General features: G+C 37.5%; 1 protein-coding gene across 1 annotated transcript; it reads right to left on the bottom strand.

Moving 5' to 3' along the window:
- Nucleotides 1–211,448: 211,448 nt before the first annotated feature.
- Nucleotides 211,449–1,120,743, bottom strand: THSD7B (thrombospondin type 1 domain containing 7B). The gene is made up of 28 exons (XM_007964862.3): nt 1,120,439–1,120,743; nt 1,007,773–1,007,946; nt 834,200–835,010; nt 794,449–794,697; nt 775,414–775,583; nt 731,322–731,477; nt 721,533–721,730; nt 663,735–663,926; nt 661,827–662,061; nt 648,534–648,649; nt 617,948–618,077; nt 614,626–614,729; nt 493,945–494,139; nt 487,865–488,128; nt 449,530–449,708; nt 330,067–330,200; nt 314,539–314,689; nt 273,118–273,259; nt 270,607–270,722; nt 268,367–268,484; nt 246,185–246,330; nt 233,459–233,618; nt 232,121–232,294; nt 231,930–232,025; nt 228,735–228,817; nt 225,222–225,414; nt 220,946–221,033; nt 211,449–212,642 (listed from the first exon to the last, which is right to left on the bottom strand). Exons 2-28 carry the CDS (start codon nt 1,007,909–1,007,911, stop codon nt 212,561–212,563), a joined length of 4,821 nt encoding a protein of 1,606 aa, XP_007963053.3. The 5' UTR covers nt 1,007,912–1,007,946; nt 1,120,439–1,120,743; the 3' UTR covers nt 211,449–212,560.
- Between the last annotated feature and the right edge of the window lie 32,690 nt (nt 1,120,744–1,153,433).

Below are 1,153,433 nucleotides of genomic sequence, written 5' to 3'. Positions count from 1 at the left end.
AAAATACAATTAAGTCAAAAAAATTTAAAAAATATTTTTTAAAAGCAAATGGTAAATTTTAATTGTGAGCCAGTCTATATTCTAATATATTAAGGAATCCTTTTGGAGAGTGTTGGGTGGTTGGATGAACTAGTATTTTACAGGTTCACATAAATTGGCATGTATTTCATAGCTTCATGCTTGTGTTGGACCTATTTTTCTGGGTGGTTTTTCACAACACTACTGTAATTAGCATGTAAAGAACATAAAATCTCTTTATAGTGAAGCTTTAGTTCAGTCAGTTAGATTAGTCTCACCCCCAAGAGCAAGAGATTATTTTGAAGACAGGTCATCTTTACAAACAGATAGAAAAAAAAACCCACGGGAGAAACCCAAGCGTTCAGCCTAGGTGATAAACCTTTCTCATAGATAGATATAGCACAGATACACACATTTGCAGGCATTTCACGGCATACAAGAAAGAGTTTCTATAATTCATGGTAAACCTTTCTCATAGATAGATATAGCACAGATACACACATTTGCAGGCATTCATGGCATATAAGAAAGTGTTTCTGTAATTCACGGATTAGCACCAATTAGTAAAATAAAGACAATATCAGAACATAAAAATTAAGTTGATTATGTATACTTAGAGTACATAGACATGCACAGATCTGAACATTGGATAAATATACAGAGATAAAGGAACCTCTTACAATTTGCATATCAACTTTATTTCCAGGAGACAACTCATTTAGTCTCCATTAACATATGATGAAGCCTGATGTCCAGTAAGAGGAAGGCAAAAAGACTTTTGCCTATTTACTCCCATCATAATCATGACTACACCACAAATGGAGTGACATTGAATGCCAATTAGAGTTTCAATTTCATTAGTTACTTGTAAATATCATACACAATTTGTTACACATATTTATCTTCATGTAAATATGTAACAAATTATGTATAGTATATTTGATATTTGGGGTAAAGTATTACTAAATTATTTTACCAACTTTATAAACAGAATACTTTTGTGGAATACTCCCTAGGTACCATTGATTATGTAGACCAAGTTAATATTCTTAATAACACCAGATAAATTGTACTGAGTTCAAATAACTTCAGACAGAGAAAAGTTGGAGCATTGTACAATTCCCATCTTCTATAAGGCAACTATGTCTATGAATGCAAATTTTTTTAATGTGTTAGATGAAACCTTGAGAATCAAAAATCTATTTATAGTCACAGTAAAATCCCAACATTACACTGTGATTGAAGGGCAGAAATTGAACATTTTATGAAAATGTGCAATTCAATTAATGTGAGGTTAATGAATTAATTGGTTCAAGTTCATGTATTTAGTCAGAATGAGGCCCAGTGGTTTGTCTGTGTAAGCTAAATCCGTAACTGGTTTGGGCTGTAGTTTGGCACCACCTGGTGGCTGTTGCCCACTTTGAGTTAAATACTGATGGGGATGATTTGAGGTCTTGTGGATGGGTAGACTTTGACCTCAATGTTTCCATACCTGACCTCATTTCTTCGGACCCTCTGTCCACTCTTTCCCACTTCCATAAATACCTAGAACTATAAACGTTCCCTAACACTTGATGAGGAATAGAATGCCATTATCAATTGTATTATATACAAATTTATGTTATCAATTGTGGCAGGCTGACATGAGTTTTAATATTTGTGAGTTTCAAATTAACATTCAATTTTACTAAAAGATTAGTTTTCCTTAGACATTTTAGTTCATCTATGTTTTATTAACTTATAAGCAATACTTAGATAAAAATGAGAGTAGTCTCTTTCATCTTATTTAAAATTAATGGTTAACCCAAGTTAAGCAGTTAATGTTTCCTAACCAGTAGTTCTTGCCTACAAACTTACTGAAGTACATTCTCTTAAGCATACTAAACTAAATTTTATGAATTAAATATATATATATTTAAACATGATATTACATGTTATTAATCTAATAAATAAATTAACACAAGCCAGCAACAGAGTTCCTATAAATATCACAATTCAGTTTATAAAAGCATCCTATTTTCTCACAGCTAAAACCCATAAAGCTAATATATCAATTATTCTTATTACAAATATTTTAAATAATATACACAGATTCCAAATTTAACATAAAATATTAAGTCTGATTAACTATTATATCTACACATATTTCTTTGCCAGTCCACTGCTCCAGAGAGTTCTCCATGAAGTAATCATTTAAGTCTTCTCAACAATGGCTTGACTGACTGATGTGACTTGTTTAGAATATGGGGGACGAGTATGGTGCTTATTAATCTGAGTTTGAATTAGGGACAGAAATTCCACCAGAATGATTTTCACAAAGTCTTTCTTACAATCCCTATGCCTCTATGCCTTTCACCTAGAATTTGGCTTTGCATTCTCTCTCCCCATCCAATGCTCTGTAACCTCTTTTAAGTTTTAAGCATGATTTGGCAAATGCAATTATGCCCTCAACCCTAGGTTTTTGAATTTTCCACTAATATTTGTCTCGCTAGCAGCAACTCTATTGTCATGCAAGTGATATGCTATGGACTCTGGCAACCTTTTCATAGTTTTGCTCTTTCACTGGCCACGAATGTGAGGGACTGACAACTTCACTGAATACATATTTAAAGAATGACTTTTGAATTAATCTAAGGGGGACATATCATCTATTTGATACAGATAGTTCAAAATACATTCATTTAGCGTTTTGCTTCAACATGATTCACTTTGAGACTAAGGCAGTTATTCCCATACACCCAAATGTATCTAATAATACATATGAACATCAATAAATTGTTGTTAATTGAGACCCCTGAATGCAAAATATTATGAAGAAACTAGAAAAGACATCTCTCCTCACTCTCAGACCCCACACAACCAGATGTCTCCAACTTGAGAGTTAACTGCAATGTCACAAAGGCAGTTATGTATTTCCTAGTGAGGAACGTATTACTTTCTTACACCCTATAGCCAAGCTATTGGTATAACCAGGTTATTGTTCCTCCAAAGAAGTGAGATTGATGTTCTAACACCTCTTATCTCCCCCAGAAGGAATTGCAGAATAATGGTGTCTATGACAACATATTTTTAATTGTTTGGGATATAAAGAAATATTTGTTAACATACATTTTATAAATATATATGTATACATACCTACATCAAAAAATCCACCACACAAAATTTTTAGGCAAAAAGTAAGTCACATATTCTTCCTTAAGGCAGATTGTCAAGGAATGCAGCAAAGTTGGAAATATTTGCCTTACAAACAACGAAGCCATAGTTTTTTAAACCATACTTATTCCGTAAGAATAAAAAAGTCATGGCAGACATCAGATCCCATTTGAGTTTGTGCTTCGGAATTATAAAACCAATGCTGACATTAGCAGATCTTCATTCATCTGCATGCTGCCATTTAAGGTACTGTTGAGGAAAAACATGAAAGTAGAAAATAAGAATATCCTGTGAAAGCTTATCTACGCTCTGATTATCTTTGTAAAAACTCCCTTTCATTGATTGCAGCTAAAGTAACATGAACGAACAAAAATTACCCCAGTTCTGAAAGACAAATTAATCTTCTGAGACAGTACTGGTTAATGTTATTATTAAAAATAACCAATCAGCCAGTTCTAGACAACTGGTGAAGATAGCAGTAATGTTACCAGTTGCAAACTTAAAATCAGAAAGTAACATGTCCTTAAAAGCAATTGTATTAAGCAAGTAAATATGTTTATTTGCAAAATCAGGAAATATAGAAAAGAAAAAAAGTTAAGTTACTTAGTACTATTGCACAGAAAGAACTCCCATTAACCATTTGGCTTATACCAGTGTAGGCTTATATGCCACCCTTTCTTACATAGAGAGGTTTAATTAACTCCCAGTTCCACATGGCTGGGGAGGCCTCAGGAAACTTACAATCATGGCGGAAGGCAAAGAGAAAGCAAAGACCTTCACATGGCGGCAGGAAAAAGGGAGCTAGCAAGAGCAGGGAAAACTGCCTTATAAAACCATCAGATCTCACGAGAACTCATTCACTATCATAAGAACAGAATGGGGGAAATCATCCCATGATCCAATCACCTCCCACCTGATCACTCCCTCAATTCATGGAGATAATGGAGATCACAATTCGAGGTGAGAGTTGGGTGGAGACACAACTCAACCATATCAAAGGGAAATCAAAGCAGGGTAATCAGGGTAATTAATTAAAAGTCTACCTATAGGTCAAATACTCCAGTTTTCTCTCCACATCCCCTTTACAATTGCTTGTAATGCAGCATTTACTCCCAGGAAAAATTAACAGGGTTCTTTTTGACAGAGGTAAAAATTACCTGTTTGGGAATTATGATTCCTAGGATAGATGTTGGCATTCTACTCTTTCTGGCATGTGCATTCCACTCAGCTTATAGTTCTATCTCCATCCTTTCACCCTAAAGTTAAGCATGTTTTATCTATTTAGCCTCTCTGATCTTCCTTCAGTGTATAGGTAAAACTCCTTAGTCAAGTGAGACTCACTGCTGTAGTTTGGATGTCTGTCCCTCACAATGCTCATGCTGAAATTTTATTCTCAATGTTGGATGTGGGGCCTAGTCATGAAAGGTTTGGTGTCACCCTTACAAGAATGAGTGCGTTCTCACTACTAGTTTCTGTGAGAGCTGGTTGTTAAAAAGAGTCTGGTACCTCCCTCTTTCTTTTGCATCCTCTCTCACCATGTGATTTCCGTTCAGACTGGCTCCTTTTTGCCTTCTGTCATGATTGGAAGCAGTCTGAGGCTCTCACCAAAAGCAGATGCTGGTGTCATGCCTCTTGTCCAGCCTGCAGAAACAAGAGCTAAATAAAACTCTTTAATTAATAAGTTACTCAGTCTTGGGTATTCTTTTATAGCAACACAAAACAGACTAAGATACTCACATATTCAAAAGAAGAAGAAACTACAGCAATTTCCTAGAAATATTAACCCAGAAGCACAGCATGCTTTATATATGAAGTTGACTAAGATCTTGAAATAATAGGATAAAGCACACTTTTAAGTTCAATATGCATTACTAACATTCTTCTCTTTCTTGTGTCTAGATAATCAATACAACACGAAAGAAAGTCCTGATTTGTAGTGTTTGCCAACTTCTGTAATGTAAGTACTTCCACCACTGGAGATTTCAAATGAGCATTGTGACATCTTATGAACACAGAATTGAGAAGAAATGCACAGAAGTACATCATTATATTGTATTTACAATACAGAAAGAACAGGAGTAAATAATTTCAAGATCATCAATAAAATGTAGTAAAATGATTACAAAGTAATGAATATCTTTGTTTCTCATGTATTTTATTTAATTTTAAGTGTATATAATATAATGTTTAATAGTGACCATATTTAACAACTGGCTCAAACAATTTCTGATAATTTAACAATGAGCGTTTGTGAACAGTTATAAGCCAGTTTCCACACAACTGAACATTAGGGATTTCACTCTTGCTGGTAGCTCTTTCAAAACTATTCTCTTACCACCCTTTGAGTACCTTGTTTAACTCTCATTTCCTCTTTATTCAGTTTAACTGTTTATTAACCACCCAATTGATAGACATTAGCTTTTTTAAAATTTATTTTTTAATTAACAAAAATTATATTAGCAAAAATCGTGATTACTTTTGCATCAACCTAATACATATTTATCATGTTTTTATATATGTATTCATTGTGGAATGGCTAAATAAAGCTAATTAACACATACATTACCTCATGAACTTATTTATTTGTGATGAAAACACTTAAAATTTACTTTGTTAGCCATTTTCAAGTGTGCAATATATTGTTACTAACCCTAGTCACCATGTGGTACAACAGATCTCTTGAACTTATTTCTTCTATCTAACTGAAATATAGTATCTTTTGATCAACATCTTCCCAATCCCCCCCATCCTTCACCTTTTTGCCAACCCCTGGTAACCACTATTCTGTCTTCTACTTCTATGAGTTGGTCATTTTTAGATTCCACATATATGTAAGATAATGCAGTACTGACTTGTCTTTTTGTGCCTGGCTCATATCACTTAGCATAACATCCTCTAGGTTCATCCATGTTATCACAAATGACAGCATTTCCTTCTTTCAAGAATGAATAATAATCTATTGTATATATAATATATACCACATTTTCTTTATCCATTTATCCGTTTGTGGGTGCTTAGGTAACTTTCATATCTTGACTTTTGTGAATAATGTTGCAATGAACATAGGAACACTGATTGTATTTCCTCTGGATACATACCCAGTGGTAGGATTGCTGCATCATACTGTAGTTCTATTTTTAATTTTTGGAGAAATCTCCATACAATTCTCATCTCATAATGAAGCCCTTTCTGATCACACTATTTAACACTGCAGCATATCCCCAATCTCTTCCCTTGAACACTCCTTTCTACTTACTGTGCTCATTATCTCCATACAGTTTCTCACCTCTAGTATACTATGCTATTTCAGTTATTTGTTCATCCATTCATTAGTTTGTTTAAGTTTATATTTTACTCCCCATTTAAAATATAAGCTCAATAGAAAACTAAATCCTTGTCCTTTTCAGTATTGTGGCTAAAACAGAGATTCACAATTTCAACTCATGTTATTTATTCAGTGAATTTTTTAAAACTTTCCAACATTCTTAAGTGCCACTTAGTCAATCTTCCTTTCTGTCCTTGATTCTGCTTGTAAATGCCCATTGTCTACTACGTAAACAAGTTGTTGAAAAAGTTAAAAATTCAAATATTGTTTTATGAACTTGATTAAGAAAAGAATATAGATTATTTTATTAAATTCAACTAAATTGTTCCTTAGGAGATTTTATGTGAAATAACTGAGTGGGTCAATATAATCTGCATTTTCAGATAGCAGTTAAAATTAATATAATCATAATCATGGCTGTTGAAATCTTGTCATCAGATTTATTATCTGAACACAAGTAAACTGATTATTCTTTGCACAGAGTTGCTCTTACCAAGTTCCTAATGGCTTGACTGGATGCAGAGCCCATAAATGTCCATTCATGACTCAACCAGGTTCTACATTTGAATCTGGAGCTAATACAGTTTTGGGCAAAAACACCACAGTGTGAACGAGTCATAGTGTTACATTAATCCAACATACTGTTAATTAAGCAAGTACTTTTTAAATCTATAAATGTTAATTATTAAACATTTACTTTAGAGCTTAATGCACTTTAGTTGGAAAGAAACACCTAATTGGTTCAGAAACAACTTGAAATATCTTTAGGAGGCTAAAAGTAAATACAGTCAGATAATTACACTTACCATTAACTTCAGCAGTATACACTAAAAAGAGATAATTTATTTATTTTTTAGCTAAAAGATTGTACCCATTTTCTGTTTAAAAACGTACAATTCAGTGGTTTTTAGTTCTGCCACAATCACAGGATTCATAGGGGTCTGCAACCATCCTTACTGTCTAATTTCAGGGAATTTCCATCTACCCCGAAACAAACTTCATGCCCATTCATAGTCACTTCCAGATAGGCTTAATACCTGGGTGATGAAATAATCTGTACAACAAACCCCATGACCCAAGATTACCTGTGTAACAAACCTGCACATATACCCTTGAACTTAAAATAATATTAATAATAATCACTCCCATGCCTTTCTTCCCCTAGTCCCTTGCAAGTGTTAATCAACTTTCAGCCTCTGTTGATTTGCCTATTTTGGACATTTCACATAAATTGAATCTTACAATATGAGTCTTTTTGTGTCTGACTTACTTCATTTAGCATAATAGTTTCAAGATTCATCCACACAGCAGTGTGTATGAATACTCCCTCCCCAAACTTTTAACGGTTCTGTAGAGATACAATTCACATACTGGACAATGTACACATTTAAAGTGTAAAATTCAATGGCTTTTAGTGTATTCACAAAGTTGACTATCACCAAAATAAACCTTAGAGCATTTTTATTGTCCCCAAAAGAAACACTGCTCTTGTTAGCCCTAATCCTACAATCCTCCATCCCTCTTACTCCTCCCCACTAGTCCTAGATAACTATTCATGTACTTTTTGTCTCTATAGATTTGCCTATTCTGAACATATCATATTATAGAATTATATAATATATTGTCTTTTGGGACTGGCTTCTTTCACTTAGAATGTTTTCAAGGTTCAACTATTTTATGACAGGTATCAATGATTCCTTCTTTTTAAATTACAAAATATTATTCCATTGTCTGGATATATCACATTCTATTAATTCATCAACTGACAGGTGAATTTGGGTCATTTTCACCTTTTGGCTCTTATGAATAATGATGCCATAAGCATTCATGTACAAGTTTTTATGTAGTTATACGTTTTCATTTCCCTTGGATGTATACTTAATTATGAAGTTTCTGGGTCATATGGTAAATACATGTTTAACCAGTTGATGAACTGATAAGCCATGCCAAACGGTGTGGTACTGGTATAAAAACAGACACATAGATCAATGGAACAGAATAGAGAAGACAGGAATAAAGCCACATATTTACAACCAGCTCATCTTTGACAAAGTTGACATGAACATACATCAGATAAAGGACACTTCAATAAATGTTGCTGGGAATATTGGAATGCCATATGCAGAAGAATGAAACTGAGCCCCTGTCTCTCACGATACACAAAAAAATCAACTCAAGATGGATTAAAGACCTAAACATAAGACCCAAAACTAAAAATACTTGAAGAAAACCTGGCAAAAACTGTTCTGGAGATCCCTTTAGACAAAGAATTTATGACTAAGACCTTGACGGCAGAGGAAACAAAAATAAACAAATGGGACTTAATTAAATTAAAAAGCTTCTTGCACAGCAAAATATATCAGTAGAGTGAGCAAACAACCTGCAGAATGGGAAAAAAAATTGCAAACTATGCTTCCAGCAGTGGACTAATATCCAGAATACACAAGGAACACAAACAACTCAACAGCAGAACAACAACAGCAACAAATAATCCCATCAAAAAGTGGGCAAAATACATGAATAGGTATTTTTCAAAAGAAAACATACAAATGGTCAACAGGTATATGAAGAAATGCTCAACATTACTAATCATTAAATAAATGCAGATTTAAACCACAATGAGATATCATCTTATACCAGTCAGAATGGCTACTATTAAAAAGTAAAAAAATAACAGATGTTGGCAAAGATACAGAGAAAAGGGAACTCATACATTTTTGGTGAGAATGTAAGTAAGCACAATCTCAAACAGTATGGCGGTTTCTCAAAGAACTAAAAATAAAACTACCATTTGATTTATCAATTCTGCTACTGGGTATCTACCCAAAGGAAAACAAATCAGTATATCAAAATGATATTTGCACTTGTCTGTTTATAACAGCACTGTTCACAATAGCAGATACCAAATCAAACTAAGTGTCCATTGGTGGATGATTGGATAAAGAAAATGGGGTATAAATACACAAGGAATATATTCAGCCATAAAAAGAATGAAATCATATCTTTTACAGAAATATGGATGAAACTGGGGGTCATTATCTTAAGTAAAACAAGTCAGACACAATAAAACAAATACTGCATTTCTCACTCATAAGTAGGAGCTAAAATATGTGTTTAGATAGACATAGAGAGTGAAACGATAGACAAAGAAGACTCAGAAGATCGAGGGGGTAACAGTGGGGGTAGATATGAGAAACCACTTAATGGGTACAATATACATTATTAGAGTGACAGATCCCCTTAAAACCCTTACTTGGCTACTATGCAATCTATGCATGTAACAAAATTGAACTTGTACCCCCTACATATATATAAATTAGAAAAACAGAAAAATGATGAATATAATAAAAAGAATAAAATATATTTTCTTAGTTCTGACTTTGCAGATTAATTAACATCTTAATCTCTAACCACATAGTTTGGATTAATAGCAACTTAATTTCAATAACATACAAAAATTGCTTCTATATAGCAACCTTTCCTCTTTCATCTTTGTGCTATTATTGTTGTATGATTTATATCCTTCCACATTGTATGTCTATCCAAGCACATTTATAATAAGCACTTTATGTGACTGTCTTTTATATAAGATAGGAGAAAAAAGCGTCACAAATAAGTTTTTGGACTTTCCTATGATTCTTCATAACTTTTCTGTTTCAATGATTTTTTGCCTTGACACTACTTATTTTGTCCCTTTTCAAACTTTGTAAAGCTTAATATTGAATAATAAGAGATGCATCGAATCTTCTCTCAACTCAAGTTTCCTTTGCAAATAATGAATGAATGTCTCCAAGTAGAAAAAACAGCCATTTGAGAGTCACAGCAACATGGGCATGCTCGGTGTGTTTGAAGAATAGCAAAAGGCCAGAATGACTGCAGCCAAGGGAGCAAGGGGAGATACAGAGATGAAAATGGAGGAGGGGAGCTGAACAAATCATATAGGATCCTGGAGGCCAAAGCAGAACTTTGGTTTTTGTTCTAGGTGAAAAGTAGCAGAGGCTTCAAGAAGCCTTGCCTGTTTCTGCCTGTTTTTTTCTTATCTGTCTAATGTCTGTCATGAGTAGAGCAGAACTCAGATAGCTGCTGCCCTTTCACCCTGGCTCCCAGCAGATTGTTGAAACTGCTTCTTGTGGTGTGTCATGCATGTATTGAAGTTGGTTTGTTGCCACAGCATAAATTGAGTAATACTTTCTTTTTGTGTGCATGTTTATGTCTGTTTTTGACCAACATGTGGATTCCCAGTGCTAGCATGGTTCCCTTCAAATAGTAGGTGCTCAGGAAATGAATGAGGGTAGTGAAAAGCCCAGGCTACTGCAACAAAATGCCACAGACTGTGTGGCTTAAACAACAGGGCAAGATAGAGGAGGTGTTACTCTTGATTGGTTACTTTGCTTGTCAAATACATGCTCCCTCCTGAGCCATCTGTCATCTCTAAGAAATGGCTAGTCCAGGAGGGGCAGCCTGTCCCCAACCAGAAGGGTTTTTTAAGATGTTAAAATATCATAACTTACTGAAAACAAAAACATAAACAATGTATCCCCTATTATCTTCCTAGTAATTTTTGTACACTCCATATATTTTATGCATATATGTATGTACTTATACATATATGTGCATATATGCTTACAAGTATGTGTGTATATTTACCCATACATAAATTTCATAAGTGATATTACAGCATATATATTGATTTGCAACTTGTTTTATCACATAACAAACTAAAACATTTTAATGCTGTTTTTCCTATATCTTTTAAAAAGCTGCATGTTTTATTACATATCTGTACCAGTATGTGTTTAACCAACATCCTATTGATATTTTTGTTTTTTTCTAGGTATTTTTCTACAGGTATGCTTGTGCATTTCTACTTGGATATCTGCAGTGCCAATTTGTAAAAGTAGAATTGCTGGACTCCAGGGTACACATGATTTGTATTTAGATAGTGACAGATTGTTCTCCAAAAGATTCTCCCAATTTTCCATGTTTATTGTTAAAATCTTCATTAAAGATAAGAATGAACCCTTGTTGTTATAAACCACTGGGTGAGATAAAGAAATTCAAAGAAATCTTGAAGTAAGAAAAATAACTTTTCCACTCATGCCACATGCTTAACCAGAAGTGAAAATGACACTTTGCCATCTTTCAGCTTTCTCAGGAACAGATTTTAGCTTAGAAATTTACTAAACTTGCGCTATAATTTTCCATACAACCAGCAAAATTTTTACCTTTTATCAGTAAGGGTATCAAATGCAAACCATCTAAATGGATTTCTTCAATTCTTAGCTTTTAAAACATAGTCCAGATATAATGTCCTTTATAGCCAAGTGTCAATGTACTAAAACTATATTAAGCCTCACTGAACTGAGATATGGTCAACATCTAATATTTTTTAGGTTTAGAGAAAATCTGAAAATAGATTTTAAAAACATTTCCTTTTAATAGGTGTTGTATACCTGCAAATTTTGGGTTACTACCTTCTTTCAGACAAATATTTGAAATTAATACTACATGTCCATGTAGTGACAAAGGGAAATTACATGATCACTTTTATTGGAAACACCAATCTCCAAGGAAGATGGCAAGACGTTATAATTGATGAATTCACTCTTTGGCTATATTTCTTAAATCTGAGGGGTTTAATTTTTGTTGAAAGTGTAATATATTGTATTAAATCTTAATTATCTAAATGCCACGATGACCTTGGAGTGATAGCTAAAGATTCATTAGCCAATATTTCAAGATATGAGCAGCTTGTATAATGGTATTGAAGGGTAGACAAAGAGGGATAAAGTATGTAATGAATTATCTATTCAACCAAATAGATTGAAGTTATATAAAATGGCAATTCAACTACAATATCAAAAAATTATTGCAAAGTGAGAATGTTTCCCCGACTGGCATGGCTTACATTTTCTTCTTTTTATTTTCTCTCGCAAGCTGTAATGTGCCGTTTAACAGAACCTAATAGACCATATATCAAGTTAGCTCAAAGAGCATATTATCAATTTTACTGGCTTAAGGTTTGGCCAAATAATAATAATAGTATCAGATTCCAGCCTGTGGATACCTTTCTAACAGGATTTTGAAAAATCTTAAAGTACTGTGAATAATCTAAATATAAAGCTCTGTATATTATCTTGTTGTTATCATTATCGTTATTACTATTAGACTAGCATTTATTTAATTCCTACCAATTCAGAAGTTATCCTAATTAATATAGAACAAACTTGTTAATTTGGAAAGTTCTCATGAAGAAAAATTGTGCAAAGGTAATAGCTTTCTAACTTTGAGTGTTACCATGTCATCAAAAAATCATACCAATTACCAATGAAAATAAAATCTCCCAGAATGCACACCCACAGATAACTAAAAGACTGAAAATATTACAAACTTCAAGTTATATCTAAGTAAGCACATAAATAAGTGAGAACATTAGAGTTATGTATAGAGTTTATGCATTTGTTGCTGGTCATGTGTGGATTGCACAGAAAAGAGGAGATACGTGAGAGTTCCATGGGAGAACACAGATTACATCAACTAGGATTGACCCTTCTAAGAAAAGAGACCCACTGATTGGGCAAAGAATATGTTTGAAATATACAACTGTAGTCATTCCTCCGATACACCAGGTTTCAAACATATTCTCTACAACACAATATGGATAATATATTTGAAACCTGGTGTATCAGAAGACTTACTACTGGGAATTTACAAAAAAAAAACAGTTTGGAATATGTGAATTACCAGAAGAGGCAGCACTGGGAAATAACTTTTTCTGGGTTTACAATAATGGGGTAGCTGATGTCCAGATGAGTTTTCCTTAGAATCAAATAATTTCAAAATGGTAAAAAGGAGCTGGTAAATAAATAAATGAATAAATAAATACAATCATCTGAGAAGATAAAAAGTTACAAGAGCTCCAGAGAAAATAGGTATTACTGAAAGTTCATTAGGAGAAAAGATGATAAGAATAAAAAGAGCAAAAAAAAAAAAAAAAGAAGGTAACCAAAATAAATTTAAAAATGTAAAAAGAGTCAATTCAAAGGGGTAAATGGCAAAGTGTCCTTTTATTCACTTCCGGCTAAGCATGTGACATGATTGGAAAAGTTATTCTTCCTATGTCAAGATTTCTCTGTATTTCTTCATCTCACCCAGTGGTTTATAACCACAAGGGTTCATTCTTATCATCAATGAAGATTATAATAATAAACATGAAAGACTGGAACAATCTTTTGGAGAACAATCTGGCACTATCTAAATATAAATTATGAATATGGCATCCAGCAATTCTACTTTTACAAATTTGCACTACATGTATCCAAGTAGAAATACACAGGCACATCTTAGAAAAATATCCAGAAAAACATAAATATCAATAGAATGTTTCTTAAACACATACTGGTGTATACATATGTGTGTGTTTGTGTGTGTGTGTATATATATATATATATAAAATAAAACATGAAAGTTTTTAAAATAAATTTTTAAAAGCATAAAAATGTCCTCAATTTATGTGATAAATTGCAAATCAATATATGTTATAATATCACTATGAAATATATGTATGGGTAAATATACATACATACTTAAAAGCATAAATGCATATATCTGTGTAAGTACATACATATATGCATAAAAATATATGGAGTATACAAACATTATTAGCAAGAGAATAGGGAATATATTGTTTTTATTTTTGTTATCAGTATATTGTATTTCGACATCTTAAAAAACTCTTCTGGTTGGGGACAGACTGACTCTTCTGGTCTAGCCATTTCCTAGAGATAACAAATTGCTCAGGAGGGAGCATGTTTTTGATAAGCAAAGTAACCAATCAAGAGTAACACCTCCTCTATCTTGCCCTGTTGTTTAAGCCACACAGTCTGTGGCATTTTGTTGCAGTAGCCTGGGCTTTTCACTACCCTCATTCATTTCCTGAGCACCTACTATTTGAAGGGAACCATGCTAGCACTGGGAATCCACATGTTGGTCAAAAACAGACATAAACATGCACACAAAAAGAAAGTATTACTCAATTTATGCTGTAGCAACAAACCAACTTCAAAACATGCATGACACACCACAAGAAGCAGTTTCAACAATCTGCTGGGAGCCAGGGTGAAAGGGCAGCAGCTATCTGAGTTCTGCTCTACTCATGACAGACATTAGACAGATAAGAAAAAACAGGCAGAAACAGGCAAGGCTTCTTGAAGCCTCTGCTACTTTTCACCTAGAACGAAAACCAAAGTTCTGCTTTGGCCTCCAGGATCCTATATGATTTGTTCAGCTCCCCTCCTCCATTTTCATCTCTGTATCTCCCCTTGCTCCCTTGGCTGCAGCCATGCTGGCCTTTTGCTATTCTTCAAACGCACCGAGCATGCCCATGTTGCTGTGACTCTCAAATGGCTGTTTCTTCTACTTGGAGACATTCATTCATTATTTGCAAAGGAAACGCGAGAGATGATTCGATGAATCTTTTATTATTCAATATTAAGTTTTACTTGCTTTTTAAAGTCATGTAGGATGATGATTGAATTTATAATAGAATGAGTTGGGTCTTTTTTTAGATTAGTCAAAAGAATGAATTGTTTTTCAAAATTTTGTTTTTCTGATATCCAAAGGAAATTACATCCACATAGGATCATCTTGGCTGATATTTAGCATTCCTGAAGAGTGCCAATTGGCTTATTCTGATCATTTGAATCATTTGACTTTCAAATCTGGCAATGTCTTGCTGCAAAAATAAAAAAAAAAAAAAAGACCCTTGCAAAATAACACCATAGCTTACATATTATCTTCTTTATCACAAGGAATAATGCGACAGCTGAAAATTGTTTCAGCCTCATGACAAAGATGGGAGAATCACTTTATGGTTTCTAATTATACTAGCTAGTGCAGACATGTGAATTCTCCCTGAAATATTTTCGTTTTTGCAGAAACTCTGCCTGCATCTTTTAAACACATTTCCATTATGTTTAAGTAGTTAAGTGTATCTCATTTTGCATTTTATTTCCCTTGATATTTACATGACAATGGCAAAGTAAGACACAACCAGAATAACATAGTAATATCCTAAATATCAGTCCATTTTAAAGACACAGTTCATTTTAAATAGGCAATAACCTTGGTAATTAATTAGTCCCTCTCAGTCCTTCTTCATCCTGCTGTTGTATCATGTGACCTTTAGATTTGGCTAGAAGAGGGCATTGGCAGTAGAGAGCAGGAGGAGAGAAAGTTCTGTACTTCTCAAGTTGCTTCTCTGGCTGGATAGCAGTTTAATAGCAGCAGTGATACTTCATCAACAGCCACAGCTCCTGTGGGGTGGACCCTCACTCATAGGGGCAGTTCTCACAGGTTTTAGCAACCACTTACTCTGCTTCCCCTCAGGCCTTGAAATGGTCAGGCTTCATACCATTCCTACTCCTCTGTGGTTCACCTTCTCTTGTTGTTTCCCTTAACCCTGCCCCCAACTTTCTAACTAGTCCTTTCATTACTCATTTCATGACCCTGTGACAATGTCATTTCTTCACTGTCCAGGACCATGGCTTATACTATGGCTTATAATATCATCTATCATGTGCTGTGTCCTACAAAAGTTTTAAAATAAAAATGGTCAAGATGACAGTCAATGATAGTTTTCCAACTGACCAGTCATTTCACATCATAAAGGTAAGATTCCGCTCATTCACCCTTTCTTTCTAGTAGACTTGTCCCCCATGTTCTTCTGAGAGCTGAGGGGATGACCATGGTCTGGCCAAGCCTCAGTCTACCCCTCTCCCTCTTTTCTCCTCAATATTGGTGGAACCTGCTATCTGTTGAGAGAAACCAGGCAGCTTTTCTGCTTGCTTGGATTCTTAAGCATATCGGGACCATCTATTTACTTAAAAAAAAAAAAAAAAATCCTGGCCAGGCGCGGTGACTCACGCCTGTAATACCAGAACTTTGGGAGGTCAAGGTGAGCAGATCATAAAGTCAGTAGATAGAGACCATCCTGGCTAACACGGTGAAACCCTGTCTCTACTAAAAATACAAAAAATTTAGCCGGGCTTGGTGGTGGGCACCTATAGTCACAGCTACTCGGGCCGCTGAGGCAGGAGAATGGCGTGAACCCGGGAGGCAGAGCTTGCAGTGAGCGGAGATCATGCCAGTTCACTCCAGCCTGGGCAACAGAGTGAGACTCCATATCAAAAAAAAAAAAAAAAAAAAAAAAAAGTCCTTCAGAATAGGCAAGTTTATAGTTACTTAAAACATAAGTCTCTATTTCCAATGCCATGAGTATCATAGGAATATGTTATTTTTCCTAAGATTCAAATGATATAAAGCACACAGAATAGAATGCTCAAAGGTCCCCTTTCTTGCCTCCCATTTCTGTCTCTATAGATTTGTCTAGTCGGTACATTTCATATGAATGGAATCATACAATATGTGGTCTTTTGTGACCAGCTTCTTTCACTTAACCTAATGTTTTCAAGGTTCATGATGTTGTAACATGTGTCAGTACTTCATTCCTTTTTGTTGCAAAGTGATATTCTATTGTATAGATATACCACATGTTGCTTAACTATTCATCAGTCCATGCATATTTGTACAGTTTCTACTTTTTGGCTATGATGAATAATGCTGCTATAACCTATGCAAAATTTTCTGTGTGATTATATATCTTCACTTCTTTAGGATATATAGGAGTGAAATTGTTGGGTCATGTACTAACTCTAATGTTTAACAGTTTGAGAAACTTTTCCAAGAATATTCAATTGGCTATAATTTATTGGTGACATTTTCTGTAGTATTGTGGAGTTTATAAGGCAAAGAAAGTTTTATGAAGATCATAAATATTTTCTTTACATGATTAATTGAGAGATATAATTTTGCTGAAAAGGTAAATTTACTATTCTAAAAATATTTATAGATATAAAGAGAAATCTAGAAAAAAATAAAATATATGTTTCAGACCAGTTTTATTCCCAATTACGGCCAGGTTGGATGATTATTACAAATATTTGGAGCTTAAGTTTCAAAGTGTTGCAGATGGATATTATAAATCATCATTTCAAATGTCTATATCTTACATTTAAAGAGATAAAGTCATTATCTTCCAAATATGACTGAATTGGAGATTAATCTTGGGTTTTTATATTGTTGAAACCTCATATTTTATCATTAAGACCATGTATTTCATATTGTGTATTTGTTTTTGTTTTAGTAGGGGTTATCTGCTCAAAATTAATGTCTCTCTCTCTAACAGAAGAGAGAGAGTTTGGGGTATACATGGATTTTTAAAAAAATAAAGCTAGACCTGTTTGGGGTGGATAAAATAACAGATATATTCAATTTTTATGATAATGTGTAATGATCTTGATTTTATATGAGAATTTTAGTTAATGCCCATGTAACAAATTATCTTCAATATATGCTTCTATATGCTATTTATCAAGATAGCGCTTTAAAATTTTTTAATTTATTTATTCTTTTAGCAATTTATGCTAAAGGGGCATTACTGTACTCATGGTTTACATAGAAACCACAACTCGAATGGTAATTGACTTATTTAAAATCAAATGGTAAACAGTTGTAAATTTAATGCTCGTTTCCTAACTCCATACCCAGATTTTTGTAGCACAGCTGCAAAGTTTGGACGATATAAGAAAACGTACTTTGTAGATTAGTTGCCCATAATAGTGACTTCCAGTAAACTGTGATGGCTTCATGAGGCTATTATTTAAAGTTTATTATACTTCTATGGATTACCTAGCAAGAGCTTTGATGAGTCATGTAAGAGGTGATGCCTCTAAGAGATACCTGCTGGAATCATGGAATCCAATCCAGGGCTTCTCAAGGGGCTTCTAGAGATACTTTCCTGTAAATGCAAACCTTATTTAAAGGGCTGTGAATTCTGCTAGATATGTAATTTGTGATAAAGAAAATGCTTCACATTAAAACTGTTCCCTTCATTTTTGTGTCACGGATGTAGTCATTCAATGATATTTTCTTTAAACGTACTGACAATTAATATTGCAATTTTCAAGCAAAAGCCCTTAAGAAACTAGCATTCATCCAAATACTTTTCTTTTCAATAAACACTATCAACAAAAGACATTAGAAGTAATGATATCTAAGGGCCACAACACGGGTTTTATAAATTAAATATCTTCAGGACTGTCTCTGAGAACAGTAATCAATATTTTATTTTATTATTTTAAGCTATTTTTTATACTTTTAAATATCAACTTTCTCTGGTCCTTTCTTCCTTCCCTCTTTCCTTCCTTCCTTCTTCCCTTACTTCCTTCCTCCCTTCCTTCCCTCCTCTTTTCTTTTTTCCTTCCTTCCGTTCTTTCTTCCTATTTTATACTTAATTTTTCTTTTGCATTTATATGTTAATTTTCTTGTGTGCTTGTAGCTTCTTGGGTTCTTTGTTGTTGTTGTTGGTTTTTCATATTCAAAAACAAGGCATTTGAAACTTGATGGGGACTTTGGTTTACATGAAGGAGGACTGAAAATCAACAGGAATAACTAAAGAGAAGTAATCTCATTAGTTAGGGAAATTCAATGTAATTGAAACTGAATATCCTTGATCCAGGATACTAATGCCCACGGTAGTACAGCTAGTTCACCAAATAGTGTGTTGAGTGATTGCTGTGTATGCTGATCTTAGGAAGAAGAGAAGATAGGCACTGTGGTCAAGTCGCCCCCTGAAAACACCTCATCCTTAATAACATTATTTGGGGAATTGCTGGACTCAAGGGATACAATTCTAAAACTTGGACTTTGGTCTAAAATAAGCCCAAACTGTTTTACCACTGTGAAGCCAAAATATTTTATTACTGGAAACAAGTTTATGCTCTAGTTTTACTATTTCCACTAGTGGTACTACTGCTCTCCTTTTATCTCTTGTTCAAACACTTGAAATTATTCTCAGATCCTCATCTCTCCGCTTGTATTCAATTTAGTAATTTATCTTACGTCTTTTCCTCTTTTCCATTTACCCTGGAGCCACCCTTTTCCTGAACTTCTATAATGTTATTTTAATAAATGAATCATGTTTGCCATGACTGTGCCCATGCCTGCAGGAAGATAGTCCAAATACTCTGGAGCCAGGCAGAAGCAATTTCATATCCTGGCTTTGCCCCCTAAATATCTACATTAAATAAGGAACTTACTTAACCTCTTTAAGTTATTATTTCTTTTGTAAAGTTGAGATAATCATAGTTCTTACCATATATGGTTTGGAGGAATTTTAAAAAGGAATGTAAAATGCTTCACACAGTACCTGCCACATAGTAGGTCCTAAATAGTAAAAAATGTTAACTATTACTATGTTAAAATTGTACTACCTGTCAACTTTTACATTATTACATTTAACCCAACATTCTTAACACATAAAATAAAAGCTATAGTTATTTACATCAAGTGTGTCTCTTTTGCATAGCAAGAAGCCGCTTCTAGATTCTTAATGACAAATCCATGGTTACTAACATTTTACCGTCTCTATTTTTTGAAAATTTTAAAAGACAAATTATAATTGTATACAGTTATGGGGTGCAATGTGATCTTTTGATATATGTCTACAATGTGCAATGATTAATTCAAGCTAAATTAACATGTCCATCACCTCACATACTTACCATTTTTTGTAATGACATTTGAAATTTACTTTCTTAGTTTTGAAATATGCAATATGCTGTTATTAACTATGTAGTTACCATATTGTTCAATCAATCTCAAAAACTTGTAACTCCAATCTAACTGGAATTTTATATAACAACTTTCCATTCCTTTTTCCCCACACCCAGCCTCTAATAATGACTATTTTACTTTGAGTTTGACTTCTTAATTTCAACATGTAAGTGAAATCATGTGGCATTTGCCTTTTTGTGCCTGGTTATTTTACTTAGCACAATATCCTCCAGGTTCATCCATGCTGTTGCAAAGGATATGATTTTGCCCGTTTGTTAAAGACTGGATAATATTCGTGTGCACATGCACGTGTGTATGTGCGTGTGTTTGTGTGTGAATACACTACATTTTATTTATCCATTTATCTATTGATTCCATATCTTGACTATTGTGACTAATGCTACAATGAACATGGGAATGTAGCTACCTCTTTGACATGCTGATTTCAATTCCTTTGCATATATAGCTAGATATAAGATTGCTGAGTCATATGGTAGTTCTAGTTTTGGTTTCTCGAGAACTCTCCTTAGTTTTCCTTAATAACGTTGCTAACTCACATTTCTAACAACACTGTACAAGAGTTTCCCTTTTCTGCACATCCTCACCAACTACTCTCCTTTCGTCTTTTTAATAATAGCTATGCTAGGCCGGGCGCGGTGGCTCAAGCCTGTAATCCCAGCACTTTGGGAGGCCGAGATGGGCGGATCACGAGGTCAGGAGATCGAGACCATCCTGGCTGACACGGTGAAACCCCGTCTCTACTAAAAAATATGAAAAAACTAGCCGGGCGAGGTGGCGGGCGCCTGTAGTCCCAGCTACTCGGGAGGCTGAGGCAGGAGAATGGCGTGAACCCGGGAGGCGGAGCTTGCAGTGAGCTGAGATCCGGCCACTGCACTCCAGCCTGGGTGGCAGAGCGAGACTCCGTCTCAAAAAAAAAAAAAAAAAAAAAAAAAAAAAAAAAAAAAAAAATAATAGCTATGCTAAAAGGAGTAAAGTGATATCTCATTGTGGTTTTAATTGGTATTTTCCTAGTGATTAGTGATATTCTGTACAAAAAGTCTCTAAAGACTCTACCAAACACTGTTAATATTGATACATAAATTCAGGACAGTTGCAGTATGCAAAAATTAATATACAAAAATTAGTAGTATTTATATACACTAACAATAAACTATCCAAAAAAAAAAATCAAGAAAAAAATTCCATTGACAGTAGCTACGGAAAAAAAAAGCACTTAAGACTAAACTTAGCCAAGGAGGTAAAAGGTCTGTAAACCTTGGATAAAGCAAATTGAAAATAAATGAAAGGAAATTCTGTGTTCATAGCTGGGAATAATTAATATTGTTAAAATCTCCATACCACCTTCCAAAATCTATAGATTAAATCAATCCCTATCAAAATTCCAAGTCCTCTTCCACAGAAATAGAAAAAAAAAATTTCTAAAATTCATATGGAACTGCAAATTATCCTGAATAGCCAAGGCAATTTTGAGAGCAAAGCTGGAGGCATCAAACTACCTGATTTTAAAATATGTTACAAAGTTATAGTAATTAAAACAGTGTAGTATTGGCATAAAAACACACCACAATAAAACAGGATAGAAAAACCCAAAATAAACCTACATATTTACAATCAATTGATTTTTGTCAAAGATGGCAAGAACACACTATGGAAAAGTTTGATCTCTTCAATTCAATAAGTGGTGCTGGGAAAACTGGATATCCTCATGCAGAAGAATAAATTTAGACCTTTATCTTACAGCACATACAGAAATAAACTCAAAATAGATAAAAGACCTAGACATAATAATGGAAACTGTAATACCACTGGAATAAAACATAAGGGAAAAGCTCTGCACCAGTTGTCTGTGCAACGATGTTTTAGATTTGATCCCAAAAGCTTAGTCAATAAAAGAAAAAATAAACAAATGAGATTGCTTCACACTAAAAAGCTACTGGACAGCAAGGGAAACAATGCTAACAGAGTGAAGAGACAACCTGCAGATTGAGAGAAAAAAATTTGCAAACCATACATCATATAAGGGATTCATATCCAAAATACATAAGGAATTCAACTCAATAGTAAGAAAACAAGTAACTCGATTTTGAAAATAGGCAAAGGAGTTGAATAGACTTTTCTTAAAAGAAGACATACAAATAGCCAACAAGTATATGAAAAAAAATATTTTTCTCTATTTTTAACCACTTGCAATTCACAGCCCTAAAAAGTATAGATTCCTATAATGCCTTTTTGAGTATCAACCTCATAATGAGAAATCATATTTCTTCCAATTGACTGAATAATAAAGTCTAAATGACTTAAATTATGTTGAAAGTGCTTTCCTATCTGGCCTCTACCTACTCCTGATTCTCCACTGATGCCCTATTATTTCTGAATATGAATAAACCATGTCAGCAAAATTCATCTTCTTATTGTCTGTGAGTCCACTGTTATATATCCTGTCCCTATCCTTTTACTGATGAAATGATAAAAATTTCTCCTTGAATTCTTAATTCCAGCTTCAATCTCTACTTAAAGTCTAAAAATCCGTGGCCCTTAGTTTCTACTTCATTGTTTTCTACCACATTTATGACATACTATTTTGTATTTTTATTAATCTTTATTACAAACATGACAAATCTTTAAACTTAGTTGGGTACCATATGTAGTTCACCATCATCAGTAAATAGATAATAAATAAGGAGAGTAGGACCAATTTCAATGGACTCTTTAACAAATTCTCACACTAGACCCAGCCAATCCACTTGGAATAGAATGAGAAATAATTCAAAATGCAAAAACAATGTTCATGATACATACAGATGTCCATGAGGAGATTGTTACTGTTTCCGTCGCAAAAATTTTGAAATGACCTAAACGTCCAACTATAATAAGGTGGTTAAAAAATCACAATGCATTCACTTGGTGAAGAAATATATGTTATTTAATATTAGGTAGTAATCAGTCTGAAAAACATAGGGAAATGCTTCTTCTTATATTTCTAACTATTTACTGAGAACGTACTTTATTCCAGAGTTGGGCTAAGAGGCTACACGCATCCATTAACTTCATTTTTTCTATATTACCTGATGACAATGGAATTTCTACTATTTCATTATTCATCTGTTTACAGCACTGTAGCCACTACATTTGCAAGCTCTCTAAGAAGGATTATTGACTATGTTGATAATAATCACAGGATCTGTCTATTAAAAAAATACAGAAAAGTAGAGTCACCAATGATGCTACCACAATTTTGCATTTTGATTTCTTTCCTGGAGACTTGTTTTCATGAGTTTTGGCTATTATAGATGGAAGTAAGTTTGAGCTCTCTTATTAGAGAGTCAAATTAGCTAACCTGAAGTCAGTATCTTGTGGGTTCTGTTTTACCATCCAGGTAGTCACCCGTTTGTAGAATAGGTGAGCTGTACAATGATCTAATACAGCCTGGGCAGTAAACGGTAAGAATGAATGCCTACAGTCAATAAGAATCAATACCAACATAAGTAAGTAATAATGCCATAGTTGTGCATAGTGGGTTAATATCCACCTTAGTGATTGAGCATTAGAAAGTTATTTGTGCTGTCTTATGCCCTTTCAGTCACACTTCACCAGCAAACCCTGAACTATTAGAATCTTAGGAATCAACTCATGCTTCCACGGATGGCTGAGCAAAGTTTTAATGAGACAATCTAACACACTGAAAGCAGTTTCCTCATGAAATCCCAATAACCAAGATAAGTAGAGTTTCCAACAAGTTATATTGAGAAATCTGTACAGAGTTCTTAATTAAGTGGCAAAGATAATTACAGACTTCTAATTAGCTACTTAGTTGCTATGAATTAGTGAATCTCATTGCTTGGATAGCTTTTACTCAATTTTGTTGTTGAAAAAAATACATCCTCTTCAACTTCCTTCTTATTATTCTCTCACTGTAATTAACCATTTCTTTGTACCACTGACCTTTTTGAAGAGACATTTAATTATTGTTAATCCGTAGGTCTTGTTTTTAATCATCCAAAAAATGTAATAGCTTTAGCAACAACAAGCACCTTAGCTTAGGACTGGATCTATGAAAATGATAGAATGTTGAGTCACACGACCTGAAGACTAATGTAGCCCATTTCTTAAATAGATGAGAAACGCTCCCAAATTCTATTACCAGGAAAGGGAAAGCATTAACTAATATTTTGTGGTACATATTTGACCTTCTTATGTGCTAATGTATTTCTCCTAATCATCACCTCCTCATTATTGAAGAGAGAAGTTCATCCTAATGGACAATTGAGTTTCACCTCCGATCTAGGCCAATGAAGGAGAAAACATTAAGAATCCACTTCAAAACAATCTTTTTCATTTACTGAACATATTCTCAGAGGCTTAACACAAAGACTCATTTATTCCTTTCTGTTGATTGTAGAAATAAATGATCATAGAGTAGAAAGAACTTTTTTTTTTGGTCAAAAAAATTTCAGTTCTATTAATGGTCGTAACAATAAGAACAGTGATAACAATAAGAACAGTGATAACAATAACAACAATGATTTGTTGGCTAGTATGTGCCAGTCACTGGAGTAGAAAGAATTTTAATTCAGTGAGTTGATTGAGGAAACTAAGAAGTTTGGTCAGAATTGATATATAACATGTAATAGAAATGATCACACCATTGCCCTTCCATGATCTCATGGATGGGATAAAAGAGTCTCTTGATCCCCTATCTCTTCCATGCATTCTTTCTAACAATTATTACCCTCATTGGCTCATCTACCCATTTCTTATTTTGTTTAATAAACCTGTTATTTCCTGGATGACCTAATCCAGAACAAAGGACAAATGATAGTTCCTGACCCATTATAAATACTCTTTTTTAAAAAATGAATGCTCTTAATGAAAATCTATCCCATGAAGTAGTCAAATGTGGCCCCTCTCAGAGTCACAATATTACACATTCTAGCATGAAGGATACGGAGGTGCCAGACATAGTCTATCTTTGGCATGAGGACATTAAAAGCAGATGGACAAACCCAACCTCTATCCCGAGTTTCCATGATTGAGGCGGAAACTGATTTGGTAGGGAAGTGGACAAAGACTATGTCTGAGAAAAACCAATCTGTTGAATAAAAAATAGAAAGGCTAGTGAAATTTGATTAAGATTTATTTGTTTGTTTATTTATTTATTTATATTTAACTTCTGTGTTCTTAAGTAACAGTAGAACTCAAAAGGGTTAAAGCTGTGAGGGGAACATTAATACAATTCTTTACTCCCTATGTGAACTTGGGGAAGTCATTTGACTTCTTCAGGCCTCAGATTAATCAATCACTAATTCTACTCACTTAATAGTGTGGTTGACTACTTTACATAAATAATACACATATGTTTCTTAGTCAAGTGCTTACCATATATTAAATACTAAATAAATGTTACCAACTAGTCCAATTTATCTATCAAATACTGAAAAGAACTAGCCATTACTTTCTAAAAACTAAATTCAGGACAGCTGCAGTTTTAAAAAGTTCCAATGAGGCACAGAGGAACAAAATATGATGGATTCTTGAGTGTATCCTTTCCAGTCTTCCTCTGGCAGGGTTGACTCAGGTTATGCTGGAATGTGGCCTTAGCCACTGCTTAAGTGGACCAGGTTGACAGTCTTGTCACACTGAATTAGCATGCTGGACTTGGCATGCACACTGAGCTTAGCGTTGAACAATTCTCAAAGATAAAATTCCATGGCTTTCTCTGAGGAGGTACTGGGTGTATTCACAACAGTGCCTCAAAGTACAGTTGCACATGCAGTCTGCAGAGGCCTCATTACCCAAGCTATGACCACCTCCCTACCATATCAGTTTCAGCCTCAGCTATGTAACTCGGGATGGAGATTGGGTTTGTCCATCTACCTTTAATGTCCTCATGCCAAAGTCCCTGGTATGTAATGAATGTCAAGCTCATGCAAACCTGAGAACTGTGATCTTGTTGCTGGTACTACGTTTTCCAGTCCTCATCTAGTCTTCCAAATCCTAAGGTTTCCAGCGAGCAGGAGTGGAACTGAGGCCACAATAAAAACCTGGTGACCCTTCTCAATGCTGCCATCTAAGTGAGAGAGTTGGCAAAGATCCAAGCAGAACTGGTCACGGCCAAATGTTCTCTGTTTGTTCCAGGAAGGTCTGACAGACCTGGGAAACAGGGTTCTGTTTTCTGATTCTACTGAGTCAATTAAAAAGACCATCAGGGCCAAAGTAAAACTTTGTATTTGGTGTCTTTTTAATATTTGTAATGGGCAAAATAGCATTTTACTGTTTAGTTTCTATATTCAAGGAATTAATGCATTATAACCATGAACGTTACATAAAATTTAAAATGAAATGTATCTTCAAACGTACTAGATGTATTAGTCCACTTTCACTGATAAAGACATACCCAAGACTGAGCAATTTACAAACGAAAGAGGTTTAATTGGACTTACATTTCCACGTGACTCGGAAAGCCTCACAACTATGGCGGAAGCCAAGGAGGAGCAAGTCACATCTTGTGTAGATGGCAGCAGACAGAAAATGAGCGTGTGCAGGTGAATGCCTCTTTTTAAAACCATCAGATCTCGTCAGACTTATTCACTATCATGAGAACAACATGAGAAAGACTTACCCCCATGATTCAATTACCTCCCAGCAGGTCCCTCCCACAACATGTGGGAACTCAAGAGATTTGTGTGGGGACACAGCCAAACCATATCATTAGATGTCACAAATTCAAAAAAATGTACAACAGTTGTAAAAATTACCTTCTCTAAGGAACATATGCATAAATAAAGTTACTGAAACAAGACTATAGGGAACACATAGATTTATCCTACCTAAAAGCACAGATTTTAAAAAAATAATTTAAGTAAATTGTTTTGTGGTAGCTCATAATCAATGAACTTTTAAACTCATTATTTCAGAACTTCCACAGACAATAACTTTTAGTATAATAAGATGGTTTTAAAGACATTTTTATTTTTATTGCCAAATGTTTACTTTTTTTAGAGCTAAAATAGGTCTTGATATAACTTAATGGCGTGTGCGTGAGTGTGTGTGTGTGCATGTGTGTGGTAGCAATACATATATATGTATCCAACCACCATTAGGAAACAGGTCAAAATGACCATATTTCCATGTATATTCTTATACAGTATGGAAATAGCCACCCAGGTGGGTACATTGGTATGCATGTTCTAGAAAATGAAGAATAGAAAGAATTAAGGAAAGATTATCTTCCTCCTTTTGTAATTTGATTTTTTTTTTTGTTTCAATCGCTTTTGGCGAACAGGTGGTTTTTGATTCATAGATAAGTTACTTAGTGGTGATTTAGTGGTGATCATGGGGTGCACCTGTCACCGAGCAGTGTACACCCCCTCCCACCCTTCCCCCCAAGACCCCATAGTCCAAATTAACATTCTTATGCCTTTGCATCCTCCTAGCTTAGCTCCTACTTATAAGTGAGAATATACAATATTTAGTTTTCTATTCCTGAGTTACTTTACTTAGAATAATAGCCTCCAACTCCATCTAAGTTGCTGCAAATGTCATTGTTTCATTCCTTTTAATGGCTATGTCTTTCTCTTCAATGTTCTCTACAAATGCACCTGCACCTAAAGGTATATGATTTGGCAAATTCTATACCTATCATAGACTATAACTTGGTCTCTAATTTCACACATGAAATCTTTTTTCATCCACTTGCAGTCAATTCAGTGAGGATATACACTGTCCTTTCCTTGTTCCCCAAGCACCAGCAAAGTGTTTAGTTGGGTGTTTAGTTAATCTCCCCTTAAATATTGAATAGAAAAAGCTTCATTTGCAGAAACTGTTCTTTATGAAGTCCTAATATATGCCATGTGCTCTGCTGTGTGCTCTTTGGAGACTCTTTTATTTAAGCCTTACAACAATACTAGGAGGAAGGTATTATACCCATTTTAATCATGAAGAAACTGAGTTTAGTAATATGCTCAAGTTCTTACATCTAGGAATAAATCTGAGATTTAAATTGAAATCTGTCTAAATCTATGCTCCTATCTACTATCAAGTGTGGCTTCCAAAACAGTGTGGGCAGAATCTAAGGGTGGGCGTGTCCTCATGCTTACAAGCCTCTCCGCAGTCTGTGAAGATGGAGAGGCAGCGAGAAGGGAAAGAATGATCTCTGGTTGGAACCTGCCTCTCCCATCACCACCATGGCCCAGCAAGAAACACTTCAGTCCAGATTCCACTTCTCTTGAGCATTGAGTAAGCACAATAATGCCCCACCCACACCACCAAAGATGTCCAAGCCTCAATCCCTGGGACCTGTGAATATGTTATGGTCCATGGCAAAGGGGAATTAAGGTCGCAGATGGAATTAAGGTGGTTAATCAGCTACCCATAAAATAGGGAGATGGGCCATTATCCTGGATTACTGTAGTGGTCTCAATATAACCGGCAAGGATTTTTCAGTGGAGAAGAGGACTACAAAAGAGAGCAAACCAGAAAGATAGCAATGTGAGTAGGACTGGAGCTATGTTGCTGGTTTTGAAGACAGAAGTAAGGGGCCCTAAGCCAAAGAATGCAGACAACTCCCAGAGGTCGGAAGAGGTCAGGGAACAGACACTCCCCTAGAGCCTCCAGAAGACACCAGAACACCTACTCCTTGGTTTTTGGCCCATGAAACCTATTTTAAATTTCTGATCTCCAGAACAGTAAGATAATAAAAATGCATTGTTTTAAGTCACTAAATTTGTGGTAATTTTTTACAAAAGCCACAGTAGGAGATTAATACTAGCACTAGTTGGTGTTTTGCAGCCTCAGAATGTATATTTTGTAATGGGGTGGTGAGACCTCCTTCCACTCTACATGTACACAGAGACACTCAGCACATATCCCTGAATGGGTGATCTCACTCCGGCATGTGTGCTGGGCAGTCAGTACCAGAGGCAGTTCTGCCACGGCTTAGTGCATATGTCATCTTTGGTAGGACAAAAATCGTGTATTCAGATCTAAAAAAGTAATCAAAAGCAAGTCTATAGGTCATTTTCATCTAAACTATTCCTAACATTTCTGTCAATTTACCAGGGGTATCCAATCTTTTGACTTCCCTGGGTCACATTGGAAGAATTGTCTTGGGCCACACATAAAATATACGAACATTAATGATAGGTAATGAGCTTAAAAAATTACAAAAATACTTACAATATTTTAAGAAACTTTATGAATTTGGCCACATTCAAAACTGTCCTGAGCCCCATGTGTCCTGCAGGCCGCAGGTTGGACAAGCTTTATTTAGATCATGCTGAAGAAGCACAGTTCCATGAGGAGGGAGGAGGGGGAGCATGTGGTGTGTTTGCATCCGATTTTAATTTCTGGATGTTTCAAGTCATATTCTGAGTACCGAAGGTAGGCCTAACTCATTTCTCTGCTACACAAAATATGACCAAGTGGGGTACACAGATGTAGGAGAGGTGTACAGGAGAAGCCCTGCGTGCATATATGGAAGCGAAGGCATGAAGTTGATGTAGATTTTATAGAATCACAATGCTTAAAAGCAATATTTAAATATCAGTTAATTACCAATACCCTCCCCCGACCCCCAGGAAGAACGAAGACACCAGACACGGTATTATTTGTAATTAATTATATATCCACTAGATGGCAGTATAGTGTAAGCAAAAAGAAAATCTATTCCCTCTGCCCCAAGCTTCTCTGGCTGTTGGTAAAGGATGTTTTGTCGCTGTTTCAGGAGAAAAGGAGGAAATTCAGTCACGTTAACGCAGTCAACTTAGAGGGCCAGGGCTGTTCTAGATTGACTCCACGGCTAGAAAGAGCATGGACTCTGTGCATCTCAACTCCTGTAATTCTTAGCTATGAGATCCTGGCAAGTTGCTTAACATCACAAGGTCTCAGTGTTCGCATTTATATAATGGGTGGGAATGTTATCTTTCTTACAAGGGAAAGAAAAATGAAGTAAAACGGAGTAATATTATTAAAACATGTAAGATTTAATAAGCAGTCAATTATTAATAGCTCTGTGTCTCCTTTGGGTAGGGAAAAAATAATAGAATTTAGATTTTAGGTCCTAAACTAATCTAATCTCCAGGTATGGTTGTGAGGAAACTGTGGGTCTTGAAAAGTAAAGAGAGAAGATTTATTCTTTACTCTGCTTCAATGTGGCTAAAACTTCCCCACAAAGTGTCACAATAACCTTTTCTTCACGTTCTCAAATGCAGTTGCTCCCCTTACCATCTCTCCTTGACATGTGAAGTTACTCTCCTGTGAGGAGCATTGCCAACTTTTGAGAGGTCTGCAATGTTGGACTAACGTTCACGGCCTTTGCACAGGCAGGAGGTCACAGTATGGACGCCGGTGCTCACCATTTCCCTCTTCCTACATCTGCCTTTAGTTTGTGAATGCGTGAGAATTTCATAGTGAGTTAATGGAAGACCTACCAAAATATGTCCACATAGAACCAATGAATGTGACCTTATATGGGGGGGAGGGAAGCTCTTTCAAGATGTAATGAAGTTAAGAATCCTGAGATGAGCTCATCCTGTATTATCCAGGTGAGATCTAAATCCAATGGCCAGGGTCCTTAGAAAGGCATAGGGAGATTTGTGACAGAGAGGATTCTGCCGTGTGAAGACAGGGACAGAGATTGCAGTGATGTGGCCGCAAACCCAGGAACACCTGAGCGCCCAGAAGCCTGAAGAGGCAGGGAAGGATTCCCCCCTAGAGCCTTTGGGAGGCGTGTGGTTTTCTGCCAGCGCCCTAATTTCAGAATCCTGTACGCCACAGCTCTGAGTAAATATTATAAATTCTTATCGTGCTAAGCTACCAACTTTGTGGCCTTTTGAAATGGGAACTCTAGGAAACTAGTACAGGTTTATATCAAGAAAATTCCTGTCCCCACGTATTTTTTTCCAGTATGCTAGAAATTCCATGATTAGCAAATTTATTCCTTTGGTTTTCATTGCAGATTCTTTAAAAATAAAATACACAAGGTCCTGGGAAAGGTGTCCTATTTTAGAGAACGAATGTTCACACCACAGCCTCTGTGAATGGATGGCTCATATCTACAGAAAAGCACTGAATATTTGGAAGGAAACAATTCTAAAGGGTTGTAGGGTTGTAGGGCACTGGCTCTAGCAGACCAATTTGCCTGGCTGCAAGGAAACTTGTCTGGTGTTTGACCCTGAGGTTCCTCATTACTTCAGTGGTCTTCAATGAAAGAAGCCAAAGTTTGGAGAAACCCCAAGCAGTATTGCCTTTAGACCCATCTAAGACCCCACTCCAGACTAATTTCTGGAGGCCCCTTTCCATAGAGGATGTGCCCACGGGGCTAATGGAACATGTCCCCAGAATTAGCATCTTCTCCTCCCTGCTGTGATGCAGGTGGTGCCCAGATCCCAGAATTCTTCACCCACATGGTCTCCCAGCCCTTCCCCAAGGCCCCTGCAGGCTTCTTCTCTAGATCTGCCGTCTCTGGGGTGGCTAGCACCATACTGTGCACACTCCTAGGCTGGGGGTGCTGAATGTGTGGGGCCCTTCGCAGGACAGAACGGAGCTAGAGGTACAGACAGGTGGCTTGCTGGGACCCAGGACCCTTCTTTTCTGGCACCACCAGGTTCTGGCTGAAGAATTTGATGATTCTGAACTCAAATGTGGCCTCTCTGGTCTCTTTTGCATATTTGTCAAGGTAGGAAGATTGAACATATTTTATTAAATGATTAGTTAACTTGGCTTATAAATTAAAATATTTAGACAAATGGAATGTGGGCCTTACATTTGCATCCTTTCCTTGGGACCAGCCAAACACAAGGTGGCCCTGCCTCTGAGACAGGCAACGCTATAGGAGCACTCTGGAAAGCTGGAGTAGTGTGTGAACGGCAGTCCATAAAAGGCAGGACATAAAAGCAGAATCCCAGCGCTGCAGGTGCCCACAAGGGAAAAAAAAGAAAAAAGAAAAAAAACCCTAGAAAAGGAATTGGTAGTAAAATCCAAGCATCACACCAAGCATGGAAATGACTACATCACAGACAGCAGATACCAGGTTCCCCGTCTCCTGGCTCTTCGACTTTAGAAAAGAAGCTTAAAGTCTTGAACTGAAATTTCTTAAAATGTAAAATCAGGATGATTAAATATATGTCAAAGCGTTATTATGAGAATTCAGAAAGCAGTAAATCAAAGCCATTACTTTAAAACGAGGACACATACTTCACATACTAAATGCAGTGGAAATTGTAACTATCCTGGTTACAGCTATTGACAATGTATCACATGGAATTGCTGGGACTGGGTAGGGTGAGTCTTGGGATGAGAAACAACATTGAAATGGACACCTCACTCAAAAGCATCAGATGTCTCAGTAAGAGATGCAAGCTCTGATCTCCCAAATTGAATTTTGTATGGACATATACCTACTTATGCGTGGAAATATAATAATGGAGCACAACTAATTGGGAATAGCTGTTTTGAACATTCTAAAAAGAATTGCTTGTCTGGTCTGCCCACCTTGGCTCCAGAGTTGTAAATGTGAGTCTTACATGTGATTTTTAGTTTGGGTTTGCTCAGATCAGACATCTCTCTAATACGGTACCTGGAGAGTTATTACTATTAATTTTTCATAATAGAGTACTTCAAGAAAACATATGAACCTTTTCAAAATGAAAATGATATGCAGATTATTAAAATAGCAATGTGAGAATGACTGCATAATAAACTGAAAGATCTAAATGGCACACTCTGTGTTAAATTTCATTCTGCCTTTACTAATATCTTGGCCAGTTGGGAATGGTCTTGTTTTGCTTTAACTCAGAATGTCTTATTTATTCCTCTGAACAGAACTTGTTAATTTCCTTATGAGAGAGATACCTCTCTGGACCCTTCCCAGGTGGCTGGGAAGATTGCTTCCTGGTATCATGATCTTCATTGTAATTACAGAGAATTTACCCTCTCTATATGGCTATAGCCACTGAGAGTTTAGACGTTAATTAATAAAGTCCTTACCAGGTATTTCTAAGAAGGGGCTTTTTTGCCTGCAGCCTGCGAGCACCCAGCCTGCTGGCTATGAGTTATGAATGGATCCGGAAAGGCACCTGGCTCTGCTTTCTTGGGTCAGTACCCTTGTCTTGCCTTGGCCTCACGTACTTGCTCTGTGTTCTGCCCAGTCAACTTTTTGTTCTTCTCAAAGCTGTGGCAGTGAGTAGACTTTTATGATCCATAGCTTTTTCCCCCTTTGTCATTCAAAGAAGTTTCCAATTAGATCACAGCTAAATATTGATTCTTCATTAAGCAGAAACATAAATACCATTTTATTTCCTGTGTAACACCATTAAACATCCTCCTTGGCTACAGAGGTCCAAGTTTTATGATTTTTACTATTTCTCACCCAGTGATCTCTTAGCTGGTGAAGCACCCAGGACACTGCCTGGTGAGAAAATGAGAAGAGAATCTCTGGCAATATATTACAAGGCAAGAATACTACAACTTAATGGTGATTGAGAAATTCAAGTCTATTTTTTTCAGGCAACATCCAGTAACATCTTTCTTGGTATCAAGCTTGCTATCAAGCTTATCAATAGCTTGAAAAAAATACTGATGAATGTAGAAAGCTGAAAAGGGTAGGTAAAATACTGAAAGTCAGAGTTGGGAGACAAAACATCTTCACCTTGGAATGATAAGCAGAAGCCAACACTGTTAAATGGAGCATAGATGAAAGTAGATTCCTGCTGCAAAGGTGGAAACCTGCTGTCCAGGTGCAGCATGGGAAGATGTGTGCTAACACTGGACTTATTTCAGGGATCACTCCCCGCAGCAGCTTCAGAGGCTGGAATGGCCTCAAGGCGCTGCACACTCCAGCCTTTACCTTCCTGTCCAGCCTCACATCTAGTGACATTTTCTGCTAACCTGCTCCCTTCACACAGGTAATGGGGAGGAACATTTTAGCTCAGTATAAGGAAGAATTTTCTAACAGAGCTGTCGGAAAATAGAATGAACTTTCTTCAGAAGCAGAAGCAGCCTATCTCCCCCCAGCCATTCAGGGGTTCTAGCCAAGGCTTAATAACCTTTTGTAAGGTAATTGGAAAGAAGATTGAAACAATGTAACTAAGAAAATGGGCTTTGGGAAAAAAAAGACTTAAGTTCAAAGACTTTCTCTAAATAGATATATTATTTTGAGCTGAGTGGTGGTTTCTGAAGCTGGATAGCCTGGTTTTCAATCTAGTCTGCACTTACCAGCTGTGTGACCTTGGCCTGGCACTGAATGTCTCCTGGCCTCAATAATCTCATCTACAAAATGTGGACAGCAATACATTCTGTCTTGTAAGTACTATTACGAGCATTGTGTGAGGATCAAACAAGTCAGCAAACATAAAACTCAGAACATTACCTGGCATATAGTGAGTACCCAAATAATGTTAACACATTTGTCTTTTTGTTTTTGAGACAGAGTTCAGCTCTGTTACCCAGGCTGCAGTGGTGCAATCTCAGCTCACTGAAACCTCCGCCTCCTGGATTGAAGTGATTCTCCTGCCTCAGCCTCCTAAGTAGCTGAAATTACAGACATATGCCACCATGTCCAGCTAATTTTTGTATTTTTAGTAGAGATGAGGTTTCACTATGTTGGTCAGGCTGGTCTCGAACTCCTGACCTCAGGTGATCTGCCCGACTCAGTCTCCCAAAGTATTGGAATTACAGGCATGAGCCACCATGTCCAGTCAATTGTTAATTATTATTCAACTATCTCAACCTATGTTTCCTCTACAGTAAAGATAGTATGTGCCTTATGGATTTCCTTTAAAAAAATTAAATATGTATTGTATTTAATATGGTGTTTGACATACTAAACAACTATGTTTAGTAATTTGATGAAATGTTTTGAGCTATGTAATATCTAAGATGTTAGACATTATAAGAATAAACCTGAGATTTTGTGATCCAATGACTGAGCAACAGCAGGTTATCAAGAAATTCTCCCAGCATGCTCTTTGGAGACAGATACCTATAGCTTGTGTATGGAAACAAACAAAATGTTCCATTTAATTTAATACATTAATAATTTGAAAGAGAAAAGGATAGAGAGGAAGGAAGTGTAATAGGAGTAAGAGAGGAGGCAGGGAGAAGTAGTGAGTGAGAGTGAGAGAGAGAGAGAGGGAGAGAGAGAGAGAGAGACAATGAAAACTTGAAGCTTGTATATTTCACTCCCACTATTCCATGAAACAACATATGGACAATTAGGTAAAAAAAAGAGAGAGATAAAAAAGAAAACCGTAATGGCATTGTCATCTTTCTGATGAGCAATTTATTTGTTAATCTTCATTATCATTGTATTTGATTGGGTTTTGAAAATATGCATTTTCAGGTTGAAGAACAGATGTTGATTTCAAAATTTCTACGTAATTTTTCAGCTATATTCTAAAAACTACAAATTCCTCTCAGTCTAATCACCTACACTGAAGTGTCAGTCTCCAGACACAAGTGAATTACTTTTTGTGCCAAAAACATTTTTAGTTAATATTTCTTGACATTGTGGATTCAAATATATTTCTGCTGTTATGCATCATTTAACTTCTGTCTTCTATTTTGGGATTAAAATGTTAGAACAGAGACTCTTATTCTCAAGTTTCCTAACTCTTATGAATTAAAATTGAGCGCTTCCTCCAACTGCTTTTATTTTAGTTTTCTAATAAAGTATTTCATTTGTACTTTGATTTAATAAACCCTAACCTGTCTGCATGCCATGGGCCCTACAGGAGATATAATGGAAGCATAAATTTTGTCCAAGTTTTCCAGGTTATTGTGCTCTAGTTGGGGTGGAGGAAGAAGGAGGAATTAAGTGTGTCTACAAAACAGTTAAGATTCTGATTGGTTGTTTACAAGATAGGCACCATCATACTTTAGGGATCAGAGATAACTCTGGACTGATGGTGGGAGGTGAGTTCTCATTCTAAAGAGTTGCTGCTTCAAGGCAATAGCAAATGCTGGCTCTTGGCCTTTGTGTGCCATGACAGTGGGAAAAATAACTGCAGATTATCTTTCTTCAACTACAGAATGATCCTAATGATGCCTCCCTCTCCACGTGGCTGTAAGAACTAAAGATAAAGTATACAGACCACCTGTCCTATTGGAAATAGTCGGTAACTGTGACTTTGTCATGTTTATCCTTGGTATGCAATGTGGTGAGGGCCTAAAGGGATGGGTGGAGTTTAGGGACACACAGGACTTGAAATCCATGTACGACATGTTGAGAGGAAAAGGAGTAAATAACAGGAGTAGAAGTTCCTCACTGACAGTGGTAGAAGTTGGGAAAATTTGGAAAATACATGAGCAGCCCAGAAGGGTGAGATAAGAATCCCGAGCTAGTGTGTTCTTTAAAAAATATAAGCAACGGTGAATCTTTCTTGTTGTTGTTGTTGGGAGCTTGCAGCTTGTATAATTTGGGGCACCATCATAAAACTTCTGTTACAAAATTAGGTACAAAAATAAACATCATGGGCAAGGCGCAGTGGTTCATGCCTGTAATCTTAGCACTTTGGGAGGCTGAGGTGGGTGGATCACTTGAGGTCAGGAGTTTGAGACTAGCCTAGCCAACATGGGGAAACCCCATCTCTAAATTAGCTGGGCATGGTGGCAGGTACCTGTAATCCCAGCTACTCAGGAGACTGAGGCGGAAGAATCACTTGAATCTGGGAAGTAGAGGTTGCGGTGAGCCAAGATGGCATCATTGCACTCCAGCCTGGGCAATAGGAGCAAAACTCCATCTCAAAAAATAAAAATAAAATAAAAATAAACACATTGTTTTATGTAAGGAAATAAGCCACAACATGCTCCAATTTTTTTTCACAGTTGACAGATTTCAAAAACATCACAAAATTCAGGAAAATAGCATAATGGCACAATGTGGCTATGAATCAAAAGAGGATATATGGCACCAAACTGGATTGTAATATACGCTCAGCTGAAATTCCTGTTACACAAATCTAAAATATCCACACTACGACATCACCTTCTGACACAAGGGGGTGTGTACGTAGGGCGAACCAAAGCAGAAAGGCATGAAGGTATGAATTTATTTAGGTTAAATGTCTTACTTTTATTTATTTTACAGTGACATATGACCATACAAACATAATGCCAGGGGCCCTGCCAATGAGTGCCTTCAACCTTATGCCTCATTAGCTTCATGACAAATCCACTTCTGCACAAGGACGATGGGAGAATCATTGCAGTGAGGCATCAGAACTGTTGCTTTAAGGAGATGGAATCTAGTTTTGCAATGGCTAGAAACCCAATGAATGTGGAGAGACCACTATTTAAACACCGCAGAAGAGAGAGCCATTGGAGGGAGTATCACCACTTATTAGGTGACCAGCACAATATGGACAATGACAGAGAAGAGGCAGCCCAAATTCACAGGGATGTGGAGCTCATGTGACAGAGAGAATATACAGCAGAGGCTTTGGCAAGAAAACAGCTACTGTCTGGAAGAAAGTGTGTCCACATCATACTGGCCATGGACTTCAGGAGGTAAGCACGTCAAACAGGTAGGGAGGAGGAAAATGCCCCCTTTCCAGCATGACTGACCACATCACACGTGGAAATAGAGTGAATACCAATCCCAGTGCTTATGACAGAAAACACAAACAGATCGAGATTTTCCTATGGCAACAAGATAGCCAGAGTCTAGGGATACCCAAGTTAACCTAGACCAGGTTTTTAGAAGGGAAATTATTCTTGATTATTGTGGAGGTTCTCTGTAAGTCCTGTAGTAATCTGAGGCCTACCATGTACAGCACTCATTTTGCTCAGGTGAGAAGCCCTTTCCTTAAGTCTAATTCTGAATCCCCATGATGGGGGAATGGAAGCAGCCAGACAGCAAGTGAGAAAGTGTTGTCCACAGTGTCTCTGCCGAACCACCTGCCCAGGTACCTGGACACTAGAATCACCGGCTCCCATGTGAGATGCACAGTTTCAGGGGGAACTGGCCAAACCCAGGTAATAGAAGCTAAATCCAGGGTAACTGGCCAATCCAAGGTAATGGCTTCCAAAGTCAATGTAACTGGCCAATCCCAGGTAAGATGACCAGTCTAGATGCAGAAAGGAGAAGCAGGAAGCGGGTGCCTATCTATATTTTCTGTCTTCAGTAGGCAACAGGCACCATCTTCCTTGATGTCAACTAAACTAGAGAATGACTCCAACTCTTTGGCAGCAAATTTACTTTCTCACTTAATCATCACAGTCTCTAACAGGCAAGCATTTTTATTCTACTTCATGGACAAGCTAATAGGCTCCAAGTTGAGCTACTTTTGTAAAGACTATGTGGCTATAAAGGCAGCACCAAGCAAATAAATAATGAACGTATTGTAAGTAGATTAACTGTGTTAGGGCATTTAATTATCACTTTAGCCCTGTAAGGTAAGTGCTGTTATTATTATCCCCATTTCACAGCTGAGGCAACTGAGGCACAGGGAAATCTGGAAGCTTGTCTGAGGTCACACAGCTTATAGGAGGTGAGGCTGGGATTTGAACCAAGGCAATTAGGTTCCAGAATATATTATTTCACCATATACGGTTCTGCCCCTACAAGATTTCAAATTATGACTTTCTAATTCAGTCATCCTCCTCAGCTCACTCCACCACTCTAAGCTGAATTCACAGACAGATCCTTCTTCACACAAATACCGACAGGATCACTTCATCCAAAGTGCCAATGGAAGTGTCAGGTTGATGGAAAAGTAATTGCACCATTTAATTGTCATTAAAAGCAATGGACAAAACCGCAATTACTTTTGCACCAACTAATAGAAGAAAACACATAGGGGGAAGGTAATGAGTCCATTTACGGAAATGCAAAGTGGAGACTTGTGAGTGCCCCTGAGGAGAAGGAGTCTTCAGGGATTTGTCCTAGAAATGCAGATTCGAGAGTCAGCAGCAGGCAGTAATAGGCAGAACCATGAGATAGGAGCTGCTCCTGTGTAATTATGTAATTAAAATAATGATACCTTAGAGTCGCTTAGTACTTTATAATTTTCAAAACACTTTTATGTATGTTATTATATTTAATCACCTATAATATTTTTAAATTTAAGTGATACTAAACCTGCTGCATATTATAAAAATGTTTTAATATGTTTCTATTCTAGAGATAAAAGAACAAGATGACAGAGAAAAGTGTAAAGGAGAGAATATGACTTCTTATCTTTCCCTCATAGGCTCTTAATTGAGACATTTTCCTGAAAACAAAAGTCAGATAAACAAGAGAAAAGCCAGGAGAAGTTTAGTAATGCGTACAGTACCCATCACACAGAAGAGGCCTCAGTTCAAAGTATTTCTCTCTCAAGGCAGTGGCTTGGGGGATTTACTTATATAGTAGTTTGTCAAAGAGCCATAAATCCTCTATAGTAACACGATAAAGAAGAGAATATCTTCAGGCTTCCTAAAGGCAGGAAAACATGGTAATGTAAATTTATGGGAAGAGTAAAGTCTGCTCCTAGACGCTCTGGTGTTGCTGTCTCTGAGCTGATAAGCAAGCATTGGAAAGCAGCCTGTCTTTAGGTGGGAAAGGTGGAGGAGGGAAGGTCGACTTTTGTCTTTATAAATTGCTGTCCTGACATCATGCAGGCAGAGGGAGGGGCAGGATACCCCATGCATTCTTCAGCTCAACAATCCTCAGTATTCTGGAGAGGACTATTTTGGCTTTCTTCAAAGGCTAGGCAACTGGTATTTGTTGAACTCGTGTTATATGCCAAGAAATGCACAAAATGTTTATGCCTTTTTTTTTTTTTTTTTTTTTTTTTTTTTTTTTTTTTGAGACGGAGTCTCGCTGTGTCTCCCAGGCTGGAGTGCAGTGGCGCGATCTCGGCTCACTGCAAGCTCCGCCTCCCGGGTTCACGCCATTCTCCCGCCTCAGCCTCCCAAGTAGCTGGGACTACAGGCGCCCGCCACCACGCCCAGCTAGTTTTTTGTATTTTTAGTAGAGACGGGGTTTCACCATGTTAGCCGGGATAGTCTCGATCTCCTGACCTCGTGATCCACCCGCCTCGGCCTCCCAAAGTGCTGGGATTACAGGCTTGAGCCACCGCGCCCGGCCCATGTTTATGCCATTATCTTACTTAATCCAACAAAAAAAAATTATGAGAGCAAACCGTATTCTCACTTTACAGATAAAGAAAATGAGGCTCAGAAAGCTTAGTAACTTGGCCAATATCACACAACTAGCAAGTGTTCAGGCCATGTTCTCCCAGGTCTGTCTCACTGGGGAGTTCATTCGCTTACACAACACTACAACAAGCTTCTTTTGCAAAGTCTTCCCAGCTGTGCTAGGTGCTTATGTATCACCCAGTAGATGACACCAACCAAATACGTATTTCAATGTTATTGTATAATAATATTCATTAGAGTTTTGTTATCTCTGTACACAGATTACTCACATTCACACAAAATGAGTACAACGAAGACCAGAAAATTGGTGTCAATGCATCTCCCATGGCTACCAGATTCCCTCCTCCTGCTTCCAGGCCAGTTCAAATGGTTGTGATTACCCTTCCACCTGAACATTCTTTGTTCTAGAATCAAGCTGTATCCCTGTCAAAGCTGCTATTTATCATTCACCAAAACTTGCCGGATTAACAGATATTATCTGCCTCCTCCATTCTTCTGGTATTCTTCACCACCTGCCTCCGGGGACTTGTGTCAGCCTTTAGAACTTAAAGATTTGGACTCTGCCACCTGCTGCCTCTCCTTTAAGCTCCCTTCCCAGCTGACTAAGCCTAACTGTTGTACACTTTTGCGAAGAGATTGAGGTATCAGAAAGGCCCTTCCAACAAGTATGACACCATACCAGATCCAAACGGAAAAAGCCCACCAAGCCAACTTGAATAAGTATGTTTGTTGGATCCAGACTGCCTTAAGTCAACACAAGCCCACACATTCAAAGATATTCTTCAAGAATCTAGGACAGGGGAGGCAAGTGCAGTATAGACTGGTGGTTCCTAAACTTTGCTGCATATTAGAATCAGCTGGGCAGCTTTCCAAACTTCCAATGCCCATCCCATCCTAGTGTAATCAGAATGTCTGGGAGTGGAAATGAGGCAGCCATATTTTTCAAAGGTCCCTAGTTGATTTCAACATGCAGCAAAGTTTGGGAACCACTGATACAGACAGAGTTGCTTTCAATTCTTCCAACTTCTATTGTAGGACCAGTGTCTCTCCACACGCACTCCATCCCCCACAAGGGGAGGGCAGTAACTAAGGCTCCCTTGCCTGGTCTTCCATCCTCCCCTTGGTACCTGGACTCCATCATTGGGAATCTTGACAAACAGCTCTTCAATAAGATGGTGAAGGCAGAAAAAAATTGGGCTCCTAAGGAGAGAGCAAGTGGGGGAGGTTGTAGAAGCCATAAATTCAGCAACATAAGCGACAAGAAATTTGAGGCTTTGAGGCTGAGCTGGCAAGAGCAGTTATTCAAATTATGGTCAGTTCCTCCCCAGAGCCAGACCCCTTTTGGGACCTGCAGAATGGCCTCACTCCCACTTTGCTCCAGCTAATGGGATAACGTAGAATTCCTCTCAGGAAAAATGCTGAGCTTTTCAAAGGGATTAATAAATATGAACAGTAAGGAATGACTATGAGGGTCTTCTTATGGAGACAAAGGTTTGGTGAGTGTTATCTGTAGTCATTCCTTTTCATTGGTGCCAGCAGCTGCCTCTCTGTGGTTAGGTAAGGTTAACCCTAAACCTCTATGTACGGTGCCTCAAATCAAGTAGCAAAGGCATGACTCATAATGAAAAAGGCCCTTGTATTTGACACTGGGACCTCCTCTTGTTTAGCACTGACTCAGACTCCTGTTCTTCACCAGCATCCTCTCTTCTACTTCTTACCAAATATGTGAGTCTACTTGGCTTCTCTGCTATTTTGAAGGAAAATACATCAGGAAAAAAGGGGAGAGGGAGTTAAGCAACTCCCAAAGAAATACTGATCCTGGCCTTTAAGGCTTTGGATCACTTGTCAAAAGAGTCCAGGAGTCCCCAGAGCCACAGAAGCTGCAGTGTGGTCATTGTAGCACAACTAAACTGACCCTTGCTGGACTCCAGCTCTTCAGCTTTTTAAAAAGTGAGTTGTCAAGAAAGGAAGATCCCTAAGCCGGGTTATCCCATTAACCACTGCATAGCAAGATGGAAAATAATGTAATTTAGTCATTTGTTAACATGCTACCTTCTGGTCAGTGCAGGTGCCATTCTCCTGAAACTGTGGCACAATGAAGGACATACATACTTGGATTGGGATCACTGGGTTGCATCACATCTCTACTACTTACGAGCTGAGTGACTTTTGGCTTTTAAAAGATAGAGTTTATTTGAGCAGATAGTAATTCATGAATCAGACAGCTTAAAACTAGAAATGGTTCATAGCACTGAAAAGGGACATGAGGGGAAGCTTTTGTAGAGTGAATATAAGAGCAAATAAAATAAATTATTTGATTGGCTAAAGTGTGAGCAAATGCCTTATTTAGAATATCTTGACAGGAAGTTCAACATTACCTAATGCCCAGGAGGGTGCCTGTGATTGGCTGAGATTAAGTTTTGTTTTCTTTTAAGTTCTGTATTGGGTTTTGGCTTGCTTACTCCAGAACCCAGGGTGTCAGAGCCATCTCAGTCAAAGTTCCTCCCATTTAATTATTTTAGCAGGGCATTGCTTCTCTGTGCATCAGCTTCTATCTGTGAAATGGGGTAATAAACTTGCTCTGATGACTTTATGATTAATACGTGTAAAGTACTTAAAACAGTTCCCAACACGTAATAAGCATGTTTTACTTGTTTGTCATTATTATCCCAAAGTTCCCCATAACCTTCTAGTTGTTATCCCCTTTGGCAACAATTTACATTTTGGATTATGAATTTTTCTCTAAACTTTGTTTCTTGTTTTTCATAACACACATCCTGTCTTTTCTAATTTCTCCATTCTCCATATTCTTACTCCTTCCTCTTTCTCACTATTCACTCAAATTGGTCTGTCCCAACATTTTCTTCAGGGTTATCTGTCTTTTAATATCTCTATTTCCCTTTGAACAATTTTGTCTTCCTCCTGTAGCTCCTTCTGCTGTGACTAGGTGGATAAACCAAAGCCTCTGGCTGCTCTCAGGTAGACTTTGTGGTTGGAATTTGCTCTCTGACTCAGTGGTTGATCAGCTTTGCATCAGAAGACTGTCTTCATTTGGATTTTGCCACTTACTAGCTGAATGGTATAATTAGTCATTTTTAATATCTCTAAGTCTTAGTTGTTCTCCCAGTAAAATGGGGATAATAATAATAGTTTCCACTTCAAAGAATAATTGTAAGACTTAAATGGGCCGAGTGCGATGGCTCATGCCTGTAATTCCAGCACTTTGGGAGGCCGAGGCAGAAGAATTGCTTGAGTCCAGGAATTGGAGACCAGCCTGGGTAACATGGCGAGATCCCATCTCTAAAGAAAAAGCAAAAGAAATTCGCTGGGAGTGGTGCATGCCTGTAGTCCCATCTACTTGGAAAGGTGTAGCAGGAAGATAGCTTGAACTCAAGAGTTGGAGGCTGCAGTGAGCTATGATCATACCACTGCACTCCAGCCTTGGTGACAGAGTGAGACTCTGTCTCAAAAAAGAAAAGAAAAGAAAAGAGGTGCACCTGAGGCCAAAAAACAACACAAAATGTGTTTAGCGATTCTATTTGACCTCTCCAATCCGAAATATCTAAAATCCAGACTTACTGCCTTCTTTCCACCCAAACTAGCTCTTCTAAATTTCTTAGCACTGCTGATGGTACTGGCACATTTTTAATTACCTGTTTTCATGATTGAGTCATCCTGACTCTGTTATCCTTTTCACTCCTCATCTGAACAATGGATGGGTCAGGATAATCTTGACTTTTGTTATGCAGGTTCTTGCTACATTTAACTTTGAATGTTGTTAATCTTTTCAATATGCCTTAAGCCCGGCCCTCCTTTTTCTTTAAAATTCTGTTTGGCTTTAGAAATTTTTTTGAATTTGCAACCTCCATTAACCTTATTAATTCCAATCCTTTGATGGTATAATGAGCATAATCGTCCAAAAAGTGACCCAGAAAGTTAGCTAGAACTTAGGACCACTATGTCCCAATGAGAGTTGCTGGGTCCAAATTCAGCTTCCCATGTGGCCTCCTAGGGGTCACACAGTAACATCCAGGGGACCCACGGTCTTTAAGTTCCAGCTATCTGGCTTCTCCAGACACTTCCTATGAATTCAGACACCACGTGACTAATTAATCTGTGAATTCGCCCACTGGTAGGCTAATTTATCATACTTTTTCTGGAAAAAATGAGAGTAACAAGGTAAAGTGTTACCAGTTGGATCTGCTGCAGGCTCAGCATTGCCTTGGCCTCCATACATCTCTCTTTGGGGTGAAAGGAACATCAGAACTCACATGATGTCTTTTTCCTTGTATATGGGCTTATTTAAGTTTCTCCAAAAAGCCTGTTTTTTGTTTGTTTGTTTTTGTTTTTGCTTTTTAAATCCATACTATGTAAAGTTGTAAATTTAGCATCAAATCCTAGCGCTGTAATGCACTGTCATGGAAACTCAGAAGGGACCTACCTATCTTGCACAAAAACCTTTCAGCCTGCCATATAAAGTTCTTTATAATCCTATGCCCAACTTTTCTTTCCAGTGTCTTCTTCCATTAGTCCCTCTTCCCTTAGCCTTCTATGTACGTATACCTTTAAATCACTACCTGGTGATTTGTTGCCTCTGCTCTTAATAAGTTATCATCCACTCCTACCTCTTCCTGTGAAAATCCTGCCCACCTTCTGTCATCTACTCTAAAACTACCTCCTCCAAGAAAGCATCCATTAGAGACAATTCAGGTGAGATCTCTGCCCCAGACACCCTTCCTCAGACTATCCTTATGGCGCTTAGCATATCATGACTTGGATTGTGAATATTTGGACATAAGTTCTTAACCCCTTTTTATTATAAAATTATTCAGGGATAAAACTGCTGTTACCCATCATTATACATCCAAATAGTCAGCACACACTACTAAGCTTGAAGTGGTCGATAAATGTGTGGTAACATAGAACTTATGTTTCATAGCATATATAAAGAAAAAGATGGTCCATTTAAATGCTTGGAGCTTTAAAAATGAGCACAAAGCTTTTCTTAGGTTTTAAAGACTGCAAAAGCCAATGATTTGCTGAATGCCAGTGACAACTACAGCATTTTTTTTGCCATTCTGACTCATTGGAGATGTGTCTTCCCCCTCTGAATGGCTGGCAAGTACTCTGAAATGAGTTTTTGTTTGTGGTCTTTCTTAGCGACACATTATAAATAGCCCTGATATTTTTATTGATTGTGTTTGGTACTTAAATTACTCTCAAGCAATTTTTGCTGCACGGAGGGCCTCATTTCCTAGCCAGCCTGCTTATAAAAAACACCAGCTTAGTCTTGTATGTGGACCACTGCCCCTTTTTCACTGATTTACTGTCTTTTGTATTCAAATATGTCTCAAATACGAGTGACTACTTTAGAAGAAGTCTTCCTGATAAAATGTCCTTCATCTTATGTAAAATAAGGCTATGGCAAGAGGTGTAAAAGTTCTGGATGTAACATCAAAACAATGTAGATATTAGACATAAGCCATATATCCTCCAAGGTTTACCCTTTTTCTCTCCCAAAATGCATGGTACCTTTAAAATAAATCTCATTTTTAAATTTATGATTATTGGATTGATTTATTGTGGACTAAGCTAGAAATGAGTAAAAAGAAAAGCTGCCTATATCCATACTGTCTCACGTGTCTGCATGAAGAGACCACCAATCAGGCTTTGTGTGAGCAACAAGGCTGTTTATTTCACCTGGGTGCAGGCGGGCTGAGTCTGAAAAAGGAGTCAGTATAAATATTGACGCGTAGTCCTTTTACAAGAGTGAGGGCTCAAGTTAAGGCAATGAGTTTGGCTTGTTAAGAGGTAGTGGAGGGGGCAGAGCCGTAGCCTTAATGATAGGTGTGGAAGATACTATAGCATAGTCTACCTTTGCTGGTGAGTGGCAATTAGGCCTGATGGAACTGCCATCAATAAACCAAGTGTGTTCAAGGTGAGAAACAGGAAAGAAGGAAACATGGGGAAATGGAGTGAATGCCTGGTGGATCAGAGAGATACAGCCATGGGGTTCAGATATGGTATCAGGAATAATGTGGGAGGCTGGATTGAAGTCTGGGCCAGGAACAATGGTAATTGTGGGAGACTTAACAAAGAGTGAGTACAGCCGAAGGAACCGCGGAGCAGAAAGTATATGAGTCAGGTGGGAGGAAGAAAATAGATTTTGGAAGTTATGAGAACTGCAGTGAGTTGAGCATAGTTTGTGATTTTGAGGGCCTCTAAAAGTATTAAAGCAGCAGCAGCAACCACACGCAGACATGAGGGCTAGGCTAAAACAGTAAGGTAAAGTTGTTTGGACAGAAAGGCTACAGGGCGTGGTCCCGGCTCTTGTGTAAGAATTCCAACCACACACAGATTCTAACTGCTAGGATTGTTTTTTGTTTGTTTTTTTACCAAATGCAAGCAGGCATGAGGTAAGTAAAAATCACAGTCATGAAAATAGTCATGACTATTTTCACTCAGTCATGGAGTGGAGGTCGGGGGAGGGATAGCATTAGGAGAAATACCTAATGTAAATGACGAGTTAATAGGTGCAGCACACCAACATGGCACATGTATACCTACATAACAAACCTGCACATTGTGCACATGTACCCTAGAACATAAAGTACAATTAAAAAAAAAAAAAAGAGTAACAGGAACTGAATTTATCCCCCTTCTTAAACTAAGAAACAAGACACAATTTGTGAAGCAATGGTTTTCAGACATTGTACAGCAGAGAGTAAGGAATAGTGACAATTGAGAAAACAAATATAAGCAAGATGAGACCAATGACATCCACAGCCTATTGACTGAAGAGGTATTGACTGGAGAGGATTTTAGGCAAAATGGTAGTAAAGGTATATTAGCCGGGGTTCTCCAAAGGAACAGAACTGGTAAAAGATATTTATGTCTATATCTACCTATTTATATATAAGAGAGAAAAGGGTGAGAAGAGGAACAGGCAGATGGGGATGGGGAGAGAAGATGATTGGTTTAATTTATTATGGAAATTGGCTCATGTAATTATGGAGGCAGAGAAGTTCCATCGTCTGCCATCAGCAAGCTGGGAAACAATCTAGATTTGGAGACCTAGTAATCAGGGGGCTCTTGATGTCATAATCTAAAAAGATGGTATAAAGTCTAAAGAGTTGGTATAGGAGGCTAAAGACCTAAGAACCAGGATCTCTGATATCTAAGGTCAGGAAAAGATTGATGTCCCAGCTCAAGAAGAGAGAGTGAATCTGCTCTCCTCCACTTTTTGCTGTGTTGGGCTCTCAGTGGATTGAAAGATGTTGATCCATGTTAGTAAGGGTTATCTTTACTCAGGTGACCAATTCAAATGCTAATGTCTTCTGAAAACAACTTCTCAGACACACCTGGAAGTAATGTGATATGGTTTTCTCTGTTTCCACATAAATCTCATCTTGAATTGCCGTTCCCATTATTTCCAAGTGAGGTAGGAGGGACCCTGTGGGAGGTAATTGAATCATGGGGTGGATCCCCCACACTATTCTCATGATAGTGAATAAGTTCTCACAAGATGTGATGGTCTTATGAGGGGCTTCCCCCTTCACTGGGCTCTCATTCTTTCCTTCCTATTGCCATGTGAATAAGGACATGTTTGTTTCCCTTTCTGCCAAGATTGTTAAGTTTCCTGAGGCCTCCCCAGCCATGCTGAACTGAATCAATTAAATCTCTTTCCTGTACAAATTACCCAGCCTCAGGCATGTCTTTGTTAGCAGCATGAGAATGGACTAATACATAATGTTTAACAGCCATCTGGATATCCCTTTCTCCAGACAAGTTAACACAAAAAATTAACCATCACACAGGAGTAACCAAACTGGAGCTTAAAGTTTTCTTGAGTTGAGGAGACAAAGTTGGAGTTCAGGAAGGCCAAAGCAACTCAAATTTATGGAGCAGAATACCAGGGATAAAAGATCCTCTAGAGAAGGTGGGTTCCAAAGATCTTCAGAGGGTTTCCTTAAGCTTTTAGCTGTGTACTGATCACTGCATGCATGTGAACAAACTACCAAGACTAAGCAAAGAACCATCAGAAAAAAACAGTAAAAATAATATTCAGAGCTTACACAGGACCAGGAATAATTACTGCTTTCACCAGCCAGAATGAAAATATATCCTAACATATATGCATCAAGTGAAGTCTTTAAAAGGGTCCTACCTTAGAAGTAGAATAAGTTAGCCCTAGAATAAAGGGTGCTCTATCCCAAACTAACACATTTTAAAAAACAAGCCTCAAAAGGACAAAACAAGTGACTTAACTGCATCGAGGGGAAAAGAAAAACCTCTCAAGTATTTAAAGAAGTTAAAAAATATTCAGCACCCAATACAAAATCCACATTGTCTGGTATCCAACACAAAATTACTAGGTACAAAAGAAGCAGGAAAATATGACCCATAATGAGGAGAAAAATTATTCAATAGACACAGATGCAGAAAAAGACATGGATGATAGAATTCATCTAAAAAGAACATTGCATACCTATTAAAAATGTCTTCTGTATGCTCATTAACATGAAGGAAAGCATAAATATGTCAAAGAGAGAAATACAATTTATAAAAGAAAGACCAAAATTTAACTTCTAGGGATGAAAAATGTAGCAGCTAAGACAAAAAACAAACAAACAAACAAACACCCTGTATCATATTAGCAACATTTTAGACCCTGCCTAAAAAAAAATTGATAAACTTATTAAACATGCAGGGAACAAAAGATTTTTTTTAAAGTGAACATGCTGTGGGACAATGCAATATCAAGTAGCCTAATAGATCTATAATTAGAATCCCTGAAGGAGAGAAACAATAATAGGGTAGAGACAGAAAGATATTTGAAGAAATACTGTTCAATTTTTAAAAATTTAATGAAAACTATAACCCCACAAATGTGAAAAGCTCAACCAACCTCAAACATAAGAAACTGAAGGAAGACACAGCAAGGCACATCGTAATAAAATTGCTGAAACTCAGTGATAAAGAGAAAAATCTTAAAAGCAGTCAGGAAAAAAAGACCATTTGTACAAATGAAAAAAGGTAAGTGACAGCAGGCATTTTGTCAGAAATAATGCAAACCAGAAAAGAGCAGAGCAACATCTTTAAAATGTTAATGAAAAGTGTCAACCTAGAATTCTATACACAGTAGAAAGACCTTTTTTATTATTATTATTTTATTTTATTTTTAGATGGAATCTTGCTCTGTCTCCCAGGCTGGAGTGCAGTGGTGCAATCTCGGCTCACTGCAAGCTCCATCTCCTGGATTCATGCCGTTCTCCTGCCTCAGCCTCCCGAGTAGCTGGGACTACAGGCGCCCGCCACCACGCCTGGCTAATTTTTTGTATTTTTAGCAGAGATGGGGTTTCACTTTGTTAGCCAGGATGGTCTGGATTTCCTGACCTCGTGACCTGCCCATCTCGGCCTCCCAAAGTGCTGGGATTACAGGTGTGAGCCACCGTGTTCGGCCGAAACAACTTTTAAAACGAAAGTGAAATAAACACTTTTTAAGACATACAAAGCAGAGGCAATTCGTTATCTGCAAATCTTCACTAAAAGAACAAAGAAAGAGGCCGGGCGCGGTGGCTCAAGCCTGTAATCCCAGCACTTTGGGAGGCCGAGACGGGCGGATCACGAGGTCAGGAGATCGAGACCATCCTGGCTAACACGGTGAAACCCCGTCTCTACTAAAAATACAAGAAAATTAGCCGGGCGAGGTGGCGGGCGCCTGTAGTCCCAGTTACTCGGGAGGCTGAGGCAGGAGAATGGCGTGAACCCGGGGGGGTGGAGCTTGCAGTGAGCCGAGATTGCGCCACTGCACTCCAGCCTGGGGCACAGAGCAAGACTCCGTCTCAAAAAAAAAAAAAAAAAAAAACAAAGAAAGAAAGAAGTCCTTTAGATGGGTAGAAATTTACGAAAGAATGAAGAACACTTAAAAAGTTAAATATGTGGGAACATATAAGATACTTCTTTTTATTTAAAAGTATCTTTAAAATATGATTGCTTAAACCAAAAATGATAGCAGTGTATAATGGGCGCTTATGACAATAGGGCTTATGACATAAAATGCATAATGACAATTGAACTAGACTAGTCTAGTCTTAAACTTACAGCATAGATATAAGATTCTTATACTCTAGGTAAAGTAATTTCTTTTCTTTCTTATTAGAGACAGGGTCTCACTTTGCCATCAAGACTGGAGCACAGTGGTGTGATCATAGCTCATTGCAGTCTCAAATTCTTGCACTCAGGCAATCCTCCTGCCTCAGCTGGAATTAGAATCCCCCCAAGTAACTGGAACTACAGGCACACATCACCAGGTAGGTAAAGTAATATTATTTGAAGGTAAACCTGGATAAGTTAAAACTATACATAGTAATCCCTTAAGCTTCATGGTATAGCATTTGATAGCTGTATGTATCTATTTGATATTAAATTTAAATCTACTTTTCAAAGACACAATAGTCATATGTAACTAGAGAATAGTGTTGGGCGGTGCAGATAATAGAACATTTTCATAATCATATAAGGTTTTATTGAACAAAAAATAGAGCAACCAGTAAAAACAAAACAGAGGCACATAACTAATAAGTCAATAAAGGAGATAAACTAGAATAAACATGTATTCTTCAAACAAATGGGGAAAATTAAGCAAGAATAGATAGAATAAATGAAAAATACCCAGCAATATGGTAGATTTTAACTCAGCCATATCAAAATAGCAAATATTTGTTTTTGTTTGTGAGAAGTCTTTAATAATAAGTTGACCAGTAATGTGGTCAGTATATTTTTTTCTATGAAAAACCTAATGTTATTCTGCCTCGCAAACATCTAACAGAAAGGGTTTGTTTACTTCTTTGTTTCTACTGCTTTTTGCTATTTTTCAGCTCCCATTGCTTATGGGAAGAATCATATAGGATGAAGATAGACTGATAGATCCACATACACTGAGAGTGTCATATATACCTAATTCACTGGGGAAGAAAGAAATACAGCATTTCTTGACTGAATGAAGACCATGACACTTGAGCTAGCCTTTGTCACCTTGTTTTGGCATATAGACTATTTTGGGGGAAGATTGAACTACATTTACCCACTTTACTGTCTCTGTCTCATAGTCTATGGGCACCAGATCACAGCATCTCTTGTTTTAGCCTTGATTTGTCGTTAAAGAACACTAACACATACATGTTTGTTACTATCTATGCAGAATCCAATTATGGGGAGGGAAAATATGTGTCACTGGTTGAATTTCAGTGAAAGGGATTCTACTGTTTATGCTAGTCTGAAAATGTACTTTAAAATACATTTTCCCTTTATATAGAATTTCTCTGAGTTTGAAGAGTGCAAATAAAATCTAATATTTCACATGTTATTTTCCTGTTTAAAAACAACAACAACAGTAATAACTTAGAGACAACTAACAATGTTCCGGCATTGAGTCTAAACCACTCAAAGTCATTTAGCATACTGTGAAGCAACTAGCAGATGATTTAGAGCTAGACATGCCCAGGATCAGTTCTACAATTTATTAGTCCTATGACTTGACTTGGACAATTTATTTAAACTCTTTGAGCTCCCTGGGTTTATTTGAATTTCCTGACATACATTTAAAAACTGGATAATGACACCACTTAGGGTTATTGTGTAGATCAAATTAGATACTGAAAGAAAAAAAAAAAAAAGTCTCTTATTCAATTCTTGGCTAGGAGAATGTCATCAGCAAATGTTAGTCTTCCTTCCTCCCTTTTCTATATCATTTTTGCCTAAATTTCTTAGTACAATTTAATTTTTTTATCCAGCAATGAATAAATGCATAGCTTTCCCCAATGTTAGGGAAAATAAATTTGGTAGCTTCCTGTTCATGATGGGAGATTGAGACACACACATGCCAAAATATGTTTGAGATTCTAGTAAGAAGGTACAAAATGAAATACATCCTTAATAATACTAAGAATAGGCCAAGCATCTCAGAAAACAGGACATTTTGGAAAGTGAATGGGACCACATTAACATGCAAGTGATAATAGAAAGAAAAAGCCCAAAGAAGGCTACATTGAAGCTACATTTTGGGAGGCTGAGGTGGGAAGATTGCTTGAGCCCTGGAACCGTATGAGAGTCTGGGCAACATGATGAAACCCTGTCTCTACAAAAAAAGTGCAAGAAATTACCTGGGCATGGTGGCATGTGTCTGTAGTCCCAGCTACTTGGGAGGCTGAGGTGGGAGGATCCATTGAGCCTGGGAGGTTGAGGCTGCAGTGAGCTGAGATCACACCACTCCACTCCAGCCTGGATGACCAGTCTCAAAAAATAAAAATAAAAAAGTAGAAGCTGAGCTTCCTGGCAAAACCCTGGAAAGAATGGCAAAACCCTGGCAAAACCCAGGCTCAGAATCATTAGGCAGGGAAGGTACAGAGGGTTGTAGAGTAATAATCTGAATAAATAATTTTGAAACTGTCTATATGAATACTAAGTCAATTGATCCTTTTAAATTTAAGCAAACCTACATATACCAAAAATCAGAGAGCAGTAGAGTTGCCTCTGTAGCTAAAACTAGAAAAAGAGTTTTCCATTGAGTTTGAACAACCTATTCATGTAAGGTTAGGATTCCTAAGGCAGTATGTATCTTAAGAGGGAAACACATTTCTTTCAGTAGAGGAGAAGGACAGTTTGCTACCTACACCCCATCTGTGTACCCTAATAGGAAACCTGAAAGTCAGCTCACCTTGTCCCGACACCCAGGACTTATAGTCATCGCTGTCAGTCCTTCATTTACAAGAAGGATGTTTTGATTGTTTTAACAAAAAAGAAAAAAAAAATAGGTATTAGACTTGTCAGAAGCTTAGAACAGGTCTCTAATTATCTATGATCATCCACCTCACCATTTACTTGTAAATATGACAGAAAATTAAAGACGACTAAGCATTTGAGGAAAACAAATGACTTCATACAGAAGTACCAAAATGAACACACCAATCAACTGATCAAGAGGAAAGCAGATACAATTCAGCAAAGTTAAAGTAATATTTTTAATTTCAATTTTTATTTTCAAAGAGAATTGAAAAGACATTTATCTTCATTGCAAAAAGACTTCTAGGAAAAAAGATCATAGTACTTACACTAGAAATGTCATTAATAAAACAAAAAGAAAAAATGAGAAATGAATTGAGGAAATCACATATAACCTAAAGCCAATAGGATGTTACGTTATGACTGGGACAATTTGTTTAAACTGCAATTAATTTAATTTCCAATTAAATTAACAGTTAAAACTACAGGACAGAAATTCAAAATATAAAATTAGGAAGATCTGTTTCTAATAAAAATTTCAATATTATGACTTAAAAGCTAGAAGACTTCAATTAAGACTAGGGAACATAGAGGGAAAAATTAAGGGATGAAGAGAAGAAATTTATTAGAACTAGAGAGAGACAAATGTTTAATTGAAGTATGAATGAAACAAAGTTGACACTTAGACAATCCTTAGAAGAGTTCAAGACACCAATGATTAAAGATTCTAAAACTTTTCTGAAAGAATATGATAAAATATATCAATCAATTAGCAGAGAAATTATAGTTAAATTGGTATCAAATCTTTCTTCAAAAGCACTGGATGCTAGAACAGTAATTCAAAATTATATATAAAAAAATTCTCAACCATGCATGTCAAGCCTGTATCAGAACAGAGTAAGAACTCTTAAGGTAGCAAATGGCCCCATATGTTTAAGTCACATGCCCACTGTGGGCTGACTGTAGCTCTCTTCTACATTGTCTTCACCCTAGGATCCAGGTCCTTTTCTGGGACATGGCTCTTCTGCTGGAAGAGGGAAAGAGTGCATAAAGAACAATGATGGAAAGATCAAAGTGACATTATTTGTCAAATTTTATGACTTAAAAGCTGGAAGATATCTGTTGCATCACAAAAGAAGCATTGAGATATGAATGAATCCTCCAAAAAACAAAGAGCTATCCATGAAGGTGATGCTCAAAAAAGCAAAGCAAAATACGTCATGTTCGAATGATAGAAAATTTTAAAAGAGAATTATTTTGATTGACGCTGGCTGATTCTCTTCTCATTAGCATATCTTACGTGATGTTGAATTATATTTCTTTCTATGGGTTTCTTTTCATGGTTTTGACCATACTCCCTTGTTCTTGTAAAAAGTAGTATTTGGATAATCCAAATATTATTAATGCTATTTATTGGCATTTAGATATGTAGAATCTCAAACTATTAACATACTTGAATGAATTACAGTTTTATCGGAAGGAAAATTGTACAAGTCTTGATACTTCAGTAATAGTACAGTAGGTACGATAGTGGTAAATGGAGTAGATTAGTGTAGGGGAAGTACATTGCCTTGTCTTTTTTAGGTTTCAAGCTGATGGAACAAATATGTAGGCCCAGATACTTTATTTACATTGTGTTTTAAAACCTGCAGCATAACTAAAATGATAGTATAATTCTTGAAATTCAGAATGAGGGGAAATATTTGGCAGATGGCAGAATAAGTAAGCTGAATTTTCAGTCATTAATAGCTTAAATAAAAAAAAAACTATCCTAAGTTGGTAAGTCAAGCAATGAAGTCATATTGATATTACTAAGATATTATTAATCATCAGAAACTGAAAAACACAGGTAGTTAAAAGACGCTACCTATGAGCTAACTGGAAATGGCAATGGCTCATTATGTGCATATGTTGTTTTTATAATAAAATATTGATCAAATTAGAGCAAGTAGATAATAGAATTTAGACAATTTTAAATTATAAAGTGTCTAGAAGTTATCACAACAAGATATTTGGCAAAGTTGTTTGCAGATTAAATAAGGTAACAGAAATGATGGGCACGCGATAGATATATATCCACAAAATTCTGTGGCGTAGAGTTTTTTCACAATTTATGGGACTCGTTTTGTCCAGAGCCGAGTTTTATTCTTTTATTGCAATCAGATTTGTCTCCTCACAGGCCATAGAGGAAGTCATAGTGTTGTTAACCATTATGCCTTTGATGCATTTTTTCTGGAACAATTGAAAGTTGATGTCCTATTTAACTAGAGCATTCTCCATATCAAATGTTCTCTTTCATTCAACCATGGGATAATTTTTAGAGAGACCATTATGTACCAGGCATTATTCTAGGAGCTGATCATGACCCCCATTTGTACAGTATACTCATGGTTACCAGGAATATATTGCCTTCAAAGAGTTTGCAGCCTATCAGTGAGGAGGCAACCTGAAGGGCAGAAGTAAGTGAAGATATTTTAACAACACAGAGAAGGGGTTTCCTAACCCAGCCAAACCAGGTCCGAGAAGCACCCCTGAGTGAGATTTTTTAGTTGCTACTGAAAGGCTAGAAATTAGTCATAAAAGCAGGTTGAAGAATTGGGTGTGACTTTCCAGGCAGAGGAAGTTGTAAGTACAAATCATGTAGGCATCAAACCCAGATGAGGTTTTGGAGTAGCATTAAGTATCCTTAGTGCATTAAGTAGCATTAAGTCTAGCATTTTCATGTGAGAGAGTGAGAGAGGATTAAGCCAGAACTGGAAATAGCTCAATCATGGCAAAGTTTACCCTGGAACTTTATCCTGGAGATGCTGCTTCTTGAAATAGTAACTGGATCCCACAGTTCAGAGTAATCGCACTCTACTCAAACTTTTCTTTGCCACATATTTAGGGTATTATTGATGTTGTCTTAGACACCTCTCAAACTGTGTGATACATTACTTTTTTCTACAGTAAGACTCTATAATTCAGGAGGCAGAGACTACAGTTCATTTGCATCTTTTATGGATGTTAGCATAGTTCTTAGTATACATAAGATAAATATTTTATTGCAACAACTATATATTTGGGAACATATTTGTTAAATACAATTTGATAAATCTGTGATAGTATACTTCGTATGATGTCAGCAAAATTGATAAACACAGTGTCATTGTTGATGTATTTATTTTTTCCATATGAAGTTTTGCACATCAGATTCTAGAATTTTTTGCTTTTTAGGGTTGCTGAATTAAATAAGAAATAAAAATGAAATGCTACGGTACTTTGTCAATTTATTTTAACACTGAACACTTTCTCTAAGTTCAAAATGGATATGCTTTCATCAGAATATGCCTACATATTCAAGAATAACATCATAAAATGAATGTTAAAAATAACTTTTCGTTCTCTTGTCAGTCCAGACTGCCAAAGTATTGTGGCATTTTTAGCAAAGTCTAGATCCTTATTTTCCAATGAAGGCTTGATTTTTCTTCTAAATTCTGGGCTATGGATCAACCAGACACCTCATTAAAGCCTTGGTTTATTAAAATAGAGGAAATTGCAACTCCCAGCATTGCTTCTATAATGTGCACCATCTTTAACAACAAACCCAGTAAGTAAAACTTGAATGGCTGTAGCGTAAGAAAATAATTAATTAGCAAAATGCATTATAATGAAGAAAGAGAAGTTCAAAATAAATCATGAATTAAATAATGCCATGATATTTTGTATATTGTCACAAGAAAAATATAGGAAAAGTATCATGGTAACTTCAGATAATATAAAGCATTGATTTACCTGTGGGAGAGCAGATAAGAAATTATTTTATCACCTTTACTTTTGTTCTTTTAATTACCTCTTTTATACTGTGGCAAATGACACTTTTGGTTATTTTACTATGTAAAATAATCTTTCTCTATGTCCCTATCTCTATTATCTAGAACACGTGTATGGCACAATATAAAGTGTTCAATAAACACTGGTTGAACAGAATCAAATTTCTAGGTCTATCCTGAGACACAAGACAGGAAAGCCAAGTCAAAATAAATTTTTTTAATGTATCCCCTACTGCCCACCTTTGCCCTCTTCAGGGCTTTCTCAAGGCCACATCATATTCACATGGTTTCCTAAGCTGAACCACAGTGTGCCTCTAACTACATCCAACATCAACCTTCTCCTACTGAACTGTCTGTGAAGAAAGCACCCAATTAGCCATTTATCGCAGTTATAAATTTGTGGTCACCAACATTAAGCAGACTGTCAGTCCTACTGTGTTTCTTTACTCCACTCTCTCTCATTTTAGTTAATCCTCCAACACCCACATCCATAGATCTTCATAGATCTCAAAGTAGAAATCTAACTTGCTATGTCTTTAAGGAAACAAATTCTACCAGAAAAAAATCATTTCAACTTCTTGCTATGAAAACCTCAGATTTCTGTGCCTTGAATCCATCCATTCTGCCTGGTCTCCCATCAAAATGAAAGGAAAGTCCCTTCCTCAGTCTAAAGCCAACATTCCCTCTGACTCTTCAGAACTCTCATCCGTTTGATTGTCTTCTTTCTGCCTGGTGCCTTCAACCTCTTTCTCTACCAACTTGTGCATACCAGATTTTCAATATGTTCCAGACTTCTGCATTAAAAAATGAAAACAAAAATTACACCTTTTACTCCACTTTTACTTCTAGCTACTACATTCCCTGTTCCTACCTTCATAACAAGTCTTCTTGAAAGAGTTGTCTACACTGACTCTCTTCTGTCTTTATTATTTATTCTATCCCTTTATTATGCCTCAACCCTTGGAAAATTGTCTTACTCTGCCCTGTATGAAAACTGCTTTTGTACTGTCATGAATAACTTCCTTATCACTTAATTCAATGACAGTCTTTGATTCTCTTTAGCTTTAATCCTCCCAAACAGCATCTGACACTTTGGTGCTGCATAGAAAATATATAAAGTAGCCCTGACTACTTATCCTTAGAAAGTCCTGCTTACAAGGTTGCCCTTGGCTGGCATCTGAGAATCTTGATTTGAGCAGAATTCCCAGCATTCCCAGAAGTAATTATTGAAATCAGGATTGTGAAGAGATATCTGTACTCCCATGTTTATTGCGGCATTATTCATAATAGCCAAGATTGGAAGCAATCTGAAAGTTTACAGACAGATGAGTGGGTAAAGACATTGCGATATATAAGTACAATGGAATATTATTCAGCCTTAAACAAGAGAGAAATCCTGCCATTTCAAGCAACATGGATGAACCTGAGGGACATTATGCTAAATGAAATAAGCCAGGCACAGCTGGAAACTGCATTATTCCACTTATATGAGGCACCCTAAATAGTCAAACTCCTAGAAACAGTGAAAAGAACAGTGATTACCAGGGAATGGGGGGAGGAGAAAATAGGGAGTTGCTTCTCAGTTGGTAGGAAATTACAATCATGCAAGAAGAATTAGCTCTAGTGATCTGTTGTGCAGCATAATGCTTATAGTCAACAGTAGTGTATTATGCACTTAAATATTTGTTTAGAGGGCAGATTTCATATTAAGTATTCTTATCACAGAAACAAACAAATTCACAAGGGACACAAGAAAATTTTTGGTGGTGATAGATAAGTCTTTTACTTTGATTGTAGTGATGGTTTCACAGGTATATGCATATGTCCAAACATATACAATCAATGTGTGCAGATTTTTGTAGGTCAATTATGCCTCAGTAAAGCTGTTTTTTTAATTATTTTATTTTATTTCTTTAAGAGTAGCTAACAGTACCTAAACTGCCTATGCACACAATACGATTTATACTGATCACCTGATTTCCTTCAGGGAGTCTGGAATTTTCATACATGCCAGGAATTGGTTGCCTGTATGATAAACCCCCAATAAAAACTCAGCACTGAGTGTCGTACAAGCTTTCTAGGTTGGCAACATTTCGTATTTGTTGTCACACCTTGATGCTGGGGGAAATTACCTGTCTTCTCTGCAACTCCCCTGGGAGAGGATCCTGGGAAGCTTGCACCTGCTTTCCTCTGGAATTTATCCATTTGCCTTTAATTTTGCTGATTTTGCTTTATATTCTTTCTTATCATAAAATTAATAGTAGTTGTAAGCACAACTTATGTTGAGTCCTGTGAGGCTTCCTAGAGAATCACTGAACCTTGGAGTGGGCTTGGGGACCTCAACACAGATATTCATTTTTAGAAACTCCCTGCGCTTCTGGCAACACATTTTCCTGGTTTTATTCCTGCTGTTCTGTCTTTCTTATTTTTAAAAAATTTTATTTATTTATAGTTTTGTTCTTAAATTTTTATTTTATTTTTTCAACTTTTAGTTTGGACCAGGGGGCACATATGTGGGTTTGTTACATGGGTATATTGTGTGATGCTGAGGTTTGAGATATGATTGAATCCATCATCCAGTTAGTAATCATAGTATCCAATAGTTTGTTTTGCAGCCCTTGCCCCACTTCCTCTCTTCACGCTCTAATAGTCCCCAGTGTCTATTCTTCATATTTTTGTGTCCATGTGTTCCCAATGTTTAGCTCCCACTTATACGTGAGAACATACAGTATTTGGTTTTCTGTTTCTGCATTAGTTCACTTAAGAAAATAGCCTCTAGCTGCATCCATAATGCTGCAGAGGACATGATTTCATTCTTTTTTATGGCTGCATAGTATTCCATCAGTCCTCAATAGCAACTGCAATAAAAACAAAAAAATAAGTGAGACCTAATTAAGCTGAAGAGCTTCTACACAGCAAGAGAAAACATCAAAGCAGTACACAGAAAACCTACATAACAGGAGAAAATATTCACAAACTATCCATCTGACAAAGGTCTAATATCTGGAATTTATAAGGAACTTAAATCAACAAGAAAAAAAGAAATAACTCCATTAAAAAATGGACAAAGGACATGAACAAACACTTCTCAAAAGAAGACATAAAAGAGGCCAACAAACATATGAAAAATGCTAATTATCACTAACCATCAGGAAATGCAAATCAAAACCACAATGAGATACCATCCCATACCAGTCAGAGTAGCTTCTGTTACAAAGTAAAATAATAATAATAATAACAACAGATGTTGGCAAGACTGCGGAGAAAAGAGGAAATTTATACACTGTTGCTGGGAATATAAACTAGTCCACCCACCGTGGAGAACCATTTGAAGATTTCTCAAAGAACTAAGAGTTGAACTACCACTCAACCCAGCATCGTGTTACTGGGAATATACCCAAAGGAAAATAAATTGTTCTACCAAAAGGACATATGCACTCGTGTGTTCATCACAACACTATTCACAGTGTCAAAGACGTAAAATCAACCCAGTTGCCAATCAACAGCAGATTGGAAAAAGAAAATATGATACATATACACCATCTTAATTTATTTTTAGATGACTTTTTCTTTCCCCTCCTCTAAGTGTTAATGTACTGTGGATGTTCTGCTCCAGTCCCTCTACGGTCTCTCTTGGTGATACTTCATTCTGCATTGATGCCAATGATTTCCAAAATTTTCACTTTTCTCTAGTTCTATATTCTGAGTTCCAGATTATTACATTCAATTTTCTTTCTTTCTTTCTTTATTATTATTATTATTATTATTATTATACTTTAAGTTCTAGGGTACATGTGCATAACATGCAGGTTTGTTACATATGTATACTTGTGCCATGTTGGCGTGCTGCACCCATCAACTCACAGCACCCATCAACTCGTCATTTACATTAGGTATAACTCCCAGTGTAATCCCTCCCCGCCCCATGATAGGCCCCAGTGTATGATGTTCCCCTTCCCGAGTACAACTGATCTCATTGTTCAGTGCCCACCTATGAGTGAGAACATGCGGTGCTTGGTTTTCTGTTCTTGTGACAGTTTGCTGAGAATGATGGTTTCCAGCTGCATCCATGTCCCTACAAAGGACACAAACTCATTCTTTTTTATGGTTGCATAGTATTCCATGGTGTATATGTGCCACATTTTCTTAATCCAGTCTGTCACTGATGGACATTTGGGTTGATTCCAAGTCTTTGCTATTGTGAATAGTGCTGCAATAAACATACATGTGCATGTGTCTTTAGAGCAGCATGATTTATAATCCTTTGGGTATATACCCAGTAATGGGATGGCTGGGTCATACGGTACTTCTAGTTCTAGATCCTTGAGGAATCGCCATACTGTTTTCCATAATGGTTGAACTAGTTTACAATCCCACCAACAGTGTAAAAGTGTTCCTATTTCTCCACACCCTCTCCAGCACCTGTTGTTTCCTGACTTTTTAATGATTGCCATTCTAACTTGTGTGAGATGGTATCTCATTGTGGTTTTGATTTGCATTTCTCTGATGGCCAGTGATGATGAGCATTTATTCATGTGTCTATTGGATGTATGAATGTCTTCTTTTGAGAAGTGTCTGTTCATATCCTTTGTCCACTTTTTGATGGGGTTGTTTGTTTTTTTCTTGTAAATTTGTTTGAGTTCTTTGTAGGTTCTGGATATTAGCCCTTTGTCAGATGAGTAGATTGCAAACATTTTCTCCCATTCTGTAGGTTGCCTGTTCACTCTGATGGTAGTTTCTTTTGCTGTGCAGAAGCTCTTTAGTTTAATGAGATCCCATTTGTCAATTTTGGCTTTTGTTGCGGTTACTTTTGGTGTTTTGGACATGAAGTCCTTGCCCATGCCTATGTCCTGAATGGTATTACCTAGGTTTTCTTCTAGGGTTTTTATGGTATTAGGTCTAACATTTAAGTCTCTAATCCACCTTGAATTAATTTTCATATAAGGAGTAAGGAAAGGATCCAGTTTCAGCTTTCTACTTATGGCTAGCCAATTTTCCCAGCACCATTTATTAAATAGGGAATCCTTTCCCCATTTCTTGTTTTTCTCAGGTTTGTCAAAGATCAGATGGCTGTTGATGTGTGGTATTATTTCTGAGGACTCTGTTCTGTTCCATTGGTCTATATCTCTGTTTTGCTGCCAGTACCATGCTGTTTTGGTTACTGTAGCCTTGTAGTATAGTTTGAAGTCAGGTAGTATGTTGCCTCCAGCTTTGTTGTTTTGACTTAGGATTGTCTTGGCAATGTGGGCTCTTTTTTGGTTCCATATGAACTTTAAAGCAGTTTTTTCCAATTCTGTGAAGAAACTCATCGGTAGCTTGATGGGGATGGCATTGAATCTATAAATTACCTTGGGCAGTATGGCCATTTTCACAATATTGATTCTTCCTATCCGTGAGCATGGTATGTTCTTCCATTTGTTTGTGTCCTCTTTTATTTCACTGAGCAGTGGTTTGTAGTTCTCCTTGAAGAGGTCCTTTACATCCCTTATAAGTTGGATTCCTAGGTATTTTATTCTCTTTGAAGCAATTGTGAATGGAAGTTCATTCATGATTTGGCTCTCTGTTTGTCTGTTACTGGTGTACAAGAATGCTTGTGATTTTTGCACATTAATTTTGTATCCTGAGACTTTGCTGAAGTTGCTTATCAGCTTAAGGAGATTTTGGGCTGAGACAATGGGGTTTTCTAAATGTACAATCATGTCATCTGCAAACAGGGACAATTTGACTTCTTCTTTCCTAACTGAATACCCTTTATTTCTTTCTCTTGCCTGATTGCCCTAGCCAGAACTTCCAACACTATGTTGAATAGGAGTGGTAAGAGAGGGCATCCCTGTCTTGTGCCGGTTTTCAAAGGGAATGCTTCCAGTTTTTGCCCATTCAGTATGATATTGGCTGTGAGTTTGTCATAAATAGCTCTTATGATTTTGAGATACGTTCCATCAATACCGAATTTATTGAGAGTTTTTAGCATGAAGGGCTATTGAATTTTTCAAAGGCCTTTTCTGCATCTATTGAGATAATCATGTGGTTTTTTTCTTTGGTTCTGCTTATATGCTGGATTATGTTTATTGATTTGCGTATGTTGAACCAGCCTTGCATCCCAGGGATAAAGCCCACTTGATCATGGTGGATAAGCTTTTTGGTGTGCTGCTGGATCCAGTTTGCCAGTATTTTATTGAGGATTTTTGCATCGATGTTCATCAGGGATATTGGTCTAAAATTCTCTTTTTTTGTTGTGTCTCTGCCAGGCTTTGGTATCAAGATGATGTTGGCCTCATAAAATGAGTTAGGGAGGATTCCCTCTTTTTCTATTGATTGGAATAGTTTCAGAAGGAATGGTACCAGCTCCTCCTTGTACCTCTGGTAGAATTCAGCTGTGAATCCATCTGGTCCTGGACTTTTTTTGGTTGGTAGGCTATTAATTATTCCCTCAATTTCAGAGTCTGCTATTGGTCTATTCAGGAATTCAGTTTCTTCCTGGTTTAGTCTTGGGAGAGTGTAAGTGTCCAGGAAATTACCCATTTCTTCTAGATTTTCTGGGTTTTTTTGTGCAGAGGTGTTTATAGTATTCTCTGATGGTAGTTTGTATTTCTGTGGGGTCAGTGGTGATATCCCCTTTATCATTTTTTATTGCATCTGTTTGATTCTTCTCTCTTTTTTCTTTATTAGTCTTGCTAGCAGTCTATCAATTTTGTTGATCTTTTCAAAAAACCCACTCCTGGATTCATTGATTTTTTGGAGGGATTTTTGTGTCTCTATCTCCTTCAGTTCTGCTCTGATCTTAGTTATTTCTTGCCTTCTGCTAGCTTTCGAATGTGTTTCCTCTTGCTTCTCTAGTTCTTTTAATTGTGATGTTAGGGTGTCAATTTTAGATCTTTCCAGCTTTCTCTTGTGGGCATTTAGTGCTATACATTTCCCTCTACACACTGCTTTTTATGTGTCCCAGAGATTCTGGTATGTTGTATCTTTGTTCTCATTGGTTTCAAAGAACATCTTTATTTCTGCCTTCATTTCGTTATGTACCCAGTAGTCATTCAGGAGCAGGTTATGTAGTTGAGCGGTTTTGATTGAGTTTCTTAGTCCTGAGTTCTAGTTTGATTGCACTGTGGTCTGAGAGACAGTTTGTTATAATTTCTGTTCTTGTACATTTGCTGAGGAGTGCTTTACTTCGAATTATGGGGTCAATTTTGGAATAAGTGTGATGTGGTGCTGAGAAGAATGTATATTCTGTTGATTTGGGGTGGAGAGTTCTGTAGATGTTTATTAGGTCTGCTTGCTGCAGAGATGAGTTCAATTCCTGGATATCCTTGATAACTTTCTGTCTCGTTGATCTGTCTAATGTTGACAGTGGGGTATTGAAGTCTCCCATTATTATTGTATGGGAGTCTAAGTCTCTTTGTAAGTCTCTAAGGACTTGCTTTATGAATCTGGGTGCTCCTGTATTGGGTGCATATATATTTAGGATAGTTAGCTCTTCCTGTTGAATTGATCCCTTTACCATTAGGTAATGGCCTTCTTTGTCTCTTTTGATCTTTGATGGTTTAAAGTCTGTTTTATCAGAGACTAGTATTGCAACCCCTGCTTTTTTTTGTTCTCCATTTTGCTTGGTAGATCTTCCTCCATCCCTTTATTTTGAGCTTATGTGTGTCTCTGCATGTGAGATGGGTCTCCTGAATACAGCAGACTGATGTCTCTTGACTCTTCATCCAGTTTGCCAGTCTGTGTCTTTTAATTGGAGAATTTAGTCCATTTACATTTAAGGTTAATATTGTTATGTGTGAACTTGATCCTGCCATTATGATATTAACTGGTTATTTTGCTCATTAGTTGATGCAGTTTCTTCCTAGCCTCGATAGTCTTTACATTTTGGCATGTTTTTGCAATGGCTGGTACCGGTTGTTCCTTTCCATGTTTAGTGCTTCCTTCTGGGTCTCTTGTAAGGCAGGCCTGGTGGTGACAAAATCTCTAAGCATTTGCTTATCTGTAAAGGATTGTATTTCTCCTTCACTTATGAAACTTCGTTTGGCTGGATATGAAACTCTGGGTTTAAAATTCTTTTCTTTAAGAATGTTGAATATTGGCCCCCAGTCTCTTCTGGCTTGGAGAGTTTCTGCCGAGAGATCTGCTGTTAGTCTGATGGGCTTCCCTTTGTGGGTAACCCTTCTCTGTGATTTCTCTGTGATTGCCCTTAAGTTTTTTTCTTTCATTTCAACTTTGGTGAATCTGGCAATTTTGTGTCTTGGAGTTGCTCTTCTCGAGGAGTATCTTTGTGGCGTTCTCTGTGTTTTCTGAATTTGAATGTTGGCCTGCCCTACTAGGTTGGGGAAGTTCTCCTGGATGATATCCTGAAGAGTGTTTTCCAACTTGGTTCCATTTTCCCCCTCACTTTCAGGCACCCCAATCAGACATAGATTTGGCCTTTTTACATAATCCCATACTTCTTGCAGGCTTTGTTCATTTCTTTTTCTTCTTTTCTCTTTAGGTTTCTCTTCTCGCTTCATTTCATTCATTTGATCCTCAATCGCTGATACTCTTTCTTCCAGTTGATCAAGTCGGTTACTGAAGCTTGTGCATTTGTCACGTATTTCTCTTGTCATGGTTTTCATCTCTGTCAAATCGTTTATGGCCTTGTCTGCATTAATTATTCTAGTTATCAATTCTTCCACTCTTTTTTCAAGATTTTTAGTTTCTTTGCGCTGGGTACCTAATTCCTCCTTTAGCTCTGAGAAGTTTGATGGACTGGAGCCTTCTTCTCTCATCTCGTCAAAGTCATTCTCCATCCAGCTTTGATCCGTTGCTGGCGATGAGCTGTGTTCCTTTGGAGGGGGCGATGTCCTCTTAGTTTTTGAATTTCCAGCTTTTCTGCCCTGCTTTTTCCCCATCTTTGTGGTTTTATCTGCCTCTGGTCTTTGATGATGGTGACGTACTGATGGGTTTTGGTGTGGGTGTCCTTTCTGTTTGTTAGTTTTCCTTCTAATAGTCTGGACCCTCAGCTGTAGGTCTGTTGGAGATTGCTTGAGGTCTACTCCAGACCCTGTTTGCCTGGGTCTCAGCAGCAGAGGCTGCAGAAGATAGAATATTGCTGAACAGCGAGTGTACCTGTCTGATTCTTGCTTTGGAAGCTTCCTCTCAGGGGTGTACTCCACTGTGTGAGGTGTGGGGTGTCAGTCTGCCCCTAGTGGGGGATGTCTCCCAGTTAGGCTACTCAGGGGTCAGGGACCCACTTGAGCAGGCAGTCTTCTGTTCTCAGATTTCAACCTCCATGTTGGGAGATCCACTGCTCTCTTCAAAGCTGTCAGATGTCGTTTGCATCTACAGAGGTTTGAGCTGCTTTGTTGTTGTTGTTGTTGTTTTTGTTGCTGTTTACCTGTGCCCTGTCCCCAGAGGTGGAGTCTACAGAGACAGGCAGGCCTCCTTGAGCTGCTGTGAGCTCCACCCAGTTCGAGCTTCCCAGCCGCTTTGTTTATCTACTTAAGCCTCAGCAATGGCGGGTGCCCCTCCCCCAGCCTCGCTGCTGCCTTGCCGCGAGATCACAGACTGCTGTGCCAGCAATGAGGGAGGCTCCGTGGGCATGGGACCCTCCCGGCCAGATGTGGGATATAATCTCCTGGTGTGCCCGTTTGCTAAGATCCTTGGTAGAGCACAGTATTGGGGAGGGAGTTACCTGATTTTCCAGGTGTTGTGTGTCTCAGTTCCCCTGGCTAGAAAAAGGGATTCTTTTCCCCCTTGTGCTTCCCAGGTGAGGGGATGCCTTGCCCTGCTTCAGCTCTCACTGATCAGGCTGCAACAGCTGACCAGCACCCACTGTCCTGCACTCCCTAGTGAGATGAACCCAGTACCTCAGTTGAAAATGCAGAAATCACCTGTCTTCTGTGTCGCTCGCGCTGGGAGTTGGAGACTGGATCTGTTCCTATTTGGCCATCTTGCTCCGCCCCTCAATTTTCAAAACACATCTCCAGTTTGGTGGGTCATAGATTTCCCAAATATAGAAATTAAGATACTGTGCCATTGTTTCCTTCTTACAAATCTTTCCTCCCAAAGCTTTAACACTTTAGTAGTGGTACCACTTCCCACACCCAATCTGCAAGTTCTACTGTTTTTATGTCTAAACGTATTTTGAGTTCACCTACTTCAATGCATGAGCACTACTCATTTCAAGGCACAGTCAAGATCTTAGCATACTTGTGTCTTTCCATTTCTAGTCTTGATCCATAGTCTGGTTGTGTACTGAATTTTGTTTCCTTCAAATGTGTGTGTATGTTGAAGCCCTAATCCTCAGTATGACTGTATTTGGAGATAGTGCCTTTAGGATGTAGTTATGGTTAAGGGGATCATAAGGATGAACCTCACCTTGATAGGAATGAAATCTGACTTTGCTATCTTAGAGAACACCAATCAGGTTCTTTTTACTAGTCCCTGTGATAGCTCCTGAAGATACCATGGTATCATCTTATAAGAAGAGAAAGAGACACTGGAGACACCTCTGTCTCTCTCTCTCTCTCTCTCTCTCTCTCTCTCTCTCTCTCTCTCTCCCTCCCCCTCTCTCTCTGTCTCTCTGTCTCTCTCTCTCCCCACCCCACTCGTTGTATGCACAACAAAAGGCCTTGTGAGAACACAGTGAGAAGGTATCCACCTGCAAGCCAGGAACAGGGTCCTCACCAGAACCCAATGTTTTAGTACCTTGGCCACTACTTTCTGTTTAAACTTTCAATGGTTTCTTCTTGCCGTTCAGATAAAATCCAAACTCATTGATATTGTCTACAAAGTCCCTGACTAACCTGGTAAACCTTTAACTTCACCTTGAACCACTCTTTCCCTCTCCATCTACATCACAGTAGCTGTATTTATTTCCTTAAACATCTCAAGATATTTTTCCCCTTTGGGTCTTCAAAGAGGTGTCCTTTTGCCTATAATCTTCTTCACAAGGCTTCTGTCTTCTTACCCTTCATTTATCATCATAAATTATATTTCCCTAGAGAAACCATTCATACCACCTTATGTACATGAGTTAATTTCCATTATCTTCTATCATTATATGAAAGTTGTTTCCTTTATTGTACCAATAAGTCATATGACATATTTGTTTCTTTGCTTGTTTATTGTTCATTTCCCCACGTTCTCTATAAATTTCACAGTTAGGAAGTGTGTCTAGTTTTTTTCTGTAACCTAAAGCTAATTCCTGCCTCAATGCCTGTCATGTAATAGAAGCTTAATAAGTACTTGTTAAATAAGCAGAAGGATATGTGGGTGGTTGGATACATAGCTATCTCAAAGAAACTTCAAATACAAAATCCAAATTCCTTAAAACAATTTACAAGACCTTCCACAATCTGGCTCATGGTAATCATATAATGACTTGCTGACTGAGAAAACCTTGAAGTTGGAATATGATTCTCCTAATAGAACACTGGTGTGATGCTAGACATCAACTGTTTTAATATTTTTAGTACCTACTTATGATAGTTACTAGCTAACTCCATCTTCCCCCAATGTCCTCTTGCTGCATCATTACATGCAAACCATAATGGACATATTGTGGTTCCACCAGGGTCAGTGCTCCCCTTCTCTTCTTGTTCTTCACACACACTTTTCTTGCTCTGTAAAACACTCTCTAGAGCCACTTTTACTTGGCTGGTGTTAGTTGTCCCTACAGTCTTGGCTTAAACATCAATTTTGAAAGGAAAGTCTTCTCTTCCCCTAGATTAGTCAGGCTTCCTGCTACAACTTAACCTAGTTCCCTAAGCTTCCTCATTAGTGCCTCCTCATATTGTCACTATTACTTGCCTGTCCTCCTTCCCGTTAGACTAGCAGTTCTATGACATTGTGGACTATCATTTGTGTTCCATGGTGGGTATCTTCAGAAGCTATCACAATGACTAGCAATAAATAAATAAATAAGTAAATAAGCCTGGTAGGATTAAATTGGTGTTCTCTAAGATAGCAAAGATCAGATTTCAACTCCAAGGCTTTCTGGCCCAAGCATCTCTGATAATTAATATGAAGACTCTACTTACCAAATCAACTTCAGAACTGACATGTTTTCAAAACAGGCCTTTAAAAAAACATGTCACAATGTTCTGTGACAGAAGCAGGCTTTGTATCAAGGTATCTGACTTTCTATGCTTCACTCAGCCCCTTCCTAAACCAATGAATGCTTAAATGAGTACAAAATATGATAATCCCCATTTTGCTGAGTCTTTAATTTCTTGGCTTCTTTAATATGATTTAAATAAGCCTTGTGCTTTCTTAAGAAATCAGGCTTATACATGCTCTAGAGTTTTGCGTAGCATCGTAATGTTAAATAAGACTGATTGTTACCCCTGTCCAAGAAAAAGCATTTTAGTAGTAAACCAAAGATAGCACTGAGGCTGGCTAGCAGACAGCAACAGTCAGAATTACAAGCAAAGAGGCAGAGACCTTGGTTCCTGGGTATTTATGAACTAGCATAGCCATCAGATGATGAATTGGGTGAGTTGACAAAGTTGTGTGCATTAGACTATTTCCTGACCTGAGGTGTATTCTAAAACCTTTGAAGCTAAAACATTCCTCAACCTCTATCCCTGCTCTATCTTCCCCAACTTCCTTTCTCTCTACCTCTCCTGTGTGTCTTGAGACTCCCTTCCATGGCATATATACATCCTTTATTCCCCTCTAGCAACTCTGCCTTCATTTTCTGGCTAAATTCACTCATCTAATCTCTGTTTTTAAGCCTCATAATTTTAGGAGTGGTTGAGCCATATTAGTACCCTAACTAGAAGAGTGTTTTAGCTGGAAGTGTGTAAGTGTTCTCTTTTCCCCACAACCTTGTCAGCATCTATTATTTATCTTCATAATAGGTCAAAAGTTGCAAGGGAGAACACCACCACTTAAAGCAACTTAAACACACTTGGGAGCATTTATTGGTTTAGGAAGCAAGAAACGATACCCAGGCTAAGACAGAGATGCAAGAATGAAGGCCTCACTTCACATGCTAACATGGAAATTCAAATCCTATTTTTGTTCTTCTTTTTATTTTTCTTTTATATATTTTTTAAAAAGATTGTTATTATTGTTATTATACTTTAAGTTCTAGGGTATATGTGCACAATGTGCAGGTTTGTTACATATGTATACATGTGGCATGTTGGTGTGCTGTACCCATGAACTCGTCATTTACGTTTGGTATATCTCCTAGTGCTATCCCTCCCCTCTCCCTCCACCCCACAACAGGCCCTGGTGTGTGATGTTCCCCACCCTGTGTCCAAGTGTTCTCATTGTTCAATTCCCACCTATGAATGAGAACATGTAGTGTTTGGTTTTCTGTCCTTGCAATAGTTTGCTCAGAATGATGGTTTCTAGCTTCATCCATGTCCCTACAAACCACATGAACTCATCCTTTTTTATGACTGCACCGTATTTCTTGGTGTCTATGTGCCACATTTTCTTAACCCAGTCTATCATTGGTGGACATCTGGGTTGGTTCCAAGTCTTCGCTATTGTGAATAGTGCTGCAATAAACATATGTGTGCATGTGTCTTTATAGTAGCATGATTTATAATCCCTTGGGTATATACGCAGTAATGGGATGGCTGGGTCAAATGGTATTTCTAGTTCTATATCCTCGAGGAATTGCCAAACTGTCTTCCACGATGGTTGAACTAGTTTACAGTCCCACCGACAGTGTAAAAGTTTTCCTATTTCTCCACATCCTCTCCAGCACCTGTTGTTTCCTGACTTTTTAATGATCGCCATTCTAACTGGTGTGACATGGTATCACATTGTGGTTTTGATTTGCATTTCTCTGATGACTAGTGATGATGAGCATTTTTTCATGTGTCTGTTGTCTGCATAAATGTCTTCTTTTGAGAAGTGTCTGTTCATATCCTTTGCCCACTTTTTGATGTGGTTGTTTGATTTTTTCTTGTAAATTTGTTTAAGTTCTTTGGAACAATGAGAACACTTAGACACAGGGTGGGGAACCTCACACACCAGGGACTGTCGTGGGGTCAGGGGAAGGGGCAGGGATAACATTAGGAGATATACCTAATATAAATGATGAGTTAATGGGTTCAGCAACCAACATGGCACATGTATATATACGTAACAAACCTGCACGTTGTGCACATGTACCCTAGAATTTAAAGTATAATAATAATAAATAAAATAAAATAAAATCAATTTTGAAGATGTATTTCTTTCAACAGCTTGGCAGATACCCTTAACAGCTTAAGATTGATACCACCGGTTTAGCAATCCCAGTAAAAAGATGACATCATTCTTTCAACATCTGCATAGCAAAAACCAAACAAACCACAAACAAAAAAACACTAGTTAAAACATTATGAACTTGTAAACCAAAAAGTGTCTGAGACTGATCCCAATTAATTAAGAAATTTATTTTGCCAAGTTTGAGAACATGCCTGGGAAAAAGAAACACAAATTATAGTAGGATCTGTGGCCTGTGCTTTTTTCAAAATAAGGTTTTAAGGAGTTCAATGTTTATTTATTTACTTACTCATTTCTTTTCTTTTAACTTTTATTTTAGGTTCAGGAGTAGATGTGCAGATTTGTTATACAGGTAACTTATGTTATGGAGATTTGATGTATATACAGATGATTTCATCACATAGGTACCAAGTATGGTACCCCATAGGTATTTTTTCTGATCCTCTCCCTCTTCCCACACTCCACCCTCAAGTAGGACCCAGTGTCTCTTGGTACCCTTTTTGTTTCCATGTATCCTCATTATTTAGCTATTTAGCTCTCACTTATAAGTGAGAATAGGCACTATTTGGTTTTCTGTTCCTGAATTAGTTTGCTAAGGATAATGATTTCCAGCTCCATTCATGTTCTTGCAAAGGACATGATCTCATTTGTTCTTATTGCTGCATAGTATTCCAAGGTGCATATGTATCACATTTTCTATCCAGTTTACAATTGATGGGCATTTCAGTTGAATCCATATCTTTGCTATTGTGAAAAGTGCTACAGTGAACAAATGCATGTATGTGTCTTTGTGGTAGAACAATTTGTATTCCTTTGGTTATATACCCAGTTACGGCTTTGCTGAGTTGAATAGTAGTTCTGTTTAAAGTTCTTTCAAAAATATTCCAACTACTTTTCACATTGGCTTAACTAATTTCCATTGCCACCAGCAGTGTATAAGTATTCCTTTTTCTCCACAACCTTGCCAACATCTGTTATTCTTTGACTTTTAGTAATGGCCATTCTGATTGGTGTGAGATGGTATCTCATTGTGGTTTTGATTTTCACTTCTTTAATGATTAGCAATGTTGAGCATTTTTTCATATACTTTTGGCCACATGTATGTTTTCTTTTGAAAAGTGTCTGTTCATGATGGACTTCAATATTTAAAGGGAAAGACTGGACAGGAGAGGAAAAAGGAAAGAAAAAAAGGGAGATGATAGGCAATGAGAAATCCACATTTTACAGGTGAAAAGGGAGTAGTGGGGAACAAGTCAATTATGTATCTGTCGTATGCTCAGTAAATCTACATTTTATGTAAGATAAAGTAAGCATATGACATTATAGCTATCTGGGAACAAAAGGAAGACAGGTTTTTGTTTTGTTTCTGCTTTTGTGTTTTGCATGACTCAGTTCCAAAGCTTAACTTTTCCCTTTGGCATCGTGAGTTTGGGGTCCCGAGTTTTTATTTTCCTTTCACAAGCTGAAAGACAACAAACAAAAAAGGTAATGTCTACCTCTTGGACCAATCACTTTCGTTCAGTGAGAGTGATATAATAATTACCCAGTCTTGGAGTAGGTGGTCATTCCTATAGCCTGAGGGAAGTAGATTAAGGAAGGAGTGGTTTCTGGAGGAGCCAGGGAGATCAACAATGGTTATACCTGCAGATGTACTCTAAGTGTAGTGAGATAGCAAAGAACTTGTGTTCCACTTAACCAATAACTAGCAGAAAGGCTTACCTATCCTGTGTCTCAGGATCTTCATTTCTTTCCCACCTACAAGATGTATTGTGATCATCAAATATAATGAGATAACAGAGAAATCATTTGAAATCTTTTAGAATGCTGTACATAATTAGGGTGTTGATTTTTTCCAAGTTTTGCTTGTTGACTTTTAGCTTTTGATTGTGGTAGTTTTTTCTTTACCAAGATAAAGTCTGGCTGAGATGACTTCTGGGATCATTTTACATCTGAGAAAGTTGAGTTTCAAAATAGGAAAATTTCTGCTGTGCTGTAACAGAAAGTTGCATCATAGATGTCAGTAAGCCCCAGCAGTTCTGGAGAAGTATCACTCTCTGCATGTCCCAGGAGAGGGCTGCAGATCTTGCCACATGACCCTGACTAGATAGTCTGTTGCATGATGTCTTCTCTCTTTGTTTAAGTCACCCTGTCTTGAGTTTAAAAGGTTCTCTGTATCCTGGGGTCCTTAATGTAATTGTAATAACCCGATGGGTTCATCTTGCCTGCTGTCCAGAAAAGTCAATGCACTGAGAACAGAAGGTTTTTGCATAAAGAAAAGAGGTTAATTAACACAGGGCTAGCCAAGAAGAAGGCAGAGTTTATTACTCTGTAGAGTGATAAACAAGTCAGCCTCTCTGAGAACTCAGAGACTGAGGATTTTAGGGATGATTTGGTGGGCATAGGATTAGGGAATGGGTGCTGCTGATTGGTTGTGGATGAAATCCCAGGGGTCTGGAAAATGTCTTTGTGCTCTTAGTCTGCCTCTGGGTGGCTGGGTGGGGTCATAGGACCTATTGAGTCATGCATCATGAGTATAGGTGGAGTCAGCCAGTCCCCAGAATACAAAAGTCTGAAAAACATCTCAAAAGACCAATCTTAGGTTCTACAATAGTGATTTTATCTATAGAAGCAATTGGGGAAGTCACAAATCTTGTAAATTCCAGCATAGTGAATGATTATAGAAGGGCAAACTATGTTTGCATTTTAGCAGAATTCAGGTTCTTCTCATAATCCTAATCTTGTAGTGGTTCCAGTCCCTGAAAAAGAGGAGGTCAGTTTTAGAGAATGACTATTATCCTTTCTTCAAAGTTAAACTATAAACTAAATTCCTTCCATGGTTAGCTGGACCTATGCCCAGGAATGAGAAAGGACAGCCAGCCTATGAGGTTTGAAGCAAGATGGGGTCAGCCATACTAGACTTCTCTCACTGTTTCTGCAAGGGTGGTTTTGTAATCCCAAAGCAGACTAGGAATAGCACTCATTATTCCTCAGTTCCTTCTAAAGCAAGTGAGCTAAGACACCTACAGATACCAGGTAACAAAAGCTGAAATCTGAGGGTCATAGCAGCCAGATGTAAAGTCAGAAAACAAAAGAGGTTGAAAGAACTTGTTCCAGAAGTTATCTTCTTGCTCCTGTGCACTGCTTATTTTTACACAATGATCTTTTGCTTTGGCCCCAACTCATTTATCCACTCATCTATCTGCATTTGTTTGGTTAAGATTTGCAAGCAAGATGCATAAAATGTTGCATTTGGTAAAACTGCTTTTTCAAAGATACTGAAAAATGTAGAGAGACAAAGCACTTCAATGTTTCATATAGATAATGTTTTAGGCTTCCACTACTTCCAACATATATGGCAGATATACAGCAGGTCTCATGGGAAACTGGAAAAATGCCGCAGGATTCTTCAAGGGTCACACTATATGTATACTTATTGCCTTCACTTTTTAGGTAGGAATTCATTTCCAGAAGAGTGGAACTGATAGGATGTTTAATCACCATGTAAATGCCAAGCAACCCTAATGTGTGGAATTTTACCCCAAGTTATTTTTGGGGCAATTGAACTCCTATGTGCTTTTAGAGAACCTTTTTTCTTCAAGTGCTAATCTCTGACCTAGTGAGTTAACAAAGAGAAAAGTTTGATATTACTCAATATATGAGCCACGGTTATTTCTGCAACTTCTTTCCTACAACAGAAGATGCCTTTATGACGGGAACACATGGCTTCATTACCCAGTGTGTTACCCAGCGTTTTCACTGCCATAAAGAATTGCCTGAGACTGGGAGTTTATGAAGAAAAGAGGTTTAATTGACTGACAGTTCCACAGCCTTAACAAGAAGCATGACTGAGAGGCCTCAGGAAACATACAATCATGTCAGGAGGTGAAAAGGAAGCAAGCACATTCTTCACAAGACGGCAGGAGGGGTAGGGGAAGAACCACACTTTTAAACCATCAGATCTCCTGAGAACTTACTCACTATCACAATACTGCATGGGGAAAATCTGCTCCCATGAGCTAATCACCTCTCACCAGGTCTCCCCTCTGATATATAGGTATTACAATTCCATCTGAAATTTGGGTTGGGACACAGAGCCAAATCATATCATTCCACCCCTGGTCCCAGACCCTCCCAAATCTCATGTTCTTTTCACATTGCAAAATTCAATTATCCCTTCCCAACTGTCCCCCAAAGTCTTAACACATTCCAGCATTAACTCAAAAGTTCAAGTCCAAAGTCTCATCTGAGTCAAGGCATATCCCTTTTGCCTATGAGCCTGTAAAATCAAAAACAAGTTAATTACTTCCAAGACATGATGGGGAGTACAGGGATTGGGCAAGTGCTCCCCTTGCAAATGGGAGAAATTGGTCAAAACAAAGGGACCACAGGTCCCATGCAAGTCCAAAACCTAGCAGAGAAGTTATTAAATCTTAGAGCTCCAAAATAATTTCCTTTGGCTCCATGTCTCACATCCAAGACATGCTGATGCAAGGGGTGGGCTCCCAGCACCTTGGGCGGCAGCTCAACCCCTGTGGCTCTGCAGAGTACAGCCCCATTGGCTGTTTTCATGCACTGTTGTTGAGTGCCTGAAGCTTTTCAGGGTGAACAGTACAAGCTGTCAGTGGATCGACCATTCTGGAATCTAGAGAACAGTGACCTTCTTCTCACAGCCCCACTAGCTAGTGCTCCAGTGGGAACTCTGTGTGGGGGCTCCAGTCCCAAATTCCCCTTTGGCATTGCCCTAGCAGAGGTTCTGTCCCTGCAGCAGATTTCTGCCTGGATATCCAGACATTTCCATACATCCTCTGAAATCTAGGTGGAGGTTTCCAAACTCTTGCCTTCTGCACACCCACAGGCCCAATACAACATGGAAGCTACCAACGGTTGGGGCTTACACCCTCTGAAGCAATGGCCCAAGCTGTACCTTGGTTCCTTTTAGCCATGGTTGGTGCTTGAGTTGCTGAGATGCTGGATGCCATGTCCTGAGGCTACACAGAGCAGCAGGGCCCTGGGCCTGGCCTATGAAACTATTTTTCCCTCCTAGGCCTCCAGGCCTGCGATGGAAGGGGCTGCTGTGAAGATCTCTGAAATACCCTGGAGACATTTTTTACATTGTCTTGACTGTTAACATTTGACTCCTCATTACTTATACAAATTTCTGCAGCCAGTGGCTTGAATTTCTCCCCAGAAAAGTGGGTTTTTCTTTTCTGATCAGGATAGAAATTTTCCAAAGTTTCATGTTCTGCTTCCCTTTTTAATATAAATTCCAAATTCAGACCATCTCTTGTGAACACATATGACTGTATGTTGTTAGTAACAGCCAGGTCATATCTTGAATGCTTTGCTGCTTAGAAATTTCTTCCACCAGACAGCCTAAATCATGTCTCTCAAGTTCTGTAGGGCAGGGGCAAAATGCTGCTAGTTTCTTTGCTAAAGCATAGCAAGAGTGACCTTTACTCCAATTCCCAATAAGTTCCTCATCTCTGTCTGAGATCACCTCAGCCTGAATTTTGTGGTCCATATTGCTATCAGCATTTTGGTTAAAACCGTTCGACAAATCTCTAGGAAGTTCCAAACTCTCCCACATCTTCCTGTCTTCTGAGCCATCCAAACTGATTCAACCTCTGCCTGTTACCCAGTTCCAAAGTCATTTCCACATTTTCAGATATCTTTATAGCACTGCCCACTCTCCCAGTACCAATTTTCTGTATTAGTGTGTTTTCACACTGTTGTAAAGAACTACCTGAGGCTGGGTAATTTATGAAAAAAAGAGGTTTAATTGACTCAGTTCTGCATGCTTAACAGGAAGTATGACTGGGAGACCTCAGGAAACCTACAATCATGTTGGATGGCAAAGGGTAAGCAAACACCTTCTTCACAAAGTATCAGGAGAGAGAGTGTGTAAGGGAGGAGACGTGCCACACTTTTAAATCATCAGATTTCATGAGAACTCACTCATTGTCATGAAAACAGAATGGAAGAAATCCACCCCCATGATCCAATCATCTCCCACCCAGACCCTTTCCTGACATGTGGGGATTATAATTCCACATGAGATTTGGGTGGGCTCACAGAGACAAATCATATCACCCAGTAAATATCCTTTCTGGATTCAGAAATTCGACCTAATTTCAAAGGGAATAGACCCTAGAATTTATGCATGCAGTTCATTTATTCATTGATTTACTTATTCACTCATTGAGTAGATATCACTTAAAGATGTCAGCTACTTATTTATACTGTGGCAAATAAAAGGTAAATAAACTAAGGTCCTCATAACTAGAGAAACCTACAACCTCATAGAAGAGACAGTTATGCAAATTGTCATTGTAATTTTGTTAAGCATGCAATTCACAGATGTATGAATAAAATGTTATGGAAATGCACAGAGAGAAATAAGTTAAACTCCCTGGAGGTGTCTGTGGGTGTTGGAATACTCTAGTTATCTGTCTCCTGTAAGACTGCAAAAAGAGGAAGTAAAAAACTATTTGAAACTGTTGACTCGAAACTAAATCTTGAAATAATGAGAACAAAATTGTCTACAGTTTTAGATGAGTCTAGCAAGAGTGTATCCTGATATGTAATGATTAGAATGCTATTTATTTTATATCTAAGCTGAGAAATTTTGAGAAACAAAGGAAACTTCAGAATTACCCAGCAATAGCAAGCATTGGGCTGTCTTCCCCCAGGTGCAGACTTGAGGGCAAGAATTTGAATACAAGCCATTTATTTGGGAGACTATCCCAGGAAGCACAAGCATGAGAGTGAGGAACTAAGGCAAGAAAAGGAGAGAACACAATAATAGTTATGTATCAAGTCAGTTACCACTGTGGGTAACAGGGACTGAATGCTGAAAAACTGTGAAAATTGATCTAGAACATAACCCAGATGTATCCCCAAGGAGATAAGAAACTGGGCTATTTATCCCTCAACTTCCATCTTTTATCATCTAAGGGCCACACTCAAGAGCATAAACAACTACACAATTCTGGCCTGCCATTCTTTCAAGCCTAGAGGAAGCCTTATGGAGAGAGTCACAAGTGCTTATGTTGGGATGTCTTAGACATAGACTTGAATGTGAACACCCAATGCGTCATAGGTGGAAACCAACAACATCTGCTATAAGGTGTTTCCTAAGATGGTCCCAGGGAAACTAGGCCATATGCTCTTCCTACTAATTGCCCCATGTATTAGGGCATCTCCTCTTGAGTTGAGTATAAATCTGAATAGTTCAAAACTGTTAAATTTTTAGGGAGGGATAAAAAAGCTTCTACTGTTAAACTTCTACAAAGATCTCCTCCTACTATCTTGCTCATACTATTCCACATCTATATAAAAGCTCACTGAATTGCTATATTCCTCGATTCAATTACATTTGCTCCATCTGTACTTGCTTGTGAAAACTCTCTAATTACCAAGCACACATTTAATTAAGCACCTTTTTAATCAGTTAGCATGGAGTTGTGAAAGTCGTAAGAGTGAGAGTCAGTCATATGAGATGAATAGCCAAAATCATAATAGATCCACCTGTTCAAAATTGGCAGAATAAAATAAATTTGTAGAACTTTAAATATTCTGTGGACTATATTCTACTTTACTGTTTTGCAAAATGGCTTTCGAGTCATCATTAATGCTCTCAGTAATTAATGAACACCAGATGGAATATGAAACAAACACTGCCACATCCATCAGGAGGTGTTTCCTCAGAGTTAAATGAGGCAGAGCTTGAAAAGTTTTACCTCCCCTAGTCTTGGTTCAAAGAAGGAAAGAAGGTCCTTAGATACATTTTTACATATTTTGGAGGAAACCTGGATGCACACCTTGACTTCTATTATACCCAGACCTTACACCATCTGTTTCTAATGAAAGATTCTATAACTTTATGTCAAATATCTTCAAGCAGTTTTTCTTCTCTCTCACTAGGTAGAAGGCATAATTTTGAGAATCTATAAAATGGGTAAGAAAAGGAAGAAAGCAACTCATATGATCCTATGTAGCTAAATTATGAAAATAAATGAATTGGTAGTTACTCCATTGCTCTCTGCTTGGCAGGCTAAGTATAAATCTGCAATTAAAGAATATCATCAATCTTAGGACTTCCAAATAGTAATAACAATGGATGTTCTGAGGTTCCCTATGCTCTTGAAAGACAGGGAACCAGGGCAAAACACAAGGAACTTCCACAGAGGGCTTATGGAAGATGAGGTCATGTGGAATCAGGCAGTAAATTGAGATGCAATGGCTGTGTTCTGGGATGCAAAAGTGAGACGATGATCTGTTCTTTGGACTTTTCTAAAACTTTCATTGTAACTAAAATGTTGGGAAGTCACGAAGAGAATGCAATAAACTGTTTAGTTCTAGCAATTGAAATTGTGGTGGTGGAATGGTTTCAAGAGAAATTTACGTGGAAAAGACTCATTCAGGAAGGAAGCAAGGCAAGACTGGCTGTAATCTAGAGAAGTTCTTCTAAGAAGTGAGTAAGATACAATTGTGTAAGATAGCACAGTTGATCTGTCCATACTCTAGGTCCTAAGTTTGCTTCTTATATAAACTGGGAAGAAAGTTGGAAATAGGGGCTCTGCAATGTTCTGGACTGAATGTTTACGTGCCCCCACCCAAATTCGTGTTTTGAAATCCTAACCCACAATCCACAATGTGATGATTGTATAGGATGGTGTCTTTGGAAGCTAAGTCATGAGGATAACCACTCATGAATAGGATTAATATCCTTATAAAAGAGACCCTAGAGAACTCCCTTGTCCCATTCACTATGAAAGGATACAGCAAGAAGTTGGTCATTTATGAGTCAGGAAGTGGGCCTCCATCAGACAGTGAATCTGCTGGCACTTTGATCTTGGACTTTCCATCCTTCAGAACTGTGAGAAATAAGTGTTTGTTGCTTAACCCATCTAGTCTATGGTATTCTCTAAAGCAGTCCAAACTGACTAAAGCATACAAGTGAAAAATAAACAACGTTTTACCCTTTGAACCAAAAGATATATTGAGCTATCTCCTTACTTGGCTTTATCATGCTCCCTCTCATATCTGGGCCCTGTTGTGTATTCCCCATTAATTGAATTACTGTTACCTGTTATATTTGCTATTTTATCCATCTACTCAATGCCTACCTCAAAGGCCCAAGCCAAGTCTAACCCTCTCTAAGGAACTTTATCATTTGAGTCTGCCTTACTCTCTCTTGCTATTCTGAAATGTTTTGACACTTGTGATCTGTTCCACTAAATTCATTACTAAAATGTAGTCTGTTCTGTAGTGCATGCTATTATTTCACAGGGACAACCTTATCTCCACAGTAGTATTGCAGTTTCCTCCAGTCATGACTGTGATTTACACTTCTGTACTATGCTCGTAATATTAAACCTAGAATAACAAGAATTCACAGAATGTTTGAGCTGAAACAGAGATTTGATTTAAGTCCAGTATCGACGGATGAGGCAACTGACATCCAGGAAAAACAAACAACAAAAAAAAACCAAAAAACTTTTCTAGTGCCTTTCAAAGAGTTAATTGCAGTGACAAAACTGGGGTATAAAATTTCTGACCCAGCCAGGCTCACACCTGTAATCCCAGCACTTTGGGAGGCCCAGGCGGGTGGATCATGAGGTCAGGAAATCAACACCATCCTGGCTAACATGGTGAAAACCCATCTCTACAAAAAATACAAAAAATTAGCCGGGCATGGTGGTGGTTGCCTGTAGTCCCAGCTACTCGGGAGGCTGAGGCAGGAGAATGGCTTGAACTCAGGAGATGGAGCTTGCAGTGAGTCAAGATTGCACCACTGCACTCCATCCTGGGTGACAGAGCGCGACTCCGTCTCAAAAAAAAAAAAAAAAAAAAAAAAAAAAAAAAAAAAAATCTGACCCAAAACTAGTGTTTTTTCTCTCATACCATATAGCCTCCAAGATGTGATATATAATGATACAAATTTAATCACTTTGAAGTTCTTGAATGTTTAGGGGCATTCCTCGAAAAAAAAGGATTGGAACCTACTACATTTTCTAGAAGGTAAGCCATCTTTAAAGAGCAAACTAAAAGGTTTCACTCAAAAGAACATTTAACCTGTTTTAGTCTAAGCAGAGGTTTTTGGTTTTTCTAATGAATGCCTCTGCTTTTGGTTCTTTCTAATAATCAGCAAGAAGGAGGGCATTGATATCATTTAAAGTACATCACTCTACCTGACTGCAGGACCATCTTTCTGTCTTCTCTAGTAGTTAGGAAGTATATAAATTTGGTTTCAAGTGACAGGTGAAAAAGGTCTAGCTACAACTTGAGACTTCATCAAAAACCTGCCTGTTCCTTCCAGCTATAGATCACTCAGCATTATCCCAGCAGCATATAAACTTTCTTCCAAAGAAAAAGGAACAAACACACAGTAAGAAAAGAAAGGGAAAGAGCAGAGAAAAAACTCAAAGGAATTGAAAGCAATAGATAAGTCCTCCTTTTGCAAAGCCAATATTGCCTGACCCCCACCTCAAACCTCACCTACACATAAATGACAAATGCCAGTATGCAGACTTAGGTGTGAGATGCTGAAAATGCACAACCACTGGATTCCTTAAAACCTGACAACACAGATTAGCCTCAAGGAGTCTTACACAGAGAGTGCAAATTGAGCATAGAGAAAGAAGCTTCTTGAATGTATCAAGGATGAGGACTTGGGCATGCATTCTCTAAAATTCATATCAGTATAAATTTTTTGAGCCCTAAAAAAAAAAAAAAAAAAAAAAAAAAATAGCAGAGCTTTAATCTTAAGGGAAAAGAGTTGACCATCCAATTACCCCTAGGTTTACAAACTTAAAGGCTAGCTAATCAACTCCTTGATTTTTAAGTTTGTTTCAGACCAGCATTTTGTTCTTTCTGCTAGGCTAGAAAGCTATCTGAACTGCCTTAAAGTACTGTCTTGTATTTCTTTCTTTTCAAATGCACTCACAAAGTTGAATTTCTGAAATGTATCAATTTGTAAAAGATCAGTTCATATCAGAGAGAAAATGCTAGGTTTTATGGTTTGGATATCTCAGGAAAAAAATAACGTGTTATCTGACAACTAAAAAAAGTTAGGAAACAATTTGTAGTTTTGACTTGTTGAAGACCACTCCTCCAAAACCCATGATTTTCTTATTATACTGAACCAAAGTTATTTCTAGAACCAAAGCAAATAAATATGTCTTTACATGGCGCTCATTAATTATATGACAATTTGCTACTAAAATATAAGCATCTGTATATATTTAGAAATTGCTTTTTAGTAGTTCATAGAGGTTGTGCTGGACCCCTATTGACTCTTCAGTAGGAATGACACCATGTTCAAAGAGGCAGGAGAAGAGACATAGAACCAGCAAACAAGACATAGGGTTTATTGAGGAGACTTACACTACAGTGTAGCCCAGTGGTAATGGGCTGGATAGCAGAACCACTACCGTTTGTAAAAACACACAGTTGATATAGCATTTTATCTTAGCACCCTCCTTCTAGCACCCTCCACCTGGCAACCTTCACTTAACCCAAAACAAAAGGCCTTGATCCACTGTAAGGCCCACATGATGGTCCAGGGGTACAGATGTTCCTCATCAATAAGGAATAAATCTCCAAGTTGTCTGCTTCCAGGTTCCTTAGCTTGGACCTCTGAACACACATTCTTCTTAGATGATGGGGTCTTTAAATTATTGCTGTCAGATGAGTCTGCCATACAAAAGACTTTTAAGGGTGTCATATATTAACATTTAAACTTAATACCTACAAATGTGTTTTAAGTACTTATTAGGAAGAATAAAAACTCTCTGGTTACTTTATATATAAGCAAAATAAGTCACATGTAACAATACTGTAAAAGAAATGTTAATGTGTTTTTTGAGGGAGCAAGCTTCTGAAAATTAATACAATACAGTATCTTTTGTGCTTTTTTCCTTCATTTTAGTTATACCGATCAGAGATTGATATGGTTTTGCTATGTCCCCACCCAAATCTCATCTTGAATTGTAGCTTCCATAATGCCCACATGTCATGGGAGGGGGTTGGTGGGAGGTAATTAAATTATGGAGGCAGGTTTTTTCCTGTGCTGTTCTCATGATAGTGAATAAGTTTCCCAAGATCTGATGGTTTTATAAAGGGAAGTTCCCCTGACCCTGCTCTCTTGCCTACTGTCACGTAAGTTGTGCCCTTGCCCCTCCTTTGCCTTCTGCTATGATTGTGAAGCCTCCCCAGCAATGTGGAACTGAGTCCATTAAGCCTCTTTTTTTTTCTTTAAATAAATTACCCCATCTCAGATATTTCTTCATAGTATTATGAAAATTGACTAATACAGTAAATTTGTACCAGTACAGTGAGGTACTACTATTAAGATACCCAAAAATGTGGAAGAGATTTTGGAACTGGGTAACAGGAAGAGATTGGAAGAGTTTAAAGGACTCAGAACAAGACAGAAAGATGTGGGAAAGTTTGGAGCTTCCTAAAGACTTATTAAATGGTTTTGATTTAAAAAAAGTCTGGGTTAAGGTAGTCTTCAATGAGATGAGGAACTTATTGGGAACTGGAGCAAAGGTGATTCTTGCTATGCTTTAGCAAAGAGACTGGCGGTATTTTGTCCCTGCCCTAGAGATCTGTGGAACTTTGAACTTGAGAGAGATGACTTAGTGCATCTGATGAAGGAAATTTCTAAGCAGCAATGCATTCAAGATATGACTTGAGTGCTCTTAAAAGCATTCAGCTTTATTCATTCACAAAGATAAGGCTTGGAATTGGAACTTATATTTGAAAGGGAAGCAGAGCATAAAAGTTTGGAAAATTTGCAGCCTGAACATGTGGTAGAAAAGAAAAACCCATTTCTGAGGAAAAATTCAAGCTAGCTGCAGAAATTTGCATAAGTAATGAGGAGTCAAATGTTAATTGCCAAGACAATGAGAAAATGTCTCCAGGGCATGTCAGAGACCCTAATGGCAGCCCCTCCCATGACAAGCTGGGAGGCCTACGAGTTAAAAATGGTTTTGTGGGTCATGCCCATGGTCTTGCTGCTGTGTGCAGTCTCAGGACTTGGTGCTTTGCATCCCAGCTGTGGCTAAAAGGGACCACAGTAGGGCTCAGGCCATTGCTTCAGAGGGCGTAGGCCCCAAGCCTTGGCAGCTTACGTGTGGTGCTGGACTTGTGGGTGCACAGAAGTCAAGAATTGAGGTTTGGGAACCTCTGCCTAGATTGCAGAGGATGTATAGAAACACTTAGATATCCAGACAGAAGTTTGCTGCAGGGGCAGAGCCCTCATGGAGAATCTCTGCTAGGACAGTCCAGAAGGGAAACGTGGAGTTGGAGCCTCGCACAGAGTCCCCACTGGGGCACTGCTCAGTGGAGCTGTGAGAAGAGGGTCACTGTCTTTCAGATCCCAGAATGATTAATAGACAGTTTGCATTGTGCACTTGGAAAAGTCACAGACACTCAATGCCAGCCCATTAAAGCAGCCAGAAGGGGGGCTGTACCCTTCAAAGCCACAGCGGCAGAGCTTCCCAAGACCAAAGGAGCCCACCTCTTTCATCAGCATGACCTGGATGTGAGACATGTAGTCAAAAGAGGTCATTTTGGAACTTCACGATTTGTACTGCCCCACTGGATTTTGGACTTGCATGGGCCTTTAACCCCTTTCTTTTGGCCAGTTTCTTCCATTTGGAATGGGTATATTTACCAAATGCCTATACCCCACTGTATCTAGGAAGTAACTAACTCACTTTTTATTTTACAGGCTCATAGGCAGAAGGAACTTGCCTTGTTTCAGATGAGACTTTGGATTGTGGACTTTCAAGTTAATGCTGAAATGAGTTAAGACTTTGGGAGACTGTTGGAAAGGCATGATTGGTTTTGAAATGTGAGGAGATGAGATTTGGGAGGGGCCAGGAACAGAATGATATGGTTTGGCTGTGTCCTCACCCAAATCACTTTTTGAATTGTAGCTCCTTAATACTCTTGTCATGGGTGGGACCTGGTGGGAGATAATTCAATCAAGGGGGCTGGTTTTTCCCATGCTGTTCTTGTGATAGTGAATAAGTCTCCTGAGTTCTGATGGTTTTATAAAAGGCAGTTACCCTGCACACACTGTCTTGCCTGCTGCAATGTAAGATGTGCCTTTGCTCCTTTTTTGCCTTCTGCCATAATTCTGAGGCCTCCCCTGCCATGTGGAACTGTGAGTCCATTAAACCTTTTTTTCTTTATAAATTACCCAGTCTCAGGTATTTCTTCATAGCAGTATGCAGATGGACTAATACAGAAATATATGTCCTATTGAAACTTTTAAAAAACACAAGTACTTAATTTTCTTTGTTGAACCTTTCAATTTGCTCATAATGTTTAACATAATATTTATTTCAAGTCACCAAACTAATGACAAGATAAAGATGTGGACACACTTAATTTGCTCAATGTTTGTTGAGGTATACTAGTGGTTCTAACATTATTATCCATGTATTTTTAAACCTAGACATAAAATTTTTAAATTCTCCTAGTATTTTTTAACGTATACTCTAAAAAGAGAATGCAATATATATATAATTATATATATATTTGTGTATATCTTTATATATAATTATATATATATCCCCATGTGTGTATAAAATTTTTTGCTGACTTCTAATACAACCTACTGTTAAGTTACAGTTAAAATGTTTACTTTTCCAAGCTTTGAATGCTATTCTATATTTATAGCCAATGTGACTTAGTGTTGCAATTCAGAGCCAGGATTAGGGTAAAGGGAGTGAGGCCCTGGGGCTCAAAATTTAGGAGGCATTTGCTCCCAGGGCTGACACTGCACCTGTGGGACCCTCGGAGCAAATGTTTCCTTAAATTTCCCAGCCTAGCAATGTTACTAGCAGCTTCAGCCCCAAGTTACAAATTGTGCTCTATGATCTTTACCAATAAATGGCCTACTGCACTATCCTGAGTGTTACTGTGTCACCTACCCTGATACAGCCACTTTTCTTACCATCGATTTGTGTTCTAGTGAAGAGTTCAGACCTACATACATCAGACTAAATGTGCATAAGGAAAAGGAGTGAATCAAAGAAACAAAAGAGATGATTATACCAGAAGCTAAAATGTCAACTTCATAGCAATTGAAATAAATTTAAAAGACCACATTAAAATACCAGAAAGTAATTGCAATTGGAAGAGGTGTTTTAAAATTAGCTAGGGTATTATAAAATCTCTTGCCTCAGTTTATGGAACAACAATCATTTGAAGTGTAGCTGGAAGAAACCAGATTACAGCATGTTCTAACTTCAGGGGAATTGAAGAGAACAGAAAAAAGACTGCCAGTTTGGGGATCTGGCAACCATCTCCTCAGAGACTATGCTGTAAAATCCCAACAGAGCCATGATTTGACTATCTCTGTAGCTCACCATTTTGTGAGCACCTACTTTGTTCCAGGTACCCATCATACTTTAATTCTCACAGCAACTTGTTTTAAAGAAATTACAGAGTATCAGAGTAATTAAGGTAATTGCAAATACCCATGCAATTTACAATTTTCAGACCTGGATTTTATTCCAAGTTTATCTAATTCCAAAGCCTTCAATATGAATCATTGCTTGTGTTTCATGATTGTGAAATGTAAGAACGATGTAATTATTGCAATTTTAAAAACCAGAATGATTAGCCTTACAATTTGGGTAATATTTAAGCATCTTACCCTAAGTTCAAGTCATTAGGTTCTCTTTATTGTATGTATTCTCATTCAATTTCCCAGTAGAAACACTAAACTACACTGTGTTCTACACACACACACACACACACACACATACACACACTCTCAAATAGAACCATGTTTTAATCTCAATATGCAGAATTAAGGAAAAATGATCTTTCCCAATATTTACTAGTTGGCCTGAGCTTGTAAATAATTATCATCCCTACAAACGCTTAGGAAAGTAAATATCCCAATCCAACTAGTAATTATGGTAACATTGCATGAGCTTAATATTAAAGTTTTTCATATTTTAGCATTATGAGCCTTACTTATCAGTAAGTCAGCAATTGCTTTTTATGTTTTTGGAGAAAAGCTGCTATGTCTTTGTCTAAAGTAAGTAAAAAAGTAGTGGTCTCCTTTATTAAGAAAACATGTGACTGATCCTGTAGTTATTAAGAGGTTATTTTTCTCACTTGTGTCTTTCTCAGATGGAGGATAAATTTAAATGTACAACTCTATATATTCTCATTTATATATTATTGTTTGTGCATGCACAGGGATTGTGTGTGTTGTTGCAGAGATTGGGAGGGGGGAGGCAGAGGGGAACTGATATTAATGAATATCTTTTATGTAACAGATGCTCCTTTTAGTTCTCTACATTGTTTTTCATTTAGTACTCACAAAATTTGATTATGCTCTGTATTTTTCAGAACTCTCCTGTTGCAAGTGACAGAAACCCAATTCAAAATGGCTAAAGCAAGCAAGTGGTTTATAAAATAAGCCCATACTGCCAGAAATGCAGGGTAGGCTGGCTATAGTCACAGGCAGAGGTTCATATAATGTCATTAATCACCTGATGGGTTCTTCCTGCCCTTTGCACAGACAAGACCAATTCACTGAGACTGTTATTTTGCAGTTAAAAAAAGAGTTTAATTAATGCAAGGCTGACCACATGGGATAACTGAGGTTATCACTCAAATGAGTCTCTCTGAAGGCTTGGAGGTTAGGGTTTTTCAAGGATAGTTTGGTGGGCAGGAGACTAGGGAATAGGTGTTCTTGATTGGTTGGAGATGCAATTATAAGGATGTGGAAAACAGTCCTCTTGTGCTGTGTCCACCTCTCTGTTGGGGTCCATAGGACTGGTTGAATCATGAATCATGAGTCCAGGTGGGGATCAGTCAGTTGCCAGCATGCAAAAGTCTGGAAAGCATCTCAAAAGACCAATCTCACTGATATAGCTGGGATGTTTTACCCTCCAAATCTCATGTTGAAATGTGGTCCCCAGTGTTGGAGGTGGGGCCTGGTGGGAGATGTTTGGGTCATGAAGACAGACTGCTCATGAATGACTTGAGGCCCTTTACACAGTAATGAGTGAGTTCTTATATCATTTCCCAGAGGAACTGGTTGTTTCAAAGAGCCTGGGAGCTCTCTGGCTCCCTCTCTCACATGTGACATGCTTGTTTCCTCTTCACCCTCTGCCATAAGTAAAATCTTCCTAAGACCTCACCAGAAGTCAAGCAGATGTTGGTGTCATGCCTATATGCTTATATGTCTACACAACCGTGAGCCAAACAAACCTCTATTTTTTATCAATTACCCAACCTCAAGGTATTTCTTTATAGCACAGCAAATGAACTAACACAAGTTCTACGATGGTGAGGTCATCTATAGAATCAACTGGGGAAGTTACAAATCTTCTGACCTCTGCCCACATGATTCCTGAGCAATATAGGATTATACAAGCTATGCCTACATCTCAGCAGAGTTCAGGCCCCTCCCATAATTCTTATCTCATGGCCTTTCATTAGTTTTCAGTCCCTGAGCAAAGAGGGGATTAGTTTTAGGGAAGGACTATTATAGAACTTGTTTCCAACTTAAACTAAATTCTTCCCATGGTTTGTTTGGCACAGAAATGAGTAAAGACAGCCAGTCTGTGAGGCTAGAAGAAAGATGCTGTCAGCCATGTTAGATTTCTCTCACCCTCAATCTCTGCAAAGGTGGTTTCAATTCCTTCCTTGGGCTTCACCCTACCTTAATACTTAGGCATGAACTATGGAGATGGAAAAAGACTGAGGACTCTTCTAACTTCTTCCTGTTGACAGTGGGCATAGTTGGGATGGGGTTTCCCCAAGGACAAGAGGAGTGAAACCACTTTGCAGTTGTCTGTATGTATTCACAGGTGCCTAGTTCAGGTCTCAAGTTCTGCATAACAAAAACACTAATATTCTTATCTATGGTTTCGTACAGCACTTGAGAGAACAGTGGACTATAAGATAATAATGAGCCCTAACATAAGGGGTAAAATTCTTAGCTTCAGGAGTCTCTGTAAAACTGATCTGAGGCCTTGAGGGATCCAGGTGAATGACCGTGAAAACCAGTTAGATATTGGGTTGTTAGTGGAGACTCAAAAACAATGGACAAGAATGGAATCTAATAACAAGTGTACTATAATTTTTCTGAAATAATGTTTATCTCTTTACTTTTTCATTTCTATCAAAGACACATCATAGTAGGACTAATTTATTTACAAAATAAGTTTTATCCTTATTATAATTGGCATAATTATACACATAAAATGAGGTGAGAATAATTAATAGCCATGTATCCTTTTTTTAAATTGGCTTTTCTGGGACTTTTTTTTATAAGGAATCTCAGATTAGACCTTTTAAAAGTCTCTTGAGCCGAGCCAAGGATTTATTTGTGCCTGCAGATGTTTGTATGAATTGAATGAATTCCTTCCTTCTCAATGTTTCCAAAATAACTTGGGGTTCCTTGGCCTGTCGGAATGTGACATTCTTTACTTACTACAGGTTAGGAAACCTGTAAACGACAAGGTATAAGACCAATTTTCCCAAGGAACTTTTGTTGGCTCTGTAGTTCAATATCAATTCTTCAAAGCAGTCTGAAAACATGTCATATCAGTCAAAGCCTTGGTAAAATAATCAGTGTCTGCAATTGTTTCCTGTTAGAAAAGAAAACAGATTCTCATTGAATTATTCCATATAAATATATTGTCATAAGTTAAAAATATTCATAAATAGTTTCCAAATTCTGGGGAATTCAGGTAGAGAGAAAGATATATATGCCAAACGTTGCTCAAGTGAGTATACTTTACTCAGCTGTTAAAACGTTGTAAACACCTCAAAAGAAAATAAGTTTTCTTGACTCTGGAAGACAAGCAATGTTTCAAGCAATAAATCATAAAAAGATTATTTCAGTCTTCTATTAGTTCAGTCCATGCCAATAACTCCTGTTTTGCTCAAATCTCATGAATACATCAGCTTTCCATGACAGTCTGGGAAGTTTTCCTATTTCAAATACACAATTTCTAAAGTTATCAGAAACTTGCATTCATGAGCACCCGTCAGAGTTCTGTAGCTGATTATAAAATCACCTTTTCAAAAGGATCGATCTAAAGCATTTGTGGATGACAAAAGTTTTAGAACATTCAAGGTTAATGATACAATTGGTGAAAATGGGCTTATTTTGTGGCATAAAAATTTTAACATAATTATAATTATTACTGGTGACATATACAGAGACATATCAGAATACGAGAATCTCATGCAATTCTGTAACACACAATAATTACACATTCATACAAATATCATCCAAAGAAAGCCAAACATGGGGGTCGGAGCAAGATGGCTGAATAGGAACAGCTCTAGTCTCCAGCTCCCAGCACGAGGAACACAGAAGACAGGTGATTTCTGCATTTTCAACTGAGGTACTGGGTTCATCTCACTAGGGAGTGCTGGACAATCGGTGCTGGTCAGCTGCTGCAGCCCGACCAGCGAGAACTGAAGCAGGATGAGGCATCGCCTCACCTGGGAAGCACAAGGGGGAAGGGAATCCCATTTCCTAGTCAGGGGAACTGAGACACACAACACCTGGAAAATTGGGTAACTCCCACCCCAATACTGCGCTCTACCAAGGGTCTTAGCAAATGGCACACCAGGATATTATATCCCCCATCTGGCCGGGAGGGTCCCATGCCCACGGAGCCTCCCTCATTGCTAGCACAGCAGTCTGTGATCTAACAGCAAGGCAGCAGGGAGGCTGGGGGAGGGGTGCCCGCTATTGCTGAGGCTTAAGTAGGTAAACAAAGCCGCTGGGAAGCTTGAACTGGGTGGAGCCCACAGCAACTCAAGGAGGCCTGCTTGTCTCTGTAGACTCCACCTCTGGGGACAGGGCACAGTTAAACAACAACAAAAAAAGCAGCAGAAACCTCTGCAGATGCAAACGACTCTGTCTGACAGCTTTGAAGAGAGCAGTGGATCTCCCAACATCGAAGTTGAGATCTGAGAATGGAAGACTGCCTGCTTAAGTGGGTCTCTGACCCCTGAGTAGCCTAACTGGGAGACATCCCCCACTAGGGGCAGACCGACACCCCACTCCTCACATGGCGGGGTACAACCCTGAGACGAAGCTTCCAAAGCAAGAATCAGACAGGTACACTTGCTGTTCAGCAATATTCTATCTTCTGCAGCCTCTGCTGCTGAGACCCAGGCAAACAGGGTCTGGAGTGGACCTCAAGCAATCTCCAACAGACCTACAGCTGAGGGTCCTGACTGTTAGAAGGAAAACTAACAAACAGGAAGGACACCCACACCAAAACCCCATCAGTACATCACCATCATCAAAGACCAAAGGCAGATAAAACCACAAAGATGGGGAAAAAGCAGGGCAGAAAAACTGGACATTCAAAAAATAAGAGCGAATCTCCCTCTCCAAAGGAACACAGTTCATCGCCAGCAATGGATCAAAGCTGGACGGAGAATGACTTTGATGAGTTGAGAGAAGAAGGCTTCAGTCCATCAAACTTCTCAGAGCTAAAGGAGGAATTACGTACCCAGCACAAAGAAACTAAAAATCTTGAAAAAAGAATGGAAGAATTGATAACTAGAATAATCAATGCAGAGAAGGCCATAAACGAACAGACAGAGATAAAAACCATGACACAAGAAATATGTGAAAAAATGCACAAGCTTCAGTAACCGACTCGATCAACTGGAAGAAAGAGTATCAGCTATTGAGGATCAAATGAATGAAATGAAGTGAAAAAGCTAAAGAAAAAAGAGGAAAAAGAAATGAACAAAGCCTGCAAGAAGTATGGGATTATGTGAAAAGACCAAATCTACGTCTGATTGGGGTGCCTGAAAGTGAGGGGAAAATGGAACCAAGTTGGAAAACACTCTTCAGGATATCATCCAGGAGAACTTCCCGAACCTAGTAAGGCAGGCCAATATTCAAATTCAGGAAATACAGAGAACGCCACAAAGATACTCCTTGAGAAGAGCAACTCCAAGACATATAATTGTCAGATTCATGAAAGTTGAAATGAAGGAAAAACTGTTAAGGGTAGCCAGAGAGAAAGGTCGAGTTACCCACAAAGGGAAGCACATCAGACTAACAGCAGATCTCTCGGCAGAAACTCTCCAAGCCAAAAGAGAGTGGGGGCCAATATTCAACATTCTTAAAGAAAAGAATTTTAAACCCAGAGTTTCATATCCAGCCAAACTGTTTCATAAGTGAAGGAGAACTAAAATTCTTTACAGATAAGCAAATACTTAGAGATTTTGTCACCACCAGGCCTGCTTTACAAGAGACCCTGAAGGAAGCACTAAACATGGAAAGGAACAACCGGTACCAGTCATTGCAAAAACATGCCAAAATGTAAAGACCATCGAGGCTAGGAAGAAACTGCATCAACTAACGAGCAAAATAACCAGTTAATATCATAATGGCAGGATCAAGTTCACACATAACAATCTTAACCTTAAATGTAAATGGACTAAATGCTCCAATTAAAAGACACAGACTGGCAAACTGGATAAAGAGTCAAGACCCATCAGTTTGCTGTATTCAGGAGACCCATCTCACATGCAGAGACATACATAGGCTCAAAATAAAGGGATGGAGGAAGATCTACCAAGCACATGGAGAACAAAAAAAAGCAAGGGCTGCAATACTAGTCTCTGATAAAACAGACTTTAAACCATCAAAGATCAAAAGAGAAAAGAAGGCCATTACATAATGGTAAAGGGATCAATTCAACAGGAAGAGCGAACTATCTTAAATATATATGCATGCAAAACAGGAGCACCCAGATTCATAAAGAAAGTCCTTAGAGACTTACAAAGATATGTAGATTCCCATACAATAATAACGGAAGACTTCAATACCCCACTGTCAACATTAGACAGATCAATGAGACAGAAAGTTAACAGGGATATCCAGGAATTGAACTCATCTTTGCACCAAGCAGACCTAATAGACATCAACAGAACTCTCAACCCCAAATCAACAGAATAAACATTCTACTCAGTATCATATTGCACTTATTCCAAAATTGACCACATAGTTGGAAGTAAAGCACTCTTCAGAAAATATAAAAGAACAGAAATTATAACAAACTGTCTCTCAGACCACAGTGCAATCAAACTAGAACTCAGGACTAAGAAACTCAATCAAAACCGCTCAACTACATAACCTGCTCCTGAATGACTACTGGGTACATAACGAAATGAAGGCAGAAATAAAGATGTTCTTTGAAACCAATGAGAACAAAGATACAACATACCAGAATCTCTGGGACACATTCAAAGCAGTGTGTAGAAGGAAATGTATAGCACTAAATGCCCACAAGAGAAAGCTGGAAAGATCTAAAATTGACACTCTAACATCACAATTAAAAGAACTAGAGAAGCAAGAGCAAACACATTCAAAAGCTAGCAGAAGGCAAGAAATAACTAAGATCAGAGCAGATCTGAAGGAGATAGAGACACAAAAACCCTCCAAAAAATCAATGAATCCAGGAGTTGGTTTTTTGAAAAGATCAATAAAATTGATAGACCGTTAGCAAGACTAATAAAGAAGAAAAGAGAGAAGAATCAAATAGATGCAATAAAAAATGATAAAGGGGATATCACCACTGACCCCACAGAAATACAAACTACCATCAGAGAATACTATAAGCACCTCTACGCAAATAAACTAGAAAATCTAGAAGAAATGAATAATTTCCTGGACACTTAAACTCTCCCAAGACTAAACCAGGAAGAAGTTGAATCCCTGAATAGACCAATAGCAGGCTCTGAAAATGAGGCAATAATTAATAGCCTGCCAACCAAAAAAAGTCCAGGACCAGATGGATTCACAGCTGAATTCTACCAGAGGTACAAGGAGGAGTTGGTACCATTCCTTCTGAAACTATTCCAATCAATAGAAAAAGAGAGAATCCTCCCTAACTCATTTTATGAGGCCAACATCATCCTGATACAAAAGCCTGGCAGAGACACAACAAAAAGAGAGAATTTTAGACCAATATCCCTGATGAACATCGATGCAAAAATCCTTAATAAAATACTGGCGAATTGAATCCAGCAGCACATCAAAAAGCTTATCCACCATGATCAAGTGGGCTTCATCCCTGGGATGCAAGGCTGGTTCAACATACGCAAATCAATAAACATAATCCAGCATATAAACAGAACCAAAGACAAAAACCATATGATTATCTCAATAGATGCAGAAAAGGCCTTTGACAAAATTTAACAGCCTTTCATGCTAAAAACTCTCAATACATTCGGTATTGATGGAACGTATCTCAAAATCATAAGAGCTATTTATGAAAAACCCACAGCCAATATCATACTGAATGGGCAAAAACTGGAAAAATTCCCTTTGAAAACTGGCACAAGACAGGGATGCCCTCTCTCACCACTCCTATTCAACATAGTGTTGGAAGTTCTGGCTAGGGCAATCAGGCAAGAGAAAGAAATAAAGGGTATTCAGTTAGGAAAAGAAGAAGTCAAATTGTCCCTGTTTGCAGATGACATGATTGTGTATTTAGAAAACCCCATTGTCTCAGCCCAAAATCTCCTTAAGCTGATAAGCAACTTCAGCAAAATCTCAGGATACAAAATTAATGTGCAAAAATCACAAGCATTCTTATACACCAGTAACAGACAAACAGAAGAGCCAAATCATGAATGAACTTCCATTCACAATTGCTTCAAAGAGAATAAAATACCTAGGAATCCAACTTATAAGGGATGTAAAGGACCTCTTCAAGGAGAACTACAAACCACTGCTCAGTGAAATAAAGGAGGACACAATCAAATGGAAGAACATACCATACTCATGGATAGGAAGAATCAATATCATGAAAATGGCCATATTGCCCGAGGTAATTTATAGATTCAATGCCATTCCCATCAAGCTACCAGTGAGTTTCTTCACAGAATTGGAAAAAACTGCTTTAAAGTTCATATGGAACCAAAAAAGAGCCCTCATTGCCAAGACAATCCTAAGTCAAAACAACAAAGCTGGAGGCATCACGCTACCTGACTTCAAACTATACTACAAGGCTACAGTAACCAAAACAGCATGGTACTGGTACCAAAACAGAGATATAGACCAATGGAACAGAACAGAGTCCTCAGAAATAATACCACACATCTACAGCCATCTGATCTTTGACAAACCTGAGAAAAACAAGAAATGGGGAAAGGATTCCCTATTTAATAAATGGTGCTGAGAAAATTGGCTAGCCATAAGTAGAAAGCTGAAACTGGATCCTTTCCTTACTCCTTATACGAAAATTAATTCAAGATGGATTAGAGACTTGAATGTTAGACCTAGTACCATAAAAACCCTAGAAGAAAACCTAGGTAATACCATTGAGGACATAGGCATGGACAAGGACTTCATGTCTAAAACACCAAAAGTAACCGCAACAAAAGCCAAAATTGACAAATGGGATCTCATTAAACTAAAGAGCTTCTGCACAGCAAAAGAAACTACCATCAGAGTGAACAGGCAACCTACAGAATGGGAGAACATTTTTGCAATCTACTCATCTGACAAAGGGCTAATATCCAGAACCTACAAAGAACTCAAACAAATTTACAAGAAAAAAACAAACAACCCCATCAAAAAGTGGGCAAAGGATATGAACAGACATTTCTCAAAAGAAGACATGCGTACAGCCAACAGACATATGAAAAAATGCTCATCATCTCTGGCCATCAGAGAAATGCAAATCAAAACCACAATGAGATACCATCTCACACCAGCTAGAATGGCAATCATTAAAAAGTCAGGAAACAATAGGTGCTGGAGAGGATGTGGAGAAATAGGAACACTTTTACACTGTTGGTGGGATTGTAAACTAGTTCAGCCATTATGGAAGACAGTATGGCGATTCCTCAAGGATCTAGAACTAGAAGTACCATATGACCCAGCCATCCCATTACTGGGTATATACCCAAAGGATTATAATTCATGCTGCTCTAAAGACACATGCACATGTATGTTCACTGCGGCACTATTCACAATAGCAAAGACTTGGAATCAACCCAAATGTCCATCAGTGACAGACTGGATTAAGAATATATGGTACATATACACCATGGAATACTATGCAGCCATAAAAAAGGATGAGTTTGGGTTCTTTGTAGGGACATGGATGCAGCTGGAAACCATCATTCTCAGCAAACTATCGCAAGAACAGAAAACAAAACACCACATGTTCTCACTCATAGGTGGGAACTGAACAATTAGATCACTTGGACTCGGGAAAGGGAACATCACACACTGGGGCCTATTATCTGGGGGTGGTGGAGAGGGATTGCACTGGGAGTTATACCTGATGTAAATGATGAGTTGACGGGTGCTGACGAGTTGATGGGTGCAGCACACCAACATGGCACAAGTATACATATGTAACAAACCTGCACGTTATGCACATGTACCCTACAACTTAAAGTATAATCATAATAATAAAAAATAGAAAGCCAAACACTATTTCATACTTGAAAATACCTCCTGTATGATTTTAACAAATCTAATTAACCAAATGTCTCTTTTGGACTTCAGGGGACCTAATATTTTAAAAAGTTAGTAAGATAAAAAGGATTGAATTTAGAATTTGAAGTTTTCATCTTGGAAGATTTGTTAAAAATGAAATGTTTAAAGCACTTCATACCACAAAGTTGGATCACAGGTCATTCATTTAGTCAAAGTGATAACTGACAAAATTTCAAGAAGTCAAAAACCTTTACTCTGATAAAGAGGAGACTCAGCTTTTCAAACAAGATCCAAGAAAGACAGCTTGAGATCAACTGACAGTCCTTCTCCTCTCCATTCCTTTTTCCTTTTTACCTGCAGTTTACTCAAAAAGCCAAAAAAAAAAAAAAAAAAAAAAAACAAACAAAAACAACAACAACAACAACAACAAAAACCCCACTATTTTTAAGTATTACATGGAAAGTTCTGTTCAGAAGAGAAAACCGAATTCTACTTTTGCATTAGTGCATTATTAATGTAAAAGTTAATTTTTACTACAATGTTATAAATAAATATATCTAATTTTAATAAGTTTAACTGAAAGGTATGATTTCTACAAACCCTTTATTACCTTTTATAATTTTTTATTAAAGGGCAAATTAATGATCCACAAAACTCTATTTTTCAGACACAGTGGCCCAGATTCTGGGCCTGCAGCAATGTGCTTTACATATTAATATTCAGTTCAGAGAAAAGCTAAATAATCTCCCTCAAATTTTGGACAACTTACTCACACACAGAAATTCCTTTACAAGATCAATCTTTTACAAATGTTTTACTACTTGCTTAAATCTTCAATTTTGTCTTCTCATTTTTTAACTTAGGACAATTCTTAAAAACTGCTAAACTTGACAAAGTTACTTTCCCTTTAATAAAAACCATACTGCAATGACTTCTTATATAACCTTTTACCAAAAACGCATTCTTTCTTTATACATCTTTTATATAAAACTGTTTCTCTTGTAGTCTAAATTTCATATTTGACAATGTTAACTCTTTGAAACTTTTACTTTTAGTGAAAATCCTGGTAAGAAATTTTAACCATGTATCAGGCTGCAGAGCCCAAGGAAAGGACAGACCACAGACAGTATCTGACTTTTCCCAGCATAGGCAGGGGACTTGGCTAACTCTACATGTCTCAGGCCTTACTGGTATTTAAATGACTGTAAAACAGACAAGTCAAAAAATTATACAAAAATGTCATAGCCCAAGTATCTAAATTCTGAAGACTTTTTTTTTATTTTACCAATAATCTTAAAAACTATCTTTGTTTACCAAAGATTACTGAAGTTATATTAATTAAAAGGAATTAAATAAAATATTTGGGGGCAGATTTCTCATGAATGCTTTATCCCCATCCCCTTTGGTACTGTCCCCATGATAGTGAATGAGTTCTCATTAGATCTGGCTGTTGAAGAATGTGTGGCACCTCCCCACTCTCCCGCTTGCACCTGCTTTCACCATGTGATGTGCCTGCTCACTTATCACATTCTGCCATGATTGTAAGTTTCCTAAGGCATCCCCAGAAGCCAAGCAGATGCCAGCATCATGCTTCCTATACAACCTACAGAGCTGTGTGTCAATTAAACCTATTTTCTTCACAATTACCAAGTGTCAGGTTCATCTTTATAGCAATATAGGAACATAGTAATACACTGGCTCCCCCAAAAGAGAGAAATAACAGGGGATGAGACAGTGCAATGCTTCCACAATGTATGTCATTGCACGAACATTTTCCCATGGCTGCTGGGTAACCCATCACCCATCAGCCTATTCTGTAATCAGCCCATCCCTCATTCCATGCCTTCTAGGTGCCCAAGAGCATGATTTTATTATCAAAACATCCAAAGAAAGGAGTATCACCCTGTAGTAATAACCACTCACTGTAAGCAACTGCCATTAGCCATCCTTAAAAATATATCTTCTACATAGCTATTACACACTCAGGCTAAATGTTCTGTCATAATGCAAAATAATTTCTGATGCCCTCAAAAGTCAAAAAGGTCAGTTAACACAATGCAAAACAGCGTAGAGCCTTAGAATTTGAGAGGGATCTGTCTATTTACAATTCTTGGGGATCCAAGAGGAAAACAGGTTTTTCCCAAAACAAAGTCTGAAGTTCCTTCTCTATTTTCCCCAAGGGATCCCATCTGTTAGAAACTACTTTAGATCCCCTCATACGGACACTGAGTTTAGCAAGAGGAAGTGACAGGCAGAAGTAAATGGAGAAACAGAATTCAGTTGATTGAGGAAAAAAAAAAACTTACAAAAAGATATCAAGAGAGAAAAATCATAGAAGCCTTATATATATATTATAATATGTATATATATAATATATATTATAATATATTATATATTATATATTATAATATTATATTATATATAATTTATAATATAATATATTATATATTATATTACATTATAATATTAAATATATAAATATATAAATATTATATAAATATATAAATATAATATATAAATATTATAAAATATATAATATATTATATTATAATATTATAATATTATAATATATTTGAATATCCACTTTTAATTGAGCTGGGTTATAACTTTAAGAAAATCCTTTCAAATATCTTATTAACAGACTGTAGCCAGGACAAACCACCAAAACCTCTGGCTTTTAAGTATTTTTTTTCCTTATACTTATTCTCCCAAGTGAAACCAATAAGCCCCAACTAAGGCCATGATTTATGACACACAAGGTGTCCCTAAAGAGGTGGCAAGCAGTTTTTACAAGATCTATCCTAAAGGTAACTCAGAGAAAGGAAAGTTTCACTGGCTATAAATGGAGTACAACTTACATTTCTATCCAGTCATATTCTGCAGGGCCTCAGCTTCTCAGCTAACCATCTACATACAAAGGTCCCAAAACGCTATATGTGCACACAGATGGAAGGCAGGAAAACAAAACCATACATGGGAGGGAAAAGATCAGTAAGTGGCAAAACTGACACAGGTATCAAAATAAAGAGGATCTATTCCCTAAGCCAGGACTTGATCCCATGCCAGCACCACAAAAGGGCAAAGCCTTACCTACTGAGCTATAGCACGGGTGAGTTTTCATTCCTCTTCCCAGGAGTCTGGAACAGTCATTTGTGAACTTGCAAAGGATTTTAAAACTACCCAAGGGAATTCTCAAGGCTAGCCATGACACTATTATTAACCTCTTTTCAATTGTTTGGAATAAGAGAACTCTAAAATCTTTTTTTCTTTCAATGGTGTGCTTAGTTTCAATAGTGACTCAAGCTCAAACCTTTCTAAAGCCAGGATGAAAATTTTCCAGGTGTTCATCATATGATATGGTTTGGATTAGTGTCTCCACTCAAATCTTATGTTGAAATGTAATCTCCAATGCTGGAGGTGGGGCCTGGTGGGAGGTGAATGGATAATGAGGGTGGTTACTTATGAATGGCTTAGCACCATCCCCCAGTCTTGTTCTTGAGATAGAATTCTCACAAGATCTGGTTGTTTAAAATTGTGTAGCCTCTCCCCAGTCTCTCTCTCGGCCCTGATCCCGCCATGTAAGATGCCTACTTCTGCTTTACCTTCTGCCATAAGTAAAAGCTCCCTGAGACCTTCCCAGAAGCAGATGCTGCTACATTTCTTGTACAGCCTGTGGAACCAAGAGCCAATGAAACCTGTTTGCTTTATAAATTATCTAGTCTCAAGTATTTCTTTATAGTAGTGCAAGAATGGACTAATACACCATACAAGCAAGAAGTATTTCTAGAGAGTGGGTAGAAAAGGCTTCCTTACGCTCTCCAAGAATTTCCTGTCAGAAATGGAATTAAGGCAGCAAAAGACAACAAAGGCCCCAGAGGAATGGGTCCTTTTAAGAAAAAAATTCACCTAAGGGCCTGATACAGTCAGGATGGAGAATGTGCTGATGTTTCTTGGACTCCCAGTCTTTCAGACAAGCTGCCTAATATGAACCTGAAAATTTCTGCCTTCTGGATGGCAGAATACGCCCACATGGTTACAAAGTCAAGCTCCCAAGAACATGAAACAAGATGAGAGACAAACCTTATCTAGTTTTTGCTTCAGGGACCTGCAGCAAAGTTTGTATCTGACCAGTCTGCAGGGCCAGTTCAATTGGTGGGTATATTGGTGTCCTAGGCCACCTTCTATCTTATAGTATTCCTCTTTGTGACAGAATGACTCAGAAAGATAAATGCATAGCACAAAGTAGGCTGTATGCCAGATTCCCCACAACCTTAGATTAGCATCATAAATCCTTTCCCTCATCAATGAAAACCTTTCAGAGGAGACAAACATTAAGTTTTACCATTTACTCAACTGGTTTGCACACACACACACACACACACACACACACACACACAGAAACCAGAAGCTGGTCAGAAATTCTTACCCTTTTGCCAGCTTGCCAAGTTTCTGGGCTCCCTTTTTCTGTAGCTTCCAGAAGAGTAGAGTAGAGTTTGATGAAACCACTCTCTGCACCATATTTGTGGGGGCCAAGTTGCAATACAGAAGGAAATCATCCTTTTCTATTTCATGGAATCATAGGAAAAAGCCTCTCAATCGTGCAAGATGCAGCCCAACAGGCTGTATGGGGGAATTGAATTAACATTTCCCATTCTGGCCAGAATGATATACGTGTGACAAAACACAGACAGTAATCATCCCACTCAGCACCGAAGTATCAACCTGGCAAAGCTCAAACATCACCCACTGGCCTCTGTTGTCTTTGATCCACTCAAGATCAGGAGGGATGGCCTCCAACCCAGAATTTCAACAGTCAGTATCTGGGCAAGATGGAAGGGCAAATGGTCATCCTGAGTTAGACCTGTTGAGCTTCCTTCAGGGCTCACCAAATGTGAGCAGACGAAAAAAGAGGATTCTCCAAATTAAGGCCTGCTGGACTTCTATTAGCAATTCCTTCAGGGATTCCTCCACATATATAAACACACACACATGGGGCCGACAAAATGTGGGTCTGGACCAAGGAGGGCAGATCCTGGATGAACCCCCAGATTTGTAACCAACTGATGGGTTCTTCCTGTCCACTGCACAGACAAAACCAACTCACTGAAACTGTGGTATTGCAGCAAAAAAGAGTTTAATTAATGCAAGGCAAGCCACATGCATGGAACTTCCAGTTCCATGGAAGAACTGGAGTTATTATTCAACTCAGTCTCCTCCAAGGCTCAGAGGTTAGGGTTTTTAAATGATACTTTGATGGACAGAGAACTAGGGAATGAATGCTGCTAATTGGTTGTGGATGAAATCATAGGAGTGTGGAAAACAGTCTTTGTGCACTGAGTCCACCTCTTTGTTGGGGGCACAGGACGGCTTGAATCATTAGTCACATGTTTGGGTGAGATCAGTTCATTGCCAGAATGCAAGTCTGAAAAATATCTCAAGAGTTCAGTCTTAAGTTCTATAACAGTGATGTTATCTATAGGAGCAATTGGGAAAGTCAAAAATTTTGTGAACTCTGCCCATATGACTCCTAAGTAGTGAAGGATTATAGAAACTATGCCTCTATAATCCTAATCTCAGAGTTCAGACCCCTTTCATAAGCCTAATCTCATGGCCTTTGTTAGTTTTCAGTCTCTGAGGAAGGAGGGGTTATTTTTGGGAGGGACTATTATCATCATTAATTTCAAGTTAAACTGTAAACTGAATTTCTTCCATAATTAACTTGGCCTATGTCCAGGAATGAATGAAGATAGTCAGCCTGTGAGGCTAGAAGCAAGAAGAAATCAGCCATGTTAGATTTATTTCAGTGTCATAATCTTTGCGAAGGTGGTTTTATCATCAACACACAATCTAACTCTCTTTAACTCTGAGGTCTACACTGTGCCATCCTGGCTCAATTCTCCAGAAGTCTCTCAAATCATGTCAGCAAAACAGATCCAGCAACTGCTGGTTTACATCTGTAGCTCGTCAATCCCAGAGAGAGTAAATTCATCTTCCGGAGATGCTTCATTGAGTCCCCACATTGAATTCAATTAGAACACCTTGGTCTCATAACCAACTTTGAACAAGAAACAGAAACAAAGAGAGTTTGGTGCCCAGTTGACCAAACCTTCATCCTATTACCCTGCTTAGTGCCACGCAGGAGAAACTCTACTTGAAGCACATGGGCTTACCATTGGGAGAGGAGTGCTTTCCTAGGGAAAGGTCAGAGATTATCAGAGAAGGAAGAGATGGGGTAAGCATAGGGTTCTGATTAGAAGGTACCAACTTAAATTTCAATTTCAGATCAATAATTAATATTTTGATTATAATTATGTACCAAATGTTGTATAATTTTTATTATAAATATGTCCCATGCAATATTTGGAACAATACTAAAAAATTATTCCTTGTTGATCTAAATTCAAATTCAAGTGTGTTTCCTCTACTTTTGTTGGTCAAATTTGGCAATTCTAAATAAGCAAAAACAGCAGAAGTGTACTACAAAGACCCTATTAACATAACATTTTTCACATGAGAATGTCATAGCTTGGAAACATTTTGTAATAAGCCCCAAATCATACACATATTGCATATCTTAGCATAAATTCATAGCTTACTATAAAGTCCCTATTTAATCTACACCTATTTTTCTTGCCCTAGGTCTCTTGAATTAAAAGGTCCTATACGTACACTCGAAACTAAGAAACTAATCTTTACTTTAAACACAGTAATGCTCAACTGCAACCAACTGAAATGACTTCCTGACTCATTAACATAAACTTCAGTAGACTCAGCATATATTTGTAGTTTCACATTATTCTAAGAACTCTAATTAGCCAATATTCTGAAATTCAAACCTTTTTCATGGTCCCTGTGTGATGGCAAACCTGACTAATTGAGAGGAATATTCCAAGGTGGTGGAAAGAAGATCCAGGAAGTGACAGAAGGAGGCTACACAGAAATTAACTTTCATCACACACAGCTTACTAATAAAGAAATACAAAAGAAACTTTATAGTGCCTGGAGTCAGACAGATCCTGGTGACAAGAAGAACTGAAAACATGGTCTCCATGGATGAGCAGGAAGTTAAAAAACCTAACAGAGAGGATCTAAAGAGAAGAGAGATCCTGTTTCATTTGTGTTAAGTACATAAAGATAACCCCAATTTCAGACTTAGTGTTACTGCTCCAATGTTATCTCCTTTGTTATCATTTCAGGAAAAAAAAAAAAAATGCAACTGGTTGTATTTTATTTCCTGATAGTGTATCCATAATGTTTTCATCTCCTCACAAGACAAATTAGCATATTAGGGTTAAATGAACCTTCTATTTTAATTACGAATCTTCTCACTGTGCTTACAAACTTCCCTCTGAAGACAAAGTACAAATAATTGATAAAGTAGATGAGGGAAGCACCAGTAGAATGCCTGCTTAAACTGATGTATTAGCTCATTAGGATGGATTAGCCTGTATCACTTATGGACCCTTGGTCTAGGTGAAACCAGCACAAGCAGTCTATCCATACAAAATAGTAAGACATAGTAATGAAATTAAGAATTGAATTTAGTTAGTGGGTCATTCAGTTTAGTCTCTCCATGTCTCCAGAATGATCCAGCATGAACAAGTGGGCATGACCAGTAAGAAAATAATTATAACAGTAACAACAATACTTATTTATCACTTTCAATTATATGGGCTTTATGCTAAATACTTGTGTAAGCTTATTTAAAATCTGCAATAATTACATGAGGTAGATCTTATCCCCATGTTTTACAGATTAGGAGACTGTGGTTCCAATACTCATTATGGAACATATTCATGTCAGAGCTAGGGTTTGTAACACAAATCTATTCAGTTTCAAAATCTATCCCATTACCCACTGCCTCATATTGCCTCCCTGGGCTGCAAAAGAAATATAAAAGTGGGGTCAGAAAATCTGAACTTTAAAAGTGTTTGAAACCTTATTCATTGACATATTTGCTACTCATCTAGACCTCTAAGCTTCCTTTCAGGAAAATAATCACTTCAAGCCTAAATATGTTCTCAGGTAATCTGGCAAAACTGTCGGGAAACTGTGTTCTTATCTTCCCTCTGACCCCCCAGGCACCCTGCTGAGATGCCTGATGTAGGACTTCCTTTCATGTTCAGCACCTAAAAAAATCCCAGCAGAATTCCCGCAGCCTGAAATGGACACTGCAGCTCTCATTATGTGGTGAATCTTGGGTGACACTTTCTGGCTAACAGCTCAGGTGGAAGGAAGTGAGATGCCCTTATCAAACCCCACAGCCGTGTCCTGGATTTTCAGCCATACCTCTCCTCTCCAATGTGCCTTCTTTTATTTTCCATTCAATTTGATCCAGGGACAAGTCCATTTTAAAAAGCACTACTCTTCACCACAGGATTAAGAAAATGTCAGGACATACATATTTTTTTTCTTTGAGACAGAGTTTCACTCTTGTTGCCCAGGCTGGAGTGCCATGGGGCAATCTCTGCTCACTGCAACCTCTGCCTCCCAGGTTTAAGCGATTGTCCTGCCTCAGCCTCCCAAGTAGCTGGGATTACAGGAATGTACCACCGTGTCTGGCTAATTTTTTGTATTTAGTAGATACGGGGTTTCATCATGTAGGTCAGGCTGGTCTTAAACTCCTGACTTCAGGTGATCCACTTGTCCAGCCTCCCAAAGTGCTGGGATTACAGGCATAAGCCACGGCGCTGGCCAGGACATACACTTTTGAAATAAAACCCATATGGTGTCTGGTATTCATCACTCTTGATACCACACAGTTTCCAACCTAACACATCAGTCCTGCCCCCTTTTTGGTAAATGTAAATGCTATCATGACTTCCTCAACTGTTCAGGCTACCTACCCAGATGAATTGGCCAGGCAACCAATTATCAATGGGAGGGTGGGGTTACAATGAAGAGAAAAGAATCCAACAAACCACAGTCCCCTGGTTGAGGACTCCACCTGCTGTGTTAACTTTGTGACTGATAGGTTTTATGCATGGTGCTAGCACTCAGATTATTTGTGAGCATTTTAACAAGGACTGTGAGGCGGCACTCTTTCAACCCAGTGGAATGAATCTAATGTTTGGAATTCCCAGCCCCAACTGACAAGTAGGACTCAAAAAACAATACCCCAACATGAAGGCCTCAGAAACACCTTAGAAATAAAAGTTTGCCTCTACCTTTCTCTTGCTCTCCTATCTCTCAGTCTCATTCTCCCCTAGGGCTAACCACAGAAACTATAATCCTTCTTCCCCGAGGCAGGTCACAGAATGCAGAATGCTTTTTTTTGAAAGGCAGCCATAAAACAGAAAAATATCCTTTGTGAAAACTAGTCACAAGTTATCTGACCAACTTTATTTGACTGTAAGTTATAAAACCCCCCTTCCAGAGAGGGACCTGCCCCAAACCCAGAAAGAAAGATGCAGACACAATGAGGTCAAGAGTCTAGACAGACTGGCTTTGCTGGATTTCCCAATCAGTCTATTAGCATCAGCACATACCCATTTTGTCCAATCACATTTTTACATGGCTTTCTATACTTTATTGAACATAAGCATAAAAATGAACAATTTCCCCTGTATTTTGGGATCTTCATTCTAAAGGCTCCCAAGTATCATGTTAAATAAATGTATATGCCTTTTTGCTAATCAACCTGCCATTTGCAATTTGATTTTTCAGTGAAACTTCAGGAGGAGAGGTTAACCTTTTTGGCCCTACACAGGGAATTGTAGAGGAGAAATTGTATATTTCATACTTCATATAATACTCTAATATTTTGATGCCATTTTATGTACATACAAAGCCAACCCTGACAATGTAGACAAAGGAAAGGGCACTCTACTAAGAATTGAATACAAGGAACCTTATCATAGTCAGTTGTTGAAGTAGAGGTTTTTAAAGGTATTCAATCATGTTAGGATTGTTTACTAGATGGTAGATAATTTCTAGAACTCTGACTGATATGCTTCTATGATTTTGTGTAATTCAGAAAAAGATACTCTTTACCCAGAAGCATTCAAACACATTTTGTCTAACCATGACTACTGTTATCCTCACTAAATAGTAGTTCGCAATTAAATGTATGACCTGAAACTATAAAAAGCCTAAAAGAAAACCTAGACAAAACTTCTGAACATTGGCTCAGGCATAGAATTTGTGGCTAAGACCTCAAAAGCAAATGCAACAAAAAGACAAATAGATAAATGGGACTCAAACTAGCTTCTGCATAGCAAAATAAATAATCAACAGAGTAAATAGACAATGTAAAGAATGGGAGAAAATATTTGCCAACTACGCGTGTAACAAAGGACTAATATCCGGAACCTACAAGGAACTCAAACAACAAGCAAAAATTAAAGAACCCCATTAAAAATTGGACAAAGGACAGAAACAGACATGCCTCAAAAGAAGACATCCAAGTGGCCAACAAATATATGAAAAAATGCTCAATATCACTAATCATAAAAGAAACGCAATTAAAATTGCAATGAGATACCATCCCACACCAGTCAGAAAGGCTATTATTAAAAGGTTTTTAAAAAAACAGATGGTAGTGAGGATGCAGAGAAAAGAGAACACTTATACACTCTAGGTAGGGATGTAAATCAGTACAACTTCTATGAAAAACAGTATGGAGATTTCTCAGAGAACTAAAAATAGAACTACCATTTGACCCAGTAATCCCACTACTGGGTATGTGCTGAAAGAAAAGAAATTAATTTATCAAAAAGACACCTGTATTCATATGTTTATCACAGCACAGCACTACTCACAATAGCAAAGTCATAGAGCCAACCTAAGGATGGATCTAATAGATGTGGATGACTGATATATATATCAGTCATATATATATACAGTGTATATATATATACACTGAAATATTACACAACCATGAAAAAGAATGAAATAGTTTTTTTTTTTTTTTTGCAGCAATGTGGATGGGGCTTTGTTGTCACCTGTAAGTGGAAGCTAAACAGTGGGTACATACGGACCTACAGAGGGAAATAACAAACACTGGGGACTTCTAAAGAGGAGAGGGTGGGAATGGGGTGAGGGTTGAAAAATAACCTACTACATACAGCATTCACTATTCAGGTGATGGGCACACTAGAAGCTCAAACTTCATCATTATGCAATATATCCACATAACAAAGCTGCAACACATCTCCTGAATCTATAAAAATAAAAACATTTTAAAAAAAAGCAGTTAGTAACTATCTGCTAATGTTTGTCTTCCAGCAAGAATCTCACAGGGAAATTTCCTGAATAATTTTAAAATATATAGTGCTTACTGAGCACTTACTATACTCTCCAACCTATGCAAAAACCTGTTCTACTGCATCCCTACCTAGAGTGTATAAGTGTACTGCAAAAAACTGTTTACTCTAAAAGAACTTCAGTCATGTCTCTGAACCCATACTTGGATGGGGGTGGAGAGGTAGTTGTTTAAAGGCATTTTCATTTTCCCTTCCTTCTCGGAAGTTTCAGACTAGGTGATAAATTACCTAAGTGCTACTACAAGGTGCACAAGGTGACCCCTGCCCACTATCTCCATGTTTGTGGAATTTGTGACACAAAGATCAATGTACAGCCAGTAGATAGCTTATGTTAATTTAATGAACCAATGTAAATTCTTTGGGAACAACTTAGGAACTGCCCCTTAACTTCTTATTGTTCTCTTTTAAAAACCCACTCATAACTGCTGCTAATGGGAGCGTATGTTCAGGACAACTTGAATCTATGATTCTTGTGCTTTAGTCCTCAACCTTAGCCCAATAAACTCTTTCCTCATATTAAGTTTGCCTCAGTGTCTTCTTTTTAGGTCAACAGCATTATTACATACTTCCTCTTTGTAAGTAAGAAGACTAAAGCTCAGTGAGGTTTGTAATTTATATGTAGGGCTAAAAAGTCTGGTCAGCAAAGGCAGCAAAATTTAAATCTGAAGAACCAGGTTCTGCCTTTGTTCATAGATATGAATGGAAAAGTAGCATCCTGTGTTATGCTAATTGGAGGCCTCCACATGGAGCAAAGTCGACAGAGAATGCACAGGATGAAGGAACACTAAAGCATTTCACTGTGAACCCTGAAAGAGCCAGTCTTGCTCTTTTTGTAACGTTTCTTAATAGCAACAAAAGTAGTAGGGTGGTTGTTGGTGCTGAGTCTTTAAGAAGTAAAATCCTCATGTTCAGCCTGTAGGTGCAATGCCCATTTCTTCCCATGAAAGCCAAAACAAAAGCTCTTGCCCACATTTTCCTCCTGCTTCCTCTGCCTTCTCATTGGCGCTGGCGCTTCCTCATGTGGACCTGGGTAGTGGGTTCTTCTCCCTCCTCTTGGGAACTATGAGTAACAACTGTCTTTTCCATGGCAGTCTTCTCCTGATCCACTGGCCTCACCATACCTGAATAATGTTAAAAAACCTACATTTTAAAACGTGTTGACAGATTTGTGTAAACTGTCTATGTCTTCAGTTTTTTTCTTCTGTAAAATTGAGATACTAATAGTTATCTTTTTCATCTTGTTAATGAAAAGTTTCTATAAATGAATGTGAATGAAGGGCTCAGCACAGTGCCAGGCCTGTGGTGAGAATCAACAACTGGTAGCATTATCATAATTATTCTTTATGAAATTATTATTATCAATAGAGAGTATCCTTCTGGAAAGTATGGACCAATCTGATTTATCTCTGTATCTCCACTAGCTGGAAAAGAGTTGGCAATAAAAAATGGTCATTGGGTTTTAAATAAATTAAATCATTTATTCTTTTTAAAGACCTTTATGACTAATGCTGAGGACCTAACTAAGCCAGTCAACCTTTATGATTAGAGTGCTATAAATTATCAGCCTCTCTGTAGAATGACTGAGCAAAACTATGAGTTTTGGGGCATACATGTTTTAACTTATTTAACTTCTAACTAAATAAATAGGTGAACATAAAAATTCACACCCATAAAAGCAAGAAAGTGACAAGGAAAATTCTTCCATGTGTATTTTTCACTATCTTGCCATATAAACTATTAAGAGTTTGGAGTTTGGGATATATCCTTTGAGGAAAAAAATCATAAATTTTTAAAAATGAAATAAATAATAAATATTCTCTCTCAGAATATGATGTCTGCAGGGGACAAACAAATGCCACATTAAGTGGAGACAGTCAACATTCTTCATAAGCAGAGTTATTCTAAAACTATTCCATCTTAAATTTTTAATTCTAACTGTTAATTCCAGAGGCACATCATAACATGAAGTTCTGGTGAGTGAAGCAGAGCCACTCTCAGGAAGACTTTAGACTCCAATGACAATTAGAGAATAATGAGGTATTTCGAGCTTTTGTCACATATGTGCAATCTCTGATCTGGCTCCAACATGGATTTCTTTGCCTGTGTTGGGGAAATGTTACCCAGTGCACCAAGCAGAGAGCATCGGTGTTAAAGGCAGTTACCGTTGTGTCTGGGCAATGATTTCTTGGTACATAAAACTCTCTATAATACTTCCAAAATTTGCCGTAGCTATGGGAAAACAGGATGTGAGAGAACTGTGGTGCTACAGGAAATTTCTAAATACCATTAGCACTGCTTCAGAATGACAAAGTGGTTATAAAGTAATGGCCACAAAATTGCTCCTCAGTCTTGTTCTGATGCCCTCTCTGTGGGCTGAAGTTGACTGATTCAAGGGGCAGTTTCAGTTCTCCTCTTGCAGTCTCCCTTTTTTGTGGTAATTTGTTTGTCTTTTCATTTCTGTCACAATGCTTATCCTTTATTAAGATAATAGCAAAATTGGGACCAATATCTGTAACCCATATCTTCTTAATTACTTATGGTTTTTATATATTCCTAAACCTACTGATGTACGTGGCTAAAATTGCATCTCTTTTTTCTAATAATGGCTAATCCTTAGTGTTGATCTGAGGGAAAAATATATATAAAGAGTACTTAAATCATCATTATAATGTGCCTAAGGCGTGCTGACCACTGTACCAATTTACACTCACTGTCTCTAATTCTTATATAAATACTCCAGGCTAGACGTTCTCATTTTACAAATGAGGAAACTGAGACTCCAAGAGGTTAAACAAGGCAGTGAAAGTCACTCAGATGTAAGTTGTGGCTTATGAACTCTACAGCCCATGCACTTTCCTATTATTGCATTTTGTGTTTCAAATTACCATTATTTTCAGTGAATCTCTAAAATTTAACAAAAGTACTTCTTTGGTTATTTAACACAGAAATTCACACTGTTTCTGTCCTTGGGTATGTTAAGAAATGGGAAAAAAGCATAGCCTTTCTGGCAGACTCAAATCAGCCTGGTTCCATAGCATTTCTGAGGAACTCTAATTTTTTAGGCCCTATGCAACTTTCAAATTTAATAGAGAATTCCTAATGTTCTCCTTTCTTGGGAAAACATTTCTACTCCACTGTGAGGATCAGGTTCCCTCCTGTTGTCACTGTTCCCAAAGCTGAGCTAAGAAGACAGATGCTATGTGATTCTATGAAGATCTAGGATTACGTGGGCCTTCTGATGAGGTGTTTAATTGGGTGGGGGTGGGGGGTGGTTAGCACTCATTCATGCAACAAACACTGCAGGGCTGTTGATAGTGCTGGGGCCAGGACGTGACGGTTGTTCTGTCTTGCTGAGGTGATTTCCTCAGCTTAGCATATAAAACAGAATTATCAAGCAGAAAGCTGCTTGAATGCCAGTGAACAAGCACTGGGACACTAGCTATGTCATCTTAGGGTAAACTAGCAAAATACCAGGAAGGAGAAGTCCCCTCACGCCCCACCAAGACCCAGTGAATCAAAGGACAGCCAGCTTCTTGTTAAGCTCCTTTCATCAGCAGCCCACATTAACCAACTGCCATTGTGGGTGCATGTTTCCCTCTCTCTCTTCTCTTCTTTGCTTTTTGCCTCGCAAGTGTTTAAGGCTTAGAGTTTCTCTACCCCATACCCCAGCCTTCTCATAAACTTTTCATGTAGATAAATTGGAAATGAGTCAGAACTGACACCCCTCTGTGGCCTCAGCTGTTTAGGCAGGACAGGCTCTTCTGCATTGCACTTACAGACTTAACATGAGAAAGTTACTTGTTAAGGACTCATTCCAAAAATTAGCATTTTTCTTGCTATTGAGAAAATGTTACAAAAAGAGCAAGATTGGTGATGGAAAGAGAAAAGGGAAGTATGGCAAATTTCAAAATAAGAGAAGCAGTTCTTTCAATGTAGCTTTACTAAGGTTTGAATAAAATGAAGCCAAGTTCCTCCAGGCCCAGAAGGACATCACTCTCCAATCTCTTTTTGGGTATGAGTGGTGTTGAAATGCCATGTCAAAGGGTCTCCTTAACGCATGTAAGCTCTGACAAGATATGCTCAAGGGTAGAGAAAAAGACAAAAAATCCAGGGTAAAAATGGGAAGGTAGGGTAATATCCCTAATCCCACACCTAGATATCCCCTCATCTGTGCCTAGCTGAGTAGATTAAAATTATCTCACAATTTTTCTTACTTTGTTGAATTTTTAAAATATGAAAGAGAAAGTGGGATAACTTATGGTTCATATTTCATGTTCTGAATTAACCACTGTTAAATCTTGGCATATTTGCTTCAAGGTTTTTTTTTTTTTCCCTTTAAAGTTAATATTTCTCAATTGATTTCATAAAATTGAAAACTGCTTTAACAGAACTTTTAAGAATTGAAAATCAAAAGGAGCATTCAAAAAGATGCTCAAGATGATACTCTCATTAGAGAATTTTTTAATTAAAACAAGAGGCCGGGCGCGGTGGCTCAAGCCTGTAATCCCAGCACTTTGGGAGGCTGAGACGGGCGGATCACGAGGTCAGGAGATCGAGACCATCCTGGCTAAACCAGTGAAACCCCGTCTCTACTAAAAAAATACAAAAAACTAGCCGGGCGAGGTGGCGGGCGCCTGTAGTCTCAGCTACTCGGGAGACTGAGGCAGGAGAATGGCGTGAACCCGGGAGGGGGAGCTTGCAGTGAGCTGAGATCCGGCTACTGCACTCCAGCCTGGGCGACAGAGCAAGACTCCGTCTCAAAAAAATAAAAATAAATAAAAAAAATAAAACAAGAAAGATACCACTGTTTACCTATTCAAATGACTAAAATCCAGAACACTGCCACCACCAAATGCTGGCAGGAATATGGAGCAACCGGAACTCTCATTCATTGCCAGTGAGAATGCAAAATTGTACAACCACTTTGGAGGACAATTGAGTAATTTCCTATAAAATCCAACATAGTCATACCATGTGATCCAGTAATCATGCTCCTTGGTATTTATCTAAAGAAGTTGAAAACTTACATTGACACAAAAATGTATATAGTTGTTTAGAGCAGCTTTATTTATAATTGCTAAAACTTGGAAGCGGCCAAATGTCCTTTAGTAGATGAATACGTTTTTTAAAAAACCCAAAGCAAACAAACAAACAAACAAAAACTGGTACATCCAGACAATGGAATATAATTCAGAGCCATGAAAAAGACATGAAAGAAACTGAAGTGTATATTGCTAAGTGAACAAGGCCAATCTGAAAAGCCTAGATACCATATATTTCCAATTATATGACATTCTGAAAAAGGCAACATTATAGAGACAGTAAAACAATTAGTGATTTTCAGGGGCCAGGGAGTAAGTAGAATAAATAGATTTTTTAGGACAGTAAAGCTGTCCTATGTATGAAACTATAATGACAGATACACGCTTCTGTAGTCTGAATGTTGTATCCCCTCATCCACAAATTTACATGTTGAAACCTATTCACCTATGTGATAATATTAGTAGATAAGGCTTTTATGAGACTATTAGATCATGAGCAGGGAACTCTCATGAATAGGATTAGTGCCTTTATAAAAGTGGCCTAAGACAGGAGAATAGCTTGAACCCATGAGGCGGAGGTTGCAGTGAGCCCAGACCACACCCCGCACCATTGCACTCCAGTCTGGGCAATAAGAATGAAACTCCATCTCAAAAAAAAAAAAAAAAAAAAAAAAAAGGCCTCAGAGAGCTGTCTTGTCCCTTTCACCAGTGAAAAAATATAAAACTTTTAATTTCTCAGGTGAGGACACAGTGAGAAGGCATCACTTATGAATCAAATGGGCCATCACCAGACACTAAATCTACTGGTCCCTTGATCTTGTACTTCCCAGTCTCTAGAACTGGGAAATTTCTATTGTTTATAAGTTATCCAGTGTTTGATGTTTTGTTATAGGATCCTGAAAGAACTAAAACATGTCATTACACAGTATGTCAAAACTCATAAGATGTACAACTCTGAGTGAGCCTTAATACAAACTATGAAGGCTGGGTGATAATGATGTCAATGTAAGTTTGTCAGTTTTAACAAACGAATCACTCTGATGTGGGATATTGATATCTGTAGAGACTACCTGTGTGTGAGGTCAGGGAGTATATGGGAATTCTCTTTGCTGTGAACCTAAAACTGTTCTAAAAAATAGTCTATTTTGGAAAAAACCGCAAAGGTAAAGTATTATTTTAAACTTAATTCTCACCATCCATGCATTTTTATTATTGAAATAGTTGGGTGCTATATTCTGAATATACAAGTAGATTGATGGATTTATATGCAGATGGATGAGAATAAATAAACAAATATAAATATTTATATAAAAGAATTTATAAAGTACATGCTATTTTGATAATAAAGTAAATTTTACTTGAGGTTAAAATATAGAAGTAAAGCTGAAAAAATTAAAATTAATATTCTCAACTATGGTTTCAAAAAGATGCTATGAAATTTTTGGTAAAAGTTGGAGTCACTATCCTTTCTTTAAACTATGTGCTTCAATTTTAAGCCATTTCTATAATTTACTCTGCTTTAGAAGGATGCCACCAATCTCACCAATCTTATCAACTCTCCTCAACTCTTCCTCTGGATTTTTGCTTAGTGGTATTCCTATGTCAAGATCAACTTTTATAATATCAGCATTTAGTTGTTAACCATAATTCTAATGATTGGTTTTACTCCTATATTTAGTGGATATACTAGTGTTAAACAAAATTTATGGGAGACCATGTTCTTGGACTAGCCTCCTGTACTAGATCCCAGCAGGCCAGACCAAACCAGAATGAAGCCACTCATACTAGGTGCCATGTAATCAAACTGAACGCTGAAGTGGGCCGGTATTCCAAAATAATTCAAAACAAAACGCAGAAGATCTCAGTCAACTTAAGTCAGCATAATAAAGAAGTCCCTTGTGTTTAACCCTATAAGGAAAGTAACTTTGAAATGACCAATCTGTTTCTTATTCCCTGTTTCTGCTTTTTTCAGCCCTTTTCTGTCTATAAAACCAAGCCTCTGCTCAGCTCATCAAATCACTAATTATATTTTATAGAATGTGTTGTCCAAATCTAGAATTTCCAATAGAAGTCAATCAAATCTGTAAACTATATAAATTGAAACTTTATGCCTGACAAAATTAAAAATAAAAATAAAACCCTGAAACTTTATATTCAAATAAGCATAAAAAATAAATTTGTTGTAATTTTGTCTTTTGACAGTGTAAAGCAGTAATCCTTTAACACATTTCCCTGTTCCCAAAATTTTTATTTTATTATTTTTATTCATCTTTTAATAATTGGAACAGTGTATTATTTATTTATTTATTACGTTAGATAATGTGACTTTTTTCCTTCTTTCCTGGCTTCTTGATTTTAAAAATTTATTCTTCTTATCTTAGGTTTTTCTAGTTGCCAAGATTGTTTTAGTTTCCATTTTTCTCCTTTTTGAGAGTATTTGTCTACACATTCTATTTGCTCTGATACAATGTGGTTAACTTTAGACTCTCTCCCCACAAGTGCATTTTTAGTATAATTTTTCTTTCGTTTTCCTTTTTCTTTTTCACTATGAGATATAATGAGAGCTGGGTACTTTGTGTCACTTCCAACTTTCTACAGCCTGAGGAAATGGTAAAAGGATGGGTAAAACTAAGCTAAGGGATGTGTATTTTTAGTTGGAATAGCTGGGATCTGTTCTCTGTCCTGAGCTTTTTGTAACAGGGAAAACAGTAATTACATTTATTCCTTCTTGCTGGGGCTAGATTGAGCTGGTTACACCATTCCAATGGGGACATATGGAGAGATTGGCTTTCTAGGATTCATTGCCAAGTCAAGGTGGGAGACTCCATTCCTGAATAACGAACCTTGAATTCTAGATCGTTTGAATCTTATACATAGTCCTCAAACCCATACATCTCTCTAAGAAGGTCCGTTAGCAACTTCATTTTTTTTTCTATTTTGTATCATAGAGATTTCCAGTATTGTACAATCATAATTCAGAATTTCTAAAACATTCTCAAGTATTCAAGTTGCTCGATTTCTCTGGAACCTCAGATGCTGCAAAAAGTATCCATCATCATACAGTCATATGAAACAAACCAAGACACCACGCCATGTTCCCTGACTACAAACATGGCAGCAAATAGGAAGCTCCCTGTAGGTAAGAAGAAGCTGCCTGTGGTAAGTGAAAAATTTTACTTCAAAACTCTTCTTTTGACAAAGTAAATAAATATTTAAATACAAAAATATTTGTATTCAAATTAGATGTAATAATTTAAAAAATAGAAGCAATCAATCTTCTCAAATAAACAAGTAAACGATGATAGCTCTCAATCATAAGAAATCACAAAGCTTCAAAAATTGTGTTTAAATACAGTAGTTGTAAATGACACAGAGAAAACTGTGATAAAAGGTCCTAAACAAGCTATTCGGTTGAAAAGGTCCAATACAGCACCTACGCTCTTTACCATTTTGTCCCCATGCCTGCTACAGTGTCTGGCAGTATAAATGCAATGAAGGAGAAAATTAATGAAAGAGTGAATCTGACTACTCTCCTAGGAGAAAGAAGGAAGATGACAGCTGCTCAAATGCAATCAATTCCAAGACACCACTTCTAAATACTGGCCCCCATCTCAAGGATACCACTATCTAGGATACTACACAAATGTATTTATTTTTTCTTTTCAATGGAATGAGAAGTTTCTGTGTCTTCTTAATGAATTCAGGTCATTTAAAAATTTCAAAAGGAATATTCATCACATTGAGATTCTACCAAGTTCTGAGCAGCCACATTCTTTTGGCTTTTCTTAGCTCCTAATTACTGTAAAATTTTGACAAGTGGTTACACATTCAAATATCTGTACTCAGTTCTTCACAGATTCCCAAAGTCTTTTAATCATCTCAGCACTGTCAGCTGTGTCAGCACAGTACCAGAGAGGGGACTACAGCCAATCAGATGTGGAGCGGCCTCATGCTTCCTCCTTTTAAACTCAGAGTGGCAGACAGGATGCAAAGCAAAGCATAGCCCAAAAGGTAGAGTGTCTTTTCAAAGACCAAATGAAATTTAATGAAAGAAGAAAGTTTTTATTAAAATGAAGAATCAGAGAAACCAAAAAAGTTGGAGACATTTTAGAGGAGTCAGGAAGTAGCGACTTTGAACTTAAAGAATGTTGAAGATTTTGAATACGTGGTCGGGAATCTTTTAACTACCTACACAAAGACTTCACATCAAATCACAAAGAGGGAGAACAATATAAAACTTTTAATTTCTCAGCATGTTGTAGTTTATTCATCTGATCTTCACGATTTTGTGATTCATTTGATTGATCCTCAATGAGCAAATAATTCATAAAAGGGATAGGTTACTTATTCATTCATTCATTTAGTGGACAATTGTAGTCACTTAGCTAGGCATAAGATAAAAGACAGTTCCTGATCATGTCATGGATAGGCAGACAAATAAATACATAAATATGATAAATAAAATTCTGGCTGGCAATCAAGAAAAGATAATGTGATCTTTACCTCGTTCCATACAGTAAGATAAGCGTTGTCAAGATGTTCACGTAGCACTACTTGAAATAGTACAAAAAGACCCAGCTTAAATGATTATGTCTCCATTTCTTGAACGATAAATATAGTTAAGTAGAAAACATGGTAATTGTTGCTGAAATGGGGCTGTAGTAAAACAGAAGAAGGGCAGGGCCTGGTGGCTCATACCTGTCACCCCAGCACTTTGGTAGGCAAAGCTTTGGCCCATCTGAGGTCAGGAGTTCAAGACCAGCCTGGTCAACATGGTGAAACCCCAGCTCTACTAAAAATACAAAACATAGCCGAGCGTGGTGATGTGCACCTGTAATCTCAGCTACTTGGGAGGCTGAGGCAGGAGAATTGCTTGCACACGTGAGACGGAGGTAGCAGTAAGCTAAGATCACACCACTGTACTCCAGCCTGGGCAACAGAGCAAGACACTGTCAAAAAAAAAAAAAAGAAGAAGGAGGAAGAGGAGGAGGAGGAAAATATGCTCTTCTATGGAGAGATCAAGTTCTTCCAGTTTTTCCAGAGTTAAATTAGCAGCTTCCAGCTGTGCAAACTTGGCCAAATTTATTAAACTCCACATACTTCAGTTTCATCATCCTGAAATGTGAACAATACTACTACTTATCTCAGGGTTTTTTTGAGGATTACGTTAAGAGCCACAGAGGACTTAGAGATGTTGCCTCACCCATAAAAAGTGGTGTATAAGTGGAACCTATGATTATTATTCAAAATATATTATCTGTAAATGAAACAGATTATGAAAAAATGCAGTATGAATTCAATAATATAATGATGTATATATTAATATGTTCACATATGTATGTAGAGGCACATATAAAATTATTTCTGAAGTATGTACATTTTACTACTAACAATATTTAACACTTGAGTGAAGGCAAAAATATGGAAGTTATTTTTAACTTTTATTTGAGGTTCAGGGGTATGTGTGCAGGTTTATCATATATGTAAATTGTGTGTCATGGAGATTCAGTGTACAGATTATTTCATCACTTAAGTAATAAGCATAGTACCCAAAAGGTAACTTTTTGATCATCACTGTTCTCCCACCTTGCACCCTAAGTAGGCCCTGATATGTTGCTGTCGTCTTTGTGTTCATATGTATGCAATGTTTAGCTTCCACTCGTAAGTGAGAGCATGCGATATTTGGTTTTCTGTTCCTATGTTAGTTTGCTTAAGATAATGTCCTCCAGGTCCATCCATATTGCTGCAAAGAACATGATTTCATTCTTTTTTATGGCTGCATAGGATTCCGTAGTGTATATGTACTACATTTCTTTTTCCAGTTTACCATTGATAGGCCTTTAGGTTGAATCCATGTCTCTGCTCTTGCAGATACTGCTGCAATGAATGGACACATGCCTGTGTCTTTATAGTAGGATGATATATATTCCTTTGGGTATATACCTGATAACAGGATTGCTAATTTGAACGGTAGTTCAGTTTTAAGATCTTTCAGAAAACGCCAAACTGCTTTTCACAATGACTGAACTAATTTATATTTCCTCCCGAAGTATGTAAGCATTCCCTTTTCTCCACAACTTTGCTAGCACCAGTTATTTTTAGATTTTTAAATAATAACCATTCTGACTGGTGTGAGATGGTATCTCACTGTGGTTTTGATTTGCATTTCCCTAATAATCAGTGATATTGAGCATTTTTTAATATGCTTATGTTTGATCTCAAGTGTTTAATCATGTTCTTGGCCCACTTTTTAATGGGGTTGTTTGTTTTTTGCTTGTAAATTTGTTTAAGTTTCTTACGTACTCTGGATATTAAACCTTTGTCAGATGCATAGTTTGCAAAATTTTTCTCCCATTCTGTAGGTTGTCTGTTTATTCTGTTGATGGTTTCTTTTGTTGGCCAGAAGTACGTTAGTTTAATTAGGCCTTATTTATTAATTTTTGTTTTTGTTGCAATTGCTTTGGCATCTTTGTCATAAAATCTTTGCCAGGCCCTATGTCCAGGATTGTATTTCTTAGGTTACGTTCTATAGTTTTTACAGTTTTAGGTTTTATATTTAAGTCTTTAATCCATCTTGAGACTTTTGTATATGTTATAAGGAAGGAGTATAGTTTCAATCTTCTGCATATGACTGGCCATTTATCTCAACACCATTTATTGAATAGGGAGTCTTTTCCCCATTGCTTATTTTTGTCAACTTTGCCAAAGATCAGATGGTTGTTGGTGTGCAGCATTATTTCTGGGGTCTTTATTCAGTTCCACTGGTCTACATTTCTGTTTATGTCCCCGTACCATGCTGTTTTGGTTAATGTAGCCTTGTAATATGGTTTGAAGTCAGGTAATATGATGCCTCCAGCTTTGTTCTTTTAGCTTAGTATTGCCTGTTCGAATAGTATTAATATTCAGGCTCTTTTTCCTTTGTTCCATATGAATTTTAAAATAGTTTCTTCTAATTCTGTGAAGAATGTCATTAGTAGTATGATAAAAATAGCATTGAATCTGTAAATTATTTTGGGTAGTATTGCCATTTTGTATCGATTCTTTCTATCCATGAGCATAGAATGTTTTTCTGCTTGTTTGCATCATCTCTCATTTCTTTGAGAAGTATTTTGTAATTCTCATTGTAGAGGTCTTTCACCTCCATGGTTAGCTGACTTCCTATGTATTTTATTTTGTTCTTTTTGTGGCTATTGTGAATGGAATTGTGTTCCTAATTAGGCTCTCAGCTTGGATGTTGTTGGTGTATAGGAATGCTACTGGCTTTTATACATTGATTTTGCATCCTGAAACTTTGCTGAAGTTGTTTCTCAGCTTAAGGAGTTTTGGGCAGAGGCTATGGGGTTTTCTAGCTATAGAATCATATTATCCACAAACAGGGATAGTGTGATTTTCTTTCTTCCTAATTTGATGCCTTTTATTTCTTGTCTTGCCTGATTTTTCAGACCAGGACATCCAGTAGGCCAGAGCACTCAGTGTGATTGAATAGGAGTGGTGAGAGAAGGCATCCTTGTCTTATGTTGGTTTTCAAGGAGAATACTTCCAGCTTTTGCCCATTCTGTATGATGTTGTCTGTGGGTTTGTCATAGATGACTCTTATTACTTTGAGTTATACTCTTTCAACATTTAGTTTTTTGACAGTTTTCAACATGAAGCAATGTCGAATTTTATCAAAAGTCTTTTCTGCATCTATTGAGATAATCATGTGGTTTTTGTCTTTAGTTCGTTTATCTGATGAATCACGTTTATTGATCTGCATATGTTGAACCAACCTTGCATCCTAAGGAAAAAGCCTACTTGATCACGATGTAGTAGCTTTCTGATGTGCTGCTGAATTCGATTTGCTAGTATTTTGTTGATAATTTTTGCATCAATACTCATAAAGAATATTGTCCTGAAGCTTTCTTTTTTTGTTGCGTCTCTGCAAGATTTTGGTATCAAGATGATGCTGGCCTCATAGAGTTGTGGGGGAGCCTCTCAATTGTTTGGAATAGTTTTAGTAGGAATGATACCAGCTTTTCTTTGTACATCTGGTAGAATTCAGCAATGAATCCATCTGGTCCTGGGCTTTTTTGGGGTTGTCAGGATTTTTACTTACTGATTCAATATTGGAACTCATTATTGGTCTCTTCAGATATTCAATTTCTTCCTGGTTCAGTCTTGGGAGGTTGTATGTGTGCAAAAATTTACCCATTTTTTCCCCTAGATTTTCCAGTTTGTGTGCATAGACGTGTTGATAGTAGTCTCTGATGGTTATTTGTATTTCTGTGGGGTCAGTGGTAATGTACCCTTTGTCATTTCTAATTGTGTTTATTTGGATCTTCTCTCTTTTTTTCTTTATCAGTGTAACTAGCAGTCTATTTATCTCAGGAATTTTTCCAAGGACCGACTCCTGAATTCACTGATCTTTTGTATGATTTTTCATGTCTCAGACTCCTTCAGTTCAGCTCTGATTTTGGTTATTTCTTGCCTTCCTCTAGCTTTGGGGTTGGTTTGTCTGTGGTCAATTTTAGAGTATAGGCCATGTGCAGGTGAGAAGAATGTATACTCTGTTGCTTTGGGGTGGAATATTCAGTAGATGTCTTCTGGGCCCATAGTTCAGGTCCTGAATATCTTTGTTAGTTTTCTGCCATGCTGATATGTCTAATACTGTCAGTGGGGTGTTGAAGTCTCCCACTATTATTGTGTTGTTACCTAAGTCTCTTTGTAGGTCTCTAAGAAATTGCTTTATGAATCTGTATGCTCCTGCGTTGGGTGCATATATAGTTAGAATATTTAACAGTTAGGTCTTCTTGTTGAGTCCTTTAACATTATGTAATGCCCTTTGTTTTTTTTGATCTTTGTTGGTTTAGTTTGTTTTTTCTGAAATTATGATTGCAACTAATGCTTTTTTCTATTTTCTGTTTGCATGGTAGATTTTTCTTTATCCCTTTATTTTTAGCCTATGGGTGTCATTGCATGTGAGATGGGACTCTGGAAGATAGCATACCATTGGGTCTTGCTTCTTTATTCAACTTAGCAATCTGTGCCATTCAACTGGGGAATGGGGAATGTAGCTTGTTTATTTTCAAGATTAGTATTGATATGTGTGAAGTTGTTCCTGTCATCATGTTGTTAGCAGGTTATTATGTAAACTTGTTTGTGTGGCTGCTTTATAGTGTTAATGGTCTATGTACGTAAGTATGTTTTTGTAGTAGCTGGTAACGGTTTTTCCTTTTCTTGTTTAACACTCACTTCAGGACATCTTGAAAGACAAATCTGGTGGTAATAAAATGCCTCAGTATTTACACGTCTTAAAAGGATGTTTCTCCTTCACTTACGAAGCTTACTTTGGCTGGATATGAAATTCTTGTTTCCATTTTCTTCTTTAAGAGTGCTGAAAATTGCCAGGCGTGGTGGCTGATGCCTCAGGTGGATCACCTGAGGTCAGGAGTTCGAGGCCAGCCTGGCCAACATGGCAAAACCCCATCTCTATTGAAAACACAAAAATTTGTCACGCATGGTGGCACATGCCTGTAATGCCAGCTGCTCGGGAGGCTGAGGCAGAAGAATCACTTGAACCTGGGAGGTGGAGGTTGCAGTGAGCTGAGATAGTGCCACGGCACTCCAGTCTGGGTGACAGAGAAAGACTCCATCTAAAAAAAATTAAAAAAAAAAAAAAAAAGCTGAAAATTGACCCCCATTCTCTTCTGGCTTTCACAGTTTGCTAAAATGTCTATTTTTAGCTTAATTGGGTTCCATTTGTATGTTACCTGTCCCTTCTCTCTAGCTATGATTAACTTTTTTATTTTTTTTGACCTTGGAGAATGTGATGACAATGTCTTGGGGATGATCTTCTTGAGTAGTGTTTCATAGGGGTTCTCTGCATTTCCTGAATTTGAATGTTGTCCTCTCTGGTAAGTTTGGAAAATTTTCGTGGACAGTATTCTGAAATATGTTTTCCAAGTTGCTTGCTTTCTCTACCTCTCCTTCAGGGACACCAATGAGTGTGTGATTTTGTCTCTTTACATGATCCTATATTTCTTAAGGATTTCGTTCATTTTTCTTTATTGATTTTTCTTCATTTTTTCTGACTGAGTTATTTCAGAAAGCCAGTAATCAAGTTCTGAGATTCTCTCCTCATTTTGTTCAATTCTGCTGTTAATGTTTACAATTGTTTTTGAAATTCTTGAAATGAGTTTTTCAGCTCTATCATTTATTTGTTTTTTCTAAAAATTGCCATTCCATCTTTCATCTCTTGTAGTGTTTTGTTGTATTTCTTAAAATCCTTGGATTGGGTTTCAACTTTCTTTTGAATGTCTATGATCTTTGTTTCTACCCATATTCTGACTTGTATTTCTGTCATTTCAGCCATTTCAGCCTGCTTAAGAACCATTGCTGGGGAACTAGTGTGTGGTTGTTTGGAAGTAAGAAGATACACTGGCTTCTTGAGTTGCCAGAGTTTTTGTGCTGGTTCTTTCTCATCTGTGTGGGCTGATGTTGCTTCCACCTTTGAAGTTGCTGTCCTGCGGATAGGTTTTTCTTTCTTTTGTATTCTTTGATGTGCTTGGTGTTTGATTGTGGTATGAGGTGGGTTCAGTCATCTGGCTTCATTTCTGGTAAACTTTTGGAGGGGCAAGGCTCAGTAGGGCATGCCTGGGTTACATGCTCTAACTCTAAGGGCTGGTATCAGGCCCCTAGCTTTGTTCTCTGGCCTCTCGAGGTTGGGTATGTACTGTGTTGGAGGGACTGAGGTGTTCCTGGACTGTTGGTCATAGCTCCCCAAAGGGTGGTGCCAGCCAAAGTGCTTCATCATGTGGTAGCAGTGGAATTGATGCTTGTTTGAATATGCCAGAAGCAGCGGCAGCATGCTGGGCTGCACGCTTGTCAGCTCGGGGGGAGTGCTGGCAGACTCAGGGATACTGGCTTCCATGTAGGAGTTGGTAATGATTGTAGTGGTTACATGGCAGGGGAGAAAGGTTGGGGCTGCTGGGGTCCATTTGTGCATTTGCACCCATGGCAGTGTCAGTATAGGGGTGGGGCCCTGGTGAATGCCAGGCTAGTGACTGTGAGCACTTTCATGCCAGTGGCAGTGGGGGATGGTTGGGGGACTGCTGGTGTCCCTGCATGTTTACACTGGTGGCAGTGGCAGCACAAGGCAGAGGCAGGGTTGCTGGTGTCCACACATGTATTCATGCCAACAATGGTGATGTGGTGGTGCGGTGGTGGAAAGAGGGGCATGGTGCACTCATGCTGGCAGCAATGGCATGGCAGGATGCATATGCACTCATGTAGTGGCAGAGAAGGGGAGGCAAGATCCACCTGCATACATGCTTGCTATCGAAGCAATGAGGGAGTGGCCATGGGCAAGTGTATGCCAGCAAAGTGGCATGGGGGAGGCTGAGGTGGAACAAAGATGCAGACGGCTGGTATGTGTCAGTGGGGGACTGCTCTGCTGGAGCTATCTGATGTTCAGGCATGGTCTGCCAGTGCAGAAGCTATGATGCAACTTCAGGACAGCCTTCCAGTTGGGCATCCAAGGCTGAATTGCTAACAGGCATGGCCAGGCTGGGGTCCTGAGAGAAGGAGGCAGACAGAAAGACTGACTCCATCTCATGGGCAAAATTGCCCTTCTCTCTTCAGGTTCAACACTTCTCCTGAGGCTAGAGTCTCCAAGGGGAACATGGTGAGCCTTGGGGGATGGGTGTCCCTGGCTGTGCTCTGGAGGAGTTTTTTAGTGAAATGTTTCCGCCAATGGAAAGAGAATGATGAGAAAAGAGGAGAATGTGAAAGTTTATTTATTCAATTATATATGTCAATTTCTATTATGTTCCCATTTCAAAGTGGAGATCCTTGAAAAGATTCAAGGATAACCATGGTAAGTCAATAGCCAATCAATATGTATGGTGCTATCATAAAAGTTGACTAAAGAAATAGTACAATATTACCTAAAACAACCTGGGTCAGATGGTAGATGGTAGTGTGTCTTATCATCATGCTCATGAATTATTTTATCAAACCATTTCAAAGACCAGTGACAACTACCTTTTTTTTCCATGTAGTTCACCAGTTGTTCCTACACCATTTGTTTAAAAGACTATTATTTGTCCCATTTAATGGTCTTGGCATTCTTAATGGGAATTATTTGACCATACACACATGGACGTATTTTTGATCTCTCAATTCTATTTCATTGACTTATGTCCTCATGCCATACCATAATGTCTTGATCACTCTAGTTTTTTGGTAAGTTTTTAAATCAGAAAAATGAGTTATAGTTTTTTGTTCTTCCTTTTCAATATTGCTTTGGTTATCCTGGGTCTCTTGCAATTTCATCTGAATGTTAGAATCAGCTGGACAATTTCTGCAAGAAGTCTTCTGGGATTCTAATAGTAATTACCTTGAATTTTTAGATTACTTTTGGAAGTATTGCCATTTTAACAATACTAAGTCTTCGAATTCATGAACATCAGATTTTTTCTTTTATTTAGATCTTCTTCCATTTAGTATCTTTCAATAATGTTTCATAGTTTTCAGAGTATACATTTTACAGTTGTTTTGTTAAATTTTTTCCTAAATATGTTATTGCTTTTGATGCTACTATAAATGGAATGGTTTACTTAATTTTATTTTGAATTTTTTAGTGCAAGTGTACAGAAATCCTGTTGTGTTTTTTTAATATATTGATTTTGTGTCTTGCAATCTTACTGAGGTCATTTATTATCTGCAATAAATTGTTAGTAAATTTTAAAGATCTTCCATATACACAATCATGTCATTTTCAAGTAGCTATAGTTTTACTTTCTTATTTCCAACCAGATGTCATTAATTTACTTTTCTTCCACAATTTCCCTGGCTAGCATCTTCCATGCAATGTTGAAGAGATGTTGTGAGAGTGGACATCTCTGTCTAGTCCCCTATCTTAGGAGGAAAAGAAGCTAGTCTTTCACTATTCATCCTGATGTTAGCTATAGGTTTTTTTCATAGATACTCTTTATCAAGTTGAGGAAGTTTTCTTCCATTCCTGTTTTGCTGTGTGGTTTATCATGAAAGGAGATAGTATTTTGTCAGATTCTATTTCTGCATCTGTTGAAATGATCATGTGGATTTTGTTTGTGCTTTCTCCTTTTCTATTGACATGATATAATATGTTAATTGATTTTATAGACAGAGCCATCCTAGAACACAATACAAAGAATTCATATAGTATATAATCTTTTGTTTCTGGCTTCTTTTCTTCAGCATAATGCTTTTCAAATCCATCTGTTTCTCTTATAATCTTATATTCTTAAATCAATAATCAGTTCTAGGCTTATCTTAAATAAACCAATTTCAGCCCCAAAAGAGTTATGAAGGTCATGTGAAATTAAGTTAAAAGCAAAGTTTTTGAGGCAATTGATTAATATTTATCTCAAGTACCTGGATTTGTCCAAAAACTTCTTCCACCTTAATTATTGTCAAGTACTTTGAAATTGATACTTTGATTGCATTAAACTAAGAAAGAGGCAACATACAGTTTAGGAGTACAAATGTTAATTGAAATTCATCAGTTTCTCATATGGTTAATTTTCATTACACATATTTTGGGTTTCATGGAAAAATTTGATTTGATAAACTATGTAGTTTTCTCATGCTGCCACCTAGGCAAATGATGTAGTAGAAGGATAGGGGAGTTTGAAACTAAGCAAACTAAATTCAAATCTTGGTTTTGCTCTTTTATCAGCTGTGTAATTGTATTCAATTTTCTTAACATCTGTCAATCTCATTTGAGTTATTTGTAAAAGAAAATTTATGCATAACATATGATTTATTATTAAATATGTTAATAACAATAACATTAAGGCAGAACCTGATACACAGAGGTTGCCTCATAAATGGTTACAAATCTTATAAGAAGTTTTCTCCATAAGGTATGAGGAAGGAATAAAGACAGAAATGTGGACACATGGCTGAACATAATGGATGTTCACTGAATCTTTGCCTAAGGATAGTAAAAGAGAAAAATATAATTTAATGGTCAACATTACAAGACACCAACAGAGGCCATGGAATAGATGATCTTTTAAAAAGCAAATAAAGAAAAGGATCCAGTTTCAGCTTTCTACTTATGGCTAGCCAATTTTCCCAGCACCATTTATTAAATAGGGAATCCTTTCCCCATTTCTTGTTTCTCTCAGGTTTGTCAAAGATCAGATGGCTGTAGATGTGTGGTATTATTTCTGAGGACTCTGTTCTGTTCCATTGGTCTATATCTCTTTCCTTACTCCTTATATGAAAATTAATTCAAGATGGATTAGAGACTTAAATGTTAGACCTAATACCATAAAAATCCTAGAGGAAAACCTAGGTAGTACCATTCAAGACATAGGCATGGGCAAAGACTTCATGTCTAAAACACCAAAAGCAACAGCAGCAAAAGCCAAAATTGACAAATGGGATCTAATTAAACTAAAGAGCTTCTGCACAACAAAAGAAACTACCATCAGAGTGAACAGGGAACCTACAGAATGGGAGAAAATTTTTGCAATCTACTCATCTGACAAAGGGCTAATATCCAGAACCTACAAAGAACTCAAACAAATTTACAAGAAAAAAACAAACAACCCCATCAAAAAGTGGGCAAAGGATATGTACAGACATTTCTCAAAAGAAGACATTCATACAGCCAATAGACACATGAAAAAATGCTCCTCATCACTGGCCATCAGAGAAATGCAAATCAAAACCACAATGAGATACCATCTCACACCAGTTAGAATGGCGATCATTAAAAAGTCAGGAAACAACAGGTGCTGGAGAGGATGTGGAGAAATAGGAACACTTTTACACTGTTGGTGGGATTGTAAACTAGTTCAACCATTATGGAAAACAGTATGGCGATTCCTCAAGGATCTAGAACTAGATGTACCATATGACCCAGCCATCCCATTACTGGGTATATACCCAAAGGATTATAAATTATGCTGCTATAAAGACACATGCACACGTATGTTTATTGCAGCACTATTCACAATAGCAAAGACTTGGAATCAACCCAAATGTCCATCAGTGACAGATTGGATTAAGAAAATGTGGCACATATACACCATGGAATACTATGCAGCCATAAAAAAGGATGAGTTCGTGTCCTTTGTAGGGACATGGATGCAGCTGGAAACCATCATTCTTAGCAAACTATCACAAGAACAGAAAACCAAACACCACATGTTCTCACTCATAGGTGGGAACTGAACAATGAGATCACTTGGACTCGGGAAGGGGAACATCACACACCGGGGCCTATCATGGGGAGGGGGGAGGGGGGAGGGATTGCATTGGGAGTTATACCTGATGTAAATGACGAGTTGATGGGTGCAGCACACCAACATGGCACAAGTATACATATGTAACAAACCTGCACGTTTTGCACATGTACCCTACAACTTAAAGTATAATAATAATAAATAAATTAAAAGAAAAAAAAAAGCAAATAAAGAAGAGGAAAAGTTAATAGCTTTCTATGTTCAGAAGTCATTTCTTTCTTTTTTTTTTTTTTTTTTTTACAAAGTCTCACTCTGTCACCCAGGCTGGATTGCAGTGGTACGATCTTGGCACAATGCAACCTCTGCCTCCCAGGTTCAAGCAATTCTCCTGCCTCAGCCTCCCGAGTAGCTGGAACTACAGGTTCCATGACACTACACCCGGTTAATTTTTGTGTTTTTAGTAGAGACGGGTTTCACCATGTTGGCCAGGCTAGTCTTGAACCCCTGACCTCAGGTGATCCACCCGTCTTGGCCTCCCAAAGTGCTGGGATTACAGACATAAGCCACCACGCCCTGCAATATTCTTCTTTAAATGTATAGAATTGTACTCTAGAATTAGCAAGGTGTTGATACATATTACCCATTTATCAACCTTCTGGGTTAATAAATATCCTTTTCTATTGCCTCTTTATCAGATAGCTCAAGCTAAATCTGTTGCAGTATCTAATAACCCCCTAAATCTTAGTGTCTTCAACTTCAGTCAATCTTTTTCTCTTGTTACATGGTCATCATGAGTTAAATGCAACTCATTGTTCTCATTCTAGGAAACATGACGAACAACCACTGTATGAGATATTTTCAGTCTCATGTCAGGAAAAAGAAAACAATGAATAAAGGACATGATGACTCTAAAAACTTCTACTCATTAATGATACACATCATTCGTACTCACATTTTAGAATCTGGCATCCATAAATAGATTGAAGTGTATAAGAGATATTCAAAAAGTTCATGAAAATGCACATTATGAAATATCTATGCAGGGATTTCAAAGTTTGACACCAAAATAAAGTCATACTAACTTGTTATAACATGTCTGAACAGGATCTAGTTTGTGGTACTAAGAAGGATAAAACATCAGTTTGAACAGAGTCTTTATCAGAGCAACAAGGATTCTAAAATTGATACAAAACAGACATTCAATTAATGGGAAGCTTGGATGAAAGAATGGTAAAACCACCTATGCTTTTCAGAAAGTTTATGGGGACAATGCCCTAAAGATATTAGAAACTTACAAATGAATAGCTCATTTTAAGAAGGAATCAGACATTGTTGAAGATGAAGCCCACAGCAGCAGATTATTCACATCAATTTGTGAGGAAAAAATTAATCTTGTTCATGCTTGTATTAACCAGGGTTCTCTACAGGGACCGAACTAATAGGATAGATGTAATTAGGAAGGGGAGTTTATTGAGAGTATTGACTCACATGATCACAAGGCGAAGTCCCACAATAGGCCCACTGCAAACTGAGGAGCAAGGAAGCCAGTTTAAGTCCCAACACCTCAAAATAAGGAAGCTGATGGTACAGCCTTCAGTCTGTGGTCAAAGACCTGAGAGCCCCTGGCAAATCGCTGCTGTAAGTCCTAGAGTCCACAAGCTGAAGAACTGGGAGTCTGATGTTTGAAGGCAGGAAGCAGCAGCATGGGAGAAAGATGAAACCTGGAAGACTCAGCAAGTCAAGTCCTTCCAACCTCTTCTGCCTGCTTTATTCTAGCTGCAGCAGTAGGTGATTAGATGGTGCCACCCAGATTGAGGGTGGGTTTGCCTCTCCAAGTCCACTGACTCAAATGTTAATCTCCTTTGGCAACACTTACAGACATGCCTAGGAACAATACTTTACATCATTCAATCTGATCAAGTTGACACTCAATACTGACCATCACAATGCCCTAATTGTAAAAAAAACAATGATTAATAGCATCCACAATTGCCAACATCATAGACATCTTAATTGGTTCAGCTTACACAATTCTGACTGAAAAATTAAAGTTGAACGAATATTCTACTCAATGGGTGCCAAAACCATTGCACCCAGATTAGCTGCAGATATGAGCCGAACTTTCAATGGAAATTTTACACAAGAGGGATCAAGATCCTGAAGGATTTCTTTGAAGAATTGTAACGAGATTGAACATGGCTTTACCAGTACAATCCTGAAGACAAAAAAAAAAAAAAAAATGGCTACCAAAAGATAGAAATGGTCCAATTGTGAAATGGTCAAGAGCAAAAGTAATGGCAACAATTTTGGGAGATGCTAAATGCATTTGGCTTGTCGCTTTTGCAGAGGGCCAAAAACGGCTAACATCTGATTATTATGAGAGAGTTTTAAGAAAGTTAGCTAAAGTGTTAGCAGAAAAACACCCAGAAATTTTCATCAGAGAGTTCTTCACCACTCTGACAATGTTCCTGCTCATTCTTCTCATTAAACAAAGGCAATTTTGTTAGGGTGTAAATAGGAAATCAATAGGCATTCACCTTACAGTCCTCATTTGGCTCCTTCTGACTTTTTGTTGTTTCCTAATCTTAAACAAATCTTTAAAGGGCACACTTTTTTTTAAGTTAGTAATGTAAAAACCAGCATTGACATGGTTGAATTCCCAGGCCCCTCAATTCTTTAGAGATAGACTGAATGGCTGGCACTATCACTTAAAAAGTGTCTTGAACTCAATGGAGCTTATGTTGAGAAATAAAGTTTAATTTTTTATTTTTATCATTTAATTCAATTTTTTACAAACTGTTTGAAGTATATCTATAACTCTTCCACAGGGAAGGGTATAGGATATTTTATGTAATAATATAATCTAATGGAAACTCCACCCTTCCCTCCTTTTCCATAAAAATAAGAGAATATTATGGGTTTAATAAGTACTGAGATATTACTCAGGACATAAATTTATGATATCTTTTCATTATATGACAAGTATATCCTTCATAAATAAGATTTTTTTCAAGTTTCTGGCTGATGCATTGAGATACATAAAGCTGAGCATTGGCCTTTTGTCATTGTATCAAAATATCATCTGTAGCCAACATTGATTATCATGTTACCAAAATTTTTAGATAATGATAAAAATCTAATTGTAATGAGAATCTCTGATGTTTGAAACATATGAGTTAGGAAAGAATTAACTTTATAAAGAAATAGAGAAAACTGCTGACATCTACTGGATAGAAAATTAAGAAAAAAATTTATTCAACTTGTGAAAACTGACGTCCTGATTGGTGTGTATTGAACTAAAAAGATTCTAGAACTATCTATTAATTTCATTTTGACCACCCAATTATATTTTGAAACCATTATTTTGTGGCATTATGTCAAGCAAATTATTTTTCTTTAATATCTTATTGAAAGTTTGACCAATCCCTCTTTTACTATATATTGCACTTTGACTCTGTGCTGAGTGTTGTGATATGCAAGGGAAATGATACCAAGTAACTTCCAATATTGAAGCAATTTATTGTATCAGAAACTGTGATGACTGTTTATGTGTGATATAATAATGTTTCACCTTATTATATTGTCAGCAACTCTGAAGGCTCTGAGATTTTACTTTATTGGGAAGCTAATTGGTTAGCTTGCCACAGTTTCATGGATTCTGGTAAATAATATGAGCTTCCTGGTTCAGAAAATATAGTTAATTACAAACAATAATGGCAGTAGCAAAGGTACTGGCATTTTTTTTTTTTTTTGCCCTGTGCCTCCAATTCCTTTTTTCCACAGGGCTATTCAGCCAGAAAGCATTAGCACATGCTGCGGTATGTAATACAGGAAAGGGATTCTGTGCTTAGAACTCTAATATTTCATGATAGGTAATGAGTATGCCAGCCCTTTGGTCTGGAAAGAGATATTATCATCGCTGCATTTGACAGTAAGCATGCTTGCTATTTCCTCTGGAGGTAAACTCTATCTCTGTCTTCCAAGGCTATTCTCTATACAAAAATCTTCTAAAAGATAGTTCAGAATAAAGTACAGTAACTGCCTTCCTTATAAGACATAAGATTATGAGATAGCCCTGGAGAATTATGTCACAACAGTATCTGCTTCTTATTGCTACTTCTCTGTCTTGACTGCTGGTGAATTTTCCCATGAGTATGCTACTCAGTTGGCTAGTCTCATTAATTTAAATAAGGTAGGCTAGGACTAAATCCATCACTTTGTTTCCTGTATCATTTAATTAAGACTGCTATCTCCAGAGCTACAAGTAGCAGGAGGAGGCCAATCTGCTGTATTGACCATTCTTCCCAGCTGGACCCAACCAGCTAAATAAATTCTTTTAAGTCATCAGGGTCTACCTTAGAAATCGAGATAATTTTCTTCTTAAATTTCTGCATTAACCTTTCCACTTGGTCCAAAACTTTGAGGTACAGTAAGATGTATCAGTGAATATGTAGATTCTGCTTAAACCCAAAAGGGGGAAGTCTAGGGCAATTGTGGCCTTTAAGTTATGGCTGACCTGAATGCATTCTAGAGCTGAAGTGGTATGTTTAGTCATTTCAACAAAGTTAGGGACTAATTGCTACCTGAATGCTTTCCATTGTAAAACTAACTGCTTACAGGGTGTGCTAAAATAATGAGTCATTTATCTCACTGATCTCTCCAGAAATCTTCCCTGGGTAACTAGGGGTGACCAAATTTTGAAGAGATTTCTACAGTCATATGAGAGCTACATGATCTACTTGTGTTCTTAAATACTTGAAAGTCTTTTAAGGTAAAGACATTATGTCTTTAGGAGAAAGTCAGTTTATGCCTGCCTTAGAGTTAAGAAGCAAATATACACAGAACCCTAGGAAACAAAGTGTTGGCTACAATTGTTGGTGTCCTCAAAGTAGTTCCTACATGCGTCAGGACCCACAGGTTGACAGGATTTCTAACAGCCTCTCTGTCTGGCCATTAGACCTATGAGTGTCCAGTTCCGTTAAAATGATTGAATCAAATGGTTGTTCTGGAGGACCTGCTTGAGGGCAGTCAATCTAACCTGTCCCTTTTGTCTGTCCCACTGGTTTGGTAGAATTAGTCTGCCTCATCCTCACGGGACGGAGCAAGGGCTACATGAATGAGGGTGGTGAAGACCTCCAGATGTGTTGATGGCTGTTTCACATGAAAGATATGGAAGATACGTTTCTACTTATCTTCTCAGTAAGGTGAAAGGAGATGTTGATCCAATTGTGTTCACAGATATCTGGTAGGGTTTGTTAGACTGAGCAGTCAGCTGAAGTAAAGCTTCTTATAATATTTTGGGAGAGAAAATCAGGGCCTTCTTCTTTGTGAAAGAAGTCTCCAGAGTTGATTCTGGAAGACAAAGATCATTAACGTATCCCTCTCTCCTCTCCCTCTCTATATCTGAAGTGTTCTTCTCCCAGGTGACAGGATGTTGTTTTCTGCCACCACAAAATAGATGTGCCTTATTTCAATACAGCACAACAGTGTTTTTTTTTTTTTAATCATCTCCTGCTTACAATTAGATTTCTCATCTAGAAAGATCAGGTATGAGAGAAACAAGGTCATTTTTATAACATTTGTAGAAATCTATTATGTTCAATTTTGTAGAAGTGGGCCACTGCAGGGGGACTCAATGAACATTGTGGTCAACCAAGAGATCGTTGTATTATGATCCAAGACCAGATCCATCCAACAAAAGAATCCAAGATGCTAACCCAGAATTAAGTTTTTTGGGCCCCTTTTTGGACATCCACGGGGCATATCTACCAAGATCACCTGTGTTTATTAGTAGAGGAAAATAAGAAGCTTCAGGCCCAAGAATGATCAATGATGAATCTTGAATTTTCAAAATATGTTTAAATAACCTCTCACATCTTTGGTCCTAATTATCACCCAAGAAGCAGCCACAGGTAGATGATCCCTTTCTGGGGGCAGCAGCACTCATTGGCCAAATTTCCTTGCTATGGTGTGTGAACCAAAAGAAAGTGAGAAACACAAAGTCAGAAATAGTTTGAATCAATTTTTGAGAAGGCAGATGCAATGCATGCACAATAATGTCAGATACCTGTAGATAAAAGGGAGTGTGGAAATTCTATCAAATGCCTTAATAATCAACTCATTACTAAGTAACATGTAGGATAAAACGTGCTTATCAGACTGAAAATGATCTGGAAGGCCAAATACACAGATCATTTGAAAGGCCACAACTCTGGCCAAATACAGCTGATCTTTAAGGAACAGAAACACTCACAAACACTGCTGTCAGCCTCGAGAGGGGGGTCAAAGGTGCAATCTAGTCCATCTGCAAGAGTGGGGTGAGAGCTATACCCTGTACAAGGTGACCTTCCTTATCACAAGACAAATGGGTCAACTTTTGGCATATATCACAAGTTATACAAGTGGTGGTAATGGTAACCTCTGCATCAGAAACATAGAACCCTTTATTTTGTGCCTTGCCTATGATGGTATACATACTGATTTTTCTGGTATGATAATGAATCCAGACAGAAGTAATGGCAAGCTGAGCAGTATAAGCTCAGGCAGTCAGTCTCATCAGAGAATGGACCCTTACCATAGACATCTGCACAAGTAATCAAGATAGCTCCTTTAGCAACCATGATTTATTTTCAGTTTGTGGCCCCAAAGAAAGTGTACTCTAATCTGCCAATATGTAGTGTATGAAAGGAGAAACAGGCTAATGAAAAAACAGAGGAGCCAAATAGAAAACATACCAAGTCATAGATTGATGCATCCATATTAATATAAAAAAGGGCTATAGACTCCGATTAAAAGAACTCGTCAGGTTGGATAAAAAGCAAGACACAACTATTTATTTCTCACAAGAGATACATCTTAAATACAAAGTTAGTTTCTACACTATCTTAAGCAGCTGAACTTAAGCCTTAAATTAATCTGCAAATATGTACACGGAAAAGTGTAGAGACTCAGGCAGGAACTCATGCTAAAGTTTATTTTTATTATTATTATTATTTTTGTTATTAACAAAAGAGTGTGGCCCTAAGTCCTAGAAAGAAAAAAAATTGAAACACATTTTAAAGGAAAAAACCAGTAATTAATGACAAATTGGACACAGGATAGGATATAAGGGTGAAAAATGACTTTGGACTTAACTACAGTGGCATTTTCAAATTAACATTTTATTGAGCAACACTTTTTTTGTTTATTCAGTGGTTTTAGTGGTTGCCATAAAGGAAGTAAACATGGTTATGTGTATTTGATTTCCTTCTTTCAATGGGCTCCAGGATGGGCAGAGAGCTCCCATCCAGAGCCTTCAATTGTCAGAAATGGCCAGCACCCAAGAAATTCAAGGGAGAAGTGAAATTGAGTTTCTACCAATCTTGTTCAGAAAGTTCTTTTAATATGTCAGCTAAATTCTCCAAACCAGTACTATCAACATGCTCAGATGCCTTTTTCTCTTTCCTAATCTTCCTAATTCCTGCATGTGGTCTTATATGTAATAGAAAAGCTTATCTTGCTGAGGAGGTAAAACTCCAGATACATAATTTAGTTATAACGCAAAAAACTCACAGTGTGTTTGCTGGCTTGACTCAAAATACAGAGATATGCACATTGTTTATCAGAATGTGGAGTAAATTCCACACATATAAACATATTTATCTTTAGTATCTCCAACTTATGGGGGGGGGAAGTGATACATAAAAATCAAAGCTGTCTTGTGTGTGTGTGTGTTTTTTTTTCATGAAATGAAAATGTTCATCCTAAAATCACTCTGTGAATCTGCCTGGAGGGTTGATTTTTTTTTTTCCAAGTCTCATGGGGATGTGGGGATGTTTTCTGAACAAATTTTTCCTTTAATGTCTGTGGTGCCCTATGTTTAGATTAGCTTTATGAGCTCGTAGTGGAACACAAAATAGCCTCATGGGGAAAATATCCCTGAAAAGGACACATTAATAATCCAAATAAATCCCCACTGTCCTGAGGAGATAAGATATGAAGAAATGAGAAGGCTGAATATGGATTATACAAGAGACATCAAGTACACAAAAGACTATGTAGGAAGGAAGTTACCTACTATTCTTCATTTGAATGCAATTTTAGACATTGATGTAGTAATTTCCTAGAGTAAATACTGCAAGGTTGATTAGAGTTACTGTATCTTCCAAAAACACCTCCCTTAAGTCTCAAAACATAGATTGCATTATAAAGCCAGTTGAGAGGGCGATAGATAAAGTAATTCTACAGTTTCCTTTGCTTTTCAACCCTGCTAGGGAGTCCTCAGCCAAAACAAAGAGACTTTACATTCAATGCTAAATATAAAATATTTTAGAGATCAAATTTGTTTCCGGAAGGTTAAAAAGTACAGCCTTGAGTGAAATATATATTCCTTTGGAATAGTCATTGATTTTGTTTATTGAGTTATTGTTTTTCACTTCGATGGTATATAGAAGAGGAGAATTAAGTCTCATTAGGTCTGCATTTAGTTACATATTCTACTACATATTCATCAGGGCATGCAGCTGCTTATCTGTCTAGTCCACTGTGGGCACCAGAATCTTGACTCTAATTTTATAAGATGGTTTTCATTCATCCCATCACAAAACATGTAGGGCATTTTAAATGGGGAATATATAGGAAGACAAAAGAAAGACAATAAAAATGATATTTAATTTACACATATATAACAAACTCTAAAGGAATTCAATAGCTTTTGATATTTATTTTCAATTCTGATTACTGTTGAGCTGATGATAATCTTTGAGCAATGTGATAATGGGCTAATGTTAATCTTCTCTGGGTTCTCTGGGTGTACTCTGATGTCTGCTTCTTTCTTTTGGTTTCAAATTCTTATTTTGTTCTTTCTTTGCTCCTGAGACAGCCTTTAGCAACTGATTTCCACAGAAGCTATATTTTACTCCCCTTACCTCTGCTCAATGCTAGCTTTCTGTTTTGTATATTGTCAAAAACAATTGTGAGATCTTGCAAGGCTTTACTCTTTACCTGAGACCTGGGGCTGTGATCTCTGTCACCTGCATTTGATGTGTGAGATTTGTATTATCCCGGGTGCTGTTGAGCCAGGAAGGACATTTCAAAACCTCTTCTATGGAAAAAAAACATTTTCTGCCTAGAGGCTTTATAGAAAATGTGCTGCAATCTTGCAATCTGGCCTAAGCCAATGTAATGTGGTCATTCACAAGTAGGAGATTCTTCTTGGTTGACACTGGGCAGTCTCCAGTAGTTTAGAAATAGCTGAAAACAATAGGTATCCTCCCATACAGCCACACTACCAGAGACTAGGTTATGAAAGCAAATTCTGTACATCAACATCTATTAACAAGCATGCACAAAAGTCATCATAAAACATTTTCAGCAATATTGATTAGATTCTAGGCCTCTCTCCACTTCTGTGTTCTGATAGCACCTCACATCATTAGAGACAGATGTGATATCATTCTAGAGGCAGTTTTCACCTAATATTATAGTTGGAGCACATGTCAAATGTCTTAGACAGATGGTTGTGATAATTAATTTAATAGGTCAACTTGACTGGACAATGCAATACAGTGATATTTGGTCAAACATTATTCTGGATGTTTCTGTGATAGTGATTTTGGATGTGTTTAACATTTACATCAATAGACTGAGTAAAGCAGATTGTACCCCTGAATGTAGGTGGGCATCATCCATTCAGTTGAAGGGCTGAATACAACAAAAGGCTGACCTTCCCTTGAATAAGAGGTAATTCTTCCTACCTGACTGCTTTTGGACTGGAATATTGGTTGTCCTGCCTTAAAACTTGAACAGAAACATCAAAACATCAGCGCTTCCTGGGTCTCAAGCCTGCTGACTGTAGATTTTGGGATTTGTCGTCTCTGTAATCATCGTATGAGTCAATTCCTTATGGTAATTCTCTTTCTTCGCCCCCCACTCCACTTTCTCCCTCTTAGTACACACAAACACATATGCTATTGATTCTGTTTCTCTGGAGGACCATGACTAATACAGTGGTAAAGTAAATATAGGTTTAATTTCAGAAGTCTAAGCCTAAAACAGTGTTCTGTAAGATTGAGCATATTGGGTTTGCTGGTTATGATTCTTATTCTCTATTTTTACGAAGGTGTTGGAGTAGGATATGTTGCCAGGAACAATAACTCTCCTCTGCACTCATCTGAAACAGCACCCAGTTCAATGATGAAAAACTACTTTATCATCCAGTATGTTCATTTTAAGAGCTCTGATGCTGTTTGGAGACTAAGATAGCTAAAGCCTCTGACGTGGAGACTCACAGGGTTACAGGTTGGCATATTCTCAGTCATGGAATTTGGAAAGTTCCTAAGTTATAGATTTAAAGTAACACACATATATATTGGCCTGAGGTATTTTAAAATCAAGTGCAGAGAACACAACAAAACAGATTCCTTGCCCCCAAGTACATGGACAGCACAACCCTTCCTGCATACCCCAGTGGCTTTTCCTCAGCAGCAGTAGCCTGAGACCTTCCTCTTTTATTCCATGTCCTTTATTATGGGGTTAGCCAACCAATATGGTATTTGATACTTTATATATGACCAAATCTGCAGATTTAGCCTATTATCAATACTTTTAGGAGCATCTAGCGACAGGTGTCTTACTGTGACACACTCTTATAGTCTTGTATTCAGAATCTGCAGCTCACAAGCTTTCCTGAAGACATACCATTTCATGCCCAAGAATAAATGCATCTTGCAATTTTTCATCGAAGCAACTTTCTTGGCTTCTGAGTTATTTTGAATATGTAAATTTACAGACAAAAAACAGACATTCACTTTATATAATCCCAGCCTCTCATTTGGATAGCTCTTTCCTTAAAATGTGTGCATGTCCTAAATAATCTCCTTCATATTTATGCCTATTCTTTTGAGGAAGAAAAAAATACACTTTTCAGCCTTTGCATCATTTAAAAAATATTACAGAGCATGGGGCTTGTGCTCATTCCTCCTGTGAAGCCATGGCATATAGATGAGATCTTCCAGGGACCAAAAGCTCATCCCTTTCAGTAACAGGTTTTGTATTTGAAATAGCCATGGCCGGTCACCTTCAGTGAGAAGCTTGACCCCATCAAGGCCCTTAATTGGATTATCACTAACCGCTCCCTAACTGTTCTGGTCTTCAGCTTGAAATGTAGCAACATATTTAAATTCCAAATAGGTGAAAAATATGTTTTAAGCCAAAAACTATATCCCAATAAGGTATCTCCTCTATCAATTTGGTACTCCACACAGGAGAGCAACAAATTAGGGGAACTTCCAAGTCTAATATGGGTGTGCTTCCAGGGAGACAATGAGTTTCCTCCTCCTGCCTCCTAAAGTCATGCCGGGCTTTCAAGAGACCTGCAGTCCCATGTTGAGCTTTAAGAATATAATAAAAATATGCTTCTTTTTTTTTTTTTTTTTTTTTGAGACGGAGTCTTGCTCTGTCGCCCAGGCTGGAGTGCAGTGGCCAGATCTCAGCTCACTGCAAGCTCCACCTCCCAGGTTTATGCTATTCTCCTGCCTCAGCCTCCCGAGTAGCTGGGACTACAGGCGCCCGCCACCTCGCCCGGATAGCTTTTTGTATTTTTTAGTAGAGACGGGGTTTCACCGTGTTAGCCAGGATGGTCTCGATCTCCTGACCTCGTGATCCACCCGTCTCGGCCTCCCAAAGTGCTGGGATTACAGGCTTGAGCCACCGCGCCCGGCCAAATATGCTTCTTAATTAATCTCATAGCTTATTATTTGGGCTAAAATTTGGGCTATTTCACCCAGAGTCAATCTGAAGTGAAACCATTGGGAATCTCGTTCTCAGGTTCAGTCAACCAATATGCAAATAATAGATTTCATAACTTCCTTATAATAGGCCAATTAGATAAAAGCAATAGGCAAGTCAGATGCTTGACTGAATTACCCTGTTATTTTTATATTTGATTGAACTTAGCAGCCTGCTTAGTTAAAAGAAGTAACCTGAATATAATAAACTAAATGGGACGACCCCTTGTAGTATGGTAGAATACACTACTAAGTCTCTAGGGCCTAATTGGATAGATTGCTATAGGAATTTCTAAATTTGATGAGGCAACCAGTGGGAGAGGAAGCATAGTGATTTTATTATTAATTTTGTTCTTGCAACTTTTTCCTCTAAAGAGTGATTTTGGAAGCCCCTGACAAATCTAGAGACCACCAAGGGCTATGAAAACCAGAGAGTTCTGTTTCTGCAAGTTTTAGTTTTGCTCAGTGGGCTTGAACGCCTGGAGGGCACAGGAAGAAAAGGTCTCTAGCTTCAGACTGATTTCAGGGTCTCCAGCCAAAAAGCATCTTACTACATGATTTCTGGACAGGAAAGAAGAGAACACAGCAGAAGCTCACGTGGGTAGCAGGGAAAAAGTCAGAAGCAGAAGACAGAACACAATGGCCCTGGGAAGCTTAGCATCACCCGAGTCACCCCAAAAGAGATGAGGCTGAGCTGGTCCAAAGAGATAGAGCTCCTGCTCTGGCAGGCAGGAACAGCAGGGCGAATTGTCTGTTTAATAATCAGATCAGTAGCTGCCTGTGAACTGTGATAAGGAAGCACAAATAAGACTGGGTTAAAGGGGAGAATAAAGCACTGTATCTTCAACTGACAAGTTCTAATTGTCCTGTAGGACTGAAAGGATCAGCTTTATAAGGAATATACTTCTAAAAATATCAAGCAGAAACCTCAGGCTGCTTAGAAATCTATGTGCCCTTTCATTTAAAGGAGCTCTCAGCCTTGCAGTGTTAGGGCTGGAATTAAAGAGACTGAGGAGGAGGAGCTAAACAAATGGGCATGTGACAGGCTAAATTTCCAGGTCAGCATTTAGGAAGCCATAGTTAAAACTTTTCATTTTTAATTTTTTTTTTTTTTTTTTTTTTTTTTTTAGCAGTATGGTCAATATTAAGAGAGAGTTCTGGAGTCATATAACATAGGCTCCAATTCTAGCTCTGTCACCCACTGTGTGACCCCAAGTAACTTACTTAACTTTCTCTGCCTTTATGGCCTCATCCCATTAAAGGAGGGCATTGGTGGTGTTGCTCATCATAAAACAGACACTGGGTATAAAAAGCTTATGCCTGTGCTTGACACGCAGTGAGTGATCCGCCCATTTTCTCTATGATTTTTCATGGCTGCTACATCCTGATATGTACCTGCGCTGAATGAAAAGACTTTAGAATTCTGTGCTTCCCCTTGACAATGACAATTTGTGTGATGGTGTGGTCCCTTCATGTGCTCCTTTTTAAATAAGAGATTGAGTGGTGATGACAGGGAGGAAGATAACAAAGAGACCTCCAGGGAATGTAGAACATGCAGAAGTCGACTTGGAAGACAGTGACAGGCTCCCACACAGACAGAACTGGGGAATGTTGCTGTTTTTGTCTTCCTTTCTTTCCATATTTAACTGAAGCAATAAAATATTCTTAACGTCCACTCTTGGCATTTTCACAGCTTGCTTTTACCTACTTCCAGGTGTCACAACAGGATGACTTCGTAGTGCTAAGTTATTTCCAGAAATATGTTGGAAAATAACTTTTAAGGCAAAGAGGCCAAGCAGCTCACACTGCTGAACTATTACAGGTATTGTGAGGAGTCAAAATTGTTTGCTAAGTTAATGAAGTAACAGACTTCCATCTACAGTTTACATCACCTTGTCAGTTCAATTTACTTTCTCCCCCATTTCCCTTCAGAATGCAAGGGTGTCAGAACCAAGTTTCTTTTGGTTGAGGCACCTATTTTATGTTCATTTACTTACTGTGTGGCATTTTTATGTCAGGAAAACCACATTTGCTGTCATGAAATGACCCTAAGGTAATAAACCATATATTATGTTTAAAACCTGATAGAGAATTTTGAAGTTACAAACAAGTAATAAAATAATTTGCAGGCAATGTTATTTCCCCACCAGATTTACCTAAAGAAACTACTCTATGGCAAGATCCATTTATTACACAAATCATCGTAAAGATGGTGAATGGCTATTCCAATTTTCATTTACTTTACTTTCAAATTCGGAGAGAACTAGAGGTGGACATTACAGGGGGAAATCAAGATCACTGAAGAATTAGATAAATAATTTTAGTCAACAAGCACTTTTAAGGGCTTGCATCATGTCTAATAGAGGTGTATAGAGGGGAAAACTTGCTTTAAAGTTGGTATGGAATTAAATTTTTATTTTTATCTCTATTTTGTTTTTGAAACAGAGTCTCACTCAGTCACCCAGGCTGGAGTGCAGTAGTCCAATTTTGGCTTACTGCAACCTCCACTTCCTGGCTTCAAGTGATTCTCCTGCCTCAGCCTCTTGAGTAGCTGGAAATACAGGCATCCTCTACCATGCCCAGCTAATTTTTATATTTTTTAGCATAAAATATGTTTCACTATGTTGGCCAGGGTGGTCTCAAACACCCGACTCAGGGGATCTGCCAGCCTCAGGCTCCCAAAGTGCTCGGATTACAGGCATGGGCCACCATGCCCGTCCTGGAATAACATTTTAAAATTCATACATATGCACACACATTAGTATTTTATACCAGTAAGTAGCATACCATGCTATGAAAATCACTGGGATCAAATGTGTAGAAAGAGGGCTTTTTCTTTTCTTTCCTTTTCCTTTTTTGCCAATAATATGTGTTCTTGTCATTTTGTAACAAAAGTTCTCTTTAAAGAACACTGTTCAGTATCACAGAAACACACACACACACACACACACACACACACACATATATATAGTCCTTAGTCCTCAGTCATTGTGTTTACCTGTTAAATTGCTAAAATGTCTCTTTTTTGTATTTTCCAAAATTTCAGTAACTCAAGCATTTGGGGTGATGAGAGAAATAATAAATAATAACTATTTTTTAGCAGTTGTAATATGTATCTTAAAATGCATTGAATAAAAATACAGATTAAAGAAAAGAAATGACAGATGGAGAAAAGATAAGAGAAGAGGGAAAAGCAAAGGGCAAAGCTAGAAGAAGGAAAGTAATGGGATGTTGAAGAAAAAGTCAGATATTAGGGAAAGGAACAAAGAAAGGAAGAACAAGGAGATGTGATCTCTCAATTATCTATGAGTAAGAGGTAAAGAAATAGCTTTCTCAGGTAAGAATATCTTCATTAGAGAATCAGAGAAAAAGAAGAGAATAAAATTATTACTACTTCTCTCATGATTGAGGGGATAATGAGAAAATGAAATCTTGCCAACCTCCAACCAAAAGTGCAGGAAACAGTCATGAAAATCGTTTTGAAAAATCATCATCTCTTACAAACCACCTCCTAAAATATAGATACTTTACCTCCCTTTTATTTACGTATTTATTTTTCCCTGTAGCCATGTAGCTCTTGGGGATTGAATTTGCCTGAATGCTTGTAAATGTAAACAAATTGAGGGTTTAGAACCCAATCACACAATAAGATATCCAAAGGCAGATGCTTGTAGGCACTGGTCCTGCGGCTGAAAAATTTCTGAGTCCAGGATTCTGTGACTCTCTTGGCTTTTCATTAATGGTCTTAATGGCTGCTCCATCACCAGCTTTCATACTCACAACAGATAGGAGTAAAGAAGACGGTGAAAAGTAAAAGGGTATGAACCTGCTGAGTCCACCTCCTTTAAAGGAGTTTTTCAGAACGCTCTGTCAGCTACCCTCTGATTATATCTACTTGGCCAGAATTGCAAAAACTTGGTCATCACCGTTTCACAGATACCAGTGAATGTAGTTTTGTTTGCTTGTTTGTTTTTATTCGAGCCCTTTGCTGCTGCCCACAAAATTAGGATGTCACTAAAAAAGTATACCAGGTTGGCAGCTTTTTTTGGATTGCATACATTGAATTTAAAAGTTACAATAATAGATGAAACTGGTCTTACTATTGCTTTGCTGATGATATACAAGTATTACATTTTTCAACTAATATACCTTACAAAGAAAAAGGCAGAAAGTCTGAAGATGGCAAGTCAGAAAGATGGCAAAAAATAAAGTCCTGTACCATCCGTTCCCCTCCCCATTAAGAAACCAAATCAACAATAATTCATCTGCAAATTTCTCCTCTAAGAATTTAGAAAATAGTTAAAAGTCTTCTGCCCTTGGGTAAATGTGAAATCAGATATGTAGAAACTGATAGGGAGATCAAGACACCCTCTTGCAAGAATTCCTGTTCCTGCCCATGCCGTATGATTGAAAGGAAACCATCAGCTCCTAGCTTCTCCCTGGGGAGGAAAAGAGTTGGACCATGCATCCAATGCCACAGCTTTTCTGCAGGCTACCCACTAAAATGGCTTCTGTTTTGCCTGTTTCAGAGGGCTGATAAGAACCAGAATACTTTAGACATCAATGGGCCAGTGAGAACAAGACAGTGGTTTGATTGAGCATGCAACTGGTTGCCACAGCCCTATCCCCCAACTTAGCACAGAAGGAATGTGCAAAATATCCAAGATCTCAGATTTTTCCTGGAGAAAAGGTTTGGACAGAGCATCTAGTTATTCAACTTTTCTGTGGGCTCCTCTGGTAGCTGGATTCAGTCTCACTTGTCTCAAAGCTCTGGGTAGGACAAGCATTATCTGGACACTTAGGGGTTGCTAAGAAAAAAGAAAGCAATTGAACCCGCACAAAGATTTGAGAGATCCCAAGAATCAACCAGCCTGACTAGTGAGAGTCTTCTCCTGATGAAAACAGTCTTCATAGACTGGGAGAAATGGCTGTTTTTCTAATGTGCCAACACCAACACAGAGAGCAAAAGAAAACAAAGAAATGAATAAATATGTTCCAATAACATCTACAAGATAATTATCTGGAAACCACCACTAATTAAGTGGAGATATGTGATTTATCTGACAGAGAATTCAAAATAGCATCATAAAGATTTCCACTGAGGTCAGGAGAGCAATGCATGAACAAAATGAGAATTTAAACAAAGATATAAAAATATAATAAAGTACCAAACAAAAACGGTAGGGCTGAAGATTATTGAACTGAAAAATTCAACAGAGAAGGTTTTGTTTTTAAATTTTTTCTCACCATTTTGTCTCTTAGTGCACATGCACAGAAAGTTTATTCTTCCTGGCATTTGTATCCAATTAACACTTTTTTTTTTTTTAATTTTAAGTTATGGGGTATGTGTGGAGCAATGCAGATTGTTACATAGGTAAATGTGTGCCATGGTGATTTGCTGCACCTATCAACCATCACCTAGGTATTAAGACCAGCATGCATTAGCTATTTTTCCTGATGCTCTCCCTCCCCAAACTACCCTGTGCTTGACAGGCTCCAGTGTGTGTTGTTCCCCTCCCTTATGTGTTTTCACCATTCAGCCCTCACTTATAAGTGAGAATATATGGAGTTTGGTTTTCTGTTCCTGCATTAGTTTGTGAGGATAATGGCTTCCAGCTCCATCCTTATCCCTACAAAATACATGATCTTGTTTCTTTTCTTGGTTGCATAGCATTCCATGGTGTATATGTACCACATTTTCTTTATCCAGTCAATCATTGATTAGGTTGACTCAATGTCTTGGCTATTGTGAATAGCGCTGCAATGAACATACATGTGCATGTAAGTTTATAGTAGAATGACTTATCTTCTTTTGGGTGTATACCCAGTAATGGGATTGCTGGGTCAAACAGTATTTCTGGTTCTAGATATTTGATGAATTTCCACACTGTCTTCCACAATGGTTGAACTAACTTATGTTCCCACCAACAGTGTAAAACCATTTCTATTTCTCCACAACCTTGCCAGCATCTGTCATTTTTTGACTTTTTAATAATGGCCATTCTGACTAGAGTGAGATGGTATCTCATTGTGGTTTTGATTTCCATTTCTCTAACGATCAGTGATGTTGAGCTTTTTTTCATATGTTTGTTGGCCACATAAATGTCTTCTTTTGAGAAGTGTCTGTTCATGCTCTTTGCCCACTTTTTACTGGGATTAGTTTTTTTTTTTTTCTTTTTTTTTTGTAAATTTGTTTAAGTTCCTTATAGACTCTGGATTTCTTTTTGCTCTGATGATAGTTTCTTTTGCTATGCAGAAGCTCTTTAGTTTAATTAGATCTCAGTGGTCAATTTTTGCTTTTGTTGCAATGCTTTTGGCATTTTCATCACGAAATCTTTGCCCATGCCTATGTCCTGAGTGCTATTGCCTAGATATTCTTCTAGGGTTTTTATTTATTTACTTTTATTATTTTATTTTATTTTTTTATTTTCATAGGTTATTGGGGAACAGGTGGTATTTTTTATATGAGTAAGTTCTTTAGTGGCGGTTTGTGAGATTTTGGTGCACCCATCACCTGAGAAGTATACACTGAACTCTATTTGTAGTCTTTTATCCCTCACCCCCTTCCTACCCTTTCCCTCTGAGTCCCCAAAGTCCATTGTGTCATTCTTATGCCTTTGCGTCCTCATAGCTTAGGTCTCACTTATGAGTGAGTGCATACAATGTTTGGTTTTCCATTCCTGAGTTACTTTACTTAGAATAATAGTCTCCAATCACATCCAGCTTGCTGTAAATGCCATTGCTTCACTCTTCTTTATGGCTGATTATTATTCCATCATATATATATACCACAGTTTCATTATTCACTCATTGATTGATGGACATTTGGGTTGGTTCCATGTGTTTTCAGTTGTGAATTGTGCTGCTATAAACATGCATGTGCAAGTATCTTTCCAGTTTCTCAGGCCTTGGCAGGGGAAAACAGCCTACTTGAGCCACAGAGATGGCAGCCATCCCTCCCCCTAGGAGCTCATTCATCTTAGGCAGTCTCAAGCCTGCTGCCACTGGCCGGTGGGAATTCCAAGCCTGTGGGTCTTAGCTAGTGAGTATCTGTGGAAGTGGGGCCCACTGGACAATGCTGCTTGGCTCCCTGTCTTTAGCCCCCTTCCTATGGGAGTGGACAGATTTCCTGCCTCACTGGAATTCTTACTAGAGGAATTTAAGAGCAGGCTAGATCAAGCAGAAGAAAGAATCAGTTAACTCAAAGGTGGGTCATTGGAAATTATTCAATCAGAGAAGCAAAAAGAAAAAAAATAAACAAGAGTGGAGAAAACTTAACATATGTCATCAGTTGGACTGGTGTGTGCACTATGGAAATCATGGAATTAGGATAAAAAGAGAAAGGACCAGAAAGTTATTCAAAGAAATAGTGGCTAAAAATGTCCCAAATCTGGGAATGGAAATAAATATCCAGAACCAGGAAGTCCAAGGATTCCTAACAAGGTAATAACCCAAATAAATTTACACCTAAACACACTGCAATCAAATGGTGAAAAGTCAAAGACAAATAGTTTTGAAATCGGTAAGAGAAAAGCAACTTGTTGTGCACAAGGGAACTTTTATGAGATGAGACCATCAGTTGATTTTTCAGCAGAAACTTGCAGGCCAAAAGGTAGTGGGATCATATGCTCAAAGTGCCGAAGAGAAGAAAAATCTGCCAACCAAGAAAACAATATCTGGCAAAACTTTCATTCAGAAATGAAAGACTTTCTCAGACAAACAAAAACTGAGAGTGTTCATAACCACCAGATTTGCCTTACAAGAAATGTTAAAGAGAGCTCTTCCAGTTGAAACAAAAGGATGCTAAGCAGGAGCACAATAAAATAAAAAATTATAAAACTCATTGGTAAAGATAAATTTATAGACAAATACAGAATACTTCTTGATTGTAACTTTTATCCTAGAAGAAAAGTTTTAAAGGTATTATAAATGAATGTAATTTTAAAATATGTTAAGGGTACACAATATGAATAGATGTAAACTGTGACATTAATAACATAAAGTGTGTGTGTCCAGGATATAAAGTGTAACCTTTGTATGCAATTTAGCTTAAATTGTTATCAGCTTGCAATAAGCATGAATATTGATATGTAATGTAAGTCCCAAGGTAACCACAAAAAATACTTGTAGAAATTACACAAAAGCAAAAGAGAAGAAAACGAAAGCATAGCGATACAAAAAAAATTAGTGAAATTCAAAGGAAAACAGCAAGAGGGGAAAAGAACTACAAGAGAAACAAAACAATTAACAAAATGGTAATAGTAAATCCATCTCTATTAATAATTACTTTAGATATAGATGGATTAAACTCCTCAATCAAAAGACATAGAGTGGCTGGATGGAGTCTTAAAATCAAATTGTATGATGTCTACAAGAAACTTGTTTTCGATTGAAGGACACACATAAGCTGAATTAGAAGGGCTGGAAAAGGCTATTACATGTGAATAGTAACAAAAATAATGCAGAAGTGGCTATACATATACCAGGCAAAATACACTTAAATAAAATATTTTGCCACAAGAAATAAAGAAAAACAATATCTATCTATCTATCTATCTATCTATCTATCTATCTATCTATAATAAAAGAGTTAATTCACCAAGAAGATATAACAATTCTAAATATATGCGTCCAACAGCAGAACACCTAAGTCTATAAAGCAAAATTGATAGAATTGATAGAGAAATATAAGCCAATACGATAATGGTAGGAGGTTTCACTGCCCCACTTTTAATAATGGATTAAATGATCAGATAGAAAATTGAAAAGAAGCAGTAGACTTAAACAACATGAAGTACTAAATGGACCTAACAGACCTATACAGAAAGTTTCACTCAACAGTAGTAGAATATACATTCCTCCATAAGTGCACACAGAGCACTCTCCAATATGGATCACATGTTAGTTCATAAAACAACACTTTATAAAATTAAGAAGATTTAAATCATACCATGTATTTTTTTTTTTTGACTACAATGGAATGAAATTAGAAATCATTAGAAATCATTCTAATGTAATGTAATGTAGGGGAAAGCTTAAACATTTCCAAATATGTGGAGAATAAACAACACACAATGAACAACCAATAACTCTAAAAAGAAATCAAAGGAAAATCAGAAAATATCTTGATACAAACAAAAATGAAAACACAACACACCAAAACTTATGAGATGCAGAAAAAGAAATAAGGACTGAGAAGGAAGTTTAATGTGAAAAATGCCTACAATAAAAAAAAGAAAGATCTCAAGTAAGCAACCCAACTTTACAGTACAAGGAACTAGAAAAAGAATAACCCAAAGACAAAGGTAGCAGAAGGAAGAAAATAATGAAATTTAGACCCAAATTAAACAAAATAGAGAATAGAAAAACAATGAAAAGTCAATAAAACTAAGGGTTGGTGTTTTGAAAAGATCAACAAAATCTACAAATCTTTAGCTAGACTAACCAAGAAAAAAAGAGAGAAAAACTTGAATAAAATAAAACAAAAATGTAAGCAGAGACATTAAAACTGATGCCATGGAAATGAAAAGGGTCACAAGTGATTACTGTAAGTAATTTTCCACTAACAAACTGGATAATCTAGAAAAAATGTATGTATTCCTAGAAAGATACAACTACCAAGACTAAATTACAAATAAACAGAAAGTCTGAGCAGACCTATAACTGACCTGGAGATTGATTCAGTAATCCAAAACCTCCACAAAAGCCCAGGACCAGATAGCTTTAAAGAATTAATGTTGATAATTCTCAAACTCTTTCAAAATACTGAAAGAGAGAAACTTCAAAACTCACTTATGAGGCCAGCATTATCCTAATATCCAAGCCAAACCAAGATGTTACAAGAAAAAAATTACAGACCAATATCCCTGATAAACAGGTGCATAAAACCTGAAAAAAAAATTACTAGTAAGTTGAATCCAACAGTGCATTAAAAGGGCCATACACCATGAACAAGTTGGAGTGTTCTTGGGTCACAACATCCAAACATCAATTAATGTGAGGTATTCCATTAACAGAATACAGAACACAAATCACACGATTGTTTGAATAGATGCCAAAAATAGTTTCACAAAGTTCCACACCCTTTCATAATAACTCTCAACAAACTAGGAAAGATGAAAATTACCTCAACATAATAAAGGCAGCCCTATATGACAAGACCACAATTAACATGACAATCAACAGTGAAAAACTGAAAGATTTTCCTCTAAGATCTGGAACAAGGCAAGATGCCCACTTTGTCCATTTTTGTTCAACTTAATACCAGAAGTCTTAGCCACAGCAATTAGGCAAGATTAATAAATAGAAGGCATCCAAACTCAAGAGGATGAGATAAATTGTCTCTGCAGATAATGTGATCTTATACATAGGAAACACTAAAGACTCCACCAAAATCTGTTAAAACAAATGAATTCAGTAAAATGGTAGGATACAAAATCAATAAACAAAAATCACTGGAATTTCTATACACTAAGAATGAATTACTGAAAAGAAATTTAGAAAAACGATCCAATTTACAGTAGCACTAAAAAGGAATAAAATACTTTGGATTAAACTTAACTAAGGAGATGAAAGACATATAGTAAAAACTACAAAACACTGATGAAAAAATCAAATAAGGCCCAAACATGTGGAAAGACATTCTGTGTTCATAGATTGAAAGACTTAATATTATTAAAATGTTTGTGCAACACATAGTAATCTACAGATTCAAAATACTATCCCTATTAAAATCCCAATTGTATTTTTTAATAGAAATAGAAAAACAATTCTAAAATTTATGTGAAACCACAAATGACCCCAAATAGTCAAATCAGTCTTGAGAAAGAAGAACAAAGCCAGCAGCACCACACCTCCTTATTTTAAAATATATTACAAAGCTACAATACTTAAAACAGTATGGTACTTTCATAAAGCTAGGCACATGGAACAATGTAACAGAAAAGAGCCCGGAAATAAATTCATGCGTATATTGCAAACTGGTCAAGAGTGCCAAGTATACACAATGGGGAAAAGATAGTTTCTTCAACAAATGATGTTGGGAAAGCTGAGCATCTACATGCAAAAGAATAAAATTAGAGCATTGCCTTATACCATATGCAAAAATCAATTTGAAATGGATTAAAGGCTTAAATATACAAACTAAAACATCAAAACTTCTGGAAGAAACCACAGGAGCAAAGTTACACGACAGTTGTCTTGGCAATCATTTCATGGATATGACACCAAAAGCACAGGCAACAAAAACAAAATCAGACAAGTGGAACCACATCAAACTAAAAAGCTATACAGCAAAAAAAAGAAAAAATTGCATTGTTAAAAAAAAAAAAAAAAAAAAAACCCATGGAATCGGATAATTTGCAAAGCATGTATCAAATAAGGGAATAATTTGTAAAATAAATTTAAAAACTCCTACAATTCAATAGCAAAAATACCCTTAAAATTCATGTTTAAAATGGCTAAAGACTTGAACAGATCTTTTCTCAAAGAAGACATACAAATGGCCAACAAGTATATAAATAGATGCTCAATGTCACTAATCATTAAACAATGAGGATCAAAACTAAAATGTGACATACCTAACACCTGTTAGTATAGCTAATATCAAAAAAAAAAAAAAAAAAGAACAGTTGTTAGACAACATGTGAAGAAGTAGAAACTTGTGTACACTGTTAGTGGAAATGCATAATGATACAGCTTCTGATGAAACAGTATAGAGGTTCCTCAAAAAAATAAAAAATAAAAGCATTATAAGGGGCATTACTAATCAACAGGTGAAAATCTCAGTCACTCAATATTAATAACTGCTAGATAGCTAGTATACCACAATGTACGTATAGTTAACAATATAGTATTGTATACTTAAAATTTTGTTAAGAAGGTAGATTTCTTGTTGTGTTATCACAATAAAATTAAAATTTAAAAATTCATCCCAAAATATAGCTAAATGTTTACTAATGGCTGCATTTTGTTTTATTTTAATAAACTCAAAACAATCACTGGGAAAAGCTGTAAAGTTGACTTAAACACATATAAATGAATAAACTATCTATATGAATAAAAACGACTTGAACAAAATTAGGAGAATTACTGTACTAATGGCATATATGTCCACAAATCTCTGGAAATACTTAACAATCATTTGTAAGCAGAATTCCTTATTTTTAAATATAAAAGCAATAATGTCTAATGGTTTATAAAGGGCTACTATGATTGTATAAATTAAGGTTAGTTTGGTTGCATAAAGGAGAAAACTCAAAATAACCATGAGACAAAGACACGTAAAAGGTAGGCTGTCAAGGCTCATGTGATGATTTGATGAGTTATTCAGCCACCTAACTCCTAGTTTTCTCCTAAAATGTCTTCACTACAAGATTTCTATTTTCAAGGTTGATTCCTGAACAAATATGACATCTGGTGTTCACGCTATCTCATCTTCAACACAGGCAATAGGAAAGTGAAAGAACCAAAACAATTTGTGAAACTGAGTCAACACCCCTTCAACCACTTTCCTGGAAACCCCATACAATAATTCTGCATATGTCTTATTGACATTAAGTATTCACATGCATATACCTTGCTGAAAAGAAGGCTTGAGAAAGTCATGGAAGGCTAGTTACATCATCACTCTAAATTAAAACTCTGAGTTTTTTTTTTTTTTTTTATGAAGGAATTAGAAAATAAATATTGGAAGGTAATTAGAAGTATACGTTAAAGCAAGTTAAAACTGCTTCCAGCACTTACCAGTGTGCTTCTATTAATAGAGAAGTGGTCACCCAGCCAAATTCATGATTAGAAAGAGCAATTTCATGGTGTTTATAACAAAACAATAGCAACAAAGAAAATATGATTTAGTTGCTTACTGTATGATGTGTCTGTTCTTGTGTTTTGCCCATCTTCAGGTTAAACCTAGCATTTGGTAACTTTACCCCATCATCCGAAATATCCAGCTTTGAAAGATTTGATGAATAACAAAATGTCCATAAAGTTTTATGCAGGGAAGAAGATGATGACCAATTTACACACCATGAAATCTTCCTGCATGGGTTTTCTCCCTCTGGTAGCCGCATCTGTCCACTCACTTCTGGTCTTCTCTGGCCTTCTGGCTAACCCCTCACTCAGACTCACAATTCTTTCATATCTCATCAGCTGCAACACCAATAGTAAGCTCAGAGATGGGCCAAATGAACATCACATGTGTCCCTTAATTAATCTCAAACATATTGACCAACTATTAAATACTTGCTGTTAGACATAACAGGGTCTAGATTCTCAGCAGAGTGTAAATGCTTATAAAGCCTTGTTGTGGGCTCTAGGAGTTTGAACATCAGTGTAACAGCATGTGAATACCAAGAGGACAAAGACTTGTCCTGCTTGGTGAACAGTGCCTGCTTGTGACCACCAGTGAGAAAATTCATGAGCAAATCTCACCTTTATTTCTGATGGGGCTCAACATAACTCGTCTGCTGCTAAGTGTTTGCTCTTTGGTAGCTTCTTTGAACAAATGCAATTCTATAGTCTTTCGTGCTCACGTTTTCCCAGCTTTTTTTGTAATGAACATTAGAAACAGAAATTTGCAATAGCAGCATTGTGTGCTCCCCACAGAACTAATGGAAATGGTTACTATTACCAGACAAAGATTTGTCTGATCAACCACAATGATTCTTCAAATCCTGATATTCAGTGTATTAGGTTCTTAATATTAGGAGATGCTTTCCCAAGAAATGAAAAATAAAACCTTTTTGGGTCAAACCTGCAATAACCAGATTTCTCATTAAGAGCGTGCTAGTAAATGTTTAACAACAGGCTGTTCACACACACACACACAAACAAAACAAAACAAAACAAAATACCAGCCCTAAGTTTACAATTTTTGCCAGCTTCTATGGTGTAAATACTCCCTCCAAGGCTGATTTCAAGCTACCTGGGTGATGGCATTAAGGTGGAGAGAGGAAGAGAATTGCAGAAAGGGCTGTTATCAGTCAGTGAGAGCCAGCTTATCACTGACTCTGAGAATTAGTAACAATGTCTGTGCTTCGTATTCACACTTAATGACATAATTAATGTGTTACTTAAATATGGCAGTGTGGGAAGCACTTAGACTTTTCAGCCAGGTCACAGGAAACCCTGGCCACACTACTAAATAGCTTTATATTCATGTGATTGTAGGCAACTTCATCCTTTCTAAGCCTCAGTTACTTTATCTTTTAAATGGAGAGAACATCATGAGATCTGGTAAGTATTTAATGTAATAACATATGGAAATTGCCCTCCATGGAATGAATGTTAAGTATATTTTGTTCCCTACATACTAACACTCATTTATTCATTTTCATTCATTTGTTTTACCTGCATTTATTGCTTAATAAATGCAAAATAATTTTTTAAACTGGCTTTATGTAATATACCTTTTATGGTTTTCTTAATCATCAAAAGTTACTTTATTTTACTTTTTATTTTAATAAGTGTTTTACTTTCCTCTAACTCTAGTATTAAAGTCAATATATCAATACACACCAATTAACACAAGCTAAACAGTTACTGTTCCCCTAGCATCAGTATTTCGGAGAGAGTAGGGAGCGGAGGGGTCCTTCGGCTTAAATAAAACAGTAACTTCTCAGCTCCCATGAATTACTGTGAGGCGATAAGTAGGCTCAACGTTGCCAGATCTTTCCATTTTTCTGAAGAACGAGGAATCTGATTTTTTGTGTGAAAACATCTAATTTTTAATATCTTACTTTAAAATGCCACAAACCAGTGCTGCATAGATCACATCTGACCTATAGTCTATTCATTTGCACATCTGAATTACTGGATAAGGAAGATGTGGACAGCAGAAAAGCTGGAAGGAGGAAACTGAGCACGTTGTAGAGGCAGGAATGACAAAGGGAGAAGCTTCAGCCAGAGTCTGCAATTTTTGGAGAGATAGGCTCTCGCAGTAGACAAGTTTGTATCAGGACTGTTGGGAGAAATTGAATGTGGTCTAGAATTCCAAAAATTATGGTTTTTTCTTCTGTTGACAATGGAAAACAATGTTTTCTTACAGAAAGAGATTTAATTAAGTTGCTTGTAGTTGAAGATGAATTCAAGGATGGGGAACAGTATGCCTAGTGTTTTAAGACTTGGTGTCAGGTTGCCTAAGTTTGCATCTGGCTCACCAATTTACAATTTTGTTACTATGGCAAAGTCATTTTATCTCTCCAGGAATCATGATAATAAGATTGTTCTCAGCATTAAGATAATTACTGATTAGGAAGTGCTTAAGTACTGCTTAGCACATAGGAAGAATTCAAACCAATGTGAGCTATTTTTATTAGTGTCAAATAAAGAAAGTGAGTGGTAGAAACACTGGTTAAGAGGTCAATATAAAATGCAGGTGTAGATTGTTCAAGGAAAGATTCAAATGCCTGAAAAAGAAAAGAAGAAAAGGAAGTATAAAATTAAAGACTGAGGGGTTTTTTTTGCTTTTTTTGTTTTTGTTTTTGCTTTGTTTTGTTTTGTTTTTCACTTGGCTAGTGAGTTACAAGACCTACCTTGACAAAAACAAGAAATTGTAAATGGAGAATCTTGTGATCAGGGGAAGATGAGCCCAGCTTTAGAAATAAGCAGAATTTTAGATAAAAATAAAATAAATATTCTGTCAGCAGTTGAAGATGGAGGGCAAAAGGTAGACTGCAATTTGAGTATGACGTTTACTGAACAATGAATAATGTACAGCGTCTTATGTTTAGTGTTTTGAAGAAAAACAGGTACGAAAACCTCAATCCATGCCCTTCAACAAACAATATGCAGTTTATTTAACACAGAAAATTGGACAAGGACAAAAATGATCATTCCACTAGGTAAGCATTGATAAAATGGTGGCAACAAATACTTTGGGTGTTCACAAAAGAGAAAAATAATGTTGAAGGTGGAGGAGCATGGGAGGCTTTTTAAAAAACCCGGCTTTTTATAGGATCTATAATGATGTGGTGCAGAGTTTACAGGGGACAAAGCAAGCTTGAAACAGACACTCGGGAAAATATAGGGCATATTCATGATCAAGGATCAGGGTACATTGGCTGGAATGTGAAAGTTCTTTTGCTATACACATTGTTGAAGCAGAAAGATTAGTTTGGGGCATGTTAGTGAGGATCTTAAATGTCAGGATGGGCACTTTTCATTTAATGCATATGATGAAGAGTTTGCACTCAGGATTTTAGCAGAGTGTACTAATACAAAGAATCTCTGCTTTGAAGAAATTCCTATGGCCATATCATATAGGACTGAGTAGATAGAGAAGGCAAATAACACTGGGAAATAAGTATGGATGGAAAGAAACTACATGAGGCACAATCTGCACAATTCAGCACCAATTATGTCAACTTGGTAAAGTTAAAGGAGGAGGTTAGGAAAAGTGCCTTTAAGCAAATCGGTAAAGTTGGGCAAAGCACCTGATACCCAGATAAAAAATCTGTAATTCCGAAAAGAGACTTAAGCTTAAATTGCAAATTTGCTAATCTTCTATAAATCATTATTGAAACCAGAAAGTAAATGAAAATGTCAAAGGGGCACATTCAGAAGAAAAGAAAGTGATTTTGTGTCAGAGCCCTGGGTGTTAGCTACATGGAAGGAGCGGGAGGAAAAGGAAAAGTTAGTGAAGGGAACAGAGAAAAAGAGGTCACTGCAGTGGAAGACATACTGAGAAAGATACAGGAGTGCTGAACAGCAGACAGCCAAAATAATGATTGAGGATGAGTTCCTGAGCTCTTTCACTCCTTTTCCTTCAAAGAAAAAGGAGTCTATGGAAAAAGTATAAGGCCACACTGGGCTCTGTCCAACTCTGGGGAAAGCCCGACTTCATAGAAGCAGAATAGAAGCAGCCAGAAAGAATTCAGGCATCTAAAATACTCCAAAACAACAACTGAAAATGCAATTGGATTTCCTGGAAATTCATCTATGCCTAGATCAGTTGACCTCTGTATTTTTAGAAGTTGTTGACTTTTAATGGAAATGTCGGGATTGATGTAGACATATCTTAATAATGTAGCTCCAGTGCACTACGAAAACCATTCTGTAGTTCAAAGTTTATCAACCTTAGCACTATTGACACTTTGGACTGAATATTTTGTTGTTAGACTGTCTCATAAATTGTAGAATGTTTAGCAGCAGCACCGCTGACCTCTATTCACTAGGTGCTAATAGTAACCCTTCCCACTTCTGATAGCCAAAAATGTTTATAGTCACAAAATACCCTCTTTCTCTGTATTGGGAACCACTGCTGTAGTTTAAGTAGCCAGAGTAAGGGTTTTGTTTTTTTTTTCTTCCACAAGAGGAATAATGATATCTAGGCAATGAAGTTCCTAGAGAAATAAAAGTGTAGTTACCAGATTTGTGACATAAAGATGTTACATATACATATATTAAAACATATATGTGTGTGTGTGTATATATATATATGCAAAGAAAAGAGAGAGAGAAAGTTATGCTTTCAAGTATCTAACAAGTGGAAGAGGCTGAAGTTACAAAACCCAAGAATAAATTAACCATTATATCTAAGCAGACGTGCCAGAGGGTAGTATTTTCAGTTAGTGGCAAATACAATTAAATAGACAGTCAGTTTGAAGCAAATAAAATTCTCCATATATCTGGTGGCATCTTTACACTGATATAAATTGCAGTGAGAAACAATTTGCATAAATCACTATTATTCCAGAGAGAGACCTATAGACCAAGCAAATCTAATGTGACAGATGTTATAAATGTCGTCATTATGGTTTTTCATTTCAATTCACACAGTTCATAGACTTCCTCCCCTGATTGCATTAAACAGGGAATTGGAGCTTCTCCTGTCAGGAAAGACAACAGCGTTGTCATGCAGGGAATTTATTCACTCAGGCTGAGCATTTTCACTTTCCTATGGATAAAACAGTTTTCACAATATGGTATACAAAGCAAATACCTTTGATCAGAAACAGGCTGAAGAAATATCCCAAATTACAGATTAAGACAAAACAAGAGAAGAAAAAACATGTGGTCAGTATCTAAAACAATTTTAGGTAAGTCTGTGCAAAATAATAATGAATTTTATATTTTTTTCATCTCAGTAAACATTAAAATGCACAATAAAGAGCCATACTGATGGTTCAAAAGGGTCCAAATTCTCATATGCAGAGACTGTAAGGGCTATCTGTGACCAAATATGACAAATTCTTTTTAATCCCTTAAATACAATAGAACACATAGAGCAGAATTTAACTGTCGGTATGTTTATGTCTCTAAGTCTCTTTCATGAGAAATATTATTTCCCCTTAAGACCATTCCTAAAATAGATATATACTGCTGTTAAAGGTGAGTTGGCTATGTAATTTTTAAAAATATTTTTATGGTTTTTTAGATTTAATTTTTTGGTGTATATATTTATGGGGTACATGAGATGTTCTAACACAGACATGCAGTGCATAATATCACGTAATGTAAAATGGGATATCCATGCCCTAAAGCATTATCCTTTGTATTACAAACAATCCAATTATACTCTTTTAGTTATTTTTAAGTGTACAATTAAATTAATATTGACTATACTCATCCTGTTGTGCTATCAAATACTAGGCCATATTTATTCTTTCTAACTATTTTCATACCCATTAACCATCTAGACATCCCCTCTGCCCGCCTACTATGCCTACCAGCTTCTGGTAACCTCCTTTCTACTCTCTACCTCCATAGGTTCAGTTGTTTTGATTTTTAGATCCCACAAGTAAGTGAGAATATGTGATGATTGTCTTTCTGTGCCTGGCTTATGTCACTTAAGATAATGACCTCCAGTTCCATCCATGTTGTTGCAAATACTGAATATCACTCATTTTTATGGCTGAGTAGTACTCCATTGTGTATATGTGCCACATTTTCTTTACTCATTCATCTGTTGATGGACACTTAGGCTGCTTCCAAATCTTGCCTGTTGTGAACAGTGCTGAAACAAACATGGGTGTTCAGCTATTTCTTCAATATCCTGTTTTCTGGGGGACGCGAGAGGGTTATATACCCAGAGTGGGATTGCTGCATTGTATAGTACCTCTATTTTTAGTCTTTTGAGGAACCTCCATACTGTTCTTCATAATGGTTGTACTAATTTACTTTTCCACCAACAGTGTATAGGGGTTTCCTTTTTTCCACATCCTCACCAGCATTTGTTATTGCCTGACTTTTGTATAAAAGCCATTTTAACTGGGGTGAGATGATATCTCATTGTAGTTCTGATTTGCATTTCTTTGACGATCAGTGATGTTGAGCACTTTTTTATATTCCTGTTTGTCATTTGTAAGTCTTCTTTTGAGAAACGTCTGTTCAAATCTTCTGCCCATTTTGAATTGGATTATTCATTTTTTTCTGATAGAGTATGAGCTGTTTATATATTCTGGTTTTTAATCCCTTGTCACATGGGTTGTTTGTAAATATTTTCTCCCATTCTGTAGGTTGTCTCTTCACTTCGTTAATTGTTTCCTTTGCTGTGCAGACCTTTTTAACTTGCTGTGATACCCCTTGTCCCTTTTTACTTTGGTTGCCTGTGCTTGTAAGGTACTACTCGATAAATTTTTGCCCAGTAACCTGGAGATTTTCCCCAGGTTTTCTTGTAGTAGTTTCATAGTTTGAGGTCTTACATTTAAGTCTTTAATTCATTTTTATTTGATTTTTGTATAAATTGAGAGACAGGATTCAAGTTTTATTCTTCTGCATATAGATATTTAGTTTTCCCAGTATGGTTTATTGAAGGCTGTCTTTTCCGCAGTGTATATTCTTGGCAACTTTGTTGAAGTTGAGTTTACTCTAAGAGTGTGGGTTTGTTCCTGAGTTCTCTATTCTGTTCCATTGGTCTATGTGTCTGTTTGTATGCCAGGTAACTATAGCTCTGCCACATAGTTTGAAGTCGGGTAGTATGATGCCTCCAGTTTTGTTCTTTTTGCTTAGGATATATTTACTTATTTTGGGTCTTTTGTGGTTCCATATGAAATATAGGATAGTTTTTCTTCCATTTTCATGCAAAATGTCATTGGTATGTTAATGGGGATTGCATTAAATCTAAAGATTGCTTTGGGTAGTATGGACATTTTAACAATATTCATTCTTCCAGTCTAGGAACCTGCACTATCTTTCTAATTTTTTGGTATCCTCTTCAATTTCTTTCATCAGTGTTTTATAGTTTTCATTATATAGATCTTTCACTTTTTTTGCTAATTCCTAGGTACTTAATTTTATTTTGTCTATTGTACATGGGATTACTTTTTAAATTTCTTTTTCAGATTGTTCATGGTTGGCATATGGAAATATGAGTGATTTTTGTATGCTGATTTCATATCCTTCAGCTTTACTGAATTTATTGATGAATTCTAACAGTTTTTTTTTGTGTGAGGATTTTAGGTTTTTTCAAGTATAAGATCATATCATCTGCCAACAAGGATAATTTGACTTCTTTTATTTTCCAAATTGGATTACCTTTATAGTACTGTGTTGCATAACAGTGGTGAAAATGGGCATCTTTGTTGTGTTCCAGATCTCAGAGAAAAGGTTTTCAGCTTTTCCCCATTCAGTATAATACTAGCTGTGGGTCTATCATCTCTAGCCTTTACTATGTTGAGGTATGTTCTTTCTATACCTAGGTTTTTTAGCATTTTTAGCTTGAATGGATGTTGAATTTTATCAAATGCTTTTTCAGCATTAATTGAAATGACCATATGATTATTGTCCTTCATTCTATTGATATGATGTATGACTTTCTAATTATGTAATCAATAAATAATCACAATCAATACAACATAATAATAAACCAATAATAAAAAAATTTAAAAAATAATAAAATATAATTATAAATTAAATAAATAGACAATAAATAAAACAATATTTATTTATATTAATATAGTCATTTAATATTTATTTATAATATTTATATAAATAATAAAAATAGAAATGTCATATATTTATTGATTATGTCAAAACTTTCTTGCATCCCAGGGAAAATTCCCACTTGGTCATGATGCATGATCTTTTAAATGTATTGTTTAATTTGGTTTGCTAATATTTTGTTGAGAATTTTTGTATCAATATTCATTGGGGATATTAGCCCGTAGTTTTCTTTTGGTGATGTGTCTTTGTCTACTTTTGGCATCAAAGCAATAATGGTCTCATAGAATGACTTTGGAAGTATTCCCTCCTCCTTTACTTTTTAGAATAGTTTGAGTAGAATTTGTATTAGGTTTTCTTAAAATGTTAGATAGAATTCAGCAGTGAAGGCACTGGGTCCTGGGTTTTTCTTTACTAAAAGACTTTTATTCTGATTTCATTATTATTACTTGTCTGCTTACATTTTGGATTGCTTCCTGGTTCAATCTTGGTAGGTTGTATGTGTTTAGGAATTTGTCCATTTCTTCTAAGTTTTCTAATTTATTGGCATATAGTTGCTCATAGTAGCCACTAATAATCCTTTGAATTACTCTGGTATTTGTTCTAATAATCTCCATTTTCACCATTTCCATCTGTCATTTTATTTATTTGGATCTTCTCTCTCTTTTTTTCTTTCTTATTTAGTCTGGCTAAATGTCTGTCTGCTTTATTTAACTTTAAAAAAAAATCTTCTGTTTCATTTATCTTTTATATTGTTCTTTTCACTTCAATTTCATTTACTTGTGTTCTAATATTTTACTTCTTTTCTTTTACTAATTTTGGACTTGGTTTGCTCTTGCTTTTCCAGTTTTTTTTTTTTTTTGAGATTGATTATTACATTGTTTATTCAAAGTTTTTCTTCTTTTTTGATATATGCACTTACAGCTGTAAACTTCCCTCTTAGTACTGCTTTTGCCATATTCCATAGGTTTTTATACGTTGTGTTTCTATCGTCATTTGTTTCAAGAAATTTTTCAATTTCTTTCTTAATTTCTTCATTGATACACTGATAATTCAGGAGCATATTGTTTCATTTTTATGTATTTTTATGGTTTCCAAAACTCATCTTCTTATTAATTTTTAGCTTTTCCATCATGGACAGACAAAATGATTGATATTATTTTAATTTTTTCAATGTTTAACCACTTGATTTGTGACCTGATACCTGGTTCTTCCTTGAGAATGATCCATGTGCTGAGGAAAACAATGTGTATTCTCTAGCTGTCGGATAAATATTCTGTAAATATCCATTAAATCATTTTGGCTTATAGTGCAGATTAAATCAAATGTTTCTTTGTTGATTTTCTGTCTTGAAGATCTTTCCCATGCTGAAAGTGGGACGTTGAAGTCTCCAGCTATTATTGTATTGGAACCTATCCCTCTCTTTAGCTCTATGAATAACTGTTTTATATATTTGGGTGGTTCAGTGTTGAGTGTATATATATTAAAATTATTATGTGCTGCTTTTGAATTGACCCCTTTATCATTATATAGTGACCTTCTTTGTCTCTTCTTATGGTTTTCTTCTTTAAATTTATTTGGCCTGATATAAGTATAGCAATTCCAACTCTTTTTTGGTTTCCATTGGCATGGAATATCTTTTTTCATCTGTATTAGTCAGGATTCTTTAGAGGGACAGAACTAACAGGAGATGTGTGTGTGTGTGTGTGTGTGTGTGTGTGTGTGTGTGTGTGAGTTTACTAAGGAATATTAAGTCACACAATTAGAAAGGTCCACAAAAGGCCATCTGCATGCTGAGGAGCAAGGAAGCCAATCTGAGTTCCAAAGCTGAGGAACTTGGATTCCTATGTTCATGGGCAGAAAGCATCCAGCACAGGAGAAAAGATGTAGGCTGGGAAGCTAAGCCAGTCTAGTCTTTTCACATTTTTCTGCCTGCTTTACATTCTGCCTATGCTGGGAGCTGATTAGATGGTGCCCACCCAGATTAAAGGTGAGTCTGCCTTTCCCAGGCCACTGACTCAAATGTTAATCTCCTTTGGCAACACCCTCACAGATACACCCAGGATCAGTATTTTGCATCCTTCAATCCAATCAAGTTGGCACTCTGTATTAACCATCCATGTTGCTGAACCCATACTTGACCTCCATCCCTGCTACCATGACCATTTTGTTCATGGGTCCGTTGGGTGATGACAGCAGGTGGCTGGGGAAAAAGACTGAGTGGTGTCCACAGAACGGGTCATCCTATCCACTTGATTATTAAAATCCTTCTCTACTGAGGTTACCTGTTGGTGAGCACTCATATGGGGTACAAATATCTTCACAGTTTTTGACTACTCAGAGAAGTCCATCCACATACCTCTTCATCAAACTTTTTTGTCACCAATTTTCTAATCATGTTTCTTCCAAGTCCCTAACCATCCAGCCAAACCATTGGCTACAGTTTATGAATCAGTATATAATCACACTTCTGGCCATTTTTCCTTCCATGCAAAGGCCACGATCAGGTGCACTGCTTGAAGTCCTGCCCACTGGGAAGATTTCCCTTTACTACTGTCCTTCAGGGTTATCCTAGAAAGGGTCTGTAGTGCTGCAGCTCTCCACTTTCAGGTGGTGCCTATGTATCGTGCAGAACCATCTGTGAACCAGGCCCTAGTCTTCTCTTCCTCTGTCAACAGATCATAGGGAACTCCCCATGAGACCATCAGTGCAGTCTATGGGAGGGAAGGCAGGGTGGCAGGAGTGGAGACCAAGGGCATTTGAGTCACTTTCTCATGTAACTTACTTGTGCCTTCAGGACCTGCTCAAGCCTGATCATGTATACACCCCTCCATTTGATGTTGGAATGCTGATGTCCATGACTCACTTTTTGGATAGATGGGTCAGGAAACACCCAGTTCATGATAGGCAGTTTGGGTCGCATAGTGGCTTGATGATGACCCATAGTCAAACATTCAGTTTCCACCAAAGCTCAGTAACAGGCCAAAAGCTGTGTCTCAAAAAGAGAGCAGTTATCTGCAGAAAATGGAAGGGCCTTGCTCCGAAATTCTAGAGGCCGCCACTGTGATTCATCTATGGGGGCCTGACAAAGGTTCCAAACAGCATTCTTATCTGCCACTGACACCTCAAGCACCATTGGATTTGCTGGGTCATAGGGCCCAAGTGGCAGAGTAGCTTGCACAGCAGTCTGGACCTGTTTCAGAGCCTTCTTCTCTTCTGGACCCCACTCAAAAACTGGCAGCCTTTAGGGTAACTCGATAAATGGGCTGGAGCAACACACCCAAAGGAGGAAGGTGTTGCCTCCAAAATTCAAATGGGCCCACTAGGCATTACCCCTTTCTTGGTTGTAGGAGGGTCCAAATGCAGCAACTTATCCTTTACCTTTGAAGAAATATCTTGACAGGCCCCACACCACTGAACCCCTAGAAATTTTACTGAGGTAGAAGTTCCTTGAATTTTAGTCATATGTATTTCCCACCCTCTGGCATGCAAATGTCTCAGCAATAAGTCCAGTGTGCTTACTACTTCTTGTTCATTGGATCCAATCAGCATAATGTCATCAATGTAATGGATCAGTGTGATACTGGTGGAAGTAAAAAATGATCAAGGTCTCTTCGAACAACACTGTGACACAAAGCCAGAGGGTTGATATACATTTGAGGTAGGACAGTAAAGGTATATTGCTGACCTTGCCAGCTGAAGGCAAATTGCTTCTGGTGGTCCTTATGGACAGGAATGGAGAAAAAAAATTTACCAAATCAATAGCTGCATATTAGGTACCAGGAAATGTGTTAATTTGCTCAAGCAGTGAAACTACATCTGGTACAGCACTGGCAATTTGAGTCACCGCTTGGTTAAGCTTACAATTATCCATTGTCATTTTCCAAGATCCGTCTGTCTTCTGCGCAGGCCAAATGGGAGAGTTGAATAGGGATATGGTGGGAATCACCACTCCTGCCCTTTTCAAGTCCTTTACGGTAGCACTAATCTCCACAATCTCTCCATGGAAGCAGTATTGTTTTCGATTTACATTCTTCTAGGTAAAGGCAGCTCTAATGGTTTCCATTTGGCCTTTGCCATCATAATTGCCCTCACCCTGCCAGTCATGAAGCCAATGTGGACGTTCTGCCAGTTGCTAAATATGTCTATGCCAGTTATGCATTCTGGCACTGGGGAAATGACCACAGTATGAATCCGTGGACACACTGGACCCACTGTAAGTCGGACCTGAGCTAAAATTCTATTAATTACCTGACCTTAATAAGCCCCTACTTTAACTGGAGGACCACAAGGATGTTTTGGGTCCCCTGGAATCAAGGTCAGCTCAGAGCCAGTGTCCAGGAGTCACTGAAATGTCTGACTATTTCCCTTTCCCCATTGCACAGTTACCCTGGTAAAAGGCCGTAGGTCTCCTTGGGGAAGAATGGGATAAATATAAATAGCATAAATTGTCAGTAATGTAGTGGAGTCCTTCCTCAAGGGGACCCAGCCTCTCCTTCATTCAAGGGATTCTGGGTCAGTCAACTGGTTCAAGTCTGGAAATTGATCAATAGGTGGTGATTCTCTGTTTTTATAATTCAAATTAGTTTTTTGTCTGCTTGACCTGGAAGTTTTCTGCTTATATAAATTAAATAGGAATGCAGTAGGCTTTCTACCAATTTTACTTCCAGGAACACCATAATTAATTAGCCAATGACAGAACTCTACATGTATCAGACTATTCTGATTGCTGCTTTGCCTCTGCTGTCCATTACAGTAGCTACTCCCACCTTGTCTTTGATGGTTGAGTGCTGCCACTTGCTCCCTGCCACCTTATAATCCAATAATTCTCACTAGATTTAAATGTTGTAGTTGAGCGACTGTGGTTCCCACAGTTCGATCTGACAAACAGAGAAGAGCAATTACAGGACTCTTCAAAGATGCAGGTGCTGCCCTCACAAATCTGCTTTGCAAGAATTGCTCAAAAGTGTATCTTTTGGACCCTCCCAGCTAGAATGAGTAGATTTAAAGTGACTAACCCACTCCAGCATCCCAATCTCCCTAAGCCTTTGGATCCCTTCTTTTACATTAAACCAAGAGAGATTAGACATTTTGAGCTCACTCACAGTGGGCCATCTATTAACCCATGTTTCAGTTAAGCAAGCAAATAAACTATTAGAACCTTTTTTCAACTCCCTGATCTACAACATTAAATGCAGAATCCCTACTTAGTGGGTTCAAACCAATAAATTAAGTCTGATCCAAATCTGTGTTCCTTCCACCATCATCCCACTCCCTTAATATCCATTCTTATGCCTGTTTCCAGATTTCTGCTTATATAAATTAGAAAACTCAAGCAGTTTTTTTCAAATCTAGTGCATCTCCTTGTGTGTCACACTCTGGACCTCACCTTTAGAGGCCTGTCAGCTTTTGTCTAGTTATAGGTCTAGAAGCAAACTGGGGTGCTAGGGGAAGGTCCTGAGGAGAATCGACACTGTCTTGCCTGGCAACTGCCTCAGAGGAGGCCATCACTGTTGCCTCAGGCAGTGTAGGGTTTATCTTCCTAGACAAAGGTGGAAAGGCTGATGGCAGCATGGACCAAGGAGGTGATGTTGCCCCTACTGGGAATGGGGAAGTTGTTTCTTCTGGCAAAAAAGGTTCATCAGAGTTTACAAGCTCAATGTCCCCAGCTTCATCAGGGTCCTCCCACACATCCCCATTCCAAGTTGTAGGGTTCCATTCTTTTTCAATCAATGCCCTCACTTTAACAGTAGACACTTGGCGAGGCTGCACATGCACTTTTCATTGCAGATCAGCCACTGGCATGATAAGAGCTTGTGTCTGTTTTTCCACAATTTCAGCTCTTTCTCTACAGGAGATAAGACTCTCACTTAGGCAATCTTAGCAGATGTAAAGTTCAGGATCTGCTTCTGAAGCCGGGAGTTAGAATCCCCGAGTTCTTCATTTTCTTTCATCACTTTGTCCAGTGAACTTAGGAGCAACCAACAAACTTCATTATATTCTTTGGTTCTCCACATATTGTCAAAGGTATTATGTATAGAGTCACTAAACTCCTTGCCTCTCATGACTGGTGAATCAGGAGTTTCAAATGTATTTATTTTGCATAGCTCTCTAAACAGTTCACACCAAGGACTATCAGTGTTCTCCATACTATTAGAAGTAGAGTCGTTAGCATTTAGGGTTGAATCATATTAAGCAGGCAACTCCAGAAACTACAAAACCAACAAAAGAACTTTATCCTTAATATTCTGTTTCTCTAGAACCCCTCTCCTGATACCAAATCTGTATTAGTCAGGATTCTCTAGAGAGACAGAACTAATAGGACACACACACACACACACACACAAACACACACACACACATATGTGTGTATATTTATATTTATATGTATGTATATTTATATACATATATTTATATGTATGTATATTTATATACATATATTTGTATGTATATATATTTATATGCATATATATATTTATATATACATATATATAAAGGGAAGTTTATTAAGGAGTATTAACTCACAGTATCACAAGGTACCACAATAGGCCATCTGTAAGCTGAGGAGCAAGGAAGCCAGTCCGAGTTCCAAAGCTGAAGAATTTGGAGTTTGATGTTTGAGGGTAGGAAGCATCCAGCATTAGAGAAAGATGTAGACTAGAAAGCTAAGCCAGTCTAGTCTTTTTTCTGCCTGCTTTATTTTCTGGCCATGCTTGCAGCTGATTAGATGGTGCTCACCCAGATTAAGGGTGGGTCTGCCTTTCCCAGCCAACTGACTCAAATGTTTATTTCCTTTGGCTACACCCTCACAGACACACCCAGGATCAGTATTTTGCATCCTTCAATCCAATCAGGTTGACACTCAGTATTAACCATCACACCATTCCTTTATTTCAGTCTATATGTGTCTTAACAGGTGAAGTGTTTCTTTTAGGCAACAGATCAATGGGCCTTATTTTGAGTGTGTATATTAACAGCAAAATATAGACATTATTTTGAGGTCCAGGAGAGAATCATTAATTTTATATATATATATATATATATATATATATATATGTGCATGTGTGTGTGTGTGTATACACACACATAAAAATCTTTATGTATATTTGGTATAAACATATATACTACATATGTATGAATATATACCTATAAGAGAACAAAATGCGGCAACATTAAAGATCACTCTTTTGAAACAGTAGAAACCCATGTAACCAGATTATTACAGGAATTACTAGATGTGATAGAGTAAGTTATCTTTTCTCCAAGTTTATAAGTTGAATCCCTATTGTTCACTGTGACTGTGTTTGGAGATAGGGCCTTTAGAAAGATAATTAAATTTAAATGATGTCTTAAGGGTGGGGCTCTGATTCAATATGATGGATGTTTTTTATAAGAAAGTGAAGATGTACCAGTGATATTTACTCAGAGAGAAAAGGCCATGTGAAGATACAGTGAGAAGGCGGCCATCTGCGAATCAAGGAGAAGAGCCCCAGAAGAAACCAAACCTGCTGACATCTTGATCTTGGACTTCCAGCCTCCAAAGAAACTACATTTATATTGCTTTAGCTACCCAATCTGTGATTGTGATATTTTTATGGCAGCTTTAGCAAAAAAATATACCAGAGAAAGTTACCTTTCCTGATTTTCCTAAAACTTCTGCTGCTACCACTTCTTAGACTTACAAGAACATATAGACTTTGAAAGATTCTGCTTCCACAAATATCTTCAAAATTCCCTAGGAATGCATATGTTTTTAACCACAAATGAGAATTTAGTAAGACTTGCTGTGCTTTGCCAGTATAATAGCAACACATGTGGGTCTGTCAACACATGTAGAGCAACACAGGACTCTAACAATCTTTGATATTAAGGTTACTTGCCCAAGACAGTTTGGGCTACTATCATGGTCAGTGCTCCATAACGATAGTTGTATAAGATCTGACACAGCTGCTACTGTCTCAAAGGGGTAGGCAGGAAATTCAGTGCTGTCATCGTATGTTAGATGTCAGTTCTACAGAAAAGAATGGTGCTGCTACCACCGCCATTGTGGTAGTTGTTTTGGGGCATAGATCTCAGAGCAATGGGGACTAAGTTCCTATTCACATAGACCTTATCTAGTGATAAGAGAAAAAAAATATGTAAATGTACATCATTAACATGAGACTATTTTCATGTAATTGAGTCACTTAACCTAGTTTTAGAAGTTGGGGAAAATTTTCTTGAAGAAACAATTTTAAGGCCGAGGATAGATGATGAGTAGAAGTCATCTACTTGAGCAGTCAACCAGTGAAAAGCATTGATGAGCACAGATCTTAGGGAACCTGGGCAACAATGCCAATATGTTGAACCATGGTAAACACACACAATAGGGCTGGAGGAGCAGGTGGGAGAAAAGGATGAAAGGAGTATATGCTAGGAGAAGACACGAGGAGAGCACATGAAACATAATGCTTGCAAACCACCTTTCATGTCTAGCAAAAAGGAAAAAAAAATAATGTACTGTGTAATACTTCCAGGTAATTAATTTAACCACACCAAATAATTATAAAGCTAATTACCTTGAAGTGATGGTTTAATGTGTGTATTGGCAGTAATGGAGTTGTCACCTGAGATAGATTCAATTGGTTACATAAAAATATTTCTTTAGAGCTCTTGCATTAACTGCCTGTGTTAGAGCTATTTCTTGAAATATATGGTGGTAGGAAAAAAGCCTTAAGGTATTTGAATGGGGCTAACCAATGTCTTCAAAATATGTAAAACTCTAATAGGCTTCTCCACTTGCCAGAAAAGAATGAGATCTCTTAATTTGTTCCAAACTCAGTCGTCAGTCCAAAGAATTACAGCTCCTGAGACTCATCATTTGCCAATCCTGAGAGATGTCCAGATTTGAGACTGCTCATACCAGAATTCCATTGTGCTGCCACGTGCCTGGCCTCCAAAATGAAGGTGGAAGTGTGTAGTTTTCTCTGCTGTGTTAAATGCCCTAGTCAGGACTTACGTATAAGAACTATCTGAGAATGATAGGGCAACAAAACAAGAAAATATATCTTCAATTCACATTGTTATTAGATGAACATCCTTGCTTACTTTAAAAATCATTTCCAGGACAAAGTAGCCCTTGAGAGTCTTGATAGCCTGTGCCTCAGCTACAATCTATTGTAACCCAGCCTGATAATTTCAGCAAATGAATCTTAAATGCAAATGTACCAGTAATGATTTTAGTCCACAATTTATTTCTGACACTATTGTCTACCCTAGAGCTGATTAAATTATTTAAAGTAGAAAAATAGTGATGGCTTTGAAAATGAAAACTAAATAATCAAACATGGCCATCAAAACACCCCCAGGTAATCACTGGATTCCTAAAGCAAAGATAATTGGTAAAAATCAGACTTTGTTTGTTTTAAGTCCATGTCATAGTGAGCTACTTAGTCATACCTACAGTAAAGATTTGAACATTATTGGTAAGAGAAGTTTTGATGTGACCAACTTTTACTTTCACCTTTTTCTCACTCAAACCTGAACTGAAATTTTAAAAACAAAAACAATAATAAATCAATTACTCCTGGGCCACTAGCATTGCTCAGCCTTCAGCAATGTATTACTGAAGTATTGACTATGTAAAAGGTATGTGTTAGGGGCTGCCTGGACATGATGGAAAAGACAAAGATGAGTAAGAAAAACACTTTTTTTCCTCCAATAAAAATACCATTTAATGGAAAAGAGAGAAAGCCTCCATAATAAATATAATCCAACTATGAACTAATAATAGTTGCTAAAAATGAATAATTGCAAGTGCCATAATACCGGGGCTTTGGTTTCAGTTGATTAAAAATAAGAAAAATGTAGAGATATTTTGCATAAAGGTAAATATGTTTAATTGAAGGAAATGAACTTAATTCTAAAATAAAGGTTCTTTCTGATTTTATTTTCCTAGCCAAGTACAGTAGTGAGAAGAGAGGAAAGAATAGAGCAAGGAGTTGGATCTGTAACTGAACAATAAATTGAGATAACTCATCATCTTCAGATTAGCCTTTTCCTGATTTTTTTAAGTGAAGATAATTCTTTATTTTGTGGAAATATGGTGATATAGATGATAAGGTTGGAAATTCTGGAATATATTTAGATTCTCTCCCCTTAACTGGACAAGAACATCTAAATATCTGAGACCTACTGTTCTGAGAACCAAAGAGGAAGACATTGAATAGCTGTGTATATTGAGCATTTAAGAAATCTTTATAAAAGAGACAACTCTAAGGTAGGTCTGCTTTGCATGAACTACTCAGCCTTCTATCTGATTTTATTCTCTTCTGCTCATAATTAACTAAAATATTGTTGATAGAAGAAAAGATGTTGAACAGCTCATTGTAGTCATCTTTACATTCAAGCAATACTAAAACATTTAATACGATCAAGAGATTTAACTCATATGTACTGTATAAATTGAGTTTTTTTATTCAAAGAAACAGAAATCAAGTCAAAGAAAAATTTAAACATGAAATATAAGAATTTATGGGTATTTCCTAGAAACCTAGAAAGGTAGAAATGCAGCATAGCTGGGCCTTGACCAAAAGAAAGCAAGCTACAAGGTATGGTCACATTATAACTCCCAGGGTTACATATTAAGTTCAAGTTATCAGTAGAGACTAATTTGCAGTTTCTCAATCAATTCTGTTTCCAGGAGATGATCTGCTTGACTTAGCATGAAAGATATATCCACCCAAGGTCAAATGAATACCATCTTTGATAAAGAGGGGGAAATGGGCTTACAGATTTATGTGAAATAATAATCACCTTATGTCAGACACTATTTTATTCTTTTCAACTTTTATTTTGGATTCAGAGGGTGCATGTGCAGGTTTGTTCCATGAGTATATTGTGTGATGCTGATGTATGTGGTATGGATGACCCCATCACCCAGATTGTAAGCATACTACCAATAGTTTTTCAACCCTTGCCCCATCCCTCCCTGCTGCAGGTCTAATGATTTTGGCCTGGTGATCCTACAGGTGCATCATACTAACTGATTCTCTAACTCTTCTCACCATCTTTGTCCCCAAACCAGAGCTACATATATTTTCAGTTCACCTCCTTTCTGTTGCCATAGCTATCTCTTCCTTGCCTTTAATACCCCACCTTCGATTCTATGTTACTAGAATACAAATCTGAGGTCTATTCTGCTTAAGCCTATTGAATGTGTATCCATAGCCCTTGGTCAATGTCTACATGGCTTATTATGCTACAAATGGCTCTCTATAATCCAGCTCTTTTTTTTTTTTTTTCTCTCAAGAGGTACTTTCTACATTCCCCTTACACCCATGCTTCTTTGAATTATTTCAGGTACCTCATATCTCAATGATATGCCTCTGTTTCTTCTGTCTGGAATACCATTTCCCAATCTGTCTCACAACTTAGCTCCAAATCTTTTGTAAAGACATCTTTTAATCACCTGAGGCCAATTTATTGGCATCTTTATGCCTCCAATGTATTGTGAACATACATTTACAATATTATCTAAACATTTTATTGTTTTATACCACTTACGAATCTTCCCCATAATATATTGTAAATTCCTTGAGAGCAACACTTTGTGTCTCTAACTCCTAATACATAACTTATTGCTGAGAAGGTGTGGTTACATACTAGTATTCTAGCAATTGTAGATGTGCAATGTCCTGAATAAACTGGAAAAGACAAAGATATGCCAGACTTCAATGACTTGTGAAATTTTATTATCCTCCTGAAGTCAAGGCTCCTTGGAAGATAAGAAATATAACTTTTGTCTTTACCTTTAAGGCATACAGTTTGACAGAAGTTTATATTAAATAAATGTTTTTTCTCTTTAAATTGTAATTTTCTCTTAGATTTTGCCCTCTATATGTTACCAGTTTCATCATTTTAAAAGATGGAAATGTTCCTCTTTTCTTTTTATCTTACTACACTCTTCAGAAACTTTAGTAGTCATCATACATTCAATAAGCATATTCTTGACTTATCCCTGATTTTATGGGGAATATTTCTAATATCTCCTTTACTTTTTTTTCATTTGCTCATTGATTATTCAATAGTATATTGTTTAATTTTCATGTATTTTTAAAGTTTCTGAATGCCCTCCTGTTATCAATTTCTAGTTTTACACCATTGTGGTTAAAAAAGATGCTTGTTATGATTTCAGTCTTTTTAAACTTGTTAAGATATGTTTTGTGGCCTAACATGTAATGTATCCTGGAAAATGTTCTGTGTGCAATTGAGAAGAATGTGTATACAGTAGCTGTTGGATGAAATGTTCTGTAAATGTCTGTTAGGTCCTTTTGGTCTAGAGTTCAGTTTATATCTGAGGTTTCTTTGTTGATTTTCTGCCTGGATGATCATCTGTCTATTGCTGAGAATGGAGTGTTGAAGTCTTCTACTATTATTGTATTGCAGTCTCTCTCCTCTTTAGGTCTATTAATATTTGTTCCATATATTTAGGTGCTCCTATGCTGGGTACATATATATTTATAATGATTATATCCTCTTGCTGAATTGAAACCTTTATGATTATATAATGACCTTCTTTGCCTCTTTTTAAGAGGAAAAGAAAATTTCAAGTTTTTAACCTGAAAAGTCTATTTAATCTGATATAAGTATAGCTGCCCCAGCTCTCTTCTGGTTTTCATTTGCATGGAATATTTTTTTCCATCCCTTCACTTTTAGTCTGTGAGTATTCTTACAGGTAAAGTGAGTCTCCTGTATGCAACATATTGTTGGGTCTTTATTTTTTATCCATTCAGTCATTCTGTGTCTTAATTGATGAATTTAATCCATTTCTCTTCAGTGTGATTATTGATAGGTAAGAACTTACTACTGCCATTGTGTTAATTATTTTACTGTCATTTTGTAGATTCTTTGTTTATTACTTTCCTTCTTAGTGTCTTCCTTGATGGTTGTCATTGTCTCTAGCACTGTGCTTTGATTCCTTGCCTTTTATTTTTAGGTTATCTACTAAACTAAAGGCAGGTTTTGTGCTTCATGGTTACCATGAGGCTTACAGACAATATCTTGTAGTTAGAATAGGTTATTTTAGGCTTCTATCAACTTAACCTTGATCTCTTCAAAAAAGTTATATTTTAAGTTTACCGTCACCCCATATTTAGAACTTTTCATGTCACAATTTACATTTTTATATTGCATATTCTTTAAAATAGAATCATACTTACTATTATTTTTCAGTGTTTTATCACCTAACCATTATACTAAGAGTATTAAATGATTTACATACCATCATTACTTTTTTAAAGTATTCTGAATTTGACTATTAGAATACTTTGACTAGTAACTATTATATTTTTCAGACGTTTTGTGTTACTTATTAATGTTGTTGGGTTTTTTTTTTTTGTTTTTCCCCAGCTTGGAAAAAAATCCTTGAGTGTTCCCTATAAGCAAGGTCTGGTAGTGATGAACTCCCTCAGCTTTCGTTTTTCTGGAAAAGTATTTATTTCTCTTTTATTTTTGAAGTATAGTTTTTATGGGTAAAGTATCATTGGTTGGAAGGGTTTTTTTTTCCTTCAGTGTTTTGAACATATCATCCCACTCTCTCTTAGTTGGCAAGATTTCTGCCAACAAATCCACTGAAAGTTGTACTAGTACTACATTGAAGAATGTGATATGTTTTTTCCTCTTGCTGCATTAAGTTCTTTCTTTGTCTCTGATTTTTGAGGATTTGTTGGGGAATTATTCTTTGTCTTACATTTGATTGGTGATCTATGAGCTTACTGTACCTGTATGTTGTTATTTTTTCCCAGATTTGGAAAATTTTTAGTTGTTATTTTTGAAAGTATTATTTCTAGGCCTTTTTCTCTCTTACCTCCTTCAAGAACTTTTACATTATGTGAAGATTAGATCACTTGATGGTGTCCCATGATTCCCATAGTTATTTTATTTTTATTTATTATTTTTTCTTCCCTACTTGAACAATTTTATATGTCCTTTGAGCTTACTGATACTTTCTTATGTTTGATTAAGTCTGCTTTCAAAAGTTTCTATTGAATTTTTCAATTCAGTTGTTGTATTTTTTAGTTTTAGGGTTTTAATTTGTTTCTTTATTTCGATTCCTCTGTCTAATATCTTTGTGAACATCATAAATTGTTTTCTAAAATTTTATTTAATTTTCTAAATATACTTTCTTGTAATGCCATGAATTGTTTTAAGAGGATCTCTCTGAATTCTTTGCCAGTCAGTTCATATATCTTCATTTCTTCTGGGTCCAGTTTGGGAGCTTTATTGGTTTGTCTTGGTGGTATCATATTTTCCTGATTTTTCACAATCATTGTGTCTTTATGTTAATGCTTGTGCATTTAAAGAGACAGCCACCACTTCTATCTTGTGAAGATGTTATTTTGTGGCTTTAAACTTTTACTATTTAATGTCAGAATTTAACTACTGGCCTGCAGTTAAGTTCTGTTCTGGGGAACACTTATAGTGAGCACCAGACCTCAAATGTGCTGTACCAGAACTAAATCAATGACTTGTAGTTCTTTTCAAATCTAGAGAAGAGTTAATCCGAACACTGAAAAATATTTACAGAAGTTTTAGTTGCTTCCTAGTCAGGGTAAGACTCAATAAGAGTACCTGAACCATGCGTGAAAGCCAGCCAGAGACTTGGGCCTAGGAGATACATGAAGCATGCCCCTGCACTGTAATTGTGCTGGTTGGTCTCCTCAACATTATGCTCCCACTGATCAGTGGTAGAGTAGCCACTAAGATCTACACACTAGTCACTGCAATCAGTGCTCCTGATCTTTATCTCCAATTTACCCCAGGTGGTTTGGCCCTATGGGCACTCCCAATGCTTCCATGAGATAGGGCTGGAGTCCTACTTGCACTTCCAGTGCTTTCAGGAGATGAGACTACAGCATTTCCCACCTTTCTGGGAAGATTCCTGGACCACTGGGGAGATCAAATATCCACCTCCAATTCCCTCCTCTCACCTGAGAAACTGTGGGTTGATAGGAATTCTCTGTAAGTGGCATTATGTTAGTTTAGGGGAGGGGTAGTGCAGTCTGAAATAACCAGCCCTCTTATCAGTTGCAGCTTTTGTCATTTTTGCAGACCCACAGGGGTTTTCTGCTTCTCCTCAGAGTTCTGGCAAGTTCAGGGTGGTATTCTTGCCTATTGATAATTGCTAGTTGTACTTTGGTGGAGTGAGTGATACCAGGGGACTCCTCTTCTGCTGTCTTGCTGATATAATATGTCTCCATTATCAATAATACTTCTCATATGTTTCCATTGTTAATAATAAACCATGTAAAATTTTGATAGATGTCTTATACTAGGCTGAAAGAGTTGCTATCTATTATTAGTTTGCTAGCAATTGTTACCATTAATGAATATTACATTTAATCAGATGCTTTTTATATATTTGACATAATAGTTTATTTCTTCTTCTTTAATTTCTAAATATAGAAAGTTACATGTTATTTTTCAATACAAACTGTCTTTATGTTATTAAGACCACTTGATATGGCCATGATATATTTTTTAAAACAAATATTTCAATTTGGTTTGCTAATATTTTAAAACATATTTTGCCTCTATGGTCAGAGTGAGGCTGGCCTGTAAATTTTCTCTGTACTTACTTTTGGTCTTTCATACTTTCTTTAAAGTTCTTTATACTTTCACCTTTCTATTTTATCATTATATATACATATATGTTTATTCACTGTGACAGAAAATAAATTAATTTAGTCATATATATTGGTGTTGTATTTTTTATTTAGATTTTCTAATTCTCTTCCTTTATTCGTCTTTCCACTCATATCAATCATCACCTCCTATCCAGGAATGTAGGCACTACTCAAAATTTCTCCACAATCCCACAATAATATATAAAATATATATTACATGAAATAGATAGTCATATATATACTTAAAGATGTAACTCTTTGATTATTTTTATTAAAAAATAAGCGATATTCTCTATGCTTTTCTCATTTTTCAGCATCTTGGGAGGCAGTGGGATGGCAGTTGCAAGGACGTCAGCTGCAGCGGGGGAGGCATAGCCGGGGCTCTGTGCTCTGCAGAGGCGGCAGGGGCTGGGAACAGGTGATCCCAGTGGAAGTCCCACACCCTATCTAGTTGGGAGAGACTGTGCTCCTCGGTGTAGCTGCAGCCACCTAATCACAGCTCTGGAGCCAGTCATCCCTGTACTTTCGGGGGCCCAGGAAGCCTCCTGCACCCACAGACTTGGAAGTGCCTGCTCCGACTCCCTGGTCTCTCCCTGCTCCCAGCGCTACTCTGCGCAGAGCAAAGTTGCAGACATGTCCTGATAGCTGAGCCCAGGGACTCTCGCTACCTAGCTGGGCATGTGTGCACTTAGGGTGGCACTGACATACCAGTCTCTTGCTTCCTTGCCCCCCTCTGGAAACTGCTTCTGAGGCTAAAACATTGGGTGCCGATGGGAGGGAGGCGGGGGGGCTGAGGGTGGCTTGGTGTGGGTTTGTGGGTGCCCCTCAGTGCAGACATCCTGGGCTCTGTGGATGGCATATTGATGGCAGTGGGAGGCAGACAGATTCCTAGGTGGGAGGGGGCTGTTCCCCTGTGAAACCCCACCTTCAAGCCAGGGATGTCCTGAAGCCTGGGCACTGGGCTTCCAGTTCCCAGTGGAGTCCACAACCTGGAGTGAGAACTTCCTTGATGCCTTTTGTGACCAGATGGTACCCATGGCTGCCCATGGACCAATCAGCACATACTTCCTCCCATCCACGGATCAATCAGCATGATCTTCCTCCCTTTTGAGCCCATGAAAACCTCTGGACTCAGTCGGACTCAGATATTCATCAGCAAGACCTGCTTGCAGAGAGTAGCCACCCACTTCAGGTCTCGTCTCTGCTGAGAGATGTTCTATCAATAAAGCTTTCTCCCTTGCTCACCTTCCATTTGTCCACATAACCTCATTCGTTCTGGACACAAGACAAGAACTTTGGACCTGCTAAACACATGAAAGGAAATGTAACACATTCCTGGCTGGCTCGCAGAGGTGCAGGTGGCAGCTAAAGGGGCTGTAATAGGTTCCTCGATGGTTTGTTGAGTTGCAGGCAGTGACATACTCCCAGACTGTGGGAGTGAAGGGTGGTGACTCTGCTGGGGGCCCAGACCTCAGGATTCCCCCAAGCTAGAGCTGCTGTAACACTGGGCAGCTGCCCCTTACGACAAGAACCAGTGGCAGGGCTTGGCCAGCCCAGGAGCTGCAGACCTGGCTGAGGGCAGCAGGACTGAAAGAACTGTTACACAAATAGACTTAAATACTCCCCCTGAAACATGCCCTCCACCCTGTCTGCCACCCAGCTCACTGCACAGCAAGTGACAAGAAGGAAAGAAGAGCTGTAGCTCTTCTGAAATCCCAGACCTCAGGGCTCCCCAGGACAGGCTGTGACCTGTTGTAACACCCTCTCTGGGGCTCTGTGGTTTGTGGCGTCTCCAAGCTTTCAAGTGCCATTGCATTCCTCTTGTCCAGATGCTGGTGCCCACAGCAGAGGGTACTTGCTGTATGTCTGTTCCAGCTTCAGCTTTGCATGGAGCTGGCACATATGCCAGTGTCTGGAGCTTCCCATCCCACCACAGCAGACAGAATACCTGGCTGTGCACAGTGGCCGGCTCCTGCACTCACTCGCTTACACACTTCTTGCCGCTCCATGCCTGACTCTCCCTTGGCAGGCATGGCATACTAGCTGGTAGCATAAGCTGAGTGCAGCCTGCCGGGCCAAGTGTGCAGAATGGGCCCAGAGGGCACAAGGAAAACTCAAGCTGAGGTTCCGCTGACCACAAAGGTTTCTGGCTGGTGAAGCAACACCCAAAGGATCCTGTGACATAGTCACATGATGATATTTTATTAAATCCTTACTAGTCAAATCTTTTTAGTGGCTGCATAGTAATTACTATGTGCACATATTGTTATTTATTCAACAGTTCTGTATTGAAGGGCATTTACTTTTTAAAAAAATATGTTGCAATTAACATCTTTATATATATGTTCTTATGTGCCGGCTGATATTTAATTTTTATTATATGGATTCCTAGGAAATAGATATCTAGAAATGTGCAAATGTGTGTGCAAATGTGCAAATGTATGTTTGTTTTTTCAGTAAAACTTTAACATATATTATAATATAGAAAATTACACAAGTCATAGTTGTACATCAGATAGTTTAAGATACAGAAAAAGATTAACAGTGCCCGATGGTTGAACTTTACATTGTCATAAAACCCAGACAGTCCTCAATTTACAATCATTTGACTTATGAGTTTTTTACTTTATGATGTTGTGAAAGCAGTAAGTTTTCTAAAGAAACCATATTCTGAGTACCCACACATCATCTGTTTTTTACTTTCAGTACAGAACACTATTCAATAAGTTACATAAAATATTCAGGATTTATTACAAAATAGGCCTTGTGTTAGGTGATTTTGCCCCATTGTGGGGTGATGTAAGTGTTCTGAGTACACTTAAGATAGGCTAGGTGATAATGTTTGCTAGGTTAGATGTATTAAATGTGTTTTCAACTTACAATATTTTCAGCTTAAAATGAGTTCATCGTGACATAACCCCACTGCAAGTTGAATAACATCTGTATTAAGCAAAATAAGTCATAGGCAAGAAAGTAGTATTCACAGATCCTTCTTAACTTATGATAAGGTTACATCCTGATAAATCTATCATAAATTGAAAATATCATATCATACGTGGAAATTGTGTTTCTTAAATTGTAACTTGAAAACAATGTCTTGGGAGTATAAATTGGTCCAGAAACTTTAGATAAATATGTCTGAGTAAACCCATAGTAACTTGAAATGTTTTCAAGTTACAATGGCTTTATTCACACATATTATCATGAGTTGACGAGAATTTTGATGTGTGTCACTTTGCACTGTTGTAAAATCAAAAACTCATAAATCACACCATCAACAGGCAGGGATCATCTGTATGTGCTTGCTACATTAATCCTTCTTGGATCTAAACATATTTGTATCATTTTCATTGTATGATGTTCTGTCGCATGGATATGTAACACTTTATCAACCCACAATTAAACATTTGTATTGTTTCTAGTTTAGGGATATTATTAGTAGGGCTGTTATGTATATTCTTGTAAATATCTTTCTTTGCACATAAGTCCATATTGTATGAAAATGGAACCAATAAGTCATCACTTATGCTTTTATTCCACTTGAGTGGAGACTGCCACAAAATTTATCTAAAGTTTCTGCACAAATGTACATTCCCAGTAATAGTACTTGAGGGTTTCCATTGTGCCAAAGTATTGCCAATGTTTGATACTGTCTTTTATTGTTTTAATTTTATTTTTTAATTTTAGCCATTTGGCAGATGAGTTGTGGATTGTGGTTACAACTTCAATGTGTTAAGGACTAAAAATTTAGTATTTTTTTAATGTATTGGCAATTTTGATATTCTCTTTTCTAAATTGTCTATTCAGTGTGTTCACTTTCTTACTTGGTTGTCTTCCTATTATTGGTTCATAATAGTTATTCATATATTCTGGATGTATGTCATATGTACACGTAGTTATATGCAGTTATATGCACATATAGACACACACTTACATAGTTGACCCTTGAACAATGTGAAGGCTAAGGGCACCAATCACCCATAGAGTGTAAAATCCATGTATGACTCCTGACCCCCCAAAACTTAACTACTAATGGCCTACTGTAGACTGGAAGCCTTACTGATACCATAAAGAGTCAACATGATTTTTTTATGTCATATGTATTATATACCAAATAATTACAGTTAAGAAAACTAAAGAAAATGTTATGAAGAAAATTATAAGGAAGAGAAAACATATTTATACTACTGCATTGTATTTATACTGTTAAATTTACATTGTCTGCTTACAAGACAAATCATCTGTCTCATATGGCAGGCAACTGCAGCTGCAGACCTCAACCCATAGTACGTATCAAGCAATTCAACTTTTTCCTGTAATGTCATGTCTTTTCTCTGCTTAACTCTTTCAGCATCAGTAGAGCCATTTCATAAGGGTCCTGTGGTGTTATTCAAAGTTTCTGGTATTGCACTAAGCACAATGAAAAATACATGAGAACCATGAGAGATCACTTTTTGATGTGATATACAATTTACTGGAGAGAGAAACTGCTCAGCAGAAATGATTAACATCACCTAGTATTTTAAGTGGATACTCACAGCACTTGAGCTAACTGCATAGTAACCTATAGGAAGTGGCTACAAAATTATTACAGTAGTGGGTCCTATAGTTCATTTTATGTAGTAGTAGGTCCTATAGTTCATATTTACATTTGTTTACATTTCTCTTGACCACAAATGATTCTATGTACAGTCTATGTTTATATGCATAAATTTTGATACATTTTAACTGTGTATATCTGTGTATATTTTATGGTAGTAAATGAAGAAATAGATTAGTATCAAAATAGATTTTTATATATTTTATGCAGTCATGACATACCTTTTCCTAATTTTTTCTTTTCTTTTATTTTTTTGAGATGGAGTCTCGCTCTGTCGCCCAGGCTGGAGTGCAGTGGCCGGATCTCAGCTCACTGCAAGCTCTGCCTCCTGGGTTTAAGCCATTCTCCTGCCTCAGCCTCCCGAGTAGCTGGGACTACAGTTTTTTGTATTTTTTAGTAGAGACGGGGTTTCACCATGTTAGCCAGGATGGTCTCGATCTCCTGACCTCGTGATCCGCCCGTCTCGGCCTCCCAAAGTGCTGGGATTACAGGCTTGAGCCACCGCGCCCGGCCCTTTTTCCTAATTTTAAAAATAATTTTAGGCTGTGTGTTTTATCTGCACGTTTTTTTCAAATTGTCTCGAATCTCCAAAATATTTTCCAATATATTTATTTTAAAAATTTGCATATAAGTGGAATCGTACAGTTCAAACATGTCGTTCAAAGATCAGCTATATGTATGCATACAACTGCATTCTTCTCCCACTTGTTGTTTACCTTTTCACTCAGTAATGGTGTCTTTTAATTAATAGATATTTAAAATTTTAATGTAGTTTATCCATTGATTTTTTAAATTCATGGTTTATATTTTTATGTCTATTATAAGAAATCATTGCCAACCCCAAGACTACAAAGACTACAAAGATACTCTAATACATTTTCTTCCAGAAGTCTTATTGCTTATTTAAAATTCACATATATATTACAGTACTTCTGAATTCATTTTGCAAATAACATGAGCAATGTGGCAAGATTAAATATTTTTCTATGTAGATATTCAATTGACTCAGCATTGGTTATTGAAAAGATCATTCTCTCCACACTATAACACAGACTTTCCTTTGATATAAATTAAGTGACCATATATGTGTACAGTCCTTTTTAGATTCTCTGTTCCACTCTCTTGGTGTATTAGTTTGTCTTACCCCAACACTACATGATCTTAATAGGTGTAGCTTACATAAAGTTTTCATACCTGGTAATAAAATTCTTCCAATTTTGTTTTGCTTCCACACATTTGTCTTTTTTATTCTTGACCCATTACCTTCTCTCATGTATGTAAGAATGAGCTTATGATTTTATTTTATTTTCATTTATAATTTCAACTTTTATTTTATTTTATTTTGATTTGGGGGTATGTGTGCAGGTTTGTTACATGGGTATATTGTGTGATGCTGATGTTTGGGGTATGTTTGATTCCATCACCCAGGTAGTGAGCATAGTACCTATAGTTTTCAACCTTTGCCCCTCTTCTATCCTTCTCCCTCTAGCAGTCCCCAGTGTCTATTGTTGCCATCTTAATGTCCATGAACACTCCATGCTTAGCTCCCACTTTTGAGTGAGAACATGTAGTATTTGGCTTCTGTTTCTGTGTTAATTTTCTTAGGATGATGACATCTAGTTGCATCTGTGTTTCTGCAAAGAACATGATTTTATTCTTCTTTATGGCTGCATAGCATTTCATGGTGTTTATGTGTCACATTATCTTGTATACTGTCCACCATTGGTGGGCACATAGGTTGATTCCATGCCTTTGCTATCACAATATATAGATTTCATATGCATTAAATATTAATCAATATAATATATATTAATTAGATATTTAAATATCTAATTAATTACAGTTAAGTAATTAATTATTTAGAGATTTACACATCTAATTAATATATATTTAAAATTTTAAAATTTTAAATTTAGTAAGACACCATTACTGAGTGAAAAGGTAAACAAGAAGTGGGAGAAGAATACAGCTGTATGCATACACACAGTTGATCTTTGAATAACACTTGTGAATAGTCCAGGCTATGATTTTAGACATATTCACATATTCTGAGATTTTCTTTAATTTGTTGATTGATTTGGAGATAACCAGCATCTTTACAACTTTGAATATTGCCATTCATAAAGCTCCATTTACTTACAAAGACCATCTTTAATTTCCCTCAGTAATATTTCATGACTTTTCTGTGTCTATATCTTATACAACTTTTAGTTTTACTGTGTTTGACAGTTCTTGATGCTAAAGTAAGTATAATCATTCTTTAAAAAATTAGTATGTAATTGTATCTGTTGTTGCCTAAAAACATTTATTTATATATTGACTTTTTAATCTATTAATAAATTCTCTTTTAAATTCTACTTTTCATAGTTTTTTGTGGGTTTTATACATACCTAATGACATTATATGTGAACAATAAATTTTATTTCTTACAAACATTATGCATTCTCTTTTTCTTGTCATATTGCAATAGCAAGGGCTTTTCACAGTGTTGTACAATGTTACAATGAAGTGGTGATAGTGCATATCTTTTGTCTTATTTTCTATTTCGTAATTTACTACTAAATAGAATGTTTGCTATAAATATATTTTAATACTATTTTTAATTAAGTTAGAACTTACATACAGTGGAGTGTACACATATTAAGTGTTCAGTGTAGTTAATGCTTACATATGTATACATATGTAACCACCATGGGATCAAAATATAGTACATTCCAGGCATTCCGGAAGGCTAAGATGTGCCCTCCTCACATTACCATCAGGGCCTCTTATAAGTGGCTATATACAGTTGGTATTAAATGTGTGAGGGAGCTTATTGATGGAATCCATAAACCATTTTCTGGATCACAGAGCATGGTAGAGAAATGTGAAAGTTAATCTGCTAGGGCAAATGGTAGATATAAATACTGCTGTTTGCTCTTCATTTAAGACAGTAGTGAGAAATAGGTAAAGAGTGGGAGAGAAAGTGATTAATACAAAACGTATCTCTTGGAGTTATGATCTCAGTTAAATTATAAATGGTCACAAAATACAACTGATCACTCTGTAACATTAAAAAAACATATAACATGCGATATACACACACACACATATACACACACACACACACTCACACACATATATTTAAAAGCACCAAGAAACTATTGGCACAAAGAAATTTAAGTAAAATCATGTTTTATTTTTATTTTTTGAGACAGCGTCTCACTCCTGTTGCTCAAGTTGGAGTGCAGTGGCATCATCATGGCTCACTGCAGCTTCAACCTCCCAGATACAAAAGATTCTCCCATCAAGGCCTCCTGAGAGGCTGGGACTATACTTGCATATGCCACCACACTTGGCTAATTTTTTGTATTTCTTGTAGAGTTGGGATTTTGCCATGTTTTCCAGGCTAGTCTCTAACTCCTGGGCTCAAGCCATCCACCTGCCTTGGCCTCCCCAAGTACTGGGATTATAGGCCTGAGCCACCATGTCTGGCCTAAGTAAAATAATTTTAGAAATATGTGAGACCTTTAGATATGCACAGAGACTGCAACATCTTTCATTTCTGAATGCAGTTGTTGAGTCTAAAGGAATAATTGGGTGGAAAAGTAAGACCATTATAAGCAAAGCAGCATTAATGCCAAAGGGAGAAGCAAGCTGAGATTTTTACCAGTGCAAAATGACTGACAAGGCTGCTAATGAAATTCTCCATATAAGGAATCTGGGTGACTCAGCAGTGGTTCTGAAAAACTGATGGCAGGCAGTTTGGAAAATAGAAAGAAGGTGCTTAAGCCCTGCTGCAGGGTGGGGCCTGATCGCATTCTGGAAGCTTTTAAAGACAGAACCCAAATCATCTAAACTACTGATTAAATTGAAGATATAAGCCACTGGCTCCATAACAAAGGAACAAAGCAAGTCCTTTCTGGAAGAACTTATCAACTTGGGTGTCTGCTGCTATTTTGTATTTAAATTGTGGCACGCAATAGTAAACTAGAAGACATGAAAAGTGTTAAGACAATGTGATTCGTGATAAAAAGTTAAAAAGCCTAATTATGTAAAGAAAGTCATTGGTAGCTTGATGGGGATAGCATTGAATCTATAAATTACCTTGGGCAGTATGGCCATTTTCGTGATACTGATTATTCCTATCCTTGAGCATGGAATGTCTTTCCATTTGTTTGTGTCCTCTCTGATTTCCTTGAGCAGTGGTTTGTAGTTCTCCTTGAAGAGGTCCTTCACATCCCTTGTAAATTATATTCCTAGGTATTTTATTATCTTTGTAGCAACTGTGAATGGGAGTTCACTCATGATTTGGCTTTCTGTCTATTATTGGTGCATAGGAATGTTTGTGATTTTTGTGCATTGATTTTGTATCCTGAGACTTTGCTGAAGTTGCTTATCACCTTAAGGAGATTTGGGGCTGAGACGGTGGAGCTTTCTAACTATACAATCATGTCATCTGCAAACAGAGACAATTTGACTTCCTGTCTTCCTATTTGAATACCCTTTATTTCTTTCTCTTGCCTGATTGCCCTGACCAGAACTTCCAATACTATGTTGAATAGGAGGGGTGAGAGAGGGCTACTGCTGTCAAAACACCTTTGAGGCAATAAAATTAGATGAAATTATTTTTTTAAAAAGATGGCCAGGTGCGGTGGCTCACGCCTGTAATCCCTGCACTTTGGGAGGCCAAGGCAGGTGGATCACGAGGTCAGGAGATCGAGACCATCCTGGCCAACATGGTGAAACCCAGTCTCTACTAAATACACAAAAAATTAGCTGGGCATGGTGGTGGGTACCTGTAGTCCCAGCTACTTGAGAGGCTGAGGCAAGAGAATGGTGTGAACCTGGGAGGCAGAGCTTGCAGTGAGCCGAGATCACACCACTGCACTCCGGCCTGGGCGACAGAGCGAGACTCTGTCTCAAAAAAAAAAAAATTTAAAAAGCCAAAAGAAGCAGAACTATAGATGAAACAATTACAGGAATTAGTAGATGAAAAAAATTAAAGTGAAGTAATTTAGAAGAAAAAATGAATGAATTGGTATATAAATGAAGAATTTCAGCAGAGAAAAGGAAAACTAAAAGAGGAAATTCTGGAACTGAGGATTGTAGTGTTGGAAGTGAATAATTAATCTGATTGTCTTAAAAGTAGACTTGGACACAGAAAATAAAAGTTATTGACTTCAAATAAAGTCATTTGAAATTCTCTAAACTGAAGCACAGACAGGTGTTGGGGTCCACGTGTTTCCTAAACAAAGGAATGAACACACAAGACAACACAGGATAAGACAAACATGGCGGCCACCACGAGCAGCAAGCTCTGCTTTATTTTATACATGCTTGTGGAATTTTACTATGTCACAAGACACGAGTTGTTTTTATGACACAAGTTGTTTTTATGTCATGAGTTGTTTTTCTGACCTTTCCCTAACTTTCTGAGTTCTCAAGATGCTTTAAACATTAACCAGTTCCCAGAGTCTGCTGTTTGTGGCTGACTCTTTTGTTCTTCCTGTTTGCAGAGAAGAAACGTCCTGCTTTGTTTGCAAGAGCAGGACTTATCGGGAACATCTCGTTTGCAAGCACATAGTCCTCTACATCTCCCCCTTCTTTATTTATAGGTTTGAATTTCTTTCAAAACCATCATTACATGTTGGGCTCACTGGGACTCGGTGTTTGATCTCTGACACCGTCTCCAGCAGACTGTGAAAATGACAAAGGCAAGAACAACAATCAATACATTACTAGAAACAGAAGTCAGTAAAGTTTTTACAGAGTTCATAGGGTTTAAAGACATCAAGCTTTGTGCAATACCAGTCATTAAATCTACTCCAGTTAACAATGGTAACTGATTGTGATATGTTTCAGAAATATTTGGCATTAATTCCTGTATTTCCAGGGAAAGATTGTTATGGCCAATTAAAAGTTTCCTTATCTCAGTCCAATTATGTATAGTGTTATTAAAAGGAACAGGAGTAATACAAAATTGGGTAGTATTCCAATCACATTTCAACAAAGCTCGAGTGTTCAGCACTGTCAATTGATCACCTATCCAAGAAACTACTTGCTCCAAATTATCCACTCATTCAGTCAGATGCGCATCTACGTTTCGTTGTTGTTGCCACAACAAATGGGACTGTTCATGCCATTGTTGTACAAATTCTGCATTTTAGATACTCTGATGTAAAGCTAATCCAGCAACAGCAGCGGTGGAGGCAATTGCTACAAGTCCTAGCACTGTCGTCACGACGATTCCAACCATTCTTCCACTGCGGTGGACAAGATCTTGCATTATATGGTAAATTTGAGTAACCCCAGCAGATTCACTCCAAGCGCGTGTTAAGTTTACAGGTATCCAGGTTTCTCTTCTGGCTTTCAGAGTATATAAATCGGAGTGAGACTTATTCCAATTATTATTCCACCAAGTAGTATTTACACAACTTAAGAATGTACAATTGCCTATACAGTTAACTACCCCTGTATTATTATCCCATTTAAAGATTCCTGCTAATAACAAATAAGGTTTTTTTACACATGCAACAACATAACTAGATCTATTTCAATGCAAAGATATATGGAAAGGATTAGAAGTATTAGTAAGATTTAAGGACATGTTTCCCGTGAAAGTGAACATTGGTTTACTAGCAGCTAGCAACTTCCAAATATGACTTTGTATTTGTGAAGTATTAGCCAAATGTGGCATAGGGGGTGATAGACCACCATCATGCCAAATAATAGTTTCATTGCCATCCGCAGCAATGCTGTGATTACCTTTATGCCAACGTAGGTTGACATGACTAAATTTGGTTTGAAAATCTCCATGCACACTCCAATCAGTGATAAGGTAATTACGACTTTTACCTTTTACTTCTAATAATAATCGTGGCCCACTAACTCTACACCTAGTCCACTCTAATTGGGAAACACCTCCGTACACATCACAGATAGGGCATAAAGATAATGTACTTGGCAGAGTTTCATTTAGCAATGCAATATGATTATACTTAAAACTTTGAGCAACAATAATCATAGTAAAGGCAGCAATGTGATTATGGTTATAACGAACAGCCCAAGCCTCATGAGAAAGATGTAGACAATGTGAACTACTCCCAAGACATATAGGTAACCCTTCAACCCCAAATTGATATGAACTATTCACTGTGCCAGTGTCTAATTCAGGATCCTGGTTTAAAAACGGTGATGGCATCCTAGCAGTATCATTAGTAAATACTGGGACCTCTTTGTTTCCCCATGCCACACCTTGATATAAGGGTGGAAAGGGAATATAAGCCCAATATGTAAATTCTCCAGCTGTTACCTGGCAATTCACTACAGCCAGCATAGCCAAAAATAAAGTCAGTGGGGTTTTTTGCTGCCCAGCTGGTTGAATAACCCCATCAGCTTCCTGAGTGAGTTTTTTCAGCTGTCCCCATGTTGGAGGCTCTGCACATCGAGCTCCAAAGGTGAATGTTCTCTGAGCACTCAGATTTAGCTCCTGGAATTCCTTCAGGAACTCTTCGGATCGGCTCCTCTTCGCCATGGCACTGTTTCAACCGTCGAGATGGAAACCACTCATCTACAGCACCTGTACGTACAAGAGCATAGCCTCGGTCCCATTGTAAAACTTTTCCTTTTAAATATTGTCCTTGTAATGAAGGATAATACACCCACAGATTACTATTTTGTGGCTTTTCTAAAGGCTGTTGAAAATGTTTTACCGCTGCAGATTGCTGTAATTGGCGCCAATGGTTAAGAAAATTTAAAGTAAATAGGGCTTTCAGAATTTGATGTTTTGGGGAATCTCATCCATTTCCCCCTTTTTGTTTTAAAAGTTGGAATTTTCAGGTAGCATTGGCTCTTTCAATAATTGCTTGGCCTTGACTGTTAAATGGAATACCAGTGGAATGATGTATATGGTATAAAGAGAGAAAGGCAGCCAATTTACGAGAGCAATAAGCAGGGGCATTATCAGTTTTTAATTCAGCAGGAACTCCCATAACTGCAAAACAAGCAAGTAAATGAGTAATAACAGAGTCAGCCTTTTCAGAGGGCAATGGTGTAGCCCATTGGAAATGTGACCAGGTATCAATTGCATGATGAACATATTTTAAACGACCAAAGGAAGAAACATAAGTTACATCCATTTGCCTAATGTGGTTTTATTGAGTGCCTCGGGGGTTGATACCTGGACTTAAAAAAGGTGCAATAATAGGAGCACAAGATGGACAGGTTCTGACAATAGCTTGGACTTGACAGCGTGTTATAGAAAATCACCATTGTAATCCTAAACTGTTAGTATGATGTAGTTGGTGCTCAGCCTGAGCCTGTTGGACATTGCCGATAAGTAAAGAATCAATCTGGCTATTGCCAAAAGTTAAAGGACCTGGCAACGCCGAATGGGAGGGAATATGAGTGATAAAAAGGGGGGCAGTGCAAGAAGAAAGAGTTGCAAATAATAGAGAAAATAATTTTTGTAAAGGAGTTTGAGGAAATAATGGTAAGGAAGTTTGAGAAATATATTTAGTTACGTATACAGTATATTGGGAATCACTAACTATATTACAAGGGGTTTCAGGCCAGTCTTGTAGAACCATAAGAATGGCAAAAAGTTCTCCTTGTTGTACTGATTCAAATGGATAGTGAGAAATTTTTGAATTATCTGATGTCCAGTATCCAGCTTTTCCATTGCTGGAAGCATCAGTAAAAAAAGTAGGACCTTTAACCGGAGTGTAAGAGATAGGATTATATGGCAGTAGAGAATATTGCTGTAGGAAGGCAAATAATTTATTACTAGGATAGTGCTGAGAAAAAGAACCAGCGTACTCAGCACAAGCCACTTGCCCACCTTCATGGGTTTCTAGTAGGGATTCAATGTATTGATTAGATAATCAGGTAATAATTTTTATATGATCAGTATCAAGCAATTGATGAGCTCGATGTCATCCTTTAATAATTAATTCAGCCAATTTATCAATGTAGGGGTGTATTTTTTTAATGGCTTTATTAGCTAAAAACAGCCATTCCAGAATGTTATTATCTTGATGTAAAACGGCCGTTGGTGAATGAGGAGTATGAAAAAGACACAAAGAAAGTGGAAGATTGGGAGCAATATAATCAAGGTGAGCTTCACTAATTCTATTTTCTACAAATGACAACTCTTCTTCTGCTACAGGAGATAATTGACAGGAACTATTTAAATCTGAGTCCCCTTCTAAGGTAGCAAGTAAATGTCGCAATTTATAAGTAGGGATGCCTAAGATGAGGTGAAGTCACTTTATGTCTCCTAGCAATTTTTGAAAATCATTAAGGGTCAAAAGTTGATCTCTTTGAATTCGAACCTTTTGAGGCCAAATATGCTTTTCTGCTAAAAGGTATCCTAGATAATGAATAGGAAGTTGAGTCTGAATTTTTTCAGGACAAATATGTAAATTATATTGAGTTAATTGTTGTTGTAAAGCTTGAAAAACTTGACTCTGTAAGACTTCATCAGGAGTTGCCAATAAAATATCATCCATGTAATGGTAAATTAATACAGTGGGGAATTGGCATCTAACAGGATTTAAAGCTCTATGAACAAATTCTTGACATAGAGTAGGACTATTAAGCATGCCTTGAGGGAGAACTTTCCATTGGTATCTTTGAGTAGGCTGTCCATTATTATATTCGGGAACAGTAAAGGCAAATTTCTCACAATCTTGGGGTTGTAACGGAATAGTAAAAAAACAATCTTTAAGGTCTATGACCATTAATTTCCAATTTTGTGGGATAAGGGCTGGATTGGGAAGACCAGGTTTTAAAGTCCCCGTAGGTTGAATACAAGCATTTACAGCTCTGAGCTCAGTTAATAAACGCCATTTTCCACTCTTCTTTTTAATGACAAACACAGGGGAATTCCATGCAGAAGTACTTGGTTCTATATGCCCCTCGGCCAATTGTTCTTTAACTAAATCTTTTAAAGCCTCAAGTTTTTCTTTAGACAATGGCCACTGTTCCACCCAAACAGGAATTGTAGTTTTCCACTTTAATTGTAAAGCTTGAGGCTTGTGGACAGTGGCTATGAGTTTAAAGGGTTGTAGCCCATCTTGAACATCATATTTTTGGCAGCTGGAGAAATGTGAGGAATGCTTAAAAAGGCACCAAATTGTTGTAAAAGATCACGGCCCCAAAGGTTAATATTAATGGGAACAATTTAAAATAATACTTTTCCTTGTTGTCCCTTGGGTCCTACACAGCTCAGGGGCTCAGTACTTTGATAAACTACAGAAGCAGTGCCTAGGCCGGATAAAGTAACTGAGACTTGTTTCTTTTTCCAATGAGTAGGCCACTGAGCCAAACAGATAATGGCTCCTGTGTCAACTAATCCTTTAAAAAGTATTCCATTAATTTGCAAGGAACATAGAGGTTTTTGATCAGAAACTAAGGTTTCCCAGAAAACAATTTTTCCAGTACAACTGAAACCTCCTTGACGAGACACATCTCTAAATAGAAAAGGAAAAAAGGGCAATAGAAGCAATTGTGCAATACATTCCCCTGCCTCTAGGCGCATAAATTGTGAGACTTGTACCATAATAAGAATTTCATCAGTAAAATCAGGATTAATGATTCCTGGGACCACCATTAACCCCCGCATAGCGCTGCTGCTTCGACCTAACAAAAGTCCTACATGTCCCTTTGGCAAAGGACCACACACTCCAGTAGTTAACTTATATATTCCTCCATTAGGAGATAAAGTATAAGGTTGGACAATAGCTAGGTCAGCAGCAGCACTCTGCTTAGTGGCAGCATAAAGCTGAGAAACTGGGGTAGGGTAAGATGTCTTTAAGGAGGACTCGAGGTCATTCCTTGATGTTGTAAGCCACTGCTCACTGGGTACTGGGGTAGGCCTGCATTGTAGTTGTTGGGGCCCCAAGCCTGCAGGCCCCGGCTCCTGTTTCCCGAGAGGGGTGACAATACATTCCCACTTTTATCAGTTTTTGAACGGCATTCATTGGTCCAATGTCGACCCTTGCCACATCGTTTACACATATCAGATGGTAACCTTTTTTCTTATAGAGCAGAAGGGCCTACTTTTTTCTGGCATTCCTTTTTAAAATGACCGGGTTTCCCACATTGATAGGATACACTTTGTTTAGAATTGCCTTTTAAAGCCTCAGAAAGTGCCCCAGCAAACAACTGAGCATTATAAATGGCCCCTCCAACACCTGCACAAGCCTGAATGTATTCATCTAAATCAGCTCCACTGGCCTTTAGAGGACGCAGCAATTTTTGACACTCAGGATTAGCATTCTCAAAAGCTAGCATATCCAAAAGAATTTTAGAAGCAGGGCCCGCACCTACAGTCTTCAATATAGCATCTTGAAGACGGGCTATAAAATCTGGATATGGCTCATTGGCTCCTTGTAGGATTTTTACAAAAGATAAAGAAGTTTTGCCTGCTATTTCAACTTTAGACCATGCTTTTAAGAACAAAGCTTTAATCTGAGTGAGGGCAACATCATCTAGGCCTGCCTGAGTATTAACTGTGGCATATTGTCCTGAACCTGTAAGCTGTTCTTCAGAAGCTCTTGGGGGATTTCGAATAGCATTTTTTCTAGCTTGTATTCTTGCTTCCTCAAACCACCAACTTTTTAATTGAAACCATTGAGAACGGTCAAGAACAGCCTTTCCCAGCATTTCCCAATCAATAGGAATCATCATATGTTCTGAAGAGAAGGAATCAAGAATGCTGAGAACAAACGGTGACTGAGGCCTATAATTTGAAATTGCAGTTTTCATTTCTTTTAAAAATGTAAATTGTAGTGCTGTAAAAGTCACATTATGACCACCGTTTGGGAACTGAGCATTGGGGCCAAAAGCTGCTCGTGTTATCGGAAACAAATCTAATTCTTCAAAATTATCTTTTACCTTCAGTTCCTTCTTTTCTCCCACAGGAGGAAAAGGCACAGAGAAAACTTGACCTGACACAGGCAAAGAGACAGGAGATGGCGGTAAGGGGAAATCTTCCTCCAATGGAACAGAGGGAAAAGTAACAGGGAAGGCTTGTGGCGGAGGGATAGGAGAAACAGGAGCAGTGGCACCTCGTGATTTTAACAGTTGTTGTAACATATCTAAAACTCGCTGCATGTCAGAATTTCCTTCAGATGAAGGAGGCATCAGTTCCTCCTCCAACTCTTTATTCTCAGCAACTGGGGCATGAATATGTTCCTCTCCAAAATCATTTTTCTCTAAACCTTCAGGTGACTCACCTCCCTTGGCAGTACCGCCATGCTCTGAGTCAGTTTCAAGTAGCTCTAATGCCTGAGTAATGGAGCCACACAAAGTCCACAAATTTAAAGGCATAGTATCCCCTAACTGGTGAGCTCTACGCAAAGCTTTTACTACCTATAACCATTCTCTCTGATTCAGCTGCACTTTAGTCTGATACTGAAACCAGTAACAATGCTGTTCAACATGGGCAAACAATCGCTTCGAAGTCTTTTCTTTTAGTTCTACTCCTATGGATGTTAACAGTCCCTGAAGCAACCACAAATATTCTGAGGCCAGAGAGGTGGAATTCCCCATAATTTTCCCGTGGGTCTCCCTCCTTTATTTACTTACATGCCAGGGGTGCTCCCCCTCCAGTTCCTTGCTCTCTTGGAGCCACGGACCTTGCTTGCTGTGCCAGACGTTGGGGTCCACGTGTTTCCTAAACAAAGGAATGAACACACAAGACAACACAGGACAAGACAAACATGGCGGCCGCCCCTAGCAGCACGCTCTGCTTTATTTTATACACGCTTGTGGAATTTTACTACGTCATAAGACACGAGTTGTTTTTATGACACAAGTTGTTTTTATGTCATGAGTTGTTTTTCTGACCTTTCCCTAACTTTCTGAGTTCTCAAGATGCTTTAAACATTAACCAGTTCCCAGAGTCTGCTGTTTGTGGCTGACTCTTTTGTTCTTCCTGTTTGCAGAGAAGAAACGTCCTGCTTTGTTTGCAAGAGCAGGACTTATCGGGAACGTCTCGTTTGTGAGCACATAGTCCTCTACAGACAGGAAAAAGAAATAATGATTTTTAAATTGGTGATCAGAGCCTGTAGGAGAATGTCAAATGGTCTCATATACGTATAGTAACACAAAATTGGAAAATAAAATGGGGAAGTAATACCACTTAAAATAGCAATTTAAAAAACACACAAAACCATAAAATACTGAATAATAATTTTAAAGAACCATGTGTAAGACCTGTACATTGAAAATTATTGAGAAAAATTTAAAAACTAAATAAATTGAGAAATAATGTCATACATTGGAAATCGGAATGCTGAGATGCCATTTCTCCTGATATTAATATATGGATTCATAGTCGTATCATTCCAAATTCTAGCAGGTTTTTAAATTCTAGAACTGAAAAAGTTTATTCTGTATTTTATTTAAAAATGCAGAATAGTCAAAAGGCAAGTCTTTAAAAAAAAAAAAAAAAAAAAAGGACTTACCATATTTCCAGGCAGAATAAAACTACATTAATTAAGTCAATGAGTGTTAGTACACAGACAAATATATCAATAGAACTAAAGACAGTGTACAATTACTTGATTTTGACAGATGCACCAATGCAGTTTAATGGGATAGGGGAGAGTTATTTCTTTCTTTCTATCTATCTATATCTATCTATCTATCATCTATATATCATCTGTCATCTATCATCAGCTATCTATCTATCTATCTACCTATCTATCTATCATCTATCTATACATCATCTATTTCTTAGAGATAGGGTCTCACCCTGTTGCCCAAGCTGGAGTACAGGGGCATGATCATAGCTTACTATAACCTCAAACCCCTGGGCTCAAGTGATTCTACCACCTCAGGCTCATGATAGCTAGAACTAGTTTTTTAGAAACAGCGTCTCACCATGTTGCCCAAGAAGTGTTCTTCAATTTAAAATACAACTATTTCTGGAGAAAAAATATGTCAAATGAAAAAAAAAAAAAGGTTTAAAAAATCAGTTAACATTGACTATCTACATTATTCCTTATCGTAAAATTAATTCAACATAAATCTAAATGTCAAAGCTAAAAACTTTTAAATTTTGAGAAGGAAACATACACAAATTTCCTGGTGTAGCAAGTGTTTCTTCAGGGCAAATAAGGCTTATCCATTAAAATGTTGAAAAGTTAGGCTTAAAATTAAAATATTCTGCTCACAGAAAGACAACATAAGGAAATAAAAAGAAAATCCACAGATTGAGGATAATATTTATAAAGCATGTAGCTGACAAAGAATGTATATCCAGAACTATGTTCTGCAAATCAATAATAAACCCTACAAATCAATAAATAACATAACAAGCAACATACTTCTAAAAAATCATCAAAATATCTGGACAGACACTTAGAAAATAAAATATCCATATGGCAAAAAGCATATGAAAAGCTTCTCAATTGTCATGGCTAATGCAAATTACATGTATAATAAGATTTTAAAATAATAATAAAAAAACTACATACACCAAACAGGCTCATATATGAAAAGCCTGAAAAGCAAGGATTGTGGAGAATGTAGAGCAATGGGAATTCTTACGCTGAGAATCTAAAATTATACTACCTCCTTGCAAAACTGCCAACTAATCTCTAATAAAGCTAAAATACTTTGACCATATGAACCAGCAATTTCACTCCATGTATGATTGTGTATGTCTGCAATCAGCCATCAGGTGGCTAGCAGATTTCCTTAAGAAATGATGCCATTTAGAGCTCCATTTGTGTGTCTGCTATTAGCAGGTTTTGCACTTAACAATGGGGATCCTTTGTTGAGCTATGTATAACCACCACACATGTCATTAGGGCCTTAGAGCAAAGAGAAGAGTGACAGGGGAAAGAGATTGATTGACATCAGAGAAAGATCTTGTCTCTCTCTCTTTTTTTTGTCTGTCTAATTCTTAAGAAGGTCCCAGGTTGTGGATACCCTCTGGTGGGCATTTATGTGGCATATGATCATCTTTATATGCCGCACCAAGGTATTCATCACCTTACTTCAGTCTCAGCCTTTGTTGTTACCAGTTTGTCAGTTTTGTTCTTTTCCCATCCTTGATTAACCAACCAGTATATAGCACTGGCTGTAAGTTGATGTCGGTCTTTACCATTGGCCATCTCTATTTCATGTAAAGTGAACCACGAACCCACCGGGAAGGAGCCCTTCACTACTGTCTTTATCTTTCCTTTATTTTAACTCATGGCAGAACATTGTGCGGATCTATTTATCAGCCAGGTCAGTCCTGTTTCATTTTTCATTAATTGGTTTTAGAACACCTTCCATTAGGCTGTAAGTGGGGTAAGAGGCAGCGGTGGGAGTGGGCACTGAAATCCGAAGCACTTTGTGCAGTTTACCCATGCATTTGAAAACTGCCAGTGCTGGATTGCATGCTATTTCCATCTTACAATGAAACGACTGCTGAAAATGTTCCAATTTTATGATTTGGTAAATTACATAATGCCAAGTACCTAACAGGTAGTTTCTATTGTGTAGATACTTGGTGTCACAGGGTTATGTACTCACAGAGCCCAGTAGCAAACCAGAGACTGCTTTTCAGATGGCATATAGTGGTCATGGAAAGAGGGCAAAGAGAACATGGCCTAACTCCAAACCTCTCAGGGACTGCACTGAAGTTCTTATACTGGGGCTTGCTGAAAACTTTATTCAGCACCTGTCTACTACAGATCTTTCCAAAACAGTTACGATTGCAGGTCATAAGTTTAAAGGGACAGGGCAGCTTGCATTCCAGCCTATACTTGCTGCAGAGACTTTTTTGCTCCAAAGTCCTGCTCAAAACCATGAGGCGTTCAGTTAACTTAGTAAACACCTTGGAACAGTAAGGCTGAATAAGTTATAATTACCCTCAAATCTAGAGTATCACCACCTTGGATTTCTTTTTTTATTAATCGGTAGGAGTAAATATAGTGGTTGACTTTTACTTTATAAAAGAGATCCCAACATGCCGTAGATCAGAGGGTCCAGAAATTTCACCAATGTAGCAGGCCTCTGAGTTTCATGGGTATTTATCACCTTCTCTCAGGTATACATGTATTTCTTCTTACTCATTAGGTACAATAAGGAAAATGTCATCAATAAAATGAACTAGCAAAATACTTTGTAGGCCATCAGGAAAATTAAGCTCCCTTTAGAATATATTATGAATGGAGAATGGGAGAGCTGACGAGTGACAAGAACATAATAGTATACTGTTTTTCCTAATATATAAAGACAAAATGCTTTTAACTAACTTTGCTGGTAGCAATAAGGAAAAAAATTGTCGTGTCATTATCTGTATACAAGGTGCCAAGGGCTGTGTTGTTTTGCTCTCTAAAAGAGACCACATCTAAAAAGATAGCTGTAATTAACATCACTGTCTGATTTTTTGTGTTGATATGTACCAGAAGACATCTGGCTTTTGCACCAATCAGACAAAGTAGAAAGGATTGAATACCTCCCATGTCATGGGTAAGAGGATCATATTTGGGAAGGACTTTATCTAGAACACCACCAATTGGTGACCTGAACCATAAAGGGCTAAGAGTTCTCGAAGTAGTAAGTATCACTTGGAAATGTAGTCATGTAAATTTGTGGCCTCCATCCCAGAGCTACCAAAGCAGAGACTTTGGGGTGGTGCTTAGAAACCTGTATTTTAACTAGTCCTCCAGGTGATTCTGGTGTGAGCTAATTGGTTTTCATTCATTGGTTTTAGAATACTTTCCATAAGGCTATAAGTGGGGTAAGAGGCAGCAGTGGGAGTAGTCACTCTTCTATTTACTAATTATACCTGAACTGAGCCTTAATTATTGAACCAGGTGAATCATTGTAACATATGTTTGAGCTTTTGCTGGACTCATTGTGATACAGACTGGAGTCAGCAGTTCATCTATCACTGGACCGTCATATGTCCCCTCTTTGACTTGTACATGTTAAAGATTTTAGACCTAGGGATTAACATCAGTTATTCCACTACTTAATTATGTCCAGAAGATTTGTGTGTCTCCATTTACGTACTGAAAAAACATCGTGGAAAATGGCCACGAGCATCTCGGGGGAAGGCTTGAGCTATTACTTAAAGTATACTGCACTGGTCACATTGTAGGGTCTTTTTCTCTATTAAAGGACTTAGGTCTAGGCATCATGTAAGAGATCACAATTGTCTATGTTAGTGAGCTACAACTGCTACCAGACCTAGAATTTTTTTTCTTATATATGTAAATCAGTAAAAAACAAACTTTCCATCCTTAGGTGTGATTAATTAACAATCACCACACATCCCTACAGGTCAATATTCTGATTGCCACTTTGTCCTTGGGAATTTTTACGGCAATTACGCCTAGTTTTAGCTGCTGATGTTTAAGTTCTACATCCTGACCTTTCTCATGTAGGATCTTATTAATTATTCTCATTAAAAATAGGGAGCCCAATTCCAGTGAAGCATCCTCTACCATCATCTCTGACCTACAGAGTCAGCTACCACAGAACTTATCAAAGCTGCTGCCTTGCCAATGCAATTCTTAATGATTTGGTGAAGACAGTATCCTCTGGGCCTTCCATGAGGGTAAGGTTCATGGGTGACTAAGCAGGTTTGAAGTAGGTCCAGTCCAACATCTCTATCTCCTTGATATTTGGTCTTCTTCTAGTGCATGTCTAGTTCACAAGTCAGTCCAGGCCTAAATTCACCATAGATTTAATGCAACTCTTAGAAACTCAAGTTAAAACATTAAATGATGGATTCGAGGTGACTATTTCCATGTAAACAAACTCATCTTAGGTCTGAGATATATATAGGGCTTGTATATATGGCTTATATATGAGACATAATAGTCCTGAGACACCAGCTGTCATACAGTCGTTCTAATTTTTCACCCACAATCTGAGTTAACATTAAAGTTATCAATTTTTTTCTTTTCTTTGTTTGTCCTCTCCTGCATTATTATAATCACTTTTGTCATCATAGCAATGAGGGGCCATAGGTGATCGCCCAATTTCCTGCTCTCCATTTGCATTCATAACACACCACCACCAGTGTTAATCTGGGTAATTGTGAATTCATTACATGCCATTGGTTTCTAGAGCAAGAAAATAATTTGTGCTCTCCTTAAATAGATGAGCAATGCAATGCAAGAGTCCCATTTCCTGGGGTCACTTTGGTACAAATGACTTATTACTCTGAGTTTAAGCAGGAAAGAAGTGGCTTACTCAACAAGATGATTGATTTGAGTTTAATAAAAGTGTTTTTAATGAATGAGCAGGATTAATGGAAAACCAACAGTCATAAATGATTATCACTCTTGTGCCTGAAGTAGCAAAGGAAAGTAGATTGAGGGAGTAGTTACTGGAACCCAGAAGCAGAATCTCTAGCTATAAAAGAGAGCCACTCATTTTACAGAAGCTGTGGCCTTCATTAGAGGAATATAATCATTCCTTGACCATCCAGCAGGAAGACAGTTGGCTGAATATTCTCTTTTCGCTCTCTAATCTCATGCCAGTGCTTCTTGCCTGATGATGCCTACTAGAATCTAGGGTTCAAGGGAGCTCATTGATGTAGTCCATAAATTTTGTCCTCAAGAGTTTGTGGAGAAAAGTTGCGAGTGGGTCAAGAGGGAAAAAAGAAGAAAACATCCAGCACATATTCCCATTTAAGCTTTATTTATAACCTCTAAATAAACTGTTATTCTACAAAAACTTCTTACATATGCTTTGTTGAATTTATTCCTAGTGCTTTTTTGGGGATGTTGATATTTCAAATGGCATATTTTAATTGCATTTCTATTTGCTGTTGGTGTAAATAATTGCAATGAAAATCAATATGTTGATTTTCTATCTGAAAAATTTACTAAACACTCTTAATTTTAGTAGTTTGTCTATATTTTTTATGACCTATTGAGACAACTTTTCATTTGTAATAATAAGGTTTTTATTCTGATTTTACAATCTATGTAAGTTTCCCCTCCACCTTTCTGGGCTGGTTAGGATTTCTTAATATATTATATTGAAAAAGAATGATGATATTAGAAATCCTTATTTTCTTCCTAATTTAAAGTGAATATTCTAATATTTTATTATTGCGTATAAAGAATGCTGCTAAATTTTTTAATAAAAACATTTTATCAGGTGTATTGTTACCTTTTGCTGCATAACAAGTTACTTTAAAAATTAGTGGCTTGAAACAACAACAAGCATAGTTTAGCTCATATTTTCTGTGAGTAATGAACCTAGGAGCACCTTAGGTATATGATTCTGTCTTAGGGGGTCTCTCATGAAACTGTAGTCAAAATGTCAGCCAGGGAGACAGTAAGTTATAGTCAAAATATCAGCCAAGGGTATAGTCATGGAAAGATTGACTGGAATTGGAGTATTGGCTTTCAAAATGGCCTGCTCATATGGGTGGCGAGTTGATGCTGGTTGCTGAATGGAGACTTTAGATAGGTTCCACATGGAGCTCTCTATAAGGTTGCTTAAATGCCTTTAGAACATAGTAGCTGGCTTCCCTCAGAGTGAGCAATCTAAGAGACAGTAAGGCAGAAGCCAAAATGATTTTATGACACCCTTGAAAGTAACACACCTCTATTTCCACAGTATCTTATTGGGTACACAGATTCACTGAATATCATGGAGAAGTGTTAGTTAAAGTTATGGGAGGTCATTTCTTGGACTGAGCTCCTGCACTAGACACAATCAGACCAGACTAATACAGAATAGAGTCACTCATGCCAGCTTCCACATAATCAAAGTGAACTTAGAAAAAACGTTTTCCAAAAAACAGGAGATACACAGAGACCCATCCAAATGGGCCCCTTCAACATGAACCAGCGCAGTCAGAAAGTCCTCTCTACTTTAACTCTGTAAGGAAAGTTACGTTAAAACAACCAGTCAACTTTTTGTTCCCTATTTCTGCTTTCTTCAGCCTTTTCCTGCCTATAAAGCGCTCTCTCTCTGCTCAGTTCAGGGAAGTGCCTTTCTGTTTCCCAGATGGAAGGCTGCTCAACTTATGAATCACTAATAAAATCATTAGATCTTGAATTTTTTTTGAAATTTTGTTCTGTGATAGAGGAAATTACATAAATACATGAAGGTAAGAACAATTGGGAGGTAAGAATTATTGTGGGACATTTTGGAGACCAACTACCATATCAGGTTAGTACTTTTCTTCTATTCTTTCTATTTTTTCTATTAAGAGCTTTGCCGCAGATTGTTCCATTTTCTCGAGTTCTTTTTGAGCATTTATTGAGATGATTACAAGGTCTTCTTGCTTTAATATGTTAATGTGACTAATTATATTAATTGATTATCTAATAAGCCATCTTTGTATTCTTGGATGTATTCCAAAATTGTCATAGTGTATTTTGCTAGATTAAGTTAATATTTTCTTAGAATTGCATGAGTGAGATTGGCCAATAATTTTTATATTTTTATAAATTGTACAGTCTTTTCTTATTGTGGTTTCAAGGATATGCTAACCCAATTTAATGAGTTGGAAAGTGCTGGCTGTTTTACAAATTTTATGTAAAAGTTGGTGAATCCTTAGAATTACTTTTTGAGTGTTTGCTGGAATGTATAGGCAAAGTCATCTGGACCAATTGTATCTTGTATACAATTACATTTAATTATCAATTGAATTTCTTTAATATTAAGAAATCTGTTCAGTTCAATTTTTTTGAGTTTTTCTTTCAAGGAATTTTATGTAAGCTACTAATTTTATTCTCATAAAACTCATCATGTTATTCCCATTACATTTCATTCTCTATACCATGCAATATGTCCCTTTTATTAATTCCAGATGTCTTTATTTGTAACTTTTATCTTGATCAACATTTTCAGAAGATTACCTGCTTTTCAGTGTTTTCAAACAATCAATCTTAGGCTTTGTTAAATTTCTTTTTTTTCCTGAAAATTTCCAACTTTAGGTGACATTGCAGTTATCTTCCTGATTTACTTAAAATTCTTGCCAATTGTTTTATCTATGTATGAAATTAATGTATATTCTTCAGTTGGTGATTGCAATGCTGATTAAAAATTGTACTTACAATTTTAACTTTTATCTAAATGACCATTTACTGAAAGAAATACGTTAAAAATCTAGTATGTCAGTGAATTCTCTGGTACTTCAGTGGTTTTTTACTTTCATATTTGAGGCTATATTAATATATTCTAGTTAGTAATTTTTATAGTTTTTTATAACTTTTTATTATTATATAATCCCATCCCCCTTTTTTTAGCCTAGAATCAAACCATACAAAGATGGAATATGGTATCTTCAGACATGGAAGGGCTCAAACCATTAGTATGTTCTTCAGCAAAATAATGGAGTAATCCATAAAAAAGAAAGCCATGGAATCTAAAAGAAAATGGAACCACCCAATTAAACAATAAAGGCAAGTCCCAGAATGAGATCTCTATAATAAACCTAAACTATAACCAGTTTGGATTGGAGAAAGACAATGAAGGACTGGAAGTTTGGTAGCTGGATAAAAAGAAAAAAGGTTTTATAACATATAATCTATATTTAAGAAGTTAAAAATTAATATAATGAAAACAGGTAATAATATATAGGGGAAAAATCAACTAGACACTCCAAAAAGGGGAGAATTGGGTGAAAAAAATGGTTCCCAGATAGGAAGTAAAACGAAAAAGAGCACACTTTAAAGCACTCAATAAGAGACAGTCGGACTGGATGCCTAGTGTAGAAAATTTATATTCCAATATGCTACCTGGACTAGTAGAGTGCTACATTTATTTGGTCATTAAAAATGTCTGTGGCATAAGGGTGAGGGAAAAGAAGACAAATGTTAATATTATTATTATTTAAAAAAAGTGGTCAAAAGATTATTGAATATATGGATGTTTGTATATATTTTTGAATTTAAATTATAAATGATAGAAAATTTAAAATAATGTAAATATGAAAAACTGGAAACAAAAAACTATATTTGCAAGCTCAGTGCTCATCATTCATATTGAAATCAATTGCTACTTTCCAAAGTTAATAAATCAATAAATACAGGTAGAAATATATTTTCTGCAATTATGACAATACACATTTACCTATGCAAAACTGATGAAATTACTCAAGACATTCCATGTGTTTGTGGTCAGTCACTACAACTCACAGTGAAGATAAGACTTGTACATTCAGTATTCTGTAAATAAACTGTGAGTCACTTTGAAACTTCACTGCATCCCCTGTGTTTTCTTTTTTTTTTCACTTTTTTTTTTTTATTATTATACTTTAAGTTCTAGGGTACATGTGCACAACGTGCAGGTTTGTTACATATGTATACATGTGTCATGTGTCATGTTGGTGTGCTACACCCATTAACTTGTTATTTACATTAGGTATATCTCCTAATGCTATCCCTCCCCTCCCCCCCTCCCCACAATAGGACCTGGTGCATGATGATCCCCTTCCTGTGTCCAAGTGATCTTATTGTTCAATTCCCACCTATGAGTGAGAACGTGTGGTATTTGGTTTTCAGTTCTTGTGATAGTTTGCTGAGAATGATGGTTTCCAGCTGCATCCATATCCCTACAAAGGACACGAACTCATCCTTTTTATGGCTGCATAGTATTCCACGGTGTATATGTGACACATTTTCTTAATCCAGTCTGTCACTGATGGACATTTGGGTTGATTCCAAGTCTTTGCTATTGTGAATAGTGCCGCAATAAACATACGTATGCATGTGTCTTTATAGCAGCATGACTTATAATCCTTTGGGTATATCCTGAGTAGTAGGATGGCTGGGTCAAATGGTATTTCTATTTCTAGACCATTGAGGAATCGCCACACTGTTTTCCACAATGGTTGAACTAGTTTACAGTCCCACCAACAGTGTATGCCTAGGTAATACCATTCAGGACATAGACATGGGCAAGGACTTCATGTCTAAAACACCAAAAGTAATGGCAACAAAAGCCAAAATTGACAAATGGGATCTAATTAAACTAAAGAGCTTCTGTACAGCAAAAGAAACAACCATCAGAGTGAACAGGCAACCTGTGTTTTCTTTCTAAGACACACTTATTAGAAACATCACTCTTCAAAGAAAGACTTGAGTGGGCTAACTGACTAACTGAATGCTGGTTGTGAGGGAACCAGTGTGGTCGTACCAGTGTGAAAAAGAGAGAGTTTGTTGTCAGTTCCAACCTAGAATGTTTGATTGATATCTGGGTGACATATATGAACTCTTGGACCAAGATGAACAATAAATTAAAAATAAGACAAAACAAAACAAAGAACCTCAAAATTTAGGAACTGAATCATTTACCAAACAAAAGATAATTAGGAAGCTAGTGAGTATGTTCTGGGATCACTGCCTGAGTTCAGAGAGTTTTTGATGTATTGTTTATTGGACAGTCATTGCTTGCCTGTGTATTTGTCTAGCCTGAAAGTATAGCACCAATTGGGACATGCTAGCTTTTTGTCTCTTAATCTGTAAGCCCACAGTTTGCTAGTGAGTAGAATGGTAATAGACTCTGAAGACAGTTTTCAGCTTACCTGGAAAAGCTAATTATTTATGGTAATGTAAACCTATCAACCATTGACTGAGTAGAGCTGTGACAGCCTACAGTCAGATGAAGTAATTTTACTGTCTTGGTGACCATCAGCATGACACAACATTTGATGGAAACCATATTACTGTTACATTAAGGCATCCAAATGTGTTTTTACAGCATGGTTTTCTCTTGTTTTAACTATGTTATTATAAGTCACTTTACAGCATCTAGCAATCCACTATCCTGCCCTATTGCTCCTGTATTTCACAAGTGAATGTCTTCCTTAAAATAGCCATAATATTTTCTTTGCTCCCAGCCCCCAGGGAACAGTATGTTTTAATTAACATATACATTACACAACTATCTGCTCCTCTTAGTTTTCTGCATAAAAAAGATTGAAATTTGTTCCACCAAAGAAGGAAAGTCAACATGCTCAGAGGGCGCGTTGCAGGTATATTAGCATTTGAGAGGCACAAGTGTCATAACTGGTTTAACTGAACAAAGCTATAATGTACATTTCAGAAAACTGCCAGGGAGAAAAATCAATTCTGTATTTGAGTTGAATTCAAATAAATCCAGCACTATGTATCTGCATTCTGCATATATATCCCTGTTGGGATTTCTACAAATTATTTGCAATGAAAGGCTTACTTAAATTTGTTTAGAGAGAGGCATATATTTGCCATTTTTCTTCAATGGAAAGGTCTGTTCTTAGAAATTTATGGAAGTAACTTGTATCTTCAAAAGTGACTACTGTTGACCTTCTATTTTTCAATTTTTATTTAGGTACAATTATTAAAAATGTAAGCTTTGATTATAAATTTATTCATTGTCTGTAGGAGATGGACTAAGTAAATTGGTACTGGCATATATAGTCTAGTGTCAGATTAATCAATGGTAGTGAATATTAAGACATGTATATATTTAATGTTTCTATAATTGAAAACAGATTGGTTTGTAAGGTAAATCTGCTAAGTTAAGGAATTGGTATTACTATTTAGTACTTAAAAACTTATTTTTTGTATCTTTTCCAAATCTTAGGATGAGGCAAGATACTGGTGTGTTGTCATTGTATTTGAAATATACAATGCACATGAAAAGCCAATAAATTAAAATTTTATACTTAAAGTAATTCCCAGTTTAAAGAATAGAATCAACAAAATATAGTTTTTGAGTAAAAAACAAATTTATAGCACTTGAACTTTGTTTTCTTTAAGCTACTATTTGCTGCTCTAGCTTCAGGTAAAACATTCTTATTCATTATTTAAAATATAAAATATGACAAATTCAATTTACAAAATTAAAAAAAAGTTCAAGTAGTTACTCCAAATTATCAAACTAATTATGAAGACCATCAGGGCTATAGCATCACACAACTCCTGTTGGAATCACTCTCATAGACCAAACTGAGAATGGAAACCCCTGTTGTGCAGTAAGGGATGTTAAGTGGAGTTCTTTGGTTCTGGGAAAAGCCCTGAAGCCTTCATGAGGACTGTAAATGCTTTTCTTTTCCTTTGTGTCAAGTACACAAAAAGGAAGACTTGAAACTTCACCCGCTTTCTAATGTGCTCAGAACTTTCCGCCTTCTCTCTCTCATTGACAGTACTTGGAGCAGCCTGAGTAAGTACTTCATACTGAGGATCTACCAAAGGTAATTCGCCTTACTGTCCAACCTGTCTAGTTATCCTGTCCAAAGGAAGATACAATACAGAGCCATTAAAAGGAACTACCCTCTTATTCTGTTAAAACAAAAGATGGAAACAATAAGAATTATTCAATGGCCCTGCATAGAGCATGAACATATGTCCACATTTGCCATTATGACCAAATCTATAAGATCTTAGTTTGCAATGTGACACACAGCCATTTTTCACCTTGGTTAGGCTACAAGATGGGAGCCATAGCCTGTCTATTGGTTAGAAGATTAATCCCCCAAGTAGTTTCAGACCTATTCTAGTTGATTTGTTACAATTTACTGATGAAATCATATTCCAAAGTACCTAACAACATCCGTAAAATAAGAATAATAAATTAGTTTTTGCCTAATGTAGTGAGATGGAGCTTATTAACTCAGAGTGGTCTTAGACCTTTTCTTGTTAATCTTGAATTTAGTTCCCCTGAAGAAATACACACACACACACACACACACACACACACACACACACACACACACGCCTGTATACATACATACACATATATGTAATCTCAGAAATATTAGTCATGAATAAAACTTTATAAATTGCTTTTTGTGACAATGGCCTTGCATTCTTCCAACTTCTCATAAAATAACCAGCAGCTGAAGGTGTCTCTACATCCTTTACTTTTATTTCTTCAATTTCTGTACAACTTCTTGCCATGTTCTATCTGTCGTTCCAACTGCATGTTTCCTTGTTACTTTATTGTTAAATATCAATATGCTTATGTTAAAAAGGTGTCAATGAACAGTGTTTGGGTAAAGGGTCTGATAATAGAAAACTTGGTGGGGAGACGGTATAATACGCCATTTTAAGGAAATTTCCCATAAAAATTATATCTATACAGAATTTATTTATGAGGGGTGAGTAGCCACACTCACAGAAAAGCCCTTTGACTGTGCCCTTTATGCTTTTATACATGCAGCAAATCAATAATGCTTGATAGAGAGATACTTAGAGATTTGAGAAATAAGTTGAAGCTGCAGTTTTAGGAAGCAAAATAACAACAAAATGAGACTCATGAAGTTTTTCATCCCTGAAATGAAAAACAAGCTCATGGAAAAAATTGACATTGATATCTAGAATGCTGACCATTTAGAGACACAACTTTCATTGGCTGTGTATCAAAGATCTCTTTGAGATTACATCTACCAGATTTTAAATTTATGAGAAAAACACAGCAAAATGTAGCATCCATCAGACATGGTATGAACTACTAGCTTGAAGAAGTTCATATTTCATCACACTATCTTTCTGTCAATGATGTCACATCTTTGTTAGGCTAGGTTTTTATTGATTGCTCTGAAAAACAGTGCACAGAAATCAATATGAAATTGGAAATGAAGGTGATAGCATCCAAATAGTTTCCAAAATTTGAGAAGTTCCAAGAACATAAATCGACTTTGGCTCCTAATGATTTGGTAATTGTGGTAATTTAAAAATAAAATAAAAATATTACTTTTTAAATGTATGCATGTATTTTTCTTAAAGGCTACTAAATTCTTAAGACATAAATTGTTTTGATCTAACTATTCATAAGCAGAATAAACATTGCTTTTGGCCAACTATTGAGACACAAAGGCTCTGCGGATCAAGAAAGTTTGGGGACTTCTGAATCATATTATTTTGTTGTTTGACATTGTTCTATCATTTGAATCTGTTGAACTTGCTTTAAGAATAATCATAAAAGGTCAAGTGACCTCCTAGGGACTTTTTTTTGGTATGCCTGTGTGTGTGTGTGTGTGTGTGTGTGTGTGTGTGTAATTCCTATATTCTGTGACTAAATAGTCCCCAGTTTCCTAGTCTCTACCTATAAGTGAATTGAGGCAAGGTTTTCTTATTGAGGTAATTGGGTAGCATACACTGCTTTCAACAACTCCTCCTTCCAGAGTGAAATTGGTTAGGCTGCTCCATGGTAGACATGGGATAAAAACTCTTTGGTAGGAAGACTGCCAATACTATGGATCATGAGGTATTAATAAAAAACCATTTCATGCTGTTTGATGAAAAAAAAAATTGATACAACTGTTTGGTATCTCATTCCTAGATCAATCTAAGAATGTTAAAATGTCCTCACCCTGGTTCTTATCACAAAGAATGTGGACTTTCGATTGAATCTTTGGGGCAACACTGTCTAGCCAATTATCAGTTATCTGGCCCTCTATCCTTTCCAAAAAGTCTTTACTCTCCAACTTGCAACTCAAACTCCTCTTCTTCTTAAGTCCTACTTTAATCCCCTAGATGCAATTAGTCAAGCCTTCTTTTCTGCACCCATCCATATCATTGTTTCTTATTGTTTATATGTGCTTCCCTGGTTTGTAAAGTTATTAAAAATAGGAATATTCTCAGGAAACCATTGTCAAGTTGTTCTAATGAGTCTCTTTCTTTTATGAATAACTACAAACTTAATGATTTTTCTTCTTTTTTGGAAAACAAACATCATTAATAAATTATGATCATTGCCAATTGCAGGACCTTAATCTTATGGAATGCATAGAAAATGATAGTTAATTCTATAAAATCTGAGGGTAAATGGCTGTGACCATGGCTAAGATACTGACTGGCTGTGGTCACCCCCAAGGCAAAGAGGAATCAATATTCCAGCACATCTGAAACCCACTTCTGGCACACCGATGTACTTAGCATATTAGCTGATAAGATGTTTTATCATGCTTTGGTTACATCATTATATAAATTTCACAGAAGAAAACTCACAAGCATTATAACAAATGTAATACCTAAGCTTGTAAAATTCCTGTAAGATCCCTCTGTCCCAAAATAGTTGAGCTTGATGTTTAACGTTGTTATTAAAGAACTATGCAGAGCTTGGCATTAAAACCATTTCTCCCTGGGGCCTCTGCCCACAGGGGAATCTTCTGAGGTGAAGTGGTTGAATGCTCGTCTTTTGAGATTCCATTACTATAAGCATTTCTCATTCATGAAGTATTTGCTGGACTAATATGTAGCACAGACCAAGCACACAGGTAAATCCACCTGTCTAATCCAGGGTAAGGAGTGTAGGAAGTCATGAGGCTGTGGTGCCATGAATCATATCATGTTTAAAACACCCTTGTGGCTGCCTATAATATTCAGAATAAAATACAAATTCCTCACCATGGCTTCCGTGGTTGCATGCTGTAATTCATCTAACCTCATTCAATCACTCTGCAAATATGGTGAGCAAAATTAAGGTCCGTGCCCTCATGGTGTAACATCTAAATGCAAGGAAAAAATAGACAAACTATAAAATAAATATGTTTAGTAAACAGAATGTTAGAAGTAATCAGGCTATTAAAAAAAAAAAAGAAGAAACTGGGGAGAAGAAACTAGGTTGAGAGAACCAGTAGGAAGGAGGTCAGCAGTTCTTTTCTGTAGACAGCCAGATAATATTTAGGCTTTGCAGCCTATATTTAGGCTTTGCAGGCCATACTATCTCTATTGCAACTACTCATTCATTAAAGTATTGTCTATAGCTGCCTTCGCAGAGTTGAGTAGTTGCAATAGAGATTGTATGGCCTGCAAAGCCTAAATATACGATGTATATTTGTTTAATCAATGAGAGTGAATGTCATTTCTAAAGAGTGCACCCAACATTCAGTTCCAGCAAATTACCATGAAGGACTGAGGTATTTGTTACCAGATTGTATAAGTTTTCAAGAGAACCTAGAACTCCAAATTTTTATGTAAAAGCTCTCAATTTTAAATGACTTTAATTTAAAAACAAAAACCCTTTGCATACAGAACTGAATCTTTCTGCAAGCTAATTTTCTGGGAGTTCTACTATATACATTCACAGGGTAGATCAGTTGGTGTTTGTGAGTCTGTTTTCTACACTGTGCAATGTGGAAACTGACTTAGGTGGCTTATTAAAGTCAATGGCTAGCTAGTAGCAGTACCAGGCATAAACTCACTTCTGATCTCCTACTTTTATTCTCTGCCTATAAGCACTACACATGTTAAAACCATTTGTCCTGTAGGAGCAATGTGTTGTCCTAAGGAAGTGTTCATAGACTTCATTTATGAACTTTTGAAATGTGTATCAGTTTATGGAATATACGTAGTTTTTTTACTTATTTTACTTGGCTTTCCTCCTGAGGAGTAATCACCCCAAATCTTTGGATCTGTCTGGCATAATTTTCAAGTAAAGTAAAAGTCAGAAGGCATCACATTGCATTCAACAGTGTACCTCTGAGCACTGCCTAACTGATGGTAGATGTTTATATATATATGATTTGCTTAAATGAATGAAAGACATATGTAGTGATTATGACATTTGGGAACTGGATGTAACTGAAATAATATTTCAGGCATGTATTATTGGAAAAGCAATTTTATTCAAGCCATGAGTACTAAAAATCTAATATTATTGACACAAATTAAATATATGGATAATTGTTGAATCTGTAATGAATGAAAAACTTGAATCACCTAAGGGTTCCAACTCTGAATATACAATACTCATTGTGGATAATTTTTATTGTATTTTGATATATGGTGAATATAAAGCATTTTACATTTATTATTAGTGTCTAAATTTAGAGGAACATAATTTTATTATCTTCATTTTGTGGGTCAAACAACTGAGGCACAGAAAAGTTATATGCCTGGTCCAGGATCACACAGGCAATAAAGGGCCTGGCCATGGTCTGATCTCCAAAGCAGCCTTTCTTAAACTACTGCGAAGGCTATTGATGATTTAGCTAAAGTGAACTTTTGAAAGCACAATTCTGGGAATTGTTTCATCAATTATACTAGTAAAATAAAATATTCCCTTTTTGCTTTCTTTTTTATTTTAAAATTATGGTATCAGTGGACACAATTAGCTAGCTGGAGGGCTTACCTAGATGTTAAATGGTTAATAGAGGTCACAGTGTAAATGAAAACATCCTGTAATCTGGTTGTTTGTCAGATTTGTAACATTTCCATTTTCTTCCTTCTCTCATATCATTTATATATCAGTGTTTGCATGATTACAGCGGTTTGTTCTATTATTATTTCAGCTCTAACTGTTCCCTAAAAGCTACTCTATGTCATTGTGACTGGCGCTGGTTCCTAGTATGTCTGATAGTGTGGAGGGGTAAGATTCCTTTTTTTTTTTCTGTCAGCGATAGCAGCTGTCAAGTCCTAAAACATTGAAAAACTGATATTAATACTGTTTTTGTCAAAGCAAGGGCAAGGCACTTCAGAAGTGAATAAATCTAGAACAGCCAACACTGCAGTCTCTTGAGCAGTTTATTTGTTATAAATACAAGTCAATACCACAAGATGGCACCTTTTTACTTTCAACACCTATGATTACAAACAATTATCTTCATAAAATGGTCTCAGCTTTTTAATGTGTTGTTTTAGATATTATTGAAACCTTATAAAAGCAAGACTTTCTACAAACAGGATTGGTGTTTGATGTATATTAAATGAGGTCAGATAATTAAATTTGAAAAAAGAATTTATAAATATTTAGATAAGAAAATTGAAATTACAAAAGCAGAGTTTGTCATCATTAAACTGAATTACAACTGTGTGTGGTTAATGCTATATCTACATGGATAAGTTTTTGTTAAAATACAGTTTTAGTAATCAAATAATCTACCTCATTCTCCAATGTGAACACATATTTCACTTGTACACTCTAACATTCAGTACACATTCCCTGCAGAAATCACGTAGCTTTCATCTAGTCCAGCAATTAACACACACTCTGCTATTTTCAGTAGCTTCAAACCATGAAGTGCCATCATCCCCTGGCTACAAAACAAAATACAATATTTAAAGGTTAAAAACTCAGAGAATTTCTGAAATGGTAATCCATTCTCTCTGTGTTCATGAAAATAGGCAATCCAATTTGAAAGTCTTTAAACCAATGTAAACTTTAGAAAACTCAGTGTTGACGTATGGGAAGAATAAAGACTTTGCACTAATATAGTGCGTAACAATGCAGTGTCAGACTCGTCATTTACAGTAAATGCCTTGATTGGACTTTCCTCTGGATTGTCATTATGCTGCTGAAGATCAAGTTTACTCAAGTCTGTGGGAATTTCATCATGTTTTCTTCCTCCCAGTTCCAAACAGGAAGAGAAGGGTTTTCAGGTCCCTTGGGAAAACCAAAAAATAAAACACACCCACAAACAACTTGAAAACAAAATGGCAGACCTAATAATCCTTGACTCCATGTCCAAATGAAGTTGAGGCAATATTACTTTTGCAATATTTGTATTCTGCCCAATATATCACATCATGAGATTCCTCAAAAAACTGAGAAGTCTGAGAGCTACAAAAGAGAAAGCGGTTAAGGCAGTTGATGTCTACATTTGGATTTCTTTTTCAGGTTACATGTCTAAGTCTCCATCGTAGGCTAAGGTCAGAGGCTTCTGTTGGGGAGGTGTGCTTTGATGTGGTTTTGGCTTCTTGCTGCAAAGGGAAAAAAATTCCTCAGATAAAGTAAGTTCATAGAGCTCTGTTTCATCTGCCAAACACAATTTTGAGGTATAGAAATTCAAGCGGTAAAAATGACAAAGAGATTCATTTCTCTAGATGTGCGAGTTTCCTTTTGTGAATATTGAATGCTTTCACTCTCCGTGAAGGAAAGCCATCATTTTACACAATCTTAAAACTGGTTTAGTGGAATGGAGGAACTTAGTAGAAGGGCTGTTTCCGTTTTATATTCTTGTTGATATACAACAATGGGAATGTCTTTTCTCACTAATTTTTAAGCTTTTGTGACCTTCACATCACAGATGCTCAACATCATAAGCAGCTGGAGCAGCCAGGCCTCACCCTGCTGGTCTTGTTTTTCAGTAAACACACTTCTGCTCTGACCTGGAACCTGACATTTAGCTGCCAAGATGCCAGAGTGTGTCAGGAAAATTTAACCAATTCTACTCCGTGCAAAGCCATTCTTACCTGGTCTCTGCTTTACCTGAAGTCCACAACTTTGCCAGGTCAGAGAAGGCTGCTTTTCCTTCTCATGGAGGGAAAACATGTTGAACAACATCCCCAAATCGCACAGCGATGCCCCAGATGTGGGGCAAAACACCCTGCAGTATATTCCTTGTTTCTTAGTACAGGAAAATCTTAACTTGTATTTACAAATGCTTGTAACCTTTAAATCTGCCACTTAATTTCTCTCATCGCCACACTTACCCTCCCTCCTCAAGGTCTTTGCTTTGCCCGGCCTACACAGCCTGACTTCACCTCTCTCCCTGTCTCCAACCTTCCATGCTTTTATTTTATATTAGCATCTATTGCTTATTGGATGCATACTAAGTGCCAAGATCTGTGCTGAACATTTTACACAAAATCTCTCAAAACATCCCAGAACAACCCTGCAAGGGAGGCATTCGAATTATTGCTACTTTACAGAGAAGGACTACCGATGTTGTTTACATTCCCTCAGGTCACTGAGTGAGTGGCAGAGCCTGCATTCTAAGCAAACCTAACACACGGACCTGAGCTTTTAACCTTTTCACCACACTCTCCATATATATATACATTTGGTACTTGGTAGAAATTCATTTGGCACTTGGTAGAAATGACATTTTTTTGTCTGCACCTATGAATTAATTTTTGTATTCCGAGTGAATCTAACTTAAAAACAAAGATTTTAATCTATGCAATTCAGTGGCATGTGGCACAGTCACAGCGTGTATACCATCACCATTATCTAGCTCCAGAACCTTTTCATCGTGCCAAAAGGCAACTCTGCACTCTTCCAAGCAGTCTCTCCCCCATTTCCCCTTGCTCTCAGCCCCTGGCAATCATTCGTCAATTAACTTTCTGCCCAGATAGATTTTGATATCTTAAATGGAATCATGCTGTATGTGGCCTATTGTGTCTGGCTTCTTACACTTAATGGCTAAAATGGTGAATTTTATGTTATGTGAATTTTACTGCAATAAAAAATATTTGATAAAATTAAAATGGTTGTAGGGAGAAACTCTTAGTTAAAAATGCTCAAGTTTTAATTTAAGGAGTAAAATTAAGTTTTTGATTGATGTTTGAAGCAAATGATACAAGTTAAAGAAATAAATTAAAAATGGTTTTGGCAGAACCCCTAAAAGGAACTGCAGATTCTCTTGGTGCCCCCCACTCTGGCACCTGGCATGCTGCGGGTGCTCATTGAGAATGTGCTGAGTGCTGGGCAGAGATGGCTGCAGGCAAACAACTTCCAACCAGAGAAGCTGCAGAGATGCAAAAACATGATTCAGAATTTTCTCCAGAGGGAGCTTCAGCCTTCGATTTCCTGCTTTCCAGGTCCTCTCCAATTTTCAAAAAGGGTATTGCTTAATTATCTGATAACATCCAATTTAACTTTATCTATACTAAATATGTTCCAGTGACTCTAATTATACTGATGGGCTCAGGCTCTGGCAGGAACCCCGCTTGACATGGAGTCCTGGGTATATCATTCCACGGCATTTTAAGGTGCTAAGAAATCACACACACACCAGAGGTTGAGGCAATCTGAAAGTGACAGCCTGTAAATCGACCCTGACGGTGGTGGTGGTGACGGGGTGGGTTGTCTTAATGGCAAAAAAGAGTACATGGAAGTTCATCTGAAATGACAGCAGGAGTCTTCTCCTCCCACCTCTCTTGGCTTTCTGTTTTGTGTGGGAAGGGTGCAAAGAAGAAGAGAGGGCTAAGAAATGTAGTTGCTTCCAAAACAGAGATTTTGGCAGTCTACCCTTAATTGGCATTTGCTAAAGGCCACTGGGCAAGGATAAATTAGAGAATCCTAAACACTGGGGAGTTGAGAATGCAAAGCCAGGAGAAAGGCTAGAGGTGGTCATATCTCTATAAAGAGACAATACTATCTCCGGGGAGACACGTCAACTTGGCCAGTCTGTATGATCTAGGCTTAGAATATTCTATTCCAAATTTACACAAATATGTTCATACCACTTACCATGTTTGGAATCATGGACACTGTGGCCACCTCTGGCGAGAAGAGGGGGCTACTAATAGGTAGGCCTTGGACCTCTGTGGGCCATGTGGTATGCTGGGGTTCATTGGGATTAGGACCTCATTTATCATGCATCTTTTCATATTGTGCAACCACCCCCCAATTGCCAGATACCAAAATCGCAATTATGAATACATGAGGTCTGAGAAGTTTTATGGCTTAGAATAGATCAGCCTCCTCTCAAATATTAATCTCTGGACCACTGAATATGGTAGTACTTCGCCAAATAGTGGCTTTGCAAGGCTTTCTGGCTAGTAAAAAAGAACCTCAGCAGGAGGAGCTGAGGGGCAAGACTGCACTCAGCAAGGCCAACATTGAGGAGGCCAGCAAGTAGGAGGCTTGTCTTCAGAGCCTCTGGCTTGCTTTCCTTTCTCCCTACAGTATCCATATTTTTCCTTTAGAAGTAAGTTTCTTTCTTTTTTTCTTTCTCCTCCACTCTGGTTTCAGAAAAGGTATGATCACCTCCCTCACTCACTAAATCAGGACCCATAAATGCCTGGCACATCATAGGCCACCAACACCACCAGTCATCCTGTGCCCAGGTGGACATCTCTAATCCATCACTCTATTCTCTCCTGTTGAGCTGAGGTGTAGCCTCATCATTCTTCCTAACGGAGCACTCTTGACAGCCATAGCCACTTTTAGAGTTGGCACAAAGCACAAAACCATTTTGCAATCCTAGCTGTGAAAGATCACTGGCAGACACATTTTAAAGTGACCTCTTTTAGGGTCATTTGCATTTTAGCAAAGGATAAAAATTCATTAAGCCAGAAAAGTGAGCTCATTGTGGACTGACAAGCCAGCCTCTGGCACTTCTCAGCAAAGACTCATTCTCAAGCCAGGAGAGATTAACTAGTTTGATGAAAGCAGCAAACCATATTTTGTTTTGGCAGCCACTTGTGAGAGAAAAGCCTATGGAGATGCAAGTACCACTCTCAAATTTGGGAAGAATGAGAGTGTATTACAGAACTATGCTGGGCAAGGCAGACTGGACATTATTATCTGGTGTAACTTCCAGGTGCTACATCTAGGTTAACAGAAAGTTCATCCAGTGGTCATCCCCATTAAATTGCTTCATGGATATTTACTGCCAGGGGAGAAGGGGCATCAATAATATTTCTGAAACTCCAGACACTAATGGTAGATGTTCAAAGGCTAGTATTAGAAAGAAGTAGTCTTTAGAAGACTATTTTTTGACATTTTCTCAGAAGCATTTTCAAGTTTTATTATAAATTGCTTTCTTCTGAAGTATACACCAAAGACCTGGCATATTTTAGCAGTTCTCTTGTCCTAAGGCTTCTGTTTTTGGCAAAAACATAAAATCTCTAAAACTGTCATCCTCTAACTCTTCTGCGATCCATTTAATAGAATTAGATGCTGGGAAAATATCTATTTGGATTTCTTTGGCGGCTCATGTGTAACCGTAAATGGTACATGTTTTTATATCAATAGGTCTGTACCAGGTCTATAGCTTACTTTACCTGTGAAACAAGGAGCCTCTAGGAAATGTGGAAGCTATAGACATTTTGTTGAGTCTAAGGAGTTTTGGGCATCACTCAAGAGAAAGAAATCACAAAGATTCAAAGGCCAGTAGAAAGAGTGTACACTCTAGGGATAGGCAAACCTGGGGTTGATTCTACCATGCTGGTGACCTCAGAAAAGTTAAGAAATTTCACTAGGGATCAATTACTCTTTAAAATAGGGATGGCAATAGCAACACCTCCTTGGATTATGATTGAATAAGGCAATGTATGTAATATTTGACATATAAATAATAGACTTTTTTTCCTAGACTGTTTTTTTAAAAAATGCAGGCAATAAGTTTTTACTAATACATTTTATTTATTTGCTCAATAAATCTTTATCAAATTCATGCTTTAAAACAATCCATAAAGCATAGTCATTACCTCTCTCCACCCAAACTCCCTGGGGTTTGATAGAGGAGGAAGATGTTTATATAAATAACTACAATATTATAATGGCATAAATACCATGAGAAAAGGGACATGAACAAATTATTCCAGACTGTTTAAAAAGGAAAATGTTGGTATTTGAGTTTTACAGGGATTAATGAACAGGCAGAGTACCAATAGCTAGCAATGGAAAACAAGGAGTAAGCCACAGAAGCAGAAACTTCCTTGGAAAGTTAGAGGGGCAGTTCCCTAAGTGCCTGATATGGTTAGATTTTGTTTCCCCACCAAAACCTCATCTTGAATTGTAATCCCCATAAACTCCATAATCCCCACATGTCAAGGGAGAAACTAGGTGGAGGTAATTGAATCATGGCTTCCCCCATGCTGTTCTCATGATAGAGAGTTAGTTCTCAAAAGATGTGATGGTTTTATAAGGGTCTCTTTCCCCTACTCTCAGCACTAAATCCATCCTGTTGCTCTGTGAAGAAGGTGCCTGTTTCTCCTTTGCCTTTGGCCATGATTGTAAGTTTCCTGAGGCCTCCCCAGTCATACAGAACTGTGAGTCAATTAAATCTCTTTCCTTTATTAATTACCCAGTCTTGGCTATTTCTTCATAGTAGTATGACAATGGATTAATATAGTGCCCTAATGTGAAATTATTCCTCCTAAAAATTATCTTTCAGAAAGAAGCAACAGTCTTATATTCAATGACTATAAAATCTTTTGTATAATGAGGGGCTACATTTGCTATACCAAAAGCTATTTTAAAAAAATGCAAATCACAAATATACACACAAGACAAATAAAATGGCCATCTCCCTAATGTATGCAGATAGGTATTTGGATGTGAGGATAAAACCTCTGAAACAGCAGCACAAAGAGATCCAAAGAAGTGCTGTATCTCAAACAACTTGGGTGGAAATGAATATACTAAACCTGATACTGAAGTGAACTGTGGAAAGAAAGACTAAAGCAGTGATAAGAGTGACTTATCTGAAAGGTAGATGGAGACATTGAATAAAATTAGGTTATGAATATGAAATTAGAGAAAAATGAGCATTTTATATAATGAAATACTGTATTTATATGTGATATAAGATAATAAATGCAACTATAATTTAGCACATTGATTTAAATATTAGCATAGACAATTTACTATCTTATCTAAATCAAAAAGTTTATTTAAAAAGTCATTTTTTTTTCTTTTTTTAAAAATTGTCCTTAGTTAGAAAATGAAGACTTAAATGTGTTTGAGCCTATATAACATAGGCGCCTGTATAGGGTATAGGGAATTAGTAGCAGATACATTTGAAAGAGTTGTTTGGGCTCCAGTTGTGGAAGACTTTAGTCAACTGGTGAGGCAGCCAAAACATGACTTTAGTTTTGCTGTCAGTGGGAAGCCAGAGCTCGTGTGTGAGTAGGAAAGGGCTGATCCCTGGAGCTAAGCTTCAGAAAGACGAATCTGGCTGTAGACTGCAGATGGGAGCTGGTCCAAATATTAGCGCTACTTCCACAGGGACATTATTAAAGGCAGACATTCAGCATGAAAAAAATGTCTATGAGATACAATGTGCATAAATACTTATGTAATTTGGCTACTGAAAAGTGAAGAGAAATTTCATTGATACTTTATATTTTAAAATTCACCAAAAAGCGATGTAGCAAAACTGTACTTGTATCCCATGAATACATATAAAAAAATTCTCTAGAAAGTGGTTTGTTAACAGAATACAATGATGTACCTAATTAATTCCCAGAACTTAAGAGTCATGCAGAAAGGGGCCTTAATAAACATTTGTTGTCAAAGGAATAGATTACGGTTAACACATTCTTAGGTTGAAGGGAATAGAGAAAAATAAAAAAGGCAAAATGTATGTGTTACTACACGTAAATTTTTAATCTTTTAAATATTTAAGGGAAAAGGGAAGCATAGAATCTGGATTTGGGGATATGGTTGGTTACTAACAGCTAGAATTCATCTAAGCTTTTATAGACCGATAGACTATCTAATTACCTTACACTGGGTTGGTCTATTGATTGCTTTGAAAGTAGTTTCCTATAGGCCAAACCTTCATGTCTTTTGCTGTAATTTAAGAAATTCCCCTTTGTTTTAATCTTTTCTGGTGATGAATGCTTTCTATTCCTTTAAACCTCATACAAAGCTTTCAAATTCACATTTGTTCATTAAGAGTATAGGCAATACTAGCGAAACATCAATTTGAATAAAGAAAATCAGTAAAAAAAAAATTGATTCTAGGATGAATGACCAACTGAAGATGACACTTTTCACTACAACAACAGGGAAATGTTAGTTGGATAGCAATCTAATTTCTAGGGAAAAATTTCTACCACTATATGGTGGTAGAAAGAATTAAAGTCATCTTATTTCCTTCACCAAATTTCACTGACCAAGAGCAAAGATTTAAAAACCTGTGTAGCCTTGGAAACAGAATTTGAGGTTAATAGACAATGGCTGAATTTGAATCAAGATTAAAACTTGGGTAAAAATTCTCAGGAAAATAGTCTCTGAAACAGATGATGAATATAAATATCTTTATTAGGAGAAAAAATTGAAGTAACACTTTGATCTCATGAAAATTAAAAAAAAAATCAATTGAAACTTCTGCTCAAAAAGCTGATATAATATTCTTAGCACACTTGAAAACATTAACATCTACAGTTGACCCTTGAACAACACAGGTTTGAACTGCATCAACTTATATGCAGATTTTCTTCCGCCTCTGACACCCCTGAGACAATAAGGCCAACAAGCCCTCTTTCTTCCTCTTCCTCCTCAGCCTAGTCAGTGTGAAGATGGTGAGGATGAAGACCTTCATGATAATCCATAACTACTTAGTGAATAGTAAATATATTTTCTGTTCCTTATGATTTTCTTAATTACATTTTTTTCTCTAGCTTACTTTATTGTAAGAATATAGTATATAATTCATAAACATATAAAATATGCATTATTTGACTATGTTATTGGTAAGGCTTCTGGTCAAAAGTGGGCCATTAGTAGTCAGGTTTTGGGGGAGTCGGAAATTATACTTGAATTTTTGACTGTGTGGGGAGTAGGCACCCCAGTCCTCACACTGTTCAAGAGTCAACTGCATTTACTTCTGTCTGGTTTCAAGAGCAGTTCATCAACTAAAATATATTCTGTATGATGAACTAGTTATTATTTTCTGAGATTAATAAATTCTCAGAACTAGTCACTTTACAAAATGGTTTTTTATTTTTTTTGGAAATGACCATCAGTTAAATTTTGTCTCATAGTTTGTAAATATAAAAAAAAAACTTGCTCTACTATTTAAAATGTGCTTACAGGTTGTTTTAACCAACTGGTCAGTTTAACCTAACCGTTCAAAATTTAAGAACAAAATTTAGGAACTGAAATTATCTGTAGTAATTTTCTTAGCCTGGACCACAAATTAGAATTACCTCAGAAGCTTTTAAACACCCAGATGACCTGGCCACATCCAAGACTAATTAAATCAGAATCTCTGGGGAGGGGGATCAAGCATGATTCCCTAGGAGACATCAATGTATTGTCAAGGCTGAAAACTACTGATCGAAATCAAAACACCCAAATGGAAAAGTTCTGACCAATGATTTTCATATTATTCAAATACCAAATTTAAAAAATGTTATCTAAATAAGAACAAAAAAAATAATGATTCCTCATTTCAACTATTCAGCCATTCTACTGTTGAAGATTATTTCTTGGCCTCAAGAATTCTATTATAACGGGCAATGATCCTGAGATACTTTTTTCAAGTATAACATTAAATTCATAAAAAATATGGAATATAAACTTTTTACTAATTAGTACTTACCAAACAAGGTAGGAAGTAAATACTAGGAAAATCATGATAAGAAAAGCGCCACCTGAAACGCCATAAACCCAAATTTTTACTCGGCCATCTGTTTAAAACAGAGATAACATAAGAAGCTTAGCATACAGAAGTCTGCAGCATTTGAGAGATAGGGCAACATTAGATCTGACAACCCCAAGCTGACCATTAGTTCTGTACTTGAACACCAGCACCTTAGCCAACTGTGCACTCAACTGCAGAAGTTAGCAATGTTCTAGCATACTCTGTAAATTGCCAGGTATAATCAGAAATTAAAGATTGTCTTAGAACATCATAGGAATATGGGTTTCCTACTAGAAATTATGTCTATGAAAACAACTTTAAAATATTACATGGCACCGTTTTTAATGGACTTTTATAGATAAACAGTTTGCATTGTTGTTTGATTTTTAGCAAATTAACTCTCAAAAGCATTAGGTGTAACTTCATGGCACCAAAATTTTTATGTTACTGAATGTTTTACTTTTTATCTGAATTCTGAGACACGCACAAGTCATAAGCATAAGTGGAAATATCCATAGGTAACAGCTCTCAAATGATGAAAAAGAAATGAAAATGTAAAATATAAGATAGTCAATCAAATTTTTTCATAATACCAAACAAACACTGGTAATCATTATTTCATAAAATCCAGTCAATTGGTAGGCTAACTTGAATTTAAGGTGTTTATAGTTATATGCATATACAAAAATATGGCAAAACATTTGACAACATAAAAAGAACAAAGAAAATTATAATTAAGAGACAACTGTGCATGGAAAGAAAACTAGTATGACCATTTTTAGTGGCTCTACTTCCAAAATGACGTTAGGCAAACAAAAATTACATGACCAAACAAGTTAATCAATTCATCAAATTACTGTAAAATTATCACCATGTGTCTACAAGTACACATTATTTTGGATCTGATGTCTACTACAGTTAACAAAATGAATTAACCATATATTTTAATATATTATGTTACTTTTATTCTATATAAGATATAAGCTTGAGTATATATATACATACATTCACAAATATATATATGCTTTTTCTACATATGATAGAAACTTGAGTTGTTTCTGTCACTCTAATGTTTTTTTGCTCTATTTTATGTGAGCATATAGCTAACTAAACTTAGAATTGGACTGACAAAGGCAATACCTCAGTATCCCAAACGAATTGCATTTATTTCTGAAAGAAACACACAGAGATTCATCATACTACACCAATGTAATTAACTACAGGTCCAAAATACACGTAACAGTATCTTATTTGAAAAGCTTCTATGCGGGGAAAAACAATCAAAATCTATTGTAAACAACACTTGTTTTGAATAAAATCACAATTACTTTCAATTACATTACAACTACCTATTATAGTTTTTGCTTATAGGACACTTTCAAGTCTCAATCAGATTTTAGAATAAGGTTCAATGTAGTAATGGTATTTTTCTATGGTCATAAAACTTTTACCAAAGCTTGGATTCTAATCTCTTTGAAACACTAATGATGAAATGGCCTATTCTGAGTTTTTACGTTGGTCAAAAAAAAAAGTCTTTCCTGAGTTAGGATGCTCCGTATAGCTTATAATCCATAACACCCTGATTGATTCATTGGGAGGATCCAGTGCTTTTAAATCCCCAGTTTAGAGGTATGTGGTGGTATAAAACCTTTAAAGCCATGTTACTTAAAAAAAGCATTAATGTATTCTATAAGGACATAAAAGATAGGCTAAACCTTCTAACTATTAAAAAAGATACGTAGTGAAAAATAAGTCTTCCCACTACCCTCTCAATTCCCTACAGAGTAGCTATTACTGTTACCGGTTTCCTTGTGAATCTTTCTAGTTCTCTGCATATGCAAGCACCTGAGCACACATATACCAATTCATACACTTCTTAAAAAGACACAAATGGTGCATATCATTCACTTTGATTTGTACTTTTTCTTCCACTAAACAATATAGGTTGGAAATATTTTCATACTAGTTCATAAAAGAAGGTCTACCTCTCCTTAGTATCCCTGTGATTCACCATGACACAGTTATATTTTGGTTTTCCCATTATTCTATTTGTGGGCATTTATATTGTTTACATTCATTTGCTATAATAAGCAATCATATAATTAATATAACTTACAGACGTCTTTTAGTATATGTGTATATAACTGCATGATGAGCTCCTTAGAGGAACAGTTTAGGTCAAAACATATGACAGGTAAATAAATATATTAGTATGGCCTAATCGTCCTCCTGACAGGTTGCTCTAATTTACACTCTCACCATGAGAACCTAATGAAAGTTGTAAACTCTCTCACCACCAAATACATATTTCACATACACTTATCTATATATATATACAAATATAAGCACACACACATATGCAATTTATATCCCAATATACATATATATGTGTAAATACATATTTTTGTGTATCTAGACACACACAGACACACACACGTATACTCACACATACGATATTGTTGTTTTAGTTAGATCTCCAAGTTCCATCCATGAATAAAAGGTTAAGGGCTTACTTGTGGATTCCAAGACTCATTTCCCTGGGACCTCAAGTTAATTCTCTTTCAGAAATAGGGTCCACAGGCAATGGGTGAATCTGGCTATATTTAATATCATGTTTCCTTCACAATTAAATCTACTTCTAATTTAGCATTAAAGCTAATGAGATGTTTTTAAACACCTTTGGCATTCCCAGACACGCAGGGGAATCAAAAGTTAACTAAGATACGGTGGTATTTCTTAAAAGTTGACTGAGGTGTATAAATATTGCTTCTCCAGTTAGATCTGTGTTTCTTTGGGCCTGGGCTTTGGATTGTGTTCCATTTAAACGGGTCATCAAGACACTTCTGGTACGGCTAAGGCCTAGGGTCTGGAAGGAAAATTCCTAGGGTATATTTGCCTGAGTGTTTTCTGTGTCTTCCCTTCCTATGCCCCAGGAGTTAAGTTGCTTTCCTTGGTCATTTTCAGCGTTTTGTTTCTAAAAGAAGTATGTCTGATGGCCACAGAGTCTCTGGCTTTCCCCTTCTACCCAATTCACAAAGTGGGAAGCAGGGACAGGGGTTTGTAAAAGCCTTAAAGGTCTGCCTTTAAAACCTTCCTCTGTCACTTGCTGGTGGTCTGAAACTGAGAACATTAACCTGCACTGCCATTTTCAGTTACCTCATCTCTCAAATGGGATGATAACATCTCATTAGGTTCTAAGAACGTAATGAGACATTTCATGCTGTACAACCAGCCAGCACAGAGCCACAGGGCAACAGAAAGCATCTAATAAATGTCCATTCCTGCACTTAGTAAAAGTCGATTACTGAGCCCTGCAGGCCTGATACTGCAATATCTGCGACAATCCTGTAGGATAAATACCACTAGATTGAGTTTATAGATGAGAAAACTGAGGTCCAGAGAAGTTAAGAAACTACAGCTAATCACAAAACAGGTGTGTGTAAGCCATGAGGCCAGTAAGGTCTGTCTACCTTTGAAACTGATACTCTTGACCTTTTCACCAGTGTTTCTTGAAGCAAATAGGATCTCTGGACATTTCTTATAAGTTCTTGAGATTCTATTCCAATTTTCTCATTTAGTTATATATACAAATTCAGTTATAAGAGTAGATCTTTTCTCAGAGATAAATTAGGATTGAAAGATATTTTCAGGCGAGGTGCAGTGGTTCATGCCTGTAATTCCAGCACTTTGGGAGGCCAAGGCGGGCAGATCACTTGAGGTCAGGAGATTCAGACCAGCCTGGCCAACATGGCGAAACCTGTCTCTACTAAAAATACAGAAAAATTAGTCAGGTGTGATGGCAGGCACCTGTAATCCCAGCTACTCGGAAAGCTATTGCAGAAGAATCGCTTGAACCTGGGAGGCAGAGGTCGCAGTGAGCTGAGATCACACCACTGGACTGCAGCCTGGGTGACAGAGTGAAACCCTCTCCCCAACCCAAGAAAAAAGAAAGATATTTTCAAAGGATGTTATTTTGTTACTTAACTCACTGTCTCTTAGACTGGGGTTGAGAGCCTTATGTTCAACCATTCATGAAAACACTGTACACTTAAAGGGACTCATGCATCATGCAATATTCAAATCTGAGAAACCCTGAATTATGCCATACTGCCTCTTTCTTCTCTCCTCTCCATTCTCCTTCCCTTCTCCTTCCCTCCATTCCTTCCATTATGAGAAGTGGTCAAAATATAGACCTCCTGTGAGAAAATTCTCATTTCTTACAACTGAAACTCACCTGGATCAAGTGGTTGAAGAGACCATCCTTTAAAAATATCATGTATTTTTGAATTCACAGGTCTGTTTTTCCCAGAAAGGTTTTTCACATCAGCTTTTTTGTCCTCTGAGCCTGGTACTTTCATGCAGTAATCCAGGAAACCATTTGATCTCATTATCTCTGTATAGCCCTTCTCACAACCACAGACTCCACCCTATAGCATAAATAATATTTTTATGATTACACAGTGAGTCAAACATATGAATGAATAAAAATACATATGTTAAAATCACTTAATATTTGCACTATACATCATGGCAATTTAGGGTCTGGGGCAACTGACTTACCAATGACATGATAATCAAATACATAGTTTGTCTTTTTAAATTCCAAAGTCAGCTTTTAAATCAAATGTTAGGCTTTTCAAATGTGTTTACAATTCTGACACCTGTCAAATATTAAACCATAGTTCTTTGTGAATAAAGTTAATTAACTATGTCTTTTCATCTCTTTCTTTCTTTTTTTATCTATTTTTTTTTTTTTTTTAGATGCAGTTTCACTCTGTCATTGAGGCTGGAGTGCAATGGCGCAATCTCAGCTCATTGTAATCTCCGCCTCCCAGGTTCAAGCACTTCTCCTGTCTCAGCCTTCTGAGTAGCTGGGATACAGGCACCTGTCATCACGCCCTAGCTAATTTTGTCTTTTTTTTTCTTTCAATAGAGACAGGGTTTCACCATGTTGGCCAGGCTGGTCTTGAACTCCTGACCTCAGGAAATTTGCCTGCCTCGGCTTCCCAAAGTGCTGGGGTTACAGGCGTGAGCCACTGTGCCCAGCCATCTTCTCCTCTCTTATGGAGATGTTTATGGCATTTAATCAAATTATCTTCAACTCTTATCTCCATTTGTTTCAGATCCTTGCCTACTTGCTCCAACCCACCCTTCCTACTGAGAAGCAAAGCAACATGGATTATGTACATATCTTCTTTGAATTAAGTGCTCTTGTTATCACAGCTGCTAAATCCCTCCATCACCTTTTACTGTTGACCACTAACTGTTAGAGTCGGTAACTAAGAAGACATAAGCAGGACAGGAGAAGAGTCCCCCACCAGGAATGTCAGGCAACCAGAAGGTGATGGTTAGGCAGTTGTTAAACTGTCTCGCTAACAAAATAATTGGTTGCAGCCAGCACTAGGGAACGGCAGTCTCCCAAAAGATAGAAAACACCTGAATCTGGTGGTCAGCAGCTTCTTGATAAAATCTCAGGAGTTGGGCAAATGGGCTCAATCATGCTAAGAGGCAAAATGTTAGAGTTTAACTGGTATATGACCTTCCTCTAGGAACACACAACTTGTAAGGGAAAAATGCCTCAAGTGAGCATGCGTACAACTTTAGTAAACACACTGTGCATGCAGCCACTCCCAAGTCCTGGCAGGTCACTGTGCATGTGGATGGCGCACCCTACGGAAAGAATCAGGGAGAAGGGAAACAACCCCCACCCCTGAAGCATGCCAACATATAAAACCCAAGTCAAAGGTCAAAGAGGGCACTTGGATCTCTTAAGTTGCCTACTTGGCCTTCTTCTAAGTGTACTTTACTTCCTTTCATTCCTGCTCTGAAACTTTTTAATAAACTTTCACTCTTGTTCAAATACTTGCCTCAGTCTCTCATTCTGCCTTACGCCCCTCAGATGAATTCTTTCCCCTGAGGAGGCAAGAGTCAAATTGCTGCAGACCTGTACGGATTTGCTGCTGCTGATGTAACCATATGAAACTACGTCTCTGCTCGAAGGCTTACTTCTGCACTCAAGGAGGGCAGCCTTACATGGCAGATAAAAGACTTCACCAAAGACACATGCTCAAGAGAAATATACCTATGGCTGAGTTATTCCTTCCTTGTAATAACTCGAGTATCATCCCACATCACATCCCTAGTTGGCATTGTGACAATGGGTCTTTTATATTTGTCTGTAAGTTTCTGGTCATTTTCAAGTACAATGAATGTCACCAAGAAGCAGATTATTGTGACACATGATGGATGAAGACTCCTATCTGCCTCTGGAAGTGAACGTGAAAATAACAGCTCTTCCTCCAGCAAGTATACAGACCATAGAGAAGAGTGGAAGAGAATAAGCATAAGATTATGAATCTCTATGACTTCGCTTTTATGGCTCCTTACCTAAAGCTATTTATCTAGCATTTTCTGAACAGAACTTAGCTTCACAAAGCTACTCATGCCAATCTTCAACAACCAGTTAACTTTATTTAGGTCACCAATTATTGACTGAACACATGACTTTGAGGATAAATAGATACTAAAAGTAAACAAGGCACCTCAATTTTCTACAAAAGGAAAAAGGTAAGAAAAGCACATGTTAACTGCCCATAGTTTAGTTCAGGTTGTAGTCATATAATAATAACACATAGATATGATATTTTCAGTTGGTTTTAATTGAAAGTATCACAAAATGATATCTTCATATCACAGTAGAGAGATCTAACTAAGAAAGTTTGTATATGCTCAGCTATTAAAGCCATATTCTCAGGATGCATCTCTATTTTTAGCATGAGAGAAAAGTTGTAACCAGTCAGTCATATGTTCAAGAGTTCAAGGAAAAAAAGTAATTTCTGTTTAATTAAAGAGGACATCTAGAGAGTTGGTGAAAAGCTACAACTTCTACTTTTCAAACATCATTAACCCAAATGGAATTGTTCCTGAACTTCTCCTCTTTTCCTTCTATTCCCCTCTGCAAGCTTACCCACTGTCTTTTCTGTGGTAAAGAATTAACCCATCTTGAATTGCAAGGCCAATAATAGGACTGAGTACTTGAATTATTTTTAATCAAATCACTTTTAGAATAAGCATACTATAAGAAAAAGCTTGTTTCTTTAAAAAAATTAGTACAGTTTTTAAAACTTATAATGCACTGCACACTATGAGTGCCATTGATTAGAATACATTACATGTTTTACATTAATTCCTGAGTTGTTGTAGATGGGAGTTATAGGAGAAAAAGCATAAATAAATTTCTGCTTTGAAAAAAAAATACACGCACAACCCCTACCCCACACACATATTTTTTTCAACCATAGTCACATATTCAGCTTATTTACAATAGACTAAAAATGTACTCACTCAACAGTAATCATAGTGTAATACAATTTACATAATAACTTCAGCAAATATGAACATTTATAATATCTTTCAAAATAGGTGAGGCGTATAAAAGGTTAAGAAGAGAAGACGTAAGTCAACTGAGAATACTTATTGATAAATAGAGCTGTAATTTATAACATAAATTAGACATTTGAAAGATAGATTTGGCTACAGACAGATTTATAGAAAAAGACTGTTCTCCTTAATACATGGTCCTAACAAGAAATTCTTTATAGCTGGGATTACTCCTGCAAATGCCTCTAGATGGTATCATGGGCATGTGGAACTGCTGCTTGAGCTGCAGCAGACAGGAGAACATCTGATTGTATATGTAAAACACAGCAACTAATGCACTTATAGTAGACTCCAGCATATGACTCACCTGTGTACAGTAGGAGAAAGGCTTTCTGCAGGCTGGAATGCACTGCCGAATGGCAGCAGGACGGGCCTGAGGGGAGCAGCCTCCTACAAAGGAAATTCCATCATCATTTGCAGATTTCTCTATGATAAACATTTCTAATTTTTTGGTATTTTTTTAACCTGTGGCACTGGCCTCTTTGCAACAGTATTATTATTTTTGAAAAATCTATTTGCCAACATTGTGGTCCAAGCCTATTTTATTGATTACGTTAAAATGAATTGTTTGAGATGGGAGGCTCTTCTAACAGAGGCTATTTGCAGTAGAGTTTTTATACTTGTTTATTGGCAATGTGATTCTATCATATGGCTATGCTTGAGCGCAACGTCTATGAGAGCCAGAATCTGTAAAAGAATTGATAAAATCTAAATTTAAACTCAGGAGCAGAAAACATATCTGCTGGAATACTCCTTCTACATATATACTGCTCCAGCTCCTGAGCACCCAGCTAGGCACTAGCCCACTTTCAACAACCCAGTAAGTGCTAAAAGAATGCCACGAATGAATTCATGGGACCATGGTATCAAACACGTTGGTAGTATTTCTAAATGTATTTCAGCTGGAATACATACACACAGAGTCACATATAAACACATTCTTAAGAGAAAGCACCGAAGCTCTAGGAGAGACAATCAAACATCTGACACAGTACTTGTTGCTGCTTCGTACATATTTTTGAGTAAATGGATGAGACAATGTATGTCTCTATAACTGGACAATCATTTACATACTAGTCTTGCTTTGCTAAATTCAAGGTAGTAAAAGAGACCTATGAGACAAAGCCTAGAGACAATTTGACGAAGCACCATTTATATAGTACTGGTTGCATGGAAAGGTTCTAGCCTTTGGATAACTACAATTGCCAACCCATTATAGTTTATAGTTTTGTAGCTAGCAAAAAGTTCTGGGCCTAAGGCAGAGTAGGGAACAGTCAGACCTACATTGTCCCTAGGAATGAAGCAGCTAAATTCTCACTGTGACTTGAAAAATAACACAAAGAATCCACACAGAAATTTTTAAAAAGCAAAATTCACAGTCCAGAATTAGCATCTAGGTGTGAAATCGATAATTTGGGTGTTAGTGGCAATAACCACACAGTCCTGTTTCTACCAACTGTGTTAGTGGTGGCGGGGGAGACTTTCCGCTCTTTAAACCAGGGATCTCCACAGCAGGAGTACCTCAGCGGGAGGAGGACTCTTGGGAATAGGAAAGAAAATCTTGGAATTTACATAGGTTATAAAACATATTTTTTAATTCTAAGAATTAAATTAAGCTTTAATAATATTTATCAGATGACACCGGTGACCTGAGCTTCTTCATCAGATGACTGCATGTTATACACTGTGCAAGACGAATTCCGTGCAGAGAATTGATAGCAAAGCCCCTAGAAGTATGTTAACTCTCAGCATATTGCAGAGTATGATACTTTCTGTGTTCCTGACTTGGGAGACTTAGAGTATATTTTGTTTTAACAACTTACAAAAAGGGTAAGTAGCTTTAAGTAAATTATTTTGTGGATAAACTATGAATTAAAAACAATACAATAGTGCAAGAGCAAGTAAACAAGAAAAAGGAGGAACTGACAGTACTTCTATTCCTATAGGCATTTCAGCTCTTGCACAAGCTCTCTGTAAACCATAGTACTAAGTAAACATAATGACAATTTAATTTGCTTGGACAAGAAAGCATTTAAAAACCTCAAAAATTGGCCAGGTGCGGAGGCTTACGCCAGTAATGCCAGCACTTTGGGAGGCCGAGGTGGGCAGATCACGAGGTCAAGAGATCGAGACCCTCCTGGCCAACAAGGTGAAACTCTGTCTCTACTAAAAATACAAAAATTAGCTGGGTGTGGTGGTGGGCGCCTGCAGTCCCAGCTACTCGGGAAGCTGAGACAGGAGAATCCCTTGAACCAGGGAGGCGGAGGTTGCAGTGAGCTGAGATTGTGCCACTGCACTGCAGCCTGGTGACAGAGTGAGACTCTGTCTCCAAAATAAAACAAAACAAAACAAACAAACAAAAAAACCCTCAAAAATTATTGAGAAGACCAGTTGTACAATCAAATAGTGTCTGTCATCATGAATGAGGGAACTTATGCTCAGTCTATATTTAGATATTAAGTAATAATCATGACTCACAAAATATTCAAAAACTAAGCATCCAGTACATGAATACAAATACCTGTAATTTACATCATAAAAGCTTTCTATGTTTATTGTGGCACTATTCACAATAGCAAAGACTTGAAATCAACCCAAATGTCCATCAGTGACAGACTGGATTAAGAAAATGTGGCACATATACACCATGGAATACTATGCAGCCATAAAAAAGGATGAGTTTGTGTCCTTTGTAGGGACATGGATGCAGCTGGAAACCATCATTCTCAGCAAACTATCACAAGAACAGAAAACCAAACATCGCATGTTCTCACTCATAGGTGGGAACTGAACAATGAGATCACCTGGACTCGGGAAGGGGAACATCACACACTGGGGCCTATCACAGGGAGCGGGGAGGGGGGAGGGGGGAGAGGGGAGGGATTGCATTGGGAGTTATACCTGATGTAAATGACGAGTTAATGGGTGCTGACGAGTTGATGGGTGCAGCACACCAACATGGCACAAGTATACATATGTAACAAACCTGTACGTTATGCAAATGTACACTATAACTTAAAGTATAATAATAATAATAATAATAATAATAAAAGCTTTCTGCATCATTAACATACAAAATATTTTAATTTTTAAATTTTATCTTTATTAGCCCCTTTAATTTCAACTTCTGAGTATGTTTTATATCAGTTGAGTACTGCATACACACATGCTAAGATATGTCGTTTGAAACATTTGAGAAGGGACATGATTTAAAATTTTACTAGCATCTGTCTTTTTCAGTCTTTATCTCAGATCATGATATTTAAGGACATTTTATTGTATTTCAGCTTATTTCTTTAAGTTGTTTGATATTTTTATAGGTCTTAAAATTCAACTGCTTTCTTTCTAAGATGCAAACATCTAATGAAAATTTGTAATAAAATTCATCTAAGCTACCTGCCCAAGTCACCCTTTGCTTATAATTTGTAAGCAAATTCTTCTCACAAATAACAACACTCAGTTGTCTTTGTGAAGTGCCCACAAGAGTCTTAGGCAGGAATACCTGTGACATTAACGCCATCTGAACGCTGGCACCACACAGTTCGTTCATTATTGTTCCAAAGACTTGCTTTCCATGTGTAGTGATAACATTTGCCTCCTGTAAGTAAATATGATAATAGCAGTTCTATTACACCTCACTTAGAATAAGCATTGATCAATCAAGGCTAAAGAACTGAAAAGTGCTCTTCGTACCTGTACAAGGGCGTGTTTCTAGAACCTGTTGGGGGCAGCTGTCTTGGTTCTCAAAAGACTGAATTATAAACGTCCTTGATCTAGACTGGCGACCCACAGTCTCAAAGCTTCTTCCATCAATGCAGGTTAATTCACATGTGCTCCACTCTGACCATTCCGTCAAATGGCAGTCTCCTGGACAGTCATGTAGTACAGGGTGGAGAAAACAGCATGAAAAGTGGCACTGGACAACATTTGCATGGGCAGGGCTCACACAGAGATTTGCAGTGATACGTGCACTTCTAGATACTACACATTCTATATCGATCAATTTTCCAATCAGAATGTCCTAAGAATGATGAAGTAATTTATAGTTTAATCTTGTTTAACAAGAAAGTTGCCAAAAACTAGATTGTTATTACTTTGCTTCAAATTGTAATAGTCACATCTAGAAAATATTATGTATCTGCTAGTGTTAATAAAACTTTTAAAACAGAGATATAAAAATTATGGTAACTCAGTGTTCAAAGATCAGAATAACATCATAAAATGGATGTTCATAGAAACCATATTAAAAGAGAATAAGTAGGTCACTGAAATGAGCTATCTTTTGGACCAAAGAAAGTTTAATTGAATACCCTAAACATCTTTCTCACTCAATAGATATAATTTATATAAATATATCTTTATATAAATTATGTACACAAATATTTTTTGTTTGTGATACATATATGCATGTATTTTATACATACATATATGTGTGTATACATACATACATATATACATGTTATACACTGTATTATAAAAATATATTGTCACCTTGAACTTATGCCATACAAACTACGTTGTGCTACTAGAATTAAAATAAACGGATACATTTTATGTAACTAATAATGACCTTCCCATTTATATAGAACTTCACATTTACAGAGGCTTTCATGAACTCATAGCCTTACTGGTTCCCACCATGCCATCACCCAGAATTCAGTCAACATTTTTTTAATGCTGGCCAATATGCTAGGTGCTGTTAGATACGGAATTAACACCACAGTTTCTAGATGAAGAAATCATTGCTCACAGGGGCTAGACTACATACCCCAAGTAAAACAAAGAAGTGATAGAGATATGATTCTAACTTAGCTCTTAAGTTTCCAAATCCAGTGCCTTTTTTTTTTTCTTTTGCCTACTTTGGCTCCCTCAAAGCAGTAGGTATATACCAAAGTGATAATCACAATTAAAAATGAATTAAAGTTATTTAAAAATTTAATTTTGATGAGTTAGAGCATCTCCAGGAAAAAATTAGTAAAATAAACAAAAAGATCACCATTGGAGGCAATCCCAGTCACTAGCATTGCATACCTGGGCAAGGCACAGAACACAGCTGCTTCAGGATGCTGTCCTGAAAGGGCATTTCTCCGCACAGTGCATCCTGGACACGTCCAGCTGCATGAGATACTGAACCATTGTGGACCATGCAGGAAAGGCTGCGGATCTGAACTCCTTCCCCACAGTCTCCACCCTATGAGAGGAAAGGATACTTTCACAATTACCCAAATAATTTACATCTCAAAGTTTTGGCTCTTGCCATCTCTTGCCTAAGAAGACCATAGTTGCATATTTTGGTAGCTTCCTCCTCTTGTGAGCTATCTCTCAATTGTTGACAATAAAGCATCCCCGAGCAACACTGCCAGAGCTGACAGAGAAGCTGCAGTGGGAATGCAAATTGGTGCTATGGAACCTATGTACTTAGAATATGACAGTTCATTTTGGAACTCAGCCAAGATTGACTGAAAAAGAAAAAACAATACATAATTTGTCCAGGTGTATGTGATAAAATGACCTAATCTGTAATCACCCCCAATGGGAACATGTGAAGTTACAGGGCATAAATTTCTTTTATTTTACTTGCTTTTCTTTTTTATAGAATTCTGTACTTTTTTATATGGATTAGGTTGAGGTTTCTAATAAAACATTGTTTTTCTCTATTGCCACAATAAGTTGTTTTCACAGCATGCCTTCTATGCTGAATAATGTTCCTTGAAGACATGTCATTCCCATCTCACTTAGATATTCTAGGCAATTAGAAAAATTTTGTACAGTGTCTCACAGAAACAGAAGTTTAGAATTGGATGGCTCCTAGTGGTAAACTGGCCCAACCATCTGCCTGATAAAAGGCTTCCTACTATAATATTTTTGGCAGAGAAGACTTCAGTTCCAAAATGTCAGCATAGAAGCAAGCTAGCTTCACCCTTCCCCCAGCTCCCCACAGATATCCAAAAACAAATATTCAATTCTGAGACTATCATCAGCCATATCTCAGAGCTCAAATATGAGGATAAGACAGTTCCTGGTACCACAGAGAAGTGAAAAAACTCAGTAAGTGGTAAGAGAATCAGACTTTCATGTCTGCAATAGCCCTCCCCCAGATCTTCCCAGAACAAGTGCACAGAAATTTTCCCTTTTACTCATGGTTTCTGGGCTGCAAAATGTGAGACTGAAGTAGATAACCAGCTTCCCCACCATCTTCAGTATCCTGGCAGGAGGCCTGTCTCTGCCTCAACCCACCAGAAGTGTGGGAAGTGCCTGAAGAAAGAAACATCCCTAAGGACATCCAGACACAAAGGGGAGGGATGACTGCTATCCCCAGCTCTGAAAACTCTGTTCAGTAATTCATCCAAAGGAGATACCAAGTCAAAGTGGCTCTTCAGCAGCACCATACTGTAGGAGGTTGGTTTCACAGGTCCCCTAGGCATGAACCCCTACCCAGCCTTCTCACACTATTGGGATATCCCCTTGGGGACCTCCCCTATTCAGGATAGGCAGCACACTAATTGTTTACTGAAGCAAAGCAAACCTACGCTCAGGATGCTATCTAGTGCTGAAAAGAAGGCCAGAATTTAGCAGCAGAAAAAAAGAAAGAAAACCAACAGTTAAATTACAAAGAGTTACTAAAAAATAATATCCAATAAAAACCACAACAAGCCATACAGACAAGCCTGGAATTAATAGCTAGTCCTTCCACATAAAGACAGAGATGTCCATTAAAAAAAAAAAAAACCACAGGGAAAAACAGGGAAAACAAGGAACCAGGACCACCCCAGATGAATAAAGAAAGGAACCAGTGCGTGATCCTAACAACATGGATATGTGAGCTCTCTGACCAAGAATTCAAAATAACAATTTCTAGAATACTCTATGATCTCCAAGATAATATAGAAAATCTATTCAGAAATTTATCATAGAAATTAAAGAGTTTGAAATAATAATTTTAAAAAATAGAAATATTGAAACGACTATATTTGCTGAACTGAAAAATTCATTAGACGCTCTCAAAAGTGGAATGGATCAAGCAGAGGAAAGAATTAGGGAGCTCAAAGACAGGTTACTAGAAAATACACAGTCAGAGGAAAAAAAGAATGAAAAGGAATGAAGACTGTCTCCAAGATATAGAAAATTACCCTAAAAGACCAAATATAGGATTTATTGGTGCTCAAAAGGGAGTCGAGCAAGAGCAAAGTGTAGAAAACATATTCAAATTTTAAAAAAATCAGAAAACTCTCCAAAACTTGAGAATGATATAAATATCCAGGTACTGCAAGGTCAGAGAACACCAAACAGCTGTGACACAAATAAGGCTATCTTAAGGCACATAATAATCAAACTCTCAAAGGCAAAGGAGAAAAAGAGGATCTTAAAAGCATTAAGAGAAAATAAGCAAACAATATGTAAAGGAGCTCCCATTTATCTGGCAACAGATCTTTCAATGTTTCGAAATCATACAGGGTCGGAGGGAGTGGGACATTTTCAAAGTGCAGAAGGAAAAAAATCCACTGCCCAAGCATACTGTATCCAGCAAAGCTATCCTTCAGATATAAAGTCCTTTACAGACAAACAGAACTGAGAGAATTCACCACCACCAGACTTCTCTTATGAGAAATGCTAAAGGGGGTTCTTCAGTTTGAAAGAACAAAACACAAATGTGCAAAAATGAAGCATTGGAAGGTATAAAACCCCACAAGAAAAATTAAGCACATGGACAAACATGGAATATCCTAATACTGTAATTGTGGTGTGCAATTCATTCATAACTGAATTTGAAGCCCCAAATAAACATCTATGAAAAGTAATAACAGCTACAGCAACCTGTGAAGAGATATGTAATATAAAAATACGTCAGTTGAGAAAAATGAAAGTCAAAATATCAGGGTGGCAAAGTTAAAGTGTAAATTCTTTTGTTTGTTTCTATTATTTTCTTTGTGATCTAAACTAACTTGTCATCTCTTCAGAATAACTTGTTATACAGGATATTTTTATAAACTTCATGGTAACCATAATGCAAAAACCTACAATAAGTTTACTAAAAGTAAAACGCAACAAATTAAAACTTACTACCAGAGAAAATAACTTCACCACAAAGGAAAAGGGGAGAAAATGAAAAGAGGAATTACAAAGCAATTAGAAAACAAGCAACAAAATGACAGTAGTAAGTTCCTATCAATAACACTGAGTGTAAATAGACTAAATTTTCCACTTAAAAGACATAGAGCATCTGAATGGATAAAAGAACAAGTCCCAAGTATATGCTGTCTACAAGAAACTCACCTTACCTATAAAGACACATATAGTGAGAGATAATGAAAGTGAAGGAATAAAAAAAGATATTCCATGCAACTGGAAACCAAAAAGAGAAGGAGCAGCTATATTTATATCAGCTAAAATAGTCTACAAATCAGAGACTATAAAAACAGACAAAGGAGGTCACTATATAATGATAAAGGTGTCAGTTCAGCAACAGGATATAGCAATTATAATTGTTGATATACCCAACACTGGACTCCCCAAGTATATAAAGAAAACATTAATAGATTTAAAGAGAGAGAGAGAGAGAGAGACCGTTGCACAGTAATAGCAGAACATTTCAACACTCCACTCTCAGTAATTGACAGGACAGACACATAATCAACAAATAAACACTAGAGTTAAACTACATTAGACCAAATAGGTCTAACAGATATTTATAGAATATTTCACCCAATTGTAGAACATACATTCTTTTCATCAGCACATAGGACATTCTTCAGAATAAAACATATATTGGGCCACAAAGCAAGTTTCAACAAATCCAAAAAAGTAGAAAACATATCAAGTATGTTTTCTGAACACAAGGGAATGCTACTAGAAATAAATAACAAGAGGAACCTTAAAAACTACACAAATACACGGAAATTAAACGACATGCTCCTGAATAACCAATGAATAAATTTAAAAATTAAGAAAATGTAAAATTTCTTAAAACAATGAAAATGGAGATAAAACAAATCCAAATCTATGAGATACAGCAAAAGCAGTATTAAGAGGGAAGTTTACAGCAATAAATGTCTACATTGAAAAAGTAGAAAGAATTCAAATAAACAATTTAATGATGTACTTCAAGGAACTAGAAATGCAACAACAAACCAAACCTCAAATTAGTAGAAAGATAAAATTATATACATCAGAGTAGTCATAAGTGAAAGTAGTCTCACCATACAGAAGATCAAATGATCAAATCTTTGTTTTTCTAAAAAATAAACAAAACTGACAAATCTTAGCTAGACAAAGAAAAAGAAGACCCAAATAAATAATATTAGAACCCCAAAAAGGAACATAAAAACTGAGTTGACAGAAATACAAATAATCATTACAGTATATTATGAGCAACTACATGCCAACAATTTGAAAAACTTAGACTAAATTGATAAATTCCTGGACATATACAGCCTATCAAGATTGAACCATGAAGAAATAGAAAATGTCAACAAACAAATAACAAGTAAGAAAACTGAAGTTGTACTTAAGTCTCCCATGAAAAAATAAACCAGACCCTGACGGCTTCATTAATGAATTCTACCAAACATTTATTGTAGAATTAATACAAATTCTACTCAAATTATTTAAATAAAATTGAAGATGAGGGAATTCCATGAAGCCAGCTTTCCCTGATCCAAGACCAGAAAAGGGCATAGAAAAGTAGAAAACTATAGGCCAGTATCACTGGTGAAAATAAATGTAAAAATCCTGAAAAAATATTAGCAAACCAAATTCAACAATGCATTAAAAAGATCATTCACCATGATGAAGTGGGATTCATTTCAGGAATGTAAGAATGATACACTGTATGCAGGAATAACACGTAACTTTAACAGAAGCAAGAACAAAAACTATATGATCATTTCAATAGATGCTGAAAAGTATTTGATAAAATTTAATATCCCTTTATGATAGAAACTCTTGACAAATTAGATATAGAAGGAAAAAGAACTCAAAATAGTAAAGATTTCATATGACAGACCCACAGCTAACATTGTACTGAATGGAGAAAACTGGAAAGCCTTTGCTCTAAGATCTGGAACAAGACAAGGATGCCTACTGTTACCACATAACACTGGAAGTCTTAGCCGTAACAATTAGTCAAGAGAAGGAAATAAAGACATCTAAATTGGAAAGGAAGAAGTCAAATTAGCCTTGTTTGCAGATGATATGATCTTATACTTACAAAAACCTAAAGGCTCTACCAGAAAACTCTTGTAATTGATAAAAGAATTAAGTAAAGTTGCAGGATACAAAATCAACATACAAAAATCAGTAGAATTATATACACCAACAGTGAACAACCTGAAAGATAAATCAAGAATGCAATCTCATTTGCAATAGCTATGAAGGATATGAAATAACTGCAAATCAATTTAACCAAAAAAAAGTGAAAAATCTATACAACGAAAAGCATAAAACGCTAATGAAAGTAATTGAAGATGATATATGAAAATGGAACAATATTCTATGCACATGAATTGGAAGAACTAGTATTATTAAAATGATGATACTTCTCAAAGCAATTTACAGATTTAGCGCAACCCGCATCAAAACACCAAAGATATTAATCACATATGTAGAAAAAAATCGTAAAATGTATATGGAACTCAAAATATCAATGTAGTGGAATAATCAGGGTTCACTACGACCTCGACTTCTCAGACTCAAGCCATCTTTCCACTTCAGACCCCCAAGTATCTGGGACGAGAGGCATCCACCACAACACCTGGTTAACTTTCTTTTTTTTTTTTAATTTTAGTAGAGATGAGGTCTCACTATGTTACCCAAACTGGTCTCAAACTCCTAAGCTCAAGGGATTCTCCCACCTCAGTCTCCCCAAGTGCTGGAATTACAGGCATTAGCCACTGTGCCCAGCTGGGATTCAAAATATCTTGAATAGCCAAAGAAATCCTGAGCAAAAAGAACAATGCTGAAAGCATCACACTACCTGACTGCAAAACATACTACAAACCTGTAATAGGCACATCAGCATGGCACTGGCAAAAAAACAGACACTTAGACAAATGAAACAAAATAAAAAACTCACACTTACATGCAAGATAAAAACCCCAGATTTATATCAAGATTAATATTCATGCATTTATAGCCAACTCATTTTTGACAAAAGTGCCAAGAACATGCAGTGGGGAAAGCACAGTCTCTTCAATAAATATTACTGGGAAAACTGGATAAGTATATGCAGAAGAATAAAACTAGTCCTCTCTCAATATACACAAAAATCAAATCAAAATGTATTAAAGTCTTAAATCTAAGAACCGAAACTTTGAAACTACTAGAAGAAAACAACTTTGGGAAAATGCTCCAGAATATTGGTCTGGGAAAAGATTTTTTTTTCTTTCATGTAAGGTATCAAAGCACTGGCAATCAAAGCAAAAATAGACAAATGCCATTACAACAAGCTAAAAAGCTTCTGCATAGCAAACAATCAACAAAGTGAAGGGACAACCAACAGAATGGGAGAAAATGTTTGCAAACTACCCATGTGACAAGGAATAAATAACCAGAATAAATAAATAGTTCAAAGAATTCAATAGCAAAAAACCCCAAATAATCTAATTTAAAAGTGGGCAAAAGACCTGAGTAGACATTTCTCAAAAGAAGACATGCAAATAGCCAACTGTCATATGAAAAAAAAAAATGTTCAACATTAGTAATTATCAGAAAAATGCAAATCAAAAGCATAATGAGATATCATCGTACTCCAGCTAAAATGGCTATTATAAAAAAGACAGGTAATAATAGATGCTGGTGAGGTTGTAGACAAAGGGCAACCCTTGAATACTGTTGGTGGGAATTTAAATTAGTACAGCCATTATGGAAAACTGTATGGAGGTTCCTCAAAAAACTAAAACTAGAAGTACCATATACAGAAATTCTACTACTGAATACATACACACACAAATATATACACACACACACACACACATATATACTCAAGGGAGACAGGTCAGTAAATTGAAGAGACAACTGCACTGCCATGTTTATTGCAGCAAAATTCACAATAGTCAAACTATGGAATCAACCTAAGTGCACATCAATGGATGAATGGATAAAGAACACGTGGCATAATGTATACAAATGGACTATTACTCAACCATAAGAAAGAATAAAATCCTGTCACTTGCAGAAACATAAATGGAACCAGAGTTTATGAAGTGAAATAAGCCAAACACAGAAAGACAAATATCGTATGTTCTCACTCATATGTGGAAGCTAAAAAGGTGGATCTCATAAAGAGAGAGAGTTAAGATTGATAGTTACCAGAGGCAAGGAACGTTAGGGGTGAGGGGGGATGAAGAGAGGTTGATTAATAGGTACAAATATATAGTTTGATAAAAGAAATAAAACCCAGTATTTGATAGATCAGTAGGGTGACTATAGCTTACAATAATCTACTATATATTTCAAAATGGCTAGAAGAGAATAATTTGAGTTGTTCTAGCGTACAGAAAAATATATAAGGTATGGATATCCCAATTACACTGACTTGATATTTACAAATTATATGAATATACTAAGTTATCACATATACCTGAAAAATATATACATCTATTATGTATCAAAAATATAGTTCTAAAATAAACAAATACATAAAATTCTGTCAGGCACTCATGAGATGAGTATCTTCGATTTTAGTCAGGTGTTCACACTTCAAAGAAGTCTATTAGATATATGGATAACTTCAGTTGATAGCTCTGTTTTCACGTAGATATTCCAGAAAACAGAGTCCAAGGCAAACCTACTAAGATGCAATCTTAGTATGACTAGAGTAGTGGTAAAAGATAACTGAAGCAGGAAAGGAGGGGAAGCTAACATGAGGTAGTGTGTTACCAAGCTGGCCTTGGCTTCACAAACAAGCACAGCTGGTTTCTTGGCTACCCACATGATCTTCCAAACAGGTCATGGGGTATCACCATGTCTCAGTACCATTCATGAAGAGCAGAGAGGAGAGGAAAGAAAGGAGAGGCATTTAAATGTCAACAACTCCTAGGATCCAGTTCTTATTGATCAACGGTCATTTTAGGAAGTCTCAACCCTCTGTACTTCCAAGTCGTGTTACTCAGCTTCCACTAAGTCCAGAAGTTGGTGGAAGAGCTAGAGGCTTTGTGATTATTGCTGCTGCTGTGGATGCTAAAACAAGGAAGAAAAGTGAAGGTGGGAGCAAGAGACAAAGAAAGAGGGAGAACAGGAGAAGTGAGTGAGTGAGACAGAGAGAGAGACAGAGAGATCAGAGTAGGGACTCAGGCCTTCAAACTTCCCAGTCTTTTTGCACCTCTGTTGCTGCAGTCAGATATGCTACATGCTACAATCCATTATTAGGTGACAGTCTGACAACTATGCACTTGAAAACTGAGTGTCCTCTCCTTCTTGTGCCTCTTCCCCTGCAGGGCTCCCAAACTGCATTGTCTAGATTTTAGAGATGCTACGGCTCTTGCAGAGGCAGGAGTAAAGAAGGACAAGGTGGCCCGGTAAAGCAGTCATGACAGTGTTCCAGGCCGTGGAGCAAGTGATCCATGGGCTAACAGGTCAGTTGGGCATCAGCCATGCCAAGGTACCATGACAGCAGCTGCTGGGCATCAACGGAAGTTCACGGATAAGCTGCTGGAGGGTGCAGGGTGGTATAGAATGGTTGCTCATAAAGCTTCTTAACATATTCTTCTTTCTTCTTTCTTCTTTCTTCTTCTTCCTTCTCCTTCTTCTTCTTCTTGAGATGGAGTGTCACTTTGTTACCTAAGCTGGAGTGCAGTGGGGCAATCTTAGCTCACTACAACTTCTGCCTCCCAGGTTCAGGTGATTCTCCTGCCTCAGCCTCCCGAGTAGCTGAGATTATAGGCACGTGCCACCACACTCAGCTATGTTTTTTTTAATTTGTAGTAGAGACAGGGTTTCATCATGTTGGTCAGGCTGGTCTTGAACTTCTGATCGCAAGTGATTCACCCTCCGCTGCCTTCCAAAGTTCTGGAATAACAGGTGTGAGCCACCACGCCCCACCTGAAGAGTTTAAATGAGAGCCAGGTCCTCATAGATGGTGACTTCTGGGCATTCTCAAATGGTGCAAGGGAAGAAGAAGCTCCTTCAGGCCTCTTTTATAAGGACAATAATACCATTCATGAGGGTGGAGCCCTTGTGTCCTTATCACCTTCCAAGAACTCCACCTTTGAATTCCATCACATTGGGGGTTGTTTCAACATGTGAGTTTGGAGGAGGCACACACATTCAGACCACAGCACACAGTCATTCCCACATTTGTTTTATCAGTATTTCATAATTGCTCTAATAATTTCTATGCCTGTTATGAAACTGTCCCCAAAAAGCACCATAATTTTACATCTAAATGCATTTTTTGGAGATAAGTGGAAGTTCAAAATCAATTCCTAGATTTATTCAAAGCAAATATTCTAGTAAATGTTTATTCCCTAGAGTGAAAAACAGTAGGTATAAATTATTCCGGGGAAGGGCGGGCTCACTTATAACTTATTATTCCAGATGATAGACTCATGGCAGAATTGTCTAGGTGTATGTTTTACTGTGGAGTATTAGACTTTGTGTACTTGGAAAGAAGAGTTTAAAGATACTGCAACATGCCTAAAATTTGAAAGTTTTGAAAGTACTGATATATGGATCCTTAGCTAAAATATGCAGTTTATTAAAGTGTTTTTTTTTTAAACACATCATAAGACAGAGTGTGAAGAAATAATAGGAAACAAACTTATGCTACAGATCACTTTAAAATCCAAGACAAATAACACTGTGCTCCTGGTGTGTATCTTGGGATCAGTCCATATTCAACCTTAATCGCTTATACCTTTGACAACAAGAGTCACAATGTGAAGAGAAATCAGCATCAGAATTAATAATTTCAGTCATAAAGCAAACATTCACTCACCCACAGTCAAGAGATTTTACACACAAGGGCCTGAAAATAGACCCAGGTTTCTAAGAGAAAGACTGTAAATGGCACAGGTTCTCTCGCTAACTCTCCATTGCCTAGAGTATTAATAGAGGTTTTGTATATAATGAGTTGGCATTACTGCCTGATGTGAATAGGCAGATGGTGCCTCTAATCATAATCATAGTTTTAATAAAAATTATAATACTAACTATAACTATGGAGCTCTTAACTTATGTCTATTACTATGCAAAGTACTTTGTATAACTTATCTACTTCCTGCCCACATAACCAGCAAAATAGGTACTACTGCTACCCCCACTTATAAAAAAGAAAACAGATGTTTGGAGAGTTTATAGACTTGGCCAGAAATGCAGAAAAATGGGCAAAACCATGACCAAAATTAGGGCTGCTAGACTCCAGAATCTGAGCTCCTCAAGCAGATTGATGAGCATATGGTGTGTATGTGTTAGCAGCTGAGAAACTTGGGAAGAGTTAGAAAATGCTAAAAAAGAAAGTGATGCCTGAGGATAAATACTTCCTTTTTCACAGAAGATACTGGCAGAATTGGCACATCCACTGTGCCCCACGCGAGTTTCTTTTATTATGGGTCGATACTTGTGAAGGCAAGCAGCCACCTAAATATCATCACCACCCTCATTGAATGAGCTCCCAACTTGTGTTTGGCAGGCAAGGACATGCTAGGACAAGAGGAAGCACAAACGCAGCTGTAGAAAGATGTTTTTCCTTTGTGTAAAAAGGCCCACATGGATTTTGATCAGTAATGTTAAAAATCCAGCTTATATATACGTTTAAGTATAGTAAATTTTTAAAAAAGATATGGTGTTACCTATCTCACAAAGAGTTAACAATTAGGCTGCAGGAAAAGTGGGAATGTAGCTGGAAGTCAGGAAAAACTCAACTTAGATATTGTCATGATTCCCTTTCTCTTGCATCTCTACTTTACTTTGTGTCATTTTCAGTGTGCTTTTGGCTTCTGAGTGACTGACTTCATCTATAAGGTAGAATGATGTGGCCACTAAGAGCTGCTGATTACAGTACCTTGGGATGAGATCAATTCCACTTTACATTATTGGGGAAGAATGCTGATTGGCACTGTTTGGACAAGTGCCCACCCTAGAATAATTAACTATAGACTTGTTTATTGAAGGTTTTGCATAGATTAAGTCTAGCTCCAGAGTTTCTTCCCAAGTGGAAGTGTCAGTGAACGGGAGTCACTCTATCTAGAAATCTGACGCAACTCTGAAGTTTCTGGAAGCACAAACCAATCCCCTGCTCTGGTGGGTCTCCAGAAGTCTTGTCAGGGCTTTCAAGACTAGGTATTTCCAACAGATGCCATAACCCTCCACCCATCCACCAGCACCACTACAGAGAATGACCACCACCCACCACTCTTGTCCTTATTGCTTTTGCAAAAGCTTGACATTTGACAGCAAAACACTGCATTTGGCATTTTCCTATAATATTCCTATGGAACAAGTTGGTAGACTTGCCTATCAAAGATATGGATTCCTGATACCTGAGAAGATAAAAGAGAAAGTGCCCAAAACAGGTAAGGTACAGTAGTAGTTATATTTCTGGTAAGACTTGGAGTATGGACATTGTCTGTTCTCTGTCTCTCTGTCTCTCCCTCCCTCCCATCCTTTGTCCTCTCTCTTCTTCCTAACGTTCAACTTTCCTCTCCCTTTCCCTGAAATGGCTTCCTAAATTCCTTGAGCTTATTTTCTCTATTCTGTCAAAGCAGTCCCAATGATAAGGAGCAATATTCCTTCAATTTTTGTAAGTGAGTCCAAACAACATTTAAATATTGCTGAATACTTAGGAAAGAATTTAGACTAGTAGACAAAGTATTAATATTTAAAGCTATTAAGTTACTTCTGAATTGGTTAATTAGCACGGTTACCTTATTTTCTGTAAAAATGAGACTGAACAAATGTACCACGCATTTTTGTTCCTCTGGGACCTATTAAAATACATAGGCATTTAACTTCTGCAAGATAATAATGTTGCCTGACAATGTCATCCTGACAGGAACACTAAACATCTCTATGAGAATACTCTGCAGATTTCTTAATGCATAATCAAAATTATTGTTACCTAATTAAAGTATGCTTTGGAACATGAACTGAAGGATAAACTACTAGGATAAGAAAGCAGGAAAAAGCAATGTGCTATTTCTTAAGCAAGAAGCCAGAGAGAAAATGCAGTAGAGGATCTTTGCTGATCTAGCAAAAGCTCTTGGTATGTGATATATTATAATGTTGTTAGGCATTTATCTGTCAGGCCAATAAAAAAGTAATCATTGAGGAAAATGTAGTAACCATGGTTCATGTAATAATGTTAAAATATAACTTTTGTACACTTTTGGTTTTCTGCTTATATGCAAGATTTTGTCTAACCCTAAAAGTGCTTCTTTAAGAAATCTAAATTTCTTAAACAATCTAAAGCAAGCTATGGATTTTCACAGCATCAGGATTTTTGCCTAATTAAATAATACTTTGATATTCCCAACAAGCCAATAAAATAACAGAATTTTAAAGGATGCCAAGGAGATTGAAGGATCTGTGATCTGTCCTATTATAATCAGTGCTTAATGAATGGCTATTTATTATCCTATCGATATCACTCTGCATGAGGTAAAGCCATTTGATTGTATTTTTCCATGTTCTACATTGCATTAAATATACATTGTGCCAGACCCCTGGTGCTGTGAAATTTATTCCATCAGTGCATAGGTTTGACCAGACAAGTGCTTTGAATATACTGATGAATATTTCTCTAACTGTCATTACATGACCTACCTCCAATTTACATGCAGACCAGTTGCCAAGGACCCAGCTGTAGCAGGGGGTCACTGGGCAGGTTTTCTGCTGGGTAAGCTCTGTGGGGCATGGCCGTCCTTCTCCTTGGGTTGGCATAATGATAAATCGAGTCCGGCTCATTCGACCTAAAATGATAAGGGAGGTGTCAGCTTTTCAGTTAGTTTGGCCTGGAAAGGGACCTGAAGAACAGAACGTTGCCTTATACATGTAAATCTTCATTTTAATAGACTGAACTATGTCCTATCCCACTTTTAGTTTTTCTGTCATTTTCATTTAGAGTTCTACAGAGATGCAGGCTATCTAGGTTTTCACAATGCTTGAAGGATCTGAAATTCTGTCTTCTACTTCTTTTAGTCTTCAAAGTACAAACTTTCTATTGCTGCCAAGTAGACTAATCTTGTAAACATTGGTAGACTGTTAATTCATTTAATAAATATTTATTTATTAAGCTCTAGCATGATCAAGGCATCCTGTAGTGTGCTAGGGTAAAGTAAAATTGCCAGATGTGTCTTCTACCATCAAAGACCTCATATTTTAAGACAGGATTACAAATACTAAATCCAAATAGTGAGTATTGCCTCTTCTGTGAGGCAATAAGCATAAGCATGAACATAAGCAAGTAAGGCAAAAATCACACATAGTCCAAATTATCCTAAAAAATTCCCTAGGAAGGTGCCACCCCAAGGTCCCAATAGTGTCTTTCAATTAATTCAAAATAGATAATTTTTTCAGAGGTTTAGAACCAATTTCTTTCTTCACTGAGCACAAGATAAAGTTGTTGGCTTGGATGAAGGAACCAAGATGTTTAAAAAACATATGTGCAGATACCAGCCTCCTGTTCTGCAATGAAAGACAATTGATTAGTAAAACTGGCTCAGGAAACAGCAGTGCTCCCATATCATCTTCTGCCCCCTCCTAGGCATTAGGTCATCAGCTCATCAAGTGGAATAGTGATGGAATAACCTACATTATTCGTTTGTGCTTCTCTCTGTCTCTCTCTTGCACTCATTCACTCTCACTCTGTCATTCCTACTCACTCTGGTTCTTTCTGATGAAGTACTCGGCACATATAATTTAATTACTACTAGTTATTTATGAATATGATGGACTCTCAATGTTTTTGTAAAGTTAATTATGTAATTGTATTTGTGATAAATGTTAAAAGAAAAACAGGGTTCTGTGGAAGCATGAATTAGAATGGCAGCCCATTTTGAGAAGAAACCAGAGATCACTGCCATGAGTAGTGGAACTTTAAGTAGAAATCTGAAAAGATGCAAGTCAGATATGATGTGCAGAGAGAATGGGCCACACAGAGCGAAGAGATGGTGAGGCACAAAGGATCACATGTCTGAGGACCTGACAGAAGCCAGTGCAGCTGAAGCAGAGAGTGACAGTGCAAAGGGCTTGAGAAAATGTTGTTAAAGCTATTACAAGCAGAGTCTTTTAGTTGATGTCAAAGATTCTACATTTATATCCTAAGAGAAATGGAAAGCTAGTGAGGACTTCACTTCTAGATAGAATTCACTTGAAAGCCCTGGATAGAAACAATTACAGATACCTTCAAGTTTAGTGATAAGTAAGGGTGACTTACACTTTCAAAGAACTAGACCTCTTACCGTCCACCAGAATATTATCATAGATTTGGTGGTAAACTAACTCTCTGAGAATATCCTTGAAGAAAACTAGGGGGTTCTAATCACTGGCTTCTAAATTCCTTAAGGTTTATACTTCCGTGTCTAACATGGTACTTCACAGACATTAAGTAAAGTGGACTATATGTTTAATTTATATTTTCATAAATTATTGATGTGATATTATGTTATATGCAAATATGTGATGATATAATAGTATCAATACATTGATTGAGTTGGTACCATACGTTAGGCAATAGTTTCAACACTTCGTATGCATGGACTCATTTAATAGTGATAACAACCCAAGAGGAAAATTCTACTGTTCTCTCATATTATAGATGACAAAACTGGGGCTCAGAGAATTTAAGTTACTTGTTTGGGTTTAAAAAAACAAACAAACAAAGTAGGCTGCAGAACAAGATTCAAAGCAGTTTTACTCTAGTAGCTGCTTCATTAATCATGCTGCTGGGTAGACATGAGCAAGACAGCAAAGACAGTTACCTTAGTTAAGTCTTTTTATAGGAGACACACAAGGAAGTTTAGATGGTAGTTGTATTAATTCATTTCCATGCTGCTGATAAGACATACCCAAGACTGAGAAGAAATAGAGGTTTAATTAGACTTATAGTTCCACATGGCTGGGGAGGCCTCAGAATCATGGTGGGAGGTGAAAGGCACTTCTTACATGGCAGTGGCAAGAGAAAAATGAGGAAGAAGCAAAAGCGGAAACCCCTCAGATGAGATAAACCCATCAGATCTCATGAGACTTATTCACAATTACAAGAATAGCATGGGAAAGACCAGCCCCCATGATTCAGTTACTTCCCCCTGGGTCCCTCGCACAACATGTGGGAATTCTGGAGATACAATTCAGGTTGAGATTTGGGTGGGGACACAACCAAACCACATCATTCTGCTCCCGGCCCCTCCAAATCTCATGTCTTCACATTTCAAAACCAATCATGACTCCCCAACAGTTCCCCAAAGTCTTAACTCATTTCAGCATTATCCCAAAAGTCCACAGTCCAAAGTCTCATCTGAGACAAGACAAGTCCCTTCTGGTTATATGCCTGTAAAATCAAAAGAAAGCTAGTTGCTTCCTAGATACAATAAGGGTATGGGTATTGGATAAATACAGCCATTCCAAATGGAGAACTTGGCAAAAATAAAGGGGTTATGTGGCCCATGTAAGTCCAAAATTCAGTGGGGCAGTCAAATTTTAAAGCTCCAAAATGATCTCCTGTGACTCCAGGTCTCAATGTCATGTCACACTAATGCAAAAGGTGGGTTCCCATGGTCTCGGGCAGTTCCATCCCTGTGGCTTTGCAGGGTACAGCCTCCCTCTTGCTTGCTTTCATGGGCTGGCATTGAGTGTCTGCAGCTTTTCCAGGCACATGGTGCAAGCTGTCAGTGGATCTACCATTCATGGGGATGGAGAACGATGGCCCTCTTCTCACAGCTCCACTAGGCAGCATCCCACTAGGGACTGTATGTGGGGGCTCCAACCCATGTTTCCCTTCCGCGCTGCCCTAGTAGAGGTTCTCCATGAGGGCCCTGCCCCTGCAGCAAACTTTTGCCTGGGCATCCAGGCGTTTCCATATATCTTCTGAAATCTAGGCAGAGGTTCACAAACCTCAATTATTGACTTCTTTGCACCCACAAGCTCAGCGCCACATGGAAGCTGCCAAGGCTTGGGGCTTCCACCCTCTGAGGCCACAGCCCGAGCTTTATGTCGGCCCCTTTCAGCCATAGCGGAGCAGCTGGGACACAGGGCACCAAGTCCCTAGGCTACACACATCATGGGGACCCTGGGCCTGGCCAACAAAACCACTTTTCCTGCTGGGCCTCCGGGCTGTGATGGGAGGGCCTGCCGTGAAGTTCTCTGACATGCCGTGAAGACATTTTCCCCTTGGTCTTGGGAATTAACATTAGAGTCCTCATTACTTATGCAAATTTCTGCAGCTGGCTTAAATTTCTCCTCAAAAAAATATGGCTTTTTCTTTTTCTACTGCATCGTCAGGCTGCGAATTTTTCTGAACTTTTATGCTCTGTTTCTGTTTTAAAATGGAATGCTTTTAACAGCACCCAAGTCACATCTTGAATGCTTTGCTGCTTAGAAATTTCTTCCACCAGGTACCCTAAATCATCTCTCTCAAGTTCGAAGTTTCACAAATCTCTAGAGCAGGGGCAAAATGCCACCAGTCTCTTTGCTAAAACATAACAAGAGTCACCTTCGCTCTAGTTCCCAACGAGCTCCTCATCTCCATCTGAGACCACCTCAGCCTAAACTTTATTTTTCTTATCACTATCAGCATTTTTGTCAAAGCCATTCTACACATCTCTAGGAGGTTCAAAACTTTCCCACATTTTCCTGTCTTCTTCTGAGCCCTCCAAACTGTTACAACCTCTGCCTGTTACCTACTTCCAAAGTTGCTTCCACATTTTTGGGTATCTTTCTAGCAGCACCCCAATGTACTGGTATCAATTTGCTGTATTAATCTGTTTTCACACTGCTGATAAAGACATAACCAAGACTGCGAAGAAAAAGATGTTTAATTGGACTTACAGTTCCATGTGGCTGGGGAGGCCTCAGAATCATGGTGGGAGGTGAAAGTCACTTCTTACATGGCAGTAACAAGAGAAAAATCAGGAAGAAGCAAAAGCAGAAACCCCTGATAAACCCATCAGATCTCGTGAGACTTATTCACTATCATGAGAATAGCACAGGAAAGACTGGCCCCCATGATTCAGTTATCTCCCCCTGGGTCCCTCCTACAACACATGGGAATTCTGGGAGATACAATTCAAGTTGAGATTTGGTTGGGGACACAGCCAAACCATATCAGTGGTAAAATTTCTTTCAGTGATAATATAGGCAAGGGCTCATTCTGCAACTCCAGGCACAGAGCTCTTGCATGGAGTGTATATGTTTACACAGATGTTCTTCCCAGAATCACTCAAATCATACAGGTCAGATGTCATTCACATCAAATGTTGTCCCTGCCAGATGAACACATTTGGCACAAGATTTCACATTCAGTTTTGCTTAAATACTCTTCAAGTTTTATAATAACTTTAATGTTTATTCTCTTGACTGAAATACCTATTATCCTAATGTCTTTATAATTACAGGCTGTGCCATCCATCTTTGTAAGGATAATGACAATGTGGTGTCACCTTTATCACAGCCAAAGAGGCTCTATTTCATTATAACCAAATAACTTCCAGTTTGTCTTGAATTGATGGCATGCTGAGGGCCAGTACTATAGAACCATTTTATTTATTTCCATTAAGGTGACAGATAAGTTTTGCTGGACGTAAAGGCAGAGAAAATCTAATAAATGCAAAAGAAAAAAATGATGCTATTACTTTTTAAAATAATGAAGTCTCAAGATCATTCATCGGAAGCACAGCTATATGGTTTCTCTAGCTTTTGGTATCCAAACACAAAGAGATTTCCAGACAATGCCTATTACTTCCAAGAATATTTTTTGAAACCAAGGAACATATAGTAAATCTGTATTTTGATGTATTTTGTGTTTAATTGTTTCATGTTAAAGTTCAACAAAAAATATTGCTAATAAAAGCATGCAAGTGTACGAGAAAATTACTAGACCTGATACTTCTGTTGGGTAATTGTTATCTCTATGTTTCTTTTTCTATTTAGGTCAGGAATGCTTTGATTGTATGAGTTAAAGAACCAAAAATGTATCCCTCAAATAAAAAAATGTGGATGTTCTCAATAAAGGGGCCTGCCACCTCCCAGGGTAGTGGTCAAGTATTACTTGAGATGCCAGATCTCAGAAAGGATGGAATACTCAACCAATCAGCTATCTCTCAGCAATAATTATCCTATCAAGAACTCCGAACAGCAGGTGCCAGAAGGAATTGTTTTGGCAATGATGAGTTTTGATGGGAGAGAGAAAGCAGTGGAGGATGTGGTCAAATTAAAGGTAAAAGTATGGTGTGGTGTGGAACATGAGAGAAAGAGAATTTGAAACTAGCTGATGTGCCAGGTACAGTGGCTCACGCCTGTAATCCCAGCATTTTGGGAGGTTGAGGAAGGGGCATCACTTGAGTCCAAGAGTTCGAGACCAGCCTGGGCAGCACAGCAATACCTCATATCTATAGAAAAAAAATAGAAAGCTAAAAAATAAACCTGATATATGGTGGAGACAGGCCTGGAATGGGCATTAAAAGTTTCTAGTTGGAAACAGTTCTCTCCAATTAACAACTAGTAAATGATAAGACTACATGCAAGTACTTTAACTCCTCTGAGCATAAATTTTCTGTAAAATAAAACTGAGAATACAAAACGTCTTTATTACTTGAAGATAATTCATGTTAGAAACAAATGCCACTTAAAAGTGAAGCTATTTTAAATAGGAATTAAATTATTTTAAATAAATAGTAAAAAATATTTAAATGAGACTTTTTTTCTGAAACTAAAAAGAATGGAAGTGGGTTTATTTCATCCAATATCCACAAGTATATATATTATGATTACAATTATGTACTCATTATTAGGACAAATAACTGGTCATTGATATTTCTTACATAATTTTATGACAGCTGTAAGAGATCTTGATGTTTCATAACTGACTTTCACAGCTTGAACATGAAGTCTTTGGCTGTTGAGTCAATGATCATCAGTTTTCCAAGGGCTCCCTTTATTCTCGGTGTGACGATCACTCCATATTGTATCCCCTTTGTGGTGGACACACATTTAATTTACAGCTAAAGATAGATCAACAAATCCACTGATTTGCAATGACAGAACATGTGTGTTAATGGAGAAAGCTTGTTGACTGGGTAAAGGTTCTGTAAATGATAAGTTTATTCATGAATATTTTGATGTTATGAGGGGTTTGGCTGTCTGTGGAATTCATAATAATGTAGATTCAGGTGAAGAATATCAGATGATGAGGACTGCCTGGATATGTGTCACATAGGTTATACAAATAAAAAGTACTATATAAAAGCAGCTCACAAGGGGTTGGGCACAGTAGCTCATGCCTGTAATCCCAGCAGTTTGGGATGCCAAGATGGGCAGATGACTTGAGGTCAGGAGTTCGAGACCAGCCTGACCAACATGGTAAAACCCCATTTCTATTAAAAATACAAAAATTAGCAGACATGGTAGTATATACTTATAAACTCAGCTATTCGGAGGTTGAGACAGGAAGATTGCTTGAACCTGGAAAGCAGAGGTTGCAGTGGGCCAAGATCGCACCACTACACCATAGCCTGTGACTCCATCTAAACAAAACAAAACAAAACAAAACAAAACAAAAAAAACTTGCGGAATATTTAAAATATAGTAGATGCTTTTATTTTTTTCTTCTTAAACATTTATTTATTTATTTATTTATTTAATTATTTATTTATTTATTTTTTGAGTCGCGGTCTCGCTCTGTTGCCCAGGCTGGAGTGCAGTGGTGCGATCTCGGCTCATTGCAAACTCCGCCCGCCCCCCGGGTTCACACCATTCTCCTGCCTCAGCCTCCCGAGTAACTGGGACTACAGGCACCCGCCACCACGCCCGGCTAATTTTTTTTTTTTTTTTGTATTTTTAGTAGAGACGGGGTTTCACCGTGTTAGCCCGGATGGTCTGGATCTCCTGACCTCATGATCCGCCCACCTCAGCCTCCCAAAGTGCTGGGGTTACAGGCATGAGCTACCGTGCCTGGCCTTAAACATTTATTTTTAACAAATACTCTCATATAAATTCCTAGAACTGACCCTGAAACATGCCTGTAATGAGTACATAAAGCATGCTACCTGTGTCTCCTGTATTTTATTGGGCTTATTATAGTAAATGCACAAAATTATAAAATACATAATTACTCAGCCAGGTCCCAACCCATCAAATCCCTTAACACTGTATCCTGGACTCTTTCTGTTCTCAGAGTAATAGTGAAGCTTGCTGCCATACATATCCTCCTGCTTTCAAAGTCAGAGGGGGAAGAATTTCCTTGGAAACTCTCTGGACTTGTCTTGCTTGGGTTTGTGTTTTCCAATAACAGCATAAGACATGACAATAGGTATCAGCTGACAACTAAATTCAGTCATAAATATTGACAATATGCTGAATGAGCAATGCCCATTGAGATGAAGGAACAGAAGTTGCTCTCTATTCGTGCACTCATCAGGCTACAAAACAGAGAAGGACACTCCCTATAAAATATATTTCCAGTTAAAAAAGACCTAAATCATGGTAGGGTAGATTTGCTATTTGCTAGTAATTCTCCTCTCTGAGCCTTTTCCTCTTTTTCCCTGGAGAATACTGGGACCTCATTATAAACAACATTGATATTAAGCTTATCGTTATATGAGCAATAATCACTAGCAATGAAAGAAAAAGGATTGAATGGCAAGATCTTTAGAAATGGTATACAGGTTGTAGAAACAAAAACAGAAACAGAGGGGCCAATCCTAGTGACTGCATACAGGTTTAAAGCATATCATATCATAAAGACTAGATCATATTCCCACTTAACTAGGCAGTAGTCAAACTTCCCTCTTGAGGCTCCACTGACAAAGTAAATGTAGGAAATTTTAAGCAATTCAAACAAATCTCAAAACTGGTAAACATTTGTCAACGTATACACTTAGAAAGAGAAAGGAAGTCAAACGCAGTAATTCCCTATTCTGACCATATTTTCCAATCAAAGTATCCAGTCACCATGCCCTTTAGAGAGACATGCTGTAAACAACAATTCTTCTGTGGTCCTGACACATAGTCACTGAATTTACTGGAAATTATGGTTTTGATAGCTTCGGCCAATTTGGATACGGCCCAGGCAAAGTATATATGTAAGAGATAACGGAAAAGGAAATATAAGAATAATAGAGAGATTGTTGAAGACGGTTCCTATTGACTGGAAACAAACAGCTCATTGAATAAAATATCTGAGCAATTTACATAAATGTACCTATAAACTCCAGGGCACCGTAAATATATAAAAGCAATAATAGTAGTACATGAAGTAACTTTGAGCTTCCAGCGTGTCTATGAATATCATTATTATTGGCTTGCTTTCCATCCGGACATTACTTCTTTTGAACATAAGTTAAATTTCCAAAGTTTATGCACAATCATTGACAGAAAATGGTCACCCAGAAGCCAACATCTAGAAGGGGTTGGCCAACTAAAACACGATGTAGAATAGGATACAATGTCACTTAACTGAAGTTAATGGTTCCTGATAAGAACCCCCAAATCAGGTTAATAAATAAAAGATTTTCGCTTTCAAGGGATTTATCCCTATGGATTTATTCTTAAGCATTTGGTACCTGTGACCTAGTGCTAGACAATAGCAAATACCAGCGGATGACAACATAAGTGAAAAAGAAGCAAAGGAATACTAACAAAACCTCATTAGTAGATGGTCATATTCAATCTAAGTTAACTTTAGTCATATGTGTTTCTGTGTTTAAGGCATTTTATTGTATGATACCTTTTGTCATTGTAAAAGCATTCCTCATTATGGAGGGAGGCGCTAAATTAATTGAGGGAATACAATGTGTTTTAATATACAAATGATGTCATACATTCTGGCTTAGCTTTTTCTCTTCCTTATCCTGCTTTCTTCACTTTCCTGCCCCTGATAGTTCCTCCCGTTACTCTCCGAGCCACATAAATCACTTTAACAACCCCAGTTTCAGGCTGAGTTTAGGACATAGTTATTAATATTATCCATTAACACATGATAAACTGAGACTCAGAGAATTTAAATATTTTTTGTGAAATGATACAGTAGAAGGTTTGGAACAAAGATTTGTCTTGCTCCAAAAGTATATGCTTTCCAATAGATCTCATCTAATCCATTTCTTAGGTATCAGATACTATGCTCTAGTTATTAGGCCACTCGAACTAGTTTGAGAATTGCACTTAGATCTATCTTTTGCAATAAATTTGTTATATGTATTTGTACACTCCATATTTTCTTTAGCAAAAAGTAATGAAGGTGACTGTGCTAACACCTTTCTCCTATGACAACTTTTTTATTTGCTTTCAGGTACTCATCAGAGTAAATTTCTGAAAGTAGTCGAAAATCAGGTTGTGTATAAAATGCTCAATTAATTTCATGTGGCTCTTTAGGCAGGACATCTACTAAAAAGTGGTTAAAGCTGTACTTTTCATTTCTCTTTTTTTTTTTTTTTTTTTTTTTTTTTTTGAGATGGAGTCTCGCTCTGTCGCCCAGCCTGGAGTGCAGTGGCCGGATCTCAGCTCACTGCAAGCTCCGCCTCCCGGGTTCTCGCCATTCTCCTGCCTCAGCCTCCCGAGTAGCTGGGACTACAGGCGCCCGCCACCACGCCCGGCCAGTTTTTTGTATTTTTTAGTAGAGACGGGGTTTCACCGAGTTAATCAGGATGGTTTCGATCTCCTGACCTCGTGATCCGCCCGTCTCGGCCTCCCAAAGTGCTGGGATTACAGGCTTGAGCCACCGCGCCCGGCCACTTTTCATTTCTCTTAACAAATATCAGGAATTTTTATCCAAGTTCATTTTAAGTGCAAAATTTATTTTAAATATTACTGGTGGATATAGATTTGGAATCAAGGCTATTTTCTAGTATAGCGGAGTGGAAGAAAATTACGGTCCTGATCTGCAGCCTACAGACAGCTCTTTAGCACGTGTGTGGTGTTAACACAGCAGTAATTCTACACCAAGAGATACAGTCCATGAGCTTCCCCTATAGAGGAATTCCTTGGCTTATATGAAAATTGCTTCAGGTCTCCAGATACCCTGTTATCCTAGAGAAGATCCAACTTAAGATAAACATTCTATAGGCTTTTCAGAGCAAAACAGACTCCAGTCCCAGCCAGGATCACATCTCTGCCAGGTACATGGGAAGTAACAAGACCACCAGTTTAGAAGTCAAGGCCGTGCTGTCAAGGGACTTAGATATGTATTTGATGGCAGAAGATTAGGCATTTCTGACATTGCTTGGATATGACTCCAGACTTTTCAGTAGTAGAGTATGTATATGCATTCTGACCACTTACTTTCAGTTCTATTTTCAAAAATCACATTTCAGTTCCATTAAAAACTAACACAACTTGAGGGACCACTGTAATATCTATAAACAGCAGCAATACCCACAATGAGCCACTTCCATGGGATGCAAGAGGGTCAGAGAGAGTGAGTTTGCAAATCTTGGAGCTGATATTCCCACTCTTTTTAGAGAAAACCATCAGAGTCACACATTACCTCTGTAAGATTTGCAGCTATTAGATAAACTACATAATATGCAACATTATTGGTTGTGAGGCAAGAACCTATTTACAAGGTTTAAAATTCAGGGGGACTTCTCAAAGCTTTAATATATCTCACTGTCCTTTGCATTCCCACCTATGACCCATTTTCTCTGCTTATTCTCAAATACACCTATAAATTATAATAATTTTTATAGTGATATAGCACGCAACCCAGGGCCATGTACACAATAAATGATACAGAGTGTCAGATGTACAGGATCACAGTGGAACAAATGGGGTCTTTGGAGACACCTGAGCTTGGGTTCAAATCCATTCTCCACAACTGACAAGCTATGTAACCTTGGGCAGATTACTTCAGTGCCTATCATTACATCTGTAAAATTAGGTCTACACTTCATAGTACTGTTGTGAAGAATTACTAACATACTCCTAGCATCAGTAATTATACCCTTGACCAACAGGTATTAAAAAGCAATCACTCTCATATTTCATCATTTTATAGATAAAAACAGTGCAAGAGAGTTCTGCACAGGGTAAGTGAGCAGTCCAACATCCTACAACTTGCCATGGAAAAGCTGACTTTAAAACCCAGATCTCTGAGCTTCTTGTCTATTGTTTTTCTTTCATTCCACCACCTAGCTTCTTGTTCTTTTTCCATAAGAACTAACTACTTTATACAGTAAATAAGTCTGAATTATTACAACAGACTGTCCCCAGTCAAGAATACCACACATTGATCAAATTGGATGCAGACACCAAAAATTAAAGTTACTGACTTGCCCTTGAAACCTAAAAAAAAAAGCTGGAAATCACAAAGTTGTTGTTGTGTTTTGGAGTTAATACAAAATTATTTTCTCATTATGGGCTAGAGTCGACAGAAAAATTATATGCCATCTGGGAAACACAAGAAGTAGGCTGGGTCATATGCTATAAAAATATTATAAACTCATATGCATTAAATTTAAAAATATAAAATACAAAGAAATTCTAGTCTGGATTTAATAACATTCTTAGAGTGTTATCAGTTAAATAATTATGAATAATTCATGATATGCTAAATTTAGAGAGTTCTACATCCTACTGAACTGATGAAAATTAAAGAGACAAAAAAAACATGACTAATCCAAATATTAAGCTCTTCTATTACAAGCTTTGATCTTTGAAATCTATCTAAAAAGATCCCTTAGTGGAAGCTTAGAATCAGTCTCTCTCTAAATTGAAATAAATTGGATTCAAACTGTTCTGACCTTGAAATCTTTAACACAATTAAAAAGTATATGCCAAGCATCAGGTGTACATTAAAGAGGCAATCCAGACGCTTGGAAAATAAAGTAAGAGCTCATTCAAAATTTCCCCTCAGATCATTGCAGTTCTGTGGGTTCGATGATGAAGTGTGGCTCATGGGGAAGCATCAGGGACATCCAGCACACCAGGTTTTGCTCAACAACTCTGCAAATGCAGAAACAGAGATAATTGTGTGAACTTTTGTTTTTGATAAAGACATCAGCTGAGAACTGCAGCTGCTGAAGTTTGACTCCCAGGTAACTCGCATGCCCACTTTAATGTGACTAAATAAACTCTACCTCTTCCTGTAGTCTCTGCCTACAACCTATTCGAAAAGAGAAAGCGGCTCCTACACAAGACAGTTGCTGGCACTTTGTCTTAGAACAGGCAAGCTGCTGATAGTTTCCTAATGATAGTCTCCAACCTTTGTAGCTCCACAATTTGGTCTCTTAAACAAGTTCATCTGTACCATACATTCCTGCTTCTGATTACTGCTATTCATTTACTGTTTGTTTTTCAGGTTGTGCTCTATGAGGATTCAAGCATGATTTAAAGACAGAATTATCTTATTTTAATAATATTATTCTCTACCACAGGAGTGATGGTTAGGGAAGAGTGGTGCCATCAGACTGGAGCAGGAAGGCTGGAATGGGGAAGACATTTGGGGATGGTGGGGAATAACATGATACACCCACAGAGGCTGCCTTGGCACAGTCTTGAGGGTATGTGCTTAAAAATTCAAGGGCCATATATCCTATTCCTCTTTGTACCACTCAATTTTGTTTTTAAAGTTGGAGACTTGGGCTGGGTAGGGTGGCTTATGCTTGTAACCTCAGCACTTCGCAGGGCCGAGGCAGGCAGATTACTTGAGCTCAGGAGTTTGAGACCAGCCTGGGTAACATGGCATAACCCAGTCTCTACAAAAAATGCAAAATTTAATCAGGTGTGGTGGCATGTTCCTATAGTCCCGGCTACTTGGGAGGCTGAAGTGGGAGGACTGCTTGAACCCAGGAGGCAAAGGTTGCAGTGAGCCAAGATTGTGCCACTATGTTTCATCCTGGGCAACAGGATAAGATTCTGTATCAAAAAAAAAAAAAAAAAAAAAAAAAAAAAAGATAGAGGTTGGGCACAAATAAATACAAGTAGAAAATACTCTTTATATTTTTGTCTGAAGGTCTTAACATGGGACGTTAAATAGAACAGGTAGTCAAAAAATGCTTGTGAGATTGAACACTGAGCAGCCTAGCAAAGAAAACACTAGTCACAAGAGCTATAGCACCATCCTGCCCAAATATTATCCTACTAGACCCTTAGAAACTAGCCAGAGGTGATATGTAACTAATGCCATACTTACATGCCAATAGACACCATCTATATGATTTCTAAGTACTTTATGCAGCCGGATTTCTTCACTAGTCTTTCTGTGCCTTAGTTCACATAAGGACTTTTCTTGTGAAATCTGTGTTTTGTTTTTGTCTTTGTTTATTATTCTAACGATTGGAGAAAGGTGAATTTTAGCTCAGACTATAGCTGCCTAGAACTCCTGAATAGTAGGATTCAAATTTGCATGGGTTTTTGTTGTTTGTAGACAAACAGGGTCTAGTAGACAACAGGGTCTGATGAGTCCACAGCACTACTAGAACTGTTTACAATTTTTAAGTGATCTTTTAATACTAACTTATGGTTTGGGGTCTTATTCGTAAAGGCTTGCAATCTAGTATGCAAGCTCTTCCCTTTTCAGCTTTCTTTTTATGGTCCAGAACCATCTAGGCAATGACAATAATAAAATTTTTTCAGTGTGCCAAGAACTGTGTTTCAACTGTGAAGATTCACCCATGAAGAATACAAACAGGGTCACTGGCCCCTTAGAAAGATAGACGTGAAAATGGATTCAATTCGTGCATGATAAAAATCGTGGGAGGCAGTCACGGGGATGATGGTGAGAGGCTCCATGTAAGGAAAAGTGGCAAGGTGAGAAGAAGCATAATTTGATCAAGGGTGTGATTGAAATGTAGTATATTGGAACTGACAGAGCTGGCAGGGCAGTACAAGGTGATGGAGACAGCACAGGTGAGATCATGAAGATTCCCGTGGGCCATATTCACAATACAGGACTTTATTCTTTCTTGCCTTTTCCATGCTATCCTTTCTTACTGAGAGAAACAAACATCCCAGCAGTGGCCCTTGAGGACAACACTGTAGTGCTTACGGCAGTGGGATATCCAGAGTGGGTCTCTCTGGACAGAGGAGCAACCAACTTTTTCAATGAAAGACATCACTGATGCAAATAACACCTCTCATTTGTATGTCTTTTGTGGATTCATCAATGAACATTATTACTAACTTGTTAGTTTACTCTCTGTTGTCCCTAAAATAGATTTTAAGCTCCATAAAAATAGGGAAATTGCCTTTTTTTCCCCCAGTGCTGAACTCGCAGTACATAAGACTATAACTGACACGTATGTATTTGTTTATGGATAAATAAATAGATGAATGACTTATATGTCAACATAAAAACACTTGGTCAGATATTCATTTTTAGAATATCACATAGGCTACGAATATAGTGTGTAGAATTTGGAGGGGGTAAAAGGATAAGATATAAAATTGACAGATGAGGGTGACTGTGTCTATGGAATAATTTTTAAAAGATCCTATGGAATCTCCAAAAATCCTCTCTTCTACAGACAGGTAGAGGAACATCGAGGAGAAAATTCACATATACTAAACACTCATGATGTGTCTGTTACTATGCCAGGTGTCTTTTAATACTTAATTTCATTTAATTCTCAAAACAAAAACTAAACCACTAACATGTGCAAAATTCCAATTTATAGATAAAGAATCAGAGACTCAGAAAGATTTAGCTAAATGTACATGCTTAAACAGCTACATTCGAACTTAGATTTATACAACTTTAAAGTGGATGCCCAGTGGAAACCATGCCTGGCTGCCTCTGAAAACAATTGACAAACTATTGGTTAATCACTGTCATCTCGGTCCTAAGACCTGTCATTTCATTTCCACAAGCTCTTTGCTCTCATTTGTGCAAGAAATTACATATTATTGTTGGACATTGCAATTCCCATGTTTTCATTATGAGTAACATTCTTTGTAGAAGTAGTTGTCAATTTTTCTTAGTCACATTTTCCTAATATGTACCCTGGTTACTGTTTTTGGCCCTGCCCTCTCTAGGACCTTACAGTTGAGTTCACAGCTGAGCTCCTTTTTAATCATGAGTCATACCTAGTTTCTCACACAGTCCCAACTAAAGAAGATAATTATCAACAACATCAGCACATCCATTTGTGAGTAACTTATAGATGAGTCCATAACTTAGTGCCAGTGGTCCAATATGAGAACTTCTAGAAAACTGCTCTCAAATCTCTGTGGTTGACAATCAGATCAAGGTCCTGGTATCCCATCCTCCCCTCCCAACGATGATCTCTCCAAACTGCAGTTCTTCTTCCCATCTCCTCCTCTGTTTAATTTGCCTGCTATGGTTTGGATGTGGTTTGTGTCCACCAAAAGGCGTGCCAACATTTGATCTCCTTTGCAGTGGGGTTGGGAGGTTAGGACTAGTGGGAGGTATATGAGTCATAGGTGAGCATTCCTCATTAACAAATTAATGCCCTCCCCTGGGAGTGAGTGAGTGCTCACTCTTGCAGGAATGGATTAACTCTTGCAAGACAGAATTGTTAAAAATGTGTGGCTTTCTTGGTTTCTTGTTCTTGTTTTCTTTCTCACCATGTGACTGTTTTGCACATGCCTGCTCCCCTTCCACTTTCTGTCATTAGTTGAAGCAGCCTGAGACCCCCACCAGATGCGCTGCCCAATCTTGCACCTTCCAGGCACCAGAATCATTAGCCAAATAAACCTCTTGTCTTTATAAATTACACAGTCTTAGGTATTCTGTTATAGCAATACGAAATAGACTAACACAGAAAATTGGTACAGAGGAGTGAATTCTGAAAATATGAAAATGATATCTGAAAATGTGAAAGTGGGTTTGGAACTGGGTAAAACACACACAGGCTGGAAGAGTATGCAGGGTCAGGCTAGAAAAAGTCTGCATTGCCATAAATGGAGCAATAAGTGTGATTCTGATGAGGTCTCAGAAGAAGACAAAATGATGAGGGAGAGTTTGGAACTTCTTAGAGACGGGTTAAGTGGTTGTGACCAAAATGCTCACAGAAAGATGGACAGTAAAAGACATGCTGATGAAGTCTCAGATGGAAATAAGGAACTTATTGGGAACTGGATAAAACACTATCCTTGTTACACCATAGCAAACAACTTCGTTGCATCATGGTCATGCCCTACAGCCTTGTGGAATATAGAACTTAAGAGTAAAAGAATAGCATACCTGGTGGACGAAATTTCTAAGCAGCAAAGCTCAGGTTGCTGCTGCTTCTAACTGCTTATAGTAAACTGCTAGAGAAAAGGGAAGCTGAGTGGAAAGATTTGGAAAATTTGTAGCATGGCCATGTGGTAGAGAACGAAACAGTATCTTCAGGAAAGGAATACAAGAACACTGCCAAGAGACCCTTTGCTAAAGAGAGTAGCATGGCTAAAAGGGAGCCAGGTGGTAATGGTAAGAACAATGGAGAAAAAGCCCTGAAGGCATTTTAAAGATCTTCTTGGCCAACCCTTCCCATCACAGGTCCAGAAGTCTAGAAGGAAAGAATGGTTTCAGGGGACATGACCGGAGCGCCACAGCCCTGCGTTGCTGCAGAGATCTGCTACCCACATCCCAGTGATTGCTGCTGGAGCAGCCATGGCTCAATCTTCCCTAGATGTAACCATGCTGTCACTCTGGAGAGTCCAAGCTATAAGCTTTAGGAGCATCCACATCCACATTACTAATTTTGTAATGGGAGAGCAGTGAAGGTATGTTGACTTCCACCTAGATTTCAGAGGATGTGTCAGAAAGCTTGGGAGCCCAGACAGAAACCTGCCACAGGAGTGGAGCTGCCACAGTTTCCACCATGGCAAAACCTAGTAGATTTCTGGAAGTAGGGCTGCCCTGGGGACCCCAGACTGCAGAGCCATTGGCAATGTGCAATGCCCACTTGAAAAAGCTATAGGCATTCAACTCCAACTAGCGAGAGCAGCCACATGAGCTGCACTCAGCAAAGCCATAGAGGTGGGGTTGCCCAAGGCCTTGGGAGCCCATCTCTTGCACCAGTGTGCCCAGGACATGAAGTCAAATGAATCTGTTCCAGAAATTTAAAATTTCATGCCAGTCCTGCTATGTTTTATACTTTCCTGGGCCCTGTCATTTCTTTATTCAGACCTATTTTTCTATTTTTTTTTTTTTATACTTCAAGTTCTAGGGTACATGTGCACAACATGCAGGTTTGTTACAAATGTATACATGCGCCAAGTTGGTGTGCTGCACCCATTAACTCATCGTTTACATTAGGTATGTCTCCTAATGCTATCCCTCCTGCTCCCCCCACCCCATGAGAGGGGACGTTCCCCACTCTGTGTCCAAGTATTCTCACTGTTCAATTCCCACCTATGAGTGAGAACATGTGGTGTTTGGTTTTCTGTCCTTGCGATAGTTTGCTCAGAATGATGGTTTCCAGCTTCATCCATGTCCCTGCAAAGGACATGAACTCATCCTTTTTATGGCTGCATAGTATTCCATGGTGTATATGTGCCACATTTTCTTAATCCAGTCTATCACTGATGGACATTTGGGTTGGTTCCTACTCTTTGCTATTGTGAAAAGTGCCGCAATAAATATACGTGTGCATGTCTTTATAGTAGCATGATTTATAATCCTTTGGGTATATACCCAGTAATGGGATGGCTGGGTCAACTAGTATTTCAAGTTCTAGATCCTTGAGGGATCGCCACACTCTCTTCCACAATGGTTGAACTAGTTTACAGTCCCACCAACAGTGTAAAAGTGTTTCTATTTCTCCACATCCTCTCCAGCACCTGTTGTTTGCTGACTTTTTAATGATCGTCATTCTAACTGGTGTGAGATGGTATCTCATTGTGGTTTTGATTTGCATTTCTCTGATGGCCAGTGATGATGAGCATTTTTTCATGTGTCTGTTGGCTGCATAAATGTCTTCTTTTGAGAAGTGTCTGTTCATATCCTTTGCCAACTTTTTGATGGGGTTGTTTGTTTTTTTCTTGTAAATTTGTTTGAGTTCTTTGTAGGTTCTGGATATTACCCTTTGTCAGATGGGTAGATTGTGAAAATTTCCTTCCATTCTGTAGGTTGCTTGTTCACTCTGATGGTAGCTTCTTTTGCTGTGCAAAAGCTCTTTAATTAGATCCCATTTGTCTATTTTGACTTTTGTTGCCATTGTTTTTGGTGTTTTAGTGATGAAGTCCATGCCCGTGCCTATGGCCTGAATGGTATTACCTAGGTTTTCCTCTAGGATTTTTATGGTTTTAGGTCTAACATTTAAGTCTTTAATCCATCTTGAATTAATTTTTGTATAAAGTGTAAGGAAGGGATCTAGTTTCAGCTTTCTACATATGGCTAGCCAGTTTTCCCAGTACCATTTATTAAACAGGGAATCCTTTCCCATTTCTTGTTTTTGTCAGCTTTGTCAAAGATCAGATGGTTGCAGATGTGTGGTATTATTTCTGAGGGCTCTGTTCTGTTCCATTGGTCTATATCTCTGTTTTGGTACCAGTACCATGTTGTTTTGGTTACTGTAGCCTTGAAATATAGTTTGAACTCAGGTAGCATGATGCCTCCAGCTTTGTTCTTTTGGCTTAGGATTGTCTTTGTAATATGGGGCTCTTTTTTGGTTCCATATGAACTTTAAAGTAGTTTTTTTCCAATTCTGTGAAGAAAGTCATTGGTAGTTTGATGGGGATGGCATTGAATCTATAAATTACCTTGGGTCGTATGGCCATTTTCACAATATTGATTCTTCCTATCCATGAGCATGGAATGTTCTTCCATTTGCTTGTGTCCTCTTTTATTTCACTGAGCAGTGGTTTGTAGTTCCCCTTGAAGAGGTCCTTCACACCCTTTGTAAGTCAGATTCCTAGGTATATTATTCTCTGTGAAGCAATTATGAATGGGAGTTTGCCTGTTATTGCTGTGTAGGAATGTTTGTGATTTTTGCACATTGATTTTGTATCCTGAGACTTTGCTGAAGTTGCTTATCAGCTTAAGGAGATTTGGGGCTGAGGCAATGGGGTTTTCTAAATACACAATCATGTCATCTGCAAACAGGGACAATTTGATTTCCTCTTTTCCTAATTGAATACCCTTTATTTCTTTCTCCTGCCTGATTGCCCTGGCCAGAACTTCCAACACTATGTTGAATAGGAGTGGTGAGAGAGGGCATCCCTGTCTTATGCCCATTTTCAAAGGGAGTGCTTCCAGTTTTTGCCCATTCAGTATGATATTGGCTGTGGGTTTGTCATAAATAGCTCTTATTATTTTGAGATACGTCCCATCTATAACTAGTTTATTGAGAGGTTTTAACATGAAGGGCTGTTGAATTTTGTCTAAGGCCTTTTCTGCAAATATTGGGATAATCATGTGGTTTTTGCCTTTGATTCTGTTTATATGATGGATTATGTTTATTGATTTGCATACGTTGAACCAACCTTGCATCCCAGGGATGAAGCCAACTTGATTGTGGTGGATAAGCTTTTTGATGTGCTGCTGGATTTGGTTTGCCAGTATTTTATTGAGGATTTTTGCATTGATATTCATCAGGGATATTGGTCTAAAATTCTCTTTTTTTGTTGTGTCTCTGCCAGGCTTTGGTATCAGGAGGATGCTGGCCTCATAAAATGAGTTAAGGAGGATTCTCTCTTTTTCTATTGATTGGACTAGTTTCATAAGGAACGGTACTCGCTCCTCTTTGTACCTCTGGTAGAATTTGACTGTGAATTCATCTGGTCCTGGACTTTTTTTGGTTGGTAGGCTATTAATTATTGCCTCAATTTCAGAGCCTGTTATTGGTCTATTCAGGGATTCAACTTCTTCCTGGTTTAGTCTTGGGAGGGTGTATGTGTCCAGGAATTTATCCATTTCTTCTAGATTTTCTAGTTTATTTGTGTAGAGGTGCTTATAGTATTCTCTGATGGTAGTTTGTATTTCTGTGAGATTGGTGGTGATATCCCCTTTATCATTTTTTATTGCGTCAATTTGATTCTTCTCTCTTTTATTCTTTATTAGTCTTGCTAGCGGTCTATCAATTTTGTCGATGATTTCAAAAAAGCAGCTCCTGGATTTATTGGTTTTTTGAAGGGCTTTTTGTGTCTCTATCTCCTTCAGTTCTGCTCTGATCTTAGTTGTTTCTTGCCTTCTGCTAGCTTTTCTATTTTGGAATAGGAATGTTTACAAAGGCCTATACCACCATTGTGCTTTGGAAGTAAATAACCTTTTTTTTTTTTTTTTTTTTTTGGTAGACTCAAAGCTGGAAGAACTTACTTTCAGTCTTAGATGAGACTCTGGATTTTGGGCTTCTAAGTTGTTACTGAAACAAGTTAAGACTTTTAGGATTATTGAATGGAATGGCAGTAGTTTGCATGTGAGAGGAACATGAGTTTTTAGATTCACCGGTGGATTGCTATGGTTTGAATTTGGTTTGTTCCCATCAAAACTCAGATCAAAATTTGATCCCCTTTGTGGTGGTCTTGGTCAATGAGGTCTATGGGGTGGTGTGTGGGTCATAAGTGCAGATCCCCCATGAATGGATTAATGTCCTCCCTGGGTATGAGCGAGTTCTCATTCATTGAATAGATTCATTCCTGCAACACAGGGTTATTTCTCTCTTGCTTCCTCAGTTTCTATCTCTTGCTTCCTCTTTCATGATGTGATCTCTTTACAAACACCTTCTCTCCTCTGCTTTCTGCCATTAGTTGACACAGCCTGAGTCTTTTACCAGATGCAGCTGCCCAATCTTGAACCTTCTAGCCACAGGAATCATAAGCCAAGTAAACCTATTTTCTTCATAAATTAACAAGCCTCACGTATTCTATTACAGCAGCACAAAATGCACTAAGATGTACTAACAGTGTACCAGGATTTCTCCCTAGGTCCTTACTCCAAATTTTTGACATGTACCTTATGATATATTGCAACTGTACTTTAGGACCAGAGTTCTATCCTAAGCCAGCTCTGTTTTATGCTATGGTCTTGTTGCTTTCTCTCCCGTGGACCCATGTCTTGATCCCTACTTCAATCTAATGACTGGAATGCCATCTCCATTTCCACTTACCTGTCTCACTACTGAGTATCAGTTGCCTTCTGCATTCCTTGCCATGGTGCATTACTTATCCACTGGGATTCTGGGATTGTGTAGTAATGATTTCTGTTTCTTCCCCAAAGATTTATACTCCCTTCCCTTTATAACATTATCGCTGAGATGTGACTGACAACTCAGAAAGTACATTTCCTTCCCTGCCATCTTCCAATAAGTTGGAAATGTAGAGCAATTTTGTCTAATATATATGTAAGAAATGTATGCTGCTTCCAACCCAGTTCATAAAATCTCCACAGTGCCAAGTGATATCACCATCCAGAGTAACTTGGTCCTGTTAAAGTGGCAGAACCTCTGTGAACTTGTGTCCTTGATTTACATTTTGAAGCATAAAGCCCTCTATTTATGTGGGTGAAAAGCAAGTCTCTAGTCTATTATGTTCAGCCTAGGGTGTGCTTTGGGGGTTTACAGCTTTACTTAATAATACAACTTTAGTTAAATAATACATACTACTTTTTCCAAAAAACCACTGAGGCCAACATGTTTTTTCAATTTGTTGAGCTTATGACCTTCTGAATAAACACTGTCCCACAGATTCCTCAGCCTCTCTGGAGTCTGCCACTGTTATCTGGTCCATTCTGCAACCTCTGCCTCACTCTCCTAGACTGATATGAGGCCAGGCTCTGGTTTTCTTACCCTGTGGGTCAGTTTCATGTTGACTTCAACTGGGTCCCACACCCTATGCCATTTATCAAGCTATAGCATACTGAAAGATATTTAGAAATCCTATACTAGTTAGTGGGAAACATGGGGAAACCAATACCTCCATGGCCACAAGTCTGTGAACACTCTGTCCAAGCCGTCCACCCTGAGAGCTGACAGTTGACGATGCATTCCACCAAGCAGGGAATGCTCATTCTCTGGGGCTTCTCCAAATTACGCTGCAAATGGAAATGAAACACAACTTTATTGGAGGAATCACTCTTTAGTCAAATCACTGTCCTTTCGCGGGAAAGACTCTCCTTTACTCTGTGATACTAACCTTTCCATATTTCAGTGGGGAAATATATCCTTTCTTATATAAACTGGTGACAATCATAGAAAATGATTGCCCTTCAATTACCAAATAAAAACTTGTCAGCCCAAATCTCTTTTAATAAAATCCTAAACTCCATTAGGCTGCCAGGAAAGCAGAGGTGTCTCATTACACAGAGATCTGTCCTGTTGTTCAATCAGCAAGGAACCAGAAAGACACTTCAATACCAAATTCAGGCACTTTGTGCTTCTGAATAGGCCAAAAGTACATAGAGGGCCAACACAGAAAGCCAGCTAAGCTAGAAAATAAATAATATGGGGATAAAAATACAATCAGAATCCCATCTGAAGTGCATAAAAAAACCTGGGCTAAAAATAGAATCATGGTCGTAACAATGGGTCAGGTTGATGATACAGTTTATTTTTTTTTCTTGTCCTCTCTGAAACCAGCATCTTGGGAAATGGTACAAATTTTCTAATGGCCAAGGTAGCAGAGGTCTTAGTGAAAGAATAAAACACCTGAGAAACACAGAAAGAATCATAAAAAATTCTGCTCTAGGAATAACACACTATTTGTGTGCTTACTTAGGAAAACTTGGACATTCAATGTGTGTTATATGTTAGCAATACTCTCACCAAGCTAAAATTAATGATTACAGTGCAATGACTTGCCAAGTGGGTGAAATGGATATTATTGTAATGAGACCTATAATCTGTCTGAGATATATGGATATTCTAGTCATGTTAATAATTTGAGATTTTTAAAAACTGATATTTTTTACATATTTATCGGGCATATGGTATCTGGAAATCACAGAAACTGACTTTCTGTTAATGAATAGTTTATAAATTTTTGTATCAAAAGAAAATACTCATTACATACACTAAATAAACAATGCTCACCTATTGGGAGTTGTAGATTAATGATTTTTTTTTTTTTTTTTTTACCCTGAAACAGTCAACTTCTTTAGAGGCTGATTAAACAAAATAAATGTCAAAATAAATCATGGTATACAGCACTCTGCCCTGTATCAGTCAGTTTCAGAATCTGACCAAATGGAAATCCATTTCAGATGTTCTGTTCTTAGGATTGGTGACATAGTCTGCAACTGCTCCGTTGGTTTAAAGAGCATGAGCGTGTTGTGACGATACTTAACAGAGCGAAGTCAGGATAGGTGACAGAGGTTTGTCTTGTTTTAATTCCCACTGATGTACTCCACCTCTCTTAAGAGAAATGCCACCAATTTTCATTTTGCCAGTTTGTTAAAGAAGTTTCTGGGGAAATGTGAGTTAACTGGCCCCCTTTTTCTAATTTATTGAAAGATTCTTTCAAGTGATTCTTGAAGTGTGATAGTATCTTTACTTCTATTAAACTGCCTCCACAGTGGTTTTCATTTACTTGTTGACAAGAAAATGCCAAGTTCTTTGGAAAAGTTCTGACTATAGCTTTTGTCTGAACTCCATATAGTTTGGAACAGAGGAAAAAAAGGAGGGCAATAAAATTACAAACATTCAGAACCCATTAATTTGAAACTTTGTAGGGATGCATTTTAATGTAGGTTGCAAAGAAAAATCTCTGCTATTTATCCAAATATTATCTGCTTAAGCAAACTGACATGATTCTGTAATGGCAAGTGTCCATGTTCGTCTTCTATGCAAGGGACAGTATTATCACATATGCAAATGGATCACCTGTCCAATACAAAAGAATCCTATTTAAATATTAAAGTCACCCCAAGGTCAACAGTTTGGCAAACAAGTACAGTTAAATAACATTTTACAAGTAATAAAAACATATATTTTTAATGAACCCATTTCTCCACTACAAAAATGACCTTTCCCAGTCATTTTGACTAAATTCAAAACTAGTGAGCTATAACCGTACTATACTGGTACCCTTTACTCTAACTGAACCTAAGCTGAGATGAGAAGAAATTAGTCTGTTATCTATATTGGACCTCATGGAACTGCAGACCAATATTAAGAAAAACAAGTCTTGGATGTGAGATACGAATATAAACACATTACCTGCTCACATTGGTCCATGCTGACTGGCTTGCCATCACTGCGCACACAGCTTAGTAGGCGGGTCCTGACGCCTTGACCACAGGGTGCATTTTCACTCAGCTGGCATGTGCTCCACTCTACAGGCATAGGATCACCCACACTGAGTTTCAAAATTATGGCCATGTGAGCAAAATACAACAGATCTTTGATTATCTGCATTGGTGGAGGATAGTCCACACATAATCCTAAAATCATTTCCAGGTAGCTTTGGGAAGCATAGTGCAATGCCTTTATTGCAAAACAAAAACCAAATACACAAAGAAAAGTGAGTTACCTGCTTAAATTTGCTTTCCAGAGATAAAGAGCCAAATGGTTTGTTAGAAACCATCTCATGCTTGGCTGAAGTAGAAGAGGAAATATACTATCCAGGATGGTGAAGAAAAACCACTTTAGAATCAACTATTTGTTTAGGATAATTGAGAGAAAAAACAACCCAGAAATGATGCCAGTTGCTATGGTCCAGATGCTTGTGTCTGCCTGCAAAATTCATATATTTAAATCGCAACCCTCTAGGTGATGGTATTTTGAGGGAGAACCTTTGGGAGATAATTAGAACATGGGAGTTGAGCGCTCGTGAATGAAATTAGTGCCTTTATAAAGGAGGCCTAAGGGAGTTTGTTTGCCCCTTCCATCCCGTGAGAATGTAGCTAGAAGGCACTGTCTGGAGATACAGGCCCTCCTCACTAGATGCTGAATCTAGTAGCACCTTGATTTTGGACTTCCAGCCTCCAGAACTATAAGAAATACATTTTTGTGTTTTATAAGCTACATAGTCTTTAGCAATTTGTTATAGTATCCAGGACAGACTAAGACACCAATCTTTTATGTAAACTTGAAAATGTTTTCAATACTAAATCCAATCATTTAAACCATTTAGTGCATTTGATACAGAATAGTCAAAAGAGATGCTCCAGGAAAGAAAGAGGGAAAGGCACACAAAACTGCATGGACTGTTACAGAAACTATATTTTTTTCAAATTATTCTATCATGAGAAAAAGTTTTACAGATTTGGCTAGTCATATTACAAACTAGATGGTGAAGAATTAGAATACATTATCCCATAGTTAATTTGATTTTTTTTTTTTTTTTTTTTTTTTTTTTTTTTGAGACTGAGTCTCACTCTGTCGCCCAGGCTGGAGTGCAGTGGAGCAATCTCGGCTCACTGCAAGCTCCGCCTCCTGGGTTCACGCCATTCTCCTGCCTCAGCCTCCCCAGTCGCTGGGACTACAGGTGCCCGCCACCACGCCTGGCTAATTTTTTCTATTTTTAGTAGACACGGGGTTTCACCGTGTTAGTCAGGATGGTCTTGATCTCCTGACCTCGTGATCCACCTGCCTCGGCCTCCCAAAGTGCTGGGATTACAGGCGTGAGCCACCGTACCTGGCTGTTAATTTGATTTTTAAACAACTGTTATTTTTGGTGTCAGTAGAAAGGAAGACCCTTGATCATACAAAAACTCATTAAGGAAATTTTCCATGTTTGGTAGATGATCTAGTAGTTTAATAGGAATAGAATAGCAAACCCATGTATAGTAAAATCAGTCTTTCAAAGATATGCTCTTCCAATAAAGCAAGTTTTATTGTATTTCTGAAACAGTACTATAAAAACCAGAGATCTTTTCTCTAAAGAAAAAGGACAAATACACCAGGTCATCTTCACCCATGAAGACAATCAGCCCCACAGAAGTCACTATGAGGTTTTCCACAAGAGGAATCTCAGCAGTCAACGTGACTGTGGTGAGGATTTTTATTTTTTTTTATTTCAGAAAAGGCAATTACCTTGCCTCTGCAGGCATGTGGTGGTTTGGTTGTCAGTATTGAATTCAATGCTGTGACTTAACATGGTTCCACATTTTGCAGCATTTTGGAATGTCTGCTGCTGCAGGGAATGGCAAGGAGCAGATCAATGTAACCATAACAGTCCTCTAGTTTTAGACACTGAGCACTGTGGTGCCTGGAAAAATGCTGAGCAGTGGCCGAACAGCTAGACTTGATGGAATTCCCAGTGCCTCGAAAACATCCATGACCAGCCAGCCCTAGCATTCATTCTTATTCAGACCCATACAGAAAGTACATCACAAGCTCAGTTTTCTGAAATAATAAAAAGCAGGAAAGAGCCAAATTCTATGACAGTATGATTACATTTTCTCTCAATGGTAAATTATTCTCTGCTACTTATTTTTGTTGTTTCAGTTTATCATGGCTTAAATCAACATTTTTCTGAAATGTTGCCAAATCTTTCTAAGCTTCTCTTACTACAGAGATTTTATGTGGCCTTGCTGATTCAACATGCCAAGAGTGAGCATTTCTTTCTGTGAGGGGATACTAGAAACATCAAGTCCTCAGCCTTTTATGCAAGACACTCACACATTCTACTCTCCATTCTTAATCTTGAGAATGAAAACACACACCAAAATTCTCTCATTAGTCAATGTTCAGGGAAAACGACAAGGTCATAGATTTCAGCTGTACCTGTTAGATTGTACTGGAACTGGAAGCAATTTTCATTAAGGAGGCAAGGCTGCACCTGTGAGTCTTCAGCACAAGTCCTTGAGCTCAGTGATGGTCTTAGCAGGTGGCGAGTTCTTCTCTGCATTGTGTGGGGATCGCATGACTATTAAAATCAGAGTAGGAAAAGTTAACTGTGGGCAATTTATTTGATAAATTATATAAGATATACACATATAAGTAGGCATATATAAAATAATATAGGCAATAGATTATCTGGAGGGTTAAATATATTACTTAGAAAATGAAATCATTCTGTGATTTATTAAAAACTGTTTTTTTTCCACCTGACAATTCTTTGTTTTTTCCTGTGTTACCTCGAAGGCTACATTTCTATCTCCCACATATAATTAAACACACGGAGACTATTTCTATCATTTAAACTCACACTGTACTCTCAAATAGTCTGCAACAATGTAAGAGATCCATATATTTTGAATGTTTAAATGCTTTAAGAAAAAAAAGGAAGACACTGCCCTGTGACCTCAGATAGTCTAGTCTAATAAAAATAATCACACAGAAAATTTTCCTGAGAAAATCATTTTTTAAACACTAGAACACAGAGATATAGAAAGGGAATTATAAAATCAATATTGCCAATACACTAGAACCTTCTTATTTGGGGATGCCTTTGGTCCACAGAGCATGGACAGCTGTACGCTGTTGCCTTTCCGGCAAAATTAATGTGAAAATGTGAACTCCAAAGATATCCTGCAAATATCATGATACCTGTGGCTCCACGTGTCCTCCTCAGCTCCTATAACACTCTTGACCCAGCCCCTATAATAGCCTCAGCTCCTGTAATACTCTTGACCCAGGTCAACTGGCCTGCCAGATTTCATCTAACTGGTCTACCCATAGTGGGGCTTCAAGCTCCTCCTACTCGAACAATCTTCTTTCCACTGTCCTCCAAATCCTATTCACCGTTTTCAGAACATTAATCAAGCGTTACTCTTCTCACAATCTTTTATCTAACAATGCCAGGTTCTTCTCTTCCTTTTTGAGCAAACTTCCACCCATGCTTAGGATATTCTATATACAGCTGCTTCTAAACACATACATATGTGTATCCTCGTGTGCTACCTTTCTTTACGTCGCCATTCTGTTTCTTCATTGCCCTGCCTCTTACTTTCTTTACAAATTCTTTTAGGGCATGTTGAATCATGGTTTCTACTTCTCATGTCACTCCTTGAAAGTCTTGATATCAACTATATGTTGCAATTTTTCAACAAATACTATTAAACATGTTGACAACGTGCTATCCCGGACCCCCAAATCTAACAAGGTCCATAGATTCTTAAGTCATGGGAGAAATAAAAGTCTCTGGATTAAGATCATCAAATCACCATTTCTATAGGTGGGACATTTTATTTGTTTTTTATTCCTATTCCCCTTTCATATATAGTAATAAAGAACAAAACCTATAAACTGAGTCTTGGCTATGAATCAAAATTATTATGTTGGATTGCACTAAAATATGCAAAAAGCATGCCACAATTTTTTCTTTTAATTGTAAAAGTTTGAACCATCGATACACATTCACTATCCATGTGATTTTGTATTTGGATCTGTCAGTACTTATAAAGTAATTTTATACTTAATTGAATCAAATTGTCTCTAGATAATCAAGAAAGGCCCATGAAACCAAGCAATTATTCTTAATTATCTGCACATGAATTCCATGCTAAATGCTTACCAATAATTTATTACTATTTTACCAATTAATTTGAATGCTTCTTCTCATGTGGCAGAATAATAACAAATGATTTGTCGATAAAATAAAATGAAAGTATCTTGGTAGATGCTCCTGATTAGTGCTCTCCTGCATTTCTATCTTATAATCAATTAATGTCTGAAACAAGTGATTAGAGGTAAAGGCTTAGGTACCTGCTTAGTCTAAGCTATCAAGTAAAAGAGAAAATAAAACATACACACATCAATCAAATTACTATGTAACCTTGAACAATTCGCTTCTATACTCTAAACCTTAGTTCTTCATCTAAACCTAGATGAGACAGAAGAATGGGGATGGGATGAAACTTGATGAGATTTAAAAATTTTCTTCCTCGGATCTCATAGTCCATATGTGTCTAAGTCTGATGGGTATAGTTCTAAAATATCTTCTTAGGGCTCATCCACATTTCATACCATACAGTTTCGGATAATTACATATTAATATAAAGAAAACCAACACTGCATCTTACTCCCCTACTAAGTTACTTCCCATAGAAACAGGCAAAGAGGATTGCATGGGTTCACGAGCATGACTCAGCCTTGTCTCAGGCAGTATTTTCACACTTCATCTTGTAAAAATTCTCCTAGTGCTGCTAACAAGTGATAGATTACTGTTTCTCCTTATTTCTTTCTAATAGCTATTTATAGAAAGTTTAATGTTAGTGTTTTTATCCTTATTTGTTTCTCTCTATTAGCTGTTTATAGAAAGTCCATAAAATAATGAATTATCCACAAGAGAGATGGAAGAGGGTGAGGATAAGTAAAAAAGAGAAGAGAAAGGATGTTTATATCTCTCTGGATGATTTCTTTATTAGATCAAGACTCTTCAAATACAATTCTGGATCTTCTCTTCTCTAGAGTAATTATATAGACATATTGTCAATTTCCTGCATATAGAAGTGGGAAAATGATGTGTGAATAACTAATCAAAAGTCAACTTTGGACCAGTTTTATTTTTTAAAAATCAAGGTTATATAGCTAATGTTTATTTGCTAGGGAAGATGATCCAGTTAGAACCTGTTAGTGTCTAGTACAGAAACCCCTTCATGAGACTAGTTTTTCTAACTTACTACTTTTGTAAAGCAGCATTTACCTTAAAGTTCAGTCTTCCCTTATGACGTTATGCCTTCACACATTTTGTTATCTCTAGAAGCAAAGTCTTTTGCCTGACTTAAATACTTGTATTCATATCCCTCAAGATGAAATCAGATGTCCTTTGTGTGAGCCTCAATTGACTTGCTTGGACCCATAATAAATGGAATTGCCTCATCTAGTAAACATTTCTGTTACATGTATTTATGTTTGTGCATTCCTTCCTATGGGCAATTAGAGAGCCAAAGTCTTAATTTTCTTAGACATTCTGTGCCATGTACTGTGTCTGGTATAGAGCATACAAATAATAAATGTTTGTTATGTGTAATAATTTGGTTCTTCAAGGGTAATATGACTATATTTTTGTAAGCTGCCATTAGGGACAAATGGCCAAGCCTGGATTATGATCATATTGTCTGAATGTAAGAGTTTCCCATAGCTATGTATATCTGATGAAAAGAATATAATATTTTCTCTTTTCTCATAACATTTCCTATAAAATCTAGATGGCATTTTCTAGAAAAATAGAATCCATCAGGAAATTAATAAAAAATATACATAACTGAATTTTAATTTACTCATATAAAAGATGACAGACAGATAATTTAGATAAGACATTTTAAATACATCTAAACAAAGAGGTATAACTTGATGTTTTTCTGATTATCACTGAACTAGTAATAATCAGAGTTTAATAAAACTTGTGATAAATCCAATTATTTGTGAATTTAAATCACTCTGCAAATTTCTTGTCTGGGGATGAGCGTGACTCCAAGGCCTGGCCATGTAAGCTTCCATCAGGTACAGAAACCCAATGCCTTTATTCTGTTACAGGGTCTAACTGATAATTCTGAGATGGTCTCTCCCTTGGATAGCCTATTAGTCCTACTGTCAGTAGCTTTGCTGTTTCTCTCTCTGTCTTTTCCTGAGGCCAAAATGGATCTATACTTCAAGAACTTTAGTTTTCTTATTTGGAAAAATAGTGTAAAACATTCACAAAAATACCTTTGCAGAGCTTTCGGAAGAATTTAATGAAATTAAACCCTGGTTCTCCAAAGCTGACAAGGAATGAGAAAATATATAGAAAAGTCTGGATCTGAAGAATTGTTACTGTTACTCATGCTTCACAGGTTTAACACAGTTCTCAGAGATTCTTAGGCGATGGTCACAGAAGTAGAGACAAGATCTTTTCACATCACAGTGCAACAAGGAGAGCCAAACCAAGAACACACAGACCATATGCTCAGTATAAAGTGACAAGCCATCACCACAAATCCCAAACCACAAGCAGGTGGGACTGACAGTGGAAGCCCTGGACCTGTGTGATATCAGCATCTGACAGTAGAGAGAAGAAGGTAAAAATGGGGCAATCTGATGACCCAAGGCAACCAAAATGGGGAACTAAAGCTGAGACCTGGAGAAATTTTCACACTTCAAGAGCAGCTGAATATAAGGGGTTTATGGAGAGGTCTTGGAAGCTGACACAGTCTGGATCCACTGAACTGTCAACATTAACAAGCCAGAGCTCCCTTCCAGAACAGTTTCCTCCTCTCCCCCACCCCTCTACTAAACAGAAACAGGTGGGAAGAATTTCCCAACTGAGTGAAACAAGGAAAATAGCAATGAGGAAAAAGAAAGGACCAGGAAGCAAGGTGAGGAAGGAAATGGGAAACATTAAATCTCACAAAGTAAGCTGTTTTCTTTTTGACCGTGTGTGTGTGTGTGTGTGTGTGTGTGTGTGTGTATGTGTGTGTATGAGAGAGAGAGAGAGAGTTGGAGCCTTGGAGCCATGAAATCAAATGAGAAGAAAATAATCCTCAACCATACTCCCTTTTAAAAGTTCACAGAAACTAATTTCACAGAAAAGTAAACAAAGAAAGAGATAAAATTTAGATTCCATGAAAGGATATTCTAAGGAAAAAGAATAAAAGGCAGATTAACATCCCCACAGATTAGGCAGTGCAGCAGAAAGAAATGCACACAAAACATATAAAAACTACTGTATCCAAAGGGGTTAAAAGTCACTTAAGAAATGACCCAAGATATAAAAGAACAGCAAAAGATTAGAAAAAATTCAAAAATTAGGTGACAGAACCCAATAAATAATTAGAACTTTAAAAATTATTTTTAGAAACAAAAATGAAACAAGAAGAAATACAAGAATAAAAATACAACAAATAATGCTTAAAGAGAAATTAAAGATGTAAAGAAAACAATTACAAAACACATTCAAAAAGAGATATAAAATAATTTGAAAAAAACTGACAAATAGAGAAGGAAAAGCAGATGCCACATGCATGTAATAGAATTTCATGAAAATGAAAACCAAGGCAAGAGCACAGAACTTAACGAAAAGAAGATTCAGAAAACTTTCCAATAAAAATAAAGAAGAAAATTTCTAACTACTTATTGGAAAGGCACATCAGACTCACCAATACTGAGACATATCCTAGTATAATTATTAAATTTTATAGAAGAGAAAAAAATTCTTTGAGTATTGGTTTATAAAGAAAATAAAATATTGTCAGACTTTTTTACAGGAAAATTTTATTCAAGAAGAAAATGTAGAAATATAATAAATATGCACGAAAAAAAAAAACCCACATGATCCAAGGATTGTATGTCCAGCATAGCTCACTTTCAAGTATAACGACCAAAGATAAATGGACACAAGACCTGAATAGACATTTCTCAAAAGAAGACATACAGGTAAATGAAAAAATGTTCAATGTCACTAATCATCAGGGAAATGCACATCAAAACCAAAATGAGATATCACCTCATTTCAATTAAAATGGCTATTGTCAAAAAGACAAAAAAAAAAAAATGTTAGGCATGGATGGAGAAACAGAGGGACTTATACTCTTTTGGGGGGAATGTAAATTAGTCCAGCCACTATGGAAAACAGCAGGAAGTTTCCTCAAAAAATAAAAAATAAAATTCCATATGTCCAGCATTCCCACTACTGTGTAGTAGTGGGAAATGAAATAAAAGGAAATGAAATCAGTTATGTTGAAGAGACATCTGCAGTTCCATGTTTATGGAAGCATTATTCATAACGGGTAATATATGGAGTGAACCTAAGTGTCCATCAGTGGATGAAGGGATAAAGAAAATGTGACATACACAATAGAATACTATTCAGCCACAATAAAATGACATCCTGTTTCTTTTTTTGCAGCAACGTGAATGAACCTAGAGGACATTAGGTTAAGTGAAATAAACCAGGTACAGATAGACAAATATGGCATGATTTTACTCATCTGTGGATTCTAAAAAGTTTGATGTCATAGAAGTAGAGAGTAGAATTGTGGTTGCCAGGAGCTGGGGAAGGTAGAGGAGAGAGTGAAATGAGGAGAGATTGGTTAACGAATAGAAAGCTATACTTAGATAAGAGGAATAAGTTCTGGTGTTCCAGTACACAGTAGGGTGATTATGCTTAATAATATTACACTGCATTTTTAAAAACAGCCAAAAGAGAGAATTCTGAATGTTCTCATCACAAAGAAATAATTAATGTATGAAGTGATGTATATGCTAAATACCCTGATTTAATCATTATACAATGTATACATCTATCAAATCATCACATGTACCCCATAAATATATACAATTATGTGTCAATTAAAAACGATTTTTTAAAAAACATAGATATACTGTTAATAACATGCAAGAACTCAAACTCATGTTTCCATGAGCCCTATCTTAGGAATTTCCTGGAGACTGAGTTTTAGACATACATTCCAATGACTGGAAATACTTCAATATAGAGATTTGCAATGAGCCACTTCACAGGTGGAACTTAGATAAAAGCTACATGCTCTGAAGATCTATATAAAACACAAACGTAAAAAAGGGAGAATTTATATGAAAAATATTAATGTTTTCAAATACTCGTGTTGGTGGTAGTATAGTATTATTCTGAGAATGTTTTCTTTTATGTGGAATAAAGCAAATGTGTAATTATTATATATTCTATTTCGATTATAATCTTCAGTGTCCTTGATAAACTTGATTCTTAGTATGAAAAAAAGAGACAGATGTAAGACAGAACTAACTCCTGTTGTTCTGAATTTCAATTGGAAACATTAGTATATACCCACTTTTATATTTTGTCTTCAAAATAAAGGAAATAATAATATATATTATAAAGTTCTGCCTACTGAAGTATCTAGGAATAGTGGAATCCAGTAACAATAAGCACTCCTAAAGCTCTTTCTGTGGCACTGAAGAGGCATTACCACTAAAACAAATCAGGTCTTTATAGAGCAATAGCTGATTCCGAGTCTGACAAAGGAAATGTCCAAGATGAGCCTGAAACATCCTGACATATATAGCACAGAAGCTAATGAGGACCACCACAGTCTTTATTGAAATATTTATAGGACACATTTTAAAAGACTATCACTAGGAGAATCTGAATATTATTGTAAATGATAATTGAAAAGGATTAAAACACATTAAATTTCTTTAAATCTGTGATTTCACAACAACACAAAAAAAGTCATATATGGTGAAAGCTGTTAAAAATTCCCCATTTTGAAAACCAGCAAATAAAAAGTTGATATTAATTTTGCTTGCCTCCTCAATACAAAATGGATTATTGAATAATTAAATGGCCATGGAAGCAAAAATTCTTTCAATAGAAACAGTTCCACTAACAAATGAGGAAGAATGATAGAATTTGAACACTGCCATTTTGCATTCCCTAAATAGCAAAGGCTGTAGTCGTTGACCATCAATGATAGCCACACTCACAAAAAGTGATAAACACACATTATGTGCTTTCTGGAAAACAGCACACTTTCTATGAAGGAGACTTGTGAAAGACTAATGAAGCCTTGATATCCAACTTCCAGTTTACAGGAAATTCAAGGATAAAGGAACATGTTAAACCTCACCATGCAGATGCAATTCACGAAAGAGAGACTGAAAATGTTTATAGAACAGGTGGCCTGTTTCCTCACCAATAAATTACTAGGAAGGGGGAAAACAAGCAAGGGGAAGAGAAGCTAGGTTAAAAGAGGTTTAAAGACATATCTAAAGACAGAACTAACAATCTGAATTTGAACCACTCTGGTTTTAGACCTGTAAGGAGAAGTAAGGAAAAGACTATCATAGACATCAGGGCAGAATTTACTTTTAAGGAAAGCAAGTTAGTTACTATTAGGAGGAAGTTGTGAAGTTCTTCCTTCCAAGTAGCTGGGAAAGTTCTGCCTCCTGGGTGACTGTTACAAGGGTATTCAGCTAATAATTATTTAATTGTATATTTGTGAAACATATAGTTTATTTGTTCTGCATCTGTGTCCTAATCAATTTTGAAGAAGTTAAAAGAATCTTTCTCTCATCGTTCTTGGAAAATGCAAGATTATTTTCAGTATGAGATTTGAGAGTTTCCTGACAACCATCTTTTCCAAAGTGTGTTGTTTTCTATAGTGTGTTAGGAGGTGCCAAGAGAAAATCAGGGTTCCTAGTCAAATATAATGAGAAAACATTGACCTAAATAGTGCTAAACAAGGATTTTTTGCAATAGAACTTAATGATGTTTGGCAGAGTCTGCGATTTGTTATTAAAATCTATTTTCTGTTTTCATTGTTGGCACAAGACTGGATCACACATCCCAGTCTTCTTTGCAGTTAAGTGACCATGTTACTGAGTTCTGACAAATGAGAGATAAATGGGAGGTCTTATGTGACACTTCCACTCCTGACACTAAATCCCATTTGTCATCCTCCAAGCTCTCTGCTCCCTCCACAGAGCTGGAATAGTGGTAACCAGAATTACTTTGAAAGTCAAGCTTGAAGGCAGCACACCCACTATGGGCTTGGGCCTCAGAGTGATGCATGTAACAGATTCAGATTGCCCTTTCCACAACTGGAAAACTCACTTTGGACTGTTTTATGGGTGATCAGCAAAAATTACATTGCATTTGAACCATTATAATTTGGGACTATGTGTTTTGACAAATTATCTATAACTGGTACACTGTACATGGTGACTCTTGAAGAGTTTCAAACTTTTATGTTTCAATTTAGCATTTCATGTAACACAATTTGAATTACAGATTTAAGACACATGAATGTGAAATCATTGTAAATTACAAAGTTATTAATTTATTATCTATACGCATCACTTGGTCTCCTTGAAAATTTTTCTATTAAGATTTACACTCATTTTAAACAAATAGTTTTTGAAAATACATTAAATGCAAGACACGACACCAATGAATAAAACATTATCTAAGGAAGAATTTTCTTTTTAGAGTCTGGATTTTCAAGAGATCATACCTTGTCTCCCCAAAAGTCTTACAATTACGCTTTAAAAGAACATACTAGGGATTTAAAAGGAAATGGAGCTATTTCACTCTCCATACAAAATAAAATAACTTACTAATGTTGCCTCTGAGAAAGTTAATTTACTAGTTTTTTATACGTGTTGAAAGGTAAGGTGGCAGGTGGGTGAGGTTAGTCTTACTCATCCACATAAGTGTTTTTTTTTTTGTTTGTTTTTCAAACTTCAAGCCATTACATATTATTGGGTTGTGAAAACAATATTAGTAACTAATACTTCTGTAGTGTTTACTATATGTCAGTCACCTTTCTAAGTTCTTTAACTCATTTCATCCTTATAACTGCCTTATAAGGTAGATATATTATTATTCCCATTTTACTGATGGCAAAGAGAGGTTAAGCAATTTCATCAAGATTACACAGTTAGAGGCAGAGCCAAGATTCCAACCCTATCAATCTTGTGAGTGCATGTTTTTAATTATGCCATCTTGGTTCTCAATTTAGTGGGTAAAAGCCAGCAATATTCAAACTGATAGGGCACAGCATAGTAAACATCTCTCATACACTCAGGGTAAAAATTATTTCAAAAAATTATATATATATATATTCATAATATCTATAGGTAAACAATGATTTGTGTGTTTTTTGTGATATAACACACATTTTTATAGTAGACCATGGTCAAAAATGATTAAAGGTCACAAAGGTAATGATAAATTCTTATCAAAAGAATTTTTCCATTACATAGACTGTCATGAACATTATGGCAAAACTGTGTTTTCATTATAAAGGTTTGCTTCTCCATTTTTTGTGTGTTTTGCTATAAGCTATAACTTTTAAAAAGAAGTGGATGTTCACTCTATTTTTCTCTCTAGAATATTTCTCCGTAAGAAGAAACTATTTTCTTCTTTAAATGCCAGAATTAATTTCAGAACAATACAATTATCAAATTAAGTTTGTACCTAGAAAACTTACATTTGCTTTCAATTATATGACATCTAAAGCAAAAAATGTGATTCTTAAATGTAAATTTGTCAGACAAATTAATTTCTGAGGCATATCTCTTCCCATAGAAATGGGTATGTAGTTAGGTTGGTGTCTTCCGCCTATCTAGATAAATTAGACTTAACTAGAGAAGAAGCAAAAGCTAGTGTCTGAGTCAACTCTTCATGTGTTTAGAATATTCCGTTTCACAGGGTTCTTTGTGACCGAATGTGAAGGAGGATCAAAACTCAAAAACTGTTGTTCACCTTGGGCTAACACATATCATTACTGACCATGAGGTAGAAGAAAGTAGAACTGAAGGGGGTACTCCAGCAGTCCAGGTGCAGAAAGCATTCCAGTAACTATACTTCAACTCCCTCCTGCTAACGCCCTGGGCTTTTTCACCTTAGCCATGCCTTCCATGGATACTCTCAATACTAGAAAAGTCACTCTTCAAATGTGGTCCCAGGACCAGCAGCATCAACATCACCTGGCAACTTGTTAGAAATACAAAGTATTGGGTCCCCCCATTCTAGATCCACTAAATCAAAAACCCTGGGGTACTCCAGCCTGGGCGACAGAGCGAGACTCCGTCTCAAAAAAAAAAATAAAAATAAAATAAAAAAATAAAAAACCCTGGGGTAAAAAAAGACAAAAGAAAAATCTTCTTCAGGGTTTGGACACGGCAATCTTGTTTTAATGAGTCCTCTAAGTGGTTCTAATGCATGTCCTAGTTTGAAAACCAATGCCCTCAAACCATTGTCTCTGAACTTTATGTGCACAATAACTAACTGATATCCCCATCCCCAGCACCCTCCTCTAATCTTCCCCATCGCTGTTAATGGCAACTCCAACAATCTAGAGGCTCAGGTCAAACAGTTTGGAGTCAATTCTGATTCCCTTACTTTTCTTACACCTTACAACCCAAACCTGAGCAAATTCTTTCAGCTCTATCTTCAAAGTAGAATGCACAATCCATCTACTTCTCACCATTTGTGCCACTCCTACCCTGGTAAAAGTCACTATCACTCTTCACTTAGATTATAACAATAACCTCATAACTGACTCCACTCTTCCCATTCTACAGATTATGTTGCCCTCTGGGGCCAGAACTATCTTCTTAAAATAGTGCAGGCCAGATTATTTAATTCCTCTCTTTCATACCCTTAAATGGCTTCCCAACTTAGTGAAAACCAAGTCCATTTCTATGCCTACAAAGTTATACATAATCAGGAAGTGTATAGTCCGGAGGAAGAAAGAGCATTACATCTGAATGCTCATGGCCTGCTTACACAATCTGCCCATTCACCTCCTTACACTACCTGCTTACACCTCATTCACCACTCTGGCCTCTGTGTTGCTCCTGGAGAGCTCCAAGCATTTCCTTGCCCCGGGGCCTTGATCTTGCTGTTCCAGCCGCCTGCAGTGCTCTTCCTCCAGCACCTGCAGGACTTGCTGCTTTATTTGCTTCTGGTCACCACTGCTCAAAGCCTTCTCTATTAGAGAGGACTTCTCTGATCATGCTATGTAAAAATATCAGCAACTACTCCATGTTACTCCTTGTCTTCCTATATATTTTTTCTTCTCCATATCATTTATCACTACTTCATATGCTTTATATTAATTTTGTGCTTTTGGTGTGTTTTGTTTCTTTTAAATTTTATCTTTCCCCTAATAGGCTCATGCCCTTTAGAGATACTAGACAAATAGATTTCCACAGACTGTGTGTGTTAGTGAGTGACAACGCAAGCTTTGCAAGGGCAGTCTGGCCTTTCAATTGTCTCAAGTAGAGAGAATATTTATCACTTAGCCTCCCCAGGGGGTTGGGATATCTAATGAGTTTAATGAGATTAATGAATGTAAGTATCCTGATTTCCTGGGAGTTTTGGATTTTGCAAGTGCAGTGTACTCTTATCACGAATGCATTTTACACAGGTCAAAAGATAGCGTACAACACAGGAATGTTTTCCATAACATCATTGCAAACCTGATTAGAAATTGAAACACTATAAACTAATCTGGTCAGTTAGAAGGGCCAGAGGTTTGGATTTCTGGGGTCCTGCAGTGAAGATGGTCTCTTTCTATACTTTAATTTTAAGGAATTTAACAAGGCATACATATCTGTACATAAAGGAATAGCTCCTTACAGCTTCCACTGGTCTTTTAAGAAATAAATGGATAATAGAGAGGGAAACCAAAACTATTCTGGGTGCTATGTTCTTCCCAAAATAATAGCAACAGGAAACATTTAAAAATGTCAATACATACCTAAAACTGTGCTGAACATTCCATATTTACTCTCTCACACAGCCCTTTAATCTCCCAAAGAGCTAGGTGTACTTTTAATGTCCTTGTTTTTACAGATAATGAAATTAAAGATCAAAGAACATAACAAGTTCATAGTATATGTCTAAGCTGAGATTTCAATCTGGGAGGTCTAATGTGCTCCTCAGTAATGGTTATACTTGTAAAGCACTGGTGCTTGTGGAGTATGTTAAGTCGGGGATAACTGTTTTTTTGTTTTTTTGTTTTTGTTTGTTTGTTTGTTTTTTAAAAAAGCACCACAGAGCTGTATTGTTATTGCAGTTATTGTAACTTGAAACGCATTTAGCATGGCCAATGGTAATTACAGATGGGGAAAGAGAGGGAACAGACACAAGGAACTAGAGCTTATAAGCTAATCAAAAAGCAAGATAAATCACAGGCTAAAGAATGAGAGAGCCAAGCTAGGAATAGAACAATAAATAAGGCTTGCTGCCTGCCTTTGAGGAGTCCACAGTTCACAAAAGATGTTCCCAGTCAAGGGGGCTGGCTTGTCAGATTTAGAGTTAATTGGAAGGAGAAGTGCCAGATACATGTTTGAGTATTAACGGGACTGACAAGACCAGGGGCAAAAGCTATGATATCATCAAGATGATATAACGTTCCTGGTAAGACTTTGCTGGCCTACTGCAAAGAGGAAGTTAGGATGATGCATAAATGTCAGTAGATGTTTTGCTTAGCTAAGTTGTTTGGGTGAATATTTTATAATAGGCAGGGACATCTCCACGTAGTCTTTTTGTCTGGTACTTTATGACACTAAGGAGTTGTGAAGTTGCATATTTACAATCTAGTCAAAAGTTTTGGAACAGATAAATGATGTATAGCATAGCCAATCACAGAAATTGAGGCTGTCACCTGTTTATATTACAGTTGGAGTTTGGGAGTAAAGAAAGAAGAAGACCAAGTACAAGCCAAAATGCTGGCCTGCATTCTCCAAAAATGTCAGTGATTTGGCATTGAGAGAGGAAGAAAGAGATTAAAGAGATATGATCCTCAAATGCAATACAGTCTGGATCCTGTAATCAAAAAAATATAAATACCATAAAGGGCATTATTAAGACCCATGAGAACTACAAATGTGGACTACAGACTAGTTATAAGTATTTCATTGAGGCTGGAGTTTTAAACCATGTTGTGATTATTTTAGAAAATATGCCTTCATTTAGGATTACATACTAGATGCCTACAACATATACTGAAATGGTTCAGAAAAGATAATAGGTGTGTGTGTATGTGTGTGTTTGGAAGATCTGTGTAGAGTATAGCAATAGAGATACATAGAAAAAGATCTAGACATAGAGGTAAGTGTATGTAGTAAACTTAATAATCGATGGGGCAAATTTTATGTAAATGAGTTTTTCTGGAAATTTTTTCAACGAGAGAGATATAAATGGCACTGGAACACCAATATTAGAAGACACTAATGAATAACACAAGTGAAATGTAGGCTCCTCAAAGGCAGGCAGCAAGCCTTATTCATATTTATCTATATGCCACCCAAAGGGTCCTTAGGTGACAGTTGCTTTTTGAAATGAGGGCACACGAAACTCTTAATCTCAGTTTCCCTCTCTCCTTTCACTTTCTCTCTCTTTGCTTTCCTCCTCCACTTCCACCTTCCTCTTTTCCTTCCCATGCAATGCTTACTTCTCTTTCTTTATTCTAAGCCCCAGCCATTCAAGAACCAAATTTAAAGTCAAGCCAAAGTAGTCAATAAATTGCTTGAGGCTTCCTGGTCTGTGAGGAGCCCCAGAATAATATCTGGAATGAGACTCCCAGGACAAAAATTCTAGTCTCTGCCAGCAGAGTAGGGGTACTGGGTCTTTCTCTAGACCTCAGAAAAGTAAAAGGGGTCACTTCTATGACATTTCTGTTTTAATATTTGTGCCCCCTTCATTCCCACTCCCTACCATACCAAAGAAAAGGGGCAAAACAACGGATCTAGAACATGTCTGGGATTTCACTCTTCACCTTTTCCTTTCTTCTTCCACCAAAGAATGCAGGGCCCTTTCCTCTCAGGTTAGCCAAAGCCACTTGATCTGCTTGTGGAAGAAGTGTTAGTCAGTTGCATACTTGGGGCTAGCAACATAGAGGCCCCCACATGGGACTTTGATCTTGGTCCATTCTTTCTAGTCACGTTGTTGTTCTGGGCTCTCCTCATACAGGATGTATTCTTTTTTTTTTTTTCCCTCTTTCCTCATCACTCTCCCACGCCACTTTGCCTAACTCGCCCTTACTTGCCTCTCAGGTTTCTAGAAAAATATTCTCTTCCTGAAAGATGTCACTGATCTTCCCAGGGGTTAGAAAATGTGCCAATATCTGGGTGTGGTGGCTCACACCTGTAATCACAGCACTTTGGGAAGCCAAGGTGGGTGGATCATGAGACAGGAGATTGAGATCATCCTGGCTAACATGGTGAAACCCTGTCTCTACCAAAAATACAAAAAAATTAGGCTGGGCGTGGTGGCGGGTGCCTGTAATCCCAGCTACTCAGGAAGCTGAGGCAGGAGAATCGCTTGAACCAGGGAGGCAGAGGTTGCAGTGAGCCGAGATCACACCACTGTGCTCCAACCTGGCAACAGAGCGAGACTCCGTCTCAAAAAAAAAAAAAAAAAGAAGTGCCAATATATGCTTTTTAAATACCCTTGGCTTTTTTACTTTTAACACTACTGCTCTGTTGAGATTGAGTTGGAATTTTCTCTATATCTCAGGAGACTGTTTGTTCCTTGGGGACAAGGTCTCTTCATCATAGCACTGATCTCTACCATAATATCTGTTACATAACAGGTACTTAATATTAGTCAAACACATAATATTTACAACTGATTTTTGTACTTATGTGCCTGACACTGTTAAGTGGTTTACATGTATTAATCCTAACACTGGCCTCTGAGTTGCGCACTGTTACTCCAATTTTCCAGACATATTGAGGTTAAATTACTTGCCCAAAGTGCCAGTGTCAAGGTGTATATGCACATGAAAGGAGACAGGGTAAAAAGGAGAATGTGATGAGTTTGGGCTGTTTCTAAATCTTAAACTTATTTTCCACAATTGTTTACTCAGCATCACTATGTACTTGCCTCTCAAAATAGAAATTAGCATCTGGAAAACAAGACATGCAGCCAAATAGAGAAGGTCCATTTTGTCCAGGGGCCTTATTGAAATGTGAACAGAATCTGGGAGGTGAGAGGATGCTCTCTATAAAATTTATGCTTATTAGCTAATTTGAAGGTCAAAATACCCAAAGGACTTATATGTGCAATTTCAGAATTATTATTATATTATGTTATTATTACTTTTCTACTATTACAACCATAGCAAAAAAGTAATGATTTAGAAATTCTACAGATAAATATTAAGAACTAAGAAATACTAGTGGGATGTAATAAATCTAATATAGTCAAATATATCACATATTTCTTTAGGAAATCACAGTTTGCATAATATTATTCATAGATACTTTTTAAGGTAATAGTTATATTGTACCCAAAATGGAAAAGATATTAGAAAAGACTTGGAAAGAAACATGTAAATTTTAAAAAAGTTGAAGTGTGTGCAAAACTCAACAAGAGATCACTGTGCCCAGTATGACTCATCAGTAGGGACCTTTTATGGAGAGCGCCCCTGGCAACTGACATTGTGAGGTTCCATGGGAATAAGTGCATTTTTACATTCTTTTCCATATAAGCAATTTTGGGGATTAAAACGATGCAAAAGAGGACTTCTAGGATAACCTAGATGATAGATATATGTTAAAATTGAAAGCAAAAATCTGGCTTTTCTTCATAGACATGAAGCACATATATTAGATGAAATAAAAATCACAGGTAAAGTGGAATATAGATCACACATCTGAGTTCAAAACTGGTGCTACAGAGTAGTTTAATACTGAAGTTTTAATAATAGCCATCATAATAATGAAATATTATTGACAGTAAAGACATATATCACCTAGATCAAAGAGAGGAATTGAGTCATTTTTAATTTTTTTTAATTTTTTATTTTTTGAGACGGAGTCTCACTCTGTCGCCTAGGCTGGAGTGCAGTGGACGGATCTCAGCTCACTGCAAGCTCTGCCTCCCGGGTTTATGCCATTCTCCTGCCTCAGCCTCCCAAGTAGCTGGGACTACAGGTGCCCGCCACCTCACCCGGCTAGTTTTTTGTATTTTTTAGTAGAGACGGGGTTTCACCGGGTTAGCCAGGATGGTCTCAATCTCCTGACCTCGTGATCCGCCCGTCTCGGCCTCCCAAAGTGCTGAGATTACAGGCTTCAGCCACCGTGCCCGGCCTGAGTCATTTTTTTTAAATTAAATTTTATATTTTCACTATTTAAAAAGTTGAAATAGTCACTTCTTTTTATACTTCTCGAAGAAAACTCTTTCCTTACTTTCAGAAAGCTATGAGCAATTAGAAATATTTATTATAAGTGAATCGGGGATCTGATGCTGTTGTTTTTAAGTTGTTTTAGATTTTATTATTATTATTATTTTCGAGATAGAGTCTCACTTTGTCACCCAGGCAGGCTGGAATACGGTGGCACGATCTTGACTCACTGCAACCTCCACCTCCCAGGTTCAAGTGATTCTCCTGCCTCAGCCTCCCAAGTAGCTGGGATTACAGTTGCACACCACCAAACCCGGATAATTTTTGTATTTTTAGTCTTGAACTCCTGACCTCAGGTGACCCACCTGCCTTGGCATCCCAAAGTGTTGGGATCACAGGCATGAGCCATCATGCCTGGCCATGTTTTAAATTTTTTTAATATTATTAATTTTTATGCATTTGTAATGCCAAGACAAATTATATTTGATATTCTAAAAAAGTAATTACACTAAGTTTTATAGATAGTAAACTGAGCTTGAAAGAATATCAGCAACATGCCAAAGTCACATAGCATAATAAGCAAAACAGAGAGCAAAATCTAGATACTCCCTTCTTGCTGTCTTCGTGGATGTCAAGTACTATATCAAGTGTTATCTTTTTATACTCGCTCTATAAATATTAATTCAATAGCAAGAAGAATCATTTTATTGTTACCACAGTGGCTAATGAGTCTCAGCCTTCATTCTAAATTATATGGTAACTAGGACCTTCCAAGTATACTACTGTTCAATGATCTGGGTGTTCCAATGTCAAAACCATCCTACAAAGAAAGTTAAAGAGTTAGAGAACCCATTTTAGGACATTTTAATTACACAGGACTCATTGGAAAAAGTATACTTCTTAAAAAACAAAAAACAAACAAACAAAAAAAACTAAAGTCACTGTGCAGAAATAAGATTCATTTCTCCATGTCTCAGTCTCTTCACTCAGCTTTACCCCATATAATTCACAATGATGTGAAGGCAGTGAAGTGAGATAAGCTTGAAAGCACTTTGAAGAAACAAAAGGCATTCTACAAATAAATGGTGGTGTCCATATCGCAATGGTGTGACACTCAGGCAAGGGGAGGAGTTCATGCTGGACTGTGCCATGAGACAGCAGTTCAGCAAAGCATCATCTAATGAAAACCAAAGACTATCAAGCTCCAACTCACCACCAATTACACTAAGCTGGAGCAACTCAATCAAGCTCCACTAAAAACAAAATAAAAATTGGTCAGGCACAGACAGTCAGACTCTGGAATGTAATGACTGGCCATGGGAAGGGTTGGTAACTGCTAAAGCAGGGTCATTGTGGATGGTAGACACAGATATGTGGCACAAAGAGAAACTCCCCATTGAAAGGTGCTATGGTTTTAATGTGTCCCCCAAGGTTTACGGGTTTGAAACAATCCCAAATGCAACTGTGTTGAGAGGTAGGACTTTTAAGAGGTAATTAGGCCATGAGGGCTCCATTCTCATGAGTAGATTAATTCTGTTATCTCAAGAGTGGGTTCCTTATAAAAAAAACAAAGAAACTTGTCCCCCACCCTGATGCTTTTTTTGCCCTTCCACCTTGGGATGATGCACCTAGAAGACCCTTGCCAGATGCTAGCACCTTGATATTGAACTTCCCAGTCTCCAGAACTGTAAGAAATGTCTTTCCTTGGCGGGACGTGGTGGCTCATGCCTGTAATCCCAGTACTTTGGGAGGCCGAGGCAGGTGGATCACGAGGTCAGGAGATCAAGACCATCCTGGTCAACATGGTAAAACTCGGTCTCTACTAAAATACAAAAAATTAGCTGGGCGTGGTGGTGCACGCCTGTAGTCCCAAATACTCGGGGGGCTGAGGCAAGGGAATCGCTTGAATCCGGGAGACGGAGGTTTCAGTGAGCCGAGATTGTGCCACTGCACTCCAGCCTAGCAAAAGAGCAAGACACCATCTCAAAAAAAAAAAAAAAAAATCTTTCCTTTATAAATTACCCAGTCTGGGGTATTCTGCAATAGCAGCACAAAACAGAACAACACCCAATGATTCTCCACTCTCAATTAATGTAGCCTCAGAAATAAACAATACATTTGAAGGATAATTTGGATTGTATTCCCTCAAGAAGCCCAAGGGATGACCAGAAAGGGGTGAATGAAAGCAGCACAGGTAAATGTGAGAGGGAACAGGCCACTGCAATTTTGGGAACTCAGACACAGTGAACAGAGATAAAATTTCAGAGCACTCTGTTGAATAGGCGTGACAGATTTTCATCAGATTGAAATAGTTTGCTACAGTTATGACCAATTAGGTGGAGCTGAAAGGATACAGATGTTGGCTTCTGAATGAGGCTCAATTTCAAATTCTGATCCTGCAACCTCAAGTATTATGAGTTTGATTAGTTATTTCATTGCTGTATCTTTCACTTTCTTCATTAATAAAGAGGGACTAAGAATGCTACACTGTGAATTAATACTCCTTTAATAATGAGATAATGCATGCAAAATGCCCAGAACAAAGAAACATCATTTTTAAAAACTTCTTTTACTTAGAAGAATGGTTTCAAAGACAAACAGTCATGTGTCACTTAATGACGGGGATATGTTCTGAGAAATCCATCATTAGGCAATGTCATCATTGTGTGAATATCATAAAGTGTACTTACACAAACCTGGATGGGATAGCCTGGTACACACCTAGGCTATATGGGATAGTGTATTGCTCCCAGATTACAAACCTGTACAGAATACTGTATGCTAAGTACCATAGATAATTATAACACAATTGTATTTGTCTATCTAAATACACCTAAAATAAAAAAGGTCCAGTAAACTTATGGCATAAAAGATTTAAAAAATGGTACACCTATGTAAGTCACTTAGCACAAATGGAGCCTGCAGGACTGGAAGTTGCTCCGGGTGAGTCAGTGAGTGAGCAGTGAGCGAAGATGGAGGCCTAAGGCATTACTGTACACTATGGTAGACTTTATAAACATTGTGCACTTAGGTTACACTCGATTTATTTTAAAAATGTTTTTCATTCTTCAATAATAAATTTACCTCAGCTTATTGTAACTTTTTTATTTTATAAACTTTTAATTTTTTTAACTTTTTGACTCTTTTATAATAACACTAAGCTTAAAACACAAACACATTGTATAGCCTAACAAAAATATTTTCTTTATTTATATCCTTATCCTATAATTATTTTCTATTTTTAATTTTTTTCCTATTTAAACTTTGTTGTTGAAAACTAAGATATAAATACACATTTTAGCTAGGCTACACAGCGTCTGGATCATCAATTTCACTGTCTTCCACCTCCCGAGCTTGTCCCACTGGAAGGTCTTCAGGGACAATAACATGCATAGCACTATTATCTCATACAATAACAATGGCATCTATTGAAATACCTCCTGAAGGAGCTGCCTGATGCTGTCTTGTAGTTAAGTTTTGGTTTTTTGTTTTGTTTTGTTTTTTTGAAACTGTCTCTCTGTTGCCCACACTGGAGTACAGTGGCGTGATCTCAGCTCACTGCAACCTCTGCCTCATGGGTTCAAGTGATTCTCAGACCTTAACCTCCCAAGTAGCCGAGACTACAGGTGTGTGCCACTACACCCAGCTAATTTTTGTAGTTTTAGTAGAGATAGTGTTTCACCATGTTGGTCAGGCTGGTCTTGAACTTCTGGCCTCAAGTGATCTGCCTGCCTCAGCCTCTCATAGTGCTAGGACTACAGGCCTGAGCCACAATGTCCGGCCTATAGTTAACTTTAAAATATATATATATAAGTAGATGGAGTACACTAAAATAAAGATAAAAATTATAATACAGTAAATAGTAGGCAATAAGAAATTTTCAGCTCCATTGTAATCATATGGCACCACCTTCATACATGCGGTTACTCACTATTGAAATACTATGTGTCACATGACTGAATACTGAAACCAATAACCTTTATTGTTTCCAAAGCTGAATTTTGCTTCTGATATGCCATAAGTTTTAAAGAAATTCATGGTGGTAGGAACAGACAAAATATTCCTGAACTGGTTTCCACAATAAGTGTTTTTATCTCTCTCTCTTTCTCTGTTTGTGTGTGTGTGTATGTGTGTGTGTGTGCACGCATAGGGAGGGGAAGGAAGAAAAGGGAGAGACTATGAAGAAGAAGAGGAGACAATGGAGGAAGTGGAGGGAGGAAAGAAGAGGGAAGACAAAGGAAACTGGAACCTGAGGAGCACTGGAAAATTGCCACACCTTGCATAGCCATAGAGGATTTCTGAGTCTTACAAGGAGGAAGGCTTGGTAGAGAAAGGGGAAAAGGATACATGAATGATGGCCCAACCATGTGCAGTGGAAAGTCACTCCATATGCTTTTTGTTGATTCCCTCTCATTTAGTTATACACTAAATCCTCTAGTTTCTATTAAAAAATAAAGCTTTATAAAGGCATTCAAAATGAATTTCTTCGAGCTAGATGTTTGTCGATATCATACAAGAAGGGAGGAAAGAAAACAAGAGAAAAATCTCTAAGGTTTTCTTTCAAGGGTTTCAAATCATTGAAATATGAGTTACACAGATATTTACAAGCTTGGCCTAGATAGAGTATAGTAATCTATAAATGCTATTCAAGTGATTTATGGTACAACTGTTCTAACACATTAGCAATATCAGGAAATGTATTTAATTTATTCTCAGGGATGCACATTTACATTATTCACAACAAACCATTTATAGGGAAACATGCAACCCTTAAACTAAAGTGAATGCATCTCTAGTGAGTTTTGAACAGTTATAACTGTCTAATAAATGCTCGTTTGCTAACTTACTGTACAAGCCAATGTAAATGTTTTCCAGTTCTTCTGTAAGCACTTTATTCTATGAATTAGTGAACAGTTTGGAACACACGGCAGAATCTGTACACTGGGTCCTAAATGATAAAGAATCTGAATGATAAAGAACCTACTTTCCTTGCTAAAATTTTGCTAGCACTTGAAAAAGAAAATCATCTTTTACTCCTGATTCTATATTCTAGATTTATCAGATGTAGCAGTGTGATATATTTCAAGGATCTGAGGATTCCTTAGCATGCTGGCTACTCTGGAGAATGTACCATCCAGCAGACTGCTGTGTCACTGGTCTAGTTCCCTCTCGACTTTCATCAGGACAAAAATAATGTTCTGGAATTTGTTAGATCTTTATTAAAAATATGCATATGTACATGGCATGGAGAATGAGGTGAAGTGGAAAGAAAGAAAAAAGGAAAAATGGGGAAATGGGGAGATAGGAACAGGAATGAGATAGAGTGAGGGAACGAGAGAAGTAGGAGCTAGGAAGATAGACTTAAGCTCAATCGTTGGGGTCTTTTATGTCGCCTATCGTTTATTTATCTTAGGAACTCTTTGAGAAATATTTACTAACTAGCTATATTATAGATATGAAAAGTGAGGGCTATATCTCTATAAACAGAGAGTGTAATGACAATTTTAATAATCTTTTATCAATAAACAGTGTCAACCCAATTCAAAATAATTAAATGCTAACCACTAAAATTATGTACCTTTTGCAAGTGTTCCCTCAGAAAACTACAGTGCACAGTGCATTGCCCTTTTACGGATTTGGACGGCTGAGTTTTACAAAATGGAATTATAATATGAGTTTGAAACATAATATACTTCATTGATTTTGTGTATTTTGTTCTTGGAGATGCCTGCAGTTGTCCTGACTCTATGTTCTCTGTAGTTTGACTATTGTTAAGGACCCTCCTTGTCACTACGCAAGCAGTTTGTTGTACTAGAGGACCATTCTTCCCATGATTCCAGGTAAATTTTATTGTAGTGATATCTGCAAACAATAGCATCTTAAAAACAAAACAAAACAAAACAAAAATAGGTTTCTTTTGTTTTTCTTTTGCCCATTGGACCTTCTTGGATTAGGAAGTGACCTTCACAGCTGATTCATACAGCCAATGCATTTAAACACAAAGAATCGTGTTTCCAAGCACTAAAAGATCAGGACCTCTGGCCTGATAGACAATGGAGAATTCCATGGTCTAATATTATTTGAGAGTCAGAGAATCATAATTTAACTATACAGGTGTTGATAACAAAGGCAGAGTTCCATTATTCTAAATGTCATTACAACAAAGATTGTATCCAGAAAGGTACTTCCATGTCCTATTTGATCGTCCATGGCAACAGCAATTTTTATTAGTTAGTATATTCTAGTATACTAAACTCCATTCTGACAAAATTTCAAAATTTATCTCAAATCCGTGATTTTGGGGCCTAGGCTACTAGTAATGCTAGTTTCCAAATGTTCTTTACATTGTCTTCCAGGTAAGGCAGTCTGAGCTCTGTCTCTGGAGGATGCTGTATTATCCAGCAAGTGTTCATGCTTTTTACCTGTTTGGTGAGTTTCTATGTTGCCCTCTGTGCTTGCAAGATGTATGACTTTTACCAGCTGTCTTTCTCAAAGTTTCCAAATGTTCTTTGTGGTTTGGTAAAAAACCACACAATGGTTGCTTAAACATTTATCAAACTTATCACCGCATGTTGTTGTATCCTTACATTCTATTGTTTTTATGGCAATACACATTCTCTAGCACCCTGTACAGTTACACATAATAATCTTGTTTCATTATGTCTTTCAAACTTCTAAAAATAATTTAGAAGTTATAGCAACAAAGAAGAAAATGTGCTGATCAATCCACTCTGTTACTGGACCACAGAACATAGCCACATGGTATTAACAATCTTGAAGAAGAAAGGAGGAGGTACAAGAGAAAAAGGAGGAAGAGGAGAGGGGAGGAGGGAGAGGAGAGAAAAAAAGGAGGGTGAAAGAGAGGGAGAGAAGAAAGAAAACAAAAAAAGAATAAAAGAAGCCATTTATATCAGACACTCACAGCACAACTCTCACATTAACTCAATTTGCATGTGCTTTGATGAATTTGATTGAAATCAATTCATTTTATTTCAATGGAGATAAATATGGGTTAAGACACAGCTATAATTGTTTGATATTTGATCAGAGTATGCTTAACCTTGATGATAAGATTTTGGTTTCAGGAGTTTTGAGCAATTAGAAGATGATGTTTGAACACAGCCAAATAAAGAATAATTAAACATTTTTTAACATATCTAGAAAGTGTGCAGATTTCAAAACATATACTAATTCCATATACTGGCAACACAAAAATAATTTGTTAATCTGACATTCAAGTCTTGTGTTATCTGCCTCCATTTAACTGAATCCTTAACAGTTAGTTAATAGCTACATTGTCTTCCAGGTAAGGCAGTCTGAGCTCTGTCCCTGGAGGATGCTGTATTACACAGCAAGTGTTCATGCTTTTTACCTGTTTGGTGAGTTTCTATGTTGCCCTCTGTGCTTGCAAGATGTATGACTTTTACCAGCTGTCTTTCTCAACCTTTTTGGCTTACAATAATCTCACTTTTTAAAAGCCCCACAATAAGATATATAGGCTGAAATATATTTGACTATTTTGTATAGCTCTCTGTTTTTGCTACTTGTATTTTGGGATTTTTTCTTCACTAAGATTCTGAGTCTTTTAAAGATTAGAACTATGTAATATATAGCTTCAAAAGTATTCAGCAATTTATAAGCTCCCAAAAATATACTAAATATTTAATGACTTGAATTAAAATATTAAATAGGTATACAGTTATAACCTTCACTTGAAGTTTGTAATACCATTTTTTAAAGTTTTATGTGATTAATAAATCATTCATGATTGATATAAACATATATGTGTGTATATATATATTTATTGGTTCATATGAAATGTGTACATATATCTATACAAGTATATTTTTAAAATGAAATTTCTCCCAATGTACATCCAACAAAAAGGGATTAAGTCTATCAAAGATAGTCCATTTTCTGTTTAAAACGGAAAGTTTAGTATTTCCAATACCAAGCCAACATAGTAAATCTCAAATTAAACTTTCTTGGATTCATATTTGAATTCAAGAATTGTGCACAAAAGACAACTAAAGTGTTAGAAACCAGAAAGCATTTTTATGTGCTACCTCACCCCTTTGAAAGTATTTATCCCTGGGTTGTTTGAACATGCCTGCTTTAGGGCTGCCTAATTAGCCATGTGCTATAAATATGATAGAAATCATGTCAAGGCTTATGAAACTCACCACAACAAGTTACCCATATTACTGCCAATGAGATGTGGTATTTAAAGAAGAAACTTTGACAGACTGAAAAATAAAAGGAGCAGGTATAGCATTTTCATATCTTCTTATAATTAAATACTGTCACTTTGGAATAGATAGAGGAACACAACAAATGCAACAAAGGGGATAATTGGAAATTTTGAGGCCATAACCTATGGCCTTAAATATCATATGTATATTTGAGGAGTGATAAAATATCATATGGAAAGGTGTCCATTGCATAAAGACTGGAAAGTTGTGTTTGCCACAGAAAAAGAGTACTTTTAGTAGTATTGAATTTTGCATAGTAGTGCCATATAAGGTTAATATTTAATAATTAATTGCATATCTGTACAGTTGCAACCAAAAATGGGAAAGTAAAAATAGCAAAACAATTTCATTTACAGTAACATTAAAAACATACAATTGTAGTAATAAACTAAGATATGCAGAACATCTACACTGAACTCTATAAAACATTGTTGAAATAAATTAAGAAAGACCTTAACAATGGAGAGATATACCATATTCATGAATTGGGGGACTATTTTTATGATATCAGGCTTCTTTTCCAAACTGATCCTCAAATTCCATTTATTATCAAATAAAAACACAGCAGTATTATTGTAAGAAATTGACAATGCAATCCTAAAATTTATATGGAAATGCTAAGACATAGAATAGCTATGAAAATTTTGAAGAATTAAGAATAATGAAAAAATATATTATCAAATTTTTAGACTTAGTCTAAGTCAACACTAATTACGGCAATGCAATACTGCTGCATGGGTAGACAAACCAATCAATGGAATAAAATAGACAGTTTAGAAAGAGACACATAGCTGTTTGCTTGATGGTCTACAAAAGCAACAATGCAATTTGAAACTGTATGGAAGTGGAGGTCATTAATCTTATAGTAGATAACATTGGTGCCACATTCAGATTCCTTCAGATATTTTTACCAGTTCTGTGTACCAATTTCTCAGCTTTGCCATGACTTGCAGCTAATGGCTTGCACCTGAGACTCTCAAATAATTGCCCATGGATTATCTTACCTTTTTAAAACTCTAAGGAGAATTAAAAGTGCCTGAAAGATTTAATCCCCAACTCCAAACAGACAACCTGTAGCTGGTAAGTAACTACTGGCAGGAGATATAAGCCTAGATCCTTTGTCTCAAAAACGGTCATCTCTGTAGTGCAATTCTGCTCCAGAGAGTCTTTCAAAATCAGACTGAGTCTGGGACTTCATTTGAAATAGCACCCTTGCCTGGCTTCTTTCCCTTTTCAGTTCTGCTTCCCCTCTATACCTTACTGATTTCTTTTTGGAACATTTAACACTTCCTTAATAAATCACTTGCACTGAAGCTCAGGATCCACCTCTGAAAGGACTCAACCTTATATATTCCTAAACCATCCCACACACACATAATGTATTTGAGATGAACCATATATCTAAATGTGAACACTAAACTTATAAAACTTTTAGAAGAAAATATGAAAAAAATGCTTTTGTGGTCTTGAGTAAGGAAAAAGATTTCTTAGGACAAAATAAATATTAACCATAAAATAAAACAATAAATTTGGCATCAATAGAACTAAAATCCTCTTCTAAAACAAAACAAAACATTGTGATAAAAAGTAGAAAGTAATCTAAAATTGTGGAAAATATTACATCTGACAGATGACTTACATCTAGAATACACAAACAACTTATTTAAATCAATAATAAAAATAATTAAATTCATTAAAAAAATAGGCATGTGCCTTCAACAATCATTTTACAAATAAGATATCTTAATGATCCATAAGCTGATAAAAAGTTGCTCAACACTATTAGTTATTAGGGAAATACAAATTAAAATCACTAAAAAATATTACTGTATACCCAGCGGAGTAGCTAAAATTAAACAAGAAAAATCCATGGAAAATATCAAATGTTGATGAGGTTGTATTAAAATGGAAAGTTTCCTACATTGTTGTAAATAGTGTAAAATGGCACTATAACTTTGAAAACTGCTTGAAAATTTCTAATAATTAATATACACCTATTTTATAACTTAGCTATTCTACTCTTAAATATGTGCTTAAGAGAAATGAGTGCAGATGTTTACAAAATGCCTTTTACAGAATGTTTGCAGTAGCTTTCTTCATAAAGGCTCTAAACTAGAAATGAACCAAATGTCCACCAACAAGAGAGTACATAAATATATGATGCTATAATCCTACAGTGAAATTTAACAACAAAAAAGAACAACTACTGATCTGCTCAACAACACACAGACATCTCAAAGGCATTATGCTGAGCAAATGAAACTAGACCAAAAGAACTGTGTGGTTCCATTTATATGAAATTAAGACATAATGTTGAGTTAATGAGATCATACACTAAAGGCTAGGGTATTATTCCAGTACATGAAGCCCAAGGCAGGCAAAACTAACAGATGTAATAGAAGTGCCTAAATTTGGGTAGAAAATTGTGATAAACACTGAAAAGTAGCATCAAAGATCCTGTAGTGTACTAGATTTGGCTTATCTTTTTGTGTTTAGTGGTTATTCAGAGATATAAGAAGTAAAAAAATTGATCAACTCATACCCTTGAGATCTATGCATTTTAACAAATAAAGTATATACATCAAAAGACAATTAAAAATTTCCTAGAGTTGAGATAGAAAATAAACATGTAAAACCTTAAACCATACAGGGGATAACAGAAAAATGCAGCTTGGGTGAAGATTAATCCAGTAATGAGAAGTGATTTAGGAATAAAAGTTATGGTCTCAGAATGCACTAAAGCACTTGAAGTTTTGTCATAATGAAGCATACAGAAATTCAAGGTATCATTCCAACTTGCTTGGAGTGGTATTCCATAGTTAAAATACAGAAATTAAAGGGTGCCACATTCATAAAAGCAAAAATGTTCTAATAGAAAAAGACTAGCTTTTCTATGTGGATATTTACAAATAATATATGATTATGTAAAATACAGAAGCTGATGAAAATAATCATCTAGCTCTATAATTTTAGGTTATTATTGACAAAATACAAAAAATTTGAGGGAGGAATAAAACAAGCTATGTATTTTTTGATATGCAAGGTTCACTATTAAATTTTTTGTTTATATATTTGTAATGCAGAGAAATACATATTTAAGATTTTTAATTTAAAAAAAGATAACCAGTAGTAATATTAAATTACTCAAGTGCACAGACAAATACAAGGCATAGTCCATGAAGCTACTGGAGATAAAAGAAATATCAAAGATCCTTTCTTCTTGTAGTATAATACAACAGATGCCCATTATACAAAATAGATTTTAAATACTCCTATGAAAAGCCAAAAATATTAATCTATCTTCTAATGGAAGTCTTCTCTAAAAGAAATAAGCATAGAAAAATAAAAAAGGGTTAAAATATTTTAAAAACAAAAAGAAAAAGAAAGGAAAACAGCATAACTGTTAGAGAGAATAAAATCCCAGGCAAAACATTCTTATGAAACAAAGATCAGCTGAACATTATATAAACAAACATTTGTGATCCTTATTGAGCTAAATAACATGATATCAAACTATAAGAATAAAACACTATAATAAAAGCAAAAAGAAATTGACAGAAATATAATTGTTATGGTGTCCTCTAATAGACTGCTATCATTGTATAACTTTTTTGATAGGTTTATGACAAATAGGACACAAGAATATTGAAAAATATAATAAATGGAACCAATTTTTTCAATATATATGTATTCTAAGAAAGGCAATCACTGATTTTGTTAAAACTTAAATATCTTTTTAAAGCAAACATAAATTAATAAGTAAAAAAGCTTAAATAATATGAAAAACCTTTGAAATTTAAAAACTGAAATATACTGAACTTTACAAAATATTCAGGAAACAAGGACATTTATATCATTATGGGCTTTTTAGACATAATGAAAATGAGAATACTACATGTCAAATTTAAGGTCGGAGTCAAAACCTTACCATTCCACTCTGCCCAAATTCTGCTAAAGGGAAATTAATATCTTTAAATGTTTTATTACTACTAAAGATAGTAAATATATTAATAAGCATTTTATTCTAGTTGGAGAAAATGTATGCCTTAAATGCCTCCCCAAATAGGTTAAATAAGTGCAACAACTAAAAATGATAAATTAGAAAATAAAAAGACCAGATACAATCATCAAATACAATTTTGAAAATAGATTACTAAAGGGGTAAACTTTTAACAAATCTAATCAAGAGAAATGAAGAGAAAAAATAATAAACAAAGTAAAATAAAAGTAGAAAGACTCTTCCACAAGGGGATTTTTAAAGTGTATCAGAAAAAATAAAAGTTCTGACAATTAACTCAAGAAATTATTGAAAATGTGAATAGACTAATCAGTCTGGAGGAAACTAAGGAATAGCTTGATCAAAGGTCACCAACCAAAATGTTCTGTATCCAGAGAGTTTCACAGATAAACTCCTTTATGTCATCAGGTATCATGTACCTCCTTAGCTCAAAAAAAAAAAAGAAACTATTTCAAAGCAGAGGAAAAAGTGCAAAATGTATTTCACAGCAATTAGATGCCCTAATCCCAAATTTACAAAATTAACATATAAAACGGAAATTATAAATCAATGTCAATTATAGAAATATGATGCAGAAGCACTAAAAAACCTATGCTACTTTTAAAAATACTATATAGTAGGAGTGATTGAGTTGTTTTTTGTGGAAAAACAAAGATATCTAATATAAAAGACTTTCAAAATATCATAATTCATCCATTTATACACAAACACACACATACACAAACACTCATTGCGATACATGCAGGGTATTCAATCAAGAAAGTCTAAAATCCAAACCTGATACAATCTTGTATGTTAAGAAATAAACATATTATTATTATAGTCAGCTATACTAGCCAAGTCAGTCATGATGCCTGGCCTGCACAAATTTCCATTCCAGATGATGTCACCCTGCCCATGGTTCTAGCTCAGAAAATGACCATCAATCAGACCATCAGTCTGGTTCTTTGTGAGGTAATCAGGCCTAAGTGTGTCTCACATTGGTGTGTCTTTTACTAAATGCTTGTATTAAAATGCTTGGACAAGTATTAGCCATGGTAAATAGTACGGCCAGTGATCTAGCTCTTTCCAGGACTTGTACAAAAGAATATTGTGAGTTCTGTTCTGGAGTAAAAGGAAGGGAGAAAGCATGGCTTAGATATGAAAAGTGAAGCACAGGTACTGATAGCAAAAGAGAAAAATCAGGAGGGCCATGAAAGAAAAAAAAAAAATGAACTTAAAAGTTAATCATTTCACTCACATTTTCCATAATTTTTAAACACAAGTGACAGCTTATGTGGTCTTCATCTTAGTTATGGTCTCAGTCTTAGTCTTTTGTTCCTTAAGGCAAAAATCATAAATTGATCTCAATCTGAGAGTCATAATAATTGTGAAGTACTTGGCATTGCTGTGTTAATCAGGAATGCAAGGATGTCCAATAACCAGGAGTATATAATTGCCATGGTGGTTGTTAGCTCTTCCCAACTCAGTAAGTTCTGATACGAAAAAGAATTCTACACGCTTGCATGTACACATCAGAAAAAAAAGCATATCTATTATTTGAGATAATACACTTATATGCCTTAAAATACTAAGAAACCAGACCCCAAATACACGAGAGCAAATATAAAATTCTACTGAAGTGAGTAAAACTGTGAAAACCAAAAACCAAAAAGAAAACCCAACACTATACTGCCTCTATGCTGGCAATAATATTTTAAACAGTGTAATTTAAAATGACAGTGCCTAAATATAAACTTCACGTAAAATACCTACTTGAAGAAAATCACAAAATTTCACAATTGGATATAAGGAAAGGGTTGAATTTTTAAAATGTAAGCATAAACTGCTTAAGATTTTATAAAACTGGAGGTTGGACACTAAAGTTTTATTTATATGATTCTGGGTAGTTTCTGCATGCTTAAATGTTTCATGATTGAAAAAGAGAAAATACATTACATTAAGAGAATAAGGTAAAATTTTTTTCTAAATAGAATATTGATTAAATAAAAACTTAATAAATATCTAAGTATTTTTTTATTTTACAAATGACAAAAATGTCAAAGTTTAAGAATAATAACAAATGTAAATAGCCAAAAGAGGGAAAAGAAAACTAAATGACAGGAAACTGTGTGCCCAAACATCAAAACCTTACACTTAAGTTATGTGATTTTAAATGGGCAACATGGGGCTGGGTGTGGTGACTCACCCCTGTAACCCCAGCATTTGTGGAGGCCCAGGTGGGCGAATCACCTGAGGTCAGGAGCTTGAGCCCAGCCTGGTCAACATGGCGAAACCCCATCTCTACTAAAAATACAAAAATTAGCTGGGCATGGTGGCATGCACCTGTAATCCCAGCTAGTTGGGAGGCTGAGGCAGGGGAATCACTTGAACCCAGGAGGCAGAGGTTTCAGTGAGCTGAAATCACGCCATTGTACTCCAGCCTGGGTGACAAGAGTGAAATTCCATCTTAAAAAAAAAAAAAAAAAAAAAGACAACATGAGTCAACATACAAATATATGGATATAGATAGAAGTGTCAAAATGCAAAATGCCAGAGACACACATACACATTAGTATGTGATTAAAAAGTGGTAAAAAGTTGGCGATCACAGATATATGAGACTAGATTAGTTTAAAAAAAAAAACTATGTGTGCTGGATTTCAATGGACGTTTTAAAATTTAACAGAAATATGCCATAACTGTGTGAAATATAAATGCTAAAATTGAAGCAGAAGCATTCAAAAGACTATAACAAGAGAAAAGGGAGAAATTGTATATAAAAAAAAACACTGAAAAATATTCCAGCTCCAGATGTATTTTAAAATGTCAAATAACTATTTCCTACACTTAACAAAACTAGTTCAAAGAATATAAAATGCTGAAACTTGACAAATTATTTTAAAATTAGCATACCAGTAATGCCAAATATGCTAAGATGGGAAGAATAAGAGAGACAGAGATGAGAGAGAGAAACATCTTGAACCAGAACATCCTGAACCAGTTAAAAAAAAAATGATAAACTAAAGAGAATTTAATTAATTAATTTATTTTTATTTTTAATTTTTTTGAGAGGGAGTCTCCCTCTGTCACTCAGGCTGGAGTGCAGTGGCGCCATCTTGGCTCACTGCAACCTCCTGCAACCTATGCCTCCCAGGCTCAAGCAATCCTCATGCCTCAGCCTCCCGAGTAGCTGGGATTATAGGCACCCACCAACATGTCCGGCTAATTTTTGTATTTTTAGAAGAGATGGAGTTTTAACTGTGTTGGCCAGGCTGGTCTCAACACCTGACCTCAAGTGATCCACCCACCTTGGCCTCCCAAAATGCTGGAATTACAGGTATGAGCCACCATGCCCAGCAAATTTTATTTATTATAATTTATTTTTTTATTTTCATAATTATTATTTTTTGAGACAGAGTCTCTCTCTGTCGCCCAGGCTGGAGTGTGGAGTGCAGTGATGCGATCTCAGTTCACTGCAGCCGCTGCGTCCTGTGTTCAAGTGATTCTCCTGCCTAAGCCTCCCGAGAAGCTAGGATTACAGGCATGCATCACTATGCACGGCTAAATGTTGTATTTTTAGTAGAGATGGGGTTTTGCCATGTTGGGCAGGCTGGTCTCAAGCTCCTGACCTCAGGTGATCTGCCCACCTAGGCCTTACAAAGTGCTGGGATTACAGGTGTGAGCCATGAGCCCAGCCTCTAATTTAAAGTTTAATTTAAGAATTCATGGGTATTTCAAAACTAGACATTCTGCTTTATCATATTTATAAAAGACAAATTCTAAAAATAATACCAGCAAAAATGAAAAGCATTGAATAAAACTGACTAATCATTTTTGAACACATACATATGGTGATATGTTGTGTGTATATATATTTAAAAAGAAATTCACAGAAAAAAATTAAACATAATACACAATGACTATTTGTTTAACAATAGCTCAAACATATTATATCACCTGATTAAAGCCAGATGATATAGTTTGGATATTTATCCCCGCCCAGATCTCATGTTGAATTGTAATCCCCAATGTTGAAGGTGGGGCCTAGTGGGAGATATTTGGATGATGGGAGTGGATTCCTCATGAATGGCTTGGGCCATCCCCTTGGTGATAAATGACCTCTTGCTCTGACTTCATACGAGATCTGGACATTTAAAAGTGTGTGGCACCTTCCCCAATATTCCCCTTCTCTCTTGCTCCTGCTCTTGCCATGTGATGTGCCTGATCTCACTTCACCCAAGTAAAAGCTTCCTGAGGCCTCTCCAGAAACCATGCTTCCTGTACAGCCTGCAGGACTGTGAGACAATTAAACCCCCCCTTTTTTTTTTTAATAAATTACTCAACCTCAGGTATTTCTTTACAGCAACATGAGAACAGTCTAATATACTAGGAAAAGATAAAAATGATTTTTGATTTTTAGCACTATTTAGAAAGTTCTTCCTAATAAAGTATGTATGTCTAGGAAAGATAATGAGAATATCAAGAAGGACAGGTAAATCATTATTTGTATATTATACGGGTATATGTTAGGAAAACCTAAGACTATGAACTAATTTTGTAAAAACTACTAGTAGAATTAATAATAAAATTAAGATAACACAGCTGGATGCAAGATATTCCTGCAATACCAAAGCACCCATTTGTTTCTTTATACATTAGCACTAACCAATTAAATACACACATGGAAGAAAACACTCCACTAATAATAGTGATTTAAAAAATGTCAATTCACATGATATTAAATGTAACTGGGTACAGCAAAAATATAAATAAAACTCTTGTGAAAACTTTTTAAAAATGTCTAGAAAATGGAATCCAGAAACTAGTTGGTACAGGAATATTCATTTGAAAGGTAATAGAACTTGTGTCAACATACACAAAACTAAGTAAAACATGTTTATGCATTTTTAAGCAATTAAAATATTAGATTTTTTTAAAGCAAGAAAGAGTATCATAAAAAGTAAACACTTTTATATGGCAGAAGGTATCACAAATTGTGTTAAAATTTAATTGACAGGAAATTTTGGTTAAAGATGGAAGACTATACAAAACTGTTTCAGGAATACCACTAAAATGATATTAAAAGGATCAAAATGAGAGTGAAGACATTTGTTTATAAAGGTGTACAAACAACAATAGTAATATAAGGACCTAATAGTAATAAAATGTAAGAAGTTAGAAAACTTATCTGATAACTGAGAGCTGACTTGAAAGTACTGAATTCCAAATCAGCAATGGATAAATTGGAACTTGATTTGGACTCTATAGTCTCAAAAGACTAGGAATTTGACCATCAAGTAAATCTGAAAAAGGAGTTAAAAGTAGTGTTCAAAACTAGAGAACTAATCGAAAGTGCATCTGTCAATAATTAACCCGTCTATATTAGGGTTCTCCAAAGATACAGAATCAATAGTATGTGTGTGCGTGTGTGTGTGTGCGTGTGTGTGTGTGTACTCACATGCATATTAATTTATTTAGGAATTGGCTCACATGATTATGGAGCTTGACAAGTCCCAAGATCTGCAGTCTGCAAGCTGGAGACCCAAGAGAGCCAATGGTGTGGTTCCAGTCCGAAGGGCCTGCTGGCTTTATACCCAAGAAGAGCCAATGTTTTGGTTTCAGTACAATGGCAGGAAAAAACTAATGTCTCAGTGCAAGGCAATCAGGCAGGAGTTTCTTCTTACTCATGGGAATGTCAGCCTTTTTTTTTTTTTCTACTTGGGACTTTTAACTGATTGGATGGAACTTCATTATTTGGGAAAAGTAAAGCAGAAAATCTCTACACTGGGCACAATTGACCATGGTGCTACCATTTTGAAAATAAAGTGATTAAGGGAAACATTGCTAATGTACTGGTACTGAGACCTTCCAGAATATTTTTTCTATTTTATCCTCAGAATATTGTCAGCCAGGATCATATGATCCAGATAACATTCTCTGAAAACTGCAATCACTCCAAAATTTGAAATAATTTGAGCTATTACTTCTTCAAATATTTTTCTGTCCACTCCCTACTTTTCTTCCAGGGCTCTAATTATGCATGTGTTAAATGACTTGCAATTGTTCTACAGATCACTTAGTCCCTATTCATTTCTTTTGCATTCTTTTTTTTCTTTCTGTGCTTTGTAGCTATGTCTTCAAGTGAAAACACCTGCATAGCCAGAACAGAGCTCATGAAATAAATGTTACCTTGTAAAAAAGAAACAAATATTACCAAAACCACCGAGGTCCCTATCATGCCCCACATCTAGCCAATAACCACTCCTAGATGTTGTGAATGTAACACTGCTGAATGCTTGTGGGGGCCGGGATTGTCTTCCTTTCAAATGTGCTGAAGTATGTTTTGGCAGGCAGTAATGTTACCTGTGGATCAGCTTGGTCTTTCTGTGGTTTGTCTTTAAATTTCATTAGGGAAATTCCGGAGTAGAGTTTAAGGTTAATTTAACCCTCCTGCTAAGGCAAAACCCTTGTTAGGTCATTAATAAATGATCTCAGAGCTTAAAGAGGTATCTCTGTTTACACTACATGAAATTGAAATGTCTCCTAGACCTGTGTAAGCTTTAGAATATGTATACCTTGCAGATTCTCAGAAGTCATTCTTTGTCTGAACTTGGGGAGTTTCACTCCATGAATGTCCAAATTAATAGTTAGCTAAGAACACCAGGAGGCCCCTTCTAGATATCTAGATTATTTTGTTTGCCTAGCTCCTTTCTTTTCAGTACTCTGTGTCTCAAATTTCAACTTCCTGTACCTCTCCGACTCTGGTTGCTGGATCCTCACCATGGTCTCCTTGGAATCTCATTCCTTTCATCACCATTCAGAAATTGCCTCTAGCCAGAAAGCCATGGTGATTGGAAGGCTCACTTCATTTGGTTTTCTTCCCTCAGTCACCATAGTCCCATGCTACTCATCCAACGTATCAAAACTGTTGGTTTATACATTTTGCCCTTTATAACACTGTTTACTATGGAGCATAAATCCAGCCCAAAGAAATCCAATGACATTTCATCACTGGTAGACGTGAAAATTCTCTTTTCTCTTCAGTTCTCTTTGAATCGCCTTACAATCATGCTGGTTTAATGACTAATCAGTTAATTAACTTTTGACACTTTGTATGAGTCACATTTTTAATGTTTTGAAAATTATACTTTTACAAAGTATAGAATTATACTTTTACAAGGTATAGAAAAGTGTTGTTAGGTGTAGTTGTTTTCATTAATCATTTTCTCTTAGGAAGGTATACAGAAGTATTTATGGCTGAAATAATATAAAATGTGGGATATGCCTTAGTCTGCTAGCAAGAAAGTGAAAGAGAAGTGGGGGAAGAAGAGATAAATGAAATAAGGTTTGTCATATGTAGATAATTGTTGAAGCAGGATGATCAATGTATAGGGCCCATCATACTATTTTTTATAACTGAGAATTTCATGAAATAGAGACAGAGATAGAAATGGAGATAGAGAGGGAGAATGGAAGGTGTCAGGGCAAAGGGAGAGACAGAGGGAAACTGATAGCAATGGAAGCCTTATTTTGTACTCCAAATTGATGATATTGAGAATCAAAGAAATCAGGCTGTATAAGAAAGAATGATAACAAGCATATTAAATATCAAAACCTTGAGGAACCTAAAGACTGCTTCTATTAGATTGTCATTCACTGCTCCAAAGCATGAAATGAGGCCCCCTTCTTGCAGTGCCTCATATGGTTCTGGAAATAAAAGTGGCTCTAAGTGACATTACATCTCACTGCACACAGGGGTAAAATACTCTGCAAGCCCCTGAGTAATGAATTACTGTCATCTGACAAGAGCTGATATCAATTTAGCACACGCAACCAGAATTTACTGTCCAGATTATAGAAAATTATCATCATTCTCATCCTCTGGCTTTCAGCTGTGAGTCAAACAAAAGAACTAGGTAGCATGAGGGTCATGATCATTAGGCACCTCCTCCAGAGACAAATACAGGTTTCCATCTGCATGATAAAAACTGTTAGGTGAGGTTGAGGAAGCGCTTAGAGCTGAGCTCTAGTACTAAACATTGGGATAAATTGCTTCCCTGAAACATAATTTGCACAGGTGATACTAAGGTGCTGAAAATACTGAGTCATCAGGAATAAAATGTCATTGCTCACAGCATTTCCCCAAAATAACACTGGAGTACAATTAAAAAAAGGGAGGGGGTGTTTTTCTTAACCTCAAATGCTTAATTATAGATCACTTATCAGAAAACCATATGCATTTCTCTTTCTCTTTTAAAGCAGGGCATTTGCCTGAAGAAATAATTTCAGTTTCTGCACTGGCTTTCACTAGTATCTCCTGCACACATAAAGAATTAGAGAAAAGAATAAAGCACAGAAATAAGGTGAACTTTAAAAACACAATATTCAGACTGTGATAGAATCCCATTGCACTTAAGCCCTATGTAGTTTCTTTGCAAAGTCTTCCCTTGTGATCCGTTTTCATAGATTGTTCTGGTGATAATTCAAAGATTTGGGTCACTTTTTGATCATGAAGTTTCCTTGGGACCACTGTTTAATAAGCCTCTAATTCCCATTATCTGAAGGGATGCTTGGCTACAGTTCTGGCCAACCCCTGATACATTCAGCTAGAGGTGAATCAAAGTTCAAATAGGTTTCCTAAATCTAAGTCACCTTTCTGGAGTGGGTTTGCAAAGTCTTGCTTCTGCAAAATATACAACAGTTTCGAAATTCACTTCCAATACCTTTGTCCTATCAATACCAGTGTTTAGGAAATTCCTTTGCCAAGATTCCAAGGAGAGATATAAATAGAAAATCTGTGTTATTCAATGTTAAATTTCTGTAAGGATTGGTAGCATAAATGAAGGCAACCCAATATTGTTTCAGATACATAAGTGGCTCATCAATTTCAAATGTTCCAAGACATTTGCATCCAGAAATTTATGAACTTCTCTTGAAGAACACGATTCTATGAATAATCCTCAGCATAATTCTGAAGTATGTAGGATCAGGACAAAAACTGGAAAAACTTAGGTAAAAGAGAACACCTGGTGGTAAGTAATAAACTACAAAATGTCTATATATTTGTATGTGTGTGCATGTACTTATATACATGCATGAACATGTATACACACACACATACCTTTAAAGCAGAAACACCATTAGGAAGGTTATTGTATGCACGATTACATAATCTTCCTTTCATAGTAAAGCATTCTAGAAAAGTAAGCATGTTAAAGTAAAAATATATATATGTGTGTGTATTATGGGAATAAGAAAAAACACAAACATAAAACAAAGGAAACAAATAGTTTTTCATTTTCTTCAAATTCCTCCTTGAATTGTATTTGTTTTTACTTGATTCATTTACGGTTTTACCAATACAGTTTTTTAAAAAAAGGTCCCAATACAATTTTTAATGCCTTTGTCTTATTTGTCCTTCTGTATGGTTTGCAATTTGCAGTTACTGTCAGGTCAGTAATCCATTCATTCAAAGTTATCTTTGTGATGCGTTATTTTTAAGGACCACTATTAAATTAGATATAAGTTATGTTTCAGTAATGGAGGTGACATTTTATTTCTAAAAGATCGAGTAATGACTTATTTTGTGCAGGGGAAGGGATCTTTCCTGTATAGCTTAAAAAATGTACTGCTCCCTGTCTGGGATTTCCCAGCCACATGGCAAACAAGGTAAGTGGGAAGGGGCTTTGTGATGGTTCTCCTTCATTACAATTCTGTGTTAGGTAATACCTTATGACATTTATTTTATACATATTATATCTAATTTTTTAAGCAATCTGAAAAAAAATAGCTATTATTATCCTCACTTCCCAGTAAGAAACCTGTAACTCAGAAGTTTAAGTAACTTGCTGCAACCATACTTAAAAACATGTTCAGCTTCTTTATGTGTTTGTCTCTAAAGAAGTACCTTTGCAGGGGGAAATACCCAACAAATAGTGAATCTGTCCCAATATCATATGTCACATGGTAGACTATCAAAGGAGAATTTGGTAAAATAATGGCAAATATTAAAGATCCTTAAATCAGCTCATGGTCTACAGAACACTTATAAAGTAATTGTTTCCTTTTTCTGATGAAATGCACATTGAAGTGCTAATTAAATTATGGGCACAATGATTTAGTTTGCTGCCTTTGCTATAATCATTCTCATTCTCATTGTCAATACTGATTGGAATTGTCCTATGATGTTGAGACAGTATGCTAATATCTTGCAACTTAACTAAAGTTATGTAATATATCTAGATCTAGGGAAAATAATCAGATATGAGCCCTAATTACATTTTTTCACTTTGAAGTTTAAATGGGATAGTATAGCATAGCATCTGAGAAAGAACAAGGCCATTGTGGTTAGACAGACCTGAATGGCCATGGACAAGTGTTACATCATCATAGTGCAATGTTGTTATAAAACTTAAGAGTTACATGTAGCCTTCAGTATACTGTTGGTTATATAAGATATGCTCAATAAAAGTCTATTGTCATTGTCGTAGCTTCTATCATTATGTAATTTAGAAGGTACATAAGCAGGTAAAGGAACAACCTTTTCATTTCATGCTGACAAGTGGGTAACTATGTTGTCTTTTTGACACATGAAAGGAGGTTAAAATATTTTCTCTACTTCCAATTTCTAAACACTCCAAAAATTAAATAATTATGTTTTGAAAAAGAAGCCTTGAAAAAACAAAAACCCAAAAGAAATAAACAGAATGCTAAACCTTCACAATTTTGTATAAAACGTTCTTACAATAAAAATTTTAGCCCAGTGGCCAGATACCTTAAGAGGGTAATGTTTTCATTGCAAAGTGATTAGAGCTTAATGGAGTCTTCTGTGAGTAAATTAGGAAAACAAAAGTGAGGAAGATCATGACCTTACATTTAATTAAACTTCTTCAGGCTGCTAATTCGTCTATAGGTTGATTAATAAAGAGTGGTACTAGCACACTTTCTAAAATATAAACACAGTACTCAATCATGGCATAATCATACAGACAGCTAAAACAGCGTCCCTTCTTCTTAAAATAAATATTGCATTTTAAACAAAGAAAAGTATTGAGTCTAAATCTACCTTAACTTTTCCAAGATAACTGGGCCAAGAATGTAAGAGCAAAATCTCTGGCTTCATCAACAGAATAATGTTCATTCTGAGCTCATCACTTATTAAGTACAAAACTTTGTGTGAACCACTTAACATTTCTACACATCAGTTTCTAAGCTGTACAATGAACTAGTAATACTACCAACTGAATAGGATTAGTGCAAGTACTAAAGGGAATAGTTCCTACATGTGCCTTGCACAAAATAAGTGGTCAATAAATTTTAACTTTCATTATATTCAGGTTACACACAAAATATATGACTTAGTAGTACAAGTATCCCATTTCTACAAGTTATTCTTATTAGTTTTTCTTCATGTCAAGATTGTATTGCTTTAAAAACAACTTGACAAATAAAAATGACAACAGAGTGAAATCTCTTTCAGGAACAGAATTATACAAATATCAAAGATAAGGGCTCAATATTTAATAAGGAATCAATAATTTGAAGCTCTAAACATACGATATTAACTGCTTTTAAAGATGTTTTCCATTTCTATATAGAGATTTCCACAGTCTTTCCACAAATTGTCAGTATGACAATTGAGTTCAAAGTATCCTAATTTTCCTTTTTAATGTTTGAACTCATATAATTTGTTCCTAATTCCCACTTTCATTTTTTTCAGTGTTTACTTTGAAATATGAGTATAAAATATCAGAATTTATCTTCTGGGAATAGTAAGTTGAAATATGCTCCTTGAATAATATTTATTTTGTCATACTCCTGTTGTGCTTCCAATATTTTAAAACTCTAAAAGAAAAAAATAAAGGTAAATGCTTTAGTTTTTTTTTTTTTTTTTTAAGGTATTTTTGTTAGCTTTGGAAGAAGTAGGAACATCGCAAAAGAATGCCTCATCTTCAGGAAAACAGCAAAAGGCAAAAACAGATCATCACTAACAGAAGTTAAATTGCACAGTGGAGTTGAGCTCCTAAGATATAATTGATTCTGCTGGGATAAAAATGGAGTAGGACCAAGATATTATAACGAGAATCATTTTGTTACTAAAGAAGACCCCTTTCACAATGGGTGCGCAGTTGAATCCTAGTGTGATCATTATAGGCTCATTTTCCTTGTTCATGTTCCTGCGATAAAGACCCTGGAAGAAGCACTGGTATTTTAAATTGCTCAGTCTTGCTTGCAGACTCTTTTTTTCTTTCTTCGGATTTCCCAAAAAGAAAAAAATTATTTTCCCATGTTACTAGAAGAATGCTTTGGAGACCAGCACTGTGAATGCACAGAGAATAACAGTGAAGGCAACAATAGATTATCAGAGCATTGACAAAGAAAGAGAAATTACCTGTGGGCATTTGCTCCAAAGTCCCCATTCAGACATGACACACTCATTGGGACACATAAGAGAACAGGACTGGGTTTCCGGGGGAATTTCATCCTGGTTGCACAGGTTGCTATCCACTGCTCCACCTCCGCTATCTGCAGTATTCACACACCTGTAAAGCCAGGTCACAAGATAGCTTGATTATTTAAAACAGTGGAGAGTATATTTAAAACAGTTATGATGTATCACAGTAACTGATGATCGTTAAATATAACATAAGGCCAGTACAGAAACCAAAGAGAACAAAACTTTCCTCCTTTAGTCAGTCAGGCTTTGTGAGCATTAACTCAGTACAGAACCCATTATTCATCAGGGCAAGGGAGAACAATGGAAAGACTAGAGGCAATGGTTGACCTTGGACTAAAGGCAGTGGTTGACCTTGAAGAACTTTATATTTCAAGAGACCTACAATACATTTACTCGGTCCAGCACTGAGTGACTATTCTTTTTATTGTAATGAATTTTGAAGGCTCTCCTTCTCTGAATAAATCTATCACTTTGTAATAGCTAGAACCTTCCTACTTCCTGTGGCATTCTTAAACCTTTCCCAAACTTCTATCTGATACCATGTAAAATTTCCTAAACTTTGTCTCACCCATTTTTAAAGTCATGGCAAAGTAATATGAAAAATAACTGAAGACGTATTTTTTCAGGTAACTTCTGCATTTCAGTAAAGAATTTTTCAAATCAAAAAATGAAGGGCAATGAGCAAGTATTTTCACAAAGGAATTAATCACACAGCACAGATGTATGCATCATGGGTGCTTGGCCTACTCTGTGTCAGGTTTTGAGATAAGTACTGGCAATAATGAGATAATCACACTATTGTTAAAGATGATGAAGATTCAATCAAATTAAAACCAAAATGTTATACCACTATATGCTTGCTAAAATGGATTAAATTGTAAAAACATGGAAAATATCAAAAGCTGGCAAGAATGCAGAGCAACTGTAATTAATTCTTCTTATTCTGCTGGTGGGAGCATAATCTGTTTTGAAAACTGGTTGGCAATATCTACTAAAGCTAAACTTATACATACTATGTAACCCAACAATTCACTTATACTTCCATAGAAATGCATATAAATGTGTACCAAACCAAAAACCAAAGCCAACTGAAAATGTTCACAGCAGCACTATTCATAATGAACCAAACTAGAAACAGTACAAATGTTCAGCAAGACTATAACCTAAAAATATATTATAGTAAACTAATCAAGTTAAATGCCATAAAATAATGAGAATGAATGAAAGAATATGTGTGACAGTCAAAAATACAATGTTGAACAAAAGAAGCCAGACAGAAGAGTACATATGATCCCATTCCAATGAAGTTAATGAACAGGTAATACTAATCTAGGGTGTCAGAAGTCAGAATAGTGGCTACCTTTGAGGAAATGCTTAATGACTGATAGGGACTTAGGTAGTCTTGATAATATTTTGTTTCTTGACCTCTGGGCTGGTTACACAGTTGTGTTCACATTGTTAAAATTAATCCAGCTGTACCCCTATGATGGGGGCATTTCTCTCTATTTATATCACATCCCAAATAGAAATTAATTTTATAATTATTTTTCAAAATTATTTAATAAAGACTTTCTATTGCAAATATCTTTTGCTAGCTGTTGGGATACAAAGTTGTTATTTGTTAGTGATTCATTTAGTCAATATTTTTGATAGCTTGCTACATACTAAGTCCTCACCTGGGTGTTGGGGTGCAGAACTGAAATAGAGACAGACATGATCCCTAGTGTTATAAATATTTTGTTCTAGTGAAAATGATAAAGATGAAGACGAAACTGGCAATGATGATGAAATAAATCATGCCATTTGCTGATCTAGCAATTCAGATACAATGTCAAGGTCAAGAAGTAAGCACTTCAGTAACAGTACACTAAAGAGCTTTTGGTGCTCCCTAGATCATGCTATGCTAATGAATTATCCTACACTTTAAGAGTTTCTTTTACACACACATTAAAAGTAGAAAGAGATCGAGACCAGCCTGGCTAACACGGTGAAACCTGTCTCTACTAAAAATACAAAAAATTAGCCGGGCGTGGTAGTGAGCGCCTGTAGTCCCAGTTACTGGAGAGGCTGAGGCAGAAGAGTCGCGTGAACCCGGGAGGCGGAGCTTGCAGTGACCCAAGAACACACCACTGCACTCCAGCCTGGGCGACAGAGCGAGACTCTGTCTCAAAAAAAAAAAACACAAAAAAAAAATCTCCAGAAACATTTCAAAGTAGTCAATCACATACTGAAAAATAAAACAAGCTTTCTGAGCTGCTAATTCATGAAAAGTTAGATATTGTATGAAAGAGGTTAGCAGAGAATGGCATACAAAAAAGTTGTAAGTAATGCCTTCTAATACAGGGACTTTAATTCTATGGACTTTAATAATGATAGACTTTAATTTCTCCTGTGGCAAAAGTCAATAGTAGAAGGAAAATCCATGGGATAGCTTAAATGTCCTTTCCTGGACAAACTTAAAAAAAAATAGAAACTGGAAATTGCTTCCCTTCCTGCCTGCACACTATCTGCTGATGTTCATTTATTATTTCACTGAGAAAGAAGAGGGAAGACTTCTGGTTAATGAAATCCAGTGAATGTATGTATTAGCCTCCATTCACTCCCAACATGCCACAAAAGCAACAGTAAAGGAATTTGTTGCCAAAACAATAATAATAAAAATTATTATTATGGGGAGAGAAAGGCATTACTCCACAAGGACAGAGAATGTGGGAGAGGACAAGCACAAGAAATGGAAAATAGATGGGCTCCTGGTAACTCCTTAGCACATCCGAAAAAGCTGATACTAAACCTTCAAAGGGAAACACCAAAAATAACTCCATTTACAACACAGAACAAAGAAAAAATTCTGGAATTCATGGCACCAAGTACCTCTGGAAATAAGGATGAAAATCAGGCTTAAAAAACTGAAGGATTTATTGAAAGTATGTTTAAGAAGTGCCCAAACCTTTAGATCCTCTCCCCTGGTCCACACAGGTAAGTGATTGTCCATCCCCTCCCCCTGCTGCTGATTGATGGTTTACTATCTGGAGAGGGTCACACAAGGGTTCTTTGGACTAGAGAACACCTGGTGCACTTGATGGAGACACCATCTTGTAAACAGAGGCCTAAGTAAAAGTTTACATACTGCAAAAATTACCACAAAGTTGGTGGCTTAAACCATGGAACTGTATTATCTTACAGTTTTGTAGGATGGAAATACAACTTGGGCCTCATGGGCTAACATCAGAGAGTCAGGCATCAGCAGAGCTGCACTCCTAGAGGGGCATCTCTTTCCTTGCCTTTTCCAGGTTCAGGGGCCACTTGTATTCTTTGGGTGACACCCTTCCTCCATCTCCGGAAGCAGCAACACTGCATTTCTTGGTGCCTGGCTTCTATGGTCACATCTTCCTCTCTTTCTTGTCTCCCCTTCCACTCTTAAAAATCCTGTGAATATATTGTTCCCGTTGGACAATCTAAGAAAATCTTCCCATCACAAAGTCCTCGCCTTAATAACATCTGCCAAGTCCCTTTTGCCAAAGGTAGCATATCCATAAAGTCCAGAAATTAGGATGTGGACAGCTTTGGTGGGCCATTATTCTGTCTATAACCCCAGCATTCCTGTTTCACTAGGTTTCCAGAATACTGGTTGATATGGTTAGGCTTGGTGTCCCCACCCAAATCTCATCTTGAATTGTAATCCCCAGGTGTTTAGGAAGATACCTCATGGGAAGTGATTGGATTATGGGGGCGATTTCCCCATGTTGTTCTTGTGATAGTAAGTGAATTTTCACGAGGTCTGATGGTATTGTAAATGGTAGTTTTTCCTGCGCTGACGCTCACTCTTTCCTTCCAGCATGTGAGAAGGTCCAAGCTTGCTTCCCCTTCGCCTTCCACCATGATTGTAAGTTTCCTGAAGCCTCCCCAGTCATGTGGAACTGTGAGTCAACTAAATATCTTTCTTTTATAAATTAACCAGTCTTGGGTATTTCTTTATAGCAGTGTGAAAATAGACTAATACAGTGGCTGTTAGGATTATCTATTTCACGTATGATTTAATAAGAGACTTTACTGGGTGTTCGGACAAGCCCGAGAGTAAAGAATTCAAAATATTTAAATTAAGGGTGTTCCTGAATGAAAATGCAGTTATCCACTACATATCCTGCATCATCAATTTCCTTGACCATCTCCCTTCAGTCATCACCTCACTTTTACTCAAATTCATTGCAAAATTGCTTTAAGGCATTGTCTATATTTGCTATCTCTACTTCCTCCCCTCCTTTCCTCCAGCCTCCCCGATTATTACCTCTTGAACTCACTTAAATCACACTTTCATTACCATTCCAGAGAAACCTTTTAGTGAGATCATCAACAGACTCCCCATTGCCAAACTCAATGGTCAATTCTTATCTCAGTAAACCAAAAAGCATTTGAAACAGTTGATTACTATATCTTCTTGAGTAACTCACTTGTCAATCTTCTCATTTTCTTTGTTTTCCTTCTATTCCAGTTTTTTACTTAGTCTCACTTGTAGAATCTTCCTATTCGCTCTAATCTATGAATGTTGGAGTTCCCCAGGACTCAATTTCTTCTCAATACTAAATTTGTAAGCTAATGGTGCCTAAATTTATATTCTAAATGTTTCCTCTGAACTGAGTAGATGAGTAGATTGCAAAAATGTTCTCCCATTCTGTAGGTTGCCTGTTCACTCTAATGGTGGTTTCTTTTGCTGTGCAGAAGCTCTTTAGTTTAATTAGATCCCATTTGTCAATTTTGGCTTTTGTTGTCATTGCTTTTGGTGTTTTAGACATGAAGTCCTTGCCCATGCTGATGTCTGTAATAGTTCAGTTGGAAAGCTACTATCACCTCAAATTTAATGTGTTCAAAAGCTAACTTTAGATTTTTATCTCAAACCTGCTTCTAATGTTCCCCAACTCAAAATGTTATGCCATTATTCCTAATGTTGCTCAGGCCACACCACCTAACAGTCATTTCTGAGGCTTCTTTTTTTCCCCACTCTGCAATCATTTTATCAGCAAACCCTGTGTTCTGCACCTTCAGAATATATTTCAAATTTGACTTTCGCATCACCTTCACTTTTACTAAATCGAGTCCAACCATTAACTTCTTTCACCTGGAATTCCGCAACGGCCTCAAAACTGTATCCCTCACTGTTCTACACTGCACTCTAAAACACCTTCCCTATGCCACATCCAATAAGGCTCTTTTCAAATGTAAATAAGATGCTGGGCAGGGTGGCTCATGCCTATAATCGCAGCACTTTGAGAGGCCAAGGGGCAGATCACTTGAGGTCAAGAGTTTGAAACAAGCATGGCCAACATGGTGAAACTCTGTCTCTACTAAAAATACGAAGATTAGCTGGGCACAGTGGTGGGCACCTGTAATCCCAGCTATTTGGGAGGCTGAGGCATGAAGAAAACTGCTTCAACCTGGGAGGCAGAGGCTGCAGTGAGCTGGGATTGCACCACTGCACTCCAACCTGGGCGATGGTGCAAGACTCAGTCACAAAAAATAAAATAAAATAAAATAAAATAAAATAAAAGTAAATATGAGCATGACATTCCCCCACGTCAAAACTTCCATAGCTTCATGTTGCAGTTGGAATAATATCCAGTCTTTATCTTGTTTGAGTACTGATGCTAGTCATACGGGACAGCTTGTTACTCTGTTAATAAGCCAAGAAGGTTCCTGCTTTTTACCCTCCTTGTCACTGGAATTCTCTTTCTAGAGATCTTCATGCTCATTCAGGTCTCTCACTACATTTAGGTTTGTGCTCAAATATTTTGCTGACCATCTTGCCAAAATAATACTCCAGATAACTCCAATCCAGTTTTGTTTCTCTTTTTGGCATTTTATAGCACAGACATTTCATTGTACATTAATTGTTCATTTTTTTCTCTATTGCTATTATAACCACATCAGACCAATCAGACTGAATTTTTATGTAACAAAGTTGTGAGTTGTTTCTCTTTTTTTTATTTCTTTGTTTTTTAATTATACTTTATGTTCCAGGGTACATGTGCACAATGTGCAGCTTTGTTACACATGTATACATGTGCCATGTTGGTTTGCTGCACCTATTAACTCGTCATTTACATTAGGTATATCTCCTAATGCTATCCCTCTCCTCTCCCCCCACCCCACAACAGGCCCCAGTGTATGATGTTCCGCTTCCTGTGTCTAAGTGATCTCATTGTTCAATTCCCACCTATGAGTGAGAACATGTGGTGTTTGGTTTTCTGTCCATGTGATAGTTTGCTCAGAATGATAGTTTTCAGCTGCATCCATGTCCCCACAAAGGACATGAACTCATCCTTTTTATGGCCGCATAGTATTCCATGGTGTATATGTGCCACATTTTCTTATTCCAGTCTGTCACTGATGGACATTTGGGTTGATTCCAAGTCTTTGCTATTGTGAATAGTGCCACAATAAACATACGTGTGCATGTGTCTTTATAGCAGCATGACTTATAATCCTTTGGGTATATCACCAGTAATGGGATGGCTGGGTCAAATGATATTTCTAGTTCTAGATCCTTGAGGAATTGCCACACTGTCTTCCACAATGGTTGAACTACTTTACAGTCCCACCAACAGTGTAAAAGTGTTCCTGTTTCTCCACATCCTCTCCAGCACCTGTTTTTTCCTGACTTTATAATGATCGCCATTCTAACTGGTGTGAGATGGTATCTCATGGTGGTTTTGATTTGCATTTCTCTGATGGCTAGTGATGACGAGCATTTTTTCATGTGTCTGTTGTCTGCATAAATGTCTTCTTTTGAGAAGTGTCTGTTCATATCCTTTGCCCACTTTTTGATGGGGTTGTTTGTTTTTTTTCTTGTAAATTTGTTTGAGTTCTTTGCAGGTTCTGGATATTAGCCCTTTGTCAGATGAGTAGATTGCAAAAATGTTCTCCCATTCTGTAGGTTGCCTGTTCACTCTAATGGTGGTTTCTTTTGCTGTGCAGAAGCTCTTTAGTTTAATTAGATCCCATTTGTCAATTTTGGCTTTTGTTGTCATTGCTTTTGGTGTTTTAGACATGAAGTCCCTGCCCATGCTGATGTCCTGAATGGTATTGTCCAGGTTTTCTTATAGGGTTTTTATGGTTTTAGGTGCAACATTTAAGACTGTAATCCATCTTGAATTAATTTTTGTATAAGGTGTAATAAGGAAGGGATCCAGTTTCAGCTTTCTACTTATGGTAGCCAGTTTTCCCAGCACCATTTATTAAATAGGGAATCTTTTCCCCATTTCTTGTTTTTCTCAGGTTTGTCAAAGATCAGATGGCTGTAGATGTGTGGTATTATTTCTGAGGACTCTGTTGTGTTCCATTGGTCTATATCTCTGTTTTGGTACCAGTACCATGCTGTTTTGGTTACTGTAGCCTTGTAGTATAGTTTGAAGTCAGGTAGCATGAATCCTCCAGCTTTGTTCTTTTGGCTTAGGATTGTCTTGGCAATGTGGGCTTTTTTTTGGTTACATAAGAACTTTTAAGTACTTTTTTCCAATTCTGTGAAGAAAGTCATTGGTAGCTTGATGGGGATGGCATTAAATCTATAAATTATCTTGGACAGTATGGCAATTTTCACGATATTGATTCTTCCTATCATGAGCATGGAATGTTCTTCCATTTGTTTGTGTCCTCTTTTATGTCATTGAGCAGTGGTTTGTAGTTCTCCTTGAAGAGGTCCTTCACATCCCTTGTAAGTTGGATTCCTAGGTATTTTATTCTCTTTGAAGCTATTGTGAATGGGAGTTCATTCATGATTTGGCTCTCTGTTTGTCTGTTATTGGTGTATAAGAATGCTTGTGATTTTTGCACATTGATTTTGCATTCTGAGACTTTGCTGAAGTTGCTTATCAGCTTAAGGAGATTTTGGGCTGAGATGATGGCCTCTTCTAAATATACAATCATGTCATCTGCAAACAGGGATAATTTGACTTCCTCTTTTCCTAATTGAATACCCTTTATTTCTTTCTCCTGCCTGATTGCCCTGGCCAGAACTTCCAACACTATATTGAATAGGAGTGGTGAGAAAGGGCATCCCTGTCTTGTGCCAGTTTTCAAAGGGAATGCTTCCAGTTTTTTCCCATTCAGTATGATATTGGCTGTGGGTTTGTCATAAATAGCTCTTATTATTTTGAGATACATTCCATCAATACCGAATTTATTGAGAGTTTTTTGCATGAAGGGCTGCTGAATTTTGTCAAAGGCCTTTCTGCATCTATTGAGATAATCATGTGGTTTTTGTCTTTGGTTCTGTTTATATGCTGGATTACATTTATTGATTTGCATATGTTGAACCTTCCATCCCAGGGATGAAGCCCACTTGATCATGCTGGATAAGCTTTTTGATGTGCTGCTAGATTCGGTTTGCCAGTATTTTATTGAGGATTTTTGCATTGATGTTCATCAGGGATATTGGTCTAAAATTCTCTTTTTTTGTTGTTGTGTCTCTGCCAGGCTTTGGTATCAGGATGATGTTGGCCTCATAAAGTGAGTTAGGGAGGGTTGCTTCTTTTTCTATTGATTGGAATAGTTTCAGAAGGAATGGTACCAGCTCCTCCTTGTACCTCTGGTAGAATTCGGTTGTGAATCCATCTGGTCCTGGACTTTTTTTGGTTGGTAGGTTATTATTTATTGCCTCAATTTCAGAGCCTGTTATTGGTCTATTCAGAGATTCCACTTCTTCCTTGTTTAGTCTTGGGAGAGTGTATGTGTCCAGGAATTTATCCATTTCTTCTAGGTTTTCTAGTTTATTTGCATAGAGGTGTTTATAGTATTCTCTGATGGTAGTTTGTATTTCTGTGAGACTGGTGGTGATATCCCCTTTATCATTTTTTATTGCGTCTATTTGATTCTTCTCTCTTTTCTTCTTTATTAGTCTTGCTAGTGGTCTATCAATTTTGTTGATCTTTTCAAAAAACCAGCTCCCAGATTCTTTGATTTTTTGAAGGGATTTTGTGTCTCTATCTCCTTCAGTTCTCCTCTGTTCTTAGTTATTTCTTGCTTTCTGCTAGCTTTTGAATACGTTTGCTCTTGCTTCTCTAGTTCTTTTAATTGCGATGTTAGAGTGTCAATTTTAGATCTTTCCTGTTTTCTCTCATGGGCATTTAGTGCTATAAATTTCCCTCTACACACTGCTTTAAATGTGTCCCAGAGATTCTGGCATGTTGTATCTTTGTTCTCATTGGTTTCAAAGAACATCTTTATTTCTGCCTTTATTTCGTTATGTACCCAGTAGTCATTCAGGAGCAGATTATTCGGTTTCCATGTAGTTGAGCAGTTTTGATTGAGTTTCTTAATCCTGAGTTCTAGTTTGATTGCACTGTGGTCTGAGAGACAGTTTGTTATAATTTTTATTCTTTTATATTTGCTGAGGAGTGCTTTACTTCCAACTATGTGGTCAATTTTGGAAAAGTGTGATGTGGTGGTGAGAAGAATGCATATTCTGTTGATTTGAGGTGGAGAGTTCTGCTGATGTCTATTAGGTCCGCTTGGTGCAGAGTTGAGTTCAATTCCTGGATATCCTTGTTAACTTTCTCTCGTTGGTCTGTCTAATGTTGGTCTGTCTCCCATTATTATTGTGTGGGAGTCTAAGTCTCTTTGTAAGTCTCTAAGGACTTGCTTTATGAATGTGGGTGCTCCTGTATTGGGTGCATATATATTTAGGATAGTTAGCTCTCCTTATTGAATTGATTCCTTTGCCATTACGTAATGGCTTTCTTTTCTCTTTTGATCTTTGTTGGTTTAAAGTGTGTTTTATCAGAGACTAGGATTGCAATGCCTGCCTTTTTTTGTTTTCCATTTGCTTGGTAGATCTTCCTCCATTCCTTTATTTTAAGCCTATGTGTGTCTCTGCACATGAGATGGGTCTACTGAATACAGCAAACTGATGGGGTCTTGACTCTTTATCCAATTGGCCAGTCTGTGTCTTTTAATTGGAGAATTTAGCCTATTTACATTTAGGCTTAATATTCTTATGTGTGAACTTGATCCTGTCATTATGATGTTAGCTGGTTATTTTGCTCGTTAGTTGATGTGGTTTCTTCCTAGCATCAATGGTCTTTACATTTTGGCATGTTTTTGTAGTGGCTGGTACTGGCTGTTCCTTTCCATGTTTAGTGCTTCCTTCTGGTGCTCTTGTAGGGCCGGCCCGGTGGTGATAAAATCTCTCAGCACTTGCTTGTCTGTAAAGGATTTTATTTCTCCTTCACTTATGAAACTCAGTTTGGCTGGATATGAAAGTCTGGGTTTAAAACTCTTTTCTTTAAGAATGTTGAATATCAGCCCCCACTCTCTTCTGGCTTGTAGAGTTTCTGCTGAGAGATCTGCTGCTAGTCTGATGGGCTTCCCTTTGTGGGTAACCCGACCTTTCTCTCTGGCTGCCCTTAACATTTTTTCTTTCATTTCAACTTTGGTGAATCTGACAATTATGTGTCTTAGAGTTGCTCTTCTCAAGGATTATCTTTGTGGCGTTCTCTGTATTTCCTGAATTTGAATATTGGCCTGCCTTTCTAGGTTGTGGAAGTTCTCCTGGATAATATCATGCAGAGTGTTTTCCAACTTGGTTCCATTCTCCCCATCACTTTCAAGTACACCAATCAGACGTAGATTTGGTCTTTTCACGTAGTCCCATATTTCTTGGAGGCTTTGTTCATTTCTTTTTACTCTTTTTTTCTCTAAACTTCTCTTCTCACTTCATTTCATTCATTAGATCTTCAATCACTAATACCCTTTCTTCCAGTTGATAGAGTTGGTTACTGAAGCCTGTGCATTTGTCATATAGTTCTCATGTCATGGTTTTCATCTCTATCAGATCATTTAAGGACTTCTCTACATTGGTTATTTAATTAGCCATTAGTCAAATCTTTTTTCAAGGTTTTTAGTTTCTTTGCACTGGGTTTGTACTTACTCCTTTAGCTCGGAGACGTTTGATCATCTGAAGTCTTCTTCTCTCAACTCGTCAGTCATTCTCCATCCTGCTTTGTTCTATTGCTGGTGAGGAGCGGCGTTCCTTTGGAGGGGGAGAGGCGTCCTGATTTTTAGAATTTTCAGCTTTTCTGCACTGCTTTTTCCCCATCTTTGTGGTTTTATCTACCTTTGGTCTCTGATGATGGTGACATATAGATGGGGTTTTGGTGTGGATGCCCTTTCTGTTTGTTATTTTTCCTTTTAACAGTCAGGACCCTCAGCTGTAGGTCTGTTGGAGTTTGCTTGAGCCCCACTCCAGACCCCGTTTGCCTGGGTATCAGCAGTGGAGGCTGCAGAAGACTGAATATTGCTGAACAGCAAATCTTGCTGTCTGATCGTTCCTCTGGAAGCTCCATCTCAGAGATGTACCTAGCTGTGTGAGGTGTGAGGTGTGAGGTGTCAGTCTGTCCCTAGTGGTGGATGTCTCCCAGTTAGGCTACTCGGGGGTCAGGGACCCACTTGAGCAGGGAGTCTGTCTGTTCTCAGATCTCAAACTCTGTGCTGGGAGAATCACTGCTCTCTTCAAAGCTGTCAGACAGGAACATTTACATCTGCTGAGGTTTCTGCTGCCTTTTGTTTGGCTATGCCCTGTCCCCAGAGGTGGAATCTACAGAGGCAGGCAGGCAGGCCTCCTTGAGCTGTGGTGGGCTCCACCCAATTCGAGCTTCCCAGCTGTGCAGGCGCTTCCGCAGCTGGGCGGGCGCCCCTCCCCCAGCCTCACTGCCGCCTTGAAGTTAGATCTTAGACTGCTGTGCTAGCAATAAGGAGGCTCCGTGGGCGTGGGACCCTCTGAGTCAGGCGGGGGATATAATCTCCTGGTGTGTTGTTTGCTAAGACCCTTGGTAAAGCACAGTGTTAGGGTGGGAGTGACCCAATTTTCCAGGTGTTGTGGGTCACCGTTTCCCTTGGCTAGGAAAGGGAATTCCCTTCCCCCTTGTGCTTCCCAGGTGAGGAGGTGCCTCGCCCTGCTTTAGCTCTCACTTGTTGGGCTGCACCCACTGTCCTGCACCCACTGTCCGACATGCCCAATGAGATGAACCCAGACCTCAGTTGGAAATGCAGAAATCACCCAACTTCTGTGTCACTCACACTGGGAGCTGGAGGTTGGAGCTGTTCTTATTCAGACATCTTGGCGCCACCTTCTGAGTTGTTTTTCAGTTGCCATGGGTCTCTTACACTAAAGGTTATGAAACCCAATGGGCATGCCCAGATGAACTAAGCACCAGGGGAATGTAAGTACACAGAAGAGAGACTGAATTAAGAGGTGGATACTGCACAGTAGCATGTAGGATCAATCAGGTCAAGTCCCCGGCATCACCCTATAGGAGGATCCACTCAAATCATGTCTCTCAGCATCACCTTATTGCAAGATCCAATCAGATCATACTTTGTTATTTATGCTTATAAAACATGACCTAATCCCCAACTCAGGGAGGCAGATTTAAACATTTCCTCCTATCTCCTTATCAACAAACTTACAGTGAACTCTTCTTGCTGCAAAAACCTGGTGCTTCAGTGTTTGGTTTTCCACTGCATGTGGGCAAATGGACCAAATTCGACTCAGTGACATTATATTGTCAATTCTTGGAGGACAAAAATGTTATTCACTCTTTTATATGATGTGCTTAGAACAATATTTGATACATAGAAGGCAAATATTCATAAATATTTTTTGATTTAATAATTGATTCTAGTCATGGATGAACTATGAAGATGCCCTACAGTTGGAAGGTTTTAAGAAAGAGAACAGATGAGCTATTCCATTCATTATAAGACTTTAAGGTCAATAATAGCTCAGAATGCAAGGTAACTGGAAGATCTGCTTCACATATTTAAAAGTAATTATGTACATATAGCATGGTGCATTGTGAGTATGTATGTTTTCTAGGGCTACCTCAGTGGGTTGAATGTGTTCCCTCAATTTCATGTATTGAAAACTTAATCTCCCAAATGTGTATGTTGATTGGAGATGGAGCCATTGGGACATAATCAGGATTAGATTAAGTCATCAGAGTGGACCCACCATGATGAGACTGGTGGCTTTATAAGAAGAGAAAGAGAAAGACCTGAGCTAACATGCAAGCTGTTGCCCTCTCTCCATGTGATGCCCTCCACTTCATTTTGATACAGTACAAAAAGCCCTTGCCAGAAGCTTCCACCATGTGAAAAGGACATAAATTTTAGGAGACTGGGGCAGAATGATATGGTTTGAATATGTCACTCTAAAATTCATGTGTTGAAAATGTAATTGCCAGTGTAATAGTACTAAGATGTGAGGTCTTTAAGATGTAATTGAGTCCTGAAGGTGGAAGCCTTATGAATGTCATTATTCTAGTATTGAGTTCTTATGTAAGTGAGTTTGTTCTCATGGGAGTGGACTGTTGTAAAAACAAGCTTGGCTCATTCTTGTAGTCTCATTCTCACATGCTTGCTTGCCCTTATACTTTCCTGCCATGTTATGAAACAGTACTAAAACCCTTGCCAGAAGCTGCTGCTCTGTCCTTGGAATTCCCAGCCTCCAGAGCCATGAGCCAAATAAATTTCTTTTCTTTATAAATTGCTAAATCTGTAGTATTCTGTCATAGCAAAATAAAAAGAGCTGAAACAGCTACCGTAATAAAATACCACAGACTGGATCACTTAAATGACAGAAATTTATTTTCTCATAATTCTGGAGACTAGAAGTCTGAGATCAAGGTGTAATCTGGATTTTTTTTTTCTCCTGAGGCCTCTCTCCTTGGTTTATAGATGGGCATATTCTCCCTGTCTTCACATGGTCTTTCCTTTATGTATGTCTGTGTCCTAGTCTTCTCTTCTTATAAGGCCACCAGTTAGAATAGATTAGGACCCATACCAATAACCTCATTTTACCTTAATTACTTCTTTAAAGATCCTATTTATTTCCAAATCATCACATTCTGAGCTACTGAGGGTTAGAACTTAGACATACGGATTTTATTTTTGTGGGGAAGGGGTTGGAAGATATACAATTCATCCTATTGTAGAGTAATGCTTGGTAGTTATACTGCTTGTATTATATCAGGCTTTGTAGGTTTAAGCTGAGGCAAATGACTGAAAGGCCTTCTTGTTCAAGTGTGTTTTCCTCAATAAACCTTCCACAATTCTGTCTATAGCAATTTATTCTCTTAAAGCTTTTCTTTTTCTCCTGAGATTTTCCTTGAATATTTCTAAGAGGCCTGAGTAGGATACAAGTAAGAGATGCCACAGTTCATTTACATATTACTTTACAAGCTAGGTTGGTCCATCGTTTTTCAAAACCATGAGAGAATAAGACACAGGAGACAGAGATTTTAAAAAGAAAAAGGTAAAAGTCCCAAATTTGCAACGGCCTGAGCATCTGAGTTTCCAGAAGAAAGGGCAATGAACAAATGAAAGAAAGATAATTTGTCTATTAGCCATTTGCTTGAGCTGGTGGGGAGAAGCAACTTTATAATTTCGCCAGCAGCTCTTCCTTTCAACATGACTACCAGTGATTTTGCAACATTGAGACTGTCATAAATAGTGGGTATATACTCAATTACTGAATAAAGTATATTTCACAGATGTTGAATAACCATCAATGACATAACCAGGCTCTGCCTTGCAACTGACTTCCAACAGTTAACTCAATAGGCAGCTACCTGATTTGGATGCTGACTGTCCATTTGAAACACAGTTTCCTAAATCTGACAAAATAATACACTATGCATGTACAGGAGTTAACTAAGTTATGCTTCTTATTTATTTTACATACTAATCATTATGTATAAATATTGTAACTTTTGCTGTTTTTATTGTCTAATGTTCATTGCCATTATCCTCAGTTGGTAAGGACACTGTTCTTCTTTCTTTCAAAATCATTTCAAAATAGACCATCTTGACAAACTCAGGCCATGTATTTCCTTTGGTTAACATTGCTATGTTTATAAACCAAAAACTTTAAACCAGTTTCCACAGTAAATAATCTAACATTCACTAAATTCTCTCAGAGATGTGTTCCTCTTATATTTACATGTATTACTACTGTTCATAGGCGTTCTCAGACTTTAGTTTCCAAGGCTAATCATGGGGTTTAAAGTAACCTTTTTAATTATCAACATCCATAGTTAAGAAAAAATGTTCATCAACTATACTAACCATAATGCAAAAGAGAGAAATGGCAACCCAGTCAGAATCTCCTAATTTGTTAAGAATGACGGCCATGAATCAGTGGAGTGACACCAGCCTGCTCCATGCAGGTGGTTCTCACACTGATGTCATTTGCAGGAAATGCTAAAGGATTACAGCTGCACTGCAGAGGAACCCTACTATACACATGTGGCAGGTCAGGATGCACACATTTCAATGAATATTTCAAAGATGAGCAAAAACCAGAGTATATGTCATGAAAATCGAGTGTACTTGGATAAACATCACTGCTGTTTTTATAAAAAATGTGTAAGTTCCACTTCCCCCTATTTCCCAAATCTCTCCATTTTCACACACCTGATTTTCCTAGACTGTGTTCCTCCTCCACAGCGCAGGGACCTCAGTTCATTGTTGATTTTGCATGAAGACCAGTGTTCTACAACCCAGGAATACTGATTGCACTCACTGTAACATGGGACTGCCTCATGTACCTGTCAAGAACAGGAAAGAAAAACAATTATGTGGAACTATCCAACTTACAGAAAAATCGCCTATCTTTTAGTAATGCTTGCTGAACATAACCCAAGAAACTGCACTCTGGCCCAAACAGCCAAATTACTTTCCCAAAAAGCAAGATGGATTTGGCTTCTCTGAATTTACTGACTTGCCTAAAGAAGCATACAGGGGAAATCAACTAAAATATGATGGTATGCTTTCACAGAAGAGAACAAAGGACAGTCATTTTCTAGTGCCAAGAATAGGAATTCCATTATCATTTCATTTCCTCAGAGAGCTCACACAGCATCTATTAGATGGTCCAGCTCTCAATTATATGGTATATTGTATTCTCAGATGTACTTTAACATGTCAATTGAAACAAACATATATAAGGAAAATTATTCTTGAATATAAGAGGTTCTTATAATGCATAAGAAAAGTGATATTATTTGCACCAGAAATTTCTTTTTATGCCCTCAAATGATCAATGCTAACAGGCAATCATTTAGCCTCCTGTGTATTGTGGCTTCATATAAATTTAGCTATATGTAGGTTGTTTCCAGAGGGTAGCTAAAACAGATACACACACACACACACACACACAGACACACACACACACACACCCCAAGAGAAATGCTGCTAAACTGTTAGTGGTTCTGCATGATTACTGACTATGAATATTTACACTTTTATGGTGAAAACAATGAGTACAGTAAATGAATTCTTAGGTTATTTCCTATGCATTTGTTTGTGGTGATGTTTTTTAGTTGAAATTGTATCCCAGTGGGCAGCCAATTGAGTTTGTCTGCCTCTTTGTGGCTGCATTTCAGTTGCATTGCTCCTTAATATGGGGAACAGTGCTCTTTCTAGGTAAGAAAAAGAACACTGTTCCATTGCATGATCACAAAGATGGCTCAATTGTAGGCATGCTTACAAAAAATGGGTCCACCTATCACCAGTGTAGTTAATTCATGCTTTTCCTTTTAAGTAATAACTTAATTCTCAATCCTTTCCTCCTCTTGCCTTTCTAATTCCATAAAATTACAAATGATAACTAGGTTGCATTATCCAAACAGAACCATTGCTTGCATGTTTTTACTAAATGCAAAGGAAGGCACTATGTAATAGGATCATCAAACGACAAGATTGGAGCACTGTCAGCATGTTAGGTAAAAATCAAATGAGAAAAGGTGATTTGCAAGACTGCCTCTGAGGAATCACAAAATAATGTCAGAAACTATTTTTAACCATCTGGTCCTTCTTGGCTCTCTCACTTAGAACTCACAAGAAGATAAACTACAAAGTCACAAATATGTGAGGGCAAAATGAAAGGAGATGGGAAAATAGAAGTAGAAATGGGTGTGTGGAAAGAAAGGAATGAAGTAATAAAAGAATCAGATTTCATGCTGTGAATGCTACCAAGAATGGAATGAAAGGGTCAGAAGTAGTTCCTACATTAGAATAAGGGGGTGATATCTTATGTCCAAGAATTCTTTCCCGTAACAGTCATAGGATAGTAGATGTAAGAGAATAATCTATAAAAATGAAGAGATAGGATCCCAACCAACCAGATACTAAAACTGAGCTGATGACAGCTGAGGGTTTAGCTGATCTGACTGTATCATGACAGTGATGCTTTCACTGAATTTATGGTTTCATTCTCTGAACCCTTTAATATCTATTAATTTAAACAAAGCTTTTTGGATTTCCCCTGAGATAGAAGACAGCACCTCTGTCAAAGTACTTTGTACAAACAGGGGGTGGATGAAAAACTTAATTTGAAAATTAATTTCTCCTATATTTCATGCATGAATTCAAGAGCAAATGGTTGAGATAACCTCTCTGAAATGAAAATATTTTTTCTAAAGCTATCAATACTAAGTAGAACTTAGATTTTCACCTTCCCTTCCATATAAAGCCAAACTGAAAATGAAAAACTGTTTGTTTAGTTGCATGTACCTTTGGTATAAACATTTGACCACCTGATTGTATATTGGTTTCTTGCTTATATTCTTTATGCTCCAGTTGTCTGCACCTGCAGCAGGATAGCTATCTGCAATGCCAAGCTATTGGAAGACAGGGAGAAGGTCTGTGTAGGAAGATGTGGGGATACCTTCTTGAGTAATAGCATTAAAACAGCACCTCTTAAACAAGATGCTCCATTCCCATGGAATTACTTGAAAATTTTCCCCATATGTATCTATCACTTAAGAATTGTTCATGCTGTTCATTCTAGCCAACAAATCCTTACCCTCTTCCTTTAAAGCCCAAGTTAACCCCATCACAACACAAGGCTTTTTCTCTGACCCCAGTTAGTGTTTCTTTGGCATGTAGTGACAGTCCCAGTTTTAAGCCAGATAATAAAGCCAGGGTGTACGTGTTTGGGGCTGGGCAGTGGTATTGTTAGGGACACATGTTAGGCTGCTAGGGGAGCAAACACTCAAAACAGCAGGCACCTGGACTCCTTTATGTATCTTTTTGCCTTTCATTACTTTAGCTGTTTATCTTACCTTGGTCCCAAAAACTGTATGTCTATTTCATACTGAGTGAATATGCTCACAGAGACACAATTTGAACTCTCCATGCATACATACGCTTCTGATCATAACCAAAGTTATACTTGAACTGTCAGCATTTGTTTAAGTGTCTACCAGGGAAAAAATGTGTGTCTTCTGTAGGGACAGGCTGTGTTTTCATGATCCATATTTTTTGCAAGACATAAGGTGAAGGGGAGGCTATTAATAAATATTGGTTGAAGTGAAACTAATTATTGAAGGTACCCAGGTTGCTAAATGCCTCTCACTTAATTCTCTAGAGAAAACAGTCCCAACTCCATGAAATAAGTAAGGGATATTTTACAAAGCACAAAGGATGACAAGAAGGAACAAAAATAAAAATCTTTTCTTTCCTTTGTGGGACTTGGGTGAAGAACAGCAATCTCACTATGTCATTGAAAGGTATCAGTTGATGATTTTCTTGTTGAAAAAAAATATATATATCTTTTAAGAACTGTGAAAAATGTCTCCTTAAAGCCTTTGTCCAACAGGCAAGGAATCTTATCTAGAGGACCAAAAACACCCACAAAAGACAAAAAGGCAGCAGGGCATTCAAAAATAAAAATTAAGTACCCAGATGCCCAATTCCTTCTCCTGTCAGTCTTTTATGCTCTGCCTATTTTACATTGCTGTTTAGTTGGTGCTTATTATAGTTTTATAATGGAAATGTGTTGCTGCATGGACTTTATCAGGGAATCATATGAAAATTTTCTAGAGAGAGAAATGAGCCATGGGAAAGTTAAATGAAATCCATTTCTGAATGGCACAAATTAGGGAAAAAATAACAAGGCTTAATAGGGCCATAGATGCTAAAAAATGCCACTGAAAAGACCAAATCCTCTGAGAGAGGCAACATTTCATTCTCCTAGTAATGAGTCCTATTTGTTATTTCTTCATTGGGGAATTCTGTTTTTATAATTTTGCCAGTTCCAGAGTCATATCATAAACTCATTCATTGAGTCAGTTTTTTAATATTTATTAAATAAGCCTCCACTCATTGTAATTGATCAATTTAACTAAGTACTGCTTTCTGATACTGTTTCTCTAGCTACAGACTGACTTCCTTGCCATAAAAGCCGGGTCTTACTGGGGCTTGGTGGAAGTCATTCTTGTATGTCAGAGCTGTAGGGTTCAAAGACTCAAATAAAACAAATAATCCTTTAACAACAACCACATAAAAAATAGAAAATTCACAGCTTCTGCCTTTCTGTAGCAATAAACCTTTGCTCTAGTGAAGCTGCAAGTCAAGACCCAGGTAGAGGCCTTCAGGCCTGAGACCTCCATGCTGGGCACTGTGGCTGCTCAGTAGAACTTGGAAACCAGTTCAAAGGCTCATCTGGGACCAGAGATCCTGGCAAGTCATATTCAATGTCAATTTCATTGGAATGTTAGGGGAAATGGTCTCAAGGAACACTGAGATCAATAAAGCACTATGAGATTGCTTCTTCTCCAAATGTTGTGAGTTCTTTCCATAAGATGTCCAATTTTGCCTCTCATCAGGCCTAGGATCCCATCTCCTAATTCAATGAACTTACTCCTAGTCATTCAATAGGTGTCCATGCTTTCTCTCTTCTCTCATTCACGGCTCACACTTTCCCCCTAGATGGGTTCCCTGGGCTATACTCTCCCCCAATTTACCACATTCTGACCCTTTTCTTATTCAATCAGCAACTAAATTATGCTTTCCTCCATGCTGATTGGTCTGACTGACTGGAAAAGATCACATTTACACAAAGAAGTCGTTCTTCCATTTTTATCAATCATGCATTTATATCTGTTTATGTACAATATAATGCATGCAATGCTAAGTTTTAGTCCTAACACAACCATTCCCACAAGCTGTACAAATATGCCGATTAATAGTATCTGGTCAGCAATGATACCACAATAATGCTGTGTAGAACTTTATAGCTTATGTAAGGTATTCTGTGTCTTAAATCTTGGTCATCACACTCATTGGAGTTAGACAAGGTTAGTATGATCCTTACTTACAGGAAAAAAAAATAACTGAAATTTGAGGGAAGCTAATGCCCACACTCACACTGAGATGGTGAGATGCCAAGTCTGTAGGGGCCAGTGGTGCACGGGCTCTGCCTGTTTAGTTTGTTCAGGCACATCACTATCCTCCAAGAGACACTGAATACCTTTTCAATGAGCATAATTCTAATAGTTCTAAATTCCTGCAAAAGGAAAGCCAGAAACAGACTTTTCAAAGTTGCCTATAATTTAGATGATGCCTGTTACTTTATATAGACAAAAAAAATAGAAAATAAAAAATAAAGCTGCAATAGCAGTTTATTCTTAGTCTTCGGGTAAGGAGATGTATTTGACAATTTCAAAAAGTCAAAAGTCTTTCAGTAAACTACCTTTCATGTTTAAAGCAAGAGCAGGCCTATGTCTTTTGTAAGGTTGCAATTATTTGTGGGAAGATGGTGGGTTAGGAAATTTCCAGAGACATTTTTGAATTGGTATCTGCAGGAAAATTATTATGCCTGTCATGTGTACTACTGGTCACTCAAAAGGGCAGTACTGGGAGTCAGGTATCTCTGGAGATCTTAGGTCCTGTCACGTGTACTACTGGTCACTCAAAAGAGCAGCACTGAGCGTCAGGTATCTCTGGAGATCCTAGGTCCAGTGATCCTGGGTCAGTTACCCATCTTGATAACTGTCCATTTTAAGCCAGATGCTCAAGCCTCAGGCCCAGGCTATCCTCCTGTTTGCAGGCATTTTCACACACTAGATTTTTTACCTACACAGAAAGTGAACAGATGGACTCAGAATACTCTGAGCTTCCCATCATGCCTGGTTTGTTAGGAATCATCTTGGTTTTAAATATGCATTATGTGTTCTCAATTTTGATATTAAGAACTTAAAAATGAAACTAACAATACTAAACAAGCTTTATTTAGCAAAATGTATTGATAAATAAATTGTTGAACTTTAAAGCCAATGGGACGTTTATTAGAATAACTTTGGTAGCTGTGTTCCCCTTCGCCTAAGAACAGTGGTTTGCAATCTGGATGTATGGCTCTTCAGGACAGCAGTATTATTACAAGTGGCCCACAAACATTTCACATCCTAAACCTTGTCTGAAGTCTCAATGAATAACATAATCTAAGGCATGTTGGTGTCATCTCTTGTCAAATGAATGTAGGCACCATTGTGATTAATGAAATTTTAATTTCATTTGAAGGCGCTGCTGAATTTGAATGAGCTTTTCTCCCCTTAGGCATTTTCTCAATTCAGGCTGACTAAGAGTATAAGGTCTTCATATCAAAAATGCAGGGAACGGCTGCCTTTACATATAAAGAAGAGAAGAAATTGACTAACAAAAAGGCTGTGCCCTAAAAACATACTGCTGCTTATATATGCATATAATAGACCTTCAGAAATCACTTTCAAAAGAGTAATTTTTTGAAGAACAATTTTGAAGAAAATTTTGAGGAATAATTTTTTTTGAGAAGTTCTGAACTCTGGATTTTTTTTCAGCTTATATCTTTACATACTTTTATCTTTTAATTCAACTTTCATTGTAGGTTCAGGGGTACATGTGAAGGTTTGTTATGTAGGTAAACTCATAACTCGGGGGTTTAGTGTATAGACGATTTTGTTACCCAGGTACTAAGCACAGAACTGAGCTCTGGACTCTTTACCTTTCATTTTCTAATGATCTAAAGCACTTAACCCTTTCCCTCTGGCCTGAGTATCACGGATGATCTTATAAACATGAGATCCTCAAAATCAAGCCAACACCTATGCCCAGCTAAACCATCCATGTCATCCACATAGTCTTATTTTCCTTGCCATGGTGGAAGCACTGAGACTTAATAAATGTAGTCTTAAGCCATGCATGTACTTCATCCCCGCTCCTGTGCTTCCTGACTCCCTTCAAGGATGTTGCACACAGTGCTGCTTCCCACTACACAACATATTTAACAGAGGGCAGCCTCTGGCTGACTACTCGTCTCAAAGACCATAGTTAAAGCTAAGCTATCTGTGCTGATGTAGTTTAGATTATTTGTAATGACAGATAAGTAGAAATTCCTTAGTTTTTAAATGCAGAATATTATATTTCCCCCTATGGCAGATTTATATTTCTGATTGTGTGTGGTTTAAGTGACAATGAAAATAAACTACGATTTTTAAGTGAACGCACAGTAACGGGCACTCAATCAGCAACATATATTATTGTTGTACAGATCCTGTAAAGCGCACGATATCCTACAAGGCAAGTACTAACACACGTATACAGACACACATTTGAGCGTTGATCAGACTCCCACTGTATTTTTTTTTTTTTTTTTACAGAACTGAGGGAGCATATTGACATAGGCACTTGCGGCAAGTTGAACTGTAAAGCCCACATTCTGTTCCACAGCACTATGCAAACAGTCACAGCAAATAGAATGAGAGAGGGAAGCTCACTCCAGAGTCTAAAACACCTTCTCCAGTACCCTGGGAGATGCTTCCCACTGCCATGCTGTATTATGGCAAGAAATCAGATAGGATTTTGGAGATTGTTCACAGCATGCCAGGGACTCCAGCCATGGTGGTCCTTCCAATTTTCGTAGAACAGATTGTAGTCATCAGTCAAGTTCAAGTGAAAAAAGCAATACAATGCTAGCTATGATTGATACTCTCAGAAAATATTGGAAGAGTTGAATTTACAGGTCTTCAGAAAAGAGGTTATGGACGAACCTTGAGGACACTATGCTAGGTGAAATACGCCAATCACAAAAGGACAAATACTGCATGATAGACTTAGGTGAGGTATCTAAAATAGTCAAACTCATAGATACAAAGAATAGAATGGTGGTTGCCAGAGGTTGGTGGGTCAGGGAAATAGGGAGTTCCTAATCAGTGGGTATAAAACTTCAGTTATGCAAGATTAATAAGTTCTAGAGGCCTACTGTATGAAGCCATGCCTGTAGATAACAATGCTGTATTGTACACTTGATAATCTGTTAAGAGGGTTTCATGCTAAGTGTTCTTATCAGAATAATTTTTTTTTAAGTTATGTGTCTCAGAAAGGGTTGGATTGCACCATGCAATGCTTTTACCATCTAGGAGATACTGTTTAGAGTCTAGTGCAAGAATGGGTAGATAGATAAATTGAGTGAGTGAGTCTGGGCCACAGAATACGATGACCGGAAATCAGTTGAAAACGGAAAACTTTCTATCACTGTTGCCAAAAAAAAAAAAAAAAAAAAAAAGAGCATCTGAAAAAAAGACATGTCTGCCTTCTGGAAGGCAGCTAGGGTTCTACAAGTTACAGGCATAAGGTGGGGTTAAAAGCAGAGATCAGTTAACAGATCTCAGTCCTTAGAAACATATGTCCTAAGATGAAGTGAATGAGAAAGGTATGTGATGCTGTTTAGGATTTACCAAGAAAAGGAGGAGAATGAGTTTAAGCCCCAGGCTTGCAACTTTTTGTTACCTAGAAATAAAGGCTTGGGGAAAACCTTTACTTTCCTTATGGACTTTTGTTGGAAGAAGGCTTGATACAACTCCCTGTTATTCTCAGTGGTTAAGAACTTCATGCTATTCCTTTTCTCTAGGCTGCATGCAACTTACTCAATATATGTAAGAAGGCAAGAAGCTTATAGAGTATGCCCAGGAAATCAATATAATTTGGATTACAAAAAGGTGTTTGTATAAAGAAGCAATATAATTTAAGGCACACACTCCTTAGGCAGAGAAATCCTACATTTGTGTAGCTGGACTATTAAGTACAAATGGACAAGGATGAGTAGCCCTAGTTAGGATTAACCTAATATGAACTACTATACGTTGAAAGGGAGATTTGTTAATCAATCAAGCAAACTAACCAAAATTTAATTCTCATAAAATGTACACAGGGCCATGACGTGTACAGAATAAAATCTGGAGACTGCAGCTAGCTGGGGTATGTAAATGGGAAAATGTAATGATGTAAAATTGTATTTGTGGACAATGAGAGTTGCTAATACTTCTGAGATTTATATTGTGAGATATTCCAAATAAAGTTTGAGAAAGAATAAGTCATCTTGAATGTGAGGGAGATGAGAGTGTGGGAAAGAGCTAAGAAAGGAGGAAATTGCTATGGTCTCAGTATGAGGTGATAGCTATGGAATAATGATCATCACTATTACTATTTTCACAAAGCTTCCAGTATATAACAAGGAAAAAGAAACACCAAGATTTAGGAGTGAAAATGAAAGAGATAGTTGAAACATCACTGCTACTTTTTGGGATCATTTAAAATTAGTATATTCTAATACTTAGGAATGCATTCAAGTTTCCTGTTTTTCACCAACAGCATTGTGAGGAAAAAGACAAGGCAGCAGCCTCCCAAGTGCCCTGGATTCCAGGGAGTATTGCTAATGAGAAGAGCAGCAGAAACTCTTGGGTATTTGCAAAGAAAATTTCTTCATAATATATTTGCCATCTTATTTCATCTTATGTTGGCTTCCTTGGGATAAATCTGATGTCATGCATGACCTTAAAAGCAATCTGGTCTTTGGAAGTTTTGCTCAGAACTTACCAATATTCACAGTAGGCGAGCACAAAACTGGATCTGGCCTGAATTCTAGGATCACATCCAAAAGGAAAGCCCATAACTGGTAAGAAATGCCTTTTTAAGACTTTCTTATCATGCAGTGAGAGCTACAGGCCCACGATGCTACAGTCTCTTAATCAGCAGTGCAAACAAACCTTCCCTACTCTGAAACGCATCAGAGTTCTTACATATCACTTATGCCACAGTTTATCAGGAAGTGAAAGAGGACAGAACAAAAGGGTAACTATCAAAAATGGCCTTTAATCTGTCTAGAAAGTCTGATTTTTTAAAAAAGGAAAAACATATGAATTGCAGTCTATAAACTCCATTCCTGATGTGGCTAATTTCTAAATGAGTTGGTTACAATAGGAGAAAGGAGGAAATTGCTGCATCTTTTTATCCAAGAGATAAAATAGATTATTACTTCATTGTCGTTTAGGGAAAAGACAAAAATGAAAATAATGATTATAATATAGCCCTAAAGAGACTTTTGCACAGAAGTGTTACAAACATATACACACATACACACACACACACACACAGTGAATTTTTTCTTCTCCTGTAGAAAAGTATAAATGTATAAAGACGCAGTTCTGAGGCAGCCTTGTGCTATTACGAGTCAAAATATAAGGCTAGGCCCAGTACAAAATGGCTTTTGAAGGTATGAACACTTAATGGGAGTCCTTCTATAACAGACCTGATACGTCCGGGAGAAAGCGAAAGTGGAACATAGAGCCAGAAGTGGTGTTTTATAACCAAGGATGGCACAGTCTGACCTTTGCAAAAGTGAGAAGCAAAATTGATTGGATAATGGAATTCCTGCTATTCACTTACATGGTGATAAATTGGGATCCTGGCTCTGAGTTCCACACTAATTTCAACAGCTGGAGACTTTTATTATGGACTAATTGAAAGCTGTTGCTGTATGGAATAAAGGGTATTTTGTTGCAAACATTTTTCTTCTGAGGCAGAGAGTGAGGAACAGACAAAGACTGATACAGACCTTTCTGGCTCTTCACAAAATAAAAACAGATGATTGCTGAAGAAAAGTGTTCATTTAAGGCTAACCTGTATCTGGCCTCCATTTGATTAAACTTCATCTGTTTGGCCAAAGGAAAGGCTGCTGTTGGTAAGGTAGAAGCCACTTTTAACAAGAGGAGATATTCCTACATGCAATAAATAATTAAGACCACAAAATGGTTGAACTAGTTTACAATCCCACCAACAGTGTAAAAGTGTTCCTATTTCTCCACATCCTCTCCAGCACCTGTTGTTTCCTGACTTTTGAATGATCGCCATTCTAACTGGTGTGAGATGGTATCTCATTGTGGTTTTGATTTGCATTTCTCTGATGGCCAGTGATGATGAGCATTTTTTCATGTGTCTGTTGGCTGTATGAATGTCTTCTTTTGAGAAATGTCTGTTCATATCCTTTGCCCACTTTTTGATGGGGTTGTTTGTTTTTTTCTTGTAAATTTGTTTGAGTTCTTTGTAGGTTCTGGATATTAGCCCTTTGTCAGATGAGTAGATTGCAAAAATTTTCTCCCATTCTGTAGGTTGCCTGTTCACTCTGATGGTAGTTTCTTTTGCTGTGCAGAAGTTCTTTAGTTTAATGAGATCCCATTTGTCAATTTTGGCTTTTGCTGCTGTTGCTTTTGGTGTTTTAGACATGAAGTCTTTGCCCATGCCTATGTCCTGAATGGTACTACCTAGGTTTTCCTCTAGGATTTTTACGGTATTAGGTCTAACATTTAAGTCTCTAATCCATCTTGAATTAATTTTCGTATAAGGAGTAAGGAAAGGATCCAGTTTCAGCTTTCTACTTATGGCTAGCCAATTTTCCCAGCACCATTTATTAAATAGGGAATCCTTTCCCCATTTCTTGTTTCTCTCAGGTTTGTCAAAGATCAGATGGCTGTAGATGTGTGATATTATTTCTGAGGACTCTGTTCTGTTCCATTGGTCTATATCTCTGTTTTGGTACCAGTACCATGCTGTTTTGGTTACTGTAGCCTTGTAGTATAGTTTGAAGTCAGGTAGCGTGATGCCTCCAGCTTTGTTGTTTTGACTTAGGATTGTCTTGGAGATGCGGGCTCTTTTTTGGTTCCATATGAACTTTAAAGCAGTTTTTTCCAATTCTGTGAAGAAGTTCATTGGTAGCTTGATGGGGATGGCATTGAATCTATAAATTACCTTGGGCAGTATGGCCATTTTCACGATATTGATTCTTCCTATCCATGAGCATGGTATGTTCTTCCATTTGTTTGTGTCCTCTTTTATTTCACTGAGCAGTGGTTTGTAGTTCTCCTTGAAGAGGTCCTTTACATCCCTTGTAAGTTGGATTCCTAGGTATTTTATTCTCTTTGAAGCAATTGTGAATGGAAGTTCATTCATGATTTGGCTCTCTGTTTGTCTGTTACTGGTGTATAAGAATGCTCGTGATTTTTGCACATTAATTTTGTATCCTGAGACTTTGCTGAAGTTGCTTATCAGCTTAAGGAGATTTTGGGCTGAGACAATGGGGTTTTCTAAATATACAATCATGTCGTCTGCAAACAGGGACAATTTGACTTCTTCTTTTCCTAACTGAATCCCCTTGATTTCTTTCTCTTGCCTGATTGCCCTAGCCAGAACTTCCAACACTATGTTGAATAGGAGTGGTGAGAGAGGGCATCCCTGTCTTGTGCCAGTTTTGGAAAACAGTATGGCGATTCCTCAAGGATCTAGAACTAGATGTACCATATGACCCAGCCATCCCATTACTGGGTATATACCCAAAGGATTATAAATTATGCTGCTATAAGGACACATGCACACGTATGTTTATTGCAGCACTATTCACAATAGCAAAGACTTGGAATCAACCCAAATGTCCATCAGTGACAGATTGGATTAAGAAAATGTGGCACATGGGGGGGGCGGAGCAAGATGGCCGAATAGGAACAGCTCCAGTCTCCAACTCCCAGCGCGAGCGACACAGAAGACCGGTGATTTCTGCATTTTCAACTGAGGTACTGGGTTCATCTCACTGGGGAGTGCCAGACGATCGGTGCTGGTCAGCTGCTGCAGCCCGACCAGCGAGAGCTGAAGCAGGGCGAGGCATTGCCTCACCTGGAAAGCGCAAGGGGGAAGGGAATCCCTTTTCCTAGCCAGGGGAACTGAGACACACAACACCTGGAAAATCGGGTAACTCCCACCCCAAAACTGCGCTTTAAGCAAACAGGCACACCAGGAGATCATATCCCACACCTGGCCGGGAGGGTCCCACACCCACGGAGCCTCCCTCATTGCTAGCACAGCAGTCTGTGATCTACCGGCAAGGCAGCAGCGAGGCTGGGGGAGGGGCGCCCGCCATTGCTGAGGCTCAAGTAGGTAAACAAAGCTGCTGGGAAGCTCGAACTGGGTGGAGCTCACAGCATCTCAAGGAAACCTGCCTGTCTCTGTAGACTCCACCTCTGGGGACAGGGCACAGTAAACAATAACAAACGCAGCAGCTCTGCAGACGCAAACGACTCTGTCTGACAGCTTTGAAGAGAGCAGTGGATCTCCCAACACGGAGGTTGAGATCTGAGAAGGGACAGACTCCCTGCTCAAATGGGTCCCTGACCCCTGAGTAGCCTAACTGGGAGACATCCCCCACTAGGGGCAGTCTGACACCCCACACCTCACAGGGTGGAGTACACCCCTGAGAGGAAGCTTTCAAAGCAAGAATCAGACAGGTACACTCGCTGTTCAGAAATATTCTATCTTCTGCAGCCTCTGCTGCTGATACCCAGGCAAACAGGGTCTGGAGTGGACCTCAAGCAATCTCCTACAGCTACAACCTACAGCTGAGGATCCTGACTGTTAGAAGGAAAGCTATCAAACAGGAAGGACACCTACACCAAAACCCCATCAGTACATCACCATCATCAAAGACCAGAGGCAGATAAAACCACAAAGATGGGGAAAAAGCAGGGCAGAAAAGCTGGAAATTCAAAAAATAAGAGCGCATCTCCCCCGGCAAAGGAGCGCAGCTCATCGCCAGCAACGGATCAAAGCTGGACGGAGAATGACTTTGACGACATGAGAGAAGAAGGCTTCAGTCCATCAAATTTCTCAGAGCTAAAGGAGGAATTACGTACCCAGCGCAAAGAAACTAAAAATCTTGAAAAAAAAGTGGAAGAATTGATGGCCAGAGTAATTAATGCAGAGAAGCTCACAAACAAAATGAAAGAGACGAAAACCATGGCACGAGAAATACGTGACAAATGCACAAGATTCAGTAACCGACTCGATCAACTGGAAGAAAGAATGTCAGCGATGGAGGATCAAATGAATGAAATGAAGCGAGAAGAGAAACCAAAAGAAAAAAGAAGAAAAAGAAATGAACAAAGCCTGCAAGAAGTATGGGATTATGTAAAAAGACCAAATCTACGTCTGATTGGGGTGCCTGAAAGTGAGGGGGATAATGGAACCAAGTTGGAAAACACTCTTCAGGATATCATCCAGGAGAACTTCCCCAACCTAGCAGGGCAGGCCAACATTCAAATCCAGGAAATACAGAGAACGCCACAAAGATACTCCTCGAGAAGAGCAACTCCAAGACACATAATTGCCAGATTCACCAAAGTTGAAATGAAGGAAAAAATCTTAAGGGCAGCCAGAGAGAAAGGTCGGGTTACCCACAAAGGGAAGCCCATCAGACTAACAGCAGATCTCTCGGCAGAAACTCTTCAAGCCAGAAGAGAGTGGGGGCCAATATTCAACATTCTTAAAGAAAAGAATTTTAAACCCAGAATTTTATATCCAGCCAAACTAAGTTTCATAAGTGAAGGAGAAATAAAATCCTTTACAGATAAGCAAATGCTTAGAGATTTTGTCACCACTAGGCCTGCCTTACAAGAGACCCTGAAGGAAGCACTAAACATGGAAAGGAACAACCGGTACCAGCCATTGCAAAAGCATGCCAAAATGTAAAGACCATCAAGGCTAGGAAGAAACTGCATCAACTAACGAGCAAAATAACCAGTTAATATCATCATGGCAGGATCAAGTTCACACATAACAATCTTAACCTTAAATGTAAATGGACTAAATGCTCCAATTAAAAGACACAGACTGGCAAACTGGATAAAGAGTCAAGATCCATCAGTCTGCTGTATTCAGGAGACCCATCTCACATGCAGAGACATACATAGGCTCAAAATAAAGGGATGGAGGAAGATTTACCAAGCAAATGGAGAACACAAAAAAGCGGGGGTTGCAATACTAGTCTCTGATACAACAGACTTTTTTTTTTTTTATTTTTATTTTAAATTTATTTATTATTATTAAACTTCAAGTTGTAGGGTACATGTGCACAACGTGCAGGTTTGCTACATATGTATACTTGTGCCATGTTGGTGTGCTGCACCCATCAACTCGTCATTTACATCAGGTATAACTCCCAATGCAATCCCTCCCCCCTCCCCGCTCCCCATGATAGGCCCCGGTGTGTGATGTTCCCCTTCCCGAGTCCAAGTGATCTCATTGTTCAGTTCCCGCCTACGAGTGAGAACATGCGGTGTTTGGTTTTCTGTTCTTGTGATAGTTTGCTAAGAATGATGGTTTCCAGCTGCATCCATGTCCCTACGAAGGACACAAACTCATCCTTTTTTATGGCTGCATAGTATTCCATGGTGTATATGTGCCACATTTTCTTAATCCAATCTGTCACTGATGGACATTTGGGTTGATTCCAAGTCTTTGCTATTGTGAATAGTGCTGCAATAAACATACGTGTGCATGTGTCCTTATAGCAGCATAATTTATAATCCTTTGGGTATATACCCAGTAATGGGATGGCTGGGTCATATGGTACATCTAGTTCTAGATCCTTGAGGAATCGCCATACTGTTTTCCATAATGGTTGAACTAGTTTACAATCCCACCAACAGTGTAAAAGTGTTCCTATTTCTCCACATCCTCTCCAGCACCTGTTGTTTCCTGACTTTTGAATGATCGCCATTCTAACTGGTGTGAGATGGTATCTCATTGTGGTTTTGATTTGCATTTCTCTGATGGCCAGTGATGATGAGCATTTTTTCATGTGTCTGTTGGCTGTATGAATGTCTTCTTTTGAGAAATGTCTGTTCATATCCTTTGCCCACTTTTGGATGGGGTTGTTTGTTTTTTTCTTGTAAATTTGTTTGAGTTCTTTGTAGGTTCTGGATATTAGCCCTTTGTCAGATGAGTAGATTGCAAAAATTTTCTCCCATTCTGTAGGTTGCCTGCTCACTCTGATGGTAGTTTCTTTTGCTGTGCAGAAGCTCTTTAGTTTGATGAGATCCCATTTGTCAATTTTGGCTTTTGCTGCCGTTGCTTTTGGTGTTTTAGACATGAAGTCTTTGCCCATGCCTATGTCCTGAATGGTACTACCTAGGTTTTCCTCTAGGATTTTTATGGTATTAGGTCTAACATTTAAGTCTCTAATCCATCTTGAATTAATTTTCGTATAAGGAGTAAGGAAAGGATCCAGTTTCAGCTTTCTACTTATGGCTAGCCAATTTTCCCAGCACCATTTATTAAATAGGGAATCCTTTCCCCATTTCTTGTTTCTCTCAGGTTTGTCAAAGATCAGATGGCTGTAGATGTGTGGTATTATTTCTGAGGACTCTGTTCTGTTCCATTGGTCTATATCTCTGTTTTGGTACCAGTACCATGCTGTAAAACAGACTTTAAACCATCAAAGATCAAAAGAGACAAAGAAGGCCATTACATAAAGGTAAAGGGATCAATTCAACGGGAAGAGCTAACTATCCTAAATATATATGCACCCAATACAGGAGCACGCAGATTCATAAAGCAAGTCCTTAGAGACTTACAAAGAGACTTAGACTCCCATACAATAATAATGGGAGACTTCAACACTCCACTGTCAACATTAGACAGATCAACGAGACAGAAAGTTAACAAGGATATCCAGGAATTGAACTCATCTCTGCAGCAAGCAGACCTAATAGACATCTATAGAACTCTCCACCCCAAATCAACAGAATATACATTCTTCTCAGCACCACATCGTACTTACTCCAAAATTGACCACGTAATTGGAAGTACAGCACTCCTCAGCAAATGTACAAGAACAGAAATTATAACAAACTGTCTCTCAGACCACAGTGCAATCAAATTAGAACTCAGGACTAAGAAACTCAATCAAAACCGCTCAACTACATGGAAACTGAACAACCTGCTCCTGAATGACTACTGGGTACATAACGAAATGAAGGCAGAAATAAAGATGTTCTTTGAAACCAATGAGAACAAAGATACAACATACCAGAATCTCTGGGACACATTTAAAGCAGTGTGTAGAGGGAAATTTATAGCACTAAATGCCCACAAGAGAAAGCAGGAAAGATCTAAAATTGACACTCTAACATCGCAATTAAAAGAACTAGAGAAGCAAGAGCAAACACATTCAAAAGCTAGCAGAAGGCAAGAAATAACTAAGATCAGAGCAGAACTGAAGGAGATAGAGACACAAAAAACCCTCCAAAAAATCAATGAATCCAGGAGTTGGTTTTTTGAAACGATCAACAAAATTGACAGACCACTAGCAAGACTAATAAAGAAGAAAAGAGAGAAGAATCAAATCGACGCAATTAAAAATGATAAAGGGGATATCACCACCAACCCCACAGAAATACAAACTACCATCAGAGAATACTATAAACACCTCTACGCAAATAAACTGGAAAATCTAGAAGAAATGGATAATTTCCTGGACACTTACACTCTTCCAAGACTAAACCAGGAAGAAGTTGAATCCCTGAATAGACCAATAGTAGGCTCTGAAATTAAGGCAATAATTAATAGCCTACCAACCAAAAAAAGTCCAGGACCAGATGGATTCACAGCTGAATTCTACCAGAGGTACAAGGAGGAGCTGGTACCATTCCTTCTGAAACTATTCCAATCAATAGAAAAAGAGGGAATCCTCCCTAACTCATTTTATGAGGCCAACATCATCCTGATACCAAAGCCTGGCAGAGACACAACAAAAAAAGAGAATTTTAGACCAATATCCCTGATGAACATCGATGCAAAAATCCTCAATAAAATACTGGCAAACCGGATTCAGCAGCACATCAAAAAGCTTATCCACCATGATCAAGTGGGCTTCATCCCTGGGATGCAAGGCTGGTTCAACATTCGCAAATCAATAAACATAATCCAGCATATAAACAGAACCAAAGACAAGAACCACATCATTATCTCAATAGATGCAGAAAAGGCTTTTGACAAAATTCAACAGCCCTTCATGCTAAAAACGCTCAATAAATTCGGTATTGATGGAACGTACCTCAAAATCATAAGAGCTATTTATGACAAACCCACAGCCAATATCATACTGAATGGGCAAAAACTGGAAAAATTCCCTTTGAAAACTGGCACAAGACAGGGATGCCCTCTCTCACCACTCCTATTCAACATAGTGTTGGAAGTTCTGGCTAGGGCAATCAGGCAAGAGAAAGAAATCAAGGGGATTCAGTTAGGAAAAGAAGAAGTCAAATTGTCCCTGTTTGCAGACGACATGATTGTATATTTAGAAAACCCCATTGTCTCAGCCCAAAATCTCCTTAAGCTGATAAGCAACTTCAGCAAAGTCTCAGGATACAAAATTAATGTGCAAAAATCACAAGCATTCTTATACACCAGTGACAGTCAAACAGAGAGCCAAATCAGGAATGAACTTCCATTCACAACTGCTTCAAAGAGAATAAAATACCTAGGAATCCAACTTACAAGGGATGTAAAGGACCTCTTCAAGGAGAACTACAAACCACTGCTCAGTGAAATAAAAGAGGACACAAACAAATGGAAGAACATACCATGCTCATGGATAGGAAGAATCAATATCGTGAAAATGGCCATACTGCCCAAGGTAATTTATAGATTCAATGCCATCCCCATCAAGCTACCAATGACTTTCTTCACAGAATTGGAAAAAACTGCTTTAAAGTTCATATGGAACCAAAAAAGAGCCCGCATCTCCAAGACAATCCTAAGTCAAAACAACAAAGCTGGAGGCATCACGCTACCTGACTTCAAACTATACTACAAGGCTACAGTAACCAAAACAGCATGGTCCTGGTACCAAAACAGAGATATAGACCAATGGAACAGAACAGAGTCCTCAGAAATAATACCACACATCTACAGCCATCTGATCTTTGACAAACCTGAGAGAAACAAGAAATGGGGAAAGGATTCCCTATTTAATAAATGGTGCTGGGAAAATTGGCTAGCCATAAGTAGAAAGCTGAAACTGGATCCTTTCCTTACTCCTTATACGAAAATTAATTCAAGATGGATTAGAGACTTAAATGTTAGACCTAATACCATAAAAATCCTAGAGGAAAACCTAGGTAGTACCATTCAGGACATAGGCATGGGCAAAGACTTCATGTCTAAAACACCAAAAGCAACGGCAGCAAAAGCCAAAATTGACAAATGGGATCTCATTAAACTAAAGAGCTTCTGCACAGCAAAAGAAACTACCATCAGAGTGAACAGGCAACCTACAGAATGGGAGAAAATTTTTGCAATCTACTCATCTGACAAAGGGCTAATATCCAGAACCTACAAAGAACTCAAACAAATTTACAAGAAAAAAACAAACAACCCCATCAAAAAGTGGGCAAAGGATATGAACAGACATTTCTCAAAAGAAGACATTCATACAGCCAACAGACACATGAAAAAATGCTCATCATCACTGGCCATCAGAGAAATGCAAATCATAACCACAATGAGATACCATCTCACACAAGTTAGAATGGCGATCATTCAAAAGTCAGGAAACAACAGGTGCTGGAGAGGATGTGGAGAAATAGGAACACTTTTACACTGTTGGTGGGATTGTAAACTAGTTCAACCATTATGGAAAACAGTATGGCGATTCCTCAAGGATCTAGAACTAGATGTACCATATGACCCAGCCATCCCATTACTAGGTATATACCCAAAGGATTATAAATTATGCTGCTATAAAGACACATGCACACGTATGTTTATTGCAGCACTATTCACAATAGCAAAGACTTGGAATCAACCCAAATGTCCATCAGTGACAGATTGGATTAAGAAAATGTGGCACATATACACCATGGAATACTATGCAGCCATAAAAAAGGATGAGTTTGTGTCCTTTGTAGGGACATGGATGCAGCTGGAAACCATCATTCTTAGCAAACTATCACAAGAACAGAAAACCAAACACCGCATGTTCTCACTCGTAGGCGGGAACTGAACAATGAGATCACTTGGACTCGGGAAGGGGAACATCACACACCAGGGCCTATCATGGGGAGGGGGGAGGGGGGAGGGATTGCATTGGGAGTTATACCTGATGTAAATGACGAGTTGATGGGTGCAGCACACCAACATGGCACAAGTATACATATGTAGCAAACCTGCACGTTGTGCACATGTACCCTACAACTTGAAGTTTAATAATAATAAAAAAAAAAAAAAAAAAAGAAAATGTGGCACATATACACCATGGAATACTATGCAGCCATAAAAAAGGATGAGTTTGTGTCCTTTGTAGGGACATGGATGCAGCTGGAAACCATCATTCTTAGCAAACTATCACAAGAACAGAAAACCAAACACCGCATGTTCTCACTCATAGGTGGGAACTGAACAATGAGATCACTTGGACTCGCGAAGGAGAACATCACACACCGGGGCCTATCATGGGGAGGGGGAAGGGGGGAGGGATTGCATTGGGAGTTATACCTGATGTAAATTACGAGTTGATGGGTGCAGCACACCAACATGGCACAAGTATACATATGTAACAAATCTGCACGTTATGCACATGTACCCTACAACTTAAAGTATAATAATAATAAATAAATTAAAAAAAAAAAGACCACAAAATGTTGTTACTGAATGGTCAACTAACCCATTTATATAAGGTGGGCATATTTCCACAAACTTGGCCTTGATAATGGGTTAAAACATAAATATACATATGTGTACAAACAACAACAGCCTTCCTCTGATATTTACTGAGAACTAAGAATTCCAGAAAATCATATTTTCTGTAACAAAAAAGCAAGAAAACCCCCAAGAAACACAAAAACACAGTCTCCACAAAAGAAAAAGAAAGAAGGAAATAAAGAAAGAGAGAGAGAGAAAGAGAAAGAAAGAGAGAAAGAAAAATATTTGTAAACCATTGTCCCTGGTTTATGTTCTGTGCTCAATAGGTATGTATATTGACTTCAATACTGAATGCATGAACACAGAAATGAATATGAATATGCTTTCTGAAAAGCATGCCTATACCAAACCATGATGCTAATATCACCTGAAGCTAAAACTTTTTCCCATTGTTATTATTTTTACAAGATCAGCATTATGCACTAATATCAGTTCTAACTGCTTATAACTATAATCTATAGTGTTTAGATTTGAATGGTTCTGGAGAGTAAAAATATAAATGAATTTAGAGTCTTATATTTCTTAGATTGTTATGAATTCAAAATCTTCTCATTTCTGAATCCATTTGTGTTTTTCTCAGTAGAGATGACAGTAATAAGACAATATCACCTCACTTTCCTGTCCCAATTAAGGATGTCTTGAATTAATTTAAAAAATAAACTTCTGAAAGAATTGACTTTTTTCCCCTTAAAGGCAGGTAATATTCAAGATAGTCAGCCCTCACCGTGTATAACTACAGGCAGACCCTGACGGCATGAGGGAGCGAGGATCACAGATACAGCTTGATCTCCCAGAAAGTGGGGACCATGTCGTGCACACCTTTTATGTTCCACATAGCATCTCTTTTGTGCTGGACTCATGATGGGCTCATAATAAATGCATGTTGACTGAACTTTAAAGTATAGAGCTTAGGGTTCTGGATCTGAGCCGGCTTCTCACTTGTTGGAGGGGTTTGTTAAAACATGACTCCTTAGCAGGAAACACACTGCTTCTGTTTAATGAAATGGCATCTGTAGAGCAATTTAGGAGATGGGCAGCATCAAGTACTTTACTTGTCTTGGATACCTGTCCTTCATTATTGGAATCTTTGGTTGGGTTCTATTAAATTGATAATGTGGTCCTCTTCGGGGGTGGCTTCATTTCAGTGATGGGTGAAGTGATCCTTTATACTGTGTGAAAGATTATCTGTGGTCTGGTGAGCAGGACAGTATTAAGGAAGCTGTGAGAAAGAGGTTTTATTTCAGGTTCCGCCATTGATTTTCTGGCAGCTCACTTACGGGACTCTTGGGTTTTAGTTTTTCTCTTCATAGCCTGATATTAATACTTATCATTTTCAAGAGATGTACAGCAATGGTATATGAGCTTTAGAAACTTTAAGCAAATTTGCTGTAATAAGTAACTTTTTTTTTAGTAAGATTAGGATTAAAACGCAAAGTTGATGAAATTTTGGAGCTCAGAGTAAACTGATCATCAATTCCAACTGTCTCATTTTCTTCATCAAAAATACACCTGCACTCCCACATAAATTAAACTTTGAATACTTACTAACATTGCACCCTCAAAAGAAGTGACTGAGACAGACACAAGCCTTGAAATTGTATGCTTTCTCATCCTCCATAGCCCTGATACATTATTGAGAACAAGAGATGCCCAATCACTAACAGCTAAGCCAGGAAAACAACCTCAGTCATTCAAAAAATATCACTGCCATTTCTCATGATAGTATGAGGAGGCATGTACAATTCTACAGTAATGTCAGTGTTTGAAATTTCTCTTGAGTATGAAGTGATTCCTCCAAAAAAAAGAAGTCTTTAATTTTATAATTGAGACATATAAAGTGCCCTACATTGAAAGAATTAAAATCAAGCCACTAACTATTTATAAATCACTATATACAAGGTAGATTATAAGGTATTGATGAAGAATAAAAATAAAAGAGCATATGAATATTATAAAAATCACTCTTCATTAAAAATAAATGTAATCTGATTATAATAGTCATGGATTATATACATCTTCAACAATGGGAACTAGATCTCTTGTACTTACTCTTTTACTTACATAAATATTCACAAAGTTGTCCAACCACAACCACTATCTGTAATTCCAGAATATTTCCTCATCACTAGAAGAAAAACCATACCCATTAGCAGTCACTGCCCATTATATTCTTCCCCCTTCTCGGTCAGCCCAACCACTAGTCTGCTTTCTGCTTCTATGAATTTGCCTATTCTGGAAATTTCATATAAATAGAATCATATAATCTGTGACTTTTTGTTTTTGGCTACTTTCATTTAGCATAATATTGTCGAAGTTCATCCATGAACATGTATTTCATTATTTTTTGGAGCTGAATAGTACTCATTTGTATGAATGTACTACATTTTGTTTTTGCATTCTTTATTTGATGGACATTTTGGCTGTTTACATCTTTTGGTTATTCACCTATGACTAATGCTGCTATAAACATTTATAGGCAACTTTTTGCATGAACCTATGTTATCAATTTTCTTGGTTATATACCTAGGAGTAGAATTGCTGGGTCATGTGGAAATGCTATGTTTACCTTTTTGAGAAACTGCCACACAGTGTTCCAAAGTGGCTGCAACATTTTAGGTTCTCACCAACAATACATGATGATTACAATCATGATTACAATGATTACTCTACATCTTTACCAACACTTAACTGTGCTGTAGGCATCTTTGTGGGTGTGAAGTGACATATCATTTTTATTTTCATTTATATTTCCCTAATGACTAATCTTTAGCATCTGAGCATTTTTTCAGGTCCTTCTGGCTGCTTGATTATCTTCTTCAAGACATATTTTGGAGAAATGTCTAAGTCCTGAACCCATTTATTAATCAGGTTATTTGTCTTCCTGTTGTTGAGTTGTAAGAGTTCTTTATTTATCCTCAACACTACACCCTTATCAGATGTATAATTTGCAAATATTTTATCCCATTCTGTGGATTGCCTTCACACTTTGAAAAAAAAATGTTTTCATTCTGATAAGGTCCAATTTATCTCTTTTCTCTTTGGTTACATGGGCTTTCATTGTTAATTGCTTAATCCATGATCATAAAGACGTATATCAATGTTTTCTTCTAACAGCTTTATAGCTTTGGTGCTTATATCTTGGTATTTAATCCACCTTAATTACTATCTTCATATGATATGAGGGAGTGATCTAAATTCATTCTTTACATGTGGATATCCAGTTGTCCAAGCCCTGTTTGTTGAAAAGACAGTTTTTCTTCATTGCATTGCCTTGGCACCTGTGTTACGCTGAACAACAGAACTGCAGATATTCCCACCCTGTCCTTAGAATCTGAATGATCTACATGTTTGCTGTGTAGCAAAGAAAAAAGACTTTGCATATATGGTTAGGGATCTTGTGTTAGAGAGATTGTCCTACATTATTTTAGTCAGACGGTAATAATGAAAAGAATCTTTAGGCCGGGCGCGGTGGCTCAAGCCTGTAATCCCAGCACTTTGGGAGGCCGAGATGGGCGGATCACGAGGTCAGGAGATCGAGACCATCCTGGCTGACACGGTGAAACCCCGTCTCTACTAAAAAATATGAAAAAACTAGCCGGGCGAGGTGGCAGGCGCCTGTAGTCCCAGCTACTTGGGAGGCTGAGGCAGGAGAATGGCGTGAACCCGGGAGGCGGAGCTTGCAGTGAGCTGAGATCCGGCCACTGCACTCCAGCCTGGGTGGCAGAGCGAGACTCCGTCTCAAAAAAAAAAAAAAAAAAAAAAAAGAATCTTTATAAGAGGATCATAGAAAGGTCAGATACAGGAGAAGTGGGTGTGAAAATGTGCAAAGATTAGAGTAATCTGGCCACAGACTCTGGCAGCCTCTAAAAGTTAGAAAAGGAAAGAAATAGATTGTCCCCTGGAGCCTCTGAAAGGAAATAGTCCTGCCATCACCTTGACCTTAGCTCTGTGAGATCTGTTTTGATCTTTTCACCTCTAGAACTATAAGATAATAAAGTTGTGTTGTTTTAAGCCACTAAGGTTGTGATAATTTGCTATAGCAGCAATGGAAAACTAATACAGCACCATTGCCAAAATTGTCATAAATGTTTGGGTGTATTTTCAGACTCTCACTTCTATTCCATTGAGTTACAGGATTATCCTTATGTTGGTACAATACAGTTGTGACTATTGAGCTATGCAGTAAGCTTTGAAACAAAAAAGTGAAAGTTCTCCAAATGTGTTGTCTTTCAAGGCTGTTTTGGCTATTCTGTTTCCCTTGAATACTTTGTGTGATATCAAGACTTCTAAGTTTATTAAGACTGTTATGAATCTGAACATATGGCGAACCCTGGAGAATGTTCCATGTGCAGTGAAGAATAATGTATATTGTGTTATTGCTAGGCAGAGTGTTCAACACTTAGGTAGTTATTACCTTTAGCTTTACCTTTACTGGTATTCTTTGTTTTCTCTATGCAGATTTGAATTACTTTCCAGTGTCCTTTAATTTCAGCCTGAAAGACTTCCTTTAGTATCTAATGTAGGTCTGGTCAGCTAGTAATTAATGTACTCAGTTTTAGTTTATTTAAGAATTTCTTAATTTCTCCTTAATTTTCAAAGAATACTTTGCTGGATATAGAATTATTGATTGACTGTTTTTCAGCATATTTAATTTGTCTTCCTCATGCCTTCTTGTCTCCATGGTTTCTGATGAGAACTCAGCTGTTAATCCTATATTGACATTCATTTGTTTATAATAAGTCACTTCTGTTTTGCTGCTGTCAAGATTCTTTATGTTTGGCTTTGACAGTTTTTATTATGATGTATCTAGGTGAAAATAGCTCTGATTTTATGTTTCACAAAGTTTGTTGAGCTTTTGAATTTATACTTTTCCATCAAACTCAGGAAGATTTTAGGTTTTATTTCTTTAAATAATCTTTTTTGCCCCTTTCCATCTCTCCTCTTTTTTCTGGGACTACTGTTAGGTGAATGTTTACATACTTGATAACGTCCCATAGATTTCTGAGGCTCTCATTGTTCTTCACTTTTTAGTCTTTCTTGTTCCTCAGACTAGATCATCTCAATTGGCATATATTTCAATTCATTGAATTTTTTTTTTGTCTGCCCAAAACTGTTGGTTAAGCCCTCTAGCAAATCTTTCATTTCAACTTTTTACCTCCAGAATATCTATGTGATTCTTATAATTTCTATCTGGCTAATTGATATTCTTTATTTTGTTTCACATTATTCTCATACTTTAGTTCTTTAGATATGGTTTTCTTTATTGCTTTGAACATATTTAAAATAGGTTCAAAACCCTTGTCTAATATTACAGCTGGACATGCAGTGTTCTATACTGTAGTATGACTATAGTTAACAATAATATATAGTTTCAAATAGCTAGAGGGAAGATATTGAGTGTTTCCAACACAAAGAAATGATAAGTGTGTGAGATAATGGATATGTGAATTAACCTGATTTGATCACCATACACTATATGTATCAAAACATCACTATGTACCCCATGAATATTTACCATTATTATTTGTCAATTAAAAAATAAAATTAAATAAAATATTTGAAGAAGATTGTCTCCTTAAGTCCAACATTCCAGCTTCCTCAGAGACAGCTTCTAGTGACTGCTTCTTGTTTTTGGACCATATTTTGTTTCTCGCGTGTATCACAGTTTTTTTGTTAAAGAGGAGACATTTAAAATAATATAATATGGCAACCCAGGAAACCAGATTCTTCACTCTCCCCAATGTTTGTTGTTGTTGCTATTTGTTATTGTTGTTGTTTAGTTACTTTTCTGAAATAACTCTATGATGTGTATACTGTTTGTCATGTATACTGATGTCTCTGTGTTATGATCTGACAAGGATTCCTTTCGATATCTGGAATTAGTAAGTTTACCAGTCTTTGCTGAGTGGCTGTACGTATGTGTTGGGGCACACGTTCAACATCTAGCCAGGCAATTTAAAACTGCCTTTGTTTTCATCTTTTTTTTTTTTTTTTTTTTTGCTTCCAACAAGTCTCATAGTTAGCCTGAGGTGAGATCTTAGGGTCTTGTCAGTGCTTTCCTAAGTATGTGCACAGCCCTATATACTTGCATGCTCTTTTAATACCCAGGAATATCTTACAGTTTGTCAGAACCCCTATGAACATCTCATTCTCTAGCTTTTCCTTTTAAGCTTTTTGTTACCTTATTGTTTACCCTAACTGTTATATACCATCTCAGGTAGCTACAAATTAAACAATTGCCTCTAAGTGTTTTAGACTAAACAGTTTTTTTCTCTAGAGAAAAAGCGTATCAGAGAAAAAGCTGTTTGTACCAGACCAGCTTTGAATTAGGTCAAACAAAGATAGCCATGTGAGTGGGGTCTTCCAGGGAAACACTGGACAGTTCAAACAATAACAATTCTTCAAAAATAGGGCTTTGAAGGAGTTCCAATCCTGTTCAGCCCTCTCCACTGGTTTCCAAAATGCTAGGTGTTGGAGTTGGTTGTTTTACCACAATTGTGGGCAGCTTCTTTCAAGGCTACCCTGCAGCTGGGGTTGGAAACAGGGCAAGTTAGAATGTAAGAAATCTCTCAGTTCTCACCAAGAATCAGTCATTTTTCTGAGTAAATGCTCTCCAGATTGCTGCAAACCCTTGATTTATTTCCAGAATTCTAAGAAACTTCATTTTGACAAGTTTTGCCAAGTGGTTCTTGCTGCTTTTATGCAGGAAGAGGTTTGGGGAGATCTTTTCTCCACTATTTTTGCTGACATTGCCTACTTCTCTAAATCAAGTTTTACTGAGTCACAGCCATGCTCATTCATGTATTTATTGTCTATAGCTGCTTTTGTGCTACTCTAGCAGAGTTGAGCAGTGGCAACAAGACCTTATTATCTGCAAAGTCATATTTGCTGACCCTTTTTCTACAACTCACAGTTCATTTTAGATAAGACATTATATGTATATCAGACTTTTAGTTTTTTAGTTTTTATATTGTGTGACCAAGTTTTGGAAGAAAAATTCAGATGTGATCCTTTTTAGGGCTAATTTAAATTAAAATAATATAAACTAATCAATAAGATGAAGTATTGATTATTCAGCAAGAAATACATCATGAATTGGGAAGACAGCATTCACTATCTTCAACCGAAAAAAGGAAAATGACTTTAAGTCAACACAATGTAACATTTTGGGTCAGTAAGCTAAAACAGTCCACCAAATTGCATGTGTCATGCAGCATGGTATACAGTCTTACTAGCAGTAAGTCATTATTTTTACTCAGAGAAAAAAAGTTTCTATAGGACTCTAAGTATTCATCTTGACAAATCATTATAACAATCTTGGAAGTTAAATATGAGATTATGATGTGAATACTTAATTTTAGCAAATTCATCCTCTACACAAGCTGTTTGCACATGACCAGAATGTGAAATGGGAGCCAACCCAAGAATGTCATGCCATGATTTTACTTATACACCATATGACTAGAAAAAGTCAACTTGAACAATTTGATGAAGCTTAGACATAACAGAAGGTATGACATTATAACATTCTTGGATGTTAAAGTCTGCCTCCTAACAGCCAAACAGCATAAGGCAGAACAGGTCTGAAATTGTACATCTTACCCCCTTCCCAGTGTATGAGATCCAAACCACCTAGCCATTTGATTTTCCTTTCTTAGTCCTTGCAAAACACTGCACGTGAAAAAAAAAAATTGAATTATCCTGTGAGTGACAAACTCACTTTAGCTACACTTAGCACTTGGCCCCTAAGGCATTATAAACATCACTCCAGTCTACTACACATGTAGTCTCTGAAAACATTACGGACGTTTTTATTTATTATATGACCAACAATATTTCAAGTAAGAATTGGGGTGGACAGAAATAGCATGTGGATTTATTAAAACTATAAAAGTAAAGAACTTGTGATTTATATGAGATATTGATGTAATCTAGAAAGTAGACTAATGCCTTTAAGAAACAGAGAGAGAAAAAGAGAAACACCACTAATTTTCTGAAAGCTATTTACTAAGAATCTGGTGATCCTAGAATCAGATCTGGCTAGGAAGCTATGTATAAAATTCTCAGCTCTTTGGAGTTATATTAACCATGGCAATGACATTTAATACATTCTGAAAGTACAGGGAAGATTCCGTATCAGAAATCTTTTCAGAGCCTATTATATTATGCTGATTCTGAAATCTCAGAGCATTGTTTTCTTCCTATCATAAAATAAGCCAGGCATGGCAAATTTAAGCAGATATAAATCAATTTCCTAGGTGTCTGAAATAGTCCATTTACTGAAGTAAAGGAATTCATTCAACAGCAATGTATGAGAAAGTGACTCTCTATGGGAGGAATTTTTTTCTGTCATATGTGAACAATGTTTTGATCAGAATTTACAAGAGAAAAAAAGCTGATTTGTGAAGGAAAACATCAAAGCTTCTTTTCACTAAATAAAAACAATAAAGATCAAAACAGATTGCAACACCAACCTGAGCCTTTGTAGAAGTCCATGTTAGCAGTACATGATAAGCAAAAGGGAAAGAAAATTATATATGCATTAGTTGAACTGCTATTATAATGCAAAATTGAAAAAAGTAGAAATCCTTTTCCCTGATCACTCAAGATTAATGGCTATTTTTCAGCTAGAATTTGAATGTTACCCTCCCAGTTCTTGAGCAAAATACTTCCCCCTGATTGATATTAAACACATGATTGTGTGGAAATAGAGAACCCATGGATCTGAGAAGGTTAAGCAGATGTTGTCCTAGCTGTCCTCTGGCTATGAGAACTGATTCCTAAGATCAAGGGCTTAACGAAATGAAATAAATCTCTGAAGCTTAACTCAAATTCCCTAAGAAGTATCTTAATCACAGTTTTTCACAGGAAAAGACATGAGAATTGCTATTTTTCAAGGACATAGGACGTATAGACCAGACTAACTCCCAGAATGTGGATTCCATGACACTTATCCCTACTGGTCCCCTCATCCTCAACCATGTATCTTTCTTTCCTCCTTAACTTTACCACAATTTCAATTTTGAACTTATGAGTGATGGTTTAATTACTGCCATCTTTAAAACTAGACTGTGTGCTCCCTGAGAGCAGGGCTAGGATCATTTTTTAAAAAAATATTGTAATCTCAATACTAAACCCAGTGCCTGGTATAAAATAGATATTTCCAAAATATTTTTAGAAAGATAAATAAATGAATGTAGTCTAAAGGCAATGTAAATTATAAATATGTATATATATCTGAAAAATTGTAACCCAAATCCAAAATCCATTTGCAATTTGAAATCAAGTTTTACTCTTTTATGTAATAGACCACAAATCTTAATGAACAGAATAATAGTTCCAAAGAAACTAAGTTGAGAAGGTCAATTAAATATCCCTATACCTGGCATCTTGTAAACTCTAAGCACATTAGAGTTATACAGCCCATAATTGTCTCAATTTATAAATGATGGTTGTTTGCAACCAGAAGTCATTGAGCCTACAGGCATTCGCAAACTTAGCAGAAAGTCAGATTAACTATTTCAAAAATATTACCAGAATGAGTAAATTGCCATTTATATATTATTATATAGCCTAATCAAAAGAAGAATACTTTTGACTTTAGATAGAAGTATTTCCTTAGTCATAAGAAACCCAACAAAATTCCTGACATCAGGGAAAAGTCAGCTTCATATGTAGTAGACATAATTAAATCAGAATTCAGTGATTAATGAACAATGTTCACATGATAATTTTATTTCACATTAGTATTATATCTATAGAATTATTTCTGTGCTATCTTAGTATTACTATCAAAACTTGATGATGACTGCTCATGCATTGGAATTTAGATCAAAGATCATCAAAACTTGGGTGTATCACTTGCTTCGCTCTTTTTTGGTGTATAGACAACCCTTGCATTTTGGTTTGTCCAGAACAGAGTTAGTAGGGTTCTAGGAATGCAGCTGTATAGCTGAAGAGTTGCTAGAATTATTCCATTTTAATTTATTGCATTGCTACAGAAAATATGTGCTGGGTAAATAACAAATGCATTATTAATATTAAAGACCAAAATTCTCTCACTGAATTATAATGGGTAATTTCTTGGATATGGATGGTTAAATTTCTATGCGTCAATAAATAAAAGCAATCAAAAGCACCTCTTTGTCATTCCTCAGGGTACATACTGAAGAAGCATCAATCACATTAGATATGGAAATTTGAATGTATTATGAGGTACTAAGTTGTTTTCCTGTAATTACATATATCATTTTTCTTTCTTTTTTAAAAAAATCTTGTTATTATAATTACTTAGTCTCTTGTTAGATAAATATATAATTTCTGGGTAAGATTAGTCCTTTACTGTTCTTGCTTAAAATATTTTCAAATATTTCAACCACTTTTACTTCTGTATGCAATCTTAATCTTTCTTTTTGGCTTTAGTAAAACTGCTTCTGGCTATTTGTACATTAAAATACTGCTATTATGTCAACTTTAATGGCCTAAACAGAAACTGCTTAATTTTCACCCTGGGCCAACACCATTTTCACATATCTAAGTACTATTCTTTCTTTAGAGTTCAGTTCAGATCTCACTCTCTTTAACCCTAAACTTCCCCAAATCTGTGTTTCCACAATCCCATGAATTTTTGAGACTCAGCAGACAGTACCATAGATTTGACTTTTTTAATATATGTCCTATTTTCCAAATGGAGTCTGAGTCTGTTTTGAGACCAGGATCTGTAGCACACACTTCAGACAAGCTCAGACCAATTCAGTCTCCTACTCAAAACACAGCAGGGTCCCGTAACAGGCCATGAGTATGGAAACCACTGGTATCATGAGTGGTTTCTGTACTCAAAGCCTGTGAGAGGGCCCTGCCGTGTTTTGTGTAGGAGAGTGATTCACATACCCGTGGTTTCCATACTCATGACCTGTTAGGTCCCTAAATAACCCAAACCTTGCCTATTTATCTGAAATTGTTTTCAATACTCTCCCTGTACCTTATCCACTCCAGCCACACTACCCTTCTTACTGTTCCTCCACGACAAGTGAATGTCTGTTTCCAAGTCTGTTCCCCCCATTGATAATATTCTTTCTTCAGGCCTCCCCAGCATCCCCCTCACATCATTCTTGGCTATGTCTGACATTATCATCTCAGAGAAGTCTTCTCTGATCATTCTGTCCTCCAAACCATCATAACCTATTATTATCTGCAACTGTTTCTTTGTATTTTTACTTCTTTGCAATCTATTTCCTTCACTTGAATATATACTTCATTAAAGCAGAGTTTTTGACTGTCACATTCCTAGCTGTATCCTGTCAAGGAGCACACAGGATATATTAAATAAAGGTTTGTTCCATGAATAATTACCTCTTAGTAAGTTAGGCACCTGGTATAAAGTCTTAAGCAAAGACTGTGAGGATTGATAACTACAGAATAAGAAAATGTGGTAAAAAGATACTCTGAAGCCATATTATATTATATGGAGCCTATGTGGTCATTGCACTTAAATAAATAGGTATAGGTGTTCGAATTCCATTTCCACGTAATCCAATTTATTCATTACCTGAAATTAAATATCACTGACAGTTAATATAAATGGTAATTAAGGCAGGTCACTAGGAGGTATGAATACCTTTGCTTTTTTTTTCATATGTGTTCCAGCATATACCTCCTCTACACTTCCACAAATAATGATTTTCAGCCAAGTGTGTCGATGTGAATGGATAGAAATGGTATAGACTTACACAAATAATGAATGCTCATCTAGGGAAATGTGAATCCAAAACACTAACAAGGAGTAAAAATGAACAGGTCATCAAGTTTTACATATGAAAACATTTCCACAGTATTATCTGTATTTGCAACTTTTTGTAGCACCATACAACCATCAAGTTAAATAAAATGCTAAAGAATACTTGAAATTTATCTTAGAGAAAAATGAAAAATAGGGATTTTTATGCATAATTAAGGTAAACAACAGATAAAATCAAGCTTCAATTGTAAGAGGATATATGAATTGAATATGTCTATATTTTTCTTGTGAAATTTCATAATTAAACAAGAGCATGATGTATATAGACATTCTAACTAGTTTAATATGGAATCACTTGAAAGAATATGTTATCATATGGCTTTTATATGAGAGATATCTAATGTGATTATAAGAAATATGCTTTTCAGCTTCTTTGAGAAACTCAGAGATGTTAAGATACATTTATTACTCATAGATTTATATGTGTGTTTTGACATATCTTAGAATTTGGGGTAAAAAGCCGTATATTGATAGTATATATTTTAGTATCAGGTACATAAAACTTTCCTGTAAGTTAAGCATTATTTTGTGTTTAGTTCATGGAAGTAAAAATGAATTGAGTATTATATACATTTTATAATTAAAAACATATAGAAAAGTTGAATGATACAAAGAAAAACTTAAGTGCACTTCCTCTTTCCTCATAGAACCTGTATTTTGCTGTCTCCTCGAGAACAAATGGAAAATACACACACACACACACACACACACACACACACACACACACATATTCACTGCCCTGGAGCTTTATCAATGATCCTTTTCTGAGTGCAACTTACACTTGGTCATAAAATACTATCCTGTATATTCATAATGACATAAAAGGGACTGCTATCCACTATTAAATAGCCACCAACAATCTGAAAAATAGATGTACTACTGTTAGAACTCTTATTCTCATTAATCCTCTTTACCCCTTCATAAATAGGAAAGAAGGCAAAATAAAAGTGATGACTATTTCTATTTTATGGTACTAAAACTAAAAGAATAAACCTAGATCAAAGGCAAAAGGGGAAATGTAAAGATTAGGGACAAAACAGTGTTTCAAACACTACAGAAGATCAAAGTTGGAAGAAAACAAGCTCTTTTCCCATCAGTTAAATGAAGTCTGTGTGTGTGTGTGTGTGTGTGTGTGTGTGTGAGAGAGAGAGGGGGCAGTTATTTAATATATACTTTTTAAAAGGATATTGGAATAAACAACCAGTATTACAGAGAGGAAGCCCCTAAGATTGTAGTTGCCAAATTAAGTGTTTAGTCAAAGTTTTTATTGTGCTTATCATGTAATAAGAGAGGGTATCAATCAAGCAACCAAGCAAACTTTTTCAGAGACAAATTGCTGGATCTGAGAGTCCTTTTAATCATATGCAACTTGCTGAAATCTCAATAACCCAGAAAGCCCAGTCAGTGGCAGCCCAGGCTAAGGGCTCACATGCTATGACTACATTAAAACAAATATAATAATCTATTTAGGGAATAATCATTTTCTTCTTTTGAAGAGCTATTTACAAAACATTTGCAATGCAATGCTTTGCATATCATTGGACTAGGTCGCTAAACAAAGCCTGTGTAAGAATGGAAGATCTAAAACAAACAAGGCAAAACAACAAAACAATAATAACAACAACAAATGCTCCAACTATTTTGCTACCTTCTTGGTAAATGTCAGAATAGTTGAATTTTTTTTTTTTTAATAAGTAGGGTATTGAGTTGAAGAAGGAATAATGGAGTTATTAGTTTAGATGAGCCTGAAACCTAATAAAATAATATGATAAAGAAGTTGTCTCTCATGTAATTATAGAGAGGAGAGATTTAACCAGAGTAGAAATAACAGGATTTACTTTGTATTTGACTTATTTCCTATGGGAAACAATCCTGGAGAGGCACATTATAGAGAACTGGAACATTTCTGATACGAGAGGAATGAGTCAGAAATGATTTAATCTGAAAAAATTAATTTAGCAATAGGGAATTATTTATACTCAAATGCAGTTTGGTGATTTAAATTAAAATAAATGTATTTTGGCTTCTCTAATATTTCTAAGCTACATTGTTAAGAAAATATATTATTTCATTATGCATATGTATACCATTATTTATTTATATATAAATATTACCTATTATATATCATATAAGGTATATTACATAGATACACAGATATAGATAGAATGTATATATAGATACATAAATATATGGTATGTGCATATCTATGCATATATGTATCCATATATATGCATATATCTATCCATATATATGCATATATCCACACATTATTTGCTCATATAAAATATATATATTTGTCCTAATAATTGTGATGTTTACCTATATGGTCACTCACTGGCTAGTTTACAGGTTTGTTTTACATTATTACAGAATTTCTAAATTATTCATTATTAAAATCTTAAAAGTGGAATCATAAAACCCTGCAGATTATAACAGAGAAAGAATTAGAAAGAGAAATAAAGATGCAATGAGACAGCCAACAATACTCTGTATCTTGAAACAAACTCCGAGGGACATGAATAACATGTTTTATCTCTATTCCATAACCAAGTAGTTTAATCGTTTATAGCAAATCATTTAATTTCTTGCACTCTCTAATCAGGAAATCTTATCTCAAAGATGTTAATTTTTCCCTAAGGGCTATGATCCCATCAAATTAAATCTAAATTAAATGTGCTTTGTAGGAATTTAATGAGTTACAAAACACAGAGAAACAGAATAATCTAGAATAATTCTTTTTTTCTCAATCTAAAAGTTTTGCCTTTTCCATAATTAGATTTTTTCCAGTATCCTCAATGATTAGTAATACCAAAGATCAAAGAATTTCTGTTTTAGGAATCAAATCAGTAATAGCTTTATGTATTTAGAAAAACATCCTTTATTAGCATTTGATATACAGAAGAACTACCATAATACATTTGATCAAGATGGCTCTATTGAATTCCCAAGATTCAGATTCAGAATGGTGCTAAAGTAATTGCAAGTCATGTTCTTTCATTCCCCAAACATTTATTGAACTCCTACTGTGTTCTCAATATTATTATGTTAAGCAATTAACTTGGTAAATCAGAATTCACTTCTTTAACATTCAACTCCAAAAACACAGTTACAATGTGTAAGTCTCCCTTCCAAATATACCTTACTCGGTCAAATACACTCTCTTTGTTTATTTTGTAGAAGGCTAATTATCTCTATTTGGCTATACGCCCCAGATTTGTGCTCATTCCTCCTCTGAGGAATACTACTTGATATTCTGTGAGCAAAATACCACAACTCACCCAAATTTTCCATGTCACTCCAAGAAGACACTTTACGTACTAAGACCTTAAAACAATGCTGAATTAAGCATTAGATACTAGGTAGTGGTACAAAGCACATGAGCATTAAGAGGAAAGGGTCACACGGATGCCTTTGTCCTAAGTTTACGTTTAGCCCTTGCAATTATCTGCAGATGTAAAAATTCGTATGCAGAAATCATTGCACCTGAAATTAGCTAACTGAAGGTGTAACTGGTCAGTTGCATTCTACTAAGGGAGCCCTTGGTTAATTATCCCAATTATTAGGTAATTAAAGGTATAATTATATAAATTTCCATGCAACTTTACTGCTTAAAAAACTCTAGTGCAGAAAATAAGATATGAAAGTAAGCTTTCACAAAAATTTCATTGAGAGTGCTGCTGGGTTTCAGGTGCTTGAGAATTGAATTTCAAACTAACAGTTTTTACCCTGAGTGCTACCTCTATACTTAATCATTGTGGACTTGAATCATATCTTTACTTTGTTCAACAAAGCAATGTGTCAAGGGCATCAGTATCAGAATATTTTCTTGAATTCACTATTAAGCCTAATTGCCATGATTAATTGTAGAAAACATCACACTCTGATAAGACTGTTTTACTGATCTTGAAGACCAAGCAATGCAACTATTACGCATTGAGTGCTATGTTTCAGAGGAAGCAGGGTGTGTGCCTTATAAGGCCAACTTTTACTGCTTTGGGATACAATGCTTATATTATCCCCACTAGATAATAGGGATATTATCTAGAGAGTCTGTTTACTATCATTTTATTTTATTTTATTTTCTGTCCACATAACAATGGGTTTGTAATTTTTAAACACACCATTTAACAACAGAAAGATGTAGGCTAGAAAAATGCTTTGTAGTGACAGAAAATGCATCCCAAAGACCGTGTGTTTAGTTAGTCAAGAACTGATCAATGTTAAGTTCTCTTTAATCTAGATGATTATATATTGGAATTCAAGGATCAATGATGCCTACACTCCTCTGTATCCTAATTCCAGCAACTCAGCTTATGCTATAATCCTTGTGAAATCAAGCCATGTCGCTTATCACAATTCTAGTAGTAGGTACTACCCCTGTTTGCATATGCTTTAGTCCACTTTGTGATTCACAGAACCCTGTTTGCTCTTTCTAGGTCTCCTAGAGTTCTGCTTCTGTGTTCAAGCCCCTGAGATCAAGTCTGTGACAGCTATCCCCAGAACACCCCATAATGCTGCCCCTTTGGCGCTTTCAATTTTGCCTGCCCTTCACAGTTCAACTTCCTGTCTCTGTAAATGAGACAGCCTGTGCTTAAACAGCACAATTACCCAAGTAAGGCCGATGACCACGCTGACTTGAAGCTCTATTTTGTTGTCATTTCAAGGGTCATTTTACAAATCCAGGAAGTATCATTTATATTGTGGTTTAGTCCCATTTCAGTTGTTTTCCAGTGACACCATTTGCAGGGGTACAGTATAGATTATGTACTTTGTCATTGAGAAACATGGTGGGCCTGGCAGGTCATTTAGCCACGTCATGCAATACCCCATGAAAATCTCATAAATGATTTAACAGAGGCATGAGGCATCCTCATGGTAAAAGAAACATATGTTTCATGTAAATCCATGAAACTTTCAATTTTCCAGTTGTAAACATAATTTACTCATGTTGGATCCCTAGAGCTTCTCTACCTATTGCTTAGTCAACAATTAACTATTGCAAAGCCTCAATGAGGCACACACATCTCAATAGCTGATTGCTAGAGCAATAGTAGAATGCAGATTTTTTTTTCATTAGGCTTGCACAGCTTTCAAGTTCTAATTCTCCCAAATGTACTCAAGACCATGTTGTGGTACTAACAATAAATGTTTTTCAATTAACAGTCAATATGTGGAGGGAAAAAAAATTAGAAGACTCCTTTGCACTTAATTTTTCCACATACTACTTAAAAGGCATTTTCTTTCCCTTTTAATGTTAATTGAATCATTATCCGCTTGTCACTTAAATTTCAAATGCATGGGAGGACACTTCTCTAAGTGCTGACATGTAGTTAGAGGTCACACTACAAATCCAGATGTCCCTACTCTCATTACTCATCTCAACCACAGCAGAGAAAATAGGTATAATATCTAAAGGACAGTTTAATTCTTCTGATGATTTGTTTTAACCATAATCTTATCAAAAAGCTTAAACTTTCCATTTGAATTTCCTTTTTCTGAAGTTTTCTGTGGTCTCTCTGAACACAGGTACACTCTGGATATCCTTTAAAAAAAAAAAAAGAAAAGATTCTTAGGAGGATTCTAAATCCCTTAAACTATCCAGATTCCAAGAACATTCTACACGATATTCGCCTAACTCTAATGTTTGCTTGTTTTTCTCTTTCAAGGTTCAACTCTTCCCTTACCTTCTTTATGAGGCCTCCCTGTGCACTAAAGCCTGTATCTTTGGGACAGTCATCAGTCCCTTAGCACATATAGGCTTTCTATATTTCACTTAAAATAAATTTTAGGTGAAAGAGATAGTTCCCCGACTGTCTTGAAAATCTCTACCTTGCCTTTTTATCCTTGTATTCCCAATGCTTGTCACAATGAATCATTCATTCTTTCATTCATTTATCTACAGAGTATCTACAAATATCTACAGAGTACCTCATTAAATAATAATGATCATATCCAGATTGCCTATAGTCCAGAGGAAAAAGTGGGAGAGGAGAGGCAGTTAACAGTCATGTAAAGCAAATAATTCACAAAATGAAATGTGCCTTAGAAAGGGAAAGGACTGTCTCCGTGGAAGTGGGAGATCCTGGAAGATTTAATATCTGTCACTGGCCATAAGTAGGAGTTTGCCAAAAGGTAAAGAGAAAGATTTTTCAAGTGAAAATAATTACATGTAAGAAAATTTAATGATTAAAGAGGATTGTATGCTCAAGGAATGCCAAGAATTTTTGGTGTGGCTGGAATGCAGTTGATAGAAAGATGAGTCTGCAAAGTACTAGACTGAGAAGAGCTTTGCATACCATGCCAATCAGTGTGTTCTCTATCCTACGTAAAAGCAGGTCAAGGATTCTGGCAGGTCAGAAGCTCCTATGGAGGCTAATGCCGTAGATATACAGTGGAGTCTGGGAATTTGTATTTTCAACATCTCTAGTGATTCTGATACAAGTTGTCCTCAGGTGAAACTGTGAGAAATGCCATCTGTATGCAAACAGGAAATCTAAGGGAGTTACTGAAAAGGCAGTATGGGGGATGGCTAGCCCACTTCTAGGAGGTTTTGGCATTAGATCAGGCAAGGAATGTCAGTTTTAATGATAATGATTACACACAAATTAATTTAGTTAGTTGCTACTATGCTTGCATAAATCAAGATTGTACCTGAGTGATCTATAAGTAAAGGCACTGAAATATCATGTGTTTGATTTACAATATTCCAGCAGCTATTATTCTTCTGTTGCTAAACATATTGTCCCCTATACGCCTCACAAAAAAATTCAGTGAGGTAGTCATTACTATCTCTACTTAACAGATGAGGAAACAAGGGCTCAGATAGTTGAAATGACATGCCAGGTGTTACCCAATGCATGCATAATAGGAGTAGGAATTAAAGTCTACGGCTGTCTGACTCCTCCTCCTTCATCATGCTTCCTTTCCAAATATCTGCGATGTAACTTCCAAACTATCCAATGAAATACAACAAACCCCAATTTTGGGCACAACGAAATACAACAATCAATTTTGGGCCAACAAGATTGGGCACAATTTTAGGTTCAGCAAACTTCAACATGAATTTGATGCAATTGAAGTTAAGAAATACAGGAATCCAATCAAGTGTGTATCAACATTATTTCTATTGTCAATGATAAAAACTCAAGCCCAGCTGATTGAAACAAAGGGGAAATTTAGTGATTCTTATGGCTGAAAAGTCCATAGTAGCCTCCAGGAATTAATTGATTCAGGGAACAAAAAATGACTCTAGAATGCAGTTTTTCCTTCCTTATCTCTTGGTTGCTTTCTCTTTGTCATCTCCATGTTCAGTTTCACTGGTCCTGACAAAATGGCTCACTCCAGAGTGATGTCCTCATATCCTCCAAAATTCAAGTTCAATGGAAGACAGTACTTTTCTTTTTCCTAATCTCTTTCAATGACCCATTGCAGTCCTTATTGGGTCACAGATCTATCCCTAAGTTCACCTTGTAGCCAGGGCAACTCAATGCTCTGATTGTCTATGTGGGAGCCTAATGTTTACTTCTTGATCAAGCACCAAGTCAACACGACCCAAATGTCACAGACTTCAAATGAGAGTTGAACATGATTCTTCAAAATAAAATTTAATTAATGGTACAAAAAAAGGAGTTTCAAACTGGAGGGAGCAATGCTAGCAAATAACCATAACCACAATGTTCAGCTAAAAAATGGAGTAAGGTAACTGACCTTGGCTTTTTATTATTATGACAGAATCAATTACACTCACTGATGAATTAGGTGATACCTTTCCAGATTTCTGTATTTCCTTAGGACACATCTCTGGACAAATGAAAATTTACTCTAGCAGGAAATCTGTTTTTAGATGGTTTTTATACACATGCACACACACATATGTACACACACACACCCCCCCCCCCAATTTCTACAAGGCAGTTTTCTTGATATGGATTAAATCTATTCAAATAAGAGTATTCTGTAAGCAACTAACTGAATTCTTTTATTTTCTTTTCAAAATAATCTACTGTTCAAATTAAAATACTTTTTTTAAACTTTAATTTGTATGCACATATAGCCACAATCCTTCTTCAACTAAAGTACATTGGTTCTTTTAATCCTTTAATCAATGCTTCCTTCCAGCAGTTCATATCTTTTCATTCCCTTTCCAAAATTATTCATTTCTCTAAGGAAGGTAGAAAGTTTTGCTGACTTACCTCCTCAGTGGTTTGTTATGGATTGGATAAGCAGTATAAAATTTTTGAGGATTTTCCTCTTTGGTGATATTTTATGTTCTCTTGAGTACATGTGTTAATTTTCAACCTGTTCATTCTTCAAGGCACAGTTCAAACCTCCAAGACACCTCTCCTCTATGTGCCAATACCCCCTTATTCAAAACAGTTATCACTGTGCACATTTATTATTAATACCATAGTAATAACATTAATTACACAAAAACTAATTAAACTGGCTGGGTATGGTGGCTCGTGCCTGTAATCCTAGCACTTTCGGAGGCTGAGGCGGACGGATCACCTGAGGTCAGGATTTTGAGATGAGCCTGGCCAACATGGCAAAACTCCATCTCTACTAAAAATACAAAAAAATTACTGGGGTGCGGTGGTATGCGCCTGTGGCCCCAGCTACTCAGGAGGCTGAGACAGGAGAATCGCTTGAACCCAGGAGGCAGAGGTTGCAGTGAGCTGTGATTGCACCACTGCACTCCAGTCTGGGTGACAGAGTGAGACTCTCTCTCAGAAACAAACAACAACAACAACAACAACAACAACAACAACAACAAAACCTTAAACTTAAAGGAAATTTAGTTTAATTCTCCATAAACTGAAAACTTACTGAGGGCACAGCTCTGCATTCTCAGCCCCTAGCACCACATCTTACAAATACTAATAAATGGACTTAATATAATAAGTCATGTGGTAGGTTAATATTTTATTTTCAAAAATTGATTTTGCTCAATCCTTTTAGATGAAAAGGAAAGGAATGTACCCAGTAGCCCGGTATCCGATTGAAATCTACCAGGCAGAAGTGGTCAAGTGGTAGGGGACATGGCTCTCTCTCTGCCTCTCTCCTAGCAGTAAGCGTAGTGAAACCAGGGGAAGGAGGGAGAAGAGCAGCAGAGATAACAAGCCAAGTGGCTGCTAACCTGGGAGGGGCTGGCTAGGTGAGATATCTGCAGCTGAAGGGTCATGGCAATGAAACAAAGACCCAGGGACAAGAGAAGAGACACTTACAGGCTAAGGAGGAAAGGGGCTGGCTGGCATACCTGTGTCAAGGGCTGGGTGAAGCTAGCTTTTATCTGACTCCTAAATGGGGATGTACGACTACATTAAGAGCTAGGAACAGAGGGAGTAATTTGGTTACACAGCCACTTACTTATTCAGCCCCCTCTGACTCGTTAAACACTTATAAATGTGTGAACTCACCAGCAGCTCTTTGATCTCCAGCTTTCTTCTCGTTCATTGCTACACTTTCTGACTATAATATTTCCATTTGTAAGCATGGTACATTGTGAAATACTGTTATTAATGATATTTAAACAAATGAAATTGCACTATTATGTTCAAAATGTGGCTCACATCTATCAAAACAACAAATTACAGATGCAAAACACTACTTAAGCTCCATAACGACAGCATATTTTAAAATGTCTCCCAGAGTAGCAGTTAGGAATTTCAAGAGAAGAGAGAATTATAGTGGCTGGGAAATGGATAAATAAGTATAAGTAACTAGTTTTGGAAAAGGGTTTGCCTCATCAAATGTATGCTGAAGAGATGCTCATAAACTGCCTGTTAAAATAAAGAGAGGTTTGCAGCTACATAGGAGCTAGCAGCTCCGACCTCAGTTACGATCTGGGGCAGTGATTCTCCCTTAGCATTCTAAGAGTTAGAATAAACTGTGATCTCTGGGGTCAGAAAGAGACAGCTAGAAACTGTGCATTGTGTTTGGTTTCTATTTTTTCTGCAGCAGTCCATGTTCAGACTCCATCTGTTTTGAACATTCTGTTTGTGTGAACACAATATTCATGTGTGGTTCCACTACACTTGGTGCTTTGAACCTCTTAGCCAAACAGCAAATATTTATTTTGAACTAAATGCCAAAGATGGTGCCACAATTGTGAGAAAAGTAAATCAAACACCAACCAACCAACAGAAAAAGCACACCAACAACAACCACATAAAACACGAAGCACAGCCTCTCCTTATCGTCTCCCATCTAGCTGCCCACATACATGAAAAAAAGAATGAATAGCAAAATGCCAAGCAATGCTAGCCACAATGCAAGTAGATACAAATTCTACAGCAGTGATGACATTCAAAATATTCAGCCACCTAAATGACTGATATCCACCACTGACAAAAGTCACTTACAATCACAGGGAGAACAGCTGGTGAGCCGGAAAGGTACACATCCAAGGAATGTTCATCCTAAGAACAGTCTTAAGGCTGTTCCATGTAAGAATAACCTCAGTTTAGAAGACTCAGACCAGTGCACATCAATTTCCTGACCTTATGAACACACATCTTTTTTCTGCATAATTGATATTTACAAAACAAAGCAAAACCTAAGCTCCTTCAGAGTTGGGACTCTTTCTTCTCCAACATTTATTCATGGCAGTTGACTCTATAACATTAGTTTGGCAAACATAAGCAAGGATGCAGCCATCACCTATAAAAAAAATGCAGATATTTCTGTCCCAGACTATGTCAAGAGGGGAAGAAGCACCTTGTACTCCAAAATAGCTTAGACTCAAAAATAGTGTTGAACAGGAAAGGAAGAAAAATGAACAGTAAGCTCTACCCTGCAGAGGGCCCTGTGCTCTGCCAGCCAAGCAGTGATTTCCAGTGGCCCATGGCAGAGAAGGTGAGGAGGCAGTTCTACATGAGGAATTTCTTCATGAGTTGGGAAATAGCTCTTTGCCTGGGGAGGCTAACGGCAAAACCTCCCCAAGCAAACTTGAGATTTTTCCAGTGGCTTACTGAATATCCTATTTATACCGCAAGGCATTCATTTAAAATGAGGTCTTGATGCCAACCCTTTTGACATTTTGACAGGCTACAAAACTCAAAGCAGCAGGACTTTCTGTTCTTGCCGTTGTTTGGGTTTCAATGCAGTAAACACATATGCAGTTTCACTTAGTAGACTATAAAAAGAGTTGGTTGAAATCCAGAAATTGATTCATATTTTAATGGAAAAAAAATCCATTAAACTACTTCCATATAAAATTAAATCCCCTCACTGTATTTTGAATTAAAAGTAATGTGTTGAGGACCTATTTGTTCAGAATATGCTGCAGCAGTGGTTTTCAACCATGGCTTCACATTTAGAATCAAATAATGATCTTAGGAAAAAAATAGATGGTGTCTGACATCCATCCCGGAGCTTATAAAAGAGTGTGCCCTAGAGATCTGTAAGAGGGGATGGCAAGAACTAGGTCCATTGAAACAGCACAGTGGAGTAACTATGACCAGCTCAGACCCATCTTGACTAAATCAGTGGAAGTGGGCACATACCTGACTGAACACATTTTGGTTCTATGAGCATGAAAAAGGGAATGGAAAGAAGAATGGCTATTGGGCAGACAATTATTGGGTATGTAACCAACTGTGTCTGTCGTGTATTCCAAGTACCTCAAATTGCTCTTAAAAATTTTCAGTGACATGGGAAACTTACCAAAGCATAGTTTGAAAATGATATTTCTCGTATCAATTCTTCCAGTTTCCCTCCTTTTCTATATGAATAAACAAGGTAACAGAATGTCCCAAGAAAATGTGGGATTGGATTCAGTAATATATAAGTTTCTCCCAACCTCTAAAACAAATCCATGATTCCAGACACTGTGGTAAACTCCAAATGTGAGAAGAAACAGAGGTTTCTGGGCTTGGAAATGTGAAAATTGCATGGAGAAATAGCATAAGTATAGGAAAAACATCTGAAGACTATATGAGCAAATAAAATTGATGTGACAAAACCTGAATTTTCAATTAATGACAGAAGAAGCTATTAACAAAATAACAACTGTAACCTATAATCAGAACACTGATTATATGCCTAGTCCATTTCTACATCTGTGAATATGAAATAATATTTATACCTTCCCAATGGTCTAAGAAAAGTATATGACTCCTTGCAGCATTTTTAGGTTGTGGCCTTTACAGTGTCAATAGTAATCTTCAAGTGTATTCATTCAAAACATACATATCTGTTTATTAGCCACTATATGGAAAGTCTTCCACCATCCATTAGAGATATTTAAAGATGAATGAGATGAAATCCTTGACATCAGGCAGATAAACAACTAGCTTGAATGCAATCACCCAGCACAAATGGTGGTAACTGGCAGAGTCTTCAATGCAGAAATGATATATCTGGTACAAATGTATACTGTGTCACATTAATTCCTAAGTGCTCTGTTCTGCTCTGCTGAGAGATTTCTAATCAAAATCTGCTTTGTTCTCATTTAAGTAGCAGGTAGATTTGCTACAAAACTTTGCTGGCATGGAGCTGGATTTATAACAATGTCAATAAAATAATGCAAAGGAAAGTTCACAGCAAGAGGAGCTGCAACTAAGGTTGCTAACTGAGAAGAAATTCCACAGTTGCCTCATCCTTATCCTTCCCTCTCCATTCCAAGAAAAAGGAAAAGAAAAAAAAAGTGACTCTGAATTGCTTTCTTTCCCTCACCAGCAATTCATTCAACAAACATTCATCAAGCGCTTCCTTTGTGTCAAGAAAGACATGCATGCAAGGCAGTCACAACTCTGTGGAATTTCTGGATTATCATTCTAATTTTAAGAAATACATTGAGACATTAAGTGACTTGCTCATGTTACAAAAGAAACAAGCACAAAGCTGGGAATTAAACTTGTCTTTTACAGTTTGATGTGGTTTCTGCACTATCCTTCTGGAAAACACATGCAGTCTACAGGGGACTCTGGCAGGACACTCAAGACTACACACAGAGAGAAGCATCTGAGGGGTTCACTATAGAGCACTCACGAGGAGTCTTGGCTAGCACACCAAGAAGAGTTTATCTGAGCTGATTCAAACCTGAGAAAAAAACAGCCCAGCCCATGCAGTTCTCAGGCTGAGTTCAGAAGAAAGGGTGATTTATCTCCATCTGGGAAGCTGTCCACATTTACAAAACGCAGAGCCAAGGAGGTCTTGTGGGATTTTCCTTTGTGATACCCCCACAAGGATGGATTAGAACCCTGGGTATCTTGTGCTAAAAAATCATGCAGAACATGGAGTAAGGTTACTCAGCACCTGAGGGATGCATGCCAGCAGAGTTTGCCCTGTTGTGTGGACATTCTCTCACTGACAGGCCCTCTGATGCTCTGTCATGTGACATGGTGACCATATGCTAAGAAGCACTCCTGCTCTACAGGGAGACAGATTGTCAGAGAAGTCTCAAAAGCCAGCCAGATGCCAGTGTCCCCTCTACTGTCCCTGATCTACCAGAAGTGGCTTTGCCAGCTGGCATCTCCACTTCTCCCAACCATGCTCTGATCATAGAAAACAAACAGGGCTGAGACACTAACAACTTTATTCCCCTGTACCAGTGAAGCCCACCAGTGACAGATGAACTAATGGGCAAGAGAAAGAGTCCAATGAGAGTCCAAAGAGAAGAAAAAGAGGGATGGGGGAGATTTTTTCCTTCCTGTGGGCTTTTTTTTTCCTTAGATGAAGGTGTGCTGCACTCCACTTGACTTATTACAATTTGTTTACAGATCTCTCTACCCATGAGTGTACAAGCTTCTTAATGACAGTGATGGTCTCACTGATGTCTGTAGTCACAGCCCCTCCCTACTACAAAGGCTAACCCAGAAGGACAGCTCAACAAATATCTATTTTGTTTTATTTTTTAAAAAAGTGCTGTGAAAATGAATTGAGATAAAACACCTATTAAATAAGGACTATAGGATCCAATAATCTGGGGTGGGGGCAGAGTGCTGAAATCCCTGGATCAGCTCTTTCTCACCCAGAAATTGACACAAATAACATGTTAATCTCCCTGGCAATGCCCAAATGACTCTTCGTCTCTATAGCAATTTTACACCTGCTCCGGTGATACTACCAGCCCGCAAAAACAACTCTAACCCAATCCCCAACCCCACCTCAGGTCAGAGAAATTAGGAAGCCTTCTATTTTCCTGTTGTCTGACCAAAGAGTTCACCCACAATGGTTCACTAAACACAACTTTCAAACAACTTGAAGAGTGTGTTAAAAATTCAAGTGCTAATGATTTTTAAGCATGAATCGTGATTCATCCAGCATATTAAATTATGAAATGTAATTTGTAGAAATTTCATTATGCTCCAGCATTATGAAAGAAGTAATATGTAATTGCAATTTAATATTGAATGTTGCCATGTTTATTGGTTTCTTAGTCATATACTGTGCTCCAGGGATGCTGAAGATAAAAGTACCTTATGCCAAAGGGCAGCAAGTGAATGGACTGATAAAAAAAAATAAAGCAATCAAAGAGCTTGCCATTCTTATGAGCACTCCTACTGTAGCAGTGTGTACCCAAGAATCTTTGGACATAAAATATATCCAGCATTTATGGGCATCTTTCTCTTATAAATTTAGTGCTTTTAATGAAGCACTGAGAATTAGTTTTAGGTCTGCATTCAGCTATGCACACATAAGGAGAGTAACTAGTTCACTTATGCCTAATTTTCTCCTCTGTTAAATGCAGGTGCTTTAAATACATTAACAATGGTTGTCATTATATATACAGAGTGCTTATCCTAGTTTCTGGCATATGGTTAGCATTCAATAAAAATTCAGGTCTATTTGTTACACAAATTGTCATCATCATTATCATTATCATCATCCATTTTCATGAAACAGAACAATAAAGCTGGACAAAACCTAAAAAGAATTAATGAATCCAAGCTTTTCTTTTTCCTCTGTAGAAGGGAAGCCCACACTCTGTAAACTAATTTATTCCTACTGCCACCCAACAAATTAGTGGAAAAAAACAAAAACAGAAATGCATCCTAATTCCAAGTCTAGAGGTTTTTCACACAACTATTAAATAATATAAAGTATTTTCACATTATTAAGGACATTGGACAATAAAATGGGAAGTCTTTACCTTTTAGCCTCCCTCTCACAATGTGCCTGTGACAATACTCTCCTCACCTCAGGGCTCTCTGTCTTCATGTGTTTAGCTTTCTTTCCACATCAGAAAGGAAATAGTAACAGGTACTGAAAACTTTATATTCTCTTGCTGGGATTCACTCATTCTCTGAGATACGTTTCCTTTTAAAGCTCCAGTGATCAAATAAAGTTGTTGTTCTTATATTTTAAGTATTTATTACTGAATTATAAGAAGAATGTGAAAGCAACTATAAGAAGGCTTACATATATAAAAATAGGACCACTAAGATCCCTATCTGATGACAGATGCTTTCGTTTTTGTTTTTTATTAATGTGTTAGACATTTACTTATTAAGCCTCAGCCCCAAACTTGTCATTCTATATTCATCTCCATCTTCAAACTGCTAGGGCTAGAAACTTGCAAGCTATTATTTGCAGCTTTCCTGGCTAGCGAGTTGCTGATCATATTCTGCCAATCAGAAGTAGTTATGCCAAAATGAAAATCAGTAAGAAGTGAGACATTCTGTTTCTGATGAACCCTCCTGTAGTGATAGCAGCAGTGGGAGCCCAAGTTCTGCTAATGAAGCATTTTAGAATCAGGAGTTAGCGGTTCCACCAGGTGAAGGAACAACAGCTCTTGCTTATACCACCTGCCACGGTTTCAGCAGTATTGAAGATAACTGTTCTAATAATACTAGTGGCAAGAAAACTTTTAAGGGCACCAGTCCAGAGATGGCTACATCTTGCTCATGTCTGGATAATGTCCCTTTCCTTTTTTTTTTTTTTTTTTTCTTTTCAGACGGAGTCTCACTTTGTCACCCGGCTGGAGTGCAGTGGAGCGATCTTGGCTCATTGTAACCTCCACCTCCTAGGTTCAAGTGATTCTCCTGCCTCACCCTCTTGAGTAGCTGGGACTAGAAGCATGCCACTACGCCCGACTAATTTTTGTATTTTTTAGTAGAGATGGGGTTTCACCATATTGGCCAGGCTGGTTTCGAACTCCTGACCTCATGATCCACCCACCTCCGCCTCCCAAAGTGCTGGGATTACAGGCGTGAGCCACCTTGCCCAGCCCCTTTCCCCTTTTCTTTTCCAGCTCATCTAATACTTTTGCAAACTTTTCTATAACAAATCTGTTTCTGGCTGAAAAACATACATTGGTGTTGATTTCCTGATTGGACAATGACTGACAGATACACACTTAAAGCATCTTTAAGGAGGTATTGTTATCTCTGCTTTACAGATGAGGAAAATAATTCTTAGGAAAGTTAAGTGACTTGACCAAGGTGACATAAATAGAAGAGCTAGAATTGGAACTATAGTTCTCCTGGGCACAGAAACCCTTATTATTCAATGTTAAGAACTAACTATCTAAACATGTTATAAAATGTTAAGTGTATTCCATTGTAATTTTGAAATCATACATGGCATTTTATAAAATTTGAAATAAAATGCAAGAAATAAATGTCTTTTAAGCCTCCAAATGAATTCATCAACTTTCTCATCCCCATAGCTTTTAGGTGATGTGGTCTACAATACAGTACATACCACTGTGTTACTCAGGGTTCTCTAGAGGGATAGAACTAATAAGATAGATATATATATATACATATGTATGTGTGTGTATATATATATCAGAGTTTATTGAGGAGTTTTAACTCACAGTATCACAAGGTACAATAGGCTGTCTGCAAGCTGAAGAGTAAAGAAGCCAGTCCGAGTCCCAAAGCTGAAGAACTTGGAGTCCAATGTTCAAGGGCAGGAAGCATCAAGTACAGAAGAAAGATAAGGCAGGGAGGCTAAGCCAGTCTAATCTCTCCACTTCTTCTGCCTGCTTTTTATTCTGGCTGTACTGGCAGCTGATTAGATGCTACCCACCTGGATTGAGGGTGGGTCTGCCTCTCCCAGTCCACTGACTCAAATGTTAATCTCCTTTGGTAACACCCTCACACACATGCCCAGGAACAACACTTTGCATCCCTCAATTCAATAAAGTTGACACTCAGTATTAATCATTACAAGTCCACCCCTTGTCAACTTGAACCCATACACATCTCCTGTGCATGGGTTCAAGTTGACAAGGGGTAGACTTGTAATGATTATAGGTTATAGATTATATATAAAGATCATATAATCTTCAAATAAAGACAATAATAAGGTCATAATTATGCCTAACATAATACAACTATCCTTCGTACAACTGGAAACGCACCAATCCCCAACCCAAATGCTATTACATAAAGTTAACAACACTTAAATGTTGATATGAAGTCAATAAATCTTATATCACATGATAAAGAAAAAAATAAAATTAAGATATGCTCTTAGTACAGGTGTATACATGCATAAACATGTTTTTAACAAAAGAAGGAGGAAATTCTCATGACAATTACTGTTCTCATTTCTGCAACTGGTCACATGGTTGTAGCTGGTATTGATGACTACCTTCTACTAACATTGTTTTGTTTTTTTTCCTGGCGGAGTGACCCAAACCTTCATTCCTGAAAGGTATGGGCAATTTTTAGTCCTTCCTGGATTAGGCTGTTGTAATCTCCCATTGACCTTAATCACAGGGCATGGTAATACTAAGAGACACCCTAATGGATAATTTCCTGTATTCCACACATAATCTTCCTTACCTCCGTTGTGGAATAGTAGACTGATTTCATCTTGATAGTCTGGGTCAATCACCCCAGCCAACACTGTAACTCACTTCTTAGCCTGTTGACTTAAAGGGAGGGGAAGCCCAAAGTGTCCAGGTGACAATCTTAACTTCCAATTTAATGGAATTGTTGTTGTGTCTCCTGGTGACAGCATTCTTCCCTCTGGAACTAAGACCTCTAGGCCAGCAGAACATAATGTAACAGGAACAGAAAGCAAATATTTTGCTAGTGGATCATTAGAGGTGATGATGGTTGGTGCCACTTGCACTTCCACCCCTTGATTCCTGGCCCTGCAAATCCTGGGTATGGGAGAAACAGTAGCATACATTGGATGCTGATTCAGAGCATGCACAGCCTTCTGGAAAACTTTGCCCCAGGCCTGCAAAGTATTGTCATCTACTTAGCATTGTAATTGTGACTTCAAAAGGCCATTCCGCCATTCTATCAATCCAGCTATTTCAGAATGATCGGCAATATGTAAGACCAGTGAATTCCATGAGCATGAGCCCACTGCCACACATCTTTAGCCATAAAGTGAGTGCCTTCGTCAGAGGCAATGCTGTGTAGAATACCATGATGGTGGAAAACACATTCTGTGAGTCCATGGATGGCAGTCTTGGCAGAAGCATTGCATGCAGGATTGGCAAACCCATATCTGAAGTAAGTGTCTATTCCAGTGAGGACAAATCTCTGCCCTTTCCATGATGGAAGAGGTCCAATATAATCAACCTGCCACCAAGTGGCTGGCTTATCACCCGGAGGAATGGTGCCATATTGAAGACTCAGTGTTGGTTTCTGCTGCTGGAAAATTGGACACTCAGGAGTGGCCGTAGCCAGATCAGTCTTAGTGAGTGGAAGTCCATGTTGCTGAGCCCATGCATAACCTCCATCCCTGCCACCATGGCCACTTTGGTCATGGGCCCATTGGGTGATGACAGGGGTGGCTGGGGAAAGAGGATGAGTGGTGTCCACAGAACAGGTCATCCTATCCACTTGATTATTTAAATCCTCCTTTGCTGAGGTCACCCATTGGTGAGCACTCACATGGGATACAAATATCTTCACAGTTTTTGACTATTCAGAGAGGTCCATCCACATATCTCTTCAACAAATTTTTTGGTCACCAATTTTCCAATCGTGCTTCTTCCACGTCCCTGACCAACCGGCCAAACCATTGGCTACAGCCCATGAATCAGTATGTAATCACACATCTGGCCATTTCTCCTTCCATAAGAAGTGCACAACCAGGTACAGTGCTCGAAATTCTGTACACTGGGAAGATTTCTCTTCACTGCTGTCCTTCAGGGATGTCCTGGTAAGGGGCTTTAGTGCTGTAACTCTCCACTTTTGGGTGGTGCAGAATCATCTGTGAATCAGTCCCTAGTCTTCTCTTTCTCTATCAACTGATTATAGGGAACTCCCCATGAGGCCATTGGTGCAGGCTAGGGGAGAGAAGGCAGGGTGGCAGGAGTGGAGACCATAGGCATTTCAGCTACTTCTTCATGTAACTTACTTATGCCTTCAGGGCTGCTTGAGCCCAATCACATATATACCACTTCCATTTGATGATAATACTGCTGTGCATGACCCACTTTATGGCTAGATGAGTTAGAAAGCACCCAGTTCATGATAGGCAGTTCGGGTTGCATGGTGACTTGATGACCTATAGTCAAACATTCAGTTTCCACCAAAGCCCAGTAACAGGCCAAAAGTTGTCTTTCAAAAGGAGAACAGTTATCTGCAGAAGATGGCAGGGCCTTGCTCCGATATCCTAGAGGCCTCCACTGTGATTCACCTATGGGGGCCTGCCTGCCAGAGCTCCAAACAGCATCCCTATCTGCCTTTGACACCTCAAGCACCATTGGATATGCTGAGTCATATGGCCCAAGTGGCACAGAAGCTTGCAGAGCAGCCTGGACCTGTTTCAGAGCCTTCTTCTCTTCTAGACCCCACTCAAAACTGGCAGTCTTTTGGACCACTTGATAAATGGGCTGGAGTAACACACTAAAATGAGAGGAATGTGTTGCCTCCAAAATTCAAATAGGCCCACTAGACATTATGCCTCTTTCTTAGGTGTAGGAGGGACCAAATGCAGTAAGTCATGCTTCACCTTAGAAGGAATATCTCAACAGGACTCACAACAATGGACCCCTAGAAATTTTACTGAGTTAGAAGACCCCTGAATTTTAATCAGATGTAGTTCCCATCCTCTGGCATGCAAATATCTTACCAATAAGTCCAGTGTGTTTGCTACTTCTTGCTCACTGGATCCAATCAGCATAATGTCATCAATGTGATGAACCAGTGTGATACTGGTGGAAGTGAAAAGTGATCAAGGTCTCTTCGAACAAGACTATGACACAAAGCTGGAGAGTTGAAATACCCCTGAGCTAGCACAGTAAAGGTATATTGCTGGCCTTGCCAGCTGAAGGCAAATTGCTTCTGGTAGGCCTTATGGACAGGAATAGAGAAAAACGCATTTGCCAAGTCAGTGGCTGCATACTGGGTACCAGGAGATGTGTTAATTTGATCAAGCAATGAAACCACATCTGATACAGCAGCTGCAATTGGAGTCACCACTTGGTTAAGCTTATAGTAATCCACTGTCATTCTCAAAGATCCATCTGGCTTCTGCATAGGTCAAATAGGAGAGTTGAACAGGGATGTGGTGGGAATCACCACCTTGCATCTTTCAAGTCCTTGATGGTGGCAATAATCTCTGCAATCTCTTGGAGAAGCAAAATTGTTTTAATTTACTATTTTTCTAGGTAGAGGCAGCTCTAATGGCTTTCATTTGGTCTTTCCCATCATAATTGCCCTCACCCTACCAATCATGGTGCCAGTATGGGGATTCTGTCAGCTGCTAAATATGTCTATGGCAATTATGCATTCTGGCACTGGGGAAATTACCACAGAATGAGTACCTGGACCCACTGGACCCACTGTAAGTTGGACCTGAGCTAAAACTCCATTAGTTACCTGACCTTCATGGGGCCCTACTTTAACTGGAGGATCACAATGACATTTTGAGTCCCCTGGAATCAAGGTCAGCTTAGAGCCAGTGTCCAGTAGTCCCCAACATGTCTTATCATTTTCCTTTCCCCAGTGCACAATTACCCTGGTAAAAGGCTAGAGGTCTTCTTGGGGAAGGATGAGAGAAAGATTAATAGTGTAAATTGTTGGTAATGTAGTGGGGTCCTTCCTCAAGGGGACCTGGTCTTTCTTTCATTCAGGTGGTTCTGGATCTGTAAACTGGTTCAAGTCTGGAAATTGACTGAGGGTCAGTGATTCTCTGTTTTTAGAATTCAAATTAGTCTTTTGTCCACTTGACCTGGAAGTCTCCTGCTTATATCAATTAAGTAGGAATGCAGGAGGCTTCCTATCAATTTCACTTCTAGGAACACCGCGATTAATTAGCCCATGTCAGAGCTCTACATGAGTCAGACTATTCTAATTGCTGCTTTGCCTCTGCTGTCCATTATGGTAGCTACACCCACTTTGCCTTTGTTGGCTGAGTGCTGCCACTTGGCCCTAGCCATCTTGGGATCCAATTATTCCCATTGCATTTAAATGTTGTAGTTAAGTGACTGTAGTTCCCATTGTTAGATCTGACATGCAGAGAAGAGCAATTACAGGGCTCCTCAAAGATGCAGGTGCTGCCCTCACAAATCTATTTCACAAGTATTGGTGAAGGATATATCTTCTGGACCCTTACAGCTGGGATGAGTACGTATGAAGTCAGTAATCCACTCTACCATCTCAATCTCCTTAAGCCTTTGGATCCCTTCCTCTACATTAAACCAAGGGAGATCAGGCATTTCCAGCTGACTCACAGTGGGTCATCTTTTTTTTATTTCATTTTTTATTTTTATTTTTATTAGACTTTAAGTTCTAGGGTACATGTGCACAATATGCAGGTTTGTTACATAAGTATACTTGTGTCGTGTTGGTGTGCTGTACTCATTAACTCGTCATTTACATTAGGTATATCTCCTAATGCTATCCCTCCCCCAACCCCACAACAGGCCCCAGTGTGTGATGTTCCCCTTCCTGTGTCCAGGTGATCTCATTGTTCAATTCCCACCTATGAGTGAGAACATGCGGTGTTTGGTTTTCTGTTCTTGCGATAGTTTGCTGAGAATGATGGTCTCCAGCTGCATCCATGTCCCTACAAAGGACACAAACTCATCCTTTTTTATGGTTGCATAGTATTCCATGGTGTGTATGTGCTACATTTTCTTAATCCAATCTGTCACTGATGGACATTTGGGTTGATTCCAAGTCTTTGCTATTGTGAATAGTGCTGCAATAGACATACGTGTGCATGTGTCTTTACAGCAGCATGATTTATAATCCTTTGGGTACATAAGTGGGTCATCTTTTAATCCAGATTTCAGCTAACCAAGCAAATAAATTATTAGAACATTTTTTAACTCCCTGAGCTGCAACATAAAATGCAGAATCCCTACTTAGTGGGCCCAAATAAATAAATTCACCCTGATTCAACTCTATGTTCCTTCCACCATCATTCCACACCCTTAATATCCATTCCCATGCCTGTTCTCCAGATTTCTGCTTATATTAATTAGAAAACTCAAGCAGTTCTTTTCAAGTATCATGCACCTCCTTGTGAGAACCTCACCTGTAGGAGTCCAGCGGGACTTTAGTTTAATTATAGGTCTAGAAGCAAACAGGAGTGTTAGCGGAGGGTCCTGAGGAGAATCAATATTGTTTTGTTTGGCAACTGCCTCAGGGGAGGCCATCACTATTGCCGCAGGCAGCACAGGTTTTATCACTTCAGACAAAGGTGGAAAGGCTAGTGGCAGCATGGGACTGGGAGGGGATGTTGCCGCTAATGGGAATGGGGAAGCTGTTTCTTCTGGCCAAAAAAGTTCATCAGAGTTTACAAATTCAGTGTCCCCAGCTTCATCAGGGTCCTCCCACATGTCTCCATTCCAAGTGGTAGGGTTCCATCTTTTCCAGTCGATACCCTCACTTTAACAGTAGACACTTGGCGAGACTGTACATGCACCTTTCATTGCAGGTCAGCCACTGGCATGATAAGAGCTTGTGTCTGGTGTTCCAAAATTTCAGCTCTTTCTCTACAGGAGATAAGACTGTCACTCGGGGCAATCTTAGCAGATTTGAAGTATTTGCTTCTGAAGCCCAGAGTTAGAATCCCTGTGTTCTTCATTTTCTTTCATCACTTTGTCCAGTGAACTTAGGAGCAAACAACCAACTTCATTACGTTCCTTGGTTCTCCACATATAGTCAAAGGTATTATGTTTAGAGTCACCAAACTCCTTGCCTCTCATGACTGGTGAATCAGGAGTGTCAAATGTATTTATTTTGCATAACTCTCTAAACAGTTCACACAAAGAACTATTAGTGTTCTCCATACTATTAGAAGTAGAGTCCTTAGCATTTTTGGGTCTATCATATTAAGCAGCCAACTCCAGAAACTCCAAAACCAACAAAAGAACTTTGTCCTTAATATTCTGTTCCTCTGGAACCACTCCTGATACCAAAATCTGTATTAGGTTTCTCTAGAGGGACAGAACTAATAGGATAGATATATATAAAGGAGAGTTTGTTAAGGAGTATTAACTCACAGTATCACAAGGTCCCACAATAGGCCATCTCTAAGCTGAGGAGCAAGGAAGTCAGTCCGAGTCCCAAAGCTGAAGAACTTCGAGTCCAATGTTAAAGGGCAGAAAGCATCCAGCACAGGAGAAAGATGAGGCTAGAAGGCTAAGCCAGTTTATTCTCTCCACATTCTTCTGCCTGCCTTTTATTCTGGCCACACTGGTTGCTAATTAGATGGCGCCCACCTGGGTTGAGGGTGGGTCTGCTTCTCCCAGTCTACTGACCCAAATGTTAATCTCTTTTGGCAACACCTGCACAGACACACTCAGGAACAATAGTTTGCATCTTTCAATCCAATCAAGTTGACACTCAGTATTAACCATCACAACCACATTACATATACTGTCATATATATGGACAATAAGAGAGGATACAAGGTCAATTTCAAGGCATTTATCAATTTTCAACTGATGTCTAGTGGGAAAATACTGTCAATAATGAAAAGAGATCAATATGGACAGGGTCAAGAAAAGAGAAATGCAGTGAGGCATAGAGATAGAAAGCAACTGTGTTGCTACTTTGAGACATATAAAATTATAACTTGTAAAAATAAATGAAGTGACACAAATTATGTGTGTCTGGCACAATTTACATTTCCTCTCAGACCCTCTGGATACCAGTCTCCTCGTACTCAGATTTTGTTCATAGAGATTCCCAGCTTCCACCGCTGCCTCATCCACAAACTCTCCTGGTTGTCTGGACATCTTCTGAATAAGAATCAGGTTCCAGAATAGCCCTCACGATGCTAGCTCTAGCTCTACCTCAAGATCTGTTTTCTAAGATACTCTAAATAAGACAGAAAGAAAAAAAAATAAATAACATTTTTAATGAAACATTTGCATATTTTAGTTACATTATTTTTGGTCAAATGTATACTAGAAGATTTTTGTTATATTTAACATGTGTCTGTATATCATCAAAAACTTCAAATTATAAAATGCATATATTTATGCCTACTTTGCAGTATTTGGAGCATAGTTTTCCTAGCATAAATTATTAGAAGATTTTATCTTTCCTTTTATGTCTCATTGACCAAGCCTACATTTATTTGTATATGATGCTGAATTCTACTCTCTCCAAATCCTCTACTTGCAATTAAAATATCAATCCTATAGCAATGTGATTAATTTTTAACAACTCACTTTATTATGCCCTTTCGGATATGTTTTGTAGTAAAACTTACTATTCTCCCCCAATTCTCAGCCTCAACAAATTAATGCATAATCTCAATGTAACCTACTGCTTTTTATTCTTCACTGGTTCACTATGATAAATATGAGGGATTAATTAGAGAAATAAACAGCATTGTTTTAAAAAGTGACAAACAAGCCCCAATGGCTTAGAGAACCTGAGTTATTTAATGTGATAAAGTTTGAGGAAGACACCAGGAAATATCAGGGATCCTTATTGTATACCCTTTAGAGGTTTTCAGTGGTGTTGCTTTTAACAGTCCTTGACAACTTTTGATATTCTCTTAGGTTTGCCTCTCTAATGATACAAAGTGATTATCCCACTCTGCTTGAACTTGAATCCTGGCTAGGTGACCTTGGGCAAGTCATTCATCTTGTTTCTGCTTAGTTTACTCTTCTGTAAGTGAGAAAAATATTATTACTACCTCATGGGGGTAAGTATTAGCTGTGAGGATAAAAGGAATTAGTACATGTAAAGGATTTATAATTGTACCCACATAAATTAATCTTTATATCCATGATATCTTTTTCCATAGACTTTTCAAGGTTCTTTAAAAGTAGTGAATAAGGCCAAGCGTGGTGGCTTACGCTTGTAATCCCAGCACTTTGGGAGGCTGAGGCAGACAGATCACTTGAGCTCAAGAGTTCGAGATATGTCCTGGGCAACATGATAAAACCCTGTCTCTACACATAATACAAAAAATTAGCTGGGAGTGGTGGTGAGTGCCTGCGGTCAGTTGCTTGGGAGGCTGAGGTGGGAGGATCCCTTAAGCCTGGGAGGTCAAGGCTGCAGTGAGCTGTGATTATGCCATTGCTCTCCAGCCTGGGCAAGAGAGTAAGACCTTGTCTTAAAAAAAAAAAAAAAAAAAAAAGGAAATAATGTAACGAATGTTTCTAATAATCAGTTGAAAAGAAACAAAACTTACATGCATTCTGATACTATGAATGATGTAAAATAATTTATAAAAATCACCTAAAATAAAATGAAAAAAAATGTACTTTTAATAATGCTTGATAGAAAGTGTGGGTGATTACACTGTTTAGCAAGCAAGTTTAAAATTGCTCTATGGCCATACCACCCTGAATACACTCATCTCATCTGATCTTGGAAGCTAAGTAGGGTTGGGCCTAGTTAGTACTTGGATGGGAGAAAACAAGTTTAAAATTAGTCAAAATAATTAAAAATAATTATTTCCGGACATCGAAAGAAGATAAAAGGTAGATAACAATTTGAACATTGTTTTTTCATGAAGCACGGCTAATTCATCAGGTAAAAATAGTAATTTTGTGGCCACTGGCTGGGACATTCCTACTGCTTCATCCAGGGTGGCAAAATCGAATAGCTTTACAGTTGATATTTGCAGACCCAGTTCAGGGCAGGTGGCAAAGGAACAAGAAATTTGAGTGTAAAATTTTGGAAGTTAGGGAAATGTAAAAAGGTTGAAATAATAAACTCTCCATACATCTCCAGTTTACTTCTAAACTCCCCTGCAGGTGAGACACAGTAATGATCCAGGCAAAGACTGAAAGCCTAGGAGAATTAAGGATTTGCTGTCTCTGAGTCTATTTACCAACCAACAAACAGCTTGGGTGGCAGAGGATGTAAGCCTTACTGCATGGGGCCAGTATTAACATAACCTCTGTGTATGTCATTGGCTGACCCTGCAACTCTACAAGGGAACCAGGCTATCGAACACTAAATGGACATATCAAGGACTGCCCCCTTCAGAGCAGACAGATTTCTCAGCTTAAGTCCAGGGAACTTAACTGACTATTAAAACAAAAAACACAACAACCCTTTGGTTGCAGGGGGGACCTGAAACTGACATGAAAGTAACTGCAACATAATATCTGCATCATATCATCTCCACTGTCTAGTTTCTCACACAATTACTAGTCATGCAGAGAAACAGAAAAGTTATCCATGCACAGAGGGGAATAAAACAATCTGTAGAAATTGACTAGGAGTGGACTTAGCAGACAGAGACTTTCAAGTAGGTATTCTAAATATTTGCAAATTTAAGAAAAATATATTCAAAGAATTAAAGAAAAATATGTTCAAATAATAAAAAAGACAGATAATGACCAAACAAATAAACTTCAGAACAGATCAATATCCTGTCGAAAGAAGAGAGAGGAAAAAAAATGTTTAAGATAAATAAACAGAGATCTGTGATACACTGTTAAGCATTCCAACTATCATACAAATGGAGTCACAGAACAAGATGATAGAAAGGAGAGAAATCATATTTTAACTAAAATGGACAAAACCTTCCCCAGTTGGCAACAAATACTGAGGTATGGGTATATGTGGCATAGTAGTTAGCATAACTCACTTCTAAATCAGTGAAAAATATTAACTAATGCATCAAGAAGTTCAACAAACCCCAAATAGCATAAACACAAAGGAGACTGCACCTGGACACATGACGGTCTAATTCTTAATAGCCAAAAATAAAGAGAAAATCTTAAAAGTAACCAAAGAAAAATGACAAATCATGTACAAAGGAAAACTATATGATTAGTGGCAGAACTGTCTTCAGAAACAATGGAAGCCAAAGAAGGCACTGAAATTACTAACAATTAAAAAAAATTGTTGCTAGGAGAATCTCACTATAAAGCATACTAAAAGAAGTCCTTTGGTGGAAGAAAAATAACACAAATGCTAACTTATCTACATTGGAAGACATGAAGCACATCAAAAATGGTAAGTATGGGGTATGTGTTTCCTTTCTTCTTTAAGATTTACAATTGTGTGAAGCAAGATTATACTATATTTGGGGGCTTATAATGCATATTATAATGCACCAATGTAATATGTATGACAACAATGCAAAAATAATGGGGGAAATGGACCCAAACTTGTGAAAAATTCCCACATTTTATCAGAAGTCAGGGTTAATTACCATTAAATTATAATAAATTCAAGATGCATATTATAATCCCTACAGCAATCACTTTTTAAAAATAAATATAGTTAAAACTTAACTAGAGGAGGTAAAATGGCTATTAAAATTCACAGAAGATAGAAAGAATAGAGGAATAAAAAATAAATGAAAGAAATAGAAAATAAGTAACCAAATTCCTTATCTAAATCCAATCATACCAATTATTATATTAAATACGAATTTGCTAAACACATCCAACAGTAGAGATTTTCTGACTATGTAAAAAATAATCTCCAATTATTTAATATTAACAAGAGACATAATTCCAATGCAAAGACATAAACAGGTTGAAAATAAAGGGAGAAAAAAATGTTAAAACAAAACGAACAATAAACAGAACTAGAATGACTACACAAATTCCAGATCAAATAGCCATCAAGAAATAAAATGTTATTAAAGAAAGAGATTTCATATTTAATGATAACGGGGAATAACCAATCATAAACCTATAACAATTATAGACGATTAAGCATCTAACCACAGTCTTTATTTCACCTTTATTTCACAGTGGTGATTGCAAAGAGGCACAGGGAAAAATTGGGGGATTATAGAAATGTTCTAAAATTTGCTTTCGGTAGTAGCCAAAATTCAGTTACCAATGCACAGAAGGGAATAAAACAATCTGTAGAAATTGACTAGGAGTGGACTTAGCAGACAAAAACTTTCAAGTAGCTAATCTAAATATTCTCAAATTTAAGGAAAATATGTTCAAAGAATTAGAGAAAAATATGCTCAAATAATTAAAAATATACAGATAATGATAAAACAAATAAAATTCAATATAGATCAATATCCAATCCAAAGAAGAGAGAGAAAAAAATGTTTAAGATAAATAAACAGATATCTTGCTGTATACTTAAAACGGCCAAATTTTATTGTGAATAAATAAAGGTATACAAAATAAAGGAAGGAAGGAAGGAAGGAAGGAAGGAAGGAAGGAAGGAAGGAAGGAAGGAAGGAAGGAAGGAAGGAAAGAAGGAAAGAGAAAGAAAGAAAGAAAAGAAAGAAAGAAAAGAAAGAAAGAAAGAAAGAAAGAAAGAAAGAAAGAAAGAAAGAAAGAAAGAAAGAAAGAAAGAAAGAAAGAAAGAGAGAGAAAGAAAGAAAAAGAAAAGAAAAGAAAGAAAGAGAAAGAGAGAGAGAAAGAAAAAGAGAAAGAAAGAAAAAGAAAGAAAGAGAGAAAGAAAAGAAAAGGAAAGAAAAGAAAAAAAGAAGAGAGGAAAGAAGGGAAGGAAGGAAGGAAGGGGAAAAAAAGAAAAAGGAAAAGAAAAGAAAGAAGACAGGAAGATGACCTTAGGCTACACAGGGCTATCATAAGTTGTACAGGACTCCTGTCTCTTTAAACCAATTTGAGTCCTGCAAAATTAGTGTATCAGCACTGTTCATATGATTCTGAAAAAGAAATACTGCTTTGGCCAGGGAGAATGATTCACTGGCCAGGTTGCCTTCAGGAATTAGTATCTACCTGCCCACGGTGTCCCAGAATGACCTCATAGTGGTAAGTCTTGGAACTTCTTGGAGCGCTGGTTAACCCTGCATGGTAGAATAGCAGGTTGGAGAGTGTCCTGAGGCAGAAAACAGGTCCCAACCCCATCTAGCTCCAGGTCCAAGTCCAGCTCAGGTCTCTCCTCTAACCACACTGCTGGCCCTGGATAATTCTAGGCACAGGATATTTTCTATAAAGGAGGGTGCTCCAACTCATAATTGCCTTGAGAAGGGATGGGGCAGCACTTGTCCAGGCATAAATTGAGTACTGAGACTCAGTTTATACACATGAGCTCCAGCTTAACTAATTTAGTTTCAAATTGTTTTATTTAGCAGAAGTCTGGCAGGAGGATCACTTGAGCCCAGGAGTTTGAGAATGCAGTGAGCTATGAGTGTGCCACTGCGCTCCTGCCTGGGCAACAGAGCCCTGTTTTTAAAACACAACAACAAAAAGCAAAACCAGAAATTTAAAAAGAGAGAAGAATTTAAAAATAAATACAACTGGACAGGATTTCTTTCAGACAACTGAAATCTAAACTCAGTTGATCTCAACTTGTCATTTTTCAAATAACACTTTAAGGTACTTTATTTAACGAATACTTACAGCACTTACTGTAAACCAGTCGCTATTTTAATTGTTTTGCAAATACTAACTTTTTTTTATTACAAGAACCCTGTGAAGTAGATAATATTATCTTTCTTACTTTTTAAGATGAAGAAACTATTATACAGATATGTTAAGTAACTTGCTCATGTTTACACAGCCTCTTAGAGGAGACAGAATTTGATCCTCGAAAGCCTGGTTCTACAATACTGGCTCAATTTGTTGACTGGGATAATTATTTTAGCCCAAATCATCGTTCAAAAGTAATCAATTTCACCAAACATAAATCAAAACAGAAAAGGAAGAATGAAAGGAAGGACAGAAGGACAAAATCAAAGATGAATGAAAGGGAGGGAGGGAGGGAAGGAAAGAGAGAGAGGAAAGAAGACAGAAAAAAGGAGGAAGAAAAAGGAAACAGAAAAAAAATGGATTTAAACACAGTAAGAAAAATTCAGGTTTGGAAATTAATCTCCTATTTGAAGGGTAATTATAACTTTACAAGGAACTTTATACTCATTTATTACCTAATTCAGGCCCTTATTAAAATCACAAAGGAGGAAGTGGGGATTTATGACTTCATGCAGTTTAAACCACCTGCCTGAAGTGGCCAAGCTAGCTGCTCACAGAACAGCTCTGAATTTGAACCTGACTAAGCTTATTCCATTAAACTTCACTCTAAAATGTTCAAATCACCGAACCCCAAAGTTATGGGAATTTGTTGCCACGGGAGAAAGACAGTGGAATTTCTGGTATGATTTATGTTCTGAAAATCCCTGAACTATAATACATGACTGGAGTTTGACCTCCCCAGGGCTGGCAATTCTTTGACTTTGTATTAAGGTGGCTCTATTTTCTGTGGTTTGAAGAGAAGCCTGAAGGTTACTTTCTGGCACTGGAGTGAGAGCCATTTGCAATTTCTCTCCCATTGCTAGCTGTCATTGTAAGATGGGGGTTGACAAACAGGCCAGATTTTGTATGAAAGAGAATACTCAGTTCCTGGAGGGGTTATCTATTTTCCTTTCAAGGATATAATTATGTACTGTGCTGCCCTCTCAAATATCTTCAGGCACCTGGAGTCCACCAGCTGAGCTTGTATTGTTAAACTGAAGTAAACATTACTTTCTTCAGAAAACACCAATTATTTGATTGTTAGTTCTTTCAAGCCTCTGGAGATGAGTGGGTCTGCTGAGTTTAAGCTTGCTAATTCACCCTTCTTGAAATTTACTGTGCAAGACTCCTTTCTGATTCAGATATTTTTACTATCAGCTGCCTACTGAGCCCAGAAGCTGGGTCATCTTGCAGTAGCTTCCAGAACATTCCCAGACTACAAGAGCTTACAGTCCATTAGCACTGAATCAGGTTTTCATCAGGAGGTTGTCCCAAAACCTGAAAGAGCCCTGTAAAAGAGTGAATGCTGAAGAGAAGGATGTCCGCGCTCTGAAGCATTTCGTGTGGTAAATGCTAACGGAGAAGTCTGTTTGTGGGCTTTTTCGAACCTCCCTCCTGAGTATTTATCTAAGTGTCTCCACATCTCCCTGTGCTTTCCACAAAGCAGCATTGAGAGTCAGAATCACAGAGAGTCATAGGCAGGTAGGTTCAGTCCACTTGGAGAAATATAGGGGTAGTTTTAATTGGCTGCCATTAGCATAGAATCAAGGATTGGAATAAGTTTATATTCAGGAACACTAAAGAATCCAAAAGAAGGCAAGAAGATGCCTAATCTGACCAGAAAATGGTTTACCCATGGACATATCCATCCTCTAAAGAAAATCCCCCTTGTGTGTAAATGGTGATGTTTATGAAGAAGAGGTATCTAAGGGCTTTTGTGGCCTCGACTCAGTTCTGAAACAAAGCCAATGGCTGTGTTAGCCTCATTGTAGCTTCTGTAATGTGATGCTGTAACCTCTGCCTTGCGTGGATATGAAGGGTAGGCTTTGCTTTGAACAACCTAATGATAGGCCTGGGTCACCTTGCCTTGGCCTCCTGTGGTCTCCCACTCAACTGCCCTCCTCCTCAGGAGGAATCCCCTTCCCCAGGGATGTGCTTTTCAAACACAAGCAGACCAATCCAGAGTCCACACCTCAACTACCTCCTTCACAAGCTCCTACGCACAGGGTCACTATCCATCTGTCCTAATCGCTCCTAAGCCAGGTACCAGATAATTAAAGCTGGCCACTATGCCAGTTATTATAACTAGCCAATCTTAAGCCTGCTTACCCTGCCTTATCCATTTCTTCCCTGGAAAACCACTATAAAAGCTCTTAGCACAGTCCCTGCACTCCCTCTGCTTCCTGACAGCCCTGGTGCTATCCAGTGCAGGCCCCATCACATGGAGCGTCCCTCCTCTTGGGAACTGTGAGTAGACCAACTGCCTTTTCCATGGCAGTCATATTCTCATCTGATGCCCTTGCTATACCTCTAGTTTTCCATTAATACACTTTATTTGAAAACACTGACTATTTATTATGCAAAGTTGCCACTCTGTACAACTTTATCCCAGGACTCTGTTCACAGGTCGTCGGTCCAGCGGTGATCATATGGCACAGAGCAGTCATCTATAGACTGGACAGTGGCCTATGAGTTGGGCTGGTATAAAAGTTCTGTGGAATTGGGCTTCCCAGGTTGCCAGTGAATGGACCAGCAATGAATCCACAAATGTGGATGGACTGACCCATAGCTAAGTGCTCCTACCATTGTGACCCAACCTGTGGTCCAGGGGCCAGTGCCATAAGCAGCTCCTGGAACTTGGAGCCACAGAAGCTCATGTCCTTCCCCAGAACCACTGAATCAGAATGTGCATTTGAGCAAAAACCCCGAGTGATTTCTATGCATATTAAAGCATATCATCTTCTCTTATTAAAGTCTGAAAATGACCACTTGGTCCATGCTGCTTGTGGGTTGCTCCCAGCCTGTGACTGACTGCAGCAGAGATACAAAGCAGGCCCCTTCTTGGGAAATGTGGGGACAGGCAAATTTGGCTCAAGGATCCTCCAATGGCCTTGCTGAATTCCTCTTAGGACTGCATTCTAAAATATTTGCTCCTCCCTCCCTCCCTCTCTCCCTTCCTCCCTTCCTGCCTTCCTCACTTCCTCCCTTCCTGTCTTCCTCACTTCCTCCCTTCCTTGTCTCCCTCAGTCCAGGTCAGACCTGCATCATGGCAAACTGGCCATGATACATGTATTTTCTCTCACAGGCGTTTCCTCTAAATACATTGCCTTTAATCTTGTCTTGCAGTCTGCCTATTGGACAGCCTGGATTAACACACATCTCTATACCATGTTACATGGCAGCTTTGCTGATCTGCAGAAACTATAAAACTGAGCCAACATATATGGATATAACTTCACCAGCAAAGCAGCACTCTCGCATATCCTTTCCTGACGTTATAATCCAAGACTAAATTCAGGTATGTGTTGTACCCAAGATGACTCCACAGAAAAGACAAACAATGAACAGTCTACCAAATCTTCAATGGGGATCTAATGTTTGTGTGGTTCAATCATATTTGTATTATACCAATAATCATTTTAGGTAAAGATGATAATACCTTTCCTTGTTGAAAGGACATAGTTAGACTTGTTGCTGCTATTTTGGACATCCTTATAAAGAAAAGCAGTCAACTACATGGATTAGATGGGAGTAGAATAATCCAACACCAACATTTTCAGCAGCATGGCAAGAGTTGCGGGAGAATGAGCAGGTCTTAGATTAGACAGATGCAATAATGACTATCATCTCAAAAATACAGATGAAGGATTTTTTTTTTTTTTGCAATTACCTTTTATTCTACATATAAACGATATACATACTTTTCATTAATTTCTTCAGTAACCTATAAATGTTATAAATTCAATTCCTCATCCTGAAAATAAATATTGTAAACCATCACCCATGGAGTCAGAGGTATTGTAAAGAACTGAGATGAACCAGAAGTGGCCTTTCAAGTAAAGGTAATTAGAGGGGAAGTTATGTTCAGGAACATAAACATGACAATCACTGCACCAAAGCTCACTTTCTCTCTCTCTTTTTTTTCTTTTTTTTTTTTGAGACGGAGTCTCACTCTGTCGCCAGGCTGGAGTGCAGTGGCATGATCTTGGCTCACTGCAACCTCTGCCTCCCAGGTTCAAGCGATTCTCCTGCCTCAGCCTCCCCCGAGTAGCTGGGACTACAGGTGTGTGCCACCATGCCCAGCTAATTTTTGTATTTTTAGTAGAGATGGGGTTTCACCATGTTGGCCAGGATGGTCTCGATCTCATGACCTCATGATTCACCTGCCTCAGTCTCCCAAAGTGCTGGGATTACAGGCTTGAGCCACCACGCCTGGCCCACTTTCTCTTTTCTATATTCTGTAAGTGGGTGTTGTCTCCACTTAACAGAGGAGGGAACCAGGGTTCACAAACATTATGTAACTTGTACTGAACACTGTGCATTGAGAAAGTAGATAATCCGGAATTTAAAGGCAGATCTGTTTTGCACCAATGCCTATGCTGTTTTTATTACTCTTCAGCTACATCACTTGATATTCTTCTCATGAAAAAGGCAAAAATATAACATTACATAACTATAATATCTACATGTACAGCAATGTAGAATTTTCAAAATTCTTTTTCATGTCTCTGTCCCTCAACACATAACATGTTTATTCATACAGGGTGTAGGACAAGCTTAAAATGGGGAACAGCTGTGATTTTGAACCAAGACCAGGGTCTAGGGCAACAGCAGTGGCAACTAGAAAAGGGAATGAGGAGGTTTTTTTGTGAGGAATTTTTTTATACTGATTGGGGTGGGAGAAATATTCTGTGTTATGACTGGAGTGCTACTTATACAAGTGTATACAACTCATTGAACTCTATTGTATACTTAGGATTTCATTTTATTACATATAAATTAAACCTCAACAAAGTTCATTTTAAGAAGTAAATATATATTTTATATATATATACACATATATATGTGTGTGTGTGTGTGTGTGTGTGTGTATATATATGTCCCAGAGTTATAAAAATGGTATGCTTGCTTACAGATTATACCTCATATATGGCCCATTTGGATGCATGATACTCTGTACATAACAACTATAGAATGAATATTGTGTTTAAAAAATGTATCTTTCCCTACTGTTTCTTTGGAAAGGTTTGTGACTGTTGACAGCCTGTTATAATGTAATATATGTAATATGCAGTAATGGCTAGCATCTTCTAAAAATTACAAAGGGAATGGACTTTTTCCGTTTACATTATATCCCATACATGGATATACATACCCACTTTGCATGATTTTCTACAGGCCTCTAAGAATATTATAAATTCATCAACCTGAAAATAAACATTATAAACCATAAACCATGGAGTCAGAGATATTGTTGTATGGGGCTGAGATTGAATAGAAGTAGTATTCAAAGTAAGAGTAATTTGATGACAAAATATATCTAGCACTGGATTAATCAAAGTGGGGACTGTCTCAAGGATTAAACATTCAAGTTTATTTATATTTATCTAAGTTATTGATTATAGTTATGATGAGAATCACAGCTTCCCAAAGTTAGCTGATTTCAGTGCATTTTCATCCTAATTCACAATAAAGGTAGCTTGATTCTGAAGCATTTACTTAGCACCAAGTCAAGGTTAGCAAGAAGTTAGGTTGTATTCATTTCACCCTGGAGATTTTATTAATGGAATCAATGCACTCCATTTCAAATGTAAGATTTGTCTCTGACCTTTCCCTCTCTCTTTTTCTTTCTCTTTTTCTATCCATCTGTTCCTATCTCTGAATCTGTCTCTCTTTCTCTTTATATGTATACAAACATACATATATACACACATACATATATGTGTGTGTTTATCTATCTATCTATCTATCTATCTATCTATCTATGTATCTGTAAGGATTTATGTTGCATAGTTAACTACAAACCTGACTTAGTATCTCATTTAGTAAGATAACCACTGAAGTTCAACATTATTATAATGAAAGAACATTAACTTTGGAAGAATAATAAATCAAGGGACGTTATCCTCAATGCATGGAACCTGACTTCATCATCAGTGATTTTATTATCTAATATATTTTCAGATTATACTAAAATGTTTCATTACACATCATTTATTGGCTTATGAGTTTCTTATATTTAGGATTAGGATAAACACTGAAAGCCGACAAATCAACACTTTAGCTTGTGCATTGATCATCACAACCCATTTAATCCTTTCCTGTTTAAATTACTTAATTCATTAGCCAGACCACAGCGAACAAAGCACTTCCAGTTGCATTCAGGGGAAACTCAACATCCTTCACTAGGGAAAGCCCTGCTTAGATTTCTGTAACTACCCTCATAATTAAGCACTAAATTTAACTTACCTCTGCTATTCTGTGGCTTCAGAGATGCTCATTTCCTTGCTAACCCACAATTAGATTAGTAAATTATAGGCAATTTTCTTGAGGAAATCTTGAATTAAATGCCAATTACTCGAGTGGTTTTTATAAGTACAATCATATTGGTAATGCATCAATGATTCTTTTCAGGGAGGGAGTTGAGATTCTAACTTTCATTCTACTTTAAGGTAAGGTTCCTATCGCTGAAGAAACCTATAGAGGTATCAACTAAGATGAATAATAGCAAAATAAATGGAAGAATGAATTCATTTTCATAATATGTCATAGTATAAAACCTAATCAAAAATTTGATTGAGATTGTATATTTTGATCTCTTAATAAAATGCCTTTACCAAAATTATTTTTTTCCAAAAAGTGGATGCAGAACCCCTCAATGTAATATTGAAATGACTCTAATATTAGGGATTAATTCATTCAACATTCCATACTTATTGGGCTTGTATTCAGATACTTCATAAAAAGAGATATACCATATACCATATTCTATTAAAAGAGTTAATTTTGCTAGATCATAGAATCCTCTTCTTTTCACTGTATGAATAATCTTCAATGTTGATTAATAAAATACATTTGCATATGTCAATAGTATCTTATTCCAAAAGGGGCAGATGCAGTGAATGTTTAGTTTTATGATTTCATGAACGGATGCTAGGTGAAGCAATATACCCCCTGAGAGAATCACCCTTAAAGTAAAAGTTAAAATTCAGGGTGACCCTAAAAGTTAACTGCCCCTGCCATGCACTAGCTTTTACCCTTGTGTGAAGTACTGAGAAGATTACATAAAACTATAAATCTTTGTTCCCGATTTAAACCTTTCTAATATAAAAAAAAAAAAACCATGAAACATAAAAGGTACTAAGTATAAAGTCACAATTCACATTTGCAACAATCCTTTCTTGTGCAATTACCAAGTTCTAAGCTCTGGGCAAGGCTGTAAGGAGGCACTGACTGACCTGAGTTGATACCTAATATGCACTCCTCATGTGCATAGAAATGTCCCCAACATGTTTTATTAACATGTATATAAACAAAATGAAATATACTCATGAGTGCTTACTGGATGTCAGATTCCGTATTAGGAGCTGCACACATATCAGTTCATTTGATTCTCACAGAAACACTTGAAATACATATTAGTATGTTCATTTTCCAGATTTAAAAGATAGCTTCACAGAGCGTTAAATGACTGTCAGGGTTGTACTGGTGGTAAGTGATAGGGCTGGAAAGTAAAACATAAGTGTGCCTGACTTATAATTTAGACCTTCCTAATTTGCCTCATTTTCTTTTTTGGTGTGTCAACTCTCTAGGCACTGGAAAGGCTAAATTTTAGAACAAACTGTGGCACATGTTAAATTGCAACGACAGCAGGGCCATTAGCCTGACTATGCATGTCTAAAATGTCTAAATCTTTGCTACTGAGTCAAAAAAACATGTTTCTGAATTATCCAAATAATTGATTTAATTTTATTTTTCCTATGGTAGATTGAACCTTAGATTCAACTTTTATACTTCACTTGAGTTGTTCCGATATCATTTAATCCTATGCACTCAGGTTTCATTATTCAATATTCAGTTCTTTATTCTGAGATATCAAAGTGGGTATTTTAATTAGGTCGGGATTTCAATAGTGATGGTTTTTCAAGGAAAGAGGAGCCTTTGATTGGAATTGGGGGGTTTTTGTCTGAACTCCATGCATAAACAGTGGGGTGTCTTGAAACATACGGTTTTGGTTTTTCCTGTATTGTCAGGGATTACATACTGCTATAGCCCTTTATCATCCTATATTTCTTCTAAGCTGCATTCCTTTTAATGTAGACTATTTTATCTTTATGTTTTCCTCCAGGATTTATATAGTTTCAATATGTTCCTCATTGATTCCAGATTACACTTTATTGCCTGCCCTCACGAGATGTGTTTCTCCTCCGAGAATTCCTGATAGTCCTCCGGTGCGTATGTGTGTGCACTCATGCATTTGGCTTTCAGCTACAGTCACCATATGTTATTTCTCAGTCTGTCCTCTTCTGCTCCAGCTCATGTTCCCCATTGTTGATAGCTCTGTTCATGAAGCCAACTGAAGAAGCTTCAGTATTGTCATGGCTCCTATCCATTGATAGGCATTGGTGAGAACTTAAGCAATTCAATGCTTTTTAGAGATAAAGATTCAGATGAATCTTATGAAAACCTTTCAGTGTTGAAAGGCTAGTACTCTTTGCCATAGATGTCAAGAGATCAAAAGTAGTAGATGAGATAGATCACCCAAAGCAAAATTGGGAGTAGGTACAAAATTCGAGGAATGGGAACATAATGAAATGTTGCAATGGGAAAATTATTTTGTTATTGTTTCTTATGCAAGCATTGATATGATGGTATTAGGGCTTTAGACAGGCTGAAAATATCCATACACATCTTTTCTGTAAGTGCCAAGATATATTTAAAATTTCTCAGAATTCTGCAGGTTAGACAAGTCCCGGTAATCTGTATACTATTTTATGCTTATAATGAACCATTGAGACTAAAAGAGGAACTAGACCCTGTAATAGAATAGATCGAAGAAGCAAATGTCCTCCTCACTTCACTAAATATAATTGGTCATATTTCACCAATAATTGAGATTTTTCTGATCTTGCCTCATCTACTCACAAGAGACTACCATACTTACCCCTCTCCTGCAAGAGGCACACAGCGTACCCTGAGTTTCCTGGTGGTTCTGAACAGGGGCCCACAGATGCTTGGAAGCCAGGCTCTCCATCACGATTATATATGGGAGATCCAGTACTTCCTTGCCGACTTCCTGAGGGAGCCTCAGCATTGCCCCTGCTAGTAGTCCTGTTGACAATGCCCATATTCATGGCAAGGGAGCAACCTACCTCTGATCTTCCAAAGGTCTCCATGGGATTCCTGAAAAAAGTGGGGAGGTATTCTTTTCTTCAGCATGAGGCAGCTCACCCTCATTTAGGCCTCTGCTCTCTTAGGGTTTTGCAAGGGCTACCATGAAGATAATGTTGTCAGGATATAATACCTCTCTCCCCCTTATAATTAGTCCAAAAGGCCAATTCCTACCCCTTCTCCCTTTCTCTTTTGTTTCTTACTGAATGAAGGATTGCCATGGGTGATTACAACACAACCAACAAACAATTAAGAGCTCCCCTACCCCCGGATTCCATTCTCTCTTCAACAATAATAAAATACCCCCACCCAATAGATCCAAAGATGGTTCACTGGTCAGTAAACTCTGAAGCTTAGGTTAGGATTGGTGGGTGAAGTTGTTCTAGATCATTAAGAAGATATATAAAGTCACCAGGTCAGATGCTTTCATTTAAGGATAGGGAATTAAGAAGTAAGATGCATGGCCAATGTTTTAGAAATACTTGATTATGAAATCAATTCAATTGTCTAAATCATGATAATATACTTTCCACATGAAAAAGGAAAAAAAAAGACTTTACTGTTGCTTCTACAGAGATGTGATATACTGACCTAAACAGTCTTAATTCGTCTTTTATTTCTTGTGCCTAACACGGTATCTTGGCACATGGTGGGGGGTTCAATAAATACATCCTTAATGAAGAAAAATAGAAGATACAACAATGCATAAATTAATTTAATTTCACACTAATCTGAACATATTTAACAGATCACTAGAAATCACCAAATTTATTAGCTGTTGTACTACCATTTTATATATGAGAAAGTTCCATATGCCTTGGATTATTTAAAATGCAATGGTGGTAGAGCCAGCATGCTGAGGTGCCACAAGTCCTTGTATGGTGTTTAGTGTCCAGCATTGCGAGGAAAGTAAATGATCATCTAATATAAGTTCTCAGCAGGAAGGTTATATTTTGCTTCATTTTAGTAGAAAAATATTTCCTTGAGGTTTTTGAGCCTTAAAAGAAACAAGGACTCCATGAAAACCAGTATTACTCTCTTAAAGTTGCATATGTGTGTCTTTAAAAATGGGAGTCAATGAACAAGTTAAGAAAGCTTCCTGTCATTTAATAATGCTTTTATTTCATGCGGGTAATTTTAGTTAACAGTCTGCCAGTTGAAATTAAGTTATACTGCTATCAGAGATGTTTTTAAAGAAATGAAGTATTTTTATCCATATGCCAGAGGAAATTCTTCATTGAGGAAATACACACACACATACACACACACACACGTATAATTATATGTTTGATACATATATATATTCTTAATTTGGCTATATTCTATCTTGGAAAGTTTGTATGCAATTGGTACATTTGGAAGTGGGTCTAGCCTCAAAAAAGGCAGAGGGGGAATTAGGCTAAATTCATCATAGATAATATAGATTTCAGAGAAGACCTACACAGTTTACTAACCAGTTGAAAAAATTAGGGTCATGTGAAATGTTTTTAAGGTCTACAATTATTTTGCCAGACTGTAGTTGAAAGAAAAAATAATTATATTAAAAGTTATCTTACCATCAATGTTAATCAACGGAATGTTACCTTCTTTAATAAGAGGATTAAAGTGAGATCTAATGTGTGTGTGTGTGTGTGTGTGTGTTGTGTGTGTGTTGTATGTATGACTATGTAGAGTTTCACTCATTAGAAGCCTAAAAAAGTAACTACCAATCTTTCTGGAAGTCTTTGCCTGCATATAACAATTTAGGAAAAGGTTAGGCTGAATTAGTAGTATTTATTTACCCTGTTTTGAATTACAATCCCTTAGAGGACCAAATAAAAATTATGACTATTCTCTGCACAATAGAAAGAATGGACATACAAATAATCACATTTGCCTACCACTTCTGCAATTTGCTGACCCTAGCAGACTACAGGAACGAGATGATTGGAACTCTTCAAGGGTAACCTCTGTGGATGTGAATTTCTATATCCCTAAGACCAGGCACATGATAGGCACTCAAAAAAACGTGACTGAATTAAAAATTATCTTTATGAAAAAAGTTAATGAGAAGTCACAACTCTATGGGAAGAAATTAAATCCATTTTGTAAACTGCCTCTACTCATGAGGTATTTACAACATAATGATCACTTTAGAATCCTTCCAATTATAAGAGTTTATCTTATAAATAAATTGATCAGAGATTCATGCTGCCAAAAGAGAGCAAATATTGCCCATGGTTTTTAAACAGTGCACTTGAAGGAGAGAAATTATTGATGCAATGGTAATTATACTGGTAATAACTTAAAAGAGCTCGCTGTATGAGAGAAATCTGCACATAATAAAAGCTGGCTATATATTTGGGAGTCTAAAAAACCTACACAAAACAAAAAGGACTCAAAAGAGGTAGAAAATAGGCCTATTATTGGGAGTGGACAAAATTTGAGATAAGAGCACATATTAACATGCCTAGATTTTACATTTATCTTTAAAATGTGGAAAGTGCTGGATTGGCTGGAGGGAAAAGTACATTAATCTGGTCATCAGAAGGCCAGCTGTAGTCCAAATCTATCAGTCTTTGGCCATAGGAGACCTTAGGAAAGTCAGCTAAGAGCACTGGGCCTGGAATCTACTCATCGCTTGCAAAATGAGAGGGCTCATTAACTGAGCTTGTAAGTCTTTGGTAGATTTAAAAATGTGACTATCTTTGATATATCTGTACTTGCAGAATTTCAAAGGATGGCTCAAAGTACGCTCACCAATTTTAAATTTTTCTCTCTTAAATTTTTGTGACTGTGATTCGGAGCACATACTATTTTAAAAACTCAGTAAAACAGATAAAGACTCCAATAATTCAGTCTAAATTGAGATGTGATTCACTAGAAATAAAATTTTTGACTTTTATTTTTGTAATATGAAAAATAAAAATTCTGTATTATTTTTAGAAAGTAAAATTGGCCAATAAATTTAGTGAACTTGCCAGGGGGTAGAACTGGAGTTTTGATTGTTAGTTTTGGCAGAATATGCCATTGAAAAGTTAAGAGGCATATATTTTGTCCCAGTACAAATATCAAAGCTCTATTGCAGCAGAACTTCTTTGGAAAAGAATCATGTGAACAGTCCCTTTTTGTTGTGTAACCACTCACTGCTCAGAAATGTATGTGATAAGGGGGCATTTGGAGAGGTTGAGAGGCAGTTGGATACTTGGGACCTGTCAGCAGGCTCTTGGATGGTTAATGAGAGATGAGTGTTGGGTCTTTTAAATTACTAACTTACTCATTCTAGAGTCCCTCCCAAGATAATCCTTGGGGTGATGAAATTTTACCCTTGGAAGTGGCTATTTGTAGAGAGGACACTTCCATAAAGACTGAGGGTGTAAACTCCAGTAAAGACTTCCCTGGATTTTGGAATTACTATGGGTGATGGATTGAGGGAGTTAAGATCTAATTTTCTTCCAATACCAACAAGAGAAAAGGGTTCAGGTAGGCAAAGTGGCTATATGGGTAAAGTGGCTATAACAGCTAGAGATCAGAAGATAGCTGCTTTTAAGGAACAGAAAGAAGAAAAGGCAAAGGGCCTATTGCCTTATTGCCAGGCTATAGGAAATATTAAACCTACCAGTTTTTCCTGGGGATTATTTAATTTGAAATAGTATATTTATTAAAGTTACTTTGCATTTTCATCTGGAACCACTAACTAGAAAAAAAAATCCAAATTGGTTGAAATAACATTTTGAATATACAATACTTAGCACTGTGCAAAGGATTCTACCTACTATAGACAGAAACAGACAAGCAACAAACAATTCGACTGTGGTAAGTAATGAGTGAGAAAAGGAATCCCAGCATGCCATGAAATGCAAAGTAGCACTCTGTGTGGTGTGGGGTGGAGATGGTGATCAAGGCAGCATTCTTAGAGAAGGTGATACAAAATATGGGTATTAAAGCATACATAGGAGTTACAGAGGTAGAGAATGGATACATGGATTGAGCTGACAGAATGAGAATGAAAGTGTACTGTTTGTGGGAAAGAAAAGACGTTTGCATGTAATTCTAGATGACTGGGAGAGGGGTATCCATAGAGACATAGCACCAGATCACAAAGGGCCATCGTTACAAAGTCGGGGAAGTTAAACTTTCTCTTAATATAAAAAATGGTAGCGGGAAAATGATTATGGAAGCAAAATGAAGCTGAATAAGTTAAAAGTACATGTAAGGTAATAAAAACATTCAGTAAGAGTAAGAGTGTGGTAGGCAGAGATGGTCTGGTGAGTTTAATAAATGCTTCCTAAGAAATATGAGATTGCCATGTTGGTTCTGCTTGCTAGAATAGATCCTTACAAAGGGCAAGAAAACAGAACACAGAAATGTCCGTGCATCACATGATCACAGGCTCATTTCTGACTTGGGTACAGGATCTCAGCTAACTACCATCTTTATTTTCTTTTTTTCTGTCCTCGACTCTCAGAAAGAAATATATAAGAAGAAAATCTGGCAATAAATACCAACTTTTTTAAAAAGGAGTAAATTCCAAGGAATTTTTTTTAGTTGATACAGTCTGTTCTTCTGAATCTTATGAATCTTGATCTACTGTACTCATTTACAAAAATGAAGATGTTAAAGAAATAGAGGGGGTCTGATCAGCAGAGAAGAGCCCATTTATTTCATTCAGCATACTATGCTCTATTAATAAGGCTGTGAAGCAGACTAATAAATTTTAAGCTCTTTTCAACATGAAAGACTAAATTAGTAACTTTCTCTTAACTGCAGCTTTAAAATTTAATAATGAATGCTCTCCTTTCATGCAGTTTGATTAATCAAGAGGCAGGAAGATTGATTTCCTAGGAAAATGATATGCTGTTGTTCAATTTATTTACTAGTAAAATTTTACATTCAAAAATGTCATGCACTAAATTTAATTATGAAGCAGCTGATTTCATATAAAAATAGGTAATGTACTATGAGATGTGAAGATTTAAACTGAGGTATAGACAGCATCAATTTCCAAATGACACAAAGGGTATCATATCCAGTGCTAGGTACATTTCCCCTGAGGATTGGCATCACTCTTCTTAAACTACATCTGATCAAAATGAAAGAATAAAAAATTAAATAAAGAAAACAGGAGCAGGAGATAACACATTTACATTATGTTGCTTTTCTCTCATCTACATTTTAGAAGACTGCAGACTTAAACGTTGTCAGCAACTTGGCTTATATCTGTGCAGTTTTGTTTCTCTCCAGTCCGTAAACCAAAGGAACAATTGGACTCATGAGCTGACCTTTACCACCAGGCATTCTTTTACTTGAAGATGATAATAGACTTTCCTTGTGGTGGAAGTTGTGTGCCATAAATGTCCTCTCTTGTGTCACTGTACTAGTGTGTAAAGTGAGGAGTGCAGGCAGGGAGTAGGAGGACTTGGCTCTTAGGACAACAGAAGACAGAGCTGCATTGCAGGTCATTAGCCTCAGAAAGTTCTTGGATTACATATAATAAAGTTAATCTCTTGCTGACATTTAACCTGCCTCTTTGTGGCCAAAATAATAAAACCCACTCTACAAAGGGTTAGAGAAAGCAATTGTTAAAACTATAAAGAAAAGTCTTCACTAAATGCAGTATCTAACTTCCTATAAATCTCTTTCTGGAAAAGATTCAAGGAATACTATGGAGAACATATTAAAACAATAACAAAGAACTGCTGTCCAAAAATACTTTTCTTTTTTTTCTTTTTTTTTCTTTTTTTTTTTTTTTTTTTGAGAGAGAGAGAATGTCACTCTGTCGCCCAGGCTGGAGTGCAATGGTGCAATGTGCAATTTTGGCTCACTGCAACCTCCTCCTCCCAGGTTCAAGCAATTCTCCCACCTCAGCCTCCCAAGTAGCTGGGATTATAGCCACCCACCACCACGCCCAGCTAATTTTTTGCATTTTTAGTAGAGACAGGGTTTCACCATGTTGGCCAGGTTGATCTTGAATCCCTGACCTCAGGTAATTCCCATGTCAGCCTCCCAAAGTGCTGGGATTATAGGCGTGAGCCACCATGCCCGGTCCAAAGATACTTTTCTTGGTTTATTGCCATAGTACTTGAAATTGTATCATGTTTTAAGTGCTAAGTTCTTGTGTTATTTATTAACTACTAATTTATGCCAAATACTATGTGTGGCGCTTTAGATAAATCATCTAATTCAATCATGGCAGAATTCCTAGAAAGTAACCACTGTTTTATACCTTTTTATAGAGTAGGAATAAATGAGGCCCAGAATGTCTACACAAGTCTTCTTGATTCCAAAGCTCAAGCTCTTTTCATTAAACCCATCTATCTCCTCTTTACTAACCTTGAATTACAGATGTTTCTTTGGCAAGGAAAATTATTGTGGGCAGATGAGAATACTACATCTACCAGTTATTACCCACTTATACCACAGTACAACTTGTTTCAATTGAGATGATTTCTTCTCTGGAGTTGGCACAGTTGATGCAAAAGTAGAGGTGTGGAGGTTAATACCTAAATAGGAGAGGCATGGTAAGAGACTCCTAGCAGGCACATGTATATAATTGATAATAAGTGGGCAGGGATGTTGAATCTGGAAAATAGGTTTAAGACGGAAAGAAAAAGGAGTTTCAAAACTTAAATTTGTCATTTTGTAGTTATAAAATGGTAGTAAGCCAGCTTTCCCTAACTGCATTTGGAAATTTTCTGAAAGTAGGCAAATGGAGTTTCATTTCCCTTGCTTTGCAGTACTGTAGCCTAAAGAAGCAGAAAAGGAGTTTAGGGTTAAATGTAAAACTGTAAAGAATGAATTTAGTTGAAAATAGAGCTAATCAAGAAATTGCTCTTGTCTTCCTTATTGAGATGCAAAGACTAGCTCAAACCAAAACCAGATTAGAAGTAGTATTCTTCAAGAAAAAAAATAAGAAAAAGAATTGCTCTACATTTTTCAAAGACCAACACATCACTGATGTTTTAATAAAATCAGAAAATCATGACATATCAAATACTAGAAACAATCTAGAAACTGTTGGAGTTATACACTAAACTAGGAACAATTTAATTCATTTCTTTCCAGAAATTTTTTCCGCAATTTGTCCTCTTAAATGGTTTAACTTTCTTTCAGTTGACACTAATAGTGGAGAAGGCATAAATCTTTTTAAAAGGAACTGGAATGATTTCAACCTGTGTAGCATGAAACAGGTCTTGGCTCAAAGTTGTGGCGAACATAGAAAATTGGCTTCTAGCATCCTGGTATGAGGATATTTGTCAAAAACTCAGCCTTTGGGCCAACCCCAATCTAAACCTGTCTCCGCATGATGACAGAATACTAGTCCATTTAGCTAAAAATATTAAGATGAAGGGAGTAAAAGTTAACTATGTGGCTTGGTATCATATAAATACAACTAAGCACTTGACTTGATTTAATACATTTTTTCTAGTTTGTGTTACATAAAACCAGATTAATGGGCAAACTCAGAAATAGTACTATCAAAAACATAGTAATAGTACTATCAAAAACGTTGGCCACACCTATAATTCCTGATAGTCTTTTCCATGATCAATTCAGAAAGGTCAATTTACTTTCTTTTTATCCCTCTTCACCTTTCCCTCATTTCAAATCTAGGTAAGGGGGAAAAAGCCACTATTTCTTTTGTATACACACAGCTGTGTATATGTTAGGGAGAAGTGTTTTCTTCAAGAGTTAACTGAAAAAGCCAATCTTCGTTTGGTTAAGAGGTTATAGTTTCATTGCACAGTGTCATTATGCACACGGAAATTACTCCACCTTGGGTCAATATGTCTCTAATCTAAAAATACGGGGTCACATAAATAACTCTATAAACCTTCATTAGTCTATGGAACTCAGATTCAGATTTTAAAATAAACCTTTCAAGTGATTGTTTGTTATTAATGTGACCAAAAACACAAATGTAAATGAAGGTTTTGAAAAACCATGTTGGGATAAAAACCGGTTATTTAGATAATCCAGAATATGCTTAAATTTAGTTTTCTAACAATTGTCTTTGTAATTAAAATATACTAATTAATGCATACATGCAAAGATTTTTTAAGAGAACTTACGGACTTTCTAGACTATGTCCATTATCCCTGGGACCCTCAGACCCTAGTACGATAAACTTTCATATACAGGATTAGCAGTTATCACTTTCTCTACAACAATGCTTCAGCTGGCATTGCTAAGTGACAAAAATAACACCAAGAGTGAACCCTAATGTAAACTACAGATTTTGTCTGATAATGTGTGTCATTGTCATTTCATCAACTGTAAAAATTGTAGCACTCTGATGGGGTATGTTGACAGTAGCATAGGCCATGATGTATGTGTAGGGGCTGAGGCTATATGGGAAATCTCTGTACCTTCTGCTCAATTTTGCTGTGAACCTAAAACTGCCTTTAAAAATAGTATCTAATTAAAAAAAGAAAAAAGTAATTGTTAAAGCTCCAGTTGCACCCTATGAAAATATTTAGCTTATCTCACTTTCTAACATCATTAGGAATAGATTTTTTTTAAAATGTGGTCTTTGTGTATTTAAACAGGGAAGTGTCATCAATGTAAAAACATAGTTAACATTTTCACATTGGATTCTATACCATCAAAAAGAAGTTCTGAAAAGTCACCATCTTGTCTAGCATGACCAAAAGCTGCTTGCTCTTACTTGAGACTTAATGGGTATCTTTTGTATGCTGAATGAATTCCAGTGGCCAATTACTAATGGTTAGGAAATGCCCATGTCTTAGCTATACTCACTTTAACACAGTTTATGTCATCATCCCTGCTAACTTGGTGATTACTCTGATCATATGGTATGTTCAAAGTATTTGCATTTATCCTCAGTGAAACTCACATTACCATTGATTTCTCTGATGGATTTTTCTAATGAATATCTATTGTTCTTGAGTTGCTCAAGTGTTTTTTCTACGTAACACCACACACACAAAAAAAAACAGAATATTGTTCCACAGACTTCACAATCAGTGATGTTCATGCAGAAATGGGGGAAAAAAAACAGTAAAGGAAGGAGAAGCTTTTTCTTTAAACTACCAGTGGTTTGAAATATGGTCAGTGATTTCAGGCCAACAAAATATAAAAATATTCCATATTGAGGATATATTTAGAATGTGTATTTGTGTGTGTGCACATTAGGAATGATGCTGGGTCCTGATCCAGGATTTTCTTTTTAATCATTCAAATTATAATTAATCTGGGTCACATCATCTACAGAGTGACTCAACAGTGATTTTAAAGGCTACTATAAGAAACTTGCAACTATGGATTTGATTTTAATTCAATGAATGATATTCTTAAAACTAAATTCCAAACCAAAACAATTTATGTCAATAAGACTAAATTGGCGAACATCAAAGAAAAAAACTTAACTCAGTTCTACCTGCTATGAGATTGGGTAGGCTGATATATATATATATATATATATATATATATATATATATATATATATATAGTTGTTGCTGTTGTTTTTGTTTTTGTTTTTGAGATGAAGTCTCACTCTGTCGCCAGGCTGGAGTGCAGTGGTGCTAACTTGTCTCACTGCAATCTCCGCCTCTGCCTCCCAAGTAGCGGGGACTACAGGCATGCACCACCACACCCAGCAAATTTTTTATGTTTTAGTGGGATGAGGTTTCACCATGTTGGCCAAGATGGTCTCGAACTCCTGACCTCGTGATGTGCCAGCCTCAGCCTCCCAAAGTGCTAGTATTACAGGCGTAAGCCACCACACCCAGCCCAACATTTTCTTAAGAAGGGGAGACAATAGACCAAATTGTCCATTGCTATGTCATATCTATTTGTTAGCATAACAGACAACCTAGAAAAAAATATTTTTATTCTTTTAGTCAACAAGTATAGAAAATAACAAGAGTGGAAAATTATGTTGGCATGGATGAAATTTCAACTTTATCCCTAAAATCTGAGAACTGAGGTGGCCAGAATGCATACAGCAGTAGGGATCCTGGAGACTTCATGCTAGTTATAGCTTTGCCCCCCATCAAACTGGGAAAGTCATATACTCTGCAGTGGGGATCCTGGAGACTTCATGCTAGTTATAGATTTGCCCCCCATCAAACTGGGAAAGTCATATACTCTTCCTGTGGCTCATCCTACAGGATAGGCAGGACTACCCAATGAACACAGTTCTTTCTCCGCTAACATTTGGTAATTTCAGATTCAATCTTAGACTGACTTGTAATTCTTCTTTCAGGCAAGATACAAGTGAATGTTTCATTCCCCCAAAATTGATAGAGGATGCCTTAGCTTCTTCATCTTAGAAGATAGGTGATTTTGAGTACACTGTGCTGTATGCATGCACACATGTGGAAGGGAGAGAAAGACGGTGAGGGAAGAAAATTGTGAAAACACCATCTTTCGGGTCACTAGAACCTCTACTTCTAATTTCATCATCAATCATTGATAATTCTGTTTTTTATTGTAAGCAGTTGATAAAATTATAGGTAGGACCAATCTTAAAGATTAAGAAAACCTGCTTCCATATCAATGAGTTGAAACTCAAAGTGCCTTTTTTTCATAAAAGACACATATATTCTTCAAAATACAATACATATAATGTATATTACATATATCATGTATACATTGGTTTTAAATATATAGGTGTATAAATATAATGTATATATTGGTATACATGTGTGCATATACATATACCTTAATAGTTAATTAAATAATATTTATTTTACAGTATACTTTAAGTATTAGAAATAAGTTACTTCTCACATATTATAAAAGCTAATATCAGTTGAAATAGTTCACCTTTTTAGTTCCAATGCAGTCTGGCTGGTATTGAGCATTTTACTAGGTTTCAAATTTAAATATCCAAGTATTGATTGGAAATCTGCAGCTAAACACCTTAAGAAACCTCAAACCAAGCACGTCTGGAACTAATCGCATCATGTCCAGCCCTCAAGGTGTTCTCTGTCCACTAATGGTGTTAGCATCCTACCAGCCATCCAAGCTTGAAAAATGATTCTTCTTTAGCTCTCGCTGCTTCAAGTTTCTATCCATGAACACAGCCTGTAAATTCTGTCTCCAAAATGATTCCTAAGGTTATAACCAGTCGTACCTGACAACACACTGCTTCCTGCCACCAGCAGGGGCTTCTGGGTCTTTGTGCTTTCTCCTGCCCAGAAAACCTCTCTCCCATTTTCTACTTGTTAGAATCATCCTACAGGCTCAGCTCCACTGTTACTTTTATAAAACCTTCCCTAGCTTCGTTGACTAAAATTAATTGTCCCCACGTCAGTGCTTCTAAAAATCCATCTACAAAGAAATAAAATAAAATAAAATAAAATAAAATAAAATAAAATAAAATAAATAGGCAATAATAGAGTTCAATGAAGTAGGTGGTGTGGAAGTGCCTTTAGGGTAAGAGTTAGGCCATTTTAACTTCTGAAACCACTGCTCCTGGCACAGGGCCCAGCATCTTCAATTAATAAACATTCCATGTGGAATTAGTAGCTTATGCTCCTTCATGCACTGGATGGTTATGAAGAGGTATTACCTAAGACTCTGAAGACAAGCTCCCGTGGGTTTTAGTCCTAGATGCATGACTTATTAGTTATGTAACTTTCAGTAATTACTTAAATCTCCCTGAGAAATTACCTTCTTCATTTATAAAAAAGGCATGATAGTAGTACAGTCCTCATAGGGTAAACAAGAATTAAAACAGATAACGCAGGTAGAACATTCTGCTCATTAGTTCGAACTCTTAATACTACAATTCCCTCGAGTGGGAGAGCCACCAAAACACCGGAATAAATGGCAGTTAAAGGAAGCAGAGAACCAAGGAATGACGAGCTGTAGGTCCCAAGGCCTATTGGCCTATTGAGAACACATCTCAGTCCCAAGTGAGACAGAACATACCCTCATGACTTTTGATCATGACTTCTATCACTTAGTGATGTCTCACTCTTTCCCTCTTATTAAGTTTTTTCCTAAAAGTCAGAGCACCTTGCAATGTTTTTATGTCCCAGGGGTTGAAGAGTAATTCATCTTCATTTCAGAGGTCCTGTGCTGTATTGGGCATCTGGATCTCCCACCCACTTCCTGCGTTTCCTCTCACCCTTGTCTGTCCTTTTCTTTGCTCTGGAACAAGGTGAGAAGTCGGAACACAATCAGTGCAGAAACGATGGTTCTGATGAGTACACACTAAAAAAGGAAAAGCAATACTTTTTCCTTTTTTACCATTTAGGATTTATAATAATATATACCATTTAGGATTTATATACCATTTAGGATTTATTAGTATAAATTTATTATTATATTATTAAAATTTATTATTATAAATCCTAAATGGTAGCTCAAAGAAAAAAAAAGAAAAACAAACAAAAAAACAGTTTTATTTAGGTGACTATTGAGCCTTTCAAGCTGGGAAAGCTACTGCCAGATGGCCAGTCATATTTAAGAATACTGTCAGACATACCCAAGCCCAGGAATAACTATGCAAGCATTTTTCAAACTATGTTTCACGTACTATACTTTCTGTGATTACTCAGTAGGGGTTTTATGATTAAATAAGTTTAGGAAACAAAATATGCTCTACCATATTCACCCTGCACCACCCATTGGAGACCCACAGGGCACATAAGTATATTAGAAGTTTTATAAAATTCTACAGTAAATAAACAAATTTAATTTTGTTTAATCCTGTGTTTCTAGAAATTATTTGAACATGAGAATTTATGCAATTACATTTTTTCTTAGAATGCAAATTAGTTTCTTGGTGAACATGCAAAATACAGTTGAAAAGTTGGCCTCTACTAATAATTAGAGTAGTCAACAGTTTTTATGCACTTGAAATTAACCTATAGCTAAACTCTTTTTTTTGAGACAAGAGTCTCGCCCTGTCACCCAGGCTGGAGTGCAGTGGTGCTATCTAGGCTCACTGTAATCTCCACCTCCCGGGTTCATGCCATTCTCCTGCCTTAGCCTCCTGAGTAGCTGGGACTATAGGCACCCGCCACCACGCCTGGCTAATTTTTTTGTATTTTTAGTAGAGACGGGGTTTCACCGTGTTAGCCAGGATGGTCTCGATCTCCTGACCTCATGATCCACCCCCCTCAGCCTCCTAAAGTACTGGGATTACAGGCGTGAGCCACCACGGCCAGCCGGCTAAACTCTTATAGAATGTTATTTCCAATAGTCCAAAGAGAGAACACCATTTAATATTATAAGCATCATTCCTGAGATTCCTTGGATATATGAAAATGCTATTAGGGTCTGCTATTATATTTATGTATTCTCCAATCTTTAATATCTTACTGGGGAATGGGATGTGGGTTGGCAAACTATATCCCAAAGGTAAAATCCGGTTTAATGTCTGTTTTTATAAATAACATTTTATTAGAACACAGCCATGTTTATTCATTTCTTTATTGTTCATGGCTGCTTTTGCAATACCCCAACAGAGCTAAGTAATCATTACAAAGATCATGGGGCCTGCAAAGCCTAAAATATTTTCTATTTGGTACTTTGTAGAAGCAGCTTGCTCACCCTGATTTCCAGGGTTACTTTTTATTTAACATCAGATGACAACTTTCTAAAAGTAATCTTAGAGAAGATGTTATCCATAATAATTCAACCTGGAAAGTGTCTAGCTAATAACCTTATCTAATGCCCAGACAGAATTTTACAACTGTCATAGATATAAAACTAAAACATCGAAACCCGATATTTCTGTATGAGCTGCAAAAGTCATGGTATAAAGAAAGTTTCAGTGTTTTCACATGTAACTAAGATTTGCATGCATATGTCTTAACTAAGAGTTGTATGCATAAGTCTTAGTATGTTTGTACTATTATAACAAAATACCTGAGACTGGGCAATTTAAAAAATAGAAATTTATTTCTCACTTTTCTGGAGGCAGGGAAGTCCAGGATCATGGTACTGGTAGGTCTGGTGTCTGATAAAGGCTGTTCTCTGCTTCCAAAATGGCAGCTTAAAAGTTATTTTCTCCAGAGGGGACAAATGTTGTATCCTCACATGGCAGAAAAGACAAAAGGGTGAACTCACTTCCACCGCAACGCCTTTTATAAAGACTTAACGACATTGTAAGAGGCCTTGTCTCTTAATATTGTTGCATTGAGGATTAGGTTTCAACAAGAAATTTGGAGGAGACACAAACATAGCAGAAGTACATAGCACGTCGTGCTTCTGGGAGAAATTATTTTAAAATTCTGATTTGATTTCAAAGATTTACAAGGTTGTCTTTTTGAAAAAGTCTAGAGAATTCCAGTAGCCCATCACATGGGTAAAATTTTAATCCTGTTAATTTATTAATGCACTTAAATTTAGCCTCTTCCAAACACTAATGAAAAATCTCTATTTGAGTTATAATTAATTGGATGGTTCTTGAAACATGCAATTTAGTTTAATCAAAAGTGAAAAATCTCATCTTTTCTCAATAAAGATGGAACTTCAATGTAATTGCCAAAAATATGGAACATTCTACATGCGAATTTAATAAAATAATCTAATACTTATAGCTAGTTTTTCATTAAATTATATAATTTGGTGAGGCCTATATGGGTACTTTGATAGATGTCTTATGTTGGCATTTCAAATTATCATAATGTACTATAAATCGAAATGAGTTTTTCAAAACTTTATAAGATAACTTGACCACAAACGTTTTGTAAATATTGAAATATATTATTTCAAAATATTGAATATATTATTTCTATAATCAATAATGGTAGTCTAATACCATGTTCTTATCCCAAATGATAAAGCAGATTTTCTATAAGCGGGGCTTCAGGACGGCTGCCTAGAGGCATCTAGTACTCACCTCTCTACAAAGAAGAGTCAAAACAGTGAGTAGATAATCACACTTTGAATAGATTGCCTAGGAGAGAAGACAGGGATTCAAGAGGGAAGTGACAGAAAACACCTAAGGCAAGGAATGAGAGAGAAGTGAGGCAGCCTGCTCAACCAGATTTTGTTGAGTGCCTGGAGAGCTTCCCATTGCAGGAAAAGGGTAAATGAAAGACCCAAGCAGTCCACATTCCCACTGTGAACTCCTGCAGTCCTAGCCATGGGAGACTCCCTGACCTTCATGGACCCTGAGACTAATATAAAGATCTGCCTGGAGACTGTGCACTGCCTGGAGATTGTGCACCAGCATTGTTACAGAGAGAGCTCATGCTGAGTCCCACAAAACTCTGAGTCCTATGCAGCTACAGCACAGCACCAGTTTGAAGCCTTAACCCTCATCAGACTACTACATACTGCCAGCATCTCAACAGCCCCTGCAACTTTATATCTCTGAAGTCCTACTGATATTCCCTGCCTGCAGCCAGGCACCATTTCTAGATACTGCTCCCAGGGCAAAAACATGAACCATTGGCAGCAATCCCCACTATCCCCAGAGAAGCTGAGCTTCTGTGCTTTTTACAAGCATACTGAGGAAAGGCTACCTGCTTGCAGCCACCAACTGGGGCCAAAGCATGTGGTCCCCGGCTCTCTGCCTAAAGCTGCTCCCAGAGAAAGGAACCCCACTTTCCCCAGCAACTGCTGCTGCTCCAACCTGAGCATTCTGACAGGGACCTGAAGATTACTCCACCCCTGTCTATCACAGCCAGTACCTGCATGCACCACTGGAAAGCCAGAGGACAGGCCCACCAAGCCCAGCTCCACAGGACCCAAGCATACTATCTGGAAGCCTGGGAATTACCTGGCACAACCCATCACGACTGACACCTGAGCACTCCTCCTGGTGGCTTAACAGCAGGCCTATCTCACATTCCACTACCACTGGAGCAGGCACCCACCTGCACACACCATGTGTGGGCCTGCAGACTGGCCTTCCTAGCCCATTGCAGCCACCACTAACACTGGTGTAGACCACTTGGGAGATACTGTTGTCCTGCCACTGCACTGCCATTGTCTGTGCCATGCCCACATCCCAGGAGCCCAAAAACCTGTCCACCTACCCAGGCCCACTGCTGCCATTCCTAGCATTTGAGCAAGTTGACTGGAGGCCCAAAGATAAGCCTGTCTGGACTTTCCAACATCAGTGCCAGCATATGTATATGCTTCCCTGGGGCAAAGGACAGGCACCACTGCCACCATTAGGGTCCAAGGGTTGGCCTACCTGACATCCCTGTCACCAGCAAATTTTCACCACAGACTCCACTAACAACCAACATAAGCCACTGAGCAAATCACAGACACTACTGACGCTGTTTACAGTGAAATAAATCATATGAAAACTATACTGTGCACACAGGATCAAAGCCAAAGTGCCCAACACAATCGACACCATAGATACAACTTCAGGAAAATGTCCTACCCTATTAAAGAGAATTCAAAAAATTAGAAGAAGTGACTCTTACACCACAGGCACAGATATCAATGTAAGGAAACAAGAAACATGAAAAAGTAAGAGAATATGACACCTCAAAAAATGCAATAATTCTTCTGCAAGAGATTCCAATGAAAAAAAAATTATGGATGGGCGGAGCAAGATGGCCGAATAGGAACAGCTCCAGTCTCCAATTCCCAGCGCAAGCGACACAGAAGACCGGTGATTTCTGCATTTTCAACTGAGGTACTGGGTTCATCTCACTGGGGAGTGCCAGACGATTGGTGCTGGTCAGCTGCTGCAGCCCGACCAGCGAGAGCTGAAGCAGGGCGAGGCATTGCCTCACCTGGGAAGCGCAAGGGGGAAGGGAATCCCTTTTCCTAGCCAGGGGAACTGAGACAAACAACACCTGGAAAATTGGGTAACTCCCACCCCAATACTGCGCTTTAAGCAAACAGGCACACCAGGAGATCATATCCCACACCTGGCCCGGAGGGTCCCACACCCACGGAGCCTCCCTCATTGCTAGCACAGCAGTCTGTGATCTACCGGTAAGGCAGCAGTGAGGCTGGGGGAGGGGCGCCCACCATTGCTGAGGCTTAAGTAGGTAAACAAAGCTGCTGGGAAGCTCGAACTGGGTGGAGCTCACAGCAGCTCAAGGAAACCTGCCTGTCTCTGTAGACTCCACCTCTGGGGACAGGGCACAGTAAACAATAACAAACGCAGCAGAAAGCTCTGCAGACGCAAACGACTCTGTCTGACAGCTTTGAAGAGAGCAGTGGATCTCCCAACATGGAGGTTGAGATCTGAGAAGGGACAGACTCCCTGCTCAAATGGGTCCCTGACACCTAAGTAGCCTAACTGGGAGACATCCCCCACTAGGGGCAGTCTGACACCCCACACCTCACAGGGTGGAGTACACCCCTGAGAGGAAGCTTCCAAAGCAAGAATCAGACAGGTACACTCGCTGTTCAGAAATATTCTATCTTCTGCAGCCTCTGCTGCTGATACCCAGGCAAACAGGGTCTGGAGTGGACCTCAAGCAATCTCCAACAGACCTACAGCTGAGGGTCCTGACTGTTAGAAGGAAAACTATCAAACAGGAAGGACACCTACACCAAAACCCCATCAGTACATCACCATCATCAAAGACCAGAGGCAGATAAAACCACAAAGATGGGGAAAAAGCAGGGCAGAAAAGCTGGAAATTCAAAAAATAAGAGCGCATCTCCCCCGGCAAAGGAGCGCAGCTCATCGACAGCAACGGATCAAAGCTGGACGGAGAATGACTTTGACGAGATGAGAGAAGAAGGCTTCAGTCCATCAAATTTCTCAGGGCTAAAGGAGGAATTACGTACCCAGCGCAAAGAAACTAAAAATCTTGAAAAAAAAGTGGAAGAATTGATGGCTAGAGTAATTAATGCAGAGAAGATCATAAACGAAATGAAAGAGATGAAAACCATGACACGAGAAATACGTGACAAATGCACAAGCTTCAGTAACCGACTCGATCAACTGGAAGAAAGAATGTCAGTGATTGAGGATCAAATGAATGAAATGAAGCGAGAAGAGAAACCAAAAGAAAAAAGAAGAAAAAGAAATGAACAAAGCTTGCAAGAAGTATGGGATTATGTAAAAAGACCAAATCTATGTCTGATTGGGGTGCCTGAAAGTGAGGGGGAAAATGGAACCAAGTTGCAAAACACTCTTCAGGATATCATCCAGGAGAACTTCCCCAACCTAGTAGGGCAGGCCAACATTCAGATCCAGGAAATACAGAGAACGCCACAAAGATACTCCTCGAGAAGAGCAACTCCAAGACACATAATTGCCAGATTCACCAAAGTTGAAATGAAGGAAAAAATCTTAAGGGCAGCCAGAGAGAAAGGTCGGGTTACCCACAAAGGGAAGCCCATCAGACTAACAGCAGATCTCTCGGCAGAAACTCTACAAGCCAGAAGAGAGTGGGGGCCAATATTCAACATTCTTAAAGAAAAGAATTTTAAACCCAGAATTTTATATCCAGCCAAACTAAGTTTCATAAGTGAAGGAGAAATAAAATCCTTTACAGATAAGCAAATGCTTAGAGATTTTGTCACCACTAGGCCTGCCTTACAAGAGACCCTGAAGGAAGCACTAAACATGGAAAGGAACAACCGGTACCAGCCATTGCAAAAACATGCCAAAATGTAAAGACCATCGAGGCTAGGAAGAAACTGCATCGACTAACGAGCAAAATAACCAGTTAATATCATAATGGCAGGATCAAGTTCACACATAACAATATTAACCTTAAATGTAAATGGACTAAATGCACCAATTAAAAGACACAGACTGGCAAACTGGATAAAGAGTCAAGATCCATCAGTCTGCTGTATTCAGGAGACCCATCTCACATGCAGAGACATACATAGGCTCAAAATAAAGGGATGGAGGAAGATTTACCAAGCAAATGGAGAACAAAAAAAAGCGGGGGTTGCAATACTAGTCTCTGATAAAACAGACTTTAAACCATCAAAGATCAAAAGAGACAAAGAAGGCCATTACATAATGGTAAAGGGATCAATTCAACAGGAAGAGCTAACTATCCTAAATATATATGCACCCAATACAGGAGCACCCAGATTCATAAAGCAAGTCCTTAGAGACTTACAAAGAGACTTAGACTCCCATACAATAATAATGGGAGACTTCAACACTCCACTGTCAACATTAGACAGATCAACGAGACAGAAAGTTAACAAGGATATCCAGGAATTGAACTCATCTCTGCAGCAAGCAGACCTAATAGACATCTATAGAACTCTCCACCCCAAATCAACAGAATATACATTCTTCTCAGCACCACATCGTACTTACTCCAAAATTGACCACGTAATTGGAAGTAAAGCACTCCTCAGCAAATGTACAAGAACAGAAATTATAACAAACTGTCTCTCAGACCACAGTGCAATCAAACTAGAACTCAGGACTAAGAAACTCAATCAAAACCGCTCAACTACATGGAAACTGAACAACCTGCTCCTGAATGACTACTGGGTACATAACGAAATGAAGGCAGAAATAAAGATGTTCTTTGAAACCAATGAGAACAAAGATACAACATACCAGAATCTCTGGGACACATTTAAAGCAGTGTGTAGAGGGACATTTATAGCACTAAATGCCCACAAGAGAAAGCAGGAAAGATCTAAAATTGACACTCTAACATCGCAATTAAAAGAACTAGAGAAGCAAGAGCAAACACATTCGAAAGCTAGCAGAAGGCAAGAAATAACTAAGATCAGAGCAGAACTGAAGGAGATAGAGACACAAAAAACCCTCTAAAAAATCAATGAATCCAGGAGTTGGTTTTTTGAAAAGATCAACAAAATTGACAGACCACTAGCAAGACTAATAAAGAAGAAAAGAGAGAAGAATCAAATCGACGCAATTAAAAATGATGAAGGGGATATCACCACCGACCCCACAGAAATACAAACTACCATCAGAGAATACTATAAACACCTCTACGCAAATAAACTGGAAAATCTAGAAGAAATGGATAATTTCATGGACACTTACACTCTTCCAAGACTAAACCAGGAAGAAGTTGAATCCCTGAATAGACCAATAGCAGGCTCTGAAATTGAGGCAATAATTAATAGCCTACCAACCAAAAAAAGTCCAGGACCAGATGGATTCACAGCTGAATTCTACCAGAGGTACAAGGAGGAGTTGGTACCATTCCTTCTGAAACTATTCCAATCAATAGAAAAACAGGGAATCCTCCCTAACTCATTTTATGAGGCCAACATCATCCTGATACCAAAGCCTGGCAGAGACACAACAAAAAAAGAGAATTTTAGACCAATATCCCTGATGAACATCGATGCAAAAATCCTCAATAAAATACTGGCAAACCGGATTCAGCAACACATCAAAAAGCTTATCCACCATGATCAAGTGGGCTTCATCCTTGGGATGCAAGGCTGGTTCAACATTCGCAAATCAATAAACATAATCCAGCATATAAACAGAACCAAAGACAAGAACCACATCATTATCTCAATAGATGCAGAAAAGGCTTTTGACAAAATTCAACAGCCCTTCATGCTAAAAACGCTCAATAAATTCGGTATTGATGGAACGTACCTCAAAATCATAAGAGCTATTTATGACAAACCCACAGCCAATATCATACTGAATGGGCAAAAACTGGAAAAATTCCCTTTGAAAACTGGCACAAGACAGGGATGCCCTCTCTCACCACTCCTATTCAACATAGTGTTGGAAGTTCTGGCTAGGGCAATCAGGCAAGAGAAAGAAATCAAGGAGATTCAGTTAGGAAAAGAAGAAGTCAAATTGTCCCTGTTTGCAGATGACATGATTGTATATTTAGAAAACCCCATTGTCTCAGCCCAAAATCTCCTTAAGCTGATAAGCAACTTCAGCAAAGTCTCAGGATACAAAATTAATGTGCAAAAATCACAAGCATTCTTATACACCAGTAACAGACAAACAGAGAGCCAAATCATGAATGAACTTCCATTCACAATCGCTTCAAAGAGAATAAAATACCTAGGAATCCAACTTACAAGGGATGTAAAGGACCTCTTCAAGGAGAACTACAAACCATTGCTCAGTGAAATAAAAGAGGACACAAACAAATGGAAGAACATACCATGCTCATGGATAGGAAGAATCAATATCGTGAAAATGGCCATACTGCCCAAGGTAATTTATAGATTCAATGCCATCCCCATCAAGCTACTGATGAGTTTCTTCACAGAATTGGAAAAAACTGCTTTAAAGTTCATATGGAACCAAAAAAGAGCCCGCATCTCCAAGACAATCCTAAGTCAAAACAACAAAGCTGGAGGCATCATGCTACCTGACTTCAAACTATACTACAAGGCTACAGTAACCAAAACAGCATGGTACTGGTACCAAAACAGAGATATAGACCAATGGAACAGAACAGAGTCCTCAGAAATAATACCACACATCTACAGCCATCTGATCTTTGACAAACCTGAGAGAAACAAGAAATGGGGAAAGGATTCCCTATTTAATAAATGGTGCTGGGAAAATTGGCTAGCCATAAGTAGAAAGCTGAAACTGGATCCTTTCCTTACTCCTTATACGAAAATTAATTCAAGATGGATTAGAGACTTAAATGTTAGACCTAATACCATAAAAATCCTAGAGGAAAACCTAGCTAGTATCATTCAGGACATAGGCATGGGCAAAGACTTCATGTCTAAAACACCAAAAGCAACAGCAGCAAAAGCCAAAATTGACAAATGGAATCTCATTAAACTAAAGAGCTTCTGCACAGCAAAAGAAACTACCATCAGAGTGAACAGGCAACCTACAGAATGGGAGAAAATTTTTGCAATCTACTCATCTGACAAAGGGCTAATATCCAGAACCTACAAAGAACTCAAACAAATTTACAAGAAAAAAACCAACAACCCCATCCAAAAGTGGGCAAAGGATATGAACAGACATTTCTCAAAAGAAGACATTCATACAGCCAACAGACACATGAAAAAATGCTCATCATCACTGGCCATCAGAGAAATGCAAATCAAAACCACAATGAGATACCATCTCACACCAGTTAGAATGGCGATCATTCAAAAGTCAGGAAACAACAGGTGCTGGAGAGGATGTGGAGAAATAGGAACACTTTTACACTGTTGGTGGGATTGTAAACTAGTTCAACCATTATGAAAAACAGTATGGCGATTCCTCAAGGATCTAGAACTAGATGTACCATATGACCCAGCCATCCCATTACTGGGCATATACCCAAAGGATTATAAATTATGCTGCTATAAAGACACATGCACACGTATGTTTATTGCAGCACTATTCACAATAGCAAAGACTTGGAATCAACCCAAATGTCCATCAGTGACAGATTGGATTAAGAAAATGTGGCACATATACACCATGGAATACTATGCAGCCATAAAAAAGGATGAGTTTGTGTCCTTTGTAGGGACATGGATGCAGCTGGAAACCATCATTCTTAGCAAACTATCACAAGAACAGAAAACCAAACACCGCATGTTCTCACTCATAGGTGGGAACTGAACAATGAGATCACTTGGACTTGGGAAGGGGAACATCACACACCGGGGCCTATCATGGGGAGGGGGGAGGGGGGAGGGATTGCATTGGGAGTTATACCTTATGTAAATGACGGGTTGATGGGTGCAGCACACCAACATGGCACAATTATAATACATATGTAACAAACCTGCACGTTATGCACATGTACCCTACAACTTAAAGTATAATAATAATAAATAAATTTTAAAAAAAAATATGAAATTTTTGAAAAAGAATCCAAAATAATCATATTAAAGAAACTCAGTTAGCTATAAGACAACCGAGATAAACAATACAAGAAAATCAAAAAAAGAATTGAACAAGAAATTTACCAGAGGTAGGTAACAAGAAAAAGCAAACAAAAAGAAATTTTTGAACTGAAGAATTCAGTCAATGAAATGCAAAATACATCTGAAATCTTCAACAACAAACTCAATCAGACAAAAGAATTTCAGAATGTTAAGATAGGTCTTTCGAAATAACAGATGAAAATAAAGAAGAATGAATAAAGTCTACATGATATACGGGACACCACAGATTGAATTATTGCTGTTTTAGCAAATGAAAAGTAAACAAAAGGGATAGAAAACCTATGTAACAAAATAATAGATGAAAACTTCCCAAGTCTAAGAAGAGATTTAGACATCCAGATAGAGGAAGCTTAGAGATGCCCAAATAGATACAATTTAAAAAGATCTTCACCATGGGTCATTATAGGCACAGTCTCAAATGTCAAAGAAAAAAAGAGAATTCTACAAAAAGCAAGAGAACAGCATATAGCTACTTATAAGGGAATCTCCATTAGACTAACAGCCTATTCCTCAATAGAAACCTTACTGGACAAGAAAGAATAGGACGATATATTCGAAATGCTGAAAGAAAAAAAAAAACTATTAGTCAAGAATTCTATACCCAGCAAAGTTAACTTTCATAAATGAAGGATTAAAAATAAGTCTTTCCTAGACAAGCCAAACTGAGGAAATTCATTGCTATTAGATCAGCCATACCAGAAATGCTTAAGAGAGTCCTACACCTAGAAGTGAAAAAATGGTATCTACCATCATGCAGACACACAAAAGTACTAAACCCACTGGTAAAGCAAATACACAAATGAGAAAGATAAAGAACTCAAACGTTATCACTATAAAAACCCTCCAAACTGCAATGATAAACAGTAAGAGAGAAACAAACGAAGACTAAACAAAACTACCAGAAGTCAGTTAATAAAATGAAAAGAATAAATATATAAATAATATAAATAATAATCAATAAAAATAATAATCTTGAGTGTAAATAAATTAAAATTTACACTTAAAAGACATAAGCTGGCTGAATGGATAAAAAGGACATCACTCAATTATATGCTGCTTACAAGAAATTCATGTTACCTGTAAAGATAAATATACACTTAAAGTAAATTAATGGAAAAAGATATTATATGCAAACAGAAGCCAAAAATGAGTAGCTATCTTTACATAAGATAACACAGATTTTAAATTAAAACCAGTAAGAAGAAAGAAAAGCAGTCATATACAATGGTAAAGGATAAATTCAGCAAGAAGATATAATAATTGTAAACATGTATACACTCAACACCAGAGGATGAAGATTTATAAAGTAAACATTAGATCTACAGGCAGAGACAGACTGCAATACAATAATAGCTGGATACGTCAACACCCACTCTCAGTATTAGAGAGATCATCTAGACAGAAAACTAACAAAGAAATATTGCATATAAACTGGACTTTAGAAACAAATAGATCTACAGAACATTTCATCCAAAACCTGTAGAATATACATTCTTCTCATCACCACATGGAATGTTCTCCAGGATAGACCATATGTTAGAACACTAAACAAATATCAACAAATCAAGATCATATCCAGTATCTTCCCATACCATAGTGGAATAAAAGTAATAATCATGGCTGGGCACGGTGGCTCATGCCTGTAATCCCAACACTTTGGGAGGTCAAGATGGGTGGATCACCTGAGGTCAGCAGTTCAAAACTAGCCTGGTCAACATGGTAAAACCCCGTCCCTACTAAAAATACAAAAATTAGCTCGTTGTGGTGGCATTTGCCTGTAATCCCAGCTACTTGGGAGGCTGAGGCAGGAGAATCCCTTGAACCCAGGAGGTAGAGGTTGCAGTGAGCTGAGATTGTGCCATTGCATGCCAGCCTTAAAATTCTTAGTCATTTATATGTTTGAATCCTCAGCAAGATTAAACTCTCAGAGTCCCAACATCCTTATCGCAAATTATGAAAATAGTTTCTATCTTATATGAGAAAATAATACACAAAAGCTACATACAACAATCTATGGCATATACTAATCCTTAATCAATGATAGCCATTATTGTAATGTTAATAAATCATTTAAATGGATTTATATCCCATTTCTATTCACTTCTTCTCTTAGCTCTTTGTAAATCTGTCCAAGTGTAAGTTTCTCTAGAACTGGGTATTCTTGTACTTAAACTTCAGAAAGAAAGAAACTCTTTTCAGACACGCCAGTGACCTCAATGTGCTTGACTGATGTAATTCACTTTCCATGTATATTGCTAACAGTCATATTGGAGTCTTTGTTCATATGTACTTAGATATACATTCAATTTGGGGAGTCTTTTGACTTTTCACTTTTAAGGTACTTCTTAAGGCCCTTTGAAAATTGATACATAATGTTTGTATTTATTTATGGGATACATATAACACATTTTGTTACATGCATAGAATGTGTAATAATCAAGTCAAGGTATTTAGGGTATCCATTTCCAAACACATTTCTGTGTGTTTGGAAACTTTCAAATTCTCTCTTCTAGCTTTTTTTGAACTATACAATACAATGTTACCTATAGTCATTCTACTCTCTTATTAAACATTAGAACTTATTTATTCTCTTAAACTGCTTTTTGTATCCACTAACCAACCTGTCTTTATCCTCCACATCCCCAGACCCTTCTCAGCCTCTGGTGATGACCAGTCAACTCTACTTCCATGAGATACGCTATTTTAGATCCCACATATGAGTAAGAACATGCAGTATTTGTGTTTTTGTGCTTAGCTTATTTCACTTCACATAAGGACCTCCAGTGACATAGATATTGCTTCAAATGACATGATGTTATTATTTTTTATGGCTGAATAACATATATGTATTGTGTATATACTACATTTTCTTTATTGATCATCTGTTAATAAACATCTAGGTCGATTCCATATCTTTGCTATTGTGAATGTGCTGCAATAAACATGGGGGTGCTGAGATCATTTTTATATACTGATTTCTTTCCTTTGGATAAATACCCAGTAGTGAGAGTGTTGGGTTATATTGTGTTTATATTTTTAGTTTTTTTAGAAATCTCCATATCATTTTCCATAGTTGCTTTACTAAATTACATTTCCACCAACAGTCTAGAAGAGATCCCTTTTCTTTGTGTTTTTACAAGCATCTATTGTTTTTTCTCTTTTTAATAATATCCATTCTAATTAGAGGAGGATGATACTGTACTTTTGCATTTTTTCAATGATTATTAATGTTGAGTATTTTTTCATATAGTTGGTAAGTCATTTATATGACTTCTTTTAATACATGTTTACTCCTGTTTCTTGCATGCTTTTTAATGTGACTAGTTGTTTTTGTTTTTGTTTTTATCCTGTTCAGTTGTTTGAGTTCCTTGTATATACTGGATATCATTATAGCATCCTGTTGAATAAATAGTTTGCAATTTTATTCTCCATTCTGCAGGTTGTCTCTTCACTCTGCTGATTGTTATCTGTGCAGAAACTTTTTAGTATAATAATAGTTATTTTTTTTTCTTTTTGTCTGTGCTTTTGAGGTGTTACTCATAAAATCTTTGCCTAGACCAATGTCCTGAAGTGTTTTCCCTATGCTTTCTCATAGTGGTTTCAGTTTTTGGTTTTCTGTCTAAGTCTTTAATCCATCTCTGATTGATTTTCATATATCGTGAGAGATAGGGGTCTGGATTAATTTTTTCTGCATATGAATATCCAGTTTTCCCAGTGATATTTAATGAAAACGGTGTCCTTTCCCCAATGTATGTTATTGGTGTTTTTATTGAAAATCAGCTGTCTATAAATACATCTCAGCTCTCTGCAACCTCCACCTCCTGGGTTCAAGGGATTCTCCTGCCTTAGCCTCCTGAGTAGCTGGAATTACAGGTGAGTGCCAGCACGCCTGACTAAGTTTTGTATTTTTAGTAGAGACGGGGTTTTACCAAGTCCTAGGATTCCATGCCTAGGCTCTTGTAACTGTGCTCTAACACCGTAATTGAGAAACTCACTGACTGGGGCAAATAAAAATATAGACCAAGAAAGCATAATTTGCTCTTTTTAAATCTTGACTGCCACCTGATGTGTCTGTGTTATGATTCGGATGTTTAAACTAAAAGAGAGCTAACAAGAAAATAAAGAAATACTTCTTGTGAGACATCTAGCATTCCCATACTTCTCAGTCAAGTTCAGTTGACTATGTGGCCTCTATATTGGGAGACTGGGGATAGAAAGTGCCACTGGTAAAGCTAGAAAAAAATCTAGAGAAAAGGGAAACCAAAGGGAGTGGACTTTGACAAGTAAAAGCTGAAACCATTCAATCTGTTTCCTCCAGGTCTAATGACTTAAATGGGAATAGGAATAAGCAGAAAAGAAGCCAGGGAAATGGCTGATTAATGGCACACAAAGTAAATTTCTGGAAAAACTATAGTAACCAAACATCAGAAAATTGAGGAGCAATTTGAAAACTGTGTTTATATAGAGGAATTATGAATGGTATGGTAAACATATGTACAAATACATTGAACATACACTTCGGTAGGATGAAAATATTATCCTTGGAATTCAAGTCTCTATCAAAAATGATACCATGAAAAATAATGTGGTGGGTTTTAAGAAAGTGGAAAGGGCTTAGATCACAGATGGAAATTATTTCACTCATTTATGTCACATGCCTATGATCTGCAGGTGTTGGAGTTTAAGACCTTTGGTTAGTCATCTTCCTCTTGTTCATATTGCAGTGCTGCATTTGTTACATGGTAGCTGCTCATGAATATTAACTGCTTGTCTTCATGCCAGAATATGAGATTTGTGGAAAGTTCATTAAATTATTTCAATTTAAATAGAAAAAAAATTAAGAAAAGTTTCTTGAAGCAACCATAAAAAGAACAATAGAACAAGTTTCATTATAAATGGTCACCCGCAGTACTGCCTTTTGGTTTTTGCCCGCAGCACAGAAGAACATTTTCTGGCCCTTGTCCAGCCACGTCTCTCCCCACAGTGAAGAAGCTGCAGAGTCTAGGGGACATGCCATTGGGAGCCTGCACCTAAATCCTGTATCACAAGCTCTGGACCCCAAAGTTCTCCCCAAAATGGGTTTGAATTGCTTCGAGGACTTGCATGAGCCTCTTTTCTAGATTTATCCTCCTGAGGCTGAGGACTGCACCCTCTTCCCATGTGATGACCCCTAGACCTGAGGAGATGGCAGTGGACAGAACTTATCCAAGTAGACTGGGGTTTCTGGGACAGAGTAGGGATGAACAAGCAGGAATGCAAAACACAGTGTGAAGATGGGCTCTTCCTATGGCACCACGTGCCACCCCAGAACTTTGAGAATCATAAATTTGAACTTAGGCTTCTGGGTAGTTATGAAGATATATTTGTCCAGGTAGAAGGATAAAATATATTTTACATAACAGTTTGTTGGCTTGGTTTATAACTTAATTATTTAAACATATGAAATGTGGATGTGTATTTGAATTCCCTCTCCAAATCACAAATATTAAGGGATGACCCTGGCTTTTGATGTTTGGCTTAGAAATAGGAAGAGCTGACCAGGTGCAGTGGCTTACACCTATAATCGCAGCACTTTGGGGGGCCAAGGCTGGTGGGTCACCTGAGGTCGGGAGTTCAAGACCAGCCTGGACAACACAGCAAAACCCCATCTCTATTAAAAATATAAAATATTAGCCAGGCATAGAGGTAGGCACCTGTAATCCCAGCTACTTGGGAGGGTGAGACAGGAGAATCACTTGAACCTGGGAGGTGGAGTTTGCAGTGAGTTGAGATTGTGCCATTGCATTCCAGCCTGAGTGATGAAGTGAGACTCTGTCAAAAGTAGAAAGAAAGAAAGAAAGAAAGAAAGAAAGAAAGAAAGAAAGAAAGAAAGAAAGAAAGAAAGAAAGAAAGAAAGAAAGAAAGAGAGAGAAAGAAAGAGAGGAAAGGAGGAAGGGAGGAAGGGAGGAAGGGAAGGAAGGGAAGGAAGGAAAGGAAGGGAAGGAAGGAAGGGAAGGAGGGAAGGAAAGAAAGGAAAGGAAGGAAGGAAAGAGGGAAGGAAGGAGAAGGACCGGGGAAAGACGGAGGGAAGATGGCCATTATATTGGTATATTCTGTCTAAAGACCATAGACATTCTCAGATTCAGCTGAAGTGTGGCAGACATTCTGATTTTTAAAGGAATATTAGGAATCCAAATTTCAATGCAGAAAATTCTAATTTCAATATCTCGACAACTAATTTTTAAAATTAACAGCTGTTAGCAAACACTGACTAGTTCAAATAATGTATTCTGTAACTGAGAGCTGGCCAGAGCCCCACTAGCTTATAATGGTTTGGGCTTGAAGAAAATTTATAACATTATGGAGTTTCCAATGCTCTTCTTTCAGCACCCTTACCAGCATCGTGATTAATGATAATGGCTACCTATCATTACATGCCAGGTGTTACATTAAGATTTTTGAACATGCTATTTCAACAGCATTCATACTTCCCAATGTTTTTTGTTTGTTTGTTTTCATCCACGGGAAAGCTGAGGAGCTCAACCACCCATTTTCCACTTGTCCAGTCTCTTTTATAATAATTTGTAACAAGAAATCTGTTTATCCTTTTGCTCAGCAAGTACAGTAAGGATAAAGTATATGGTCATGGATTAGAACATTTACCTGGTCTGTGAAGAGATTAAACCTTGGTGCAAATTGTTGTAATTAAGTGAGTTAATCTGCTTCCCATATTGATTCCAAGTCTGTAATTCAATAATAGGTTCTGGGCAAGTGAAACTTGAACCTTCTAAGCAATATGGGCATTGGGCATAAAACTCTTCTGCGTCTATGCCAATAAAGTGTCATATCTCGATTACAACTTCTTTTATAGCTTTTCCATAACTCCTTCAAATGGTCTTCTAGATGGGCTATAAAGTAGTTAATCAGAGTAAATTAAAATTTGTACTTAGTACTAAAATGTAAATTAATTGTGTGTTTTCCCCCAAATCTAACCATTTGAAACATCTGGTATGGATATTTTAGTGCTTCATTCACTCTAATGGTGATAATTTTAGCAAGTTGTTAAAAATTACTTCTCACTTCCCCATCATAGTAGTCCAAAGGACGCAGCTAATGTTTCAGCATTGAAGCATCTCTTGCAAGCTCATTAGAGAAAAAAACAGTCCTCTTTGGTTCATCGTAAAGTAAAATAGAGCAGAACGTTATCATCTGTCCACTGCCCACCAGACAATGAAACCACTGTCCTTATTGTGAAAAAAGTTTAAAGTTTTCAAGAATCAAGGGCATTAAGTACAGAAAATTAATCTGTTTGCTGCCAAGTTTTATATTTTTGCATATCAATTTCCCCCAGCTGTGATCGTTTCTTTTATAACATCTGCTGGAAAGGAGGGATGCAAAGTGATTGTATTTATGCACAGCAAAACTTATTTGATGATTAAGGCCAACAGAATTATGGGAATTTTGTGACATGCAAATGATATAAATTATATAAAAACTAAAAATGCTCATTACTTTTAATTAAGAAATAAGTCAGGAAAGATTTTCCCAATGTTCTGAATAACGTGCATTACAAATGACTGATAATAGTTCATGCAAAGAGGATCACATATTGAATTCAGAATGTTCATATTTCACTTTTACATTACAAAGCTATTTCTATTCAGTTTTCTTTCTCTTAGTACTTCTCTATCTCTATTTAGCATTACGCAGCTAACTTGATTAATTTTTCTCCCCAGAATTATTCAGTATTCTACTCAGTTATCTTTCTGGTTTGGTCTCTCAGACGTGGGAGACTTAAATGTTAGTCCCTGTAATCCCAAGGGTGAGGAGCCAGAATCTAGACAGATCCAGATAGGTCTACATTCAAACCACTACATGTTCCATTTTCATAAATTCTTTTCCCTGGACTTTATTGAACTTGCATTTGTTTCAGTTTCATATAGACATGGCCTACTCAATTACATAAAAACCAACATTTTTAAAAAGTGGACAAATACACAGAATTAGCAACGCAGTAGTCAACAAAAAGCCCCAATCTCTTTTGACCACACCAACACATTAAAATGACTGAATCAAACTATTTCCCTTTTACTCTCTTTCACAGGGCTTGATGCTACCTGTCTGGTTTCTAGTTCTGACTGATGTAGAAGGTAATGTAAACACCATAAAGAATCCACAGGGAAGTTCATAGAAGGCCAAAAATGGAATCCAAAAGTAAAGTATCTAAATATACATGCTAACTATTCTCCAGTGACTCAATTTACTCACAGAAAATAATGTAATACTTTCACTATGTCAAAAGTTCTACCCACCTCCCCACTCCCCAGCCCCCTTACACACACAAATCTGTTTGCCTCTAAAGCTTTTAGTTTTTCTTTTCTTTTTTGTTTGGAGGCACATAGACTTTCACTCATGTGGTTCCAAGTGCTCAGCCCTTGGAGACTCATGATGGCAATGGAAGATAAGACACATGCCTTCTAGCATCTTCAAGTTTAGAGGACAAACCAGGAGAGACACATGCAAAATGGTAGAACATTAGCAAATAACTAGATGGGTATGTAACTATAAACCAAGCTTTAAGTGTTTGATGTCTCATTGCCTTGCACTTTCTAAGATTCTACCCTCACCTATACTGAATGTGTCATCCCTCTGGGACTTTTTAAACTTTTTATAGCAACTGTATATCTAAATCTAAATATATAAATCTCCTTAAATGACAGTTTTCACTGGGATTTCTTTTCATAAATACAGGCTCTTATTTCACTTTCATGCAAAATAATACGCAGCTCTACTTCTCCCTGCCAGCTGCTATTGTTACATGCATTACCAAATGGTGTTGCAACTTTGAATAGTTTACAGAAGGTTTAACTTGGATCAAAACATTCTTGAGAAATCTATAGAAAATATTAGGCTTAATTTTCTTCATTAGTATTGTTACGAGCCCTCATTAATATGTGCATAATTTTACTATGCCTTTAAATCATTCATAAATAACCCAAAAAGGCTTACACGGTTACAGAGGTCAGAGGAAACAGAAGGAGAAACATGTGTTGTATGCATATATTGTTTATCTGATTTGGGGTTTATTTATTTATCATTTGAGTGAAGCACTGGAAAGTTGTTTACAGAAAATAGCTTGCAAGATAGAATCATCCCTTTGCCAAAAACATAAGTGTCAAGGAAGAGCCCCGGTCAATGCAACTTGTATACTCACAGAGAAAGTATTCGGCCATTTTTTCCAACACAAATGAGACTTTCTGATATGTGATATAAAATATTACTTAATTTTCCCATCTCAATATTTTATTTAAAACTATATGCTTATCAGATTAGGTATCAAAAAGAGAGTAATATTAAGTGTATATAGTGGACATTCTTATTTACTCCTCAACAAGCATTCCACCCTAGGTGATCAGCCTACGGAAAAAACCTCCCAACTAGTTAAGATACATTAGAATCTCAAAGTGTAATCTGCAGACCAGCAGCTTTGCCCTCATCTGGCAGCTGTTCGAAGTGCAGGCTATCTCCTTTTCCCCAGACCTACTCAATCACAGTGTGCACTGAAGCAACATCTGTCAGATGATTCATGTACATATTAAAGTCTGAGAAGTCCTGCCCTCCCACGCCATATAACAAATGCATTTCCAGGTGTGACTGAGACATTGCTGTCACCACCCCGCAGAGCCCAGGGTCTCAGATCGTTCACTGTTGCCTTCAGCAGTTCTGAACATGTATCCCAGTTCGTCAAATATTACAGATTTCTATATGTGCCAAGAAGTTTAAGAAATAAAAGGTTGGAAACCACTTGTCTGAGCAAATCAAGCTCTTCCCAGGACTTCTTCCAATGAGTAGTTCACGAATGCAGCTTCAGTCAGTGCGGCATGAGGGAAAGGCTTCTGTGGGAGCTGGGGAGACACTGGGAGAATCTTGTTGTACCTAAGATTCCCAGTACAGCAACACTCTCTTATTCCTTGGTCACTGCTGCTTCAGGAGGCTACTCTGCAAACTGCTGGGCCATCTTGCTAACAACCAGAGAATGAAGCCAACACTGAAGATGACAAAGCAGAGAGAAACGAAAAGAAGCTCTGTCTTTATGACATTGCTGAGCCATAGAGCCAACCTGCCCTGGAGCCTCCATAACCTGGACTTCTTGCTATATGAGGTAATGCATTTCCTTACTCTTCAAGCTCATTTGGCTTAAGGTTTCTTTTAGTTGCAAATCATCCTAATAAACAGGAGAAGGGGCAATTTTACTGACTGAGTGCAAACTGGTTTCATGTATATTTGAAAAAGATATAGCAGTTCGGATGCCGTAAGCATCTAGAGTAGCTGTGTCCAATCTTTTGGCTTCCCTGAACCACATTGGAAGAAGAATTGTATTGGGCTATACATAAAACACAGTAACACTAATGATAGCTGATGAGTTAAGAGAAAGAAAAAATCACACACACAAAAAATCTCATAATGTTTTACGAAAGTTTACAAATGTGTGTTGGGCCACATTCAAAGCCGTCCTGGGCCACATGCAGGCCACGTGTTGGACAAGCTTTATCCAGAGCATTATTATTGATACTTCACACTTTATGACCTCCCATTCAAAACTCCTGGAATGCCAGTTCTCAATGGAAACTCACTAAGCAGTGGAGTAAAATAAATGTGTGATGAATAAATGAAAGAATGAATGAATAATAACACAAGTACACTAAGTTAAAGCCTTCCAAAATATTTACAATTACCTTGAATTCCATTTTATTGTTACCACTTCTCTTTTTGAAAGCTACTGGGGCTTATTAACAAAATACTGTTTGCTACAAAATTCTCATCCATATAATAAACTCATATCATTTTACCCACCTGCATAACACTTGCAATGTTTTTAATTATATAGCTTGAGGATACACATGTAATATTTAACAAATAATGCAAAGGAAAATACATTTACCACCATATTGTGCCACTCCAAACCATGGGGCCATGAAATACTTTATGTTTTATTTTTCCACATAGAGGAATACACACAGCCATCAGGTAAGGTCTTTCCCCGCCTCAGGAACAGAAAGTTGTTGGAAGTTACAGGTTCAGTTAAACCATCTTCCAAAAGAGATTACTTGTTCATGGTAAAGGCCACTTGACATTAGTGGTTCAGAGAGTCATTGTCAGAAGGGAATATTAGAGGATGAAGTCGGAGTGCCACTGGCTTGTTTGTGTCTAAGAACAATGAACGTGTAGTGCACACCCAGGTTACTGATGTGTCTTATTGCACTTGCATTCCTTTGGGTGGAAGATGTATTCAAAGTAGGAAAGAACAACAATGGACCAAGTGTCAGGACGCCTGTTCTAGTCAGTAATTAGGTGGCACATCACCTCTCTGAGCCCCAGTTACCTCAATTGCAGAAGGAAGGGGTTGCCTCAGACAGCAATTCTCAGTCCTATCTGCCCATTAGAATCACCTGGAGATTAATAAACATATGAACAGTTGGATCATATCACTAGAGATTCTGATTTAATTGGTCTAGGAAGAGGAGCAGGGGTCATAAATCTTCTCATGTAAATCTAACGTGCAGTCATGTTTGGCAACTAGTAGATTAGATATTTTTAGGTTTCTACCAAACTTGAACTGTCTATTACTTAGTTATCTTCAGCCAGGTTCTCTTTATTTTATCTGTTATTTATTTATTTATTTTCATGCATGGGGAATGCCATCGAAGGGGCTCACATCCCAGTCCCACCCTACTCTGCCTCCTGCTTACTCCTAGTTTCAGACAAATTTCAGACAAACAAAACCATACTTGCTAGCAGTGGTAGAAAGGAGGATTAATGTACAGCAGAGCACATAAAGGAGAAAAAAAGGATCCTTGTAGGGTTGTTCTGAAGCCTTTGCATGTCCTTATTTCTCTCTCCTAAATTGGGACATGCTTTGGGCTCTACACCCAGATTTGCTCTTTGCAATAACCTTGATTCAACATCCACAAAGGATAAGGAATCAGTCTCAGGAGAGACCACATAAGATTGCAGAGTGAGATGATTATACACCTATTTTACTCCAAACACAAGCGACTAAAGATACACATCTAATCGACCACTGGGTTATCATAAAATATGTTTTTATTGGAAATAAAATGTACTTCTGGTTTTCACATGGATAGCACAGACCACACACTATCCTCAGTAAAAGTAAATAAATACATAAATAAAATAATTTTTTAAAAAGCCAATTAAGCCAATTGAGCAGCTCTTCAATATGGAGATAATAATAGTAGCAACTTTTCACTGTGCTCTGGCCAAATTCCAACTGCTGGCATCTGTATTTCTATGCCTAAGGGTTTCTTCCAGAACAGAAGACTGCTTATGCTTAGTACAAGGTGTAAAGACTTAACATTCCCTCCATCAGGGACTCTCAGAAATTTCCTTATGAATATCCCAGCTCCCTGGCCCTTCAGGTGAGATAAATCTGAGGCATGTGTTCTGCACAGCCTCCCAGAGTTACCCACAAGCTTAAACTTCAGTGGCCACTATGGTACCTGGCTTAACAATGTATCTCTCTTGGCTTCTTCTTTTTTTTTGTAACACTTCTTACTCACTTTCCTAATGGTGTTGTCTGCACTTAAAAATAAAATTCCTGCTCTTGAATCCTGCACTGTTTCTGGGAGAACCCAACCTAAGATAACACTGTTAGCAGTTTTTAAGGCATTTGTGGGAACTAAGTGGTATATGTTTTGGGGGTGTTTGGGAGGGACAAACATTAAAACCAAAAAGTAAATGAGGAAATCATATTGTACTGTAATATGAGAGACCCAAACAGATGCCCCTGTATCAATTATGATGGACCCAAAGGTTAAAAAACAGTTATCTACAAGTTAGGGATTCAGGGTCTGGCTAGCATGACAAATATCTATACACCTATGGGCTAAACCTCCTAACCATAGGAGCCATCAGCTCTGATTTACAACCCAGACCTACAACTCTGAGTAGACAGGGGACCAGCCTTACAAACATCCTTTTCTGATAAGCTATTGCAGACTTTAAGCCAGTTTTAGTCAGCTTATAGAGGTTGTACACAAGCTGTCTTTATGTCTCACAGATCACTTTTTGACATAAAGTGCAAAATTCCACCTCACTGTAATGCTAAAGCCCTCCCAAAGTGAAGATGAGATATTCATTACATATATGTCTATCCATTGTTCATGCATTCACCTTGCCTCATAAATATGTATAGCTTTTCCCCCAAACCCACCAAATATGGATGATACTGACTCTGTGAGGCAAAAAAACCCAATACATCCTTTTCCTCTTCAAAGAGTGAACATCTTTTGCACACACTGAAGACTTTTCCTTCCAGGCTTGATAACCAATATTGCCAATAAAGCTCTTGTAGCTATTATTTAGCCATCCTGTTGGCCTTTGGGATGAGAGTAGAAGAAGAAAAGCCACAGAAGGGTAAATGGGGGGAGTGATGGGGGGTAGGGGCAGCATGTTATATTAAATAGGTTGTCAGGTAGGAAAGAGTAAAATGTTGAGTTTGTTTCAGACTCCTAGAAGAAGAGAAGAAAATTTCGGACGAATTATAAGTTTAATACAGTTGTGTCTCCTTGCTCTGAATACAGAGAAAAGCAACCACAACTTCTGTCTTGGTGTTGTAGTTGCCCCCTGTCTTATGCTACATGGTCCTTACTGTCTCTAGATTTGTGAACTGTCTTTACTTACAAGACAATTGAACATGATTTTAAATCCAATGTAGAAGGAATTTGATGAGTAGTTCCCAGAAAAGGGCAATAGAGCAAGCTCAAATACTGTACTGTGCCCCCTTCCCCATGGGGGATACATTCCAAGACTCCCAGTGGATGCCTGAAACTGCAGATAGTGCCAAACCCTGTATTACTATGTATGGACTTGTTTTCCTTCTTCACAATTTCACAGATAGAAAATGTACTCTTACCATAGATCTTAGCAACTTCAGCATACAATTTTTTTTCTTTCCTTATTAAGTTGAGAATTTGTACCTATTCACTTAAAGGAAGCACCTCATGGCTTCTCTTTGGCATATGTGAATTTTGAGTTTCACTACCCTTGTGCTTTTGAGCCATTTGTAAGCAAAATAATGGTTACTTGAACACAGGCACTGCAATGCCACAACAGCCAATCTTGTCAACCTAAAAGGAAGAAGCTGAGGCTAAATTAATATTGAGAGTTTATTTGAGCCAATGTTGAGGGTTGCAGCCTGGAACACACTTCCAGGTTACCTTGCAGAGTGCTTTGGAGAACAAAGGAGAGCCTCAAGTTATTTTTGTTTGTTTGTTTTGTTTTGTTTTAAAAGGACGAATCAGGAGAGGGAGCAATTACAAAAGTTGGTTGTCAGGCATTTGTATTGGCTTATAGAAATAGCATTGGTTAGTGATTGGCTATGCGTTGGTGAACTACAGCATGCACAGCATTTCATGGCTACTTGGCCTCAGTTAATCTAGAGCCCACATAGCAAGTGGCTTCAAAAGATAATTACTTAGCTCAAGAGGGAGTGAGCGAATGCTGTTACATTTTAAATGCCCCTGTGAGCTTTTATAACTTAAAGAAGGTCACATTTCTCAGATATAGAGTTGTTCATTTTTCTTTCTCAATCTGATAACCAAGAGGGCTACTAAGTGACTAACTGGTAAATAGAGTATACAGCGTGGAGGCACTGGACAAAGGGATGTTTCATGTCCCAAGCAGGATATAGATATGTGGCATGAGATTTCATCACCCTATTCAGGATGCTGTACAATTTAAAACTTATGGATTGTTTATGTCTGGAATTTTTATTTTAATATTGACTGCAGGTAACTGAATCCATGGAAAGCAAAACTGCAGACAAAGGCAGATTACTATATATAATTTCATTAAAGAATCTCTGGTGACTTGCAAAGTAAGTTGAAAGACAAGTTTTATTAAGAGACACCATATTTGATATCAATCAGCTGATTTAGATGATCAACCTGAGGACATGAAACTTTCACACTCTTTATGAGACAGCCTGGATGAGGACTGATGAGGAGATAGAAAGACAAAAGTGGCCCCTTCCATCTGAATCCTCAGCACTTTACCTGAGCATGGTTATTTAAGCATGTCTCTGGCTCAGAAAAGTGTTATTGGGGAGGGTCATAAAACATTTTTAAAACTATACCATGTCATTTGTATGTTATCTCAAAGGCAACAAGAAGTTTTGAAAATTTTTAAGGCATATTAGACTAATGATATAGAAAATTCATTAAGATTTCTGTATGAAGAATAGATTGAAGAGGAGGGAAGGAGATAAGAGACAGAGGAAACATAATGGTTATGATGGTTATTTTGGAGTGCAGTGAGCAGAGTCCAGAGGGAAGGTAGTGCTCATGTACTTTTGCCATTTGAGGCAAGATATATGACTCAGGAGTAGGCAGCAGTTACTGATATGCTATGATGAGAAGTGTTGAAATAAACATTTATTGTACCCATATGGCTTTTACACCTCTTTTCATGGTTTCAGGTCATACGTTAAGTCATTATCTAAAATTATCTACTATCTGTATTTATGAAGACCTGTGATAGTTTACCAGTTAAGATGAAATGCCAATTGCTTACTGAAATTGAATATATACATATCCTATGATCTAGCAATTCTACTCTTAGGCATGTACTGAACAGAAATGCATACACATGTGTCTACTATTAAAAGACTTATACAAGAATGGTCAGAGGGTTATTTGTAATAGCTCCAGACTGGAAATAACCCAAATGCCCATCAACAATAAAATGACAAAATGTGGTATATACAATAAAATAATGAAGTATATACAATGAAATAAGGCACTAAAAATCAACAAAATATTGCTACATGTAACAACATGAATAATAATATTACGTAGAAAAAGGTAGACATGAAAGAGTACATAATGCAAAATTCCACTTACGTAAAGTTGTTTTCCTCAGTGATAAAACTAATCTATTATGTTTAAAATCTGGATAGTAGTTATATTTGGTGAGAGGAAGGTGGCAGCGAAGGATTTAGGAAACAGAGGGGTCATCTGATATATTGATGATACGTTATTTCTTGATCTGGGTAGTAAGTGAGTGAGAATGTTTACTTTGTGAAAATACAAAGAGTTGTGTATCTAATGATTTGTGCGCCTTTCTGTATGCACTCCTTCTTATAAATATACAAAAAGGGCTAAAGAATTACACATTCATGGGAAGTTATTTAAAAGTTATATTACTTTTTGTCATTAGGGAAAAAAATGCTATGTCAAATAAGGTGTTTAGGAATAAAATAAAACAGACTGCTTCCATACAGGATGCAGTGACAACAGCTTTTCCTGTGCATATAAGCTGAATCATTACAATGAAAACATTTGAGTCCAAATGCTCCAGGAGACAATTGAAAAAAGAGGAGCAATCTGCATAACTTATTTCTAAAAGGCAATATAAAATAAATAAAAGTAAACTGATGTGGAAATAGATATTATATGTTAGAGACCAAGAAAAAATTTTCATACTTAATATTTATCAAGTACTTACTGTGTATCAAGCAATGAGATATGAAGTTTATATTCATTTTAGCTTATTTAATAATCATAATAAGCTTAGGAGATAGTTGTCACAGTTATACCCATTGACCAGATTATGAAATGGAGACTCAGAAAAGTTCAATTTGAAAAGAGAACTGATTGAGTCTTAACCACTTAATATACCAGTGGGTGACACTGGACAAGCTATTACATCCTCTAAACCTTAGTCTCCTCTTCCGTAAATGGAAGAGTCCTCACAGATTTGCTTTGAGTATGGTATTATGCAAATAAGGAGTGATTTCTTCCATTGTTTGAATTAGAAAGGATAGGCTAAGTCAACTGCAGAGAAAAGTTTTTCCATGGCTGATGTCAGAAGAAATGATGACTTCACTGGGCAAGAATCTTAACCCTGATAGTATTCACAAACCTGCCTGATGAGAAGAACCAGCAAGAATAAACCATTTTTGTTTTAACAAATACACCTTCCTTGATCTGCTCTGAGTGTACTGAACTACAGATTCCAGAGCAGGTGCCTGGGAAGCTGGTTTTTATAACAATCTCCTCCCAATCCCAGTGATTTTTCCATTCTTATGACCAATAATGGTTACGATCAATAAACTCTGGATTTCAAAAGACTTAGCTAGGCTCCTCAGAGAGATTAATTTTATCTTGAATTTTTTTTTTTTTTTTTTTTTTTTAAAGACAGAGTCTCACTCTGTCACCCAGGCTGGAGTGCAGTGGCACAAACTCGGCTCACTGCAACCTCCACTTCCTAGGTTCAAGCGATTCTCCTGCCTCACCCTCCCAAGTAGCTGGGATTACAGGCACCCATCACCACCCCTGGCTAATTTTTGTATTTTTAGTAGAGATGGGGTTTTGCCATGTTGGCCAGGCTGGTCTTGAACTCCTGATCTCAAGTGATCTGCCTGTCTCTGCCTCTCAAAGTGCTGAGATTACAGGCTTGAGCCACCATATTCGGTCTTTTTATCTTGAATCTTAAGTCATGTAGATAAAAATAAAATCATGTTTTAAGAAATGTTTTTCTGCAGGAACCTGTGACAATGTATAGGTCACTTGCTTTCTGTTACTTTATCTTAATATTGGAATAAAGTTTGAAAAAATCTAAAGAATGGGAGACTTAGCATGCAATTTAGAATCTTACTCTCAAATGGTATTAGGAAATTTCTTTTTTAATTTTTTTTTTTTAAAGATACTGTACTCCCATCTGTTTGGATTTAATTTTCAAACTATTATAAGGGGCCCTTAAAAAGTTCATGGAAAATGTGTATGGTGAAAAAATTACACAGAGATTTCAAAATTTTTTGCACCAAAATAAACTCATATTAACTTCTTACAACATGTCTGGACAGGATCTAGTTTGATGCATTAAGAAAGATAAGATATCAGTTTGAAAAGAATCCCATCAGAGCAACATGAATTCTTCTAAAACTAGAGCAAGAACAAAAATCAAATTTATGGGGAATCTTGGGTACAAGAATGGTGTAGTCATTGATCTTTATGAAAAGTTTGTGGAGACAGTGCCCCAAATAAAGTATCAGTTTACAAAAAGATAACTCATTTTAAGAAGGGATTACACAATGTTGAAGATGAAGCCCAAACGGGCATCCGACCATCCACATCAATTTTTGAGGAAAAATTTTATCTTGGTAGTGCCTGAATTGAAGATAACTGATGACTAACAGCATAAACAATAGCCAATACTATAGATGTCTCAACTGCTGCAGCTTACACAATTCTGACTGAAAAAAAAATTAAACTTGAGCAAACTTTCCACTTGATGGGTGCCAAAAACTGTTGCATCCAGATTAGCTACAGACAAAAGCAGAGCTATAAATGGAAGTTTTTAAAAGTGGGATCCAGATTCTGATGCATTTTTTCAAAGAGTTGTAACAGGAAATGAAACATGGCTTTATCAGTACTATCCTAAAGACAAAGCACTATCAAAGCAATGGCTACCAAGAGGAGGAAGTGGTCCAGTCAAAGGAAAAGCAGACCAGTCAAAAGCAGAGGCCATAACAACAGTTTTTTGGAATGCTGAAGGCATTTTGCTTGTTGACTTTCTGGAAGTTCAGAGAATGATCACATCCACTTATTGTGAGAGTGTTTTGAGAAAAAAAAAATACAAACTTTAGCAGAAAGACCCCTGGGAAACCTTCACTAGTGATTCCCTCTTTATCACAACAATGCTCCTGCTTATTCCTTTCTTCAAACAAGAGCAATTTTATGAGAGTTTTCAGAGGAATCATTAGGCATCCACTTACAGTCCTGATTTGGTTCTTCTAACTTGTTTTTTGTTTTCTAATCTTAAAAAGAACTTGAAATGTACCCATTTTTCTTTAGTTAATATTGTAAAAAATGATTGATTGCATTGACATAGTTAAATTTCCAGAACCCTCAGTTATTTAGGGATGAACTAAATGGCTAGTATCATCACTTACAGAAAGGTCTTGACCTGGATGGAGCTTATGTTGAAAAAGTTTATCTTTTTTTATTTTTATCTGTTAATTCTATTTTTCCACAAACTTTTTAAAGTCCTCTAGTACATTTAGTATAAAAACTTTGCACACATAGTTAAAATCAGATCCTTATTATTTCAGTGCCTAAAAGGAGGGGAGAGCTTTTCATTCTCTATTTAAAGCTTAAATGACAGACTGATTCAGAGAAAATTTGAAAAGCAGGTTGTAACATTTTTCTAGAAAACTACTTGGGAATTTCTACTTGAAGCACTTGGTTAAGAAGACAGTTTTGCAAAATTACAAACAGGATGACTTGATTTTCCTGTTGAAGCTAATGTTATCTAATATTTCAGGGCTTTAGGAGTTAAGGGACTAGGGATAATATGAGATATGGTAGGACAGTGAAAGACTTCCAATGGCAAAATTAGACAAAATTTGCCAGCTTCACAATTTTATAGCTGTCTCCAGCCAATCCTGACAACCCTGCCCAAGGGCAGCCTTAGGGACATTTGACAAGCCAGCCTAGAAGAGAACATTCTAGAGGTACATAGCAAATACCTCGAAAAACAGCTAAAAGGGAGTTTGGATGCATGCAGAGTAGCAATACCCAGTATGAAAAAATATAGTAAAATGTAAGACTAAGTGGACAACAGATATAGGAAAATTGCTTCTCATGATTGATTCTGACAGCTCGCAAGAATAACAATCAAAGATTCAAAAGATTTAACAAGCCTGAGGGGTTAGTACTTTGCAATGATCTACAATAGAGTGTGTGTGGATACAAATGTTGGGGGAGAGGAATCTCTTGAGGAGAAGAAAACAATTTTTATTGGAAATGGCGAAAGGGCAAGAACAAAAAAGAAAAATTGCCTCTCCTCTGAGCTCCATTCAGCTCAATTAGCGCAATGCCACAACTTGAGAGCACAGAGTCAGGGCTAGCTGACCGGCATAAAGGATACAAATGGAACAACACCAGCTTATATAAGGCATTTTATGCCACCTCAAAGATAGGCTACATGCCTGGGCTTTGGGATTATTACTATGTCAGAGAGAAGTAAAATGTTTTAGAGGTTTCGTCTTCTAAATTAAATCCTCCCAAACAGCCCTGAGTAATAAATCACTGCAGCCCTTAATTATATGGCACGTGATGGTTCATATTTAAAACAAGTTCTTATCCAAGGTAAAACCACCAACCTCCCCTCTGCATGTAAGAATGGTACACCTGAATGTGCTCAATCGTGGATCGGTTTGGGCTGCCTTCCATATGGATACCCAGGAAGATGACTTCTTGCTCCAGTAAAGTCTGGGGCTCCTGCCAAAGTTCTAAGTCCAAAGTGAGCAGCAGTCTGCCAGGAATGATCAGGCCTAGGTCAGGATCAGAGAGTTGGGCTGGTCGCAAAGATGCAAGAGGCCAATACTGATTAAACCAAATTAAATCTGAAGCATAGTCATATATTTCTGGGTAAACAAACATTGTAATAGAATGACAGTTATCTTATTTTCACATCCCAACATGCTGCTAATATAGTTAATGAAGCAGGATCAGAATGAGCATACGCAACTTCTCCATAGAAACTGTTCTCACTCCAAAGTCATCTTCATTCTAAAATATATTTGTGTATCTTTGGAAAGAAGAAATTCTTAAAAATATCATTACCCTGCTATGAAAAATAAAATTTATTACATTATTCATTTCCAAATTTAGAGCACCTCTCTTTGGGGAGAAGACACGCCTTTAAAATAGCAATTGTTTCTAGAGAACACACATATTTAATTTATATTCTCTCATTCAGTTGCAAACATAATAAAAATATTTTCAAAATGCATTTAAATAGCATGTACTTATAAAAAGTACAGGTAATCTTGATACAAAATTTTTTTCAAACAAACTGAACACAGTGCTTTGCAATTAATAAACAAAATATAAAGATTTCTGGAACTCCCTTGGTTTCAACCATGTGAAGAACTCACAAAGGGAAATGTAAATGTAATGTCCTCATATTTAATTTTCTATTAGGCAACATTAAAAAAATATGTAGCAAAAAATGTACAGTGCAAGTGCACTTAAATCTACTCAACACATTAGAGACTGTGAAAAATTAAAATATATTAGGTATTTTAATATGCAAAGCTGAGTCAAGGACATTAGCCAACTGACCTGATAATACAATAAACTATTTAGAAGACCTTTTATGCCTTGATAAGAGCTTTGGACAAGCTGCATGCTCAAAGTATTTAGCATCACAAATACACTTAGCAGAAAGCTACTCGAGTATTGCTGTCATTTAGGCACTTCTAGAGAAAGAGCTATCATGGTGATAGGTTTTGGTTTAAAAAGGAGGCATTTATGAAAGATGATAAATACTGATTTCACTAACAGATTCAGACCAATTTATGAGAAGCATGTGTTCGTAATAGCAACCTTCCCATTTATATTGTTGTGTTAGATTGCAATGGGGAATGAAACACCCAAAATGCTCCAGGAAAATTTTGAAAGACTCTTTGGGTAATAATAATTTGGAGATTCTGATCTCTTTCCTCTAGAAGATCTCGCATTTATGAGAATTCTAATGACAAATCACAGCATAAGAGACCAGAGTTCTAATATATTTGTTTATTTCTGTGGAACTAGGCACCACTCATCCAGAGAGAAAGCTACCTTTTAAATAAGGTTTCCAGTGAATACAATTTGACAACCCACAAGATAATGTACAGGGGCTGGAATGAGTTGCAAAAGTAGAAAGACAGCCCTTGCCCTCAAAAAGACCTCATATTCTAAAGAGAAACAGTGGAGGAGAATGAATAAGTATATGCAGGTATACTGACATTTACATAAACTCACACACACATCAAAATTCAAGATTTTTATGAACAGTATGTTAGGCTCAATCTGACACATAATGTATCCTCATGCCCAAATAGTAAAGATGTGTTCCTCTCTTAATGTTATAATTTGGTTACCTTTTTTTCAAAGCTCTTACTTATGGGTAAAAATGCAATAGGGTATTAATCTGGTTCCAAAAATAGGAAAGTAAATCGAAAACTAAAACAAATTGGACAGGAGACGAATAACCTAAAGCTAGCAGTAAAATTGAACTTTATAAAAAAGTCTCAGTGGGTATAACTCTAAATATACCATATGCCTAGCCTAGAGAAACAAATAGTGGCCTCCTCTAAAGAATTGCCATAAATAATAGAAGCTGGGGAATATTTTTTAAAAATGAAAATTGCTGACAACCCAATTTATCGTCAAATGAATTACGAAAACATGAATAACGTCAAACAAAGCTCTATATAAAGTATAACATACACATGGGATTCTACTATACATAAGAACAAATATATAATGAAGTCACCACAGAGATCTTTCCAAAAACATACTTATACACACACACAGACACATACACACAGATAGATAGATAGACAGATAGATAGATAGATAGATAGATAGATAGATAGATAGATAGATAGAATGGTTCTGAAGATAATTTTTTTTTAATTTAGGATTTTTCACTACATTATTTCAAAAACTTATGAGTGAGAGAGAGGACTTATTACTTATTGTCCTGATCAATTAACTCATGATAAGATATAAAGTATGTGTGGAGAAAAGTGATTCCTTATACACATTTGGTGCAAATGTAAACTAGTAAAGCCATTATGGAAAATTATATAGCAGTTCCTCAAAAAACTAAAAGTAGCATTATATGATCCAGCAATCCCAATTCTGGGTACTTACTCCAAAAATTTGAAATCAGTATGTTGAAGAGATGTCTGCACTCCCATACTCATTACAGCACTATTTACAACAGCCAATTATGGAATCAACCTAAGTGTACATCAACAGATGAGTGGATAAAGAAAATGTGATATAGATGCACAATGGGATACTATGCAACCTTAAAAAGAAAGAAACCTTGCCCTTTGAGACTGCATGGATGCAACTGGAAAACCTTATAAGTGAAATAATCCAGACACAGAAAGAAAAATACTGCATGCTTTCACTTACATGTGGAATCCAAAACTATCAAGTTCATAGAAACACTGAGTAGAATGGTGGTAATCAAAGGCTGGAAGTCGAGGGAAGGGGAGATGATGCTTAAAGGGCACAAAATCTCAGGAGAAATACATTTTACTTTCAATTGAGATATATTGCATACCATGGTAAATGTAGTTAATAATAGTGTATTATACATTTCAAAATTGCTATGAAAATAAATTTTAAGTCAGCGTGGTGGCTCACACCTGTAACCCCAGCACTTTGGGAGGCTAATGCGGGCAGATCACGAGGTCAGGAGATTGAAACTATCCTGGCTAACACAGTGAAACCCCGTCTCTACTAAAAATACAAAAAATTAGCCGGGCATGGTGGTGGGCGCCTGTAGTCCCAGCTACTCAGGAGGCTGAGGCAAGAGAATGGCGTGAACCTGGGAGGCAGAGCTTGCAGTGAGCAGAGATCGTGCCAGTGCACTCCAGCCTGGGCGACAGAGCAAGACTCTGTCTCAAAAAAAAAAAAAAAAAAAAAAAAAAAGAAGTAAATTTCAAATGTTCTTAGCAGAGAAGAAAAAGTATTTGAGGTAACAGATATGTTAACTAGCCTGGTTTAATTTTTCCACACTGTATTCATAAATTACACATCATTTTGTACCCCCCATATTGTCAATTTACAATAAACAAAATTTTTTTAAGATATAACATACGGATTGGGGTGAGGTTCTTAATTTAGCCACATACATACTTGATATCTGAAATCTCTTTATAACAAAATAAAAGTCAAACTAAATTCTATTTCTGATCATTAAAACTCAGGATTCTTTTTTGAGCATCAAGAAAAACCAAAAAGAAAATATCTTTGGAAGGCTGCAATTGCCTTCTGGAACTCAAAAGTTAGAAATACCCTCTACAGACAGACTTACCTTCACTTATTGAATTGATGTGATTATTCTTGAACTTTGATTTAATTTCTAGTTTGTACAACTTCCCAAGGGTATAAGTGCTACATGTTAATAAATTGTTTAGAACAAGTTTCTTTTAAGTCACAACAGGCACCCAAATACTGTTGTGTCATCCCTTCATAAAATGAGTTATTTTTATCTTATTCTTACTCTCAAATATTATAGATATGTCTATACATTTGCCTTCACATACTGAGAATAAAGTCTTAAAGTCAGAGTTCAAATAAAATCGTTTTATTCTCTTGATAATTTCCTAGTTCATAAAATTAGCATATTAAAATGAGTGTTTAACACTAGTGTTATCAAGGCTTAGCTTTCATTGATGGTTTTGAGGAAGATATAAAAAAATTATCATACATTATTTATAAGTGCTTAATTCTTTTCATTTTAAATGCCCAGAAAATTCCCCCAGGGATGGGCAAATAGTCTTTATACAGAGTATTTCCCTAAAAGTCTCCCTCCTGAACATAAACCTGCATTATTTCTTTCTTTGTAAGGCTTATCTCTTCAGACTATCTCTGCTTTAATTATTTCTCTCCTGTTTTCACTAATCATATTTTACTTTCCTGTCACCAAAATCTTGCAAGGTTTTTTTTTTTCAACCTTTACATTGATTTTATAATCCTCTGCTTTGTTTTCCCTAAAAGGTTCATATCTTCTTTAAGAGAATAAACTATGGTCATTATTTTATCATATAACCTTAAAAATCAAGACTAGCATAATAACTACGCTCTGTTTTAGAACTTAAACATATCTTGTTGAAATTTTTTTAAAAATTTCAGTGAGATATATGTCTTTTACAAGAACTTAGGGAAAAATAGCTAAAGAGATTGGTCTTGAATTGACACATATTATTCAAGTCTGAGCGGTAATAAACATGCTGTTAAAATTAATTAAGAAAAGACATATGAGATTTTCCTTACATTAAACAGCATGCATAGAGTGAATGGAATTGAGAGGGTAGAAATTCATATTCTACAATTAGTAATAGAAGCATGTGTAGCTATTCTCTTAAATTTTCCAATTACAGAGGATCTACCAACTCATATTAGACACACTTCACCTGTCTAAAAGTTAAAAAAATCTTTTAACCAAAATCATCTTGTACTCAGCCTCGTCAATTGATTAATGTAATATCAGTCCTAATCTAATAATCAGTATGCAATCATGGGAGAAATTTGAGTCCTTTATTATAATTCTTAACAAAATCTTAGACTCTGTTATATGTACAAAGCCAACTGAAATACTCTAATCAACTTTGATTGCTTAGGATGTCAATTTCATCAGACATGTATATGGAAAGGGATCTATCAGGGTTTTATTTATGAAAATATCTATGATTTTTGAGAAAGCAGGTAGAGAACTAGTTCAAAAGAGATTTATAGACTTGTGGAAGATTTGGCAAGACTGAGAATGAAAAACATTAGGATAAAGTGTTAGGTGAAAGAAAAATAGAACACCATTTTTGGAGTTGATGGATAAGACCACTAATCATATTGCCATGAATGATGTAAGTGATACTCTACCAACATTATTACTTATGTTTAAATATATATGTGTATATATGTACACACACACACATACATATATACCTCCAACTTTTAAAATATCAAAATTATAGCTTAAGATCATTTAAAAATCAATTTGATTTGATTTTGTAAATATTGTTACTGCTAAGGATATCAAGTTTGTCTCAGCATTATCCAGGAGGGGGCCAAGCTTCGATTACTAATACTATTATTTTAATTTTGGTCCTCTTAATCCTTCTTCTGAGATTGTGATAACTTTTCATGAGCTCCTTGTAATAAGAGAATGACTTCAATTTCAAAGGGAAATAATGATGAGGATAACTTTTTTAGCTTTTTGTTTGTTGCTTCATGTACTTTACCTGATTCTTGAGATCCAGTTTGGGACATGGTCGTCCTCCATTGTAAGGTTTTTCTTTTAGCCATTTGGATCGAATTCTCACTCCAATTCCACAAGATGAACTGCAAGACCCCCAACTAGACCAATCGCTTAACTTGCAATCAAATGGGCAGGGTATGACACATTTTTCTTGAATGTAACCTAACAGAAAAAGATTTAAAAGAGAGGAAAGTCTGATTAAAATGTACTGATCAAATTCACTTTCTATTTCCATGATCACAGTTTGGATTTTTCAACAATATTGCTGTAGTGGGTTCAATAATTTTGTACTCAAATAAACAAAGTTTTAAGAAATAAATAAATATGATATCTGCATTCAAATTTGTGCCATTCTGTTTACTTTGTAGGCAATTTTGGGATGAAAGGAACAGGAAAAAGTACACAGTTCTGGTTTCTGATAAGAAGGAATGAGGTAGCTCAGAGCTAAAGATGGTGCTATCTCCCCTCACTGGGCTTTGTGTTTTCCATCCTATGATTCCTACAATTCACTGTCTGGAAGAGGGATCATAAAAGAGTCCATCCTTCTTAAGGGTCTATGATCTGCAAGGCTTTCACTGAAAAAGATGTTGATTCTGTAATGTGACTTGGGGATGGGAAGAGGACAGACAGTGGACCACAGATTAGGAAGAGTGGGATATTATTGAAAGAAGACAGTAGAAGAATAGCAAAAAGTTGTATAATGGGATATTGCACTGAAATCAAGAGATGTGGGTTGAAGTACAGCTTTAGAATTTCTGGCTCTACTTAGCCTTGCTTGTGTCTTCAGCCCACTTCTTGCTACAGTCTTTCTCTGGATAATCTCACTGTTTTAACTATCACCTCTAATAATCACTATCAAATATATACTTCCAATGCAGATCTCTCCACTAAATTCTGTACCATCTACTGAACCACTCTAATTTGATGCCCAATTTACTGAAAATTCAACATGTCTAAAACTGAGGCCACCAATTTCCTAAAAATTTATACTTCTCTTGTGGTCCTTTCCCAATTAACTGCAGCATCATCTGATTCCTGTATCCTGTTGTACATGCCTGTATAATATCTTCTGCTTGACTGTGGGAAGGAACTGTGAATGTGACAGAATGTCCCTCCCATTATTAGGTTATGGTATATGGCAAAGGTGAAGGGAATTTACAGATATGATTAATATACCATATCAGTTAATCAGATTGAGACATACTAGGTGGGTCTGGCTTAATCGGGTGAAGAACCTTAAAAGAGGGCCTGGGTCCTTTTGTGTAGAGAGAGAGAGATTCTCCTGCTGGCCTTGAAAAAGAAAATAGCCATGCTATGAAATACTGATGGCATGGTCACATGACAGGAAACTGCAAACAGCCTCTAGGACCTGAGGGCAGCCCCTTGCTGTCAGCTAGCAGGAACACAGGGCCTTCAGGCCCACAGCTGCATGGAGATAAATTCTGCCAAAAACATGAGGGAGTTCAGAAGAGGAGCTTTCCCCAGCCAAGCCTCTGCTGAGATCTCAACCCCAGCCCACACCTTGATTTTAACCAAGTGAAGCCCTTAAGCAGAGAATCCAGAGAAGCTGTGTCTGAACTTCTGCCCCATGGAAACTGTGAGATAATAAAGATTGTTTTGAGATGTGAAGTCTGTGTTATTATTTTACGCAACAGTGGAAAAGCTAAGAAGTTATCTAAAATAAATATCTCCAGTTAGCTTAGACACTCCTCCATCATTCTACACAAACATTAAAATGTATCACAAATCCTTATATTAAAACAAACAAATAAGTCCCCTATTCTACAACCCCTTTGTCAGGCCCTAATTCAAGATCGCACCATTTCTGGCCCAGAATAATGACATATTCTCTCCACAAGTCTGCCTTTCTTTTTCTTAATTGTTCTGTTTTGGTATCTGTCAATTACTCTGAGCAGGGGGAAAAAAGATCATTTTCTAAAATACAAAATAACTTTTATTACTCCTTTTTTGAAACCTTTGCCAATTCCCCATTGCCTTTATAATAAAATGTCAACGCACTTTACAAAAACAAACAAACAAACAAAACAAAACAAAACAAAACAAAAGCATTCTTTATAAAAGACTCTAAACAATGGTTTTCAACCTCGTCTGTAAAATCTATGTCCATTCCCCAGGACCAACCACAGACCAATTCTACCTGAATCTCAGAGGATGGGATGCAGGAAAGGGTCATTTTTAAACACATTCAGGTGATTCTGAGGTCTGCCTACCAAACTTATTGTTCCTCCCACCCTCCCATCTCTTCTATCTTAAATTATATCTACACAGACTACTCCATCTTCTCCATCAGCCTTTGCTTGTGCAAAAATTAGTTATTTTCCTAACCAGCTTAGCCTCCCTGGTTCATTACTTTAACCACTCTCTTGCCAATTTGGTTGATGGCCTCATCCCAGTGTTCTGCCATCCGAGGCTGGAAAAACTTCAGACTTAGTTTCCTCCAACTGTCTTCCTTTTCTGTTCTTAAAACAGTGCTGCCAAACAGAGATGAAGAAAATGCTGATACCACACTGGAGACACTTTAATATGTACTCTACCTTCAACCAATTTCTCACACCGCTTAGACATTCTTTTGAGTTTTCTTCTCACTCTGATTCCATAGACAGCTCTTTCAAACCTCCACTTATTTTCAAACTTCTAAGACCTCACATCTTCCTCACATCATCCTTCACACACAAAACAGCAAGAAACGGACGAGACTCCTTCAGTTTCCTATGAATGTGTCTGTATGCATTCTCATATTTTTTTCTTCTCTCTTTATATTAACATGAAAAAGGTGTCCATTTTCCTATATAAGGAACATTCTTCATTTCCACCTGATTTCTCCCCGGTCTACAGACTCTTTCAGAACCTTGTTTCCTTGATTCTTCCTCTCTCTCTCTCTCTCTCTACACACACACACACACACACACACACACACACACAAAATATATATGTATATATATAAAATATTTATATTTCTTTCAGGTTAATATTAGAATGACTTTAAATTTCCCCAATAGTAGTCATTGACAAGAGAGAATACACTAAAATCTAAGAGTGATCAGAAAAGATCCTCCTGGAGTTGAAAAAAAAAATGCTCCAATAAACACTCCTAAAAGACTAATCCTCTAACATAATGTTAATTTTATAGTCATTTCTAAGGAGTTTTGATTACTAATTCACTATTAGATACATAGTAAAAGCTAAATAAAGGATTAAAAAGAAGCCACAACATTACTTAATTTTAGAGAGAAACTGAGTCACAAAATGCTTTCATTTGCTACCAAATAAAAAGAGGAAAACTAGAAATTAGGTGGGATTAACTCTCATGGCATGCGTACTTCACAAATGCAAATCTGAAATTCAAGGAGGTTTCAGATAAACTTTAAATGTTTGAAAGTCTATATAGACCCTATGTTAAAGCAGATTTTGAAGTAGATGCCCTTTTAATTGAGATTTTAAATCATTTTCTTCTACACTTGCATATTGAAGGATTTTAATTAGCAAGCCTGTAGCAATACTTCTTTTTTTCTTTCCCTATGATAAGAAGTAAACCCAGAGGATCTCCATGAAAGTCAAGGTTATAAATTCAATGAGTAAAAAATAATTTTGAAATTCAACAGGACTAAGCAATAGTGACATTTATTTTTCAGGAAAATTATTTTCATGCCAGAGTATATCCCAAAGGAAAATTCATAGTGAGGAATATTAATACTTGCATATTCTTATACCTATCTCATATTCAAAAGGATTAGTTTTACCCACATACTTAACACTTACAGTTTTTGGCAACAGAATATGATCAAATGTGACTATGTACAAGGTTGACCTGCCACATAAAAATTCTAATTTCTAACTATAGAAGTCCAATTAATGTTTAAAAAACTCATTTCCACAAAATATACCACAGAATCTCTGTTCCCATCTACATAATATTTCATGGCAACACTCACACATCTAAACCTAATTGCCACCCAAAAAAAGCAGTTTTTTCTACCAAAAGGTGTTTTACACTACAGTTTATATGCAGAATACACTGTTTGGACCATCTTATTACTTAGCTTAGGGATACTTCAATGTTTCATTTTAGTTATCAGTGTGCACATAGAATTAGGAGTGAAATAGTCACTACAGAATTATCAGTGGAGAATACACCAAACTTTGTAATTTTGTAAACCATATTCATTATACATAGTATACGCTCCAAAAAATATCCTATTACAGATAAAGATGGACTGAATAGGATTCATTAATACTATCTCTATCGATGTTACAACCAGTGTTATTTATTTAATGATCTACTAAATAGAGTTGAAGCCCAGAGATTTGGAATGAAAGGACTTTTCAGTCTATATTTCTAATCCCCAAAGACTGAAGCCTTTGAGTTAGCATAACGGAAGTATGTGTAAGCACAGTTCTCTGAATAAGGTGGTCTCATTAATACAACCTCTCCCAGAATATTACCTTATGTGCATATTTTCCCTTCATCAGTCAAGTACGAACACATTTTTCTCCCATTAAGATCTAAGTTTTGAAAGATCTAAAAGTAGGAAATATTGATTATATTAATCCTGAGAAAATAACCTAGATTAATTTACTTATATTTTCCTGCTATATAAAGTAATAGCCAACATCTCACTGGACAGCTTATGTTCTATCTACTGACACTGTGCTCGAATAATGAAACACAGTACCAAAAAGGAAACAGATTTTTTTTTTTTTCAATGCTGAACAAGCTAAGATCCTGGAGAATCTTGTAAGTTAAAATATCATGTTGTGATTTTCTCAATATTTAAAAATCTGCTGTTCAAAATTTATTTTACATTTTTTTCTTTTTAACTTTTATGGATACATAATAGTTGAATATATTTATGGGGTACATGTGATATTTTGATACAAGCATGCAATGTGTAATGATCAAATCGGGGTAACTGGGATATCCATCACTTCAAACATATATCTTTTATTTGTGTTGTCAACATTACAACTCTTCTCTTCTACTTTTTTGAAATATACAACAATTATTGTTATCTATAGTTGCCCTACTGTGCTATTGAATGCTAGATCTTATTCTTTCTATCTAACTGTATTTTTTGTACTTATTAACCAACCTATCTTTCTCCTTCCCTCCCTACTACCCTTTCCAGCCTCTGGAACCACCATTCTCTTCACTACTTCCATGAGATCCATACTTTTTCAAATCTCCCACATATGAGTAAGAACATCCATTATTTGTTTTACTGTGTCTGGTTTATTTCATGTAACATAATCTCCTCTATTTCCATCCATATTGCTGCAAATGATAGGATGTCAATTTCATTCTTTTTAAGGACAAATAATATTCCATTGTGTATATACATATTTTCTTTATCCAGCCATCTGTTGATGGGCAACCAGGTTGATTCCACATCTTGGCTATTGTGATTATTGCTGCAGTAAACATTGGAGTACTGATACTTTGATATATTCCCTTTCTTTTGATTACATACCCAGCAGTGAAATTGCTGAATCATAGGGTAGTTCTATTTTTAGTCTTTTTGAGAAATCTCCATACTGTTTTTTATAGTGACTGTGCTAATTTGCATTCCTACCAGTTGTGTTTGAGCATTCTTCTTTTTCCATATCCTCACTAGAGTTTGTTAGTTTCTACCTTTTTGATAATAGCCATTTTAACTGGGGTGATATATCTCATTGTGCTTTTGACTTGCATTTCCCCTGATGATTAGTGGTGTTGAGCATTTTTTTATATACCTGTTGGCCATTTGTATGTCTTCTTTTAAAAAATGTCTATTCAGATGTTTTGACTATTTTTCAATTGGATTATTTTGGTTTTTGCTATTGGAGTTCCTTATATATTCTGGTTATTAATCCCTTATTGAATGAATAGTTTGTAAATATTTTCTCTCGTTCTGTAGGCTGTCTCTTCATTTTGTTGAGTGTTTCCTTTACTGTGCAGAAACTTTTTAGCTGGATGTGATCCCATTTGTCCATTTTTTGCCTCGGTGGCCTATGCTTTTGAGGTCTCATTCAAGAAATCTATGAACAGACCAATGTCCTGGAGCATTTTCCCAAAGTTTTCTTTTAGTAGTTTTATAGTTTCAGGTCTTATATTTAAGTCTTTAATCCATTTTGATTTGATTTTTTGTAAATGGTGAGGGATAGAGGTCTAATTTCATTCTTCTGCATATGGATATACAGTTTTCTATTTATGTATTTTAGTACTACGAGAATATAATTGTTTTTCTATTTATCTAGTAAAAATACACTATACTAAAAAGTATCCAATGACTTAAATCAGATTGGTTTAAAGGGCATATTTGTTTGGGAAAGGTGGGGAAAAATTTGCAAAAGTTATTTTAACCTTAGTTCAAGAAAGACAATTTGAGAAGTTAGATCAATACTTTACCATTGTTATGCAGAGAGGAACTGACAATGTTAAACACTTACTTAAAATCTCAATCCATCAGCATGTGAAAATGTAAATCAAAGCAATAGAGTTACCAGTTTGCATTGGTGAATGTATACATTTTCTTGGAAATACCACTCACGAAAAGAAGTTGCATACTCTCACAAAGATGCTTCCAACATTTTTTAGGTCTCTATGAGGCCTAAGAGATGATAGTTAAAAAGTGCCTAGGTTATTATCTCTTCTTTTTAGAATTCTGAATTATTAAGAGATGGTTTTGAAAGTACTGTCTACTAGCAGAAAATATTTTACTGCTTTTTATAGAACTCCATCAGCATAGACAAATAAGGTTAAATATTATAAATGACACTAATGTATTGCAAACAAAATATCTCATTTAGACCCACAATATGATAAGATAACTGAAATGTGGCTGATTTATAAGTCATACAATGTTCAAACAATTAACTGACAAAAAAAGTTTTACTAGATTCCTTAAAATCCAATTTTTTTGTAACACAATAACTTATTAAATTATATTACATCCACCAGGAAAATCATTTCAGTGTCAGCCAGTTTCCTTAATTAAATTATAATTCACTAATTCACTGGTGTACTGTATTTTGGATATAGATGAGCTATTCAAGGTCATCTAGGAAAAGGCTTCATTTTATAGTCAGAAGTAGAAAGGGAACTCAAACTCAGACTTGGTTGAGATAGTTCACTATCAAGTAGAAATAAATAATTACTATGGCCCAAAATGTTCTCTTTAGTAAAGGATTGACAAGATAGAGAATCAATCCTGCTCTTGATCTAATTAATTCATATTTGGGAAGAGATAATTCTTATAAATGAGGGGAAAAAATGTGGTATGTGATCAAGTACATATGTTGTATGATACAAATAATGTATACAAATTCTATGACAAAGTGAGATAACATGAATATATTATGGTTTTAATTTTCTAAGAGATTCTTGTGAAAAGTATTTATCATGGTACACAGGTTTTTGGCTAATGGCTTGACTTGCTTCACTTGCCATAACTAAATGTATCAGTGTTAACCTAATCAAGCAGCCAAATCCTATAAAGAACTGATCTTTGAAATTGAACAGTCCAGGCAATTTAATCACAATGGTATCTCTAGTTGTTCCTACAGGCAGAGCTTCCAACATTAACTTCCTTGTGCCAGGTTCCTCCAGGCAGAGAAAAGATATTTTTTTTTCTTAGATGATATTGAGGATATTAGAGACAAATGGAAGACTAGACACAGAACAATCTGAACTCTTCAATTAGGACTGTACATACACTAGCTATTTTTCCCATTACTGCAAATAAGTGCTGTTAAAATTAAAGTGACTGAATGCTTTAATCACCTAATAAACTTGGCATTTGCAATACAACAAAGACACATAGATTTAAATAACCCAATATTACCAAGTAATTCTTAGAACTGCTCCAAGGGCCTTTATGAAGTCTTCTCATTACATCTTCTTGCCTTGAGAGAATTTCACCTTAAACTACACCATACTGTCTGTACTTTACATTTTCTCATTTATGAAAGCTGATTTCTGAGCATATCTTGTATTCATCAGGCTATTCCCCAAATATTTCAGGTTCTGTTCCTGGACACTTTACCACACTTTGAAGTTTGGTGTGATCTTATCATTTGTTTTAGCCAATAAAATGTGACCAGAAATGAAGTGTGTCACCTCTAGGTAGAAGCTTTAAGAGCTGCAGCATAATTTGCCATACTCTTTCTTTCCCTATGCCACAAGGACCAGCAAAATTCCAGATGCTGGCTGCTCAATCAGCCCAGGTCCTTGAGTGATGAGGACTTGGCGCAGTCTCCAGCCAACCCAAGATGGACATGAATAGTGAGAGACCTTGTGGCTTTCAACCACCGAGACTTTGAAGTAGTCTGTTCTGTCTGTTTCTGCAACATTACCGATCCCATCCTGATGGATCAAGCTTGGCACAACAAAGCATCTTCAGAAGGTGAAGTAAAGAGCACAATGAAACAAATATTTAGAATATTTTGAGAATATAGTGTCCTGAGAAAATACGATTAAGCTATATCAGCAGTTAGCACAGTGTGAATGACAAATCAAATCAAACGAGGATGTGACTTTGCAAAAAGTTGAGCTTATATATATATTTCAGGAAAATGTATAATTTATTATTTAAAAAAGGACTCACAATATGGATTATAAATCAAAGTCTAACCTTATGTCATCTGGGATAAAATATTAAATCTCCATAGTTCAATTTCCTTGTGTGAAAATAAAAATGTAACTATGTTTCTCCTTTCTAATTTCTTATAATGCTATGAGGGTCAAAAAATATAAAAGTAGAATTCTGTGGAAAATAATTAATATATGATGAAAGTGACATACTAACATTTTACTGCTACTAAAAGCTATATAGCAGAGTAAAAATGTTCTTTCATTATTATGTTTTTGGGGCAGGTAATTGATAAAAAATATAATTCTATAAAGATACTTTAGCAGAAAAATTATAGGGTAATAATTTTCAAATTTGGGTGCCTTTCCTCATTCCAGCTCATTTCCATGTAAATTAAAGACTAGGATAACATTGACAAAATGAGAGATTCTGCTTTGGATCAGTAAATCAATTGTTTCATTCCATGTCTGTCTTTCCAAGTCTGCTGCTACCAACCAAGGCCAGGTACTCAATATCTCTCACTTGAACTATTTTAATAGCCCCTTAACTGGGCTACAGGTTTCCAATTTCTTTCTTCTAATCCATTCCATGTCTGATCAACTGCAATATTAATATCCCTAAAGTACAACTCTACATATGTCATGGCCTAACCTAAAATAAATAACCTTCACAGTGTAGCAGAATTTTGATAAATAGGCATGTGGAAGGCAATCTTGGCAGGGGAGAGACCACAAATTAAATTAAGAAGATGAGAATGAACCCCAAATGTTTATAAGTCAAATATTCTCTACAATAATTTTTGTTTGAGGAGAAGTATAAATTTGGCTAGGGTGGTGTGAGACCACAGCAGGAGGTTTGCTGGGGAGGCTCAGAAAATTGATTAAGAATTCTGATATAAATTTGATTGTGGCACTGGACTGAAGAAGAGACAGCATGAGATCAGAGCACCTGATTAAGAGAGAATTTGAAAATTCTAAAGTGGCAAACGCTTTGCCCTTAGGCTAAAAGACTACTAAATATAATTAAAAATGATATGCATGTTGTTAGAGAACAATATAATGAAACATGATAGGATATTACTTATAATTAACTAGTTGTGACATGTACACATGGCTAATATACTATCTAAATGGAAATGACTACCTTCAAAATGACCAGTGAATCTGCTCTTTAAATAGCAGCTTCATTTCACAACTGTGAAGACAGGTCTGATACAATGAATCCTAAGCATCAGCAATCACCAGTTTATGAGTAGATAGATGGCTCTATGTGTCTCATGGGATTCAGAAACATATAAGCTTAGAAGAAAAGTATGTCTCTTTTTTTTTTGCTTTATCTCCTAGGGTCCCTAAAGAAACTCTGACCTGAATTCAGCCACGATATTGGACTAGAACAGATTTACCTACTGCTCACCTGCATATTTATTTGCTTATTTATTTATATATTTGTATATTTATTATGAGGATAGGAGTGCAAAATTGGGAGATTTCACATAAAATAAACATTTCTGACTTCCCTTGAAAATGCGGATGATCTGGGAACATATGGGATCTCATTCCAGCATAGCAACAATTGGCTGGAATTGAATAGCAGGACCTCTTCAGATGAAATGTGCCATCATAGCACTCTACAGTCCCTAAACTAAGGACTGCTTTACCAACTGAAACAAGGCCAAAACTTACTCATGTGTCTAATTTTAAAACACGGTAAGGTGAGACTATGGTTATTGGAGAGGAGGGTGGATGACACAGAGATCTACCTGTCCAGGCTCACCCTACTCATCACATGAAGGGATCTAGGAAGAGTTGAGTCAAAACTTTTTTAGTCTGAAATCTTCAGAAGGAGCCGGACTCTACACTACCAGCCAGGGTTGGAGCAGGCAAGTGGGCTCTGGAAATTATATAATGAAAAAGGCATTCTTTAAAATTTAAAAACAGAAGACAAAATTATAAATGCAAATTTAGGTGCAATGATTTAGAAGAGGATCATGATAATCAAGTTTCTGAAGTTTAAGGTTCATTAGGTGGATTAACTCCTATTGCTATCAGTACTCTACATATTACTACACCAGCATTCACGAGACATCGTGAATACCTAGAACATGAATATCTAGACATAGATACATGGAAGCACTCTTTATTCAGAGTCTAGCTCCTCCAAAGAACTCTGTGGACTGGAAGAAAGTTCATAATGTAATACAATGTCTGCACAGCAAGTTTCAGAGACGAGAATCCATTTTTCTATTTGCTGGATGGCAGGGTCATCCAGACAATGATTTGTAATCATGAACAATGAAACAAGTTATTATAAATTGTGATTTATAATCAGAATATGGATTACATGACGAAAAAAATTTACCTCCAAAAGTTTTCATTTGCCAAAGAACTGTACCTTTCACAGAGCTAATGCAGAAATCAATGTACAAGAATGAATTCACAGTACATTAACTCTTTGCAAGTTACTATAAAAACCTTTGAACTATCACCAAGGTGTAAAATTAAATACAACGTACAGTTTTGATTTATACAGCTCTCTGGTAATGGAGAATTTGTTCCATTGCCAATAATTTTGTTTCCTAACGGATTGTGCATTATCTAATCCAGAGATTTAGACTTCTGTTGTCTGCAATTGACAGATATCTTATATATTTAATGATATACCTTGGATGAAGGAATAAAAGAAGAAATAAAGAAAAGAAGTCAAGACATTTCAATTTATTTATTTAATTTTATTTTCTAAAAAAATTACATAGCAGAAATCTTCTAATTACACTAACAGAAGTATCAAGAGACTGTGGATAATCCTAATTCACACAGAGGGCTTTTGAAACCAGAAAAAAGCATGAAAAGCAACCAAAATATTCCTCTGAAGAAAAAGCAAAAAGCAACAGAAAAAGAGGGTTTGTTAGTTTTCTAGAACTGTTGTACCAAGTTAGCAGAAACTTGGTAGCTTAAAACAAGAAAAAAATATTCTCATTGCTCTCTCATAATATATGCTTAATTCATTTTGGTACATTCTAGAAGCCTGACATTAAGGTGTCAGCAGGGTTGTGCTCCCTCTAAAGTTTATAGGAGAAAATTCTTGACTTTTCCAGTTTCTGGTGGCTCCTGGTGGCCCCTTGCTGTGGCAGCGTACTTCTAATTTCTGCCTTCATCTTCTCATGGTTGTTTCCCCTTTGTTTCTCTGTCTCAAATCTTTCTCTTTTCTCTTATAAGGATGCTAATAATTGGTTTTGCAGCCTACCCCAAACCTAGGATGATCTCATCTCAAGTTCCTTAATTACATCCGCAAAGACTATTTGCAAATAAGTTCACAGGCACAGGTACTGGGGGATAGAACTTCAACGTATCTTTTGCGGGGACAAAATTCAGCCTACTAGAGAGAGGAGTGAAGACTGTAATAAAGAAGAGAATGTAACACATGGACAAGAGTGCAGCCTTAGATACACACCAGCCTGTCCTAGGCTTATATCCCACCTAAACATGATGAGTTGCCTAAATCCACTAAGCTTCAACGTTATCAACCATCGCAAGGACTACTGCAGGTCAACTCCAGCCTCCACCTGTTTTTGTAAATACAGTTTTGTTGGGACAGAGCCACACCCCCTCTGCATTGCCTATGGCTACTTTCAAACTGCAACAAGCAGAGGTGACTAGTGACAGAGACAGTACGGCTGACAAAGTTGAATATATATACTATCTAGACCTTTATAGAAAATGCTATTAAATGGGGTTAATAACACTACCCATTGCATAAGATTATTACGAGAATCAAATGAGAGCATTAAATGGTATTGACTACACAGTGAGCACTCAATAGGTGAAAATTCACTGTTTCTCTTAGAAAGGCATAGTGTCATGGTAGATAACAGCATGGGCTTAGAAATTTAAAGACCTAAGTTCAAAATCAACCAGGACACTTACTACTTGTAGTGTTACTTTGTGCCTGTCATTGAACCTCCCCAATCTTCAATATTCTTTTCTGTAAAGTGGAGGTAATTATTACATCTACTTCAAATTGCTCTGTACATCAGATGGTCTGGAGCAAGAGGTTAGCCATTTCTGCTACTGGTATTATTCTCTAACAAAGAAAATATAACATCTTCAGTGTATGAGATGGGAGTGGGAGTTGGGAACACAGTTTCATTTTGAGAAATTCCATATTTAAGAGGATCAAATGTCTCAAGTCTTCCCCAAAATGATGTTTTCTCCTCAAAGCCAAAACCTCTGTGGCATGCAGAAAAGGGTAGAGTGCTCATGTGAATTTTTATCTATTTCTTGGCCAAATAAACAGAGTAGGTAAAGATTAACTTTGGTATACAGCAATCAATAGTTCCCTGCTAATTAAAGCAGAATTATTTAAACTATTGAACACAGAGCCTGAAGGCTGGCATTGATGGGGATGAAATCGTAAGACCTTAAATAAAAACAGTTACATTGAAATCTTTATCATCCTCCCACCCTCACCAATCAGGTTCCTCTTCCTGTGTTCCCTCCCTTGCTCCTATATTAAGGTCCAAGATCTTTGAAATGACTCATAGGGACTTCTCTAATCTGTTGCTTTCATGTCTCTTCTTGCTTTAAAGGTGCATGAAATTCTGTAACTTCACAAGGCTCAACAGCTGGTAATAATTTTGTAAAGTGGAGATATAATTCAGGACATGTTGAAGACAGCTTCCTTTGTTTTGCCTCCTGTTCTTCACAATCATCTTAGCTTTATAGGAATTTGTCTACAACCATCATCCCCTTAGAAATGAACTTGGAGCAGCGAGGGCATGGGCAAGACCATCTCCTTATGCCGACTGTTTAGACAATAACGGTAATGCATGGGGGGAGTGGGAGACAACGTGATTAGTAAGGATTTTCATTTGATAAGATTTCATGAGCTGTCAAATCAGAGCTTGGGCTGCCAAGGCTACAGCTGTGTATATTTGAAGTATAGCTCTGATCCAGGAAAGTGCTGGATTATTTCATCTGGGATTAGAAAGTACTTTGCATTCATCTTTCTAGTATCTCAAAAGATGATTTGGGAAAAAAGACGAGATAAAATCTTCAAGTGTTATTCAAGAAAACTGAGATACTGTAGAAACAACTATGGAATTTCAGGGCACAAATATTTGTTTTGCTGCTATTGGAAATAATTAAGTAAAACTAACCTATACCTAGGTGTGTGAAAAATTAAGTGACACAATACACAAGCCACACAGGTAGAAATTTGGCTCTGGCTTTGATTTCACACCTGAGACTCAAAATCTGGGGGCTTGTCGACAGTACAATTCTAAATAGAGATATGAGAAATGGGAAGCAAAAAGAGAAAAGAATTGGAGAAAGAAAACATTCTCACCATTCAACAGCTACCAACTACTAACATTTTGGTACCTTTTTTTGTGCTATTGTTCTTGTTTTATGGTTTGTTCGTAAATTATATTCATACTGTTTTACTAGCCATCTAGTAATCATACTGTGGCACAAGAGGCTATTATAAGACTGTTCATAACAGTATCAGTTGAATGGCCAAGAATTGAATGAAGGCTTGCTAATTTCTCACTAACGGGAAATAAATGTAAAATGCTAAATAGATGCAAAAGATGGAATACCATGCACTGCTCCCCAAATAAAAACTAACCTACAAACAGCAGCAGGAACAGAGGCAGTTAATACACAGAATAGGGGACAAGCTCTGGAACCAAATTGTGTGTATGACAAAACAGCCTCTGACATTCTTAGCTGTGCATTCTTGTGCAAATTATTTAATCTATCTGTTCCTTGATTTCCTTATCTGTAACAAAAGAATAAAAATAATATCTAACTGAAACTATTGACATAAGAATAAATTAGTGAATAAGGAGAACACTTAAAGATACAGCATATTTTAAGTGCTCAATAAATGTTAGTTACCATTATGTATCAGAAATAAGATGAATATGTATATCATAAATGTAAATTAAAACACCAGCTAAATAATATTTATATGTATATATCAGGAATACATATACATTAATATAAACAGATGCAGAGTGAAGTGGAAGGTTATAAATTACATATGAGGGAAGCTAATAGGATTGGGGATACAGACTGAAAGGGGAAATTATGAAACTGAATTAAAAATAACAAGAGGGTGTGCATGGACTGGAGATGAGAACACGCAGTAACTCAGATTCTCTTAGTGAATTTTAAATGTGAGATGCAGAGAAAGTGGTAGAAGCATGGAAGGAACTGGAAAGTTAGGCTGAATCAGGAGACCCAAAGACATAGAGTCACCTGAACAACCGAATCCTACAGTGAGGAGCCATGCAGAAGGCAGAACCAGGAGCCACTGTGCATTCCCTCCTGAGACAGAGGAGTTCCTCTTTGCTTCCTTAGCTCCCTATGTATCCATCCCTGGGCCCCAATACCTGAGACTACTTCAGGGTTTTCTCATTGTTTGAAATTAAAAATAGACTAATAGTGTATCAGTTTGATTAGGCACACAGCAGAGAACATTGCCTGTGGACGTGAAAATGTTCTTTAGTTCAATTTGAGGTATACAAATATAAGGACACAAAATCTATGATAATGACCTTCAAGATAACTTTGTTCATTTTCTCCTGCTCAAAGCCCTGCAGTGGACATCGGGTGGGGCTGGAATGGAGAAAATAGTATCTTTAAGATCTCTGTGCATAGTGATTCATCATTGTATTACTTGGTATTACATCAAGAATCTGAAAAGATTTAAAATATTTTAATTGCTTCCAATATGAAACTATATCAAGAGTGGGTTGTGTGAGTCTGAGGTTTTACTCTGGTGAACAGATGTTATGAAACAACATAAGCAAAGTCCCGGGCAGAGTGCCTAACACATGGCATACCCTTAAAAAGTTTGTATCTTTCCCCAAACCTTCCTCAGGCATGGCTCCAATAACCAAAAAAGGATGCCAAAACTTACCAAGTTAATTAACTGCGACTTAAATGGAATGATATTAGTGTAAAGGAATATAACGAATGAGAAATCTGGGATGTAGCTGCTGGGACATTATAGTCTTAGATATGAGGGGAAGGGGCTAGAGTGAATACAGGTGGTATTAATATATTATTTTCCTAGAAGAAGGCTTTAAAAAAGAAAAAGAAGGATGGACATAAAAAGTAAAGTGTTTTCAATGTACATAGTACTGAAGATTACAGTAAGATTTTTAGGTGATGAACTATAATGAGCCTCTTGGCAAACAATTAAGTACATCTTAATGGAAGAAAAAAATGTTTGCAGCTGACATAATTATAGGCTTTAAGGCAACCTTGAGGGAAAGGGAGAACAAATGAACAGGTAAAAGTACAAAACTGAGAACAAGACTTGAATCAGGAGTAGAGGAGACGTATGTTATCATAACGAGAAAATAACCGTAGAAATTGAGGAACTATCAGTGTAGCCGAAAGTATCTGTAAATCAACACACAAAATACGGAAAACAGACACAGTAAAGCAAAGACCCACTGTGGGAAATCTGTTCTGCAGTTACATCCCCACATTGTCATGCCTGAGTGCTGAATAGCATCACTACCTGAAAGGAGCTATGGGCTCATGAAAGACCCATTCTTTTTGGAAGTTGTGTAACTTGGCATCAGTTTCGAGCCATAAAATATTATCTTTGCCCAGGAGGTCTGGGCCTCACCAGAGCGCACAGTGCTATACAGCATTAACACAAACCTATGTTAGTGCCTGATTCTGACAAAAATATATGAACATACTGCTAAAGAGCTTCTGAATATTTCAAGAAAGAAGAAATGGGCATCAGGTGTCCAAATGGGCTCCTTTAGATCAACTCAAAGACAGGCATCTAACCTCTTTTGTGATGGGTTTACTAGACTTGTAGAGAAGAAAGGAGATGGTATATGCAGAAAGAAATTTGACAAAAAGTCTCCTGATACCCTCATAAACAAATGTAAAGAGCTAGAGGGATTTTTGTAGCTACGCAAACAATGTTGATTAATGTATCAGTGCCATCCTGAGAGATGTCTTCCTGCAGCAAATGCTGACGGGGAATGCTTGGTCTTATTTTGTCCAACATTTTGATTAACAACTTGGATAAAGACACAGATGGCATGCTTATCAAATTTTTGGATGATATAAAGTTGAGAGTTATGGCTAATATATGAGATGTCAGAGTCAAGATTTAGAGCCCTTAATAAGCTGGAATAATGAGCTGCAACTAAGAATATAAAAAGGAATACAGGTAAAAGCACAGTTCTGTATTATGGTACCCAAAGGGCAACTGAACATGTATACTCAGAATGAGGGTTACAAAACTTTATATGAGTTCTTAAAAAACAGACTTCAACAGCTTTTTAAACTGTATACTGAAAATGCGTCAATAGTGATTGACGATTGATGATATATAATACTTATATATCAATTGTTATATAGAAATTGATAATTTCTATATCAATACTTATCGATATTAAAGTATACATTTTATTTATTTTAATGTGAATGTCATCTACTGAGCAGTATTTGAAGTGATTTATAAAACATGCACAAAAGCAATGTTGAAATGGCCTAAAGAAAGCAGAAAAAATAGGTGGGGTGCAGAGGCTTATGCCTGTAATCCCAGCACTTTCACAGGCCGAGGTGAGTGGATCACTTGAGGTCAGGAGTTAGAGACCAGTCTGGCCAACATGAAGAAACCTGACTCTACAAAAAATACAAAAATTAGCCAGGGATGGCACACACCTGTAATCCCAGCTACTTGGGAAGCTGAGGTAGGAGAATTGCTTGCACCCAGGAGGTGGAGATTGTAGTGAGCCGAGATCACACTACTACACTCCAGCCTGAGCGACAGAGCAAGACTCCATCTCAAAAAAAAAAAAAAAAAAAAAAAAAAGAAAAAAGAAAAATACATTACAATATTGCAAATATTGTATTCCTATTGGTTCAAGAGACAATTTTGAGCATCTTTGCTGTCCAAAAGAGTGTTCTTTGCCTATCATACATCTACTCATCCTTCACTTTTTTAGATCACATTTTCTTCCCTAGAGTGGTCTTCCCTGATTCCCCAACTTAAATAAAGTCCTCCATCTTGTTATTATCTTATAGCGCCCTGCTCCTTTTTGCACTTAGGGCTATTTGAAATTACATATTCTATGTATATACTTTCTTAATATCTTCCTCAACTACTAGACTGTATAGAAATCACATCTGTCTTGTTTACTACTATATAGTCAAGGCATAGCAGAGGTTTTGGAATCTAGAAGTTATTAAATATATCCTATGTTAATGAGTAAATGAGCCAAGAACTAGAGGCTAACAATCTAGAAAGGGAGAAAGACAAGCAAAGAGATAAAGTCTAATGTAAATAATATTTTAGTGTCTGACTAAATTTCTGTAAGAGTATAGAAACACACTGGTGAAGTTGAGGAAAAGGCTTCTTGAAGAAACTGACTTGAGTTAGGGCTTAAAATTGAGTAGAAGTTCACCTTAAAAAGAAAAAGACATCAAACTGAGGAAGGAACACAGGCAAAGAAATGGAGTCATGGAAGGACAGAAGGCGCGTGGGGAACAGTGAGAGAAAGTCCATATGATACACAAAATATGTGGTTGAAAATGACATTGGGACACTATGTTCCCTTTACTGTCATGTAAGTGGTTAGTGGCCAAATGAAAACATCCTAAGAAAATAGGAGCACAGAAACAAAAGGGGCTAGAGACACTCACATGAGTCAGAAAACAAAAACCCTGGATATTCAGCCTGAAGAGTAAAACATTTATAAGCAGAGGAAGCATTATACATTTTTTCAAATTTATGAAATCTTATGCCGACAGTTTTTATTTTATTTTATTTAGTTATTTATTTATATTAATTATTTGATTTATTTTATTTTGAGACAGAGTCTAGCTCTGTCGCCAGGCTGGAGTGCAGTGGCGGGATCTCGGCTCACTGCAACCTCCGCCTCTTGAGGAGGAGAATCAAGCGTTTTCCCTGCCTCAGCCTTGCCAGTAGCTGGTACTACAGGCGCACGCTGCCACGCCCCGCTAATTTTTTGGATTTTAGTTGAAATGGGGTTTCACCATGTTGGCCAGGATGGTCTCGGTCTCCTGACCTCGTGATCCACCCGCCTTGGCCTCCCAAAGTGCTGGGATTATAGGCATGAGCCACCGCACCCGGCCGCTGACAGTTTTTAATTTTTTTTTTTAATTAAATGAAGTTAATTTGAACGAATGAATGGAAGGAGCTACTTTTAAGCTTTAAACATAAAGATCTTTCCAATTTTACGAGTAGTTCAGCTGAATTTTGCAGTGGTAATAAGCTCTTAGTCAGGAAGGAGGTTTAAGCAGATTCTTCCATAACCATCTCAAATAAAAATATTTCTTACAGTTTTTCTGAAGTTATCACTTCCCATTGTCAACATCATTCTTATCACCTATAAGCTATTCCAAAAGCTCTATCTATTCCCAATGTAAAATTACAGAAATTTCTTTCTCCTGACTTAAATAAAATATTTCAGTTGTGTTTTCTTCTTACCACTCGAATGAAGACTAAGCTCTAATTTTTCTATCTTGTCCAAATTCCTATCTACGGGGTCTCAGGTGTCATGACCTACAAACCACAAATTCTCATCAGATATGCTTTACTTAACCTTATAAATTGCGACTTACTTTCCAGTCTTACTCTGGCATAACATTACAAGTCAAGGAAGAAAATCCAAATATTTTAGTCCAAAACATGTTTCTCTGCCATATCTTGAAATGGCCCTGCAAAGCCATCTTTTGTGGGGAAAATTTGCATCTATAAAGAATCTCTATTAACATAGCTAGATCTTTTTCTTCCAGACCCTCCCAATCCTAAAGAGATTAACTAAGATCTGAATAGGAAACATTTGTCATCTGTTGTCTTTAAGGGCAGCCACTGTAAGACTTCAAAAGAACCATGGTCTCTACAATCTTTTATCTTAACCTGAACATTCCCTTTCTGTCAATCCCAGGTCTTCAGACAAACTGAATGAATTGTCAACCAGAAAATGTTTAAATTCACCTATAGCCTGTACTTTGAGTTGTCTCACCTTTCTAGATCAAACCAATGTATTTCTTAAGTGTATTTGATTGATATCTCATGCCGCTCTAGAACGTATAAAACCAAGCGGTGTCCTGGGCACATGTTTCCGGAATCTCCTGAGGGGTGTGTCATGGGCCATGGTCACTCTTATTTAGCCCAGAATGAATCTTTTCAAATATTTTACAGAGTTTTACTCTTTTTGTTGACACTAGTTATTGTTCTGCTCAGTCCTCCAACCATCCAGAACCGAGTTCTTTGTTTTCCTTTCACCTGCTGGATATTTACCCATGTTAATGTCATCAGCCATCCCTAGCTCACTTTTCTACCTTATTCTGGATTCCTCCGTGTTTCTGCACCTCTGGTCAGTGTCTTTCCTCCCCATCCCTATGGTTGCTGCCTTGTCCCACACTCTCTAGGACCAATGTCACTCTCCTGGCTGGTTTCTCTACCTTTGATTTTATTCGAATCCAGCCTCAACCCTGAAGTCAGAATTACCTTTCTGAAATAAACATGGAATCCTATCCTGTATATGCACACATATACACACATTCACACACATTTACAAAATATTGGTACTAGGAATTTTAATTCATTTGGAGTATTTTCTGGAGAATCACTTATAGTGCTAATGCCTCAACTTTCTAAAGCGGCAATGTTCTTGACAGTTGGGGATCTGAAGAATCACTGGGAGAGAGAAAGGGAAGTTAGGGCCAGAGCCCCTGAGTTTCTTCCACCCTCAGGCAGGAGATCTTATCCATGGGGCAGCCCTTGGGCAATGCCTCTTCTGATGGGTGTGCTAGAGAAACATTGTTGGGTAAATGTGTTTTTACTTCACCAGAGTAAAAAGTGAAGAATTACTGGCCTAAAGCTGAGTTTTGCAGACATCTGAAGCTATTTCTCAGAGGACAGTCCATTTCAAAATTTAACATGTGAAATGTCATGTCTCTTTCAGTTCATACAGCTTATATCCTGTAAGCATAAGGAGGTTATGCTTAGTTTATGTTCATATGTACTTCAGTAATATTTTAAATTAAAATAATTTTTTCTTGAGTCAGGGTCTTGCTCTGCCACCCAGGCTAGAGGGCGGTGACATAATACAGCTCACTGCAGCCTTGAATTCCTGGGCTCAAGTATTCCTCCCACCTCAGCTTCCCAAGTAGCTGGGACCACAGACATGCACCACCACACCCAGCTAAATTATTTTTAAAATTTTTATGGAGATAGGGTCTCCCTATGTTGCCCAGGCTGGTCTCAAAATCCTGGGCTCAAGAGATCCTCCTACCTAGGCTTCCCAAAGTGCTGTGATTACATGTGTGAGCCACCACACCTGGCCATACTTAAGAAATTTTATCATAAAAACCGTTTTGTTAACACTGGAGTTCTATTAGACATGAATCTCTTTAAAAAACAAGGTGAAACTGTACTCAAATTCAGAAAAACATAAAACCAACTCAAATAACAAAGCTTCTTTAGCATGACAGTTCCTAAACAGGTTAACTCCAATCCACATTTCTAACCTAGTCTTCTATCACCTACATATACCCTAATCACACAGCACTAGTCAATGTTGCCAAACAACAATGAACTCTCATTCTTCAAAACTCAGATTAAATATTCCTCTCTTCTGAGATGCTGTTTATAAAACCTAAAACCACACCAGAATTTCCCAATGTCTAACGAGAATACGTCATTCAAATTTATCTTTTGGTATGTTTTACATTTAATTAATTTACACGTCTATTCCTATAAGTGATTCTCCAGAAAATCCTCCAAATGAGTAAAAATTCCTAGTGCCAATATTTTATAAATGTGTGTGAATGTGTGTATATGTGCATATACACACACATAAATAATACATTTATATACATACACAGATATGTTCATATATATATTTGCATTCAACTCTTCTTTTGAATTGTTATTCTTTGCTAATTAGATCTTAAATTGACTTGATTTTTCACAGCTTACTGAGATATAATTCACATATAATTCATGAATTTAAAATGTAAAGTACAATATTTTTCATTATATTCATAGAGTTGTACAACTATTACCACAATCTGACAATACTTTTATCACCCCCAAAAGGGACCCTATATCCATTGGCAGTTTCTCCCCATTCCTCCAGTCCTAAGCAACCACTAATCAAATTTCTGTCTCTATAAATGTCTTAGTCCATTCCTGCTGCTATAACAAAATACCTTAAAATGGGTAATTTATAAACAACAGACATTTATTTCTAACAGTTCTGGAGACTGGGAAATCCAAGATCAATGTACTGGCAAACTTGGTGTCTGGTGATGGTCTTTTCTTTATACAGTAACTTCTAGCTTCCTTCTTACACAGCAGAAGGGGGAAAAAGTGACAAGCAGGCTCCCTCAAGCCTGTTTATGAGGGCATTACTCCCATGAAGTAATTCACCTCATGAAGGTGGAGTCCTCATAACGCAATCACTCCTAAAGTTCCCACTCTTGTACTATTATATTGGGAATTAAGTTTTAATATATACATTTTGGAGGGGCATACACATTCAGGCCATTGCAGTAAATTAGCCTATTCTGGACATTTCATTTAAATAGAACCACATACTACTTGGTCTTTTGTGACTGGTTTCTTTTCTTTCGTATAGTGAGGTCAAGATTCATCTATGTTGTAGCTGGTATTAGTACATCATTCTTTTAATTACCAAATAATATTGCTTTATGGAGAAACTATACATTTACCATTTGTTAGCAGATAAAAGTTGGGTTGTTTTCACTCTCTAGCTATAACGAGTAACACTACTAAACGTTTGTGTACAAATTTTTATGTGGATGTGTGTTTATTTCTTTTGGATATATTGTTCATCTCTGTGGGGTCATATGGTAATTCTATGTTTATCTTAGTGGGGAATTGATGATTGTTCAAAGCAGCTGAATCATTTTGTATTCTCACGAGCAATGTGTGAGAATTCCAAATTCTTCATATCCTCACCAACACCTGTTTTTGTCTTTTTGATTACAGTCATTCTAGTATGAATTAGTATCTCATTGGGCTTTGGTTTGTAGTTCCTTAATGACATGATGTTGAGCAACTTTTCATGTGTTTGCTGGTCATTTTTGTACTGTCTTTGAAGAAATACCTACTTAAATCCTTGGGTCATATATAAAGAATAAAAGGACAAATACCTTTTATTTTTTGTCTTGTAAGAATTCTTTATATATTCTGCATACAAGTTTCTTATCAGATATATGATGTGCAAATAATTCTCCCATCCTGTATGTTGTCTTTATACATTATTTTTTCAGTTTTATTCTGATATAATTGACAAATAAAAATTGTATATAAGTATACAACATTATGTTTTGATATATTCACATATACTACAAAATGATTTCCAACAAGCAAAATAACATATACTTCACCTCACATAGTTCCCTGTTTTTGTGTGTGGTAAGAATCCTTACGATTTTCTCTCATAGAGAATTTCAAGTGTATACTATTATTAACTATGATTGCCATGATGTACATTCAAGTACATTAGTTTTACAGAACTTATTCATCTCATTACTGCAAGTTTGTACCCTTTGATCAGCATTCCCCTAATATCCAATTCCTGGTAACCACCAATCTACTCTCTGTTTCTATACATTTGACTTTTTTAGATTATACATATAAGTGAGATCATGTAGTATTTATCTTTCTGTGTCTGGCTTAATTCACTTAGCCTAATATCAAGGTTCATCTATATTGCCACAAATGGCAGGGCTTTTTTTTTTTTTATACTGAATATTTCATTATACACACACACACACATACACACACACAGACACACAAGCACATACCCCACACACCATAATTTATTTATTGTATCCATTCATCTGTCAATAGACATGTAAGTTGTTTTCTTATCTTGGCTGTTGTGAATCGCACTACAATGAACACGGGAGTGCAGACATCTCTTGGAGATAGTGATTTGATTTGATTTGATTTGGAAGGGGGAATTATACCATGAAGTTGGACTGCTGAATCATATATTAGTTCTGTCTTTAATTTGTTAAGGAACCTCCATACTGTTTTCCATAATGGCTAAGCCAATTTACATTCCCACCAGCCTTGTATAAAGAAACGTTCTATTTTCTTTACATCTCACCAACATTTGTTACTTTTTGACTATTTAAGGTGATATTGTGGTTGAGATTTGCATTTCTCTGATACAAGTGATGTTCAGCAACCTTTCATCTCCTTGTTGGCTGTTTGTATGTCTTCCTTGAAAAAAATGTCTGCTAAGATCCTTTGCCCTTTTTAAAATTGGGCTATTTGTTTTTCACTATTGAATTGTAGTAGTTTTTTAATATATTTTGGATATTAACCCCTTACTGAATGGTATCCAAATATTTTTTCCTATTCCATGGGATGCCTCTTCATTTTGTTGGTGGTTTCATTTGTCGTGCAGAAATTTTTAGTTCATGTGGTCACTTGTTTATTTTTGCTTTTGTTGCTGGTATTTTTGGGGTCATATCCAAAATATCATTGTCAAGACCAATATCATGGACCTGTCCCTCATGTCTTCTTTGAGTAGTTTTATTGTTTCAGATCTTACATGCAAATCTTTAAGCTATTTTGAGTTTATTTTGTGTATGATGTAAGATAATGATTCAATTTCATGATATCCAGTTTACCCAATATCATCTATCAAAGGGACTCTCTTTTTCCCATTGTGTATTTTGTTACCTTTGTCAAAGATAACTACAGCATATATTTATTTCTGGGCTTTATATTCTATTCCATTGATTTATGTGTCCCTTTTTATGCCTGTACCATACTGCTAATGATGACTATAGCTTTGTAATATAATTTTAACTCAGGAAGTGTGGTGCCTCCAGCTTTTTTTCTTCTTGTTCAAGATTATTTTACCTATTCAAGGTCTTTTGTGGTTCCATATGAATTGCAGGATTATTTTTTCTATTTTTGTGAACATTGCCATTGGGATTTTGATAAGGGTTGCATTGAGTCTGTAGATCATTTTGAATAGTATAAACATTTTAACAATATTATTTTGATCTAGGAACAAACAGGATATCTTTCCACTTATTATGTCATTTCAAGTTGTTTCACTGATGTTTTATAGTTTTCAGCTTACAGCTCTTTCACTTCCTTAGTTTTATTCCTAAGTAATTTTATTCTTAAAATGCTATTGTAAATGGGATTGCATTGTTAATCTCTTTATTGGACAGTTTGTTTTTAGTATATAAAAACACCACTGATTTTTGTATGTTGATTTTGTTTCCTGAAAATTTACTGAATTCATTTATTAGTTCTATCAGTTCTTTGGTGGAGTATTTAGGGTATACTATATATAAGATCAAGCCATCTGCAAACAGGGTCAATCTTTCTTTCTCTTTCTTTCTGTTTTTGATGTCTTTAACTTATTTTCTTGCATCATTGCTCTGGCTAGGATTTCTAGTACTATGTTAAGTAGAAGTGGCAAGAATAAGCATTCTTATCTGGCTCCTGATTGTAGAGAAAAAGCTTTCAACTTTTTACCATTGAGTACCATGTTAGCTGTGGGCTTGTGATATATTGCCTTTATTGTCTTGACATACATTTTTTTTATATATACAGTCATCCCTCAGAATCTACAGGGGATTCTACAGGGGATTGGTTCCAGCATCCTTGTGTATACCAAAATCTGTGGGTGCTCAAGTACTTGGTATAAATTCTATAGCATTTGCATACAACCTACATATATCCTTCCATATGTTTTAAATCATCTCTAAATTTATGGGCTGGGTACGGTGGCTCATGCCTGGCCAACATGGTGAAACTCCACCTCTACTAAAAATACAAAAATTAACCGGACATGATGGTGTGTGCCTATAATCCCAGCTACTCAGGTGGCTGAGGCAGGAGAATCATTTGAACCTGCGAGGCAGAGGCTGGAGTGAGCGGAGACTGCGCCATTGCACTCCAGCCCCAGCAATACAGTGAGATGCCATCTCAAAGGAAAAATAAAAAATAAAAATAAATAAATCATCTCTAGATTACTTTTAATATTTACTATAATGTAAATGCTAGGTAAACAGTTATAGAATATGGTTTTTATTTGCACAATTTTTATTGCTGCATGGTTATTTTTTAAAATATTTTTTATCTGTGGTGGGTTAAGTCCACTAATGCAGAACCTTTCAATATGGAGAGTCAACTATGCAATTTATTGAGAGTTTTTATTATGAAGGATGTTGAATTTTATCAAATTTTTTTCTTTATCTATTGAGATGATCACATGATTTGCGCCCTTCATTCTGTTAATGTGATGTATTACATTTGTTGACTTTTGCATTTTGAAGCACCTTTGCATCCCAGGGATACATCTCACTTGATCATTGTATATGATCCTTTTAATGTGCTATTGAATTTGGTTTGCTAAAATTTTGTTGAGGATTATTGCATCTACATTTATCAGAGCTACTGGCCTATAATTTTCTTTTCTCAGAGTGTCCTTTTCTGGCTTTGGTATAAGGATCATGCTGGCCCTTTATTTATATATTCTTAATGGTATCTTTTACAGCACATACATTTTTAATTTTGATGAACTACGATTAATTTTTTCTTTTGTTTCTAGTGTTTTGGGTGGTGTAGTACCTAAAAGACTCCCTAGTCCAAATCTAGAAGATATATTTTTATGTTTTCTTATAATAGTTTTATAGTTTTAGCTATTACATTTAGGTCTATGATTCATTTTGTTAATTTTTGTTATGGTATAAGGAAAGAGTTAAGCTACATTCATTGGCATATAGATATTCAGTTGTTCCAGCACCATTTGTTAAAGAGATTATTCTTTCTTCATTGAATAGTCTTAGTACCCTTGTGGAAAATCAAATCAATTGAGCATAAATGTAAGGGTTTATTTATGAAATGTCAATTCTGTTTCATTAATCTATATGTTTCTCCTTATGCCAGTACCACAGTGTCTTGATAACTGCAACTTTGTAGTAAGTTTTGAAATCAGAGAGTGTATCTCTTTCATCTTTGTTCCTCCTTTTCAAGACTGTTTGACTATTCTTGGTCTCTCGCATTTCTGTATGAATTTCAGGATCAGTTTGCCAATTTATTCAAAAAAGCTACCTAAGCTTTTGATATAATCTGAACTAAATAGTAGATTAATTTGAGGACCATTGGTATTTTAAGATAACAACTATTAACAATATTAACAATTATCATCCATTAACATAGCACATCTTTCCATTTATTTAGGTCTTCTTTAATCTTCCCCAACAATGTTTTATAGAGTATAATACATGAAGGTTTCAGACTATAATAAATTTCTTTAGTTAAATAAATTCTTAAGTCTTTTAGCCTGTTTGATGCTATTATAAATGAAATTATTTTCTTAATTTCATTTTATGGTTGTTCATTGTTAGTGTATAGACCTAACAGAGTATGAGATCAATGGACCTTTGTGACCATTGATCTTATACTCTGCAAACCTGCTAAATTCTTTAGCTCTAATAGCTTCTTTCTGAGGGTGGTTCTTAGTATTTTCTATTTATAAGTTTATCTTATCTGCCAATAGATGTAGTTTAACTCCTGGATTTTCAATATAGATACCTTTTATTTACTTTTATTGCCTAATTGCCATGGCTAAAACCTCCAGCATGGTGCTGAATAGAAGTTGAGAATAGACATTCTTGGTTTTTCCCCGATCTCAGGAAGATTGAACTATTTTTTCTTTAATCAAGGTAGAGAAAGAGTTACTTTGCAGCCCTTTATAAGATACCTACTTTTTTTTTATGAAGAAAAAATGAGTAATAAATATTAATTTATTAATTAAAAATCATTTGTTTAGAAGTTCTGTTTACTTTCTTATTTAGGGTAAAATATATTCCATTTTATTCCAAATAGGTACAAAGAAAGTTGTACATGGATTTCATCATGGGTTCATAATTTATTCCCTGAGAAGGGTCAAAACGCACAATGCCTTCTCTAGAAAGGTTTTCCTATCAAATTCATACAGATCAGGCTATAAGGCCCTAGACATGTCTTCTCTCATTTTCCATTTTCAATCACCAGTAAAGAAATTTTGATTCCATACTTGGGCATAATTCTGGATTTAGATATATAGAGTATATTAAACCATTTGACTGGCTGAGATCCTGAAATTTTTGTTTCAGTGTAATTAAAAAAAAAAAATTAAAGTATGGTCTGCCTCAGAGGGAGGAGATATTCCTAAATTTGCAAGCCCCTAACACAGTTTTTTATTAGACTATGAATATGTTTACAGAGTATGACTTGTTAATCTTTATAAACTGATATATAGGAAAGTGCCTGATGAAAACTAGATGTTCCATTGATATTTGTTAAAAATATAAATGAATCCATGAGCAAATGAACCACTATTCCCAATGGATCCTTCCAGGTGACTTCTTGGACAACATGAGCTCCTCAAACATTTTCAGTAGCTGAATTTTCTCTTCAAATGAGATCTCATCAGTAAGCCCTTGTCTCCAGCAACTGCTAAATAGGTTAGAATTAGAAAATACAACATACTAAATAAGCAAGGTAAAGTAAATATGTGACCTGGAGACAGACAAGGGGATGCCCAATACCCTGTAAAAAAGAAACAAAACAAAAGTAAAAGGAAATACTAATTCTATATAAGGTTGTTCAAAGAAATACTCAAATCCCATATTTACTTTCTTCATTGTAACATTTTTACTGACAGTATTTTGTCTAATAGTTTTCTAGATTATAATTCAATTCAATATAATTCACATAAAGTCCCCTGTGTAGATATTACGCACGAGGAAAACAAGAAAGTAACACTATGCGAATGCTTCACACCCTTGAGCAAAGTTTCAAATTATTTATCATTTGTACATTTCAAGAGTTTAGTTTCAAAAACATGATAGCCTTCTTAACATATTCTGGTAGGCTGAAAAACATCCCCAAAGATTTCCAGGTTTTATTCCTTGGAATGTGCAAATGCTGCCTAATAAGGTAAAAGAGATTTTGCACATGTGATATTGAGATGATAAGTGTGGTGTTACAATTTATATTGGTGTTCATCCAGGGTTCCTGGCTTATAACTCCCATAGTCCTTGATACAATCTTTTGTCACAATGTTGGGTGTGTTAGGCAGGAAACAGAATCTCTCCAACTTCTCCTATCCTCCCTTTCACCTGCCCCAAGGCAGGACTCTAATCTTCTCCAACATTTCTGATTGTGGGTGTTAAGACCCTCCCCAGAGAGGGTCCTGCCCTATATCCTGTGGAAGGAATGCTGACTTCATGAAACTTCCATAAAAACTCAAGAGGACCGCGTTCAGGGAGCTTCCAGATAGCTGAACACATGGAAATTCCTGGAGGGTGGTGTGCCTAGGGAGCGCATGGAAGTTCTGTCCCTACTCCCATGCTCCTCTTGTCTCTTCCTCTGTATCCTTTAGAATAAGCGAGTAAATGTTAAGTATTTCCCTTAGTTCTGTGAACTACTCCAGCAAATTAATCAAACTCAAAGAGGGAGTCATGGGACCCCAACCTGAAGGCAGTTGGTCAGAATTTTCAGAGGCCCAGAGCTGCAACTGGTGCCTGGAGGTATGGGAGGCAGTTTTGGGGTCTGAGCTGCCAACCTGTGAGATCTGATATTATCTCCAGATAGACAGTATTAGAATTGAATTGGAGGGCAACCAACTGGTATCTGCTGCTGGATGTGTGGGGGAAAAACTCCCATAGATTTGGTCACAGAAGTATTTTTCTGTGTTGATGATTGGTGTTGTGGTGGTCTGTGGGCAGAGAAAAAACATAGTCAGGGTGTTTTTCCCTACATCGAAAGGTTATCCTAAATTGTCCTCATAGGTCAGGTAGTTTAAGTGTTTTTAAAAGAAGGCATCAAAAGGTTTGCTGCAGAAGAAGAACCCAATGTGATATTGAAGCCAGATGCTATGCCACCGGATTTAAAGACAGAGGAAGAGGCCATGAGCCAAGGAATGTAAGGAATGCAACTCTAGAAACGGGAAAAGGCCAGTAAAAGCTTTCTTCCAAAGCCTTTGGAGTGAGCATGGCCCTGACTACACCTTGATTTTGACCTAGCGAAACAGATTTTGAACTTCTTACTTACCTTCAGAACTATCAGAGAATAACTGCATTGTTTTATGCCACTAAGTTTGTAGTTTTGATAAAGTAGTCATAGGGAACAAATTCACATATGTAAATTAAAATTAGTTATTCATAAGCATAATTTACAATCTGTGTTTTGTGAGCCATTATTAAGCATGTGTGATGTGCTGACACTTCGCCAGCTGTTTGTGATGATAGAGTGATGAAGTGTTCATGGTCCCTCTCTCAGGGGACACACCGCCCTCTGTGGCAGCATGGATTAGCAGTAAGATAGGTAAAATAGGAGAAGTATAGGACTGAGAACATCTATCCTGCTAACAAACATTGAGCAGGCAAGCTCTGCTCCTAGTGGGTTCTAGGGTCTGGGGAGTGGGGAAAGGGCTGCCGGGCAAGACTGCCTGTGGCTTTTCAAAAAGAGTGACATTTCTAATACAAGTTCAGAAAGGTTATTAGGAGTCAACTAGAGAATTAAGTTGCAAATTAAATTAAATTAAAGTCACAGCCGGAGGAAGGTAGATAGGTACAGAAGGCAAAAGAACCCTGCCAATAAATTGTGTATATTGAGATATTCTAGAACCCAGGACTGCTGGAGTTCAGAGTGGGGTGGATGAAAGATGAGGCTTCAGGGATTAAACAAGGTTAAAATCAAAACCACAGTAGATATCATCTCACTCCAGTAAAAATGGCTTTTTATCAAAGAGGGAATAACAGATGCTGCTGAGGATATGGAGAAAGGGGAACTCTCGTACACTGTTAGTGGGAATGTAAATTAGTATAATCATTATGAATAACAGTATGGAGGTCCCTTAAAACACTAAAAATAGAACTACCATATTATCCAGCAATTCCGGTACTAAGTATACATCCAAGAGACATAAAGTCAATATAGCAAAGGGGTGTCTATACTCCCACTATTTTCAATAGCCAAAATATGGAATCAACCTAAGTGTTCATCAGTGGATGAATGTATAAAGCAAATGATAATGACAGGAGGCAGACAAATCCTAAGCAGACTGGGACAGGTCCCTGGTGAAATCTGACCTTCAAGCTGAAGACAGTCCTGGGTAAATCCTTGGACCAGATTGAGAACCTCTCTGCCTATTTGCTGTGCTTTTGTCTGATTGATCCCCACCCTTCACCTATTTTACATATACCTACCTTTTCCTAATTGGTTTTCTACACTTTTGTGCCTACCTTTGAGTGGTGCCTTTGTTTTAGCCTCTTTTTGCATACTCAAACCAATCAGTACACACTCCCCATTCTGAGCACATAAAAGCCCTGGACCCAGTCACACTGAAGGAGAGATGACCTGACTTCAGGTGGGGGGCACCTTTGCATCCCATCTCTGCAGAGACCTATTTCATCACTCAGTAACATTATTCTCTGTCCTTTTCACTCTTTGATTGTCAGTGTATCCTCATTCTTCTTTGATGTATAGGACAAGAACTCAGGACCTACCAAAAGTGGGGCTGAGAGCTCAGTTGCAGTGGCTGCGGGATAAGCACCAGACTACAAGGCAGGCACAGCCTGGCAGGCTGAGTAGATGGTGTGCCTCCTGCAGCAAAGCTGGCAAAGGGGCCAAGAAAAATCCTGTGTCAAAAATGTGGTGTAGCTGGGCACGGTGGTTCATGCCTATAATCCCAGCACTTTGGGAGGCCAACACAGGTGGATCACCTGAGGTCAGCAGTTCAAGACCAGCCTGGGCAACATGGTGAAACCCCATCTCTAGTAAAAATACAAAAATTAGCTGGGTGTGGTGGCAGGTGCTTCTACTCCCAGCTACTCGGAAGGCTGAGGCATGAGAATCACTTGAACCCAGGAGACAGTGGTTGCAGTGAGCCCAGATTGCACTACTGCACTCCAGCCTGGGTAACAGAGCTAGACTCCACCTTAAAAAAAAAAAAGTGAAATATATACACAATGGAATATTATTCAGCCATTACACAGAATGAAGTCCTGTCATTTGCAGCAACATTGATTGAACTGGAGGTCATTATGTTGAGTGAAATTAGCCAAGCATAGAAGGACAAATATCACATGTCCTCACTTATATGTGGGAGCTATAAAAGGAGATGTCATAAAAATAGAGAGTAGATTGGTGATTAACAGAGGCTGGAAAAAATAGGAGGGATGAAGAGAGGTTGATTAACTGGTCCACATATATACTTAGGAAAAAATAAGATCTGGTTTTCAATAGATCAGTAGAGTAACTCTAGTTAACATTAAGCTATTGTACATTTCAAAATATCTAGAAGAGGAATTTGAATGTTTCTAGCATAAAGAAAAGATATTTAAGGTGATGAATATTCTACTTAACCTGATATGATTATATGAATGTTTCAAATTATCAATTGTATGCAGAAAATATGTAAATCTTGCATACTGATTTAAAAAAAAAAGGAGGGTAAAATCATGAAGGGCGTGTATCCCATTCTAAGAGGTCTGGACAATGGGTTGCCATTTGAGGGTTTAAAATCTATGGGAGTGATAATCAGATTTGCCTTTAGGAAAGATCCTTCTCCTTGTAAAGGGAGAAAGGCTGGCAGGAAGAAGGACTGAGTGAGGACAGTGGATGGGTCACCACTGCAATGAATCTACAAGAAATGTAAGGCAGCCTGAACTAAGGCAGAGCAATGGGGCTAGAGAAAAATGGACAGAAGAGAGAAACAGCTCTAATGCAGCAATATTATATGAAGTTTATATCTGTGGTCATGTTAAAACAGAGGCAAAATCACAACATTAAAACATAGAAACATATTCTTTATCTTGTCAATGCAAACGTCCTTGGCCCAAACACTATTATTCTTCCCCAAGTGGTGAATTGAAGAGCCTTTCAATGTCTTAGTAAATAAACATAAAGGTGTAAATGATCTAAGCAATGAGTTATTTGGCAAGAATTTCAGATGACTAGAAAGTTTCTATTTATTTCTGGGAGAGAGAGTATAATATAATTATTCAGTCCCTTCCATGAACTGGACTTACGAAGACTGTTCATATTAGATTAATATGTGTGTCCTGTCTTTGATATCCACAAATCTTTGCCAGGACACTTCATATATAAAATGCTCCTTAGGCCAGTTGCAGTGGCTCATGCCTGTAATTCCAGCAGTTTCAGAGGCCTTGGTGGGCAACATAGGGAGATCTCACCTCTACATAAAAATAAATAAATAAATAAACAGAAAATTAGCCAGTAGTCCTAGATGCTCAGGAGGCTGGGGCAGGAGGATCACTTGAGCCCAGGACTCTGAAGTTACAGTGAGCTATAATCATGCTACTGTAATCTAGCTTGGGCTACAGAAGAAACTTTGTCTAAAATAAAATAAAATAAAAATAAAAATAAAATAAAATAAAACAAAATAAAATAGTTAATTTTGAACCTAGACCTGGAATCAGAAAAAAAGCTATCTTAATCACCTTGATTAATAAAGATATAATTTTCAGTCCCAAGCATGTTCTCCCAGCTCAGCCAAAATAAACTTGTTCATATAGACTTGTAAGAGAAATATTTCAATGTGCAAAATTCAACACATACACAGAAAATCTAAACTTTCTAAATGCATTAATATTAAATTCACTTTTCCAGTGATTGCAAGCATGTAAATATTTATTCCTTAAATCCAAAAAGAGATTCTTTATGATGATTATTATTTTGCTTTGTCTTCTATCTATACCTACTTATATATTACAGTAAATTAATGAAATTATAATTGTTAAATTGCAAATGCTAAATTACATCTGGATGATATGTTAATGAAAATCATTAATTGCCTATCAAATCAATTATAATTTATCTGGAATCAGATAGAAAACAGATTACACTTTCATTTCATAATTTGATGAATGAAAGCTTATTCACATTTTTGTCATTGGATCACTTGAAAAATCGTTCCTTCTGCTTTCTTCCATTGTTTCAAAAACATTGCTTATCCACTAGTAGCAATGCAATTTCATTACCTCTATTCCCAAACTATACATCGAGGGCAAAATAGAACACGGTTTTCTGTGCTCTTTGTGTGTTACACAAGTGGTTTCTCTATGGATCTGCTTTTGTTATACACAGCTGTTCTACCCAAACGGCTGTTAAAACATGCGCATACACTGCACACGCACTTCAGAACTTGTATATGGGCATATGTGTGTTTACTCTTGTCTAAACCAGCCTTTCCATTCATTCAGCCAACAGATACTGAGACCCTGCGTGAGGCCAGAGCCTGGGATACGTATGGGGGATGGAGAAGTGAACATGATTCAGTCATAAATTTCAATGAACTCTCAAATTAGTAAGAAAAATAGAGATCTACATGGATTTTTAAAAGTTAAATTTAGTCCTAAAAAGAAACACAAGAGTGGAAGAAGGGGAAATATTTCCTGCAATGGGTAGCAGCTGATCTTAACCCAGAGAATGAAGAGTCCCATGAGAGGAGGAAAAAAAGGGCATGCCAGGTGAAGTACATCCTCATGGAAGTCCTTGAGGGTCCAGTTGAGGAGCTGCTACATAAAGAAGAGACCAGGAAGGACTGCAAGCAGGCCGATGGCTTGGACACATTTTCGTGTCAGTGTGATGGCTGATGGCTGCTGGCATGACAGATAGCAGGTGGATAAGTCAAGACAGAATAGCATAACATCAATATGTGCAGAGGATAGCGAAAGGAAAGGAAAAGACGAGACATACTTTGGAGACAAAATTACCAGAACCCGATGATTCAGTCATGTTTTCAAAAATATGTTTTGAAGGTCTATGAAATTTCTGACACGTAGGTGCTGTGGATACAGCAGTTGAAAACAAATAAAAGACATTTAAAAATGTTTCCACTCTTCTGGAACTTTGCAATATACTGGAGGGAGAGATAATAAGCACTCATTTCTAAAAAGTAAATATATAATATGTCAGTTGGTGATTAAGTGCTATGAAAAAACATAAAGACTGGCAAAGGAAACAGGAAGTGATGAGGTGGATCAATTATTAGAGGAATCGGAAAGACTTGATATGACGGGATATTCAGCAGAGATCCAAATGAAGGGAGAGATGAAGGCAGGGCCAGGGAGAGATAAAATTCAGTGTATTGGCTTGCTGAAGTACTTTTTTGTCCTCTTCTTTGGCGGGGGGGGGGGGGGGAACCACTGACATAAGAAACATGGTTGGAAGTGGCTCACTTCAAGAATCTTAATTTTGTCATGGGATATTTTGTTGCCCAATTTAGGTAGTCCCATCACTGGACCTGCTGTCATACAGATGGAGACGACACCATGCACTTTTGCATCAGGCAGTGATGGAACTCATTAAGAGCCAATAGGGGTTGACAGAACATAGAGACAAACCCCATTTTAAAGTTTTTTAAAAAATAAATTGCAATTTAATATTTCTCCTCACCGTGATATTCCCAAAGCCAAGCAGAGTCGGCTGTGATTATCTATGGTTTGAGTTATCCATGGAATCCATTAGTATGGATAACTCAAAATTTATGCAGTTGTGTTCCCACAGTTACGTGTATCCAATAGGGGCCATATGGAACATATTATGCTTGATGAGGAATAATTATCCTCATGAAGAAGTCTCCCTGATGTCATCGTGGGGAATCCTGCTCATGTCTACAATGCAAATGGAAGACAAAGTCCAAGTAAAGATTTAAAAGGGGGAAGCACTTACCATTCCTATTGGGAGATCCAGATTCAGGTCATTACCCTGTGCCTCAGTTTGCCCATGATAAAAATGCTTTTTTTTTTTTTTTTTTTTTTTTTTTTGATACAGGGTCTCTCTCTGTTTCCCAGGCTAGAGTGCAGTGGCACAATCTCGGCTCATTACAACCTCCACCTCCAGGGTTCAAGTGATTCTCCCACCTCAGCCTCCCATGTAGCTGGGATTACAGGCATGTGCCACCACATCTGGCTAATTTTTGTATTTTTAGTAGAGATGGGGTTTTGCCATGTTGGCCAGGCTGGTCTTGAACTCCTGGCCTCAAGTGATCCACCTGCCTTGGCCTCTCAAAGTGCTGCAATTACAGGTGTGAGCCACTGCACCTAACCTATGATGTAATTCTTAATAGTGAGCTAATTCATATACATATATAAGTATAGTTAGAGGCAGGGTCTCTTTCTTTCACACAGGCTGGACTGCAGTGGCACAATCATGGCTCACTGAAGCCTTGACCTTCCACAAACTCAAGTGATCTTGCCACCTTAGTCTCCCAAATAGTTGGAACCACAGATGCATGCCACCAGGCCTGTCTAATTTTTTATTTTTTCTAGAGGCAAGGCCTCCCTATGTTGACCAGGCTTGTCTCAAACTCTTAGGCTCAAGCAATCCTCCTGCCTATGCCTCCCAAAGTGCTGGGATTATAGGCATGAGCCACAGTGTCCTACTCCAATTCATGGAGATATATATGTGTGTGTGTGTGTGTGTGTGTGTATGTATATGTGTATATATATATACTTTTTAAAACTACGTCTTTATTAGTAACCATTAAAAGATTTTTTTCCTTTGATAGACAAGTATATGTCATATCCCTAGAGGTGACACAATGAAGTATTTTCACTTGCTATTTAAAAAAAAATCTGTTTTTGAAAATATATACTGTGAAAGTAGATTAACACAAGTATCATAAAAGTTATAAGGCTACAGTAAACTTTGATTAAAGCACGATTTTCATTTGGTGAAAGTCTCTTAGATTCCCTAATAGCTTTTGCTATGGCATTGCAAATTGGTTGAATTACAAATGTCTCCTCTTGTTTCAAGATGTTTTCATTTCTAATCTGAAATGATTATTTTCTAAATTAAAAAACTCTCCATAAATTCATGCAAAATTAGGGATGAATGATAGATAATATATAGAAAAGATGCCTTGTGTTTGGAATAATCTTGCCAATTCTATCTCTAAATTACATCTTAAAATTACTTCTGTATTTCTTTATTGCCACCACCCTAGTCTGACCTACCATCATGTCTCTCCTTGATTAACTACAGGAGTTTCCCGGCAGCTTCCTTACCCCTTTTAAGTCAGTCTGTAGACAGTAGTCAAAAGTGATCTTTAAAATCTCTAAATTGGATAACATTATCCACTCTACTTCCAAGCTGATGACTGAAGTTAAATTATACCCATATTCCTTGGCTTGTCTCACAAGATTCCACATACTTCTTCAACTTCACTTCACACAGCTCTCTCCTCACTCTCTACGCTCAAACCACAGGGTTTTCTTTTATGTCTAAAACATCTTTCCTAGCTTTTATCTTCTGGACACCCCACTAACTAAAACAACCTTGTTATGTGCTTTGTGCATCTGTCTCCTTCTTAGCCTTCACATCTTAGATTTATGTCACTTCAGTGAAGGCTTCCCTAAAGTCTATCAAAAAATTTTCTATTCAGCATCCTCAGAGCTAATCAAAACTTGAAATTCTTTTTATGTATTTGTTTATTTATATCCCCCACCAGACAGTAAACTCCACAAGTTTCTGACTTCCCCTTAACTGTACACTCAAGTCATAGATGTCCAGGTACATAGCAGATGGTCAATAAAAACGTTTTTTTCAAATGAATGAATAAACCAATGCGCACATACAAGCTGAAAAGAAAGATGAGTCACCCTAAAATGGGTCCATTACTTTCTTGTGATGTATTTAATGTTTCTGAAAGTCAAATCACTTAAGAAATTAATGTAGACTAATCTAGGAAGCCTATATAAAGCAATGAGAGTATTAATTTAAAAGTCATTAAATCTCATTGTATAATGATATGGGCATATCTTAAATAAAGATAGCTAGTATGCTGGCAATAAAGAAGATCTATCATTTACTTAGTTTGTACACTATAATTGAATTTGAGTTTCTGGTATTACTGAGAACATTTTTTAGTACACAAAACCTTGATGACTAAGACCAACATCTACCCATTTATTTCTAGACTTGTTTATTCTTTTTAAAAAAACTAGTAAAAAAAAGAAAAACAGAGCAGGAAATTCAGAAGCTTCATTGTAATGATTGCTTTCAGCCTGTTTCACCAACTTTCACACCAGCTGTATTTAACCTCCACTCCTTTTTCCATACACTCAGATCTTTCAAATTTTCCCAATTAAGGTTCAAAAACAGTATTTTCCTGGATTAGCATCTCACAGAATTCTCTGAGATTGTCTCTGTCTTTTTCCTATAGTTTTATTCTATTAACTTAGGTATACTTCTACTTTATATAGTGAAACTTTTAAAATCAACTTTTTCATTGATTTTTTTCTCAACTACATTTGAAGACACTCAAGTTCTGATGCCTTCTATGTATATGGTCAGAGCACCAAAAAACAGCACGGAGCATATTTGTTTGTACTTGGCGTTAGCTTTCTCAGTGAAGTGGAGCAGCAGTGTTGACCACCAGTAAACAGGCGGCTAATAAACAAAGGTGAAGTAGAGAATGAAGTGAGTCAGGGATCCAGCACCATCACATTCCAGATAATCATTGAGATGCAGATGTATGCATTTCATCTGTCCATATTTTATGAGAGACAATGTGTTATTGACAAAGGAGAACTAAAACAATTATTATACAGCAGAGCTATTAATTCTAGACCTGAGAAAAACCTCCCAAACTGTGTGTGAGTGTTCTCATCTGTTACTCTTCATCCATCTCCTTACCAGAGCTGCTGCAGAAGGAGGGGTCAACAGGTCTTCCATTTTTATCAGAGCAGGCTACTGCTCGAAAGCGCATGCCTTCTCCACATTCTTTCCTGTCTCCTTGTACCCGCAGTCCTCGCTGAGGCTCCCTTCTGCCTTCTGGAAGAATGCAATCTGACCAGTTTCCATAAGGTTGGGATATAAATTCATCACAAGGACATAGTTCTGTCTCCACTAGAGGGTAAAGGTCAGCATCCTGGCATTTCTCCTTCTTTCTGCTTTTCCCTGTTCCAACAAGAGACATTGAGATATTAAATGTCTATCTGCTGTTTTGTTAAAAGTCACTCACACTTTTCTATTTGTAAACTTTTAGAATATTAAACCTTAAATAAAATAAAGCTTTTGTTTTCCTCACTCTTTTGCCATGAAAGTAATCCTGAGACAATGAAAACAACTCCCAGAACAACTGTGAAATTCAAGTTAATTTGAAAAAAGTAGAAAATGGTTTAATGTTTGAGAGTGGCATAAAATATTTGGAAGATGTTTGCTATAGCTAGAGAATTCCAGTTAATTTATTTAATATTATTTTCTCTATAGTTTGCTGGAAAAAAACATATTGATAACCCTGTCCTCATTCTCCTTGACTAATTATTGCCAGGGAACCAACGAAAGCATCTAAGTGGTTAACTCCTTCTCTTTTTAGTAGAGGTCTCTTGCAATGAGATAGATGGACGAAGTTAAACTCATTTTGGTCTCTGCCATCAGGCAGCTCCCAAACATCTATACAAACAATAAATTGAAATAAATGATCAAGTCATACTGGATAATTTAATCAGAGAAAAAGCTCTTTCATTTTGAGAGATTCTTCTAACTTAAGTATTCTGGAATATGACTTTACCTTACCAATTCACTTTGATGAACCTGTTAGCTGTGGTCCCAACTCTGAGTAAGACAGTGCAGTGTCATTTTTCACAGCCATAAACACTTGGTAATCATGTTTAGTGGATTCTGAATCAGCCTGTAACTTGATTCAACTTTGCTGTCAACATGATTCCTCTAGATTACTAAAAATTTTCCTAGATCTAATAATTCCACCTTTTGTTTTCTCATTAGTTAGTCATTAGCTAGAGTCATGGCTGATTATAAAATATATAGGCAGTTTTACTGGTCTATTTTCTATGTTTATGGCTGTTCTGAAGATGCCTGATACAAGCTGATTGATGTATGGGCTACTTTCTCATTGCTGCATGGTTTGCATTACATATAATTCCAGAGTTGTTGACAGGGTGATTGGCTCTATGGTCTACCATGATGCTTATGTTTGCAATAAATAAGAATTCCTAGGCTGGGCATGGTGGCTCACAACACCTGTAATCCCAGCACTTTGGAAGGCCACTGCAGGAGGATTACTTGAGATCAGGAGTTCAAGACCAGCCTGGCCAACATAGGGAAACCCCATCTCTACTAAAAACACAAAAATTAGTCAGGTGTGGCAGTATGCGCCTGTAATCCCAGCTACTCAGGAGGAAGAGACAGGAGAATCGCTTGAACACAGGAGGCAGAGGTTGCAGTGGGCCGAGATCGCATCACTGCACTCCAGCCTGGGTGATAGAGCGAGACTGTGTCTCAAAAAAGAAAGAAAAGAAAAAAAAAAAAAAAAAAAAAGAATTTCTGCAGGACCTGAAGTTGATCTGGTAGCAGATTCAGCTATACTTCTGATAGAAGGTATTCACTTGCCTCTACCATTAGGACACTAGAATAAGTTTGAAAAGTACAGCCTCCATCACAGCCATGACAATTTACTGGCTGAGAGATATATCAATAGTTAGTGAGTGGCTCCTTTCTATTAGCATTTAGCAAGTTCAAGACCTCCCTTTTTTCAAACTTCCATAAAGTATTATTGAATCTCTCAGTCTCCATCTCTTCAGTTTCATTTCTCTTCTAAATCCACTTAACCCTGGATTCTGTCTACTTATTTCTGGAAACCACTGTTATCAAGCGAGAAACAACAACAAAAAAACAAGAAACAAAGCCAAAGCCCTGGAATATCTTTGATTCCTTATCTTTCAGGTCTAATCACTCAGTGATAGTTCAGAGTGTTGACTATACTTTCATTCTTGAAATATTCTTTCCAAGCTCCACCGTAACATAACTTTTTGTTCCTCATCCTCACCCCGTGCCCCCACCTCTCTCTTGCCATATATTATTTATTTTTACTTGGTGAACTATTTTTCTTCTCTACCTCTCTTAAACTGATGGGGTTCCCCAAGGCACCATCTTAGGTTCATCTCTCTTCTGATTCTACAACTTCACCCATTTGAAGAGTTTAAATTATCATCCATATTTCTTCAATTTTAAATTAATATCTTCATTCAAGATTTCTTGCTCAAGCTTCTAATCCATAGACTGAAAAATCTACACCTAAAGAACCAATCACACCCATCCTCTTTACATCACCTTTGTTTCTCCTGTGTTTCTCAATTCTACCAATATCACCAAGTTAAAAGTTGGAACGTTCTGAATTATTCTGTTGAACCCCCTACATCTGATTAATGACAAAGGCATAGCACTTCAAATGCTTAAAGATTCATTGCATCAGTCCATTTGTTTCCATTCCAATGGGTGTCCCCCATATTTAGCCCCACCTGCAAATCTCCAGCTGAAATTACAGCAGATTCCTCCAAGATCTTATTGCCGTCATACCTCTATACCTTTAATCTGTCCACCACATTGCAGTCAGAGCCAGCTTTCAAAGTACAAATCTCATCAAATCACTTGTCCACTGAAAACTCTGCTGTGGCTTACCATAGTACAGAATGAAGTTCAGGCTCTTTCCCTAGGGTCATTAAGGACCTATATGATTTGTGCCCATTTGTATCTGCCTCTGGCCTACATTGTACCACTCTGCCTCTAGCACATTACGATACAGTCATAGTGAGCCTCTTTCAGTTCCTAGAAATTACTCATTTTGCTTCTAGCCTTTGTATGTTTACTCCAGAAATTTCCACAATTTCTACCATCCTTCCGTAGGCTAGCTAACACCTGCTTCTTCTTCAGATCAAAACTCACGGGTTACTCCCTCCAGAAAACCATCCTTGAACATGGAAGAATGGTTAGCGAGATGCAATGTTGCTGGCTTTGAAGATGGAGGGGAACATGAGCCAAGGACATGCGCAGACTCTACAAGCTTGAAAATGAAAGAAAACCATTGTCCCCTGAAGCCTCCAGAGAGAAATGCAGCCTTATCAACATCTTGTCTTTATTTAGATCTGTGAAACACTACAGACCTGTAAAATAATAAATCTGTGCTGCTTTAAGCCAGCAATGTTGTGATAATTTGTTGCAACAATAGGATTTGTTTCAATACCTCACTCAATACAACAGCTACTATAGCAGAAACTATACTGTAACTATATCCAGTAAAAATCTCGCCATATCTCCAATTAGACTGCAAGCTCTGTTAAGTTAGTATCATGTCTATTGATTCCCTTGTGGTATTACCAAGGACTAGCACACATAACAAAAAGAAATTCGTTGAATAATTGAGAAAAGGAAGTTGTAAAACAAAAGAAAAAGAAAAAGATAAAGGAGAAGGAGGAAGGAGAAAAAAAGAGAATGAGAGTGAGGAGAAAAAACTAAAGAAAAAAATGTTCATCTATAAGGTGACCAGAAATTACCAGCAGAACAAATATTCTGTACAAATATGTGCTGCCTCTATGTTTATGATATCATTATTAATTACATAGCATCACTGATGAAGGATTTAAGCAAGTTAATGCAGATACGGTTGTCACAATAAGAAACAAATTATCAGTGGTCCTTTGATTATATACTAATCAAAATCAGCATTAACCTTTGGATTCAGAACAAGTTAATATTAAAAATCAATCCCTAGTACAATTGTAAAGACTTTTTCTTCCTTAAGTCAGAATATGTACTAGTTATCTAGTTATTATAAATAAATATCTGTATATTATAGCTCATATAATATATATAAAACCTGGACAGGTTTTCTATCGAATAAATGGAATATTCTTGGCATTCTATAAACAATTGCTTTAAATACTATTGAGTCTAAAACCTGTGATGACATAGTTTGGGTACAACATACAGAATGCTCAGTGAATTAAAGTCTCTTGTTACAAATGGACAAAAGAAAGTTAAATATCCTGTATGGCGCCATATTCAATGAAGTGGCTTGTATTTATGTTTATATGTTTCAGTGTGTGTATTTGTGTTAAAGAGAGAAAGAATCACATGGCTTTGGAGTTTGAGTCCAAGGCTTTCAGCAGCATTCATGTTAGAGATTGTTTACTGCATTTACTACCAAATTACTTAGGGATAACAAAATACAAGCATTAGTTTCACGACAATAAAAATAAGTCTTGAAAAGTGAAAATATTTCAATTCACTAGTGGGATTATTTTTTCAACAGTGATATTAAATGATTCGTTTTACTGTTTTGTTTTTTTTTTAAACTCATGTATTTCATGAAATTGCTAACTTGTTTTGGTGCCACATAGACATAAAGATACACAAAGGTCAATTAGCTACCTGAAAGTACAGCCGTTAATAATTTAGAAAAGAAATTTCAAACAATCTTTTAGTATGAGTAATTTTTAGATTAGAGTTTGCAGAAAAAAATGTACAGCTATTCTTCAATATTTATATAAAAGGAACATTTTAAATAAAAGTCAAATTCATTGGAGTTTTAACAATTAATAACATAAATGGTGCTGGTTGTAAAATGAATAAATATCCTAGGCTTCTCAATATTTTCCATTTTCATTATGTAGGTGTAAACTATCATTAATAAACTTTCAAGAAAAAAGAAAAAAACAGGTCACTAATTAAAAACTTCCTTTCCCTCTACAGGAAATTCTCTCTCATCTCAAGTATATAGAGTTGCCACAATAGTGGCTTCTGATGCATTATGTTTGTACAGGCAAACAAAGTTTCATTAATTGGCCCCTGAACTTCAAATATTCCTGTCACATACATTCTATCTCATTGTGTTGTTTTTCTATGAGAAATTTGTTGTATCTTAGAAACAAGCAATGTTGCATAAAATTATGTGGCACAAATTTTTGTGGAAGATAGGGCACGAAGCACAGAATTTCTTGTTTGGTGTTTCTGTTTATGGTTATGCATTTCACCTACACTTACAAATGGACTTCCAGTTTGTGTGCAGAAATCCCATTACAGGCTCTAGTGGATTACTTAAATCCATAATGGTGATTTAAATTTGAAATGTGATCAGGTAAGCAATGCATTCAGACAAAAGAGTGTTGAAACCAACAGAATTAGCACTTCAACTGCTCATGAGAACAAATGATCATCTATACTTAATTCTCCAATGTCAACACCAATTTCATTATCTCAATGATTATTCTGGCATTTTCCTTTGGTTCTTTGTTTTCTGCACATACGAACGCATAAGAAGTTAAGAGAAGTTGTGGGATATTTATCTAGGCAAGTAGTAAAATACACTATTGCATCAATTATTTGCATACTGCAGGCAAAAAATGCCCCCAGAATTCAATTAAACAATTAGTTGCTTTAATTTCCATTGAATTTTGCAGCTGAAAACAGAATTCATAATTAATATCACAAAAGCAGAATCAGTCCATGTAATTTGATTTTTGCCTTACACTAGTAAAATTTTAAAATGTTAAATTGCTTATAAGATAATGGCAAAAGACAATGATGTCAGTTAGATCTGTTTTGTATCATCTTTCCAAATCGGTGATTGCCTTCAAGCTCACTGAGATCCTGGCATGATAGCACAGGACAAACTTTGCCATTACCTACTCAAAAGAAGTTAGTGAATAAAATGCCTTTTATAACTGCAAAGATTATAAAACTATATAGAGAGGAACTTGATAGCTATAAAATAGTTCACATCTTTCATTCATTTTGCAAACATTAATTGAGTACATGTTACATACCAGGCATTGTTCTGAGTTTGAAGACATGTATTGAGGAATGGAGAGAGAGGGAGAGACCTGATGCAAATTCCTGTCCTTTGGACCTCACATTCTACACAAAGATCCAGAGATGTTCAGCTTGCCTGATGCTGAAGTGTAAAACGCACACTATACCTGTGAGCTGTCGCCGCCTACTTTTTGTGGCTTCACAGTTCGTGGAGCAGGGCGTAAACTTGGACCAAGCAGTGAAGGTGCAGTCTTCTCGACATGGGACCGTGCATTCTTGCACAAGGGGAGGCATGCCATTTGTCTGCTTGAGGCACTCCATCATTTCTGCCGACTGGTTGTCATCAGAGACGCATGAGACAGCTGGAAAAAAGCATGGATTCTTTTGTTATTATTTTGATTAAATCACTCAGCTGCTGGTTCTTTGACAAGACAGCAGAATCCCCCAAGGTTTAAAAACTTGAGTTTCACGAATGGTGCAAATTGTGTTCAACATAGCTAACCTTATTTCTCCCTGGAAATTAAATTTTTATTGTTGCCATTGGAGGTATTTGAGGATTTAATTGGTTTCATTATTAATCCAAACCCTGCATTGACAGCAACCAAAATAACTTCCAGTAATTTATTGTACTTCCTGCTCCTCAGCATCTAATCTCTAGAGATGATACAAAACTAAGAAAGGGAATCTGTAAGAGTAAGATGAGGACACAAAAAGGACAAAACCACTTTTAAAAAATCATATAGACTCCTTTTTTCATTTTTTCCAAGCACAAGCATAATCTATTCAGATCATTTCCACTGCAAATATCTTTTTTTTTAATTTTTATTTTTCCATAAGTTATTGGGGTACAGGTGGTATTCGGTTACATAAATTCTTTAGTGGAGATTTGTGAGAACCTGGTACACCCATCACCCAAGCAGTACACACTACACCCTATTTGTTGTCTTTTATCCCTCGCCCCCTCCCATTGTTCCCACCAAGTCCCCAAAGTCCATTGTATCATTCTTATGCCTTTGCATCCTCATAGCTTAGCTCCCACATATCAGTGAGAACATACAATGTTTGGCTTTCCATTTTTTAGTTACATCACTTAGAATAATGGCCTCTAATCTCATCCAGGTCACTGCAAATGCTGTTAATTCATTCCTTTTATGGCTGAGTAATATTCCATCATATATATATACACACACACACAAAATGATCATATATATGTACATATGATCACAATATATATGTGTATATATATGCATATGTGTACATATATATATATGTGTGGGTCTGTGTATATATATATATACTCATTCTCAGAGTTTCTTTATCCACTCATTGATTGATGGGCATTTGGGTTGGTTCCATGATTTTGCTATTGTGACTTGTGTTGCTATAAACATGCACGTAGCAAGTATCTTTTTCGAATAATGACTTCTTTTCCTCTGGGTAGATACCGAGCAGTGGGATTGCTGGACCAAATGGTAATTCTACTTTTAGTTCTTTGTAGCTTTTTTAGTCCTTTATAGCTTTTCAAAGTTTCTCACACACACTTTTTCAACTAGGAACTCTCTAGTCATCCCTTAAAATAATAATCTTGAGGTAACACATTTCTAAAATTTTGTTTAAATTTTTACTGAATTCTTTGGACTAATGCCATTTATTTTGTTTTATTTTATGAATGACTGCACAATATTTTGGTGCATCTTTTTCACTCTGGTTAATTATAGACTCTCAAAGAATATACATTTATATACTCTAGATCAACATTTCTCAACCTTGGAACTATTGAAAATTTAGATTGGACAGTTTTTTGTGGGTGTGTAAATGGGTGTTGTGCGTGGTGAGATATGTAGCAGCATCTCTGGCCTCTACCCATTAGATGTCACCCTCTTAACTGGTGACAATCAAAACTCTCTCCAGGCATTGCCAAATGTTCCCTTGGGGTCAAAATTGCCCCAGTTGAAAACAACTCTTCTAATTCTTAACCACGGATGTATATGAGGATACACAGATTCCATGGTACCATTTCAGATCTGCCGTATCAACATCTCTGGGTGGGAAAGCAGGGAATATCTTTGTGTTTAAATGGCCCACGTAATTCTGGTCTACCCTGTCTACCAACTACCCATATTTGGCATGATGCCTTAGACATGCTGTGTGTTAATGGATATTTGCTGAATTCATCATTCTAAGGAAATCACAGTTTAGGATCATTTTTTTACAGTTTTTTAAAATCTGCTATGTGAAAGGAACAAAAAGACCACAGCTTAGGATCACGTTGTTAAAAAACTTTTTATATAAACTTCTCTTATGCAGGGTAAGTGTACATAGGGGCTCCTTTCAGATGCCCATTCTTCTTGTATTCTGAATTTATTTCTTTATTCTGAGCACATCAGATAATACATCTGTCTGAACACCATCGATCTATATATATATATATATTTAGAACTGGTGAAAGACAAACCCATCTAATGCTTTAGAACCAAGGAATTAGCTAAGATGACAATGGATGCACACACAATACTTCCCAGTTTGTACATCTGCTCTGTGGCAGGTGGAGCTATTCATTCATTCGGAGTATTTTTTGTTTTTGTTTTTATACACGTCGCAGGAACAAAATCCATCACACATCAAGCCAACATCACCTGCATTTTCTTTGTTGGGAATATTGCAGTCATTAATGATGAATACAGCAAGACATTTTATCTTAAGTAGGGTACAAGCAAATGTTCTTTGAATTGCTTGCTTAGATAACCAATTTAGAGTTAATTTAGAGATTTAGAGAACTTTTATCTTGCCAAGTTAATTTTTTTTTCCAAACTGACAATGCACTGAATAACATGAAGACACATTTTAAATACTTTCAAAAGCATTGCTATGTGAAATTTAAACCCTTTTTTTTTTTTTTTTTTTTTTTGAGATGGAGTTTCACTTCATTGCACAGGCTAGAGTGCAGTGGTGCAATCTCAGCTCACTGCAACCTCCGCCTCCTGGGTTCATGCAATTCTCATGCCTCAGCCTCCAGAGTTGCAGGGATTACAAGTGTCCACCATGCCCGGCTAATTTTTTTGTATTTTCAGTAGAGATGGGGTTTCATCATGTTGGCCAGGCTGGTCTCAAATTCATGATCTCAAGTTATCTGCCCACCTCGACCTCCCAAAGTGCTGGGATTAGAGGTGTGAGCCACCACACGTGGCTGAAATTTAAACCTCTTGACATATATAAAAAACATTTTTTTCAATTATAATAAATTATTTTAGAATTTTTTTATTACATAATTTCTTTTGAATATGTTTATAATTTAAAAGCTATGATAAACCAAACTGAATGATGTTTTCAAGTTCTAGAAAGTATTTAACTTAGAATACACTGCATTTATAGAGATCTATATTGAACTTTTCAATTTAATAAAGGAAAGCATTAGAAATTATGAAAGAAGAGCTACAGAATAGGGTGGAATTCACACATATTGCAGTCAAATGGCAATGATTGAAATTTCAAGTCTAAACAAGGAGCTATGTGAACTAAGATAGTTATTTAATTCTTCATGCCCTATATTTTCATCTTTAAAATGAGTATCATAAGACTATCTATAACAAAGACTAGTGAGAATTCTTAAAACAATGTCTCACACTAAGGAGCTTGATACATGCTATTGATTATTACTATCCTTTATATTTGTTTTTAAATAAAGCAGGCTGATGATTCTCCAAGCAAGTATACGTACACACGTTCTCCTCACCATGCCTCATTTGTTTCTTGGTCATCCTTAGTATGTGAGGAATAAAGGTAAGGAGAAAATATTTTTGCATCTTTGCCGGATTTGGTGCTAGATTTGTAAGCATCAGTAATGAACCAATAGCTCAGATATGAAGACACATTCACTGAATTAACAGGGCTGTGCAGAGCAAATCCGTCTGTTTACCTTTATAAATTGATATTGTAAAGTAGTTTAATGGAGGCATTTGGGTTTTCTAAATGTCACCAAATGCATGCAAAGTTAGGACACGATGTTTGACAGCACCCACATTAGCCTGAAGACCACAGCTCTCTTAATGGCAACCCAAGGATGAAGGCCATTGAAGAACTACAGAGTTGAAGGAAAAAAAAAAAGAAAAGAAAAAACTCAACAACTACAGATCATGCAATCATCAGTTCAGACCAGGAATTAGTTTTCAGGTTTCTTCTAGTTTAGAATTCTAATTTATTTTCAAGTGTGAAAAGATCACTGGAAATGAAAACACTAAAAAGTTAAATGAAACATTTCCTTCTTGGGAATGTTCTAGTATAAAAGTAAACATTTTATTCATAAACATTAATTGAATTACTGTGTATTGAATTATACTAGAGGGTATGAAAATACTAAAGAAATAGCAAGTAGGAAGGCTGCAGGACTGGAAAATCAGCAAAGCACACAAAACAAATACACAAAGGAAATTAGAAAAGAAGACATTTAGCAAAAATGGGGATAGTAAGTAACCAAAGTACAACCCAATTCAGAGGCCCCTTCCATTGCACAACTCTTGGGAAAAGAAATTTTTAAAACTTATTAGTTATACATAACCTACAATATAATTCTGGGGCCAATATTAAAGATACATAGTGTCCTTAAATCAGAGAACATTTCCGAGGATTAAATCAGAAGTAGAAATCTATGGATAAAACTATAGGCTTTAAGGTCCCACTCCTGTTGGCCAAGGCTGAAGCACTGGGACTTCTACCTCACTGTGCTAACTCTTTGGCATGTCAGCAGTTGCCCCCTAAGCCAGGCATTCAACTGGGGGCCTGAAGATTGTCCCACCACTTCCATCAGGGCTGGCAAATGCACCTGCCACTAGTGGGCCTGAGTACAGGCTGGCACTATCTAGCTCCACCCACCTTCTTCCCCCGCTCCAGGATACAGTACAGGATCCAGGCCCCTGGTGTTCCATAGCCCAATCCAACATGTGAGACAACCAAGCACTTCTCCCAGGAAAGAGAGGTTGGGCATAAATCCTACCACTATCACTGCAGCTGGCTCTAACCTGCAAATGCCACCTACTGGCCTGGAGGCCAGACCATACAGCCCACTACAACAATTCCTAACACAAAAATCACAGTGATAAGGAAGAAGAAAAGCTTCTCATGACCCCTGCCATCCCTCACTGTTTATGCCACCCTAGCTGCCCAACAGGTCATGAGCCTGCTTATCCACCCAGTGTACCACTACTACAGCTACATTCAAGGAAGCTACCACACTCAAGCTATTTATAGCCAGGGAAATCATACAGTCTTTGCCACTACATGTACCCAGAAGCAAACCAAATGACCTTACCCAATCATCATAGCCATATCTTAAAGAAAAAAAGTGCTCCTCCCAATAAAAGTGAATTCAAAAATAAGAAGCTACTGCTGCTCTAGATGTGCAGAAATCAATGCAAAGGTACAAAAAGCATGGGGAAAAAAGCAAGGTATTATGACACCCTCAAAGAAACACAGTAATCCTCCTCCAGCAATAGATGCTAACTAAAAAGAAATTCTCAAATGCCAGGTAAAGAATTAAAAGTACATGTTTTAGAGAAGCCCAATGCAAGAGATGCAAAAGAAATCAGAAAACCAATTTAGGATATGAATGACAAAAACCAAGACAAAAAAAATTAGAAAATCAATTTAGGATATTAATGAAAAAATTACCAATGCGATAGATATATAGAAAGAATAGATCTGAAAAGTTCATTGAAGAAATTTCAAAATACATTTAAAATGTTAATAGTAGATTAGATCCAGTAAAAGATCTCAGGACTTGAAGACACATCTTTTGAAATAATCTAGTCAGACAAAAATAAAGAGAAAAGAATATAAATGATGAACAAAGCATTTAAGATGTTTGGAACTATGTAAACTGAATGAACTTAAGAATTATCAGTATTTCTGAGGGAGAAGAAAAATAAAGAAGAAAACTCATTTAAGGAAATAATTGATTAAAACATCCTTATTCTAGCTAGTGATTTAGATATCCAGATCAGAAGGCCCAGTAATCCTCAAATACACTGCCAAAAAAACCCCCCAAAAAACAAAAACAAAAACAAAACACCCTGATATATCATCGTCAGACAGTCTAAAGTCAGAAAGAAGAAAATAATTTTTAAAGCAGCAAGATAAAAGTGCCTAGTCATCATTAAAGGAAACTCCATCAGACTAACAGCAGATTTCTCAGCAAAATACTCACAGGCCAGAAGAGAATGGGAAGGCATATAAAAAGTGCTGAAAGAGGCTGAGTGTAGTGTCTCATGCCTGTAATCCCAGCACTTTCGAAGGCCAAGGCTGGCAGATCATTTGAGGCCGGGAGTTCGAGATCAGCTTGGTCAACATGGTGAAACCCCATCTCTACTAAAAATACAAAAATTAGCCAGGTGTGGTGGTGCGTGCCTGTAATCCCAGCTATTCAGGGGAGCTGAGGTGGGAAAATTGCTTGAACCCAGGAGGCAGGCACTGTAGTGAGCCAAGGTTGCACCACTGCACTCAAACCTGGGCAACAGAGCAAGACTTTGTGGGGTGGGAGGTGTGTAGGGGTTGGGGGGAAGGCTGAAAGGAAAAACCTGAAGCCAAGAATTTTATACCTAGCAAGATCAAGCTTCACAAATAGAGAAAAAATAAAACCTTTCCCAAATAAGCAAATATTGAGGAAACTCATTACTGTCAGACTGGTACTACAAAAAATCTTTAGGAGTCCTAAACATGGAAATGAAAGGTTGATATTCATCACCATGAAAACATAAAAAAAGTATAAAACTCACAGGTCTTATAAAACAATCACACAAAGAAGGAAGAGAAAGGAATCTAATGGCAACACAACAGAATTTCACCTAACCACAATTTCACCTGAAGACAAATATGACAGGAACAAAACCTCACATGTAAGTATTAACTTGAATGTAAATAGATTAAATTTATATTCCTTTTAAAAGACATAGATGGATTAAATTTATGCTTCCCCTAAAAGATATAGATAAGCAGAATGAGAAAAAGAAAAGATGATCCAACCACATATTCCTTATAAAAAACTAACTTTCTCTCTAAAGACATATATGGACAGAAAGAAAAGAGGTGGAAAAAGATATTCCACGCAAACAGAAACCAAAAGCGAGCAGAGTAGCTATATCAGATAAAATAGACTTTAAATAAAAAACAGCTTATGAAAAGACAAAAATGATCACTATACAATGATAGAGAATTAATTCAGTAAGAGAATATAACAATTCTAAATATATATGTACCCAACACTGGAACACCCAGATTCATAAAATAAATATTATTAGAACTCAAGAAAGAAAGAGACAGCAATACAATAATAGTGGGGATTTAAACATCCTACTCACAGCATTAGACAGATCATTAAGACAGAAAAGCAACAAAAAACAATGGATGTGAATTGGACTTTAGACTAAATGAACATAGTAGAAATTTCCAGAACATTCTACCCAAATGCACCAAATGCAGAATACGCATTCTTCTTACTAGCACATGGAGCATTCTCTAGGACAGACTACATTTTAGGCTGAAAACAAACCTCAACAAATTTTTAGAAATAGAAATCATATCAGGTATCTTCTCAAGCCATAGCAGAATAAAACTAGAAATTGGTAACGATAGGAACTTTGGAAACTAAACAAATACGTGGCAATCAAACAACATATTCCTAAATGATCACTAGGTCAAGGAAGAAATTAAGATGGGAACTTAAGCCATTTTTGAAACAAATAAAAATGGAAACACAACATACCAAAACTTGTTGGGTACAGCAAAAGTAGTGCTAAGAGAGAAGTTTATAGCATTAAATGCCCACATCAAGAAAGTATAAAGATCACAAATTTAAAAACTAATATTCCATCTCAAGGAACTAGAAAAGCAAGAACAAACCACACCTAATGTTAACAGAAGAAAAGAAATAAAAAGATCAGAGTAGAACTCAATGAAATAGAGTCAAAAGTAACATGCAAAAGATTAACAAAAAAAGAAGTTTTTTTCTTTTTTTTTTTTTGAGACCGAGTCTCACTCTGCTGTCCAGTCTGGAGTGCAGTGGCATGATCTCAGCTCACTACAACGTCTGCTTCCCAGGTTCAAGTGATTCTCCTGCCTAGGCCTCCCAATAGATGGGAATACAGGCATGTGCTACCATATCCGGCTAATTTTTGTGTTTTTTAGTAGAGACAGGGTTTCACTATGTTGGCCAGACTAGTCTCAAACCCCTGACCTTGTGATCTGCCCGCCTTGGCCTCCCAAAGTGCTGGGATTACAGGCATGAGCCACCATGCCTGGTCTATTCTTTAAAAAGATTTTTAAAAATTGATAAACCACTAGCTGAACAAACCAAGAAGAAAGAAGATTCAAATAAACATAATCAGAAATGAAAAAGGGACATAACAATGATACCACAGAAATACAAAAGATCAACAGAGACTATTAAGAAAAACTATATGCTCACAAATGAGAAAACTGACAGAAAATGGATTAATTCCTGAAACATACAACCTCCCAAAATGAAACCAAGAACAAACAGAAATCCTGAACAGACCAATAGGAAATAGTTAGTTTGAAGCAGTAATATAAAGTCTCCCAACAACAACAAAAAGCCTAGGATCAGATGGATTCACAGATGAGTTTCACCAAACATATGAAGAACTGATATTAATCCTCCTGAATACAACAACAACAACACACCCCACACCACACTACAAATATCCCTAGTGAACATAGATGCAAAAATTCTCATCAAAATGCAAGCAAAGAAATCCAATATCACATCAAAAAATGCACCACGATCGAGTGGGTTTCTTGCTAGAGATGCAACAATGGTTCATATGCAAATCAACAAATATAATACAGCACATAAACAGAATTTAAGACAAAAACCATTTGATCATCTCGATAGACAGAAATAACATTTGATAAATCCAGCATCCCTTTATAATAAAAACTCTCAACACATTAGGCACAGAAGGAACATAACCTCAAAATAACAAAGACCATGTATGACAAACTGACAGCTAACATCATACTAAATGGGGAAAAGTTAAAAGCATTTCCTCTAAGAACTAGAACAAGACAAGGATATCCACTTTTACTACTTTTATTCAACATAGTACTGCAAGTCCTAGACAGAGAAATCAGGCAAGAGAAAAAAATGAAAGGCATCCAAATTGAAAAAGATGTCAAATTGTTTCTCTTTGCAGATGACATGATTTTTTATTTAGAAAAACATAAAGATTCCATTAAAAATCTTAGATCTGATATATACATTTAGTGAAGTTGTAGAATATAAAATCAATATACAGAAATCAGTAGCATTTCTATATACCAATAATGAACAAGCTGAAACATAATCAAGAAGGCAATCCTATTTATAATTCCTACAAAAAAATCTAAAAATAAATTTAACCAAGGAGGTGAACTACCTCTATAAGAAAAACTGCAAAACAATGATGACAGAAACTGAAGAGAACACAAATGGAAAGACATCCCATGCTCACGACCAAAATAATTAATATTATAAGAATGACCATACTACCCAAAGCAATCTGCTGATTCAATGCAATCTCTATCAAAATACCAATGTCATTTTTTTCACAGAAATAGAAAGGGTAATCCTAAAATTTGTGTGGAACTCAAAAAGCCGGTTTAGCCAAAGCAATCCTGAGCAAAAAGAACAAAGCTGGAGGCATCACACTACTAGACTTCAAAACCCCAAACATCATCTCACTGGTTTAAAAACAGAAATACACAGTAATGAAACATAATGGAGAATCTAGAAATAAGTTCATGTATTTACAGCCAATAGATTTTTGACAAAGGTACTAATAACATACATTGGTGAAAAGAAACCCGTTTTAACAAATGGTGCTGGACAACTGAATATTCACATATAGATGAATAAAAATAGACATTGTGTCTCTCACCATGGACAAAAAGCAACTCAAAATTGTTTAAAACCTAAGCATAAGATGCAAAAGTATAAAAATTCTAGATGAAAACCTAGGGAAAACTTTTCTGGACATTGGTCTAGGCAAAGATTTTATGGATAAGACCTCAAAAGCACGAACAGGAAAAATGAAAATAAATAGGACTATATTAAGATTAAAAGTTTCTGCACAGCAAAGAAGACAATCAAGAGTGAAGAGACAGCCTGTTGAATGGAAGCAAATATTTGCAAACTATCCATCTGACAAGAGACTAATATCCAGAATATAAAAGGAACTCAAAACAACTGAACAGCCAAAAAAAAAAAAAAAAAATCACATTAAAAAATGGGAAAACTATCTGAATGAACACTTCTCAAATGAAGACAAACAATTGTCCAAGAGGTATATTGAAGAATAGTTAACATCATTTGTCATTAGGGAAATTTAAAACCACAATGAGATATCATCTTACGCTAGTTAGAAAAAAATAGTATGTGTGTGTGTGTGTATATATATAATTTTGTCATATATATATATATATGACAGATATGTGGTGAGATCCTAGTTGAGGGTACAGAGAAAAGGGAACTCTTATACACTGTTAGTGGTAATGTAAATTAGCAGAGCCACTAAGGAAAACAGTATGGCGATTTCTCAAAAAGCTAAAAATACTGTATGACCTAGAAATTCCATTATTGGGTATTTATCCAAAGAATAGAAAATCAGTATATTACCTCTATGTTTACTGCAGCCCCCATGTTTATTGTGGCGATATTCACAATTGCAAAGATATGGAATCAATGTAAGTACATCAATGAATAATGGATAAAGAAAATGTGGTATATACACACAATAGAATACTGCTTACTAATAAAAATATAATTAAATCTTCTCATTTGCAGCAACAGGGTTGGAACTGAAGGTCATTATGTTAAGTGAAATAAGCCAGGTGCGGAAAGACAAATAATGCATTTTCCTACTGATGTAGGTGCTAACTAAGCTGATCTTATGGAGGTACGGAGTAGAATGAGAGTTACCAGAGGATGGGATGGATATGTGTGGGGGTGAGGAGGATGGAGAGAGGTTGGTTAATGGGTACAAACATATAGTTAGATAGAAGGGAGTTCTAATGTTTGATAAGAGACTAGGGCAACTATAGTTAATAACAATGCTTTCTATATTTCAAAATAGCTGGAAGACAGGACTTGAAATGTTCCTGATACATAGAAATGATAAATACTTGAAGTGATATATACCCCGACTCAATCATTACACATTCTCTCTATATAAAGCAAAGTATCATATGTATCCCACAAAAAAAGTACAGAAATTATATATCAATAAAAAAACTCAAAAAGAATTAAGGGTGACTCTCCTTTTTTTTTTAACTGTTACTTTGGTTAAGTTATATAAATTAAGACTCAAGGAACTCATCCATGAAATGGGAATAATAATACCTACCTTGCAGGATAAACTGATACAGATAAATTGCTTTGTAAAAAACTGAGCACTTAGTACCTTAGTACACGAGCCCTGAGAAGTATATACTATTACAATAAAGTCTATTGAAAATGAAATGTAAGAAATGGTAGGAACAAAGCATTTATTATCATCTGTCTTGGCTCTTGGCTCAGGAAGAATTTCCAAATTCCATCAAAGCCTCTTGGGCCCTAAATGTATTACTAGAACCTCTCTTATATGATAATGTTGAGGTTAGCAGTCTGCTGTGAACAATTATAAATATATTTTTTTTTTGTGTGTGTGTGTGTGTGTGTATACACACATATACATATCAGTAATCTGGCTTCTGGGAGGCCACAGTAGTGTCAGTGACAGGCAGGTAGAGAGATAACAGTAGTACAATATTACAGTTTTCATAATGATGATAAGCAATGGGAAACCTGGCACAGAAGGGAAGAGTACACACTTCCATCTTGAATGAAAGGGATGTGTAATGGATAGGTAGAAAAAAAATATGCCATTACAGAGAATTTATCTGTCAGACATCTGCTATTTAGTTGAACAAGTCCTGGGTCCTTCAGATCACAGCAAATCATTCTCAGGACACAATCTTAGAAAAAAGATTTCTTTTTTGGTTCTTTCTGTTATTTTAAGTACTACACTATGCTATTGGGAAAGGTCTTTCCATTAGGATGGGGAAGACATTTATATACTTCTGACCTTTCTTGTTGTATATTTTTACCTGTAATGAGTTAAAGGGAGGGGCAATTTAATGCTTCATTATATTTCATTTATTTAACTTGGAATATTGTTGTCTTTACTGGAGGAAAATTGTACTCCTAGGTAAAATTATTCCAAATAGCTCTACAAGGATCTCATTATGGGGTATTGTTTGAAATTTAGCTATCTTAAGCTCTGGGCAGAAAGCCCTCTGAGAAACTGCCTGGGGCAGCTGAGTAGCCTTGTTAGGGAATGATGGAGAAGTAGGTGCTTGAGGTAAGCCACTCAGACAAGAGCATTCAAATGAGAGCAGGCACCTGGCAAGTGGGTGTGTCAGGGTGACCTGGGACGCTCCAAAAATCTCCTTGATGACTGAGGCCACACGTTGCTATGCAAAGTATCTAACAAGCTACATAACACAGAGAACCGAGTTCAGCTACTTCATCTTTTTCTTAATTGCTACACAGGATGAGCCTTGGGAGAAAGGTGCCCAAAAGGGGAGGTCAGAGTGGAGAGAATAGTCACTGATTGCTTTCCCCTGTTACCTGATTCTTTTCAATTCTAGCAGCATGAAAAAGAATACCCTGGCACAAATGTAAAATTATCTAAAGACTTAGCAAAAGAAACAAAGCAAGGATCTGTATGAATTCTCAGTGTGTCTCATAGTTAATTTTTTAAAAAGAATTGCTGTTAACGGCAGGATAGTCAGGCAGCCCTCTTAAGCTTAACTGATGTCTCCAATCAGTAGATTATTAACTATTACCAAATGACTGGTCTTTTTGCCCTGTATCACCTCTAAACTGTGATAGTCAGACATGCAGTGATAAGTTTTGCTTCTTTTCAATTATGATATGAAGAGGGCAGGGGTTACTGGCCTTATGGTAAGAAATTATAATGTTCTCCCTGGAAAAACCATAAAAGGCTGGAGCTTGCTACTTCAGATCATCACCTTCACCAAGGACACTGAAATTACTTTCCTGAAGTTGATTCTGACCAGAGTTCAACTCTAATAGTTAAAGAAAACGGATAGAAAGAATTTATTTCAAGAGGTCATAATTTCCAGGAAATGGGGGGTGACATTCTTGAAAAATTGAGGACCTCTACCTATGAAGCTTTCTGTCCTGCAATAGCAGAGGATCTCAGTTCAGCTGCATGGCTCAATTTACATGCATATCAAAGAGCTGAGAGAGTGGGAAGCAATCGCTCAGCTAAACCAATATTCCTACAACGTGTTCTATATGTCAGGCCCTGCACTAGTGGCCTAAGATACACAGATGAAAGAAACAGAAATAAAATTTCACTACACTCAGGGGGCTGCAAGAGCACAGCACTGGGACCTCGAGCACCAGCCAGTCAGTGGAAGCTTTCTGGAAGGAATGATGCATAAATGCTGCACAGGACATGTCCCTTGAAAACAGCATGAGTTTGGCCAGGGACTTGGAACACCGTGAAAGCTGTGCAGAGAAACAAGCAATGTGACAGACTTGTTTCCTGCTCATGCTACTCACTTCAGTAGGAACTTCTAAATTCCCCTTTGATAAGACTTATCATACGTATAATTGCATGTTCAGTGTCTAATTTAATGACACTACATCAGGCTGCCCACATGTGTGGAAATCACGGTTAAAATATAAGTGGAGGTAAGAACCACAAGTCCAAAGAGTTAAAGGTTATAATCGAAATTTTAAAAGGTGTAATAAATTAGTTCTATTTCTGCACCTTCACAAATACACCTTCATAATGACTTGAAACCAAGATTTCATTAAAGAAGTCTGGGATGACTTGGAGTTTCAGGCTGGAATATGGTGGCAGGAGGTCTGTGGCCTTCCTCCTTCCCTTCTCACTCCCAGCTTGATCCTGTTCCAGAATAGACTTTGTTGCATATGTGTGTGGACACTGAAGTCAATCCTCCAATGCTCAAGTCACAAATTGGCCACCTTTTGTCCGCTCCATGGCTTAAGATATACATATACGCAGTGCAAGCTTTCCTTAGAGGTTAAGACTCAGAGTAGAGGCCCCTGAAAACCCTAGAAGCTGGATCAAGACCACTGGGCAGAAGTTCCAAGGTGCCGAGTACTGGGAGAGTTTAGACAGGTGGCTGAGTGGAGGAGCATGGGCTCTGCTGAGGCTCTCATCTGCCTCATAGATTTCTTGCCCAAAAATGAAGCACAGCAAGAAGGCCAGAGCAGGGGCATGGAGGCCAGGGCAGGTGCCCTCTTGCTGAATCTAAGGTCAGAACTACACTCTATTGCAATTATTTCATCATGGGTTGATACAATCTTAAGAGCTCCCAACTAGGTAATCACGAAAGGTAAAAATGGCAATTAACGCTAGCTCAGTTCCGGCCATTTTAATTAGTTTCTTTCTTGTTTAAAATATTTCTTTTCAGGTAAATGTGCAATCTCTCTCTTTTAGTGACTTCCCTTTTTCTCCCAAGATGGCACCTGGGCATCTGCTGCAGCCAGCAGGGGCCTTGGCTCTGCAGGAAAATTCTTTGAAGCTCCCTGGGTCTTTACTATCCTCTGAAATAAGAGTGGTTGGAGTCCACCTGGTGACCGCTTGCCCTGGTGATATACATTGCTGAAGTCTTAGGCTGACGAACTCCAGATCCATTTCTCAACAGGTGCCTCATCCTCCAGCTGAGGAGGTCTCACCCCACCTTGGCACCTGCTGGGGAGAACCAGCTTGCAAAGGTCATGTGATGAGTGGCCCAGCAGTTCCAGGGTGGGATCTTCTGCTAAGCCGGCCAGCCAGCACCATCAGCTACCACATCCTCCTAGGGCAGGGCATGGGGAAACTTCTGGAGACTCTCTCTCCAGAGGGAGAACTCAGGGAGCACCTGAAAAGGCATTAAGTCCCTACTTCTGCCAAGTCACTCCAGGGCACAACCGTAAGATGACATGGCTCATGCCATGTTGGGAGTGGGGCCCCTGTAGAGCATCTCTTCTCAAGATTCTAAACAGGAGATTGAGTAGACCCTTCCTCCACCTCTAGAACATAAGTCTGAGTCAGGGAAAGCCTTGGTTCATATTCCTTCTGTGCCACTTCCTTTTCCCACCCCAGTCTCTTTCCTGATCCCTTCCTTTACCTATGCTGGCAGAAAGAGGAGAATTTTAATCCCTTCTGTCTGTCAGGGACTTCCCTGGAATTACATCTCTCTCCCTCCTGAAGTGGCATTTACCTTGTCCCTTTCTGTGAGGTTACAATGACAGGTTGCAGAGAAAGAAATCTGATTGAATTATCAATTAAGAAACATTTAAAAAAATATGAAGCCTGAGATCCATATGCTTTACCAAGAGCTGAGTCCCAGGAGAGCTAAGCCTGTGACTGGCTTGTGTCCTGAGGTATCTCCTCATAAGTTCCTGAGACACATTAGAATTCTGCTAAATAGAGTAGTTGGAGTCTTTGAAGCCCACCTTGGAGCAGGTGGCAGAGGGTGTCTGTTCACCACATGCCTGCAGAGCAAAGCTAGGTATCAGGCGCCGAAGGACTTGGAAGCTCTGCTGGAAAGCTCAACGCCCTTGGTCCTTTTGTATAAAGTCCCATGAGATATTTTTTTTTTAATGCTTATTTGTTTCAAGGGTATATTAGTTTCCTGTTGCTGCTGTAATAATACACAAGTTGAGTGGTTTAAAAGAACATAAATGTATTTGTTCACGATTCTGGGGGCCAGAAATTCAAAATCAGCTTTGCCAGGTGTCAGGTTCTAACTGAGGTCTGAGGGGTGTTGGTGGGCAAGTGGCAGGGAGCTGGAAAAACACTTGAGAAATCGTAGACAGTTTTGACATGGTTTTACTCTCTCTCTGGGCACAAGCAAACTTAGGTATGTCCCTGGGTACGACCCATGGATGCAAGTCGTATGTGCAGTGTTAGCAGGGTAATTACACATTTTACAGACAATAGTGACTCTGAGTCAAGCACGAGCTCATGTGGGTGATCGCCTTATGCATCTTAAATGGCCTGGTTACATAATGTGCGGAGTTGTGCACCTGCACTCCAACCTCGCTGAGTCATGCTGGACCAGATGTCTGCTTCGGCCTCTTCTTGACTGCAGCACATCCATTTTCCTTACATTCCATCCTCAAGGTCAAGGGAGACATAGGCCTTGGACACACAGGTCTGATGCATAGGCCTTATATTCCACCCCCTAGGCTGAGGGTTTTTCTAGTGGGGAGATGCACCCACAGGGTGGAACCCTGGACCCAGAGGCCACAGCAGTAATACAGGGAGCAATAACTCCAGGTTAGGGCGTGCAACCACCCCATGGTGACATTACCCCAATGTTGCTTTATATATTAATCCAGGTTTTTATTTCACTACCTTTAGGGGTGTTGGGACAGGCAACAACAGGTTACCATTTGTCCCATACCTGGTTGGAGGAGGTCATCCTTCCACCTATAGGTCTTGCTACATGGCTTGGCCCCACATGGATTGGTGGCCGACTAGTCACTTCTGTATTTTCCAGGTAGTTCACCACAAGGTCAAGCCTTGTTAGAACATCCAGCTGTTGGTACAGATTACCACAGGTGTCGCTTTCTTGGTGATCACCATGTATGCTGCTCTAAGTTCAGCCCATTGGCTACTCTATCCACACCCGCTATCAAACCATATAATGTCAGTACTAGGTTAGACTTCAGCTGAAGTCCAGGCAGCAGCAGCAGCAGCACTCTGGCTAGACCCAACCATATACCATGCCCCATCGGGAATGGGGGGATGCCCTTCCTTAAATAATGAAGGTTCAGGGTCTAGGGGTGCCTCAGGCCCCATGGCCTTATTGTGCATTAGGACTACAGATCCCTAGACCTCTTGCAACACTGCTCCTAAGGGGTTTGTACTCAGTGTGCTCTGCTGTTCTAAGTAGGTGACCCACTTTGCTAAAGTGGATGTCTGCACCATCCCAGTCCAGGGGATCGTTATGCATGAACGCACCTACCCACTATCGGGTAAGTCGTCTGTATGGTGACTGCAGCCCATCCTGCCATACTCTCACAAGCCTGAAGGGTGGCATATGTAGCTGCTAGCTGTTTCTCTATCAAGGAATACTGGAGCTCAGCTCCCTTCCATAGTTGGGACCAAAAGCCTACTGGCATTCTCAAGTGCTCCGTGTGTTGCCACAGGCCCCAACCAAAACTGCCTGTAGTCATACGCACACCCTGCTCAAATGGGCACTCCTGGTCAACTACCCACAGGGCTTGTGCCTACTGAATAGCCCACTTGGCTGCCAGGAAGGCAGTCTCAGCTGCATCATCCCAATCTCAGGAAAGAGGAATGTTGCCACTTCTAAATCTGCAAGAGAATCAGAGGTTAACATAACATTTTCAACAAGACCATGACATATGGTGGGGCTAGGCATATAGCCCTGTGGCAACACTGTGAAAGTCCATTGTTGCCCCCCGTGAAGACAAACTGTTCCTGGCTCTCTAGAAAAAAAAACAATGCATTAGCCAAGTCCACCACATAGTCGTACTGTCCCAAATCCATCATAAGCGGTCCATCAAGTTCATGATAGACAGCACAGCTGTCAAGCTGTGTAAAACATCCACCCTCAGAAGATACCTGCATGGATGTCTACCAGTGCCAGCACTTGCTGTACGTTGGTGGGGGACCAGTGGATTGCTCATTTCACATGTGGCCCCCAGTCGTCCAGTGGCGTGAGCACCTTGGCCAATTCCCTCATCAAACAGAAAAGGCTTTACACCCCCGCCTGGCTGCAGCACATAGTCTTTGAGCTGAAGTGCCTAGATGGGACAGGGTCACACAGCAATGTCCTTTACCCACTTGGGCATTTTCTGGAATTGCTGTTCCAAAGACAACTGTCTCCACAAAGTTAAGAGTATTTCATTGGGCTGCTTACCGATTTTCTCTCAGTCAGCCCCAGCCAAAATCAAACCTATCCACATCTGTGAGTGTGTCACTCACTGAGGCCCCATTTTCTCCCACTGGGGAGGCCCCTGCAGGTGGGGCATCTTCACCTTCTTTACAACATGGACCTCTTGGTACTGCTGATGGTCTCCAGGCCTGCATTCACAGCAGCCTCTAATTCTTTTTCCAAGCTCTATAGCCGGGCCTCCAGGCACCCTACCTGCACCTGGAGGTCCCCATTCACAGAAGCTTCTAACTCTTTTTTTGAGTTATGTAGCCAGGCATCCAGGTGACTTGCCTGCATCTGGAGGGTCCTTACCTCTGCTGCATCCCTCAGGGACTGAGTGTGTATTTCTCACAGTGTCATCAAAAATGCCCACCCAACTCTGCCTGCAAAGGCTCATTCCTCCTTGGTGCTCTGTGCTTCCAGCTGCTTCAGCACCTTTTCCACGCTTGCAGGGGACCCATCTTCTGCCACCCAGGTTTCCACCAGGGCCCATCTGACCAGTACATCTGCCACCGGGTACCACAATCCATGTTGCAGCCACGTGGCTGACCCAGAATCAGTGGGGACTGAAGGCTCACTCACTCTGAAATCATGTTTGTGACACCAATTGTCAGGTTCTAACTGAGGTCTGAGGAGAGTCAAAGGGTGAGTGTCAGGTAGTTGGAAAAACACTTGAGGAATCGTAGACAGTTTTGACATGGTTTTACTCTCTCTCTGGGTGTGAGTGAGCCTGGATACCCGCTGGGGCATGAGCCATGGGCACCAGCCATATGTACAGCATTAGCAGGGTAATTATACCTTCTACAGACAATAGTGGCTCCAAGCCAAGCACGAGCTCACGTGGGTGATCACCTAATGCACCTCACGTGGTGTGGTTACATAATGTGTGGAGTTGTATGCCTGTGTTCCAACTCACTGAGTCACGCTGGACTGGATGTCTGCCTGGGCTTGTTCTTGACCGCAGCACACGCATTTTCCTTACACCAGGCTAATGCCAAGGTGGCAGTAGGTCAGGTTCCTTCTGGAGGCTCTAGGAGAGAATCGGTTATCTCACCCTACTCAGCTTCCAAAGGCTGCCTATACCCCTCACACAGAGCTCCTTCCTCCCTCTTCAAAGCCAGCAGGGGAGGGTCTTCACTTCCCTTTCCATCTGTCTCTCTGCTTCTGTAAAGTTGTTTCCATTCATCCAACTATTGTGGTTCAATTGTTTGCTTATGAATAAATGAAGATAAAAACATTTTCAGAGGAATACTGGTATTGAGAAGAGAGTAGGAACAGCTAGAAGGAAGAGAGAGTCCTATGTCCTGAAAAGAAGACTAACTCTATGCTCTCTTTTAACCAAATGCAGTCTTGACCTACCAGGTTCAAGCAATTCTCCTAATGAGTAGCTGGAACTAGAGTTGTGCACCACCATGCATGGCTATTTTTTTTTTTTTCTTTTCTATTTTTCGTAGAGATGAGTTATCACTTTTTTGCTCAGGCTGGTCTCAAACTTCTGGTCTCAAGTGATCCTCTCACCTTGGCCTCCAAAAGTGCTGGCTTTACAGGTGTGAGCCACTGTGCCTGGCCCAAATGTGTCTTGTTGACTCTACAATGGACACACGTGCTCTAAACTGTCTACCAGAAGCAATGGCAGCCCTGGGTCGCTCCCATATTCCACTTGAAGCTTAAGAGCCAAGAACCACCCGAGTTAGGACATGCATTGGTATTGTCAATGAGATGTTTGCAACAGAGTCTTCCCAACTTACCTGTGAAACTATTACTTGGGCCACAGGGAGAAGGATGAATTGCTTTCATCTTCTCACCAGGTAAAGAGCTGGTGTGGGGCAGGGCAAGAGTCCTAGTAGCATAGGAGGAACAGGGAAGGTGGACAGCTAGCATTAACATTTTCCAGGCAAAGAGACAGGTAATCCTGGCTAAATTCCTCATTGGAGGATCAAACTCCAGCCCTTCTCCCTGGATGTTAATCACTAGAGCTTCACAAACCAACCACTCTACATATTCATATCCTCTCAGAGGATGTTCTAGCAATCTCCTTACTGTGACACTGTGAGTAGAAGAGATCTTTTACTTGCTATTATACAAAGAAATCTATTTGGAAGTTAAAGCCAGTTCTTGCCATACCCCAAATGCTTTCCTTCTCCCCTTGCATTTGATCTCTCCCTGTGCTGCACTCAGTTTGTGGGAGCACAATATCTGGAGGCCCCATTCTTCAAAACCAATGTTTGAGGAAAGTGTGTGCTTATGATTGCATGCTGACATATATGCAACTTTTGAGTGGGAACGGCATGAGTTGTGGAAATTGAATTAAACAATAAACCCGTAATTGCTTGTTAGGGTGCTTTAATTGACTCGTAAGTACCATATGTGAAGCTGCGTGGCTGCAGGAGCCCAATTATAAGCTTGCTTATGGAAAGATACAACTTATTTTGCACGTTGGAAACATATTCTCCAATTACTGTTGCCTCAAAAAAGTGAATTTGTAAATAAATAAATGCTTAGTAAGCTAGTAATATATACTTAGTCCCTAGGTAACCTGGAAACATTTTATTTAGGTTCTAATACAAGACCAGAAAATGCCGAGTTGAAAAATACTCCTTCACTTTATTCCAAGGTGTTTGTTGAGCCCTGTAGCCCTCTGTGTTCCCAGCTAAACCAAGAAGTGACACAGATAGGGCTTTTGGCTTCAAGGTATCACTTATAAAGACTGACAAGAATAAGCATTTCAGAAAAAAATGGATAAAATAAATCACAAACAATTCATAAATTAGATATAAAGAATAGCTAACATAAATGTGGGTCACAGAGGAGGGAGGAGAAACATCTTAAACTGTGGCTGACGAGCTGTTGTCGCCAAGTCCAGAAGGGAACGCTAGGAATTGCGGTCAAGTTACTCAGCCATGGTTGGAAGCAAAATCATCAGGACCAGCTCTGGGCTTGGGGACTAGGTTGGTGGAGGTGGGAATCACAGGTGCTCCAAATTAACTTCCTAGCCAAGTCAGGAAATCAGGCACTTCCAGATAAGTAGAGTGAAGACTTTAAAGAATGAGTGGTGAAAGACTAATTGTTGGGAATCCTAAGTCCAAGGAAGAAAGAAAAGTGTTAAATAGGACAAAATGTAACCCACAGATGATGTCTACGTGACAACAAATGGTGTTGAACCCCAATAATCCCCATCAGCCATGATGAAACCACCCAAAATAAATATACAAGTACAAAAAGTAGCTTGCTTGTTAGGGAGGCTGCAGGACAAATTTCTTAATCCTCAGCTACTCCCTCCTGTAAACTGGACCAAATAAGTACACACTCTGAATAGAAACAGCGGATATGCTGGGCAAAGTCAGTTGCAAAAGAAGTTCCTTAGCCACTCCTTCCTTTTAGATTGCCTCTTTAAGTCTTTCCTTCTACAAAGAAATATTAAAACCTATATTGAAGAAATTCATCATAAATGTATATAAATTATATTCATCAAGACACTGGCTGGCTGCAATCATTCTAAATTAAGACCTGACAGTGAATATGAAGGAGCTTTCATTGCAACCAGGCTTTTTTTAAAAAAAAAATAGATCAGTGATCCTCTCCCAGGTTTTACAACACCTTAGAGTAGCTCCTTTTATTTCATTTGACTTTCTTCCATTAAAAATAATTCAATGTTCAACCATTATGGAAAACAGTATGGCAATTCCTCAAGGATCTAGAACTAGATGTACCATATGACCCAGCCATCCCATTACTGGGTATATACCCAAAGGATTATAAATCATGCAGCTATAAAGACACATGCACATGTATGTTTATTGCAGCACTATTCACAATAGCAAAGACTTGGAATCAACCCAAATGTCCATCAGTGACACACTGGATTAAGAAAATGTGGCACATGTATACCATGGAATACTATGCAGCCATAAAAAAGGATGAGTTTGTGTCCTTTGTAGGGACATGGATGCAGCTGGAAACCATCATTCTTAGCAAACTATCACAAGAACAGAAAACCAAACACCGCATGTTCTCACTCATAGGTGGGAACTGAACAATGAGATCACTTGGACTCGGGAAGGGGAACATCACACACCGGGGCCTATCATGGGGAGGGGGGAGGGGGGAGTGATTGCATTGGGAGTTATAGCTGATGTAAATGACGAGTTGATGGGTGCTGACGAGTTGATGGGTGCAGCACAGCAACATGGCACAAGTATACATATGTAACAAACCTGCACGTTATGCACATGTACCCTAGAACTTAAAGTATTATAATAATAAAAAATAAATTAAAAAATAATAATAATAATAATTCAATGGGGAATGACTGCTAAGGAATTTGGTGTTTCTTTTGGAAGTTGTGAAATTGTTGTGAAATTAGTGTGATGGTTGTACAACTCTGTGAATATACTAAAAGTTATCAAATAGTACACTTTAAAGGGTGAATTTTGGCCGGGCATGGTGGCTCACGCCTGTAATTTTAGCACTTCAGGAGGCCGAGGAGGGCCTATCATAAGGTCAGGAGTTCGAGACCAGCCTGGCTAACAGGGTGAAACCGTATCTCTACTAAAAACACAAAAATTAGCCAGGCATGATGGTGCGTGCCTGTAATCCCAGCTACTCAGGATACTAAGATAGGAGAACTGCTTGAACCTGGGAGACAGAGGCTGCACTGAGTCAAGATCGTACCACCACACTCCAGCCTGGGTGACAGAAGGAGACTCTGGCTCAAAAAAAAAAAAAAGGTGAATTTTATCTCAACAAAGCTGCTGCAAAATTTCATAATTTAAATATTCTGAATCTTAAATAAATGTAATTTTTTAAACTGAGCTCAGACATTGTGTCACAAAACAATGTCAATTAGATGCAACTTTCCAGAAATCGTAGGAATCATAAGCATTTAGTAGTTAGGAAAAAAAAAATGATTTTCCCAAAAGTTATGCTCTAGACCATTTATATTAACTTTTATAAATAAAAGTACATGCACAAATAAGGAATTAATATTTTGTCATTAATGCAGTTCTTTTCACATGCTTATGATCTTCAAAATTTTGTTTTTAAATTTTATCCTCCATTAAGGACAAAATAGACATTCACCTAGACTTTCTGCAATGTCATATTTACCAAATTAGAATTCTGCAGAACACTATCTGGAGGATACAGTCAGTTAATGAAACATAGCAGTAATATAAACAGAGGTTTTTCCCTAAGAGGGCTCATAATCTACACGGAATACCCAATTTCCACCACATATGGAAAAAAATGCACTAAATATATAAATATCTATGAATCAATTGCATTTTAGTGTATACAGAATATGTAAGCATTGAATTGTATTAAAGTTAATTTCTTACTATGTTATAAAAATCTGTTCGGTAAGAAATCATGTAATCCCCTTGTAAATGAGTGTTCTTTTCCCTTCCTTCTTTCTACATGGCTTCATTAGAGGTGTAAACTAATGATGAGATGCTTTCTGATATTTCCAAGTCATTTTTCTCACTGCCACTAAAAAGGCATCAGACTAGAATCCTTCAGAAACATCTCCTGCATCAGAATTCTGTCTTAGGCCGAATGAAGTCTTCAATTCAAATTGTATGAAAGTTTTTGGCATTTCTTTTATATATTTGGGAAAAAAATTTAGACATACTTCATTCTACAGACTATTGCCTACAACTATGCAATATGCTAGAAGCTTTATGCTCCTTAAACCCCTATTTTATGTACATGTACAAGAGAAATGCATATTTGGCAGGTAGAAAGAATAAATATGCTAATTCACACACTGCATGTGTATGATTTATTCCACTTTTGAAGGAATATGGCAGTATTTACATAGGTTTCACCTGTATCTCTGCAAACAGCTGTTGTGCAACTAACTTCCAAATCAGAAGAAAAAAATGGGCTGCGTAATTTTTAACAGTTGCTCTGGGTTTGACAGATGGATGGTGCTTTAGTCACCTGCTGCACTTCACATAAAGGCACAGGGAAGAGTCGGGCCAAATCACTGCAGCAGGTAATTACAGATTTTAAAACTGTACTTATTCTTGAAGTATGAGAAGTAATATTCTTAAAAAGCCTGTGTACAACTGAGGTTCTAACTACATCTGCCATGAAACAGGCTATCAGGATAACAAATGCGGCATCATTTATTAGGAAGTTAAACTTTGTGTCATATAATCATTCTAGAAACAGTAACTAAGTAACAAATGGAATGTGAAACCCGAATTTAGAAATAATTTGCTGTTCTCCCATGAAAAACAACTGCAAAGATCCAAGATATTAATTATCTCATTGCTATAGAGAAACAATAAATTAGCACAATATCCTCATTTATCTTCCCCACTTGCCAAAGTATATTCTACATTTTCTTGTGGATCTGGCTACTTAAAACATCTTCTGAGGAACTTTCCTTTCTCTAAAACGAATTTCCTTTTTGTAGATCACTATGAGTAGTCATGCTTTGCATGGGATCATAATCACCATTATTTTAACACATTGTTATGTACAAAGCTGATGCCATGTCAAGAAGGCATTTGTTTTCATTTTGTCTGCTCTCCTCCTCCATAGACTCTCCCAAGGTGCTGCTGAAATTATGTTTATTCATCCCGATATCTTCTTTGGTTTCTCTGGAGACCATGCATTTGCCACATTCTTTATAAAAAACAAATTTGTTACACTTTAATTCTGTTCTAGAATCTCAAACTTGATAAAATTCTATTATAAAAGTCTGGTAATGGTGGATTCAGAGGATCATTTTGTAGTCCTTATATACTATATATATTCATTAGTCATATACCTTTGTCTCGCACGAGACTTTTTTAATGAGAACAACTCACTTCATATAATATGCAGATGGATTCCTGAAAAGTTGTATGCAAGAAACATGAAAGAAATGAATTTATTTTAGTGTAGTAGGGAAGCCTGCTATTGAAATGCTTTCCATTCAGAATAATGGTATTTAACCTCAAAGATTCATTTTTCAATGTAAACAACCGATGTTGTGCTTATGTGAAATTGAATTTGCTTAAAGTGATATATATTTCAGTACCAAATGACCTCTGCTTTTTTGTGTACAGTGCTTTTTTTTTTTTTAACCTGTTAAAATTAGCTGAGTTAAGTGTAAAACTGCCTTCCAATGTCTCATGAGTTATAACTTCTTTAAGTCAGGAACTTGACTTTTTTTTACCTCGAAACTCTGCAAAATAATTAATCTTAACGTGACTAACAATATTAAATTTGCACATTTGACTACTTTGAGGTAGTACTGGCCACCCAGATGATTCAAATTACCAAGGCTAATTGGACCTGTAACCAGGTCTGATAAAATGTTATGCTACACACTTGCTTCAAGTCTTCATAGCACCCAAGTGGAACTTGTGTCTCAACCAAAGAGTTTCATGACAATGTCCAGGACCCAAGCACAACCTGAGGAGGCAACACAGCTGGTCAGGATGGTCAATCTGGCTCTGGCTTTACCTGTGATTGCTGCATGACCCACTGGCTACGTTCATGGAAATTCAAGTGTATTGATATGCAAAATGAAGGAGCTGGACCTGGATGATCTGGGTCCCTTCCAGCCCTAATACTCCATGAGTACATTATGGGCACAAGAATGTAGAGTGCATTCTTACATGTATTGTTGTAATCTGTGGTTCTATTGAGAACTTACAAGATTAGCATAGCCAGCTGGTACTTATGCATAATTATATTGTTTTTATTTCACTTAGTGACATGTTAAGTACACACAGCATGCTAATACATAACAGAAAACATTCTACAATCTTGGTTAAAAAAATTCGTAACTCACTTAGAAAGGCATTTTACACAACAAATATAAATTAATTGGACTTCCCGACAAAGATGTCACAGTGGAAACTCAAATATACTTTCATGTCCTTCTATAACTGCACTAAAACTTTATGAGTGCTAAACACATTAAGGACAAAGAGAATGGGAAAGAACAAAATAGTGTCATGATTTTGGAAGCTATAAATCAATGAACAAGAGGTAAAGGAATAAAAAGACCAAAGAAAATAGTAAATTTTAAGGCAGAATAGAAAAAGTCAAGAAGTAATCTGATTTACACCACAGAATAAAAGAGGAGTTAAATGGAAAGAAAGGATGTGCTTTAAAAAATCAGAAATATCCCATCCTGTGTTTACAAAGCAGCCAGATTCCCAGCTCTCTTTCTCTCCGTCCCTCCCTTCCTCCCTCCCCTCATGCCACAGAGCTATGTATGAACTTCCCTTTAACTTTGCAAAAGACTAGATGTTAAAGAGTATTATCAGACTCTCTCTGACCTGGGGGCCAAGGCATAGCTGAGGGGATTACCTGACCACATTCATGCTAAAGCTGAAACTCCTTGCCATCTTCCCTAACTTAGCTTCCAGAAGACTGACAATCAGGTCTTCCCCCTCTAGGCCACCACTGAAAAATTCTTCTCTTAGAAATCCATTTAGTACAAGAGGAAAGGGTCACCTATGTTGACATGAGTAGCTTTTCAACTGAACAGCCCAGCCAGACCGCTTTACTCTTAAGCTAGTTTGAGCAGAAAAACTCAAACAATTCAACTTTTTTACTTCAATCTTAAAGAGAAACAAACTGAAGGATTACCAGATACCTGAGGACAATGTCTGTCACAAATACAAGTTGGAACAAATCAAAACATGGTAAGGGGAAGAAAACTTTGAGAATGAAAAGACTATTTCTAAAACTATTATATTGAAGAAAAACAGAAAGATTTCTACCATGAAACCAGTAGTGCTTACTATGAAAAAAGAATATTTAGCAAGTAAAGATCTTTTAGAAATCAAAGAAAAATAAGAATTAAAAAAACAATTCAATAGAATGTAAGATTAAGTCAAAGAAATCTTTCAGAAGTAGAGTAAAAGAACAAATAGATGAAATCTAGGAGGAAAAAAAGTAGAAACATATATCTAGGAGGTTTAACATTTAGATTACAGGAGTTCTAGAACTAGAGAACAAAAATATGAAGGGGAGGAAATCTTTAAAAAATTATTCAAACTAATTTCAAGAATATATTTTTCTAAATTAAAAGAGATAAATAAATGCCCAATCAATTTGATTAAAATAGATCCATATAAGGATAAATCATAAAATTTCAAAACAATGAGGACAAATATCTCACAGCTTTTGATTCATTGTCTCTACTGAAATTTAGAAGGAAAATATCTGCAAGATGTTGAAAGAAAACTGTGTCCAACTTAGAATTTTATACCTCACCATATTATTCAAGTGTGAGAACAGAATGAAGATCTTTTCAGATATTTGTGATTAGGAAAATGTTACCTCCACATCCTTTCTCAGAAACCTGCAGAAGAGCAAGATGCACTTCTCTAAGACAACCCACCAAGGAAGAGTAGGGGAGAGAGTAAGAAGACAGAATAATGTTTAAGGGAAATCCCAGGATGGCAGATCTGCACTAAATATCGAGGTTGAGTCCAGATTAAATAGGTCAGAAACATCCATGACAGTTTTACAGAAATATGAAACGGAGGGATCTGATAATCTTGAGAAGAAATTTACTCAATCAGTAGAAATTTTTTGGTTTTTAATAAGATTTTGTAAAAGCAAAAATGTATATAGAAAATGATTCCAGGAAAAATAAAATGCTGCATGAAAAAAAGATTATTATAGTTTATTTACCCATGTAAGCTTTTCAAAAACTTGTAGATAGCTATACTAATATAAACACTGAATATATTAATAAAATTATACAACTTTTGGAGAAGATGGGAAGTGTACATGCATAGGGAGGGGAGGATGAGACAACAGTTTTAAATCCTTATTATTAAGGGCCAGGCATGGTGGTTCACACACGTAATTCCAGCACTTTGGGAGGCCGAGGCAGGTGGATTGCTTGAGGTCAGGAGTTCGAGACCAGCCTGGCCAACATAGTGAAATCCCCTTTCTACTAAAAATACAAAAATTAGCCAAGCACGGTGGTGTATGCCTGTAATCCCAGCTACTCAGGAGACTGAGACATGAGGATCACCTGAATTGAGGAGGCAGAGGTTGCAGTGAGCTGAGATTGTGCCACTGCATTCCAGACTGGGCAACAGAGTGAGACTCTGTCTAAAACAAAATGAAACTAAACAAAACAAAATCCTTATCATTCAGAGTGGGAAAGCAAAAGATAATGGTTAAATCTGCAATATAAATATCACAAAACAAACACTCTTTAGAGGTACAGTTTAAACAAACAACACAATCAGCTGAAATAATTGATAGTAGTTGATGCCGGGGAGAACAAATGGAGTCACACATCATAGAAATATCCTTCAAATTATGGGCATGTATACATTTGATAAAAAACAAAATTGGATGAATGAATAAAACAGATTAAATCTAACATCTTTAAAATACTTTCACAAGTATACGAAATAGCATATCAGATCCAATACATGATATACAGGATTCTATATCATATATGCATTTTTTATAGGCAAAGCCTTTCCAATTTTCCTACTTTTGTCAATAAAATATAAAGGAGCAAAAGTTTGTATTTCTTTCCTCCAGATATTCCACCTATTATTTATCTTTCTCAAGAAAAATGATACAACAAAAAGTGGCAGATTTTTTTTCTTCCAATATTGTGAAAATAACAGAGACAGCTATTCAAATTCATTTCTTTCTTGTTTTAATGGCTTACTATGTGCCAAATGCTCTATTAAGCATTGCAAAGTAAAAATACACGAAAGATACTCAGTCCTTGGCTTTTGACACCTTAAGTGGGCCATTGGTTGGGAAGGATGGGCAATGTAATTTATTTTTAACCTCCAGAAGGAGAAATTAGAACAGGACACAGAGAAAACTCTGTTGATAGCAGAGGTCAAAATGATGAGGATGAAATACAATGGCTATTTGCTCATAATGAGAGATGAGCTAGCTGGAAACACCAGGGCCTACGAAAGAGAGCAATTTTTACTGAGCTGCGTAGAAAGCCAAAGGTAATGGGTTGCTTTGCAGCTCTTAGTTCACTTCCCTTAGCTGGAACTATTTAGCCTCTTTCAGCACACTCAACCGCCAAATATAATCTCAGATTTAAATTCCATGTTCTTCTTTCTCCGTTTCTAGGAGAGTAGCATTAATTTCTGTATCCCTTTGATTTCACAAGTCACAAAGAAACAGTCCAGTGCAAATTCAAAGCAGTAGACATGAATTCTGGTATTGAGGGCATCTCTACTCCTCAGAGCTGCTGCCTGCTAACGCAAATAATGCCAGAAATCAATTTGAAAGACTGCTGACAGCAATTAACAAACTCAAGCCAAAATAATCTCATTTTATTCTCAGCCAAGATAAACTCATTAGCGACTGTGAGGCATCTGCTTCCTTCCAAAACTGTAACCTTGTGAGGAAAAGGGACGCAATGCCAAAGAGTGTCTAAGGTTGTTTAAAAAAAAAAAAAAAAAAAGTGTGCACCACCCCCCCCAGCCTGCCCCACAAACAGCAACAATAACAACAAATGAGGAAGGGGTAGTGGCAAATTCAAATCAAAACAACTTCAAAAAAGTAAGTGACTTGGGTGTGAAAATGATACAATTATTTTTTGCTTTAACATATTTTAGGTACTACTAACATTCAATGCTCCTAGTACTCTGTCTACTTGGAAAAGTTGAACCAAGTAAATGAGACCGAGTCCAAGAAATTCCAAGCAGAGTTCTATAACCGTCTCCCTTAAATATGATTGAAAATTCTGAAAATTACATGACGGTAATCTTTGTGGTCATGATTGCAAATGCAAGTTACATAATGAACACATTTTCTAAGTAGTGGGCAACTGGGAATTAAAGAATAAGGATAAGGCTAAAATTTAACATAGTCTTTTACCTCATGGGTTGAGACAAAAATTAGTTTCCTTTTCAAGTTATTTTCCAAATTGTGGAAATTAGATCATATCTGTTTTTTAACAAGTAAAATTCTCTTGGTTCTATAATCTTCAATTCTGATTTTCTAAATTAGCATAATAAAAATATGTCTAAAATTACCCAGATGCTGAAATATGGTATCACTGAAAAGATGAGCTTCTGTTAAAGCAAACTGCAATGATACATGATCTTTACAAACAAACAACTAAATGTAAGCTAGCTGAAAAAGCCAGAATTAATTTAACTAATACCCTCCTTACTCATAACACAATTTTCACAGGGCAAGGATAAACCAAAAGACTTGAAAAAATGCCTAATGATTCACACTTTTTTTTTTTAATTTTTAAGCAAAAAAAGAGACAGAAAAGGAAAAATGAATTCTGATAGAAAATTTCAGAGTAAAATTCTATAAATTTTTCTTTTTTTTATAAATCTAGAGATTTGGGTTAATTTGCAGTGATTTTTCTTTCATATACCCGAAGTCCTTCCCTCTTTAATTTCTGAAGGTAGTTCCTTTTTCTTTCAATTACAGGGACAGAAAACAAAGTGGGTCCACACTCTTTGCATAATCTTCAGATACAGGAAGGCTTTTATTCTTTCTCAACAAGCTCCATCAAGAAAAGTGGCCCTGAGTCCTTTAGAGTCTTGAACTACAAAACTCATGCTTTCTGACATTTTCAGAAAGACAGACTGAGTAGGTTATGTAATGGACCGAATATCTGTGTCTCCTCAAATCCATTAGCTGTATCCCTAAACCCCAAGTGGTGGTATTTGGAGAAGGGACCTGTGGGTGATAAATAAGGTTAGATTAGGTCGTGAGGGTGGGAACATCATGATGGAATTGGTAGCCTTATAAAAGGATGAAGATCTCTTATTCTGTCATGCTCACTCTTTCTGAATGTACACAGTGAGGAAAGGCCACATATCAAGAAGGTGTCCATCTGCCAGCCAGGAAGATGGTGGTCGGGTTCCACCAGAACCCGACCATGCTGGCACACTGATCTCAGACTTCCAGCCTCCAGAACTTTGAGAAAATAAATTTCTGTTGTTTTTGCCCACTCAGTCTGTGGTGTTTTGTTATGCCTTCTGAAGCAGACTAATATAGGTTAGAAACATTACAGAACTTTAAAGCCGGAAGGGAACTCAGAGATGACTCACTCCAAAGGTTAAAAACTGGTGACCTTTTGAATTAGCCTGCACACTTGCTTTGTTTTGTGTGCATAGAATTAAAAATACTTTCAAAACATATATTACATAGGGGTGACAGCTGTAACTTCACACAAGTGCCATCATTGCTCATTGCATTACTCCTACCCTAAAAATTTATCTGTGTAACCTGCTTCATGCCTGTGACTCCTATTTCTGCCGTCTCTCTCCTTTTATATACAAAGAAACTACAGTTCAAACATTTAAGGTGACTTGCCTACGCTAAGGCAAGTAACTGAAATGAGAAATGTGTCTGGGATCTTGCTAATCTGTATGGTTTTCTACTGCACGGCCTGCCTAAGGAATATGGTAGTTAGCTACTGCATTGGTATAAAACAGTAGCACATATTTTAGCTACCTGATGCATGGATGCCACGGAAAGATTTCAAGCTAAAAAACAAAGAAACAAACAAACAAACAGAAAAAGCAACCATTCCTTTTTAAATTTTATTTATCTGCCCAGGTGAATTAATGAGTACATAGTAACTTTGAAGATGTAATATCATCACTTTGGAAGTAAACAGGGAAAACACATCCTTGTACTATATTCCTTAAAAGTATTTCTGTTAATGTTGACTTAAGAAATAATTTAAGGGGTTTTAGTAAGGGAAATAGTATAATAAAGATTATAGCAAAGGAAATAACAGAAAGAGAAAACATAGTCATAGAAATGCTATATTTTAGTAGTATATTAGAAGAGTGAATCTACTAAAATGTCTGTATTTTACTTTAATTACATAAGTCCCCCCAAAATATTTTTTATACCAATTGATATCAAAAACGTGTATGTTTTATTTGCCTTTTTTAGATCTTTGCAAGATTTGCAAGGAAGGAATATCAATGGCCTAGTTTTTCTTCTATTTTTATTTTGCTGATTGTATGTCAGTAGCATATTTTGAAGAGAAAAAAATAGCAGAAGTAGATGTAACACATATAAGGGAATGGAAAGAGAAACCTTTTGTAATAACAACTGTAATAAAAAATATTTTGTCCACAGATACTCTCTTATTTGACCCTTCCCAAAAGTCTGTCTACATAGGTAAAGCAAGGCATTACCTCCATTTCCGAGGAGAGAAAATTGAGGCTTAAAATTCTTCTTACTTTTTATTATTAGACTTTAAGTTCTAGGGTACATGCACACAACATACAGGTTTGTTACATATGTATACATGAGCTGTGTCGGTTTGCTGCATCCATTAGATCATTATTTACATTAGGTATTTCTCCTAATGCTATCCCTCCCCCATCCCCTCACCCCACAACAGGCCCCAATATCTGACGTTCCCTGCCCTGTGTCCGAGTGTTCTCACTGTTCAATTCCCACCTATGAGTGAGAACATGTGGTGCTTGGTTTTCTGTCCTTGTGATAGTTTGCTCAGAATGATGGTTTCCAGTTTCATCCATGTCACTACAAAGGACATGAACTCATCCTTTTTTTATGGCTGCATAGTATTCCATGTGGCATATGTGCCACATTTTCTTAATCCAGTCTATCATTATTGGACATTTGGGTTGGTTTCAAGTCTTTGCTATTGTGAATAGTGACACAATAAACATACATGTGCATGTGTCTTTATAGTAGCATGATTTATAATCCTTTGGGTACATGCCCAGTAATGAGATGGCTGGGTCAAATGGTATTTCTAGTTCTAGATCTTTGAGGAATTACTACACCGTCTTCCACAACGATTGAACTAGTTTACACTCCCACCAACAGTGTAAAAGTGTTACTATTTCTCCACATCCTCTACAGCACCTGTTTCCTAACTTTTTAATGATTGTCATTCTAACTGGTGTGAGATGGTATCTCATTGTGGTTTTGATTTGCATTTCTCTGATGACCAGTGATGATGAGCATTTTTTCCTGTGTTGGCTGCATATATGTCTTCTTTTGAAAAGTGTCTGTTCATATCCTTTGCACACTGTATGATGAGGTTGTTTGATTTTTTCATGTAAATTTGTTTAAGTTATTTGTAGATTCTGGATATTAACCCTTTGTCAGATGGGAAGATTGCAAAAATTTTCTCCCATTCTGTAGGTTGCCTGTTCACTCTGATGGTAATTTCTTTTGCTGTGCAGAAGCTCTTTAGTTTAATTAGATTCCATTGCTCAATTCTGGCTTTTGTTGCCATTGTTTTTGGTGATTTAGTCATGAAGTCCTTGCCCATGCCTACGTCCTGAATGGTACTGCCTAGGTTTTCTTCTAGGGTTGTTTTTTTGTTTGTTTGTTTGTTTTTGAGACAGTCTCGCTCTATCGCCCAGGCTGGAGTGCAGTGGTGTGATCTCGGCTCCCTGCAAGCTCTGTCTCCCTGGTTCACGCCATTCTCCTGCCTCAGCTGCCCGAGTAGCTAGGACTACAGGCATCTGCCACCATGCCTGGCTAATTTTTTGTATTTTTAGTAGAGATGGGGTTTCACCCTGTTAGCTAGGAAGGTCTCGATCTCCTGACCTTGTGATCCACCTGCCTCGGCCTCCCAAAGTGCTGGGATTACATCTTCCCGGGTTTTTATGGTTTTAGGTCTAACATTTAAGTCTTCAATCCATCTTGAATTAATTTTTGTATAAGGTGTAAGGAAGCAATCCAGGTTCAGCTTTGTACATATGGCTAGCCAATTTTCCCTGCACCATTTATTAAATAGGGAATCCTTTCCCCTTTTCTTGTTTTTTGTCAGGGTTGTCAAAGATCAGATGGTTGTAGATGTGTGGTATTATTTCTGAGGCTTCTGTTCTGTTCCATTGGTCTATATCCCTGTTCTGGTACTAGTATCATGCTGTTTTGGTTACTGTAGCCTTGTAGTATACTTTGAAGTCAGGTAGCATGGTGCCTCCAGCTTTGTTCCTTTTGCTTAGGATTGTCTTGGCAATGCGGTTCCTTTTTTGGTTTCATATGAACTTTAGTTTTTTCTAATTCTGTGAAGAAAGTCATTGGTAGCTTGATGGGGATGGCATTAAATCTATAAATTACCTTGGGCAGTATGGCCATTTTCACAATATTGATTCTTCCTATCCATGAGCATGGAATATTCTTCCATTTGCTTGTGTCCTCTTTTATTTCGTTGAGCAGTGGTTTGCAGTTCCTCTTGAAGAGGTCCTTCACATTTCTTGTAAGTTGGATTCCTAGTTATTTCATTCTCTTTGTAGCAATTGTGAATGGGACTTCACTCATGATTTGGTTCTCTGTTTGTCTGTTATTTCTGTATAAGAATGCTTGTGAATTTGGCACATTGATTTTGTATCCTGAGAGTTTGCTGAAGTTGCTTATCAGCTTAAGGAGATTTTGGGCTGAGATGATGGGGTTTTCTAAATATACGATCATGTCATCTGCAAACAGGAACAATTTGACTTCCTCTTTTCCTAACTGAATACCCTTTATTTCTTAGAGACCAACAAAGAGACCTAGACTACCACACAATAATATTGGGAGACTTTAACACCCCATTGTCAACATTAGACAGATCAACAAGACAGAAGGTTAACAAGGATATCCAGGACTTGAACTCAGCTCTGCACCAAGCGGACCTAATAGACATCTACAGAACTCTCCACCACAAATCAACAGAATATACCTTCTTCTCAGCACCACATCACACTTATTCCAAAATTGACCACATAGTTGGAAGTAAAGCACTCCTCAGCAAATATGAAAGAACAGAAATCACAACAGTCTCTCAGACCACAGTGCAATAAAATTAGAACTCAGGATTAAGAAACTCACTCAAAACCGCACAACTACATGGAAACAAAACAACCTGCTCCAGAATGGCTACTGGGTATATAACGAAATGAAGGCAGAAATAAACACGATCTTTGAAACCAACGAGAACAAAGACACAATGTACCAGAAGCTCTGGGACACATTTACAGCAGTGTGTAGAGGGAAATTTATAGCACTAAATGCCCACAAGAGAAAGCAGGAAAGATCTAAAATTGACACCCTAACACCACAGTTTAAAGAACTAGAGAAGCAAGAGTAAACACATTCAAAAGCTAGCAGAAGGCAAGAAATAACTAAGAACAGAACTGAAGGAGATAGAGACACAAAAAACCCTTCAAAAAATCAATGAATCCAGGAGCTAGTTTTTTGAAAAGATCAACAAAATTGATAGACTGCTAGCAAGACTAATAAAGAAGAAGAGAAGAATCAAATAGATGCAATAAAAAATAATTAAGGGGACATTACCACCGATACCACAGAAATACAAACTACCGTCAGAGAATACTATAAACACGTCTATGCAAATAAACTAGAAGATCAAAAAGAAATGGATAAATTCCTGGACACATACACCCTTCCAGGGCTAATCCAGTAAGAGTCTGAATTGCTGAACAGATCAATAACAGGCTCTGAAATTGAGGCAATAATTAATAGCCTACCAACCAAAAAAAAGTCAGGACCAGACAAAGTCACAGCTGAATTCTACCAGAGGTACAAAGAGAAGCTGATACTATTCCTTCTGAAAATATTCCAAACAATAGAAAAAGAGGTAATCCTTCCTAACTCATTTTATGAGGCCAGCATCATCCTGATACCAAAGCCTGGTAGAGACACAACAAAAAAAGAGAATTTTAGACCAATATCCCTGATGAACATTGATGCAAAAATCCTCAATAAAATACTGGCAAACCAAATCCAGCAGTACATCAGAAAGCTTATACACCAAGATCAAGTTGGCTTCATCCCTGGAATGCAAGGCTGGTTCAACATACAGAATTAATAAATGTAATCTATCACATAAACAGAACCAATGACAAAAACCACATGATTATCTCAACAGATGCATCAATACATTTCAGCAGCCCTTCATGCTAAAACCTCTCAATAAACTAAGTATTGATGGAACAAATCTCCAAATAATAAGAGCTATTTATGACAAACCCACAGTCAATATCATATTAAATGGGCAAAACTGGAAGCTTTCCATTTGAAAACTGGCACAAGACAGGGCTGCCCTCTCTCACCACTCCTATTCAACATAGTGTTGGAAGTTCTGGCCAGGGCAATCAGGCAAGAGAAAGAAATAATATTGTTATGTGTGAATTTGATCCTGTCATTATGATGTTAGCTGGTTATTTTCCCTGTTAGTTGATGCAGTTTTTTCCTAGCACCAACGGTCTTTACAATTTGTCACATTTTTGCAGTGGCTGGTACTGGTTGTCCCTTTCCATGTTTAGTGCTTTTTTCAGGAGCTGTTGTAAGGCAGGCCTGGTGGTGACAAAATCTCTCAGCATTTGCTTGACTGCAAAGGATTTTATGTCTCTCTCACTTATGAAGCTTGGTTTGGCTGGATATGAAATTCTAGGTTGAAATTTCTTTTCTTTAAGAATGTTGAATATTGGCCCCCACTCTTTTTTGGCTTGTAGAGTTTCTGCCGAGAGATCCGCTGTTAGCCTGATGGGCTTCCCTTTGTGGGTTACCAGACCTTTCTCTCTGACTGCCCTTAACATTTTTTCCTTCATTTCAAACTTGGTGAATCTGATAATTATGTGTCTTGGGGTTGCTATTCTCGAGGAATATCTTTGTGGCATCCTCTGTATTTCCTGAATTTGAATGTTGGCCTGCCTTGCTAGGTTGGGGAAGTTCTCCTGGATAATACCCTGAAGAGTGTTTTCCAGCTTGGTTCCATTCTTCCCGTCACTTTCAGGTACACCAATCAAATGTAGATTTGGTCTTTTCACATAGTCCAATATTTCTTGGAGGCTTTGTTCGTTTCTTTTTACTCTTTTTTCTCTAAACTTCTCTTCTCACTTCATTTCATTAATTTGATCTTCAATCACTGATACCCTTTCTTCCACTTGATCAAATCGGCTACTGAAGGTTGTGCATGCATCACGTTGTTCTCGTGCCATGGTTTTCAGCTCCATCAGGTCATTTAAAGTCTTCTCTACACTGGTTATTCTAGTTAGCCATTCGTCTAATCTTTTTTCAAGGTTTTTAGCTTCCTTGAGATGGGTTCAAACATCCTCTTTAGCTCAGAGAAGTTTGTCATTAGTGACTTTCTGAAGCCTACTTCTATCAACTTGTCAAAGTCATTCTCCGTCCAGCTTTGTTCCGTTCCTGGTAATGAGCTGAAATCCTTTGGAGGAGAAGGCGTGCTCTGGTTTTTAGAATTTTCAGGTTTTCTGCTCTGGTTTCTTTCCATCTTTGTAGTTTTATCTACCTTTGGTCTTTGATGATGGTGACCTACAGATGGGGTTTTGGTGTGGATGTCCTTTTTGTTGATGTTGATGCTATTCCTTTCTGTTTGTTGGTTTTCCTTCTAACAGTCAGGTCCCTCAGCTGCAGGTCTACTGGAGTTTGCTTGAGGTCCACTCCAGACCCTGTGTGCCTAGGTATCACCAGCAGAGGCTGCAGAACAGCAAATATTGCAGAATAGCAAATATTGTTGCCTGATCCTTCCTCTGGAAGCTTTGTCTCAGAGGCACCCGGCTGTATGAGGTGTCAGTTGGCCCCTACTGGGAGGTGTCTCCAAGTTAGGCTACACAGGGGTCAGGGACCCACTTGAAGAGGCAGTCTGTCTAGTCTCAGAGCTCAAATACCATGCTGGGAGACCCACTGCTCTCTTCAGAGCTGTCAGACAGGGACGTTTAAGTCTGCAGAAGTTTCTGCTGCCTTTTGTTCAACTATGCCCTGCCCCTAGAGTAGGGGTCTACAGAGGCATGTGGGCCTCATTGACCTGCGTTGGGCTCCACCCAGTTCAAGCTTCCTGGCCTCTTTGTTTACCTACTCAAACCTCAGCAATGGTGGATGCCCCTCTCCCAGCCATATTTGCCACCTCACAGTTCGATCTCGGACTAGTAGTGAGCAAGGCTCCATGGGCATGGCACCCACTGAGCCAGGCACGGGACATAATCTCCTGGTGTACTGTTTGCTAAGACCATTGAAAAAGTGCAGTATTTAGGTGACAGTGTCCCGATTTTCCCAGTACAGTAGTCTGTCATGGCTTCCCTTGGCTAGGAAAGGGAAATCCCCTGACCCCTTGTGCTTCCCGTGTGAGGTGACGCCCAGCCCTGCTTCAGCTCGCCCTCCATGGGCTGCACCCACTGTCCGACCAGTCCCAATGAGATGAACCAGGTACTCATTTGGAAATGCAAAAATCACCTGTCTTCTGCATCAGTCACACTGGGAGCTACAGACCAGAGCTGTTCCTATTCAGCCATCTTGGAATGGACCTCCAGGCTTAAAATTCTAAACCTCTTCCTCAATTGTGTCTTGGCTAATAACTTGAGTCCTCTGTAGCCATTTGATCTATATTTCACAAGTCACGAGCCACGGTTTCCAAAGACCCTGTTACATTCATTTAAAAAGTTCATAAACTTCTACATAACCTGTTTGACAAGTTAATTTTTAGTATTGATTACATAAGCTTTAAACAAATATCAGTTGCCCATTTCATGTGGCCCTGCTAGATTTATTTTAGGTTGACTTTCATTCCTGTGATTGGATTTCACATTAAGATTTCTGTATTACAAGTGGTGCACTTATTAATCGATTCACTCATTAATTCAATAAAAATATTCTGAATACCAACTGTCTTGTGAGCCTGTATGTGTTTGTGAATGTGGGGTTGGCGGACTGTGGGAAGAACAGCAAGACAAGTATAGCATAAATCCCATGATATAGACAGAACCTTAAAAGACAGCAAAAGAGGTTTTACATACATACATCTAAACAGAGCATCTGGTGGGTGATGTGTTATCGTAGAAGTTCACGGTACCCAGGAGGTGACCAAATGTTCTAGCAAGTGTCCAAGGTTACAGTAGCCTATCATTCTCTTTTAAAATGTGGGTCAGGGTTAAATCCAGACCAGATAAAAAGCCAGGGACCTGTCTGTAGCATCCCATCATCTCTATTCTACCACCCTTCTTCAGTGAGCACCTATCCTGAAACCACCCCACACCCCTGTTGGTAACCGTTTTCCTTGGTAGCACCACAGTTGGATTTCACTAGCACCCCTCTAGGTTTCATCTCCTCTTCCTCTACTCTGATGTCTTGACATTTTGACTCTTTTGTGCCTAGTTTAACTCTCACACTATTTTAAGATAAAGCTGATCTTTCTGTGTCTTGACTCTAAGCCCCACCAGGTCTATTTTTCAAATGCAATTCATCAAAGTCCTAGTCCACTCTCTATGTGTGGCTTGCCCTCGCTCCTGGACTGAGATGCTCCTAGAAGTAGCTGCTTTCTGGGACCCTGAAGGATAGATACAATTTTACTTGACAATATACTTGACAATAAGGGAAAGGAAAATATTCTATGGAGAAGATATGGCACAGTCAATTAGCCTTCCTTGGACTAAAAGACAAAGCTTCATGTGGGAAAGAAGTCTATAAAAGTAAGCACACATGCAATTGTAGAAGGCCTTGTGGGCTATATTAAGAGATTTGGCCTACACAGATAAAGAGTATCTGTGGAATTTATTTTATTTTCAGTTGAGGAATATGCGTTTTTGATCTCTGAAGAATGTCCATAAGTAAAAGTCTTATTTTAACAAAGCTGCAGATACTCAGGGAGCCTACAAACACAAACATTCACAAGCAAAGGTGCTAATATACACTATTTGTGAACATCAGAAACCAGGTTGTGATAACTGGAAAAGTAGAGCTACTAAAGCCATGGTGAAATAGCCATTGAATAATAATTCACTAAGCGCCTTCTACATGTGAGATACTGTGTTTGACACTAAAGGGGATCTGAAGTATAAGATACAGCATCTGACCTCAAGAGACTGCAAGTGGCTCCTGATCATTCTGCAACTGGCTTCTCCAGAACCTCTAAAAGTAGACTGTAAGAAGTCATGGAAATTGCCAGTAGGATTGTTTATCTGAGAATTTATCCAGAATAAATTCCCTTCACTTTCTTTGATGCTATCCTTCATAAAACAATAACAGGGGTAGCATGTTTAAGATATTTTGTTACATTTATTTGGCATGTACATGTCCAGTTTAAAAATTTTTTTTTCAGTCCTCTGAGTAGGTGTATCAAGTTCACATCTAAATAATCTACCACATCTAAATCATCTACAGTCTGCAAATTAAATCAGTGCCTAATCATGACCAAAAATGCTCTTGCAGATGCTATTACATGAGATTGTAGGGTCAGTTCTATTTTGAATCAATTTATAAAACAAGAGAAAGAGGAAATAAGATTCTCATTAGAACCTTGGCTAGCAATTTAAAAAATGTGTCTTTTCAGGGGGGAAATTTGAGTGGGACTCTTAGAATGGTTTGTAGGCAAAACCAAACAAGCAAATAAAACTGACTAGTTTTCCACCCTGCAAAAGAAGCTCATGTTATTTGTTTTCTAATATTTGAAAGAGGCAGCATGTCAAGGTTGGTGCCTGAGGGCATAGCTGTTCACTTAAGCAAGAAAAGGAAAGAAAAAAGAAAAGAAAATCACCATAAAAAAGAGAAAGTGTCTAGCAAGGTAGGAGACAATAAATGGAGAAATGTTTTGCTCTGAAATGTGAACAAGTGGTGATATTAAAATGCAAACACAGAAGGGGATTACTGGAAATACAGAGCAAAGCCTTACTCTTCACTTAAAATGACCTAAAATGTATGAATGAGAGTGAGCTGCAGAATAAATGATCATTGCTGCCCTTCCCCATGGTATAATCACATGGGCTATTGCAATTTCATCATTACTACTGTCTCTTCCTCTAACACTGTTAATAATATGTCTCAGCATTTGGGAGTACAACAGTAGAGAGTAGGAGAACTGGTCAAGCATTGTTCTCAAAAGGGAGAGACAAGTTAGGCTATCCATTTTCTCCAAATTTATTTTTCAAACACCAATCCTTTCCAGTGCTTTTACTTAACGTATGTCCAGATTGCCTCAAAACTGGAAAATTGGTAATGGCAAGAAGAGAGAACACTAAACATATGGAACAATTACTAAGGCATTGGAGGTCCAACATTTTGCTGCATACCTTAAGGAATAATTTTCTAGTATTTATAACAATCCTATAAATAAGATATATAATCTCAGTTTGTAAAAAAACAAAACAAACAAAAAAACTCTAAAGCTCAGAAAAACCTATTATTTTTCTCCAAATTAAAAAAACAATAAATGGAGATGTTAAGATATAAACCTAAGACCACCAAATTTCACACCATGTAGTCACTGGAGTATGCCTAACTGTTTCCAAATAGGGAAATATATCTTTGAAGCACAGATACATTTGAAGATGTTTACTTGTAAGTATTAATTTAATTATTTGTTTAAAATTTATTTTCCTTAAGAGTGACTTTTCTTGGTACCCAGCAAAATCTTTTCCTGGGTATTTACTAAATCTTTGATGTAGTGAATCATGCACATATAATGTCATTAACATATTTCAACAAATATAAATAGAAAATATACTTTCTGTGACCACATAATACATTTCCAAGTCAAGTATAACAAAGTCTGCTACCAAGGAGGTAAAGTGTGTGTGTGTGTCCTCACTTGGAAAAGATACAGTTGAAAGTAGCAGCTTGAAAAAATAGGCATTGACCCTGTATTACTGATATGCTGCTACATACAAACTACCCCAAAATAAAGGCTTAAAGTAAGTGTGGATTAACTTGGCAATTCCTTAGGTTTTGCCTGGGCTTACCTAAAAGGTGTATTCAGTTCAAGAGTCAGCTGAAAGCTGAGCTGAGCTGTCACAGTGGAGAAACGGGCATCTCTTCCATGTGGTCTTGCACACTGGAGGAATCGAGACAGCCCCTCATACGGTGGGATCAGCCTCCCAAGAGGGCAAGCTCCAGTGGGCAAGCTCTCACCACATCTAGGCTTGTGTCATGATTACCAGTGTCCTGTGAGCCAAAGCAAGTCACGGCAAGTACAGAATCAACGTTGGAGGGGACTATACCAAGGACATAAACACCACGATATGAGACTCATTAAAATAATAATTAAATATTAAAATAACAATCTAGTAAAATAATAGATTAAAACAATAATCTAACACAGACATCTTTTGGACTTAAAGACAGCTTTCCTTTAGAAGCATGGTAGAGCAACTTTGTCAATTAGGCTCCAAAAAGGATGTTATCTGATGCTCGGTGTTTGAGAATTTAAGAGGAAAAGAGATCTAATTTTTAAGGTGGATTCCTAAAGAAAGAAGGGGAGGGGACAGAAGTCCTGGTCCATGAGTTGGTGGATCATGAAATTAGCCCTGAGTGGGCATAGGTATAGCCCTGGTATGTGGATATGTGTGAGAAATAAAAGTAGTAAGCATAAAGATATGCAAATTTGTTAGCCCACCGTGATGCACCCTTGACCAAAATCCACATTAGCAGTTGTGGTTCACACAAACAGCCTTCGTGTCTCAGTGATACTCAGTGCCAGTGAATGATACAGGACTACCACAGCAGACCAGCCTTCAACAGTAGCTACCTGTGTCAGTGAGAAGCCACAGCTGTAGTGGATCTCACAGATGCCTACTCTCTCCATGACTGGATGTCCATGACACACTACCGTGCTTAACACTCTCAGAAGGGCAAAGAAGCATATCCCTTAAGGCAGATGGGCAAAGAAGCATAGCGTTAGCCTAGCTTTACAGAGTGCTCACTAGGTGTCAGTACCATTCTACACGCTCTACAGTTGGCTTCTGTGACCATTTCCATTTTATGGAGAAGGAAAAAGGGGCAAAGAAAAGTTAATTAACTTTCCAATTCCAAACAGCTGTTATACAGCAGAGCTAGGACTCAAAGCTAAGCAGTTTGCCTTCCTTGGAGATTGATTCATTAGAAAAGTAAATGGTGTGACCATATTTGCAACTCTTTGGGAAGTTCATGCTGATTTTAAAAGCACTCTTGAATTGGGAATTGCATACTCCTGTGTTTTAATCTTAACGATACTCTGGTCCCCTCCCAGGTCTGAACAAATATATGTTTATTTTTCTACACAGTGAATTTATATTTCTTTATACTTTTTATCTTGTATTGAGATACCTTTAGAAGAATAGATAGGGATTACAATGTATCTTTACAAAAGAAATTCTTTATGTTTATGAAACATTCCTATTTATGACTATCTCATTTATTTCCTGCAAAAATAAATGTCTGCCATATGATATCACTTGTTTTGTAACACAAGTTTCAGTGGGCCATTCTACTTTTCTGGCTTTGCAATATTTAAATGGCCACTCACATTTCAATGTTAGAGTTGGTGACAACTGGTTTATTTTCATTATTCTTGCTCCAGCAAAAATAAAACTCAACCCAAGACTCTGAAGCTCTCAAAAAGCCTCAAAGTTTGTGGCTGTTCTTAAAAAAGAATAAATATTTGAGATCTGATATTCATTCATGATTACTTCTTTCTTAAACTGTCAAAACCTCAAATCTTTTCAAATAAAGCTATTAAAGATATTCACGGTGGATGCTTACTAAATTTTGTTTTTATTTGGCTGTTTACTTTGCCATTTCTATGCTAGACTGCAGGAGTCCCTTGTTATTCTTTTTATTTAACAGTTACTTCCAATCTTTCATGACATCTGCTTGAAGCTTCACTGTTAATTTCAGATAAAATGAAAATGCATTCAGAATATTCCCTTTTGATTAGATGATCAAGACTTAGAAAAAAAACAGCTGCTCAGATACCCAGAGGGAACTGAAATGCGAACTTCAATGGAAATAGGACTGAGTTTATGGGCTGTTTTTTGGACAAAAGTAGTACCTTGATTGTAAATTTCATGATACAAAAAATGCAAGATTACTATAGATTTCATAATACATAACCATAAATGCACCTGCTCAATGACTCAGTCAAAAATGACTATAGAACTTACATTCAAAACTGTTAACTTAAGGCTATTTCTTAGTTGCTAGATGTACATTAAAAATTATAAAATAAAATACTTGGACATCTATAAAAGACACTAAATACAATATTATGCTATTTTTATATTGCTTAGGGAATGATTTTAACAGATGATTATAAAAGAAACATACATTCAATTGGTCAAACTATGAATATGATTATAAAGTATTACTCTGACAGTATACCTATAGGAAATTTCATACGTTTTCTTTCCTCTTAAATAAGAGTTTTAAAAGGTAAAACAATGTGCATTACACATTTGCCAGAATTAAGATTTCTAAAGTAAAGAGGTTTTTTTCTGACTGCATTAATCATATTCCTGCATTCAACATCCAAGATCTAGGAGGCTGTGGGGATACAAAGGCAAATAAGATACTACTGTAGCCCTTAAGAAACTAATAAGTTCATGGGAAAGACAAATATATAAACACATAACTACAATAACAATGTGATAAAGTATTTTAGTGGAGTTATCTACATAGTTATCAATTCAAGGTGAGGGGAGGGAAATACCAGTTCGGTCTGCAGAGCCAGCCATGTAGTTACAAACAGAATTAGTCTGAGACAGAGAAGGATCAGACAGACTCAGCTGGGAGACCAGAAAAGTGGGCCAGATGGTTTTAAGATTGTCTTTTCTAATAAAAACTGGCACAAAGATTGACTTAAATGTGTTCTTTTCTTTCTGTAGCTATAGCTTCCCAATTCTTCCAAGGCCTACTCTACCTCATTTTCAATCACATGTGGAATCTCCTGAAGTATGTAAAATAAGGATGGCATAACATTCTGAAAGGTAAGAAAGAAAGCTTTTGTGTGGTTGAAGCTTCTATTATACTTGGCAGAATAGGTATAAGATTCTTTTATTTGTATGTATTTATCCATAGGTCTTGTCTAGAAAATTGAAAAGAATAAATTCAAGTGAGTTCTCACTGCAAAACACTTAAAAGAATGCCAAGCATGAACACAAACAATGTAATTCTACAGTGAACTTTAGAAGATCTGGAAAAATGATCTCTCATTCTTTGTTATTTTAGGGAAATCCACGCCATGTCCAGGATATCATACAGAGTCCACTCCTGCTTTAGAGACACATTAGGTTGCAAGGAAAAAGAAACAGGATTGGTTAGGTTAGTGAAGGAAACACAGGGAAGCTGGGATACACAGACCACTGCCCATAGGTCTACAACTTGGCCTCATGGATAGCTGGCTCAAGGGTTAACTATCATTCAGAATCCAGTTGCACCAGGAATGAGTTAATAACTGGTAACTGACACATCTTGCTAAATTTCAGATATCTATTTCTCCCTAAGCTGGCAATTCCACCATACTCATTACTCAATTTCTTTGTGACTCTGCTTTTACTATCAGCATCTCCACTTACTGCTGACATTTTTTCTAACAGTGCCTCCCGGTCTTTTAAAAAATGAAAATCTGACTGAATCAATTAGTTACTGCCTAATACAAAACACCTCAATTGTCAGAATTCTAGAACTCGGTCAATTAAGAGTTGCTTAGTCTCCTTTATAGCTAACTCAACATTTCTACTATCTTCCAGGAAACTCTAATTCTAGGAGATGTTAAGCAAGGATCATTCTACCATTTAAAAAGCTAGATAAAATATGTACCAAATATGTCTGTTAGAAATGCATTTTTTTAATATATATATATATTTTAAATATATATATTTCATATATATGGGTATATATATATTTCATATATATATGGGTATATATATTTCATGCATATATATGTGGATCTAAAATGGAAAAATAAAAATTCTGCTTTCAAAAGAGGAATTCATTTTAAAGGTAGAAGTTTATTTTTTCTCAATACATTTTTCTCCCTTTAACCCTTCTTAAACATTTTCACAAAGAGTTTAACATTAACTACAATCCGAGAAGCCCTACATCAGTTACCTTTAACTGGAGCACTCATATGTGGTCCATAATTAGAGGGCAGTGTCAGGGACATACAATATGGTACTCAACAATTTATATGTCAGGAACCACCATTGGACATTTGCCTAAGAAGAGGGCCAAAGTCACGGCAGAAAATTTGAATCCCGTAGCCACCCACTCCAGGTAAACCCCATAAACCATGGGGTGATAACTTTAAAAACAAAACTGATTAAAGAGTCTATAAGGCCGGGAGGATTAAGTGGGTTAACCCACGAGCCAAATTCTCTGAAGGCCCAACAGAGACTGAAATGATCAAGCTGTTTTTGAGCGGGGAAATAAACAAGTTTTTGTCCCTCCTTGAAAGGGGACACAACTCGGCATGTGGACTTTCAGAAGCAAAAACATGGTTCATCCCATCTCAACCATTTGCCCATTAACTCCCATTAGGATCTTGCAGGCAGATGTCAAAAGTGAGGGAGAATAGGATCTTGATTTTTCTTGCTCTGAAAAGACTTCATCCTTCCTTTATAATGACATGAATTTTTTTTTTATCTCCTCTCTTTTCCCTCCTTCTCCGTCTCCCCTCGCCCCCGCCCCTTCCTCTTTTTTATTTTTAGGTAAAGAGTTGCTTTGGGAGTACAATAAATAATGCAACTATTTAGTGCAGAGGTGTCCAATCTTTGGGCTTCCCTGGGCCACACTGGAAGAAGAATTATCTTCAGCTGCACATAAAATACACTAACACTAATGATAGCTAATAACTTTAAAAAATTGCAAAAAAAACTCATGATGTTTCAAGAAAATCTATGAATTTGTGTTAGGCCACATTCAAAGCTGTCCTGGGCTGCATGTGGCCCAAGCTATGGATTGAACGAGCTTAATTTAGTGCATTGTGGGCTTAGGGAGGACTAAAAGAAAACTACTAATATTATTAAAAGACCATCCTTAAATAAAACACGTAGTTGGCAAAATTGATCTCCAAGCTTTTCATCCCTGGTTGTCTTAGCTACATCTAAGCTTTCCCTCTACCTCTTACGTGCTCAGTGCCTCAGGTTGAAAGCCACCCAGGCTTCATCCTTCCTTTATAATTACATGAACATTTGCTGGTACTGTTCTACATTTTATCTACTTCCTAAACTCTATCAAAGCTCACTCATCCATTGCTTCATTCTATCAGAACTCTGTTTTCTATTTAGTTGGAAATGATCCCTAGTAGAAATGTCTGCTCTAGTGATAACCTACTCTGCCTGTTCATGCATGGACCATTGGGTAAACTGATTTTAACAGCAAATAAACTGATGCCTTAGACACCACGACTTGCCTAAAGTCAGAAAAATTGCATTTGTGAAATATTGTGTCCTGCTGAACATATAGGACATCCTTGGTGATGACAAAAATATAACAAATGTATGACTTTTAATATTCTATGTTAAGCTTATCTTGCATATCTTCTATGTTAAGCTATCTTAATATTCTATATTAAGCTTATATTATTAAATAGCACCTAAGACTCATACCATGTTCTGACACTTGTCATTTAAATGTTGAAGTTCCTCAGGGAATGATCTTACGCCTTCTTCTCACCAGGCATTGTCCCTCTCTATGAGACTGGCAGATCTCGTCCAATCCCAAAGATTCAATTATCAGTGCTGATGTGAATGATTGCCAGGCTTGATGTGAAGCCTGATCCACTTAGCTCCAGTTATCTACCAGAGATCTCCACTAGGCTATTTTTTCAGGTTCTTCAACTTGACATATCCACAGTTCAACTGATGATCTTTCCGGTGTCCTGCTCTACTCTCACAACTAACTCAGTAAGTGGTATCACCATCAATGCTGTTGCTCAACCAGAAACCTGGGTGTTGTCCCGGTTTTGTCTTTCCTTTTACTCCTATATCCAATTAGTCTTTGGCATTCTACTTTTCCAACATCTCTTCAGCACATCCTCTTCTTCCCATCTCCACTAGCATACTGATAATCAAAGCTACGATCCTGTCTCCTCTGGTTTATGAAAATTGCCTTCTGCCTGGTGGTCTCTCTTAATCCAGTCTTCTCCCCAACCCTCCCCACCTAATTCTCCACATTGCTTCCAGAGTGATCTCTTTCATACGTAAATCTACTCGTGCCACTCTCCAACTTTATGCTCTGCAATGGTTCTATTGTTATTATAAAGTCTAGACACATGAATGTGGCTTATAAACTCCTTCATGATCCCCCTTCTCTCCTCACTGATATGACCCGGTGCCACTTTCTGACTTTCTTCACTGCTAACTTTAGTTTAACCACAACGGTCCTGTTTCAATTACTCCATAGCACTGAACATCTTCCTTACACACAGATTTATACATAGTATTACTTTTATTGGAAATACTCTTTCTCCTCTTCATCACCAATCTAATTCCCTTCATCCAGTCTAGGCTCAATTATTAATATATTTCCTCCCCCCAAAAAAAAAAACTTCAAGGATTCCTTAGCTTTATTAAAATCGCTTATTATACCCTGAACTTTTCCTTTGTAATGCTTATCAGAACAAGACTTGATTATTTTTATGAATATTTAACACATAACTTCACTATTAGGTTAAAAGATCCATAAGGAAGCATGTATCTTCTTCTGTACTCCATTCCTAATACACTGTACATAACAGGTTATCAAATCATACTTTTATAAAATAAGTTAATGAGAAATATCTAATACATAAGAGACTTTTTAAAGTGATACTTGATAGCAATATCACTGTCTCTAGCCTCAAACTGTGTGTTCCATAATAGAGATATGAAAAACTTAGTCTAGCAAATTACGATTAACAATTGTCACACCTGATGTTTTATCTGGGATTTAGAAGACAAGATAGATACCTTTAAAGGACATTTTTCCCCTCTTAATCTCTGTTAGTTCTCATGTTATGACTTTAGCATATTATCATTGTCACGGACTGATCATTGAGCAAAATTTTGAAAAATTATCTCTCATTTATAAAATGAGAGAGAGAGAGAACAGAATTTGAAATAACTATCACAAGTAACTACCTAGGTATTCAAGAGTCAAAGAAAAAATGGTCTCAATAAAATGTTGAACACAGCAAGCAACAGCAATAGCCTACTTTTAAACTGTAACTGAAAACAGGGTTTGCAATAATTATAAGTGGGTCAGACAGCTTTGCCCTCCTGGCATAAGGTTTTAAGGTAATTGAAAGGTTCATGAATTAAAGATAGACCTTTCTAAAATATTACAAATCTATAGCTATCATCTGGCACGTTATTTAACAAATTGCTAAGGATTTTTATGAACTTTGCACATGCCAGACATGATTCTTATAAACAGCATTGGGGTACTGTCTCCCAGCTGGCTTTAATCACCTGGAATGGAATGCAATCAGCATCACAAATTAATAATACTTCTTTTCATGATCATTTTATTCCATAAAGAAATGACAAATGGGTAAAAATGCTGTTAAAAAATCACAAAATAATGTTTCCGAAGGGAACATTAGTTTGATTTGAAGATGCCCATGATAGCTTATATATGATTTCTCAAAGCAACAGACTTGAACAGATGCTTCTGAAGCCATTTCCACTTTGATTGTAGAGTCAAATAAAGAGTTTTGCCACAGGATAAAATGTGGCAAAAATCACTAACTTTATCTAACTTTATCCCAGTTTATGGAAACAGTTACATGTATACACACTCACACACATGCATCATCTACACACATTGACATTCAGAAAATCAACATTTTAGATGGTCAGAAAAATACTATTTCATAACTATTTTATAATATGGTTGATTTAATTTTTCAAAACTTTTAGAGTTAGTATCACTTTTTGAAACCTCCAGAAAAAGCAAACCTCCACCTGTCATCCAGGGATATGCTGTCTATATGCATAAATGATCAAACTTTCAAGATAATAGGAATGAAAAATGTAGCATTTAGATTCCTGTGTCTTGACCTTGGCTTTAACATTAAGTTAAACTTTTGTGCCCTCCACTCCCATGCCCCTAGTAAAACCAAAAAGGAAAAAAAAAAAAAAAAAAAAAGGAGTTCATAGAGATAGGATAAAGAACTGTTCTACACAGCTCATGAAATACTACTACTGTTTCAGATAGACACTTTGATTTAACGTGCATTGGCAGACAATTCAAAAATTATGACTGAGCTCTTATGTGACACACGAACCCGCTACAAAGCTTGAATTACTCATTTGTTTATCTCATAAAGCATGGGCTGGTGCAACATAAGGACATTTCTAGCATACTCCATGGAGACATAATCTGTAACTGTTTAAAATGATAAAAGGCTAACAAAATGGATTGAACACTGCATATCAAGGGCATATGATTAACAGCCCTCAGAAAATCAAAAACCAGAGAAAACACAAAAAAAGCATGAATATGAACATCTGGTCTTGCAGTTATGGATACTCTCAGTAGGCATTCAGTTGCAAACGATTGCTTTTTACTTATTAAATCATACTTGGCTTTTGACACCACCTTGTGTAATCTGCATCTAGAGAATATACTGGAGACATTTCAATCATATCTTCTGTTGAGTGTCTACCTCAACTGGATATTCATAAAATTTTGCATTTGGTTCTTTCATAATATCTTTCTTCACATTAGAGCCTTTAAGATGGTTCAAATGCCTCCATATAGAATTTTCCACATTGTTGAATTTACACAAACAAAAAGATTAATAATCCAATTTAAGTGCAGCTACTGTGAAACTCTGGCCTACATTTCCTCTAGTAATGTTTTCTATTTTTTTTTTTTTGAAAGTGAGGCCCAAATTAAATTTAGAGCATAATACAATAGAGTTCTATAACTTCTTCCTGTGATTTGATTATAACAATTCTAATTTTAATGCTTTAGAGATGAACATCTAAGCACAATAATTCTAGTGGAACTATAACATTAAGAACTATTTATCATGTAAATAACTCTTAAGTCACTGTATAAGTTTATATCCTAAGCACAGAAGTTGAAAAAATTCGAGCATATAACACATCCAAACTCAATTGTAGAATCCAAGGTTAATTAAGGAAACAAACGGGATGTGACATCGAGATCTGCCCAAATTCATACAACTAGATAGCAGCTGAGCCAAGAAGGCAAAGTAAGCCCAGTGTCTCTTCCTTATGCTCTACTGCTTCTCCTCTTGTTATTTAAAAAAAAAAAAAGCAATATCAATGAATGTAAGTCATTCCAAAGAAGCCTAGTGAAAAGGTGTTCTCTCTGTTCCCAGTACATGGTACCATCACTCCAGCTCCCCAGAGTCCACACTTTCTACTGCTTCTGTTGTTAAAATCATATCTTCCATAACTATAAATTCTATACTAATTCTCTCATTGACTTATTAATCAGTGGAACACTACTGACTTCTCACTGTGGTAACATGTAACTCGTACCCACTCACAGGAATGTTCTGTTTCTTAAACCACATGGTAGCATAACAGCATTAGCTTGTCTATATCAACCTTCATCTCTCTTTTTTCCTTCTGTCTCAACTTCTGCCCTGGTAGTTTTACATTGTTAAGGTTGATTAATATTTAAATTCCATAATTTTTTTGTGCTTTCTCATCAAGCAAGGGTTGGGGACTTTTTTCTGTAAAAGGACAGATGTTAATTATGTTAGGCTTTGTGGAAAATAATAAGTGTTGGTGAGGATGTGGAGATACTGGAATCCTTGTGCACTGTTGATGGGATTGCAAAGGTGCAGAAGCTATGGAAAATAGTATGGAGGCTCCTCAGAAAGTTAAACATAGAACTATATGATCCAGCAATTCCGCTTCTACGTGTTTATTTTAAAAAATGAAAACAGGTTTTCAAAGAGATATTTGTGCATCTATATTCATTGCACAGCATTATTTACAATAGCCAAGAAGTGGAAGCAACCTAAATGTCCACCAATGAATAAATGGTTAAAGAAAATGTAGTGTATACACACAAACATAAAATAATTGCGTAGTACCTTCAGAGAGATAAAGAAAAATAATTTATAGGCTAGAATTTTACAGCAAACCCACACTATCCTATCCATGTGTGAGGAGAAAATAAAACTTCAAAACAATTACACATACAAAAATGTATAACACTTTCTAGACACAGACCACTCTGGAAGAATTGAAAGTTGTGCTTCAGAAAGAAGAAAAATAATTTGAGAAAATAATTGGTATAAGAATCAATGCTACTTAGGGATATGCTCAATCAAGGGCATGTGGGGTGGGGGGGAGGGGAAGAGAGAGAGAGAGAGACTGAGTGAGAGAGAGAGACTGAGCGAGAGAGAAAGAAAGAGAGAATGGAATATTAGTATTATTATGCAGAGCCTTATTAAATTGAATATGATACAGCCATATTAAAGAAGAAAATCCTGTCATATGTTACAACACGAATGAACCTGGCAGACATCATGCTAAGGGAAATAAACCCATGGCAATAAAACACATATTGCATTATTTCACTTATATGAACTATCTAAAGTAGTCAAAATCTCAGAAATATAAAGCACAATGATGGACTAGGGAATAGGGAAAAGGAGTATAGTGTTTCAGTGGCTAGAGAGTTTGTAAACTGTTCTGGAGACCTGTTGCACAACAATGAACATAAAGTTCACACTTTGCACTGTACACTTAAAAATGGTTAGGATGTTAAAGTTTATATTAAGTGTCTTTTACCACTAGAAAAATGCTCTCAAAACAAAGGTAAAGAGGATAAGGGAAGACACAGGAGGCCCTGAAGCAGCCAATAGCACCCTAGCCTCTCACAAAAATAAAAGGGTAAGTTTTCTATCCCATGCCCCCACCACACCAAGGAACCTTGACATGTCATCAAAGTGGGCGCAAATGTTTTCTAAATAAATATATGCCTGTATGTCTATATGTGTGTGTGTGTGTGTGTGCATTTATGTCTGCTCATATACGTGTGTGTGTGCTGAGCTTTTAAAAAAATGTCTTATCCTTTCTTTTCCTTTTTTTTTTAATCAGCTGAATTGCTCACATCCTAAAGTTGTTTTCTAATCTCACATACTATCTAGTCCATGGAATCTACATACCTGCTCTTTTCTTCAGCTTTTATCTGGGTTAGAGTCTAAAAAAGAAAAATGCTAAGCTATTTTTCTTTATTTCTTTCTTCAATTGCTCTTCTTGGTCACAGTCATTAATTCTTTAATACCATATTAATTCATATTCTCTCTCTCTCCCTTTCTCTCTCTTAGTTGATTGAGCATGTGACCAGGTAGCATAGTCTCTCACACCTCATTTTTTTTTTTTTTATCAAATTATGTTTCTTCATTCTGAAGCACATTTTTCAATTCTTTCAGAGAGGTCTATGTCTAGAAAGCATTATATGTTTTTGTATGTCTAATTTTTTTCTCCTCACAAATGCATAGTGTGGGTTTGCCATAAAATTCTAGCTTATAAATTATTTTTTCCTTATCTCTCTGAAGGTACTATGCAATTATTTTCATGTAACCAAAATGCCTAATAAAGAAAGTTAATGTCAAAATCTGTTTTATTCTGAATGTACTTCCTCAATTGACCTCATTCTTGGGAATAGTTTCTTCCATTTATTCAGTTGTCTTCCTTGCTTAGTGATCCTACATTTTCTTAAATGTTTGATGGTTAACAATATTTGCATCTGTTTATAGTTAAGATTTGCTGTTAAATTATTTGATATATCAATCCATATGATATGCTTCAGTATAGGGCAAGAAGTAGCTTCCTCTGATTGCATTCAAGCCTATTTTCAGAAGAAGGGAGGGTGTTGGGTAGCTGAACATATAAAGAAGATTCTAGAGTCACTCTCTGGACAGGGAATTCCATATTCTACTTAAGTATCACCAACTTGTCTTATTCTTATAAGTTACCAGGTATCAGACTCCCTTTGATAACATATATATCCCCCCATCACTGCCACTTGACCTAGGTGGGAGTGCAGAGGATATGCAAGGGCCAGTCTATTTGTATCTGTTCTGTTAAAGTTGACTACCCACACTTTTATTTGCCCTTAGACCATCATCATGCTCTTTCTATTCTTTATATCCACCCCTTGCAGGCATGGTGCACCCTTGTTTTAGGAGTTCATTTCTATGTAATAATTAGAGAAAATGGTTCTTTCAAACTGGTGATATCTCCTCCAAATGAAGGAAGCTGCACTAGCTGTAACATTCCTGGTTTGTGTCCACTTATTCCTCCCGTGGATAGGAGAAAATCGATTGGGGGTATTTGGAAGAATGTAGTCACATATAAAGCAGCATCTTTTTTGTCACTCAAAAGTGGGCCACTCTGCAGAAATTATAAGTTCTCCTTTTTTCATCTCTACCATGAGTGTTATACAGGCAGCAAACACATCCGTAAATGTGGAAAGGCCTGTACAGTCTGATGCTTCCTTGATTGGGTGGTAAGTTTGTCTTATTCTCATATTAGAAAACTCATTTGTTCCCACATACAAGCCATATTATTCAACATGAGCTTCATATGTGAAATATTTAACTCTCTGTGTCTTAGATCAGCAGTCCCCAACCTTTTTGGCACCAGAGACCAGTTTTGTGGAAGACAATTTTTCCACAGATATGGGGGAGTGGCTTTGGGATGAAACTGTTCCACCGCAGATTGTCAGGCATTAGTTACATGCTCATAAGAAGCCTGCAACCTGGATCCCTCTCATGTGCAGTTGACAATAGGATTTGCTCTCCTGTGAGAATCTAATGTGGCCAATACTGGTCCGTGGCTCAGGTGTTGGGAGCCCCTGTCTTAGACCATTGTCCTTTTTTTCTCCATTGATTCAGAACTCAGAAATAACAAAGGAATGTTATTTTTAGGTCACTTCAAAGAACTCAACATGTGTATTTGAGATTAGTGCTTCTATCACACCTCTAATGCTTCTTGTCAGCAATTTCTGGTCCACCAAGGGCTTCAGTGTATTGTAAAAGAATGAAGTTATGCATTAGTTAAATTCTATTTTCTATCGTTTTTAAGAATACATGTGTGGTATTTTTACACTATAGCACGTGCTCAGCCTACATATGGAAATGTGCTCTCTTCTAAAACAAATAAACACTTATTTTAGTGCAGACATTCTCAACTGAAAGTAATTGTACTCCTCTAAGCAGGATTTTAAAACAAGAAGCAGGGTCACGTTTTTTTAAAATAACTGAGTGGCAGTATCCAGGACAAAGTCTAAACATCCTGCATTGGCACAGAATGGTCATGCACAGCAAGAGTCATCCTGCCCCAAACACCAATAACGCCTATGTTGGAAAACCCTGTTCAGGGCAACACTTCAATTACTGAAACAATTCTCCTCTCATACATTACAAATGATACAACAGAAACACAAAGGACAATAAGCAATTACTATAAACAATTATATGTCAACAAACTATAACCTAGAAAAAAAGAATAGATTCTCAGCCACATATAACTTACTAAGACTGAATCATGAAGAAACAGAAAATCTGAACAGACCAATAAGGACTAAGGAGATTCAGTCAGTAATAAAAAGTCTCCCATCACAGAAAACCCAAGGACCTGATGTCTTCACAGCTGAATCCTACCAAACATTTAAAAAACTAATACCAATCTGTGCAAAACAGTCAATAAAAAAAAAACCTTGCAAAAAAAAAAAACAAAAAACAAAAAAACAAAAAACAAAACTCTTGCAAACAAATCAAACTCTTGAAACAAACAAACAAAACAAAACAAAAAAACGGAAGGGATCACTTCCAAACTCGTTTCATGAGGGAGCATTCTCCTGATATCAAAGTTAGACAAAGCTTTAGAAGAAAGTAAAATTACAGGTCAGTATCCTTAAGGAACAAAGGGGGAAAATCCCCAAGAAAAAAACTTGCAAACTGAATTCAACAACCATGAAAAAGTCCATCCACCATTACTACCTGGGATTTAGCCCCGGGATACAAGGATGGTTTACTGTATGCAAATCAATAAACATGACACATTACATTAAACAGAATGAGTAACAAAACCATATGATCATCTCCTTAGATATAAAAAAAAAAATTCACAAATTCAGCATCGTTTCATGATAAAACAAAACAAAACAAAATCCTCTCACTAAACTAGGTATAGAAGGAATGTGTCTACACACAATAAAGGCCATATACGAGAAGCCTACAGCTAATATTATATTCAGTGGTGAAAAATTTAAACCTTTCCTCAAGATTTACAAGGCAAGGATGCCCATACTAGCAACTTCTATGTAACATAGTACTGCAAGTCCTTGTCAGAACAATTAGGCAAGATAAATTTTAAAAAAGGCATCTATATAGGAAAGAAAGAAGTAAAACTGTCACTGTTTGCTAATGACATAATCTTTCTTATATATGAAAAATCCTACAGAATATACCAAGAAACAACCTGTTATAACTAATTAACAAATACAGTAAAGTTTCAGGATACAAAATCAACACAAAAAGTCAGTAGTGATTCTATTTACTAACAATAAACTACCTGGGGAAAAAAAATCAAGAGGACAATCTCATTTACAATAGTTACAAAAATTAAATAAATTTGGGAATATGTTAACCAAGGTGGTGAAAGAACTGTACACTAAAAAGCTATAAAACATTGATGAAAGACATTCAAGACTATACAAATAAAAATATATCCCATGCTCATGGATTGAAAGAATATTGTGAAAATGTCCACACTACCCAAAGTAATTTACCAATTCAATGCCAAGTCAATACTAATTTTATCTCTATTAAAATTTCAATGTCATTTCATATAGACATAGAAAAAACCCTAAAATTCACATGGAGCAACAACAAAAATCCTGAATAGCCAATACAATCATGATAAAAACAAAACAAAACAACAACAACAACAACAACAAAACACAAAGAAAAAACAGCTGGAGGTATAACACTACCTGGTATCAAATTATACTATGGAGCTACAGTAATTAAAACAGAATGCTTCTGGCAGAAAAAAGAAAGACACATTAACCAATGGAACAAAATAAGAGTCCATAAATGAACCCGTATATGTATGGTCAATTGATTTTTTATAAAAGTGCCTAAGAATACGCAATAGTAAAAAGACAATCTCTTAAGTGGTGTTGGCAATACTGGGTATCTATATGCAGAAGAATGAAAGTGGACCTTAATCCCACAACACATACAAAAATCAACTCTAAATGGATTAAACACTTAAACATAAGACCATAAAATGTGAAACTACTTGAAGAAAATGTAGAGGAAAAATAAAAACAACAACAAAAAAACTACATGACATTGATCTAGGCAATGATTTTTTGTTTGTTTTTTTATTCAACCCCAAAAGTGCAGTCATCAAGAACAAAAGTAGACAAATGGGACGATATAAAACTGAAAAGCTTCTGCATAGCATGGAAACAATTAAGAGTGTGCAGAGACAACCTATGAAGAAAAAATATTTGCAAACCATGTATCTGAGAAGGGGTTAATATTCAATATATATAAGGAGCTCAAACAACTCAACAGCAAGAAAAACAAAAATTTAAAAATGGGCAAGGGATCTGAATAGACATTTTTCAAAAGAGGATATACAAATAGTCAACATATAAATGAAAAAATGCTCAGCATCACTAATCATTAGGGAAATGCAAATTAAAACCATGATGAGGTATCATCTCACATGTTAGAATGGCTATTCTCAATAAGATGAAAGATAACAGGTGTTGGCAAGGACATCGAGAAAAGAGAACCCTTGTAACTGTCAGTGTAAAATACAGTACAGAAGGTAAAATACAGTATTACAGCCATTATGGAAACTGTAAGGAGGTTCCTCAAAAAAAACAAAAGGAGAATTAGTGTATGATCCAGCAATCCCATTTCTGAGCATTTATCCAAAAGACTTAAGATCACTTTGTTGAAGAGATGTCCACACTCCCATGTTCATCGCAGTACTGTTCACAATAGCCAATGTAGGAAGTAAACCTAAGTGTTCACCAGAAGACGAATAGATAAAGAAAATGTGGGATATATACACAATGCAATATTATTCATCTTTCAAAAAGAAATTCTGCCATTTGCAATCATATGAACGGAACTGGAGAACATCAAGCTAAGTGAAATAAGTGAGGCACAGAAAGACAAAAATACTGCATATTCTTACTTACACATGGAATCTAAAACAATTGAACCCATAGAAACAGAGAGAATGGTAATTATGGAAGCAGGGGTTTGAGGTGTGGAAAAATAATGGTCAATGGGCACAAAATCTCAAACAGAAGGAATATGATCTTTTGACTTTTTTCATATCTTTTACTCAGCGTAGTAATATAGTTAATAATAGAGTATTGTACATTTCAAATACTATGTCCTTACTACAAAATCTTTTTAAGTATTTGAGGTACTGAATATTTCAACTGGCTTGATTTAATTCTTTCACATTGTATTCATAAATCATAACATCACTTTGTACCCATTTATATAATTATAAATTATCAATTTACAAAAAACAATTGTCCTCTGAATTCCTCCTAAAACCTTTACATCCTGTATACCTGAGTTTTAAGATATATATCATCTGAAACTTAGTTTTTTAAGAGAAGTCTGAATTTTCCTGAAATTATACATATGAAGAATATATTTTAGATTTGTATCTATTTGATTAAAGGAAAGCGTAGGAAGTAGAATCTCAGTTCAAGATAAAATGTCCATAAAGAGGAGAGTGATTTCAACTTTTATTGACTATAAATCACAATGATATATTTTATATGATGTTTATCTACAAGGTACCAAACACTGAACTAGTAAATTTCCATATCAAAACAATCCTATGACAGAATTATTAGACCTTCACACTAGACAAAAGAAAACTGGGCTATCAGCAGATGAGGCAGCCTGCAAACATATGTAAGTAGAGAAGCTGGGATTAAATACAGGTTGGTCTAATGAAAAAAAAAAAGAGCTCATTCTTTTCCCTCTTTCCTTAACTCAGTATTGCTTCTCTACATAGTTAAATTAGGTAGCAAGAAAAAGCTGAGGAAAGAGGTTCAGGCAAAAACGGGAGAGACATGTCTGTATGGAAGTGAGAAAACACAGCAACCCTTTCCCTATCTGTCCCCTTCCTCACCAAAGCCACCTGAGTCTTAGGGTTGATTCCCACAGGACTGATCTTTCTTCTAGAGTCACGTGATGATGACTACTTACATCAAAGCATTTTTCTTTATTGCTGTCACTGAGAGATCAATTTATGAACAACAGCTGCCTTATAGATGTCCCAAATCTCCAAACCACGAATGATGTGCATTATATTTTGAATTATTATTATTCAATTTAGACGTTTGGGCATTCAGTTGAACCCCAGCTCCCAATTCATCCCTTCACAATACTGTACTTTCTACTCTGCTTCATCCATTCTCACGTCCCCAAGAACGGCCAGGAAGACAGTCTCTTGAAATTTTTATATTTTCTTCTCCCCTAGCACTCAGTAGAGCATGAAGGAGCTTGTGCTCATTTGCTCCTCTCTAGTTATTTTTGCATCTACCACAAACACACCTGCTCCAGTGATTTCTGGACGCGCTGGATGCTCGCCATCTGACAGAAACAGTTGTGCTTATTTGTCTGAGCAGAAGGGCCGCATTCTAATGGCATGGGACTCCAACTGATGACACAATTCTTGGATTTCATTATCAGGGATCAGTCTTTCATTTATCTTCAAAAGATATTTATTCAGGAAACAAATATATTTATTCTTCAGTGATTTCTAAGAGAACATTTAGGCTCCTACTTCTTTATATTATCAAAAAAGAGATTACAGATTCCTTCAGAGTGGGGATCATGTATCTATTATATACGCAAACTTATGAGTACATACAAGTAGCCAATTCGTTATAGAACCATGCAAAAGACAACTGTCAGATGCCAAGGAACCTTCATAAAATCTCTAAAGAGCAATTAACCTCCAGAGCCATGAACTTTACCACATTTCCTGTTCTTTGTCTTTCTCCATCAACAAAAGATTTCATGATGTGTGGTACACACAGAGGCTTTGTAATTGATTAAAGGATAATGTCTTCCCTACAACATTCAGTACCACATCCTCAGCAGAATTTTGGTTTCAATGAAGCAACATCAACTGTCATATTTAATTAATACTGCTATTTGAATTTTTTTGGTTTTAAAAACTTTCTGTTGCATTTTATTTTTATTACTTTATAATTCATTAACATTATAAAGAATATTTCCTTAGTTTTATGTATGTTGACTTATAAGTGGCATTAAAATTAAATGGATGTTAACCAACACTAGGTATATGTAGTAGTTTGTCTCTAAGATGCCATCATGAATTTCTTCTGTCTTTTTTGTGCAAGCAATTCCTCACGGAAAGTCAGAGGCCAGTCCTCCCACCTCCCAACCTTGAATTCCCTGACCCATAACTGCTGAGATCAATAGACCATGGCATGACATCTCAGGCTTGGATGTCAGAAGCCTTGTAGCTTTTACCTAGGTCCCTTAGAGTTCCTGATCTGGGAGAAGCTATTCAACATGCAAAATGCTCAACTATTTTGAGCCTGCTGTAATATGAGTAAGCCCACCTGGCCATTTGAAGGGACTCTGTGGAGAAAAAAATACCTGAATAACCTCAGCTGCTACAACCATTCTTAGCCAGGCTTCAAACTAAAGAAATCTTCAGCACAGTCTCAGCTGCTGTCTGACTGCAACGGATTGAAGGATAAGTGAGAATCACCAAGCCAGTTAATCTTTAGAAGCATAAGAATGAAAATCCAGTGTTGTTTTAACCCCTAAGTTTTGGGGTTATTTGTATATAGCACTAAATAACCAGGTTAGTGTCCATAAGAATATAATGGTTTTCCTCTTAAAAAAAAAATTAACATTGGGATCCATCCTGAAGAAACTTCTGATGGCCAAATTTGGCACAACTTCAGCAATAAAATAATGATAGTAATGGATTAAAACTCATATAGCAAAAGAACTGCCCATGAGTCTGGGCCAATAAAAATAGTGGGAAAAATAAATACATAGGAAAGAAGAGACAATTCTTACTTTCAGTAATATTCAAATTAATAGATAGTAAGACTGATGAAAAGTAGATAATTGCTATTTGAAAATCACATTTATAAATTTTGTGGGTAAGAATCACTGATAGTTGCTAAAATTAAGAATTAAAAGAATGATAAGACACAGGATGCTTTTATACTCTCAAAGTAACCTCACACATAATATGTATTAATTACAAGAGAAAATTTGTCACTTAAAAGTGGAAAAATCCTTCAGACACAACATAAACAAAGTGATCAAAATTAATCTGTAATAAGACATGTTGATATCATGTAACTTTTGATTTGATGCTATCATTGCCAAGAAAGTATAACCTCAATCTAATCATGAGAAAGACATCAGACAAACTCCAACTGAGAAACATGCTATGAAATAAATGACAGGTGATCTTCACAACTGTCAGGGTCATAAGAGATAAAGAGTGAAGAACTGTCTTAGACTGGGGAAAACTAAGAATGCATGACAACTAAACGCAATGTAGGATCCTGCAGTGAATCTTAGACTGGAAAATCAAGACAAAACAAAAGTAGTGGGATAATTGGGGAAATTTGAATAAGTTCTGAATATTAATAGTATTATACCAATGCTGATGTCCTCGTTTAGGTGACTCCATTATTATCATTATTCTCATATAAGATGTTAACATCATTATCTCAATAGATGCAGAAAAGGCTTTTGACAAAATTCAACAGCCCTTCATGCTAAAAACGCTCAATAAATTCGGTATTGATGGAACGTACCTCAAAATCATAAGAGCTATTTATGACAAACCCACAGCCAATATCATACTGAATGGGCAAAAACTGGAAAAATTCCCTTTGAAAACTGGCACAAGACAGGGATGCCCTCTCTCACCACTCCTATTCAACATAGTGTTGGAAGTTCTGGCTAGGGCAATCAGGCAAGAGAAATAAATCAAGGGGATTCAGTTAGGAAAAGAAGAAGTCAAATTGTCCCTGTTTGCAGACGACATGATTGTATATTTAGAAAACCCCATTGTCTCAGCCCAAAATCTCCTTAAGCTGATAAGCAACTTCAGCAAAGTCTCAGGATACAAAATTAATGTGCAAAAATCACAAGCATTCTTATACACCAGTGACAGTCAAACAGAGAGCCAAATCAGGAATGAACTTCCATTCACAATTGCTTCAAAGAGAATAAAATACCTAGGAATCCAACTTACAAGGGATGTAAAGGACCTCTTCAAGGAGAACTACAAACCACTGCTCAGTGAAATCAAAGAGGACACAAACAAATGGAAGAACATACCATGCTCATGGATAGGAAGATTCAATATCGTGAAAATGGCCATACTGCCCAAGGTAATTTATAGATTCAATGCCATCCCCATCAAGCTACCAATGAGCTTCTTCACAGAATTGGAAAAAACTGCTTTAAAGTTCATATGGAACCAAAAAAGAGCCCGCATCTCCAAGACAATCCTAAGTCAAAACAACAAAGCTGGAGGCATCACGCTACCTGACTTCAAACTATACTACAAGGCTACAGTAACCAAAACAGCATGGTACTGGTACCAAAACAGAGATATAGACCAATGGAACAGAACAGAGTCCTCAGAAATAATACCACACATCTACAGCCATCTGATCTTTGACAAACCTGAGAGAAACAAGAAATGGGGAAAGGATTCCCTATTTAATAAATGGTGCTGGGAAAATTGGCTAGCCATAAGTAGAAAGCTGAAACTGGATCCTTTCCTTACTCCTTATACGAAAATTAATTCAAGATGGATTAGAGACTTAAATGTTAGACCTAATACCATAAAAATCCTAGAGGAAAACCTAGGTAGTACCATTCAGGACATAGGCATGGGCAAAGACTTCATGTCTAAAACACCAAAAGCAACGGCAGCAAAAGCCAAAATTGACAAATGGGATCTCATCAAACTAAAGAGCTTCTGCACAGCAAAAGAAACTACCATCAGAGTGAGCAGGCAACCTACAGAATGGGAGAAAATTTTTGCAATCTACTCATCTGACAAAGGGCTAATATCCAGAACCTACAAAGAACTCAAACAAATTTACAAGAAAAAAACAAACAACCCCATCCAAAAGTGGGCAAAGGATATGAACAGACATTTCTCAAAAGAAGACATTCATACAGCCAACAGACACATGAAAAAAATGCTCATCATCACTGGCCATCAGAGAAATGCAAATCAAAACCACAATGAGATACCATCTCACACCAGTTAGAATGGCGATCATTCAAAAGTCAGGAAACAACAGGTGCTGGAGAGGATGTGGAGAAATAGGAACACTTTTACACTGTTGGTGGGAGTGTAAACTAGTTCAACCATTATGGAAAACAGTATGGCGATTCCTCAAGGATCTAGAACTAGATGTACCATATGACCCAGCCATCCCATTACTGGGTATATACCCAAAGGATTATAAATTATGCTGCTATAAAGACACATGCACACGTATGTTTATTGCAGCACTATTCACAATAGCAAAGACTTGGAATCAACCCAAATGTCCATCAGTGACAGATTGGATTAAGAAAATGTGGCACATATACACCATGGAATACTATGCAGCCATAAAAAAGGATGAGTTTGTGTCCTTTGTAGGGACATGGATGCAGCTGGAAACCATCATTCTCAGCAAACTATCACAAGAACAGAAAACCAAACACCGCATGTTCTCACTCATAGGCGGCAACTGAACAATGAGATCACTTGGACTCAGGAAGGGGAACATCACACACCGGGGCCTATCATGGGGAGGGGGGAGGGGGGAGGGATTGCATTGGGAGTTATACCTGATGTAAATGACGAGTTGATGGGTGCAGCACACCAACATGGCACAAGTATACATATGTAGCAAACCTGCACGTTGTGCACATGTACCCTACAACTTGAAGTCTAATAATAATAAATTAATTAAAAAAAAAAAAAAAAAAAAGATGTTAACAACAGGGAAAGGTGGTATACAAGGAATCAGCCTATAATTTTGCAACTATTTTGTAGTTTTTAAAGTATTTTAAATAGAAAGTAAATATAAAGTTGATACATTAAAAAATTGATATGAAGGAAGAATGGAGGATTAAGCATGACTTCAAAGTTGCTTCATTATATTCTTGAAGAACAGACATTTAAATGCTTATTTTTGAATACTTTTAAAAAGTAATGGAAACCTTTTATGTACGTAATGCTTTGATAAAACGTTCAGATAAATAAGAAAAAGTTGCCACATAACTCCAGTTTGACAAACACTGTTTTGTGGTATTCTCTTACAGAACACAACTTCATAATTTAATTGCCCGTCCTGTGCTCTAGCACATTGCAGCTCCTCATGGTCTTAGCACAGGGAGCAAGACCATGAAAAGAACTGCTGTTACTGCGACTGATCTGCTGAGTTTTGCACATGTCTTGATTTTGGTTTGATATGCAACCCATCCTGGAGATGGAGGATGGAAGAGAAGGTTATTTAAGTTCTTTAACACCATCTCTGTAAATTATCTTCTGATGCAAAGGGGATCTTTGGCTGCCACATTGATACTGCAAAATCTCACCCACTGTTCGCAATATATTGGACGAGGAGTTGAAGGGATGAAAACTCAACTTCTGTGAGCTAAGGTAGAGTAAAGACAGATGCCATCATTCAGTTTCAGGACAGCTTCAGAAGACAATAGGTTGGGGAGGAAGCAGGTAACTTACTGGTTTTTCCTGCATCAGCATTTTTTATTGTAGCTTTGGAAGGCAGTTAATTATTTAACAGACATAAATACAAAATTATAAATAATCTCAAAATATGTAAAGTCTTCTTGAATATTTTTGATGATCTAATCCTCATGATTAACTGTTTCTCTGACACTTTAGTAGTGTTAATTGTGGACTTCCCTCTTCTACTGTCTCAAGAAAACAACACTTAAATCAACGAGCTCTTATATTTCTCTAATTAGTAAGCATCTGCTTTCTTTGAAAATTAAGGTTATTAAATAATATTCATTGATGGTTTACTAATGGAATAGCTTGCTATTAGAAAGAATATCCAAGAAAATTAAGAAAATATATAAACAAATAAATCAGTAGAAAAAATAAGCTACTATAAACTAAAAAAGAAAAAAAAAGAAAAGCAAGCATTTCAAACTTGATAGGGCAATATTCTTCAATTACAACCTAAGAAACTTTCCTCCTGAATGTGTGGCAGCTAGAATTCTAATCACCATTCTCTGTGCAGGTAAAATCACTTAAAATCAATATCCTGGCCTTTCTTAGGCTGTTGCTATCTTCGAAACCAGCATTTGATCTATTTACTCAAAGTGCACTGAAGGGCAATAACTACAACTCAAAATCACCTTATTACCCCCTCTGTCCTTAAGCTGGTTCCAACCTGTCTAACTACTGCAATGCATGCCAAACATTATTTCTCTCCCAAAAGCAATATTATCACCAACTGTTGCTGATTTATTTAGAGGTTGTGAGCATAGGCTATTAACTTTGGGAGGAAAATTCAATGTGGATAAGAAAAAACTACTTCCAAGTGGGGAAAATAAAAGAAAGGTTAAAATAAAAGAAGCAGGAATTAATGCATCGGTTGATAATCTGTTCTGTGTTGTTTTACCAACCCTTCCTGGAAGGAGAAGGAGGAGCAAGATCAGTTTATAAAGCCCCTGGAGACATCCTCCTTCCTTGGCCACTTTTATAACTAACAGTCAGTGCCCTCGTTACCTTATTTTTGTGCACTCGTAAGATCCCAACACTAAGCAATTATTGGCTTAAATAAAATCTTGAGGTAGTTTTTTAACTTATAAATGGTTGTATTGCAAAAGCTCATATGTAATCGTTAACTTGAATCTCCAAATAGCTACTATATTTTCCCACTGAAATATAAAGTTTCTGGGGTAGGTTACTGGATGAGTCCATTCCCACACTACTATGAAGAAATGCCTGAGACTAGGTAATTTATAAAGAAAGGAGCTTTACTTGACTTATAGTTCCACACTGCTGGGAGGCCTCAGGAAACTTACAATCATGGCAGAAGTCACCTTTTGACAGGTCAGCAGGAGAGAGAATGAGTGCCAGCAGGGGAAATGCCAGATGCTTATAAAACCATCAGATCTCAATAGATTCACTAATTACCATGAAAACAGCATGGGGGACCTACCCCCATAAAACAATTACTTTCACTTCCACCTGGTCCTACCCTTGACACATAGGAATTATTACAATCCAAGGTGATATTTGAGTGGGGACACAGAGCCAAATCATATTAGTTACAGAAATCTAGTTAATCTATTTCTATTCACATTTAACTGTATTCTGTAACCACTCCTATATGGGGAAAATGCATTCAGAAATACCCTAAGAAGTATTGGGTATCAGAAGAGAATTACCTCTGGCTGTTCCAAGAAAGTTACCTTTCTTATAAAAGGTCAAATAAAGACTCCATGGGACTCTCTTGTTGGCTTTCTATTCTCTACTTGTCTATGCTGTAAAATTGTATATTTCATCTGCCCTCTGGCTTGCTTTTTAGTCCAGGTGGGAACCTTACTTTCTCAACAAGGTAATAATTTCTTCAAATGCAATATTCCTTTTATGTCTTCCATGATGTGTAGTACAGTCTAGGTACAGGTTGAGCAATGTAAAGTGCAGAAGCTAATTGCACATGTAGAGGCACTCAGAGACAAGAAAATACAAGACTTAATTTAGTCAGGTGAGCATCCCTGATAATTCTGAGAATTTACTGAATAAGAAACCACTATAATTTGCATTTTTCCCTCCAAATTTTCCTAAATTTTAAAATGTTACAATTGCAAAATAAATAATTTTTTTAAAGTTTACTTCTTAGCAATTTTAGGAAGTTGTGTTTGGAGAAGGCTGAAATTTTAGCAGCCTTTTTGTGTTTTAATATTGGCTTTTCATGACTCGTGTGTTATGCCATCATTCATGATGATCTGAGTGGTAACATACTGAAGTGAAGACACTGTGGAGGCACTCCAGAAGGAAATAATGTTTAATTTCTGAGCTCTGATGGCTCTCAACAGATTCAAACAAATACTAATAAGAGATTTCTTTTTTGGCATCAGACTGTGCATTTTGCTACATACCACAAATTGTCCTTAAGGAAAATTAGATTGTTGATTAATACAATATTAACACAGAGCTACATATAATAATAGTGGCACAATATTAATGGCAATAATTATATTAAGAAACATTATATAACTTATCTTTACAATCACTATGTATATCTGACATTATGAACCTTGTCTGACATTATGAACCAAGTCTATTGAAGATTATGTACCTTGACCAAGATTACATAGCTAGCTAGCAAGGAAACCAAGACAGAAATTCCAGTTGGCCTATACCCAAACCAGATTTCATATCTACAGTCCTTTATTTCCTTCCATACTGAATGAACAGTTACTTATTTGTATATGTGTAAACCAGAGTTCTGGGAAATCAGGAGTAACAGGCATGAGTTTATAATTTGGTTATCATGGAATTTATAATCTGGTTTTATCACATTATTAATTAAACAGTGGATATTAATCCACTAATCACACAAATTCATAAGTGAAACTTGTAACCAGTGCAATGAAGAGATAGGATGTTATAGGGAGACCTTAGCAGGCTGGAAGACAGAAAATTTCCCTTACTGAGCAGAGAAGGATGAAGTCCAGGATGTGCCAAGGGCCAGAGGTTAAAAAGAGCAAATTTTTAAAAGTGTTCTAGGAACTGAAAACAGATCAGTGCAGCTGTAGCTGGATTGAGGGAGGAAAGGGCTTTCCTGACCTGCAAAAATGTACAGACACACAGGACTTTAACATCGTGTAGAGGATTGTGCCTTTGTCCTAAGAGTAAAGGAAAAATTACTGAAAGATTTTAGGCAAGCAAATGGTATCATTTGATTTCCATACATAAGAGATCATTTTGGCTGCAGAGTAGAGAATACATTAAAACGATAGTATGAACAACAGTACTGGTAGTGTAGACGAAGACAATTTGAGTCCTCCCAGGAGGTAGATGTATCAGAAACTGTTGTTGGGCAGGGGATGAAGGGGATTAGATGTCCAGGATGAGTTCTAAACTCCTAGCATCCATCAATCTACCTCTCCACTTGCACAACTATTTCCTCTACCAGACAGACCCTCCCAAAATTTCTCTGGGCAACTTTCTATGAGTCAATGAATATGGTTTCCTTCATTCTTGGATCCACACAATTGATACTAGAGGACCACCTAACTCATTCTGTTGCTCTCTGAAAGTCTGTGTTAGAGGAATGTATGAGTCCATTCTCATGCTGCTATAAAGAACTGCCCCAAACTGGGTAATTTATAAAGGAAATAGGTTGAACTGACTCACAGTTCAACATAGCTAGGGAGGCCTCAGGAAACTTATAATCATGGCAGAAGGCACCTCTTCACAAGGCAGCAGGAGAGAGAATGACAGAGCTGAGTGAAGGGAGAAGCCCCTTATAAAAGCATGAGACCTTGTGAGAACTTAATATCACAAGAATAGTATGAGGGAAACTGCCCCCATGATTCAATTACCTTTCACCAGGTCCCTCTCAGCACATGCTGGGATTATGGGAATTACAATTTGAGATGAGATTCAAGTGGAAACACAGCCAAACCATATCATTTCACTCCTGGCTCCTCACAAATCTCATGTCCTCACATTTCAAAACAAAATCATACCTTTCCAACAGTCCCCCAAAATCTTAGCTCATTTCAGCATTAAATCAAAAGTCCAAGTCCAAACTCTCCTCTGGCACAAACCAAATCCTTTCCACCTCTGAGCCTGCAAAATCAAAAGCAAGTTGGTTACTTCCTAGACACAATGCAGGTACAGGCTTTCAGTAAATACACCCATTCTGAATGGGAGAAATTGGACAAAACAAAGGGACTCAGGGCCCGTGCAAGTCTGAAATCCAAGAGGATAGTCACTAAACCTTAAAGTTCCAAAATAATCTCCTTTGACTTCATGTCTCACATCCAGGTCATGCTGAAGTAAGAGGTGGGCTCCCATGGCCTTCAGCAGCTCTGCCCCTGTGATTTTGCAGGGTACAGTCTTTTGCTGTACCTTTTGCAGGGTACAAACCTCCTCGTGGCTGCTTTCACAGACTGACTTTAGTGTCTGTGGCTTTTCTAGGTGCACAGTGCAAGTTGTCAGGTCTACCATTCTAGGATCTGGAGGATGGTGGCCCTCTTCTCACAGCTCCAATTGGCAGTGCCCCGGTGGGCACTCCATGTGGGAGTTCTGACCCCTTATTTCCCTTTCACACTGCTCTAGCCAAGGTTCTCCATGAGGCCTCTACCGCTGCAGAAAAATTCTGTCTAGACATCTAGGCATTTCCACACAGCCTCTGAAATCTAGGTGGAGGTTCCCAAACCTCAATTCTTGACTTCTGCACACCTTCATGCCCAACACTATGTGGAATCTGCCAAGGCTTAAAGCTTGCATCCTCTGAAGCAACAGCCTAAGCTGTATGTTGGTCCCTTCCAGCCATGCCTGGAGCCGCTGAGATGCAGGGCATCAAGTTCCAAGACTACATATAGCAGGAAGGCCCAGAACAGGAAACGATTTTTTCCTCCTAGGCCTTCAGGCCTATGATGACAGGGGCTGCCACAAAGGTCTCTGACATGCCCTAGAGACACTTTCCCCATTGTCTTGGTGATCAACATTCGGCTCCTCATTACTTAGGCAAATTTCTGCAACAGGCTTGAGTTTCTCCCCAGAAAATGAGTTTTTTTTTCCCTACTGCATTGTCAGGCAAATTTTCCAAACTTTTATCCTCTGCTTTCTCTTGAACCCTTTACTGCTTAGAAATTTATTCTGTCAGGCTGGGTGCAGTAGCTCATGCCTATAATCCCAGCACTTTGGGAGGCCGAGGCGGGCAGATGACAAGGACAGAAGTTCAAGACCAGCCTGGCCAACATGGTGAAACCCTGTCTCTACTAAAAATACAAAAAATTAGTTGGGCATAGTGGCGGGCACTTGTAATCCCAGCTATTTGGGAGGCAGAGGCAGGAGAATTGCTTGAACCCTGGAGGTGGGGGTTGCAGTGAGCTGAGATCATACCAGCACACTCTAGCCCAGACAACAGTGCTAGACTCCATCTCAAAAAACAAACAAATAAATTTCTTTTACCAGATACCCTAAATTATCTTTCTCAAGTTCAAAGCTCCACGGATCTGTAGGGCAGGGGCAATATGCTGTCAGTCTCCTTACATAACAAGAGTGACCTTTACTCCAGTTCCCAACAAGTTCCTTATCTCCATCTGAGACCACCTCAGCCTGGACTTTATTGTTCATATCACTATCATCATTTTGGTCAAAGCCATTCAACAAGTATCTAGGAAATTTTAAACTTTCCCACATCTTCCTGTCTTCTTCTGAGTCCTCCTTCTGAGCAATCTCTGCCTGCTACCCAGTTCCAAAGTTACCTCCACATTTTGGGGTATCTTTATAGCAGCACCCCAGTCTTTGTGGTACCAATTTACTGCATTAGTCCATTCTCACACTGCTATAAACAAACTGCCTGAGACTGGGTAATTTATAAAGGAAGGAGGTTTAGTTGATTCACAGTTCAGCATGGCTGGGGAGGCCTCAGGAAACTTACAATCATAGATGAAGGCACCTCTTCACAGGGAAGCAGGAGAGAGAATGAAAGAGACAAACAAAGCTGGGGAGAGGGCCCTTATAAAACCATCAGATCTCATGAGAACTTACTATCATGAGAATAGCATGGGGGAAACTACCAGTTGATTCAATTATCTCCCACCAGGTCCCTCTCACCACATGTGGGGATTATGAGAACTACAATTCAAGATGAGATTTTGGTGGAGACACAGCCAAACCATATCAGAGAATTTGGGAAGGAATGGTTCACTTTTGTAAAACCAGTCAGATGTCACTAGACAAAACATCAGTCTGCTGATGTCCATTTTCAAAGGAAGAAGCATAACTGCTATTACTATACATTCTGCTATGTTTCCTTGATTCGTGTTTTCAGTCGAGAAAAATAAATGTTTTTGTAGATTTGTTTGTCACAGTAAAAAATAAAAGGATAATTATCAGTATCCTAGCTAACATTTAAATGTTTTAAATTAAATTTCAAAAGTGTTCTCTATGAAATTCAATACAATTAAGTGTTGGAGTAAGAGGACATTCAAAAATCTGTTGTTACTAGAAACTAGTCACTGTATTTGTGCATAAATGTGTTCGTCCTTGTTGTTGATGCTGTTTCTGCCAAATTTTTAGTAAAGAAACTCTTACAGGATTAAGAAAATTCAATGAAAATATTAGCCGTATTTTCAATTACATTTAAAAAATAATATGCTGTCTTTATCTAATATTTTAGACTCATACACATTTATCTAAGTATAATATGTCAAATTTCATGCAGCTATGTCCCCTTTGTAAAGGAGAAGCAGTGAAAAATGCCAATTACTTGTAAAAATCTGATAAGAAGCTAAAATCCCCATATCAATAAGGGAGAAACACTGCAACAGCTTTGTAATTCTTTGCCTCAGTGGTGTTTTGAAAATTCATCCAGCTGTGAAAAAAATGTCAACTTGGACTATCTGCTTTTTGAAATGTCAGCATACCTTTCACAAACAGGCTCCCAAAGAATAATCTAGAAACTCCAAAGGCCACATCTGTAGACGTTAACAGCTTTTCTTTACAATAATTAATAAATACGGTTTAGCTTTTGTGCTAAAAAGAAGGCATAACTAATTTTATTATCTAACAATTCTAAAATTATTGCTTGCAAATGTTTTTTATTACATCCAGCCTTCTACATTTCAAAGTCAGAGCTACCTAAAACTATGTACCATAAATAACTGTCTCACTTCCTTGTATTGATTTATCTATGATAAGCTTGCAATAAATATTTAATGATGGATAAAAGTAGAAGAGAAAGCAACATGGGAGAGTACAAAAGGAGTAAAGAAACGTAAGAAGAGAAAAGAGCAGAGGAGAAAAGGAAAGGAAAACAGAGAAGAGAGAATGGAAGGAAAAGGAGAAAGACGTCAAAGGTTGGAATAACTAATCATACAAAACAATACCAAATTTCTACTCCTTGATATCATATTATAAGCAAAATTATTATAATCAGATATTTTTAATACTTACAGTAAAAACTCAAAGCTAACCAATCAAATCTTCAATTCAGTACCAGAAAATACTAATAAGGAGGTCTACAATGCTCAGTAGATGTCACAGAATATCTCAGGCTTGGCAGTGGCCTGGGCTTACCAGATGCTCACCTAGTACAGCTGTCTCAGTTCTAACACAGGCTTGCTCTGTAAATCAGGGACTTCAGTAGAACAATATGCATATAGTGCAAAAAGTACACTAAGCTTTCATTGGAGATGACAAATAACTACGCACCACCAAGGGAAGGAAAGACGACTTAGTCAAATAGAAATAAAGCCATTAAATGTGCGGATAAATGTGTTTTCTGGGAAAGAATCAACAAGCTTAAGTATTCTAGCATTGACCCACAGAGAGATTTTACTCATTTATTATTTTCACACTTAAACATTTATCATAAAACACACTTAATCTTGGCTGCTGTGTGTTTGAAACTGCAACTGCATTTATCAAGGGAGGGGTCCATTTTTCTGGCATTCTTATATTGATCTGTGCTAGTATGCTTGCTGCTTTGTAAGGATTCACATTATATTCACTTGCGTACATCCAGTTTTGTCAACTGTATTTTAAGTCCCCCAAAACTGTTCACTCCAGCATCTTCTATTTATTTTAATATCTCCAAAATGGCTCAGCATTTGATAGGCATGAAACCAATACCTTGGAATAACTGATAGCCTTTGTTACTACGAAAGACAGTAAAGGGGAACTGCAAGGTATGAGTACAGGTAGATTTCACAATTTTTTTAAAAATAGAGCCACCGTTTTCTCTGTCAATCATTCAGCCTACCACTTTTAGGAATCTCACTGGCTTTGTATAACTTCCTTTGAAGTTTTTTTTTTTACATTTAGTTGTTTTTAGGTCATTTTCATTTCTTGCATGTTTATGCTTTGTTAAGAATGAGGGGGGCTTAAGACCTTTTGTGGTAACAGCCAAGATAAGAAAGGATGAATGGCGAAGAAATTAATCTACATTGAGTATCAACTACATGCCAGACAAAGATCTAGGCATGTTCATGTGTTGTTATAATGCTATTTATTTTTATGCATTATTTATTAACTCTTACCCTTCTGAAGGGCACACTGATTTTCCTTTGGGTATCTACGCCTCCTTGCTATGATCATGGGTCTCGATAGAAGCTATGCCCCTCACCAGTGTCAAAGGAAGTCTGGATGGATCTAACATAATACCCCTTAAAATATCCATTAGGTCAAGAATCCAAACTGAAGCCAATCAATTCCTGACAATCCCCTGTTAATACGACTCGTTCTGGAATGAGATTGTGACCCGATCCAAGTCAACGGTATATGAGAAAAGATTTCAGAGGGCTTCTAAGAAAAATGCTCCCTCACATTTAAGAGAAGGCACTGGGAAGATATGTCTCTCTTCCTTTAGATGTTATGGCAACACATGAATGAGAAGTTTGGGATTGTGAAGCTAAGGGAAAACCTGCAAATGAAGATGGCAGAGGACAAAGCCAAGAGAATCAGAAACCCTGTGAAGCAGATACTAAGTCTTGAGTTCTGCATAGTAGACTAATTTGAGCAAGATTTTAAATTACTTGCAGCAAAAAACATCCTTCCAAATACATTTATGTTACCTCATTACATTCTACCAAATATAAGAAATATATATATATCTCATTCCTATTTCACATTTATTAAACTCAGTTAACATGTGTGGAGTATCAGGCACCATGCTAACTGTATTTATTTGTGTGTTGCATGTCTGTGTGTGTGTCTGTGAGTTATCTCCTTTAGCTCACAAAACAGCTCTCTGATGTTGTGTTATTAGTTTATTTTACAGGTCATGAAGCTGATGAAGGATAAATAATTCCACCATGGTCAGGCAACCAATACATGAAAGGGTGCAGGTCCAGTGAAGCCCACCACCAGGTTTCCTGTGCAGTCCCATTTTGTTGGGTACTAAGATTTTCACCCTGCTTTCATTGCTGTCCTTGCTCTTTTCCAAGGCAAGCACAAAATGGAAAATTTAAAAATCCATGGCTGAAAAGCAAGTCAAAATGAGGTTAACTGCTTGCTTTCACTTCATTTCAGAGCTTTCTTTTCACTTCCATTCAGAGATGCCCGAGATGTGGAGTTTCTGTCTGTGACCAGAAGCTTAAAAAAAGCAGTGTAGGTGGAGGAGCTGGAATTCAGAGAGATGAGTTATTAACCTGTGGCCACCTGTCCAGTGACTTCTTTCTATAGCAACAACATCTCGAATAGACACACTACTTAACGCCAATGCCTATTTGCGGCAAAACCACAAGGAAATCTGTCATATCACATCACGGAAACTGAACAACCAGTTGAATGCAGTTAAGTATGAAATGGAGTTTGCTGACCTCTATTCACAAGGAAGAGGCATGCATTGATCAAGTTGAGTCATGGCTTGAGGCAGTCTTCCTCCTGGGAGAAAGTTCCTCAGAAAAGGGTCAGTAATATGGAGTTTGATTTTGTCCTCCTTCCTAATTTTAATCTGTCTTCTCGGTCCTATCTTTGAAACAGTTCTTTCCTGTTTCTATACCCTTGATTTGATTAGCAGTCCCCTTGATTTATACAAAATTATTTTTAAACTTTTATTTCTCCAGAAATATACACTTTCTCTTAAATTATCCATTGTCTCCAAAGGTTGAAAAGCTTTGCTGTAAGAATCAATATGAGAAAGCAGCAAGCACTCAAAATGGTATGTCTGTTGGTAACCATGTAATTTATACCCCTTTAACTATAAGCATTTTGAGGTTAGGAACTATAGAGGTTTTTTTGTTATCTCACAAGATGCCTAGTAAAATTCAAAGCAATGAATGAAAGAATTATAAAACATACAGAAATTTTTGATTGAATGAAATAAACATGAATGTCATTAATTATTGGCTGACTACATTTTTCTTGTGAGGATTACTATTTCAAATATTATAAATTCAACCACAATTATATAACTCAGGGAAGAGATATAGTATCTTATGTCATTTTTTTCATCCGTTAATTAAAGAAACACTTGTTAAGTGTCAATTGTGTGTCCAACTACACTAGGTTCCAGGACTGCATATGATAAAGAACTTGGTCTCTGCTTCAGCATATTTAGGACACAGAGAAGTAATCAAAAATTGAAAAATGATGTGGCAAGTGAAATGAAAATTATACTATGTGCTTATTTCCCAAGTTAACCTGTAGTGACTTTTTACCTCTGAAACACATTAAATCCTTAGGCATTTTGACAATGAGGGAAAAGATAATCCAAGTCTCCAGTGATAAAGTCTCCTTTTTGGCCACTCATTGCTATGAGCCTCAGAGAGTGATGTATTTTCCTATTTAAAATTCACTTTCAAAATGATTATGACTTAGGGAAAACATGGGAATAAATGAAAGGTATTACTATTGACAATAATGTGGCATTCTGCTTTGCTAGAGCCAGAGCATTTATTTTTGTCAAACAGTATCTCATTCATCTTCTCAGATTTTCTCATATAAATGATGAATATTCATCTGTAAAATTTATGGAATTAATATCTTTCAAAATTACCAGTTTGCCCTAGTTTTTTGTTGCCAGTTTGGCTTATAGACAAATTTGTCATCAGGCTTCCAGTCAAATTCATTCACATAAGCAAGAGACTAAACACTCACCTAGCTGCTACTACTTAATCAAAACAGACCCCTCACTCCCTCAATAGCTAATAAGTGTCAAAGAAGAGATTTAAGCCTAGAGCTGTGTGTAGCCACAATTCTCGCCTTCATGCCATATACTACCTCTCAGCATAGTTAGTGAAGAGTAGATGCATAACTTATTCTTTTGACTGGAATGAAGAGTAGAAGGATGTGGTAAGGTTATGATGTTGGTCAATAAGGGAGAATGATTTCATAGTAATACAAGAGGAGACTACGAATATCAAGCTTCTCATGGGGGGCAGGAACTGGGAGGCAGGGCAGCCAGAAGGTCAGCCTACCAGTCTCCTTGCTCATGGGTGGAATGGTATCTCTGACATGCTGCCTCCGCCTCTGACTTCATATTCATCCCAGTCTACTCTGTCTGTTAACTGTACTGTCTTTACACTCCTCTATTTTGTAGAATATTTTTAACTCCATCATTTCTGCTCAGTTTTTCTTTCAGAATTGTGATTGAACCTGATCCATCACATCCTCCTTTAATTCTCTATTATCACATTCCTCGAGTTTCTACTACACTATGTGTTGACTGGTGGGGACCAGTGAGCTTGCCCAAGAGTCAGGAATATGGAGCCACATAGAGACAAGAGCCATGGCATGAAGTTGTCCTGTCCATAGAGCTTGGGAATGACTTTCCTTAACAAAAGCTGTGGAAATGTCGGATAATATTCTTGTTGTGTTTATGATAGAGATAAGGAAATATCCTCTCCTCCACATCCCTCTATACCAATTAAAACTAGGTTTCTTTACTTATCAGGAAACAAGGTGAGACTCTATGACAAAGAGAGATGTTCCAAGTCTAGAAATCAGAATGGATTAGAGAGTATTCTAGGGCATGTATTGATTCCTACCTAAATTAGGATAACATAGCTAATGCATGGTTAACAAATGTCTAATCAAATCTCAGCTGAAGGTCAAATCTGCTTTTGTGTTAGCTTTAAAGATCTGTCAACTGACATTTATGAAGTGAAGAAGGGTACAGTTAAGGATGCTAGCTCTGGACTCTGAATGGGCCTGAATCCTGGTTCCATACTGCCTTGATAGATGAGCTTGGTGGAGTTAATTTCTCCAAGATTCATTCTCGTTAGATATAAAATGGCAGTGATAATAGTACCCACCTCATAGGATTTCTTGAAAACTAAATACAACCCATGGAAAGATTTAGAACAGGCCCTGAAAAGTAACTGTTCCTGGCTGTTATCTTTGCTACATGTCAGGCTCCATGCTACGTGCCCTACTTCTCTAATTTCATTTTAATCATCATAATGTCTCTACGGAGAAAGTGTTATTGCCTGTCTTTGACAGAGAAGGTGGCAGACCTGGGAGTGGAATTAAAGTTTTCACAGGAACTTCCAGTCCCATGATTTGCAACTTTGTAAAAGCTTCCACTCCAATTTGAGATTAGAGCTTAAATTATGACCTTACACCAGGGAGGAAAGGGGAACTGAGTTTTAGAATGAGCAAATGACTTTTTAAGGTTTCAAAATTATATTCCCACAGTGGTATTAACACTTGACAACCTTAATGCTCTACAACCTTAAAACCCTGCTTAATTCAACATATGAGAAGTAATGGCAGTGCAAAGGCAGCCACAATGCAGAGTCTTGGAGTGCATAAAAAGCATCTGCTTCCCCATAATGTCTCAATGAATCATCATGACAAACAGAAATAAAGCCAATGCATCTCACTATATAGCTGATGCCGCTTTTCTGCTCACAAGGCACAGAAGTTAATTATTATGAACAGATGTGCTTAGATTGGACAAGAATTTATACTCCATGAAATTCAGCATGGACTAAAACAACACAATATGGTTGGTATATTTGTATTTCTTGGGTGGTTGTTGAAAGGGATGCACTGCTCACCATCCCAGAATGTTCACTTGAAGGCCCTAGAGAGTCTTACTTTCCTATTGCAGACCACTTTGCATATATATCAGTCCAGAAGAACCCACTTCACACATTGAGATTACCACATTGCCTCATTCCTAAAGTGCCTCTGATTGGTTGGTTCAGCTGTTGATGTGCCAGACTAATGAAGCCAGGATTATGCGTACCTTCCCCATCTGGGGCAGTTAATTTTATTTAATATCATGGTAAGACATTCTTATCCCTTCTGGAAAAGGTGACCAGATAAGAATATGTCAACTCATTAGCAGAAACACAACATTCCTATTATAATAGCTAAGGATTCATGTGCATGACTTTCATATACGAAGCACAAGGCTGAACAATTATTAATTAATTCAAAAGATACTTATTTTAGATTCTTCCAGTTCAATAAATGAATTATTCACATTTTAGGTCTAGGGTATTCAAAGACGAGTTAGAAAATTTCCTATTCGATGCCATACATAATTTAGCCTGTAAGAGACATAATACTCTAAACTATAGCATATGTTCAGTTTCTGCCTAAAATGAAAAGAAGAATTTTCTTAAGGCTAATTAAGATAAAGATGATGAAAAATGTTATAATTTGAGGGATAAATATGGGCCGACTTCTCTGTGAAGACCTTATATAACTAATCTCACTTATCTTACAGCTACTTTATGGCATAGGTGTTACCATTATTTTAAAGATGAGAAACTTGTGGCTTAATGAAATCAAGTAACTTGTCTAAGGCACACACACGCTCAAAGCCAGAAAGCCTCTGTGGGATCCCACGTGCATTTGCTGCATTGCTCTGGGAAGCTAGAGGGAAAGGAATAATTCTTTGAATTGGGGAAGGCTTCAGAGAAAAAAATGCCATCTGATCTGGGCTTTGAGGATAAGTCAGATTTTATCAGTCGAAGAAGAAGAAGGACATTCAAGGTAAAGAAATAGCAGGCCCAAAGCCAGGGGTATGAAAGAATTAATACATTTTCTCTAATTTGACGACATCTCTTTCCAATCCATCTTTGTAAGCACTTTTTAGATGGCTGGTGGATTCACAGTAAAGCCTGTGGACAAGAAATACAATAAAACTTATTATTCCATTTAAATATGAAAAGCATGACCTTGGGCTTTGGGCATAATTACAACCCTGACACTAGTCCACATATCACAGTCATTTTCTGCATGGCCCAAATCAACAGAGATTAACTCAGAGTTAATAAGGCTTTATAAAGGACAAATTGTACATTTAATGCCATTTCCTTAACCAAAGACTGATAAATCTTACTGAAGGTATATGCTTTCAACATAGTTAAACTTTCCAATCTATTTCGATGATTCATTTTAGAGAAACAGGGCAACCTGTTTTTGTGGATAAGTATGACACAGTATGCAAAAATGATCAACAATACTGTGTTGTGTAATAAAATATATCTATATATATAGTAAATATACATATAATATTAGAATAAAGAACTGGAGTACAATGTGACATAATCATACTATCTTTGCACATGTGTGAGGTAATATGCCAAATATGGTTACTATGAAAAGAAAAAAAAGAGTCTAATCAGCTAACTATATTCAGTTGCTAATAACAGAAATCCAATTATAGTGGCCTAAACACACTGATAAACACAATAAAATTGTCTGGCAGTTTTATTGTCTCTTATAAAAGAAATATAATGATAAGTGCTCCAAAGTTGACAGAGCAACTCCCTTAGGACTTTTCTGCATTTCTACTCTATAATCCTCAGTGAATGTCTCCATCTTCCAGGCCACAAGAATGTAGGTGGAGTTCCAAGAGTCTCATCTATGAGCCAAGCAAGAGCAAGAGAAGGGCAAGCCGAATCAGCAACCTTTAAAGGTATTTCCCAGAAGCTCTACACAATATTTTATGCTTAAAACTCATTTCACACACCTAAGCCTTAAGAAAATCTAGAAAACAATGATTTTTTAAGCTAGGCACCTCTAAAAAATGTCAAGTTTGTGTTACTAGGGAATAAGAAGAAAATTAGAATCGTGGAGACAACTAGAAACCACCACCACAGTGTCTGATATGAAAAATCTGAACTGATAAGTTGAGTACATCCTATGAGAAAACAGTAGCAACAGCCATGATAGCATCTTTTCAGTGCTTTGCACTTCATAAAGTGCTTTTGTAGTCCACACAATATTGAACATGAAATGATTAAACAGCAATTGTCTGGATTAAAGGGGCTTGGGAACATAAATAGTGTGACACAGAAAATGTCACAACGATATTCACTGAAACATTGTTAATAAGAGAAAAAAGCAACACTAACATTGCTCTGTAGATAGTAAAAAGAGTCTTGAAGCTGGAGGTGGACATCATGGTACAGATCACATGGAATAAGACACAGGAGACACATAAGCACTCGAAACATGGAAGAAGAGTAAGAAACAGAACAGAACATTTCTAAAGCCACATGGATGGTGTGTTATTACCAGTATCTTGGTGAGAAGGAGCTAACCCTAGGTCCCATTACATGTCCTTCACAGAAATATACACATACGGTATAATCATCTTAACTCCATTTTTTTTTCAGTCTTCAAAAAACCACAAGTTATAAGAACAAGAGTTTCTTCATGGAGTTGCAGAGAGTACAGAAAGATATTTTATAGGAGGTTTTACACCCTGAGTAAAGATTTTAGAGTCAGAAACCCTAAGACAAGTAAATAACTTCCATTACAAAATTCTGTTTAATGAGTCTTGTTTCTAGATATGTTATACATTACACCTTTCCACTGTGAGACAATTCAATCTTCAGAACTTCCTTTAAGATAAGCGGGTGCCTGTGACTAGTTGGGAGGCTGAGGCAGGAGAAACACTTGAACCTAGGAGGCGGAGGTTGCAGTGAGCCGAGATAGTGCCACCGCACTCCAGCCTGGGCAACACGAGCGAGACTCCATCTCAAAAAAAAAAAAAACAAAAACAAAAAAACAAGATAAGCATTCCTATTTTAGAGTTGGAAAAACTGAAGGACAAAGGGGTTAAAAGGTTAAAACCAAGGTTACAAAGCTCTTAAGTATAGAGACAAAAGTTAAACACAGATAATTAGGTTCTAAATCCCATGCTGTTTCTGCTAGGAAGGAGTAGACAAATTTCAATAATGTTGAATCATAGTTTTCCAATATTATTGTTGCCCAGTTTGTACTCCTTTGTCCTCTGTATCAGTACCCTGCTTTTTTTGGGTAGGGGCAGGGGAGTGAGGGTATTACCTCTGTTTTCACTTTCAGTAGACATATTTGGGATAAGATTGGCCCTATATTGTGCCTCCTGGGGTGAGTACTACACTTAGACTTGACCAATGAGAGTAATGGTGATTGGTTCACAGATACGACTTCAAATAAAGACAGTAAGTCCCAATTCCTGGGCTTTTTCTGCAACACTGGACAAGGAAAGTTCCCATTATCCTGTGGTTGTTAAACCTGGACTAGGAGGTACTTCTTTATGCACAGAGATGGCTAGAGAATAAAGCGAGAACATAGAGAAGTAGAGTCAGGAAGAAAATCCAAGCCCTGATGATATCATTTGAGTCTCCAGATTTAATCATGCTTGAAGCAAAATCAAAACCTTATATTTTTCAATTATGTGCGAGAGTAGGTCCCTCTTTTTGTAATTAACCTAATTTGAATTAGATTTTCTGTTAATATAATGCAAACAATCTTGCCTAATAGAGTGGGTTTACAGATGTAACTGTAAAAGATGTACGATATAACTAATACGGAGTAATCTAGAACTCAAACAGGGAATAGCTGCAACTCAACCAGCATGGATCCCTTTTCTTTTTTCCTGTAGAGACAGGGTCTTGCTCTGTCACCGAGGCAATGGTAGTGCAGTGGTGTTTAATAGCTCATTACAACCTTGAACTCCTGGGCTCAAGCAATCCTCCTGCCTCAGTCTCAGTCTTCTGAGTAGCTAGGTCTACAGGTCTGCGCCACCATGCCCAGCTAATTTCTTTTAATTTTTTGTAGAGACGAGGTCTGGTTATGTTGCCCAGGCTGGTCTCAAACTCCTGACCTGAAGAGATCCTCCCACCTCAACCTTCCAAAGCTCTGGGATTATAGGCATAATTATATCACCGGGAGCCACCCTACCCAGCCCTAGCATCAATACTTTTTAAAGCCCACATTTTGTGAGTTAGTAAAACTGGCTTATCTTGAAGCAATCTGAGAAATTTTTCCTCTGGACATATTTATGGATATACTATAAGATAATTTGATTAGAATATTCTAGAGTACTTATGATTTGTTTGTTTTGCTTGACCTCACTTGATCCTCTAAAAATAGTCCAGTTACCATATTTCAAAAGGTGCCTCTGCATGTTAGGTAATTGTAGAACATGTAGTCACGCCATATCATTATAGAGGTTTATGAGAAATAGGCTCATTATACAATATCAACAAACACTATTTGAGCACGTAGCATTAATAAATAATACTTGATGTTTGTATCATAAAGGACGTGACTGTCCACTGAACACTTGGGAAAATAAAAATAGATCAGATAATTAGTATGTAGGATAGTCTCATTTCACTAATGGAAATAATACCTGAACAAAGATAAAAGAACAGGAAAAAAAATCAAGATATACAAAAAAATTATATCTCCATTACCTGGGAAAAACAGTCAACTGTATTTCATGGATCAGTTTAATGCTGTGAATAAGACTTATGTTTGCAAAAGACTTCAATTTATACTCTAAATTCTATACTTTTTCCCCTATGGTTTTACTTTTACTCTTGAAATACAGATTATGTCAGAACTACCAAGTCAGAAGGGTAAAAACCTTAATTATCTGCTGGGAGTAATACATTTATGCAATGTTAACAAGAGTCAATGATTATAAATCCCAGTTCTACTGGTTCACTCTCTCCTCCCCATCCTCTGCCCACCCAAATTATCATATCATAAGAACCTGGTAGCCTTTTCTTAACAGCAGTTAGTTCTTATTTAGATGATTCACTTGTATGAACCTATCACTTTTTTCCAAAATCTTTGAGAAATATATACAAAAATGAGGGAGGGGAACTCATCAGGGAAACCTGGAGTAAATTCTTAGTAACTTTTTGGTTAAGTTTCAGAGGTTATTTTTAGCACAAAATGAGTACTGTGGCATTCTGTTAAGATCAGTCATTTAACCTTTACCAAGTTCTATAACTTCTTAGTTTGAAAGATTCATTTTGAAGGTATCGTTTGTGGTAATTTTTTCACCCACATATGCAGGCTTAGGCAAAGGCCATAACTTCTAACACATCTGTGAAAATATATACTACTTCGCTATAATTGTCAATGTATTTCCACCAGTTGCATCCTGCTGAAGTAATTGTTTTACCCAAGTAATAATTCTGGGATGATACCAAAGACTAAGAAACACACATAATACCAAGAATTTAAAAGTTAAAATAAAAATTTTTAAAGGACTCACAAATTCACGTGGAAGAATAAATATATAAAATTTTGAAAATAACTGTACAATGAAAAAAGTATACTAGATGTTAAAACATCATAAAACTAACAATATTACAGCAGTGGAATTACTAATATGTGAAGAGATGAATCAGTGAAAGAAAACGGAACAGGCAGAGATTCTAACATGAGAAATTAAAACAGGCAGCTTTTGAAATCATGGGGTAACTAGGGATAACTGTCTATTTGAGAAACAAAACACTCTATCTCTACCGCAATTTCCCTCATAAATATATTCCAACTAAATATAATAATTAAATTAAAAAAACGTAACAGAAGAAGAAGATCAAGTTAGATATTTTTATAATCTAGAGATAGAGGGGCTTTTCTATAATAACACCAAATCTAGAAACAAACAAACAAAAAAAAGTTGACAGAGATGCAACTGAAAAATGTTTTAAAATTATATATCTGTAACTCTGAACTCTGTCCAATAATTTTTAAAAAACAAGTAAGTCCATAAGCAAGGTTAAAAATAAATATCAAATGGGGAGCATATTTGCAAAATATGTGACAAAAAGCCTTACTATCCACAGTATGCCAACTAAGTCTTTCACACTTTAGGGAAAGACAAAACAGCAAACAGCCAGTATAAAAACAGTAAAGAAACTCTGAGAGGTAATGTCTGAAAAGGAATATAAATGACTAAGAAATATTAATAATAGCAATCAAAGAAATTCAAGTACAAAAATGAGTATTCCCATCCATTTTGATTGACAACTATTACAATATTGATTAGATCTGGCATTAGCTAAAGGAACGAAGAATGAGGCACTGTCCTATGCTATTGTTGAAAAATAAAATGATATGATGTTTCTAGAAGCCCGTTTGGAAATATTTACAAAAAACTTTAAAGATTCGTGCTGACTCACAAATTCCACTTATAGAAGTAGGTCCTAAAGTTCAAAATGGATAAAGTTGTAGTTCAGAGCTGTTTCTAATACAAAAACAAGCTCATATCATTCAGTAATAAACTGGTTACCACAAAATGAAACATTCATATGATCAGCTTTGTACCAATGAATAAGGACTTTAAGATATGTCTGCAAACTGTTAGGAAGGAAAAAAGCAGATGTGTTTCAGTACATATATGTATAGAAAAATGTTTGGAAGGTTGTACATTAAAATAGCAAAATAAATAGTGATTTCTTTAGGTTGGTGAGATTTCAGGTAATTTTTATTATATCTTTTTCTCAATGAATTCTGTGAAACAACAGGATTCTTTTCAAACATACAGAATATTCTCATAATCATAAAGCAAATTGTATTTTGAAAACACACAAAAAAATATATAAACCCATAAAACAAAAAATTGTTGCTTGCTCAATACCTCTAACTTGACAAGTATGAGTTAACTTGTACTAATGAACAATTTAGGAATATGATATATCTACAATGGGTAATGACTCTGAATGAAGTCTAAAATAAGCCTTTTTACATATGATATGTTACATATCATGGTACTCCGTCACTTATAAAGCCCCTACATGACTTCAAAGCATAGAAATGCTTCAACCGGATCTCCTCCTAATAGATGATACAAGACTAATCAGACAATAAGCTGGCCTAGAACCTGATCAGGAAGCTCACAGCCGATAAAATCATCACACACTGAACAGGCCTGCTCCCTTATTCCTGGTGATCTTTTCTGCTTGGAGCTCAAATAGGGCAGAGCCAAATCCATCATTGCTAGGACTGAAGTATGAGTTCATGAGTGTGAGCGCACATGCATACAATGTTCTAGGGGTGGGCAGGAGCATCAAGTTGGGGTTACTTTAACACCTGGAGGAAATAATCATGGGGAAGCCTCCATTCTCTCTTCCATAGTGTATCATGCACAGATGTAATGAGATAAGAGCATCGGGATAGACTGATAAAGGACTCGTATGGTAGAAAATGGTTGCCCTATTTGCACCCCTGCCTCCCTCCCAGAGGCATTCTTACTTCCTGTCCTGTGGTAGAAGCTCCTGTGAGGAACCTATAAGACTCCTTGTATCATAAGAGACAGTCTCCAGAGAGGGTCACCCCTCCTGGTCAGCTTCTGGAGTTGCCTGACTAACAAAGGCATTAAAGTACAGTAAGATAAATCCTGAAATACATGCTATCTACTCTGAGAAGAATGTAATTTATGCTTGTGCAAAATAAATCCAATTTATGCCTGTGTCCAAATTGCACAAAGGACAGACAATTATTATCAGTAGTACATGACCATTGTTTTTCATCTTTCATGAAAATGTATGTTTGGTTTCTCAGGAATGAAAGCCTGAAAGCATTTTTAGGGACACATTTCACATTTGGCATTTGACATTCCCATTTCCACATTCAATAAACAAAGCTGCAATTTATCCAAAGAATTCTATAGCTTTTCTAATGTGTGTGTCTTCAGAAGGTAAATGGATTTCACCTTTGGATTAGGGATGAAGCGGAAATTCATACTGATTCACAGCTTCCTTTTATTCCTGTGTTGTTGAGACATGTTCCTAGAGAGTTTGGTGTCTCTTTTGTTCTTTTCCTGTGTGTCACCACAGAACGTCCCCTCTCATTCTGGGTGGGCTGGGAGTTACCCTGACTGATGGTGGTCTGTGGTGGGAGGGATGGAAACGAGCCTCTCACAGACCCACAGGTAGCACCAACATCAGAGGTGTTAGAATGAGGCCTAAAGTCAACTTGAACTTCTCATCTAATAGACCTAATAGGGTCTGTGTATGTCCTTAAAACTGAAAGAGCTGCTGACCCCAAAATAATTCTTCCATTTCAGGTGTTACACTTATTTTATAAAGCTGCTGCAGAAGCTCATGTTTCAAACTAGTTTTTCAGCTGCAGATATAAATGAACAACCCCAAATCCCCAGATAAATGTGGAAAACCGACAGCTTATTAGACAAAGGTCAAGATGAACAAAGACAATGCAGATTACAGAAGAGAATTTAAAGTAATTCTGTTCTCAAAGAGCAATTTTTTAAAAAAGGTTCTTGCCTGAAATATTGTTATATTCTATTTATCTATCAGTATCCTCATATTTTTTCTAAAGGGAACAATCAGAAAATAAGAAAGCAATTATGGAATTTTAAAAACATGTTACAAAATAGAATAGACATGTCTAAAAAATCATATCTGGGAAATAAAATGAAAATATTTTTAAAAGGGCAAAAGAAAGAGATAGAGAAAAATCAAGATATAAAAGGGTAGATATAGAAGACATGTATCAGTCTAAATATATCACAGAAAAAAGATAGGACAACACGAAAAGAATAAAATATAATTCTTTTTCACTAGAAGAGACATATAAGTTTTTAAATTATGCCCATTAGGTATAGAGCAAAAAATAAGAACAAAATATCTTATTACAATAAATGATGACGAGAATAATGATGATGGTGATGATAAACACATTGACAAATCCTTCTAAAATTTTATAAATTCAGGATAAAAAGAATCTTTAAAGTTTGAAGAAAAAGGAATGAAAAAGGCACAAAAACAGCCTACCTAAAAATATTTAAGTGTGATGGTTTTATAATGTGTCAACTTGGCTAGTTTAAATTATAATTCCAAGAATGATGGTTTCCAGCTTCATCCATGTCCCTACAAAGGACACGAACTCATCTTTTTTTATGGCTGCATAGTATTCCATGGTGCATATGTGCCACATTTTCTTAATCCAGTCTGTCACTGATGGACATTTGGGTTGATTCCAAGTCATTCTCAGCAAACTGTTTTAAGAACAGAAAACCAAACACCGTGTGTTCTCACTTATAGGTGGGAATTGAACAATGAGATCACTTGGACACAGGAAGAGGAACATCACACACCGGGGCCTATTGTGGGGAGAGGGGAGGGGGGAGGGATAGCATTAGGAGATATACCTAACGTAAATGTTGAGTTAATGGGTGCAGCACGCCAATACGGCACATGTATAGATATGTAACAAACCTGCATGTTGTGCACATGTACCCTAAAACTTAAAGTATAATAAAAATAAATAAATTACAGTTCCTAGAATTCCATTACTTGTATACAGTCATGTGCCACATAATGACTTTTTGATCCGTTAATGACTGGTCACAAAGACAATGGAGGTCCCATAACATTATAATGGAGCAGAAAAATTCCTATCACCTAGCAACATCCTAACATCACAGCACAATGCATTACACATATGCTTGTGGTGATGTTGTGTAAACAAACCTACTGAGCTGCCAGTCATATAAAAGTGTCTAGAAATGTCCTGAGGCTTCATGTTCACTGCCACTCATTCACTGATTCACTCAGAGCAACTTCCAGTCCTGCAAATTCCATTCATGGTAAGTGCCCCACACAGGTGTACACATTTTATCTTTTGTCCTATCTTTTATTGTACCTTTTCCATGTTTAGTTAAGCAAATACTTACCATTGTGTTATCATTGCCTACAGTATTCAGTAGAGTAACATGCAGTACAGGTTTGTAGCCTAGGAGCAATAGGTCACACCATATAGCCTTAGGTGTATCGTAGGCTATCCTGTCTAGGTTTGTGCAATGTAAGTACACTCTGTGATGTTCACACAACAACAGAATCACCTAAAGACACATTTCCCAGAAAGTATCCCTGTCATTAAGTGACACACGACCGTATTTCAGCTTAGAGAGGGTCACAAGGGAGAGTCTAAGAGATCTGAAAGGGCTAAGGAAGATAGCAGGACTTTGGTAGTTCATCTGCATTGTTGCTGATGTACTGACTTGCCTCCAGTGCGTGAAGCAGCAGCTAAGCCTACAATTTTTCTACCTTTCCCTCCTTTGGCTTCTGGGACTCCAAGTTATATTTAACTCTCAAAGAAGCCCCAGCGTATTCAAGATACCCTCCTAAGCAAGGTTAAAGATAGCAAGAATGGACATGAGTTTCAATTCATCCTCCTGGGTTCCAAGTAGTGCTATGAGTTCCAGCCTGCTTGTGACATTCTCTTTCTGACTGCCTGTCCTGTAGACTCCAAGGTTCATCATCAAATGCAGAGATGACAGCCTTACAGAGACTGATTAACCAGTTTCAACAACTGTGTAAACCAAGTCCCTGTAATAAACTCATATCTCATACTGGTTCTGCTTTTGATTCTGACTGGTACAATGAGTGCCTGATTGGCATAAGATTTCTGACCTGTAGCATGGGGGAAAATTATTTTAAAGCCAGTATTCTACACTCTATCAAACTCTCATTTCAGTTTCAGGGCAAAATAAAATCATCTTTGAACACACAAGATCTCAGAAAACTTACCACCTCAGGGATCCTGAAAAATAACCAAAGCAAAATTAAATATAAATCCAAGAAAGAAAAAGTAGAACTAAATCTAAGTTCAGTTCCTATTTTATAATCACACAGTAGGTCTAGAAAGCCCCCATGGGTATATCCTCAAGAAGACAACATTCACCATTAAACAGACAACATTCACCATTAAACAGACAACATTCACCATTAAACTAAGCTACTCATGTATATTATGAATATATATGCATAGCTTAGAAATATGAATATTATACTATGAATTATTATTTTGAGGCACAGTTGCTAAGAAAACTACATATCATGTTTTGTTAAACAAATAAACAAAAATGGAAAGAAGGAAAAGAAAACATTCCTAAAGAGAGCTATGGTTCCTAGATGAAACAAGCTAGGCATCATCTGACATGAAGCAATTAATAGAATATAACAGAGTTTTCTAGAAAAACAATAGCATGCATATACCAGTGAAGAAATTACAGAAGAATGAGGGGGCCTACTGAGAATATGAAGTAAAGCATAATTTGTAATTTTTTAAAAATTTATAATGTATTAAGTATAATAATTATACCATGATGTAGTTCCTTTAAAAATCTTTTGTCACTAATAGAAATTTGGCTTTGAAATCAAGCTTTCCCTATTATTATTTCTAAATCTATATTTATATATGAAAATTCATTCTTATTTTTAAAATGAATGTAAGTTACATGAGGCAAAGGCTTTATCAACACTGGCAATTACTGCATCTCTATTTCTCAAAAGTATGCCTACCACACAGTCCTTGCTTGATAGATATTTTTTGCATTAGTTAATTTAAAGAAACCAGGAAGGTTTAGCTTGGTGTTTAGACAGTGGTGCAATCTGACTTTTAGGGGACATTTGTCCAAGTATTTTTAATGAAAATAAACTAATGACAATGAAGAATCACATATACACCATGGAATACTATGCAGCCATAAAAAAGGATGAGATCATGTCCTCTGCAGGGACATGAATCAAGCTGGAAAACATCATTCTCAGCAAACTAACACAGGAACAGAAAACCAAACAACACATGTTCTCACTCATAAGTGGGAGTTGCACAATGAGAACACATGGACACGGGGAGGGGAACATCACACACTAGGGCCTGTCAGGGGGTGGTGGGCTAGGGGAGGGACAGCATTAGGAGAAATACCTAATGTAGATGATGGGTTGATGGTTGCAGCAAACTACCATGGCACGTGTATATCTAGGTAACAAACCTGCAAGTTCTGCACATGGATCCCCAAACTTAAAGTATAATAATAATAAAAAGAATACTCAGAGAAGTTACAAATCCTATTTATATACAGGATTTGAAACTACATATATATATATAAACATTAAAATGTATGTTTATATATGTCTGTAAAGAGTGGAACAATTAAACTTCTTCTATTAAAAAAAAGAATCATGCAATTAAAGTTATAAATGACTACCCCAACTTCTTAATGTATCTCTCAACTTTTCTTTGAACCTGAGATTAATCTGTGAGGATCACATTAATTCTGTTTATTAAAATAAAATAAAGCATTTGAAATTCAGCAACTTTCTCATGTGCTTCTGTTTCTGTTTCTTTTTATTCTGTTCAATTCATGTAAGTAAAGGATAATATTTTAAGATAAAAATGTTTGTAGTTGTATCTGAGAAGTGAGTTAAGGAAAAATATATTTTCCTTTTATGTTACAGAATTTTTTTAATTTTCCAAATATTTTTACCAACATATATCAATTTTTATAATCAGAGAAAAAGATTAAATAGAAGTTTTAAAAAAGAATGAATTCTATATATTATTGTGAAAATACAGTTGCATTATTAATATTAAATAAAATTGCAAAGGTTGTAGTACAACCACTATATTTTAGTGGTTGGAGGCAGTGGCTCATGCCTGTCATCTCAAAACTTTGGGAGGCTAAAGCAGGAAGGTGGTTTGAAGCCAGGAGTTTGACATCAGCCTGGGCAACAAAGTGAGATTCTGTCTCTACAAAACATAAAAATAAGTTAGCCATGTACAGCAGTGGGCACTTGTGCTGTGGCATGTGCCTGTTGTTCTGGCTACTTGGCAGGCTCAGGTGGGAGCATTGCTTGAGCCCAGGAGTTTGAGGTTATAGTGAGCTATGATTGTGCCATTGCGCTCCAACCTGGGTGAGAGTGAGAAGACCCTCGTTTCAAAAAAATAAAATAAAGAAGTGCCTCTCTGTGTCTCTATGGATATTTGCACCTGCATTTGAGAACTACATAGCGAGTTATTTTTGAGTTGACTTGGGAAGTAAAGATTGTGGTAGGAGAATGGAGGGGAAGAGTGAATTTAGACTGTACTATTTTTCTTTTCAATTTTTTACAATGGTCATAACTTCGTTTTTAATACAGAAAAGTTTTCTAAAAACAAAATCCATCCATTCTTGCTTTTAAGAACATCCTTCTAGCAATTTTCTCCTTTTTCTCCCTCATGAGTTTCTCTCTCTGTGAAATAATTCTCTTCAGATATTATTTTTCAATATTAGAAACAAAACAAAAGAGCAAATAAAAGAACACTTCTTTAACTGCACTTCCCCTCCACCAGCTACTACCCCACTTCTCTACTCCCTTCACATCAAAACTTGTTACAAGATCTTTACTTTTCATTACCCCCAATTACTATCTCCGATTTTCTCTTGAACCCACGACGTCATGCTCTTGTAATCCTTCCCCACTTTCATATAACTGTTCTTGTCAAGGCCAACAATGACCTACAAGTTGTTACATCTCATGGACAATTCTCCAACCCACCTTACTTGTCCTTTCAGCAACATTTAACACAGACAGCCATTCCCTTTCCCTCCCGGAAACATTTCCTTCTCTTGATGTCCAAGACTCCATCCTCTCTTGGTCTTCTCCATGCACCACTAGCATCTTCTCCTCAGCCTCGGCTGTTTTTTTTTGTCTGTTTGTTTTGTTTTGTTTTGTTTCTCATTTCCCCAATCTCTTAGCCTTGGTTCAGTCCTTGGAGTCTTCCCTAGCCACATGCAATCCCTCCATGATCTCATTCAGTCCCATTGTTTAAATACCAACTATGTGATGTTGACCACCCAAATCCTATCTCTCATCGTACCAGAATAAACTTTCCCTCATAACATTTATAGGGCCTATCCATTCTACCCTCAAACCATATTCAATATCTGGCCATTTCTTACCTCTAATGACAGCACTCTGGTCCAAGTCACATCATCATTCCCCTGGATGGTTTTAGCAGCCTCCTAATTGGTGTCCTTGATTGGGTCTTTTCAAGTATAGTCTATTACCCACTTAACCACCATGTAAACCAGATCCTATCAGTCTTCTGTATAAAGCTTTCAAAAGCCATCCATTTCACTGAGTAAAAATCAAACGTTGTCACAAGGCTTTATACCTCTCCCCCACCTTTTGGCCTCCTGTCTCACTTTTCTCCTCCTGACTTTTTCTGCTCAAACTTCACTGTCTTTTGCTATTCCTTAAATGCATCAAGGTCTATACTAACCTGGGACTTTTGCATTTTCTCAGACATAAGCATCATTTACTCCCTTCCCTGCTTCTAGTATTTGCTCAAATGTTACTTTCTGAGCAAGAGCTTCCTTGATCAACATAATATATTAAATTAATATATAAAATAAAATATATTAAATTTTAAATATGTTTAAATTGAGCCATTCTCTTCACCTCACTCCTGCATTCTCTGTCCTCCTCTCCCGATTCATTTTTCTCCACAGCATTTGTCACCATGCTGACATCATATACTATCCATTTCTGTTGATAATCTATTTTCTTTCACCATGATATAAGTTAAAATAAAGAGTTTAATTTTATTACTATAGTTCAGTATCTAGAACTGGTGTTTATGATAAAGTAGGTGATCATTAAACATTTGTTAAATTAATTAACACACTAGTGATGGAATAATTAAACAATCATGCCAGAAAGAGTCAAAAGCAGCAAGCCGATGAGGTCCACAGCCAGTTGCCTGGGAACCATAAAGGGAAACGCAAGAGCAGCAGTTCAAAAGGAAGCTGGGGGCAGTTGGGTTAATGTCTGTAGTGAACATTAATGGGCCAGCTGTGATTCAGTACTGGGTAGAATGATTTTGTTTTAAAGAGCCAGTGGGAGGCAGGTTTTTATATTGCTTTATGAATTACAATAAAAGTTATACATTCCAATTGTAAAAGGATTTTAATTCCTTTTGATAGTGATGAGAATTGCAATAAAGAACTTCATACTTAGCACAGGCACATATACTTTACTGGCCCTCATCATGCCAGCACCAAAGTGGTTTCTTGAGCTTCCATTTTTCCCCACATGACCCCTGATGTCTCTGTCCTCGCTGACCTGTCTTGTCCTCTACTCTCCTCAGTCACTACATGAGTTCTTTCAATCCTTTTGTGCGTATAAACTTGCTCAACCATTCTCTTACTTGTCCTATATTCCAGTATCAAATCAACTACTCATCTATTCATGAGCACAAGTATAAATGTATTTCTCTGGCTGATTTCACTTTTTCCTTTTTCCAGCATGTGCCTTCCTCTACAGCAATGCCATCCTCTCATGAATTCTTATAAGTCATCCATCTCTACATTTTCAGGCATGTATAAATTATAAATGTTGGGGACAACTTATTCCCTCTATTCCACATAGATTTTGTAATAAATTTTGAAAATGTAATTTGCCATGTGGATACGTATTAATGCACAATAGTTGCATAGAAAACACACACACATACACACACACACACACACACCAATCACTCAGCTAAGTTGCATCACTTAAATAGTAAATAAAAGAGAGATGGAATATCATACAATTATCATTCAGAGGAAGGAAGACAAGAAGGAAGGAAAGCTTCTAAATTTTCATAACCTTTTGTAAATTACAAAATAACTTGCCCAGGCTCAGTTCTTCATTATAGCTGATTAAAAGATATTGCTGTAATAAGTATGGATATTTTAGTTGGAATAAATTAACTTTTTCTGGTTAAGAAACTTGCAGAGGGCAAGGGTAAGTAGGAATAAGAAGCAATTAAAATAGCATTAAGTTTATAAATGCTAAGTATAATAAAATTCCTATTTGATTTCCCTTAGCACATGAAATGTAGGGGAACAATTCCATTTAAGAAACAGATTTTTAAGAAAGCATAATCAACTTTTACCTGCTTCTTCTCATTCCATAAGGTAGACAAAATATTTTCATCAAGCCCATAGCAGTGAGACTGCACTGCTTCTATAAGAAATATTGTTCAATACTTTATTGCCCAATTGAGAGAACAGATGTAAAAGATTGCATATAATATGTTTTATGGTTTAAAAGCAATTTCTCAAAAATATAACAAATCTATACAGAGAGAAAGTTTAAAAATCATATCTATCATTCAGTGGTACAAAATCAATTTCCTATACTGAATAGAGAAAAATCCATGGTACAATAGCAACTATTCATAGTTAAAACTATGTATAATGTTTACGTTTAACAGCCAGTTAAGGCCACAAGTTCAATATTTTTAAAAGTGTGAAGACAGTGTAGTGTTCTTTTTCAATAAAATAGAAATATTCCCCAGATCTTTCTTTATCTTAATAAATAAGCTGGTAACTGCACTAAAATGTTGTTATTTTGTAGCCTCACCCTCTGAGATTTCTTAGGAAATCTCAGAATTCTGGGAAATAAAATTCATGTTGAAATTTGGGTGGGGGCACAGCCAAATCATATCACTCCACCCCCGGCCCCTCCCAAATCTCATGTCCTCACATTTCAAAACCAATCATGCCTTCCCAATAGTCCCCCAAAGTCTTAACTCATTTTAACATTAACCCAAAAGTCCATAGTCCAAAGTCTCATCTGAGATAAGGCAAGTCCCTTCTGCCTATGAGCCTGTAAAATCAAAAGTAAGCCAGTTACTTCCTAGATACAATGGGGGTACAGGTATTGGGTAAATACAGCCATTCCAAATGGGAGAAATTGGCCAAAACAAAGGGGTTACAGGGCCCATGCAAGTCTGAAATTCAGCGGGGAAGTAAAATTTCAAAGCTCCAAAATGATTTCCTTTGACTCCAGATCTCACTTTCAGGTCATGCTGATGCAAAAGGTGGGTTTCCATGGTCTTGGGCAGTTCCATCCCTGTGGCTTTGTAGGGTACAGCCTCCCTTCTGGCAGCTTTCATGGGCTGGCATTGAGTGTCTGCAGTTTTTCCTGGCACACAGTGCAAGCTGTCAGTGGATGTACCATTCTGGGGTCTGGAGGATAGTGGCCTTCTTCTCACAGCTCCACTAGGCAGTGCCCCACTAGGGACTCTGGATGGGGACTCCAACCCCACATTTCCCTTCCACACTGCCCTAGCAGAGGTTCTCCATGAGGGCCCCACCCCTGCAGCAAACTTTTGCCTAGGCATCCAGTCGTTTCCATACATCTTCTGAAATCTAGGCAGAGGTTCCCAAACCTCAATTCTTGACTTCTGTGCACCCACAGGCTCAACACCAGGTGGAAGCTGCCAAGGTTTGTGGCTTCCACCCTCTGAAGCCACAGCCTGAGTTGTATGTTGGCTCCTTTCAGCCATGGCTGGAGCAGCTGGGACACACGGCACCAAGTCCCTAGGCTGCACACAACACAGGGATCCTGGGCCCAGTCCACAAAACCACTTTTTTCTCCTGGGTCTCTGGGCCTGTGATAGGAGGGGCTGCCGTGAAAGTCTCTGACATGGCCTGGAGACATTTTCCCCATGGTCTTGGGGATTAACATTAGACTTCTTGCTACTTAGGCAAATTTTTGCAGCGGGCTTGAGTTTCTCCTTAAAAAACGGGTTTTGCTTTTCTTTTCTTTTTTTTTTTTTTTTTTTTTTTGAGATGGAGTCTCGCTCTGTTGCCCAGGCTGGAGTGCAGTGGCCAGATCTCAGCTCACTGCAAGCTCCACCTCTCGGGTTTACGCCATTCTCCTGCCTCAGCCTCCCGAGTAGCTGGGACTACAGGCGCCCGCCACCTCGCCCGGCTAGTTTTTGGTATTTTTTTTTAGTAGAGACGGGGTTTCACCATGTTAGCCTGGATGGTCTGGATCTCCTGACCTCGTGATCCGCCCGTCTCGGCCTCCGAAAGTGCTGGGATTACAGGCTTGAGCCACCGCGCCTGGCCGGGTTTTGCTTTTTCTACTGCATCGTCAGGCTGCAAATTTTCTGAACTTTTATGATGTGTTTCTCTTTTAAAACAGAATGCTTTTAATAGTACCCAAGTCACCTCTTGAATGCTTTGCTGCTTAGAAATTTCTTTCACCAGGTACCCTAAATCACCTCTTTCAAGTTCAAAGTTCCACAAATCTCTAAGGCAGGGGCAAAATGCCACCAATCTCTTTGCTAAAACATAACAAGGGTCACCTTTGCTCCAGTTCCCAAACAAGTTCCTCATCTGCATCTGAGACCACCTCAGCCTGGACCTTATTGTTCATATCACTATCAGCACTTTTGTCAAAACTATTCTGCAAGTCGCTAGGAGGTTCCAAACTTTCCCACATTTTCCTGTCTTCTTCTGAGTCCTCCAAATTGTTCCAACTTCTGCCTGTTACCCAGTTCCAAAGTCGCTTCCACATTTTCGGGTATTCTTTCAGCAATGCCCCACTCTACTGGTACCAATTAACTGTATTAGTACATTTTCACACTGCTGATAAAGACATACCCAAGACTGGGCAATTTACAAAAGAAAGAGGTTTAATTGGACTTACAGTTCCACGTGGCTGGAGGAGGTCTCACAATTATGGTGGAAGGCTAAAAACACTTCTTACATGGCAGCGGCAAGAGAGAATGAGGAAGAAGCAAAAGCAGAAACCCCTGGTAAACCCATCAAGTATCATGAGACTTATTTACCACCACGAGAATAGCATGGGAAAGACTGTCCCCCATGATTCAGTTACCTCCCACTAGGCCCCTCCTACAACACATGGGAATTCTGGGAGATAAAATTCAAGCTGAGATTTGGGTCGGGGGCATAGCTAAACCATATCAAACACTAACTGCAAGGACATTTGGTGAGTCATGATGGAACTTTGTTTTAAATTCAGAAATTGTCATATTTATGGAATTACCTTTTGGTGATCAATTTACTCCTTTTTAGATATCTGAGTATTTCTTACCTGGAATTTTCAGCTTAAAAAAAGAAAAAAAGTCAGGCGCGATGGCTCACGCCTGTAATCCCAGCACTTTGGGAGGCCGAGGAGGGTGGATCATGAGGTCAGGAGATCGAGACCATCCTGGCTAACACAGTGAAACCCCGTCCATACTAAAAATACAAAAAATTAGCTTGATGTGGTGTCGGGCGCCTGTAGTCCCAGCTACTTGGGAGGCTGAGGCAGGAGAATGGCATGAACATGGGAGGCGGAGCTTGCAGTAAGCCGAGATTGCGCCACTGCATTCCAGACTGGGCGACAGAGCGAGACTCCGTCTCCAGAAAAAAAAAAAGAAAAAAAACTTCAAAAAAAAAATTAGAAAGGCAGTGGGGACATCCTACTGGCTGTTTTCTTTTCCTTTTTTCTTTTTTCTTTCTTCTTTTAGAAACAGAGTCTTGCTCTGTCACCCCAGCTGGAGGATAGTGGTGTGATCACACCTCAGTGAAGCCTCAAACTCTTCAGCTCAAGCACTTCTCCTGCTTCAGCTCCCTAGAATAGATGGGACTACAGGTACAAGCCACTGCTCCAGGCCTACTAGATACTTTCTGGGACTCCCTCCAAAATTCACATCAGTAATTGTTTGAAAAAGGCAACAAATGTAAACAAGAATGTATAAAGCCAAGTATTAAAAAATAATAAGAATTTAAAAAAACAGTTCACTGGAGACAAAAACAGAAAAGGCAAAGCAATAAACCACACATTTGAATCTCTTATGCCAATTAGAAAGAACTCAGTTTGAAGATGTCTTTTCAGTTGAGGAGAGACTGAGTGTATCACAATGGACTAATCAATGAGCAAGGAAGCCACAACAGCCCTGAGTTTCTAGCTAGTGGAGCTTACACCTAGGGACTATCCACCCAAGCCAGACAGAGCCCAGGTGGGAGGAGCTGTACTCTACTATTCCCTCCTCTGTGTAGTTGTTGTTTTCAATGATAATTATAAGGGAGTTGGGGACATTTTTAAGAAATATCTGAAATTTATCTCAACCTACATGTGTGGAGTATTTGCTTGTAAAAACTGCCATTTAGCATTCAATGGTAGTATTGGTAATTAATTAACCATTAGTAAAAATCAGATGCACAAAATGATTTAAGATCCTATCTGCATTATGAGTTTATAGTCTATGGTAACTACATTGCTCTCATTACCAGAATCCAAAAGACAGTGACAGAAAGACAGTGACAGCGTCCATGATAGATAATTACCTAGCTTCAACAGCCTTGCTAATAGATCCTTACTAACTTGTTTGTTAGCCCCTTAGAGGTAGGATTCCTCTATTTTGTTGCAAGTTCTGTGTTTGGGTAGCAAATTGAGTCACTATAACTAAAAAGGTAAGCATATAAAATTTTTAAGAAACTAATGAAGGCAAGAAAAATAATCCCTAAGTGCAATAAGAATTAAGCAGAAGAAAACTATGAAAAAATTCTAGTTCAGCATAAAATGAAGGACTTAGTAAATTTGTAAACAACATATAACATGAATTATCCTAAGTCTGAAGCTTTTGGGTCAATAGAAAACATGTAAAAGAAATTTGCGATATGGAATATGTGAAGAATAAAACTCATTTTCAACCCGAATGGATTTGTTTTCCCCAAAGAATCTCAAAACATTTACAACAAGAGAAAAATGGAAATTTGACCTTTAACCTTCTGGGTTAACAGACTGCACCATTATTCAATGATGACCATAAAATATCTACCATAAAACAAATTCAGATGAGCTCAATCCTCTGTGAGTGAAAGAGGTCAGATCACACAGGACATGGATTTGCAAAGTCTAATCTATCTGATCCGACAGAAGATAAAATGTTTTGAGGTCTCAGATAGGAATAAAAACAAAGTAGCCACCATGTAACCTCAGCATTTAAAAACATATAAGCAGGGAAATTCTACTACCTAAAAAGATATTTTGGCTGGGTGCAGTGGCTCACGCCTGTAATCCCGGCACTTTGGGAGCATGAGGCAGGAAGATCACGAGGTCAGGAGATCAAGACCATCTTGGCCAACATGGTGAAACCCTGTCTCTACTAAAATACAAAAGTTAGCTGGCCAAGGTGGTGTGTACCTGTAATCCTAGCTACTCAGGAAACTGAGGCAGGAGAATTGCTTGAACCAGGGAGTAGGAGGTTGCAGTGAGCCGAGATCGCACCACTGCCCTCCAGCCTGGAGACAGAGCGAGATTCCATCTCAAAAACAAAACAAAAACGAAAACAAAACAAAACAAAATTTTAATTTCGGTAGGGCAAAATATTCTATGTAATTCAAAATATTCTATAATATTTTGTCTGTTTGATGGATGAAGGCACGATATGTAGTAAAGTTCAAAATTGCCATAGAAATCAAAATTCAAAGAGAACAGAAGCAAAGAAACATATATATGCATTTGTGTAATATATTTTAGAGCAAGAGACTAAGCATATATCACTCTATTACTAGGTAAAGTGGAAAACTAAATATTCATTCAATCGACAAGTTTTCTCTTTAGCATTTGTTGTGATGTTGCTGGTTGTGCTAGTGTTTTAATTGGAAAAGGCCTTGTTCTTGTTCTATAATAACTCCAGCGAGAAAATGTGAAGAAAATTGAGCCAATTATATACTCAACTAGGAAACTATATTTGAGACAAGTAAACAAATGTCAGCAGAGATACAGGGGGAGAGGAGGGAGAAGAAATGAAACGTGAAAGTAGTATATTAGTATTAAATACTGGTACATGGATAGGTACATGTATGAGTTGTATATTGGAAAGCTTTCATAATGAAAAAAATTTTTAAAGTAAATATTAGTTAAAATTCTGTGAATACAAGAAAAGATAAGCATCAAGGCATTGATTTTCCTAATATTTTCTGAGTGCCAAAAATGTGCCAGACACTATGCATAGCAGTCTCCTCTTACCCATGGGGTATACATTCCAAGACCTCTAGTGGATGCCTGAAATTGTGGAAAGTACCCACTCCTATAAACACTGTTTTTTCCTATAAATGCATACCTATGATAAAGTCTAATTTATAGATTAAGCATAGTAAGAAATTAACAACAATAAAATAGGACAATTTTAATAATATACTGTAATAAAATTACATGAATATAGTCTCTCTCCCCCTTTTTTTTTTTTTTTTTTTTTTTTTTTTTTGAGATGGAGTTTCACTCTTGTCACCCAGGCTGGAGTGCAGTGGCATAATCTCAGCTTCCTGCAACCTCTGCCTCCTGGGTTCAAGTGATTCTTCTGCCTCAGCCTCCCAAGTAGCTGGGATTACAGGCACTCACCACCACGTCCCGCTAATTTTTGTAGTTTTATTAGAGACAGGGTTTCACCATGTTGGCCAGGCTGGTCTCGAACTCCTGACCTCAGGTGATCCACCTGCCTTGGCCTCCGAAAGTGCTAGGATTACAGGCATGAGCCACTGCACCCAGCCCCTTCTCTTGCAAAATATCTTATTGTACCATACCATAGGAAACTGAAACCATGGAAAGCAAAACCTCAGCTAAGGCAGGACTACCCTGTAGAGTGTACAAAGATGAATGAAAGACAATTGCTGCTCACAGGTATTTAATAGGAAAGAGAAAGATGAGTTAACCAATGATTACAAGTTAACACCAAAAAAGAATGAAAGAAGGATGCCATGGGAGCAGAGAACTGTTTATTGAAAGCCCTGTGAAGACTTTAGCCATAGCAGAGGGAAGACAGACCTTTCGGAGAAAATTAAGTGTAAAGGTGAATTAGGTATTGGAGGGGCAGGGCCAAGTGAGTTACAAAATAAAATACAGGGGGTAGATCATAAATAGCCCTATATTTCATGTTTTAGAAGTATTCAAGGCAGTATAAAAATATTAAAGACAAAGTTACATAATGAGATAGTAATGTTTGAAAAATCATTTAGAAACATTAGCAGGGATTTGGAGATTAATAGTCCACGTGACATGATGAAGTATTGTTTTTTTAATTTTTTTTTTTTTTTTTTTTTTTTGAGACAGAGTCTCACTCTGTTGCCCAGGCTGGAGTGCAGCGGTGCAATCTCGGCTCGCTGCAAGCTCCACCTCCTGGATTCACACCATTCTCCTGCCTCAGCCTCCTGGGTAACTGGGACTTCAGGTGCCCACTGCTATGCCCCACTAATTTTTTTTTTTTTTTGTATTTTATTTTAGTAGTGACGGGGTTTCATCATGTTGGCCAGGATGGTCTCGATCTCCTGACCTCGTGATCCGCCCGTCTCGGCCTCCCAAAGTGCTGGGATTACAGGCGTGAGCCACCGCACCTGGCCATGATGAAGTATTAAACTAAATTGGCAGCAGTAACAAGGGAGAGAGGAGAATAGATTTAGCGTAAAACCTGTAAGATCTTGTGTTTAATAAAAGATGATTGGTTAAACATTGAGAAAATTCCAGAGTAATTTTTCAATGATGCCATTCTTTTCAATATAGAATACACGAATAACAAGTTGGGAATATTGAGGTACCTCAGTTAAAGTTCTAAAATTACAATTAAGAGGACCAATTCTGGTTAACTTAACAAAAGATATAGAAAGATAGAGATAGGAATAGAGAGAGAGAAAGGAAAAAAGAAAAGGTATGAGGTATTTCACAGAACAGGAGAATAAATTATCTATGGCTCAGCATGGTAGGTCGCCCATAGAATGCCAGCACTTTGGGAGGCCAAGGTAGGTAAATTGCTTGAGCTCAGGAGTTTGAGACCATCCTGGGCAACATGGCAAAAGCTGTCTCTACCCAAAATACAAAAATTAATTGGTAGTGGTGGCACACACCTGTCATCCCAGCTACTTGGGAGGCTGAGGTGAAAGAATCCCTTGAGCCTGGGAGGTTGAGGCTGCAGTGAGCCAGGATTGTGCCTCTGCACTCCAGCCTGGATGATACAGATCATGTCTCAAAAGAAAAAGAGAAAAAAAAAAAAAAAAAAGGACTATCTGTAAAAAGCCAAAACTAGGCCGGGCACGGTGGCTCATGCCTGTAATCCTAGCACTTTGGGAGGCTGAGGCAGGAGGATCACAAGGTTAGGAGATTGAGACCACCCTGGCTAACATGGTGACACCCTGTCTCTACCAAAAATACAAAAAATTAGCTGGGCGTGGTGGCAGGTGCCTGTAGTCCCAGCCACTTGGGAGGCTGAGGCAGGAGAATGTGTGAACCCAGGAGGCGGAGCTTGCAGTGAGCTGAGATCTCGCCACTGCACTGCAGCCTGGGCGACAGAGCGAGTCTCCGTCTCAAAAACAAAACAAAGCAAAACAAAACACGAAGGCGGTTCTTTTTGTTGTTGTTGTTCATTTTTTTTAATTATACTTTAAGTTCTAGGGTACATGTGCACAATGTGCAGGTTTGTTATGTATGTACACATGTGCCATGTTGGTGTGCTGCACCCATTAACTCATCATTTACATTAGGTATATCTCCTAATGTTATCCCTCCCTGCCCCCCTCCACACAATAGGACCCGGTGTGTGATGTTCCCCTTCCTGTGTCCAAGTGATCTCATTGTTCAGTTCCCACCTATGAGTGAAAACGTGCGGTATTTGGTTTTCTGTTCTTGCAACAGTTTGTTGAGAATGATGGTTTCCAGCTACATCCATGTCCATACAAAGGACACGAACTCATCCTATTTTATGGCTGCATAGTATTCCATGGTGTATATGTGCTGCATTTTCTTAATCCAGTCTGTCACTGATGGACATTTGGGTTGATTCCAAGGTTTTGCTATTGTGACTAGTGCCACAATAAACATATGTGTGTATACGTCTTTATAGCAGCATGACTTATAATCCTTTGGGTATATACCCAGTAATGGAATGGCTGGGTCAAATGGTATTTCTAGTTCTAGATCCTTGAGGAATTGCCACACTGTCTTCCACAATGGTTGGACTAGTTTACAGTCCCACCAACAGTGTAAAAGTGTTCCAATTTCTCCACATCCTCTCCAGCACCTGTTGTTTCCTGATTTTTTTTTTTTTTTCTTTTTTTTGAGACGGAGTCTCGCTCTGTGGCCCAGGCTGGAGTGTAGTGGCTGGATCTCAGCTCACTGCAAGCTCCGCCTCCCGGGTTTACGCCATTCTCCTGCCTCAGCCTCCCGAGTAGCTGGGACTACAGGCACCTGCCATCTCGCCCGGCTAGTTTTTTGTATTTTTTTAGTAGAGACAGGGTTTCACCGGGTTAGACAGGATGGTCTCGATCTCCTGACCTCGTGATCCGCCCGTCTCGGCCTCCCAAAGTGCTGGGATTACAGGCTTGAGCCACCACACCCAGCTGTTTCCTGATTTTTTAATGATTGCCATTCTAACTGGTATGAGATGGTATCTCATTGTGGTTTTGATTTGCATTTCTCTGATGACCAGTGATGATGAGCAATTTTTCATGTGTCTGTTGGCTGTATGAATGTCTTTTTTGAGAAGTGTCTGTTCATATCCTTTGCCCACTTTTTGATGGGGTTGTTTTTTCTTGTAAATTTGATTGAGTCCTTTACAGGTTCTGGATATTAGCCCTTCGTCAGATGAGTAGATTGCAAAAATGTTCTCCCATTCTGTAGGTTGCCTGCTCACTCTGATGGTAGTTTCTTTTGCTGTGCAGAAGCTCTTTAGTTTATTTAGATCCCATTTGTCAATTTTGGCTTTTGTTGCCATTGCTTTTGGTGTTTTAGACATGAAGTCCTTGCCCATGCCTATGTCCTCAATGGTATTACCTAGGTTTTCTTCTAGGGTTTTTATGGTTTTAGGTCTAACATTTAAGTCTCTAATCCAGCTTGAATTAATTTTTGTATAAGGAGTAAGGAAAGGATCCAGTTTCAGCTTTCTACTTGTGGCTAGCCAATTTTCCCAGCACATTTATTAAATAGGGAATCCTTTCCCCATTTCTTGTTTCTCTCAGGTTTGTCAAAGATCAGATGGCTGTAGATGTGTGGTATTATTTCTGAGGGCTCTATTTTGTTCCATTGGTCTATATCTCTGTTTTGGTACCAGTGCCATGCTGTTTTGGTTACTGTAGCCTTGTAATATAGTTTGAACTCAGATAGCATGATGCCTCCAGCTTTGTTCTTTTGGCTTAGGATTGTCTTGGCAAGGCGGGCTCTTTTTTGGTTCCATATGAACTTTAAAGCAGTTTTTTCTAATTCTGTGAAGAAAGTCATTGGTGGCTTAATAGGGATGGCATTGAATCTATAAATTACCTTGGGCAGTATGGCCATTTTCACAATATTGATTCTTCCTATCCATGAGCATGGTATGTTTTTCCATTTGTTTGTGTCCTCTTTTATTTCACTGAGCAGTGGTTTGTAGTTCTCCTTGAAGAGGTCTTTTACATCCCTTGTAAGCTGGATTCCTAGGTATTTTATTCTCTTTGAAGCTATTGTGAATGGGAGTTCAGTCATGATTTGGCTTTGTGTTTGTCTGTTACTGGTGTATAAGACTGCTTGTGATTTTTGCACGTTGATTTTGTATCCTGAGACTTTGCTGAAGTTGCTTATCAGCTTAAGGAGATTTTGGGCTGAGATGATGGTGTTTTCTAAATGCACAATCATGTCATCTGCAAACAGGGACAATTTGACTTCTTTTCCTAACTGAATACCCTTTATTTATTTCTCTTGCCTGATTGCCCTAGACAGAACATCAAACACTATGCTGAATAGGAGTGGTGAGAGAAGACATCCCTGTCTTGTGCCAGTTTTCAAAGGGAATTTTTCCAGTTTTTGACCATTCAGTATGATATTGGCTGTGGGTTTGTCATAAATAGCTCTTATTATTTTGAGATATGTTCCATTCATATCGAATTTATTGAGAGTTTTTAGCATGAAGGGCTGTTGAATTTTGTCAAAGGCCTTTTCTGCATCTATTGAGATAATCATGTGGGTTTTGTCTTTGGTTCTGTTTATATGCTGGATTACGTTTATTGACTTGCATATATTGAACCAGCCTTGCATCCTGGGGATGAAGCTGACCTGATTGTGGTGGATAAGGTTTTTGATGTACTGCTAGATTCGGTTTGCCAGCATTTTATCGAGGATTTTTACATCAATGTTCATCAGGGATATTGGTCTAAAATTCTCTTTTTTTTGTTGTGTCTCTGTCAGGCTTTGGTATCAGAATGATGTTGGCCTCGTAAAATGAGTTAGGGAGGATTCCCTCTTTTTCTGTTTATTGGAATAGTTTCAGAAGGAATGGTACCAACTCCTCCTTGTACCTCTGGTAGAATTCAGCTGTGAATCTCTCCGGTCCTGGACCTTTTTTGGTTGGTAGGCTATTAATTATTGCCTCAATTTCAGAGCTTGCTATTGTTCTATTCAGAAATTCAACTTCTTCCTGGTTTAGTCTTGGGAGAGTGTAAGTGTCCAGGAAATTAGCCATTTCTTCTAGGTTTTCTAGTTTATTTGCATAGGGGTGTTTATAGTATTCTCTGATGGTAGTTTGTATTTCTGTGGGGTTGGTGGTAATATCCCCTTTATCATTTTTTATTGCGTCTATTTGATTCTTCTCTCTTTTCTTCTTTATTAGTCTTGCTAGCAGTCTATCAATTTTGTTGATCTTTTCAAAAAACCAGCTCCTGGATTCGTTGAGTTTTTGGAGGGTTTTTTGTGTCTCTATCTCCTTCATTTCTGCTCTGATCTTAGTTATTTCTTGCCTTCTGCTAGCTTTTGAATGTATTTGCTCTTGCTTCTCTAGTTCTTTTAATTGTGATGTTAGGGTGTCAATTTTAGATCTTTCCTGCTTTCTCCTGTGGGCATTTAGTGCTACAAATTTCCCTCTACACACTGCTTTAAATGTGTCCCAGAGATTCTGGTATGTTGTATCTTTGTTCTCATTGGTTTCAAAGAACATCTTTATTTCTGCCTTAATTTCATTAAGTACCCAGTAGTCATTCAGGAGCAGGTCGTTCAGTTTCCATGTAGTTGAGTGGTTTTGATTGAGTTTCTTAGTCCTGAGTTCTAGTTTTATTGCACTGTGGTCTGAGAGACATTTTGTTATAATTTCTGTTCTTTTACATTTGCTGAGGAGTGCTTTACTTCCAACTATGTGGTCAATTTTGGAATAAGTGTGATGTGGTGCTGCGGAGAATGTATATTCTGTTGATTTGGGTTGCAGAGTTCTGTAGATGTCTATTAGGTCCACTTGGTGCAGAATTGAGTTCAATTCCTGGATATCCTTGTTAACTTTCTGTCTCGTTGATCTGTCTAATGTTGACAGTGGAGTGTTGAAGTCTCCCATTATTATTGTATGGGAGTCTAAGTCTCTTTGTAAGTCTCTAAGGACTTGATTTATGAATCTGGGTGCTCCTGTATTGCATGCATATATATTTAGGATAGTTAGCTCTTCCTGATGAATTGATCCCTTTACCATTATGTAATGGCCTTCTTTGTCTCTTTTGATCTTTGATGGTTTAAAGTCTGTTTTATCAGAGACTAGGACTGCAAACCCTGCTTTTTTTTGTTTTCCATTTGCTTGGTAGATCTTCCTCTATCCCTTTATTTTGAGCCTATGTGTGTCTCTGCATGTGAGATGGGTCTCCTGAATACAGTAAAATGATGGGTCTTGACTCTTTGTCCAATTTGCCAGTCTGTGTCTTTTAATTGGACCATTTAGTCCATTTACATTTAACATTAATATTGTTATGTGTGAACTTGATCCTGTCATTATGATATTAGCTGGTTATTTTGCTTGCTAGTTGATGCAGTTTCTTCCTAGCATTGATGGACTTTACATTGTGACATGTTTTTGAAATGGCTGGTACCTGTTGTTCTTTTCCATGTTTAGTGCTTCCTTCTGGTGCTCTTGTAGGGCAGGCCTGGTGGTGACAAAATCTCTAAGCATTTACTTGTCTGTAAAGGAGTTTATTTCTCCTTCACTTATGAAACTTAGTTTGACTGGATATGAAATTCTGGGTTGAAAATTCTTTTCTTTAAGAATGTTGAATATCAGCCCCTACTGTCTTCTGGCTTGGAGAGTTTCTGTCGAGAGATCTGCTGTTAGTCTAATGGGCCTCCCTTTGTGTGTAACCCGACTTTTCTCTCTGGCTGCCCTTAACATTTTTTCCTTCATTTCAACTTTGGTGAATCTGACAATTATGTGTCTTGGAGTTAGTCTTCTCGAGGAGTATCTTTGTGGCGTTCTCTGTATTTCCTGAAGTTGAATGTTGGCCTGCCCTACTAGGTTGGGGTAGTTCTCCTGGATGATATCCTGCAGAGTGTTTTCCAACTTGGTTCCATTTTCCCTGTCACTTTCAGGCACACCAATCAGACGTAGATTTGGTCTTTTCACATAATCCCATATTTCTTGGAGGCTTTGTTCATTTTTTACTCTTTTTTCTCTACACTTCTCTTCTCACTTCATTTCATTCATTTGATCTTCAATCGCTGATACTCTTTCTTCCAGTTGATCGAGTCAGTTACTGAAGCTTGTGCATTTGTCATATAGTTCTCGTGTTATGGTTTTCATCTCTATCAGTTCTTTTACGGTTTTCTCTGCATTGATTATTCTAGTTATCCATTCATTCATTCTTTTTCAAGGTTTTTAGTTTCTTTGCACTGGTTATGTAATTCCTCCTTTAGCTCAGAGAAGTTTGATTGACTGAAGTCTTCTTCTCTCAACTCGTCAAAGTCATTCTCTGTCCAGCTTTGTTCTGTTGCTGGCGATGAGCTGCAGTCCTTTGGAGGTGGAGATGTGCTCTGATTTTTTGAATTTCCAGCTTTTCTGCACTGTTTCTTCCCCATCTTTGTGGTTTTATGTGCCTTTGGTCTTTGATGATGGTGATGTACTGATGGGGTATTGGTGTGGGAGTCCTTTCTGATTGTTAGTTTTCCTTCTAACAGTCAGGATCCTCAGCTGTAGGTCTGTTGGAGTTTGCTTGAGGTCCACTCCAGATCCTTTTCCCTGTGTATCAGCAGCAGAGGCTGCAGAAAATAGAATATTGCTGAACAGCGAGTGTTGCTGTCTGATTCTTGCTCTGGAAGCTTCGTCTCAGGGGTGTACCCCACCGTGTGAGGTGTGAGGTGTTGATCTACACCTAGTGGGGGATGTCTCCCAGTTAGGCTACTCAGGGGTCAGGGACCCACTTGAGCAGGCAGTCTGTCCATTCTCAGATGTCAACGTCCATGCTGGAAGATCCACTGCTCTCTTCAAAGCTGTCAGACAGGGGCATTTACCTCTGCCGAGGTTTCAACTGCTTTTTGTTTAGCTATGCTCTGTCCCCAGAGGAGGAGTCTACAGAGGCAGGCTGGCCTCCTTGAGCTGTGGTGGGCTCCACCCAATTCAAGCTTCCCGGGCAGCTTTGTTTACCTACTTAAGCCTCAGCAATGGCGGGCATCCCTCCCCCAGCCTCGCTGCTGCCTTGCAGTTAGATCTCAGACTGCTTTGCTAGCAATGAGGGAGGCTCCATGGGCATTGGACCCTCTGGACCAGGTGTGGGATATAATGTCCTGATGTGTCATTTGCTAAGACACGTGGTAAAGCGCAGTATTAGGGTGGGAGTTACCCGATTTTCCAGGTGTTGTGTGTCTCAATTTCCTTTGGCTAGGAAAAGGAATTCCCTTCCCCCTTGCGCTTCCCAGGTGAGGTGATGCCTCGCCCTGCTTCAGCTCTCGCTGGTCGGGCTGCACCCGCGGACCAGCACCAACTGTCCGACACACCCCAGTGAGACAAACCCGGTACCTCAGTTGAAAATGCAGAAGTCACCCGTCTTCTGTGTTGCTCACGCTGGGAACTGGAGGCTGGAGCTCTTCCTATTCGGCCATCTTGGGTGCGCCCTTAAGCGGTTCTTAATAGCAAGAAGTTTTGATGAAAAGTACCACCTGGGCCCACTGAATTTAATATTCAAAATCCGGGAAACGAGTGCCATAGGCAATGGCTGGGAAATCATGCCACCTATCCCATGGCAAGGAGAGGGTATGCAGTTTGATTCACAGTTCCACAAACTAAAGAAGGAAATGCACTGTTCAGACTAGGTAACTGGTAAAGATAAGGAGTATTAATGTATAAATTTAACCCATAAGATGAATAACTAATGAGGAAGTTATGATATACATGGCATGACCAATGCAGAGTATGGTTATGAGGAAGAAGTGGTCTAGAGTGATTGAAGATAACTGGCATGCTAAAATTGCAGTTGGGAGTTAAAGAAAGGGTGAAGATCTTTTAAGCCCAGCAAATATGGGTAGTTAGCATCAGTGAATAAATAATCTAATATGGTAGATAACAACAACCATGTAGACAAAATTATTTTCCTGGTAATGTAAGGAAGAAAAAGTACTTATTAGAGACCACCTACATTAACAGTAGATTGGATTGTTATAATAATACCAATACAAACTACACTTAACAGGTTCTAAAACATAATAAACAGCTCTTTTTTTGAAGTATAATTATGCCATACATGTCATTCCAAAACCTAGGCTTCCAAGGGGAGTTGCTAATAAGATGACACAGTACTCAAATTTTCAGTCTACACAAGTGTTTCAGAATTGAATTGTGAGTTTGCAGTTTTGCAACTGTCCCATCACCATCCACCAGCCAATTGTAAATTCTGAAGTGCCTTGGACCTATATGTAGAAACAAATGATTCTGTAAAAAAGTATTTAGCACTACTTCAAATTAAAATGCATTTGTAATTAATTTCTATCTATACACACAGTTAAACCAGTTAGCTTATGTTATTAACAATAAGCACAAGTTGTAAGAAATATTGTTTGTATGGGAAGCATTTTGAATAGTCCTGAAAATGAACAAATATTTTCAAATTAGATCTGTTTAATCATGAGAAGTGAAGCCAACACTCCCCTTCTGGTTCCAGATGCAGCATTTCTGAATCTCAGCACTATTGCTATGCCAGAACTATTCCAGTAACAGCCTCTGCTCCCCTAGTTGTGATCACTGAAAATGTCTTCAGATGTTGCAAATGTCCCTTGAGGGAAAAATTCACCCCTGATTGAAAAGCACTTTTCTAAAGAAAGAGAAAGAGAAGCCACATTTTTGGCCCACTCTGTTATAGGTAAGGGACAAAATTCTCTCAGTCTCATGTAAATTCATGGAGTGGCACCTGAGAAATTATATAAATTTGATTCATAATCCTGGCATCAGAGAACTGGGTTGTATGGCATTTTCTCATCATCTCATTTTTATTTCACTAGAAATACACTTTTGCAGGAATCTGTAAAATATGCACACACACAGTAAAGCTGATAGAGCCTCTACTCTCTAGGAGATTAAACTCTCATAAGCACAGTTCCCCTTTCCATTACTTGATTTAAGCACAGAAAAAGTGTTTTGTTATAGTAATTTTAATGTGTTATAATTTCTGCATTTGACTTTCCAGAATAAAATCATACATTCATTACATGTATTTTTGTTCATCATAGTTTCCCAAACCTCTGAACCTCCAATAATGGCACATGGATTAATATTTATTGAGCAAACATTTATGGAGTAACTTTTAAATGTGTAATATATCACTATTTGGGGCACTGGGGATATAAAGATGAATAAGGTACACTTTCTGCATTTTGGGAACTGAAAAATCCAACAAGAAAACCTTTAAGGTATAATTCCTAAACATAAAGTATAAGTAAGAAGGGAATGAATACTGAGAATTGCTTAATTACAACTGGGATAATGGAATTATTTGGAGAAAGAGATATATGAGATGGGACTAGGACAGAATACAGGATCGCAACAAGTGAAGAAAGGTGAGAAGATTTCCAGGTTAAAGGAGAAGCCAAGAGTTGATGAGTGTTTGTAGATTATGGGTAATGCCTGATTAATGGCTAGTGGATGAGGAATATGAGAGACATAAAAGTGTGCATGGTAACAATGACTTTGAATAGAAAAGGACAGTCACTGAAAATTATTGGGCAGGTAACTGAGATAATCATACGAGTTACTCTACACAGATGATCTTTGCTTCATAATTGTGATGGATTTGTAAGAAATGTACCTAGAGTCGTGGGATGTTACTACAATTCTCAGGTGGATATCAACAGTGGTCTAGAAAAAGGGAATAGGCTGGAGAGTCCTCATGAGGATGGAACTGATGGGATTCTAAGCCTGATTCTGTTAATGGATCAATGGAGATGCAACTCCTTAAGATTGAAAACTCAGGAAGAGAAAATAGGTTCACTTTTAGAAACAGTGAATTTGAATGATCATTATATTGTCTGTAAGGTGACTGGTGTTCAGCAGGGGAAAATTCTAAGCCTGGTACTGAGAGGGAGACTTCCCTTGAAATAAAGACCTGGGGATTATCTAAAGAGCTTAAATCCTGGGCAGAGCTGGAATGATCTGGGGAGACATTAAAGATGGAAACCACAAAAGGAGAAGCTTGAAGAATGATGCCATGTAAGGTTTCAGTGGAGAAAGAGAAGTGGAGCTCAGCGACTTGGGGATCTAAGCAGTAGAGTGACAGAGTAAGCGCCAGGAGAAAACTGCAAAACAGGAGTAGAGTTACGGAGTCTCAGAAAAAAAAAAAAAACTCTTTGGGCCGGGCGCGGTGGCTCACGCCTGTAATCCCAGCACTTTGGGAGGCCCAGGCGGGTGGATCACGAGGTCAGGAGATCAAGACCATCCTGGCTAATAAGGTGAAACCCTTTCTCTACTAAAAATACAAAAAAATTAGCTGGGTGTGGTGGCACACACCTTGTAGGAACCGGAAGGCGTAGGTTGTAGGCTCTACAGCCTGGACAACAGAGCAAGACTCCGTCTAAAAAAAGAAAAAAAGAAAATTCTTTGGGGCTGAAAAGTAATTACTGGATTTAAAATGAGAAGATCACGCATAACTACCGGGAGAGAGGTTTCTACGTACATTGAGCCATTTTATAAAGAGGTCTTTTATCTTTCTTCCACGTTGCCCTTATACCTCAGTTCTGATAGTTTCCCTTGGAGTTCAGAAGAAAGAAAAAAAGATTTTCTTGTCTAAATCCTGAACTCCCTTATGCATTCAATCATATCCCCTCACCCAAAAATCATACTTACTCAAGTATTTCCTCCCTCTCGAACACCTTCAATATATTTACCCCAGTATTTTTTTCTCTTTTTTCTTCATATTTGTACAGGGTGGTCCTATCATCACTCTTTGAACCCCAAGTTTTAAAGCTACTTATTTCTTGGTTTTCTTTGGCAAATATTTTGTAAAGCCATCTACTCAATACTTTTTTGCTGTTAGCCCTTGGTCCCAAAATTATTATTTAAAAAAATATACAATGACTTTGTTGAGACTAGAGTCTGTATATTCAGCTGCATCCACTCAATTGCCAAATCATTTTACTGTCTTAATTTACACAATTATTTTACAAACATTTGACAATACCACACACATATTTTCTTAAATTGCCCCATGTGATTTTTATGATACCATACCCACATTTTTAAATAGCATAAAGATCTTAGGTGCTATTTCATGATAAACAGTCATAGGTAAATGAGTTAGAGAAAACTCTGTTACTTAAAAGAAAAAAAAAGTAACACAGTTCTTTATTGCCACAATCTAAGAGCCTTCAATATGCTAACTCTACTGAGGATTTCTTTTTTCTTTCTTTCTTTCTTTTTTTATTGAGGATTTCTAAGAGGAAGATCATTTGGTCACAAAAACTCCCCCCTTCACCCTTGTATTCATATAACAATGAATCTCTCCATTAATTTCCACTCACTTACTTTACAAAAAAAAACATGTCTTGTAATACTTCCATTTTCCCTGCCTTCTAAGGATTGCTGTCTTCTGATATTTGAAAAAGAAAAAGAGATCAATATTTCCTAAGCAACGATAAACACTGGTAAAAGCATCAAAAAATTGGAATTATTATCCACTTCATAGATAAGAATATTGAGAGGTTAAGTGGTTCAACCAAGTACACTCAAGTTGTGAGTGGAACAACTATGATTTGAGTCACGTCCCTCGCACTTCCAAGTGAAGGAGCATCCTTGTCATCACATTGGTTTGCCTCTAGGTCTTAGGCCTGTACCTGCCCTCTGTGCTTTCAAACTGGTATCAACTTCAACCTTTATACAAATGATTCATATATATATATATATATAATGTTTCTAGAAATAATTATTCTTGCATATTTCAGTCCTCTCTCACTGTATATGTGTGCTCTGCATGTGTGCATTTTTATGTCAGTTATTGATGTCATCATTTTAATGTCAACATTATCCTATTCTCATTGGCCTAAAACCACACTGAGTCCGAAATTTCAACTCATCACTATCCTGTGCTCTGTACATAAAGTTAGCTGTTAAGTCCCGTTGTTTTATTTCCTAAAATGCCTTTTATGTATACTCCTTCTAATCCATTCCTAAAGTCATTCTTCTGGTATAGGCTTTCAAAACCCTTCCTGGCATAATTACAAAGTCTTCAAAAAACCCCAGCTTTCCCATTTTCAGTTCCTACTTCTCATATCCTGCTATATACTTTATGAGCTTTCTAAGTTTAATAGACTCTAGTAGGTTTTAAATTCTCATTCCCCATACACCTCAGCTAAAAGAGTGATTTGTTTTTTATTTTGTTTTTCTCACAATGTAAATTTTTCATAACATGGTTGGCATAAAGAGGCATTGTTCACAACTTTTGTATTTGTTTGCATTCCGAGTAGTGGTGAGGCTGAGTTTTGACTCTCCTCTGTTAGTTTTTAGAGCCTCTAGAGCAAGGGCGGTCTCCTTGTTCTTTCATTGGTACCTGGAAAGAGTGTTAGTGCTTCTGTTCTCTTTAGAAATGAAAACAAAAAATGTACAAACATTACATGTTTCTGATGCAATCCTGAGATGGCACCTGAGATAAACAGACACGAATACCCTGACCTTAGTAATCCAAGTGTTAAGGGAACCCAGGGAATTCACGTATATTTGAAGAGATAGAATTTTAGTCATGAACAAGAGACATATAATCCTATTACATTTACACAGTTTGCAGTAGACTTTGAAATTCACATTAGCATTCCTGAAGGGAAGATAGTTCTGTGACTGAGAACCATGTAGCTAGAAGAGAAATTTCTTACTACCAGTCTTACAAATGACTGCATTCACTAATTTAAAAAAAAAAAAAATTACCCCCCACCCACCCATCTTCACATCCAACAACCATTTTATCAATGAAATATCTGCTGGGATGTGGGTGGGTGAAGGTGGAAGAAGGGGCTACTCTGTTCTTTGTATTATTACGTTAAAAATGGGAGGCTGGCCCAAGACAGCATCTCTGAATCTGCAGTTACTTCATCCTGTGTTACTAAAGCATCATCGCCTTAGGTTGGTCATCTCCTTTAATATTTATTTTTAATTTATCATCAGTTTTAAAAAGTGTGCACATTCTACCTGCAGCAACCATAAACGTCACAAATATAATCCTACCCTAAAACATGCAAAGAAAATGAAAAATACCTCACAGAATCATTATTCACTTAGATTAAAATGCAATCTTTGCTGTGAATCCAACACTTTACTCTCAAAACCAATGCCTCTGGTGTTATAAAACACATCCTTTTGTTATAATCTGAAGATATTTTAATTTAGAAAGTTGCCCTACACTGTCTGATTTCTACATTTTAACCTGATCTTCCTCTCTTTTTACCACCTAAAAATCATAATATTTAGGAGAGATTTTTTAGGTTCCTTAAAATATTTATAACCTGTCATTTCGTATCACGTGGTAATTAATTAGATACATCAATAAAGAATATTATGTCCTCCAATATTTTACTCTGGTGTTCATGGCAGAGTTCTCCCCAAGAAGAATCCTTAATACAAGAATATTGGGGTATGATCATTTTTTTCTATGCTATGAACACAGTTATTAAAAACTATCTCACAAAAGTTATTAAAAATAGTGTGGTTAGATAAGTATTTGCTTGTTGCCTATATCGGCAACTTTGATATGTTGATTTGGACAGAGTTCAAGTCCTCTCTTCTTCAAGTCCACGAGAAAACACTGCCAAATGGCTTTGCCCTCTTAGAATACAGTTACATTTGTGGAAGGGGCACCTGGGCTAGGTTACTGTTGCTCCGTATCCCCTACTGGAAATGCCCACAGCTCGTGGATAAGGTAGCTCATTTTTGTCCAAGCCTTGAAGTAAATGGAATAAACTACATTCTTTCCCAGAAAACCTTTCTCCTCCTCCTCCTCCCATAATAAAAATAAAAATGGCTGTGACTATCTCTATTTTCTTGCTATTGTTCAGTCATAGTTCAAACCTATATATGTGCTTTGCTTTCTGAATGAACTGAAATGAGTTTTTCCTTGTGATGTAGGTAGATGACTATGGCAGAAAATAAAACTGCAGCTCGAAGGTTAAGTGACTATGATTCTTCCATTTGGAGAATGAAAGTCCAATGTTCCAGAGGTATCCTTTCTCTCCTAAAATACAAGGATACCTGGCATCAGAAAGAAGAACACAACAAGCTGATTGGCTGTCTTGACATTTGGTAGATTATAATGACATCTTTATTTTAGAGTGTGTGTTTTGCTATATTTCTATGTATTTTCCAGACAAAAGTTGGATGATGCGCTGATGGTGGGTAATATCTTTAACCTTCTCTCCATGAAGATACCATAGCTGAGGAAAACACTTTTAATCAGAAAATAAGACTACTCAGATACACAACACAAATAGTTTTCTCTGAATCCAACTCATGCAATCAACTTACTTGCCTTTGTTTTATATAAATATATACTTTATGTTATACATAATGTTGGAAAATCATACAAATTAACCTTTTTTTTTTTTTTTTTTTTTTTTGAGATCTTAGCTCATTGCAACTTCTGCCTCCCAGGTTCTAGAGATTCTTCTGCCTTAGCCTTCCGAGTAGTTGGGATTACAGGCACCGACCACCACGCCCAGCTAATTTCTGTATTTTTGGTATAGATGGGGTTTCACCGTGTTGGTCAGACTGGTCTCGAACTCCTGACTTCAGGCAATCCACCTGCCTCAGCCTCTCAGAGTGCTGGGATTACAGGCATGAGCCACTGTGCCTGGCCATAAATCAATTCTTAATGATTCAATCACATATTGCAAGCCTTAGTGAAAGAGTAGATTATGAAATGTTATGTTAAATAAAGTATACCAGGCAAAAATGGTAAATACACACAAATATATGTTTCTTATGGATTTTCATTGTTAAATACCAGGTATTATTGCTGTATAATTAAGACTTTAGATCTCCATTATTTAACTTCTTCTGATTTCTAATTCCATTCACAACAAACAAACAAGCAAGCAAAAACTAAAGGTAATCCACAACTAATTTTGAAAGTGAATTATTTTGCTCATTTTTTTTCCCAGAAAAACATCTTTACTTTAAAGTGGTTCCTTGAATGCAAAGAAAAGCATACAGAATCTCCATCAAAACTATTGTGTAAGAAAACTGTGACAAAAACTAATTAAAGAAGAACAAAAAGATTTGACAGAGTTTAGAGATCTGCCTCTTTTGGTCCACCTAAACACTGTTCAGTGAAAATAAACCAAAAAAGACTATAGATAGTTCAAAAGAGTCAACGATATCATAGACAAGATGATTTCGATCTCCAGTACCTACTCTGTATCCATTACAGTGCCATAATGTCAAGTCTGTCGCTGACAGAGTATACTCACGGGCTGATAAATGACCAGAAAGTTCTGTACAAAAGAAAAATACTGGAAAGTCCATTAAGTCAGCTTTAAAATAGTTACTGTCGATAGCAAAACAAAAAATCAGTCCCTAGCGAAATACACTCCACTTATAGAAATGACAGCATCTTGACTTTTCTCTCTCTCTTTTTTTAGTACTAAAGTTTTAGCATTTTAAGAGCAGTTTCTACAAAGCGTATTATTATGTTTAAATTTCTTCCTCTTATACTTTTATTTGCCATAAAATATAAGTCACTGTTAAAAAAATTATTCTGATAAAGCACAAGACTCTGGGCAGAAAGAATACTTGGGTCACCTTGAAGTATGAGACAACTAGGACAATGAAACTCAAAATGCCCATCTTCCTGGAGATGGTGTAGACGTTTAGCTGCAGTTATAACTCTATGTGCTGTTCTACCTTCTTGTTTTTCTTATTTTTTAACTGAAAAATTATTATACGAATGAAATCTTAACATGAACCAATTAAACAGGTCATCAACCAACGCACAATGAAATAAAACAAGTGGTACTTCTGATTCTGACAGTCTAATGGCACACAAATCCTGAAATATCCTTTCAAATGAAAAAGACTAAAGCATACAATAATATATATATTTTCTGAATGTATTGCTGGGCTGGTCTGAAAGTAAGGAATCCATAACACCCAAAACAAAGTGAAAGTTTGAGACCCTGCAAGGTAAACAAGAAAGACAAATTTCATCCCAAGGGTTTCTATTAAATCTTGAAGATCCCAGTTTTTACTTTTATGGATTCATAATGCACAGAAGGAAAAAAAATATAAGGTTGGCTATGGAGAATCTTATAAAATTCCCACACTAGAAGCAATGGCAACCAACACTCACCCTTAGTGTTTAGGGATGAACTAGATAGAAATAAACTTGCTAGGCACAAGGTTTTGGCAAGACAACTTGCAATTCTAAAGCATAGCATTGGATAGCAAGAGAGGAGAATCCTTCATGAGAATGTATAACCTCAAGCTGGCCTTCCCATGACTTTATGGTCTGAGTTCAAACTCCCTCTGGGATACAAAGAACTCAAAGACAAAATAAACTTTTCCAAATTGATAAAGGCTTTAAATCCTTAATTACATCTACAAAGATCCTTTTGGCAAATAAAGTCATATGTGCAGGTTATGATGATTAGCATGGGGACATGTATTTTTAGGAACCACAATCCATCCTATTAATATGCGTGAAGAAACAAGACCGTATCTGTTTAAACCAGCAAAAAATACTGACGGCAGAAGCTTCTTCATACAGTATAAAACAGGCAGGTCCCTCCTCCTCCCTTCCCCTACCTAAATTTCCTTCCTGGACCTAGCTTTTTCAGCATTTTACAATGCATTTACTTAAATAATCCCTTAGAACATTGAATAGATCACTTCATTGCATCATTATTATTGTTTGAGCCAGGGTCTTATTCTGTCACCCAGGCTGAAATGCAGTGGCATGATCACAGCTCACTGTAGCCTCAGCTGCCCAGGTTCGAACGATCCTCCCACCTCAGCCTTCTGAGTAGCTGGGACTACAGGCATACATTACCATGTCTGGCTCATTTTTTAAAAATTTCTATTTTCATAGACACAGGGTCTTGCCATATTATCTAGGCTGGTCTTGAACTCTTGAGCTCACAGAATCCTCTCACCTCAGACTTCCAAAGTGCTGAGATTACAGGCGTGAACCATCACACCTGGCCAGATTATGTTAAAAAATAAATTTTTACCAAAGTAGTACATATTCATAGCATTGAAACTTGAATAATGATAAAACAAATAATTACCCGACTCCACACTTTGAGTCAATTATTTTTTACTGTTCTACAGTTTCTTCTAATGGGTACTTAATGTTTCTAAAAATATATCCATATACCTCCATTAGCCAATTCCTTAATGATAGGTGTTTTCTACGGTTGTCTTTTTGGGGACAACACCCCCCAATTCCCTTCACTAAACTCTCAATACTGTTGAATCACATTCTTTGCGTAAATCCATAATTTAATGTTTTTGCTTTCATGACAATATAGTCTTTATAGGTAAGCTGAAAAAGTATATTGTAACTATGCCTTCTATCTACAACATTTTGTATTTCCTGAAATTCTTCCACTTTTATTTGCAGACATTTCTATGAATCTGGATAAGTGCTTTTATACCTATGAAATGCTTCTCAGTGCAATTGTCCAGGTCAAACCTGACAAATCCTCTATTCTTTCTATTGTTTATGTTAAGACACCCCTCCTGACACTTTCTAGGTCTCCTGCTCTCACCACATGAGCCTAGTGAACAACTCGAGGCCTGTGAACAGCAGTGGTCCATGAATTTCCCTTCTCTTTCTTCCTCGGAATGCCAATGTCCTCTCTTCTGGGGAGGATATCCGGTGTGCATCCTGATTTATTCATCTTTGATGAGGCATATACCCTATTTACTTCTCGACACAGGATGCTTTGAAGGTAAGTTTTTGGAGATTTTGTTTTCTGCAAACATTTTCATGTTATCCTAATAACTGAATGATAATTTAATATGGACTTCTTGGTTGAAAATATTCTCATTCCACATTTAGAAGCTATTGCTCTATTTCCTTCCACTTTCCAATGTTGATGTGAAAAGTCCTATAATCTTATTCAAGAACTCTGGGTGAGAGATCATGCTGTTTACTCTGGAAGCCTTTAGGGTAATGACTTTACCCCATGTGGTCTGAAATATCACAATGACAAGCCTTGATATGGGTCTTATTTAATCATTTCGGCTCCTTAATGAGTATTTTTTCTAGTATTATTTCTTTGGTACTTTTCTCCCCTTTATATTCTCATTTCTCTATCTTCAACTCTTAGCAGTTTAATGTTCAGAGGAAATCAGTCTCATAATTCCTTATTCAGACATTCCTTTGATCCACCTGATTTCAGTCTAGCCCTGCACCTCCACCCACCTCTGCTTATTGTGCAGAGTCTAAGACCTCACTGTTTCCCAGAGAATACATCTCCATGCTCCCACAAGAAAAAGAAAAGGTAGAAATCCGACTCAGTAGAGTGAAAGGTGAGGAACTTAAACAAGGAAGAACTTTGCTGCTCTTTGTTCAGACTTTCAGAGCTCCAGTTTTTATCCTCAGCTCCCAATACACACACACACACACACTTGCACACTTCCTTCTGCAGAATGTGGTTTCTTCCTGGAATTGTCCAGGATATATCATTTTATTTCCCTCCAGCTCCCACACTTTCACCCTTGCCAGCACTTTGTTGTAATCTTGTTCTGCAAAGTACTTTACCATATCTCCATTTACTTTCCAAATTTATATATTATGATGTAGGTTACTGATGGCTCCTAATTTACCTGAAAGTAAGCTTACTGTATTCCTTGTTCTTTGGAGTGATTTTTAAAGGAGATTGATCTCACTGGAGATGTATTTAGTCTTATTGTTTTGTATTTTCCTTTATGGTTCTTAATTTAAAGAAAAGATGGAGGTAGAAATGTCTTTCCTCCATAATCCTAAAATTGAAGACCCATCCTACTATGCTAAAAGTACAACTTGCCCATCAACTAAACACCAGGATTGTTCTAATGTTGGTATCAAATTTAGAGAAAGTTCATTGCCTAATCTAAAGGACTATCAGGCATCCAGCTAGAAATGTTCATTTAAATTGAAATCCAAAGAGATTTCATATTCTAGAAAACATGAAATATCTTGCTTTTTATGTGATAATTCTACATCATTTACAAACACTATCCTTGCAGAATTTATTAAATGATTTTATTTAGTATTGTAGTATCATAGAGTAACAAATTCAAGGTGCTATTTAAACTGTACACTACATAAAGTTGCCACTTTTTAATAGGGCTCCATCCATGGAGTAGATATTGGTGATTTGGATATTCTGTAACAATTTCTCAGCAGAAAGTAGGCAAAAATCTTAAAATAACAGTATCATATTATTACAATAATTTAGTGATATATAAAAGTAAAATGTCTTAAGAAAGTGATTCATTCTTATAATTTACACAAAGTCACTGTAGATCCCCACAGAAGTCTTAAATCAAACTACCTGACCAATCAATTTCCTCTACAAATTTTTTGACAGGGGTATTATTTCCAAAGGATGACCTATGTAACAAAACGAGAAACTTAATTCTAAATATGCCTTGTAAAAGAACATTAATTATGAAACCAGTATACTTTGATTGATTCTATAAGGTCTAATTTTGCCACATATATCCCTTTAGTGACAAAGTGGTCAGATTTGGAGAAAAATGCGCTTCATATCAAGCTTCATATAATTGGCACCTAGATTATGAATGAAATAGAAAAGTGAGCAGTCTGATGATTCTCTGAGAACTTTTCAGAGATTTCCCACACCTTCTAGACATTGATGATAAAAGGCAGTTCTACTCAGGTCCAGAAGCTTATTCATATGTCTTCCAGAAATTTTGATACTTCCTTTGTATGCATTTGACATATAATATATGAATATGTACATGACAATTATATTTAAGCAATATCCTATGATCATTAAGATTAGTCAATTCATTCAGTTATTCTTTTATTCATCAACAAATATTCAATTAGCACCAAAAAATCTAAAGTATACAGACAGTTGAATTTAATCTTGATATAACCTTCATTCACAGATACCAGGTAATATCTAATACATATTTGGAATATGAGCATTGGTGTATGCTATGACTGAGAACAGAATTTGCTTATATTTCTTTAGTCCTTAGGTACACTAACTGGTTATAGTTAATCTAATATAAAATGTTAATTATGCCAAATTCTATTTATATTCAACATCAATAAATATAAATAATTCAAGCCAATAATATCACAATTCATTCAAGTATACAAATAAGCAACACATATGAGTTACATAATATTAACTTATGTATTAATAAAAAACTATGTAAAAATCATCTTACCTCTTGTTTGTAACCCCTTTCCACAGGCTTCACTGCTGCCCATTATTCCCTGCCGGACAGACTCTGGTACTAAGATGCAAGGGCTCCATTTCTGTGGCTTCCACCTGTGATTACCAAAAACAATGGACTAGAAACTTCACTGTGATCAACATGCAGAAGAAATACTTAGATATGTTTAAAGTTTAAAAAAACATAAAGACAGCAATTCAATAAAACTGGATGTGAAACCAATGTTATAAAACCAAGCCTTGGCAAGCACTAGAATGACAATAGTCCATTCTACCCCAGATTCATGACTTAGGCACTAATTCAATGTTTTTGAATTGGTCCTGTGGCTAATGAGAAAAAACTGAATTTGGATATTTTGCACATAAACTTTGGTTAATATAGAAAAGTGGCAATAATAAACATTAGAGGCACAGATAAGTCTAGAGGGTCTAGTTCTTTACGCACTTAAAATTGTTTTAAAAAAAATACAAGAAAAAAAAGACAGAGAAAATTCCTATGTCCCATTGGTGCGTTAGAGAATCAAGGTTTGAACATCTGTAAGCTTGAGGTACAAACTTCACATTAATCTTCTGCTTCAAAATTTTTATAAGCTTGAGGTACAAACCTTCACACGTAATCCGCTGCTTCCATTTATAAGGTGTTTCCAAGGTCTTCTGAAGTAAATCAAACATCTCAATAGGTTATAGAGTAAAAGAACGGGCACCATGGACCTATCTTATCCAATAGTTCATCTTAGGAAAGAAGAATGGACCTGCCGTTGATAAAATACCATGATTTCTAGTCCTCAGAGGATACAATCTTAAAGGCAGTCTTCTCACTTTCTACTGGCTTTTCTTTCTCAGGTCAACAAAACTCTCTTTTTATGACTCACAGGGCAGATGATGACTTGTGTCCTTAAATCTGTCTCTTCACAATATTCCAAAAAATCCAAACCCTAAGTATAACTACAGATCCTGCTCTTTCACTTAGTACATTTTAACCCTTTTCATATGAGCCAATACCTCTGATAAAAGAACTACTTTAAAAAACGAAAGAGAAACATGAAGCAAAACATCATTGACCTCATTCAAGTAGCCTTCATAATGGGAATAGCTGAAGAGTTGGGGAAAAAAAATCAGGAAACAGCTAAACAGGAAACCTGTTACATTTAAAGAAATCATCTATTAATTTTAGATTGTTATAAATTTACTTTATACATGAACAGACACATTCCACAAGAAGCCAAAAGGTAAGGAATTTTAGTCCAACTTTTGAACTAAAATATGTCGTTCATTCATTAAATTTCCTTAAATTGAGTTTACATAGGCTTTCTTGACCAAAGTGAGACCGAGGAGTTCAATGTCCTTTACCTTGGTGAATAGACTGAAATGGAGGAAAGAAATTTTTGGAATTCCTTTATTAAACTTTCAATTTTAGGATAATAAACCCAGGCTCAGAGAGGTTAGATGATTTGTCCCAGGCTGCACAAGTCAGGACAGGCCAGTTGCCAGTCCTGTCTCTGGATATTCAGCCACATCCTCTTGGCAACATCTTATTGCCAATTCTACATAGGGATAAAGGTGCCCATGCTGTCTTATCTACTGAATGTATTGAGAGAAGTTCAAATACACATGATAGATTAAATAGGCATTTTGATTCTGTTTTAATTTGGTAAACATGTGAATATATCACCTTAATGGAGTCAGAAAGAAGAATCAGAAGAGAATGATAAAATTCTATCTTAACTCGCTTCCTAAGACAACTTCCTCCCTAACATACCAATAAAGGGGAAGGCAAAATCTAAATTGGAACTACATTGCTCAAAATTCAAGGATGTTTTATGAAGGAGCAGAGATTCATGCTAATAACTTGGATACATTTTGAACTACGCATCAGGAAAAATGGCGCAATGATCCAATTCATACACAGTAGAACTGATTTTTGGGGAACAAGGCAGGAGGTCATTGATAGCAACTAGCTCAAACACAAGTAGCTAAATTGAAATGCAATGGGAGAGTAAAATGAGTGGACAAAGAAATGGAAGATCCCACTAATAGTTTTTTGATTTTGTCTGATTATAACAACCCTGGGTTCATAAAAACGTCTAATAATATTTGATTTGGCTATTTTTTTTTCATTTGGATACTTTCCTTGAGAGCTCTTGCTGGGCTCAGAAGTTTCAATATTTAGACATTGTACAAAAGGATGAATATTGACAGTGTTTCTACAATGGCCCTGTGGTTAATGAGAAAAAAATGGGAGTCTGGGCATGTTCCCAGTGTTTATTTACATCCTCCCAAAACTGGTCATCGGATAAAAACAATGAAAGTACAGGATGATAAAATCAATAGTAATTTAGACTTCTTCAACAATATCTTTCTTCTTTAAAAAAAAGGAAATAACTTGTATTCTCTCAAATCATTAGCCCTTGAATTTCACAGCTTTAAGTTTAGCTTCTCAAATAATTAGGAGAAACATGGGACATTTTTGCTGAAGGCATTTTTAAGTGTGCTGATAAAACCCATATTATTTTTAAGACCATGGATTATTTTCACAAATCAGTAAAACCCCACAGAGATTGAATTTAATCCCAATACACTTTAAAGTAGCATTTCAATCAGATTTAAAACTGTCAGGTGTTAAAAGGCGGGAAGTCTGTGAGTAAGCAAAGAAACCTCAAGTATTATTTTTATAAATAGTAATCACTAATTCGCCAAGAGGGAATATACAGGGAACATACATAGTTTAAAAGTTATTCATCTTCTTTTTGTAATATAAAATTTTATCCATAAGTTAAACTTTTTTTTTTTCTAATTGAATGGTTTCTGAAATTGTGTATCACAAAAATTGAGAACCAAAAACATTTTTAATTAAAATAAACAAGGGAGTACAAATTTGCTCTTAATTCTTGACTAAAGATGTTAGGATGAGAATAATAGAATGAAGGTAAGTTGCCTCCTGTGCGCGCGCGCGCCTGTGTGTGTGTGTGTGGTGTGTGTATTCCTTCTCCCAGCCCCCAGATAACAACCGTAACAACCTCATCCTGAATCTCTTTCGAACATGATCCTGAAAATGGATTGCTTGGTGGCATAAGTCAAGCAGCTCACTTACGGTCAAACGTGCTTCCTTTCCCCCCTGTTAATTAGACTTTCATATTCTCTACTCCTCCCAAATATGTTCCAGATAAGAGGGTAAGAATATTAAAGTATTTGAAGATATGTAAATCCCAGATCCCCTCTTCTTATTTTTCACCAAACGACCATATATTATATGAAAGAAAATAGGTTATAATTTGTAGTAGGTCTAATGATAATTTTAAAAGATAACTACTTACCGATATATAGGACACAAGGGGACATCTTCACACTCTCTCTCCTCATATAAGGTATCTGGGCATTCCTGGCCTCCATTGGCTGCTTCTTGGATGATGATTCTGTATCGAGACTGTTTTATTGTGGCATTTCCTGAAGTAAAGGAAAAAGAAAATTAAATAGTGCCGTTTTATGTTGATGCAGATCAAAATCCAGGTAGCAACTGAGAGACAGATAAAGTAAGCACATGTGGAAAGTCAACCTGGGAATGAAAATAACAAGCAGAGACCAGGAGTTAACACTCCATCTTACTTTTATGAAATAAACACACAATACTTAACAACGGTGATTTCAAATATAATTATTTCTCACTATCTTAATATGTTTAATTAGAATCTACCTTACCGATGGCATAAAAGTTTTTTGACATGATCAGAGGGGCCCCAGAAGCCCTCTTTGATCTCCAAACAACAGCTGAAATTGCTGGTGTTTCATTATCAGCAACTCAGTCCCTTGAGTAAGGGATTTCTCCATCCAGGCCACTTTTTATAGTGCAAACAAAACACACCTATAATAATTAACATATTAGTAACCAATTTATGGATATTAGTTTATTAGATTTCTTATTCTTTATAACCTCATAACCTTATAACCATATGTATATAATTGGAATTTAGGGAAGAGGCACTAAAATTGGGAAAGAACCAAATATTGTTTACTTCAGGGTTTTGCTGAAAGTAGAAGTATTAATAGGAATATCAACAGAAAAAAAAAACAACTGATGTTCACTTTAATGTGTTGAGGCACTCATTTCACAATCTTTAGATGCCTTCTGAATCAACATCAACAAAAATCAATTATCATTAAAGTGCTTAGCAACTGTTTCAATTACTATGTGGAAGACAGACTATTGGCACTATAAATACAGACACAAATCTCTGACCTACAGAACTTACAATTAAGCAAGAAGAAAAGGGGCAGACATATACACAACTAGTTAGAAGACATTGCAGTGTGAGCAGTGTCAGAGAGTGACACAGGGTTAGATGGGTATAGAAGAAACAGAAATCATTTTAGAATTTGGCAACCAAAGAGGGCTCATGAAGGAGATAGATTTTTATCTGCTTTGAGGGCCTTGATGGTTACATAGAAAAAAATCATATATATATATATATATATATATATATATATGAATGAAATCATATATATGCATATATATATAAATGAAACCATTCAGGCCAGGGAAACACTTTGAAGAAAGGCACTGAGATGTAAGAATGCAAGACATTTATTTACAAAGACAGACATGTAATTAACTACACTCAGAAGGAAGGTATGTGAGTATGGCTCTGGGTGTGAGCACATGGGGAAGGTGGGAGAGAGGGAGGAGCACAGTGAGGGTTTTAAAGAATGGATAGAAAAGACAGTGTAGGCAAAGATGGAATCAACTGGTAGGTTTGGTACAAATAATGGACCTACCCATATCAAGATGTTAACTTACAGAAAGCCAGCACAATGAAATAAGAATTTATTAAAATTATATGTGCATTTTTAAAAAATCATGAATACTAGAAGACTCACAGTGAGAAGCAACTCACCCACTATGAAAGCTTCCTTACTCTCTGTCTTCCTTTTCAGAAGGAACACTTTCAACTGCTTCTGTATTTAATTTTTCCATGGTTACCTCCAAATCTATAAATACTATGCTTATGTCATTACTTCTTGATTTATGAACTTCAGACATTACGTATTGACTTTCTGCAGTAATTGACAATTTACTTTGTACCATCTTTCAATCTTTGATAATGATGTTGCTATTTTTATACCTCTACTGGTTACTTAATAACCCATATTTTTTTAAGTCCTACCCCTCACTCCTGTCCTCCATCAGACCAGTCACCACAGCTTGGCATAGTCCTCTTGGGTAGAGGAGCTTTCTCCCTGCCACCACCCACCTTCCTGCTACATTAGGTCATGGCTCCCAATGTCGTGTCATCAATTTCTCTACTTTTTGGTCTTACCCATTAATGTTCTGTCATCCATAAAGATCTCCCCTCCACTAATGGTCCTCTCCTTTTGTTTTTGAGAAGGAATTAGGGCTTTGAAAATTCCTTTCCTATCATTTTAAATGAGATTCTCAGAAGGAGGAGAGACCAACAACTTCGCACATCTCATGACTTTGAACTGGAAGTTAAGGAGATGTACAGGATCTTTTCCATCTGTTCCCCAAGATCCCCTTTGTCCTACTTTAACCTGCTTTATACCCATAGGTGGGCTGCATTGGTGGCCCCCCGCCTTATTGGCTTCTGTTTGGCCTTTGCCAGTGAGGGGATGGGACACACAAAAGAAAAGAAAAAAAGGGCAAGTGAAGAGATAGAGAGATGAAGGTATTTATTCCACCAGATTCCATCCTCTGTATTGCCTCAAGTTGTCTCCCTACCTCTAACAAAAGCCACAGTTCCTATGGAGTGGCGTTTGCTTATAGCTATTAAATACTTTTCTTTCATTCCACTAAATGTTTCTCTCTCCATCAACTTTATGGCTCTTAACTTTCACTAGCCCAAGTACTAAACCATCATACCCTGTAAGTCTACCGTAACACTTCCTATTCCTTTGTAAATAGTCCCTTCATTAAATCTTCCTCAGTTGCCCCATTTGAGTGGGCTACCTCTTTCCTGGCAGAACACACCAATAAAGTCAAAGGAGAGACGCTGCTATTTGAAAGAATAGACGCTGTTATTGGCCTCTTTTTAAATGTAGTTAAGGTTATGTGAGGAGTTTAGAAATAGATGCTTAAAAAGAAAAAGAGGGTTGCCAAGACAGGTCTGCCTCATAATAATATAAAAAGCTATCTTTATTTGGGTGGGAACAATCTTTTGTAAATAATTGTGGCTTTAGGAAAAAGTCTCTTTGCCTACTCCCAATTAATGCCAATTATATTGTACTATCTCTGTTTAGCCTATACTGTATTGTTTAGCTTTAGAATGTTTACTTGAGTGTGGGTTTGTGTGTATATGTGCTTTGTCCAAATATTATCTTAGGAGTTTGTAAATAAAGATTGAAAACAATAGAAAAAAATGAAAGGAATGCCTTCACCTCACATGGAGAGAGAAACCCTAAGGGAGACTACATACACAGCATGGATCAATACTTCTTCCTTTACACTAAACATGCACAAGCACACACCATACACACACGATACACACTCACACACTAAGGTAGTCTGCCTTTATGGTGTGACTCCAGGTAAAATAATCTAAAGTTTGAGAAAAATACTTGCATTGACTTTCATGCCCTACAGATATTCGGGTGGAGGTTGAAAAGGATGGATCCTCCAGTGAAAATCAACATTTAGTATCGAAGTAAGATTTTCCAGAGGAGAAACTGATTCCCACTGTGCATAAGTGGAGAAAAATGTATGCCTTTGGAGAGAGAGAGAGTTAAGGGATGATCTTGAGCTAGGGAAACAACACCAAAGATGTGTGAACTACCTGTTAAGAGTCTTTCTTTCTTTTTCTTTTTCTTTTGCTCTTTCTCTCTCGCTCTCTCTCTGTATTTCCTTGAACTTTGCAATGGACATATTTAGCAATCAATTTTAAAGAGTTTTCCTCTCCTTATGATGTAAATGCCTCAAATTATGGTCAAACCTATAGCAGAATCCTTTACACGCAACAGACTTAAGTGATGTTGTGGGAAGCTCAAGGGCAGGCAGTGTACACTTGGGATAGAACAGTCAATGATTTTCCCATTTTTGTCCGAGGCATTTAAACCACAGCAACTCTAACTTGAATAGGGGCTGGGTAAAATAAGGCTGAGGCCTACTGGGCTTCATTCCCAGATGATTAAGGTATTCTAAGTCACAGGATGAGATTGGAGGTCAGCATAAGATATAGGTCATAAAGACCTTGCTGATAAAATGGGCTACAGTAAAGAAGCCAGCTAAATCCCATCAAAACCAAGATGGCCACAAGACAGACCTCTGGTCATCCTCACTGCTACCCTCCAACCAGCTCCATGACAGTTTACAGATGCCATGGCAACATCAGGAAGTTATCCTACATGGTCTAAAAAGGGGAGGCATGAATAATCCCCACCTTGTTAAGCATATCATCAGTAAATAACCATAACAATGGGCAACCATCAGCCCTCAGGGCTGCTCTGTCTACGAAGTAGTCATTCTTTTATTCCTTTACTTTCTTAATAAACTTGCTTTCACTTTACTCTATGGACTTGTCCTGAATTCTTTCTTGCACGAGATTTCAATGATAGACTGCATTATGAAAATATGGCACATATACACCATGGAATACTATGCAGCCATAAAAAAGGATCAGTTCATGTCCTTTGCAGGGACATGGATGAAGCTGGAAACCATCATTCTCAGCAAACTAACACAAGAACAGAAAACTAAATACCACATGTTCTCACTCATAGGTGAGAACTGAACAATGAGAACACTTGGACATGGGGCGGGGAACATCACACACCAGGGCCTGTGGAGGGGTGGGGGGCTGGGAGAGGGATAGCATGAGGAGAAATACCTAATGTAAACTACGAGTTGATGGGTGCAGCAAACCAACATGGCACATGTATACCTATGTAACAGACCTGCACGTTGTGCACATGTACCCTAGAGTTTAAAGTAAATAAATAAAATAAAATAAAATAAAGAATCATCTCTTACGGTCTGGATCCATATCCCTTTCCTGTAAAAAATCCACTTCATTTTGAAGCCCGCATGAGGGCTGTATCAAGGGAGAACAATAATTCCAGAAATCCAAAAGGTAACCAGTAACAAAAGAAGTAGAGTCTGAGGCAGCCCCCAGTATCATGATTTGAAGCCAGGTAAGAGAAGATGGGGAAAGGCCAAGTAGTAGCTCTAAGAGTGATGTCAAACAACACCTCCTTTTACATTGAATACTGAAGAAAAAGTGATTTGGGGAAGTAGCTATAGAGAGGGGAGGATAGTGGCTTTGCCATTGGACTACATTTAAATCACCTATGTGTGTAAAACATATTAAATGTTTCTAGGAATTACCATCTTAATCTATGTCAGATCCACGTCTGGGCATTTTACGTATGCATATGCTACCTTATTTTATTATTATCACTTCTTATAATTATTCCCTTTTTACAGGTAAGAAAATGGAGGGTGGAAGAAGTAAATAATTTCCCAAAAATCACCTAGCTAGAGTTAAAAATGTACTAGGTAGACATTTAGGCCCATGATATTTCCACTAAAATAAACTTTATAGTATGATGAAGGAAAAGAGGGAGCATTCGGGGGTGGGGGTGTGAGGGGAAATAGTTTACGTCACTGTCCTTCTGTTATTCTAAAGGAATACTTATTCCCTTCTAAGCAATTTTTCAATAGCACTCGCTTACAGAAGATTTCAGTGTTTAAAAAGTGCCATGTTTGTAAGCTTTTGTGAGTGATGTTTCCAACCTCATTAGGCCTATGAAAAATAACAATAAATTAAAGTGCCTGTTTGCCAACATGAACAATTGATCAAGCATGATTATGACTAATAACTAGTTTAAATTCAGTTTTGATTTATGCATATTTTATCATCACTAAGTCATCAGGTATAATTAAACTTGCTATTAATTATAGTCAAAAGAAGTAACATTTAGAGAAGATGGTGACTTAAAGATTAAGAAACATATTTACCATAGAAAGCACATGAATGGGCTACAAACATTGAGAGATGTCTATAGATTCTTCGTGAAGGTCTACACTCGTCTTTTCCAGAAAGATGATAGCAAAGAGAGAAGAAATGAGTATGTAAAGAGATGCTTTGGGTGATTTGCAGCTAGGTAGGCTGGGGCACATCACACTGAATTCATGTCATGAATGCTGAGCCCTGATGTCAGGGTTATTCGATTAATGAGTTAAAATAAAGGACTGACTCACTAAGTTTGCAACTAATCTAAAATGTAAGAGTAGGGGGACAGCAAGTAGGTAGTAGAACAGGAGTGGACATAGGCACTGGCTGATAGGAGAGGCAGGGTTGGAGACAAACGTGTGGCCAGGAAATTGGGGGCACTGCTAGAGGCAACCATAGGTGCAGAGTAGATGAAGGATAGTCATGTACCAGCAGCGCGTGGTAGTTAATCCAGCAGCACCCTGCAGAATTCTAATAGATTTAAAAAATTAACCTTCAGGGGTTTCCCTTGTTTCTCAAATATTCCTATTACTCATTAAACATCAGTGGTCTATTACGCTTCACAGCACCACTACTGTTCCAGGCCTACCACTTTATAACTCCTGGTTCTCACCCTGAAGTTCTCTTTCCTTCTCTTCACTTATATATACAACTCGCCACTCAAAAACAAAACTGAACCCATCCTGGTGATTCCTCTCTCACAAAGATTGAAGCAAAAGGATGACACCAATGCTTTTGAAGATTAATATCACATTAACAGTCTCACATTAAATACTTCCTAGGGTTGAGTTGCAACCCTAACACCTGTTAGACTTCAGGCTATTTCTTTGACCTTGCTAAGTCTCAACTTCCTAAGTTGTAAAGCAGGTCAGCTAAGTTTCTAGTTCTTATAACTGCTAGGAGGATTACATAAGATACTGCATGTGAAGCGTGTACACATTGCCACGTACAAGGAATTTTCTCTAGCATAATGGGAGTTCACGAAAGAAAAGAAAGATTTTAAAAACTAGAAGAAAAGTTTCAATAGTTAAATTTTCTGTAATTTAGACAAAGAAAAAAAAGGGACAATCCAGCTTTCCATTCGGAACTGAGTCTCATTCCTGTTTTGTACATCTAGGAGCAGACAACGAATGGCTTAAAACCACTCCATGTTCCTGGTAAATTAAACTACAATTGCAAGGCAATTAGTACCTACAACTATGTTCTCATATTATTGGAGAGGAATGGCTAGGATGGTCAAACATCCTGCTCTCTCAGGGCAATTTTAGCTAATACCTATTATCCTAGCTTAAATAATAATAACTCCTCCATTCACTCTCATAAATGTCTTGGTTTGTATGAAATATTATATGATCATTCAAAGACTATCACCCCCATGTGCATGTATAATAAGAAACATGTACATTTTATTTCTAATTCCAGCATAGGATTGCATTTCAAATGTGTGGAAAAAGTAGACTGACTGCACTGCTATTCTTAATATTATCTACTCAACAGGATCACTGGACCTTTTTATTTCTTGATACAGAATTCTGCTGGCATCGTTCAAACATTCGAAGAAGGCTGTTTTGTGTCCCTCAACAAACTTGTCTGTGAAACACTGAATTAAAATTTAATGGGAAGAGAGTATAAGGCTTACCTCAAAATAACCATAGCTACTCTATATGTGTTACTATAACAGAAACATCACAAATGGATGCTATAAAACTGAAAAGACTTAGCATTTATTCAAAAATGAGCATTAATATGAGGGGAAAACAACTTGGACTTGGAAAAAATTCTAAATTGTCATTGAGAAGGCTGGGCGCAGTGGCTCATGCCTGTAATCCCAGCACTTTGGGAGGCTGAGGTGGGTGGATCACGAGGTCAGGAGATTGAGACCACCCTGGCTGACAAGGTGAAATCCTGTCTCTACTAAAAATACACAAAATTAGTCAGACGTGGTGGCGGGCACCTGTAGTCCCAGCTACTCAGGAGGCTGAGGCAGGAGAATGGTATGAACCTGGAGGCAGAGCTTGCAGTGAGCCGAGATTGTGCCACTGCACTCCAGCCTGGGTAACAGGGAGAGACTCCATCTCAAAAAAAAAAAAAAAAAAAAAAAATAGCAAAAAACAAAAAACAAAAAGAAGGCTGTTTCTAAGTCAATACTAGTGACAGACAAAGATGGCAGTACAATATTAGGCAGCCTGTTTATTCACCTTTAAATCTGTGACTCTGAGTTATCAGAGTGGAGCATTTACCATATACAGTGTTGTCATCATTAATAAATATTTGTGAGGTACCTGCTATATGTAGGCAACTCAACTAGGTGCTGGTGTTATGCTGAAATGTACATACATGCATTATTAAATCTACCCAGTGCAGCAGAAGTAAAACTTGACAGATAGATAATAACATAAAAGATCTCTTTAGTTTTATAGGAGTTCAGAAATGATAATATGAACTTTGTATTTATTATCCAAATCCATCAATGTTCTCTCTTTGTTCAAGGAGAAATGCAGGCTTAAGTGGTTAAAAAAATGCAATGCCCTAGTAGAACTATGAGTAGGAAGGTTTTATATACTTCCTTCCTATTCATCTTGGTGTTCCATATATAGAGCAGATACATCAACAGCAGCATCTTCCCCTAAAATTCCTTCCCAGCTTAAATCTTGAAGTACTTCAAAATGAACACTGAGCTAAAGATTCTATCTATCTATATATAATGAAATTAGGCAAAATTGCAAAGCTTTTCTGCTAAACTTTCCAGGAATGTTAAAAGTGAGCTTCAGAATATCCATATACTTCTTTCATTTTGAAATACTGCCTGAAAAAAAATGTACTCTATATTCTTAAATTTTTATAATCATCATTCATTTTGCAACAGAAGCCAAATTCAATGGATCTGACAACAGACAAGACCTTCAGGGCTCTGATTTCTAATCCCAGCTCATTACTGAATTGCTATATGACCTTGGGCAAGGCACTTAACCTTTCAGAACTTCAATTTTCTTACTTGTCCTATGTGGGTAATACTGCTGAGACAATTCACAGGACAGCTGCTAGGAATGCTTAATTAAGCGGGATTTAACGTTTTTTTCAAATGCTATATATATGTGTATGTGTATATATATTTTATACATATATATATATATAGTGAACTTGAAATTTTTTATATGAAAGCCCTTTGTATAGACTTAAGAAACAGCAATTCATGTTTATATCTGCATAAACTATCCAGGATAAGAGTCAAGGCAAATACAAACTTCCTGTAGCAGACACAACACACTCAGAAGCCCAGGCCATAGTTCTAAATTTCCAGGGACTCCTTCCAATATCCTCGGCGTTCTATCCCCAACCACTGCTGTTCTTAAAACACCTCCAATTTAGAGAGAACTAATCTTATCAAACAGTGATCCACTTTGAGTCTGCCCTTCCTTAGTCTCTACATATCACAACTGAAGTCATCCGTAGCTGATCTCCTTGTGTTTAATTCCAGCTGCATATCAGAATCTCAGGGATGCTTTCTCAAATTCCTAGTGCCCCACCCTCCTCTCAGAAAGCCAAACCAATTAAATGACCATCCCTGATGGGTGCAGCTCAAGTATTAGCATGTTTTTAAAAATTCCCAGGGAGGAGAACCACCAATTTAGCACAATTAAAGCAGAGTTTCTTATGCATCCAATATGTAAAACAGGAAAAAGACCATACAGCATGCTTAACCAAGCAATAGAAAACAAATGAACACTAGCTAAACCACTACTGCTCTCAACCGTTTAAAAAACGCGACCTGCCCTCTAGCTAAAGTCCATCATAATAGGTATAATTGGAAATGTGCAGTATAAACAAGGAAGGTTAATAACAACATCTATACTGATAAGTTGCACTTGTCTTTTCTTCCTGTCAATGTGTTATGAAATGACAGGGATTTATTTATTTATTTATTTCCCAAATCCTGACCCCTTTCATTTTAGCAGAGGAAGTGACTGCAGCTGCTTGCTACAACAGGGTCCCCTAATGTGTTGCATTCCATCAGCATTAAGACTGAAACACACTGAAACACCATACTACGTGGGATACAGACAGGTTTGGATGGGTACAAATGTCATCGAAGATATAAGCTGAAAAAGTACTGCTGGAATTGAAGCTGAGGATGCTGTCATCATTGTTAGGTATGAATATTGAACTATATATCTGAAAACTGCTTTAAAACAATTCATGTTGCCTTACTCTATAAATGTTTTATGTCCTTAAGAATGCTATTCAGGCTGACCATTGTGCTAATAGCTTGAGAGAGAAGCTAGCAGAGTGAGGACACGACTCAGAAAGGGCACAGATAGCACCACTAGGTCCCTGTATCCTCAGCTATTAAAGGACAGTGAAATGTATCACTGGACCACTTGCTGTTAGGGAGTTGGCCATGTTCTGCCCATCACTCACTATTGCTCAAACACAAAACTCCTGGGCTTTTTTTTTTTTTTCTTTCTGACAAACTTTTCTCAATGTCCCTTCCATGATGGGTCTATATGGAAACTGTCAGGTCTCTGAGCCCAAGCCAAGCCATCGCATCCCCTGTGACTTGCATGTATACGCCCAGATGGCCTGAAATAACTGAAGAATCACAATAGAAGTGAAAATGCCCTGCTCCCACCTTAACTGATAACATTCCACCACAAAAGAAGTGAAAATGGCCAGTCCTTGCCTTAAGTGATGACATTACCTTGTGAAAATCTTTTTCCTGCCTCATCCTGGCTCAAAAAGCTCCCCCACTGAGCACCTTGTGACTCCCACTCCTGCCCACCAGAGAACAACCCCCCTTTGACTGTAATTTTCCTTTACCTACCCAAATCCTATAAAACGGCCCGACCCTTATCTCCCTTCGCTGACTCTATTTTCGGACTTAGCCCACCTGCACCCAGGTGATTAAAAAGCTTTATTGCTCACACAAAGCCTGCTTGGTGGTCTCTTCATATGGATGCTCATGATAGAAACATTGGTTTTCCTAAATGTTAAGGTGAGGGAAATTACTCAGACATTAAATATCAGTTGTGATATTAAAATTTTTGTTTTGGAGGTGTTTGTAAAACATGACTAAGGGAAAATAACTCTGTGAATACAAACTAATTAAAATTAGGCTTTTCATTTTTAACCATAAATTTTAGCACAAGGTAGACAAACACTCTTAATTACCTCTTTTATGCATAAGGTACATGTTAGTGCTTGTATTGCTGTCATTACTTTTGCAGTGTCAACATGGTTACTAGCATTCAAAATTTCTCTTTTGGCTTTGTATTGATGAAATAATGTGACTTTTTAGACTTTTCAGTAAACCTGGAGCTCAAGGTCTGTAAACCTAGAAAAATTACTTCTCTCTCAGTACTTCAAAGAGCAATAATAAGAACACTTTATTTGAGGGCATTGAAGAAGAATAATCAGGTAATGAAATATCAAGTAGCTAGTTTAGGGTTTGGCATCTAGTCAGCATGTAAAAATGTTAGTTGGGAGACAGGTTAGCGTGCAGGAGAGGTTAAGCTTATTTCTTCTTTCTTCTTCTAGATGACCCCTATACTTCCTTTAAGACTGAGCAGAGGGTCACCACTTTCAAAAAGTTTTTTCCACCCTCACTTAAGCAGCCCTCTTCTCATGTTCCTAAACCTCCACAAAGAACTCTGTTGCATCCGGTTGTCTTTTCGACTACCTGTCTTTGAACAGTGAGCCTGTCTAGGTCTTATTGTAGTGCTTAAAGCCTAGTAAGGGCCAGGCGAGGTGGCTTACACCTGTAATCTCAGCACTTCGCAAGGCTGAGGTGGCAGGATTGCTGAAGCCCACGAGTTTGAGACTAGCCTAGGCAACATAGCAAGACCCCCATAGCTGCAAAACACAAGTACATAAAAATAAAATAAAATAAACCTGGTAGGCATTAATAAATAATTGTTGAACAAATAAAAGAATGAATGGGTGAAAAAAAAATGACTGAATTACCATATAGTCATTTAAAACACATTTTTCTTCTGAATGAGAAGATGGAGACATTAGCTTCCAACAATATAGGAAACTGCATGTCTAGAGAACCTCTCCTGAAAGGTTTGTTTATTTATTTATTTATTGAGACAGGGTCTCACTCTGTCACCTAGTCTGGAGGGCAGTGGCAAGATCATAACTCACAGCACCTCAACTTTCTAGGCTCAGTCAAGCAATCCTCCCACCTCAGCCTCCAGAGTAGCTGGGACTACAGAAGTGTGCCACTGCACCTGCCTAATTATTATTTGTTTTTTGTAGGACAAGGTTGCCCTTTGTTGTCTAGGCTCATCTCCAACTCCAGGGCTCAAGGAATCCTCCCACCTTGGCCTCCCAAAGTGCTGGAATTACAGGCATGAACTACCATGCCTGGCCAATTTTTACCTTTTTAAGAAATGTTTAAACAAATCAAATGAACCCAGAGTTCACATATGCCAGCTTCACATATGCCATAACCATCAGTATATGACCTACCTTGTTTCATCTATACCCATGCCACACATGACGCAGATTACCTTACAAAAATTCAGAAAACACAGTATTTACATGCAAATATTTCGGGATATATTTAAAAGACAATAACTTTTTAAAACTTTTTAATATCAGAGTAATATACATACTTATACAAATTCTCTTAAAATATTAATGAATACCCAACCATTACTTGCACTATAATTTGTTGATATGTCCTATAAGTTTCTTCTCCTTTTATTTTTGTTTCCCTTTCAATTCACTTTGAAATGGTTTTAAAGTGTTTTATAAATCCATGCCTAAAAAAGCATTAAAGTCAGGAGACAGTTTGGAGCACTGGCCCTTGGGAAAATTTCTCCATCACTGATGGTGAGAGCCTGGGATTTACTTGATAAGAGAAATCAGGAAAGAGGAGTCAAAACCTACAATCTCCAACACACACACACACACACACACACACACACACAAACATATGCACACACAAATAAAGAAAGCCCAAGATGAGAACTATTTATAGGTGCTTTGAGTTCTAGAAGAAGAATATTGAAATATTCTAAGGAGAGGATACCATTCTAGAAATTGAAGCTATGACCAAACAAAATAAATTATTCCTGACTTCAAGGACTTTTCATTCTAGTAGAGGGAGAAAGGCAATTTGAAAATAAATAAGCTAAACATTTAGTGTTTCATATAGTAATTAAATACTGTGCAAAAAAATACTGTGCCAAGCAGCAAAAGAAACTAGCATCAGAGTGAACAGGCAACATACAGATTGGGAGAAAATTTTTGCAATCAACCCAACTGACAAAAGTCTAATATCCAGAATCTACAAGGAATGTAAACAAATTTAGAAGAAAAAAAACAACCCCATCAAAAAGTGGGCAAAGGATATAAACGGACCCTTGTCAAAAGGACATTTATATGGCCAACAAACATATAAAAAAAGCTCATCATCACTGATCATTAGAGAAATGCCAATCAAAACCATAATCAGATATCACCTCATGCCAGTCAGAATGGCAATTATTAAAGTCAAGAAACAATAGATACTGGCTAGACTGTGGAGAGACAGGAACGCTTTTACACTGTTGGTGGGAGTGTAAACTAGTTCAACCATTGTGTAAAACAGTGTGGTGATTCCTTAAGGATCTAGAACCAGAAATACCATTTGACCCAGCAATCTCATTACTGGGTATATACCCAAAGGATTATACATCATTCTACTATAAAGACACATGCACATGTATGTTTATCACAGCACTATTTACACTAGCAAAGACTTGGAAACAACCCAAATGCCCATCAATGATAGACTGGTGAAAGAAAATGTGGCACATATACACCACGGAATACTATGCAGTCATAAAAAGGAATGAGATCATGTCCTTTGCAGGGACATGGATGAAGCCAGAAGTCATCACTCTTAGCAAACTAACACAAGAACAGAAGACCAACACCACATGTTCTCACTCATAAGTGGGAGTTGAACAAAGAGAACCCATGGACACAGGGAGGGGAACAACATGCACCGGGGCCTGTCGGGGGGTGGGGGGGACATGGGAAGGAGGGCATTAGGACAAATACCTAATGAATGTGGGGCTTAAAACCTAGATGATGGGTTGATGGGTTCAGCAAACCACCATGGTACATGTATACCTATGTAACAAACCTGCACATTCTGCACATGTATCCTGGAACTTAAAATAAAAAAAGAAATACTGTGCAGGAAAAGAAATTTTAAAAGGAGCATGGTATGCGTGCCTGTGTGTATCTTTCCATGTGTGCCTGTGACCGGTAGGGGGCAGGGGAGTGGTGGCAGGAGAGAAGGTTTTGTAATTTTAAATTTCAAAATCTTCAATGAGAAGGGAATATTTGAGTAAGAACTTGAAGGAGGTAGGGGGTCGTCTAATGTAGTATCTTGGGAAGGACAAGTCAAGGCAGAGCTGATAGATATTATGCGCCAAGGCCCAGAGTCAAATTCCAGACAGAGCAAAGCACAGGTGTGGCTGGATCATTGAGAGAAAATGAGAGGAAAAGAGGGCCACTTCCCCCCGCCCCCACACACAGACAAAATTGGATTTCTACCTGGAACCATATTAAAAATAAATTAGTAAAGACTTTGATGTAAAAATTTCAGAAGAAAAATATAGGCTAATATCTTTGTATTTTTAGGATAAAAAAGGATTTTAAAACATAAAAAAAAAAAGCCATAACGTAGTTGGATAAATTCAACTACATTAAAATTAAGCATTTCTCTTCCCCAAATAACAAGCTTCATTCCGAATGGGGATAATTTTACTACATGTAACCACAAAAGTTTAATATGGAGAATATAATCTTCAAAACAATAAGAAAAACAATTCAACCATGTGAGTCACTTACCAAGTGCTTTACGTAAATCAACTCACTCAGTCCTCATAAGAATCTGTAATAATTACTCTTGTCATTCCCATTCTGCAGGTAAGAAACTGGAGACACAGAGAGCTTCTGTTCCTCATGCAAGGTCCCAGTAAGTGGTTGAGAGGGTTTGGAACCCAAGCAATCTGGGTCCAGAATGTGCATTCTGCTTTGCTGGCTGTCACAAAAATGAACCTCTCCCTGGTCCTATTCCCTCCAGTTCTTAGATGTTCTCAGCTGAAGAAATGCAATCTAATAAAATAATCTGGGTTAATGGCAACTCTTCCCAGAAATTAAAACTCAAAGCCAGTTAGGATCTTGGCCTGTAGAGAAAGGCAATAAAGACTGGGGCCAGCATCATGGATGGGCAGGTGATCTGTGCAGGCTCAGGGGTGGTTTAGAGCTCTGTGACAACAGTCCTGAAATTCTCAATAAGTTTTTGAACACTGAACCCCACATTTTCCAATTTTGCACAGGACCCTCATATTTTGTCACTGATCCAGATAAGAAGAGATGGGAATGTGGGGACTTTGTGAGATACCCTGGATCTTTGGAACCATTTTACTCCTTGAAAGCTTACACGCAGGAGAGGTGGCTAAAAAGGATGTGTGCCTTGCTGAAATCCAGCCAATTGCTTACTATTGTTTCTATTAAATCCCCTGAGCAGGGAAGAGTGTTTGCATAATCATCCAGTTATGTGAATTACACAGGATGAATGGAAGAAAAATTGAGTGCACTCCAGGTCATGAAGACATACTATTAAACAATATAAGTTATGATAATTCATATGCTTATCTACTGCTATGGTTTCAATATTTGCCCCCTCCAAAACTCATGGCAAACGTGAATCTCCTATGTGGCAGAAGTGAGAGGTGGCTCCTTTAAGAGGTGACTGGATTTTATTTATGGATTAATGGGATTATGGATCATGGGAGTGGGACCGGTGGCTTTATAAGCTGACAAAGCAAGACCTAAGCTCACACGATCAGCCCTTCATCGTGTGATGCCCTGTGTCACCTTGGGACTCTGCAGACTCTCCACGAGCAAGAAGGCTCTCACTAAATGCACACCCTTAACCTTGAACTTCCCAGCCTCCAGAACTGTAAGAAATAAATTTTGTTTCTTTATAAGTTACCCGGTTTCAAGTATTTTGTTATAACAGAAAACAGATGAAGATAACTTCAATTCCCCTTTTCTATTCAAGAACATATTTTCCTCATTTCTTGCCTAGATAATTGAATGCTCCCCTAATTTTTGCACTGGTTTCCAATGTCATTTCACCTCATTATTTCCTATCCTATTTTCTTTTCCTAAAACATAAATGTGATTTTTATCACACCTATGGTTAAAATTTAAATTCCACCAGAATTCCAGATAAGATACAAACTCTGTAGAAGGTCTTCACGAGCAGGTACCTGCATATCTCTTTATTTCTTATCATTCCCCCATATGGGTTGTGTATCTCAAGCATCATTAGCCACCTGTAATTCATTCAATTACAAAGTACCCTCACACAGCCAAGCTTCTGCACACCTATCCCCTCTGCTACTTACTACTTGTAAACATCTATCCCATGTTGACCTGGTAACTCCTGATCTACTCAATTTCACCTTCTCAGTCACATCCTCCCCAATCACAGGACTCCCTTCTCTCTGGCTCCATAACTTCCTATACCCATTCCTGTTATGCAAAAACAGTGTTTGCATGCCTGAATTTCTATTTAAGTGCTCCGTGATAAAAGTAACCTCATTTTATTCATCTTAATGTAACTAGCAGTCGGCATAAATCTTGGTATATAGTAAGCCCTAGAAAAAGGTTTACTGACTCATCCATTATCATTCATTGAACAAATATTTAAGCACTTACTTTGTGGTAGCCACCATTCAACATGTTTCAGCAGAGAACAAGACATGGAACTTCCATTCTAGTTGGGATAATGATAATGGCTGTGAGAAAATAATATAGAGTAATGAAGAAGAAAAAACAAAAACAGGGAGAAGGGCGATTTTTAAATAGGGTAGTCAGAGACGGTCTCTCTGAGGCAATGGCATTTGAACTGAAAACAAAGTGTTGAATAAAAGCACCCAAGGGTCAGGCACCACTAGAGGCCAGGAGTTTGAGACCATCCTGGGCAACATAGAGAGACTGTACGTCTAAAAACATAAAAACAATTAATCAGGCATGGTGGCACGCACCTGTAGTCCCAGCCACTCAGGAGGCTTAAGCCCAGGAATTCAAGACTGCAGTGAGCTATGATTGCATCATTGTACTCCATTAGGTGACAAAGCCAGACCCTGTTTCTTAAAAAATGAAAAGTTTTTAAAAGTCACCCAGGCAAAATGCTAGGAGAAGAGATTCCCAGAAAGAAGGAGCAGCAAGTGCAAGTCTGAATGAGATGGAAAAAAGCTTGGCCAGAAAGGAGGCCAACACAGCTAGAGGGAAGCAAAGGAGGCAGTAGAAGGTATTAGGGTGAGAGTTCGCCAAGTCGCACAGCACCAGACAGCAAGTGGAGTCCTCTTAATGAGGCCTTGCATGTGAAGGGAGATCCACTTCCATAGTAGTTCTTGTGCCTCAACCCTCTACACCTCCCTCACCTACATCTCTTGTGGAGATGTAAATCATGACTTTGGCAACAAGAAACTGACATGTTTCTTGTTATGATATCCTCTCTCCTTTTCTTTCTTGGGATACATCTGCCCAGAAAATGCACATATTCATCTGCCTTCTCAGCTGTGCTCACCCAAGGAGAATGTTTTGCTATTCAACATAGGCTGTGGCCAGGTAGGAAAGCCTGTCTCATTCTGGGGTTGAGAAGCAGCTGATATTTTTATCTCTCTCTGCTTTGATTAACTCTCAGTTGTTTCTGATTTTGGGTAGAAGGAAAGATGGGAATCAATGGAATTCTTCAAGGTTCAAGACCATGTATGACCTTGTCGGTAATATATAATGTTATTTTATATTCTTGCAATGTTTACATTCCTGCAATGTTACATTGCATGTTTACATTGCAAAAATGTAAGATAACATTATACATGATAAACAGCTCATAATGTTTAAATACTAAACATTATTATTGTTCCACTATGAGAGCCCTCCCACTCTTTCTCTGTCACGACATACACAAGCACACACATACACACTCACATAAACATACACACCACTAAGTATCTTCTGCTTATAAAATTCATAATGTTTATGGCTTGAGCTTAAATAGTCATGAATCCTACAACTTACTTGGGGTAGAAAAAAATACATAATAGAGAAAATTATCACATGCTGAGCAATTGTTGTTGAGCTAATCTCTTTGCTTGGGATAAGAAAACCCTATGAAGTTAAGCTGTCTTACAGATATTACGTGTTATATCTATGTTACATATCAGCATACAGTTTCAGAGATGTTAACTAAAATTCAAAACACCACGAAAAATTGACAACAGCAAGAGTCCACCAGAAGTCTGTTAGATTCCAAAAAAGGTCAAGCTCTTCCCAGTACCCACGAACAAATAAGACAGAAGCTTAAGACAGAATATAATTCAGTACAAAACGAAATATGATCAAACATCCACTCAAAACCATTGTGGTCATTCAGCAATGAGAGAGGATATTGCTGGCTCAAGTTAGAAATGAACACACTTGCCACAGAACTTGTCACCACATTCATGTGACCTGTATTCCTACTCTGGTTATCCATAAGGTCTGAAAATACAATATGACAAACATATTTTAGATATCAGCAAATTAAATTTAACTTGGAAAGATTTCAAAAGGCAGACAGCCTATCATTCCTAGCTTGCTTATTTTTGGATATTTTATTTCTTATCATTGAAAACATAACATTCAAGAGATATTCTATCTGAACCATCTATATGTGGCAACTTAATTTCAAAACAATTTCAAGAGATTCACAGACTATCCAGGGCTGATTTTTCTACTAGGGGACACTTAAAAGTTGTTTGTCTAAACCATGAGCAATCTATTTCATTTAAGCATAAAATTTAATAGTTTCTTGATTTTTAATCATACATAAATTATTTGATGTTTTTATAAAACCTGAAGTTTCAAATTGACATATTAAGATCCTAATGTTTAACTCCACCTCTAATTCTAGGCTTTGCTACAGTAACATAAATCAAACACTTTATAAATCTACCATCATATTAGCTAACCCAGTGAGTCAAATACCTCCGGAAACAACACTCTAATTTAGAAATCATATTGAAATGGGACCAAAGCCAAGGAAGCAAAAAATAACTAATTTATTCTTTTTAATTGTAGAAGATTATTTAATAAACTGAAGGAAACACCCCAGGTAAATCAAAGCTAATTTATTCAATTTCTTCATAGGAAGTACATCAAAAGACTAAAAATATACTTCTAATTAGAATAGGTACCTTGGTTTCCGTAAAACAACTCATTTACCTCTATAGACAAACAAGAATCATATTATATCATCTGCGGAGAATTCTACAGATATGAGAATGAAACCAGCCAGAAGAAAAAGCATTTTGCAAAGAAAGAACACTCACATTGAAGGAAACACAGATTTTTGCCACCAATGCTAACAATAAATCATTTTAAATATCCATGTGCCATAGGATTTATTTATGGTAACATAACTTGGCTGTTCCATGAAGGAAATTAATAGCGCTTTAAAGTCACTATTAGATATAAACTAAGACAGCATAGTATTGTATTTCAGGTGTAAAGAACAGAACTCCACACACCAAACCTACATTTGCTTATTTTTCTGCTTTTAAAATTTATTTTGTTTTCCTTGGTACTTTGGTTTATTTTATAAGACAACCAAGACAGCACTGTTTATCATAGACCACTGATAGGAATCGTAGCCAAGGCATTTCAGTCAGAATGCAAGTATACACAGACTGCATATTTTGCTTGTTTGAAGTAAAACATCGCTCAGATCATACTCAGAGCGAGTAATATCAGACTCAGACCATACTCAGAGTGAGTACCTCATTCTGCCAGTTTCTATTCCACATGAAGGTGTTATTCTACTGCATTTCTATTCTCCGGAGCTTCATTTTCCTTTTCTATATTTCTACCTAATTCACAACAGCCCTTTTCCCAAAGCAAAGCTGTGAAGTAAAAAAAAAAAAAAAAAAGCAAGCCTTTTCAATTGGAAACATGCTAGCCTCTTCCAATACTTTAGCACCCAGAGTGTAAGAGTGTAACTGGTAGAAGGTACAAGACAGGGATGAGCCAGGTTCTGAATTCCTTCTGAAAAGCAGAGCTTGAGCCAGTTGGAGAGGCCACTCTCCCTGCAGAACACCACAAGCCCTCAGTCCCTGCCGCCTTTGGGCGTCACTGTCCCCTCCCCTTCCACATGAGTCTCTGGCCTCAGGGGCTGCTCCAACAGGCTTCTGAGTCACCCAGGGAACCTGGCACAAAAATATTATGCAAACCGGGGTCAGGCACAGTGGCTCACACCTGTAATCCCAGCATTTCAGAAGGCTGAGGCGGAAGGACAGCAAAAGGAGTTCCAGACAAGCCTGGGCAACATGGCGAGATCCCATCTCTACAAATAAATAAATAAAGGGCCAGGCATGGTGGCTCATGCCTGTAATTCCAACACTTCCAGCATTACTTCCAGCTGCAATCTAAGCTATAATTCCAGCATTTATAGTTTCCATCACACCCATAGGGTTTTTTTCTTACATCTGGACATCTGCCAGATCTGTTATAAATTCCCATCAAGCCCCCCACTTTTTTTTTTTTTTTTTTTTTTTTTTTTTTGTGAGATGGAGTCTTGCTCTGTCACCCAGGCTGGAGTGCAGTGGCATGATTTCAGCTCACTGCAACCTCTGCCTCCTGGGTTCAAGCAATTCTCCTGACTCAGCCTCATGAGTAGCTGGGACTACAGGTGCGTGCTACCCCGTCTGGCTAATTTTTTGTATTTTTAGTAGAGACGCAGTTTCTCTGTGTTAGCCAGGATGGTCTCGAACTCTTGACCTCGTGATCCACCCGCCTCGGCCTCCCAAAGTGCTGGATTACAGGTGTGAGCCACCGCACCCAGCCAAACCCCCTTTTACCTAATGTAGCTTAAAGGCCTTTGTTCCTTAAAAACTAAAATAGAGTCAATTAAAACAACACAGTAGGTGCCAGTCATATATTTCTTAAACATTCTGTTGGTCTATGGTTACATCAAATGCTTCTCAAATACAGTGGTTTTCAAACTTCAGTGAGTCTTAGAATCACTAAGTTAATTTTAAAACGCAGATTTTTAGGCCCCAGTTCCAACTTCAAAATCAGAATCTCTTAGGGTTCTAGCAAGCATACCATACAGATCTGAGCTGAAGGTTTGTGGACCACATTTTCAGAAACCTGTTCAATTATTTTAAGTTTTACCCATGGGTAAACTTAGGCCACTAAAAGATTGCACATGACCACAATTTTGCATTTCACCTTATATATGGCCTTGGGTTTTTATCAAGAAAGAAACCCTATTAGAGAGTGCATTGCATTTCCTATAACCATATGGTTGAAAACAGTAACTACTACTGTTTTTGAACTACTACTGACTTTGAAGCACCAGTGGGAAATGACTTTAAGAAATTAGCAATTCACCCCGTCTCTACTAAAAATACAAAAAAATTAGCAGGGCATGGTGTCAGGTGCTTGTAGTCCCAGCTACTCCGGAGGCTGAAGCAGGAGAATGGCATGAAACCAGGAGGCAGAGCTTGCAGTGAGCTGAGATTGCACCACTGCACTCCAGCCTGGGTGACAGAGTGAGACTCCATCTCAAAAAAAAAAAAAAAAAAAAAAAAGAAAAGAAAAGAAAAGAAAAGAAATTAGCAATTCAATAGGCTTTGCTTCCCTGAGATATATTCATGCAACTTCTTTACAGATAATAGACAGACTGACAGACAAATGAACAAATAAGTACACAAAAAATAAATTAAAATGATAGAATGTTTTTCCCTTTTAACCACATTTGCCAAGAAAACAGAGACATCTGATTCTCTAAGTCTCACACATTCTGTGGCCAGCGTCATCACATATGTTCTTGCATTAAGCTATGCAAATTTTTATGAGGAAAATTGAGCTGTGAAGGTAGACTAACTTCTCGTTCAGCAGTTTGCTAGGTTTGCTTAAGCAAATTGGTTCTTGCTAGCATCTATTTATTTGACACGCATTTACTAAGTTCTGTTCTGTCTTAAGTTATTTCTTGGTACCTTGGGGACTGAAAACTGAAAAGGGCAAGGTTTCAGCCCTCAAGGAGTTCACAATCCTTCAGAGGGACACAAAACACCTTTACCAATAGTCAGACTGCAAATATTTCAGACAGAGTATGGGACTTAAGAGGGGGACGTGTTTATTTCCAGCAGAAAGGTCAGAACAAATTCTGTGGAGGAGGCTAGGATTTAGGCTGTAGTAAGATTTGGGCAAGCAGTAGAGATGAAGGGAGACACTCTAGGCAAAGGGGAAATCTGATTTTTCTTGCCTTCTTCCATAGTGCCCTGACCTTCATAGCACATTTTGTGACTGTATCTTTATTTAGGTAGTTTTGTGTTCAACTCCTCTATCTTCCCTCACTGGATGGTATTCTCTATGATGGAAAGATTTCTGTATGTTTCATTCATTACTTTATCCATATACACCAGCGCCTAGCACAGAGCCTGAAATGCAGTGATCATTCAGCAAATATTTGTTGCTAATGGTTAACAGCTTAGGATTCCATGTGGTTTTGGTATTTATTAATGTTAGTTTTGCAACCTTGGGCTCTATCTTTAAGCCCTGTTTTCTTTTACACAAAATGGAGTAACATCGCTTCTTGGCCCTTTTGGCTAAGATCGAGTGCATAAAATGGAGTAATAATTCTTTCAATATAAGGTTGAAGTAAGAATTAAATGGAATAGTAAGAACATTTAAAATCTACTCTGGTGGCAATTTTGACATACACTTTATTATTAACTCTAGGCAGGTGAGGTGATGGATATATTAATTAGCTTGATTTAATCATTCCATTGTGTACCTGTATCAAAACAACACATTGTACCCCACACTTATACATAGTTATTATTTGTCAAATTAAAATAAAATTTTAAAATAGAAATAATCAAATAGAGTAATGCATATAAATTATAGCTATTATAAATTTAATAGGAAGAGGCAGTGAAATGAGGCAAAACTATGCTGAAGTTATAGGCTTTTGGTGGCTAGAATTAAACTTGTCTAGTTTGCCTTTCTATAGCTGAACAGGGGCACCAGGACAGACAACATAGCAAATTTAAACACTGGGTTTTTAAACTTGGTCTTTGCTCCTTTGAGGCCATATGGCAACTTCCCTTGAGGTGTGTGTTGCCTCATCTGTGAAGCTGGACTAATAAAACAGCTCTTCCCTTACCATTAAACTGTCCTGACAATTTATGAGATAGCACATGTCAAATTAATGTGTGATCTATAACATGCAAAGCCTGCACTAAAGGTACTAGGCTTCAAATTCTTGATTTGCTAATAGACAAGCAAAATTATCTGTACCTATGGATGTAGCAAGTAGCTCATTGTCACGGGATAAAAACAGACAAGCCCTAGAGCCAGAGAAGCCTGGATTTCCACCATGCTCTGATTCTAACATACCGGGTAACCTCGGAGCAGTTACTTGATCTTTCTGAGCCTGGAGATTCTCACCTGTTAGTCATGTATGATTAGACTTACCTCCTGGGGCCACTGTAGGAGGTAAGGGAAAATCCAGTAGATTATACTGTAGATTTCAGGTCCTTCTAAGCATACATCAATCTCTAGTCCAGAGGGAAGATGGAATAATGGGGTGAGAGGAAAGAGTTTGGACTGACAATGCTTTCCCTCCCAGATATTACCTGGATTAACATTTCTCTGAAGGAGTTTAGACCAGACTAAGAGTTCTGAGCTCTGAGCAGCAGCTCTCATTCTAATGTAAGTGTTCCTGCTTGTCTCAATATGGTCATCGGACTCTAATGCAATGTTGTTATTTTTTTTAAACCAAATTTGATAATTTCTTATGCTGTGTTTTAATAAAACAGGCAGAAAATCCCATAATTAGAAAAAAATAAAATAATATTTAATTGAGAGAATTTTATCCATGAACTTTTTCTCCTTGTGAAATAGGAAAAAGTGTTTTTTATGAATGTTATTATCAGCAGAACTCCTCAGTTTGGCAGGAGTGTGATTGAAAACTGTAATCTCTACAAGCCCAAGTGTTTGTCATTCCTCCTACTAAATTATCAGGAATATTTATTGAGCACTGGGACCATGTAGTGATCTATGGACTTTAAGTTACAGACTAAAGGAAGCAAGTTACACCCAGCAGCACCTGTGAAGACAAAGATACCTGCACTCGTGTATGAGGGCTGGGTCTGGAGACATATTTGTGAGCTATACATCTTACTGTGTTTAATTTCTCAAAAAAACTCTTTGGAAAAGATAACATTATCTAAAATTTACAGAAGCAGCAAAAAAGATTGAGGTAATGTCAATCTCAAGGAAGAGCAAGGTGTTAAAGGGCCTTGAACATTATTTTTTGGGCCAGTGTTCCAGGCTCAAAGCTTTGATTAGTCAAACACAGCAGACCCTCCATTATTTGGGAACAAATGGGTTAACAAAGGTGTGGATGGTTCTGTGAAGAGAAGGGGCCACATCTGCTTGACAGGGGAAAGTAAAGAGGAAGGTAGTGTTTGCATGTATTTGAGTGGGCAAAATTCTGGAATCCAGAATAGGTTATTTTTGACATTCAGATTGACCAATCCCGTAACTAGCCTGTATCTGTGGCACGATCTGCTAATGCCATAGTTTCCTTTAAAAGAAAGCAAAATCTTTAAGCATTAGAACTGACTGGGGGGCTGGGCGCGGTGGCTCACACCTGTAATCCCAGCACTTTGGGAGGCTGAGGCAGGCGGATCACAAGGTCAGGAGATCGAGACCATCCTGGCTAACACAGTGAAACCCCGTCTCTACTAAAAAATACAAAAATTTAGCTGGGCATGGTGGCGGGCGACTGTAGTCTCAACTGTCAGGAGGCAGAGGCAGGAGAATGGCGTGAACCCAGGAGGCGGAGCTTGCAGTGAGCTGAGATTGAGCCACTGAACTCCACACTCCAGCCTGGGCGACAGAGCAAGACTCCGTCTCAAAAATATATATATAAATAAAAAATAAATAAATAAATAAAAGAACTGACAGGGGAATAGATGTGTTTATTTATTCATTCATTCAACAACAATTACTAAATGCCCACCATGTGCCAGACACTGTACTAAGCACTGGAAGTTCATTAATGAAATGAAAGACTCCTACCCTGTGAGTTTATAGTCTGTCCAGAGCAATACAGGCAGAGAAACAGGTGCCATAATACCAGCATGTAGAGGACTTAATAATTGCAGGAACTCAACATAATACAAGCTCTCTCACCTTAAGGAACTTTTATCATCATCATTATCATCTAATAATAATAATAATAAATAAATGTTAAGCACTGAGTATTTCTCATCCTCCACCACTAGTAAGAGTCACCTATGGAGAGTTTTAATACTGAAAATTTCCTTTAAACCTGAAGACATTCTGACTGGGGTGAGCTGGGGTGAGTCTCAGACATCTCTGGATTGAAAAAACTCAATGGGGTTGAGATTAAATAAAAATAAATCATAATAAATTTCTATATACCTGGCACTGTTCCATGTGTCCTCCTTATAACAGCTCTTTGAAGTAGCTGGTAATATTACCTTATTTTGGAAAGGAAGAAATTGAAACACAGCAAGTTTAAAGTAATTTGTATGGCAGAGATGAGATTTGAACCAAGGAAATCTAACTCAAGAATCCATGCTACATGCCTACGTGGTTTTTAAAAAAAAATCACTGTCTGTTTTTGACACTGAAAACTCAAGAGGTAACTCCAGGAGGGTTGACACAGGAGGAAACGAATTCCACCAAATGAGGTTTCCTACCAACTCCCAGCAGCCGTCTCTGCTGTTGGCTTTCCCGTTACCATGACACTGCTCTCTAGCTCACTCCTTAGAGATGAAAGTTAAAGGAGTTACTTCAGCCTCCAATTATTTGAGACTGACAAATAATTAATCATTAACTCCATGGTTTCTAGAAATATTCTGTTGAATATTCTATTTTTAATATACCATAATTTATCTTCAGTCTAATAACTTTACCTCTTTCATATTCTCCCTTTCCATAAAGTGGTAAACATATCTGGCAATTATTTCAACTAGTCCTTTTGGGAGTGGAAGTGGAGATTAATGTATAGACAAAATAAGAATGTCCATGAGGTGACAATTGCTTTGTGTAGCCATCACGACATGAATACATTGTATTCACCATAAATACTTTGTATTCACATTGCATTCATTTATGCATATGTTCGAAACTTCATATAATGAAATGTTGAAAATATGCAGTGAGGCTCTTTAAAGATTCTCTGATATAAATCATACAAAGGATAATATTGATTTGTGATCTTAAAGTGAAAAAATGAGGAATGACAGTGATGACAAGCAGTGGCCAACATAATTAATTCCAACACTACCTCGGCAAACAATTATCAGTGATCTCCTATAACAGGCCAAAATGTACGTAAAAACATATTGTAAAATATTACGCATTAAATGAGCGTTTCTCATCCTTCACCACTTATAAGTTACCTATGGAGAATTTTAGTATCGCAGATATCCTTTCAACCTAAAGACATTCTGACTAGGGTGGGCTGGGGTGAGGCTCAGACATCAGTCCATTGACAAAACTAAGGGCTGAGAAATGTTGCAGTAAGCGAGCTGTTGCTATTCTTAACTAGACCACATTGGATACTTTAGGCAGGCATTTGTTTTGTAGGCTAAAAAAAGAATAGAAGAAAACAGAAAAAAAAGTACAAAGGAAATGGTGCTTGATCATTTGGTTAATTTATTACAAGGACTCAACAATTAGGCCACAACAGGCCAAAGCTTGATAGACCTTTGGTTTGCTTAGAAAAATATGAGACTATCATTGATCCTTTAAGGAAAGACTTAGAAGAGGAGCAAGAAGATCATAAGCATGGCTTGAGATTGTCCATGACTTGAAAATACCTTTATGTTTTAAGGTTTTAGCTCTTGAATCAAGCCAGGACAAAATAAAACCTGATGCAATTCATCCATTGCTATGTCACAAATCACTGCTGGTGCACTCAGTCCCCTAAACAACCTTGGCCTTCTGAGAGGTTTAGAATGAATATGGTTTGGGATTTACATAATCCAGTGATTCCCTGCCTGCTACCACAAACCTATTAAATCAGAATGTATTAGAGTAGATTCCAGGTATCAGTATATTTTAGAGATTTTCAGGTGATTCCATTGTGCAGTCAACTTTGAGGACCACAGACATAACCACTGCTCAACTTTGATGACCCAACCTGAAATCACAGCTGCAAGACAAAAAAAAAAAAGGAGTTCTTCTGTCTTCATTAGTCGAGGTTTCCACTTGCTCAGGTCCATCCTCCTGGATCTTTTCCTGATCTCTCAGTTTAAGTTAAACCACTTTTAATCACTCCCCTTCACCTCCCATCTTGTCCCCACTTGCTGGTCTGTCCCCAGTCCATGCTTCTCACTTTACAACTTCGATTGGACATTGCCTTGCCCAGAAATTTCTAATGAACCCAACCCTACTCAGAGCTTTATACCCAGCATATACGTATCACCTGGGAACATACAGAAATGTACACTTTCAGGCCTCATTTGGGTCTATTGAGTTAGAATCTACAATCAATAAGATCCCCAGGGGACTTGTATGTACATTCAAGTTTGAGAAGTACTGTTTTAGGACACCATTTCCCAAAAAGTCTGTTGTAGGACACTCTCAAGGACACAAAATCCACTGCCTAGATTTTAATCCACACTCTTCTATCTCTTTACAGAACATCTGTACATTCAAAATATATCCATTAAGTGGCAACTATATGCCCCATACTAGGCTGGGTTTAGAATATCCAGCTGTGAAGATGGCAGAAGTGGTCCTCGTATTCATGGACTTAAAATCTAGCAGGGGCAACTCTAACAAGAAAAGATAAGTTAAGGGGATGAATAGGACGACGTGGGATAATCTACTTAATGGAGGAGGATGTGGGGGGATCTACGGTAGTCTGGTAGATGAGAGCAGCACTCCAGGGAAAAGGCGGGTCTCTGTGGATACACAGGCTGAGGACCTAGGAAGGAAGGGCAGTGAAGAGAGTGGAGTGCCAGCCTCATGCACAGCAGGTACAAACTATACAACTATACAAACACTTGCCCAGTACCTACTCGGTGTCAGGAGGTGGTCTAAGTGCTTTCTTTATAGGCAGGTGTTATTATTAACCTCCATTTTACAAATTAGAAAACTGAGGCAAAGAGACATTAAGTAATATATCTGTCACAGAGCAAACATGAAAATGCAACCACAGTTATCTGGCTCCAGCATCCATGCTCATATGCACCAATGTACAGACTCTTGAACTGGGAGAAAAACATGATACATTCAAGAAGCTGAAAGAAGGGCCATATGTCTAGAGTTAAAGCAAGTTTTGTTCATGAATCTATGGCCTTCATCAGAATGAGGGAGAGGAGGAGGAGGAGGGTCACTCTTCAGGGGGCCCTAGCTTCTTACAACTGAAAATTTCTGGGACCCACCCCATAGTTATTGAATCCGAATTTCTAGTCATGGATCCAGAAATCTGCGTATTAGTAATGCTTCCAGGTGATTCAAATGCAATAAAGTTTGAGAACCATAGGTTTACAGATACAATTTCCTCCAAAATTTTCCCCCTCTTATAGTGTCCTTTAATTAACCCATGGTTACTTAATAATATCTTAGTTCCAAGCTATAACCTAAAAATCAGGGTAAATAGGATTGAAATGGAAAGCTGGAAGAAGTCTGAAAATTGAATCTTTGCCTCTGTTGGTCCCTGACTGCCAGGCTGTGAAAAGAATTATCTGGGCTTGAAAAGTTGGCGGCAAGGAGGGACCACAGAGACTTAGAACTGTTTTCATTACAATGCCAATGATTTAAACAACTAATTGAATCTCTGGAAATTGGAGTAAAATGTAAAGTTGCTTGAGGAACAATTATTTCACATGCCTGTGATTCTGCTGCCTTTACCCAATGCTAGGAAAAGACTCTCTAGTAGCAGAGAGAATTTTCTTGAATGTAGAATAGGTGGACTAGCAGGGGCTAAAGTAATCTCTGGTCACCAGGGCACACTGACTCAACAAAGTTAATCTGCTTCCCTATGTATCAAGAGACTTCAAAAACTCCAACACCAGTTTCTGGCTGCCGGTGGGGTATTCTCTTAAATCCCATCTCTTTTTACAACAATTTAACAGGAATTGTACTAAACTCTCATGAATAAGAAGTTAAAATAAATAGCTAAACATCAATAAAACTGCATCATCATAGATTATATTATTCCCTTGCATCTTTTCAGTATTTATCTTTAAGAGCCTGAAATGTCTTTAGGTACATTATCATTAAAATTCCCAAAGTCAGTCTCCTAGATGCTGTCTTTCAAATGGTTCAGAATAGAGACAGAAACTTTTCTATCCTTGCCTGCTGTGAAATGGCATTACCCTGGCTATTTAACAAACCCTGTTCACCCAGTAAAAGATCATTTATTTTGGATCTTCACTCAGAAAAAAACAAGTTTTGGAGAGTTTCTAGAAGAGATTGTTGTTTCCACCTCTCAAAAGATTAAATAAAGCACTGTATTTTCAAAGCACTTTCTTATTCAATGTTTTCATTTCCAATTCTATCCATAAGCAAATCTCATTGTATGCTACTATATTAATTCTGTGACAAATGATCATCAAGATGATGAAATGTCATAGTTATAAAACTTCATGCTGGTACTCTACCATTGCAATACAAAGAGGATAATTTTCAACAGGTGCCACAGCTCTGTTTTCAATCACTGAGAGGTGTTTGAATGACCATCAGATCTATGTCAATATTGGCCTTATTTTCATGTCACTCTCATGAAGTGCTGCCATGGATATGTGAGTCAAAGAGCATGTGAAGGATCTTAGATGCACACAGCTGGAATTATCCAAGGAAAGTAAACCTCTGACAGGTTCTCTCTGCAGAACTGCATACTTTCTTCTTTCTTCTTCCAGGAAGCTGGTGCAGCAAGAGAGCCATGCCCTGCTTGAGAGGACATGGCTGCCCAGAGAAGCCCAGGGACCAGTGGATGAGACTCACTGAACTCCGGGCATTAGAGGTAATATTCTTTCTGTCTTTCCTTTTCTTGGATTTGCCTTTTGTAACCATGCAATGGTAAGATCCAAAGGACCAAGGCTAGTGTCTGAGACTAGGAGAGAGGGACCAAGTTATTAACTCTAGATCTTAGGCCAAAATGGAGTTTTAGGATGAGGATTAATTATATCTTCACAGGAACTAGCCCATCAGTGAGCTGCAATAAGCTTTGGGGAAAAGATCTGTTCTAAGAGAGGGGGTCACTTTAGCGTACACACCTATGTGTTCATCTAGGACTTCACTATTAAGTATCCTGGATTAAATCCCTTCAAATATACCCAGATGTATAAAGTATCACCATTAAGAATAAAGAAATATGAATCATATATTGCCAATTTCTGTACTTGTTGAACACTTCATAATATATCTGCTCTTGTACTCCATGTACTCATATTCATCAGTGATGTGAGCATTGTATTCAAGCCCTATATTCTAATGAGGATACCTGGAACTGGGGTCCAGACACACAAGAGCCACATAGAAACTGTGATAGTGATGATGCTTTATAAGGAATCACATGGGAATGACTGTTCAAAATGCCACAATGGGGTTAGCAGAAGATGAATACTTCTGCAATACATACAGGTGGAATTATGACATAAAATAACAGAATATGTTTTCTCTTCCAGGCTCTGATAGATCTGGAAATACAAGATTTCATTTACAAACTTTACCAAACTTGTTTCCAGGGTAACAGGCAAATGAGAGAAGAAAAAAAAAAAAAAAAAAAAAAAAAAAGGTGCTTGCATTCCACAACCTCTCACTTACTTAGCTGTGGAGAAACAATCAGGTTAGGGAAGAAAGGACTAAGAATGCAGCATCCACCTACCTGCTTGGCACATCCTCGGACAGGGTGTCCACTCACTGAAAGCAGTCACAATACAGTCTTTTTTGCATGGGAGAAAACAGGGGCGCACTGTTTCAGGTCGAGTAGAATCTGGACATCTGTCAATGTGAAGAGACCATGTCAATGCCTCTTTGAGAGACTAAGTGGTTGAACACAGAAGTATAGAATTTTAGAACTGAAAGTATTAAGGTCCTCATGTTCTTTTAATAGGTGAGGGAAGAAAGACGCCTGGAGGTGGAGCTACTTGCCCAAGCTGGAGGCAGAGCCTGAAGCAGACCTCAGCTCTCTTGACCTAGAGACCAAAATAACTCTTCACTACACGAGTTTAAAAACAACCTCTGAAACCAACGAAAGATGGGTGCTGAGAAAGAGTCTCACCATCAGCATCAACTAATTTTATCTTTTTCAGAAGGAAAAAATTGAAATATTGTTTTATACGTTTTATTCAGGGTGATATATCAAATTAGCAATATTCTACAAAAGAAAGGATTATAAAAGAAATATAAAAATATATTGGGAAACAAAAATCTTTGATGGTCACTAAAAAATACTAGGAATCTTTGATCATTAACAGAATTCTAGACTACTTAAATGATTAACAGGTATTTCTTTCCCTTTCTTTCCTTTCTTTTCTTCTCTCTCTCTCTCTTTCTTTCTTTCTTTTGAGATGGAGTCTCACTCTGTCCCTCAGGCTAGAGTACAGTGGCACAATCTCGGCTCACTGCAACCTCCACCTTTCAAGTTCAAGTGGTTCTCATGCCTCAGCCTCCCAAGTAGTTGGGATTACAGGCGTGCCACCACGCTTGGCTAATTTTTGTATTTTTAGTAGAGATAGGGTTTCACCATGTTAACCAGGATGATCTCGGTCTCTCAACCTTGTGATCTGCCCTCCTCAGCCTCCCAAAGTGCTGGGATTACAGGCGTGAGCCACCACACTTAGCCAATTAACAGGTATTTCCACAGAACACACAGACTGAAAAGTTGGAAGAAGCAAAATATGACAACCTGTTAATAACAAATATACTAGTCAGCATGAACGAGAAAAAAGATCTTGATTTTATTATTTTGCTGATAATTAATTTAATTCTCAGACTTGGGAAGAAAGTAATATAAATAGTTAATGGATTCATAATTATTTGGAAAACTAAAGTCTCAGCAAATAGCAAGCAAGTTTTTGTTTGTTTGCTTGCTTGTTTTTAGAGTAGAGATGGCTAAAAATCACATGTATTCTATTCTACAACAGTGTTACACCAAGAAGAAAAACAGGAAAGCACTTTACACTATACATTTGGTTTTTAAATTCTGTTTCCCATAAGTTTCATATAAAGAACAGAGATGCAGTGTGTATAAAGTTTAATAGTGTGAGCTCTGTATCGGATAGCCAGTGCCGAGTTAAGTAGTCTGCCTACATTCTTTCAGTTACTCTTAACAGCAAGGACGAGCATTATAATCTTCATTTTCATATCATAAGCTGAGGTGTTGAAATGATAAGTAACGGACCCAAAGCTTCGTGGAGACACAGCACCTGAAAAAATTATGATTGAATAAACACCAGTCTGGCAAGTTTAAACAGATAATTAATAGACTTCCAGTAAGAGAGAACACAAAAAAATGGAAAAGAGAAAATTGATGAGGAAATAATGGACTAAACTACTACAGAATTGAAAAAGGGATAATTCAGAGTGAAAAACCCAGGAAGTGTATACAAAATGACCAACATGCAAATACAGGGACTGTCCAAATTTTAAGCACAAAGAAAGCATTAAGAGGAGAAACTAGTAATCCCAATGCTTTGGGAGGCTGAGGCAGGAGTATTGCTTGAGGCCAGAAGTTAAACACTAGCCTGGGCAACACAGCCAGACCCTGTGTCTACAAAAAATATAAAAAATATTAGCTGGGCATGGGGATACATGCCTGTAGTCCTAGCTACTTTGGAGGCTGAGACCAGAGGATCACTGAAGCCCAGGAGAGTTCAAGGCTGCAGTGAACTATGATCACACCCCAGCACTCCAGAGCCTGGCCAATAAAGACCCTATTTCTATAAAAGAAAGAGAGAGAAATAGTGATAGAAAAAGCAGGGAGGGAGGTAGGGAGGGAGAGCAGAACAGAAACTAATAACTGTTAGGGCAAAAACGAAGAAAAATGGGTCATAAGGGCAACAAGGAAGAAAAATGGGTCATCTAAGAAGGGAAAGGAATCTGACTGACATCAGACCTCATCAACTTGCATAATTATAAATCTGAAAGCATTTTCATAGTGTTAACATTTTAGAAACAATGCATAGGCAAAACACAGAAGAATAAATTTTGTTTTGGGATACTATGTTCCAAAACATCATTCTGGTCACAGAGAGTACAGGATGAGAGCTAGAAAGAGGAGAGAGGATGAACACTGGATGTCCTCCTCCAACAAAGCAGGTGTTCAGAGAGTTGATCTAAACACAAATGAAATAAGAAACAAAATCATTATGAACAAAATGTGTTTGTGTCCCTCCCAAAATCTGTATGTTGAAACCTAACCCCCAAAGTAAAAACATCAGGTGGTGAAGCCTTTGGGAGATAATTAGATCATGAGGTTAGAGCTCTCATGAATGGCATTAGTGTCCCTTATAAAAAGAGACACCAAGCTGGCTTCCTCTCTGTGTTCTCCACCATGTGAAGGTACAAGCAAGTGGCCACCTGCAAACCAGGAAGAGGGCATTCCCTGGAATTCAACCATGAGGTGACACTGGTCTCGGACTTTCAGCCTCCAAAACTGTCAGAAATAAACGTGTTTATTGTTTTAGCCACCCAGTCTATGGTTTTTTTTTTTTTTTTTTTTTTTTTTTTTTTTTTTAATAGCAGCCCAAACTGACATAGACAAAGGTTCTAAGGAACTTGATCAAAAGTAGTACTATAATCAACCAACAGAATGCCAACATTCTGGGAGGAGTCAGGAGAGGAACTAGTGAAAATGAGCTGAGGTTGATTACTTTCATGGGAGCAAATCACGGAACGACAATTTTAAATTGATAAATGCAGAGCTGAAAACTATATAATTTAGAGTTAGGAGGTAAACACCAGAAAGGGAGACGGGCCAGAGATATACACTTGAATTTGCTTGTATCCACATAAAGATATAGGGGAGGTAGATGAGGAATGAATAAAGTGGTTGTTGGTGACAGGGAAGGAGGAGGGAAGTGGGTGAATGAGAGCCGGGGTGGCATAAGGCTTCCAACTGTTCACCTTTTTATAGTTACAATTGGTGAACTAGGTGTCTGTTTTCCCAATCAAAATTCAGAGAGAGACAGAAAAAAAATTCAGCAACTGTTAAAAAGTGGTTGTGCTATATAAATACATTTTCTGGCTTTGATAATGTACTATGGTTATGTAAGATGTTATAGCTGGGGAAAGTTGAGTGAAGGGTACATAGGATCTCTTTGTACAATTTTTGCAAGTCGCTGTGGATCTATAATTATTTTTTTAAAAAGTGATTGTGTTAAGGAAGTAGGATATGAAGTAGAGGAGGAGGTGGTTAAGAACCTATTGCTTTCCACCATCAGTCCCTCTATTATTTTACTTATACCATAAAACATGTAACGCTTTGATAAAAATTAACTAAAATTAAAAGCTATATACTCAGAAAAAAAGGCTCATAAATTCATTCTTATTAGTGGCATTATTATTAACTATCTTTAAGACATACATACACACACAAGTCATCCATCAAATAGATTGATTCAATGAGCATAACAAGAGAAAGAAAGATGACTGTCATTATCAGGATATAGTGTTATTTAAACAAGCTACTCTGGTAAGGAAAATTTATATCATACTTTGGTCAAGATAAGAAAACACTAAAATCATTCCTAAGTCTCTTATTAATTTTTTAAGGTCTTCTAAAAATGAATTGAACTGCCATTTATTGTAACTCCTCTTCAACCTCTCCTGGTAGATAGCTGGGAATGGAAACACAACTTGAGCAATGCCAACTTCCTGTGCCCAGGAGTTACAAGGGTTCCCACATGGACCCACCCAACCCTCAAACATTCATAAACAGCCTGGAAATTTTTGTGGTGCAACACTTCAAACTTTCTATAGAGACTTGCTAATTATCTCAGGAACTTTACCTGCTTCAATTAGGAGTAGGAGTTAATCTCTTTTAGGGAACTGATATTGTCCATTTTATTGATCCTTTATTGGCGTCACTCACCATAAACACTCACTGGGTAATACTTGAACTTTCCGTGATATGGCCCTTTCCCTCTCAAGTCCAAAAGAAAGAGTATCATTCCCTCAAGAGCAAAGGTCAAGCTTAGGTTACAGTGCTACTACAGAAAACATGAACTGTGGGCTTTCCTGGAAATGCAAGTTATTTTTGGTTTGATAAGGGCCAAATATTTTCTTGCAACTGAAATTGTCTTTTTGTCACTTCCCCTGCCAATGAGGTTTACCTTTTCCTCAGGGATTCAACTTTCTCTTCCTATATATCTATACGTTGTCTATCCTTTCATGCATCGTCACATTTCCAATTTCCATAAATTTTCTCATAGTACTCAAAAATAGTCTTTGGCTATTAGCAACCTAGGGGCACCCCAATTTCTTAAAACAGTAAAGTTGGTTTTCTGTATCACTGTATTGTCACTGACAGAGAAAAGACTTTTGATAACTTTTGGGCTGCTGATGCTGTGTGTGTACATACATGCACATGCTGTACATACACTAATTTTGAGTGCCTTGATGGTAGAATTACATTTTACATAATGTCTTAAAAATCCCATATTATCCAATATTTAGCTCAGTGTAAATGTTTAGTAACAGTAAGTGAATGAATGAATAGTATTCTGTGCTATTGAAGCCTGAAGACAAATAAATCCCTGGGGAATATTAGGCTTATTTCTCCAGCTATTTCCTCAACAAAACTGAAGCCTTGAAACCCAGAGAAACAGATGGATTCACTTTTTAGTTAGTAAGTATATATGGCCCCTTGCCTTTTGTCAAAATTTAACTTCCCGTTTTCATGTAATACTCTGATTTTGGATTAGCAATGCTCTCCATAAAAGGGAATGAATTCCATTTCGATGAATATATTTTCCTGCACTTGCACTGGAATGTTCTATAACTCTTGTCTCTTGGCCTCATTGTAGACTTCAGTTTTATTTATTTATTTATTTTTAAGACAGAGTTTCTCTCTTGTTGCCCAGGCTGGAGTGCAATGGCGTGCCATATCAGCTCACTGCAAGCTCCACCTCCCAGGTTCAAGCGATTCTCCTGTCTCAGCCTCCCACGTAGCTGGGATTACAGGCGCCTGCCACCACATCCAGCTAATTTTTGTATTTTTAGTAGAGATGGGGTTTCATCATGTTGGCCAGGCTGGTCTCAGGCTCCTGACCTCAGGTGATCCACCTGCCTCGGCCTCCCAAAGTGCTGGGATTACAAGTGTGAGCCACCGCGCCTGGCCAGCTTCAGCTTCTTATAAGCACTGTGCTGAAATACATCACACTGAGCTACAAAGACCTGCTGTTTTTTAGCTATGCCTCCAGGATTAGTCATCTGACCCAGGAACTGATGTATTCATCTCACTCAGCTAGATGGGGAAACCTGCCAAGCTTTTAAACATTAAATGTTTAAATGGAGCTATTTATTGCTATATCTCACAAAATGCCAGTTGTTTTCACATTAAAGGCAGAAAGCACCTTATCAGGAACTTTGAAAGGCTTTGAGTTATGTGTTTTCAATCTTTATTATCATTCTTTTTTTGTACACTGCCACTGGGGAAAGAAAAGCATTGAATAGTAAAACAAAACCAAACACAACTTCAGGAAGATCCCAACAAGCTCTCACTCTGATTCAGTTGTGCCCAGGTAGCTCTCATTTTCTGATACGATCAGTTCTATTACTCGTACAATGGTAACAGTCTCACCTGTACAATTATATGGAAACCAAAACACTAACCCAGGGACACAAGAACTTGCAAGAAACTCTATGCCTCTCAGTGTAGTGGGTTTAGAGATATAACATTATTTTGATCCACATGTTCCATGGAGTCATGCTTCCTTCTCTTTTCTGAAGGCTACTTTTGTCTAGGGTATTTTCTTCTTCCTTTCCATTTCTCTATCCCCATCCCAAAGATTTCACATATGACAGGGGATCTTTTCCCACTGCAATGACTTTCATGTGAAAAAGAGCAAAAGTATATTTCTCGAGGCATAGCAAAGGATACTTTAAATTGCTGATAACCTCCCTGGTGTTTCACCGGACACTAGGTATTATTTTCTCAGCTCAATTAATCTCATTAACCTCAAGAATTTTAATTAATTTCACTAAAGTCAATTCAGGATGCTCATGTTTAACAGGATTATTTGGAGACATACAGTAAGAATTAAAAATAGGTTGTTAAGTCTCCAGCCTCATTAACAGTACAGACAGTAATTAGCAATGTCTTTATATTTGTATGTGTATGTTAGGGAAAACATCTGTACAATTGATTTTTCTGTGCTGGTAAACCACAGCAAAACTGGAGATGATTTACTGTAATAATAATATTTCAGTCTCACTTATGTATATTTTAAAATAAATGCATATTAGCTTATGAATTATGTTTTAAACTACACACTTCTGTTCCTGTGATTTTTTTCTTAATCATCTTTAACATTTGAGTAAGCTGACGTGCTCAGAAACCTTCATAAAACTGTTATTTAAAGTAATAATGATGATGCAAGAAGAAATAGACGCTGATTTGAACATATAACTCAACTCTTTCTGTCCAAATAGCCTTTTAAAATATTATGATAATTCATGGAATAGGTATTAGTCTCAATTCTAACACCTCTTTGCTAAAAAAACAAACAAGTTACATTCATGTCCAGTGAATTTTCCTGTCATGGTGGTTCAAAGATGAAAAGCTTTGTGGAAGGGAGATTGGGCTTCAGACATGCTAAAATTTTTCATCACTGTAAAGAATAATAGTTTACTGCATTTTATGTAGGGTTACTCCTACATCTAAGCCATACTTATTTTTATTTTTACATTCATTCTAATCTTTCGTGCATCTTTTCTTAAGCAGTTGAAAATTTAGGTCATAAAAATAAACATTTTCTGTAAAGACCATCAAGGCTAGGAAGAAACTGCATCAACTAACGAGCAAAATAACCAGTTAATATCATAATGGCAGGATCAAGTTCACACATAACAATCTTAACCTTAAATGTAAATGGACTAAATGCTCCAATTAAAAGACACAGACTGGCAAACTGGATAAAGAGTCAAGACCCATCAGTCTGCTGTATTCAGGAGACCCATCTCACACGCAGAGACATACATAGGCTCAAAATAAAGGGATGGAGGAAGATTTACCAAGCAAATGGAGAACACAAAAAAGCGGGGGTTGCAATACTAGTCTCTGATAAAACAGACTTTAAACCATCAAAGATCAAAAGAGACAAAGAAGGCCATTACATAATGGTAAAGGGATCAATTCAACAGGAAGAGCTAACTATCCTAAATATATATGCACCCAATACAGGAGCACCCAGATTCATAAAGCAAGTCCTTAGAGACTTACAAAGAGACTTAGACTCCCATACAATAATAATGGGAGACTTCAACACTCCACTGTCAACATTAGACAGATCAACGAGACAGAAAGTTAACAAGGATATCCAGGAATTGAACTCATCTCTGCAGCAAGCAGACCTAATAGACATCTATAGAACTCTCCACCCCAAATCAACAGAATATACATTCTTCTCAGCACCACATCGTACTTACTCCAAAATTGACCACGTAATTGGAAGTAAAGCACTCCTCAGCAAATGTACAAGAACAGAAATTATAACAAACTGTCTCTCAGACCACAGTGCAATCAAATTAGAACTCAGGACTAAGAAACTCAATCAAAACCGCTCAACTACATGGAAACTGAACAACCTGCTCCTGAATGACTACTGGGTACATAACGAAATGAAGGCAGAAATAAAGATGTTCTTTGAAACCAATGAGAACAAAGATACAACATACCAGAATCTCTGGGACACATTTAAAGCAGTGTGTAGAGGGAAATTTATAGCACTAAATGCCCACAAGAGAAAGCAGGAAAGATCTAAAATTGACACTCTAACATCGCAATTAAAAGAACTAGAGAAGCAAGAGCAAACACATTCGAAAGCTAGCAGAAGGCAAGAAATAACTAAGATCAGAGCAGAACTGAAGGAGATAGAGACACAAAAAACCCTCCAAAAAATCAATGAATCCAGGAGTTGGTTTTTTGAAAAGATCAACAAAATTGACAGACCACTAGCAAGACTAATAAAGAAGAAAAGAGAGAAGAATCAAATCGACGCAATTAAAAATGATAAAGGGGATATCACCACCGACCCCACAGAAATACAAACTACCATCAGAGAATACTATAAACACCTCTACGCAAATAAACTGGAAAATCTAGAAGAAATGGATAATTTCCTGGACACTTACACTCTTCCAAGACTAAACCAGGAAGAAGTTGAATCCCTGAATAGACCAATAGTAGGCTCTGAAATTGAGGCAATAATTAATAGCCTACCAACCAAAAAAAGTCCAGGACCAGATGGATTCACAGCTGAATTCTACCAGAGGTACAAGGAGGAGCTGGTACCATTCCTTCTGAAACTATTCCAATCAATAGAAAAAGAGGGAATCCTCCCTAACTCATTTTATGAGGCCAACATCATCCTGATACCAAAGCCTGGCAGAGACACAACAAAAAAAGAGAATTTTAGACCAATATCCCTGATGAACATCGATGCAAAAATCCTCAATAAAATACTGGCAAACCGGATTCAGCAGTACATCAAAAAGCTTATCCACCATGATCAAGTGGGCTTCATCCCTGGGATGCAAGGCTGGTTCAACATTCGCAAATCAATAAACATAATACAGCATATAAACAGAACCAAAGACAAGAACCACATCATTATCTCAATAGATGCAGAAAAGGCTTTTGACAAAATTCAACAGCCCTTCATGCTAAAAACGCTCAATAAATTCGGTATTGATGGAACGTACCTCAAAATAATAAGAGCTATTTATGACAAACCCACAGCCAATATCATACTGAATGGGCAAAAACTGGAAAAATTCCCTTTGAAAACTGGCACAAGACAGGGATGCCCTCTCTCACCACTCCTATTCAACATAGTGTTGGAAGTTCTGGCTAGGGCAATCAGGCAAGAGAAAGAAATCAAGGGGATTCAGTTAGGAAAAGAAGAAGTCAAATTGTCCCTGTTTGCAGACGACATGATTGTATATTTAGAAAACCCCATTGTCTCAGCCCAAAATCTCCTTAAGCTGATCAGCAACTTCAGCAAAGTCTCAGGATACAAAATTAATGTGCAAAAATCGCAAGCATTCTTATACACCAGTAACAGTCAAACAGAGAGCCAAATCAGGAATGAACTTCCATTCACAATTGCTTCAAAGAGAATAAAATACCTAGGAATCCAACTTACAAGGGATGTAAAGGACCTCTTCAAGGAGAACTACAAACCACTGCTCAGTGAAATCAAAGAGGACACAAACAAATGGAAGAACATACCATGCTCATGGATAGGAAGAATCAATATCGTGAAAATGGCCATACTGCCCAAGGTCATTTATAGATTCAATGCCATCCCCATCAAGCTACCAATGAGCTTCTTCACAGAATTGGAAAAAACTGCTTTAAAGTTCATATGGAACCAAAAAAGAGCCCGCATCTCCAAGACAATCCTAAGTCAAAAGAACAAAGCTGGAGGCATCACGCTACCTGACTTCAAACTATACTACAAGGCTACAGTAACCAAAACAGCATGGTACTGGTACCAAAACAGAGATATAGACCAATGGAACAGAACAGAGTCCTCAGAAATAATACCACACATCTACAGCCATCTGATCTTTGACAAACCTGAGAGAAACAAGAAATGGGGAAAGGATTCCCTATTTAATAAATGGTGCTGGGAAAACTGGCTAGCCATAAGTAGAAAGCTGAAACTGGATCCTTTCCTTACTCCTTATACGAAAATTAATTCAAGATGGATTAGAGACTTAAATGTTAGACCTAATACCATAAAAATCCTAGAGGAAAACCTAGGAAGTACCATTCAGGACATAGGCATGGGCAAAGACTTCATGTCTAAAACACCAAAAGCAACGGCAGCAAAAGCCAAAATTGACAAATGGGATCTCATCAAACTAAAGAGCTTCTGCACAGCAAAAGAAACTACCATCAGAGTGAACAGGCAACCTACAGAATGGGAGAAAATTTTTGCAATCTACTCATCTGACAAAGGGCTAATATCCAGAACCTACAAAGAACTCAAACAAATTTACAAGAAAAAAACAAACAACCGCATCCAAAAGTGGGCAAAGGATATGAACAGACATTTCTCAAAAGAAGACATTCATACAGCCAACAGACACATGAAAAAATGCTCATCATCACTGGCCATCAGAGAAATGCAAATCAAAATCACAATGAGATACCATCTCACACCAGTTAGAATGGCGATCATTCAAAAGTCAGGAAACAACAGGTGCTGGAGAGGATGTGGAGAAATAGGAACACTTTTACACTGTTGGTGGGATTGTAAACTAGTTCAACCATTATGGAAAACAGTATGGCGATTCCTCAAGGATCTAGAACTAGATGTACCATATGACCCAGTCATCCCATTACTGGGTATATACCCAAAGGATTATAAATTATGCTGCTATAAGGACACATGCACACGTATGTTTATTGCAGCACTATTCACAATAGCAAAGACTTGGAATCAACCCAAATGTCCATCAGTGACAGATTGGATTAAGAAAATGTGGCACATATACACCATGGAATACTATGCAGCCATAAAAAAGGATGAGTTTGTGTCCTTTGTAGGGACATGGATGCAGCTGGAAACCATCATTCTTAGCAAACTATCACAAGAACAGAAAACTAAACACCGCATGTTCTCACTCGTAGGTGGGAACTGAACAATGAGATCACTTGGACTCGAGAAGGGGAACATCACACACCGGGGCCTACCATGGGGAGGGGGGAGGGGGGAGGGATTGCATTGGGAGTTATACCTGATGTAAATGACGAGTTGATGGGTGCAGCACACCAACATGGCACAAGTATACATATGTAGCAAACCTGCACGTTGTGCACATGTACCCTACAACTTGAAGTTTAATAATAATAAATTAATTTAAAAAAAATAAATAAATAAACATTTTCTAGGCTTCAATTCTTCTCAGATAAAAGGAGTTCTCATGTCTGCATAACACCTTTATAAAACTTACAGAACTTTACCATAACCTCATGACTTAGGTTATCACCTGAAGCAGGTGATACTGAATGTTATTGTCCATCTTTGTCTATAACTTCCATTGATTCATTGGTCCAATCAATCCATGTGGTGCTATGGCTACTAGGCAAGTTGAAAAATACAACTGATACAAGTTGACATTTCCAAAAACACTGCTAGCAATGTAGAGTTAGGTTCTAGAGCAAAAACAGTATTTATGAGCTAAAAAGAGCAGGTCATATGTACGACATGTTCACTACTTTTCATGACAGTCCTCTTTAACAAAATTTATCATGGGAGATTAAATGTTTTTTCCTGAAGCAAAAGATAAACATCAGCTTCCCTTGATCTTCATATCAAATCCTTGGCAAACCTATCACTCCTCTACACATAGGTTTAGTTCATTCATAAATTCCAGAAATGTTTATACTAACTACCTGCCAGATGCTGTGCTAGACTGGGGTTGGAACAAGAAAGAACATCCAATCCTAGAACTCTGGGAGCCACATTTAGGAGAAGAGAAAGGTGAGACGTTCCAGTCCATGCTTCCCTTCATGTCAGAGTGTGAGTTGCAAATACATGACTCTATGTGTATTTGCAAAACCATCTGCTCATCAGATGCTCTAACACAAGCTCTGGGCAGTGTCTGGCCAGTCTGCACTCTATCCACCGTAAGCAGTTCATTTCTCATAACGGAGCTTGCGTGACTTTCCTTACACATGGCCAAAGTGGCTTCCATGACAGTGTGGATCAGGCCCAGAGCCCTTCACCGTGGTTCCCCAGATGAAATTATTCAGTGTTTCCATTGCTCACAAGAGAAACACAAATTAAATTGAACTAGGCAGAACACTGAATATATTTTCATATTTTGCCATGGAGGGCAGGGTGTAGTCAGTACGGACAGGATCACGGTTCAGTGCTGCCAGGATTTGTTCCAACTGCGTATCTGTTTCATCCTGAGCATCAGAATGAATCTCTCCTTTTACTTTTTCCACAAGACCTGACCTTGTCTATGGCAACTCTCAGCTCATATGCTTAGAGTATCATGAACAGAAAAAAATAAGTTTCCTTCTACCAGCTTGAAAATCCCTGGGGAGGCACTCTGTGTTGCCTAGCTTATGACGCTAGACCAAAGCTGGCAGCAGCTCATCCTAGTGTCCCACACCCTGTGCCTGGAGTAGGGTCTCCGAATATGGCCACTGGGAATCTCTCCAGATAGACCAGTCACAAGTTTCACTATAATGCATAGGGCCCTTCTGTTTTCTTCTTTATCAGCCTTCCCACAGGAACTTTAGGAAAATATACATCTCCTCATTTGATCTAGTGATAAAACTCCCACAGCCAGTTCTTTAGTCAATTACTTTTTTTCCTCCCATCATTTGCAGTTGTTCTTGATCTTTTTTGACATCTATATCCTAGTTTCCAAGCCCATATTTTCCTACTGTCTTTAAAATATTTTATATCTCCATGTACAGAGAGTATAACATGCATGAGATTGTAAGCCATCCGAGGGCATGGATTCGTTTAGTCTAATTAGAATGGCTGTAGTATGGATGTATCTATTTAACGCAGGAAAGATCTGTGGAGTCTAAAGAAGAGTAAGACACAACCCTTTAGTGCAAAGCACAGAACCTAGCTTTATGTTGACCTCATCTTTATGTGATTTGAGAAGAGTAAAAAATACTGAGGTCAGCTCTAGAAAATGTGTTTGATTATTCAAACACATTCAATGTTTGTGGACACTATTCATTTTTATCCATGTACTGATATATTAATACATATTATAAATGTGCCAATGATACATACCATAACTGTGTTTATCCTTGTTTGAGGCACATGTTTTAATCTTTAACAGTCAAACAGCAACAACAAACCCTCTCACTCTATCAGAGACCCAGAAATATCTATATCTTGATAAACGCTTTCAACTAAAAATACTCAACATGAACTAATCAAATGCATTTTCAGTAACAGGCTAATAATACCTTTTGGTCATCACTTGTCCCACATGACTCTTGACACAGAAGACCCTCCGAGTCTGAATGCCTACACCACACGTGGCTTCTCCATTCCAGCCAATGGTTGCATTAAGGGCAGTTACCAATGTGTCCTCAGAACAAGGGCCCCAAGGTGATGTCTCCCAGTAAAGTTGCATACAGGAATGGTCGTTACACAAACGATGCTCTTGGAGAGCCTGACTAGGGGGACATGGCTTTCCACCTGCCAAAAATAAAAACAAAAGATAAGACATAGTTGTTGCTGTTGTTGCTGTTCTTGTTTTTGTTATTTCTGCTGTTTTAATGGTCTAGAGAAATAGCTTTGCTGACATAGCGTTCCAAAGACGTGAGCCATTGTGCTCTTCTTTCCAATCTACGAACAGGGATTTTTGTCCTGAGCAACAACTGAGGATAATATTGTGCGTTCTTTTTCACTAAATAACAAGCGGCAGTCCACATCAATTAGATTTTAAAATTAATTGACTCTATTGCCCACCACTGCAGCATGTATCTCTGAGATAAAATTCCAAAGAAATCTGCTTTTCAAAAAATATTTTTATGCTTCATGTATTAGTTAGAATAGTCTATGACTTCGAAGTGATATTATCTTGAACACACACACAAAACACACACACACACACACTCCCCTTATGCAGCATGGTCTTCCTTTCCTATGAAAGGTGTTATTTTTCTAAGAGAACCATTTTAAGACACCTATCCTCTATCAAGCAGTGCATTTCACTGCAATTTGAGAAATCCAGAAATATCTGTTATAGTTTGGGGAAGAGAGCCCTCCTTAAACTCTGAAATAATACCTGACAATGTGCTATCCCCTGGCAGGAAGACCAGACATACATGCATCCATAGACTCTTGGATGAGTCAGACAATCCAATTTCATTATTGCCCTTTTCACAACATTTTTATTCCATATAAAAAGTGGTATTTATCTAAAGCATTGATCTTTTCCTACTCTTCCACACTTTAATGGTTTATTCAGTGGGCCAAATGCCCAAGATTTGTGACCTTGGTTTTGTTATTCTTGATTTTTTTTCCCATTCACCCCTTCCAGAAATATAAAAGAAAAGAGCAGAAACCAACTTCACTTTAAGAATATGAAAATCTTCATTTATCTTGACCCTGGCCCCATTTCTCAGGATCAAAGAACAGAAACTTACTTAAAAAGTAGTTTCTCACAGCCAGTGGCCATGCTGTCCTGCTGTTCTAACTGAGCCATGGGCAGAAAAAGCCAAGGGAGGGCATGAAAGAAATGACGTGTGCTGGAGATAGAGACCATCACCGTAAATTACTGGAACAGCTGCTCCTGTAATTTGTTCTGATGTCACCTGCTTATATTCTCATAGCACTTTTTAGCTTCATCAAAGCCATTTTCACAGTCTTCATGCTGTGGCCCCCTCCTGCAGAATGCTGGCATGACAGAACAGGATACCAGCATGCACGGATCAGGTAGTTTGCAGATGTTAGTGGCAGTTTCCAGTTGAGAAGCCATGTCTCCTGATTATTGAAGCTCTTTTTATTAAGCATAGTCTAATTATGTTCCCAACTGTGCAAGCTATCTTCAGTTTGGATGTGTGTCAACCAAACTCTGCCTTCTTGTCTAAGAAGGGTATTGAAAAATAACATCCATCTGATTGCCATGGTCCATACACAGGTATGTGGTAAAGCAATTCATGTAAATGAGTGAACCCAGCATAGCTAAACTAGAGGATCAAAGCAAAAAGCATAGAGGGAAATGAAACGGTTAACTTGGATTCAGGGAATAGAGATATCATCTATGTGTGACTATTTCCTCCATATAAACTTCTCTATCACCAATGAGGAAAAATGATAATAATTGAGCTAATGCATCCAGAGTGAAAACATTTTCTGTTACTCACCTTCCCCAGCCAGTGCCAGGATAGTTCTTGACCTGGTCTGTTTCCCATCTGAGTTTTTATTTGAACAGGACTGGGAACAGGATGACCACTCCGTCCACTCGCTCACCACACAGTCCATTCGGCAGGGAATTTCACAAGCCTTCCTCTCAGGAGGAGGTGGTACTGGGCAAAGACTCCCTGATACCTCTTCCCCTACAATCAACAAGATCAAGACAGTTGGTGATTAATGCACTATCAAGGCCAGTCCAAGGAACAGTTAGGCTCACTGCTTTATCTATTACTTCAGTTTAAACTACCAAAAAAAAAAAATGAATCCAGAAATATCTGTTAAAGTTTGGAGAAGAGAGCCCCTCCTTAAACTCTGAAATAATACCTGACAATGTGCTATCCCCTGGCAGGAAGACCAGACATACACGCATCCATAGACTCTTGAATGAGTCAGACAATCCAATTTCATTATTTCCAAATGGTTAAAGACAGTTTCTTCAGCCATTCACAATCTTTACATCAGAAAAAACTGCCAGGAGATAATTTGGCATTTAGAAAGGTAGAGACTGCATCAAAACTCCCATTTGTAATCCTTCATAGAGACAAAGTTGACTTCTTTCAGAAACAATTGAGCCATGGATGGCTGAAGACACATGTGGTAGATGTGTTACGGACAACCATATATAACAAGTATATGCTTTTCTTCAAAACGGAAGTCAGAGCCCTCTGTTCACCTGAAAATCACAATTTATGTTGAGGCTTCTAATCTACTAAATTAAAAGGAATTTTATAATTCTAGCTTTCTTTTGGGTACATTCACCTCCAAATATGCAACCTTATGCAAGATTATCCCATAATGTCTCTTTTGTTCTCCTTTTTCATGGTGGTAAATTATCCAAAACTAACATGAAACTGGACCTGTGGCTAAAGTTATGTTAACAAGTTGACATAAAGTTGACAGCCAGTCTGAAGTTCTCCCTAATACATTTACTATTCCCCCATGAATAATCTAATGCATTGCTAACCCAAAAATAACTATACTCAAAAATACTGCACAAACACACCAGTTGTCAAGGATCCTCAATTTTGCTATTGCCTCAGTGCCTTTCTATAAATACTATTTACAATCCTTTGATACCATATCATAGAACATGATTTTTCAGAAACTATAAAATAATGGAGTTTTATAATTAACAGATGTTAGGACTAAAGGGATAATTTCTAAGTAACGGAAAAATATCTCAAATGACTACAATGGCTTCTTAAAACTCTCAGGTTATTTATTTGATATGATTAGAATTCAAATATTCCTCTTTTATAGATAATAACTCAACTCTTACTATTCCCCTCATTCACAGTCTCCTCATAAAAACAGAGGACACAAAGAATAGTGACATCATTTATTGTTTGAAATAACAACATAAAATGTGAAATGGCAACTATAGGAGAGAGGCAGTTTTGTTTGTATGACTTTATGGCTTTGAAATTCTCTTGTCATGATCTGGCTGAAACAAAAAAATAAATGCGAAGGGGACTAGTATTTATTAAAACATCTCCTTGTGCCAGGCACTGAGTTTTGCATATATCACTCAGGCTTTGCATATGTTACTGAGTCCTCACAAGAAACTCTGGATGGCAAGTGTGATCCATCTCATCTCATAGATGAGGGCTCAGAGCAGAGGCTCAGAGAGGAAAGTTTGCTCATGCTTACACGGACCTGAGCTGGGGAGCAAACTCAAACTCTCTGACTCTAAAACTTCTGCATCTCCCATTAACCATGCTGTGTCTAATTCCAAGGAGATGGATATTCTTTTTCTGAGGAAGTAAATAAAACAAGCTGACAGTCAGCAAGACTGCCTGAAGGAGAAGATAGTGCACAGCTAATATCTGTATTCATATTTGTAAATGAGACCAGGATCATTGCCCTTGAGGTACAAATAAAGCTTTTCAAGCATATCATGAGAAGTAATAGAAGTTCTAGCAGATAATCAAGCTGAAAGACCAGTTCCAATAATTCTCTCTTCAGTCTCAATCTATTTCCAGGTTGAGTCCACACTGTGTGTAACACACACACATACACACACATACAAACACACACACACACCCCCAATACAGCACTTTCTCAAGTATAGAAGCATGCAGTCCAAACAAAAGGCCCAACCTACATCTAATCAAAATTTAATTTCCATACTTGTGAATATTATTAACATAATCTATACACAAAATATTTTAAAGCTATGTCTTGCAATAAACATTTTGAGGAACAAGATATTTGTTTATGGGTTTTATGAATAAAAGTAAGGGGAAAGGTGGGGAGTGTTGGGTTAAAAATAGTAACATTGGTTTCATGGTGAAAAACTTCTCAGTGTTGAAAATGCCAATATATATTGTAAGTTTCCTAGAAGGGAAATGAGATGTAGTGCTTTTCATCTGTATTTGATCAGGGGCCATACTTTTTGAAGAGTATCTGTCTCTTTCTTTCAGAAATGGTACTTTTATGAGTATGCTTTGAGGAAACTCTACATTAAAGAATTATAAAACTGTCAACTACTATTTGATGAGTAAATACTATGTCCAAGACATATGATGGGATAAAAATAGATGGGTTGACTGTTACTTATCTTTCTAGAGCTCATGATTAATGATGAAGATGAGCTATTAACACATAAAAGTAAAACCAAGCCCAAAAGTAAATGTCAAGTTGCAACTGTGTGATTCAAACGTAAAATGTTTTAGTGATTCAGGGGATTGGCATGGTTCCCTCCAATAAGGGAAATAAAAGGGCTGAGAACTTGTGGCAAGGATGGAGGGTATTTCAGGCGTTGGAAGGATCAGCAAAGGTTACGTAGGAAAATACAAGGTATCTGGAAGATAGTTAATACTGAAGATATGTCATGAAAAGAGAAAGCCTATCTTGGAAGAGTTATTTGACATCAAATTCCAACTGATCTAGACAGAGATTTATTATATTTCTGCCTTCTTTAAATTCCCAGTTACTCAGGTTTCCCGTGACCCAAAATTTACCATCCTCCCTGTTATTACGTTTAGTGTTCTCAATATTCACTTCAGGTGCTCAAATACTTTTTAAAATCTCAGACTTTTTATAAGCTGATATACCTATTTCCTCAGTGAACTTTAATGTCAATACTCCCACCAACACCAACCTTTTGATAGTTTGGCTATACAGGCTAATTCAGAAAAGTGAACAAATAGATCAGAACTTCAGGGAAGCCAAACTGATAGTCATAAGCATCCTGTAATTCCTGTGGGAGTTATTTTAAAAGAAATCTTGAAAAAACAAACAAACAAAAAAAACTGCACAATGGTGTCTAAGCTGCAATGTGTCTAGCCCGACTCAATTAAGTGTATTAAGGTGAATTGTAGCTACCAACATTTACTCACTTAAGGACATCACTTAACATTTTTGAACATCAATTATTTCACTTGTAGGAATAAAATAATAACATTTACCTTTTAGAGCTATTCTAAGGATTAAGATTCATTTATTCAACATACATATCAAGGTATCTAACACATGGTGAGCTCTCAGTATACAGGAACCTTAGAAAATGTCTTTGCAAAGACATATACCACACAAAAAAAACAAATGGTCTTCATCTAAAATCTAGATATTTATGTCACAGTCATGGAAAGCACTTGCTTTACTATTCATATTTGTGTACAAATGACAATCAACAGTTTCACAGATTGGTTTACATAAAATATTTAAAAACTTATAATTATACAGATCCTTTTATTGACATGGTTGGCTAATCTAAACCATCTAAGAGCCAAAAATAAAGCACTTGAGCCTAAATAACCTCATCTGCCCATATACATTGGTATAATTATCTTCCCATTGTGCAGAGAGAACCCATCTCAGAAGAGGAACATTTATGCTTTCCTGTTTTTATTTTCTTGGATCGATCAATGAGACCACGGAAATCTCAGGCAAGCATGGAAAATAAAGCCCCACATAGTTCAAAAGCTTAGCCATTAAAAGTGAATTTCACAAGCTCAGATAATCTAATGTCATAATAAAATGGAATGTATTTAAGAGGGAAATTGAATTCATCTTTCAAAAAGACTCTATACAATTATTCCCAGCACTCACCAGGCTCCCAGGGATCAATAACAGCAAACTCCCTGTTCTCTCCTCGTGGAATAGACTTATTTAAACCAGTTACGATTCTGGGAAAAAGGAACATGGTGCTGCTTTGACCGTATCACTTGGGATTTTGAAAAATAATTTAATGTGATGAAATTCACATAATATAAAATTAACTGTTTTAAAGTAAACATTTCAGTGGCATTTAGCACATTCACAATAGTTACAAAATATTTTAATCACTCAAAAGCAAAGCCCCATACGCATTGAGCAGTTTCTGTTACCTCTTCCCCGCAGCCTCTGGAAACTGCCAATTTACATTCTTTTTGTCTCTATGGATTTATTTATTCTGAATATTTTATATATGCTTGTGATGTTTTGTATCTGGCTTCTTTAAGCACAGTATTTTGGAGGCACATTCACCTTACAGCATGTTTCAGAACTTCATTCCATTTTATGAATGAACAATATTCTATTGTATGTATATACTGAAATGTGTTTATTCATCTGTTGATGGACATTTGGGCTGTTACCATATTTTGGTTACTATGAATACTACTGCTATGAATATGCATGTGCATATACTTGTTTGAATACCTGTTTCTACTTATTTGGGATATACATCTAGGAGTGGAATTCTGGAGTCACATTTATCACTCAATTTTGCTGGCTGGTGATTCTGGGGGCTGTGGCATAGATATCCAGAGGAATAGGCCCTGGCTACAGTTCTACTCTTCTAATACCTGCCCATTCTCAGCAGAATCAAAAGCACTGGGACACGACAAAGATTCCTAACATATAAATATACTCAAGATCACTTAAGAATGTTTCTTTTTTCAGTTCAAATGTATATATCAATTAAAAATAAAATATAAATAGCATGTATATTTTATAAAAATAAACAAACAGCATAGTCTATAATTCTTAGTTTTTGACCCTAGAGTACAGGTGTCCAAAGAGAGAAAGAAAAAATAAAGATATGAACAAAATAGAAAGACAAAGAAAATTTAAAAAACCTAGAAAACCATGAATTCACAGTGTAATTTGAAAAGTAGACCAACACTTTGTTATGATACAAACTTCAAACTACCTTACTCATCCAAAAATAATGCATACTGGGTACTTTATTGATATTTCCTCTTGTATGCTATTACACTATGGAAAATAACAAAACAGTTATCGAAAATACTCTACATGTCATAAAATTTTATGTCCTATTTAAATCTAAGAAAAGAATGCCAATAAACCTTGATTAAATACTTGCCCACAGCTGAGTAAGATATCAACAGACAGTACACGTAGCAAATTTAGTGGAACTCACATGCATTTAATTCCATTTTTAAAATCTAAATATTATGTCCTCAAAAGCAAGTAGCCCCTGGCCACTTCTGGATTGAGACCCTAACCAGCTAAGGAAATGTTTATACTCAGAACCAATAAAATATGGAACAAAAGCTAAGGGCAAAACAGAAGCTATTTACAACATCCTAATATTGTCAACAACACAATTAATGTCTCCTCTTGCTAGTTTCAGAATTGGAAGCATATTTGTCTATTTAGCTCACACATATAAGAAGATACATAAAGAAACTTGATGTCAAATATTATAGTAACAAAAACAACATCAACAACTGCAGTAAAATAACAACAGCATCTGATATTTGGGAAAGCTTAGAGTGGATTAAACTCTAGCTAACCACATCACATGCAGTATTTCACTGAATATTCATGTTAATATAATTAGCTTGGCACTATTGTTACACCTGAGGCATGAAGAAGTTAAAAAACTTGCTCAAAGTTTTTTCCTTACACAGCCAGTGTCTGAGCTGGGTTTGGAAAGCAGATCTGCAATATGTAATAAGCTCAGTTCTTATCCATTAGGGGTTGTGTTGCTTTCTGGTTCATATCTCACATGTATCTTTCTCTTTACATTACTTTTAGATAATACCAAACCATGAATAAGGGACTCTACACAATTCATTATCAGCTCATCAGTAAATCTAGCATGGGGGAGCAAGCCCAGAAGAGCGGGCACCTTGATTATTTTGGAACTGCATAATGGCATGGGGTGGAATTATACAATGCTTTTCAAACATAGAAAAGATAAGTAGATGAAAGAGAGTTCAGAATGAAGAGATGGGAGGAAGTGATAGAATACAAGGCCACATAAGTAAAGACTCAAGTAGGGAGATTCAGCAAAAACTGTACAATGTATGGTGAGTTAAATTACACAAACACAGGCAAAAAATATATAATAATGATGTAAAGATGCTCACAAAGTGAAAAACAACGAAGTTCTAAGAGCTGATAGAAGTAAAGAAAGAGAACATAGAGCAAAGGCTAAAATGAACATGGGAGGAAAACCCAAAAGAGACATTAAAAAGAAAATACTTGAGATAAGATATAATAGCAATAATAAACAATAAGAAACAGTATTTCCAAATAAACATGATTACAAAGGCCAGGAGTTAGCTAAAATTGCATCCATGTGGCAGGTGAGCTGTTTGTTTCAGAAGCCTAACTGGGTGAGTATACAAAGTTCTTCAACATACAATAATACAATAATAGTAGTTAACAATTTGATCACCTAAGATGTACCCAGAAACATACTGTTATGTTCTATAAGTATTAGTTTATTTAACCCTCAAAGCATTAATATCAGTAAACACATGCATAGTACTTAATAGATGTCAATTTCTGCTCCAAGTAAATCATCTATATTAATTCATTTAAATTTCACAATAGTCCTTTGTGGGAACTATCTTTATTCATAAAGGCACTGTGTCTTGGGTAAGTTAAATATTCTGTGTAGAAACAAACACAAGTAAATGGTGGAGCTTGAATTTGGACATGGACAACCTATCAGAGTATGTTTCTTAATCATGATGCTCTACTGATACTCAAGCGTTCTATTCTCTCTCAGGACAATGTATCTACCTGGCTACAGAAGGATCAATCCAGTGGAAAGTCAGTGAAGTGTAAGTATGATCACACCTTTAGTACATGAATAGCGTACTATGTGTTATTCAAGGTGAGAGGAGATGCCAAAGAGCAGAAACAGACTCTATGATTTAGGAGCAAACTGCAGTTGCTCAAAAACAACAAATCAAGCAAAAATCTAACAAAACATCTTAGTGGTTGTGTTAGTTCATTCTCACACTGTTATAAAGAATTACCTGGGTAATTTATAAAGGAAAGAGGTTAAATTGGCTCATGGTTCTACAGGCTGTACAGGAAGCATGGCTGGAGAGGCCTCAGGAAACTTACATCATGGCAGAAGGGGGAGCAGTCACACCTTACAGGGCCGAGTTAGGAGGAAGTAGGGGTTGGGGGATACTGCACACTTTTAAACAAACAGATCACATGAGAACTCCCTGTCAAGAGACTAGCAAGGGGGATATCCGCCTCCATGTTCCAGTCACCTCACATCAGACCCCTCTTTCCAATATTCGAGATTACAGTTCAACATGAGAATTTGGTAGAGTTGGGTAGAGTCACAAATCCAAACCACATCAGTGCTGAAATGTTACATTGAGGCGGTCCAGTCACACATTCCAGGAGGAAGCAATCACTATTTTATATTTGTGTAAAAGGTTTGAAAATTACTATAACTAAAATGCAGGAAAAAACTTTGTTGTTGTTGTTGTTGTTGTTCCTAAAAATAATGCCAACTTGTTGATAAACCTTTCAGCTTGGTAGTCAGGGTGGATGAGAACAGGGTAAGAAGGTATCCATTTAAAGTAACTTAGCACTGGATGGTAAAACTCGATGTTTCAGAGTTAAGTCAATCTCAGGTTTTCAATGTTTCTCTTCTGTCTCTTTTCTCATTTTCTCTGGGTAGCAGTCAAGGGTCAGAGAAACATGTATGTAACAATGTTGAACACTATTGTGTGAATTTTGTTGGTTCTCCAACTGAGTTACTGCCATCAAATTGGTCTTTGTGTATTATTACCTAGTCTTGAAAGTGCACCTGCAGCCACTGTGAATTTCTAGGGTCCATGACACGGTTTTCCTATCTTCTGGTCCACATACTTCACAGCCACCTACACCTGACTCCAAGCAAGTCCTAGTTTCCTGGAGTAGCCAACATTTCCACAGTCCACACAGGGGCATTCGGGAATTTCAGGACCATCCCCACATGATAAACAGGTCTCGGGGACCTAGTTTGGAGGGTGGGTAGCAGGTAGCTCAGGCCCACTCTGTGCCTAAACACAGGGAACCATTTTCTCTGCTTTCAGTTTCCTTTTAACCTATCTGAAATTTAGTTGTCATTTCCTCAGCCCAGCATTTCATCCACAGAATGAGAGGGGCCAGGGACTCTCACCATCTACTCTCTTCTCCACATCCTCCCCAGGCTCCTCATTTATGACCCAGGAAGCCAGCAATGTGGGATCCAGGCTTATGCTAACACTCTACACTCTAGTCCTTTGGCCTTCCTTTATGATATTTGAAGGGAGCTATGTGGGATTTACCAAGCACTGTTCTATACGCCTGGCTCTTGCATATGAATTACTGACTTCCGGACTTATTGTCTCTGATGTGAGCTCCATTTTGTGCACTAACTCTTGTCTGTATGTTTGTATTTGAGGTATAATTATCCCAATTTTTCCAGTGCATGCCTCAGAAATCAACAGGGGGAGGGTTTCTTGCCCACGAAGGTGTACAAGAGAAAAACAGACTGCAACATCTCAAAATATGATCTGATGACATCTACTTAATGTGGAAAGCTTATTTCTCATGAGAGTTTTACAGAAAAATTCTGTATAATTTTCAGAAGATGAATCCAGAATAAAAGAATAAAATGAATAAGTGAGCTCTGTAATGTAGAAAATGCTTCTTCAAAAGGAAAATATTGCAGCAAGTAAACAGTGCATTATAATGGACAGAATAGTTGAGGAGTAGTTGGGACGTCTAGATTTCAGTTCTGCTTTTGACACTTATCAAAATATAACGTTGGAAAATTATTAAGCTTATTAGGCCTAAGATACCTGCCATAAGTGGAGGGAAGGGCAGTACTAACATTTCTGATTATATTATTGGGTTTGATGATGGATCAAAGACGGCAATAGAAAATAACATTTAGAAAATTGTAAACACTATTTATACATAATGTGGTTTTCTTATTATTGGTAAAAATGGGGATAAAAGGCCGGGCGCGGTGGCTCAAGCCTGTAATCCCGCACTTTGGGAGGCCGAGATGGGCGGATCACGAGGTCAGGAGATCGAGACCATCCTGGCTAACCCGGTGAAAGCCTGTCTCTACTAAAAAATACAAAAAAATAGCCGGGCGAGGTGGCGGGCGCCTGTAGTCCCAGCTACTCGGGAGGCTGAGGCAGGAGAATGGCGTAAACCCGGGAGGCAGAGCTTGCAGTGAGCTGGGATCCGGCCACTGCACTCCAGCCTGGGCAACAGAGTGAGACTCTGTCTCAAAAAAAAAAAAAAAAAAAAAAAAAAAAATGGGGATAAAGGACATTCCAAATAGAAAAATGATTTGAGTTAAAGATACTATGTCTCTTCTCCATCCTAATTTTGTCTTAGCTAGAAAAGTATAAGAGGAACTGAAAGGATTATAAAGTCAGAAATAATATTACTCATTTCATTTAGCTGTCTAGCTAGCTCTGCAGAAAAGAATCTGGACCAGCTTCAATATGAGGTATACCTTTACAAAGTACTTCAAGTTATCTAGAAGTTTCTTAAATAGTTAAATAATAAAAACTTTTAAGTTAGACTGGGTAAGTCAATAGAGTAAATTGGTAACACATCACTAAACAATAATCATTTATCTCTGTAATTAACCTTCAGAAACATAACTTTAATGTCTGTACATGGGAAATGTATGGTAATTTATTTAACTACCTCACTATAATTGCACAATTAAGATGTTTTCAATTTCTCTGTGATAAATAACACCCCAAAAATATTCTTGACCATAACACGTTGATTACTTTCCTAAGAATAGATTTCTTGAAATGGAAAAACAAAGTCAAAAAACATAAACTTCATTAAAGTTCTTAGTAGAAAAAGTTGCGCATTTGCTTTTTTTCCCATTATTTCCATTATTTATCATCACACATAGCTTTTTAATGTACATTCAATAAAATTCACTCTTTGTAGTTGTATAGTTCTGGCAAATGCACAGTCTTGTATCCATCACCAAAATCACGAGGCAGGACAGTTCTATCACCACTAAAAAGTTCCCTTATGGGGTCCCCCTGCAGTCAATACTTTCCCATCAGTTCTAACTTTTGGGAACAACTGATAAGGCATTGTCCCTATAGTTTTGCTTCCCTCCTTCCCCAGAATGTCATATATATAAAAAAATGATATGGTATATATCCTTTGAGGTCTTACTTCTTTCACATAGCAAAGTGCATTTTAGGTTCGTCCATGTTACTGTCTCTATGAATCAGTCATTCTTTTTGGGTTGCTGAATAGCATTGCATGTATGGATGTAGCAGGTTTTGTTTATCCATTCTCCTGCTTAAAGACTTTTGGGTTGTTTCCAGGTTTTGGTGACTGCGAATAAAGCTGCTACGTAAGATTTTGTGTGACTACAAGTTTTCATTTCTCTTGAGTAAAATAATCAAGGGTGAAATCAAGGGTGAAATGTATGAGAGTTCTACATTGCTCTAACTGTTCTACACCCTTAATAGCACTTTGGTATAACCAGTTTCTTTCCGTTCTTTATTGAATTGTCATTCTTATAGGTGTGTAGTGTTATTAAACTGTATATTTAATTTGCATTTTCCTATTGACTAATGATGCATCTTTTCATGTGCTTATTTGTCATCTGTATATCTTTGGTGAAGAGTGTTTTCAAACCTTTGGCTTGTTTTTTTAGTTGAGTTTTTTTTGTTGTTGAGTGTTGTAAGTTCCTTATACATTCTAGAAAGAAATTATTTGTCACACATGTGATTTGAAAATTTCTTTTTACAGTCTTTTTTTTTTTTCATTTTCCTAACACTGTCTTCTGCAGAGAAAATGTTTTAATTTTGCTGAAGTCATCTTATTAACTTTTTCCTGTATAGATTGTGCTTTGGTGCTGTATTCAGTTTGCATTTAAAAATACAAATTTTCAGGAAGGAACAGAAAATACATTGCTTTATGCATACACACAAAAAAGAGAGTTGAAACTTCTATATTAGGACCTATAATTTTATAATTTTGGATAGAGTGAATTCTCCAACCAGTGTGTCCTAGTATACAACACCAACACTAGTTTTCACCTACAGTTCTATAGCACAATTTTTCCATAGTGAATGTTTACTGAAGTAACAACTGAGAGTCTAGCACTATAACATCCTGATAACCTGTATGATGCCATGAAAATTACCTTGTGGTTAAAAATTATTTAGTAACCATTGAGTATAATGCACCATGATAAAGGTGAGATTTGTCTTTTATAACACTGTGAAAACATCTGGCACAATGTCAGCCACATAGTAGGTCTCGATAAATTTTGGATGAAGAAGTAAATGAGAAGTAAAGGGAAAGATGGTTAGTCTACCTAATGTATAAGCAATCTTTTGCTTTTACAGTATTTGCTCCTAATAATTTTTATGATATAATTGTGATCATAACATATTGAAAGTTACAGACCATGGCAAACTATTTTCACTCTAACACATTTTTCAGCTCAGGCCTCTAGGAAGCTTGACTTTGAATAAAGTACGCAAAAAGCAAGATGAGCTTGCCTTTTTCTTGAGTTGGTTGGTAACTTCTTCTGTTTTTGTCTGAATCATATGCCTGTTATTATAGCAACCATGATATTGCCAGTTCTTGTCTTTGGATCCTGTACATTTTGGAATTTATGAAAAATTTGTAGAGCTCATCAAACATCTAAGAATTTTTGTACTGGGGAAAACAAATCTACAGAAACAGAACAGTTTAAGGCAGGCAAATCTCACTGACTATGTAATTCTCAGAGGATAACCATAGTGTTTCCCTTTAAAAGGCATTCTTGATGTCTTTTCCCATGCCTGATTCCCCAGCTATTAAACTGTTCCTATTCAATTTTGCAGAACATGGCAGGGGTCTAATCACTAGTTTTGTACTATATTGAAGAAGTATAATAAAACAACAAACCACATAACTACATTGAAAGTTTGCAGTGGTCAACTAGGGGAGAATCATGCTGTATATTTTTCTCATGAAAATCCTGCAAACTAATTAAGACCTTAAAATAATGAATGTGTCTCACTTTTCTATTTTTTTTCATGAATTCAGTTGAGATACAGTATTACAATACTGCAGACAAGGCAGCATAGAAGCTAAGACTTAGAATAGGTTTCGTACCTATCAGAATTTTTTGTGCTCCAAAGAGAAAACAGCCATTAAAAGTTTAGTTCAGTCTTTAGTAAAACCAGCCAGCTGTAAAAACTAAGATCTTCACATGAATATTAGAAAGATAATAATCAGAAAAACAGAATGGGGAAAGAATAAATTCTGAAGGGATAATCCCAAAGTTCTTACTCAAGGCAAGCTGATATCAGTTGGAAATTTATGTAAATAATAACACCAAATTAATGATATGCATATATCATGAATATATAGATTTCTACTGTAATTATTTTTTATGTAGCACAATCTTCTAGTATTGTCTTAAGACTGATATTTACGCCTTTATGCAATTGAATGAATTCTAAAGAAGAATAAACCCTTACTTTGTCTATCTTCCCTAAAGTCACCTACCAGTTATTACAACAATCAATTTGGCACTGCCATGCTTCTAGCCAATCTCTAATAATTCAGAAGGAAACCAGCACTTTCACTTAAGATATATTTAAATATAAATAAAATATGTGCTGAGATATTTCAAAACACAAGGAGGGAACTTAAGCAAATGTTTCAAAAATCCAAACATCACTTCATATCATTGTCAAATTATCCTTAACACTTCAGAGTGATAGTGACATTTAAGTCAACTTGTATGCTCAGACTAAAAAAAGATGAAGAATACAGACATTTGAAATACAGGTACTCTTTTCTCCTCTGCATTAAAATAAAAAAGAAACATGCCCATGAGATAAGTATGATTTTATTGGATGTTTACTTAAGAGGTCAAATTGTAATTATATCATTAATAATTATATTGATAATTATTGCCTGCAAGGCATAGTTTATTTGGAAGCAATTTAAGAATATTAGATATTTCTGATCATTTATCTTATTGTAACTGGCCTACTGACTAAAAGAATAATTTTCTAATTTTTCTAGGCAATTAAACTGCACTTATTAGGTTATTTGTACATAGGCATTTCTTCCTGAGACATAACAAATGGAGGGAAACAGTTGCTCAATAAATTCAGGGTTGCAAAATGTCTTAAGCCTTTAACCCATTATATCACCTTCTTGGCCAGAGAAAATGATGTATCTTATGTATTTCTGAATCCCCAGTGCCCAGAATAGTACTTGGCTCATAGTAAGTAGTCAATAAATGCTAATTGAACTGAAACGAGCATAATTGAGCTGAACAGATGTTTTAGCATCTGAGATGTTTTTGGTTTCCATAGAGCTAGCACAAACTGAGGAAATTTTTAAATGACTAGAAAGGTATCAACATCAATATATCAAGGTTCTACTGCTATGAATACTGGTAAAGGCACGGATTTACAAGCAGATAGACTTGAGTTTAAATTCTAGCCTGCCATTCTAAGTTGAGTGTCTCTAGGTGAGTTATTTCATCTCTAAGTTTGCATTGGCTTCTTCACCTAAATATGTAAATAATGATTCCTGTCAATACTTCACAGGAATTATGTCATAATTAAATGAGGTAAGATTAAAGTAGCAGGTACACAGTAAGTGTTCATTATGTGTTGGTAATAATAATGACATACGTCTACCAATTTCTATTAATGGCTTTAGATTTTCCATAAATTCCTCGCAGATACAGTCAAGTCTGTAAAAACTATGCCAACATAGGAAGAAAGTAGGGAAGAGTGTAAAAAAATCATGGGTATATGAAATGGCATTTATGCAAAGCTTAGCAAGGCACCATCTGATAGTCAGTATGCTTGCTTTGGCAGTGGGTTTACCTGTCCACTACCCTTATTTTGCTTTTGCTTGGGGTACTATCCATCAGTATACAATTCCTCAGGGGGGATGTTGAGAAACAACTCTGGATGGAAAGATGACCATGTCCAAAGGAAAACTGTGCAAAAAGGAGTCTCATTTATGTAAGAAAAAATGACTAAAAGTGGCAAGAGAGAAGAGAGTTGAATAATCACGAAAGAGTTAAATCCGCATTACATGTATCTCTCGGAAGATACGGGAGCAAACTTGCCCATAGACAACTAGGCAGCTAACCTAGACAGTGATATTCAAGCATCCTTAAAACGATGAGCACTAGCATTAGCAGCTGGAGCCTATGATGTATCACTGTGCTTACAGATCTGGCCTCATGCGACTTCTTATTCAAGTTTGTGGAGATCAGCCAAAACTCAGGAAACCACATTTTCTTTCGCTGTGAAATTTCACAAACTGTGAAAGTTTAATCACCAGCCCTGGATTTGTACATCCAGCCAATGCTGAGCTGACTTATGGATCTTTGCCGAGCATGCCAAATCCATCCTTGGACATCTGGGCACCATGGGGTACCCATTTCAGATTCAGAAGTAATCATACAGTGTTTACTGCCAGGCAGTGACAGGATACCTATAATTTCAACAACATGGAAAAGGGGTTCTGTTTCATTTCCCTTATTCATCAGTGTACCTAAAATCTCAAGCCTGCCAAAACTAATTTCAATCCACTCTTCCAAATGTAGATGTAGAGATGGAAGAAGAGCATGTGTGAAAACTTTGCCTGAAAATAAGAAAAGCCCCAGAGTTACAGAATGCAATATTGTTTCTCTAACTTAGAAAATATTCTTCAATTTTCTTCACTATTCAGTTATTATAATGTGGTGTGGGGGGATACCCTGACAACTGCTTTCGGCAGAATTTTTAGACTTATGTGTGCAAAGGAGTAAGTATGTAAACAGAAAAATATTAAAACTTTCAGTGGTAATCTGTATTTTAAAACACAAGCATATCTTGACAAACTTTCAAATACAGAATGCATGAAATTCATAAAATATATATGAGCATGACGGCAATACTGTTTCTAATTTATTTTCCCCCTCAACAAAATTCTGCCTTTGAATCCTTATTCATTATGCCTTTTATTCAATTGAGTACCCAGGAAGAAAATACAATAAAGCTTTGCTAATTTCATAAAATATTGAAACACTGACACTGCAAATAGAATTTCACTATCTTTATGTACTTCTGGGCCTATCACATAACTTAATCTAAAAACCTATTTAAGAAATGCATAATTTCTATTCCGATAAATTGCTTTCAGTATCTTAGAGAAGAAATATTCAAAACTTGGAAACACCATTTCCACTTGTTCAAAGTAGTCAAAGAGCTAATTCACACAGATTAAGAGAATAAAGAATATAACAAACTTGGCCAATGTCTTGACATAATCATTGCAAGATGTGTCTCTGGCCCTCTTGCAAGCTTTAAAGGTGAGTTCAAGTGGTCTTCCAAGAAAATAAAGACTATTACTAGGTGGTCATCTTTGCTCAGTCATCATTTTAAAATGTACTATAGTGTCTTAACTTCCTGATCAACAGGTTTCTTCCCATGACTGAGGGCATACAGAGCTCTCCAGGCCAGCAGGCTCCTTTCTGCATTTCAGAATGACTTATTTCAAATGACTCCTCCCCTAGGAAGAATTGATTATCACAGTTTTAGAACTCATATAACCTGTTCAGGAATCTGCAGCTTTTGTAGAATAGGCAGAGAAAAGTTTCTGTTAAAATGCTTGTACTCTGGATATTAGCCCTAATACAGACATTTCTCAAAGAAAACATTTGTACGGTCAACAAACATGAAAAAATGCTCATCATCACTGGTCATTAGAGAAATGCAAATCAAAACCACAATGAGATACCATCTCATGCCATTTAGAATGGCAATCATTAAAAAGTCAGGAAACAACAGATGCTGGAGAGGATGTGGAGAAATAGGAACGCTTTTACATTGTTGGTGGGAGTGTAAATTAGTTCAACCATTACAGAAGACAGTGTAGGGATTCCTCAAGGATCTAGAACCAGAAATACTATTTAACCCAGCAATCCCATTACTGGGTATATATCCAAAGGATTATAAATCATTCTACTGTAAAGACACATGCACATGTATGTTTACTGCAAAACTATTCGCAATAACAAAGACTTGGAACCAACCCAAATGCCCATCAGCGATAGACTGGATAAAGAAAATGTGGCACATATACACCATGGAATACTATGCAACCATAAAAAAAGGATGCATTCATGTCTTTGCAGGCACATGGATGAAGCTGGAAACCATCATTCTCAGCAAACTAACACAGGAACAGAAAACCAAACACCACATGTTCTCACTCATAAGTGGGAGTTGAACAATGAGAAAACATGGACATAGAGAGGGGAACATCACACACCAGGGCCTGTTGGTAGGTAGGGGGCTAGGGGAGGGACAGCATTAGGACAAATACCTAATATAGATGACAGGGTGATGGGTGCAGCAAACCACCACGGCATGTGTATACCCATGTAACAAACCTGCATGTTCTGCACATATATCCCAGAACTTAAAGTATAATAAAGAAAAACGCTTGCATTTCCCTCTACTTTCTACTGAAGGTATGACTTTTATGATTTGTGTATTTATGACATACCATGCTAGAGATGCCTACTAGAGTTAATGTTATTTTAATAGTTCAATTTCCACTTGTTCAAAGGTATCTGACATCAGCAACTTGATGTCGTAAACATAAGGAAGACAGTAGACAGAAGGAAAATCTAGGTAAAACTACATAAATAGGCATGGTGACAATGTTACATGCCTTTTATTTCCCAGAAAGTAAAACAACATATATGAGAAAAACATATATACTGCCATTAACACAAAAATGGAACAGAGTTATTATCTAAAATCAAAGCCTTCAACTTATTAGTTTATTTCTTTTCCTCCTGCCTGAAACACACTGGCATGCAAAATCAACTTCCGAACAAAATTTATTACTATTATTATTAAATGAGATACTGAATTTTACCAAAAAAGGAAACATTAAAATATATACTCTATGGCTTCATGGCTTCTGAACATTAGAACTGTATCCTAACACAATAAGTAGATTCTAAAAATTTCAAGCTTATAAGATAGAGAGTCATATCATTATGGGGCTAATGAAACAGCTGGGGTGATCCTGATAGTCAGCTCAGTGTTCCAGGATCTGGCTCTGCAAGCCAACTCTACCTGCCATTTGTCACCACCCAGTAGCCATTATCTACTTTGATTTAAACAAGGATGGGAATAATTCTGGTGCTAAAACTGGCTGAGATTTCAAGCACCATGATCGAGATTTCAAAACAGGTTTATTGATATCTGTTTTGGCAGCCCAATCTGACAGGGAGAATACTAGGGATAAGGGGATCAATTCTCTGCCTTGCCACTTAATTTTATTTTACTATGAATTAATAATCTTATATATCATGTATCATTATATATGATTATTCACTTATATATAAATTATACATACCATATTATACTATTAAATACATTATATAGTATATATAACATAGAATACATATAACATATGACCTAATATAAACGTCATATAACAATATTATATATTATGTATATTAACATATACAATATATAATATATATTATATAGGTTAGTTAATACTAATATTGAATATAGCATATATTATAACATTATATATACTACTATATTATATATCAGATAACATATTAGATATAATTATTTGCTACTAATAAAATGTGCAAATGGGAGAAAGTTGGTGATATATAACAGCAGATATATAGCATAAGTGTCAGATACTTATCTGATATCTAGCTAGCTAGCTACCTAACAATGAAATATAAATTTTAAAAGCCACAGAAAATGTTGACACCAAAGGGTACATGGTTGTGTGCTCCCAATATATGAATATTCTTTAGTGTATTTCAAATGATTTTACAGCTTTCTTCAAATTTAGGCTTACAAAAATATTACATATTTGATAGTGTTTCTGTATAACCTTTTCTTTTTTTTTTTTCTTAGCATACAGACATCAGCTTATGCAATTTAGAACAATTTTTGATGTGGCAGATGCCATAAATCTGGGCCTGAATTGAATGACATTCCTGTCCTTGAACTTTCTTTTATCCAGTATCAACTATCGAGGGAAGTATTCTAGTTCTACTTTGATTCCTGATCCATAATTTCACACCATTTGTGGTTCTTTCCTTACCCTTCTCTGTATAGCATCTTGGTTTTGTCCTGGAGCCATCCTCAAGACTCAGTGCATGTTTTCACATATTAAACAGCCTCAGTCTCATCTTAAAAATCTTGTATTTTCATGGCTGACTATGGATTGCCTTAAGCAGTGAATTTTTGTCATGGGACAAAAATGATATTTTTTGTGTGCACTAAAAGAAAATGCTTTAGAGATGAGGCCTACCTTCAAGCATTTAGTATTACCATCACAGCTCTCAATACATTCCATTTAGAAAGCCAATTAGTCTCAATTCAGACAATGTTTTAATTAGCTTTAAAATTATTCTACATGCTATTTCTCTTGGACACATTTTCAATTACCCAGTTTGATAAAAATCTTGACATATCAAATTAGGCTTTGAATAATTTTCAAGCATTTCCAAATCTTGTCAATATTCTAAAGAGTTTTCTGATGAAGGCTTTTCATAATTCTGATAGAATAACTTACTGTGTACCACTGAGATAAGTTCTGAAATGATTGTGGAGACATGGAATTTGAGAATAAAATTATGAAAAAGCTCACTCATTACAAAATGAATTTAGGAGAAACCACCTATGAAACTATGATATCTGCCAAAAATAAACAAAAGGTAAAAACTGACCAGAATCAAACGTAAGTGAAGCCAAAGGTAGTGAATTCAAAAGTAACATAGGTTTACATAAAATGTAGCATTTAAAAATATTTGATATAATAAATATCTAATAAAATTTTGACTTTGTGAGGTTATATTAGAAAACATCACCAAAAATACTAGTGTAATTTTATATGTATGCGATTGTTTTGATTCACATTAGGAGTCCCCCTTTGTTTATTGTTTGTTTAGCTCCAGCATGGTGGATTCTGTTCCTCTTTTTCTTACCATGATATATATCCTTACTTCTAACACTGAATCTGGTACAGATTCACTTGATAAATATCTATTGAATGAATGAATGAAAGACTAACAACAAAGGCTAATTTGCATTCTTATCTTTTCTTTCCATAATCTGGTAATAGGCAGGTGCGTATGCAAATGCCATGAAAGACACTTTGAAATAACAATCATAATTGCAGTGACAAAAATAACAAAAAAATACTTGTAGAACACTTAGCTGTTTACCAAGCAATTTCACAAACCATGAATCAAACAGTGTTCACCAAGGTATTAGCACTCTTAAATTGACAAGGAAACTGAGGCAAAACAAGATTAATTGGGTTGTTCCAAGTAAGCAAGCCCATTAACCACCGGTCATCCTAACTAAGATCATTTATAAATTCTATATTAAAATTCAGCTAAAAAATTAAGATACATCATTACAGTATTAAAATGAATTGATTGAAAATGAAAATTATACAACACATATATTACACTAATAATGTGATGGTTTAATTTTTTCACATAAAACACTGGCTTCATTGAGAAAATCTTGAGTGTGAGACAGTGAGAGGGCACAACTATAACATCTACAATATATTCTGTGTATGTGCATGCATGTGTATGTGTGTGTGTATGTGTGTGTGTGTAGGAAGGTCAGAGTCTATTGAAGTAATAGGCAATTTAGGTTAGTAGTTTTAAATGGATTATGCTGTACTGTTCAATGTCAAATTTTGTGAACAAAATAATTAAACAGTTAAACCATAAATTACTCTTTCTCATGGCCAGTATCTATTTGTTTATACAAATTTCATTTCCAAAGCCAAAGTGAAAGATATTTGAGGTTACACCAATATCTTTGAAACACTAAACGTCAAGGAAGTAACTTGCAATAATAAGGTCTCAATGACTGTTCACTTTAACAGGCAGGGGAGAAGTAAAAAATGTAATTAAGAAAGAATAGTTAATGATGCTGCAATCAACAGAATCAAAGTTTGGACGAAACAGCTCTATTATGAATACATTCTTCTTTTTCCCCCAAACGAATTATTCTAAAAATTATTCAGAATAAATGAAAGATGGATAAGGAGTTCAAAAGCTGTATGACATTCAAAAGCCTGATACACCTAGAGGACTAAAAATTCTATCTTCTGAAATAACTTTTTTTTAACTTTAACTAAAACATAATCTCATTAAATGACATAATACAAAAGTGAACATAAAAGTTGTACAAGAGAAATGTTAAACACTCTCAGAAGAAATTAATGTTTATTGGTGCAGTCTTTGATACTCCTCTCATCTCTACTTAAATGCAGTTTAAATGTATTACTATACATCAAACCAAGTTGTAATTTCCTACAAAATTCTCTCACTCAAAGTTTATAAAGATTTGGCAATGACTTATAGGTGGTTTACAAAGAGATTTATCCTTGAATGTTTTGAATGTTTAAACTTGAAAAGAAAAGAAAAAAGAGGCTCCTACATGACTGTAAGAACAAACACTTCTTATCAGCCTCAATGGATAATTTTAAATGAATGTATCTATTTTAACATAATTTATAGAGTAATTCTTTTCCCTATATATCTCTGAACCAATTATACAATTTTTTCCAACTCTACATGACAGAATTTTTAATATTGTATGTCTATGTGCTTAGGCATGATCTACTTTTGTTTATTGATTACTTCACGGTAATAGCTACTTAAATGCCAAAAAGTGAAAGCTTGATAGATGATAAAGAACCTAGATGATAGGCATCATTGAGAAGGAAAATGAGTATTATGCTGTGCTAATTTTCTTGGGCTATCATAACAAAATACCATAGACTGAGTAGCTTGAACAATAGAAATTCATTTTCTCACAGCTCTGAGGGCTGGAAGTTCAAGATGAAGGTGTCAGTCTTCACAGGGTTGGTCTCTCCTAAGGTCTCTCTCTATGGCTTGCAGATGGCAGCCTTTTTGCTGTGTCCTCACTGGCCTTTATTCTGTGTACATGCCTTCCAGGTGCCCCTTTGTATGCTCAACTTTCTCTTTTTATAAGGATACCAGTCAGATTCAAACAGGGTTCACCTTAACAGCCTAAGTTTAACTTAATCGTTCTTTAAAGGCCCCATCTCCACATGGTTATATTCTGAGGTACTGGGTTCTAGGACTTCACCATATGAATTTTGAGAGAGCACAATTCAGTCCATAACATATGCCAAGTTATTATAATTTAAACACGTTAAATGCATTAGCATTTCTTAAATTTAGATAATACATGGTAACTTGTTGTCTAACTTTCAAGTAGTTAGAATTGCAAGTAAATAAATAAATTCTTATAGGGACTATTATTAGGCATCATTAGAATGATTTAATCACTTGCCAAATCCAATAGTATTTAGTTCAGGTTCTTAAATTTGAACGCTAAACAAATCAGTTTACAAATATGACCAGACTTTAAAAAACAAATCATAGCTATAACAGTAATTACATTATTTCCAGGTAAATAATGTAATTGTGATGTGTGTCTGTCCACAAATCTGGCACACTGTGGGACCTTGTAATAGTCACTAATAAAAAGAATGAAGTCAATCCATTTATTAACATATTTATTGATCTTTTAAATCCACTCATTTTTTAATGGGGAGACATATCCTGTGCTAAGAGCTATGGATTCAAGGAGAATTAAAGCATGATTCCCATCTTCAAGAGGGTCAGAATCTAGTAAAGTTAGCTATGCAAGCAAATATTCTATCTGATCAGTGTTATAGGCATTGGAAAGGACCAACTGAAACCACCTTTGCAAAGATTATGACAGTAAGATTAATCTGACATAGTTGACTCCATTTTGCTTCTAACATCCAAGCCGTCCTTGGTAATTCCTGGAAATAAGCCAAGCTAACTTTGAGAAAAAATTTAGTTTACAGTTTAACCTTAAAGCAAGGAAAATAATAGCCCTTCCCAACACTAAACTGCCTTTGTAAAACTAATGATATCTACAAGGTTAGGATTATGAGAGGGGCTTTAATTTTGCTAGGATGCAGGCATAGTTATACAATAACCAGCCACTATTCTGGAGGTCATAAGATCTGTAACTTCGCCAATTACTCCTATACATAGCATCACTATTATAGATCCTAAGATTGGCCTTTTGAGAAGTTTTTCAGACTTCTGAATTGCTGATGACCAGTTGACTCTACCTAGACCCATGGCTCATGATTCAACTACTTCTGTGGCCTCTACCCAGAGGCTGACTCAGTGCATGAGGACAATTTTCCATACCCCTCTGATTTCATCCACAAGCAATCAACATTCCCCACTCTTTAGTACTCTGCCCACCAAACCATCCTTGAAAAACCCTAACCTCTGAGCCTTTGAGAACACTGATTTGAGGGATATCTCCAATCCTTCTGTGGCAGACCTCCATAACAACTGTTTCAGTACTGAGTGGTTAAGTTAAATATTAAAAGCCAGTGCCCTTATATAAAGGCTGGATTGTAACAAAAGCCCACCCAGGGTTTTGCCTAGGCCTTTCCTGGGCCTTAAAGCACAACCAAATAACAAAGGAATTCTTAACAGGACCCATTTAGGATTAAACAAATTTTATTGTGGGTCTGAAGAAACTCCCCAGGCCTCCACAAACAAGTTTACTGGGGGTCTGAAGGAACTCTTCACACCTTGGTAATTTAGCAGCAGACAGATAAGGGTAATCACCCCAGCACCTCGACCCATTTAGATTAAGTAAATTTACTGAGGTTCCAGAGGAAGGTCTTCAGGACTCAGACCTTAGTTATAGGTTAAAAGAAGTTAATCACTTATGTCTTTAGATGAATGCACACTTACACATAGACACATACAGTAGAAGGTATATACGTTCTGGAAAACTTTGTAACTTTGAGTTGGTCTGGCGATAATTTCCGGGACTTCTCACTATAGCTGGTTACAGAACTAAAAACTCGCTTCCTCCCAAGTTCATCTGCATCTCGTTATTGGGCCGTGAGAAATAGCAGCCTGACCTCAGTTTGGTCCGGGAACACTTCCACTTGGCAGCTTTGCATTAATTAAATTCTTTACTGCAAAACCAGGATCTCAGTTAATTGGTTTTGTCTGTGCAGCGAGCAGGAAGAACCAATCAGGTGATCACACAATGATGGCACAAATGAGACGGTGATCAATAATATAAGCAGAGATCAGTACATACTTCATGGAAGAGGTGACAAACAGACTGAGGTTTGAATGAGTAGGAGCTCACCAAACTCGGGAAAGAAGTACAGTCAACGGCGCTGTCTTTATGTTCTTGCCCAATATTCACTTCTTAAGTGAACCCGCTCTTCAAATGTCCACCAATACCTCAATCCAGTGCCATCTCTTAGCCATATTATGAAAGCCATGCTGGCTGCCTATCCTTACAGGTCACTTTATTTCTCTTTCTACCTGCTTTTAAACTCCATGATTGATTGACAGGGTCTTCTTTCTGCAAACAATTTGCATCACACTCTGGTAGTTAAAAGATTAACAGCAAAGGAACAGCTAGACATTTGTTGCCACCTGTTGCCTCATATCCATTAATTCAGTATTTCTTGATTAACTGCTAATTCTTTATAAAACGTGCCCTTTACATGCCAGCAGTGTTTGACAGAAAAGGAACGTAGTGAATGAGTCAAGCTTTGGACCAGAGAGACCTAGATCTGAACAACGATGCACCCATTTCTAATCTGACCTTGAGCAAATATTTTAAATTTGCTGAATTCAGTCTCCTCATTTGTAATACAATGCCCACAGTAAACTCTACCTGGTCAAGTTGTTAACATACAAAAGCATTAACAACACAATAGGTAGCCCTGAGAAGTACATGCATTTTCTTCCTCCTCCTCTCTCCACTTTTACATCTTGCAGCTTCTCTTCATTCCCTTAGATGCAGTCCTAAATTACCTATGAAAATGTCTTTTCTTTCTGACATCAACATCCTCTCTCCCCTCTGAACTTTCCTTTTTGGAAAAACAGTGAAAACCTTCCACAAGCCTCACCTGATCAATTACATCCTTTCTTCGAAATCCCACAAAGATATACATTCCTGCTTTAATTAGATGAAATCCTTCCTTATCTAACTGCTTTTATTTCTTTCAATGTTTTAATTTGTAGTCACAGCTCCAACCATGAAAACAAATCTATTATTCTGCTTTCATTCATTTAAGCTGAAGTACTGGGCTTCAGCAAACGATGTGTCTATGAATAGTGACTGTCTAATACAGTTAAACAAAATGTATCCTTGACCTTACTCAGATACATTACCACAAAACATGCCTCTTCTTCCTGTCTCTAATGCTTTTCTGAGCAAAATCCTTTATGGTCTTTCTCTATTCCCACCTGGACCTGTTTAATTCTTATACAGGGAGTGGTGCCTGGCAGCCTTGTTTGCATATTAGAATCACCTGGGGATCTCTTTTAAAATGCTGATACAAGGATTCAATCCAAATCCAATTAAGTCAGTGCTTGAGTATGGGACCCCCTGATAATGCAACTCTAATGTGACAGGTAACTAATATGCAGTCAGGGCTGAAAACCTCTGAGTGGCAACTAGCTACATGTGATTGTATATTTGGGATTTTAAACACTCTCACTTATGCTTATTTTTTCTTCCTCATTAATTATATTGTTGAAAGTCAAGATCATTTCCACTCCCCTGTTCAGTTTGTACTGGTTACTAGATGCATGCCTTTAGGCCACTAATTTCACCTCTCATAACCACAACGTCTTGCTCCTCAGGATTTAAGGAGTCCTCCTACCTCTGAGGGAGGTGTCAAGAATTAAATGACACAGTTGTAAGATGACTACATAGAGCAGTCAATGGCTGCTTAAGAATCACCCATTAAAAATCATATACTCTGCCTCCAAAACCACCCTCCACAATTCCTACGCCTTTTTTTTTTTTTTAAAAAAAAGAAATATGAAAGATATTTAGATTTTTTATAAAAGGATAATCACTGTTGGAAAGATAAACTATTTTTTTTTGTCAGAAAAGGCAGAGCTTGTACGTTGATATACTTTAGTAATGGAAGAAAATAAGTTAGTAAATAGTATTAATATGTAGAAATATGCTGCAACAATCTACCACCGACATTATTCTTATTCTTAACGCAATGATAAATAATGTATTAGAAGAGCAAGTAGGGTCTCAATTAATGCAAACTACTGTGAAATAAATGTACAGCTGTTGTAGAATCACTTCTATGGGATTTAAGACTCACATGATGTTAAAAGTAACATATTTAAATTCAAAAGTAGAGCTCTTGAGGAGTTGAGAACCTTTAAATACGGAGCTGTTTCCATCACCTCGATTTTTGTAGAAATAAACGAACTTGCATAAAAAGGGTTTCCAAAGTGGAAAGTGACGTTCAATGTCTAAAATCATAACACTGCAGAGGCCTCACATCTACTTAACAGAAATAACAGCTATAAAAAACAGAAAATTGCTCTTGCCTTTGTTACACCAAAAACAAAAAAGAAATAAAAACTACATAATTAAATTAAAGGAGTCCAACCATGCATTTCATTAATTTCCTGGCAACATCCCCAGCAAATGGTGTGTCTTTATTTGAACATTTTTCAGCGTTGATAAACTTAGATCTTAATTATGTTGACTGGAAGAATTTCTCATAAATTCCCTTCATTTGTGGTAGGAGAATCTTTGGGATTCTCTGGAGTTCCTCTGGGACCACAGAGTACAAGTTAACACATGTTCTACATGACAGTCTTTTAAATACCTAAAGACAGTTTTTATAATCTCCAGGAATCTTTTCTAAAAAACCTAAAGTTTTATCACCTTCACTGGCACTCTATCCGGCAACAAAACTGGCATTACAAAATGGTATTCAGAAGCCTTCTGCTATCTTCCTTCCTTCAGGATTTTGGTTATGGTAGGATCTGGCCCAGGCTTACCCGGAGTCAACAAAGAAATGGATGAGTGTGGTAGACAGAAGAAAACCTCTGGGTCATCTGTGTGGGTGCATCCTAACCTAGCCTCTCACACAGTAAATGGGTGTTATATTCAGATGCAGTATTCCCTGATGACAAAGATTTCGTCCATGCAGTACTAATGCTCATCGACTCCAAATTTGGTTAACTATTACTTATTTATAACAATGCCAGTGTGTTTCAGTGGTTTTTTTCTTTCAACAAATCTGCTGATTTCTGGATGAAATGACTACATCATAATCTAAGAAAAATGACACATACCACAAATCATACTTTTCAATATAACTTCTTAAGATAGGTGATTCCTGATTTACTGATGCATTTCATGTAGGCAATAAGCCAGCACAAAGCCACCTATAGATTAAAATAATTATGTATTTGTGAATGAAAATGTCTCATTTATGAAATGATGTCCTTCTAAATGTCGTCTTATTTCTGAAATGGTGTCCTAATCAAATACTGAATGTCAACTAGAATTTCTCAAAAAGTCTTCACCTGTAATCTCAGATCTCAATCACACTAAACACAACTGAACAGCAGATAAAGTGACATGCGAAAGAGCTCTAAGAAAAATTCACAGCTTACACTGCAACACAGAATACATGGAAATCTGAAGACAATACCACCAGGAGAAATAAATATATAGCATAGTCCTCTTCACCATAACTAAGCATTCTCAACTGAAAGACAAGGGAAAATCCCAACTTTGCTCTTTTGTCCCCTTATTAAGAATTTGATGTAGATGTTAAAGCCATCTTTACTTTCCTTTAAATAAAAGTATCACTTTAAACTCTAAACATATTGGTGATGATCTTTACATAGAAACCCCAGAGGATTGAACAGTCTTGCCTATCATTCTATTCCAATTATCATCACATCACCAATCTGAAAACTATTTGATGTCGACTTCCGAGTAACTGTAAACTATTCCTTTTTCCTTGAGATTGTCTATGGATATATTTCTTTCACATAGTCATATTTATCACTGGGTGGTCTGTGTACTTTTACCTGACAAGGAAAAGGTTGTCTGTGATATTACAAATCAAAATACTGGTTTGGCTGGGTGCAGTGGCTCTATATCTGTAATTCCAGTGCTTTGGGAGGTCAAGGCAGTAGGATCGCTTGAGGCCAGGAGTTGGAGACCAGTCTGAGCAACATAGGAGGCCCCATCTCTTCAATATATATATAGCCAGGCAAGCAGCATGTGCCTGTAGCCCCAGCTACTTGGGAGGCTGAGGCAGGAGGACCACTGGAACCCAGGGTCACGGGAGCCTGGGAGTTGGAGGCTGCAGTAAGCCATGATTGTGCCACTGCACTCTAGTCTGGGCAATAGAGTAAGATCCTGTTTCTAAAATTAAAAGAAAAAATGGTTACAATATGGACCACATGTGTGACTGCGATGGGGCAGGAGAGGTCGGAAGTCAGGAATGTCTATTTATTTATGTGAGTACTAGGCACGTGTGTGTTTGCATTTTAAAAATTCATTCAGGGAGTACTGTGATTTATGCTGACTTCTACATGTATGTTACACTTTACTAAAAATGTTATTTAAAAATAAACACTGTAAACTCATTAAAAAAAATACTTGACAAACCAAGAAGAAACAAAAATGTGAAGGTTGGCCTAAAACAAGGTTGAACAGTCAAGTAGTTACATAAATTGTATGTATATAATGCCACAATAAAGTGGGTTCAAATGGAGATTTAAATCTAAACTGATTTCTTTCATTAATTCCACAAGCACTTACACGCATGCATATCATACTCAAATTGAAGTGGGAATGAGTAAGGCATATAGGAATATAAAAGAATAAAAAGGTATGCCTATACCCTTGAATAATTTATAGCCTTCAGAGAGAAAGAAACATACATTTCTGAAATATCTAAGGAAGAATGCAGTGGTACAGATATAAAAATCTGAGTAATAGAAAAATTATTAAGAATTGAAAAATATTCATGTTTTCAACGTTCCTTGAGGAGGAATTAAATCCTTTTAAGGATGTAATTATGTGAAGATTCTGCAACAGTCTTGTCAGATGCTGAGGTTATTTCTTCCAAAATCTCAGTTGCATCTCTAGAAATATTTGGCCACCAGCATTGTTTTCTCATTAATCATTCTAGTCACCTGGCCTTTGGAAACTATTTTACCCTATCTTGAGCTTTTTCATTTTCTCTATTAAATTCTATTATCAAGTAAAGTTCAAAAGTATAATGCAAAATTCTCATATTTGCATATTTCTCTTAGTTAAGGATACACAATAACTTTTAATAATCTGATATTGGGAAATAAATTACGCTTACTTATCAAAAGCAAAAATGCAATATGGTATTTTTTTATCAAAAGTGTTTTAGTGATATTCATCACCACATAATTCTTCTTCTCCACTTCATAAAATGAGCATTAGAATTAGCTTTCACAGTCGTTTCAGGAAGAGCATCACAAAACCAAATATATCAGATCCTTAAAGATCGACTCAAAGGAATTAGCTAATATGTCTGCATTTCTATACACGACTAGTGGTGCATCTTTATATGCACATACGAAATACTTTAAAAATATTCAGTTAATACTGCAAACCTTGTAATTCCTGGGACTAGAGGGAGGAGGTAAACGGAAGGAGGCTTTGAGAAGGGGACTTCCTTTATATTTTATATAAACATTTTTAAAGTATTTACAATATGCATACATTACTATGCTTCATATTTTTACAGTATGAAAAGACTAGATACATTATCTTTCAATATATTTTTTTAGAAAAGAAAGAAAAATGAAAACAAAAGCCTGGGAAAAGCATTTGTTTTTAAAACACGTTTTCTTAAGTTGTTCACCACAGTCAGTGAAGAGCTAGACATGGAAAGTAACTTAATAGGACTCACTTGTAGAATGGGAGGGCAGCACCATTATTTACCCAATTTATACGCAGATCACACACAAAGACTACACTAGGAGTGCCGTGTAGTTCAGCTCCTATGGTTATGAAGAAGCCTTAACAGCATCTACTGATTGTTAATTTCCTATAAATAGTGCAAGTCCTGGACATACAAATCTCCCGACTCAAATATCTTAGGCAAAATAATGATAATTTTGTCCCGAAGGCATCATAATACTCAAATAACAAGGGTAAAACAGCAGCAGTAAGGTGGTTTAAATTCTCAGTCTGAAAAAAAGAAAACCACCAAAAAGTCTGCCAAAACGTTTTTCTTTTATAACTCATCATTTACCAATCTATCTTGGAATAAAGGTTAGTATTCAGAGATATAGTAAGTTAATGAGAATCTACAGATGAGAATCCACAGAAATGGTAAGGTAATCAGAATATACATTCCCATTTATACACCTAAAGCTCCCACCCCCAGCCTTTATATACCCACATTTTACCGCTTAGAGTGCAGATATGCAGTGGAGGGGAAGAAGGACATTTTCTGGTCATTATTCAGGTGGTTGAAAGCTAGCAGCTGAAACCCTGAGTCTCTTTTCCTCAGAAGGCCAAGAGGTTGGCAGTAGTAGGGGAATTGTCTTCCAAGTGCAGCTTCCAAGTTGGGGAGGAACTATCAGGGAAATGTGACCTGTAGTGAAGCATTTTTCCATTTATTTTCCTGAGGCAGATTTTTATTAAACATAAGTCATTCTTCTCCAAGTGTCAGGATCTACCTCTAAGAGGTTTAGGGTAAAGTTGCAGGTTACACCACTGAAAGATAAAGAGAAAATACCACTCTCGTGTTCTCCTTTCAAAACTGGAGAAGGGCAGACGGTGAAAAGAGGAATCCCAGAAGGAAGAAAATAAATGAGTACAAGAGAAATGCCAGTCTCATTGTTTTCTGGACCCAAAACATCTCTGAAGAATTTCTGATAAATGACTATGTAGACTCATTAGTATTTCCGTTTCTCTTTTTATCCTTTGGTAAAGACGTTATGAAAATTTGAAGCTAAATAATGAAAAGCAAGCAGGCAGGAAGATGAAGTAGACACAGAGGCATGAAAGATGTACTTGCTACTCCTTGAAAATAAAAAAAGAACTCACCAAACCTCCCCACAACACATATCATGCACATGCATACACACGTGCATGAGTGTGTGCTGAATAGGAAATTGTCCAGGTTATTTGATGGAGATAGGATTCAAGTGGCCATCAAAGACCTGAAGACACGGTCTTATTCTCATTCAGCACATTTAGTACAATGGGCATTTCTTAACATTTCAGGGAATCATGCTTCAGCTTTCACAAACATGGACTACACTCTCTGAACAAAGTGCCAATGCCCTAAAATGTTAAGAGGATGCTGACACTGCTTCTGTGATGTTCCTAAACACACAGAACCCAAGAATGGATTCTTTCTGTCCCTTCTGACAACAGCATTTCTGAAGTGCCAATTGTAGCACATGCCTCCCCCATTCATCTTCATAAAGTTTAAGACTTACTCTGACATCAGCTCAAACCTCTAACAGTACCCCATTCCACAGGGTCCTAATTTCTCTCTGTAAATTAAGTCTGGTATCTTTCTTTTTCAAACAAATTTTAATCAACACATCCTTTGGTGGTGATTTAGTCAGATTACTCCATTTAATATTTATTTCAATGTATTTATTTTTATTTTCTACATGATTTCAGACTTACACAAAAGTCACAAGAATAAAACAAAATATTACTGGATACCATTCAACAAGATTGCCTGAAGTTTAGCTTTTAGCACACACTCAACTGGATTATTCACACATCTCCCTCCTCCAACTTCTTCCTTCCTCCATCTCTCTCTCCTGTGCACATAAGCAGTGGAACTTCACATTGGAAATAATGCTGTTGCCTTATTTCCAGACCTTTTGAGATTTTGTCAGTTATCTTACTCATGCCTTCAGTAGCACATCCAAAATCCCTTTCTATCTGAAAAAGTCCCACAGTCACTGTATTTCATGACTGACATTTTTGAAGTTATTTTGGACAATGTCTCTAATTTGCATTGGTCCGAAGTTTCTTCGTGATTACATTAGATATTTCCTCATGATTGTATGATTAGATTCAGGGTCTGCACCTTTGACAGGAATAGCACAGAACTGATGCTGAGCTCTTAGGGCATCGTAACAGGAGGACCCCGCTGTGCATTAGCCCTATTACCGCTGATCTTTGATTACAGTTTGAATAGCCCTTATCTAAAATGCTTGAGACCAGAAGAGTTTTCTATTTCAGATTTTTGCAAATTTTGGAATATTTGCATATGGATAATGAGGTATCTTGGTGATGGAATCCAAGTCTAAACATGACATTCATTTATGTTTCTTTTACACCACATACACGTAGCCGAAGATAATTGTATACAATATTTTTAATAATTTTGTACATGAAACAAAGTTCTTGTACAGTGAACTATCAGAAGGCAAAGATGTCACTGTCTTAGCCGCCCACATGGACAATCTGTGGTTGTTTGGCATCACCATCATTCCTGACTCTGAATTTATGCTACAGACAAGCAATCATTTTCTTACACTCATTCACCCACAAGTATTTAGGGGTCAAAATATGGCATGCCATTAATACAGTGAAAAAAATAATGGTTAAAGTTTAAGGTAACTAAGTAGTACAGTAGCATCACCAGAACACCTGGATCCGTTGCAAAATGGCAGCCACAAAAAAAAACAACAGCAGGTTTTCCATCTCCAGCTAAAAGGCTGTGTTTTGATTAAGAGGTTACTGTGTATCTTATTTTTTAGGTCAGAAGAAACATCAGAAGCAGCTGAAGGACCAGGAAGTGGGTCCTCTAGGGAAGAGGCGGCATTCTGCGGGAGGGCGTTTTAAAATGTGTTCTCCAGGTTTTAAAATGTTTAAAACCTCATTAACAATGGTTTTTGGGTTAGAAGCCTCTCTTTGATTTTATAAATGAACACTATTTCTTGTTCTGTGATGAAGGCACTGCTCCAGTACAATAAGCCCTTCACACTTTCTCACCCTGTCGTCTATAGGCACTTTTTGTGCAGTGCCAACGATGTCATCTCTATGATCCTGTCAGTGCTCAAAAATTTTGAAATTTAGAAGCATTTTGGAATTCAGATTTTTAGATTAGGGATGGTCAATCTGTAAAAGTTAAAGTAATGTCTGCTATTTTTTTTCCCTCGGTAAAGTTATCATTTCACCTCTTGCAATAAAAACATATCTTGTGGGTATATACTTTCAGATGATGTGAATATCCTGTTCTTCGTCAAACTTTCATCCACTAGTGTCAACATTCGTTGATGATTCTTGTCTGACTTAATTATTACTCTGATGGTTACGAATAGTGACTTTTTAATTCCATTATTCATTTGATATTGGTTGGCTTTCTAATGCGAGTAAGAGTTTTCCTTTCTCCCATTTATCTATTTATTTATTCATGCATTTATTAATATCAAGCAGACTTACACTTTATTTAATAGTTACAACAGTTAAACATTATTTATTTGGAGCTCAAATTGTCATAGACTTAGCCAGTAGAAACCCCTTCAAAGGGGACCTGCATTCTTTTGCAACATCCCCACCATTCTTTAAATATTTTCTTAGTTTTTGGCACATGAAGATCTCCCAAGCTCATCTTGTTTTTTCTGATTCGCACCAGGAATCGGCTATTTTTGCAAGGAGCCCAGGGTTATTTTAGTAGTGAATGGCATTTAGAAACCAAGATCTGAGCTCTGGGAGTGGCTTGTTGCTACTGAAGTGGCAGTTTCTCGGTTCTCTCAATAAAGAAGCTGAAAAACTGATACATGTCTAAACACATATACAGAAACGTGTGTATATAGATATATAGACACATATACAGAAACATGTGTGTATACACACACACACACACACACATATATATATGAGTGTGTACCTGGAAAACCCTAGTCAATGATAAAATTAACTCAATAATTCAATAAAGTAGCAAGCTATAAAATTAACAGAAGAAATCAGCAGTGTTCATGTAGATGTATAATAATTATAGGATACAAAGAGAGAAAACATTATTTACAATAGTAACAAAAGATAGAATAAGAATAATCTTAACAAGAAATGTATAAAACCTGCATGAGGAAAATACTGAAACAACCCTGAAAGACACAAAGGTTGATGTTATCATATGTAAAGATACTCTTGTTCTTTGAAGGAAAAATCAACCTTATAAAGATAGAAGTTCTCCCTAAGTTCATTTATAAACTAATTCGATTGAAATAAAAATACTAACACACTTCTTTCTATTTCTGGAGCTTTATTTTTCCAAGACTGCTTACTCAGATCCTGTGTGCGCTTTTAAGTCACTTCCCAGGAGGGCCTGCTCTAAACTGGAGGAAACTCTCAGTATCACACACAGGGTAGTGTCTTTTTCCCTTGTGGCAGCTTTAGGTCAATTTTAGGGCTGCTACTAAGTTTCCCCGCCCTTTCTTTCCTACAGCATGGCCCCTTTTCCCCACCCTCAGCTACTCTTGCACTCCCCACAGGGAGGGAATACAGGAGACAAGCTCAGTGGATGTGGTGTTTATTTTCCTACTTAATGTTATTGGAAGTGGGGTTTTCTCCATGTTCCAGTTATGCTGGGATTATGGGTTTTGTGTGGTCTTACTTGTTACTCTCATATTTCCTTATTGGGTTTAGAGGCAAGTTGCAAAACCAATTTTAGAAGGCCTGTATGGCCTTGGCTATTATCCCATTAATCATTACAAGAACCCTGTTGGGTGAGTCCATTAGCTCAATTTCCAAATGAGAAAACCAAGATTGCAAATACTCTCATACAATGTCAAATAGCTAAGGAGATCAGGAGTGAGAAAGCCCAGAGTCAGGAGAATTATCTAGAATGCACAAGTTTATGTCTATGATTTGCCATCTAGGTCTAAGAGAGGAGGAATGCTTCAAGACATGCAGGTCAGAAGTTTTGTATGCATCCCGTAACCTTATGAGTTCTGGCTTTTATATTCCAGTTTATAACATTCCTTGAAACAACAAATTCTTGATTTTACAGGGAACTGTTCCTATACAGAAAGTCCAATGACATGCTCATCACTGAGGGTGCCAGCAAGGCGGGACAAAGGACCTGCCAAGAGCATCTGCCGCCATTCTTTTCCTTCAGAACCTGAGCCTACTATCTCAAGAAGCTTTCTTGTCAATCAGATGTGTCCTGTCACTGCTGTTTCCATCTTCACAGTTCTCTCATGTGTGGTGAATATGATTAATAATAATGTCCATTTCAAAATTGCTAAGAGAGTACATTTCAGATGTTCTCACCACAAGTAATGTTAAGTATTTGAGGTGATGAATATGTTAACTAGTTTGACTTAATTATTCCACACTGTGTTTATAAATTTAACATCAATTTGCACCTCATAAATTTATGCAATTATAAATTATCAATTTATCATAAAAATGGACAAACACACCGTCACATACAAGTTACACATACACATGAACGTCCAGGGATGTATAGGCAAATATACACACATACATACACACATGTATGATATTCCAAATATTTAACCCCTGGCATAGCAGGGTAGCTCATCAAGTTATTGGACCATAGAAAGGTCTGGAAAATGCTGGGAAAATGGCTGGACTCTGAAGGGCTCCAGGGGTGAGTGAACATTTATCAATACATGCTGCACTATTTCAGCATTTCCACAGTCAGTGCATACCCTCTGAATATCAGCTATGCAAATACACACACACACATACACACACACATGCTTTCCTTTCTAAGCTATGGAAGAATACTTCAATAATAGAGACACCACATCAAATAATTTAGCTTAATTTAAAAACCCTACTCAGCATTTCCTATGGCTCCTCATCCTTTGTTCCAGGTTTTCCAATGGTAAAGGCAAATGAGGAAATACTGATTTTCCATTAAAAGTGAAATGGGTTTTTTCTGTATATATTTAATTTATTATCAAAATTTGTTAAATTCAAAATATATCTAGATTTCAGGAATAAGAGTAGGCAGTTAAAGCAAAATGCAAAAAAGGCAGTGTGTAAATGGCAGGAGTTTATTTTTTTGAAAAACACTGTTATTCCTTATTCATATGAAAATTGGAAACACTCACTATTCTGGAAAAATGCCCATTGCTTTCCTGCTTCCAAGTTTTGCTTTCACAATTCTTTCTATTTAGAATTTTCCCTCAATTTCCATCTTTCTTTTCAAGTATACAAGTATTCCAAGTCTTTCATCTTTGTTCCAAATAACACCTTATCAAGAGAATTCCCCCAGCCCCAATCACTCTGGCTAGAAACGACATTCATGATTGATTACGAATATCACTTCACTCTTCTCCCTGTGAGATTTTCCTTGCTCATACCCTTTCTATGTGCACCTTGTTCACTTCCTATACTACAAAACTCTTGGAGGACACTTTATGTATCATCCATATCTCCTAGAACACATATACATGTGTTGTTGTGTTGAATAAACACGCTGCTTATTAGCATATTATTTATGTATACCCACGATTAAGCTGGGATAAACTTAGATGATCACTGGGGCTTTTCCCACTTCGATTTTTTTCTTTCACTTCTGATTAAATCTCCAATCCCAATAACACTGTAGGGAGGTATAAACCCACAAAACACAAATGGTAACACCAGCAATTTCTCTTCCAACAATTTATCCTAAGGAAAGCATAAAGATTCAGTTATTGGTATATTCATCTTAGCACTATCTGTAATAGCCCAAAACACTAGAACATCCCAAATATCCAACAATAGGTAATTCCTTAAAGAAACTGAGGTGCCTTTGTCCTTTGTGATGCAATGAAGCCATAAAAAGACAATGTAGAAAAAAATGTGCAAATAATCAGTAAAATGCTCATACCAAAGTGACAGGTCATCATTCAGTATATATAATACGATCCATAGCTGCTGAAGTAGGGCTGTGTAAGCCTGTACACAGGCTGCACTTGGGGAGCATTTGAGGATACTCAAACAAATGAGAAGTGAGAGAGAGCTTCCTGGAGGAGATGATCCCTAAGCCGAGATGACTGACCTAGTACAGGTGGGTAGGCAGCCATGGGGTATGGTCTAGAGTATGCTCCAGGTTGACAGAATAGTGTTAAATAAAGGCTGAGAGGCAAGAGGAAGCATAGGTTTGAGGAATCCCATGTAGCTTACTAAACATTACAGGCAGACATGGTATAAGAAAAGTGGCAGAACCAGGCAAGCACCAGGTTCCCTGCTCTCCAGCCAGGCTGTCTCAAAACAGAAAGGCAACCCCTCATCCCAGCCTAAGCCCCAGACTTTGTTCCTGTCTGAGCCTTGAGGATGTAGCAAGAGAACAATAAAAATGCAAGTAATAATTAGGAGATTTACATACAATTTTGAAAATAAAACTATATATGAATCATAAAAGAAACACAATGGCATCTGGTAGCAAACTAACATGGAGAGAATAAAGCCGAGAAGGGAATCACAAATCCTGCCACCAATGGACAATTAGCATTTTGTTGAATTCATACTTGATGAAGGGAATAAAGGCAGCAACACACCTGCTTGCCATTCTCAGGAAGAGTGGTGTCACCTGCAGGGGTTATCGTCAGCACCTCTGCAGACAACAGACTCTGCCAGAGGCCCTTCAGGAGAGAAACCCTGCTCGGGCCCCAGGACCTTTTGTAAGGGCAAAGGCACACTGCAGTAGGCAGCTTGGGTGATTGCCTGTCAGCAGGAGTGTGGCTGTGAGATTGCAGCATCTCTCAGTCCCGGCTTGGACCTGTGATAAATGGTCTGCCCCGAGGAGACACGCAGCAGTCCGCTGCCAGCAAACAGCCGCCAGACTGTCAGTGGGCAGCCTTCTCCTAGAGCAGCAGTGACAGCTGACGGGGAGCACACCCAATCAACTCTCCACACGAGGGAAAAGGTACAAACCCCTTAAAAGCTGTGAAAAATCCTATGCTTGTCAGAAATGTGCTTACCTGACATTGTGAACGGTAAATCATTTCCTCTCTGAATTATGGTGTTAGATATGCATATGTGCTTTAACCAGCCCCAGGGGATTCTGGTTCCATATTCAGCACTGAAGTTGCTACTGTGACTCATGAAAGCCCAGGAAAGGATGACCAGAAGGACCGTGCAGTACAGAAACCACGGCTGCAAACACCCGAGGATACTTTTGCCAAGTGTCATCAAAGTCAATGGGTTCAGTAAAAGAGCAAGCTCCCTTGCTGCAGGCGGGTCTGGCAGAATCCTTGTCACCATGGCGATCCCACACTCCCAACCCTCCTCGGAGACACCTCGGAGCAGATGTTATGATGCCGATTCTACATCATAAGCTGCCCAAAGTCAGGCAACTTGCTTCCGTTCTTCAAGCCATTGGCACACAAAAGAATGAAAAATCAGAAAGAAAAAAAAATGGATATGAACTATCATGTACTAAGTGCCTGGTACGTCCTGGATTTGGAATAGCACATGGCATATACATTGTCTTATGTAATCTTCATTTCAAACCCACAGGGTTCAAAAAATCATCTCCATGCTATTGCCTATGAGAAATACTGAGGAGACAATAAGCAGCAGAAATTCTCTAGTCAGTCACATTCAGCAGAAGCCTACAGAGTGATCTGGACCTTCCAAGCCTTAATTGTGGGCTAGTCCCCCTTATTAACCCACAGTTCTTCCTGGCAACCTGGATTGGCCTTCCACAAATGGGTGACCTCATGCAAGTCTCTGAACATGTTTAAGGACTGAACTAGATGATATCTAAAATATCTTCTATGATTGAAAATCCCTGATTGATTTGAGTCTAACAATGTACTAGGCAATGGAAGGCAATTTAGACTTATTAAGACAGTTTCTATTTTCGAGGAGCATATATAAGAAGGAAGTTCAACTTAGAATACAGAGTTGAATAAACGTGAAGCCATGCAGTAAGAAGGATGTGTGAAATAGCAGATGAGAGAAGAGAGCCGTCTGTGAGGTCAGCATAGTCAAGTCAGAAATACCCTTGGCAAAGAATTTATAGCTAAGTTATTAAAAGCAATCACAACAAAAAACATGCAATGCACAGCATGGTACCATGGCAAGTAGAGAGGGGCACGAAGTGACCAGAAGGTCAGTGTGAAGAATCCTGAGGACAGGACCCTGCGGATGGAGCAGATTTGAACCAAGCTCTGGAGGGCATAGGCCATGGGGAGGACCCTGTAGATGGAGCAGACTGGAACGAAGATCTGGAGGGCACAGGCCATGGCTGACATTGACCTTGTGCCTTCCTAAGTGGTGACACTAGATGCCCTGAGAAAGAGCAGGGCCTAGAGTGAACACCATGATGGATGTGGACAAGCAAAGGATCAGTGCTGGGGACTATGTTACAGGGCCTACGTATACAGGGGGATTTTTGTTGTTGTTGTTAATTTTCTGTTTTTTCCCCTCATAGGTTCTTGATAAGTGTTGAAACCCTTTGATAGGGAGAAACCAGTTTTCTGACAAGAATGTATGCACCCTTACTTCCGGTGAAAAGAAGCTGCCCCTGGGTTTATATAGCTACAGGACAACTCTGCCTAAGAAAGCAGCAGCCAGGGAAGTGGGAAGTGAGTGTGGTATGGAGGAAAATGAAGGAAGGAAGATGAGATGGGAATTGGCTGCCAGAGAAGAGAACAGGTCCAAGAGAAAAATGATAGCTAATACGGTGGCTCTAGGCTTGGAAGAATGAATGTGTCAAAACCAGGACATTTCTGAGGTTGAAATGTAGTGGCATTCATAATGACAGCAGAATAATGGGGATAAACTGGGTTTCACTGAGCAAACCACGGTAAATGACTACTCTATGTAAAATTCTTCCTCTATCTTTCCTGTGAAAACTTCAGTACAATATATGTTTCTGACAAATGCCAGGTTTGGCTAATATCCATATATACATATTTTAAAGTGCCCAGGTCCATTTTCAAATTTATTACAGCATAGAAAAAAGATGCTGCTCCTAAGGACTGCAGAACTCTGGGTAACACATTGTCAAACCTGGAAGTTAGATGAGGGCCATCCCCAAAATGCTATCTCTAGGAAAACTATTCTACAAAGTGTCAGTATGCATTTTACAAATAAAATATTCAATGCTCCAACAATTTAGGACACTCCCAAGGAAACACAATTAAGCAGGTTTTCTCCAGAGGTATTCTCCCTGCAGCCCTTTCTAGGGTAATGTGTATCATGAGTTTCCATAAGAGAGATAAAGTACGTGGTCTTGTTCAATTTTATTTAATTGGAAGATCTATTTTTCCAGGTTATTCATTAGGAGGCCTTGGAACTAATATCCCATGGAACATAATTTGGAAAATTGTCTGTTAAATGAATGGGTTAGAAGATTTCCAGATAGAGTATCTACCTTCAGCACTCCAATTCATAAGAACAAGAAGAAGGGCCGGGCGCGGTGGCTCAAGCCTGTAATCCCAGCACTTTGGGAGGCCGAGGCGGGCGGATCACGAGGTCAGGAGATCGAGACCATCCTGGCTAACACGGTGAAACCCCGTCTCTACTAAAAAAAAAATACAAAAAACTAGCCGGGCGAGGTGGCGGGCGCCTGTAGTCCCAGCTACTCGGGAGGCTGAGGCAGGAGAATGGCGTGAACCCGGGAGGCGGAGCTTGCAGTGAGCCGAGATCAGGCCACTGCACTCCAGCCTGGGCGGCAGAGTGAGACTCTGTCTCAAAAAAAAAAAAAAAAAAAAAAGAACAAGAAGAAGGTCGCATTGGTCTGAGACATGAAATATCCATTTGCTGGTAAATAAAGTGGGAGAAAGAGCTCTTGGCAGACTGAAAGGTGATTGGATTCTGGTCTCAGAACTACCTCCTTTGAAAAAGTAAACCCCTTTGATTCTCAATGTAATGAAAGGGTTGAATTCAATGCCTAAGATTCCTTTAGCTCTTACATCTTGATTCCTATATTGTCATTGGGTAAATCCAGCATTTATTTAATTCATTAAATATTGAGTAGCTACCATGATCCAGGCACCACGCTAAGTGTTGGAGATACCAGATGAACAACAAGACTTATCTTACAATGTCTAGAGCTGGTAGCTCTAAACATTGGGGGATTTCCCATGGAAAGCAAATAAAGAAATTATTGTTTTTCAAATTTGGTATTAAAATCTCAGATCAGGAGTAAATACACTGGTAGGAGGGTGTGTGGATGAAGAGAACATTGGAAAGAAAATTAAAACTAAGTAAAATAAATTAGCCAGATTGAGAAAAACGAACTATACATTATATACTATATACAGCAAAGGAAATATGGGTTGAATATGATAGTCTATCAACACAAGATATTATCTAACCACCAAAGATAATGCAAAATAAAAAATAACATTTCTTTCACCACAGCTATAACTCCCTTTCTCAGGATTGTCATGGCTTTCTGGGGTAGTGGTAGTTACTCTGGCATTCATTTCAGGCTTCCCAAATCAACTTCTAATCTTGGATTTCTAGCCTCTTCAAACACAGAGATCAGGAAGGTATCTGTCTCAATTGTGCAACTCATTGTGCATTGGTCTAACGCATTTATTCAAGATTACAAACAGGGTTTCAGGACAGATCTTCAGGCAAAAGGAAGTAACTGAGAATTCAAAACACTTCTGGCCCTCTAATCCCTTAAAAGGAAGTGCTGCTCTTGAGTTTATAAATTATGCTGCTATAAAGACACATGCACACATATGTTTATTGCAGCACTATTCACAATAGCAAAGACTTGGAATCAACCCAAATGTCCATCAGTGACAGATTGGATTAAGAAAATGTGGCACATATACACCATGGAATACTATGCAGCCATAAAAAAGGATGAGTTTGTGTCCTTTGTAGGGACATGGATGCAGCTGGAAACTATCATTCTTAGCAAACTATCACAAGAACAGAAAACCAAACACCGCATGTTCTCACTCATAGGTGGGAACTGAACAATGAGATCACTTGGGCTCGGGAAGGGGAACATCACACACCGGGGCCTATCATGGGGAGGGGGGAGGGGGGAGGGATTGCATTGGGAGATATACCTGATGTAAATGACGAGTTGATGGGTGCAGCACACCAACACGGCACAAGTATACATATGTAACAAACCTGCACGTTATGCACATGTACCCTACAACTTAAAGTATAATAATAATAAATAAATTAAAAAAAAAAAAAAAAAACTTGCACACTATGGTCTATGTGGCGAGTCACTGTGTAGAGCTCACAGATCTCCTGAGGAACAGGCAGGTCATTTGTTTGTGAAACACAGCCACACTCTGGTTGGTTCACAAGCCCCCTGTTCACCTTAGCCCTGGAGAAGCCATGCTGTCATTCTCAGTGTTGCTTCTGTCCTCCCAGAGCAGTTCCTAAGACAATAGCTATCCAGCGTCAAAGGGTTGGCAATGGCTACATTTTCACAGACACTAAAACGACTTCAAATGACATCTCCTAGTGAAAGAATGGAAAGATAACCTAGGGAAGCATATCTATACTTTCTTTACCCAATCACATAAGCCACTCGGATTTTCTGAGCAGAATTTTTTAAAGGCACTAGATATTTTACCCTTTTTGTGGCTATTGTAAGTGGAATTGCATTTACAGTAGTCACGAAAAGAATAAAATACCCAGGAAAACTTCTTAACCAAGGAGGTGAAAGATCTTTATAAAAAGAGCTAAAAACACTGCTGAACAAAATCAGAGACGACAGAAACAAATGGAAAAACATTCCATGCTCATGGATTGGAAGAATCAATATCATTAAAGTGGTCATACTCTTCAAAACAATTTATAGATTCGACACTATTTCTATCAAACTACAAATGTTATTTTTTATAGAAGTAGAAGAAATAATTCTAAAATTCATATGGAACCAAAAAAGAGTCCTAGTAGCCACAGTAATCCTAAGCAAAAAGAATAAAGTCAGAGGAATCATGTTACCTGACTTCAAATTATACTACAAGACAACAGTAATCAAACCAACATAGTATGGGTACAAACACAGACACAAAGACCAATGGAACAAAATAGAGAACCCAAAAATAAAGCCACACATCGACAGTCATCCAAAGTCCATAAAGATAAGCAATAAGGAAAGGACTCTCTGTTCCATAAATGGTGCTAGGATAACTGTCTAACCATATGCAGAAGAATAAAACTGAACCCTTACCTTTCACCATATACAAAAATTAACTCAATATAAAGACTGAAATAGGAGACCTCAAACTATAAAATTCTTAGAAGAAAACCTAGGAAATAACCCTCATGACATTGGCCTTGGCAAATAATTTATGGCTAGGTTCTTAACCTGCAGTTGTTTTGTTGCAACTGCAACAAAAACAAAATTTGACAAGTGAAACCTAATTAAACTAAAGAGCTTCTGTATAGCAAGAAAAACTATTGATGGAGTAAACAGACATCCTACAGAATGGGAGAAAATATTTTCAAACTCTGCATCCAACAAAGGCCTAATATCCAAAATCATAAGGAACTTAAATCAATAAGCAAAAACAAAATAACCACACTAAAAAGTGGGCAAAGGATATGAACAGATAATTCTCCAAAGAAGATATACAAGTGGACAACAAACATATGAAAAAATGCTCAATATCACTAATCATCAGAGAAATGCAAATCAAAACCACAATGGGATACTATCTTAGTCAGAATGGCTTTTGTTAAAAAGTCAAAAAAAAACAACAGATGCTGGCAAGGCTGTAGAGAAAAGGGAACGCTTATACACTGTTGTTGGGAATGTAAATGAGTTCAATCCCTGTGGAAAGCAGTTTGGAGATTTCTCAAAGAACTTAAAACAGAAACAGAATTCAACCTTGCAATCTCATTACTGAGTATATAACCAAAGGAAAATAAATTGTTCTACCAAAAATCACATGCACTCATATGTTCACCGCAGAGCTAATCACAATAGCAAAGACATGGAATCAACCTAGATGCCCATCAAAGGTGGACTGCATTAAACAATGCAGTATGTATACATCGTGGAATACTATGCAGCCATAAAAAGGACGAAATCATGTCCTTTGCAGCAACATGGATGCTCTGGAGACCATTATCCTAAGTGAACTAAAGCAGGCACAGAAAAACAAATACTGCATATCCTCACTTATAAGTGGGAGTTAAAACATAAGTACACATGAACATAAATATGAGAACAATAGATACAGGAGGATACAAAAAGGGGCAAGGGATGAATGAAAAACTACCTATTGGGGACTATGCTCATTTCTTGGGTGATGGATTCAAACAAACCCCAAACATCAGCATCACACAATAGACCTTTGTCACAAACCTGCACATGGACCCCCAGAATCTGAAGTAAAAGTTGAAAAAAAAAGCACTAGAGATATAACTTTGCAGCCAGCCCTGTGGCTAGAGACTCCCCACAATTTTTTTTCTTTAATAAGTTATATAAATAGGTTGCTTTTATTGTAGGAAGTATATTCTCTTCTGGATAACGATTTGCCAGTTCTGTGGCTCCTTTTTGGGGCCACCCAAAGCTTTTGATTGGGCATGCCATTTTTATTCTCCATAACGTAGCTGCGCGCTATTTGTTGTAATACCCAAGTCAATAAGGGAATGACAAGACAAAACAAAAAGCTAAAAGTCATTCATCTGCGACTATAACTAACTAAATAAAATTCAAAAGAGAATAACTTTTTCCAGTAATTTCATTTGGGGAGAGTAGAATGAAGCCTCATATCCCCAAATGCCTATTATCACCTCCAAATCAATTTCAAATTAGTTTTGGCCCATCTATGTCTTAAGAATAGTTTTCTAGTACAGTGGGCTTTCTATTATTTTGCCTTTCCTCTGGATTTCTGACTTTCTTTTCTTCTCTTGCCCAAAATATTGGTCTAAGAAATGAGAATGTTAGAAGGAGCTAGATACAGATAGAGACTTAGATATATGATGTATAGACAATGTAGACAGATATAGACAGTTGATATGAATATGGATGGATATGTACATGTGGATTTTTTAAATTCCCCTAGATTACATAAGTGATAGACATTTTTAGGTACATACATTTCACTATTTTATAGTAGCTGTCTCAACTGTTCTCATATAGAATCCTAGGATTCAGTAGCTCAGACCTTGTAAATATATTTGCCTTGTGACCACAGGCAAGTCTTAACCCTCCCCTTTTATCAATCTCCTCTGTTGTAAAATGGGGTAAGTCACTGCTGTGGTTTGAATGTGTCCCCTCCAAACTTTATAAGTTAAAACTTCATGGCCAATGTGATAATGTTAAGAAGAGGGGCCATGAAGAGGAGATTTTGTTATGAGGGCTCCTCTCTCCTGCATGGGACTAAGGCCCTTGTAAAAGAGGCTTCTCACAGTGCTCAGCCCTTTTTTCCTCCTCTGCTTTTCACCTCACACTGTGAGGACACAGTGTCCCTGCTCTCCCGAAGATGCAGAAAAAAAAAGGCACCATCTTGGAAGCAGAGATGGACTCCTCACCAGACACTGAACCTGGCTATCTCCTTGATCGTGGATTTCCAGCTTGCAGAACTGTGAGAACCACCGATGCCTGACCACCATTGCAGGTCTGTTGTGAGGAGTAAAATGAAATAATGTAAGTGAAAGTAAGCATTTTGAAAGTGGAAAGTAGTATATAAACAGAAGGTTCCATTATCTTTAATCAAAACCACTACAGAACACAGGCATTTTTCATCCTTATTGTACAACATAAACAAATTGGAACACTACAAATGAAATCAGCCCAAAGTAAAATGTTAGAAATGACAATGAGTCATTTTTCACAACAAATAAATTGATTTTCCATAGATGTTCTTTCCTATTGCATATAAAGGCCTATATCCATCAATACCTAGGTCCCTTGTTTTGACACTGAGTATAATTACGTTCCCTCACATAGCTGCTTGGCTCAAGTTACTATCAGAACCTGAGGCCACAAAATTTCCTCCCTATTACCAGAGGGATATGCCAGGATTTATAGTAAATTGTGCTATTACTAAGGCATTTTCTTTAATTAATTAAAAAAATACAAGTCATTCTTTTTAAGAACGTGATCTCAGACTATAATGTAGGCTATGCCTACACCTTCCAGTTCAAACATTCTAACTTTTTACAATCATCATTCGTAAATAATGCTTTCAAACATCTGAATTGACTGAAGATTACCAGACACTCCACTCTTGCAGATAAGAACAACTTCCAGAAAAATCAAGATAGCGGCCAGATCTTCCATTAAGCCTTCATGTTATCTTTTTAACCCTCAGAACAAGCTATATTATACCAGTGTTAAATTTCTAATTTTTGATCATTGAACTATGGTTATGTGAGATGTTTACAATGGGGCAGTGGTCAAGGAATACAAGGGAACTCTTTGTACTGTCCACTCAACTCTTCAATATTTCTGTAAAAATTTTAAAATTTAAAAGAGTTAATAGAACAAAAATTTTACAAAATAGCATCCTTACAACCATAAGTCTGGAAACTAGGCCTCTGAGAGATAGTCAATTGCCTAAAGTCAGTTGCCATTTCCACGAATTGATACCACCAATTCATTCTATAAAGTATTTAAGTAAGTTTGTTTATACAAAATGAAAGATAATTATAATAATGATAAGAGCTGACATTTCTGCAGCAGTAATCACATGCCAGGAACTGTTTTAAGAACTTGACATAGATGAAATCAGCATCTATATCAAATTTATGATGTAGGTCCTATTCTAACTTCCATTTCTCACAGCAAAACTGAGATGTCAAAGACAGCAGTAACTTTCTCAAAGTCACACACCTAGCAAGTGGAGAAATTAGGAGTGACACATAGTATACAAGATGACACTCAAATGATATGAAAGAAAAGAAGGAAGCGAAATGAGTCCCGGAGGGAGACAATCTGGGAATCCGGTCATCAGTATAATTTTCAGGGTGCACTCAACCCATGCTGGCGGCTACATTATCACAAAGAGATGGGTGAATATGTTTGATTTAGAACTGACCAGTGTTACTCCTATGGATTCTCATATAGGATGCTGAAACACACAAGGTAAAGACCCTAAATCTCATACCTTTTGAGGAAATGACGGTGAGTTTCATGGTGAAGAGTCTTATAACTTCATACACTATAGGCAGCTAACATCACAGTCATGAACATTTCTGTAAACACAATTCTGTAAGTTGTCAGTATTATGTTCTCCAGGCACACAGTTCTCCCCAGTCAGAATTAATCCAGGGAAGGATTTCAGAATATCTGGACATATACTGTTTCTCTCAGCTGTGCCTGTGATAAATATTGCACGGAAATGATTTTGTGACTGTGCTCCCTGCCAAGTTCCTAAAGCACAGGGTCCTACTTGTCTCAATAAACAAATACCCACATGCCTTAGTATTTCTCTAAAGAGGAAGTCACACTTTCCCTTTCATATTATCCTCTTATACCTGCTGGGACGCCTTATAAACAAAGAAACCCTATTTATCAATAATGATGCTGACTGGTCCTTCTGGATAAGTGAATTTTCTATTTACCTGAAGTTTCCAATTTAAACCTGCAGCTTGATCTTATTTTAGCTTTTAATTACAATGCACTCAAAATATACTGCTACTTTCCTTAATCCATTCTAACTTAAATTTTAATATTAAAATTGATTAATTAAAATCAATTAATTAATTAAACATAATCTTGACAACTTGGGAAAAACTAGACTTCTCCTTGCCTGTGGTTTTCTACCAGGAGCAATACCACCACTCCTTACGGAGACAATAAAAAATATGTGGGCCATTTTATTTGCCATGATGATGCAGGGACATGACTGCCAATCCATGGGGGAGTGCCAGAGATGCTAAATATCATTAATTGCAGGACAACAAGGAAAAATACAAAATTTTCCTGTCCAAAATGGCTGCAGATGGTCCACAGAGCTAACCTCACTTGCAGAACGGTGAGGAGATTCCCCTGCAGAAACCCTAAGTGCTGATCCCAGTCTGTGAGTATGCCTCTGGTGATACTGAGCTCATTACTCACCATTGCTAGGCAGCTAAAATGGAACATGTATTCTCATGTTAGGCCAACATCTGTCATCTTTTTATTTGTACCTGTTTGCCCTCTGGAACAACACAGAAATAACTACCATTCCTTCTCAATGAATCCTTATTTAAGAATATTTAATGAACTCTGATGTAATATTAAAGACCACTTTGGTGTCTCGAATTTTGCTTGCTTTTTACTAAACTTTCTCAAACTTCTCAATATGGTGTTATTAGCAGCTCCGCTATCACCCTCCTCCAGGAATATCTCTACGACGAAGGAGTGAAAAGCTGTTTATCCCTAAAGAGCTGTCTCCTATCTTCTTTGTGATTTCACATATCTCCTTTTTCAGAGACTCTGCTTCTCTCTCCTCCCAGTCCATTCTGATGAATAAATTCTACGCTGCTTAGCTGTCTGAATATGATCAAGATTAGAATTACAGTTGCAGGGAAAACCAGACAAGTATGTACTATATATCTAACTTAAATTCACTTTGTGCCAGAGGGAAATGTGTGTGGGCTTTATGTTTTCATTGGACAGGTGATCTCTCTTGCTCTTAGCTCACACTAGGGAAACAAAAGGCAATATGCTTAGTGTATGGTTAGGAATAGGTTTCATGAGCCTAGCCCAGTGAGTTGGCACAAGTGCCTCTAGTGCTGCACTGAGAATAAATCTCAGGCCAAGTTGGACTTTACCAAAAAATAACATCTTAACTATTGAAAGTTACTGCATAGTCTGGTACAGGGCAGCATCAATGTAGCTGGTACAGGTGACATGCATTCACCAGCATTCATAAAGTAGAACAAGCACTGGTTTGGAGTTCTATAACTGGAGTTCAAACTTCTGGTATCAGAAATTACTAGTTAAGTGACTTTAAACCATCAACATCTCTGCCTACAATTTCCCCATCAGTAAATTGGGAATAAAAAATAACAATAATTTCCAATTGGGCTATTGTGTGAATCAATTGAAATAACTCTTTCAAGTTCTATAAACATTAAGTGTACCTTAATATATCAGACACTCTGGTGTCATGCCTAGAATAAAATGATAAATAAGTCAAGGTATGTGTCCTTGAGAAGCTGAGTCAAATGGCAGAAACAGAGAAATAAACAGATAATTTTAACATAATACAGTAAAGGTATTGATAACTGAATCACAAACTATTATGAAAACACAAACGATGAGCAGTCCATCAATTATAATGATTTCTGCAGCAACTGGTACCTACTCTGATAGAAACTGGCTTTAACAGTAAGGAAATAGATTGTCTCACATAACAGCCAGTGCTCACACTGTGGATTCAGTGGCTCAACAATATCTTCCAGGACCCAGAGTATCTTTCCATATCTGACCTACTGTACACAGTAATGCCTTTATCCGGAAGCTACATATCCTGTTATAATAAGATGGATCACCGCAGCAATTAAAACAACACCCTTCCTTGTTCAAGTCCCTCTTCTCATATCTTGTTGACTTAAACAAATTTAACGTTACCCATTTCTGAACCAATAACCTATAACGGAAAGAAAATTACCATGAATGGCTGTGACAAATAATCTTGGGCAGGTGACAAACATAATATTCACTTGAGATTCTAGACCAGCATAAAATAGTTGGAGTGGGAGTGAAGAAACTGTTTCTTGAAGGACACCAATTCAAGTTCGTAAAGGATAAATAAGAATTAGCCAAAGGAAGAAGAGGAGGATAAGCATCTCAGGCAGGGGAACAACATGACTGTGACTGTGGAAACAAATTACCATAGAGGTAACAGAGGTAAAGCAGCACTGATTATGAGCTATGGCATTTCAGAGCACAAAAGGTTACACACTATGAATTCTTGATTCATGAATCAGTTAAAATATATGTATATATTAATTTAGTAATTCAAAAAGTATTTGATTATAAGATTAAGTAAAACAAAAATAATGATTTTGCATGGGGTGGAAGGGCTTTCTACGAGGACTTTTTGACCACTGTATTTCCTGAAAGCATTTGAATAGGTACAGAATGTGTAAACCTCTGATTACTTTTCCTTATCTAGTCATATTGGTCATACCACCAGTGTAAATTTCTCAATCATAATGGAGAAGTGTTTTATCCATGATCGTTACGTTTTTTGTGTCTACATACAGGGAAAACCGGTAAATGTGTCAAGAGTAATGAGCCAAGGGTCCTATGAAACAGCAAAATACCACTTTAAAATACATTTCAGAAAGTGAAACAAAACTGTGTCCCTGTGACTAATGCTACATCTAATCCCTGTTATTGGCATTACAGCGGAATACAATAGGGAATAGAAAAACTTAGGACATGTCTGGAGGGAAGATGAAAAGGATAGCAAAGGTGACAATCTCACATTAATTCTCACTGAAAGGTTGGGTTGACCATTTAATCACATGAGCTATATTTTGAAATATCAGTACAATCTAGGACTCATTTTGCTTCTTGAATCATATAGAATGGGAACAGAAAGTCGATTGCCTAATAAGAATTTCCAAAGAGATAGAAAAAGGAGACAGCACTCCTATGAGAGACACAGGCACAACTCAGGAAGCAATTAACTCTAAGCTATTTCTAAATATTAAAGTTTGGAAAAAACAGATTACATTTAGTCTGATTGTGAAATATTGGTGGAGTACTGATGGGAACAGTCATTTATTTAGGCCCCTTTTTAAAGGAGAAAAAAGACAAAAGCTATCTTGCAATGTCTACGTATGCAGCAGGGTAGAAAGTGGAAGTAATTCAAAATACAATGCCTGTTTATCAAGACAACATACAGTAAATATATTTAAACCCGCATTGCAGTTCCTCTCTCTTTAGCATTTAAATTGATTCACCAGTTTACATCTACTCCTACCTTCACGTCAAACGTGGATGGGGAAACTCTGATTAGAATGAGTCTCTATTTTTCTCTTTTGGATTTCCTCATTGCAAAACATTATTAGTTTCATCTTTAATTTCACTGAAAGACAACTAAATGAAAGGGAACGAGGAACTTGGCTACAGAAACTTTCTAATTTAATCTCCCTTGCAGTCTGATTCCTGTAGCGTGAACAGCACAGCCTGATCTTATTGGCACTTTCAACTGCAATGTCAGGTTCATTTCAAAATTTAATACAACGTATTTGTCATCACCACATTTCCTTAGGTAAAGACACTGACACCAAACTGCTACCAGTTGGTGGTCTGCAAAAGACAGCTTGCTGAAATGAAAATTCTCTCCACTAAACCTAAATAACTCATCTCACATATTACATGTCTTCTGTTCCTGCAAGAGAACACTATTGCTTTCCACTATTTGATCATTTAGTAATTCATAGGTAACAATAAAGAAGTAAAAAAAAAAAAAAAAAAAAAAAAAATTACTCACTGCTTGCTTCTGGAATATTCCAAGAATTTCAAGAATAACTTCTTCGGCAGGAAACAAGAAAAAAGATTAGGACCAATACTACTCCTTTTTTTTTTTTTTTTTTTTTTGAGACAGAGTCTAGCTTTGTCGCCAGGCTGGAGTGCAGTGGTGCGATCTCGGCTCACTGCAACCTCTGCCCCCCAGGTTCAACCAATTCTCCGGCCTCAGTCTCCCGAGTAGTTGGGATTACAGGCACGTGCCGCCATGCTCAGCTAATTTTTATATCTTTATTAGAGATGGGGTTTCACCATGTTGTCCAGGATGGTCTCGATCTCCTGACCTCAAGTGATCTGACCACCTCGGCCTCCCAAAGTGCTGGAATTACAGGTGTGAGCCACCGCGCCCCACCCAATACTACTCTTGATTCTAACTAAGTGTAACACATGCCTTGTAAGACATGCTCTAGCCTACTTCTCTGTTATATGCTCACATTATGAAGCTGCCCACTGTCCTTCGTTGGCTTACAACTGTGTTTTTCAAAGTCTAGTCCCTGGATCAACACCAGCATCACCTGGGAAACTGCAAGAAATACAAGTTCCTGAGCCCTGTTCCAGCCCTACTGAATCAGAAACTCTGGGGTAGGGGCTGGACACATGTGGTTTTACAAGCCCACCAGGTGATTCTGATGCCCACTAGTTTTAGAACCACTGATCTAGAAGAAACAAGATAGAGCACCATGTTTCCCCAACATTTCAGACCCAATTTTCCTATACAAGTAATTACCTTAACACCCAGTAGAGGTCTGTTTATGTTTTTCTTTTTCAGAACTATTCCAATACAATCTGGAATCAACTACATAATGAAAATAAGAAAAACCTAGTCCCCCTCCAGAGTCATACATGACTCAATAGTTGAAAAACAAGACTCAAGATGATGATGTATGTTACCCAGATTGCCTAACTGGAAAATAAATGGAATTCAATATTTTTTATGTTTTCATAGGGAGAACAGAAACAGTATATTGAAGCCCTTTGAATAATGGCAAATAATGAATAAAGACTGAGGGTTGTTCAAAATATTGAATGATCTCTCATGAGATACTGTATCAGTTCTGCTTTGAAAGGTAATTCTTTAAAAAACTATCATGAACATGGTATGATTTGAATTGGATTTTGTATCTCCTATAGGAATGGACTGACTAAATATCTTTCCAAGCATCTTTGTTTTAGTTTGAGCTGTGTCATAATGAAACTCTGTGACAAAGATTCCCAGACAAGTACTTATTGGGAAGCCACGCCAGGCAGCCAGTCAAAGAGTGGGGAAGTGAGGCAGGAAAGGGAGGAGCCTGGTAAAGAGTAGGTTATCAATAAGGAAACAGCTTCAAACATACATCTCCGGGCTATTCCAACCAAGAAAAAACAAACTGGGTGTGTATCAACAACTCTCAATCAATAGTTGAAGACTGCTCCCTGGGGTTGCCAATTCCCTAGCAAGGCTGCAGTGGACAGAGACATTTCTTGGACAAAGAGATGTAGGTGATATCAGCTGGAATTTCAGGCTGACACCCACAGAAATGGGAAATGGCCAAGGGGATCTCGGCAGGAAACAACAGTGTGTGCTACAACCCACTACTTCTGACTATTTCAAAAGGCCATTTCTCTGAATTTGCATTGCTAATACAAATGCATGTCCATGTTTATTCTCCCATTCTTCAATTCTTCCAAACAGGTGGCAAGATGTTGGCAAGATAAGATTCCCATCCTTATATAAAGGTAAGTGGGAGTTTTTCCTACACAAATAAAAAATTGATAGTATAAGAGAAAATGATAGTTACTTTCTTAAAAAAGAAAAGAGATATCCAATTACTATTATCCCTTCCAAAATGCACATCTTAATAAACTGCATACTTATTTTAATGAAGTTGCCATTTCTCAAAACTTTTAGAAAACCCACATTTTAACTTTATTTTAGAGCCTACATATCCTCAGGGGTGCGTCTGATTTTGTAGCATCTCTTTAATAGGTTGATTCACTGCAGGAATATACCTATGTGAAAAAGAAGTATCTGATGAATACTCTATTCTTCTTTCATCCTAAAATACAAGAAAATAAATATTGTACTGAAATAGCATTTAGAACATCTTATAAGCAAAAGCAAAAACACACAGAGCAGAAGTAAAGCAGCATTTGTTAACAACATGAGATACAGCATAATCGAAGGGTTTAAAAATAAAGTCAACACAAAAGGAGTTCTCTTTAGAATTCTGGTGAATCGCAAAATATTCCAAAAAATGATTTTTATTTGAATGGAGTCTGACATTATTCTCACAGGTAAGCCAAAGAACATTTTTGAGATCTAAAAATGACACAAACAAAACAAAACTTTCAACTCCAATCATAGATTTAAAACCATTTTTAAAATGTTTGCTCCAACTTAGGTAAATGATTATTCTAACACTTTCCACTAGTTGAAATCCTCCTTGAAAAGGTACTTACAGTGTTAGAGCTTACAAGTACATGCCATTTTAGCCAAGATTAAAGGTAACATTCCTGGAGTGTTCAAGGCCAATGATTTAAGGCAAGGACTCCTAGAAAAATAACCTTGAAATAAAAAGCAAAGCCACTTTAATGATGCAAAATCATTCATAGTGCTGTGCAAATATATACACTGCTTAAGAAAAATATTTGCATGGAAGAGGTATAGTGCAACTGTGAAAATAAAAAACCTTGTATGCAAGGGAGTGTTTTTGGCAACACTGCAGAACTGTAACTCCATGCACTTATCAACATGTGAACTTCGTTTTTTGTGATCTATTATACTCTTCACCAGTGTGGGCATTTACCTTCCGGAAGTGCAGATTGTATGTTGCATTATCCCTGAATCAAGATGTTTGTGGAAACATATATACACTTTTTTTTTTTTTTTCAAGATAGCCTATTTGGCAAATTATGGGGCAAAGCAGGTGGTAAGTGTTCCAGGTCTGACTGCTCCAGCAGGCAGACAGGTGTTTATCCAACGACCCCCTGGAATCTTCTGCCCACTTTGCGTTGTGGACACATGAAAGATGATACACAGTAGTCACTTACCAGCCACTGGGAACACTGTCTACTCTCCTGGCATGATGGGGGTTTTTCCAACTTGCTTTTGAAGATGTCACTTCGTGGTAAACTTTCATCAATCGCCAGTGAAATCTGGCTATAACAAACCAGTTATATGTTTGAGAATCGGTATTTTAAATGCAGTGAGTAAATTTGATATTCTAAGGGAGAATTATGTTGGGCTTGCATTTTTGAATCTCACTCCATTTACATTTCAAGTGCCTACTTTGAAGTGAGAAAACATCCTTGTCAATGAGACAAGAATAACCTATGCATATTCTACTATCTGTAAATGTCTATTGACCCATACAATGATAAGATGTTGTGCAGAGGACAGAAATCAAAGCTATTCCACCAATCAGAGACTCAGAAATCAGATTCCAAATAAGAACACTCATTTATACAATCTATTATTCAATTTTCCTCCTGAAAATAAATATCACTGACTAACATATTGTTCGCTACAATTACGGGCTTGAGGGAGAAATAGGAGCTTCAGTGGCACTGATAGTATTGCCAATAAATCAAAGTAGAGAATGGAACAAAGCAGAGATAGCTGTAGAATTTAGAGGTGACTACTCGAATCTAAGATAACCCAAAGTAGACCACATTCTTAAACTAATCCACAACGTTTAGGCACACCAAAAATTGCTATTTCCAAATACTCCCTGGTTTCAATGTGACATAGATTATATATTTTTGAAGTTTGTAAGCTAATGGTCTAAACAAACTTCTGGGGAAGAGCAGTATGTCTTCCTAGCAGCTAACAAGGACACCCAACAAGACACTATCAAGAGTCCTACAGAATCTTGGTCACGCTTATGTAGAAATCTCAAGGTTCCACAATTTGAATGGGACATAGGGTTGCTGAATGTTCCTTTCTAAACACCTATATGCAGGATATCTGGAAGGAGATCATACGTAAAAGCCTCAAAATGGTAAATAAGCCAAGTTACCCTTAGAAATTACAGTAGGCCTCAAGTCTGAGTAGATCTAATGTAAGTGTTTTTTTAAAAAATCAAAAATAATTTCTTTTGATCTCATCTGTTAAATTCAAAATAAATTCTGAAAGAAAGTGTCTATGAAGCAATTCATAAACCAAGAGTAATGGGGGAAAAATATCAAATGTTACAAAGAAAAAAAAAAAGGAGATCAAAGGACACTGTATATCTCAAACCTGTCTTTCTCCATTCATTTAAATTAATGTCAACTGTTCTGTCAACTCCTATAGTTTTATGGAAAGACCCTGATAATATGTAGGAATCAAACAGGAGCACTTCTCTGCCAAACTTCTATCATCAATCACCCAGATTCACACTGAAGCTGAATCACAAAAAGTGTAACCAGACCACATTTTCAGTTTCACACAGAACAAAAGACAGCATCAGCAACCGGGAGGCCAAGCATGTTCCCATAACCATGACCATGGTCATTGCCCCACAAACGATGAGGGAGTCATTCAGGTATTTAAAAACCACAAAGACTTCATGGAGCTGATATGAACAAATATTAATTCCCTCTTCTGCACACGGAAGTTCGGAGTGTAGGTCAAAAGCTGAAAATTAGTCATTTCACAGGAATAAGCAAGAAAGCTCTAAAAGTGCTGTCAAATAGTAAAGGTGATGATTGTAGATGGTTCAGTATAAATTATGAAAAAAGTTCCAAGCCAAGTGGACAGAGATAAAATGACAACCCTCTAATATCTACTGTGAGATAACAAGGCAAGAGAGTCATTTATCACTGGGTTCCAACCAAACCAATGATCTTCCTGTTTCCTTAGCTGGAGTTGGGGAGGAAGAAGTAGTTTTGGTTATTCTAATCCTCCTTATTATTTCCGTTTTTTAAAAGAATGCTCTTTGACCAATTCTTCAGGACAGGGTAGAATAATAATTGCACTTTAAAATATACATAAAATAAGTTTATGGCTTTTTTGAATGGTTACATGCCATTCAAAAAATCATTGCCACTTCATTAATCATTGTTATATAACTAATTTAACTCTCACAGTCTTAAGAGTGAGAGGGGGGTTTTATTACCCCACTAGTCAGCTGAAAGAAAGGATGCTTCCAAGTTAAATAAATTTCCTGAGATCACCTAGCAGGTGAGTAGCAGAGTTGAAACTGCAACCTGTCTAGCTCTAGAACTCACGTTTTAAACTTCCATACTTCACTTCTTACTCCAAACTCAACACAGAACACTTCCGTAACCACATAATTATCCAGCACCACTTAGACATCCTACAATTTCCCTCAACTATAACACTATCTATTTGGAGTTAGCATTAGATCCCACAGGTTATGGGTTCAGTCCCGCAAGACTGTCCCTCACTTCAAATACCCGTCACAAGTCCCAGACTGTCGCCAGTGCTTCTGACCCACGGTTATACGTCGGGGTTCCCACAACTCCTTCCTCAGGTCCTATAATTTCCTAGGATATATTACAGAACTCAAGGAAATATTTTACATTTATTGGTTTATCATAAAGGATATTACAAAGAATATACATGAAAAGTCATAAGAGATTCATGAGGAAATGATGCACAGGACAAGGTATGGAGGACAGAGTGCGGGGCTTCCATGCCCTTGCTGGGATCTGCTACCCTCTCAGCACTGCCACGTTTCCAGCAGCCCAGAAGCTCTCTGTACCTCATAGTTCAGAGGTGTTTATGCAAGTAGGATCAATTATTAACCCAATCTCCAGACCCTCTCTTCTTTCCAGTGGGTGAACTGAAATCCCTAAGCTTCTAATCATGGTTTGGTCTTTCTGGTGATCAGCCCCCATCCAGAAGCTCACCAAGCATCACTTCATTAGAATAAGGCAGGCCTCGCACTCAGGAAATTCCAAGGGATTTAAGAGCTGTGTCAGGAACCAGGATCAAAGACCGACTATTAAAACAAAAGATTCTCCTAGCACCCCTGTATCTCAGGAAATTACCAGGGTTTTAGTAGCTCTGTGATAAGGAGCCAGGGATAAAGAGCAAAAAAATATGTCTTATTATAAAACACAACATCACACAAACAAAAGGAATACAAAAGTGATCTGTTACTAAACTGCACATATGTTACCACGATTCAAAAATTATATGTTAATATCCACAGGAGTTGCTATTAGTTTTAACACTCTGCTGTAGCTAATACAATCTGGTGTTGCCCTCTAATTAAACAATCACCTGGTTCCCACAGGTAACCAATTATATCACCTGACAAAATCTATACCTGTGTAATTATGCTAATGATTGAAAAGAAAGAAGGAAGGAAGGAATGAAGAGAGGATGAAGAGAGGGAGGGAGAGAGAGAAAGAAAAAAGGAAGGAAAAGCTTTGTATCAACCCTGTGTGGATGCTATTATCCATTCTGTATCTATTTTGTGATTTCCTTCTGTTCTATGAATTACTTAGCTGCATAAGTTCAAAACACTTCATCCCACATATCATGAGCATTATAAATGGGGCTTCTCATGGCAGAGCTGATTAATAAATATACATGATATTCTTCCAAGGCACTGACTTTTTTTAAAGTTTTGGATCAAGGTTTAACATGTCACTTTTCTTATTTCCACATGACTTACATGTTTTCTGAATCACCTTTCATTTCAAACAACCTACCAGGTGCTGGCTGATCGAGGAAAGACATCATTGTTAATAGTTTTGTAAATCATGACAACTTGTATTTAAAAACAGTTCTTTGGAAATGTTAGTATTGTGTCTATAGCTGACTCAATTCTAACATTATATAAATAAAAATCCACTTAGTTAGTCTTGTTTGGTTGTTTTTTAAACTTGAAGGATGTTTCAGTCCTGGATTCTTAACAAGGTGGTGCTTGTTTATAATATATAAAGGCAGGTTATACACTGGCCTTTACTTGTTTTGTATTGATAAGTTGAACACTATCCAAGAGATTTGTTTTCTAATTTTTTTTTTTTTTTTTTTTTTACAAATTAAAAACTCTTGAGAAATCTCTAGGTTTGCTGTACTGCATTTAGGTACAATCAAATAGTATTCTGTCGTGGAGTATGTGGCCCCATATTAAGTCATGGCATCTTACTTTGCAGCAATGTGTCACTTGATGTAAACATAAATATTCAAGGATAAAAAAGGCTGTGCTTCTCTTCCTCATAAAGATGATCTATTGAAGGGTGGCCATGTATTATTTGGCTTATACTTAACATCCTAACACCTCTAATGGGTCACTGGGTCATACCGTGGTCATTCTGGCAGACGGCCTTCAGAATGCGATGTCCCAGGCCACATTTTCCATGATCAGGGAAACAGATCCCTTCTGATGCCAGCCATCGGTAGCATGTTGGATCCTCACAAGGAACAGACTCCAGCAAATGAGGGCAATGCCCTGAAGGTCCTGTAGATTCCATGAGGACATGGCGCTGCCTCGTTCTAAATCCTAAAACGAGACAGAAAACGTTTCACAGAATTCCACTCTTTTCTAGTAAAGGAAAAGAAGCAGCTGGGTGAGAGATGAAAACTTTTATTCAAGTACTCATCGGTCTAAGCATGTATTATCTTGATGTGTTTAATTCTGTGTGAAGTGAGAGGATGAGATGTGGAAAAAAAAAAAAAAGAGAATGGGAAAGAACAAAAGCAGGAAATCTGTTTTCCAAGAGTTTACAACTTAAGAGTTGGAGAAGTGAGACATAATTCAATGGAATAATAAGTAGCATAAGTCCTAGGGTATCAATAAACCAGTAAAAATAAATGGAGACTCAGAAATGATCTAAATATAGATTAATCCACATTTTCTTTTTGCTGTTGATTTTGACATTCTTGTTACGCTGCATTCAGTTGAAATACATCGCCTCTTTGGCATCTCCTTGGTGCCCGACCATTCACAACTTCCTGCTCTGAGATTTATCTGCATCATGTCACTGAGATTTATACATCTGTCTGCCTCATAAAGACAATATCTCTTTGGAGTTAACTTTCTACCCAGGCTAGACATGGGTCCATGATTGTTATTCTGTTTAAAAAAAATATACTATGGGACTAGGGCCCCAAAGTCCCAGCCAGAGACTGTAATAAGAACATAGATGTGTTTTACATGCTATGGGCCCAGAGTCACAAATGCAAATCAACAGGAGTCAAGTAGGTACACACATCGAGGAAAATGGGTCAACCATGAGACTGCAGCAAGTGTTTGGGTCAACGGGCCTGCTCTAAAGTGCCTGACTACTATTCAGCTTCCATTGACTCTCGGCATTAGATCATGAACCCTCTGTTAGCAGATCCTTCCATTTTGTCTAAGAAACCAGAAAACCCTCTATTTTTAAATGATAAAAATGAATGCACAATTTTTAAAAAGCAAAGTGACCTAATAAAGAAGGACTGAGAACCAGATTAAACTCTTTAGTCCAAATTTTCAATCTCTGGACCCCATGATATAATATTACTTCTAAAGGCTACGTCTACCTTCTGTGGATCTCATATCTTCCACCGTTTCTATTCCAAATTTAATCAACAGATTTAATTCTTTTAATTCCTTTTTCTTTCAACATAACCAACAGTTTTGCATGAATAACATTTAAAGAAATTGTTATTCATTTATTCCTCGGAGTAAGTAAAGAAAATGAGAGAGTTTGACAGCGCAGAGAACATTCAGTTCCCAGAGTGAGGGTTGCATACCCCACCACCCTTTCCACAAGGGGAGGGGAGAAGGATAAGTTAGGGAGCATGAGAGGTAACATCTCTCTCATGAAAAAGTTACACACCTCAAGGTATAGTTGAAGACCACCTGTCTTAAATAGCACAGCCAAGGAGCCTAGAACACAATGAACACGTGGTTTTGAGACATAAGAAAAAGTGGCAGGGAGGTTCTGGGTTATCTTAGACCAAAAAAAACAAAACAAAAAAACCAACAAAAAAAAAAAACCCTCAAATAAAGCACTTAAAAATCCTTAAAAATACTAAGTATTTTGGCAAAGTACAGGGCTGGGCAAGAATTTTAGGTAAGGATTTTTAAGTGCTTTATTTGAGTTTGATTTGTTTGTTTGTTTTTTGGTCTAAGATAACCCAGAACCTCCCTTTAAAAGATACTCCTAGACTCTTTAAGGATTAGACCTTAGGAAGAAATCATTCAGCCAGTCAGAGGCTATATTCTCATGGCATTAACACTGTTAAGATCAGGGCAGTTAAAAAAATAAAAAAAAATAAAAAAAAATAAAAAAAAAAAAAAAAGGCTTCTCCCGTGCTTTATACCTCCATACCTCCAAGTCTATATCATTAACTAGCCAAATAAAATTGACAGAAGGGCTCAGTTTCCTTCCTGGGCCACCTTGAAAAGAGATGCATACAGGGCTCTAAACTTCACTTGATGAGCATCAAACTACAATGACCTACAAGCTCTCGCTTCCACAAAACTCGAATTACCTCTATTGTTACATGTAACATCTGCATGCTGCTTATTTATTGTCTTATATTTTTGCTTGTTTTGATTTTATCTTTGAGCAAGACATAGCACGAGTCACCATGATTTACACGGTTTGACAGCCAGCCCAGACTTGAGCAGAGAAACTTAGCAGTCTTTACGAAGGATTCTGGGTGTCCTATTATTTGGAACCTAATGCCATTGAGGGGCATGTTCAGTTTTCCTCCATAAATCAAGTTGCATCCATCTTGCCATAAATCTATAGATTACATCTCCTCAGTCAATAAATTCCCTCAGTCTTTCATTTGTGCTGCCCTTGTCCCGACTCTAACTAGGATCAAATCACAGCACAAGCTCAGCATAAAACAAAAACCTTGGATTCTCTTGGTAGCACTTAACTTTAATCACACATTGCTGTTCATGCCTGCAATAGTCATCAGGCTTCTCCCAGGTGCTTCTGTTCTGAAAGATATACAATTGCCAAGTCCACAGTGGCTGGGGCCAGCCCAGCAGTCATCTTCATTTACTGAGTTTCATATTAATTAGACGATATTATTCCATAAATATTAATTGACATTTGCACATCACTTTCCTGTACTATGGGAAGCCACAGGAGGAACTGGAGATGTGTTTTCTTCTCAAAGCGTAAAACTCAACAAGGGAAAAAAGCACATGCATAAACTAATATTCACCCTTTACCAAGACTAGGACAGTAACTTTATTTTATTACTCTAAATGAATAAAGCCTCAAAACTCTGTTATGTTACTATTCCCATTTTGCATGTGTGAAAACTAAGATGCCACTTTATTACTTCTCCAAAGGTGCATTATTACTGATTAAATGGATGGGTGTGAAAATCAGTAGAAGTCTTTCAGAGTCATTGCCTCCTCACAAGAAAGGATTAAAGTCAGCTCCTGTGGATATAGTGTTTTCGCTACACTTTATAAAGTGAACCTGAAAGGCACTATGGTTTATTTGAAGGTACTAAAGATGAGTAGATTGGACGGTGGAATTTTAGATACTGGGTAGCAGGGGAGAGTCATAATTATCACTTCCTGACTACAGATTCAATTCACCTTTAGTGAAACTAGTATCTGCAGGGTTTATTTTTTTCTGTGACCTCAAGAATTATGATTTAGTATATAATTCTACAAGAGACAATTAGAAAAGAACTGATACTGGGTTGGGGAAAGAAAAGGGAAGATGAGCAGATGGCAGAAAAGGGGTCAGTGTTTTTTAATTGAAGCCATGGAAGAATTAAAGGAAGCTCAGGAGGGTATATCCAGGTCTGAGGGCTGTATTTCTGCGTGAGTTAGTAGACCAGAAGTGTACACATGAGCTATCTGCGGGCAATGCTATGTCTCAACACTGACTCCACTGGGACAGGTGTGAAGAAAGTCCAGCAGGTTTCAGCCTGGCCAATATGGTGAAACCCCATCTCTACTAAAAATACAAAAAAAAAAAGCTAGGCAGGGCGGTACATGCCTGTAGTCCCAGCTACTTGGGAGGCTGAGGCAGAATTGCTTGATATCAGGAGGTGGAGGTTGCAGCCGAGATCGCGCCACTGCACTCCAGTCTGGGTGACAGAGTGAGACTCTGTCTCAGAAAATAAATAAGTAAATAATAAAATAAAATAAAAATAATAAAAAAGAAAGTCCAGCAGATTAAACAAACAGGACAAAAGCTTATTCTGTCTTAAGTACTCCATTTGCTCTTCCTCTCTGGTAGCCCTGAACTTTGGGTAACAACTCTGAGTGAAAGAATCTGAGCAGATTGAAGCTTCGATCCTAACCCTTTAGAAATCAACCACTCTCCTGCAGGGGTAGTATTTTATAGCATCATTATTAGTCTACAGCCTGGTGTAAATACAGAAACTAAGAAGACATCTTGATAGGGTGATGTCAGCATGAGAACTCCCAAAGCTTAGAATGAGAAGTTAACAGAACCCCCCGACCTACCCCAAACACATAGACACAGAAAAAAACAAAACCAAACAACAAAAAAAAAAACTGTCTCTTAGCATATACTATCTATGAGAAAGCAAAATGATTTCATAGACTTCGCATTCAATAGAAAGCCTATCTAGCAGGCAAAGATGGAAAATGGAAATGTCCCCCATTTTTGTTATGTAAGATCTAAAACATGTCAGCATTTTCCAACTTTAGCATGTTATCGAATTTGTTTAAGAGCATAAAAGACTGTCTTCAAAAAATAGTCATGGCTTCTCAGTTTCAAAATATCTTGTCCTTCGGGAATTTTTAAGGACTTGGATGCTCTCATTGAGGGAAGGAATCCCTGAAGTCCTTTCACGTAAGCAGCTGGCTGTTGTGACACCCTATAGGGAGCCTCCAGCAAATTCTTCTTTAGAACAACTTCAGTGGGCGATTCTGCCTTTCTAGTATATGTCTGAAAGGGACAAGGATGTCATATAAATGTGTGTCTATATGTCAAGAAAAAATTTTAAAAATACTTCATATCTATATGTAGAGTTTGTCTATAAGTGTTTATTTTTTCAGGCTAATTCTCTTCTCTGTATCTCCAATTATAACACTCTGGGAGTGTATCAAAGAGAAAGCAATAAATGATAAAACCTGACCTAATTTAAATTCCTCTGAAAGGCATCCTAGCTTCACTTGACAAGCACCAACCTGCCGATCAAGGTTCCCTTGTCTGCCTGTCATGACACCATGGAAGGGTGTGAAGGCTGTGAACATCGGCTGATTTTCTAATGTACTCTGAATAGCTGACAGCCACAAGTCTTCGATTCCTAATGGAAGGATTTCTGATTAAGAATAAAAGTCATGTAAAGATAATTTCTATAGTAACTAATTTCTTCTATTTGATAATAAAACAGTTCCTACTTTCCCATTTCTTTCTTCTTTTTTTCTTAATGTGAATGAAGGAAATGTACCAGAGCAATAACACAATGACTGGGAAAGCCTAGAGAGGAGAAAAATGGTATTCTCTCCTACTTTCCACATTCTTTTTTTTTTTTTTTTTTTTTTTTGGCTGTCGTTTGCTTGCTTTTCTCTTAATTAGTCCATCTTTCTGGGTGTGTGTGTGTATTTTTTAAGAGTATGAAATATCTAGGAAGGTATAAATGTCCTAGATTTCTGCTAGTGGAATCATCGCATTTTACAGTAGGGAATTCAAATGTGAAGCTAAACACTACCGCTTATATCCCAGAGTTTTGCAATGTTTAATGCATTAGCCCGTGTACCCCAGCTTCTGTAGAATTCTAAAGTATCTTTAGTTTGTACCGGTCAGTGATCCTGGCAGAACTCACAGTAGAATCATGGGACAGAAACCAAGACTGAGGGGGATCTCAGACCTAATACATACAAGTCAGTAGAAATAACAAGACTACTTGCTGTCATCATAACAAGCTTGGATACCTTGAAGGAACAGAATCATTTCCCTAGAGGGAAAACTCAATTCTTTATTCTTCCCAAGAGGGAATATAGGCAGGTGGTCCTGGCAGGTTTCAGCAAGACCTTACAAACCAAAATTCTCTCTGCTCTAGGGAAGCATTTATAAAATAGCAAACTCCTAGACCTGAATAACAATCATCAGGGCTTATCGTCCCTCCCGTCAGTGACTACAGCTCAGGGACAGCCATTCAGCCACAGTATGGATTCTATTAACAAATGGCTAATTCTCACCAATCCCAACATGTCCCTAAACTCTGCAGGAGGCTGTGGGGACAGTACCACCTTCAGGTGAGAGGTTCTACTGCCTCCATCCTCTCCTTCAGCCCTTTGCAAAGGCTGAGTCTCCCTTTGAAAAAAAAAATATTGATTGGGGCAAAACACTCCCCACCTCTAGTTATCTGGTGCTCTTAAGCTACTCTCAGCACAACCTCCCTCCCTCCCACAACTGCAGTCTCTTTTCCCACTTCTTCCAATGATGACGTACTGACACTAGATACATCCCACGCCCCACACCTCGTCTCCTGCATCCACTCAATGATTTGCTCTCAGGAGTAATGGCTCAGACTGACTAACGTGGTGCATGATGGGCAGATGGCTTCTCTTTTCAGAACTGAGCTTGTACTTTGATCCAAATTTCTTTAGGTCTATGGAGAAAAACAACTAAGGAATCTTAGGGTTTGGAGGGACATTGGACTCGAGAGACAGGAAACCAGATCTTTAGAGCCGGCATGGCCATCATTAAATCACCGCAGGACTTTAGACAAATTACCTTACTTCTTGACACTTAGGTGTAGTCATTTTGTGCAGTGCTGTATCCTCGTTGAGCCTAAATGCTGATCCAAAGTTGGGCAATGTATTAGTTTCTAGAGCTGCCATAACCAAGTACTGGAAATTGGGCAACTTAAATCAACAGAAATGTATCATCTCACAGTCCTGCAGGCTGGAAGCCTGAAATCAAGGTGTCAGCAGGGCCATGCTTCACATGCTCCCTCTAGAGGCTTTACAGAAGAATCCGTGCCATGCCTATCTCCTAGCTTCTGGGGGTTGTGGCTCTCCGTGGTGCTCCTTGGCTTGGAACACATTACTCCCAATGTCTGCCTCCATTTTCATGTGGCCTCTCCTTTTGTCTTCTATGTCTCAATGTCCTCACATGGCACTCTCCTCTCTGGGTATGTCACTGTGCCCAAATTTTCCTCTTCTTGCAAGAACACCAGTCACTGGAATAGAGCCTACCTTAATCTAGTATGAGTTAATCTTAACTTCATTACTTCTGAAACAATCCTATTTCCAAATAACATCCTATTCATATGTACCAAGGGTTGGGATTTGAACACGTCTTTTTGGGGGAACATAATTCAACCTATAGCAAGTGGTGTCTTATGAAAGATGGACCAGGGTATATCTGCACAGGTTGGCTTTTACTACAGAGGAATAGGGGCCAATGGGGATAAAAATGTGGCAAAAATGTTATTTTGTGGAATGGGGCCAAGGCAGGGGGTCTGAAGTTCCATGGGCCAGTTCTGAATTATCTGGAAAAATAAAACTGAAAGTTCAAGGAGCCAGTTTTTAACAGGAGTTTTGTGAAAATTTGAGCTCAAGTGACAAAAAAAAAAAAAAAAAAAATGCAACACACAATTAGGGCAACCAGCCTGATCAACACGGAGAAACCCCATCTCTGCTAAAAACACAAAAATTAGCCAGACATGGTGGCGCATGCCTGCAATCCCAGCTACTTGGGAGGCTGAGGCAGGAGAACTGCTTGAACCCAGGAGGCAGATGTTGCAGTGAGCCAAGATCGTGCCACTGCACTCCAGCCTGGGCAACAAGCGTGAGAAGGAAAGGAAAGGAAAGGAAAGGAAAAAAAGCGAAAGAAAAGAAAAGAAGAGAAGGAGGGAGGGAGGGAGGGCCATTCTCTGAATTGCCGTAGAGAATCCATGGCCCAGAACGAAGAGGAGAAAGCATTTAGTAAACATCTATTTAATAAACACCTATAAAATCTGGCCCTCAGAACTGCTTCTACCTGCCTGCAGTACCTCACTTTTTTCTGAGGGAGTCACATCTCTCCATTCTCCATCTGTGAAGTTTGAAGGAAACCGTTCCTCTCCTGATCCCAGTAGTGGCCACACGTCCAGGATTTGAACATATAAACCCCACATCCTCGAGTCAGAGTAGTTGGTTCAGGAATGAGGACATGACATAAAACAGCTACAGATATTCAATTCCTGGGACCAATGGAGAAGACATTTATTTCTGCTGTATGTACTACCTTAAATTGAACCTAGTATAGAGAAAAGCAGACACAAGAGATGGAGAGAGAGAGAATTGTAAAGGTAAAGAAAGAATCAGAAAACAAGACGGAGACCCATGGGCCTGTTTATACTCTTGGATGCAGCCCTATCCTCTCTTCTCATTTCAGCTACATGAGCTCAAACAGTCTCTTCTTTTGACTTAAGCTGGTATCAGTTGGGTTTCTGTCACCTATAACCATTAGTCTCCCCAGTAATACAACCAAGAGTCTCCCAGATCTACTTGATCTGATGTGGTTCTACAGCTTTGAAAGCAGATGAAGGCAGCACTTCATGTAGCAAAGTGATGCCACAGCCACAGTGACTGGGGGAGCCTTGGTCCAACCTCACATGATTTTCTGGACAGTGACCTAAACAGGAGCAGCACAGGCTAAACATAAGATGACTGTTCTAAAAATATGTAAATCACCCTGAGGAATCTCATACGACTACATGCAACTGACTATATACATGTCGATCATAAGACTGCAAGCTATAGGTATTAGTATAAAAGGAAATTTATTTGTGTACACAAGCTGCAGAGGCATGGGGGACATTCTGGTTACACATCAAATAAGAGAATTGCCCAAGGCCCTCCCCAGGCTTCATTGAGATCCAGATTTCTACGGTTTGACAAAAGAATGAAAGTTAGCTTCTTCCTGCCTGAAAGCCAATGCACATCTTCCTTGCTACCTTAGAACAAGAGTCAGAATGAAAGGAAAAGCCCAGGAACAGGGGTAAGTGAGTCTGGGCGTGCACATGTGTGTATATGAGCACTCTAGGAATTACTGAAATGTGGGTTTTCATGTGAATGGAGCAGTAAGCAGTGAGCAGGGTTCTAGGAACACAAGCATGCTACCATCAAGTGTTTGGCCACGGATTCTTGCTTTGCATGTAATAACTAGAACCTAATTTCTGAAATATCCTTGGATCTCATTTCTCTTGATAAAGGAAATATTTCTTTTTAGTACTGTCATTTAAGGGAACACAGTATCAAGAGAAACTAAAGGGTCAATGAAAGAGAAAACAAGATACCACTAGGAATGAACTTTTGAAGATGAAGATGTGTATTTTGATTACAAACTGAAGAAAACTAGACCACAGAGGCCTACACAATTACACAGGAATATAAAAGTTGAAGATTTTTCCTCAAGCTCAAGATCAGTATCAGAAACTAAACAATATACATAATGCCCCTTGCAAAAATCTAAAATATAACATCGAATGTTAAATGTGGAAATCTAAAAAGAAATGCATAGATTTGCAAAACAGTTCTTTTCAGATGTGAGTGTGGAAATCATGTCCAATTTCCCCCATATAACCATTACATATACACAAAACATGAAGTGGCCAGGCATGGTGTCTTATGCCTGTAATCCCAGCACTTTGGGAGACTGAAGTGGGCAGATCACGAGGTCAGGAGTTCAAGACCAGCCTGGCAAACATGGTGAAATCCCATCTCTACTAAAAATACAAAAATTAGCAGGGTGTGGTGACAGGCACCTGTAATATCCCAACTATTCAGTAGGCTGAGGCATGAGAATTGTTTGAACCCAGGAGACAGAGGTTGCAGTGAGCCAAGATCATGCCATTGCACTCCAGCCTGGGTGACAGAGCAAGACTTCATCTTGGAAAACAAAACAAAACAAAAGATGAAGTTATACCAAATAGAGTAGTAGTCAACTGTGAGTCTAACTGAAGGTCAATCAAGGTCAGATTTTGTACTCCACAGAAATGTCTCAGTGCCTCCCTAAAACTGAATACCATCAGGCTTGAGCTGGTTATCTAAATTTTGCAAACAAATATTGTCTTAAGCAGGCTTAATCAGTGACTTAGCTACCAGAATAAATGTTTGTACACTGGCAGTAAATGAAGCACACGCAAACAAGGCACTCACCTTTTTTCCCCTGAGGATCATGGCAGTTTTCATGGATGCACAAGCCCCAGGCTGACCAGGAAGATACTATGCAGTCCGTAGAGCAAGGGTTATTGCAGAGCTGAGAGGGCAACGGGGCGGGTCCCACACATAATGTCTTTTCCACAGGTCTAGAGACTGAGGGACAAAAAGATAACGGACCATGTCACATTTTCTGGACATCCTTAGCATTGTTTCTGCCTTTATTTGCATGCCTGCCTTGCAAATAAAACTTTATAGCTAAAAAGAACATATGCAAAGAAAACATCAACACTTCCTAATATGTGTTGTTTAGCTCACATGATTAGTATTTTGGTTGAGAAAAGGCAAAGAAGACAGTGGCAAAGTGCATGCACTTGAAATTCCTGCTTTGCAGGGTATTCCCTGGGAATCAAAGAGAGAACTGGAAATATCATAGATACAAATTACCTAGAGTTATGACTTTTTAAAAAATTAAATGGCTTTGTGAAGTTTCAAGACGAGTCTATCTCAACTATATAAATGACTGGGTCACTGTGAAAAAAATCCAGATCGAAGCCCTCAGGTAGAGTGTTTAGCATAACCAATCTACTGCTGTGACTCCCCTGAGTGGGGGAGCTGGCAAAGACACATAAGAAAAATGATTCTTAGGATAAGAAGAAAATTCAGAATCTGTGACTGCAGAACTGGCCCTTGGAAATCAGTTTCATTTGTGAGGCTACACAGAGGCTCAAGTGTCCCCTTGGAAAATGACTAGTAGCTTCCAACTCTTCCTGGTGTGCACCTGCACCCAGCACCCAGAGTGGGGCTACATGGAGGTCACTTCAGGTTGCAGCAACCATCTCTCCATCAAGTGTTCACTATGTGTCCTCTGTATGCAGATATTTTATTTTTTTTCTTTTATATTTTTGCTCTTTTTAATTTAATTAATTAATTTATTTTTTGAGACAGGGTCTCACCCCGTCACCCAGGCTGGAGTGCAGTGGTACCATCATAGCTCACTGTAGCATCAACTTAATCGATCTTCTCACCTCAGCCTCCTGAGTAGCTGGGACCACTGGTGCATGCCACCACGCTCGGCTAATTTTTTCTATTGCTTTTTGTGGAGAGAAGGTCTCCCAATGTTCCCTAGGCTGTTCTGAAACTCCTGGGCTCAAGCAATCTGCCTCCGTCAGCCTCCCAAAGTGCTGAGATTGATTACACACGTGAGCCACCATGCCTGGCCAGGAGACTCTTTCTAGGCACCATGAGAATACACAGAAGAAGGAGAAAACAAGATCCTAACCCTTGTGAAGATTGTAATTTTATAGGAGCTAGGATAGTAATACTTGGAGATGACACTCTAAAGGAACAGACAGATGCATTAAGTAATTATTCTTGCATAGAAAGACCCTAAACTAGGAAGGCTTTGAAGCAATCTAGAGTTTCTTTTAGCAAATGGTTAAAGTTCCAAAAATGTTACTTTACACTAGTTTGTACTATTGTCTAAATATTTCTGATATGTCATTTCCATTCAGTTGAGAAGACCAGAAATACCTCCAAGGTAGACACTGAGGTGAGAGGAGTGAGTTGTAAATCACACCATCTATTTTCTGTCTTACCCTTAACACATGTGTAAGAGTCAAATCTGGTCAGAGTGAAAATAAGTTGCAGCACTGACCAGCAGAACTTCGAACACCAAAATAGCAGCAAAATAAAAAAATACTGTCATGACATAGTTGCAACCCATGGGGAAAAAGTATTTCTAATGAACAATGAGGCAGCCTGAGCTGCTTATGAGGGTAAAAGGAAAAGAGAAGCTGTGAAAGAAAATAATAATAATGTTTTATTTGCAATTAATTATTTTCCAGTTTACCAAAAGGATTTGATATGACTTAAAACAAAGGGCAAGTGCAAAGCAAGATTGCCAATGTAAATGTTACAGTTTGCAAACCATGTGGAGGGGACAGAGAAAGGAAGAGAGAACAGGTATTAGGGGAATGTAAAGAGATTGCCCAGGGAGACTGAGGAGAGGTGGCAATCAAACAAAGGTTGTGCTTAAAATGGGAACAATAGGATGAGAAGATGGAGTGACCGGAACCGGGGATGCACAGATGAGACTGATGAACCATGGCTAAAGGGGAACCCAAGAGATGGGGAAGGGGTTTGTGATTCCACCCCAGGGTTGAGGAAATCAAGACCCACACAAGACAGTCATTCATTGAGTAAATCATGCATTCATTTCAAAACACTGAGCATCCATCTGAATCAGGCACTCTTGAGTGGTATCTGGTTACAAGGAGCTCTCAGTCTAAAAGGGTAAATCAAGCAGTATATTAACAGAGTTGATGAAAGAGATGTACCAGAGAATTCTATAAGTAGAAAGCTGCATAGCTGGATGGCTTAAGGCAGACGTGTATTTAAATCTGGTCTCATACAAGTTAGCATGTGTTCTCATAAACTCAAACTTTAGTTCCTAAAACAAAACCTTAGTAATGATGGAAAAGAAAGTGGGCCGTGTAAGCTGATGTTTAATAAGCATTTATAATGCATGCCAGGCACTAGTTATAACCTGCTTATCAACATTAATTCATTTAGTCTGCATAACTTCCCTTTGAGATATATGTTATTATCTCTAGTTTTAAAATAAGGAAACTGAGGCACAGAAATGTTCACTTATTCACATTCCCAGCTAGTGAGCAGTGGACCTGGGATTGGGATCCAGGCATCTGGGTCTGAGTTTATCTTCTTAATCACAGCTCCATATGACCTTGGCATTTGTCATTCAACCTATAGTAAGCACCTGCCATGTATAGGACACTTCTTGAGTGGCCTTGGACTGATGCAGTTTTCCCTCTTTGTTGTGTGTAGCTTCCAAATATAACTGTAGAATGAGCTGAAAACGCAACATCCAGAGATAAGGGGGAAGCTAGCCAAAACAGCCCCGGCTATGCTCCAGTCCCCCCTAAGAACAAGATGTCCTTCAACATTTTTAGCCCAGCATGTCAGGCTTCCCCCAAGATAAAACTCAAGATGGGCCACTTTTCAGGGTCCCTCATCTGCAGTACAAGTGGGGTATGCACAGTGGAGACCCATCCACCCTGGGCAGCTTTCTGTACCGTGGGGCACCAGCTCACAATGAATCGTAGGCATCTGTTGTCCCTTGCTGTCCATCTGTGAGTAATAAATCTGCTTCATATAACTTGTTGCATATGAGTGTATTCTCTTCTACTGGACTCAGACAAGTTGGTAACCAGTGCACAGTGGACCTACATCACACCATTTGTTAACACTGTGTTAGGTGCTGAAGCCACAATGGTGAGTAAAACATACCAGGTTTCTGTCTTCATGGAGTCCATATTACAGCAAGAACTGATAGTGATTGTATATGGGTCCATGAATCCTAGTAAGACTGGAAAGCTGTATTACTGCCCTCTTTTCCTTGCCATGGCTGTCTCTCTCATTATTAAGAAGATACTCGAAGCCCCTCAGCCCCAAGATCCAGCTGACAGCTGCTGCCACAACCTCTATACTTGATGTAGGGCCCTGCAGTTGAAAGTACTCAATCAACCAGAGCAACTCTCAGGCACACAGTAGGCAAGCACTACAGTGTATCTGAAGTTCCCAGCATGTCTGTGCAGGAAGGGCTTATGGTCGGCAGTGCAGCTGAAAAAAGCCTGGGAAATACGTTCTGAAGCTGCGTTTGTCAAGGACACGGTGTCTACACAGATATTATGCTTATGTGGCTTATTTTTGGAGGCCTGTTGAGGATTATGGGGGTTGTGAGGTTAAGTCCCCAGAGTCCCCTTTGATAAATACTTAACTGTCAATTAGTTGACTATTGAACATTAGAGCTAATGGTACTCTCAGATTTGAAATTAGAGAAGGACATGGTTTGCTGGAAAAGAACAGCAAGGGATTCCTCTGGGGACTACTAAGTGACATATTGGAGGACCAGGGGTAGGAGAGAGACCATTTGTCAAAGTAGTCACGTCTCTTCAGCACCTGCTGTTTTGATGGACAGTGAATCTTAATCTATATCAATAAATTATTCCAGTGTCTGGTGACAAGTCTAAGATGCTTCATTTAGACACTGAATCAATGTGCTTGGGTCAGCCTGTCTCTATCACAGACCCACTGTGTCCACCCCAGGCTAAATTTGTTCTAGAAATAAATCATGAGTAAGTCACAAAGAACTCACCAGCTTCAGACCACTTAGCAAGTCACATCTTCCAGAGAAGAGTAAACAGGATATTTCTATGCTCCAACAGTCAATAGGACTTTTGGAGCTAGAGGGAGCTTTAGAGCTGATTTAATTCAATTCATCAATTTTACTGAAAACTAAGCTCCGAAGACTTGGTGGTTTCTCCAAGTTCATTCGGCAAGCACAGAGCAAAGCAAGAGCTAAGCCTCTACCCAAGTGGCCAGCTCATCTCTGTTTATCCTTCTTGGTTTTCCTTCCATAGAATGAAAAACTCAGACAGTGCAGATGTGGTCATTTCTACCAAGGATATTTTGTTTATGAATCACAGGGACCAGAACTGGAGGCAACAAGTGACACAACAGATTCAAGACTCTTTAAATAAATTTAACACTTTAAACCCTTTATACCATTAAATAAAATCCAAATCCTTTCCCCTCCTTCATTGCTACTGCAAAACTCCAGTCTTTTCCCAAATGGTCCCCATCAAGGAGGCAGTGAGAACAAAATTTGCTCCAGTTCAAATGACTATCATACTTTTAAAAAATTTGTGGCTGTTCATGTTGAAATGAATTTATCTCAGGAAGTGGGTGGGGTGAAGGCATTTCCTGGGTCACCTAAAGTTGGGCGATCTATGCAATTTACTCTGAGTCTTTGGTTCTCTTTGGCCAAACTCCATCCATGACATTTGTAGTAAGAACTGCTGCTTTTCTATTCACCTGCACTCCTTTCTCTGAAACTACTACCTGAAACAAATGTATTTCTATTAATTAGCTCTGTCTTCTCTTAATGCAATAAGCCCCTACGAGCAGGTCTGTTCTCTCCCACTTCCTCCAGCTGCCTCTTAGACCATGTTACCTTGGAGCCTTCTGCCATTCCTGTGTTGACCAACTGCCAGACTAGATAAGCAATTATCCAAGGTCTTGTAGGCTATTTAGGCCTGGTAGGCAGCAATGTTAATCTCCATAGAGACTCTTCATGGTCACAAAATGTTAGAGAGTCAAAATAACATGTAACTCAGACAAATCTGGATCACTGCCTAGCAGCATCTTTCTAAATGCTAAGGAAAATATTATAGTATTGTAAGTGATTGCACATATGCAGTAGTCATTAATATTTTGAATATTTTGGTGTCTAACCTGGAATTTTTCATTTGCAATATGAAATTATTAAATTGACCTGCCTCACAAGAAATGTTAAAGTCTGCTACTAATGATTGCAAAGTCACCTTAAATAATGAATTCCTCCATGAACAGAATGTTAATTAACAGAAGGAAAAATATGCTGGGTAGGGGATATGTTTAATGTTAAGAAAAAAAACTGTTCTTAATTCTAGAAATGAACAAAGTTCACGATTTTCGTTAATGACATGGTGAATTCAGATGAGCATACAAATTCATTCAAAATGAATTGTAATTAAGAGGAAAATGCCTGTTGTGATCATTAGTATGTAACTGCCATTGTAAAGATAAATGAGTATCATTCTTTGAAATTAAATCAAACTCTACTCCAAACTAATTTGAATTAACCCAGAAATAAGATGCTAAAGAATCAATGAGTATACATTTTCCCACTCCTATTGATAGCCATTTTGTAAGATTTAAATTTCAGTGCATTTAAACTCCTCAAAAAGAAATTAAAATAGAATTGCATAATAGTATTTAATTAATTATAATTAATAGGCATGTATCCCCCTTTAATTTAAATACAAGAAGTTATATTTGCTTAAAGTAAAAAGAAATACTATAAAGAGTCATTGGCGCTTTCTTGTTTTTAAATATATCTATTACTGAATGAAAAAACAAGTCAGTCTTTCAAAATTCAGAAAGTGTTGGAGGTAATTCTGCCAAGGCATACCGGAGTTCATCCTTCCTTTAGGACAAAAAGAAGTATCTTACAGATGGTAGAGGAATTCATCACAAGGTACTAATTTTTTCCCCAGCATTTTTAAGAAAGTAGAGATGAAAAGAAAATAAAGGTACTGTTATTTTCTAAGAACCCCCAAAACCTAAATTATTTTGCTTGATTTCTACTTTAGGGGTACCTAAGTAACCTTACAAATAAAACATTCTATCTTCAGTTAATTTTAAATATGATCTTGATTTCCAGAATATAACAACAACCTCCTCAAAGAAGTCAAAGAAGTTATAGTAATTTCCGTTTTCCAAATCAAATGAAGGCACCATGAACCTCAAAGGAAATTCTCACTCAAAGACTCAGAACTCCCTAATTCCATGGGATTTTTCAGAAACAACCAGAAAAGCATCAGCAATTGCTCAAATTTAATTTGAAACTAATGAAAGAGCCTACTTATGCAAAAATGCTACTTTCTAAATGATTTTTGAGAAACAATATTGCCCCTGATATATTCATTTAGGGAGTACGCTGACTTGGCAGAAACTCCATCCACCTACTGCTAAAATAAATAGGCCTCTTCTACAGACTGAAGGAGTCAAATGGTGGAAGGTGAAAGATAAATAATTTTACAATTTTAACCATAAAGCTATTTTCCTTCAAGAAGCATCATGCATTGTTTCAGTTGACTGTTGCCATGGGGATTTGCAAAGTAATGAATCAGTCTTTTAACTTAGTAAACAGAATAAAATTGTCTCCTAGCACTTATAGGCAGCTTAAAGAATTAAATCACATCTTATCCTATTATAACTAATAAAGCTTAATTTTAGCCATATTGTGACTCTCTTGGCAAAGTACCATGCAATACAATTTGGCAGGAAGATGTGTGTATATGTACAGCAGATTTAATATCTAAAAATAATTCCTGCAATTAGAAATAATTATGTAAAATTTGGCCACATGTCAGAAAGTTTTCTGAATTTCATTCATTTCATATAGCCAATTAGAAAATGAATATCAACCAGTGATTTTCCTAATGATAAAGAGTAACAGCACCATAGGCAAAGATAGAAAAACACTCTTCAGGAGAAAAATAAAGGCAAAACAAGTGAGGTACACATATAATTTTAGAAAGAAATCAAAGTCAATAGCCACCAATTACATAATTAAGGAAAAAATAAAGTAGCCATATATTCATCTGTTTCTATTATCATATGTTCTCTCCTCTGTCCCCCTTTTGAAACTTATTTTCTGATTATTTCTCAGACTTTTGGCTCACAGATAAAAGAAGGGCATGGAGAAGATAGAACAAGAGCTGATCTAAAGGACATCTTATACAGTTCATGAAGTGAGAATACCATTATTGATGACACAGAAGAGAAAAGAAGTAAGTGAGAGATGGGGGAGTGGTCAGAAAAAAAGTAAAAAGGCCGAGAGGCAGGTAAAATGAAAGAGTTATCTCCAGAGATTTCAAGGGCAGAAATATGCAGTGTGAGGGAAGGGCAGGTTTCAAAAGGTCCAAGAGTCTTCTTTAGACCCAGTGCTTTGTAACTTATAATTCATTTTCTTTTCCAAAGAAACTATGACAACAGTTAAATGAAAGCCAGTCTTCCCAGGAATGATCACAAATGCCTATTTAACTGACTAATGTTGGTATTAATAGTTAATAGGCATTGACAACCCACTTGGCTCTTGGTGCTATGCTAATGGCTTTAATGTGATTTCTCATTTACTCACCACAACCACTCAGGTGCGTACAATTATCATTTCCATTTTACAGATGAGATAACTGAAGGTAAGTTATTTGCCTCAAATTACAAGGCTAACAAGTGACAAACTCCAGGCTTCTTAAATGTCCATATCTTTTAATACTACACCATACAATGATTTTGTATTTGCAAGAAAAATTATAATAGAAAAGCAGGCTGTTGTAGTAATAATTAAGTAGGAAAAAAATAAGTGACCATTTTGTCTGCTTCCAAAAAATATTTGAAGTGAGATAAAATAGAAAAAAATAGGTTTAAAAATGTCACCAGTACAAGCTAAACCTTAGGAAAGGTAAGTGTTGTTAAAGTAAAAGAAGCTAGGTGAGTATTTTTGTGGTAATTCTAAAAGGTACTTAAGATTATTTCCAAAGGCTTGAGAGAGGGGATGAAATGTATTTATATTGACTATTTTCATTTTAACATTTAGTTGTAGGACCATTCCTAAAAACATTTAAACAGTTCACTATAAGCACCCCTCCTCTTCAAGTTTTGCTTGAAGGGCAAAGAATGACCAAAAAAAAACCCATTAGGGTAGCTTTGAAACTGGGGAAGGGGTAACAACTGGGTGCAAAGGTCACCCTCCACTAGCTACAAATACAGTCATGTGCCACATAATGACACTTCACCTCAAGGTCAGACTGCACAGACAACTGTGGTCCCATAAGATTATAATGGACCTGAAAAATACCTGTTGCCTAAGGACATCATAGTCATCCTAATGTCATAGTGCAATGCATTATTTACATTTGTGGTGATGCTGTATAAACAAACCTGTGGTGCTGCTAGTCATATAAAAGTACAGCACATACAATTATGTACAATATATAACACTTGAGAATAAATAATAGTATTACTGGTTTGTACATTTATTATACTACACTTTATACTGTTAGAGTGTACTCCTTCTACTTATCAAAATAATTAACTGTAAAACAGCCTCAGGCAGGTCCTTCAGGAGGTATTCCAGAAGAAGGCATTTTTTTTTGTTTTTGTGGTTGTTTTTTATACTTTAAGTTCTAGGGTACATGTGCATTGTTAACAAAGGAGATAGCAGATCCATGTGTGTTACTGCCCCTAAAGATCTTCCAGTTGGACAAGATGCAGAGGTGGAAGGCAGTGATACTGATGATTCTTACCCTATGTAGGCCTAGGCTAATTGTGTGTGTTTGTGTCTTAGTTTTTAACAAAAAAGTTTAAAAGTATAAAATAAAAAATAAAAAAGTTAAAAATAGAAAAAAGCTTACAGAAAGGATAAGACGAAAGAAAATATTGTTGTGCAGTTGAACTATTGTGTTTTTCGTTTAAGCTAAGTGTAATAACAAAATAGTTAAAAGTTTTAAAAAATTGAGAAGTTTATGAAGTATAAAAGTTAAGCTAAGACTAATTTATTATTGAAAAGAGGAGTTTTAAAAATAAATTCAGTGTAGGATAAGTGTACAGTGTTTACAAAGTCTACAGTAGTGCACAGTAACATCCTAGCCCTTCACACTCACTCTGGACTCACTCACTGATTCACCCAGAGCAACTTTGACTCCTATGAGCCCAATTCATGTAAGCGCCCTACACAGATGTGCCAGGTTTTAATCTTTTACACTGTATTTTTATGGTATCTTTTCTATGTTCAGATATGTTTAGATATACAAATTCTTTACCACCGTGTTATAATTGCCTACAGTATTCAGCACAGTAACATGCAGTACAAGTTTGTAGCCTGTGAGCATTAGGCAATACCATATAGCCTAGTTGTGAGTGGACTATCCCAACTAGATTTGTGTAAGTACACTCTATTATGTACAAAGACAAAATCATCTAACAAAGCATCTCTTAGAAGGAACCCCCTCATTAAACCCTGTATTAGTCCATTCCCATGCTGCTGTGAGGAAATACCCGAGACTGGGTAATTTATAAAGAAAAGAGTTATAATTAACTCACAGTTGTTCAGGGCTGGGGAGGTCTCAGGAAACTTACAATCATAGAAGAAGGGGAAGAAAACATGTCCTTCTTCACATGGCAGCAACAAGGAGAAGTGCAGAGTGTAGGGGGGAAACCCCTTACAAAAACATCAGATCTCATGAGAACTCACCCACTGTCATGAGAACAGCATGGAGGTAACCACCCTCATGATCTCAATTACTTCCCACCGAGTCCCTCCCACATGTGGAAACTATGGGAAATAAAATTCAAGATAAGATTTGGGTGGGAACACAGCCAAACCATATCAATCTGCCCCGGCCCCTCCCAAATCTCATGTCTTCACATTTCTTTCTTTTTTTTCTTTTCTTTTTTTTTTTTCTTTTTTTTTGAGATGGAGTTTCACTCTTGTTGCCCAGGCTGCAGTGCAGTGATGCTATCTCAGTTCACCACAACCTCCGCCTCCTGGGTTCAAGTGATTCTCCTGCCTCGGCCTCCAGAGTAGCTGGGATTACAGGCATGCACCACCACACCTAGTTAATTTTGTATTTTTAGTAGAGACAATGTTTTCTCTATGTTGGTCAGGTTGGTCTCGAAATCCTGACCTCAGGTGATCTGCCCAGCCTCCCAAAGTGCTGAGATTACAAGTGTTAGCCACTGCACCCAGCCATGTCTTCACATTTCAAAATGCAATCATACCTTCCCAAAAGTTCCTCAAAGTCTTAACTCGTTCCAGCATTAACCCAAAAGTCAAAATCCAAAGTCTCATTTGAGACAAGTCATGTCCTTTCCACCTATAAGCCTGTAAAACCAAAAGCAATTTAGTTACTTCCTAGATACCATGGGGATATAGGCATTGGGTAAATACACCCATTCCAAATAGGAAAAAATGGCCAAAATGAAGGGGCTACAGGCCCCATGCAAGTCTGAAATCCACAGAGACAGTCAAATCTTAAAGCCCCAGAATGATCTCCTTTGACTCCACGTCTCATGTCCAGGTCATGCTGATGCAAGAGGTGGGCTCCCATAGCCTTGGGCAACTCCACCCCTGTGACTTCGCAGAGTATAGCCTGCCTCCTGGCTGCCTTCACAGGGTGGCATTGAGTGTCCGCAGCTTTTCCAGGTACAGAGAACAGGAAAGCTCATGGGATTCACTAGGTCCCAAGTAGTGCAATCTGTTGGTGGATCTATCATTCCGGGATCTGGAGAATGGTGGCCCTCTTCTCACAGCTCTACTAGGCAGTGCCCTAGTGGGGACTCTGTATGGGAGCTCCAACCCCATATTTCCCTTCCACACTGCCTTAGCAGAAGTTCTCCATGAGGGTTTTACCCCGGCAGAAAACTTCTGCCTGGACATCCAGGTATTTTCATATATCCTCTGAAATCTAGGTGGAGGTTCCCAAACCTTTATTCTTGACTTCTGCGCACCAAAAGGCCCAACATCACATATAAGCCACCGAGGCTTGGAGTTTCCACCCTCTGAAGCAACAGCCTGAGCTGTGCATTGGCCCCTTTTAGCCATGGCTGGAGCTGAAGCAGCTGGGATGCGGGGCACCACATTCGAGGCTGCATAGAGCAGGGGTACCCTGGACCCAGCCTATAAAATCATTTTTCCTTCCCAGGTCTCCAGGCCTGTGATGGGAGGGGCTGCCACAAATGTCTCTGACATGCCCTGAAGACATTTTCACTATTGTCTTGGTGACTAACATTTGGCTCATTTTTACGTATGCAAATTTCTGCAGCCAGCTTGAATTTCCTACCCCAAAATGGGGTTTTCTTTTCAATAGCATCATCAGGCTGCAAGTTTTCCAAACTGTTATGCTCTGCTTTCTCTTGAGCACTTTGCTGCAAATTTCTTCCGCTAGATAGCCTAAATCATCTCTCTCAAGTTCAAACTTCCACAAATCTCTAGGGCAGGGGCAAAATCCCACCAGTCCCTTTGCATAGCACAAGTGACCTTTACTCCAGTTCCCAACAAGCTCTTCATCTCCATCTGATGCCATCTCAGCCTGGACTTTATTGTCCATATCACTATCAGCATTTTGGTCAAAGCCATTCAATGAGTCTCTAGAAAGTTCCAAACTTTCCTACATTTTCCTGTCTTCTGAGCCCTCCAAGCCTCTAGGAAGTTCCAAATTTTCCCACATATTCCTATCTTATTCTGAGCCCTCCAAACCTGTTCCAACCTCTTCTAAAGTCACTTCCACATTTTCAGGTATCTTTACAGCAGTGCCCCACTCTCTGCAGTACCGTTTTTTGTATTAGTCCATTCTCATACTGCTATGAAAAAATACCTGAGACTGGATAATTTATAAAAGAAAGAGGTTTAATTGACTCACAGATTTGCAGGGCTGGGGAGGCCTCAAGAAACTTATAATCATGGTAGAAAGGGAAGCAAATACATCCTTCACGTGGCAGCAGCAATGAGAAATGAAGAGTAAAGAGGGGTAAAAGCTCCTCATAAAACCATGAGATCTCATGATAACTCACTAACTATCATGAGAACGGCATGGAGGTAACCACCCCCATGGTTCAATTATCTCCCACCAGGTCCCTCCCATGACACTTGGAGATTATGGGAACTATAATTCAAGATAAAATTTGGGTGGGGACACAGCCAAACCATATCAAGCACCTAATGTCACTATAATGTAAGTAGCATAAATTCTTTCTTCTTATCAATTAAGAAAGGCCAGAGGTGAGAGTAAAATGTCCCTAAGGCAAATGATCAAGAATTTGAAGGGAGAAGGATGTTTAAAAAAATACAAAAGCATGGTTAAGATAAGAATGTCTGAGAGGAGAGAAAAGGAACAGGAAGATCTGGTAAGAAAGAGGTGAGAAAAATCAGAGCTAGGTCTTGCAGTCTCGCAGACTTCAGTCCTGGTCACAAGATGCCCTTTTAGCCCACAGGGTGAATCAAGCAAGACAAACCTTCACCTGTGTCCCTTCAGAAGGTAGGTACCCTGACCTAAAGTATCTGAATGGAAATCTGTAATAATGATAGCAAGAAGGAAAAATCCACATTCTCTAAAATAACACTCTTCTCCAAAAACATTGTCACAAACTCCAAAGCTTAAACCTCTTTATAAGGCAAGAAAAAAAAGCAGACAAAGTCCAAGTAAGAACTCTGTGTCTCTAAAATAAATATGTGCCTTTTTTAAAAAAGGAAGGAATAATGAAGGTCTCATTGTAACTGATGTCCTTGTTAGCATATGCTACTTTAAATTTGCAAATCATTTTAGACTAAACAAGTTAATTCAACTTCACAGGAAGGCTCATGGGATTCACTAGGTCCCAAGGAGTGACAGGAACAAGAGTCTGCAGAATTTTTAAAATACAGACTAGTTCATTCTTCTGTGTGAGGAAACACATAACCCCTTTACTGCAAAACTGAACAAAAGCACCTTCTTCCCAGGTGCATTCATGTATTAAAAGTCCTACTTCTATAGCTTTTCACTATGTCACAGCCAGTATTCTAAATTAGTAGCTTCCAACCTGTCTAAACAAATAGAGCCTAACACAGACCCAAGTCAGAGGCACTGGGTCAAAATTGGTAACAGGGTAAGCAGAGAGTACAACAAGGATTTATGCTTTATAAAAATCTTTATGATTACCAGGTTGGGGAGTCATTCTTGTGAATAATTTATGAAGTACAATTTTGACAAGCCAATTGACAAAATACTCTCATTTAAAAACCATTAAACTGAGAGTCTACTACTACTACTGTGAACCGGGCAAATCTCTTAGCAACTGAGCTTCAACAAAATAAACATATTAGACTATACAGTGTTTCTCACCTATGTTACATGATCTCCTCCCTAATTTTTTAAACATTTTTTTTCCTAATTGTCTCTTCCTCCCTTATATTTTCATAACAAAAGTATGCTGTATATCTGCATATGTGCTGTATATGTATTTGTGCTTTATATATATTAAGTGCAATATTTTATTTAACCCTAAGAACTAATTTTTGTCCCCTTGGGGGTGATATCACCCCTATTGAGAATGCCTGGACTAGATCACATATTGAACACTTGATGTGCTAAACAACATACAATTATAGTCTAATTTAATTAATAAGAAAATTCTATGAGATGAGTACTACTAGTATCTCCAGTTTTCAATGAGACAACTGAAGTTTTTTTTTTTAAATCTCTCTAAGATTTTATGATCCCTAAACGGCTGAGGCAAGACTTGAACTCAGAGAGTGTGATACTAGTTTTCCCTCTTTATCACCATGTCAGACCCTTCCGGGTTAAGGATTTGAAACTCTTGGATTTGTTGCACATTTCCATGGCTATAGACTGAAATCCATCTTTTTGACTACAGTGCATCTCAGCACCTGTGTATTGCCAACAATTGAAATTTATATGTTGATATTTTTATTATAATGAGTGGGAGATAATGCTTTAGTCAATAAGATACACTATTTTCTGGTAGCATTCTAGTACATGAGGAGAATATGGAAACTTAAAAACAACTGATATGTTGTAGAGTTTTACGAATTTTTTTCTTTTGTTTAAATAGCAGACATGTTATAAAAAGTTGTCTTAATTTGTATATGCCTAAATTTTTCACATATACATATATCATCAGAGAAAACAGGCAATAAAATGAAGCAGACAATTATTTACATTTTCAAATCCTACAATTGTCTTCTGTGAAGTTTTGAGAGAGAAGGCATCAAAGATAATAAGATAATAATTATTTCATGTAAAAATGAAATTAGCTAATTTTACACTAAAAACAACGTGGATATATCTGGAGGTTCTTAAATGCAAATAAACACTGATTCTGAAAGTTTTATTACATATTTCTAAAAGGACAGGTAAAATGAATTTTTCAAAGTAATACAGTTTTTTAATAACATAAGAAAAACTACAGGTGCAGCAATCTTTTTTTTAGCATTTATGCCTTAATTGACATGCTCTAACAAATAGTGTTTTGTTCAAATCAATGAAGCCAATAGATAAGACACACTTATTATGGCTAATATTTGGCAGCATGGGGGGATCTCAATGGATAGTAGTCATGGCTTTTCAGATAATATTCCTACCTCTGGCAGCTCAAGATCTTTACAGTAATGAACTCAATTTGGCACAAAAGTCAGAAAGCCTTTAGGGGTTCCCTAAGAGAGAGTACAGATAATGGTAAGGTACCTTATCTGAGAACCATCAGCATTACCTATCCAGAACCAGCCTGCCTCCAATCAGGCCCAGTAAAATCCAAATAGGACAAGACTCCTATTACAACCATTCCTTCTTTCTGATATATTAATATTTCTTATCCTGGGAACAAAGACAAGACCCATCTTGCAGGCCACCAGGCCATAACCAACTGTGGCCTCTTCATTGTCAACTAATTATATCAGACTCCTTTCGTCTACAGTTATTTTATTCTGTATCTATGATAATAAAAAGCTGACATATACTGTCATATTTTTGGAAAAAAGAGGCTTCTCCTTTTCTGAGTTGTCACTTGCATGATCTAAGGAGGCTTTATGTCTCAAACAATTGCCAGCCAGACCCTAAAGAAAATAACCTACTTTTCTCCTCAGAGCTGTGGTCTCTCCTTGAATCTTAGAATGAATGAAATCTTAATTATATCTTATAATAATATCCTACTTTTACAAACGAGAAAATCAAGGTCTAGAGTGATCATGTGACTTTTCCAAGATCAACAGTTAGTGTAAAAATCAACCTCAAATTCCCTGTCCTGATGCTTAGTTCATTCATTTGTATTGCCTCTAGTTAAAAATAATAATAAAAGATAAAATCCTTGATTAATTCATATCCCAGTATTTCCAATACTTCACATCTACTAATTTTATTCTGCAATGATGATGTTTTTCTCCATGAAATGGATATTTTTTCTCCTTCCTAATTAGGTGGCAAATACCCTGTAGTTAGGACTAGATCATCTATCTCCACCAGATAGTCATGATTAGTGTGTTTTTACCCACCAAGAAAAACAATACAGGTCTTTTTGTCAATACACAGTTTGAAATAAGCACTCTACCTACAATGAAAGACCTTTGTAGACTATGTAGATATGTAAATAAGAACACATATATTAAGTTAAATTCCCCTATGATACTGAGTCTGCAAGAGGAGACCTGTATCTGTCCAGCTGACCATCTAAACTTGAGCCTCTCTGATACTGGCAAGCAGACAGTCAGCACTCAACAAATGTTGAATAAATACATAAATAAATTAGTATGGTTATATGAATTCAATTCTAACTGAAATACTAAATAAAAGAGGGAAAAAGTTGGTAGCAACAATTTGATGTATATTTGAGAGTATGAAATGGTCTTAAAATCCTAATATACTAGGTCTCAATAGGGTTGTACAGGTCAATTCTAGAAAAGTTCACCTTACTCAGGGGGCAGGTAGGGGCTGAAATCCAGCCGATTCTCTTCTTTTTAAGATGTTCCCTCTAGTTTATGCCTCAAAAGGCACTACTTTCTACTACTTCCACCCAGAGGAATGACATTTTAATTCAAATGATGACTCTGTTAATGCTGTCTGTTGCCCTGCCCATGTGCGATATTAAAACATAAGTACCTGTAGAGTCAAGTTGGTTTAAATGTTTCATCTTGAAATTAGAAGGCACTCCTATAGCCATAAACTCTTATGAATTGTTTTAAAGTTAATTAAAAACTGGAAACAAACAAACAAACAAACAAACCAGGCAGTACATCAGAAATATGTACAAATAAAAAAAAATTCAGACGATTGATTAAAAAAAGATCCCAAATCAATGAAAATACAGTATATGGAAGAACTATATATAAGTAAGAGATTCTTGTGGTCTGAGATTAACCAGTACAGTTTCTTAGAAATAAGATACTATGATACAGAATGAAAAAAAGACTAGAGGAAATAAGAGCAAGGTTAATAGAGGCATGCATGAAAGGTCAGCATGTTAAATTTACTTGCTAATGATACCAAAGTCCAAAAACTGAAATAGACACAGTGTGAAAGTGCCCACATTAGGCCACTTACCTTTTGTAACCTCTTAGCAATAAGCAGTGTAATGTTAAAAGGAAAGAACACATTCTTCATAAAAGGAAATATTCTGGAAGCAGAAAGTACCTCCTTAACACAGATCACTGTCAAATAAGACACGCCAGCTGAGCTGTAATTGGAATAAAAGTGTTGAACTCCTAAATCTCTCCTGTCCACCCCGCTGCCTGCTTCCTCAAGCCAAAGCAGTTATTACTAACCAGCCTTTTTCTAGGCACTGTTAAAAGGTCCCAGAGAAGAGACTGTATGATTCCACATTTTGGTGGGCTTATAATTTGACTGGAGGAATTAGAAAAAACTGGGGACTATAATACACACAAAAAAACTGGGGACTATAATAAAACAGGTATGTAATTCAGCATTCATGTGTATAGTACCAATTGTACATGAGGTAGGTATTCACAAAAGAAAAAGATCAGGCACATGTTGAGAAATTCTGAAAAAGCCTGGCATAGCCAGGGCATAATTGTGAATTATGCAATGCCTTCTCTGTTTTTTTTTTTTTTTTTTTTCCTGGTGATGTATTTTTAAAGTCCCTGGTATGTAGGATAGTCTTATAGCCTTTCGGACAATTACATGTACCTTGGTAGGATGCTAGATTTTTTATTTTCCCAAAACTATTCAAGGATAGTTCAACATTAAATATCTGTTAATGTAACTTACTGCATGAATAGATTGAGGGAGGAAAAAGAACTCATCTCAGTAAGTGTGTGTATGCCTGTGTATGCATATTCCACAGCCATTAACAATCAAATACCCAAATCTTCAAAACAGATAAGAAAACAATCGCCCTTACTTAATAAATGTCATATAACATAAATAACAATCAAGTCATATTTAGAATTGCAAAACTCTAAATATCTAAGTTAGAAGCAAGGCAAAGATAACAGTGAACATACTATGACCTAATGTTGTGCTATATTTCCTTCCTAGTGTGATAACAAAAAAGACATATAAGTTATAAATATTAAGTGAGAAAAGATAAATATTATGACTTATATATGACTGTTGTCCCAAAAATTTGATAATATCAAATAAAACCTATAAGAATGCTTAAGATAGTATAATAAACAAGGTTTTAGGTACCATCTTTAATTTCTCAAAGTCTTCTTGCTGTGGTTTGAATGCCCAACCCCTCCAAAAAACAACCACAACAACGACGACAACGAACGTTGAAATTTGCTTGCCATTGTACTGATGTTAAGAAACTAAGAGGTGTTTTGGTCAGGAGGGCTCCTCCCTCATGAATGAACTAATGTCATTATCACAGGAGTGAATGGGTTCCTTATCTAGTGAATAGGTTTGGCCTCTCCTGGGCTCATTCTCTCTCTGTCCTTCTGTCATGTGATACTTTCTGCCATGTTATAACACAGCAAGAAGGCTCTCACTAGATTCCTTTATCTTGAGCAGCCTCCAGAAATGTGAGTCAACAAATCTCTGTCTATTATAAATTACACAGTATGTGGTATTCTGTTATAGCTGCACAAAAGAGACTAAGGCACTTCTGTTACGGGGTTTGTTTTTTTTTTTTAAGTCATCTGCTACATTTTGAGGTAATTATTTCTTTGTTTAAAGAATGTTGTTGAAATACTGTTTATCACAGTATCGAGAGTCATATGTAAAAACAACTATATGTAGGAAGTTTTTAGTAATAGTTAAAATAAACCAATGGCTTGATCTCTATTAAAACTTGAATTCATCCTATCAACTATATGAATGTTTAGGAGACAAGGGTGATAGCAAAAAAGCATTAAATATAACTTCTAGACTGTAACAGTGAGTACCAGGAGTCGGGCACGGGCAGCAGGCTGCCCCAGGGTAGGAGTATTTTATCACTGTTATTAAGAATTGCCAGCAGATGGTCATACCTGTATATGATTGTTTTACTTTTTATCTTGAAGATACACACACACACACACACACACACACACAGGGGCATGGAGGTACCATGTACCTTTCACTAAGTTTCCCCCATGGTAACATCTTGCACAGCTGGAGTACAATATCAAAACCAGGAATTTGACATTGATACAATCTGCAGAGCTTACCCAGATTTCACCAGTTTTGCATGCATTCGTGTGTGTGTGTGTGTGTGTGTGTGTGTGAGTGAGTGTACATGTGTGAGAGTGTGACTGTGTGTATGCATGTGTGTTTCTATGCAATTTTATCATCTGTGCAGATTCATGTAACCAGCATCTCAATCAAGCTACAGAGCTGCTCTATCACTACAAGACTCGTTTCTGCTACCTCTTTATAGCAACATCTGCTCCCTCCCATCACTAACCTCTGGTAACTGCTAACCTGTTGTAACCTGTTGTCTCAGTTTTGTTTACAAATTCTCTACAGAAGATGTACCCTTACCCCTGCCCTCAGGCTTGTAGCTGGCACTTACATACCCTTGGTTTACCACAGAGCTGTGGTAATGCTCAGAGAAATCTGGCATCCCCTGTCACTCAACTAAATCTCAAACCCTTGCCTTGGCCAATACATCTCAGAATCACCTGGCCCTAGTAAGAGACCAGCTCTCAGACTCCCCTTCTGCCACTCTCCCCGGCCTCACACTCCTCCATGTGAGAAACTCTCTTTGGGGGAACATTCCAGGCACCCTCTTGCCCTATAGCTTTGCACTTTTTAACTCTTCTGCCTGGAACACTCCTTTCCCAGAGAGACAGAGTATCAATTCCTTACTTTACTTCAGTCTCTACTTAAATATCATCTCTTGAGATAGAACTTTTACTGACTTCCCTATTTGAAGCAGTACACACTCTTACTCATTTCTTTAGTATTATTTAGTCTCTAAGCCTGCTTAATTTTTTCTATATTGCATTTATCACACTTAGATGTTCATTTTTTGTTAAATAATCCATTTTTCCTTGCTTCCCATCAAAACATAAATACTACTAAAAAGACTTACTGCTTTGTTTATTGCTATATTCCAAGTACTGAAAACAGTTCTTCGCATAAAATGGGTACTCAATACATATTTGTTCGATGAATAAATTATCCTTAGTTATCTTAAAAATAAACTCTAAAAAGCAAGACTTCAATTCTCTCTTATCCAGTTGGCAAGAAATTAAAACTAATGAAAATATTTAATACTGGCAGGAAAATGAAGAAACTGGCCGGCTTAGACACTGTTAATGAAATTTAAATGACACAGAATTTTTGGAAGAAATTTTGGTGGTATCTGTCAAAAGTTGGAATGTACAAATCCAACAATTCCATTTCAAGGAATCATAGTAAAATATTGACATTTGAACACAGGTATAGAAAGACATTCCCTTCAACATCATTTGAGGATAACTGGATGTTGTATACATTGTTATAAGAAAAAAAATGCTAAATGTCTTTCTAAAGAGACATAATTAAACTTTCTGAAGTAATTTATATCATGGATATTAAGAAATTGTTATAAAGAAGGATATACATAAGTACTATTTTGGAAAAATTAAGTGACAAAGGCAAGTTTTGAAAAAATATTCTGGATGTACATCTAGATATCACTATATGGTGTGAGTGTGTGTGTGTGCATGCACTAAATTAGACCAAAAAGTATTTATGCCAATTCATTTATAATAACTACCCCTGATACTCTTAGGAAAGGCAACATCCAACATTCAACCGAATGTTGAATGAAAAATTTTTAAAACTTTTGGCACTACAGATTCTCTCTATGAATTTTTATAACACATTTCTTTTATGAATAAAAACCAATTAGAATAATTAAAAATTAAATGGAAGACAGTCTCATTAAACTAATTCAGATTAATGTGTCACTGATATAAAATATCATAAAGTATTTGACATAATGTGTTATCTTTTCACTAGGGGCACTTGTATTTAAATACCGTTTTTTCTTAAGCCAAAGGAATAAATTGCCAACAGGAGAATCTCAGCAAGAGTATTTCTTCTATGAAGGGATCCTAGAGCATCTCACAGTGAATCAGGAAGGCAAATCTAAGATCTACATCAATCAAAAGGCAGTCTGGAGGAGTCTCTAAGTCTCCTGCCACCCAAAAATCCTAGCCCAGTGGCTGGCAAACTACTTAAGGGCTTGGTGTGGAGAGTTTAAGATTTCATAGCTAGAAATCAAATGACTAAATATAGATAGAAAAAAATCCTCTACTTTCTCCTTGTCTGTAATCTTCTTAGTATCACGTGCCTACTTTGGGCAGCCTCCTTGGCCACATTGCAGCATATTACCTTGGGGTTCCACCGAAGCACTGGTCAGTGAGTGGATTTGCATCTGTATCACGCTGGCTCTCTACCACATCCAAAATGCCTCAGAAATGTGTTCTTTTAGATACAGAGTAGAAGATCTTTTCACTACTAGTTTTTTTTCAGAGATATAATTTATTAGCTGAGGAATTTCTCAGATGTTCATCTAAAAGAATGGAGATGACTAAGTGCAATCTAGTTAACATTCCTTGAAAATAATTCCAGGCACATTCTCTACTGACCCTCAGTCAACAGCAACATGACCATACAGTAAAGGCTGCATATTAACACAGCAGTTAACACCCATCAAATAATTACAGAATTTACTTCAAGCTGACAATGAAAGGAAAGAGAAAAACCAACATAAAATTGAAAAATGGAATAACTGGAGAACAGAATGTTGAATGATAGAACAGAAAAGAATTCATTAATGGAAGATGTGCTCAGTAATACACAGGAATAAATACTTGGGGACAGTATAGAAAATAACATAATCATACCATCTTACAGAATGAAACTAGAAATATAACAGAAGGAGGTAAATAAGATATTGCAAATGACATCAAGACTTGCTGAGCTGGAGAGTTCAAGTAGGACATACATACAATTATCTTCAAAAGAAACAAATTTGATACTAAAAAGGAATGGAAACATACTTTAAATTTGCAAAAATTTCAGAATACAGTGTTTTCCCATATATTTTCTTATTAAATATCATAGCTATGCTCATCTTCTTGGATATCAATGAAACTAAACATGTGGTGGGTAGCACAGGAGAGAAACAAAACAAGAGGTAGATGAAGAGAAGTAATCTTTGGGGAGAATGATAAACCCACCCAATTTTCTGGAGGACATGGACAACATATTATTATTCTGGATGGAAAAGTCATCACAACGCTCTATAATGATTTAAATACTCCAGCGTTACAGAAGAAGATATACAATGTGCACACAGAAGATCTCAACATCATTAGTCACCAATGAAATGCAAATTTAAACCACAAGGAGAAACCACCATATACCCACCCAAATAACCAAGAGTAAAAAGACCGAAAACACCAAAAGCTGTTAGGAATTTAAAACAATCAGAACCTCATATGTACACACAGCTGGCAGGTGCATAAAGTGCTACAATCTATTTGGATATTTTTAATAAAAATGTATTCCAGAAATTCTATCAAACTATTATCCAGTGATTTCACTCTCAATTATTTACTCAAAATAAATGAAAGAATTTTTCACAAAAATCCTTCATATTCCAAAAATATTCCAAAAAATAATACTCATCTTGCCTTAGGACTTTGAGAAGTTGAGACAGAAAGGTCACTTGAGGTCAGAAGTTTGAGACCAGTCTGGGCAACATAATGGGACCCCATCTGTACAAAAGAAATATTTTTAAAAAAATAATGAGGCATGGTGGTTCTCAGCTACTTGGGAGGCTGAGGAGGGAGGATTACTTGAGCCTGGGAGGTCGAGGCTGCAGTGAACAGGGATCACACCACTGCATTCTAGCCTGAGCAACAGAGTGAGACCCTATTTCAAAAAATGAATATTCACTATTGCATTATAAATAGTACTAAAAAAAAAATCTAACAAAATCCTGATGCCCTTCAAGAAGGAAATGGGTAAATAAACTGCCATATTCCTACAATGGAATATTACTCAGCAATGAAAGAATAACATGGATGAAAATCAGAAATATTATCCAGAGTAAAAATCCACAAAAAATCCACAAAAAGTTATGTGTCACTTAAACATAGGAATGCATTTTGAGAAACGTGTCATCAGGCAATTTTGTAGTGCAAACATCGTGTAAGTGTTACTTATACAAACTTAGATGAGTTAGTGGCTATATGGCATACCCCATTGTTTCTAGGATGTAAACCTATACAACATGTTACTGTACTGAACACTGTAGGTATTTATCCTAATGTTATCCCTCCCCTAGCCCCCAACACTCCCAACAGGCTCTAGTGTGTGATACTCCCTCCCTGTGTCCATGTGTTCTCATTGTTCAACTCCCACTTATGAGTGAGAACATGCAGTGTGTGGTTTTCTGTTCTTGTGTTAGTCTGCTGAGAATGACGGTTTTCAGCTTCATCCATGTCCCTACAAAAGACATGAACTCATCCTCTTTTACAGCTGCATAGTATTCCATGGCATATATGTGCCACATTTTCATTATCCTGTAGTTCACAATATTGAAGAAGAACAGTGTGTCTAATTGTCTAATGAGAAATGTTGCTAAGGCGTTTTTTTTGTTGTTGTTGTTTTTATCTTTTTTTTTTTAGTGTAGTATATAACTCTTCAATTCTTCCTTTCCTCAAATCTTTAGGCAAACATGCATTTCTCATTAAATCATTGTGTGAGCGAAGCTGTATTAGGAGACTGTGCTCAGAGACTGAGTCTTGTTGCAAGATGGAGATGGGTTAAAAGTAGGGACCAACCATGGGTGGTTCTACTCCTCCCAGGGTTTCCTTCAGGTATTCTAAGATTTTGTGACAGACATAGAGAGCTGAGCTAGACTTGCAACCTAGACTAGAAAAGCAATTTTAAAACAATGGTAAGTATTCGTGTATCTAAACATATCTAAGCATAAGTTTAGCTGAAAGTACAGTAAAAAATATAATCTTAAAGAACGACCATCCCATTTGTGGTTTGTCATTGACTGAAACATGGTTATGCAGTACATGACTGTACATACTGTATGATGCATTTACACAAAATCCTAGAACAGAATACACTAACCTATGGTGATAGAAAACAGACGAATTGTTGCTTCAGGTGGGGGTTAGGAGTGGAAGCAGAATGAGTTAACTGGGAAGGGGCAGAAGGACACTTTCTGGGGGTGATAGAAATATGTGTCTTGAAAGGCACCCAGCAAAATATACACATCATCTGAACATTTTGCTGTTTGTAAATTACGCCTCAATAATCACAGAGGTATAAAGTATTAATGAGGATTTCAGTGGTGCAAATATTTTACCAAAATTTCATTTAACTAAAAATCAGAACATTTGGAAACTTCTACTGACAGCACATTGATCCCTGAAATTGTGAAGAAAGTAGGAAAAGGAACTGCCGTCTCAGGACAAACTCTAACAAGTGGGAAGATGAGAACATTGGCAAAAGCAATTTGGGTGGAGTTAACTGTGATTCTGTTTCCTACGGTCCTATTTAATGGCAATACAGAGTCAATAATTTTCTAATATTCTTCTTTTGATTTGCTAAATGTAGTATTTTCAAAATGAAAAATGAATTGCCTTTCAGAAAAAAAATTAAGATGAAACTTTCGCATTTAAAGAAGAAAATGATATAAAAAGGCAATCAGAAAATGAGTTCGGAGGATGATAATGTGAACTTGAAAGAGTTAATTCCTGAAGATGAATGCCAAGTGGCTAATTGAGCCTAAAATTTAAAATGAGCCAAACAGCCATTTGTTGACAAGAGGTCACACACATACTCAAAGTTCCCAGAAAACCCATAAATCTGTTTAACTTTGAGCCCTTCATAGCTGACTGTGCCCATTCATGTCTCTTGAATCAACCAATAAGCTATGGCCTGCATCAACCAATCAGAACTCAGCTGCATCAATCAATCAGAACAAAGCAAGTTTGAATCCTTCCTTAGCATAAGAGGGCCTGATTGAAAACTTTTATAAAAGCCAAACCATTCTGCTGTTCTCTGGAACACCTTCATTTCACACAGAAGGATATTTCTCCTTGCTTGTGAACTGTTTACTGGAATAAAGTTTCATTCCTCCAAATTCATTTTCACGGAATTTTATTATTCTTTAAGTTCTGGGACACATGTGCAGAATGTGCAGGTTTGTTACATAGGTATACATGTGCCATGGTGGTTTGCTGCACCCATCAATCCATATCTACATTAAGTATTTCTCCTAATGTTATCCCTCCCCTAGCCCCCAACACTCCCAACAGGCTCTAGTGTGTGATGTTCCCCTCCTTGTGTCCATGTGTTCTCATTGTTCAACTCCCACTTATGAGTGAGAACACGCGGTGTATGGCTTTCTGTTCTTGTGTTAGTTTGCTGAGAATGATCGTTTCCAGCTTCATCCATGTCCCTGCAAAGGACATGAACTCATCCTTTTTTATAGCTGCATAGTATTCCATGGCATATATGTGCCACATTTTCATTATCCAGTAGTTCACAGTATTGAAGAAGAACACAGTGTGTCTAATTGTCTAATGAGAAATGTTGCTAAGGTGTTTTTTTTTTTTTAGTGTAGTATATAACTCTTCATTTCTTCCTTTCCTCAAATCTTTAGGCAAACACGCATTTCTCATTAAATCATTGTGTGAGTGAAGTTGTATTTGGAGACTGTGCTCAGAGACTGAGTCTTGTTGCAAGATGGAGATGGGTTAAAAGTAGGGACCAACCATGGGTAGTTCTACTCCTCCCAGGGTTTCCTTCAGGTATTCTAAGATTTTGTGACAAACCTGGAGAGCTGAGCTAGACTTGCACCCTAGACTAGAAATGCAGGTTTCAAAAGGGTCACAGAAGAGCCATGGGATAAATCTGTTAGAATTTTAAGGTGTAGGCTCCCCTCAAAAAATAATTCTGATAATCAATTTGCAGAAATCTCAACACAGATCTGAAAGAAGAAAACTCCAAAGAAGGGCTCCTGAGCTGCACAGGGAGCTCTCCAATGAGTACATGTTTTAAGGACTTGCAGATATTTAGAAAGAAGGAAACAGCACCACAACCAAATACTAGTGACTTCAGACAAGCATTATAATAATGTTATAAGGGCTAAAGCTCTGAAGAAACTGGGCTTGTATAAATGCTAAAGAAAAGTAAGAGAATGGAAGGGGCATTTGAAAACTTTATGGTAAAAAACGTAAGTAAAAGAACTGGATAACCTTTCAGCTTGGGCAAATAGAATAATGAGATATAAGGGTTAGAATGGCAATAATAATTTAAGACTTAACATTACTGACTATTTTTTAAACAGAAGGGGCTAAGCTAAGCATTATATGCTTACTATTTTATATAATGCTTACAACAGACTTGCAAGGCCAGTATTAATATCAGCCTTTTGTTAGGCTCAGAAGAAATTGAGGTTCACAGGAGGTAAGTGCCTTAGGCGAGTTCACACAGCTAGCAAGAGATATGGCCAGACTCTGAGGGCAGCAGTCTGAGCCTAGGGCCTGCTGTCTTAGGCACCACACAGTAATTTACCTCTCAAACCCTCATTGTTACTGCTGTTAATGAATTCCTGTTCTACATCTGAAAAGGGTAGAAAGAACTTGGTTAAGAGGGAACCAAAATCGAAAGCAGGTAAAGGGATTGTGTTGCTTTTCAAAAGAAAATTGAGCCTCTTGTTCCAGAAAAATTGCAGCCCAGAATAAAGAGGGAATTTATATAACTAATGACTCACCCACAGTTGAGATGGCAGAGGAGGGCCACGGGTTTGCTGTTTTCCTTTGGTATACAAACAAAATCATGTAAGCCTTTGCCCCATGTGACTATGGAAGGCCAGCCCCTGGGAATGGGCTTGACAATGCCCCCTCCCCCTCCCCCCACTAGAGTGCTAGTGCATGACCTGAACCACTTCCCATCTTCCTCATCCTCTGGACTGCTGCTCCAGCTGACACTTGGGCCATCCCACCATATGCTTGTGCAGAGTACCCCTTGCATCCCTAACAATCTTAATTCTCGAAGGCACTGTCAACAGGAGACCATTGCCGCTAGATTATTTAGAAGGGAATCAACTGTGCTAAAGGCTTAAGGATACCACAAGAAAACAAGATCATATGAAAAAAAATTAAAACTCAGTGTTAGGAATGCTGACTTGCTTCCTTCAGAGGGCCCTCTCCTCTGAAACAGTGGGTAACAGCATGGGCTTGAAAAATCCAGCTCTACCATTGTGACTTCACACAAGTTACCACCAGTCCAAAGCCTCACTTTCTTCCTGTGTATGATGGAAATAATAATGTTTCTTGACTGGGATGTTGTAAAGGTCTTAGGAGATGACTCAGAGGAAGCATTTATATAGCACTTACATCTCATATCCATGCCATGCACAAAGTAAATACTCAACAAATACTAGTTATTTGTGTTATTTCCAGGTTCTGAGAGATCAAAATCTTGAGATCTAGAGTAGTACTGTCCAAAACAGTGGCCAGTAGCCAAAGAGCTGCATATGGCTATGGAGCACTTGAAATGTGGCTGATCCAATATGAGACGCACTGAAAATGTAAAATATATACAAACATTGAACTCTTGGTACCAAAGTGAAATACTTTAAACTATCTCATTATTTCTTTTTATGCTGATTTATGTTGAAATGATAGTGCTTTGGACATATTTGGTTAAACAAAACACACTATTAAAATCAATATCACCTACTTATCTTTTTTCTTTATGCATTTTTCACGTGGCTCCTTGAAAATTTAAAATTACATATGTCATTCATATTTGTAACTCACAATGAATTTGTGCTGGGCGGTGCTGCTCAAAATGTGGTCCATGGAGCAACAGCATAGGCATCTCCAGGGAATTTATTAGAAATGCAGGATCCCCCTCCCATCCCAACTTTATTTACTCAGCATCAGCATTTAAAAAAAAAAAATCCCTGGTTAATTTACATGCTCACTGAAATATGAGAACCACTATTCCATAGGAAAAACCAATTCACCTCCTACATTGTCTGCATGGCAGAGGTGGGAGTCCCTTTTACTTTATTGAATAAAGAAGTTTATGTTCCATTTGCCTAACCTCCTCCTTTTTCAAAATCCGCATAACTAGAATTCCCATTAACATTCCCACTCTCCACCCTCATCAAATGAACCCTTCAGGTTGCTTTAAAATAGATTATTTGCGGTTTTACTACAGGAGGAATTTTAGGTGAGACAGTGGAGACAGAAAACAAACCAGTTTTGCACTGTTGGCTCAAGACAGGAAAAGAGAGTGATTTCCTAGGTATTCAGTGTGATAATAATCCAAGGCAAAAGTCAATGGGGTATTTTTAAATAGACAGTAACCACACAGAAAGGAAACCATACTTCATTATAAGATGATTAGAGTTCTTTAATCACCCTTTATGATAAAAGAGTTTGAAAATATGACCCATGAGAAAAATGTCAGACTGTCAGCGTTTGGTAAAGACAGAAACTGCAAAAAGCACAGTATGGCTGTCTTTACATTTTTGGAGAGATTTTACAGAAAAAAAACAGATAAATGTCATGTAGCCTGTAAGCACAGAACTGGGAGAAATGGATAGACATTAACAAGAGGCAGTTGAATACAAGAGAAAAGTCTATGTAATAATTGCAGCTTTGAGTAGTAATGAATTACTTATCGCTAGCATACAACCTGAAACCACTTTCTAGAACTCTTCAAGAGGAAATCACTGTCTGAGAGAGGTTTGCACCAGACAATCAATCCAATTCCTTTCCAGTAGTAGACCTTATGATTCCACTATCTTAGTTAGTAAAGATAACAGGGATGAATACAGCAACAGTGCTAGGGTTATATCTTGATATCTAGCCTTTGTCTAAAAGTATAATAATAATAATAATAAATTAAAAAATAATAAAATAAGGATTAGTCGAGAGCTAAAAGATAGTCACTTAATATTGGGCACAGTTAATACACTGATAATATGTAATGTGAACTCACATAAGAAAGTATCCTTGCCTTATCAATAGGAAAGGTCTAGTCTATCACTCCCCTATTGAAAATAAACATTCCCGAAATCAAATCTGTACATAGCTTCTTTTAAAAAAAAAAAAAAACAGGTGAGGCTTGGGAAAAGTAAGGATTTTAATAATTATGGAGACTGAAATGATAATGTACTACAGTCCTTTGAGCAAATGGGGTAGGGCTCCACGTACTACTAAAACATATTAACAAACTAGACACGCATGATGTGTTTTTTCAGTGACTGCCCATCTTAGGCCTTTAAATCCACCTCATCTGGCCATAAATCCACTTCATCTGGGTATTACGAAACAGCACCCACCTGTCAGTGCTATGCCCCAGCCCCTTGCTCTCTCCTTCCCTCGCTTCCCGACGCAATTCCCTCTCAATGTGGCTCCTTGAGTTCTAAAGGACCTCCAGTTTTTCCTGGCATTGACAATTTACTGAAAAAACATCAAAACTGTCAGATATATTGTTAGAACTATCCTTCAACACCAAATGTCAAGCATACTGAAATAAAAATTTCTTTTACCTCCTACATTTTCCCACTAATGCTCATCCTATTCTCATTAGAAAACAGTGATGAGATATTTAGAATTGGGACTATTTCATAAGTTAGGATCCCACCACCCAACAATGCAAATGGTCAAAATGTAGGTAACAAATACTTATAATCATAAATGGTATTAAGAAACCACTGTGTAATGCTGAGTTAAAAGGTATTATAAGGTCAGGTGCGGTATTTCACGCCTGTAATCTCAGCACTTTGGGAGGTTGAGGCAGGAGGATCGCTTGAGTCAAAAGTTAGAGACCACTATGGACAACATAGGGAGATCCCATCTCTAAAGCTATTTTTTTAATTAGCTAGGTGTGGTGGCACGGGCCTATGGTCCCAGCTACTTGGGAGGCTGAGGCAGGAGGATACCTGAGCCCAGGAGGTTGAGGCTACAGTAAACTGCGATGGCGCCACCACACTCCAGCCTGGGTGACAGAGTGAGACCCTGTCTTAAAAAGAAAAAGAAAAAGAAAAAGAAAAAGGTATTATAGAATGTTCAAAGGGGATTTGAATTAAAGAGAACCAAACTCCTTTAAGAAGTCTTATATCTGACATAAAAAGAATAAATAACATTGACTGCAGCAACAGGGTCTAAATTATCCTGTACAGAGTTTACCCCTCTACTAATAAGAAAAAAGAAATCTAGAGAAAAGTCTTAATAAGTTGAGCTCCAGTGCTGCAAGAAGAGAGTAAACTGATTGATGCCTGGTATTTCACCACTATGTCTTTTAAGCTTTAATTCCACCCCAAGCAACTTGAAAATAAGTAGAAAATAATTATCTTCTTCTTTATAAAAGGTTACAGATTTACAGATAATTCTTTGACAAAGAATTATCACAATAGGAGATTTTTTCAGGGTCATGAAAAAAAGCCATGTGGCTTATATAAGATGTAAGAACCAACCAGGAAACAAAAATCCAGGAAGTCCTAGCTAAAAAACAATTAGAGTTAGCAAGTCATTACAAGCTTTGATGCTAAAGCTTCAAACTCCACATTGATCCTGGACACTTAAAGTTATTTTCGTTGGAAAAAGGTTGTTATAAGAACTCTGTGATTCCTGAGGCTGCTTTTCAACCCCTGAAACTTGAATAGTTGCTAAATTTAGCTAAGAAGAAATTAGACTAGTGAGTAAATTAGTGTCGGTAAAAAGTCAGTGTAAGTTAGTAGAGAAGGTACATGTTTTACAAGCACATTAACTTTCAGCTTAGGGAAGTGGATGGAGACCTGACTAAAGTGCTAGAAGTTTAAGGCATGGGCCTTAGGACTGCAACTGACAAACACTGGGAACTCAGGCAAGTTTCAACTACCGCAGGTCTCAATTTGCACATTTTACTATGAAAATATTGGGTTATATCAATCTTTCCTAGTTTTCCCTATTGGTAAGAATCATCTGTTACATCACAAACATTTTTAAAATTTCAGGCCCAGACTAGATTCATTGAATCAGAATCTTCAGGAGAGGAACCCAGAAAATAATATGTTTATCAAGTACTATGGGTGATTTGTGTCACAATGGTTGTTGATAATTACTGCTTAAATGATACTTTGATTCTTCTCAATCTCAAAATCCAATTTCTTTAAATCTTAGTTGAAATAATACTCTTAACCTAAACAGATTAATGTAGAAATAGATTAATAATCACAAATAATTTTTTAAAGTTATGTGTTAAAAATGACAGATGTTGCTGTAAGCTTTATTTAATCTACGGTACACTAAAAGAGTCATCAATTTTATAGTATATCCTAACTAGCAGGAAAGAAAATTACAGGTATAGAATTTTGGGGAAATAAAGTATCTGTAGTGTTCCCAGTCCATTTTAGTTCAATGGAAGAAAATATTACCAGTAATAAGCAAATGAAGTATTACATTTACATAGATTTTCTTCGGAATGCAACTGCCTTTACATCTATGTTTCCCTATATTTTTTATATTAATATATACTATATTAAACTAGTGGGGTTTTTTTGTGTGTTTTTTGTTTTGTTTTGTGGCAGTTTCTCACTCTGTCGCCCAGGCTGGAGTGCAGTGGCACAATCTTAGCTCACTGCAACCTCTGCCTCCCGGATTCAAGCAATTCTCCTGCCTCAGCCTCCTGAATAGCTGGGATTACAGGTGCACCGCACCATGCCTGGCTAATTTTTTTTGCATTTTTAGTAGAGATGCAGTTTCACCATGTTAGCCGGGCTAGTCTTGAACTCTTGACCTCAAGAGATCCACCCACCTCAGCTTCTCAAAGTGCTGAGATTACAGGCCTGAGCCATAAACTAGTGTTTAATATACTTATGAGAAGAAATAAATTCTATTATTCACACTATTAAAAGTAACAAATTGACACCCAAATCAGGTAGCCCACCAGCAGAAGGTCAGAATTAGAATTCCACTCATCTAACTCTCAATTCAGTGTTCCTTCCTACTTAATTTCATTTTACTAAAAAGTAATAACTATTATCTATACTTATGTACCTTTGACAATTTCCAAAATGAAAGGTTTCTTTTTAAGTATCATTAGGTATGCAGTGTGTTATCAGCAACAATATTGATGGTGTGCCACTGTAAGTTAAGGCACCTTTTCCTCTTCCTTAAAGGATTGGAATCACGTTGCGGTATGCAGCTCAGTATAAATACTAATCTCCTCAGCACAGCTAGCAGATATTAAATACAGGCATACTTCATTTTATTTCACTTTTCAGCTATGGCATTTGTTACAAATTGAAGGTCTGTGACAACCCTGTGTCCAGCAAGACTGTAAGCGCCACTTTTCAAACAGCATGTGCCTGCTTTGTGTCTCCGTGTCACATTTTGCTAATTCTTGCATTATTTCACACTTTTCATTATTATTATATTTATTATAGTCATCAGTGATCAGTGATCTTTGACGTTATTATTGTTATTGTTTGGGGGCTCCAGGAACCACACCCATCCATTGGCAGTGAACTTAATCAATAAATGTTGTGTGTGTTCTGACTGCTCCACTTACCCACCATTCCCCCATCTCTCTCTCTCTCTCCTCAGGCCTCCCTATTCTTGGAGACACAAAATTGAAATTAGGCCAATTAATAACCCTACCATGACTTCTACATGTTCAAGTAAAAGGAAGAGTCTCATACATCTCTCACTTTAAATCCAAAGCTAGAAATGATTAAGCTTAGAAAGGAAGGCTTGTTGAAAACCAAGACTAGCCGAAAGCTAGGCCTCTGTATCAAACAATTAACCAAGTTGTGAATGCAAAGAAAAAGTTCTTGAGGGAAATTAAAAGTGTTACTGCAGTAAACACATGGATGATGAGAAAGCAGAACAGTCTGATTGTCAATATAAAGAAAGTTTGAATTCTCTGGATAGATGAAAGCAGTCACAACATTTCCTTAAGCAAAAGCCTAATCCAGAGGAAGGTCCTAACTCTCTTCAATTCTATGAAGGCTGAGAGAGCTGAGGAAGCTGTGGGTCGGGGGATGGAGGAAACCTTTGAAACTAGCAGAGGTTGGTTCCTAAGGTTTAAAAAGGAGCTATCTCAATAGCAAAAAGGTGCAAGGTGAAACAGCAAGTGCTAATGTAGAAGCAGAAGCAAGTTATCCAGAAGATCTAGCTAAGATCATTGATAAAGGTGGCTACACTGGAAAACCAATTTTTAATGTAGAGGAAACAGCCTTATACTGGAAGAAGATGCCATCTAGGACTTCCATAGCTAAAGAGGAGAAGTCAATGCCTGGTTCTAAAGCTTTAAAAGACAGGTTGACTCTTTTGTTAGGGGCTGATGCAGCTGGTGACTTTAAGTTGAAGTCAGTGCCCATTTACCATTCCAAAAAATCCTAGGGTCCTTAAGAATTATGCTAGCTATATTCTTCTTGTGTTCTATAAATGGAATAACAACCCCCAACATAACTATTTATAGCATGATTTACTACATATTTTAAGCCCACTGTTGAGGCCTACTGCTCAGAAAACAAAAGAGATTCCCTTCAGAATATTACTTCTCATTGACAATGCACCTGGTTCCCCAAGAACCCTGATGGAGATGTACAAGGAGATTAATGTTTTCATGACTCATAGCACAACATCCATTCTGTAGCCTATGGACCAAGGAGGAATTTTAACTTTCAAGTTTTATTATTTAAGAAATACTTTGTGTAAGGCTACACCTGCCATAAACAGTAATTCATCTGATGGATCTGGGAAAAGTACATTGAAAATGAAACAAATGAAAAGTAAATTGAAAATGCGTTCATCATTCTAGATGTCATTAAGAACATTCGTGATCCATGGGAGGAGGTCAAAATATCAACATTAACAGAAGTTTGAAAGAAGTGGATTCCAAACATCACGAATGACTTTGAGGTATTCAAGACTTCAGTGGAGTAAGTAACTGCACATGTGGTAGAAATAGCAAGAGAACTAGAATTCGAAGTGGAGCCTAAAGATGTGACTGAATTGCTGCAGCTTTATGATAGAACTTGAATGGATGATGAATTGCTTCTTACAGATGAGCAAAGAAGATGGTTTCTTGAGATGGAAGCTACTCCTGGTGAAGATGCTGTCAACATTGTTGAAATGGCAACAAAGCATTTAAAATATTACATAAACTTAGTTGAGAAAGCAGCAACAGGGTTTGAGAGGATTGACTCCAATTTTGAAAGAAGTTCTACTATAGGTAAAATGCTATCCAACAACCTCTCACACTACAGAGAAATCTGTCATAAAAGGAAGAGTCCAATGAAACAGACAATTTTCTGAATTTTGCAGCAGTGGAGAAGACTCTGATATGGGTGTGGGGAGGATGATGAAGGGTCAAATGTAAGAAAAAATAAGTTGTAAATGCCCATAGATTATTCAAATAGAAATGGCTGTGTCCAGAACTGAGTTTCAAAAGAATCGGGACAACTTGAATAAACTCCATCAAAAGTCACAAATATAATTAAAGTCTTAGAGAAGTAGATCTTAGGAGAAACAAGTTCAAGAGGTATTTTTTTGTACTTCATGGTGACTATAGTTAATTATATGTTGCATATTTGAAAGTTGCTAACAGAGTAGACTTTAAGTGTTCTCACCACAAAAAAGGTAAGTGTGTGAGGTAATGCATATGTTAAATAGCTTTATTTACTCATTTCACATATATGCCTATACCAAAACATCATGCTGTATGACATAAGTACATATAATTTTTACTTCTCAATTAAAAATATAAAAAGGTAAAAAAGAAAAGCAGATCTAAAAAAATAAAATGAGCTACAATTATATATTCCACATGGAGGCACACAGGATCTTGGAGTTAGAACTAGCATCCTAGTTCACTGGCTTTCCAGATTTTCTCTTGACATAGGAATAAATCCCTTCCCCCTTTCCCCTGTGTGCCTGACAAAGCACAGTGAGATCTTACTAAGTGACTATGTCCTCTTATGAAGAGAACCTGATGTAAAGTTTAAACCAGAGCATGAAAAAAATGCAAAATACTAGAACAAGGTTTGTGAAAATGTTCTGAAACTTTCTTGCAGGAAGAGTTGGGCAGTAAGTGGATATTTCTTCTGTATCCTACTTGCCAGTTGAATTGGCAAACTTAACAAAGCTGGAGAAATAGATTGGAAGTAATAACTTTGTTTCAGAAATTGCACTGCCAAGAGGAACCTCATTACCTCTTGGCTTGGTGTTTGAGAAAAATCCAGTCCAGCTGACAAAATGAAGATGAGCGAGACACTCAACTAAAGATTGTAAATGCACTAGTCTCAGCGTGGTTTTCCAAATGTAATCTTCTACTCCCAGAAAAAGAACTTAACTGTTCATTAATGAAGTGCAGGTGTATGCGAACAACTGGAATGAAGAGAAAAGTTGTCCCAAAGTGAAAAGCAATGCCTGAAACCGAATGGTAAGACTATATGCAGGGGGCTACATTCATTTGTTCAGGAAATATCTAGAGTTCTTATCTACCTTTTGCCAGGCAATGTGCTAACTGCTGCGAAGTCTATCACAATTACTAAAACTGTTCTCTTCTCAAGGCTTATGCAAGATGAAAGGAGGAGGGAGGAGAGAAAATAGAAATATTGGGTGATGAGAAAGAGAAATACATAAAAGAAGAGGAAGAGAAAGGAGACTGAGGGACAAAAAAGAGAAGGAAATTGAAGGAGGAACAGAAAGAAAAGTTGACGTTTACAGCTTCGACATACTTCAGGCCCATATTATATCTTACCTATTGCAATAAATCTTTAAAACAGTGTCTCTCATTCTTCCTTTCAACACACATTCATTGAACATTATCTCTGAAGTTCTCCAGAAGGCAAAACCTACAATGAGAATTTGGGTGCTAATACTTTACTCAGGTTCCAGGCCAGGAGGCAACGACAGCAAGGAAACAACAGGAGTAAAGCAAAGGAACTATGAGGCAATGCTGTGTGGTATGTTATCCTGCTGACCACCATTTATCATCAAACCACAAAGATACATAGTGATCACTCAGGAGATCTGTGTTTTTGGTAGGATTGCAAAAAGAAATTGTACATGATAAAAATCTCCAGGGGCACTGTGAGTGGCCTGGCCTCCTCCTGCATCTGTTTCTCACTGGTCAAGGTTCACTCCACAGGGAGCTAAGCTCCCTACACTTGCAGGTTGTATCCTCCAGATTGCAGCATCCAGCCTCTCAGCTGCTACTCGAGGAAGCCAGATCCCAGACACCACGACATAGTGTTTCATCCAAGTTTGAAAATGGACTGGCAACACCTTTAACCGTCTAGGAAGGGAGATGAGACAGTTAAACCACAGAGCACAAGCCAAGGACAAGAAAGAAGGTGGTAAAAGGAGGGTGAGAAGGGACACAAAGCTTGAATTCAGTACAAGCAATTTCTACATGCCAGATACTGTGCCCAGTGCTGGGAAGATGAGAGTAAATAACACAGACCTGGTTATTTACCTGATCTCAGACTTGCACAGCAGCAAGGTGACCAGTACGCATAAACAAGCAAGTATCATGCAGTGAGACAAAGTGCTGTAGTGGCTGAGGAGCAGAGGTACCTGTGTCATCTCAAAGAACTCCCAGAAGAGATACTTTCTAGGCATGGGTTATCCAGGTACAGGTCTGAGGGAGTAAATGTGTGAGGGAGGAAACTAAGGGAGACTATATGATAGTGGGCAACAGGCAAACAGAGGTGAGTTCCAAAGCCCTAGACAGTGAAGGATGTTCAGCATTGTTGGAGCTCCAAGAGTTGAACAGAAATGGAGACTTAACAGTTCAGGTATTACCATATCATGGTCTGATCACACGAGGCCTAAGATCATAGCCTACAGTTCTACCTCTCTACCCTAAACCCATAGTCCTTACCTTCATCTCCCTCATATTCATGGCCAGCTTGATTATCAGTTTTACTGAAAGTACGTTCTCTGCCTTTCCACCTCTGTGTCTTTGCACAAGGCCTGCTTCCTCTGAGACTCTGTCCCATTCACATGAACACCTGTTTAAACCATGCACTTGCTTTAAGGCCCAGGTAGAAGCTTTCTTATCCCCACCTCTACCCTATGCCCCCACGTCTCACTGGTTTAATCTCTTCTTACCTAAAATCCCTATTTTCTCTTAAGGTTATTATTTCATTTCAATAGTTATTTATTTAACTGGCTCACCTCCCCTCCTAGACCATTAAAGAGGTGAAAAGTAACACTGATAAAAATAAACAATTTTCATGGCTTCTATAAACTTTTTTATCTTTAAAACAACAGAGGGATATATTTAACTATGGAAATCATTTAGAAATCAACTAGCATTGCCTTATTCCAAAACTACTGGGCAAAGCCCCCATTTCAGTCCAGGCCGATCTCTCTGGCCCAGTAATGCTCCTTGTTTCTTTCTCCTTTGTTTTCCTTCCCAATCTTTCCCCATGGGCCATTTCCCTCACTTAGGATCCTTATACCTTTTATTTTGTCTGGTTGCATTCTGGGCTCTCAGAGCCACCTAGCTTTGGCATGGAATTCTGATATCCAGGTTGCAGAAAGTTTTGGTCTGGTCAACAAACAATTCCTTTCTCTCTGCTATCTAAAAAACAGAGAATTCAATCAAACTCAAAATATCATTTTCTCATGTTTAAGAGTTTCCATTTTGAATTCCAGAAACATTTGCTATTTGCCTTTTATGTGAAGAGTATTGACACTTGGAAATACAAAGAAGAATATCAAACATGGCCTTTAAGGGCCTTTACAGCCAAACCAGTGACAAAGACTATTATGATAATAGTTAGAAATCAAAGAAGTGATGTACTACAAGAGTATGAACTTAGGGCTACAGGATTAGGAAAGCTGAACAATTTCTGGTAAAACCATTGGCAAAATCCAAATTCATATCTAGGTCTAGGTCATTCACAATCTCCCTCCTCCATGATGCCACATGCTTTAGTTTCAGCAACACACAGTAGTGAATTTTCAGTTTAGTTGTGTTAACTTTGAAGAAATATATAACACATTGCACGTGTTCTTCCTCTTCAGGAGATCAAATTAAACAGGACTCACACATCATTTAAAAAGCAAATTTTTCCATAAGCCATTTGTTGTTCCCAGAGCAACCTCTACTCAGTGCTAGGCTTTCTCCTCAAATATCCAGCCTCTCTCATTCATCCAGAGTAGCTCTCTCCTGCTCTTGTTTAATAAGGTGCATTTTACCTTGAGCTAAATAAATTAGGAAATTTTTAATATCAAGAACAGTCTGATAATTTAATAAACACTTAAAATAGGAATGCCAATATTTTTGCTAAGCCCATTAATTCAATAAACATTTGCTATATCACACTAAGGTAAGTTTGTTACACTTGATTTTAAAAATTAACTAAACTTAGGTACAAATGCAATCAAACAGAACCAGTAGAAACCAATCTCGCTTTGGACTCTTTCTGACTTCGTGTTTCTTTTGTTCCTTAACTCTTCCGAGCATTATACTTTTAGAGAGAATATTTGAACTATATATGTAGACATATGGCTTATAAAGTCTATGTCTGCCTCTGCAAAAAAGTGGGAATTTAAAGAGGGAATATACATAATTACTTTCACCAACTCTTCTACTTCCTTCCATTTACAGATAACAATTTAGAAAAGAAATTTGTTTACACTCAGCCTAGGCAGCATGACACGCTAAGTATTCTCACTCAAGAAGAAGATGGAGTTAACACTAGAGATCTGGAGCATCTGTGAGTCTAGGATCCTGCATCAATAACCCAAGGAGAAATGGCTTTCAAGTCCTAAACTCTATCTTAGTGTGTAGGTTCAAGATATAAGCGGAGAGATAATGCAGCCTAATGGAAAGAAAAGATCCCTAAGAGTTTGACTTAAGTTTCTTCCTCCTTCCTCCCTGCTCTCTCCTTCCCTATTCCCTCTCCCTTCTCTCTGCTGCATTCTCCCTCTTCCTTTCTTCCTCTTCCTCCTCCTCCTTCATCTTTCATCCTCCTCCCCACTTCTTTTTCTTCCTCCACTTCTGTTCCTCCTCCTTCTTGCTAAAAACACAGGAGTAACTGCTTGCCTTCACTCATCTTCTCATTCTCTCTCCTCCCCACATCTTTTCATTACCACCTGTGTCATTGTGAGGAATCCAGAGATCTGAATGTTAATAATTCTCTTGTGCTACCCTTTGCTGACTTTCTTCTACACCTATGATTTCAATAATTGAAGAGGTTTCCAAGATAGAAAGATTACAAGCCAAGAACCTTATCTCTCTTGGCCTCATGTGAACTGTCATCAAATAACCTGCTGTTAATTAGCAAAGGTTGTTTTATCCTGTTATCTCTGCTTCTCTCTTAGCATAAAGCAAGGGAAAATGCTATAAGCCCATTAAAACAGTCTCATTGCTCCTCTAAGGGTCGACATCAAGGGAAATTCTTAGTGTACTACTTTCCTGACACCTTATTCTCACACCCAAATGACTTTATTGACTTTAAAACCAATTTCTAAAGACAGGTGAAAGATATTTCCAGTATTTCAAATGATGGTGGAATATCTCCTCCAAGTGCCCCTTAAGATATCAGCTCAGAATGTAAATTACTTTATTTCATAACTCAAAAACTTCCTGGATAATCAGACACATTTGCACATAGGATATGATAACTCATGGTCATTTTCTTAGCATGCTAATGTTTTTACAAGCTTAAATACAGTCAATATGAGATTTTCTTTCTGTTTAAAAACCTACAGTAGGGGGAAAAAAGGCTGCGCCACATACCCATATTCTCAAAAACAAAGTCTTAATCCAGAATAGCATAAAAGGCCTACCTTTCCACTGTCATTGTAACTTTCTTTTACCCTGAGCTCTCTTCACACCAGTGCACAGGCTGCTACTGAACATAAACCTCTCCATTTCTTCTCATGTGTTCTTCCACACCTTAGAACATGCTTATGGACTCTCCAAGCTCCTTTTAAATATCACCTCGACGAAGATTACTCTTGGGCATCAATAAATGGATTAAACCATGTTAGATATGTAATCATCAAAACACTTAAGTCACTGTAACATACGTATTCAATAGTTCAATTACTATCACAACTAAAAGCCTATAAATTACTGGGGGACACCCTTATGACAGCTGCACTTTAGTGCATAGACTAACTCATAAGAGGCATATAATTTTTTTAAACAAATAAATGTTTGATTGTTATGTAATTTTACTCACCAAATCAACATATTCAAAATCAAATTAATGAACTAGAAGACTGGTACAACATTTATGTGGTTTACATTTCCTTCAAAGTCAGAGTTAAAACCCAGAACCCCAAATATATTGTTTCCATATACTACTCACGATATGGTTTGGCTGTGTACCCACCCAAATCTCATCTTGAATTGTAGCTGCCATAATTTCCACATGATGTAAGAGGGACCCGGTGGGAGATAATTGAACCATGGGGGTGGTTTGCCCCATACTATTCTCATGGTAGTGAATAAGCCTCATGAGATCTGATGGTTTTATAAAGGGACACTCCTTTTGCTTGGCTCTCATTCTTTCTCGTCTGCTGCCATGTAAGACGTGCCTTTCCCCTTCTGCCAAGATTGTGAGACCTCGCTAGTCATGTGGAACTGCTAGTTCATTAAACCTCTTTTTCTTTATTAATTACCCAGTCTCAGATACGTCTTTATCAGCAGCATGGAAATGGACTAATACAACTTAGCATTCCAGAATGTGTGCCCTTATGTAGTCATGTACTCTTAATGCCAACTCTGAGGCCAGAATGAAGACAATATTTCAGTGCAGAGGGGGCAACTAATGCATTTAACAATTCATAGCTAAATTGTGTTCCATTTTTAATACAATATCAATAGTGAATCTGAAATATATATATTTTAGAAAATTCAAGCAATATTTTGCTCTACTACAACCACACCAAAATTTTTTCTTGATTTTTAAATATAGTTTATTGTTTTAATAAATTTTGCTTCACCATATGAATATATGGCATATCTACTTCTATGCCACTTAAATTCATATTTGTTGATATCCTAGTCTCTAGGTCACATTGACATACATGGAATGTCTTTATTAGATTTTGAAAGTGCATTCCTTGGTTCATGTTTTACTTTCTGAGAAATGACTGCTGAATGCAAACTGAGTGGCTTTAATTTTATTTGAGAAAAGGCAAGAAGAAAGTGGTCTTACCAAATTCAAGCTTTTATTTTACAGGTAAGCATCACTTGTGATGCTACTTGATTTATAAAAGAAAAACACAATTCTCTCTCTTTTTTTTTTTTTTTTTATTATACTTTAAGTTCTAGGGTACATGTGCATAACGTGCAGGTTTGTTACATATGTATACCTGTGCCATGTTGCTGTGCTGCACCCATCAACTCGTCAGCACCCATCAACTCGTCATTTACATCAGGTATAACTCCCAGTGCAGTCCCTCCCCCCTCCCCCCTCCCAATGATAGGCCCCGGTGTGTGATGTTCCCCTTCCCAAGTCCAAGTGATCTCATTGTTCAGTTCCCACCTATGAGTGAGAACATGCAGTGTTTGGTTTTCTGTTCTTGTGATAGTTTGCTAAGAATGATGGTTTCCAGCTGCATCCATGTTCCTACAAAGGACACAAACTCATCCTTTTTTATGGCTGCATAGTATTCCATGGTGTATATGTGCCACATTTTCTTAAAACAACAAGTGTTAAGCAAAATCATAAATAGTCCTCTACATTTTCATTCCCAATTCTACTGGCTTGGCTAATATTACTGGTAATATTTACACTGATGGTTACAGCACTATTTTGGCTGCATTTAAAACACCACATGAACACTGAACAACGGTATCAACTAAATATGCCATAGGTGTTATTATACTGTTGCAGAAAACATCATGAATTGAGGTTCAATGAGGAACAAGATGTCACCAAAAATAAGTCATCAACAGGACCATATCAACGTCAGGATTTAGCTTCAGCATCCAGCCTGGCCAAGAAATTTGGAGACCCTTGGGAGGGGATTAGTATTTTTTAAAATTACTATTATTACGGCATCTAGGAGTTATATGCATTCTATAACAGGAAGGATCCATGGAAATGAAGTTTGCTTTTCCCCCAAGATTGTGAATTCCTCTAAAATCTGGTTTTTGGAATCAGAGCTGCTAAATCACCAGTGGATGATGGGGTTTTGTACAGAAGAAAAGTTAAGCAATCACACTCCAGAGTGAACAAAGCGTACCCTTGAGTCTAAGGGAAAATTAACCTTGTGGGGATGTCAATACTGACTCACAAAGGAATTTCCAAAGTCAGTGCTACTAAAATACTTCCTTCCTCCAAAGTATGAATATCTAACATAACAACAATATTAATAATTTGATGTTCACAGAAACTGAACGTGAAATGTTTCCAATTTTAACCTTTATTATTGCATTAACAGACAGATTTAAAATATTTATATTCTTCTTACTTCACTGGGCAAATACTCACAGGTTCCTAACAATAAAAATTCAGTTGTTCCTTTGTGTTTAATGGGGGCCAAGAAGAAATTCTCATTCCAGATTTATCAAGGTACATCTATAAATGATAACAGTAAGAAGTGAAAGCATTTATAAGAAAGGAAAGTAATGGGCGAACAATCCCGCTAGTTCGCTTCCACACAAGAGCAAAATAAAACCTTTGATAACAACTACTAAGGTAAGCAGTAAGCTATACAGTGCCTTTATGGCAGCTGTGCTGTGTTATCCAGCATAGTCTTACTTGCTATATTCAGCTCTGTACAGGAGTATACGATCGTGTTACACATCTATGTATTTACATCCAGGTCCCATATCTAGCCTCTCCCCCTGAGAACTGGACTGTCAGACTTACAGCTTTCTAAGTACTTTCTGTTTTCCTGTGAACACAGATATTAATTTCCAAGTGTGCTCTGGCCTAAGACATTTTCCTCCTCTTTAGATGCTTGGAGTAGATTGTACTAGGGCTTGATAGACTGTTCACTCTGCAAATAACACCCCTTCTCTATTCCACCCGCCCCCCACACTATGTAAGCATATAATTCCCAATTCTAGAACACCAGACTTCCACTTGCCTCCTACTTATAATCTTCCTGCCCAGTAAGTTTCCATTTAAAAAACTAGAAAGATGAAGCCTGAAGAAACTTTAGAAATAGGTGATCCATAAGAAAGCTATTTTTACAAAAGAAGCTTTAGAAAGATGAAAATGTCAATAGCAGATTAAAAGTTGAAGCTGAAAAATAGGTAGGTCATAATGCATCAATTCTATACAAGTTTTATTTATATGTTGATCCCTGAAGACCCTCCAACAGTAGACGGTAGTCGAAGAAAAGAAGAGAGGAGCTGGAATGGAAAGATCACCAAGGTTTGAAAAACTAACCTGGAGCATTTTAATCTAAATTCTGTTCCTACAAATTCAGAGGAGTAACTATAGTCATGTTTTGTCCTGAAATAAAAAGTGTTTAGGCTGTAATTTTCCAAAGTGAAATCAGAGAAGGAAGAAAATTCAATCATTATTTTAAAAAACAACTGTAGCCCTGTCAATGTGGCCTTTTAGCACCAATTGTTGAAGCAAAATGCTAAGCAGTCTGCAAGAACCATCCCATCAGATACCTTAACTGAGGCTATGGTCACAGATGCCTATGAATTCTGCAAAGCTATGACACACACAAAAAGACATCTAGCATGACAAGCTTTACAGAATTAAAAGGATGCATTACTATAGCAAGAAAATTTGCATCTTGCCTTCCTAACCAAAGCCCACAGTGGAAATATGTCCTCGTACCTGGCAAGCCCAAGGAAACATTCCCATCTTTGCCACTTCTGCAGGGAGTACTGCTTGTGTTCTCCAATTAGAAGAGGCCACAAATTCTTCTAGAGTGGAAGCATCTTTGTCTTCTCATGACTTCTCAACCAATTGACTTCCATAAATCCGAGTAAGTTTCCCAGTTTCTAAATGTTATCACTATCTGCACTCTGAAATAAATGCACTATTGCTGGGTGACGCCCACCAATTAGAGAGCTTATCATGGAGGAAGCTACTGCTTTCTCTTCTCCTCTTCCATTTCTTCAGAAAAATTAAAATTTGGCACCAAAACACTGGATCCTTGATATTTAAAAGGAATATGTTTGTAGAAATTTCCACATTAAAAAATTCACACACATAAAAATTCCTTTGAGCAAAAAATTTTAAAAACAGAAGAATGCTGTTCATTCATTACTGACTCATTCCTGGCATACCACACCCTTAGCTTGTAGCATTTATCTATGCTACTCACCCTAACTACATTTTCTCCTTTAACTTTCACTGTGACTCTTGGGAGACAGATTACTTTTGCTACTATTTCTAACTATCCCAAGCGTTAGGGGTAGCATACAAATGGTTGGCAAAATAAATATTAAATTCGTGAATGCTAAGTGTCAGTTATTTCAAGAAGAACACCAGAAGAGTTGGAGAGATTTTCCTTCCAACCAGCAGCGCACCATCTGTCCCGGAACTGGCTGCCTACCTTCCTTGGCCCTCAGTGCGGCAGCTGCCGGTACGCTCTGGGTACAGTACACCTCCCGGGTCTGGATCCCACCGCCACACACGGGTCCCATCACATGCCAGTGGGGATCCTGCTGCTCGAAGAGGAGAGAGACTTGGCATTCTTTCCATTCAGAGGTTCTCCAGGAATACCTGTTTGGTTTGGTTTATTTAAAAGAAGAAGAAGAAGTAAGAAAAATATACAACTCTAAGGGCAACTTAAGTCATGAAATCAAGAGGCATAATCTCTCTTTCTAGGACCAAATCTTTGCCTGTGGATAAAGAAGTATACTAACTTTGTATTACTAAATCCCTTTTATTTCCTAGGAAAAAAAAAAAAATCCAGCAGCCCAGCATGACAGTAGCACAGGATGACCAGGCTAAAGGAACGTGATAGGGATAAACAGTGAATGCGTCTCAGCCTTGAAGCTGGAAGAGAGTCAGGGGATAAAGAGAGGAGTTGGAAACCAAATGAGCCTAATTCTTGATAGCTGAACTTGTCATGGGGTTTGACTTCACAGACTTTCAGATGACTTTGTGTGAAACTTGGCTTTTCTTTCTTAATAGGACAGTGTGTGAATGTGTGAAGTCATAAATACATTGTTTTACATAGAGCTATCTCCAACTTTCCAATCTTCTCGATATAAGAAACTCTTTACCCATTTGACTTGTCATTCACATAAAAGTATATGTATTAAAAATGAGTTAATATCATGCCACTATATTTAACTGGTTAATACTTTTTTACATATGCAGCCATACTGTTATATAAACTGATATAGCAATATGTCTCCCTAGTTTATAACTGGTTAATACTCAGATACACACAGACACACCCACAAATAAAGGGGAAAACACAATGGAGTTTGTATACAATGTACAGAAAACAAAACAACTATCACACTACTACATTCATACCTGGAGAATTATTTTAGACAGAATTTCCTTTTGTGGATTACTATAGCATTCTTTAAGCTCACAGCATTAATATAACCTTGAGGCACTCGTAAAAACACTGAGAGACTCATTAAATTTGGAACGAAAAACAAAGCCTAAGTAACATTCACATATCTGCTGTCCCATTTCATATTTAAAGAAAAATTTATCAGCTTTGTGATTGTTTAAAAGAAAAAAAGGGAAAAACCAGCCATAAAAGTAATCATATGTCACCAAGATCCTGGCTTTACAAAAACTAGAGTAAAATTGAAATCAAGTAACAGATGTCAAAATAAGAAAGCAAATCTCCAAGAAACCTCATAGTGACAAATCCCTCACAATGAATGTCATCATTCTAAAAAGCCTGAAAGCTAAGAATCAGCTGAGAATCATTAGTCTTGTGAAAAGCCCATCAAGAAAAAGGATTTGGACAGTCCTCTGGGATTTGTTGTAACACGAGTTTTTCTCCCTCAGCCTCACTACTTAATTTTCCCTTTTTCTTCTCTCCCTAGGCTTATGAATTAGTCACTCAGGCAGATAAGAGTTTGGAGTGCAGAGTTCAGGTCCTTCCTATGCCAGGTGAATATAAACAACAATATATTTCTGGCTGGGCACAGTGGCTCATGCCTGTAATCCCAGCACTTTGGAAGGCCGAGGCGGGTGGATCACCTGAGGCCAGGAGTTCGAGACCAGCCTGGCCAACATGGAGAAATCCTGTCTCTACTAAAAATCCCAAATTAGCCGGGCGTGGTGGCACATGCCTGTAATCTCAGCTACTCGGGAAGCTGAGGCAGGAGAATCACTTGAACCCAGGAGGCGGAGGTTGTGGTGAGCCAAGATCGCACTATTGCACTCTAGTCTGGGCAATGGCTGTTAGAGCAAAACTCTGAAAGAAAAAAAAAAAAAAACCCACAAAACAATATATTTCTAATTCCTACATATGAGAAATAAAGAGAAGTTCATTTCTTCACAGGGACAGTTCTTTTCCAGAGCCAGGGCTCTGAAACCCTTTCTCTTCACAGAGTCAGTCCTTACCCTATTCTTAAGGGCCACCTCAGCAGAAGGCTTGTTTCTCAGATTTCCAGTTTCAGGGCACAGATCTTTCATCCAGGGCAAAATAAAATGGGGCATGAGAATGCTGGGGTGGATGACTACCAAGATCTCATTTCAAACCCTCTTCTTCCAAGGGTTCCCCCAAAGAAGAACTTTCTGGCCTGAACAAGGGGGTCAGATACAGCCACTGACTCAGAGACTTCTGTGATATAGTTAATAAAGAAGACAGGCAAAAAGAGGGTAGAGTGATGCAGATGACAAGTATGCTTTGGAGTCCAACCAACTTGGTTTGAATCAGAATTTCACCACTTTCTAGTTAGTGACTTGGGCCCAATGTTGTTTTCCTACCTATACAATGGAGATAATACCAATCATTGAGCCTGACATATAATAAATGTACAATAAGTGTCCATTCCCTTTCTTTTTCTATCCATCTACATGGGCCTTTTGCCCATTGCTGATGTGGAAAACACACACATGTGCGCATTTACATTTTATTTATGAGGATTTCATTGATTTCATCCAAAGTCTTAATATTAGAGATCCGCAGTGGCCATGGTCTAAGTTCCAGTAACCACAGTTCAACAAAGAGCAAAAAAGAAACAAAGTTTATAGTAATTTTTTTTGCTTGTTTGAAAGGAAATGGGCCTCTGTATAAATTGCTTTTGCAATTAATTTAACATGACCCTACACAATTTAGTAATGGAGAAACTTGGGAAGTTATTATGAAGAAAAATGAAAACAAGAGTGTAATGACTATATTTGTATATAAAGTAACAAGAAAACTTGTTGGTAGCTCGTTAACCAAAACCACCCAACTTCCATTCACTGGCAAATGATAAATCCTTTAGAGAAGACATTTATCACTATTGCTATTTTTTTACCACCTCAGAGAAAATATCAGCCTAGCAAGAGGGAGAGGAAAAACCACACCAATAAACGACTTCTATATTCCTTTTTATAAAAATATGGGTCTTTTCATAGTCTTTGCTCAACCTTTTTTCTTTATTTTTTTCAAAAGCCCTGTCTACGTTTAGTCACAAATCACCCCGGCAGCCATGAAAACTGAACATCCTGAGCTGCTCCAACCAGAGAAAGTGTCGCTAGGATCTGACAGAATAACAAATCAAAGGAGCCCACTCAGCTAAATGTTACTCCCTTTCTCCTTTAGAAGTTGTTACAGCGATAGTCCTCCAGCCTCCAGAAAACTCAGCTTTCTGATGCCTGGAACACTCTCTTTAATGGCTAAGCCCATGTCGAACACCAGACCTTTTCAACCCTCCATCTCCCAACTCTCATGCCTTTCAAAGCAGCCTCATTTAGCCCTCCTGGTTAAAAGAGAATGTGGGGACTTGCAAAGGCCAGCATGCTACCTCCTCTGAGTCAGTGCTTCGAAATTGGCTATGGAAATGCCTCAAGTAGAGTAAATGGCCATAGAATGAAAGAAATGTCAATTTCCATGGCCCCTTACCAACGTGAGAGTGTGAATCAGTGTGCTTTTTTCAAAGTGTCTGGCTAAACAGAATAAACAAGGCATTAATTTGTTTGGACTACTAGGGTATTAGGGCAGATCCTCCAAGTAGTACAAGTAACAGTCAGTATTTTCTGCCTGCTTACTCTACACCAGGCACTGCACTAATGAATTTAGGGGCATTACTTCATTTAATCCTCCCAACAATCCTATGAAGAAAATCTTATTTCTCCTTTTACAGATGGGAGAATTGGCATAAAGAGTAAGTAACTCTTCCAAGGTCACATGAGTGAAAGCAGGGTTCAAAGCACGGTTTGATTCTAAAGCATACCTTCATGATAAAATGACACTCTGGCAGATTAAAATGGTAAATGGCAAACCCATTTACTCAATCAGATCGTCCAGAAAGCTCAATCAAGTAGTACGGAATGCAGTTTCAGTAGACAATGGGTAGTTACCTGTCTAGCCATTACAAGGACAAGTCAGTGTTGATCTTGGTCTGAGGAAGTGTGTTCTGCGTGTAAACAAAAATATAATCTGCTGACCAATGATATTTGACACTGCCAAAATAACTTTTCTTCTAATCTCAAATAGAAGTACAGTTTGAGAATATATTATAATGAATCATTTTATAATTAGAGCCCTGTGGTCACCTAGGGATGAATTTCAGCACTTTCAGGAGATAGTCCTGTCTCACTTCATGACAGAGATATGTTATAAGAAATGTGTCATTGGGCAATTTCATTCTTTTGTAAACGCCATAGAGTGCATTTACACAAACCTAGATGGTCTAGCCTACTATATACCTAGGCTATATGGTGTAGCCTATTGTCCTTAGGCTATGAACCTGTACAGCGTGTCAATTTACTAAATACTGTGGGCAACTATAACACAATGGCAAGTATTTGTGTCTCTAAACATGTCTAAACATAAACAAGGTACAGTAAAAATAAGTATTATAATCTTATGGGACCATTGTATATGTAGTCCGTGGCCTAGCATTGACAGAAATGCTATGGAGTGCATGGATGTAATTGCAAGTTAAAAGAGAAACAAAACAGAAGTAAAGGAATATCTAATTGTGTAAATTCAAATTCCCACTAAAAGATGCAGAAGATAACTTTCTGAAGAAGAATGTCTTTTCAAGGCCCGAAAATCAAATTCCCCACGTTGCTCCCTGGTCATTCTAACTGTTAGGTAAACCTGCCCTCCATTTATGTAAAAACAGCTCTGATGTCCCTACTTTTAGTGAGAGAGCACATTGTCAGCCACTTTGAACCTCAAACCTCTGAGAAAGGGAATGCTAATAACTCAAATATGGGATGCACAGAAAGAATAACTCCTACAAGAACATTTTAGTTAAGATAAAGATATGTAAGGAAGACTAAAGCCTGAAAAGTGCTAAAAAGCAGGCTTGACTAGAAAAAGAAATAGGTCTGTCCAAACAGTAAGTGAATCACTTACTCATCCATGTATTCACTTATCCTTTCTTTCAACAAGTAATTGTTAAGCCACAGCTAAGCACCGAGGACAACAGACACACATCAGCGAGAGAGAGAAAGCCCCTGACCTTGGGAAAATTTTACCTTCTGGTGGGACAGACATAAATGCATCAATATATGCCATGGCACCAGTTACCGGGTGGGGAGAGAGAGATGGACGAGGAGAGAGATTTCGATGCCATGAAGAGGGAAATCCTCAGAGTCCTAAATAAAATGAGGGAGTGAGCATAAGGATGGTGGACAAGTGGTGTTCTGGGCAGAGAAAAGGGCAGCCTGTCCAAAGGCCCCAGGGAGGCAGAGTGCCCAGCGCTATCTAGAAACAGCAAAGAAGCCAGTGTGGGTAAGACAGGTGGGTCAAGGGGAGAATAATAGAGACAGGACATAAAGAGTAGTCAAAAGCCACATCATGTGGAACCTCGTAGGCCAGAGCAGGGGTTCCTAATACCCGAACCATGGAGCAGTACTGGTCAGCCACCTGTTAGGAACCAGGTCTCACAGCAGGATGTGAGCAGCAGGTGAGCAAGTGAAGCTTCATCTGTATTCACAGCCACTCCGCATCACTCACATTGCCATCTGAGCTCCACCTCCTGTTAGATCAGCAGTAGCATTAGATTCTCATAGGAATGCAAACCCTATTGTGAACTGCACAAGAGAGGGATCTAGGTTGTGTGCTTCTTATGAGAATCTAGTGCCTGATGATCCATCACTGTCTCCCATCGCCACCCCCAGATGGGACTGTCTAGTTGCAGGAAAACAAGCTCAGGGCTCCTACTGATTTTACATCATGGTGAGTTGTGTAATTATGTCCTTATATACTATAATGTGATAATGATAGAAATAACATGCAAAACAAAAGTGATGCACTTGAATCATCCTGAGCCCATCCCCCTGTCCCAGTCTGCAGAAAAATTATCTTCCACAAAACTAGTCCCTGGTACCAAAAAGCTTGATCACTGGGCCAGATGATAGCTTGTGAGTGTTATTCCAAATATGCTGAAAACCGTTGGACAATTTTGGGAAGAACGGTAACATGATGATGCGATTTTAATTTTTTAAGGATCACCTGGCCACTGAGGGAAGTAATAAGCTGTGGGAGCCAGGGAGGTGGAAGAAATTATACATTTGGAGGTCTTTGCCAGTCTAGGAGAAAGGATGATGGCTTCCACTGCAGCAGTCATAGTGAATGTAGTGCAAAGAGATCAGATCCACTATACATTTTGAAGGTGGAGACAACCTTCTAATGGATTAGACCTGCAATGAGACAGAGAGCAGTGATGGATGACTCCAAATTTGGTTTTGACCCACGTATTAGCAGCAAAATTTCCTGGCACTGAATTCTTAGGTAAGACAGCACAGGAAAGGGAAGAAAATCCCAAATATCAGGGACACCATGTATTATAATTGTGAAATTTCATTTTTCTTCATTCACCTCCTAGCATCTGTCTTCTGCACTTTTTCCCCATGCCTGATACTCTTTGCCCAATTTCTCTATGTTTCGTGTATAATTTCAGTTTACTCAGGAAATGGTTCATGAGTGTATCTGCATGAGTAGAAACAGTTAAGATTTAATATGTTATCATACTCAAAAGGTAGATGTAGCTTAAAATGACAAATCAAAATTATTCAAAGAAAGGAATCTTCTGTAACTGTGGAAATACAAGTCCTCATGAAGAGATACAGGACACAAACTTTTAATTAGGGAAGCTGAGTCTAGACCTTAGAATTAAATAACTCAAGTGGCTGGCTTGACTTCCTGAGAGTGATGTTATCCCACCTAAGGAATCTCATAATTAAAATATTCCCTAAATTGAGGGAGGAAAGGAGGAAGGAATTTATAGCTGTGAAGCAATAGGTAGAGACATCCTAAATTAGCAAAGCCAGAATTAGAAAAGTAGGCACATTTTAGTAACTATTCTTTAAATAGAACCAGGACCATCACAGCTTGACAGTAACCTCTGTCCTTTGAAATCTAAGCTTTACCACTTTCATAAAAACTTGGGATGGCTTAAAAGTGTGAATTTCTTTTCTCCTTCTTCTAAAGGCTTAGATTTAAAGCAGAACAACACAAAATAGAATTTTAAGTGATTTAGTGATAATAGATTGAAGGAATAATTGCATTAGTTAATGGTCATGTTTTGACTGAGCACATATAGATTTGCAAACATTCTTGGAATTGAAACCCTAGTGCAAGGTATTCAAATTAAATGCACGTGTATATTAAAAATCAGTGTACTGAAGCATGACTAATTTATGACAATGTCTGTTGTCCTTTTAAAGCTGTAAATGCATTTAGAAAAGAATTAACTTGTCATTTTTTGCTGAACAGATGACTAAAAAGGAACTGATCAAGCTTTATACATTTTATGCTCTGGTAATTTTTTATTGGATAAAGTGGGACTATTGATTATGGAAAGCTACTGTGAAGTGCAAAGCTCTTTGGTCTTCAGCAAATGACTTTGCCAGCCAAACTCCACACATGTATTATTAATAGACTTCTATCACCATATACAGCACTTAGCAGTATGTTAACTTTCTTACATTAACTGGGGAGCAAATCTTCCATCCAGGAGGTCTTAAAGTGGCACAATGGGGACTCATGAAATAATATCTCAGTAATAGACAAATCCAATAAAAAGGCAAGAGTCTCCTATTGAAACAATTCCAGATTCTTTGAAAACTATTGTTTCTTTTCTAAAACATTATCTGGAGGCTCCAAGTCATGACTCCTCTAATTTTATTATTATTATTATACTTTAAATTCTGGGATACATGTGCAGAACGTGCAGGTTTGTTACATAGGGATACACGTGCCGTGGTGGCTTGCTGCTCCTATCAACCAGTCATCTATGTTACATATTTCTCCTAATGCTATCCCTCCCTTAGCCCTCCACCCCCCAACAGGACCCAGTGCGTGATGTTCCCCTCCCTGTGTCCATGTGTTCTCAATGTTTAACTCCCACTTTGAGTGAGAACATGCAGTGTTTGGTTTTCTGTTCCTGTGTTAGTTTGCTGAGAACTATGGTTTCTAGTTTCATCCATGTCCCTGCAAAGGACATGAACTCATCCTTTTTTATGGCTGTATAGTATTCCATGTTGTATATGTACCACACTTTGTTTATTCAGAGTATTGATGGGCATTTCAGTTGGTTCCAACTCTTTGCTATTGTGAATAGTGCTGCAATAAACATATGTGTGTATGTGTCTTTGTGGTAGAATGATTTATAATCCTTAGGGTATATACCCAGTAATGGGATTGCTGGGTCAAATGGTATTTCTGGTTCTAGATCCCAATGGTTGAGCTAATTTACACTCCCACCAACAGTGTAAAAGCATTCCTATTTCTCCACATCCTCTCCAGCATCTGTTGTTTCTTGACTTTTTATTGATTGCCATTCTAACTGGTGTGAGATGGTATCTCATTGTGGTTTTGATTTGCATTTCTCTAATGACCAGGGATGATGAGATTTTGCTCATATGTTTGTTGGCCACATAAAAGTCTTCTTTTGAGAAGTGTCTGTTGATATCCTTTGCCCACCTTTTAATGGGGTTATTTTCTTGTAAATTTGTTTAAGTTCCTTGTAGATTCTATATATTAGTCCTTTGTAAAATGGATAGAAAATTTTTCTCCCATCATGTAGGTTGCCTGTTCACTCTAATGATAGTTTCTTTTGCTGTACAGAAGCTCTTTAGCTTAATTAGATCCCATTTGTCAATTTTGGTTTTTGTTACCATTACTTTTGGTGTTTTAGTCATGAAGTCCTTCCCCATGCCTATGTCCTGAATGGTATTGCCTAGGTTTTCTTCTAGGGATTTTACGGTTTTAGGTCTTACATTTAAGTCTTTAATCCATCTTGAGTTAATTTTTGTATATGGTGTAAGGAAGGGGTCCAGTTTCAGTTTTCTGCATATGGCTAGCCAGTTTTCCCAACACCATTTATTAAATAGGGAATCCTTTCTCCACTGCTTATTTGTGTCAGGTTTGTCAATGATCAGATGATTGTAGATGTGTGGCATTATTTCTGAGGCCTATGTTCTGTTCCATTGGTCGCTATATCTGTTCTGGTACCAGTAACATGCTATTTTGGTTACTGTAGCCTTGTAGTGTAGTTTGAAATCAAGTAGCATGATGCCTGCAGCTTTGCTCTTTTTGCTTAGAATATGTCTTGGCTATATGGGGTCTTTTTGGTTCCACATGAAATTTAAAGTAGTTTTTTCTAATTCTGTGAAGAAAGTCAATGGTAGCTTGATGGGGATAGCATTGAATCTATAAATTACTTTGGGCAGTATGGCCATTTTCATGATATTGATTCTTCCTATTCAGGAGCATGGAATGTTTTTCCATTTGTTTGTGTCCTCTCTTATTTCTTTGAGCAGGGTTTTGTAGTTCTCCTTAAAGAGATCCTTCACATCCATTGTAAGTTGTATTCCTACATATGTTAGTCTCTTTGTAGCAACTGTGAATGGGAGTTCACTCATGATTTGGCTGTTTATTATTGATGTATAGGAATCCTTGTGATTTTTGCACATTGATTTTGTATCCTGAGATTTTGCTGAAGTTGCTTATCAGCTTAAGCAGATTTTGGTCTGAGACAATGGGGTTTTTTAAATATACAATCATGTCATCTGCAAACAGAGACAATTTGACTTCCTCTCTTCCTATTTGAATATCCTTTATTTCTTTCTCTTGCCTGATTGCCCTGGCCAGAACTTCCAATATTATGTTGAATAGGAGTGGTGAGAGAGGAGATTCTTGTCTTGTGCAGGTTTTTAAAGAGAATGCTTCCAGTTTTTGTTTGTTCAGTATGACATTGGCTGTGGGTTTGTAATAAATAGCTCTTATTGAGATACCTTCCATCAATACCTAGTTTATTGAGAGTTTTCAGCATGAAGTGGTGTTGAATTTTATCGAAGGGCTTTTCTGCATCTATCCAGATAATAATGTGGTTTTTGTCATTGGTTCTGTTTATGTGATGGATTATGTTTATTGATTTGCATATGTTGAACCTGCCTTGCATCCCGCGGATGAGGCCGACTTGATTGTGGTGAATAAGCTTTTTGATGTGCTGCTGAATTCGGTTTGCCAGTATTTTATTGAAGATTTTTGCATCAATGCATCAGGTATATTGACCTGAAATTTTCTTTTTTTGTTGTGTCTCGGCCAGGTTTTAGTATCAGGATGATACTGGCCTTATAAAATGTGTTAGGGAGGATTCCCTCTTTTTCTGTTGTTTGGAATAGTTTCAGAAAGAATGGTGCCAGCTCCTCTTTCAACCTCTGGTAGAATTCGGCTGTGAATCCGTCTGGTCCTGCAATTATTTTGGTTGGTAGGCTATTAATTATTGACTCAATTTCAGAACTTGTCATTAGTCTATGTAGGGATTTGACTTCTTCCTGGTTTAGTCTTGGGAGGGTGTATGTGTCCAGGAATTTATCCATTTCTTCTAGATTTTCTAGTTTATTTGCATAAAGGTATTTATAGTATTCTCTGATGGTAGTTTGTATTTCTATGAGATCAGTGGTGATCGCCCCTTTATCACTTTTTATTGTGTCATTTGATTCAAAACAGAAAAGAACTCTTTTCTTCTTTATTAGTCTCGCTAGCCGTCTATCTATTTCGTTAATCTTTTCAAAAAACCAGCTCCTGGATTCATTGATTTTTTTCTGAAGGGTTTTTGTGTCTCTATCTCCTTCAGTTCTGCTCTGATCTTAGTTATTTCTTGTCTTCTCTTAGCTTTTGAATTTGTTTCCTCATGCTTCTCTAGTTCTTTTAATTGTGATGTTAGGGTATCGATTTTAGATCTTTCCTGCTTTCTCCTGTCTGCATTTAGTGCTATACATTTCCCTCTAAATAGTGCTTTAGCTGTGTCCCAGAGATTCTAGTATGTTGTGTCTTTGTTCTCATTGGTTTCAAAGAACTTATTTATTTCAGCCTTAATTTCATTATTTACCCAGTAGTCATTCAGGAGCAGGCTGTTCAGTTTCCATGTACTCGGGTAGTTTTGAATGAATTTCTTAATCCTGAGTTCTAATTTGATTGCACTGTGGTCTAAGAGACTGTTTGTTATGATTTTTTTTTTTTTTTTTTTTTTTTTTGAGATGGAGTCTTGTTCTGTCACTCAGGCTGGAGTGCAGTGGTGCGCTCTTGGCTCACTGCAAGCTCCACCTCCTGGGTTCATACCATTCTCCTGCCTCAGCCTCCCGAGTAGCTGTAGCTGGAACTACAGGCACCCGCCACCATGCCTGGCTAATTTTTTGTACTTTTAGTAGAGACAGGGTTTCACCGTCTTAGCCAGGATGGTCTCGATCTCCTGACCTCATGATCCATGCCTCGGCCTCCCAAAGTGTTGAGATTACAGGTGTGAGCCACCGCACCCGGCTGATTTCTGTTCTTTTACATTTGCTGAGGAGTGTTTTACTTCCAGTGGCGTGGTCAATTTTAGAATAAGTGTGATGTACTGCTGAGAAGAATGTATATTCTGTTGAATTGGAGTGGAGAGTTCTGTAGCTGTCTTTTAGGTCCGCTTGGTCCAGAGCTGAGTTCAAGTACTAAATATACTTGTTAATTTTCTGTCTCGTTGATCTAATATTAACAGTGGGGTGTTAAAGTCTCCCACTATTATTGTGTGGGAGTCTAAGTTTCTTTGTAGGTCTCTAAGGACTTGGTTTATGAATCTGGGTGCTCCTGTGTTAGGTGCATATATATTTAGAATAGTTAGCCCATCTTGTTGTGTTTATCCCTTTACCATTATATAATGCTTTTCTTTGACTTTTTTTTTTAATCTTTGCTGATTTAAAGTCTGTTTTATCAGAGACTAGGATTGCAACCCCTGCTTTTTTTCTTTTTTTTAATTTCCATTTGCTTGGTAAATATTCCTCTCTCCCTTTATTTTTGAGCCTGTGTGTGCCTTTGCATGTGAAATGGGTCTCCTGAATACAACACACTGATGGGTATTGACTCTTTATCTAATTTGCCAGTCTGTGTCTTTTAATTGGGGCATTTAGCCCACTTACATATAAGGTTAATATGGTTATGTATGAATTTGATCCTGTCATTATGATGCTAGCTGGTTATTTTGCCCATTCGTTGATGCAGTTTCTTCATAGTGCCCATTCATTGATGCAGTTTCTTCATAGTGTCAATGGTCTTTATAACTTGGTATGTTTTTGGTTGTACCAGATTTTCCTTTCCATATATAGTGCTTCCTTTAGGAGCTCTTGTAAGGCAGGCCTGGTGATTTTGTCACCACCAGCATTTGTCGCTCAGCATTTGCTTGTCTGTAAAGGATTTTATTTCTCCCTCACTTATGAAGCTTAGTTTAGCTGGATATGAAATTGTGGGTTGAAAATTCTTTTCTTTAAGAATAGTGAATATTGGCTCCCACTCTCTTCTGGCTTGCAGGGTTTCTGAAGAGAGATCCACTGTTCATCTGATCGGCTTCCCTTTGTGAGTAATCAGACATTTCTCTCCGGCTGCCCTCAACATTTTTTCCTTCATTTCAACCTTGATGAATCTGACAATTTTGTGTCTTGGAGTTGCTCTTCTCAAGGACTATTTTTGTGGTTTTCTCTGTATTTCCTGAATTTGAATGTTGGTCTGTCTTGTTAGGTTGGGGAAGTTCTCTTGGATAGTATCCTGAAGAGTGTTTTCCAACTTGGTTCCACTTTCCCTGTCACTTTCAGGCACACCAATCAAATGTAGGTTTGGTCTTTTCACATAGTTCCATATTTCTTGGAGGCTTTGTTCATTCATTTTCAGTCTTTTTTCTCTAATCTTGTCTCCAAGTTTATTTCATTAAGTTGATCTTCAATCTCTGATATCCTTTCTTCACTTGATCGATTCAACTATTGATACTTGTTTATGTTCACAAAGTTCTCATGCTGTGTTTTTAAGATCCATCAGGTCATTATATTCTTCTCTAAACTGGTTATTCGAGTTAACAACTCCTTTAACCTTTTAGGTTCTTAGCTTCCTTGCATTGGGTTAGAACATGCTCCTTTAGTTGGGAGGAGTTCGTTATTAGTCACCTTCTGAAGCCTACTTCTGTCAATTCATCAAACTCATTCTCCATCCAGTTTTGTTCCCCTGCTGGTGAGGAGTTGTGATCCATTGAAGAAGAGACATTCTGGTTTTTGGAATTTTCAGCCTTTTTGCACTGGTTTTTCCTCATCTTCGTGGGTTTATCTAACTTTGGTCTTTCACGTTGGTGACCTTCTGATGGGGTTCTTGTGTGGACGTCCTTTTTGTCAATGTTGATGCCATTCCTTTTTGTTAGTTTTTCTTCTAACAGTCAGGCTCCTCTGCTGAAGGTCTGCTGGAGTTTGCTGGAGGTCCACTTCAGGCTCTCTTTGCCTGGGTATCACCAGCGGAGGCTGCAGAACAGCAAAGATTGCTGCCTGTTCCTTCCTCTGGAAGCTTCATCCCAGAGGGGCACCCACCAGATGCCAGTTGTAGCTCTCCTATATGAGGTGTCTGTCAACCCCTGCATGGAGGTGTCTCCAAGTGAGGAGCCATGGGGGTCAGGGACCCAATTGAGGAGGCAGTCTGTCCCTTAGCAGAACTTGAGTACTATGCTGGGAGGCCAGCTGCTCTCTTTAGAGCCTGCAGGCAGGAATGTTTAAGTCTACTGAAACTGTGCCCACAGCCACGCCTTCCCCCAGGTACTCTGTCCCAAGGAGATGGGAGTTTTATCTATAAGCTCCTGACTGGGGGTGCTGTTTTTCTTTCAGAGATGCCCTGCCCAGAGAGGAGAAATCTAGACAGGCAGCCTGGCTACAGCTTTGTGGTGCTGCAGTGGGCTCCACCCAGTGTGAACTTCCCAGCAGCTTTGTTTATACTGTGAGGGGAAAACCACCTACTCAAGCCTCAGTAATGGTGGACACCCCTCCCACCACCAAGCTCGAGCATCCCAGGTCGACTTCAGAGTGCTGTGCTGGCAGCGAGAATTTCAAACCAGTGGATCTTAGCTTGCTGGGCTCCGTGGGGGTGGGATCCGTTAAGCTAGACCACTTGGCTCCCTGGCTTCAGCCCCCTTTCCAGGAGTGTGAATGGTTCTGTCTCACTGGCATTCCAGGCACCACTAGGATATGAAAATAAACCCTGCTAGCTCTACTTCAAAATAGTTGGAGAAAAGCTGCTTAAACAGTTTTTAAAAAGCTTCCTTAGAGAATCTGTTAATTTATCTGACAACCATTTATTAAATACCTACTATGTGAAGAGTGTTCAGTGCTGTGATAGAAAATCAATGGAAGACTGGCATGGTGGCTCATGCTTGTAATCCCAGGACTTTGGGAGGTGAAGGCCAGTGGATCACTTGAGATCAGGAGTTTGAGACCAGCCTGGACAACATGATGAAACTCCATCCCTACTAAAAATACAATAATTAGCCAGGTGTGGTGGTGCATGCCTGTAATCCCAGCTACTTGGGAGGCTGAGGTGGGAGAATCATTTGAACCCAGGAGGCAGAGGTCGCGGTGAGCTGAGATCACGCCACTCCATTCCAGCCTGGGAGATGGAGTGAGACTCCATTTCAAAACAAACAACAACAACAAAAAAATTAATGGGAGAAGATTTAAAAGACGTAACAGGTGATGTGTGTGCTAGAAGGAAAACTTTGACAAATTCAGACTATGATCTCATTCCTCACCTAGTTTGAAGTAACCCTCATAACTAATGACAACAGAGATTTTTTATCTGGAAAGCTGGACACAGTATCAGCAGGATTGTGGAACTGTGGTAAGCTCCCTGGGTCCATCCTTGTGCTGGGTGGATGTCCTTTTTTGATCTTGATGATGCCAATTTCAGCTGTTCTTTATTTTAAAACACCTTTGAGTCTGTCATATTTACTATACAATAAAGATAAACATGAAATAAAGCGCTGAGTATATAATACTGTTCTGGAACTACCCCACATTTTAACCTTCATTTATTCCTTCAATGTTCGGTGAGCATTTACTATGAGCTAGGCACTTTTCTAGGTGCTACTCTTTCTAAGGAAATGGAAACAAACAAGATAGTCCTATCCATATATATGAGATGATGTGTTGGGACATTACTATTAAGCACTCTTAAAGGACACGATTATCGTGTTCTGGGCTATCTGTAAGGTTGGTGCAATTGCTTTTGCAGCAACCTAATAGTTTTGAAAGAGTACATCAAACAAGATTCTTAAGACAAATAACCTAAGTGAACACAGACTGGAAGTTTTCTGTTTTATGAATTCTCCAGTGGTTAACACAGTGACAGGCCAAAGCAGATTTGGAACAAACATCCCTTCACAACACAGCACTCTGTTTCAATAGGCAAAGGAGGCAAACGACCATGCCAAGCTTTCATCTACCGTCCTTTTTTCTTGGCACTATCCCAGGCTTCAATATTCATCTAAAAATTCATGAACTAATACCCAGGGTTTTCTCAAGGAAAAAAAGGATGTCTAGAAAATCTAAAATTAGGTACAATGCCTCAAAAATATGTTAGGGAAAACCAGGCTGGTCTCAGGGGTTTCTTTCACAAGCAAATCAAAGTGGGGGTGCAGGGCGCCCAGATAGATCTCTCAGCATAAATTGGCACAAATAGACTTATTTTAAGGGATCTCTAGTCCATGCAAAATAAGGATAAATTAATACACACCAGAAACAAGCCAGGATGAAATAAAAGAGCCCATCTATTCAGTGCCAGACCACAGTATTGGAACGATATTTTACAGATTGGCTTCTCTGTGTAGTAATATCATACAGACTATGTAATACTCTCAGCTGTGCAGCTTCTGCCTTGAGATTTTCTTAAGAGTTTTACTTGGTATTGGTCACTGTCACCATTTAATAGTGCTGTCTTACATTTGATTTCATACTCTAAATGATCATTTAGGAGATAGAACAGCCATTTTCGGATGAAAACTGTTGCCTCCCAGTGGGGTGGTAGGAATTCCTGGTAGGTCATCTGAGCTGTCGCTTCTAAGGAAGATGTTGTTGCAGCTGATGTTTTCCCAATATTCTTGTGTGTTACAGTGTCTTTCACCAGAATGGGCCTCTATGAAAGCACAAGAGATCTGGAATCACAGCTGTTCTAGAATCAGGTTGTGTCTCAGCTCTCTGACATGAAGCATTACACTATTACTATGTTCTTTGTCTTTCTTTACCCCATCTACTAAACAGCACTGCCTCATCCTGCAGTGTTAGAATGCTTTTTGCCTTCCCCTCAGTTGAGATCTAGGATACAATATTTCAGATGTTAGTCAGGACACAGGAAAGTGCCCGAGTGCCAAGGTGTCTTAAATGACTCCTATCTCATCATGTTTGGGGACATAGAATAACATGACACCCAAGATCATGATGCCCAATGACAGGGGACAACCACACAAAGAGCCAGGGTGGCAAGTGGCAAGCAAATTTATTCTCTCGCTCATATCCGTTTCCCACCCATAGTATACACTGCGAGTGTTTAATGATATGTTGCAGGTTGGGGAGGTCCACAAAATTACAAATAGACTGGAGGAAGAGGTTTCCTGTGCTCTATATATGTCTTAGTCAAAAAGTACAACTTTGAAACAAACTTACGGCTATACAATGCTAATCTTCATGTAGTTCTAAAATTTCCTATGATAGCATAACATGAACTGGTCTCTGTCTCCTTTCAACTTAAATTAGTTGCTCACAGCAACTACTTGGTGGTGTGGTGGCCCCAGGAAACGCTTCTCAAATGATCTCCTGTTAGTTACAATTCCCTTCATGGAGTCATGCCTTAGGGACGGTCATTCATAGTGTTTAGTGTGAAAATGCTGGACAGTTGAGCCCAGCGCGTGAGAAAAGTATCCCCCAAAGCTATGCTACTGAAGATTATTAATATCCAGGGACTAGAGCACTTTTCTACCTATACCTTGTTCTTAAAATATTTTCCCCTAATTTCCTGAGTGATTAATTTATTTACTTCCTTTGATTTCCCTACCTTCTCAAATCCTGCTTGTTCAAATGATGCTTCTCTAGGGACACTTTAATTTCATCACCTGTGCTGACCCCTCATCACAGCATTCCAGAACCTCTAGCTTTACCCTACTTTGATGTTTTATTTTTTTGCATAACTCTTCCAAGTTTACTTTATATTATTTATTTGGTGTATTTTCACTAAAATTTAGGTTCCAGTGTGGGAGGGAAGTTTGTCTTTTGTGTTCTCTAAGGTATCTCAAATGCTTAACATAGTGTTTGGCATACAGCAAAGGCTTAATGGGTATTTGTTGAATGAATAAACACATCTCCAATAGCAAAGACAGCGGAAGGATAAAAGTCAAACAGAATTCTGAAAGACTTTTTAAAACACTACAAGGAATCAAAAAAGGATGCATTTACCTCCTGGGGAGAAATAAGGCGAATTAGCTTGATGCATGTGACTTGCTCATGAGTTCTGGGAAAAGAAACATGAGAAGTTTTGTTCCCTAATAGATTTTCATTTTCCTTTCCCTTGTTAACAATTAATTTTAATCACTGATATAAAACCAGAAACAAAAGTTACTACATAGCTTCTATGCTTTCCTGTGGTAGAGGCCACAGCCCAGATTTCAGACAAATTAGAATGTCAGCTGATGTTTAGTTGCCGTTACTTATGTATTCTCCTTCCCACAACCAAGTAGAATCATTAGTTACATCATTCTCCCTATGGAACACCGGTTGGTTGGTATTTCAGTTAATTCTCCAATACTCCTATTTCCTACAGCTTTACCATTTTAAAAGTTTATTTATTTATTTTTATATATTTATTTGTGTGTGTGTGTGTGTCAAACTCAGCAACATTTTCAAGCGGTAGAACTAGGGGGCCAGGTTCATCACCAGTGAAGCCTGTCAGCCTCTATTTTCAGACACTAAGGTTCTACCAAATGAAGATCAATACAGAAACTCATCTTGGGTACATCCTGAATTATTACTTTCCACATTATCTTGTTGAAAAAAAAAACGACGCACACAAACGCATGCATATTAGTAGGTATAACCTTATCTTAGTGCATATCTTCACTGTGCCTATCATGAGAGTCTGTGTGACATGATGGAAAAAACACTGGCTTCAGAGTTGAGTGAATTTGTGCTTGGATCTTAAAGCAAATTCACATCCCCTTTCACTCTCAAAAATGTTCATTTGGGTGGTAAACTCTCTGTCACACTAAATATTATTTATATTTACTTAATTTATAACTCTGTTACAATTATTGGCCAACAGTAGGTACTTGATAAAAGGTACAGTAGGTAAGCCCAGGAGTTTGAGACCAGCCTGGGCAACATAGTGAGACCCCATCTCTATATAAAACAAAAAATATATATAGTAGCACATACCTGTAGTCCCTGCTACTCAAGAGGCTGAGGTGGGAGAATTTCTTGAGCCCAGGAGGTGGAGGCTACAGTGAGCCATAATTACACCATTGCACTCCACTCTGGGCAACTGAGTTTTTGTCTCAAAAAAAAAAAAAATGAAGTTAAAATGTAGCCATTAACATATGTTAAATCCTTTCTTGAATATTCTCTGGCTCCCTAGGGATTCTGGAATTGAAGAATGCCATGTAGAGGCAGTAAGATTTGAAAACAGAACTGAGTTCGAATCAGGGTACTGCCACTCATTACCTACATAACTTCAGAAACTATTTAATCTCTCCGAACATTGGTAGCTTCATTTGTAAAATGGAGATGCCATGAAGGTCTCTTAGGTTGCTATTAGAATTAGGTGTGTTGTGTCAGGTAACAATAGCTAATGGTTACTGAGCATTTACTATGTGCCAAACACAGGATGAATTAAGTACTGCTGGTAACCTAAGGCACTCTAATTAAGTTACTTGAAGAAATTCACATAATTAGAAAGCCACAGAAACAGGACTTAAACCAAGGGAGTCAACACCAAAGCCCATGATATTAACCTGCTCTCCTATGCTGCCGATTATGGAACTTGTATACTGAGTGAAGACTCAATAAATATGAGACACAGCTACTTTCATTCCTGAATAAATGTAATTCATTACATTCCTATAACATTAAATGAGGTTACATATTAAAACACACTAAAGAAGGCATAAAGGCATAATACCTGGGGCATTGCTGCAGCAGTTCTCCTTCAACAATGCAGGCTTCTTTCTCAAGAAGTTCAGGGCACTCCTTTCCACCTCCAATAGCAATGTGCTTCACGTTCCGGCTCCTGCTCCTAAATCCTGGCAAGAGACTCCCTGAATGGCATGTCTTGGAGCAGGGGCTCCAGGAGGACCACTCGGAGGTTTCACAGTCTTTGGGCAGGATGCAGGACTGAACAGTCAATGGGAAGGAGTCTTGCATGCAAAGGCTGAAAAAAACAGAAGTAGAAAACAGGAGGCCATAGATTAGTGGATGTGAGTAACATTATAAACTGCCTACTATGGGGAAAAAAAAACCTCTGAAATTTCAGCATTTAATAGGAAGATTTTTAAAACAATTTTAGAGACCTCATGAAAAAATATTGAAGAGCATAACATTTGAAGTGTTTATTTCTTCTGAAATAGTGAAGCTGCTTCACTCTAGCAAGATATACATGTAAGATGGGTCCACCTTTATCAGTATTATTAGAAAATAATGAGGGTCCTTCTAGGCTGCTTTTTTTTTTTTTTTTTTAACTGAGACAGAGTCTTGCTCTGTCGCCCAGGCCGGAGTGCTGTGGTGCAACCTCCACCTCCCAGGTTCAAGCGATTCTCCTATCTCAGCCTCCCAAGTAGCTGAGACTACAGGAACACGCCACCACGCCCAGGTAATTTTTGTATTTTTAGTAGAGAGAGGGTTTTACCATGTTGGACACGCTGGTCTTGAACTCCTGACCTCAAATGAGGTCCCGCCTTGGCCTCCCAAAGTGCTGGGATTACGGGCGTGAACCAGCCACCGCACCCAGTCCTTCTAGGAGGCTTTCACCTACGTTAGCCTACTATTACCATGGATTGACTGGTTTTCAGGTGTCGAAACTGTGCTGCATTTTACAGATAACTTTCTCACAACAAGCTCACAAGCTTACATTTTATTATATCTACTTTGTAGACACATTTAGGCCCAGAAAGGCTAAGTAATTGTACAGTATCAAAAAAGGTAAATATAAACTTTAGAATATTCATCTATCCATTCTTGTACATACTGGGCAATTTTTTAAATGTGCTGTTATATTTCCTCATGTTGTTAGGCTCTGAGCACCAATTTACTGATCTGCAAAATGTGTGTGTGATCAAGTACCAACAGTCTAATTGGAAATAGGTAAATAAATAAAAAGATAAGATAATGTGATAATGTGGCCAACCCGACATAAAAGTATTTGTAATGATGAGGAGAAACACTGATGAGGCAGTGATGAACCCCCGGTAAGGCAGAAGGGTGCTCAGAGAGGCCACCTGAGCTACATTTTTAAAAGATTAATGGGAGTTTCTCAGGCACAGAGAAAACACTATTCTAAGGCAAAACAACAGCATATTCAAAGGTTTGAAATTATACCTTTGGGGATGGCAACCAGTGGTATACTGGAGCTAGCTCTAGCTGCTCACAGGAGCCAACTGTTAAATTTTCAGGAATTTGCAAACCACTTGACCTCCTGTAAGCTTAACATTGGCCAAAGTCAGAGTATTTACAATACAGAAATTGGCAAATGCTACAAATCAAGCCCCCTCTCTCAGACTCCTGAGAACTGGTTGCTAACCATTCATAAGCACACCACCGGGTACACGTAGGAGCCCATTTGTTCTGCTGAAGCGTAAAGTGCCAGCAGGAACGTGCATAGATATGAGGTATAAGGGTTCTTCAAAAGCTGCTCTGGAAGGGCTTCCTGTCACAGGCTAAGAAATTTGTTTAATTAGGCATTAAATGACTTCAAGTAGAGGGAAATCAGATTCATATTGGGAGATATTTCAAATATTAATTGGCATTCTGTTCCTTTTGTCCCTTGTTATTAATTCTTTTATTCAGTCAAAGGCAACCAATACTTTGGGAGGAAAAGGATAATATTCTAAGAATGTAAACTAAAGAAGGGGTCAGTGTTCAAATACTGACAGACAGCTTTTGGTAACAGTTCCTCTGAGTGTGGTTTAAAAAAGGTGGTGGGGGGGCAGGCATAGTGGCTCATGCCTATAATCCCAACACTTTGGGAGGTCAAGGCAGGCAGATCACCTGAGTTCAGGAGTTCGAGACCAGCCTGGTCAACACGATGAAACCTTGTCTCTACTAAAAATACAAAAATTAGTCAGTCACAGTGGTGTGTGCCTGTAGTCCTAGCTACTTGGGAGGCTGAAGCAGGAGAATTGCTTGAACCTGAGAGAAGGGGGCTAGAGTGAAACGAGATCGCACCACTGTACTCCAGCCTGGGAGAGTCTCAAAAAAAAAAAAAAAAAAAAAAAAAAAAAAGGAAGAAGTCTTAAATTGTTTCATTTCTAACTTGTGAAAATACATAAATGGGGGAGCGATCACTTATAGAAGACAGAGTAAAACATGCTCATATTTGGCCATATTGATAGTAAATTTCTGTATTTATACCCCCATTAAGCTATTAAGAGTTAATGTGGTGTTGTTCACAGAGGAAAAGCTAAATCTTCCTCTGGTCCAATATTTTATTTTATTTTTATTTTATTTATTTTTCGAGACAGGGTCTCACTCTGTTACTCAGGCTGGGTGCAATAGTGCAATCAGGGCTCATTGCAGCCTCGACCTCCCCAGGCGCAGGTGATCCTCCCACCTCAGTCTCCTAAGTAGCTGGGACTACAGATGCACAACACCACAACAGCCTAATTTTGGTATATTTTGTAGAGACAGGGTTTTGTCATGTTGCCCAGGCTGGTCTTGAGCTCCTGGGTTCAAGCAATCCACCTGACTTGTTCGCCCAAAGTGCCACGATTGTAGGCGTGAGCCACCAAGCCCAGCCTCAATATTTTATTTTTTAAAAATCTATTCAGATAATATTAGTCCTTTCAAAATGAAAAGGGCAGTGTATCATTGTTACTGTTCAATTCAATGTGACAATTTTGGGGCCTGGGATCAAAATCGATTAGAAAGAACCTCTCCTGGCTGGGCACCGTGGTTCACGCCTGTAATCCCAGCACTTTGGGAGGCCGAGGCGGGCAGATCACAAGGTCAGGAGATGGAGACCATCCTGGCTAACACAGTGAAACCCTGTCTCTACGAAAAATACGAAAAATTAGCCAGGCACGGTGGCGGGCGCCTGTAGTCCCAGCTACTCGGGAGGTTGAGGCGGGAGAATGGTGTGAAGCTTGCAGTGAGCCGAGATCGCGCCACTGCACTCTAGTCTGAGGAACAGAGTGAGACTCCGTCTCAAAAAAAAAATAAAAATAAAAAAAACAAAGACCCTCTCCTGAAAATATCTCACCTAATACAGAAAGCAATGTCACTGTTGCCAAGAAAAGCAGAGGTTGGGGGAGGGGACCACCTTTTTCTATTGCATGATGCAACAGAAAGCTGTAGGTCAACAAGAAGTTTCCATGTTTTGACTTTTCAGTAATTGTTACAGGCTGAGTTTCATTGCTCTAAAATTAATATGTTGAAGTCATAACCCCTGGGACCTCAGATGGCAAACTTATTTGGAGATAGAGTGATTAAGAAGGTGATTAAAATAAAGCATAGCGTAGGCCTTAATCCAATATGACTGCCTTATAAGAGAATAGCACACAGGCACATACACAGGAAAGACCATGTGACCACACAGCGGGAGGGCAGCCATCCACAAGCCAAGGAGAGAGCCTTCAGAAAAAAAGCAATGCTGCCCCCACCTTAATCTTGGACTTCCAGAAAGTGAGTGAGTGAGTGAGTGAATAAAATAAAACAAAATAAAAATAAAAATCTGTTGTGTGACCCAGCAAGTTTGTGGAACTTCTTAACGGCAGCCTGAACAAACCAATGCAGGAATGTAAAAGAGTTTTATAACTTGTGTATGTTTTTAGAAAATGAGTTTCAATTTCCAAGATTGATTTCATTTTTCCCTTCATAAAGAAAGCCCCATGCTATTTCATTCCCTGTATACAGCTAAAGTAGTGGTTCCTTTCTTCCCACTTACCAGCTTTCACTCTGTTGGTCATCCTTCCCACATTGACTTTTCCTCCCAGACCAGCAGAACAGATAATAAGTCTCCAACAGTAAGAGCATGTGCAGGGAGTTACAGGAATTAATTAAGGCTTTTATATTTTTGAAAAGGGCTCCTAATTCTTGTTTTCTTTCCAAGAAATAGCATATGTCCTATTGATTACATATTTACATACTTTTAATGTTATTGTCACTGTCCCACTCCTTGGTCAAAACAATAATAATAAAAGGTAACATGTTGAGCGCTGGTTTAATTTGATCAGTAAGATTCCCTTTTCTGGAACAGTAAAAGGAACATTAGATGGTGAAACAGAAATATCTGGGTCCTGTACTTTGCATCACGATATATTATTATGACCTTAATCTCTTGACTGCTAAGTTTCATTATCAGCAGGGAAACAATAATAAAATGTGATTTACTCACCCCTTAGATTTGTAGTAACCTTTAGTGTAATTGGAATGACCTTACAAACTAAAATCCACAATAAAAATTTTTGTCCACACACAGAAATGAAAACTGATCCTTTTGTAGAGAATGTTCTCTTCTTAATGGAACAGATCTATTCTGCTGATTTGCCTTTTTTAAAAAAATGATGTGATAATTTGACCCGTCACATGCATAGAACATGTTGTCTTTTGTAAATTACTCCCCAAATATTTAAATATAGAGAAAATATTGGAAACAAAAATTATGCTAGGGAATTCTTACTTTCCCTGGAAATGTAAGAAAATCTCTCTATTTACAAATATGGGCAGAAGCTCTCATAAAATAAAAATCAGTAGCAAAGTACCTCCAATTCATTAGCACTCCACTTACCACTACTTTTACATCATACATCAAACATATAGAAAAATAGAGTAATATAACAAATACTTCCATACCTTTCTAGCAAAACTAACATTTGGTTCAAATTTCCTTAAATAATAAAAAAATTACAAATTCTGGTGAAATCCCTAGTGTTCTTTGCAATTCTAGTTTTATTTCTGTCTCCTCAGACATAGCTACTATCCTTAAATTGATTGTATTATTTCAGATATAAAAATGCAATAATTAATAAGTATAAATGTTTTATACTTTCGGATGTATAGACCTATATTTATAGATCGCATGTAGTATTGCCATTTATATTTTTAAAATTTTTATTTTTTAATTTTTTTTATTTCCGTAAGTTACTGGAGAACAGTGGTGTTTGGTTACATGAGTAAGTTCTTTTTCCTTTTTTTCATTTTTTTGAGACCGAGTCTCACTCTGTCACCCAGGCTGGAGTGCAGTGGCACAGCCTTGGCTCACTGTAACCTCTGCCTCTCAGGTTCAAGGAATTCTCGTGTCTCAGCCTCCACGTAGCTGGGACTACAGGCACACCATCATACTCGGCTAATTTTTTGTATTTTTAGTAGAGATGGGCTTCACCCTGTTGACCAAACTGGACTCAAATTCCCAACCTCAGGTAATCTGCCCTCTTTGGCCTCTTTAGTGGTGATTTGTGAGATTTTGGTGCGCCCATCACCCAAGCAGTCCACACTGCACCCTATTTGTAGTTTATTCCTGACTCTTTCCCACCCTTTCCCCATGAGTCCCCAAAGTCCATTGTGTCATTCTTATGCCTTTGCATCCTCATAGCTTAGCTCCCGCTTATGAGTGAGGACATAGGATGTTTGGTTTTCTATTCCTGAGTTACCTGACTTAGAGTAATAGTTTCCAATCTCATCCAGGTCACTGTGAATGCCATTAATTCATTCCTTTTTATGGCTGAGTCTTATTTCATCATATCTTTACATATACACAGACACACATATATATACACACCATACATATATATGTTTTGTGTGTATATGTATATATACATATACACACCAGTTTCTTTATCCACTCATTGATGGATGGGAATTTTGGTTGGTTCCACATTTTTGCAATTGCGAATTGTGCTGCTGTAAACATGCATGTGCAAGTATATTTTTCGTATAATGACTTATTTTCCTCTGGGTAGTAGGATTGCTGGATCAAATGATAGTTCTACTTTTAGTTCTTTAAGGAATCTCCACATTGTTTTTCATAGTGGTTACACTAGTTTATATTTTCCACAGGCAGTGCAGAAGTGTTCCTTGTCCACTGTATCCACACCAACATCTAATATTTTTCGATTTTTTTTATTACAGCCATTCTTGCAGGAGTAAGGTGATATCGCATTGTGGTTTTGATTTGCATAATGCTGACCATTAGTGATGTTCAACATTTTTTCATATGTTTGTTGGCCATTTGTATATCTTCTTTTGAGAATTGTCTATTTATGTCCTTGGCCCACTTTTTGATGGGACTGGTTTTTTCTTGTTGGTTTGAGTTCATTGTAGAATCTGGATATTAGTACTTTGTCACATGTATAGATTGTGAAGATTTTTTCCTACTCTGTGGGTTTTCTGTTTATCTTGCTGATGGTTCCTATTGCCATGCAAAAGCTCTTTGGTTTAATTAAGTCCCAGCTATTTATCTTTGTTTTTATTGCATTTGCTTTTGGGTTCTTGGTCATGAAACCCTTGCCTAAGCCAATGGACGGGTTTTTCCAATGTTATCTTCTAGGACTTTTAAAGTTTCATGACTTAGATTTAAGTCCTTAATCCATCTTAGTTGATTTTTGTATAAGGTGAGAGATGAGGATCCAGTTTCATTCTCCTAAGTGGGGCTAGACAGTTATCCTAGCACCATTTGTTGAAAAGGGTGTCCTTTCCTCACTTTATGTTTTTGTTTTGTTTGCTTTGTTGAAGATAATCTGGGTTCTCTATTCTGTTCCATTGGTCTATGTGCCTTTCTTTGTTTTTTTTGTTTTGTTTTGTTTTGGTTTTGGTTTTGGTTTTTTGTTTTTTGTTTTTTTTTTTTTTGAGACAGAGTCCCGCTCTGTCGCCCAGGCTGGAATGCAGTGGCACGATCTTGGCTCACTGCAACCTCTACCTCCCAGGTTCAAGCAATTCTCCTGCCTCAGCCTCCCAAGTAGTTAGGACTACAGGCATACACCACCATGCCTGGCTACTTTTTTGTATTTCAGTAGAGACAGGGTTTCACTGTGTTGCCCAGGCTAGTCTCAAACTCCTGAACTCAGGCAATCCATCTGCCTCGGCCTCCCAAAGTGCTACGATTACAGACATGAGCCACTGTGCCTGGCTTATGTACCTATTTTACACCAGTACCATGCTGTTTTGGTGACTATGGCCTTATAATACAGTTTGAAATCACGTAATGTGATGCCTCCAGATTTATTCTTTTTGCTTAGGCTTGCTTTGGCTATGCAGGCTCTTTTTTGGTTCCATATGAATTTTAGAATTGCTTTTTCTAACTCAGTGAAGAATGATGGTAGTATATTTTATAGGAATTATATTGAATTTGTAGATTGCTTTTGGCAGTATGGTCATTTTCACAATACAGACTCTACCCATCCGTGAGCATGGGATGTGTTTCCATTTGTTTGTGTCATCTGTGATTTCTTTCAGCAGTGTTTTGTAGTTTTCCTTGTAGAGGTCTTTCACTTCATTGGTTAGTTTTTTTTGTTTTTTGCAGCTATTGTAAAAGAAGTCCAGTTCTGATTTGATTCTCAGCTTGGTAGCAGCTGGTATACAGAAGAGCTACTGGTATGTGTACATTAATTTTGTATCCAGAAACTTTGCTTAATTCTTTTATCAATACTGGGAGCTTTCTGCAGGAGGCTTTAGGTAAACGATCATGTCATCAGCAAACAGCGACAGTTTGGCTTCCTCTTTTCCGACTCGTATGCCTTTAGTTCTTTTGTCTGATTGCTCTGGCTAGGACTTTCAGTACTATGTGAAGAGGAGTGGTGAGAGTGTAATTAATAAGAATAAATGTTTTATGCTTTAACTAAGATGTATGTACCTGTATTTACAGATAGCACGTAGTATTGCCATATATATATTTTTTAAATTTTTACTTGTTTTTGTTATACATATTGCTCTGGAAAAGATTTTCCTCATGTAGTATTGTGATTTCTAGATATATCCGTGTTGACCATGCAGATAGAGTTCATTCATTTTTATTATTGAGTAATATTCCAGTATATGAATACATGGCAATTCATTTCCCAATTAGTGGGACCTTTGGTTGTGCTCAATTTCTTGCAAATCCACAGGATGATATATTGAACCTCCTTGGACATATCTCTATGTGTTACACACATAAAAGAGATTTCTCCTAGTAGTATTGCCTAGAGTTATGTCATGAATATTTATATAAGCGGATACATAAAGTATTGTCAAATTTTTTTCTTTTCAACATGCTCCCAATTCTTGGTATCATCAGGCTTATTTTTCTAAAATGTTGAGAAAATTCATTTGTTTTCCAGATTACCATGAGCTTTACGTTCCTCTCACATCATTAATGACTCTTCATACTTCCTATTCTGCAAATTGGTCCATACTGTTTGACCATTGTGGTCCACACCTAATAATTGGAATCAATGAATGTGCCACCATACATGGCAAAATAAACTTTGTAGAGGTGATTAAGTTAAGAATCTTGTGAAGGGGAAATGATCCTGGAGTACCCAGTGGACCCAACGAATCACAGCATCTTTGTAGGAGGGAGGCAGAAAAGTCAAAATCAGAGGAGACAGAAGCAGGAGGTGGAGAGATACGAGTTAGAAATCAAGGGTTGTGGGAAGATAGAAAATGATTTTGCGCCTATAGCTACCAGATTTTTTTTTAACTTTTAGACATTTTTGGTGGCAGGGGTGGTGGAATCTTGCTCTATTGCCCAGGCTGGAGCGCAATGGCGCGATCTTGGCTCACTGCAACTTCTGTCTCCAGGGTTCAAGTGATTCTTCTGTCTCAGCGTCCCAAACAGCTGGGACAACAGGCGTGCACCATCATGCCCAGCTAATTTTTGTATTTTCAATAGAGAAGGGGTTTGCCAGGCTGGTCTTGAACTCCTGACCTCAGGTGATCCACTCACCTTGGCTTCTCAAAGTGCTGGGATTACAGCCATGAGCCACCACACCCAGCCAACTTTTAGACTTCTAACATGTATCTTTTTCCTACTGAGTTTAAGTACACAGACACGCACACACACACACGCACACAGACTTATACATAGATAGATGTTGACAACAGACATATAGAAATATATGCATAGATTCTGAAGAGTAGTTTCTTGGTGGTTTTATATAATACAAACATAGTTTCCTATATTTGATTTTTAATTTTGTTATAGTGTTTTTTTGTAATACACAGTTTTTAAATTTCTTGATTTATACTTCCTCTCATAGTTTTTTTTTATGCCACACCTGAGATTTTTTCCTCAGTCCCAATGCTATAAATCCATGCTCTCATATTTTTTCGTTTAGAAAATTTTATTCTTTACAACTTCCTATTTAGGTCATCAATTCATTTTCATGTATGGTGTTTAATAGGTCCTCCTTTTACGGCATCATCATCCATCAGATATTTAACCTACATAATTCTTTTTCTTTTATTTTTGTTCTATTTTCTGTGTTTTTTTTTCTTTCCAAGTAATTTACCCTAAATTAGCCTCCAACATTTTATTAATTTTTAACTTATTTTGCAATTAGATTTTTAATATTCATTTCTTAATTATTCCTTTTAAATATTATATTGTTTTATCATAACTGCAATATTTCATCTTATGTAACTGACAATATTAAAATATTTTTATTTTATTTCTCTCTGTACATTAGCCCATTTTATTCATCATTGCTGATTTCTATTTATTTTGTCCTCACTGTTTCACATTGGACTTAGCTTAAATTTTTGGTGAACCTTTGCTATTAGGTATTAGAATGTGGCACCCAAAACACAAATTGGAAGCTCTTTTATTATAGGTGAGTCTTATCCAATATCAATCATTACTATTGGCTGATTATGCAAGGACCAGGGCATTTTATCTGTGTTTCTCAAATGCCAGTATCCATAAGTCCTTACTTTTTAGCTTGCCTTTTTCTCAGGATAGGAATCCTCTATCTCTTGCTTCATATGTATAAACTTGGATGGTGCTTTTATGACAGTTGACTAGAGAAAGGGAGCGCTGTCAGGGCTCTCTCACAAACTATGTAGACTTTCATTTTTACTCTGCATGTTCACAGTATGATCTTTTACACTAACACTATCTTCTCTAGGTAAGGGGGTAACTTTTAGGACCACTGAACACATTTGCCTTTAGTTTCTTACAACACTGTACTTCCTAAGGCTTCCAATAATCTTGTATTTGTCAGAATAAAATAGGTTATACTTTGGTAACAACCCTGGAAATCTGAATATCTGTCAAAATAAGTGTTTATTTTCTTTTCACATAAAAAGTTTGATGAAGGTTGTTCAACTCTTCCAGAGGGCAATGTTCTAAGTAACGACTTAGGATTCAGGTTGTGTTCACCTTATAGATTCACCATCTAGAATATGTGGCTTTCAAGTTCACCCTTAAAAAGGAAAGAGGGAGCAGGAGGATCACCCAAAGTGATTTATGACTTTGGCTTAGAAGTGGCTTAGGTTGCTCCTGCCTACAAGTCATTGGTCAGATCTCAATCAAATGACTCAAATATACAGCAAAGAAGACAGTGAAATATCAGTGCAGCTATGCCCTGTAAATTGATTTGCTTCTTGAAGATTTTCCAACTGAAGAGGAGCTTTCTACTTTCCCCACTCAGGTAGGTGAATTACCACTCATCTCTTTACTTTTCAGCTCCCAAAATGTGTTGAACTTTCTTCCCAATTGTCACTTGCTTTATTATATTTTTTCTTGGGAATTTATGCTTCTTTAATTATTTTACTATCATGTAAGTAGATTTCCCCAATACAGCAGACATAGCTGTGTTCATTTTATCATGTTCAACCAGAAACCTAAAAAGTTATGTGACACAAAGCTTTGCTACAACCATATAATAATCCAATTTGTAAATAAATATATTCCTAGAGAGCTAAATCTACCCTACATACGGAAAAAGTACTGATTAGAAGTAACTAATAACAAAAGAGTAAAGATCCTAATTGTGAAGGTACTTGAATTTCTACTAATTTTGTTCTAAATTATGTAATATTTGTTTACAAAACATAATACTTCTAAAATACACTTTACAGTTAAAAGTAATTTTATAAAACTGAAATTGCAACTGAGTACTTTAGAAACTCTTAATAAAACAGTGGGCTATTCAAAATCATGCTTATTCCAATTATTTAACAAAAACAGTGCTATCCATATGGCAGCAGCCTACCCAAATTATAGCATAATTACAAGGGAACAGTTGCTTCTATAGCTTACAGATTCTAACTCAGGGAATGTTTGCAACTTCACACCATGAAAATAACACCAAGGAATAAAATGTGAATGGAAAAATGAAGAGAAATGAACCAGAACTGAGACAGGTTTAAAAGAGAATCTATCTGGGAAATCAGAATGTATGCTATTACTTTTAATGATTTTGACTCCAAACTGGTAGCATTTTTCTGCCACTAGGCAAACTAATAGAAACATAAAAAAAATTAGAATAACTTGAAGGAAAAAAACATGCATATACCAAGGTTTATGTTACACCCCTGACTGCTATAGAAACTAGACCAAAAAGTGAGCATTGCCACCTTCTGCAGTGTGAAATTTAACAAAGGCATTTGAATAAGAGTTTTAAAAATATGATGGAGAAGGCAATTTTGAAAATATTAAAAGTGATTTTTAAACTACCAAAAAATAAATATTCAAGATCGCTGATAAATTTAGCTGGAAGAGCATATGAGTTTCCTTTTCTCCATAACTCCTTTCTTAGCCAAATTAACCTGAGGTAACTTATATGTTATTTGATAAAAATGATGTTTACCTAACGTCGGTGTTTACAAGTAATGGGGGACGCTGCTTGAGTTACATAGCCTTTCTCTTTAAAATTCTCAATAAAATAAAACTGCACTATTAAAATGCCTCTTAATTTCTTACCTTGATTTACATGATTTTAAACTTTTCAAAAAGTAATAAACCTAATATCATGCAGTTAAGCTAAAATAGCAGGATGAAATGATGTTTTAAATATGCTGTTCAGTTGCTTCTGTGGAAGAGAGAGATTGTTCTAGATATAGAGATAAGCACACAGACATACTGAGATATTAAATTCCTGAGGAGTATCCTTGAGTGTGATGTTATATCAAAATGAAATGTTTTTAGTATTATGATCAATTTCTGTCACTGGAAAACATTCAACAGAGATTTAAAATGCAGTACCAGTCTCAGAATAAAACAGACTTTATCTTCTCCAAATTTCTTAGACAGAGTACTAAGAACGATATGTGGGTACATATTTGTGGATGTGTGTACAACTAGTTAGAGATAGAAGCAATATCAGCAATCATCTGAAGGTCTTGGTCATTACCTTCATTTTACAGAGACGAAAATGGAAACCCAAAAAGATAAGTAATTTCCTAATGGCTGCATGGCAAAATTGTAGAATGGCCAGAACTAAAATCAATTTCCCCTGCCTTTTAGACCAAAACTATGATTAAAGTTAAAATATTTGAGAGCTCTTGTTGTTATAGATTCAAATTTTTAAAACCAATCAAGTTGCATTGAAAAGAAAAATCTATCGTGACTTCCAGGTGTGCAAAACAACAGTAGCAGCCTGAGTTTGATATTCCCCTACCACCACTACTATAAAAGATAATCAACAAGCAGAGAAACCAAACCACACATTACGCTTGCATTCTCCATTACTAGAGACAGAACATGAACACACACACACATACACTTTCAAATTAGATGTAAGTAGAAAAATATCTGACAGATTACCCAGTATGAATGTTACCCAGTTGATGTGGAACATGGAGGAAGAGAGTCCTAAGAGATTCCATGAAAAAAATTGTAGAGGAGTAAAAGACTTAGGTGAACACAGACAAAATCATTTTCAGAAAAAGAAAGTTCAACAATGCCTTCAAAATACAGAATACAGTTCAGAACTCGGCAGTTCAGAACCCAGACCCAGATACAGACTTACATTTGCAAGGGATTGGAAGTGGCAGTCATGGATAATCATATATAGAGGGAATAGCTGGTAGTCCTTAGAGATAATGCAGTAAAGGCGGAGAAGAAATTAGAGGAGGGAAATTAGGAATCCTGCAGAAACAAAGACAAAACAAGATACCACCTTTTTCCTATCACCACTACCCGCAACAACATCCATAAATCAAACGTCACAAAAGAGGGCAGAAATAACAAAACAGGATGCTTTGGAAATGGAAACCTTATTCATGAAATAAATAGACATTGAAATAAAACACACTACCTTCATGTAAAACTGCAATAAAAGCCAGAAAATGTGAAAATGTTTCTACTAACAAAGTCTCCTCCAAATAATCAAGAACAAAGCTGAAAAGAAAATCCCTATAACATAAAACATCACACAGCAGTAAATACCCTCAAAATCTTTGAAGATATGATTAAAAAATATCTTGAATCAGAAACAGAATATTAAGACCACAAGGGACAAAAAGAGAAATAAATAAAATGAATTGACTGAACTCAGAAAGACAATAGAAGCAAAAAAATTTTCAAAACTGAATTATGAATAACAAGATGTCCATAAAGAAAAGACTCAAATGACAACATACAACATTCAGTGAAAACATTAAAGTAGCAAAATAAATAGACAAATGAGATGAGATAAATATGGAAGTAGATTAGACAAAGTAAATGAAATGGAAAATAGTCCAACATACCTATATTTTATATAAAGAAAATTTAAAAATAATGTTTAAAATTATAGTAACCCCTCAAATTCCCCCAAAATAAAGAAAGCTTCAATCTATACATTGAAAGGAACTACTATATCCCCTGAAAATCTAATCCAGATCAATCAACCTTGGGACATGTACTAGTAAAACTATTAAACTTTAAAATAAAGACATTCTCAAGTTCTCAGCAAAATAGATAATTGAAAATGAAAAAACAAATGGCAACAAACCTCTCAAAAACAGTATACAAATCAAGACTGCAACAGAGTAACATTTTCAAGAATAATAAATAGAATATTATATCTGACTAAACTGTTCTTCAAACAGATTTGAATCTCCCAAACTCAGAAAACACTGTATATTGTGATTTTCCTCAAGAATCTGCTGGAAACTAAGGTTCATTCAACCAAAAATACTTGGAAATCTTTGGCATGATGACTGAAACTTGTCAAATATATAACTGTAAAGCAAATATTACAATGAGAATGGGGTCAGTACTAGAAGAATAACATGTAAATATTTCATGCTATGAAAAAGTAGAATAGATTCGATTTATAGAACAGACCTAAAAAAAGATGAAGAGAGAGAAAATGTAAAAAAGGATAATAAAATTATACTAGGTGGAAATAATTTAAAACTGACATAACAAACAGCACTACATTAGGCCAGAGAGGAAATTAAGGACACCATATAAAGGTAAATACAAAGGTAACTTCTACAATAAAAATGCAAGTATTTCTAACTACCAAAACATATCGGTCAGATGCAGTGGCTCACGCCTGTAATCCCAGCATTTTGGGAGGCCAAGGCAGGCAAATGACTCGAGATCAGGAGTTTGAGACCAGCCTTGCCAACATAGTGAAACCCTATCTCTATTTAAAAAAAAAAAATTAGCTGGGCATGGTGGTACATGCCTATAATCCCAGCTACTTGGGAGGCTTGAGGCACAAGGATTGTTTGAATCCAGGAGGCAGAGGTTGCAGTGAGCTAAGATTGCACCACTGCACTCCAGCCTGGGTGATGAAGTGAGACTCTGTCTCAAAATACAATATAATACAATTATATATACATACATACACACACACACACACACATATATATATATATGTATTTAAAAAGCCAAGGCTGGGCACAGTGACTTATGCCTGTAATCCCAGCATTTGGGGAGGCTGAAGCAGGGTGGGTGGATCACCTGAGGTCAGGAGTTTGAGACCAGCCTGGCCAATATGGTGAAACATCTTCTATACTAAAAATACAAAAAAAAAAAAAAAAAAAAATAGCTGAGCGTGGTGGTGCACGCCTGTAATTCCAGCTATTCAGGGGGCTGAGGTAGGAGAAACACTTGAATCCGGGAGGCGGAGGTTGCAGTGAGCCAAGATCACGAGATCACGCCACTGCACTCCACCCAGGGTGACAGAGTGAGACTCCATCTCAGAACACAAACAAACTAGCAAAAAAACAAAACAGCCAAATGTATACACCAAATAAAGAAAGCAAGTAATACATGTAAAATTAAACACACCATAAATACAATGTAAGCTACTATGAAGAGGCCAAACATAATTATCATATCCATAAAAGTAAACAAGGTTAATTCATTTATTAAGAGAAATTCAGTGTTTACACTGACACATAAAACTAAACCCAACTCTATGTTCATGCGGAATATAAAACACACACGTAACATGGTGGTTTCAAAAGGCTAAAAATAAAGGGATGGACAAAGACTTAGGCAAATTAAAACAAGAAGAATGTTTGTTGTACAATCCTAATATCTGACAAATTAAAATTCAAAACAAAAAGCATCAGAAGAGACAAATAAAAACACTTTAGAATGTTAAAGTTAACATTTCAGTATGAAGAAATAGAAGCTTTGAATATCTCTGCACCATAAAACAGCAACTATATGTAGAAAAAATACAGAAGATGCTGGAAAAATAGATAGGAACATACTAATAGTATAACTTAACTATTTTCAGTACAAATAGCCCAATTGAAGAAAAATAGTAAAGATTATTAGAAAACCTAAAAAGCATAATCAATGAGGTACATATATATTTAATAAATCACATCAATAATAGAGAATATCTCTTCTTCCAAATGTACATAGAACATTTGCAATTACAGATTTATTTTTTTGAATGAATTCTCACTATGTTGCCCAGGCTGGTCTCAAACTCTTGAGCTCAAGTCATCTTCCTATCTCAGTCATCCTGGGATTAGAGGTGTGCCCCACTGCACCCAGCTGAACATTCACAAATATTAATTATAGAGTCTAACACAGAGAAAATGGCAGTAGATTCTTAAAAAATAGGAATATCACAAACAACACTCTGCTTACAATGCAATAAAACTAGAATTTAAAAATGAAAACAAACACAATATGACCTTTCTATCTGGAAATTAAAATAGCTTACATTTAACAAACCTTGAGTAAAAGGAGCAATACAAACAAGAAAACTATATATAGAATTTTGGGGGAAAAAAGTATGATAATAAAACGCTCTATGTCAGAATCTATGGGATCCATTTAAAATAGTAATCAGGAGAAAATTAATAGTCCTAAACACGTATCTCAGCGCACATGAAAATAAATGAATTAAATTTCTTATTCGTAAAGTTGGAAAATGAAAAAAAAAATACATATATAAAGGAAGCATGAAGAACTAAATAATAAAGATAAATGCAGAAATTAATGAGGTAGAGAACATAAAAACAGGAGACAAAATTAACAAACCATAATCCTGTTAAAAAATTTAACCAAATGGGCAAACTACTATTTTAAATAATAGCTGAAGAGAGAAACAGAAAGATATAAAAAGAAAAAATGGTGTGGGTTACAATGCTTAATAAAGGATATACATCTATGCAAATGAATTTGAAAACTTAGAGGAACTAGGTCATTCCTTTTAAGAATATAGCCAACCAAAACTTACCCCAGCATGAAAAGAACAAAATTAGCCTCAGCATAATAGAGAACTTCAAAAGAAATACCTCACAAAAAAGGTTAGTTCTACATCGTTTCATAAAGAATTTCTATCATTTAGTGACCACACAGTCCTAATGCTATATAAATTGTTTAGAACATAGGAAATTAAGAAAAACATCCACATTATTTTTATGAAGTAAATGTCATAATAATATTTCAACCCGATAAAGATAGAAGCAAGAAAATGACAAAGTGGGGACTATATTACAAATGCAGAAATGGTTCATCGTTAGAAAATGTATTGATATAATTCACCATATTAATAGGTCCAAAGATAAAAATCACGTGATTACCTCCTTTGACAAAATCCAATATCCATTCTTAATGCAAACTCTGGCAAGAAAAATAAAAACAAAACAGGAAGGGATGGATATTTCTTTAATATGATCAAACACACATACATTCAAACACACAGGCACACACACCTTGTAACAGGTACAATACACCCCTGTCAATCCTCCAGCAACAGAGCTATGCCCTAATCTTCACAACCTGTGTTATGTGTATTTTCCAGATGTGATTAAAATAAGGATTTTTAAAAAAATTTTTTATTATACTTTAAGTTCTGGGATACATGTGCAGAACGTGCAGGTTTGTTACATAGGGATACACGTGCCATGGTGGTTTGCTCCCATCAACCCGTCATCTACATTAGGTATTTGTCCTAATGCTGTCCCTCCGTTAGCCCCTTCACCCCATGATGGGCCCCGGTGCGTGATGTTCCCCTCCCTGTGTCCATGTGTTCTCATTGTTCAACTCCCACTTATGAATGAGAACACGCAGTATTTGGTTTTCTGTTCCTGTGTTAGTTCGCCGAGAATGATGGTTTCCAGCTTCAACCATGTCCCTGCAAAGGACATAAATGCATCCTGTTTTTATGGCTGCATAGTCTTCCATGTTATATATGTGCCACATTTTGTTTTTCCAATCTATCACTGATGGGCATTTGGGTTGGTTCCAAGTTTTTGCTATTGTAAATAGTGCTGCAATAAATATATGTGTGCCTGTGTCTTTATAGTAGAGTGATTTATAATCCTTTGGGTACATACACAGTAATGGGATTGCTGGGTCAAATGGTATTTCTGGTTCTAGATCCTCAAGGAATTACCACACTGTCTTCCCCAATGGTCGAACTAATTTACACTCCCAACAGTGTAAAAGTGTTCTTATTTCTCCACATCCTCTCCAGCATCTGTTGTTTCCTGCTTTTTAATGATCGCCATTCTACTGGCATGAGATGGTATCTCATTGTTGTTTTCATTTGCATTGCTTTAATGCCAATGATGATAAACTTTTTTTTCATGTTTGTTGGCCGCATAAATGTCTTCTTTTGAGAAGTGTCTGTTCATTCCTTCACCCACTTTTTGATGGGGTTCTTTTCCTAGTAAATTTGTTTAAGTTCCTTGTAGTTTCTGAATAGTAGCTCTTCATCAGATGGATAGATTGCAAAAATTTTCTTCCAATCTGTAGGTGCCTGTTCACTCTGATGATAGTTTCTTTTGCTGTGCAAAAGCTCTTTAGTTTAATTAGATCCCATTTGTCAATTTTGGCTTTTGTTGCCATTGCTTTTCGTGTTTTAGTCATGAAGTCTTTTTGCCCATGCCTATGTTCTGAGTGGTATTGCCTAGGTTTTCTTCTAGGGTTTTTATGGTTTTAGGTCTTACATTTAAGTCTTTAATCCATCTTGAGTTAATTTTTGTATAAGGAAGGGGTCCAGTTTCAGTTTTCTGCATATGGCTAGCCAGTTTTCCCAAGGGATTTTAAAATGGAAAGATTGTTCTGGATTATCCAGGTGAGCCCAGTGTAATCACAGGGTTATTTTTAAGTGAAGGAGGAATGTTGGTAGGAAGGATCAGAGTCAGAGAGATCTGAAGAAACTACACTGCTGGACAAAGAACACAAGCGGCCTACAGAAACTGGAAAAGGCAAAAAAAAAAAAAAAAAAAAATCTGATTATACACTAGAACCTCCAGAATAAATGCAGCCCTGCCAACAACTTGATTTTATCCTAGTAAGATTCATTTTTCTTACTTCTGACCTCCAAAACTATATGATAATAAGTGTGTTTTCATAAGTCACTAAGTTTGTAATAATCTGTTACAGCAGTGATATGAAACTTATAAGTACTTACTTAGTGGGAAAATCCTGGAGGCAATCCCAGTGAGATTAGGGAAAGGGAAGAATGCTCACTATCTTTAACTACTATTCAACATTTCTCTGGACTCAATGTATTAAACTAGAGAACACATATAGAGGCATACAAATTAGAAATAAAACTTCTCTATTGTCTAATATAATATTATATTTGAAAACTACTATAGAATGATAAAAAATAATTCAAATAAAAAATTGAACAAGCTAGCATGTTATAAAATTAGCAAGCATATTTCAATATCATTTTCTATTAACCAGTTGGAGAATAAAATGGATAAAACTCCATCCACAAGAGCAACAAAAATATAAAATACTTAAGAAAATAACAAGAAGTATTCAAGGTTTCTATAAAGAAAACTATTTCAAAAATTTCTATTAGATCCGAAAATAGACTTGACACAAAAATATATCCCTTGTTTTTGGTTAGGTCATTTCAAATTCATCAAGATTTTAGTTCTTTCCAAGTTTATTTATAAATTTAATGTAATCACAAAAAAAATTCCAATGAGCTTGTTTCGTGGAGCTAGAAAAGTTAATCCTAAACTTTATATGAAAAAATTATCTTATAAGGATAGCTTGAAAACACACACAAAAAGAATAGCTATGAGGAGGGAGTAGCACTAACAGATATTAAAACATACTGGTGATGCCTGTCTAATTTAAATGGTGTGGAATCAGTTTACAACTGGGCAGACAAATGAAATACAAGTGTAGTAAGAAATCCAAATATATATAGGTATCTAATATGTGAAAATATGTCACCTTAATCACAAGGACAAAGACAGAGTTTTTCCATGATGGTACGAACACATTGGAAAGACTTTCAGAAAAATATAAAATTATATCTATTCCACACACCACACACAGTCCAGACTGATCAAAGACTCCAATGTAAAAAAATAAAATTATGCATACCCTTGGAAAAATCATGGGTAAACTTAAGTGTGTTGTGGGAAAATGCTTTATAACCATGACTGAAATTCCAGAGGAAAAAAAAGAAATTAGTGATACATTTGACAATGTAAACATTTTCTTTAAATTTTTTGCATGGCAAGAATCACTACAAGCCAAGTCAAAACACAAATGTCCAAATGAGAGAAAATGTTTGCAACGTATATCAGAGATATATGAGTAATGTCTCTAAATACAAAGATTTGAAATGAAGGCAAAAACATTTCCTATAGAAAAACAAGCAAATTACAAAAACAGAAAATTCACAAAAGAGCTATAAATATGGCCCCGAAATATATAAGAAACATTGAAATTTGTGCATATTAAAAGAAATGTCAAGCAAAAACTCTACTATGATATCAACTTCTCACATATGGCAAAAATTCAAAAGCTTAACAATATACTGTATCTGTAAAGTTGCAGTGAGGATGTGAGGATGGTACCACCACTATAAAAGAGAATTTGGCAATATTTAACACAACTTGTATGCATTTATCCTGTTATCCGTCAATCACATTTCTAGGAATTTACCCTGAAAACATACCTCCAACAATATCAAACTATACATGCAGGAGATTGTACATTGAAAAAATTGTTCGGGGGGGCGGAGCAAGATGGCCGAATAGGAACAGCTCCAGTCTCCAACTCCCAGCGCGAGCGACACAGAAGACCGGTGATTTCTGCATTTTCAACTGAGGTACTGGGTTCATCTCACTGGGGAGTGCCAGACGATCGGTGCTGGTCAGCTGCTGCAGCCCGACCAGCCAGAGCTGAAACAGGGTGAGGCATTGCCTCACCTGGAAAGCGCAAGGGGAAAGGGAATCCCTTTTCCTAGCCAGGGGAACTGAGACACACAACACCTGGAAAATTGGGTAACTCCCACCCGAATACTGCGCTTTAAGCAAACAGGCACACCAGGAGATCATATCCCACACCTGGCCGGGAGGGTCCCACACCCACGGAGCCTCCCTCATTGCTAGCACAGCAGTCTGTGATCTACCAGCAAGGCAGCAGCGAGGCTGGGGGAGGGGCGCCCGCCATTGCTGAGGCTTAAGTAGGTAAACAAAGCTGCTGGGAAGCTCGAACTGGGTGGAGCTCACAGCAGCTCAAGGAAACCTGCCTGTCTCTGTAGACTCCACCTCTGGGGACAGGGCACAGTAAACAATAACAAACGCAGCAGCTCTGCAGACGCAAACGACTCTGTCTGACAGCTTTGAAGAGAGCAGTGGATCTCCCAACATGGAGGTTGAGATCTGAGAAGGGACAGATTCCCTGCTCAAGTGGGTCCCTGACCCCTGAGTAGCCTAACTGGGAGACATCCCCCACTAGGGGCAGTCTGACACCCCACACCTCACAGGGTGGAGTACACCCCTGAGAGGAAGCTTCCAAAGCAAGAATCAGACAGGTACACTTGCTGTTCAGAAATATTCTATCTTCTGCAACCTCTGCTGCTGATACCCAGGCAAACAGGGTCTGGAGTGGACCTCAAGCAATCTCCAACAGACCTACAGCTGAGGGTCCTGACTGTTAGAAGGAAAACTATCAAACAGGAAGGACACCTACACCAAAACCCCATCAGTACATCACCATCATCAAAGACCAGAGGCAGATAAAACCACAAAGATGGGGAAAAAGCAGGGCAGAAAAGCTGGAAATTCAAAAAATAAGAGCACATCTCCCCCGGCAAAGGAGCGCAGCTCATCGCCAGCAACAGATCAAAGCTGGACGGACAATGACTTCGACGAGATGAGAGAAGAAGGCTTCAGTCCATCAAATTTCTCAGAGCTAAAGGAGGAATTACGTACCCAGCGCAAAGAAACTAAAAATCTTGAAAAAAAAAAAAGTAGAAGAATTGATGGCTAGAGTAATTAATGCAGAGAAGCTCATAAACGAAATGAAAGAGACGAAAACCATGACACGAGAAATACGTGACAAATGCACAAGCTTCAGTAACCGACTCGATCAACTGGAAGAAAGAATGTCAGCGATGGAGGATCAAATGAATGAAATGAAGCGAGAAGAGAAACCAAAAGAAAAAAGAAGAAAAAGAAATGAACAAAGCCTGCAAGAAGTATGGGATTATGTAAAAAGACCAAATCTACGTCTGATTGGGGTGCCTGAAAGTGAGGGGGAAAATGGAACCAAGTTGGAAAACACTCTTCAGGATATCATTCAGGAGAACTTCCCCAACCTAGTAGGGCAGGCCAACATTCAAATCCAGGAAATACAGAGAACGCCACAAAGATACTCCTCGAGAAGAGCAACTCCAAGACACATAATTGCCAGATTCACCAAAGTTGAAATGAAGGAAAAAATCTTAAGGGCAGCCAGAGAGAAAGGTCGGGTTACCCACAAAGGGAAGCCCATCAGACTAACAGCAGATCTCTCGGCAGAAACTCTTCAAGCCAGAAGAGAGTGGGGGCCAATATTCAACATTCTTAAAGAAAAGAATTTTAAACCCAGAATTTTATATCCAGCCAAACTAAGTTTCATAAGTGAAGGAGAAATAAAATCCTTTACAGATAAGCAAATGCTTAGAGATTTTGTCACCACCAGGCCTGCCTTACAAGAGACCCTGAAGGAAGCACTAAACATGGAAAGGAACAACCGGTACCAGCCATTGCAAAAACATGCCAAAATGTAAAGACCATCAAGGCTAGGAAGAAACTGCATCAACTAACGAGCAAAATAACCAGTTAATATCATCATGGCAGGATCAAGTTCACACATAACAATCTTAACCTTAAATGTAAATGGACTAAATGCTCCAATTAAAAGACACAGACTGGCAAACTGGATAAAGAGTCAAGACCCATCAGTCTGCTGTATTCAGGAGACCCATCTCACATGCAGAGACATACATAGGCTCAAAATAAAGGGATGGAGGAAGATTTACCAAGCAAATGGAGAACACAAAAAAGCGGGGGTTGCAATACTAGTCTCTGATAAAACAGACTTTAAACCATCAAAGATCAAAAGAGACAAAGAAGGCCATTACATAATGGTAAAGGGATCAATTCAACAGGAAGAGCTAACTGTCCTAAATATATATGCACCCAATACAGGAGCACCCAGGTTCATAAAGCAAGTCCTTAGAGACTTACAAAGAGACTTAGACTCCCATACAATAATAATGGGAGACTTCAACACTCCACTGTCAACATTAGACAGATCAACGAGACAGAAAGTTAACAAGGATATCCAGGAATTGAACTCATCTCTGCAGCAAGCAGACCTAACAGACATCTATAGAACTCTCCACCCCAAATCAACAGAATATACATTCTTCTCAGCACCACATCGTACTTACTCGAAAATTGACCACGTAATTGGAAGTAAAGCACTCCTCAGCAAATGTACAAGAACAGAAATTATAACAAACTGTCTCTCAGACCACAGTGCAATCAAACTAGAACTCAGGACTAAGAAACTCAATCAAAACCGCTCAACTACATGGAAACTGAACAACCTGCTCCTGAATGACTACTGGGTACATAACGAAATGAAGGCAGAAATAAAGATGTTCTTTGAAACCAATGAGAACAAAGATACAACATACCAGAATCTCTGGGACACATTTAAAGCAGTGTGTAGAGGGAAATTTATAGCACTAAATGCCCACAAGAGAAAGCAGGAAAGATCTAAAATGGACACTCTAACATCACAATTAAAAGAACTAGAGAAGCAAGAGCAAACACATTCGAAAGCTAGCAGAAGGCAAGAAATAACTAAGATCAGAGCAGAACTGAAGGAGATAGAGACACAAAAAACCCTCTAAAAAATCAATGAATCCAGGAGTTGGTTTTTTGAAAAGATCAACAAAATTGACAGACCACTAGCAAGACTAATAAAGAAGAAAAGAGAGAAGAATCAAATCGACGCAATTAAAAATGATGAAGGGGATATCACCACCGACCCCACAGAAATACAAACTACCATCAGAGAATACTATAAACACCTCTACGCAAATAAACTGGAAAATCTACAAGAAATGGATAATTTCCTGGACACTTACACTCTTCCAAGACTAAACCAGGAAGAAGTTGAATCCCTGAATAGACCAATAGCAGGCTCTGAAATTGAGGCAATAATTAATAGCCTACCAACCAAAAAAAGTCCAGGACCAGATGGATTCACAGCTGAATTCTACCAGAGGTACAAGGAGGAGTTGCTACCATTCCTTCTGAAACTATTCCAATCAATAGAAAAAGAGGGAATCCTCCCTAACTCATTTTATGAGGCCAACATCATCCTGATACCAAAGCCTGGCAGAGACACAACAAAAAAAGAGAATTTTAGACCAATATCCCTGATGAACATCGATGCAAAAATCCTCAATAAAATACTGGCAAACCGGATTCAGCAACACATCAAAAAGCTTATCCACCATGATCAAGTGGGCTTCATCCCTGGGATGCAAGGCTGGTTCAACATTCACAAATCAATAAACATAATCCAGCATATAAACAGAACCAAAGACAAGAACCACATCATTATCTCAATAGATGCAGAAAAGGCTTTTGACAAAATTCAACAGCCCTTCATGCTAAAAACGCTCAATAAATTCGGTATTGATGGAACGTACCTCAAAATAATAAGAGCTATTTATGACAAACCCACAGCCAATATCATACTGAATGGGCAAAAACTGGAAAAATTCCCTTTGAAAACTGGCACAAGACAGGGATGCCTTCTCTCACCACTCCTATTCAACATAGTGTTGGAAGTTCTGGCTAGGGCAATCAGGCAAGAGAAAGAAATCAAGGGGATTCAGTTAGGAAAAGAAGAAGTCAAATTGTCCCTGTTTGCAGATGACATGATTGTATATTTAGAAAACCCCATTGTCTCAGCCCAAAATCTCCTTAAGCTGATAAGCAACTTCAGCAAAGTCTCAGGATACAAAATTAATGTGCAAAAATCACAAGCATTCTTATACACCAGTAACAGACAAACAGAGAGCCAAATCAGGAATGAACTTCCATTCACAATTGCTTCAAAGAGAATAAAATACCTAGGAATCCAACTTACAAGGGATGTAAAGGACCTCTTCAAAGAGAACTACAAACCACTGCTCAGTGAAATAAAAGAGGACACAAACAAATGGAAGAACATACCATGCTCATGGATAGGAAGAATCAATATCGTGAAAATGGCCATACTGCCCAAGGTAATTTATAGATTCAATGCCATCCCCATCAAGCTACCAATGACTTTCTTCACAGAATTGGAAAAAACTGCTTTAAAGTTCATATGGAACCAAAAAAGAGCCCGCATCTCCAAGACAATCCTAAGTTAAAACAACAAAGCTGGAGGCATCACGCTACCTGACTTCAAACAAGGCTACAGTAACCAAAACAGCATGGTACTGGTACCAAAACAGAGATATAGACCAATGGAACAGAACAGAGTCCTCAGAAATAATACCACACATCTACAGCCATCTGATCTTTGACAAACCCGAGAGAAACAAGAAATGGGGAAAGGATTCCCTATTTAATAAATGGTGCTGGGAAAATTGGCTAGCCATAAGTAGAAAGCTGAAACTGGATCCTTTCCTTACTCCTTATACGAAAATTAATTCAAGATGGATTAGAGACTTAAATGTTAGACCTAATACCATAAAAATCCTAGAGGAAAACCTAGGTAGTACCATGCAGGACATAGGCATGGGCAAAGACTTCATGTCTAAAACACCAAAAGCAACGGCAGCAAAAGCCAAAATTGACAAATGGGATCTCATTAAACTAAAGAGCTTCTGCACAGCAAAAGAAACTACCATCAGAGTGAGCAGGCAACCTACAGAATGGGAGAAAATTTTTGCAATCTACTCATCTGACAAAGGGCTAATATCCAGAACCTACAAAGAACTCAAACAAATTTACAAGAAAAAAACAAACAACCCCATCAAAAAGTGGGCAAAGGATATGAACAGACATTTCTCAAAAGAAGACATTCATACAGCCAACAGACACATGAAAAAATGCTCATCATCACTGGCCATCAGAGAAATGCAAATCAAAACCACAATGAGATACCATCTCACACCAGTTAGAATGGCGATCATTCAAAAGTCAGGAAACAACAGGTGCTGGAGAGGATGTGGAGAAATAGGAACACTTTTACACTGTTGGTGGGATTATAAACTAGTTCAACCATTATGGAAAACAGTATGGCGATTCCTCAAGGACCTAGAACTAGATGTACCATATGACCCAGCCATCCCATTACTGGGTATATACCCAAAGGATTATAAATTATGCTGCTATAAAGACACATGCACACGTATGTTTATTGCAGCACTATTCACAATAGCAAAGACTTGGAATCAACCCAAATGTCCATCAGTGACAGATTGGATTAAGAAAATGTGGCACATATACACCATGGAATACTATGCAGCCATAAAAAAGGATGAGTTTGTGTCCTTTGTAGGGACATGGATGCAGCTGGAAACCATCATTCTTAGCAAACTATCACAAGAACAGAAAACCAAACACCGCATGTTCTCACTCATAGGTGGGAACTGAACAATGAGATCACTTGGACTCGGGAAGGGGAACATCACACACCGGGGCCTATCATGGGGAGGGGGGAGGGGGGAGGGATTGCATTGGTAGTTATACCTGATGTAAATGACGAGTTGATGGGTGCAGCACACCAACATGGCACAAGTATACATATGTAACAAACCTGCACGTTGTGCACATGTACCCTACAACTTAAAGTATAATAATAATAAATAAATTTAAAAAAAAAAAGAAAAAATTGTTTATAATTATAAATTATTAAAAACTACCTAAATGCCCAAGTATAGGAATTTGTTCAAATAAACTATGGCTGCACACACACAATGAAGTACTATGCAACTGTAACAAAAGAATGAAAAAGACCCTGATTAGCTAATATGAACTAATTCCTAGGAAATGTTAAGTGAAAAAAAATTAAAAAGAGATTATATAACTTGCTACTTTTTGTGTAAGAAACAAGAGGAAATAGAAAGATACAGACAAGCACAAAGTATAAAATGGAAAATAAGGAAGTTGGTTATCTGCAAGGAGTAGAGGACATGGGATGAGTGACACTCCTCTAACTATGCATATATTTTATTTTTAGAAACATGTTAATGTTCAATATGTACAAAAATAAAATTAAATCAATATGGATGTGGAGTGGGAAATAAAAATCTATAACTGGAAAATAATCCTCCATTCCCACCAACACAACAACAAAACAACTATATATATATTTCCACAGATATATATGTTATATATAGTTATATATATGTTTTATATGTGTAGTTATATATTTTATATGTAATATACATTTATAGTAGAAATCATATAAACATATACATTTCTACTATTTTCAAAGAACAAATTATGAAAAATATTTGTGTTGTTTGGGGACTTATTTTTATTTATGTTTAAGGAGGAATAGGAATGTAAAATGTAAATCTCCTTTAACAGTAGATACAAAAAACAAGGGAACAATAAGGAGTGAGCTTTAGAGATGACGGCTTTTTAAAAAATCGTCTTAAAATGTATTATCCTTCAGTCACTCCTTAATGAGAAAGTCACAGTGCATTCATTTAACAAAAGCGGTCTGAGAATTGAAAGATGGTTAACATGTACCAAATAATCATACCTCTTAAAAGGATACCCAAACCAAATGTTCCTCTCTATCAAAGTAAAAGTAAAACCCATTGATCTGATTTTTATTCACCCAAACAATAAGTATGAATCACTTTCCGATTTACATAAACAGTCTTCCTAGTCTATAGCTCAGATATTTTAATTCAGATGTACTTTTACGCCAAAAAAAAAAAAAAAAAAAAAAAGGAAACAAGGTGAAACGAAAACAAAAACTGAAGAGAGAAGACTATTTCATTTCACAAGTTAAGGTATTATAAAAAGTCAATAATAGCATCACTGATATATGAGAAAGAATGATGAACAGACTATATGACAGCTATTTTTAAATGTAATAATGGAACCTCAGAGAAACTCCTGTCAAAATAAAAGAGAAAAATTAGGACGTGCACTGAGACAAGTAAAAGCAAAAGATCTTTAAGCACAAGAAGCAAATCAATGATGAGACAGCAGAGTAGCAGCAAGAATAATACAACTGCCTACCACATTGCAAATATAACTGTGAAAAGAAAATCGCTTGAGGCGATTATCAAAAGTCAGAGCAATCAATGAGATAGCTAGTAAAGGGCATTAATTAAAGCTCTGTCATGTCCAAGCTTGATAAAGCGACTTTCAGAAAGTCACAAACAGGAGTTTACATTATAGAAGTAAAGACAAGCTCTTCCTATTCCAAATGACATAATAACCAACAGGAGCCATAATCAAAACAGAGGACATAGAATGCCACTTGTCCCTACAGTTTCACAGATACTACCAAAAGGAAGCAGATCCAAAGTTAGACATATGAACAGAGTAAAAGGAATCTGTACTTTAGAACAAATTATAATAATTTTAGGGAAACCTATAGTTCATCCTAGAAGTCAGTAAGTGTACACAGGTATTAATGATTTTCTGAAAGCATCAAATACACAAAAAAGTCACTTTTCAGAAATAAATTTGAGCCTTTTAGCAAAAAATCCTGGTAGAGTATGCCAACGTAGTTCATCAAGTTGGACAGAAATGAGACAGCAATGTCAACTATGTGATCACATAATTGTCAAGAGTTAGCATTTTTGTTTTAGGCAATGAAAGTTACAGAAGTAGAAATGTCCTCATCTAACATGATATTTTTCTAAAACCTAATTATTTTATGATAATATATGAGTCATTTCATAGTCCTTTGAAGACTAAATGAGAGTTACAGATTTCATGACATGATAATTTAAAGAAAAATGGTTTGGTTCAATACGCTGTCTAGAACTCAAAAGAGATAATGGTGACTTCTGGTTTCCATTCTGGCATGTAAGGAACTTCAAAGTTGTCACTCTTTTCCTCACAATAAGGAAAAAGCTAAACAATCTGAATATCAATAACTCTTCTTAGATCCATCAGAGAATCAAAGTCATAGAGAAAATGGCTGCCTACAAAATAGGAGAAGCATATACAAAGAATCACAACATAGTAGAGAAAAACCAGGAGAAGAAACCACTACTAGAACCAGGACCAGAGTAGAAAACTTAAACTATGATTGACATCTTACTGGAGGCTCAGTGTCTATAATCTTTACAGTTAAAAACTTTAAAGGAGCCCAGTTCTAGTGGGAACCCTATACTTCTGTGAGTATACCTTCAGCAGCCCTGCCAGGTTCTCACAGTGAAGATAAGAAATAATTTTCTTCATGTTTCAGCAGGGGAAAAGTAAAAGTAGGCATTTTGAAAGACACCAAGATAATTCTGTTTTTCTTAATTCTGCCCTCACAGGAAACTATCTTACGAAAAGCCTAACAAACTAGGGTTTTACCAGACTCTGATATAAAAGAAGGCATATACCCTTCTAGCCTTGTCTTACCTAAGTTGGGAGTGAAAAATGGGAAGAGACTGAGAAGAATTTGTGAAGGTCAGTCTAGAAACAGGCTTAATAAAATATTAGAACCTAATCATGGGACAAAAGACTCTTTCCCTGACTCCTGAAACTTAACAATCATGAATAGGGCTCCTGAATAATATTAGGGGGTTACAATGGAAAAAAGAATTGCCTGTTTCAGACCTTATTTAGAAACAAGTCTCTAAGAAAACCCAAAAACAACAGAAAAGAAAAAAATACAACAGAAAACGAACAAAAACAAGGATACCAAAGGAGATTTTTAGCCCCTGACACCTGCAATATAGCAAACACAGTGTAACTCCAAGTCAGGTAAACATAACAACCTCACACTAAAGGTCTAATTACCTCTGTTCTATTTCCCCGGTACATCATGTCCAGCTTTCAAGAAAATATTACACAGCACACTAAAAGACAAAAAGAGTGGTTTGAAAAGCTAAAGTAAGCATCCAAATGAGATTCAGATATGGCAGAGATTTTAGCATTATCAGACTGGAAATGTAACACAACTATGAATAACATACTAAAGGTTCTAGTGAAAAAGTAGACAATATGCAAGAACAGATGGGTATTGTAAGCAGTGAGATGGAAACCCTAAGAAAGAATCAAAAGAAAATGACATAAATCAAAAACATTGTAAAGTACTAAAAAGTACCTTTGATAGGCTCATCAACAGACTGGATGGAGTCTAGGAAGTCAGTGAGCTTGAAGAAATGTCAATAGCAACTTCTAAAACTGAAATTCAAAGAGGATTAAAAGAGATTGAAAAGACTATCCAAAAACTATGGTAACAAATGATGTAACTACACATAATAGAAATATCAGTAGGAAAATAAAGGGAGAAAATAACAGAAGAGATGTTTAAAGTAATAATGGCTAAGAATTTTCCAAAATTTATGGCAGACACCAAATCATAGATCCCAATAGCTGAGGGAAAATTAAGCAAGGTAAATACCAAAAATATCTACATCCAAGCATACAATATTTGAACTGAAGAACATCAAAGACAAAGAAAAAAATTCTTTCAAGAAGTCAGAGGGGGAAAGACACACCTTACCTATAGAGAAGGAAGGACAGAATTACATTAGACTTCTGCTCACAAACTATGCAAGCAAGAAGATTATGTACTATTGAAAGTAAAAACCGGGCCAGGTGCAGTGGCTCACGCCTGTAATCTCAGCACTTTGGGAGGCCGAGGCAGGCAGATTATTTGAGGTCAGGAGTGCGAGGCCAGCCTGACCAACATGGTGAAACCCCGTCTCTACTAAAAATACAAAAAAATTAGCCAGGCGTGGTGGCCCATTCCTATAGTCCCAGCTACTCAGAAGGCTGAGGCAGGAGAATTCCTTGAACCTGGGAGACAGAAGTTGCAGTGAGCCGAGATCATGCCACTGCACTCCAGCCTGGGAGACAGAGCCAAACTCCATCTCAAAAAAAAAAAAAAAAAAAAAAAAAAAAAAAAAGTAAAAACTCACCAACCTAAATCTATATCCAATGAAATTATACTTCAAAAATGGAGAAATAAAGATTTTCTCATATAAAAATTGAGGAATAGACTTACTTAAAAAAACATGTTTTAAAAAAAGCTTCAGAGAGAAGGAAAATTATATAGGTTAGAAACTCAGATCTAGAAAAACAAAAACTGACAATTGGAAAAGGAATTAAGGAATAAAATGTCATTTATTTTTCATATGCAAATTGATCTAACAAATATAATAATCTGTTCAAATAATAGCAACAATGTATTTGGTGATTATAGTTTATAAATATGTGAAATAAATTACAGCTATGATGTAAGGGACAGGAGACAGCAATTCAGAATACTCTGTTATAGGATACTTATGCTGCCCGTAAAGTGTATATAGTGTTATTTAAAAGTGTGCTTTGGTTAGTAAATGTATATTGCAAAATTCTAAGAAAATCACTAAAAAATGTTTAAGATATGTATAACTGATATGCTAAGAAAGAAGAAAAAAAATCAAACAACATAAAATGTTCCATTAAAATCAGAGAGGACAGAGGAAGAGAGGAAATAAACAAAACGAAAACTGGAAGCCTTTCCTCTAAGATCTTGAAACCAACAAGGATGCCCACTGCCACAACTGCTATTTAACATAGTACTGAAAGTCCTAGAGCAATCAGATAAGAGAAAAAATAAAGGACAACCGAGTTGGAAAGGAAGAAGTCAAATTATCTGTGTTTGCAGAAAACATAATCTTATATTTGGAAAAACCAAAACAGTCCACAAAAATTATTAAAACTGATTAAAAAAATTCAGTAAAGTTATAGGATACAAAATCAACATATAAAAATCAGTAGCATTTTATATGACAATAGCTAACAATCTTAAAAAGAAATAAAAAAGTAATCCCACTTACAATTGCTACAAATAAAATAAAATACATAGGAATAAACTTAACCAAATAAGTGAAAGATCTCCACAACAAAAACTATAAAACACTAAAGCAGAAAATTGAAGAGGGCACAAAATATGGAAAAATAATCCTTTGTTCATGGATTGGAAGAGTCAATATTGTTAAAATGTCTCTATTACCCAAAGTAATCTATAGATTTAGTGCAATCCCTATGAAAATACCAATGACATTTTTCACAGAAATAGCAAAAACAATCCTAAAACTCATATGGAACCATAAAAGACCCAGAATAGGCAAAGCTATCCTGAAAAAACAACAACAACAACAAAAACTGGAGGAATCACATTACCTGACTTCAAATTATACTACATAACTACAGTAAACAAAACAGTATGATACTGCCATAAAAGCAGACATATATGCCATTAGAACAGAATAGAGAACCCAGAATTAAACCCAAACATCTACAATGATTTCATTTTTGACAAAGGTATCAAGAACATACACTGAGGAAAGGACGATCTCTTCAATAAATCGTGCTGGGAAAACTGGATATCTCTAGGCAGAAGAATAAAACTAGACCCCTATGTCTCACCATACAAAAAAACAAATAAAAATGGATTAAAGAATTAAACCCAAGACCTCAAACTATGAAATCATTGCAAAAAATCACTGAGGAAACTCTTCAACACATTGAAATGGGCAAAGATTCTTGAGTAATACCCTACAAACACAGGCAATCAAAGAGAAAATGGACAAATTATATCACATCAAGTTAAACAGCCTCTGTATAGCAAAGGAAACAATCAACAAACTAATGAGAAAATCCATAGGATAAGAGAAAATTTTTGCAAACTACCCGTCTAACAAGAGATTAATAACCAGATTACATAAGAAGCTCAAACAAAACAGGAAAAAAATATAATAATATGATTTAAAAATAAGCAAAATATCTTAATAGACATTTCTCAAAACAATACACAGAAATGACAAACAGGCATATGAAAAGGTACTCAGCATCGCTGATCATCAGAGAAATGTAAATCAAAATTAAAATAAGATACCATCTCATCCCAGTTAAAATGAGTTTTATACAAATGACAAGCAATAACAAATGCTGGCGAGGATGTGGAGAAAAGGGAATCATTGCACACTGTTGGTTGGAACATAGTACAACCACTATGGAGAACAGTTCAGAGGCTCCTCGAAAAACTAAAAATAGAGCTACCATACTATCTAGCAATCCCACTGCTATGTACAGACAGAAAAGAAAGGAAATCAGTACATAAAAGAGATAGCTGCACTCCCATATTTACTGTAGCACTGTCCACAAAAGTCAAGATTTAGAAGCAACCCAAGTGTCCATCAACAAATGAATGAAGAAAATGTGGTACATATACACAATGGAGTACTAGTCAGTTATAAAAAATAATGAGATCCTGTCATTTGCACCAACATGGATGGAACTGGAAATCGTTAAGTTAAATGGCCAGGCACAGAAAGACAAGCTCTGCATGTTCTCACTTATCTGTGACAACTAAAAACTAAAACAATTGAACTCATGGAGCTAGAGAGTAGAGGCTGGTTTCCAGAGGCTGGGAAGAGTAGTGGTGACTGCAGGAAATGAAGATGATTAATGGGTTCACAGTAACAGTTAGAAAGAATGAATACAACCTAGTATTTGCTAGCAAAAGAGAGTGATATAGTAAAAAATAATTTAATTGTACATTTTAAAATAGCTAAAAAAGTATAATTGAACTGTTTATAACACAAAGGATAAATGCTTGCAGTGATAAATACTCCATTTACCCTGATATGATTACAATGTACTGCATGCTAGTATCAAAATCTCATGTAACCCATAAATATATATGTACCTACTATGCACCTACAAAAGCCAAAAATTAAATAAAAATAATAAATTAAAATTAAAAAGGAGCAAAGAACAAGGACAATAAATGAAAAATAATGACCTCAGTAAATATTAATACAATTGTATTAATGCTTACTTTAAGCATAAATGGTCTAAATACACTAATTAAAAGACTCTCAGACTGGATAATAAACAGCATCCAATTATATGTCATCTACAAGACAGATGAATACATTTTTTGTCAGTAAGCATAGATATACTGTGCTAGCATTAATCAAAAAAAGTTAGAGTATGTATCATAATTCCAGACAATGGAGAATTTACATCAAAGAAAATTGTCAGAGATTAAGGGGGTGTGGGAATTACATAATAATAAAGAGATTATTTCTCCAATAAGATATAGCAATCATTAATATTAATAAAATTTAATAATAATAAAATAGAGTGTCAAAATCTATAAGGCGAAGTCTGCTATAACTGCAAATAGACAAATTTTGTATTGTTTTTGGAGACTTCAACACTCCTCTCTAGTAATCGACAGATCCATCAGGAATAACATCAGTAACAACATAGTTGAACTGAACAGCACCATCAATCAACTGGATATAATTGACATTTATAGAATATTTTATCCAACTACAGCAGAGTACACACATTTTTCTTGAGTTCACATAAAATATTCAAGATAGGCCATATTTCTGGGCCATGAAACACACCTTAACAAATCTAAAAGAATAGAAATCATACAACATATGCTCCCAGGACACAATGGAATTAAACTAAAATTAATGACAAAATAGAGAACCCCAAAATATATGGAGATTAAACAAGACACTCTTAAATAACACATGGATCAAGAAAATCTCAAGAGAAATGCAAAAATATTTAGAACTACATGAAAATAATGCAAATTACCAAAATTTGTGGAACAAAGAGAAAGGGCTTGAGGAAACTGAATGCATCTAATAGTAAAGAAGAGAAATCTCAAATGAGTAACCTAAGTTTCCACCTTAGGAAACTAGAAAAAGAAGAGCAATTAAATCTAAAGTAAGCAGAAGAAAAGAAATAATAAAATCAGAATCAAAATCAATGAAATTAGAAAAAAAAATCAATAGAAAAAAATCAACAAAACCAAAAGTTGGTTTTTTGAAAGCACTGATAAAATTAATAAACCTCTAGCCAGGTTAAGAAAAAAAGAGAAAGGACACAAATTATTAATACTGGAAACATAAGAAGGGTAATATTAATAATCCCATAGTTATTAAAAGGAAAAATGGATATTATGAACAACTCTATGTCCCTAAATTTGATAACCTAGATGAAATGTGCCAATACCTTGAAAGACAAAATCTAGCAAAACCCACAAAGAGAAATCAATGATATGAATAGTCCTAAATTTATTAAAGAAATTACACCTGTATTTAGTAACTTTCCAAATCAGAAAGCCAGAGTTCCAGAGGGTTCACTACCAAACATTCAAGAAAAAATTATACCAATTCTCAACAATTTCTTTCAGAAAATGAAAACATTTTCAAAAATACTTTCCAATTCATTCGATGAGGGCAGCATTACCCTAACACCACAACAAAGACATTACAAGTAAGGACAATAAAGATCAACATTTCTCATAAACATACATGAAATAATTCTCAATAAAATACTAGCAAGTCAAATCCAACACTATATAAAAGGAATTTACGTTGCAACTAAGTGGGATTTATTCCACATATACAAAGCTGGTTCAACATTTGAAAATCAGTTCATGTAATCCATAACATAAATAGGCTAATGAACAAAATCATATAATCATATCAGTAGATGCAGAAAAAGTATTTAACAAAATCTAATGCTTATTTATAAGGAAAATTCTCAGAAAACTAAGAATGAAGGGGAACTTCCTTGACTTGATCAAAAACACCTACAAAAAAACCTATAGTTAACAAAACACTTAACAGAGCATAGATTTCTTTCACAGTACAGAAAAAGAGTATCCTTTCTCATCACTCCTGTACAACATTGCAGTGGAAGTCTTGGCTAATGAAGACAAGAAAATAAAATATACAAAACATACTCAAATTGGAAAGAAAGCAATATATATATACATACACACACACACACACACATATATATTGCAGATGACATGCTTATTCATGTAGGTAATCCCAAAAAGTCAACAACTACAGCAATGAAAATTTCTGAATAATAAGTGAGTATAACAAAGTTGTAGGATACAAGGTTAATATAAAAAGTTAACTGCTTTCTTGTTATACCAGTAATACACAATTGGAATATGAAATTAAAAACACAATACCATTTATGTTAGCATCAAAAAAGTTAAATTAATATAAATCTGACACAATATGTACAAGTTATATTTTTTTAAAAACCCTCCAAGACCCTGACAAAATAAACAAGATTTAAATAAATGGAGAGATAACCTATGTACCAGAATAGGATGACTCAGTATTATCAAGATATTAGTTCTTCCCAAATTGATCTTACATTATATGCAATCCCAGTCAAAATCTTGGAAAGTTATTTTGTGGATATCAAAAAGTAGTTCCAAAGTTTATATGAAAAAGCAAAAGATTCAGAGAAGCCAACATATAAGAAGAAAAAATTAGGAAGACTGACACCTCTCTGCTTTACGACGTACTATAAAACTACATTACTCATAACACTGTGTTACTAACAAATAATAGATAGTAAAATAGAATAAAAATTGAAGGCATAGACTCATACCAACATAGTCAACTGATCTTTGTCAAAAAAGCATAGGAAACTCAATAGAGAAAAGATATTCTTTACAATAAATGGTGCTGGAACAACTGAACATATAATAACCTTTTTAAAAAAGAATGCAGACATAGGCCCTATACCTTTCAGCAAAAAACCTCAAAATGAATCACAGACCTAAATATAATAAACAAAATTATGCAACTCATAGAAGAAAATATAAGAGAAAAACTTAGTTGACTTTGGGTTTCGTGATATTTTTAAATACAACACCAAAAAAAAGATCCTTGAAAAAATATTGAGAAGTTGGACTTCATTAAAATTAAAAATATTTTCTCTGTGAACAATACTGTCAAGAAAATGAAAACACAAATCATAGACTGTCAAAAATATTTGCAAAACACATGTCTGATAAAGGACTGGTATCCAAAATATGCAAATAACTTTTAAAATTCAACAATAAGAGAACATTTGCTTAAAAAAAAACCCTAAATTAAAAAATACACAAAACATCTGAATAGACACCTTATCAAAGAATACATACAGATGGCAAGCAAGTGTATGAAAAGATGTTCAGCATCACATGTCATTAAGGAATTGCAATTTAAAACAACGAGATACCATTACACACCTATTCGAATGGCAAAACTCCAAAATGCTGACAACAAATGCTGGTGATGTGACACAACAGAACTTCCACTAATTGCTGGTGGCAATGAAAAGTGGCACAACCATTCTGGAAGACAGCTAGGTAGTTTCTTACAAAACTAAACATACTCTTGCTATACCATACAGTAATTGCACTACTTTATATTAACCCAAATGATTTGAAAACTTGTGTTCACACACACACAAAAATACACACATAAACTTTTACAGAAGCTTTACTCAAAATTGCCAAAACTTGATAGCAACCAAGATGTACTTCAATAGGTGAATGAACAAACTATAGTACCACAAAATGGAATATTATTCAGTGATAAAAAGAAATAAGCTACCAAGTCACAAACGGACATGGAGCAAACTTAAACGCATATTGCAAAGTGAAATAAGTCAACCAGAAAAAGCTATATATATAATTCTAACTGTACAACATTTTATAAAAAGGCAAAACTTAGGAGACAGTCAGTAAAATGATCAGTAGTTGCCAGGGGTTCTCAGGGAGAGAGGGAAAGATCAGTAAATAGAGCACAAGGGATATTTAGGGGAGTAAAACTATTCTGTATAGTACTGTAATGGTGGATCCATGTCATTATTCATTTGTCAAACCTATAGAATGTACAATACAAAGGGTGAATCCTAATGTAAACTATAGTTTTTAATAGTAATGTATCAATATTAGATCATCAATTGTAACAAATGTACCTGCTGCACACTGAATTGTGTTCCTCCAAAATTCAAATGTTGAAACTCTAACCTGCATTTTGAACATGGGAACTTTCTAATGTAATCACGTCATTAGAGTGGAGCCCTTGTGATGGGATTAGTGCCCTTATAATAAGAGACACAGAGTGCTCTCCTTTTTCTCTCTCTCCGACCATGTGAGGACACAGCAAGAAGATGGCCATCTTTAAGCCAAGAAGACAACCTTCATCAAGAACTAAATGAAGACACACCTTGAATTTGGACTTTCCAGCCTCCAGAACTGTGGAAATAAATTTCTCATTTAAATTCCCAAATTATGGTATTTATTTTTATAACAGTTAGTCTTAGTCAATTCAGCTCCTATAACAAAGTACCAGAGCCTGGATGGCTTAAAAAACAACCGAAATCTATTTCTCATAGTTCTAGAGGCTGGAAGTCTGAGACCAGGGCACCAGCATAGTCACATTCTGGTGGGGTCTCTCTTCTGGCTTGCAGACTGCTGACTTCACATTGTACCCTCAAATAGCAGAAAGAGAGTGAGAGGAAGCTCTCATGGCACACTAATCCCTTCTATGAGAACTGCATCATCACGACATAATTAACTCCCAAAGGCCCCATGCCTCCTAAAAACGTTACACTCAAGGTTAGAATTTCAATACATAAATGTGGGGAGGGGAACACAATTTGAACTGTGTTATGCACTCAATGTTTGTGTATGTAACTATAAAATGCTTGTTTACAAAACTATCACACAAATGCAAGATGTTAATAACAGGTAAAAACTATATATTGGAGACAGTGAGGGAGTATACAGGAACTCTCAGTACTTTCATTTTTTTGAAAACGTAAAAATTGATCTGAAAATAGTCTATTAAAAAAGAAAATCATTGCAAAGATGTGCAAACAAAATGAAAAGATTCTATGTAATACTCACTTCAGCAATACAGTGTGGAGTATTAAGAAAACAATGTATTTACACAATCCCACACACATTCAAACAAATTGCATGAATCATTTGCTTAATCTGGGCTTCAAAGAAGTAGGCAATAAAAAGCTGCAAATCATTCTTCAATGGACTTGCCAATTGCATATGGCATAAATCAGAATGAAGCATTAAGGATAAAATACACTCATTTGGGAAGTCAAACGGACAAAAAAAAAATCATCACATTACTTTGTTCATAAACAATAGTGGTAGTCTTCGGGGTATCTCCGGGCTGGCTGTAGATCCCAAGAAGGCAGCAACTGATGAGAATGATTAATTCTAAAGACAAGCATTATGTTGTTCGGTAATTTAAGTACTATTGAAAGGTACCTTAATTTGAAAGAAACTTAGTAATACACCAGTGCTTCATTTAAGAGTCTCTGGGGGGGAAATTAAGCAAATATTACTTTCAATATATTTCTGTGAGTTTATGTCATGATGTTTTAGACTACAATTTAAAATAAAACAAGCATAAATTTGCAACCTAAGCTATTGCTTTTAATAGTTTATGTCTTCCACAGTAGGTCATTCTAATTACGGCTTGCGCAAGTTAACATCTTTATCAAAATAATGTCAAAGAAAGCACTGTTGGAACAACTTTTTGGTATTATTGCTAGTATAAAAAATGTACAACACAGATGTCAAAGAATGTTGATAATAGTGAAAACAAAAGTAAACAAAAACAAAAATAAAATTTTAAAGCACAAATGTTTTGAAAAACAAAAATATTTACATAATTCATATCCCAAATTTGAAACTGAACTTGATTTTTCATCATTATGAGAAGCCCCTCAGTCTTCTATTACTGTAATAATGGCAGATCTATTTTTATACTGGTTACTGTCTTGATAAAATGTAGAAATATGTGACTTACCCTATACATATAATTGCACTACTAATCACACAAGAATGCTAGAATACAGCTTGGTCTAAACTATACAATTTCGAAAACTTCCCAGTGAAATTAAAAATTTCTTACACGAAACTTCTAAAAACCCAAATTATAAAGCTGATTGCCATTTTCCCTAAGAAGCTTTATAAAATTGTATAAAATAAAATATTTTAGGTGAATCAAATACAAGCATCAAAGGTCTCCTACCTTAACATAGCATTTTGTCCATCACTTCTTGTACACCAAACCTGCCGGGTTTGATAACCTATCTCTATTGCCCAAGACTTCGAATGATGATGTGCTTTGTAACTTTGATGTTTAAAGGTGACTCGCTCATGTGAATCAGAGTTAAAATGCAGAACAGTTCTTCCACTTGGATTAATTTCTTTAAGATGAGGCAGTCTGCATTTACTCCACGGTCCAACCTTAAGGCTAAATGTATATTCCTCTTCCCCAAGAGGACAGGAAGTGGGAGCTTCACAGGCTCTTGACTCAGTCAAATTTGGACACTGCAAACCGCCAAAGAGAGGAGGAGCTATGACTGCGCGAGTTCTATGCTGCAATTTCTTCCCACATCCCTCGCTACAGTTGGACCATGGTAGGAACTCAGATACCACACAATCCCGGGGACAAGGAATGAGGCAAGCTTGTTCTGTAGGAGGCTGAGGGGCAAAGTGTTCGCATATTTCATTTGCAACCATAGTTCGGTTCAACTTCTGAATGCAGCGCACCGTCCGGTGCTGCAGTCCATGCTGAGCTGTCACACACTCTGCAGTCCGAGGCTTGACTTCGCCGTGAGCGTAAGGAACGAGCACACAGTGGTGCCAGTCAGAAACCTCCCACTGAAAGAGGTCACTGTGCCAGTCACAGACCCGGAAACAACTTCTTTCCTTTGGAGGCCTGTTGCTCTCACCACAGTTAGACAGGTGACTTGTCCACCCTTCAACATGAAAACACCACACTGCCCGACTCTGGACTCCTCCGGGCCCACAGTCTCCTGTACACCTTCCCCAGGGACCTACAAGCAGAAAACCAAGGATGTTAATTACTCAGAGATTACATTCAGCAATTCACAGAGAAGTAGAAGTCAATTAACACACTTTCCAACACAACCAGTATAAAATTATGAATTTTGGTGGAACAGAGACAATATAATTTAGTGGTGAAGAATGTGGACACTCTTGTTGAAATAAGCATTCCATCAGTAACGTAAACTTGGATGAATTATTTCAACTTTCTAAGCCTTAGAAAGTTCCTCACCTATATAAGGTAGAAGATAATAAAAGCACTGACTTGTAGAAATGTTCTGAAGATAAATGATATAATGTGTCAGCAGACAATACAAATTTAACAAATGATTTGTACCATTATAACTACTATGTTCCAAAGCCTATACATCTAACTCAATATTAATACTTTCCACTGAGGTGGTGTTTCAGCTAAAAGAAAAGCCCTAAAGCCAGGATTTTAATAAAGTAGAATTTTTCATATTTCCAGTCCTTCAGCTCATACTCTAAGAAGCTCAGAAAAGAGATATGTTTAACATCGTAAGTTGCCAAAGTATCCTATTTTCATTTTCAAAATAATCGCCCTCAGTTTTGGTTAGTACTTGCAGAGTGAATTGCATGAAAATAACAATGGGGTGCAGGGGAAAGATGAGGTAGTAAGAGAAGCAGCAGCACTGAATTGTCTGTGGAAATTCTGCCCCTAGAATCCTTGAAGTGTACCCATTTTGATTTCTGATAGGTACTGACTCCAGGTAAAGTTTCCAACATTAGTTTGTAACATGCCAGATCTTGTTAATCTGTTAATCTACACAAACTAATTCATTTGTGTAGGAAAGAGTCCAAGAAATGGACATATGAGGGAGCTGCCCATTCATGTTTATCATATTTTTTGCATCTGATCTACAGACATACCAGCAGGCCTTATCCAGAAAGTTGATCATATCTCTTTTCACAAGGACAGTAAGTAATCACATTTTGTGTCAACAGCAATGAAAAAAGGTTCCTCCCTTTCATTTGTTTAAATATGTAATCTGAACCTGTTGGTGGCAGTGTAAATTAGTTCAAACCATTGTGAAAGACAGTGTGGTGATTCCTCAAGGATCTAGAACCAGAAATACCATTCAACCCAGCAATCCCATTACTGGGTATATACTCAAAGGATTATAAATCATTCTACTATAAAGACACATGCACACGTATGTTTATTGCAGCACTATTTACAATAGCAAAGACTTAGAACCCACCCAAATGCCCATCAATTATAGGCTGGATAAAGAAAATGTGGCACATACACACCATGGAATATTATGCAGCCATAAAAAAGAATGAGTTCATGTCCTTTGCAGGTACATGGATGAAGCTGGAAACCATCATCCTTCAGCAAACAAACACAGGAATAGAAAATCAAACACCACATGTTCTCACTCATAAGTGGGAGTTGAACAACGAGAACACATGGACACAGGGAGGGGAATATCACACACCAGGGCCTGTTGGGGTGTACGGGGCAAGGGTGGGGAGAGCATTAAGACAAATGCCTAATGCATGCAGGGCTTAAAACCTAGATGACACGTTGATAGGTGCAGCAAACCACCATGGCACATGTATACCTATGTAACAAACCTGCATGTTCAGCACATGTATCCCATAACTTAAAATTTTTTTTAAAAAAAGTTTTATCAGTTTAACTAGGTAAGTTCGTCCCTGTATCAGGATTGTGATGATCATAAGGCATTTCAGACTCTAAGAGGCATATTAATATACACAAGCTCTCTCTCTTTCCCTGAATCTGACCAGCTGCCCCAAATGATGTTTAATTACTCCATGAAAAATATTTTCATTAGCATCCACTACATTTGTACAAATAGTAGACATGTACTTAGTCACATGCATTTAGGAAGAAACATATACATCCCCAGAGAAGCAGGTTATCTGCATTTGGGGCCACACACTAAAATGAGGATCTGTCACTTTAGTAGGACAAAAGGGTGTGCTTCTAATACACCTGGCCATCTTAGTTCTCCCTCACATCCCTGTTCTAGCCATATACACCTGGCATTCTTGGCAATACTGTGTTAGGTTACAGTGTCAATGTCTTCCACCACTTCATGAGAGAAAACATAGAAAACATACTAGAGACTTCTCTTGCTGAAACAGGATAGGTTTCACTGAAGCAGGTCAGCTTTCATTACCAAAATGCCCCTGAGTTTGCCCATTACCTTCCTCCAGCCTGTTGTCCCAGCACAGACTGCTCACAGTATAGAGAACATGCATTGAAAACGGTGATCTTAGCACAGGCTGACTTAATCAGCCACCGGCAGTTCTGGTGATGTGTTCTTAGATTACTCAAAATTTTTTACTTTGCAAATTGAGATGTTTCTTGTTACTTGAAAGTGACTGGGAGGCTTTCTCTGTCCTAATGGTCTAGAGAAGTTTCAGTTTAAGTATTCTATTCATTGTCTATCATGTCAGACTATTCATAAAAATTTTTATTGTTGCCCCCAAATTCCCAGTTACTCAATAAGGGAATATTTCAAAATATATACAAACACGGCAAACTTTAAAATCTAAAGTTAGTCTTGAATGACATAAAACAGTTATTGGAAAAAGTTAAAGGAATTTTGTTTTTGTTTTTGTTTTTGTACAGCACTGTGGATTTTTAAATAATGACTGTCAGTTCATCTCTATTTGTTTAGGTATTAAGCACACACAATTTTCCATTCAGGATTTTTTTTTGCATGGATTAATGAAAGTAAGATCAGAAAACTTGAGCTATTTCTGATCAATCTTCAAAAGTTAATATTACACTTAATTCATTTAGAATATCTTGCCAAATGACTCGTCTTTACTTTCAAAGCATTTGACTATGACATTCTCTTATTATTTTTTTATTATAAATTTTCCACTTTTAAAATAAGCTAACACTTTTTTGGTTATTTGCAATTATTACTATTTTAAACTTTAGAAATTATTATTCTTCCCTTAGATTTCATCTCCTCTTTCTTTATAGAATTTTGCCAAATAATTGCTTAGCCTTTTGGCTAAGATCAAATGCAGAATGTTATCAAACAGCAAAATTTTTTCTACATCATTGGAGAACAAAGTATAACTATTAAGTAATTAAAATTGCTATCATTGAAGATGTTTCTTAGCTTAGCCAGGATCTCCTATTTGGATATGAGTTAATCCAATATTAACTCATATCCAATATTAACTCTAAAAATTAACCAAAGGAATATTAAGCTATATTAATTTTGGATATGAGTTAATTCAATATTATGTTATATATGTCAATATTCCTTTGAGTATGAGTAGAACAGGTAATAAAGGTAGTTTGTAAACAATTACTCCCCACTCCTTGGCCTGGAAATTAGGATAGTGGCTCTTGTAAGGTGAGACACATGCATGTTAATAAGCCTTGGCCAGGACATTTAGAAAGGCAGAGTCAAGGCCGGGCGTGGTGGTTCAAGCCTGTAATCCCAGCACTTTGGGAGGCCGAGACGGGTGGATCACGAGGTCAGGAGATCGAGACCATCCTGGCTAACACGGTGAAACCCCGTCTCTACTAAAAAAATACAAAAAACTAGCCAGGCGAGGTGGCGGTGGGCGCCTGTAGTCCCAGCTACTCGGGAGGCTGAGGCAGGAGAATGGCATGAACCCGGGAGGCGGAGCTTGCAGTGAGCTGAGATCCGGCCACTGCACTCCAGCCTGGACAACAGAGCGAGACTCCGTCTCAAAAAAAAAAATAAAATAAAATAAAAGAAAGGCAGAGTCAAGCTAGAATAGTTCCTCCGTATATTAAAGCAAACTTTGAGGACAGCCAAAAAAACATCTAAATAACAAGCAAATGCAAACTGAATTGTGTACACATGGAATAAATGAAAATCAAATTACGAACAAGACATATGAGATGAAGACAAGACCTTTCCGCAATTGACCTATAGCCATTTGCATTTCTCAGGCATGGAGAGGAAATGTGCTCTATGATTTTATTCCGTTGTATTTGGCTATGAACTTTCAATACATACATAAGTGAAAATCACACAGCCCTGAGTGGTTTTGCCATTTCAAAAAAACATGCATATTGAAGTAAAATGTGACTGTCAGTTTGAGAAATCTTACATCTCTTGTCCAAGTTCACAAATAGAAGAAGTAATTAAAAATGTAAGCAGTTGCATGAAGAAGAATATTACCTTTAAATTTACCACATACAAAATAACCCTGCTTTTATTACAAAATATTTACATATTACATATTAACAGTATTCACAAATAATCTAAAGAAATACATAATATACCATGTTTTTAAATATCAAGAATTTTATATGCCTAGTGAACAAAAACAGACACCAAGTAATAAAAATAAAACAAAATTTAGAACAATTTGAATATTAAAAATTTGACTACTGATGTAATGTAGCTCTAAACTATTAATAAAACTCATGCTGGTTGCTTTATCAGAAAATATTTCAATGATGTAATGGGACAGTAGTTCTGTATCTGTTTACCTGGACAAACATTATGTAAAGAGTCATGTATCTGCAACTTACCACCCTTTTTGTGAAAGGAATATAGTTGCTGTTGAATAATCTAAGTATTTTAAGCCACATCACACATTAACACATTAACATTTTGGCCTACAAGTGAATTCTTCGGACTTGGAAGGGTAGCATTGATGAACTCCCAGATCACTTTCAAATTTAAGGCTCTGTGATTTCTCTTTCTTTCTGCCTGTGTTTTTGCAGGAAATGCAAATATGTGAATGCTGTAATGTAATATTCCTCTAGAATCAGAAAAGCGTTGGCAAATTGTATCATCTTAAATAAGTTACCCTTAACTGGATTAGTTTAGAAGCATGCTTCACTCAACCTAAATCATCACATTTAAGAAAGCATGTTGGATGCCTGAATTTTAGGTGTGGTGTTCAATAAAATGCCTGAAACAAACGAAAAAAGAGGTTCTAGAGGACAGAGAAAATAAACACACTCTCCATAGCTCTTGCACAGTACTGGCCACGATTTGAAATGGCAACCCTAGTTTAATACTATGCATGCAATAGGAAGAGATGTTTGCTTTAGTTTTCATTTTTCCCTGTCAAAGCTTTTATTATCCTGATGTTGCTTTATTTTTAACCGGGCAAGGGGTGTGGGGAGATGACATGAGTAATGATGCAGAGTTTTAGCAACTTAAGCAAACTATTTGTGAATAATTACTAAATCAAAGCACTCATAAACCTCAGAATTACAAAATCGGATTTAAAACAACATTGACTTACCCATAAGATGCTTCACTTCCAATACGTGAATGTAGTGACTTTTACTTCTCAAAAAGCTACTGCATCAACTACGGAATAATTAAAATAATACCTATCTTATATAGCGGACATTTATCTAAGAAAGTTCACTTTCTAAAATACATCTAAGAACTCAAGCAATGGGAAAAAGTAGCAACTGAACATTCATTCATTATAACAGCAATTATTCATTCTCTACTACTTGACAAGTAGTGTATTAGATTCTGGGAATACAAAAATAAATAAGGCATTAGATATCTGTTAATGCTGTACACTAAGTGTAATGCAAATTTACTCCTGAAGCGGATGTTTGGTCCTTCCTTTAGGCCTATTTACACTTACTTTATACGCTGTATTAACAATCTCAATGCTTTTGTTTCCCAGATCTCACTAGATCTATAGCAGCAAGCCTGAAGTTGAGAGTCAGCCCTGGAGGCAGGCTCACTGATGGAAACAGGAAGGGATGAGAGTTTCCAAGTCTATATTTCTAAATCAATCATGATCATCAATAACTTCCACTAGCAGAGGATGCACAAAGCCACTCAATACTTTCTAGACTAGCAACGAAAACCTGCTCATCAGATATATCCATTACTGAGTCACGCATCAGATAATACTAAAATATATATATATACACACACACACATACACAAACATACGAGAATTTAAATGAGAGGAAACTTAAGCTCTATTGCATTTCATTAAAAAAAATTCCATTGCACTTTTTGCAACAACAACAAAAAATTCAGTTATACCAAAATCATAAAAAAAAGAAAAATTCATGGTACATTCATGGCCTGAATATGTGTACTAAAGTATTCCCATAAATCTCATTAGAAAAATTCAACAGCAAAAGTTGAAAGCTAACATATACAACTTCATTTTCACACAAATATTTACTTGCAAAGGCAGTTCATGATTCCATAGCAGACTACCTCAGAGCATTTGGATGGAATATTTATACCTCAAGTAAGCATAAGCTTTGTTGCTAATGTTCCCAGCTCTTTCCGTATGATTCTGTTTTTGTTTGGCACTAATAGCACATTTCATCTTTGTGGACAGATGCCTCTGACTGAAAAGCAAAATGCCTCTGTTACTTACTTTTGATTACAAATTATTAGTCGCCAGTGTCTAGAACATCCATTAGAAGTAGCTCGACAGCAAAGCAGATTAGACATGTATTTGAACCACTCATCAGCTAATGCAAACATCACGGAGACAGAAAACCACCTTTTAAAAATTGTTTATCAATATTTCTGGTTTGAATGCTACTTTCTAAAAATTCTAAAGCATAAAAAAGGCTCTCAAACTTCATATATTTCACAGCAATCTGACACAAGTAGGTCTTTTAGGATCTCTAAAACCTACCTCCTGCTAACCTCCTAGAATGTAGGAGTGGCAAGGGAATCTTACAGCCCAGAGTTTTTGCAGGAAAAAGTAAAGCCTAGACAAATTCAGTGACTTGCCCAAGGTCACACAATCATTTGGAGCAAAAATGGGGCTGGCAATTTTATTTACACACACCCCATCCAGTGATTTGTAACACTGTATCATGCTGGTTTCTATTAGAACAGTTCTAAGACTGCAAGGGAAGAATAAGGGCTCCATAAATGTTGCAATCTAAGGTGTGGGTGAGGGAAGAGAGGCCAAAAACCAGAATAAACAAGTGGAAATTACATTATAAACCTGTATAACACAAACAACAAATTGCTTGTTAATACTGAGATTTTTCGCCCTCCTAGACTGTCACCTGGAGCAGACAGCTGCTCCCAGGGTCCCTTCACTATTTGTTACGTGAAATGAGATCCTTCCTGCCTTTGTTTGCTTAAGAACACCAGCCTCATCATCACTGGCCATCAGAGAAATGCAAATCAAAACCACAATGACATACCATTTCACACCAGTTAGAATGGCAATCATTAAAAAGTCAGGAAACAACAGGCGCTGGAGAGGATGTGGAGAAATAGGAACCCTTTTACACTGTTGGTGGGATTGTAAACTAGTTCAACCATTATGGAAAACAGCATGGCGATTCCTCAAGGATCTAGAACTAGAAGTACCATATGACCCAGCCATTTCATTACTGGGTATATACCCAAAGGATTATAAATCATGCTGCTATAAAGACACATGCACATGTATGTTTATTGCAGCACTATTCACAATAGCAAAGACTTGGAATCAACCCAAATGTCCATCAGTGACAGACTGGATTAAGAAAATGTGGCACATATACACCATGGAATACTATGCAGCCATAAAAAAGGATGAGTTTGTGTCCTTTGTAGGGACATGGATGTAGCTGGAAACCATCATTCTCAGCAAACTATTGCAAGAACAGAAAACCAAACACCGCATGTTCTCACTCATAGGTGGGAACTGAACAATGAGATCACTTGGACTCGGGAAGGGGAACATCACACGCCAGGGCCTATCATGGGGTGGGGGGAGGGGGGAGGGATTGCACTGGGAGTTATACCTGATATAAATGACGAGTTGATGGGTGCTGACGAGTTGATGGGTGCAGCACACCAACATGGCACAAGTATACATATGTAACAAACCTGCATGTTATGCACATGTACCCTAGAACTTAAAGTATAATAATAATTAAAAAAAAAAAAAAAAAACCGCCAAACTACTGCTCAAGTACATCCAGCAAGATTCAGGGGTTTAGCACAGGAACAAACCCTCAGACACCAATCAGAAATGATGTGTCCCTAGAATAACAATTACAATAATAGTAACAGGCAATGTTTATTATTTTTGTTTTTTTGAACACATACTATCATCTTCCCAATACTATATGTACCTTATTGACATTGTTCTGCTTTGCAATTGAGGACACCAATGCATGAGATCAAAGAACCTGCACAAGGTAAACAGCTCAGGTGCCCTCTCCAGTTCTATCTTATTCTAAACCTTTTTCACAACAATTGCAATTTAATTATTTTTAGCAATAATATCCCTTGAGCAAATGGGGTTTGCAAAGCCATTGGGTAAAATGTATTTAGAAGGGAGTCTGTTTTGAGTGCAGCCGGTATGAGGGGCCAAAGGGCCTACCACCCGTCTCCTGCCAAAAGCCCCTGCCTCCGTCTCTGTCCAGCTCAATGGCCTGGTTTGAGCGATGGCCTCGAAACTCTTGGGGCTCTGCTACCTGTCAAAAGATATTTATCAGGTATTTTCATCCCATAAATATGGCTTCACTCAACTTTGACTTTACTTACAATAAATGCTTCAACTAAGCCCTTTGGATTCCCTGGAGAGGTGGAAGAAAATCATTTACTTGGCTGTTTTGCATCATTTAAGTGGAAATGGCAATAAAGAGTAAGTCAGAAACAGAGACCAGCTAAATCCCACACAATGTTCTCCTGAAGGACTTTCTCCTTGAGCTTACAGAAAGCCCAGGCATTGACTTCACTCAAGTGGACCAGATATCTGTTTGCTTTATACTACACAGAAAGCAAACTAGAAGATGTACTCAGGAGGCTGAAAACTTTAAGCTGCGTCCCTGATTAAAAAAATGAGAATAAAGTTTTGTTTACTCAGTGAATTATCCATACATGTTGAGCTTGGTAAAGGAGGCTTTCTTTTATGTTGTCTACTAGAGGTCAAGGCAAGGTAGTAACGTTGGGACTATGCACACAAGTTTAAAAATACATAAAACAAAAGGGCAGAGAGCATGCAAATATTTCATTTGCCATTAAGCAACTCAAGAATTAATATTGCCTGAGATTAAAATTGCACAAGAGCATACCCAAGACAATATTTTCCCTAACTTCAAGAACCAACCACTGTAAGAGACCCATGGAGTAAATCTGTACCTGAACCCATATCTCTTTCTAGTAGCAGATATTCATATGATATACAAGTGAGAGCAAACAAAGTACTGGCTGCATTTTGGTGGACAGAACATTTAGTGCATCTCACTTCTTTTTCAAAAGAATAATTTTTTGTTTTGAAACAGCAATTTTAAGACTATGTGAGACTCTACTCTTATCTGTAAAATAATTTTCAAGCTAGCATATTTTTTAAAAAAGTCTGAGAATAGCAGTAACATTGTAACTGAGTAGTTTACCTTCAAAATGCATTATAAAACTGTTCTTTTCTCCTTTCTTCCCAGTGAACATACAACCTTGAAACAAACTGTTCTCACTCATAAGTGTGAACTGAACAACGAGAACACATGGACACAGGGAGGGGAACATCACACACCAGGGCCTGTTGCGGGGTTGGGGGCAAAGGGAGGGATAGCATTAGGAGAAATACCTAATGTAGATGACGGGTTCATGAGCGCAGCAAACTACCATGGCATGTGTATGCCTATGTAATAAACATGCACATTCTGTACATGTATCCCAGAACTTAAAGTATAATTAAAATAAATAAATAAATAACTGTAGTGACCTTCTTCCTTAGTCTTAAAATACAGTCTTGAGACACTCCGAAACTCCACTCCCTTCCCTTTCCCACCATGTACTCCTTTGCCCCATGCACATTTATCTAGCTGTATGCTTGTTATCCAATTACGTGTTTACTTAGAAGTTCCAGGGACTAATCTTGAGACAGACCAAGCCTGGAGACTTAGCTGCAAAATTCCAGAGATTACCTCAAAGCAACAAGCTGGCATTGTTGAGATGATGCCAGCCACGCTCCTGGTGGACCACAGCTTGAGATGGCCACTGGAACAAGACACATGGACCTTGTATTCAGCACCCCTCCTGCATGGCTCCCATTCCAAGTTCTCTTTTTTAGCTCCTCTTCCTAGTTTAAAATTAGAAGCAGTTTCTGGAGGCATAAGCCAGTCACTTCTCCACAGCTAGCTTTAGAAATAAAGTCACTTTCCCTTCACTGTGCTTCATCTTTGTTATTGGCTTTTCAAACAGTGAATACCTGAGTCTGTGCTCGGTTACAACATGGCATAATCACAATATTGTTTTCTATTGAGAATCAACTAAAACACCTATATACCCAGTAGAGTCAAATGGGTATGCCTGAAGACTTTCAGGAAGATTTACAAAGACCAGATTCAATCACCCGCCAGCTCTGTCTCCTAAACATTATTTCAATCTGCCCCAGTTTCTTCATCCCATTCTACCGCCAGCTGCAACCTTGGTGCAGACCATTCCTTTCTCTTGCATGGATGAAAGGAGTGTCCTCCCATTCTGCCTTCAAGAATCCACTACTCCACCCTACTCCACCCCTGCTATCAATTCCTTTTCTCTATTGTGGTCTTATATCTTTTAATAATTCAAATTTGTACTCCTTTGGGTGTAGCATGTCATTCTGTATGTCATTTTCATGTGAAAACTCATCAACAGCTTCCTGTTCCTTTCAAAATAAAGAAAAACAATATTACTAACATAACATAAAAGTGCCTGCTTGATCAGGGCCATCATACTCCTTAGTGTCCTGATTTCCTGGCCCAGCCACCTCCACTCACTTTTCTCTCATCATATTGGCCACCATTTGGTTCCCCCAATAAGCCAAGCTCCTTCCAATACCTGGGCAGCCATATGGACTGTCGTTTTTTATTTTATTTTATTTTTTGAGATGGAGTTTCACTCTTGTCACCCAGGCTGCAGTGCAGTGGCATGATTTTGGCTAACTGAAACCTCTGCCTCCCAGGTTCAAATGATTCTCCTGCCTCAGCCTCCCATGTAGTTGAAATTACAAGTGCCCCCCACCATGCACAGCTAATTTTTGTATTTTTATTAGAGTTGGGGTTTCACCATGTTGGCCAGGCTGGTCTCGAACTCCCGACCTCAGGTGATCTGCCTGCCTTGCCTTCCCAAAGTGCTGGGATTATAGTCGTGAGCCACCATACCCGGCTGGGTCTCTTAAACCAGGTTACATGCACTGCCTGCTACAGCCCAGTAACGTTCATTCCCACTCACCCTTTAGATCTCAAGGTATACCTGTAGAGAACTCTTCCCTCTGCTCTGATAGTACTCTATTCTCCTACAAAGCATTCACTCTTGAAATTACAAATCTAATTGTAGAATTCACTGTTTAATACTTGTCTCTCTCACTTGACTCTAAACTCCATGAAGGTAGAAATATTTTCATCCTATTAACTACTCTATAACCTGTACTAGCCCAGCACTAGGCATACAGTTAGGGTCTAATTAATATTGCACATTACTGAAGCTAGAACTAATAGCATCATAGGAAGCAGAATCATGTCAAGTGTAGTTAGGTGTAATGTCAACACTGGAAACTCACAACACACAACACAATGGGTTGATGATTTTTCCAAAATGAAAAAAAAAGAGTTGAAGAGAAAAAGCCTCTTCTCTGTTTCCTTAGTTTATGATTATAGGTAGAAACCTATATTCTATTGGGCACCTAATAATGATGCCCAATAGAATTTTTAAATACTGTTTTTTCACAAGTCATTTTGCAATGCCTGTTATTCTTTATTGCAACTCTATATACCCCTTCTTTCCAGTCTCCATAAAGCCCATGGAATTCAGTGATGGGGTGCCCAGTCTTCTCAAAGCTAGCATGGTAATGTACTAAAGTGCCCAAGACTACAGAAATACCTTTGATCTTAAGTATAGACCTAATGAGAATGATGCAGGAATCTCACTCAACAAGTAAAATACTATTATCATTTTTCTTGAAAAATGTAAATAAATGAGAATTGCATTTCAGATTCTATTATGCCGGCTTACTACAGTAGTTCCTACTTATCTGCGGCTTCACTTTTTGTGGTTTTAGTTACCTATGATCAACTGCAGTTCCCAAATACAAAATGGAAAATTCCAGAGATAATTCATAAGTTTGAATAATATGATGAGGTCTCACTTTGTCCTGCTTCTGTTTCTGCTTGGGGATGTGAATCCTTCCTTTGTCAGGTGTATCCACACTGCAGATGCTGCCTCCTCACCAGTCACTTAGTAGCCATCTGGGTTCTAAGATTGAACGTTGAAGTATGGCAGTGCTTGTGTACAAGTAATCCTTATTTTACTCAAAGTGCAAGAGTAGTGATGCTGGCAATTCAGATACACCAAAGAGGAGTCATAAAGTGTTAGCTTTAAGCGAAAAGGTGAAAGTTCTAGACTTAAAAAAAAAAAAAAACAAAAAAAAAAAAAAAAAAACAAGTCTTTTAAGATCTACCATCAGAATGAATCTTCTACCTGTGAAATTATGAAGAAGGAAAAAGAAATTCATGCTGGTTTTGCTGTTGCACCTCAAACTACAAAAGTTACAGCCACAGTGCATGATAAGTACTGAGTTGGAAAAGGTGTTAAATTTTTAGGTGGAAGACAGGAAGAGAAACATGTTGCAATTGATGGCAATGAGTTGCACCAGAAAGCATTAAGCCCATAAGGAAGACTTCAGCAAAGGATCCCTTGAAACAAGTGACATCAAGCCACTTGCTGCAAGTACAGGATAGTGACATGGATTCAGGAATTCAGAAATCAGTGGTAGCCTAACACTATGTCACAATGCCTACGTCATTCACCTCCCTTCATATCGTCACACAGTCATTTTATCCTTGTTAATTTTAGGATCCATATCACAAGAAGAAAGATGAGTACAGTATGAGATATTCTGAGAGAGAGAAAAAGAGAGACCACTTTCACATAGATTTTACTATAATATTATGACTATAATTGATCTGTTGTATTATGGTTATTAATCTTATTGTGCCTAATTTAGAAATTAAACTTTATCATAGGTATGTATATAGGAAAAAACATAATATGTACAGGGCTCTGTACTAGTCACAGTTTCAAGAGTCTACTGGAGGTCCTGGAACATATCCCCCAGGAACAAAGGCGGACTTTTGTACAAGAAAAATTAAAAAGTGCTGGGAGATGAAATTATCATAGTGGTCACAGGTTCATCATAGTAGCAGCAGCATCAGTACACCCAATATTATCCTGGACACTTTACAGCCAACATGTCATGCAGTCCTCAAAGCAGCCTTACAAAGCAGACTAATTTTAAAAAGAATTCCTGAATGCCTTAAATTCCCTGGATATTTTCAGAAAAATTGACAGAATAAATGAAAAGGGGGAGAATGTAATCTTTTTGGAGATTGTTGATATGACTACATTCTCAGATATCCAGGAAAATGTCTAAGAAGGAGAGAGCCGGAAACAGGTGTGCTTCAAGGCTGTTAATGTGGACCACTCCTCTGCCTGAAGAGGAAGCAGGAGAAGCTGAGAGAAACCTCAGAAGCAGTGAGAAAGCTGTCAGGATGCAGGTTCTCAACTAAAACCTGGAAGATTCTCCAGATAATGTCTTCATGCTCACACCCTAGAGGAGCTTGGATTGAAGTCATTGTTCTGAAGACTACAGTCTGGGTCGAAAACCTAGTACTCACCTTCAGTGTGGGGTTAAAGGATGGGAGAAATGTGTGTAAGAAGTAGGTTTTGTTTATAGAAACAGAAAGATGTATTAGGAGAAGATGGTGGAAGACATTTTTGAAATATCAACCTATACAATTGTTTCCTTCCACCTAATATTTCTCTTTTCCCTCTTTCTCCTTTTAAACAGGTCATCAGTGGCCCATGCTCCTGTTCTCAGAGAAGAGATGTAATAGAGCAAAACGTCAACACAGTCCAACAAGCCTCTGGGATTTGTGTGCAGTTTCCTAGGTAGGAACCTTCTAGGTAGGTTACATTGGGTATCTCTGAGGTAAGGAGTCTCTTCCCCTGCCACACACCTCCTGCCTCAAAAAGTACATATGATTAAAATAAAAGCTTCTTCTCTGCTCTTCTCCTCCTCAGAACAAAACTGATAAGAACCAAGCATGGTGCAGAAGTTCTAGAGAGAGTCTCCAGCCAGCCTATCAGGAAGAAGAGCCTCTAAACAGTGACCAGTTTCAACTGACTGACAGCTGAAGAATGGTGAACGTCTCAGAGGAAATAATTAGGGACCCTGGTGGTAGGAAGGGCTCAAAGTAAATAACCAAAGTAAGTTAAAGAAAATTATATTCCTTGCACATCTAATTTATTTGGCTGAGAGGGATATCCACTATAATAGTCACCACCACATATAATAATTAAAGAAAATCAGAGATGTACTGCAATAATAAATGCATCCCCAACCAGCCCAGAGACTGACAGCCCCATGGGACATGCAAACCTTCGCTCAATAGTGCACTGAGAAAATCTATCCTCATTACCCTTTCCGAGCTGGGCGAGCACACAGCAATGGCCTGCAGCCTGTGTCAACTCTTTTTAGCCCCTGCATTATTGGAATTTCCCAGAGTGCTTTGTGAGAATTCAGCTTACAAAGAAAGTGAATTGAAGAAATGTCGTTTGAATTATGGAGGGACTTTACAATCACATAATGAAAATAATAATTATAAGGACTCATTAATCACTTATTAGAATCAATGTTAGCTCAGGCTATTGAAAAGAAAATGCTGAGTTTTAAAAGTTCCTGGGGACAAGGGAATACTATGCTGTCCCCTGCCTTTCCTGGATTCATCATCTCATCTGATTCCAACTGAAGATAACATATTATTACTTAGGATTTTCCAAAATGCTTTAAGTGGAACCACTGTACCCTCTGAGTTTAGTAAGAAAGGAGGATCCCTGTTATTAAATAAATTTGGGAATGATGCAGGGTTAAACAAAATTAAAAGTTTTCATTTTTAAAGGACTCCTCCAGGCTTTTAATATGTAATGTGAATCCTCAAGAATCATCCCCAGTGTGCAAAGGGTCACAAACTTCTTTCCCCATGTAACTGTTTCCTGGAGGAAAAAAAAAAAGAGAGAGACAGAAATATTTTGCATGCATGATACTTTCTTATTGTTGGGTTAGATGAGGTAGTTGATTTTTTTTTTAACCTCAATGATTATAGATAACATGGAAACATGTTTATAATTCAATTTTAGGATTCATATCTCATAAGTTCAGGTTAAAATCCAATTTCCCATCCAAAGCCTAGCGCTTACATCCTTTACAGGATGTGAACACACAAAACCACAAAACAACGAACACATCAGTAAAAGTCTGAGATCTGCCACATGGTCACAAGGAATAAGCGTGGAGGTAAAACGCAGGGCAGAGATCAGCATGTTTCAGGGTGTTAGCAGAGCAATTGTCAAAGCCCTGAGACGTGAGATCAGATCCCACAGAAGAGTGACAAGACTTAATGTTGTAAAGGCACAAACTAATTCAGAACAATCATTGAACATGTGCCTAATTTGCAGACCATGAAGAGGCCCTACCTAAAGGACATGCTCTCTAAGTTCACATTTCCTACATCCTTTCAAACATACCTTGTGCTGTGCTGGGGTTTTACTTCAGGATATGACATGATGTACTTTATTGGCCACACATTAGCGAATTATAGCAATATAATCATTGCTTCCAATTTTAGAACACAGCATTATTGACTCTGTGTGCTATGCCAAGAACATTGCATGAATCCAGTATTATATTAATATAACAATACATAAGAAACAGAATTGGCTTATATATTAATATATAATCATAACATATTGTTATATTAAATATATATTATGATACTACATAATATGTTACATATATTTAAGCCAATTATGTTTCTTATGTATGTTTTTATTATATATCCATTATGTATTTTGTATGTAAATATATGTGTGATATGACAATATGATATTCTATTATAAATTATGTTAGATATAATATAAATGCATGTATACATTTCTGCGTGTGCACATATATTCATATTAATATATGTATGTTGCCAATTGATTCTATTATTCTTAGTATATTTTGTTAGCATACTTTAATAGCCACATCGAATATGTATTACTTCAATGACCAAAATTACTGCTTATCTGCTCCCTTTATGCTCATCCCATCATCAACAACCTCAAGGAGACTTCTGCTTCTTTTCCTTCTATACAAACAAATGTGTGACTATCCCCCTGAATACAAACAAGAAAGTACTGATATCCAACAGTCAAAGAATTTTAGTTTTTTCTCCATACAGAGATGACATAAAAATTGATTAAACACACAATATTTCTGAATCATCCACAAAATATGAATTTACATTCATTTTAGAGTGAGTTGTACCCTGTTATATTCTTGTTCTCCATAAATCAATACTTAAATCATGGACTAGATATGGAAATTTAATGTTGACCATAACATTCTATTCCCTTGGCACCAACTTACTGTAACATGCCATTAGAACTGTTTATTCCCCTTGTGATTTCACAGAATTAGTCTGAGTACCTCATAATTCCTGTCCCCATGAAACACATTATCAAAGCTTATACCACTTTGGGGTAATTGAAGTCTACACTTCATAATCTACATGAAGATTTACTTGAGCTTTTCTTTTTTTCTGTTCAAGACAGATGTAGGCTCATAAGTTCCCTTTTACTTTTTTCTAGCCGACCACAAAAGCCATGGGGTACACTAAGTGTGAGATCTACAGGTCTCAGAAAGAAATATAGCTGCCTCGGCCTGGCACAGTGGCTCATGCCTGTAATCCCAGTGTTTTGGAAGGCCAAGGCAGGCAGATCATGAGATCAAGAGTTCGAGACCAGTTTGGCCAATGTGGGGAGACTCCATCTCTGCGAAAAATTCAAAAATTAGCCAGGCGTAGTGGTGTGAGCCTGTAATCCCAGCTACTTGGGAGGCTGAGGCAGGAGAATCACTTGAAACTGGGAGACAGAGGCTGCAGTGAGCCAAGATTGTGCCATTGCACTCCAGCCTGGGCAACAGAGTGAGACTCCATCTCAAAAAAAAATAAAAATAAAAATAAAAGAAGAAGAAGAAAAAAAAAGAAAAAGAAGGAGAAGAGAAGAAAAATAAATATAGCTACCTCTTGTGCTAGCTTCCTCTAGCTTCCACCTAGAGGAAGAGAAGAATCAAAATAAGCTTTCATATTTAGTCTAGGAGACATGGCCATCCCACACCTCCTATCTACCTTTCTACTGGAACACATTTGTAAGCATTGTCCAGCCCTTGTAGCTCTCATCAAAGAGTTCCTTTGAGAATCAAACACTCCATTATTCCTCTATGACCCTGCTTCTTTCTTGAGGCAATTTCAATAAACCATGCAGGGCGTTGCTCACAGTGTTGCCAAACCTTTTGCTGTACTATGGGGATGATTATTACAGAAGTGAACATTTGTCAGTGATCTGAAAGCCTGGCCTGAGCAGGCAGTGGGGAAGGAGCAAAGGTTCCATAGCAGCAATCAGCTACAGCCAGAAAACCAACACACTCTGACTAGCTGGGCGCAGTATGTGGACAGAAACACAATAGAGTAGGCAGGCTCTGCTCAGAGTGTCTGATAAATCAGCCTTAAAAGCTTACATTCATTTGTTCTTCCAAATATCCAAAGCAAAGAGTCAATGGCAGTAAACAGTTTAAACATGGGGAAGCAAGTTTGTAGAAAGTACTTTGGAGCTGTACAGGCTTTAGTCCAAATCTTGATTTTGCCATTCAGCACTGTGAGACCTTCAGCAGGACACTGTGTGCTTTCATCTTCAATGATCTCATCTTGTAGGCATCTAAAGACAGAGACAAGTATGGAAGCTCCTAACACATGGAGACACCTGAATGAATAACAAGTCCATGTGGGAGGATCTGTCTGTTACCAGGTTTTTGCTGTACAAAAGTTCTCAGTTTGGCACTTTAAACATTTGGGGCCAGATAATTATTGTAAAGCGTTGTCCTATGCATTGCAGGATGTTTAGCAACAACCTTGGCCTCAACCCTTAAAATGGCAGTATCACCAACCCCCTCTCTACTTACGGCAATCAGAAATGTCTTCAGACATTGCCAAATTCCTGTTGGGGAGCAAAATCACCATAGCTGAGAACCACTGATATAGACTATTAATATATCATTTAATTCTATCAAAAATCCCTGGAAATGGGTAACTTTTCATTCTACAGAGAAGCCACAATACCTATCCAGGATCTCAGCAGTAATAAAGGGAAGATCCAGAACAGTGAGCCAAGAGCTTGAAACCCATCCCTATTCCCCACATCTTTAAAATGTGTATTTTAAAGAAGAATGAAAGAAATGTCACTGATGTATATTCAGCAGGCCAAGTTCAACTTCTGGTTGCACAGAGTAAGGTTTACATAATTGTGTGCTTTACCCATCCTCTGTTTTTATTCATCTTCAAATAAAGAAATTTTCAGAACTATCCCTCTCCATAAATTTCAGTGCTAATTCATAAAATTCCACTTTACCTTCCTCATTCCCTTTTCTAGAAATAATCCCTAGACTTTGGAATCAGCCTGCATTTGAACGGTGGCTGTTCCACTTTCTAGCTGGGTGACTCTCAGCATATAACTTACTTTATATCCTACAGAAAAGCAAACTGGAATGTGCCAACTTCATAGTGGTGTTGACAGCCAGCTCTCCACTATAGCCTGCTATGCAGAGCCAAGGTGAATGGTCCAGATTGTAGCTGTAGAGTGCAACCCTGCCTCCTTGACCCTTTTCTGCAGGGCCTTCTCTAGAAGTAGTAGGATTCTTTCCTCCCCACTTAATCTGCCTTGCCTATCCACATTCTTAAAAAATGATTAGTCTTATCTTCCCGACAGAAACACAACTTAAAAATGATCCAACTTCCCCCAATTAATAGAAGTTAAACATAATCCAGCTGTTCTGTCTAGTCTAAGACTAAGGGACTTTGGAAAAGGTCCCGGCATTGATGACTGTGAGTGGCCAAGGGCAGTGGCAGCTCTTTTCCAAAACGGTGCCAGGCTCATCAGCGGTGTGGATTTTCCATGAAAGGTCAGTGAAGACCTGCTGCCCATCACAGAGAAATGGCTCTTCTTCATCAGATAGGTTTAAACATGACCATGTAGCTTTCAACCCCATCTCTGTGGTGAGTCGGAATGAAGAAGTTTTAATAAGATGCTTTAAAAAATCTCTTCAAGAAAATGTCAAATATTTCAATCTCTTTCCACTCATAGAATGTCAAATAACATGAAACATTCTTGTAAAAGGACATTTTCAGGGACATACAACCTCTTAAATTCCCAAGTGATAACTACCACTATAGGCCGAATTTGGGCCCAAAATGCATAGTAAGGAAATATTATGGACTAGAGTTCTATCTTATGTTAACATTTTACAAGGTAAATAGTAATAACAATTATCTGATTCTCCAAAGGAAGCAATCAACAGAACATTTTCTTTTAATTTTGCTAAACATTAGATGAAAATCTTCACACATAAAATGTTTGGGATTATCCTTCTCATAGGTGACATGACTAACACTGATTCCATTAATCCATCATCCGTGACTTAAAACATTGTCCTTAATGTCCATAAAAGGTATTTTTAATGTCTTCTTAATATCCTTTTTCCATACTCTCTATAGGACATCCAGCTAATATAAACTACACTGTTTATGTCACTTTATCACACAGTGGAAAATGTGAGAAAAAAACAATCTTAAGATACAGTTTGTTCATGCAGAAAGTACTTTAGCCAAATAAATCCATATTTATCTTCTTAAAAGACAAAGAAAGAGGGGCAAAAAAGCAGAACTGTGATTTCCACCCCTGCAATTCCCCCACCTGTCAGATCAAGACCTGTTGGGAAATAAAAATAAGACCTCTTTTCAGACACAGAAGTGTAAAAAATGATAACAGCAGACTGTATTTACATGGAAAAGTAAACTAGATTCATAAAGCCCTGTCCTTTTTGAACAAAAGTACAGTATTCACAACATGCTTTCTCTATATCTGTGTGTGTATATATATGTATACATACATATATATAATCAGTTCAAAAACATGACCTTCATTTTCATACAGCTCTTCATGAGTCTAAGCTAAGAATCTACTGTCCATTTATATTTAGATCATCTTAATACGTAAACAAAAAATATTCAGAGTTGGAACAGTACTATTTGCAGTACTCACATATGTAAACTTAATTCAATTCAGGGTTATGTAACTGCTATGTACACAATATAGATGTCAGAATTATATCAGAAATGCCAGAAATAGATATTTAACATATCATCTCTGCCCTCGGATTGCTTGGAATCCCTTAGAAAAAAAAGACTTAGTCAAAAATAATGTTAATGCAAAATATTTTAGAGTAGCTATGCTAACCAACGTACAAAAGCTTTAGGAACACTGAGTCAGAAAATGACTGAATCAGAAAACAATGTTTCACGAACAGCAGAGTTTTGTAACTATACCTTCTTCTCAGAGAAGAAAGAGAGAAAGGGGGTGATGTGAACAAGGTGTCAGAAGAAAGTAGTGAAAGTAATTTATACCAAATGCTCTCGACATTCTCAAAATGAGACAAAAGTGGACAGCGAAAGGTTCAGCCCAGCCACTGTGAGGACAGACAAGAAATCCAGTAGAAATGAGTAATTGTACTTCCAAACCTGCTGTCTGGTATTACACTATGCAAATATTTAAACGTTACCTTGCATCTGCCACAGATACCCTTTCAGTAATATTCCCCTATTTGGCTAAGTCCCTCTGGGAAAAGAATGTGCACACCATTTTGATTTAAATTTGCAGAATAATGTTCTTTTACAGGCACTGTACAGTAATAGAGGTATTGGAAAACAGCCTTATTTAAGCAAGAGTCTACTTGAAACAGGTATGTCTTTTTACATTTCTGGAAATTATATCTATAAGCCATAATAGTTCCTTCAAGTATACTGAAATGAAAAACCAGTATTTGACAACATTAGTAATGACAATATATTTCCTTCATTCTCATATAGTTACTCATAAATTTGATAGTGTAACTGAGAAGGAGAAATGAATATTTCCATTAAAAAATTTGCAAGTATTCTATTTGCCATGTTGGTGACATAAAACAAAGATGTAACAGAAAGATTTTACATGTTGACATTGCATTAAAAGCTCTGTGGACATTTGTATATGGCTATTAAGCAGGAAGCATAAGGAAATGAAGATTACCTTTCAAAGAACGAAATTGTAAGGTAGTTCTATGGAATGTTTTCATATAAATAGTGAGTATTTCATGTGCATTAGTGAAAATAACTAAGAATTGCAGCATTCATGATAATGTATTTAAAATACCGGCATTACATATGAAAAACTCTGAATCACTTAAGTTTTTTAAAGCACCTAGTCATTTGTTTTAAGTGTTTGCACATTTTGAATATATGAAAGCACATTTTATGTATTTAGAGTACTGCTGATGTGGTAGGTAGTATATCATCAAACTACTGCGGCAGCAATTCTAAGGTCAAAGCTATTGCTTTTGGATTTGATACATTTTGTACATGATTTATGGATTAATTTTATGGAAAATATGTAAGCTATATGTCCCAAAAAGCATTTTATAGTGTTATAACAATAAAACATTACAGTTATGGGATGCCCTTCATTGATGCATATGAAAGCCCTCTCCTGACATTAGTTAATCTTTCTAATACCCCTCAGAGGCAAGGAAGTATTGCCTGGGATACTTTTTAAGAACACAGAAAGCACTGGGGATTTTCACCAGCCTAGCTGGGTTTAGAGCTGGTACAAATCATCAGTGCATTTATTCCTTCATTCTACCACCTATGATGAGCCCTAGACAAGTTGGTAGGACCTGAGGATAGAATGGTTTTAAAAAAACAGAAGCACTATCTCTTTCCACTCCCTTGAAACTTGAAGTGTAACATGTAAGATGTTTTCATTTATGAGGAATAAAAAAAAATATGACATATATCTTAGCTAGAACCTCACCCTGGACATCTAGAAACATGCCTCTCTACAGTATCTTCTACTAGCAAAAAAAATTAAGATTCTAGGCAACAAAAATGCATGGCAAAAAGAGCTCCCCATGCCATAGAAATTACTGAGAATTACTTTACATACATCCCTAACAGATGTAGGTCAACTGGTTTCTAGTCAAGTAAAATGAGAAAAGAGATGGATACAGTTAAATGGCTGTTAGAAGTAGGTACATCAACAGCAAAGATAACAAAGATAGCTTAACGATAAGAGACACACAAACTTCCAAAAAAGGCAAATGATAGAGCTCAAAGTTCACAGACTTCTGAGACCAACTAGCATCAGGGCCTGTGAGTTCTGGAGCTCATTCTTCCTACACAACATTGTAGCACATTGTAGAGCTCTTTTAAGAAAGAACCATTGTGGAAGACAGTGTGGTGATTCCTCAAGGATCTAGAACCAGAAATACCATTTGACCCAGTAATCCCATTACTGAGTATGTACTCAAAGGATTAGAAATCATTCTACTATAAAGACACATGCACATGATGTTTATTGCAGCACTATTTACAATAGCAAAGACTTGGAACTAACCCAAATGCCCATCAATTATAGACTGGATAAAGAAAATGTGGCACATATACACCATGGAATACTATACAGCCATAAAAAGGAGTTCATGTCCTTTGCAGGGACATGGTTGAAGCTGAAAACCATTATCCTCAGCAAACGAACACAGGAACAGAAAACCAAACACTGCATGTTCTCACTCATAAGTGGGAGTTGAACAATGAGAACACATGGACACACAGGGAGGTGAACATCACACACAGGGGCCTGTCGGCAGGGTGGGGGGCAAGGGAAGGGAGAGCATTAAGACAAACACCTAATGCATGCAGGGCTTAAAACCTAGATGACGAGTTAATAGGTGCAGCAAACCACTATGGCCCATGTATACCTACGTAAAAAAACCTGTGTGTTCAGCACATGTATCCCAAAACCTAAAGTAAAAATTTAAAAATAAATAAAAAGAAAATTTGGCGGGGTGCAGTGGCTCACGCTTATAATCCCAGCAATTTGGGAGGCTGAGATGGGCAGATCACGAGGTCAAGAGATCGAGACCATCCTGGCCAACATGGTGAAATCCTGTCTCTACTAAAAATAAAAAAATTAGCATAAGGTGTAAGGAAGGGATCCAGTTTCAGCTTTCTACCTGTAACTAGTCAGTTTTCCCAGTACCATTAATGATAGACTGGATTAAGAAAATGTGGTACATATACACCATGGAATACTATGTAGCTATAAAAAAGGATGAGTTCATGTCCTTTGCAGGGATATGGATGAAGTTGGAAACCATCATTCTCAGCAAACTATCACAAGTACAGAAAACCAAACACCTCATGTTCTCACTCATAGGTGGGAATTGAACAATGATAACACTTGGACACAGGGCAGGGAACATCATAAACTGGGGCCTGTCATGGGTGGGGTGGGGGGAGGGATAGCATTGGGAGAAATACCTAATGTCAATGACCGGTTGATGGGTGCAGCAGCCCTGCATGGCACACGTATACCTATGTAAGGAGTCTGCACGTTATGCACATGTACCCTAGAACTCAATGTATAATAATACAAAACAATGCATTAAAAAAAATTAGCTGGGTGTGGTGGTGTGCACCTGTAGTCCCAGCTACTTGGGAGGCTGAGGCAGGAGAATCGCTTGAACCCAGGAGGCAGAGGTTGCAGTGAGCCAAGATTGTGCCACCGCGCTCCAGCTCTGGGGACAGAGTGAGACTCCGACTCAAAAAATAAATAAATAAAAATAATATCTAAGAAAAAAAACTCCAAATAGTCAATCCTCCCTGTATCTACTCCCTTTGCAATATGACTGCAACAATTCCATCAAGAAGTGGAGTCTACTTCTCCATTTCCTGAAACTGGGCTGACAATCTCTTTACTTACCTTGGCCAAAGGAAGCGGTGGAAGTGACTGTCAGTTCTAAGAGAGGATTCAAGACACTTGTGCACTTCTGCTCACTGTGTTAGAACCTTGCCACTGCCACCTGAACAGGCCTGAGCTAGCCTGCTGGAAGATGGGGGACCACTTGGAGCAGAGAGGAGTCACACCACTTACAACCATCTTAGATTAGCCAGCTGCTAGAAGACTCTCTAACTGACTGGAGATGCCAGAGCAAGTTCGGCCTAGATCAGCTAGGTCTAGCCAGTATCAGAACCACTGGCTGGCATGTAGACACATATACAATAATATTTTACTGTTTTAGGTCACTGAGTTTTAGAGTACTTGTTATCAAGTAATAACTAACTGATGTAATTTAATTTCAGCAAATATTAGCTGTTCCACATAACAATGAACTTGAATCACTGGAAAAATTAAATTCTGCCCAGTATCCTCTGTTTAATAAGGCAGATAAACATAAAGATGTTTTAGAGATATTTCCATCTGAAGTGGCCATTAAAAATACATAAAGAAAATAATCTGAAAACCTTGAAAAGTCCAGTTATTCAGTATGGTTCATTCCCAAGGATGGCACATAATCTTAATTTTACTAGACATGAAAATCAGAAGTCTAACAATGATAAATTAAAGGATACTAGACATATTACATGATACTTTGATGCACTGTAAATAATCTATTAAATGATTCCAATACACATTTAAACTATAATCTGCTTTCTAAAATCTACCTTCCAAGGAATTTTTCAGAAATATCAGTTATGTGATAGAAGAGCACCTCAGGTTTCTCATTATCAGGATTTGAAGCCAACTAGGGCCTGCCTACAAGAACTTTTGTACTAACTTGTGTGAAAAAGTCAAGTTTACTAAGTGTCCTAACACATTCTGAGGCAGTCAAGAGGCTGTTGTAAGAGAGAGCGGGGAGAGAATAAGCTATCCCCGGTTTGTTGGTGAACATCTGCTGGAGATGCCTGTTCCTTTTTTGGGAAGACTGGAATAGATCCAAAATGTTATGGGTTAAGTCACCAGATGTGAACCAGTTATGTATCTGGTACAGTACTGGTTGCAAGTACATACAGAGATAACTAAGACAGGGTAGGGTCCCTGATTTTTAGGAGATGCCATTTAAGTAGGGAGACAGGCAAGTTTAAGTGAAGCATCTATGTGCCACACAAAAGACCTGAGGTCAAATATCAACACTAAACGGCACATTTTTTTTTTTTTAACTTCATGTCCCAACTTCACTCTATTAGTAGGGTGTTCTTGGAGTGCTGTTTTGAGACCTCAGATTCTATCCCAGTTCATTGAAAAGCATGCATTGGGTTGGGTGTGGTGGCTCACGCCTGTAATCTCAGCATTTTGGGAGGCTGAGGTAGGCAGATCTCTTGAGCCTAGGAGTTTGAGACCAGTCTGGGTAGCACGGCAAAATCTCGTCTCCACAAAAAAATACAAAAATTAGCTGGGCGTGTTGGAGGATGACTGTGGTCTCAGCTAGTCGAAGTTGAGGTAAGAGGACTGCTTAAACCCAGGAGGTTGAGGTTGTAGTGAGCAGTGAGCATGTCACTGCATGCCAGGCTAGGTGACAGAGCAAAACCTTACCCCCTATCCCGGCTAAAAAAAAAAAAAAAAAAAAAAAAAAAAAAAAAAAAAAAGGAAAGAAAAGCATGTCATGGTTGGCCAATGATTTAAGACATGGGTAAGGGAATGTGATGAGGCAACATGGATAATTTAAAAGCAAATATATTTAATAAATAAATACATTTTGTTACGCTTCTTTTTGAATATATTAAATGAACTCCTATTATGAGCTAGGTACTGTGCTGGTCCCTAGATATGTACCAGATATGAACAAAACTTTCATATGCTTGTCCACATGGAGATTACAGTCTGGTTCCATCCCTGTCACACTGTCTCTGAGGCAAAGTGTGACAAAATCTACTGGCTCTAGCAAAAAGTGAGAGACTACTCTTAGAAGACAATATGTCTATATTTTCTGCTACTTTATTTATTTAGAGACAGAGTCTCACTCTGTTGCCCAGGCTAGAGTGCAGTGGCATAATCTCAGCTTATTGCAATGCCCACCTCCCAGGTTCAAGTGATTCTCCTGCCTCAGCCTCCTAAGTAGCTGGGATTACAGGCGCCCGCCACCATGCCCAGCTAATTTTTGTATTTTTAGTAGAGACGGGGTTTCACCATGTTGGCCAGGCTGATCTCAAGCACCTGATCTCAAGTGATCCACCCACCTCAGCCTCCCAAAGTTCTGGGATTATAGGCATGAGCCACCGTGCCTGGCCTCTGCTAATTGTGCTGTAGTTTTTCATGTTATGAAGGTGGTGGGTGAATAAATATAATTAATACAATAACAATAGTGACAAGAACTACAACCTAGTGGTTTTAAAAATTTACTCATTTATTTTGAATTATTTTATTTCAATAGCTTTAGGGATACAAATGATTTTTGATTACATGGATACCTGTATAGTGGTGAAGTCTAGGATTTTACTACACCCATCACCCAAATAGTGTACACTGTACCCAAATAGGCAGTTTTTCATCCCTCATTCCCTTCCATCCTCCCCATTTCTGAGTCTCCAATGTCCATTACACCACTCTGTATACCTTTGAGTACCCATAGCGTAGCTCCCACTTCCAAGTGAGAACATGCAGCTCTTACTTGGTTTTTGATTCTTGAGTAACTTTGGAGTAATGGCCTCCAGTTCCATCCAAGTTGCTATAAGAGACCATTTTGTAAGAACTACAGCCTAGTTTTTATTGAGTATTAGTGCTTAAAAAACATTATCACTAAATCCTCCCAACATACTGACCCTCTCCTTGTGGGCAGCTGGTACCTGGCAACGTTAAAGTGTCTGTTCAAGATCTCACAGCTTCCGAAATTCAGAGCTCAGATTCACACTCAAAACTTTCTGACGCACAGCCTAAACTCTTGCCTACTGGGCCACACTCTTCTTACTTCTTACCAATATGTCTGACTATATTCTGGATAAACTTAATCTCATACTCCGTATCCTTAAGAAACCATCTTTAAATCTATGTGTATATTAAAATATGTTTTCCTAAGCCTTTCAGTGAGCTGTGAGATTTCCTTTCTCTAAGCATCATGCACTTCACCTTCCTGGAGTATCTCTTGTTGTCTGTATACAATGTAAACACGTTTGTATTTGTGTCTATACTACCCAACCTTCTCTACATACACTCATGCATGCACCCATACACGCGAAACCCACACATACATTATCTTGATATATTTGATGCACTAGAAAATCCTTGTGGGCAGGAGCTGCTTTTCATATAACAGCATGTGCCCCATGGAGTGTAGCAAGTCTTATACAGATCACAAATATATGACCAATATAAGTTGAATGAAGACATACCTCTTCCCTATTAGCTCCTATAATCATTCAACAGGCAACCAGCTCCTCAAAGTTATAATAAATTACTTCCTTCCAAGGCTATGCTCCGTGGAACACTAGTGCTATCAGATGCACTATAAAAACAGGGTACCATTATCAACTAACTTAGGAAATCACGGCAAATGATATACCTCCTCTCTTGTAGATAAACAATGTACCCTAACACACTGGCAGCTCTGAGAAATCCCACAATGAACTATGTCAATACTGACCAGCAACTTGAAGGACTCCTTGGATCTAGAGAGGTAATACATATTGGGATATTCTACTTCTGCAGTTACAGTGGGAAAAGAGAATTAATTTTATTTTTATTTCTTAATTCCTTAATTTTATTTTTCAAGTTATCCTCCAGAGATGCAGACTTTGCTATATTATGACAAGTATGTTTGCATATCTTTGAATGTTTTAAGATAGAATATTAATTCCCACTGATTTTTAAAATGTGAAAAATGGAAATAATCTAAATATAAAACAATAGGGTAAAGGTGGGATCTATGTTTAAAATGGGATATTTTTTGCCCATTAGAACAATGCTTACAGGCTGGGCATGGTGCCTGTAATCTCAGCACTTTGGGAGACTGAGGTGGCCAAATCACTTGAGGTCAGCAGTTCAAGACCAGCCTGACCTACATGCTAAAACCCGGTCTCTACTAAAAACACAAAAATTAGCCTGGCATGGTGGCAGGTGCCTGTAGTTCCAGCTACTCGGGAAGCTGAGGCAAGAGAACTGCTTGAACCCAGGAGGCAGAGGTTGCAGTGAACCGAGATCATGCCACTAAACTCTAGCCTGGACAACAGAGCAAGACTCTTTCTCAAAAAAAAAAAAAAAATGCTTACAAAGACATCAGAAAATTCTTGTAACATCTAAGTAACAAAATAGGTGAATATTGTATATGCATATTTTATATATTTTAATTATATAAAATTTACAGAGATCAAATAAACTAGAATATTAACAGGGGTTTTCTTTGCTTGGAGGGATATGAAACATTTATAGGCACATCTATATATTTTTCCATATCTTCTAAAATAACTGAATACAAAACAAACAAAATATCAATTCTAAGTCATCAGAAAGAATCAAAGCATCATTTACTTGGCTAGTTCTTACCTATTTTTTAGGTTGAGCTTAGAAACGATTGCCTCTGGGAAACCTCCAAGTATCCCATTACTGCGGTAGGTTGCCCGTCTTGGCATCCACAGCATGCTGGGCTCTTTCTTACGATGGACTTATTTCCTGGCATTGCATTGCCTCATTTACTTGCTTGTATACCTTCTAGACTATTACCTATCTCTGTCCAGTTTATCCCTGTAATCCCAATGCCTCGCACAGTAACTGAACATGGTTGGTATTAAACATGTACTAAATAACTGAAAGTTTGGATGTTTTCTCATTTCCTAAATGTGTTGTGCATAGTATGGCAAAGATAATGTAATATCTACATTCTGGAGCAACAATGAGATTTCCCTTTAAGTGACATATTTTATTAAGACAGTTGATATTGTTGGTAAGCCTGTCAATAATTTATATTTCCTATGAAATTTTATCTACAAGCAATTTTCTTCACACCCAGTTTTAACAGTAACAGGGATTCCTGCCATTTGTTATATAATTTTATCAGCATGACTGTCTAACCAATGCAGTGTATAAAGTTCCATATGCTCATACTTGAGTCTTTCTGTTTGCTTCAGGTTGGAAGACAATTCTCTAAGCTTATGAATCCAGACCACAGCATTGCTTTGACACCAAACTCCTAACTAGGTCTGAAAACAACCATTTTAATAATGAAATCTATTTGGATTCTAGAGATGAAGCTCTATTTAATTACTCTAAAATTCATGATATGAAGCATATGTGCAGATATATACATGTAGGAATAATAATAACAAGATTAGCTAACATTTATTGAATGCTTATTATGTGCAGGGAACTATGATACGCAATATATGTACATTAACTAATTTAGTCCTTACTTCATGAGGTGGATAATATGACTTTCCTCTCTGATGATGAGGAAATTGAAGCAAGTATCTTGAGTTTACAAGATCAATGAGTGCCAGAGTCAGGGCTATAAACCCCAGCATCTCCCTGATTAATCTTATCATCATTCATTCTACAAATATGTATTAAGTGCCCACCCTCAGCAACACACTGTTCTGTGCCCTGAGAATATACCAGTGAACAATCACTGATATAAAAGTCCCTCCTAGAGCATACATTTTAATCAGGATAGACAGAAACTGCAGCACATGCATACACACATACTGCAGCAAAGGTGGCTGAATGTCCACCAAAACCTGTATTTCCTCTTTCATAGCATATGTTAGTTACGGGGAAGTAGTTCTTCAGTGAGGACTACATTTCTTTTCAACTCCTCATGCATATAGATATGACTATGTGACAACTTTTTGCCAACCGAATGTGAGTAAAAAAATTTGCATTCCTTTTGGGCAAAGCCTTCAAAAAGTCAGGTGTGGGGTGTAATTCGCTCTTCTTTTTCTCCTTTTTCTCCTTCTTTGAGCTAGATGCAGACAATGATAAAGTCCTAAGGAATAGAGGAGCTGCCACATGGAAGATTATTGAGTCTCAAAATCACTACTTGGAGGAAAGACACATGCCAACCAGAAAGACCTTCCCTGGACTGCTCTCTAAGTGAGAAAGAGCCATCTGTGGGCTTAGCCATTATATTATGAGGTCTGTTTGTTACAGCAGCTAGCACTATACTTAAAAATACAGAAATGAGTGCTTGATTTTGGTTCTACCATTAATGTAACCAAAATATGTGGAATTAATCTAATAACCATGCAGTGAATGGCATGGAACAGATATCACAGGCTAGAAATATAAAAATCCATATTATACAGTTACAAAATAGCAGTGAACACTGCTGCCTGCAATAATGGGAAAGGCTGACAAAACACCAAACTGAATCCATAGCTCAAGAAGCTTGACTTTGCAGATTGGAATATGTCGGATTATGGTTGCTGCCTTTTCCAATGCATTATGAAAAACCAAAAACCTCAGGGGAAAATTGACAAACACTAAGTAAATTGCCGAGAGGAAAAGGACAAATGATCAATGAACCAAAATATCAAGAGATGAGAGTGAAAAAGGAGGACAAATCCTTATCAGAAAATTATAATTTAAACAAGTAGACTTGGCTGAAACAAAAATAAGAGTATAAGTGTTGCTTATCAATGCAAATATATTGTTTCAGATGGCCACGAGGTGGCCTTAATAAGGCTAAGGGTGAGAAGAGTGGGTTTGAGGAAGCAAAGAAGCAAAGCAGACTCAAGAAGAGTACATAAAAAATACTTGGGGTTGGGGGGATAGACACACAACACTGAATGGAAGCAAGCAGATCAAAAGGCTAGTACATTTGGAGAGAAATTTATTGCCAAAGAATCCATGAGCCTACTACTATTAAAAAAAAAAAAAAAAAATGGGCTCTCAAATTTTTAGGGTAATCCTTTTCCCAAAGTTTTATGAGCAAGAAGCCATGTGCAGAAACTGCACAGCTAAAGCAGAGATCCTTCCCAAACTCACTTCAGATGTGGCTATGGAAGAAAGTAGACAAGATAGAGCTTCTCAGAGGGCAAAGCAAGGAACTATAGGGAACAATGTAGAAGAGGACTCCTCCAAAATGGGATCTAGGTTCTAAATAAGAACTTCCTCCACTGGAAAAGCAGAGAATCTTCATATTCCCTGTCCCAAAGGCTCCACCACTGCCCTGGACTGCTGAGTGTGTGATTCTCACTCTTCCCTTCTCTGAATAGGAATTGTCATGCACATCTGCCAGCCCTGTTCTATCATTTTATATTAGTGCTAGAAGAAGGATAGTTCATCTTTTAATTGAATGATCAGAACACAAGAACAAACATGTGGACCCGATGCAAAGAACTGAGCATTGCTCAGAGGTTCTGGACTTTGAGATGGAAGCCATATCTGTCTCACCTGGGGAGAGGTTGAGTGTATTCTTTATGTGACAAAAAGGTTATGCACAGAAATTTGTGTCCAGAGGAGTAGATGTAGCAGAGATGGCTGATACCTAACTACATCTATTTTTCTCCTTTAATAATATATTATAATTGGTAGTGTGCAACCTGATAGTCAGGAACTCTATTCCCTATTACCCCCAACCTCCTTGCAAGTAGATGAAGCCATGTGATGAGTTATCACCACAAGAATATGAACAGAAGTGATATGAATCAGTTCTGGGCTAAATATTTTAAGAAGTGAGAATGCTTCCCACACACTCATTTGCTCCTTCTGTTGACTTCAGACTCTAGGGAATAGCAGAGCCACAAGATGAACAGCATCTGGGAGCCTGAATCCTCACACAGAATAGAGCTGTCTGCCAACCAACTTTGAGTGTGTGCAAATAAAACTCCACAGAAATAGTATTAGTATACTATTTGGAGATCTATTTGTTACCACGACTCAGCCTACCTGAAATAATCCACATCCATACATAAGATTCCAAACAGTGAATAGGAAGAAAATAAAACAGAGTGATGGACAGAGCCATGTCCCATGAGCTGGGACAATGCACTGAAACAGGAAGATGAGAGAAGGCTTCTCTGAAGAGGTTATGTTTCAGTTGAGAAGAACATCTGGCAAAATCCGTGGAACAAGCATTTGGGGCAAAAATCATGGCACACACAAAACTCTTTAGATATAGACCAATTTTATGCTTTTAAGGAAAAGCAAAAAGGCAGTGTGAAGGGAGACATAGTGAGAAAAAAGAGAGAGGCAGGGCCATCTGGTATTTGGATCTTCCCAGCTTCATGAAAAGACTAGGTAGACTTTAACGGGGAACTCTCAGAAGAAGAGTTTCTGAGCAGAAGACTGGCACGGATGGGCTACTTCATCCTTGTGGCTGCCACATGGACAATGACTTAGGATAAGCAAAATGGAAGAATGAGTTCAGACAGGACTCCGGGAATGAGATAGTGGTGGGCCCTTCTGGCCTAGAAAGATAGTGATGCTGATGTTGATATGTGGTTAGATGGAATATATCTTGGAGTTAGAGCTGAAAGGGTTTGCATATGGATAAGATATTGTCAGCAAGGCAAAAATGAGAAGCCAATGATGCTTATATATTTGGCCTGAAAGCATTTCAGTAGAGAGTAGAGAGAGGTATTATTTGATGAGATGAAGAAAACTGTGAGAATATTAAGTTGACTATGTGTGGGAAGAACAGGAAGTGTGTGTGTGTGTGCGCGCATGCATGCACACACTTTTATCAGGGTACCTGGCATGGTCTATGTATTAAATATCAATTTTTAATACAGATACGCTAATATATGTGGCTAGGCCTTATTATAATGAAATAAGGTGCTAATTTTGAAGGTTTTTGAGGAACCTAAGAAATATATCATACTCTGCTTCTCCTCTTCAATTTGAAATCAACAGAAAAAAAATCCAGAAATCAGTTGTAGCGAGATTTAAATATGACTTATAATTGGTAATGCTGATTATGATAGCAACGTACTATCCTCAGCGAAGCAACCTTGCTAATGATACTAAACCCCACCTCCCACCCAGCCTCAGGGTGAACAAAAGCATGGCTACACTGCAGTGAGGTCTCTAACCCACAAAGGAGAGCAAATTTCAGTGCACACTTTCTGAGAAAGAGCCCGGAAAGTCACATATGCAAAGATTCTTCTCCCAAATCCACCACCAATCAGTTTGGTCTCCCCTACTCTCCTGAGGAGAGAGTGAGGTGACAGATCATGTCCAGAGAAATAGAAAAGGCAAAATAGTTTCTCCCATAAAACAAATGCAAATAAGTGAGTGTTAACGATGTCTGTAAAAGTGAGGACCTAAGGAGGGACTTCTCAACAAATGGATGTCACTTCAAAGATAAGAATGTGTAATCAATGGCCTTTTCCGTAACATCTTCCAACCCAGCTTTTGGAACTCAGGAATGGATGGAAGAAAAATTGAAATTTTACCTTATTTCAGATAGTAAAAGAAGAAGGGGAAAAAACTAGAAGGAAGAAAAGAAATGTCTTGTTCGTTTGTTGGATTTGAAGTGAAATCCTGTTTTCCTATTTCCAATCTCTTATAATGTAGGTGGCTCATACCCAGAGGGAAAAAATGTCACAGTTCCTCCAGCTACAAACTGCCAGCTAGCATTCCATCACTGCCATCACATCTCCCATGCTCCTGAGGATTTACTGACAGGACTGATAACTCTATCTGAGGACTCTTGTCCTCAGGCCTTTTATCTTATTCTTTCTTAACTAACCATTTTCCCTGAGGGATTTAATAGTAAAACTACTGAAAAAGAGTCCACACAAAGGAAAGAGATACCTGCACAAAATGCTTCTGTTCTTGGCCACCAGCCTAGTTCAAAGCTCCTTACTTACCTTTAATTTTAGCTTTAATCTGTTGACTAAAATGGCATCGCTCTCAGATCCTTTCCCCATGCTTCCCAGGCTCTGCTTTGAATTGCAGGGAACTACATTTCCCAGAGTCCCTTCCTAATACAGGTTATCTGTTACAGGGCACTGACAGAAGACTGAGTGGTGGAAGCAAAGAGAAACGCTGGAAGCTACTAGACCTCCCCCAGTGTCTGGAGCCACTGGACAGCCATTCATTCTGCAGTCCTAGACCCTGACTGACAGTCTCCAACATGACTCTCCAGATGAACTCGGAAAACACCTCTGCTCCTTCTCATCGTCCCTCCAAGTCCAGGAATTGGCAGCAGCTTCCAGTGGTTGCTAACTTGAGAGATGGTTTACCACCCTCTGCCCAGCTTCTCAGCTTTTCCATCTTCTGTATAAACAATTCCCTATTAAATTTCTTTTGTTAAAGTACCTATGCTGTTTTCTTGTTTATTAACTGGAGCATATTTGATAGAGCCATTCTTATAAAGCTAATTGTCTTCTTGTGTGTCTGTTTGTATTCATTATCAGGGATTGGCAAACTATGAACCTTGGGCCCACTGTCTATTTTTGTAAATACTTTTCTTGGAACACAGCCACGCTTATTCATTTAAATATTGCATTATCTATAGTTGGTTTGGTGCTACAAGAGCAGAATTAAGGAGTTGCAACAGAAACTTTATGGCCCCCAAATCTAAAATATTTACTAGGTGCTGGCCTTCCACAGCATATGTTTGCTGACCCATGCACCTAATAAAACAAGGCCCTCCATCCTAAGCCCTGCTGATCTCCGTGATAATTACAACCTAGATCAGTACTGTCCAACAGAAATAGTGTGAGCTACCAGGCAATCTTACATTTTCTAGTAGTCATATCAAAAAAAAGTTAAAAGGAACAGGTAAAATTAATTGCTATGATATATTTTATTTAAGCCCGTTATCTTATAATCCTTCCAATGCATTATTCATATTAAAAAAAAACTAAGATTTTTTGTGGTACATCTTCAAAACCCAGTGTATATTTACACTTATGGCATATCTCATTTTGGATGCTAAATTTTCATTACAAATACTTGACTTCTGTGTGGCTTTCATAAAATCATAAAATTCACATTTGAAAAAGGAGATGCACATTATTTGTCTATCCGAATGATGAAACAAAAAAGTAATGACAATACTAAATGCTTGCAAAGATGCAGAGAAACTGACTCATTCGTACATTACTAGTGGGAATGCAAAATGGTACAACCAGTTTAAAAACAGGTAGTTTCTTACAAAACTAAACATGCAGCTATCATATGATGCACTAATTGTACCCTTGGGCATTTATCCCAGTTAAATACTTATTTCATGCAAAAATGTGTACACATGTTCGCTATAGTTTTATTCATCATAGCCCCAAACTGGAAAAAAACACAGATGTCTTTCAACAGGTAAATGGTTAAACAATGGCGCAGCTCTACCATGACTAATTGCTCAGCAATAAAAAAGGACAAACTATTGATACATGTAACAGCATGGAGAAATCTCAACAATTTTAATACAATTCAAATGACTCATGCACTAAATAAAATAAGGCCCTCCATCCTGGGCCCTGCTGATCTCTGATAATTACAACCAAGACCAGTACTGTCCAAGAAAGTGTCCATTCAGTGAAAGGACACTAGACTCAGAATGATGCTCACTGAATGATTCCACTTACATAGCACTCTTGAAATGACAAAATTACAGAAATAGAGAACAGATTAGTGGTTGCCAGGAGTCAGGGATGGTAAGTACGGGTGTGACTATAAACGGGCACATGAGGGATCACGTAGTGATGCAAATGCTCTGGATCTGACTACATCAATGTCAATATCATGTTTGTGCAATTGTACTATTGTGTTACAGGATGTAAACACTGGAGAAACTGAGTAAAACACACATGGGAAGTCTGTGCTATTTCTTACAAATGTATGTGAACCTACAAAATAAATATTTTTTTAAGTAGATTCATATAACCAACTTTCTCCAATAATTGGAAGTTTTTCAGTAACCAAATCAAATATCAGTTTTTAAGTATAAATTAAATAAACATAAATAAAATTAAAAACTCAATGCACACTGTTCAGGTCATGGTTACATGAAAAGCCCAGGCATCAATACTACGCAATATATCTGTGTAACAAAACTGCACTTGTACTCCTTACGTTTATACAAATAAAAAGATAAAAATAAAGAAACATCCAATCCTTTCTCATATTTGTAACATTTCAAATGCTCAGTAGGCGTATGTAGCTAGTGGCTAAAACAATGGACAGAGTGGCTCCAGACCCTCTTTTGGGACCAGAATGGCTAAAAATGTAGCCAAATTTAAGCCATTAGACAGGAAAACTGACACACAAAACTACTCCCAGAAAGCACACTTCCTACAAAGAAATACACATTTCTACTCGGAAAACTCAGTTCCGAAAGTGGTAACAAACCCTCCACGGCAGTAAGAACTAACCAGTTGTGACAAACTGCTTATAGAGAAGCGTTGTTCTCTAGATAGCTCCTCAGCCAATTAACCTGATGCTGTCTCCTGGATAAGACATACATTTCCTCCTTAAACTCCCATCTTTTAAAATAAAATAATAAGTGTAATTTATTTTAGATTGCAGCTTTTCCCTCCAACCTTTATATCCATGTGAACAATGGAGTTTAGTATGACAATGAGCAGTGGCGGCCCGCATTCACAATACAAAAAGTTGATGCCCTGCTGAAAAGATCCTTCCCTTTGACAAGCTGGCAAATGGAACTGGGAAACAAGCACACAATCCCAGGGCAAAGCAAAGGAGTGCTTGCGGCTTCACCACAATCCGGCTGCCTGCCATGCGAAAGGGTCACTGGAGGCCGATGGAGATGCTTTCTGTCAGTGGAGCTCTGGGGAGGGATGCGCAGGGTACAGAGATTTCTCCTCTCTGCCATACCTACTATGATTAGCTCCTCAATGAAATAATGGGGGGTCCTGGCACAGAGGAACTTGCTGTGTTATCTACCTGCATGTTCCTACTGGTGGGGCTCGAGCGAGGGATGTTCCTTTTAAACGAACCGCAATCAGATCAGGTTAGGAGAAAATAAGCACAAACAATTTTCTAAAGTGACTGCAGGCATTTAGCAGGTCTGGAAAGAAGTCAACAGTCTCTCAGTCTAGCATTCAGGGCCCTTGACCATCTGGGCCTTTGTGCCTCCGGGCTTTATGTGCCACCATGCTCCATTCACACAGGTCCACTTGCTTCCCTCAGAACACAGCTTGGATTACCCCCTCTGTTTTTGTTCAAGCTATTCCTGCTGCCTGGAATGACACTTGTTTCATCTACTTTTAGTAGAATCTTGATAGCACTTTAACGTGCAGTTAGAACCACTCTGCCTGGAAATCCAGTCCAGCTGTTAATGACCTTGCCTTCTGCGGGACTTCCACAGCTAGTAATAATAATAACACCTGCAAGTGACTGGGCAAGTGTATGTTTCGAGTGCTGTGCCTGGCATTTGCATGATCCCTAATTTAATCCTCACAAACCTTGGGTAAGAATTATTATCCCTATTTACAGACAAGTAAACAGAGGATGAGAGCTACTGAGTAGCTAGACTAAAATTACACCGCGGGTAACTATCAGAGCAAGCAGTCAAATTAAATATGTATTTCTGTCTCTACAACCTGTGCTTTTATCCCTGCACTACACTATTAACTGCATGGTCATTTAATCAAATCACATTTATAGAGAATCTAATAGGTGCCAGGCACTGAGCTAGTCTCTAAGGAGACTAAATAATAAATTATAGGTGCTCACAATTATATAAGTGCATTAGGTAAAAATATATACAAATAATCATAAGGCTTCACAAAGATGTTACATTTGCAGTGGGTTTGCAAGATGTTTGAAAGGTATCAGGTGCAAAGAGCCTGGCAAAGGATAGGCTGGCGATATGGAAATGTGAGATTATATATTCTAGACAGACAAAGGCAAAGAATTATAAAAGTCCACAGTGTTCAAAATAGTTCAGCAGCATGCTAGAAACACAGTAAAAGACAGGTTATAAGGGTTTGCTTGGTTACACACAGGAGTTGGAAGTTATTCCATGGTAACTGAACAGCCACAAAAGGATTTTTAGGCAGATGATCACTCCATGTGGTCACTTCTTTTATTTATTCACATAAATATTGAGTACCAAGCATTGTGTTGAAACTGGAGACATAAATACAAGTTTTCAGTAGAATGATAGAGACATTCAAATAAACCAATAATTACCGAAAAATGTAGTAACTCCTTAGCAGGGTGTTAAGAAGCAAGAAGGATGAGGCATGGATTGGAATGGAGGGGATCGGGGTATCCCTTGTGGAGATGTCACATGGAGGTGCCTGAAGGATGCAGTGGAAGGGGTGAGGACATGGCAACTGCGATGCAAATATATTTGAGAATCATTCCTTAGAAATGATTAAAATATTTAGTGACTTACTGGGATGGGGGCAGGGACAAGAAAGAAGTAGAGAGAGGACTTGAGGCTAAGATTAAAATCTTTAGCCAATGGAGTTTATGACAATGCCAAGATATTAGAAAGAGTAAAAACAAACAAACAAAACAGTAAATTTGCAGAGGAAAGAGTCTATGTAGAGTTTTATAAACAACAAGAGGAAACTGCCAATAATTCCCAAACAAAAAGACAATTGAATCAAAAGAAAACTGGAAATGGGATAACATCTGACCGATCACAATAACATCGTACTTTTGTTAGTTTTAAAATATTAATGATTAGATTACTTGGCTAATAATGGTCAATACTATGCCATCTCACTTACCAAAATAATACATGTTTGAGCTTACTACAATAATAAATACTATTTTATTTGCTTTTTCTTCCTCAGATGTCTTGTACTGTGCAAACTGAATGCCCTGCAGGTTTATACTCTGTAAGTATACGATGAAATTTTCCAGAAGCTGTATTCTATTTGTTGGCAGCATCACTGTAAGAGTGAATGAAATATGTGCTGGTGAATCCTTGTGTTTTTCCAAAATTTTCCAATGTTTAGGGTATAGATGTGTACCTTCCCAGAGATTATCTCAGTTTATTCTCAGTACTTCTGTATTCCTACTAGGTTTCTTCGGTTGCACCTGCTAACATCTTTGTTATCTTATTAACAACAAGTAAATCATGCTTGTGAAACCTTAAACATGTCCTTATGCCTATGTGAAAACACAATAAGAAGGGCCGGGCGCGGTGGCTCAAGCCTGTAATCCCAGCACTTTGGGAGGCCGAGATGGGCAGATCACGAGGTCAGGTGATCGAGACCATACTGGCTAACACGGTGAAACCCCACCTCTACTAAAAAAATACAAAAAAAAAACTAGCCGGGCGAGGTGGCGGGCGCCTGTAGTGCCAGTTACTCGGGAGGCTGAGGCAGGAGAATGGCATAAACCCGGGAGGTGGAGCTTGCAGTGAGGTGAGATCCGGCCACTGTATTCCAGCCTGGGCGACAGAGCGAGACTCTGTCTCAAAAAAAAAAAAAAAAGAAAAAAGAAAAAAGAAAGAAAACACAATAAGAAATCACTTTTTCTTATTTTGTAAATTTTTAAATGAGAACATTTTCTGAAGTTTAAAATTTTATCTTGAAGTCATTTTCAGATTTAATAATATTTTATTCTAAAATAAAATAAAATGCATTTGCATGACATTTTTCTTATATTTAAGGATTGTTGACTTTAAAAAGAGAAAATTGAAGATGTACATTTTCAACACACAGCAATAGCAATATACATCTAAAGATGCTAAAAAAAGATCAGAGTTTTTGACTCATAAAAGAGAAGGATCAACTCCAAAGCTTTAAAAAAAAAAAAAGGGGGGGTCAAGACAAAGGTGTCTTTCCCTCGGCCTCACAGCTGCTCTTACCACATTTTATATAACAGAACCTTTGGCAATATTACAACAGTGCAAGCTGAAGCACAGCATTAATTTTGAATCCAGTTGCTCAGAATTTAAAGAACAACAGACTGGATATTCTTTTTTTTTTTTTTATGTGATCTTTAAAAGTTAAAAATGGTTTTGTGCAACTCTTTAAATTAGAATTGAAAAAGCCACAAAAGCATCTTACAGAATAAGGCATCACATGGCACCGACGGGAGATTCCTGAGGGAATGAAGCCTGTATGAGTGACAGACCATAAGGGATGTCCTGACACTGGAAAGCGTGAGTCAGGAATCTATGCTTCAGTAACATTCTCAGTTTGGCTTGACAGTCAGTGTCTACATCTGTATTTGCCATTTCCAAGCCAAATATCATCCCTGCAACACGGAGCAGATGATATTGGCTTCTATGATACCTTATCAACAGGTCATCAGACCCAAACTCCCAAGCTCTGCCCTCTTTCAACCTCACTTAAGCCATCTTCTCCTCTGCTTGTTGTGACTAATATTGGCATTCCTTTGTCTCCTATTCTCACAAATGGTACATGTCTCTTTTCCAATGTCTTCCCCAAATTGGTTCCATCCCCTAACCACCAAAATTAACTTTCTCTTATAAAAAAGAGAGAGAGAGAGAGAAAAACATGGAAGCCCCTCCTTCGTTCAACTCCAATTTCGCCTCAACTAACTATTCCATGTTTGTTGTTTCCTTTTTTGTTAAGAATAGCAGATACATACCATAGGTCCACAATCCCCCATCCACAGTGCTAAAATGCAAGAAGCTCTAAGAATAAAAACACAAAAAGTTTGCAACTCATTTGAGGGCAAAACCTGATCTGCTCATCTGGTAGCCAAACCTCATGGAAACTCACATTTGGACTGAATATTGTTTATTCTTCAGGGTAATTCCTATTTACAACATAATGGGGGTGCTATGTAACATAAAGTATGTATGTACTGTATTATATTTGGAAAATTGTAAAGTATCTGTATTTTGAAAAGCAGCTGTCCCCAAGGATCTGGGGTAAGGAATTGTAAACTTGCAATATCTTTCACACCAATCTCGATAGGAACACTTGCAAAAGGATTTACATTAAATGTTTGATTAATATAGAGGTTGATATGAAACACCAGTGGTTTCCTACTTAAGTTCATCTAAAGAACTGTGGTCTAATTCATGCTACAGTACAACATTAAGGTGCATTAACATGTCTAGACACTCTTCACATACTATTTAATATTCTCTGAGAATATATCCTGGCCCAAGTGTGGAAAGTAGTGTTAAGGAAATAAACCATGGTAATACCCATGAAAATTAAATAACACATATAATGAGAAAATAACTACAATGTGCCTCTTTCCCTGCTAGGGGCTCTGCAGAGCAGTTTTCCTAGAAAGACGCGTGCGGTGGCAAGTAGGTTTCACAGTAAGATGGCAGCGTTTGTCCAACTTACTAAGGAAGTAAGAATATATACACCACCAATCAAAATTACAGTCCTCTAAAAGATGGAGCTTGAGAGAAATGGTGACAGATGACTTTGTCAAAAATATCTCCCCAAATTAACTCTTATTATTCATCAGGTTAGGAAAGCTCTCAAGAGTCTCTTTTATGTAATTATTCATCCAAAAACCTCCATCAGTTTTTGGGAGAGAAACAGCAAAGGAGGTGAGATTGCAGACTCTGACATCAGGCTGGCCAGGCTAGAATCCTCATATGTCACTTTACAATGCCATCTCATCCCCTGAGCCTCAATTTCCTCATAGACGAGGAACACGTTACCTACCTTACAAGGTTCTTGTGAGGATGAAATGCAATTTCCCCCTGTAAAGCATTTAGCACACTGGCTGACATATAGTAAGCACCGAACAAATGTTAGTGTAGCAAAAGATGAACATGCAGACTCTTTTATTATGCAAATTGAATTATTCTGTTTTACCATTCACTGCTGTCCTAGAAGAGCACAAGTATTTCCATTTCTCTTCATCTCCTAGAAGGTTTTGCTCATTAAGCCCTCCCTCCTCTCGAGGAAAGGGGAACTGAGCTCTGTGTGCCACTGGTTCAGGTTCTGAAATTTATAAGACATCAAAGTCCACTTCTGAGAGAGAAATAGAGTGGTTGATGTTTACAAAACAGATAAGTAGCTAGAAAAGCAGGCAGTAAAGAGGGGTTTCCCAAGATTAGAAAGAGACTCTTTAAAGTAGAGGGTAATGGTGCAGGAGAGGGTTTTGGTTCCGAAATAGTGAGGACTCTGCTCTTTTAACACCAGTTGCACCAGGGAGGCAGAAATTACCTTCAAGGAATGCAATATGTATGTCGAGGGAGAATGAAATTCAAATGGAATTTCATATGAAATATGATGTGTCCAGGGAAATCAGCCCAGAAGCCTGGAGGTACCTAGCCATACTGACGATGCTCAATTCCATGCGTGGCTCTGGGCTGCTGGGACAACGGAAGTACTAGTGCAATATGCCCCCTCAGCAATAACTCCTGAGGACACGTAAGAGATTACAAAAAAGGTCCCAGTATTGTGGCATGATTGCAGTGAGAGGGGAGCCCTCAAGGCTAAGAATACTGAATTTCCCAGCAGTCCATCAGAGTAATTCAGAGTCAAAAATAATGTTGACACACAGAAATAAATAAAGGCCATATTTCTTGGATAATTGGCATTTAGAATGAGACACGTGTCCTCTAGTTATCATTATTACTATTTGTACTAGCATTTGTGCTAGACTCTGAATATAAAACAGTGAGCAAGAGATATGGCCATTGCCCCTGGGAGTCTATAGTTTAATAAAGAAAACAGGCACTTGAAAAGCCATATGAGTAAGTGGTGATAAGTATTATGATGCAGGGGATATGAGACAAAAATTAATTTAAAGAAACAGAACCAAGCCAAGGGGCGAGAGAAGACCTCTCAGAGGGAGGAGAAAGCTGAGACCAGAGGTATGAGACTGAGACGGAGACAGAGGCAGGCAGGGAAGGACACAAGGGAGGGGTTCCAGGCTGGGTGAGCAGTGTGCTCAGAGCTCCGGAGACCAGAAGAGACAGCTGGCTGATGCATGAAGGAAACTGAAGATGTCTAGTTGGATGAGAGCACAGAAAGCAAGAGGGGAAATGACCGAGATGAGGTGTGAGGAAAGCGGAGGTCTGATTGTGGAGGGAAAATCTGAATGATCCAGGAAAACTGAGAGAGCAGCTCCTGTTTGAGTCAGGGAAGCTGGCTGCCATGGCCATAAAGAACAGACCAACCCCAACAGGCCAACACTGGGCAGCCTGAATTGGGGCTCCTGACTAAGACATGTATTTGAACTTTAATAGATCAAATGAAAGAAGTCCCAGGCTGACAATATTGAAAACTCCAAGACACAGGAATGCCTTTAAGAAAACAGACATGGCTCTGAGTTGTTGTGCAAAAGCAGCAAAGGACAGCTGATCTTGGCCTACAGGTGAAAAAAGTGTGTCTTAAGCGACGAGCCTCACTCTGACCACACTCAGCAGCACCTAGGAAATGGCCACCATCATGCAGGTGCCTGAGCACTAGACCATTCACAATACCTTTATTCTGCAACTTCTGCAACATTATTTTTGGCCCCATTACACTGGGCTGATGAAAACCACAACCATGTGGGTAGTTGCAGAGACATGTGAATGTTGAGCCTGGGGCCTGAAGCCTTCCTCGACCATGTCCTAGCTTCCCCACCCTGAAGGAGTTGCTGGCATCTTTGAACTTCACTTTTCTCACTATGAAAACAGGAAATCGGTTTGTCAAAGCTGTACTGATGGCAGAAATCCAGTCAACGAGCACAAGCAAAAGAGAATGACATTAAGGATGAGCATGATGACACACCACCCGATGGCAGGGCGTGCAGTCGGGTCTCCAAAGGTAATGGAAGCAGAAACTAGAAAGCTGTAGGAAGCAACCGCTCTCCCACTGGCTGCATCTCTCCATCTGTTTTATATCTGCCTCCACATCCTCTGCTTCCCCAACATGAATGTAATGGACTGCTGTGGCTCCTCTTAAGCCCCAGGCTTATATTTCAGCACTTACTCGAAGGGATTGACTCCTTTCTATAAATCTTAATTTCTAATTCCTAGGAAGTCACCTGGTGGGCCCAGTTCTGCCCCAGAGGAGGCAGGTCACACACACTGGCCTGGCTCTGAGAACCCTCCTTGAGGCAGGGAAGAGTGTAGGGAGTGGAGAATGGGTTTTACAGAAGGATCAGGCGATTGGTAGGCACCCCAAAAGGGAATTCTGTGCAGTGAAATCTCACTAAAGGTGGTGTTCAGGATTCATTTGCTACATGTAGAATAGCTAGTACAGAAAATACTCAACATGTTATAGCCTTTGGACCCTCACAAATAATTTAATAAGTGTTTATTTCACTCAACTGGGAACCCTCTGCCCACCTCTGGAACTTCCTCTCTCTGTGCAGTTCTCTCCTTTCTCGTACCCTATCCTATGAACTCTAGCAACCTTGATCTCCCCAGACTCTCGGCTCTTTATTCTGAACTCGTGAAGTTGGCCTGGGTCTACCTGGGTTCCCCTTTCTTTGTGCTGTGAGTTGGAAACTCTCCAAACTGGGGCAGCTGTAGCACTCACCTCATTACATCTCTCAGGGATCACCATCCTTCTTTGCCTGATATCCAGTGTCTTTCAAACCTATTGTTTCATATATTTTGTCAATTTGTTTGATTGTTTCAGCTAAGAGAGTAAGCCAGTCCCTGTTACTCAATCTAGGCCAGAAGTGGAAGTCTGTATTTAAACTTTAACGCACGTATTTATTCTAAAAGTTATTCATACATTTTACAGAATTAAAAGTAATTGATTTACATATTTTTCAAATAAACCCATAGTTTCGTTAACCTGAAAAAAAATAAACACTCATTTCATTGAGTTGTCTTGAGTGGCTAAGATGAATCTATTGCAGTAGGTATGGAGTTTGATGCATGAATTTCTCAACATATGGGCATTTCTCAGGTAAGTCTATACCCCAGGTAGTTTCCGTCCAGTTGTCCAGAGACATATTTGGAAAAAATAAAATTAGCTTTACTAATTTAGAAAGTTTATTTTTGACAGAGTATAAGTTCATGTTTCAAAAATTCTTAAGCACTCTGTTAAAAGCACAAATAAAAGTAGGATGACTCTCCATGCGAAGTGGAGTGAACACACTGGAAAACCAGAGCTGCCCACATGTGATGTGAAAGCTGTGATTGTCCTACATTTCTCAAATGTCATTAAAAGGACCTCGAGTTTGAATTGTCCTACATTTCTCAAATGTCATTAAAAGGACCTCGAGTTTGGTTCTCAGACATTCAATAATTGCCTGAATGTCACATGAGCACTGAACTTGCTGAACAACTAGATACAATCTGAATAATAAGTTGTATTTGGACAAAAAAAGAATTGAATGTGTACTCTTCTCCATGAAGCTTTTAAACTTCCCTGCAAGAGTTAAACCAAACCATTCACTTCTGGAATGAAACACTTTAGATTTATGTGATTGGATGCATCTTTCCATACATTGTCCTCAAAAGAGCTTGTTACCAAAAAAGATCAAGCTCAGGATTTTAAGTGGTTATGTAACCATCTTTTGCATAAGGAGCTAGCAATCAGGTGGAGTATTGTTGATGAAGTAGAAGACCATTATTTTTAAAGTGGTCAGACTCCCCAAACTCTGGATCGCCCTAGATTGAAAATTTCTTTCAGAAAAATTAGTTCTATAAACTCAGTTCCACCAATAATCAGTTCCATCAGTACTGAACCTCTATGGTATTAGTTACAATTCAATTGTAGAAGATGTTTATAAAAATATAATTTTCCAAAATGATTGTTATGAAGATTATACTGTTTGTGTTACCACTTCACCTGATTGAGGATGGGGTTGTTGGTGGATTTTTTGTGAATAGGATTGCTGATGCTAAATTCAACCCATTACTTAATGAGTGTCCTTATTCCAAGTACTTTTTATGTGGTCTATGAAGATGCAGAGGTGACTAAAGCGTGGTTTCTCCTTTCAAAGAATTTATAATCTAGTAGAGATAATACAATGCAATCATTTTAACAAATAGTGATGGGTTCAGCTAATAGATGAAGATGGTAGTGACCAAACCAAAGAAACACAATAAGAATTCAGAAATAGAAGAGATGGAACAGACTCTAGTGCTTAGAGGAGACTGTATGCAGTAGATGTGGCCCTAGCTGGGTCTTGAAGGATGGATGGGATTCGGATCATTGAACAGGGAAAAGGAGCTTGTGATGCTGCACAAGTAAACACCAGTGAGTCCAGAAGCAGCACCTGCCGGAGACACAGTGCACCAGAGTTGGAAAGATGGAGAAACTTCCCATGAGGCAGTGCTTTTCAGTCAGGGCTTATTTTGCCCCCAAGAGACATTTGGCAATGTCGGGGGACATTTTTTATAGTTACAACTGGAAACAAGCATCTAGTGGGTGCAGGTCAGAGATGCCACTAAACATCTTACAATGCACAGAACAGTCCCCAAAACTTAGAATTATCAAGGTCAAAATGTCAAAACAGCTAAGTTTCAGAAACCCTCCTATAAGAAGAGCTTAAAACAGGATTTGAAATAGCTCACCAAATTGGCTTTCTTTATACTACCTGAAAAACATAAAAAGGAAAGAGGGAGCTGTTTAGGAAACAAACGGAATATAAAGTTTCAGGGGTAAAACCTCCTTACAGATGGCCTCAAGTGCAGAATAGCTGGATTAAGCCCACAGGTTTGATCCACTGCATTGTCAAAATCTCTATTACAAAGCAAAATGATCTACCCTCAGCTCTGGAAAGTCATATACTTACTCCTGTTGGTGTGAAGGGGAAGTAGGTCAGAGAATGTAAATAGTTCAGAATCACTATTAGGAAGATAAATCAAATAACAAGTTCTACTAATGAAAGGCTAATAACATCACCTTGATAATGTTAATCATGATAATGATAAAAATTATGTTAATTACCTCCTTAGAGGCCTCTCCCTGCCACTCTTCATCACTCTCATCCCACTGTGCTATATATTTTTTCATAGCACTTAGTCACTTAACACTGCCTGAAATTAGATAGTGAGAGAGATTGATTGATATTTTAATTCTTATTGAAGGCCTGGCCCCCTAGAATGCAAGCTCCATGAGGACAGGAACTTTGTCTCATCTATTACCCACTGTATTCCTGGGTCTAGAGAGCTCCTCAGCTGGGCTTTGAAAAGTAGGCATTCAGTAATATTTACAGAACAAATAGATGATGATCACATTTGTATAGTGTACACTAGTAGAAAACACTTGCATTTCTCTGAGAAATAACGTGTGTGGCCACTACAGCAGAGACTATGGTAACAGACAATATGAGCCTGCCCCTTATACACCTTACAGGCCAGCCCGAGTGGCAGGCAATGCAAACAATAATTACAACCAAGTGTGATAAGTCTTCCAATATAGAAAAGATGGTGGAACATAGCAGAGACCCATAACAGTGTCAGGGGAGGTAGATATTACTGTTATTTTATTAGTAAGAAAAGAGCAAGTCATGGAACTTAACAGAATTGTTCCAAGTCAACTAGTTGAGAGGTAGAGGTGAGATTCTTTTACATCTATACTGACTGCTTAGATATGAAGAATATAGTGTTATTATTTTAGAAAGACATACATAACTGAAGTAGCAGCCTTATCTTCACTGTGCCAATATCTAGTTTCTCCCACTGTTGCTGATTGTGAGGGTTTCTGTACGTGATTCTGTATCTCATCGTAATGGACAACACATGTCCTCAAATCAAAATGAATTGAAGATGTCTACACAGCAAGATGACCTTTTGTCAGTGCTAGGCCAGAACTGCATAGTTACAAGACCTCAAGCTTAGGTCTGGGAAGGATGGGAGGGGGTGAGGGTGGAAGAAGAAGGAAAAATCACCCGCATTTAATTCAGAATTAGGTAAGAACAACCTTCTAGATTCTCTGATAAAGGTGTTATTGTTTTATGCTGCAGCAATAGCTGCATGTGTATCTTAAGGAAATGTTTATGAATTGTCAGTTGTGTGGCAGACATACAGCTCTTCCCTCAGGGAACATTTGGCAATGTCTGGAGACATTTTTGATTGACATGTGATATGGTTTGGCTATGTCCCCACCCAAATCTCATCTTGAACTGTAGCCCCCCATAATTCCTACATGTTGTGGGAGGGACCCAATGGAATATAATTGAATTATGGGAGTGGTTTCCCCCATACCATTCTCATGGTAACTCGTAAGTCTCACGAGACCTGATAGTTTTACAAGGGGTTCCCTTTTGGCTTGGTTTTCATTCTCTCTTGTCTGCCACGATGTAAGACATGCCTTTCCCCTTCCACCATGATTGTGAGGCCTCCCCAGCCATGTGGAACTATGAGTCCATTAAACGTCTACTTCTTTATAAATTACCCAGTGTTGGGTATGTCTTTATTAGCAGCATGAAAACAGACTAATACAACATGAATGCGGGAGGAGGTTTTTCTGGCTTCTATTGGGTAGAGACCAGATACGCTGTTAAACATACTATAATGCATGAAGCAGCTTTCCACCACAAAGAATTATCTGGTTCAAAGAATCAATGATCCCAAGATTGAGAAACACTGCTGTACACCTAAAACCACAAAGAAAGAATTCCTGCCTTCAATGACTCAAGCCTGGCAAATAATGACAATAGTATATGATAAGCCCTACTGTGGACAGTGTCTAAGATATCTTAGTAACACACGGGAAGCAACTCCTGAAAGAGTCACCAGAGGCAAACTATGCTTTCCCACCCTCACTCTCTGACACTCAATATCAATCTTATGTCAAAATTAATCAATATTTTAAGTGTTGCTGCCAGATATCACAAAGCCTCAAAGAGTTAGTGAATTTACTCCCAGTGATTTTTTATTTATTCTGTTCTTTTCTGTCTGCGGAAGAACAAAAGAGCCCCACGTGGCAGATTAGGTTTAGAGACTGTCAAAGCATTCGTATGTCAACCTTTATAGATCCGACCAAGCTGATGTTTCAAATAATAGAAATTACACGTAGTTTATATATGTATGTGGGGACTTCATTCAAAAATGAAAAAATAAAAAGAAAACACTTTAAGGTCACTTAATCTCTAGTGGATTACAACAGGCACAATTTATGAACTGGCAGTATCTCCTTCATAAGCAAGTGATTTTTTTTTATTATACTCTCTACATTTATGTAAAATAAAAATGTTCTACAAATTGTGATGCCCATGCAAATATAAGGGTATCTATAAGATAAGCTCTTATAGAAAATAGGAGTTTTATCTCTTTACATTGAAACACACACGCACAAATCCCAGAGAAATCAGCCACATAAAACAAAACAGTACAGTCAAAATTAATCTTATGATAAGAGAACTTACTTCTAACTGGTTAACTAAAGTACTATACCAACCACTTCAGGTTGCCCAATAGGTCATAAATTCAATTTTCCTAACAGGTAATGAAGACACTTTCCTGGATGACATCTAAAGACACAATGTACCCTTAGGGTTGAATGACTTGTTTTATAGTTCCCCTTTAGTTAAAAGTGATTTCCTTCTTATTTTTATTTAATTTTTTCAAAAGGGGCTTTTTCAATTTGTTTCCACATGTTCAACTGACTGTCTGCCAGAGGACATGCTCATTAAGATGCATTTCTACCCACTCCTCTATCATTATACCATTTAACAATGCACTGCAGAGTGTAGAATGTAGAAAGGGCTTTTCACTTTCTGTTGCAAATGGAAATTTTGGCCAGAGGGTATTTTTCTGATCCAGTCCAACCTAGGATATAGTCTTTGTTTGATTATACAACACTTTTCATGCCTTTGCTAGTAGATAATAGATTAGATATGAAACTGTGAAGTCTTATAGCTTTGACATCATATCAAATTTATCTGGATAGCTGACTCCCTCAACTAACCACTGCTGAAACCAAGCCAACTAGTATCAATCATGTTCATAAAGGTGGTCCACATAGTTTTCCATGTTTTATAATGGATATTTGTTTTACAGATATTAAAAGAACTAATGACAACATCAATTGACCTGGAATTAAAGTGGTATTTAGGTGACTCATGGTTAAATAAAAAGACTGCTGGTCTAGTGAATTCATCATACAGACTTCTCTGAGTTTTCCATTGGCAATATAGTCTCTATAGAAACATTACTGTTGCATACCTTAATTTCTGTGTATGCCTTAATCTCTTTTTTATGCTACCAAAATGACACAAGTGTCTGTCTGCAATTCTTAGCTCGTTGTGTTGTGCCTTTGCAACAGTCAATGGTCCACCTACAGAATTCAAGATCTGACAAGGCCAGAAACTTCATTTGTCACTCACCAATTCAAATTTTACAAGCCATCTTCCATCAGCTTGTACTTTTTCCATGAGTTGTGTACTCTCTGATATGAAAATACATTAAACTGGGCACCTCTAGTCTTTTCCATATAGCTTCTGCCTTTATTTCTCCATTAGATGGTCATCTATCTCTATTAGCGTTAATGTGATTCAAATCTGCAGGAAACTTTTAATTGCTAAAATGCTTCATGGTGTAATCTGAACATCCCTGTGGATAATTAGTGTACATTTAGCCATCTAAATATTCACAGGCATAATTTAAGCTGCCCACAAAACCTCTCCCTTAAAGTGACAAATGCCTGGTTTAACTCTAGCTCCATTCACTAGTGCCCACTTTTACAACATGAATATTTTCTATCTTAGGTCTGAGACAGCCTACACATTTACACTCAGGAATGTCTGTTTGCATTCAAACCCCTCTATTAGTCATACGCAATGATGTCACATGGAAAAGCTTTTAGTTACCCTAGTATATTTAAATGCAATACCTTCAAAACTAAGATGACTCTAATACTAATTTGCTTGTCTTCTACACAGCTGGGAAGAAATGTGTTGAGCAATACTGATTTCAGTAAAACGCACATTGTTATCATTAAAAATTCTCTTTAAATTTTTTATATGTCAGTTTTTGACCTCACAGTTTCGTAGTGTCCAACATGAGGGCTGGTTCAAAAATATTCAAATCCATGAAATAATGAGAAATCTTTCAAAACTGTATGGCTATAGAAAATATCAAGAAACTGTAAAATGTGCCCCTTAGCATGGAGAGCATTTTCATATGAAAGCACTTTGTCAAGTGTAAAACGTTTAACAAATAGAAAATGAGATATACAATATTCAATTAATTCAAATGTGTTTCAGTGTTAACTTGGGCTGAGCTAAGTATTTAGTTATTTAGCTATATCTTGCTTATTTCTAAAAGAAACTGGGGGAGTTGGTGGCATTTACTCTCTGCATTGATAATGGAGTGTGAACAGGCAGTACAGAACAGACTTGTCAAGCAAACCAGTAGAATGAGGATTATCAGATGAGTCCTTTAACCTCCTGTACATAAATTCCAGGCCATGTCACAGTCAAATGTATATGCTTTTCATATACAACCTATATGTATTTATTAAAACAGCTCAGATGGAATTTCCAGTCACAAATTTTTTGAGGTAGTTCTTATTGCTTTAGTATTTAAAGGTGTGAAAATGGTTTTCCATTCAGCCTTGTCATTAGTTGAGGGTATTCCTGTTAATAATTTGAAAAGATATAATAAGCATAATTTATATAAATATGGGATACACAGACACATACGTATATGCACATATACACCTAAAATGTTAAATGAGTTTTCCCTCCAATCCAGTAACACCCAAAACTATGTAATTTAAGTCAATGACTTATTATTTTTCATTTCATTTTAAGGCAGAGACAGAAATGAAATCTTTAGAAGGTGAAATTTCAGCTAACACTACAACACGATTCTGCTATTTGTAATACACACAAAAGAATTTAGAAAAAATAAGCTTTTCTTCCTTTTCTTTGTATAATTGAAAAGCCTAGATTTTTCTCTACAACAGAAGCCAAATTAATAGGCTAACTTTAAATTCACGAAACTTGGCAACTGCAGAAGTAATTATGACAGAGTAGCCAACAATACAGGTATACAATCACTTCTGTTAAGATATCTCAATTTCTTCCTGCAGTAATGCCAACATACACAGTCTGAGCTATACACATTAAAGATCTCACAACTCCACTGACGTGAAAGTCACAAGGTGCCAGTCAAACAAAGTAAAGGATGGGCCGTTTCACTGATGGCAAAGCAGAGCTATTGCCCAGGGGAGAAAAGGTAGCAGATGATATTTTCTGTATTATACCCTACATTTCTTTTCTTTAGGGAATTTAAACATAAAACAACTGACATGCTTTGGCAGATTTCAGAACCTTTCAACTCCTCCAGCTGACTTGTTCGTAAACATTTGGTGGCTCAAGAAGAAAATTATGGGTAAAAAAAGTTGGCTGAGCACATTTTCATTGAAAAAGTCTGACAACATTTTAGTTCTTCTGGTTTATATCGAATAATGCTTTAAAGGACTGGCAGAATAGACTCTCTTCTGCTACATAGTGCATATACACATTTCATTAGGATTTTCAGAGCAGTAGCATTTATTTAATAAGACTATGTTTATTTTATAAAATTATTTTTCAAAATGTAAGAAAAGTTACAAAATGCACTCATGCATGAGTAAATGTTACTTTTATATGATATTCAACTTCAAAATAAATAGTAGTGCAATACAATAGTTTGCCTCTTCACAGCTATTTAGAACAGAAGCGATCTAAGGAAGGTAAAATATATTTGATAATAAAAACTCAGTGAATTAATGAGTATATTTCAAATCACTACAAATCTAACAAAATGAAGACCACAGAGTGTTAAGAGTAAATATTCACAAGGAAACAAGATATTTTAGTCAAATATTTGGGTCCAATAAAATGTCCAATAGCTATCTGATTATTTTACTAGAATTTGAGATGGTATCAACATCATAACATTTATCCAAACACATACAGACTGTCATTGGGAGTTTAAAAATAGATCTCTTGAAGGTCCGGGATAGGACCATAATTTTCTTGAAAAACAAATTACCTGAGTCCGATAAGCAGTTTTCCCAGTGAGATGTATTTGTATTTTTGTATTTCACTGCCTTTTAAAAAATCCATCATAGGAGGCACATTGAAAGACATTGGTAACCATGAACCCATAAGTAATAAAAATTTGTTTCCATAAGAAGAACTAATGTGATTTTGTAAAAAGAATAGCTGTAGTCATGTAACCTCATAACAGTTCCCCTGGAATAAGTTTGTGTTTGTGTGTGTGTGTACATGTGCACACACACTGGGTCATGGGAAGGAGGATGAAGGTGGATGAAGGTCAGTAGCCCTATCTATAATGTATAAATGCATAGACTTCTCATTTTACAGAATGCCATATTTATACCCTTATATAATGCCACTTTTTCTTTTGACTGACGAAGAAAATAATTTCATAGACAAGTATCAATTAATGTTGATTTTCTCAGATACTTTTTCTATCTTTTCACAATAAGACACTAAGGCAACATTAGAATTGCAGCCTAAGGCTCATTTCCTTTAGGAAGCAACGGGAGGGTGGAGGGCACTTCTTAGGCATCCATGGAAGAGAAAAGATAGGTTTGGGTTTTGTGATTAAAATCCACAAAATCTATATAATATTTTTAGCACCAAAGAGTAACATAGTATAGAAAAAATAAAAGGCTGTAAAGTCTGATAAATGTCAGGTTTGAATCCTGGATATACCACATTTATTGCTTAATTATGGGCTCGTTACTTACTTCAATGCTTTATGACTCTTTTTTCCTTTACCTGTAAGTTGGAACTGATACCTTTCACCTAAGGATTAGCTGTGATGAGTGAAGAGCTGACAAATGCATGGAGAGGCCTAACACAGATAGGTACACAGTAAATAGATGCTTACAAGGAGTCTTGGCTAGGAGAATGACTTCTGGAGAAGCTGCTGTAAAGAGATCCAAATGAAGTCAGAATCTTTCCAGTGCTACAACAGAAGAGACCATTTCTCTGAATGATTTTGCATCTCATGCAATGATTTTGCATCTCAGGATCATTACATGAAATGTAATAATCTTACATTATATTTCACAATACTGCCATGCCATGTATTTCCTCTTTATTTCAAATGAGAGATTTCTGGTCACTGACTTCAAATATTTGAGCAACTCTTCTATTGTTACACTCCTACACTCCTCTTATCTCTATAATCCTATCTCTACTTTCTGTTGAAGGCAGAAAAAATACAGTAACCTGCTTCCTCTCTCCTTCTGAGCAGTTAATCACACCTTTTTTCGTTCTTAGAATGCTCTTTCTATTTTTCTTAGCAAAGCTTTCAACCTCCTTTCAAGACTGTTGTAAAGAAGCAGGTCTCCGAAACAATCAAAATATGCCTCTGAGTTTTTGTATGCCACACATTTTTTAAAAGCCATGTGTGGCCTTCCCATTCTGTCAGCACAAGAACACAGCCTCTCGTTCAACTCTTCTCATGAGGTAGGTCATCATACTCTTATTACCTGACTTACAAACCAAATAAAGAGACTCCCCAGAGACGTGTCAAACATTTGAAAAATTCATGATGTAACTGCAGTCAACTGGATAAAAGACTTGAGTTAGTATATGCAGGGTTAATTTATTCAGACACCATAAAATGCTCAGTGACTCCAACAATCACTGACCCTCCTGGTATTGGTTTTAGCTTCCCACCAATTTATCTCATTTTATCATCTATCTTTAACTGAAGTTTAGTTGGTATGAGAAGTATAAGAAAAAAATCTGTGCATCAAATGGAGAATTAATATGAAATGGGGAAATACAATTTTTAAAGTAATGAGAAATAGGGAAAGATAAGGCCAAAAAAAGGGGAAAAAGGGAAACAGTGATATACTTACAGGTTAAGATAAGACACAGAAAATTCAAATGCTAGAGGAATATAGACAAGGATATTTAACAACAGTTAGTGAGCCCCTGTTAAGAATCCAATTTGTGTTAGATGTTATGGAGGATGATAGAAAACAGAGAATAAAAGCAAAGAGGTGTGACCTCTGTCTTCTAAGATTTCATAAAATAACTGAGGGGGAAAAGAGCCTCTTACATGAAGGAAGTTTTTAAAACCTCATAAGATACCAAAGGGGAAATCTACTTTGGAGTGCTAGGATACAGCAGGTACAAGGAAAACAGCATGGGGTTTGGAATCACCCAGTTCCTAGTCCCCTATTCTGCTCCTGAAGGATCTCATAATCTTGGGCAGCTCAGGTGACCCAGTCTGGATCTATTTTCTCATCTGTAACATGAGGAGGTTTACTATATGATCCCAGTGGTACTTAGAGTAGTCTATGATTTTAGAGGAGCACCGATGAGGAGATATACCCCATACTCTAGATGTAAAAGATTCTTGAAAGAAAACAATTCTGAGGTGGAACTTCAAGGAGGGGAGATGAATAGATTATTGACAAACTGTCAAAGAGGAATATTAGGCAATGCAAAAATCGTGTACAAACCCCAGAGCTAGAAAGAAAACAGTCATATGTGGAAGGTAAAAGTCACACCTTCTTGCTAGAATATGGACTCAGAGAGAAATAAGAGTAATGAGATAGAAAAGAGAATAAGGTCTTAGAGATCAATAGCTCAGCTGAAAAAAAGGAAAATACACAGGAATAAAATGATGAATACACTTTCTGAAGAGTAAGCAAAAGTATTTTTACAAGAAAAAATTTTGAACAAAAAAGAACAAAGAAAGTGAAATGCAATTAAAAGTCAGAAAAGTAGTAAAACAGCTCTTGGGTTGATAAATAGAGGAGAAAAGTGACTGGTTGTGAGAAAATGAATGAGTAGGTGGTTTAGAAAAAGTGGGTTGAAGCTAAACATAGATAAATGGTCAAAGATTTGAACATATTTCTGAATTGGAGCTTTTAGCACTGCATCAAAATGGGCATTTCATGGTCATTGCATCAGACCAGAAAGTTTGGCTTCTGTAAGTGTTTTAGTTGCCACACTTGAAGCATCTCCAAGCAGGATAAATGTAGAACAGGAAATAAAACTGTTGGAGAATTCTGATGTAAAACTTTTTTCCTCCTAAGCTCAAAACCAATTAATTCGTCTAAAATTAGACTTCCAGAAGTACCAAATGCAAGGCAATCCTAATAATAATTATCTCAGCAAACACTTATTGCACCCTTCCTTACATCAAGAACCAGGCTGTGTTATATTGTGAAGGCACAATATCATTTAGTGCTTCCTATGAGAGGACAGAAAAAGATATGCGTGGCCAGAAATTGTGATTTTATTCTGTTTATAGTTTCTTCATTATACACAGAATTCAGTGCTTCTTGTATGCAAGAGTATTAAAACTCAGATGTTAAGGGCAAAGAAAACTCCTCATCAGTCACCACCACACCGGGGAAGTACAGATAGAAGTATCATTATCGTCTCACGCAGGATGGTCCCAATGAATCTATAGCATTAAAAAGAAATCAGGGAAGCGTAAAACATGAAAAAAACTGCAATGCATAAAAGTTAAATGAGGCAATATAAAAGAACACATGCTCTTAAAACCTTCAGCCTCCTATGTTTATTCTGTAATGTAAACATAATATTGTTACCTGGAGGGTGGATAAGTAACAGCTAAGGACACTTTAGTTCTCATGAGAGTAAAACAAGCAAACATTACCCAAATTTATAATTAACCAAATGGCTTCTGTTACAACTATGAGAGGCATCCTTTTGAAATGCAATGGCTTATAGGTGCGGTTTCCTTCTAGTTACTAAAAATAAAAAATATAATAAAAACATCTGCAAAGGTATGCCTGGTAGCTGTCTAATTAATGATCAAAAATGCATTTAGTTTGGCTTAATTTCACACTTTTATGTGAAGTCTTATTTGATTGTAATTAGTATAGACTACAGAACTTAATTAAGACTAATCATTCCTTAATGCAATCAGATTCCCAACAGAACAATATAAACAGATTTTTATTAGTATTAGTGATGCAAACTTGTAAAATATAGAGCCAATTAACCTATAACAATGCTTCCAAAATATATAATAAAAATAAATTATGGGTGCATTACCAAATGGTTTCAAGAGTACACTAAGAACGTAATAACAGTGTTGATAATCAACCCCATAGTATCCGTCTTCCTTCTTAATGCTAAAGATATTTATGCAATCACAATTATGATGCATATTAAATTATGTCACCTTTTAATGAGATTAAGCATTAAAAGACTTTAAGACACTGTAGGTTCTATGATGTCAACACAGCTTCCCAGTTAAGTTCTGAATGATAGGAAATCTACAATTTCTAGATTACATAAAATTCAGTCCCCTTAAATTCTGAAAAGTTAAGCAGGGTTTCCTCAACCTAGGGGAAAAATAGTGAAGGAGGAGGGACTCAGTAAACATTGCTGCTCTATAAGTTTCAGAGCATAAGAGCAACTGAACTTCTCTTGTCAATTACATCCTAACTCTGTGTGTGTTTGTTCAGCCTCATGAAATGATGAATCCTCCTCCCCATGCCAGAGACAAACTGATAGCCAGTCTCTTCCATTATACACTCCTGCTGGAATTTATGAAAAGATAGGAAGTGTAATTTGTCTTAAGGTAGAACTGTCTAATGAAATTCTTCCATTGGAATTGGAATCTACCCTAAAATGCCTGGAATATTTCAAACAATTAAATTTGGAACCCTAACTGCTCTCCATCCATTTCCAAAACGCGCCAAATTGAACACGTTAGCACAGCAGGGATTCTCTTGACTGAGCCTTGAAGCAAAAACTTGAAAAATATAAATTGGCTTACAACTTCTACTATACCAAAATTACTTTCCAGCTGGGCTTTAGTCAGACATTAACGGGGAGGTGCAATATTTGAAAAATGTAATCTAAACAGTATGTTCATATTTCTTAAATATTGTGAGTTTCTCCTCACAATGCTGCAGATTCATAGCAGTTTGCTGGTGAGACAGATGCCAAAATCATACGCTAGGAGGATAGGCAAACAGACTTTTAGAAGCGGTAAATTATTAATCCCTTACCTGCTGCCATAATTTTTAAAAATTTCGAGGGTCAGTTCAGCCAAGTTCATATTGACACACAAAAGGGATAAGTTAAAATCAATATCATGCTTGAAAAAAAATAACAAGATCTCTAATTTAAATCTATCACCCTACATTACTTTTACCTAAAACCTTCCTAGCTTTTCTTCTTTGTCAGTCAACACACAGGTTCATCACATTCTGCCTTTTACTAAACATGAAAGAATCCATGACCTAGCAAAGGTAGATAAAAGGATTCACCAGGAATTTCTAAAAGTATTTGCTGTTTATTAGGGGTAGCTGTATGGCTTTCATTGCAGTTAGCAAGTATTAGTTATCTCTTTTGTGCCAGAAAAGTAGGGTAAGATCAAAAACCATGGTTACTATCTACTTGGGGTTTATAATCTTTTCTGAGGAAACATTACTCTCTCATAAAACTGTTGAGAACTCTGTAGGCAAAATACAGTTAGGTCCTTAAATAAGGAATACATAAAATAGATGTTGAAAGGAAGGAAGAGATGGGACTGAACGGCTAAGACTTCAACAAGGAGGTGAAACTTGAACAAGATCTTCGCTCATGCTTAAGACTTGGATAAAAAGAAAGCTGGGGTGTGTGTGTGCTGGGTATTCAAAGAGCATAAAACAGCAGATGATAAAAAGCATGCCACTAATTATTTATCTCCCCAATCACCAAGTATGTTTTTAAACTTCTCAAGCTTATGTTTCTGCCTCTTGAAACAACTTTAGACTCCAAACTTGAGAACCTGATATCTGAAGTTACTATTATCCAGAAAGAAACCACCTGCAGCAGTATTCTTGTGTGATCTAAGTATGAAATGAAAGAAAACAACTATGCACATCTAAGAGGACATTCTCCATGCTACAGCTAGCAAATACTGTCTGTCATTTTCAAAAGGGTACTTGTGAAGTCCAATATGCCACATAACTTGATACTGTGAAGCTTCATACTAAAAGTCTAATTCCTCAGTAAAACTTTATAAAGATTGTCCAGCCTCTGCCATTAGGAGTGCCCTCCCCCTTCCTCCCACAGATGACATAAGGAGCAAAACAGCAGCCATCCTTACCCATTTAAGTGTGAGCAGTGGGTTGAAATTTGTACATGTTGCACTAAAATGGCCAGAAAAGCATATTTCTACCTAGTGAAAACCAAGGGGAAAAAAAAAACCTTAAATTTGCTAATAAAAGAGTCTTTTCTTTTTTCTTTGGCCTTAATTTAGTCTCTTTCCATTTATAGGAATACTTTAAGAGGTAACCTCTTCCTTTTAAGGATAAATTATAGGCTTTCAAGGTTCCCAATGCTTCCTCTCCCCAGAATGGCATCCTAAGAGTAGCAAAAAGCTTGGATGGGGCCATGGCGTTGAGTGAGGTCTCAGATTTTTTCAGTGGGTCTGTGGTCAGTGTCTCCAGCTGGTCTAATCCTGTCCCAAGCACCTTGCTCAGTTGTCTGCTACAGTGTGACTACTGAATTCTGGGCTTTTTCTCTTAGTCTAGGCCAGGTTATCTTCCCTTGCTCACTCTGCCTTGCCTTTGCCCTTGGTAGCATGAGGAACCCTTTGTGTCTTAGCCATGTCCTCTCGCTTGACTGGCTTAAGCTGAGCTCCCTAAGGCCGATGTGTAGGGTCCCAAGCTTTGAGCCCAGTTTCCTTCTGTACCTCCAGAAGGTCACAAGATGCCCTCTGAATCACTTCCATGACATAAATCAACCAGACTAGGCAAGGAGTCATTAACTCATTCCCTCTCTATGACTAGGCATTTGTTTTCACTTTGCAATAACTGGAGGGAGGAAACTAGGACACAAGAATCAGACAGCTTGCTTTTACCACCTGAGTTTCCTCCACCTCTATGCTTCTGCTATCAGAAGCCTAAGGGCTTTATCACATCCTCTTCCCACTTCTGGCGGCACTTACGCTCCTGCTTTCAACTTTCCAATATGAATGAAGTTGAACATCAATAGAGAAAGATAACCTAAAAAGAAACACACCCATTTGGTGTACTAGTTTAAAAATACTATCTCCATCCTTTCTAGGATATGACAGTATCCATACAAAATCAAGCACAAAACCTGTTTAAAATATTTTATTCTTTAATCCCCAATGAAACTAATCTCCCCAGCACATAGATGTTGTCTTATATTTGCACCCTAATTTTAGAAGAATAAAGTAAATGTCAATGAAACAAGTTCATTTTAAGTAGGATTTCAACTAAAGATGAAAGGGAAGAAAAAGGAAGGCAAGGAGTATATTAAAGGAAAGAAAGGGGACAAAGAAAAGAGGAGTGGTTTCCTACACCAGGGAATATTTTCAGCTTGATACAGAGTCAGCACAATGTATTTTATTCCTCAACTTTATAATAATCCTTCATGTTATTGGGACTAATTTGGTGGCAATGTAAGAAAATCCAGGATGCAAAGAGGTATCAATTACATTATTACACTGTATTCCCAAGGATAAAGAGTAGACAAAATAGTGTTCTAGATTTGTGGCAATATGTATTTAAGAAAAAATATCCATTACTGCTTCGAAAATGCATTCAATAAAGACAACCCACTCTCCAATCACTGTACTCCACAGCAGTTTTTAAGTGTTTTCCATGTAGTCCAACATCAGAGAGAGTGCAATATTTCATTAGTAAAATTAAAGGACAGCTCTCTCAATCATTTATTTATACTTCTATGCATTTGCTAGAAATATTTGTTTTGGCATCCAACATGCTGTTTCCAAGGGTACCCAATGAATATTGATTGAATAATAATTAAATTATTTTATTAAAAGCACCAATTTCTGTTTCTAGTGTGTTTCTAAATCATACGTTAAAAACAAAACTCTGGCTGGATGCACTGACTCAAGCCTGTAATCCCAGCACTTTGGGAGGCCTAGGCAGGTGGATTTCTTGAGCCCAAGAGTTCAAGACTAGCCTAGACAACATAAGAAAGACAGTATCTCTACAAATAACTTTCTTTTAATTAGCCAGGCACAGTGGTGCATGCCTGTAGTGCCATCTACTCCAGAGGCTGAGAAGGTAGGATTGCCTGAGCCTAGGGGTTTCAGGCATCATGAGCTGTAATTGCATCATGGCACTCCAGCCAAGGTGACAGAGCAAGACCTTGTCTGAAAAAAAAAAAAAGAAAAAGAAAAAATGAAGAAGGAAGGAAGGAGGGAAGAATGGACAGAGAGAGGAAAAAACAGTCTGACTTATTTGTCGGTAAATTAAAATAGGTTTCCATGTCTTTTCCAATTAGTTATTAAGTCGTGGAGTACCTTCATCCAGTCTGCTAGCTTAGTGCACACAGACAGATGAAGGAAAATAGAAATTACTGCTACAGCAGCATCTCTGCAGAGGTGTTAACACACACAGGATTAAGACATAAAAATCAGCATAACTGCAAATAACACTATTACATCTTTAAATTACATGTTGCTCTTCAAAGACACAAAATGTTATGTGACATGAAGCAAAAAGTAAAGATGATTCTTTAAAACCTTTGGAAGAAAAATCAAGTGGATCAAGAAGTGAGAGCTGACAGAATCTACTGCAGAATACACTGTTATTAACTCTGACCTCAATAATGACATATACCCTGTCCTCATTACACCCATCTATAAATAAGGCCTTAAATAGCATTAAAAATGAATAACCCAGAGAAATACGCTTCCATATTGCATTAAAATTCTACCTTCAACAAGCTTTTCTCATTTAATTCTAAAATGACAAGAACAAAGGCAGGTAACAACCACCTCCTTGTTAGGTTGAGGTCTGGGTGAGATTTTTGTCTCCTGAAGTTGATGAAGTCATGAGAAGTAATTATTGACCCATCTTATTCTTCTTTGTCCAAATAAGGCAATCATTATGCCTTTGATATTGATTCACATCACACTTCCCCAAAAACTGTCCTCTTAGATGAGGTCATTCTATTTCAAGGAAAAGAACAATTTAGTTCTTTTTACTACTCAGACTAGTTCAAGTTAAAACTAGGCATTTATTGGGAAAATTATGACAACAGAATAGAAATATAAGCAGGAAGAAGAGCTTGATCTTCGAGAAGCAAGAAGTGAAGAGTGTTGTTACTGCCTCTGTATTCCAGAGATGCAGGTTTGCTGGTCTATGAGTCCCTGTGATTGTAGGCTTCCCTTCTGCTAATCTTCCCATCTCCTTATCCCAGCTCCCTCCACACCATCCCAGCTTTCCCTGCTTTGGGTGTAGATCATATTTACCATCCACTGGCATACATCAACTCCCACCCTCTGGTCACAGCCCCCACCAGAGTTTGCTCTGAGACAGTCATTCTTTGTCATAGAGTCCTGGGTTGGGTAGAATTGATCCTTCTACCCTACTCTACTCCAGATGCCAGCTTTGAATCACAAGAGATGTTTGTTGATGGATTAACACCTCACTCTGAAATTGAGCTCCACTTTTAGAAAGACTACATAAGACACATGGGATAGGACTACTGCAGACTCAGGCTAGCTCAGGCATCATGAAAGCACATGCTCCAGCTGAAGATTCCAGCATCCAGCAACTCTTTCAACCTGCATTTCAAACAGGATTACCACACAGCAATGCAAATTAATGCCGATTTTCCTACTTTTAGAAAAACGTAGATCATTTTCACTGCTTAGAAAAGTTTATTTCTAGGTTGTATACATACTTTTAAGAGGGTAATCTGTATTTGAATGTTAGTATTGATTCTTCATATTCATATAACGTGGAACAAGTTGTTTAAACTTGTACAAATACGTGTAAAGGAGTGTGTTTTCCCTTCTCTAAAATGGTTTCTTAACACCATAAAAGATTGTTATAAGGATCAAATAAGATAACATACACTACCTATCTCAGGACTCAGCACCTACGAATTCTCGATACAGGCTTTCTTACATTTTCAAGCTACAATTCAAAGACCTTACAAACCTCTTCATGCTTTTCTCTGTCTTACAAACTGAGCAGTTTAAATATATTTTATGCCAGCCTAGTCAATTATGTATTTCTTTCCAAATTCACCCATCCACCAAGCAAATCCCTCCTGCAACAATCTCATCTTACAAAGGCAAGTCATCTGTGATGTGGCAATGGCTGAGTGACCTTGAAGTGAGAATATGATTAAAATAGCAAAAGTGTATCAAAGAGTTATCTCTGCTGTTCTCCCTAACCATAACCTCAGAAACTATACTTAGTTCATTTTCCATAACATGTATGTATAAACATATGGACACAAATATAAATGCACGTATATATTTATGTTCATCATGAGCACATCAGGTGATTCTTTGTCTCCCCTTCTGTCTTTCATGCACACACATGCACACAGACACAGACATACATGACCCCACCTTTGGCCATGGGTCATCTGGTCTTCATACATTTCCCTGTCTCAGAGGCCTCCAGCCAAATTGACCTATATGTTGTAGCTGTTTGGCAAATGTGTTTTTGTTGTTGTTTTTCACCTGAACAGATCTGGGCCACAGAGTATTTTAAATGTGTACAAATTATCTTCTCATTTAAAGCTTTTGGCAATGTCACGTGAACATCTATGTGTGTACTGTGTACTGGGTGTGCATCCCTATATGGTTATATTTTCACTTTAGACAAAGCTCAAGCTCTCCGTTATACTGAAGACTCTACCACTTACTATCAGATTCTTGACTACAAGGCTAAATGCCACTTACTATTTGTCTTATTACACCGGGCTTCCTTCCTCATTCACTTTACCTTCATAGGCCTTATGGGTATTTCACTTTGTGCACTGTGGACTACGCCATCCATTTCGGTATCTGTTTCTGATTTTAGATTCCAGGAGGAAAGGAGCACACTGCTTTGCCTTGCTTTATATACTGTCTGAAAGTGTCATATCCAAATGGAGATGCCTAAGAAATGCGTGACATTAACGATGACCATGATACAAGCACTCAATGATTTGTTCTCATATACATCGGAAACATCTAAAGCACCTTCTTGGTTGCAAAGGGCAGTACTGACAATCCTTGGTTTTTCATGGTCTGTTTCTCCAGTTTATGAATCATTCAGGTAGCTTTGTTTCCTTCGTTTTGCTCACCACTTGACTGAGTATTTGCTCCAGTGCAAGAGCATGAGTAGAAAGATGAAGGAACTAACATCTCTTGATTAGACTATTGATGAGAGGAACAAGTGGAACTATAAAAGAGAGTAAAGCTTTTAGTGTTTAACTTTGTTTTCTCTATTCTTCAGTTCTTCAGATTAATCTAAAGTTGGGCAAATGTTTCAACACACATTGCAGATGACCCATGCATACTGTTGGGTCCATTCTGTGTGCTGGTATCAGGCTGACTTACAATTCCTGATAGCTGTCATTTTTTCCTAGAATGATAAATAGGTGAGTTGCCAAGATGTGCTACTGTGTGGCAAGCCAGAAGTTCCAACGTATTAACATCCCCAGGGATAGGGCAGTTTTCAACCAATGTCTTGTGACTAGGTGTGCAATTGTCCTACCTCCTTCATGCCTCGAGTGTCAGTGTTGCCTTGCTTCCCCGTGTCTGCCCTCAGAACCAAGCTCTAGGCACCCACTGTAGTGCTGCCTTAATAGTTCTCCGTTTATTGGCTGTTTTCTTTTTCCGATGTCACTGCTCCATTTCCTGTAGGCTTTCCCTGAGCTTTCCAAGTAGACTCCTTGAACTCAAGTGTGGTCCTCAGGTCAGCTGCTGGGAGAACCCACAAGAAGACATATATAGCTCTGGAATAGCAAGAACTACCAAGAAACAATCATCTAAATTGGTTCCCATGGTTTCCACAAAACCAAAATGACACTTTAAGACAGAAGCTCTATCAAATCAGTTACAGCCTTCAATCAGTACAAGTTCTGCTAAGAGAACAAATTTTATGTACCATACTTGAGTCATTTAATTAAGGTCTTGGTAACTTCAGAAGAAAGATTATCGTGAAACAAAGACAGTTTAGTCAGGCTTTTTATCTTGGTCGATCTGAAATGCCTCTTTATTGCTATATCAATCAACTAAATTATTTTTTCCAAGTCGGGAATAAAATTATATATTGGTGTGTTGGGCAAGAGAGACAATGAGGATAAAATTTTAATTTGTTTTCACAAACGTGACATTGTAGCTTATGTGACTGCTGAAGGGGACTCTGTAATTTTTATTACGGTAAAGTGACTAATGGAGAAAGCAGAAGCCAAATAAGAAATCCCATTTTAGAGCCAGACAAGCTTCTGAAAATTGTGAAAACCAAACAGTTGCAGTTTGGCATTCAAAGTTTATGAACCTGAATGACAAAATACTCTTGACAAATTTAATTTGGCCTTGAGGCAGTGGCAAGGAAATAGCAGAATTTGAAGAAAAGAAGTGAAGCAGAAGAAAAATTAATGGGATGAAAGAACTGGCTATGAGGACAGAATGCAAACAATAAGGCTAACAAGAATCCTTAATTCCTGCTGCCTTATAAATATACAGCATATGAAAAAGCGTACAAACAAATGATGCACTACACTCAATTTACCCAACTCTCCAGCTACTCAGATGCACTGGAAACCACTCAGCTGGCATTTAGTATTCTGCTACTCTGGAACCCAAGTGATACAGCTTCAGAAACCAGGAGAGAAGATGTCCCCCCCTCCACTGCATACCCAGGTATATTCATGACCAAAAAAAAAAAAAAAAAAAAAAAAGTTAATCAAAAGAGAAACTCTCTCTCTCGCTCTCTTTTATTCCAAATGTATCACTTAGCCAATATGCCTTTCTGTAGAACATGGTTGACTTTAATATTTTTATTTAATTTCTTACTCTACTATCATAGAAGTGTATCCTTCATGTGACCAAAACACTTTTTACCTCCCTCCACAACAGCAGTTATGTTAGAATCATCTTGCATGTGGTCTGACTAAATGGTGAGCTCTTTGAGCTTTGGGATCCTGACTTCCTCTGTTTTGTGTCACCAAAACCCAGCACTGTGTATGACACATAATGACTGCTGAAAAATCTCTTGAGTTTTAAAATGCTAAATTGCAGGCCTAGCACGTTATGATGAGGCAAATTGTACAGCCTTTCTATTGAACCTCATTTGTCCAGGTCCTTTTTATTTAATATATAACCATCTTTCTTTCTTCTGTTCTGGGGAGGACAGGTATTCACCTGTGCCAGCAGAGATGATGTGACAGTTTTGATGTCTTTCCCACATCTCATTCTTCTGATTTACCTGCTAATCTGTGATACAAAACCACCTCATCTGCTTTGTTATACATCGTTTCACCTCTGAATATTTTACTTCTTAAAGGGAATTTTAATTTGTGAAAATGCTCAGTACTCAGAAGAAATACCATTGGCCGGGCACTGTGGCGTGTTCTAATCAGTATCTCCATCTCAAACAAGGTATTTGAGAAGGGGAAGAGCAAACTGCAAATATTTCCCTGGTTCCTCAATCTAGTGTATTTAATGTAGAAAGCTGTTGTGAACTAGTCTGCCATTACAGTAAATGTCCTATGAAATAAGGCCATTTTCCCCCATGTTTTGCAAAGCACCTCCATCACGAGTAATTAGTGTCAATGACAGTGTTTCTTGCCCCACATTCCAGCGCAGCCCATCTGCTGCATGTCCTGCAATGCCCTCAGACAGTCTCAGGTTCATCTGCTCCCTGCCTGGCATGTCCCCCCCCTACAGTTCTGTCCATCTGCTGTCTTCATCACTCTGACCTTTTAAAGTCCTGTTGATTTCCTGACTCTCGGCCACTCTTGCTCAGGCAGCTTGATCACCTTGGACTGACACAATGATCTACTCCACCAGCTTGTTCTATTAGCTCAGGCATCTCTGCCCAAAGACCAATCTATCTGAAAGGATATCTGCCCCTCACATTACTGAACACAAAAATGAGTATAATGTATGAGAATATAAACCAGGCAGTACATTAGTGGAAAATGCAATCAATGAGAGTTCTAAGTTCTGCTCTGGGCTCTGCCATTAACTACATGTATAAACTCAGAAATGTTGCTGATTTCCCTCTTGACCTTGCTTGCCTCAGTTCTTAAATGAGAAGACTGCATTATATTTTCTCTAAGAACATTTCTAACTCAATGATTTAAAGCCATCATCACTTTAGGTTAGCCAATTCAATGAGGACTACTTTTTAAAAAAGAAAAAGCAGAAGACAGGACAGATACACAGAATAAAGAAAGCATCAAGTTAAGAATTAACATGTGTGAAACCATTAGAATGCTGTATGATCCCAGTACTAGCCACTATCATTATCACCTCCAAATGATCTCCTAGCTTCCTCCCATGAGACCTAGATTTTAAACCCAGCACTTAGAATAAAATGAATTAAATATAAATACATCATATCCCTACCTCTCTCCCAGCTGGCTGCCCGCTGCACGTGGAATAAATTCAAATTCCCTTCCACGGGTTCCAGCCTCTCTCACCTCATCTCGGGTCACTCTCTCTCTTCCTGAAGTACAGCCCCACCAACAGGGCTTTAGTTTTTGGAACATGCTGTGTTAGTTTTGTGTTGCTATGAAGGAATACCTGAGGCTGGATAATTTATAAAGAAATTAGGTTTCTTTCTCTGGCTCATGCTTCTGCAGGCTATACAAGCCTGGTGCCAGCATCTGCTCAACTTCTCTGAGGCTTCAGGAAGCTTTCAGTCAGGGCAAAAGGCAAAGGGGGGGCCAGTGTATCACATAGTAAGAGAGAGAAAACAGGCGAGAGAGGAGAAGGCACCAGGCTCTTTTAAACAACCAGATCTCACGTGAACTCAGAGTGAGAATTCACTCATTACTGCAAGGACAGCACCAAGCTGTTCATGAGGGATCTGCCCCCATGACCCAAATACTTCCCACTAGGCGCTCTGCCAACACTGGGGATCACATTTCAACATGAGATTTGAAGGGAACAAAATATCTAAACCATATTGTACACCAAGCTCCTACCTCTCTCCTTCTGGCTTGGCATTTGCTGTGCCTTCTACTTGGAATACCCATCTAACAAATTCTTACAAGATTGACTCCCCTGTGGGACTCCAGTCTCAATGAGAATGACCATCTGCTCCTAGAGATTTTCTCCTGACCATCCATTTATATTAACCCCACCAACCATCCTAACACCAATACCCTGCTTTCATTTCTTTGTATCATTGACCGCTGTCTGAATTTATCCTATTTATCTACTCGTTTTTTCTCTAGCCCTGGTAAAATGTAAACTTTTGGGGAACAGGGACATTGTTTTTCTGATTCACTCCTGTATCCTTATCACCTAGGATGGTGCTCAAAATGACAAATGCTTGGTAAATGGAGGAATGACAGAAGTTACTTGGGCAGTGAAGACTTCTTGGACATTTTAAATGAGAGACTTGATTTTTCGGTTAAGCAGGAATGGAGTGGATTTTGAATGGAAAACAGAAATATAAAGTATCATTGGTAGGAAAAATTTACATGCCCCAAATTGGAAATCCATGAGAGGCTTCTCAAGTGATAAACAAGTTTCTTTGAAAAATATAAATTTTCAGAGGGTGAAGACAAAGTTCCCCAGCTTACAGCCACAAGGATAGTCTCTGCTGGAAGCTCCAAGCTCCACACACAGAGCCAGTTTACTCACACATCAGTGGAGGCCAGTCTTCCCAGTAACATCACCCAAGATCACACGCTGGGTAGAGAAAAGGTTCAGCAATCTCAAACTACTTTTTAAACATGTTTATCAACTCTCTCTGGCAGATTTGGAAGCAAATTCAAATTAGGTATTATTTCTTTATGGAATGCATATTATATCTCAATAAAGGTTTTTTTTAAAATAAACATTTGGACTTCATCAGCTGATTTTCCCTGACCTTCAGTTTCAAGGGGAAATTTTCTATACAAATATATTTCTTCTTTTCTTTCTTCATATTAATCTAAAGATGTGGGGAAGTCTTAGCTTAATAATACTGCCGGAGGTTTCCATTTCCATTCCAAAAATCTGTTATTTCCATTCCAAAAATCTGTTATTACTTCTTTCATCCTTTTCATCAAATGGAAAGTGACTAGATATAAAATATTCGGCACAATCTCTGGCACCTGACCAAAGGCAAAAGGACACAATTATCAGATGACATGAAATATCAAGGGAATAATCCAAGCAAAGCTATGACACCAGTCTTGCAGCAAAAGTCAGAAGCCTGAGTTGAGTGGCGGGAAGGCTGGGGAGAAAAATGAGCTTCCATGAGTACAGTATTCTGGCCCTTCTCTGTCTCTCTCTTCCTAACTCCATGTCTTCCACTTTCACGGCTGCCTCATCCCTCTCTTCTTGTAATAAAAACATGCCCATTATTTCTCACCTTTAACCTATCCTCACATGCCTGACTTCTCTATGTGGTTTTTTTTTTTCCATTTACAGATAACTTTTTAGTCAATTTTCACTCTCTTCTCTATATTTTTTAAAGTATTCCATTCATCAAGGCAGTGAAAATATGAATAGCCCCCGTGGCTCTCCACCACGGAATTGCTACAGATGTGGCATACTTTCCCATATAAGGCATATCAGTATTTCACTGGGTAGGAGTCAGTCCTCTACCCTGGCTAAACGGCCTTACAAAATCAAAAGAAGGAAACTCTTTTATTTGCTCTCTAGTTTATATGTGACAGCTGAGACAGATCTAGATATGTCACATATTGAAATGTTGCTTGAACCACTGTGAGTCTAAGAGTTCTCATCTGTGAAATGGAGGTACTGATAACTACCTTTCAGTAATGCTGAAAGATAATGAAATAACACCATGCATGTTCTGTCACAAAGTAGGTGTCTAATTTCAGGTGGCTAAATAACTCTCAATCAACACTTTGGCTGTCACTAACATCTCCGGACTCTGGGACAGCACCAAGTTATTCCCAAAACTCACTAGACAAATGGTTAAGGCATCAAAACAGCATTGATCCTGTTTGCAAAATTATAAGCTGTGCTTACAGTCATAGTTTCTTACCAGTGGGAGCTGACAGAGTGACAGAAATAAACTTTTTATGATGGCAGTTTACCAAGGTACACTTGATACTGTTGGCAGGAATGGTTATCTGTCAATTCATGTTCTCAGATAATGAACACTAATCTGACTTTCAAAAAAAAAAAAAAATCATGGGAACACCAGTGCTGTTTGACATTTCCTTAAGAAATGCAGGAGAAACATTACAACTATCTCTACCTTTAGAAGCTTGTTATTTGCTTCCTTATACGTGTTACTCCATGTGCATTACTATAAAGGAATACCTGAGGCTGCGTCATTTATAAAGAAAAGAGGTTTAATTGGTTCATGGTTCTGCAGGTTGTACAAGCATGGCTCCAGCATCTGCTTCTGTTGAGGGCCTCATGATACTTAAAATCATGGTGGAAGGCAAAGGGAGAATGGGCGGTCATATGGCAAGAGCAGAAGCAAGAGAGTGAGGAGGGGGTGGTCCTAGGCTTTTAAATTAGATTTCACATGAAATAACTCACTCATCATCAAAGGGAACTTCAACATGAGATTTGGAGGGTATAAACGTCCAAATCATATCATTCCATCCCTGGCTGCCCAAATCTCATGTCCTTCTCACATTTCAAAATACAATCATGCCTTCATAATAGTCCCCCCACATCTTAATTTGTTCCAGTATTAACTCAAAAGTCCCAAGTTCCAAGTCCAAAGTCTCATCTGGAAACGGGTTCCTTCCACCTATGAGCCTGTGAGATCAAAAACAAGTTATTTATTCCCAAAATACAATTGTGGTACATGCATTAGGTATCCATTTCCATTTCAAAAAGGAGAAATTGGTCAAAAGAAAGGGGCTACCAGACCCACACAAATACGAAACACAGCAGGGCAGCCATTAAATCTTAAAGCTCCAAAATAATCTCCTTTGACTCCACGTACCACATTCAGGGCACACTGGCGGAAGGAGTGAGCTCCTAAAGTCTTGGGCAGTTCTGCCCTGTGGCTTCGCAAGGTGCAGTCCCTGTGGCTGCTCTCACAGGCTACAGTTTTCCAACCGTGTGGCTTTTCCAGGCACAGGATGTAGGCTGCTGGTGACTACACAGTTCTCAGGTACGGAGAGCGATGGCCTCTTTCCCACAGCTGCACTAGGCAATACCCTGTTGGGGACTCTGTGTAGGGGCTCCAAACTCACATTTTCCTTCTGTACTGCCCTAGCAGAAGTTCTCTATGAGGGTTCCACCCCTGTGGCAGTTCCACCTGCCTGGGCACCAGGCTTTCTCATACATTCTCTGAAATCTAGGGGGAAGCTGCCAAGCCCCCCTTCTCTCCTGCATTCTGCATGCCAAAATTAACACCATGTGGAAGCCACCAAGGCTTACAGTGGCTTTGACTCTCCAAAGCAGTGGCCTAGGTAGTATCTGGGGCCCTTTCAGCTGTGGCAGGAGCCAGAGCAGCCAGATGAAGGGAGCTGTATCCCAAGGCTGTACAAGGCAGCAAGAGCCCTGGGCCTGGATCGTGAAATTATTCTTTCCTCTGAGGCCTCTGGGGCTGTGATGAGGGGGGCTGACTTAAAGATTTCTCAAATGCCTTCCAGGCCTTTTCCTCAATGTCTTGGCTATTAACGCCTGGCTCGCTTCCAGTCCTGCTAATCTCTCTAGCTAAGTAGTTGCTCCACTGGCTGCTTAGATTCCTTCCCTACCACAGGCCCAGGCTGCAAATTTTCCAAATTTTTATATTCTGCTTCCCTTTTAAGTTCAACTTTAAGTCTTTATTTTGCTCCCACATCTGATGGTAGGTTGTTAGATGCAGGCATGTCACCTCTTGAATGCTTTGCTGCTTAGAAGCTTCCTCAACCACATACCCTAAGTCATCACTCTTAAGTTCAAATTCCCACAGATCCCTAGGACACAAACACAAGGCAGCCAAGTTCTCTGCTAAGGTATACATGGGCGATCTTCACTCCAGTTCCCAATAACTTCCTCATTTTCATCTGAGACCTCGTCAGCCTGGCCTTCACTGTCCATTTTTCTATCAGCATTTTGGTCACAACTATTTAACAGTCCTTAAGAAACTCCAAACTTTCCCTTACCTTCTAGTTGTCTTCTAAGTCCTCCAAACTCTTCCAACCTCTGCCCATTACCCAGTTCCAAAGCTGCTTCCACATAACACCCCATTCTTGGTACTAATTTTCTGTATTAGGCCATTCTTTGTGTCACTACAATGAAATATCTCATGCTAGGCAATTTATTTAAAAAATAGGTTTAATTAGATCATGGTTCTACAGGCTGTACATGCATGGCACCAACATCTGCTGGACTTCTAGTGAGGACCCAGGAGGCTTACAATCATGGTAGAAATAAACGGCAAAGCCAGGAAACCACATGGTGAGAGCAGGAGCAAGAGAAGGAGCAAGGAGATCCCAGACTTTTAAACAATCAGATCTCACACGAAATAACTGAGCAAGAACTCCTTATTATCAAGAGGATGGTGCTAAACCATTCATGAGGAATCTGCCCCCATGATCCAATTACCTCCCACCAGGCCCCACCTCTGACCTTTGGAATCACATTTCAACATGAGATTTGGAGAGGACAAACAGCCAAACCGTATCAACAAGCCTGTCCATTCCACATGTTGCACAGCTTCACCATTCTGTGGGATGGGAGGGAAAGAAAAGTGCTATGAGGTCCATGCTCTTCCATTTCAATAGATATGACCTTGGGTTGACAATTCATCACAGACTTCCTTGTTGGTGCTTATCCAATATTTTCTTTCTTGCTCTCTTTTTTTAAAATATTACTTTCTAGGCCTTCATGGCATATTTTCTCACTTGAGGGTTACTATCTTAAAAGCAAAAGCTATGCTTACACTTTGCTTCTTGTAAAACGTTTTAACCTATACACTGGTGCTCAGTGAATCTTTATTGATGTCATTGATTGAAGTATTTGGATTGTCCAGAAAATTCCCATACCACATGGCTATGATATATACTAAACACGCTCATGAACTCCAGGTTAGCAAACTGAGGATTCCTGAAAGGAGGGATTTACCAAATTCCACCCTGCACATCATGTATATACCATGCTGCCTATTCACTCCAATGTGGCACATTTCTCTGCCACAGCTTCATTTTTAAAATCACTTAATAAGTCATTTATTTGCAAATCAATACACGTGTACTCTACAGAAGCTAAGAATTTAGACAATTTTAATAACCCATAAACATGTTGATTACATTTACAGATTTAAATTGTGTATAAATAGCAGTCATTGCATGCATGTATCTTAAGTGTACTTTGTTTATAATCACATTTATGCTACAGATACTCCTCAGAAATAAAACAGATTCTATTTGGTTCTAGCTGAATTATTATCAACTCCAAATAATGCTTTGAGGACCTCCAAAGGGAAAGTACTAACCCCTTTGGCCATTTGCTTCCTAAGTCAGAGAGAGAGAGAGAGAGAGACAGAGAGAGAGTGTGTGTGTGTTGAAGCAACAATGTAACAATGTACCATTAGTAAAGCTGCTATGCAAAATTATCCCTCGGGCCTATTTTAAGCTTACAGTTACAGTTGATTTTACTGTCCTCACCTAAGTATATACAATTCACATATGGGAGAAAAACACTAAATCAAGATGGCTATTTTCACTATTTTGCTTAAGATTCATATTTAAATATAAATCAAGAAGTTAATCTACCCAGTTTGAGAGATACTTTTTACATTAGAAATGATTTTTAAAACTTTAAACTGATCCAGGGTAGATGGGCCCACAAAGAAACTAACACTTAGTACACATGTTGAGCTCGCATGGGCCTCTACTGACCAAACATGGAGCTTGAGAAGGAGTCAAGAGGTATCTTGGAAGTCCACATTCTGATCCTATCATTCTTGAAGTAAAATAATGCATAATTTTTTGATTATTCAGAAAGAACTTACAATCTTTCCAGTTTGTTTTTAAATGAACAATTCTGTTTATCAAATTTCTAAATCAACCTTCCTGAATTCATAGTTTTCCAAAACTGGCCATAAGCAAAAGTCTGAAACCATGTAACCCAGCCCAAGAAGGTACTTTAAAGTGTCTTAGAGTTATTTTTCAACTTAGGGGAAACAACAGATTCCACTAAATCCTGAAAAGGATTTGTGTGTGTGTGTGTGTGAAAAAGGGCCTGATATACTAGGTTAGACTCCCAAGACAATTCCACATTTTACTCATGAAGGTTTGAAACGTTTTGTCTTCTGGGTAAATGGTGGCCAGTTTCACTGATAACATCATTACTCCCATCCCTTACTACAGTTTATACAAAAGAGGCTGGAGAATAAGAAGTACATTTTTATAGCTGGTGTGATGGTTCATGCCTATAATCCTGAAACTAGCACTTCCGGAGGCCGAGACAGGAGGATCCCTTGAGTCCAGGGTTCAAGACCAGGCTGGGCAACATAAGGAGACTCTGTCTCCATTGTTAAGAAAACTTAAAAAAAAAAATACATTTTTACTTACATAGCACCAAATATAAGAGCCTTACTTTATTTTATTTTACCTAGAAAGAGTGTTTTGGAGAGAGAAACTAAGGATCAGAAAGTTTAAGAATATCTAAAATTTGGGGCCAGGTGTGGTGTCTCACACCTGTAATCCCAGCCCTTTGGAAGGCTGACGCAGGTGGATCACTTGAATTCAGGAGTTCAAAATCAGTCTGTCTGCCATGGCTTTTAAACAAACACGTCACACCATGTTACAGTTAGTGGCTTGTGTGTCTATCTCCCTAACTAGGTTGTAAGTTCCTTGAGAGTACAATGGTATCACATTTATGTCGGTCTCCCTAGAAATTCACCCAGAGCCTCCTGCATAGTGGTTCCCAAGTGCTCTATCAGAGCCAGCAGTGCAACTGACACTGGGCATGTGCTGGACAACAAATGAGCAACACAACGTTCTCCCTGACATAGAGCTCACAGGCAGATAAGAAAGGGGTGGATGAGCCAAAGACTACGAGATGCTGCAGCAAGTGCTAATCGTAGGTGTGGTGTGCAATCTTCAGTGGGCAAAGGGTTCCTACTCAGCCTGGAGGGGTCAGACAAGGTTTTCCAGAGAAGTTGATGATAAAGAGGAAACTTGTTGAAGAAATAAACAGAAGGCACTCAACTGGGGTTCACTAAGTTGAACTAAGTTGAATGGGAGAGTTCTGGCCTTCCAGTCACCATCAGGCCAGTGCCCCTCAGGGACAGAGTTTCCAGAGAAGGGAGTAGTCAGCCATCCTTGCTGTCTGTAGCCTCCACTGGTGATACCTCCAGGTGCAGGAGGGACCCAGGTGAATAGGGTATGGAGTGAACCCTGCGCAAAGCACAATGACCCTGAGGAAAAGGAACCTGACTGTTTAAAAACAATTTAAAAATGACAGACAGCAAAAACAACATGAACAAAAACCCACAAAAACGCCAGCCAAACATCAGTAGCCTCAAAGATTGAAAGTAGACAAACCCATGAAGATGAGAAAAAAATCAATGCAAACATGCTGAAAAATAAAAAAGCCAGAGTGTCTCTTCTCCAAATGATCACAACACCTCTCCAGGAAGGCACAGAACTGGACTGAGGCTCAGATAGATGAATTGAAAGAGAAGGGTAGTAACAAACTTCACTGAGTTAAATAAAGGAGTATGTTTTAACCCAATGCAAAGAAACCAAGAATCATGATAAAACATTACAGGAGGTGTTAACCAGAATAAGTAGTTTAGAGAGAAACATAAATGACCTGATGGAACTGAAAAATACAACACAAGAACTTCACAATGAGACCACAAGTATCAGTAGCCAAATAGACCAAGTGGAGGGGAAAATCTCAGAGCTTGAAAACTATCTTGCTGAAATAAGACAGGCAGAAAAAATTAGAGAAAAATAATAAAAAGAAATGAACAAAACTGCAACAACTATGAGATGAAGTAAAAAGATAGAACCTATGACTGACTGAGGTACCTGAAAGAGACAGGGAGAACAAAACCAAACTGAAAAATGTACTTCAGGATCTCATCCAGGACCACTTCCCAAACCTAGCAAGACAGGCCAACATTCACATTCAGGAAATTCAAAGAACCACAGTAAGATATTCCATGAGAAGATCAACCCCAAGACACATAATCATCATATTTTCCAAGGTTGAAATTAAAAAAAAAAAAACTGTTAAGGGCAGCAAGAAAGAAAGGTCAGGTCACTTACAAAGAGAAGACCATCAGACTAACAGCAGACCTCTGAGTGGAAACCCTACAAGCCAGAAGAGACTGGGGGCCAATAGTCAACATTCTTAAAAAAAAGAATTTCCAACCCAGAATGTCATATCTGGCCAAACTAAGTTTCATAATTGAAGGAGAAATAAAAATCCTTTTCAGACACCAAATGCTGAGGGAATTCATCACCACCAGGCCTGCATTGCAAGAGCTCCTGAAGAAAGCACTGAATATGGAAAGGAAAAACCATTGCCAGCCACTACAAAAAAACAAACAAACAAAAAAAAAAAAAACACTGAAGGACACAGACCAGTGACACTATAAAGCAACTACATTAACAAGTCTGCAAAATAACCAGCCAGCATCATGGGTGACAGGATCAAATTCACATAAAACAATATTAGCCTTAAAAGTAAGTGAGGTAAATGCCCCAATCAAAAGACAAAGAATGGCAAGCTGGATAAAGGGTCAAGACCCACTGGTGTGCTATATTCAAGAGACCCATCTCACATGCAAAGACAAATACAGACTCAAAATAAAGGGATGGAGGAAAATATACCAAGCAAATGGAAAGCAGAAACAAGCAGGAGTTGCAATCCTAGTTTCTGAAAAACACAGAGTTTAAATCAACAAAGATTAAAAAAAAAAAAAGACAAAGAAGGGCACTGCATAATGGTAAAGGGGTCAATTCAACAAGGAGAGCTAACTATCCTAAATATATATGCACCCAATACAGGAGGACCCAGATTCATAAAACAAGTTCTTGGAGACCTACAAAGAGACTGAGACTCTCACAAAATAATAGTGGGAGATTTAAACACCCCACTGTCAATATTAGACAGATCATCGAAACAGAAAATTAACAAAGATATTCAGGACTTGAACTCAGCTCTGGATTACATGGAACTGATAGATATCTACAAAATTCTCTACCCCAAAACAACAGAATGTACATTCTTCTTGGCACGACATGGCACTTACTCTAAAATTGATCACATAATCAGAAGTAAAACACTCCTCAGCAAATGCAAAGGAACTGAAATCATAACAAACAGTTTGTTAGACCATAGCACAATTAAATTAGAAATCAAGGTTAAGAAACTCATACAAGGCTGGGCAAGGTGGCTCACGCCTGTAATCCCAGCACCTTGGGAGGCCAAGGCAGGTGGATCACCTGAGGTAAAGAGTTCGAGACCAGCCTGGCAAACATAGTGAAACCGTACCTCTAATAAAAATACAAAAATTAGCTGGGCATGGTGGCATGCACCTGTAATCCCAGCCACTCAGGAGGGTGAGGCAGGAGAATTGCTTGAACCTGGGAGGCACAGGTTACAGTGAGCTGAGATCACGCCATTGCACTCCAGCCTGGGTGACAGAGCAAGACTCCATCTCAAAAACAAACAAACAAACAAACAAAAAAGAAACTCATTCAAAGCCACACAATTCATGGAAACTGAAAAACCTGCTCCTGAATAACTCCTGGGTAAATAACGAAATTAAGGCAGAAATCAAGAAGTTCCTTGAAACTAATGGGAACAAAGAGACAACAAACTCGACTCTCTGAGACACAGCCAAAGCAGTGTTAAGAGGGAAATTTACAGCACTAAAATGCCCACATCAAAAAGCTAGAAAGATCTCAAATCAACCTTCCAACATCACAACTAAAAGAACTAGAGAAACAAGAGCAAACAAATTCTAAAGCTAGCAGAAGACAAATAACCAAGATCAGAGTAGAAGTGAAGGAGACAGACACACAGAAAAGTCTTCAAACAAATCAACAAACCCAGAAGCTGGATTTTTGAAAAAATTAATAGACTGCTAGCTAAGCTAATAAAGAACAGAATGCTAGCTAGACTAAGAACAAGAAAGAGAAGAATCAAACAGACACAATAAAAAATGATAAGCGATGTATCACCACTGACCCCACAGAAATATAAATAACCATCAGAGAATACTATGAACACCTCTATGCAAATAAACTAGAAAATCTAGAAGAAGTGAATAAATTCCTGGACACACATACATTCCCAAAAATGAACCAGGAATAAGTTGAATAGACAAATAACACGTCCTGAAATTGAGACAGTAATAGCCTACTAACCAAGCTCAGGACTAGACAGATTTATAGCTAAATTCTACAAGACGTACAAAGAGGAGCTGGTACTATTTCTTCTGAAACTATTTCAAACAATTTAAAAGGAGGGACTCCTCCCTAAATCATTTTATGAGACCAGCATCATCCTGATACCAAAGCCTAGCAGAGACACCAAAAAAAAAGAAAAGAAAAGAAAAAAGAAAACTTCAGGCCAATATCCCTGATGAACACTGATACTAAAATCTTCAATAAAATACTGGCAAACGGAATCCAGCAGCATATCAAAAAGCTTATCCACCACAGTCAAGTTGGCTTCATACCCAGGATGCAAGGCTAGTTCAATGTATGCAAAGCAATAAACGTAACTCATCACATAAACAGAACCAAAGATAACAAAACACTGGATTATCTCAATAGATCCAGAAAAGGACTTCAATAGAATTCAACATCCCTTCATGTTAAAAACTCTTAATAAACTAAGTATTGAAGAAACATACCTCTACATAATAAGAACCATCTATGACAAACCCACAGACAGTATCATCTGAATGGGCAAAAGCTGAAAGCATTCACCTTGAAAACTGACACAAAGCAAGGCTGCCCTCTCTCACCACTCCTATTCAACATAGGAATGTAAGTTCTGGACAGGGAAATCAGGCAAGAGAAGGAAATAAAATAGGATGAGAGAAAGTCAAATTCTCTTTGTTTGCAGATGACATGATCTTATATCTAGAAAACCCCATCATCTCAGTTCCTTAAGTTGATGAGAACTTCAGCAAAGTCTTAGGATACAAAATCAATGTGCTAAAATCACAAGCATTCCTATACATCAACAACAGACAAGCAGAGAGCCAAATCATGAATGAACTCCCACTCACAATTGCTAGAAGGAGAATAAAATATGTAGGAATACAGCTAACAAGGGAAACGAAGGACCTTTTCAAGGAGAACTGGAAACCACTGCTCCAGGAAATCAGAGAGGACACAAACAAATGAAAAAGCATTTTATGCCCATGGATAGGAAGAATCAATATCATAAAAATGGCCATACTGCCCAAAGCAATTTACAGATTCAATGCCATATCCATCAAACTACCATTGACATTCTTCATGGAAATAGAAGAAAGTATTTTAAAATTCATGTAGTACCAAAAAGAGCCTGTACATCCAAGACAATCTTAAGAAAAAAGAACAAAGCCAGAGGCATCAAACTACCTGACTTCAACTATATTACAAGGCTATAGTAACCAAAACAGCGTGGTACTGATACCAAAACAGACCCACAGACCAATGGAACAGAATAGAGACCTCAAAAATAAGACCACGCATCTACAACCATCTAATCTTTGACAAACCAGACAAAAACAAGCAATGGGAAAAGCATTCCCTATTCAATAAATAGTACTGGGAGAACTGGCTAACCATATGCAGAAGATTGAAACCAGACCCCTTCCTTATACCTTATACAAAACTAAAGACTCAAATGTAAAACCCAAAACTATAAAACCCTAGGAGAAAGTCTAGGCAATACCATCCAGGACATAGGCACGGGCAAAGATTTTATGATGAAAACATCAAAAGCAATTGCAATAAAAGCAAAAATTGACAAATGGGATCTAATTAAACTAAAGAGCTGCTGCACAGCAAAAGAAACTATGATCAGAGTGAAAAGACAACCTACAGGATGGGAGAAAAATTTTGCAAGTTATCCATCTGACAAATGTCTAATATCCAGAGTCTACCTGGAACTTAAATGAATTTACAAGATAAAAACAACCACCCCATTAAAAAGTGGGCAAAGGACATGAAAAGACACTTCTCAAAATAAGACATTTATGTGGCCAACAAACATATGAAAAAAGCTCAACATTGCTGACCTCAGAGAAGTGTAAATCAAAATCACAATAAAATATCATGTCATGCCAGTCAGAATGGTGATTATTAAAAAGTGAAGAAACAACAGATACTGATAAAGCTGCAGAGAGATAGGAACGCTTTTACACTGTTGGTGGGAATGTAAATTAGTTTAAACATTGTGGAGGACAGCATGGCGATTCCTCAAAGACCTAGAACCACAAATCCATTTGACCCAGCAATCTCATTACTGGATATATAACCGAAGGAATACAAATCATTCTCCTATAAAGTTACATGCACATGTATGTTCACTACAACAGTATTCACAATAGCAAAGACATGGAATCACCCCAAATGCCCACCAATGATAGACTGGATAATGAAAATGTGGTACATATACACCATGGAATACTATGCAGCCATAAAAAGGAACGAGATCATGTCCTTTGTAGGGACATGGATGGAGTTGGAAGCCATCACCCTCAGCAAACTAATGCAGGAACAGAAAACCAAATCCCACATTTTCTCACTTATAAATGGGAGCTGAACAATGAGAACACATGGACACAGGGAGGAGAACACCACAATCTGGGGCCTGTGAGAGGGGGTCAGGTCAGGGGAGGGAGAGCATTAGGAAAAGTAGCTAATACATGCTGGGCTTAATACCTAGGTGATGGATTGATAGCTGCAGCAAACCACCCTAGCACACATTAACATGTGTAACAAACCTGCTGCACATGTAACCTGGAACTTAAAGTTTTTCTTTTTTTCTTTTAAGTAAAAGAGTATATTTTGATACAAACTATATATAAAGCATTTTTGAATCATAAGAATACTACAATATTATAGAGGTAACAATATACGATGCAAGGAGAAAACAATTATCAATGGCAAGATGAAAATAAATATCAAGATCAGATGAACATTCATTAAATGCTTAAAGCACAATGAGAAAAAGAACATAATCGAAATCATTACTTGTCAATTCCACTTAGCCTAACTTTAAGTATAAAATCTTTCAAGATAAGAGGTTACACAATGCATTATCTCATGATAGTTTAGTTTTAAAAGACTGTATCTCAAATTAACACAAATCAGTGAGGAATGAAATATCTATTCATCAAAACGCCACATACTGACTTATACTCTCCCGAACAGCAGAGTTCAAAAATATTATCCTAAATATTAAAACTCAAGGGTGCTGCTTTAATGAACTTAATTATGCAAAACACCGAATGCAAGAATGTACTAGCAAAACAGCAATTTGAAACAGATGGGTAATTACAACAGCTTGCTACAGATGGCATAACAGTACAATGTATTTGTCAAGTTTGGTTTTGATCAAAAAAGTAAATTGAATGTACTTTTCTATTGGTAAAATAACAGAAATATTAAAGACTCAAATCCATTTTTCACAAATAATTTTTGAGAATGATAAATTTTGCTTCTCCTATAATGACAAACACTGATACAAAATACAACCCCATTATAAGCAAAAAGTGCAGAAAAAAGAAAAATACAGATATTTGGTCTCTACATTTAACTTATTTGCCAAAATAGAATATAAAAGTAGAAAGAAAATTTTCCACGCGAAAAAGTGCAAAAAGAACCCCAAATGTGAGCAATACAAGAATGGACAAGATATTAATTATATACTTGAAAGCAAGGTCAGCTAAGGAAGCATAACATTCAGAATGGACAGTACAGATGGGACATCTTTCGTTCCTCTAGAGGAAAGAGAAGACTGGTTATCATATAAAGTAAGGAATGAAGAAAGAACAATATTCTCCAACTATAATCTTAGTGCTTCCTAAGATTCTTTGCCTTAAGGGACAGTGGTAGGAGTGTGGGAGTGGACTGGAGATAAGAGAAGATACAAAGAAAATGGTAATGAGTATGAGAAATGATACAATTCTAATCTTGATTCAGCTCACACCACAGACATACCGAATGTTTTTAAATCATTATTTAATTTGGGGGGAGTGAGGAGGAAGAGAAAAGAATTTATCCGAATCTCAAACTTTGGTATTCACTAGATCACCAGAAGAGATTTCTATATAAAACAACCCATGTCTGTGTAGTTGCCCCCACACCCCCAAAAACATTTTTATTTTGTTGGTTTGGGGTACAGTCCAAGCACTGAGATTTTATAAAATCTCTCCATGTGATTCATACGTGAAGAAACATTGAGAAACACCATTTTAATCCTTTCATACTGTCTTCCTAATAACTTGTCTTAAACCCTAGTTTAATGTTTATAAGTGTGTCTAAAGTATATTAAATGAACCAACGATCACCCTTTCTGATGTGCAATAGTAAAAATTTTCAACAACCTAAATACATTTCAACAAAAAGTTGACTAAAGGTAATGAAAAATTGTAATGGAATGTAATGCTGTTACTTAAAACAGGCTTAATATTTGTGATTTTATTTTGTACATAACATTTTTATCAAATATATACATGCATATTGTTTAAAACATCAAATAACATTAAAAGACCATATAAAAGTTTTAAAAAAGCAGAATCCTTGTTTCTTTACTTACCGCCTATTTGCTAGAGCAACTGTTTTTGCTTTTATTTCTGCTGTTATTGACCATTTTTCTAAATAATATACTTATATTTTAATATCTTAATTCATCATATTAGGAAATTATCTACTAACTTGATGCGAGCACAGCTCTCACTACCCCTCAGCACTCCCTATCCCAAATTCAGCCGGTAATGTTGGATGCCTACGCAACGTCTACCCTGGGTCGAAGACTCTGTCATCATGGTAGTCCATTCTCCTTGACAGTGATTGGTTGTAGGTGTAGATATGCAACTAAACATTGTCATAGAGACTTCAGGGAAGGTAGCTGGGGAGCTATCGGGAAAGGTTTCCTAGATTATAAGAGGTATCAGAAGAGTAGATTTGGCTTTCTGTGTCTGGACTGTATCATAATTGGATGCAATCATTGGAACTTCTGCAGCTATCTTGCTATCTGCCTGAGCATAAAGCCAAAAGAGCAGCGATAAGAATTAACATTCATAGGGAAGTGGTGCCCAATCCCTGCCAGTACCACGGCAGTAGCTTCCCTATCTCAAAACTTATTATGAGAGATATAAAATTTAAATTTAAACTGAGTTGGCATTTTCTGTTATAGTTGAATGTATCTTTAATAGCCTTCAGTTCCTTTTTTCCATTGTCCAATATAATTTTATTATACGTATAATATACATATGTATGTATATACATATTGTGTGTGTGTGTGTGTGTGTATTTATTGTTGTTAAACCAGTGACTTGGTATTTGTGTTCTGCATCTATGCAAGTTTTTTTCAGTGATAAGCAACAATTACATTTTCTTTTCTATACAATATTTAGTGCTCCTTGGTATTAAAAATACGCTTTTTTATTTGCTTAGATTGCTTTTTGCCTATAGTTATTTCTTCCTACACCACAGGAAACTTTCAATGCAACATTTCAATGCAATTTTTCACATGGTACAACATGTCTTGAGTGACTGTGTAATTTAATATTCTACCTGTGTTGCTTCTGAGAGTAAAAGTATGTGTTATCAATGACTATGCCAGAACCATATGTATAAATCAGGGCTGTACTCAGAATACCATGACATACCATCTCCATAAATATATCTAATGACCTATCAATGTATTTTTAAATTAACAGTACCCTTCATGGGTACTCTTTCTTGGAACTAGTGGCTTTTGGGGGCCCATTGCACATTTACAGTTCTATAACCACCCATCACAGACTTCCTGGAAACTTTGTCTTATTCCTACCTATTTGAGATATTTTGTGTCTGGATTTCATGTCTTTCTCTTTATTTAGGTGCAAAACACTTTCAGTTAGTTTTTGTTTTCTTAGTTTATTCCACTGTTTAGTTGCAACACATCATTTAGTAGTTTCCCAGAAAAAGTTAATCCTTGAAATATGGACATGTAATAGTGGCCTTATTGTATGTTTAAGATTAATTAACCATCTGGCTAGAATTGTAAAGCTTTGATATAATACTATATAGCTTCCAAACTTGCTATCCAGAAATCCAATGCCATCTTTATTCCCATTGCTTTATAAATAAGGTGCATTTTTTTTTCTCTCTCTCTGAAAGATTTGAAGATGTTCTCCTTATGTCTGGTATTCTGTAAATCAAGATTTACACTTCAGAGTAAATTTGTTTCTTTTCATTTACTGAACTGGACCTTGGCAGGATTTTTCAATCTAGTTACTGATGTGTGGCAATTCTGAGAATATTTTGTGTTATTTATTTCTCGCCTTTAGTTTCTCAGTTCTGTGGTTCTGAAATTACTGCCTATCAAATTTTGGACTTCTCAAATTGATAGTTCAATGTTCTTATGTTTCCTTTTATTTGTATACTTTCTTATAGTCTTCTTTTTCCTTTTCTATTTATTTGTTTTAGTTTAGTTTATTTTTGAGACAAAGTCTCACTCTGTCTCCCTGGCTGAGTACAGTGGTACAATCTCAGCTCACCACAACCTCTGCCTTCCAGGTTCAAGTGATTCTCATGCCTCAACCTCCCAAGGAGCAGGAGGACCACAGGCTCGTGCCACCATTCCTGGCAAATTTTTGTATTTTTTGTAGAGACAGGATTTCTCCATGTTGCCCAGGCTAGTCTTGAACTTCTGAGATTAAGTGATCTACCTGCCTTAGCCTCTCAAAGTGCTGTGATTACAGGTATGAGCCACCGTGCCTGGCCATTCCTCTACTTTACCTTCCAAAATTTTATTCAATATTTTTTATTTATTCTATGTTATTTTAAATTTTCTAGAACACATTAATATCCTCTGAGAGTTTATATTTTTAAAGCATCCTGATCTTACCTTCTGGATAAAATATTTTCTCCTATTTCTCTCAAGATTTTTAAAAAATATTTTCTTTTTTTCCCACATTGCCTCTGCTTCCTTCAGGTTCTTTTTGTAGGTATGTGGTTGGGTTTGTTTATGTTTTTGCCGGTTTATGACTTTCATATTGGAAGCTTCCCTCAATTGGAAAGATTCTCATCTGTCCAATTCTATTACACATTGAATACTGAAAAGCACATTGGAAGCTTGTTAACAGGTGGGCTTCACTTAGAATGATTAAGTGGTAACATTTTAGGGAGACTTGGGATCCCCAAAAACTAGTATTCCTTGGTCTTTCTTCTGAGATTACTGTTTCTATAAAGAAAATCTTCTATCTCCTGCCTAATGTGCTCTGGGAACAGGGCAGCAAATGAGGGCTCAGAGTCTCCATTCATGCCTTTCTTTATAGTTTCACTATTTTCACAAGAAAACTTCATAATTAAATAGCTTTAAACCAATCTTTGAAAAGGAAAATACATAGCACGAATTGATGAATGAAGTGATTCAAAAATTATTTTCAAGATTCTACAACATGTTTGATGCTTTGTGAAATTCAAAAATTATTAAGATTAAACATTCACTCCAAGGCAGTTCACAAACTACTGGAGAGAAAGACACTGGAGCAACTAACTTTAATGTAAAATATTTTGTGGTATTACAGAGAGTCAGGTCTAGACATACAGGTCTGCCATAGCCATGTGCTGAGAGACCAAATGAAGTACTATTAGAGTAGGGCGGACATTTCTCACTAAAAGGACTTGGGAAGGACTTGAAGATAAGCTAGTTTTTATAAGATGTGAAGGCATTAAACATTCAAAACTGGATAGACAAAGAGGTCAAAAAGAGCTCTGAAAGAAAAGTTCAAGATGTTTAAGACACAGAGATAAGAGAATCAAAGCTAGAGTCTTTACTACGATGGCAAGCAGATCTATAGCTGACATATTTTATGAACTCAAGAGGTGAGTAAAAACTTGCAAATGTAGATTGGGGTCACTGAACAAACATATCAAAGTTTAGGATAAAGATGTTAGGATGTTTTCTCTGGGCAACTGAATTATATTAATATTGTTTATTTAGTTATATAATTTTTACTGTGTACTGGGAAACATGCTGCATAATTAGTATATGCAAGCTATTCAAGTTGTGTTTTAGGGATGTGAGTCTGGTTGCAAAGTATTAGACAGATGGGAGAAGAGAAAAACTAGAGGGAAAACCAAAAAAGCTTAAAGGCTATTGCTTTCTACCTAGCAGCATAAACAAATATCAAAAACAGACTGAAGACTTAAATATTAAAATCTTTTAGAAAATAATATAGGAAATATCTGCATAACTTCAGGGTAGGAAAGGATTTCTTAAGCAAGATTCTAAGAGTACTACTCATAAATTATTGATAAGCATGTCTACATTAAAATTGAGAACTTCTCCCTTTAAAAGATATCACAAGGAAAGTGAAAATACAGACATAGCAGAAAAATACATTTGCATCATACATAACCAGTGCAGCAGTCATCCCAAGAATATACAATGATCACTATAAACCTATAAGAAATAAAGAAAAAGCTAAATACACAAATGGGTACAAAGACTTAAATAGACATTCAACAAAGGAAATCCAAAAGGCCAATAAACATATGAAAAGATTCTCATCTTCACCACTATTTACAAAAACAGATTAAAATTCCAAAGACACCTTTAAATCCACACACACATAAATAAACAAAATAAAAATTTAAAAATTTAAACAGCCAGAAGACAGCACAAATTACTAACATATGGAATACTGTAGACATCCCAATAATGCTAATAGGAAAGTAAATTAGTTTCATCACATTGGAAACGGGCCTGTCATTCATAGCAGACTGAAGATAAACATGCCCAGTCAGTGTACTCTAAAACACAAATCCCACACGGTCTCATGCATATCCATATCATGGTACAGTCACAAAAAGTTCAGAGCAGCACTGTTTGAAATAATAAAAATGAAAACAATCCAAATGTCCATTAATAATAGAATGGATAAGTACATTGTGAAATATTCATTCAATAAAGGGCTATATAGCAACAAAAACATACAGCGACATGATACTATATGGATGAATCTCAGAAGCACAATGTGGAGTGAAAGAAGCAAATCATGGAAGATCCATACACAGTATAATTTCATTTACATAAAGTTCAAAACTAAGCTATTTTCTTTAGGGAAGCATCCATCAGCGGTAGTTCCAAAGAAAAGAAATGAAAACATTATTACAAACATCAGGGAAAGTGCTTTCCTCTGGGTAAGAGGGAGCTGATTGTGATAAGGAAGAGACACATTGGGAGTACAGGCAATATTCTATTTCTAAACCTGAGTTGTTGGATCAGGGCTCATTTTACAATTATTCTTCAAACGTGCATTTACTTGTATTTTTTCAAGGTATATTTAACAATATCAAATAAATACATATTTTGAAATACGAATAAGGCAAAAGATTGGGAGAAAGAAAATATCTCAAGAACAGAAGGAAAAGCCATTGCAACAAGTGAGGAGAAAGGACATGAAGTCTGGAACAATGGCAGAGGACAGGGAGAGAATGAGACAGAGTTGCCAGGAATGAGACAGAATAGAATTTGGCAAATGACTGGATATAATAACAAATAGAACTAGGAGAAATGAATGTCTTCAAGATTTTATTCAGGTGATTGGTAGGATAAATACACCATTGAAAAGAGTGGGGCAACCCAGGAATATGAGCAAGTTTCCAGGGAGAAAGGTGAGGAAGACAACACACTTTGAGTTTAACACCTTTGTGTGGCATCCATGTAAGGATATCCCATGGGCCTGAAACAACATCTTCAGTATTTAATTTTGTGGCAATTATTTATTTCCAATAGCCAACTAAGAAATGCTTTTCTCAGTACCTCCCACATGCAGGGTACCATGCTGAGTACTGTAGAGTACACAGTAAAATATAAACAGCATTCTCTTCCCCAGGAAGTTTACAATTCAGCTGAAGATACAGGGCATATAAAAATGGAATGGCAGTTAAACAAAAGACAAGGCTAGGTCAACTGCAGAGATGATAAATGATACAGGGTTTAGTAGGGGAGAGGAAGGAAGAAAGAAAGAAAGAGAATAGAATAGGCTTTCTACATGAAAGAAAGTCATTTCCTGTTAGTCTTTCTATCTATATCTTGGAACATGTATAGGACTTAGAAAGAAGGAAAAAAATGTCTTTCTAGGCAGGGAAGGTGCTTCATAGTATATTCAGGGGACAGTAAAGAGGGTACTCTGGGCAGAATAAGATAAACAGCAAAGATGACACAGAAAACATAGGATGGAGCCAGATTTTTGTAATCAGCTGAATAGGAGCTAAGAAAATAAACAAAAGATAAAGAACACAACTCAGAGACCAGACAACTATAGCGCCAAAACAAAACAAAAAGATAAAGACCTGATCTAAAATGTGACCTATTCTAAATGTTTTTTCAAATAAAAATAAAAAAACTGATTCAAGACATGTTGTTGGCTGGGCACAGCGGCTCACACGTATAATTTCAGCACTTTTGGAGGCTGAACTGGACATATCGCTTGAACCCAGGAATTTGAGACCACCCTGGGCGACACAGTAAAACTCTGTCTCCACAAAAACACAAAAACTAGCCTGATGTGGTGGTGTGCACCTGTAGTCCTAGCTATTCTGGAGGCTGAGGTGGGAGGATCACTTAAGGCCAGTGGGCCGAGGCTGCAATGAGCCAAAATCATGCCACTGTACTCCAGCCCGGGCAACAGAGTGAAACCCTGTCTCCAAAAAAAAAAAAAAAAATGTTTAGGAAGAATTAATATGAAATAAATTTGAGGGAGGGGGAAAAGCTAAAACCAGCTCTGAGGTTTGAGGTCTAGAAGCAAGATCCTTGAGACCACTGTGAGAGAGAAGGCTGCCAGGAGGGGAAGATTTGGGGGAAGGGCATCAGTTCAATTTTAAGCACTGGGAGCATAATGAGACAGAAGCTGATTAATCAAGCAAAAAAGCCCAAGATGGTCTTGAAAAATTAGAGCATTTACTCAAGAAAAATATTAGGTCAGCAGAAGAACTAGGATGTATGTGCAGAGAAGTGAGAGCTCAATCTAGGAAAGTGGAAAAGATTTCTAATGAATTTTTTTGTAAAAAAATCATATATTAAGCACCTACCACACGGGAAATACCATAACAGGCACTTCAACTTAAGGAAACTGAAAATAAAATAAAATAAAACATAAAGGGAAAGTTTACAAGTTTAGAGGTGGGAGGAAAAGAAACTATTAAAAATAAAGAAATAAAAATTAGAAAACAAAGGAAAACCATTATCTCAACTGGACAATAAGATAAATGGTAGAAGAGAGACTATCAGAGTCAAATAGGGAAGAGATGTCAAGAAGAAATGAACAAAGAAAGGGGCCTTAGAAATGCCATTGACAAATAAAAAGTCATTGGTGACGTTCAGGAAAGCGGTTTCATTAAGCAAAGTCTGCAGAAGTCATGTTAGGAGGCAGGAGTTATGTACTACTTGTCCCCACTACCCACAGCACTTTCCTTGTGGCTTGCTCCTTCCTCTCCTCCAGGTCTTTGCTCAAATGCCATTTTCTATGTGAGGACTTCTCTGATCCTCTATTTAGAACTGTGATGCCAGTACATTCTTCCCATCCCCATATTCTATTTTTCACCCCAGCACTCTTCACCATATGTGTTATTTATGTTTACTATCTGTGTAAAAGTAAACTGCACAAGAGAGGCAAATTAGTTCTCTTTGTTCTGAGCTCCAGTGCCTAGAATAGGGCCTATTCAGAGAATGTTCTGAAAACCAAGTGAGGAAGCCATGTTAACTATGCCACATGAGAGGCAGGTAATATGAAGACAAAGAACGGATGATCAGATTTTGGAAGAGACCTTAGCAACAGCAATTTCAAATAAGCACTGTAGGGAAAAAAAACGGAGCAGCTAAAAGTATTAATGGGTAATTAGAGAGTATAGATAGCTAATATAAAAAAACCTTTCTTTTTTTTTTTTTTTTTTTTTTTGAGACAGGGTCTCACTCTGTCACCCAGGATGGAGTGCAGCAGGATGGAGTGCAGCGGCATGATCTCGGCTCACTGCAACCTCCGACTCCCAGGTTGGAGCGATTCTTCTGCCTCAGCTTCCTGAGTAGCTGGGACTACCGGCATGCGCCACCATGCCCAGTTAATTTTTGTATTTTTAGTAGAGACAGGGTGGCACCATATTGGCCAGGTTGGTCTTGAACTCGTGACCTTGTAATCCGCCTGCCTCAGCCTACCAAAGTGCTAGGATTACAGACGTGAGCCACTGCGCCTGTCTAAGCAGGTTTGCTACATACAGAAGAAGAGAAATGAGATGACAGCTGGAGAGATGCTTTTGTTATTGTTTTGTTTTGAGATGGAAGATATTACAGAATATTTGCATAGTGATGAGAAAGTTTAAGTAGAGAGAAAATGTGTTGATAATGCAAAAGAAGAGGGTAGTTAAGAAAGTGATTCCCTTGATTAGTCAAGGGGGACAAATTCTGAAGCAGAAGGTTGAGAGTTGCCCTAGACAAAAGTTAAGAGTTAAGTTAAGCTCTGCTCTTTCCTTTTTTTTTTTTTATTTATTATTTAGAGACAGGGTCTCACTATGTTGTCCAGGCTGGAGTGCAATGGTGCAATCATGGCTCACTGTAACCTTGAACTCCTGGACTCAAGCAATCCTCCTGCCTCAGCCTCTTGAGTAGCTAAGACTTCACCATGCCTGAGTCAATCCCCAGGCCTATTTCCTAATCCTAAAAGGATTAGGAAAAATTCTCTTCTGAATCCTCCCTTAGTGAAAGAAGAAGTGAGTCTGCTGAAGATTTAAGAAAAAATTAAATGTTAAACAATTGTCTTGGGCATGAAAAACAGAATTTACTAAGGAGGCGTGGTAAAATCTTTACTACTGAGTTCCTATGGGAATTCTGTGGTATCAAATTCAAAGAGAAAATATTCAGCAACAAAATCATGTACTCTTCTCCAGCTACGTTCAGTTGCAAGGGTGCAACTAGAGGACAGATGAGGAGTTGGGCTTAACCAACATGACTAGCTAGCAATATTTTCTATCTATGATAGCACACTGTGGCATATAGTTGTAACCCAAATAGATGAGTTTCATGTGGCCTAATCTCACCATTTTAGCACATTAACAAACACAGTCTAATTATCAAAAGGAATAATTTACTGCTCAAAAATATTCAAGAAGATCCAGCTCATAACACACAAATACCACATTCTTTTTCTTCTCAGTAACTCTCTCAAACCAGAGACATCCTTAAAACTCCTCAACACCGTTTACTCAAAACTCTCCCAATCAAAACTCTTTTGTGACACAGGGTTGGCATAAGCTCTGCTTTCATTTATTTATTTTTTAGAGACAGGGCCTCACTGTGTTGTCCAGGCTGGACAACCTTGAACTTCTGGGCTCAGGCAATCCTCCTGACTCAGCCTCCTGAGTAGCTAAGACTTCAGGCATGTGCCATCATGCCAGAATATTTTTTTTTTTATTTTAGAGATGGAGTCTATGTTGCCCAGGTTACTCTTGAACTGCTGGCCTCAAGGAATTCCCCACCCTCAGCCTCCCCAAGCCCTGGCACCCAGGGTATTCAGTCCTGTTCTTTCCTTTTAATTTCCCTTTTCTGCTGCCTATATTCTTTTTCACTTCTCATGAGTAAAAAGTGAGCCTTTCCAAGGCCAATTACCCATCATTTATCCTCCTATTCTTTCATACTAATTACTCTCATCTGCGAAATAAGATGGAAGGACTGGGGGTGGGGAGGGAGACAGCATGCAGTGTCAAACAGGCCAATCCAAATTGTCCATAGTTGGGCTAGGAAAGAGATGAATATACATACATCTGACCTTGTTACATTGTTTTAATTTTGTAATTTTTACCACACAAAAAACAATTATTTTGACTTATTTCACCCATCTCTGAGATATGATATGTAGAAGCAGTAATGTAATCTCCATTCGCCATTTCATTTAGACTTCTCCTTTGATCCTCTTGTCTACACAAACCACAAAATCTCTGATTTCAAAACACAAGTATTGTAAAATCAGAAGTGAAATATTAGTTTTCATTTTTCTTCTTTCAAACTGTGTCTGTTTTATAACTGGCAAAAAAGAATTTTAAAGACCCCACAAACTTCTAATTCCTTTAAGAAAACAGATCACTTATCTTTATGAAGTTGTATTTCACAGAAAAATGTTATTATTTTCTGGAGTGCTTTCAATCATTTTTGTGACATTACTCAGATGTCTTTTGTGTACCTCTTTCTAAACTAAAGCCCAGGAGTAGTTTCTCAAGGCCAGGCCAACTCTGACATCATCCCTTTCTTCTCATCCACCTGCCCTCAGAGACTGTTTTCTTCTCTTACAGGGGAGGGCGTGACACCAGCTACTTTGAAGACACTCTGCTCCTCCCTTCCACCTGCAATAGACTGTGGAGTAGGACATCGCCATCCCAACTCTCCATGACTCTGTCCATTCCCATGCAACATCTTCTCCCATTTTTAGAATATTTATTGCTATATATTATAAAAAAAGATAACAGATTTATGTATAGTGTATTAATTTCCTATTGCCTCTGTAAACCAATTACCACGAATGTAGCAACTTGACACAAATTTATTATCTTACAGTTTTGAAGGTCAGAAGTCTGAAATAAATCTCACTGGGCTGAAAAGCAAGCTGTCAGCAGGGCTGGTTCCTTCTGAAAGCTTGAGGGGAAAGTCTGTGTCCTTGTTTTTTCCAGTTTCTAGAAGTCTCTTGCCTTCCTTGGCTTAGGACTCCTTCTCATATTCAAAGCCAGCAATGGCTTGTACAGTCTTTCTCCAGATGCAAATATGACACTCATTCTTGTTCTGCCTCCCTCTTGCACTCATAAGGACATTGATTATAACACTGGGTTCATCCAGAAAATGTAGGATAATCTCCCCATCTCAGGGTCAGCTGATTAGCAACCTTAATTCACTTGGCCATGGAAACTAGCATACTCATCCATCCTGGGCATTAGGACATGGGCATCTTTGGTGATGACAGAGTGCACTAGTCTTCCTACCACCAATGAAATGTTACAAAATCTAAGAAATCATTTTATATTCTTAAAGTTACTGTCTTTAATTTCCCGTTCCCTTGCCGATGTGATTAGTAACTGAAGGGTGTATAAGGCTTCTACTTGCTTCCATATTCCAGAGACCACCACATTCCTCCATTCATGCAAAGGCCACGTGACTCCCCTTCTCCATGATAGTTTATCTTCTTCAAACATAAAGCTAAAGAAGCAATAAATCTATAATAAGTCCTTGTTTCCAGTTGGACATGCATATGTATGAAGACCTCCATCGTAAGGGGTACTGAGCTCAGCCAGGAATGATCCATTTTGGGCATCTCCTTATAGGTTTACTATTTATATTGAAAAATACAGGCTGAGGGCGGTGGCTCACACCTGTAATCCCAGCACTCTGGGAGGCTGAGGCGGGCAGATCACTAGGTTAGGAGATCAAGACCATCCTAGCTAACATGGTGAAACTCCATCTCTACTAAGAAATACAAAAATTAGCCAGGCATGGTGGCGGGCACCTGTAGTCCCAGCTACTTGGGAGGCTGAGGCAGGAGAATGGCATGAACCCGGGAGGCAGAGCTTGCAGTGAGCCAAGATCGTGCCACTGCACTCCAGCCCAGGTGACAGAGTGATACTCTGTCTCAAAAAAAAAAAAAAAAAAAAAAAAAAGGAAAAGAAAAATATGTGTCAATAATATCTATAAGTTAACAGCTTTGCATCAGAAACAGAAATCTTCATCTTTACCTACAACTTTCTAAAATCTGCCCATTCTCACATTTTCACATGTCATTGTTTTTCTTCCCTATGAGCCCACATTCCATCCTCTGTTCTTTTTGTAAGGATATAAGCAACTGTGGCAGCTCCAGAATGACTCTATGGAAGGAGATTAGAGAAGGAAATCTTGTTGGATAGGGAAGGCCTGACACTAGAGGCCACATGTTAAAGCTGTTGTTTGAAAGGCACTTCTCAGAAACAGTTTTGAAGTGATCCATATCAAAAAATGAAGTGAAGCTAAAGAAGCCCACGGGAAAGTTCAATGCATTTCCCTCCCACAGTTACCCTGTATTTACTACCAATGATAGACAAAACCATGGCAACTTTACATGGGGAAGACTTTAGAGACTATTCCAGGCCAAGCACAGTGGCTCATGCCTGTAATCCCAGCACTTCAAGCAGCCAAGGTGGGAAGATTGCTTAAGCCCAAGAATTTGAGACCAGCCTAGACAACATGGCAAAACCCCATCTCTGTAAAAAATACCAAACAATAATAACTACTGGCTGGTGCACGCCTATAGTCCCAGCTACTCAGGAGGTTGAGGTTGGGGGATCACTTGAGACTGGGAGGTGGAGCCCACAGTGAGCCATGATCATGCCATTGCACTCCAGCTTGAGTGACAGAGACCTTGTTTCAAACAATCATAATAAAAAGAAAAAATAAAAATATAGAGACCATTTCAGTCCAGCTGAGTCCACTACAAGAACCTTCCTGAATGAATACACAAATGAGTCATTTGCTTGCTGAAAAATGACTTCAAACACAAACAACCCAGAACCCATGAACTCCAAATGGTTAGCAATTCAGCTCTTAATTCTGAATCCAGGTGCGGATTCTGAGTCTGATTTAAGCATGTCTTCCTACAGTCGAGTATCCTGGTCCTTTTTCTCAACTTAATCTCTAATTTCTGCCTCTGAAATCCCCCTCCAGAGGTTTTCCTGACAGTTCTCAAATCTTGTCAAGGATAAATATCACAATTATTTTAACCAAATAAGCACAGAAACACTCCTATGTTTATGATAAATTTATGGAGATAAGTAGTGGGGCATGAATATCAGTCCCTTTGCAATCTATTCTATCTCTAGTCACCCAGAATTTAGGCTGAAAAACATTTGGCCAAGAAGGAATAATGGCTTTAATTAGTTTCAAGTTCAGCCAACCTTCTAAAAAAGTCAACAAGGAAATTCAAGATGATTTATTTCAAACCAAATATTTTATTTGAAAAAGTTTATGAAATGAGTGCTCTGACAGCCAAGTAATCTTAAGAGGATATGGAAGGTAGTAAGTTTCACCAAAACCTGTTTTTAGGGGCAAAAGTGAAATAGTAAATTCAGAGAATGGGAAGTTCTATGACAAGTAGTAGTAGGAAGGACATGAGTGTAGTTTCATAATTGACTTTGACATATGCTATAAATGGGAGTGAATGACTGACTGCTAAGCTACTGATCGAGAGGAGAGCGGGACAGCTTACCTGTTTCCATCTCCACTGCTTTTAGCCAACACAAGTCAAGGAAGTCTTGACACAATGCTGCACCATCAAAGAAGCAGGAAATTATTAAGCAAGTCATAATGACTGAAGTCAATTAGCTGAAACTGTTATATCAAAATAGCTGCTGGCCCTAGGATGTGTTCATGATCCCTAGGTAGTGTCTAACCTCTAAAGTTTCCTTGGGACTTTGTCTGTGATACACTTGTAGTCAACTACACTCCTGAAAGAATTTTCCAGAATCCCTACTTGGAGATTAAGAATTTCCCAGAATCTCTGCTTAGAGAGAATCTGAATAGTCAGGTACACTCTCCCTCCCTAGCCCCACCAGCACCTCCATCACCATGACCACACCCTCTGAGGTATGTCTGTCTGAATCCCCTCCCTTCTATGACCAAGAAGTGGTTTCCCACATAAGAGTGAACAGGGAACTCAAAGGTCTGGAAGTACCCGCTCTAGATGAAATTCAGCTCACTTTGGGGGCAGTTCTGATGAGCTGTCCAATGGTGGGAGAGATCTAATAAGCTTGATCTAATCAACTGAAACCTCTCTCCTGTAAATCAGGCTGGGTTTGCTCACCAACAATGAATGTTCTCCCTTTCCTCTGAACTTTACCCTTTGGTCAATATCACTTAAGTGAAATGCCGAAAGCAATCTGAGTCTTCAGATGTGACTCCATCATCCCAGAATAAAAGGTGACTGTTGCCTCCCAAGTTGGAGGTTTTATATCTGGGTTAAACTAGTCTACATCTGAAGCAATGAGTTCAAATTAACCATTTAAGCTAGTAAAGCAGGTTGTTAAATCATATTTGCTTGCGATCAACTAAAACCACCAAGTTATTTTCCCAGTGTTGCTGATAAACCACACAGGACAGTCATCCTGTGCTCATGCAGGCTGAAGATTATTTGCAGGACACAACTATGACTCCTCACTCATAGAAATCTTTAGTGTCACTTTTGCTTTTTTAAATAAATGTGTTTCCAATAGTTGCATTTTGATAAGCTTCAAAAAGTCCTTCCTATCTCTCCTTATATCCTCATTTGTTACTTCTACATTTGAACTTATCTCCATAAAACAAGTTAATTAAGATGAGGATATTAATTTGTTTTGGTAAATGAATTAAACATGATGTAATTTAAAAAAAATAAGTTTGACAAGTCTTACCAGTGTATACCATTATAAAAATGGAGAACTCTGTTAATCTTGCTACATACAAATAACTATTCTAGTTATTGTAGACCTTTATATATCCTGATTTAGATAGGCAACATATTAATCATCACTATTAATCATCACTTTCAGCTTTGTATCCATTTGTGCTAACTTAAAGATGCTAAGAAAAATATGGACCATATTTAGGCTAAAACACTGTTTGCAACTATTATCAGGTTAATGTCGTAAATTTAATCCACACAATTTGAGCATAATCTTTTAATTAGCCAAGAGTTTCTCTATTTTCATTTGCCTCAAACTTTTCACACATTTATCCACAAAGTGATGAAATATGAAATATTAAACGTACATAATCAGATTATTTCTACCACATTGTGTAAGAGTGCTTTAATCCAGATACAATACACAAACTCAGGAGGTTTTATTGCAATAACAACAAAAAAGGAAATGCTTTAGTCACACAAATGAAACTAAATTTGTCAGGGCTCTTTCTGCTACTAGTCTCAGAAAAAAAAAATAATAATAATAATAATTGAATTAATCAAAGCAAGAACAAAAAAAGTTGTATTGACCCATGTAACTGAAAAGGCTAAAATAGTTGCAGCAGGACTCTGGGCTCATACAGTCCCTCAGGACCTGCCCTCCCTCCCCTGTGTCAGCTCCGCTGTCCTCCATGTTGGCTCATTCTCAGCATGCACATGGTAGCAAGACGGCTGCCACCAGCTACAGTCCTACCTTCTCTCAGAATCAATCCTTGGTGGAAGAAATGAGTCTCTTTCTGGTTACACCAGCCCAAGGCCTCAGAGTAAGTAAATGAACTAACAAAGGGACTAAATGACACCGATTGGCCAGGCCAAGTCATATGCTCCCCTCTGAGACCAGGAGATGAGCTCTTCTGGAACACAATCTGAAAAAGGCAGTGGGAATTTGAGCCACTGTCACCAGTAGAAGGGTCAATGAATGCTGGGTAGGCCAGATCGCAAATGGCCACTAAAGAAGCCTAATAAAATTCTTACAGGGGCTGGACATGGTGGCTCACATCTGTAATACCAGCCCTTTGGGAGGCTGAGGCAGGCAGATCATGAGGTCAGGAGTTCGAGACTAGCCTGGTCAACATGGTCAAGCCCGTTTCTTCTTTTATTTTTTTTTTTTGAGATGGGGCCTAGCTCTGTCACCCAGACTGGAGTGCAGTGGCGCGATCTCGGCTCACTGCAAGCTCCGCCATGGCTCATATCTGTAATCCCAGCACTTTGGGAGGCTGAGGTGGGCGGATCACGAGGTCAGGAGATTGAGACCATCCAGCTAACATGGGGAAACCCCGTCTCTACTAAAAATACAAAAACTTAGCCAGGCCTGGTGGGCGGGTGCCTACAGTCCCAGCTACTCGGGAGGCTGAGGCAGGAGAAAACATAGTTTCTACATTTCTCTCTTCTGCTGCTTCCTATGAATGAAATGTCCTCATGATTGCCCTGCTTTAACATTCACATCCTTCAGATGCAACGTTCTAAGAAATTGCTACACCGATTTAGAATCTGAGAAATCAGACTAAAATATAAGAACACTCGTATCCTAAACTTAATTGATATTAACATTTTTCTAAAGGAAACTACAAATTTAAAAGAACTCTGAGGGCTGGTTCTGTGACTAATTTTCCTGAGGTGGCATATCTGTTACTCTCAGAGCTTCTTTTTTAAAGAGCATGAGAAGCTATTATTAACACATAGAAAGAATCTATACAGAGTAGATTATGTTAGTCATATCAAATCCAATTCCCTTCTGGAGTGAGGCTAATTTAGCTAGGTGATTTTGTAAATTAAGTTACAACAATTTGATGTTACGGGCTGAAACTTGCTCAGCTAAAAATCTGGGCAAACAATAGTTCTCTAAATTTCCATTTATACATTAGCTCCACCAAGGTGACCAAATACATTCCAGCTATCTAAAAATCACCTCAAATTGCACACAACTATATTGCTGTCTTTGGGTTCAAACAAAAGCAGAGTTCCCCAAACTGTAACTCAGTTAGGGTCAACCATGATACTCGTTTCTGCATTGTTAGCGTAACTGGTCTTTTCCTCACCCTCCATTCTAGTCTTCCGGGATCCCTCTGATAAAGTCAACCCAAACATGTCCACTTTAGGCATAAAAACAATTAAGAAAGAAAGATCTATTGATAAAAAGTAAAATAGTTTAATTCCAGAGCCTGTTGAAATACTCAAAGAATTACTACATGCAACCATAAGCAAATGCTCAGTAAAAAGAAAAAAATAGAAACAAATGTATCTATATATATTTTATGGAAAAATAAAATACTTATATGAGACGATGAAGACTGAATCCTGAGGACCTAGAAATGCACTTTTTTACAGTCTAGTATAAAAGTCAAAAGAAACAATATGATAAATAGTATAAAAGCTCTTACGTAATTTCTTAAAAACAAGGCAGAGGCACTAACTGGTCAATACATCCAACGAGGAGGAAAATCACTATGAGATGAGTTAGCCAAGGAAGATTTGCAAAACACTTTTACCTTTTCTCACCTGGCTACTCTTTGATGGGTTTCTTCAACTCTCAGTTTAAATATCACCTCCTTAGGGAGCCTTCCTGACTCTCAAACCAGATTAGCCCCCAAACCCATTAAACTCCACAGCAGCTCATTTTTCTCTTTCGGTGCACATTTCACAATTAAGACTCCATCATGAATTGTTTAATGATTTCTTAAAACAACTGATTATTGCAATCTCAGTGACTACAGGGATCCTGCCCATGTTCTCAGCTCCTAGCAATGTCAACAAATAATCCAGTAAGTAATTTTTGAGTGAATAACTGAATGAACCATCTAGCTCTCATGACCTAGAATGTGACTCTCAAATAAAATCTTGGGGCAAATTACCCTTCACATGACTGGGTTAGGCTGTATTTCTGACACATTTGTAATTAAGCAAATCCCTTACATCTCTTTAATTTGAACCCTAGAAATGTGGGTGAGTTTAATGACTCTCAGTACGTTGAGAGGAAAGAGCACAGTAAACTAGAGAGTGTCCATGAGACCCTAAGAGGAGAACTGAAAAGCTATTTAAGGATTAGGAATTATAGGTGTTTTACCAATAGATGCTTATTTGCAGGCTTTGGGTTTACATGGGTTTTAAGATTGATGAGATTATTTTATGAGGGAGATAAAATTCCGTTAATGCATGAAGATGGTGGAGTGGTCCTAGGGTCATTTCTCTTCTCTTTGTGATGCTCCATTTAAGTCTGACTCATGTTAACCCTTATTAATGATTTTCATACATTTGTACGTAAGTGGCATAATCAGGAAATAAACCTAGAAATAATCTCTACATGTACAAGAGAAGCTTAAGTATAAGGATATACAATTCTTTCTTACCATTTCTCTGCTTGAGTCCCATATTACTTGGGTAGTAAATATTATAGCCTCATATGAGGAGAACTCCTCAGGCTAAAAATAGTTGTTCTTTAAAAGAGCTTAATGTGTTCTTTAAAGCCAATAATCAGATTAAGCAGCAGTGTCTTTGAAGGAATTAGCTAGCCTTGAAATCCAATAAACAAGTTTGTCTTTCCTACAAAATTTGTCTGAGTGATTTTTTTCCTTCCAGAGAGGCCCTCTGCTGTCCATCCCTTTGTTTTCAAAATACAAGTTAAAAACTATAAGTGAAGGTTGTGACTATGTTTGTTTTAGTTTTTTTCTCTACATACTTTACTATTATTTTTAAATATTCTGTTACTTTTTTTGGATCAATAACAAATGAAGTATCTTGCCCTGTTACCAACATAATTTCACATATTTTCTACCCTAACCTTCATTTTTTTCCTGAGAAATTATCACACAGATTACATGTCACTTGAGTGAAGTTATAAATAACCATAACAATTTGCTCTGGAATAATCCATATGAAACTGTAATTCTAACTGGTTTATGAATTTTTTATTCCCATTAATGGCAAATATCAGATATCCACAAGGGAGAAGGTAAACCACTATCATTTTTTTTTTTTTTTTAAATTTATTTATTATTATTATACTTTAAGTTGTAGGGTACATGTGCATAACGTGCAGGTTTGTTACATATGTATACTTGTGCCATGTTGGTGTGCTGCACCCATCAACTCGTCATTTACATCAAGTATAACTCCCAATGCAATCCCTCCCCCCTCCCCCCCTCCCCATGATAGGCCCCGGTGTGTGATGTTCCCCTTCCCGAGTCCAAGTGATCTCATTGTTCAGTTCCCACCTATGAGTGAGAACATGCGGTGTTTGGTTTTCTGTTCTTTTGATAGTTTGCTAAGAATGATGGTTTCCAGCTGCATCCATGTCCCTACAAAGGACACAAACTCATCCTTTTTTATGGCTGCATAGTATTCCATGGTGTATATGTGCCACATTTTCTTAATCCAATCTGTCACTGATGGACATTTGGGTTGATTCCAAGTCTTTGCTATTGTGAATAGTGCTGCGATAAACATACGTGTGCATGTGTCTTTATAGCAGCATAATTTATAATCCTTTGGGTATATACCCAGTAATGGGATGGCTGGGTCATATGGTACATCTAGTTCTAGGTCCTTGAGGAATCGCCATACTGTTTTCCATAATGGTTGAACTAGTTTACAATCCCACCAACAGTGTAAAAGTGTTCCTATTTCTCCACATCCTCTCCAGCACCTGTTGTTTCCTGACTTTTGAATGATCGCCATTCTAACTGGTGTGAGATGGTATCTCATTGTGGTTTTGATTTGCATTTCTCTGATGGCCAGTGATGATGAGCATTTTTTCATGTGTCTGTTGGTTGTATGAATGTCTTCTTTTGAGAAATGTCTGTTCATATCCTTTGCCCACTTTTTGATGGGGTTGTTTGTTTTTTTCTTGTAAATTTGTTTAAGTTCTTTGTAGGTTCTGGATATTAGCCCTTTGTCAGATGAGTAGATTGCAAAAATTTTCTCCCATTCTGTAGGTTGCCTGTTCACTCTGATGGTAGTTTCTTTTGCTGTGCAGAAGCTCTTTAGTTTAATGAGATCCCATTTGTCAATTTTGGCTTTTGTTGCTGTTGCTTTTGGTGTTTTAGACATGAAGTCTTTGCCCATGCCTATGTCCTGAATGGTACTACCTAGGTTTTCCTCTAGGGTTTTTATGGTATTAGGTCTAACATTTAAGTCTCTAATCCATCTTGAATTAATTTTCGTATAAGGAGTAAGGAAAGGATCCAGTTTCAGCTTTCTACTTATGGCTAGCCAATTATCCCAGCACCATTTATTAAATAGGGAATCCTTTCCCCATTTCTTGTTTCTCTCAGGTTTGTCAAAGATCAGATGGCTGTAGATGTGTGGTATTATTTCTGAGGACTCTGTTCTGTTCCATTGGTCTATATCTCTGTTTTGGTACCAGTACCATGCTGTTTTGGTTACTGTAGCCTTGTAGTATAGTTTGAAGTCAGGTAGCGTGATGCCTCCAGCTTTGTTCTTTTGACTTAGGATTGTCTTGGAGATGCGGGCTCTTTTTTGGTTCCATATGAACTTTAAAGCAGTTTTTTCCAACTCTGTGAAGAAGCTCATTGGTAGCTTGATGGGGATGGCATTGAATCTATAAATTACCTTGGGCAGTATGGCCATTTTCACGATATTGATTCTTCCTATCCATGAGCATGGTATGTTCTTCCATTTGTTTGTGTCCTCTTTTATTTCACTGAGCAGTGGTTTGTAGTTCTCCTTGAAGAGGTCCTTTACATCCCTTGTAAGTTGGATTCCTAGGTATTTTATTCTCTTTGAAGCAATTGTGAATGGAAGTTCATTCCTGATTTGGCTCTCTGTTTGTCTGTTACTGGTGTATAAGAATGCTTGTGATTTTTGCACATTAATTTTGTATTCTGAGACTTAGCAGACTTTAAACCATCAAAGATCAAAAGAGACAAAGAAGGCCATTACATAATGGTAAAGGGATCAATTCAACAGGAAGAGCTAACTATCCTAAATATATATGCACCTAATACAGGAGCACCCAGATTCATAAAGCAAGTCCTTAGAGACTTACAAAGAGACTTAGACTCCCATACAATAATAATGGGAGACTTCAACACTCCACTGTCAACATTAGACAGATCAACGAGACAGAAAGTTAACAAGGATATCCAGGAATTGATCTCATCTCTGCAGCAAGCAGACCTAATAGACATCTATAGAACTCTCCACCCCAAATCAACAGAATATACATTCTTCTCAGCACCACATCGTACTTACTCCAAAATTGACCACGTAATTGGAAGTAAAGCACTCCTCAGCAAATGTACAAGAACAGAAATTATAACAAACTGTCTCTCAGACCACAGTGCAATCAAACTAGAACTCAGGACTAAGAAACTCAATCAAAACCGCTCAACTACATGGAAACTGAACAACCTGCTCCTGAATGACTACTGGGTACATAACGAAATGAAGGCAGAAATAAAGATGTTCTTTGAAACCAATGAGAACAAAGATACAACATACCAGAATCTCTGGGACACATTTAAAGCAGTGTGTAGAGGGAAATTTATAGCACTAAATGCCCACAAGAGAAAGCAGGAAAGATCTAAAATTGACACTCTAACTTCGCAATTAAAAGAACTAGAGAAGCAAGAGCAAACACATTCGAAAGCTAGCAGAAGGCAAGAAATAACTAAGATCAGAGCAGAACTGAAGGAGATAGAGACACAAAAAACCCTCCAAAAAATCAATCAATCCAGGAGTTGGTTTTTTGAAAAGATCAACAAAATTGATAGACCACTAGCGAGACTAATAAAGAAGAAAAGAGAGAAGAATCAAATCGACGCAATTAAAAATGATAAAGGGGATATCACCACCGACCCCACAGAAATACAAACTACCATCAGAGAATACTATAAACACCTCTACGCAAATAAACTGGAAAATCTAGAAGAAATGGATAATTTCCTGGACACTTACACTCTTCCAAGACTAAACCAGGAAGAAGTTGAATCCCTGAATAGACCAATAGCAGGCTCTGAAATTGAGGCAATAATTAATAGCCTACCAACCAAAAAAAGTCCAGGACCAGACGGATTCACAGCTGAATTCTACCAGAGGTACAAGGAGGAGTTGGTACCATTCCTTCTGAAACTATTCCAATCAATAGAAAAAGAGGGAATCCTCCCTAACTCATTTTATGAGGCCAACATCATCCTGATACCAAAGCCTGGCAGAGACACAACAAAAAAAGAGAATTTTAGACCAATATCCCTGATGAACATCGATGCAAAAATCCTCAATAAAATACTGGCCAACCGATTCAGCAACACATCAAAAAGCTTATCCACCATGATCAAGTGGGCTTCATCCCTGGGATGCAAGGCTGGTTCAACATTCACAAATCAATAAACATAATCCAGCATATAAACAGAACCAAAGACAAGAACCACATCATTATCTCAATAGATGCAGAAAAGGCTTTTGACAAAATTCAACAGCCCTTCATGCTAAAAACGCTCAATAAATTCGGTATTGATGGAACGTACCTCAAAATAATAAGAGCTATTTATGACAAACCCACAGCCAATATCATACTGAATGGGCAAAAACTGGAAAAATTCCCTTTGAAAACTGGCACAAGACAGGGATGCCCTCTCTCACCACTCCTATTCAACATAGTGTTGGAAGTTCTGGCTAGGGCAATCAGGCAAGAGAAAGAAATCAAGGGGATTCAGTTAGGAAAAGAAGAAGTCAAATTGTCCCTGTTTGCAGATGACATGATTGTATATTTAGAAAACCCCATTGTCTCAGCCCAAAATCTCCTTAAGCTGATAAGCAACTTCAGCAAAGTCTCAGGTAAACCACTATCTTAATATTCTTCCAGAGTATCTCTAGAGAACCAAACTTCAAAGGCCGTACAAGGTCAAAGGTGAAATAAGCTCAAGGCCTATGTACTTGACTCTAGAAAACACAGTCAAAAAAATAAAACAATACCTCTTTGCTAACATACTCAACATAAAACACAATAGAAATTGTAGGTTCTTTGAGAACCTCTTTAGAAGTGTTGGTATAGCATGCAAGTTACATACCAATTCTCAAAGAGTAAAACTATTAAAGTAGGTTTGGGTCTCTTAGATGATTTACTGTAATAACTCAGATAAAAAAGAATCATCCAAAGATAAGTCCTCTGCCACTGAGCAAGCTTGAGATTAAATCATCTGAGATATTTCCAGGAAAAGAGATTCAGTAACCTACACTAAAAAAAAAAAAAAAAAAAAAAAAAATGTTTTCAGTCCAAACTATGTCTCTCACTGAATTTATATTTTTGATGGAAACTGAGAAATGCAATCTATAGTACATTACTCACATTCAAGGGCAAGAAGAATCCCATTGAAACAATTACTTTGACAAATAACAATTTAAGTTATTTCTGTATCATGACCCAGTAAAATATGTTTTGTTAAAGTAATTTCAGTGAGTTCAATATATGTGCTTTTTTTTGGGGGGTGGGGGGTAGTGGGTGGAGGTTGGCTTCATTTAAAACACATTTAATAAAAAATACTGGCTGGGCGTGGTGGCTCATGCCTGTAATTCCAGCACTTTGGGAGGCCAAGGCGGACGGATCACGAGGACAGGAGTTCAAGACCAGCCTGGCCAATATGGTAAAACCCCATCTCTACTAAAAATACAAAAATTAGCTGGGTGTGGTGGTGAATGCCTATAGTCCAGCTACTTGGGAGGCTGAGGCAGAAGAATCGCTTGAGCCCAGGAGGTGGAGGTTGCAGTGAGCTGAGATCGCACCACTGCACTCGAGCCTTGGCGACAAAGCGAGACTCCATCTCAAACAAACAAAAACCAACAAACAAAAATAAATTTTAAAAAAAAACTTGATGCATTATCTGCATTGTAGATGGCAAAGAAAGGTTGAATTATGATTTAGGTTTTAATTTTAAACAGTTCTTTTTTCCCAACCACCAACTAGCGATTATAATGTTGATTGATAATCTATCTGAAATATTTGAATTAAAAAGCCCATCAAAATCATTAAACCATCTTCCCCCATAGAACACTATCCTTTACCTCTGGCAGAATGGCAAAAGATAAAGGACAGAAGTCAGAGAGAATGCTGGAGTGAGAAAATTTTTAAATCACTATTCTCCTCTCCTTTTGGAGATATGCCATATTTTCTCTCTAGTTTATTCACTACAGAATAAGCTAGACATTTGCTATTTTCCCCCAGACCTATGGGCCAGGAATAGAGTTTAGGTACATAAATGAATTCTAATAGCATTTCCTGATTTAAAAAATTAGATGATTCAATAGAGTTTGCTACATTCGAATTATAGTTATATTTTTACCTAAACAAATTTACAGGACATATTAATCATTTAACTAGTTAAATGCAGAGAGAGAAAGAGAGTGGGGAAGATATTAAGAAAATGAGGAAAGGAGAGAGAGGAAAAGAATATTTTGTGATGTGTCTAAGCCTTAAATTACTCAATAAAGCTATCTCTCAAAGGCTGGCTCTCAAATGCATGCTTCATCCCAAAGTAAACTGATTCTCAGTAGGGTCCCATGGCACCTGCTACAATTAGTGATGCTGTGAGGCCTCCCTCCTGCCCTTCATCCTCTCCTAGCCCACGCAAGTTCTGGGGATGCTACCACAGAGAACCAAGTCAATGGTAGAAGCCTTTCAATCACCTAAACAGGCAGTTGTTTAAAAGTACTTTCAGTATCTAGCCACCAAACGTGGGAGCCTTTATCACAATTACAACCTATGTGTATCTCTCCGCACCACCTGCCTAAAACACAAAAGAATCTGAGTTGAAGCAAAGGAGGTCCTTTCTTTGGTTTGGTCCTTTCTTCCACATCGAGAGAATGTCATGCACAAGCATGGGCCAACAGTCTTTCTTCAGTATCCCTGAAAGGAAATGTAAAAATTATTGATGGGATCATGCAAAATAGTAGTGAACACCACCATCGGCGCTTAGAAAATTTCATCTTCTCCATCTACTTTATCCTAGCAACTCAATAATCTTTTCTTAATGGCGATATTGCAGAAGGGGATGAGATAGTCCATGAGTAATTTTTACCAATTAATTGAATAATTCAAACATTATTAAGCGTAAATTTACCCCATCTGAGCTTAATCATAATATTAAGAATCAGACCTAAAGTCACTTTTATGACAAGGACAGGCAGTAAAAAAGAAAGTCTGAGAGCTAACAGCCTACTTCTGGACCAGTGAATCTCAACTTTGGCAGAATATTACCACCATCTTGGGGCACCTTTTTTTAAATTTTATTTTACTTTCAGTTTTGGGATACATGTGCAGAACATGCAGGTTTGCTACATATATATATATACATGTGCCATGGTGGTTTGCTGCACCTATCAACCTGTCATCTAGGTTTTTGGTGTTTTATGTATTTATTTATTTTCTGAGATGGAGACTTGCTCTGTCGCCCAGGCTAGAGTGCAGTGGCACGATCTCGGCTCACTGCAACCTCTGCCTTCCAGGTTCAAGCAATTCTCCTGCCTCAGTCTCCCAAGTAGCTGGGACTACAGCCATGTGCCACCACGTCCAGCTAATTTTTGTATTTTTGGTAGAGGTTGGGTTTCACCATATTGGCCAGTCTGGTCTCCAACTCCTGACCTCGTGATCCACCCACCTTGGCCTCCCAAAGTGCTGGGATTACAGGCGTGAGCCACCATGCCCAGCCACCACATTTTCTTTATCCAGTCTATCATTGATGGACATTTGGGTTGGTTCCAAGTCTTTGCTATTATAAATAGTGCTGCAATAAACATATATGTGCATGTGTTTTTACAGTACAATGATTTATATTCCTTTGGGTATATATCTAGTAATGGAATTGCTAGGTCAAATGGTATTTCTGGTTCTAAATCCTTAAGGAATCACCACACCTGGCACTTTTAAACATGCATATTCTCAGGCCTCACCACAGACCAATTTAATCAGAAACTCTGGGGGCTGCTGCCCCTTGTATGGTATTTTTAAATCTCACTGGCGATTCTAACATGAACCAGTATTGAGAACTCCTGGTCTGTAGTTACTGCATGTACCTCCTTGGCTTTCCTCACTATGTTGAGATTTCAACAGAAGCGGGTGTGCATTACACAGAGTACCGCAGCAACCACGCTGGGAAACAGTGAACTGCAGACCCTAGTCTTATCAGTCAGAATCAGCTAGAATATGCAGGGGCAATAAACAACCCTCCAGAATCTCAGTGACTTCAAACAAGTCTAGCTGGCTTCAAATGCATTTCATCTGGGGTTTTCTTTTACATCATTCTGAGTGAGGGAACCAAGCTGAGAAGGCTTCCAAGTCCTTTCTCACACAAAGGCTGAAGCAGGAAAAAAAGTTAATGTAGAGAATCACACAGTCGCTCTTAAAGCTTTCCCAAGCTGAGACTTAACATTTTGTGGTGAAAGTAAGGCTCAGAGCCCCATTTGTTTCCAAAGAAACAAGGAAGCACGATTACACCACACAATAAAAGGCAGAGTAGTCAAAGGCCAAAATCTTTGGTAATCAGTAGCAATGATAACCACAATTGTCCCCCAGCTTTCCAAAAGGCCATTCAAACTGAGACAAGGTAAGGTTTAGGAAGCCCCTTAGAAATGTACACAGGCCAAATCCCCTCCCAAGCAACCTGGGAAACAGAGTGAGACCCCCCAACTCCAAAAACCAACAATTTTTTAAAAAACCAATAATGTCAAAATCAACAGACTCAGTGAATTCTAAGATATATCTCCATTATTATTATTATTACCACGTAAGAACAACAATGCCAATGTTTTATAGAAATAGTTTTAAATTCTGCATCTTTTCTCCATAGATCAGGAATATCTCTCTCACATAAGATGTGACCTACATGTTGCTTATATTTTAGAATTGTGGTGAGAATTAAATGAGAAAAATGTCTGTAAAGTTTTTAGCACTGTGCATGACATAGAGTAAGTGCTCAATTAATTTTAGCTATTTTTCAAATGCTTTTATTATACACATATGTAAGTATATATACACATATCTTACATATGTATATAAATATACATTCTTATACATATTATACGCGAATATCATTAGTAAACTTCCCAGATGCCAGCCAGCAGGAAATAATCTTTCCCACCCCTGAATTTCTCCCAATTTTTAAAGAGGGGTGTGTGTGTGTGTGTGTATGTGTGTTTTTGTGTGTATTTTATATGATATATATGAGGCATGAAAAAAGAGAAAGGTATGGGGGACAGGGCGCCATTCAGTCAACCATGAGAGTCAAGTTCGTATACTAAGAGAGTAAAAGGACATAAGAATACTGTATTAAGTCGGTTCTAAATTATAAGGGCCTTGCCTGACAGGTTAAAGAATCTCAATTTTTCCATAGACAACAGGAGTCACTGAAGGTTTGTGAGCAGGGGCATGGCATGTGCAACTTAAATTTTCAAGAAAGTCAATGTGACAAGTAGCAGTAATGATGGTTTTCATGCATTCAGTCAACAATCTATCACCCACTCCAGGCTAGGTTTAGTCATTTAAAAAAACATGCATACAGTTATGGAGAGAGAAAGAACAAAACCTGTTAAGTGATAAGGCTTAGTTTACAAGGAAGATGAAGATAGTCATGTAAACTCAGAGAGCTGATGGTGCCATCACTGATGGGTCATCAGGCGTGAGTAAAGGTGACAGCCATGGTAGACTTGTCAATGTTTAGTGTCTGCAGGACACCACCAGGCAGTTGACCAGCAGACACTTCCCTGCAAGTTGGACCTGGCAGGGAGAGACATACTTGGAATGATCCACATTAAAGTGTTAAGTTTCCAGATCTATAGAGACCAGAGAAAAATGCATCGATCATTAAATGCAGAGGCAAAAAACATGTAAACATAATCTATGGAAATCCTACATAATCTAAAGGAATTAATCTGATACCTACTTTATACACACCTTAGAATCAAAAACCAATGTAGGATTTATCCTCCCATGTGCCGTCACCTGTGGTAGATCGTAGAACTTTTTTGCAGGGAAGTGACCAGGGGCAAGACAGAGGAAGAGAGAGATAAACCAAAATAATCTTCAAATAGAATAATCTCTGGTCAGGGTCATCTATCACCAGAAATGTTCAGATTTAAGCTATCTTTCCTCCAAGGAATCATATGGATAACACAGTAACTTAAATGGTAATTCAACCCCTGACTGGCATTTGACAGATTTTTATGTTGTTATTAAAGGTAACATAATTCATGAAAGCACTCTGACAACTTAGGACAATTATTTGAAATGTAATTCCTTAAACTATATGCTTAACTAGAAAAATAATCTTAATAATTATTAAAACATCTCAACTAACCAAATACTTCAAACTGCCTATCATTACCATTCCACCTCTCATCTCTTCCTTTTTGCTTTTCAGTGTGGAATAGTGAAAACACAAGAATAAACGGGGAGCAACAAAGCTTCAAATACCTTCCCTGGTAGAAGAAAGACCTTCTCTTAGCGACATACAATCACATTAAGATTTTATCAAGGGTCACCATTCCAAGATGGCCAAATAGGAACAGCTCCAGTCTGCAGCTCCCAGCGTGATTGACGCAGAAGATGGGTGATTTCTGCATTTCCAACTGAGGTACCTAATTCATCTCATTGGGACCTGTTGGACAGTGGGTACAGCCAATGGAGGGTGAGCCAAAGCACAACAGGGCATCATCTCACCTGGGAAGTACAAGGGGTCAGGGGATTTCCCTGTCCTAGCCAAAAGAAGCCATGACAGACAGTACCTGAAAAAACGGGACACTCCTGCTCAAATACTGCACTTTTCCAAGCATCTTAGCAAATAGCACATCAGGAGATTATATCCCATGCAAGGCTCGGAGGGTCCCACGCTCACGGAGCCTTGCTCATTGCTAGTGCAGTAGACTGAGATTAACCTGCAAGGCAGCAGCCCAGCATGGGGAGGGGTGTCCGCCACTGCTGAGGCTTGAGTAGATAAACAAAGTGGCCAGGAAGCTCAAACTGGATAGAGCCCACCACAGCACAACAAGGCTTGCTCCCTCTATAGACTCCACCTGTGGGGGCAGGGCATAGCTGAACAAAAGGCAGCAGAAACTTCTGCAGACTTAAATGCCCCTGTCTGACAGCTCTGAAGAGAGCAGTAGTTCTCCCAGGACAGTGTTTGAGCTCGGAGAATGGACAGACTGCCTCCTCAAGTGGGTCCCTGACCCCTGTGTAGCCTAACTGGAAGACACCTCTCAGTAGGGGCCGACTGACACCTCATACAGACAGAAGCCCCTCTGGGATGAAGCTTCCAGAGGAAGGATCAGGCAGCAATATTTACTATTCTGCAATACTTGTAGTTTGGCAGCCTCCGCTGGTGACACCCAGGCAAACAGGGTCTGGAGTAGACCTCCAGCAAACTCCAACAGACCTGCAGCTGAAGGACCTGTTAGAAGGAAAACTAACAAATAGAAAGGAATAGTATCAACATCAACAAAAAGGACATTCACACCAAAACCCCATCTGTAGGTCACCAACATCAAAGACCAAAGGTAGATAAAACCACAAAGAAGGCAAGAAACCAGAGCAGAAAAGATGAAAATTCTAAAAAACAGAGCGCCCCTTCTCCTCCAAAGGAACGCAGCTCCTCGCCAGCAACGGAACAAAGCTGGGTAGAGAATGATCTTGACAAGTTGACAGATGTAGACTTTAGAAGATCAGTAATAAACTTCTCTGAACTAAAGGAGGATGTTTGAATCCACTGCAAGGAAGCTAAAAACCTTGAAAAAAGATTAGACAAATGGCTAACTAGAATAACCAGTGTAGAGAAGACCTTAAATGACCTGATGGAGGTGAAAACCATGGCACAAGAACTACAAGATGCATGCACAAGCTTCAGTAGCCAATTCAATCAAGTGGAAGAAAGGGTATCAGTGATTGAAGATCAAATTAATGAAATAAAGCTAGCAGAAGGCAAGAAATAACTAAGATCAGAGCAGAACTGAAAGAGATAGAAACACAAAAATCCTTCAAAAAATCAATGAATCCAGGAGCTGGTTTTTTGAAAAGATCAGTGAAATTGATAGACCAAGTGCAAGACTAATAAAGAAGAAAAGAGAGAAGAATCAAAGAGAAGCAATAAAGAATGATAAAGGGGATATCACCACCTATCCCACAGAAATACAAACTATGATCAGAGAATACTATAAACACCTCTATGCAAATAAACTAGAAAATCTAGAAGAAATGCATAAATTCTTGGACACATATGCCCTCCCAAGACTAAACTAGGAAGAAGTGGAATCTCTGAATAGCCAACAACAGGTTCTGAAATTAAAGCAATAATTAATAGCCTACCAATCAAAAAAAGTCCAGGAACAGATGGATTCACAACCAAATTCTACCAGAGGTACAAAGAGGAGCTGGTATCATTCCTTCTGAAACTATTCCAATCAATAGAAAAAGAGGGAATCCTCCCTAACTCATTTTTGAGGGCAGCCATCATTCTGATACAAAAACCTGGCAGAGACAAAACAAAACAAGATAATTTTAGACCAATATCGCCGATGAACAGCAATGTGAAAATCCTCAAGAAAATACTGGCAAACTGAACCCAGCAGCACATCAAAAACCTTATCCACCACAATCAGGTCAGCTTCATCCCTGGGATGCAAGCCTGGTTCAACATACAGAAATCAATAAACGTAATCCATCACATAAACAGAACCAATGACAAAAACCACATGATTATCTCAGTAGATGCAGAAAAGGCCTATGACAAAATTCAACAGCCTTTCACCCTAAAAACTCTTAATAAACTAGATATAGATGGGACGTATCTCAAAATAATAAAAGCTGTTTATGACAAACCCACAGCCAATATCACACTGAATGGGCAAAAACTGGAAGCATCATTCCCTTTGAAATCTGGCACAAGACAGGGATGCCCTCTCTCACTACTCCTATTCAACATAGTGTTGGAAGTTCTGGCCAGGGCAATCAGGCAGAAGAAAGAAATAAAGCATATTCAATTAGGAAAAGAGGAAAACTAATTGTCCCTGTTTAAAGATGACATGTACAAAACCCCATCATCACAGCCCCAAATCTCCTTAAGCTGATAAGCAACTTCAGCAAAGTCTCAGGATACAAAATCAATGTGCAAAAATCACAAGCATTCCTATACACCATTTACAGACAACCCGAGAGCCAAATCATGAGGAACTCCCATTCACAATTGCTACAAACAGAATAAAATACCTAGGAATCCAAATTACAAGGGATGTGAAGGACCTCTTCAAGGAGAACTACAAACCACTGCTCAACGAAATAAAAGAGGACACAAACAAATGGAAGAACATACCATGCTCATGGATAGGAAGAATCAATATCATGAAAATGGCCATACTGCCCAAGGTAATTTGTAGATTCAATGCCATCCCCATCAAGCTACCAATGACTTTCTTCACAGAATTGGAAAAAACTACTTTAAAGTTCATATGGAAGCAAAAAAGAGCCCACATTGCCAAGACAATCCTAAGCAAAAAGAACAAAGCTGGAGGCATCATGCTACCTGACTTCAAACTACACTACAAGGCTACAGTAACCAAAACAGCATGGTACTGGTACCAAAACAGAGATATAGACCAATGGAACAGAACAGAGACCTCAGAAATAACACCACACATCTACAGCCATCTGATCTTTGACAAACCTGACCAAAACAAGAAATGGGAAAAGGATTCCCTATTTAATAAATGGTGCTGGGAAAACTGGCTAACTATATGTAGAAAGCTGAAACTGAATTCATTCCTTACACCTTATACAAAAATTAATTCAAAATGGATTAAAGACTTAAATGTTAGACTTAAAACCATAAAAACCCTAGAAGAAAACCTAGGCAATACCACTCAGGCCATAGGCATGGGCAAGGACCTTATGACTAAAACACCAAAAGCAATGGCAACAAAAGCTAAAATAGACAAATGGGATCTAATTACATCGAAGAGTTTCTGCACAGCAAAAGAAACTACCATTAGAGTGAACAGGCAACCTACAGAATGGGAGAAAATTTTTGCAATCTACCCATTTGACAAAGGGCTAATATCTAGAATCTACAAAGAACTTAAACAAATTTTCAAGAAAAAATATCAAAAAGTGGGCAAAGGATACGGACAGATACTTCTCGAAAGAAGACATTTATGCAGCCAACAGACACATGAAAAAATGCTCATCATCACTGGCCATCAGAGAAATGCAAATCAAAACCACAATGAGATACCATCTCACACCAGTTAGAATGGTGATCATTAAAGTCAGGAAACAACAGATGCTGGAGAGAATGTGCAGAAACAGGAATGCTTTTACACTGTTGGTGGGAGCGTAAATTAGTTCAACCACTGTGGAAGACAGTGTGGCAATTCCTCAAGGATCTAGAACTAGAAATACTATTTGACCCAGTGATCCCATTACTGGGTATATACCCAAAGGATTATAAACCATGCTACTACAAAGAAACATGCACACATATGTTTATTATGGCACCATTCACAATAGCAAAGACTTGGAACCAACCCAAATGTCCATCAGTGACAGACTGGATTAAGAAAATGTGGCATATAGACACCACGGAATACCATGCAGCCATAAAAAAGAATGAGTTCATGTCCTTTGTAGGGACATGGATGAAGCTGGAAACCATGATTCTCAGCAAACTATCACAAGAACAGAAAACCAAATACCACATGTTCTCACTCATAGGTGGGAAATGAACGATGAGCACACTTGAACACAGGAAGGGGAACATCACACACCTATCATGGGGCCTGTCGTGGGGTGGGGGCCTGGGGGAAAGATAGCATTAGGAGAAATACCCAATGTAAATGACGAGTTAATGTGTGCAACAAACCAGCATGGCACATATATACCTATGTAACAAGCCTGCACAGTGTGCACATGTACCCTAGAACTTAAAGGATTAAAAAAAAAAAAAAAAACTAGGAATAGAAGAAAATTTTCTCAATTTGGTAAAGAACACCTACAAAAAAATGACCCTTAACAAAATTAATAGTGAAATAATATTTTCCTCCTAAGAATGGGAATAAGAAAAATTATATATACATATATATACATATATATATGTATATACGTACATACATATATGTACGTATGTATATCTCGGCCAGACACGGTGGCTCACTCCTGGAATCCCAGCACTTTGGGAGGCCAAGGTGGGTGGATCACTTGAGCTCAAGAGTTCAAACCTAGCCTGGGCAACATTGTGAAACCCTGTCTCTACTGAAAATACAAAAATTAGCCGGATGTAGTTGTGCACATCTGTAGTCCCAGCAACTCAGGAGGCTGAGGTGGGAGGATTGGAAAAAAAAAATTATCAAACTTAAGACTTAATGTTTGATAAAATATTAAGACTTTGTCAAAAAAAGAGCTTAGTGTCCATCAACAGATGATGGGATTTTTAAAATGTGGTATACATATACCTTGGAATACTATTCAGCCATAAAAAAGAATGAAATTGTGTCTTTTGTAGCAACATAGTTGGAAGTGGAGGCCATTATCTTAAGTGAAACAACTCAGAATTAGAAAGTCAAATACCACATGTTCTCACTTATAAGTAGGAGCTAAATAATGTGTACACACGGGCTTGGGGTGAGGAATAATAGACACTAGAGATTAGGAAGGGTTGGAGGGTAGGTTGAGGGGTGAGGGATGAGAAATTATTTAATGGGTACAATGTATACTGTTCGGGTGATGGTTACACTAAAAGCTCAGTCTTCACCATTATACAAATTTTAAAAAAGATAAAAAACCAAACTTAGTTGGGAGTTAGTTTCACAGACCCTATTTATCATACAGAAGGAAGGACTTACTGGCTAGGATAGTGATTACACATGTTAAAAAGTGTTGCACTTTGTACACAGAATGAAAGCTCTGTGTCACCACTGGGTACTTGAGAATGAAATGATGGTCCTGGTGGTGGTGTTTGTGGGAGTGGTGGTAGGGAGGTTGAGGATGTGCTAAATAATCAAACCTTTCTTGCCTAGAGATTTCCAGTGATAGACGGTGCACACTGGCAAGACGGATGACAGAGTTAAGGGTATAATTTCTGCCTGCGAAACAGAGAAGAGAACAACGTGTTTAAAGGTAAGATGCATATACAACACTTATTAAAGGTTATAATAGAGGAAAAATGTGCATACCATGGTTCAGAAAAGAGCAAAATCTACTGCCATTGGTCAGAGAGAAAATAAGGCTTCTTGGAGGAGACAGGAAAGAGCTGAGGCTCAGGGGATAGTTCCTGATTGGAAGTCCACACAGTGTATGCCTGGTGAAAGGAAAGATCCAACCTGACAGGAATTCTACTACAAAATCATGGGGCATAAGGTGATAAACTTGTACATGCCAGTATGTTACGTAAAAGTGAAAGGAACTATTTACTACAGGTAATGGAGAAAAAAAGTTAAATTCCAGTAGCATGAAACATGTTAGCATGTGTGTTTTGGGGATAGTTAATCCAGTATCTCTCATTCCGGAATTGACTGGAGAAGGATACATCAAGAGAGCAGAGAATAATTAGGAGGTTGTTGCTAGGGTGGTGGGTGGCAGCAATAGGAGTACAATGGTGCTTTGAAGAAATTCACATGATGATTGGCTACACTTGAGGAATGAGTCAGTGAAGCAAGTCAAGGCCAGCTAGAGGAATGCAGAAAACAGGCAAGTGCTGCAGCCAACCAAATGGATGGCAAAGTCATTCTTAATAAAATCTGCTTGAAAAAAAGATATTTAGGAAAGATGCCATGAAATCTTGTTTTGCATGGCCAGGTAGGCTAATGGACAATAGAGACTCAACGCGCAGCAAAGGAGTCATGTAAGATCCTTCCCATTACTGTTTTCAAGTCACGCAGATATGTCTTAATTTGTATAGCAGTGTGGGTTGCATTATTTTCCTTTTTTTCCATTAATTCTGCAGTGATTAGTGCCTACTGGAGAATAAATATCCTATTTTGGCAGTCGCCTCTGTGACACCAGACTAAGTCAGATTGGTTTATTCATCAAATTACTCTATTACAGACTTGGACACAATGGGGGCATCATCCATTGGGTCTTCATCTTATTTTTCCTTTCAAAAGCTCTGTCCACACATTACAGCATCAAACGCAACCTTCCCAGTGATGTACTGTGGTACAAAAAGGGAAAATGTGCCTCAATACAAAGTCTAATCTGTGCTGCAGCAAAAGCAGAGAACATTACATTATCTTTGGCTCCAAACTAAAGGAAAAGAATGTTTTTGGTTTTTTTTCAGATACTATGTACTTCAAGCATCTGAATAAAAGCCAAGCAAATGAAAAAATACACACAGTCTATAGGGAAATAAATTAAAATGTTATATTTGGGGAGAAATGGGAAACCGAAATGACTCACTGTTAAGATTTTAGTGTTTTCAAAGCACGAAAAAAAATATGCTTGATCACCCTTCCCCACTGCAAGATAAACTAAATTTCATTGTTTATCTTCAGCTCCTCAGTCTCTGGGTTCACCTCTTTCCATTCCTTTTCCCCTACTGCCTTAGCATTCTCAACTGTTCAGTGACCAAGGCTCATTTTCCGCCCTTTCATACCTGACTCCCCTTAAAAATCTCACAATCAGCTGTTTAGAAAGGATGGGTACTTTGTTTTCTCTAAGCACTGTTTGTCCAGGTGCGAGCTACAAACCATCACATCAGTACCCATCTCAGTGTCAGTAAAGATGCAAATTCCAAAGCACAGTCCAAGTCAAGTGAGTTGGACTTCTCACCCACTTCCTGCACCTCACACTCTTTGTTGGACTTCTTTCACCTCTTAAAAAAAGTATGCTTATTTTTCCTTTATCCTAAGTGAACCTGCACAAAAATAGGATTGAAGCAGAGCGTGTCTCAATACAAGCCCTACTCATGTAGGACGAACCTACCTAAGACTATATGCTTGATAATGACAAGTATTTTATTTACTCAATGACAAAATCAAGCAACTGCTCTACTCAACTATTTCTTCAACAATTCCATTCAAGATCTCTTCAACTGCAAAGGAAGATGTAGCTTTTTCTGAACACAAAGTACCCACACTACATCTAAGAAGCAGATCTCTTCCATTACAAGAAAGTAAAGATGACTTCCAGCCAAATTCAGGCAATTGTATGAAGCAGATAAGTGAAGAGGAATAACAGTTAATATTAATGCTTTGTGATAAAAATCAACAAGTAATATTTTATTAAATAGTAACTCTATACAAGGCACCACTAAATACTCTGCAGGATACGTGTTGGTCAAGCATCCTGAAATTAATCTGGAGAATAATATCAATGCATGAATAATTAATAACATTTCCATTTAAAACAGTAGAAGGCTTGACTCGGGGCAGCATAAAATATGCCTGCCAACTCGGACAATCCAAGTTCAGAGAAGACACACCAATTCACCTTGAGATGTCAGCAAAGGTTTTACATAAAAGATGGGGTTTAATATCAGATTGATGAGAACTGTCCAGGTAGAATGAGGGGTGGGGCATAGTTAGCAAGTAAGAGGTGAGGGAAGGAGGTGATATGGCAAAAAACGCAGAGATGACCAAGCAGAAACCAAAGTACCAGAGATCTTGAGTAAACCAGAGTGGCTAGAATAGGAATTTCCAATCTGAGTAAATGCAAGAGTAAGGCTCACAACTGAAGGAGGATATCGAAAGTCGATATGTGGGTTGCCTATGGCTGGGGGTGCAGGAGAATGGGGAGAGTGTTAATAAATGAGGTTTCTTACTAGGGTGCTGAAAATCCTCAGTTCGGAATATGGTTGCACAACTTTGTCCATTTTACAAAAACCATTGTACTGAACATTTTAAATGAGTAAAATTTTTTATCACTATATCTTTTTTATTTTTACATTCAGTTATTAAAAAGGGGAAGAGACATGACTGGGTTTGGTGAGATTTCAGTTTTAGGAAGGTATGTCTATTGGCATTTTGGAAGATGTAGTGGAGGGAAAGGAGAAATATTATCATTTCTTTTTTAAAAAAATATTATTTTCATAGGTTTTTAAGGAACAGGTGGTATTTGGTAACATGAGTAAGCTCTTTAGTGGTGATTTGTGAGATTTTTGGTGCATCCATCATCCATGCAGTATACACTGTACCCTATTTGTAGTCTTTTATCCCTCACCCTCTTCCCACCCTTTCTCCTGAGTCCCCAAAGTCCATTGTTTCATTTTTATTCCTTTGCATTCTCATAGCTTAGTTCCCACTTATGAGTGAGAACATACAATGTTTGGTTTTTTCATTCCTGAGTTAATTCTCTTAGAATAATAGTCTCCAATCCTATCCACGTCGCGGCAAATGCCAGTAATTCATTTTTTTTAATGGCTGAATAGGATTCCATCATACATATATACCACAGTTTCTTTATCCAATCATTGACTGATGGGCATTTGGGTTGGTTCCACATTTTTGCAATTGTGAATTGTGCTGCTATAAACATGCGTGTGAAATTATCTTTTCCGTATAATGACTTATTTTCCTCTGGATGGGTACCCAGTAGTGAGACTGCTGGATCAAATGGTAGTTCTAATTTTAGTTATTTAAGGAATCTCCACACCGTTTTCCATAGTGGTTGTGCTAGTTTATATTCCCACTGGTAATGTAGAAATGTTCACTTTTCACCACATCCACGCCAACATCTACTATTTTTTGATTTTTTGTTTGTGGCCACTTTTGTGGGAGTAAGGTGGTATTGCACTGTGATTTTGATTTGTATTAAATGGGTAAATTTTATATGAATTTTATATCAATAAAGCTGTTAAAAAAATGGGAGGGCCTCAACTATGTATATTTCTATATATAATATAGAAATATATTTCTAAATTTAGAATATATAGATAATATATTTAGAATATTCTCTATTTAGAAAGTTTTACATTATAATTACATAAGATTATATATTACATGTTATAATCATATGTAATTATATAATAGAATATATAATTATTATAGAATGTAATAAACAACTTGGCATATGCCCAAGCATACCTGGCCATAATTGTCCTGACTGTCCCCACTTCACAGAGCACACTCTTTTCTTCTCTTTCCCCAGGTTCTCACCAACCCCCAGAGTATGACAGACTTTGTCAGCAGTCCTCATGGCTTTGGGGACAGTAAATTATACTAGTCACATATGATATCTTCATGGAGAAATGACACTGGGTTCACCATCTGAATCTCAATATACTAATGTCTTTTTAATCCATGGATTTGTTTCATCAAGTTAAAAATATTTGCCCCTAAACTCATCCATTGTGTTGGTACATCAATGGCTTAAAGTAGCTAGTGATTGGTGAATCTCAAAACATATTCAAATTTTCCATCCAGTTTTATTCCCTACATTATGGAGAATAAAAATGACAAATAATAATAACTACTGTTATTGGCAAGTGCTAAACACTTTCTGTAGTCTCCTCATTGAATCCTCACCACAATACCATGATAAAGGTTTAATGACCCCATCATGTAGATGAAAAAACTGAGGCTCAGAAAAGTGTAGTAATTTTCACCACCACTGGGAGGTAGTAAAATTAATGTTCAAAAGGGTCTATCTGACTCAAACGCCAATAACAAAGGCTCAAAAGAGAGAAAATGTGGAATTCTGCATAAATACAAATATTAAATGAAGGTAGAACACAGAAAAAAAGGTAGTTTTATATCTGAATCATTTCTTGAAAGTGTTTGGATGCTATTAAGTCTGAATATGAACCTCTAATTGCCTTTCAATCCATGATCCTATTCTCATAATCATATTCCTCATAAATATCACAGTTTTGCCATGGAAGAACGTAAGTATCTTTTACATTCACCTTAATTTCAAAAGTTTCTTAAATTCTCCACAAATAATGAATTATAAATTACTATTAATCTATTCACTGAAATTCTTAAATGATTTATGAGATAAAAATCTTAATACAAGTGATTTAGCACTTTTATAAAATAAAGTGGTAGAAATTTTAAGATAGGTCAAAATAATTAAAGTTTCAAATGCACTCAAAAGAAAAGGCGAATTGTATGCTAAAATTCTAAAATGATTTGAGTATGCCTAATCTATTGTTGCTACACTACACTTACTTTCTAAAGTTGATAATGGCCAATAATTTCTTTTTATTTGTAATGAAGTTTCCCTAGTGCATATATTATTTTTGTCTATCTTCATAATAAATTTTCCCTAGTGCATACATGATTGTTGTCTATCTTCATCTACAGAAGATACTGAGCTTCTTATATCTTGCTAAACAAAACATATATAACTTCTGCAGTTTTACGAATTCATTTGCCAATAATTTGTTTACATAATGATAAAGCAGTGAAGTTATCCACGTTTAAGTGTAAAACAATGAAAGACACAAATTTATTTTTACTGGAAATGAGTGTTCCACTGTTCTGCACAATCCATTAACTACCATACCTAAACAAAGTCTTTATATTGTTATGTTTCTCATTTCATGACTTTTTATAGCTAACGTGTTTTCAGCCAAAAATAATGTGATTAGAAAATAGTTCAATAAAAATATGTGGCAATGCAATAAGTATAGAAGTTAATGAATTTCTGTGACTAGAAAACAATTATTGATTACCGATTTTTGGAAAGCTTTAAATCAATTTTCATGTCATTTACTATAAAAAGTTTCTGGAAAAAAAACTCAAGAGGAGTTAGATAAAAGGTTTTGAAACTAATAAGATATTGATTTTTCTAACTTTGTATGCTAATTTGTGGATTTAATAGCCCCTAATAAAATTAGACTAATGCCTTTTTGTGTGAATGAGGCTTGTAGAGAAAGGCTGTCTGACAAACTGTCTGAATTTCTCAATTGATATATCTCCAAAAAGAGATAAAACACTTTTAGCTTGGGAACCTCAGTTAATAGCACAACCTAAATAGCTATGAATTTGGAGGACCTATGTGGTTTTACACTTATTTCTTAGTAATCTGCCACTCTGGGTCAGTAGAATACATTAGGAACTGAATAAAATTTTCAGTTAGGTTCAGTAGCAATTAGAGTAATACAATTAAGCATTAGATTATGAAAAGAGAATATAGTAGACTTAATATCTGCAATAATGCTGAAGGACAGCGGGACAGGGAGCAGAGAGAAAGGGAAAGAAAAGGAGAAAGAGACTGATTATTAAAAAGATAGTGATGCAATTAAAATCTATCAATAATAAAATATCCAGTTGGAGTCTCTTCACAAACTAAGAATTTTCTTTTCTTGTTGTTGTTTTTTTGTTTTTGAGACAGAGTCTCACTCTGTCACCCAGGTTGGAGTTCAGTGGTGTGATTTCAGCTCACTGCAACCTCCACTTCCTGGGTTCAAGCCATTCTCCTGCCTCAGGCTCCTGAGTAGCTGAGACTACAGACGCCAGCTACCACACCCAGCTAATTTTTGTATTCTCTTTTAGTAGAGGCAGGGTTTCACCATGTTGGCCAGGTTGCTCTTGAAATCCTGATGTCAGGTGATCTGCCCACCACGGCCTCCCAAAGTGCTAGGATTACAGGCGTGAGCCACCACGCCCGGCCAAACTAAGAATTTTCTGACAGTCACTAGATAGTAATCATAACAGAGCTGAAGCTAACTTTTATTTTACAAGTCCAAATAACTTGAAAATGTATTACAGAAGAATGAAACGGTCATTGTTGAACTGGAAGGGAAGGGGAGGGGAGGGGAGGGGAGGGGGAAGGAAGGAAGGAATGAAGGAAGGAGGAAAGGAAGAGGGGAAGGAAGGGGGGAAGGAAGCAAAGGAGGGAGGGAGGGCAAAATAGATAATCTATAAATGCAGAAATCACTCCCTGAATCAAGTCTGATATTAAGACATTCCTCCAGTAACAGAAGCTGGATTTACAAATATCGCCTTTCTTTTAACCACTGTGAAAGTCATTCATGCTTTTATCTGCACCAAGTGGACCCTACTGCCTCTGGTGCCTTCCAAGCTTTTCTGGAACATTACCTCCTCCTGGTGGCCTGAAAGGGAAGCTACTGAGACCCTTTCATCCTTCCTTACCACCTGATTTCTCCCCCAACTCTACAAATTCACACTGAACAGCTGACCCTTGAACACCACGGGTTTAACTGCACAGGTCTGCTTATATGTGGATTTTCTTCTTTGTCTGCCACCCCCGAGACAGCAAGGCCGGCCCCTCCTCTTCCTCCTCCTCAGCCTACTTAATGTGAAGAGGATGAGGATGAAGACCTTTAAGATGATCCACTTCCACTTAATGTATAGCAAATATATTTTCTCTTCTTTGTGATTTTCTCAACAATGTTTTCTTTTCTCTAGCTTACTTAATTGTAAGAATATGGTATATAATACATATAATATACAACATAGGTTAATCAACTGTTTACGTTATCGGTAGAGCTTCTTGTCAACCGCAGGCTATTAGTTAAGTTTCAAAAGAGTCAAAAGGTGTAAGCAGATTTTCGACTTCGCAGGGGCCAGTGCCCCAAACCCCTGCAGTGTTCAAGGGTTAACTGTATTTTCACTGTTTCCACACTTTCCTGCTGTGACTCAAATAATTTCAACTCAGGGATTAATTTTCAGATTAGTTTGCACATCTATCCTTTTTTCATTCTTTTATATCTCTTTCAATGTTTAGTAAATTTCTTTACGAAAATAATTTTCTACTTCTTACCTTTCCTCCTCTCTCTCTTCGATTTCTGCAATGAGCTAAAAATTGACTGTTGAGTTTAGAGTTCAATTTCAGGTAAATTATCAACAATCAGTGTGTTACCTTGAGAAACAAGACTTTGGAAAATTATACCAAAGAGACTTAAAGAAAGATACAATAACATCAAGAAAAAGGAAAGCCACCAATGTAATTGAAATAAATATCAGAACCAGTCCTATCTATATTGAATATAATTTTTTAAATGTTAGGTCTGGTAAATCTGCATTAAAGGTAATTTAAATAATATCAGAACTATTACTTTCTACAGTAAATGATTTGCAAAATACCTAAAATGTTATTTGAAATATCTAAAATTGTTTCCCCCATCTATTAAAACCTTTAAACTAAATGTGTTGATATACTGTAAGTGTTATACATTAAAAGCTAGTCCTGGTTTACTTCTACTGCCTCTTGGTTTGCACAATACAGTCTATTATTTTCATTATTAATGTGGAATATATCATAGACTATTAATATGGATTATATGGATCTTCATTGGCTAGTGTTTGACTAAACACTTTTCATGACATCTATTAGGAGGTAAAGCTCTGCATATTTTATACAACTGAGAATCACAGGGACATGGGGAGCAAAAAGTCAACTTCCCACAGCACCAAGCAGACCAACAGCAGCTGTGTTTGCTGAGAATATACCCTCCCAGCATGAGGGAAAGATCAGGAAAACACAATTAATATAATTAGCATTAGCCCAAACATGGAGCATGACCCTCCCACCATCACTGTGACAAGAGGCAGTCTCATGAAGAGCAAAGAGCACTGGTTTGGAACCAAACAAACTTAAACTTTGATTCTTAATCCACCTTGTAAGTAGCGATTTAACCTTGACCTGATTACTATATTCCCTGAGCAATAATTTCCTCATCTGTAAAATTCAGCTAGTGAGGTTTGCATTCTAGGGCTATACTAACACGTGCAGGTATGTGTGCATGTATATGTAGATGCACATACACACATGTATACACATATTTCCCTCTGACTTACTTGTCATTGATCTGATCTTTACAACCTTCTACTTTGGGGCTTCATTCTCTCAGGCTTGCAGTCCCATGAGTTTGTAACAATTGTGGCAGGCATACCCAGTCTTATATATTTATGACCTCATGACTAGAAGAAAAAATGGCTTTTTCTAACCAGAACAATCAGGAAAAAAAGTTCCGGAAAAGCACTATTATTGGCCCAGACTGAGATAAATAGTCATTATTAGACAAATTACCCTGCTCTGGGGAATGTAATACTATATTGAACCAGCCTGAGTTAGGACTAAAGGGGCACAGGTCTCTTAGGCCTGTGTTATATTAATTATAAATATATAATCAATTATATAATAATTGATCATTTCCTATCTGTCCTCTTAAGCTGAGACCTGTACCCCTTCAGTCCTGGCTCAGACTGATTCTTTAAAATATTTGTGGTATTTTTTCTCTCTGAGCAGACACAAAGCCTGGCTTACACAAAGACCATGTCAGCATCTTGGACTCTTTACTCTTTGAAGCTGACATACGCTAACATCTCTCTAAAGTCACAAATCGTTATTCATTCTTCAGCTACATCCATCAGCCTAGATGCCGGCAGTCATTTTCTAGCTGGGTACCACTTTCAGATTCATCTTCCCACCACTATCCTTTCACATTACTTCTAGACTCAAGAACCAATCATGATGTTGTGTGGCCTATCATATAGATCAAACCTCTGCCATTTAGTCTTAAAGCTTCTTCAGTGGCTGGCCCTCCCTTATCCAGCCAACTTTATCTGCTACTATTCCTTCTCATGAACCATTATTCTGGGATACTTAATAGTCTCTGATCATGCCACAGTCATTCTCCTTTAGGCCTCTGACTGTGCTAATTTTACTGCCTAAAATGTTCTACTCTCTCTGTTCCAAATCCCAATAATTCATTACAGCCTAATGCTTCAATTTTGTCCTATTTTTATATGCGACTCATACTGAACTCTTCCTTCCTTGAATTCTTACAGCATTCATGTGGAATCAATTACATAATAATTGATTATTTCCTATTTGTTCTGCCATTTCTCCATTTTGGTTATAAGAACTGGAGAGCAGAGATGTGCTTTTGTGTCTTCCTCACAGTGCAGGGCATAAAACACACATAACCACAAACTTGATTTTCATGCCCTTTGCAGGCCAACAACCACCTTCTTCCATACCCTAAAGAGTTAATCTTACAATAAAAACAAATAGAATTTCTCTGTGATTAAGCTCATCTGTCTCATTTCTCTGTAGCTGTCATGAAAATGTTATGTTTCTAATTCAACATTTATGTCAAGTTCTGCTACTGCATAAAGGTCATCTTCATCTAGTTATGTGACACAGGAGTCAGAAACTGGAAACTTGCACATTTTCAACAGCTTCATTGCAAGCAACTATCCCACAGGGAACACCTGGTGCTCTGAGTCACAAATAGGTCAGCAGTCTGCAGTTGTGGACACCAGCTCCTACCTCCTAAAGCATCCAAAAACCTTACTCCTAAATCTTAAGTAGCTAGTTTAGCCTTACATCAAGCCGGTAAGAAAAAATACCACTTCCTCATGCCTTAACTGAGTTGACATCAGTGGTTACTTTGAGGAGTGATGAAAATTTCCTGAGCAGCTTCTAAAAGGTGTATTGCGTTTTTGTTATAACTTATGAATGCACAGAACCTAAAACCTACTAAAATGACATAAAAAACCTGAGATTTTGAAGTAAATACATCAGACCAATGACTATATAGAAAAACAAGATGTACATACTTTAGTGCTATTGATTGATTTATGTAGAAAGTTGCAGAAATGGGAAGTCGTAGCAGGTGGGGACAGGAAGGAAACAATCTCTGATTTAGAGTGATAAGTGTCTCAAAACTAAATTGAATAAACTAAAGCAACCATCTGTTTTACAAACTTAAATGATTAATTGTTAGTAAATCTTCTGATGGTGCACTATTTTTGGCAGAGTATTAATTTACAAGAAACAGAACGGGCAATCCCGCACATTTCATAAAGGATAACTACATTTTCCAGTTATCCATCTGGGTCCTTTTCATTTCAGTAGTTTAATTAAAACTCAATGGTATTATCAATCTGTTACATTTTTCATGTTGATGGCTATTACATTTACAGTACAGCAGGAGTATAAATTAAAGTGAGAAGATGATAAATCTCATCTTCAAATTTCATTTCTGTTTCTCTAGTAACTAATACTCTGGTAATATTTTTTAGCTCACTCCTGTTTATAGAACTATTTTCATGATTTTTATGATTAAAATAAAGGGAAAAAAGGGAAGTGATTTTTCAATAGCTTTTTTCCTTTTTGCATGTATTATGTTTTATGACTCTTCTATCAACCTACTCTGCAGATATATTTAAGATGAGCTCCTAAAACTCTGTAATTATAATTTTCTTCTGTCAAATATTTGTTGTATTTTTTCTGTATAAATCTTTTAATGTTAGACTTCCTCAAATTAAAATAAGCATATCATTCAATTATGAATTATGGGTATTTAAATTTATACATAAAATAAGTTACTTTTTATAGGAATCATTAACCAAAAGCAACAACTGCCTTTTATGCCAGGAATTCACCTTCCAACCTAGATCATTAGATATGTATCCTTTCAGGTATACCAGGATACAGTCACATCATCTTATTAACATAAAATTATACATTGGATTACAATAATGTCAAACACAGGATGCAGTGGGTTAGGCTAAAAACAAATGCTATACAAATGCTTTCAAAATACAGATGGTTCCCAACTTAGAATGGTTTGACTTACAATTTTTCAACTTTATGATGGCACAAAAGTCGTATGTAATCAGTAGAAACCACACTTCAAGTAACCATACAACCATTCTGTTTTTCCTTTTGAGTACAGCGTTCAATGAATTATATGAGATATTCAACACTTCGTTACAAGATACACTTTGTCTTAGATGATTTTGCCCAAAAGTAGGCTAATGTAAACATTCTAAACATGTGCAAGGCTAGGCTAAGCTGTGATGTTTGGTAGGTTATTTTCTACTTCAGATATTTTCAAGATGGGTTTTTCAGAATGTAACTCCATTGTAAGTCAAGGAGCCTCTGTATTAAAAACTTCACAACTGTAAGTTAAGTTATAAAAATATCAGATTGAGGCTGACTCTCAGAGGTAGAAACTCCTATCTCCCTCTCCCACTTCTCTCCCTCCTGACTTCCAAACCTGGAGATGACATTCATGATGAGAATGGAAAGTGTCTTTACAAGGCAATCAAAGGCCTTTAACTTGCTGACCCTCTGTTAGGAAGCAGAAACAACTGTTGTGAAGTAACTAGTGTCAAAAATTGAGCTCTTGACAAAAAGTTCACTCCTGCCAAACTTCCTGCACTCCTAAGCACTAGTTGTGCCCTATCAATATCTGTCATCAGTCAGTCCTCACTATCTACAGTCTACTTGTTTGAACCAAAGTAGACTTCATTCCCCAGAGGCAACATTCACTTTGGTTCAAGCCAACTGTTCTCAGAAGGAAACACCTGTTCCTCAGAAATGCTAACTCAATGCCTTGCAGTTTGACAAAATTAAGCCTTTTGCTAGGTACATAGGTGACCTTATCTGTTCAACATTGAACAACGGCTCATCCCTGAAGCCAATTATTTCATAAGGATTCCACAACATTATCTAAATGTCAAAAGATGCAGGTTCTACTGGAGTGGCAGCAGAGGAAAATCCTCGTTAGTATTCCAGAAGTCAATTTGTCTGGAACTCAAACCATTTCTTAATATTCTTGCATAATAATGAAAAGACAACTGCCCTGGAAGTCAGCATAACTGGTGCCCACCTGAGGCAGGCCCAACTCACTCAGCAGCTAATGTTTTAACTGTTTTTAAAAGACTAAAACAAGTTAATTATGTAGAGATAAGGGAAAAGGGGGAGGGAGAGATACAGAAGCAGAAAAGGATGGCAGGGAGAAGCAAAAAAAAAGAAAAAGAAAACTGGCAAGAAGAGAAATGCACTTTCCCAAAAGGATAAATAGTTCCATATTGCTCAAAATTGTACGTGATAGAAGACAGAATATACAGCTGAGGCATAAGAGAAATCAAAAAGTCTTTTTGGTGTACAAAAAAATTCATATTTTATCCTAAAACTGGTAGAGAATTACTAAAGGATGTTAAGCACAGAAGTGTTAGAAACAAGTTTGTATTTTATAAGACAACTGAACCAATTCAAAAATTGGAGATGAGCCCATTTAAGAACAATAGAATAGAAATGCATTTGAAAAAGGACAAATTATAGAAACACTTAAGGGAAAGGGACTTAGTGAGTGATGGGCTGGGATGATGAACTGTCTATTAATACAGCCAGCTTGGCTGAGGAGATTCCACAGCAATTCACAGAAATATTGAGTAAAGTGGACAAAAGAGGTTCTCAGAACTGCTCATGAGCACTGTTTTTTGTGGGTTTTTTTTTTCTTTTCCTTTTTCAGACAAGGTCTCGCTCTGTCATCCAGGCTGGAGTGCAGTGGCATGATCATGGCTCACTGAAGCCTTGACCTCTCAGGCCCAGACCATCCTCCCACCTTAGCCTCCTGAGCAGCTGGGACCATATGCAAGCACCACCATGCCTGGATAATTTTTTGTAATTTTTGTAGAGACAGGGTTTTGCCACATTGCCCAGACTGTCAAAATCCTGGACTCAAGCAATCTGCCTGCCTCATCCTCCCAAAGTGCTGGGATTACAGGCAGAAACTACTGTACCAGCCAATTATTTTTTAAGTTCAGGGATACAACTGCAGGTTTGTTACATAGGCAAACTTGTGTCAAGGGGGTTTAGATAAGAGCAAGGGCAGAAAAGGCAGGGAGACAGAGTCAATGTAACAAAAAAGTAGAACTACTTCAGTTAAACAAGAAGGGATAGCACAGGATGGAGAATCCAGGGGAAAGGATGAGACCACAATTGTAGGAGGAATCCATCTGCCCCAGGCAAGGGAGAAAGTAGGGAGGAAAGCATATATAGACAAATGCATGTAGGAGTCCATGAAGGTGGTGGGATTTGGGGCTAAATTATTGTTGTTTGTTTTCCTGGTGAAGTTGATCAAGAAGCTTTTTGCAGAGAGGAATGAGAGTGAGAGTACTGGAAGAAACATTCAATATTCTGCCCAACATTTCTATATTATTATACAGTTGTGTACTTTTAGAGGAATATCATCATATAATTTCCTTTACCAACAATATCAGTAAAATGTGTTTAGGAGGAAAGAGAAACATAGAAATTATGTCACTAAATTAATTTTAAAAATCACCTAACTAGTAAGGAAACTAAAATAGCAATCAAAAACAGTTCAAAAAAGAAAAGCCTAGGATTAAATGGCTTCCCTGGAGAATTCTCCCAAACACTTAAAGAAAATTAACACCAATCCCCTTCAAACTCTTCCAAAGAATTGAAGAGGAGGAAATACTTCCAAAACTCATCCTATTGAAGCCAGTATTACTCTGATCCCAAAATCACACAAAGGCACAGCAAGAAAAGAAAACTACAGACCAATATCCTTAATGAATATTGATGTAAAAATTTGGTACATAATATTAGTAAACCAAATTCAACAGCACATTAAAAGAATTATACACCATGACAAAGTAGGATTTATACTAAGAATTCAAGGATGGCTCAGTGTATGAAAATCAATCAATGCAATAGACCATGTTAACAAAATGAAGGACAAAAAAATTATGATCGTGTCAATCCATGCAGAAACAGCATTTGAAAAAATTTAACACGTTTTCATGATTAAAACAGTCAACAAACTAGGAATAGAGTGTAAATGTCTCAACATAATAAAAGTCACATACAAAAAGTCCATCCCTATAACATACTCAACGGTTAAAAACTAAAAGCTTTTCTTCAAGGTAAGGAACAAGACCAGAATGTCCACTCTCACCACTACTATCCAACATAGTACTGGAAGTCCTAGCCAGGGCAAGGACAAGAAAAATGAACAGAAGACATGTAAATTGTAAAAGAGGAAGTAAAATTATTTCTGTTTGTGGATGACCTCATTGCATGTGTGGAAAAGCCTAAAGATTCCACACACACACACAAAAAAACCTCTTACAGCTAATAAACAATTTTAACAAAGTTGCAGGATACAAAATCAACGTGCAAAACTCAGTTGCATTTCTGTTTAGTAATAACGGTCAATTCAAAAATGAAATTAAGAAAACAATCCCAAATACTATGGCATCAAAAAGGATAAAAGAGTTAGGAATAAACAATGAAGTAAGTAAAAGACTTGTACACCAAAAACTACAAACCACTGCTAAAAGAAATCAAGAAGAGACATAAATTGAAAGGCAGGCCATGCTCACAGATTGAAATAATTAAGATTGTTAAAATGATCACGCTTTTCAAAGTGATTTATCTGTTCAATGTAATCCTTATGAAAACTTCAATGACACTTTGTGTAAAAATAGAAAACAAATCCTAAAATTCATATAGAATTTCATGAGACCATGCTAAGCCAAAATAATCTTGAAAAGAAAGAAGGAAAAGGCCTCAAACTTTCTGATTCCAAAACATACTACAAAAGTACAGTAATTAAAATAGCATAGCATTAGCATAAAGACACACGTACACACACACACACACACACACACACACACATATATAGCGCAATGGAACAGAGAACCAAGAAATAATGGCCAAATGATTTTTACAAAGTTGCCAAGACTACCTAATGAAGAAAGGATAGTCCCTTCAACAAATAGGTCTGGGAAAACTGGATATCCACATGCAAAAGAACGAAGTTGGATTCTTACATTACATCATATACCAAAAAGTAAGAATAAGTAGATTTAAAACCTAAACAGCAAGGCAGGTGGATCACTTGAGGTCAGGAGTTCAAGACCATCCTGGCCAACATGGTGAAACACCATCTCTACTAAAATACAAAAATTAGCTGGGCACAGTGGCAGGCACCGATAATCCCAGCTACTCGGAAGTCTGAGGCAGGAGAATCACCTAAACCCATGAGGTGGAGGTTGCACCCTGGGTGACAGAGCGGGACTCCATCTAAAAAAAAAAAAAAAAAAAAAAAAAAAAAAAAAACACCACCTAAACAGAAGAGTTAAAACTATAAAACTCCTAGAAGAAAACATAGGGGAAAGCTTCATCACATTGGATTTGGCAATGATTTCTTGGATATGACACCTAAAGCACAGGCAACAAAAGCAAGAACAGACAAATGGGATTACATTAAACTTAAAGACTTCCATGTTTCAAAGGATGCAATCAACAAAGTGAAAAAGTAACCTGCAGAGTGAGAGAAAATATGTGCCAATCATATATCTGATAAGGAGTTAGTATCCAGAACATATAAGGAACTTCTACAACACAACAACAGTAACAAAAAACTCAATTGCAGGAATAGGTAAAGAACCTGAATTTACTATTCTCCAAAGGAGACATACGAATGGCCAACAAACACAGGAAAACATACTCAAGGTCACTAATCATAAGAGTCACACAAATCAAAACCAAAGAGATAACACCTCACCCCCATTAGAATGACTTGTAAAAAACAAAGAGAAATAACAAGTATTAATAAAGATGGAGAGAAATTGGAACCCTTGTGTGCTTTTGATTGAGATGTAAAATAGGGCAGGCATTAGGGAAAACAGTATGCAGGACCCTCAAAAAATTAAAAACAGAATTACCATATGATCCAACAACCCCAGATATATTCTGGAAATATATCCACAAGAATTGAAGAAAACGGATCTTGAAAAGATATCTGCACACTCGTGCACATTACAGCATTATTCACAATAGCCAAGAGCTGGACGCAACCCAGATGTCTATCAATAGATGAATGGATTTTTAAAAAGTAATATATACATAAAATGGAATATTATGCAGCCTTTAAAAAGAAGGAAATTCTGTTACCTCCTACTACATAGATGAAACTTACGGAGAAATAAACCAGTCCTAAAAGGGTAAATCTTGTATGATTTCACTCATATGAAGTAGCTACAGTGGTCAAAATCACAGAAACAGAAAGCAGATAGTTGGTTACCAAGGGCGAGGTGAGGAGGTAGGAGGGGAACCTAGTATTTAACGGGTATAATATTTCAGAGTTACAAGATGAAACTGTTCTGGAGATCTGTTGCACAATGTGTATGTACTTAACACTACTGAACTGTACACTTAAAAATAGTTAAAATAGTAAATTCATGATATCTTTTGCCACAATAAAAAAAGACACCAAAAAAAATTACAATTCACGTAACTACATATCCAAATTCACATAAACTCCGTGAACAAATAGAGAAATGGCTCTTGGGGATCAAGAAAGAGTTAAAAGACATCAGTGGTCTCTGATATGAGAATAGGAGAGTTAAAATGTTTCGCTTTCCTGTTTTGATAGAAAAGTGGTATAGTTAGCTTGACTGCAATAGAGATTAGTCATGGAAAAGAGGTTTTTATTTTATGGGGTTTTATTTTAGAGAAATATATTATTCTGTTTAGGTTATCTATTTTAAAAGTTAAATGTAGCAAACAAGAGTTCATCAATCAAGTACAACAAATAGAAATGTATGTCTCATATCTATATTCCCAGCTCCTTGGAGAAACTGAAAATGGAAACATACAGAGATAGAGAAGCTTATTATATTTTCTAAGTACAATTTCTGGTTGATAGACTCAAAAGATTACCAACTGAAAATTACATCATGGCCAACTAATTACATGCTACCTCCAAAATAATGTGGTTTTATTAAACACACCACCTTTTCTCTCTCCACCACCTTCAGAAAAATGGAAATGGCAAGCTTTCTAGCCAAGAGAAATTGATCAAGGGAAGGATATGCAAGACATGTTCTCATTAGAATCAGGTGCAGAAAGAAGGGTCCTAAATTATAATATAAAATCATATGGTGTGACATAATACCGTTTGGCATAAATGCCCTCTGGCTAGAGAATGTAGCAACAGTGGCCATCCATACCGAGTTCCCATGTGGCCCAGGCAGCCAACTGGGAATTCAGTTAAAGCTGATGCTAGGTACAGTCACTCTGAACTTGTTTGCTCATCTCCACCAGAAAAGGGCAGATAGCAGAGAACTAGGAGGCCGGACAGTAAAGGGGAAATAAGATAACAATGCAGAGAACATTAGGGGTTTTTATTCCTCTGAAAATGTTTACAGGGAGGCCGAGACGGGCGGATCACGAGGTCAGGAGATCGAGACCATCCTGGCTAACACAGTGAAACCCCATCTCTACTAAAAACACAAAAAACTAGCCGGGCGAGGTGGCGGGCGCCTGTAGTCCCCGCTACTCGGGAGGCTGAGGCAGGAGAATGGCGTAAACCCGGGAGGCGGAGCTTGTAGTGAGCTGAGATCCGGCCACTGCACTCCAGCCCGGGCAACAGAGCAAGACTCCGTCTCAAAAAAAAAAAAAAAAAAAAAAAAAAGCATACCTGAGATTAAGATAGTAAAAACTAAGGAGAAATAAATACTAAAAGCACTGAAGGAATCCCAGGCTCTATCTTCTCCAACCTTTCTTTACAGCTTAGAAAGTTTCTAAGGAAATTAGCCACCTTTGTGCAAAATGATAACCAGTTAGAAAGATAGGGTTCATTTGAGCTCCCACAATCTAGGGAAAGAGTGAAGTTGGCCTAATTGTTCTTTTGACTGTAATGAAAACAACAGTACTCTGTTTCACAAATAGTTGTGAAAAACAGGACCTTTATGAATTCTACCACTTAATGATTTTTCCATTAACATGCTAATTGATTATATAATTAAAGAAAATGTTAACAATCTAAAACACCTTGAAAATCAAGAAAATGCAAAATTAAAATTGCCACCCATCCTTAAGGCAGTACTGTCAAGTTAGTGACACGTGAAATGAATCCGAAACATTCTACCTTCTTCATAATCAAACTGCATCTTCCACCTTCCTTAGTTTAGCACATCTTACATAGCCTATGCCTTCATCTTATTTTAGGAAAAAAAAAAAAAACAGCATATGATATTTATAGACGTAGGCTAGTATGGTGGGTTGCAATGGGGCGTGCCTGTAGTCCCAGCTACTCAGGATTGTGAGGCAGGAGGATGGCTTGAGCACAGGAGTTAGGGACAGTATGAGCAACACAGCAGAAGGCCATTTATACCTAGAGATATATAGATATAAATAAGCAGAAGTAGGCTTGCACATAAGCAGAGTAAAGGGCCCTCCTAAGTGGTTTGTTTGTTTGTTTTTGAGTGTCCAGATGATGGTGGTGATGGCCCATCTGAAGCGGCTGCTGTAAGGACACCAGCTGCAGCAGGGGAGGCGCCTCCAGGCCCGCACACTACGCAGAGCTGGTGTGGGAGCCAGGAGCAGGCGAGAGCCCCACCCTCTACCAAGTTGGCAGTGCAGAAGGCCGCACTTCCAGGTGCTGCAGCAGCAGATGCCCAGTTCAGCTCCAGACCCTTGCATCCCTGGGCTCTCAGGGGCCCAGGAAGCCCCCCACCCCTGCAGGCTTCAAAGGGCCTGCTCTCACTCCCTAACCTCTCCCTCCTCCTGGCAACCACTCTGGGGCAGAGCAAAGTTGTGGCTGAGCCCAGGTACTGTCATAACCCAGCCAGGGCAGCACTGATGCACGAGCCCCCTGTCACTTTGGCTCCCTCTGGACTTTGCGTGCCCACAAGTGCAGGAGGGAGGCTAGGGGACCTGAGGGCAGCTTGGTGCAGGCATGCAGGTGCCTCTGGGTGCAGACAGCCTGGGCACTGTGGATGGCAAGTTAAAGGCAGGCAGGGTGGGAAGCGGAAGCTTACTGGTGAAACCCCTCCTTCAAGCCAGAAGCAGCTTGAGGTTTGGGGGCCAGACTGCCGGTTCCAGGTGAAGTCCATGGCCTGGAGACAGAACTTCACTGGTCTTTTGGCCAATTGGACAGTGCTTTTTCCAGGTCTGCCCATGGCCACCCATGGACCAATCAGCACCCACTTACTTCATTCTGAACAATAAAAACCCCAGACTCAACCACATTCACTCATTGAGATGACCTGCCTGCAGAAAGGAGCTACCCACTACAGGTCTCTTCTCTGACAAGAGCCGGACACTCACTGGGATGACTTACCTGTGTAAAGGAATTACCGACTACAGGTCTCCTCTCTGCCGAGAGCTGGACACTCATCAGGATGACCTGCCTGTGGAAGGGAACTAGCCACATTGGGTCTCCTGAGAGCTGTTCTGCCACTCAATAAAGTTCCTCCCCACCTTACTTACCCTCCAGTTGTCCACACACCTCATTCTTCCTGAACATAGGACAAGAACTTGGAACCTGCTGAATGGCAGAAGCGAAAGAGCTGTAACACAAACAGGGCTGAAACACACTCCCACGGACTTGCCACGTGGTGGGTGACAAGAAGGAGAAAAGAGCTGCAGCCCTTTAGGAAGCCCAGACCTAGGGGTTCCCTGAGCCAGGGTTGTGACATCCTCTTTGGGGTTCTGCAATTCCCGACATCTCCAAGCTTCCAGGCACCACCATGTTCCCTGCTGCCCACAGTGAAAGCAGCTTATGATATGTGTGGTCCAGTAGCAGCCTTGCAGAGCCAGTGCCTATGCCAGTGCCTAGAGGTGCCCCACCCTGCCACAGATGGCATGCCCAGCTGTGCACAATGGCTGGACCCCACACTCACTTGCTTGCACACGCCTTGCCCCTCTGCTCCTGGCTCACCCTTGGCAGGTGTAGGATCCAGACCAGTAGTGTGAGCCATATGCAGCCTGCTGGGCCAAGCAGGTGGAGCAAGCCCAGCAGGCCTGAGCAAAACTTGGAAAAATGTGCCACTGGCCACAGAGGTTTCTGGCTGGAAGTGACACTCTAAACATCCTGTGACAGAGAGAAAAGTCCCCTGAACTTCAATTTGAATAATCCTGCCTGCCACAATCCTAGATTTAAGTACTTTGGGAAAAGATGCTGCACATTTAGAATAAACCTGTTAGAAGATAAACATTCTTGTAAGAAGCAACTGGCATTATAAACAGCCATTACCATGGTCTGATCTTGGTCATCAGAATGAAGCAAGTTGGTCTCCCAAAAAGCAGACTGCTGGAAGGTGAGGTATAGATAAGAAAGTGAGGGAAACACTACAAAAATATTGCCTGCTTGTGTATTGCCTGAGGCTAGTCTTAATTACCAAGAATATATTTTGGTAGAAGCAAAAATATACTCCATGATATTACTGTTATAGGCAACTATTTATTCTGTGGTTGTTTTATGAGATTGCCAACTGTAGTCAAGAGCTTTGAGAGAGTAAAACGGTCTAAAGCTATTGAGTTGCCAATTATTTACTACTGCTCTCTTAAACTGCATGCATTTTTAAGGAATTCGTCATTTGGGAAATTGTTTCACTCTGAGGTTTGGGAAACACCAATTTAAGGAACTAGAACCAAGACTACTTGTTAAAGGAGTTCTAAATTGAGTGCAAGACAAGGAGGATCTGAGGTACAAACACCTTCATGAAGAGAATGCAAAGTCATCCCAGACCCATTATTCACACGTGCCCAGGGCTTCCCAGTGCAAAGAAGCTGTTTGTTTTATTAACTCGGGTCAGGAGAATGGTACAATATATAGAGAGAAAGGAAAGATGTCAAATTGAAGAAACGAATGCCCCTTTTAACTCCATTAATTGAGTCTAGGTATTTTTCTTAGATGAAGTTGCCAGTTTAAAGTTGTACTTCTGGAAAATCACTGAAAAGGTCAGATTGCTTCCTGACATAGGAAAAGTCAGTCTGGTCCTGGCAACTCCAATTTAGATCTTCTGTCACAGAGAAGAATAACAAAGTTCTGGGTCCCTTCTGTTGTTATCCTTACCTCCAAGGAGTAAGAGTTACAAACCCTTTTAGTAGTGAGCCTATAACTATCAGACCTTTACCTTCAGGAATCTGTCACTTGCCACAGCCTACACCAACATCTTCATTACATGCAACAGGAAAAATAAGAAAGACAGGCTCAGGGAGCAGGTCTTATCCAGACAAAGGTAAGAATAGATATAATGTAGCAACTATATTTGGCAGGGTGATTCAACAAGAGGAAAGGGAGATGGATTGAGTTCTCCACTAGTTTTCCATTTCCAGCTCACTGAAACCAGAAATAAAAATGAAAGAGACCTGGCTTTCAATCCTTACTAAAATAGGATTATGTGATAGGAGATAATATAATGAAAGGTTCCTCCATCAGAAGTCAGATAACCTAAGTTCTAGTTCTAACACTGTAGCCTTCAACATGTCAATTTTGTTTCCAGACCCAATGCTTTTCAGGTGCAAACTAAAATGTCTGTACAAGAATAATCTCTGTAGTCCATTTCATGCCATGGCCCCCCCACCCCAAAATCCACAACCAACTGTATTTACAATCAAACTAAATTTACAAATGAAAAAAATAAACAGAACAAACTTTTCAGAGTCAGTGAAAATTAATGCAATTTACAGATTCAAATTTTCTTCAGATTACATCTTGTTACCACTGTTCCAGAACTGCAATTAATGTTCTAGAATTGTCTTCCCCTAACCCTAAGCCAGGATATTTCAGCTAAAGGATGTTAAGCTTTTGGATACTGTATTTGAGACTTTGTGCCAAAGTAAAGAAATCGCTCAAGGCGCATTTGAATTTTTATGACTCTAATGATGTCAGTTCACAAGATGGACTATTTCCTTTGGAAAATAAAGAGTCCTCCAGGGTGACAGAACAGACGGTAGGCCAACTTTTACTTATGGCTCAGGTTACATAGACTCTGCACCTTAAATAATTTATATGATGTGATCATACACAGGCCTCATCTGTGGGAACAGACTGAAATGAAACCAAATATGTCCCAATCTGTATACTAATCACTACTCAATAACAGAGATGTGGTGGAGAGTCCATTAGGCCAGCCAGAGTCTGGAGGCTCATGCTACTTAAGCACTGACCAGATGCTCAATTCTGGTTAAAAGTTCCACCCCACCCCCAGCTGAGAGTTCAATACACATAAGCTGACTCACTGACTCAATTAGACAAGAGCTGGCTTTGTGAGTCCACAGACTAAACCATGCAATGATCAGCCCCATCCATTCCTGCTGAAACAACCCAATAAAATATGCTATTTTGTAAGCTAAATAATATATCTACAGATACTGTTACAGTGTGAATATATTTCCATTTACTAACAGGAACTAGGGGACTAGGAACCAAGTGAGAAATAGTAATACCACTATCCTAAACTGAAGATTTCATGCTAATTTAATAAGCTGGGGGGAGGATAACTCAAACTGAAAAGTTTGAGATTGGAAAACTTCATAATTTGTAACCATCATATCATAGTCAAAAATATTTCTGATGAAAGCTATTGATGATTTATCTAAACAGGCTCCTATAGGAGACTGATAAACCAATATGAATTTGAATGCTATTTTTCTAGGTATTTCGATAAACCTTCTTTTTACAGCCTCATAATAACGCTGTCTTTAACATAGGCTCAGTGGCTCTAATTGCGTATTTTAGAAATAGGATCCAGAGGTCTATTCAAAGAAGCTCAATGCCAAGACTAAAGAATGAAGCCATTGATTCGTGGCAAACAGTATCAGGATGTGAGTCCTTCTCCACTGTAAACTACTAAGCATTATCTGCCTCCTCCATCGCTACCTATGAGTGTGGAGGTAAAGACAGGTGCTATGGCAACTTAGTCTTCACACTGATGAACTATGTGCATCAAAAAGGAGGCAAGGGAAGGTAAGAGACTCCAGAAAACTAAACGATCTGGAAGCTGAACTTCAGACACAGGGAGAAGCATGGGGAAAATACATTTTCTATATCATGCACTTGGACTACAATAAAACGCTCTATGGAATGGGTACAAGTCCTGGAGATCCTAAACAACTTCAAAACTGAGTTCTACTGCTCACAAGCTTTGTGACTTTGAGTGAATTTCTAAACTTAATGCTCGGCTCTTGCACTTGTGATACAAGCCTAACTAAGCCTCCTTTGCATTGCTGGTGGAAGGAAATGAGTGGATGCATACTAACCGTCTGCCTGGCCTGGTAGGCACCCCAGGAATGGCATTATTTTTACCAGGTCTGCTGCATGAAGCCACCAAGTCCTTTCGAGTCCACAAGGAGCAACCTGAACCAGTAGACTGGAATATTCTCACTGCCCAACATGGCAGAGGTTAGTATATGCTCTTACAACCCGATTCCCCACAGACCACAGATAACCAGCACATTCTTATGACTAATAAATGCACTGGAAAACTTTCAGCATTTTTATGTGTGGTGGTAGCTGGTACTGGATTAAAAAAAATAAAAACAAGAAACAAAGACAAAAAACATCCATCATCACCTGTACCTGTACTTCTTCCCTCTAGCAAAATTTAGACCAATTACTAGGGAAAGCAAGCAATTGTTAGGGAAAGCTAGTATAGTTCTTTATCTCCTTTTATGCCAGAAGGTGAGTGGAAAGTGGTGACTGATTATCTTTACAATTGTTTTAAAATGCACTTCAAGTATAGGCACTTAATATACACTCACAGACCTGAAAATGTACTGTCAGGTTAGAAGAAATCTCCTTTTGTTGTTGTTGTTGTATTTAATACCAGATCTTATTATAACCATCCAAAAACTATTAAGCACTTACTGTACAAGGAACTAATTTAGGACTCAGGCTCTGGAATCAGAGTGGGTTTGAACCTTGGCACCTTGGTTCTGCCACTTACTTGCTGTGTAACCATGGGCCAGGTACTTTACCTCTGCTTCAGCCTAGAAAATGGAAATGCTAACAGCACCAATCTCTTAACAATCCATGTGAGGCAAAATAATATAAAACAATTGATAAGAAGTATTTGCAATACTACCTGACCATTAAGAAAAAGTAGCAAGTGTTAGCAATTATGCTTAGTATTACTGAGTGAATCTCACAGGTCTAGAAAGAAATGTAATAAGCTGTTCAGAGTAAACTTGAGAATTTGAAATAGCATTTTTAAATAAAGTTCCTAAAAACTCTGTGATACTTACTTGCCTGCCACTATCACAGGAAAAGCATCATATAAACATATTTACACCTGATAAAGGAGGTGCAGCAATTTATGATAAAGTCCTGTCTCCATCTCGGACTGAATACTCTGATTATTTCTACACTGTGAAAAACTAACTGTTTCACTTTGCTTTAGAAAAGATTTTTTGTAAGTCCCTTAACTCGTTTCAGAGCAAATGTGAATACTAAAATGTCTTGAAAAAGGCTAGTATCTCACTTCATTGCATGGATGTGGTTCCACTCCACTTAACATTCTCCCCTAGAGATAAAACCATCTTCTGTTTGTGATGTTTCATGCCCCCTTACAGTCCAACTCCCATCAAAGATAACCCAGAAGCCACGGTTTGTGTTTTTTCAGGCTAAAATGCAATTATTTTTATCTTGAATTTTTCTAGTCTAAAATGCCATCTTCAAAATTTCATTGTATTTATCTTGCCTATCTCTTTATTGCTTTCAATAATGTTTCTGGTAACATAGCTCAGAATTAAACAGTTGTATGGTGCCTATCATGTAATAGACACTGATCACAACATTTCACATAATTCATTTTAATTCTGTCTTATGATGCAATATATTAGTCTGTTTTCATACTGCTGATAAAGATATACCCAAGACTGGCAAAAAAAAAAAAAAAAAAAAAAAAAAAAAAAAACAGGTTTAATTGGACTTACAGTTCCACATGGCTGGGAAGGCCTCAGAATTATGGTGGGGGGTAAAAGGCACTTTTCACACTGTGGTGGCAGGAGACAATGAGGAAGAAGCAAAAGCAGAAACCCCTGATAAACCCATCAGATCTCATGAGACTTATTCACTATCACGAAAATAGCAGGGGAAAGATGGGCTCCCATGATTCAATTACCTCCCAGTAGGTCTCTCCCACAAAATGTGGGAATTCTGGGAGATAAAATTCAAGTTGAGATTTGTTGGGGGGGCACAGTCAAATCATGTCATTCCACCCCTGGTCCCTCCCAAATCTCATGTCCTCATATTTTAAAACTAATCATGCCTTCCCAACAGTCTCCTAAAGTATAAACTCATTTCAGCATTAACTCAAAAGTCCATAGTCTAACATCTTATCTGAGACAAGTCACTTCTGCCTATGAGCCTGTAAAATCAAAAGCTAGTTACATCCTAGATACAATGGGGGTACAGGTATTGGGTAAATACAGCTATTCCAAATGGGAGAAATTGGCCAAAACAAAGGGATTACAGGGCTTATGTAAGTCCAAAATCCAGTGGGGCAGTCAAATTTTAAGGCTCCAAAATGATCTGCTTTGACTCCAAGTCTCACATCCAGGTTACACTGATGCAAAAGGTGGGTTCCCATGGTCTTGGGCAGCTCCACCCCAGTGGCTTTAAAGGGTACAGCCTCCCTCCCGACTGCTTTCATGGGTTGGTGTTGAGTGTCTGTGGCTTTTCCAGATGCATGGTTCGAGCTGTCAGTAGATCTATCATTCAAGGGTCTGGAGGATGGTGGCCCTCTTCTCACAGCTCCCCTAGGCAGCACTCCACGAGGGACTCTGTGTGGGGGCTCCAACCCCCACATTTCCCTTCTGTACTGCCCTAGCAGAGGTTCTCCATGAGGGCCCCACCCTTGCAGTAAACTGTTGCCTGGGCATCCAGGCATTTCCATACATCTCCTGAAATCTAGGCAGAGGTTCCCAAACCTTAATTCTTGACTTCTGTGCACCCACAGGCTCAATACCACATGGAAGCTGCCAAGGCTTAGGGCTTCCACCCTCTGAAGCCCCAGCCCGAGCTATACATTGGCCCCGTTTAGCCATGGCTCGAGAGGCTGGGAAACAGGGCACCAAGTCCCCAGGCTGCACACAGCATGGGGATCGTAGGCCTGGCCCATGAAACCACTTTTTCCTCCTGGGCCTCCAGGTCTGCGATGGGAGGGGCTGCCATGAAGGCCTCTGACATGGCCTGGGGACATTTTCCCCATGGTCTTGGGGATTAGCATTAGGCTCCTTGCTACTTATGTAAATTTCTGCAGCTGACTTGAATTTCTCCCCAGAAAATGGGTTTTTCTTTTCTATTGCATACTCAGGTTGCAAATTTTCTGAACTGTTATGCTCTATTTCCCTTTTAAAACCGAATGTCTTTAACAGTACCCAAGTCACTTCTTGAATGCTTTGCTGCTTAGAAATTTCTTCCACCAGATGCCCTAAATCATCTCTCTCAAGTTCAAAGTTCCACAAATCTCTAGGGCAGGGGTAAAATGCCGACAGTCTCTTTGCTAAAACATAACAAGAGTCACCTTTGCTCCAATTTCTAAAAAGTTCCTCATTTCCATCTAAGATCACCTCAGCCATCATTTTTGTTGTCCATATTCATATCAGCATTTGGGGCAAAGCCATTCAACAAGTCCCTAGGAAACTCCAAACTTTCCCACATTTTCCTGTCTTCTTCTGAGTCCTTCAAACTCTTCCAATCTCTGTTACTCAGTTCCAAAGTCGCTTCCACATTTTTGGGTATCTTTTCAGCAATGCACCACTCTACTGGTACCAATTTACTATATTAGTTCATTTTCATGCTGCTGATAAAGACATACCCGAGACTGGGAAGAAAAAGAGGTTTAATTGGACTTACACTTCCACATGACTGAGGAGGCCTCAGAATCATGGCAGAAAGTGAAAGGTACTTCTCACATGGCAGCACCAACAGAAAATGAGGAAGAAGCAAAAGCAGAAACCCCTGATAAACCCATCTGACCTTCTGAGACTTATTCATTATCACAAGAATAGCAGGGGGAAAACCAGTCCCCATGATTCAATTACCTCCCACCGGCTCCCTCCTACAACACGTGGGAATTTTGGGAGACACAATTCAAGTTGAGATTTGGCTGAGGGCACAGCCAAACTATATCAGTTAATAATATTATGATGACGTATTTATAGGTGATAAAACCAAAGCAAATAGAGCTTGAATCGACTGCCCAGACTAATACAGCTGGAAAGCACACATACCACTGTGTTAAACCCTTTAGTTCCTCCTTTTTTTTTTTTTTTTTTTTTTTTGAGATGGAGTCTCATTCTGTTGCCCAGGCTGGAGTGCAGTGGTGCTATCTCAACTCACTGCAACCTCCGCCTCCCAGGTTCAAGCAATTTTCCCTGCCTCAACCTCATGAGTAGCTGGGATTATGGGCATCCACCAGTATGCCTGGCTAATTTTTGTATTGTTAGTAGAGACAGGGTTTTGCCACGTGTGCCATGTTGCCCAGGCTGGTCTTGAACTCCTGACCTCAGGTGATCTGCCCACCTCGGCCTCCCAAAGTGCTGGGATTACATGAGCCACTGCACCTGGTCCGTCCTTTCTTCCTCCCTCTCTTCCTGCATTCCACTATCCAACAGTCCATCAATCCATCAGTCACGCATGGACCTGCTATCCATCCATCCATCCATACATTTATCCATCTGTCCCTCCCTTCATCTAGCTATCAACCAAGAAGTGGATGGAAAGGAAGAAGGAATTAAAGCATATGTTTAGAAATTTGGAATTTAACTAATTCAAATATATCCGTAGGATTTGGCGGCTGTAAAGTGCTCTCTTGTAGTAGTCGCAGCATGGCATGCATTATTAAAGAAACTGATTTGAATGAGTGTCAATTTTTCAAAATGCAGAGACTAGCTCTATTCAAGAGTCCCAGCAGAGTAGAAGATACACATACAATCTTGCTATACAGCAGTCATGTCACCAAGATATGAACATTACATCTATAAGGAAAGACATTATCAACAATTGTTTCCATTTTTTAGTATGAAGAAAGCTAGGTAGGAGTATGTCTAAAGTATCTTTCCTTCCTTAATGAAACTGCTATTGATTTTTCATGCTAGTGAATCATTGCCTTGAAGCAATTTCTTTTAGCTGCAGGTTCTCACATTTAATTTGGACGTATGCTTAAGGGAGAGTTTATCAATAAAATCTCCAGAGGAACGCCAAAAGGTTTTTGTTAGAAAGAAACAGCGAAAGCAATTTTATCAATTTTGTTAAACACACAGATGATCAAAGAATTATTAATGAATGGCATTTAAAGAGCAATTTCAACATGAATATAGGTCATATCAACATAATCATCACTCCAAACGTTCTCAGTGGTTACAAACATTAAAGATTTCTAAGAGCAAAACATGAATTTTCCTGCCCTTACAGAAAACAGTAGTACGTGCCTTGGCAAAAAGCCAACCTTAAAGTTGACTTTGCTGACCAAAATTAATATTTACCAAGTTATTTCAGAATCATCCCTTAGTATGTATTAGTTACTGAACAAAGCATGATCTTCATAATATCTTTATCAATCTCATTTGATCTTCATAATTCTATAATTAAGGCACCTTAAAGTCTGATTTTATACATAAAGGCTTAGAGAATTGATACAAAATATCAAAATACCATTTACAAAATGATATCATTTATAAAAATATCATTTACAAAATGGTATAATTTAGGGTGATTTTACAATATAGCAAAACCAGCATTCAAACTCATGTTTATGTGTTTCCAGAATCCACATTCGTAACTCCTGAACTGTTCATGTATGCAAAGCAGTTTGATGCTTCTCCATGTACTAAAAAGCCTTTGAATAAAGACATATTTTCATAACATTCACTAACACCTCAGGACCATAAATTTTTCAGCTAATTAAGTTATATCTGTACAAAGTCGATAATCTCAAAACCCATGTGCATGTTAGAAAACAAGATTTTTTTAAATATAAAAACATTCTTGAGGTTCAACTTACTTATAATCTTGACTATATATGGACATCATTAAATCCCACATGTGAGTGACTAATCCCAAATATGAGTGAACACAAGCCTCCATTCCTAAAAGCTCCACTACCCAGAATGCCACTACCACGGCCAAGACTCATTCTGGAACCATACATCCAGTGATGGTTCTTAGCCCTTCCTCTCTGAACTCTCTTCATTCCCTCTTGGCTCTGCTCCTGCTTGGCACCTTTTGCTCAAGAGCATGTTCTGTCTGTACTCCATTCTAGCTGTCTGTAGTTCACCTTGCTTCCTCCCCGCTGGCAGAGTTACTCCATAGACTGAGGACACACTATTGGACTCCTCTTTCTCCATGAAACTGCTCCCAGATTGCTATTCTTGAAAGGTGCTCAAGCCAGCAGAGATATTTCCCCACAGGCTACAGAGGGGCCTCAAAGTCAATACATATCTAAAGACCTGATCCTGTTCTGTTTGCCAACCACATTCCTAGGCTATTACACTCTCGGGGTTCTCAGCATGCCTTCCCATTATGCCAGTAATCTGTGCTCACCCCCAAGGAAATAGTAAAGAAAACCAAACAGTAACAATAACAAAACCAGAACAAAACAATCAATAACAACAACAGGAAAGAATGTAAGTAGCATGGCCATATTACAAATATGGAAGCACCGTGTGGAGTCTACTGATTTAGTAATTTCAAACACTGTTTAGGACATGCTCACAAGCCCTCGATTAACAACTTCATCCACTTTTCCCTTTATTTCCAATATGGTTTTGGACTACATTTCAGATACTGCCTGATGAGTATTCTGGGTTTCTTAGATAAATATAAGCTCAAATGGATTTTCCAAACTCATTTGTGTATTTCATCATGCATTCATTCCTCCCTGCTCGCTACGCATTTATTGAGCTCAGAACTCAGCAAGACTCTGGAATCACAACTTTGCTGGAAGAAACTATTTCACAAAGATGTATAAGAAATGGCCTTGCCTTCAAAGGGGTTCTGTTCCAGGAGCACCAACAGTAGAGTATCAGTATTTCGTTTTTGGATAAAGGAAAGTTATCTTGCTATTCCTCCTTGTTTTTGTCTCATTACCCAACCTCCAACCCTCATTTTTCATCATCTTCCTGTGCCATCTTGCCATTTTCAAGCATTTAGAACTGAACATCTCATTTCAGTCCTTGCCTTGGGTGTCACAAGCTTGAAGTGATGATTCTGGTGCATTTTCTAGGGCAGACCCACTTTTTTTTTTTCTTTTCGAGACAAGGTCTTGCTCTGTTACCCGGGCTGGAGTGCAGTGGGACAATCTTGACTCACTGCAACCTCCACCTCCCAGGTCCAAGTGATTCTCGTACCTTAGCCTCCCTAGTAGCTGGGACTACAGGCATGTACCATCATGCCTAACTTTTTTGTATTTTTAGCAGAGATGGGGTCTTGCGATGTTGGTCAGGCTGGTCTTGAACTCCTGACCTAAAGTGATTCTCCCACTTTCGTCTCCCAAAATGCTGGCATTACAGGTGTGAGCCACAATGCCCAGCCTAGGATAGGTCCACTTTTAATTAATCTTTCCTGTTGTTCCCATAAGTTTACTTGTTAAATGATGTTCTACTCTTATTTATGCAGAAAATATAATCCTCAGTAGCCATGCCTCAAAATGTCTTACTTCCTCCCTATAAAGAAAACTGGAATTCACTCGGCCTCTGCAGCTAGCTGGGTTGCTATGACTCAATCCAATTACCTAAGGTATTATGTCATTCATTCAAAATCACGCCCACTTTTCTGTGTTCATTCAGTAAGTATGTATTATTGGCAAATGTGTGCAAACTCAATCCTAGATGGCTGATGTATAGACATACGGCTTCCCAGGGAAGATCATCTCCAAATTAGACTCCAGATTACCTGACGGATTTCAGTCATATCAAATCCCACGTGGAAACTCAGTCCCAATTTTTAAAGCAGTTGTTTATAAGCACAAGACTATTATCAATTATATTCTAGTTCGAATTCCAGCTTTGCTACTCATTTCACTATGTGACTTAGTTTCCTCAGATGTAATATAAGGATAATAATCTCGTAGTTTTCTTGTGCATGAAGAGTCAATGAAATAAAGCATGTAAAAGAATCAGAAATCTAACGGGCCAATCAACATAAATATTATCATTGCTGTTGTTATTTCTACCACATTATGTGAAAATTTTTAATATAATTTGACTTATCTATTATTAATTTTGTACATGGCACAATAACTTAATATAGTTCTAGAGATTTAAAATGGGCTCCAGGAAGTAAATTTTGGCAACCACATGCAACATTTGCTTACAAAAAATATTAAAACTATTAAAAAAACATGAAGTGTTTTAAAGCAAGGCTGTCAAATTCTGTGAAAAGATTAAATGAAAAGTAAATCACTCAATTTTGAGAACTGTAAGATACGAAATTTGTAGGCAAATAAAAAAACTTCAGATAAATGTTTTTTCATCTATTATAGCCGCCTATGCCAAATTTCCTCTATTAGTGTCATCACTATCACCTAAAATACTGCACTGAAAGAAACATCCTACTGCTTAATGTTGGTGGCATTTATTTTCCAGCTTCAGAAGAAAAAACACAAACCTCTAAATTGAAATCTTTGTAGGTCAGCAACATACAGCAGTTACCTTTGCAAAAGGAGAAAAAGCCAATTTGTCAGTATCTGAAACCATAATTATTCAGCTTCTCTTAAAATAAAAATTCTCAGACTTTGTAGATTTTTAGTAATTTACTAAAATAGTTAATGGAACTGAATGGATGTTCACTTCTAGGTATAAATAATATTAAGATAATAACAGTTTAATTGCTTAGGTATTAAATAAATTACTTCCTTCATGGTTCTTATCATTTTATTACTTTACTTTGTATTTTGTCTCTCGGCTATCAAATTCCTGTGATCCAATATAGGTAGAATGAAGTATATCCACTTTCACAGATCTGATAAAATAAGTAAAAAATTTAAACTTTCACTTCAATTTTTAAAACAGTATTTCTACCTTTGTAACTGATTTAGAAAATAAATATTGGCGGCTACTTCTGTACAGAATTATGTTTCTCTTTTTGTCCATTTTAATAAAAAAATATATTCAAATATTTTTGACAGTTCTTGCTGAGAAAACTTGCCTGAAAATGATACCTTGAACTCGGGCATGGTAGCTCATACCTGTAACCCCAGCACTTTGGGAGGCCAACGTAGGTGGATCACCTGTGGTCAGGGGTTCGAGGCCAGCCTGGCAAACAATGCAAAACCCTGTTTCTACTACATATACAAAAATTAGCCCGGCATGGTGGTGGGTGCCTGTAATCTCAGCTGCTCGGGAGACTGAGGTAGGAGAAATGCTTGAACCCAGGACATGGAGGTTGCAGTGAGCCAAGATCACGCCACTGCACTCCAGCTTGGGTGACAAACGGAGACCCTCTCTTAAAAAAAAGAAAAAAGAAAAAAAAAAACCTTGAAATTTAAGGAATCTATGAATATATGACTATTTTAAATGAAAGTTTGCATAGCTTGATACTTTCTATGAAGTTTAAGAATAATTTTCACATTATTTTTTATTTCTTTTATTTTCATTTTAAAACAAACTAATATTGCCATAATTACTTGAGTGAAAATTTGATAGAAAAACTCAAAGAACCACTAAAAAGAAAGATCATCATTATTTGTCATACTTCTTCCTCTTCTATTCTTCATGCAGAGTCACCTGTCAATTCTTTATTTCCTAAACAGAAAACAGTGAAGGATTCTGGAAAAGTTACAGTACAACTTCCTAGTCAAATACATCAATATACTAAATTACTATTTTGATGAATCCATACTCTTACTTTTTTGTTAACATCATCGACGAATTCAAGACATATAAAAATGATCCTAAAAATCTCAGATTTATTTGCTTGACTCTACTCTCCCTCTCCAATAAGTGCTTTCTTCTCATTGGCAAGTCCTGCAAGTACAAAAATAATAAACTCAGCTGTGCACTGCACCTTACCCTGTTCTCATTCTGTCTCAATAAATGGATATAGATGTATAGATGATATATAAACACACATGTATATAGTATACACAAACACACATGCATATGCTTTTTCTTTTTAGCCAATATTCAGAACTTGCTTTGGGTATTTAAAGTTAGGAAGTTCTCATAAAGTGTATCTGCCTGCTGCTGAACACTGACAGTTATCTGGAAGCATCAGATTCTCTTAAAACTTCACTCCACACAAGGGAAATTGAATAAAAGAATGAATTAAAAAAATATTTTCAAAGGCCCCTATTAAGAAATGGAAGAAAATGAGAAAAGGGATCATAGTGAGCATGGCAGAAGCTGTGAAAAGCAGACAAGGCCAGGTTCAATGCATTGGAATGTTGAGACTGTGTTTCTTACCATTGAGGGGAACCTGTCTGCACTTACAGAGGTGCCTAGGCAAACAAAATGTCACAGCTTGATTCTGCCTTTAGCTATGAGTACTCCCCACCTGGTGTTCAAGATTCAGAGGCACATGCATGCCTCCATCCCCTCCCCAAAATAAGAGGCTACAATGTTAGCCCCAACTGTCTTTTTCGATCGGACTGTCCCTGGAGTTCTGTTTTCGCAGGAGACCACATGCTCCCTCAGTTTTACATTATCCATAATGATCATTTGTCTCAATGCCTAATGATGTACTTGTCTCAAATAGCTGGTTATCATTGGCATGTTTGCCTACAACCAAAAGTGATACACTATTCCTGATAGACAATATTGTATTAGATACCAGAACATTCTACCGAAGCTTAGTGAAGAGAATAGCGCCATCATGATTAGGCAGGATGACTACAAACCTGGCTATTAATTTAGGACCAATGACATGTTCTTGCTAATACATTAATGGAATAATTCATGCAAAGCACTTACCACAGTATTTAGTATACAGAGCTATTATAGCTCTTTGCCATTGTTCAAAACAATATTTCTCATATAATCTTTGTCTTCATCTTCTCATGCTTTTGATATATGTCTATTAGCTTTTCTTTCAATAATTGTCTATTTCTGTGCTGCCTCACCAACTAGATGGCAAACCCAAGAGTGGAGAGAGGGAATCATCACTGTATCCTCAAGGCCTAAACACAATAAGTACCATGGAAGATGCCTCATAAATGCCTGACAGCCAACTGAAGGAGCAGAGGTAGAGTTGTGTAAGATTTCACTACTGAACTAAGTAGAATGATCATAAGAGTGTTCAATATATTATTTGGAAAACTGGATTCTGATTTCACCTCTACCAGTGATTTCCCGCATTGTCTTAGCAAACCCATGCAGAAGGAAAGTAAGATACACCTACATAGTTCATAGGGTTCTCATGAGGATCGCATTACACAGTAAGTGTGAAGGTGAAGGCCAAGGAAGCAGCGAATGAAGGAGTCACTTCCCCTCCCACAGTTTCCAGTTGAAAAACAAGAGGCTGTACCAGCTCCAACATTGTATCAGTCTGTGGAATCCCTATGCCAAAGGACACTAAAGCTCTCAGAAGAATAAAAACAAAAGAATCACATCAAATGGAACATGCATTTGCTAGAAGCAAATAATTTTTTTCCTCTCTCTTTTTTGATTCTCAGCTTTCTCTGTCTTCTTTATCCAACTTATTTCATGTCCTTCAGAATTATCTCCCAGTAAGACCCCAGGGCCGATCACTAAATGTTCCTTGGGATCTCCAGATCACTCATTGCTTCTCCTCACCTGGGATGGACTGTCACTAGCTCAGCACCAGCTGTCCCACCCCTGAGTGTCCCAACATGGAAGATGATGACCCCCGCCACAGGGCAGGGAACCTCAGCCTGGCTCCAAGCACCTTGTTTCCAATCCTGGTGAACATGGAGTTATTTGCATTGACCCTTAGCCCATAACAGAAGAGGGAACTTTTCAGCAGCCATACCAGAACACGTCCCTGGCTCCTGCAGCACCAGCCCTAGAAGGATTTCTGAGTAGAAACCCTTCCAGTGGTTGGGGTGGTAAGTGACCCCTATCACTGCGCATTACCCTAACCCATTGAGCTCAGTCACTGCCTCTCCTTCTCTGCATCTGCCTCCATCTCTAGGATCAGGATGACTCTTTCACTCAGACACTTTCCCACACTGCCCAGGCTTGTCCCAGGATGGGTTGCCTCTGCCACCACCAGGATGCCTCAGGCATGTACCATCAGTCAATGTCACCACTTCCCCCATCTCCACATTTGCTGGAGTTGTCTGATATTCTCCCTACACACTGAATAGTATTGAATTAGAGGAAGGAGAAACATTTTCTTGCCCATAAAAGGCCTCCTCTTATTCTTCCCTCCTCCTTGAGGAACATTTGGGGACACAACTGGGACTATAGGTTTCGTCACTGGCTTTAAGGTTTCCAAAAATCATGCTGCTGGCCCAGCTCAGATACACACACACCCGCAACCACCCACCCCCGCAACCTCACAGGAAGATTCTTCTAGGTACTGAGAACTCCTTTGAAAGTTCTATTCTTTCTACCACCTATCCTGAGAGCCTCATGTAAGGTGGTGGCTACGGCCACTGTGCTGGGACTCCAGGGAAAACCTCATGTCTTATTTATTTCTACTTGGCAAAGGGTTTTCTTAACAAGTATGCCCAACCTCCCTGGAGGCACTAGCCTGGCTCTCTGGCCCTGTGATATGAGCCAGAGGCTGGCATCCTTCCATCTGTGCAACTTAGAATCACTGATCCTTTGGGTCAAGGGGTGAGGTGTGGTGCTGGCCCGCCATGTGCCTCTGTCACCCAGGATAAAGGGCTGGGGTGAAGTAGGGTGAAAGACCTCCATCTTGTCCATACCCCTGCTCTGTGGCAGCATCACCTTTGAGGTGGACATGAGAAAAACACATGTAACAATGCTTTATTCTCTTCCTTAATTAAAAAAATATTCTGAAAGCAAGCAAGCAAGCAAACAATAGCAACAACAAAACAGAATCCTCAAAATTACCTGTCAGTGTCAGGGAAAGACTGCCTTCAAAACCATGTTATTTCTTTATAACCTCTTTTTTGCCCATTTACATCAGATCCTTGATCACCTTACTCCTTTTCCCCAGATAGAAACTTAGTCTTCCTATGCTAGCAGTTCAACACTAGCGATGATTCTATCTCCTGTGGAGCATTTATATGCCAGGTAACTGTGTAAAGTGTTTTAATACATTATCTAATTTCATACTTTTTTAAAAAAAAATATTTTTGGGGTAGCTGTCAATAACCTTATTTTACGTAATCTGGCAAGGGCCATTGTAAAAGCTACATTAATGTTCACCAAGTAAATGATGGAATAGAGAACTCAGTAGAACACTGAGGCACAGCAGGGAGGCACAACTGAGCCACAGTCACACACTAGTAAGAACAGAGCTGGACACAAGCCAATTTTATCCAATCTCAAAATGCCTCTATGCTGGACCAGCTTGTAACACTGGTCATTCTTGGCACTGATTTTAAAATAAAGTTCTCTCCCATGTGCATATAATGCAGTGGCTGCTTCTTTTCGCAGGTTCCAGAGCCGCTGAAGCTGGGCCAGTCTCCCAGGTGCTTCTTCTGTATCCAGTGACGGTTCAGGAATCCTGGCCTTCCAACACATCACTGCGGACATCGTCACAGTATTTTTTTCATCTGTCCTTTCTCCTGTGACTGAGAGCCCTCTTCTGAATTACTGACTTTACCTCCTATTTTTTTAATGACCTTTTACTACTTAGATTGTAAAATGTGGACTGTATACCATGAAGGTCCACCCTCCACTCCCTTATGGCAGACTCTGGACTCCCATCCTCAGTGCATGTGGAAGAAGAAAGTGAACCATGCTTAGAATACTAAGGGGAGGATGGACTCAGAGGGTACATGGCCCAGTTCTATCTCTGCTGCTCCAGCCTGTCCTCCTGGTCGTCATTTTTCTCACTTGTTAATGAAAAGACCAGGTTCGCTGAGCTGAAGATCTCTTCCAGCTTGAAAACTACAAAAACACTGGCCTATGTTATGTTTCATAACGATCCAAACAATGACAACGACCTCTGAAACTATTAAAAACTAAATTTTACTTTTAGCTAACCTCTGGTGTCAGTTCCAACATCAAAGTTCAGACTGCTAATTAAATCATCCTAAACAAGGCACCTATACATCCAATAAATTCAGTATATACTTCATGTGTCCTTCCCTCTGTTTTCTCAGCTTTAAACCCTTTAATGATTCTAGAATTTCCATTATGTGACTTAAGTATACTCATCCTAGATTAAGTGGCACCATTAAATTCAAGCATCTGACGTTTAGAGGTGAAGACCTTCAGGGAAATGCACTATTTCTGGGCCAGCCCAGGGTATCGAATATCAGTGACATATACTCTACATCTGTCCACTAATTCATTCTGAACACTGCTTCAACATACCTTCAAATCTGATTTTGGGCCTTGGGTTCTGTAATAATTAAATCATTCTCTGGTCTGAAAGCTGGCTTGTCTATTTCAAAATCAATCAAGGGCAAACAACTCAGAGTCTAACAAAGATAAGTAAGAGACGGTGAAACCTACCTTTTAATGCATCACTGGCTTTTATGCTGAATACAAGATGCTTTTCAAAGAAAAGTTTTTAAAAAGTATCCTTGATTTGTAAAAATCCTGGTGAGAACACAGAGTTCCTTTCTCACGTGCTATAAATAAAACTCCCTGGGGGGAATTTCTCCTTGTCAAAGTGCATTCTAAAGGAAATGTCTTCATAATTATCAAAAGAACTTAAAGAGCTAAAGTCATTTCCCCAATAATTTTTTAAAATTTAACCTAAGCAGTGAGGAGTGTTTAAATAGCTATAAAATTCTTCTCAAATTTCCCATTTTCATTCGTCTCATTAGGATCCTCTAGTGGCCTTATTGTCTACTTCAGAATTTAACGATTAGGAAGCACAGGGCTTTCTCAGATAATTCTCCAGAGCTTTTAAAAAATTGGAAGTAGTGAGGAAATAATATATTTGTAAAAGGTGAAAAGTTTTACATCAATATAATGGAGAGGGCAATTCTTCTTGGTGCTCCTTAGCGTGGGCCTTCACAGGCCATGGTCTACTGGTTCCATATTCGGATCATTAAATGGCAGCCCTCCGACTTGGAAACAGTAGCTGTGTCTTGCTCTGCTTTATAACTCTCACAGCACAGCATCTGACACATAATAAGTGCCCAAGCACTACTTACTGCATGATTAGAATCTTAAGATTCAAAGATAAAGGCAGGAAAAATAACCTAAGACATTTCAGATCAAAACTTTGTTTTTCTATTAAAACAATAAAAAAGAAAAATCCAAGGAATAAGAAGACTTTTCTGTTTTACAGAAGCACTAAGTAAAAGATTATGAAGATAGTTTTCTAAGTATCACACTTTTTTCTAATCTTCTACTCATGCCTTACAATAGAGATTTGTATATAAGAGACACTTTCTGCATGGGGGGTACATATATTTCATTTATCCAAAAACATATACTCACCTACTCATTTGCACACTCATTAGCAAAACTCATGAAGTTCAAGTTCCATGCTAAAATCAGCTGTGCACGCTTATCTTTCTTTCATCAAAATTTGAGCCCATGATTTTTACAGATATTAACATTTTTCTCTTGAAATGTGAGTTTTGAATCACTTTAAAATTGTCATGAAATATTTATTGTAAAGGTTACATAATGTATGAAAATGAAAGTAAGTGGTATGTAAAGACATTTGTGCAAAATAGTGCTCCCTGGAAATAAAAATCACCAAATAAACATAAGCTGAGAAAGCATTAGGTATAGGAAACAGATCCCTTTTTGGTCTTTTATAAAATGTAATAAAAGGCCCTTCTCTATGGCCACAAGGCTGCAATGTTGAAACTGATTTTTTCAAACAAAAATACAAAGAGATTTTGTTGTGTGGTGTGTGTATGTATGCTGTGCGTGTGTGTGTGTATGTGTGTGTAGTGTGATCTAAATTAAGCCATGGTTCAGAGATTACTTTGGCTCTATTAATTGATAACAATACATAACTAAAAGCCATCTCAAGGGTAAAGGAGCCAAAGGAACCGTTTTAGCTATCACAAGTAACTTACTACAAAGAGAAAGACAGTAAGAACAAACACATATGCACACACGTGCACAACAGGTATCGGCAAGGCCCAATATTTTACGGACCAAGTGGGTTAGTAACATTGGTTTAGAGATCCTGGTCTCAGCATTAGTGGGACACAAAATAAGGGTATACACAATTCTCAGCGGCAAACACGTCAGATCATTCATGGTGTTCAGATCGTATTCTCTTTGAACATACGCTCTTTCAAGTGAAATTAATCAATCTCTTTATCACTCTCACTGCATCTGGAGCCATAATCATTACCCAACTGCTGAGAAAGAAATGAAACCACTAATCGCACAGGGAGTAGAGCTTAGTGTTCAGAGCAGGAAAGTTTTTATTAAGTTCTAATTTGAAAAGTGATTTTTCATGACCAGCCAAACAAGACATGCTATGAGCAAGAGGCTGCACTATCAAACCTGCCAGCTAAGCATCCACTGTCATATTAGCAACATGTTAAGAACTTTAGAACTTATACTTGTTTAAATTATGCAATGATTGATTCTTAAAATCAGCTTATAATACTCAATACTCTACATAAGTATTCTGGGTCGCAGTATGAGAATCTATTTGATTATCTGAACTCAAGCATCCAACACATGAATGCCTAGTTATGTATAATTCTGAAATTCTTCCACCAGTAATTTTAGGAACCCCACTTACAACAATTGTAACATAAACCCATTAAATTGTAATGAACAAGATTTTCACCTACTTGTAACTTTCTTGTGAACTTTATGAAACCTCACACCATTGGGGGAGCTAAATATAGCTGTGCTTCACTGGAAACTGAAGTATAAAACCGATTTGTGTGTTAACTGAAACATATTGTCCAATTGGTTTGCCTTATAAAATAGGACGTATGTTCCCAGAAGAAAAGTTACAGTGTGAAAACACAATTTTAAAATCACATTTAAGAATGCAATATTTATCACGCACCTTATAGCTGAATAAATGGTAGTTACTTAACGTATATAATAATATAGAATACAAATAAATATGAAAATGAAAACACGATATTTAACCCCCAGGGGGTTAGGATTTTAGAGCACTTGACATAGCCTACGGGGTTGAATTTTAAAACAGACATTTTAAGAAAAAGAAAAGTAGTATCTCTTTACGATTTGAACCAGGTCCTCTCAACAATATAAGCTAAAAGACACTGGCCAGTTCCTGATATCACTTAATAGTCTATTCATTTAACTAAGGGTATTTTTTAAGATTCCTTGGTACTTTAAAGGGTATTTGCTATATTTATTTTTCTTTTTGCTGCAAAAATGGCTTTTTCCATGGTAAAAATCTAGGAGTGGCCTCTGGACATAAGTGGTAACAATGATAATTAAAAGTCTGTTTCTGGTCGGGTGCGGTGGCTCACACCTGTAATCCTTGCACTTTGGGAGGCTGAAGCAGGTGGATCACGAGGTCAGGAGATCAAGAACAACCTGGCCAACATAGTGCAACCCCATCTCTACTAAAAATACAAAAATTAGCTGGGCATGGTGGCACACTCCTGTGGTCTCAGCTACTCCAGAGGCTGAGGCAGGAGAATTGCTTGAACTCAGGAGGCGGAGGTTGCAATGAGCCGAGATCGCACCACTGCACTCCAGCCTGGTGACAGAAGGAGTTTAAAAAACAAACAAAAAAAAGTCTCAGTTCTGCACTGTTACATCCCAAGTGAGTTTTAACATACTGTGAGCTTTTTTGGGGCAGGGAAGGGGGCAAGAGGAGCTAAACAGAATTTTCTAGACTTTCTGGATAGTAAATGTTGGAGTAAAACTTACTTGCTGTACTCTCTGCCTAGTAGAAGCTCACAGTATGGGGCTGGGTGCTGTGGCTCATGCCTATAATCCCAGCACTTTGGAAGGCCGAGGCAGGCAGATAAGCTGAGGTCAGCAGTTCTCTATATTTTTAAACAATCGATTGCATTCCTTTGTCTTAGAAGTCAAAACTCTAAAAGCAGAATTTAAAGAAAATCTCTATTCAAACTAAACAAAAAATATTTATGAATAAACTTAACAAAAGGAGGACAAGGCTTATACACTAGAATTTATAAAACATCACTGAAGGAAATTAAAGAGACATTCTACGTTCATGGATTGGAAATTCAATACTGTTAATGAGAGGTGAAGCCAGCTGGATTTCCTGGGTCAAGTGGGGACTTGGATAACTTTTCTGTCTAGCTAGAGGATTGTAAACACACCAATCAGTGCTCTGTGTCTAGCTAAAGGATTGTAAACACACCAATCAGCACTCTAAAAATGCACCAATCAGCGTTCTGTGTCTAGCTAAAGGATTGTAAAAGCACGAATCAGCACTCTGTAAAAACACACCAATCAGTGCTCTGTGTCTAGCTAAAGAAATACACCAATCAGCACTCTAAAAATGCACCAATCAGCACTCTGTGTCTAGCTAAAGGTTTGTAAACACACCAATCAGCACTCTGCAAAAATGCACCAATCAGCACTCTGTAAAGTGGACTAATCAGTGCTCTGTAAAATGGACCAACCAGCAGGGCCAAAAAAGGGAATAAAAGCTGGCCACCAGAGCCAGCAGCGGCAACCTGCTTGGGTCCCCTTCCATGCCGTGGAAGCTTTGTTCTTTTGCTTTTCACAATAAATCTGCTGCTGCTCACTCTTTGGGTCTGCACTACCTTTATGAGCTGTAACACTCACCACAAGGGTCTGCAGCTTCACTCCTGAAGTCAGCAAGACCATGAAACCACTAGAAGGAACAAACAACTCCGGACGTGCCACCTTTAAGAGCTGTAACACTCACTGTGAAGGTCTGCAGCTTCACTCCTGAAGTCAGTGAGACCACAAACCCACTGGAAGGAAGAAACTCCAGACACATCTGACCATCCAAAGGAACAAACTCCGGACATATCGTTAAGAACTGTAACACTCACCACGAGAGTCTCCGGCTTCATTCTTGAAGTCAGCGAGACCAAGAACCCAGTGGAAGGAACGAATGCCAGACACATTAAGAGAACGATTCTTTCTATATTATAGATTCAACACAATCCTTATCAAAATTTTATCAGGTCTTTAGAACAGAAATTGTTAAACTGATCCTACAATGGAAATGGAAATGAAAAAGACAGAATAGCAAAAACAATATTGAAAAAAAGGACAAAGTTGGAGGACTTTCACTTTCCAATTTCAAACTCATTATAAAGCTACAGTTATTGAGACAGCATAGGCCAGGTATGGTGGCTCACACTTATAATCCCAGAATCCCAGCACTTTGGGAGGCCGAGGCAGAAGGATTGCTTGAGTCCAAGCGATTGAGATCAGTCTAGGCAACACAGTGAGACCTCGTCTCTACAATTTTTTTTTAATTAAAAATAATTAGCCAGGTAGGGTGGTGCATGCCTGTAGTTCTAGCTACTTGGGAGCCTGAGGTAGAAGGATTGCTTGAGCATAGGAGGTTGAGGTTGCAGTGACCAGTAATTGCACTGGCACTCTAGAGTAGGTGACATAGTGAGACCCTGTCGTAAAAAAAAAAAAAAAATATATATATATATATATATGTATATATATACACACACACACACACACATATATATAGTACTGGTATAAGGATTATGTGTAGACTATAGATCAATGGAACAGAACAGACATTCCAGAAATAAACTCTAATATTTACATTTAATTCATTTTCAACAAAGATGCCAAGGCAATTCAAGGAGGAATTTCCATAGTTTTTACAACAAATTATGCTAGCACAATTGAATAGCCACATGTAAAAAATTGAACTTAGACTTTTATTCATACCAAATAAATTAATTTGAAATGAGTCACAGACTTAAATGTAAAAGTTAAAATGATAAAAATTTTAGAAAAAAACATAGGAGAAAATCTTGAGACTCTGAACAGGGCAAAGATGTCTTAGATATAAGACCAAAGTATAATCCATACATTTTTAAAAACGGGAAAACTGGACTTTATAAGAATACAAAACTTTTGCACTTCAAAATACACCATTAAAAACTGGAAAGACAAGCCACAAACTTGGAGATAATATTTGCAAAACTGACATCCAATAAAAGATTTGCATCCAGAATGTACAAAGAACTCTTGAAACTAATAGGAAAATAGTTTAAAAAAAATGCAAAAAGATGTACACAAATATTTCACCAAAGAAAATATACAAGTGGCTAATAAATACTTTCAAAGATACAGTGAAATGCAAACTAAAACCACAATGAAGAACTATTTCACACCCACTAAAATAACTACAATCAAAATGACAATATCAAATATTAGCAAGAATGTGGGGAAACGGGAACTCTCATATATCGCTGGTAGCAATGTGAAATGGTATAGTCAGGTTGGAAAATAGTTTATTTTTCTTAAAAAGTTAAGCATGTATATTCCATACAACACGACAACTTTGCTCCCAAGAGAAATGAAAGCATATGTCTATGCCAAAATATGCATGTTATGCTTATAATGGCATTATCCATAGCAGCCAAAAAGTAGAAACAACATAAATGTGAATATTTTTAAATGTGCTCTATCCATACAATGGAATACTATTCAGCAATACAAAAGAATGAAATACTGATATATGCTATAGTATAGAGGAACCACAAAAACATTATGTGATATGAAAGAAGCTGGTTTAAAAAGGCCAATATTGTATCATTCTACTCATATGAAATATCCAGAGAAGTCAATTATGGAGACAGAAAGTAGATTAGTGGTTGCCTGGGCTACAGGCAGGACAGAGGCTAACTGTAAATGCGCATGAAGGATTTTATTAGGGTGATAAAATAATCTAAAATTAGATTGTGGTGATGGTGATGTTTGCCAACTTAATAAATGTGCTAAAAAGTTTGAATTATACATTTTAAATTAGTAAATGTTATGTAATATAAATTATGCTTCAATAAAGTTGCTTAAAATAAATAGCCAATCTTTCAGGCTAACAATTACTAGTATTTTAACAGCATTGAATTCTGTTTTAAAAAAAAAAAAAAGGGCTCCACTTGGCATAAAACATTTGTTCATTGGATCATCAACCACCCAACATGGAAACCAATTTACATGGTATTAAAAAGTTGTATTTTTTTTATTAATGAGATTCTCTATGGAAAATGGCAACATCATAAGCAGTACTAAGTTAAAGTTTCAAAAGAGGAAAACCTAAGACCTTTTCATAAAGAAAATTCAAGTAGTAAAAGGGCACTGGCAAGTGTCAGTTCTATCACATATCTACACTATTCAAACTCAGTTTCTTCCATTGTAAAACAAATTGGGATTCTTGTCCTGCCTACAGCATCCCAGGGCTATTGTAAGGCCTATATAAGAGAAATAAAAGAGAAAGTCCCATAATATTTTTTGAACTCATTACAAATATAAAGGTGTCACTTATTCCCACCTACACTCTTGCTTTTCCTCATGTTAAGTCTGAAAATGGAAGAAGTCAATCATATGGACCCATCTAAGCTCAAACCCAGGTTTGTTCAAACATGCCACACATTGTCAGTTCTAAGAAAGCTTTGAGACTACATTCTGCGTGGTAATTGCTTTGGATAGAATCCCAGAGCTCTTGCTTTGAAAACAATAGAGTTTTATGAATGGAAATGTCAGAGGAAAATATTGGAGGTCCAATATTTGAAACAGCCAAAGTACATTAAGAATGTCACTAGAGATGTGCAATAACATAAAAAAATTAAATATTTATTTTAGAAAATAAACTTTAAAGTGCAGAAAAGGAATACCTAATGGCCACTTTAGAAAAATAATATTTATCATTAGATGCATGTGTATATATACAAACTAGATTACGTTCTACATGTCAGAAGGTGGAGGGCCAAAGAATAAAAAATAATATTAATAATAATGTCAGAAGGTGGAGGGCCAAAGAAACAATTTCTAAAAGTAGCATTAATTACATGCTTTATATGACTTAAGCATGTAATATGTACTTTGAGTATAGAAAATTTAGTTTCAGTATGTAATATAGAATATTAACTAGGTTTTACATCATGCTTCTCATTGATGATGAGAAGCATGATGAGACGGTAGAGGTGTAAGGTTAAGGAACTTGCTCAAGGTCACACACAGCTTGGCTTAGAACCTAGACAGCCTGATTCCAGTGTCCATGCTCTGGGCTCTGAACCACTCCACCAACCTGCCTTGTATGTAGTGTCGGCTCCTTTATCATGTACAGTCATCAGTATTTGAAAATGGCATAAAGTTGTACAAATAAAGCCAAGTAATTAAGCTGAAAACAGTTTTTTAAAAAGATTAAAAGTGCAGCACTCTTTTTCAACATAGTACATATATTTAGCAATAGAAATCTTTGAGCAGCTGCATTCAATTAGAAAATTATTAACCCTGAGGGAAAAGCTACAAAGGGCAAATCCACATTTTATTCTCTTTGTAGTGAAGTGTATTCATGAATGAAATCCACCACTGGATGATAGAACTACTTATTTCCACAATAGCTTTTTATTTTGCACTTTTAGGAGAAGATGATCAATGTAAGAGAGTAATAATATCATGGATTCTCCACATGATCTGTAATAGTTACTTGATTCCCATAGTAACTCTAAAAAGAAACAAAGCCTGAGATGGTTAATTCATATTTCTACTTTTGCTAAGAAAATAAGCTTTAATAGTACATATTAGAATAAGGTAATAAGTGACATTAAATGTGCACCTTTTGAGTTATTTCTCTGAGTCTCAGATAACATCTGTGGCACTAATGTCTTTAGCATATATGTCATCTATGGCTATAGTGTTGGGAACTTTGGTGAAATATCAAAATAACTGCACAAATAGGGTAAATCCATAAAGTACACAGAAGAAGGTGGCCTTTTAAAAAACTTTGATTCCAATAAAAATTGACTGTGGTTTATAGCATCTAAGGTCATGACCATAAAGGTGTTTACAAGGTAAGCTTTTAAGGTTCCTTTATGACTCCAAAGCACTGTTGTTCAGTCTTTAGTTTATGATTCAATTCCACTCTGATATGTCTGACTTGTTTTGAACTCTGACCTTTGTTTGTATTTATATGGTGACCTGTACTTCCCAGTTAATAATAATTCAAACTTAAGTAAAATATCAGAACTCTGCCATGGCAGAAGAAGGTGCAGGGAGATATATCCAGTGCCAAAAAGAAATTTCTCCACCAATAATTTCACCACCAGGCAGAATATTTCCCATATCAACTGTCAATCCAGTATTTCAATTCAACCCCCGATCATCTAAAACCAATGAACATTTGAATTAGGTTTTTTAAAGTTTTAATCTGAAAAAACTTTGGTGGCCAGTTAATTTTATTCTAGACAGATTTTCTAGCACATGTGCAAAGAGAATACCTGGGTCAATTACTGTCAAATTAACCCAGTTCAACATGCTATTATATTCCAGAACAAACAGACTGTGGTAGAAGTGGTAAAAAGTAAATGAGAAGACTTCCTGTTAATGTGGGAGACATGACATAGGTATAATTTTCACTCCCTGCTAATACTCCACTGAAATGACAGTAAAAGCATTAAAAGATATAACTCAGTAAAGGTCAAAAAGAGAGAAAGGTCGAGAAGATATAGCAACGAATTCCGCAACATGAAGAGGCAGATAAATGTAGGAGCTCTGAGCAGCTTTGCAATGTAAAAGAAGCTGAATATTAGGGGCCTACAGAAGAGTATGAACCAACAACAAAAAGGCAATTTATACTTGCAAAACTCTGGGAAGGCTTGGGACCTAGGCACTCTAAGAAGGGGCAAGGCTTGTGACTTGAAATGAAGAATACTTAAAAATCCATAAAGGGAACTAATGAGCTCCTCTGTCTCTTCCTTAATCTCTGCAGGAAAACAGACAGCAAAATTCAACTTCTCAAGAGGACATTCTTGAGAAGAGTAGACAACATGGAAGGCAATTTGAGGTATATCATTCAAAACAGAGGATATAAGTGAAATACTGGGGACTGGATGTTGAGCCACCTGCACCAAGACCCACTCTCTTGCCCTTTTCTCAGTAATACAGCATAGGCAGTAGAAAAAATGTTCCTATTTGAGGAGATGCTGAATAGCTCCTGTACTAAAAATTATGCATTTATCATGACTAAATCCATTTTCCCTTCTTACGTAACAGCCCATTTACAGCCTTACCTTCCCTTGTGGCTAGGAGAGGCCAGGTAACTATCTTCTCACCAGTGAAATTTGTGAACAGAAGTATGGGTCATGGCGGTTTTAAAACACATCTGTAAATTATTTGCCACTCCTCCCATCAAGGGATGATCTGGAAGCTCTCTCTTTGGAGACTTAATTGTAACCAACAGAATGCAGAAAAAGTGACCATGTATGGCCCTTAGGCTAGTTAAGAAGAAGCCAAGCAACTCCTCCCTGTTTGTCTGTGGAAGCTTACTCTAAGAGTCTTCAGTCACCTATGTAAGGAACCTGGCTGCCCTGAAACTTCCACATGGCAAGACCACACAGAGAGAAAGGGATACCTGAAGAATTTCAGCTGTTCCAACCCCAGCTAGTTAAGTCCAGGTGCCAGCTATGTGAGTGATGAAGCCCTCCAGATGACCCCAGCCCCTAAACCACCTGATCACAATGGCACACGAGAACGAGCCCAGGTGAGAACACTTAGCAGGGCCTAATGACCCACTGATGTGTGAACAAAATTGGTGACTGTTATTGTTTTAAATCACTATTTTGGGGTGAGCTATTACACAGCAATAGAGAATTGGAACATGGACGGAACTGCTGTGTCACTTGTTTGAAATCTGTTGTTCTGGACTTCAGCTCTTCCCTCTTTTCATCAGCTAGAACATGGAAATGCCTGTGACCCAGCTTGAATGGGTAGAGAATGATGTCTTTCCCGAATATGAAGGAAAAGTGCCTGGCTGAATGGACACATGAAGCAGAGCCTCCAGTCTGGACCACTAACTACATGATTTCACATAAGAGATCCGAGCTTCTATTTTTTTAAGCCACTGTATGTTGGAGCTTTGTTATAGCTGCGTAGCCTCCACCTTAAAGAATACAGCTCCAGAGAAAAACCTTTGGGTATTGATAAATACAGATTTTTTGAGGAACTCATGCTCCAACAAAAAGCCAGCTCTCCACACAAAAATATTTTGACAATGAAGCCCAACAGCTGAGTCACATACACAGAATGTTGAACCTGTTTTACTGTCTTGCTTTTAATAATGTGAAACGCTAAAGAGATAGCCAATAATAAATAGACATTAGAAGAAAGCTCACTATGTCAGAGGCCACGGTCAAACACATATATGAAGGAAACAGGAAAAAATGACTCAGAGGAAGCATAAATGGTGCAGAGAATGAAAGGAAAAAGATTAAACCACCCTTAATATCCTCTGAATGAAAAGCCACTACATCTATGAAACAAGATGCAATTAAAAAAAATCATAGAACAAGCAAAAGACCTTACAAATTAAAAACGGGATTGTAGAAATAAAATGTTCAAAATAATAGTTAAAAGATGAAGTAGAAAAAAAATTTAGAAATTAAAATAAATCTACAAACAAAAGACAAATAAGGAAACTATCTAAAAATTGAAGATCAGTCAGAGAGGTCAAACCTTTGTCTAAAGAGTTTCAGAAGGAACTGATACAACAGAGAAGAAATTGCATTAAAAAAAATCTCAGAAGTATAGAATATGGCCAGGCATGGTAGCTCACACCTATAATCCCAACACTTTGGGAGGCCGAGGCGAGCGGATCACCTGAGGTCAGGAGTTCGAGACCAGCCTGGCCAACATGGTGAAACCCCATCTCTACTAAAAATACAAAAACTTAGCCGGGCATGTTGGTGGGCACCTGTAGTCCCAGCTACTCAGGAAGCTGAGGCAGAAGAATCGCTTGAACCCGGGAGGTGGAGGCTGCAGTGAGCTGAGACCACACAAATGCACTCCAGCCTGGGTGATGGAGCAAGACACCATCTTGAAGAAGGAGAAGGAGAAGGAGAAGGAGAAGAAGATGACATGGACATGAATGAGTAATGAGTACACCACTGGAAATATCCTACAAACATCTAGCACAATAAAGAAAAAAGGCTTACCTCAAAGCATATAATCATGAAATTTCAGAACTTTATGGATAAAAAAGATTCCAGAGAAAGAATAACAAGAAAACAGGTGGCAAAGTGCAAAAAGGCGAGATCAGAATGGCATCAAACTTCTCAGTAATGGCACTGGGGACTATAATACAATAGGGCAAGACTCTCAAAATTCTGAAGGAAAAAAAAATGCTTTTTAACCTTGAATGTCACACCCAAGCTATCAATCAAGTACATGACAAGCATAAAGACCCTTTCAGACATCAAAGGATTTGAAAAATTACTTCCAGTACACCCTACTTCAGCAGTACTAGAGGATGTGTCTGGAAACACAGCAATAAAGGCAAAGAAGAGAAACAGAACAGGAAACAAGGGATTCAAGATGAGCGAGAGCAAAAGGATGTTCCACAGATGATGACTGTGCAGGCTGTGCAGGGAGACAGGACTGTGGGAAAATCTCCCAAAGAAAAAATGTAATCGAGCACTTAGAACTGCGCTTGAATCTTTGAACAAATTAATGATGGGCATGTGACACATCAAATGGAGCTTTGGGGAAAAGCAGCAGTAGCTTCAAAGAAAACCAAGCAAAACAAAAAAGGAGGAAATTTTTCATTTCTATGTAAAAGAAAAAGCTGAACAAGAAAGGATGCAGGTGCACAGCACACTGCTTGGCTCAGCAGGGGACACTACATAGAGTATGAGCACTGTTTGTTGATTTAAGTATTTTGATATAACTATTTTGAATAACTGTACTAAGGAGAGGAGTAGATCTAGGAGAGATAAATGCTTAACTAACATAAGAGAGAGTCAATAGGAACTATCTAATACCTATCAACTAAGAAATATCACTCATAAGCATATTACCTAGAAATATAAAGGTGAATATCAGAAAAAACAGCAAAAAGAGTTGAAACTGTCTCTTTATGGAATTGAACTGGAAGGTAAGATGTAACTATAATATCTCATTATAAGATTTAGAATAATATTTACATCTTTAACTATGTGAGCCTGTTTTTTAAAGATTGAGTTCAACGTCTTTTCCAGAGAAGATCAGAAATGGTACTGGAATAAAGTGACATGGAAATATATTTTCACATTTACTGATTTATATTTATAAGTTTGACTTTAATTTACAGACGTTTTATATCCTCTCCTCAATATATACTACAAGCTCTAGAATAACATGGGTCATACTTTCTCTTTCATCTCTTCTCAACTCCCCTAAATACAGGCACACACACAAGCACACACACACACACACCAAAAAACAGTGCCCCTTATTTTGCTTAATGTGCTAGGGCTATTTTCTATATTATATTCTTATTATATAAGTTATTTATATTCTTGATACCTGGAGTATATTGTTGAATAAAATCAGCAAAACACCCTGTCCTCCGGGAGCCTACATTTTAATACTACTTAGAAAAAATATAGCAGAGTAATTTACTTTATGCAGTTTGGGTAAGATGGATGTTTTTCTGATCTACTGGAAACATTCGAAAATTAGGGATTGTAGTCTACAAAAAAAATTAGAATGTTTAGTGGTGAACCCCAGGCCATATGTCTACACTTTTGGATACTGCTGATTTAACACTCATGCCTCTTAGATAAACCAATATCCATGGAAGTAATTAAAATGATGTCAACATAAGTAAAATTTCCAGAAAATAAATTTCATGAACTTCTAGCACATATTTTAAAAAATAGCTCTCTCCTAAGAACATTTTATTTTCTCTAAAATTCCTAACCTTTAATATATAAATAGGTAATAAACATAATGCAATTTTTTCCTTAAAGTACATTCAATACTGAAAACACTACTATTTAAGCTATAATTAAATATTAATATATGTAAGATACTTTATTCCTTAAGCAATGTAATTTTCATAGTCTCTTTTTTCCCAAAATATTAATTCCAATTTATACACTTAGTGCTTAGAAATAGGTCATTATCTTCACAGATTTTATTCATTGAGCATGAGCTACTGAAATTAAAACTTTCCTAGAATTTGGCATATATAAAGAAAGTTTTAGAACTAAAAAAGTCAGTGAAACAATTTTGACCATTAATTAATAAAGTGCACATACCTGTCAAATAATCCCCTCTTTTTTGTATGTCTAAGAAACAGAAGTATACAGAAACTGTATAACATAAAAGCACAATTAAATATTTTAAACCTGAAATTATTATATAATAATGATAGAAACTTGAAGTTTAATAATAATAAATAAATTTTAAAAAAAATAATGATAGAAATAGTAGCTAACAGTTATTGAATAGCTGCTATATATTAGGTATTTCAAATCGTGTCTTTCTTAATTCTCAAAGAGTCCTGTGAAGTGTTTATTATCAATATCCATTTTCAGAAGGATAAATATGACTCAGAGAGGTTAAACAACTTTTTTCCCTTAGACAACCAGGATTTGAACATTAGTTTAACTGTATTAGTATTAGTCTATATTAGTGTTAGTATTATACCTGTATTAGTCTGTTTTCATTTCTCTAAAGGAGTACTAGAGACTAGGTAATTTATAAAGAAAATGTTTAATTTGGCTCATCGTTCTACAGATTGTACAGGAAGCATAGTGCTAGGTTCTGCTTCTGGTGAGACCTCAGGAAGCTTACAATCAGGGAGGAAGGTAAAGGGAGAGCCAGTGTGTCACATGGTGAGACGGAGCAAGATGGGGGGTAGGAGCCATGCTCTTTTAAACAACCAGATCTCTCATGAACTAACAGAGCAAGAACTCACTCACTACTGCCAGGATGACACCAAGCCATTCTTGAGGGAACCCCACTATGATCCAAACACCTGCCACCTGGCCCCACCTCCATCATTGGGGATTACATTATAATGTAAGACTTAGATGGAACAAACTTCCAAACTATATCAAGAGTAATTTCTTAGGATGACTGAAGGCTATTTTAAAAGCCTGTCACACACACACACAGACACACACACACACACAACAAATATGGAGTTTTCTTCTATTTCAGAACTTATTATTCAAAACATAATTTGTTTTCCAGACTTTGTATAAGGTCACTTGCAAAATATAATTTGGGGTGATGAAAATGTTCTGAAATTAGATAGAGGTGATGATTCCACCACACTGTGATGTACTAATATCACTGAATTGTATACTTTGAAGTGGTTAAAATGGTAAAGTTTATATTGTGTGTATTTTGCCACAACAATTTGCTTTAATGTCATGTCAGTCCTAAAAGGAAATACATTCGAATTTTATCCTCTACCTATGCCAGATTACAAATTTCAAGCCCATCCCTTCATTTCTAGGACTACATATTTAAATCCTACCTCTTTGGTAGTAGCTCTCAAATTCATATCTCCAGCAGAAACCTCTCTCCTGAATTCAGACCCCATAACTTCCTAGTGAACACCTCCACGTGAATTTCTAACAGAATCAAAAGTTTAGCATGCCCAATACTGAGTGCTTACTATTCCCTGTATACCAGCTCCTTCTTAGTCCATATTAAATGACAGCAACTCCACTCTTCCAGTTGCTCAGGTCAAAGTCAGTATCACCCATCCCACATCAATAAATCCTGATGGCTTTATCTTAAATCAGGGTTTCTCAACCTGGGCACTGTTGAGATTTTGAAACCTGATAATTCTTTGTTGTAGGAGACTGCTCTGTACATTTCAGAATGTTTATCAGCATCCCTGGCTTCTAGTCAACACATGTCAGTAGCACCCCCAGTTGTAACAATCAGAAATTTCTCCAGGCATTGCCAAATGTCTCCAGCAGGGCAAAATCGCCCTTGGTTGATAATTGTGGCCTTAAATATAATATAGCCAAGATTCAACTCCTTGTCCGCACCTCCACTGCCATGGCCTTGGTTCAAGCTATCACCATGGCTCTTCCCTTTAATTCCGCAGTAACCTCCTACCTCGTCTCCTGGCCCTGCTCTTCTCAGTCAGCCACCCACAAGGATCCTCTTCAAATCTTATTGAAAAGAACGTCAATAAGAAAGTCAGCTTATGTCATCACCCTCTCAAAACCCTCCCATGTCTTTCTATCTCACATAGAGTAAAAAACAAAATCTTATTCTGACCTATGAGGACATACCCCATGTGGACCCCGTTACCCATCTGACCTGAGCTGCCATCACCCTCCCCATGTTCACTCTACTCCTGCACGCTGGCCTCCCTCCCCACATGTCCTCAAGCATGCTCCCCACACTCCTGCCTCAGGTCCTTTGTCCTTCTTGTTCCCACCATCTGGAATATTCTTCTTCACCTTGATATATCCATGGCTGGCTCCCTCACTTCCCTCAGGTCTTTACTCAGATTCACTTCCTCAGGCTCATGGACAACCTCCTTAAGCTTTTAGTCTCCTCGCTCCCACTGCATATCCCTCCTCCTGGCCTCATCTTTCCTTCTTAGCACTCGCCCTCATCTAACATATTCTATTTAACTACTGATCATGTTTACTACCCTCTTTATGAGGACAGGGGATTTGTCTATTTTATTCTCAATTTATCTCATGTACTTGTAACAATGTCTGACACACAGTAAGAACTCAATAAGTATTACTAGAAATACGTGAACCTCTTAGAACCAAAACTGAGGAATTTTTTAAAAGAGCACGATTGTACTGTGGGATCAGAGACCATAATCTGTTCATCTATACAAAGCAGGCAGGCATGAACAGTTTTATATTGAAACTTAAAACAGCCAGCAACATTGTCCCTTATCTGATACTGTTGCTCACGTGATCCTTCTTTCTTGACACAGCTAACAGAGTGCCTGACACTAATATAGATTATAGGATCTCATCACAATAATGACAGGCATTCAACAGCCTTGCCAGATCAATGACCTTGCAGCCTACAGCTCACCAGACTCTCCCTCAGTATGGAAATCCTAAAAAACATAAAGCACTCACTTATTATTCATCAACCCATTGTTTCTCCAAAGCCAGGACTCACTTAGAAATGCCTGTAATTTGGATGAGGTTGACTAACATCTGACCTACTGATTTGGAGTGTGGGGGTGGGGAGCAATAGACACCAGCAAAAGAGTAAAGTGGTTGACACGGCAATCAAAACCCAGAGAATGGTTTCTAGGTTTCTAAAATAAAGTATAGTTATCTGGGTCTCCATGGAAATCTATTCAAATTCCAAATTACATTGGACCTGAGTTCTTGGATTTGATAACATACCCCAAAAATACAGCTAATTTCAACTGCAATACAGTGTTAAAAATCAAAAAGAAATATACTAAACACATCCGTAAAAAGGTAACAGATTCTAAGATGTTGATGTTGTCTTTGAAGGTTATAAACTAGAATTTCTCCAGGAATATAACTCCTCAAATCAATTTATTATTGCTTACCTTTAAAATAATACTGCATTCATGTCAGCATTATTTATAATAGCAAAAAACTAGAAGCCATCGAAATGCTAAGCAATAGAGGAAGAGAAGATAAAGCAGCAGGAAAACTAGATAAATTTATTAAATAAAAATGCTAAAGAATACTATGCAATCATTAAAAGATGAGGTTGGCCTATGTGCAGTAATATGTAATATTCATCAATATATCATTGTATGATCAAAGATAGCTGCAAAAAGCAGTGCAGAGTATGATTCCACTTATATGAAATGTGTGTGTATACATATACGCATATATGGATGAATTAAATATTTTCAGGTGCACCATTCTCCATCCTGCTTCCTGCTAAAGAGGTTTACCCAAATGGATACAACCATGGGCTCCCCTGCCTTGTGGTTTTTGGTTGAATTCATCCAATAGGAGGCCTGGCAGATCTGAAAGCTGGAGGAAAGTGAGGTGGGGCCCTTCATTCCCCCGGCCTCCTTCCTATTTGCTGCAGGTTGGTTGTATCCCTTTAAAACCCACAGCATTTGTCAAACACCTGCTCTATAAACATTCCCCTCCAGATTCCGGGAACTACTCTTTCTCCTGGCCCCTAAAGACCCAGAAGTTGTAGAGGCTCCCAACTGATAAGAGTTCAGGGTCACTGCACAATCCCTTGTTGCTGTCCTTACACACTGCTTACACTTGCCTACTTTGGTAAATGTCCTTCTATGAAACTCTTCTCAACTGCCAACTTTGCATGTGCTGTTTCTTTCTTAACAGAACCTAATTAATAACTATAAGTATAATTATATGTGTATCTTGTGTGTGATTCATACACTTAAATATGCATAAATGTGTACTTACATATACAAGGAAATTTTCTGAAGGATACAAAAGAGATTGGAAAGGGATACATTTGAGCTTTTGTTCTTAATTTTGCACCTTTTAGATTTCCTTCACTTTTAATATGTCAGTCATATACAAGTAATTTGCTTTGAAAGCAAAACCAAATAGGAAAAAATCATATTGCTACCTTTTTGATGGCACTGTAAGAAGGGAAAGAAGTAATGATACCAGAAGAAGTGACAGTAGTGACTCATATGTTCATTTTAAACAATGTGTTATGTATGATGAAAAGGATCCTCACTTCTGAAACTTAAGTTTGACAGTTAACAAAAAAATCCATCCACTGTAGAGTTTGTTTTTACCATCTTGTTCCAATGACCTACTTTTAGAAAAGCATCCTTATTTTAAAACTTGCTTCAAAATAACCCCATTTTCTTAACACATCTCATTCGTGTTTCAAATTTGCCACTTTCCATTTTAATCATATTTTTTTAAAAAACTTTTGACAGTCGTCATAAAAATGTGCATATTTTGATTTGATCAAATGTTTGTCTTTTGTGATTAAAACAAAATAACCCCATGCCCAGAAAGGAAATACTGACTTTCAGGACTATTTCTAAAGCTTCCTAAAACTACTGTGAGGGAAAAAAATGCAAATCAGTAAGGAAGTATTGGAGCCCACAATTAAATTAATTTATAGGGGCTTTAATGCAATTACATTTCATCCAGACTGTATCTCTAATGGTGGTTTTTTTTTTTTGTTTTTTTTTTTACTTAATTGACTTTAAATCATAATTCACTTCCATTTTTGCAAAATTATTTAAATATTATAAATATCACTTTTATACATATTTCCATGGTGACACAAAACATTTGAAGTCTATTTAATTTACAGATGATGAGGTCAAAATGAAAACTCTTTGAGGACCATAGATCTTTTAAAACATCACATTTTCCAGTTCCAAGATATTAAGTATATAAGTTATCTGTATTTGACAGAATAGAGTCTTGAGAAAGCAATAAATACTTTAAATGATCTGATTGTGAAACTTAAAGAAAATTAAAATCCAGAGCACGGAAAAGCACCAGTAACACGAAGAGCTAAGATGTTTAGGGTTCATAATTTAAGTTAATAAATTATTAGGCTTTGAAATTAAATTTAACAGATCTTTTTCACAGCCAAATTAAGGAAATATTTAGAAATGAACATAAGTTATATTCCAGCCTCCAAACTTCAACTAAAATTATTCATATACATAAAGGATCATGCATGAGGTAGCTAAGAATCTCAAAATACATTAAGATGACTTTACAGTCACAACTAATGAGCAAAGTTGTTAGGATAATTTTTCATGCTCTCAAACCTAGACATAGAAGATCTACGCTGGAAAGTATTTAATAATAGATAGCTAACTAGTTTAAACCCTGAAAGAGACATGCAGAACTGGGCCAAGCGTTCTTAGCTGAGAACATCAGCTAAATTCAGACGTCATTTTTGCTACAAATATGCTCCATACTGGTGAAATATTTGACAAAGGAGTAGATGTAACTATGGAAATCATAACTTTAATTGACAACAACATGAAAATTCAGAAGGATAACAAGCATCATGGATGGAGAAGACAATTATGCAGGAGTGAAAATCAAATATAAGCTGCAGAATTTTAAAAAAGAGTCTATTTTTCCTCTCTGGATATTTCTCACTACTTAGAAAGAAGAAGAAGAAGGGTGGAAAGAATATACTTCTTGTCGATGGAAACAGGACAAAGGAACAGCCAGGACATTCCTACCTGGTTTCCAGATGAACTGGTTATCCTTTTTGCCTTCCAAATGAGCTGCATGGGACAGCAAGAGAGAAAGCAATAGAAAGAGATTCCTCATGCCGCTCCATACCCAGCAAGTGACTGTCAGGTTGCTCTTTGGAAACATGCTTCAGATTTTTCAGCCTCTTGACTTGCCTATTCCTAAAAGAGAAAAAGAAAAATCAGGTAAGTTTCTTCTGTAAAGAAATGAAAAAAACTCATTTTGACTGCTAGAACCTTTATTATGATGGTATTGCAAATTTTTCATTACCATGAAGATAGTACATATAATAACCCTGTGGGAAAAGCTACAAAAAGGAAATCCATATTCTGTTTTTACCATGTTTTAAATTATTTTTTGTAGTGAAGTGTATTCATGTATGAAATCTACCACTGGATGATAAAACTGCTTATTTCCCCAATTGCTTTTTATTTTATTCTTTTGGTTAAAAAAAAAGATCAATGTAACATGATAATATTATCATGGATTCTCTACAGGATCCAAAGTAGTTACTTTATTCCCTTAGAAACTTTAAAAAGAAAAGAAACAGAAGCCTGAGGTGGTTAATTCATATTTATACTTTTGGTAAGAAAATAAGCTTTAACAGTGCATATTATTAAAAGAAAGTAGTAAATATAAGTTATGTTAAATGTTAAATGTACACCTTTTATTTCTCTGAAATAAAATCAGGTAAGTTTCTTCTGTACAGAAAAATCAGGTAAGTTTCTTCTGTACAGAAATGATAAAAACTTACTTTGACTGCTAGAACGTTTATTATGATGGTATTACAAATTTTCTATTGCCATGAAGATAGTCTTTATAATATTAACATTTGAAGGTCAGCAGTTAATTAGCCAGGTTTTCAATCCTCACCCATTGAAGGCATCATCAATTCTATGGACTCTACAGTCCCTGTGTCAGTGTATTTTATTCTTAAAAGCAGGTTGGCAGATATGTTGTTTATTCCCTCCCTTCTACTCAGACAAATTCCATGAGGAGCTCATGATTCGGAGAAAGGGATACACATGCACAACAAGTCCAAAGCAGGGCAAGGGATGCGCTAACAGTAGTATTAAGAAAGTGGGATGGAAAGATTGAGGACAAGGCAATTAGTTCCTCTGTGCTGTGCGAAAAAGAGAGGAGAGCCTCACACAAGATAATACTTGAGAAGAGTCTAGGGAAACATAAGGACTTGAAGGAGTCAGGACGGGCATCTCAGGCAGAGAAAACAACAAGGCGTTGAAATGCGTTTTGTGTTTGGGGACTGGTGATTAGGCTGCTGGTTGCTGCGAAGGACACAAAGAAGAGGGAGGAATGGACTAAGATGAGATTTAAAACATAGGTTGGGAGCCAAATTGTAAAGAGTTGTGAGTGGCATATGAGGTATTTGGGCTTCATGCTGTAAACAGTAGCAAGAATCATAGAAGAACAAATTATTTGTAAATAACTAGGATCAGTGTGCATAATGGATTACTAGTAGACGATGGTAGAGAAATTGAGGGCAGTTAGAAAATTAGTGAAACAGTAGTCCAGGCAGGTATTGGTAAACGAAAAGATCAAGGATCAGGAGAGACTTGAGAAGTCATACAAATTGCTTCTGGATTTAAAGGATCTGGTTAACAACTGGATGTGCTATATAAGAGGAAGATATGAAAAGGGATAGAAGGGCAAACTTAAAAGCCTGAACCAATGGGATCCCTTTAACAAAAACAGGAAACAGGAAGGGGGCATATTTGAGAACGTGCTTTACTTTAGAATAGAATAGATTAAGTCTGATGAGGCTACCAGACATCCAGGTACAGTTTTCCAAAAGATAATAAGAAAATGGTACTGGAGTGAAGGAGATCTAAAATAACTTACCATAATACATGTATTATGAAAAATAAAAAGATATAGGTACAGGAGGGTAAAAGGAATGAACAGTAAAAAGGATCTGAAGGGTAGAAGTTATTGCCCCTAAATATATTGCCACACAATTACTATAGGTGGGTGGCAAAGCTGACTATGAGCTTCCTAGTGGCCAAAGAAAAGAAACAGCTATTGCAGTCTATGGTCCTCATGTGCATAGGATTAAATTATACCACCCTGCCCACAGTTTTTGCCTTCTTTCCCCCGCCCCCCCCCCAGGGAAAGACACTGCCCGTTCCCAAGCACTGTTGGGATTTATAACAGGAGTCCTCATAAATACAGGTGGTGGGCTGGGCCATGTGCTGAACACATTACTTCATCAAATAAAACAGCAAGTTGTCTGTGGTGGAGTCTCGTGGCACTCCTGGAACACTCCAAGGGTACAGTGGCAAAGTACAAATCAGTAAATATTATTCTACAAGGAGTCAAGCAATGAAGTTCCAGTACACAGCTCTCTGACAGCCTGCCTCAATCCAGGGATGAAGAGTAAAAAGCAACCAAAACTTTTCTTCAAATGTCTACACTGCATACCAATACTGAAAGAGCAAAGTGGAGTGTTCCAGCTGAAAGATGGTAAAGCTCGGTGGTTTGAGTGGTTTTTTTCTCCAAGAGTGGCCTGTTAGATGATTTCATGAAACTTCTGTGGCACTACTAGGCACAATTCTAAAACTTCTGGCCTAAAGAACTGAATTGGCCACATTTCCTTAGAGCAAACATCCGAGAATATGATTTGTCACAACTGAGCTTTTGCTAAAAATTAGGCAACATGGCTACGAAATTATAGTTTATTCTAAGGCAATTACTAGATTATATGGTATTTTTGTGTGAAGCTGAAAAAGGTAGTCCCTTTCCTCAAGTAAAAATATTTTTAAGTTAGTATCCTATTACAAAACCTGAATTGTTCTGACCAAGAGTCCTTTTCTGGAATCCAACTGGAATCCAAATGGACAGCAGCCCAGGCTCTGTGCACATGTGAAGATTCCTAGACACATACATCACCACCGGGGAGCATACTCTGCGCCCTCCCTCCCTCCCCCTCTCCAGAAGAGGAGATAGTGCCACAGTCAGAACTGCAGCCACAGCAGAGCTGGAGAAGAGCCTCAGAGACCCCAGAGCATGTTAGGGGACAGACTGCAGCCACAAACACATGTGTTTACCCCTCAGTACCTGCTCTCCTTAGTGTACAAGTTTCAGGTGTGGGTTCATGCAGGAAGGAGCTCCCCATTCCAGCTAGAAGCCCTGGAATCTCAGCTCCCGCCCTGATGCTCCCAGGTAAGCTGGCATCTATGATAAGAATTGTGGTCCAATAGATGAGACATCTTTATACACATACACACATACACTAGATTACGGATATTTCACACTTATAATGATAAGTTCACACGCTTTAAGAAGCAACACAACTAAGAATGGACTGGAAATTATATCATGATATTTAAAGTCTGCCTAAGTCTTTTGTCTCAATAGACGTTCACTCCACTTCTATGGAATGGTGGACTGAAGCCAGGCTATTATATTCTCCAGACACGTACACACCACACTACACAAATGGGTGGTTAATTCTGCATAATACAGATTTGATACAAACATTTTAATCCAGACATTTTTCAGAAGACATCATTGCCAATTATATATGCCATTGAGGCAGTTGAAAAAACCTAAATATTGCCCTCATAAGAAAATACAATTTCCTGGTGAATCCTACAAAACAAATTAGTTTAAAAATAAAACCCTGGGAAAACAAATGAGTGGCCTTCTATACATAATGATAGATCAAAGTCAATGCCATGTCAGAGAGCTTTTGATAAAGATAATGACTGTGTTTGGTGGTAGTTGTTCCTAAGCTATTATTTCCAACGTTAATAAAGTAATAGCCAGCAGGACCAGTTCTATGCAGAGGTTACTTTTTTTCATGACACAAAGTCACTAGGGTATACAAGATGACTTTGTCCGTTCTCACGAATGGCCATTCAGCATATCTAAAAACATATTCAGATCACTACAATGTAAACTAAAGAGAAGGAGGGCCAAAAACACATCTTCTCTACTCCAAATGGCTGTAGGTGGGAACCTAAAAAGAGATTGAAAGGATTATGAGTTCCAATGAGACAGCACATAAGCCAGAATGATTGGCCAAGGAGTCATATTTTGCATCAATCTTTGAATTTTAATTGCAAAGAAGGCCACATTAATATTGTCTTAGCACAGTTTGCTATGAGCCTTGGTTTTCTCTTAGGCTTTCTCACCAGTCTAGAACCCTGTATTGACTCTGCAAAGTGACCTAATTCCTTTAAGGTTCCTTCTGTGATTACCCAAGCCAGGACCCATCAGGAGAAGATCCAGACAAGTGGCTTGGAGAACCTACCAGGCTCCTGTAGTCCCCATACTCTCCTGGTTATCACTAACAAGGCATAGTGCCAATAGGAAACCAACAACTTATCTTGACCAAAACAATATGGAATACAGATCTTACAGAATGATTAAAAGAATCTCAATTTTGGACCTTTACTCCTAAAAATGTGTGCTGCATGCTTTCTACTGCGCTGATGGAAAGTGCAGAATGGATTTTTTTTTTTTTTTTTTTGACAGTCTTACTCTGTCACTCAGGCTGGAGTGCACTGGCGCGATCTCGGCTCACTAGGGCTTCCTCCTTCCAGGTTCAAGCATTTCTTGTGTCTCGGCCTCCCGAGTAGCTGGGTCTACAGGCACCCGCCACCATGCCCCGCTAATTTTTGTATTTTTAGTAGAGACAGGGTTTCACCATTTTGGCCAGACTGGTCTCAAACTCCTGGCCTCAGGTGATCAGCCAGCCATGGCCTCCCAATGTGCTGGGATTACAGACATGAGCCACTGTGCCCGGCCCAGAATGGAATTTGAATACAGGTGTGTCCTGCTCCACTGAACCATGTTGTCTCTCTTCCCAAAATGCCTGGAATTCCCATTAAATTATTCCTTGGAAAATATTGGAAGTCATTTTTGCATCTCTAACTTGGAAAGTGACACAAGAGTTCATCATAAACAAAATGAGAGGACAAGAAACAATTAGAGATTCTACTCCTCCATTTGTAAAACACAAATGAAAAAAAAGAATGCTACGACTATGATTACAAAAACATATTATGCGGGAGGCATGTGCAACCCACGATGGCTTGAATAATTTATATCATGAAGGTCGTTGAGTTTCCAAATCTTCTTATTTACCATATATCTTAGCATCCAAAATGTATTTGCAAGGCTAGCTCTAACCTGATGAATATTAAGAGAAATAAAAAACACAGTTTTTCCTTTTAGCCTCAGTTTTCTGATCATTGAAAGACCATTGAAACTATAAAAAATGTACCTCACACTTCATACGCATTTCATTTTCCCTTAAATGTATTCTTATTGTTGAAGTCCTTAAATATTTAAAAGGCACAAAATTTAAAAAATAAAATAAAGTAAAAATAGTTACAATTTGCTTTCGGCCTGAAGAAACAGCAATGAGTGGGAGAAAAGGAAACTGTGATTATGTACGTCTCCATAGCGCCATCTCATGGTAACTGTGCAGGGAGGATGGCTCAATAAAGATGGCCCATCAATGGGGCTATTGTCTGACTGCAATATTCTGCATCCCACTTTACCTTCCATAATGGCTTTACCATACGTTGCTGTATACAAGACAATGACCTAAACACTTCATTTAATGCTCACCACAGCCCTGCAAAGTAGTTATTCATATTATGCCCCACTTTAGAGATAAGGAAACTGAGGCATGGTGCATCAAGCAACAACCTGAAGTCACAAAGAGCGTCAGTTGTTTCCAAGTGACCTCAATGATCTCCCACTGAAGCAAGACAGACTAGCATTGTAACTCAATATCAACACAAGCATTTTTTCATGTCCCCGATAATATAGATCCTTTATAGCCCTATGTAGGTTCTCTCAGCATCTTATACAAGGCCATCTATATCAAATAATTTCACTTAATCATCACAATGAGCAATTATTCCTAATTTTAGATGCAAAAGAGACTGATCCCTAAGGATGTTAAATCAATATTCCAAGGCCATCTCAGCAAACAAGTGTCAAAACTGGGTCACAAAACAGTCCTGATGCTACAACTCATTCTGTTTACCACAACCCATTCTGTTTATATCATGCCATGTGAACCCTGGCAGCGCATGACCTTGGAGCCTGAGGTTCCTCATTCACAAAATGAGGACGACAGTCATCCATGATAACCCTTAGGAGTGAAGGATGTTTCAGAAGCAGGGATGGAAAGTGTATTGATGAGTGCCTGACAGTGTACACTGAGAGCTCACTAAAGGGTTGTCATTATTACTATTGCCATTGTTTTCTCAAAAGTCAGAAAAACCACTCCAGCAATATTTAAGGAACAGTTTGAATGCAGTCCTGCCCTGCAGCAAAATAGTGGAAGATGATTTTTCAACCTTCCAATCTTGTGACTTTGTGTCATATTTCTGAAGAGTTAAAAGCACTCTGTACCAAGAACTCCATTAAAGATTCACACTGACCCTGTGAAGGAGAAAACAGGTATTATCATCTCTATTTTATGAGAGAATAACCTCCAGCCTTGCAATGACACGATGTTTAGTAACTTGTTCAGGCCTTTGAACCACCAGCCTCTTCCTCTCTGCACCTCACTCTGCAGACCTCAGCATGACACTCTGCGGGTAACTGAAGAATCCTAAAAGGTGTGAAATGTAAGAATGTGGCATGGGAATGCATACAATAAAAGTATACAATCACATGTATTTTGGTTTGCTATATTAATAATTGCAATAGCTTGGTGTCATGTAATGAAGCCACAGAAAATTTTGCAAAAAGTCCTCACAAATATTTTTCCTACTTCTTAACAAACTTTTGCCACAAGATATAACAGATAAAAACAGGGGTGGAAATAAGTTTTCTAAAACCTTCAAAAACAGAACTTGGTATCTGTGACAGACATTGCTATATTCTCCCTTTCTTCTTCTTCTTCTCTTTTTTTGAGACGGAGTCTTGCTCTGTCACCCAGGCAGGAGTGCAGTGACGCGATCTCAGCTCACTGCAACCTCTGCCTCCCAGGTTCAAGTAATTTAGCAATTATGCAACCCTATGGTAAATAGCTTAAAAAATTCCTCCTACTTTATAAATCTGAGTAGCTGGTATTACAGGTGCCGACCACCATGCCTGGCCTTTTTTTTTTTTTTTTTTTTTTGTATTTTTAGTAGAGACAGGGTTTCATCATGTTGGCCAGGCTGGTCTTGAACCCCTACCTCATGATCCATCTGCCTTGGCCTCCCCAATCTCCCTTTCTTCTAGAACTACTATTCCTCTAAGATGTCCACTTGTCAAGGAAGAAAGGGAGAGAGAAGAGAGAGGAGAGAGAGACAGAAAAGAAAGAAAGAAGAGAGAGAGAAAAAAAAGAAAAAGAAAAGAAAAGGAAGAAAAGAAGAGAAAAGAAGAAAAGAAAAGATCACATTCCCAGATTCCCATGTAGCTAGGGCAACCATGTGACTCAGTTCTGGACAATGATTAGGAGGCAGAAGTATCAAGTGTGTGGAGATTTCCCGTATCCAATAAAAATATAAAGTCCCCCCGAAAACAGTATGGTCTTTCGCCATTTATCTCTTTCCCACAGAACACAGATGCAACACCCAGAGGCGCCAGAGCCTGCTCGAAGTCATGGGGATAAATGCCACCTGCTAAGGAAGACAGAGTGGGGTACAGAGGAAACCTGAGACTCAGAAACCATCACGAAGCTGCAGCCACTGTCTGAATTGTCAACTTCTGAACTTCCTGTTTTGTGAGCAAATAAACCACTTTGTTTTTAAGCCACGTTTTTGTGTGCCTTCTGCTACATGAGCTGTAAGTCCCGGTGTATCCATGTCACTAAATACAGTAGGTCTATTTATAAACATCTATGTATGTTGATGTATATTGTATGAGTGTGCCTCTAACATCCTGCTGAACAAACCTATAAGAAGCCAATATGGGGAATAAACCAAACTCACCTTTATAGAAACAGGATTAATATATGAGAAGTAGAGTAACTGCATCTGTTGTCATTTTTCATGTGTCATCCCAGTGAAGAAAGGGGTGCTTCATTTATGTTGGCAATTGCATAGAAGGAAGTTTTGCAAGTGGTTTTGTTCTCACTGGGGGCTCTGACGCATCTTATACCAAGAAAAACAGTAATTACTCTGGTAAGCTGCCTCAGATTCCCCAATGAGAATGAATCTGTTCATACAGAGTCCAAAGTAAGAACTTATTTATGTGGCTTCTTTCTATGCAGTTGCCAAGCCCTACCTGATTCTGAAGGTATCATGGATACATTCTTATAATTTCACAACCACCTCGTCATGATTTCATGGAAAATCATCTCTGATTACCTCATGGGATCATCTCTTTCTCACCCCCTAACACTTCTGGTTGTTGCCCAAATTTTCCCCTACTCCCTTTTTCTTCATCACTTTCTACCCTTGGGACAGAGACATCAAACTCTCCTCAATTTGTCTTATTTCTCCCGGGCTATTTATTTTCAACCTCCATTTCTGGTATGTCTTTCTCATTTTAACCTCTAGATTGATGTGGCTGTGACTCTGTCCTCAGACTCCTCTTCTCTAGCTTTGCTCACTCTCCAGGTGGCCTCACTTAGTCCCATGGTTTTAAATTCCATACTTCATTATTTCTATTTGTCTCTATCCATTCCCCTATCTTCAGCCTGACTTCACCCCTGAACTCACACATCTTACCGCTGAACATCTGCATTTGGAGGGGCACACACATGTAACATACAAAACAGAGGGAGCTTGATTCCCCTACAGAGCCCACAGCCCAGACCTCCCCGACAGCATCACACTTCACCAGACCAGAAGCCCAGGAGTCATCCTGAAATCTTTCTTTGTCGCATCGAAAAATCAATCCATTGGCAAATCTGGTTGACAGCACCTTCACAATCTATCCAGTATCAAGCAACTCCCCTCCTAGTGCAAGACACCAATTCTCCCCAGAGCTACTAACAGCCTCCTACCTGGCTTTTCTGCTTCCACTCTTGGTTTCCTTCTATGCATTCCTCACAGAAAATCCAGAGTAAGCTTTAGGAAGGAAAAAATATACTTTCCTCTGCAAAATCCTCTAGTGGCTTTCAATCACAGGATAAAATCTAAAGACTCTGCCAGTTGAACTTTACCTCTTTTCCTTCCTCCTTTCTCATCAGTTTCCATTCACTCCTGTGCCCCAGACACACTGGGCTCTTTCTTGTTCCTCAAGCATGCATCTTCTTAAGGTCTTTGTGCTGCCATTTCTTCCTATTCACGTGACCTGCTTCCTCACTTCATTGTGCAGCAAAGGCCTTCCCAGACCACCGTCTCCTCAGCCCAACTGAAATGACTCTGCCCCTAGATGTTTAGTTTGTTTGTTGTTTGCTTGTAACACAACAGCTCAATAACTGATAATTTAGTGTACTTAAGATTGGCATATTGGTTTATGTTCATGTCCTCTAGTGGTATCTAAGTACTGTATCTTGTTCAGTGTTGTATGTCCAGTTCCTAGTATATTGCCTGGGAAACAGATGTTCAACAAAGATTTGCTCAATGGATCCATGGACTATTGAGTCAACTTTTAAATAATTTTTTCGAGGTAAGTTGTCTTAATCTTGGACCATAACTTCAGTGAAGAAGCTTTAGCATACGATGGGAGAAATATGGTTAGAAAAATTCACCTACTGAAAAATTAGGCTATTTTAAAAGACTTTAAGAAATTATTCATAAAATGCCAACATTTGGAAGGTATGCATACATACAAACACACAGGTAATGAGATCTTACCCAACACACAGAACTATCTGCTGCCACCTACGATATAAGCACAAATGCTGGCACTTTTTTTATTTTTATTTATTTATTTATTTATTTATTTATTTATTTTTGAGATGGAGTTTCGCTCTTTCATCCAGCCCAGAGTGCAATGGCACAATCTCAGCTCACTACAACCTCTGCCTTCCAGTTTCAAGTGGTTCTCCTGCCTCAGCCTCCTGAGTAGCTGGGATTACAGGCGCGTGCCACCACGCCCAGCTAATTTTTGTATTTTTAGCATAGATGTGGTTTCACCATATTGGCCATGCCACGCTTAAACTCCTGACCTCGTGATCCACCCACCTCGGCCTCCTAAAGTGCTGGGATTACAGGCATGAGCCACTGCGCCCAGCTGCTGACACTCATTTTTAAAAGAATCACATTTCCAAGTATCTTATATGAACAAATTATTGTTTACATTTTTGAAGCACAAAATGGCTCCCAAACACAAAGCATTATGACTCTTGTGGGAAAGGAATGAAATTATGGAATGAAAGAAAACAAACTTCGCTTAAATAGAATGGTTTCTAGAAGGTATGATTTTTTTACTTCTTACGGTAGGACTGTCTTTACATTATTATTCAACAACAACTGTTATTGCTAATTAATACTGCTGTGCTTCAATAAAAGATGTTGTCAGATTCCAAATCCTTGCATTTAAGATGGAAAATCATTGATTAAAATGTGTATTTGGCATTTTTACTTTAATGGCTACTAAAATTTATTTAGTTTACAGACAAATGGAAATAACTTGAGAACAGCAGTAGGTTATCTCTTAAATAGCATTTAAATTAAGTTTTGCACAGGTGAAAGGTAAATTATATAACTTTAGGAATGTCTCTTGGTTTGAGTCTCTGAATTATCTGTTTTGTGATTAGTAAAGTTAATTCAGCAGTTACACAACCCTATGGTAAATAGCTTTAAAATTCCTCCTACTTTATAAATACATTACGAATATCCCACTCCACCACCCCTAGAAGATCAGAACAGAATAAGTTCTAAATTGCCTATACTTTAAATCCTCAAGTGGAGAACCTTTTTTACAAATTAGAAAAAAAAAAGGAAGTTAAATCATTTAATAGAAATAATATCAAAACACATAACCTAGTCACTAGAGAAAAAATAAAATCTATATAATCTGTTGTTTGGAGGAGTTTAGGTTAATTATAAAAAGAAAATGTGCTCCATTCGAAAACCTTGCCTTCTAGAAAGTGTAATAAAATTGATACGATTACCTTCTGTCGATATTTTAAGACACAAAATAGATACCTGAGGGAGTCAGTCTATAGTCCATTCTGCTTGAAGGTACACGAAAGAATTTGATACTCTCTTTCCACCAAATTTACACACACACACACACATATATATGTGGATGATGTCGAGAAAGAGAGATTTTATGTTGGATGACATTTACCAGTTACTCTAAGGAGCTTTATAAAAATTCAAGACAGCTGGAATGTGTGAACAAGAAAATATCCTCTTCTCAAATGCTGCTGAACTTTGAGATCAAAAAACTACTTAATTACTCATTAACATTTTCTTCAATGTAAGATTCTAAATATTTAATGTCAAAAGAATTATCCAGTTAAACTGTAAATATAGCTTTGCATTCTCTTGATTAATTATGCATCTACTGTTGCAAAGGAATTTATTGAAAAATATATCTACAGTTGACATGAAAATAATAAGTTTATAAGCCTATAAAAATTTCGAGCAGTCTCTTCCATTATCTTTATAAGTTTTCATTTATTACGTCTAGGCATTGACCATTAGTAATTTGCCATTCGATTCGGAGATTTGATAGAATTTACTTTCATCCTGTGTCATCCCTCCTTGCACAAGAATGGAGTGTTATCTGAAAGAAAATATCCTAAATTAAGTTGAAACGCAAAAGGCATTTTTAAATTCTTTTTTCATTGTATAAATTCCAAGAAAATTTGCAAGAACATGTTTGACCAATGGAAAACAAATTGTATTATTTCAACTTGCATCTTCAAGGATGTGTGTGTGTGTGTGTGTGTGTGTGTGTGTGTGTGGTGTGTTTCTAGATGTTTTGAACAGACCAATAGAGTCTGAAGGCAATTGTCTTGAAGTATATTTCATTTACCATTTTCCTATCTTAAAAACAGCCATTCATTCATTCAATCAATATTATCTATCTCCAATTTCACAGAAATAGAAAGAAATTAGTGATAGTAAATAAAAAGCCACTCTTCATCTTTATTGCTATATCACACATATGTGTGTGTATACACACAAATACTTTTTAAACAATAAAGTGGCCAAAACACAAAATCAAAATTTTCAAGGAGCAATTTCTCACAGAGAAAGAAGTAAAGTTCACTGGGTATCCTAGCAATTTACCACTGGAAATTTTACATTTAGAAGTTTAATTATAAACTTAGATAAGTGGATTATAATGAAAGATATCTCTAGCAAGGGAGCCCAGACAGATGCATCATGAATGCATTAAAGAAAACACCAGAGAGGGAACTTTCCATCAGCAGAAAGATTTTAATTAAACAGCAATAGGATAGATCTCTTCTGTGAAATGATATTACTGTTGTCCTCAGTTCATTAACTCTATTTACTATATAACATATTCTTTGAAACTATTTCATTATGGAAAGTATGTTTAAACCTTTCATTCTCAGTTATAAGGGCAGAAATGTGTGAGTAAGAAAAAGGGGAAGGTCTATTAAAGACATGTGGGAATGGAAAAGCATTTCTTGTTCGCATGCTTGTCCTTGGTGAACTGCACCTAAGGTACCTCTGCACTGCATGGAAACCCACGGGCTTCAAAAGAAGGCAAATGAGCCCAAAATGTCCATCAAAATGTCCACTGAATTAACGGTGGTCCGTTAGGGACAGCCAAGGTTATACCCTGTCAGTGATTTTATTCTTGGCATACATTAAATTATTTACTTGAGACACTAGCATGTTAAAGACATGTATTTTCAAAAGCCTCAACAATACTCCTGTGGACTCTGCAGTATCCAAACAAAAGTTTGTTCCTGGATGTTAGGGGGCATGATTTTCTTCCTCTTGTATTCCTAGTTTGTAGTCTAGACCCACTGGGTGACAGTAGTTGCTGAATGAATGAAGTGAATAGGTAAAGCAAGGTTCATTCTATTATACTAGTAGATTATGATATAATACAATTAATGAACAAAAGAGAACTGGGCTAGAAAAGCCAGCAACCTCAAACACATATGGAAAACTGATTACCAATTAGGTTCCTTCCAAAACGTTGCAAAGTTCCATTTCTCACAGACTCTGCTAGAAATCTAGCTTTCTTCTATTCATCCCATCAACATTACACCTTTTATAACAAATACTTTCCAGACTGTTGCCAATTCCAAAACTGAAGTGAGGACCAACAGGTAGAGTGTTGGAAAATCTCTAAGGCTTTAGGTAGGAATGCTTTTCTGCATGAAACCATACATTAAAAATAAAATGCCAAACAATCGTATTCATAAGTAAGCCTTACTGAATAATTAGGTACAATTCTTAAAGAAAATAAATGAGTCATATTTCCTAAACTAATAGTCTTGGAATGTCAGATGCCCTATAGTTCCTTCATAATCTGCCCCCCACCTTTTTTCAGAGTTAAGAGTGAATTTCAGGAAATTTTTAAAGGACCTTAGCCATTAAAAATAACATAGTTTAATATAGTGATTTTTTATTAAAGTTCAAAATATAGCTTCCTACAGACCTGATATTTCATTAACAGTAATACAGACATGACCTCTGTCAGCTAGGGAAAGAGAAGTAATATGCAGAAATTCAAAGAACAGGAGAAGATGTCTGTGGGAATGAGGCCTGAGAGAGAGAAAAAAATCACAAACTTCTTAAAAGCATTAAAACAAAAATGACAATCTAAATGCATTAGGACAAACACAAAGTGAGCTTATGAAGAACTAGGTAAATAAGAAGAATGAAACAGGCACTCTCACAAGTGGTTAAAAAAAGAAATCTCACTTCTTCCTGTGTTAGGAACATCACTGAAAAAGTGACAGTCACACCCACTCCATAGGTGTTGACAATACTTTTGGGGAACCAGAGGCAACGCTCACCATCCAAGCTGATCAAATCCTCCTCTCATGGAATTGTATACGTATGAGACAACAGGTAACACAATATGTCACCTTACAGGTCCTTTCTCACTCTGTTCTGTGGCCACAGCCGCACCTTAACCCTCTACCTGCTTTAAAAATGCTTGTCATTGGTTGCAGGGTGGAAGTCCTGAATAAACTTAGGTGGGATGATGCACTCCAACACATCGTTGCCACTATTTAAAAACATATAACAGAGAGATTCTCATAGATGATCAATGAACTTATGAGAAGAATACAGCTTTTAACTGGTAAAGCCAGCTTCCAGGGATGACATCTTCCTAACTGATGGTGCTATCTTCCCTCAACAATTTTCAACACATGCTATTTTTTTTCTAAACCTTTCTCTTTCTCCAGAGAAGCTTTTCCTGAATCTTCTAACTCACATGGACAAGAAGAAATGAATGTTGAAGGTAATGTTAAAACATAGACGAGCATATTCATAGTACCGAGACAAACATTTGAAGGATCAAGGAATCAGAAGAATGTTGGAAGAGATCTCCACAACTCAAAGTTTCTCTAATACCCTGTGCAGTAATTGAATATTTCCAATGACAGAAAATTAATCCAATGCCCCATCAAGCAGCCCAGTCCAAATATTAGGACATGGATCTCAAATTGAAATAGGTGCTCTCCTTTTTTAATCTAAAGCTTTTGATCTTAACTCTTCTGTTGGTAGTTGTTGCTAAAGTATGTCTTATCCTTCCCCATGCAATGAAGCTCCAAGCTTGTCTCTTCTCAGCCAAACATGTCCAGCTCTCTCTACTATCCTCCATGAAGCATGCTTTCCCACACCCTTAGCCAAAATGGCCCCTTTCTCCAGGCATGCCTCCAAGAGGCAAAGAGCAGTTCTCTAGGAAGGACAGGGCTGTGATCTATTAGCAACCAGCATTCACAGTACCTGGCCAGGTAAAGGGGATTTGGACAGGGCAACAACTGCTCCAGAAATAATCCAGTACTGTAATAATCCAGTACAGAAATAATCCAAACTGTGTACAAAAGGATTCATATCAGAACTTATTAATTTTAATTAGACACATGGTAATATTGATTAGAAAGGCAGCAACCTAAGTGTCTATTATAGTGAAATAATTTTGTCATGTCTTCTCCATGGAGTATTATGTAGCCATATTACTCAGCTATCAAGAGTATAAAAATATAGAAAATGATAAAAAAGAAATATGTTTAAAAAGTAACTCAATATTATAGCTGATGAAAATTATGAGCAAAAGTATGCACATTAAATTTTTGGAGGAAATATACTAAAAATGTTCATTTTATTTGCATGGTAGAAATATGAGAGATTTTATTCTTCTTTGTCCTCTTACTTTTCCAAGCTTCAACAAGAACATTTATTCAAGATGTGTAATTCAGACTACCTGAATTTTGCAGATTTTTTTTAAAAAAAGAAAATCCAGGGAACACACTGTGTGTACCCAACACCAAATGTGGCACAATTTGGAGCATATATTGAGGGCTTAATAAGCATCTGCTGCCTGCTCGAGGAAGCCAACTCAGCAAGGCCACTTCACTGCACTGTGTGGATTTTGGCAATTTGTCAGCGAAATGATGTTTTTCCCAGGAAGGAAAATAATCTGCTGCAAAATAAACTGTAATGACTACTTTAAAAATAGTGTTGTTTCCCTATGTAGCCATTCCTCTCTAAGTAGCAAAGACAGGACAGGCCTCTCCCTCCTTCATGCGGCACAAAGCTCATCTAAACACAGAGTCACCATCAACTTTTAATGGAAATGCCTGGAGCCAAGCAGGAAGCAGACCCTTGGGTTGCACGGTCCTGTAAATCACCAAGGCTCATTGCTGGATAACTTTTACATTTTTTTATCACGAAAATTAAAATAAACCTAAATGATTTGCCCCTTATAAGAGGTTAATATCGGTTTGTTTGTTTTTGTTGAAGATCAATAATGAAAGCTTAAAGTCAAACACAAATCGGTCTACTCCTCCCTGCACAGCTTTTCCACCTCTAATAGTTGTGGCCGGGAACCCTCTTCCTAAGACCCTAAGCCAACCAAAATCCATTGCAATATCTCCTTCTCTCAATATTCTCAGCTCCAATTGGCTTTCTATTCAGAGAACTGAGACCAAATTCCATCACAATGATAGTCACTGCCACAGCCATCTTTTGGCTGATTTCATTCAGTAGTAGATTGATTTCTAGTGCAAAAGGAACTAATGAGATCAGGTGCCTTCCGGGTGGTATAGCCGTAGACTCCAGTGCAAAAGGATCTGGATGGCCTCTTGGGTGCTGTGAAAAGCTGACACACACCTAACTTCATGATATTATATCTCAGCATCACAGTGAACAGAATCTCATGGTTCTGCTCCTCCTCTAGCACTGTATTTCATATCAAAACTTGCCAACATCAAATAGTGACAAATGCAGAATGCAGAGATTTGTGGAGTGCTGGGTTCAGGTGAAAACAAGGAGGACTTGCACACAGGACCATCTTTCAGGATGCTTACCAACTAATCGCCAAAGGCTGGACATACAATGAGTATTTAATTAACAAAGTAACCTTTGTAAGTGCCAATTTCCCATGACAGACCACAGGTATTCTAGGCACTACTAGAATGACTTCAAGAAGACTTTGAAATGTGAGGTGATTTTAGGCAAGGTTGGAGCATGAGGAAACACACAGAATATCAAACAAGGGAATGTTGTGAACTAAAGTACTGAGATTGGAGAGAAAGCATAAGAGATAGATTGAGTCCCCATGGTAAAGTATCTGAAATGTGAAAACTTCTGATTTCTCTCTGTAAGCAATGGATTTGGAAAATCAGGCCCATTAAGTTAGCAGTTAAGTCCCTGAAAGTAGAAAACAGGGAAGCTCTCCAAGTGAGAGAATGTGATACAGAGAGAGGAGGAAGCTAAAGGCTACGTTTTGTAGTCTGCTCATATTCCGGGGAAGAAGCAGACATTGCTCATTCCATCTCTTCTGAATAAAATGCTTTTTTCTACTTAACTGCTTTATGAACTTCTTCACAACACTCAAGGCCTAGCATAAAGGGTGCTTCATCGGGAGGTCTTCTCTAGCTCATCTGGACAGTTATTCACTCCCCAGTTGATGATCCTAAATTATGTTGTACTATAATCATTTATACATTTCTTTCACCCACTCGACTGTGAGCTCCCCAGTGGTCAACATCCTGCCTTATTATTTTTTTCATATTCCTACCTTAGTGCCTGACACGGAAGCACACTTAATCAATGCTAATCAGGTGTTCAATGTTCAGCAAAGAAGAGAAAAAGTAACCTGGCAGGTAGAAGGGGACCTAAAACGGCAAGATTTTGTGAAGTAAAAGTTAATAATACCTGGAACCGATTTAGATGATAGGATCCTGGACATAGAGCTGATGCTATTATGAGGAGCAACTCTCGGGGACTGGAGGAGAGATTACTATACTTTGCAAGTGGGAAAGGTGGGGTCCTGGGAGGCCGCAGGGCAGACTGTGGCAGCCAGCTCCAAGATGAACTCTACTGATCCTCACCCCCTGGTATCCACACCTTGTACAGTCCCACCCACAACGGGATAGGAAATTGTGAAAGTGACGGTGTGTGACGTCCTAGACTACTACATAAAATATATTGCAGCTTCTGACTCACACTGTCTCGATCATGCTCCATGGGGAACACCAGCTTCCACGTCATGAGGATATTCCAGCAACTCTATTAAGAGCCCACATGGCAAGGAACTGAGGTCTTCGACCAACAACCAGCATTAACATTCCAGGCTTGTGGGTGAGTCCCCTTGGAAGCAGATCCTCCAGACTCAGTCAAGCCATCAGATGACTGCAGTCCCAGCTGAAGCCCAAGCTGCAACCTCAAGAAAGACCCTGAGCCACAACCACTCAGCTAAGCAGCTCTCAGGTTCCTGACCTACAGCGACTGTGTGAGATGTTAAATGTGTATCATTTTAAGCTACTAAATTTTGAAGTAATTTGTTATACAACAATAAATGACCAATACATTTAGGTTCTTTCAATTTCTCTAGACCTCCTCCCCAAAAGGAAGAAGATAAAAAGGGAGAGTCAGTAATAGCAACTCTTACAGAGTAGACATTTGATTATTCTGCTGGTGAATTAAAGACTGCAAAGTAGAGCAAACCAGATTCAAAACTGGGAGAACAAAACTCAAGTCTTCACCCAGTCCTGGCATACTCTGTGACTCAGGGCAAGTCCTTGCATTCTCGTGAAACACTATTACCTCCCATATAGAGTGAGAATATAATACCTAATTACATGTTTATTGTGGAATTGTCTTAAATGAGACAAAATGTCTTAAGCACCCAACACAGAATCTCACACCTAGTAAGTGCTCAATAAATATGAACAGAATAAGAATCTAAAGGCTTTTCAAAGAGAAACCAGATTTTAAAAGGCTAAGAAATAAGTGGGAGAAATCATTATAGAAGGCAAACCACAAAATAATGACACCCTAAAATGAGACTTTTGCCTCACACTTAATATTTCTATGCCTCACACTTAATATTTCTATATGTAACAAAATAGGTTCATATCACTTATTCAGCAAATCTCACTCATGCTACCCAAATTGCCAGCCTTCTGGCCCGTATCCTCATTCAAGGTAAATTAATTTTTCCAATACACTTCAGTGAGTTCCTACTACATACCAAGTACTGTCCTTGTGCTAAGAATGCAGCAGTAAACAAAATGAAACAATTAGAAGTGAGCTATGCAGTTATCTGTGAAACAGTGTCCCAGGCGAAAAGAACAGTAAGTGCTGAGGTCCTGAGGCACTGAAGCCAGTAAGGTTGTAGTGGAGAGAATAAGAGGAGAAATAGAATGATTCCAGGAAAGCATCAGAGTAGGCCCAGGGCCCTTACAGTCCACTGTAATAACTTTGGCTTTTACTATGAGTAATTTGGGGAGCCTCTGGAGTATTTTGAACAGAAGAGTGACGTCATGTGACTTACATTTTAGCGGGATCTCTTGAGCTGCTGTGTTAAGAACAGACTTGGAAAACCAGGAGACTAGATGTGATGCAATTATGAGTGGCAGTGGAAATCATTATTCAAGCTCTAGAAATATTTTGAAGGTAGTGACAGCAAGATTTGTTGATGGATTCAATGTCAGTAAGAAAGAAGAATCAAGGATGACTCCAACATTTTAGACAAAAGCAATTGAAAGAATAAAATTGCTACTAACAGATAGGGGAAGGCTGCGTGGTAAGAGGAACAGATTTAGAATAGGAAAAATATCAGGAGTTCAGTTCTGGATACTGAGACAGAAATGCTTATTATTCATCCAAGTAGAAACAGCACATACGAAATTGTGTACACAAGCCTGGAGTTTGGAGGAGAGCCTTGGGCTGGTGATATAAATTTGGGAGACATTAGCTACAAACAGTCTGATATTGGATGAGGACAAGTTAGTGTGAGAATGGATAGAGAAGACCAAGGGCTGCACCACTGTCAATGCACTCCCTCTACTCGCATCGCTGTCTCCTTTGATTCTCTCTCATTCTACTGCCCTGGCCTCCTAAGATACCATCCTCACCTCCTCAAAAAAAATCATGAATTCAGCTACTCGGGAGGCTGAGGCAGGAGAATGGCGTGAACCCGGGAGGCAGAGCTTGCAGTGAGCCGAGATTGCAACACTGCACTCCAGCCTGGGTGACAGAGCGAGATTCCGTTTCAAAAAAAAGAAAAAAAAATCATGACTTGTTTTCTCCAATCCACTGCAATGTAAAATTGGGATCCACACTTAATTCCTCCAACACCAGTTTCTGGAATGATTTGGTTTCTCTTACTGCTCTTTCATCATCCACTGATACACAAAAGGAGAAGGGATGGTCAGTCCTGCACTCACTCCACTGTAGTTCAACTAATGTGTCTCAGGTCTTCCTTCCCTTCATTCCTGACACTTTCAGTGCTGGGCTTCTCTTTTGGGGCTATACCACTTCTCTTTAAAAAAAAAAAAAAAAGTCAAAGAACTTACAGTAATGCTGTTTCTGATGAACATAAATATGCACTGTGGCCAAGTAGGCTTGACCATTCAAACTTCTTTCTTGGACACACAGAGAAGGGGCATACCTTCCACACATCAGCCACACCAACCTTCTAGTCACTCCCTTCATATCTCATCTTATTTGATGACTGCCACTCACTCTTCCTTGGAACTCATCTCCAGGAACTTCATAAATTATTCTATTCTCTAAGTAGTCTGTTCCTTAACTCCTGATTACTATAGTTATGATCTATTAGCACATCAGCACAGTGCTTGTTAAATTTGGTCAACTGTGAGTCTATCTTCTCTCCACCAGATTCAATTATTTGAGTAGAGAATGTTTAATTCTAGTTAAGAGGCTTTTAAAACAGATACATGCATAACACTTACCTCCCTTATAAAAATATTCACAGATGTGTAAAGGCCTCATTTCAGACACTTTAAAATTGGTAATGTTTGCTCCTTTTTAAAATGATAAAATGATGGTTCACTGAAATTAAGTGATTGGTCCTAAAGCATTGTTCATAGTGAAGATGTTCATAGTGAAGACTTATGACTCCTGGTTTATCTCACAAGTGAAGAAATAATAAGTTGATTGGTAGCAGGTGCCAACGGTAAGACACTACTAATTCTAGAGGACATTAGTTCATTGATCTTTGCAGCTGAAACAATCTCATATTCCTTCCCACACATGGGAAAGAAACAGGAACTGTCAGCCTAACCAGCATTTCCAGGAAGGTCATAAGAACCCAGAGTTCAAACTGTCTCTCTATTCCCGTAATTTGTCCTTCCCTGCTGTCACTCCCATTATGGTTCAATTAACAGTGGAAGCCGGGAGCGACTTGATGAACATCTGTCGCATCCACCTGGAAATAATTCAATAAGGGCGCACCATGGGAAGATATTATGGGACGTCAGGCTAAGTTTTTTTCCATTTTCACCCTGGGTGGTAAAAGCAATTCAGATAATGGGAGGGAAAAGAGTAGCTGATCACCTGGAAATATTAGGTCAATCTCCCAGCGTAGCATTCCGACACATATTTGAAAGGAATATAAAAATAATAACAAATGGCTTGGACTTATGAAGCTACATGTTCACAGTGGCATCACTATTTTAGATCATATAAATAAAATATGGTATTGGCAGAAGCTACTGTCAAGTAAAGTATCACTATCTAAATAGTGTATACTGTGTAAAAGAAGACATTTCTGATGTATTACCTAAGCATTTCACAGGATACCCAAGGATGATCTGGAAATGAACAAAAATGTGAAGGCCCATTAGCCTTATAATGTGTGGCATGAATAGACAATGGCAATAACAACTTCAGAGAGCCGAGAATAAACCACATGTCAGCATGTCTGCAATTCCCACATTGCATAGAACTACAGGTTCTTTTTGCAATGGGCCTTGTTTGTTGATTTTTTTCAAAGTAGGCATTTTCAATCCCCAAAAGGAAAGACTCCAAAAACAGTGAAAATATGCTGCGCAAGACTAGAATGCTATTTATTTAATAATCATCACTTTAAATTTGTTTTTAATTAACATATCTAAATAACTAATCTCTGTTCACTTGCATTGTTAATTATTTTTCTCGAATGCTGTGTTCAATTATGTTTTTCAGACATCTGTTTGTAATGCTATTACCATCCAAAATAATAGGAAGAAAGGCTACAGACTCTACAAATATTTCGAATAAAAAAAGAAATATAATCACCTTCCAGCACTACAATGGGTAGTAGACAGAGGAGAAAAACAACTATTCTCTGCAGATGCTAGAACAGCAAGGAATGGGGTTAAACTGCTGATGTAAGAACCAGAATTTAGTTTAAACAGAGGAAAAATGAAAAATCGATGTTCAATAGTGACAGGAACACACTTTGTTCCTCAAATTATTTTAAAATGCAATTATTGTGTGAGATTTTGTTGGAATAGTCATGTGTGAATTTAGCAACCCAGATCTGAACCTTCAAATCACTACTTCAGATATACATAATTCTGTCTCTATTTGACAGACCTGGATTTAAATAAACTTAAATTCATTCATGTGTGTGTGTATGGGTGTGTGTGCATGTGGTGTGTTATATATAATGAATTATATAAATTAGCAAATTTTACATAACTATAGAAACACATTATAAACATTGAATAGGATAGATCCAAATGTAAAATTAAACAAGGGAGAGAAAATACGGGATACCTAGGACTTGGTAAAAGAACATCTGCTTTAACACTTTTGGGGTTAGGGAACAAAGAAGCACAAGTTGCTGCCACTTTCAGCCATTTACTGCTGCATGTGGTGGGAACACAGGCACACGGTCGCCATGAGTGCACAGCCCCAGTGGGATCAGAGTGATTCCAGCTCAAGCCTGAGCCCAGGGTGGCCATTTGTTTGTTGTTAAACATGTAAACTTGATCATATAACTTCATGAATTCATATTTCCAAATTGGTGGCAATTTCAAATCAATATAGCCAATTTAAGTTTTAATCTAATGCTTATACATCAAATCATATTTATCAAAGGTAAGTCACGTTCCTGAGATTGTGGAAATGAAAACAGCCAAAATGAAAACCAATGAATTAAAATGAAATTTTCAAAACAGAATTACATCACATCAAGAAACCAATCTAGGTCTCTATTCTAAAAGAATAAAAAATAAGAAAAGTAAAATTCAGCAAACTTCAGAAAAGTTGTTTATGAAATCTTAGATCACTTTCTCTCTCATTCTTTCTCTCTCTCTTTGACTGGGAGAAAACTGAAGATTCAAGGAAAACGATTAACAGGAAGTCTGAACACCAGTCAAATATCCAGGTCATGGCTGGGTGTGGTGGCTCACGTCTGTAATCCCAGCACTTTGTGAGGCTAAGGTGGGCAGATCACCTGAGGTCAGGAGTTCAAGACCAGCCTGGCCAACATGGCGAAACCCCGTCTCTACTAAAATATACAAAAATTAGCCAGGATGGTGGTGGAATCCTGTAATCTCAGCTACTCAGGAGGCTGAGACAGGGAGAATTGTTTGAACCCAGGAGGCAGAGGTTGCAGTGAGCTGAGATCTCACCACTACACTCCAGCCTGGGTGACAGAGTGACTCTGTCTCAAAAAAAAAAAAAAAAAAAAAAAATCCGGCCTATTATAATGGAGTGATCTGTCTCTTCAAGAGCTAAGTAAATTGACCTAAGTTCAAGAGAGGATTTAGTATTGACATTAAAAGTCATTTTAAAGAAAATTTGGAAAGAAGCATGACACTGAATGCAATACTAAGAGCCTTTTGATGAAACATAACAAACAAGTACTGGCCTCAGACTGTTAAAAAGGTGGCTGAGATGTGTTTTGGAAGACCCCTCGACCTTTCCTTACATTCCAGTCCTCCCAACTCTCTAAATGTCCAAGTTTATCTGATTCCCTCTTGCTAATGTGGGAATCATCCATTCATCAACTGATTCAACAAGCCAGAGTCTACCACATGCCAGTAACTGTCCAAGAACAGAAGTTCCCCGCTCTTCACTAACATACAGGAAATTAAGAACTAAACAAATAATTACACAAAATTCTTCCTGAAAGTGATAAATACCACTAAGGAAATGAAAGAGTGTGGTGTAATAGAAAGTGCTTATGGGAGTATGAACGTAGGTGGTGTATAGGAAAAAATTCCTTGAGAAGCTGACATTTAAGTTGAGACTTAAATGATAAGAAGGAGCCAGCCATGTGAAGATCTGAGGAAGGGGAGGCGGGTAACCAGGCAGAGGAAGGAGTTTGCAAAGGCCACAGGAGAGGGTGCACTTGGTGTCTTTGAGAGCAAAATGGTGGTCCTTGGGGTTGGATCATAATCAATGAGAGAGGGAGTGATAAGAGAAGAACAAGGGAAGCCTGGGCATGGTGGCTTACGCCTGTAATCCCAGCACTTTGGGAGGCCTAGGTGGGCAGATCACCTGAGGTCAGGAGCTCGAGACCAGCCTGGCCAACATGGTAAAACTCCATCTCTACTAAAAATACATAAAAGAAAGGAAGGGATGGAGGAAGGGAGGGGGGGGGAGAGAGAGAGAGAGAGAGAAAGGCAGAAAGAAAGAAAGAAAGAAAGAAAGAAAGAAAGAAAGAAAGAAAGAAAGAAAGAAAGAAAGAAAGAAAGAAAGAAAGAAAAGAAAAGAAAAGAAAAGAAAGAACGGGGAAAGGAAAGAAAAAAGAGAAAAGAAGAGAAGAGAAAGGAGCTGGATGCGGTGGCACGTACCTGTAATCCCAGCTACTCAGGAGGCTAAGGCTGGAGAATCACTTGAACCTGGGAGGTGGAGGTTGCAGTGAGCCAAGACTGTGCCACTGTACTATAACTTGGGCCTCAGAGTGAGACTCTGTCTCAAATAAAAAGAGAGAGAAGAACGAGGGAAACAGGCAGGTGCCAGGTAATAGAGGTCCTTTAAAGTCATGTTAAGTAGTTTGGATATTCTAAGGTAAAGAAAGAGATGTTAAGATTTTAAGTGGTGAAAGTAGGGTGGTGTGTGGGTAGGGTGGAAAGGTGATATGATTTGATGTATACTGGAAAATACACATATATACACTCAAATTTTAGTCAAGATGAACCCACTCTTCACTTTATACATGTAAATAAAATTCAAGTCAAAAAAATGCATACATAAATATACAGAAAACCAAAGAGACATATCTCTATAAAGGAGACACAAATAAGGCTAAAGCCATATGCATTCTCAGTTCCATGACTGGAAACAGGCAGAAGGAACCACAAATCCATCAGAAGCAGAAAGAAAACTAACCATACTTATATAACACAGCAGACCACACTGAGACTAATTATTTGAAGCCAGTGCCCAGGAAAGGGCTTCTCATATTTTAAAGAGAAATTTAAAAAGAATAAAACCCCTTGATGCCATCACCTGGGGCAATGGCTTATAGAAAAACATGGGGGAGAGAGACGCTACAGATAGTAGCAATCAAGACCTGAAACATGGTGCCTAATGATTCCTTGGTTGGATCTTCCACATCCCAAGTATCACCATGAGCTGGGAGCACAAAACGTCATCATAAAACCCTACAGAGAGAGAGCTAAGTAAAGAGAGAGGAAAAACACTGTTGAACTGCTTCTCATTAAAAGTGATCTAGTTGCCTTTCCTTTCACACTTTCCCTTCCCAGCTTATCTTTCCTTCTTATCTCTTTCCATCCTTAGCAAAAAGCATGTGCATAGAAGCAGAGCAATGGAGGACAGTTAGTGCTGTGCCGAGGCCATGGTGCTGTGCACTTGAGAAAGGGATGGAGCAGAGCTGGGGGCCATGGGAGGACATCAATAGAGACAGGCCTGATGGGGAAGGAGGCAGTGTGGTTAGAGAGTTGTGTGGTTAAGGAAAAGTGCCCACTTACGAAGCAAAGAAGTAAATCTATGAAAGATAGTAAGAGCCATTTCTCACTATCTAAGAAAAAATTTATAAACATGAATAAAAGGAAGATGAAAATGAATCTCAAAATTTTCAACTGGAATTGAGAATGCTGGTATAAATTCATAGAACATAAAAAATACATGCATATAGAAACAGATACAGATGTATGCACATATGTAAGTGTGTGAGAGTGTATGTGTGTAAGTATGTGTGTATGTGTGTGGTATTTTATCCCCCCCACCCAAAGCTGTTTCCTAAGAGGGCCTAGAAGCAATGACATTTCAGTACCAATGTGCAAACTGAGTAACCTGATCTGGTATTGAAATGCCAGCCTCCAGGAAAAAAATAGCTAATTTTACACTGAGTTAACAAATATACAAAATGATAAGATGAGCCTAGAGCATCCTGTTGTGCCAGAAAGTAAGAAAATACCCAAAGATTGGGTGGGATGGAGATATGTTAAAAGAACACAAGTCAGCTTGAGGAGGTGCCTCTGGCCAAATCTAGGACAATTTGGGCATCACACACACATACACACAAACACAAAACTAATGAGAGTACATAATTACACCCTGTTGAATAAATAGGAATCCATGAGTCCATATAATTAAATTAATGATTAGATGGAAGGGAAAATTATTTTTCACAATAGAATGCTAATCTGCAAATGTAAAAAGAATGATAGAACTAGGTAATCACCATTTGGCAATTAGAATAGTGGTAGTTAATACAAGAAAGAGTCATCAATGAATGCCAAGTCTGATAAGTAAAGGTTTGGCATAATATGGCAGTATCTCCCCACAAAATGTTACTCAAACACAAAGGTAAAGAGGTCATTTTAAAGGTAAAGTATGTAGAGGCACCATCTTGACCAGGTTATCAAGGGGAGCATCACCAGTACTGGATGGGTCAGCATTGTGTGCCTCCTGATATTAAGCAACAAGAATAGCGTAGAATCATTTCTATGGTATCTTGCCAAGAATGGATGGCTGGAGTCTGGTCATGGGGAGACACCAGACAGACACACATTAAGGTTTATCCTACAAAATAAAGGCCTGTACTCTAGAACTCTTTAGGACATGAGAGATAAGAGAAATATGGAGGAACTGTTCCAATTTGAGAGAGACTATTAAGACCTGACGACTAAACGAAACACATGATCCCGGATTCCCTATGGACCACAAAGGAATAAGAGACATGGATGGGACAGATGGCGAAATTTGAGTGAGGTCAGCAGAATGGAAAACAGTATACCAGGGTTGATTTCCTGAACAGAGGGCTGTACAGTGGAATATAAGAGAGTGTCTTTGTTTCTGGGAGGGAAACAGTAGAGTATTCACGCACACGTACATGCGCACATACACACACATGCACATGCACACACACACACATGCACACACACACATGCAAAGAAGGGGGATGGGGAAATATATAAAATGTTAACAATTAGGGAAACTGAGTGATAGGAAGGTAGAAGTACTTTCAACCTTTCTGTAGATTTGAAGCAGTTTCAACATTTTTAAAACCATATACAATTTTTTTAATCAAAATGCCAAAACACATGAAGAAATTTAATGGTATGAAAGACAGCAAGTTCTCTTCTAGACAAACAGAACTTGAAATCATGAAAAATAAAATTAATTTTGTGTGACACTGTAAAAATAAAAATATTTAGGGTGCTCTTTTTAGTTATAAAATGAAAATAGTTTTTAATAAAAAGATAAATCATAAAGCAAAGACAGGCATAAATTATATTAAAAGAAAATATATTAAAGAACAAAATCAAAACCACAGCAATTGTATTAGTTTTATATTGCTACCATAACAAACAATCACAAACTTAGCAGCTTAAAACAACACTCATCGTCTAACAATTTTTGTAGGTCAAGTCTCAGTTTGGTGTGGCTCAACCAGTGCCTCTTCTCTGAGCCTCACAAGACCCTAAGGCATGGTGTTAGCAAGGCTGTGTTCCTCTCTGAGGGCTCTGCGGAAGAATCTACTTCCAAGCTCATTCAGGTTGTTGACAGAATTCAGTTCCTTGTAGAAGGACTGAAATCCTCCCCCGCCTCTTTTTTTTTTTTTTTTTTTTTTTTTTTTTTTTTTTTTTTGCCAGCTGTCAGCCCAGGACCGCCTTAGCTTCTAGAAACAACTCTATTTCTTCCACATGTACCCTTATAACTCAGAATCCTTTTCCTATTCAGAATCTCTCTGACTTCTTCACTTTGTTGTATCTCTTCTGCATTACTCTTCTGTCACATCTCTCTACTTTGAGCCAGAGAACAGTTCTCTGCCTTTAAGGGCTCATCTGATTAGATTGGGCCCATTTAGACAATCCAGGATCATCAATTTTAAGGACCATACATAACCTTAATTAAATCTTCAAAGTCTCTTTTGCCATATAACTTATCAACAGGGAGTAAGATATCAGTGTCTTTTCAGGGTCCTTATTCTGTTACTATAAATATATAAATATATATACATTGTTGTGTATTGAATTGTTGGCCTCAATTCTTCATCTTTCCCTGTGGTTAGATCCTTTGTCACTGATTTTGAAATTCCTCCCACAGTGGCAGGGTATTTCCACATCCCTTTGAGGCTATTTCCACATCCCTTGATTTTGAGCTCAGCCAAATATGAATTATTTTGTCCAATAGAAAAGGCTGTAATGTAACGACGCAAGACTAAGCCTTAAGAGACTTAAAGTATTTCTATTTGACTTCTTATATCTCCACAGCCATCATGAGAAAAACATCCCTCTCTAGCCTCCGGTTCAAAAAAGAGTAGAGGCAAATAGAACAAAGTCACCCCAGTTGAGTCCAGCCCAGAACAGATAATTTCCAGTTGACCCACTGACATGTAAACAACAATAAAAAATATGTTTAAGCTACTATTTGGATAGCAATTTCCTTCACAACAGGACCTAACAATACAATAATATAAATGTTATCCTAAAAGTAGTCAAAGAAAACTTTAAATAAATCAGAAAGTATTACTGGAGAATTTACACAGAATCCAGTATACAAAGACACACAGCAAAAAGTAACTGCAAGGTGCTGCTGTTAAGAGACATGGGGAGTAGAATGAAGAGCTAAACAGCATGCAAATGATAGCAGAAAGAACGAATAAAGAAATGGTGGACAAGAATACTTATAGAAATAGCAGATGAGAATAAAGGAATGGTGCAAAAAGATAATTATAGAAGTAACAGATGAGAATTTGTCAAAATTTAGGAAAGACATGAATCCTCAAATTAAAAGAATATGTTAGGCATCAAGCAAGACTATTAAAGATAAATTCATATTTAGATATACAGCAAAACTAAAGAATACACCAAAATATTTTTGAAAGACAAAATTTTCAGAAAGAAAAGTGAGATGACCAGAATAATAGAAAAATTACTCTGATGACAGAGTATTCATCAGCAACAAAAAATTGTGGGGCAGTATTTTCCAATAGCTGAAGAAAAACAAATTTAAATCTCTCATTTTATAACCAGCTAAATTATCACTCCTGGTTGAGTTCAAAATAAAGATAGTTTAAGACATAGAAACACTACAGCTTTTAAAAATTATTAAAGAATATACTTCCACAAGAAGAAAAGTAAAAATAAAGGGAAAATGTAGGATATAAGCAATAGTGAGCACAAAATATTGATGATTACTACATTATTAAATTAAAACTATAATTAAATACTAGTGATAAAATCATTATTTTTGCTTAAAAACAGGTAGAAATTATCCTGTATTCACTGCCAAACAACAAATGAAAAAAAGTCCCATATCATTAGTAATTAGGGAAATTAAAATTAAAGCCATATTCACATATTCTTTTACACTTCCCAGCCTGAAAAAAGTTTAAAATGCCTGCCATTTAGAAGTCTTGCAACAAAAAACTCTTACAAGCTGCTAATGGTAGAGTTCACCAGAACAACCCTTTTGAAAAACTGACATCACCTAGGCAAGTTTGAAGATGTATATTTTCTTTATCCCTTAAATTCCACTTGTTTTATATCTTTTGTTTTACTTTTCTTTTAGGCAAGATTAGAGAAGTCTTTTCAATGTGCTCAAGGAGAAAAATATACAAAAACGTTCACTGTTTCACTGTTTTCCATGGCATAATATTGAAATGACCTAAAAGACCATTCAGAAAAGAATGGATAAATAATTTTAAAATATTCATACAATGCAGCATTATACAGTTGTAAAAATTGATAAACTAAAATTACATTTATTGACATAGATAGATCTCAAAACATATAAGATTAAGTGAAAAAGCTAATTGCAGAATGATACATAAAGTATGAAACCATACTTTATGGCTTCATACCATAGAGGTGTGCTTAAAAATGTCAAACAATATATTTTATAAATGCATATTTTGCAGTGATAGAATTAAAATATATATTAGGGTTATTATAAACACCAAACAAAGGACACTGCTTAACTCAGCAGAGAGGTGGAAGGGAACAGGTTTAGGGCAAAAACATAAATGACTTCCAATGTAAAAGTAATGTTAGGATATTAAAAAAACCTTTTGAAGCAAATATAAAAAACTATGAAGATTCGATAAAGCTAGGTGGTTTATGCCTAGGTATTATATTGTTTGTTTGACCTTTCTGTATGTCTCTAATATTCTGTAACAAAAATATCTAAACAATTTTTCTAAAGATTATTCAGGTTATTTCTCTAGAGAATGAAATGCAATCTGGAAGACTATTTGAGTGCATTAGCCCTCCCAGGGGTGGACATACTTGCAGAAGACAACCAGAGAGATGGAGGCTGTATTTACAGCTATGATGCACTAATGGATATATATATCAGACTCCCCATCCCCTGCATGTTTCACTAGGGAGCTAGAATGGGAACAGGACTTCTCTGTTCCCCTCAAATCTCTCTAGCAAGAAGATTTTCTGTTCTGGCCATCAGTAAGTCTGGCCATAGTTCGGAACAATTAGCAACTTTAATAGCATTTAAGATCAGGCCATCTCAAAGCTCAGGGAAGCAACATGGTGCCTTGAACAGAGCACAGGTTTAGGTGCCAAAAAGACCAGCATTCAAATACTCCTTCCCAAGTTATTTTGTAAGTCCTTTAATCTTCTCAACGCTTCAGAATTCTCATTCTCAAAATGAGTTTAGCATTACTTTACTGGCAGAGTATAGTGAGAAACAAATGAAACAGCATAAAAAAAGCTATGGCACCTACTAGGCACTCAATGTGTTAGTCTCTTACACTTCCTTTTAATAATATTGATGTAAGCAAAGACAAATTGCATCAGAAACCAGATGTATCATTGGTGGTAGGTGGATCTGTTTTACAATAAAGAAAATGCAAGTCTTTACAACGTACGATATCAGATTGCGTATGTCTTTGAATAAGTTAGGTGACATTTCTCAGTATCCATCTCCTCATCTTGGAAATGGGAATTTAAAAATTTAACTTGCAGGGTTATTAGAATACTCAGAGATGCCATAGATTAAAGTGCTAGGCTTAAAAAGACATTCAATAAACAGTCGCTGCTATTGTTGCTGTCAAAATCAGTATCCTCTAAAAACAGACAGAAGAGAGTAAAAGAGGAAAAGAAATTGGGAATTTGTGATCACAGAGTGAGAAATTAATTATGAATTTTTAAAACACCAAAAGTCTTGTTCAATCTAACATGTCTCTAAACAAACTTTCAAGAGAATAAGAACATTTCATTCTCAATAAAACTTTGCATAACTAAAAACCCCTACAGCTTTCTCAAAATGATTGACACATTTATTCCTAGGCAAAAATTGGATTAAAAGACACAATAAATACTTAGTTTTTAAGTCTTCATTGCTCCTCACAAATATATTCAGGAAATCATAATACAATCTAAAATTATGATTTTCAAATTAGAGCCATTTCTTGAAAAAGTTATTAGAATTTATATTATACACTTAATTTAGCATCTGTCTTTTTATCCTATGTTCTTTTACTAGTTTTCAAATCTCCAAAACTATATGTTATATCACTGACTGTCAAAATGTGGTTTCTGGACCTGCAGCATCAACAGCACCTGGAAACTTGTTAGAAATGCAAATTATAGGGCCAGATCCCAGCCCTACTAATTACCAAACCCCAAGAATGAAGCCCAGCAATGTTTCACAAGCCTTCCAGGTGATTCCGATGCATGCTAGGGTTTTAAGAAGCACTGGGCCGCCTAATAGTAAATTCACAGCTTCCAAATCTTGAGGAGACTAGCGCAGTGTTATCTGTAGTGCTCTCACCACATCTGACAGAGCAGTACTGTAAATGAATTGTCAGGAATTGTACACTGTACAGGAAACCTGGATTAGAAGACCTCTAAGATCTTTTACTCTTTGATGCTACAAATAACGGTCTTTGTATTTGCAGAAAGTGCTTCAAAACACATAGGAGATTCCACATGATGATCTTTTAAGTCCCTTCCACCCCCAAGGCGAGAGACAACCCAGTATGGTGTGAGGGGAACCTTTAAACGCACACTGGAATCTTAGCAAATGTTTTCTCCTAAGAAGGGAGGAATAAGGCTAAGCTGGGCTGCATGGTTTTAGAATTCCACACCTTGTGCTTCTGATACATTCATTCAAACTAAATAGAAGCCTGAAGTAGAGAAAGTATCCTGCCAATGTGTAAGGTAAACAAGTAAACATTAAAGGCATATACAAGAATCTCAAAAGCCAAACTTTCGCTTACATGCTTTTTGACCTGCATTTGAAGGGCGGGACATAGGTAGACTGCCTTGGTGGGCACTGACAGAAAGACCCTCTCAAGCACAGCGATTCTGTGTCCCAACAGAGAATCAGCCAGCAATCATATACAGTCATACATCTCTTATTCAAGGTTACTACAAAGAAATATCTAAAAGAAATAGATTCTGTGTAGGCAAAAACATTGAAATATATATTTTACCAATTTTACATTCACACTAAATCCAGATATATAGTCACCTTTTTCTAAACTGGGCACTATGGACTTTATCAGAAAGTCATGGTGCTCCTCCCAGGAATACCCATAATCTTTGCTCCATGAGACAGAAATCACCCCAAACTTCTCAAAATATCCTTTCCCCTCTGAGCCTGTAATCCTTTCCGAATAGAAAGAGGATTCCTGACTCTAAGAACTGTTTTCCGGAGGGTTCTAGATAAAACTAAAATCAAGTAGTCCTTAATGCATATTCACTTCCATCATGGAAGGTCCACCACTCTGAGATCCTACTGACCAAATTTGATTTTCTCATTCTGCATTTATTCCCACGTCTCCCTGACTTTATAAGCAATACTGGCACCTTGGCCAGTAACAGAGTCCTCTCTAAATGGGATAGAAGGCTTCCTTGACAGACGTTTATTCCAGATCAAAGCAATTCCATTTATTATTTCCATCCAAATGAAGATGTGTTCACAAGGCATCTTCATTCCCACCTTTAATTCAGCTGTAAAAGTCTTAGATTGGAAAAAAATAGAAAAATTATATTCAACGAAAGATTTTTCAAATGTGTCTCCCGTGGCCAAAGCTAAGCTTTTCATAAACTCTAAATAACCCATATGATTACACACAGACCCAGGAGAATATATAAAATATGAAGTCTCAACTTTTCATCACTATTTTTATTATTGATATTTATTGCATATCAACAGAGTCCTAGGAAAGATAGTTGCTAGTAAATTCTAATGCTGTCCTAAAAGTAATATAGAAATCTGTGTATCGTAAAAGCCCATACAGTGTTTCAGTGGGTGAATTTCTTCTGTACCTACCAAGCTCTGGTCATATTCCTGCTGAATTCTACATTATACAAGAAAAAACCTTATATTCTAGTAGGGTAATTTTCAATGTATAATTATGATAATGCCCATGTTGCCTGCACTCTATGAATTACTAAGTAAGGCTGAAATGGAATCACAGAATGCTTTTCAATAAAATTAGGGCATCCATAAACGATTCTCATGTTAATTATTTAGCATGAGCTTCATACCTAAAGAAAATCAGGCAGGTACTGGGGTGTTGCTCCTGCTTCTCATAATATATAAATTTTATTATCAAATTACTTTAGCAGAAAGTGTTTTCATTTCTTTAATGAACAAAATGATCACATTCCCTAGTTATGACTCCTTTCCCACATGACACTAAGCATGAAAGGTAATCTTAAGAGTGGCTTCAAGACATCTTCTCAGTACCTGGTGTCTCCTTAGTTACCCAACCCAGGGTATGATAACCCAGGGTATGAGTGTGATAACTAAGGAGACAGAAGAGACAATGACTCCAGAACCCCAGTCTCTCAAGCCAAATTGCTGTGGATGTTGCCATGGAAAATGCAGCGAAGGCCTCATTTTATCTGGAAGACTCCCCACCCCACTCTTGATTCAACCCCTGGTGTTAAGCATCCATCATTAATACAAATAGAAAACCCCTTGCTGGTCTCAGGAAGTCTAAGGAGTCATCCCTCAGTCAAGATAAGGGACAGTGACAGAAAGATGACTTGACTACCCCCTGTGCTCACCAGAGCCCCTCATCAAGCCATCCACACCATGGCCAGACACAGGAATGGTCCCGATACCCCTTTTGTATAAATAACATACTGTGGGAGCTATATCATATCTCAAGAAATCAGTGGAAACTTCTAATTTAAGTTTCCAAATGTTCAAGAATAACTTGTGTTGAGGAATGAGGAATAACCTCTCTCTTTAAGCTCAAGCTCACAGACTATTTAAATCTAGAAGAAACAAACAAGCACATCTTGCCTTAGTGCACTGCCGCCACTCCTCTCCTAAACCAAAGTTCATAATAGGTTAGCACAATATTCCAGCCTGTAATTGCTTACATAACAGTGCCTTTCTGGTGCCTTTCTGCTATTCTTCGTTTCTCATATGAAACCCCCAAAATGAAAAGAATTTATATCTTAACAATGACTTGTACCTGGCTCAGTTATGCTCTCATGACTAAATGTTTTATGGGGCAAAAATAAATAAATAAATAAACCAGGGTACAAAATCTTGTTAGAAAGCTTATTTAAAATCTGCACACCTCTTTCTACTACACTGTGAAATATGCTTCCCCAGATGCTGCAAAGTTAAAAAGAAAAACTTCTTTTGCTTATCACGGCTTCTCATCCTTCCCTGAAGCAGAATTTAGTATCAAGGCCAGGTCCTACATTCTTGCACTGCCTTTTGCACTAAGCATAATAATGCCCACCGTTACCCTTTGATTGAGCTCTTCATCTCTTCCAAAAGCCTCCCTTTCCTGCTACCCTATTGACATCTTCCAATCCTTTCACCTCCTCCATAGGAATGTGCCCAGATGCTCCAATGCACAACAGTCTCTCCCTTTTCTGAGGCTTCACAAATCTGTGGAGAATTACAATCCTGTTGGCCCTCCCAGATCCAAAGCATGTTCTTTCCTCCCTCTGCCCTGGATCATGTCCAAGGTTTGAGTCAATAAGTATGTCTCTCTCCAACTTCCAGTTATCTAGAAGCAGATGCAAATGGAGTTTGGAGTGCAAGACGTTTACTAGGTAACAACACATATGAAAGATGAAGGGTGAAGTGAGCAGAAAAACAAAGTGAACTGCAATTCAGGCTTGTCAAAGTGTTGGCAAACCTAGCTTAGAGCTTTGGAGAGAACATTGCTTATTAAGAGCTATACCACCTTGCACTCTGATGGCTAGGCCTTTACATGTTCTCCTACCTCTCCAGCTGGGGGCTGCCCTGAACTGGGCATGACCTCAGGCAAGTGAGCTCTCTGTAGCTAAGACAGATTGGAAGAGCTGACAGTTGGAGGCTGTCTAATAACACTTTCCTGCTGCTTCCTCCCTGAAGGAGAGCTCATCTCCATCTCCACGTCTGCCTCAATAGTCATCACCTATGTGTTCTCAGATCCAATCTTAGCCCTTCTCCAAATTACCTTTCATGAGTTTCCAATTCCCTTGCTAGGCTTGGCCATCAGGAGACACTGAAAGGAGTCTGGAGAACAAAAGAAAAGGAGAAACGAGAAAACCAATCTCTCTCTCTCTCTCTCTCTCTCTCTCTCTCTCTCTCTCTCTCTGTTTTGGGTGGCCTCTCCTCTCTGGTGCCAGCTTTTGCTGAAAAATCCTGCCCTAGGTAGATACAGATACAGCATCCAATATGCAGGACAACTGTAATTCCAGCTTCCACCAAGTGACCCCAGTTTCTAAGCTTTTGCAGCACTTCTCCCTGCTTTGTTCCTCTAGATTTAGGAATGCTGGTAGCTTTCAGCTGTTGCCTCATAGTTACCACATTGTCCACTGATTGGCTTCTCCCCTCTTCCAACACCTATATTAATCCCTGTGTTATATTCTAATTGAGATCTCTAGAATAATTTTGGTTTACCTGACTGGACCCTGACCAATAAAACTTTCTCAGAATCAAAACCACATGCACAAGCCCAACATCTAAAAAAGATCAAAATCACAAAGCTCTGCCTAAAGGGGGTTGGAAGAACATTGCTTTCAGTCTCAGGCCTCTGGTCCCTCAGAGTACAGTTTGAAATCCCTGTGGATGATCCTTAAGTGTGATGGTATACACTGCCCCCACAGCTGGGCACAGTGGATAGCTGTTGGATCAAGGAATTATGTAAATTGGAATAAATCCCTAGTGTTCAAAGGGTTCTGCATTCCTAGGAGAACAACAAGGAGTACCCCTAGAACCCCACCATATGACAACACATCAAAGAAGCAGCCACGCCAAAACTGTCAGGGCACTATATTTAGGACCCTTCCTCGCCTACTCAGCACAGAGAAACATCCTAACTAAAATAAGCACCTTTTATCTGCAAATCAGGTAACAATTGACTGCACACCGATCAGCTGTAGATGTCAGTAAAAGTAGACACACCGGAGTGTGGCAATATCTCTGTCTCATTTATCAGATTCCACCCCTAAGAAAGTACAAGATATAAACTAGATTCTCATTCCTGTACTTTTCTCTTGAATGGCAAAAAAAAAAGTTTTATTTAATTTTTTTTCTCCATTTTAATGGCTTCCTTATGCATGTGGTATGGTTATGATGCAGGAGAAAAGAACAATGGGCATTCATGAATATGATTTCATCATGAGGGATAAGCATGCTAATATAAGTATCATCAGAGAGAAATTTACATAAGCCAGGATGCCTCTTGGGAAATGTAAGAAATGTAATGTTTGAACAGAGTTAATAAAATTCTAACTTTTCCCCCAATAGACATCAATAACTGTAACAATGGGACATTGCCTTACTTCCAATGAATGATTACCCTTGACAATAGAAGTATAAACAGTGCTCTTAAATCTGTTAAGTTACATGGAAGAAAAGAAAGCAATGCCTTAGTTGGAAGCAAAGGAAGGAAGCAAAAAAATAAAAAATTAAATGAAACCACTCGATACCAGTGAACAGTTATTTTGGTTATTTTGCTCAAATTCAAAATTACAATAACATTCTTCTGGAAAGGGACACCATGCCAGTCAGTACCTGATTAGAGTACATTATTCAGAAGGGGAGAGGAAAGAACATTTATTGAACAATTAAAGTACGTGAAAGATTGTGCTTGGTGTTTTCACGTGCATTTTCTTGTTCAATTCCTAAAACAAATCTGAGAAATAGATTTTCATCCCACTTAATAGAGGAAGAAACAGGGATCTATAAAGATTAAGTTATTTGCTCAAAGTCAGATAATGAAGTAATGGGTTCAGGAATCAGGGCCAAAGCAATCTAATGTCAAATTCCCATAATTCTTCACCCCAACTGTTCTGTGATTTGGGTGAAATTATTGCTCCCTTAGTGAAAGTGTTTTATTATTTTCAAAAAACGGTTCCTCCCAAAGAGGAGAGAAGTTTACCTTGTGCTTTACTTCCAAATGTCAATTTTAGGAACATAACTCAGTTTTTATTCTCCTAATAACCCTGAGATAGAAACTAGGGGTTTTATTATCCCATTTTCCCTGAAATAATCTCACTAAATAATTTTTCTAATTATTGCTTTCTTGCTAAGATATTATCTGTTAAATGCATGCCTTATCTGTGAACTGATACTCATCAACTTATTAGAATTAACCTGTCTTTGACCCTCATAATAGGGCCAGATTGATATGGTTGAGATTAATGAGTCAATTATTTTTGGACAAGGAACAAAGAACACAAACTGTTTCATGCTGTTAGTACTTCGTGGTGCTTTCTACTTCCTGTGTAGCTTTTGACACCTATAAAGTAATCCAGCGCAGTTCTTTTTTTCCAAGTTAACAATGATAAATGCTAGTATTTTCCCAAGAACACAGAAATCATTCAGATGAAAAAGGAAATGATAATGAAAGAGTGCAAGATTTTTTAAAAACAATTGTCCTTAAATCCTTTCATTTGACAAATTCATGCTTCCACAGACGTAGCTGCCTCAGGGTGTCATGGAGATGAAGTTTGCTATCATGACAGTAGGTATGACATTCCATCCCTTCATTTCTTCAGAAAAAAAATGTATATTTTTATTTTCTTTGCAGAAAGTCAGGACACATACAGCTGCAATAATTAAGAAAAGTTTGGTTTTTCTTTTCTTTAATTTTACAGTTTACCTACCACCTATCTACTGACTTTTCCCAAATATGTTTCTCTAGCTCTGACTGCTAGTCTGAGATCCAGATTCATAAGCAACCATCAAGAAGATATACCCAGCTGTGTATCTTTGTAGGTGTCTCAAACTCCTGCATCCCCACAAGGAAGTTCACCCAGCAAAATAAAGCCAAATATCAGCTTTTCGTGTTGTAATACCCTGAACAATAATTTCTCCTATTCCTAAAAAATTTTAGGTTTTGTTTTGTTTTGTTTCTGAGATGGAGTCTCACTCTGTTGCCAGGCTGGAGTGCAGTGGCACAATCTTGGCTCACTGCAACCTCCGCCCCCCAGTTTCAAGTGCCTCAGCCTCCCGAGTAGCTGGGACTACAGGCGCACTCCACCACGCCCAGCTAATTTTTTTGTATTTTTAGTAGAGATGGGGTTTCACCATGTTGGCCAGGATGGTCTCTATTTCTTGACCTTGTGATCTGCCCGCCTCAGCCTCCCGAAATGTTGGGATTACCGGCGTGAGGCAGCCACCACGCTGGGCCTTTTTTCATTTCCATAACAAATGTGTGTTACCTTTAAAATTGAATATATTAAACATTAAATGTAAAATATACTTTTAAGCAGACTATGGAGTCAGACAGATGGGTTCAAGTCTTACTTCCAGTATTTCCCATTGTAAAACTTTGGCCAAGGTATCTATATCCCCTTGGAGCTCCAGTTCCTGGTATGTAAAATGGGGTTTAAAATCCTTACCTTATTGGGCTGTTAGAAGAATTGCCTAGGAGTAATGAATACAAAGGGCTTAGCACATAGCAAGGGAACAATAAATGCTAACCTCACTGATGATAGTATGGGAAGTTCTTCTTGATATTAAATATATTCCCTCTTCTTTGGTAGCACCACCAACTATCCAATCAAACCAAAAAATCTGGAATCATTCTGTATTTTCCCTCTCATTTCCCTCAGCCCTAATTTATTGTTCTGTCACTCTACTTACTGCATGCCCCTTGACTTATTTTTTTCTTTCTCCCTTATCATCTTTTGCCATCTGGTTTCCAGCAGGCTTATTCCCTTCCAATCACTTCTCTACATACCATCCAGAGCAAGTTCCCTGGAATATAACTTGGATCATACCCCTCCTGTGTTTCAAATTCTCCAGTGACCCCCATCTTTAGGATAAGGTTCAAGCTCTTTATCAAGACATTCAAAGCCTTTGTCGATCTGGACCTGTTTACTTTGAGAGTCTTATATTCTGCCAATCCTTCGAACTTCCAATGCCGCAAACATAGAGGTGATTTTAGATAACACACCAGGTTTGCTTCAGTGCCTTTGCTTGTGCTGCTCCTCTTCTGCCTGCCTAGCAAGCTGTTTTCCAACTTCCAACTCAGTGGGAACCCTGACATGCTCTGCAACTACCTGAGAGAACTGGTGATTTCTTTCTCAATATTCCTTTTTATTTATTTATTTTTGAGACAGAGTTTTTGCTCTTGTCACCCAGGCTGGAGTGCAATGGCACAATCTCAGCTCACTGCAACCTCCACCTCCAGGGTTCAAATGATTCTCCTGCCTCAGCCTCCTGAGTAGCTGGGACTACAGGCATGTATCACCACTCCTGGCTAATTTTTGTATTTTTAATAGAGAGGGGATTTCACCATGTTGGCCAGGCTGGTCTTGAACTCCTGACCTCAGGTGATCTGCCCGTCTCAGCCTCCCAAAGTGCTGGGATTACAGGTGTAAGCCACCACACTCAGCCTCTTTCTTGATATTCTTTTGCATACTCAGTTATATGCTATCAATCTGCCTTGTACTTATTTTTCTGTCTATTTCCTTACTAAACTGGGTTTTAAGGCAAAAATCCATGTCATTCCAACTTAATACCCCCAGACAATGATACAATGTCAGGCACATAGTTGGTACTCAATAAATGCTTACTGAATGCATAAACTTGAAATTATATGTAAAAGATACCATTTTGAAGCTCATTGACTCAACTTAAGTACATGCCTTTGTCTACGACTAATTTCTTTGATTAAAAAATCATGAATTAGCAAGACCAACATAAACAACAAGACTGAAATGATCATCAGGCAGCACCAAACCAGCAGAAAAAGAGGAAGAAGAAAAAATAAAATATGTCAAGACAATAATATGATCAATAGGTTAAAGACAGGCATTTTTTTTTTTTTGAAAATTTTTCCCTTTACACCCTCCATTGTGCATGTCAAGTGTCTTCTAGGATGGGGAGGAGGGGCTCTGCCTAAAGGAAGAAGGTCAATGCCAGACTCTGAGTCTCAAAGACTAAAATTAATGAGTACATAGTGAAACAATAATATTAAAGGTCAGAGTTTTTAACTAAAGAAAAAGGTTCTGAGATTTTATTATTATTACTATAAATTCCCTATTTCTATATCAAAACTAACCATGTTGAACTCTGATCACAGAGTTTTACTATAAGACATAGTGTATTGAGGATGGAGGATAAGAAGCTCCTACCAGCCAGGAAAAACAGTTCTTCCATTTCTCATTAGCAGAGACTAGAGAGAGAAAGGGAGAAACACTAGGTGGAAGGAGTATATTCCCAGCCAGGGTTGACCCTCAGGCAGTAGAAAGGAGGTAGGTGTGGCGCACACCCTTAAATGTATGAAGAAACTCCAGTGTGAGGCGTGCTTGATCTTTGTCCTCAAAGCATAGTCTAGGAAAATCTGCAAGCTCCCTTGTCAATTCCTTTGTCCTATAATGGCATGAGAACAACATGACAGTGTCTCAAGGGTAGTTTATACATAAATTACAAACATTTCTAGGTTAGTGGACTAAAGCGTTCTCTCACTTGAGCTATAAATGTCCAGCATGGTGAAGCTAAAGCACCTGAGAGGTCCTAATATCCTCCTTCACCATCCACGGATTTCCAGGAGCTGAGAGAATGAAGAAAACTAAGGAAACCCCATACTTACAGAGCAAGGCAGCTGCACAAGCAGAGACTTCAGGCAGGAAATGAAGATTTTATAATTGGGTAAAAAACAGATTTTATCACTGAGTGCTAGTATGGTGCCCAAAACACATGCAAATCAGGTCTGAACACCTCTGCGGGTACAGTGCCAGACACTCAGGGTCGGACCAAAATGGCCACCCTCAGTCAGATGCCAAGAAAGACCCAGAAGTCAGTGTATCAGCCCCATAGGTTCCTCTTGACTCAATAACCTAATCTTGAGAAGGAGTATGGGCAAGGCAGAGTAACATAGCAAAGCTGAATATGTATATGCAAAAAATTAAATGACCAAAATATGACTTGTTTAACCAAGAAAGACTGGCATACCCTTAATTTGAAAGGTTATGTTCCCCAAGCTCTAGTACCCAGTAGAGTGAGGCTTTCAATTAAGATGAAATCAGTTATAGAAAGTACAGAAGCTACATTTATTGTACAGCTTCATTTGGCGTGGTTTAAATATTGACCTTACTACATATTTAAATGATAAAAGGGGAACTCTGCCCTTAGTATCCCTAAGCCCAAAACATGACTCATCTCATTTAAGAATAGCCAAGCAAACTGTCCCCTCCTCCTTCCCTCTATACCCAACTTATAATTCCAACCCAAGGAAGCAGATCTTAAGAAAAACAGGGATCACATCCAGAGCATCAAACAAAAAAGACAAACAAATGTGGTTACTTGTTAATTGATGATTTAATCACAAAAAAATTAGTTTACACAACTCTTTAGGACCAAAGGCAATAATAACAGGTACCATACTTGAGCATTAACTCTAAACCAAGAGCTCCACATGTATGATTTTACTTATTCTTTATAAAAAACATACGGGTGTGATAATAGCATAGGAAAATAAAGTCAAGAGAAATGAAGCAAACTGTCCAAAAATCACAAAGTTGGTAACTAGACAGCTAGGATGTAACTCAGGTCTGTCTCTTTCCAGGTCCTATGCCTGAACCCATTATGCTCTTTGACTGCCTCTTAAATGAGATGCTCCTCTATTCTAAAAGGAGCAGGATATTGTTGAATATTAATTGCAAGGTAGGAGGATATATAAAGAAATGACTTAAACCATCAAAGATGAAAATTAGAGGATGGGTAAGGATATCAAGCAAAAAAAAGAGAATGTAATTCCATCATTGATTCATTCATTCATCACCATATTCTAGATGCCATTTCTAGAGACAGTGATGAATAACACACACAATGCCACATCCAAATGGAGCTTCCACACTTGCCAAGGAGACAGACAATGAATAAACAAGTGAAATAACCAATATTACTTCAGGTAATGAGAAGTGCTATAAAATATTAAGCAGGAATAGAGAGTGGCAGAGTTGCTATTTTAGATAGAGCAGTCACTCTGAATGACATGAGGAAGGAAGCCTTGCAGCTATCTGAAGGAAGAGCACAGATTTGTGAACGAGGGGAGGGAATATGTCATGCATATATCTGGGTGAGGAGAATTATACAGAGGGAACAGAGGCCCTGAGATGGAAAGCTCCTTGGCTAGAAGGGAGGCTATGGCTAGAGCAGAGTAAATGAGGTAAGTGCAGAAGTAGAGTGGTAGAAAATAAATAAACAGCCACAGGCAATGGCCAGACCCTGGCAGATCTTACAGACCATAGTAAGGTCTTGAGATTTAATTCCAAGTAGGAAGAAAAGCCCTTGGAAGACAGGGGATGACAAGAACAGCTTTATATTTTTGATGATTCATGACGAATATGGAGGATCAAATACAGACCCACCAGGTTAAGAGTGGACACAGAGAGATCTCTGGGAAAGATGAAGCCAATCCAACCTAGGAAGATAGCTGTGACCTGCTGGGATTAATTTGGAGATATATGTGGAATATATTTTGAAAGTATAGCTGAAAGGATTTGCTAATGGGCTAAATGTGAAATGAATGAGAAAGTTCAAGAATAATTCTCACGTTTTTGGCCTGGCAACTGGGTAAATAGTAGGACCATGGGGAAGATGGGGAAGACAAGAGAGAAGCTAGATCATGGAGGGGTGTGAGCAACAGAAATTAATACCCATCATTTTAGGTGTGTTAGTTTTGAGATGAGTTTAGACATCCAAGGAGAGATATACACTAGATGGCAGACACAAAAGCCTGCAGCTCAGGAGTTACTGAGACTAGAAAGAAAAATAAAAACATCTTTAGCATGTAGATGGCATTTAAAGCCACAGAACTAGATGCAATCACCTAAGGGGTGAATATAGTTAGATAAGTGGAGTAGTCCAAGAATTAAGCCCTGGAGCACTCTAAAAGTCAAAGGTCAACATAGCATGGGGATCTAGAGCGGTGATGAAGAAAGGACAGCCAGTGAGGTGCTAAGCTCCCTGGGAGGATGTTAGGTCTCAAGATGGTTTTACCAATTAATACAATATATACAGAAAGTGAATGCACACACACTAATAAATCTCATACCTGCTAGCCACAGGACTAGACAATATGAAATTAAAATACTGCATGTATATGGACCTCCTGACAGTGAAGATGAAAACAGGCTCTCTCTTCTCGAGTATGGAAACAGTTGAGTATGAACCAACTGAAACACAGAGACCAAATTAATACCCTCAGGTCCAGTTGTTCAATTTGTAGTTGGAGCTCAGCATTAGTGACATTTTCATGTGCGATTACATCCATAAGATGTTTGCATTGCAGTTCACATACATACTTTTTGAATAAATATGTGTTAAATAATACAATAACATTTCCAAAATGGCCTACACTGTTTTGACTAGCAGTTTTCTTTAGCTCTGAAATTAACTTCAAATTCTTTAATTTCATATTTGAAAACAGACAGCAGCTGCATGTTCTTTGCACACGCAATGATCTCCTTTCTAATAATGCAGTCTGCTGTTTTCAGAAACAAAGATTAAAGAGTAGTCGCAAACTTCCTAAATAACTTTGATGAGATTAGTTTAATTTCTTCCCCGAAAGCAAAAATAAACAGGCATTAATTCTCAGTCATTTTCTCTGTCTTTATGCAACTCAAACCCCTGTGTTCTTTCATCATTATCAGGGATAGATTCAGTACTTTATCTAACAACTCAAATGAGTACCAGTTTCTCTTCTTGGACCACGGAATTCAGGAAGTATGGCATATTTTCAGAAAGGACTAATATATATTAATCTTTTATTTCTCAACTTTGTGAGGAAACTGAAGTATAAGAGTTATTGTAGATATTTTTTACAATATAGAATAAAGATGCTAAAACAAAGGGTTACTCCCCACAAAGACCAAATATATACTTCAAAAGGTTTCCCACAGAGTGTAGAGGGAGAATGGGTATAAAAGTCAGCTTGCTGAAGAGCCTAATCTACTCCTGACACGCATGAGGCAAAAGATTTTACAATCAGAGCCTCCTCACAACTGAAAAATTTAATGAATTCACATTCTATATCATGATACTTTACATCATCAATACTGCTAATTTAAAAGTTTCTCAACACTCCATAACATCTCCTATGAGGCAAGCTAATGTTAATAACTTTATTTTGATAAGTAAGAAAAAATGGCTTAGCAGTCACCACAGAGTTACATCTGGACTCAATTAAAGAGCTCAAATATCATCCTACTTTTTGCTCACTTTATGAATGATATGAAAACACAACAAATTTAGTCTTCTTTTTTCAATTTAAAGAGGTCTTCTTGTTATGTTTTGTTTCATGACCTGTTAGTTTTCTATAACTTTAAAAGTCCCTTACTTAAAATATTAAACTTTGTATAGAAGTAGAGTCCTGATAATTAGAAGATGCCCCAGTATCAGAGTAGATGTGATGAGAGTTGCATGTTGGTTCTGGAGGCAAACGTAAGTCTCAGCTTTGGCTCCACCATTCAAAATAATATGGCTGCTATCAAGTCAATTAGTCTTTGTAAAATACACAGGAGGACCTCTCTCATTGTTTTATGTGGGAAAAATTAGACAATGGGTACACTGAAACATTTATATCCAACCTTATTTCACTAATTATTTAAAACATTTTATTGTTACCTAAAATACAGAAGATAACATAGATTTATTAGTAGATTTATTAGTATCAATTTGGCATTTTCTAGAGGTCAACTGTCCATATAAAACTGAGTGGTAAGTAGCAGCTGTCCAAGCAGTGCTAACCATTGTGTTCTACTGCAGTTACTACTATTGGAGTTGTATCATAAACCTCATAAAATCATCTTCTTTTTAAAAACCCTGGAGTCAAAGCATTTCACAATTTATAGAATGTATTTCCATCTACAATCACAGATACTGAAACTATACCCCTAGTTAGGCATTTCCAGAATAGAACTCTGACACCGAGATGCTAAGAACTCCTCAAATATGTCACAGGGTCACAGTCAACCTACATGCATTTCCTTGAGAAACAACAGTAGTAACAAAATAAGGAAGCAAAACTTAGATTTGTCCATTCACTTTTACCTAGATATATGGCATATTTTTAAAGTACTGTATTTACAACTAAGAAGACTCTACCACTAATTTTATATTAGAGCAACGTGTGTCAGCGTTCAAAAGTCAACTCTCAGGTTGACAAAGAGCAGCAAAGGACCACAGCCACTGTGGCTGTGAGCGTGTTCAATGCAGAAAGACTGTGCAAGAACAACCAAGGGTGGATTTAAAACACTTCACCACCAATAGGATGGATGCTGACCAGGGGCTGGGTCCTCTCTGGCCTCTAGTGTACTAGACATTAACCTTTTAGCTCTTTGACTGTGAGAAGTTTCAGCAAGTAAGGCAGTGTCATTTACCAAACAACATGGAAATATTTCAATATTTTGACATGATGTATCATCATACTGCCGGGTACTAGCTACATATTAGTCACAGAAACAACTTCTCTAGCAGGAAAAGGTTCTGATAAGAGTTCTAGCTAAACTATGAAACTCTCAAATTCCAGGAATGAATATCAAAAAACTCTACAGGGATTTGGAGGCCATGCCATGCATTTTAGATGAGTGAAACTTTTAGTGAATATTTTTATTAATATTAGTGAATTTTACAATTTTTATGAAGTGATTATCTACATCTCAAAAAACTTTCCCCATCTGATCAAACCTTTTTCATCTTCTTCCCCTCATCAAAGGTTGAGCAAGGACCTATGACATATGAGAAAGAAAGATGCTTAATGATGGTCTAAATTATTCTACTTGACCTTTTGCACTTTGCCTGAATGGAAAACACCCCCTTCTATAAACTAGGCTCTAAATCAGCAGTTTTCAGAAATGTGACTTCGAATACACAAGAGTAAAATCACGAAGTAGGATATTTCTAACTATATTCATTACAAACTTCTTTCAATTATATGGACCACAATTGACCCTTCGTAGTTCACCCAGCTGAGATTAGCTCTAATTATTGCCTTAAATCTAAAAAGGAAAGAGATAGGTCATTAAAAGTACTAAACAGTTAATTGTAAAAAAAAAAAAAAAAAAAAAAAAAAAATCCTAGAAAATAATCAAGATCTATGCCTATAATTGCCCTCTCTTTTTTGTTGTTTTTATTTTTGTTTTTTTTGTGTGTGTTTTTTTGAGACAGAGTCTCGCTCTATTACCCAGGCTGGATTGCCCAAGCTGGAATGCAGTGGCACAATCCTGACTCACTGCAAGGTCCGCCTCCTGGGTTCACACCATACCATTCTCCTGCCTCAACCTCCCAAGTAGCTGGGACTACAGGCGCCCACCACCACGCCCGGCTAATTTTTTGTATTTTTTAGTAGAGACGCGGTTTCATCATGTTAGCCAGGATGGTCTCGATCTTCTGACCTCATGATCCAAAGTGCTGGGATTACAGACGCGAGCCACTATGCCCGGCCAATTGCCCTCTCCTTTCAAACTTACTAGAGTATGAATTTCTACCAGTATGATAATCACCCAACACAAACAAAGTCTATTATTAAGAGATCAGTAGAAGAGTGATGGTTTTATCTGGAAAATCCACAAATTGTTGTCTAGCTACCAATATTCTCAGGTGAAAAGCAAACATAAGAGTGAGATAAAGTATATCTAGAGGATAAATACTGGCCAACCTTCAAGAGTGGTAGAAGAAAGAATGCATCCCAAGTCGGCTACCTACTTAGTAACTTCAGGCAAGTTACTTTACTTTCTGAGATTCAGTGTCTTAACTATAAAATGGGGATATTGACACCATCTGCATCAGCACAGTTCTCATTACAGGCTATATGCAAAACAAATGATCTCTGTATTCTTTTAAGTTGTATGAATGCCTGGAGACTGGGATAGCCAGTGGCAAAGTGATGAGGACCACTGGGGACAGGTCCATGTTGTGATGATTAATTTTATGTGTCAATTTCACTGGGAGATGGGGTGCTCAGTGTAGACATGATTTCTGAGTGTATCTGGATAAGATTAGCATTTACATCAGTGAATTTAGTAAAGTAGATAGGCTTCTGCAATGTGGGTGGGCATCAACCTAACCATTGAGGTCTTGAATAGAATAAAAGGCAGAAGAAGGAATTTGACCCTTCTGACTGAATGCATGGGCTTGGACATCAGTCTTCTCCTGTCCTCAGACTGAGACTTACCCCATCCACTCACCTGGTTCTCAGGTCTTCAAACTCAGTTGGAACTACACCACCAGCTTTCCCCACTCTCCAGCTTACAGATGGCATATCATGGGACTTCTCATCCTCCATAATTGTGTGATATATATATATATCACCCAATTGTATACGTGTATATATCCTATTGGTTCTCTTATTGCTGGAAAGCCCTAATAAACATCTCAACCAGTACTTATTACAGCCTACTGTGTCTAAGGTACTATGGTCAAATTGGTAATACAAAATGCATAAGCATGGCCTTTAAATCCAGTTGAGGAAGCAGAACATTTATAATGAAATTAAGTTAACACATTTGCTAGGTGCTAAATGAGCAGGACAGACAATTATTACAGAGTTTCCTAAAAGCAAGATATCTCAGTGTCCTGAGCAACATAGAAAAGCCCATACTAAAGGACTGTGCTGGGCTTAAAGGAAGGATAAGCCTTACATAAGTAGGCTACGAAAGAAAAGGAAGATTGTCTACCTAGGTTCATTTGCCAAGACCAAGGAGTATATCCTCAAAGGATGATATTTGGTAGGGCCTTGTGTTTCTTTCTAAAGCACCTAAAACCAGTCATCTCTAACACTGGGCATTTTTATTTTGGGACACCAGCCTTTGGTAAATCCACCAACAGTTGATGTCCATGTCTTTCTGCACAAGTCTATGTCACTAGGCAAAATATTATAACAGCTATGTCTTTGCCATAGAGAAATGGCTTTGTCGTGTATTTTGGAGAATATCTCTTTACACAGTGCATCAAACACAATAGTGTGTACTTAAAGGTTAGCTATTCTACCAAAGACACAATGCCTCTGGGAGGCCCAAAAAATCTGAAGCCAGATGATTAGGTTGGAACTCAAGCTCTGCTATTCAACAGCTATACAGACTTTGCCTGATCATGTATCTGTTTCCTCACTCATAGACTGAGACTATAAATGCCTGCCTACTTATAGGATTATGTTATAAGGGTCAAATAAAGAGATGAAGGAGAATATTATACAAATATTAAGTACAAATATGTATGTTATTTTTTATCTTTAACTGAGATCCGTATTTCTCTTTAATGTAAAAATACTCTTAGGAAATATCATTTTGAGTTGTTTCTGATGAAAAGAGGATGAAAATCCCATTGGAAAATTGAATATGGCTTTAAAAAAAAAAAAAAAAGAAAAGATTCTACAGGCTGAGAACTCCAGACCACCAAACAAATAAGGCAAACTAGGAAACAGGTGGTGTAGTTCCAAAAGATTGAGAAGAAATGCCAAATCATTTTATTGACAGCAATTACCAGTTGATTATCATTTTATGTATTTATAATTGATCCACATATGTCATTTTCCGCTAAGCAGTGTGACTGCTTCCTTTTCTAAAAACAATCCAAAAGGAATCAAGGGGGATTTATGGATCACTTATCCCAAGATCAAACTCCTAATTTTAAGGAATTTGCAATCAAGGTAGAGTAAAATAATAGCATGCATTAAGCCAAAAGCAATTCTGGACAGGGCATAACTAAATGCCAAATTGTATACGGAAGTGAATTTAATGACAATGATACAGACAATGAAACATTTGAAAAATAGGCTGGTATCCATTTGAAATAGCTAAGTAAAGGTGTTTAGAAGAGACAAGAGGTTTTAGAAACTAAGATAAAATGGGAAACAAAAGTCTGAAAGGATAGAGAGAAGAAAAAAATACATTTACAATAAAATTCAACATTGGAGAAATAAAACATCACAGTATCCTCATGAAAATCTATTTCCAAATACTTTAAGGTTAACAAAACTTAGAATATCTTAACACACTACCTGTGTAGTAAGCTGAATAATGAAGGCAGAAGAAAAGAACCCCCAAGAGGCAATAAAAATGAAATCCGAGTACTTGGAAAAACATATTCAGAGGATTACTGGGGGCCTAACTTATTTGTTTGGTTAATTTTCTCATTTTATTCCTTTTCAATGGAAGAAAATGTTCATTATGGTATGCAGCTAATTTTCCATCTTTTGACTTAATGTACTAAAACAGTTTTACATTAAAAATTTCATTTGTCAAATGCCAAACATCTGCACCCTTGATTACGGATCTGCTATTGAGACTCTGGTTTTTCAGGTACCATATGTCACCGTATTTCACTTCAATTTAATCTTTGTTTATGCACACTCAGGTGTGTGTGTGTGTGCGCGCACAGGCACACAAAGAAAATGACATCTGGTACCCAGGAAAAGGAAAGGCATAGATGGGCTGGGAAAACAACACAACCAGATTTGTGTCTGATCATAAACTAAGCCACACACACTGCATTCACAGTTACAGACTATAACACCCAGTGGGGCCACAACTTAGAGCTTGTATAATAAAAATATTAAAAAGACAAAAAGAGGCAAGAGGGAAAAGGATATTTTTAAAGGCATGTTTTAATGTATAATTATTCTATAAATAAAGATTAAAATAGTAAGGCATAAGAAAAATAGATGGAATGCATATGCTTCAAAGAAAAATAAATTCTAGACAATGATTTTAGCCAAATATATAACCCATGCCTGCTCTACCTGGCTTCACCCACAGACCCATATTTTCCCTCAGGATCTTCATGGCTTTCCCTGTCCCCATTAATTTTGATTCCCAGTATGTGCTCCTCCTCTTGTTAATGAGTGCTTAATCTTTCTTCTCCAAATTTAAATGAGACAACCTAGCAAAGAACAATGGGCCTAGAGTCAGGGGACCCAAGTTATGGCCACAGATTTTCTTCTAATTAGTTACACAAGCTGGTACAATTTACTGCACACCTGCCCCATGCAATGCAAGAGTTTCTCCCATCTGGGTCTCAGCTTCCTGATCTGAAAGGTGAAGAGTTTAAGCCTGTCCTCTTCAAGGTTCCAGAAAGCTCCCACAGAGAAGAGGATGCAAACCAACATTTCTACTCCCAGCTCTCATCGACCCCCAACCTGTCCCGTATCTGAGGTGGCTGGAGGAGAGAGCCAAGAAAAGAGGTGCTATATACAAAATATTGTGGCTGAACTTCCACATATACAGGAACAAAGGTATACTGATCTTCAAGTCGTGGTTCAAAACCTACTATGTGCTCAAGAGCATTCTCGGCACTCTGGAGGACTTTCTTTTTTAAAAGAATGAGATATGCTCCTTCTCCTCATAGAAATTACAATATTTCCTTATAGAACTTACCATGTAGTTAGAAGAAACCTCAAAAATACAGTAAGAAAGAGAACAAAGGAAGACTCATATGTAATAGAGTGGCCTGGGAAAGGGACAGTTTTGTGCAGATGTAAATAACTAACAAAGAGTTCATGGAAGAAATAGGATTTTGCTAATTCAGCAACTAGTTACTGAGTGCATGCTCTGTGTCAGGTGCAAAAACAAACATAATTCTCACTCCCATGAAGCTTACAGCTTAGCAGAAGACAGGCGTTGACAGAAGACCATGCTGCTATGTGAGAGATAAAAGGAGAAAACCTAGTAAGAAAGCTCAGAGGGAGCTTCTCTGAGGAAGTAACTCTCATACTAAAATCTAAAAAGAAAACAGCACCAGCCAGGTGAAAAAAATGAGGTAAGGATATTGCATTCTGAGTATGTAGCATGTGCAAAGGCCCTGTGCCAATTATGTGCTTGGCAGGTCTGAGGAACTGAAAGAAGAACACGTGGCAAGAATGCAAAAAGCAAGGAGCACAAGATGATGCTTAAGAGGAAAGCAAGACCAGGTATACCAGGTCTTGTAGGCCATGGTAGCAAATTTCATTTTGAAACAATATTATCGCCAGATGTACATGTCTTGTAACTGTTTGGGGAAGGGAATAGAGCAAGACAGGAGCAGATATGGGAAGATATTTAAGAAACTACTTCACAGACAAGAAATGATGACATGTTGGACTAGGATAGTGGCTGTGGGGAGGGAGTCAAGATGACCAAATTTGCGGATGTAATGGATATGGGTGTAGACAAGGGATAGTTGTCAATGATAGTTCCTGGGTTTCTGATTTGCATAACAGAAGGAATGATAGTGCCATTAACTGAGAAAGAAACATAGAAAGGGCTACTCAGAGAAAGAGAGGATGATGAAATGCTCTGGAGAGGTTAAGATGGTGCTTTTGAGTTTAGAAATATGAAGATTATTCAAGACAGTAATTTCAGGTGGCATGTGGGGTCAGGTGACAGATAAGAGAGGAATGAAGGGCTGGAGATCAAAAATTAAGAGCAAAGTGTACCCCAGTCTTCACTCACCTGTCAGCATCTTCATGGCTCCTATGTTATCAACACAGGAGCCCATAGGTTATATCCCATGCTGATATAAAGACACAAACAAGACACACACACACACACGCACGCGCGCACACACACACACACACCTCAAATCACTTATTAGAAATTGTCCCTAAATGATCAAATAGGTAATAGGCTAAATTCAATTTTTATAGTCTGAAATGGTTCAAAGCACAAAATATGTTGCTTCTTTTATCCTCCTTAATATTTCTCTCTCTCTGTCTCTCTCAATCTCTCTCTCTCTCTCTCTCTCTCTCATTTCAGTGTAACTCTCTAAATATCTCATACCTTTCTACTGATAACCAATGGCTACATCTTTGTAAGCATCAACTCAAGAAATTTACCTGTATCTTCCTCTAAAGAAAGTTGACCACGAGGACACACCCAAACCACCGAAGAGCTTCTGCCTTGGTTTTCAATCCAGTGTCTGAAGCTGGGAGGTTCTTTCTGGCCCTCATCACCCCATTTTCAACCTCCACTAAACTGCAGCAACACTGTGGCAGCAGAGGCAGGCCATCGGAGAGACACTGGGTTATTCTTTCCTCAAATAAGACACTGCTTTCATCCTCTGGTGTATAGATGAATTGTTGCCCTGGCCTAGAGAACTAAACTTAAATTTCTTTCTTCTTGATGCTTAAGGCCATACAAACTTTTTGTTTTCTGTATGTCTTAATAGCTCAGGACCAGCTATTCATCCTTTCAGATACTGATCCCAATAGGTCTGGACAGGAGAATACCATAAATGTGAGTTTTCTAAGTATTGTGGATATTGCATGTACTACTCTATATTATGCTGCGTACTCCAAGTCAATGAAAGATCCCCAGAAAAACTGGGTCAGAAATCCTGCAAGGGTCTGGAGCTGACCTAACACGGCCAGAGAAACCAGTGATTTTCATGAGTGTCTTTTTGCTATGGTTACCATCAGGTCAAATCTGACCACTAATCACAGAAACTATAGTAACTATGTTAATCTGTAGCATGTTTTCTTTTCCGGTGTTTGTTCTGGTTTTCTAATCCTAGGTTTCTATTTATCAGCACTGCACTCTTAGGTAAGGGAAGTCAGAAACTCTGTCTCAAAGAGATGGAGATATAAGTATATAAATTAACCAGCTAATCCCTAAGTCTACCCAGACATAGAGATTATTATGCTCAATGCTATTGCTAAACCATGTCAGATCACTCCTTCTCCATCACTGATCACACAGAGATGGAGACATCTTCTAGTGTTGAGAAGAGTAGCTGATTGTGATTTGGGGACAACAGGGAAGCTCTTATTGTGAAGAAATTCCTTTTATTTTCTTACTGCATCTGAAATTCCATTGCCTCTCTTTTTGGTGGTTTTAATGATTATTAGAATGCAAAAAAGCACATTTTGCCAAGCATCGTGAATGAAGAATTTAACTTTAGCTCTTGCTAGGACAAGAGGTTCCCCATGCCTTCCAGAGGAGGAGAGATGGGACAATGTGACTTGGAGAAGGAGAGAGAAAAAAGAGCCTGAAGCCAGAAAACCCAGTCTGATCCTTTTCCCAGTGTTCCTTGGGCCAGTCCTGTTACAGTTACTTAGTAATCAAAGAGCTCTGTAACAACAATCAACAAATGAACAAGAAATCAGAGGCTCAGCACGGAGCAGCATCCTTCAGGGAAAAGAGGATGAATCCGATTTACCTCCTTCAAGGTGCTTACAGTTTATTTTGTACAAATGTACAAAACAGATAAAAACTGCAGATGATAATAAATCCTCTCAATGCTAATTCTGGGAACCTGGTTTCTTATTAAACAGAGACTCCTTATTTCATATCTGCCATTTCCTGAAATTTATGTCATTAGAGTACAATTCAATCATTATAAGCTATTTTATACTTTGGAAGGTCCACTTCAGAGTATGTAATTTCATAGCTAAAAGGATGAAACTAACTTATGCATAATGAGTCCTTTTTCAATCTGTCATGAGATTGGGGAATCTGTGATAAGCACGATAATGCCCCCCCATAAGAAGCCTACACCCGAATCCCCAGAGCCTGTGAATATGTTATCTTACATTGCAAAAAGGACACTGCAGGTGCTGCAAAGGAAAAGGACTTGGAGATGGAGAGATGATTTTGATTCAATAATTATTAAGGTGGGCCCAATCTAGTCATATGAGTACTTAGAAGAATCTAGCCAGACGTGATGGCTCACACTTGTAATCCCAGCACTTTGGGAGGCCAAGGTGTGTCAATCATTTGAGGTCAGGAGTTCGAGACCAGTCTGGCCAACATGGTGAAACCCTGGGTCTACAAAAAAAAAAATAGCCAGGCATGATGGTGGGCACATGTAGTCCCAGGTACTTGGGAGGCTGAGGCAGGAGAATGGAGTGAACCTGGGAGGTGGTTGCAGTGAGCCGAGATTGCACCACTGCACTCCAGCCTGGGCGACAGAGCGAGACTCTGTCTAAAAAAAAAAAAAAGAGAGGAATCTCTCCTGGCTAGGTTAAAAAGATGAGAGGAAAGAAGAAAAATTGGAAGCATAGGAGGGACTACACTGTTGCTTTGAAGGTGTGGAAGAGACCATGAGCCAAGGAATGCAAGCTGTCCCTAGAATATCAAAAGGGTAATCAGTACAGCTTTCAGAGCTCCTTAAAAGCTCCAGAAAGGAACACAGGTGTCCTGCCAATAACTTGACTTTAATCCAGTGAGTGAGACCCATGCTGGACTTTTAATCTGCAGACCTATAAGATAATAAATTTGTTTTAAGCCATTAAATTTGTGGTAATTTGTTATAGCAGCAATAAAAGACTATCTTGTTTCCCTTTCTATTTTGTCAACTATAAAATAAGGACAATTTTCTTTTCATTTTTCTCTTAAATTGTTGCAAACGTTAAAAGACAAATATTAAACAAAGATTCTTAAAGGAAAATAGTAAAAAGAAATCACATTTTAAAATTTTCTTCAATGCATCTCCTTTTACTAAATTTGACAAGTCAGTCAATTAGAAAATAAACCAGAAACCTAATATATCTTAACAGTTTCATGGCATCCCCAGGTAATCAGAGGCAATCTTTCATATTGATCATAATACAAAACTAGTTGAGTTATAGAGACACATATCTTGTCAGTTCTTCGGCAAATGTAAAGCCTCCCTTGGAAAAACACACTAATGAAATATTCTCAAAGTCAGTATGCAGATCTCCAACTGCTAGGCAAGTTAATGAGATGCATAGCTAGGGAGTTAGCATGCATCTTGAGCACTAGTTCTGCATAAGAAACACAGTTGATTCTGATCTCATCACCTTATCCATTTTTTACAGAAACATCTATCAGCAAAGAGAAGACACTCCATGTATTAAAAGTTTCCACATCCACCCTTAGCTATCAGCAACAGGACAGTAGGCCATGTATTAGAGTTTGCAAACCTAATAAAATATTTTGCAAGTAACATATTTAATCAGTCAAACACTGATTATATTTGGTACACTCAAAATACTGAAGCTCAGCCACACAAAATGATTTGTCAACATTCCAGGAACAGCCCTTTAAAAAGATAACTTTGGGGTTTATATATTAGATGGGTCCAAAACTGAGCTTCCTAGCTAACATATTAGAAAAAAAGACCGTAACCTCAGATAATATTAAATAATCAAAGGAAGCATATGTACAAAGTACATATATATGTACTTATAAAAATCACATATAAGTACTTAGTACAAAGTACTAAACAGTTCTTTATATAATAATATATTTTTATATATGTAATGAATGAGTACAAACTTCAAAAATAATATTTAGAAAATGTTTTTAAAAGCAGAGAAGTGACAAAGCATAGGTCTAAAGCAACTATCTACATTCAAATCTTGGCTACACCATGTACTGCCTTTATACCTTTGGAAAAGCTTCTTTTTTGTCTCAGTTTCCTGGTGTAAAATGGTGATAAATGAATATTAAGCTTAGTACATTGTTGTGAGGATTAATAAGGAGATAATGGATGCAAAATGTTTAGTACAATTCTGAGCCACAGCAGATACTCAACACATATTAGTAATTATTTCCATCAATTATGATCAAATGCTCAGGGTAGGAATCCAGTCCACGGACCACAGCTCATCATATCTATCTTTGCTACATCCTGATCAATTTCCTAATACCAACAGGGACAATTCAAAGGAAGACACTCATCCAGACCTTCTTTGTTAATTTAGTTAAGAATGGCAGAGAAATTTCTTTGGTATATACTGTTACAAGCAACTACACGATAATACAATCTAAATCCCAAGAAAATGAGAAGAAAAATCAAGAAGATAATAAAAATGAACTTTAGAAAAGAAAGTGCTGCCCAAGTAATAAATTGGCTAAAATGCGATATTTCTGCAGAATTCAGAGCAAATGGGAATATCATGAAAAGTAAAAGTTTTAAATATAAAGAAGTAAATGTATAGCGATAGAAGTTTAAACAATGAAAAACAAAGTTAAAGGGTGTTACTAGCAAAAGACACAGAAATACCTGATGAAGCAAAAAGAGAGACATGGGAGAAAAGGTTAACCAATCACGTTAAGGAGGCCGTCTTGCATCGTCAAAATGTCTATAAAAACAAGTATCATCTGCTTTCTGCTAACCAAAGCAAGTACCGTCTGTCACAAGAGAAAACAAAATGAAACTGACATTGAGAGATGAAGTACTAAATTGTTCTTTAGCAGCTGGATGTCTTCAAATCAGAACTTTAATGGCCCACATTGTAGAATAGTTGAGGAATTTCTGGACGTTAGTACTAAGAGCTCCATTCTCCTTGGTTATTCATTATCTCTTTGCTTTTATCTTTGAGAAATCACCTTATACAAGGATATCCTACAAGATAATGCTCATCCTCCAATGACACACATCTCTTCCACATTAAATAACCAACCAACTAACTAGAAAGCCTGTGCTATGCCTATCATTGTTCTAGATATTACTTGAGTCATGAAAGAAGTATAAAACAGGTGCTTATTGATAATATTGTCTTGTAATTAACCCCCAAACTTCTTCAAGGAAAGCTCCCCATCAGTATGCCACAAAATAAATTAGAATCAGACATTAACTTAGAATAAACAATTCCATTAATGCATAGGGCTAAATCTAGTCTACTTTCTAGGGAAGTTAGGATATCAGAATTATCCTGGGGAGTTTTTAAAAATACTAGATTCTCTGCTCCATCCACAGAGTCAAGATGACTGCAGGTAGGACTCTCCCTTTCAAACACGCTCCGTGGTGACGCCCCGCAAAGGAAAGCGTGTGCCCTGGGCCATCTTCCACTAGCTCCTTCCATGGGACACTCCCTTCCTCATTTTATTAGATTAACTTGTGCATATGTTAAACAGGGTATAAAAGCAAAATTTTGGAATTAATTATAGAAAGAGTCAAAACCCTGCTGTATAATGTAATAACTGAATGACCTCTCTAAGTCTCCTTTCTTCATCTGTAAAATGGGGAAAATAATGCCTGTTTCAGAAGTTTGCTCTGTTAATCTAAGGACTAAATGACCCTATGTTCTAAGTGTTTAAGGTGCTTGACAGTGATTTCTCCTTCAGAGGACAATTAGTTGTTGCCAAGGTGATCACAACACCAGCAGCAGCAGGAGTCAGTCTCAAAACAGAACCACAATAACATCTAGAAGGAAAAGATGCCCCTTGGCTTTTGTATGTCAATACACAAACAGCCGAAAGGATTCTTTGCTGAAATTAAATCATCTACAGTGGGTATGGTGGAGGCCGGTCTGGGTGGGGTCTCAGAGCCATAGTCCCTGTAACTCTGAGCAATCAATTCACCAAGAGACCAAAAGCACTAGTCTCTACATCATTCAGAGAACGTAAAAGGCAAGAAGACTGAACTTCCTCTTTATAACTCCCAAGTTGTTCTCCAATTATGCCCTAGTTACTTTGTCCTTTCTAGTGTGAATATGGTTCACTCTCCCTCTTCAGAGGCGCTTGAAATAAGGGTGGTGATCCTTGAGCCATGATCCAGGAGCCCCGCTATCTTATTATGTTCCTAGTTATTCACGTCCTGATGTAATTTGTTGTGTTCTCTGTAGACAGCATACATTTATTGAAGTCTTACTAGGTCCTATGCATACTGCAAGGGCTGCCTTTCTAAAGTTTGCAACAGAGCAAGGAGATCCACAGTGAAAGTTGAGCTGCAGCACGCATCACTGGTAGAAGGTTTTAAAATGATGTGAAAGCTCCCAGAGAAGCCACTGAGTTTGGAGCTGGAACAGAGCGCACACATTACCTATACTAAGAATTCCAAGGCAAGAGAAGCTCACAGTGAACACCAGCCAAACTGAGGAAGGAGACCTTGCAGAGATCATGGTCATCTGACTCCAGCACCAGCCAGATAAGCAAGTAATATCCAAGAAAGGGACCTGCTCCACCAAGTCCAGCTGCTGTGCTTGTCAATCACAAAAAAGGACTTTTTCTTCACCCCATCAGCTACTACCATGCTCTATTCCAACCCAGCCAACAGTTGTTTAGGAAACTGGAGCAGGAAGGAGACAGACGGAAGGGGGAGAAAGCAGTTCATGCTAGCCAGTCCCTGCAGACACACTCCAGAGGAGTCAGGCCCAGGGAGTTCTGAACTATCACACAGGATGGAGTTTCCAGTTTCAAACTAATTATAAATGAATATCAAGTATGACAAAATTATCAGGAGGGACTGAGAAGCCACTAATTGGCAACTTTACATTTTCTTTCCTTCTTTCCCTCAGCAAGTACATTGGATATGGAAGCTTAACAAGTCGAGCTGATATAAATTACTGGGAAAAAAAATAGTCCATGTAAATACATGACTCTGTAAAGACTGGCCAGTCATACCTACCACATTTGCTTTCTTTTTTTCTAATTTTCATTAAAAACATCAAACTCACAGAAAGGCTGCAAGAATATTCAATGCAATTAGTCATTTTATATGGTTCTACCTAATATTATTCTTGTAATTATCTGTAAGTTTGTTTTTTAATGCAATAGATTCTCATTTATCCTTCACCTAAATTCTCTAATTGGTAAAATTTTGTAGCATTTGCTTTTTGGTTCTTTCTCTCTCTGTCTCTCTCTCAAATAGATACAAATATTGGTATATTTAGTGCTGAAAATTTTGAAAGCTGCAACATTATAATGTTTTACTTTCAAATACTTCATGTGTATTTGTAAGAACAAGGAAATTACCTTATGTAATCATAGTATAATATTAAACTCAGGAATGTGACATTGATATGCTACTGTTATCTAATATACAGTCCATATTCTAAGTCTTCCAGTTATCCCACTAATGATCTTCATAGCATTGTTTTCTAATCTAGAACCATACATTTCATTTGTTTACTCACTCTTTTGTTCCCTTTACTCCAGAAACTTCCTCAGCCTTTCTTTTTCATTTGTAGTATCAGTGTTCTTGAAGGATACAAGCCAGTTATTTTGCTGACTAAACCTCGTGTTGAATTTATCTGATGTTTTCTTATGTTTCCTTGCATTTGTGGCAAAATAACACAGAAGTGATGCTATGTCCTCAGTACCTTGCATCAGGAGGCAGGTGATGTGGCTTTGTTTCACTCTTGGGGATGCTGAATACGATCACTAGGTTCAGGGTATCCTCCAGGTTATTCCACTGTGTAAGTTATTATTTTCCACTTAGAATTAGCAAGTAATCTCTGGAGGAATTAGCTACCATTTTTATTTGTAGTTCAACCACCACTAATTGAGCATCCACCCTATCCAGCACCATTTGAGGTGCTAAGGATATCACAGAAAATAAGAAACAAAAATGTCTTCCTTCTAGGATCCAGAAAAGGTGGAGAAATACTGGCCGTAAACAAATAATAAGGTATTTAGTATGCCAGAAGACAGCTGAAGAGAGTTTATGGAGGAATGTGTGTGCTTCTATTTTAAGTAGGGTGGTCAGGGAAGGCCTGCTTGAGGAGGAAATAGAGCAAAGACTTGAAGGGGTGAGGACCAGAACAGTGGGGAAGGGGAGAGCTTTCCAGACAGAAGGCCTAGCAAATGCAAATGGCCTGAGGTGCCTAGTATGTTTAAGAAATACCGAAGAGCCAACTTAGCTGAAAAGCAGAGTGATCTAAGCAAAGAGGAGAGTAGCAGGCTTCTTGGGATTCTTTCCTTAGAAGAAAACTCCCTATACTTCTAAAATGAAGAAAGAAGGGAGGTAGAGGAAATGCATTGGCCAATATAATTTTGACATCAATAGCAGAGCTCATTTCAGCCTCAGCTGGACTACGGGGCCATAAGTAAGGTCCTCAGGAGCCTCTCTAGCTCTTGCCCCCAATTCATTCCTCCAGGTGGTGGCTCAGATGGCCATCTCAAGTTCCATGTTTCATGGTACTCATTTAGTCTTCCCAGGGAGAGTGAGTGCCTTTTCCCCAGTACATTGAGGACAAGTCCAGAGAACAAGGTTCTGGACATTACCTGGCTCCAGTCTTATTCCTGAGTAAATCCCTAAGGGATAAGGACTGAGGGAAAAAGAAGGAGGAGGGTGTTTGGATTGATAAAGTCTGGGTCACAAATCCACCTGGACAAACCCAATCCCACCCCAGGACACACTAATAGAGTCAGGGATGGGGGGCAATTCTCCAAAGGTCCCAATTCTAAAGAAAGGAAGATGTAATGAGCAGGAAAAAACAACAGATGTGCACTATTAGTGCATTTACATAATTATACTTTGTATCCATAAAGAAATAATAATGATCTTGACTTTTAAAGACCCTGATAAATGACCATTTGACTGAGGGCTTTTTTTTTTTTTTTTTTTTTTTTTGGCCTATTATATATTTTTTCAAGGACGCTAGCTTGGATCCTTCTGTTCCCACTGTTGACATGGAGGATCGAGATGAAATAATCAAAACAAAGTACTAAGCACAGAGTTGCTCAGTGGGTTTTACATGACAAATATGGAGAACACTTTGAAAGAGTAAAGGCAGTGGTTTTCATGTTCATTAAATCTGCTTTCACCCTAGCATAAACACCTAATTCTCCACTGAGATCTCAGGATATTGAGAACATAAAAGTCTGATAGCACCTAAAATGACAATTCTCCTTTATAACAGCATAATTTTATTAGAGCTATAAGCCGCCAAATCCAGTCCCCTAAAAATCAACTTACTTGAAAGCCAAGGGACATTGCTAAATGAAAAAAAAATTAGAAATGAGGAATCAGTGGCATTTTATTATACCATTGGCCTTAACACTCATGTTAAACAATTTCACATAGAGGCTGAAGAACTAAATTAAAACATAAATTCTGTTTTAAGCTAAAAGAAGCAAGGGACTGTAGTCAATTCCCAACCCATTCCAGGTTCTTCATAATGCTGAACAGAATTCAGCATTCTTTTCTAAGAAAAATCATATTCTCTTATTTTTTAAACAAATTTGACAAGTGACAGCGAACAAAACTGTAATATTTCTATAAGTTCTACTCTTAAAGGGAAGCAGTCAAACTGGTAGATTAATGCAGTTTTATTCATGTAAATTACATCCTGTCAGCATGTTACTGCTAGCATTGTTTTTCGGCTCAGGTAAGAATGGGCCAACAATAGAGGCTTCTCTACATTGAGGCAAGTTGAAGATCTTCACTCCTAGAATCTACTCTAACCTCTCTGTTGCCTAAATGCAAATGAAGAGAATCAAGTGCAATACTTTTAGAATCAATAAGAAAGTTCAGTAATATGTCCGTATATAAAATTTACCAAAAATGACTGTTTTCTTAACACATCAGCAATACCCCATAGAAAACAATGGGATAAAGATTCTTATTCACCATGCAAACAGATAATTAAATCTTAGTGTATAATATTCAAAAGATTATAAAACCTTTTTCAACCATAAGGATATAGATATAAAAACAAACAAATAAACAGGGCATTCAAGTGCATTCCCAGTGAAGATGCAAATGTGTGCAGCCTTTACGGAGGACCATTGGCATTACATATTTTCTTATAAATATGTATACTCTTTAACTCAAGAAATCCTGTGTAAAAATCTATCCTAAAGAAATTACCAGAAATGTAACCAAGAATAAAGTTTGTTTGTCTCAGTGTTATTCATAAGAGCAAATAAAACAAAAACTCAAAAACTTCAAGAATAGAGAATTTGGGTAAACCACCTGTCTCATCATGTAATTGAACCCTATGCAGCTATTAAAATCATAGTTTTCAAAAACATAAAAAATCCTTAAAATAGCATTAAACAATATACTCCTAAAGCAGGATACCAAATTGAAGAAGCAGAATATTCTCCACTTCATAAAATGTGTGCATGTAGTGGACATTTAACAATATCAAAGGATACCTTCCAGGCCTCTCAAATCCCCAGAACGTAAGGACTCCTTTATGTAATACCTGACCGAATAAACTCTAAGAAGAATGGGGCAAATGAACACTTTCTTCATGTTCCAATAATACCAAACCAAATTCTGATGTCTGCTAAACACAGTGGCTCATACCTATAATCCCAGCCTTGGAGGCCAAGGTGTGCAGATTGTCTGAGCTCAGGAGTTTGAGACTAGCCCGGGCAACATGGTAAAACCTCATCTCTACAAAAAAATACAAAAATTAGCCAGGCTTGATGAGTCACATCTGTGATCCCAGTTACTTAGGAGGCTGAGGCAGGAGGATCACTTGAGCCCAGGAGGCAGAGATTGCAGTGAGCTGAGATCACACCACTGCGCTCCAGCCTGGGCAACAGAGAGAGATTCTGTCTCAGAAAAAATAAAAAATTCTAACATCCCTCGCCTGATGCTTTCTCCTGAGTGGAAGAAGAACCTCACTTTCAGCTGGGCCTCATCTCATCACTTTGGTCAAAATTTAACCTCTCTGTGTGTTTCCGACATATCTTGGATCTTCCAGCTCAACTTATAACTTAATTTGTTTTCCAAACTTTGGCCATTTGCTTACTAAGTTCATGACATTTACCAACATTCATGTTGTCTGTTACTCTATTTATTTCTTATATGAGCTTATGCTTTTATTTAAATATTTTAGTCTCATTCATGAAATCATGAGTGTAATGTTCTAATTATTTTTTCTAATATATGTTAAAATGAATACCTATCAAGGGGAAAAAGCACCTAATAAGCTATCTCCTGCAATTCCACCATTGTTATTGATTCCAATAGGAAACATATGGGAATGCCACCTTAATGGATGCTGATAGGTGATCTGGGTATAGTTTAACAGAGTCTATCAGGAGAAACAATATCTTAATCTGAATATTTATAGCACCAAGGACCATGGAAGGCTAGATGAGAAGGATCTTTTGGAACTGACCCAAAATTGACCATCCTTTTGCCTGACTGACCTACTCAAGTCAATTCTCTTTCTAGGCCGGGCGCGGTGGCTCAAGCCTGTAATCCCAGCACGTTGGGAGGCCAAGACAGGCGGATCACAAGGTCAGGAGATCGAGACCATCCTGGCTAACACAGTGAAACCGCGTCTCTACTAAAAAATACAAAAAAATAGCCGGGCGAGGTGGCGGGCGCCTGTAGTCCCAGCTACTCGGGATGCTGAGGCAGGAGAATGGTGTAAACCCGGGAGGCGGAGCTTGCAGTGAGCTGAGATCCGGCCACTGCACTCCAGCCCGGGCAGCAGAGCGAGACTCCATCTCAAAAAAAAAAAAAAAATTCTCTTTCTAGATCAGGGACTTCTGTGCTTCTTCTCTCCAAAATACAGCTAGCAACAGCTATTTATTTAGATAATAAAATGTGCATTTAAAACAACACAGATACACTTCCCTTTTGAGTTTCCTTTAGAACAAGAGGGGTAAACTTATCGTAAAGAGCCAGATAGTAAATATTTTCGAGTTCATGGAGCAGACTATCTGTCACAACCACTCAGCTCTGTCATTATAGCTCAATAGTAGCCATAGATAGATAAACGAATGAATGGATAAATTAATGAGCATGGCTGCATTCCAATAAAACTTAATCACGAACACTAAAATTTGAATATGATGTTATTTCGCATGTCAAGAAATATTATTCTTTTAATTTATTTCCAACTATCTAGAAGTATAAAAAACATTCTCATCTTGAGAGCCATACAAAAACAGGCAGTGAGCCATAACTGGTCATAGTTTGCCAAACCCTGTTTTAGACCACTAGGGTTGGCAATTTTAGAGCTGCCATATAAGCTGTTCGAAGACAAAGATCCAAGTGTTTGTAATATTATTCCCTAAATATTTCTTTGCATATACAAAAAAAAAAAATAGTAAGGCAATAAAACCAAATCTTACCCCAAAACAATATTTTTAAAGGGTTTTAAAAACAATCGTAATTGGTGTCATTTAATTACATATACATAATTACCAGCAAGTCCATTCCGAGGCTAATCTGTGAGTGTACATTAATAACAGAGCTTTTCTTTTCCACTTCTTCCTATTAAAACCTATTTTCATTTTACATGGGAATTTAGATATCTTCATCTAGGAACAAAGCAATTTATGCAGTTCATGTAATGATTATTCAATAATTACTCTAAAGGAATTCCAGCTGAGTTCAAAGATCAAGGCAAAATAGAAGTCGAAGTTCCCAACTGGTGGTTCTGGAGAGCACATGCAACAGAACACAGTGGGATACTGGAAATCAGGAAAGCCTGAGTCAGAAAACCTGAGGTGATCAGTCCCTGCATAGCCACTAAGAAGCCAAAAGAGCAAGTCACTGTGCTACTTTGCTGAGGCACAGTTCTTCATATAAAATGGGCATCAAAACTCACAAAACTCTTATGAGAATAAAAGGAGAAAAGCCCTCTGTAAACAGGAAAATAACACAAAAATTAATGTACTCTAAAAGAGAAATTTTGTAGAGTCACAAGCAGAGAAATAACTTGATCATCTCCATTAAGTAATATAACAAGCAACCTCACTTTGAAGAACATAGTTATCATTTCACGCTGTGCTTCTGGAAGCAACAAAAAATCACTCTTAGAAATTGTATTGACTCGTAGAGTTCACTGGAAAAAAAAATGATAGAATAGCACGTGAATTGAATCATGGCATTTTCATAAATATTATTTGTAATTCTGTAGTTGAAGTTCAAAGTTGTATGAGTTCAAACTTGAAATTAGGAGTTAAAAACCTTCAGCTGTCTCCAAACTAACATCAGTGTAAATACAGGCGAGCCATTTGTCAATTCTGTGTGTAAATGTTTAAGTCATCTCAAAGAGCAGGCGCTCCATTTTTCCTTCTCTTGGGAAATGGGAAGTATCTATCATTAACTTTCCAGCTAACAGGAGCTTTGTAGTCACACTGTGGGGCTAATCCAAAGGGTTTAAATGCACAGCAGTGTCTGGTAAGTCACAGCAGGGCTGAGGTCAGGTTAAATGGCTTTAATTAAGAATAATAAGAAAAAAGAAAGACTGTTTGACACATAGGTCAATAATTTTCCTTCAAACCGATGTAGCCATGCTGGGAAAAAAATCATTGCATATCCATCAAAAAGAAGCAAAAAGTATGAGGACTCAGAAAGGATATTAATTAAACAGAAGAAAACTAATTAAACAGAAGAAAAAGGTGGTAAATAAGACATGCTTACTTTTATCCAATCCTTATTTTATCTTCTGAATCAATTGATTCAGTAATAGTTGGAAGAATTTCATTTAATTGCCAGCCAAATGTCAACTGGTATTGCTCATTTGTATCACCAGATATATGTAAACAGATTTTTATTTGCCCAGTAATGACTACTTACATAAACTTGCAAAAATAATGCATTTTCAGAGCAAAGATTACTACCCTAATCTGAAAAACAATGATATCCTGAATTAGATTTGCATGTGAATCCTAATATTGTTATTTATTAGGAGTAATAAATTGTTATTTCTAGCAGCCTAGAATGTTCATAGTGGTGACAACAAAGTGAGGCAAGCCTGAGGCCAAATTCCGCTCTGCTGTCTACTTGTGTGTGACCTACTGCAAATTGCTTAAAGTTTCTCAACTTCAGTCTCTTCATCTAGGAAATGAACATACTGCGATGCCTACTTCAGTGAATTGCTTTGATGAGTAAATAGGATATTGTATATAAAGTATTTAGCATTGTGATGGCACATACAGACTTCTCAATAAATAGTAGTTCTTATTATTACTATTTTATAACTATTTTTCTCAGCTTCTGAATTTTAGCTTACAACTACCTCAACATAGTCTTATCAGAATCATGTAAGCTAGAGAATAAAAATGTGTTTTTATATTACAAAGAACCAAACACAGTATCTTATTGTCAATTAGCAAGCTTCGGGTCAACTAAAGTACTGTGAATTTTTTATATTCCTGCTAGATAATTCAGTGGCTATGCCATTAAAATTTTTCATGACAATTACTGTGCAAACAACATGGTAAGGTGTGGCCAATTAAACAAGAAGAATACAATCACCATTTCTAGGCAGAAATCACTAAGTGTGTTCAGAGTGTGCTCGAGCAACCAGAATGAGCTTTCAAATTATTGATATTTTAAAAACAAAGCTGTACATTATTTAGAATGAATTAATCACTTAAGCATAATTCACAAGATCCTAAGAAGTTTGAGAAATATTGCTCTAATCAAGTAATTTGCTGTCTATTGCACTTAATAATTCATTTTATGTTAGCTTAGATTGGAGCTGGAATTAAACTCTTGACTGCAAAGCACAGTCTCAGAGGAATTTGTTCTTCAGATCAGAGAACCCAAAATCCAATACCTACTGAGCTCAGGCAGGTAACATCAGTGAGTACCGAGGATGGTGGGAATTTGAAGAGCCAACACCCTTCCAAAGAGGACAACCATGACTGAGCACATGCCGATAGTTACCACATGCAAAAGAGGCCCCTGTGCTGCCATGTAGAAACATTTCAGCAGAACAGAAATCGTAAGTCTTGTGTAAAATTTCCTGATGGTGAAATAATGGAAAATAATTTAAAAAGATTCAGATCAAGCAAATTATATCTAAAGTCTAGGTTCAACTACTGAAATGTTTTCCCCAAGTCCAATCCTAGTGGATGACCATCATGCTTTTTCCAAAATAAAATGTGTTAATCATAATGATAAGCTAATGAGCCAAAAGAGAGCTGAGGAAAAGAAATTTTCATGATAAATAAACAATTCTTATAGACTATGGAATTAATTTATATAATCTAAAGAAGTAACCCAATGGTCTGTGATCTTGATAATAAACCATTCCAAGAAGGTGGAGGGCGGAGCGCCAAAGCAAGAAGGGCATGAGTCCTCACCCTCATTTCTCTACTATTTCACGTGACAATCACTTACTTCCCATGTGCTGTTAATTTATTCTAAGGCATGAGGGTTGAAATATGAGAAAAGTGCTACTCCCTACATCTATCTAGTGAGTTTGTAAAAAATAAAATAAAATCCAAACTCTTGACTACAAACAAGACAGACATCTAGTCCAGCAGGGGGAAATCCAAGAGTCCAGGCCAGATCTGGGAGATTCAGCAGTGGGGAACGCAGTAGAAGAGGACACTAGAGCCCCCGATCCTGTGTAGAGCCTGGACTAATCCTTCCCAGGGGACCTGAGTTGTGAATGAGACTTTCCACGACTCTTTGCCATCAAGGGCTCCCTGTGTTGCCAACCTCTGTCAAATTGGGTTCCATTCATGCAACTTGTATTTAAAACCATGTTTTGAGAGCTGGTCAATGTGGTGCAGCTCTCAGCAGGATCTACCACCCCACATTCAGTGCAAGGGAACAGGTCAAGCATGATACCCCCATGAAGGAACTCAAAGAATCCATGCCACAGTAGCACTGGCCCAAGGGTTACAACAATATTATCATATTTCTTTACCTTTCAAACAAGTTGGGTACTGTGCCAATGCCAGGTCCACAAGGAGCATGCCTTCAGGGAGCAGACTATGTTGACATGAAGTATAAAGGCATACAAACGAATTGTACTATATAATGACGAAGGATGTAACACCTGAACATTCATGTGCACAGCCCATTGCACGAGCAGAAAATCCATGAGAGTGAAGCAACGTTTAGTAAAGAAACCCGTCGTTGGCACCAACCAACAAGCAGCTTGATTAAGGCATTCTCAGAGAAAGCACACCATTTCAGCAGCTACAGAATGTATGATGTATCTTTTATAGTTTCACTTTTTGGCAAGACATTATCTTCAGACCACTTTTGCAGTAGGGAGAGGGAGATGAACTACCACATGCAGTTTGGGGACTGGCACAGGGAGCTATGACTCTCTTTTTACACTTAGTGACCACTTTTATAGTCGTATAGAGACATTTTAAAGGAAGTTTCACTTCTTTCTGCTCATGGAGAGGAACCTAAAACAAATGACCTAGGTCTGTTTTCCATCTCCTCTGGCAAGAGCAATTTCTTTGAAAGACTACTCTCTGGAAAATGCAAAGTTCAGCTTAGCTCCTCTGTGGCTGCACTACTTTCCAGGAAAAGCTTTCATGGGCCATGAACGCAGGCAGCAGCACATGACAGCACAAGTGAAAACTGAAAGGGAAAGGCTTTTGTCATGCTTGCCCTCTCTATGCGTTAAAGACCCGGAGTCTCCTACCACTTCTCACCCAGAGCACAGCCAGCATACCCCCTACCTTTGCATGAATTATAAAAAGGCACCCCTTACCTTTTGAGAGTAGGAATTGCAAAAAAGGTGCTGCCTGCTCTGGGCTGATGAATCACAAAATGAATGGCTTAGCAAGTGGTAGGTGGCTAGATTGCCAGCCCATCATGCCTACACTGTGAGTACCTTGGGCAGTGCACAAACTATGCAATGGTGTTGGATGGCACTTTTTTCATTATTGTCTCCACCACCCAAGTCCAAGCTCCAGAATCTTTCACCCAGATTGCAGCAGTAGGCACCAAGCTGGTCTCTGTGCTTTCGCCCTTGCTTCCACAGAGAATTCTCCATGCAAGAGCCTTAAAAATTTTGAGACAAATCATGCCATTCCCATGCTAAGAATCCTCGTAAGACTTTTTGTCTCATTCAGAATAAAAATCGGCCAGAGTTTCTAACTTTGCTGTTCGTCTTGTGATCCATGGACCAGCAGTGGCACTATCACCCAGGAGCTTATTAGAAAGGCAGGATCTCAGGTCCTGACCAGACCTAGTGAATCAGAGTCTACGTTGTAACAAGATTCCAAGATGATGTCATAGCACATTAAATTTGGTTGAAGTCTACCAACTTCAACAAGACCAAGCTCCTATCCTGTCTACAGCCCCATGTCCTACCATCTTCACTTAGCTCTAGCCTCTGGGCTCCTCACTCCTCCTCAAATGTGGCAAGCATTGTGCTGTCAGGCATCTGCTCTGACTCTTCTGTTTGCCTCCAATGTTCATCTCTTAGGACATCTGACTGGCTCATCCCTTCACCACTTCCAGATTCCTGCCCACTGTCTTCTAAGGGAGCCCTGACGATCCCCACTCTCCCCTGCCAACTCGTGTTCTCCAGATTCCTAGACCCTGCTTTGATTTGATCATGACATTTATCATTACTTTATGAAGTTCATTACATTATATTATATGTTTATATGAAAAATTCCTCTCCCTTACAAATAGAAGCTCTATAACTGCAAGGACTTTGTCATTTATTTATTTCACTGCTCGATCCCCAAGGCCCAGCACATAGAAGGTATTCAATAAATATTTGATGAACAAGTGAGTATCCGAAACTAGTGCTTCTAATAAACAGTAGCTTAAGCAAGTATCCAAACTTGTTTTTATAGACCTTGAAAAGATAACTTAGGCACTTCTGACTCCTAAAAGAAAATTAGTCATAGTTGGCAAGTAACCTGGCAAAACTCCAGCATAAGCGGACAGATCGGTAAAAGACCAGACGACTCTAGGTAGCTTTAACTTTGGCCAGAAGATATAGAATAGTTTAAACCTAAAAATTACATGTGTTTAAATTTAGGCATTCCTAAGGATGAAAGGAATCAGCAATAGCAAGCGCTAATGAGGATGTGGAATAACAAGAACTCTCATTGCCAGTGGGAATGCAAAATGGTATAGTCACTTTGAAAGTCACACATCTAAGCATTTAGCCAACTGATTGAAAACATATGTCCCACAAAAATCTGCACACCAAATTTATAGTGCCTTTATAAATAATCACCAACACCTAGAAGCAACCAAGATGTCCTTCGATAGGTGACGGACATAAACCTTCAATAAACACACTGTAATGCATCTATTCAACAGGTGATGCCAGAGAACCATGAAAAGAAACAAGCTATTAATCAGTGCAACAGGAAGGCATATAAACCAGGATGGAATGGGCAAAGGAATCTAACTCTATTACAAATGTAATACATAACTTCACTGGAGGGAGTAAGGAAAAGGAGATGTTGACCTAAGTAACTTTGGAAATGACTGGAAACGGTAAGACTTAAAAACAAAAAGATTTGCACATAAGCACTATATCACATTAGTGAAGTTGTTCCTCATGGGGGTGCACATTGACAATTTCCTGAAAGTGCTATGCTTAAGCATCTGGATTAAACAAGCAAGTAAATGGAAGGCTTCTCACTATTGGAGTTGGAGATGGCAGCAAGGCAAAGGGAAAAGAATAGAACACGAGGTGACAGATCAGATTTGGAGCTATCAGTAGGAAGTCCAAGTTAGCTTAATATAGACAGTGTACACACACAGGTATGTCCTAGCTCTATCCACTGAGAGGGTCCAGAAGCAATGAAACCACAGTAACAGAGAGCATATCCAGTTCCCATATCGCAGGTTTTTACTACTGCTCAACAAAAGGAACCAGAGTTTCTTGGAGAAATGGCTGGTTCTAGGACAGGAAATATAAAAAATGAGCTAGAAATATTTTGTAATGCTAGGAAGTAAGGAAATGCTCAAAAACAAAATGATGGGAGTATGTCAAAGGAACACAGAAGCCAACTGAAAGAACACCCAATGGCTAAAGATGAAATAATGTGTGCAAAAAATAAATAACATACTATTGGATAACCCAAAGTATAAGATATTCATGAATTAATGCTGATATGAATAAATACTTGAATAAATAAATAAATGAGGGGAAGAAAATGTCTCCGGCACAGAAAAATTCCGAATAAGTTACATAAATATTCCTCCCCTCAAGGAGATGGAGTGTAACTTTTCACCTCTTAAGTTTGGGCTCTACTTAGTGACTTGTCCAAAAGGCACCGTATAGAAGAAGGGGAAATAAAAAAGTAACTGTGCAATGGAGAAGCCTTCCAGCGCTACCCTAGCCAGCTGTCAAGTGTAAAAGGTAAACATCAACAGTGAGGACTCAAACTGACAGTAAATGCCCTTAATATGTTGTGTTGGGAAAAGCACTTCACCTCCGTGGTCCTGCTCCCAAAAACCCCAGTCTAATCATGAGAAAAAATGGAGGCAAGCTCAAGATAAAGAGCATGCTACAAAATCCCTGACTAGGAACTCTTCAAAACTGCCAAGGTCCTCAAAAACAATCTGAGAAACTATCACCATCCAGAGAAGCCTAAGAAGCCATGAAGACTAAATGTAATGTGGCATCCAGGGTGGCACCCTGGAACAGAGAAAGGACATTAGAAAACAAACAATGAAATAAAAATAAAGTGCAGAAGGTAGTTAATAATAATAGGTCACTATTTGTTCAATAGTTAGCAGACTTATCTTCTGCCAAATGCACCAGAGTTGATGTAAGATGTTACAATAGGGGAAACAGGGCACGGGGTATATGGAAACTCCTTGTACTATCCTTGCATCTTTCCTGTGACTGTAAAACTATTCTAAAATTAAAAGTTTATTTAAAAAAAGAAAACCTGGCTGAATATAACATGTTTTTCACTCTTCTTGCTAAGTTGTGTCACATCCCATTATCATTTATTAAGTCTCCTAAACGTACACATACTCTCCTTGGTAGTTTTCATGGATTATCGTACTTAGTGTCAGAACAGCCTGAGGAGCTGAGTGTTTTCTCACATTTTACAGACGGAGAAATATAGATTATATAAAGGGCCTGGGGCCACGCAGCTAGGAGTTGGGGAGGTGGAATTCAAACCTGTGTTTACCTACTCCAGAGCCCACATTGTCCAACACACCTTTCTGATTCCCAGGATATAATTCCTAAAATGTCTAAAATGCCATGGGCTGAAAAAGACCAAAATTTTTTATCCACAATCCTGAAAAAGTAGTAGCCTTAGCACTGTGATCTCCAAGAGAACAAGAGACAACTTTGGCAATGCTGTGGCCAAGTTATATTTAGACACATTTATTAGCAGCCTGAATCTCCCTGAAGGACTCCCACCCTCTAAGTGGGTACCAGCACTGAGCGACAACAGCCGTGTAAGGTCCCTGCAGAAACACAGGGCATACTCTAACTGGGTAATATGAAGACAGTTCAGTAAAGGTTTTATTTACAAAGGTGTTGGCTGGAAGTGGAGAAGCCACAAGGAATAGCGCAACACCCTTGAGCTAGTAACAGGAGATCTGTTACTACCCCCTAACCTGAAGGGACCAGAAGACAGAGCAGTCGCTGGAGGCTGAGAAAATGAACAAGGTGAGAAAAGACAAGAGGAGTTACAGACTCTGCAAGAACAAAACCATGGGAATTAAAGGCTCCAACTTTTACTTTTCTCCCAGCTCCTCCCCTACTAGCCAAACCCAATCAGCAGCCAACGGGCAAAGGAGCCTGAAGATGCAGCCAATATGGTTCTGCTTCCTGGAGCTCACAGCAGGAGAGAGGGAACTAAACCAGATGGGCAAACAACAGCTCTTCAACACACAAGAGAAAATAGCTAGCTGTCCCACCTACACATAGTTAACACTGACTCTCATTGTGCTGGGCTTAGAAGGTCCATTCTCATGGCCACCACTTTGGAATTTTAGGTTGTATCCATTTAGACTCATGAAACAGATCACCTCTCCCCTCCCATTGGTGGGTATGCAAAATGTTGTTTAAATGTGCTATACATTTCCCTCTAATTCTAATTCACATGAACACAGACAGACTGAACTCTGGACACTAATTTATCTAAATGCCACAAATACAGGAGACTACTCCAACAGAGGTTTTATCAGTTGAAGGGGGCTGAAAAGAGACAATGCCTGTTAATTGATCAGTTCCTGATCAAACCCAATCAGAAGCAAATATGTAAAGGGGCCTGAAGATGTAGTCTGTATGGTTCTGCAATAAAAATAAGAACTGTATGGAATCACTTAAACTTTCAGCATTTTTTCTAGGGTGAAGAAAGAAACAGTAGCTATGTCCTGGGTCTTTGAAGGTTTTTAGCTCGGTATAACAGTCTGCTATGTGAACATCACTCAATTCTAACTTAAATTTGTTTCGCAATCGCCCCAGAAAGGGACCTATGTTGCCCAACTCCAAGATCATTTCCACTGAATGACTGTAGGGGACACCATTTCCCTAGAACAAAAACTGAATAGAGAATGAGCTGACCTGCTGGCCCTGACCCCAAGGCCTGAAGAAAGTTGCATTTATCACTCTCTGGCAGCAGCATGACACCTCATTCTTAACAATTAAACAAGCTTTTTCACTTAAGGAGATTTTTGAAGTACCCAAATGGAAAAAGTGACTCCAAGAAAAGAAATGCAAATATCTGAGGAGGTCCAGGTTATCTCTAAGAAGGAGGATCCATACTCTCCTCTTCAATACAACCTAAAGCTCTCAAACAATTCACAGGATCCAAACACTCCAGCTGACTCCAAACACTCCAGCTGACTCCCTTACAAAACACCATAATATTATGGAAACACCCAAGCTAAACTTTGATATTCACATTGGTCTTTATGGCCTTAAATTTAATAAAGAAATCACTCTATTTTCTCCAGCATTAACATCTTTAAGAATAAACCTCAAACGTAAAACACACAAGGGTGAGGGTATGTGTGTGTTATGTGTGTGTGTATGTGAGTTACAGGACATTCATTTAATGCATTGGTGCTAACGAATGAAGCCACGAACCAACATTAAGTTTCAACCTCTACATATACACATTAATTCATTATACCTTCACAAATAATTCTATATGGAAGATCTTTGCAAATGAGGAAGCTGAACATAGAAAGGTAATTACATTGCTGAAGATCACACATCTATATATGACCAAAGCAATATTCACAGAGCATGCACTTTCCAATGCGCCTCATTACCTTCAGAGGCCATATCATATCCAGCTTTGTACAGGAGTATTTTCGTGTGAATTTTACACGTCAAGGTGACTGGACTAAGAGATGCCAGATACCTGGTAAGACATTATTTCTGGGTGGTATCTGTGATGGTGATTCCCAAAGACATTACCATTTGAATTGATGAACTAAGTAAAGCAGATGGGCTTCACCATTGTCAATGGGCCCCATCCACTCTATTGAGGGCCTCCATAGAACAAAAAGGCAGAGGAAGGGCGAATTTCCTCACACCTTGAGCTGAGACATCCATCTTCTCTTGTCCTCCCACACTGGCACTCCTGGTTCTTGGGTGTTTGAGCTCAGACTGGGCCTTACACAATCATTGTCTACTGATGCTCAGACCTTTGGATTTGAAGTGCATTTCATCGTTGGCTTTCCATGTTCCTCAGTGTGAAAGTGGCAAATTGTCAGACTTCTCAGCTCCATAATCACGTGAGTCAATTCCTATAATAAATCTCTTCTTACATATCTATCTTGCTCTATATATAACCTATTGGTTCTGTTTTTTCTGAAGAACCTTGATTAATACAAATAAATAATCTAATTTTAAAATTCTCTATTAAACTGCCAGGTAAAAACTTTCTCTGCATATTCTACAAAACAGCCACAGTAGACATTTAACTGTCATAATCCCTAAAGTCCTCTACACATAGTTCCACGTAAAAATTTATTTTAGTGCAGACAGACGTTTACCTTTAAAAATTGACATGTTCCCTCTTTCCTGATGATAAGAATTTTGCAACCAATCATAATATACCTCCTGGACTTGACTGCCAGGAAAGTCAGCATCAAATTTAAGATTCAATCACAATAGCTATATTGGGGTTCTGGTAGTGCATTCACTTCTTTCATCTTTTCATGATGTTTAGTGTTCATTACAATAATTTTCTGTTTTCTTATTGAACACTAGGACAGAACAAATAAAGTCTTTTATATATATATATATATATATATATATATATATATATATATATGCATGTGTGTGTGTGTGGATGTGTGTGTATTTATATTCCAGGAAATATGACTTGATCTATAATACATCTAAATTCATGAAATAGGAATCTGTAATATCAAGGATGTTACTAGGTAGTTTATCAAATGATTTTATGAGCAAACATCTTTTGCTTGATCTGCAGCATGGCTTATAATTTTTATGAGCTTAGATTCACTCTTTGAAAAATAATAATGTTGACTCTGTTGTTAGATATTAGCTCTGATGTAGGCAAAATGTTTCCTAGCATACCCATCATGAGGTGATAATACAGATCTAAATAATGGTGTTAATAATTCATTTGGTTATATAGTAAGTGTCTCTGTAAGTGAAGAGGGAGGTCTCACATTTCTAAACCGTTCTGTTGCAGTTCAGCAGGTGAATTAAATATTCAGTGGGTTGCTTAATATTTCATTGTAGACAAATCATAGTAGGCTTTGCCTACTCATGGGTGCAAAAGCAGTGATCAAATACTACATACATATAAACTTAATTCATAAATTATTTTTAAAGGCATTATAATCAATAGTACGCATGTAGGGATACCTGAAGGACCGTAACACCAGGTTATCACAAAGCTGCACGGCATTTAAATTGTTGAACATTTTGTTAAGCTCTCAGGAGGGCCAACTTGGGGAGAAGCACACACTTTCTATTCCTGCTCTGTACATTTCTGAAATCAAAGGAAGCTATCTTCCTTGTTCATGTTACAAAGGAATTCAGTTCTTTGGCCAAAATATGCTGGCTCCCTCTCTACAGTGCAGCTTTCCTCTTTACCTTCACTGTACACATATTGCAAAAATCTATTTGGAAATAAAAGGAAGTGAATTCTCTCCAAGGATCCACGGGATTATATCGCCTCTGCTATTCTCACTTTCTTTCCCTCATGGTACATTTCTGCCAGCTTGAAAATTTCTCCTGATGGTAATTGGCAGTTTACTCCATTAACGTTCCCCTTATATTTAAAGTGTTGTCCTCATTACCAGCTATTTCTTATTCTGTCCCTAATAATGGGGAAGAATAATCCATCTCTATCCAAGTTACAATGATTTAGGGAGGTTTACAAGGAATTGCTTATTAAACAATTATTAACTGTTCGGAAACCACACATGCATTTGTGTTATTGTAACAGCCACTCATTTCGATACAAGCAGCTTACTAAATATGCATAAGCCATTTCTCCACAATAACAGTTTAACCACCACGTCTATATTATGCAATCAGAATGAAATAATGCTCTGGTTTAAGATGCTATCATTTCCTTCCCTGAAGTCTCCTCTTAGTTCTAGCACTCCAGATCACAGCATGTGCTGAAAATTACTGCCTTCGTTTTAGCCATTCACAGCTGCACGATTACACCCTGGCCTCAGACACAATTCCACTGGCTTGCCAATTGCATTACAATAGTATTCAAACCATCCTCCTCGCTTTCAAAATGTCGTCTTATACTTGTTACAGCCTCTTTGCTCTACCGCCACTTTTCTTCTAATACAGATGCTAACCAGAGAATACTGAAACAGCAGAAGAGGAAGAACGAACTATTTGAACCTTATTTAAAAAGTCATGACTACATCAGACTGAGGCCAAAATCAGCCTTTCTAAGCAGCTTTGGGATAAAGCAGCCCAGCTCTACCATTTTGCTTTCTTGACATAAGGTTGTATTCTGGAACCCTACCCAATGCTATCTCAAATGATTCTAGATACAACCAAGTCTACAAAATGGAAGTTGAACTTTGGAGGTCTATTCCAGAACGTACCTACCCAAAGCTACCTCAAATGATTCTAGATATAGTAAAGTCTACAAAATGGAAATTGAACTTTGGTGGTCCTCTGTTTTCCTCATCTGTAAAGTGAGAAATTTTAACAGAAAAAAATTTCAAGATTTATTTTAGTCTAAAATTATTTTTGTCCCTCATTCCCCAGTGTTCACAGCCAATTGTGCTGCAAGTTACATCATTTGTCAGAGTAAATATCTCTGTCTTCCAGGTGATCAATTATTTGTGAAGGCAGAGATTCGCAAACCATCAAGACTTAGGACTAGGCCGGGCGTGGTGGCTCAAGCCTGTAATCCCAGCACTTTGGGAGGCCGAGACGGGCGGATCACGAGGTCAGAAGATCGAGACCATCCTGGCTAACACGGTGAAAACCCGTCTCTACTACAAAATACAAAAAAAAACCTAGCTGGGTGAGGTGGCAGGCGCCTGTAGTCCCAGCTACTCGGGAGGCTGAGGCAGGAGAATGGTGTGAACCCGGGAGGCGGAGCTTGCAGTGAGCCGAGATCACGCCACTGCACTCCAGCCTGGGCGACAGAGGGAGACTCCGTCTCAAAAAAAAAAAAAAAAAAAAAAAAAAAGACTTAGGACGATTCCTACAATGAACATACACACGATGGGTAAAGAGGGACAAAGGAAAAAAAAACAGCTTCAGGTCTATCTGGCAAAGTCACGAAAGTCTTCATGAATAAGGTGACTCTGGGTGTGTTGCAAAAGAAGTTAAGAGTTAAGAGTTTACTTGATGAACTCATTCCAGGGAACTGCATAGGCAATAAAAAAAGAGAGGACGTCTCTAAGATCTACAAAAGTGCTGTTGTTATCTAAGATGCAGGAAAATTTAGGAGAAAACAATTTGAGAAGTTAATCTCTCTCTCTCTCTCTCTCTCTCTCTCTCTCTCTCTCTCTCTCTGTCTTACCACTTTATCTCACAATTTCTATAGAGGCTTTATCCATCATTCCAAATGTTAACGTGGAAAACAAGAAAAATTATGGAAGCCTATACAAATCTGCAGTTACCTGGAAAACGGCTCATCTTGCAAACATTTTATATCTAAATACAACAATTTTAGTAGGTTTGATATAAGTTGAACAATACATTAAACAGTGTCAACTAACTGTGTGATTACCAGATAAAAACACCCATTCTCTATTGGTTACCAGTTTTAAGTTTTCTATTGACATTTGGAAGCCGCAAGTTGGACTATGCTACAACTCTCTTTGTGGGGAAGATACTATGAAATATTCGCCTATTGATGGATACTCATTGTAAGCCACAGAGAGGTGAAATAAGCCATGAGATGATGGAGATACAGTTTCAAATTCAGATAGCCAAAGCCAAGAAACCATGCTACTTCATATGATGCTTAATCACCTCCCTAACGGAGGAGGTAATTGCAAAAAATAATTATTGAAAAAAATAGCAGAAACTGATGCAAATATAATGACTGTACAACATTTGGTAGTCTGGGAGTTGAAAACTATTTGAAGTACATACTATGTAAATGATTATAGACTCTAATTAACGTGAAAAATTGAGAGTTCAGATACTAACCAATTAGGGTGTCCTTAAATTATAATATATACAATTGTTTTTTAATGAAATTAATTTTCTATAAAGCACCACATATCAGAATATTTCTTATTTCCCCAGAGTGAACACATAGCTCAAAGGGAGCTCTATATATTTTTAAAGGTTTTCTTCTTTCAATTACTTTGGTACAGGGATATTGACATAGTTATTTCACAGGCACAATGATTAAGTCATGTCATGTTACTGAGGGCAGAAGTAAAACCAAAGTGACCCATCTTGGGATCTAGAACAATGGAGATGCCCTTGAATATATAAGATATATTAAATAAGAATGGCATTTAAGAATAATTTATATGAGGTTATAGAATTCATGTTGATCCCATTGAAAAAGTGATATTCAAATCTCTGAAAGTTCTATATCTTTCAAATTAACTCAGGTCCAGGAGAAGCACTTCACAGTGATTTAAAAAAAAAAAGTGTAAAATATACATAACTATGTTTTTGGATGTGTGTGTGTGTGTGTGTGTGTGTGTGTGTGTGTGTGTATAATCAAATATTCTTTGCAATTATAAATTAACTTCAAAAAATCAAATGTTGATTAGCTAGAAAGGAAGCAATGATTTGCAATATAGCTGACCTGAACTGACCTGAATTAAAGTATAGACATGCTTAGGATGGATTTGATGGTAAAGTTGGATTACAAAAAATGGAATCTGTGAAAACTATTGATGAATACGTCAGCATTTTTTGTCACCAAAATAAAATATATAGGCTCTAATTAATGGTTCTAGCTGTTCAAAAAAATTTTGTTAATTTGTGAAACTTAAATGTTAAAATCATTTTTTTTCAATCTCCCAAAACATTTACAAAATACATTTTGTAAGCATCTAAGAAATTGGATTATTATAGTGGAGGGCAATAATGACATTGCAGTAAAATCCCATGGCCAGCCAACATCTTTTTTGCTATATGAAATAAATCATTTTTCTTATTCAACTAACAAAGAAGTGTTACACAGCAAATCTAGTTGAAAGATATTGTTGCTAGTTAGTAAAGGAGAATAGAAAAAGAAGTTCTTTCATCAGGAAAGACAGCATTAATCCTGCAAAGGGAGACTTTAGATGACCCTAGAAAATCTATGGATTCACTTTGAAAGCAGCTATATGAAAGGCTAGTAGGGCAAGATGTCAAAAATTGGCAAGGGAATCTCTGGGCAAGGCCTAAAGGAAGTTAGGAAATGTGTGTAGACTACAAAACCAAAAAGAAAGCATTGCTGACTACTTCTATTGTCCTTTGGTCAATGTTTATGGGAATTTGAGTTTAAGGGAATTTTCAAAGGAAACTGGCTGGGTAAACTGCAGTCAAATGGTTACTTCGTTTTAACTAAGTTCCACAGAGAAAGGTCACAATCAGTGTGGCTTTGGCCAGTGCTGATTTTGCAAGAGAGTAAAAATGTTTACTGGCCAGTTTGGAGGCGGTTGCTTTGTTTTGTTTAGTGCAGTGTTGATATCAGGTCAGTGATCTCCAACCTGAGAGAGTACCACCGCTGGAGTAAGTCATTAACTAAAAGTAGAAACTACCATTTAGAAGACAGGGAAGCAGACAGGGGTACTAACCATTCTGGAATATGCAGAATAGTCTGACAGGTGAAGAACTGTCCCACTCAACTTGCTTTAGTGACTCCTTTAAGGAACACTGAGATCTTTCCCTACCCATCATAATTGCCCCCTTCAAAATCCAATCTATGACGTCTAAAGCAATCCTGTAACTCTGTGATCCTGCAAAGAAACCAAAGAACTGAAAACAAAGTTTTCAAGGAACTGTTCTGAAGTGGCTAGGAACCAGTCAACCCAAGTCTATCATTAAAGTAAAGTCAGGCATATCCTAAAGTATAAAATAGGGGTTGCTAACATGCAAGATTTGAGGTATTCAGGCTCTGAACCCTGTTATTCTAATGAGAGTGGAAAAATAGTCAAACTGAAAGAATCGGGTTTGAATAAAGGGTATAATTTTAGAACTCAGCATAGTATGGAAATCAACAGGCATCCTTGATTGTAAGGGTCCAAGAAATGATCATTCAAGTAGGAAATGGTCATAAGAGAGAGCATGGGAGAGAAAGAATAAGTCTATTGGAATGCATAATTTTGCTAGATACTTGTCTAGAATTATAGTAGTGAGAAAGTGACTTATCTCATATATAAATCACCTCCAAATAAAAGTCAGACATAACAAACAGCAGGACAGAAAATTCACCAGGCCACTTAGTACAGGGTTGCAACAATTCTCATATAAAAGTTTTGATTTTAAATAACTGTAAGTATTTGCATATGGTAGAGAGTACTTGGCAATGTCATTTTCCTTATAAGGTGCTAATGCTCTGAAACGAGCATCACTTGGCATCATGCTTACATGCCTTGTTTGAATCATAAGACTAAAGGAAAAAGAAGCATAAAAAGAAAACCATGACATGTCCCCCAATGGTTCAGAAAAATGCAAGTGCCAACACTCAGTAAAAATGATTGAAATGAGAATGAAATTGTATTGCTTTCCATTTCACCAATCTCAAAAAGATCATGAACAACATTATGTCTAATCAATGGCCTATCCATCGGCAACACATGAACAAGCTCGTTTTAACTAAGCTCTACTCTATGGTCTTTCTGTGAAGTTCCATCTGCACTAGTAAGACTTCACTAGGCAGATATCTTTCTCTGAGTTTATTCACTCAGATGGAGTTGCCTATGGAAGGACTTATGCCTTCTCCAATTGTTTTTAAGTCCATTCATTCAAAACGTGGAAAGGTTATTTAATTTGTGTGGTTTAGTGACTCATGGCCTTCAGAGAGTGACAGAAAGTGTTTATTAACATCTTTCCCTTGACTTGAGGGAAGAAGGGGATGACGGTTATCTAAACCAACCAGCAGAAACTTGAATGATTTCAATAATTTCTCACCCACTCTCAATACCTTGTTCCAGCATTTGAAGGTCTGTGATTTACAGGAGTGTCTCTCTATTGTCCTTGAAAGGACCCCAAATGAACAAAATTTGGTTTCTATTAAAAAAAAGTCCCAGACATTTCACTTATTCCTAATTATTGTTTCTTTTCATGACAAAAACAAATGAGTCTTCAGTTTTCTTTAGGGTGTGTGTGTGTGTGTGTGTGTGTGTGATCAAATATGATATCACTATCTTGGCCAGTAAAATTGATAGTTATACTCTCCTAAGCTCTTCCAAACCTTATTTATGGTTTCTTCATAAATGTCCCAGATATAGAAGCAGAGAAAGTTATGTTCATAATTTTAAATTACTATTAAAAAACTCAAGTCTTTAAAATGGAAGCTTTTTAAGGAGAAAGATAAATTCATGACTTCAGTCTTCATAGAAATCATACTATAACATGCTTATAACTTCATAATGGATTTTTTTACAAACCTAAACAAATACTGACTTTAGAGGAACTCAAAACTCCCAGAATTGATAAGAAGCACAAAGGTTAAAACACTGGGGAATACTTCAGTTTTATAATTTAGAAATTAATCTCTGAAAATCTTGAATTAGATTTTATCACACCTGAATGACTCTCTACTGCCACCTACAGGTAGCACCCAACACTCATAATCCCCTCTGAAAAGATTTTAAGTGGAGCCTTCGTAGAGCCAGGCTAGTTTTGAAAGAAAACTCCTCAGACCTGTGTGAATCAGACGACTGCAGAGGCTACTGTTAAAGTTCCACGGTCGCCAGCAGGTTTCCACGCGAGGTCAAAATTTACAAACTGTCCCACGAAGAAATTACCAGATCATAGGAAAATGAGTGAAAGTGTCCTCAAAGACCAGTGGATGCCATCTCCCTGCTCAGGCCAGTGTCCCTGACAATCAGCCTGCCATCCTCTATGCCAGTTTCTTTAACTTTTCTAACCCTCATAAATAATATTTCCTGTCTTGTGCTTTTAGGATAGCTGTTGAGGTCATGGCAACCTGTAGAGGTCCTACAGAAACTACTTTTAAAAAGGCATACATTTCAAAATTCATACCTAAAAATACATCAAAAAGCGGTAAGAGCAATAAAGTCTACATGAACTAACATTTCAGACAGGAGAGAACACTTTTTAGGTGAGATGAGGGTAAATGAGAGTAAGATATGATTATGTGTGTATGTAATATGCAAATGAGGCTAACCAAAGGGGAAAAAAACAAAAGCAGGCTCACATATGATCCATGTATTAGAGTTAACATCCAAGGACTTAAAAAATGTATATGATAAAACTAATTAAAGATAAACTATAATAAGTATGCATGCTGAAATCTCTCCAGTAACCACTAAAATCATAAAATAATGCATAACTAAAAAGATTAGAAAATAAAAAATAGAATAATAAAATACTCATTTAATTCTCAAAAAGGCAAGAGAGAGGAGTTAGGGGTGAGAGCAAGTAAAAAATGCAACAAATAGAAAATAAAGGCAAGATGGTAGACCTGAACTCATCTATGCCATTAATTGTATTACATACAAATGGACAAACAGTCAAATTAATAAGACAAAAAGTGTCAGAATAATAAAATGACAATACATATTTGCTGGTGTGACTGGCAGGATAATGGCCCTCACAAAGATGTCTATGTCGTCATTCTCAAGACCTGTGGATATGATACCTCACATGGCAAAAGGGACTTTGCAGATGTGATTAAGCTAAGGATCTTAAGACGGAAAGATTATTCTGGATTATCCAGATGGGTCCAATGTAATCACAGGAGTCCTTATGAGTGAAACAGGAATGCAAGAGAGTCAGCATCAGGTGGATGCAACGTAAGGAAACCTCGAACAGCCCCTTTTAAGATGGAAGCAGCCATGAGCCAAGGAATGTGGAGAGGCTTTAGAAGATGAAAAGCAAGAACACGCATTCTCCCCTTGAGACTCCAAAAGGAATACAGCCCTGCTGACACCTTTGTTTTAGGCCAGTGAGGACCATTTTGGACTCCTAACTTCCAGAACTGTAAGAAAATTCATTTATGCTGTTGTAAGTCAACAAGGTGTGATAGTTTGTCACATCAGCAATAGGAAATTAATACAGTTGGCTGTAAGAGAAATATCTTAAATATAAGTATATAGATAAATTAAGGGTAAAGGATGGTAAAGGTATATCAAGCAGATATTAACCACGAGAAAGCAGGTATGGTTATAGTAATGCTACACAAAACAGACTCTTGGACCAGAAGTTTTACTACACATAAATAGGAATATTTTATAAGTATACCAGTATCAATTTAACTGAAAGACATGGACGTCCTAATTCTTTTTTAATCTGAGGGAAAAAAATAGAGACCTAGACAAATCCACTATCGTCATTGGAGGTTTTAACAATCTTCTCTCAAGAACTGAAAGAATAGCAGACAAAAAATATTTAAGGATGTAGAAGTTGTAAAGAACACAATTAGCTAAACTGTCCTAATCAAATATACATAAAATACTCAACAACTGCAGAATCCACATTCTTCTCAAGGGCAAAAAAAAAATTTCAAAATAAAGCATGCATTTGGTCATAAAGCAAAACAACGAATCTCAAGGGACTGAATCATACAGATTATGTGCTCTGCCCCCAGCGGAACTGATTTAGAAATAAAAAGCAGAAAGATAACCAGAAAAATCCACCAACTTTGTGAAAATTGAGTAATATACCTCTAAATAGGAAAATACGAAAAAAATGAAATTACAAAATGTTTGAAGTGAATGAAGATAAAAAGTATAATATATTAAAACTTATGGAATACAACCAAGGCAATGCTTAATGGAAATTTTGGCTTTACATGTATATATTAGAAAAGTATAAAGGTAGAAAATCAATTATCTAAGCTTCTGCCTAAAGGAAAAATAAAAGAAATTTGAAATTTAAGAAAGCATAGAAAGGAAATAAGAAAGGTAAGATAAAAATTAATGACACAGAAAGCAGATATACAGAATTCAATAGAGTCAGACTTTCTTTGAAAAGATTTGCAAAAATTTTTTCTACTCTCACATAGCAAAGCTGAACAAGAAAAAAAGAAAACACAAAGCACACATATCAGGAATTAATGAGGGGCATCACCACACAGAAAAAGATAATGAGAGAATATTATGAACAAATTTATGGCAATAACTCTGTCAAACTATATGAAAGGGATACATTCACAAAAAAATACAAATTATGAAAATGTATGAAAAACAATGAAAATTTGAATCCATAATTTAAAACCTTTCCACAGAAGCCCAGAAGGCTTTACAAATGAATGCCTTCCAACATTTAAGGAAGAAGCAATACCAGGCTTAAACATATTCCCTTATGGAATAAAAAAAAAGTGAAAATACTTTTCAATTTATGTTATGAGGCTAGGATAATCCTGACACTGAAACCTAAGAAGGATATTACAAGAAAAGAAATTACACACCATTATCCCTCACAAACAAAGATACAAAAATTCTAACCAAAATATTAGTAAATGAAATGCAGCAATATATAAAGAGATGACACAACATGATCGAGAGGCTTTTATTCCAGCAATGCAAGATAGGTTTAACACCCAAAAGTCAATCAATATGGCATGAATAAGACAATATCTGTGAGGTTTGGTGTATCAAAATTAAGTAACTTACTCTTCAAAGATACCGTTAAAGCAAAAGATAAACCCACACACAGGAAAAATATTTGTGAACTACGTATATGATAAAAGACTTCCAACCCAATTTTTAGAATGGGCAAAAGTTGTGAGTAAACACTTTACAATGGGAGATACACTGATGGAAAATACGCCATGAAAATATGCTCAGTTTCATTAGTCGTGTAGGCAATGCAAATTAAAACCAAAAGGAGATACCCTACATACACACAGGAACGGCTACAATCAAAATGAGGGACATTACCAAGTATTGGCAAGTTTGTAAGGAAACAGAAAACCCCATTCATTACTGGTAAGAATGCAAAATGCTACTGCTATTTTGGTAAAGAATTCAGCAGTTTCTTAAAAGTTAAACATATATTAAAACACAGCAATTCCACTCATATATTGTTGACTCAAAAAAAAGAAAATATATGCCCACACAGAAAGACCTGTAGCCAAATGTTTACAGCAGCACTATTCAAAGCAACCAAAAACTGGAAACAATTCAAATCACTTTCAAATGGTGAAAAAATCAAAAACATGACCTATTGAGATACAACAGTACTACTCAGCAATACAAAGGAATTAACTACTGATAAATGCAATGACGTGGATGAATTTTGAAAACATCCTGGTAAGAGAAAGAACTCTGACAGAAAACATTGTATTTGTATGACTCCATTTCTATAAAACTTTCAGGATAGGCAGTAGGAGATAGGAATATAGGAGACAGGAAAAAGATCAATGGTTGTTTGGGTTTGAAATGGGGATTTATAATCACAGAGGCTGATTAATGGGGAAAATAATCCCAGAGGAACTTTGGTTTAATGGACTTTATTTTTTAGAGCAGTCTTAGGTTCACAGTAGAATTGAGAGGAAACTACAGAGTGCTCACACCTCCCCGTCTCCCCATTAGCACAGCCTACCCAACATTCCAGCCACAATGGTACGCTTGTTATAATATACAAACTTGCACTGGCACGTCACCATCACCCAGAAGTCCATCGTTCACACCAGGGTTCACTCTCGGAGTTGTACATTTTACGAGTTTTGACAAATGTACGATGGCAGGTATCCACCATTATTGTTTCATACACAATAGTCTCACTGCCCTAAGAATATTCTGTGCCCTATCTATTGATCTCTCTCTCCCTCCCCCAGAACCCCTGACAACCACTGATCTTTTCACTGTTTCCATAGTTTTGTCTTTTCTAGGGTGTTATATAGTTGGAATCATTCATTATGTTGCCTTTTCAGATTGGCCCCTTTCACTTACAATTTGCATTTATGTTTCCTCACAGAGGAAATTTTAGGGGGTGATGGAAGTGTTCTAACCCTTGGATTGAATCCAGGAATTTCAACCCTAGATTGTGACATGCAAAAATGCTCGGCATCATTAGCTATCAGGAAAGTACAATTAAAATCACAATGAGATGCCACTTCATACCCAGTAGGATAAAAAAGACAGATAATAACAAAAGTTAGCAAGGAGGTGGAGAAATTGAAACCCTCATACACTGCTGGTCAGAATGTAACATCATGCTTTGGAAAACAGTTCTGATAATTCATCAAAAGGTTAAACATAGATTACTATATGATCCAGAATTCCAATCCTAAGTATATACCCAAGGGAAATGAAAACATGTACACACAAACACTACATAAATATTCGTAGCAGCATTATTTGTAACAGCCCTAAGAGCAGAAACATATAAATGTTCACCAACTGACAAATAAAACGTGGTATATCCAAAAAATGGAAAATTAGTAGACAATAAAAAGAAATAAAGTACTGGCACATATTCATGAACATAGGTGTACATTGAAACATGCTAAGTGAAATGAGTCAGTCACAAAAGATCACGCACTGTATAATTCTATTTATATTAAATGTCCAGAATTGGAAAATCTATAGGATCTATAGGAACAGAAAGTAGATTAGGGTTGCCTCGGATGGGGGGGTGGGGGAGGGAGTGGGGTTGAGAGGAACGGAGAGTGATTGTGAATGGGCATGGGGTTTCCTTTTGGATGATGAAAATAGTTTAAAAATTTATTGTAGTGATGGTTGCACCACTTCATATATATACTAAACACCATTGTATTGTACGTTTTAAATAGGTAAACTCTTTGGTATGTGAATTACATCTCAATAAAGTTGTAATATCTTTTTAAAACCCTGGTTTTTTTAATGTCATTAAAATAAAATTACTGGGTTGTGGAGATGGTTGCGTAACTTTTCCTTGCCAGGTTTCCTTGCCCAAGGAAAGCACTGTCTACTGGCATTAAAAAGTGTAGTTTTGTATTTTTGGAGGGGAGAGAACCTAGAAGTTGCTATATCTTCTGATTTTATGCTATTCATTTATTTCTATGGGATCCTTAATTATTCCCCCTTTCTTCTTTCTTTCCCATTATCACCAACTCTCCAATGGATGCTCCCCATGTCAAGTCACCCTTCTCCATCAGATGCAATGTCTTCTTGAGATAGCCATGTCAGGTCCCACAAACATTCCAGTTATTTCCTTCCAGTGCCCCAGTAGCTGGCACACTGGTCTACAAAGTCTTAGACCTCCTCCTAAGGCCTCCAATTTCGGTGGTACTTTCCCTCTGTTGAGTGAATATTTTCTGTTTCCATCAACTCCCACTGCTTCCCCTCTCCTCTTTTCTGAGTTTCCTCTGCTAGACTTGGGTGTTTCTCTATTTAGAGGTAATCCGCAGTTTGTAGTGTCCTTGGTCTCTAGGTTATGTTGTGGTTTTATTTGCTCTTTTTGTTGATCTGTATTTTTTCTCTGGAAAAGCTGGATACGTTTGGATTAGACATCCTAAGTAGCATTTTTACTACCCCCAATATGCTAACTATCATGGCAGAGATAAGTATAAATTACAGTCTTTGAATCTCCAAAAACTTTCATCTTTTTTATGGAGAAAATATTTTAACACAGACAATAGAAAACAAGATACAAGGCAGTATATAATTGAAAGCTATATTACCTACAGAAATTGTGTTACAGAAATTTGCAATAAAAGTAGAGATCACTGTGACCTAAACTATTGATAAAACATTCATAAAGAAGGCAGGATTTTACTTCAACTTTGATGAACAAATGTGCTTTTTTATAGAATTGAAATCTAGATTTGTAATAATATCTAGTTCAATAAAAGTAGCAGGGCACTATTTGAATATTGAGATACTAACTAAGGTGGCTTTTTTCTTCTATTTTCCACTCTTTTCCCCATTAACTCAGTGGGGTTTGTTACCTGTGGTGAAACATAATTCATCAAAAGTGAGGACTGGTGAAGGCTAATTGAGTTTTGAAACCTATTATCTAAGGAAACCCAGGGCAAGTAGAATGTATAATAAATACACACACACACACACCCCAAACCAGGAAAGATTCCCAAGCACTAGGAGACCAGAGAATTAGACAGAGAGGGTGAGCTTACAATTTGGTAAGGCCCTGAGAACAAAGCTCCTTCCCTTCTCAGGCCATTAAAGATCCCTAATAGGTTTAAGAAAGAAAAAAAGATAAAATCTCTCTACAGAGGGCTCCATCCTTTCTATCAATTAAAATTGAAAGGTTCTTTGCTCATGCAATGAGCGTGGTATAAAGTAACATATTCTTCAGTTTCTAAACTAAGAAAGTGTTTGTGGTATCCATTTTAACTATGATGTTGTTTAGATACAAAAACCAATCTTGGAAACAAAAGCAGTTTTTGTAACATTTATTCATCTGTCCCTAATTCCCCACAAGAAAATTCATTACTCTCTCCTCTGTAATACTCCCATAAACGTCACATACCAAGTTGTACATTACTTATTCTTAAAGTATCTATTTCCTTGATCAGGTTGTAAGCATCTTGAGAGCACACAGCAAATCTTTCTAATTTAGTATCATCGACTTGGTATAGTATCTGACACACAGGAGTTCCTTAGTGAACTAGACTGAAATTACTTACTGTACATTTCAAAATAGCTAGAAAAGAATAATTCGAATGTTCCTAGCATGCACAACAGATAAATATTTAAGGTGGTAGATATGCCAATTACCCTGATTTGATCTTTACATATTATGTGAATGTATCATATTATCACAGGTACCCTGAAAACATGGACATTTATTATGTATCAATAAATAAAGCAAAAAAATTAAAAATAAAAAAATAAAACTAAGTAATGCTTCAGTGCTTTAGGATTGGGAAACTCACATTCACCTTTTTTATATTAAAAAGATTACTTTTTGCTGAGGGCAGAAGCATAGAAAGAAATGGCCTGGAAGCAGTTTCAAAAACTATAAAAACTTAAAAAACCAAACTGTTATAATTTTAATTATTCAATCTTGGCAATAGTATCCCTTTAATTAGTGATTTTAAACGTCCTTACCTCTCCAAGAACCTAATTTTGTACTGAATATGGAAATCTAGAGGTCATTTCATTTAATAAACACATACCTCCTAATCAACTGCATACTAATGAAATTAATCTAAAGGCTAAATTTCAGTGATGAATTATAGACCCTCATCTCTGTTCCTTGATTGCCCAAAGAACCTATATCTGGAAATTTCCAACACATAACAAAATGATCTGCTGAAAATAACATCTTTTTGTAGATCAACTTCATCCAACCAGGTAAGGAGAAAAGAGACATGCCTCTAATTCTTAATTTTTATATAACACTCCTTATGCAAAACAATGGTTTACGACCACCTAGTTGATAACTTGGCTTACTTAAGGCATGTTGCACAGGTTTAGATGCTTAAAATGAGCCATAAAACTTAAGGTTTGTAATTAAGGCACACACTTCAGCAGGAGTATTTATCCTGCCTTAGTTCTAAGAAATTAATTTGAATTGAAGAGAGAATGGTTTCTCCTCTCAATTCATAGTTCTCACAGTTTATTCTAAGCATGTATTCTCCCAAGGGAAAAAAAAATCAAATATAAAAGAATATTTTTTTCCTAAGCTGAGTAAGACATACATCATCTGACATTTACACTTCAGTTGAAAATTAATTTGCATGACTATAAAACAAACAGATTGTGTTCTTTCACAATGGGGCACTGCAATTCGAATAACTACCTCAAATAGCATATCTGGAAAAAATAACAACTTAAAAGTCCCAGCACACTTTCAGTTAATTGTTCCAACAGACCACTAGTGTTAACCTCAGAGCAGAACCATACTCCAATTGGAAGAAGTCCTTTCTCATTCCTTCAATCAATTGTGATTTGTAGTGTATGCACAACTCTAGTAGCTTAAGGTCTCTCCCAACAGGCACCTTAACCCCATTCTGGTTTAGCAGTTTACTTCATTGAATCACAAAACTGAAAGGAAAATCCGGATGCCTTCAAGTCAACTATGTGTAGCTGAACACAGGCTTCAAATTTCTTAACCTTACCCTCCAGTTGGCTTCAGCACAATCCTGCCTTATACTCACATATCTCATTTCTCCTCTGCATCAGTCAGTTTTGGTTAAGCTGTGCTGCATTAAGAAACAAAGGAAAATCTTACAGGCTTTCAACCATAGGTTTGTGTCTCACACAGACTACACTAATCACAGATCTGAGAGCCAGGTTGAAAAAGCAGCCTCTATCTGGCAGCCTTAGAACAGAAGGAGAAAATAGCATTAGGGGAACTACACAACGGCTCTTAAAAGTTCTGCTTGGAAAAATCACTCATAATATCCTCTCATATTTCATTGGATAAAGCAAATCACATGGCCAAGCTACGTACAGGAGGCTCCTGGAACATTGGATAGCAGTATATTTCTAAAAACATAGTGAATAATAAGGTTAACACAATCTACCATACCCAGTACAACCATAAATATTTATATTCACCAAGAAAAACTTCAGATTCCGCTCCAAATCTCCAAGAGATTTTGAATCTTAACATCCAAAGGGACAAAAGACCAGGGAAGTAACTCCTGGGAGCCTGTTTTATCACATGTAAAACGAGATGATAATATCCAGTTTGTAGGGCTATTATGAAGATTAAATGTAGTAGATTAAGTCAAGGACCAAATCCAGTGACACAGAGCAGACACGTTTAATGGAAATGTTGGTTACTTTTGTAAACTTACATTGTAGGCACATTTTATAAGGCCACCTATTTCTAAAACTCAGTCCTTGAAATTCTATAGGAATCCAGTACCATCTAATCCTTTCAGCAGCCTGAGAAATACTCACCGTGCCAGAGCACAGGGTAACTTACTCTTGGCAAACAGAAAAGAATAATTTACACCTAGAGAGCTAAAAAGAGAGGGCTTATGAAAAAATTGTCAGAGCTCATAAAATTCAGGTACTTAATCAACAGTATACTATATAGATATAAAGAAAAAAATATTCCAACTCAAAACTTTCCCTGAAAAAAAAAAAAGAATCATCCAACTTCAATTTTTGAAGCTTCTTAGATTTCATTTTTAAGGTGCTCTACATTTTCTGAATAACATTGGATTATGAATTCTATCATTTTCTAAATTTTGACTCTCCTCCTTACACTCATCCTGGATACAAACTCAAAGTCTCTTGTTAAAATTACCCTATGCTTTCTTCTTAATTTTAGGTTCAGTTCTTGATATTTCTGGCAACCTTGTATGTCTTGGCCACCAAGACACACCTTACTCAAAGACTGCTAAAATCTGCCACCCCATTAACCTGAACAGAGAAAGCTGATGTACCCCGGTTTTTAAATATACTATGCCAATCTCCATCCCTACAACATACTTAAACATTTCTTTTGATTCAAAATATCTTTATGCATTTTAAATGGTGTTAAAATTATTAGGTGAATGACTGATAAGAAATCGACATTTATGAAATGCCAAAACAAGCCTACACACACAAGAAAGTAATTTCTTGACAGAAGGGGAAACACGTAACTGCACGATGGAAATATCAGTGTCATTGTTTTAATCCAGCCATTATATTTAGCATCACAGAGACTGTGTGCATTCTGATATGGTGCAATCTGAATTATACAGAAGGCCAGTGAAGCCCAAAATGTTTGTTGAAGAACACTTTAAATGAAACGTCCGATTAACTAAATAAATGCAAGAGAAACAAGCCAAGCAACACATTGAAGAAGCAATCAGACGAATCCAGGAGGTGATATATTTCACAGGAAAACTGAACGGGTCTCTTCAACAAGCCAACATCATTAAAAAATAGGCAGCTGTTAGGTAAAAGAAACGTTAAGAACCATAACAAGCAGAAGCAATACGTGGTCCTCTTTAGGATGCTGGACAGGAAAAGCAGCAGTGAAAGACATTTTGGTGACAACCGGAAAAATGTGAATATTCTTTGGTACTACAGGAGATGAAAATGTATTTATAAATTCATACATACATATATGTATACAGACAGAAAGACAGATCAAAGTGAATATACACCAAAGTGTTAAAATAGTTATCTCTACATGATGAAATATGATGACTTTTTTCCTTATTGTTGCTTGTATTGTCTAATTTTCTACACTGCATGTGCACTGCTTCTGTAATAACACAAGACTGTGTTTTAAGGGGTTAGCCTCAACATGATTATATGGGCAATACTTTGAATTACGGACTTGAGTTTGTTTTCTGATTTTATTTGATCCTTATGTGTCAGTTAAACTTTTTTCTGTCTCTAAACTGTAGCAGGGAGGGGAGACGTGCAAACTCATTTGTTTGGTCACTGGGCTTGGTCCTTGACTTAATCTACTACATTTAATCTTCATGACAGCCATACAAACTGGATATTATCATCTCGTTTTACATGTTATAAAACAGGCTCCCAGGAGTTACACAACATGGTTTAAGACCATGTATTGGGTATCAAGCGAGGCATTCTCAGCCAGCTTTACTGAATTTCTGAACTGGGGCTCTAAGGCTTTCCCGGCAATCCCAAGGACTGCCACCTAATAAGGTGCTCGTTGCCTCAAGGGGAAGTCTATAAGAGAATCAGAAAACATAAATCTCAAAATCTTTATTTTGGGGTTTACAGATTGGTCTTGTTTGCGTGTTTGAAACAGAGCAGACACGTTTAATGGAAAACAAGTGTTGGATGCAGTTTGGGTTTCTATGAAAGGGAGTGGTGGAGAGCACTCAGACCCCGGGAGCCCTATCCTGCTTTCCTTCTGGGGCCTTCCGAAAGGGAAAGTGGCCCCTGCCCCCACATCTCACTGTCCCCACACTGCTGTGGCCCAGGTGCAGGGTAGTGACAGCAGCCAGGGGCCAGGCAGAGCGGCTACACTGCCTCACCAGCTCTCACCTGAGGGGGTAGGGGCAACAGCCAAACATCATCCTGGTGACAAGAAGGGCAAGGTTTTGACAGAGCAAGCAGCGACCTGATGGATCCCCAGTGCTGAAGGATGCAGCGTGGAGGGCGGTGTGGACTGGAGAACAACAGAGCACGTGGGCACTAAGATATGCTGCAGAGGCCAGTGTGAGGAAGGCTTGACAACACCCAGGAGCAGCAATGGTTTAACACCTCAGAGGATGCCAGCTCAGATCATGGCAGACTCCTGCGGGCCAGAAGCCCCTCCCACAAGTGCCACCAGGGGAGAAAGGTGGGAGTAATGTCCAGAATTGAATGATAAAAAATAATAGACATGGTGAAGTTAACCTACAATTAGCTCAGATTACATTTTCAGCCATTAGGCTGAATGGCATTATGAAAATAGAGATTGTTATGCCAGAGGAAAAACGACTAAGAAATTTCCTTATTTGCATGCATAAGTACATGGCTTAAAAATATTGGTAGTAGCTAGTATAATAATTTATCCCTGTTTACAGAGCCAGTGGATGTCACTAACTTGCCTTGAAAATTGTACTTCACAGTGCTACTAACAGAGGAAAGGTTAACAAATATTTCATCATGATGACAATTTTATAGACTAAGGATAAAAAGTATCTTGCATATAACACCTTTGAAGCTCAGAACTAAATATTATCAGATAGAAAAAAATTCAGGGTTTTGGAAATTTAAGACACATTTATTAAAATTGAATTGTGTTTTATTTTATAATACTTCCTTCTTGAAGAAATAAATTCATCAATAATTTAACAGCCTTCTATTTGTGCATTTTAAATTTTCTTTAACATATTTTACAAAAAACAAAACAAAGAATGGAGCCCACAAAATAAATAACCTAAGCAATAACCTAAGCCCTTTAATGTCTTACAAAAAAAGAATCTGTGCCTAGCCATTTCTCTAGCAGAAAGCACTGTTGTTTTAAATGGTAGAAGGAATGAACCAAATAAAAGGCAGCCCAAGTAGAAAGAATGTTTTCCATCTTGCAGAGTCTGTGCTCAAAACTGTTATTTGTAAAAGCTCCATTTTGATTCCTTTTGTTTTGCCCTAAAGAATACTTTAATATTCAGCTAGAAATATAATTTATGGATGACAATATTGCCTACAAACTGCAAGAAAAGTAAGACAGGGTAAAGGTGAGTCGTACCATATTGCCAGTGTGACTTGAAACTAGAGAGAGACCACTTTTTAAAAAAGTATTTCACATGATGATTAATGAGTCATAATGAGAAATAGAAGTTTCCTCACAACACACATTCTTAGAACAAACCCTCAGGTTCACTGGATCTATGTGGCCCACGCTTCACACTTTTAACATAAATAATCCATTCACCAGGAAGTTCTCTCAAGGAAACTCTAATTAAAGTCCTAACTGCCATGCATTTCTCTTACGAAACTGATGAAGAAGACTCTCACAAACTGATTCACAGGCAGCACTGACACCACTGATTAACTAACTTGTTGAAAAGGAGGTGATGGAACAGTGGGTCCCCACCAGTCATTTGCCTCAGGGCTCTCTCCCTTACTCTTGCTCTCCTCTGTGAGGAGGGGGGCTGAATCCTGCAAATTACAATTCCCACACTCCCCTTCCAAGTAACTTCTGATGATGGTCTTCCAATTGGAGGTCCTGGCAGGAGACTGAGGTTGGGAGGCCAGGAGAAGCTCTTAGCTTTTATAGCCTCTCTACCTCCCTTAGGGCAGCATTTTCAGCAGTGCTGTGACTCCTTCAGGGTTCCAGGTGTCTCTTGGTGGCTCCATTTCTGGGCTCTGTTAATTCCACCACCTTCATTGGTCTCTCCTTCCTGCTGTAGCTAAGCTCTGAATTGTTTCACCATCTTCTGTTTGTATTTCAATTGTCAGAAAGACCTTTTGAATGAGTACCCATCTTAAATTCCCTTTGGTTCAATGAGAACCACTTGGCATGTACTGTTTTCCCAGCTCAATTCTGCCTGATATGAGAACCACATAGATAATTCATGAAGCAACCATCCCAAAATTTTGCTAGCTAGGTAGAATAACACACTAAGCCATAATCAGCCTTTAACCCTTTCACTTACAAGGTATATGGCAGGTACAAGGGTCCTGAGAAAACAAGACAAGGAAAGAATGGACAAAAAGACTCATTCATTCATTTTTCAAATGCCAGGCAATGCACTGGATGATGAGGTTACAAACACGAGCAAAAGCAAACACCGTCTTCACAGTGTCTAACACAATAAAGAAGATGAGCGTGCAGGGAAAATCACACTACTTAGGGTAAGTTTGCAACAGCGTACAGTCAGTTCTGCCTGGATGTTTGCTCTGAAATGTGAAATTCATATATTAGGGAACAATTTGAGCATAATGTGATCTTCCTCTGTTGAATGCTGTCATTCCTCTATTTTGTTTTTCTTTTTTTTAATTGACAGATAATATTGCATGTTTTTATCATGTACATGATGCTTTGAAGTATATATACACACTGTGGAATGGTTATATCTAGCGAATCAACACATGCATTACCTCACCTAGTTATCATTTTTGTAGTAAGAGCATGTAACATGCACACTCTAAGTTTTTCAAGAATACAATATATCGACACTAACTATAGTCACCTTGCTGCATAATAGATCACTTGAAAATTATTCCTATCTAACTTTAATTATGTATCCTTTGACCAACATCTCCCCATCCCCCCAATTACCCCAGCCTCAGGTAACCACCATTCTATTCTCTACTTCTACAGAATAACATAATTTCATGTTTGCTACGCAGCAATTTCATCTGGCAGAAACACCAGGTAAACAAGCAAAAATCTGCACCTAACTGAACACAGCCAAGTGGTTCAATGAAGGGAATTTAAGATGGGTCTCATTCAAAGAGTGTTTTTGACAATTGAAATACAAACAGGAGATGGTGAAACAATTCAGAGCTTAGTTACAGCTAAAAAGGAGGAAGGAGAGACCAATGAAGGAGGTGGAATTAGCAGAACCCAGAAGTGGAGCCACCAAGAGAGACCTGGAACCCTGAAGGAGTCACAGCAAGGTAGTAACACACAAATTCAGCAGAAGCACACACCTCTTCTGGCGTTACAACTTCCACACACATCGCAGGTAAACCTCTTCCACCATGTCGCAACTCACACGCAGATTTTCCAAAGCCTACTTCCACAAGTACATTTCAGATCTTTTCCAAGGTAAAATACATTTACTGAAGTATTTAGGCATTTCTTAACCCCTTTACACATGCATAAACATACCAGTATTTTGTATTAGTTTCCTATCTTTTATTTAACGTGTCACTATGGGAGTTTTTTAATGTTGTGCCCTACCTCCTTTTCCCATAAGCCCTGTGAATTTTCATTCTGTGATTTTTGCATAGCATGATGATTTTCAAAAATGTATATGTCACGTGTTAATCAAACAGACTATACTTTGAAGGAAAGGGCAATGGTGCTATTTCACCACATTCTAGAAGAGCAGAATAGCAAGGAGTAGCAAGAGCCATGGCCACGGACACAGGAAGCAGGGCATAGACAGAAGGAATCAGAGGAACGCCAGGGTGAAGCAGCAGGAGGACAGAGGGAGAGACAGGAGTGTGGTGGGGGAAAAGGCCAGCGAGCTGAAGTGGTACACAGGGGCTGCATGGAGGGCCTGCCAGGCACAGGAAGAGGGGAGGGGCCATATTAGAGTAGCAGGAGGGAGATGGACACATAGACAAGTATCGAAAAGAGTTGGTAAGTAGGTGGTCGGATACGGTGGCTCACACCTGTAATCCCAGCACTTTGGGAGGCCAAGTAGGACAGATTACCTGAGGTCAGGAGTTCAAGACCAGCCTGGCCACCTGGTGAAACCATGTCTCTACAAAAAGTACAAAAATACAAAAAAAAAAAAAAAATAGCCAGGCATGGTGGTGCACACCTATAGTCCCAGCTACTCAGAAGGCTGAGGCAGGAGAATTGCTTGAGCTCAGGAGGTGGAGGTTACAGTGAGCCGAGATCATGACACTGCATTCCAGCCTGGGTGACAGAGCAAGACTCCATCTCAAAAAAAGAAAAAGAAAAAGAACTGGTAAATAGTCAAAATACAAGGCGCCATTTTCCCAATTATAAAATACAAATTAATTCGTGTCGGGCCAGCTTGCACAACGACCCCCCACCCTACTCCCCACACATACTTAATTTTTGATAATGTTTATTAAATTAAAAACATCTGCGTATTAAAATTTGTTATTAACCCTGTTATACATGCATATTGAAAATCACATTATAAGAAATCATACTGTGATTTTGAAACTGCTTTCACACATTGCATGAAGCATTTTACACGGTCTTTATATGCTTCTACACATTCTTCACAGGCATTGGAGGCATCGATGTTGGCCTTCACTATGGCTATCCACTCTCTTCTAATTATTTTACTCTTTAATTATGGGTGGAAGTGTGGGCCTGTTTTACACCTCTCTGGAATGTTGAGGAGCAGTAACAAACTGCTGCCTAGATTCTTCAGTGAAGAGCATAAAAAACAATAAATGCCTTTAGATTTAAATGCACATATAAAGAGATCAGATTTTGGATAAAGAAACTAAAAGTTCTGTTTAAACACTGTTCAAAAAATTAAGTTTTTGAAAGAGAGCCCTATATATGAAAGACTTCATCAGGTGATTCTCACTACTCTATAGAATAATTTGGGGAGAGGGAAGTTCCATACATACAGTGAAAATGAAAAACAAGTGAACATTAGATACTAAAGAGAGGTGATCATTTGGGAAAACTTGAATCTGCTCTCCTTGCATAAAGGAAATCAAATTCAATGAGTTGGGGGGACAGAGATAGAAAGAGAAAATACAAATATATGCACACACACACACAGAGTTATCTGAATGTCTGTGTCTCACCAACATTCATATGTTGAACTCCTAACCTCCAAGGTAACAGTATTTGGAGTTAGGACTTTCTGGAGGTGCTTAGGCTATGAGGGCACATGCACTCATGAATGGATGGATGCTGCTATAAAAGAGCTGTAAGAGTGGATTCTCTCTTCTGCTCTTCTGCCATATGAGGACACAATGTTCCTCCTCCCTAGAGGACACAGCAATGAGGCACCATCTTAGAACCAAAGGAACTTGCCAATGCCTTGATCTTGCACTTCCCGGTCATCAGAACTTTGAGAGAGTGAATTATTTATGAATTACCCATAATTCATAAATTATAAATTATTCTGTTACAGCAGCACAAAACAGACTAAGATGGACAGATACAAATACACATAGACACACATACACACCCCTCAAAAAATCACCTCATCTGTGTTGGACAGCCAGTCTACAGCCTTAGTTAATACATCCCTTCAACTCTGGCCTTTAAATTTTACTGATTCGGACCACACTCTTTCTCTTCCACAAGTTCTGTCCGTGTTATTCTGAATACACGACCTTTCTCAGCAGGCTGGACCTCAACTCCTCCATAGGACTAACCCTATCTGCATCAATAACCAGTTTGTTTGCATTTTTTCATAGGCTTATTGTAGACCAAATGGGTCTGTGCACATGCATATCTATTCCTATTTAGAGCAAAATCCCATATATTACATTTCAAAAACCCCAGAAAATTTAAATAAACAGAATTTATAGTGCCATTCAATGGTAATTGATTTTCTTAGTGTTTTGGGGAATACTCCAAGTTCCCTAAGGAACTTTAAATCATCAAAGCAAGATTAACCTATGTTCAATGAAATTTCCAATATTTTTTTTCTTACTCTACTATGATTCATTTAAGAAACACTTAAATTAGCTCCTAATGTATATGCAGCAATGTGCTCAGCATAATGGAGACAATTCCAAATATAATACAAGATGTGGGATCTTAAAGCAGTGACAATACTCATAAGAAAAGAAAGATTACAACATAAATTAAGCTACAATATAACAATATTTAGACTAATGCCATACACCAAAAAAGACACTTTTCTTTCTACTCTAATCTGTCCTGGAAAACTGGGTCATAAATTGGACATATTTCCCAAAGGAAAAACATTATAAATTATGATTAGAAGTTGTTTTCCTGATCAAGGACTTGGCATTAAAAAGGAATACACACACACACACACACACACACACACATATATATAGCCTTTTCACATGTGTCCCCAAAAAGGGATAATTACGGAGAAATCATACAACAAGATCCAATGTACTCAAGTTTACATACTTCATAAAAATAAAACTCTAATGTAAACTGTAATATATTATAAACTTAATGCCAGCTGTGATAAACACAAGTATATCATTAACTATAGTTTTGCTTGACTTGTTGGATTTTCAAGTGTACTTTTGGGATGATTTTGATGGCCTGAGTCTCTTTTAAAAATGAGCTGATACATTCTTTTTCTACAGATAAATCTCTCTGCAGTGTCCAAATTCCTCCCTTACCTTAGAGTTGACTTATAGGCCCAGGGAAGGAATTTAGTAAATGTCTCTTCCTAATGCTTATAGAGGTATCAGTGCATTTTTTCTCTTTAAAAAGACTGACCTAGCATTTCTTCATTTCATTCTCTTCTATCTCTTGAATTTCCTTAAGGTGACAGTTTATGACCAGATTTTTTTAATGAGGAAAAAGTAAATATGGAATAAACCTACAGTGTGTAAAGAGATATCTAAGAATTTAATTGAGAAATCTCAGGAGCAATTATTAGATAGGTAACAGAGGAGTTTTTAAAAGATGCATCAAAGTATTTCTCATAGAACTTTGGAGCCCCTGGGTTGTCTTTTGTGTGAATTCCTGGGTAGGACATTGATGGACTCATGGTTAAACGCTGTGGAAGGCAGGTTCTACCATGGGGTGGAGAGTGTGAGGGTAGACATCCACTTCATTCAGCTATGACTGGATGAATATGATACAGAGAGGGGCAGAAGAGACACCAAAGCTTGAACTGAGTCACGGGAGAGAGACATGTACAGGATTTATTTTAGGGACAAGTGTAGCTGCCACTGATCTACTGAAGGAGACTATAGAAGCAAATGGTGGAAAACTAAGTATGAGACCTCAGAGGGTACGATTTTGAATGCCAGTCTAGACCATGTGGATCTAATGACAGAATTTAAGCAGGAAAGCAAGGTGAAGAAAGCAAATTAATCTGGTGCCATGAGGAGGGTGAAAGCAAATGTAGAACTATGCAGACAGAGGGTTGTAGGTGTTCTTGGAAAGATTATTTCCATGATAGTTCTGTCAATCAGAATATTCTACAAGCAGGCCCTTCATTTTCTGCACACTCTGGATCCATAATCATTTGGTGCTCATAAGGACATTTGTGTCTGACTACATGTTCATCTTTATGCATTCCTTTAACACTCTGCCACTTAACTTTTTGGCTTCAAAGTCCTCTAGGAAGAGGAACATGTCTGTGTATTAGGCAACATCTCCCCTCATCCCCCGCAGAGTTAACAGGGTTTCTTCCATAAAGCATTCTGGTATTATCTACTAATAAATTCTAATTAATTTTCCCTTTTACCCGTGTCTTTCTCCATTTCCAAAACCTAAAATTCCAATTTTAACTTTATTTGGTAGCTATTCTTTTTGGCCAAGTATCATATATGTCAATCTTTTTCAGTTTACGTTTAGTCCAAAATTACTTGATTTCCTTGTCTAAATCTTCAGTAGTTATTTTGGCAGCTTTAAAAGAGATAATCAAAATGGCAGGATCATGGGAACTTTGCCAATCCATTCTTGGCTCCTCTCATATACTAAGATTCTTCTTTTAATCATCACAATAAATAGAGACTGGAAAACGTCTATTGGATTTGACAACTGGGAAGTTATTCATGACTTTGGCCAGAACTATTTCAGCAGGACCAGTGGGGGCAGAATACAGACTGCTGATTTGAAGAGTGACTGCAAAGTGGAGACCTTGAGCAAATTCTACTAGTTTCAGAAGCTAGAATTTGAAAGGAAGGCAAGAGAGGAGGCAGTAACGGGAAACAGAGTCAGGAGTAGTTGCTTTGCATTAAATGGGAAAGTTTTGGGCTCTCATGTACTGTACATGAACTTCTGACGGTACATTATAAGTAACCTTCAATTTCACTACATCACCCACGTTTCATTTCTTTCCCATTCGTTTTTGCTCTTGTTCATAAAGCTTCTCTAAATCCAAGATAATGCATAATCTGATAGTGTTTTTATTCAGATCTCTCCCACCTTTGCAACTGGTGAAACCTCTGGAGTCCTATGTTTCTTTCCTTCTACCCCTTCTAATTATCTCATTTGTTGGTTTGAGCAGATGATATTTCTGAACACATGTCAAGTTCCAACAGCTGAGAATGTTTTTTCCCTTTCAGCTGAATTGTTTGCCTCCTCTTCTCTCCTCTTTTCCTGTCATTTCTCATCTTAGAATCATTTTCCTATCATTCAAATGTCTGTATGTCTTCTTTCTGGTTGTGTGTGTGTGTGCATATGTGTGTGAGCACACAAGTGTGTGCATGGGTTTGCATGCACACATGAATGCTCTACCATATTTCCATCTGCCTAGGTCCCCTTCCTTAGCCTTCAGAGCACAAATTATTTCATACTATTTTGAGCCCCTCTTGGCTTTCAGTTGTTGGGGCTGAATAACTGCTTTGCTATTTCAGGTGCCTTTATCTTGTAGGCATTTGCTGAACATCAATGCGTGCCAACCTTGTTTCCAAATCAATGGATAATTCTGTCCCTATGTACATTTTTCTGCCACACACTGACACATGCCAGGACAAAATTGTTTATCTTAGATTATAAGGATTTGGGTTTCTCTTTATTTAGACTATGCTGTGAGCATCACAGGTTTTCAAAACACAGAGTTTAGGAATGTTATCAAGTTCTAGGTGGACCAGTAAACCAGAGATAAACCTTCTGCCTACATTGTGAGGCCATAGGAGAGCGCTGTTATTGCTGTTTTTTGTTTTTGTTGAATCTCGAAGAGGTTTCTTAACCCCTAGACTTCAAAACACCATGAAATAAGATGTTATATTAAAGATTAAAGAAAGTATAAATACTTCATGTTTAAGACTAGCATATATAACCCAGAATCCAAACAACGCTGGGAAAATTGTGACAAAAACAAATAGGTAGAGAGGGAGCCCAATTCCTTTCTTCCCATGCTGAATCTACTCACCTATAAAACCCCACAGACTCAATAATTACCCTTGAAGCATCCTTCTTTGTTCTCCTAACTCCATAAAAACTCTGTGAAAATTCCTTAAGAGCATGGCCAATTCTTGGATATCACTGTGCACCCTGACTGGGCCAACCATAGTACATATATTTCACACTACAGGCAACCAGTACATAAAGATCGGCTGAATGTGCCTTGAGGAACCCAGTAGGCTAAGAAAAATTATGTTAATCTATCAAAGTATAATAAACTCCTTGCCTGGAAATTGCTAAAGAAATGTCTTCTTGATGATCTGATGCCCCCACGGGTAACCGCCACTGTTCTGTAACTGGCTCAAATAGTTAAACTAGCAATGCAGCATATTCTATGCACTTAATGGGATACTTAAAGGGCTTCACCTCTGCAGCTTATATGGCATTTCTAATTTTTAACTGATTCCTTTTGCTCACAAATATTAAATGGTCCTCCTGGTATTGCTCAGCACTATATTCTTCAAGAGATATTGGGAGCCCTATGCAGGCATACGTGAATACACTTTTATCCTGCTCCACTTCCCACCTCCCATATGCATACTTCCAAATATCACTTAGTGTGATTGAATGATAAGGTTCTTTATACCCTGAACAAAATAATCTTTTACATTGAATGACTGTATGATTAAGCATACATCTGAATAGAATCCTGGAGTGTTGAACAAAGAAGTCCATATTCCTTTACTCCTTTCAGATGAAAATCTTTTTCTAGTGTCCTGACTTGTTACAAGTCACCAATGGAGTGAGCAGAGCTGATCCAGTCACAGGAGTAGAAAAGGACTGAGACCAGACTTTGTCTACATTATTTGAATTGCAAATCTTATATAGATGGTCCCACTGTAAATATGGCCTGACAGCTATATTTTAATTCACAGATGTAAATTAAATTAATGTACCCCTTTCATTTAATTTAATACACACCTGTTGTGTACATACCCTGCAAGGTGGCAACGATCCAAATATGAGTAAGATGCATTCTGTGCTTTTGTGGAGCTCATACTTACTAAGAGAGATAGACATATATAAATAAAGTGATTTGGCTTTCCCAAGGACAGAGAATGTGCATGTCACATCTCCGTAGGTAGACTGTAAATTCCTAGAAACTGGAACTGGCATCTTACTCTTGCGTGGATCCACTCTATGTCACGGACACAGCAGGTGCCTGATAAATACTCTTTGAATTTATTCATATAGCTTACAAACAAATGCATCTTGGACTTTACATTCGTTTTTCTTGCTATGTGAAAACTGCTTAGTTCTAAAAAATAAAAATAAAAGAAGTGCTTCACTGGAAATATATTATGTCCACAAGCATTATGTTTTTCCTCCACCAACTCTGTAATCCAAATGAAATATCTAATAATCATGCACATATTATTACATGACATAGTCTTAGAGTCCATCTCCACAAGGTAGTTCTTCTTTATGAAGTTTAGAATTTTTCTAACAGATGTCTTGTTCTTAATAATCTTTTAAAAAGTAACTAAAGTCAGATTTAAGCTACCTGTAAAATATGCATCCCCCCACCAAAAGAGACTTGGAATTATTAAAATGTTTCACATTGTCATGTACAGCTGAATAGAGGTTGCACTCACAAAGGAAACACAGGACTTTTTTTATATGTTGCACACAATGAAAGGCATGTCACATTCTGTTTTTTCAATTGAAGCAAGTCACAGCCCAGAGGGTCTGTTACTGTCAGAAATTCAACTTGAGAAAAGCCCTTCAGATCACTGAGAAGAATGCTACCTGCCAGGAAATGAATCAAATCTACCAAAAAATTACTACCATTTGATCAGAAATATCACTTTGGTGGGCTGCATGTCATCTCCAACTGCAGTCATTATAATAAAGAGACAGTAAAAGAGGGCTGAGAAATGTGCATTAAATGCAAATCAGAAAAACTGGTTACTTAAAATCTTAGTTAAAGGTTATTTTTAGGCTATGCCCATTTCATATGGATTAGGCTACACATACACACTAGCAAATTACTCAAAATAAAAAAAAGAAACTGGGATTATTAGGCTGGAAACAAGAAGGGTGAGGTGATTTCATAATGTGTATGAAGAAAAGTGGAAGCAAGCTAGACATGCCCCCTCTTCCAAAATGAAAGGTATGTGGGATTCAGTTTTTAGTAGATGAGAGTAATGAGATAGAGAGAAGTCTTCCTATCTGATGGGTTTGGAATTTGTACTCTTGAAAGCAGTCATGGAAGTGTTTTTTTTTTTCTCTCTCTCTCTTTTTTAAATAGATTATCCATGCTGGTATCTAAAGAAAACATTAATAAACAAATGAATGGTTTCTCACACACAAAGGCTACACAGTAGACTACTATGACTACTATATTAATTTAATTTACACCTGTGAATTAAAATATAGCTGTCAAATTACTATGACTACAAAGACTACTACGTAGTCTTTGTGTGTACAGTTAAAAGGAAACTCTCTACTATGTAGTCTGGTGTCTACCGTGAAAAGGAAACCCTCTTCTGTCAATAGGCAGGTGGTAGGGTAGAACTGTTAATAGTACAGATTCTAGGCATGTTCAACATGGTGGCCACCAGCCACATGTGGCTACTGAGCACTTGAAACATGGCTGGTCTGAACTAAAATCGATGTGCTTGTAAGTGTAAAATACAGGCTGGGTTTTAAAGATGTAATACAGCAAAGATCTAAAGCATCACATTAATAACTTTCATAATCAATATATACTGAAATGACAATACTTTAGATATATTGGGTTAATAAGACATATTATTAAAATTAATTTCAATGTTTTCTTCTTTAATGTGGCTACTAAAAAATATAAGATTGCATACATGAATTGTATTTGTGGTTCATGTTCAATTTCTAAGGACCTGTACTGTTCTAGAAGGAGACTGCCTGTGTGCAACTCCCGACTTGACGCAAATCACTCACTATTTCTATATTTGTAAAATAAAAATAATAATAATACAATCAACCTCATAAGTTTTTTGAGAGGATTTCATAAGTTAATCCATGTAGAGTAGCGTCTGGCACACAGTATATGTTCAGTAAATCTCAACTACTAATATTCAGCGTGCACATCCTCTTTGCAAAGCACCCTGACGTGTAGTTGCTCATACTCTGCTTGAATACTCCCAAAGACGGGTAACTCACATTTCCCTGAGACAGCCTATCACACTTCTAGACAGTACTAAATGTGAAAAAGCTCATTCCTGGAATGAGTAAAAATCTCTTTACAACTTCGACTTTTCTGAGCTTCTTCCTATATGATTCTGCCAGAGGCAAAGAGAGAAACTGGTCAGATTCCAACAGTATATTTGTTTAGAAATAATTAGTATTGGAAATGAGTTTATTATACACTTTCATGAAAGTTCATGTCAAGAAAACTCATACTGAGCCATCAAAATACTTTCAAGAAACAGATCTTCAGAACTGTGACTTCTTACACATGCTCAACTAAAGAACAGGTCTCCTCTTCTCAGTAAGCTGTCCTCTTTGACCGAGAACAGTTTCCAGTTGGGATATACTTAGAGCAAAGAGGACAGACAAGGGCACTCACCTGACCAGATCACAGGAGTGACCCAGGCACCCACCAGCAACCACCCCTTACATCAAACAACTCATTTTCCCTTTTTTATATTCTTTATGCTAATTTCAAAAGCTGATGCTTTGCATAGTTGGCAGGACAGTTCTGTCCTAATGATAAGCCATTAATACAAAGGAATATGGTATGGATTTCCTAAATATGTCTGTCTTTTCTGAATTTCCCAATGGTTCCTCAGGAAGCCAACACTTTTATAAGTGAATGTATCTAGTTCTTTATAATTTTAAGATGATATAATCTTCATGCACAAGGTCTGTGCAAAATCAAAATGCAGCCTTTTTCCGTATTTCCAAATGATGCTTCTACCCCCAAGCAGAAATAATTCAGCAATATTCTTCCTGTCAGTCATCTCCATTGACTATAGAGGCATTGGCAGTAGGTAAGTATGTGTGTTCTTGCATTTTGGATAAATTCCAGCAGCAGAAAAGACTGAACCCGTTGAGTAAAACCTCAGGCTTAGGGTAGTCTGGTTTATCAGAAGCAGAATGGGCCTTGCAATCCAACAATCTAGATGCACATCTAGGCTCTGTGGTTTACCAGTTGCATTCACCCTAGACAGGGTGCTAGAGGTCCCTTGGATTCTGTTTCCTATTACAAAAAAAAAAAAAATGGGACTAAATAACAGTACCTACTTTGCAATATTATTATGAGGATTAGACAAACAAATTCGAATGTACCTAGCTAGGTATGCAGCAATTCATAGGTAATTAATTAATAGTAATAATTACTAGTCATACTTGTTGCCTACATGGATATTGGTAAGCCTTACCCTACAGATCCTCAAATGGCTGTTATTACCCAGGCCCCTATTCTCCATCACATTCTCCTCTTCAAAATTTTCCAGAATTCTCAGTAGAGAGTGGTGCCCTTCTCCATTTAAATCCTTTACCATCAGAACTCCACACATAGATGCTAATAAGAAAATAGATTTAATCAAACATGAAAATTAGAATTTACCACCTGAGTTGTTCGGACCGAGAGAGGGCTTTGTGAATTGGCATCATCAGTGAAAGCTCAGTGGAAGTACAATTGGAAGTGAATTTTGACTAATAGATACAATTTGGATAACTGGGACCACAGGGACAGGGAAAGCAATATTTTCGGCCACTTTAAATAAGTGTGAGTTTGTGGGTGACTTTAAAGAGATAGGTCTCAAAGAAGAAGAAAGTGGATAATAGGAAATTAATGATAGGCAAGTGTTAAATTGATGTAGTATCTGGAACCCTATGTTTTCTGTTCAAGAAAGCAGCATAATTTAGGTTACGTTTTCCAGGGACCATCTAGCAGTGCTGGAGTTTAGTTTTAGCTAGAAGAGATCCAGAAGAAAGCACCAAAAAATTTTCCTCAAAGTCACTAACATCCCTTGCCTCTCTGTGACTGGCCAGAAGATATTACAGTTCATAGAATGGGTCAAGTCAGATGAAATGAAAGGCCTACTAACAATATTTAATCACGAAAATGAATGGAAGTCAATATGAAATAAATTGAGTTAATTCTGAAGACTAGAAACAGAGATTGAAAAAAATAATTACTTTTTCCCCAAAAGAAAAAAGCCTTGCTGAACTACTCCCACTTACATACATTTTAATTAAGTGGTCTGAGACAGCTGTGGGGTAGAAGAATTTTACAGTTCTGGCAGATGACCTCGGTGAGAAATTTGGCTCTTCCTCTTAACAGGAAGAAAGGAACTTAATATTCTTATTTTATATTTCCTAAGAAAACAAATTAAATTGAAGGTAGAGTGGCTTTATATGAATTGATAACTCAGATGAAAAGGGTTTTGATACCTTTGGGCTCTTAGATCATATAAATATAACAATATTCAAGTGTTTTAACAGCTAGAAATGTTAGACACAGAGAAAATTAAAATGTAAATGTAAACAGATTGATGATCAACTACTTGATAATTCCAATGGTTGCATTTATTCTTGTTACGAGTACAAATATCAAGGGATAATATTTAAAATATTTATCAATTGGTAGGTCTGGGACATAAGCCAATCAGAACAGCTTTAGGAAATATCACTGGAGTGTGTCCCAAGGCCCCCTTGCCATACCAGGTGGGTGACACCCAGTGGCTCTCTCAAGAAGTGATCTAAGGGGAGTGGTCTGTAGGACCAGGATGATAGTAGGAACTTTAGAGGGCTCAGAGCAATACTCACTGACCTACTGGTGCACAAGTCGTTCAATATTTTTACAAGTATTTCACTATTTTACAAGTAGTTCAATATTTTTGCCAGTAAGAATGTATCAATGTGCACTGTCTAACTTGCCCTGAATATGTCTAACGTAAGCACAAAAGGCAGAAATCAATAGAGGAGAGCCCAGAAGCAAACTCTGCAAGAAGAGATTACTGCAAGCCTTAGTCTTATTATAATTAAAATCTTTCATGTATGCATACTACATGGTATGCTTTTAAAAATAACCATCTGAAAGCACCCAAAATTAAAATATGCATTGCTACAAAGCTGCCTAAGACTAAGGCAATCGTGCCTAACTGCCACGAAGTTCAGAGCTTTACTCAACATTGTGATTCTTCCAGAAGTAATGAGCTGTTCGCTAACATAACACTAGGACACAAATCAGCAGCCAGCCCTCATGCAGGCAAGTGGAACACGGCCATGAGTTTCTTCCAAGTCAAGGCATTGAAAAATCGTTTGTGCATTAGTTACTTAGGATTCTGTTTTTAGCTACAGCATATTTAATTACAAGAGGCTCATAATTAAAATATGCCTAGAGAGGCAAAATCAAAAGCGACCGTCATGTCTCTTGCTGCAAAACACCTAAGTTCAACAATGATAGCCTTTTTCATTCATGCAGGAAACATTTTCACACTTTCACAGATCCCGTCTAGGTCAATGTCTAACCTTTTCCAGTATGTGGACCTCTTCTTTTTAACGTCAAAAAAATTCTACTGATTTCCACATCACAGCAAAGAGTTGTAGTTTTAGAATCCATAAATTGCAAAAATACCTAGTAACCAAAAATTAATATAAAATTAGCGAAGCTTTTATACATACTGTGTTTTAGTCATCACAACAGTATATACACACTTAAAATAAAGTAGTTCTCTAGCTGCCAGATGATTTCATTGTTCAGCTTAGAAACCACGCTTAGATTCAACTCCCCTTACCAAAAGCATGAGTCCCTACCAGCAGTGAAATTATTCTACAGCACCTCTAGAGTTAGTTTCAAAGTTTTACCAAAACGTACAGAGTAACTGGGTTCCACTAATATTTGATTTTCCCTTTCAAATGAAATGCTTGATGTGGTAGCAACAAAATGATCATACTAAGGCACCGGTGGACTATAACCTGGCAAAATAACTACGTCTCTCTATTTTGTATAACTAGCCCATACCAGGATTCATGGCTTAGAATGAAAGCATAATTGTAGGAATTCAGTGACTGGGATTCTTATTTCCTTCTGTCAAGAGATACTTACAAGATGACCAAAAACTACCTAATCCTCCTTGGCTTCATTTCAGAAATAGCCACTGTTAGCTATTAAGAATAACCACCCATGAACATCCTACTAAAAACATTAACAAAATAATCTCAGTAGATGGAGAAGTTTTAAAGGGTGAGAATAGAATGTTGATCATCTTGGAGCAAAGGTGCCTGTGATTTTAGATTTGTTAAACTACAGACCCCACTAAAATTCACAATAGTAAATTTCTAGACTAGAAGTGGAGTTAAAAATCCCTCTACTTTCACAGGTTTAACGTGCTAATTATCACTTAGATATTAATCCTGTTAACAGCTCTAAATTAAGGACCTGTGTTATATTTAGGAAGCTACCTGGTATTACAGTGAATGCAGCAGCTTCTTTTATAGGTATATACTGGGAAATGTCTTCTTTTGAAAATATAAAGCACTTATGTGCAATCCGTATTCAAAAATCCAACAGCATATCTAAGTAACGCATGTCGTTTTTGATACTACAATACCCAATAGTTATTCAAAGACCCAGCCTTTATGCTTTGTCTGTAGAGCATCTCTGAAGCCTTAATAGTGCTATTCTTTTTTCCCATCAAGTAGTATAGTTGTCACTACTTAGAATTCTTTAATCTGTTTATCTTAATCGTGTATTTAATATATTGTATCATTTGTCATTTTCACAGTTAACTAAATAGGACCAGTCAAATATTCGTCATCATTCTATTCAAACTTTTGACATGATGTTTTTACTTTAATGCCTAATCTTTGTAAAGTGTGCAGAACAGCAGAATTGAAGTTTTGGCAAGACTTTTTTTCTTTAAAGGAATCATATGACTCCAGTTTCAATTTGTGAAGTATAATTAAAGTGAGTTGACATGCTTTAGAATTTTTCTTGTTTGGACATTCCTCCTCCTTTAACTTAGTGCCTATCTTTTTATTCTGCTTTTTCGGTCTATTGTTTAAGGACAAAATTCTTTTGACTGATATTAAAAAAAGAGTTATTCCTTCAGAAATAGGATTCGTAGCAAGCAGACAAGGTCCTTCACAGCCTTTCTGATGAAGTACAATTTAGTACCATTTTCCTTTAATTCCTTCGCTACTTTCTCTCAAAAGGCACACTCAGTAGAGAACAGAAAGGTACCTCTCCTTACCAATTTGTTAATGTCAGTCTTCAAACAGTAGAGTCTGTGTTTACATTGTTTATGTGATCGGTAATTATTTTCTACCTGTCTAACAGTGTTCCTGTTTCCTAGTCTTTCAACTCTCTAACAATCAACAACTTTGATGGAAAACAATGGGCCGGGAGATTAAGAAATATTGTAAGATCATTTTTCAAGTATTGATTTAAATATTAAGGTTGACATAAAGTGAGCTCATCGTATTATGAACCCTCCAAACAGACAATCAAAGTCCACCAGCCGTAGGTAGCCCTTTCCTGGAGCACATATGTCCAAGCCCTTATCACAGATTAATCTAGAATCTCGAAAACCCTGAATGGTTTGTAGGTGTTCCGGGCTGCTGGATCTGTCTGTGCTGATACATACAAGACTATTCCACCTTTTTAAAGTCAACAATGACACCCACAATTTTTTCATAAGTATCTGTGTCTATTGTTACAGGGTCAGGAGAATTTTCTTCATAATTTTTTTTCACTTAAATTTGCATGAAAAAGAGTTTCTAACCCTCAGCTCTCAGCAGGTAGATGAAGAAAACACACACACACAAATACGTACATACACACACACACACACACACACACCAGTGACAGAAAATAAAACAATTCCAGGGAATCGACCAGATTAGATCAACTACCCTCAGAAAACAGAGAACTGGCCACATTACGTTTCAAAAGAAGGCTCCTATTATTAATGGCACTGAGGTTTAAAAACAGCAGTGTATCAAAGTGAAGCCTCAAGACAGAAACTTTATAAATAGCTTTTAACCCACAAAGACAGAAGCTTTCACTCACCACTGAGTAAGACTTCTTGATTTGGTTAGTAACACCCTAAGTGGCTTTCAGGAAGCCTTCACCAACTTGAGTAGAGTCAAGAGCACAAAAAGGCTTCCCTGGAGATTATCTTTCTTAGTTACTCGACAAACTCAGATTGCCCTGACACTGCCAGACAAATAACTGTATCCCTTTGACATCCAAAGATTACCTGTCAAAAGGAAACTTCAAACACACACGTCCACAGGCACGCGCATATATATATTTACACACACACACACACACACACACACACCCCACCACCACCACAGTCTGGTTGGCATGAGCCCTACCTGCATGGGTTACCATTTCCACGATAACAGAGCACTCACAGGTGTACCGCTGAGAAACACCAGGCAGACTGTCATTTAAAGAGCACCAAGGAGTCTGAGGGTGGGAAACTGCCGGCTTCCAGCAGACCACCTGGCAAGGAACAGAGCACCAAGGAACCCTGGTATCTTCCGTAGAATATGCCACGGTCCCATAATCTTAGTCGAACTTCATCTTGACTATACAGTATTGAAAATATCACAATACCTCTTAAGGGAAGCTCAGAGCTCAGACATTCCAAAAGAAAAAAGTACCACCTTAGCCAACGAAAGTTTTTTTCTTGTCTTTAAAAAGAGAGTGAGAGAGCTTAACGCCCCCTCCTCAACATTCCCTGGTCCCCAGTCAAGCTTTCCAACTTCAAATTCAAAATACGCGGTCAACAAAGAGCAGGGTTCATTTGCATATGCAAATAACTTTAATACTGAGGGATGTGTAAGAGAGTAAATGGGACAGGTGCAGATGAGCGATGCAGTAGAAAATATGCGTGTCCTCCTCCCTGCCCCTCACTCTCACGCCCCCTTCCCAGTTTCCTCTCCACAAACTGCAGGATATCACGTCCGACCCCAGCTTGCCCCTAGCCCCCGCAGGGACAGAGGAAATGTAAACTGTTGCTGCAGCCTCCTGACACTCCACTGAAAAATCAGAGGAAGCTGCAAAACTTCTTGGCTTGCTCAGCTATCCTCCACTGGCACTGAACGCCCACGCGCAGATTTCGCAGTCAGCGCACGGGAAAGGGAACCCTCAGTCAACCTGTTTGCAAAGCCTGCAGGGCAACTCCCGGCCCTTCGATCTTGGGCCCCGAGGCTCTCCGCGCAGGATGGGAGACCACCGGTTTCCCTCACCAGTATCCCCCAAAGCAAGCTGGAGGTGAATGGAACAGAGCTCCTGCTGCCCCGGTCCCACGGCTCCGTCCCGTTGCATGAGGTCGGTGCTCAGGTCGCCGCGTGGGGCGTCCCCGCCCGCCTAGAGGGTCTCCGCACACTGCGCCCCGGGCAGCCCATGCTTCCCGCAGCCCCAAGCCAGAGGCGTCCGAGAAGATCCTCTTCCAAGTTCCCGCGTCTGGCTGGGAGAAGGGGCGACGAAGGCTGCCCAGCGAGGAAAGAGCAAAGTATGCGCCGGCGGCGCGCTCCCATCCCCGGCGCTGCCACCCCGCGCCCCAGCCGGCCGGCCAGGGGGCCCGGAATACCCGGCTCGGGGCTCCGCGCGCTTGCACTCACCCGTCTCGCCAGAGCCGCCGCCGTAGCCTCTGGGAGCCGCCGAGCCCCAAGCTTCCTGAGCGCAAGAAAGATGGTGGTGTGTTTCGGGAGACCACCCATTCCAGCGTCTGGCAACCCGGCGGCGACTCTGGCTCCTCAGCACTGAAGGAGGAGGAGGAGGAGGAAGAGAAGGAGGAGGAGGAGGAGGAGGAGGAAGGAACGGCGCAGTCGGACGCCATCTGCTGTACACCTCTGCACAGCCATTGGCTGCCTGGTGCGTCCGGGAGCCGCGGGGCGCGGGGCCGCGGGGAGCCACCTTGCGCCTCGCCTCCCCCGGCAGCTGCTCCCCGCCGGCCCCTCCTTCTCCCCCTCTCCTCCGCCTCCTCCCGCCTCTGCCGCGCACCCGCACGACCCTCGGCTCAGCCGGCTCCCCAGGGCTAGCGGCCGCGGGCACGCTGGCCTCGACCTCAGCTCCTCTGCTTCCCGCAACTGTTTGCCGCAACTTTAGCTTCAGGGTGCCGGTGCGGGCTGGGTAAGGGGACTCCCCAGCTGAGCTGAGCCGGAGTACCCAAGCCACTGAGCCCAAGAGAGGGTCGAGCGCTTTGCAGCCTCGGAGATCCATGAAGTGATGGGGGAAAAGAGCAAGAGAGAGTGGGGGTGCCCTAGGCCCCTGTTGATAACGCGCCCCAACACGCACACATGCGCGACACTCAGACACACCGTAAAACACACACACCAAGCCATCCCGCACGGTCCGGATGGTCTGGCGTTCCTTTGCAGTCCCCGGGCACGAGAGGGCTTCGGTGTTACTAGGAGAAAAGACAAAGAAAATCCTAGCTGGGGAGTACCCCTAGCAGCATACGTGGGGGAGAGAGAAAGGGAAACATTTTGGTGACTCCGGGAAACGCCAGGAGCTGGGTGCATACCTGCCTGGACATCCCCCTGTTGCGGGGCTCCCAACGGCTGTCAGCCCACGCCTACCAGAGCCTGGGAAAACCCCTAGCTCTGGGGCCTCTCTTTAAAGGGTTTGCAGTCCTGGGGCGCGGGGACCGGAGTTGCGGGAAGGAGCGCCTTAGGCTCCTGGGTAGCTGATGCCAGAGGCAGTGAAGGAGGTGGAGAGTCCGAGTCAGCCCAGGTGAGACAGGAGTGCAGACAGCGGAGAGCACGTGGGCAGGCGAGGAGCAGAGTCACAGCTTAGAAAGTCGTTTGCTTACTCTCTGACACTTGTTCCAAACCCTTCTGGGTTTTGACACCTTTGATCTAGGGAACTTCTTAGGCTTGTTCAGAGAGATGAAGTTGCTTCAAAAGGGAGAAGGGGCGGGGGAAAGCATGAGGACTACCTATTGCCAATTACAGGATATTTTGCCCGTCAAATCTCTTTAAATGTGTGAGCCCAGCGACAGCAGGGATTTTATCTTTTCTATTTTATCCAATGCCTGGCACACCATGGGTGCTTAAAAAGAAGCAAAATAATAGTGATAACATTAAAGCTTGATGTCATAGAGCAAATTAGATTCAAGAGATAAATAGAGCAGCTAGGATCTGTCACCAAAAAAAAGGAAATCAAAAGAATATAAGTGCCACTGTAAAGAAAGATGTGAATATGTTGGTAAGGGGCTTCAACTCAGCTTGCTGTGGGATGATGGGTTCTGAAAGTAGGGAAGCCTTACTTAATATTTTGAACAGCAATCGCTATTCTCCCAGTAAGCACTACAGTCACATTCTGGGTTATGCTTTTTTGTTTTTTTTTTTTCCTGACATCACTGTCTTAAAAATAAATCAGCTGCCATCCAGATCCCAGAATATTTTCTTAAATCCAAGACCATGATTTATTACCCTCAAGAGATAAAAGGCCAATCCTGTGAGCCAGGAGAGAGAGAAACTGGTCCATTATGTTTTATTGTAATCTCAATATATACAGATCAATAGCCAATGAGTCTCATTTAAGTAACTTCAGGAACAACAGCCAAAGAAAAACATTTCTGTTTTCTTGAACTATTACACCCAGGCTTCCCAGGTTTCAGTTTTCCCAGAATCAATGCTGCATTTTCAGGCCACACCCCCTGCACACACATCCATATGGGAGAAAGACTTGTGTTTGCAATCTGTCTGGGAAAAAAGATATCAAGGATGACTTCTGAGTATGTCATGTATGGACATCTTAGTAGTTATTTATGCCCCTCCCTCACCAGAGACAATGATATGTATATTTTCCTTTAGGTTGGCAATTTGCTTTCAACGTGCATTCTGATTTAATATGCCAGCCCACTCTCATTAACCCTTTGCTCTACGTCAGCAATCACTTACGATACCCAAGAATACTTTGATTCTTAAGACACAACTTTTCTCCTCTGAGGCATTGTTTGTGTTTGGTCTCCTGGTTTTATAATCTAGGATATGAGATAATAGTTATATGGTCATTCTGTTGGGTTTCTTAAAATAAAAAAGGAGAATGACATCTAAATTATTTTTGAAAAATAAAGAACCATGAATGTTAAACATTGTTACATTTGATTCTTTTAGAGAACAATCACTTTTCATTAAGGCACTGCCGACAACATATATTTCAATATATTCAAAGAGTTTAAGATGTCTGAACTTTATCTGTGTGATTACATACAAATTTTGTAAAAGGAGAATGCAAGCACAAGACTCTTTTTCTTTCCATTTCTAGCTCAAATTCCCAATTTATATTTTAAATGCATATTTTACTCATAATATGAGTTACTCGCCAACATAGTCAGCTTTGGTTCTTAATAAAAACACTACTCTCAAAATCTAGATTAGGTTAGAAACATTAAAAGGATAACCCAGGCAGGGAAAGGGATGTCAGTAATGAAGACCGTAAGAGTGGGAACAGAAATTTTTAAACATAAGTGAACAAAGAAAGGATTTGGAATAAGGTAGGCTTAATTAAAAAAAAAACAAAAGGTGGCATCATTATGCATAAGAAATAGTTGAATGTGCCAGGGTTAGAAAATAAGCTTGAGATTAGAAATTCCCATAACCCTGCACACACAGATGCAAAAGACCCCAGTCACCACCAGGCTTCCAATGAGAATGAACAAAACAAAAGTACAATGGCGGAAGAGAGGGGGTGGGAGGAGAAAGCCTGTTGAGATTAGGTCTCCATTGGGAACCAAAGAGGAATCATGGAGAAAAGTAACCCTGTGCTAGCCAAGTACAGGCAGAGTGTAATTTACATTTTTGTAGTTGTTGTGTGTGTTTGCCACTGCCTTTTCTGAACATGATGTTCTCCATATAGTCTAACAAGCTTGGATGGGAAAGTGCTATGGAAATGAAATAAACAAGCAGTGGCATTAAACAAGGAAGAGCTAAAGAAGGCACACAGATAAAGAAGCCCAATCTAAAACACAAGTGATAAATGCAAACATGAGCCAGTATCTTGGACTTGCCCCCCAGGGAGTTGCTGCCCAGGTCTACAATGGCCCATCCACTGAAGTAGTGAATTGAGTCAAATATTCAGTCACTCTGGGGAACAAAATAGGAGGAAAGGGGGAAGAGAAAAAGAACCATGATTGTCTCATTTACACAATTCATTCAGGCCAGTTCCACGTTGGATGAGATTCTGTGGCAAATCTGAACATTTTTTCTGCCAAAAAAGAGCATTTAATCCTGGCATATAAATGTAAGTTTTGAGCTTGGTCCAGTAATTTGATTTTGATGTGTCAACATCTTAAAATACAAGGTAAAGATAATGTCTTGAAAAGTAGTGTAGTGGAACTCCACTGGCTTCTGGCCCAGTTCAATCCCTCTGAGGTGCCAATGCTTTCCCAGCAGATGCTCAACACTCACAAACTAAGTCCTGAACCATCAGCCCCAGTCATTCACTCAGCAACATATTTAGTTAGTGTCTACTATGTGCCTGGCACTGCACTAGGTATTGGTTATTCAGTGATACAGAGTTCCTGCCCTCATGGCATTCATAGTCTAATGCAGTGACAATAAACAGGTATGCAAATGATCCTAAATATATAATATGACAGAAAAAGAAAAGAGTACTGCAATAAAAAAGGAATGCAGTTAGTGGGGGTAGAAAGGAAGGTCAGAACCATGCAAGAGCTCTCAGAAGAAATGATATTTAGGCTGAGACCCAATCGTGAAAGAGGTAACATTTATGAAGATTTTTCTAGATATCAGGCATCAGGCTAAATCTTTTATTTTTATATATACATATCAAATTTAATCCTCATAACTACCCCAAGATATGGACACTATATTCAACTCCATTTTACAGTGGAGGTGTAGAGAGTTTAAGCAACTTATTCAAAGTCACACAGCTGATAAGAAGAAAAGCTAGGATTTGGCCAGGCAGTCTGGCACTAGTGTGTGCATTTTTAATCACCGAGATACACTGCATCTCATATAAGTAGGCAGCAGCCAAGAAAGGGGAAGAAGAAGGATACATGGCCAAAGAGCCTGTGGCTGGACGAGGCTGGCACATGAAGAACCCATCGGGGGCCAAGGTAGCCAGAGAGGAGTGAGCCTGGAAAAACTGCAGTGCGGTGGGATAGGAAAGGCAGGCAGGGGCAGAGGAGCAGGTGCTTGTGACCAATGGGTGGTTTTATCTCTTTGAACAATATGATCTAATTTAGACTTTAAAAAGATCACCTTGATGCTGTGCAGAAACCAAGAAAATGGCAAGAGTGTAACAGGGATGCCAGTGTCCAGGCAAGAGATGGCAATGGCTTAATGGAAAGAGAGAGAACCAGATGGTTTGATTAATATTTGGAAGGATCTTGGCTCTGTATTCTTGTCATATAGCAGTATTGTGGAGACACCAGATAGTGATCAGCCCCATCCAGTCAGTTCTGAGACCCTTGCTTCTGATCTCTGCCCTAGAAGCCCCTACTACCCACCCCAATGCCCAGCATTATCTGGGTTCAGTGTTTTGGTGCTCATCCTCTAATAATATTTACTGACCAAGAGATCTATAGTACAATGATCCCTTCTTCCCCATTGCTCTCTAACATTACCAAACTAGAGCAAAGAAAGGAGAGGCAGTCATTCAATCCACACTAAAGAAGCCGGCAACCTCCATATATCTAACACACAACACTGACTAATGTGGAAATAATAAAACCCCTGGAGTGACAACTTGGATCACATTCATAATGACTTGGTTTGTAAAGACCAGGTATTATGTAGATTGGAGCTTGTTATTATCCAAAGATTTGGCAACCTTAATCCTCTTCTGCTGGGCAGAAAGCCACACGATACTCATAAGCCTAACTTTGATGAGTTGGGCAAGAGGGCCCGTGTCTTCTATTTCTCTGTCTTCTAAGGACACCAACCTGTCTGATGGACAGTAGGTCCCTTTATAGGATAGGAAGAATAGATAATATTGGAAAATGACTGTTGTCAACAGATTGCAAGCTACACTGCTCATGAGTGAGGTATAAGGGGTGAAACAGATAAAAGAGCATCATTTTTTCATGTCTTAGTCATTTAAACTTTAGGACCTAAATATCTATAGGGAAAACCCCCAATACTGCTGTTTAAAAGAAAGCATATAAAAGAAATCCCGTAACTAAAGCTTTCTAGTATATTCTTCTTAGATTCTGAATTATGCCATTTTCATTGCTGCTACCTCATTGACTCTCCATGTCTCTAAATTATGCATCATCTTCCTGATATACTCTGTCATATCACTTTGATTCCCAGGAACCCACTATTATCTTCATCTTGTCACTTTATGTGAGTCCCTTTAAAAACATCAGCTCCACAGAAAAGCTTTCCCTTACCTTCCCCTACAGAAAATATATTCCTCCATCTCTCTGTATCTCTTATCTGGTCTTCATTTCCTTTGCAGCCTTTATCACAATCTGAAATTTTGCTACATAGTTTTTCAATGATTATTATCTATCCTCTTATTAAGAATGTAAGCTCCATGAGGTCAGGGACTATACACACACACATATCATACTTACAACAGTGCCTGGCAAATGGCAGGGCCTCACTAAATGTTGAATGAATGACATAAGTTAGCACCTCACTGACTTTTGGGATCCTTCCTAATCTGGCCCCACCTTACCTTCCCACCCATTCTGATTCAGGTCCTCTCCATCTCTCCCTCCTCAGTCTTGCAAATCTTATCTTCCCTCAAAGTCCCACTTCTTCTATGAAATTTTCCTGGATCTTATTTCATTCTACATTTATCTATGTCTTCCCATTATCATACTCCTGTAATGCTCATTGTCTCTGCCATTCAGTTTTTCAATTAACTGTGTACTATTTCCTACTGTTCTCTAATGGTTTCATAGTCATTAGCTAGTCCTTTCAATTGCATTGCTAGTTCCTTGAGGATAGAGGCTAAGATAGATATTTTCTTTTTTTTCCAATGGCACAACTTTTGGTACACAGCAGGCACTCAGTTAAATACTTGTTGATGGACTATGATGTGTGAGGAATCTGAACCAGAGGGTTAGACTTTTCTTAGTCACGTGATGTTAATAGAATTATTATCACCTTATGTTTCTAACAACCAGAACACTTATCACCTTATATTTGTGGGAGGTGCTCTTGCAGGTGCCAAGGAAGACTGTTTATTCATTGAACAAACACTGACTGAGAATTCGCTTTGTGGCAGCACCACTGTAAGCACTGGAGAGTGTCTTGGAGGAGATATTATCTGAGGAAACAGACACTTAAATTGCCATATACCAGCTCTTAGAGGCATCCAGCAGATGCAGTGGAAACCCTGAGGAGGAGCATCTAACCTAGTCTGGGGTGAGGTCAGAAAAGCTTGATGTGTTGAATACATATGCCTCTGCCCAGCTGTGAACCAGCTTTAAAAAATCCTCAATTTTCGTGACCTGCTGGCTTGAAATAGTTTCTTGATCAGTGTGACATTTTTAGTGTCCAGTCATGGACTTTAGCTCCAGTCATGACTTAATTCTATGAAATCACAGCACAGGCTCTCTCTCACATCCGTGTGTCTAAGGAAAACTCAATTGCCATTGCAGTGTCTATGCATGCTGCAAAATCCCTTTTGCATCAATACTCAGCACTTCAACACCAACAATCCTGTTCTTAGGACTCTTCTCTTAACTTTCTAAGTTTCACACAACACTTGCTTTCCTCTTCTGTTCAACTCCTGCATGCTGGAGCATATTAGGGCTCTAGACTGGTCTCCCCTTTTCTCTCCGTCTAGACTTTCTCTTTAAATGAATATGTCCATTCCCATCATTTTAGAAAGTATCCTTTTACTGGTAATGCCTTAATCTATTTCTCTGGCTATAGTAGTCAGTACAGCCTTAGTTGTGCTACAGTGAAAACAAAAACAAAAACAAAAATAAAGTAATAATAATAATAATAATTCACCTCCAAACCTCACTGGCTTAATGCAGATTTATGTGTGTCTCATCCTGTATGACTAATACGGGTTATGAGAGGAAATGGTAACTCTGCTTCACATAACCCACTCAGGGACCGAGGTTGAAAAGGGCTCTGCCATCTGGGACATTGCTGTTCTCTGTGGCAGCAGCAGGAGGGATCACTGCAAAACTCAAATTCCCTCTTCTATGTTTCAGCCCAAGGTGACATAGCCGATTGTCCAGAACCAGTCATGTGACCCTACCAAAATGCAGAGAGGATCAAAAACCATAGGAAAGCACAGGAATATGCAGTGCGCAGTACCTGTCTCTTCCACACTAGTATTGTGCATTCCTCCATGCTCCAATTCCATATCCAAGTGCTTCCTTGACATCTTTTTTGATATCACACATGTACTTCAAATTGAACATTGATTCTGTTCACCTGCAAACTCCAGGAATTATCCTTCATGCTTTCTGTCATCCCACCTACATGGAAATAACCAGTTCTGTTATATCTACCCCCAAAATAAATCCCACAGGCATCCACTTCTCTTCTTTTCTCCTCCCACCACTCTGGTCAAAGCCACCATGATCTTTCCTAGTGGGTAATAGCAGTAACTTCCTAATGGATTCCTGTTCTTACATGCCTGTCTTCATACAATCCATTTTCCATATAGAAGCCACAGTGATCTTTTCAAAGGGTATACTGGATAAAATCATTTTTCTGCTTAAAACCCTCCAATGATTTCCCAGTACACTTAGAATAAACTCCAAATTCTTTATTCAATCTGACCCCTATTTTTCTCTAAGAATTCATCTTCTACTTCTCTACTCTGTCACTGTTGACTGTAGTCTTCTATGCCAATTTCAGTTCTGCCTCAGGGACTCTGTGCTGTGCTTTGAACACTCACCCCAAGACCTGCATGCAGCTGCCTCTCTCTTATCATTCAGACCTCAGTGTTGACGTCAGTACCTTAGAGAGGCCTTTCCAAACACCTAAATAAAGTAGCCACTGTCATTCTGTATCACATCCCCCTACTTGTTTCTTTGCAGAGTACTTGTCATTGTGTAACATTTTGCTATTGTGTGTTTGTTTATCCACTAGAATGTAAGCTCAATTAGAGCTGAACTTTGTCAGCCTGTTTACTCTTGCAGCCACCAGTGCCTAAAGAAACAGTGCCAAGCACAGAGCAGGTCTTTAAAAAACACGGACTGAAGAAATGCATTCACTGGTTTCCTTACGAATTCTGGTGCCCTTGTTCATTCTCACCTTTAAGTGTGAGTTTTGGGTTCCTTTCACATATCCTTTCAATACAAAAGACTCTCGCTGAAATCCATATTTGCAACTGATGGAGACAAATCTAAAGAAATGAAACAGAGAAATGATCATCCTGGTGCTGGTGATTTGCAGTCTTCTCCTTGCCAGTCAGAGGGAAAAAGTTAACTAAGAAGGCAGCAACTTGTCACATCTAAAGGTTCTTTTGACCCTGGTGATTAAGATGATGTGCCTGATGTGGTGAACTTTTATATTATGTTGCCAGAGAACTGTGAAAACAGCCCTTTTGTCACGGTGAGTTCTCAGTTTTGGTGATGGCTGTCACTGCTCTGGAAGGAGTGATTCACCCAAGGTGGAGGGGAAGCAGTGACAGGATGGGAGACAGGACTGACCTAAGGGTTCATCTCCAAGTCCACTGAAATAAATAGAAAGTGCAGGTACCATGATACACAGTCGCATCTTGATACCACAACATTAGATCACTTGTATGCACCATTGGCCCAATTTCTAGAGTTCTCAAGGAAAGAAAGACTTCCATTCCTTAGCAGTCTGCTCTGCCTAGATCGAGGATGCTCAGAGCACAAAAGGCAGTTTACCTCCCAGTGTCTGGTTCCACGTGGCTTCTCAAAACTCTCAGGACAGGTAGCTGGAGATATATAAAGGAAGACATATAAAGGTAGCTGGAGACATATAAAGGAAGACTTTCATGGTGCAATGACCTTTATCCAGCACTGCTCTCCCTGCAAATGTTCTCACACCTTGCTTCTCAACTTACTCCTGATGCTCTCTGTCATTGACTCTTTCATTCGGCTTCCTATTTATGAACTTCTTTTATCTTTCTTACCAGGAGTGGCACTCAGCATACTTCCCCTACTTAGACAATTGGCTTTCCATGTCAGCCATGATTTGGTCCATCTCTCAGGGGATATTGCTGTCAGCTCTTTGAGGACAACACCATACCCAATCTAGACTGATCTCTGTGTCCCTTTCTGTCAAAGCAGGCTTTCTTGGTAAGTTCACCCACTTTGAGTTGTAGCTTAGAGCTACAGCTTCCTCAACAAGTTACTTATTCACCTTTCTTAAAAGTCTGTACATTTCCCAAAGAACATGTTCTATTATCTTGTAACCTTTAGAGTCAGTCAGGGGCAGGAGGGGCTCTTCTATATTTCCCGTTTAAATTTCTCAGGCTTTAATTTAATTAGAGCTCATACCAAAATGGAGATATTGACCTCATGAAAAAAAATTCTTTTGATTTCATTCCTGTAAAGAGGACTTTTTCAATCTCTGAGGAACCTTACTGCAATGGCATTTGATCTATTCCTGATTATACAATTATTAGCCTTTTGGTGATCTAACCAATGACATTTAAATGGCATTTATGTGCAAAACTTGAATTATGGAATCACAAAACTTTTGTCCTGAAAGGGATTTCAAAAAATATAGTCCAATTCCTGTATTTAAAAGATAAGGAAAGTTCAGCACCAGCTAGCTGAGGTGTCTTGTACAAGGTCACACAAACTGTCAAGAAATGAAGAGAAGAAAACATGTGAGATGGCCTTCTTACCATTCCATCTGTAGTTGAAGAAAAATGTTTAAAAAGATTAAAAAGGAAGAGAAATGATTTCAGGCTCTTATTAAAAAAAAAAAAAAAAAAAAAAAACCTGATGCCTTTTCAATGTATTTTATCACACTTCAAGTATAGATGTGTTGTTAATGCAGAAAAATTCATCGGAACATAAGAATGTTGGCAAACCACAATTTTGAAAAGAGGGGATAATTCCCAGATGACTAGGGTGAAGGGGGCAGTAGGAGGAGAGGAGGTAAGGTCTTAAGAATATCAACCTGAATCACAGACCCTGGAACCAGTTTCTACTGACTCTAGTCTATTGGGAGCCTTTTGTAAGACAAAACTGGAAATGTTCAGCTGCACACAGATTGCTTTATTTAGCAGACAATCTCAAAAAAAAAGAAAGGAAGAAAGAAAGGAAGAAAGGAAGAAAGGAAGAAAGGAAGAAAGAAAAGAAAAGAAAGAAAGAAAGAAAGAAAGAAAGAAAGAAAGAAAGAGAAAGAAAGAAAGAAAGAAAGAAAGAAAGAAAGAAAGAAAGAAAGAAAGAAAGAAAGAAAGAAAGAAAGAACATGTTCTCTTGTGATTTGAGGATCGATGATCTAATTTTCTCTTTGTAGCTTTCCTTTACCAGCAACCACCTGCTCAATGGCCAGAACAGACATGACCACTCTGTGAATGGTTCTTGGCCTTCCAGTCTTCCCACTCTGTATGCTCCTTGGGTGTGTCCATCCTTCAATGTGAAGGACCCAAACTTGAGACCCATTTCTAACTGCCCAAGGTATATCTCTATGTTGATGTGGCACAGGCACTTCAAACTCAGCAAGCCTGTAACTAAATTCATGACCCATTCTCCAACCCCAAATCAGTTTCTATAACATATCGAGGTTAATAGGGTCATCAGGCACTCACTCCGTTGGCTAAGCTGAAGTCTCAGAAGCGTCGCTGACTCCTCCTTCTACCTCATTCACCAGACTCAGCTGATCAATAGTCCCTCCTGCCTATCTCTTAGCTGCCTCTGGAATATGTTTTCTATACAGTATCCCACCATCGTCTGCCCAAAGTCCAGATTCCATCACCTCTTGCCAAGACTATTACAACAATGTTCTAAGGCAATAATTTCATCTTGTTTTCCTTACCTTCTCCAAATCCAATATGCTCTTGCTTAAAAGCCCATCTGTAGCTTACTACTGCCTAAAGAATAAATTCAAAATTATTTAACGTGGAAAATAGATGACTTTAAATGTACTTACTTTAAAGTTAGATACAGTGAGCCTAAATATGCCATCCTGTAACTTTTACCCATTAGTCATGGGTCTGCTGCGAAGATCTGAATGGAATAAGAATCAACCTAAGCCTTCGTTCACAAAGAGGAGTGTGTATTGTGGTGGAGAGAAACGGTTCCAAAAGCAGACAGAGCTTGTTTAGGTCCTGACTCCACCACAAACTACTATCCTGAACCTGCAACAAGGTTCTCAACCTCTAGGACACTTATTTTCGTATCTGTAAAATGGGGGTGAAAACAGTACATAAAGCTTCAAGATGTGGTAGGAATTATATGAGATGGTGTACAGTAAGCCTAACATCTAGAAGTACCAACAAAGAGTAGATATTATTTTTATTAATATCATTATTGTTAATGTGACAGTTCTTTAGAATATTTTAGAATAATTATGATAGGTCCCTATTACTCTCTTCTTCAGTATTTTTTATTTTTTTTTTTATTTTTTTTTTTTTTAGATAGGGTCTGGGTCTCGCTCTGTCACCCAGGCTGGAGTCTGCAGTGCAGTGGTGCAATCTTGGCTCACTGCAACCTCTGCCTCCTGGGCTCAAGTGATCCTCCCACCTCAGCCTCCCAAGTAACTGGGACCAGAGGCGTTCGCCACCACACTTGGCCAATTTTTGTACTGTTTTGTAGAGACAGGATTTCACCATCATGCTCACGCTGGTCTTGAACTTTTGAGCTCAAGTAATCCACCTGCCTCAGTCTCTCAAAGTGCTGTGATTGCAAAGCTTGAGCCACGGCACCCAGCCCACCCTACTTCTTACAATGAAAATCATATTGACTTGAGAATGGCTCTCCATCCTGGTTACCTCCTCTGGACCCTTAAGAAACTAATTATGACTTTACCACAAGACTTGAAGATAAAAAATGTACTTCTCCTTCCTAACAGTTTAATGGTGATTAGTAAATACAAAGTCCTTTTTTTCGAAAGTTGTTTCCTCTTTTAGTCATTACCATTCTAAAGGAGTCAACTCCTTTTTACTTTAGTGTATTCTTTCACTTCCTAATTGGGGCTTTCAAGGAAATTTTATAGTAACTGCCTCAGACCACGAATTAGTCTCTCTTTTCTAAAAATGCACCTTTCACGTTTTAGTTTGAGATTATTGGCAGGAAGTGAGGAAATGATTTACACTTCCTTTCTGTGGCTTCCTAGAGCAGTGCTATCAATCTGACATTTTTACCAGCTCTGAATTTACAGTGATTATAATAAGTGGGAAAAAAAGTAGTAGAATAGCAGATTGGTCTTCCCTTGCTGTGACAATGAAAACAGAGAGCAAACATAGTATTCTATTAAACAAAAATAAGTGCTCAAAGAACTCTAGATATTCTTGCTGGAGATATCTTCGAAATGTCAATAGGTAATGAGATTGGGCAATGTGCCAATGATATCCAAGAAGACCATGTTTATTTGTTTCTTATGTGAATTACATAATTTTTCAACCTGAAGTACCAGGGAATTTCCATTTAACACATTTAGAATGTTATTAGTGTCACTGAGAGTGTGAATATTGAAAACATTTTAAAATAAAATTACTGCATAAAGTTTGATGGAGCTGGCATCATGGGTAAGAGCTCTGAAGTCTAAATCCTTAGACCTAATGTTTGCTTTCTCACTTACTAGCCTTGTGACCTTGAACAAGATACTAAATCTTTCTGGACTTCCATTTGCTCAACCATAAAATGAGGCAGGGTGGGGTGGTAAATATGAACATATTGTTTTGGAATGAGGGTCAAGTGAACCATAATGCACAAAACGTGTCTAACATCGTGCCCAGCACACAGTAAGCACTCAACAACTATTGGCTGCACATGAATATGGTTAGACAACAAGTAAGACTGCTGTGGCTCTCATTTCATTTTTGCTTGGACATCTGATGAAAAATTCAATCAACAGCTCACATTTTATTTATTCATCCTTTGTTTTTGATTTACATAAAACCAAATACCAGTGGACTTTTCTCCACTGAATGACCAGCTGTTCTATCACCATGTAAAAGTGCTCTAAGCGCAAATACAGTAACAACACTTTGCTTTCTTTTTCCATAAGCTAAGCTGTCTCACAGACACCTGTAAACTCTAAAGAGCCCTTATTCCTAAAGTTCCATGCAAGGTCAGTGGCAGTATATGATTATGGAAAAATAATTCAAGTATTATAATGATAGGGTTCTTCAAAGTAAACTCTTTGCTAGTCTCGCAAAAGTGTTGACAATGAAAGGAAAGATTCTTCCTAAAAATTTCACTAAGCAGATAGGTGGCATTAATTAGGATCATTGAATACGGGATAACTAAAGATAGGATCATGATTAACTAAATCAAGTCATATCCCTATGAGCCTAGAAAATATGATTCTATTTATTGCAACCAGAATGGACATCGGCAGTGTGCTTTGAGAGAAGTGCCAAGTGGCGAGTTAGCACTCAGCAGGATTTATTCAGTTATGTCTTGGGAAGGGAGTATTTGAGCCTGCCAGGTTCTGGGTTACTGAAAGGGCTAATCACTACCAAAGCAGGCACGAACTGGCCCAGAGAGATTTGGTGACTTGTCACAGACTTGTGTAGAGGTCACAAATTTGTTAGAGGCATATCTGAGACTAAAATCCAGCCAACTTGAAGGCATGGTTCTATTAACACTGCCATGCTTCCTCCATAAGGTCTTTGTATACCAGATCAACCTACAGGCCAGATGTCCAAAGTTTGAAACTCCACATCTATCAAGTTAGTTTCACCCTTATCTTCTAGTCACTAGTCTGAGTCTCCCTGGGCCTTCACTGAGTGACTTCAGTCTCAATGTAGCAGGAATTCATGGTATATCTTTACACCTATTTCTTCCATTGAAAAAGCAAAAATTAATTAAGTACATAACAAAACATTAAACCCTGGCACGTCATAGAAATTACTAATGCCCAATCTTAGAAGAAGGTTTGGGGACTGCAGGACTATTATCCCAGTCTCAAAACTTAGATTTGATGAAGATTAGATGAGTTGTTGTTTTGTTAGGAATTGCATACATAGGCATGCTTTATCTTCCTCCCCCATATCCCCTTACTGTCATATGAGGTTCAAATAGAATTAATTAGGTGTCGGATACTGGATAGTAATTAACTAAATCAAATCAATACAAAATGCCAAAATATATTTTTAATGAGCTGTTTTTCTCTTCTTAATGTGGATAAGTAAACAAACTACATTGTATTAATCCAAGAATATGTAATATTTATTCTCTTTTGATTGATCAAAGTATGTTTGCAGACAGTAAGTTAGTATCCTTTAATGAAAAGGCTAGTACAGAGTGAAATGTTGATAATATTTGCTAACATTTATTGATTTCCAGGTGTTCACATGCATATAGTTGTAAGCACTTCATGGACATTTAATCATTTAATCCTCCCAGCAACCCTATGAATATCCAATGTAGATATTATTATTCCCATTTTATGTAGAAGGAAATTGAGGCACAGAAAAGTAAATTGCTCAAGGCTACGCACCTAGTAAGTTGGTGAGCTACAATTTGAATCCAGGCGTTCTAATCCAGAGCCCTTAGTAATAACCTCCATGCCAGTGGTTCTCAACCAAGAGTGGTTTTACTCCCCAAAAGACATTTGGTAATGTCTGAACACAGTTTTGATTGTCACAACTTGGAGAGGAGAATACTACTGGCACCTAGCAGGTAGAAGCTGGGATATTTCTAAACACACTATAATGCATAGAACCGCCCCATACATGAAAGAATTCCAGTGCAGAGGTTCAAAACCTCTGCTCTATGTTGTACTGCCTCTGGGATCAGTTATACCCTAGCTACAAAAAATGTAGTATGTATACCAGCAGTATTGCATCACCTAGGAGCTTCTCAGAAAGGCCCACCCAGACCTACTGAATTAGACTCTGCATTTTAATAAGATCCCTAGATGATTCATCGGCCCATTAAGTTTGGATAGGCAATGAGTTAGACTATTAATTCTACCATCTTGTGATAGGTCTCCAATAAGACAAATCTCATACATCAGTCTAGTAACCATGCGCAGGCACAGAGAGGGAATGTCAGGAAGATGTTTTAGTGGGGTACGAATTAGGGAGGGAGGGGGAAAGATCCATCCATGATGTAAAAATAGGGACTGGAATTTTCTTCAGCGGACAGTCACCTGAAGTATCAGATACACTCAGAAGGCAGTCACTACCTGGTCTAAGAAACAGGGACAAAAACAACACTCAAATTCTAACTCTGTCCTCAGAACTAAGAGTAGAAGACATGGGCAGAAGGCCAGAGGCCAGGTAAGTACAGACATGGAATAGAGGGGAAAGGAATGAACACAGCTGAGCTGTGAGAGCAGGGCTGGAGGTGGTGAGGGACGGTAATTGTCACAAACATAGAAATCAGTCAGAACAGCAAAGCTCCTTGGATCTGAGTGCCAGCAGTGTGCAGTAGCCACTAGCCTGGTTTAAAGGCACAGATACAGAGAAGGTCCACCCACCCTATGATATGTGCATGTATTTCCCCGAAATGAAATTTCTAGGATGCCATTTTAACAGTCAATAAGGCAGTAGAAGCACCCCCAAAATTACAAAACTCCAACAATAGCTTTTAAGAAAAAGCGGCCCGTCCTTTTTAAGAAACACACATTCAGCAGCTTATGAAAAAGGGATAGAAAAACAGTTCCTACTCTCAACTGGCCCTTGGAGTTGACCACAAAGTGCTTTAGAACCAACCCTCTGATGCATAAGCCATCACACAATTTTGTGTTTGCAGATTTAAGACAATACTTTCATCAAAACATGCCTCCTCCCCGACAGGCTTTCAAAACAACAAGCGAAATAGCAATCTTTTGTGAGCTTAACCAAATGTTAACTGGGAAACCCTACTGTTTTTAATTGTGCTTGAATAAATGCAGACCAGGATCTCCGGGTACAAATAAAGTGGTTTATCTCTCCTCTCTGCCTCCAAATCAGTTTTGCACTGATAGGTGGCCATTCCCAAAGGCAAAGGTGACATGTGGCAAGATTGAGGCAAATCCTGGAGCCCAACCCCTGTGAAAACCATTTCACAGTAAACTAATAATTTAAGAATACCATTGTTGTGGCTATCCAGATAATTTTCCTTTCATTCTCTATTTCTAAATTACCACCCAAACTGTCACATTAATATTATAGGATTTGGGAGCTGAATTGGATCTTAGAGTCCTGCAACATGGGAAGAGGAGGTACAAGAGAATCAGCCAAGGAGCCCTTTAAAAGTGCAGGTTGCTTGGGCCCTATCCTGAGCCCATCCCACTCCAGGAATCTTAATTCAGCAGGTGTTTGGTGGGTCCAAGGAATCTGTGCCTTTTTTTTTTTTTTTTTTTTTTTTTTTTGAGGCGGAGTCTCACTCTGTCGCCCAGGCTGGAGTGCAGTGGCGCGATCTCCACTCACTGCAAGCTCTGCCTCCCGGGTTCCCGCCATTCTCCTGCCTCAGCCTCCTGTGTAGCTGGGACTACAGGTGCCCACCACCACGCCTGGCTAATTTTTGCATTTTTAGTAGAGACGGGGTTTCACCGTGTTAGCCAGGATGGTCTCGATCTCCTGACCTTGTGATCCGCCCATCTCGGCCTCCCAAAGTGCTGGGATTACAGGCGTGAGCCACCGTGCCGGGCCAATCTGTGCTTTTAATAAACCCCTTGGATTATCCTGATGTTTGGCAGGTTTGGGGAATACTGTCAAGTTCAACTTTCTCATTTTACAGGTGAGGAACCTGAGAACCAGATAGGTAATTCATAGGATTGCCGAAGCTAGCATCCTGACATCCACGCTTAATTTATTTTGATTACTCAATCCTATCATTTTTTCATTTGATCAACAATACCATATAATGTGTAATAGTAGAATATAGTATTCCAGAGTGCAAGCCACCAAATGCATAATAATCCAAAATTCAGGACTAGTATCTCTTTTATTTTCTCCACTCCCCATTGCTGTTCATTCTATCCCACGTAAAAATGCAATCGTCTCCCTGATGTTCCTAACCACCAGTCTCCTGGCTTTCACAGGGGAGGATAGGAAAGCTTCACAAGCAACATGTCAGCAATGACATTCCATAATTATCTTTTTTTCCTTTTAATCTTTTATAGCTTTGTTGTTCTTGACCTCTCAAGTAGTCTCCAGTTACATCCCCAAAAGAAAAATGACATCATTATAAATCAGAGACACAGATGTGCTGCCTCAGCAGTGCTATTGGCTGGTCAACCAATGTCAACTGGTATAATGACCTTTTTACCCACATATGTTCATACTTTTTAAAAGGAAGTTGATTTTAAGAACGTATCTACTCTTTGCTTCGGTTTCCCTTTTTCTTGATTTTCTAAGAACTCATGTGACTAATTTATTCAGAAAACACATAGCATTAAGAAAGAAAAAAACGTAACCATTAAGACAGTGGTAAAGTTTGGTTTGACTTGTTTTGAGAGATAAAAGATACCAAAAAATCTCAGAGAGATTAATTTATCTTTAGGCAAAGGCCCATTCCCATTCATGAAAATATATCCAAATCCTGGTTGAGTTCTTTTAACTTGCTGTTCTGCTCTGAGGTACAAATGTACTGTTACCTTGTCTATTTCTTTTTAGGCATTAAGACAAAAAATAAATATATAAGAGCAGGCAATCCTAACAGCCATGGCTTTCTGGCATGCTGTGCCTGCTGTTTAATCCAGGAAATATATACTCTGTTTTGATGTCTTAATAACCACATTACTGTCCTTGGTATTATCGAGTTAGCAAATGTGTTTCCCTAAAAGATCCCAAATCATATTATATTTTGTCTTCTCTATCTATCAAACTCATATCAGCTTCAGGGCTCACACAGTATCCTGCCACCTCTGAGAAACACTTCAGAATGATCCAGATTCCACTCTTCCTACACATCTAGCATCACATGTGATCTGTGTCTCAGCTCCTTAAAGTGTGGTCCTCATACCAGAAGCAGCAGCATCACCTGGAAGCTTCTAGAAATGCAGAGTCTCAGCACCACTCCAGACTACTGTGTTAGAATTTACATTGTAGTAAGATTCCCAAGGGATTTATATGCACATTAAAGCCTGAGAAGCACTGCTGTATACCATATAACATTCATTAGAGTTGGCTTCAAACCTTTTGTCTCCTCCAGTTCAATTCTTACACCTTACAAGGAGCAACTTTTGTGTTCTCTCAGCATTTGGTATTATGGGAAGTCTAGAGTAGAGTTTAAGAGGGTAATTGTGTAAGAAACTGTTGGTTACCTGTCCCCCAACTATTTCTTTTTATATCTTGTTAATAGTCATTGCATAGGTTTGAATCAAGTAGGTATGTCCACATGCCTACCCCATCTCCAGCCCCATCTAACCCAGGGGACAAGTCAGGACTGATCAGTGCTAATCATTGTGATGCCACTTGTCTTCCCAGTGTGACTGAGGAGCACGGATATAAGCATGGACACAAGTCCAACCAAGTCACCAATGAGGGAGACAGGTGACTCCTGGGAAGGGCTTCTGAACAATTACAAGAGATATTGGGCTACAAAACCCCATTTTCTGACTATGGACATTTAGTGATGAAGATACGACCCCTAAAACTAAACAAACCATCTTGTGACTTGTGAAGGGAGTTAGCTCAGGAAGCATATTCAGAACTTTCTACTGGAAAGTTGGAAAGACCTGGACCTCTTTGGGCATGATTGCACCATTGAAATTGCCCAACTTGGGCCTGCTTTACCTCCAGACTTCTTGCTATGTGACACATAAATCATCATATTAAGCTATGTGAGTTGGATTTTCATCACTTAAAGCAGGAAGTCTATTAACTAATAAAACTGTTGGCTGAAATACCAGCCAATAATTGATGGTGTATATTCACACTTTACATTTATCATCTCATGCAATTATTATGTCACTTCTATGAGGAAGCCACTGTTGTCCCCATTTTACTGATGTAGAAACTATAGTTCAGAGAGATCGAGTAACATATCCAAGATTTAGTACTTAAAGCAAGGTCACCCCAGTGTGACAGCACAGACATCTTTTTTCATTCTCCTTCCATGATTTGACTGGTTAATAGCCACAAGAATTTGCTTACATTGTTTCATTTAGCCTGATAAGAGTGGTCTTTGGGAGGATTATGCTCTAGCTCAGAATAGGGAGGAGAGCCTTTTTATAGGCTTTCTTGAGGGTGGTTTATTATTTGCTTTACTGATGACACTGCATGAACAGATGTGTGAGTTATTGAAAATGGGAAGAGTCTCATCCTGCAAAACTCTATTCCCAAAGAATCCTGCAGCATGCCAAGCAGGCTTGAGATGAATAAAATAACGAAGCTCCTGTTTGCAGAACTATTCATTGTTAAGAGATGTTGTGTTATAAAATTAATGAATCTTTCTAAGAGAGTTGATAACAGTGAACCAGTAGCCAATTCCTGACACGTACACATGGATCTGAAGGGAGATGAAGCCTCTAAAAGTAGTGCCAGAGGAAAGCATAATACTGTACTTCTTTTCATCTACAAGTTCACTTTGAAAGTACGTAGCTCAGCTTTAAAATTTGCCCAATATAAAACAGCATCTACATTCATTTGTTCAGATGTTTTGTCTGAAAGAGGAGATAAAAAAATATTAAAATACGTGGAAGTTTCCAAAAACACTACTTAAGTATTTTATTTGCCATCCCCACGTGATGGACTGGTAGAGACACAGCCCTTGAAATGAGGCCAACAGTTTGCTCAGGCTGGACTCCAAAATTATAGGAGATTAAAGGTTTTTTGACCAATCTTTATCTCCCAAGGGAGTGTAATTCTTATTCTTAGAAATGTCATTTCCCAGGTGTTTATAGATACATAACAAGCAGCAATGCTTCTGAAATAAAGGAGAACATGAGCTTAGACACAATTAGCAATATTAAAGGCAAGAAGAAGCTGGCTTTCCACCAAAATAGGGCCATGTTCTCACACAAACAAAATATCTCTGGACATTGGTCTTGCACTCCCCTTGTGTGAGCTATGCTTGGAAGGTCACCCATGTAGACAGAATGCTAAACCTAGCTGCTAATTAGGTCATTTAGTCAATACAGTGGAAAATTCAGTCCCAATGATTATGTAATGCATGTAAACAGTCTGTCTTTTTTCATTTTGACCTTAAAAATCTCTCAAATCTATTGTTGGAAGTGACCAATTATTTCAGTTGAAAGAATTGAACTCATAATTCTGTGCAGACACAGGCACTGCTGATTAACTCCGGAAATGGCATTAATTCACTCAGCATTTTATCCAAAATATTCCAGTTTATCATCTTAAAACAAGGACTCTGACTCATTATTGTGAGAATCAGAAACTGTTTCTCATTCTCAAGCCAATAGAACAACAACAAAAGACTTATTTCAGTATTTCATCTCCTGCTTTAATTTCTGAGTTCTGCACTGGCATTCTAGTAATTAGGAGGAAGACAAAAGATGTCTGAGAATAGACAAAACCTAATTGCTAAAGTTAAACATGTTCTACCAGTTTGCCATTAACACAATCATAGAATTCAAATGTTTTCTCTTCCTAATTAAGAGTTAATTTAAACTCATCTTTTTTGATAGCTCAATCCCTCATATTAGTCAACGAAAACCTATACCATGATATGATTGATGAATTTTATATATTTTTGGAAAAGAATCTCCAAAATATCAAGTAATTTTATCATGGAAGATTTTAAAAACTATAGACATTTAGGGAAAATTAGAATCCTGAACCTATAATCAGTTTAGAAAAGAAAAGCAACTTAATAATTAATATGCTGAAAAAATACTGATAGACATTTTGATTAAAATGAACATATAAAATTTTATTTTTAAATTAGGCATAAACAAATGCCATTAAAAGTGAGACATGTTATATTTAACACCCACATACATATATTTTGATTAAGACATTATGACTAAAACAATGGAAAAGGTGAGTCAGGGAAAGGGAGGATGAAGAGAAGTGGGTTAAAGGATATAAACAGGAGGAATACATTCAGTGTTGGACAGCAGAGTAGGATAGCTATAGTTAACAAAAATATATTGTACTCAGATGATGGACACTTTAAATATCCTAGCATGATCACTATATGCTATATACATGTAACAAAATTTCACATGTACTCCATAAAGCTGTACTAATAAAAATTAATTAATTAGTTAATTCCTTAATTAATGATATATAAAATATGAAATAATTCAAGAATTAGATATCTGAATATCTGAAATCCCAGTTCCCTTTTGTTTTGTACAGTTTATATCATTTAAAAAAAAAAAAAAACCTTAAATTATGACATGACCTCGGAAAAAGAGATGAAAATTTTCACTCACTATTTTCAGTCAATGAGCTCTTAAATTCTCACTAAATAATAAAAGCCTGTCCCTTTAAAATACTTCACTAAGCAATAAAGGACCATAAATTTTTCATTATTTAGATTACATATACTGCCTGCTCAGTGGTGTGTACATATGTTCCTCTACTTAGGATGAGGTTACATCCCAATGAACCCATCAGAAGCTGAAAATATTTTAAGTTGAAAACATTGCAAATCAAGTGCATTTAACACTCCTAATCTGACAAACATAGCTTAGCCTAGCATACATGCTCAGAGCATTTACATTAGCCTACAGTTGGGCAAAATCATCTAATGCAAGGCTTATTTTACAATCAAGTGTTAAATATCTCATGTAATTTATTGAATACTGTACTGAAAGTGAAAAGCAGAATGTCTCACTAACAGTGCCCGGCATCGCAGGAGAATATTGTACCACGTATAACTAGCCCAGAAAAAGACCAAGATTCGAAAGTAGACAGTTTGTACCAACTGTGTCTCACTTTTGCACCATGGTAAAATCAAAAAATCATTAAGTGAGCCATCATATGAGTCAGGGATGGTCTATAATTACACGTTTGAATATTTTTTTTAATGTTGAGCATGCTTATTCAAGTGACTCTTACTCGTTTTAGAAGATGTTTAAAACAGAGCTGAATGACAGTTGAGCGAGTTCAAATTTTTCCTCATTGTGAATGTTGCTTTCAATGCCCAAAGCTTCTGCCAGCACACTCACAGTATTTATAGAAATATAGACGTTCTTTATAGCAGCTTACCAGTAAACCTGTAAAAGCTAATATTACACTGACTATTCTTACAGGTGAATAAGGGTTTTCTTCTGGAGAGGACAAAAAGTTGTTATAAATGTGAATTCTAATAGCTACAGGGGTAAGAGAATAGAAGGTGTCTCTCTCTCTCTAAAATCATTTTCCACCAGTTCATAACACTTAAACAATCTTTTGGTTTAAAAAATCTGTAAGGAGTGCTCTATTCTGAAGACAACTGCAATTCAAGACATCTATATTTCATTGTCCTTTTCTAGTTAAAGATCTGCTGACCAATCTAAATCCAAAACATTCTGTTCTTGGAGTTCTGCTTTAGGAGAATGGTTTACACAATATTAGAGAGTAGGAAGAGACAGCAAAAATGATCTACTCCTGTGATTTTTATTACATTTCAAGGTTGGGAAGCTTCTGTGTTCTTTTTATTTCCCCAAACCCCAACAGCTGATGTGATATGAGAACAGAGTTCAAAGAATGTGCAGCAGAAACAATTGAAACAGACCTGCTATCACCAGCAGATCCTTGAATTCTCACTTGAAACTTAGTTATCAATGCATTTGATATTTTAAGTGTTTGTCATCTTCTCAAGTTAGTGAGCAATGTGACTGCCTCAGTTTTTTTTCTCTTGGATGTCCTCCAGTCTATTTGACACCTCTCTGCAATACTGCATATTCTCTTGACCCCACCCCTTGCTTGAGCCACTGTGACAACTAGTCCTGTGATCAATTTGCTTCATTTGGTTGCAACCTAACAATGCCAATGCCATGCCCCAAACTCAAGCCCAAGTCCCAGCCACGTGCCTCTTTCTTCTTGCCCATCACTGCCTGGGAGTCACTGAATAAGTACTTCTCTTTTAAGACAATTTTGAGACATATTTCATAAGAGTCTCCAGAAGTCTCTGACAAGAGTGAACACATCACCTGTAGCCGTGGCCAACTCAGTAAACTTTATTTGTTTTCCCTGCTTCCCTCTTCCATTTTCTCAGCCCCTATTCCTACTCTCTGAGGTCATTTCTCAAATCACCTGGAACTCTGCATTCTGACTCCAGCTCCACTTTGACAAGGACCTGGCCCAAGACATTTAGAATATAATAATCATAACCATGGTTACCTCTGGATGTAAGTCTGCCATAGGCTAGTTACTTTATTCAGAAAACAGACCTTCCTAAATAAGAAAATCAACACTGAGTGATGTAGTAATGATGTAACTAGGATTCGAACCCAGATCTACTAGAAACATCAGCATTGCCTTCCATGCAGTAGTGTTCAGAACTGTAGGCATCGCAAACTTGACATCAACAAGGCATTCCATTTCAAAGTGCTTTCAGGTTGTCTAGGTTACTTCTTAATACTGACAAGAATAGCTACTATTTATTAAAGGCTTCTTATGTGTTAGGTTCTGGGTGTATGTGTGATCTCATTTCATCTTTTCAACAAACCTGTGTGATAAGCCAGACCCTATTTCCCCAGTTTTGTGGGTGATGTAACTCATCCTACCACAGTGTCTGCCAAATGAACAGTTCAGTATTTGTTTACTGAATTACATTAAATTGAAATAAATTTTGGAAACCATGGATCTGCTCCATCTTCCTCCTTCCTTTCAGGAAAAAAAAAAAAATTGAAGGAGGCTTCATACTCACAAATTTCCTGAAAATTTCCACTTTGTTCTTTGGTAACATATTCTAAAGCCTCAAAAGAACAAAGAGAAACATATTTTCAAAGCGAGGATAGTAGTATCTTCAAAGGAGGAATAAAAATGCTGCATTCACTCAAGGAGATTAGTATTGTGGAATTATGGAGGTGTAGGGAACCTCGGGAGGTTATCTGCTTTATAACTTTGCCTTCAGGCAGAACTACAACAAAGCTATCATGAACACATTTCTGCCTGTATCTACAGGTCAAATCTTATTATAACCCATGACAATTCGGATCTCCAAATGATAAAAAGATCCCTCTGATCCAGCAATTGGCCAGTTTATTTCAAGCAATGTTTGATAAGGCAAAATTCCAACAAGAAACATTTTAGTGGGCCAGAAAATGCAAACTCAAACAAGAAGAGAATTTCAAAAAGCTATGTAAAGGCCAAAGGCTCTGGGATAGTGGATTTGCATCAATGTGCTCTTTCTATTTTTTGAAACTGAAAACCAAGAACCCTAAGAGGAACTAGAGAGCAAAGACATTCGGAAAGTATAAAACTTCATTACACTAATAAAGTAAGTACCTATTTCATATAGGTCAGGAGTAAACGATCATCATTACACGCACTTCTTTATTGGATTAATAAACATGATCTTGTTCAATAGCCCTTGGGCAAATGTATAATAAAACGTGAACAAGAAGAGGAAGAGAAGGATAATATCTCTGAGCACCTTCCAACCCAACAAGTGGGTTTTTATGCACACTTTTTTCCATTAAAAAATGCGAAGATCATTTATGAAAATAAAATGATAACAGCAGGTCCTAAAGAGCATGCATCTGAACTCAATTATAATCTAGCTCATTATTAGATGTTTTTTTGCACACAGCATAGGTCAAGGCATCTCCTCTGAGACATCTCACCTATATTCAGCAAAGCACAGTATCATGTTTTCTCACAGTATCAGGTTTATTACAACAGTAGTCAAATATCTTCATTTACTACAAATGAATGAAAATAAAAAAAGAACATTATTAATTAGCTAAATAATGAATTAATTAAAGCTATCCTCAAAACAACTGCTGTATTGTCCTTTGAAGATGAAGAAGCTGACTTTTGTGGAGAGCCAGCTATCTAATGGTAGTAGAAATTAGCTTTTTGACAATGAATTAGCATAAACATAGAGCATTAATTTCCTCCTTGTCCCTTATGCCTGTGTCCCACTGGCACTCCCAAGGCTGCCTCCCTGTTGCTAAGACCACAGCACTGGTGTGTCCATGCCATATATTTTTTGTGTCCATAGTCTCTGCCCTTTCTGTCTGCAGCCATCCCTACTTGAACAACAGACCAAATTAATTCCCAGTACAGGTAGGAACAGGCTGCAGGGCTGTCCTGGCTATCGGAAACCCCTAGGGTATGTGTCTTCACGATAACTAAGCAAAGTTGTTGTTTTACATATTTTATTTGATCCTCTTCCTATAAGATATGTGTTTCTGCCTTGTTAATCTGGAAGAATATATGGAATACATATATGTGCATTAGTTAGGTAAGCAATACTAGCTGCTATAACAAACAAATCCCAGAGACTTACTACAAAAGGTTTCTTTGTCACTGATGTCTCATCTACTGCTCCAGTACAGGTAAGTTGCTAGACTTCTGTCTTGTGCCGTGCTGCTGTCAGCTCCCCTAGGAAAGGGAAAGAGAGGGGAGAAGAGATGCAGCAGTTCAGCTTCATAAAGCCCTGAGTCAGAAGTGGTATTCGTCACTTTCATTCTCATTCCAGGTTGTGACTGGCACAGCCAGAGGGCCAGACTTAGATGCAAGGAGGATTGGGAAATTCAGTCCTTTACTGGACCCATTTTCCAGCTAAAATTCCACAATGTGGATGCTGCAAATGGATTTCAGTAAGCAGTTAGACAACTCTCCTACATTGTTCCTTTTCCTTGTAGAGCACACCCTTAAAAAGCCTTTCCTTCTACTTGTCTGTTGGCTGGGTTTTCGTAGGTGAAATTTGCTATATGGCCAAAGTGCAAGATATTTGATGAAAGACTAATTGCTCCCCTTTATAAACTTACTTTATTCTTAGCCAAATTTACATCTCAAGTTATTATCTACTTGTGTAACATTTTTAGTAGGTATCTAAATGGCTACTCATTTTCCTGCTTCTGGATCCCTATCTATAATATACAAAATTATTAATATTGGCATTTGACAAATAAAGTTGGTTACGCAAATGTGGGGTTTTATATATAAACCTATCCTGTCTCTAATAAGCTTTATGGCTTTTTCCCCTAAGTCTATTATAGACTCTAAGATTGAGGCAATGTTCCTTGGGTTAAATACATGCAGATTCTGTCAGTGAAAAGAGAAATTCTGGTAAGCTCTTTTATTTAGTTAACAAATAAGTATTGAGCACCTAGGAAGTAGACTAGACTCTGGAACTCCTGAGCTATATAAAATGCCCAAAGAATTTATAGGCAACATAAAGTGATATAACCCTCCCTAGATTTTCCTTCACCTTCCTCTTTCCTCTTAAAAAAAAAAAAAAAAAAAAAAAAAAAAAAAAGACAAAAATTTAAAAAAAAATTTCTAAATACTTACATTATTTAGAAACTAAGTCCAGTAGAGGGCAGCACACACACACACACACACACACACACACACACACACACACACTCACCTCCACTAGCATCACTGCACCACCAGTAAATCCAGCTAAGTAGAAGAATAAAGTGGAAGTTCTTTACACAGTATCCAGTACATGGTAGGTATGCAATTGATTCTTTAAAAAATAGACAAAGTGGCAAGGGAGCAAACATTTACAAACATGCAGATGCGCCTTAAATAAAATTTAGTATTCTGAAAAATAGCAAAGAACAACCTAATTTATTCCTCATGTCTTAGTAATTGTTTCAAAAACACAGTGTACACAGAATGCAGTAAAAATCCACTTACAGAGAAGATTCTCCATAATTCAGCTCTATTATCATATTACTATGTTTGATTTGTTTTCGCTGAACTCTGATACAGCTATGAAAATAAGAAAATTAAGTGCAACATTTTTTCATCAGTGAAAATAGAGATAGACGAAGCCTAATTATTAAAAGTGTCATGTACCTTAGTCACCCACATGCTTAGATAAATTGTCCAGCTCTCCAGCACATTTTAACCATAAAAGAGAGCAAGAGATAAGCTCTAATTCATTAACACTGTATGAAATTGTTAGTTTGTTAATAAAAGACTATAATAACAGAGGCTTGTGGGTTTATAAGGGAGATTTATAACTAGCATTTGCAGGAAAAAAATGTGTACATTTGCTGTTAACAAGTTGAAAGCAAAAGTTTTTCTCCTTGCAATAAGCATATATACAAAGGTCGTGCATTGTGTTGTAATTATGGTCTTTAAACCAGAGAACTGCTAAATTAGCACATCTAATGAAATCAATACATTCTGGGGTGCAAAGAACCTTTGTGAGGTCTGCAAGGAGAACTATTTAGCATGGCATGGCCGCCCTCTGATTCCACAGAGTGCTGATTCATCACCTTTATATAGATGCCTACTGATTGGACATCTATTACTGAAAGAGTAATTAAGGTACAATATTAACAAGTGTGCTCATTTCTACTTCAACAAAAAGAAAACAAATTCTCTTTTACTTGAGGGTAGCAAAGTTTTGTTGGTAATAGTAGAAATAGTTTCTTCCCTCCTCTTTTCTAGGAAAAAATTCTAAAGAGAAGAATAAGGCATTTTCTATAGCCCTGGGTCACATAAGATATTTTATCCTTCCTTCCACTAAGGTTGCAGCCCATTAGATTTTCATCCTGACATTTGGGTTTTTTAATACTGTATTGGGTGTCGGAGTGAACGTTTGTCATGCTTTCAGATCCATTTTGAAAAGAAAAATCAATACTTTAAAAGAGTATGTGTCAAAGTGCCCCTACCGTTTTCCACTTTGAACTTTCTCAAGCTTTAAAAAGTTTTATTCAATTTCTTGTTTCTAAAATTTAAGTGCTTCTTTTTTCCTATCTCACCGGTTCTTGAAAATGAAAAAAAAAAAAATTCAATCTAACTTTGTTGATAAAGGAGAGAAAAAATGGGTTCTCATAGCTGGTTCTCTTGGGTAATGACAATATCCCAAGGGGTAATTCTTGCAAATATATGCGTTTTGCAAGAAGGTACCATCTGCAAGGTAGCTGCTTAGGGGAAGTCCAAGTTCAGCCAGGAGGATCACATTAGCAACTAAACTTCTTTCTAACATAGAAGAGAGAAAATAACTAAGAAGTGCTGCACTAACAGTAATTTTGCTTAACAGGCTTTTTTAAAAATGTGCAACCTATTGACTTTGATTTCATGGAGAGACTTTAAACAATGCATTTTCTCCAAAATAATTCAAGAAAAGGGTAGATTCTTATTGACTTCTGAGTTTGAAATGTTCTATTTGTGTTAGAAGTTTGGGTAAGTTTAATTCATTGCCTTCTCTGAGACGTATGAATTCTATATTTTCCACCTTTTCTCCACAGTTTTAAATTGGTTAACTCTAAAGATCTTCATATTAATTCTTCTCAAGTTTCATGATTTCTTTTTGGAAGCACAGATAAATTCTGCAGAGTCATTTATCCGCCCCCATACTTGTAGATAGCAATAATGAATGTCTGAGTAGCATTTTACGGTATAAAGGGAAGTACTTTGTTGTATGATAGCTCACTAAAGGCACAGGAGTCCTGTGATGCAGGCAATGTTATCTCTGTTGAACACTAAACTGTATGACACTTTAACCAAAAACAAATAGACAATGGCTGAGCTATTCATTAGGCAGGTAATTATAAGCCTCCTTGTGCTTTTACTTGGCTGCTTTGTATGTGTCTAATTTTTTTTCTCTCTCCAATTAGCTTGTAAAAGCTTCAAAAAGCCATGCCATATAAATGATATATGCACAATGCTGAATAAACAATAAATGTTCAATGAATTACTTGAGATAATGAACGAATGAATGAATGAACAGAGAGTGACTCATTAGAGAAGAAGTTTTTACAATTTACCCTGAGAACACTAAATCTAGGGCTTTGGAAAGTTAAGAAATGTGTCTCCACATTGAGGCTGCATTCCTGCCTATCCAATTTCGGGCCTTGATCAGTTTCATAATATGAACTAGGAATGGCTGATCACAGCTGACATCTTTTATCTCTGTTGGGTTCCTCTCCCTCAACCTCAAAATACCTGTTAGGCCATTCTCCCACTTTATAAAGCCCTTCTTGCCTGAACTTTATGATCTTTCCTTCCTCTGAATTTTTACTTATTTGTAATTCAGTTAGCACTCAATCATTCCCCAACCCTTTGAAAAAAAATTTTTTTTTATATTCTCATCTCGGTCAAGACAATGAGACTTTAGGGACTGTTGTAGACAATTTTCTATTTCGTTTGGATCAGTCAGAGTATTTGGCATAGAAGCAGAGTCACATAATGGGCACTTGTCAAATATTTTTATAGATAATGGTTTTACTAGTTAATTCAATAAATATTGTCAAACACTGAATCTGTGCCAGAGCCTGTTATGAGTATAGAGATACAGCAGGAAACAATACAAAGTCATTTGCCTTCATGGAGCTTACATTCTAGTGGTGGGAGACAGTCATCAACAAATAAGGCTAGTATGACAAATGGTGAGAAGTGTTACAGGGGAAATTAAGCAGAGACGTATATAGCCATATATATATTTATATGTTTTATTTATTTTATTTATATATTATATAATTTATAATATAATTTATTATAAATTATTTATATATTATATATAATTTAATATAAAATTTATTATATATTATTTATAGTATATATTTATTGTATTATATATTATTTATATTATATAATACATTATACATACTATATAAATATTATATAGTATATACAATATTTATATAGTATATATATTTGTTATATGTAATAAATTACATATAATTTATAACATATATAAATTATATATATAATTAAAAACATATATAAATTATATATATAATTAAAAACTGATTCAGAGCAGTGGGATTGGCAATAGTCACTATTTTAAGCAGATTAGACAGGAAAGGCCTTGTTGACAAGATGATAGTTGTAGAGACCTGAAGGAAGCAGAGACGTAAAGCATGCAGATATCTGCTAGAAGAGTATTCTGGGTTGAGAGACCAAATGCAAAGGCCTGGAGGCTAGGTGATGGTTAGCACATCTAAAGAATATCAAGATTAGATTGTAGGGAGGCAAGATTACTAGTAGAAAGACCAGTTTGGAGGTTACTGCCATTGTCTAGGTAGTAACAGTGAAGATGGTGAGAGGTGTCTGGATTCTGGACATATTTTGAAGCTGGAACTGATAGGATTTGCTTATGAATCAAACATGGAGTGGAGGAGACAAACAAGGAGTCAAGGGAGATGCTGAGTTTTAGGTTTGAGTGACTAAAAGGTTAGAATTGCCTTTTGCTAATCTGGGGAAAATTGTGGAAGGAGTTAGGTTCATGGAAGGAAACCACTATTGAAATTTTGTTCATGTTTCATTTTCCATGTCAATTAAACATAAGAGTTATTAGGTATCCAACTGTTATTCAATACAGAGGTCCAGGCAATAAATATAAACATAAGAGACAGTAGTATACAATGCTATTTTAAGTCTTGAAGACTGGATGAGATCATTTAGGGAGTAAGTGTAGCTAGACAAGAGATGAGAAAAGACTGAGCTTTGGGGCAAATTTATCTAAATGTCAGAGAGAGATTAGAAAAAAAATACAAGGGAGACTAGGAAGGGAGGGAGAAAAGCTAAGGAAGATGGCTTTATGGAAAGCTTATCAAATAAAGTGTTTAAAGAGGGAAAAAGTGATCAGCTGGGTCATATCCTGCTGATAGATGGGGTAAGAAGAGAATTTAACAGTGGATCTAGCAACATGGAGGTCATTGGTGACCTTGACAAAGGTAAATTTCCTGGAGTTCTGAGGAAAGAAGCCTGGTTAAAGAGATAAAGGGAGGAGCAGGATTGAAGACAAACAGAAGAAAAGGTTGGGAAATTAGTATGTTTTAGTAAACTTTTTTTGCAAAAAACAGAAAAATAGAATTATTCTGTCTCTCTCTCTCTCTCTCTCTGTGTGTGTGTGTGTGTGTGTGTGTGTGTGTGTGTTGTGTAATATGCAGTCAAGGAGGATTTTTTAAATATGGCAAATATTATCACTTTAATGTTCTGGTTGGAATGATCCAGTACAGCAGGAAAAATGGATGATCCAGAATAAAGTTTCCATACTATCCACTAGCTAAAGAATGTACTGTGTTTAGCCCTTTATGTAAACAGGGCAGATGACCTAACATTGTGCTTTAAACAACGTTCTGCAGCCATTCATTCTCACTTTGGTACTAAAGTTTTGTTACTGGTTTCTATTTGTTTGGTATCATTGATGGACTCAATATATTCCCTTTCCACTCTTTTCATCTCCTTTGTGCTTCCATATTTTCTTGTACTGTCTATAAGCATCACTTTTTATAAAGAGAAGAATTACAGTATAAAATGCAGACATAGGTTTCATAAGTCTGTTGTTTGAGCTGGCCTCACAGACTAGTGAGTGGTGTCAATATGGACAAATTTTGCTGTGTGTCACCAATAAAACCAGGTGAGATTTTCCTTTCTTCAGATTGTATTTTTGTCTTGAGATCCCAGCTTTAATCAAGAAGGAGTGTTATTTTTTATTCTCTGCTTGCTAGGGCATGGATTGTTTGATCCACATCAGAATGAAGGCAACCGTCACGTCAGGTGCCTGAGACATTGAGCACACAGCACTAGTTTCGTTCCAACTGCTGCCAGCTCTCATGGGGTTGAGGAAAGAAAGTCCTCCTTCGTAAATACACTCTCATTATATTTCTAATTCTTGCACCTACCTTTCTAAATGGCATGACTTGACTATGGATGATCTGCCACACTGGGAAACATTTGAGTTGGACAAAATTGTTTATTTGGGAATTATTTAGAAAAAAAAATGAATGAGATTATTTAGTCCCAATTGGCAGCAATATTTTTTGTGCAGGATGGAGAGGCCGCCAAATGAAATTCTGATTCAAAAATTGCTTCACTAAAAGATGCTTTGGTTAGAACTAATGAGCAATTTGACCAACTTAGGTAGCAACAAATTAGACTCATTTTCCTAGTAATATCTCCTCCTCATTCTTCAGTTTCCTCCCTATGTCCAGCTATTTCTCTTCCTGGCCCTTTTATTCTTTTTCCTTCCACACTTCCATCAACACTTCTACTGTCTTTTCTCCTTGTTCAGACATGTAGCTTTTTCCCAGTGACTCTCCTAAGACCCAAAATGCCATTTGCCTCCAAAGTTCCATCTTTCCATGAGCCAAATATGCAGGCAATGAACTTAAACTGGCCCAATCTGAATTAAGGGCAATAACTAAGGATGTCTCTAAACCCACAGAAGATCAGAAACTATTCATATAATAATTCAAAATTATTTGGAATGCATATGACTCAAGGTCATCTAATCTATTTCAAATTATACACACATTGGTTGGAACCTCAGAGACTAAATCATGAATGCAAAAGCTGGTTGCATTGACACAGAAAGGGGCCTATAGGATCTCTCTTTTCACAATATTAAGAAAATGTGGCACATATACACCATGGAATACTATGCAGCCATAAAAAAAGATGAGGTCATGTCCCTTGTAGGGACATGGATGAAGCTGGAAACCATCATTCTCAGCAAACTATTGTGAGGACAGAAAACCAAACGCTGTATGTTCTCACTCATAGGAGGGAATTGAACAATAAGAACACTTGGATACA

Source organism: Chlorocebus sabaeus, chromosome 10, assembly GCF_047675955.1.
Source record: "Chlorocebus sabaeus isolate Y175 chromosome 10, mChlSab1.0.hap1, whole genome shotgun sequence".
NCBI lineage: Eukaryota > Metazoa > Chordata > Mammalia > Primates > Cercopithecidae > Chlorocebus > Chlorocebus sabaeus.
The sequence above is the reverse complement of the archived record's forward strand: the minus strand, read 5'-3'. Positions and strand labels throughout refer to the sequence as shown.

Excerpts from the sequence above, each read along its gene's own strand:
- THSD7B (XM_007964862.3), bottom strand. The coding sequence starts at position 1,007,911 with ATGTTTCCAAAGAGCAACCTGACAGTCACTTGCTGGGTATGGAGCGGC. Across the intron at positions 330,201-449,529 it reads AACTGGATCTCAAGAATCAG|GTACATGAGGCAGTCCCATG; the intron begins GTAAAGTACATG and ends TGTTCTTGACAG. Across the intron at positions 232,295-233,458 it reads GTGTTCTGTGCCTTGCCCAG|GAGACTGCCATTTGACGGAA; the intron begins GTATGCAATGCT and ends ATGACTGTCCAG.